Source organism: Panthera onca, chromosome F2 (genome assembly GCF_046562875.1).
Source record: "Panthera onca isolate mPanOnc1 chromosome F2, mPanOnc1 haplotype 2, whole genome shotgun sequence".
Taxonomy (NCBI): domain Eukaryota; kingdom Metazoa; phylum Chordata; class Mammalia; order Carnivora; family Felidae; genus Panthera; species Panthera onca.
Window position 1 is genome coordinate 4157 of NC_138356.1, and position 1153433 is coordinate 1157589.

The 1153433-nt window shown below is 39.3% G+C and overlaps 7 protein-coding genes, 2 long non-coding RNA genes, 1 other non-coding gene and 8 pseudogenes across 21 annotated transcripts; 8 read left to right on the forward strand and 10 right to left on the reverse strand.

The window, feature by feature from the left end:
* The first annotated feature begins 13845 nt into the window (after positions 1–13845).
* Positions 13846–19722, forward strand: LOC132676720 (uncharacterized). Its single transcript, XR_009609094.3, has 2 exons — positions 13846–13986; positions 19501–19722. It is a non-coding gene; the product is annotated as an uncharacterized LOC132676720 (long non-coding RNA).
* Positions 19723–27867: 8145 nt separating this feature from the next.
* Positions 27868–112261, forward strand: POTEA (POTE ankyrin domain family member A). The gene is given in 20 exon segments (XM_081792283.1): positions 27868–28072; positions 28075–28117; positions 32686–32800; positions 32962–33135; positions 39110–39140; positions 39143–39215; positions 43079–43147; positions 67622–67755; positions 71160–71370; positions 73393–73588; positions 73789–73926; positions 75614–75722; positions 94802–94861; positions 96769–96857; positions 96860–97045; positions 97578–97620; positions 97623–97664; positions 97667–97797; positions 98978–99202; positions 112067–112261. Coding segments are annotated over 20 exon segments (2469 nt in total).
* A 26871-nt stretch (positions 112262–139132) lies between these two features.
* LOC145713471 (uncharacterized) lies at positions 139133–142620 on the reverse strand (annotated as a pseudogene).
* Positions 142621–169791: 27171 nt separating this feature from the next.
* SPIDR (scaffold protein involved in DNA repair) lies at positions 169792–657462 on the forward strand. 6 transcript variants are annotated; one of them, XM_060610477.3, is made up of 22 exons: positions 169792–169917; positions 198746–198901; positions 199652–199718; positions 203571–203756; positions 210722–210885; positions 343861–344105; positions 360154–360254; positions 386249–386462; positions 388388–388451; positions 389363–389481; positions 518320–518515; positions 519957–520204; positions 588732–588872; positions 622925–623012; positions 624367–624510; positions 624601–624660; positions 632717–632903; positions 633607–633759; positions 649413–649506; positions 650563–650677; positions 650967–651020; positions 656216–657462. In XM_060610477.3, exons 1-22 carry the CDS (start codon positions 169885–169887, stop codon positions 656378–656380), a joined length of 2994 nt encoding a protein of 997 aa, XP_060466460.3. In that variant the 5' UTR covers positions 169792–169884; the 3' UTR covers positions 656381–657462. The 6 variants fall into 6 exon arrangements, with proteins under 6 accessions (XP_060466460.3, XP_060466462.2, XP_060466464.2 ...); XM_060610478.3 differs by lacking the exon at positions 169792–169917 and adding an exon at positions 191761–191914; XM_060610479.3 differs by lacking the exons at positions 388388–388451; positions 389363–389481.
* On the reverse strand, positions 180843–181887 carry LOC132664032 (deoxycytidine kinase pseudogene; annotated as a pseudogene).
* LOC132664716 (heterogeneous nuclear ribonucleoprotein A1-like) lies at positions 185526–188671 on the reverse strand (annotated as a pseudogene).
* On the reverse strand, positions 248826–249812 carry LOC132664851 (small ribosomal subunit protein uS5 pseudogene; annotated as a pseudogene).
* Positions 250265–251712, reverse strand: LOC132664852 (E3 ubiquitin ligase RNF121 pseudogene; annotated as a pseudogene).
* Positions 304725–376392, reverse strand: LOC132664034 (uncharacterized). Of its 2 annotated transcripts, XR_013553583.2 has the most exons (5): positions 375684–376392; positions 360956–365903; positions 324721–324873; positions 315783–315866; positions 304725–305442 (listed from the first exon to the last, which is right to left on the reverse strand). It is a non-coding gene; the product is annotated as an uncharacterized LOC132664034 (long non-coding RNA). The 2 variants fall into 2 exon arrangements; XR_013553582.2 differs by lacking the exon at positions 304725–305442 and having other exon boundaries at positions 314752–315866.
* On the reverse strand, positions 560345–570614 carry LOC144615119 (uncharacterized). The gene is made up of 3 exons (XM_078441889.2): positions 570427–570614; positions 565937–566052; positions 560345–561306 (listed from the first exon to the last, which is right to left on the reverse strand). Exons 1-3 carry the CDS (start codon positions 570508–570510, stop codon positions 561189–561191), a joined length of 318 nt encoding a protein of 105 aa, XP_078298015.1. The 5' UTR covers positions 570511–570614; the 3' UTR covers positions 560345–561188.
* LOC132664930 (U6 spliceosomal RNA) lies at positions 576574–576677 on the forward strand. The gene has a single exon (XR_009603920.1). It is a non-coding gene; the product is annotated as a U6 spliceosomal RNA (small nuclear RNA).
* A 505-nt stretch (positions 657463–657967) lies between the features above and the next one.
* Positions 657968–659108, reverse strand: CEBPD (CCAAT enhancer binding protein delta). The gene has a single exon (XM_060610482.3). It carries the CDS (start codon positions 658897–658899, stop codon positions 658078–658080), a length of 822 nt encoding a protein of 273 aa, XP_060466465.1. The 5' UTR covers positions 658900–659108; the 3' UTR covers positions 657968–658077.
* Positions 659109–712469: 53361 nt separating this feature from the next.
* Positions 712470–926786, reverse strand: PRKDC (protein kinase, DNA-activated, catalytic subunit). 2 transcript variants are annotated; one of them, XM_078441702.2, is made up of 86 exons: positions 926612–926786; positions 925075–925151; positions 924890–924982; positions 922429–922503; positions 921341–921449; positions 920668–920780; positions 920479–920578; positions 914218–914273; positions 914107–914137; positions 913456–913613; positions 908736–908882; positions 907011–907175; positions 906398–906566; positions 900310–900359; positions 899314–899439; positions 897637–897789; positions 896041–896156; positions 895347–895506; positions 894286–894372; positions 893716–893835; positions 893119–893278; positions 879780–879883; positions 877142–877232; positions 876182–876345; positions 875323–875475; positions 870739–870846; positions 867997–868223; positions 859739–859833; positions 857936–858035; positions 856690–856823; positions 852735–852989; positions 848562–848785; positions 847639–847850; positions 847082–847214; positions 846489–846644; positions 845446–845649; positions 838055–838240; positions 837586–837684; positions 836336–836503; positions 833130–833257; positions 827103–827310; positions 824142–824320; positions 822327–822495; positions 822013–822078; positions 820614–820686; positions 819373–819521; positions 816727–816864; positions 816175–816294; positions 804195–804338; positions 802524–802675; positions 801829–801960; positions 800223–800334; positions 797427–797551; positions 797192–797341; positions 795583–795756; positions 794810–794908; positions 793586–793793; positions 791417–791606; positions 789588–789800; positions 784370–784482; positions 782024–782155; positions 778683–778862; positions 773944–774149; positions 771667–771805; positions 770605–770793; positions 769680–769904; positions 768341–768449; positions 766644–766755; positions 751359–751548; positions 746052–746226; positions 744436–744626; positions 743472–743652; positions 742496–742656; positions 735304–735515; positions 732081–732168; positions 731829–731972; positions 727290–727494; positions 726814–726881; positions 720552–720772; positions 720154–720246; positions 717234–717323; positions 716952–717023; positions 716675–716876; positions 715634–715822; positions 714933–715072; positions 712470–712998 (listed from the first exon to the last, which is right to left on the reverse strand). In XM_078441702.2, the coding sequence occupies exons 1-86, from the start codon at positions 926763–926765 to the stop codon at positions 712794–712796; spliced, it is 12393 nt and encodes a 4130-aa protein (XP_078297828.2). In that variant the 5' UTR covers positions 926766–926786; the 3' UTR covers positions 712470–712793. The 2 variants fall into 2 exon arrangements, with proteins under 2 accessions (XP_078297828.2, XP_078297829.2); XM_078441703.2 differs by lacking the exons at positions 920668–920780; positions 922429–922503; positions 924890–924982; positions 925075–925151; positions 926612–926786 and having other exon boundaries at positions 921341–921444.
* Positions 738905–740210, forward strand: LOC132664855 (alcohol dehydrogenase class-3 pseudogene; annotated as a pseudogene).
* A 100-nt stretch (positions 926787–926886) lies between the features above and the next one.
* MCM4 (minichromosome maintenance complex component 4) lies at positions 926887–944803 on the forward strand. Of its 3 annotated transcripts, none has more exons than XM_060610484.3 (17): positions 926887–926949; positions 927711–927794; positions 928183–928347; positions 928678–928841; positions 928936–929037; positions 929231–929326; positions 929403–929498; positions 930483–930621; positions 932978–933198; positions 935061–935181; positions 937426–937685; positions 938129–938494; positions 938944–939071; positions 940290–940497; positions 941516–941744; positions 942246–942379; positions 944120–944803. In XM_060610484.3, exons 1-17 carry the CDS (start codon positions 926916–926918, stop codon positions 944210–944212), a joined length of 2640 nt encoding a protein of 879 aa, XP_060466467.1. In that variant the 5' UTR covers positions 926887–926915; the 3' UTR covers positions 944213–944803. The 3 variants fall into 3 exon arrangements, with proteins under 3 accessions (XP_060466467.1, XP_060466468.1, XP_060466469.1); XM_060610485.3 differs by lacking the exon at positions 926887–926949 and adding an exon at positions 927474–927548; XM_060610486.3 differs by lacking the exon at positions 926887–926949 and adding an exon at positions 927496–927578.
* Positions 944804–946132: 1329 nt separating this feature from the next.
* LOC132664037 (uncharacterized) lies at positions 946133–946753 on the reverse strand (annotated as a pseudogene).
* Positions 946754–980633: 33880 nt separating this feature from the next.
* UBE2V2 (ubiquitin conjugating enzyme E2 V2) lies at positions 980634–1043235 on the forward strand. 3 transcript variants are annotated; one of them, XR_014136549.1, is made up of 5 exons: positions 980634–980752; positions 1017561–1017709; positions 1022241–1022366; positions 1038435–1041949; positions 1042728–1043235. XR_014136549.1 is itself a non-coding variant. In XM_078441694.2 (4 exons), the coding sequence occupies exons 1-4, from the start codon at positions 980737–980739 to the stop codon at positions 1038579–1038581; spliced, it is 438 nt and encodes a 145-aa protein (XP_078297820.1). In that variant the 5' UTR covers positions 980634–980736; the 3' UTR covers positions 1038582–1043235. The 3 variants fall into 3 exon arrangements, 2 of the variants coding, with proteins under 2 accessions (XP_078297820.1, XP_081648344.1); XM_078441694.2 differs by having other exon boundaries at positions 1038435–1043235; XM_081792218.1 differs by lacking the exon at positions 980634–980752 and adding an exon at positions 981016–981140 and having other exon boundaries at positions 1038435–1043235.
* Positions 1043236–1048677: 5442 nt separating this feature from the next.
* Positions 1048678–1063773, forward strand: LOC132664871 (2-iminobutanoate/2-iminopropanoate deaminase pseudogene; annotated as a pseudogene).
* Positions 1063774–1153433: the final 89660 nt, after the last annotated feature.

Sequence of the window (1153433 nt, forward strand, 5' to 3'; positions counted from 1 at the left end):
AGCTCAGCATGTCGTTTTCCATGCCCGGCTGCAGCTGTCCGAGAGGATTCCAGAGGCCTCCTCGACCAGGGGCCCATCGACCTGTGTGGCCTTGGCGCCAAAGACTGATCCTGACCAGCAGCCACCCCTGTGCCCTCAACTCAGCCCTTCGTGGAGACTCCTGCCCTGCTGTGCATTCGGTGCCTGGAGCCTCCTGAGACATAACCCTAACCCTAACCCTACCCTACCTGTGACCCTACAGCGAAACCTAAGCCTGCCTCAAACCCAACCCTACCCTTGAGCCCGCTTGTGGCATGGGCCCTCACTTCAGGCCTTGAGGGAGATCTCGAGACTAGATTTGCTTCGGCCCTGGCGACGTCCCTGGACCGAACCCTAACCCTAGCTAAGGCTCCCTCCCCGTGGGGACCCAATTCCCACGTCTGAGAACACCACGCACCTGGGGTCCAGAAGCAGTGCAGGGTCACTCGGCATGGAAGCGGGAAGCTCCACATGTGGTTTCCCAGGCCCGGTTGCAGCTGTCTGAGAGGATACCAGAGGCCTCCTCGACCAGGGGCCCATTGACGTGTGTGGCCTTGGCAGCCCAAGACTGATCCTGACCGGCACCCTCCCTTGTGCCCTCAACTCAGCCCTTTGGGGAGACACCTGCTTTGTTCTTTCAGCGCCTGGAGCCTCCTGGGACCTAACCCTAACCCTAACCCTACCCCGAACCGGGACCCTCCACTGAAACCTAAGCCTGCCTCGAACCCTAACCCTGCACTTTAGCCGCCTTGCCTCATGGGCCCTCACTTCAGGCCTCGAGGGAGATCACGAGACCAGAGTCGCTTCCGGATGCCTCCTCGGCCAGGGGCCCATCAACGTGTGTGCCCTTGGCAGCCAAAGACTGATCCTGACCTGCAGACTCCCTTGTGCCCTCAACTCAGCCCTTCACGGAGACTTCTGCCCTCCTGTGCGTTCGGCACCTGGAGCCTCCTAGGACCTAACCCTAACTCAAACCCTACCCTGAACTGGGACCCTACAGCAAAACCTAAGCCTGCCTCGAACCCTAACCTTGTACTTCAGCCGCCTTGTGGCATGGGCCCTCAATTCAGGCCTCGAGGGAGATCTCGAGACCAGAGTCGCTTCGGCCCTGGCGACGTCCCTGAGCCGAACCCTAACCCTGACTAAGGCTGTCTCCCCGAGGGGGCCCGATTCCAACGTGGAACAACACCACGCGCCTGGGGTCCAAAAGCCGTTCAGGATCACTCGCCATGGAACCTGGAAGCTCCGCATGTGGTTTCCCAGGCCAGGCTTCAGCTGTCCGAGAGGATACCGGAGGCTTCCTCGACCAGGGATCCATTGATGTGTGTGGCTTTGGCAGCCAAAGACCGATCCTGACCGGCAGCCCCCATGTGTCCTCAACTCAGCCCTTCGGGGAGACTCCTGCCCTGCTGGGCATTCGACTCCTGGAGCCTCCTGGAACCTAACCCTAACCCTAACCCTACACCAATCCGTGACCTTCCACCAAAACCTAAGCATGCCTCGAAACCTAACCCTGAACTGGAGCCGCCTTGTCACATGGGCCCTCACTTCAGGCCTCAAGGAAGTTCACGAGACCAGAGTCGCTTCGGCCCTGGCAACGTCCCTGGTCCAAACCCTAACCCTAGCTAAGGCTGTCACCCTGTGGGCACCCAATTCCAACGTGCAACAACACCACGCGCCTGGGGTGCACAAGCGGTACAGGCTAACTCGGCATGGAACCTGGAAGCTCAGCATGTGCTTTTCCAGGCCTGGCTTCAGCTGCCCGAGAGGATTCCGGAGGCCTCCTCGACCAGGGTCCCATCGACGTGTGTGGCCCTGGCGGGCAAAGACGGATCCTGACCGGCAGCCTCACTTGTGCCCTCAACTCAGCCCTTCGGGCAGTCCGCTGCCCTGCTGTGGGTTCGACGCCTGGAGCCTCCTGGGACCTAACCCTAACCCTAACCCTACACCGAACGGGGACCCTCCACCGAAACCTAAGCCGGCCTCGACCCCTAACCCTGCACTTGAGCCACCTTGCTGCATGGGCCCTCACTTCAGCCATCGAGGTAGATCACCACCCCGGAGTCGCTTCAGCCCTGGCGACGTCCCTGGACCAAACCCTAACCCTAGCTAAGGCTTTCTCCCCACGAGGACCCAATGCAAACGTCTGACAACGCCACTTGCCTGGGGTCCGGAAGAGGTGCAGGCTGACTCGACATGGAACCTGGAATCTCACCATGTCGTTTCCCAGGCCCGGCTGCAGCTGCCGAGAGGATTCCGGAGGCCTCCTCGACCAGGGGCCCAATCACGTGTGTGGCCTTGGCAGCCAAAGACGGATCCTGACCGGCAGCCTCCCTTGTGCCCTCAACTCAGCCCTTCGGGGAGACCACTGCCCTGCTGTGGGTTGGACGCCTGGAGCCTCCTGGGACCTAAACCTAACACTAACCATACCCCAAACCGAGACCCTCCACCGCAACCTAAACCTGCCTCGAACCCTAACCCTGCAGTTGAGCCGCCTTTTGGCATGGGCCCTCACTTCAGCCCTCGAGGGAGTTCACGAGACTGGAGTCGATTCAGCCCGGGCGACGTCCCTGGACCAAACCCGAACCCTAGCCAAGGCTCCCTCCCCATGGGGACCCCATGCCAACGTCTGACAACACCACGCGCCTGGGGTCCAGTGTGGTGCAGGCTGACTCGGCATGGAACCTGGAAGCTCACCATGTCGTTTCCCAGGCCCGTCTGCAGCTGAACGAGAGGATTCCGGAGGCCTCCTCGAACAGGGGCCGATCGACATCTGTGGCCTTGGCAGCCAAAGACGGATCCTGAGCGGCACCGTCCCTTGTGCCCTCAACTCAGCCCTTCGGGGAGACCACTGCCCTGCTGTGGGTTCGGCACCTGGAGCCTCCTGGGACCTAACCCTAACCCTAACCCTACACCGAACGGGGACCCTCCACCGAAACCTAAGCCGGCCTCGACCCCTAACCGTGCACTTGAGCCGCCTTGCTGCATGGGCCCTCACTTCAGCCCTCGAGGGAGATCACGACACAGGAGTTGCTTCGGCCCTGGCAAGGTCCCTGGACCGAACCCTAACCCTAGCTAAGGCTCTCTCCCCAAGAGGACCCAATGCCAACGTCTGACAACGCCACACGCCTGGGGTCCGGAAGAGGTGCAGGCTGACTCGGCATGGAACCTGGAATCTCACCATGTCGTTTCCCAGGCCCGGCTGCAGCTGCCGAGAGGATTCCGGAGGCCTTCTCGACCAGGGGCCCAATCACGTGTGTGGCCTTGGCAGCCAAAGACGGATCCTGACCGGCAGCCTCCCTTGTGCCCTCAACTCAGCCCTTCGGGGACACCACTCCCCTGCTGTGGGTTGGGCGCCTGGAGCCTCTTGGGACCTAACCCTAACCCTAACCGTACCCCGAACCGTGACCCTCCACCGCAACCTAAACCTGCGTCGAACCCTAACCCTGCAGTTGAGCCGCCTTCTGGCATGGGCCCTCACTTCAGCCCTCAAGGGAGATCACGAGACTGGAGTCGATTCAGCCCTGGCGACGTCCCTGGACCAAACCCTAACCCTAGCTAAAGCTGTCTTCCCGTGGGGACCCAATTCCAATGTGTGACAACACCACGCGCCTGGGTTCCAGAAGCGGTGCAAGGTAAATCGGAATGGAACCTGCAAGCTCAGCATGTGGTTTCCAAGGCCCGGCTGCAGTTGCTTGAGAGGATTCCGGAGGCCTCCGGGACCAGGGGCCCATCGACTTGTGTGGCCTTGGCAGCCAAAGAGTGATTCTGACCGGCACCCTCCATTGTGCCCTCACCGCAGCCATTCGGGGAGACTCCTGCACTGCTGTGCGTTCGGCGCCTGGAGCCTCCTGTGACCAAACCGTAACCCTAACCCTACCCCGACCCGGGACCCTACAACGATACCTACGCCTGCCTCGAACCCTAACCTTGCACTAGAGCCGCCTTGTCGCAAGGGCCCTCCCTTCAGCCCTCAAGGGAGTTCACGAGACCAGAGTGGCTTCAACCCTGGCGATGTCCCTGGAGTGAACCCTAACCCTAGCTAAGGCTGTATCCCCGTGGGGACCCAATTCCATGTGGGATAACACCACGCGCCTGTGGTCCTAAACGTTGCAGGCTCACTCGGCATGGAAATTGAAGCTCAGCATGTGGTTTACCAGGACCGGCTGCAACTGCCTGAGAGGATTACAGAGGCCTCCTGGACCAGAGGCCCATCGACATGTGTGTCCTTGGCAGCCAAAGACTGATTCTGAACGGCAGTCTCCAATGTGCCCTCAACTTAGCCCTTCGGTGTAACTCCTGCCCTGCTGTGCGTTCGGCGCCTAGAGCCTCTGGGACCTAACCTATCCCTAACCCTACCCTGAACCGGGGCCCTCCACCAAAACCCAAGCCTGCCTCGAACCCTAACCCTGCACTTGAGCCGCCTTGTCTCATGGGCCCTCACTTCAACCCTTGAGGTAGATCACGAGACCAGAGTCGCTTCGGCCCTGGCGACGTCCCTAGGCCGAACCCTAACCCTAGCTAAGGCTGTCTCCCCGTGGGGACCCAATTCCAACGTCTGACAACACCACCCGCCTGGTGTCCAGAAGCGGTGCAGGCTCACTCAGCATGGAACCTGGAAGCTCAGCATGTTGTTTTCCAGGCCCGGCTACAGCTGCCCGAGAGGATTCCAGAGGGCTCCTCGACCAGGCGCCCATCGACGTGTGTGGCCTTGGCAGCCAAAGACTGATCCTGACCGGCACCCTCCCTTGTGCCCTGAACTCAGCCCTTCGGGGAGACTACTGCCCTGGGGTCCAGAAGTGGTGCAGCCTCACTCGGCATGGAACCTGGAAGCTCAGCATGTGGTTTCCCAGGCCCGGCTGCAGCTGCCTGAGAGGATTCCGGAGGCCTCCTCGACCAGGGGTACATCGACGTGTGTGGCCTTGGCAGCCAAAGACAGATGCTGACCCCACACTCCCTTGTTCCCTCAACTCAGCCCTTCATAAAGACCACCTTCCTGCAGTGGGTTCGGCGCCTGGAGACTCCTGGGACCTTACCCTATCCCTAAACATAACTGGAACCGTGACTCTCCAATGAATCTTAAGCCTTCCTCGAACCCTAACCCTGCACTTGATCCGCCTTTTCGCATGGGCCCTCACTTCATCCCTGGAGGGAATTCAAGAGACGAGAGGCGCTACAGCCCTGGTGACGTCCCTGACCGAACCCTAAACCTAGCTAAGGCTGTCTCCACATGGGGACCCAATTCCATGTTTGACAACACCACGCGCTTGGGGTCCAGAAGTGGTGTAGGCTCACTCGGCATGGAACCTGGAACCTCAGCATGTGGTTTCCCAGGCCAGACTGCAGGTGTCTGAGAGGATTCCGGAGACCTCCTCGAATAGGGGCCCATCAACGTGTGTGTCCTTGGCATCCAAAGACTGATCCTGACCGGCACCCACCCTTGTGCCCTATATAAGCCCTTCCGGAAGACCACTGCCCTGCTGTGAGTTCAGCGCCTGGAGCCTCCTGGGACCTAACCCTAACCCTTACCTACGTCAAACTGTGACCCGCCCCTGAAACCTAAGCCGGTCTCGAACCAAAAACGTACACTTGAGCTGCCGCGTCACCTGAGCCCTCACTTCAGCCCTCGAGGGAGATCACGAGATCGGAGTCGCTTCCGCGCTAGCAACCTCCCTGTTCCTAACCCTTACCCTACCCAAGGCTCTCTCCCCATGGGTTCCCAATACCAAAGTTGACAACACCACGCGCCTGGGATCCAGAAGCAGTGCAGACTCACTCGGAATGGAACCTGGAAGCTCACCATGTTGTTTGCCAGGCCTGGCTGCAGCTGCCCGAGAGGATTCCTGAGGCTTCCCCGACCAGTGGCCCATCGATGTGTGTGGTCTAGCAGCCAAAGACTGATCCTGAATGGCACCCTCCCTTGTGCCCTGAATTCAGACCTTCGGGGAGCCCATTGCCCTGCTGTAGGTTCGTCGCCTGGAACCTCCTTGGACCTAACCCTACCCTAACCCTACGTTGAACAGGGACCCTCCACCAAAACCGAGCCAGCCTAAAACCCTAAATGTACACTTGAGCCGCTCCATCGGCTGAGCCCTCACTTCACCCCCCATGGGAGATCACGATACCAGGGTCGCGTCTGCCTTGGCGACCTCCCTCTTTCGAACCCTTACCCTAGCCAAGGTTCTCTCCCCATGTGGTCCCAAAACCAAAGTTGACAACACCATGCTCCTGGGGTCCAGAAGCGGTGCAGGCTCACTCGGCATGGAAACTGGAAGCTCAGCATGTGGTTTCCCAGGCCCGGCTGCAGCTGCCAGAGAGGAATCCTGAGGCCTCCCCGACCAGGGGCCCATCGACTTGTGTGGCCTTGGCAAAGACTGATCCTGACCCGCACCCTCCCTTGTGCCCTCAACTCAGCCCTTTGGGAGACCACTGCCCTGCTGTGGGTTCAGCACCTGGAGCCTCCTGGGACCTAACCCTAACCCTAACCCTACGCCGCACCGGGACCTTCCACCGAAACCTATGCCGGCCTTGAACACTAACTGTACACTTCAGCCGCCCCGTCGCATGGGCCCTCACTTCAGCCCTCGAAGGACATCACAAGACCGGAGTCTCTTCAGCCCTGGCGACATCCCTGGACCCAGCCGTAACCGTAGCTAAGGCTCTCTCCCCATGGGGACTCAATAGGAAAGTCTGACAACACGCCCCAGGGGTCCAGAAGCGGTGAAGACTCACTCGGCATGGTGCCTGGAAGCCCACCATGTGAGCTAGACAGGTCTAGCTGTGGTGAGCTCTCTCAGCTTTTGTTTGCGAGGGAAAGTCTTTATTCTGCCTTCATTTCTGAAGACAACTTTGCCAGTTAAGTCTTACTTGTTGGCAGTTTCTTTCTTGTAGTACTTTGACTATATCACTGCACTCTCTCCTGGCCTGCAAGCTCTCTGCTCAGAAATCTGCTTTAGCTTTACGGGGTTTACCTGGTATTGGAGTTTTGTTTTGTTTTGTTTTGTTTCTCTCCCATTGCTTTTTAACTTATTTCTCTGTCTTTGATTTATTCAGTTTTATTATAATGTGTCTTGGAGAGGATTTTTGTGGAATGAAACTTCGTAGTGATTTATTTGCTTCATAAACTTGGACGTCCAAATCTCTCCCCAAGTTTGGGAAGTTCTTAGCCATTATTTCTCTGAATATGCTTTTTTATCCCTTTTTCTCTCCTCCTTCTGCGACTCCAATGATACATTGTTTGTTTTGTTTTTTGGTGGGGTCCTTCAGTTTCATAGGTTTTCTTTATTCTTTGCCATTCTTTTTTTTCCTTTTACTCTCCGATTTGGATAATTTCTGAAAAAAAATTTGTTTATTTATTACAGAGTGAAACAGAGCACGAGCAGGAGAGGGGTAGGGACAGAGGGAGGCACAGAATCCAAAGCAGGCCCAGGCTCTGAGTTGTCAGCACAGAGCCCGATGGGGGAATCTCACAAACTGCGAGATCATGACCTGAGCCAAAGTCGGACATTTAACTGACTGAGCCACCCAGGCACCTCCTTATTTGGATAATTTCAAATGATCTGTGTTTCAGCTCACTGAGTCTTTATTCTGCTTTGTCAAGTCTGAGAGTGAAGCTCTCTACTGAACTCTTCATTTACTGCATTCCACCAAGTCCCAAAGTTCTTATTGCTGTATTTAAAAATATTTTCTAACTCTTCGTTGAATTTCTCAGTTTCTTCTTGTATTGTCTTCCTGATATTGTTAAATTGCTTATATGTGTTTTCTTATAGCTCCATGAACATCTTTAGAACAACTGCTTTGAATTATTTGTTGAACAATTCTTGGATCTCCATGTCTTTGGGGCCAGTTACTGGAAGTTTAGTCTATTACTTTGGCGGAGACATGTTTCCCTAATTCTTTGTGATTCCTATAGCATTTTGTACATCTGTGCATTTGAAGAAGTAGTCACCTCTTCTGGACTTTATGGCCTGACTTTGATAAGGTAAGACTTTCACCTCAGAGTGGGCATGTTGACGCAGGACCCCAAGTGTAGGGTGTGGATGACACTGGGTCTTTGGCTCAGGCCACTGGGATCCACAGCATCTACAACACTGTGGTCCTTGGCAAGCGTTCAAGGCATCCATAGTGGTTTAAAGGGCAATTGGGGCTCTCAGTGGCACCTCCACATATCGTGGTTAGGGACCAGGCAGGTAGTGGTGGTGGCCAGAACTTGTGGTGACATACTTGGCTTCAGGGTCCAGCTGTAGGTGCCTGGGTAGTGTCATGTACCACTCGGACATGCATTGTAGTGGTGGGGGTCAGGGTAGGCATGAATGGACGGACCTAACTACAAGTCACTGGCATGCATACTGTGGCTGCTGGGTATTGCCATGGGTGTACAACAGTCTAGACTGTTGGCAGAAATCAAGCCTGCGGTGCGTGGGTGCACAGCTGGAGAAACTAGCTGCAGGTGATTATAGTGGCACAGGCCAGTGACAGAAGACAAGACCTAATTCAAGCCCACAAGCAGTTGCAGAAGCCCTGGTTTTTGGTGTCCTCTCCTGTGCCTCCACAGTCTTCCCCCAAGGCATGCACACTACAGTGGAGGACAGTGACAGTTGGCAGGCTGGCTGTGTGCAAGTGCACAGCAGAGTGGGCTAGCCCAAGTACACACCTGGTGGTGGGTCAGCCTCAGGGGCCTAGGCTGGCTGGCATCTTACACTTGTGCAACCACAGAGACCTGGGATGGCTGCTGGTGCAGTTTCCAGGCCCTTATGGGAACAGGACAGGGGAAGTAGTGGGAAGAGACTCAGGAAACTGGTATCAGTGAATGCCAGTACCTGTGGAGTGAAAGCTGATGAAAACTGCAGGGGTTCCATGGAGGCTAAGTTGGTCACTGATTTCTTCAGTGGCAAAAGCTGCTGGGTTTTTCTGGAGAGTAGGTCCTGCTGCGTGGCTTCTATGAGTAGTTCCTGCACTTGTTTTTTGTTCCTCTGTACATGTCAGCTCTTTTGGTCTCTGGGTGGGATGAAACTGAAGTGGGACCTTCCAAAAGGCAATGGAAACTGGTCACTCACCCTGCTCTTCTTTTTCTGGTAAGTGGGACTCTTGTTAGCTGGGAACTTCCCTCTTGGCACTGAGCAGTGCCAACTTGAGGGATGAGATGATGCAGGCAAAATGAAGTGTCCTTTTCTTTTTCTGTAGTTATTCTCAATTTGTTTTTGTTTTTTGTTTGTTTGTTTGTTTATGTTTTGTTTTGCCCCACTGTGTCGCTGAAGTTTCTTAGGAGGACTCTTGGGCTCTTCCAGAGCCAATTTTTTGTTTTTTCATGGATAGCTGTCTGTTGATCATGGTGATGGGATGGAGGTCTCCTACATTGTTATTTTGGCGACATCACTCCCAAGTTTCCCAGATCTTAAATTCACTCCAAAATTTGTGAATGATTATGCTAGATAGTAAAGAAGGGAGAAGGTAAAAACCATGTTTTATTGATCCTGAGTTAGCACAATTCACCATATTCACACTCATTACAAACTGTTACATTATTTAGTTATCATCACTGTCACCGTTACAAATTAATTTTGAAAATGAAAGCTGAAATGCTTTTTATTATTTCCTTTATGAAGCACTAGAAGACCAAACCGCAGTCTGGGGAATCAAGATGATTGTCAGTCAAGATGATCAGCTCCTCTCATCACCAGACCATCTCAGAGGCAGCAGGGGAGGCCCCTATAGAGCATCTGTTTGACTCCTGTTGACCCATTAAGAGTGCAGCACATCGAGGCTCACAGCATTGGAATGTCTGCTGGAGATCTCACTGAATTGGACACCCTTCTTGGCAAACACCACTGGAAGAAACAAGCCATAAGGGGCTCCTGGTCTGAAGATTGGATCAGTGAAAGGCAACAGTGACCACTGAAATCTTCAGCGGAAATAGCAGGCCTCATTAAGTTACTTCTGATGATGTCCATGAAAAGATTCTTCCATCTTTGCACTAGTGAGACAGTGTAAACAGCATAAGTGGTTGGATCTGCCCATTCTAGGAAACCTGGAGGCTTGGGAAGAATCCCAAGAATTTGGCAGAGGAGCTTGGGTTCGCAGTTTTGGGTCTGGGGTAGCCAACATCCATGTTGTCATCAGTTGAAACAGCAATCTCAGAATCTTAGGAGGCTGTATGAAACATTTTCATAGTCTGCAGCTTTAAGGAAATCCCTCCAGCTCCCAGTGGAAGACACTGCTCATCATCTGGGCCCAAATCACCGCAAAATCTGGCCTATACAGCATCCTGTAGAAGGAACCACACAAGCTACCTATACAGGAAAGCATTTGTAATAGCTTCCTCAGAACATCTAAGGCAACAGCTAGAATCAGCAGCCACAGAGGGAACAGTTAAAACTTGGGGTCCCCCCAAATAATACTCATATTCTGTGGAAATGGACTCTACTACCAATGGATGGGCAAGATCCCACTCACATGTGAACCAGTATTCAGAGAAAAATCCCAGGAAACGGCCAAGTTGTTTCTCCAGTATAAGCCCATCAGTCTCCTTGAAATAATGGAGAATGGCCATGAGCAATTTTCAAATCCTGAAATAGTCCAATCTCTTTTTTGTAGACCCTAAGTATCTTTGATGACTGTCCGTAAATACTGGGGCATTTTTCCTAATGCCATATTAGGTTCCTCAGTGGAAGACTTTGCTGCTGTCCACTGTGCAGGGGTCATTTCCCTTGAAGATGCTGTGAAGGTGATCCACCGCTAGAGCAGGTCATAGGCAGAGGCGGATGGAGGGAGAATGTTGGTGGTCAGAAACATTCCTGCAAAGGAGATTTCGGAGGCGCTTTTCTCTCTTTCCATAAAGGTGTGCATTGTATCTTTAACAGTTCTAGTTCATGTACTCAGGAGAAGCAAAAGTTATAGTCAGGTGTGAAAAGCTAGCTGAGCAGTTTGAGAAAAGGAATATATTTCTGCCCATCGTATCAGCTCTAGCTGCTTATCATAGTTACATAATGGATCCCATACTCAAGCATGCACTGGGAATGGGGTGAGGATGGAATCAGAAATGGAAATCATTTCAACAGTTAAAAGAAAAAGAGCTTCTGGAGAAGATTTTGCTATCGGCAAATATAGGTCTAGAAATGTTTGAGAACCAATTGCTTTCACCCAGGTTATCACAGCTGCAGTCAAAGGAAGGGAAAATGCTGTATTTGTCGAAATAGCTCTTAAGAGAGGACTCCAAAGAAATAGGGAAATCTTAAGTGGAGAAATACTAACTTTCCTTCTCTAAAACCAATTGAAGAGTATGAGACTCTTTTTGATTTGGTAAAATCTCTATCTGAATTTGGCTACAACCATAATTGGCCATCCTTTTATGAAGGTTTGAAAACAATTCTACTAGGTTACCTAAAATATCGGTTGGAACACAAATATCTTAAGACTTATTTAAAAAGCCATTCAGCTGTAGAACAAAATTGCTTACTTCAACATCCTCTTATTGTCGTGCCAAGGCAGCTTAGATTTTACCTGTTTCATAACTCAAGAGAGAACACCCAATGTTTTTTTTTTAAATTAATTACTTTATTTTTAATTTACATCCAAGTTAGTTAGCATATAGTGCAACAATGATTTCAGGAGGAGATTCCTTAATGCCTCTTACCCATTTAGCCCATCCTCCCACTACCCCTCCAGCAACCCTGTTTGTTCTCTATATTTAAGAGTCTCTTATGTTTTGTCCCCTCCCTGTTTTTATATTCTTTTGCTCCCCTTCCCTTATGTTCATCTGTTTTGTATCTTAAGTTCCTCATATGAGTGAAGTCATATGATATTTGTCTTTCTCTGACTGACTAATTTCACTTAGCATAATACCCTCTGGTTCCATCCACGTAGTTGCAAGTTTCAAGATTTCATTGTTTTTGATTGCTGAGTAATACTCCATTGTATGCAGATATAGATATAGATGTAGATATAGATATATAGGTATATATAGACATATAGATATAGATATAGGTGTAGATATAGATATAGATACACACACATACATACATACCACATCATCTTTATGCATTCAGCCGTCGATGGACATTTAGGCTTTTTCCATACTTTGTCTATTATCGATAATGCTGTTATAAACATTGGGGTGCATGTGCTCCTTCAAAACAGCACACCTGTATCCCTTGGATAAATACCTGGTAGTGCAATTGCTGGGTCATAAGGTAGTTGTCTTTTTAACTTTTTGAGGAAGCTCCATACTGCGTTCCAGAGTGGCTGCTCCAGTTTGTATTCCCACCAGCAGTGCAAAAGAGATCCTCTGCATCCTCACCAACATCTGCTGTTGCTTGAATAGTTAATGTTAGCCATTCTGACAAATGGGAGGTGGCATCTCATTGTGGTTTTGATTTGTATTTCCCTGATGATGAGTGATGTGGAGCATTTCTTCATGTGTCTGTTAGCCATACAGATGTCTTCTTTGGAGAAGTGTCTATTCATGTCTTTTGCCCATTTCTTCACTGGATTATTTGTTGTTTGGCTGTTGAGTTTGAGAAGTTCTTTGTAGATTTTAGATTCTAACCATTTATCTGATATGTCATTTGCAACTTTCTTCTCCTATCCCCTTGGTTGACTTTTAGTTTTGCTGATTGTTCCTTCCCTGTGCAGAAACTTTTTTATCTTGATGAGGTCCCAATAATTAATGTTTGCTTTTGTTTCCCTTGCCTCCAGAGACGTGTTGAGTAAGAAGTTGCTGTGGCCAAGGTCAAAGAGGTTTTTGCCTGCTTTCTCCTTGAGGATTTTGATGGCTTCCTGTCTTGCATTGAGGTCTTCCATCCATATTGTGTTTATTTTTGTGTATGGTGTAAGAAAGTGGTCCATGTTCATTCTTCCGCATGTCGCTGTCCAGTTTTCCCAGCACCACTTGCTCAAGAGACTGTCTTTATTCCATCAGATATTCTTTCCTGCTGTGTCAAAGACTAGTTGCCCATACGTTTGTGGGTCCATGTCTGGGTTTTCTATTCTGTTCCATTGATCTGAGTGTTTGTTTTGTGCCAGTACCATACTGTCTTGATGAATACAGCTTTGTAATACAGCTTGAAGTCCGGGATTTTGATGCCTCCTTCTTTGGTTTTCTTTTTCAAGATTGCTTTGGCTATTCAGGGTCTTTGGTGGTTCCAAATTTTAGGATTGTTTGTTCTAGCTCTGTGAAGAATGCTTGTGTTGTTTGAAATTGAATGTGTAGATTGCTTTGGGTAGTATTGACATGTTCGCAATATTTATTCTTCCAATCCAGGAGCACGGAATAGTTTTCCTTTTGTGTGTGTCTTCTTCAGTTTCTTTCATAAGCTTTCTATAGTTTTCAGTGTGTAGACTTTTTACCTCTTGCTTTATGTTTATTCCTAGGTATTTTATGGGTTTTGGTGCAATTGTAAATGGGGTCGTTTCCTTGATTTCTTTCTGTTGCTTCATTATTGGTGTATCGTTCATTGATGTTATATCCTGCTACTTTGCTGCATTAATGGGTTAGTTCTAGCAGTTTTGTGGTGGAATATTTTGGGTTTTCCATATAGAGTATCATGTCATCTGGGAAGAGTGAAAGATTGACTTCCTCCTTGCTGAATTGGATGCCTTTTATTCCTTTGTGTTGTCTGAGTGCTGAGAACTAAGAGTTCCGATACTATGTTGAATAACCGTGGTGAGAGTGGACATCCCTGTCTTGTTCTTGCACTTAGGGGGAAAACTCTCCGTTTTTCCCCATTGAGGATAATATTAATGGTGGATCTTTCCTACGTGGCTTTCATGATTTTGAGGCATGATCCTTCTATCCCTGCTTTCTTGAGTGTTTTTGTCAAGAAAGGATGTTGTATTTTGTCAAATGCTTTTTCTGCATCTATTGAGAAGATCATGTGGTTCTTGTCCTTTCTTTTATTGATGTGATGTATCACATTGTTTTGCAGATATTGAACCAGACTTGCATCCCATTATAAATTCGGCCTGGCCATGGTGAGTAATTCTTTTCATGTATTGTTGGATCCAGTTGGCTAGTATCTTGTTGAGGATTTTTGCATCCTTGTTCATGAGGGAAATTGGGTCTGAAGTTCTCCTTTTTAGTGGGGTCTTTGATGTTGGAATCAAGGTAATGCTGGCTTCATACAATGAGTTTGGAAGTTTTCCTTCCATTTCTATTTTTGGAACAGCTTCAAAAGAATAGGTGTTAACTCTTCTTTACTGGAAAGCCACCTGGCCCCAGACTCTTAGTTTTTGAGAGATTTTTGATTACTAATTTGATTTCTTTACTGGTTATGAGTCTGTTCAAATTTTCTTTTTATTTATTTATTTTTTTTAACTAAAAATTGTAATGCTTAATTATTTTTGAGAGACAGAGATGGAGAGGGAGAGAGAGAGATAGAGTGAGCATGAGCAGGGGAGGGTCTGAGAGGTAGACACAGAATCCGAAGCAGGCGACAGGCTCTGAGCTGTCAGCATAGAGCTCGACCGGGAGTTTGAACCCATGAACTGTGAGATAATTTCCTGAGCCAAAGTCAAACGCCTAACCTATTCAGCCACCCAGCTGCCCAGTTCAAATTTTCTATTTCTTCCTGTTTCAGTTTTGGTAGTTTATAGGTTTCTAGGAATTTGTCCATTTTTTCCAGACTTCCCATTTTTTTAGCATATAACTGCTCATAATAGTCTCTTATTTTTTTTATTGCTGCAGTGTTGGTTGTGATCTCTTTTCTTCTTGATTTTATTTATTTGGGTCCTTTCCTTTTTTTTTTTTTTATCAAACTGACTAAGGTTGTATCAATTTTGTTCATTCTTTCAAGAACCAGCTCCTGGTTTCTTTGATCTCTTCTGGGTTTTTTGGCTTTGATAGCATTGATTTTTTTCTCTAATCTTGATTATTTCCTGTCTTCTGCTGGCTTGGGGTTTTATTTGCTGTTCTTTTTCTAGCTTTTTAAGGTGTAAGATTACACCTAAGACCTTTCTTCCTTCTTTAGGAAGGCCTGGATTGCTATATACTTCCCTCTTATGACCGCCTTTGCTGTGTCCCAGAGGTTTTGGGCTGTGGTGTTATCATTTTCATTGGCTTCCATATACTTTTTAATTTCCTCTTTAACCTCTTGGTTAGCCCCTTCATTCTTTAGTAGGATGTTCTTTAGTCTCCAAGTATTGGTCATCTTTCCCAGTTTTTTTCTTGTGGTTGATTTCGGGTTTCATAGCATTGTGATCTGAAAATATGCACTGTATGTTCTAGATCATTTTGTACTTGTTGAAGTCTGGTTTGCGTCCCAGTATGTGATCTCTTCTGGAGAATGTTCCATGTGCACTTGAGAAGAATGCGTATTCTGTTGATTTAGGATGAGATGTTCTGAATATATTTGTTAAGTCCATCCCATCCCATGTGTCATTCAAAGCCATTGTTTCCTTGTTGGTTTTTTGATTAGATGATCTGTCCATTGTCATAAATGGGATGTTGAAGTCCTCTACTATCCTGGTGTTAGTGTCAGTGAGTTTCTTTCCGTTTGTGATTCATTGATTTCTATGTTTGGGTGCTATCACATTTGGAGCATAAATGTTTACAATTGTTAGATCTTCGTGGTGGATAGACCCCTTAATTAAGTTATAATGCCCTTCTTCATCTTTTGTGGTCTTTATTTTAATATCTAGATTGTCTGCTGTAAGTATTACTATTCTGGCTTTCTTTGGCGACCATTAGCATGATAGATGGTTCTCCATCCCCTTACTTTCAACCTGAAGGCGTCTTTAGGTCTAAAACGTGTCTCTTGTAAACAGCATAGAGTTATATAGTGTTTTCTTATCTATTCTGTTACCCTATGTCTTTTAATTGGAGCACTTAGTCCATTAACGTTTAGAGTGAGTACTGAAAGGTATGAATTGATTGTCATTATGTTGCCTGTAGAGCTGGAATTTCCGGTGCAGAACACCCTATGTGTTTGAGCACAAAAACAATGAGACTCCTTTTGTTCCTCATTCCTGGTTTGTGGAACCTGGTTTGGCCTATGTGATGGACAGGTACTTCCATGAACCTCTGAGTACATATCAGATAAGCGTGGATTTCTTAGTTCTCTGTGTGGTGAGCCAAAACTTCTTAAATATAAAGATGCAGTTGGAATCAGGAGAAACAGAAACAAAATTTGACATGATCTCTTCAGCAACAGCAGTTTATGCAAAGGAGGAAGTTAAAAAAAACTTAGAGTGAAAAAAAGCATATTTCCCTTGGGAGCATCTTGCAACTGTGTTTGTTGATTTTGGTGATAAAGTTTATGAAATACTCTTCTATGTTGGTTTTCAATATGGTACCATTTTCAAATAGTTCAATATCATTTTCTTTTCCTTCTTTTTTTGTAATAAATAATAAATATTTAATATATAAATATTAAACAACACACTACTGCGCAAGCAAGGGGCCAAATAAGAAATCGAACAGCAAGTCAAAGTATGTCTTAAAATCAAAAAGAAAACACAATATTCCAAAACCTATGGGATGCACCAGAAACAGATGATAGAGTGTAATGGATACCATAAATGCATGTATTAAGAAAAAACGTTCAGGGGCACCTGGATGTCTCAGTTGGGTAAGTGTCCAACTTCAGCTCAAGTCATGATCTCATAGTTTGTGAGTTCAAACCCCACATGGGGCTCTGTGCTGGCAGTGTGGAGTCTGCTTGGGATTCTCTCTCTTTGACCCTCTCCCACTCACGCTTTCTCTCTCTTAAAATAAATAAATAATAAACAAAAAAACCAAACTTTAAAAGAGTTCAAATAAGCATTGTACCATTACACTATAAGGAACTATAAAAAGAAGGAGCTTGGCTGAAATTTAATAGATGAAGGAATAAGAAAGAAAAATCAGAAATAAAATAGAAACTAGAATAAACAATAACATAATATTTAAAGTAATGACCATTTTTTCCAAAAACAAACAAACAAACCCAAATTTTGGCAATGTTTTAACTACACTAAGCAAAAAAAGAAAAGAAAAGAAAAGAAAAAGAGAGAGAGAGAAGACTCAAAAATGAAAATGAGAAATGGAGGGAAAAACAATAGAACAGATAACCACAGAAGTATAGTGTGATTACAGATTACTATAAGCAGTTATATAGTAACAAATCAAATAATTTAGAAATAAGATAATTCTTTAAAATGTGCAAATTACCAAGATAAAATCATGAATCTTGAATCCAAGAAGTAAGAAATCTTCTTAGACCCATGACAAGAATGAAAGTTGAATTAGGAATCAAAAATCTCCCAGCACAGAAAATCCCAAGACCATCTGGCTTCACTGGTGAATTCTACCAAACATTAAAAAGAAATAATGGGGGAACCTGGGTGGCTCAGTCAGTTAAGTGTCCAACTTCGGCTCAGGTCATGATCTCGTGGTTCACGAGTTCGAGCCCCGCGTCGGGCTCTGTGCTGACAGCTCGGAGCCTGGAGCCTGCTTCCGGTTCTGTGTCTCCCTCTCTCTCTGACCCTCCCCCATTCATGCTCTGTCTCTCTCTGTCTCAAAAATAAACACTAAAAATTTTTTTGAAAAAAAAGAAATAATGGATGACAACCTTAATCAAAATCTTACAAATAATGGAATAGAGGGGACACATTCAAAATCATTCCACGAGGCCAGTTCTACACTGATAGCAAAGCAGGATAAAAATGACAAGAACAAAAAGTCTAGTTTGTCCAATATAAGTATTAACCCTTGGGCTTTCTTTTGACATCCATTTGCATGATAAATGTTTTCTCCAACCCCTCACATTCAATCTGGAAGTGTCTTTAGATCTGCAGAGTCTTGCAGGCCACATATAGATGGGTCTTGTTTTTGTTTTTGTTTTTTATCCATTCTGGCACCCTATGTCTTTTGATTGGAGTATTTGTTCCATTTACTTTCAAGGTACTTATTGATAGATAGGTATTTATTGCCATTTTATTGCATGTTTTGTCATTGTTCTGGAGATTTTCTGATCCTTTCTTGTCTTTGACACTTTTGGCCTCTGCTTTGCCCTCAGAGTCCCCTTCAGTCTATCTTGTAAGGCTGGTGTAGTTATCATGAACTCCTTTAGTTTTGGTTTGTCTGGGAAACTCTTTATCTCTCATTCTATTCTGAATGATAGCTTTGCGGGATGAGTATTGGCTGCAGATTTTTCCCATTCAGCGCTTTGAATATATCATGCCACTTCCTTCCTGGCTTGCCAAGTTTCTGTTGAGAAATCTCCAGCTAGCCTTATGGGTTTTTCTCCTGTAAGTGAAGGACTTGTCTTGCTGCTTTTAAGATGTTTCTTTTATCACTATGCTTTATAAATTTAATTAGAATATGCCTTGGTGTGAGCCTGCTTTTGTTGATTTTGATAGGTGTTTTTTGTGCCTCCAGGATCTGGATGTCTGTTTCCTTCCCCAGATTAGGGAAGTTTACTGCTATTATTTCTTGAAATGAATTTTCTGCCTCCTTTTCCCTCTCTTCTGATGGGATTCCTATAATATGAATGTTATGACTTTTGATGGAGTCACTGAATTTCCTGTCTATTGTTCTGAATATTCATCTTCCTTTCTTTTGTTCAGCTTAATTTTTGCCCATTATTTTATCTTCTCGGCCAATAATTCATTCTTTTTCCAGTCTGCTGTTCATTGCATCAAGCCTGTCGCCAGTCTCATTTATTGCATTCTTCATCTCTGATGGATTCTTTTTTTATATAAAAGTTATTTATTTATTTGGAGAGAGACTGAGACAGCGTAAGTTGAGGAGGGGTAGAGAGAGAGGGAGACAGAGAATCCTAAGCAGGATCCATGCCATCAGCACAGATGGGGCTCGAACTCATGGAACTGTGAGATCACGACCTGAGCTGAAACGAAGAGTTGGACGCTTAACTGACTGAACCAACCAGGCACCCCAATCTGATTGATTCTTTTTTTAACTCTTTGATCTCTGTTGTTAGCATCTCACTGATGTCTTCCATTCTTTTCTTAGGTTCAGTGAGTATCTTATGGTTGTTGCTTTACATTCTCCAATAAACATGTTATATGTTTTGCTTAGATCTCTGTCCATGGCCTTTATCTTTTTCTTTCATTTGGGATAAATTCTTCTGGCTTGGCATTTTGGCTAACTCTCTACCTTCTTCTCTGGGTTAGCAGCTTTCCATTTTATTTTCTGATGAGCTAATGGAAGCCATAACAACCATCAAAGTTAATAAAGGTCTGTAGAGAGAAACTTATGAATTTCATATACTTTAGACTACAACGTTAGACTATTTCTTAGAAATGACAGTTGTCATGGTCACAAGAGAGAAAAGTTGGAGGAAAACTGGTGTTTCATCAAAGACAAATTGACAGTTTTCAAAAATCTGGAAGGGGAAATGAATATATAAAGGTCGTCGAATGTAAAGAAAACTATTTGGAAGGGTGTGGGTTCTTTATGGACAAATATGGTTACATTTTAGCAAACCTAGAAGAGATAAGATTCATGTATAGTAAACAAAACACAATCTAATGATACTTTTCTTCTAGAAACCATTGGAAACACGTATCGCACACTGAGATGCATGGGGCTGGTGAAGTGCTTCTATTACTAATTCTAGCTGACGTATTTGCAATAGCTCAAGAGCTTACAAAATATTTGCCTTATGATTCTGAGTATGTTAGGTTTCAGGAACGAGAAGCAAGCCAAGATTCTGAGATGATAGTAGGTGATAAGATAAAGACCGAAATAAAAGACTCTGTCATCTTTTATTCATGTGTGGAATTAAACAGCTAAGTGAAGAAATCCCTGGTATACGTCTTCAGTACCCACCAACGTGCTGTGAGGAATTTCATCAACTTATTTTGGCCACAGAAGACCAAAGTGCTGATTATTTTGTGATAGTAATCTATTCTTATAAAGCAATGAGAAATTTGGGTCACATTATTCCAGGATTTGTTCTCTGTAGCCTGACAAGTGTCTCTTTGATTGAAGTGCCAACAATCACATTTCAGATGATACATATTAAGGATACAAGCCCATAAGACATGGCAAGTATAGCAGAAGCTGTTATTAAATGTAAGGGGAAGGATTATCCAGAACTCTATTGATCAGAGTAGATTATTTACTCCTGAAACCAGGTGTACTCTCCTTGGAAAGGCTTATGATAGTAAACCTCACAAAGGCAAACAGAACTCAGATGTCTACTCACTACACCTTGGATCCCTACAGTGTAGGGGAGGTGACTGCTGAGACAGAAAGGCACAAGCACATTGCTCATTGATCCGTTGCGGAAGCTGAGACTGATAAAATACGTGTCCACTCAGATTATTTTCCTGTCAGCACCTCCAGCTAACATTTCAGCAATATTTTATATGGGGCTGATGACACAATAGAGAAACACAAATTACTGGCGCTGAACTTCAGTGGTACAGTTACAGCCATAAGCAAGGATGTTAGAGAACTGAAGACTGGTGATCATATTGCCACCTCTTTTCCTGTTGTGGCATCATCAAAGGTCTTAATTCCTGACCTCGTGTGTTTTCACAGCAAAAATTTTCCCGTTAGAAATGTACCATGTACATCATACTTTATAATAGCTTGGAAAATTCTCACCCAGCTATTACCAAATGCCAGGTGTCTCTCCATGCTTGCTGTTATGTCCCCATAGCCAAGGTCAGTACTAGCTGATGTGCTGACTTTGGCTGCTAGGGAAGTATGTTGGAGGTGGGGCACTCTTCTATGGCAAAAGGTAGAATGTTACCAAGCACTTATTTTTTGGTCACCTCTAGAGAAACTCTAGAGTTTTTCTTCAAAGAAACACTCACTGTCCTTCCTTATGTCTCGATGCTGTCTTCCTAAGTGACCAATGCTAGTCTGCAGTATACAGCAGTCACTGCATAATGGTAACAATCATGCCCAGATCCACATTCTAAATCTTAGCCATCATGCTAAATAGGCTGCCCTGATAAAAGTCTGCATGCAAGGATTTCATAAGAACAGAAAGAAAAATCCATGAAGATCTTCAAGGATTCCATCAGAAACACACAAAAAGTGGCCTGCAATTCTGGACAGTCATACTGAGAATAATTAGATTATAATATGCATGGTTATAGATTTTGGCAAAGCCAGGTTGGCCATAAGGTAGTACCAGATAAATGTAAATGGCTACTTGTTAAGAGTTTCCATGAGATAACCCATCATGGTAGGGACAAATTGGCTGTGATACAAAATAAACATGGATAGGGACACTTTTTTTAACGTTTATTTTTGAGAGAGAGGGGGGAGGGGCAGAGAGAGACAGGGGGGCACAGAATCTGACACAGGCTCCAGGCTCTGAGCTGTCAGCACAAAGCCTGATGCAGTGCTCAAACCCATGAACCATGAGATCAAAACCTGAGCCAAAGTCGGACACAACTAACTGAGCCATCAAGGCGCCCCCTGATGGGGACACTTTTTAAGGAGGACAGAGGATATGGACCACTCATGTCACACCTGTAAACCAATACAATTATGGAAAAGCAGAGAATTGTGAGTCATGGACTAGTACCATGTCTAAAAGGCCCCTTGAACATCTCCAGATAAATTTCCTACAATTTTCTCTTTTTAAGGTGTTGAATATCTGTTATTAATGCAATATATATTTGGGAGAATGCTGACTGATCTCCAAGCCATAAGTAAAATCATACAACCTATGGGGTTGGCCTTCCTAAGCCTGGCCTTCCGACGCCTGCTGCTATCCCTGGAGATTGGAAACTTATAATTATTGATCTTAAGGATTGTTTTTTCTCCATTTCCTTAAACCCTAAAGATTCGTAGAGATTTTCATTTTCTGTTCCTGTAATTAATCATGAGGAGCCCATAAGCAGATTTCAATGGAAAGTTTCACCTCAAGGAAAGTTAGATAGTCCTACTCTTTGTCAGCTTTTTGATGCAGAACCTCTCCGATGTTTATGATCTCAGTTTCCTCATGCTAGGATTATCCATTACATGGATGACATCCTACTAGCTTTACCCAAGCGACATGATTTACATGCACTCTTTTTAGCAGCTCAGGCAACCCTCTCAAAATATGGCCTCATTATTGCAGAAGACAAAATTCAATTTGAAAATCCCTTGTTCTATTTAGGTCAAAAATTAGTACAAAATTCAATAATGCTTCAAAATGTTCAAACTCGTAGAGATCCTTTGCATACTTTGAATGATTTCAAGAAGTTATTAGGAGACATTAACTGGTTAGGTCCTACTCTAGGTATACCTGCTTATCGACTGACTCTTCTTTTTGATGTACTTAAGGAGGATTCCTATTTAAATAGCCCTAGAAAATTAACTCCGGAAGCATCACAAGAATTACAATGGATTGAACAAAAGATTGCTTCCAGTCAGCTTCCTCGAATTGACTCCTCGCTACATTTTTCCTTGTTCATTTTACCATAACCTCCTTCTCTTACAGGAGTACTTTGGCAGGCTAATGGAATCATAGAATGGATATTTCTTTCCGACAAAGCCTTTAAAAAATTATCTACATATTTAGACAAAATAAGAAAGTTAATTTTTCAGGGTGGGGAGAGACAAGGAAATAAAAACCCAAGGGCCTGAGACAATTATAGTACCTCTGTCTCACGCACAAATATCCATGGCATATTGGCAATGCATTTCATGGCAATTTGGAGTTGCAGATTATATAGGTCCTCACAGAGACAACCATTAACCTAAATCCAAATTAATTGAATTTATCAAAACCACCTCCTTTATCATGCTCGAGTTGTACAATCAGTACAGGTACTGTACAATCAGTACCTGTAAATTCCATAGGACGATCCCTCTTTCCCAGTTTATGCAAATGATTCAGCTTGGTTCCTTGGACCTTATGATAATAGAGGTCCATTTAAACCAGAAGAAGAAGGAAAAGTAATCCCTGAATATTCTGTAGGTGCAAATTGGCCACCTATATGATTGGAACAGGCAACACTGTGTTACATTTCATTCACAGGCATGGATAGCAAAAATATGCAATGGGACGGTCTCTACATTGTACTTACTAAAGGGAGTCTCCATGAGAAGTCAAAGAATTATATATGAGCACCCTCCTTAATTGCCTCGATGTCAATTAAGAAAGATGATAAATACTGAGGAGTGGGTTAATTGGGAGCTCTGTCGAGGAGAGGTTGGTAGAGTTCTTCTCAATACTTCTAAAGGAAGCATCTTTAATCAGGACTCTGTGGGCTCTGCTCGGACCAAATGCTCCAAAAGAGAGCTCTCATGGCGTCGATATCAAGACGACATCATTTCAGATGTAACATCTGAACCCACTGTATGGCATGAAGGAGGGAGGGCTCCCCCCTGCCCACGTTTACTTGATGGGCCATTTGCAGAACTTTGGAAAATTGGTACTAGATTATTAGGCAAGGCCACTTGGAAAGGCCACTTGAATATTTCAAATAAATTCTCCATCTCTTTTAGATTAAATGAGACTCATAAAATTCAAGCATGTGTCAGACTTCCTTTTCTGTTTATGTTAGGCATGCCTCATTGGGACCCTGATAACAATCATCTTACTTGCCATAATTGTTCTTTTGATACTTGTCTTAATTCTATTATTTCTTTTAACCAGGAAAAGTAAAGCTTATATATCCTTAAGGCACGTAATGGGGTTTGGATGCCTGTATTCATGGATCGGTCTTGACAACACTCCCCTGAAATGTATCTCATAGATGAAATATTGAAACCTGTCTTCCACCACACCCGAAGGCTTCTAGCTTTACTGGTAACTTCTGTACTTGGAATTATAGCTATTACAGCTACAGCAGCAACAGCCGGTTTTGCGCTGCGTCAGACTGTATAAACCACCCACTTTGTACAAAACTGGGGTCAAGATTCAGAAAGGCTGTGGAACAGCCAACGGCTGATTGATAGCCGAACAGAGAGCCAATTATCTGACTTGTAACAAGCTGTTCTTTTTCTAGCAAATCAATTGATTAGTTTACAACAACAGAGAAAACTTCAGTGTGATTGGAACATAAAACCTTTTGTGTCACCCCCCCTTCCCCCCCCGTGTATGTAATAAATCTAAGATATGGGACCTGGTGCATCGACACCTTCTTACTCAAGGTAACACCTCTGCTGATATAGCTCAATTGCAAAAGGATATCTATGAAATGTTCAAAAATAAACTTGAGATGATTTCTGGTGCCCCTTCTCTATCTGAGATAACTAATCGAATCTTGGAATTAAAACCAATGAATTATATAAAGCCCTTAAGCTTTTCTGCCATTGGTATTCTTATATTAATCTTTGTCTTATTACTTTACCTGTACCTAGTCTGGAGAAGAGGACAGCAACAAAGCTGAGACTGCCTCAGGAGCCTCTGTCTTTGCTCTCCAGCTTTTCCAAAGGGGGAGAGGTGGGAGGTGCAGGAGAAAAGCATCCAAAGAAAAGACTTCAAAAGGGAAGGGCTGGAGAAGGTGCAAGGCCTTAGGACATGTTTCCATAGCTGAACACTGCGGCTTCTAAGGAACGCCTAGAGCCTTTAACATTGTCCAAGGTGGGACACATCTGACCTTCACACCTGACCCTTCCTAGTGATAGAGAAACCAGTTAACTCGAAATTCAACCTTGAAAAGCTAAACCATTAGAGTGATTGACACACTTGCTTAGCTGACTTGATGCACATAGTCTTTAGCAATTGTCCTAGTAAAAAGAAGCTTCGTTCTGGAGTCGGGGCCTCGTTCCGACTCGAGTATGAGGAACTTCACTTAACTGAACGTTGTAGACTCATCTTTTGCGACTCCAGCCATGCTCCCTGCAACACATGTGAGGGAACAAAATCGTAATGACTTCATGGTGTCCTTGTACTCTACAATTGTACTATAATCATTTAGGTTGAACTTTTAAATGGTTTCAGTGTTTTGCTGTTAAAATGAGCACATTGGGGGCTGGGCAAAGTGGGCAAAGGGGAAGGGAGAGACAAGCTTCCAGTTGTAGAATGAATAAGTCAGAGGAATAAAAAGCCCAGCATAGGAAGTTTAGTCAGTGATACTGTAATGTAGTGTCACATAGTGACAGAAGGTAACTACATGTGTGGTGAGCATAGCATAATGTGTAAACTTATCAAATAACTATGTTTTATACCTGAAACGAATGTAACTGTGTGTCAGCTCTACTCACATAAAAATGTTTAATTACGATAATAAAATCAGTGATGTGGTGATCATCCTAAGGTCTCAAGGCTTTGCCCACATTCTTAAATAACTCCTTAGAATACACTGGAAATTTACTCGTGTTTTTTATTCATTTATCTAGATTCCAATTCTAGAAATGGAATTGGTGAGTTAAAAGGGACATTCCTATTTACATTTGGTTTTGTGCTACGCACTGTCTCTACTGAGAATGTTCAGAAGTTCCTAGAACTACTTCCATGAGTCTGCTAATTTAGGGTTCATTTAAGTCAAGATTATAACATCATAAAGAGTGTGTTTAAAACCATAAAGTAGTTACACTTTTCTTTCCAGTCACAAGGGGTATTGTATAAAATTGTGGGAAAATTCTCAGCTACCAAAATATATTCTATAAGAAATTGATACGGTGAGGAGTTAAACCAGCTAGGAATAACATGGGCAACAAAAGGGGACAGTCTGAAGGGTATTTTTCCGCTTTCTTTTAAAGAGTGTTTTATGTTAAAACATGGCATGAATATAGTTTTTTTGCCTTTTTAAATATAGTCTGAAAAGTTCAAAGTTGTGGAAACCAAAGAATTCTCTTATTTCAATTGGAAGAACTGACAGCGGTTATGAAAATTTTCAAACACATGAAAAAGTTTCAAAGCTGTAGACATGAACTCCTTTACATCGAAAGCCTTTGGTATGCATTACCTAAGACAAAGCACATTTGCCCTAAATAAAGAGAATAATTTATCCTACCAAAGAAAACTAAATACTATTTCCTTAATATCTGGTACTCCGAGTTTTTTTTTTTCAAATTTTCCTCAAATGTCCCTAGAATTTCTTATGTATGTTTTTTTATGAAATATCAAGTCAAGGGTTCGTGCATTACATTTGGTTGGTCAGTAAAATAAAGTTTGATCAGTGTAAGTCTAATTCCATTAACACAAGCTCTATTATTATCTTTATAAACAATGGTAATATTTCATTCCACCCGGTTTGTGGTCCTTACTTGATCGATATCTCAAGAGACCAGTTAGTTTTACATGTCCTTTCTTTCTCTCCATTTATATGTCCATTTTAAAGTTGATTTATTAATTACTGTATATGCAAGAGACTTTATCATTAGAATCCTGATTCTAAAGGAAGCTTTCCTGCAAGTTTTCAGATAAGTAATACTTGAAGATAAATGTATGTATAAGTGCTTTTAGGATGAATGTAAAATATGAAATACTAGAAAGCATAATCACTTTGGGGCTAAAAGAGGCAAACTGGAAAACAAAACACATGAAAAGGTTACAGACTCAATAAACACAGATATCAAGCTGTACTATTTTCAAAGATAGGTGAATTAATTTGTTAAACCAAATATGTTTCTTATAATAAGGATAGTTTTATAAATGTACATAAAAGACTAAATATGTATACAGAATTTTTAGATGAAATTCAGAAAATAAAAAAATATTGTCTGTGAGTATACTTTATCAGCTTGTGGTTAGGCTAGGAACAATTTACATCATAATCTGAAGGTTTATAAATCATGTCTGGCAACTGTACATTTCTTTGTTTTTCACAAAGTTATTTAATTTAAGAAATTTTGTGATTTGTCCCGTTGGCAATATTAATAGTATATTTAATGGCAGTTTTGGCTTTTTGCCTCTAGATTTTAATAAAGGGAACTTATTTTGTAGTTGCAGTGAGATATTTTAAGTGCTATTTGAGGATAGCGTTTTCTTTTGGAATGTCAGTTGTCTGTGAAGAGCTCTTTTGGAATTTTAATGGTGTCTTCTATTTTCATAGCTGTTCACCCAGAAATCATAGCTTAAGGTATTGTTGGCTTCTCTGGAACAGAGTTGGAGAATCTTGTGAACCAGGCTGCATTAAAGGTGGATGTTGATGGAAAAGAAATGGTTACCATGAAGGAGCTAGAGTTTTCCAAAGACAAAATTCTAATGGGTAGGTTCTCTCTTTGTTTCCCCTGTCTTACACTGTTCATTATGTTAGATAATAAATTCTTTTTGAGAAAAAGTTTGTAAAAAAGAAAGGTACAGGAGCAAGAAGATAAATATATGCTCAGAAATAGCCATACAATTGGGCTTCTTACGGAATAAATATAGTTTGTATGATTATACTGTGGGGGTCAGGGGTGTCATGTGTTTACTCTTATCTGACATTGCTGATAAAAGAGTAATTTAACTGGGGCGCCTGGGTGGCTCAGTCGGTTAGGCATCTATGTCTTGATTTCAGCTCAGGTCAGGATCTCAGTGTTCGTGAAATCAAGCCCCCAGTGGGGATCTGCCCTGAGAGCACGGAGCCTGCTTGGAATTCTCTGTCTCCCTTTCTGCCCTTCCCTTGCTCTCATATACCTGGGGTCTCTCCTCTCTCTCAAAATAAACTTTAAAAAAAGAATAATTTTACTAATTTTCAGTATTTGACTTTAAATCTTGATTGACTTGAAAACAGGTTAGGACATTCCTGTTAAATTCTAAATTTATTTTCTAGAATTAAACTTCCCTGGTTGATAGGAAGGATTAAGATGATAGCTCTTACGATTTTGTCTTCTGAAGTGTGCAAGCCGGCTTTTTTTAGCATTATTGCTTCAGTTACTAAGAAGCGGCAGATACCCAAACTCAGATCCTCACTGCTGGGGTGTTGTGGCCAGGCGGGTTTGGCCTATCTCCGGCGCTAGTGTTGGGCTCAGGAAGTAGTGGAAAGGGAGGGTGGGGTGAAGTCTCTGTGGAGCCCGCAGGGTTCGCAATGAAGAGGATTTGGGGGTTCGGGAAGGAGAGGGGCGTGTCACCCTTGGGCTCCACTTCTGGCTTGCAGAGGCAGGGCAGGGGCATTGGGCAGAAGAACAATAGAATTGACAACTTGCTGCTGGGTTACCATGTCCAAGAAACAGATCTCAGAAAGATCCACAAGGCTGCTTGCGTGGGCAACGCAGCGCAAGGGCAACAGATTCTGTTCTTCGGGGAAATGGCGTGGATGATAGAGACAAGATGAACAGGTATTAGGGGCTTGGAGGCTGGCAGGGAGGAGGCGGGACGGACGTGGAGAAGAGCACACCAGGCCTATCTCTACCTGTGCATCTGAGCCCTCCCTCGGGGAGCTGGGTTCTCTTCCCTCCTGAGGTCCCGCTGCCCCTCGGTCGTGGGAACCCTACGTAGTCTAGCACCAGGCCGACAGCGTGAGCGGCAAAAACAAAGTCTTCAGCTGCCCTGGCACGTACCCGTTAATTCCTGAATAGACCATTTGACTCTCAAGTTTGACGTAATTTACCCAAATTTCAATAGTAATACACACGAAATGAAGTGTCGACAACATGTTGTTTTTAATGGACTCATTTTCATAACATAACGTCATAGAAAAGTGCATAATGGGAGAAATAATTCCTGTAATCAACTTCTGGGTTAGAAATTCTTGGGACAAAATCCAGTATCCAGTTTATGTCTGGGTACACTTAGGTATGTGTCCTATTTCCTGAGGGACCTTGGAAGGACATTTTGAAGTGGAAGTTGGCTTTGAATAGGACTCCTTTTTCTCAAAATGTGTACCCTTCCTGTATTTGTCAGTTTTAAGTAAAGCAAATGAAAGCATCCTGGTTTTAAGAATTTTGAGCTACACATGCTCTTCTTTGATGTCATTAAGGAAATTTTTGGACTCACTATCTTGTACATCTGAAAGTGATAGAACACTGTATGTTAACTAACTGAAATTAACCTAAGAACTTATGTTTTTATATAGGAGGTAGATTTGCCCTTCCAGATATCAATGTGTACCTGAAATTTCCACAAATTATTCATTTACAAACAGCTGAAAAGACAGATAAAGGAGTGGTGCAGAGTAGAATATGACCAACGCTCAAATATACATAAGACTTTAGAATTTCATACTGGTGACATTGCATATTAGTAGGAAAAGGTGAACTATTCGTAAGTAGTGGAGAAACAGCTGATTTGGAGAAAACTTGTTAGAATTTTATCTCCCTAAAATAAGTTCCAGATGGGCTATAAATTTAAAAATTGTAATATGCAAAATAAGAAAAGTAACAGAAAAAAATCCCACAAATGCCTATTTACCCATCCTAAGAATGACTTGAAAAGCAAGACTTTTGGGGGGGTGCCTGGGTGGCTCAGTCAGTTAAGTCTCTGACTCTTGATTTCGGCTCAGGTCCTAATCTCAGGTGTTCGTGGGTTCAAGCCCTTCGACGGGCTCCCTGCTGTCAATGTGGAGCATGCTTGGGATTCTGTGTTGCCTCTCTCTCTCTCTCTATTTCTCTCTCTCTCAAAAAAAAAAAAAATTTGGGCCCCTGGGTGGCTCAGTTTGTTAAGCAGACTGACTTTCGGAGTCATAATCCTGTGCTTTGTGGGTTCGAGCCCCGCTTCAGGCTCTGTGCTGACAGCTCAGATTCTGTGTCTCCCTCTCTCTCTGCCCCTCCCTTGCTTGCACGCTGTGTCTCTTTCTCTCAAAAATAAATATTAAAAAATATTTTTTTAAATCAAGAATTCTGGAGATTTATTTAGCAACATAAAAAACTAAAAGTCTCTATCAGAAAATAATATTAAAATAAAAGACAAGGCACTTGCAAATATTTACAACATATTTGTATCCGGCAACAAAATTTATCTTCATTTTACAGGGAAGTCTTTGAAAACAAAACGTACAAAAATCTGTTATTTGAAATCGTGCAAAGTATTTCTTTGCATATCTACAAGGGGCCAGTGGACATAGGGAAATACAGTGTCCGTGGGAAAAAGAAATCTAAGTGAAAAAGGGACTGAAATAGTTTTTCATCTACAACCTTTGTGAAAGAGTGATGTTGCTTATACTGCGGCTTAAAGTTTAGGTTGTTTTCAACTTCCCAATAGACAATTTGGTGTAAGTACCCCTTTTAAAAAATATGTATTCCTTTTACCCATCAATTTTAGTTCTACTAAAATATCTTTAGGAAATCACTAGAGATAAATGACATATATTTTGCTTTTCTCAGCACTATTTAAAATAGCAATGTTTTAAGAAACACTCGTACTATGGCTTTTATAAGTAAATGTCATTACATCCATAAGATGGATCTGTGATCATTGAAAGTGGCATAGATAATAAATATACACAGAGATGCAAAGCTGTGCTTTAGTTTTTCAAGTAAGAAAAAAATCAGTGTGATCGTAGGTACACAGCCCAAAAATGCACAAAATGTGATGACACTTATTTCTGAGCCTTTGTATTTACATAGATTTTTCTCTGCCTTCAAAGAAACTCTGTGCTTTCTACAGGAAAAGGTGTATAAAGGTCCTATTAAAAATTTATTATCAACAGAAAGGGTTTATTATCGTTGAAGTAACCCTGGAAAAGAGCAAGAATATAAATCTTATAAACATAAGAATAATTTCTCATTTTGATTTAAAAAATATTGTTGGATTTAATATAAGCCAAGTGAGCTAATTAAAATGTATTTTGAAGATTGGCATATTTGGACAACTTTGTGCCTCTTCAGAAGTAAAGTGAGTATTTTTATTTGCACTTGTAGATTTTATTATGCATATATTAAGAAGATACATGTTTTCTGTTTTAGGTAGCTTTATTACATGTAATAGGTAAATGATTTATATTAATCATGAAAATAAAATATATTAGTTGTGTGCTTATGAAAAAAATAAGTCCTAGCAAATATAAGTGATTATTTACTGTTTCAGAAGTATGCTTTCCTTTATATACATTTTCTTTAAAATTTTTGAAGTCTCCTACTGTATTTATCCACTCTTTCCATCCACTTATTTATCAACTAGAACCTGCACATATATTATATAGCGGACATAGTCTACCTAAGATCCTTTTCTCAAAAACTTCATTTTGCACAGTATGAGCAAGATGAGATATTTTGTTTTTTATTTTCTAAAGATTTTATTTTTTTAAGTTTATGTTTTGAGAGGGATGGGGTGGGGTGGGGGTGGGGGGAATAGAGGGACAGAGAGAGAATCCCAAGCGGGCCCCATGCTGAAAGCAGGAACTTTTCCAATACACTTTTCAAAAAGTCCCAACACGGGGCTTGAGCCAGTGAACATGAGATCATGACTTGAGCCCAAATCAAGAGCTGCACGCTTAACGGACTGAGCCACCCAGGAGCCCCAGCTTTTGTGTACTTTATGTTTTAAGTGTTATTTATTGTTGAGGGTGAAAGCATGAGCAGGGGAGGGGGAAGGGAGAGGAAGGACAGAGCATCTAAAGCAGGCTCTGCACCAGATTTCATTTTAAAGTAATCTCTATACCCATCGTGGGGCTCAAATTTACAACCTTGAGATCAAGGTCCTATGCTCTACTGACTGAGCAAGCAAGGCACCCCTAAGATGAGAAATTTTACATTGAAGTATTAAGACTTAATCTCAATGGGAAGTTTTCTTCCTTCCTTTCAAAGTTTCTGAAGATAGGAAATTGTAAAAGATAACCTTTACCTGCCCTTCTGAAATTTATGAGAGTAGTTAGTACTAATATTGATCACTGGAAATGATTTTTGTACAATCTGTAGACCTCAATATTTAATAAAATGAACTGTTCCTAGTCATTGGAATCCTGAGTTTCCTTTGTCTTAAACTTTCTTGAGAGGCAAAGTAAGAAATCCTTAAAATTTTTTTCTTTTGTTAATTTAGTCCTATTTTGCTATAATGCTTTTCAGAACTAAAATTTATTTAAGTGCCAATCATATTAGAACTGCAATAGACCTATTGTATATACCATCATTTCACATAATGGAAGGCACGAAGATTCTATGGTATCCCACTATTTTATATACCAAAAATTTTTTTAAAGACCGGCCATTTACAATTGTAAGACAATTTGAGTTATAAATTGCATTACAATGTCAGAGATATTAAAATGTGACAAAATGAGCATCTTAGAATCACTGAAACGCAGTATTCTTGCTAATCCTTAAAACTTGTCTGCAAAGTAGGTGTAATTGTATCAAGATACCTAATTGAAGTGTTGTCTATGTACAGCAGTAGTAATGGTAAAATTATCTTATCCAACAACTATTGAGATGTTATTTGTGCTAGGAATTGTTCTAATTACTTGCATAGATCCTCATTTAAGCATCACAACAAGGTCTTGTGAGATAACTACTCTGTATTTCATTTCATTTCATTTCATTTTATTATTTATTTTTACTAATCTCTACACGTACTGTGGGGCTTCAAACTCATGACCCTGAGATCAAGAGTTACATGCTCTTCAGACTGAGCTAGCCAGGTGACCCGAGACAACTACTATTTTTATCCCCTTTTGTTGAGGACATTGAGGATGAGTCTAAGCAATAACTACTGAGTGACAGAGTTAAAACTAGGATTCAAACCCAAGCGGAGGTGAATCCCGAGGACATGTTCTTCTCTTCAAACAGGCTGTTCTTTTATTAGTGTGATGAGTAATCACTACTAAATATTGTATTTTCTCCAGGGGAAAACTGAATCTTTGTTTTGGAGGCATAGGAATAACATGCTACTTAATGTTTACAAATTCCTGAATTAACTGCAAGTTTTGAGAGAGTGCACTATCATTTCCTAAAAAGTCCTCTCACTTTTTTAGGACTTCTCTCCATTTGGCCTGTGCCAATGGCCATCCAGAAGTGGTGACCCTCCTAGTAGAGAGGAAATGTCATCTTAACTTCTGTGATCATGAAAACAGGACAGCTCTCATGAAGGTATGTAGTAGCAGCTATGTCTGCCTGAGATAGATTTGATGTCCTTACTTAGAATGAAAATGAAGTTATTGCCTTGAAACAAAACTAATTGGTGAGAACCGTGGCAAGCTTACTTTAAATTCTCAGAATTTACACTCTGTTTATTGGCATATCACTGACAGGCCGTACAGTGCCAGGAAGAGAAATGTGTAAACATACTATTGGAAAATGGTGCCTATCCAAATATTAGGGATATGAGTGGCAACCCTGCTCTCCACTATGCGGCCTTTGGTGATAATATATCCATAACAGGGAAGCTGCTGCTGTACAATGCGAATACTGAAGCAAGAAATAAGGTAAAGAACTAATTTATACAGTATTTGAAATTTTATATATATATGAATATTTTAGCCTCAAAATGTTTTATTTCACACACACACACGTACACTCACTCACTGAATTCTATACATCAGGCCCTGTCATCATGGAAATAACTCCAATGCCAAGTCAGGGAGGGCTAGAAAAAGGTAGTGCCTACAGAAAGGGCAAAGTTTTATCTCCCAGCCACCCTTCCACCTCAGAAAGAAAATGTTTCCATTAGTGCCTACAAGTGGATGGTAGTCTCAGAGCCCATAAAGGGCTAAAAGGTCTAGAGGGGAGTGAGGTGATGATGGAGGCTGGGTACTATGCAGGGGCTTAGGCAAGGGATGCTGCTGGGGATAGGGGGGAGGAGGAATAGAGACCCAGACCCATCAGGGAGAGCTTGGATGTGTGCAAGCGGGAGGAGAAAGCAGGTTGTAGGTGCTGGGCACTGCAGGCCCCGGTGCTCTGAAGATGAGGGCATTGGGGTCAGGTCATGTCTTGACATCCAGCAAAGGCATCTACTTGTGTTAGTAGCCACTCGTCCAGCCATGTACCATGTTGGGTGTCCCACTTCAGAGAGTAGCTCCTGCCCAACTTTGTGTAGCTCCTCAGCAGGGTTGTAACTGTACATGGGGAGTAGATGATGGCCACACTTGCTGGCCCACCGGCCTTTTCTTTGACATGCATTACCTCTCACTGTTGAAACCCTTAGAAGAACACCTTTGGTTGACAAGGGTAGGGTCAATTTTACGTATTTGGAAGTTCAAGTATTCCCTGAATGAAAATATTTGGCAATAACTTATTTATCTAAGATTTCTTTGTTTCTTTTTTCCTTATTATTTTTTATTTATTTTTGAGAGAGACAGAGACAGAACAAGAGCAGGAGAGGGGTAGAGAGAGAGATGGAGACACAGAATCTGAAGCAGACTCCAGGCTCCCAGCTGTCAGCACAGAACCCAATGCAGGCATGAACTCATGAACCATGAGACTAAGACCTGAGCCAAAGTTGAATGCTCTACCAACTGAGCCACCTAGGCACCCCTAAGATTTCATTTTAAATAAGGATACTTGTAAAGAAACATTAGAGAATTCTACTTTGTTTTCTGTTTATGGCGAATAATTATGAAAACAATATATTTGTTAAAGGTAAAACATTCCGTTTTCAAACATTTTCCCATCAAATTTTTTTATTAGTGGAAAACAACACAGGAAAGCAAAATTTTCCCTAAGCTTTGTCTTAAAACTCAAAGAAAACAAATGTATTTTACAATAAAAAATATTGCTGCTGTTGACAAGTTCCTATCTGATAAAAAAGTGATTTTAAAAAATGGGATTTTTTTATTGGCCAAGGCTTAAGAGAAAAAAGGGGAAAGGAGGGAGCAGTCAGAACTAAGTAGGCCAATTTGGAAATTTGACAAGTGAGAAAAAATAACAAGAAGAAGTTGTTTATTCTATTTTTTTTCCCCTTCATTTCAAGGAGTCTTCAATTTTTGAGGGGAATAATTGTTACTTAGGGAAAGAGTGAGTTGTAAACCTGCCTAGAGACCAAGTGTAGGAGGACTCAGAGGAAATCAGATTGGCAGCGAACAGGTGGTTGATTAAGTGGGCAAGGAGAAGAAAGAACAAATAATTAACTGTCATATAATCCTATTCTGGCAGAAACAGCCACTTAAGAGTCTAAACTCTGCTCTGAAATCTAGAATATCTTGGGAAGTAAGAAGTTTAAAAGTAATGAAATCAAGTTGCACTTTGACTTTACATTTAGTCCCTGTTCTACCTCTGCTCAGGGAAATTAAATGCAGTTTTGATAAGTCATTCTTTTGGCTAAATCTTCAAATGATGGAGTTGGCCACATAGATGAGACTGATGTGATTGCTGCACCAGCTCTCAGCTAGAATTGTGGTGGTGAATCCCCGTGCCCTGGGGAAGTTTCAATTTTTTTTAACAAGCCTAAACTCTCCCCTGAAGAGTTTGAGTAAATCTAGTAACATGTATACATAGACATGGATATTTAGAAATATTTTTTTTGAGACTGTGCTACAACTCTTGGGTAAGAAATACTGGGGTGTGTGGGTGGCTCAGTCAGTTAAGTGTCTGACTTCAGGCTCAGGTCGTCATCTCACAGTTCACAAGTTCTAGCCCTGTGTTGGGCTCTGTGCTGACAGCTTAGACAGAGCCTGGAGCCTGCTTCATATTCTGTAGTCTCCCTCTCTTTTTGCCCCTCTCCTGCTCATGCTCTTTCTCTCTCTTCCACAAAAAGTGGACATTTTAAAAAAAAGAAAGAAAAAGCTACTGAATGGAGAGGTACCCAGGTTGTTCGGTTGATTAAGCGTCCAACTTCCACTCAGGTTGTGATCTCATGGTTTGTGAGTTCGAGTCTCACACTGGGCTCTGCGCTGATGGTGCAGAGACACATGAGAGTCTCTCTCCCTGCCCCTCCCCCACTCGTTCACGCTTGCTCTCTCTCTCCCTGTCTCTCATATTAATAGCCATTTGGTTATTACAAGCAATGTTTTCCTGATTGCAATAGGAGAAAATCTTGATTCTTCTTTATTTGTTGAAGATATGTTAACGACTGTCTTATGAGGTCTGTTAAATTCATATAGGCCTGGCATAATCCAAATGGTAGTTTTAAACTTGGAAATGTAGTTAGTGACAATACAGTTGAGAATTCTTTTCATAATTTAGTTTCAGCATAGTTTTGAACTAATTTGTCTATTTGATTAACAGTCTGGGAGAATTAAACACAGATTGCAGTTTTAATAAGCGTTGGAAAAATTCTTAAAGTAGGTGCTACGTGTTTTATTGTTGTGATTCTTTTAGACAGAGAGTGAGTGGGGGAGAAGGGCAGAGGGAGAAAGGGAGAACATCAAGCAGACTCCAAGCTCAGTGCCAAGCTTGATGCAGGACTCAGTCCCACAACTCTGGGATCATGACCTGAGCTGAAGTCAAGCGTCAGATGCTCAACTGACTAATCCACCCAGCTCCCCTCTTATGAGTCTTAATAGCAATGTTTATTACATGTTGGGGCTTAAGATTTTGGTAAAGGTGATACTGATACTTCAGGAAAGATTTACATACATAAATTTGCTTTATACACAACCAAATTACCCTTGGCCTGACTAAATTTGGCCACTGGGTGTGTTTCGTTTCCTCCATAAATTGAGTCATTTAAAATTATGACACTCATGCAGAAATCTGGATTTCAGACTTTTCTTATACAATCATACCTTGTACTTTGAGTCCATACCACTGTTTGGTATGAATTCCAGTGGCTGCCCTTTTTTTTTTTTAACGTTTATTTATTTTTGAGACAGAGAGAAACACAGCATGAAAGGGGGAGGGGCAGAGAGATAGGGAGACACAGTATCGGAAGCAGGCTCCAGGTTCTGAGCCATCAGCCCAGAGCCCGACGCGGGGCTCGAACTCAAGACCGTGAAATCGTGACCTGAGTTGAAGTCGGACGCTTAACCAAATGAGCCACCCAGGCGCCCCGTGGCCGCCCTTTTTATATGAGGTGTGTCTCCAGTTTGCTATTGTCCCCACTTATGTTCTTCACTTACTCGAGTCACCTACTTTGCCTCCATAAGCATTGCGTTTACAATTACTGTTTTATGATATATATATACACACACACAAACACACACATATATTTATACACACACATATACATATATATATTTTTTAGACTGTGCTAATCAGATCTCTTTTGGACACCAAGAAACCTTGGTAATTTTTTTTAAAGTTAATTTTGAGAAAGAGAGAGAGAGAATCCCTAGGAGGCACTGGGTTTGAACTCATGAATCATGAGACCTGCCTTGAGCCAATATCAAGAGTCAGATGCTTAACTGACTGAGCTACCCAGGCGTCTCTCTTTTATGGTTTATTTTGATAAAGATTTCAAGGTTTTCAAGGCAGTCCATATTGATTCATAATATATATTTTGTATTTTATGTTAATATCTTCGGAATAAAATTGAATTTTCCAAGTTAGACTTTCTAAGTTGTTTTTGTATTGTATTTGTTTTTTTTAATGTTTATTGATTTTTGAAGGAGAGAGAGCACGTGCATGAGTGGGGGAGGGGCAGAGAGAAAGGGAGACACAGAATCCCAAGCAGGCTCCAGGCTGAGCTGTCAGCATAGAGCCCAATGCAGGGCTTGAACTCACAAACCATGACATCATGACCTGAACCGAAGTCAGCCTTTTAACTGACTGAGCCACCCAGGTGCCCCATAAGTTAGTTTGAAAAGACAATTTTCCTTCTGTGTACTATAAATAATCGTATTCCTGGGGTGCCTGGGTGGCTCAGTCGGTTGAGCGTCTGACCGGCTCAGGTCATGATCTTGCTGTCTGTGAGTTTGAGCCCCGTGTGGGGCTCTGTGCTGACAGCTCAGAGACTGTAGCCTGCTTCGGATTCTATGTCTCCCTCTCTCTCTACCCCTAGCCCGCTCATGCTCTGTCTCTCTCTGTCAAAAATAAATAAACATTAAAAGAAACAAAATTTGAATAATCATATTCCTTTTGGAATATTTGCAAACCGTATTAGATTAATCATGGTTACAGTTGAATAGGTTATGCCTATTGCAGCAATAGTCTCTTTCTTCTCAGCATTGTTCCCTAAAAATGCAAATAATGTAGTCACTTTCATTATGCTAAAAATGATCTGTATAAATCAGTGTTTGAATTTTTATTGATAAGCCATTATATTTTTATTTCCGATTTATAGTTTCCCTAAAATATAAAGTAGCTATTCCAGTGGAAACTGGAATACAACTAGAATACATACAGATTTTTTTAGAAGTAGATACGTATTAGGGTCCCAGGATTATTATAATTGACAGTAAAATTTCATATGGAGCTTCCGAACAGATAAGATAAAAATTTAGCATTTTATAATAGGAGAAAGCCCATGGGCTATTTAATATTAAGTAATCAAAGTTCATTTGAAGCTTAACTCTTGGAGTTCTGAGCCCATCTCTTTAGTGACCCATTTGGAGCAGCGATGCCTTATGTTGACATCTCGGATGTCAGTGGATCCTGATACCACTGACAGAAGACAAGCAAGTTTTACTTGGGGAAAAGTTTCACCTTTTCGGAAAGCTCTCCAAACTATATCCCTGAAACTCTGATTCCTCAAATGTGAATATTTGCCACAAAAATGATTGTCAAATGGGGACTGAGCAGATTTAAATGTACTTCTGTAATGCCAGACATATAATGCAGTTTTATAATATATCTCAAACATAGATGATCATGAAATCTTTCCATTGGGACATAGTACTTACCTTCTGGGAAAGTAGGTATTCTTTGGAAGATAATTTAAGAAACACTACTCCAGAGATCATCATTTAGGTTATTAATTTAGTAAAAGTACTTAAAGCATTTACTGCTGTGTTTTGGAGTTTGGAGATATACAGATAAAAAATAGTCCCTGCTCTCAAGAAGCTCTTGGTTTAGATAGGGAACTATACATTATACCATAAGTGCTGTGATAGAAGCAACGATCTTGGAACAAGTACTGTTTGAAGTGAGTTTGGGAGAATGACTTCATATAATCTGTTGAAGAAGGTGGAGAAGGGCTATTTAATTAAAAACAATTTTTAATGTGTATTTCTTTTTGAGAGAGAGAGAGGGCAGAGAGAGAGAGAGACAGAATCTGGAACAGGTTCCAAGATGTGCGCTGCCAGCATAGAGCACAATGCAGGGATCGAACTCACAAACCCTGAGCTCATGACCTGAGCTGCAGTTGGTCCCTTAACCAACTGAGCCACCCACGTGCCCCAGTGGAGGAGGGCTATTTTAAAGAGAAGCAACAGCAAGTGAAGCACAGTGGTAGGAGGGAAGAGGCCATTTTTTATTTACTTTTTGTATTATATGTTTAAGTTTAGAGGATATTTTGCATGGTTTAAAATTCTGTATGGAAAGGTGTCATTTTGTAAATTCTAAATTGTTTTTGCTCTTTTACAGGAAAACATCACACTACTTCTAGTTGCTGTAAATGAAAAAAACAGCAAATAGTGGAAGTTTTAGTAAAAAAGACAGCAAATATAATTGCAGAGGATAAATTAAAAAGGTGCAGTAGTTTTCTTTTAAACCTTAGTATGGTTCTAGAGTGGTAATAAATATTCAATTCAGGAAGAATAACTTCAGAAGATTAATTTATAATTATATAGTGAAAAATGTCAACACATCACCAGTTAGGCAGAAAGCAGTTATTCTGACTGGGCAAGATGAAGAACAGGGTATAGCAGAATTCATATTCCTTGGTGATGTTGACTCATGTCATTTGCAGTGTTTAAGTAGGTTCCATGTTTGGCGTGGAGTCCAACGCTGGGCCTGAACTCATGACTCTGAGATCAAGACTCGAGCTGAGGTCGAGTCTGATGCTTAACCAACTGAGTCACCCTGTTGCTCCTGCAATGGTTTTTTTGTTTGTGTTTTTGTTTTTGTTTTCTGCCACATGATTTTGTGTTAACTAAAGGGATTTCATTTTAGTTTTATAAAGGGTGGACTCTCAGCTCTTAATTTACTTAAGGGCAAAATATTGGCTTTATTAAACCTTTTATGGTATTTTTTAAACTTCTACTTCATAGAGGCACCTGGGTGGCTCAGTTGGTTAAGCATCCGACTTTGGCTCAGGTGATCTCATGGTTCGTGGGTTGAACCCCACATCAGGCTCTGTGCTGACAGTGCAGAGCCTGCTTCAGATTCTCAATCTCTCTCTGTCTCTCTCTCTCTCTCTGTCTCTGCCCCTTGCCCACACTCTCGCATGCACTCTCTCTCTTTCTCAAAATAAATCATTAATTAAAAAAAAAAAAACCTCTACTTCATATACATTTTTCCTTCAAAGATGTATACTGGGGTGCTTGGGTGTCTCAGTTAATTCTATGACTTTGGCCGTGGTCATGATGTCATGGTTCATGGGTGCGAGCCCCACGCCGGGCTCTGTGCTGACAGGTCGGAGCTTGTAGCTGCTTTGGATTCTGTGTATACCTCTCTCCCTCTCCCTTGCTTGAGCTCTGTCTCTCAAAAGCAAATAAATGTTAAAAAAAAAGATGCATATTAAACATAAATAGGAGTTGTGTCTTTTGAATGACTTTTTTTAAATTGCTTTTTTTTTCTTTTTTGAGTAAAACTGATGTCGTTAGGTGATCTCTAAGTGATGATTAATTACTATTACCAAGTCTCATCAGGTTTTATCCTTTTCATGTCCAGTATATGTATTTTTGATTTTATTTTCAATTGGTAGGAGTAGAAATATGAAAGATAACTTTAACTCTATAGACTTTTCTTTTAATGAGGATGTTATAGGTGGGTGATAAAGAAGGAAGAGATGTGCTTTAGATTCACACAAGACTAGGTTCATTCATAGCTTTCCTACTGGCTAGGTGTTGTGACCTTGGGAGTGTTACGTATCATCACTAAATATGTTTCCTGATATGAAAAGGAGGATAATATTCTATCCTTCAAAGGTGGTTGTGCGTAAATAATATTTTATATACATAGCATTTGATTTAGTGCCTACCATATGCTTATCAGCATCGTTAACTATAATTATGCCTATTTTGTTAGCATTCGCATTAAATATTATCATTTTAAGCCTGCAGATAGTTTTTATACTTACTTGACCTCTAGATGGCTTTGAAGTGCACTATATCAGATTAAGGAAGAAATGGGGAATTATTTTTTTAAAATCTTTACCTATACAGATAAGTGACTTAGCATAGTTTCTTGTTTATCAAACGACTTTAAATTAGTAAGCCTATAATACAGTACCCAAGTGGAACAAGAAGCTTCTTTTTTCCCCTTCATTTTAGTCTTGGAGATCTTTTACACAGATGAACACTGAAACATGTAAATGGTCGATTCTGAACAGATAGGCAAGATATTAACCTGTTAAAGTATATCAAATTAGCTGTTTAAATAACTCTAAATTCCTAAGAGTGAAGTTATCTGTTATTTTAGAACAGCCTTCATGTTTGCTGTAAATTATGACTCAACAAATGTAGTCAGGCTTTTTCTTCTGCAAGTTATTGACCTCTTTCCTCAAGATGTATATGGATGGGCTGCAGATGAATATGCTTATATTAAGGGTTTTAATCTGTGTATTAAAATACTAGTTATTACTAAACAGGTTTAAAATAATTTAACTGTTAACTTCGTAACAGATGGGATTTCTTAGTTTGGTCAGGCAGTTTTGGAATGGCAGTCAGTCTACAACAGCCAGAAATCAAGAAAAGGACTAGAATAGTTGGAAGTAGGAAGGTGTGCAGGATTCTTTATCTCAGGACTTTTGAGACCTTTATCCTCCAGGATCCTAACCTAATCCATTTCATTTCAAGTATAACCCCTCTGCATGGGACACAAATAATGTTTCATCTGTGTTTTCTAACTAGTAACTTGGGTCTTGAAATGTTCAGTTTTGTAGAAGACCCTCTACTTTCCTTTGAGGGCTATCTCCTGTACTCTGTCCCTTGAATTTTCCAAGAACACAAGGAGCACCCTAAGACCAAAGAGACAGTCCTCTTTCACAAGTCATTTAGAGGGGAAAAAGTCATCCTGAGCATTCTACAGTATCCTTTGATTCTGTTGCTGCAGCATTGCTTTTGATATTCATGATGCAGTCTTGTCATGATTGACCTTAACTCCCAGGATTCCCTTGCTGATCCAGAGTTTTCAGTCTTCATGGTGATCCACACTTGGATTTCAAAGCCACAAAGTTTCTTTGTTCACTGCATATGCACATATGCTCAGCAGCTATCCCAAAGACCCGGCACCCTGTTGGAGCCGCTGGGCCTCCTGGCTTTCGCCATACACCCCTGTCCCTCCACACTGAAAGACTTTATGTGGAACTCATATCTTAGCATAGACTTTCTTTATGAGTTACCATTTGAGGATATTTGTCTTTTTTTTTTTTTTTTTGCCAGAAAATATTAGTTGGGACCATTCTAAGCTCTCAGAGAGGTTCAAATGATGCTGCAGCAAGAGATCGGACTTCCCTTTCTCCTATGTTAGTAGATCTGTACCCGTGCCTTTTTTTTAAAGTTGGCTCCATACCCACCGTGGAGTCCAACATGGGGCTTGAACTCACGAGCCTGAGATCAAGACTCAAGCTGAGATCAAGAGTTGGATGCCCAACGGACTGAGCCACCCAGGTGCCCCTGGACCACCGCTTTAAATCCTGTGGAGCATCGTTTCTGAAGTCATGGAAGGTCTCATCTTGCCCTTCCCAGAGTAATGAGCATCACCTAAGAGGCCATGGCTTGAGATGTCATGTTTTCGGTATAATTTCTCACTAAAAACTCTTATCAACCTTGTAAAATAAGGCAGTAATTTCCCTTCTTTTATAGAGGGAGATTTTGAGCCAAAGAGAAGTGGCTTCTCCAAGAAAAAATAGCTATAGGTTATAGAGCTAGGATTCTGAGTTCCAGACACTTTCCATTCTGGCAAGCGATTTCTAATTATTGTCATTTCTATTTGATGTGTATTTACTTTTCGTAAAGGGAGACGGAGTACGAGCTGGGGTGGGGGGGTGGTTGCAGAGAGAGGGAGACACAGAATCTGAAGCAGGCTCCAGGCTCTGCGTTATCAGCACAGAGCCCGACATGGGGCTCAAAGCCATAAACCATGAGATCATGACCTGAGCTAAAGTTAGAGGCTTAACTACCCAGGTGCCCCTGGCAAGCTAGTTCTAATTTACTAAGCTAGAATGACTTCAATTCATGACTGGTTCATCTTCCTGTTTTTTTCTTCTTTAAGCACAGACCTGATGAAAATCTTCTAGAACGTACAAATTTGAAGTGTATAGGGTAATTCAAGTTTTGGTATTTGTTCTGATATTATTTGAAATACTCTAAGAATTTGATGTATTTGGTAAATGTTTTTCATATCAGCATTAAAATAGTAATATTATTTATCACCCTTTTTTATACATAGCAGTTACAAAATAATTTGCCGACATAAAGAAGAAATCATGCTTAAAATTCTTTGCAAACAGCAATCCTGGTAAGACTTTACATAGTGAATTGTTCTTGGTGGTCCTAACATAAGTCAGAGTAACCGTGTTTGATAATGAAAGAACAATGAAGAAAACACCAGTGTGTAAATTGCATGTATATTTTTTTTCTTAATGTCTTTCTTTAGAGTCTAATGTTCAGAATGATTTAAGAAGTTAATTGTAGGTAATTGAAAATATGAGGCAGTATTATCTGAAAAGAAATTCATTATTTTAGTCATGACCCCGAAAATACCATGTGACATCTTTGTGTAATAAATACGAAAATGCTTTAACTGTTTATTTAGAGAGAGAGAGAGAAGGAAAGGGGCAGAGGAATGTAGACAGAGGATCCAAAGCAGGCTCCACCACTGACAGCAGAGAGCCCATTGTGGGGATCGAACTTGTGAGCTGCGAGAGCACAATCTGAGCCAAGGTCAGATGCTTCACAAACTGAGTCACCCAGGTGCCCAGAGAAAAAAAAAGATTTTTTAGTATGTTTTATGTTTCCTCCATAAACATATTATAACAAATTGCACTTGCTATAAAAATTGATCTTTTATAAAATGTTTACAAATGGATTATATTTAGTAAATATTGTTTCCTAGCGATTTGTCTCATTAAAAAATGAACCAGCCCTAAAACTGGGAATTCTACGGGAGTTTCCTGGTACCAGAAACAAATGGCAAATTAATAACTGCAAATCCTAGCTAGTGTGCAGCATTGCCAATGAGATTGTTTTTTACAGATAGATTCCAGGAGTACCGAAGAAAAGCAATGCCTTGATGAGAGGCTTACGTTATTTCACATATTGTATCAACAAGGTCTCACCTTTGTCAACTTCACTCCTCATAAATCAAAACAGAATGAGAGGGGCACTTGGGTGGCTGCGTCAGTTAAGTGTCCAACTCTTGATTTCAGCTCAGGTCATCCATATCTCACAGTTGGTGAGTTGGTGTCCTGTGTCAGACTTCTCTGTCGGGCTCTTTGCTGACAGCTCAGAGACTCTGTGGCATTTTCCCCTTTCCTTCTCTCTTTGCCCTCCCTTGTACATGCATGCTCTGTCGTTCTCTGAATAAACATATAAAAACAACAGAAATCCAGAATGAGATATGTTGACTTCATTAGAACAATGTTTTCTTCTGTTTGTTGGAGAATTGTCATGACACTGTAATTTGGTTAGAATAAGATAGTCTATTGCCATTAGTCAAAATTTTATCTTCATAAGTATTCATATAGGGCAACTTGGGCTCCAGAAATTATAACTGCACAAAGATGTTTCACAATCACATACACAAAAATTGGTACAGTTGCTCTCTAGTGGTGGCACCTAATGCACTGTACAATGTGAAAAGCAGGAAGAAAGCTTTAACTTGGTAGACTCTTACCAAAGAACTTCTGTAGGTTAGTTTTGGAAGTTACAGGAAAGTCAAAGAACAGACAGCGTTTTGATCATTAAGGTGCTCATGACAGAATAGACCTGTCCCTGTGGTTTTTGAAACAGAAAAGTTTCTGTCGTTTTTAAAAATAATTTTCTAGAGAGGTTCCGGAAGATGGCGGCGTAGGAGGACGCGGGGCTCACCGCGCGTCCTGCCGATCACTTAGATTCCACCTACACCTGCCTAAAGAACCCAGAAAACCGCCAGAGGATTAGCAGAAGGGAGTCTCCGGAGTCAAGCGCAGACCGGAGGCCCACGGAAGAGGGTAGGAAGGGCGGCGAGGCGGTGCGCGCTCCACGGACCGGCGGGAGGGAGCCGGGGCGGAGGGGCGGCTCGCCGGCCAAGCGGAGCCCCCGAGTCTGGCTGGCAAGAGCGGAGGGGCCGGACGGACTGTGTTCCGACAGCAAGCGCGACTTAGCGTCTGGGAGGTCAGAAGTGAACAGCTCTGCTCGGAAAGCGGGAAGGCTGGAGGACAAAGGGAGGGAGAGCTGCCGAGCCCCCGGACGGCAGAGCTCAGCTTGGCGGGGAACAAAGGCGCCAGCGCCATCTCCCCCGCCCATCCCCCAGCCAAAATCCCAAAGGGAACCAGTTCCTGCCAGGGAACTTGCTCGCTCCGCGCAAACACCCAACTCTGTGCTTCTGCGGAGCCAAACCTCCGGCAGCGGATCTGACTCCCTCCCGCTGCCACAGGGCTCCTCCTGAAGTGGATCACCTAAGGAGAAGCGAGCTAAGCCTGCCCCTCCAGCCCCCGTGCACCTTGCCTACCCACCCCAGCTAATACGCCAGATCCCCAGCACCACAAGCCTGGCAGTGTGCAAGTAGCCCAGACGGGACACGCCACCCCACAGTGAATCCCGCCCCTAGGAGAGGGGAAGAGAAGGCACACACCAGTCTGACTGTGGCCCCAGCAGTGGGCTGGGGGCAGACATCGGGTCGGACTGCGGCCCCGCCCACTAACTCCAGTTATACACCACAGCACAGGGGAAGTGCCCTGCAGGTCCTCACCACGCCAGGGACTCTCCAAAATGACCAAACGGAAGAATTCCCCTCAGAAGAATCTCCAGGAAATAACAACAGCTAATGAACTGATCAAAAAGGATTTAAATAATATAACAGAAAGTGAATTTAGAATAATAGTCATAAAATTAATCGCTGGGCTTGAAAACAGTATACAGGACAGCAGAGAATCTCTTGCCACAAAGATCGAGGGACTAAGGAACAGTCACGAGGAGTTGAAAAACGCTTTAAACGAATTGCAAAACAAAATGGAATCCACGATGGCTCGGCTGGAAGAGGCAGAGGAGAGAATAGGTGAACTAGAAGATAAAGTTATGGAGAAAGAGGAAGCTGAAAGAAAGAGAGATAAAAAAATCCAGGAGTATGAGGGGAAAATTAGAGAACTAAGTGATACACTAAAAAAAAATAATATACGCATAATTGGTATCCCAGAGGAGGAAGAGAGAGGGAAGGGTGCTGAAGGGGTACTTGAACAAATTATAGCTGAGAACTTCCCTGAACTGGGGAAGGAAAAAGGCATTGAAATCCAAGAGGCACAGAGAACTCCCTTCAGACGTAACTTGAATCGATCTTCTGCACGACATATCATAGTGAAACTGGCAAAATACAAGGATAAAGAGAAAATTCTGAAAGCAGCAAGGGATAAACGTGCCCTCACATATAAAGGGAGACCTATAAGACTCGTGACTGATCTCTCCTTTGAAACTTGGCAGGCCAGAAAGGCTTGGCACGATATCTACAGTGTGCTAAACAGAAAAAATATGCAGCCGAGAATCCTTTATCCAGCAAGTCTGTCATTTAGAATAGAAGGAGAGATAAAGGTCTTCCCAAACAAACAAAAACTGAAGGAATTTGTCACCACGAAACCAGCCCTACAAGAGATCCTAAGGGGGATCCTGTGAGACAAAGTACCAGAGACATCACTACAAGCATAAAACATACAGACATCACAATGACTCTAAACCCATATCTTTCTATAATAACACTGAATGTAAATGGATTAACTGCGCCAACTAAAAGACATAGGGTATCAGAATGGATAAAAAAACAAGACCCATCTATTTGCTGTCTACAAGAGACTCATTTTAGATCTGAGGACACCTTTAGATTGAGAGTGAGGGGATGGAGAACTATTTATCATGCTCCTGGAAGCCAAAAGAAAGCTGGAGTAGCCATACTTATATCAGACAAACTAGACTTTAAATTAAAGGCTGTAACAAGAGATGAAGAAGGGCATTATATAATAATCACAGGGTCTATCCACCAGGAAGAGCTAACTATTATAAATGTCTATGCGCCAAATACCCGAGCCCCCAGATATATAAAACAATTACTCATAAACATAAGCAACCTTATTGATAAGAATGTGGTAATTGCAGGGGACTTTAACACTCCACTTACAGAAATGGATAGATCATCTAGACACACAGTCAATAAAGAAACAAGGGCCCTGAATGATACATTGGATCAGATGGACTTGACAGATATATTTAGAACTCTGCATCCCAAAGCAACAGAATATACTTTCTTCTCGAGTGCACATGGAACATTCTCCAAGATAGATCATATACTGGGTCACAAAACAGCCCTTCATAAGTTTACAAGAATTGAAATTATACCATGCATACTTTCAGACCACAATGCTATGAAGCTTGAAATCAACCACAGGAAAAAGTCTGGAAAACCTCCAAAAGCATGGAGGTTAAAGAACACCCTACTAACGAATGAGTGGGTCAACCAGGCAATTAGAGAAGAAATTAAAACATATATGGAAACAAACGAAAATGAAAATACAACAATCCAAACGCTTTGGGATGCAGCGAAGGCAGTCCTGAGAGGAAAATACATTGCAATCCAGGCCTATCTCAAGAAACAAGAAAAATCCCAAATACAAAATCTAACAGCACACCTAAAGGAAATAGAAGCAGAACAGCAAAGGCAGCCTAAACCCAGCAGAAGAAGAGAAATAATAAAGATCAGAGCAGAAATAAACAATATAGAATCTAAAAAAACTGTAGAGCAGATCAACGAAACCAAGAGTTGGTTTTTTGAAAAAATAAACAAAATTGACAAACCTCTAGCCAGGCTTCTCAAAAAGAAAAGGGAGATGACCCAAATAGATAAAATCATGAATGAAAATGGAATGATTACAACCAATCCCTCAGAGATACAAACAATTATCAGGGAATACTATGAAAAATTATATGCCAGCAAATTGGACAACCTGGAAGAAATGGACAAATTTCTAAACACCCACACTCTTCCAAAACTCAATCAGGAGGAAATAGAAAGCTTGAACAGACCCATAACCAGCGAAGAAATTGAATCGGTTATCAAAAATCTCCCAACAAATAAGAGTCCAGGACCAGATGGCTTCCCAGGGGAGTTCTACCAGACATTTAAAGCAGAGATAATACCTATCCTTCTCAAGCTATTCCAAGAAATAGAAAGGGAAGGAAAACTTCCAGACTCATTCTATGAAGCCAGTATTACTTTGATTCCTAAACCAGACAGAGACCCAGTAAAAAAAGAGAACTACAGGCCAATATCCCTGATGAATATGGATGCAAAAATTCTTAATAAGATACTAGCTAATCGAATTCAACAGCATATAAAAAGAATTATTCACCATGATCAAGTGGGATTCATTCCTGGGATGCAGGGCTGGTTCAACATTCGCAAATCGATCAACGTGATACATCACATTAACAAAAAAAAAGAGAAGAACCATATGATCCTGTCAATCGATGCAGAAAAGGCCTTTGACAAAATCCAGCACCCTTTCTTAATAAAAACCTTGAGAAAGTCGGGATAGAAGGAACATACTTAAAGATCATAAAGGCCATTTATGAAAAGCCCACAGCTAACATCATCCTCAACGGGGAAAAACTGAGAGCTTTTTCCCTGAGATCAGGAACACGACAGGGATGCCCACTGTCACCGCTGCTGTTTAATATAGTGCTGGAAGTTCTAGCATCAGCAATCAGACAACAAAAGGAAATCAAAGGCATCAAAATTGGCAAAGATGAAGTCAAGCTTTCGCTTTTTGCAGATGACATGATATTATACATGGAAAATCCGATAGACTCCACCAAAAGTCTGCTAGAACTGATACATGAATTCAGCAAAGTTGCAGGATACAAAATCAATGTGCAGAAATCAGTTACATTCTTATACACTAACAATGAAGCAACAGAAAGACAAATGAAGAAACTGATCCCATTCACAATTGCACCAAGAAGCATAAAATACCTAGGAATAAATCTAACCAAAGATGTAAAAGATCTGTATGCTGAAAACTATAGAAAGCTTATGCAGGTAATTGAAGAAGATATAAAGAAATGGAAAGACATTCCCTGCTCATGGATTGGAAGAATAAATATTGTCAAAATGTCAATACTACCCAAAGCTATCTACACATTCAATGCAATCCCAATCAAAATTGCACCAGCATTCTTCTCGAAACTAGAACAAGCAATCCTAAAATTCATATGGAACCACAAAAGGCCCCGAATAGCCAAAGTAATTTTGAAGAAGAAGACCAAAGCAGGAGGCATCACAATCCCAGACTTTAGCCTCTACTACAAAGCTGTCATCATCAAGACAGCATGGTATTGGCATAAAAACAGACACATAGACCAATGGAATAGAATAGAAACCCCAGAACTAGACCCACAAACGTATGGCCAACTCATCTTTGACAAAGCAGGAAAGAACATCCAATGGAAAAAAGACAGTCTCTTTAACAAATGGTGCTGGGAGAACTGGACAGCAACATGCAGAAGGTTGAAACTAGACCACTTTCTCACACCATTCACAAAAATAAACTCAAAATGGATAAAGGACCTGAATGTGAGACAGGAAACCATCAAAACCTTAGAGGAGAAAGCAGGAAAAGACCTCTCTGACCTCAGCCGTAGCAATCTCTTACTCGGCACATCCCCAAAGGCAAGGGAATTAAAAGCAAAAGTGAATTACTGGGACCTTATGAAGATAAAAAGCTTCTGCACAGCAAAGGAAACAACCAACAAAACTAAAAGGCAACCAACGGAATGGGAAAAGATATTTGCAAATGACACATCGGACAAAGGGCTAGTATCCAAAATCTATAAAGAGCTCATCAAACTCCACACCCGAAAAACAAATAACCCAGTGAAGAAATGGGCAGAAAACATGAATAGACACTTCTCTAAAGAAGACATCCGGATGGCCAACAGGCACATGAAAAGATGTTCAACGTCGCTCCTTATCAGGGAAATACAAATCAAAACCACACTCAGATACCACCTCACGCCAGTCAGAGTGGCCAAAATGAAGAAATCAGGAGACTATAGATGCTGGAGAGGATGTGGAGAAACAGGAACCCTCTTGCACTGTTGGTGGGAATGCAAATTGGTGCAGCCGCTCTGGAAAGCAGTGTGGAGGTTCCTCAGAAAATTAAAAATAGACCTACCCTATGACCCAGCAATAGCACTGCTAGGAATTTATCCAAGGGATACAGGAGTACTGATGCATAGGGGCACCTGTACCCCAATGTTTATAGCGGCACTCTCAACAATAGCCAAATTATGGAAAGAGCCTAAATGTCCATCAACTGATGAATGGATAAAGAAATTGTGGTTTATATACACAATGGAATACTACGTGGCAATGAGAAAAAATGAAATATGGCCTTTTGTAGCAACATGGATGGAACTGGAGAGTGTGATGCTAAGTGAAATAAGCCATACAGAGAAAGACAGATACCATATGGTTTCACTCTTATGTGGATCCTGAGAAACATAACAGAAACCCATGGGGGAGGGGAAGGAAAAAAAAAAAGAGGTTAGAGTGGGAGAGAGCCAAAGCATTAGAGACTGTTAAAAACTGAGAACAAACTGAGGGTTGATGGGGGGTGGGAGGGAGGGCAGGGTGGGTGATGGGTATTGAGGAGGGCACCTTTTGGGATGAGCACTGGGTGTTGTATGGAAACCAATTTGACAGTAAATTTCATATATTAAAAAATAAAAAAAATAAAAAAAAAATAATTTTCTAAAGAATCATTTTTATTCATGTAGATTTGTTCACTTCACAAGTAACTCTTAAGTGCCTGTTAGCTACTGTTATCTTGTTGTAGAATACAAACATTAAAAAACCAGTCTCTGCACCCCAGTTTTTTGTTACCACTGCCATTTTTATTATTTACTCTAGTGCTTACTAGGTGCCAGAGTCTCGTAGAGCTTATAATTATCATTGTTATTTTGTATTGGCATTTGTTCCAGTTACCGTAAGTTCACGGTGAGGAATCCGTGTTTTCAGAGACTGGGTAGAATCTACCGTAAGCGTGCAGAGTGAGTAGTTCAGTTTGCCAGGTAGAGAGGCAGAAGGACAAACATTTGTATGTTTGAGACTATTTGTAAACTATCATGATTAAGTGTTTGGGGGAGTACACAACAGTGCAGAGGCAAAGGTTTACGAGTGAACTTAGCAGGATTTATGAGCAGTTGGGTTTTGTTGGTAGAAAACGTGTGCTATGGCCATGGTTGGGATTGAGGTGAATACATAGGTAAGACAAGCTTATGGAAGCTTGTTAGTGCTATAGAAAGGAGTAGATCTTACCCGATAGGCCTTGGGAAATTTCTTCGGTAGAATGCTTTTAGCGGCAAATAGGTGACTTCTAACAGTGACTAAAACAGTAGGAACCAGAAATATTTTGATGGTTCAGTGATGTCATCAGGGTCCCAGCCTTTCCTTGTCCAGTTTTGGAGTTGGTGGTATTTTTATTTCTCTTTTCCAGGGTGGCTAATTAGCAAGAGCTCCAGGTATCATATTCTCACATGGCAACATCCAGTGGGTGGGAAAGACTGCTTTTCTTTAGGTGTTTCTTTTCACTAGGAAGAAGCTTTTTGTAGACTTTTTCTAACATTTTAAAGACTAGGTTACGTCACACACTCATTCAACTGGTCCCTGGTAAATCAGGTACTGTGATTAGCTTAGAATAATCCTTACTCTTTTTGAAGCCAGGGTGAGGCCACCTTCTTTGTGTATGGAGACAATAAATATCGAAATAAAGTTGTGATTCTCTAGCAAGAGTGAAGAATATGGAATGGTTCTTAGGGAGGGGGCCAGCAGTATTTGATGCAGGGATTTTGGAGAATTTGAAGCAGAAGACTAATAAGATTAGATTTGAGTTAAGACACTCTGGTTAATGCATAAAATACAGATTAGCAAGCCTTTTTCCTAAAGAGCCAGTGAATATTTTAGGTGATGTGGTCTCTCAGCTCTGCCCTTGTAGTGTGAAAGCAGCCATAGCAATATGTAAGTGAAGACATGGGACTTTGCCCCAATATAACATTATTTACAGAACAAAATGGCAGGTTGGATTTGGCCTGTGACCATGGTTCGCTGAACCCTCATATGGAGGATAGGTTATAGGAAAACACATAAAGAGACTGGGAGGAAAAGGAAGCTCTTGTTTTCTTAGCCTAGTATTAGTCCATTATGAAACTTTCAGCTGTGAAGATTGAAAACTTCAGAGGGTTCAATTTATTCCATTATTTTTCTCTTCTGGGCCTTGTGTCTTTCTCATTTGTTTTTCTCAATTTTTTTATTCATTTAAGAAATAATAGTATTTGGTGGCTTTTTTTTCCCTGCGAAACTCATCAGTTAAAAACTCATGTTGGACTAAGGCAGCGGCAGAGGAAAAATAAAGCAGAGACCGAAACAATATAGATAATACGAATTTGTGATTCCTGAATATAAAAAGTTCGGGGATTAGAGAGAACTCTCAGAAGATTCAGAGGTTTCCAGGTTGTGTGCAGGCATATAAATTGGACATGAAGAATGTGTACGACTTTATCATATGAACAAAAGAGAGCAGCAGGAATGAGGACACAAGTAATTATGACTTTTTTATTATTTTGGCAGTAACTACCTTTAATATATGAACTATATTTTTAATTTTCTAAGTAATTAGGGAAAAGAAACAAACAAAACAATACAATCAGTAGTATGTTTTTATACTGCGTCTGATCTGTTTTTTCTCGAAAAATCCCTGTTACTTCTTTTGATTCCTATATGCCAGAAAAATGAACTAAGTCCTAGTTAGTTGGAAAAATTAACTGATTTTTCATATTTGAGAGGAACTTGTATATAGTAGAACATAGTGGCAACCACCAGGATTCTCTCTTTTTTTTCTGAGTAAAATAGGATTGTTTTTTCACAATTTCTGACATCATGATTTCATCTATGCCTTTTAAATCTTTCTTCAAATGGATATATAGGAATGTAGGAATTTTCAAGGCAGAAACCAAGAAAAAGAGTTTCCAGGAAAGGTATTCTGTGACATAACCTTCTGACTGTAACCACGTGTAAGACATCAACCCAAATAATAAAAAATTCATAAAATGCATTTGTCCTAGAGGCACACCAACGACACCCAGAATTGATTATTCACTAGAAGATCTCACAGGACTCAGCCTATAGTTGTTGCCTATGTTTTGGTATGCGGACAGGCTAGAAAGGCCAATCAGCACAGAGAAAAGGTGCATGGGGTGAAGTCCAGAGGAGACCAATCACAGTCTTCCAGGAATCCTTTCTCTATAGAGTTAGCAGGATGTGCTTAATTCCTCCAGCATCAAGTTAGGACAGCAAAAGTGAAATATCTGCCAGTAAGAGGCTTATGGATACTCAGTGCCTGAGGTTCTCATCAAATGCTAATCACATAGGCATCTTCTTAGCATGTCCCAAAATTTCAGGTTTCCAAAAAGAAATCAAGTGTATGGCCTTAAGCACACTGATTTTACCAACACAGGTGCAGTGAGATTCTCTTACCCAGCTGGGGAATGGTAGAAACCTTCCTTAAATCCAAGATCCCAAGGAACATCAAAGGGCCAGTCATTCAAGCACGATATTCTGAGGCTAGCCATTTTTGGCCTGCTTGATGAAACCTTTTCTGCATAGGAATTACAGCCCTCACTTCATTTTTGGCGGAGTCTTAAAATTTTATTTTAATAGAAAGTAATATGGTTAACATGGTACTGGTTTCAGTTTCATCATCCATATGAAGTAGGTATTTGTACAAAAAAACGGGCAATATTAGGTCATTATAATCTTTTTTTACGTGATTAAGCTTTCATTATGATTCTTAGATACAATGATAATGATTTTTGATTTAAAATTAGAATCAAATCTCCTAATTATATGGAAAACCCAGGTTTGATTCATATAGTGCTGAATCCCTGTTTATAGTTATAAGATATTGGATCATATTCATCAATTGATTCTTGCCTAAGTATATATATAACTTCTGGATTTTTGTATTTTGCTTTATGTGTTTTCATATACTTCCATATGGGAGAGAACCCTATTGTGTTACTTTGATCTCTATCTTAATGTTCAAGGTGACTGTTTCATGCGTTAATATATGGTAAGAGTAGCTTCAATGGATACCGTGTTTGGTTTTTTACTTTGTTTTTTACATTTAATGAGCCTTATTTTTTCAGCAGTTTTAAGTTCACAGCAAAATATAATAGAAAATACAGAGATTCTCCATATACCATACCAGGCTCCCGTACATGTCTAGCATCCCCTGTTTTCAACATCTTGCAAGACAGTGGTCCATTTTTAGTAGTATTTTTTTCAGTTTCTTTGTTTAGTTTTGAGTGAGAGAGCATGTATGCGTGTGAGCAGCCAAGGGGCAGAGGGAGAAGGGAGAAAAAATCTTGTTCTGTCAGCACAGAGCCTGATGCAAGACTTTATCCCCTGAACTGAGATCACGACCTGACCTCAGATCCAGACATGGAGGCTGAACCAATTGAGCCACCCAGGCTCCCTGACAAGAGTGGTGCATTTTATATGGACACTAACTCATCAAATTCAGGCAAAGTCTCTAATTTGCATTATTGTTAAGCCTTGGTGTTATACGTTCTGAGTTTTAACAAATGTGTTATGATGTGAATCCACCTTTGTGGTATCGTGTGAAAGGGTTTCACTGCCTTAAAACTCCTCTGTGTTTGGGCGCCTGGGTGGCTCAGTCAATTAAGTGTCCGACGTCGGCTCAAGTCATGATCCATGGGTCAAAAGTTCGAGCCCCGTGTCGGGCTATGTGTGAAAGATCAGAGCCTGGAGCCTTCTTCCAATTATATGTCTCCCTCTCTCTGACACTCCCCCTATTCATGCTCTGTCTCTCAAATAAATAAAGGTTAAAAAAAATTTTAAAAAGTCCTCAGTGGTGTGCCCCTTTTCCCCTACATTCACCCAAACACTTACCTCCATAGTCTTGCTCTTTCCAGAGTGTCATATAGTAAGAATTATACAGTGGATATCGTTGAATGTTTAGAAAATTAAAATTCCCCAGTAATTGAATGTAGGCATTCAAGATTTCTTTGCACTTTGATTTGTGTTGTTGCTCATCAGTAGAGGATCTGATGATCTCTGTCTTCCATGAAAAAAAGCATGATTTCTCTAGATGTGTGTCACCTAATGGGGAGGGTTGAGAAAAATGACATCATGAACCACTACATAGCACTCAAATTGGGATAATCCTCCTCTGTGATGTTCAGTGGGTCTAGATAGACTCTCTAGCAATAGAAATTAGAACTTTATCAATTGGAAGGCCAAATCCTTTCTACTTACCTTGCCTTTGGAAATAAGGCCAGAGAGCGTCTGTTTGCTATGGTTTGGCCATGCTGCAAAGTACCATAGCTATATAGAGCATATTTGTGAGGGTTTTTTTCATCCTAAAACTGAATATACTCTACTAAAGGACTGGGGAAGTTCTGCCGTGTAACAGCAAAACAAACTCTCTTTTAACTTCTCTAGGAGTGGAAGTCCCGAAAAATCATGATAGTTTCAGTTTGACATTGTCAGTTTGTGATATTCTCCTAATGATAAAATTTTCCTCCAGTGTCACAGAGTCGGTCAGTGATGGTTATTGTAAACATCATTTCACCTGTAGGTGTCAAATTCCGATAAAACCCATTCTTGCTTTTGGTCAATGTAGAAGAGAAAGTAAGAATTCTTAGTGCTTTAAGCCTATCAATGGTATAATTACCATATAGTGTAGTGAAGTTTTCCAGGTGTGGTTCCAAAGCAATACTTTTTAACAAATCATAAGCCGTACACTTGTAATTTCCTGTATTTTCGATTGTTGATTAAACAAGTATTTTGCTTTTTTCTTTAGGAGCAGATAAGAGTGCTTAGGAAGACTCTATAACCAGGTAGTATTTTTATGGATTTGTAAAAATGACATTTATTGGGGCACCTGGGTGGCTCAGTCGGTTAACGATGTGACTCTTGATTTCAACTCAGTTTTGTGACTTCAAGCCTCATGTCGGGTATTGCGCTGACAGCCTCCTTGGGATATCTTTCCCTCTTTCTGTGTGCACTCACACTCAAAGCATAAAGGAATGAAATGAAATGAAACGGAAAATCAAAGGAAAGGAAAGGAAATGAATGAACTGAAAATTATGTGTCTTCTAAGGGAAGGCAGAGAACAAAAGCAGTTTTTGAGTGTTCTACCCTGGATTAGACACAATATCATATGCTTAATATCTGTTCAGTTAAATAGTCATTGCATAGCTTTGCAAAGGTAGCTGTGTTATGTTAGCCTACTTTTTATTAGTTTGGCAACTGTGGTTCAGGGAGGTTGATTACTTGACCCATGATTCCATAGTTAATGGGTAGCTGAGGGGCTTTGCCTGTCAGCCTGTGTAGCTTCCACATCCATTCTCTGGTTCCTCAGCAGCACTGAGATGAAGATACAAATCCTAGGGCAGATCAACTCAGAGTGTCAAAGGTAATGATGTCGGAACTCTAATTTAGGGTTTTCTTAAGAACCCAGGTTAGTCCAAGCATTTTCCCTTATATATTTGACCACTAGTGCTAACAAAAGTAATTAGTGCAGTGGTAACTAGTCCCTTGTTTTTACCATCAGAGATTTTGGGGTGGATGTCAGCTATGGTCATGGTGTCACGGCTTTTACATTAGCAAGATCTCCTCAGGCAGCTCCTTAGATGTAGGGATATCCCCTCTTGAGACAGATGAGTTTTCTGTAAGGGAAGGTTATCTAGTTGTAGACCCTGTTACATTAAATTCTGCCTCTATTTCGAGGATATTGCTATATGATTCTCTGTTGCCTAAGTTCCCAGTCTGGTTTCCCTTTGGGCTAGTACACTTGTCTAGTTCTAGGAAGCTTTTTCTTTTTTTTGGAGATTTTTTCCCATGAATTTTTTGTACTATTTTTGCCTTTTTGCTTTCTTTTCTGGTTTTCTTGGTATTTCTTTTTTTTTTTCCAATAATTTTCCCACTTCTGCCAGCTAAGGACTCTACGTTTTTCCAGAGGCCCAATCAAAAGAACTTAGAGTCTCAAGATTTAGGTAACTTCACAGATTACTTCCTCAAAATACCCTGTGGTAGGTCAACCTATGTTTAACCTCCTTGCCCAATGGTTGTTTCCATGGAGAATTTGAAACTCAAAAGAGATTGAAGTGATCTATTTGGATATAAGTGACAGAAATGAGATCAAAATTATGGTTTTCTTTCTTTCCTTTGTTCCTTGTTTTTTGTCTTCATCTTGCAGGCAAGTGTTTAAATAATAGAAAGCTAGAGAATGGGTCTAATGAATACAGTGAAGGAGGGTAAGAATCGAATTAGCAGAAGAGACCAGGGTTCAAGAACAACAATGAGTTGGATAAGTATAAGGGTTTTAGCAAAGATGTCAGACTATGGGGGTTTATGCCAAGTGAGGTAAATGTGAAGGACAAGAATGAAGGACCCAGGATTAGGGGAGTTGTTTAGAAAGGCATATTCAAATAGAGAGTTCAAGAGGGTCCTGACCAGGTTTCTGCTTTTGTGTGTGTTGGTTTCATTGAAGGTGCGAGCATACTTCAGATTTTCTGATGAGAGAGATTAAAAATCATTTGAGCTGCTGTGAAGAGTCTGTTTACAGCAAGTAGAAATATATCATCTACTTCCACCCCAAATGAGGGAGGATGGCTTAGATCCTCTGAAGGAATTGGGGCTGGGGGGGGTGGAGATTCCAAACAGCTTAGATGTATGGCCCAAGGCAAGCTGTCTCCTCACTCCACCACTTTTCCTAAATCTGTGATGCCCTTCCCATGTACTTGTAGGGCTCGGCAGTGGTAGGACTGACTTGTCAAATCAGTAAGGGAGCTTCATCTGGATAGGTGATAACATGCTTATGTTGAGGTGACTGTGTGGATGACTGAGACTCCCAATTAGCTTGTTCTCCAGGAGCAGGACATGGCTCCTACCCTCGGTCATTTGAGCCCATCCTTGTAGGAGTCTGTGCCTTCATAGGCTAAAGATTGAAAGGTTGGGGAATGCCACAGAACCGTGCCGAAGAGTGATGTAAGAGTGGGAGTTCATAGGGAAGAAATTATTCAGGCAGTGTATAGAGAAATAGCGGCACAACTACCAGGACCATTTTTGATCCTTGGGTAGTTGAAAATCCCTGAAGGTTTTGAAAGTCTTGCTAGTTATTATGGACCTAAATAAGGCAAGGCCAGTGTAGGAACAAAGTTGGCCTTTGGAACTTTTCTTCTTTTAATCTCTAGTTAGCACTTCCACTCATAACATAGAGACCTAAATTTTGATATATTTACTTAAACTGAGGTCTACCTGACACACAATGTAATATGTGATGCAACAACTCTAGATGGTCCACCATCCTCGCCAGAAGCATAGCTCCCATCTGTTAATGTATGATGCTATCACGATACCACTGACTAGATTCCCTATGCTGTACCTTTGAGCCTTGTGATTTATTCATCCTATAACTGGAACCCTGAACTTCCCTCTCCCTTTCACCCATTTTGTCCATCCCCCCACTTGCCCTCCTTTCTGGCAAGAGTCAATTCTCTGCATTTATGGGTCTGTTTCTGCTTTTTCTCTGTTTGTTCATTTATTCCCCTTTTTATATTCTACACAGAAGTGAAATCATATAGGATTTGTCTTTCTCTGACTTATTTCACTTAGCTTCATACCATCTAGGTGTATCCATGATGTTTCCAGATGGCAAGATCTCATTCTGTTTTATAGCTGCATAATATTCCATTGTGTGTGTGCGTGTGTCTGCGTCTGTGTGTATGTGTTTGTGTGTTTGTGGTCTGTTCATGCATTGTGGACATTTAGGTTGCTTTCATATCTTGTCTATTGTAAATAATGCTATAATAAACATAGGGGTGCATTTATCTTTTCAAATTAGTATTTCCATTTCCCTAGGGTAAATAAATAGTAGTGGAATCACTGGATCCTATGGTATTTGTATTTTTAATTTGTTGAAGCCCTTCCATACTGGCTTTCACTGTGGTGATACCAATTTACATCCCATGACCGGTGCACAAAGGTTGTTTTTTTCTCCACACCCTGAGCAACCCTTGTTGTTTCCTGTGTGTTGAAACAGAGCCATTCTGACAGAGGTGAGGTGAGAGGTCATTGTGGTAACGTTTATACATTTAATTTTCAACAATTTCAGAGAATTCCCTGCCTGTCACCCTTGGTTATGGAAACTCAGACTGGGTCTTTCCTGGAGATTTCACAGGTTAGGAGAGGTGGAGGCAAAATAGAGAACTGAAAGCTTTTTTAAAACATTGTCCAAATTTTGAAAGACCTGTACTCTGGAAACCGTAAAACCCTGATGAAAGAAAATGAAGGTGACGGAAAGAAAGAGAAAAACATCCGATGCTCACGGGAAGAATACATATTTTTAAAGTGTCTACACTACCCAAAGCAATCTAAAGATGTAATGGGATCCCTGTCAACATACCAACAGCATTTGTCACAGAGCTAAACAATCCTAAACGTTGTATAGAACCACAAAAGACCTTGAATGGCCAAAGCAATATTGCAAAAGAGGAAAACTGGAGGTATCGCAGTCTCAGATTTCAAGTTGTATTCCAAAGCTGTAGTAATCCAAACAGTATGGTGGGTACTGGCGTAAAAAATAGCCACATAGCTCAGTGGAATAGAACTGAAAACCCAGAAATAAATCCACCACTGTATGGTCAGTTCATCTTCCACAAACAGGAAAGATTATCCAGTGGGGAAAGGAAGTCTCTTCACCAAATGGTGTTCAGAAAACTTGACAAACCACTTGCAAAAGAATGAATCTGGACCAATTTCTGTACCCTACACACAAACTCAAAATGAATTAAAGACCTAAGTGTGAGACCTGAAACCATAAAAAATCTTTGAAGAGAGCACAGGCCATTTCTCTGACTTTGGCTGTAGCAACATTTACTAGTTATGTCTCCTGAGCCAAGGGAAATAAAGCAAGAATAAAGTATGGGGACTCTATCAACTTACAAAGCTTTTGCACAGTGAAGGAAACCGTCAAAACGAAAATGCAACATCTGGGATGGGAGAACATATTTGCAAAGGTTTTGCAAATCCAGTAAAGGGTTAGTATCCACAATGTATAAAAAATTGATACAAGTCAACATCCCTCCAAAAAAAGCCCAATTTAGAAATCAGCAGTAGACATAACCAGATATTTTTCCAAAGACAACATACAGATGGTCAACAGACACATGAAAAGATGCTCCCCAAAACTACAACGAGATACCACATCACACCTGTCAGAGTGTCTACACTCCAAGACACAAGAAGCAAGTGTTTGCGAGGATGTGGAGACAAAGAAACCTCTTGCACTTTTGGTGGAAATGCAAATGGGTGCAGCTCCTGTGGAAAACAGTATGGAGGTTCTTCAAAAAATTAAAAACAGAACCCTCCTATGATCCAGTTATTGCACTACTGGATACTACCAAAGAGAATACAAAAACAAGAATTCCATGGGACACACACACCCCTGTGTTTATTGCAGCATTATTTTCAATAGCCAGCTCAAGCCTCCATTGACATTGAGAGAAGAAGAAGCCCTGTATGTGTGTGGATATGTATATCCATACACACAAAAAAAAACATATTACTCCGCCATAAAACAATGAAATCTTGCCATTTGCAATCACCTGGATGGAGCCTGAGAGTAGTATGGTAAGCAAGGTCAGGGAAAGACAAATACCATATGATTTTACTCATGTAGTACTTAGGAAACAACGAATTAGCAAAGAGATGAAAAAAAAGGGGAGACAAACCAAGAAATAGGCTTTTAACTGCAAAGAAACAGAGGGTGGCAGAGAAGAGGTGATTGGTGGGAGGGGTGAAAGAGATGATGGGGATGGAGTTCCCTTGTCATGATGAGCAAGGGGTCAGTATGTAGTTGGTGAATCACTATATTAATAAAAAAAAATAACCCTGGATGTTACTATTACTGGAATTAAAATAAAACTTAATGAAAACACCAGAGGCCACCTTTTAATTATACCAAGAAACTTTGTTTAATAAACAGCTGAACTTTCACTTAATTTTTGAAATTTTGTTTTTAAATAAATGAACATGTTTTTGTTGTATATTTTTGCTCTAAATGCTTTCTGACAAAACTTGTCCTGATGATTCATGGCGTACATCAGCTAGCCAAGACTTAGATTTTGGTACCAAGGTAAAGTACCCTCCTGTGAAACTCACTTTCCTATGCTGAATTTAGTTTTCTCCCTTTTTTACTCAGAAAATATGAGAGTAGCCTGTGTATCATCATTTTATGTGTGTAATAGAAAGTTAAAAAAAAACACTCTACAGATATATGACGCGATGAAAGTTTTTTTTGTTTTGTTTTGTTTTCTTTTACTTTGGTAAATCCTAGAGGTAGAGGCTGATAAAAGAATGGGCTGGAAAATATTTAATGACCCTCAAATTCTATTGGGGAAAAGCTTTCCCATAATGGAGGAAATATGACATTTGGTTAAGGATAAGGATTCTTACTGTGATAGTAACATGACTGATAATACTCATGCCTAAATGAAATATTTTCAGGTCCTAGTATCTATTGTAGGTTGCCCCCCGTCCCGGGCATGTTTTATTTTGGTGAGATACAGGATTTTCCTTTGGCTCTATCTTTTGTTCTACATTTAGACAAAAATAACATTAGAAAATGTAGACATTTAGATGTTTACATTATTTCTCAACAATTACCTTACAAAGGTGTTCCCTTGTTTTGAAATAACTCCATGAAGAGTAAGTTAAAATTGTGCATCTCCCCGAAGAATACATATTTTGCTGAAATGAGTAGTTTTATGAGCAGGGGTTTTCATAGCCAAGTTGTCAAATTTCTAATTTCAGAAATCTTTCCTATTCTAGTTTTGAAAACTATCTCCTCTTTGTCCTTGTGTCAGATTCTAAAATTTAAAGTTTCAGACATCTGATATTTATTTCAATATTCATTTCAAAGCCCCTAAATCATTATAAGCTCCTGGAGGTGAGGAATCACACTTGTTTGACTCCTGGAGCTCCTAGAATAAAGTCTTGCTTGGAAAAAGCAATGTCATAGTTGTTGAATGTGAATAAACGAGTAGGGAAATGGAATTCCATAGAATGGAATTTGAAAAGTAACAAAGTACGCATGATATATCACAAATATGTGAATTTGAAAAGCAAGGCTTCAGTTTTTATTCCGTTTTAGTGTTTAGCATGTATACACGCAAATGAATTCTATTGAGGAAATCAGGAGTTACATAAGAAAGAAGGTTACAGTATATTTTTAGTATTCTCCCATTTTGAGCTTAGAATTGCAGAGAAAAAGTCCTCAGCCTTTGTTTTTTTAACCCCTTCAGTGTCCCATTACATAAAACCTTTGAAGGTCCCTATTTATTCCTAGAATTCTCATTCCCAATTCTTTCTCCATAGTGAAAGATGATGTGTAAGGAACCTCTCTTTTTCTTTTTTTTGTTAGTCTAGTAATAATTTATAGCTTTTCAGAAGTGATAGGTGCCATTAATTGAACAGTTTATTTTATAGTGAAAAAAATTAAATTCTTTATTTCAGTATTTATAACAAGATAACTGTAGAGTGATAAAATCAGTATTATTAGGGATAAACTCCGGATCAAGGCCTCTGTTTTATGTATAAATTATATATATCTTTAAAAGGTTTAAAAGAGACTATTGTTCATTGTATATTCCCAGTAATACTTATGAACCTGCTGAAAAGTGTGTTTTGTTTCCATTTACCTTACTTGGCTCACATTTCCCATTTTCTTCCTTGTCTTAAGCTCATGCTTGATTGGTCATGTCTTATTTTTTTTCCTATTTCCTCTTCTCCCCCCATGATTTTAAGGTATTTTTGATGTTTTAAAGTTTATTTCTTTTGGAGTATGAGAGAAACACACAGTGCAAGCGGGGTATGGGCAGAGACAGAGGGAGACACAGAATCCAAAGCAGGCCCCAGGCTCCGAGCTGTCAACACAGAGCTCATGTGGGGCTCAAACCCACAAACCTAGAGATCATGACTCATGAGCTAAAGGCGGATGCTGAACTGACTGTGCCACCTACGTGTTCCCTGCACCATGCTCTTTTTTAATGGTTTACCCCTACTTTAATTTTTCCTTGCAGAAACCATTCCTTTAGTATCTGTTCTTTTAGTTCATCACTTTCTGTCAGCTCCACTGTCAACATATTTGTTATGGAATTCTGTCTGTGTGTGGTTTTCATCCAGGACTCATTGCCCCACAAGGTTTATTCTTTTTTGTCTTTCCTGGAAGAACCTGAGAGAAATTTTTTTGTAATGTTTGTATTTCTCTTGGAAAGGGAGGGAGAGAGAAAGAATGAGCAAGTGCTCATTGTGATCTGAAAATATGCAAGATATGATCTCTGTCGTTTTTTATTCATGGAGGGCAGTATTGTGACCCAGGATGTCACTTGGAGACATTGGAGAATATTCTATGTACACTTAAGAAGAATGTGCATTCTAATGCTGTTGGATGAAAAGATCTTAATATATCGGTGTTGATATCCATGTATATAAATGTATATATTAGGCCAATATATATCTATGTATATCTGAATACATCTGGTCCAATGACACATTGGATCTGTGTTTCCTTACTGATTTTCTGCCTTGACGATCCGCCTTTTGCCATGAGTGGAGTCTTAAAGTCGTCTACAATCATGGTATTTGTATGTATACATTTAATCATGTTTGTGAGTAATCGATTCATATGTGTGTGCGTTTCACTTTGGGGCCATAAACATTTGCAATTGTTAGCTCCTTTTGATGGATAGACCCCTTAATTATGATCCAACGCCCTTCTGAATCTGTTACTACAGTTTCTGGTTTAAAATCTAGTCTTTCTGGTGGAATTGTGACAACTCCAGGTTTCTTTTGACTTCTAGTAGCTTGATAGGTGGTTTCCCATACCTTCACTTTGAACCTGGAGGTGTCCTGGGGTCTAAAATCAGTGTCTTGTTGACAAAATATAGATGGATCTTGTTCTTTGGTTTTGTTTTGTGTTTTATCCATTCTGATTCCCTGTGTCTTTTGGTTGGGGCCTTGAGTCCATTCACATTCAGAGTGATTAGTTAAAGATATGGATTTAGTGTCATTGTGTTATCTGAAGGTTTCATGCTTTTGGTGAGGTCTCTGGTCCTTTGTAGTCTCTGCTGCTTTCCACTCATAGAGTCGCACCTTAGAATCTCCTGCAGGACTGGTTTAGTGTTCATGAACTCCATTAGGTTTTGTTTGGGAAAGCCTTTCTCTCTCTATTCTAAATGACAGGCTTGCTGGGGAAAGGATCTTTTGCTGCATATATTCCCATTCAGCACATTGACTGTTTTCTACCCCTCTCTTCTGCCCTGCCAATTTTCTTTGGACTGGTCTGCTGCTACTCTTGTCTTCCCTTGCAGATTAAGACCTGTTTGTCCCTACATGCTTTCAGAATTCTTTGTTTATCTTTGTATTTTTTCCGGTTTCGCTTGGTATGGACCTGGTTTTGTTGATTTGGAAGGGAATTCTCTGCCGCCAGGACTTGGATGCCTGTTTCCTTCCCCAGATGAGGGAATCTCTCAACTATAAGCTGTTGGTATAAAATTTCTGTCCCTTTCTCTCACTCTTCTTCTGAGTCTCCTATGATGTGGCCATTATTTCATCTCACCGAATCACTTAGGTCTCTAGTACCTGCCTCGTGGTCTAGTATTTTCCTTTCTTTCCTTTCTCTGGTTAATCTTTGTCCACATTGTCTCTTTTGTTTCACCGATTCTGAATGCTGCTTCTCCCTTCCTTGCTGACACTGCATCTAATTTATTTTGTATCTCGTTTACATTTTATTTTCAGGATTCATGGTGACGAATCCTTATGTCCTTGATCTCTGAAGCAGTAGATTGCTGTCTTCTATGCTTGGTTTCGAGTGCAACTATGCGTCTTATGCGTGTTATTCCAAAAACATGCTCAGATATATTGTTTCTGTCTCTTTTGAGCACTTCTCTGGCTGTCCTTCCTGGAATTTTTTTGAGAATTCCTCAATTTCATCGTTTTGGCTAGATTCCTGTCCTTTTTGTGTTTTAATAGCTTGTTCTGTGTCCCACACCTGCTAGTACTACTATAAAAAAAAAGGTCCTACACGGTCCAGGGCCTGGCCGTTAAACCAAAGTTTTTGGAGTGTGTTGTGTGCACTCTTTTGGTGCGTCTTTGGCTGCTTTTCTCGCTACTTGGATTGGTGGATTTGGCCTTCCACTAAGTGTGCTTTGATTTGTTTGTTGAAGTAATCTTGGAAAATAGAAGAGAGTGGTGAAGAATCAGCCCAAAGAGAGAAATGACAAGAGTGGAAAAAAGATCAGGCAGTGACTCAAAGGAGCTATAGGGCTTAATCCAGAAAGAAAAGGAAGAAAATGAAGAAGGAGATCTGGAAAAGCATAGAAAAAAGGTTCGATCAAACAATCAGAACAGAGGAACAAAGGAAAAAATATATATATATAATTAACTTTGACTCAAAGTCAATTTGATACTAGTAGGGTGAATTCAAAGGGAGAAGAGGAAATAGAGTAGAAAGAGAAAAAAGGGAAAAGAGAAGAAAAGGAAAGCAAAGGTAAGAAAAGATGGGGGCCTGGGTGGCTCAGTTGGTGAAGCGTTCGACTCTTGAATTTGGCTCAGGTCATGTTGCTGTTGATGGATTCGACACCCTCATCAGGTTCTGCAGTGAGAGCATGGAACCTGCTCGGAATCTCTCTCTCTCCCTCTCTCTTCACCTCTTCTGCTTGATCACTCACTCTCAAAATAAAGAAATAAACATTAAAAAAGAAAAGATAAAAAATAATAATACAAATGAAAACAAACTAAAATAGAAAACCAGAGGATTGTTGTCTACTGGTGTCTGGTACTGGTGTCTGTCCCGGTCTAGAGGAGGGGCTGTCCTGTCTCATCAATGTCAGTCTCACTCCCATAGAGAAGCAGTTACCAGGCACAGAGAGGCAGGGTTTGGTATAATGGGCCTGCCTCCACAGAGTCTCACTGTCCATTCCCTGAAGCCGCACGACGTTGGTCATGGGGAGAAAAATGGTGATACCCCAATCTTTCCTGCCCACACGAGGTGTCTCAAAACTCACTGTTTAGGTCGTCCTCACTGAATAGCCTGGAGGGCCGGCTTGCCTTGGTGCACAGTCCCCTGTGTTCCCTGAGCCTTGAGCTGGGTTTCAAAACCCTGTAGCATCCCGCTTTGCTCGGACCTGGTAGTAGAGTTGCACCACTCTGCCCAGTGAACAGAGGGCTTCTGGCTCATGCCTGCAGGGTCTTTTCCCTTGGGCAGGGCAATACTTCCCCTTTCCACCATACTCAAGGTGTTCTCTCCCAGGGTAGCTCTGAGATTGCTACCAAGCCTAGGGGCGGCTCCCTCCCCACCAGTCATGGGAGGTGGCAGCTCTTTTCTAGAGAAAGTCTGGCAACCTTGAAAATTCTGTTTTTTAGCTTCCAAGGCTGTTTTGCAAAGTAGAAACTGGCTCTCTTGACCTCTCTTTGGTCTGTGGTCCGGACAGGTTTTCTCTTATCCAAATAAACTTCCCACAGCCTCTCTCTCTCTTTCATTTCTCCACCAAAATGCTTCCCCCACTCTATGTGCAGACCATTTTATTTCTCCCAATTCGCATACACACCCTTCCGTCCCGCCAAGCTGTCTCTTTGCACCTGTGAAGATATTTCTGTCCCTCTGCGGCCTGTATTTCTGGTATTCCAAATGTTGTGACCTCAATACTGCTGTGTTTGAGGGACAAGGGAAATTCTGATCCCGCTCCACTGCCATCTTTTCTCTTCCCACCTCCTTTACTTTCCTTTTCACAGTTTCACAGTTCTGTGTAGATTTGCATTATTATCAGTTTAATATGTTTCATAGAGTGTTACAATGGGCTTTTCATACTTGAACTGTATTGATCTGAATTTTCTGACTTTTTTTCAAATTTTATTCATTTATTAATTGGAGAGAGAGACAGAGAAAGCACACGTGGGGAGGGGCAGAGAGACAAAAAGTGAGAGAGAAAATCCCAAACAGACCCTGTACTTTGCAGAACGAGAAGGGGGGCTTGAACCCATGAACGATCATGACCCAACCCAAAATCAAGAGTCAGGTGCTAACTGACTGAGGCATTCAGTACTTCATATGCTCTATTTCTGAAAATCACTCTGTACCTTAGGACTATCCTTTGGTTGGTAGGTTCGTTGGTTATTTATTTATTTACTTAGTATTTATTTACTATTGAGAGAGAAAGAGACGGAATGCAAGTGGGTTAGGGGCAGAGAGGGAGACACAGAATCCAAAACAACCCCCTGGCTCCAAGCCTTCAGCACAGAGCCCGACGCCGGGCTCCAACCCACAACCTGTGAGATCATGACCCAAGCCAGCGGAAGTTGGACGCTCAACTGACTGAGCCACCCAGGCGCCCAGGGTTATTCATAATTCCAGGTTTCATACGGGCCACCTTCTGGATCATCTGCAAGTCCCTTTGTTCCGTAATTGTCATACTTTTCCCACAGAAAATAGAGCATATGAAGTTCTCTACTGCTTGCAGTGCTTGATACTCCAAGTAAACTGTAAAAATTCTGATCTGTGCCCACTAAAACGACCATATACACTATTAGGAAACAGAATTACCCTTTTCAGGTCCCGGACGTAGTCATTTTTGTTGAAACAGACTCCCGTCCTTTCTCTTATACAAGTTCTGATGGAAGTGAACATTCAGGTATACAGCTGGTTCCAGCTGAGAGATTATGCAGGTTTGAGAACTTGTGTTCACGTTACTCCAAGAGCGGAATCAAGCATCATGAAATTTTCTCCAAAAATGTCAATCTGTGTAGGTTCAGTAATCTCCACTTCCTCAGATCACAAAAGATATCAAAATACTTTGAAGAATCTAAACTTCTTAACATTCTTTTTGTCCTTTCTTCCTTTAATACTAAATGTCTAAATCTCCTTACCAGCGAATGGTCTCTGGCTCATTTCTAACTCCTTGTCATGCAACCAAAACATACGTTTGTAAATTATAGTGGTGGAGAGTAACAATTATTCAGACTAAAATAAGCAACCAGAGGAAAATCGAAAACATACTGTCCAATACCACCATGGGACAAGTGGTTCTCCTGGAGTCCTTCTCAGCGTGGGTGTGGTGGACTTGATCTGCGCCAAGCTTCAGGGCCAGGTGGAAACTGCCGGTAAACACAATAGGAAGGATTTCTGGCTGCCATCAGCCCAGAATAGGATGTGGGGAGAGGGGAAGGATGGGGACATCCCATGAAAGAGACTGCTGGCATATGAAGTCTCCGGCAGGACTAGGGTGAAAAGAGCCTGAATAACTGCAGCTTAAGTGAGAGAAACGGTCGCAAGAAGCTGGGAAGCGAAGTCGGAAGAAGGGTGATGATGTAGGTAGTGAGAAAAAGATGGGGAGCTAGAATACACAACTCTTGGCAGGGGAGGAGAGGAAGGGAGGGGAGACAGGTGCACAGGCATTGGGCTCTCCCTTCCAGAAGGGCCCATGACTCTGTCACCGCCGCCGCCTCGGGCTCCAGCAGAGCCCGGGGCCCAGCCCAGGCCCACCTCAGTCTAGGCCTCCTACAGCTATCTACAGCTACTCCCCCATCTTCAATTCCCGGCAGGGGGCAGACCACGCCCCCACCCTTCCAAGTGCCTGCTGTGCGCTGTGAACAAAGAACCTGCTCTCCAGTCACTGCCAGGGTTGGTCGGGGCATGGCGGGGCGCTCGAGAAGCTGGGGGAGGAGAAACAAAGACAGCAAGAATCACTGCACTTCCCTCTTCTTTTTTAATGTATACATTCAGTGCTATCAGTCTTCATGTGAGTGCTACTAAAGCAGGACTCTACAAATTCTATGTTTTCATTTTCATTCTGTTTAGAATCCTTTCTAATTTTTTTTTATTACTTCTTTGTAATAAGGGGATATTTCGATGTGTTCTGTAGTTCACAAATAGAGTATTTTCCAGAGATAATTTTGTACTTGATTTCTGATTTGATTGCTTTGTGGTCAGGGAACACACTATTATGACTTCAGGCCTCTTGACTTCTTCCTTTTATTAAGATTTATTTTTGACCCAAGACCTACTCTTTTGGTAAGTGTTCCATAGATCCTTGAGAATAGTGGTAGCCAATTCTACTATGCCCTTGATGTTGAGCGTGTTGAAATATCAGACTATAATTGTGAATTTGCTATTTCTCTTTTCAGTTCTATCAATTTTTGCTTCGTTTACTCTGAAGCTATTAACAGATACATGAACATTTAAGATTGCTCTTAATTGACTCTTTTATGATTATACAATGACCTGTTGTTTATTGCTGGTAATAATTTTTTGCTTGAAACTGTTTTGTCTGGTATTCATATAGCCACTCTAGCTCAGCCTTCTTTGGTCAAGTGTTAGTGTGGTATATCATGTTTCTGTCTTTTGAATAAATTTCTGTCTTGACATTTAAAGTGCATTTTGTATAGGTGGCATATAGTTGAGTCTTACTTTTTTATCCATTCTGACAGTCTGCATTTTAGTTGAGGCTTTTAGACCGTTTTCATTTACTGTGATTTTTGAGATCGTTGATTTTAATCTGTCATCATGCTGTTTGATTTGCATTTGCCCTATCTGCTCCTTGTTCCCGTTCTCTTCTTTTTCCGCTTTCTTTTAATCGAGTAATTTTTATGATTCAGTGTTATCCATGTATTTATTTACTCATGTATTCATTTATTCATGTATTCATTTATTCACTTATTTATTTAGGCTTCCTAGCTAGAACTTTTCAGTTTTGCTGCTTTAATGGTTGGTTTAGGGTTTGTAGTCTATGGCTTCAGAATCACAGTCTCCCTTCCAGTAATGATATACCACATCGTATATAGTTTAGGCAAATTACAAGAGTTAACTTCCAATTCTCTTTCCTAAACATATCCTTCCTGGGTCAGTGGGAATATAGTTTTCATGAAGTTTAGGAAGATTTGGGCCATTTTTTTTCCTGTCCCTTTCCCCTACCTCTTTGGGCAATTGTATATTTCCCAGTTGAAGTTTTCTCCCAGGTTTCCAATGTTAAACTTCAGTTTTGTTAAACTTTTGTTTTGTGATGTCTAATATGTGTTTATTCCTACCCATCATATTGTTCATGGCTAACATAATTTACATCTCTGTAAGTGCTATTTGGTTTTTAAAACAATAGCTTCTATGCCTCTAGTTATCTTTTCATGCTTTGTTTGGAGATATAGTTAAGTTACTTACAAACAGTTGGATCCTTTAGTCTTGCTCTTATGAATTATTGGCTGAATCCAGAGTGGTGATCAGACTAAGGCAAATTTTGAGTTTTTCTATCTTAGCTAATGTGAATAGATACTGTCCCTCGTGCTGTGGGAGCACCAGGCAGTGTTTCCTCTACTCTTTTCAGATTTTTTTTCCCTTGATGACTTCCTTCCATGTATGCACTGGTTGTTACTCTGCTGAATAGCCAAAGGGGACCCTGTGCAGATGCCCAGGGTTCTTTCTGTGTCCTGCTTTCTCCTCTCCTGGATGCTGACAGGTCGTCTCTATCTGTCTTGACTTCACCACACTCTCAGTTTTGCCACCTTGACACAAGGAGTATGGTGAAATCTACTTAAATAATATGTCTCCTGTGTCGTAGCCTGAAAACTCTCTCAAGGCAGTGAGTTTGGGCATACGTGTTAAGCTAACATGTTTTGTTTTCAGGGATCATTGTCTTTCATTGCCTGAAGTTCTGCGTCTTGAAAATCATGTTAAAATTGTATTTTTTCTGTTCTGTTTTTGCTTGTTTCAGGAAGATCAATCAGTACGTGTTACCCCATCTTGTCCAGAAGCAGATTACAGTGGAACTTCAGCACATGCTCTAGACTGTCAAGAGTGCTTGTCTTCCTCCTTTGCTTAATTGCCTCCTGCTCATCCTTCATTCCTCAGTGTAGTTATCTTTTCTTCAGGGATATCTATCTTCCTTGGGCCCAATCTAGATTAAGTTATGATCACAGAACTCTGTCTTCTAATAGGAACTATCTGAATTTAGAATTACCATTCGAGTTGTCTTTCTCCTTCACTAGACTTTAAGCTAATCGAGAGCCAAGGGTCTTCTCTATTGTATCTGTAGAGCTGAGTATAACATCTTCCATTGAAGGTATATATTCAATGTATGAATGAGTGAAATGAAGTTGCACAGGCCTGTGTATGCAAAAAGTACTCATGTATTTTATTTCTGTTTCTTCTCTGATGCAGATTATGCTGGCTTCTTGAAAATCCAAGATATTCGTGTTTCTTATGAGAAATTAAGGAAACTTAACAAAAATCACTGTAAACTTCTTATGGGAAAAATGACAAAAATGGACAAAATGGATAGCGCACTACAAAACGAGCTACGAGAAGCCAAAGACATGATATCACTAGAGCATCAAAAAGTGGAATGGGAACGTGAATTCTGCAGTTTTAGGTATAGCATCTTGGCTTTAAGGAAATGTTTCAACTGTTTCTTTTATACTACAGATGTGTAGGGGCAGTTTTGTAATTGCTGACTTACCTTATGGGATTTTCCTGGAAAGTATTCTTGTTTAGTGTTGTGAGGTGCGCGATCTTGGAAATAACACAGCAAGTTCTTAACAGTGAATACTTATAATAATTTAATGTGTATTCCAAATCAAAATTTTAATGGCCATATAAAAGTCCACCATAGTCCAAGAAACATTATTTAAGAGATTGAATTCTGCTTGTTTTTCATCTTTCAGTATTATTTAATCCTGGCAGGAATGTCTTTTATATAAATCTGTTTCTACATGTCTGGTTACTTACTTGGAATCAATTCTTCAATATAATATAATCTGGTTAAAGTATAAAAATTTTTTAAAAAGTCATTGATCCATATTTTTTAAATTGTTCTCAGGAAAGTTTATATTACTTTGTGTATCTACCAACAGATTATAAAATGGTCATTTTTCTCAAGACAGTAAAATTCCCCCAATTTATTCCGTTTGCTTCTTAACATGCAGGGGTTAAAAGGTAAAGTGGGGCTGCCTGGGTGGCTCAGTTGGTTAAGCATCTGGCTTCGGCTCAGGTGATGATCTCGTGAGTTTGAGCCTTGCTTTGGGTGAGCACGAGCCCCGCGTCGGGTGAGCTCCTCTCTCCCTCTCTGCGCGTCGTGGGATTCTGTCTCTCTTTCTCTCTGACCTCGCTCACTTGCGCCATCTCTCTCTAAAAAAATTTAAACAAAGTAAAATGGGGGCGCCTGGGTGGCTCAGTCAGTCAAGCGTCCGACTTTGGCTCAGGTCATGATCTCAGGGTGCGTGAGTTCGAGCCCCACATCGAGCTGTGTGTTGTCAGTGCAGAGCCCACTTCGGATTTTCTGCTTCCCTCTCTCTCTCTGCCCCTCCTTTGTTTGCATGAACTCTCCCTTCTCTCTCAAAAATGAATAAACATTAAAAAAAAGTAATACGGAAAGTGATTACTGATGTTTTTTCAACATCTCTGTCATAGGTAGATAAAATTAATTCAAAAGTGTAAATTAATTCAAAAGGTCATATTACTCTTTATTGTTTACTTAATACGTATCCTGTGTTCTAAAAGGGATGTTTAAGTGATTCATAAAGTAGGTAATCACCCTCAACAAGGTAAGTTGCAAGTGTTGTGGAAGAAGAAACAAAAATATAGGCAACAGATATTAGACTCGTCAGCGTAGTCTTGGATGACAGTAATCTGCATGTGTATGTTGTGTAAACAACATCCACAGATGCTCTCTTACACTGCACATCATTTTTGGAGGTACCTGTAAGGTTTCTTCAAGTGGAAATTTTATTTCCAGTGAATTGATAAACTTGCTTATAGACAGCAAATTCTCTTTTTAATGAGAAACTGAATTATCTGTCCTATGGAGGAATAATTATACCTGTGGGAAAGGGGGTAATTTTCAACTCTAACTTTCCTGAATAATTTGAAACTTCCTCTCCTACAACATCTACCAGAGTTATTACTGACTAAAACTAAGTTGCATAATGCTTTCTCCTGGCTTTTTTTCAACTGTATATATGGTTTGGAAGAGATTGAAGTGACAAATTAAAAACGTGAGCCCTACAAGGAAAACAATTGGAGAACATAGAAATTTTTCATTTGGATAATAAGCTAACTTATGTGGAACCAGATCATAAAATGAAATTTTTATGTCTAACAAAACAAATTTTAAAAGAAGCACATGTAGGGGCGCCTGGGTGGCTCAGTAGGTCGAGCGTCCGACTTCATCTCAGGTCACGATCTCGGGGTCCGTGAGTTCGAGTCTCACGTCGGGCTCTGGGCGGATGGCTCAGAGCCTGGAGCTTGCTTCCGATTCTGTTTCTCCCTCTCACTCTTTGCCTCCCCCGTTCATGCTCTCTCTCTCTCTCTCTCTCTCTCTCTCTCTCTCTGTATCAAAAATAAATAAATGTTAAAAAATGAATTAAAAAAATAAAAGAAGCACATGTAATTGCAGATGTACCTTAAAACAAGAAAAAGAAGAAAAATGAAATGCTGATATGTTATATGAAAACATTAGGGAAAAGTTAAGAAGAAACGAAGACGATTATAAGAAAGAAGTTGAAACAAAACAAGTTGAACTCTCTCTTAGAACGCTAAACATGGAATTGAAGGCCACAAAAAATCAGGTAAATCAGTTTTTGATAAAAACTGTATTTCCATCATTATTACATAGTGCAATACATATATATTTTATAGTATACATTTCACTCAATATATATTATTTAGGTTTAAAATAAATTAAAACAAGGGATCTTGTTCTTTTCAGCATTTTTTTAAAGTTCTCCTCTTCAGTTTTTGACCTTTTTTTTTACCGGTATGAGACCAGAATCATAATGAAATGTGTCTCCAGGTTGTAGAAGAGTGCAGTGACACTCAGTGACAACTTTCTCCAGGTCAGAAGGCCAGAGTCTTACAAGATGGAAGTCTAAACAATTACCTTTACAAGCAAAAGGAGCTAGAAATGGCTCATAAGAAAACTAATTCTAAGGTATCTTCTTTAGTTATTTTGAAGTACATGTGTGTATGTATTTGTATACATTCTATTTTTTAGTTACTATTACTTTTTTCTCCGTGTGTGTATAAATATATATATGTATATATGAAACTGAACTCTGTTCATCGTGGAAAGTATAAAGGATTTTAAAAGCACATATATTTTGCAGAAGGGCATGGGGGATGGTGGCATTTTTGCTTCACTGGATAAAATAATATTCTTGATTAAATGCATTTGTGTGCAACAACTAGTGACATTCATAATGTCCTCATCCAAAGGAGAGGCTTTTATTACTTTCTTTAGGCATTGATGAGCTTTCCCTAATCTCAAAACTATTTCTACTGGCAATATGTGTTTTGATTTTGAACAGTTACTTCACTGCCTTGATACATTACTAGGTTAGTTGAGCACTTCCGCTAATGGACAGGAGGATGAGTGTAGCCAGTTCACTGGTCATATTTTCGGCATCAAGTCTCCAACTTTTGAGAAATATAACAGTTTTGCTTCAAGTAGCATCCTATTTCATTACAAGGAACTTTTGATAACAATGTTATGCTGTGGCATATACTTAATGATAATATATTGATAGGTATTGTATTCCTAATAAAACGGTTCAGTGTATTTCCCCACTTTTATATTTATTACTGTTTTCAACATGAAGAGGAAATACAAGTTATTGCAGCAGTAAATCCTCTCATGATTTTCTAAGAGATGTATAAATTTCACCTTATTTCCTATGAGTAGTTTGAAATACAAGACTTCTTTCGTACTTGTGTATTTACACTAGAGAAGTGGCAGTGGTTGGTGCAAGAACACTAGTTGTGGAGTGAGAAGACCTGGGGAGAGTCCTGAAGCTCACTCTTTTAATCTCTCCATTCTAGAATTGTTATAACCAAATGAGTTCATTGATGTATGTAGAAGGGTTTGTATTATACTACAGTGCCTAGATTTTTCAGTTATCAATAGATATAATTCTTATAACTGACTACAGAAATGGTAGCAAAGTAGATATCTCTGGAATATTCTCAGGAAAGAAGAATTTTAGGAAATTTAATCTGTCCTAGTATATGCAGAGCTAAGGATTTTACTGTGGGGTACCTGTGTTCGATATCTACCATAAACTCAATATTTAAGTGTAGGCTGATGTATTAATCTTTTATTTTAGGCCTTCTGGTTTGTAAATCAGAGAAAGGCTTTTCCAATTCTAAGATTCTGAAAACTTTTCTCACAAATTCTTTTTTACTTTCATGCCTTCTTTATCTTCAAAGTTCTGAAATTTTGGGAACTTATGCTTGTATAAAATTTGGGATTTGGAGCCAAAGTTATTTTTTTCCACTTGGATATTCACTTACTGTAATCTTCCTTCCTTCCTTTCTTTTTATGTTTCTTTATTCATTAGAGAGAGACAGAGAATACAAGCAGGGGAGGGGCAGGGAGAGAGAGAGCAAGAATTCTGAGCAGGCTCCTGACTGTCAGCACAGAGCCTGATGCAGGGCTTGAACCCACAGAATGTGAGATCATTCCCTGAGCCAAAATCAAGAGTCAGTCACAACCAACTGAAACACCCTGGCACACCCGGCAACCTTTTCATTGTTTAAACATAGATTATACCTTCATTTCAAAGAAAATCATGATAATGCCATTTTGAGTGCTATCTGAAAATGTGCTTTGTTTTACTTAGCATTCTGATAATCATGAGAAAACCCAAGATCTGTTGCATAAAAACCACATGCTGCAGGATGAAATTGTCATGTTAAGACTGGAGACAGACACCATAAAATCAGATAAAAGTGTTATCAGAATCAGATAACAACTTTTGTGTCTTTAACTGAATTCAGTGAACAGGATTGTGTGTTTTACAAAAAGACGGTGAAATGATGTATGTGTTGATATTTCTCAATGTATGTATGTGAGAGTTGTCTATTATTAACATAATTTAATAAGAGGATTTAGAAAATCAGTAAAGAAATGTCTTATTAGGTAGGTGTGAGACAACTTCAATAAGAACTGGCTGATACTCTGAAAACACAGTATATGTTGGGGGCTTCCCCAGAGGTTATGTCACATCTTCTTCTGGAAGATGAAACACGGGATCTCAAGAATAAATTCGGTCAAATCAGAAATCAGGTAACAAATGTAACCTGTAAACAGCTAACTTATAGGTGGTTAAATAATATAAAGTGTTTTAGGATAATAATGTCCATGGACCGCTTTCTTTGGTATTTTCATTATAATTAATTTATTATGATTTTAGTATCTTTACAATGCATTTATTTTGTAAAATCTGCTTTCCCTTCTACTATTTGTGTTATACATTTTTTTCTTATTATACTCTTAAGATCCTTCCTCACAGAAATTGAGAGACTTCTTTCATTCTTTAATTTAAAATTTTTTCAGTTTTTTAATTTATTTTGAGAGAGAGAGTGTGTGCGTGCATGTTAACAGGGGAGGGGTAGAGAGAGGAGAGAGAGAGATTGCCAAGCAGGCTCCATGCTGTCAGTGTAGAGCTAATGTGAGGCTCAGTCTCATGAACCGTGAGATCATGACCTGAGCTGAAAGAACAATTGGATGGTTAACTCACGTAGCGGCTAAGGTGCCGCAAGAGACTTTTGTCCCCTACTAAACAATGTTTTTTAACGATATCTCTATTACCATGATGAGGTGAGCTAGATCAAATCAGAAGATAATGTTTAATGGAATGTTTCAGATAACTGTCTTAGTTCTCATCTTCACTTTTGGGAAGAATATGTATTGATTTCAGGATGACTTGTACAGAAAGATCACTTCACAAACCACTTGAACTTAGGCCTTTCCTTCATTTTCTTTTAGACATATTGTCAAAGCACGGAAATATTCAGATCATGTAGAGTATGGAGGACCAAAAGCGAGAATTAAGAACACTGTGTCCTGCCATTGAGCACTTTTGAAGTAAAATATACCACAAAAATCACCCATTTGCCACGCACAGTTCACTGTCTCTGTGTACACTCATGCAACCATCACTGCCATCAAGTAGAATATTTTCCTCGCCCTGAAAGGAAACCCTTACACGTTGCCCCAAGCCTCAGGCAACCACCAGTCTACTACTTGGTCTCTCAGTGGAGTTGCCTCTTGTGAATATTTCATATAAATGGAGTCACACAACGTGTGGTCCCTTGGGAGTAGCTAGCTTCACTTAATGTTTTCTGGGTTCATCTGTGTTTACAGCTTATATCAGTGCTTCATTTCTTTTTATTGTCAAACAGTACTCCATTTTGGGCTAAGGCCCTTGTTCATTCATCAGTTGATGGACCTTTGGGTTGTGTCCACTTCTTGCCTATTAATACTGCTGCGTAGTTCTTGTGTGGACAACCGTTTTCAATGTATCTGCCGTCAGATTTATCCTCTGAGTTAATTGTGTTGATTTCACCATCTCTCAGCCGTTACTCATGCTGTCCTTACTGTCTTTTTAGTTTCTGTTCCTCTTGAGTAAACCTATGTTATTTGGACTTGGCTCACAGTCTCCTTTCCAATGAACTTTCTCTGACTCTTTTAACTCCCATTAGCTTTAACTCTCTTGACACTTGTCATCTAACCTGTGCAGAACAATTCAGTCCTTTATTTGACATTGTTTTTATTTTTTTCGTGACAGGTAATTTCGTCTTCCTAAGTATAAATTTAAGGGATAATAATAATTGATACGTGTGGTACTTATCCTTGCATAAATTGAAAATATTTTAACTTAACAGTCTTTCCGATAAAATTAAGTGCTTTATACTGTATCAATAAATTCTTCTTGGAAACTTTGGTATAACAAAGATTTTTTTTCTAAATATATGTTAAGAAATGAAATACTAAATTGAGGGGTGACGGGCTCCAGTCGAATCAGAGTCTGCCTTTGGCTCAGGTCATGAGCTCCACGTTCTTGAGATGGAACCCTGCAGTGGGATTTCTGCTGTCAGCAGAACCTGCGTTGGATCCGTTGTGTCCTTCACGTTCTGCTCCACTCAGACTCATACTCTGTATCAAAAAATAAAGGTTAAAAAATGTGGTTATATCTCTATAAACACAAAAAACTTATATAAGTAAAACTATTAATGAAAGTACTTTATTAAATAGAGGAGAAATATTCAATCAAATGTTTATTTTTTGTTTCCCTCTCACTATGATAAAGCACGCTAAATTTTCTTTCTTCCATACACAGCCAGGAAAGGGATTTACAGATTTATAGCACTTTACCAACTGCAAATATCTGGGGACAGCTTTTCTGATATGCTGTACCACAAAGCCTTAATCTCTTCATCAGATTAAGAAAAAGAAATATCTGCTCCCTCAGGGCCTTACCTAGTAACATAGTGCTCCTACCATTGCAAGTTCAGAAACTCATTTTTTTCTATTCACTTGAGTTAATTAGCCTTTCAGAGATTTCACAAATCAATATCAGAAAAGACTAATGTGCCATTCAGGATTCTAATTTATTGATATATAGTGAAACCCCAACTGTTTTCCAAGCGGAACAGTTAATGTCATCCCACTCTCACTTTCCTTTTTAGGATTCACATTGTAAATCCTAAGTGGGAGCAATGAGGTAGATACACTGACCAACTCTTTTCTGTCAGTCACACAAGCTATATAATATATATGCAAGTTTCATTAGAGCTATACCTGTCAGGGGAACTAGAACATTCTGTTGACTTGTCCTTTTTGTAGCCGAAGAGACATTGAAAATTATTTTCTTTTCTAGACGTCTTATAAATGAGCCAATTTTCATGTAACATGACCAATCTGTTGATCATTCTTCTATGAAGGAGAGTGCTAAGCGTTGTCCTGCTACTATGCCCTAAAGAAATAATTAAGGTCTCAAAAACTAAAATTTGTAAGATTATCCAAAACTGATGAAGCTTATTAAAGAATAATGAGGGATTTTCTGTAGATCACTATAGAAAGGAATTAGGGTTATGGCATGAAATTTTCTGCCACTTTAAGGTCTTTCTTGTGAAACAAAAATTTAGCTTTCAGCCAACTCAATCCATAGCTCTGACTTCTCTAGAAGGTTCTTATCTCCTGAATCCCCAAACAAGGGGCTACCTGGGTGAAAATATTTGATGCACACAATTTTGAGGTGAAGATTCTGGATTGGGAAGAAGAGGTAGCTCTAGCCAACTTAACCTTCCTAACAGTATAGTCCAGTAGGCGTCCGAAAGGAACTTCAGAAGACTTCCGTAAATTCAAATCTCTATGTACTAAGAAATTACTCAAAAGGAAACAAAGGCAAACCAGTGATCATCCAGCCCTTGAGATAAATGTCGTGTTATAAAGAAAAGCGAGACAAACTATGCTGGTCAGCACTCTAAGGGCAAGGGTGTCCCCCAAGACTCAATAAGAAAAACACACTCAAAATAACACTGAAAGAGTCTAAATAAAATGTACATGAATAACTGTCTACAAAGGTAATCCATGTCAAATAATGATTTTTGAGTGTGCGGTTGAGGATGTTGTCTACGAGCACCTAGACGCAAGAACGAAAAGTACACAGGGCCTAGGTAAAGGGGTCAATGCTGGAAATGTGAATTAGGGAATCTGGTTTTGAAGCCTCTAGAGCAATTCAAAACACAGATAGCAAGGCGCAAGGACTTAATATCAGGGGTTGCCATCCTTTAGAAACAAGGTGGGGTCAGAAGAGCAGAGGGAGGGCATGGTCATTTTTCTCAGCTGCTGCTGAGAAGCGAAGCAGGATAAAGACCTTAAAAAATTAAAAAAAAAATAAAAAAGAGGTACTTGATGACCCTCAAAATATAATAGTGGAATGGTAGGAGTAAAAGTTAGATTTTAGTGTAAAAGAAGGAAATAGGTGAAGAAGAATCTGTGAATGAGACGATACATTAAAGAATGTTCGAGTCCACTGCAAGGGGAGAAGCAGCGTGATAGATGGACAAAGCCTCAAAAATTAAGCAAATGGTTAATAGGAAAGGAGAAATTGAAATCTTTCTTTCTTATGCAGCCAGTGCTGGGATTTACAGATTTATAGTACTTTACCAACTGCAAAGCTCTGAAGACAGCTTTTCTGATAGGCTGTTACCACAAAGCCTTAATCCCTTCATCAGAGTACCTGCTAAAGCAGCCTAACATAAACAGTATGGACATGAAATGATTGAGGCACTTTGTTTTAGCAAGACTCCATTATTTCCATGTCAGTGACTTTCCCTTGCCTCTACTGGTCACGTAAAGCATCCATTACTCAATCTAGGAAGTGCTATTTGTACTGTAGTCCGTGAGTATTGTCCACTGTGTAGTATAGAGAGGGAGTTAGTTAAAAGTATTATAAGTGGAAAAAAAAAGTACTGTTTTTTGGTAGCGTTGGCGAAAGATGTGTGAAGTACTGAGGAGAGATTCTGGGCCTCATGCTCCCCATTTGCTGCCACTTGCAGTGGTATGAAGAATGACGTCAGTATAATTTGTATAGAGGACCACTTGTATTGGCATGCCACCTGCCTAAACTATTTCATTGTATTGGAACGCAAAATACAGCCACAGTAAGCATGCTAAATGCATACACTTAGAACTGACATTGTGTATGTACCCTTCTAAGTAGTTCATGTATTATTTCCTAATTTTAAATTCCCAAGATCCCAGTGAGGTAGATCCTATTATTATTTATGAGATCAATTTTATAAGGTTCTTTATTTTTAGAGAAAGAAAGAGAGAGAGAGAGAGAGAGAGAGAGAGAGAGAGAGAGATTGCCAAGCAGGCTCCTCGCTATCCACACAGAGCTCTATGTGGGGCTCAATCACATGACTCTGAGATCATGTCCTGAGCCGAAATCAAGAGCCAGACGCTGACCCGACTGAGCCACTCAGGTACCCCAGTGGTACTGTTATTACCTTCATTTTACAGATGCAGAGACTGAGACACCGAATTTTAGGTAGTGTGCTCAAGGTCATACAGCTCATAACCAGCAGAATTGGGAATTCAGACCCAGGCTTTCTGGCTCCTACTAAGATACTGCTTGTCAAACTCTTCCATGAAATATTTTGTAGTCACTGAAAACAGCATGTTCAGTTTCATAATCACGAGAATAGCAATGTCATTCACCTATGTGAATATTTAAAATCATAGTTGATATGGTGCTTGGAATATGAAAACTGAAATGTTTACCATAAGGTAAATTCCTATATTTCCTCCATTTGACCAGTAGATATATGTCTATCTGATCATATGTAATTTAAAAACATTAACAACGTTATGTTTTGTAGGAGAGTAAGATTTGTAAACTATTCTGTAACCGTATTGAGATGTTTTCATCTCAGGTCATAGTTTCTGTTGTAGAAGCTCAACTCTTGTTATGACCTCATACTAGCCATCGATCAGCATGTAGAGGAGGGTGTGGCTGGGGCCAATAAGATTTTAGTTACAGCGGCACTTGGACGGCTTAGTTGGTTGAGCGTCCTGACTCTTAATTTCCACTCAGGTCATGATACCAAACCCGACATCATGAGACCGGTCATGAGACCGAGCCCCACATAGGCTTCATCCTGAACTTGCAGCCTGCTTACCATTTTCTCTGTCTCTCCCTCTGACTCCCTTCCCACTTGTTTGTGCCCTCTCCCTCTCTGTCTCTAAAGTTAAAAAAAAAATTTAGTTACAGAAATAGGTGATGGTGTTCTACAAGATCAGTATTTAAAATTATTTTTCTTTATTTTAGTTGCAAGAAGCACAGGAATGACATGCCGAGGCCATAAGATATGCTAAGATGAAAGATCATATGCTAAAGTATAATTTAAACCTAACAGAAAATAGCTTATTTTTAAAGCAGATAAGCAGTGTACTAAGAGGAATGTATTACTTATGCCAGTATATCATTGTTAAGCTGGATACAAATTCCAGATTTGACCTATTTTGAAATGCAAAAATTTGGCATCTTATCTCTCAATTCTGCACCATTACCACAAAACACGCGAAAATTGGCACAATTCCCAAAACTTCCTCTTGATACAATTTTAAGAATTTCTGAAATACCTTCATTTGTTCAGAAATTACACGATACTGTTTTAAAATTATGTGTGAGAATAATTATCTTAAGATCTGCATTTTAGGCTAAAGGTTAAAAATGCCAGGCAAGAAGAAACCATCAAACATCAAGCGGCCCAAATTCAAGATCTTCAGAGCAATATGCTAAAGGCAAAATTGGTAAGTCGATCTCTTAATGCCTGTCTTACTGAAAAGGAATCCTTATTTCACTAATCATATGGAAAATCTCACTGACAAAAATATTTGGTTGATATTGTTCCTCCTTGCTACTAGTGATGTAATTTTTCTATAGAGATGAAGCTGATTGAATTCATAAAGCATTGTTTGTAGTGAGATTTAAATAAAAATATTGTGAGAATCCAATAAAAGCAACATTTTATATATACTTCAATGAGCATTTGGTTTAGTCCTCCTTTTGGCTACTGTATATAATGCTGCTGTGAACGTTGGCATACAGATGTGTGAGTCCCTGCTAATATTTTTCAACGTGTTTCAAACCTCTGCACACTTTGAGTGATCATTTCATCTTGAATTTTGACTTTCTCTTGTAGTCTCAACACTTCAGTGAGAGTTTGAGAAAGGGTTATGTCAATAATGATTAGTTGTAATTCACAATTACACGTTTGCAATTTATTGTGTTCATCAAGAATTACTTAGCAGGTCGTTATGCAAATGTCCTTCTCAAAGGAATGGACTTTTTGTATTTGGAAAGGAAAAGAAATGCCAGTAAAAATTTAGAAATGTGTGCTCACTGAGGGCCTTACCTAGTAACATAGTGCTCCTACCATTGCAAGTTCAGAGTTTTCACTCACTTGAGTTAATCAGCCTTTCAGAAATTTCACAAATCAATCTCAGGAAAGACTAATGTGCCATTCAGGATTCTAATTTATTGGTATGTAGTGAAACCCCAACTGTTTTCCAAGCGGAACACTTAATGTCATCCCACTCTCACCCTCCTTTGTAAGAATCACTCTGTAAATCCTAAGTGAGAGCAATGAGGTAGATACACTGACCAACTCTTTTCTGTCAGTCACACAAGCTATATAATATACATGCTATTTTCATTAGAGCTATACCCGTCAGGGGAACTAGAACATTCTGTTGACTTGTCCTTTTTGTGGCCAAAGAGACATTGAAAATTATTTTCTTTTCTAGAGGTCTAATAAGTCACATTGTATTAGGGAATTTTCATGCGAGTAACATGACAATCTGTTGATCAGTCTTCTATGAAGGAGAGTGCTAGGCGTTGTCCTGCTACTATGTCCTAAAGAAATCATTAAGGTCTCAAAAACTAAAATTTGTAAGATTATCCAAAACTGATGAAGCTTAAAGAATAACGAGGGATTTTCTGTAGATCCCTACAGAAAGGAATTAGGGTTATGGCATGAAATTTTCTGCCACTTTAAGGTCTTCCTTGTGAAAAAAAAACTTAGATAGCTTTCAGCCAACTCAGTCCATAGCTCTGACTTCTCTAGAAGGTCCTTATCTCCTGAATTCCAAAACCAGGGGCTTCCTTGGTTGAGAAATTTTTTTGTGGTGGGCGCGCGTTATTCTTGTTGTATCTTTAGTTTTTATTTTTTTCAAATTTGTATCCAAATTAGCATTTAGTGAAGCAATGATTTCAGGAATAGATTCCTTAATGCCCCTTACCCATTTAGCACACCCCCCCCACAACCCCTCCAGCAACCCTCAGTTTGTTCTCTATGAGTCTCCTGTGTTTGTCTTCCTCCCTGTTTTTATATTATTTTTGTTCCCCTTCCCTTTTGTTCATCTGTTTTGTCTCTTAAAGTCCTCATACGAGGGAATTCATATAATTTTTGTCTTTCGACTAATTTCACTTAGCATAATACACTCCAGTTCCATCCACGTAGTTGCAAATGGAAGGATTTCATTCTTTTTGATTGCTGAGTAATAATCCATGGACTATATATACCCCATCCTTTTTTTTAATTTTTTTTTAACGTTTTACCCATTTCTGAGACAAGAAGAGACAGAGTGTGAACAGCAGAGGGTCAGAGAGAGGGAGACACAGAATCTGAAACAGGCTCCAGGCTCTGAGCTGTCAGCACACAAATCGACGCGGGGCTCGAACTCACGGACTGGGAGATCAAATGACGTGAGCCAAAGTCAGCCGCTTAACCGACTGAGCCACCCAGGCGCCCCATACCACATCTTCTTTATCCATTCATCCATCGGTGGACATTTCGGCTCTTTGCATACTGTGGCTATTGTTGAGAGTGCTGGCGGTGCATGTGTCCCTTCAAAACAGCACACCTGTATCCCTTGCATAAATGCCTAGTAGTGCAATTGCTGGGTCGTAGGTTAGGTCTATTTTTAGTTTTTTGAGGAAACTCCATGTTTTCCAGAATGGTGGCACCAGCTTGCCTTGCCACCAGCAATGGAAAAAGATCCTCTTCTCTGCATCCTCGCCAACATGTGTTGTTGCCTGAGTTGTTAATGTGAGCCATTCTGACAGGCGCAAGGTGGTATCTCAGTGTGGTTTTGATTTGTATGGCCATCGGGATGTCTTTGGAGCAGTGCCTATTCATGTCTTTTGCCCATTACTTCACTGGATGACTTGTGTTTTGGGTGTTGAGTTTGAGAAGTTCCTTGTAGATTTTGGATACTAACCCTTTCTCTGATATGTTATTTGCAAACACCTTCTCCCATTCTGTAGGTTTCCTTTTAGTTTTGATTGTTTCCTTCGCTGTGCACAAGCTTTTTATTTTAATGAGGTCCCCCTAGTACATTTTTTCCTTTGTTTCCCTTGCCTCCGGAGACGTTTTGAATAAGAAGCTGCAGGCAAGATCAAAGAGGGTCTTGCCTGCTTTCTCCTCGAGGATTTTGATAGGTTCCTGTCTTCCATTGAGGTTTTTCATCCATTTTGAGGTTATTTTTTGTGTGATGAACACCTTTTTATGTGAACATGTTTTGATTTCTCTTGGGTATATACCTATAAATACAGTTGCTGGTTCATATGGTAACTCTGTTAAATAAACTTTTCTGTTTGTTTTTGTTTTGTTTTTTCAACTTTTTGAGAAGGGGCAGGCAACTGGGTGGCTCAGCCAGTTGCGTGGCCGGCTCTTGATTTCAGCTCAGGTCATGATCTCAGGGTTGTGGAATCAAGCCCTACATTGGAGCCTGCTTGGGATTCTCTCCCTCCCTCTCCTCTGTTCCTCTACCCCACTTGTGCACTCTCTCTCAAATAAGTTTAGAACAATTGTTTTTCTAGATTAACCTTTTGAGGAACTGCCAGACTGTTTCCAAAGTGGCAGCAACATTACATTTTCATCAGCAGTTTTTGAGAGTACCCATTTTCCTGATTCTTGCCAATATTTGTCATTATCTGTTACTTTTATGATAGCAATTCTAGTGGGTATGAAACGGCTCCTTGTGGTTTTGGGTTTGCATTTTCTTAGAACTAATGCTGTTGAACATGTCTCCTTTATTTTTGAGACAGACAGTTTGAGCAGGGGAGAGGCAGAGAGAAAGGGAGACACAGAATCTGAAACAGGCTCCAGGCTCCCAGCTGTCAGCACAGAGCCTGATGCGGGGCTCGAACCCAAGAACCGTGAGATCGTGACCTGAACCCAAGTCAGAAGCTTAACTGAGCCACCCAGTCACCCCGAACATCTCCCTTTGAACGTTATTATCCCTTTCTGTATCGTCTTTAAAGAACTAATCCATTCTTTTGCCCGTTTTTCTATTGGATTGTCTTTTCGTTATTGGAAGAGTTATTTAAATATTCTACATACAAATCCCTTAAGAGATATGGGATTTTCAGGTATTTTCTCCTATTTAGTCACTTGCCTTTTCACTTTCTTGATGGTGATACTTGAAGCATAGTATTTTTTAATTTTGATGAAGTAAACTCAATCTGCTTTTGTGTTTTGGTGTCATGTCTAAGAAATCGTTGCCAAATCCAGTCACAAACATATACATGTAAGCTTTTTTCTAAGAGTTTTATCATTTTAGCTCTTAGATTTTAATTTTTTATATATGCTATGGGGTAGAGGTCTGATTTTATTACTTTGCCTGTGGGTATCCATCTGTCTCAGTACCGTTTGTTATAAAGACTATTCTTATTCTAATTGTCTGGCACCCTTGTGGAAAATCAGTTCACTATAATGTGAGAGTTTATGTTTAGATTCTCAATGTTAATACATTGATCTATATGTCTGTCCTTATGCCAGTACCATATCAAATTTTATGAAAACTTTTTCCTAGTTATCTTGCAAATTACCAGTCACTTGTGTAATAATAAAAAGTCAATGTAGTAGAACTTAACTTTGCTCCTACAGAGATTTTTGCTTCTTGAAGGACACTTTCGCCAGCCTATGCTGGCTACGCCAGCCATTGCTGACCCCATGACTCAATGTGAAGTCAGGCTCAAAAAGATAAAATGCTCTTTCTTTAGTGTGTTCAGACTTTTATCTATTTATTTATATTTATATGTATTTTTAGAACATGCACAAGCAGGACGAGGGGGTGTGTGGGGAGAGAGAGAGGAGAGAGAATTTTTAGCAGGCTTCACAGTGTTGAGGCTGACAGTGGTCTTGGTCCCATGACCTTGGGATCATGACCTGAGAGGTTGAGGCTCAACTGACTGAGCCACCCAGGTTCCCCGCCTGTGCAAACTTTTAGTGTCTCAGTGGTGCCCACTTTCATTTCCATCAAATCTTGGCCATAGGATCTCTTGACTCAGTCTACCGTTTACTTCATGTTTTATTATCTCATTATAATGCATAGACTCATCCATAGTTTTCACCATCTAGGAAGGAAAAATTAACTCTGAGCTATTCCTCTTCCCTGTTAAGCAATCTTGCTAATCCATCATCTTGCATTTCACAATGAGATCCTCTTCTGACCTGGTTCTTGTGTGTAACACTGGTGTTAATCCTGTTCTTGGCACAGATCCTACATTCTTGGAAACACAGTAGTCTGTATCCCCTTGTTTCACTTAAATAGAAAGATATGCATAGCTATACGTTATAGCTCAGCATATAATTAATGGAATAATCATTACATCATTCAAATAATACAGTTGTACATAGTGAGTTAGTATTAAGTTGATTTATCAGAGACAGATAGTAAATTGGTAATTTGAATGACAACAAACTTTGAAGCCAACTTGTATGATATGGAGAAGCATTGTGGGACAAGACAAAGAGGTCTTTGTGGTCTTACCTCCCCACAAAAACAAGGTTGGAATAAAGTAAAAGAGAATGTGCAGTTAATTTAAGTAGTACTAAAGGACAGTACATTTGTTTTGCTACTGAAAAGATGAAAAATGATTCTATAACATTCTCTTTATTTCCTCACTGAGGAAAGGAGAATGAAGATTGAGTATTCAATGGAATAAAAAATACTAAAAGCTGCCTATTTCCTTTAATTGAAATCAGATCAAAGGCCCAGTTTTGGTTATCACATTGACTCTTTATAGTTTTTCAACTATTGTGCTTCAAATCGTATGTCTCTGTGCTTCTACCTTGGGAAATTCTAAAGAGGCATTTCTGCCTACCCGTAAGAATTTTGGAATTGAAGGGAGTCTTAGCAAAAGATCTTAGAGACAGGAAGATGGCAGAGGAGTAGGAGGACTCTAGGCTTGCCTCATCCCACGAATACAACTAGGTAACAGTCAGCTCACCCTAAATACCCCAGAAATCGACCTGAAGACTGAGAAAACAAACTCCACAACAAAAGAGAGAAAAGAGGCCACATCAAAGAAGGTCCTTGATGCAGAAATGTCGCCTAGAAGAGAAACAGATCCTGGCTGCTGCAGACGGGAGTCGAGGTTGTGGGTAAGGATGAGAGAGAGGAATGCACAGGGGAATGCACAAAGAGAACATATCCCCATACCCACTGGCTTGGAAAACAAGAAGGGCTGCATTTCGTGAGTTCTTGCAACCAGTAGTGCTTCAAGTCTGGAGTTTAAAAGGGTATCCGGTTTAGATGGCTTAGAGCCCAGAAGTACTGCACTGCTCTTCGACAGAAGGCAGGCAAACAACGTGGGAGCATACAGCATGGATACAGTGGTCTGAAGAGTGCCTGGGGCACACAATGAGGAGATTAGTTGCTCTTCTCAGAGCACGTCCCTCAGAGGCAAAATTCAGAGAGACCTGTGTGTAGGAACAAAGCTGCTGGCTGGCAACATCTCCTTCTGCCCGTCACCACAAATATAAAGTCACCTGCAGGAAGCAGTGCATTGCTAACACTGGCTACCTAGCTTGCTTACATCAAGCACTACTCCCTTGCACTCTGGTGGAACTTCATTTTTTAATCACTCTTGCTTGAGGTCCAGCACAGCAAACCCATCTCCCAAACCAAGAAAAATGCCTGCCCACACCACATCTCCCAGCCAGAGAGTTTCCCTTGGCCTCAGTTCCAGGAGAGGTGGTGACAGGTCTCATTTCATAAGCAGACCAGAGCACACCTAGTTAAAACTCGCTACATTCAGGCCAGGGACCAAACACTCACCAGACCAGGCAAGGAGATCCTCTGCAGACGACTGGCCTGAAGGATAGCATAGCCAGAACACAACAGCAGAAAACATGCAGCACACACTGGTGACACTCCCTGAAGTGCTAGACCCTGGGCATTACATGACGTCTTTTTCCTAAGTCCATTACTTTCTGAAGCAGGTGACATAACTGGCTTCTCTAACACACAGAATCTGGCAGACATTTAGACAAAATGAAAAGACAGAGGCATTTATCCCAAATGAAAGAACAGGATAAGGCCATGGCCAGAGACCTAAATGGGACATATGTAAATAACACGCCTAATGGGGAATTTAAAAGAATGATCATAAGGCTATTCACTGGACTTGAGAAAAGAATGGAAGACATCAGAGGGACCCTTGCTACAGACATAAAAGAGTTCCAGAATCAGAGATGAAGAGTGTAGTAAAAATAAACAGCAAGCTGGAAGAAGCAGAGGAAAAAATTAATGACTTAGAAGACAAAGTAATGGAAAGCAGTGAGGCTGAAGAAGACCAAGAAGAATTATCAATGCAAGAATAGACTTAAGGAACTCTGTGACTCCGTCAAATATAAAAACATTCATATGATAGGAGTCCCAGAAGAAGACAGAGAGAAGTGGACAGATAATTGATTTGAAGACACAATAACTGAAAAATTCCCTAATGTGGAGAAGAAAACAGACATCCAGATCCAGAAGGCACAGAGAACTTCCATCAAAATCGACACCCAAGACATGTTGTAATTAAATTTGCAAAATATACTGCTAACATCTTTGTTTTTAGTGTTTTCTTTTTTCTTTTTTTATTTCCGTGACGGAATGCAGACACAAGCAGGGGAGGGGCAGAGAGAGAGAGGGAGAGAATCCCAAGCACTCTCTGTGTTGTCAGTGGAGAGCCCACTGGAGGGCTTAAACCCACAAAATGCGAGGTCACAACTTGAGATAAGATCAAGTCATGCTTTACCGACTGAGCCACGAAGGCGCCCCACTGCTACAAATCTTAAAAGTAGCAAAACAAGTCATTAACTTCCAAGGGAAAACCCATAAGGCTAGCAGGAGATTTTTCAACAGAAACTTTGCAAGGCAGAAGGAATTGGCATGATATATTCAAAGTGCTGAATGAGAAAAATCTGCAGCCAAATACACTCTATCCAGTAAGGCTATCATTCATAACAGAAGAAGTGATAAAGAATTTCTCAAACAAAAATGGAAGAAATTTGTGACCACTAAATCCGCCTGTAAAAAATATTATAGGAGACTCTGAGTGGAAAGGAGAGATCAAAAATGACAGTATAGGGGCGCCTGGGTGGCGCAGTCGGTTGAGCGTCCGACTTCAGCCAGGTCACGATCTCGCGGTCCGTGAGTTCGAGCCCCGCGTCAGGCTCTGGGCTGATGGCTCGGAGCCTGGAGCCTGCTTCCGATTCTGTGTCTCCCTCTCTCTCTGCCCCTCCCCCGTTCATGCTCTGCCTCTCTCTGTCCCAAAAATAAATAAAAAAAAAAAAAATGTTGAAAAAAATGACAGTATAAAGGCAGGAAATGTAAAAGTAAAATATATATTTCTGTAAAAAAAAATCGTCAAGGAATGACCCAAAAAAGGATATACAATATAATAGCTTATCAAAACATGGGGAGGAGAAAAAAAAATGAGCTCTAACTTAAGTGACCATCAACAATATAGACTGCTACACGCAGAAGAGGTGATATACAAATTGCCTATCAACAACAAAGCCCACTAATAAGCATGCAAAGAATAAAGAGAAAGAAATCAAATATATCCTTAAAGCAAATTAGAAAGACATTGAGAGAAAAACAATAAAGGATTTGAGAAAATCTCCAGAAACAACCACAAAAGTAGTAAAATGACAGTAAATACATAACTGTCAATAATTTGGATATAAATGGAATAAACACTCCAAACAAAAGACCTAGGGTGACAGGATGGATTAAAAAACAAGACCCATCTGTATGCTGCCTATAAAAACCTCATTTTAGACACAAAGACACCTGCAGACTGAAAGCGAGGGTATGTTTGCACTGTTGGTGGTAATGTAAACTGGTGCAGCCGCTGTGGAAGAATGTGTAGGTTCCTCAAAACAATTGAAAATCAACTACCCTACGACCCCTCAATAGCACTATTGGGAATTTATGCAAAGGATACAGGAGTGCTGATTACTAGGGGCACATCTACTCCAATGTCTCTAGCAGTGCTTTCAACAATAGCCAAATTGTGGAAAGAGCCTAAATGTCCATCAACTGATAAAGAGATGTGGCTTATATATACACTGGAATACTACCTGGCATGGAGAAAGAGTGAAATCGTGCTATCTCTTGCAATGTGGCTGGAACTGGAAGGTGTTATGCTGCATGAAACAAGTCACAGAAAGACAGATATCATATGTTTTCGCTCATTTGTGGAACTTGAGAATCTTAGAAGACCCTGGGGGAAGGGAAGAGGAAAATTAGTTACAAACAGAGGAGAGGGGCAAACCATAAGAGACTCTTGAATGCAGAGAAAAAATAGAGGGTTGATGGGGGGGCGGTGGGTGAGAAGGGAAAGTGGGTGGTGGGCATTGAGGAGGGCACTAGTTGGGATGAGCCCTGTGTGTTGTCTATGATGAACCACGGGAATCTACCCCCAAAACCAAGAGCACACTGTGGCTTTGAGCCATACAGAGAAAGCAGATATCATATGTGTTAACTCATGTGGATCCTGCGAAACTTAACAGGAACCCATGGGGGAGGGGAAGGAAAAAAAAAGAGGTTAGAGTGGGAGAGAGCCAAAGCATAAGATAATCTTACAAACTGAGAACAAACTGAGGGCTGATGAGGGGTGGGAGGGATTGGAGGGTGGGTGATGGGTATTTAAGAGGGCACCTGTGGGATGAGCACTGGGTGTTGTATGGAAACCAATTTGGCAATAAATTTCATATATTTAAAAAAAAAGAAAGGATACAATATGACTTGAAGGACAGAGAGGACCAGATTGGACTTAAGAGATTTTTTCAGAACGTTTCATCCTAAAACAGAATACACGTTGTTTTCAAGTGTACATGGAATACTTTCAAGAATGGATCACAAACAAAAAAACAGGCCTTAATTTTTAAAAACAATACATGCAAGTTAAATAGCGTGCTACTACACTGGAATGGGTTAAGCAGGAAATACAAGAAGAAATTTTAAAAATTACGTGTATACAAATGGAAATGAAAAAACAATGTCCTGAAACCTTTGAGATGCTGCAAAAATGGTCCTAAGAGGGAAGTACAGAGCAATATAAGCCTACTTCAAGAAGCAAGAAAAATTTCAAACAACCTAACCTTACACCAAAGGAGCTAGAAAAAGAACAATAAATGAAGCCCATAACCAGCAGAAGAAAGCAAGTAATAATGATCAGAGCAGGGGGACTTTGGGTGGCTTACCTGGTTGTCTGACTCTCGATTTTGGCTCAGGTCATGATCTCACAGTTGTGAGATAGAGCCCCGTGTTAGGCTCTCTGCTGCCAGCATGGAACCTACCTGGTATTCCCTCTCTCTCTCTCTCTCTGCCCATCCCCCACTCTTTTGTGGTCTCTCTCAAAATAAAATTTAAAAAAGAGATTAAAGCAGAAAAGAATGATAGAGAAACAAAAAACAGATAAAACTAGAACAGATCAATGAAACCTAAAGCTGGTTCTTTGTAAAAATTAATAAAACTGATAAGGCGTTAGCCAGAGTAATCAAGAAAATAGAAAAGACCGAAATAAATAAAACCACAAATGTGAGAGTAGAAATAAGAACCAACACCACACAAATGCAAATATGTATGAGAGAGTATTGTGAAAAAAATGTATGCCATAAATTTGGACAACTTAGAAGAAATGAAAAAATTCCTAGAAATATAAAACTTACCAAACTTAAACAAGAAGAAATAGAAAATTTGAAAAAAAAATCAATAACCAGCAAGGAAACTGAATCAGAAATCAGAAAACTCTCAACCAACACAAGTCTAGGACCAGATGACTTCAGACGTAAATATTAACATGTAAAGAAGAACTAATACAGGAAAACAAAAAGAAAAGAAAAAAGAAAGTTTAACCTGTCCTTTTCAACTTTTTCCAGAAAAACATAAAAGGAAGGGAAACTTCCAAATTCATTCTATGCCAGCTGTACCCTGATACCAAAACCAGATAAAGACACCACAAAGAGAATTACAGGCCAGCATCTCTGATGAACATGCAAAAATCTTCAACAAAATAAGCAAACTGAATCCAACAATACATTTAAAAATCATTTCCGGGGGGCAGGGGCAGCTTGGTGGCTTAGTCAGGTAAGTATCCAACTTCAGCTCAGGTTACGATCTCATGGTCCGTCGGTTTGAGCCCAGTGTCAGGCTCTGTTGACAGCTTGGACCCTGGAGATTATTTCAGATTCTGTGTTTCCCTCTCTCTTTGTCCCTCCCCTGCTTGTGCTCTTTCTCAAAAATAAATAAATATTAAAATTATTATTCACTATAATTAAAATTAATTATTCACTATAACCAAATGGGATTTATGCTTGGTTTGCAGGGGTGGTTCAATATTTGGAAATCAATGAATGTGATACCTCATAATAATTTTCAAAAAAGAATAAAATATTGCAATATATGCAGAAAAAGAATTTGACGAACTATAACATCCATTCATGATACAAATCTCAACAAAATAAGCTTAGAGGAACCCTACCTCAACATAATAAAGGCCATATATGGAAATTGAGCAGCTAATATGATCCTAACTGGGGAAAAACTGAGAGAAAAACTTCTTAGATCTTGCTTCTAGTTATCTGCTTCTTCTCATTAGCACCATTGGTTGTTAATAAATTAATCTTAACATTCATTACATCCTACTTTAATGGAGACCAATTTCTCCTATACAGGTTTATGTGTCTTCTCTTTTTTTTAATCCACTTTTCAATTTATCATTTTTGTTTTTTTCTTAACAAACTCCCCAAAGATTAGATTTCTTTTGTTCACAAATCTGTTAGGAAATTGTGGTCAGGACACCTAGTCTCTGCCCCGCTCAGCTTCAGGTGGGGCAACTGAAAGGTTTGGGGCTGGATCCATTTGAAGATTTGTTCACTATCGTTTGGTGGTTGATGCTGGCTGTTGCCTGGGACTTCAGTTCAGGAGGCAGCAGAAACACTTAAACTGACACACTTAGACCCTCTTTGTGGACTAGACTTCCTCACTAGATGGGGAGCTGGATTCCAAGTAAGCAGCCTGAGATACAGAGCAAGGCAGAAGCTGTATCGCCTTTTGTCACCTAGGCTTGGGATACACACAAGATCATAGTCACATATTCTGTTCATTAGGAGCAAGCCACTAAGGTTGTTCCATGGCCTTTTTTTTTTTAATGGAATTAATATTTAAAACCTATGGACACCTTTAAAAAGCAGTATAATTTACCCACTGGCCACAAATTTTTGTATTCCTCCGACTTGAAAAATACATTCACTCCCCTCCCCCTCCAATACCTCCTGCAAGTCTCAGTTATCATGGCATCAGGTTCAGGGCTTGAGTCCAAGACCTCACCATCTTAATCAGGTGCAGTGGGGATAAGCTGCCTGGGTTATGGTATCTAAAGTATAGCTCCTTGAGTGCAAGTGTTCTCAATATGAGGACTTGAGAACGAAAGAGACAGTTATTTACCACTCACAAATGCAACATTCTAGTCAACTGCTGAAGACTCTCCCATTCAGAAAAAGAAGATGGGAAGCACCCTAGTCCATAAGAGTTTTGAAATATAGCCTGATGCATGCTGTCAATTCTTAAGTTGGGACGTAGTCCTAACCACGGGAATACTTTCTCCATGTCTCTTCCCTTTCTTTACTCTTTAAGCTCTTGGTTCCTTTCTTTTCATAAGGAATGACCTGTATTTGCAGCTGTTTTTTCATCCTGCTTCCTCCCTGTGGGACTTCTAAGACCCAAAGGCCTCTTTTCATTTTGCACTAGTTGGTCTCTTTTAGTCCAAGGTGGCAAATAGTATGTTTGCTACTATAAATCCCTTACCTTTTTTTTTAGTTTCCTGTAAATATTACTGGATTTCATGCCGTGTTTTAGCAAAGCGACCCTCCCAAGTCCTTTTGAGATAAGCTTTTCGCTTCAGGTTTCCTGTGAAGCTCTTATAGGACAATGCCTTTAAAATTTGTCTACTCTTGGGGCTCCTGGCTGGCCCAGTTGGTAGAGCATGTGACACGATCTCTGGGTGCTGAGTTTAAGCCCCATGTCGGGTGTGGAACCCACTTTAAAAAAAAAATCTTATACTCTTAAGATCCTTAAAGAAATTGGAGGCATACCTTAAATCTTTCTGTTTTCCTGATAGCACCCTGGATTTTCTCTTAACCCAAAAGCCATTTCTTTATTTTAGCATTATTTGACAGTTCAACATGTAAAGAGGCCGTAAGTGAGAAACAGATACTTGAACCCAGTAAGTCCTGGTTCCTTTCAGTTGCATAGTCTTTCTTTAGTTTCTCTTTCCTATCCGTTTTACTTTCAGGTATTTTGTAGCATGACTTCCCTTTCCTCCAGTGTCATTTTCTTTACTTGCTTAGAAACCCTTGCTGTCAGCCTCTTCACAGGCCATCAGGTTTCCACTAAGAGTCTTGTGGAGGCCGTTTTTGGGTCTCATTCTTACGCTTTTCTACATCTTTCCAGGTTCCACCTACCTCCTGGTTCAAAGGAAGTTTAGTTTTAGGTTTTTTTGAATAGCAGCACACCATTTTTAGTATCAGTATCTGTGGTAGCAATTTACTGCTGCATAATAAGCCACCTCTAAACCTAGTAGTTCAAAACAGCATTTATCTTGTTCACCAATCTTTAGACAGAGTAGAGCAACTCATTTCTTCTTCATTTGGCATCAGCTGGCATAACTGGAAGCTGGAGACTAGAATCATCTAAAGGCTTGTTCATGCACGTGTTTGGCTGTTGAGGCTGGCCTTTGGCTAGGATGTTGGCTAGTCTCAGCTGGAGTATCTACATGAAGACTCACTAGGTAGCCTGGGATTCCTCACAATGTGGTGGCTGCGTTCTAAGTGTGAGGTTCCCTAGAGAAAGAAAGTCAGATGGAAGCGGTATCACATTTTCTCAGCTGGCCTTAAAAATCACAGCAGTTCTGCATATTCTGTTCACTAGAAACGAGTTACTGAAGGCAGCATATATTTAAGGGGAGGGATTTTCACAGAGGTATCAACAAATTTATAAAACGACCACATCCACTCACCTTGTCTTACCAATCATATAGAATGAATGGAAGTCCTTCCCAACTCAGCATCACTGAAACTCTAGCCAGTTTTGTTGTTTTTGTTTAGTATGATCTCTTATTTTCTAGAAAGTAACAAAGGATTACAAGATAACAGTATTGAAATAAAAATTTTTTTGCCTCAAAAACATATGTGGATCATCCAATTAAAGTTTTATACTGGGAGATGTGATTTCTTAACACGTCCTGGAGAATCATTTCTCCTGGGAATGCAGTTCAAATTAGCATAAACATTTGCAGTTCAGAAACAGGTCGTGGCATTAGAATCATTACTTATAGATTCATGAATTAGTCTTATTTCCAGAGTCTTATCATGGGACGTATTTTTTGACTTGGGCATACATAAGTCAATATGATATTGCTAAAACTTCTTTAAAAATTATGGAGTGTTAAGATGGGGAAGGGCTAAGAGATTTTCTCCTAAGAGGGGACTTATTTTATGAAAGACAGATATGGAAAAATCATAGAAAGATAAAAGTATAGAATGAAGTGCAAATATTGTGTAGTAAAGACAATGATAGCAAAAATCTATTTCAGAAACACCTGATGGCTTTAACGTGTCTCTTGATTTTCTGAGTTGTTTAAGGTTCCAAATTCTAACACAGGTAAAATTTTGTTGCAAATGAGTTTATTTAAATTTTGAGTCCCTGGCTGGCTCAGTTACTCTTGATCTTGAGATTGTGAGTTCATGCCTCACAGTGGGCTTAGAGATTACTTAAAATCTGGAACAAAATTTTGATAGTAGTTTTTAGTTAGAGACTGTTTTCACTCCAATTCCAAACTATATTGTTTTATTCATGCAGGCTGATGTCATTACAACGGAACTGGAAACTACATCATAAAAATGAGTTTTGTGGGGCGCCTGGGTGGCGCAGTCGGTTAAGCGTCCGACTTCAGCCAGGTCACGATCTCGCGGTCCGTGAGTTCGAGCCCCGCGTCAGGCTCTGGGCTGATGGCTCGGAGCCTGGAGCCTGTTTCCGATTCTGTGTCTCCCTCTCTCTCTGCCCCTCCCCCATTCATGCTCTGTCTCTCTCTGTCCCAAAAATAAAAAAAAAAGTTGAAAAAAAAAAAATGAGTTTTGCACCTCAATGCAAAATATCAAGTTCTTCAACAAGAGTTATTACCAATGAAATCTTTCAAAGAATGTGAAAAACTAGAGAGCAATAACAAGAAGTGAGCAGTAACAAGAAGTTACAGCAAGAAGTAGTCAAATGGAAACAATTTATGGAAATGAATATGGTAGAACGCAGTCAAGTGGAACAGTATAAACGGGATATTGAAGAAAGAGCACGACTGGACATAGTCCAGAAAAATTACATAGAAAAATGACACGAAGTCAACATGTTTTTACAGGTTAATTTATTGATCTGTAATGTGCTTTAATTCATTTCACTGAAAATTACATTTTGGATACATGTATTGTATGTGTTTCCTCTACTTGCTTTATGGTAATTTGTAGATTTCTGGAGGCATATGTTCCTGCCTTTAAAGATTTGTTTTCATCTTTATTCCTACTAAATCAAGAGGATAAGAAAAAATGATGATTTAAACAACTAGTCTCACTATTAAGAGGAAAAGAAAAATTGTGATTTAAAATTTGCATTGTACTTGGATTATTCTTAAGTTTATTGTTGACTTTTAAAATTTTGTCATTGATTCTATTATTTGAATTATCAGATTGCGTGAATACTAATACAAGAATGATTGAACTTTAATTTTATAAATCATGTTTAATTCAGTTGACATTGATGATAAATATTTTATACTTGAGCTTTTTTTCATTTAAAATTGCTCTCTGAATCATTGACTCAGAACTAAAGGAAACATTTATAATTAATTTTTCAGATTATAGCTATTTTAAAACTATCCTATTAATTTGCTTTAGGCACAAGCAGCAGCTCAAGAAAACTTGGACAAGTTAAGGGAAAATGCTCATGCTCAACGAGAAGTCAAATGGAACTTAGAATTAAAGATCAAAATCTCAGATCTCTACAATGAAGACTTCTCAAGAAGATTCTACTAAAACAGAGTTAGAAACCTACAGGCAACTCTACCTAGAAGAATGAAAAGTTAGAAAGTCCTTGAGAAATAACCTGAACACGTAAGTCAAAACAGAATCATAGAAAAGAAATTAACTTATTATTTTGCCTCTAAAGCATAATTTCTGTGGAGCCAAGATCATGAGATGAGTTGGAAGTGAAAGCCAACTAGATCGTGTCATTTTGGAAAATGATGTTTCTAAGTGAACTCACCTTTGAAATGTTAGTGCAGGACAGTTTGCATCCCTCCTCTTTTTTTCGGTTTTACAGGGACTCTTCCCCCACCCCCACCCCGCACCCCCCGCCCTGTATATTTTCCATTGATCGGATCTGCTAGTCTTTAAGTGCATTGTTTGAAGCTTTCTCATTTAGAAGCATATTATTATAAAATTGCTTGTCAGATTTACCCTAAATAAAAATGTTGATGAGTTTCTTTTTGGAAGATTACATCTTTAACCTAAAAGGTCAAGTACTACTACTCATCCTGGCAGCTTGGTTCATTTATTCTCTTGATTGTGATCTTTGGTATGATTACTAGAGTGGGATTGAGACAAACTATGCTTTATGCTTTTTCTACTTTACATAAAGGCATACAGGTGAAATACAGAAAGACTCACTCAGGGCTGGGGGTAGTATAATTCCAATAGTGGCTAAAAAGAGCACCATAGTGGGAGGGAGGTATTTGGAAGACTGAAGACAGGGCAGATTCTGCCTCCAGTGCCTCGGTAACTGTTATAAGCTAATTGCCTCTGTGGCTGTTTTAGTTCTTTCTGATCACACCTCTGCCATCTAATAACTCCTCAGTGTCAAATTCTCAGTTTCTTTGAGATAATAAGTGAAATGTACAAGAGTGGTGAAAGCAAACGCTTGAAAATGTCTTTGAGGGATGGTTTAATTTTACATCAGAAAAATGTTTATAAATATATGTATATATAATGGCATCCTGAAGGATCCTGTCAGTACAGCCATTCCAGAAGAAGCATTATTTGTTAAGCCATGTACATCACTGATAGCCACTTCTCTCCCTTCCCTGGTTTGAATTGTTAGGAATCCCCCTGGAAACATTATTTCTTTAGAACAATTTTCAAAGTATAATTTTAGATAGTAGGTGTGCTCTGTCACATGTTAAGTGTTAAAACACTGTTCAATGGCAAATGCTATTTAATATTACAGAAACTTAAAAAATATAAGGAATTTAGGAAAGATTTTGGGAAAAAGAAAATGTATTTGGTTTTGTAATCTTCAGACTAATGAGTGACTGTCAGAGAGCAATACAAAACTTCTTGTGGAGAGACAGCAGCACCGAAGTTTACTCAGGACTCTTATGAGTCCAGGCCTGGAACCACCTTATTATGGACATTTTGAAAATAATTTAGTGCTCAGTGGAAACCTTATTCCAAGAGGAAACTTAGTGATTCCTACCTTAAACCCATGGACGTCATATGACTACAGGGAGACTTCCTTGTGGAAGGTTATTTATATTATCTGTTTCATTTTGGGTTTCATATATCTTATATAATTGTTCCTTTTAATTTGGTGAAATTCTGAGTTAACTAATACATAATAAGTAAAAGTCATAATTATGTGTGCTAAGAACTGAGGTAAAATTTATATATATATAAATGTATATTTTCTATATATTTCATAATTTCCTCTCTAACTGCCTGGTTGACTCATTCATTCTTTAGTAGGGTGTTCTTTAACCTCCATGCTTTTGGAGGTTTTCTAGACTTCGTCCTGTCGTTGATTTCAAGCTTCATAGCATTGTGGTCTGAAATTATGCATGGTATGATCTCATTTCTTGTATAGTTATTATAAAGGGCTGTTTTGTGTCCAGTATGTGATCTATCTTGGAGAATGTGCCATGTGCATTCGAGAAGAAAGTATATTCTGTTGCTTTGGTTTGCAGAGTTCTAAATATATCTGTCAAGTCCATCTGTTCTGATGTATCATTCAGTGCCCTTGTTTCTTTATTGATCCTTTGTCTAGATGATCTATCCATTGTTGTCACTGGGGTATTAAAGTCCCCTGAAATTAACACATTCTTATCAAGAAGGTTGCTTATGATTGTGATGAATTGTTTTATCTTTTGGGGGGCTCCCGTTTTTGGCGCATAGACATTTTTAATTGTTAGCTTTCCTGATCGATAGATCCTGTAATTATTATATAATGTCATTCTTGATCCTTTAATATATAGTCTTTAATTTATTAATTTATTAAATTAATAGTCTTTAATTTATTAACTTAAGTTAAATTAAATTTATTAAATTAATCTTCAGCCTTTAAATTTATAGTCTAGTTTGCCTGATATCAGTATGGCTACTCCAGTTTTCTTTTGAGTTCCAGTAGCATAGTTTTCCTTCCCTTCTCTTTCAATTAGAAGGTGTCCTCAGGTCTAAAATGAGTCTCTTGTAGACAGAAAATAGATGGGTCTTGTTTTTTTATGCATTCTGATACCCTATGTCTTTTGGTTGGAGCATTTAGTCTATTTACATTCAGTGTTATTATAGAAAGATATGGGTTTAGAGTCATGATCTCTGTAGGTTTCATGCTTGTAGTGATGTCTCTAGTACTTTGTGGCCCTTGTAACATTTCACTCACAGAATACCCCTTAGGATCACTTGTAGCGCTGGTTTAGTTGTGATGAATTCCTTCTTTTTTTGGTTTTTTTTTTGGGGGGGGGGTGGAATACCTTTATCTCTCATTCTATTCTAAATGACACTTGCTGGATTAAAATTCTCGGCTGCATAGTTTTTCTCTTCATCACATTGAAGATATCCTGCCATTCCTTTCTGGCCTGCCAAGTTTCAGTAGATAAATCTGTCACTAGTCTTATAGGTCTCCCTTCATATATTAGAGCATGTTTATCCCTAGCTGCTTTCAGAATTTTCTCTTTATCCTTGTATTTTGCCAGTTTGACTATATGTGATGCAGATCGATTCAAGTTACGTCTGAAGGGAGTTTTCTGTGCCTCTTGGATTTCAATGCCTTTTTCCTTCCCCAGATCAGGGAAGTTCTCAGCTATGGTTTCTTCAAGTATACCTTCAGCACGTTTCCTTCTCTCTTCCACTTCTGGAATCCCAATTATGCGTATGCTATTACATTTAATTGTGTCCCTTAGTTCGCTAATTCTCCTCTCATACTCCTGGATTTTTATCTTTTTTTCTAAGCTTCCTTTTTTCATAATTTTATCTTCTGATTCACCTATTCTCTCCTATGTCTCTTCAGTCTGAGCTGTTGTCACATCCATTTTATTTTGCACCTCACTTATAGCAATTTTTGCTCCTCCTTTTTCTTAGTCCCTTGATCTCTGTAACAATAGTTTCTCTGTTGTCCTTTATGCTTTTTTAATCCCAACTATTAATTTTATGACTATTATTTAAATTCATGTTTTGTTTTATTGCTTAAATCGTTTTTGATCAATTCGTTATCTGTCACTACTTCCTGGAGTTTCTTTTGAGGAGGATTCTTCCGTTTCATAATTTTGGATAGTCTCTGGAGTGGCGCAGAACTGCAGGGCACTTCCCCTGTGCTGTCTGGAATAACTTGTGTTGGTGGGCGGAGGCACAGTCAGACCTGATATCTGCCCCCAGCCCACCGCTGGGGCCACAGTCAGACTGGTGTGTACCTTATCTTTCCCTCTCCCAGGGGCAGGACTCACTGTGGAGTGGTGTGGCCTCAGTCTGTGCTAATTGCTCACTGCTAGGTTTGTGGTGATGCTACTGCAGGATCTGGCATATTTGCCGAAGCAGATCTGCAAGGTGCACAGGGCGGAAGGGCAGGCTTAGCTCGTCTGCAAGATTTTTGTCTTGCACTAATTTCACCTAGCATAATACCCTCCAGGTCTATCCATGTACTTGCAAAATGCAAGATTTCATTCTTTTTGTTTGCCGAGTAATTATCTCTCTCTCATATAGATTAGATATAGATAGATATAGATATAGATATAGATATAGATATAGATATAGATATAGATATATAAAGAAGATTATATACATATAATCTTATCTTCTTTATCCATTCATCCGTCGATGGACGTTTGGGTCCTTTCCATCCTTTGGCTATTGTTGATAGTGCTGCTATAAACATGGTGGTGCTTGTGTCCCTTTGAAGCAGCACACCAGTATCCCTGGATATTGCTTAGCAGTGCAATTGCTTAGCAGTGCAATTGCTGGGTGATAGGGTAGTTCTCTTTGTAGTTTTTGAGGAACCTCCACATTGTTTTCCAGAGTGGCTGCATCAGCTTGCTTTCAACCATTCATTCTTTAGTAGGATGTTCTTCAGTCTCCAAGTATTTCTCTATCCAAATATTTTCTTGTGGTTGATTTCAAGGTTCATAGCCTTGTGGTCTGAAAATATGCACGGTATGATCGTTATCTTTTTGTACTTGGAGAAGGCTGATCCATGTCCCAGTATGTGATCTATTCTGCAGAATGTTCCATGTATCCTGGAGAAGAATATATATTCTACTGCTTTAGGAGGAAATATTCTGAATATATCTGTTAAGTCCATCTGGTCCAGTGTCTCACTAAAAGCCATTGTTCATTTGTTGAATTTCTGTTTAGATGATCTTTCCATTGCTATAAGTGGGGTATTGCAGTCCCATAGTATTATGGTATTATTCTTTAGCTTCTTTATATTTGCGATTAGTTCATTTATATATTTGGGTGCTTTCACATTTGGAGCATAAATGTTTACAGATTTTAAGTCTTCTTGGTGGACAAACACCCTTAAGTATGATACATCTTTCTTCATCTCTTGTTACAGTCTTTATTTTAAAGTCTAGATTGTCTAATATGAATAAGGTTACTCTGGCTTTCTTTGGTGACCATTACCATGATAGATGGTTCTCCATCCCCTTTTTTTCAATCTGAAGGTGTCTATAGGTTTAATGTGAGTCTCTTGTAAACAGCATATAGATGGATCTTGTCCCCCCCCCCCCCGTTACCTGTGTATTTTTATTGGAATATTTAGCCCACTGACTTTTAGAGTGAGTACTCAAAGATATGAGCTTATTGCCATTATGTTTCTTGTAAACTTGGAGTTTGTGGTGGTGTTTTCTTGTGCTTTCTAGTCGTTGGTGTTCTTGGTCATTTTTTTTTCTTTTTTCATTTTTTCACCCCCCAGAGAGTCCCCCCGAAATTTCTTGAGGGCATGTTAAGTGGTCTCGAACTCCTTTAAATTTTTTTTGTCTGGGAAAATTTTAATCTCCTTTTATTTTGAAAGACAGCCTTGCTGGATTAGGAATTTTGGCTGCATATTTTTCTGATTCAGCACATTGAATATTTCTTGCCCCTCCTTTCTGGCCTGCCAATTTTCTGTGGATAGGACTGCTGCAAACCTGGTCTGTCTTTCCTTGTAGTTTCCTGCCTTTTGATGGTTGGCTTTTGTTGAGTCTTATGGGAGTCCTCTGTTCTTCCTGTGTTTTGAAGTCTGTGCCTTTCCACAGGTAAGGAAAGTTATCCACTATGATTTGCTGACATAACCCTTCTACCACTTTTTCTCTCCCTTCATCTTCTGGGACTCCTATGATTCTGATGTTTCTTTTTAATGAGTCACTGATTTCTCTAATTGGTAATGTTTTTTTGCATTATTGTCCCTCTTTTATTCTGTTTCAGGATTCTCCATAAGTTTGTCCTATCGCTGATTTCCTGTTCTGCCTTATCCATCCTTGCCGCCGTGGCATCCATTGGAGATTGCACCTCAGTTAAAGCATTTTTTTATTTCATCCTGACTAGCTTTTACTTCTTTTGTCTCCACAGAGAGGGATTATAACCTATTTTCGGCCTCAACTGGTATTCTTATTATCGTGATGTTAAATTCTGGGTCAAACATCTTGCTTGTTCCTGTGTTGATTTAGCCCATGGCTGTCTTTTGTTTCTGCTGTTTCTTTTGGGGTGAATTCCCGTTTTGTTGTTTTGAAGGAAGAAAAGGAATTAATAAGGTAAAAAATTAAAATTAAAAAATTAAAAACTACACACACAAATCAAAAAAATGCTACACCCTAGGTGTGTTTTTTTCTGGCTATTGAACTTGATAGATTAGATTAAACATGAGGGGAAAAAGGAAATCTTTGGAAAATTTGAGAAAATGAATATATTGAAATAAAATGAAATGAGGGATGTAAAATAGAATTTGAAAAGAAGTTGCAAAAGTTAAAAAATATAGCAGAAAATTAGCGAAAAATATTTTTAATAAAAATGACAACAAATATAATTTTTTCTCTTTCTGTATGAAGAAAAAAAAAGATTCTAAAAAAGAGAAAATTGTATAGATGGACCAGCGAATAGACTGAAAAACAATTGATATTACATTGTTTTCCCTTAGAAGTCAAACGAAGAATTACTTTGTAGTCCATAAACTAAGCAGGTGGAGAGAGATTTGTGTTCCTGAAAAGTGAGTTTGGCCCATTTAGGCAGGGCTTAGTGTAACGGATCTGTTCTCCACTAGATGGTGCTGCTTAGCTTACTGAGGTGGAATATTGTGGCGCTTGTTGGTGTGTATGCACATGCATGTGAAATTTGAAAATGCTCTCACCCAGCTACCCAATCTCTAGTATCGGAACTCTGTGTTCTTCCCAACCGGCAATTGCACACCCATCCTTTCTATTTTCTCTCTACTCCCCATTTAACATTATTCATGACGAAGCCTTTAAGTTTCCAGGCGCCGCCTCCCTCCTGAGTTTCATCTAAGATGCAGTTTTGTTTCCCAACCCCTCACTCTGAGGCACTGCAGTTTTGATCTGCTCAGATCCTCTGGGGGATGGTCTTACCGAGCAATGGCTTGTTTCCAGCCACACCCAGGACCATGTTGCTGCCAATGCCCAGATCTGTGGCTGGGTGCCAACCCGCCCCAGAAAACGTTCACCTGATCCTGTAGCAGCGACATTTCAGGGATTATGGCAAATCACCACACATCTGGCACCAGACTTCACATTCAATGACCTTGTTCCAGCAAGAGCGAATGTGTTCACTGGGGTCTCCTGGGACCAAGTGGCCACACAGCCTCTACCAAATGTCCTTCCAGCAGTGGAACCGCTTCTCCATGGGTGGCCCGAGGACTTCCCAGACCCCACTCTAATCCTGGGGATTTGCCTTTCCCACCAGAACACTGCCAGGTATTTTGCTGTGGAGTTTCAGACTGTGTACTCCCCCTGTTTATAGAGTGTTAATGGATTTTAGCCCACTCATTTCTCCCTTTGTATTTCAGTCCCTGTGATGCTTTCCACTTTTCCTCTATCTCTCTGGCTGCTTTGAAGGGGCTGCTTTTCCCGTAAGCTCCCCCCATCTCTGTCCTCTCTCCAGAAGCCAAAACATTTCCCAGCACTCTGCAACTTCCCCCTCCCCCGTTCACCTATTTGCACTGTGTACCTGCTGAGTTCTGTTGTTTAGGTTATACAGATCATTGTGTTAATCTTCAAATAAGTTTTCTAGGCGTGCAGGATGTTTCAGTGTTGATCTAGCTGTATTTCATGGATGCAAGACATACAAAAAACTTCCATGCTGTTCCACCATCTAGGCTCCTCCCCTAGTTGGCTAGGTTTAAAGAGCAAAGTTTGTAATTTTTTGGTCATAAGCATAAGGTTTAGATACCACAAAGCCCATATCTCTACTAAAAACTTTTAGCCCATCGTGTTCTTACCAAGCAGAGTTTTCTCTCTTGTAAGCCCAATTAAATTATACCATTGCTCTGCTTGACAAGCAGGATTAGCTTCCCTTTATCTCGTAGGTTGGAGGATAAAATACTTAATAGGGTTTTATACTGTTCAACAAATCTTCCAAATCTTTACTCTTGCCTGTTCGTTCCCCGTCTTTTCAAGCTGCTTGGTCTCATTGAAATTCCTACGTGCTAATATTAAATAGGGGGTGGTGCCGCCCTGCTATCCTACTGCATTTCTCTGTTCCACTCACCTACATGACTGATCCATAACCTTCCTTCATTCCTCCAATCTCTAATACAACAGTCTTTATTTTTTAATGTTTATTATTTTTGAGAGATAGTGAGAGAGAGATCAAGCAGAAAAGAGGCAAAGAGAGGGGAAGACACAGAATTTGAAGCAGGCTCCATGCTGTGGGCTTTCAGCACAGAGCCCAACACAGGGCTTGAACTCATGGACCGTGAGATCCATGACCTGAGCCAAAGTCAGTTGCGTAACCCACTGAACCACCCAGGTGTCCCTCTAATAATACATCAGTCTTTGTCATTCGTCTCTGATTCCTTTCTTCTCTATTCCACTGAAAAAGCAGATTAATTAGTATGTATATCTTTCTGCTCCTAGAGAGGAATTGTCCATGCTCCTGCCCGATGCCAGCTCCTCCAGCCTTACATTAGATCCCATTAGATTCACGACCTTCAATTCCTTCCCCTTTCCTTAGGATGTTGGCAACTCTCACCTCCTTGGCATGGTCAATTTTCCCCTCTTGACTGCATCATCCCCCAAAGCATATAAACATGTTTTTTGCTTTTCCGCTAAGAAAAATATTCCTCTCCTGATCCCATTGGTCATTCTTAGATCCCATTCCATGTTTCTATTCCCCTTTCTCTGCCCAAAACCAGAGATATATTCATTTTTGCCAGTTTCTCTCATCCATGACCTCTAGAATCTAGTAAATTAGGCTTCTTTTTTTCAACGTCACCAAAGACCTCCATATTGCTAAGTCCCTTGGGCAATACTAGACTTCTTTATTCCCAGTCTTCATCTTACTTGACCTATCATTATTTAGATCAATGCAAATGTTCATTGTTAGGGACTGAATGTTTATGTCCTACCCTGAATTTATATGTTAAAACTCTACTCTCCAATAAGATGGTATTAGGAGATGGGACGTTTAGGAAGTAATTAGGATTAGATGCAGTCCTTAGGATGATGTCTTTAGGGATGGGATTAGTTGCCCTTGTAATGAGTCATAAGAGAGCCTACCTCCTTCCTCTGCTTCTGCCACGTGGGGATACAAAGAGAAATATGTACCCTAGAAGAGAGCTCTCACCAGAACCTGACCACGATGCTCCTTGATCTTGGTCCTCTAGAATCGAGAACTTTGAGAAATAAGTTTGTATTGTTTATAAGCCACTCATGTGTGGTATTCTGTTATATTAATCAGAACTGACTAAGACACTCTCCTTGAATCAGCTTCATCACTTAGCTTGCAATATACCACATCGATCAAGTCCCTTCTACCTCAGGGTTTACTGGTTCCTGTTGTCTCCCTAAACCTTAAATATTGGAAGAACCCCATCTCAAACCTTACAGCTCTTCTTTTCACTGTTACCACTCTCTTAAATACTTTTTCCCCTGATGATCCTCAAGTTTAAATCACCAGCCCAGACCTCCCCGTAAACTGCCATCTCCTATTTCTCCACTTGATGCCTTTGCTTGTATGACTAACAAACCTCTCAAACACATTATATTCAAAACCAAAATCGTGATCCTCCTACAACCTTCTCGTTCCAAATTCCTCTTCCCATAGTAAATATAAATTCTGGGACAGCTGGGTGGCTCACTCAGGCATCCGACTTCAGCTCAGGTCATGATCTCTTGGTCGTGAGTTCAAGCCCCATGTTGGGCTCTGTGCTGAGAACTCAGAGCCTGGAATCAGCTTTGGAGTCTGTGTCTCCATCTTTCTGCATCTCCCCCACTTGCACTCTGTCATTCTCTTTCTCAAAAATAAAGAAGCATTACAAAAATTTTAAAAATATATATAAATTCTACTTTTCTATGTGTAGGCTTTTAATATCTTGTAGTTTTTTTGACTCCCCACTTTGTTTTATACCCTACCCTCATATCCAGTCTGTCAGCAGGTACTTTTTGCCATACCTTTAAAATATATCTAAATCAGACTTCTTTTCATCCTCTCTGAAATGACCACCCGGGTCCAAACTAGATTCTTCATCTAGAGCATTGTAGCTGTTTCTCACTGTGATCCTGCTTTATCCTTTTTGACTCATAATTTGATCATAATTTTAACCCAGAAGCCAAAATGCTCCTTTAAAAACTGAAGTATGACTATGAGACTCTTCCACTCATAATTCTGCATTGTCTTCCAGCTCTCTCAGAGTAAAACCCAAAGTCATTACACTGTGGCCTATGAGATCTTATAGTATCTGCCCCCATCCTTGCTAGTCTTTGACCTTAGATGATTGACCTGATTTTTTTTCTTGCTTTATTGAGATAAAATTGACAAATAACAGGTAGGTTCAAGATGTACAATGTGATTTGGTACAAATATATATTGTGAAACATATATCACCATAGTAAGGTTGGTCAACACATCCAACACCTCACATCATTACCTGTTTGTGTATGTGGAGGTGGTAAAAATACTTTATTAGCAACTCTCATGTACACAGTACAATATTGTTAACCGTTGTCTCCATGAGGGACAATCCCCAGAACTTACTAATCTTATACTTAAAGGTTTGTGCACTTTGACCAACATCTTTCCAACCCTAGCCCTTAGCAATCACCAGGTTTCTCTCGTTTTCTATGAGTGAATATGACTTTTTGAGAATCATAAGTGGTATTATACAAGACTTGTCTTTCTGACTTTTCACTCAGCATATTGTTCTCAAGGTCCATCCATGTTGTCACATATGGGAGGATTTCCTTTGTTATGGCTGAAGAATATTTCATTTTATATATGATACTCATATTACATATCATATATCCATATGATATACCATATATATAATATATAATATATATAATATGACATATATTAATATGTATGCATATAATATGTATGCATATATAAATCACACATACACACACATTTATTTAAACACACACATATATACGTGTACCTATACATTTTTACATGTAAACTTACACACATATACACACATCTCATCTTCTTTATCCATTCATGTCTTGGCTATTTTGAGTAATATTGCAAAGAACATATGGGGTGGATATCTCTTTGAAGTAATGATTTTGTTTCCTAAGAAAATAAACAGATTTAGTTGTAAATCCAGACTGGGTTTGCTGGATCATGTGGTAGTTCTATTTGTTTTAAGTTTTATCGTTTGTTTTTTTTTGGTTTTTTTTTTTTTTGTTTTTTTTGTTTTTTTTTTTTTTTTATGCCATCTCTACATCCAGCATGGGACTCAAACTCATGAACCTGAGATCAAGAGTTGGATGCTCCAATGACTGAGTAAGCTAAGTGCCCTGGTAGTTCTATTTTTAATATTTGGAGGATCCTCCATACTGTTTGCCATAGTGGACATACTCATTTATATTCTTAACAGCAGTGCACAATTGTTCCCTTTTCTGTACATTCTCATCACTTGTTATTGCTTGTCTTTTTTTGTAATAAGAATCCTAACAGTTGTGAGACAATATTTCATTATGTTTTGATTTGCACTTTCTTGATGTTCATGATGTTGAGCACTTTTCATGTACCATGGTGTATCTGTGGAAATATCTTTGGGAAAATGTCTATTAAAGTTCGTTGCCCTTTTTTAAATTGGATTATTTGTGGGTTCTGCTATTGAGTGAAAGCGGTTCTTTATATATTTTGGATAGTAACCACTAAAAGGACATATGATTTGTAAATGTTTTCTCTCATTCTGTATGTTTATATTTGATTTTACTGAGTTTCCTTTGCTGTGAGATGCATCTTAGTTTCATGTAGTTCCACTTAATTTTTATTGCTTGTGCTTTTGGTGTTACATCCAAAAAATGTTGTCAAGACCATTATTAAGGGCCTTTTCCTGTTGGTTTTATTCTAGGAGTTTTACAGTTTCATGTTCAAAATTTAAGTACTTTGAATTAATTTTTGTGACTAGTATAAAGTATGAGTTCAATTTCATCCTTCTGCGTGTAGCTAGTTTTTCCAGCGCCATTTATGGGAGAGGCTTTCCTTTACCCAATGTATATTCTTTCCTTCTTTCTTATAAGTTAATTTACCACATATACATGGTTTATTTTGGGGATCTTTATTCTGTCGGTCTATGTGTCTTTTTTTATGCCAGTACCATAATGTTTTGATGCTGTAACTTTGCGATACAATTTCAATAAGGAAGCATGATGCCTCTAGCTTGATATACTTCCTCAAATTGATTTGGCTCTTTGGAACCTTTTGTGGTTCCATACTCTTAAAGAACCAGGCTGGATCCCTGGAGGAAAAACCAAGCAACACTTGGAGATCTTGGTGGATCGGAGATTTATTTAAACGGGCGGGCTCAGAGGAGATTTTCTCCAAAAATCTGAGCACCAAATGCAAGTGGGGAGAATAATTTATAGTCCTCACCTTCCACATCTGTCGGAGCTTTCCCATGAGCAGCAAACAAAGGAAGAAGAACACAGAGGAAAGGTGTCCAAGCCAGAGACCAGACAGAGTCCATTTTAGCCCCATTATCTTTCTTTGGCATACTTTATTCACTTGTGCAACAATACAAATTTTATAAGTTTTTTTTTCTACTTATGTGAAAAGGCCTTTGGAACCTTGATAGAGATTGCATTGACCTAAAGAGGGCTTAGGTACTATGGACATTTCAATGGTATTAATTCTGATCCATGAACATGAGCTATCTTTTCATTTTTTTCTGTCTTCAATAATTTGTCATCAAAGTTTTATAAGTTTCTGTGTACAGCCCACTGTCTCCAGAAATGTGGGTGCTACTGGGTCCTATAGAATATGTAGATCCTTCAAATGTCCCACTCACTCATGTAGTGGCCCCTGTGGCCAAAGAAGAAATGGGGGAAATTTCCTCTGATGCCTAATATACAGACATGTATAGCTGGGGAAACCTACAAAGAGGAACTCAAGTTGTTATTCAAGCCAATACTGACAGCATTTAGATGGAAAAAGGAACAAGCTAAGCAGTCACTGGGCTGAACTCAGAGGGGTTTCACTGGTGATCACTCATGAGCTATAGTAATTAACCCTTTACACTGATAGGTAGATGTTCTAAACATCTAGAACACTCGGTTCTAAGCCCAGTGGTATCAGGATATGGTATCAGGACATTTGGGCTCACCTGCAAGAGCCTGACATGATCCTCACTGTTTTCCAAGACCTGGCTAATAAAACTGGTCGGTAGAAAGGAAAAACAGAATATTAAAGGAGATTAAATTATTAACGGGTAAAACGACGTTGGCCCAGTGTACTAATGTTCTGTCATAGACTTTAATGCATTTGATTGATCAAACAGTAAGGTCCGTGCCCTCATATGCCAGACTAGGAACCCCTGCTGAGGCACCCAATATTTTAAAGGTATAGAAGTCTAGGGAGATAGTTATGGCGGTGCTGAGAACACCAAAATGTGTTTTCTACTGGAAATTGCCATGGGATGTCCCATATAATAGGTGAGTTACTTTGTATCCCTGGGTGAGGGGAATCTACTCAATCTCTGATGGGATCCTGTTGTTCTGCTGAAAGGCAGACCTATGGAAATTCACTATACCTGTAATGGAGCATAACACATTGAAAAAGGGGAGAAAATGGGGGTCCTCGTCTGGCATATTCTGCCCCAGTCTATATTCTCATGCCTAACAGTGCTGCTTCCTTCTGCCGACATGTATGGAATGCAAAACCAGGTTAAGTTCCTAAAGCTGCTGGTGTCCCTCTCCTTCAAGGCCATAACGCACTGACACCCCCTGGCAATCAGGAGGCTGATCCCTAGCCTGGGTATAAGCCCTAGCAACTACTCTGCAGTACATACAGCAGATTAAGTGAAACTACTGTAGAGCCTTGGAATGGATGGAATGGCATATTGCCAGGATTTGCCCTTAAAATACAGTGACTTGGTAAATGTATGAACAGCATGTACTATGTTTCTTTCTTTCTGTATTTCTTTTCTGCTGGAGCCTTTGTGATTTCTCTATAAAATAAGATCACATTATTTGCAAATGGGTGATTTTACTTCTTCCTTCTTGATTTGGAAGATTTTATTTTTCTTGCCTGATTGTTGTAGTAGGACATCCAATACTACGTTGAGTAGAAGTAGTGAGAGCGGACACCCTTGTCTTGCTCCTGATCTTATAGCAAAAGCTTACAGATTTGACTACTGAAAGTGATATTTGCTGGGGGCTTGTCATAAATATCCTTTATTATGTTGAAATAAATTTTATATCAAATTTATTGAGAATTTCGAATTTTAAGTTCTTTTTCATCTAAGTCCTCCAAGTCCCTGGGTAAGTGGTCAAATATGGCCTGGGCAAGAAAACACTGACATCAGCAACCAAGGTGACCTTGTCCTTTGATTCTGTGAATGAACTGGCACTAAATGCTGTCCCTCAATTCTTCCTAACACCATTGGAGAAGACTCTGGGGCCAGAATCTCCCTCCTGGTTCCAAGGTCCCTGGCTGACTCCTTATGCCTGTACAAAAACTAGGACAAAGAGGTCAGGGGGTACACTCCTGTGTCCGGCTCTGCCTGGCTTTCCCATGCCCTGATGGAGGGTGTTAGGATGTCCCTGGAAGGGGACGACCCTCTCGCCAGGGCGCCGCAAGAAACTGAAGGGCTACCAATCACCAAGCGCCAGCACAACCCAACGGAGATCCCTGAACAGCGCGCTGGAACAAACTGAAGGTCAACCAATCACCGAGCACCAGCACAATCCAACGGAAAGCCCCGAGCGTCTCTCAAGAACTAACTGAAGGTCAACCAATTACCGAGCAACAGCACATGGCACGAAAGACCCACCCGAGCCTAAACCCGGAACAGTTACAGCTTAAAAACCCTACCCCTAAATACCCAGGCGCGACTTCCCTGATTCCCTCCTTGAGTCACGGAACCTCGCCCGGAACTAATAAAGCCTTAAACTGCAAAAATTCTTTTGTACTCCAACTCCTATCTTCACCCCGCACAACGCTTGACAGTAACAGAGGGTAAAGCCAGGGCCAGAGCTATTGGGGTGGATGGGGAAGGGGGAATAACCACACACACACACTTTCTCTCTCTCTCTCACACACACACACACGTTACAACCTCCTCCTGCCATCTGCAGCTCTCCCAGCTGCTGGCCTGTGATCCTGAGCTGACCCTTCACTCCGTCTGTCCTTGAAGACTGAGATTATGGGAGGATGAGAAAAAAATGGGTAGAGGGAGCTGAGCCTGAGGTTGGGGGAAGCACATATTGTCTCTTGCTCACCCACCCCAAGAGTCACTCTTGAGGTGTCCCCCTATGCAGCTGCTCTTTTTTTTTTTTTTTTTTTTAATTTTTTTCAACGTTTTTTATTTGTTTTTGGGACAGAGAGAGACAGACAGAGCATGAACGGGGGAGGGGCAGAGAGAGGGAGACACAGAATCGGAAACAGGCTCCAGGCTCTGAGCCATCAGCCCAGAGCCCGACGCGGGGCTCGAACTCACGGACCGCGAGATCGTGACCTGGCTGAAGTCGGACGCTTAACCGACTGCGCCACCCAGGCGCCCCCAGCTGCTCATTTTTGATGTGCACAAAAGTACACATGCACAGAGAAAGAAACAGACACCACAAGCACAGAGTCACACAGCCATGGAACCACGCAAAGCCTTCTCTGAGGACTCAGGTATGGGGTTCGTGGACAGGCTCACACACAGACCCCCACTGCAGACATAGACACCTGAGAGGATATCTCTCTCTCTCTCTCTCTCTCTCACACACACACACAGATACAAACATTCAAGGACATGGGCAACTCTCCCATGAAACACACCCTACACATACTGGACACACAGAAAACACACACACACAGGGTTGTTGATCAGAAACACCCAAAGTGAGAGCAAATTCGCACACGCAACCAATACACACAGAGTAACGTAACACAGATACACACAGATACTCCCGCAGGGATACATGTACCCAAAAGAGACAGTACTGTCACAGATACAGAGATTTGCATAGTGGATATATGCTCATTCAGAGACACAGGCACAGATACACAGGCATACAAACAACATAAAAATTATGAGGGAGCATGAGGCAAGCTGCAGGGCCTCAAACCACAGCTCCCACCCCCAGGGGGTATATGTGTGATATCCCCTGGGCACTGCTGGCTGCCCAAGAACAAAGGAAAAGGAAAAAACAAATGGTTAACTGATAGAGATCATAGTCCTGCAGAGCCTTTCTCCATCTATTTACAAATAACTTAATAAATCACAAGAAAAACACAATCTTAATAGAGTAATCTCCAGAAATCTATGGACATGGTTTCCTAGAACCCCAACATCATCCCTCCATAGTGATGTAGGAAACAAAGGCAAAAGGAAATGGCAGAGAGAATGAAATTTCCTTATACCCTGCAGCCAATTGACAGATACTTGAGGCCTACAGACTAAAATATTTCTCTAGGATCTCCCTTTGTCTTGATGCTAATGCTTTGTTAGAGGGCAAACAACCTTAGTTTGACAATAGATAGGCCTCCAGTATCCTGGGAGTCTCCTTTAGCATATGAAAGTCTCATTGGAAACTTCCCCGGACCTGACTTCCCTCCAGATCCATGTATTACTAGTCTTTCCTCAAGGTGTCTGGCCAGCCCTTTGGCCAAGAGTCCTGTCCCAGAGGTTTAATGAAATCACCTTTTTGCAACAAAGAGGACCAAGAATTCTTTCTTGGCCGTCAGCTCCAGACACTACGAACCCCATTGTCATCCAAAACCTCATCAGAAAACATGGAAACAACCAGATAACAGGAAATTCATGTCCACAGTCAATATACCCACACAGAACTCAGACTCACAGGTGCATAATGCAGATTACACTCTCTCTCTCTCTCTCTCTCTCTCTCTCTCTCTCTCTGGGACAGCTCTGGTGCTCCAGGACAGGACATTACAAGAAGGGGGTCCAGAACCTGGCATGACCTGTCCTCTCGAAGTTGTCATGGAAAGGGGTGTTTTCCTGGTTCCAACTCTGGGCTGGTCATCAGCCCCATGTCAGTGCTTTATGGAGGGTTGTGCCCAAGCCTGGATTCCAGAGATTGGCCAGGGTAGGGTGGGCACAGGGACAGGGGACAGGGAAGAGACAGGGTACACTTAGAGTGGGGGTGTTGCATGGGGCCAGGTCAAGTGAGGGAGACAGACGAGCATCTCCAGAATCCTTGGGTGTTTCAAAGTGGGCTGTACTTGTAATGCCCCCGATTTTGAATCCGAGAAACCACCAAAGAACCGATAAGATGCAAACACACGAGGGTTTATTTACAAGCTCGAGCTTGGGCCCAAGTATACCCGACACAGTGGAGCAGGGACTTGGACCCTAGATTAAGAGGTGTTGCAGTTTTTTAGGGGCCTGTGGCCAATGAGATTGTAACACACAGAGAAAGTTGCATAGTCATGTCAGTCCACACGCAGGTGGCCAATTGAATTACAATTTACCCTATACTGACTGTTTGAACTAGCCTATCACTCTGGTCAGAATTGGCATGCAAGTTTGGCAGGCAAGAGACGGGGTTTACATTCTTTGGCGGTTAGGGGTTCCACATTCCTATATGAGCCGGTTTCCAGTAAGGGTGTGCTCAGCAATTTGACTAGGGTGGGGGAGTGTCTTAAGCAATAAGGTCATGTGGGGGTTATACATAAGATGGTGGGTGTAGCACAAAATGGAGTTAGTCTTGCTCTGTTTGTCCAGGGATAGGGAATTTTTGTTAATATCCTTGGGTCCCACACCCCATCTGTGCAAGGGGTTAGAGATGGTACTGCCGCTGGGCCCTGAGCGCTGATGTCTGCAAAGGCAAAGTTTTGGCACAGGCCTGCAACTGGAGGGAACTGCGGTTTTCACCTTTGTTGCCTTTAACAGCGGTGCAATTTTTTAAGGCACCAGACTGGGAAGACCAGGCCCCAGGGAGGTGATGTCGTTGATATCCACTAGTGCTCAGCACTTGCCTTCATCTTGTCCTCAGCACAGTTCTGGACAGACATGGACACTCCCGTTTTACTGAAGGAAACCAGCCCAGGCTCACACAGATGGTAAGCTGCACACTGGATTTCAAACTCTAGGCTCCTGGCTCTGCTGCCAGAGGCAATGAGAGGCTCCCCATATAGGAGGCTGACATTGGCTTTGGGGACACCTCCACGAATGATCTCACTTGTTCAAGGCTGCCACAACTCTGTTCACTGCCTCTACTTTCCCTGTTACCTCCTCTATATAATAGTGTGACCCTGGCCACCCCTCTTGGAATTCCCTAGGTCCCCTTATAGTCAAGGCCTCTCTCCCATTCACTTTTGGGCCAGGCGGACTCCACCCTTTCTGGAACTGGCCTGTCCTTGTATAACCAGGACAGCCCAACACTGGGGCTCTTTAGGCAGACAGCAGGATCTAAAGGGAATGTAACACTATTGGTTTTTCACTCCTGTTTTGTTTTGGTTTTGGTTTTGCTTGTTTTGTATCTTTTCTTTATACTTAGGTTGGAGACCTTGCTTTGCTCTTTTAGCAGCGCCAGAGTGATTCCTGTTACAATTTATATAAAGTGAAGGGATTATAACAATGTTTTTCAGATGGGTAATCATTGAGTCAATGACGTAGAGAAACTAGGAAGCTGAGTTCAGGACAGAGCCCAGGAGAGATGACCATAGTAGGTTTGTCTAACCATCTGGGTCCCTGGCCCCTGCCCAGCTGCTTGGCCCTTCCCGCTCATCACACCTGGTGCTGCCAACAATCTGGGTGTTGTTGTGGGTCCCCCAAGAGAGAAGCAGATGAACTATTTCTCTTAAAATGCTGTCATTCCTGGAGATCGCAGGAGATCCCTTGTGAGATCCCTTCTGACGACCCCTCCACCCCTGTAAAGTTCATAATTTACAGCCAATGCCAATAGGTAGGAGGGTCACACAGATAAGTGACAAATCTACCACTGTTTGTGGTGTTAAAATGTCTAGGTCAGAGGTGATTTGGGGATGAGACAGTCTTCTCCCACCAATATTCCAGAATATCGCAGGCCAGGAGAAATTTTGGATTACAATTTTTTCATGCTTCTATCATTCAGGTCAAATAGAGCTCTGTTTCTTTGGGATTTCTTGACTCATATTCGACTAGAGGAATTTTTTCAATTTTTAAGCATATGGGAATTTCTAGTTACCTCTCTATTAGTGATTTCTGGCACATTCTAATACCAAACCATGCTTTGTGTGATTTCCTTCCTCTCAAATCATTATATTCCTTTGAAATTTCCCTTATGGCCATAATAAATAGGGTGAATGTAACTGTATGCTCTGTGCCTAAAGTGAATGTGTCCTCTGCAGTGTTATGTCCATGTGTACACATATATGGATATAGCTATGGGATTCAGATGGTTTGCTATCAAGTTCTTTGTCTTACGGATTTTCTATCTGCTTTGACTTACTGAGAGAGGGTTAAACCTTCCTGTCTGCGTATTTGTTCTCGCAGTTCTGTCCTCCTTTGCTTCCTCGGTGGTTCAGCTATTGCCCATGGGAGATGGGAGTTCAGAAAGGACCGAGAGAGCACTCAGAAGAGGTGAGAGGGAACTGGGTTAGGAGGGACCAGTAAGCAGAAGGTCAGCCATGTTTCCAGAGAGGAACTGTCGTTGGGATGGCACGTGGTGATGCACCAGGTGGGAAGTCGCTTTTTAAAAGTGAGGTCCCGGGGCGCCTGGGTGGCGCAGTTGGTTAAGCGTCCGACTTCACCCAGGTCACGATCTCGCGGTCCGTGAGTTCGAGCCCCGCGTCAGGCTCTGGGCTGATGGCTCGGAGCCTGGAGCCTGTTTCCGATTCTGTGTCTCCCTCTCTCTCTGACCCTCCCCCGTTCATGCTCTGTCTCTCTCTGTCCCAAAAATAAAAAAATAAAAAAAAATAAAAAAAAGTTGAAAAAAAAAAAAAAATAAAATAAAATAAAAGTGAGGTCCCATGGGGGTGTCTCTATTGCTCTACCGGGTTGGTACAGAGAGTATAAAGGTTCTGAGTTGCTAAGGCAACACCCAGAAAGGTCAGAGCTTGGAAAAACAAGGATCTTCCTCTGCTCTACCTGATTTTGAGAGTCCACTTAACCTGCTGTATGTGTCCTGCTCACCTAGTGATTTACTGACCTGCTAACCTACTAACCTGTCTGAACCTTCCTCCCTCCCCTCTTGCACTCGATCTGATCCTGGTACTGTCTCTGACCCTCTTCTTCTCCTGACACTCCCCTTCCCTAACCCCACCCTGTTTTTACACTCCTCCCACATCCCCAAATACCACCCTCCCTTGTTTCCCACCGTTCCCCACTCCTCTCTTTCCCACAGACACCCCATCCCCCATGTCCACCTCCTGCGTGGAACCCTAGAGTCCCCTTAAAGGACAAGGACAAGAAGGTGTAGAGGCTGTGTTTCTAGCTCCTTGTGCTTAGGTGTCCGGGTTCCCCACAAATGTGAGTAAACATGGGACATCGTTGGATTCTTCCTTCCTATTGGGTTCTTTCACCCTGGTTAAACAACAGCTTTTTTATGGGGCTTTTGATGGGAACTTCAGAAGAACTTCATTTCTTCTTGAAGACTGAGGACCAAAGGGCAGGTTTCTCCACCAGCCTGAAGTGGTTGTGGCCAAAGCTGCCCACATCAAATTCTGTGTCCTGTCTGTGCTACTTGGTCCAAAAATAGCAGTGTGGACAGGATGTAAACCCGAACATAGTAGCTTTATAGTGTCAAAAAAGAAGGATTTGTGAAGATACTAAAAGCTATTGAGTTGATTCACTGAAATAGGTGTTTTTATGATGTGAATTATTTCATTAAAGTTGTTTTTAAAAATGTCAAAACTCTTCTTTAATAGGAACTAAGGGTGTGGGACTGTCTCCTGAAAACCCTGTTAAGATCCTGCTTCAAGCTTGTAAGCTTAGGGTCCATCTTATATGTAGTTCATTTTCCTTTCAAAACATTGTTCATATTTGTCATGTTTGGTAGGCTTGGGAACAATGATCATTGGATTGGTGTTAGTACTAGAGTGTTAAAAAGTGTAATGACTTTGGGCTCCGTACGTCCCGGTGTGTTGACTTTTAGCAACTTCTGAGTCACCCTTTTGCCTCTGGTCTTAGAAGCTTCCCCCAGGGACTGTGTACAAATGTGTTGGGAGCCTTATAAGCCCAGCAGAAATTAAGTGACTGCATCTTGCTTGGACATTTGCAGTAGGAAAATCGCTAGGAGCAACATGATCAGGAAGTGAAAAAATTGTTGTCCTTTCTTTAGCTAAGTATGTGCAGAGTGTTGATTTACTCGAAACAAGAAGGATTTTGAATGTCCTTGGGATAGTCCAAATAAAATGTAATACCTGGTACCCAGTGTGACTAATCAAAACTCGTACCCCTAGGAGAGTGAGAGAGGCAGACAGGGAACACCATAGAGATAAGTAGGTTTTCTTAGATTGGCATGTACCAGATCCGTAGAGAGAGATCTGAAAAGTCCCAGTAGTCAGGAATAACCCTAGCACTGAGACAGAATCATTCCACATGAATGCCTCCAATCTAAATGGAATCAATTCTGTTTCTTTTGAGACTGCGAAGCAGGAAAATTCTTGATCGTCTTTGTTAGAATTTCCCCCCTGTACCTGCCTCTCACAGATAGGTTCAACTCTCTCTCCTTACCTCATCTCTGAACTATTCCACCAACTAACTTGTCTTGCATTTCCCACCTCCAACTACTCATGGCCATTGACTATGAGAACCTAGTGTTATTGGCTCCAATGGATCTAATCTAGTTCACTGTCAACTACCGATATCAGTAGGTAGACAGTGGCCAGATGAGCCAAGAGTGCCCACAGCTGAAGATGATTTACCTTCGTGATAAGATGGCCTGTGTCTTTGGTGCATTTGAGCCCCATGACCAACCATTGTGCTGACAGCTACTGCTTTCTTTCAGGCACTGGTTAGACAAAGACTGTGTATATTTCCCACCATTACACATTTTTGTGACCTCATCTCTGACAGCTGAAGATGAAAATGTTACAGGTTTCAGAGGCTTCTTTCTAGACGTGTTCATTTGAACAAAATTAACTTGGTTTGAGAATTAGTGTGAATTGCATTGTGAGTGTTTTGCTCCTAAAGTTCTTCTAAGTCCAGTTTTTGTAGAATGATAGTGTTCTGTTGTTTTGGTGACCATATCCTGGAATTTTGTATTCTTTATTAAAAAATTTTTTTAATGTTTATTTATTTTTGAGAGGAAGAGACAGAGTGTGAGCAGGGGAGGGGCAGAGAGAGAAGGAGACACAGAATGTGAAGCAGGCTCCAGGCTCTGAGCTGTCAACACAATGCCTGATGTGGGGCTCGAACTCATGGACTGTGAGATCATGACCCGAGCCAAAGTCAGTTGCTGAACCAACTGAGCCACCCAGGCGCCCCTATGTTCTTTTAGACATCAATTTTCAGAGTTGCTATGGATTGATTTTAGCACAATGCCATGAAATAGAAACATGAGTTCCTTTCACTGGCTATCTGGAGATGTGTGTTCAGGATACTTAAATTACCACATATATCATCAAAATATACATCCTGATTAGGCAAATCTTTTTTTTTTACCTCGGAAATCTGACTTTTTCAGCTGTGATTCAGAATCAAAGCGAACATTGAAAGAAAACATCAAAAAGTGAACCATAATGTGTAATTCCTCTTCTTGGAAAAATAATCATATATTAGTATAATAAGAGTTCCCCATCTCTCTCAGATATATCTGTATCTGTAAATATCTTTCTCTAGAACAATCTCATTTGCCTCACTAGTACATTTTTTGTTTTTACTTTCTTCCATTATTCCATGAATTTGGGGCATAGTTTAGAGATATTCCAAAGGATTTTATCCAAGTATTTCGTGAATGTACAATAAAAGTCATTGACTTCTTATCTACTATAAATTTGCATTTTCTTAATTATTCTACTTTACATTGGGTTACAAATTCTTACTATTAAAACACAGTTCCAATATGTTTGTCAGCAAAATAAAAGGTCTCAGTGTTGCCAATTATATCTTTCCTACAGCTTCAGTGTTGTATACTTTGTATAGAATAACAATACTTTTTTAAAGAATACAATTCATTGATATTTGACAAATGGTAAGCAGGAATGAAACCATGACCACAGTAAGATAGCAAACGCAGTCATCACCCCCATAAGTTTGTTCCTGTTCCTTTGTAAGCCATCTGTCCTCTGGCTCTTCCATGAGGAGACATTTAAGAAGTGTGTTTATTAACCTCCTGGAAGCTGGTAGAGGGTTTATAAGGATGATTATTTATGAGAGATATATTGTAAAAGCCTTTAAGATTCCTCATCATCTCCAATATTATTTCAGCCTGTCCATATTTTGCCTGACCATTTTCCTCTGGGCTGTGATGTGTTTGAAATTCACTGGAAACATAGCATTATTCCTTCCTCCATGGGAACTAATGCTTGTCTAATTTACCTCTGGTGAACTGGTTTTGCTGTGTGTATACCAAAGTGCCTTACAGATAGACCTGTAATCATAAGCACAAAATTCTATACTAGATGGACGTTTTATATTCATTCAGTATTACAAATTTCCCTCTAATAAGTTCAATTTTCATTATTATTTAGACTAAATATGCTAAAATTTCTGCAGAAATGTCTTCTTTGAAATATATGGACTTTTTAAAAAATTAACTATAATTAACATACAGTGCAATATTAGTTTCAGGTGTTCCATATGATTCAGTGATTTCCTGCAGTTCTCGTGCTCTTCGCAAGTGTATTCTTGATCTACTTCACCTATTTCTGCCATCCCCCCACCCAACTCCCCTAGATCCATGTCTTTTTAAGAAGGTTGTTTAATCTCATTTTTTTTGTCATTGTCCAACTAAGAACTTTTTGTTTTTTATGTCTAACTTGAGTGATTTGTGGTCTGAGAACATATTTCCTATGATTTTGTTTACTTTGTTCAGATCTCTCGATAACGTCTCAAGTACCTGTTTAATTTTATAATGTCTTCAGGGAATGACTCCAGTCAAGGAAACACCTTTTGCACTTTCTGGAAACTTTTGTTTTTATTTCTGTTGTTGCTTGTGTGTTTTCTCTAGCCATCTCCTACTTCCTTTCTGATTTGAAAACCTTTGTTGTTTGTGATGTGGGAAAATCATAGGACCTGATTTGACAGAATTGCTTGTCAATTCAGAAAATAGCCAACTGCAGCAGACATTTCTCCAGTGTTTCTGGTGAGTCAGAGGCATCTCTTAGTCCAAACATTTTACCTTTACTTTTGTTTTGTCTGAATCTCTGAGATATTTGTGGTTCTTGTTTTTATTATGGCTACTGGACTTGACAAAAAAGAATTGGAAGTAATTGGTGCATTGGTTATTAAAATAAGTCTGCGATTTCCATTATTGAAGATTAGTAGTTTTGTATCTGTTTCATAGAATGGAAACAGAGCTTTTGGTCAAAAATAAGATATCTACCTTAATTCTCTTCCATAGAAATGGTTGTGGAAATATCAGCAAGTAGAAAGGAAATTATTTCTGTAGGTTATTCTACATCTAATGTTTTAGTATGCTAGGTCATGGGTACACTTTTCTAGAGTGTTTCCTGAGGCAGAGGAAATAAAAACAAAATTAAACTATTGGGGCTACATCGAAATAAATCACTCCTGCTCAGCGATGGAAACAATCATAAATCTGAAAGACAACCCACTAAATGGGAGATGAGATTTGCAAATGACATAGGTGATAAAGGGCTAGTACCCAAAATATACGAGTAAATTATACAACTCAGCCAGAAAACAATACAATCTACAAATGGACTAAAGTCACCAACAGATATTTCCACGAGGAAGACATTCAGAAGGCCAAGAAACACATGAAAAGATGCTCAACATCATTCATGGTCAGGGAAATGCAAGTCAAAACCACCACGTGATATCACCTTACACCTGTCAGAATGGCTAAAATCAATAAGACAAGAAAAAAACTAGCATTGGCGAGGAAGTGGAGAAAAAGGAACACTCACGCACTCCTGCTGGGAATGCAAATTGCTGTTGCCATTTTGAAACAGTATGGAGTTTCCTCTGATAATTAATAGAACTAATCTGTGAGGCAGTAATTACACTACTGGGTATTTACCCAAAGAATACAAAAGAAGAAAAAAAACTACTTCTACAGGATATAAGTACCCTGTATGGGAAAAGCCTAGGAATCCCCTGGGCTTACGCCAATGGGTTAACAAGGCACAAAGAATACAGTCAATATAATACAACTGAGTTTGGGTAAATCAGATTGGCACTCCAAGAATGGGGGGGGGCGGTGCAAAGACACCCTGAGAATAGGGAGGAACAAAGGTGCCGGTAATATGAAGGTGCAAAAGTATCCGAAAATAGGGAGGGGGTGCTGAGCCCCCAAAATATATAGAGGCAGAGGACTGAAACAGAAATGGCTCAAAGATGGCCAATACACAGAAATAACAATATTAGATATTCCGGGTGAAGCACCCCAAATTTATTACTATAGCAGAAAGCTGCTTTCCTAGCAGAATAGGGCCAGGATAGGTATATTGGTGAATTGGACTTTGGACCACTGCGATACAGGCAAAGCAGCCTGGAGTGGAGATGGTTAACAAAAAAAAGGCAGCTTATTAACTCTGAGGTTATTCTCCCTATCTGTCTCATCCCCTAGCCTGGCAAAGATAAACAGACACAGCATCTCCTGTCTGCTGTTAACAACCATCTATCCATCTGCCCAGTGCCTGGATTTTGTTTTATGTCAAACCAAACCCCAAACACTATCCTCAAAATCCCCTTTTCCCCCTCACATCCACCAGTTAATGTTCTCAGTTTCTTTATCTCTTTGTACACACCCATCACGTTTGCAATCCTTCTGATCTGAATAAATGTGGGGCAAGCACCCTTATTCGGGGCTCTTGTCCTTTTCCTGGACATTAGCCATCTCTAGTTTGAATCCTGAATCTGCTCTTTTGCTGGCCAAAAGAGAAGTATAGACTTAGAGTCTATGTCATACCCCTATGTTTACTGTAGGGTTATTTACAATAGCCAAATTGTGGAAGCAGCCCAAGTGTCCATCCATAGATAAGTGGATGAAGAAGAAGTGATATATACATTAACACACACACACACACACACACACACACACTAGAATATTACTCAGCAAAAAAATGAATGATCTCTTGCCATGTGCAACAACACAGATTGATAGGATATAATGTTCAGGAAAGATAAATACCATATGATTTCACTCATATGTGGAATCTAAGAAACAGAGCAAATGAGAAAAGGGGGAAAAAGAGAGAGAGAGACGAACCAAGAAACAGATTCCTAACTTTAGAGAACAAAGGGATGGTTACCAAAGCGGAGGGGGGTGGGGGGATGGGAGAAATAGGTGATGGGAATTAAAGAGTACACTTACCAGGATGAACGCTGAGTAAGGAACAGCATTGTTGAATCCCGATAAGTGCACCCGATCAAATATAACACTGTATGTTAACTATACCATTTGCAACAGTTACAAAAATTATTTTGCTGAATCACCCTTTATTTTAATGCACATTTGATTATGATTTTGACACTGTTGTCATGAGTTATACTTTTATAAAAAATATTGTTTCTACATCAAATTTAATTTTCTTTATCTCTCTTCTAGGTAGAATCGAGTATATGAAGGTAAGATTTCAGGCTTCTATTTTCCTTGTAATCTATTGTTTTTAAATTTCTTTTTAAAAGATTCAAAAGCCTGACGCGGGGCTCGATCTCACAACCCATGAGATCATGACCTGAGCCACAGAGTTCGATGCTCAACAGACTGAGCCACCCAGTTGCCCCTTAAACTTTTTTTTAACACAGTTGTTCACCGTGGTTTCTAATTCAGCTAGAAGTAAAGACATTGACTTATCAGGTCTAGTTAGTCCCTTAACTTTACAGTGACTTTTCCTTGTTTGCATCCTATGTGATAACACAGATTGACTTGCCAGCAACTGAGACAGGTGACAGAGGAAAAAATCAGACAAAAAGAAGTGGGTGAATTTAACTCTGGTCAGAAATGTTTAAGAATCCAGTGGCAGGAGTATTTTGACATGACCTGCCTACTGGGGGAAATATACAGATTAAGGTACTATCTGAGCCTGTCAAGAGGCTCAAGGCTTAGAGAAGAGGTCAGATATTGCCAGGCCACGTGTGTCACTAGCGAGGTATAAACATGTGTTATGAGTGCTAGGTGGAGAGAGCCTTTAATGCCAGTGGAAAATGTGTGGAAGTGAACAAGATGCAAAATGGGGCTAATGGATTGTGTATGGGCTTCATGGACTGTGCTGATTTAGTGACCTGGCATATACTGGGTCCTCAACTGCTGGTGTTGCTATGGAGAATACAGCACTGCTGGTATAGACAAAGGTGACCTCAGGGCAGCAGAGCTCTCACATTGTACAAATAGAAGGTAAGCTTGCAACTTAGGATCAAACAATAGAATTCAATGGCTGTCAGAAGATTCTGGAGTACTGGGTCTTGTTCTAGGTGCTTTCCATATGCTATCCACGTGTAAGGTGAGTTTTTCCTGCATGCATGCTGTTTACCAATAACGCAGATGGTAAGGTTTGCATCTTGGGCTTTCATCATCTTGTGATTTGGGGACATGAGGAGTTATCCATGGTTCTAGCTACTAAGCAGTCAAGCTGAGATTTTTACCCAAGTGTGTTTGATTCCAAGGCCATATGCACCTGAGCATCCCACCCTGGGTCCCATGGACGGGACTCTGTGGAACAGCAGAAAAACATTGGAGGCCTCTAGTGCCAAAAAAGTGACATTTAGAATAATTTCTCTCTCAGTATTTGTTTAAATGTTTATTTACTTATTTTGAAAAAGAGAGTGTGTACACGAGTGGTGGAGGAGCAGAGAGAGAAGGAGAGATAGAGAATCACAAGCAGCCTCCATGTTTTCAGTATAGAGCCTCACATGGGGCTCAATCTCACCGACAGTGAGATCATGACCTGAGCCAAAATCAACTGATCATGCACCCAGAAGCCTGACTGTCTTGTTGTTTTTATAGTTATAGTTACAGTTGTTATAGTTATAGTTATTTATGTATCCATTTATTTAAAAGATTTATTTATGAGAGTGAGGGTGCAAGTGAGGAGGGGGCAGTGGGAGAGGAGGACAGAAGATTTGAAGTAGGCTATGTGTTGACAGCAGGGGGCCTGATATGGGCTGAAACTGGTGAGTGGTAAGAAGATGACCTGTACTGAAGTTGGATCTCAATTGACTGAGCCACCCAGGAGTCTCTTTATTTTTAAAGTGTGAGTGAAAGTGGGGGAAAACCTGGATGAAATTAGGTAGGTTATTTTTTCTGTTTGACTTTTGTTTTTAAAGAAATTGCACTGATTTGTTTATTTGATCATGAAATACAGAATATAAGTATGTAGGATACTTTATTTTCTCCATTTCTCCTCCAGTGAAATCAGGGATATTTGAAGTGTTCATATATTCTAAGAATAATCTTGTTTAATAATGGTATATTAGGGGACACCTGTGTGGCTCAGCCCGTTGTGTATCTGACTTTGGATTTTGGCTCAAGAAATGATCCCAGGGTCATAGGATAGAGCCCTGACTTGGACTCCCGCTGAGTCTGGAATATGCTTAATATTTTGTCTCTCTCCCTACCTCACCCACTCATGTGTTCTCTCTCTCTCTGAAAGAAAAAGAAAGAGGAGAGAGACAGAAACAGAGAGAGGAGAGAAAGGAGAGAGAGATTAAGAAAAATAAAATGCCACTAAAACTTGCTTTCTTCAGGGACCACAGAAATGCCAAAATGTTATATGTGACCAAAGTGCCGGATCATGTGCCTTTCTGTTGACACAATGGGTAATTTGATTTTACTGGTTTTGGTAATAATCTTAAGAAATTGCTTTATTAATCTTTTTGGTTAATTTCGGTCAAATTTCTGAGAACATTAAGTACTACAAAAGGAAAATGCAAAATGTTCAGAAAAAAAAATATCCATTTGTGAACCGCACGTATAGCCATCCCCCCCCCCCCGTTTTTTCATTTTCATGATTTCATCTAGAAGTGCGTTCACTTATGGTTCACTGATTTTGCCATCTCCTCTTTTATCCTGATGTCCCATTTCAACCCATTCTCTACCAGGCTAAATTCAAAGCAATCATCACCTATGTAAAATACCACATCCTTTATTTCTGTAATGACTTACCCACAAGAGATAGGTTTTATGTCAGCATAATTAATGTTTTTTGAATTCTGAATCCTTTATTACATATTTGTGTAGATCAATGGAGCAAAGAAATGTACTCAAGAAACCATATGGAAAAATAATCTTCCCTCTTATGAAGCACGTAGATATAAGATAAAAATCCCTTCTTTGTCCTGGGGCGCCTGGGTGGCTCAGTTGGTTAAACATCCAACTCTTGGTTTCAGCTCTGGTCATGATCTCATGGTTCATGAGTTTGAGCCCTGCATCAGGCTCCATGCTGATGGTGGGGATCCTTCTTGGGATTCTCTCCCTCTGTCTCTGTCTGCCCTTCCCTTGCTTGCTCGCTCTGTCTCTCTCTCAAAAAATAAATTTAAAAATGTATAAAAATCCCTTTTTTGTCTTTTAAAAATGGAAGTAAAAGTAATAAGTATTCCTGGTGACTATGTGTTTTGTTGAAGAATAACCGTGAGACACTTGAGCGCACTAATGAATTTTTTAGGACATCGTTCCAAGTGTGCACGCTTTGTTGCAGTCTGAGAGAAATCAGAATGTCAAGAATCCGGGCTTCCTGACCTACCATAATTTGATGTTTTAGCCCTTTTGGTCATTGGGTGAATTGAGCCCCTCAACCTTCCATGCTGTTCACTGCTGTTTCAAGCAGTAACACTACAGTACCTCTTTTAGGTAGGAGTGAGGAAGAATTTGTTTTCATAACCCTGGCTTAAGTTTTATATCATTCATTTCTTTCAGGAGAGACCACTAGAAGTTTCTCGCCATGTTGAACAGTTGTGTTCCTCTTAATTCCGAGAATTTTGAAAGTGAATGTGGTGACAAAATTTCTCTTCTGTAAAGAAAAGTCATTCATTGGAGTTTTTTGGTTTGAAAGATTTTACACTTTCTTCGCTTTTTCATTGTCATCCAGTCACAGTTCCATTGTCTCAAAATCAAGACTGTTGCTCTGAAACATTTACACCTTCCACCATTCTCCTCGTCCTTCATTTATTTATGTGTCTGGCTTTTCCCTTTGTCCCAAACTGGATGGACTGTTTTTAATGATACAGAGACTGACGGTGGGGCATGTTCCATTGACAATGCTTCCTGGTGACACATTGTCCAGTGTATTTTTGGAAAGCCTAGTACACGTTTTGTTTCTATCTTACTTGCAAATCAAGGAAAGGAAAAATCTACAAAGAACTTGAAAGGTGCTAATTTAGTAAATACTTCAGAAGTTTCAGAAGTAAATTCCCTCTAATTCCTGAAGAATTTCCATTGTACACTTTAGCTTTGAAGAAAAACAAATCTTCATGTCTTAGAATATTCGATTTATATGTGATTTACTGAGTGATCTTGGGAAGAATTCACTAGAGAGAATATTTTGTTCAGGTTCACCTCTCCTTTAATGAAGTTGATACCAGCGAAGTGAAATCGAAACCTGAAAACAGCCTCTGCAGAAAGAAAATGGTCAGTTTAAGATCCAAAGGAATCAGGTAACATAATTTACTATCAAATGTTATAGAAATCAAAGAAATGAATATCATTACTTTCTTAAGCTTCTCTTCTTTATGGTAAAATACATGCATTAGAAAGATTCCTATCATAAACATTTAAGTGCACATTTTAGTATTGGTAAGTACATTCGCTATACTGTACGTTCTTCTATAGTCATTCCACCTTTCTCAAATATGTCTTAAAGTCAGGAGACACTACTGCATGCATCTAGGATTTGATGCAGGGAGTCTTGACGCCTCATAATGTAACCTGAAATAGGTGTTGCTTTGGGGAGGAGAAAACCGCACTTGGTAGAATGAATTTGCTCTGGGAAGGTAAAAAGTGGCTTCCTGTTTTGGGAATCTTGTCCTTTCTCCTCACCCCCTTCATGGCCACACTCGTGGAAACAGGTGTGCACACTCAAGTAAACTGATTTGTGCCTGACAGTCAGCAAAAGGCAACTGGGGGACAACCGTGATGCACTTAGGTGTGTGAAAGGGGCAAAGGACACCAAATGGGACACGCTGAAGAGGAATATAGACGTTCGTGATGGAATGTATGGACAAAGACAGAGGCTCTCAGAAAAGTAAGATTTTCAGGAGTTAATTGTTACAAACACTGTTGTAAGAACGAATGTGTCAGACAGTGGGGATAATTTTCTTTCGTTGAGCACATTTAACACCAACCATACTTTTACTGTAGTAATAAGTAAAGAATTAAGTTTCTCCCTTCTGCCTTGATTTCTGTGATCTGCACCTTCCTTCACTTTGTGGAAACCTCAGGGTTCATTTTTATTGTCTCTTACATTTCAGCCCCATCGTAGCGACATGACTGCCATATGTATATATTTTTTTGTTTAAACTCTAGAAATTAGGTAGGAAATATTGGGAGGAAAATTCAGGTGTACTGTGATGGTATCTTGCTGCAGATGATATGGGAGTTATGTCTGGTAGGAGATCAGGAGTGCCAGCATTACTGAAACCTGTGAACTCAGTTTTCCTTCCTTTCCCTCTTTCCCTTCCCTACATTCCTTTTTCCAGCAGACAATATTATGAAGGTGTGCAATTCACATCATTTTCTTTTCATCAGTGTATTTTACATTCTTCTCAACTGGTGTATTTGAGGCAGGAGGCAGCAGTTCCCTCGTGAACTGTAGAAATATCCAGGAGGTCATTGTACACTGTCAATGTCACCATGTCCTGGAAAGATGTCTCTATGGCAATGTCACGGCCCGAGCCTTGATTGAAAGTTCAAGGCTCTTTGGAGAAATCAGTCAAGTCAGAAACCCCTGCATCATATGTGTTTAGTTGTGATGAGTTGACCAGGCTCAATTTTGTACATTGAACAGAAATACAATTTTGCCATCCCAATCAGAAGAGCCTGAGACTGGAAGGGCTCTTAGTGCATCTCATGTGGGCTTTTTATATTTATGTGTACTGAGTATGAATAGAGAGCTGTGAAGAGAAGTTCAGAGATGCCAAACTCTTGCCCCCATGCTGGAGTTGCGTTTGTTTAGATCCTTAATGGGGGGCATCATTGCTTCCCCCTGGTTTGTGCATTTAGAGGGAAGTAGAGAGGGGACATTTAAATCCTGCCTTTAGATTTCAGGGAGAGGGAATAAAGGCAGAATTTTACATGGGTTACCAGGTAATATATGTTTCTTTCCCCTCATAGGAAGCTGGGACTGAAAGAATGGGAGCAGTGGAAGGGGAGAAGCAGCTATCAGCTACAGAGGAGAAAGGGAAATTAGCTGCAGAAGAGCTTCGGAACTACAAGTGAGTTCAGCTCCTACCAGCAGCTCACACGACGGCCAGTGTATTACATTGAATCTTTGTACAGTGTTTAGAGCCATGTAGCACTTAAATGTACACAAACATCCAGGAGACATTCATTTCTATAGAGACTTCAAGAGAGATGTGACATTTTCCAGATGTTAAGTTAAAACTACTAATCTAAACAAGTTAAGTAACTAAAGATTTCCTGATCCTCGATCCTGGCCAGACTATGTGGAAATGGTTCCTGAACATGTTTCTGGAGGTGCTGGAAATGATTACAAACCTCAGGAAGCAGTTTGGTCGAGGACAAATCACAGCGACAAGTATGAAGATCCCATTTTAGAGACCAACTTGTAACCATAAGAAATATAAGGATACAAGGTAAAGAAGATTTGAACTTTACAAAGAAAGACCCTCACTGCAGAATTAGCTGTCACCACAGTTGAGACAGTGTCAACATGGAGCCCCACAGGCATTAAATAATAAATCCAAGGTGATGGGGCGATGGCTTTGAGCTTTCTGTACTCTCCTCCTCGTGTGAAATGTATCTTCTATGATTGGGTCATGTGTATGAGAATTCAGTTCTTATAATGGGAACGTGGGCCAAAAAACACCCTCAACATGGTGCTTCATCTGATGAAAGCCATTGCACACCCAGAAGAGTAGAAGAACCACAAGAACAGCTGCAGCAGTCAGAGCTCACCTTTGGATACCAGGTAGCCTGCACTCTGCCTAATAGTTCCTGAGTGCTTCAGCAGAAGATCTAACGCAGATGATCATAACAGGACACTGAATCTCTTCACATGGGTTTTATTGATGTGCTGACCATTTCACATTGCTCTTTGTGAGAAGGCATTTCAGGACAACAGGTAAGAATATTTTCTCTCCTCTTGTGCACACCGTGCCACAGCTAAACGTGGATGTGTTTCTCTCTCCAGCTCAGGGCTCATGATCTGGAGAGGGCAGTGGCGGAGCAGAGCAGAGAGGTCGCCTACTTGAAATGCAGGTACAGGATTTTGACATATTTCTTTTAAGGGCGCTGTGATGTTTTTAAAAAAGGCTAAACCGTTTGGTGTCCAATAGAGGCCTGGTTGTGGTAACTCAGTGAAACTGATTCATCTTGATCTTCACAACTGGAAGTCATCCAAAGACAGAGGTTTCCAGAGGAATTCGGGAGGCACAAACCAATGACACGAGGACCTGACAAGGAGATCCCTCCATGGAGAGGTACAGAGCACATTGTGAAATGCAATAGCTTAACTTCCGCAGCAACACCCGCACAATCAGCTTCTTGTTCGAGTGGGTGTCATTCGTCTCATGCAAAGAGTCCCAGGTGGTTATAGAGGGCACAGGTTATCTCACAGTGGTGACATGACACTAGTTCCCTCAGACGCACCAGCCAGAAGAGCTCTTTGGGTCTGTCTCTTTTGTGTGGTGAAGCTCACACCCCTCCACTGACTGTGGGTCCCCCTGCCACCTCCCAATTACACTTAACTGGAGCGAGGGTGCTAGAACGATCGTGGGTCAGTGCCCCTTCCACCTTGAGAAAATGTTGAAGGCTGTTTATTTTTTTTCTCATGAATAACGTGAACAACAACATGAATTGGAAGCTGTATGTCCTGATGAGCTTTCTTGAATCGGCTTTTGGATAAAAGTCCCATAGAAAATATGCTTTGTATAAAGAAAGCAGACATTTCTTCCTCTGTTTAGAGGTCCCTTTATTCTTTAATTATTTTTTGTATTGTGAATAGTACTCCATTAGTAAAGAAAAGTCTTGTGAAATTTCTCTCCTGTAATGTTATTTTATTAGTGTAACTCTGAAACTTTGCCGCTCATTCCACATAGCATTAACCTTTCCCTTCCTTATTACTACAGTATTAGTCTCTTTAAGGTCATTTTTTCATGAATACTTACAAAATCCCTTGTCAGATACATAAGGCAAATATATATACAGTACACCACTTGAAAAATCCCACCCATGCCTTGCAGAAAAGGGCAGTGTGCTGTTCACGGTGACATTTGCAGACATTATCCTAAGCCATTCATATTTTAATGTTTAATCTGACAAATTGACGTTTCCCATGATGTGTATTAGGAAACCCTTCTTTTGGGACACTTGGGTGGCTCAGTCAGCTGAGCGTCCAACTTCAGCTCAAGTCATGATCTCGCAGTTTGTGAGTTCGAGCCCCGTGTCAGGCTCTGTGCTGACAGCTCAGAGCCTGGAACCTGCTTCGGATTCTGTGCCTCTCTCTCTCTGGCCCTCCCCTGCTCATGCTCTGTGTCTCACTCTCTCTCAATAAATAAACATTTTTTAAAAAAATTTTAAAAAAGGAAACCCTTCTTTTAGTGTTGATTTCCAATGAATTGAGCCCTGACCAGTCCGCAGTTGGCTGATTAAAAACTATCCAAACAAAGCCTTCTGGTGCCTTCCTCAAGGCTCCCCTGAGTCCCAAGGAGACTCAGAAACCCTCTGTTTCTGGTAATGGACATGATTGTAGGAAGCAGTGCAAGATGGTGGAAGAAGGCACAAAGTTTCTTCTGTTTGTTTTTTCATGCAGTCTATGCAAACTGGAATAAACCTCCATCCCTTCTTTGGCCTCTATCAAATGCAGAACCTCGTGCAGATTCTGTAACAAGAATTCAGTCCCTATTATGGACACAGAGAAGGTCAAGGGAAATGATGTGACAATTTTCAGTTGTAACTCTCTCTCTGGAATCTTTTGTCTCTTTATACGGCACGCTCTCCTGGTGTTGTCTCTAGGTTGTGTTATTTACTTTACCAAGTAAATAACTTGGTAAAGTATTTACTTGGTGTATTTACTCGATGGTGTTATTTACTTTACCAAGAATAAAACTCTTTCCCAAGAGCTTACAGACCTTTCTGTTTTTAGCTTGTCATCTTTGGTGGTGCCTCCAGAAGCCATAAGTGTTTAGAGGCTGAGGACCACAGGGCAGTCACTGTGAGTTTGTGGAAATAACATGAGGAGGATGACATCTCACTCCAAATTTACGTCTCCTGGCCTGACTCGCTTCTTCCAGACCTCCTTTCATGGGAATATTCCTGAAAACTGAAACAGTTTAATTGTTGTTATTTTACTCCTTTTCTGTAGTCATTAACCTGGTTAGAACATTGGTTGTGATCCTCGCTAACTGAAAAACACGAAAAGTCCTACTTTCTGAGATGTGCTTAGCAATTTTGAATGCTCTTAGTCAAAGGTTATTTTTTTTCCAATTTTCATAATTCATCATTTTTCCCTTCTCTGGGAAATGTGCTTTTGCAGAGTCACTGCAGCTGTTCATGTAGTAAAAATATGAATTCTCAGGGAAGACATATTTGCAGAATACTGCAATGTTTGCAGTGAGTAAACCCTGCATTAATCCAGATGTTGTCGACTTTTCCCAACCACCAGCTACCTCGCAGTAGCACCAATCCAGGTGGGAGCTGAGGTAGACTTATGGTAGTAGTCTTTGGGGTGAGACGTATGGTGTCTCATATTCCTCCCAGTGTTTATTTTTTATTTTCTTTGCAATGGTTGTTTATTTATTGAGCAGGAGAGAGAGACAGGACACAAGAGAGAGAGGGGCAGATTGAGAGAGGGAGACACAGAATCCAAAGCAGTCTCCAGGCTCTGATCTGTCATCCCAGAACCTGATGAGAGGCTCAAGCTCATAACCCATGAGATCACGACCTGAGCCGAAGTCAGACACCTGACTGAGCTACCCAGGTGCCCCCCCCCCCAACTGTTTTCTTAGTGACAGCTGGGCAGGGCAGAGGTCGAAGACATGATACCCTTTCTTCCCTCATCACCAAGGCGGGATTTTTTGTAAGCATCAGGTTCTTTCCAGGTCTTCAAAGCCCATGCATTCTGCTTTTGAGCCCCTGATGCCTGCAGGGCCCTCCTTCCTCCCAGGTTGTGGGGGCAACCAGCCTTCCAGCAACTTTGGCGTCATGGCTGGGCCACCAAGGGGTCAAGGTCTGGCTGTCCAGATGCTTTCCAGGAGTGGCTTGGAACAACAGTGCTGCAGTACAGGTCAGCATGAGCAGCTTCAGTAACAGGATTCACATACACTGTGATGAGTGCCTGGGCTAAACATGACAGGAGAGAGGAGGACACAGGATATGTGGTGCCATGCTTCATGGACAAGGCTGCATAGAACAGAAGGATGAAGGTCTGGGGAGAAGCAGAGAAAGAGGGAGAGAGACACTGAGTCAGTGATGGGGGAATTGGGCATGTCTGAAGGAGTGAGAGGAAGAAACAGAGGGAGACGGGAGTAGAGAGAAGCAGAGACAAAGAGGAAGCAAGGAGGAAAGGATGAAGCTGGTCACAGTGTGTGGAGGGGGAGATGGGCCATGCAGGAGGGGCTCTGTGACGATGCTCTTAGTTTTGGAGACAGAAAGTGTAGGAACCCTGGGTATGACAATTCACTGAGTGCAAGGCTCCAACCTCACTGGGGCAACCTCTGTACAGGCCATTGCCTTTGGGAAGATGCGTGCCCCACATTTTTCCTGGCATGTTGGGGCCTGTTATGCCCAGAATTTGTGATCCCCAAAGACCACCAGGGAGCCGAGTCCGATGCAAAAGCAAAGAGCCTTTATTCGAGCTAGCTAGAGCTCAATCCCCTACCTGCACTGATGCAGCGGTGAGATACCGGGGAGAGAGAGCAGGTTTCAAGAGCACAAAGGTTTTATAGGGATCGTGGCCTTAGCCAATTGGCTGGAGAAGGATCAGAGTGCCTTCACAAAGGTTGCCGGGTGTGGTTTGATCAGGAAGTTTAAACAGGTGAGTGGGAAGTACTCAAGGGGAGGAGTCATGGTCTGAGGTTTGAGCAGGAATTTCTTTACAGAACAAGATGGAGTCGGCCAGCCTAGGTCTGCTCTTTCATTCCCCCCTTGTCATGTAGCTTGCGAACCCAATGATGGGACTGGCTGCATTTCTATTTTGTCCTCTCCTGTTATTAGGGGCTTGTACTGAGCACAGAGGACCAATAGTTGTATGGCCCTCATGCGGTCCCTGAGCTGGTGTCTATGATCTGCCAGGTAATGTTTTGGAGGGTGTGGGGACTCCTGACAGCATGAACAATGACAAGCAGACTTAACAGAGTTACCAATATCAGGTGGGTCGAATGTGCTGTAACTTGACCTTGAGCGGGTTGTGTTGGTCCCGATTGATGGCCCATTGTGTGACGAAGTCCTTCTGGATTGAGGACGGGTCCACTGGCTGAACGTGGGTGTGATGGACACAGGTCACGGTGCCGTCTACTTTGAGAGCGGTGGGGGTTGTCAGCACCATGAAGTAGGGTCCCTTCCAGCGTGGCTCGAGGGTCTCTCGATGGTGCCTCTTTATGTAGACCCAGTCTCCCGGCCTGTACTGATGAGGTGTTGGAGTTGGGCCAGCCTTGTAGATGGCACGGAGGTGCGGCCAAATGTCCTCGTGTGCCCTCTGGAGCCCTCTCAAGGAAAGAAAAAGTTCTTGATCTTTAAACTCAGCAAGAAGTTCAGCTCGAAGTTTGGGAATAATAGGGGGTGACCTGCCAAACATGATCTCGTAGGGAGTAAAACCCAGAGTGTAAGGAGTGTTTCTAACCTGGTAAAGGGTGTACGGTAGGAGAGTCACCCAGTCCCTGCCAGTTTCCACGGTTAATTTGGTAAGGGTCTCTTTTACGGTTCTATTCATTCTACCTGTCCTGAGCTCTGGGGCCTATAAGTACAATGTAATTTCTGGTTTGCCCCCATAGCCTTGGCTATTGCCTGCATTACTGCGAGATAAAAGCTGGTCCATTGTCTGATCCTACCATGGCAAGAAAACCATACCTGGGTAAGATGTCTTCTAGTAGCTTCTTAGCCACCGTCTGGGCCGTTTCATGCTTGGTTGGGTATGCCTCCACCCAGCCAGAGTAGGTGTCTGTAAATATTAAAAGACATTTATAACCATACTTTCCTGGTTTTTCAGTGAAGTCGACCTCCCATTGTGTTCCCGGTCTGGTGCCTTCGAGCCTGGTTCCTTTTTTGATGTGTCTCTAGCATTGGTGAGTTGGCGGGTCTCACAGGCAGATACAACTTTCTCTATTTTGGTGTTCTGTTGGTGAACCTTGATTCCAGCATGTCGGATTAAGTCTTAATTTTTGTGCCTCCATGTGAGTAGACCGATGCATGTGCTCTAATACTGAGACTCCAAGCCGGTCTGGCAGCATGAGCTCCTTGTTAGGTGTATACCACCGTCCCTTTATCTCCTGGACCATGGGGAGTTTCTTGATCCTCTGTAACTCCTCCTGGGAGTATTTGGGCTGGTCTGGTAAATCTGGGTCTCCTGGGTCTGGTAGTTGTATTGTCATGGTGGGGACTGAAGTAAGGGCTACTGCCTTGGCTGCCTGCTCAGCCTTTCGATTGCCTCTAGCTACCGGGTTATCAGTTTTCTGGTGCCCTTGGCAGTGGATAATGGCCAGCTTGGCAGGAAGCCAAAAGCCATGTTTTATAGTTCATCCTTCTACCATCAGTAACCCCCTCTCCTGATAAATTGCCCCATGAATATGAGCTGTGGCAAACACATAACGGCTGTGTAGATGTTAAGCTGTTTTCCACCTCCCAGTGTTATCGCCTTGGTAAGGGCGATGAGCTCTGCTCACTGGGCTGATGTTCTGGAGGGTAGTGCCTCCGCCCATACAGTGTCCGTTTCAGTGACCACCGCTGCACCCGCATACCTGTGTCTGTCCCGCACAAAGCTGCTGCCATCAGTGAACCAAGTAGCCTCGGCATCAGGGAGGGGCCGGTTGGTCAGATCCATCTGGAATCCATGTACTTGCTCCAAGATCCCGGCACAGTCATGTAGTGGAGCATCTAGTTCAGAGTCGGGCAGCAGGGTTGCAGGATTGAAGGCCGCACTGGGGTGGAACCGCACCCGTGGAGGGTTGAGTAGGAGGCTCTGGTAATGAGTCATATGTGTGTTGCTCATCCATCTGTCAGGAGGCTGTTTCAGGACCCCTTCAATGGCGTTTGGGGTCGTGATCCAGATCTGTCCTAGGGTCAGTTTGTCTGCGTCCTTGACTAGGAGTGCTGTCGCCGCAATAATTCTTAGGCATGGTGGCCAGCCGGCAGCTACTGGGTCTAGCTTCTTGGACAGGTAAGCCACCGGGCAGTTCCAGGGGCCTAAGGCTTGAGTTAGAACCCCTTTTTCTATTCCCTTGTGTTCGTCTACAAAGAGGTGGAAGGGCCTCATAATGTCTGGTAGACCCAGGGCTAGGGCACTTAGGAGGGTCTTTTTTAACTGATTAAAGGCAGTTCCTTCTTTTTCAGTCCATTTAAATGTTTTCCCCTCTTTGGTAGCTTCATATAGGAGCCTGGCATTCTCAGCAAAACCCAGAACCCAGAGGCGGCAGTAGCCAGCCGATTCTAAGAATTCCCTTACTTCCCTTCAGGTGGTGGGAGTAAGGATCTTTAGGACAGTTTCTTTTCTGGCATCTGATAACTGCCGCTGTCTGCCCCCAGGATGTATCCCAGGTAACTTACCCTCTCCCTGCATATCTGAGCCTTCTTCACGGATGCCCGGTACCCCAAGGCCCCCAGGGTAGCCAGCAGGTCCTGGGTCCCTCGCTCTTAGCCCTTGGCCATGTCAGCAGCAACCAGGATGTCATCTACATACTGTAGAAGGGTGAGGCCAGGCTGCTCCTTTCTGTACTCACCGAGGTCCTCGTGTAGTGCCTTTTCGAAGATGGTGGGTGAATTTTTGAACCCATGAGGCAGCCGTGTCCAGGTGAGTTGTCTGCTGTAGCCCTCCTCTGGATCATGCCACTCAAAGGCAAACAAGTGTTGGCTTTGGGGTGCCAGCAGCAGACTGAAGAAGGTGTCCTTTAAATTTAGTACAGTATACCAGACCCTGGAGGGCGCCAAGGAGCTCAAGAGAGTATATGGGTTGGGAACAGTTGGGTGTATGTCCGTAACCGTCTTATTTACTTCCGGGAGGTCTTGTACCAGTCGATAGTCATTTGTGTGAGGCTTTTTGACTGGCAGTAGGGGGGTGTTCCAGGAAGACTGTCAAGGAACTAGTACCCCTAGGCTTCATAGTCTCCAGATGTGTGGCTGGATCCCCTTCCGGGCCTCCTGAGACATGGGGTAGTGTTTGATCCTTACCGGACCTTCTCTTGGCTTGAGCTCTACCAGGACCGGGGTCCTATGAGTGGCTAGTCCTATTCGCCCCCACACCATTTCTGCCCAAACCAAGGGAAATTCTTGTAGCCATCTCTTTATATTATCCTCTCTCGGGAGCACTTCCTGGTGGAGGCAGTATTCATCCTCTAGTTTCATGGTCAGGACCTGGATGGGGTGGCCCTTGCCATCAGTGACCTGAGGCCCCCCTTGTCTGAAAGTTATCTGAGCTCCAGTCTTGGTCAGTAAGTCCCATCCTAACAGTTGGTAGGGTCATTCAGGTATTACCATAAAGGAGTGGGATACCATCCCGTCCCCAAATCTACCGTTCTTCGGGTAGTCCATGAAAACTGGCTCATACCAGTTGCCCCTTGTACCCAGGACTTCTTGCTGGCTAGCTTTCCTTGTGGGGTGCAGAGGACCGAATGTTGCGCTCCAGTGTTAACAAGAAAGTCAACAGGCATCCCCTCCACTTTAAGAGTTACCCTGGGGGGCGCCTGGGTGGCGCAGTCGGTTAAGCGTCCGACTTCAGCCAGGTCACGATCTCGCGGTCCGTGAGTTCGAGCCCCGCGTCGGGCTCTGGGCTGATGGCTCAGAGCCTGGAGCCTGATTCCGATTCTGTGTCTCCCTCTCTCTCTGCCCCTCCCCCGTTCATGCTCTGTCTCTCTCTGTCCCAAAAATAAATAAAAAAAAAAAAAAAAAAAAAAAGAGTTACCCTGGGCTCAGGGAGAGGGTCCGGAACCCTGACTCCCCTAATCACTCAGCTCATCTAGCTCTAAGACTTTTACTCGATCAGTCTTGCTTCCCTTCCCGCCGGCGTTTTTCAGACACTCTCGGGCCCATTGCCCTATCTCCTTGCAGTATGTGCACTGATCTTTCTGCAGCCTCCGCTTCCCCCCCCACCTTGGTGGTTCCTTTACCTCCTCTTGAGTCACCTGCCAGCTGCTGGAGATGGCAGACTCATTCCTCGGGGGAGTCAGTGGTGGTAGCTAGTAGTATTCTGGCCAGGTCTCGAGTCTGCTTCCTGCTGGCAGCCGCCATGGCGCGAGCCTGCTTATCTTCAGGAGGCTCCTGGTTATATACCTTTTCGGCTACCACTAGTAAGTCCTGCAGACTTTTTTCTCCTAGCCTATTTTCTGTAATTTTTTCCTAATGTTTATGGCCGATTGGTTTACAAAGGCCATGATAACAGCTGCTTTGCTTTCCAGAGCCTCTGGATCCATGGGGGGTATAGGTACAGAATGCCTCCATGATCCGTTCTAAAAAGGCAGCCAGAGATTCATCTTTTCCTTGTTGTACATTTCCTACCTTGGCCAAATTGGTTGGCTTTCTAGCAGCCTTTTGGAGACTCCCCATGAGAGTCTGGCGGTAGACCCAGAGCCTCTCCTTACCTTCTGCCGTGTCAAAATACCACTGGGGCCAAGTAAAGGGGAAGGAGGCATCTATCTGAGCCTTGTTGGTGGTGGGATTCCCGTCTGCACCTGGAACTAGTTTTTGGGCCTCATTGAGGATTCTTTCTATTTGCTCAGTCGTGAACAGGATCTGCAAAAGCTGCTGGCAATTGTCCCACGTGCTGATGGGTGAAAAGAACAGAGTCTAATAACTCAATAAGCCCTGCCGGTTTCTCAGAAAACTTAGGATTCTGAGCTTTCCAATTGTAGAGGTCACTAGTGGCGAAAGGCCAATAGTGATAGGGCTGATTCCCCTCTGCATCTGGGGGTCTAGTGGCTCACAGGGGCAGAATAGTGGAGTCTGTGGCAGAGGCAGATTGCTCCCTCTGAGCCCTTTGTCTGGTAAAGGGCGGGCTTCCCACCGGAGTGTTACCACCTCGCGCTCTTGGAACAGTGTCTGCCTCCCCTGGAGGGGGAGGATGGTGTTCTTCCGGCATCCTAGGGGATTATATGGGGGAGGAAAAATTAATTCTTCTTCAGTCCCCCTTGTAGGACAGGGTAGAGGGGTGCTGAAGGCTGGGTAAGACTTTTCTTGTTCTCCTTCTTCTCTGTCCCCTGCAAAGCAAGAATGGGTTTTGGCTCCGGAGGGCATGGGGCTAGAAAAGGCTTAAGCCAAGAGGATGGGTCTTCTACAAGGTCCTGCCAAGTGATAATCTAAGGGAGCTAATCAGGATGGCCCGTCTTTGGCTGAGAGATGATACCCCTGCCTTGGTGGATTGTAGGGAGGTCGAAGTTTCCCTCTGGTGACCATCTGACATTGAAAGCTGGCCACTCGCTAAAACAAAAAACCTGTCACCGACCCTTTTGGACTTCCACACTGAGATTGTTAGCTCTTTAGCTGACATCCTTAAAGTGATCATTCATAATGGTTAGAGGAGTAGTCTGAGTCTGTCCCATAACGTCCGTCCAGTAAGTCCACAGAACAAAACAGAGAAACAGAGAAACAGACAAACAGAGGGCCCTTAGAAACAGTCTTCCTACTCCGTGGAAGCAAAACCAAAAGGTAGACGACGGCTCACGCCGACCAGCGGGAGCGACCCACCTCGTCTCAGACCTTTGAGGGGATTCCACGTCCCTCCAGAAGGGAGGATCGGAACGTCTTCCAAAACTCCCAGCCCGTGGTCCTCCAGTGCATCCACTTAGACCGCTCCAGGCACCACCAGAATTTCAGAAATGAGCTCACACAGAAGAGACAGGGAACGAACAGACACTAACCTTGGCCAATCAGCCTCTCCGGGTCGGGGGTCCCTCAGGGGTCTTGGGGATCCCAGACGAGCCCCCAAATGCTATGCCCAGAATTCATGATCACCAAAGACCACCAGGGAGCCGAGTCCAATGCAAAAGCAAAGAGCCTTTATTCGAGCTAGCTAGAGGTCAATCCCCTACCTGCGCTGATGCAGCGGTAAGATACTGGGGAGGGAGAGCAGGTTTCAAGAGCACAAAGGTTTTATAGGGATCATGGCCTTAGCCGATTGGCTGGGGAAGAGTCGTGGCCTCAGCCGATTGGCTGGGGGAGAGTCGTGGCCTCAGCCGATTGGCTGGGGAAGGATCAGAGTCCTGTCACGCAAGTTGCCAGGCATGGTTTGATCTGGAAGTTTGAACAGGTGAGCAAGAAGTTACTCAAGGGGAGGAGGCGTGGTCTGAGGTTTGAGCGGGAACTTCTTTATAGAACAAGATGGAGTCAGCAGCCCTAGGTCTGCTTTTTCAGGGCCCAGTTTCAGTATCAGACTTGGAGAGAAATGGCTTGAGGCAGAGTGCACAGCTCGTTAGCAGGTAACGTCCAGAGTATGCCCCATGGCACACTCCAATTGTAGCTGTTAACCTGGGAAACGAGGGAGAATCCCTCACATCTATTAAGCAGAGGAACAGGGAGAGGCAGTGTCCACTTTTAGTCGGCTTCTATCTCGGCTAGACCAATCAGGGCCTTTCTGGAGGTTCCTCCTGATATCTGCTGTGTTTTGGGGACTTTCTCTGGTTGGGACACTTATTCTAATGTCCTTTCCCCTTGCAGTAGGATCATTGACCCCTTGCTAAGGAGGTTCTCGGCCTTCCCCTTTGCTGCTGGGCATAATTATGGCCTTATAAGCCCCTTTTTGTGATCTCCCTGAGACCCTCTTGATACCAGCAGATGAGGACCTGCATCTGGAGAGCACCTGCGCCAGGCGGGGGCACAATCTGGCCACAGGGCATTGTGGGGGAGTGTTGTCTGGCATGGAAGCGGAAAAACTAGGCGGCTGCAGGGGCAGCACCCTGGCTGGGGAGGCTGCAGTAGTGGCAGCAGCCAGCCTGCCGGGGGAGGAATTTCAAGCTCAGGGGAGGGGGGGGAGCCTAAAGTGTCATGAAGAGGGGAACATTAGGGGAGCAGTCTGTCGCTTCCTTGGCTCCCTGGGTGAGTCTCTGGATAAAGTGGCTAAAACCTTTGCCTGGTTCTCCTTGCTCCATCCCAACTCCACAATTCTCCTGTGAGGTGGAGTCACAAAGAGGCACAGGGGCACCCCCTCCAAGAGGAGACCAGCCAGATGCCTGCCTGACCATGTCCTGAAGGAACCAAGGTGACAGCCCCACAGGTCCCAGCCTTGTGACACACGATTGGAAACCATTCTGATACCACCACAGACCAAGGGCCATTCATTATGGAATCCCAGACAGGCCCACTCAGTCTCCATGGGCCCCTGGGGACTCCAAGGTTACCTGTCTTTGGAGCCACAGAATTTTACTCAGCAGGCAAGCTAGACCGAATCACATATTCACATTCACATACATACCAGAGGTTATTATATTCCCTACCATAGAATAACTACCTATGAGACTTCTGAAGTCTTGGGGAGTGATTAGGTCACCCTTCCACTCTTGTGAGTGGCCCTGACTAGATTGGGTCCCAGCCTTACCGGTTCCGACCTTCAGGTCCAGTACCTCACCTGCCAAGTGTCTTCGAGTACGGTGGGAACAGTGGAGAGGTGCTGGCCTGAATGGGACAGAGAAGGAGACTGCTGACATTTAGGCAGGTTGCTCACTCTACCTTGTGATCCCTCATTCCGTCACTGCCTCGCTGTTCTCCCAAACCCGTGGTAACAATGAGCCAGCGTGGTTGGGTTTCCCTGGTGAACAGGGAACCAAATTTGTTACGGGACCAGGCTGGAACACTGGCGGTAAAACCAAGTGGCACTCAGAGACCTTGAGGTATTGGAGATTTATTTAACACCAGCAGGCTCAGAGGAGACCGTATTTCTCCAAAGATCTGAGCCCTGAATGCAAGCAGGAAGGGTAATTTATAGTTATCAGCCTCCATATTTGTGTGTGTGGAGGGGCGGTTTTCAAATGTGCAGCAAAGGAAGAAGAACCCAGAGGAGGGGGTCTCTAAGCTAGAGACTAGAGTTTGTTTTAGTCCAATCAGCCATCTTTAGTGTCTTTTCTCCACTTCTCCAACAGAACTAGTTATGTGCAACATGATAGTGTGTTGCTATTCTTACATGTACTGCTGATCTCTGGATTCTGGATTGTAAGTGAGCAGTTTAAAACACCACCGCCTTCTCTTACATGAAAAGAGAAACCTATGTCTTCACCCAGCCTTCCTCTGATTGTGAAGACATGGCAATTATTATTTGAAGGCACAATTATCTACCTATGAGTCTGATGGAAATTATTTCATCCATCTTCATCCCTAAAGCACTTTTCATAGAAAATATTACCCATATAGAGGCAGGAAATTCATAACAGATGTGTAGCTCCCTCTAGGTATGCATTCTGACCTTGTCACATTTGTGTCATCAAACATATTATTGACAACGTGAAAAATAAGCTCTCAACATCAAGATGGTAACATTAGAGAATATGGTGTCAAAGGAATTTCATGTGTTCTCAGTTAGAAATAAATTTTAATGGTGGAGGAGAAAGTTAAAGTATTGTCAAATTTTATTGACATATAGTAGACACACCATATTGTATTAGTTTCAGGTGAATAACAGTGATTCCGTGTATATACAATATGCTCTCTATATACCTAGGCAAGCGTGGTTATCATGAGAAAGCATGCAACACTTTCTTACAGGATTGACTATATTCCATAATCTGTACATTGTATCCCAATGACATATTCATTCCATAGCTGGAAACCTGTATCTCTTTCTCAAGGGTGCCAATTTTTTATTCAACCCAAGTATTTTCATGGTAAACACCACTGCTTGTGGTTCATTCAGCATGTGTCAATTTGCAGTCTCTATTTCTGGGAATGCTGCTTAAAGCATTACAAATTACATCATTATATCAATAAATTCGGTTTCATTCCTCATTCAGTAAAAAGGAGAAGGAAAAGATTTCTTTGTGTCCCAGGCCCTGTCACTAAGACCCTTCCCAATCTGGAGGACAGGCTTAACTGGACCAGCTACACCCTCAGTACCTCCAGCTGAGCGGCCATGGCTTTGAACAATGCAGGAATTCCCAGGGCGACCAGCAGAGGGAGCGCACACAGCACGCCTATGGAGGGGCCGGTCCTCTGCAGGCTCAGCGATGGCCAGACAAGGCGTCCATTAGGCTTTTCTGATCCAGGGTGCCTCAGAGCTGGAAAGGCTTCCTTGATACTGAGGACCCAGTGCTTCTGAGTGTGGGCAAAGACACAGAGCTGGGTTACCAGCAGGCTCCGCCCCTGGGCCTGGGGGTGGGGGGGGGGAGACTCTGGAAGCTTCCCAGCCACTTGGTGTCTCCTCAGTTGTGGGGCTGAGTACCAGGGAGGGGAGCTGGGCAGCTTCCAGGAAGGGCTGGATGGTCAGTGAGCAGCACAGTCCCTTGCATTGTCAGGGCTGTTCCGTGGTTTTTTCCTCATTTCCCCTGACAGTATGTGAACAAGATGTATTTCAGTCAAGGATCTGTGGATTCAGAGGGTCCCACGATGCTACGTCACAGAGGCTGGGGTTTTTTTGTTCCAGATTCAGGTTTGTTTTGGGGGAGAAATCCTGTCACAAATTCAGAGGAACAGGAGTCGCATTCAGTTTGGAAGTAAAGACACCAAATGTTGACTCTCGGGACCTTCTAGAAGAATCAGTTGGGACCCACTCTCCGAGTCCTGCTGGAACCAGAACCAGAGGTAAAAACACAAGGTGCCCTCCACATCATACATGCTTTTATTAATTTTCAGTGGGTATTTTTCCACCAACAATGTTGTAGTCGCTGAAAACAACTGAAAATCTGACAGGTACCTTGTGTCAGGTACCTCCCGTTATTTGTTCAATATTATTCCTGCGACAGAATTTGTTACAGTTATCTTTCTTGTCTTCGTTGGAAGGAATCTCATCAATAATATCTTAAGAACATACTAGTTACCTTATCTCTTTTTCAGTTGAGATTTGGCATGTTTTCTAATTTCTCATGAACTTGTGAAAAACTGAATACTTTTAAATTGCAGATTTTACTAAAAGCTGATTCACGGCATCCGAGACTGCTGCTGGTCCAAGAACTTACAAAGACCACTTCTCAGTGTGAGCAAGATTATACTAAGCAAGCATTGTGAATCAATTTTACAAGAAAAAGCCCAAAGATAGTTTGTCTTTATGAAAATGGATGCTTAGATCCCCTGTCTGATACATTTCCACTTTTTTTTTATGTTTCTTTTTTTGCCCATTTTCTCTTCAAGAGATTCGTAGACTTGCCTCAGTTTTACATTCACCACCCACTTTATGCTGGTGGACTATTTTTTTAATACGTTGTTAGACTCTGTTTGCCAAATCTTGGTTGAGGACATTTGTATCTGTATGATTGAACGATATGGACCCCTAGTTTTGTTTTTTCGTGGTGTCTTTATCTGATTTTGTTATCAGGGTACTGCTGAATTAATTTGGATATTTTCCTTCCTGTTCTATTTTCTGGAATAGTTTGACAAGTATAGGCATCAACTTTTCTTCAGATGTTTGATAGAATGTGCTTGTGAAGTTGTCCGGTCCTGGTCTGTTAGGTGATTTGTGATTACTGAGCCTGTCTCCTTGCTAGTAAACCATCTGTTCAAATTTTTTATTTCATTCTGCTTCAGTTTTGGTAGGTTCCATGTTTCTAGGAATTGATCCATATAATCCAGTTTGTCCAGCTTGTTTGCATATAGTTTCTCATAAAATTCTTTTACAATTGTTTGTATTTCTGTGGTGTTGGTTGTTCTTCTCTGTCATTGTTATTTATATGCATCATTTCTGTTTTCTGATTAGTCTGGCTAGGGCTTATCAATTTTATTGTTCTTTTCATGGAAGCAGCTCCTAATTTCATTTACCTTGTTTCACTGTAGTTTTAATTTCTATATCATTTATTTCTCCTCTGCTTTTAATTATTTTCTCCATTCTGCTGTTTGGGGGTTTTGTTGTCCTTTGTCTGGCTTTTACAGTTATAAGGTTATGGAGTTTACTTCAGTTTTTTTTTTCTTTTTTTCCTGAGGCAGACCTGTATTGCTATAAACTTCCCTGTTAGAACCAGTTTTCTTGCTTTACAGAAGTTTGGATTGTTGTGTTTTCATTTTCATTTGTTTCCATGTCATTTTGGATTTTTTCTTTGATTTCTTGGTTGACCCATTAATTGTCTAGGAGCATGTTATTAAACTTCCATGTTTTTGTGTCTTTTCCAGATTTTTTTTTTTGTTGTAGATTTCTACTTTGATAGCATTGTGGTCTGAAAAGACACATGGTATGATGTGATCGGTTTGATTTTGTTTTGACTTGTTTTATGACCTAATATTTTATCGAGAGTGCGGAATGTTCCATGTGCACGTGAAAATAAGGTGTATTGTGCTGTTTTAGGATGGAATGTCCTAAATATATCTGTTAAGTCCATCTGGTGTACTCTATCATTCAAAGTCACTACTTCCTTGTTGATTTTCTGATGGAATGATCTCTCCATTGATGTCATTGGGGTGTTAAAGTGCCCTACAATGATTGTATGACTATCAATTATTGACTTTAGGTTTTGACTGTTTTGTGTATTTGGATGCTCTCAGGTTGAGCGCATATATGTTTACAATTGTTCTTTTTTGGAGTGTACCTTTTATTATTATAGTGTCCTTCATTGTCTCTTATTACAGTTTTCATTTTAAATCTATTTTTTCTGATATAGGTATGGCTACTGCAGTTTTCTTTTGATACTTTAGTTCTATAATTAGTCTCTTGTAGGTAGAAGTTAGATGGGTCTTATATTTTATTCATTCTATCATCCAGTGCCTTTTATTATGAAGAGAGAGAGTACAGGCATGGGATGGCGGGGTGGGGGAATGGGGGAAGATAGAAGGAGAGAGAGAGAGAAGGAGAGTGAGAATGTATCTTAAGCAAATTCCAAGCTCAGTGCAGAGCCCAGTTGGGGCTCAATCCCAGGATCCTGGGATCATAGCCTGAGCCGAAATCAAGAGTTAAAATCTCAAGCAATTGAGCCATCCAGGTGCCCCTATCTGTCACCCAGTGCCTTTGATTTGAGCATTTATTCTGATTCCATTCAAAATAATTGATAGACATGTACTTGTCCTTTTATTACTTGATGTTGGTTGTTTCTGATCTTTCTGATCCTTTCTTCTCTTTCTCTTTTTTATGGTTTGCTGGGTTTCTTTAGTAGCACAGTTGAAATTGCTTGTCTTTATGTTCTGCATATGTATTAGCGGTGTTTGATATGTGGTTACTATTAGATTTATAACTAACCACTTGTGCATACAGAAGTCTATATTAAGTTGATAGTTGTTTAAGTTTGAACCAGTTCTTTAATCCTCTCCTTCCCGTGTTGTAGCTATGTAGTGTTCCTATTTCAAAACTTTTCATATCGTGAATACCTTGGATGATGTACACATATACTCATTTTTATTGCTTTTGGGTTTCACACTTTAATAATGTGACTTTAGGTGTTTCTTTTCCACTTAAAGAGTCCCCTTTAACATTTCTTGCAGGTGTGGTTTGTTGGTTGTGAACTTGCTTAGTATATATTTGGGAATCTCTTGATCTCTCCTTCCATCTGAATGATAATGTGGATAGACTCTCTTAGGCTGCAGATGTTTTCCATTCAGCAACTTTACCATACCGTGCTGCTCACTTACGGTTTCAAAGTTTCTTCTGAAAAACATCCAGTGATAACCTTATAGGGTTTCTTTTGTAGGTAACTGTCATCTTTTTTTTCTTGCTGTTAAAATTTTTCTTTACCACAACATTTTGCGTTTTAATTACTATACGACTTGTGGATCTGCTTCTGTTGAACATATTGGGGGTTCTTTGTTCCTCCTGCTTCTGGATCTGTTTCCTTCCCTGCATTAGGGAAGTTTTTATCTATTGTGTCTTCAAATAAATTTTTTGGTTCTATTTCTCAGAAATCTGAGAATGAGAAATAGGACAGGAAAGACCTATTGAAGGTTCTCTGATGAGTCACTGGATTTACATGCATGGAGGATACATTTGGGACTCAAATGAACAACCTACCTTTAACTTTAAAGAACTAGAAAAAAACAACAATCTGTGTCCAATGTTCTCAAGAAGGAGAAAGTAATACATATGAGAGTGGAAACCAATGAAACTGAGACCATGAAATCAATAGAAAATATGAAGAAGTCCCAAAGTGGGTTTTCTGAAGAGTGAAACAAACTTGTCAAGATTATACATAAACTATGCTAAGACAGAGAGAGGACCCAACTCAAAAGAACTATAAATAAAAGAGAAGACATTACACCTGATACTAAAGAAACATAAAGGAGACAAAGAGGAAACTATGGCCAAATTATATGCCAGCAAACTACCTACCTAGAAGAAATGGATAGGTTCTTAGAAACACACAACCTACCACGACTCTATCAGGAAGAAAGAGAAGGTTTGCACAGACCCATTAAAGGAAGACTGTATGAAAACGAGAAGATAACCAATGCAAGTAAATTGAATCAGTAATCGAAATTCTCTCAGGGAAGAAATGCCCAGGACCAGGTGGATTCACTGGTGAATTTGACCAGACGTTGTAGAAGAAAATAACAGCAGTCCTCTCACTGATTAAAAAGGAATAAACACCTCCAAACTAATTTCATGAGACTGGAATTACCCTGGTAAGAAGCCAGAAAGGATACTACCTGAACAAAAAACTATAGGCCAGTATTCCTGTGATGAATATAGATGAATCGTTCCCAATAATATACAGGCAAACTAAATTCAGCATCACCTTACAAGGATCATTGACTGTAATGAAGTGTTTTTTCCCTGTGAAGGAAGGATGTTTCAGAAATGCAAATCAATAAATGTGACCCCTCACATAATTGAAGGAAAGAAAAAACAACCAGAAACCAGACTCTTAAGTATAAATAGCAAATGGAGGGTTACTAGAAGGGAGTTGGGCAGGGGGATGGGTTAAATTGGTGATGCGCTAAGGAGGGCGCTAGTAGTGAAGATCACTGGGTGTTGTAAGTGATGGATGACTACTTTCTATACCTGCAACTAATGTTACACTGTATGTTAACCAACTGGAATTTAGATAAAACTTTTCAAAAATAAATGCTAAATAAATACATAAGTAAATTTAAGTTAAAAAAAATAAATACATTTTAAAATTTAAAAAGAAAACTCATGTAACGATGTCAATAGACACAGAAAAAAAGTTCTGAGAAAATTTGGTACCCATTTGTGCTAAAAAAAAAAAACTCTTTAAAATTCAGTGTAAAAGAACACAGCTCAACATAAGAAAGGCCATGTAGGTGAAGCCCACAGCTAATATCATACTCAATAGTGAAATTGTGAAAGAGTTCCCTCTAAGATCAGGCACAAGACAAGGATGCCCTAGATATTTGAAAGGGATTGGTTGATGCAGGCTTCTGGTTATTGAATGAATAAATCATGTAAAAGATATAGCATAGGGAACATAGAGAATGGTACTGGTGTAGTGATGCATGGTGACAGATGATAGCTACACCGGTGTTAGTGTAGCAGAATGTATACAATTGTCCAAAAACTATGTTGTTCATCTGAAACTAATGTAAAATACTGTGTCAGCTATTCCAAATAACATGATTTTTTAAATAATGTAAAGGAATGAAATACAAAGTTTAATGTAAAAGAACCTGTTAAAATCTAATCAAGAAATGCAGTAAGTTTCCAATATAAAGTCACCATATCAAATTCTGTGGCATTCCTATACACTCATCAAATTAAGAAGAAAAAAAATCCCAGTTCCAATAGCATCAAAAACAATAAACTTAGAATAAATTTAGCCAAGGAAGTGAAAGATCTCTCTACAGAAAACTATGAAACCTGTGTGCAGAAATGGAAGAAATTCAATGTGGGTGAAAGAAACAAGAGAACACACAAGTCACTGAAAAGCCATCCCATGTCCATCTTTCAGAGTAGTCAATATAGATACAATGCCCATAGTACCCAAAGCCCTCTAGAGATTCAGTGCAATCTCTATCAAGACTCCAATGTAATTTTTATGCAATTAGAAACACATATCCTAAAATGCATTTGGAAGCAAAAAATACCCCAAGTAGCCAAAGCAAGAAAGAACAAAACAGGAGGCATCACACTTCTTGACTTCAAGCTGCATTCTAACACAAAGAAATCAGTTATGTCACTGGCATAAGCACAAACACAAGACAATGGAACGGAAATTGAGAGCCCAAACTAAACCCATGCATGCACAGTCAACTAGTATTTGACAAGGGAGTCAAGAATATACAGTGGAGAAGGGTAGTCTTTTGAATAACTGGTGCTGGGAAAAATGGATATTCACATGTATAAGATTAAAGTTTAGCACCTTATGTTACACCACTCCAAGAATTAACTTGAAATGGATTAAAGATGTAAATGAATGATACAAAAACAAAATTCTTCCTCATCATTTCAGCTCTTATTATGCCAAGATGAAGCTGTTGAGGTGGTGAAGGCCCGGATGGAGAGAAGACCTGGAAATAGAAGCTTGTGTGTGTGAAACAGACTTTCTTTAGTAGTCTGGAATTATCCCTCTGATCCTTTAAGACTAGCCACTTCCTTCCCTACATTTTCAGGCACAGCTAGTACCATGCTTGCTGCCAGTAACGAACTGCTTTTTCTCCTCCAACTCCTAGAAGCTCTAGGTGGGACCCAGTGGGAAGGGTGGAGTTTTGTGGCACTGATGCTGCCCTGTTGAAACCAGGTGGAGGGGAAGGAGACAGGTACCATTCTGACTTCATTGGGGTTCAGGTATGTTAGTGTTGGTGTTGGATTTTTCACCTTTTACCCTAACACATCTCAAAAGTTTAATTTCTGTCCTGCAGGTCAATGTGGTTTCCAGGATATTTCCTCCTTTCCCAGAAGTGCCCTCTATGTCATACCCCATGGGCTGCCCTTTATCACTATCCGTGGGCTTAGGGCCACCTCCACCTTCTCCATTCTGGGGTCCTCTGGAACCTTACCTTCCTCCCCCACCATGTAGAAGATGATATAACCAGTATGAGTTGACTTTTAAAACACGTTTTGTCTTTTACTTGTTATGTGTTTGGAGAAGATGCAGTGATAGCACCACAGGGCTTTCAGGTCAACCTGAGTGAGGATGTTGTAATGTACTTCAAGTTTCTCAGGACATGCATGAAATGAGCAGTCATTTCCACATAGTGAGCTGGTCAACACGTGTGTCTGATAGAGAAGGAAAAAGGCCTTATACATGCTGACAGACATAGCACTCCCTAAGATGTAGCTTGTACAGAGACCATGTGCTGGGCTCTCTGAGGGATGAGACACACCCCTGACCTTATTTCTAGCAAGTTGAGACCTGAACTGCTCACAGCTGCTTGATTAGTTATAAAAACACCTGAACCAGAGCCATGTAGACATTCGTCAAAGGACAGGATCAGATCTCCCTCTTGTCCTCAAGGGTCATCTGAGGCACCTGAAAAACCCTCTGCCTCTGGTACGGGATGTGAGAGTATGAAAGAGTTGAATATAATGAAACATGTTGTGGATGGTTTGTTTTTCTTCCACACAGTCTATGCAGTGATGCCTTATGGGAGTTTTACACCTGAAATTAAGAGATGTTTCTGTTCATTCTTTTGGGTAGAATTTCTATTTCCCTTTTACAATAGGACAAACTAGCTCTGCAACTCATATTGTATTTAAAAACTGCATTACCTGTGAATTAAGATAAACATACCTGAGACCAGTGAATGTGCACAGGTAATGTGTTTCTCTCAGAAAACACATTTCCAGCCCTCCTGCAGGACTTCAGGAGTCTCCATCTCCTCAGAGGTCTCTGTGGCCTTGTGCAGAAGATGTCTCTGTCAGGGAGGGAAGCAGAGGTAGGACAGGCATGGGATCGCAGGTTGAGCTATGGCACTGGGGTGGCCCTGAATCTCTGTGTGGTGATTGGCTTTTCTTTCATTCCTTCATGTTCTGTCTTTTCTCAATGTGCAAATAAAAAGTCTGCAGATCTGGTGGAAGAGGACACCAGAGGGGTCGTGGACACAGATGCCTGCCTCTCTGGAATACGCTCCTTATTAGACTGGCATTACTGCCATCAATCTTCTAGAATAGGATTCCTTGGCTTTCTTCATTTGTAAACATGGGCAGTGATGTGTGGAGACAGTAGTTTCTCCTTGTGATATCTGGTACCTTCAGGCTGTAGGTGGGACCTCTTAGGAGGGTAGAGTTTTCTGGCACTGAGGCTGTGTTCTACTAGAACCCGTGAATGATTAAGGGGCCAGGTGCCGACACCATTGTGTTTCAGCTCTTGTGGGCGTTCTGCTTCTGTCTATCATACCAACATACCTGTCACCCCTGCTCTGTAGGTCCCTATGGATGCAAGAGGACCTCCTCTTTTACCAGGTCCACCCTGTAGGCCCTTCTAAAGAGATCCCCTTTATCACTGTTCATGGACTCTAGAAGCCACCACCAGCTCCTTGGTGTCCACAGTGACCTCCACCTCGACTATTTGTAAGATGATCTGAACAGTATGAGTTGACATGTTCAGCATGTTCATCTTCTGTCTTGTTGAGTCTTTGAGAAGATGTAGAGATGGTCTTACAGGCTTTACAATGCAAGGGTGCTGCTGGCTGAGGACACTGTTAAGATTCCTCAAGTTTCTGGGGCGCCTGGGTGGCTCAGTCGGTTAAGTGGCCGACTTCGGCTCTGGTCATGATCTTGTGGTTCGGATCGTGAGTTCAAGCCCCGCATTGGGCTCTGTGCTGACAGCTCGGAGCCTGGAGCCTGTTTCGGATTCTTTGTCTCCCTCTCTCTGACCCTCCCCCATTCATGCTCTCTCTCTGTCTCAAAAATAAATAAACGTTAAAAAAAATTTAAAGATTCCTCAAGTTTCTCAGAACATACATAGGTTGGGCTGTGTCATTTTCCCTTACTGAGCTGGGCTGCAGGTGTCTCTTGTGGAGAAGGAAAGAGTCTTTTTACAGAAAAGCAGGCTCTGTGAGAGATGAGGCACACCCCCCTCAGGGGCTTCAATTGTCCTAATGCGGAGAGAGTTACACACATTAAGTGACATGGAGCTTCTGATCTACAATGGTGGAAGCTCCAGTAATGGGTCCTCAAGTACAAGAAACGGAGACAGGAATCTCATGGGAATGAATTGGAGGAAGAGCTGAGATGGTGCAGAGGGAAGTGTGTTGGACTCAGTGAGAGGGAGTTAGAGGCCATTCCTTGTAGGGCCCACAACCTAGGCAGGGAGAGTGAGTGCAACGTGAGGTCCACACAGAGCTGCTGTGTGGGTTCAAGGACAGTTCATACAGGTATCAACTCTGAAACGTCATTGTGGCCAAAGTGTACCTATTTCATTATCTAAATAAAGACTGTTGTTTCCCTTGGTTTTCTGAAGGTTTTGGATCTGTGTGAAAGAATGGCCTGGAGAATTGTAGTTTAACTTGGTTCTTATGGGAGGCTTGTTGGCCTAAGTTTGTGTATGTCTGTGAGACCAAATGTGATGAAAGGTGTAGATCAGCTGTGTGGCTTCCTTGGCCTTCAGCCTGAGTCAGACTCTTAGCAGGGAATTCAGGGTTGACCAGGAAACGCCCCTGCTGGACTCCTGTCACTGCAACCCTGAACCTGCTTTCACCACCCTGCCTGAAGGTTTGCATCTCTGAAACTTTCCTCACAATTTTCTGAGGCTTTGTGTGTGTTCCTGTTGTCTCAGGCCTAATGCCAACTCTCAGTGGGGAGAGCCTCAACTCAGAGCATCAGCTTTGTGATCTGAGAAGCAGGGATAATGTTGATCTCTGAGGTCAGTGAGATGAAGAGGTGGTTAAGCACACAAGTAATTTGTAAAATATATGGGATTAGTGGGCACTCACCCTTCTCAGTGTGGAAATGAATGTATCCACACACAGATCATCAACACATGTTCATTCAATTTCATGAAACTAAGGGTATAATGCCTGAGGCTGAGAGATTGGCAATTCCTGTTTCACAAGATACAACAAAGGCCCCTTTGTGTTTTCTATTAAAATTCAGGTCCTACTTTACAAAGAAGGAAAAGATAAGTATGAGAATAAGGACGTTTAGGGATCTGAAGATAATCCTCTTCCATTACAGTTAGACACACAAATGCAGCCACACAAATATGTGCTCATCCAAGGCCACAGATGTAGAGGAAAAACGCCTAGAGGAGAAGATCCCTTTGCAATAACTCAAAATCACGTTGACATAGAGGACAATCAGTTTGAAATTTGAAGAGGACACTGAACCATTACAAAGGAGTTGTGGTTGAAACAGATTTCAGAAGATTGTGGCGTAGGAGGATGCTGGGCTCACGGCATCCTGCTGACCACTTAGATTCCACCTACACCTGCCTAAATGGTGCAGAAAACCACCAGAAGACTAGCAGAATGGACTCTCCAGAGCCAAGTATAGATGAGAGGCCCATGGAAGAGGGTAGGAAGGGTGGAGAGGCGGTGCGCGCCACACGGACTGGCAGGAGTTGGCAGGGGTGGTAGAGGAGCAGCCCAACGGCAAGGCAGAGCCCCCAAGTCTGGCTAGCAAAAGTGGAGGGGCCAGAAGCAGCATGTTCTGACAATCAGTGGGTCTTAACATCTGGAATGTCACAAGTCAATGTCTCTGCTCCGAGAGTGGGAGGGCTAGAGGACAATAGGAGGGAGAGTTGTTGAGCCCCGGAGGACAGAGCTCAGCTTGGCAGGGAACAAAGACACTCACAAGAGCCATCACCCTCACCCTTCCCCCAGCCAAAATCACAAAGGGAACCAGTCCTGGCATAGAACTTGCTTGCACCTTGCAAACACCCAACACTGTGCTCCTGTGGATCCATGCCTCCGATGGGTCTGCCTCCCTCCCGGTGCCTCAGGGCCCCTCCTGAGGCAGACCACTGAAGGCAAAGCTAGCTGAGTCTGCTCCTCCCGCCCCTGTGCACCTTGCGGATCTACCCTGCCTAATAAACCAGATCCCATCGAAGCAGCACCACAAGCCTGGCAGTGTGAAAGAAGCCCAGACAGGGGCCACACCACTCCACAGTGAGTCCTGCCCCTGGGAGAGGGGAAGATAAGGTACACACCAGTCTGAATGTGGCCCCAGCGGTGGGCTGGGGGTAGACATCAGGTCTGACTGCAGCCCCATCCACCAACGCAAGTTACTCCAGACAATACAGAGGAAGAGCCCTGCAGTTCTGTGCCACTCCAGGGACTATCCAAAATGATGAAACGGAAGAATTCTTCTCAAAAGAAACTCCAGGAAGTAGTAACAGCTAACAAACCTGTCAACAATGATTTAAGCAATGTAACAGAAAATGAATTTAAAATAATAGTCATAAAATCAATCGCTGGGCTTGAAAAAAGTATAGAGGACAGCAGACAATCTATTGTTACAGAGATCAAGGGACCAAGAAACAGTCAGGAAGAGCAAAAAAAAGCTATAAATGAGCTGCAAAATAAAATAGAGGTGAGCACAGCTCGGATTGAAGAGGCACAGGAGAGAATAGGTGAATTAGAAGATAAAATTAGGGAAAAAGAGGAAGCTGAGAAAAAGAGAGATAAAAATTCCAGGAGTATGAGGGCGAAAATTAGAGAACTAAGTGACACAATTAAAGGTAATAACACAGGCATAATTGGGATCCCAGAGGTGGAAGAGAGAGGGAAAGGTGCTGAAAGTGTACTTGAAGAAATCATAGCTGAGAACTTCCCTGATCTGGGGAAGGAAAAGGCATTGAAATCCAAGAGGCACAGATAAGTCCTTTCAGACGTAACTTGAATAAATCTTCTGCACGACATATCATAGTGAAACTGGCAAAATACAAGGATAAAGAGAAAATTCTGAAAGCAGCTAGGGATAAACGTGCTCTAACATATAAAGGGAGACCGATAAGACTCATGACGGATCTCTCTACTGAAACTTGGCAGGCCAGAAAGGAATGGCAGGAAATCTTCAATGTGATGAACGGAAAAATATGCAGCTGAGAATCCTTTACCCAGCAAGTCTGTCATTCAGAATAGGAGGAGAGATAAAGGTCTTCCCAAACAAACAAAAACTGAAGGGATTCGTCACCACTAAACCAGCCCTACAAGAGATTCTAAAGGGGGATCCTGTGAGCCAAGGTACCAGAGACATCACTACAAGCATGAAACCTACAGACATCACAATGACTCTAAACCCATATTTTTCTATAATAACACTGAATGTAAGTGGACTAAATGCTCCAACCAAAAGACATAGGGTATCAGAATGTTTAAAAAACCAAGACCCATACATTTGCTGTCTACAAGAGACTCATTCTGGACCTGAGGACACCTTCCGATTGAAAGTGAGGGGATGGAGAACTATCTATCATGCTACTGGATGTCAAAAGAAAGCTGGAGTAGCCATACTTCTATCAGACAAACTAGACTTTAAATTAAAGGCTGTAACAAGAGATGAAGAAGGGCATTATATAATAATTACAGGGTCTATCCATTGGGAAGAGCTAACAATTATAAATGTCTATGCACCAAATATGGGAGCCCCCAAATAGATAAAACAATCAATCACAAATATAAGCAACTTTATTGATAAGAATGTGGTAATTGCAGGGGACTTTAATACCTCACAACAATGGATAGATCATCTAGACACAGGATCAATAAAGAAACAAGGGCCCTGAATGATACATCAGAACAGACGGACTTGACAGATATATTTAGAAATCTGCTTCCCAAACAAACAGAATATACTTTCTTCTCAAGTGCACATGGAACATTCTCCAAGATAGATCACATACTGGGTCACAAAATAGCCCTTCATAAGTATACAAGAATTGAGATCATGCCATGCATAATTTCAGACCACAGTGTTATGAAGCTTGAAATCAACCACAGGAAAAAGTCTGGAAAACCTCCAAAAGCGTGGAGGTTAAAGAACACCCTACTAAAGAATGAGTGGGTCAACCAGGCAATTAGAGAAGAAATTAAGAAATATATGGGAACAAATGAACATGAAAATACAACAATCCAAACACTTTGGGATGCAGTGAAGGCAGTCCTGAGAGGAAAATACATTGCAATCCAGGCCTAACTCCAGAAACAAGAAAAATCCCAAATACAAAATCTAACAGCACACCTAAAGGAACTAGAAGCAGAACAGCAAAGACACCCCAAACCCAGGAGAAGAAGAGAAATAATAAAGATCAGAACAGAAATACACAATATAGAATCTAAAAAAAAAAAAAAAACAACTGTAGAGCAGATCAATGAAACCAAGAGTTGGTTTTTTGAGAAAATAAACAGAATTGATAAACTTCTAGCCAAACTTCTCAAAAAGAAAAGGAAGATGACCCAAATAGATAAAATCATGAGTGAAAATGGAATTATTACAACCAATCCCTCAGAAATACAAACAATTATCAGGAAATAGTATGAAAAATTATATGCCAACAAACTGGACAACCTGGAAGAAATGGACAAATTCCTAAACACCCATACACTCCCAAAACTCAAACAGGAAGAAATAGAAAGCTTGAACAGACCCATAACCAGTGAAGGAATTGAATCAGCTATCAAAAGTCTCCCAACAAATAAGAGTCCAGGACCAGATGGCTTCCCAGCGGAATTCTACCAGACATTTAAAGCAGAAATAATACCTATCCTACTCAAGCTATTCCAAAAAATAGAAAGGGAAGGAAAACTTCCAGACTCATTCTACGAAGCCAGCATTACTTTGATTCCTAACCCAGACAGAGACCCAGTAAAAAAAGAGAACTATAGGCCAATACCCTGATGAATATGGATGCAAAAATTGTCAATAAGATACTAGCAAATCGAATTCAACAGCATATAAAAAGAATTCTTCACCATGATCAGGTGGGATTCATTCCTGGGCTTCAGGGCTGGTTCAATATTTGCAAATCAATCAATGTGATACATCACATTAATAAAAGAAAAGATAAAACCCTATGATCCTGTCAATTAATGCAGAAAAAGCATTTGACAAAATTCAGCACCCTTTCTTAATAAAAACCCTCGAGAAAGTCTGAATAGAAGGAACATACTTAAACATCATAAAAGCCATTTATGAGAAGCCTACAGCTAATATCATCCTCAATGGGGAAAAACTGAGAGCTTTCCCCCTGCATTCAGGAACACGACAGGGATGTCCACTTTCACCACTGTTGTTTAACATAGTGTTGGAAGTTCTAGCATCAGCAATCAGACAACAAAAGGAAATAAAATGCATCAAAATTAGCAATGATGAAGTCAAGCTTTCACTTTTCACAGAAGACAGGATACTCTACATGGGAAACCCAATAGACTCCACCAAAAGTCTGCTACTACTGATACATGAATTCAGCAAAGTCGCAGGATACAAAATCAATGTACAGAAATCAGTTGCATTCTTATACACTAATAATGAAGCAACAGAATGACAAATAAAGAAACTGATCCCATTCACAACTGCACCAAGAATCATAAAATACCTAGGAATAAGCCTAACCAAATATGTAAAAGATCTGTATGCTGAAAACTATAGAAAGCTTATGAAAGAAATTGAGGAAGATACAACAAAATGGAAAAACATACCGTGCTCATGAATTGGAAGAATAAATATAGTTAAAATGTCAATGCTACCCAAAGCAATCCCAATCAAAATTGCACCAGCATTCTTCTCAAAGCTAGAACAAGAAATCCTAAAATTTTTATGGAATCACAAAAGACCCCGAAGAGCCCAAGTAATATTGAAGAAGAAGACCAAAGCAGGAGGCATCACAATCCCAGAATTTATCCTCCACTACAAAGCTGTAATCATCAAGACAGCATGGTATTGGCACAAAAACAGACACATAGACCAATGGAATAGAATAGAGTCTCTAGAATTGGACCCACAAACATATGGCCAACTAATCTTTGACAAAGCAGGAAAGAATACCCAATGGAAAAAAAAAACAGTCTCTTTAACAAATGGTGCTAGAACTGGACAGCAACATGCAGAAGAATGAAACTAGACCACTTTCTTACACCATTCACAAAAATAAACTCAAAATGGATGAAGGACCTGAATGTGAGACAGGAAACCATCAAAACGCTAGAGGAGAAAGCCAGAAAAAAACTTCTTTGACCTCAGCTGCAGCAATTTATTATTTGACACATCTCCAAAGGCAAGGGAATTAAAAGCAAAAGTGAACCATTGGGACCTCATCAAGATAAAAAGCTTCTGCACTGCAAAGGAAACAATCAACAAAACTAAAAGGCAACCAACGGAATGGGAAAAGATATTAGCAAATGACATATCGGACAAAGGGCTAGTATCCAGAATCTGTAAAGAACTCACCAAACTCCATACCTGAAAAACAAATAATCCAGTGAGGAAACGGGCAGAAGACATGACTAGACACTTCTCTAAAGAAGACATCCAGATGGCCAACAGGCACATGAAAAGATGCTCAACGTCACTCCTCATCAGGGAAATACAAATCAAAACTACACTGAGATATCACCTCACGCCAGTCAGAATGGCTAAAATGAACCAATCAGGAGACCATAGATGCTGGCGAGGATGTTGAGAAACGGGAACCCTCTTGCACTGTTAGTGGGAATGCAAATTGGTGCAGCCGCTCTGGAAAACAATGTGGAGGGTCCTCGAAAAATTAAAAATAGATTTACCCTATGACCCAGCAGTAGCACTGCTAGGAATTTACCCAAAGTATACAGGATAGCTGATGTATGGGGGCACTTGTACCCCAGTGTTTATAGCAGCACTTTCAACCATAGCCAAATTATGGAGAGAGCCTAAATGTCCATCAACTGATGAATGGATAAAGAAATTGTGGTTTACATACACAATGAAATGCTACTTGGCAATGAGAAAGAATGAAACATGGCCTTTTGTAGCATCATGGATGGAACTGGAGAGTGTTATGTTAAGTGAAATAAGTCAGGCAGAGAAAGACAGATACCATATGTTTTCACTCCTATGTGGATCCTGAGAAACTTAACAGAAGACCATGGGGGAGGGGGAGGGAAAAAAAAAGTTAGAGAGGGAGGGAGGCAAACCATAAGAGACTCTTAAAAACTGAGAATAAACTGAGGGTTGATGGGGGGTGGGAAGGAGGGGAAAGTGGGTGATGGGCATTGAGGAGGGCATCTGTTGGGATGAGCACTGGGTGTTGTATGGAAACCAATTTGACAATAAATTTCATATTAAAAAATAAATAAAATAAAGCTAAAGATTAGGATCAGGGTCAGTTTCAGGGTCAGAGTTCAGTAGATGAGTCAAGCTCAGGTATAAATCAGTGTCAGGATGAGGGTAGGTTTACTTGAGAGTTGAGTAATGATTAGGATTAGTGTTAAGAATAGCCAAATTATGGAAAGAGCCTAAATGTCCATCCACTGATGAATGGATAAAGAAGATGTGGTTTATAAATACAATGGAATACTACTTAGCAGTGAGAAAGAATGAAATCATGCCATTTGCAGCAATGTGGATGGAACTGGAAGGTATTATGCTAAGTGAAATAAGTCAGTCAGAGAAAGACAAATACCATATGATTTCACTCATATATAGACTTTAAGAAACAAAGCAGATGAACATATGGGAAGTAAAATTAGCAAAATTGCCGTATGAAGTCCTAATTATGAATAATTGTTTTAAAGATAAATGGATTAAATTCTCCAATCAAGACTACAGAACAACTGAGTGAATTAAAAAAAAAAAAAGATCCAATGATACACTGCTTACTACTTTAGCCTTAAACAGTGATAGGCTGAGAATGAAACGATGGAAAAATATATTCTAGGCAAATGGCAGCAAAAGAAAAAAAAGCAGAGGTTGCTACACTTATATCAGACAAAATAGACTTTAAACTGAAAATTATAAAAAGAGAAAAAGAAGATCATTATATAATGAAAAAGAGGGTCAATCTATCAAGAAGATATAACAATTGTAAATATTTATGCACCCAATATTGAAGCACCCAAATATATAAGGTAAAAACTAATAAAGCAAAAGGAGAAATAAATAGCAATACAATAAGAGTTGGCAACTTAATATCCCACTGTCAACAAGGGATAGAGCATCCAGACAGAGAATCAACAAAGGAACAGTGAATTTGAACAACATAGATCAATGGACCTAACAGACATATACAGATATTCTATCAAGTGCACATGGAGCATTTTCTAGGATAGATCACAGGTTATCTCACAAAAACATCCTAGCAAATTTAAGAATATTTTCCCTGACCACAATGATATGAAGTAGAAATCAGTAACAGGGGGAAAACTGGAATACTCACAAATACACTGATAAAAAACAACACTATTAAAACAAACAAACAAAAAAACACCCCCACCATTATGACAACCATTGAATCAACGAAAAAGAGGAGATTAAAAGTATCTTTACACAAATCAAAATGGAAATAGAACATTAAACTTTTATAGCACAGCAAAAACAGTTCTAGGAGGCAATTTCACAACAATAAATGCCTACATTAAGAAATGAGAGAAATTGCCTACATTAAGAAATGCCTGGCTGGTCAGTCAGAAGAGCATGTGACTCTTGATCTTGGGGTTGTGAATTCAAGCACCACATGGGATGTAGAGATTACTTAAACAAAACTTAAAAAAATAAAGCCTTTAAAAATGAGAAAACCTCAAATAAATAACCTAATTCTGTGACCCAAGGAAGTAGAAAAAGAAAAAAACTGAGCACTAAGTTAGTAGAAAGAAATAATAAAGGCTAAAATGGAAATAAAGGAAATAAAGAACACATAGATATGTACAAACACACATATAAACAGAAAAGATAAACAAAACCAAGAGTTGATCCTTTGAAAAGATATATAGAATTCACAAAACTTTAGCTAAAATTGACAAAAGAGAGAGGAACCAAATCAACAAAATTATAATGAAAGAAGAGATATTACAACAGATCATACCAAAATGTAAGGATCATAAAATGCTACTCTGAACCATTATGTGCCAATGAACTGTACAGCCTAGAAGAAAGAGAAAAATTCTTAGAACATACAACCTGCAAGATTACCAACTTTGGTAAAACCTACCAAGAAATAGAAAATTGAAACAGACCAATTACTAGTAAGGAGATTGAATCAGCAATTAAAAATCTCTCAATGAAGAAAAGCATGGCTTCACTGGTGAATTTTACCAAACATTTAAAGAATTAGCAGCAATCATTCTCAAATTCTTCCAAAAACTAGAAGAGGAGGGAACGCTCCCAAACTTGTTTAATGAGGTCAGCATTACCCTCATACCAAAGCCAGAAAAGAACACTCTAAGAAAACTATCAGAAAATATCTCTGATAAATATACATGCAAAATTTCTCAGTAAAATACTAGCAATCTGAATTCAGCAGCACTTTAAATGGATTATTCACTTTCATCAAGTGGGATTTATCTCTGGGGATGCAAGAATGACCCAACATATGCAAATTAATAAATATGATGTATCACATTAATAGAATGAAAGAAAAAAATCATATAATCACTTTAATAGATGTAAGAAAAGTATTTGATAAAATTCAACATCCATTCATGATAAGGGCACCTGGATGACTTTGTTGGTTAAGCATCTAATTTTTTTTTAATGTATATTTATTTTTGAGAGAGAGAGACAGAGAGTGAGTTGGGGAGGAATAGAGAGAGAGGGAGACATGGAATCCAAAGCAGGCTCCAGGCTCCAAGCTGTCAGCACAGAGCCTGACGTGGGACTCGAACTCATGAACCATGAGATCATGACCTGAGCTGAAGTTGGACACCCAACCAACTGAACCACCCAGGCACCCCAAGCATCCAATTCTTGATCTCAGCTCAGGTCTTGTACTCAGGGTCATGAGTTCAAGCCCTGTGCTGGGCGTTAACCCTACTAAAAAACAAAAAACACCCAACTCCTTTCATGATAAAAAAAAAAAAAAAAACTTTTCACAAATTAGTTATAAAAGGAATGGACCTCAACATACCGAGGCTATAATACAACAAACCCACAGCTAACATCATACTCAATGGTGAAAGGCTAAAAGCTTTTCTTTATTCAACATACTACTGGATGTACTAGCCAGAGCAATCAGGCAAGAAAAATAAATAAAAGGCATCAAAATTGGAAAGGAAGAAATAAAATTGCCTCTATTTGCAGATGACATGATTTTATATGTAGAAAATCCTAAAGATGCTACCAAAAAACTGTCATATCTAATCAATATATTCAGTAAAGTCACAGGATACAAAATATAGCATACAAAAATCAGTAGCATTTCCATACGCTAACAACAAATTATATGAAAAAGAAATAGATAAAAATTATCTCAATTATAATAGTAAGAATAATCCTATTTATAATACAGAAACAACAAAATACCGAGGAATGAATTTAATTAAGGATGTGAGAGAATACACGACACTAAGGAATACAAGATATCAATGAAAGACACTTTGAAGAAGACACAAATAAATGGAAAGGTATCCCCTGTTCATGGATTATAAGAATCCATGCACATAAAAGAATGCACTAGATCCCTATTGTACAATACTTACAAAAATAACTCAGAATAAATGAACAATTTAGATGCAAGACTGTAAACCATTAAACTTCTAGAAGAGTACTTAGAGAAAAAACTCTTTGACATGGGTCTTGACAGTGATTTTTTTGTATCTGACATCTAAAGCACAAGCAACAAACTGAAAAGTAAACAAGTGGGACTACATCAAACTAAAAAGCTTCTGCAGAGCAAGAGAAAAAAGTCAACAAAATTAAAAGGCAACCTACAGAATAGGAGAAAATATGTTCAGATCATATATCTGATAAGGGATATCCGATATCCAAAATATATGGAGAACTCACTCAATTCAACAGCAAAATAACACAAACAATCCAATTTAAAATAGGCAAAGGACACAAACAGACATTTTTCCAAAGAAAATATGTGAATGGCCAGCAAATACATGAAATGTTACTCAGCATCAGTAATCACCAGGGAAGTGAAACTAAAACCACAATGAGATATTATCTCATGCCTGTTAGAATGGCTATCACCAAAAAGTCAAGAGATAACAAGTGCTGGCAAGGATGTGAAGAAAAAAGAACGCTTGTGCACTATTGTGAGAGTGTAATTTGGTACAGCCACTGTGGAAAATAGTATGGAAGTGCCTCAAAAGATGGAAAATGGAAATACCACATGATCCAGCAATTTTATTACTGGGCATATAGAAAATGAAATCATTATGTCAAAGAGATATTTGCACTTCCATGTTCATTGCAGTGTTATTTACAATAGCCAAAAGTGGAAGCAACCTCAGGGCAGTGTACAATGACAGGTGAATGGATAAAAAAAGCTATGGTGGATATGGTATACACACACAGACAGACACACATATATGGTGTATATATAGACTATTGGAATATATATGAAATATATACTGTATATTACATGTGTGTGTATGTGTGTATATATGAAATAATATTCAGTCACATAAAAGGAGAAAATCTTGCCATTTGCAACAACATGGATGGATCTTGAGGGAATTATGCTAAGTGGAATAAGTCAGAAGAGAACGACCATACTGTATGATCTCACTTTTATATGTAATCTTAAAAAAAGGAACCCCAAACTCATAGAAATATAGATCAGATTTGTGGTTACAGAGGTAGGGGGTGGGAAGAGAGAGAATTGGATGAAGGTGGTCAAAAGATACAAATTTTCAGTTATAAGACAAATAAATACTGGAGATGCATTCTGAAAGTTTTCAAGAATGTAGACCCTAAGAGTTCTCACCATAAAGAAAAAAACAATTTTTTCTCTTTCTTTTTTCTTTTATATCTATATGAGATGATTGATATTAACTAAATTTATTATGGTAACCATTTTAGAATATATGTAAGTCAAATTAGTATGATATACACCTTAACCTTATACAGTTCTACATGTCAATTATATCTTAATAAAACTGGAAAAAGAGATGCTAAAAAAGATCTAAGGCGAATAATAAATTATAAAATAATAATAATAAATCTTAGGTAAACAAATAGCTAACAGCTTTTGAGCACTTATCTGGTTATGTCCTAATGTAGGAGGTTACACACTTATTTTCATTTCGTGTAAAGAGATTAATAATACAGTGCCTGCACAAATATGTTAGATATTATTATGATTATTGACATTATTGTTGTTCATGATTTTAAGAAGTTTGAGAAGGACTTCTCTTCCTATCCTGAGTGCATGGATGTAGTAGTAAGATGCTTTCAGATTACTATTGTGCAAGAACTTGTTACCTCTACCAACTTCCATCTAGTCAAGAGGTCTCAAAATTGAGCATGCTTCAGAATCACTTGGACAGCATGTCAGAATAGATTGCCAGGCTCCACCCATAAAATTTCTCATTTAGTCAGTCTACGTCTAGGAGAGGGCCCCCAAATTTTCATTTCTAACAATTCCCCAGATGATGCTGATGCTGCCAGTCCCTGACCACATTTTAAAAAATAACTGTTTTATTGAGATATAAGACAAACAGCCTAAAATTCACCCTTTAAAATGTACTATTCTGTGGTTTTCACTATATTTACAGTTGTGCAACCATCATCACTCCAGAACATAGTGCACATTTTTCTTAAATTTTCAATCTATATTTTTTGAATGAGTATATGTTCAGCTCAAAAATCAAAATAATATAGGGGCACCTGGATGGCTCAGTCGGTTGAGCGTCCAACTTTCAGCTCAGGTCATGATCTCATGGTTCATGGGTTTGAGCTCTGCATCGGGCTCACTACTGTCAGTGCAGGGCCCACTTCAGATCTTCTGGCGCCCCACCCCCACCCCCCCACCCCTTCCCTGCTTGTGCTCTCTCTCCAAAAATAAATAAATCTAAAAAAATCAAAATGCATAAGTCTTATTCCTTTCATGCCAATTACCTGGTTCCTCTCCTCTCTACAGAATAAAACTCCGTATCAAGTTCATTTTTTTCTTCTATATTTCTAGTATTTCTTCATGCAGACACAAGCAACACAAATATATGTCTTTCTCTGCTTTCATACACTAAAAAGGCAACTCACTATGAACCCTAGTCTGTCCATTGCTTTTTTTCATTGAATATATCCTAGAGATCATTGTGAAGGTATACCATGGTTTATTTAACAGTCTACTTTATGTAAATGAGTATGTCAGTTATTTCTAGTCTTTTGCTATTGCAAATAATACTGCAGTAGATATCCTTCTATACTTATCAGTTCATGTAGGTGCAGGTATATCTATAGGAATAATTCCCAGCAGTGAGATTACTAGCTTAAAGGATAAATGCACTTGTAATTTTGAAAAAATATTACCAAATTCCCTTTGACAGGGATGCCATGATTTTGTACTTCCACTAGCAATTTATGAGAATGCCTTTACCCTAATGTGTTTTGTCAAGTATTTAGATTTCAGCCAATATTTTAGGTGTGCAGTTTTAATTTGCATTTCTCACTACTGAGGTGCCACATTTTTCATAGGTACAAAGGCCATTTGTGTCCCTTTTTCAGTGAACACTTTAAGTCTTTTGCCCATGTCCTATTGGGTTGTTGGTAATTTTTTCCTGACTTCAAGCGCGATTAATACTTTAGGGGAGTAATCTTTTTATATGAGAGGAGTACCAAATAGTCTTCCTATTGTGTCATTTGTCTTTTACTAGCTTGTAGTTTTTGCCATGCATAAGTTAAGGCTTTTATGCAGTTGAATTTATCAATATTTTCTATAATGAGTAGTGAATTTTGAGTCATAGTTAGAACCCCTCCCAAAAAAAATTATAAATGAATTTTGATCAGGTTTATTCTAATACATTTACAGTTTCATTTTTTCACATTCAAATATTGTCTTCACTTGCAGCCCACTGCACTCTTAACTACTAGGCTAGAAAAAGATATAGACTAGACTAGTGGATTTCAAACATTCTTTCCCCAAATTTATTATTTTTTTTAAGTGAAATATCACCCTATTTTTAAAACAGAGGAAAGAAGACCTCCCCTGGTGATATAGGAGAGATCCTGTTGTGACTCTTACCCTCAACAGACTCCATGTTCCTTTCATGGAATCCTTAGGATCCTTGTAAGCAGAGTGAAAACCACAGATATCTGCAAAACAAGAACTAGGGCAAAAATTTTGATGAGAAGAGTTAATAGAAAATTTTTCCCACTTGTTTTTATGTTTTGGCATTGAATATTTGTTGATAAGATAGGACTGGGTAGGAATCAAAAATCCATTCTAGCACAGGCTTATCTTTCTTATGGGTAATTCACTTTTGCTGAGTCTCTGTTCAACTGAAAATTCCTCATAATTATACTATGTTATGAATGATATAGTGGAGAAAACATGAACCTCACAACAGTTCTAATCCTAAACACTTTGTAGCTGTGAGACCTCAGACAAATTATTAGAAATAATTATTTCATAATTATTAGTTCATTACAGCAAATATTTATTTGAGTGCTTTGTACATGGAAGACATTGTGCTAAGTGCTGGGGATATGAATGTGAAGAAGAAAGAAATGTTACTACTTTACGGTTCAGAGGTGGAGCCAGATGATAATTATAATAATTGTTTAAATTATGCTTATTAGAACATCTTCAAAGTATCATAGGATATGTAAAAATGAACAGGGGGTTTTAGCTTTGGGAGTTCAAAGAAACTAAGATCAGATTCAGGGTTTTTTGTTTGTTTCTTTTTTTTTGGTTTTTGGTTTTTAAAAATCTCAACTTAAAATTTTATTTTTGGGGCGCCTGGGTGGCTCAGTCGGTTACGCGTCCGACTTCGGCTCAGGTCATGATCTCGCGGTCTGTGAGTTCGAGCCCCGCGTCGGGCTCTGTGCTGAATGCTCAGAGCCTGGAGCCTGTTTCAGATTCTGTGTCTCCCTCTTTCTCTGCCCCTCCCCCGTTCATGCTCTGTCTCTGTCTCAAAAATAAATAAACGTTAAAAAAAATTAAAAAAAAATTTATTTTTAAACATATGAATAGTAAGGAATAATATTATAAACCTCCTTGTATCCATCTGTCAGCATGAACAATTTTTAATAGCTATGTATGAAGTGACATGGCAGAAGGAGGCCAAAGCCTTTCAGGCAAATGGAGTAGCAAATCCATATACCCTGAGGCCTCAGAGTACATTTGGCAACTGAAAGGAAGACTAATATGGACAGCATAGACATCATTAGAATGTTTACATGGAGAATGGATTCTATGTATGTGGTAGATGAGGGCAAGAGTAGATGAGGAAGTACTGATTAGAAGCTACTGGGTAGTTTGGGCAAAAGAAATTATGACCTGGAATATGGCAGTGGCAGCTGAGAATGAGTGGTTAGATGACAAAATTTACAAATGGAAAGTGGGACAGGCAGGACTGGGATAAGGGACACAAAAGTGTTCACGAAAATCCCAGGTTTCAGCATGAGCTATTGGGTGGATGTTAGTGCCACTACTGAGATGGAGAATTATCTTATTTGGGGAGGAGAAAAATTTAGGTTGAAGAGTTTCTCAGACATTCAAGTGGCGATTACAGACAGGTAGTATAATGAGGCTATAGCTGAATGGCATAGAGAAGTCTGGTGGAGATATATAATAAAGATCCAAAGGATAGACACGATAAGTGGTCAAACTGTGTCAGAAGGCCTAATTGAGGCAATAATGGCAAATGAATAGGGAAAATGGATAAATTGCAAAGCAATGTATTCTTACAAAGGCAAAAAAAAAAAAAAAAAAAAAAGTGCTTCTTTGAAGCAGAAGACCAAACTCCGCTTCCACTATACTTATAAGGGTACAATGAAGAATGCTTTTCTCTTTCCCTAGCTGATACTTTGTCAACTTACTGAAATCATTGTTTTAGTTTTTTCTACAACAGACGCTTTTATTTTGGAACATTCCTACCTGGTTAGACTTTGTGATCTAATTGGGTTTCTACTCAGTCCTGGCTCCCCTTCCCATTGTATTCCATTTTAAATTTACTTCTCAAAGTGATGAGACACTTAAGTATACTCACTTGTGGGATCTAAGAAATGGCGGTTGCCTGTCGCTCTCAAAGTGAATTATAGGACCAACACCAACAATATTGATGTCTTCCATGCAAAAAGGTGGTTTTATTAAAGCACGGGGACAGAACCAGTGAGTAGAAAGAGCTGCACTGGGGTTGTGAGGAGGAGTGGCTGATTATATAATTTCAAGTTAGCAGGGGGCTAGGGATAGTTTAAGTCTCTAAAGAATTTGGAAACAAGGTTTCCAGGACCTTAAGGGGCTAGCTGTTGTTAGGAAAAGATCACTTACTAACTATCTAATAAAACCTTAGTCATGAGACCCTTCAGATACGCATCAGTGGGCCATATGCTTGGAGGATGATTGCTAGCATGCGTCTTGGGGAGATAGAAAAGTATTAACTTAACCACATATGAGCTTCTTTTGAAAAAACACTTGGCGGCTGACCCCGCGAGAGGCACCCGCGTAGCAGCTCCCAACCAGGAACTCAAGGACAGCACTGTAGCCTGTCCAGAGTTCGCTCTGCACAACCTCTACCCCAACAAGGAAAGTGCGATAAACGGCACTAACCCCTTCCCGTTCAGAGCTGGTGAGCAACCGACTACCCACGTTCACAGCCCAGCTTTATTAAACCCATTTGTGCCCAGAAAGCAAGGAGTGGCGGAGAAGCCCCGCCCCACCGCCGACAGCGCTCCAATCCCAACGCGCGCGTGGCGCGCAGCGCGGGGAGGGCCTTGTGTCCGGAAAAGCCCCGCCCCTCGCCCGAGCACCCGCCAATTGTAGCGCGCAGTGCGGCGCGCGGAGCGAGTTCGGTGGCGCGCTGCTTTCCGGCACCTTGAGGAGACAGCGAGCCTTTGCGAAGGCTCCGCGCGGGAGGTGGCTGAGCGTCTAGAGATGCCTGGCGGCGGTACCTCGTGTACCCGGAAGGTAAGTTGTAGACTGGGAACCAGTGCCACGCCAGGCCTGCTCTCTCTGCTTTGTCTTCAGCGGTCTCCCCGTAGCCCTCCGGCGCCAGTGTGTCCTACCCCCTCCAGTTCCCCATCGGCCGGGCCGGCGGGGCGCAGGGAGCGCTTGGGCCGGCCAGAGGCTATGAGGGGTGAGAGGCAGGCGCTGTGCTGGCTCGTGATCTCTGGCGAGGCTGCGGCTGGTTCTGTCGGTGAGCGTGGATGGAGCCTGCCTCGCAGTGTGCCTCTCCTGAGGTCGGTCTGTCGCCCAGGTGTGCGGAAGCAGCCCCCCGCCGGCCGTCCGGCGTCTCGCCTTCCCGGTGAGATGCGGAGGGCAGGGGGAACCGCTGGAGGTGCGGAGCGGAGAGGTCGCAGCTGGCGAGGTGACGGAAGTGAGCGACAGGAGTTGAATCTGGAACTAGCGTGGGAGCTGTATTTACCCTCGCTAGCGTTTGGCATTGTCTCTTCTTGACTGTCGTAGAACACATGACAGCGGTGGATGTTGGAATGGATGTGCCATCCGCCACCCCCCCCCCCCCACCCCCCGTTATCTGTGTTGCCACACTTCTCCTTTCTATCCCAAACTGTTTCTGAATCTTTCTATTCCTGCGTCGGTGGGAGAGGAGTCCGAAGCCAACCGCTGCCAAACTGTGTATACCAAATTATACCACAGTATCTGGGCACGGAGTGCGTGTGTAGGAATATTACATTAATGATATGTAAATGATTGTACTTGCATTTGTGAGTACATCTTTTCCTTCCGAAGATTGTGTTTGCCATGGCCTTTTTAAAGCTGTTTCTGGGGCGCCTCGGGGACTCAGTCCGTTAATCATCCGACTTTGCCTCAGGTCATGATCTCACGGTTCTTGGGTTCGAGCCCCGCATCGGGCTCTGTGCCGACAGCGGGGAGCCTGGGTCCTGCTTCACATTCTGCGTCTCCCTCTCTGCACCTCCCCCACTTGTGTTCTGTCTCTTTCTGTCTCAAAAATAAACAAATATTAAAAAAAAATTTGAAAAAGCTGTTTCTAAGTTCCTTGCTTACAAACATGCTTGTCTCATCATACTAAAATTTAAAAAAGCAAACACAGGGCCTCCTTTTTTGACTTTTTCCTTTTACCAAAAACTTCTTGGCAAAAAAGAGTCCACATATACTGGTTCAGCTTCCTTATCATTGTTATGTTTCTTTGCTTCTGGAAAGCAGAGAAAGATTGTCAGTCTCCATTTTGTAACTGTGTGGAGTAAAAGAAACCTCTGTCAAACATACCTATTGATTATGAGACATCCTGATTCCAGATATAGTCAAATGTAAAAAAAAAAAAAAATCAAGGAAATATATGAATTTGTTAAATCATGGTCACTCTAGCATTTGACACATTTATCACGTGCTTTTATTGATTTTTTGGGGGGGCGGGAGGGAGGAGCATCCCTGTCTGTTGCTTATCCTGATTCCCTCCCTGTCTGGCATCTGCTTGTTTACTTCTCTTTACTCTGTTCCTGCCATGTTCTAAGTTTTGACCTTGTGCTTTTTCTTACTTTACACATTTATTCTTGGCAACCTCATACTTTGAGTTAGCTGTCACAGCTACATAGCTTTCAGATGTGTATTTGACCTTTTCCTTGAGCTCCGTTTAAACTCAGTGTATCATGAAATTATCAATTTCTTACCCTTAATCCACTAAGCCCTGACAGTTTCTCCTGCAAGTTGTTGGTCTCAGTCTATTGACAGTGATGCTTGACTAGGAATGCCCGAGGCACTTGCCTGGGCCCCTGGATTACTTGTACTGAGCCGTTTTCCCTGAGCAGGGCCAGTGTTGTGGCTGGACCAGACCTTGTGGTTATTGTCATGATTGCAGGATGCACTTCAGCAACAAACATCAGGGACGTTTGAGGAGCAAGATTTACAACTCCCAGGTCCTGGAGGGTACCTTGCACACCCACGTGCTGCCCAGTGAGGTGGAGGGGGGCTGGGGGAAGAGGAGAGCAAGAAAACCTGAGGTCTGAGGGTGGGGTGTCTAGGGTTTTGGAGGTTCATTCTTTATTGGCTAATTTAAAGCCTAAGGGTGGGAATTAGAGCACCAGAAGGGAGAAGTGAAGTCACTCAGATAGTCAGTTATGTAGGTTACGGAGGGTTTTCTGAAAGAGGGACCTTCGTGGGTAGGGGCAGCTTAATTCCTGATCTTGTTGGTTTGTGTCATATAACTGGTGCTATGTTTGTTCAAGATGGATGTCTTCTGAAATGGATGCCTTGGCAACCAAAAGTTAATGTCAGGCATTCACAGTACATCCTTAGAAATCCTAGTGTTTGACTTGAGACTCAGTTCTGCCCTCTGATTCTATTAGTTTTCAAGAACTTACCAGTTTTTCTTGTCAATAATTATATGAGTGATCTATTGCTGTTTAACAGATTGTCTCAAAACTGAAGCAGCTTAAAATAAGTGTTTTTTCATATAGTTTCTGAAGGTCAGAAATCTGGGAATGGCTCAACTGGCTGGGTCCAGCTTAGTGTCTTCTACAAGGTACAGTCAAATGAAGGGTCACAGAGCCTGGGGATCCACTTCCAGACTCACCCGTGTGTTTGTTAGCGAGTGTCAGTTCCTTGCCACTTTCGTAGGGCAGTTCTCACAACATGGCGACTGGCTTTCCGAAGAGAAAGAGACAGGGAGGGGCTAAGCCCTGGTGTCTTTTATAACAGTCTCAAAAGTGACATCCCACCTCTTCTGCCCTATTCTTTTTGTCACATAGATCAACCATGTACAGTGTGAGAGGGGCTACAGAGGATGTGAATGCCAAGAGGTAGGAATGATAGGAAGTGATCCTGGAGGCTAGCTCCCCCAATACTTTTTTCCTTTTTCCTTTTCTTTTCTGTCACCCTAGGTCAGGCCCAAAGTAATTTGTGTTTGGAGTTTTTTTGTGGTACCAGCCATGTAGCTTGCTTCTGTTCCATCTTCAGAGATGACTTTCCCTTAGACACCACTGTAATTAATACTGTTGTTCCTGTGCTTAAGCATTTCACTTCTTATTGTCTACATAATCAATTATTTTGGACCTAGCTTGTGCTCAAAGCCTTATAGATGTATTAATTCATTTATAGATGATTCTCTCTCTCTTTTTTTTAAGTAGGCTCCACACCCAGCACAGAGCTTGAACTCATGATTCTGATGTATTAATTCATTTATAGATGATTCTCTCTCTCTTTTTTTTAAGTAGGCTCCACACCCAGCACAGAGCTTGAACTCATGATTCTGAGATCAAGACCTGAACTGAGATCAAGAGTCAGACACTTAACCAACTAAGCCATCCAGGTGCCCCTACAGATGGCTCTTTTTTTTTTTTTTTTTTTTTTTAACTCATTTAATTCAACAATCCTATTAGGTACTATTATTAGTCTCATTTTATGGACAAGAAAATTGAGGCACAGTAGAGAGGTTAACTAATTTTTCCGAAGTCACACAGCAGTTAAGTGAAGAAACCAGGATTTGCACTCATGTAGTCACTTCCAGACCTTGCTTTCTTTGTTTAGGCTCTTATAGCCTTTTATTCACAGCTTCCATAATGTGGCCATACCTTATTCCTTAACTTTATAACTTTGTTCATTATTATTTATCCTTTAGGCTGTTTTCATTTGCCTCTTGGTATTTGTTCATGTTCTTAGTTTGGACTAATGCCATTTCTTCCATTTTTGCTTACTGGAATCTTAATTATCTGTCAAGTACCACCTCAAATCATCTATCTATAATCATCTATTATCTCTAATCATCCCAGTTGTAAATGAACTTTATTTTGTATTCCTGTGGAACTTTGTATTATTCTTAATAGCTTCATGTCTTATATTATTAGGTTTACTTGTACTTATCCTTATGATGTAGACATTTTAAGATTATGTTCACCCCATGTGCCCCAGAGCACCTGCCATAATACCTTGTACATATTAGGTACCTATTAAGTATCTGATGAAGGAATGAAAATGGTACTAGTTTAAAAGATTTGCAAGTATTCTAGATCTGAAGAAACATAAGGAACTACCTTATTCAGAAGACATGAGTACTAGCCTCAGCTCTGCAACTGAGTAATTTTGTAATTTTGGGCAAGCTATATAGATCTTTCTGGACTCTTAAGATGAAAGCTGATATGGTCATGGACTAAAGTGGTAGAGTTGGGAATGGTATTAGGAGAGGACTGAGTTGATTAATTATAAAAAGAAGATGAGATTTATGCACCTGACATTGAAAGATGAAAAGAGGAGAATCAGTGGTGACTCAGAAATTGAACTTCTGAAAAACGGAAAAGTTGAGGGGAATTAGTTGCTTCTTACCTGATGTTAGGATATACAGATAGGTGAAAATTCAGCCCAAGGGAGAGATTGGGCTGTTGGAGAGCAGGCAGTTGCTTCAAAGACTGGCACTATTTTAGTTCTTTTCTTCCTCTTGCCTTAGGCCCCTCACTTCAAGTTCTTTTTTCTTTTATCCTTTGTTTCCTTTCCTTGCTAAATAGCCACGAATGACTGGCTAATACTCCCCTTTCCTAGTTGCTTACCTTTTGAGATTTCCCGATACACCCTCTCACTCCTTTTGCCTCCCCAGACTAAATTATAGCTCTCCTCCCTGAATCGTAGAGCTCTTTTCCCACTGAAGGAAAAACCATGTCGGCAGCATCCTAAAAAAGAGAAAAGGAAAATTACATCTTCCTGATGGCACCTTCCTTCCCTAATCCTTTGCGTTATCATCACAAAAACTTAATTTCTGGTGTTTCTTGCATAATGACGTGGGCATGATGATAGATATTAACTAAATATAATGTATATGTCAGTTTGAACTGAAGAGTACACAAGGCTCCATTTCAGGTGAAAGTGTTTCTCAAGAAAGGGAGATATTTGCTTCTTTGAAGCCAGAGGGATGGAGCCCGTGGAGAAAGTAAGGACCCTTTACTACAGAGATTGGATTCTGTTACAGAAGGTTAGTGTGGAGAACAGGAACATGTTTCCTCTGAGACCATAGGGAAGGAGAGGTCAATAGATGGGAGGTTGGCTGATTTTTACAATGGCAGACTTTAACCTTGGGGAAGATGTGATGGCTTGAGCTATGACAGTGACATGGAGAGGTAAAGGGAAGAGTGAGTATGGAATTCATGAATGTATGTGATTGTGTGTATGTGTGTACAGAAGAATGCGTGTGAGCAGAGGACTAGGGAATGACCAAGGACATGTAATAAGAAAATAGGAAGTTCTCATTTGTGGGTCTTTTTACGATAGCCCTGTGGATTGGTGATTGGTAAAGTGAGTTGGTGGAAGGAAAGGAATTTTAATGCTTGAAAGGCAACATTGGAGCCGTTGGGCATAGAGTGCAGACATTATGATAAAATGAATGGACTTGAGACTTAAAGTCTCAGTGAATTCCCAGATATTCAGAGTATTCCCAGATTCACAGATACTCAGTCAGAAACAAGGCCAGGGTACCTTCTTTGTGTGGAAGGTGCACATGATAGTTATTGTCAGGCACTTTTGTTAAAATAAGACCATGCAGAGTTAGTGGCTAGAATATATTTCCTAGCATGAGGAAATACATGAGGAAAATCTTGACATGGTGCCCTTGACTATCTCTCTGACTAGGTCAATATACCTAACATTTCTAAGTTGTAGTTTGTCTATAAAATGGGGATAATACCTATATGTTGCAGCATTAGCATGGAGACTAAATGATAAGAATGCATGAAATGATGTACTGAACATAAAAGCACTCAATGTTAGTGGTGATGAAAGCAGTTAATAATAAAACCATGATCATGAAAGGATTTTTATATGACGGCAAATCTATTGTATGTGCTCTACTACTTTGCCTCTAGATTTCCCTGGAATTACTTTTAGCTTGCTGAAGAAGGACTGGAAAGAGGGCTTTGTTTTAAAGTTGTTCAGTCATGGTGAGAGATTCTCTCATAGTTATCTTGGTAGGAATACCTTACGGTTCCAATTTTAGCCCTTGGTAACCTCATCAGATGGCTTACTGGTGGCTCTACTCAGAATCAGGCTACTTAGTATTGACATCTTAGTCTGTCTACATTGTCTTGTTCTTCAAATGGAAGGGAAAGAGAGCTAACATTATCAAAGATGTTCTATATGTCAGGTACGTCACACATATACCTTATTTAAGGGAGAAGATATTCTTTCTTTTTAATCAATAATATATGCTTACAAATAAGATAAAATAGTACAAAATAGTTTCTCATGAAAACCAGCAATCACTGCCCTGTTCTTTCCTGTACTTAATTCTGTGCCTGAGAGGCATTTTTTTTTTTTTTAAATTGAGATAACTGTAGATTTATATTAAGTTCTAAGGAATAATAGAGATATTATGTATCCTTTACCCAGTTTGCTCCAGTAGTAACATTTTGCAAAACTGTAGTACAATATCCCACCAATATTTTGACATTAATACAATCTAATTATCTTATTCAGATTTCCCTGGAGGTATGTGTATTTACGTTGGTACATTTTTACACATGTGTAGATTTATGTGCCACCACTACTAGAGATACTGAACGTTCTGTTAGCTCAAGGATCCCTTTGATAATCCATCATACCTTCTCGCTTCCCACTGCTAACCCCTGGCAGTTGTTAATCTGTTCACCATTTTAAACATTGCATCATTTCAAAAGTGTTACAGAGATGAAACCATGCAGTTTATAATATTTTGGGATCATTTTCTTTTTCTTTTTTTCTTTTCACTCAGCATAATACTCTGGAGATTAATACTAGTTGTTTTGTGTATTAGTAGTGTTCATTTTTATTGCTGAGTAGTATTCCATGGAGTGCACGTACTACAGTTTGGCTCAACATTTTACTTGTTGAAGGACATCTGGGCTATTTCCAGTTTTGGTTATTATGAATAAAGCTGCTGTGCACACTTATGTGCAGATTGTTGTTTGAACATAGCTTTTCTTTTTCTAAGATAAATACCTAAGAATGTAACTGCTGGGTCATATGGTAATTGGATGTTTAGTTTTCTTTTTTTCTTTTTTTCTTTTGTTAAGATTTTATTCTTAAGTAATCTCCACACCCAACGTGGGGCCCAAACTTGCAACCCCGAGATCAAGAGTCACATGCCCTGTCAACTGAGCCAGCCAGGCTCCCCTGGATGTTTAGTTTTATAGTAAACTAACTGTTTCTCATAGTGACTGTACAGTATTACAGTCACGCTGGCAATGTATGAATGATTCAGTTTCATAGATAATGAATTTATCCTTTTAAAGTATAAGGTTCACTGATTTTTAGTGTATTCACAGAGTTGGGCACATATTTCTAACTATAGAACATTTTCATCACCCTGAAAAGAAACCCCATGGCAACCAAAAGCTATTTTCTGTCTCCATGGATTTGCCTACTGTATATATTTCATATGAATGGAATAACATGTGGTCTTCATGACTGGCTTCTTTCACTTAGCGTAACGTTTTCAAGGTTCACCCATTGTTATTGCATGTATCAATACTTTATTTTTCTTTGAAGGTAAAATAATTTTCTATTGTATGGATATATCACCTTAAAAAATCCATTAGTAGATGGAAATTTGGGTTATTTCCACTGTTTGGCTATTAAGAATACTACTATGATCCTTTGCCTACCAATTTTTGGATAGACATAAGTTTTCATTTCTCTTAGATATAAACCTACTATTATAATTGCTGGATCATATGGTAATTCTATGATTAAATTTTAGGGAACTGCTAAGCTTTGTTGCAAAGAGGTTGCATCATTTTATAGTCTCACCAGCAAGGAGTGAACATTCTAATTTCTCCATATCCTTGTTAACACTTGTCATTGCCTATCTCTTGATTTTAGCCATCTTAATGGGCAAAATTGTTTTGGTTTTGGTTTACATTTCCATAATGACTAATGATTTTGAATGTCTTTTCAAGTGCTTCTTGGCCATTTTTATGTCTTCTTTGAAGAAATATCTATTCAAGCTATTTGCCCATGTTTTAGTTGGATTATTTATCTTTTTACTGTTGTTAGTGTTCTTTATAAGTTCTTATACCACTCCTATATGAGATATATGATTTGCAAATATTTTCTCCCATTCTGTGCACTTTCTCTTTTCTTGATGGTATCATTTGAAGCACAAGTGTTTAAAAATTTTGAAGTCCACAATCTATCTTTACTTTTGTTGCTTATGCTTTTGGTGTCATATCTAGGAAATCATTACCTAACCCAAGATCATGAAGATTTATTTCAGAGAGTTTTTTTCTAAGAGTTTTATTATTTAGCTTTTACATTTAAACCTGTGGTTCATTTTGAGTTAATTTTTGTGTGTGGTGTAAGGTGTCTAGCTTCATTCTTTTGCATGTGGATATCCAGTTGTCCCAGCACCATTTGTTGAAAAGATTATTCTTTCCCCACTAAATTGTATTGGTTTGTTTGTTTGTTTTTTTGAAATTCAATTGACCATAAATGTAAGAGTTTCTTTCTTTCTTTTTAAAAAAAAAAAGTTAATGTTTATTTATTTTTGAGAGAGAGAGAGACAGAGCGTGAGCAGAGGAGGGGCAGAGAGAGGGAGACACAATCCGAAGCAGGCTTCAGGCTTCGAGCTATCAGCACAGAGCCCAATGCAGGGCTCGAACTCATGAACCATGAGATCATGACCTGAACTGAAGTTGGACACTTAACTGACTGAGCCACCCAGGCACCCCTAAGAGTTTACTTCTTAACTATAAATTCTCTTCCATTAATCTATGTGTTATCCTTTTGCCATTACCATAGTTTCCTAATTATGGTAGCTTGTGAAGTCTTTTTTTTTTTATTTCAAGATTGTTTAAATTGTTCTGGGTTCCTTGAATTTCCATGTGAATAATAGCATCAGCTTGTCAGATTCTATAACCAGCCACCTGGGATATTTATTGGATTAAGTCTGTAAATAAATTGTAGAGTATTGCCATCTTAATATTAAGTTTTCCAATTAATGAATGTGGGATGTCTTTCCATTTTATTTAGATCTTTAATTTCTTTCAACTGTATTTTATAGTTTTCACCGTGAAAATCTTGTACTTCTTTAGTTACATTTATTCCTTAAGTATTTTATTCTTTTTCATACTGTTAATGCAGTTTTTAAAAAAATTCATTTTTGTATCGTTCATTGTTAGTATATATAAATACAATTGATTTTTTATATTGAGATTGCATTTTGCAGCTTTGCTGAACTCAATTATTTTATTTTATTTTTGAGATTTATACTTATTCATTAAGCTAATATTTAGTAAGCAAATTCATTTGTATCAAACACAAACAAAAAAACCCCATACAATAACATGAGACAGTTTTAATATACATGGGGAATATAGCATTTGAAATAAAGTTTCCTTTTCAAAGATCAGTGCATCTAGATTTGTTAGCCTACAAAATTATAATCCTTGATTATCAAAACAAAACTAAACAAAAAATGACATTTTAAAAAGAAAGGAAAATAATAGTTTCAAAAGCATAGATTTTTTTTCAAAAACGTCAAGTAGAAAAGTTAAATATTGCATACCCTAACTGAACAAACGTGGAGAAAATCTTTACCTATAGACCTAAAATGAATCCATGCAGATTTTAAAAACTTATTCTACCTTGTCTTTATTATTTTATATATTTCTTAATATATATTTAACAAAAATGATAATGCTTTCAAGATACAGAATATGTAAAACAAGATCATTTTTATCAGTAATTTAAAGGAGAAAAACCCCTAAAGTATAACTCTATAGAGACGCAAAGCAAGCTCTGAAGCAAAGAGTGACCATGATGGTCTCAAAGTAGAAATGTGTGACTTTTATTTAAACTTTAAAATGGCAGGCTGCTGGGCTGCCTGACCTGCTCAGTTGGAAGAGCATGTGACTCTGCATCTCAAGGTCATGAGTTCAAACCCCACATTGGGTGTAGAGATTACTAAAAAAAAAAAAAAAATTAAAACTTAAAAAAAAAAAATAGGCCACCTAATTAATCTAGACCCTAGGGAAAGCAGGATGGGACAGGAAGTAAGATCTGGGACAAAAGAGACTAAACTGCTAAGAAAATAATCTTCTTTGTCTTTAGTATCTCTTTTGACTTCTCACCGAGTACAAAGATAAAGAAAAACTACTCATTCCTAGTACAGGGTCAATAAAAAATAAAATGGAAAAACTTATCTTTTGCTATGTTCCACTAATGTTTTACCTATAAAAATGGGAAGCAATTTAAGGAAATCTATACTTTCACCTTAAGTGAATTAAAGACAATTAAATTTTAAGCCAATCCTTTAACTATAGCAGTAATGTTCTATTCTAAAAGAATTGTCTGAGAAGGGAGAAAGTAGGTAGCTATAGTAAGCTCCATGTGCATTGAATCTTTATACTCATTTGTCTTTTAAGGACAAAAACATTTTAAGTTATCATTTCCTCTTTAATCCTCTAAAATCCAATGCAAAAGAAGATGAATCTAGTCTCACCCATGCCACAGATGTAGAAACAAAAGCAGAAAAAGATTAAATGACTCATAAGCTAGGTTATGCCATTACAAAATGGGAACAAAGTCTGACCTGCTCCTTTACTTATTAATGTGTTATAGACACATTAGTAAATATCAATGAAGTGATTAAATACTAAACTGGTCTTATCTTCCATATAACTTAAGATGGAAGGGGAAGCACTTAATGAAAAATACTTAAAATAAAACTTTATAACTCTTTTGTAGGGATTCCTTAAATTCCACTTTTCAACTTTTAATAAGTGTGCTAATTTACACAGGACACATTACCATTTACTATGTAACATTAAAGTTCCCAGTGAAGAAACTGGTCACTAGTGCAATAAGAAGCACCAGGAAAAAACCAAATAAACAAATAAATAAAGGCCAGCCTGTTGAGAATAATGGAGGGGAGAGACAGGAGGAGACTGGGTCCTTTATGACAGAATTTAGCCTGTACTTACTTGGAACCATCTTCCTCCAGACTCTCTGTTGTGAAAGATAATTAAATGTCTTTATATTTTTAAGCAAAAAAGAAACTGCTCATAAACTCTTATGTAGAATTCATCAAAAAAATTTTTTTTTTTCTTGGAACAAAAATGGTAGAAATCCTGGGTTTTCTAGAGACTTGAATGAATATGAAGCTATGAAGGATACACAAAGCTGAAGTACCTGGAATCATTTGGTTGCCTGTAGTCTTCAGTAAGATCACAAAGTACTCAAAGATTCTTTGGCCTTTTCAACCATATTTGCCTTGAAAGTCTTCGTTAATATCCAGTGTTAAGATAGGGATTTCTTGTAGAAAATCAAAGTTGATTTTCAGTGTTCTATGCAGGACTCAGCTTTCATGCTTATGGTGAAGCTTCTGTATATATTCAAGAATGCCTTGGTCTTCATTTCTTTCCCATATTCTATTCAAGCATTTCTCTGCAGTGGCTCAAAGATAACTGATTCCATCCAGTTCAGAGCTTTGGCCAAACTTTAGATTCATCCACTCATACCAGTCTTGATAAATTGCCTACTCTGTTTCATTCATGTAGTCATACTGATACAAACTAGATACAAAACTATGCCTATACCTATATAGAGGTTGTTCAAAAATTGATACAGGCTTTTCTGCATCTTTGAGCTTGCTATTGAGACAAGCAAGCTAGGCTCATATTCGACTGAGGCAGGCATATGATTGGAAGGTAAAAGACTGTCATTCAGGTTTCTCATATATCATCTGAAGAACATTCCCACCACTTTTTTAAAATGTTAGTTCCTCAATGTCGTCTTGAGTACTTTGAGCATTGCACCATCTGGCAGCAGGTTCAGGAACCACTTCCCAATCTTTGCAGACCTGTTTAAGAATATTCACAAATGTCTTCCCTGAAGCAATGTTCCTTTCGATGACAGTTTTCTTCGTGCAGGTCCCCTCAGAGCTGGTCATGGGAGATGGGCGTCTCGTCTTGGATGGGGTGGCCATTCTGGTCTTGTGGTAGCCTGAGCACATTGGGCAGGGAGGGGTGGGAAGTGGCCATAGATGTATGTACTGGGGCTCACGCCACCAAAGAACATGATTTGACATGCAGGCTGAGCTCCCGCCTGCAGCAGCTGAACTCATTTATTTTAATAGTTGTGTGTGTGTATTCCTTAGAATTTTCTGCGTATAAGATCATATCATCTCTGAATAGAGATAATTTTACATTTTCCTTTCCAATCTGCATGTCTTTTACTTTTTCTTGCCTAATTTCATTGGCTAGAACCTTTAGTACAATATTAAATATAAGTGGTAAGAGCTGACATACTTTTCTTGATCCTTAGGAAGAAAACTTTCAGTGTTTCACTATTATGTATGATGTTAGGTGAGTTTTTTGCAGATATTCTTTATCAGATTGAAGAAGTATTCTGTTGCTAGTATGTTGAGAATTATTATCATGGAAGGCTGTTGACTTTTGTTAGTTATTTTTTTACAATTTAATTAGATAATCCTATTTTCCCCTTAATATAGTTTATTACATTGACTTTTGGATGTTACATAAATCTTGCATTCCTAGGGGAAAAACCCTAATGATTATGGTGTATAACCCGTAGTTTATGTTGCTAGATTCATTTTGCTAGTATTTTGTTGAGGATTTTTTTTAATCTATATTTGTAAGAGGTACTGGTCTATAGTTTTCTTGTGATGTCTTTGATTTTGTTATGAGGGCATTTGATTTCATAGTATGAATTAGATATTCCCTCTTCTATTTTTTGGAAGGATTTGTGAAAGATTGGTATTAATGCTTTTTAAAATGTTTGGTATAAATAACCAGTGTAGCCATTGGAGCCTTGGATTTTCATTGTGGTAAATTTTTAAATTATGAATTCAAGCTATTATACTTATTCATACATGAGTATTTTTATTTCTACTTGAGTCTGTTTTGCTAGTTTGTGTCGTTCATTTTATTTCAGTTATCTAGTTTGTTGGCATGCAGTTGTTCTTATATTGTCCCTTGTAATCCTTTCTGTAACTTTGATAGGACTCCTCTCTATTTTTCGTTCTTGATTTTTGCAATTAGAATTTTTTCTCTTTTTTTCTTGATTAGTCTACCTAAAGATTTGTCAATGTTGTTGATCTTTTCAAGGAACCAACTCTGGATTTTGTTTATTTTGTTTTAATTCTGTTTTACCTATTTCTGCATAATTGTTCTCATTTCCTTCCTTCTGCTTGCTTTGGATTTAGCTTGCTCTTTTCAAATTTTCCAAGATGAAAGATTTATTAAATTGAGATCTTTCTTTTAAAAAAAAATAGGCATTTACAACTATAGATTTCCCTGTATGTAACTACAGCTTTCTTTGCCATGAGTTTTTTTTTTTTTTTTTTTTTTTAATGTTTATTTTTGAGAGAGAGAGAGAGAGCGAGCAGGGGAGGGGCAGAGAGAAAGGGAGACAGGAGACAGAGAATCCCAAGCAGGCCCCACACTGTCAGCGCAGAACCTGATGCAGGCTCGAACTCACGAACCACTAGTTGATGACCTGAGCCAAAATCAAGAGTCAGTCATTTAACTGACTGAGCCACCCAGGTGCCCCTCCATGAGTTTTTTAAAGTAACTTGTTGAATTTACTTATGTGTTCTAAACATGTTCCCATTACATGTTGTGTATTTTAATACATTGCCTATTAATAACTAGGTTCTGTAATTTGTGATTTGAAATTTACTTTTTTTTTAAATTGTATTTTTAATTTTTAAAAATTTACATCCAAGTTGGTAAGCATATAGTGCAACAATGATTTCAGGAGTAGATTCCTTAATGCCTCTTACCCATTTAGCCCATCCCCCCTCCCATAGCCCCTCCAGTAACCCTCAGTTTGTTCTCCATATTTATGAGTCTCTTCTGTTTTGTCCCCCTCCCTGTTTTTATAATATTTTTGTTTCCCTTCCCTTATGTTCATCTGTTTTGTCTCTTAAAGTCCTCATATGAATGAAGTCATATGATTTTTGTCTTTCTCTGATTAATTTCACTTAGCATAATACCCTCCAGTTCCATCTACGTAGTTGCAAATGGCAAGATTTCATTCTTTTTGATTGCCAAGTAATACTCCATTGTGTGTATGTGTGTGTGTATATATATAAGTGGTAAGATATATATATATATATATATATATATATATAATCTCACATCTTCTTTATCCATTCATCCATCAATGGACATTTGGGCTCTTTCCATACTTTGGCTATTGTTGATAGTGCTGCTCTAAACATGGGGTGCATGTGTTCCTTCGAAACAGCACACCTGTATCCCGTGGATAAATGCCTCGTAGTGCAATTGCTGGGTCGTAGGGTAGTTCTATTTTCAGTTTTTTGAGCAACCTCCATACTGTTTTCCAGAGTGGCTGCACCAGCTTGCATTCCCACCAGCAATGCAAAAGAGATCCTCTTTCTCCTCATCCTCACCAACATCTGTTGTTGCCTGAGTTGTTAGGTCATAAGAGGAAAGTGTATAGCAATCCAGACCTTTTTAAAGAAGGAAGAAAGATCTCAGATACACAACCTAACCTTACGCCTTAAGGAGCTGGAAAAAGAACGGCAAATAAAACCCCAAATCAGCAGAAGACAGGAAATAATAAAGATTAGAGCAGAAATTAATGCTATCGAAACCAAAAAAAAAACCAGAACAGATCAATGAAACCAGAAGTTGGTTCTTGGAAAGAATTAACAAAATTGATAAATCACTAGCCAGTTTGATTAAAAAGAAAAAAGAAAGGACCCAAATAAATAAAACCAAGAATGAAAGAGGAGAGATCACAACCAACACAGCAGAAATAAAAACAATAATAAGAGAATATTATGAGCAATTGTATGCCAATAAAATGGGCAATCTGGAAGAAATGGACAAATTCCTAGAAACATATACACTACCAAAACTGAAACAGGAAGAAATAGAAAATTTGAACAGACCCATAACCAGTAAGGAAATGGAATTAGTAATCAAAAATCTGCCAAAAAGCAAGAGTCCAGGGCCAGATGGCTTTCCAGGGGAATTCTACCAAACATGTAAGGAAGAGTTAACACCTATTCTCTTGAAGCTGTTCCAAAAAATAGATATGGAAGGAAAACTTCCAAACTCTTTCTATGAAGCCAGCATTACCTTGATTCCAAAACCAGAGACCCCAGTAAAAAGGACTATAGACCAATTTCTCTGATTAACAAGGATGCAAAAATACTCAACAAGATATTAGCCAACCAGCTCCAACAATATATTAAAACAATTATTCACCACGACCAAGTGGGATTTATACCTGGGATGCAGGGCTGGTTCAATATCCACAAAACAACGTGATTCATCACATCAATAAAAGGAAGGATAAGAACCATATGATCCTCTCAATAGATGCAGAGAAAGAATTTACTTTTTTTTTTTTAAGACACATTTATTCAGCGTCATGATCAGACTATGATTAATATTTAACAATCAACAGCATGGGTGCAAAAAAAAAAAAAATCTACATTAAAACCCGTTTTTGGAATGCTTTAAACTTTCCAGAGAACAGAAACTAAAATAACCTGTTATACAATTAATCACAAATACAGTCCTCAGATTTTTTGTCAATGTACATTGTCTAAAACATGTCTTCTTTGTAGCGGCTAGACCCTGCCATCACTGTGCTTGGCTGAGTTCACAAATCTGTTGTAACCTGTAGCTTCCCTGCCACTTCTCTGGCTCTCCTCTCCTGCTAAGCCTTGTTTCCTGGCAGTAAACATAGTAAAACCTTCTGCCACTGCCATAGCTACTGCTGCTGCTGGAACCACCATGGTCACCTTGGTTTTGTGGTTTGGCAAAGTATTGGCCTCCACCACCACAGGGGCCAGAGATTCTGTCTCCAAAATTTCCTCCTTTCATGGGTCCAGAATTTGAAGATTGATTGTTGTAATTTCCAAAATCATTATAGCTTCCACCATCTCCATAGTTGCTTTCATCATTACCAAATCCATTATAGCCATCCCCATATCCACCACCCTGTTGACTGCCACCAAAGCCACCTCACCCTCTGAAGTTTCCTCCACAACCAAAGTTGTCATTCCCACCAGAACCACCTCCATGACCACCACCAAAGTTTTCAGAACCACTTTGACCTCCTTGGTTGGATGAAGCACTAGCCATCTCTTGCTTAAATAAGCTCTCCCTACTTCACCGTTGTGGCCATTCACAGTATGGTATTTCTGAATGACAGTCTTGTCTACAGAGTCATGATCATCAAACGTTACAAAAGCAAAGGCTCTCTTTTTGTCACTGCCTTGATCAGTCATGATTTTAATCACTTCAGTTTTCCCATACTGTTCGAAATAATCTCTTAGATGATGTTTTTTAGTGTCTAATGCCACTGACAAAAATCTTTTTCACTGTTAAGTGGGCACCAGGTCTTGAGAATCTTCTCTTGAGACAGCCCTCTTTGGTTCTACAACTCTTCCATCCATTTTGTGTGGCCTTGCATTCATTGTTGCATCCACCTTTTCCACAGTGGCAAACGTGACAGACCCAAAGCCTCTGGAGCGCTTGGTATTTGGTATCTGTCATTACCACACAGTCCATAAGTGTTCCCCATTGCTCAAAATGGGGACTCTCATCGGACTCTCAGACTCTCATCGGTTGTTTGAAAGCTCAAACCTCCTATGAAAAGCTACCGCAGTTGTTCAGGCTCTTTGGGAGATTCTGACTTAGATATGACAGCAGTGCGTGGGGAGACTTTACCGATGCTTACTTGGCGTTGTCTACAGGCAGAAAAAGGTGAAATTTACTTCTTTATAGTTTACAGGAATTTTATTTTCTTGTGCCTATTTATTATTTTTTATTTCTTATTTTAGAGAGCGAGTGTATGCGAGCAGGGGAGAGGGGCAGCTCCTGACACGGGGCTGGATCCCATGACCCTGGGATCAAGACTTGAGCCGAAATCAAGGTCTGACACTCCATTGACAGAGCCACCCATGCGCCCTATGCCTATTTGTTATTACACCTATGTGAACCACTATGGAACAACTTAAATTTTGTGCCATAAAAATATTTTTGTGGTAAGGTACTATTTTTTTCGCACTAGGAATATATCAGCAAAAATCCGCCTTACAATTTGAAAGACCTAATTTTATGTTGAATGAGCACAACTTATAAGCTGAAGCATTGCAAGGAGATAACCAGACAGCAGTTAGATGCTCTTGTCTTTTTCATTGTTAATTTATTGTCCTACATGGGTTTCAGATTTATAAAGGCATCACAGGCTCATTGCACTTAATACCTGCAGTGTTTGCTACCATACCACAACTCATTTTCAATACTCTATTACAGAGGATGAGAAATTGTAATGTTTTATTAACAATCCTTCTGGAAATGAATGCATTTTAAAGCAAATAAATCTTTTTGATAGACCTTTTTCAAAAAAAGTTTTGGTATATTTTTGTTCTTCCCAAAGCATCTTCTAATTTTTCTTGTGATTTTTTTTTCTTTTATCTGTTATTATTTAGGAATGTGTTGTTTAATCTCTACATTGTGATTTTTCAGTTTTATTTCTTTTTAGTTTTTAATTTCATGTGTTCTTGTTCAAGAATGTTATTAATCTCACTCTTTTTAAGTTTATTGAGGTTTGTTTTATGGCCTAAAATATGATCTGTCCAAAAGAATATTTCATGTTTATGTGGGAAGAATGTGTATTATGTTGTTTGAGGGCATCTTCATGATTTCTCATGGGAAGTCAGCTGTTAATTTTATTGAGGCTCGTTTTACATGATAATTCATTTATGTTTTTCTGCTTTTGTGATTTCTCTTTGTTTTTCACCAGTTGGCATGATGTGTCTGTGGTGAGTCTCTTTGAGTTTATCTTAGTTGAAGTTCTTTGAGCTTTTTGGATGTATGATATTTCATGAAATTTGAGGTTTTAGGGCTCTATTCAAGTAAAATTTCTGTTGCTTATTTCTCTACTTTTCTTCTGAAATTCTTAATTTGCATATATTTGTATACCTGATAGTGTCCCACAGGTCTCAGAGGTTGTGTTCATTTGTCTTCAGCCTTTTTTCTTTCTGTTCTTCAGTTCAGATAATCTGTTTTGTCCTGTCTAAAGTTTGCTGATTTTTCTGCCAGTTCAAATCTGTTGAGCCTATCTAGTGACTTCATTTTAGTTTTTGTGTTAGTCAACTCCTAAACTTCTATTTGATTGTAATATTTGTGGGTTTTTGTTGTTGTTGTTGTTGTTAAATAATTGCTACGTATTTATATTTTCTATTTGGTGAGGCATTTTTATAATTAAAGTATTTTAGACATAACTTCCATATTTTTAATTTTGAGCTTATTTGTAATAGTTGACTTAAAGCTTTGTGTACTGATTCAAACTTCTGGGCTCCCTCAAGTACATTTTCTCTTGCTTGCTTTTTCCTTGTCATACTTTTCCTATTTATTCATTTGTCTTTCAATTTTTTGTTGAAAAGTAAAGATTTTAAATAATATAATGTGGACATTAAGTTCCCCCACTTCCTCCTCAGAGTGGTGTTTTTGTTGTTGTTGCAATTTGTTTTGTTTGTTTAATGACCTTTCTAGGCTAATTTTGTAAAGTTCGTATATCCTGTTGTGTGTAGTTACTAAAGACACTACATGGTTAGTTTACTTGCCTGTGAATTATTGCACAGCGATTTCTTTAAGTACCTAGAGCCAATAAGTCTTTCATCCTTTACCAAGGGATTCTGTGTTTTTGAGGCATGCATTCTATACTCTGGCAGTATATAATCAACTATTACTTTCTCCTTGTGCAGGGAGGGCTTCATGGTTATCCAGAGTTGAGAGATTTGGGCTTTCTTAGTTTTTTTCCTCAGCATGGATACAGTTTTGTACATGCAAATAGCATTCTAGATCCCCAGGAATATGTCAGCTCTTTTCAAGCTGCCTATGGACAGCATTCTCCAGATCTTCCTTTTAGGTATATTTGGCCAGTCTTGGTTCCTTAAACCACTATTGCTGCTTCACACATCTGCAATAATAATTTGTTTAGCAATAATTAATTAATAATTAATTGCTGCTGACTCTTTTAGAGACATGCCCTGGGGATAGGACTTTTCCCATTGAATGAGCTGCTGAATCAAATTATAAATTCTGTTTATAAGTTTTTTCCTAAAAGCTGCCAGGCAGGTCAGATTATGATAGTACTCTGGGGATAGGGCCTTTTGAGGAGCTCTAAATGCAATTTCCTCTCTCCTGTGACTGCTAGGCTGCTGGTTTACACAGCTACTCTGGTTATGAGGCTACTGCTTTTCAAAGCTGCCATGAAACTAGAGAGGGGGGTATGAAACTAGGGCAAGTTAAAACACACGAAGTTTATTGTTTATGTTGAGATTTAGTTGTTTTCTTGGGTAAATTCTATTCAGATTGTTGCAAGCCTATAGTTGTGAAAAATTAGATGGACTATTTTTGCTATTCTTCTTATTCCTTTTATGAAGGATTGGGTTATTAGAGGTCCTTACCTCTAATAAGAGATTATTCTGCAAGTTTGACCATCACATTTTTTATTTTAGTCACTCTGATAGGTGTGTGTTATTAACTAATTATTATTTTAATTTATATTTCCATGATGGCTAAGGATATTGAATCTGTTTTATGTGTTTACTTGCCAAATCTATCCTTTTTGGTGAAATATCCATTCATGTCTTTTACTTATTTTTTTAAATTGATGTATAATTAACAATATATAGGTTTCGGGTATATAGCATAATGGCTTGATATTTGCATATACTGCAGAATGATCACTGCAATAAATCTAGTTACCATTCATCCCGATACAAAATTACAAAAACTTTTTTTCTTGTGATTAAGATTTATTCTCTTGGCAACTTTCCATTATTGACTATGGTCACCATGCTGTACATTACACTTCCATGACTTATTTACTTTATAATTGGAAGTTTATAGCTTTTGACCCCCTTCACCAATTTTACCTACCCTCAACCCCTGTCCCCTCTGGTAACCACCGTTTTAGTCTCCATATGTACAAGTTTTGTTTTGTTAATTTTTTTGAAAGATTCTACATATAAGTGAAATCATACAGTATTTGTTTTTGTCTTTGTCTGACTTATCTCATTTAGCATATTAGCATATTATATAGCATATTATATAATATTAGCATAAAGTCCATTCATGTTATCACAGATGGTGAGATTTTTATCTTTTTTATGGCAGACTAGTATTCCATGTTGTGTGTGTGTGAGATGTATATGGTGTACGTGATATTTATCCTTTCTCCATGTTTCTTCAAGTAGGGCATGTATCACTGTCAACTTTCCTTTTAGAGCTGCTTTTACTGCATCCTGTCTTTGGTATGTAGTATTTCCATTTTCATTTGTCTCAAGTTATTTCTGATTTCACATTTGATTTCTTCATTTACCCATCAATTGTTCAGTGGCATGTTTAAGCTCTACATATTTGTGAGTTTACCAGTTTTCTTCTTGTAATTGATACCTATTTTGTGTGAAAGAGCTCATACCATTTTGGTTGAAAAAGATGCTTGATGTGATTTTAATATTTCTAAATTTATTGAAACTTGTTTGCGTTCTGACATACGATTTATACTGGAGAATGTTCGAGGTACACTGGAGAAGAATGTGTATTCTTTTGCTTTTGGCTGGAATGTTCTGTATTTATCCATTAGGTCTTTCTGGTCTAATGTCTTTTTTAGGGCTGATGTTTCCTATTGATTTTCTGTCTGGACGATCTATCCATTGATTTAAGAGGACTATGAAAGTTCCTTACTATTATTGTATTGCTGGCAATTTTTCTCTTTAGATTCATTTATATTTAGGTGCTTCTTTGTTGGGTGCATAAGTATTTACAAATGTTATATCTTCTTGTTGGATTAGACACTTTTATCATTATGTAATATCCTTTTTTTTTTTTTTTTTTGTCTTTTGTTACACTCTTTTAGAGTCTATTTTGTTTGGTATAACTAGTCACCCCAGCTTTCTTTTGGTTTCCAATGCATGGAACATCTTTTTCTATCCATTCAATTTCAGTCTTTATGTCTCTTCACACTTAAGGTGAGTTTTTGTAGGTAGTACAGATTTTTTTTTTTTTTAAATCAATTCAGCCATTCTGTGTCTTATGATAGAATTTAGTCCACTTGCCTTTGAAATAATCATCGATAGTTATGTATTTACTGCTCTTTTGTTACTTGTTTTCTGGCTGTTTTGTAGTTCCTCTCTGTTCCCTTTTTCTTGTCTTACTTTCTTCCCTATGGTTTGATGATTTTATTTAGCGTTATGTTAAGTTCCTTTCTCATTATCTTTTGTGTATATACTATAGGTTTTTGCTTTGTGGTTATATATATATATATATATGCCTGTGCATATATATAATATATATATGTGTGTGTGTCTATATATCTATCTATATCTATATCTATATCTATATCTATATCTATATCTATTAGCCTGTGCATATAGCAGTCTATTTAAAGTTGATAGCAGCTTCAGTTTGAATGCATTTTAAAACTACATTTTTGGGTGCCTGCATGGCTCAGTTGGTTGAATGTCCAACTCTTGATCTTGGCTCAGGTCTTGATTTCATGGTTGTGAGTTCAGGCCCCGCATTGGGATCCCCGCTGGGTGTGAAGACTACTTAAAAAACAAACAAATCAATCTACCTTTTTATTCCACACACACTCCCCCACCCTGGCTTTTTTTTTTTTTTTTTTTTTTTTTGATGTCATATTTTACATATTTTTGTGTTTGCCTTACCTGTTTTAGTGATCTTGTTATTACTTTTGTTTTTTAATGTTCACACTAGCTTTATAAGTGATCAATCCACTGTTGTTATTACATATATACCTTTCCTAGTAGGATTTTACTTTTATGTTTTCTTGTTACTAATTATGCCTTTTCTTTTCAGCTTGGAGAAGTCTCTTAATATTACTTCTATTACTGGTTGCATGGCGATGGACTCCTTTAATTTTTTTGTCTGGGAACTCCTTATCTCCCCTACAATCCTGAATGATAACCTTGCTGGCTAGAGTATTTTTGGTTGTAAGTGCTCCCCCCCCCCCCCCCCGCCCAGTTCTTTTAATATATTGTCTCTTTTATCATTTATTATATATATTACAGTATAGTATAGTATCTTTTAATATATCATATCATTCCCTTTTCCTGGCTGAAAAATCTGCTGATTTCCCATGGGGGTTTCCTTGTACATAACAAGTTGTTTTTTACTTGCTGCTTTTGAGAGTCGTTGTCTTTAGCTTTTGACATTTTGTTTTTAATGTGTATTGGTGTAGCTCTTTTGGCTCATCTTTTTTTTTTTTTTTTTTTTTTTTTTAATTCTCTGGGTTTCCTGGATCTGGATGTCTTTCTTTACCCAAACTAGTGATATATTCAGCCATTATTTATTCAAACAGTTTTTTTTTTTTTTTTTTTTTTTTTTTTTATCTCTTTCACTCTCTTCCCCTTCTGAGACCCTTATGGTGCAAATGTTATACCACTTGATGTTGTCTTATAGGTAAGCTATCTTCATTTTTTCATTCATTTTTTTTTCCTGCTGTGATTAGGTGAGTTCATTTGCTCTGTTTTCCAATTCACTAATCTTTCTGCTTCATCTAGTCTATCGAACCCTTAGTGTATTTTTCAGTTCAGTTATTTCTTCAGCTCTGAGACTTCAATTTGGTACTTTTCTTACCCTTGTTTAAGCTCTTTTTTGAAGTTCTTACTCTGCTTAGTCCATTTTTCTTCCCAGATCAATGAGCTTCTTTATGACCATTACTTAGAATACTTTATCAGGTGAATTACTTTTTCCTGTTTCATTAAGTTTTTCCTAAAGTTTTATCTTCTTTCATTTGGTATATATTCCTCTGATTCCTCATTTTTCTTGACTCTGTTTTTGTGTTTATGTGATAGGCAAAAAGCTACTGCTACCATTATTGATAGAGCGTCCTGGTTTAGGAGATGAATCTTAGTACCATTCAAATTTGTTCCGTATTTTGAGTTAATTTTTGTATAAGACATTAGGTTGAAATCCTTCTCATTGTTGTTATTTTTTTGCTTATGGATATTCAGTTGTGTAGTACTGTATGTATACACACACACACACACACACACACATAAAGTTTTGTTTTTTTGTCAAAAAACAATTGAATACTTCTGTCAGTGTCTGTTTCTGGTTTTTGAAGTGTTCCACTCATCTGTGTTTCAGTTTCTTTGTCAAAATCACTGTTTTGATTATTGTAGCCATAAGATAGTCCTTAACATTGGGTAGAGTAACACTTCTCACTTTATTTTTTGTTAAGGTAGGTTGTTTTTTTTTTTAATTCCAGCTACAGTTAACATACAGTGTGTGTTTGTTTCAGGTGTATAATATTATGATTCAACAATTCTATATATTACTCATTGCTCATCATAGTAAATGTACTATTTAAGTCCTATCCACAATTACCCCCATTCCCCAATTCACCTTCCCTCTGGTACCCATCAGTTTGTTCTCTTATAGTTAAGAGTCTGGTTCTTGTTTTGTCTCTCTTTTTTTCCCTTTGTTCATTAGTCTCTTTAATTCCACATGAGTGAAATCATATGGTATTTGTCTTTCTCTGACTTATTTCGCTTAGCATTATATCCTCTAGGTCCATCCATGTTGCTGCAAATGGCAAGATTTCATTCTTTTTGATGGGTAATAGTCCACATTACCCATCACATATATGGGATGTGTGTACATATATATGTACATATATATGTACATGTATATATATGTGTACATATATATATGTACATGTATATATATGTACATATATATGTGTACACATATATATATATATATGTGTACACATATATATATATATATGTACACACACCCCTCACATCTTTTTTTTTATATTTAAATACAAGTTAGTAAACATAGTGTCATCTTGGTTTCATGAGTAGAGCCCAGGGATTTATCTATTACATATAACACCCAGTGTTCATCCCAGTAAGTGCCCTCTTTAATGCCTATTACCCATTTAGTCCATCCCCCCACTGACCTCCACTCCAGCAACCCTCATTTTGTTCTCTATATTTAAGAGTCTCTTATGGTTTGCTTCCCTCTCTGTTTTCTTATTTTTCCTTCCCTTCCCCTATTTTCATCTGTTGTCTTTCTTAAATTTTACATATAAGTGAAATTATATTTGTCTTTCTCTAACTGACATATTTTGCATAGCATAATACACTCTAGTTTTATCCACGTTGTAGCACATGGCAAGATTTCATTCTTTTGGATCACTGAGTAGTGTTCCATTATATACATACATACGTATATGCATATGTATATACATGTGCGTATATGTATGTATATGCATATGTGTATATGTATGTATATGTAGATACACACACACACACACACACACACACACACACACACTACATCTTCTTTATCCATTTGTCGATAGATATTTGGGCTCTTTCCATACTTTGGCTGTTTTTGATAGAGCTGCTGTAAACATTGGGAGTGCATGTGCCCCTCCGAATCAGCATTTTTGTATCCTTTGGATAAATTCCTAGTAGTGCAATTGTTGGGTTATAAGGTAGTTCTACTTTTAATTTTTTGAGGGACCTCCACACTGTTTTCCAGAGTGGCTACACCAGTTTGCGTTCCCGCCAACAGTGCAAAAGGTCACATCCTTGCGAACATCTGTTGTTTCCTAACTTGTTAATTTTAGCCATTCTGACGGGTGTGAGGTAGTATCTCATTGTGGTTTTGATTTGTATTTCCCTGATGATAAGTGATACTGAGCATCTTTTCATGTGTGTTAGACATCTGGATGTCTTCTCTGGAAAAGTGTCTGTTGTCTTCTGCTGATTTCTTCACTGGATTATTTGTTTTTTGAGTGTTGAGTTTGATAAGTTCTTTATACATTTTGGATACTAACTCTTTATCCAATATGTCATTTGCACGTATCTTCTCCCACTCCATCAGTTGTCTTTTAGTTTTGTTGATTGTTTCCTCACTATGCAGAATCTTTTTTTTTTTTTTTTAATGTTTATTTTTATTTTTGCGAGAGAGAGGGAGACACAGAATCCGAAGCAGGCTCCAGGCTCTGAGCACAGAGCTGAACGCAGGGCTTGAACCAGTGAACTGCGATATCATGACCTGAGCCGAAGTCGGATGCTTAACTGACTGAGCCACCCAGGGGTCCCTGCAGAAGCTTTTTATCTTAATGAGGTCCCAATCGTTAAGTTTTGCTTTTCTTTCCCTTGCCTCCAGAGACTTGTCAAATAAGAAGTTGCTACAGCCAAGGTAAAAAAAAAAAAGGTTGCTGCTGGTTTTCTCCTGTAGGATTTTGATGGTTTCCTGTCTCACATTTAGGTGTTTCATCTGTTTTGAATTTATTTTTGTGTATGGTGTAAGGAAGGGGTCCAGGTTCATTCTTCTGCATGTCACTGGCCCGTTTTCCCAGCACCATTTGCTGAAGAGACTATTTTTTCCAATGGATAGTCTTTCCTGCTTAGTTGAAGATTAGTTGGCCATACATTTGTGGGTCCATTTCTGGGTTCTTTGTTCTGTTTCTATTCTGTTCCAATGATCTACGTGTCTGTTTTTGTGCCAGTGCCATACTGTCTTGATAATTACAGCTTTGTAAAACAGCTTGAAGTCTGGAATTGTGATGCATCCAGCTTTGATTTTCTTATTCAATATTACTTTGACTATTCGGGGCCTTTTCATGTTCCATACACATTTTAGGATTGTTTGTTCTAGCTTTGTGAAGAATTCTGGTTTTAGTTTGATAGGGATTGTGTTGAATGTGTAGATTGCTTTGAGTAGTATAGACATTTTTTAAAAAATATATTTTATTGTCAAGTTAGCTAACATACAGTGTATACAGTGTGCTCTTGATTTAGGGAGTAGATTCCCATGATTCATCACTTACATACAACATCTAGTGTTCATCCCAACAAATGCCCTCCTCAATGCCCATCACCTCTTTTTCCTCTCTTCTGCCCCCGCCCCCAACCCTTAGTTTGTTCTCTGTGGGTAGTATAGACATTTTAACAATATTTGTTCTCCCAATCTGTGAGCTTTTCCATTTCTTTGTGTATTACTCAATTTCTTTGATAAGCTTTCTATAGTTTTCAACATACAGATCTTTTACCTCTTTGGTTAAGTTTATTCCTAGCTATCTTCTGATTTTTGGTGTAATTATAAATGGGATTGATTCCTTGATTTCTCTTTCAGCTGCTTCATTATTGGTGTATAGAAATGCAACCAGTTTCTGTACTTTGATTTTGTATCCTGTGACTTTGCTGAATTCCTATATCAGCTCTAGTAGTTTTTTGGTGGAATCTTTCAGGTTTTCCATATAGAGTATCATGTCATGTATAAAGAGTGAAAGTTTGACTTCTTCTTTGCCAATTTGTATGCCTCTTATTTCTTTTTGTTGTCTGATTGCTGAGGCTAGGACTTCCAATACTATGTTGAACAACAGTGGTGATAGTGGACATGCTTGTCATGTTCCTGACCTTAGGGGGAAAGCTCTGTTTTTCCCCATTGATGATGATATTAGTTGTGGGCCTTTCATTTATGGCTTTTATGATGTTGAGGTATGTTTCTTCTATCCCTACTTTCTTGAGGGTTTTTATCAAGAAAGCATGCTGTGTTTTGTCAAATGTTGTATCTGAGAGGATCATATGGTTCTTATCCTTTCTTTGATTAATGTGGAGTATCACCTTGAGTGATTTGTGAATATTGAAGCAGCTCTGAAGCCCAGGAATAAATCCCACTTGATCATGGTGAATAATTCTTTTAATGTACTGTTGAATTCGATTTGCTAATATCTTGTTGAGGATTTCTGCATCCAGGTTCATGAAGGATATAGGCCTATAATTCTTCTTAGTGGGGTCTTTGTCTGGTTTTGGAATCAGGGTAATGCTGGCTTCATAGAATGAGTTTGGATGCTTTCCTTCCATTTCTATTTTTTGGAACAGTTTGAGAAAATAGGTATTAAGTCTTTAAAAAAAATTTGTTCTATCCCATTATCTTGGTTTTCTTCTTCAAGGATTGTTCTTATCTGTATGTTGGATCCTGAGAGATTTAATCACTCTTTCTCTTGAATCCTTTTATTTTCTTCATCGGAGGCGGGTGAAATTTAAAATTTCTACCTTATTACTTTCTATATCTCTTAAGATATTATCTGTGATAGCTACTTGTTCTTGGATTCCTTCCAGTTTAGTCTTTTTTTTTCCTGAGCGGATTTTTTTTCCATGTTAAGAGAATATGTCACTTTATTTTTTGTTTTAAGCTTTTAGTTAAATTTTTTAGTTAATGTATAGTGTAATATTTATTTCAGGAGTAGAATTTAGTGAGTCATCACTTACATATAACACCCAGTGCTCATTACAAGTGCCCTCCTTAATCCCCATCATTTAACCCATCCCCCGCCCATCTCCTCCCTACCAACCCTCAACTTGTTCTCTATATTTAAGAGTCTGTTTGGTGTCCCTGCATGGCTCAGTCAGTTAAGTGTCTGACTTCAGCTCGGGTCATGATCTTGTAATTTGTGGTTTTGAGCCCTGCACTGGGCTCTGGAGCCTGCTTTGGATTCTATGTCTCCCTTTCTCTCTGCCCCTCCCCGACTCGCTCGTGTATGTGCTCTCTCTCTCAAAAATAAACATTAAAAAAAAAAAGTCTGCTTAATGGTTTGTGTTTCTCTCTCTCCCCTCTCTCTGCCATATTCGTCTGTTTTGTTTCTTAAATTCTACATATGAGTGAAATCATATGGTATTTGTCTTTCTCTGAGTGACTTATTTCACTTAGCATAATACACTGTAGTTCCATCCATGTTGTTGCAAATGGCAAGATTTCATTCTTTTTTTATGGCTGAATAATAGTCCATTGTGTGTATATACAACGTCTTCTTTATCCATTTATCAGTCAGTGGACATTTGGGCTCTTTCCCTGAGCTGATTTTTAAACTTTATTCTACCTCTTAGGTTTTGTTACTTCATTTCTGAGTTTTTATAATCTGAATGTCTTATTTTCAAATAGTAGGTTACACTTTTTCTGTTTTATGAATATGTCTTTGTTGTGCTTTGTGTGTTGGGATGTTATTCTACTCCTTTCTGTTTTTTGTAATAATAATTTTGTATGGGATTTGAACTTGATCTCTTTCTATTGCTTATTTTTATGTTACAGTTTTTGTGAATTTTTAGAAGAAGGCAGGATTCAAAATAACTTTTCTAGTTTCTGTTGTTTTCTTGTAGTTTGCAAGTTATGGCCACTTGTTAATTTGTTATTTAGATATTTCCTGGCTCATTTCTCTTCCTCAACTCCACTTGGACCTTTTCTTTTTTGTCTGTACCATCCCTGTGCTGCTAGCAGATTCCACTGCTAGCAGTTTCTCCACGGTATGGGGTCCTGTCCAAGAACGTAGTCCTGGCTGACAAGTACTGAGTATCCTAGACTGCCCCCACTCCTTTGGATCTTCTTGAGTGGAACTCTTGCCCTCACCCTGTTTTAGGTACCATTTCATTCTTAGGTCGCCTGCCCCACTTCCTAGTGAACACCACATGTCTCTGTGATCAAATTCTCCTTTGCTCCTTCACTTGTCACAGCTTTGCTCTCAGAGAGGAACATATGCAGGACTTTGCAGGGTTGAATGTTTGTCCTTACCCATTTTTATTTTGGAATTTATTCTCTAGTTGTACATGTTTCTGTGCTTTTTGTTTTGCTTTCTTGTTACTCTTTTTTACATGGGGATTCAGAGACCTTTAAAAACTATGCCTTCACCATTGCCATTCCTATGTTTCCACATTGTTAATTGTCAAGTTAATATATATTTATGAAGGTGATTTCATTTTTGTTTTTTTTTTTTTGTTTTTCTTTAAAAACAATCTCCGCAGAGAAAAAGAAATTGGGATATAGAATACCCATCCTTACCAGGAGGGAGTCCACTGAAGTTCAGAAGAGCAGGTCTCAGGACAGTGGGGGCAACTGCCTCTCTTTCTGAAGCATGGCTCAGGTGTGGAGAAGGATTTCAGGACACTTCTGGGACCCTGGTAAAGTAGTTGTAAAATTGTTTCCTTGAGTGCCAAATTTGAGATAAATCTTAGATTCCTGAGTGTTCAGGCCACTGTATTTATATTTCTTTGGAATTCCTTTCCTTATTTCAGGATACAGTAATTACTACATTCTTCTTTTCTCAACCTTGAATTCATTTTTGTCACTTCTTTATGCTAGGCACAACCTTTGTACTTTTTTGTAAATGAAGGTTACATACTGAGAAGTTTCTCAGAAGATAAAATCTTTGAGCATCCTGCTCTTCACAAGAAATATATTTATGAAATGCTTTTATATCCTTAGAATCTTTTGGCAACAAGATATTCTAGTTAATTTTTGTATATGTGCGGATTTTGAGATACTGATAATATAAATATGTACAAAATGGAATACTATTATAAACTTTTAATGGTTCTCTGTTTAGATTCTGGAAAAATATAAAAATACATTTATATATATATGAGGAGTATGTGCTTTGGGAATACTTACTGGTACATATAAATAAAACAGGGATATTTTAAGGAGGGTATAGTTTAAGGTTTTGAGTATTACAAAATAGTTTTGGTTTTAGCCCTTGTTATAAATTTCTTCTTCTTCTTTCTTCTTTCTTCTTTCTTCTTTCTTCTTTCTTCTTTCTTCTTTCTTCTTTCTTCTCCTTCTTCTTCTCCTTCTCCTTCCCCTTCCCCTTCCCCTTCCCCTTCCCCTCCTCCTCCTCCTCCTCCTCTTCCTCTTCCTTCTCCTTCCTGCAGTTGTTAACAGCTGAAAAGAAGATTGTTACAGAGAATCACCTTGAATTATCCCTGAGACCCAAGGAAGGTAATATTTTTGTTGATTTATTGACAGAAAAGGTATAAGACTAATATATCCTTCTTTGATTTATTTACTTTCTTTTAAAAAGTTATTTAACATAGTTTGGGTAGACTGTATATTTGTGTTTTCCAAAATGTAAAAAACATATTTTTGAGAAATCTCTCTCTAATCTTTGTCACCATCTGTCACATTTTTTCTTTCTTCCTATAAGTAATTATTAAAATTTTTCATGTGTCCTTCCTGGATTTACTCTTAATGAGCAGAGCCCGGTAGGTTAGCTTAGGCTCACAGCCCCAGAATTTAAAATTTCTGATTTGGGAAATAAAGTTATGACCTATTATATAAGGACTGTACTATTTCAGGCAGTGAAATTCTTAACTTGGTGAATTAGTTAGGGAAAGCTTTCAGTTACAATACATAGAAACTGTTAGAGTGTGTGAAGAAATGGAGTTGAATTTATCTCCTGCAACAAGAGGTTCAGGGGGTCAGACTTGTTCTGAGTCCGGCAGCCTTAGTGTGGAGTTTGTTCTTGCCGTCATGAGGTGGAAGCTGAATTCTCTGGGCCCAATTCTTAGGAGGAGTGTGGGCTTTGCGGATTCTCTCCAGGTATACTTTTCTTCTGGAAAGGAGTCCCCTCCCCAGGACCTCAACCTTTGGCCAGAACTTGTTATATAGGGTCACTTCTACTAAAGGGACTTCAGTGAAATTAAAGATTTTTAAATATGTATGTTGCTTCTCAAATAAAATTGGGGTTTTGTTAGTAAGGAAAAAAGGGGATGGATATCAGGGAGGCTGCTGACTGCTGCCGTACTCAGTTACCCTGTGGGTGGGCAGGGAGAGTCAGGGCTTGGGACCTCAGGGATCTCCTTTGGCCCCTTGGTGTCCTGACTGTATCCTGTGAGGGCACTTGTCATATTAGAATAATTTGACACCTCTGTAAAGACCCTGTCTTCAAATAATCACATTCTGGGATGCCGGGATGTTGGAACTTAAACATATGAATGACCTTTGGGGCAACACAGTTCAGTCCGTAACACCACGTGCTAGCACAATGCCTGCATGCAATGGTTACCCAAAATGCTTACGTGTTGTGACTATTCTCAGTCTAGCTGATGTTCCTCCTAGAAGTCATTTTATCTGTAGTGATTTTATCTATATAAATTATATAAAGTACCTATAATTCATGGGTTTATGAATTCCATAAATTCATTATAGAATCTGAAAATAGCAGTAGCTCTACTTCCTGTCTCAGTCTGTTCAAGCTGCTATAACAATAATACTACAGACTAGGTGGCTTATAAACACCAGAAATTTATTTCACACAGTTCCGGAGGTTGGAGGTCCAGTATATTCAGTGTCTGGTGAAGACTCACTTCAGGTTCATGACAGTATCATCTTGCTGTGGACTCACATGGAAGAAGGGGTCAGCAATCTCTCTGGGGGCTTCTTTTGTAGACTACTAATGCCATTCATGAGGGCTTCACCCTCATGACCTAATCACCCCCAAATCCCCACCTCTTAATCTCACACATTGGGGATTAAGTTTCAACAGGGTAAATTTTAAGAGATACAAGCATTCAGTCTATAGCATTCCACTCCTTCCTTTTCAGTTTACTCTTCCTGATGCATAATAATATAAGGGTTTGATAATGTCTTTTGCAATATATACACAGTTTAGTTTTTATTAGCTATTTAAATCTATATGGATGAAGTTTAGTTTATTTTTAATTTTGTATTTTGAAGGTAGACAACTTTAGTAATTCTGGGTGTTCATGGCACAAAGTAAGTGTCAATAAATGTATATAATTATTTTCTGGTTTTGTGCCTTTGTAAGTACTGTATTTTCAGACATCATCTTGTCAGCGAATCTCCTTTCCTGATCAACACAAAGTGGAGCAGTTGCATTTTTTCATACCTTTCAGACCATGCATTACTTGAGGGAGGAGTTTTCTTATTTTTCTGTTTCCTCAAGGTTTACTATATCAGAGTTGTTATGTAAATATGTATTAAATGAAGCCATTTAACTTCTTTTTTTAAATGTTTATTTATTTTTGAGACAGAGAGAGACAGAGCATGAGCAGAGAAAGGATAGAGAGAGAGGGAGACACAGAATCCGAAGCAGGCTCCAGGCTCTGAGCTGTCAGCGCAGAGCCCAACACGGGACTCGAACCCACAAGCTGTGAGATCATGACCTGAGCCGAAGTCAGAGGCTCAACTGACTGAGCCACCCAGGCGCCCGAAGCCATTTAATTTCTGAGCCTGTTTCCTCTTTTGTAAAACTTGAATTATAATATCTAATCTCTTAATCTCATTGTAATGTGTCTAAGGTACTTTTTTTAGTTTTAGCATTATAACTCAATTAGATAAATATAAGTAGAAAAATTGATTTTTATGAAGTATATATTCCTTTTCTGATCACTATCAGAAAAATTTTCTGTGAACTTCTATTACACCAAGATGGAGTAGCCCCATTCCTTCTAGGTTTTCCACCTATCAGAATGGCTAAAATAAAAAGTGGTGACAACATCAAATATTGTAAGTGATATGGAGAAACTGATACATTGCTGATGGAACTGTAAAATGGTACAGCCACTCTGGAAAATAGTTTGGCAGTTTCTTAGAAGACTAAACATGCAATTACTGTACAATCCAGCAATTGCCTTTTGACATTTATCCTAGAGAATGAAAATTGCATTCACATAAAACTCCATGTGCAATATTTATAGCAGTTTTATTCATAATAACCCCAAGTTAGAAACAACACAGATGCCCTTTAGTTATTGAATGGATAAACAAGCTCTGGTGCATCCAAATCATGGAATACTACTTAGTAATGGAAAGAAAGGGTTGCTACATAGAACAACTTGGATGAATGTGCAGGGAATTATGCCACATAAAAGCCAATCCTGAAGGGTCACATAGTATGATTCCATTTGTATATCATTCTTGAAATGGCAAAATTACAAAAGTGTAAAAACTGATTCATTTGCAGAGGTTCAGAATTGGGGAAAGGAGGGTAGCTATGATGTGGCTTTAAAAAAGGTAATACAAGGGGCACCTGTGAAGCTCAGTTGCTTAAGTGTCTGACTCTTGATCTCAGCTCAGGTCTTGATCTCCGGGTCATGAGTTCAAACCCACATTGGGCTTTGCACTGGGCATGAAGCCTATTTGAAAAAATAATAATAGATAAATAAAATGAAAAGGTAACACAAGATGTCCTCATGGTGATGGGATTGTTCTATGTCTTGAGTGTATCAGAATCAACATTCTGGTTGTGATGTTATGTTTTGCAAAATGTTACCATTGGAGGAACTGGGTAAAGCATGCAAGGGCTCTCTTTATCGCTTCTTATGCCTATAGGTGAATCTATTATTACCTCAAAATAACAAATTTAGTTAAATAAAAGTTTGCTGTTAAGTGTTTTTAAGCACAAAACTGCTACCAGGGCTCCCAGTATGGCAAAGGAGGCACATAGAAGCATTTCTGTTGTACAGAAGTATTGGATTTATGGTTTGTTTTGTGTTTTTCTTTTGGTTCATAAAATATTCTAGGAAGTTATACTTCTGTAATTATTTCACGGTTAATTTTTTGAGTTTCTCTTTGTGCCCCAATTTCCTTGTCTTTTATAATTTATCTCAATTTGTTCTACTTCTTTTTCTTCTTGTAATTTGGTTTTAATTCAAAGAATCTTGTGCTGCACATAGAACTTCAGGCAGGAAGATTTGGCATAAGACATTGCTTTCATTATCATTAGAATTTTATTATTTGTGATTTCAGCAAAGTAACATGCATAAAATCTTATTCTGATAAAGAACTATCAGTTAATTGTGTTTATGTATTTTCTTTTTTCTTTAACAGAAACTGCTACATCTAAGAGTACCAGTGGACTTACAGATATAACATGGAGTTCCAGTGGAAGTGATGTGTCAGATGAGGATAAAACGCTTTTTAAATCACAAAGAGATAATGGACATAGTTCTAGGATAGACAGATTTTCTAATAGGAACAAGAATATTTTATGTACAGAAGATGGGGCCAGTGAAGGTAAATTGAAATTTGTTTCTTACCTCTTTCTGTTATATATTGGGTTCAGTATTGGAAAAAACATCAATCCTTTTATAACATTTAGTATTAGTGATGACTATACTGAGTCTTGGCCTCTATGCTCAGCCCTTTAGAAACATTTTCTCATTTAATATTTCTCACAACAACTCTAAGAGATAAGTATTACAAGTATTATTTTTACAGCTAACAACTTAAGCTTGAACATGTAGAGTTGATTGGGATTCCACTTAGGGTCTCTGACAGCAAAGCCAGGTCTTTCAAATACTGCATAGTGGCTGCTCCTATATTGCCTCCTTGCTGACCTGATTTGGGTAAATACTGTGATAGCCAATGTGTGGTAGAAGTATAATACAAGTTTCTGTTCTGATGGCATTTTATATTGTGGGTTTAAAAAAATTTTTTTTTATTTATTTGAGAGAGAGAGTGTGAATGGGGGAGAGAGGCAGAAGGAGGGAGAGAATCTTAAGCAGGCTCCATGCTGAGCATGGACACGGGCCCGATCCCACAACCCTGGGATCGTGACCTGATCCAAAATTAAGAGTCAGATGTTCAACCAACTGAGCCATTCAAGGTGCCCCATATTGTATTATTATGTTTTTGACAATTTGAAGGAGAGTTTCTCAACCTTGGCACTAATGCCATTTGAGGCCAAAAAATTCTTTGTTGGGGGGAGAGGGACTTTCCTGTGTAGTGTAGGGTGTTTAATAGCATCTCTAGCCTTTTTTTTTGCTAGATGACAGTAGTTCCCCCAGTCCCATTTGTGACAGCTGTGAATGTCTCCAGATGTTGTAAGATATCCCCAGAAGGACATCCCCAGTTGAGAACCACAGACTTTTAGAATTAGGAAAATCAGTCCTTTTACAATTTTTAAAATATAGCTTATCTAGAGTATTTAAAAGTCTTAATGCTTTCAAAATAAACTTTGACTTTTAACTCTTTGAAGTTCATATGAGTTAGGTACTTGGTCAAGGTTAAATTTATGCAGACAAACTCTGTGGAAGGTCATTTTATTCCTTTGACCACTTTGTATGTCATCTTGGTAACTACCAATTGACATTCTAGTAATAAACAGGTGAAGTGGTATTTTAAGGTTATACATAAGCTGGCAGGTCTTATATTGTTAATTCAATCATATTAAATGATATTCATTGTTATGTAACTCTTGGTTTGTCTTTACACATCTCAGAACATAATTTCATTATTAAAAACTATGCTTTTTATGGGTGGATAGTATGGTATGTGAATTATATCTCATTAAAGCTGCTATTAAAAGAAATAAAAACTGTTTATGTCCTTTATTAAAAGAGATAGTAGTTTTCAAAACTATTTAAGACTAGAAAGGTATTTTGAGCTGATTATATTTGTCATTAGTTAATTTATATATTTGGGTGCTGTCCAGTTGGGGGCATAAATATTTACAATTGCTTGATCTTGGAGGATAGACCTCTTAATATGATATAGTGTCCATCTCTTGTTACAGTCTTTGTTTTAAAATGTAGTTTGTCTAATATAGGTATGGCTACTCCTGCTTTCTTTTGACGTCCATTAGCATAATAGATGCTTCTCCATCCCCTCACTTTCAATCTGCAGGTGTCTTTAGGTCTAAAATGAGTCTCTTGTAGGCAGCATATAGATGGGTCTTTTTTAAATTTTTTAATTTTTTTATCCATTCTGATACCTATGTCTTTTGATTGGAGCATTTAGTCCGTTTACATACAGAGTGATTATTGATAGATATGAATTTAGTGCCATTGTGTTACCCATAAAATTGGTGTTTCTGGTGATATTCTCTGGTCCTTTCCAGTGTTTGTTGGTTTTGGTCTGTCTTTCTTACTCATAAAGTCCCCCTTAAAATTTCTTGCAGGGCTGGTTTAGTGATCATGAACTCTTTTAGTTTTTGTTTGAGAAATTTTCTGTCTCTTCTCCTATTCTGAATGACAGCCTTGCTGGATGAAGAATTCTTGGCTGTATATTTTTCCCATACATGATGTACTTTGATCTGCTGTGAACCTGATTTGTCTTCCCTTGTAGTTTAAGGACTTATTTTCCCTTGCTGCCTTCAGGATTCTTTCCTTGTCTATGTATTTTGTGAACTTGACTATGATATGTCTTGTTGTGGGCTGGCTTTTGTTGAATTTAGTGGGAATTCTCTGTGCCTCTTAGATTTGGATGTCTGTGTTCTTCCTCAGATTAAGGAACTTTTTAGCTGTAATTTGCTCAGATAAACCCTCTGCCTCTTTTTCTCTCTCTTCTTCTTCTGGAATTCCTGTGATACAAATGTTATCACTCTTTATGGAGCCATTGATTTCCCTGAGTACATTCATGATCCAATACTTTCCCTCTTCTTTTCAGCTTTATTATTTTCCATGATTTTATCTTGTATATTACTGATTCATTTTTCTGCTTCGCCCATCCTCATTGTCATTGCATCCAGTTGGTTTTGTGTCTCAGTTCTAGCATTTTCTTTCAATAAATTTTTTCTGAAGTTTATTTATTTATTTAGAGAGAGTGAGAGGAGGGGGGCAGAGAAAGAGGAAGAGAGAGAGAATCTCAAGCAGGCTTCACACTGTCAATGCAGAACCCAGCATGGGGCTTGAACCCACCAACCTTGAGATCATGACTCAGTTGAGCTGAAGTCAAGAATCGGATGCTTAACCAAAGGAATCACATAGGTGCCCCTAGCATTTTTTATTTCATCCTGACTAGTTTTTAGTTCTTTTATCTCTGTAGCAAGGGATTATCTAGTATCTTCAAGCCCAGCTAGTATCCTTATGATTGTTGTTTTAAATTCTAATTCAGGCATCTTACTTATATCAATCTTGATTAAATCCCTTGCCAGTACTTCTTCCTGTTCTTTCCTTTGGGGTGAATTCCTCCATCTTGTCATTTTGTCTAGGTTAATTTTTTTTTTGTATGACTGTTAGGAAAGCCTGTTCTATTCCTGCTCCTGAGAGTAATGGCTATATTAAGAAGAGGTCCTATATTATCTTGGGCCTGGTGCTACAGGAAGTGTTTGTGTGTGCACTTTGCTGTTATATTTTGGCTGCACCTTCCCTGAGGTCAGTCTCCTGCATAGTTTCTCCTTGCCTGCAGTGCGGGGTTTTTGGACCTTGTCCACTGTATGGCAAGTTTTAACTAGCTGTATTTTGGTCTGCTTGTTAAATGAAACTAGAGCCTATCTCCCTTAGAGCTGAAGCTTTGCAGCCTCTATGATCAGTAGACTAGGTGTGTGCAAGGGGTTTGTGCTGGTCTTCCGGGGGAGCAGCCTGCTGGGCTGATTCTCAGGCAGATTTGCTTAGTGGAGATGCCCCTGCAGGGCACAGGGGGCGGGGCTTGGTGTAAGTGGCTCTGGCCACCACTTAGTGGCACTGTTTTGCTCACTGAAGTTGGTCAGTGCTGATGGGCAGAGGAAATGATGTCACCCCACCTTCTTATCCCTAGAGCAGAGAGTTTGTGCATACTACTCTTCAGGAAGTTCTCACTTCTCTTATGTCCCTGGTGTCTGTCTTCACCCTGTCTGTGTCCAAGCATCTGTCTGTGCCTGCCAGTACCTCCTGTGTTTTATCTCAGGCATGCAGCTGGCTTTTAAATCTCCAGATTTTACCGATCTACGTGGCATGGACCTGCACTGATCCTCTGGGGGAGGGTCTTAGCACGCTGTGGCTGGTGCAGGTTTGTCCCAGGAAAGCAGTCGCACAACCACACGGTGGTTTGGAGTTTATGGTAAAGCACAACAAAGAAGCTGGCAACCAAGGTCTGCTGCCCTCAATAGATGTCTCTCTTCTATGCTGGTGTACAGGGCGGCATGTTGGCTCTTGTTAGCTCTCTTATCCCTTGAGAGGCTGTGCCACCTTTCCAACTGCACCCCAAGAAAGGGAACTGTTTCTCCCCTTGTGACCCAGGGAATCCTCAGACCACACTTCCTGCTCTGCAGCCTCTGCGTCCTTCCCCACAGAAGTGCTGCTAGTCCTACCACACATGACCCCTGCAATGGTGGGGCTTTCTTTTTTTTTTTAATTTTTTTTTTCAATGTTTTTTATTTATTTTTGGGACAGAGAGAGACAGAGCATGAACGGGGGAGGGGATGGTGGGGCTTTCTAAAACTTCTGCAGAATTCAGCCCCTCTCCTTTTCCCAGTTAGTGATTTTGGGGAAGAGTTTTTCTTGTGCAGTCCCCTGGGTGCTGCTTTCTCTCTCTTTCTTTTTTCTTTTGCTCCTTTCTCCATTATCATGGCTCCCTCCCTTTCATGGCCTCTGCAGTTCTTTCCTCCTCCAAATCAACTCGCTGTAGCTCCTACCTTCCATGATGTGGCCATTTTTCACCGCCAGATGTATAGTTTGTTCTCTTAGTTCTCAGATCAATTTTTTGGGTGTTCGGAATGATTTGATATTTATCTCTATTCAAGGGAGGAGACAAGCATAGGGTCCCACTACTCCTCCACCATCTTAACTCTTCCTCCTTGAGTTAACTACTTTAAAATGAGTTCACATGGGGTGTCCGGGTGGCTCAGTCTGTTAAGCATCCGACTTTGGCTTAGGTCATAATCTTGCAGTGGGAGGGTTTGAGCCCCGAGTCTGGCTCTGTGCTGACAGATCAGAGCCTGAAGCCTGCTTCAGTTTCTGTGTCTTCGTCTCTCTCTGCCCCTCCCCTGTTCATGCTCTGTCTCTTGCTCTCTCTTTCTCTCTCTTTCAAAAATAAATAAACATTAAAAAAAATTTTTTTTAAATAAGTTCACAAGTTGTTGACTTCTGTTAAGCAAGTTGACTGTTGGGTAAAAAATAAGTGATCCCTTGGAGTGTATCTTATCATGTGTGTAAATGCTGGCTTATCTTTCTCTTTCTTTTCCTTCACCTCCTCCCTCCCTCATTTTACCTTTAATTACCATTTATCAGTTTCTTATTTTACCCCAGACACGTGGGGCATATGTATATTATTTCCTTTTATATCAACTACATCCTATAAGCTGAGTACCCTTATTTTATAGAAGGAAATCGGGACTCAGAGAAGTCAAATTGCTTGCCCAGAGTCACATATTTAACAAGTATGCCAATTGATATTATTGGTTGGGATGTGTAACTTCAATGCTGTATGCTTCAACACTGTTCTGGTGCTTACCAAACCTGGCTTCTTATCATAATTTCCAAGTGAACTTTTAAAACAGTATACCTAGGGCATCTGGGTGGCTCAGTTAAGTGTCAGCTCAGCGATCTCATGGTCGTGAGATTGAGCCATGCTGAGCGTGGATCCTGTCTGGGATTCTTTCTCTCCTTCTCCCTCTGCCTCTCTCTAAATAAATGAATGAATGAATGAATAAATAAGTTAATTAATTAAAAACAATATATTCAGACCTCCTTCCAGCTGTATTGGATTAGACTGTCTGGGCCTTAAGGCCAGAATTGGGATTGAGAGGGAAGAGCTCTGAGTTAAAATTGTCAAAATATTTTCGTCTTTAAAAAATCTTTCCCCCTCCATATTTTATATAACTTGGAGAAAACTTCTTAACTTTTTGAAGACTCAATTTCTTCATCTATAAAATGCAAATTTTAGTCTAACATTAATTGTCTTGACTGCTTCATAAAAACATTGTGAACAATGAAGTCTTATTAGTTTTGGTTGTGGTCTGTCATTTTCAGGGTAGGAACAGTGTTCTGTATTATCTCCTATATTTATTTGTTTGCTTGTTTTGGTATTGTGAGTGTCTAGAATGGTACAGTAGCCCCTCAGTAGGCACTGATTCTACTGAATAAATGAAGAATGATTGAACAAATGCTACAAAAGTACAGTAGCTTTGAGGGCACTTGTGTTCCTCCTCTGCCTTTCTGTGGCTTTCTGCTGTGATGCTTCAGCAACCTGGAGAATTTCTTATGCATTCCAGTGCCTGGCTTCCATAGTAAATGTGTTGTTGTTACATGTGGGAAATAATTGCCATTATGCACCTGCTTCTCTTAGACTGGTCTGACCTCTAGTCTTTTATAATTACTCTAGTGGACTTCTGTTTTCTGGAACAACAGTGTTAGATAAAAGAAGACTTCCATTTTTGTTTACTTTATTCCATATTTTTAACTTCAGCTGAAATTTTTCTTTGTTGTTCTTGTTGTTTTTATTTTGAATTTTCTTCAATTAAAGCTAGTAAGTTATTGTATTTTAATATGACTTCTATGTGGAAATAAGATTGTTGCTGTCAAACCTCTGAAATAGGGCTGAGATATCTTACTCGTCTTCTGAGTTGCTGAAGTAGCTGTAAGGGGGAATACTTGCATTTTGTACTGTAGGAAAGGTTTATGTTATATTCCTCAGAGATACCTCAGAGATTAATTTATCCTTAATAACTAATTTTATTTCTTTAAATACAGATTAAATTTGGTTATTTAATATATGAAAATAATTTAACTTCCAAATTAAATTTTGCAGAAGTACTACCTAGATAAAAGTGCTCATAAAGTAAACCAAACAGTAAATTTACTTGTTTCTTTATTGATGAGAAATATATAGAAAAAGTTTTAGGTGAAAATCCTTGAATAAGTCTATTAGTAGAAGACTGATTAAATAAACTGTAGGTTAACTGTGTAATAGAATACTATGTTATTAAAAAGAATGAGGATGTTGCCTGTTAATTGATGTGGGAAAACCTCTGTTAAGTAAAAAGAAATCAAAGTGTATCAGAAAAGAGGAAAAAATAATAATATATTTTATTTGCTTGGATATGCTAGAGAAACTCTAGAAAGATACAAAAACAACTAATGAAAGTAGTTACCTGAGAATTGGAGTAGGGGCAGTAGGAGAAACAGGATGGCTAGAGATAAGAGTAGGAATATAGTTTTCACAGTCTTTTAATATATTTTTAAAAAATGACTCAGCAATATGGATGTTTTTAACTACTGAGAATTAAAAAAATGGATTAATAAATATAAGGATTTTAAATTGTTTAAAATTGTATTTTTTAGATGAACTACAGTTTATTGACTGGGAGATTGACAGTGACAGGGAAGATACTAGTGAGTATAATGAATTTGAAGACTGTGAGAGTGTTGTGGAAATATCAGACTGTGCTTCTTGTTCAAGCAATCATTCTTCGACTAGTGAAGAGGGGTTCTCTGAGCTCTTGAAGGTAAGAACCAGTTGTCTCAAAATTTTTCATTCTGTTTGTCACATTTGTCAATCAGAGCCGTTTAGTGTTTGACTTTTAACTCTTTTTTCCAGGACGCTTTTGATTCTTAGGGATTCTTTTATTCTTTACTTCCTTGTCTCTAAATAACGTGCTTGTAATGTACTTATAAACACAGTAACTCTCCTCACCCACTCTTCCACCTGCACTTTTGCACTTTTCCCATTCCTCCATTCTCCCAGGACACATGTGTCATGGTTTGCTTAGATTAGTATTCAGCATTACGTAATATTCACAGCCATGGCAAATATTAATTATGATTATTTTTCCTTCAAAACTTTTCATTTTCCTTGGAGTTAATTATTTTGGGTTTTTGTTTGCCTAGCTTTATTTATTGATATTAAAACTCTAACTTTTTGTCCTCATTTGGCTCTCCTGTTAAGGTTTTTAGGCATAGCAGACATTCTGTCAGTTTTGTTTTCTTGGAGAACTCACTCTCACGGCCTCCTAGCTGCTCTAATTTGTTCCACTGCTTTGTGGATGTAGCCACCCTTTGGTCACTCCTCACCATTTTCCAGTAATTCCCTTTACTTCTCTTCTGTGCAGAGCAACTTTATCCTGGATTCCATGTCTTCCTCTTTCTTGGTTTTTATTCTCAGTTTGATTAAGCACATCTTCTAGGAAAGGATTTATGGAAGATAAATGGCATGCCAGAGATGTATTTATCATACTTTGATAAGTGGCTAACCATTTATGTAGAATTGTAGTTTGGAAATCATTTTTCTTCAGTATTTTGAAGACATTGCTTCATTGTCTTCTAGTTCCAGATTTGCTGTCAAGAAGTGTGAAGCTATTCTCATTCTTGATTTTTAAGGATTTTCTCTTTGTCACTTCTTTTAGCAGCATGATTGTGATATGCCTATGTGTGGTTTTCTGCTTGGAGTTTATCAAGCTTTTTGGGTATGTGGGGAATCAGAGGTCCCCAAGCCCACCCCTAGGTTTGGTAATTCACTAGGAGGACACTCAGAACTTAGTATATGGTCATACTCATGACTATGATGTATTACAGTGAAATGATACAAAGCAAAATCTGCAATTTTTCAAGAATCCTAGTCTAGTGGAGTCACATAGGATACGCTTAATTGCTTCAACAATGAGTTTTGACAACATATGTAAAGCATTGCCCGCCAGGGGAGCTCATTAGCGACTCAGTGCCCAGAGTTTTTATTGGGGGGCTGGTACCAAAATTTTAGTACCAAAAGCATGTACCAAAATTTTAGATTTCAAGAAGGAAAACAGGTATTCAAACTAAGCCATATTGTTAGCATGGTTTAGGCAGAGGGAGACACTTTCACCATTTAGGGGAGGTTGGGAACTCTCTTGGTGTCTAAATAAGCAGAGGTAGACAAGGACCAACATTGCAAGCAGGCCTTTCTGAGTATACCCTCAGGTCAGCTATGTTAACTTTCTTCTTCGTATGGATTTAAAGTTTTCATCACATTTAGAAAGTTTTTTTGCCTTAATTTTTTTTCTGACTTCCCTTTTCCTTTCCTTTTGGACTACAATTATATGTATATTAATGAGGCTGCTCCATGTTATATCATGGGATCATTGATGCTATATTCATTTTCCCCCCTCTCTTTTTAATTTATGCTGGCTTTTATTGCTATATCTTCAAAGTTTAATATCTTTTTGCTCTCTGTGTCTAATTGTCTGTTAATACTATCCAGTGTATTTGTCATCTCTTAAAGTTTGATATGAATCTTTTTGTATTGTCTTGTCTTAACCTCATCATATCTTTTCTATGTTTTGAAAATATAGAGTGTATTTATAATAGTTGTTTTAGTGACTTTTTCTATAACTCTATCATTTGTGTTATTTTTGTGTCTATTTCTATTGATTAATATTTCTCTTTATTGTGGATTGTATTTTTCTCCTTCTTTGCATGCCTAGACATTTTTCAGTGGATACCAAATATTGTGAACTTTATGTTGTTCGTTGCTGGATTTTAAAAAATTTCTTTAAATATTTTGTAACTTTGTTCTCAGGTGCCGTTATTTGGAAACAGTTTCATCCTTTTGGGTGTTGCTTTATGATTTATTAGGTGGGTCTGGGGAGTGTTATGTCACTACCCTCCTGAGCATTCTATGTAATACTCCTAATTATGGGTTTTTCTGGTCTGGCTGGCAGGAGTAGCTGCCGTGGCCTGACACTGGTTTGCCATTGGGAACTGTTCTCTAGATGGTTCTTTCCCTGGTCTAGAGTAGTTTTATTTTTATGAACATTCTGATCAGTACTCAGCTGAATACTTGAGGTGGATTGCTGGAGTTTTTTGTGTAGCTCTGGTTTTTCTGTTACTCTGTCCTACGAACTCTAGCTACATTTGTCTGCGTGGACACTCAGCTCTGTCTCTTCAACTCAGGGAACCCACTGGACTCAACCTCAGTTCCTCTTTTCTGTTGTGTGGTTTGGAAATTCTCTCAAGAAAGTAAGCTAGGGCAATTGTAGAGCTCAATTTTTTATTTCCTGACTTTCAGGCATTAGTGTTTTTGTCTGATGTTCAGTGCTTGAAAACCATTGTTTCATATATTTTGTCAGGATTATTTCCTTTCTTCCTACCTGCCTTCCTTTCCCCCCCCCCCCCCCTCTTGTTTTTTGTTTGTTTTTTGTTTGTTTTTTTCATTTTGTTGTTACTGTTTTTGGTGTTTTAGGTGGGAGGATAAATCCATTTGCTATTATTCCATCTTGGCCACCTTTCTGATCTTTTATGCAGTCCAGTACATGATAAGATGCTCATCATCATTAGTCACTAAGGAGTTGCAAATCCAAACCATGATGAGATACCACTTTATACCTATTAGGATGGCTGTTATCCATAAATGGGAAAAAAACAACAGCATTGAGATATTGGAACCCTTATACATTGCTGGTGGGAATGTAAAATGGTACAGCCACTGTGGAAGAGTTTGATGGTTTCTCAAAAAGTTAAACATGAAATTACCATATAATCCAGCAGTTCTGCTTCTGAATATATATACACAGAAGAACTAAAAGTGGAGACTCAAATATATTTGTACATCAATGTTCATAGTATCATTATTCACAATGGTTGGATGGTGGAAACAATCCAAATGTCCATCAACAAGAATGGATAAGCAAAATGTTGTATATATGTACAGTGGATTATTCAGCCTTAAAAAAGAATGAAATTCTGGGGTGCCTGGGTGGCTCAGTTGGTTAAGTGTCTGACTCTTTGATTTGAACTCATATCATGATCCTAGGGTTGTGAGATCAAGTCCCCTGTCAGGTTCCATGCTGAGTGTGGAGACTGCTTAAGATTCTTTTCTCTCTCCCTCTGCCCCTCTCCCTTGCTTGTGCACTCTCTCTCTAAAATATAAAAAAGAATTTCATTCCTTTTTCTAAAATTTTAAATGTTTATTTATTTATTTTGAGAGAGAGAGAGGCCATGAGAGCGGGGGAGGGGCAGAGAAAGAGGGAGAGAGAATCCTAAGCAAGCTTCCCATTGTCAGTGCAGAACCCAGCTTGGGGCTTGATCTCATGAACTGTGAGATAATGACCTGAGCCAAAATCAAGAGTCAGATGTTTAACCTACTGAGCCCACCCAGACACCCTGGAATGAAAGTCTGATACAAGTACAGTATGGATGAACTTGAAAACATTATTGTAGATAAAATAAGCCAGACACAAAAGGACAAGTGCTGTGTACTTCAACATATAGGCAGTACCTTGAATAAGCATATTCATAGAAACAGAAGGTAGAATAGAGGTTACCAGGGGCTGAGGAGTAAGGGGAGTTACTGTTTAAATGTGAATAGTTTCTGATTGGGATGATGATGAAAGGTTCTAGATGGTTAGTGGTGCATTTATAAACATCATGAATGCATTTAATGCCACCGAAGTGTACATCTAAAAATGGTTAATATGGTAAATTTTTTGCTGTGTACATTTCACCACAATAAAAAAAATTTTAAAAAAAACTATAACATATCTTTACTTTAAAATACTTCTCTACTATTAAAATTTTTGTTTTTTAGAACTTTTTATTGTTGGTGTGGTAAAAATGTTTGTGGAGAAAATGCTAAATGATAAAGCAAAATACCAACCTGTATATACAGTAAAATCTTAACTAAAGGATCACAAAGGATCATTGAGAGTCCCGAGACTGCCACCAAACTCCCCTTGGGATAAATCATATCTAACCAGACCAGGAAGTGTTGTGCCATGACCTAAAATTTTTTGTTAACCTTTCAGTTTACAGACTGGACTAGTAACCCTTTACTTCTATTAACTTCTACAGTGTGAAAGAAGGCCTTCTGTGATAGCATGATCTTATGTCACATTATACTAAAAACATACTCCTCAAAGTTTTTTCCTAATATTTACTTATTGTGGTAGTGGTTTCAGTCACTGAAATATCTGTTACCTCATGTGCCTGGCTTTTTAAAGCACCTCATTTCTGTTCAGAAAGATGGGATTTTTGTTCATAGCTTCATATCATAGGCTACCTGTTTTTATAATTTTAGAGTTTTATCTGATATTTGATGAGCAGGTTCTGTATTGATAGGATAATAAAGCATTTAATATGATGGATTCATAAATCTTAATATAGATTATTGCCATCACCAAAATAAAAATCTGGTATTTTACTCTTATCAGAAACTTTAATTTTTTTATTAGGAAATAACAGTTTATTAGTATTTTTAAATTTTTTGTTGGCTTTTTTTGGGAGAAATATTCTGTGAACTGAGGATATGTTTATCCTTTGAAAGCTGCTGTAAATAACCACGACTTTTAGAAAGACTACTGCCGCATTGATCGAGATGCTGGGTGATTGGTTGTGTTCACTACCTGAGAAACTCTTGCGCTCAGGTTTTGTAGTGCTTGCAGTTCATTTCATACCTTGTTAAAATTACAAATTACAGTATGACACAGGTTTTTCATGGAAGCTCTTGAATAATAAAATATGTAGTTATAAGAAGTAAATGTTAAGCATCCAATAGTTCTTCAAAAGGTAAACAGCATATCTCTGGGTAGTAGAATTATTGGAGAAATTTATTTTCTTCTTTGTTGGATTTATTTATTTCAGAATTAAAATATAAAACAAGCAAAGTGGCAGTCAGTAGTTTCTTCCTCAAAGACAGAACAGAGAGGAACAGATCACATATATTGAACATACACTGAACCTTATATTTTACTAGTTTCTTTATGTACATGTATCAGCCTGTTTGAGCTGCTGTAACAAAAATACCATAGGCTGGGTGGCTGAATCAACAGAAATTTATTTCTCCCAGTTTTGGAGGCTGGAAAGTTCCATGATTTAGGTGCTGGCAGATAGGATGTCTGTTGAGGGCCCACTTCCTAGTTTGTTGAAGGCTGACTTCTCACATGGTGAGAGAGAGAAATACTCTCTGGGGCCTTTTTATTTATTTATTTATTTATTTTATTTTATTTTTTTTTTTATTTTTTAATATATGAAATTTACTGTCAAATTGGTTTCCATACAACACCCAGTGCTCATCCCAAAAGGTTCTGGGGCCTTTTTAAAGGCCCATTCATGAGGGCCGATCCAAAGGCACCAAATACCATTACATTAGGTATTAGGTTTCAATATATGATTAGGTTTCAATATTCAGTTTATAGCAGTGCATTTTCTATTTGAGCCTTAAAACACTTGTGAAGTAGATGTGGCTATGCCCAATTTTCAGACAAGGAAATTGTTAGAAAAGATAATGTAACTACGAACAAGTTACTCATGTAGTAAGGCAGCTGTGATTGAAAGCTTGCCATAGAAGTATTCAGGTGTTGGTTGAATGCCTCCAAATCTACATTGATTGCTTTCTTATATCGGAAGAAGCATGCAAATGGTCAGAACTTTGAAAGATATGGTCATAGAAAAGGGAAGACTTTGGCTGGCTTTGTATGTAAAAAATTCAAGACTTCTTCCATGTAAGTCATCATGAAGTATGCTGTTTTTCTTAATAAACTTGTACATTAAAGCATAACATACTGCATTGTCATTGGAAATGAGTGAATTGAATCCATTGACTCAAAAATGGATTTCTCCAAGTAGATATTGAGAAGCATTCCTACAATATAACAAAAATCCTTCTGGATTTGTGGTCTAAATACAGTGGTATTCTCTATGACCTTAATTCCTGTTCCTTTTCTTATTTGTTTGTTTGTTTATTTATTTATGTACTTATTTATGAGAGAGAGAAAGAGTAAGCAAGTGGAGGAGAGGGGCAGAGGGAGAGAGAGAGAATCTTAAGCAGGCTCCACACAGCATGGAGCCCAACGTGGGACTTGATCCCACACCCTGGGATCATGACCTGAGCCAAAATCAAGCTCCAGACGTTCAGCCAACTGAGCCACCCACATGCCCCCCTGTCTCCTTTTCTTCCATTCTTTTTCTCACATGGGATTCAATTTTATTTTCTTCTCAAGCATCATTCTCTTCCAAATGCTGATAACTGTTAAATCTTCCTATAAACTGGTTACTATCCTGAACTCCATGTGGATTTCCTGCTGCCTACTGACATCTTTGCATGAATGTCCTAAAGTTACTGTAAGTCAAAAGGGTTCCAAACCATATCTTTCTTTTCTTTTTAACCTAAGCTCATCTTCTTTGTGTGTTTTGGTCGTAGTTAATAACTTTCCTTTTTCATTGCCTGAATCTATGCCATTACCATGTCATGGAGATTTGGCCTCTAAACTATAACATCCCTACAATTTCAGCCCTAAGTTGGGCCCTTTCACTAATTCTCTGTATTGTTTCAATTGCTTCATAATTGATTTCTTAGCGTATGTCTTTTTATTAGATATATCTTAATAAAAATTATGACCTTATCACCCACTTACTGAAACACTTTTGATGGTTCCTTATTGCTTGAAAATCAAGGTCCATATAACTTAACATTCACAGTTTGGCCTCAGGTCCCTCAAATGAATGAGACTTAGAAGAATATATGTACATGAATATTCATTGGTAGCATTGTTTATAAGAGAAAAGTCTTTGGGATGTAACCTAATTTTATATGAACATATGAAAATTGTTGTGTATATGATAATGAAGAAGTAAGCCAGTTTGCCAAAGGATATGTACAGTTTGATACATTATAAGAAGTGTATAAACATGCAAAACCATAGTATGTATTGGTAACGAACAGTCTTGGAGGAGAGGAAGTTTTTCTCTAGACACATCTTTCAAGTTGCTGAGATAATGTCACTTTACGTCATCATTCCCTGCAGTGCATCTGTGGAAATGTGCACTTATATCTTCAGTTGCAAGGAACACAGTTGATTGAAAGCCCCACCTACCATCCTTCAGGATCCATCATTTTTTTATATCGGGACCATACCACTAATGGGCTACTCTGTAGTCTGAAACTCTTCCTACCCTATCCTTCCTTCTTGTCCTCCTTTCATAGTTTTCAGACCTGCACTGCAAGCTCTCCTTGACCCCTTTATCCTTTGCAGGTGTTTCCTTCAGTAAGTCTCTTCTATAGCTGATGTTGTCTTGGCATCTGCCTCTCAGGAGACTAACTCATACTGTACACTCTGCCCAGCATCTTGCAGTCACACTAGCACTTCCTTCCTAATACTTAAACTAATACCTAAGCCTTTCTCTTCTGTTTATTCAACATTTCAGGTAGGTTGCAAAGAGTAAAATATGTGATGTGTGGTTTTTGTGGACTTGCCTCTCTCACAGTTTATTGTTTGTCTTTGAATTTGCATAGAAGCATGTCCTCAGAACACCTGCTCACCTAGAGGTGAGTGAGTGAACCTGGGAAGGGATAGCAGCTGATTAAGGAATCATTCACTAGCAGTTAACCATCACGGGCACCTGGAGTTTAGCACTGCTGGAAAACACTGGGAGACTGTGAATTATCTCATCAGAGGGATGAGGAAGGGGCAAGGAAGCTGGATTATTTATATGTAGATCCCTTCATTCGTTGGTTGTAGGCTAGTCCTTGGAGTTGGGGAATGGAGTATTTCCTAGTTCTTGCAGGCCACCGCACAAGTGGAAAAAATGGCTTCCAGCACCAGAGAAATCCCTAAAGCAAAGAAATGGAAGCACTGCAAATTGGAAATGGGGCCAGCAACACTGAAGATAGGGCAGAAGATATGAGTAGGGTGTCAGCAGCGTCTGCTATACTGTTAATTTTATTATTTTTTTTTAAATTTTTTAAATTTATTTTTTAGCATATATTAACTTTTTATGTTTTTAAATTTTAGTTAACATATAGTGCAATATTGGTTTCTGGAGTAGAATTTGGTGATTCATCACTTACATATAACACTCACTGCTCATCACAAGTGCCCTCTTTTAGTACCCCTATCTAGCCTATCCCCCTCACCTCCCTCCACCAACCCTCAGTTTATTCTCTATTGTTAAGAGTCTCTTATGGCTTGTTTCCACTGTTCTTATTTTCTTTGACCCCTACCCATATGTTCATATGTTCTGTTTTCTTTCTTAAATTCCACATGTGGTGAGATCATATGGTATTTGTCTTTCTCTGGCTGACTTATTTCACTTAGCATAATACACTCTAGCTCCATACCCGTCTTGCACATGGCAATATTTCATTTTCTTTTTGATGGCTGAGTAATATACCATATATCTTTATCTAGTCACCAGTCGATGAACATTTGGGCTCTCTCAATAGTTTGGTTGTTGTTGATAATGTTGCTATAAACATCGTGGTGCATGTACCTTTTCACATCTGTATTTTTGTATCCTTTGGGTAAATACCTAATAGGGCAGTTGCTGAATAGAGGATAGTTCTATTTTTAACTCTTTGAGGAACCTCCATACTGTTCTCCAGAGTGACTGTATAGGTTTGCATTCCCACCCACAGTGCAAGAGGGTTCCCCTTTCTCTGCATCCTGGCCAACACCTGTTGTCTCTTGTGTTGTTAATCTTAGCCATTCTGAGATGTGTGAGGTATCTCATTGGGGTTTTGATTTGTATTTTCCTGATTATGAGTGATATCGAACATCTTTTCATGGGTCTGTTAGCCATCTCAATGTCTTCTTTCTTTTGCCCATTTTTTTCCTGGATTATTTGTATTTTGGGTGTTGAGTTTGATAAGTTCTTTACAGATTTTTGGATACTAACCCTTTGTCAGGTATGTCATTTGCAAATATCTTCTCCCATTCCATAACTGCCTTTTTATTTTGTTGATTGTTTCCTTTGCCATGCAGAGAATTTTTATCTTAATGAGGTCCCAATAGTTCATGTTTGCTTGCCTTGCCTCCAGAGACACGTCTAAGAAGAATTTGCTCCGGGTGAGGTCAATGAGGTTTCTACCTGTGTTCTTCTCCAGGATTTTGATGGTTTCCTATCTCATATTTAGGTCTTTCATCCATTTTGAATTTATTTTTGTATATGGTGTAAGAAAATGGTCCAGTTTCATTCTTCTGTTTGTGGCCGTCCACTTTTCCCAACACCATTTGTTGAAGAGACTCTTTTTTCCCATTGGCTATTCTTTCCTGCTTTGTCAAAGATTCCTACTGTGTAGTGGTGGGTCCATTTCTCGGTTTTCTATTCCATTCCATTGATCTGTGTGTCTGTTTTTGTGCCAATACCATACTGTCTTGATGACTACAGCTTTGTAGTTTAAATTGAAGTCTGGAATTGTGATGCCTCTAGTTTTGTTTTTCTTTTTCAGAATTGTTTTGGCTATTCAGGGTCCTATACAAATTTTAGGATTGTTTGTTCTAGCGTTGTGTAAAATGCTGGTGGTATTTTGATAGGGATTGTATTAGAAGTATAGATTGCTTTGGGTAATATAGGCATTTTAACAAAGTTTGTTCTTCCAATCCATGAGCATGGAATGCTTTTCCATTTCTTTTTTTTTTTAATTTTTTTTTTTTAACATTTATTCATTTTTGAGAGACAGAGAGACAGAGCACAAGTGGGGGAGAGGCAGAGAGAGAGGGAGACACAGAATCCGTAGCAGGTTCTAGGCTCTGAGCTGTCAGCACAGAGCCTGATGCAGGGCTCGAACTCACGAACTGTGAGATCATGACCTGAGCTGAAGTCGGACGCTCAGCCGACTGAACCACCCAGGCGCCCCTGCTTTTTCATTTCTTTGTGTCCTCTTCAATTTCTTTCACAAGTGTTCTGTAGTTTTTAGCATGCAGATCTTTTATCTCTTTAGTTAGGTTTATTCCTAGGTATCTTATTGTTTTTGGTGCAATTGCAAATGGGATCAATTTCTTGATTTTTCTGCAGCTTCATCATTGGTGTATGGAAATGTAACAGATTTCCCACACATTGATTTTATATCCTGCAACTTTGCTGAATTCATGTATTAATTTTAGCAGTTTTTTTGGTGGAGTCTTTCGGATTTTCTACATAGAGTATTGTGTAATCTACATATAATGAAAGTTTGACTTCTTCCTCAACCAAATTATATGCCTTTTTTTTCTTTTTGTTGTCTGATTGCTGAGGCTAAGACTTCCGGTACTATGTTAAATAGTAATGGTGAGAGTCGACCTCCTTGTCTTGTTCCTGGCAGTAGGGGAAAGCTCTTAGGTTTTCCTCATTAAGGATGATATAACTTGTGGGTCTTTCATATATGGCCTTTATGATGTTGAGGTATGTTCCATCTATCCCTACTTTCTTGAAGGTTTGTATCAAGAATGGATGCTGTATTTTGTCCAGTGTTTTCTCTGCATCTATGGAGAGGATCATATGGTTCTTGCCCTTTCTTTTATTAATCTGGTGTATCACATTGATCGATTTGAGAGTATTGAACCAGCCCTGCAGCTCAGGAATAAATCCCACTTGATCATGTTAAATAATTCATTTAATGTAGCATTGAATTCAATTTGCTAGTATTTTACTGAGAATTTCTGCATCAGTGTTATTCGGGGATATTGGCCTGTAATTCTCCTTTTTTAGTGGGGTCTTTGTCTGGTTTTGGAATCAAGATAATGCTGTATCATAGAATGTGTTTGGAAGTTTTCCTTCCATTTCTCTCTTTTAGAACATTTTGAGAAGAATAGATATCAACTCTTCTTTAAATGTCTGGTAAAATTCCCCCAGGAAGCCATCTGACCCAGGGCTTCTGATTGTTAAAGAGACTTTACTGATTGAATTTCTTTGCTGGGTTATGGGTCTATTCAAATTTTCTATGTCTTCCTGTTTCTGTTTTGGTAGTTTGTAGGTTTCTAGGAATTTGTCCATTTCTTCTAGATTGCCCAATTTGTTGGCACATAATTTTTCATAATATTCTCTTACAATTGTTTGTATTTCTTCAGTGGTGGTTGTAATCTCTCCTTGTTCATTTGTGATTTTATCTATTTGGGTCCTTTCTCTTTTCTTTATGATTAATCTGGCTGTGGGTTTATTAATTTTGTTAATCCTTTCAAAGAACCAGCTCCTAGTTTCGTTGATCTATTCAACTGTTTTTTTTATTTCTATATAATTTATGTTTGCTCTGATCATTATTATTTCCCTTCTTCTGCAGACTTGGCTTTTTTGCTGTTACTTTTCTAGCTCCTTCAGGTGTAAGGTTAGGTTGTATATTTGAGACCTTAAGATAGGCCTGTATTGCAGTATACTTCCCTGTTAGTACTGCCTTTGATGCATGACAAAGATTTTGGATAATCCTTTTTTCAGTTTCATTGGCTTCCATGTATTTTTTAATTTCTTTCATTTCTCAGTTAGCCCATTAATTTCTTAGCAGGGTGTTCTTTAACCTCCATATATTTGAGGGCTTTCCAGATTTTTTCTTGTGGTTGACATCAAGTTTATTCATAGAGTTGTGGTCTGAAAATAGGCATGGTATGATGTTGATCTTTTCGTACTGGTTGAGGCCTCATTTGTGACCCAATATGTGATCTATTCTGGAGAATGTTCCATGTGCACTTGAAAAGAATGTGCTTTAGGATGAAATCTTCCGAATATATCTGTTAAGTCCATCTGTGCAGTGTGTCATTCAAAGCCATTGTTTCCTTGTTGATTTTCTGCTTAGATGATCTGTCCATATCTGTAAGTGGCGTATTAATGTCTCCTACCGTTAAGATATTATCAATGAGAGTCTTTGTGTTTATTATGTAATGATTTATATATTTGGGTGCTTTCAAGTTGAGGGCATAAGTATTTATAATTGTTTAATCTTCTTGATGGATAGACCCTTAATTATGATATAATGCCCTTCTTCAGCTCTTGTTGCATTCTTTGTTTTAAAATCTAGTTTGTCTTGATATAAGTAAAAAAATTTCTTGCAGGACTGGTTTAGTGGGTATGAACCTCTTTAGTTTTTGTCTGTCTGGAAAACTCTTTATCTCTTTTCTGAATGACAGGTTAAGGAATTCTTCACTGGCTGTTTTTCCCATGCAGCATATTGAATATTCCTGCCAGTGCTTTATGGCCTGCCAAGTTTCTGTGGACAGATCTGCTGCAAACCTGATTTGTCTTCCCTTGTAGATTAAGGACTTTTTTTCCCTTGCTACTTTCAGGATTCTTTCCTCTTCTGGTGTGTGTGTGTGTGTGTGTGTGTGTGTGTGTGTGTGTGAATTTGTGACATGTCTTTGCAGTGGTTGACTTTTGTTGAATTTAATGGGAGTTGTCGTGCTTTTTGGATTTTGATGTCTGTGCCCTTCCCCTGATTAGGGAACTTTTCAACAATAATTTGTTTGAATAAACCTTCTGCCTCTTTTTCTCTCTCTTCATCTTCTGGTACTTCTATGATATGAATGTTATTATGTTTCAGTGAGTCACTGCATTCCCTAAAATAAAGTGAAAATAAAGGAATAGAAATATATAAAGTATATATATGTAATTATATATATATATATAAATGTATATATATATATGTATATATACATGTAATATGTAATTACTACATATATATATATATATATGTATATATATATGTAATTACTACAAAATTAATAAAAATTTTAAAAAGGGAATTGAAAAAATAAATGAAAAAAAATAATAAAGTAAAGAATAAAAGCAAAAAGGGAGCTAGTCCCTCTTTATTCAGAGCTGAAACTTTGCAGCACTCTATGAGCAATAGACTTGGCCAGCAAGGTGTTTGTGCTGGTTCTCTGGGGGAGCTCCTGCTGGGCTGACTGGTTTCAGTGGAAATGCACCTCTAGGGCGCGGGTGTTGGGTCGGGAGAGCTTTATGTAATCAGCTCCAGCTTCCACTGGGTGGCGCTGTTTTGCTGCCTTCAGTGCTGATGGACGCCATGAATATGGCCTTGGACTGTCTCTAGGCGAGGTGAAAGTTTGTGCGTCTTCCTCTCTCCCCCCACTCTTCATTGAGCCCTCACAGAAGAATCATCCGTCTCCCTTTTTGTGTCCCTGGTTCCCATCTGAACGCTGTGTTCATCCTGCCCGTGTCTGAGGTTTTTTATCTCAGGTGTGCGACTGAGTTTCAAAACTCCAATTTTTAGAGACTCTCAAGGAGTGGACCTGCATTTTTCCCCTGGGGGGCGCGAGGGGTAGAGTCCCCCTTTGCTGGCTGGTCGCAGGAGAACCATTGCGCGAGTGCACAGCATTTCACAGTTTATGATAAAACAGAGCAGAAAGCCAGCACTGAGCTTCTCTCAGTCAGCTTCCCTGCACCTATGCTTGGTAACAGCGCAGCACGTTGGTGCCACCCATTTTTCTTGCCATCCAGGGGATCTTCAGACCATACTTTCACTCGTAGGATTCAGCCCTGCTTCACCACCTGAGCACCTGTAAGCCAGGCATGCCCGCTAGGGTAGCAGACATAAAATTCAGATTTTGCACTCCACTGCTTATACTACTTTGTGGTATCCTCTGTAAGCATGCATCCTCCCACCGCGGTAGCCATAGCTTCATCTTACCCAAGGAAACTTTCTGCAGCTCCTACCTTCCCAAAGGTGGTCACTTTTCTACTGGAAGACTTGCAGTTTTTGTTCTCTCAGACCTCTGATTGATTTCTTGGGTGTTCAGAATAATTTGATAACTAGCTGTGTTCAAGGGAGGAGACAAGGCTAGCATCCTCTTACTCCTTCACTGTCTTCTGCTATAATGTTTAAATGAGCCATGTACATTGAATAACATGGAAGAGAGGAAGATTTATACTATAATTAGTAATTTCCTAACTATTACTTAGCTCTCCAGAAGCAAATTCTCCCTTATACTCCCACTATTGAGTAATTATTATTTTATGAATGAGAGGCCATTTGTCTCTCATTCACATTTGTAGAAATAGAAGATATATGGTGTGTGGATACTTACTCTATGGAAATACCATACTTCTATTCAGTGGGAAGCATTGATTATAATTCAGGTCTTTCTTGAATCCCTTACCCAGGATGGCATGAGGGATGCTGTTGATTTAGGAAATAGTCTTGCTTGTGAGCATAATTCTGCCAGTTCTCTAGAGCAGAGTTCTTCTAGTGCTTATATAATGGCAACTGAACTCATCATGATAGTAGCAGCTAACATTATGAGTTCTTCCTTGTGGTGTATTCTTCTGAGTGCTGTGCTATGTACATTAGCTTATTTAAATCTCAAAATAATTTTGTGAGGTGGGAGTTCTATATCCCTAATTTTCAGAGGATTTTGAGGCACAGAGAGATTAAGGAATTTTTATATGGTCATAAAGTAGTATGTGACTCAGTTGGGATTTTAACTCAGGCACTCTGGCTTCTGAGCTGTGGTCTTGGCCATTTTGTTACTATCAATAATAGTAATAGCAACAATAACATTAACGACAACATGATAACCCTGTGTTCTTACTGTATGTCAGGCAGTTTGCTAAGTGCTGATTATGTGAGGTAGATGTTATTATTAACCCCATTTTACAGATGAGAGAATGGAAATATAGCTAATAAATGGCAGAATAAGATTTTATCTCATATAGTCTGATTCCAAATTATCTTAATTGCTTCTCTTGTATTCCTTGGAGTATAACATGACTACATGTTCAACCAATTGGAGGAAAAGCCTGATGGAAATCAAAGACAATAAATAGCAATAACTTCTCTTTGTAATGTCGTGTTTTAGTATATTTAACAAATGTAGTTGATTATTGATGTGACTGTCCGTACTATTTAATATTGCTGTCTGGGTTTTCACAATTTATCAGTGTCTTCCAAGAACCCTTTATGTAGAGGGCAGCAGAGACACAGCAGTGATGTCTCCTCATAACCTACATTTTTCAGGAAGTATGAAGGAAGTTGGATTTAGGTGACCTTTGTTAATTCTCATGTATTTTCTGTAGTGACTCCTATGCAGATACAGGTTAATAGGCGTAGTAAATATCAGTTGACCTAATTAAGATTCAGGCTTTTGTTGAAGCTATGTAACAGAAGCTGGCTGGCACAAAAGAAAGATCTCAAAGTAGTTCATGAAGTTTTTAAAGAGAAAGCAAATGTGTTTTTCAAATTTGAAATGTGAAGTCATTGTTATGAAACATGTTTTCTTTGTATACTTAACAGTATTGGTAGAACAAATGATTCAATATCTCATAGAAGATGAAATACGGAAAAATTTCAACAAAGTAAGGATAAACAAAATTTTGTATCCCTACATAGGGTGATCTGTCAAACTTTGAAAATGTTTCTAAATTTAATGATCATGTTTGTTTTGTTTCATTCACTTATATTTATATAGAAATTTGAAAATGATACATCTTATGTTACTTTCAATCAGTTTTAATGGTGAATCGGAATGAAATGGTATGACTAAATATGTCCTAATTGTTAATGTGTGAGAACCGTCCATTGCATACATTGCATATGGACTTGAAATAATTTATTATGATGATCAAAAACACACATTTTGGAAACCAGCTCTCAGATATAATAACGTATATATAAAAACTGACAAAATTGAATGTTTATAAAGGAAAGCCTGGAGTTTTTTACTCATGCATTTTCTTTGATTATATTTTAAAGATTTCACTATAGAAACATTGCACTTCAGAAGAAGTCCATATTCTAGTGTGTTCTCAGTAAAAAAAGGAGGGGTGTTAGAGCTTGTATTGAAGAGTGTGGGGTCTTTTGTTTGTTTATTTTATATTATAATTTGTGTGTATACAAGACAAACCTTGGAGTTCTTTCAGGTTCTGTTATAGATCACCACAGTAAAGCATGTATTGTAAGAAAGTGAGTCAAATGGATATTTTGGTTTCCCAAGCCATGTAGAAGTTGTATTTACACTACACTATAGTCTATTAAGTGTGCAATAGCATTATGTCTAACAAAACAATCTACTACCTGAGTTAAAAAATACTTTATTTCTGAAAAGTGCTAATCATCATCTGAGCTTTCACAACTTATAATTACTGATCACAGATCGCCATCACAAATACAATAATAATGAAAAAGTTTGAAATATTGTGAATTTTGAAAAATTACCAAAATGTGACCCAGAGACACAAAGTGAGCACATACTATTGGAAAAATGGTACTGATAGACTTGCTTGATGCAGGCTTGTCACAGACCTTCAGTCAGCAAAAAAAGTATAATATCTGTGAAGCTCAGTAAGGTGAACTGCAATAAATGAGGTAATGCATGTATATGTGATCTACATCTATCTCTATATCTATGATAGATATCTGGTGTCTATTCCTGATCTCATGACAAAGTATATTTTGGTGTTGTTTCTTTTTATGAAAGTGAGTATGTGCTGATATCATTTGTAGCATCTGTTTCAGAATTTCATCCCTGTTTTTCCAAAATCTCTCTTCTTGTCTAAACTTTACCTAATGAGATGCCAGGACAGTAACTATCAATTTCTCTTAGTATAAATGTTTTTCCTCTTTCACTGTCACCCTATTATCCCAATTCCTCTCCTCTTCCTTCTCCTTCCTTTTGTTTGTCAGTAACTTATATTTTCTGATACAAGGAGTGGAATAGAAAAAGGAATCTCTACGAAATATTATCACCACTATGTAATATTAAAAAGTAATGATATAGTGGTGGCTAGGTGGCTCAGTTGGTTAGGGCTCCGACTTTGGCTCAGGTCATGATCTCAAGGTTTGTGAATTCAAGCCCCACTTTGGTATCTGCACTGACAGTGTAGAGCTTGCCTGAGATTCATTCTCTCTCCCTCTCTCTCTGCCCCGCCCCCATTCATGCTCATGTGTGCACTCTCTCTCAAAACAAATAAATAAACTTTAAAAAAGTAATGATATGTCATTACAAGCATGACTTTTAGAGTCCTCTAGTTTTCTAATATTAGAAACAATCTTTAGGAGTTCTGCTTTCATTAATCACAGAGTAGCATGTGTCAGACTACGTTTCTCACAAATAACAATGACAAATTTGGGACACAATTAAAAAGTAAAAATGCGGGGCGCCTGGGTGGCTCAGTCGGTTGGGCGTCCGACTTCAGCTCAGGTCACGATCTCGCGGTCCGTGAGTTCGAGCCCTGCGTCGGGCTCTGGGCTGATGGCTCAGAGCCTGGAGCCTGCTTCCGATTCTGTGTCTCCCTCTCTCTCTGCCCTTCCCCGGTTCATGCTCTGTCTCTCTCTGTCTCAAAAATAAATAAATGTTAAAAAAAAAAAAAAGTAAAAAAAAGTAAAAATGCAAATATAAAATATATAAATTATATTTTATAAGTATATACAGAAATATAGAAAGGATATAAAACTATTTGGAAAAAAAAGAGGTTAGAGTGGGAGAGAGCCAAAGCGTAAGAGACCCTTAAAAACTGAGAACAAACTGAGGGTTGATGGGGGGTGGGAGGGAGGGGAGGGTAGGTGATGGGTATTGAGGAGGGCACCTTTTGGGATGAGCACTGGGTGTTGCATGGAAACCAATTTGACAATAAATTTCATATATTAAAAAAAAATAAAAGAAAAAAAAAGAAAACTATTTGGAGGTGCAGTGAAAGGACACAGGCAGAAACTGGAGGTTGTTGACATTTGGAACATTTCACAAGGTTGAGCTTTTCATTTTTCACAGCTTTTTGCCTGAGGGTAGGCCTCCATCAATGTTGTACAAGGTGACTAAAAGTTGTATAGAAATCAGCACAAAGTTTGGAGTGGCTTTAGGAGCTGGAAAGTTAATATAAAGTAGTACCAGAGGAACGTGCCCCCAAATTCTGCATATAAATCATACAGGCTAAGAGAATTAAACAGGTTTCAGTTGCTATCTACCACAGGGGAGAGTTTGGAGAGTGTAAATACTCTTCAGAAGAGCGTAATAGAATCCAGAGTCTAAAGATGTATCATTTGTAGGGTCCAGGATACAATCCACATTTATTAGACACACACACACACACACACACACACATCCAGAGAAGTATGACTTAAATGAAAAAGCGATTAATTGAGATGGGCCCTGATATGACTCATATGTGCATTAGCATCTGTTGTAACTGTTTGGGGACATAAAGGAAAATGGGCATATAACGAATGCGAACACAACAGCATTAACAGAAAAACAGAAACTACAAGAAAGGAGCCAAATGAAATTTTATATTTAAACGTACAATGCCTGAATTAAAAAAAAATCATTATATAGGATCAAAGAAGATTGAGAAAGAAGTCAATGAACTTGATATATGAATAGAAATTATTTAATCTAAAAAGTGAAAAAGAAGATTTTAGAAAAAGAAATTAGTCTTAGTGACTGGTAGGATAGTATCAAAAGATCCAACAGCACATATTCAATGGGAGTCCTAGAAGTATAAGAAAGGAGAAATTGGAGCAAAAATTTTTGGAGAAATAATGGTCGAAAATTAACCCCAAATTGGTGAAAGGCATAAATTGACGTGTTCAAGAAGCTCAGTGAACTCCAAACAAGCTAAGTTCAAGAAAATCACATACATCATAGTTAAGCAGTTGAAATGTCAGATGAAGAAAGAATCTTGAAAGTACCCTGAGAACTGATACAGTAATAACAAATGATAGCTGAATACTTAACAGAAACTGTGCTGGTCACCAGGCAAGGAACACCTTTATATTGCTGGAAAAACAAGTCAACCCAGAATTCTATTATCAGTGAAAATATCATTTAAAAATGAAGACAAAACAAAAACCTTTTCAGAGAAATAAAAATTAAAAGATTTCATTGCAGGGGCGCCTGGGTGGCTCAGTCGGTTAAGCGGCCGACTTCGGCTCAGGTCACGATCTCGCGGTCCGCGAGTTCGAGCCCCGCGTCGGGCTCTGTGCTGACAGCTCAGAGCCTGGAGCCTGTTTCGGATTCTGTGTCTCCCTCTCTCTCTGCCCCTCCCCTGTTCATGCTCTGTCTCTCTCTGTCTCAAAAATAAATAAATGTTAAAAAAAATTTAAAAAAAAAAAAAAAGAAAAGATTTCATTGCAGCAGGTATGCACTACACGAATGATAAAGGAAGTTCTTCAGGCTGAAGGGAAGTAATACCAGATGAAAATTCAGATCTTCAGGATGCAGTAGAGGATACTGCAATTGGTAAATATGTGGATAAATAAAAAGTCTCCTCCGTACCAATTAAAAAAACCCCGTCAATTTAAAGCAAAAGTTACTTTATGATATGGCATTTATGGCATACGTTAATGTAATATTACAACTGTAGAATAAGGGATTGAGCCAGGTAGGTGGCATTATGTGCCGTATTGGTTTCTTATTTTACGTAAAGTGGTAGAATAGTAGCTCTAAGTTCACCGTGAAATGTTAAAGGTGCATGTTATGATTCCTACAGCTAACCCCCCCAAAAATAAAGTGTATACAAAGAAATACAGCTTGAAAACAACAGAGTAATCAAAATCAAAATAGAATTAAAAGTGTATCCAGAGAATATGAAAGGAGATGTAAAGGTAGTAACAGATTAATATAAACAGATGAGATGAAAAGAAAACAAATAGCAAAATTATAGACTAGATTAACCCTCTCAAGAATTATATTAAATGAAAACAGATAAAGTATTTTATTGAAAAGTTAGAGATTGACACATTGGTAAAATGCAAGACCTTCACATATGCTGTCTACCAGAAATTCATTTTAAATGTAATGACATAGATAGATCAAAAGTAAATGCATGAGGAGGTGGAGTTAAAATGGCAGAGAAGTAGGGGGATCCTGGGCTTTTCTCATTTCTCTAACATAGCTGTAATGAAGTCCAGTCACTTGGGAGACCCAGGAAATTAATCTGCAGAGTGCCAGAAGGATTTCCACAGCTAGAGGGAGACAACTTGGCAGGTGTGAGGTATGTGGAAGTGAAGTGGGAGAGAGAAAAACAGCAGTGCCCTGGAGAGGAGGGAACCCTTTCTGTGGAGAGACCAAGGGAGAGAAAGAGAGGGGTTGAAAAATGTGGCATTGAGTTCACACAAGAGGAAAACGTCTCTGGACCTTGGACTGGGGAGCAAAAAGTACTGAGTGTCCCAGTTTTTTTGTTTGTTTGGTTTTGTTTCTTTTTTTTTTTTTTTTCCCAATAGCATTTGGAGCTCCAACTCTGAGGTTTTGGAAGTATGTGACTTTCTCCGCAGTAGAGCCATGGTATGCACTCCTGGGGAGGAAGGAGCTGGCCCCAGAGTGCACAGGATGGTGTAGAGAGCTCCAGGGCACACTGGGAGAGAACATTCCCCTTCCTGGAGTACTTTTGAAGACAGTTTATTCCCTCCCCAAGGACAAAAAAAAGTCCTGCATGTGCTATGGATGGAGGGTGGAGAGGGTCTACTCCAGAGAAGGGGAGCAGATCCACTCCATGCCAGGGCCTTTAAGACTTTGCATTTTGAATCCCAGCCACGCACCAAAAAAAAAAACACAAGACGGATTTGGCGCAAGACAGGCTGACTTCCCTTGCTGTTCTGTGAGGGCTGCCTGAACACTGTAGGTGTGAGATCCCCTGTCTGGGGACAAGACATTGGGGTGGCGCTATTTTCTCTCCAACACCAACATGATAGGACTTCAGAGAGCAGCACAGCAGTTCCCAGTGGAGAACTTACACCAAGCTCTTAAACCAAGCTCTGCCCCCCGTGCCTGGCAACTGCTTATTTACTGAGGTGAGACTGAGTCTGAGCCAACACAGCAGGCCTCTCCTCCAGACCAGCATAGCCAGCACTTCCCTTGCACCAAGTGCACTGAAAATTGAGCGCCTCAAAACAACACCATCAGGTCTCTTTTCTTTTCTTTCTTTCTTCTTTTTTTCTTTTGGAATCAGGCTCACAGTGTCTGTTCTTTTGATTTCCTTTTCTCTTTTTTTGGATCAGGCTTTTTCATTCTTTTCTTCCTTTTGTTCTCCTCCCCCACTCCCTTTCTTTAGAATCAGCCCTAAATTCTGTTTTTTTTTGTTGTTGTTGTTCCCTTTCCTTTTCTCTTTTTGGGGATCAGGCTTCCTCCCCTCCCCTGTTTTCCAGGGTTACTTCGAGAAACAAATCAAAGCACACCTAGTTAACAGTCCAAACACTCCACCACTGCAAGCAAGGATGAACACTGCAGAGGACTGACAAGTGGGAAAGAGTAGCCAAAATATAACTGCACAATACAGACAGCATATACCAGAAACACATCCTGAAGTGCCAGGCCCTGGACAGTGTATGACCCCTTTTTAATATAGCAGTACTCTCAGGTAAGGACACATATCAGGCTTTAAAAAAAAAAAGGACAGAAACTTAACAAAAATGACAAGACAGAGGAATTCTCCCCAAAAGAAAGGTCAAGAAGAAATCATAGCCAGGGACTTGCTCAAAACAGATCTAAACAATATATCTGAAGAAGAATTTATAGCAACAGTCATAAGACTACTAGCTGGGCTTTAAAAAAAGCATAGAAGACACCAGAGTAAACCCTTGCTGCTGAGATCAAAGACCTAAGAACTAGTCAGGATAAAATAAAAAGTGCTATAACTGAGATGGAAAACAAACTGGATAGAGTGACAATGATGACTGAATAGGCAGAGGAGAGAATAGGTGAAATAGAAGATTAAATTATGCAAATAATGGATATGAAAAAAGAAGAGGGAAAGGAAATTATTAGGTCACGAGGGGAGACTTAGCTTAAGTGATTCCGTGAAACAAAACGATATCCATATCATAGGAGTCCCAGAAGAAAAAGAGTGGGTAAAAGGGGCAGAAGGTTTGTTTGAACAAATTATACCTGAGAACTTACCTAATATGGGGAAAGAAACAGGCATTCAAGTCCTAGACACACAGAACTCCACTCAAAATCAACAAAAACAGGTCAGAATCATGACACATCATAGTGAAACCTGCAAATGCAAAGATAAGGAGAGAATTCTGACAGCAGCTAGGGACAAAAGGTCCTTAATCTATAGGGGCAGACACATGAGGTTAGCAGCAGATTTGTCCACTGAAGCTTGGCAGGGTACAAGGGAGTGGCAGGATATATTCAGTGTGCTGAATGGGGAAAAGTATGCAGCCAAGATTCCTTTATCCAGCAAGTCTGGCATTCAGAATAGAAGGAGAGATAAAAGAGTTTTCCAGACAGAAATTAAAGAGGTTCATGACCAACAAACAAGCCCTGCAAGAAATTTTAAAGGGGGATTTTTTAAGTAGAGATAAAAAGACCAAAGCAACAAAGACTACAAAGAACCACAGGACATCACGGAAATACCAACTCTGCAGGAAACACAATGGCATTAAATTTATATCTTTCAGTAATCACTTTGAATGTAAATGGGATAAATGCTCCAATCAAAAGACATGCGGTATCAGAATGGATAAAAAAAACCAATATCCATCTATATGTTGTCTGTAAGACTGGTTTTAGATCTGAGGACACAGGCAGATTGAAAGTGAGGGGATGGAGAACCATCTATCATGCTAATAGAAGTCAAAAGAAAGCTAAATAGTCATGCTTATATCAGACAAACTAGATTTTAAAACAAAGACTGTAACAAGAGATTCAGAAGGACATTGTATCATAATTAAGGGGTCTACCCATCCAGATGATTAAACAATTGTAAATATTTATGCCCCCAACTTGAAACACCCATATGTAGACTAATTAATAACAAACATAAACTCATTGATAAAATCATCTGAGGAGAAAATCAAGGAAACAATGGCTTTGAATGACACGCTGGACCAGATGGACTTAACAGATACATTCAGAACATTTCATCCTAAAGCAGCAGAAGACACATTCTCCTCAGGTGCACATAGAACATTATCCGGAATAGATCACATATTGGGTTACAAATCAGTCCTCAATAGGTACAAAAACTTTGAGATGATCCCATGCCTATTTTCAGATCACAATGCTATGAAACTTGAAGTCAACCAGAGGGAAAAAATTGCAAAGCCCTACTTTGCAATCCTACTAAATCCTACTAAAGAATGAAATCCTTTCATCCAAGAAATTAGGAAATAAAAAAAAAAATACATGAAATCCAATGAAAATGAAAACACGACAGTCCAAAACCTTTGGAATGCAGCAAAGGCAGTCCTAAGAGGAAAGTACATTGTAATTCAGGCCTAACTCAAGAAGCAAGAACAGCCCCAAATACACAACCTAACCTTACTCCTATCAGACATAGAAAAGGAGCAGCATAAAAAGCCCAAAGGTAGCTGAAGAAAGGAAAAAATAAGGGTTAGAGCAGAAATAAACTATACAGATACAAAAAAAAACCAAAAAACAAAAAAAAAAAAAACCCAAAAAACAATAGAACAGATCAATGAAACTAAGAGTTGGTTCTTTGAAAGAATAATCAAAATTGATAAACCTCTAGGCAGACTTATCAAAAAGAAGAGAGGACCCAAATATATAAAAATCACAAATGAAAGAGGAGAGGTCACAACCAACGCCACAGAAATACAAACAATTCTAAGAGAATACTATGAAAAATCATATGCCAACAAACTGGGCAATTGGGAAGAAATGGACAAGTTCCTAGAAATTTGCATACTACCAAAACTGAAACAGGAAGAAATGGAAAATATGAACAGATGCATATCAGCAAAGACATAGACTCACTTATCAAAATTCTCACAAAAAACAAGAGTCCTGGGTTAGATGGCTTCCGGGGTGAATTCTGACATTTAAAGAAGAATTAATACCTATTCTCAAGCTGTTCAAAAAATAGAACTGGAAGGAAAACTTCCAGACCCATTCTATGAAGCCAGCATTACCTTTATTCCAAACCCAGACAAAGACCCCACTCAAAAGGAGAATTACAGGCAATATCCTTGATGGACCCAGGTGCAAAAATTCTCAACAAGATACTAGCAAATTGAATTCAACAGTACATTAAAAGAGTTATTCACCATGATCAAGTGGGATTTATTCCTGGGCTTCAGGGCTGGTTCAGTATTTGCAAGTCAATCAATATGATACATCACGTTAATATAGAAAGGATAAGAACCATATGATCCTTCCAATAATTGCAGACAAAGCATTTGACAAAATACAACATCCTTTCTTGATAACCCTCAAGAATGTAGGTATAGAAGGAACATACCTCAGCATCATAAAGGCCCTATGTAAAAGGCTCACAACTAATATCATCAAGGGGGAAAAACTGAGAACTTTCCCCTTAAGGTCAGGAATATGACAGGGATGCCCGCTGTCACCAGTGTTGTTCAACATAGTTTTGGAAGTCCTAGCTTCAGCATTCAGACAACAGAAAGAAATAAAACTTTCACTCTTCGCAGATGACATGACACTCTACATGGAAATCCCAAAGATTCGGCCAAAAAACTTCTAGAACTGATATCTGAATTCAGCAAAGTTGCAGGATACAAAGTCAATGTATAGAAATTGGTTGCATTTTTATATACCAATAATTAAGCAGCAGAAAAAAAAAATCAAGGAATTGATCCCATTTACAATTACACCAAAAATCATAAGATATCTAATAATAAACCTAACCAAAGAGGTAAAATATCTGTATACTGTAAAGTATAGAAAGCTTATGAACGAAATTGAAGACACAAAGAAGTGTAAAAATATTCCATGCTCATGGATTAGAAGAACAAATATTGTTGAAGTGTTGATACTACCCAAAGCAATCTACACATTCAGTGCATTCCCTATCAAAATAACACTAGCATTCTTCACAGAGCTAGAATAAACAATCCTAAAATTTGTATGGAACTAGCAATGGCCCCGAATAGCCAAGGTTATGTTGAAAAAGAAAAGCAAAGCTCAAGGCATCACAATTCCGGACTTCAGGCTGTATTACAAAGCTGTAATCATGAAGACAGTGTGATACTGGAACAAAAACAAGACACATAGATCATTGAAACAGAATAGAGAACCCAGAAATGGATCCACAAATGTATGGCCAACTAATCTTTGACAAAGCAGGAAAGAGTATCCATTGGAAAAAGGATAGTTTCTTTAGCAAATGGTGCTATGAAATCTGGATAGTGATATGCCAAAGAATGAAACTGGACCATTTTCTTATACAATACACAAAAATAAATTCAAAATGAATGAAAGACCTAAATGTGAGACAGGAAGTCATCAGAATCCTAAAGGAGAAAACAGGCAGCAACCTCTTTTACCTCGGTTGCAGCAACTTCTTACTAGATCTGTCTCTGGAGGCAAGGGAAATAAAATCAAAGTTGAAATATTGGTGGGCGGGGGAATGGGCTAAGTGGGTGATGGGCATTAAGGGATGGGCACTTGGGATTAGCACTGGATGTTGAATGTAAGTGATGAGTCACTGGTTTCTACTCCTGAACCAATATTACACTGTGTGTTAGCTAACTTGAATTTACAAAACACATTTCAAAAAAATAAAATGTATGAAATAAGATGTAGCATGCAAATAGTAATTATGAGAATGCTAGAGTGGTTATGTTAATATTAGATGAAGTCGATTTCAACCAGTATTAATGGAGATAAAGAAGGGCATTTCATAATGATAACACTTACCAGGAAGACATCAGCTACAAATTTGTAAGTGCTTAAGATCTGTAATCATAGGCAGAAATTTTAACACCATGCTGCCTATAAATTATAGAAAACCTAGAAAAAAGCTATCACTTTGAACATAGAAGATCTAAAAAATAGTATCAACCACTTTGACCTAATGACATTTTCAGAACATCACATGTAACTGGAATACAACAGATTGCACATTCCATTCAAGTGCACATGATATGCATACCAAGATAAATCATAAATCTATATAAAAATAGATAAATCTATTATCTATCTATAAATCAAGATCTATAAATCTTTTCAATAAATTTCAAAAGATTGAAGTTCTAGAGAATGTAATTTCTAACCCTGATAAAATTTAAAATAGAAATCATTAACAATATGATATGCATGGAAAATCCAGATATTTGGAATTAAAACAATATAATTTTCCCTAGTTAATCTACAGATTTAACGCAATCAAAATCATTTTTTTCCCTAGAGCATTTTTAAAATGTGTGTGACTCTCTTCATTATATTACTTTAAGGCACTCTAAGCTTACATTAATTGTAAAAGATCAGGTCCATGTTTGTAATAATGATTTTTCTCTTATTTCAAGTTCTAGGAACACCACTTGATATAGCTTTAAATTTTTATTTATTTTTTATTTTTTATCTTTTATAGCATAGTTGTATATGCTTATGTAACTTTTTAAAATATAATTTGTTGTCAAATTGGTTTCCATACAACACCTAGTGCTCATCCCAACAGCTGCCCTGCTCAATGCCCACCATTCACTTTCCCCTCTCTTCCACCCCCCATCAACCCTCAGTTTGTTCTCCATATTTAAGACTCTCTTATGGTTTGCCTCCTTCCCTCTCTGTAACTTTTTTTTTTATATGAGTGAAAACATATGGTATCTGTCTTTCTCTGCCTGACTTACTTCACTTAGTGTAACACTCTCCAGTTCCATCCACATTGCTACAAATGGCCAGATTTCATTCTTTCTCATTGCCAAGTAGCATTCCATTGTATATATAAGCCACATCTTCTTTATCCATTCATCGGTTGATGGACATTTAGGCTCTTTCCATAATTTGACTATGGTTGAAAGTGCCGCTATAAACATTGGGGTACAAGTGCCCCCATGCATCAGCACTCCTGTATCCCTTGGGTAAATTCCTAGCAGTACTACTGCTGGGTCATAGGGTAGATCTATTTTTAATTTTTTGAGGACCCTCCACATTGTTTTCCAGAGTGGCTGCACCAGTTTGCATTCCTACCAACAGTGCAAGAGGGTTCCCATTTCTCCACATCCTCGCCAGCATCTATAGTCGCCTGATTTGTTCATTTTAGCCATTCTCACTGGCGTGAGGTGATATCTCAGTGTGGTTTGATTTGTATTTCCCTGATGAGGAGTGACATTGAGCAGAATGCTGGTGCAATTTTGATTGGGATTGCATTGAATGTGTAGATTGCTTTGGGTAGTATTGACATTTTAACTATATTCTTCCAATCCATGAGCACGGTATGTTTTTCCGTTTCGTTGTATCTTCCTCAATTTCCTTCATAAGCTTTCTATAGTTTTCAGCATACAGATCTTTTACATCTTTGGTTAGGTTTATTCCTAGGTATTTTATGATTCTTGGTGCAGTTGTGAATGGGATCAATTTCTTAATTTGTCTTCTGTTGCTTCATTGTTAGTGTATAAGAATGCAACTGATTTCTGTACATTGATTTTGTATCCTGCGACTTTGCTGAATTCACATATCAGTTCTAGCAGACTTTTGGTGGAGTCTGTCGGGTTTTCCGTGTATAATATCATGTCATCTGCAAAAAGTAAAAGCTTGACTTCATCTTTGCCAATTTTGATCCCTTTGATTTCCTTTTGTTGTCTGATTGCTAATGCTAGAACTTTCCAACACTGTGTTAAACAACAGCGGTGAGAGTGGACATCCCTGTCGTGTTCCTGAATGCAGGGGGAAAGCTCTCAGTTTTTCCCCATTGAGGATGATATTAGCTGTAGGCTTTTCATAAATGGCTTTTATGATGTTTAAGTATGTTCCTTCTATCCAGACTTTCTCGAGAGTTTTTATTAAGAAAGGATGCTGAATTTTGTCAAATGCTTTTTCTGCATTGATTGACAAGATCATAGGGTGCTTTTCTTTAATTAATGTGACGTATCACGTTGATTGATTTGCTAATGTTGAACCAGCCCTGCAGCCCAGGAATGAATCCCACTTGATCATGGTGAATAATTCTTTTTATACGCTGTTGAATTCAATTTGCTAGTATCTTGTTGAGAATTTTTGCATCCATATTCATCAGGGATATTGGCCTGTAGTTCTCTTTTTTTGCTGGGTCTCTGTCTGGTTTGGGAATCAAAGTAATGCTGGCTTCATAGAATGAGTCTGGGAGTTTTCCTTCCCTTTCTATTTTTTGGAACAGCTTGAGAAGGATAGGTATTATCTCTGCTTTAATGTCTGGTAGAATTCCCCAGGGAAGCCATCTGGTCCTGGACTCTTATTTGTCGGGAGATTTTTGATGACTGATTCAGTTCCTTCACTGGTTCTGGGTCTGTTCAAGTTTTCTATTTCTTCCTGTTTGAGTTTTGGAAGTGTGTGGGTGCTTAGGAATTTGTCCATTTCTTCCAGGTTGTCCAGTTTGTTGGCATATAATTTTTCATAGTATTCCCTGATAATTGTTTGTGTTTATGAGGGATTGGTTGTAATAATTCCATTTTCATTCATGATTTTATCTATTTGGGTCATCTCCCTTTTCTTTTTGAGAAGCCTGGCTAGAGGCTTATCAATTTTGTTTATTTTTCCAAAAAAACAAGTCTTGGTTTCATTGATCTGCTCTACTGTTTTTTTAGATTCTACATTGTTTATTTTTCTCTGATCTTTATTATTTCTCTTCTGCTGGCTTTGGGGTGTCTTTGCTGTTCTGCTTGTAGTTCCTTTAGGTGTGCTGTTAGATTTTGTATTTGGGATTTTTCTTGTTTCTTGAGATAGGCCTGGATTGCAATGTATTTTCCTCTCAGGACTGCCTTTGCTGCATCCCAAAGCATTTGGATTGTTGTATTTTCATTTTCACTTGTTTCCTTACATTTTTAAATTTCTTCTCTAATTGCCTGGTTGACCCACTCATTCTTTAGTAGGGTGTTCTTTAACCTCCATGCTTTTGGAGGTTTTCCAGACTTTTTTCTGTGGTCGATTTCAAGCTTCATAGCATTGTGGTCTAAAAGTATGCATGGTATGATTTCAATTCTTGTATACTTATGAAGGGCTGTTTTGTGACCCAGTATGTGATCTGTCTTGGAGAGTGTTCCATGTGCACTCGAGAAGAAAGTATATTCTGTTACTTTGGTTTGCAGAGTTTTAAATATATCTGTCAAGTCCATCTGATCCAATGTATCATTCAGGGCCCTTGTTTCTTTATTGACCGTGTGTCCAGATGATCTATCCATTTCTGTAAGTGGAGTGTTAAAGTCCCCTGCAATTACCACATTCTGATCAATAAGGTTGCTTATGTTTGTGAGTAATTGTTTTATATATTTGGGGGCTCCCGTATTCGGCGCATAGACATTTATAATTGTTAGCTCTTCCTGATGGATAGACCCTGTAATTATTATATAATGCCCTTCTTCATCTCTTGTTACAGCCTTTAATTTAAAGTCTAGTTTGTCTGATAGAAGTATGGCTACTCCAACTTTCTTTTGACATCCAGTAGCATGATAGATAGTTCTCCATCCCCTCACTTTCAATCTGAAGGTGTCCTCAGGTCTAAAATGAGTCTCTTGTAGACAGCAAATAGATGGGTCTTGTTTTTTTATCCATTCTGATACCCTGCGTCTTTTGGTTGGAGCATTTAGTCCGTTTACATTCAGTGTTATTACTGAAAGATATGGATTTAGAGTCACTGTGATATCTATAGGTTTCATGCTTGTAGTGATGTCTGTGGTACTTTGTGGTCCTTGCAACATTTCACTCACAGAGTCCCCCTTAGGATCTCTTGCAGGACTGGTTTTGTGGTGATGAATTCCTTCAGTTTTTGTTTGTTTGGAAAAACCTTTATCTCTCCTTCTATTCTGAATGACAGACTTGATGGGTAAAGGATTCTTGGCTGCATATTTTTTCTGTTCATCACATTGAAAATTTCCTGCCATTCCTTTCTGGCGTGCCAAGTTTCAGTAGATAGGTCTGCTACTACCCTTACATGTCTACCTTTGTATGTTAGGGCCCGTTTATCCCTAGCTGCTTTCAGAATTCTCTCTTTATCCTTGTATTTTGCCAGTTTCACTATGATATGCCGTGCAGAAGATTGATTCAAGGTATGTCTGAAGGGAGTTATCTGTGCCTCTTGGATTTCAATGCCTGTTTCCTTCCCCAGATCAGGGAAGTTCTCAGCTATGATTTGTTCAAGTACACCTTCAGCCCCTTGCTCTTCTGGAATTCCTATGATACGGATACTGTTCCGTTTGATTGCATCACTTAATTCTCTAATTTTCTCCCCTCGTACTCCTGGATTTTTTTTTATCTCTCTTTTTCTCAGCTTCCTCTTTTTCCATGATTTTATCTTCTAATTCACCTGTTCTCCCCTCTGCCTCTTCAATCCGTGCTGTAGCCACCTTTTGTTTTGCACATTTATAGCCTTTTTCAATTCATCATGACTATTTGTTAGTCCCTTGATCTCTGTAGCAGTAGATTCTGTGCTTTCCTCTATGCTTTTTTCAAGCCCAGCGATTAATTTTATGACTATTATTCTAAATTCTTGTTTAGTTATATTTCTTGAATCGGTTTTGATCAATTCATTAGCTGTCACTACTTCCTGGAATTTCTTTTGAGAAGAATTCTTCCGTTTCATCATTTTGGGTAGTTTTCTGTCCCTTATGTGTTTTAAAAGCTTGTTGTGTGCTCTGCACCTGTGAGCACTGCTCTATTAAAGGAGGGTCATGCACTGTCCAGGGCCTGGCCCCTCAGGAGGTGTTTTTTCGGAGATTGTTACTTGCTCTCTGTTGTTGTCACTTTGGTTATTTTATTGCCCTACATAGTGATATTTTGGACCCTACAGCAGGTGTGCTTTGATTTGTTCCTTGGAGTAGTCCTGTAAAGGAAAACAGATAGACAAACACGAGACCAAAACACACAAACACACAAACAAATAAACAAAAACAAAAAACTAAAGATGAAAAGCAAAAACCCAAAACCACTGACTGCAAGTAAAGAAGAGGGTGGAGGCGGTGCTGATGGAAGAGCACATATAAAGAGAGAAATGACAGGAGCTGGGCGGGAGGATAAACATTGATTAGGCAGAGAGACTAAAATGCTTAATCCAGGGAGAGAGAAAGGAAAATAAGGAAGGAGGTGGGGAAAACAAAACGAAGAGAAAGCTACCCAGACAGAGAAACCATATGGCTTGATTGTTCCAGAGAGAGAGAAAGGAGTGTAAAGAAGGAGGTGTAGAACATGTGTAAGACAGTGGATTAAATATGTCTGTTTAGACAGACAGTAACCAGAGTAACCAGCCTAGGGGAGGGAAGAGATAAGGAGGAGAATGGGGGGGGGGGGGTGGGGAGAATATATCTACATATCAAGAATTGATCTAGAGTCAATCCAGGCCATGCTGCAGAGTTTGTCGGGAGTAGCTGTCTGCAGGGTCTGTGCTGCTCAGGTGGATATGCAGTTACCCAGTGCGAAGGGGCGTGGTTTGGCGTAATCTGGACCCACCTCCACTATGGTCCCGGGAGTGATCCCTGAGTCCCATCCTTGGTGGTGGTGGTAGTGGTGGTGGTGGGTTGGGGGGTGGAGAATGGTGATTCCCCAGTCTCTTCTCATTGGAGCCAGACCCGGTGAGTCGTCCTCACTGTGCCGGGGGTGCAGACAGGGTGGTCCTTCTCTCTCCACCAACTCCCTGACCCTGTGCTTGGCTAGGATTCAAAGTCCCGCTCCGTGCGCTCAGACACTGGGGAAGCACCTCTCAGTACTGCCATATGTGGTCCCCCCGGCTGGCTTTGTCTGTGCTGAGGCACTTCAGGGAGGACCGCCTTCTCCTACTGCAGACTGAGAGCCACTGCCCTTGCCGCCGCAAGCCCTTGGAGTGGCGGAGGCAGGCAGGCTTTGTCTTTTCCCACAGCACTTCAGGGAGACGGCAGCCTTTTCCTCTTGAAGACTGCACCCTTGGCCCAGCCACTGCACCCTGGGTGGCAGACGCAGGCGGGTTCTGTACTATTGTGCAGCCCTCCAGGGAGGGAACCACTTTTCCCAACTGCAGACTGAGCCCCTGACCTACCACCACACCCAGGCCCCTGGCTCCCCTCCTCCCCAGGTGCAGGAACAGGGAGCCGGCCCCAGTCCGAAAAAAGCCCCGCAGTTAGAGATCGGATCCCTCTCAGTCTCAGTCCCAGTCTTTCTCCTGTCTAGATAAGGTCCTGCACTTCCCTAGCCACTCTTTCTCTTCCCTTTGTCTCTCTGCAGAAGGGGGTCCCTCCCCTCCATGCCCATGCGGCCTTTTTTTTATATCCCCCAGTTCGCAATCACCCACCTATCTTTTTTTAGCTTTCCCGTTTTCTTCCTAGTAGATTCAGTCTCTTTTCCTCTTTTCCACCAGGCTCTGGTGTTCAAAGTCCTTTGGCTTCTACACTTCTTTGTTTGAGAGATGTGGGAAGAATGGATCCCCCTACTTGTCTGCCATGTTGGCCCCTGCTTATGTCTAAATTTTTATTAAGTTATAATTGACATATTCCATTATATAACTATTAGGTGTGCAACATAATGATTCTAAATTTGTGTATATTGTGAAGTGATCACAACAATGTCTAGTTAACATCTGTCACCATGTATGTAGAAAAAAACCTTTTTTTCTTGTGATAAGGACTTTGAAGATTTACTTTTAGCAACTTTCAAATATACAGTACAACATTACTAACTGTAGTCAACACATTATACATTACATCCCCATAATTCATTATTTTATACCTGAAAACTTAAACCTTTACTGCTTTTTCCCACCCAAAGTGCTGCCTGTGGCAACCACCAGCCTATTCTTTGTATCTGTGAGCTTGATGATGTTTTTTGTTTTTTAAAATTCCACATAGAAGACTTAGTATTTGTCTTTCTCTCTTTGTTTCACTTAACATAATGGCCTCACAGTCCATCCATGTTGTCACAAATAACAGGATTTCCTTTTTTTGTGAACACTATTCCATTGTATATACATACCACATCTTTATCCATTCATCTGTTGATGGATAGATTGCATCCATATTTTGTCTACTGAAAATAACGATGCAGTGAAAGTTGGGGTGGCATATATTTTTTCCAATTAGTGGTTTTTGTTTTCTTCACATAAATACCCAAGAGTGGAATTTCTGGACCATATGGTGATCTGTTTTTAATTTTTTGAGGAACTTCCATACTGTTTTCCATAGTGCCTGTACCAATTTGGATTCTCGCCAACAGTGCACAAGGGTTTCTTTCCTTTTTTTACACGTTCTTGACAATACTGTAAAACCTTGGGTTGCAAGTAACTTGTCCTGCAAGTGTTTTGCAAGATGATCAAACATTTCTAATAAATTTTAACTTGATAAACAAGCAAGTCTTGAAACATGAGTAGTAGATGACACCGAATTTTACATGATCACAACTGAGCCAGTGGTTCTTCTCTCTTTCTCACTGAGGGATTGTGGGTGATCGTCTCCCATGCTTGGATGCTCAGTCTTAGGCTGCAGTGTTTGGCAGAAATCAGTGGTTTTTCAGAACGTTGGAAGGTACCCACAACTGGTACTAGTGTGTTTTTTGTCACTTCAAAGCACTTATGGGTAGCCCCTTACTTTTGTGTACAAGAGTAAGCTTAGGAATGCTCTGCTTCATTCTAGGTCAGGCTGCCTGCAGATGTAGACCCTTTCCTCTGCTGCCTTATTGCCAGTTACATTAAGTACAGTATATGACAAGAGTTTATTAATACTGCATTGTAGTCAACATGCGTGTGAGCATATACAATGGCCCCCATGCAGAAAAAAGGTTGAAAAGAAAGGCGGAAGAAGGAGATGATTATGGTGGAAGTTAATAAGGAAATCATTGAGAAGTACAAATGATGTATGTGAGCAGCCAAAATTATAAGATTTTATAAGAAGTCTACGTCTGCATCTAGTCTACAGAAGAGGAAGAGAAGAAGGCAGACGAATCCCTCACTTCAAATGAGATTAGGGAGATGTATAAAATGTGGGAAACAGTGCAAAATTTTGTAGAAAAGCACCACCCAAATAAGGCGGTAGAAGTGTGAATGATGAATCTGTTTAATGACAATGCTATGTTACATTTACACGAAATCTTCAAAAGGAGGCAAAAGGAAGTATCATTGAATAGGTTCCTTGTTAAAGTTACATGAAAAGAAAAAGTTTCCATCAAGCCAATAGATAGCAGTGATTCTGTTAGTGAAAGTTGTCCTACACAATAATCCACCTCTTTTGTCTCCCTCACACCACCCACGAAAGTTTTTAAAGGTAAGTGCAGGCTAATTTGTTTATTTTCCTTTATATTTTGTATTTTGTTTTTTATTTTGTATTACAGTATTGTAATCATTTTTATATGAATATTTTTGGGCTGTAGATTGAATCATCTGAGTTCTTATGGGGAAATTGCTTTGATATATAAGTGCTTTATTACAGGCATGTTTCTGGAACAAAGTATGCTTGCAAACCAAGATTTTACTGTACTTCTTATCGTTTGTATTGATTATAGCCATTCTAACAGGTATGAGGTGATACCTCATTGTGGTTTTGATGTGTATTTCCCTGATAATGAGTGATGATGAGCATCTTTTCATGTGTCTCTTGGCCATCAGTATGTTCTTTGGAAAAATGCTCAGTTTTTAGTCAGGTTGTTTTTCTACTATTGAGTTGTATGAATTCTTTATATGTGTGGATATTAACCTTTATGAAATACGGGATTTACCACTTAGTGTATTGCCTTTTCATTTTATGGATGGTTTCCTTTGCTGTGCAGATGATTTTTAGCATGATACAGTTGTACCTGTTCATTTTTGCTTTTGTTGCCTTTACTCTTACAGTCAGATCCAAAAACTCAAAGGCCAAGACCAGTATCGAATAGTGTACCATGTTTGTTTTCTTCTAGGAGTCTTACAGTTTCAGGTCTCACATTCAAGTTTTTAATCCATTTTGAGTTGATTTTTGTGTATGATGTAAGATTGTAGGTCTAATTTCATTCTTTTGCATGTGGTGGTCATTTCCCCACAATCATTTATTGAAGGGAATGTCTATCCTTTCCCTGTTCTATATTCTTGACATTTTTGTTGTAAGTTAATTGATTAGTTGACCACATATACCTGGGTCTAATTCTGGGCTCTCTCTGATGTGGTCTCTTCATCCATATGTCTGTTTTTAAGTCAACACTATACTGTTTTGATTATACCTTCAGCCCCTGGTCTCTCTTCTTCTAGAATTCCTATGATACAGATATTGTTCCGTTTGATTGCATCACTTAGTTCTCTAATTCTCCCTTCATACTCGTGGATTTTTTTATCTCTCTTTTTCTCAGCTTCCTCTTTTTCCATGATTTTATCTTCTAATTCACCTATTCTCTCCTCTCCCTCTTCAATCCATGCTATGGCAGCCTCCATTTTATTTTGCATCTCATTTATAGCATTTTTTAATTCTTCATCACTATTTTTTAGTCCCTTGATCTCTGTAGCAATAGATTCTCTGCTGTCTTTTATGCTTTTTTCAAGCCCAGCAATTAATTTTATGACTATTTAAAAAAAATTTTTTTTAATGTTTATTTATTTTTGAGACAGGGAGAGACAGAGCATGAACAGGGGGAGGGTCAGAGAGAAGGAGATACAGAATCTGAAACAGGCTCCAGGCTCTGATCTGTCAGCACAGAGCCCAACGCGGGGCTCGAACTCATGGACCGCGAGATCATGGCCTGACCCGAAGTCAGCCGCTTAACCAACTGAGCCACCCAGGCGCCCCTCAGCTTTTCACTATTGAGTATGATGTTAGTAGGGCTTGTCATACAGCCTTCATTATGTTCAGGTACATAACATATACCCACTTTATTATTTTTATCATAAATGGATGTTGAATTCTGTCATGTTATTTCTACATCTTTTGAGATGATCATAGGATTTTTGTTTTCTTTTGTTTATATGATATATCATGTTGATTAATTAGTAGATGTTGAACCACCTTGCATCCCTGAAACAATACCCACTTGATTGTAGTGAATGAGAACTTTAATGTATTGTTGAATTTGGTTTGCTAATATTTTACTGAGAATTTTTGCATCTACATTCATTAGGGATGTTGTCCTATAACTGTCTTGTGGTATTCTTGTGTAGTGTTTGTATCAGGGTAATACTGACTGTGTAAAATGAGTTTGAAAGTATACCTATCACTTCTATTTTTTTGAAAGAGTTTGAGAAATATTTGGTAGAATTTACCAGTGAAGGCATCTGGTCTTGGACTTTTGTTTGTTGGGAGATTTTTGATTACTGATTCAATCTCTTTACTAGTAATCAGTCTGTTAAAATTTTTTATTTCTTCATGATTCAGTCTTGGATGGTTGAATGTTTTTCTAGGAATTTATCCATTTCTTCTAGGTTGTAAAATTTGTTGGCATATAATTGTTCCTTGTAGTAGTTTGTGCTTGTTTGTATTTAGTTGTAACTTCTGAGTTTGAGTCCTCTTTTTTTTCTTTTTTTTTTTTGTTGCTGAGTTTTGCTAAAGGTTTGCCAATTTTATTTATCTTTTCACAGAACCAGCTCTTAGTTTCATTGATCATATCTATTTAACTTCTATCCACTCTGTTGTTTCCTTTCTTCTACTAACTTTGCACCTAACTTGTTCTTATTTTTCTGGTTCCATAAAGTGTAATATTAGGTTGTTTATTTTAGATTTTTCATCTTTCTTGAGATTAGTATTTATCTCTGTGAACTTTCTTTGAACTACTTTTGCTATATCCCATAAGTTTTGGTACGTTGTATTTCCATTTTCAGTTGTCTCGAGGTATCTTATTATTTCTCCTTTAATTTCTTCATTGACCCATTCGTTGTTCAGTAGAATGTTGTAATATCCACATATTTGTCAATTTTCCAGTTTTCTTTTTGTAACTGATTTTTAGTTTCATACTATTGTGGTTGGAAAAAAATGATTGATATAATTTCAATCTTCTTAAATTTAGTAGAACTTGTTTTGTGGCCTAAAATATGATCTATTCTGGAGGTTGTTCCAAATGCACTTGAGAAGAATGTGTATTCTGCTGCCCTGGATAGAATATTCTGTATATATCTGTTCAATTAATCTGGTAAATGTGTTGTGTAAGTCCAGTGTTTCCTTATTGATCTGTCTGGATGATCTGTTATAAAAATCAGGTATGGGGGCGCCTGGGTGGCGCAGTCGGTTAAGCGTCCGACTTCAGCCAGGTCACGATCTCGCGGTCCGTGAGTTCGAGCCCCGCGTCAGGCTCTGGGCTGATGGCTCGGAGCCTGGAGCCTGTTTCCGATTCTGTGTCTCCCTCTCTCTCTGCCCCTCCCCCGTTCATGCTCTGTCTCTCTCTGTCCCAAAAATAAATAAAAAACGTTGAAAAAAAAAATTTAAAAAAAAAAAAAATCAGGTATGAAAGTTCCATACTATTAATGAATTGCTGTCTGTTTCTCCCTTTAGGTCTATTAATACTTGCTTTATATATTTAGATGCTTCTAGTTTGGGTGCACAAATATTTACAAACGTGACATCTTTTTTATGGATAGATCCCTCTCCCATTATCTAATGCCTTTTTGTTTATTTTTTTATTATAATCTTTGCTTTAAAGTCTATTTTATCTAAGGATAGTTACTCCAGCTTTCATTTTGTTTCCATTTACATGGAATATCTTTTTAATCCCTTTACTTTCAGTCTGTGTATGTCCTTATCTGAAGTGAGTCTCTTGTAGGCAGTATATAGAGGTGCCCCCCTCCCCGCTTTTAACCCATTTAGCCACTCTTGTCTTTTGATTGTAGAATTTAGCCCATTTGTATTTAAAGTAATTATGATGGGTATGTGCTTATTGCCATTTTGTTCATTGTTTTCTAGCTGTTTTGTAGTTTCTCTTTTTCTGTTCCTTTCTTCTCTTGGTTTTTTCCTTTGTGGTTTGTAATTTTGTTAGTGGTATACTTAGATTCTTTTCTCACAAAACTGTTTGGTTGCCACAGCTGGAGCCTGGGTCCTCTGCATGGAGACTCTAGTATGGGTCTTTACAAGCTGGTCAGTGAATTCCTTATTGATAGGGAGACTTGGTGAACACAGCCTCTTTCCAGAGGTCAGGAGTGAGCTAGCAGTAGGTCTTGGAAATGGCATCAAAAGTGGCCTTGGTGAAGTTGCCCAGAGTGGCAGTGTAGCCTCTGGCCAGGATGTAGCAGTTGTCAATACCAGCCATCATCAGTAGCTTCTTGGGCATGGGCTGAGACAATACCAGTGCCTCTGGGGTCAGGGCTGAGGTGCACCAGCACAAAGCCACAGCGGCCAGTCACCTTGCATGGGATAGTGCGGGATTGCGGGTCTTGTTCCCCCAGTAGCCTTGCTGCATGAGGATGTTGGATCACTTGACCGGGATGATGGCCCTACAGATGGCAGTAGCTACCTCCTTAGAGCACTTAACATCCAGCTCAATGTGTCCATTATAATCTCTGATGGCAGCAAATGCCTAGAACCTAGTCTGCTTACTGGCAGGAGTCTGCTTTTGCATGGGCAGAATCTTCAAAATTCAACCTTAAGGGATGTCCCCAGGAAGATAATGATCTCAGATTCCTTGATGGGCAGGGAGAAGAGATAGATCTCCTCCAGGGACTTAGTCTTCATGTTTGTGACCAGGTGACCCAGGTTGGTGATGAGCAGCCACTCCTCGTCCTCTGTGAGTTCCATGGCCTCGTCCCTGGTCCAGTTGCTGCAGCTGAAACTTCCATGGAAGCCACTGCGACCTCCCATTCCAGGGCCCCTAGCCCCTTTTAGAGCACTGACATCATCTGCCATTTGTTTGCTTGGAGAAGAATCTCCTTTCTCACAGTTTTTTGGAAATCAACTATAGATTTTTGTTTGGTGGTTCCCATGAGGCTTAGTATATTAACCTCCATTTGTAACTGTATTTTAAGTTGATAACTTAAGTTTAAATGCATTCGAAAACTCCTCATTTTTACTTCCTCTACCCCATGTTTTATGGTTTTGATGTCACATTTTACATACTTTTATCTTGTGTATTCCTTAACTAATCATTATAGTTATTTTTACTACTTTTGCCTTTTAACCTTTATGTTAGCTTTATGAGTGATAAATCCACCATTTTTACCATGTGTTTACCTTTACTAATGAGAGTTATACTTTCATATCTTTTCTTTCTTTCTTTTTTTTTAATTTATCAAAATAGTTTTCTTTTAAAAAGCTCCCACTGCTGACAGCCCCACTGGCTGGCTCTCCATCATCTCCCTCCCCAGCCTGGACATAGCTGGAGGGGTCCTGAGCGGCCCAAGTGCCTTTGCATCTTTCCTACCCAGGACATCTTGGAGGGCAGGAAGGAGAGTGCCCTGAGGTCCATAGTGGATGGATGCTTGTCTTCATGACTATTCCATGCCCAGGATGTAGTTGATGGCTACACCAGGCCAATGATGACAGGCTACCAGGCTACCAAGTATTGAAGCCAATCCAGCAGTTGCCCATACATGATGTGAGGCCTCTCCCAGTGGGTGCTGAACATCCTTTTGAGGTTCACCTTCTCTTTGCAGTGGGACATGTCTGCTTATTTCCCATAATGCACCAGCCAAGGATGCAGAACTCCTGGAATACGTGATTGCAAGACAGCTTATATATGTTCTTGATGACACATTCTTCACTGACATCCACAAAGATCTGCTGCCCACACACGGCACATACACTGTCAGAGAGGTGTTTAATAGGCATGCCCAACTCACTATAGAACCCTACGGTAGATGCCATGTAATCTGAACATGTTTCTGCAGAGTCTTCTTCAAGTACCCCATAGTAGTGGCCACTGAAGAGGAGAGAAATGCCAAAGTCCATGGCATCTTCTGATTTGATTTTGAATAATAAGTTGAGATCAAAGAGGGTAAACATGAAGCCACATAGCCAACAATGATGGCGGTATAGCTGCTTTTATAGATTAATAGGAACCGCTTACAAACTAACCTTGGAGTTGTCTGTACTAGCAATGAAGATGGTGGCAGTGTTGGAGGTTGAGGTTGGAGGAGTGTTGCCGGGGAACGGGAGCTGGAAGAGGTTGATATGTCAGACCTCTCCCCAGAGGAGCAGTGGAGGATTGAGCACACATGTGTGTATACCGAGTACTGTGGCCATGAAGCCATGCACACTGAAATGATCCTCATCCTCATGGCTACTTTGGTGGTGGCCCAGCTGCTCCTGGTGCAGTGGAAACAAACACTTTTGCTCCTACTAAATGGTGACCCTTTTTCAGATGTGGGTTGTTCCCCTTCTATTTCACAGTGAAACTGCATAGGTGGAGGTTCCTAATGATATGGATCTTGTTCTCTGCTGTCACAGCTTTTGTCGCCTTCCAAGCCACCTGAGAACTGCTGGTACAGACAACCCCAAGGTTGATTTCATATATTTTCTTGTTTTGAATTTGCACTTTTTATTTTCAGCTTAAAAAAGTCCTGTTAACATTTATTGTAATGCTGGTTTAGATTAAGTCTTTTAGGTTTTCTTTGTCTGGGAAACTCTTTATCTCTCCAATTCTGAATGATGATTTTGCTGGTAGAGTGTTTTGCTTGGAAGTTTATTTCCTTTCAGCACTTTGAATATATCTGGCTTGAATAGTTTCTGCTGAAAAATCTGCTTATAGTCTGGGTTGTGTTTTGTTTTTGTTTTAGTTTTTTTGTACTTATAGTTTTCTCTTGCTGCTTTTAAGATTATCTCTCTCCCTGTCTTTAACTTTTGACATTTTAATTATAAAGTGTCTTGGTGTGGATCTCTTTGGGTTCATCTTATTTGGAACTTTCTGGGCTTTCTGGACCAAGATGTCTCTTTCCTTCTCTGGGCTAGGGAAATTTTCAGCCATTATTTCTTCAAATAAGTTTTCTACCCTTTTCTCTGTCATCTCCTTCTGCAACAGATATAATGTGAATGTTAGTCTGTTTTCCAATTACTTCCTGAGGCTGTCTTCACTTTTTTTCATTCTCTTTTTGCTGCTCTGATTGGGTGATCTCCAGTGCCCTGTCTTGAGTTCAATTGATTCCTCTGCTTTATTCAGTCTGCTGCTGAACCCCTCTGGTGCATTTTTTTTGGTTCAGTTATTGCATTCTTCAGTTCTATGACTTTCGTTTGGTTCTTTCTTATATTTTCTAACGCTTTTTTTGACATTCTGACTTCAAAAAAGTGTTTATTCTTTTCCCAAGTTCAGTAAGTATCTTTATGATTATTACTTTGAATTCTTTATCAGGTAAGTTACCTACCTCTGTTTCATAAGGATTCTTTTCTGAGGCTTTATCTTAATTTTTCACTTACAACACATTCCTGTTTCTTCATTTTGCTGCGTATTAGCTGAAACAGTCACCTCTCCCAGTCTTGAAGGAATGGTCTCTTGTAGGAAATGAACTTTGACATTCAACCTTATCCTAGTCCTTTGTTGTCTCTTGATTTTTTTATGATTGTCCAAACAGCCTAATTTATTTTATTTATTTTTTAATTTTTTATACGCTTCATGCCCAGCACAGAATCCAACACTAAGCTTGAACTCATGATGCTGAAATCAAGACCAGAGCTGAGATGCTCAAGAGTCAGATGCTCAACTGCCTGAGCCAACCAGGTGCCCCCAGCCTAACTTATTTTTAATAAGTTACTCAGGATGTGCCAAGACTGGTCAGTTCCCATAGGGGAATATCTCAGCTAGCACAAAATCCAGGCTGATTGGAAGCCAGATCTTTAGGCAGGAGCTTTTCAAGTATGCAAATATAGACAGTTCTGAGGGACCACAAGTGTAAGCCTTCCTGGCCACCAGAGCAGGAGATCTATAGTAGTCCTCTAGATAGCAGTTGTAAAACTCAATACTCCAGGCTAGTGTATAAGCTTCCTTTGGGGAGATACTGGCAAGCTGTAGTGAGGGAGAGGGAGGGCCGAATGATGGTGTCCACCTACTTATGTTCTGTTTGAGTCCGTATCCTCTAGATGTATGTCAACCTTGAATTTGTTCATCAGTCTAAAGCACCAGGACAAGCAAATAGGTCTCTTTTAACAGACTGGGGGTTTTATTCTATTGTTTATACAGTGCCCTGTGGGTTGGCACCCTGCCAAGAACTGCCCCTCAAATTGTTAAAAGTCCCATGAGACTCAGGAATAAAGGGCCCCCCGGCCAGAGTCAGAGCCTGACCAGAGCCAAGCATTCAAGGGCCCTGCCCTGTGTGGCAGCCATAAACACCGGGACACCAGATACAAGAAGTGGGACACAAACACATGTAAGAGCTCCCTTCTAAGAGACTGTTGCTCTGGATTGCAACAGAAGGCGAGCATGAACATAGCACCTGCCTTCTGAGATATCTGGTAAGGTTTGCAGTCAGCCCTTAGATGTGTGTTTAATTAGCAGCCTGTCCCTCAGGCTGCAGCTCTGATGATATGCTTATAGGCCTCTTTCATAGATGGACTTAGCTCCTGGGTCTGTTGCCTCTTGCTGTGCCCTGAGCTGTTTAAGAACTCTTTCACCATTGGTTATAGTCTTATGAAACCTGTGAACATAAGCCCCATTGGCCACTTGAAGCAGGTGATGTAGACATATTCCCAGGCAGCAGCTGTAAAGGTGCCAGACAAGAATATAAGCTTCTCTCTGAGAAGCTGGTATCTGAGAGATACCAGTAAGCTAGAGCAAGGCAGAGGGAGAATACAAAGATTGTACCCAATGGCTTTTGTTTCCTGAAAGCATGTCTATAGGGACCTACATGTATATTAGACCAGAAACCTGTCCCTCAAGCCAAAGCTCCTGGACAAGCAAATAGACCACTTTCTCAGAAACACTAGTGTGTGTTTTACTCTGCTATGTGTGCAGAGCCCTCAGGGTAGTATTCTACCAAGAACTGCCTCCAATTGTAGAGTGCCTTGGGATCTAGGAACACAAACCTCCTTGACCATAAGAGCCAGGCTATCAAGGAGCACCCCTGGGGTGCAACTACAAAAACTGAGGCACCAGATGTGTGTAAAAACTCCCCTTCAGGAGATAGTAGTGCTGCAGAGAGTGGAAGAGTGAGTGTGCTAAGATGGTACCCTCTAAGGAAAAAGAAAAATGGCTCCTAATGGCTTTAGCAAGGTGGAGGGAGAGCACACAGATGAGCAACAAGTAGAGAGAGCACAAGTAGAGCAACAACTACTTGTTGGAGGTTTAAAATGGCACTCACCATGAACAAAAATATTCTAGTGTTAAAAAAATAAGAAAGGAACTTTGCTTTATAGCAGGGTTGAGGGAGTACTTAAAAATGGCACCCAGCAGCAGCACTTCCCTATTTTGAGAGTATCCCAGTAGGCCCCAGCCCCTCGGATGACACTCAAAGATTAGCAAATGTATTTCTTTGACATCGGGTCTGGGTGCTTTTCAAACAGCTGTGTCTGGGCTGGGTGGTGGGGTGAGTGAGTCTGAGCATGAGCACTTTAGGAGATGTTTCTCAGTTTGGTACAGCTCTGTCGGTCTTGTGGATCCAAGTCCAGTTGTTTGTCAAAGCCACGTTTTATCATCTCTCAGATGCAAGTCTGAAGAGTTGGGGTACCTGATGTGGGATATGAACCACTGGCTCCTCAGGGAGAAGCTTTGGGTTTCTTAGTTCCCTCCCAATTATGGTTTGCTGCACTGGGGTCAGGTTTATGGCAAGACTGCATCACTGCCTCTCCCACCCACTTAGTGTGGCTACGTCATTATTTTAGCAGGCCTTTTCCCTTCAGGGGGAAATTGACAAGTTGATTGTGAAACTTGTAGAGCAGTGTTGAAGAATTACAAAGTGGATGGCTTATACTACCTGAAGTAATCAAGATAGCGATAGTATAAATGATATACAGATAGTGGCTAAAGATATACAGATAGCTCAGTGGAACAGAAGAGAGAGCTGAAAATTATTTTTGATGAAGAAAGCAATCCAATGGGGTAAAACAAAGGCTTTTAAATAAATAATGCCAGAGCAATTGAATATTCATATAAATAAAGTCACCTTGACCCCCTATCTCACATACATAAAAGTTAAGATGGATCATAGATCAAAATGTAAAAGTTCAGCCATTAAACTTCTAGGAGAAAAGGTAGAGAATAGCAAAGCTTTCTTTGGTAGGCTACAAAAAGCACAAGTATTTTTTTTAAAAAAAGCACTGTAGATTAAAATCCATCACAACAAAAAAAAATTTTAGCACCATTAACAGATAGAGAAAATAATAAACATTTATCTGTAAAGTACTTGTATCCAGACTGTACAGAGAACCCCTACAACAATAAAAGGACTACTTGATCCACTGGAGAAATATTACAACAGATGCTTCGTAAATGATGCTATGTGCATAGTCAGTGAGTATAATGGACTTCAACATATGAATTTTGGGGGGACACATTTCAGCCCATAGCAGTTTTATAAAGAGAAATAAAAAAATAATTTTATTTTTTAAGTTTGTATTTAAATTCTAGTTGTTAATATACAGTGTAATATTAGTTTTAGGTGTCCAGTGTAGTGACTCAGCACTTACATACAGTACCTGGTACTCATCACAAGTACACTCCTTAATACCCATGCCCCTGCCCACCTGCCCTCAGGTAATCACCAGTTTGTTCTCTATAGTTAAGAGTCTGTTTCTTGGATTTTCTCTCTCTCTTTTTTTTTCCTTTTGCTCATATTTTTTGTTTCTTAAATTCCACATTTGAGTGAAATCATATGGTATTTGTGTTTCTTTGACTGACTTATTTTGCTTAGCATAATACTCTCTAGTTCCATCCATGTAGTTGCAAATGGCAAGATTTCATTTTTTTTAAGGTTGAATAATCCGTGTGTGTGTGTGTGTGTGTGTGTGTGTGTGTGTATGTGTGTATGTATGTATGCGCATACATACTGCATCTTCTTTACCCATTCACCAGTCGATGGACACTTGGGCTGTTTCTATGATTTGGCTAATATAGATAATGTTGCTGTAAACATTGGGGTGCATGTATCCCTTTGAATTAGTGTTTTTTCTATTCTTTGGGTAAATGCTAGTAGTGCAATTGCTGGATCATAGGGTAGTTCTACTTTTAACTTTTTGAGAAACCTCCATACTGTTTTCTAGAGTGGTGCACCAATTTGCATTCCCACCAACAGTGCAGGAATGTACTTCACATCCTTGCCAAAACCTGTTGTTACTTGTGTTGTTGATTTTAGCCCTTCTGATAGGTGTGAGGTGATATCTCATTGTAGTTTTGATAAACAGAGAACTGGTTATTCTTAAGTACATGAGTTTTCAGTTAGAGTGTTGGGTTGGGAATGTGCAGCGGAAGGATGCCTGGGTGGCTCAGTCAGTTAGCCTCCAACTCTTGATTTCAGCTCAGGTCATGATCTCACAGTTTGTGAGATAAAACCCCACTTCGGGCTCTGTGCTGACAGTCTGCTTTTGGGATTCTCTCTCTCTGCCCCTCCCCCACTCATACCCTGTTCTCTCTAAACATAAAAAAAAAAACAACATTAAAAAAATGTACAGTGGGTTGTTGATGTCGCTTGGAGTGTTTGGGAAAGAACACAGCATTGGATGCTGATTTGGAGAGCAGTTGCTTAGAGGTACTACATTAAAATGAAAAGAATATAACGGGGGACACCTGGGTGTCTCAGTCCATTAAGTGTGGGGCTCTTGACTTCGGCTGAGGTCATGATCTCATGGTTTGTGGGTTTGACCCCCCACGTTGGGGTCCCTGCTGACAGCACAAAGCCTGCTTGGGATTCTCTTTCCCTCTCTCTCTGCCCCTCCCCCACTAGTGTGCTCTGTCTCTCTCAAAATAAATAAACTTAAAGAATAAAGAACATAAGGAAATTTCTTTTTCTCTTCAGTCTGAATCTATATTTTTGGGAGCAAGAGGAAAAAATAGCATAAATAATGTAAAAATTCTTAGAATGTATGAAGAATTGAGCCCACAAGAGAAATTAGAATAATAAGATTTGTTATTCATGGATTTATTTCAGTAGTTTTTTCACAGTTTATTTTTCCTTTTTCAAATGCCAGCAATTTTTAAAACATTAATTATAATGAAAATGTTTTTCAGATTATAAATGTTTTGGGAAGGATTTACCTACTTCTGATTAAACAAACTTTTTGAGGTACCAAAGCCAAAAAGACATCTTCTGTGGTGCTCCAGAAAAATCCCACCCCTCCCTTTTTCCCTTGCTGCTCTAGTTACGACAGCTATGACTGAGGCATCTGGGATTTGTGCTCTTTCCATAAGACTGGAAGACTCTGCCAGTCTTGGTTCCCCTGATGTGCTGATGTAGGAGCACTGTCTTTTTCTGTTTTTCCTTAAACGCCTCTGAGACCTCTAGGTTGTTGAACTTTCCATGGCTCTCAGCTCTATTTCAGAGGTTATCCAAGGAGAAGAAAGGCAGCTTCTTGTAGAACTAAAGTTGATAATAAGATGATGGTCAAATGACTTTACTATCTCTCTTCTTTTGACCATTTCTGTATCTTTGCACAAAAGAATTAAGCTACATCCACTCACTTTCTTTTATACAATAAAGTGCAAGTGTTTGCTTTCCATCTGAATGAACCCTTTTCCAGTAGTACAGCATTTAAATATAAATTTAAGAACTGGTCCCAGGTTCACCAAATTAAAGACTAACTTAGCTGACTGTTTATCCTTAGAACAATCACACTATGGATTTTATTTTCCTAAACATTCTGGGTTTTTCAGGTATTGCCTTCTGAGAGGGCTGGAAAGGGCTGCCTGTTATGGTTTAAAAGAGGAGATTCCAGGGCTCTGCTGCTATGACTACAATTTAAAACTAGCCCTTCAGCAGACAGCTGGAGAAACTAATCACTGAGCGGAGTAAGCTGGAGCTGACAATAAGTGTCAAAGAAGTTAGGGTAGAACGAGTGGAGGCAATTACTAGTGATATATGGGAGACTCATTAACACTAGTGCCACCTTCTGAATTTGAAATTATTATTCTACTTTTTGAAGTTCTTTTTATGAAATCCTATGTGTACCTCTTCATTCAGAAAGTCCTCTGATGTCAGGTCATTTAGTCTGATACAAGGCAATTGGTTTATTTCTAAAGGTTAGTACTTAATCTATATAAATGGTGAAAAACATTATTTCGTAATCATCGGTTTTAGTTGTTAGCACTCCAGTTGCTCCTGACTTTCTTTAAAAAATAAATAATATACTGGGGTCAATGAGATGATTATATTTTTTGTCTCAAGTAAAAGTATGTTAGTTGTTTAATATCAAAATGATAAATATATAACACATATTAAAATAGTACTTTAATTATTAAAGTTGCTTATCTCACCAAGGAGATGGTGCAGGTCACTGGCCATAAGTAGCCTTTCAGTTAAGAACAATAGTGTAAGACTTTATCCATTTCTTTTTTCTTATTTTGTAATATCAACTGTAATGTCTCCTCTTTCATTTCTAATTTTATTTATTTGAGTCTAGTTAAAGGTTTGCCAGTTATTTATATTTTAAGCAAATCAGCTTTTAATTTTATTGATCCTTTCTGTTGTTTTTCTGGTCCCTGTCTTATTTATTTCTGCTCTGATTTTTTATGATTTCCTTCTCCCAACTTTGGGCTTAATTTGTTGCTCTTTATTTAATTCCCTAATGTTTAAAGTTAGATTGTTTATTTGAGATCTGATTTTTTAATATATGAGTTTATTGCTATAAAATTTCCTCTCAGAACTGCTTTTGCTGATCCCACAAAATTTGAATCATTGTATTTTAATTTTCATTTGTTTTGAGATAACTTTTTGTTTCCTTTTTGCTTTCTTCTTTGACTCATTGGTTGTTTAGAAATGTGCTGTTTAGTTTCCACATATTTGAAGATCTACTCACTTTCTTCTGGTTGATTTCTAATTTTATACCTTGTGGTCAGAGAAGACCACAACTATCTTCTCTGATAGTTGGTATGATTTCAGTGTTCTTAAATTTGCTAAGATTAGTTTTGTGGCTTATTATTTGATGTATCCTGGAGAATGTTCCATGTTCAGTTGAGAAGAATATGTATTCTGCTCTGTTGAGTGGAATGTTCTACATGAGTCTGTTAAGTCTATTTATTCTAAAATATGGTTCAATTCCAGTGTTTCCTTGATTTTCTTTCTGAATGATCTATCCATTGTCAATAGTGGGGTCTCGAAGTCCCCTACTATTATTGTATTGTCTATTTCTCTCTTAAGATCCTGTTAGTATTTGCTTAAGTATTTTTTGTGCTTACACATTGGGAACATATATATTAATGGTTGTTACATCTTCTTGATGTATTGATCCATTTATTATATACTGTCATTCTTTGTCTCTTGTTACCGTTTTGGCTTGAAGTCTATTTTATGTGATATAAATATGGTTACAAATATGGCTACACCCACTTTGTTTTGGTTATCATTTGCTTGGAGTACCATTTTTCAGCTCTTCACTTTGAGTGTTTGTCTTTTCAACTCAAATGAGTCTCCTGAAGGCATCATATATTTGGGCTGTTTTTTTTTTTTTTTTTTTTTTTTTTTCTTTTTTAAATCCATCCAACTATTCAGTGCCTTTTGATTGGTGACTTTAATCCATTTACACTTATGGTAATTATTGATGTATGAGGACTTACGCTGTCATTTTATGTTTTGTGTTTGGTTGTTTCATATATTCATTCTTTCTTTTTCTTTGTGTTTCTGTTTACTTTTAAGTTGGTGGTTTTCTAAGATGATTTCTCAGAGTATCCCCCTTTTTTACATTTTGTGTCTTTGCTCTAGATATTTGTTTTGTGGTTACCATGAGGTTTGTATAAAATATCTCATAGGTAAAATAATCCTTTTTCTGATGATGACAATTTATCTGTCTTTTTATTTTTTTTTAATGTTTATTTTTGAGAGAGAGTGAGAGGGAGCAAGCGAGTGTGCATATGACCAGGGAAGGGGCGGGGTGGCATGCGGTGGGAAGAGGAGAAAGAATCCCAAGCAGACTCTGTGCTATCAGTGCAGCGCCTGATGCAGGGTTTGATCCAGTGAACTGTGAGATCATGACCTAAGCGGAAATTAAGAGTCGGCTTCTTAACTGACTGAGCCACCCAGACACCCCTCTTCATTTTTCTATACAAATTACATCACTTTTCTTCTCCTCTTTTAATTTTGTTGCAACAAATTATCCCTTTTTATGCTTTTGAATTTGTTACTAAATGTAGTAGCTATAATTATTGTTAATAATGTTTTCCCTTCAACACGTATGCTGTAATTGTTTAATGCCCTATTCTAAAACAGAGTTAAAATGTTCTGGTTCTGTCTGTTTATCTCCTTTCTCAAATTTGGGGATCCTTTGTCTTTTATTTCAGGTGGAAAAGCTCCTTTCAACATTTCTTGTAAGGCAAATTTAATTGTGGTGAACTTCTACAGTTTTTGTCTGGGAAGTCCTACATTTCTCCTTCATATCTGAAGCATAACTTTGCTGGATAGAGTATTTTTGCCTGGCAGTTTTTATTTTTCAATACTTTGGAATATGTCACTCTACTTTCTCCTGGCCTGTAGGGTTTCTTTTTTTCTTTTTTCTTTTTTAATTTTTATTATTATTATTATTTAATGTTTATTTTTGAGAGACAGAGTGTGAGCAGGGAGGGACAGAGAGAGAGGGAGACACAGAATCCGAAGCAGGCTTCAGGCTCTGAGCTGTCAGCACAGAGCCTGACATGGAGCTCGAACTCAAAAACCATAAGATCATGACCTAAGCCGAAGTTGGACGCTCAACCAGCGGAGCCACCCAGGCACCCCGTGACCTGTAGAGTTTCTGATGAGAAATCTCATAGTCTAGTGGGGGTTCGTTTGTAGGTTAATTTTTTCCCCCCCTGGCTGCCTTTAAGATTCTTTGTTTATTATTAACTTTTTACAGTTTCATAATAATGTGTCTTGGAGAAGGTCTCTTATATTGAGATAGTAAGATGATCTTTTAGCTTTGTGGACTGTTTATTTCTACTTGTAGTTTCTCAGGTTTAGTAAATTTTCAACTGTTTTAAAAATAACCTCTCTGGGGAGCCTGGGTATCTCAGTTGGTTAGGCGATCGACTTTAGCTCAGGTCATGATCTTGCAGTTCATGGGTTCAAACCCCGTGTCGGGCTCTGTGCTGACAGCTCAGAGCCTAGAGTCCGCTTCAAATTCTGTGTTTCTCTCTGTCTGTCTCTCCCCCACTAGTGCTCTCTCTCTCTTTCTCTCTCTATCTTGAAAATGAACACTAAATTTTTTTTTTCTTTTAAATAGACCCTCTTCCTCCTTCTAGTATACATTTTATTCTGTTTTTAATTTTAGAGAGAGAGAGCACAAACGGTGGAGAGGGCAAGAGGGAAAGAGAGATCTTAAGCAGGCTACGTGCTCAGCATAGAGCTTGACACAGGGATCGGTGCCATGACTGTGGGATCATGACCTGAGCCAAAATCAAGAGTTGGATGCTCAACCAACTGAGCCACCTAGGCACCCCCATTTTATTCTAATGTTAGCTCTCCTAATGGAGTCTGATAGTTCTTCTAGGATTTCCTCATTAAAAAAAAATTTTAGTTCTCTTTCTTCTACCTGAATCATTTCTAGATTCCTGTCTTCCAGAGAGCTTAGTCTCTCTTCCATCTCATCTGCTCTATTACCAATGCTTTCTAATGCATTCTTCTCATTGATTGAGTTCTTCATCTTAAGAATTTCTCTTGGTTCTTTTATAGGATTTTAATCTCTTTGGTAAAGTACTTCTGTTTATTAATTTTATTGACATCTGAGTTCCGTTATTGCCTTTCTGACTTTTCTTGTAGTTTATTGATTTCTTCATTATAGCTATTCTGAAATTTCTATTAGATCCCATTCTTACATGACTTTGTGTTTGGTTGTTGTGGAATTGGTGTTTTATGTTTGTGATACCATATTGCTGTGATTTTTCATTATGTTTCATAAAATGTGCCTCTCCCAGTGCATTTGAAGTAGTGAACACCTTTTAAAAAAATATTTATTTATTTTGAGAGGGAGAGAGCAAGTGAGCAGGGGAGATGCAGAGAGAGGGAGAGAGAATCCCAAGCAGGCTCCATGCTGTTCGTGCAGAGCCAGATGCAGGGCTTGAACCTCCAAACCCTGAGATCATGACCTGAGCTGAAACCAAGAGTTGGATGCTTAACCAACTGAGCCATCCAGGCACTCTAAAAGTAGTGAACACCTTTCTTATACAGGTAAAGTTTTGTTTTTGCTTTAATTTTTAACAATTTAACAGGTTGGCAGTCAGAAGCTTTTCTGCAGTCAGGTGGCACTATAGCACAAGTTTTTGTTTCTCTTACCTGGCGTGGCTTCTGGCTATATTTGGGAGCATGTTTTCCACCCCTATCCCCTCTGCCATAAGGTCACTAGCACCCTTCTCATTTCTTGTGCTGCTGGGGTCTCAAGGCTGCAGGCCCAGTCCCAATTCCAGGGTTGCTGGGGTCATGGGCATGGGGATAAGGGAGTCACTGGCCAGCTACCACTGCTAGGGATACCAGGGTCAAAGGCACTGGGGTCATGGGCACTGCCATTCCTGGAATCACTGGGGTCACCAGGTGCTGCTTCTGCTCTTCTCCAAGTTCTGCTGCCTCCACAGGTCCAATCCACCCATATTCAGATGTACATGTGTATAGATCTCTCAATTCTGGCATGCTGTGCCAAGGATCCTTTGTTGGTCTATGGAGATACTACTGGTTGTATATTGAAGGAGGGAGACAAAGGGAAAGACTCATGGCACAATGATGCTGATGTTACTCAGAACCTTTTTATTTTCTTGATAACGTTCTTAGAAGCAAAAAAAAATATATATATATATATATTTTAAGCCCAGTTTTTATCTATTTTTTCTCCTGTTGCTCACGCTTTTGGTGTCATATCTAAGAATTTGTTGCCAAATTCACAGTCTTGAAGATTTACAGCTGTGTTTTTTCCCTAAGAGTTTTATAGTTTTTTCTCATATAGTTAGGTAATTGGTCCATTTTGAGTTAATTTTTGTGTGTTGTGTGAGGCAGGGATCCACCTTCATTCTTCCCTGTGAAAATCCTACTGTCCAAGCACCATTTGTTGAAAAGACTATTCTTTTCATTGTTGAAAAGACTTTTCTTGCACTGAAAAGTCATGAACCCCTTGTTGATAAAATCATTTGGCATAGATGTATTGGTTTGTTTTTGGACTCTCAGTTCTGTTTAATAAAACAATAAAACAGTCTGTATATCCTTATGCCAGAACCAGAATGTTTTGATTACTTGTACCTGTATAGTAAGTTTTGAAATTGAGAAGTATGAGTCCTCTAAGTTTGTTCTTCTTTTCAATATTATTTTGGTTATTCAGGGCCTCTAGCAATTCCATATGAATTTGAGAACCAGCTTTCCCATTTAGGTGAAAAAGGCTATTGGAAGTTTTAGGGATTGCATTTAATGTATATATCATTTTGGGTAATAGTGCCATTTTAACAGTATTAAATTATCCAATCCGTGAACATGGAGTGTCTTAACATTTATTTAGATCTCCTTGATTTTTTTCCAGCAATGTTTTTTTAAATTTTTTTTTATGTTTATTTATTTTTGAGAGAGAGCGCATGCGCCCGTGCGCACAAGCTGGGGAGGGGCGGAGAGAGAGGGAGACACAGAATCCAACGCAGGCTGTAGACTCTGAGCTGTCAGCACACCAACTGTAAGATCATGACCTGAGCCAAAGTCGAATGCTTAACCAACTGAGTCACTCAGGCACCCCTCCAGCAATATTTTTTTAATTTTCAAATGTATATATAGGCCTTTTACCTCGTTGTTTAAATTTATTTCTCATGTATTCTTTCTGATACCCTTTTTTATGGATTTTTAGGATTTTCTGTATACAAGATTATGCCACCAGCAAATAAGAGAGTTCTGTTCTGTTTGCCATTTATTTCTTTTTTCATGTTTGCTTTGGTTAGAATATCCAGTACAACATTGAATAGAAGTAGCAAAATGGTCATTTTTACCTCATTCCTCACCCAAGGGGAAAGCTTTCAGTTTTTCTCTATTGGATATGATATTGCTTTTGAGTTTTTTATAAATATTCTATATCTGGATGAGGAAGTTTCTTTTTTTTTTTTTTTTTTTTTAACATTTATTCATTTTTTGAGAGATAGAGAGAGACCGAGTATGAGCAGGGGAGGGGCCAAGGGAGAGGGAGACACAGACCCAAAGCATGCTCCAGGCTCTGAGCTTTCAGCACAGAGCCCAACGTGGGGCTCAAACTCAAGAACCGTGAGATCATGACCTGAGCCGAAGTCGGATGCTCAACCAACTGAGCCACCCAGGTACCCTGAGGAAGTTCCTTTTTATTCCTAGATTCTTTTTAATCATGAAAGGGTGTTGGATTTTGTAAAGTGCTTTTTCTACATTAATTGAAATGATCATGTTACTTTACCCCCTTCATTCCATTGATGTAGTGTATTACATTAATTGTTTTTCATATATATACCACTCTTTGCTGGGATGGATCTCGCATGATCATGGTGCATATTCTTTCAGTATGGTGCTGGATTTATTTTTAAGGGATATTAATCTGTAGTTTTCTTTTTCTGTGATAGGGTCTCTGTATGGCCTTTGTATCAGGGTAATTCTGGTCTTATAGAGTAAGTTAGGAAGTTTTCCTTCCTTTTCTGTTTTTTGAAGGGGTTTAGAAGGATTGGTGTTGTTAATTCTTCTTTAAGTGTTTGGTAGAAATAATAACCAGTGAAGCCATCTAGGCCTTGCATTTCTTAACAGGAACACTTTTTGATTATTGATTTAACTTCTACTTGTTATAATTCTGCTTAGATTTTTCTGTTGAGTTAGTTTTCATTTGGTGGTGTGTATGTTTCTAGGAATTTGTCCATCTCTTATAGATTATCTAACTTGGTGTACAGCTTGCTTGTTCGTGGTATTCTTTTTTTTTTTTTTTTTTTTTTTTTTTGGAGAGACAGTGCAAGTAGGGGAGAAGGAAGGGCAGAGGGAGAGATAGAATCCCAAGCAGGTTTCATGCTCAGCACAGAGCCTGATGCAGGGCTCTATCCCATAGCCCTGGGATCATGACCTGAAGCGAAATCAAGAGTCAGATGCTCTACTGACTGAGCTAACCAGGTGTCCTGATTCATGGTATTCTCTTATAATTCATTTTATTTCTTTGAGATTGGTAGTACTTCTCCCATTTTCATTTCTGATTTATTTGCTTTTTTGTCTTTATTTGATTTATTTAGGGTGATCTAGCTGAATTTTGTCATTTTTAATGATCTTCTAAAGAATCAACTTTTGGTGTCATTAATTCTATTTTTTTTTTCTATTTTAATTTCCTCTAATATAATCTTTATTATTTTTCCTTCTGCTAACCTTGGGTTTAGTGTGCTCTTCTGTTTCTAGTTCCTTAAGATACAAAGTTAGATTATTTATTTCACATCTTTATTCTTCTTTTTCTTAAATGCAGACATTGCAGTGCTAAATCTCCCATGAAAACATCTTTCACTGAATCTTACAAGTTTCAGTATATTGTGTTATTATTTTCATTTTTCTTGATGTGTGTTCTAATTTTCTTGTGATTTCTTCTTTGACATGTAAGTTGGTTAAAAGTGTATAATTTCGGGGGTGGCTAGGTGGCTCAGTTGGTTGAGCATCTGACTTCAGCTCAGGTCATGTTCTCATGGTTCGTGAGTTCGAGCCCTGCATTGGGCTTGCTGCTATCAGTGCAAAGCCTACTTTGGATCTTCTATCCCCGTCTCTTTCTCTGCCCCTGTCCCGCTTGTGCTCTCTCTCTCTCAAAAATAAATAAAACATTTTTTAAAAATGTAATTTCTACATATATGAATTTTCTATTTTTTCTTCTGTTACAGATTTCTAGTAATTCTATTGTGGTTTGAGAAAATGCTTGGTATAATTTCAGTCTTTTTTAAAAGTATAGATTTGTTTTGTAATCCAAAATATGATGTTAGTCCAAGATCAAGGTGTCAGCAGAGCCCTTTGAAGGTACTGTGGAAGATTTGTTTCCATCCTCTCTCCAAGCTTCTGGTAGTTCATTGGCTTGTGGCAGAAAATTCCAGTCTTCATATGACCTTCTCTCAGTGGGTGTATGTCCAAATTTCCTTGTTTTATAATGACATGAGTCATATTGGGTTATGAGCTTACCTTATTCCAGAATAACTTCATATTAACTTGATTAATTGCATCTGCAATGGCTCTGTTTCCAATTAAGGTCACATTTTGATGTACTGGGAGTTGGGATTTCAGTATATGTATTTTTGCAAGACAAAATCCAACCCACAATTGGAAGTGTTTCTCTTGAAATTTTGTAAGACTTTGTAACGAATTGGTATTTTCTGTAAATGGTAGAATTTACCCGGGAAGACAGGATATACTAGGGTTTTCTTTTTAGGAAGTTTTAAAATTATTTATTCAATCTATTTACTTCTTATAGTTCTATCCCAATTTTTTTATTTCCATTTGATTCAGTTTTGGTTGTTCATGTTTTCCTAGGAATTTGTCTTTTTCAAAGTTATCTAATTTGTTTGCATTCATGTCTTTATGCTATATCTTTTTAACTCTTTATTTCTGTAAGGTCAGCATTGATATCTCAGCTTTCATTCCTTATTTTGCAATTTGACCTTTTTCTCTTTTTTTCTTCATCTGTCTAGCTAAAGGTTTGTCAATTGTATTCATCTTTCCCAAGAATCAACTTTTATTTTTGCTAACATGTAGTATTTTTGTCTTCACTATTTGATTAATTTTTGTATTAATCTTCTCTGTTTTTTTCTCTACTTAGTTTAGGTTTCATATGCTCTTAAAGTCAAAGGTTAGGTTATGGATTTGAGAACTTTCTTCTTTCTTCCTTCTTTCTTTCCTTCCTTCCTTCCTTCTAATTTTCTTCTTTTTCTTAATATATACATTTCTAGCTAGAAACTATAATTTCTGTTGGTTTATTGGGTTAGGTTAATTCTGATAAGGCTTGTTTTAGCTATATTCCTATAAGTTTTGGTATGTTGTGTCTTCATTTTGATTACTTTCTAATGATTTTCTACCTTCTCTTGTCATCTTTTCTTTGACCCATTTGTTATTTAGTACTGTGTTGTTTATTTTTTCTATACTGGCAATTTTTCCAGATTTCTAGTGGTTATTGTATTTTAACTTTATTCCATTCTTGTTTGAATAGCATACATAGATTTCAGTCCTTTTACCTTTATCAAGCCTTGTTTTGTGCTTAATATATAGTCTGTCCTAGAGAATGTTCTTTGTGCAAAAGAAAAGAATGTGTATACTGATGCTTTTGTGTAAAGAGTTCTATAGATGTATAGATATTATAATGCTGTTAAATTCTTCTGTTTTCTTATTGATCTTGTGCCAAGTTTTCTAATCCATTACTCAAAGTAGAGTAGTTAAGTCTCCAACAATTATTGTACTATTTTCCCTTTTCAGTTGTCAGTTTTTGCTTCATATATTTTGATCCTTGTTGTTTGGTACAAAAATGTTTATAATTTTTATATCTTCTTGATGAACTACTTTGTATCATTTTAAAATGTACCTCTGTTTCTAGTAATATTCATTTATTTTTTAATGTCTTATTTTTGAGAGAGAGACAGAGCATGAATGGGGAGGGGCATAAAGAGAGGGAGACACAGAATCTGAATGAAGCAGGCTTCAGGCTCCCAGCTGAACCCGATGCGAGATCATTACCTGAGCCAAAGTCAGATGCCTACCCCAACTGAGCGCCAAGGTGCCCCTCTAGTAATATTTTTTAAAAGTTATTCTTGTTTGATATTATTACAACCACTACAGCCTTCTTCTGGTTTATGTTTGCATGCTACATCCTCTCCTTATTACCTTATTAGTTTATTTCCATTTAGTTGGGTTTATTCCTATGTATATTACTATTTTTGGTGCATTATAATTGGGATTGTTTTCTTAATTTCTCTTTCTGCTGCTTCCTTACTGGTGTATACAATTGCTTCAGATTTTTGTACATTGATTTTGTATCCTACAACTTTACTAAATTCATTTATCAATGTAGCAGTTTTTTTGGTGGAGTTGTTCAAGTTTTCTAGATCGAGCATCATGTCATCTGCAAATAGTGAAAGTTTTACTTCTTCCTACCAATTTGGATGCCTTTTATTTCTTCTTGTCTGATTGCTGTGGCTAGGACTTCAGTAGTATGGTAAAAATAACAGTGGTGAGAGGAGACATCCTTGTCTTGTTCCTGATCTTAGGGGCAAAGCTCTTAGTTTTTCCCTGAGTATGATGTTTGCTGTGGGTTTTTCATGTAAGGCCTTTATTATGTTGAGGTATGTTCCCTCTAACCCTACTTCTTTGAGGGTATTTGTCATGAATGGATGTTGTATTTTTTCAAATACTTTTTCTGCATCTCTTGGAATGATCATTTGGTTCTTACTCTTTCTCTTATTGATGTGATGTATCACAGTGATTTATTTGCAAGTATTGAATCGCCTTTGTTTCCTGTAAATAAATCCCACTTGATTGTAGTGACTGATTTTTTGTAAAGTATTATTGGATTTGGTTTGCTAATATTTTGTTGAGGATTTTTGCATCTATGTTCATCAAAGATAATGGCCTGTGGTTTTCTTTTTTAATAGTGTCTTAACCTGGTTTTGATATCAGGGTAATGCAGCCACCTCATAATGCATTTGGAAGTTTTCCTCCCCCTTCTATATTTCAGAATAGCTTGAGAAGTATATGTATAAACTCTTCTTTAAATGTTTGGTAGAATTCACCTGTGAAACCGTCTTTTCCTGAACTTTTGTTTGTTGGATGTTTTTGATTACTCTTCAGTTTTATTGCTGGTAATTGGTCTGTTCAAATTTCCTATTTCTTCCTGATTCAGTTTTGGGAGGTAATGTGTTTCTAGGAATTTTTCTATTTCATTCATATTGTACATGGTGCATACTTTGCATCATAGTGTCTTATAATCCTTTGTATTGTGGTGCCAATTATTTCTCGGTTTCCTTTTTGATTTTTATTTGAGTCCTCTATTCTTTCTTTCTTTCTCTTTTCTTTTATTTATTTATTTTTTTTTTTTTGTGAGTCTGGCTACAGTTTTATCAATTTTGTTGATTTTTTCAAAGAACCAGCTTCTGGTTTCATTGATTTGTTCTATTCTTTTTTTAGTTTTTATTTTGTTCATGTCAATTTTAATCTTTATTATTTCCTTCCTTTTATTGGTTTTGAGTTTTGTTTGTTCTCTGTGTAGCTCCTTTATGTGTAAGGTTAGTTTGTTTACTCAAGCTTTTTTTTGCTTCTTTTTTTTTTTAATTTTTTTTTTTCAACGTTTTTTATTTATTTTTGGGACAGAGAGAGACAGAGCATGAACGGGGGAGGGGCAGAGAGAGAGGGAGACACAGAATCGGAAACAGGCTCCAGGCTCCGAGCCATCAGCCCAGAGTCTGACGCGGGGCTCGAACTCACGGACCGCGAGATCGTGACCTGGCTGAAGTCGGACGCTTAACCGACTGCGCCACCAGGCGCCCCTTTTTTTTGCTTCTTGTGGTAGGCCTACATTGCTATAAACTTCCTTCTCAGAATAGCTTCTCTGCATCCCAAAGATTTTGGTCCATTGTGTTTTCATTTTGTCTCCATGTATTTTTTTATTTCCTCTTGATTTCTTGGTTGACCCATTCATTATTTTGTAGCATGTTATTTGACCTCCACGTATTTGTGGTCTTTCCAGATTTTTTTTCTTGTGATTGATTGATTGGTGTGCGGGACCTGTAGTCAGACCACTTGTATGCCTCCAGCCCACTGCTGGAGCCTTTTTCTGACTGGTGTGTGGTTATCTTTCCTTCTCTCCAGGGCAGGAGTCACTTTAGAGTTGTCTTGGCCACTGCAGGGGCTGTTTGCACACTGCCAGGCCTGTGGCACCACTCTACAGGCTCTCACCAAATGCATATTGGAGAGGGTCGATCCCAGGAAGCACAGACCTTGAGAGTGGGAGGGTGGGGGGTGAGGTGGAGGCAGTTGGCATTGGGTTGGCTGGCAGTGCTAGGAAACTTTGTATGTTGTTGTTCCTTTGCAAGAGGGGGCCTGCCATGCCCAGAATGAAGCTGTCCAGAGGGGTAAATTGATGTAAGCACAGTAGGGGCTCTGGTAGGGGGGAAAAGGGGGAGTGGGGTGGTAGTGCTGACAAGTTATGTAGCAAGTCCCTTAGGTGACCATATGTTTAAGCCTACTGGAGGGTAGGGGAGAGAAGTGGCACCTACCTGTTCCTTTGTTCCTGGAGGAATTTCCCAGCAATTTTTGTCCCCTCCAGGTCAGGCTCTGAGATTAGTAAATAACTCTCACTTCCATTTGCCCCAGGCACATTTCCAACTGCTGCTTCTAGGCTGCATCTCCAGGGGACTGTTTGTTATGCTATTTAAGGGCAGGGACCCAGTTTCTTCTTGTCCTCCTAGTTCTCCCGGAGCCAAGCTGGCTGATTTTTAAAGACTAGGTTTTAAGTCCCGCTGGTTGTAAGAACTCATGAAATTCGATGTCTCTGGTCTTCAAATCCAAATGGTACTGGGTTTTGTCTTCCCCTGTGGGCACCCCAATATGAGAGTCTGTCTCTTTTCTCTTTCCATGCCCCAGGTGTTCCCCCAGCTCCAGTCCTGACTGCTCATTTAGCTTCCCACTTTGTCTCTGCCCTTCTTACCCTCTTTGATGTGGCTTCTTCTCTACATCTAGTTGTGGAGTTTATTCTGCCAGTCTTTGGGTTGTTTTCTGGGTTATATACAGTGGTGTGAGTAGTCCCTAGTTGTATCTGTGGGCCAAGGTGAGCCTACTCCACCATCTTCCCTGGAAGCCCCTATACTCTTTTACTTTTTATTTTTTTTATGTTCTAGGGTTTGTTTTTTTTTTAATTCTTTCTCTGTTTTTTTCTTGATTTCTTTTTTTGCATGAAAGTGATGTTTTCTATTGTAACATAATTCCTTTAATGATTTTTTTCTCTAAGTGTTCTTACATTCTCAGAGATTGCTCTAATGTTTACCATGTATATATTAGTTTAGCTGAATGTCCTTCAGATATATAATAATTTTATTCCAGTGAGACAGAAATACATATAGCTCTATTTCCTGTCACCCTTTATTGTGCTGTTATTGTTACATATATTTGTCTATGTTGCAAATCCATTAATACCTTTTTCCAATTATGAATTAATGTAGTTTTATGTATTTTATAGAAGTGGAGAGGAGAGCAAGAATATATTTACAGAGTGTAATATGATCTCTCTTATCATTTATTGTTCTCTTCATTTGTTTCCATGGAATCACCTTATCATGTGGTGAACATTTCCTTGGTTCAGTACAGCTTGTTTGTATCTACCATCTTCTTATTATTGAAACATCTGTTACATTTCTATATGTTACAGGTGCAGCAGTACACTTACATACAGACTGTGCATTTGGTTTTCAAATCAGTTAAAAGAAAGAATAAACATTATATTTTTTAAAAATTACTTTCATTGACAATATTTTTTCATGTGGGTTTGTGTGTGTTCTGAGGTCGCTTGCTTTCAGCCTAAATATCTTCTATTAACATACTTTGTAATGTGAGTCTGCTACCATTGATCAGTTTCTTTTTATCTGAGAATATTTTATTTTCCCTTTATTTGATAGCTACACTGTATATGAAAATTTTGGTTGATAGTTTTTTTGTTTTTGTTTTTGTTTTTAATTTAGCACTTTTAGTGTGTCATCACTCTTCCTTCTGGTGTTCTTTCTGATGAAAAGTCAGCTATTAATCATGTGAGGGTTCACTTGATATGATAGTGATTCTTTTATTGTTTTTAGGATTTTTTTCTTTCTCTTTCACCATTTTTAGTATGATGCATCTGGATGCGTATGTCTTTGTATTTATCCTGTTGGGATTTCTAGAGCTTCCTAGGTATATATTTTGTATTAAATATTATTAAATATTTCCTATTCCTTCATCTCTTTTCTCTCTTTGTACTCCCATTACAGATATGCTGATGCATTTAAAAGAGTCCATAGTTTTCAGACTGTTTATTTTCATTTTTTAAATCTGTTCTTTATATTGCATAATCTATATTATTCAAGTTCATCAATTCTTTTTCCAGCGTATTTCTACTGTTAAGCCCTTCTGGTGAATTTTTCATTTTAGTTATTGTGTTTTTCAGCTATAGTATTTCTTTCTTTCTTTCTTTCTTTCTTTCTTTCTTTCTTTCTTTCTTTCTTTCTTTTTCTGTGTGTTTATTTATTATTTTGAGAGAGAGAGCATGCATGAGCAGGGGAGGGGCAGAAAAAGAGAAAATCCAGAGTGGTTTCCACACTTGTGGGGCTCAATCTCACAACTGTGAGATCATGACCTGAGCCAAAATCAAGAATCAGATGCTTAACCAACTGAGCCACCCAGGTGCCCTTCAGCTATAGGATATCTATTTGGTTGTACTTTATAGTTTATCTTTAGTGATAGTTTTCATTTGATGAGACATTTTCATCATACCTACCTTTACATTTAAAATATTGAAATATAATTCAAACAACAAAAAAAATTCCTTTTTGAGATGTACAATTCAGAAGTGTTTAGTTATATTTATCAGGTAAGGTTGTGGAACTATCACTACTTTCTAATTCTAGAACATTTTTGTCAGCTGAGAAATAAACCCTATACTCATTCGTAGTCAATCCCCATTCTTCCCTTTCTTTATTTGCAGAACTCTAATCTACACTCAGTCTCCATGGATTTGTCTATTCTAAAATTTTCATGTAAATGGAATTATAAAGTATGTGGTCTTTCATTAAGCATACTTTCAAGGTTCATCTATGTTGTAGCAGGTATTAGTACTTCATTCTTTTTGTGGCTGAAGAATACTCCATTGTATAGATGTACCACTTTTTTCAAAAAATTCTATTTTTCAGTTGATCTACATGTGGATTTTTTTCTACTTTTTTGGTTGTTAGGAATACTGCTTCTCTGTAATTCAGGTACCAGTTTTTCTATGACCATCTGTTTTATGTTCTGTAGAAGTGGAATTGCTGATTCATGTGGTTACTCTATGTTTAACCTTTTTTAGAGCCATCAGATTGCTTTCTCGAGTGGCTGCACCATGTTCCCTTCTCAGTAGCAATTTATGAATGTTCAGGTTTCTCCACATCCTTGACAAAGCAGCTATTCCCCACTTTCCAAGTTCTTTGTTTGTTTGTTTTTGTAAACAGCGCTCCTGGTGGGTGTGAAGTGTTATCTCATTTTGGTTTTGATTTATACTTCTCTAATGGCTAATGATGTTTAGCTTATTGTTTTACATATACTTTTTGACTACTTGTATGTCTGTTTTGGAGATATGTCTATTCACATCTTTCACTCACTTTTCACTTGGCTTATTTGTGGTTTTAGTGTTGAACTGTATGAGTTCTGAATATATTGTGTATATAAATAAGCTTTACCAGATATGTGATTGGAAATATTTTCTCCCATATGCTAGAGTTGTCTTTTTACTTTTTGGTACTGTATTTTGTTGCACAGATGTTTTTATTTTAAACAGTTTATTTTATCTATTTTTCTTTGGTGGTTGTGTTTTTTGTGTTATATGTAAGAAACCGTTGTGTAATATATGGTCATGAATATTTAATCTATATTTTCTTCTAAGGGTTTTGGAGTTTAGCTCTTTTTTTTTGAAGTTCACTTATTTGGGAGGGAGGGCAAAGAGAGGAGAGGGGGAGAATCCCAAGCAGACTCCATGCTCACTCAGCATTGTGGGGCTCGATCCAACAACCGTGAGATCACGACCTGAGCCAAAATCAAGAGTTGGATGCTCAACTGACTGAGCCACCCAGGTACCCCTGGGTTAGCTCTTAAATGTAGATGTGTGGTCCATTTTGAGTTGATTTTTCAGGTGGTGTTAGGTAGGTCCAAATTTATTCTTTTGCATGTGGATATACAGTTGCCCCAGCATCGTGTGCTTAAAAGACTATTCTTTACCCATTTAAATATTATAGCACACTTGTTAGAAATCAGGTTACCATAGATGTATAGCCTTATTTTGAGGTTTATTTCTAGGTTCTGTATTCCATTCTGTATGTGCATATGTATGTGCATCTTTATGCTCATTCCATAGTTTGTGGTAGGTTTTGAAATTGGGAAGTTAAGAGTTCTTCAGTCTGTGTTTTTGTTTGTTTGGTTGGTTTTTTAAAGATTGTTTTGGCTATCGTAGGTTTCTTGCATTTCTGTAAGTATTTTAGAATTAGCCTTTCAATTTCTGTCCTCTTGTCCCATACCCCTCCTGTGGGTGAGTAGACCCATGTCCTCCTCCTGGTGGTGATGTGTGAGAGGCAGACTTGCTTTCCACATTGAAAGAGGTCACATTCTAGTAATGGTGTGAAGAGTTTAAGAGTAGACGTGGTTAGAAGATGTGTTCTACTTTTGTGCTTTGAAATCCTGTTTACTGTTAGTAAATTTAACATGACCAGAAAGCAAGTTCTCATTCATACATTCTTGTATATTTAGTTAAGACTTGAGATTTTCAAATAAACAAAAATCTCACAAACTTTGACAGAGACAATGGAAATTAGTGTTCATAGACATTATAATGAAAGATAACAGTGTCCTTAGTAATGATGTAACCAACATTAAATAAATGGTATTAAGGAACTCAACAGATGTATGTTGTTTTAATGCTAACATGTCCTAAGAGTCATGGCATCCTGAGTAACAACAGTATTGTTACCTTTTTCTTGTGTGGGTGTTAGAAAATTAATCAGGAATAGCATATAATAATGAAGGAACATGATAATGAAGAACACAGAGATGGTGTTTAGATGAATAAAGAATATTCATGGATATGATTAGACAATAAATAAGCAATAAGTATTTCCACCCAGTATTTTAAAACTTCATTGATGAATCACTATAGCTCCCATGAGCCCATGGATTTTTAAAAATCAGATTATTTATTCAGACAGATAAAAATTATTTTCCCATGGCCTCCCCGTATCCTAAGGGTAACACTGCTTAAGGGTACATTTAATAGATATGATCCAAGTTGTTGGTGGGATATCAGCACTGGCATGCTTTTAACCTAAATTGTAGCCAACTGAGAATAGGGAATGTTTGTAAAGGACAGAACTAATAAAATCAATTGAGCTTGAATTGTTCTACTTTACATAAAAGTATTACTTACTTTGAATGAAGAGTGAACCTTCGTGGGTGATTTGTTCACTGTGAGGAAGTAAAAATTTTCTTAAATGTTTATTTATTTTTGAGAGACAGAGAGAGACAGAGCGTAAGAGGGGGGAGGGGCAGAGAGAGAGGGAGACACAGAATCTGAAACAGGCTCCAGACTCCAGGTGCCTTACTGTCAGCACAGAGCCGGATGCGACACTCGAATCCTCAAGCTGTGAGATCATGACCTGAGCCAAAGTCAGACACTTAACCCACTGAGCCACCCAGGAGCCCCTCAGAAGTAAAAATTTTCTTAACTAGATCTGTGAACCTTATCTCAGTGTGAGTGCCTGTGAGGGGTCCTGGACTATGGAGAAAAGGAACTATTATAGGATATTAATAATTACAACCTTCAATAGACTTACAGATTTAACACAAATGCTAAAATAATTTCAAATGTAGTATTTTGCTTATTTCTATTTTAAACATTTTGTAGGAGATTTACCACTCGTAATTAATATTTGACATAATATCATGGGATTATATTTTAGAACTTTAGAAATTTTGTTACTACTACCCCCCTTTTTAAATTTTTTTTTTTTTTTTATGTTTATTCATGTTTGAAAGACTGAGAGAGACAGAGCACAAGCAGGGGTGGGGCGGAGAGAGAGGGGGACACAGAATACGAAGCACGCTCCAGGCTCTGAGCTGTCAGCACAGAGCCCCATGCGGGGCTCAAACTAAGGAACTGCGAGATCATGACCTGAGCCGAAGTCTGACGTTCAAATGACTGGCCACCCAAGCGCCCCATTACTACCCCCTTTTTAAAAAAAAATTTTTTTATGTTTATTTAGTTTTGAGAGAGAGCTAGAGAGAGACAGAGCGTGAGTGGGGGAAGGGCAGAGATAGAGGGAGACAGAATCCAAATCAGGCTCCAGACTCTGAGCTGTCAGCACAGAGGGGCTTGAACCCACGAACTATGAGGTCATGACCTGAGCTGAAGTCGGACGCTTAACCAACAGAGCCACCCAGGTTCCCACCCCCCCTTTGTTTTTAAATAAAAAAAGGGGTGCCTGGGTGGCTCAGTCTGTTGAGCGTCCGACTTCAGCTCAGGTCAGGATCTGACACTCTGTGAGTTTGAGCTCCACATCGGGCTCTGTGCTGACAGCTCAGAGCCTGGAGCCCGCTTCAGATTCTGTGTCTCCCTCTCTCTCTGCCCCTCCCCTGCTCATGCTCTGTTTCTCTCTGTCTCAAAAATAAATAAAAACATTAAAAAAATTTTTTTTAAATAAAATAAAAAAGAAACCAAAAATATTTCAGATTGTGCTTTGATAAGATTACTTCTTGTGTCTAATTTACCATATTCCTATCAAGAGCTTATTTACCATGATCCTATTTAGCATTAACTTATCATTTTTTTTCATCAAGAACTAACTGGTCATGGTCTTATTGGGAACTGATAAACCATGTCTGTTGATAATTAATTTACCCATGATGTTTCTGTGATTTTAACCAGAGAAAAACCAATATTTGAAGGTGACAATTATCCATAATACTTTTTATGAAGTTAGCTTTTATTTTTCTTAATGATTTCCACATTTTTCTCATTCATCTGAAGATCATTAGATCTAATACTGAGGCCTATGAAAATGGATATTTATTTAAACAACCACAAAACAGGTATTCTTTACCATTTTTAGGATCTATTTAAAGGGGTGATACAAGCAACCCACTGTTTTTATTTAAAACAAAACAAAAAAAGTTTAATTTCAATAGCTCTTGAGTGTAACATAAGTATTTATATTCTTTTACTGTTGTTTTAATTTTTATCCATGAATAAATGTAGTCTTTGCATAATTATAATCTAGTTGTGGTATAATTTTGCGGGTTTTTTCCCATTTTCATGTGTGTCATTTTTAGTGATGGTTAAAATTTTGTTATGCCTTCATTCTTTACTTTCCAACTGGATGAACAGTTTGTATCACAAAAGGGGACATGGGGCTTGACTAGTGAATGCATATATTTGGGGCATTGTCTTACATGGCTGGAAGTTCTGGAGGGATGATATGACCAAGTGTCTCAAGTTCAGTTTTTGGCTTCTTCTAAATACTTGTTGTACATTAATAAGCCATTTTTAACTTAACCATTATTCTCTCACTATAATTAAGAAATTATTTGTATAATATATTTTCCCCTAGAGCATCAATTTCATAAGAGTGGGGAATTTGTCCATTTTTATTCAGTACTTTATTCCCAGCCCCAAGGTACTTAATAAATAATTGTTAAATTAATATTTATTGGACTGAATTTTCCATTTTTCACTGTTATTAAATATGTCTGCATACACGTGTGTGTGTGTGTGTGTGTGTGCACGTGTGTATGTGTGTATATATATATGTGTGTTTATCTGTTTTCTTGTTAATTATTTCCTTAGAGTAGAACCAGTGAGAATAGAGACAGGACTGTGAATGAACTTATGCCTTAGGGTATCAGACACATCATAAGTATTTTTCTGTAACCTCTCCTTGTTTGTGTATTTTTTTTATCCTGTTATCCATCTATGTCTGTTACATATCTTATTTGGCATTTTTATTATACCAATAAGTATTATTTAGAAATGAATAATACACAGATGATTGTTAGGGGATTTATAGTCAAAGGAGAGATGTAGAAAAGTTGAGCAAAGAAAGCATTTCAATAGACTGAGAGTGACTAGAAAGGCATTCCAGAGAATGAGGCTTTGGATCCAAGTGAAAGGTAAATAAATAGGTACTAACCGATTGAACATTTGGGGGAAAGAATGTTCTGTATGTTTGCCCAAAGGCAGTGGTCCTTTCATTTTGGGCTACTTTGATCAACTGGATATTAGAGAAGTCTATTATTCATACCAAAATTTTGCATGAGGAGGAGGATTTTATATAGTTAGGGAGTGATTTCTGTATACTTATTTTTATATAGAATATTATGATTTTTAAAATAAAGTATATCCACTAATGTATGCAACTCCAAATTTCATTAAATCTTAACCCATTCAGTGCCCTCAACAAAGGAAATCCCCGAAAGTATGTGGGTAAGACCAGAAAGCACCATAGATCAGCCCTATTCTTCTAGGTTGGAAGTGGCAGTGAAAATAATTTTCTTTCTTTTTTTCATTTAACAGACATAGAATGTAGCAATAGTTGTTTTGATAAGTATTTTTAAAAGTTTAGTGAACTTGAAATTTTTGTTTGCTTTTTGATTTCTCATTATGTTTTATATACTCATTTGGAGATATATATGGAGAATTATGACACATTTAGATAAATACTTTAAAATATAAATATCTTATAAAAGTATGCACAGTGGCACAGTGGCACAAAAAGTTGTAATATTACTATGGAAGTTTCTTTCATAATTTTTTTCATAGTTAAGGTAATTGCTGAGATAAATATTCTATTTTGTTAATCTTTTTTAGAATACTTGGATTTGAAAACATTTAAAATTCTTTGATATACTTGGGTTCAGGAGCATGTGCCCCTTTGAATCAGCATTTTTGTATCCTTTTATGTGCCTGTTGGCCATCTGTATGTCTTCTTTGGAAATGTGTCTATTAAAGTCTTCTGACCATTTTTTTAAGTGGATTGTTTGTTTTATTTGGTATTGAGTTGTGTAAGTTCTTTATATATTTTGAATATTAACTCTTTAGTGAATATATCATTTGCACATATTTTCTCCCATTTCCTGGGGTGCCTTTTGGCTTTGTTGATGGTTGCCTTTACTGTGCAAAAGCTTTTTATTTTGGTGTAGTCTCAATAGTTTATTTCTGCTTTTATTTCCTGGCCTCAAGAGACTTATCTAGAAAAATATTGCTAAGGTCAATGTCAGAAAAGCTACTGTCTACTTTTTCTTCCAGGATTTTTATGTTTTCATGTCTCACATTTAGGTCTTTAGTATATTTTGAGTTTATTTTTTCTGTATGATATAAGAAAGTGGTCCAGTTTAATTGATTTACCTGTAGCTGGCCAGTTTTTCCAGCACCATTTGTTCAAGAGCTTGTCTTTTCCCCATTTTATATATTCTTGCCTCCTTTGTCATAGATTAATTGTACTTGTAGGTTTGGGTTTATCTCTGGGCTATCTATTCTGTTCCATTGACTTATATGTCTGTTTTTGTACTAGTCCCACACTGGATTACTGCATCTTTGTAGTGTATCTTGGAATCTAATACAAGCCTTCTTCTCCAGCCTTGTTCTTTTTTTTAAGATTGCTTTGGCTATTAGGGGTCTTTTGTGTTTCCATACAAATTTTAGGATTGTTGTAGTTTGTGAAAAAAAAAAAAAAAAAACTATTACTAATTTGATAGTGATTGCATTGAATCTGTTGTTGCTTTGCATAGTATGGACATTTTAACAATATTTCTTCCAGTCTTTGAATGTGGTACACCTTTCCATTTGTTTGTGTTGTCTTCAATTCCTTTCATCAGTGTCATACAGTTTTAAAAGGATAGGTGTTCCACCTCCTTGGTCAAATTTGTTCCTGTGCATTTTATTCTTTTGGTGCAATCGTAAATGGGATTGTTTTCTTAATGTCTCTTTTTGCTACTTTGTTACTAGCATATAGAAATACATCAGATTCATGTGTATTAATTTTGTATTCTACAACATTATTAAATTCATTTATCAGTTCTCACAGTTTTTTTGTACAGTCTAATATTTTCTTGTATGTAGTATCATGTCTTTTGCAAATATTGGCAGTTTTACTTCTTTCTTATCAATTTGCATGCATTTTATTTTTTTTTTCTTCTGATTGTTGCAACTATTTACGGTACTATGTTGAATAAAAGTGATAAGAGTTAACATCCTTGTCTTGTTCCTGACTTAGGGGAGAAGCTTTAAATTTTTACCATTGAGTATGATGTTAGCCATTATTGTATATGGCCTTTATTGTGTTGTGGTATGTTCCTTCTTTACCTACTTTTTTGAGAGTTTTTATCATGAATGGGCATTATATTTTGTCAAATGCTTTTTCTGCATCTATGTCGATGACCTTATGTTTTTAATCCTTTCTCATTAATGTGACATTGATTGAATTGCAAATATTGAACCCCCCCTTACATCCCTGGATAAATCTCATTTGATCATAGTGAATGATTTTTTTAATGTATTGTTGAATTTGGTTTGCTAATATATTGTTGAGGATTTTTGTATTTATGATTATCAGAGGTAACAACCTGTAGTTTTCTTGTTTCATAGTGTGTTTGTTTAATTTGGTAATTAAACCAAATTAGCTAGGGTAATGCTAGCCTTTTGGAATGAATCTGACAAGTTTTTTCTCCTCTTTTTGTTTGGTAGAATTCACCTGTGAAACCACCTGGTCCTGGACTTTGTTGACAATTTTTTTTTAATTATTACTAATTCAATTTTATTACTAATAATTAGTCTGTTTAAATTTTCTATTTCTTCCCAATTCAGTTTTTTTTTTTTTTAAGTTTATTTGAGAGAAAGAGAGGGCACAAGTAAGGGAGAAACAGAGAGAGAGAGAGAGAGACACACACACACACACACACACACACACACACACACGGAATCCAAAACAGGGTCCAGGCTATGAGCTGTCAGCACAAAGCCCAACATGGGGCTTGAACCCACGATCCATGAGATAAAACATGACCTGAGCCGAAGTTAGACACTTAACCAACTGAGCCACCCAGGTGCCCCTTCCTGATTCAGTTTTTGAAGATTGTTATGTTTTTATGAATTTATCCATTTTTTTCCAGTTTGTCCACTTTTTTGGTATATAAATTTTCATAATATTCTCTTATAATCCTTTGTATCTCTGTGGTGTTGGTTGTTATTTCTCCTACTTGATTTCTGATTTTATTTATTTGAGTCTTGTCTCATTCTTTTCTTGATGAATCTGACTAAAGGTTTATTAATTTTGTTTATCTTTGCATAGAAGTAGCTCTTGATTTTATTGATATTTTCTATTATTGGGTTTTTTAGTGTTTATTTATTTCTGTTCTAATCTTAATTATTTCCTTCCTTCTACTAGCTTTGGGCCTTGTTTGTTCTTCTGGCTCCTTTAGGTGGAGGGCTAGTCTATTGTGATTTTTCTTTTTTCTTGAGGTAGGCCACTATCACTATAAACTTCCCTCTTAGAACTGCTTTTGTGTTCCAAAGATTTGGTCCATTGCATTTTCATTTTCGTTTGTCTCCATGCACTTTTTAAAAAATTTCTAATTATTTCTTGGCTGACCTGTTAGTTGTTAAGTTGCATGTTGTTTTGCCTCTCTATATTGTGTTGTTTCCAAATTTTTCTTGTGATTTATTTCTCGTTTTATACCATTGCGGTCAGAAAAGATACTTGTTATAATTTCAGTCTTCTTGAATATTTTGACCTGTTTTGTGGAGTAATGTGATCTATTCTGGAGAATGAGTGTTCTTTGTACACTTGAAAACAACGTGTATTCTACTGTTTGGATGGAATGTTCTATATATATCTTTTAGGTTCATCTGGTCTAATGTGTTGTTCAAAGCCATTGTTTCCTTATTGATTTTCTGTCTGGATGATCTATTTATTGATGTAAGTAGCATGTTAAAATCCCCTACTATTACTGTATTACTGTAATTTTCTCCCTTTGTTAATATTTGCTTTACATATTTAGGTGTTTCTATGTTGGGTGCATAGATATTTATAATTGTTATATCCTCTTGTTGGATTGATCCCTATGTCATTATGTAGTGTCCTTATATGGCTCTTCCTATGAAGACTTTTTTTTTTTTTTTTTTTTTAATGTTTACTTATTTTTGAGAGAGTGAATACGAACAGGGTGGGGCAGAGAGAAAGGGAGACAGAGGATCCAAAGCAGGCTCTGTGCTGACAGCAGAGAGCCTGATGCAGGGCTCATACTCACAAACCGTGAGATCATGACTTGAGCCAAAGTTGCTCACTTAACCGACTCAGCCACCCAGGCACCCCTGGACTTTGTTTTCAAGTCTGTTTTGTCTGATACAAGTATTGCAACTCAGCTTTTTTTTTTTTTTTTTTTTTTTTTTTTTTTGTCTCCATTTGCCTGGTATATGTTTTTCCATCCCTTCACTTTTAGTCGTATGTGTCTTTAGGTCTGAAGTGAGTCTCTTGTAGTCAGTATGTAGATGGATCTTGTTTTTTTATGTATTCAGTTGCCCTGTGTCTTTTGATTGGAGCATCTAGTCCATTTACATTCAGAGTAATTATTGATAGGTATGCACTTATTGCCATATTTTGTTATCTGTTTTTGGGTTATTTTTGTATTTCTTTGTTCCTTCTTTTGCTTTCTTTTTTTGTGGTTTGATGGCTTCTTTTTTTAGTGTTATGCTTAGCTTCCTTTCTCTTTTGCTTATCTACTAAAGGTTTTTATTTGTTTTATTTTTTATTTATGGTTACCATTGTGTTCCTATACAACATGTATATTAGGTTAATGGTTGCTTAAGATTGAACACATTCTAAAATCTGGGGAAATTTACTTTCCCCTTAATATTTTAAATCTTTTTGTGTATCTAATTTTTGTAGATATGATTGACTATTTTTCTGTTTTCTGCTGCATCCTGGCTTTATTTATTTTTTTTAATTTTTTTTGATGTTTATTTCTGAGACAGAGACAGGGCATGAGTTGGGGAGGGGCAGAGAGAGAGGGAGACAGAATCCGAAGCAGGTTCCAGGCTCTCTGCTATCAGCACAGAGCCTGATGCGGAGCTTGAGCTCACAAACCCTGAAATCATGACCTGAGCTGAAGTCGGTCACTCATCTGACTGAGCCACCCAGGCGCCCCTGCATCCTGGTTTTATAAGTGACTAATTTACTACCTTTACTATATGTTTGCTTTTACATGTGAAATTTCTGTCTTTTATAATTTTCTTATATTTAGGGCCTTTTCTTTACACTCAGAATTTCCTTTAACACTTCTTTTTTTTTTTTTAAGTTTATTTATTTATTTTGAGAAAGAGACAGAGTGCATGAGCCAGGAGGGACTGAGAGGGAGGGAGGGAGGGAGGGAGAGAGAGAGGGAGGGAGGGAGAGAGAGAGAGAATCCCAAGCAGGCCCCACTGTCAGCATGGAGCCCCATGCAGGGCTTGAACCCATGAACCGTGAGATCATGACCTGAGCTGAAACCAAGAGTCGATGCTTAACTGACTGAGCCACCCAGGTGCCCCTCCTTTAACATTTCTTGTAAGGCTGGTTTAGTTGTGATGCACTTTTATAACCTGTGTTTGTTTAGGAGACTCTTTCTCTCCTATTCTAAATGATAAATTTGGTAGTAAGAGTATTCTTAGATGCTGGGTTTTTCTTTTCAGCCCTCTGAATATATCATGCCACTCCTTTCCAGCTTGTAAAGTTTCTGCTGAAAAATCAGTGTATAGCCTTATGTGGTTTCCCTCATATGTAATTGTTTTCATTTTCTAGCTGCTTTTGAAATTCTCTTATTTATCATTATTTTTTGACATTTTAATTATTATGTGTCTTGGTGTAGACCTCCTTGGGTTAATCTTGTTAGTGGCTTTCTGTGCTTCCTGGCCCTGGGTATCTGTCCCCTCCTCCCCAACCCTTCCCCCCCCCCCCCCCCAACCAGATTAGGATAATTTTCAGCTATTATTTCTTCAAAGAAGTGTTCTGCCTCCTTTCGTCTCTTCTTCTTGGACCCCTATAGTGCAAATGTTGTTTGATGATGTCTCTGAGTTTCTTTAGCCTTTTCTTGTTTCTGTTATTATTTTTTTTTTTTCATTCTTAAGCTTGGTTGCTTTTCACTATCCTGTTTTCCAGATTGCTGTTTTGGACTCCTACCTCTTCTAATCTGCTACTGATTCCCTCTAGGGTACTTTTTCTTTTAGTTTTTAAATTCTTTATCTCTGACTGGTTCTTTTTTATATTTTTGAATTCTTTGTTGAAGTTCTCACTGAGTTCATCCACTCTTTTGTCAATTCCAGTGAGCATCTTTATGAACATTATGTTAAATTCTTTATCAGGCATGTTGTTTATTTCCATTTCATTTAGCTCTTTTGTTGTGATTTTGTCTTATTCTTTCACTTGGGAAAGAATAAGTCCTCTGTGTCCTCATTTTGTCTAACTCTCTGTCAGTTTCAATGTATTAGTGAGGTCAGCTACATATCCTGGTCTGGAAAGTAGTGCCTTTGTGTAAAATGAGTCTCATGTAGACAGCAAATAGATGGGTCTTGTTTTTTTATCCATTCTGATATCCTATGTCTTTTGGTTGGAAAATTTAGTCCATTTACATTCAGTGTTATTATAGAAAGATATGGGTTTAGAGTCATTGTGATGTTTGTAAGTTTCATGTTTGTAGTGATGTAGTAGTGCCTTTGTGTAGAAGTCCAATTGTGCTCTGTAGTGCAATCCCCTCTGGTCACTAGAACCTGGTGCTTTAGGGGTGTTTCCTGTGTTGGCTGCTTGTGCCCTACTGTTGTGGCTAAGTTGCATTTGCCTTCAGCCCAGGCAGCTGCAGTGATCCACTTTGCCTGCTTTGGGTGTACTGGGTAGGGTTTGATCACTGTGCTGTTGGGAAGCCTGTCTAAAGCTACCACCGCCTTGATGTGTGGAGGGCCAGCAGTCAGATTAGGTGTCTGTATGCAGCCTCTCTGCCACAGTTTTGGGCTCACCAAATAGCAGGGCATAATCCCTGTGCACCCAGCTAAGAGGCTTGGCTGATGGAACCACAGGTATGTTGGTATGTGGAATTATCTTCCCTTCTTCCCAGGGCAAGAGTCACTTTGGAGTTACACTGGTCTCTGCCATAACTGCTTACAAGGTATGGTGGGTAGAAGCCACTTTGGAGGAAGCCTACAGAATTCATCATGTTGGATGCAGTGGATCTGCAAGGTAAATGGAGAGTGTTCACTTTGGCCCCTGCAAGTGTTTAGCTATATAGGCTGGGGGAGGGGAAGAGAAAGGGCACCTGCCAGCCCTTTTGTTCCTGGGGAGATCTGAAGATCCCTGCCTCTCCAGCTCATGTTCTGAGATTTCATAAACAGGTCTCCTTCGTATATACCCCAGGTCCTTTCCAAACTGTTGCTTCTGTGCTGTGTCTTGGGCCAAGTTATTTATTATGATAGCTGATTAAGATTGGGTACTCAGTTTCCTATCAACTTCTGGTTCTTCCATAGTTAAGCTCTATGATTTTAAAGTACTTGGAGTTAAGCCCTGCTGATTTTATAAGCTCCCAAAGTTAAGCCCCATTGTTTTTCAAAGCCAGATATTATGAGGACTTGTCTTTCCAGTGCCAGTCCCCAGTGCCTGGGGTCCCTGGTGTGGGGCCTAATCATTTTGATTCTCTGTGCTTGTTGTGGCTCTCTCACTTTTGGTTAGTCTCAGCAGAAGGTTTGGTTCCCAACATTGTCTCTGCCCCTACTACCCTTTTCGTTGTGGCCTCTTCTGTGTGATCAACTGTGGAAGGTCTGTTCTGCTAGTCTTTAGGTTGTTTTCAGAGTTAGTTGCATATATGTAGCTATTATCTTGTGTATTCTTGGGATGGGGTAAGCTCAGCCTCCTCATACTTTGCCATCTTACCTAAACTTCTCTATATGCTTAGTTTCATTTAGAATCATCTGAATATTAGGAAAGTAAACTCTAAAAGACCCAGGAGTTATCTGGACAAAGAGGAAGTCCAGCATTAGAAGTGGATTGGCTACCTCATGGATTTTTCTTTGTCCTCACTGCTTTCCTTTCTAGAGTTTCTTCTATATGTTATCTAGTCATAATGCAAGCATAAATTAGAATTTCTTTCTCATGTTCCTAATTTATCCTCTATTCTCTTTGAAATAAGTCTTGATTTTATATTTAAAAAAATTTTTTTTAATGTTTATTTTTGAGAGAGAGAGAGAGAGCAAGAGAGAGCATACAAACAGGGGAGGAGCAGAGAGAGGGGGAGACATGGAATCCAAAACAGGCTCCAGGCTTGAGCTGTCAGCACAGCAGGGCTTGAACTCATGAAGTGCAAGATCATGACCAGAGCTGAAGTTCAACACTTAACTGGCTGAGCCACCCAGGTGCCCCTTGATTTTGTATTTTTTAAAGATATTTTTGGGAATACATTGTAAATTCCCTTTCTTGTTATTGCCTTTTTAACGTTTATTTAATTATTTTGAGAGAGAGAGAGAAGAAGGGAGAGAGCATAAGTGGAGGAGGGGCAGAGAAGGAGAGCAAGAATCCCAAGCGAGAATCCCATACTGATAGCATGGAGCCTGATGTGGGGCTTGGTCTCATAAACCACGAGTTCATGACCTGAGCGGAAATCAAGAGTCGTCGGATGCTTAACCGACTGAGCCTCCCAGGTGCCCCTGGGGCAATAACAGCCTTTCTTATGCCTCCTGGCTTTGCAATATTTACTTATCTTTAGTGCAGATGTCTCTCTTGCCTACCTTTCCTTTCTACCATTAGGCAATAGTGTATTAACATAATATTGTGGGCCTAATCCTTTCATGTTCATAAAACCAGACTGGTCATACTTATGAACAGACATTTCAGAATGTATAGGTAAGTTGTAAAGAATACATTTATTGGTTTCATCTAGGGTTCCATTGATTGGAAATTGTTAAGGCATATGCACTCCAGGATCATTATCTAGCTATCCTAACTTTGTTATGCTAGTAATTTGATATTATGTCTAATTAAGTGGATGCTATGCTATCTATTGTTAATTCCTCAATTAGGAAATGTTTTAAAGATTGTAGCCTTGATTTGTTTTTTGTTAGGTTAGATCTTTGTTTTCTTCACTTTTTAAAACTGCTTTATAGTATTTGTGGATATAGTATCTTCACTGTACAGGTTTCCCTAAATAAATTATTTCCAATATAAAAATTTGATGATGGTATTAAAACTAAGAAATAAAGAGGAAAATAAAAGTGGTCTTATTATCTCCACTATTTTTGGCTTCCAGGTATTTGAGAGTTAGATTTTTTTGTATTCAGGAAGAGATTAAATCCCTTCATTAGTCTGACCCTTGTTTTATTTGTCATTCTTAATACCTAGCACAGAGATTGACATGTGGTTGACACTCAGCAAATGTTGACTGAATCAATGAATTGATGAAGTGGAGGGAAAATAAAATGCTCCTAGTACATTTATTACATATTTAATCTGTCTGTAGCAAACACTCTGCTAGGTCATTTCATGTATATTATTTGTTGTTTTTTTTTTTTTAATAATAATCCAGGAACTTTGCTATTATTATCATCCCCATCTTAAAGAATGAAATTTGAATGAAGAGAGATTAAGTAAATTATAACAAAGAGAATTTACATATTCCCAAGAAGAAACTCTGAATGGAAATGGATTACTTGTGGAAATGTTTATAGTATAATGGCTAAGAATGGTGGTTCTAAACTACTTTTTAAATTTGATACATATGAAGGATAACACTTAATATAATTTATGTACCATACTTTCAAAGTTATGTGCGTTCCTGGTACTAGCTAATAATTCATGCCTGACTTTGTTACTCAAGAAAGCCTGTTGGAATGTAAGGGAGAATATGTGATGTGATTCTATTCTAATTTCTTAAATAAGGGGACAAATGTAAACCTTTGAACTATATTAATAATGGCTGTATCTTACATTACTTCACTGCTGTTGACCACATCCTACATCATATTATGGTTGAGGATTACTGGTTTAAGTGAAAGTTTAAATTTGAAAGCAATTGTACAGCATTTGAGAAATAACTTTTTTAATAAATTGATTCTTATTAAGGTCCCAGCCATCAAAAGAAATGTGCAGAAACTAGGTGAATTCAGAGAGGAAACAGAGTTAGATTTGAAGACTGAGCAAGATTTCATAAAGTAGGAAATATGGGATTCAGAGGCATAAGAGTTAGGGATTGAGAAGTATATTTATGTATCATTGCAAGCTAGAGTATAAGATTCTAGGATGGAGATGTTACAAGATGAAATTATAAAAGTGGTTTGGGACAAGATTGTGAAGGGACCTGAGTATGTGGATTTAAGTTTTGGGGATTTGGCTGGGTGTGGCACACTAGACTTCCACCAATACTTGTATGTGGGTCTCAAACTCAGGTGGCAATGCAGATCAGACAGATAACTTGAATATGTGAAGCAGACTGACATAGACAATTGGGAGTGGTAGGGTTGTGATATAATGGAAAGAATATGTTTATATAAAGGTAGCAGTAGTTCTAACTGGTTGTTGCCTCATAGGAATGCTGATACAGTGTTATCTGAACTTCTGATTCTCTAGGAGAAAATAAGATATAAGATTCATATATGTGATTTCACATGTGTAAAATACACTTGCTACAACACATGTGTTAGAATGGCTGAAAAACCAATAAAAACCAGAAAAACTGACAACACATAATGCTGATGAGACTGAGGAGTTACTGGAGTGCTCATACATTGCTTTTGGGAATACAAAGTCATACAGCTATATTGGAAAACACTATGGCAGTTTCTTACAAAGTTAAGGATATATTAATGAGTAATGTCAGCACCATGGGCATATGGGTCATTCTTCCTTACTTTTAACAAAATAATTTTAACAAATTATTTTAACAGGTAATTAGACATCCATTCACAAGCACAAGTGCCTCCAGCACCCATGCCCAGGGCCCTGGGAGATTTCTAGCCCACCTGTGCATCTGAAAATAAACAAGACCTCCGTAAGGACTATGGATCTAAGATAGTCAGTGCATGTGCCCCATTCTGACTTGCCTGGCCAGGGAAAAAATCTGGAGACTGCTTACCTAGGCAGATGCCCATGAGCAAAAAAACATTTGTAGAAATTTTGTCTGCTTGAGAGGACATTCCAGCACAGTGTCAGAGCTGTATAGAGACAAGTTTGCATGCAAAGGACAGGTACTCTGCCAGAGCCTCCTCTCTCCTCAAGGTGACACTGGTAAGCTGTCTGGAAGTGGAGACTTATGTAGAGGTGGTGTGAAATGGTGAGTGAATACACAGCTATCCCAGTTGTGTGTGTTGCAGCCAGTTAAACCCATTTCTCTATACAGGCACCCTTACTTTGAGGCAGGACCTCCATGGTGAGAGGGGAGGGAGGAGAAAGAGAAGGAAGCAGGTAAGAATATCACAGAGTATTCAATGAACGTAGTTCTTGTTATTTGCTTCAGTACTTAAGTGGGAATTCCCCACCAGCTTTTATGAAGTATTCCACTTGAGGGTCTCCCCACCAGGCACACAGTCACCCCCAGTGCCCTGAGTGCTAAACCCACACCTTCCCCAACTATGCAGCCAACTCTTTGAAATGTACTTGTAAGTGTGGCAATAACAGCAGGTATCAGGGGCGCGTGGGGGGCTCAGTTGGTTGAGCGTCCGACTTCGGCTCAGGTCATGATCTCACGGTTCGTGGGTTCAAGCCCCACATTGGGCTCTGTGCTGCCAGCTCAGAGCCTAGAGCCTGCTGCAGATTCTGTGTCTCCCTTTCTCTCTGCCCCTCCCCCACTCATGCTCTGTCTCTCTCTTTCTGTCTCAAAAATAAATAAACATTAAAAAAAAGAAAGCAGGTATCAGAAAAATCAACCAGGGTTAGTGGGCAGGGGGGGAAACCGCAAATTTGGGCTATACACTGCCTTCTGAAAAATAAAGAGATTTCTTGCAGCCAGGCTGCTGAGTTATAAGAACTGGAAGAAACACAAAAGTTAGAAATTCTGCCACAAGAGGGAGCAAGAAGAGTGGAGTAGATCTATCCATGATAAATCCAGGAAACCCCAGTGAAGCAACACCAAGAAACAGAAACCTAATCTAAAGATAACCAACAAAGACACTTTATTTTATTTATTTATTGAAATTTTTTTTTCAGATTTTATTTTTTAGTAGTCTCTACACCCAACATGAGGCTCAAACTATCATCCCCAAGGTCAAGACTGAGCCAGCCAGGTACCTCCCCCAATAAAGATACTTAGAGTGTGAAAACAGCAACACAAAAATATAAGGTACTGAAAAAAAAGGGGGGGATCTATGTAATCACCAGATGTCATTAATTTTCTTTTTTCCAATGTATTTTATTTATTTTTATATTTTTAAATTTTTAAATTTTTAATTTTTAAAAATTTTATTTTTTTAATTTACATCCAAGTTAGTTAGCATATAGTGCCACAATGATTTCAGGGGTAGATTCCTTAATGCCCCTTACCCATTTAGCTCATCCCCCCCTCCCACAACCTCTCCAGTAACCCTCTGTTTGTTCTCCATATTTAAGAGTCTCTTATGTTTTGTCCCCTTATATTATTTTTGCTTCTGTTCCCTTGTGTTCATCTGTTCTGTGTCTTAAAGTCCTCTTTGAGTGAAGTCATAAATTTGTCTTTCTCTGACTAATTTCACTCAGCATAATACCCTCTAGTTCTATCCACGTAGTTGCAAATGGCAAGATTTCATTCTTTTTGATTGCCAGATAATACTCCATTGTTTGTATGTGTGTGTGTGTGTGTGTGTGTGTATGTGTGTGTGTATATATATGTAAATATATATATGTATATGTATATATATATATATACATATACATATATAATATTTTCTTTATCCATTCATCCATCGATAGACATTTGAGCTCTTTCCATATATTGGCTATTGTTGTAGTGCTGCTATAAACATTGGGGTGCATGTGCCCCTTTGAAACAGCATACCTGTATCCCTTGGATAAATACCTGGTAGTGCAGTTGCCGTGTCGTAAGGTAGTTCTATTTTTAATTTTTTGAGGAACCTCCATACTGTTTTCCAGAGTGGCTGCACCAATTTGCATTGCCACCAGCAGTGCAGAAGAGATCCTCTTTCTCCACATCCTCGCCAACTTCTGTTGTTGCCTGAGTTGTTAATATTAGTCATTCTGACAGGTGTGAGGTGGTATCTCATTGTGGTTTTGATTTGTTTTTCCCTGATAATGACTGAGGTTGAGCATTTTTTTCTTTTATGTGTCGGTTGGCCATCTGGATGTCTTCTTTGGAGAAGTGTCTATTCATGTCTTTTGTCCATTTCTTCACTGGATTATTTGGTTTTTGGGTGTTCAGTTTGATAAGTTCTTCATAGATTTTAGATAGTAACCCTTTATCTGATAGGTTGTTTGCAAATATCTTCTCCCATTTCATCAGTTGCCTTTTAGTTTTGCTGATTGTTTCCTTTGCTGTGCAGAAGCCTTTTATTTTGATGAGGTCCCAATAGTTCATTTTTGCTTTTGTTTCCCTTACTTCTGGAGATGTGTTGAATAAGAAGTTGCTGTGGCCAAGATCAAAGAGGTTTTTGCCTGCTTTCTCCTCAAGGATTTTGATGGCTTTTGTCTTACATTGAGGTCTTTCATCCATTTTGAGTTTATTTTTGTGTATGGTGTAAGAAAATGGTCCAGGTTCATTTTTCTGCATGTTGCTGTCCAGTTTTCCCAGCACTACTTGCTGAAGAGACTGTCTTTATTCCATTGGATATTCTTTCCTGCTTTGTCAAAGATTAGTTGGCCATATGTTTGTGGGTCCATTTATGGGTTCTGTATTCTCTTCCATTGATCTGAGTGTCTGTTTTTGTGCCAGATATCAATAATTTTCTAACTGAACCCAAACATACAAAATACTATAACCTAGTTTATAAAGGATTAAAAATAACTGTATTGAAGAAATTCAGCAAGGTACAAGAAAACTCAGAAAGACCATTCAATGACATTAGGAAGAAGAAATGAACTCATTACAAAAGAGGTAGAAACCATAAAGAAGAACCAATAGCCAATTCTGGAGCTGAAGAACTCTGTGAATGAGGTGGACAATACAATAACTAGTGTCTGTAATAAAGTAGAGCAAATGGAAAATTGAATAAAGGAATTATAGGGTAGGAATTTAGTAAGAACTAGTTAGAAGAGAACAAAGAGAAAAGAATGAAAATGAATGAAGAAAGCCTGTGTGATTTTATGGGACTCAATCAAAAGGCAAACATCAAAATAATTAGGATTCCAGAAGGAGATGAGAAGAAGGGGGTAGACATTTAATTAAGGAAATAATAGCTGAGAACTTCGCAAGCTTGGGGGAAGACTTGAACATCTAAGTTCAAGAAGCTAATAGATTATTAATGCCAAAAGACCTTCTCCAAGACATATCGTAATGAAACTACTAAAAATCGAAGATAAAGCCTACTAAAGCCAGCTGGGGAGAAGTAGGGGGAAAGAGTATAATCTACAAAGGAATCCCTGTTAGGTTATCAGTAGATATGTCAGCAGAAACCATGAAGGCCAAGAGAGAGGACTGACATATTCAAAGTGATGAAAGACAAAAATTCACAGCCACCAGTACTCTATCTAGTAAAGTTATCCTTCAGATATGAAAGATAAAGACTTTCTCAGAGAAACAAAAGCTGAGGGAGTTCATCACCACTAGAACTGCCTTAAAATAAAAGCTGAAAGGAGCTCTTCCAATGGAATAAAAAAGATACTACTCAACAAGAAAATATATGAAAGTATACAACATGCTAGTAAAGATGAAAATATAGTCAGATTAGAAAATTCCAATACTGTAATAGGTTAATGTATTAACAACTTAACTATAGTATAAGATTAAAGGCAAAGAGTCTTAAAAATAACTACAGTTAACTATAATTTGTTAACAAATGCACAGTATAAAAAGAGGTAAATTGTGACATCAAAAATATGAAAGGGGAGGAATAAAAGGATGAAGATTTTATGAGCAAGTGAAGATATGTTGCTTTCAGCATAAACTGGACTGTTTTATTTTGAGAGGTTCTATGTAAACCTCATGGTAACCACAAAGCAACAATCTAAGAGTGGATTCACAAAACATAAACCAAAAAACAAACAAACAAACAAAACCCACCAGAGGTGGGGGACAGAGCTTGCCACCAATTTACAAAGTTACAGAGGGAGAAAGAACAAATGGAGCTATAAGGCAACCAGAAAGGAAACAATTAGATGGTAGTAGTAATTCTTGATGTATCAGTAATCATTCTACATGTAAATGGATTGAATTCACCAATCAAATGGAACAGAGTGGCTGGAAGAGTAAAAAACAAAACAAAACAAAAAACAAGACCCAACCATTTGCTGCCTTTTCAGCTCTGAAGACACGCATAAGCTCAAAGTGAAGGAATGCAAGAAGGTATTCCATGCAAGTGGAAATCAAAGAAAGTGGAGTAGCCAAAGTTCTGTCAGACAAAATATATTTAAAGCCAAAAATGATAATGAGACAAAGGACATTTTATCACAATAAAAGTTTCGTTATATAAGGTATAATTTTATATCCTCCCAGCCTCAAAGCACCTAAATATATTAAGCAAATACTAACAGATTGGAGGGGAGAAATAAACAACAATACAATAATAGTCGGGGCTTCACTAACTTTTAACAATGAATACATCATCCAGACAGAAAATCAACAAGAAAACATTGGAATTGAAACATACTTTAGACCAAATGGACTTAACAGGCATGTAAAGAACATTTCACCCAACAGCAACAGAATGCACAGTCCCCACAAGTGCACATAACATTCTCTAAGATCATAATGACGGGACACAAAACAAGTCTTAGCAAATTTAAGAAGACCGAAATCATACAAATTATTTTTTCAGACAACATTGGAAAGAAACTAGAAATTGACAAGAGAAAAGTTTGAAAGTCTACAAGTATGTTGAAACTAAACACACTTTTGAACAACCAGTGAGTGAAAGAAGAAACCAAAAAAATTATCTCAAAATAAACGAAAATAGAAACACAACCACCAATACCTGTAGGATGCTACAAAAGCAGTTCTGAAATAAAAGTTTATGGCAACGTGCATATGTTAAATATTAGAAGGATCTCAAATAAACAACCTAATTTTGTACCTCAAAGAACTAGATAAAAACAAATTAAGCCAAAGTTAGCATAAGGAAGGAAATAATAAATAGCATGGCAGAAATAAATGAGATAAAGGTCAGAAAAATAATTGAAAGGACCAGTGAAACTAAGGAGCTGGTTCTGTGAAAAGATAAAATTGACAAAACTTAAGCTAGAGTAAGAAAAGGAGAAGACTGAAATAAAGATATACCTCAGAGGTATTGCAACGTTGGTTCCAGACCACCGCAATAAAACCAATATTGCCATTAAGTGAGTCAAATGAGTTTTCTGATTTCTCAAGATATTTATATAAACGTTATGTTTGCAGTATACTGGCAGTGTAATGTGCAATAAATAGCATTATGTCTAAAATAACTGTACATACCTTAATTTAAAAATGCTTTATTGCTAAAAGTTGCTAATCATTATGTGAGCTTTCAGTGAGTCGTAATCAGTATTATAGATCACTGTAAAAACTATAACTAATGAGAAAGGTTGAATTTGTGAGAATTACTAAAATGTGACACAAAGATATGAAGTGAGCAAATGCTTTTGGAAAAATGGTGCCAATAGATGCTTGACAGAGGATTGCCACAGACCTTCAATCTTTAAAAAATGCAGTATCTGTGAAGTGCAATAAAATGCAGTGCAATATAATGAGGTATGCATGTAAATAAAATTAGAAGTGAAATTGGGAGCATTATATAACTGATACTACGGAAATACTAAGGTCCTGGGGCACCTGGGTGGCTCAGTCAGTTGAGCAGTTGACTTCAGCTCAGATCATGGTTCAAGCCCCACATCAGGCTCTGTGCTGACAGCTCAGAACCTGGAGCCTGCTTTGGATTCTGTATCTCCCTCTCTCTCTGCCCCTCCCCCACTCGTACTCTGTCTCTCCCTCTCTCAAAAATAAACAAACAGTAAAAAAATGTTTTTAAATAAAAAAAGAAATAACTAAGGTCTTAAGAGACTACTATGAATGATTATATGACAGAAATCAGATAGCCTAGAAGAAACTGATATGTCTCAGCAAACCTACCAAGACTGAATCAGGAAGAAATGGAAAATCTGAACAGACCAATAACAAATAAAGAGATTACAGCCATAATCAAAAATTTCACAACACAGAAAACCTTAGGGCCAGATAGCTTCACTGGCAAATTCTACCAAACATTTAAAAGAATTAATGCCAAACCTACTAAAACTCTTCCAAAAAATTGAAGAGGAAAGGATGCTTCCAATGTTATTCTGTGAGGACAAGCATTACCCTAACACTAAGCCAGATATGGACAATATAAAAAAGTTATGAACCAATATCCCTGATAAGTGTAGATGTAAAAATTCTCAACAAAATACAGCAAACTAAATTCAGAAACACATTAAAAAGATTGTACATCTTGACGAAGTGGGATTTATCCCTAGGATGGAAGGATAGTTCAACATATGCAGATTAGTAAATCAATAATGAAATGAAAGACAAAAATCAGACAATCATCTCAGTAGATGCAGAAAAAGCATTTCACAAAATACAACATCATTTATGATAAAAACTCCCAACAAAGTATGTATAAAGGGAACATACCTCAGTATAATAAAGGCCAGCAAGCCCACAACTAACATCATACTGAGTGGTGAAAAGCTCCAATGTTAGGATGAAGACAGCTTTTACCACTGTTATTCAGTATAGTACTGGAAGCCCTAGCTAGAGCAGTTAGGCAACACAAAGAAATAAACAGTATCCAAATTGAAAAGGAGGAAGTAAATTTGTCATTATTTGCAGATGACATTATTTTTATGTGTAGAAAATCCCAAAGACACAACCAAAAAACTGTTGGAACAAAACAATGAATTTAGTAATCTTGCAGAATACAAAATCAACATACAGAAATCTGTTGCATTTCTATATACTAATAATGAAACATTTGCAAAAGAAATAAAACTATCCCATCACAATAGCACCAAAACACATGATATATCTATGAATAATTGCACCAAGGAAATGAAAGATGAGACAAGAAAGCTGTTTACAGAAATCAAAAAAAAGACAAAAACAGGTAGAAAGACATCTTGTGTTCCTAGGTAGGAAGAATTAATATTGTGAAGATGTCCATACTCTCTAAGGTCATCTATAGATGCAACACAATTTCTATCAAAATTCAATGGAATTCTTCACAGAAAAAAAATTTCCGAAAATTTGTATGGAGCAAGACCCTGAATAGTCAAAGCAATCCTGAGAAAGAAGAACAAAGCCAGAAGCATCACACTTCCTGATCTCAAACTATACTAGAAACATTTAGTAATTAAAACACTATGGTATTAGCATAAATATAGGCACATACCAATGGAACAGAATGGAGAGGCCATAATTAGATAAGTCAACTAATATTCCATAAGGGAGCCAAGAATACCTAATGGTGAAAGGATAGTTTCTTTTACAGATTTGGGAAAACTGGATAGCCACATGCTGAAAAATGAAATTGAATCCCTGTCTTCTCACAAAAATTAACTTGAAATAGATCAAAGACTTACATATAAGACCTGATACCAGGGGCACCTGGGTGGCTCAGTTGGTTGAGCGTTGGGCTTTGGCGCAGGTCATGATCTCCGTGAGTTTGAGCCCTGCATCGGGCTCTGTGCTGACAGGTTGGAGCCTGGAGCCTGCTTATGATTCTGTGTCTCCCTCTCTCTAACCCCACTCAGTCTCTGTCTCTCAAAAATGAATAAATATTAAAAAAAAAAAAAAGACCTGATACCATAAAACTTTTTGAAAAAAATACAGGGAAGAAGCATTGGTTGGCGACAATTTTTTGGCTATATCACCAAAAGCACAAATAACGAGGGCAAAAATCAATAATTGGAACTACTTCAAACTTAAAAGTTTTAGCACAGCAAAAGAAATACTAAACATAATGAAAAGGCTACCTACAGAATGGGAGAAAATATTTGCAAATCACATCAGATAAGGGCCAATATCCAAAATATAAAAAATAACTCCTACAGCTCAAGAATAACAACAACAGAAACCAATTAGATTTAAAAGATGGGCAGAGGAAGTAAAGAGACATTTTTCCAAGTAAAGAAGACATTCAAATGGCTAACAAGTAATGAAAAGATGCCCAAGAATACTAATCATCAGGAAAATGCAAATCAAATAGCGCAATGAGCTATTGCCTCACACCTGTTAGAATAGCTGTCATCAAAAAGATGAGAGATAACAAGTGTTGGTGAGGATGTGTAGAAAAGGGAGCCATTGTACACTGTTGATGGGAATGTAAATTATTTCATCCACTGTGGAAAGCAGTGTGGAGATTCCTCAAAGAGTTAAAATTAATCTATATGCTCCAATAATTCCACTTCTAGGTATACACCCAGAGGACATGAAAACAGAATATCAGAGAGATTTGCACTCCAGTGTTTACTTCAAGCATTCACAGTAGCCAAGATGGAAAACAACTTAACCCATGAAACAGTTTAATGGATAAAGAGGATGTGGTATCATATATGCAATGGAATATTATTCAACCACAAGAAATAAGGACATGTTGCCTTTTGTCAAAACATGGATTGATCTTGAGGACATTGTGCCTGTGAGATGAGTCAGATAGAAAAATACAAATACTGCGTGATAGTACCTATATGTGGAATCTAAAAAAACCTAAACTCAAAAACAGAGTGAAATGGTAGTTACCAGGAGCTGGAGTATGGAGGAATAGGAGACATGTGTAAAGGTACAGACTTGTAACTAGATCAAAAATAAGGCCTGGAGATCTAATGCACAGTTTAGTGAATAGACAACCATATTGTATTATAATCATCAACTTACTAAGTGACTAACATCTTGATTATTCCTATGACAAAAAGAAGAAATTATAAGTGTGGGATTTAGTAGAGGTACTAACTATTGCTACAATGACAGTTACATTACAGTACATAAATGTATCAAATTAACATGTATATCTTAAATTTAATGATGTTATATGTCAAACATTTCAAATAAATAAACACATACACACATACATGTTAAGGACATACTCACCATATGACCCAGCAGTCTTTATTCTAAGCATTTACCCGGATGAACTGAAAACTTAGGTTCTCACAAAATCTTGAACATGGAAGTTCAGAGCAATTTTGCTCATAGCCTCCCCAAACTGGAATTAGCCCAGAAGTCCTTCAGCCAATGGAATATTCTCAGTTAAAAGAAAACAAAAACAAAAAAAAAACAAAAAACAAAAAACAAAACAAAACCTATTGATCCATGCAACAATGTGGATGAATCTTAAATGTATTTTGCTAAGTGAAAGAAGTCAGAACCAAGTATATTATAATTTTGTCATGATAGAAAACAGATCAGTGGTTGACAAAGGTTAGACTAAGGGATTGATGGCAAAGGGGCAACATGAGCTTTTAGGGAACTGTCCTTTATGTGCTGTAACAGTGGACACATACTTTTGTTAAATCCTACAGAACTATGCACCCCAAAGAGTGAATTTTACTCTATGCACATTTAAATAAATCAACGAAATAAGGGGTATGTCAGGGGGAACTCAAGACAGATATGGACTGTAGTAGATGATATAACTTCACTGAAGGGTTTGAGGAAAAGGAAGCTTACCTAAGTAACTTTGTAAAGCAGTCTTGGGTGAACTTCTGTAAGGCTAAAGACAAAAAACTATATACAAGCATGTTATTCTAGTTGGTAAATTTGTTTCTCATAGCTTCATGGCTTAGCAGTTTTGAAAGCACGTTGCATATGTACTGTTGTTTGAACAAATAAGTAAATATATATCACAATGTAGAAACTGAGAGCCAGGGAAGAATGAAGTTACAGATAAGCAATGGGAAATACTAAAATGAATTCTGTGGTGCTGTATTGGAGTTCAGTCTATCAGTGTGAACTTATGTGCTTTATATACACACACATATACATATATACGTACAGGTAGACATATTTAAGCAAGCAATGTACAAATAAATGTATGTTTACTTTCCTATGTCTGTCCACTGAGGGGGCGTAGAAGCAGTGAGCAACAAGCACACTTAGTGCCTAGCTCTTGGATTCCAAAAGCATACTCCAGTGAATCAAACGAGGGCTACTTGGTAAAATGGAGCTGTGACCATGGCAGAGAAAATATAAAAAATGCCTGACACATCTTGTATTATCAGGAAATAAGGAAGTGTTCAGAAAACGTTGGGAGGGGAAGATCCAAAGGACCCATTTAATCTGAAAGTGTTTTGTGGGGCCAAAGCTGGAATGATTGGAGCAATGAAATAAAGAATGATAATATTGGATTATAACCCACAAAATAAAATAAATATCCATGAATACATATTGATACAGATACATGATTGAATAAATTAACAGTAAAAAAACCCAGCTTTTCCTTAGAGAAGAATTCCAACAAATGTAGAAGGAATGAAGGAAATAGAAAATCATCCTTTAGTTTATGACAGTAATAATTGCTGAAGGCAAGATCCATCAATGAGTGTTAAAATTAATGAGAAACAGGATATATTTGTATGACTTTGAAATATTTTCCCTCCAAATATGTGTTAATTACACAGGTCTGAGGCCTGTAGAAGTAGTAAAGAAGTAAGACTGAAAACTAAGTTGTTTAAGGGTGAAAAAAACCAAACGTTTGTCATTTTGTTAGTTACTTTGTGTAGACTGCTGACAGTTTTGTGGTTTCAGTCTTGTTCACTCTGAACACACTAGGACATGGGTAGCTTTCCCCCAAAGTATGAGGTGAGTGTGGACTGCTTTTAGCCAAGGATGAGAGTCAACTATCCTAGTGGTATACTGGATGGCATTTTTGGAGAGCTGGATTTTGGAGCAGGAGAAAAGGAGGATGGCAAAAATTAAAGAAAAAGACTAATTTTTTTTTCACAGAGAAAGTGTATAGACTCCCTGCCAAATTGTGTTTTAGTTGCATCTTGCCTTTGCAGATGATTTAACATAACCTGTTTGGGAATGACGTAACTTTACTACTCTTACCTGTTTTGACTACATCGCGTGAGAGAAAGAACTGTGGCCCACATCTTTCTTCAGGGCTTTTTGCGGAAGTGACTCAATACATTGTTTCTGGATTTACTTGCTGTCCCTCCCTAATATGCCAGCTCAGTGTGCTTTGGAATTTTCCAGGTACGTTATTAGAGGATGAAGTGCAGGAGGAAGGCCAGAGCATGGGCTCGTTGTGGTTGGGGGAGGGTTCCGGTGATTGTCCAGGGAAACACTGAAAGTGACCCAAATGGAGTAAGGATAAAACAGTTACCTGAAATAAATACGTACCAAACACTGAAAATTACTAATCATATTTAAGTATCTTTTATGATTATATTTAAAAATTTATGAATTTAAAAATCATAATTTTATGATTATATTTAAAAGTTAAATTATATTTAAAAAATTATGTTTAAAATGTAAGCTGAGGTTCTTTTTAGCATGCATGGATCTCAGCACCTTTTTTTTGTGTGTGCCTGTGTCAGGAACACAGTGTTCTGTTAAGTCATTCAGTGATGAAAATTGCTGTCTTGCTGCCAGCCAGGGCCAAGTTCATTCAGATAAGTTTCAATGTAGGTTCTGAACAGAGTGAGGAATGCTCCTCTTGTCTTTGCATGGTAGGTGAATCTGGAGGATTGTTTTATTTTTCAGGGATATGTTTTTTTTGTTTTAAGATTTCAGATTGCAAACAGTGCTTGATACTGATAGCACTGAAATACCACGACTCACTTAACCATACCAGACAAGTATATGCTACACACTGTATGGACTCTGCTGTGTCATTTAAGGTATTCGGTTTTACCACCGAAGAAAACATATATTCAGAAAGTGCTTTTCTCAGTCACATATATGAATTAAAAATTAGGAAAGGTGGATTAAGAAGCAGGAAAAATGCAGTGCCTGATAACAGATGTATATCATCAAGATATATTAAAAGTATTTTATTCATTTCTTCATTTATTGGAAGGAATGGTTCTTTCTCATTATTTTTCTCATTTACTATCTGTTTTCCAATCACAGAAATGCATTCACTCTGTTGTGTTCAGTATGCAGTAAGTATATAGGAAGCTAAAGATTAGAACAGTTTTGCACGAAAATTATACATATTTGATCTAATTTTTTCCCCAAATATTTAATTTGCATATGTGTAAATGAGTGAACAAACATATCTTGCCGTATAACTAGCTCATTAGATCATCAGAAGATAACTTTTTTCCTATTCATTGCAACATGTAACCAAGGTGATTAGTTTGTGTGGATACTGATGAAGGTTTTAAAGAAGGCCTTAGTGTCTGTTGGAATATGTGATTTCTTCGCTAATGTCTGATAATGTTTCTTTTTTTGTGATTAATCACTGTCTTTCTTATTCATTAATGCTTTTCTAAAATCTGGCAGGATGCCTGTCCTCAGCTGCTCACTGTGTACTCATCATAACCTGGCTAGTCAGTGGGTAATGGTCATAGGTCAGAGTTGTAATGATGGAACAGTTAGGTCTGGGAACCTATTCTATAGTATAAAGAATACATAAAGCAAATAAATCATAAACATATACTTTTACAGACACATGTTAAGTATTTAAAACCAAACATGTTATCAAAAAGCTATAAAATGAACATTTCTTTGGGGCATTGTTTTGCAATGGGTTATGTTGGCTGGGCTTCCAGTGAAGCTTGATAAGAAGAAATTTTTTTGCCCGTTAAGTCTTCCTTTGGCAAAAATAGTCATTTATTGTACTTTTAAGTACCTCCGAACAACATTAAATATTTTTTATGTAGATTGAATATGCGCGAATTTCTCAGAAAATCTTAGAGTGGTAAATATTGGAAAGAGTATATTATGAGACACAGTGTAGTTGTTAGTTGAGAGTTAGGATTTGGGTATTTCATCACCCTAGTACTCTTCCTGCTTCCACAGTGCACTTTGTCATAGCTTCCAGTGATCATTGCTCTACCTGCCTTTCTTCCCAGCTAGGCTGCAGGTTTCTTATGGCCTAGCATCGTCATGGATAAGTGAATAAATAAGTGAGGTAGAGGCAAGGCTTGCAGATCGATAGTGGCAGTGATTTTTTAAGACTTATATACTCATGAGTTAAATACCTACATACATGGTGAAAGCATACATAACTAAATGTACCTAAATATTCAAGTCTTATGGAAATAGAATTGGTGATATTATATTTTTTATTCTATATTCCTTTAAATTTCTCTACTTTTATCATAATTTTATGCCTGTAATGAGGATGATCCCTTACTTTACAAAGTAAAGGGATTGAAGTTGCTATCATGGGCACATAATTTGTCATTTAGTGACAGCTTCTTCTGAGTGTCCATCAATACACAGTTGAGAATACTTAAAATATGCATCCTGATATAATAAGAATTTTCAACCATGAGAAAAATTAACTGGAAAAAGATTCTGTACCCAATTAGGAAAAATAGTTAAAGAAATGAGTGTGTAATAAGCATGCATGATCACATGGCTCAGTGATTTGAAAACCTATTACAGGGTTTTATGTAATAATTAAATTTTAAGTAGACTGCTCATTAACAAAGCTAATGTATCCCATGGGTTGAATGTGTGATTATGATCTGTATAACTTATATTTCCAGAAAAAAATTTTTTGATGAGAAACATTACTGAACAAACAACACATTTGTCATGGGCAGCAGCATAAAGCCCTAGAAAATTTTGGATGCTAAACTTCAGTTTTAAAAACTTATATTTTGTGTAAGGGTGCTGCAGAATCTATTTTACGTCTATTTTGTCATTCAGTTTTCACAGTGACCCTGTTGAGATGAGTATTACTGTCTTCATTTTGCCTCTTGGATAACATGGCTATATCCCAAGTTAAAAACTTGCCTGGCATATTACTCTGCTGGTAAGGGGCAGATGAGAACAACGGATGGAATCTTTGAATTAGATCATAAAAGAAGAAGCATCTCCTGTGTTCTACTAGTCAGTTTAAGTTGAGTGCTCATGTAAAAGGTTTTGAATTCTTAAATAAATAGGAAATTAAGGAATAGGGGGGAAAGTATGAATTTATCAACCAAGCTTCTAAGAGACACATTAAATTTTCTATCTTCATCTTTTACTTAGACTCTTCCATCCAAATTTCTGGCCCTTGGCACATTTTGCTATTTGGATCTAAGGGAGGGAAAATCATCCACCATGGTTCCATGTCCTAACACCCATTCCCTCGCTATGTGTCAAAACTGGCTGTGCTTATCTTGCCTGTGTGGGAGACAGTGCTGTGTTCTGCTCAGTGTATATCTGGTAGTTTTTCAAGACATCCCACTTGGTTCTAGGGTATCTACCTGAAAGAATGACCGAAGTTGAGGGGTTTAGGAAGGTCAAGAGAAGGAGGAAATTTGCTTAAGTCAAATTTCTTTTATTTTTTCTTCATCATTTCACGGTGGTTATGGATTACATTCTTTCTGTAGTATCAAGATAGCATTTCTTTCTTACCATACAATTTCTGGTTCTTTTATTTTATTGAGCTGAACGTCTAAGAAGGAATGCAAATTGAGCCTCAAACACATTTCCATATATATGTGCTTTTATTTTGTTTTTCACTTATAAGAAGGAAATTTGCAGTCTGGAATTTGGAATTCTGAAAAAAATGGGGAAGGAAATGAGGAGGAAGTAAAGAGAAAGAAAAGAAAGATCTCTCATGTGTTGATACAGAGTTTTAAAGGTGCATGAAAGTGAGTAAATGACATTACAGAACATTCAATATAAATATGTTTATCTGTGGTTTAAGCAGATTTGTGTGTATTTAGTCACTAAAATACATGTGACTCACATGTGTTTTATTCTGATAATCTTTGTTCTCCAAAAGAAGTGACGAGTTGCCACCCTTACTTAACAAATCTGTTGACAAGTAAATTGGGCTTTTGCCAGACCTTTTTTATGTTTTTAATTTTAAAGACATAAATATTGAGAGAATATCTTACGTTTCCCCAAAATAATTGTATATCAAAAGTGATAGCTTTAAATTGAAAGCATTAAAATACAAAGTAGCTTTCCTAAAATGCCCCCCAGAAAAGTTGTAGCGGGTAGAAAGGTGGGTGAACTAGAGGTGAAGGAGTTGAATAAGCTGAAAGTATGAAGTGGCAAAAATAGAAATAGAAGAGGCAGAGGTAAAAGATAGCTCCAGGCATGGGGGCTAAGGGAGAGGGGATTCTTTTGAGGATCATATATTGACATCTTTGAATCTTTGCTTATGCTGAAATATCCATCCCAAACCCTCCAGCGTCATCTTTTTCTCACCCAAATTACTGTTCTCTCCCACTTGTTTCCACAGAATTGTTTTTATAGTTAATACATCTCTATAGTCCTTGATGGTGAAATTGTGTGTTGTAAAGCTTTGTATTTTTGAGGACTTGGCAAGTTGCCTACAGTGAGTGAACAATAAATATTAAAAAACAAAACAAATAAAATGATAGCTTTACAATGTGCAATTACTCCTGAGTTTGGCCCATTTTCCTGTGGTGGCAGGAGACAGGACCTAACACAAATGTTCTTAATTTAATCAATCAACATTAAGATTTGAGGCTTAGAACTCCCTATACCCACCCCCAGCCCCAACAGTCTTATGAAATGAAAATGATTAAATAAAATCACTTTTTTTTCCCCTGTCTGTAGTTGTCTCTAAACATGGAGTGGCATTGGTTTAGACTGTCTGATAACAATTTCTCAGGTCAAGAGCGCTCACATTTTGATCCTTATATTCACTGGGAAAAATTTTTTTTTTCAATATATGAAGTTTATTGTCAAATTGGTTTCTATACAACACCCAGTGCTCATCCCAAAAGGTGCCCTCCTCAATACCCATCACCCACCCTCCCCTCCCTCCCACCCCCCATCAACCCTCAGTTTGTTCTCAGTTTCTAACAGTCTCTTATGCTTTGGCTCTCTCCCACTCTAACCTCTTTTTTTTTTTTTTTTTTTTTTCTTCCCCTCCCCCATGGGTTTCTGTTAAGTTTCTCAGGATCCACATAAGAGTGAAACCATATGGTATTTGTCTTTCTCTGTATGGCTTATTTCACTTAGCATCACACTCTCCAGTTCCATCCACGTTGCTACAAAAGGCCATATTTCATTCTTTCTCATTGCCACGTAGTATTCCATTGTGTATATAAACCACAATTTCTTTATCCATTCATCAGTTGATGGATCAGTGGGAAAATTTTAAAGATTTTGTGTTCCTTTCTTTTTTGTGGGTTTTTGTCCTGCCCATAGATGTTTACATTTAGAAGTTATAATGTAGGATGCACACACCTATCTTATTGAATTTTTTCTGTATTGTTAATTCATAATCATAATAAGCTTACTATAGTATATAGCTGGAGATAATTAGCGGTAACATGTTTGTGTAATTTATTTTCATTTTAAGATACTAAGTCTAGTATGACTGGGATTTCATAGATATCTGGTGATGAGAATTAGCCACAGAGGTTTCAGACCTTCTATAAATTTTAGTGTGGTTCTATTTTATATTATTAACCATAGCACTATCACTTCTGTCCCACTCTGTTGGGACATTCTATTAGTTCCAAACCTCAACAACTTCTCTTCTTTGAAAAACACCACAGGTCAAGGCTGTTTAGGAGTCCCAAGTCCTAGTTTTGTGTACCAGAGTACTTTGTAACGGAGCCTGAGAGAGCCTTTCTTTTTGGGTACACCTACAGGGGCAAAAATGAAAAGAGAGGTGATAAATACAGGATAGTGATTTTATGTCTTATATTTTCTGTAGTGATGAGGGTGGGGTATGCATTTGTTTTAATTATTTTTCCTATTTTCCTAGACCGTAACCACTGTAGGTAAACTTGAGATTTTGATCACGTAACATTATGCCCTATATGGGGCGCCTGGGTGGCGCAGTCGGTTAAGCGTCCGACTTCAGCCAGGTCACGATCTCGCGGTCCGTGAGTTCGAGCCCCGCGTCAGGCTCTGGGCTGATGGCTCGGAGCCTGGAGCCTGTTTCCGATTCTGTGTCTCCCTCTCTCTCTGCCCCTCCCCCGTTCATGCTCTGTCTCTCTCTGTCCCAAAAATAAATAAAAAACGTTGAAAAAAAAAATTTTTAAAAAAAACATTATACCCTATAGAGTTTATAAATGTTCTGTAATTTAGGGTGGAGATCATCCCTTCTCTGAAGAAAATACAGTCATTGTGTTTTGCGTATATCTTTTGTGCCTCAAAAATATGTCATGAATGGTGGTTCTCATTTTGGAATATACCACTAGCCTTATCCTCCCAGGTACCCTTCCTGCTCCAAAAAAATGGATCCTCAGTAACAAGCCATAACAGTGTGATCAGGATTGACTTTCATACCATATTGTATGTATATACGTATGCATATATGTAAAACTGTTTGAAAGAGGGTGGAGTGGTTCATCACTCTGTTTTACAGGAATGGAGAGACTGGCTCTCCCAGAAGACAGGCAGTAAGAATCAGGTGCTCCATTTCATTGCTATGTGGCTAGTTATTTCTCAGTAGTCCATAGGCAGCCAAGCCAGATATCACCCTCAAACTGTAATTCTGTAAGCCTGGAGAAGTTTATTCTGCTCACCTTGTTTGTTATTGATTCATTTTAACTATTTAAGAACAAGTTCCAGGGTAGGAAGCCTGTGAATGCCTGTGGACCCAGGTGGCTGGTACAAGCCAGGAGGGTCCAGAGGGCCTCCCTGGCTGAGCACAAGGACCATGAACAAGCTGCAGTCAGCTGTTGCTTTGTAAGAATGTGATTCCAGCTTTGCCACATCCTCTCAATTTCAAGAGAATCTGTCAATCCAGATCTGTATGTGTAATCTCCCAATTTCTACATGTAACTAGTTCAAATGAAAAATAGAAACCACATGTGAAACACTCTTTAGGGAAAAAACTAAAAACAAAGCCTTATCCACTGGTTGCTGGTTTGCATCTTGTGCTTTTTAAAATTTTATTTATTTTTTTATTTTTTGAGAGAGAGAGAGAGCGTGCACAAGCACAAATGGGAGAAGGACAGAGAGAGAGAGGGAGAGAGAGGATCCCAAGTAGCCTCTGTGCTCAGCGTGGTCTGACACAGAGCTTGAACCCACCATTGTGAGATCATAACCTGAGCCGAAGTCAAGAGCCAGATGCCCAACCAACTGAGCCACCAAGGTGCCCTGTCTTGTGCTTTAAAATATCTTGTGGTGCCCATCAGCCTTGTTCTTGGTACTGTCAGATCATAAACATGGCTTTGGTGTTGTTTGCGTTCATGGTAGGATAAGGCTGATTAGCCAGCATTTATTGTTTATGGTGAGGAGACATATATTTTTTTCACAATGCCCTCGTGCTTTTTAATACTGAAAATAAGTGATGAATGGAGTGCCTGGGTGATTCAGTTGGTTAAGCTTCCAACTACAGCTCGCACGATCTCATGGTTTGTGAGTTCAAGCCCCACATTGGGCTCTCTGTTGTCAGCACAGAGCCTGCTTTGGATCCTCTGCCTCCCTCTATCTCTGCCCCTCCCCTGCTCTCTCTTTCTCTCTCAAAAAAATAAATAAAAACGTTTAAGAACAACAAAAAAAAGGTGATGAGTGATACTGATGACACTAAAAAAATACAACTGATAAATGAATGAAATGACCACAGTTACATAAAAGGAGGTATCTAAAGTACTAGTGCTGTGACCTTACACAGTTTCATAACCTCTCTGACTTCAGTTTTATCATCCCTAAAAGGGGCTAGTAATGTCTGCTATCAGAGCTCCTTGTCAAGTTCAGGTGGGGCAACATAAGGATGAAAGTGCTTGTAAATGATAAAGTATTACAGGAGTTTGTCATAGCAGTAAGTCATTTTATTAATAATTCAGTTTTTGTGGTGTAGCCACTATAGAAAACAGTAATGGAAGTTCTGTAGCCTGTAGCCTGACAGATGTGGAAGTGGAGTGCTGGGGGTGCAGTGTGGAGTGTATGTGTGCATACATGCCTGGATGAGTGTGCATGTACGTGCACACTCCTCTGATGTTGGCATAGTAGAGGCCTGCCTTGCTGGCTCAGAAAACAGCTTGTGATGTTGTGCCTGAGAGGCTGTGAAGTGAGTTGGCCTCCCTCTTTTGCATGGTACTGACAGAACTGCTTGCAGCGTTTTTAAAGACCAGCAGTGATTGTGATGTGCAGCAGGATCCAAAGCTCCCATTTCAAATGCTATTACAGCGTTAGTGGGAGTCGGACCAGTAGGTCTTCCTCTGTGCTCTGTAGTTACATGTTAGCCATATTAGATTCTTTTTTTAAGCTTGATTTTATTTATTTTGGGAAAGAGAGGGCAGGCATGCACACACAAGTTGGGGAGGAGGAGAGAGAGGGGGAGAGAATCCCAAGCAGTCTCCATGCTGTCAGTGTGGAGCCCGACTGGAGCTCAGTTTCATGAACTGTTGGATCATGATCTGAGCTGAAATCGAGAGTTGGACACTTAACCGACTGAGCTACCAAGGTGCCCCCATGTCAGGTTTATTCTATTTGTAGAATATACATTGGGTTTTCCTTTTTTTTTTTTTTTTAAAGAAATGAACTAGGTACACAAAAAATGTAAAAAGAAAAACACCCACAAATCTACTCAGCCTGAGAAATAAAACAATTGAGGGAAATTCAGGCTCTTTCCACCCATCTTTACCCATGTTCTTTTTTACTGGCGGGGATCGCCATTATAGACCAAATCCTGTCCCACCTTCAGGTGGTCGGCTCACATGTCTTCTTCTCTACCCAATGAGCTGACAAAGCAGTGAGTTTATTGGGGGTCATGTCACAGTAAGCCCTAGGGGAATCCTATAGGCTAATTCATGTGGCAAAAAAGTAACTGTAAAGGAATTACAAGACATAGAAGCTTCAGGTAGGATTTTTTGTTTATTTAGGTAGAAAAATATTTCGGACTCTTCACTTCTTGATTTCTCTTTTTTCCTTGTCCCCTGCCGTAGCCTCTGGCAGTGTCTCAAGAAGAACACTTGTTGGATGGCTACGTTCCATGTGCATGTTTGGAAGCATAATAGGTATTCACGTTATCCTGTAATATTTAAAAAGATACTCACTTTCTGATTTTGTTATTCAGAAGAGCAGAAACATGCTCTGTGCAGCAATTCCATGTGGGGGCCATAGAGCTCACATTTAGTGATGAGAATGTGGTGACAAGCTACCAGAATCTGGGTGATTTACTGTACTGTCTCTCTCATTCCTCCCCACCTCCCTTTCTCTCTCCCTCTCTCTCTCATTGGGTTAAAGGAAAATCACTCTCTTCCGGCAAAGTTCTGCAAGCTATTCAGGGGACATAAAGAAAGGTGGCTGATGTGTCGTAGAGTCTACAACATTCATTGAAAGATAGGAATTTGTGTTCCAAGTATACTTGGATTACTATTTCGTGGAGAAGGGGGAAAGGGGGAATAAGCTCTCAGTGTCTGTTATTGCTCCTATGAAAGAATTGTTCTTCGGTTAATTATGAAATAAAACATTTGGTTTATGATAAGAGTATATTACATATTTTTCCTAGAACAGTAAGTGATCACCTTAACCCTTGTAGACTACACCTGACCCTAGCTCCTCCCAAACTATTGCATGGCTTCTGCTTTTTTGGCCATCAAACCAAGGGTCCTGTGAGCTGAGTGTTCTTGTAGGTGCCTCTTGCTTCCTTGATCCAGACTCAGGAGCTTGAGCCTCCTGGCGGCTCTCAGTTGAAATTCACTTGAAGAGCCATTGCCATCATTGGACTAATCTGGGCTGAAGGTTATCAGAACAACCCTAGCTATTGTTCCAAGCAGTGTTCTGGTTTTACTCCTTGTTTTTCTTTTTTTTAATTGATGTATAATTGGCATATAATACTATATCACTTTCAGATACATAATGTAGTGATTTCATATTTGTATATATTGCAAAATGATCACCACAATAAGTCCAGTTAATATCTGCCAGGCAGTGTGTTTGATCTTACAGCTTCAAAGCCACTTTTGTTTTTCTTACACTTAAGGTATAGAACCTACTCCTGGATGAGGGACTAATCCACTGGTTGGCTAGGTCCACTCAGTTGTTTAATTACCAATTGGCAGGTGCCACTTTCTCTTCAGTTCACGGATAGAATTCTCATTTGGAAAATAGCCAGTCTTCCTTTGATTTCTTTCAGTTCTGACAAATCTTACACTCTATGATTTGAATTTCCAAAGTTCTGTATGTTTTTCTGCAAGTCTTTTTAGTGGCATTTCCGGTAAAGCAAACCTTATTATCCAAGAATGTTTATTAAAGTGCATCTTCATCTTTAATAAGGAAGTGAGTTTATTTTATGGTCAGAGCTTGTCTTAGATCCATAAATACTTCAGAGCCTCAAGTGAGTTTCCAAGCTTTCCCTGCATGCACATAGGCAGGTAGCAAATGGATACTCTTATTAATTTGTTTTTAATTAAAAAAATATTTAATGTTTATTTTTGAGAGAGAGAGAGAGTGTGAGCAGGGAAGGGGCAGAGAGAGAGGGAGACACAGAATCCAAAGCAGGCCCCAGGCCCTGAGCTGTCAGCACAGAACCTGATGTGGGGCTCGAACCCACAAACTGTGAGATCATGCCCTGAGCTGAAGTCAGACACTTAACTGACTGAGCCACCTAGGTGCCCCTTGTTTTTAATTTTTTTAATTGAAATATATTCTGAGAGCTGTTGGAGGGGAGGTGGGTGGGAAGATGGGCTAAATGGGTGATGGGTATTGAGGGCACTTGTTGAGATGAGCATTGGGTGTTGTATGTAAGTGCTGAATCACTGGGTTCTACTCCTGAAACCAATACTATGTTGTGTGTTAACTAATTTGAATTTAAATAAGTAAATTAAAAAAATAGAAGATAAAACGTCATATAAATGTGTACAGAAAGCAAAATTGAAAAAAATTTAAAATCAATTTCAACCAAAAAATTGAAATACATTCAACATACAGCAGTGTGTAAATTTAAGGTGTACGTGGTACTTTGATACATTACATATGTAATATGATTGCCATTGTAGCGATAGTTAGCATCTCTATAACCTTATATAATTCTCATTTCTTCTTAGAGGTTAGGATAGCTTCTAGTTTTTTAGCAAGTTTGGTGATTATAATACAATGTTGTTGTCTATTTTCACTCTACTGTACATTTCAGTCTCTAGGACTTATTTGCTACTTGTTGTAAGTTTGTACCCTTAGACAATATCTGCCTTGTCCCCCCTCATTCCCTGGGAACCACCATTTAGTTCTCCATTTTTATGAGTTTAGCATTTTTAGATTACACATATAAGTGACATCATTCAGTGTTTGTTTTTCTTTGCCTGACTTATTTCACTTAGCATAATGTGCTTTACATCCGTCCATGTGGTTGCAAATGGCAGGATTGTGTGTGGGTGCCACCTAGGCAGAGCCCCCTGCAAGCTTCCTCCTCTGCCCTCATGCACCTGTGGCTTGTTCTCTCAGCTTGTGTCTGTGCTGTGTACATACAGCACAGCACTTGTAACTAAAGAAGGAGTCCACAAATGTTTGGGGCGTATTATTTGTATAGCTTGCTTTCTTCTGCCAGAAGACCTGTATCAGGAAAAGACATATATGCATATTTCTGGACGTATCAAGCTTCTTCTGGGCCATTGCTTTATGGACAAATTTGCCCCATTCCCACTTTGCAGAGGTAGGTTTGCCCCAGCCTCCTTAGGTATCAGCTTCATAAGGTCTGCATGCCTCACTCCTGATGGCACTCCTCACTCCTGTACCATTTACTCAGTTTCCTTCCCCCATAGGCAAACAGTATTATTAAATTCTTCCAGAAATTTAAGTAGATGCATGTGAAGATTTATTCTCCAGCCCTTTTAAACAAATGGCAGCATGCTTGTCACTTGAAGTACACGTGTAGTGTGCCCAAATCTTTTCATGGTGACACAGGAAGTCTCCCTTTTATCACCCTGGGGCAGCATTCTAGCATGTGGTGATACCCTCATCTATTTAGCCATTCTTCTGTGGGTGGACTTTCAGATCATTTCCCATCTTTTCTTAACGAAGCTGAGTTATTTACTCTTATGCACATGCCATTCTGCATGTGAAGTGTTTTTCCAAGTACCATTCCTCTTCCTACTTTGAAATTTCCTTTACCCTGTGCCCTTAATGTCTAGAAGAAGTGGTTTATTTTCCTAGTCTGTTTTCCATATACTCCCATTACCTGCATTTAAACATTAGATAAATTGACTTGTATGCAACTCTGGACTGTTATGTGTACTACTGACTCATTCCTGTAGAGACCAGAGTGGATGGCCTACTTTATTAATCTCTATTTTAAAGACTGCTCTTCTAGGCAAGGGGAGAGAGATTATAAAAAGAGATGAAATTAGGAATGGAGATATAGATTGGATTGTGGGAGAAAACCACTGTTTGCTTAACTTCTTATGTGTGCTGCATAAGAAACTGAGGGATATGAAAAAGAATATACAGTTATCCCTTGAAGAACACAGGGGTTAGGGGCACTGAGCACCCCCCCTCCTCCTGCTCAGCTGAAAATCTGAATATAACTTTTGACTTGCTAGAACTTAACTATTAATAACCTGCTGTTGACTAGAAACCCCACTCATAACATAAGCAGTCAGTTAATACATATTTTGCATGTTATATCTATTATATATTGTATCATTACAAATTGAGCTAGAGGAAAATATATTAAAATCATGGGAAAAAGAAAATGTGTACCATATTAATAAAATACATGTGGACTTGCACAGTTCAGACATGAGTCGGCTATATATGTATGTGTACTTTACACACACACAGGTCTTGATAATAGCAGGGAAGGTAAATGGCCCTACTTAACAGTGGTAGGAGTGGAGTGAGACAAAGAGAACACCAGATGGCAACAGGTGTGGAGGGCTTAAGGCGACTGTGGGTGAGAGTAAGAAAAGCCTTTGTGGAGCTAACCCCCCAAGGGTGAGATGTGTCTTGCTGCGAGAGCCCTGAGCAGAGGCCTGTGGCTGGGATGAGAAAGGGAGGTGGCCAAGAGGTGGCTGTGTGCTGTGTAGTAGGATGATAGGGTTCCACGGTGAGTATGGGGCCCAAGGAATGGCTGGGTGTTGGAATGAGGGGCCACTGTGGTTCTGGAGTGGATAACACTGAATGTAGGGGGGGGGGACTTTACTGGTAGGCCTGTTAAGATGGGGCGTGTGTGCACATGGACAGAAAGAATAGAAAGTTCAGGGAGGTCAGGTTAGGAGACCAGAGTTTTTAATGAACTTGTTCTAGACACAGTATACTTGAGAATGGAGGGAGGAGTGAATTGTTAAGTTTATTGATGAATTAGTTTCAGTTCAGTTTGATGTCAAAGAGATTATAGAGTAAAAGAATAATCACACTAAAGCTGAGATCCTGGAGCACTGGTTACTTGGTAATGGAAATCTGAGAAAGGGGTAACTCTGAAGGGATTTATCAGTTCAGTTTTATCATGTGACATTGACTAAGACACTCAAGCATAAATGTCTCTTTGGCATTTGCAAAGATGAGTGGATTAAGTGTAAAAGGGCTAGAGGTAGAAACTTTGAAAGTTGTCCGTAATTTTTGGATTTTGCACTATAAGGACTGAAAAATAAAGTCCTTATATAAAGAGAACTCACATACCCTATTTCCAATCAGTGCTATAAAATTCTTGCTTCATTCCAAGAGTACGAGTGGGAGAGAGGGGCAGAAGGGGGGGGGGGAGGGTTGGCAGAAAGAGAGAGAGACAGAGACAGAGACAGAGACAGAGAGACACACAGAGAGAGAGAGAGAGAATATCCCAAGCAGGCTCCATGCCCAGTATAGAGCCTGATGTAGGGCTCGATCCCACAACCCTGGAACCATGGCCTGAGCCCAAGTCAGGAGTTGGACACTCAACCGACTGAGCCACCCAGGGGCCCCTTGTGTTTTCTTTATAAACTGCAGTACGTGGAATTCTAAAATGACTTCCAACATCCCCACTCCCTGTTGTGCCCTGCATAATCCCTGAGACTGTGTAGGATGGAGTTTACTCTCACGATTAGATTTTGTTGTGTGGCACAGTAGACATTAAGAAGAGAATCCTCGGTGGGTCTGACCTGATCCTATGAGCCATTTAAATCTGGGTCTAGAGGTCAGAGACAGAAAATTAGAGCAGGAGAGGGATTTATGTACTACTGTTGGTTTAAAGTTGGAAGGGGCCACAAGTCAAAGAATGTGGCAGCATCTGGGAGCTCAGTGTGTACCCTGGCTGACAGCCAGCACAGAAATAATCATAAAACCTCAAGGAGCTGAACTGTGCCAACAGAAGAGTGATCTTGGAATTGGATTTTTCTCCAGACCCTCCAAAGGAGACCTAATCCCACCCAACAACTTATTTTTAACTTGGTGATACCCTGAGCAGAGGATTCAGTTAGAACATGCAAGACTTCTGGCCTATAGAACGATGAGCTCATAAATGAGTGTGGCTATAAGCCACTGAGTTTGTGGTAACTTGTCTACACAGTAGTAGAAAACTAATACAATGTTTGTGAGCAGCAGTTGATGGAGACAACAGGTATACATCATTGTATAAACCCACATATTTAAGGGGCACCTGGGTGGCTCAGTCGGTTAAGCGTCTGACTTCAGTTCAGGTCATGATTTCACAGTTTGTGAATTTAAGCCTTGCATCGGGCTCTCTGCTCCGAGAGCAGAGCTTGCTTCAGATCCTCTGTCTCCTTCTCTCTCTGCCCCTCCCCTGCTCACATGTGTGCACGTGTGTGCACTCTCTGTCAAAAATAAACAAACATTTATTTAAAAACCTACCTATTTAAGATAGGGGGAGTATGTCAATAAAAGGAAGTTAAATAGCTGACAAAAAAATTCTACCACCCTGGTGTGTCCTAGCATATTCACAGGTTCATCTCTACCACCCAAACCTCTTATTTGACCCCCCTGGCTGATAAGTGCTGATATAGCACTTATTTGAGCCCCCTGGATCTGGCTTTGTGCCCTATGGCACTTAGTGCTCCTTCCTTTAATAGCACTTAATATACTATGTTGTAACAGATTATTCCTTGTCCATAACCAGCATGAGTTTCACTCAGTATTGTAGTAGGATCATCTAGCAGAGTACTTGGTGGTCAGGAAGCATTTATTAAATGAATGAAGGTAAGGAAGGAAATACTAGTTGGAGATAAAAGGGCAGCTGAAGAAAAATGGGAAGAAAGGAAGATAGAGATCATAAGAACACAGTGATCCAAAAGCCAAAGTAGAAACTGTAGGATGATGGACATCAGTGGTTATTACAGAGTCAGAAGGAATTGAGAAGTCAAAAAGATGATTTTGCTAGGGAGATTCCCAGTCCTGAATGCAGATTGTTCATAGTAGAATAGTGAATGCTAAAACAAGATTTGAGTGATAATTAACCACAGACCCTCAGTGCCTCACAGTGTCTTGCAGAGGTGATTGTGGTGTGGTCTTGATGTAAAGAGAGAAGGTGGCATGGTGGATACACTTCACACTCACTTTCCTTACACAGGAAAGAAAGTCACATGGTCTTTTATGAAAAATTGTTAGCAGTTTCTTTCTTTTTAATATATGGAGGCTACTATGGACTAAAAGCAAACATGCCTGTAATAAATACTGTTTCTGCTTAATGGTAGAAAAGATCTGCTCTATGCATAATTTACAAGCATCAGAAAAAGAATTCTGGGCATGATAAAAAAAAATTAAAAGAGAGATAAGCAGCCAGGATATGAAGTCCCTATTGAGTTCCTAATATGTACCAATTATAGGGATAGAAACAACTCTCACTAAAGTTTCCTTAAGCCCTATTATGTGAAAGTTGTATTACAGTAAAAACGATAGCTTGGGCTATTTCATATAACACCAAACAACTGACTGGTAACGTGTCCTCTGTGATAGGGTACATTTTGTGGGCAAGTGGAAATAAACTTTAGGAGAAGTTAGCCATTTGGTATACAGAGACGAGAAGCTTATTATGGGATGGGCTTGTACATGAAGAGGACATTGCAGGACATCATAAAACAAAGAGAAATATGACTAAGATTCTTACAGTGTGTAGGAGCAGATGAATGCGTGTTCTTCCTCTGTTCCTTTCAGTCGGTATCATCATCAGACATCTTTCCAGAAGATCTTTCTGTAAGGAACAGAAGATACTGACAGATCCTAACAGAAAGACAGTTAATGTAGACATGATTTGGCTTTTGTGGGCGAACTTTGCCCCAGACTGCATTGGGAAAGCTTCATATTTACAATTAATGATAACCTGAATATACTACTTAATGTTTTAGTATGTTTGAGATCATAAGTAGTTTTTTCAGATTTTCTCAAGTTCTTGAGACACTTAATTTTCCCTCTTGACTTCCTCTTCATCTTAGAAACTGCAATTTCCTTTGTAGGAACAGCTTCCTGCTGGGTGCTGTTCTCTTTGGCCACTTCTGTCTTGGATGCCCTGTGTTTTTACCTAAACCCATAAATGCATTGCAACACTATTCCATTTCATCATCCTATGAATTGAGAAAGTCTAGCAGGAAATCACAAGTTGACTGTCTCCAACAAAAGCCTCATGTTTCTTGGTTGCTGTGTCATGGTAGGCAGTTGGTATTCTGAATGGCAGTTATTAAGAGGACACTTTGTAGAAAAAAACTTATTTTCTAAGGATATATTTAAGAGGCTAATCATCTTGGAAACAGAGTACATGTGGAAAGAAAATATTTTCACCAGTGTCTAAAAAAGATCCTATTTCCAGTGCTGTTTTCCCTTATGGACATATTAAATTCCTTAATTTACAACAGTGACTTTTGATTTGTCTATTTGTTTTTATTTTTACAGATGTTTTGTGTGTTTCCTCACCCTCCCAATTTTGAGTCTTTTTCTTTAACAGAGTGGAAAGAGATCTCCATTAATTTTATATTTCATCTTCTCTTGTGTTCTGCACACTCTGTTGTGTACTGTTAATCTTTTCTGTGCAGGAGCTGATTTCATTATTATCTTTTGGAAAGGTAGTTTCCTAGATATAACAATGGGTCAGAACAGAAGTGGTCAACCTTTCAAGTGAATAGTCTCTTAAAATTTTTGTTGTGGTCTCCTGGGGCCTCCTTTTGTGTGTATGACATCTAATGTAAAAAGAAATGTCTCCTCACCCTCCAAAGCAGAAGGAACCTCTTTAGTTTCCTTCTCTATCAACTGCAGAAGTGGTGTAAAGTTTATTTCCCCTTTGTTGATATTCAGATGGAACAGTTGTCCCTGGGGCTCCCAACACATTAGGGAAAGGTATTTGTGAAAAAAACATATTTTTCTGCTGTTGTTATTCAGAGATCAGATAGAGAGAAGTTTTCAGTAAGTAATATGGCCAAAGTTAATTTATTTCACATTCTATCCTATAGTAAATTCCTCTAAGTTAATCTATATTCTTAGAGCCATGCAAACCAAGTTGGGGTTTCATGAAGCTAAAAGTCTCAAAGAAAGGACAGACATGTATACAGATACTTTTAGTACATAGAAAAGGGTGCAATGTATGGTGATTAAAAAAAAAAAAAAAAAAAAAAAAAAAAAAGCTCTCTGTGGGTTAGGAAAAAACTCCATGGTAGTTACATGCTAAAAGAAGTATAGGAAAATATCAGTGGTAGAATCTAGATGATAGATAGGTGGGTGCTTGCTATAAAATTTACTCATAGAATGTTGGGGTTGGAGAGAAAGGCTTTGATGAAGGATACTTGAACAAAATCTTCAACATTGAGTAGAAGTGGCCAAGTAGGCAAGAAGGAGGAAGTACATTCCAGATAAAAGAAATAGTATGAGGAAAAGAGAAGGGAGAGGAAGGGAGCGGAGGGGAAAGGGAAAGAGAAGGGGAAGGAAAGGAAGAGCATTCTGGGGAAATTCAGTATTTTGGTGCAACTGAGTTAGGTTTTTTAATGGAAGAGCAGTACGAAATGAGATTAGAGAATTAATATCATGAGGGCCTTGAATGTCAAACTGTTTGCTTTTTATTTATGCCTGCAAAAGACAGAGTTCTTTCTCCATATTTAACAAAACAAAACTCACACCTTTCTTGACTATGCTTTTCCTGCAGGTTCTGCTTCATTCCCCAGACCCCATGTAACATAAAATTTCTTGAGACATGTGTCTAAGTTTGCTGTCTCTAATGTCTCTCTAATGTCTCTCCTCCATCTCCTGTGCAGCTTTATTCCTTCCCCAATGGTGCTATTCCCTAAGGCCACCAAGGACCTACACAGGGTTCAATCCAAAGGCAAACTATCTATCATCATCCTACGTGGCTTATCAGCAGCATTGACACTACTGATCATTTGTTCTTCCTTAAAAAGTACAATTAGAGATTTTTTTTTTTGAGGGATGACGATGAAAACCATCAAAGTATAATTGTTGCTTCATGAAACTGTTGTTTCAATTGTAGATGTATGTCTTGCCAGCTGAAATGTATACTGTGGTCAAAAGCAGTTTGAAAACATTAAAAAAAATTTTTTTTTAGTGTTTATTTTTGAGAGAGAGAGAGAGAGAGAGAGAGAGAGCGAGAGCGAGAGAGCGTGAGCGTGAGCAGGGGAGGGGCAGAGAGAGAGGGAGACACAGAATCTGAAGCAGGCTCCAGGCTGAGCTGTCAGCAGGGCTCGAACCCGATGCAGGGCTCGAACCCATGAACTGTGAGATCGTGACCTGAGCTGAAGTCGGATGCTTAACTGACTGAGCCACCCAGGTGCCCTGAAGACATTTTAAAACTCTAACAGAACATAAGAGTTAAGAGCATGGATGACATGGTTTCACGTGAGCCAGGTTGGAGTCCCAGTTGTTGTTACTCTGTACCTGGAAGCAAATAACTTAACCTTTTTGGGCCTTCTCTGTAAAGTGTGTATAAAAAAAAAAAACAAAAAAAAAACCTATCTTATGGGACTACAGTAATGATCAAAAGAGATCATGAAAATAAAGCCTCGGGCATATAGTAGGTTGCTTCCAAAGGCGGGTGGGAGTACGCATCACTCATAAATGGCTAAATTCTACCAGGTGGTTAGAAATCTCTGCCTGGAACTTTCTGGGTTATGGTAATCACCTTTTATCCTAATTCCATATATCATTTGCCCTCTGGCTCTGCCATACTGATTACATCACAGCTTCCCAAACCCGATAGCCTCATTCCTCCATATTTCTGCTCTTGCTGTTGTCTTTGCTTAGAGTGCTCTCTTCCTGCCAACCTCTGCCTCACCTGTGAAAGATGGACGCATTTTTAAGTCACTTCTTCTGGGAAGACTTTCCCATCAAACTTCCTTGCCCATAAACTTGGTCTTGCTCCCTGTGTATCCTCCCCTGCCCCATGTCTTCTGTAACACCTGTTACTCTTTATGCCACTGATATGTTTGCTTTTCCTTTCCTTCCTCAACATTGTAAGTTTCTTGAGGTCAAGCTTAACTGTCTCATTTATTTTTTGTCCCCAGCTAGAACAATGCCTGGTATATAGTATACATGTAATTAAAGTTTGCTTGGCAGATAAGGATAGAAAGTTTTGCAATTTGCATAACCAGTGCTCGGCATCAGGGATACTGTCCCTGTTCTTAAATACCTTACAGTGCTTTTTATGCTCTTTTAATCCTCATGATGACTTTGTGAAGTAGATATTATTGTTCTTCTTCTCTAATTTGAGACATTGAGGCTCAGAATGGTTAAAAATTTTATCCAGGTTATACCACTAGTAGATACTGAAGCTAGAATTTACTACAAATTAAGTCAGAATTTACAGGTCTCTGACTCAAGTGGCAGTTCATTTTCCTCTGCATCAATATGAAGATGTCTTGTTCACTCGTATATTTCCCATATTGACTAGAGCATTTCTTTTTATGTACATGACAATGAATTAAAATTTCTTTTAAGTGAATCAGTGTCAAAAGTCGGTCATTTTCTGCCAGGAATAATACTTTTCCAAATGATATGTAATCTGAAAGAACTAACACAATGTCCAAAATTCTTAGCTGGAGTTAAGTACTGTGGTAGGTGTAAAGAAAATGAAAAGGAAGAGGTATTAGAATTAGAATAAGGTTCTTCAGGAATGCATTCCTTAATTATCAAGCTAGTGATGTAATTGTGGGAAATGGGGGTAAACAGTAAAATATTCAGATCACTGCTATGGAACATATTCCTGAAATGGAATTATAAAACTTGATTGAAAATCTGTAGTCATCAGAGAAGTAGTATTTCAAATAGTGCTGCTAGTTTTAATTAAAGATAAATCATGAAGATTACAACTTTCTCTTAATTGAAAGTCCTAATTAAAAAAAAAACATGTTTTTAAAAAATTCCATGGGCTAATCCCCTAAATTAACCGTTTTTATTTCAAAAGTTATAGGGACTATCATGTGTAACACTTATTTAGAGCACTCCACCAAAAGTCTGCTAGAACTGATCCATGAACTCAGCAAAGTCGCAGGATACAAAATCAATGTACAGAAATCAGTTGCATCCTTATACACTAATAATGAAGCAACAGAAAGACAAATAAAGAAACTGGTCTCATTTACAACTGCACCAAGGACCATAAAATACCTAGGAATAAACCTAACCAAAGATGTAAAAGTTCCGTATGCTGAAAACTATAGAAAGCTTATGAAGGAAATTGAAGAAGATACAAAGAAATGGAAAAACATTCCATGCTCATGGATTGGAAGAATAAATATTGTTAAAATGTCAATACTACCCAAAGCTATCTACACATTCAATGCAATTACAATCAAAATTGCACCAGCATTCTTCTTGAAGCTAGAACAAGCAATCCTAAAATTTGTATGGAACCATAGAGGACCCCAAATAGCCAAAGTAATATTGACAAAGAAAACCAAAGCAGGAGGCATCACAATCCCAGACTTTAGCCTCTACTACAAAGCTGTCATCATCAAGACAGCATGGTATTGGCACAAAAACAGACACATAGACCAATGGAATAGAATAGAAACCCCAGAATTAGACCCACAAAAGTATGGCCAACTAATCTTTGACAAAGCAGGAAAGACTATCCAATGGAAAAAAGACAGTCTCTTTAACAAATAGTGCTGGGAGAACTGGACAGCAACATGCAGAAGAATGAAACTAGACCACTTTCTCACACCATTCACAAAAATAAACTCAAAATGGATAAAGGACCTGAATGTGAGACAGGAAACCATCAAAACCCTAGAGGAGAAAGCAGGAAAAAAACCTTTCTGGCCTCAGCCACAGCAATTTCTTACTTGACACATCTCCAAAGGCAAGGGAATTGAAAGCAAAATGAACTAGGGACCTCATCAAGCTAAAAAGCTTCTGCACTGCAAAGGAAACAATCAACAAAACTAGAAGGCAACCGATGGAATGGGAAAAGATATTTGCAAATGACATATCAGACAAAGGGCTAGTATCCAAAATCTATAAAGAACTCACCAAACTCCACCCCCGGAAAAAAAAAAAAATCCAGTGAAGAAATGGGCAGAAGACATGAATAGACACTTTTCTAAAGAAGACACCCAGATGGCCAATAGGCACATGAAAAGACGCTCAACGTCGCTCCTCATCAGGGAAATACAAATCAAAACCACACTTAGATACCACCTCATGCCAGTCAGAATGGCTAAAATGAACAAATCAGGAGACTATAGATGCTGGAGAGGATGTGGAGAAACGGGAACCCTCTTGCACTGTTGGGAATGCAAACTGGTGCAGCTGCTCTGGAAAACAGTGTGGAGGTTCCTCAAAAAATTAAAAATAGATCTCCCCTATGACCCAGCAATAGCACTGCTAGGAATTTACCCAAGGGACACAGGAGTGCTGATGCATAGGGGCACTTGTACCCCAATGTTTATAGCGGCACTTTCAACCGTAGCCAAATTATGAAAAGAGCCTAAATGTCCATCAACTGACGAATGGATAAAGAAGATGTGGTTTATATATACAATGGAATGTTACTGGGCAATGAGAAAGAATGAAATCTGGCCATTTGTAGCAACGTGGATGGAACTGGAGAGTGTTGTGCTAAGTGAAATAAGTCAGGCAGAGAAAGACAGATACATATGTTTTCACTCATATGTGGATCATGAGAAACTTAACAGAAGACCAGGGGGGAGGGGAAGAGGGTAAAAAAAAAAAAGTTACAGAGAGGGAAGGACGTAAACCATAAGAGAGTTTTAAATACTGAGAACAAACTGAGGGTTGATGGGGGGTGGGGGAGAGGGGAAAGTGGGTGATGGGCATTGAGGAGGGCACCTGTTGGGATGAGCACTGGGTGTTGTATGGAAACCAATTTGACAATAAATTATATATATATATATATATATATATATATATATATATATATATATATATAAAATTAAGTAAAAATTAAAAAAAAGAATGAGAAAAAATAAATAAACATATCTAATCAAATATAAGTTTTACCCTATAAGTGTGGAGAAAAGTGAATATATGAGTTGGTATACTTTAGTAATTAGCCTGATTTTGGTTGTTTGTAGGGGAAAAGCATTCAAAGCATTTGAGATTTCCAGGTGTAAAATTTGACAGTAGTCTAGTTGAAAGTAATTGTTTGTTTATTTTTAGAAAAAAGTCAATGCTTTTCATTATGTAGGCTTTCCAAGTATTTGCTCCAAACCAGATCAATTCAGTGATTTTCAATAGATTCAAAATAAGTCAGTCATTGTATTGAATTTACAAATTAAGGAGGATTTTAATGGTAGGCCCAAGTTACCATTGTTTAAAATTTCTACTGAACTCATGTTAATATTTGATTGTGTTGAAACATTTTCTGGCATAAGTTCCATTTCTTGAAATTCCAAATTAAGAGAAATTGTGAAAGATAATGACATTCTGATAACAATAGATGTTCAGGGGCATAGGCCTAGGAGAAATAAATTGTGGAAAGTGCTTAACCCTGAGGCTTACTTTTGAAGTGCTATTGTCAATCACGTTATTGTTTTTGATATTGTTTTTTTTCTCTTTAATAAAAGTTGACCTGTTCTTGTTGCCATGTGCTCTTGTAGGTTAATTTGTTTGACTCATTTTAGGTGTGTTGGTACCTTCAACTGAGCCATCTTTTTCTTTTTTTAAAAATAGTATTAAGGAGAGTCAGTCAAAGAGGATTTCCGAAGAAGAAAATAAAATAGATAAATATTTCTCTAGAAGTTAAAAATGGCATAATAGAAACCACTTCTATTATAAACAGCCACCTCATTTTTTTTGTGTGTGTATATCCTTTGTTGTCTATATAAACTTCTGAAGTAAACTGTATTTACTCAAAAGCAATTAAACTTTATTACCTAGAAAACAATAAAAATATAAATTTCCCCATTTGGGTTATATTTCCAAATTGTTTGGGTTTAATTATTTTACAAGTCTTATTTATTTCAGTTTGAAGTCTAGATATCTATCTAGGTTGACTTTTGTTCTTTTTTTTTTTTTTTTTTAATGTGTGTCTAGCAGAAAGAGTATCTTCCTATTTTTCTCTACCGTGGTCCTTGTTGTGACAGTTTAGTTTTAGATGCTTTCCTAAAGAGCTGAATTTTAATCTTCTGATTTGTTCTGGACAAGTATGCTTTCAGTTATACCTATTTTAATCAAGGAGGCAAAGCCATCCATTTCAAGAAAGCCATTTTAAAAATAGACAATGTTGGGGCACCTGGTTGGCTCAGTCAGTTGGGCATCTGACTTCGGCTCAGGTCACGATCTCACAGTTCATGGGGTTTGAGCCCCGAGTCAGGCTCTGTGCTAACTAACGCTCAGCCTGGAGCCTGCTTCGAATTCTGTGTCTCCCTCTCTCTCTGCTCCTCCCCTACTCACACTCTGTCTGTCTCTCTCTCAAAATAATAAATAAACAAAATAAAATAGACAATGTTTAATTTTTAATAGATGAGGCCAGGTGGATTTGTAGCCAAAACTGGTAGGCAGTTCTCTAGGCATGTGATTCTCTTTGTCTAATGTCTCTTTATTTATTAATAGCCATTAAGAAAACAAAAAAAAAAAAAATTTTAAGCAGGGCCTCTAAGGAAGTATCTCTAACAGTTTTACATTCTCAAGCTATTAAAAATTTCTTATTTTGTTCCATTTCTTTTATGACGGTTGTCATTAAATCAGTAAGATGTGGATGATGAAGGAAGGGATTGTATAAATTTTGGATTGTTACAAGTGTTATTAAGAGCCTACCATAATAAAAAGGCTTTTTCAGTTTGACTTTATTCAAAGTTACATATTGCCTGCATGCTTAGATTCATATTAATGTTGGTCCAGTGTTCCAGAAAGTCTGTTTCAATCACAGGAAATCTATCATCTTAAATGTTCTTAAGATACGATCCTTTCTAAGAAAAAGCTCATTTCAGAAATCTCTCACTAATTTTTAGGGGCTTTAATTTTATTAGGCATACTTTGAGATATTCATTGAGTAATAATGCAGTTATTGGGCAGATTAAATGTTTTAAATTTTGATTATAAGAACCAGTTATAGGAAGCTATATGAGGATGCCAGAGGAAAAAGATTATCTCTTGTGGAAAGTAATATGAGCTGAGAGCTGCCCGCAGATGACTGCCATTAAGAAAGCAGGGACCTCAGTCTGACAACTACAAGGAATGCAAGGAACTGAGTCCTGCCTGCCACAACTACATGAGCTTGGAAGAGGATCCTGAGCTCCAGATGAGAAAGCAGCCAGCCAGCACCTTGTTTTTAGCCTTGGGAGACTGAGTAGAGTACTTACCATGCCATGCCTGAACTCCTGTTTGTCCAGATAAAGGTTGAATAATAGAACAAAGCTAATAAATGGGTGTTGTTTTAAGTGACTGAGTTCAGTGCTTTGGTAATTTGTTAATAAAATAATAGAAAACCAATATAGGAGAATGTCAATCAGTCTAGGGATATCCCAGTGCCAGTGACCAGTCTTATATTTGGGTTTTCCCTTCATAACTTCTGTTGTGCTGAGGCCACAGTGGGTACAAGTAAATACTAAGTTGAACTTTAAAATTTATTTAGACTTCTGGGGTACCTGGGTGGATCCGTCGGTTAAGCCTCTGACTTCAGCTCGGGTCATGATCTTGTAGTTTGTGAGTTCGAGCCCAGTGCTGGGCTCTGTGCTGACAGCTTGGAGCCTGCTTCAGATTCTGTGTCTCCCTCTTTCTCCTGCTCCTCCTGTCACGCTCTGTCTCTCTCAAAAATAAATAAACATTAAAAAAAATAATAATAAAATAAAATTTCTTTAGACTTCTAATTTAGGCAATTTAGTTTATTGCAGTATATTAAAGGTGCACTGAATGATGAGAAAAGAAATCTTGGTATTTTCCTTAGTTTCATTTCTCTTGTTGTTGTTGTCGTCATTTTATTATTTTTTTTTATCTGTGGTTTCCCTTACCTAGAATAGAAATTGAGAAAAGTCATTTTTCTTGAAACACAATCATTCTGCAATGGGGTTGGCAAACTATAGCTTGCATGCCAAATCAAGCCCCGTGCCTGTCTTTGCAAATTTTTATTGGAACTCAGCCACCCTCACTAGTGTAGGTGTTGTCTGTGGTTGCTCTCATGCTACAATGTCAGAGTTCAGTATTTATAAAAGACATTGTATGGCCCAAAAGTCTAAAATAGCGACTGTATGGTCCTTTACAGAAAATTTGTAGATGGCGATTTGCTTTAAAACCATATTCATTTAACCTTAAATGGCTTCCATGGATGGGGACTGATACCTTTAGAGGTCTTGAATATACTTTATTAAAAGAAATGTATCCAGCTATCCCTGATTACCTGGATTAGATTAGTTGGTACCCCTGACTCTACTGAAGTGATGGAAATGTGTTAAAATTAATAAAATCCTATAAACTATGTGTCTGGGATCCCTAAGACCATCCTCAGGCCTAGGGGTTTGCTGGAAGGAATCATAGGACTTGGAAGTCATTATTCTTAAGGCTGTGGTTTATTATAGCAAAGGACACAAAGAAGTTAGCAAAAGGATAAGGTACATCAGAAACAACACAAATGGAAAGCAGGCTCAAGTGTTCAAGAGTCCTCTCCTAGGGGAATTGCAGAGTACACACTTGATTCCTCTAGCAATGAATTTTGCAGCAACGTGTGCAAAGTGTTGTCTACCAGGGAAGCTCACTTGGTTTCTGTTGGGGTTCCATCATGTAGGTAACTGTGCTTGTGTGACTGACTGCAATGACTGAAACTCCAGTCCCTCAGAAGGAAAGCAGATGTTCACCATAAATTACATTGTTTGCACAGACTGTCTAGACAAAATTGTACAATGTGGCCAAGGCACTGAGTGTGCAAAACATTTCTGTCAGAATACTCCCAACAGATCAATTCACATGTGCCAGTCAAGGGCCAGGCAGGAAAATAGGCCCTTCTGAAAATGCACATGGTTGTACCAATTCAACCTGAGTTAACACTTCATGAACACCCCATAATAAGTGTTCAAAAACACAAAATTTGTGTTCAGAAGCAAACACAAAATGGTTGCTAGTTGTAAATTTTCTGCTAGTTATAATTATATTTCAAATATATTCTTTTAGTGATTTGATTATTTTAGTCAGCATTATCTTTTATTTTCAAGTAAGAAATTACCTACATGACTTCATAAAAACCCCAGGATAACTTTATAACATCATGGGTCTTTAAAGTTTCACCAAAATAAACATTGTTTTGTATGAATTTACAGTTTAAACCAAATATGTTCTCAGGAGTGAGGTGTCCAGGACTACTTTTGCTCTTCCTCATTTTTACAGAGACTGAAACAATCTGGCACTCTTTTTCACAGTTCATGTTCTTGCATGAATGTCAAAGATTAATCGTTTTCAGAGATGACTTATCTCCATAATATTGTTTTAGCTCATCGTGGCCAATAAAATTCCCAACACTATATTAAATATTATCTCTTAGTTTTTGAAATAATGATGAAATAAGCATTATGAAACATTATACCTTTTAAATTCCTTTATTAAAGTCCTTGATGTATCACCTTTATTGAACCTCATAGTTATGGGAAAGTACACAAGACAAATTTCTTCTTTAGAGATCATTGATTTTGCCTTTTTTGCTGAAGTTAAATGTATATACATGCATATGTATATATGAGTATGTGTGTGTGTGTGTATGAGTATAGCATTTTTCCCCTATTCTTTTGGCTGGCATTTTCTAGACAGAGCCTGGTATTATTTGTGTAGGATACTGTGTAGATAGTGGGGATTCCCGAGATTATTCCCTTAACTTGTATAGCTCTGGGCATTAACAAATAAATCATTTAATCTTCCTCTGTTTCAGAGTGCCTATTTTGCCTTTCCTCACAAGAAGTCTTGTGAGGATTATTTGATCAGATTTGATTATTTTAAGGAAGCGTCTTCATGTAGGTATATGTTATGGTTAGAGTCATCTGACTGAAATCTGATGAGGGCCTTTTCATGTAACCTTGGACTAGAAGGAGGCCCTGGGCCTCTGAAATAACTGATAGTTGATTTGCTCTGCAGTTAGTATTTTGGGCTATTAGTGGCTCAACTCAGTTGTGAAAAAGTAGCCAGATATACATCTCTAAATGGCAAAATCCGTATCTTACTAATTAGTCTTCTGATGTCCAACACTGAGCCTTGCTGTTTCCTGGTTTCTAAACCCCAGGCAAGCAAGAGTTCCATGAGTTTGATAGTCCATCAGAAAGGCTGCTAGGAGCAGACTTGGGCCAGGTAAGGTTGAGGCCAGCCAAAAGCCTGTAGACAGAGGGAAGGAAACCCATCTGGCATATGCAGAAGCACATTACTTCACAGTCTAAAATAATGGTTATCCACAAGAATAATTGTTAAGTTGTCGAGAAAATATTAAACTGTATTGATAGAAGTAGAGTAAGTTATGGAAAACTCATTTCTGAGGTATTTCCATTAAAATGATTAAAGTATAAAGTGTTTAAAATTTTCCGTTTCACAAAATGCTTGGTGAAAAACTGGGCAAACCGTAGTCAGATATGTTTAGGAAACACTGCATATTACAGCCCCCTCTTAGAGTTCACAATGCTTAAAAGCTCTTGAGAAATCTTACAGCAATTCAATTTTATCCAGCCTAGTTTATTCAAACTGATTTGATACCTATTAACATCTCATGGAACTTGTGTTTGGAGGTGCACATCCCGGTCCACTGTATAGGGCTGTGTCCTTGCAATTGTACTGTTTTTGCTTTTGTTTATGGCCTTTGTTCTCTCAGGACACTTACCTGGCTTGTTTCTGTTAAAGCTTTCTGCCTTCTCTAGGCCCCTCTGAATCTCTTCCCTTTTTTTCCCTCCCCAGTCCACCATTGTCTAAGATTTCAATTCTTTATCTTGAATAAAAACAGAGCCTCGCTTCTAACCAGAAACAACCCGTGTGTCCTGCCTCTGGTTCCATTCGCATTAATGAACAGATTACTTTTTAGAACGTGCTGTGATTTGGGCTTCTCTTAATTTTGAGGCCCCGGTTTTGAGGATCAGTTTTGAGGACCCTTCAGCCTCCAGCAGACCAGGAACAAGGTATGCTGCCACTGCCCGGGTGTGCTGGACGGCAGTGTTGCAGAAAGACTCACGCTGTGTCTGTCTCTGAACATATTTTAAAACAGAGAACGGCCGAATAGGTTGTGTCACAGACCATTTCCATTTTCCACAGTTATACGCTGTCTTTCTTGGAGAAGGAGGTACTTCTCTTGTCCTCTGTAATCACAGTAGCCGGGTTACGGCGGCCTTGTTCTGAGCAGGTCTCCACTTGTCTGCGGATTTCTGCCCTTTGGCCTATGCTCAGAGCTGCTGCTTGGTGAACTGTGACTGACCCAGCAGGTTCCTTCTAGAGCATTGTAATTTCTGTCTCCCTTTCTCTTAAAGTGCACCTTTGCCCTGCTGTTTCTATTTCTCTTTGGGTTCCTTAGAGCAGACTCTTTGGACCTTAAGATGAGGTGGAATGGTGCTTTTGTGAACCAAGGTGATAGGACTTGAGTTCTGTTGTTCTCATCGGGCTGGAATTTGAAGTTGGAAACATATTTGAGGAAGGCAAGCCAAGTGGTTTACAGAGGCGTGACCATGGGTGTAGCTTGTTAAACCTGTTTACCTCAGAAAAGATTTGTTTTTTTTCTTCAGTGTGTGAGAAAACCTATAGGTCTTGTTTTTCCTCACTAGCTGGCTCCAGTTTTCATGGATAAAGTTTCAATCACAAATATATCAAGCAAATGGCGAAAGTATATCTCCTATCAGTAGTTTAAGACCTTCTTGTCTAGAATTGTGCTGTGTTCATTGATTTTTAATCCCAATAGAAAATAAAATTCTATTAGCTGGGAGTCTGATATATATATATAATCAATCCATTTTTGGTGGTTTTGCTATCCTTTTCCACACAGCTGAGCAGTTCTTGATTAATAGCCAGAGAAGAGCCCAATTCAGGTGTGTGTGTGTGTGTGTGTGTGTGTGTGTGATTGCATTGAAATTTAAAGACCACTTGGATACAAATTTTGGTGCCCCCCCCCCCCCATTATATCCATTGTACCCAGAATGATACACAGGAGGCACTCAATTAATTTGTTAAATGAATGAATCCCATTTTAGTCTTGGGAGTGGAAATGAAAGCATTTGCTAACTAATTTTGTTGGTTTATTAGCCACCAGTCGTCTTTCATTCCCCTTAATTTTTAAGAGCTGTCTTAGTTTTTGTGATTTTATTTGCCACAGCTGCCGTGGCTTATTTTCTGTGGCGTTTTTGCTGTTGCCCTCACTGTCCACCTCTCATAACAACATTTAGTGGTTAGGGGCACCTAGGTGGCTCAGTGAGTTAAGTGTCCGACTCTTGATTTCACCTCAGATCATCATCCAGTTTGTAGGATTGAGCCCCGCATCTCGCTTTCTGCTGCAAGTGCAGATCCTGCTTGGGATTCTCTCTCTCCCTCTCTCTCTGCCCCTCCCCTGCTTGTGCTCTCCCTTTATCTATTTCTCAAAAATAAATAAATAAACATTTTAAAAAAACATTTCACGGTTATTATTAGATGTAAAAGCTTCTAGGCAGTCAGGGTCTTAGAATTCTTTTGTTCTTTCTTTAAAATGCCATTGACTGTTCTCATTTGTAGTGGGCTTTAAGAAAGGGAGTCTGAACCCAGGCTAAACATGGTGACTTTAGTATAGCCCGGCTCTTGGTGATCTCATGAGATCTTACAAGGGCAGGCCTGGACCTGGTCAGTAATTGAGTGAGAGTCCTCAGCAGAAACCATGACTACAGGATGTGGCATGGGGAACACGCCTGGCCCTGCGAGTCAGGGTGCAGCCAGCACCTGCCCCCTCACCTGCAGGTATACGAGGGGTCTTCCATGACCCCCACTCCCAGCCTGCCTCCCTTCCTCTCATGGACACCTTCTCATCTGGGCTGTGAAAACAAGGGCTTGGGACTTTTGTTTTGCATGAAATATGAGTCAGGTGAGCCGTTTAGACTTATAGTTGGTTATCTGAAAGAGTGATTTTAGTTTAGTTCCTATTTCCTTTTCTTTGTTTTACCAGCTGAGTGAGTAAGTAGCTATAAAGGTGTCATTTAAAAATAAAGAAGTAGTTATTTATTACCAGTATTGTGCTGTTGCTTTTGGTGAGTTCAGAAGTAAAAGCTTTAATTTTTAAATTTTAGAGAGCAGTGTTTTTTTACCTGGCCGATTTGTTTCATTTGTCATTGTAAATTTACCACGGAGGCACTATTTAAATCTGCTTATCTTCTGCTTTTTGATTTTGTTAGTAGACACAATTTTTATCTAAGAGGACCCTACTCATGTAGACATGCATTTAGATTTAGATTTGATTTACATCAAATCAAGAAATTGGGACACTTCAGTTCAGGGGTAGTTCTTTAATTATTCAGGGATATCACTAACAAGAATCTTTCCTGAGCATTCCATGAAGAAATTTGTAGATAGGATTAAGTTGGCTTCAAGGTTATCAGATGAATTGCAGAGAGCATTGTTTAAAATTTATTATAGTTACTTAAAATTTATATTTTTAAAGGAAAAAGACAGTGATTGTGGAATATCCACCTATTTAGAAAATTGTAGGATTTTTTTTATTACTATTCTTTAAATCAGTTTACCTAAGTATGTGTACATGCTTCTTATTTTATCCCAACTCTTCCTGTTGCCCAAATGTTGCTTGCATTACCAAATAACTGGCAGATTTTAAAGGAGAGAAACAGTGGGGTCTTTTTATTCTTCATTTTGCTGTACAGTATTAAAGAGTATCAAAATAAAGAATCCCTGAAAGTAATGGAAGTCATGGAGTCATTGTGGTCCCTATCATGCAACCTGAGGGAGGTTGCCTCTATGATGAGGCTACAATCACATAAATATACCTTCATGTTCAAGGAGCTCAGGAGGATGAATGCTGTGGCTGGTTTGTTCTCACCCATGTCCACAACACAGGTATTTTAAAGATCAGAGTCTTGGATCATTTCTTCTCCAGTGACTTTTTTGCTAAGCAGCTGCATTTCAGCCTCCTGCCAGATGGCTCTCTCTGTGCTAGTTCTGTGATCATTTAAAACTCCCTGTCTTGGAAATAATATTTTCTTCTCCCTTTCTTTGTTCCTGAATGTGTTCTCTATTTCAGTTAGTAGCACCACTATCCTTAGTGGCAAGAAATTTGGCCTCTTGGTTCACTTGAACCAACTGACTCTTCCTCTGTCGTATTTAATTAGCACTGTTTGGTTACCAAACAATTTTAGAATAGTGATTATTAAAGTAGTAGGCCAAAAAAGAATTAACACTTAGTGTATTGAATTACTTTCAGTACATGAAGATGTTGTCAAAACTTAATTTGTTAGAGCATTTCATTAGTGGGGTTGGGAATAGAAACAAGTCTGAATGCATGGACTTTACCACTCACTCAGATCAGTTACTGGTACCAAGAAGCCACATTCAAAGGATGTGAATGAATTTGCCCAAATTCATCATCATAATGATGAATTTAGAGCATGTTCCCATGGATGATGGATCTGTTGGTTTGTCTTTATGTAAGGGAACGTGTGTGCTGTCTCTCTCTCTACACACACACACACACACACACACACACACACACACACACAATCTGTAGGGTTATATTGTTCTTATTATCTTTTGCTTCCCAGTGTGAACTGTAAACTTTCGTTTGTCTAGACTTGTTTTTATATATCTTGAATATCCATTGTAGTTTACTGCCTTATGTGCTTTCTTCTTTCTTCCTTCTCTCTTCTCATCTTCATCATTTAAGAATTTTCCAATGCTTTGAGACCTGGTATAGGTTTTATCTCTTTCAGTATCTATGCTGGTTTCAGATCGGACAGAAATAGTTCTTCACCCATTTGGAACATTTAATGTGAGCCATGCTTATAATATCTCATTTATTTGATTTCAAGCTCTTTAAGAAACTGTTTCAAATTATATAATTATGTATAGCAGCACTATCAACAATAGCCAAATTATGGAAAGAGCCCAAATGTCCATCAACTGGTGAATGGATAAAGAAGATGTGGTTTATATGTACAGTAGAATACTAATTGGCAATGAGAAAGAATGAAATCTTGCCATTTGCAACAACGTGGATGGAACTGGAGGGTATTATGCTAAGTGAAATAAGTCAGTCAGAGAAAGACAGATAGCCTATGTACAAAAACTAAAGGAGTTCGTGACTACTAAACTAGTCCTGCAAAAATATTAATGGGGACTCTTTGAGTGGACAGGAGAGATCAGAAGTGACAGTATGAAGGTAGGAAACACAAAAGCAGTAAAAATATGTCTGTAAAAAAATAAGTCAAGGAGCTCACAAAATAAGAGGTTGTAAAATATGACAACATATACCAAAAACGTATGAGAGAGAGAGAGAGAGACAGAAATAATTAGTTCAAAATTAAATGACCATCAACTTAATGCAGAGTGCTATATGCAGAAGAAGTTATATGCAAACCTAATCATAATCAAATACCAAAAGCCACTATAAATATCCAAAGAATAAGGGGAAAGGAATCCAAATATATCACTAAACAAAATCAGCAAACTATGAAAGACAAGAAAGGATCAGAGAAAATCTTCAGAAACAACCACAAAACAAAATCACAATGAATACATATTATCAATAATTACTTTGAATGTTGATGTACTAAACTCCCAATCAGAAGACTCATAGGGTGACAGAATAGATAAAAAAAACAAGACCCATCTGTATGCTGCCTACAGAAAACTCATTTTAGACCTAAAGACACCTGCAGATTGAAAGTGAGGGGACAAATATTTATCATGCAAATGGATGTCAAAAGAAAGCAGGAGTAGAAATACTTATATTGAACAAAATAGAATTTAAAACAAAGTCTATAACAAGAGACAAGGATTTTATATAGTAATAAAGGGAACAATCCAACAAGAATATCTAACAATTGTATATATGCACCCCACCATAGCACCCAAATACATGGAACAGTTAATAACAAAAGAATTAATTGAAAATAATAGAATAATAGAGGAGGCTTTAACGGCCCACTCACATCAACAGGTAGATCATCTAAACAGAAAATCAACAAGAAAACAATGGCTTTAAATGACACACTGGGCCAGATGAATTAAACAGATATATTCAGAACATTCCATCCTAAAACAGCAGAATATACATCCTTTTCAAGTGCATATAGAACAGTCTCCAGCATAGGTAACATACTAGGCCACAAAACAAGCCTTAACAATGTCAAAAAGATCGAGGTCAACCATGCATCTTTTCTAAAAGACCACAATGCTATGAAACTGGAAATCAAACACAAGAGAAACTCCAATAAAGACCATGAATGGGTCAACCGAGAAATCAAAGAAGTAAAAAAGTACATGGGAAACAAATGCAAATGAAAACACAACAGTCCAAAACCTTTGGGCTGCAGTAAAAATGGTACTCAGAGGCAAGTTTATAGGAACCCAGGCTTAATTCACGAAGCAAAACAGATCTCAAATAAACAACCTAACCTTACACCTAAAGGAGCTAGAAAAAGAACAACAAACAAAACTTGAAACCAGTGGAAAGAAGAAAATATTATTAAAGATTGGAGCAGATATAAATGCTATAGAAAATTTAAAAAAAGATAGACCAATGAAACCAGGAACTTATTCTTTGAAAAAAAAAAATCAGTAAATTTGATAAACCTCTAGCCAGACTTATCAAAAAGAAAAGAGAAAGGAACCAAATAAATAAAATTACAAATGAGGAGAAATAACAACCAATGCCACAAAAATACAAATAATTTGAACATTATGAAAAATTATATGCCTATTAAACAAGCTTAAAGAAATGGATAAATTCCTAGAAACATGTAAATTCTGAAAAATTAATCAGGAAGAAATAGAAAACTTGAACAGACTGAGACCTAGCAAAGAAATTGAATCAGTAATTTAAAACACTCTTAACATATAAAGGTCCAGTTCCAGTAAGCTTCACAGGCACATTCTACCAAACATTTAAAGAACTCTTCTTCTCAAACTATTTCAAAAAACAGAAATGGAAGGAAAATTTCCTAATTCATTCTGAGACTAGAGTTACCCTCATACCAAAACCAGATAGAGATACCATTAAAAAAGAGAACTATAGGCCAGTGTCTTTGATGAACACAGATGCAAAAATTCTCCACAAAATACAAGAAAACAGAATTCAACAATACATTAAAACAGTCATTCACCACTATCATGTGCTATTTATTCAGTATTTGCAAATGAATCACTGTGATACATCACATCAATAATAGAAAGGATAGGAACCATATGATCATTTCAATAGCTGCAGAAAAAGCATTTGAAAAAGTGTAACATCCATTCATGATAAAAACCCTCAAGTAGTAGGGTTAGAGGGAACATATTTCAACATAATGACTATATATGAAAAACCCAGAGCTAACATCATTCTTAATGGGGAAAAACTGAGAGCTTTTTCCCTCAGGCCAGGAACAAGACAAAGATGTCCACCCTTCCACCCTTACTCCACATAGTACTGGAAGTCCTAGCCACAGCAATCAGACAACAAAAAGAAATAAAGGGGATCCAAATTGGCAAGGAAGAAGTCCAACTTTCACCATTTGCAGATTATATGGTACTCTATGTAGAAAAGACTCCACCAAAAAACTGCTAGAACTGATAAATGAATTCAATAAAGTCACAGGATACAAAATCAGTGTACAGACACCTGTTGCATTTCTATACTTTCCAAAGAGAAAGAGAAATTAAGAAAACTTTCCCATTTACAATTGCACCCAAAATAATAAGATACCAAGAATAAACCTAACTAAAGAGATGAAAGACCTGTACTCTGAAAACTGTAAAACACTGATGAAAGAAATGGAAGATGACACAAAGAAATGTGGACACGTTCCATGCTCATGGATTGGAAGATCAAATATTGTCAAAATGTCTATACTACCCAAAGCAATCTACACATGTAATGCAATCTCTATCAAAATGCCAACAGAATTTTTCATAGAACTACTACAAATAATTCTAAAAGTTTTATGGAAGCACAAAAGACCCCAAATAGCCAAAGAAATCTTGAAAAAGAAAAGCAAACTTGGAGCCATCACAATTTCGGACTTCCAGTTACATTACGAAGATAGCATGGTCCTGGCACAAAAATAGACATATAGATCAATGTAACAGAATAAAGGACCCAGAAGTGAACCCTCAACTGTATGGTCAATTAATCAGTGGCCAATTGACAAAGCAGGAAAGAATATCTACTGAGAAAAAGTCTCTTCAACAAATGGTGTTGGGAGCACTGGACAGCTACATGCAAAAGAATGAAACTAAACCACTTCCTTAGTCTATACACAAAAATAAATTCACAATAGATTGGAGGCCTTAATATGAGACCTGAAACCATAAAAATCCTAGAAGAGAAGACAGGCAGTAACCTCTTTGACATTGGCTGTAGCAACTTTTTCTAGATATGTCTCCTGAGGCCAGGGAAGCAAAGGAAAAATTATTGGGACTTTATCAAATTAAAAAACTTTTGCACAGCAAAGGAAGCCAATCACAAGACTAAAACACAGTCTACAGAACGGGAGAAGATATTTGCAAATGACATATCTGGTAAAGGGTTAGTACCCAAAATATATAAAGAACTCAACTCCCCAAAACAAATAGTTCACTTATAAAATAGGCAGAAGACATGAAAAGACATTTCTCCAAAGCAGACATCAAGATGGCCAACAGATGCATGAAAAGATGCTCAGCATCACTTATCATCAGGGAAATACAAGCAAAACTACAATGAGATAACACTTCACACCTGTTAGAATGGCTGAAATCAACAACACAAGAAACAATGATTGTGAGGATGTGGAGCAAAAGGAATCGTCTTGCACTATTGGGGGGAGTGGAAACTGGTGCAGCCACTATAGAAAACAGTATGGACATTCCTCAAAAAGTTAAGAATAGCTCTACCCTATGATTCAACAATCTCACTACTGGATTTTTACACGAAGAATATAAAGGCACTAATTCAAAGGGATACATGCACCCCTGTGTTTATAGAAGCATTATCTACAATAGCCAAGACATGGAAGCAGTGCAAGTGTCCACTGATTGATGAATGGATAAAAAAAGATGTGGTGTGTATATACAATGGAATGTTAATTCAGCTATAAAAAATAATGAAGTCTTGCCATTTGCAGTGCCACGAGTGGAGCTACATAGTGTAATGCTAAGTAAAAAAAGTCAGTGAGAGGAAGAGAAATACTATATGATGTCACTCATATATGGAATTCAAGAAACATAACAAAGGGAAAATAGAGAGAGAGAGAGAGAGAGAAAACAAACAAACCAAGAAGCAGACTCTTCATTAGAGGAGAAACTGGCAGTTAACAGAGGAAAGGGTGGTGGAGAGATGGGTTAAATAGGTGATGTGGATGGCAGTTGTCGTGATAAGCACTAGGTAATATAGGGAATTGTTGAATTACTATATTGTATACCTGAAAATAATATAGCACTGTTTGTTAACTATTTGGAATTAAAATAAAAACCTTAAAAAATGTGGAAGAAGATTGCTATGTCCTGAATTTTGTCCCCCCCCCCCCCCCCAAAATTCATATGTTGAAGCTCTCTCAGTGGGATAATATTTGGTGATGGGGTCCTCGTGAGACAGGAGGGAGATGTCTCTCTCTCTCTCTCTCTCTCTCTCTCTCTGCTCCTTGAGGACACCGCCAGAAAGTGGCCATCTGCAAGCTAGGAAGAGCTCCCTCATCAGCAACCAAATTGACTGTCACCTTGATCTTAGATTCTCCAGCCTCACAGATATCAATGGTTTTGTTTGTTTGTTTGTTTGTTTTTTTAAGCTACCTACTCTATGGTGTTTTGTTATGGCAGCCTGAGCTAAGACAGAAATTGGTACCAAGAGGGGGGATTCTGCCATAACAAATAGCTTGGAATGTGTCAGTGGCTTTCAAACTGTGTAATGAATAGAGACTGGAAGAGTTTTGAGGTACAGTGAGGGAGCTTCTAAAAGTGATTCTGGTGAGAGCCCTGACAAGAAACAATAATCTTTTGATATATTTGGTTAAGTAAAAAGTATTATCACAATTAACTTCACCTGTTTCTTTGTATTTTCTTAATGTTGCTACTAGAAAACTTAAAATTACTTATGCTTCTTTAATTGGGTAGCACTGAAATAGAACTACATGTGTAAACGTGGATAAATATAAAAAAACAGAATATTGATTCAAAAAAATATAGGTTATTCAGAGCTGTGTTCAGAAGACACCATTTTATATACAATTTAAAAACTTGAAAAAGAATACTAATCAGGGTGTGTGTGTGTGTGTGTGTGTGTGAGAGAGAGAGAGAGAGAGAGAGAGAGAGAAAGTAGAATGCTAATGAAATACCAAGTGCAGGAGAGAGATATCTATAGGAAGGAAGAAAAGAGGAGCAGAAAGAGATACATAAAATTTCAGTTGCATCATTTAAAAGAAACTGTGAAGGTAAATTTGTATCCTTTTAATATTGACATAGGGTGATAGGGTGATTAGTGTATGTATTTTTATATCTTTTTAATACTTTTGTACATTTAGAGATTTGCCAGTGTCTTTTTTTTTTTTTTAAGTTTATTTATTTTTGACAGAGATAGAGTGTGACTGTGAGCTGGGGAGGGCCAGAGAGACAGGGAGACACAGAATGCAAGCAAGCTCCAGGCTGCGAGCTGTCAGCACAGAGCCTGACGTGGGGCTTGAACTCACGAACTGTGAGATCATGACCTGGGCCGAAGTCGGACACTCAACCTACTGAGCCACCCAGGTACCCCATAAATAGCCATTATCATTAATTCTTTTAATATTTCTAAAAGAATTTTTCATTTTTGGAAGCTTAAACTGAGAAATGAGAGAGTCTATGAAGATACTTATCCAAAGTCACAAAACAAATAGCTGAGGTGCAATTCATAATCATCTTTCTTGTTCTAAACTCATAGCTCTTCCTTCCCATTAGTCCAATTCTGTAATATAAAGATGAAATGTAAACAAGCTTATGAACTGCAGGCTCTTCCGACCTAACTTTGTCTTTTCCCCTTCTCCCAGTGCATGCACACATGCACCTCTGCACACATGTGCATGCACACACCCACATGCACATGTGTGTACATGCACACACCATCCTTTCTGAAAGAATATGTGTTCCTTACTGATAGGCTTGGGCCAAAACAGGTGGTGTCTGGGGTGCTGTATTTCCTCTCTGTGTCCTTGTGAAGAGACTTTGTACACATTCTTCAGGGATTATCAGCTCAAGAGAGCTCAAAATATGATATGCTAAAGTGATAGTTTCTATTTATCTTTTCCTAAAGGTGTTATTCCTTTTTTGTTTTCTCTCAGAAATGCCTACATGAAGAATATATGAATTGTTCTGCTGGTTAAGGCATTGCTTGTGTGTTTGATTGGCTGCTAAAGACATTTGTTGTGTTCCTCATTGTCCTTTATATACAGATCCTCTTACAAATCAAGGAAAAAAACTATGTGAAAATAAATGCAAGCTTAAAAACATAAAATTTAAAACAAATTCTTGAATTAATTACTGGAAGGGCTAAAAATAATAGCTAACATTAACTAAATGCTTAATGTGTTAGGCATTATTATATCTCCAACTTATAGATTAAGTACCTTGCCTAGGGTAATCAGCTAGTGAGGGACAGGGCTGAGGCAGAGACAGTGTTGGGGTCAAATCCTGCTTTTATTGGTTAAAGATTTTCTAAGCTGTGCTACCCCAAGTGATCATTCTTTTCCACTCATATATCTGCTATATGCCCAATGAGTCTGGAATTATCCATATATTGCTTTATAATTTTTAGTTTGGCTTTTACTTATTTCTGTTTTGAAATTGATTTGCAAATATGCAAAAGCAAGGACAGACTTGAAAATTTCCTTGAATTAGCTTTAGCAGCTTAGGGAGCATGTGGGTAGTAGGCTTTCAATGTATTCTTACATATTCGCTAGTTCTCATTAAATTTGTGACTGCCTAAATCAAAACTACTTAAAATTGATTGTCATGGATTGATGCCAAGAAATTCTAAAGTACTACCTAAACTTCTACTAAATCTTACCAATCTTACTGCTATTGAATTCTTCCTTGAGGAAATTCATTTAAATTTTGTGGCTGTGGTTGGAGGATAGACTAGAGTCTGGAGTACATTTTTATTTTAATTATTTAACTTCAATTTTGTCATACAAGTTGTGCATACTTGAGCAAATGTGTCTTTTTATGCTGTCCTTTCTATCTTTGAAAGCAATTAAAATATGCATTTCCAAGCTCCTGGAAGAATTTTCAGGTCTCCTATTTTCACCTCACCTTCCATTTATTCCTTTTTTTGTTGGTTTTTTGACTTACATTTTTAGAGCAGTTTTAGGTTTACATTAAAATTGAGAGGAAGGTTTAGAGATTTGCCATATACCTCTTGCCCTGACACGTGTGTAGCCTCCCCCATTATCAACATTGCTTACTGGAATGGTACATTTGTTACAATTGTTGAACCTGCATTGGTGCATCATAATCACTTAAAGTCCATAGTTTATGTTAAAGTTTACTCTTGGTGTTGTCCATTCTGTGGGTTTGGACAAATGCATAATGACATATATCCATCATTATATCATACAGAGTATTTTCATTGTCTAAGATTACTCTTTGCTCTGCCTATTCATCTGCCCCTGCCCATAACCACTGGCAACCAATGATCTTTTTGTAGTCTCCATAATTTTGTTTTTTCCAGAATGTAATATAGTTGGAATCATACACTATATAACATTTTTTGGTTGGCTTCTTTTACTTAGTCATATGCATTTAATGTTCTTCTGTGTTTTTTCATGGGTTGATAGCTTACTTACCTACAGTGCTGACTAATATTTCATTATGTGAATGTACCACAATTTATTCATTCACTTACTGAAGTACATCTTAGTTGCTTCCATATTTTGGCAGTTATGAGTAATTAATTGCTCTAAATATCTGTGTGCAAGTGTTTACATGGACATAAGTTTACAGCTCCTGTGGATAAATACCAAGGAGTGTGATTGTGGGGTTGTATGGTAAGAATATATTTAGTAAGAAATCTCCAATGGTCTTCCAAAGTTACTGGACCATTTTTCCCCATTTATTCTTCATAGCACACAATTTCCAAGGTCCCATAGGTTTCTTGTATCTGTGCAATCACTTTTTTCTCAAATCCCAAACCCTTTTCTGTCTCTTTTCATCTGAATTCAGCTTAAATGTTGATAATATTCCCACAGTTCCAGCCTGGACCTTCTCTTCTCACTTTTACAGAATTTCCAGCGACAGTCTTTTCCAACTGACATACTTTCATGCAGTTTCTATTTTGATGATTCTTAAATCCCACATGACTTTATTAAAACTCCAGACCCGTAAAGACAACTGCCTATTGGTCAATTTTACCTCAGCTATTCCATAGACATCACAACCTTAACATATCAAAACCAAATTATATTAGCAGCTACCCCTCTCCAGATTATTTCCTCAAATCCCTTTCTGGGTGAGCACATTTTTTTTGTTGCCCAAACACATGCTTGGGGTCTTCTTTGAGTCTGCCTTCACTTTGACTTTTCACGTGTGAGAATCCTCTAGTATAGTTACATCTCTGCCCTCATTTTCTTTCAAGTGCACCTCTCCTGTTCTTACTCCCACTCACATCCTCTGTTTTCTGCTTTGATTATGAAGACCCTCTAGCTAACTGCTTTCCCACTGGCAGGCTTTAGTACCTTCCCTCTCCCATATTAGAGTCTGTTATTCAGAATGTGGTTTGGATAATCATTCCATATTAACATCTGATTTTGTTAGTCCTTGTGGAAACTGCCAGTGGTTCCCTCACGACCTCAGATTAAAGCCAGATGCCCTGCTATGGTTTGCACGGTTCTCGTGCAACCTTTTCTCTTACTGCTGCTTGTAGGTTTTCCTGCATGTGCTGTGTTCTCTCTGGCCTCCTATTAGTGCTCCTCTTGTTCCTTTTCCCTGGAACATGCTCTTCTCTCTGCCTGATTAACTTACACTTAGCATTCAGCTTTAGGTGGTGGCTCTTCTTCCCTTCTCCCTGTGCCCTCCCTGGATTTTTTGTTACTCTTACATGTTCCCCATGGAGCCTGAGCAGTACTTTGGTTGCAATACTTCTAGCACGTTGTTTTATACCTATAGTAGTCCCTCTTGTCTGTGGTTTTGTTTTCCGTGGTTGATTACCCATGGTCAACCACAGTCTGAAAGCAGATGATACTCTTTCTGCCTTATCATCAGAAGGTCATTAGTAGCCTAATGCTACATTCACAGGCCAACATCATTTACCTCACTTCACCTCGTTAAGTAGTCATTGTATCATCTCACATCATCATAAGAAGAAAGGTGAGTACAGTACAATAAGAGTTTGAGAGAAAGACCACATTCACATAAATCTTATTATAATATATTATAATTCTATTTTATTACTGGTTACTGTTATTGATCTCTTACTGTGCCTAATTTATAAATTAAGCTTTATTACTGGTATGCGTGTATGTGAAAAAGTATAGTCTGTGTACGATTCGGTACTATCCATGGTTTCAGGCATCCACTGAGGGTCTTGGAATGTTTCCCCACAGAGAAGGGGGTACTGTTTCATTTCATTTTGACCCTCCCTCCCCATGAATCGCCGTGTTGCCTTCACTTCTGCATGTGAGTCTCCAGCACAGACCAAATGTGGTTGGTTATTTGCTGACATTTTTCTAGGATAGTGGTTCATAATTGGGGGTGATTTTGTCTCCCAGGGGACATTGGTGATGTCTCGAGACATTTTTGATAGTTATGACTGGTGGGACCATGCTGCTCTCATCTAGTGGGTAGAGGCTAGGGATGCTGCTAACCAGCTCTACAGGGGACAAAAGAGCCCCCACACATTATCCAGCCCAAAATGGCAGTAGTGCTGAGGTTGAGAAACCCTGCTCTAGGATGAAGTGTAAAACTTGAGGGTATTAAAAGACTTTTCATAGCAAAAAGATGAATTGAGTTTGGAGTTCTCAAGTAATGTATGCAAAGTTTTAGTGTAAAACAACTTAATTTTCAGTCTAAACTGCTTTGGTTCTTTTTTGTAGCCTACTGTTAATATATATTCAGAATTTGTGTTGTTGGGAAACATGTGACTTTAGTGCTTATTAATGGGTTATCAGCTACCTGCAGTAATTTAAGCATGCAACTGAGATTGTGAAAAGGATAGTGGAACTAAGCTCTATGTTTGAGAAGTTTTTTTCATTTACTTCTCTTATTTTAAATGTATCTAGGAACAGGTGACTACCCAGGCAGGTTTTTGGAGGTGTATGGATGAATGATATCCTTTTTAAGCTGTTAAATAAGGATTTAGGTATAAAATCTTCATAAAAGGCCAAATGTAATAAACTTTTTGTTTTACATAGATTAGCAAATGATGAACATTCTAGTGCTACCCTGCACACTCACACATGCATGCACTTGTAACCATCGATAGTAACCCTCATGTACTTGTATTCTCTTCACTCTCTTTAGCCAAGTGTCTCCTATAGTGCTAGGGACACAGTCCTTGTTGATCTGTCAAAATAGGGCTCCTCATGAGGGATCCTATGCCTACACTACAAACTGACCAGGTACAGAAGATCCATTTCAACTGAATGTACTGTTTACATTTAAGAAATTTAAAATTTTGTATGAGTATTCCATTAGAAAATGTTACTAATACGCTGGAAAATTAGAATGTCAAAGGATAAGTTATTGCTATCATTAGAACAAAACAGGACTGACCTGTACAACCAAGTACTGGGAAAATAAAATACATACCACACTTAAATATTTTAGTGTGTGTCTAGGCAAAGACAGAAGTCATCATAGAAAAAGTTTTGATTCTCTCCAGGATGGGCTATGTGATCCGATCTACTGTTTTTTAATCCAGTTTTCTTTTCTTTTGGCGGGGGGTGGGGAGGGGTGGGGAGACACTGCAAAAGCATTTTATTTTTTTTTTATAACCAGTTTTCAAAAAAAATTGTAATTAGAATTCTGAGTAGGAGAAAATAAAAAACATTTTAGGAAATGGTAGGAAAAAGTGGCAATAACTCATATTCTTAAAAAGTACAGTTGTTATTAGCCATTTCAAACTCGTCTCTTGAAAATATTATAATGGAATTGTGCTGGAAAAGTCAAGTTTTTGTCTTTATCCTTGGAGAATCCTTTGGTAAGCTTACACCTGAAGAGGCAATTTTCTTTGTATTTGGTTTGTTACAAATAGCATTATTTATCTCACATTAAATTTCAAAATCCAAAAAATACTTTTTTCCAGTAGATGTTAGATTACAGTGACTATCATCAGCCATTTACTAGTTCAGTTTTTGAGACTGACTGTATATGGGGCACATTTCTTTTACTTTACCAAAGGAAGATTGAAATACTTGCACTGAATTTGGTGGATTTTATGAGATAATATCTGGCTTACAACTGGCTTAACACTCTCTTGTCTTTGTGTATATGGCTTTTTTTACTTTGGAACTCATGTCAAAATAAAAGTTTAACCTACAAATAACTGTATTTACAAAGTTATATCAATGAATATAAACAGAAGAGAATGGAATAACAGGTGTATGTAAATATGTACTTGAATAAAGACTTCTCCAAATGTAATTGCATTTCTCTTACTTTTTTTTCAGAGAAGTTCTACAGAAATTTTGGAATATTCATCAGATAGTGAAAAGGAAGATGACTCAGAAAATGTCTTGTTCATTGATTCAGAATCCTCTCCCAAAAACCACATGGATTTTGGAACTGATGTTAGAGAGGTGATGGAGAGACCAATAAGGCGGAAGGTGAAATCTGCAGAGACCATTTTGTACACGCCCCAGAAGCAGATGTTTCCCAGGACTCCAGGACCATCAGCAAAGATGAAGCTTCTAAGGTTAAATTACATCTCTTTAAATACTTGTTTAGAAAGTTGTTATCTTTCTTTAAAAATCTAATCCCTGGGGCACTTGGGTAGCTTGGTTGGTTAAGGTCCAGCTCTTGGTTTCAGCTGAGGTCTTGGTTCATGGGCTTGATCCCTGCATCGGGCTCCGTGCTGGTAGTGCAGAGCCTGCTTGGGATTCTCTCTCTCTTCCCTTCTCTCTCTGCCCCTCCCCTGCTCTCTCTCTCTTTCTCTCCCTCTCTTGCTCTCTCGCTGTCTCGCTCTCTCTTTCTCTCAAAATAAATAAATAAAATTTTTAAAAATCCAAATACCTAAAAGGCTAACTTAAAAATACTTAACTTGTTTACTTGGAGAGGAAAATTGGCAGAATAGAACTCTAAGTTCAATAAGCAATTATAGAAGTTCTAATTTCTGGAGATGAGTTAGGGAACTGTTTATCTAAGTCAAGCATTTACTGTTTCAGTCATAACAGCTTACATGACTGCTTTCCTTAGTGGGGTGGGTTGTTAGAGTTTATCAAATTTTATTGAGCATCAGTGTTCCAGATACTTAGACAATTAAGACAAGTAAATGACTATTTCTGTTTTTGAAAAAGTTATAAAGAGGAAAACAGAAATAAATATATTCAAATTACTTTTACAAGTACAGTTACAGAGATTATCCAAAGGAACACTTGCAAATGCAAAGATGTACAAGAGAGCAAAGATGCAGATAAGAAACCAGCTGGTATGTGTATGGAGAACCACAAAGGCCAGGCCATAGTGGGTGGAGCAGGGCATGGAAAAGGGCTCAGGATGTGCCTTATGAGAGCCATGTACCAACCGTGTGTAATACATGGTCTCTTTGTGTTTTAAATTAGAACAAAACAATGAAAGTAAAATTTCAATGAAAGTGAGAACTTGTGGGAAGCAGTGCCACAAAAGTAAACTTAGTAGAGAGATTCAAGGAAAAAGGAGTTTCGGTAGAAAGAGCAAACGTGGCAATGAAAAGCACAGGTTTTGGATATGTTTAGGAAATGTTTAAATAATGAGGCAGAGGATGTGATGCATATTGAGAACCCAATGGCATAGGAGTGGGGACAGTGCTGTGACTTCTAGGATGGGGACTTGAGGTGAGAGGTCAAATGTGGAGATTATCTGCTAGTGGCTTGAAAGGGATCTTGGGTCCAAAGAGACATCAGATGAAAGGTGAGGCCTATTTAGAAAATAATGGGGAGGACCCAGTAGAGACAGAGTGGTTGGAAATAATTGCTCTGTCAGTGTCTAGGAAAAGGAAGTAGGGGAGGGAAGGCTGAGGAGGAGAGTCCTGTCTTAAGCATAGGAGTAGAGGGAGGAGCATAAGGATGTGACAGAGTCTACTGGGATGGATGTAACATGGTGAGTTTATTGATGCTTATTCACCATATATATTATGTTATGTTTATAACACAAAATAACTCAGAAGGTCTTATGCCCAGAGTGGATGTGTTAAAGCCTCAAAAGAAAATGGTGGTGGTTTAATAGTCTCTGGAAAGAACAGGAAAGGAAGACAGTTGGAGGGATTTGAATGTCCTTGTTTTTGAAGTTAATGCCATATAATTACAGAAAGCCATGTCCCCAACCCTACTGAGGGCCTACTATGTGCTGAGCACTGTTGTGTGTCCTGTGTTAGGAGGATGTATGATGAGGGCCCAAGAAGTAAAGTGGAAGTAATGTCAAAAGGAGACAAATTTTATGTCAAAGAAAAGCAGAAAAGAAAACAGAAAAGGATCAAGACTGGTCATAAGGTGTGGGGAAGGACATTTTGTGGAGCTGACATTGCCTGAGATGAGGCAGGAGGGTGATACAGGGGATCAGATGGTTTTGTTTTGTTTTGTTTTCTTGATGAGAAAATCATGAGGCTCCCCCCCTCCCCATCCCTGTGGGAGGGAATTGTTAGCCTCTTACTTTCTCTGTTGTAAATTGACCATACACATTTTTTGTACAATTGATATACTGGGGTCTGAGTTTTTATTATTGTTTTGCTTCTATACTTTCAAACAAAACTTGAAGTTGTTTTTTCCACTTTCTGTTTGGCATTGAATTCTTTTATATGTGTGTAGATGTATTTGGCAAGAATGCATGAAGGTGTCTATTTTGTGTGGTTAGTTCTATCACTTGTTCATGTTGTGTCACCCATCCCCCATTACTTTTTTTTTAAACAATTAAAAAAATTTTTTTTACATTTTATTTATTTTTGATAGAGAGAAACAGAGCACAAGTGGGGGAGGGACAGAGAGAGACAGAGACACAGAATCTGAAGCAGGCTCCGGGCTCCGAGCTGTCAGCACAGAGCCCGATGCAGGGCTTGTGCTCACAAACCACAAGATCATGACCTGAGCTGAAGTCGGACGCTTAACCGACTGAGCCACCCAGGCACCCCCCCCCCCCCATTACTTTTTAAAAGTAGAATGTTGGTCTGCATTTTAGTAGTAATAATTTTTTTTCCTTTTACATTTATTGTGTTTTTTCTTTTAGTTATATGAAAATATAAATGATATAAAGCACTGTTTAAAGTGTATAGCGTAATGTCTTGACTTACATATATTATGAAATGAACATCATCACCTCATGCAGATACCAAGAAAAAAAGAAAAAAAAAAGGTTTTTTCCTTGTGATAAGATCTTTTAGGATCTACTCTCTTACCAGTTTTCAGATAATACCATACAGCAGTGTTAATTAACCATCATCCTCCTTATGTTGTACATTACATGTCCATTACTTACTTATCTTATAACTGAAATTTGTACTCTTTGACCACTTTCCTCCAGTTCCACCCCCCATTGCCACCTCTGGTTACCACAATTCTGATCTTTTTCTCTGTGAGCTTGTGTTGTTTTTGTTGTTGTTGTTGTTTTTCAGAATTCCACATATAAGTGAGATCATACAGTGTCTTTCACTGTCTGACTTATTTAACTTAACATAATTCCCTCAAGGTCCACCTATGTTGTCACAAATGACAGGAGTCCCTTCTTTACAGTGGCTGAATAATATTCCTGTGTGTGTATGTGTGTATGTATACAACACACACACATACACACATATACACACACCACATTTTCTTTACTCATCTGTCAGTGGACTCTGGTTGTTTTCATGTTTTGCCTATTGTAAATAATGATGCAATGAACATGGGGGTGCAGACCTCTTCAACACAGTGATTTCATTTCCTTCAGATATATATTCAGCAGTGGAATTGCTGGATCATACAGTAGTTCCATTTTTAATTTTTTGAGGAACCGCTGTACTGTTTTCTGTAGTGACTGAACTGACTCACATTCCCACCAGCAGTGCACAAGAGTTTCTTTTTCTCCATATCTTAACAAGAATTTGTTATCTCTTGGCTTTGTGATAATAGTCACTCTAACAAGTGTGAGGTGATACCTCATTGTGGTTTGATTTGCATTTTCATAAAGATTAGTGATGTTGAACACTTTTTCTTATACCTGTTGATCATTTAAATATCTTCCTTAAAAAAATGTCTATTCAGGTTCTTTGCCCATTTTAAAAATTGGATTATTTGTGCGTGTGTTTTGTTATTGAGTTGTACAAATTCCTTTGAATATTTTATATATTAACTGCTTATCAGGTATGTGATTTGCAAACATTTTCTCTTATTCTGTAGGCTGCCTTTTTATTTTGATTATTTCTTTTGCTGTGCAGAAGCTTTTAGCTTTTTGTAGTCCCACTTGTTTTTTTATTCCTTGTGGGTTAAGTGTCATATCCAAAAAAAATTATTGCCAACACCCATGTCAAGCCACTTTTTTCCTCTGTTTTCTTCTTAAGTTTTGTGGTTTTATGGGTTAAGTTTTTAGTCCACTTTGAGTTAATTTTTGTGAGTATTGTAAGAATAGAGGTCTAGTTTCATTGTTTTACATGTAAATATCCAGTTTTCCCAGCACCATTTATTGAAGATACTGTCTTTTCTTCTTTGGGTATCCTTGCTCCCTTATCAAATTTTAGTTGACTGTGTATACATGGGTTTATTTTTAGGCTTTGTGTTCTGATCCATTGGTCTATATGTTTGTTTTTACTTGATTGGTATAGCTTTATTGTATAGCTTGAAATCAGCATGTGTGATGTCTCCCACTTTGTTGTTCTTTCTCAGGATTGCTTTGGGTATTTGGAATTTTTGTGGTTCCATACAAATTATAGGGTTGCTCTTTCTATTTCTGTGAAAATGCCATTGGAATCTTGATAGGGATTGCATTGAATCTATAGATGGCTGTAGGTAGTTGTGGACATTTAACAATATTAATTCTTCCAATCCATGAACATGGGATATCTTTTCATATATTTGTGTTGTCTGCAGTTTTTTTCATCATGATTCTATATATAGAAAACTCGAAAGACTCCCATCGAAAAACTCTTATATCTAATCAACGAATTCAGTAAATAGCAGGATATGAAATTAACATACAGAAATCAATAGCAGATCTCTATGTACAGTAGCAACTAATTAGCAGAAAAATAAATTAAAAAGATGATCTCATTTACAATAGCATCAAAACAATTAGGGATGGGCTGTTCCTCTCCCTCTATGCATCACAGCTGTAGTAGAAGGGAAGGTGTAAAATTGGAAGCCTCTGTAAAGAGCAAAACCATCCCTTCCTGGGATGTCTGTTGTGTGGACATCCCAGGAGACACAGGAGGGCAGGATGCCCTCCATGTCTGTTGTGTGGAAAGGAGAGGAGAGATAGCAGTTGCATTCAAGATCACAGCCAGGGAGCCCTCAGGGGAAGAGTAAGAAGATGAAAGGAGCATTTGGAGTTGAGGACACAGAGTTTTTGCTAATGACTGAAGCAACTCCACAAATATGCAGACGATTGTTTTCTTCTTGTGATTTCTAAGTGATAACTAAATAAGGGATATACAGGGGCACCTGAGTGGCTCAGTCAGTTAAGTGTCTGACTCTTGTTTTCAGCTTAGGTCATGATCTCATGTTCGTATGATTGAGCCCTACGTCAGGCTCCCACTATTCAGTGCAGAGCCTGCTTGAGATTCTCTCTCCCTCTCTCTCTGCCCCTCCCTCGCTCTGGGGGCATGTGCGCATGTTTTCTTTCTCTCAAGAATAAATAAATAAACATTAAGTGAGGGATGTCTGTTTTGTGGCCATTCCTTCCAAGTTGATAATGTGTTTAAATGTTAAAAATGAGTTTGATGTGATTAGGGTTGTCAGTCTCAGGCATTCAAACTGGAAGACTATTGACAATAGGAGCCAGCTTTCTAAACTGACTAGGATAGCTTATGATTGCCCATGATGACAGTTTGTTGACTTCCTTCTGAAGGAGGAGAAAAGGTAATATATTTTGATTCATATGCTGTTTTGTAATGAAAGCACTAGAGCATCATGCTTAGAAAAATCTCTTAGCTAGTTATCTCATAAGGATCAAAGAAACAGTTTTGCATTAAGAAATTTGGTTTGTTGAAGTGAACTCCTATGAAAATGCTGAGAATACTGATGTCCTGATAATCCTCACAAAGATCACCAAACAAAACAAAATGAAACAAAACAAAACCCAGTTACTGACTTTTGTCAGACAGAGTACAGAAAAATACAGGTCTGGGCATCTGGGTGGCTCAGCTGGTTGAGCGTCCGACTTTGGCTCAGGTCATGAACTTATGGTTCTTCATGATCTTCAAGGCCTGCATCAGGCTGCTCACTGCTTTAAGTGCAGAGCCTGCTTCAGATGCTGTGTCCCCCTTGCTCTTTGCCCCTCCCCCACATGCACTGTCTCTCTCAAATATAAAGAAACATAAAAAAAAGAAAAATACAGGTGTAAATAATAGATTTTCCTTATCTAGAATGACCATAGCTGTGATTAAAAGAATTGTTGCTTTTTTGTTTGTTTTTAACCAGATTGTGGCTCATTAGCAAGGATAAAGTTAAGTAGTTGTTGGCAGTTCAAGTTTGGAGAACATTGAACTTTTCCCTTGTGTTTGCCCCATAGAGAAATGTTACTCTTTGGGCTACCTGTTTTTTTGTTTTAAGTTTATGTATTTATTTTGAGAGAGAGAAAGAAAGAGTGTGTGTGCGCATGCACACTTGTGAGGAGGGGAGGGTCAAAGAGAGAGGGAGAGAGAGAATCCCAAGCAAGCTCTGCACTGTCAGCAGAGCCCAGCACGGGGCTCGATCCCACAAACCATGAGATCATGACCTGATCCAAAATCAAAGAGTCAGATGCTAAATGGAGTGAGCCACCAAGGCGCCCCTTCCCTTTTAAAAAAAATTTTATCTTTTTGATTCATGACTTTATTCTGTTTAAGTCATAACTAATGAAAGTCAATGCAAAATTGTTTTTATATTTAAGTATGTTGTCAATAATAAAGCCTTATCTCCCTATTCTTATGATAAAGTTATTTTTCACAATGCCTATTATATCTAACAGAAAACAAAACTTAAATACATTATACTACATTTATTTAAATTATTTTTCCTCACTTTATATAGTTTATTAAAAATATTTCAATGAAGGGCACCTGGGTGGCTCAGTCAGTTAAGCATCCGACTCTTGGTTTTGGCTTGGGTCATGATCTCATGGTTTGCGAGTTCGATCCCCACATGAGGCTCCATGCTGACAGTGCAGAGCCTGCTTGACATTCTCTCTCTCCCTCTCTCCCAGCCCTTCCCCACTCACTCTCTCTGTTTCTCTCTCAAAAATAAATAAACTGAAAAAAATACTTTAATGAGCTTTTTTGGGAAATGTTGGAATATTTTTCAATTGTTATTCTTTTTCCCTTCATATGTTTTTTGTAGCAATGTTTAGCCCTGTTGAACTAATGCCAGGAATCTTTTCAGATAGGTTACCCGTCAATTTTTTTGTGTAAAAGATAATTAAAATATCTTAACTTTCTTAGTGAATTTTTTATTCTGCATTGGTGTTTTGGATTTTATCTGTGAATAACTTTGCTGACTATATTGACAAGAGTCATTTGGAGGCTCTCATCCAAGATGGCAGTATGAGAACCTCTTAGACTCACTTTTCCCTTGGACATGCCAAATCTGTAGCTACACATGAAACAATTACCCATGAAAGAAATCCAGAAACTGAGTGACTCCTATGCACTGGATGAATTAGAAAATAGCCACAGTGAAACAGGTAGGAGAGAGTAAGACACAGTCTAGCCATAAATTTCACCCCAGGCATAGTGATACAATAGGTAGGGATTCATAACTCCCAGGTTTTCCATAAGCAAAGAGTTTGAACCCAACATCTAACACCCCAGTTTTTAAGACTTTTGCTCATCTTTAGATGAGCCTCCAAAAAACACCTAGCTCTGAAAGCTAACAGGGCTTGTGTCCATAAGACCCGCAAGACTATAGCAAACAAAGAAATAGTTGTCAACCTGGCTTGGACTTGCTGTAGTTTTTCCTCCACGGTTCAGCACAGAGGGAGTAGATAACACTCATCTTCCAGTCTTTTCTTAAAAGCTGCCTATTTGTGTACTTTAAAAGCTGCTGCTGCTGACTGAGGGTCAGGCTTCTAATTTAAAAGACATACCTAGGTGCTGACTGCCATCCTCCCCAGAGATCAGGGAGGTCAGCAGATGACATCTCCCTGTACACTCTAGATCTCCAGTGTCTCCCAGAGGGCACATCTCTTGATCTCCTGGCCCTGATGGCCAGGGGGACTTGTGATTTGTGGGTTCCACAGGACGGTGGCAAACAAGGAAGCAATTCTTACCTGATGGTCCCTTGAGGACTCAGAGCAAAGGGAGCAGAGAAAAATGCCCAGCTTCCAGTCTTTCCATGAAAGAGGTCTGTCTGCTTGGATACTTTAAAAGTTGCTGACTTTAAAAGCAGCTTTTAAACAGCCTATATCTAGGTGCTGACTGAGATCCTACTCTTTGGCACACTGACAGGTATTGGCACCCACAACTACTGGGAGCTACTAAGAACAAAGAATGCAGCTTTGCCTTCCACAAGGTTTGGGAGACAACTAAGAGCTCAGGGCAGTCTGAACAATAAGGTTCATCACCTACACAAGACCACTCTATAAAGACTCGGAGAGGTGGCTATTTTACCTAATGCACAGAAATCAACACAGAGACTCCAAGATAATGAAGAAACCGGAATATGTTCTCCAAAAAGAACAAGAAAAACTCCAGAAACAGACCTTAGTGGAATGGAGAGAAGTGATTTGTCTGACAAAGCGTTCAAAATAATAGTCATAAAGATGTTCACCAAGGTCAGGAGAATAATGCATTACCAAAGTGAGAATTTTAGGAGGTAGAAAATATAAGCATGCACCAAACAGAAACAACAGACCTGAAAACAATATAGTGACTGTAGAAATTTCAAAAGCCTAGATCAGCTGGAAGAAAAGATCAGTGAATTCAGAGACAGGCAATGGAATTCATCTAAACATAGAAACAAAGAGAGAAAAGAATGAAAAAACATGGAGATAGTTTAAGGAACTTAAAGGATACCATGAAGTGGATGAATATTTGTGTTATAGTTGTCCCAGAAAGAGAAGAGAGAGAGAGAAGGGAACAGAAAGCTTGTTCAAAGAAATAATGGCTGGGGCGCCTGGGTGGCTCAGTCAGTTAAGCATCCAACTTCGGCTCAGGTCATGATCTCGCGGTCCGTGAGTTTGAGCCCCGTGTCAGGCTCTGTGCTGACAGCTCAGAGCCTGGAGCCTGTTTCAGATTCTGTGTCTCCCTCTCTCTCTGACCCTTCCCCGTTCATGCTGTCTCTCCCTGTCTCAAAAATAAAATAAACGTTAAAAAAAAAAAAAATAAACCAAAGAAATAACGGCTGAAAACTTCCATAATCTGGGGAAAGAAACAGGCCTCTAGATCCAAGAAGTTTATAGAGTTCTAGATAAATGAATCCAAGAAACCCACATCAAGAAATGTAATTATCAAAAGCTAAAGAAGAGAATTTTATTTTTTTTAAAAAAAATTTTTTTTAACGTTTATTTATTTTTGAGACAGAGAGAGACAGAGCATGAACGGGGGAGGGTCACAGAGAGAGGGAGACACAGAATCTGAAACAGGCTCCAGGCTCTGAGCTGTCAGCACAGAGCCCGACGCGGGGCTAGAACCCACAGATCGTGAGATCGTGACCTGAGCCGAAGTCGGACGCCTAACCGACCGAGCCACCCAGGCACCCCAGGAAGAGAATTTTAAAAGCAGCAAGAGAAAACCAACTTGATATGTGCAAGGTAACCTCCATGAGACTGGCAGTGGATTTTTAGCAGAAACTTGGCAGCAAGAAGGAAGTGGAATGATATATCAGTGTTCTAAAAGTAAAAAATCTGCCAACCAAAAATATTCTACCCAGCAAAGTTGTCTTTCTCAACTGAAAGAGAAATTAAGAGTTTTACATACTTGCAAAAGCTAACGGAGTTCATCAACCTTAGCCTAGCCTTAGAAGAAATGTTAAAGGGGCTTGTTCATGCTGAAACAAAAGGACAAAAGTAACAGGAAAGCATGAAAGTATAAATCTCACTGGTAAATATAAACATGTAGTTAATTTCAGAATACTCTAATGATGTGTAATGCTGGTGGGTAAATCACTTATAGTATGAAGATTAAAAGACAAAAGTATTAAAAAATCTGTAACTACAAAAATGTGTTAATGGCTAAACAAGGTAAAAAGTTGTAATTTGTGACATCAAAAACATAAAACATCATAACAAGAGGAAATAGATATATAGAGCTCTAGTATGCATTGGAACTTAAGTTGTTACAGCTTAAATATAAGATGTCTTATAAGCCTCATGGTAACCACAAAGTAAAAACCTGTAATAGATATATAAAAAAAGATAAAGGGAATCAATACAAACAACTGTAGAAAATCATCAAATTAAAATGGAAGAGACAAAGAGAAGAAGAAAGGAAGAAACATATTACAAAAAGCCAGAAAACAATTAACAAAATGGCAACAGTAACTCCATACCTATCAATAATTACTTTAAATGTAAATAGATTAAATTCTCCAATCAAAAGACGTAGAGTGGCTGAAGAGATAAAAGAACAAGACCCAATTACATGCTGCCTGTAAGAAATTCACTCCTTACAGGATCATATAGACTGAAAGTAAAAAAATATAAAACCACATTCAATGAAAATGGAAATCCAAAGAAGGCAGGGCTTGCTCTATTTATATCAGACAAAACAGACTTTGAGACACAAACTATAACAAAAACATGATCATTTTGTAGTCACAAAGGTATCAATTAATCAAGAAGATATAACAATTATAAATACGTACCCAACATAGGAGCACCTAAGTATATGAAGCAAATTTACCAGATATGAAAGAAGGCAGAAATACAATATTAGGGGACTACAGCACTGCACTTTCAACAATAGCTAGATCATCCAGACAAAATCATGAAGGAAATATTGGACTTAGAGACATTATATCAGATGGACTTAACAGACATTTATAGGACATTACATCTAAAAACAGCAAAGTACACATTCTTCTCAAGAGCACATAGAACATTTTTCAGGATAGATCATATGTTAGGCCACAAAGCAAGTCTTAACTACTTATGAAGATTAAAATCATATGATTTGGGGAAAAGATAAAAAAAGACAAAACCTTATCAAGACATACCAAGAAATGAAAAAAGGTACAAATAAATAAAATTAGATATGCAAGAGGAAGCATTACAATTATACCACAGAAATTCAAAGGGTCATGAGAGACTACTGTGAACAATTATACACTGACAAATTGGACAGCCTAAGAGAAATAGAGAATTTCTAGAAATATACAATCTGTTAAGACTGAAGCAGGAAGAAAATGAAAATCTAAACACATCAATTACTTGTAAGGAAATTCAATCAGTAATCAAAAACCTCTCAACACAGAAAAGTCCAGAAACAGGTACCTTCACTGGTGAATTCTACCTAACAATTAAAGAAGAACTAATACCAATCCTTCTCAAAATCTTTCAAAAAATAAAATAGGAAGGAACTTTTCCAAACTCATTTTACAAGGCCAGGATTACTCTGATACTAACATCAAAGACACCACAAGAAAATTACAGACTAATATCTCTGATCAACATAGACATAAACATCCCCAATAAAGTTTTAGCAAACCAAATTAAAAAAAGTTTCATACACCATGGTCAACTGGGATTGATTCCAAGGATGTAAGAATGGTTCAACATACACAAATCAATCAACATGATATGCATACCACATTAACAAAATGAAGGAGAAAAATCATAGGGTATCTCAATAGATGCATAAAGTGCTTTTGACAAATATCAACATCAATTCATGAGAAACAGTGCCAATAATTTGAGTACAGAGAGAATGTACCTCAACATAAAAAAGCCACATATAGTAAGCCTACAGCTGACGTGATACTTCTAAAATAAGGGAAAAGACAAGGATGCCAACTTTTGTCACTTTTATTCAACAGATAACTAGAAGTCCTAGCCACAGCAATTTGGCAAGAAAAAGAAATAAAATGCATTCAAATTGTAGAGGAAAAAGTAAAACAGTCTCTATTTACAGATGGCATATTATATGTAGAAAACCCTAAAGACCACCAATAAACTGTTAGAATTAGTAAATGGATTGAGTGAAGTTGCATGATACAAAATCCATATACAAAAATCAGTTGTATTTCTATATACTATCCAAAAGAGAAATGAAGAAAATAATCCCAATTACAGTTGTATCAAAAGATTAAAATACCTAGGTAGAAACTGCACCAAGCAAATAAAAGTACTGTACACTGAAAAGTATAAGACACTGATGAAAGAAATAGAGGAAGACAAAAATAAATGTGTTCGTTGGTTGGAAGAATTAATATTATTCCAATGTTAATACTGCCCAAAGCAATCTACAGATTCAACGCAACCCCTTTTGAAATTCCAATGGCTTTTTCCCCAGAAATAGAATAAACAATCCTAAAGTTTTCATGAAACCACAAAAGGCTTGAAACAGCCAAAACAATCTGGAGAAAGAACAAAGCTGGAGGCATCACACTTCCTTATTTCAAACTATGTTACAAGGGAGTAGCAATCAAAACAGCATGGTATTGGTATAAAAACAGACACATATTTCAATGATCATAATAGTCCTTTTGTATATATGGTCAATTTTTTTTTTTGTGACAAAGGAGCCAAGAACATACAATGGAGAAAGGACAATCTCTTCAATAAATGGTTTTGGGAAAACTGGACAGCCACATACAAAAGAATGAAACTAGACTACAATCTTATGCCATACACAAAAACCAACTCAAAATGTGTTAAAGATTTGAATGTGAGACCAAAAACCATAAAGCCCTTAGATGAGGACATGGGGTAAGTTCCATGACATAGGTCTTGGCAATGATTTTTTTTTTTATTATTTGATGCCAAAAGCAAAGGCAACCAAAGCAAAATTAAACAAGTGGAACTGCACCAAATTGAAAAGCTTCAAAACCACAAAAGAAAACCATTAACACAATGATAAAGACATTCTTACAGAATGTCTGCCTTACAAGGAGAAAATATTTGTAAGTCATGTATCTATTAAAAGATTGATATCCAAAATACATAATGAACACCTACAACTCAAAAACCAAACCAACAACAATCCAACTAAAAATGAGCAGAGGAACTGAATGGATACTTATCCAAAGAAGTCATACAAATGGCCAACAGGTACATGAAAAGGTGCTCAACATCACTGATCATCAGGGTAATGTAAGTCAAAACTCAGTGAGATATCACTCACACTTGTTAGAATGGTTATCCTCAAAAAAACCAGAGATACCAAGTGCTGGTGGGGATATGGAGAAAATAAAAACCATGTGCACTGTTAGTGGAAATGTAAATTGGCACAACCACTATGGAAAGCAGTATGGAGGTCTCCAAAAAACAAAACAAAACAGAAAACAGAACTAACGTATGATCCACCAATTCTACTTTCAGTAATCCATAGGAAATGAAAACAGGATACCAAAGAGTTATTTGCACTCCTATGTTTATCATAGGATTAGTCAAAGTAGTTAATATGTGGAAACAACCTAAAGTCAGCCAGTGGATAAACTGATAAGAAGATGTGGTGCATGCACACACACACACACACACACACACACACACACACACACACACACACAATGGAGTATTACACAGCCATTAGAAAGCTGGAAGTCCTGCCATTTGTGACAACATAGATGGGCCTCGAAGGCAGTATGCTAAGTTAGGTAAGCCAGACAGAGAAAGACAAGTACGGCATGGTATCACTTATAAGTGGAATCTAAACAAAAAAAGAAGTCAAACTCATAGAAACAGAGGGTGATTAAAGTGGTTGCCTGTGCCAGTTGTGGAGAATTTGGTAAAATGGTACCAGGTATAAGATGAATAAGTTCTGAAGATTTAAAGTAAAATACAGTAATAGCTACTACCTTTGAACTTTGATAAGCTGTAGTAGTTTTCAGATTGTTTGAAGAACAATAAAAATCTGGTATTAGTGTAAAAAGAAAATAAAGGAAAACACAATGATGACTGTTGATAACATTGTATTTTGTAGTTGAAATTTGCTAAGAGGCTGGAGCTTCAATGTTCTCATACACACAAAAGTTAAATATATATGGCAATGGATTTGTCAATTAACCAGATGGGAGGAATCCTTTCACAATGTATACATATATCAAATCACCACAATGTACACTTTAAATATTTGTTTTATTTGTCAATTAGACTTCAATGGAACTGTTAACAAAAAAAAAAGAAAAAGTAAACACAGAAAACAGAACATGTTTGTATACAAGCAGGGCCTTCTTGAACCTCCTGCATGACTTTTTTTTTTTTTTTTCAATAATGTGAGATAGGTTTTCACTGAATTATGATTGTTGGTCAGAGGTCATGGTGCTTCCATTTCTAGGCTTTGGTCCATCTGATGATAATTTCTCTAGGCAGATGGAGCAGAGATGCTCTGTGAAGCACTACTACATCTCCGAATGACTAAAAACAAGCTCAAATGCTGATTCTGTCTTATGGCTCCAGATACTTCTACATGCAGAGAACTGTTCCACATTTATTTTTACTCTTCCTTTTCATCTTATAATTCCTACAGTTTACTTGGGAGGTTATACAGTTTACTTGGGGATGTGGCCTTAACCGTATACTGCTTTCAGATTGCATTTTGTCTTTTTTTCCTTTTTTTGATAGTCCTAGGATTGAAAACCAACATTTGACAAGTAACTGTCTAGATCATTGTACAAAGAATAGTGTTTTGCTTTTTTTCTTGTGTTTATTAGGAGTTTGTTTTTAAGAGGCAGTAAGTATATCATTGACGCTGAGTTTAGGAACTCTGGAGACAGACTGCTAAGGTATGCCTCCAGGTATGCCACTTATCACATGTGTCACCTTTCACAGGTGTTTGATTTCTCACTGCCTCCCTCACTTTATCATGTGTAAAGATGAGGATGACAATAGTACCTGCTTTTATAGTGTTTAGAGAAGGAGTATAATGAGCTACTTTCTGTAAAGAGAATGATATGAAGAAGAGCTTACACATATATTAAGCAGAGGTAGACATGTGTGTAAAGTTGAGGTTCTTTGGCATATTTGTGATTATGAGAATTTTAAAAAATTGTTATATGTCCCACACATTCAGAAACAATAGTGCCTATAGGAAAACAAGTGTCTATACAAAAACAATGATAATATACATAATATGTATGAAAATGAGATATTTCAGTCATCTCAGTAGAAAGAGCTTGTAGGGTACAAGTAAAAATCATGACAAAATCATAATACCAATGACTCGTGTTTCTTGAGGGTTTAAATGCCAGGCACTATGCTAAGTCTTTTCTGGTTTCAACAACTATATCCTCATCTGGCTAGTTACATAATATTGGAGAATTTCCTCTTTCTAAGCTCTGATTTTATCATCTGTGAGGTAGTTATTGATATCTGTTCTTAATAAAGGTATATTATTAGAATAAAATGAGATAATGTAATGAAATGATCAGTGAGCTGGTACGTAATTATATGAAATAATATATTGATAAATTATGTATAATATAATCATAATGGTGATTAACAGCTGATCCTGATTTTTCTTGACAGCACAGATGTTTTAGGAGCTGCTGACTTCTCTGACCCTAGGTAGTTTACTGAATCAAAAAAATATATATAATATGTATGTTTATAATATACATATCAATGAATATACATATTATATACGATTTAATAATATATTAGCATAATATTAGCATTATATTATGTTAATATGCAACATACTTACATTATGTTTATTATATAAGGATATATAACAATGTAATTATATAATAATTTATCATTGTAACATGTATAATGTATGTTATATATAATACATGAATATTAGTGTAATAATATAACTAATGTATTAGTGTAATAATATGTAATAATACAGTTGTATATATTATTCATTGATAGGTAAAGGTTTTTGTGAAGTATGTCCATTTTAATCATCTTCCTGCCATACATGGAAGGTTTTGGGTTTTTTAAAAATTTTTTTATAATGTTGGTACCCTTGTGGTGTGCTTGTGGTTAATAGTCAGTTGTCTCTGTGGTCCCAATAATGATCCCATACCTAAATTCTCTTATTTGAGTGTTCTGCCTATCAACAGTTTGCAGGTTTTATTCTTGACTACAATTCTGACCATGCTTTAATTTATATGTTTTGTCCCTGTCTGCTGAGTAGATTGCGAGGCTCCCCTGTGGCATGGTTCATTGCCTTCTTTTGATTCCTGGCATCTAGCACTTTGCTAGGTAGAGCAGGAAACAAGTGATCAGTATATATTCATGGAATACGTAAATTAGGAAAGAATAGGAAGAAAGTCAAATTGACATGAGAGTAACCTGTATTTCTAAGAATCAGGAAACTGAGCTTCAAGAAATCTTAAAGAATATTGATCTAGGAGGATTCGGCCTCTAGGAAGATAACATGATGCCAAATAAGTTAGAATTCGCATGTTCTATTTGTTTCTGGCTGGAGGGTATAAAATAGAGAGTTCCAACTATTCTGAAGCTTTTCTTTTAACTAACTTAATACATTGTAATTCATTAAACAGAGGCGGGCTAGCAGAAAGACTAAATGGACTGCAAAATCGAGAGAGATCTGCCATTTCTTTATGGAGACATCAATGTGTTTCTTACCAAAAGACACTTTCAGGTAAGGTCTGCACTGACATCTGAGACTGTGGATAAAGAAGATGCTAGTCAAAATTATTTTTTGTTAAGATATATTAATTTAATCATTACTGTTTTCATGACGTTTTCTTTTTCTCCAGGTGTCCTATGGGTCTCAAAAATTGTTCTGAAAGATGAGTCCATTCTTACAAGGTCTACTTATCCCTCCCTATAGAGCTTCTCACAGTTCAATAGAAGACATACTCTTGATCTGATTTGGAGAGCTCTGTGTTAGGCTTTTCTTTTGCTCTTAGCTTTTTGCCCATAGCTTTCAGACTTCTGTGACTGTGATCCCTAGTAAAAAATACACCTTATGCATTGAGGAGGGCACCTTTTGGGATGAGCACTGGGTGTTGTATGGAAACCAATTTGACAATAAACTTCATATATTGAAAAATAAAAAAGAAATAAAAAAAAAAGAAATACACCTTATATAATCTCCCAGTGCACATATGATTTACATGCATGCACATACCCCTGAAACGTTTTTTAAACAACACTAACCTTAATATGTGTGATATACTCTGCATTGTCTTTTATTTTTCCCATAATCCTAATCTCACTAAATTGATATAGGTCCCTTCTAATAAATTGCAAGATGTAGTTTGAAAGTTGCTACTACAAGCAAGTGACTGAAAACTTGTTTTTTAACAAATTGTTTGATGTTAAGAATATTTCATATACCTGGAAAAGCTCCCTCTTCTGTGAGACTGTGTTTTTTTTTCATGGTTTCTTCTTGAGTGGTCTTTCCATTAGGAGTGGGGGAAGAGGTAGGTGGGAATGGTCATCTATTAGTTTTCTCTCCAGGGGGTTCCTTGGAATATGCATCTCAATAGGCTCACAGTTTATTTTGGCACATGTTAGCATGCAAAATAGAACAGCAGTGTTAGATAAAATACTCGACCAGTATGTTGTCAACTGTTGCACTTTCCTCTGGAAGACTTTTTAATTTTGATCTCATTCATTATCTTTAAAATCCCTCCCAGCTGGCACCTGGCTAGCTCAGTCAGTGGAGCATTTGACTCTTGATCTCGGACACGTGAGTTCGAGCACTGTGTTGGGTATAGAGATTACTTAAAATTTAAAAATCTTAAAAAATAAAATGAAGTAAAATTCTTCCCAGCTATCTTCTAGCAACTGCCTTCTCTCACATTCTTGTATTAGAGAGTATTATAATATGACATATGTTATCAGGATGATCTGATACATATGACCCAAGAATACTTTTTTTTATTACAGGATGCTATGAATCAGCCCATTGTTACATTTATTACTTTGTATCTTATCTTTTTTATATATAAAAGATTATATTAAATAATCATCTTCACAACTCATTTGATTAGTCAGAAAACCAGGTATACATAAAGATTGACAATGAGTTTTATTACTCAGGGAAGTCAGTAATAAATACTCTGGCATAAGCACAAAAAGAATTTAATAGTACTTATACCTGAAAGCCACAGGGAGAAAATTTCACTTCAGGCATATTGGTTTGAAAAGATTGGTGGGTCTTTTCCACATGGTAATTCACAGCTTCATGTCTGATAAAAAGAATGCTTTCTTTTCTAATATTTTACCAATGATTTTCATTGATCTGCAGAGACATGTACCCCTCCTTGAACTAATCACTATTGAGGTGGAGTATAATAAATAGCCCTGTAATTAACTTGTGATCTTTTTCAAGACTTATTTAATAAAAATAAGTATGCTTTGTGATTTTAGAATATTTTTTTCATTTTAACCTTTCAGTAATCTTTCATATTCTATTTATAAATATTTACCTGTACGTACGTAACCTCTCAAATGTGAATGTCCTTGATTTGGAGTGATCATTTTCTCCTATAATCTATCCACTTCCACCTCTAACTAGTTTCTGTTTAACTTTGTGTCACTCATCATTTTGAATTTAATTTGGGGTTTTATGCATTGTAAATTTCTTTTGTTCTGCTTCAACCAGAAAAATATGGCCATGCCACCTAAATTCTCAAACTTACCCTTCTTTCCTATTCTGCTTTTGCCTCCATTCTTTTGAAGTAATTATATAAGAGAATGGTAAGCTTGGATTTCTTTCTGACTTGATATAAATATTTGACTTGGTCGGGGCACCTGGGTGGCTCAGTCGGTTGAGCGTCCGACTTTGGCTCAGGCCATGATCTCACAGTTTGTGAGCTCGAGCCCTGCATTGGGCTCTGTGCTGACAGCTCAGAGCCTGGAGCCTGCTTCAGATTCTGTGTCTCCCTCTCTCTCTGCCCCTTCCCTGCTCATACTCTGTCTCTCTGTCTCTCAAAAATGAATAAACGTTAAAAAAAATATATTTGACTTGGTCAATTTCAGTGAAGCAACTTTTATTTTAGTGATATAGGCCAACTTTGTATTGAGAGGTTGGGATGAGGTGATGAGCCACAGGATGGAAAAGACAGGACAGGAAGAATGGAGGACAGGAGGATAGCAAACAGAGTGACTGGAATACCTAGCTTTTCCTTGGAGTCTGGCCACTGCACACTTAAAAAGCCAGAACATTGTGGGGCCCCTGGGTGGCTCAGTCGGTTGAGCGTCTGACTTCGGGCCAGGTCATGATCTCATGCTTCGTGAGTTTGAGCCCCACTTCGGGCTCTGTGCTGACAGCTTGGAGCCTGGAGCCTGCTTCGGATTCTGTGTCTCTCTGCCTCTCTCCCGCTCACACTTTCTCTCTTTCGAGAATAAATAAACATTAAAAAATAATCTTTTAAGAAAACAAAACATTGAAAGTACCACCTATATGCTACGTTAGTGTTCATGCCACATCCTATTTTCTTTTTCCTCATGAAAAAGTAGAATGGTAATTCTTGAGGGTTCTTAGAGATCTTCCAGTCTCAGCTCCTCTTTGGGGGATGGAGACAGTATGTTGCCTAGAAGAGGGAAGTGACTTGCTCTGATTATTCAATTAAAGGAAGAAACAGGGCTAAAACCATAGCCACCTGACTGCCAGAGTCATGCTCTTTCCATGGTACCACATCCTGCCTCATGAAAATAATTTTTTTCACTTCTCTACCAATTTGCTCTCTTTTTTTAATGTTTATTTATTTTGAGAGAGAGAGAGAGAAAGAGAGAGGGAAACAGACTGAGTGCAAGCAGGGTAGGGGCAGAGAGAGAGGGAGTCACAGAATCTGAAGCAGGCTCCAGGCTCTGAGCTGTCAGCACAGAGCCTGACGCAAGGCTTGAATTCAGGAACCATGAGATCATGACCTGAGCTGAAGTCAGATGCTTAACTGACTGATCCACCCAGGAGACCCTCTACCAATTTGCTCTTGATATTACAATTGAGGAATAAACAAACACCCCAGGTTGAATTTTATGTGTCAAATAAGGTATCTATTTTGAATTTTTGTTGACTTTATAGTCTTGAAATATTGTAAATATGCTCAAGGTGAGAGGAAGACTTGGACAAACTTTAATTTGAACCATAAATTCCTAAGAAACTATTGGGGGAAAATAGCTTCTGTCTGTCTTTTTTTCTCCTTTGACTTTGTCCTTATCACTGTTGTATCACATTTGGAGGTTTACTGTATGGCAGGTACAATGCTGAGGCTTACTACATATTAAACCATTTAGTATGCAAAATAATGCTCTAAGATTCAGTTTGCTTTTCTTATTTTCTAGATGAAAAATTTGTAGATTGAATATATGGTATAGATGCGGAAGCCCAGGTTTGATGTTATCTCTGTTGTCCATGTTCTTAATCACTAATCCACGTGGGCCTTCATTAGATTATGTGCTTGGGCTGGAGAAAGTTAGGATTAAGAAGGCAAGTGATTAAGGAACCAGCAAAATTAGAAATATTCATACAAATGTCATTTTTGTTTGGGAAAAGGTAGTCTTTCAACATGTAGTTAGTTCCGTGTTGCATTCTTGAGACGACACTAAGCATAGGACGTAAGTTTGAAGGTTATCTAAATAATGAATCTTTTGTAGGATGCCCTCAAATCTTATTATTTTGATAGGGAGATGGCAGATTGTCTTCTTAATTATTCATGTTAACATATAATAGAAATCACTCTACATTGTTGTCCTACCTTCTCATAGTGAATTGACCACAAATTGTTAAGCACAGAATAGAAAGTATCTTCTAGAGGTTGAAATAGAAAAATACCAGGTCAAATAAGTGTGACTGGGTGCCTGGAATGAAGAGAGGGAATATGACCTTTTATTTGGGTCATAAATAAATATGACCTTTTATTTGGTTCATTCCTTATTTGGAATGTTCCTTATGATTTGCCTTCTTTTATTTTTTTTATTTTTATTTTTTTTTACTGTTTATTTATTTTGAGAGAGAGGTAGTGGGGGAGGGGAAGAGAGAATCCAAAGCAGGCCCTGTGCTATCAGCACAGAGCCCAAAGCAGGTCTCTATCTCACAAACCATGAGATCATGACCTGAGCCGAAATCAGGAGTCAAAGGTTTAACCGACTGAGCCACCCAGGTGCTCCATAATTTCCTCTTTGAATTTGGGGATAGAGGTTATATAAATTATACCACAAATAAAAGACAAAAGCAAAAGAAAACAAAAACAAAGAGCTAAAAACTAATCCATTAATTTCATATATGAATGGCCCATCTCCAATAGATTTTTGTCTTAAAGTCTGAACATCTTTAGATTTAGATTTTATTTTTTGTTTCTTTCTCTTAGATGAATTTCTTACTTTTGAGATCTCTTAGATCCTCTGCTTGGTGTCTTGTAATACATTGTACTATTTTTCTCATTCTTTTTGATATAACTTCTATTGTATTAGGAAGAATATTTCACTGTGCTTTGTGGCCTGGCAGAAGAAATTTTTTCTTTCAGTATACAAAATTATATTTTCTTATTTCTATATATTTATAGTAACTGGGTAAGTAAAAGAAAAACTTAAAACTATTAAATAGAAATAGCTCCCACTACCCCCAAATCCCAAGAAAAAAAAATTTAGTAAACAGCTGAGATTCAGTGATGGATTTATTAAAATATCTATATTATTAATCTCTCTGAGCCATTTAATTTCCCGATCATAAGTGAATGTAATAGTACGTCACCTAATGAGCTTGTGCTGACAATAAATCTGATTCTGCATGTAAGCACAAACAGCTGTGAGACAGAGTCAGCACTCAATAGGTGGTGAAAATAAACAGACACTGAATTATTCTGAGGTCATTTTCATACCAGACTGGTAGTTCAGAAGCAACCAAAATCAGCTTCTCCTTCTCTTCCTTGGGGTTTACATGTACCTTTGGGTTAACAAGGTACTGAAGTCACAGTTCCATTTTATTTCTTACACACAGAAGTGGCTTGTTCATCTTAGGTTAATTTTGACTGAATACATTGGGCGTGGCTTTCCCTTCTTCTGATGGGTTTACTGAGAAACCTAGGAATTTTATGAATCAGGTCTTAATTTTTGGTTTAGAAATTAAGTGTAGCATCTCTCTTAGTCTTTATTTCCTTCAGATATGAGAAATAATGGTTTATGAAATTAATATGTAGTTTGTAATTATTTAGCTTGTGGCCTTCTTACATTTGTTCCATTTGAGGAGTATCATCCAATTAATCCATAACAAGGAGGGGTGTGAACTTGCTTATTGATTTGAAATGTTTGAGTGAATGTCTCCAACGTATCTGTCTGCCTTTAAAAAAAAAAAGCAAAACATTTTATTAGGAGATAGTTGTAGATTGACATGTAACTCATACATTTAAAAGAAATAATACAGAATGATTCTCTGTGTCCTTTGCCTGCTTTCCCCCAATGATGACATCTTTCCTAACTGTACTATGACAGCACAACCCAAATATTGTTCCAGGATACAATTCACTGACCTTATTCAAATTTTACCAGTTTTACATGTACTTGTCAGTTTGTGTATATATTTTGTTTATGTAATTTTATCATGTATAGATTCACATGCCCACCACTATAGTCAGTATACAGAAGCATCCATCACCACAAGAATCCCTTCATGCTACCCACAGCCATCTCTTTCCCACCCTTCTCTCTAATACCTTAAAACCATGAATCTTACCATTTCCATAGTTTTGTCATTTTAAAACTGTTATATAAATGGAATAATATGGGGGGGGGGGGCGCCTGGGGGCCTCAGTTGGTTAAGCGTCTGACTTCAGGTCATGATCTCACAGTTTGTGGGTTCGAGCCCCATGTCGGGCTCTGTGCTGACAGCTCAGAGCCTGGAGCCTGCTTCAGATTCTGTGTCTCCCTCTCTCTCTGCCCCTCCCCTGATCACGCTCTGGTGTGTTCTCTCTCTCTCTCTCTCAAAAATAAACATTAAAAAAATTTTTTTAAATGGGATAATATGGTGTGTAACCTTTCAGGATTGGCTGTTTTCACTCGGCATAATTCCCTCAAGATTTGATTGTGTATATATCAATAGTTAACTTCCTTTTATTAGTGAGTAATTTTCTATGATGTGGATATACCAGTTGTTTAACTGTGCACCTACTAAGGGACATTTTGATCATTTCCAAATTTGGGCTATTACAAATAAAGGTGCTATGAATGTCAGTGTACAAGTTTTTGAGTGAACATAGGCCTTTATTTTTCTGCTACAAATGATCAAGGGAGCAATTGCCAGGTGTTATAGTAAGGGCATGTCTAGTTTTATAAGACAGTGCATATTTCAAATATTCCAGTGAATATTTCTAAAATAATAAAAAAAATTTTAACACCTTTGCTTTGTGGATTTTAATTTTTTCTTTTCTTCCCTCTTGTATAGCTTACTTTTCTGGGCTATTTTATAACAACCACTTATACCGTTTAATAATCAGTTTTGTTTTCCCTGTTTGTTCCTCCAAGTACATTTCAGTATAAAAGACATAGTTCAAGATTCTTCAAACGTGAATAAATTTTAAATGTGTGTCTATTTCCTTGGCTGTTTTTTTGTGATCACTAAGGCCGGATTGACCTAGCTAGCTGCTTAGAGAACAGAGAGAAACATGTGTGCTGCACACGAAGGCTAGTGCAGATGGGCACGTGAGATGACAGGCAGAGAAGAGGCGGTGCAGGGGCCTGATCACTCAGCTCCTGGAGTCTGTGATTGGATTTTCTTAAAATTTATTGAAGTGTAATTAACATATGTTGTATTAGTTTCAGGTGTACAACATACTGATTCAGCAGTTCTGTACATTACTCAGTGCTCACCATAAGTGTAGTCACCATACAACGTTATTACCTTGTATTTATTGTTGACTGTACTAACTGTATTCCCTATGCTGTACTTTTTATTTCCATGAATTATTTACGTTATAACTGGAAGTTTGTACTCCTTAATCTCCTTTACTTTGCCCATCACCACCGCCCCCATCTCACCTTCCAGTGTGATGCCTTCGAAATATGTATTTTAAAAGGTGTCTGTGGAATAGGGAATGGAAGATCACAGAGTCAGAAGAAACATATTTCCTAGATTTCTTTTCAGGAACCATTCTATTTTTCTTCTTTTTGAAGGGAAACAGTTTTCCAACACTGCTTTGCCATGGCCAGTTTTTATTACGTGATATCCAAAGCATTTCGTGTGTTTATTGACCCATTAAATCCTCACAATAACCCTTCCGGTTGGATCTTCTATTTAGAGACAGGCACAGCCCTGTGTGTTCGTGTCAGTCTGCCTCAGTGGCCTGTGATAATGGCCCATCTTGTTCTGGGTAGTTTGTTGGGAGGCAGATCCAGGCAGGCACTGAGAGCGTATGCTCATGGCATGACTGAGTTCTGGAGACATGAGCGTCGCAAAGTCTGTCTCCCAGTTCTCCTGTTCATCCTCTGTTCAGTAAGGGCATGACAAGAAGTTTCTCAATGTGGTATCTAAGTTTTTAAACTAAAAATTGTTAAGGATATTCTTAGATGGACAAAACCAGTGAGCTCCTTGTAATGTTTAAGAATACAGAGTAGGAGTACTGATGCATAGGAGCACTTGTACCCCAGTGTTTATAGCAGCACTCTCAACAATAGCCAAATTATGGAAAGAGCCTAAATGTCCATCAACTGATGAATGGATAAAGAAATTGTGGTTTATATACACAATGGAGTACTATGTGGCAGTGAGAAAGAATGAAATATGGCCCTTTGTAGCAACGTGGATGGAACTGGAGAGTGTGATGCTAAGTGAAATAAGCCATACAGAGAAAGACAGATACCATATGGTTTTACTCTTATGTGGATCCTGAGAAACTTAACAGGAACCCATGGGGGAGGGGAAGAAAAAAAAAAAAAAAAAAGAGGTTAGAGTGGGAGAGAGCCAAAGCATAAGAGACTCTTAAAAACTGAGAACAAACTGAGGGTTGATGGGGGGGTGGGTGATGGGTATTGAGGAGGGCACCTTTTGGGATGAGCACTGGGTGTTGTATGGAAACCAATTTGACAATAAATTTCATATATTGAAAAAAAAAAGAAAAATTTTTATGTTTATTTATTTTGAGAGAGAGCAAGCATGAGTGGGGGAGGGAAAGAGAGAGAGTTAGAGAATCAGAAGCAGGCTCCGTGCACTGTCAGCATGAAGTCCAACAGGGGGCTCCCTCTCATGAACCGTGAGATTATGACCTGAGCAGAAATCAAGAGTCTGCCACTTAACTGACTGAGCCACTCAGGCATCCCAGGACAAGGTTTCTTTTTAAATATTTCTTTTATAGAAGAAAAAAATTGTCAAAATCACATACATTGTTTTTATAATTAAAGAAGGAAGGGGACACCTGGGTGGCTTGATCGAGGTGTCCGACTCCAGCTCAGGTCATGATCTTGCAGTTTGTGGGTTCAAGCCCCACATTGGGCTCTGTGCCGATGGCTCAGAGCCTGGAGCCTGTTTTGGGTTCTGTGTCCTCTCTCTCTGCCCCTTCCCGGCTGGTGCGTGTGTGTGCGCTCTCTCTCTCTCTCTCTCTCTCTCTCTCTCAAAAATAAACAATAAAAAAATTTTTTTAAAGAAGAAGGGAGAAAAATGTGAAGTAGCAAATAGCACCTTAGATTTTACTTATGAACTCCTAAAATGTGTATCATTGTGTCAGGAGGTGAACAATTCAATAATTTATTGAGACTGGTTTTTCCAGTGAGACAGTTTTTCAAAATGCAGAGTACAAGCTGTTCTTTGTCCTTGAGCATGATCAGCAGTGAACATTCTCAAAGGTTTGGTTTTGTAATCTCTGATGCCACCACAAGTTCCCATTAGGCACTCCCCCTGGAGCTCTCCTTGTTACTTGCACAAACCTCACATAGGCATTTCTGTGCTCCTGATGCAAAGGATGGCTGAGACTGGGAGAACACTGACCCTGAGGCCACCCACTGCCCCCAGGGTCCCTATAGCCAATCCCAGGAGTGGTGGCTGCATGACTTGAGAAGTGGGGTCCCATTGGCCTTGTTGGGAACAGGCAGCCAGAAATCTGGCCCCTGCCTCTTTCTCATTGCTTTCAAGGGACCCTTCTGAGGCTGGGGAACCCCTGAAAATGAGGTCATTTTTCAGACTCACCCTTGAGTGGTCAAGAGAGGAAGAAGGAATGTCAGGGCCAATATCTTCTATTTGGAAATAGTGGTGTGAGCAGGAAGAAGAGCCAAGGTTCCTTTGTTGATATGTGTGTCCAAAAGTCTTATCTAATTGCTTTGATACAATATTTTCTCACAATTAAAGAAACTTGCGGTAGAAAATGTTAGGCTGATTATTTCTAGTATAGCAAATTGATTGGTAAACTAAGAGCCCTCTATTTAGATGAAAAATAATTGTTGGAAATACATGTGGTTTAATCTAAGTGTCTTAGAGTTGTGTTTTTAAAGTTAGGAAAGAGAGCTATGGTGAGCTGTTACTTTAATTTGTCCGATTTGGAGCAGTATTTTATACCTTTTAAATGTTTTGTTTCTGTGGGGACATAAGAGATTTTTGGTATAACAGGACAGGTTTATAAAACAATGTATGTTTATTTAGATTTACAAGATGAAGGGTGCCTGGGTGGCTCAGTTGGTTGAGCATCCGACTTGCTGACAACTCAGAGCCTGGAGCCTGCTTGGGATTCTGTCTCCCTCTCTCTCTGCCCCTCCCCACTCGAACTCTGTTTCTCTCTCTCTCTCAAAAGTAAACATTAAAAAAAATTTACAAGATGAGAACGACATGGATTGAAGAGTTGTTAGTTTTATAGTTCAGAGTCTTTAAAAAGTCCTTTGAGTTTTTTTCTTAAACTTCCGATCTACCTTATTTACCACCCTAGTTTCAATTGAAGGAACTCTACTATGACCTACTCAGTATGGGTCAAGTCCAGTTTGGCTGGAGAGGGTTTGCTGCAGTTCCATTTCTTAACTTCCCCTTTCCTTTGGGGTCAAGGGAGCTGTCTCTGGATTATCTCCAGCTTCCCTCTAGCCAATAAAACCAGAAGGCCAATTACATGTTTAAGCTTTATTTTTTTCTTCTCTTTTCAATCCCTACCCACATTTAATATGGTTCTTTGCCATGATGTGCAAGAAGAATTCACAGGAATACTCTTTGCTGAGTTAGGTTAGGAAACAAACTATGATGTTAGTTTCTCCACTGTTAAAGCTGTGATTTCATGTCCTAAGTAACTATAATTTCCAATAATCATTTTAAGTGTAAGTTACCAGAGAAGTAAAGAGTTCATATTTAACTTTCATGTTGTCAAGTTATTTCATAACTTTATTAAAAATAAATGATGGTATCTGAGAAATAGAGGAAGGAATGCTTAATACCAAATTCAGATTTCTGGCTAATGTATCTGTCACACCTTGGCTGCTTCTGCCACATCCATTTTTACCATATTTAATAGAAGTAAATAATTTTTTGTGACTTTTATACATAAAAAATCTATAAAATGTGGTTTGGTGACACAGCAGAATTCAGTGATGCTTTTGGGTTCCCTGTAGATTTACTTAATCTCCACTTCTTTTTATATGAAAAGAAAAACAGTAGTTTACCGTTTTAAGATTGTTTACTCATTGGCCTGAGGTTTAAAAGAATCTTTATTTCTGTTTTCTGTTGTAAGTTATCCAAAAATAAGACTGCACAGTTAGCCCATTCTAAATGAATTATATAGTGTAAAACATGTTTCCTGTTGAATTCCATATGTGGTTCAATAAATAAAAATTAATTCATAGTGTTAAATTGGGACCTTGTCAATGAAGAACATTATGTACATCTTAAAAACCCTGATTTCAACCATTAGGAAAGTATTGTCATTGGCAAGGCAACATTTTCGTTGGCTTGTTCGAACCAATTGTCATTTTTACCCTGTATCCTAGTTCAGTATCCCACTGGCATTTATCCATGCTGTGAAATCTTGTTTATGTCATCTTAACCTTTCTACCAATCTAGTTTTCCAAATTTCTTCAGCTCATTTTTATTTTCAAAGGGATTATAGGTTTTTCACTTAGGATCCTATTGCCTGGAGAAGCCTGTTTCAAAGTACAAGCCCAAACTTGACTTTTCCTCATCTTTCAGTAGAGACTGCCAAGGAGGAATAAGTTGGCAGGACGGTGGCACTGCTCTTGGCAGCCCATGTGGTGTGAATCTTACTTAAAGAAGGTGCTCTAACAATGGGCTTATCACACAGTCCTATGTATCTTTCTGAACAGATGCAGTTGTAAATTTTTCTGTGACCAAATAAGAACCTTTTCAGCCTGCAAACTGAATAAACAAGTTCTTGGATTAGTAAAATGCCTTGTAAAGTTGTAAAAATTGGAAGTTGTGCTTTTGTACTTTGATAGTGATTTAAAAGAGTAACCAGCAGGGGCACCTGGGTGGCTCAGTAGGTTAAGTGTCCGACTCTCAATTGTAGCTCATGATCTCACAGTTCCTGGGATTGGGCCCTGTGCCAGGCTGTGCTCAGCATGGAGCCTGCTTGGGATCCTCTCTCCCTCTCTCTGCCCCTCCCCTGCTTGTGCGCGCGCACACACACACACACACACACACTCTCTCTCTCTCTCTCTCTCTCTCTCCCTCTCTCTCTCAAAATAAATAAACATTAAAAGGAAAAAAAAGAGTAGTCAGGAGGCCTACTTTCACATCACTTTTCATCCCTGTGATGCTTCATTTCCATTAGTTGCTGTCTTCCTGCAGTGCTCACACAGCTGGTCACCCTTCCCTTAAGAAGAACAGTGCTCCCTCATGGATTGCCCCTTCCCGTGTTCATGTGCCTTCTTGGTTCTTTGCTGAACCCTTTTTTTGTGTGCAACTTCAGCCTCCTTAGGCTTCTGTCCTGGCCCTCTTCCTGTCCTATGTGCCTTTTGTGGGCAATCAAAGTTCTTCATGCTGTCTCCCCCAGGACTGCCTGGAGGTTTGGTAACTCTGTGTCCTGCTGCCTTTCTTGGCCCAGCCCTGGCCCTGCCGGCACCTAGGAATCCTGCAGGTCCCATAGACCCAGCATGCCCTAGCACTTGCATTCCTGGTCCATTAATTGAGCAGTCTTCACTTGGACTTTCTTATGCATGTTTTCAGTCCATCTCAACCCTAGATTCTGGTGATTCTGCCTCAGAACTGTCTCTCAAGTCACATCTCTTCATTTATCCCATCTGCTACTATTCGGGCTCAAATTCCCTTGTGCCTGGATGATTGTGTCAGTCTCCTTCTGGTCTCCCTGCCACTGACCTTTCCTCATTTTCAGTCTATCAGGGTCATCATCCTAAAGAGGCAAATCTGATAATTTCACTGTTCTGCTTTAAAAGGTTTCTTTTGGAGGGCACCTTTTGGGATGAGCACTGGGTGTTGTATGGAAACCAATTTGACAATAAACTTCATATATTGAAAAAATAAATAAATAAATAAAAAATAAAAGGTTTCTTTTCACTGCCACTTGTCCTTGGAATAAATGTTCACCACCTTTAAGCTGTCTTGTGTGGTATTCTTGGTCATGTGCCCAGCCTACCCAATGGTAGACTCATTTCCCACTGTTCTGTTTATGTGCTACCCCACGCATGTGCACAACACTGAGTCCCTCCTTCAAAGGTCAGTTATATCCTTCATGAAATGTTTGGTAACTGGGCCTAATATACTTTTCTGTCTTTGGGTGTAATTTTACCTCCAGTATCCTGTTATACTGTAATTACACAAAGTATAAGTAAATAGTAGCTGAGCAAAGTGCTGCAAAGATGTACAGGCCTTACCTACCAACTCTGAGGAGTGCCTGCTATCTCAGGAAGTGTTGTAGATGTCAGTGGTGAATTTAAACACATCACATGACATCTGAGTGCAAACATGGTCCTAGTCGGGAGATGTTGGTTTTGGTCCCAGCTCTGCCAGAGCCAAAAGCATACGTGAGTCATGTGATCTGTGCCTCACTTTCTTTACTGATAAGAGTGGACTTTGCTAGACCTTACATTCTTTCTACTTTTAAAACTCTGTTTTGCTCTTTTACCTTGTCTTGTGTGGTGTTCCCATGTACAGGCACTCCAGGCGTTTTTCGCTAAGTAGTCCCTTTAAGTGTTTTACTTCCCTCGCACTTTTTCTGTGATTAGAATTCCCTGGTCTCTTACTGCCTGCCTTTCAAGAGAGGCACTTTCCTGACATCATCTCATTTTATTCCTTAAGCTGATTTCCCTTCTCCTTTCCTTCCCCCTTCCCTGTTAGTGTTTGTTACAATGTTGTTGAAAAGAGATAGCACGCATGACTAAAATACCTACTTTTGTTTAGTAGTTGTGAATTTGCTGTACTCCTATTGGGACATGCACAGCTCTGGCTAATTATAGATTTTGCCCATTTTGCTGTAACTTAAAGTGACTTGACTAATGAATTAGAAGTTGTTCATTAGAATATCTTTTATGAAGAGTTGTAACAACAGAAGGGGCGAGGGTTGAAGGTTGATATTGGAATAAATATCAAAAATAACGTGGCAGCAGAGCCACCCTTGATTGTATTTTCAGCTCTTTGTGCCACACAGATTTATAGTATTTCCACATGCAGAGGGTGTGCTGTTCTGTGCAGACGCACGTGCACTTCGGGCCTTCTTCAGGACTGTTTAGAGGAGGGTGGGTATGAACCCCTGAATCTCTGGAGCACTTTTCTAATCGTCCACAATTAGTAATTTACTATTTTATAATTTTTAAAATTTTTCTCATCACACTTATTTTTCAGTTGATGTTTCATTTATAAAAGAGATATTTAAATATTTCTGTACTTTCTCTTTAGCCTTATGATCTTTTAAAAGTTGTTTTCAACTTTTAAATTGACAATAAACTTTTTGATTTTATTTGTGATTTTTGGACACCAGTTTAAACCTATTTTCCAAGCTAAAAATACTACCTACAGTGCTACAAAATAAGGTGGTTTAAATGAGGAAGTTTTTTTTAATAAGGAACACCTTGCTTTGTGAGTACTCAGAGTGGAAGGAAGCAGTTATGTACACTCAGTGGTCCTATACACTTCACACTTTGGAAAGGCTAACCTATAATAGCCCCTGTCTCAGTCATCTCAGGTTGCCATAACAAAGTGCCACAGACCGGGCGGCTTAAACGACGGACATTGACTTTTCACAGTTTTCGAGCTGGAATTCTGAGATTAGGTTGTCAACCAACATGATCCAGTTCCAGTGAAAGCTCTCTTCCTGGCTTGAAGGCAGCTGCATCTAGCTGTATGCTCACATGACCTCTTTGTGCACAAGAAGAAAGAGATTGCTGGTGTCTCTTCTTATAAGGATACTAATCCTAATGAATCAGCCCCCCCCCCATCTTTATGACCTCAATTAACCTTAGTTCCTTCCTTAGAAGCACCATCTCTTATTATAGCTACACTGGAGATTAAGGTTAGGGCTTCACATATGAATTTGGGGGGGACATTCAGTCCAAAGCATTCTGCCCCAAGCCTCCTAAAATTCATGCCCTTCTCACATGCAAATGAATTCATTTCATCCCAACAGCCCTGAAAGTCTTAACTCATTCCTGCATCAATTCTAAAGTCTAGTGTCCAAAATCTCATCTATATATCATCTAAATCAGAGGTGGGTGGGAGACTAGGTACCATTCGCCTTGTGGCATGATTCCTCAACAGCTATGAGCCTGTGAAACCAGACAAGTCAATGTGTTTCCAAATACAATGCTGGGACAGGTATAGGATAGACATTCCCATTCCAAAAGGAAGAAATAGGAAGGACGAAAGGGGTAATAAGTCTCAAATAAGTCCAAAAACAACCAAGGAAAATTCCATTAGATTATAAGGCTCAAGGAAAATTCCCTTTGGTTCAGTGATCTGTTTTCCAGGTCTGCTGAGATGTCAGTGTCACCCTCATGGCTCTGTGGGGCCTTTCACCCTTATGGCTTTCTGCAGAAACCTCCACCACTGAGGGAAGGAGGGGGCATTTTAGCCCACCTAAACCAAAAAGGTAGACCCATCCTTTGAAACCCAGGAGAAATAATCAACCCTGCCCCCCAGGGCCTGTGGTGAGTGGCAGCCCTGATGGTCCCCTAATCGCCTTTGGAGTCCTACCGTTTTTTCGATGGATGATGCACAGTCGCAAAAGAATACCTCTAGGGGCGCCTGTGTGCTGCAGTCCATTAAGCTTCCCACTTGGGGACTTGAGCTCCATTCATGGTCTAGCAGTTCGTGGGTCAGGGCCCTGCCTCAGGTTCCCTGCTGTCAGCACGGAGCCAGAGAGCCTGCTTCAGATCCTCTGTGCCCTGTCTCTCTCTGTCTCTCTCTCTCTGTCTCTCTCTCTCTCTCTGTCTCTCAAAAATAAATAAACACTAAAAGAAAAAGAATAGCTTTGTTGTCATGTCCTGCAGAATGAAAGAAATCCAGCAGCCTTCCTTCATTCTCTCTGGTATCTTTCTCCTTTACTTCAAACTGGTATTGTGTTTGCTGGTCCATCCCACAATCTCTTTATCAAGTGGTAGTCTAGCCACACCCTTGGTGTTCTCTTCGAACATGCTTCCTCATATTTTGCAGTGTGGGCAAGCTGAGAATTTTCTAAGTATTGAAGTTCTGCTTCCTTTTTGCTTAACAATTCCTTCTTCAATTCATCTCTCTCCCATATTTTACACTTAAGAAGTCCAGAGAACCCAGGCTCTGCCTTTTACATTTTGGTTACAAATTTCTGCTGAATATCCATAATCTTGTTGCTCATAAGTTCCATCTTCTACAAAACACCTAGAACACAATTGAGCCAAGTTGTTTGCCACTTAATAACAAAAATTGCTGTCTTAGTCAGTTTGGATTATTATAACAAAAATATACTGGGTGGCTTAAACAACAGGTATTTCAGTCTCATAGTTCTAGAGGCTGGGAAGTCCAAGTTCAAGGTGCCAGTTGATTTGGTTCCTGGTGAAAACCAACTTCTTGGTTTGTAGATGGCCACCTTCTTGATGTATCCTCACATGGTGAAGAGAGAGAGAGATCATCTCTCTTGTGTCTCTCTTTGTAAGGGACTAATCCCATTCATAAAAACTCCATCCTCATGAGTTAATTATTTCCAAAAGCCCCACCTTCAAATGCCATCCCATTAAGGATTAGGACCTCAATATATGAATTTTGATGGGATACAAACATTCAGTTCATAGCAATTACCTTTCCTCCAGTTCCCAGTCATCTCTTCATTTGTTTGACACCTCACTAGAATTACCCTTAACATCCATATTTCTAGCATGTACCTCAGAACTCCAACCTCTACCCATTACCCAGCTCTAAAGCTACTTCCACGTTTTTAGATATTTGTTAGAGCAGTACCCAGCTTGAACTGTCATAACAAAATACCATAAACTGTCTGGTTTAAACAACAACAGAAGCTGGAAGTCCAAGATCAGGATACCGCCATAGTCCGTTTCTTGTGACAGCTCTGCTTTTCCTTGTTTTTAGGCAGCAGCTATCTGGCTGTGTGCTGTTGTGGCCTTTTCTCTCTGCTCCCAGTGAGATGGGGATTTCTAGTGTCTCTTCTTACAGGGACACTAATCCTATCAGATCTGAGCCCCACCCTGTGGACTCCTTCAAACTTAATTACTTTCTTGGAGGTCCTATCTCTAAATACAGCAAAACTGAGAGTTAGGACTTCAACATATGAATTTGTAGGGGACACACATTCAGTTCGGAGTACCCCCTCTTGTCCAGTTTTGTATAAACTTTGCTTAGGAATCTCTTGTCTTCCTGGAACCTTTGTATACTTTTTTCTTACTTAGATTCTTTAAAAACTGGACCTTCTATTGGCTCTTCACCCTCTCCTAAACAGTTCAGACTACCTCTGCAGAACAAGTCACAGTGACATTCCTGGTGGTAGCACTGTGACACTGTGATCCCAGGTGGCTGGTGTGCCCTGCTAAATTCTGATTGTTCTCATTGCTATAGACTGTGGTGAATATTCCAATCGCCCGGTCAGTATTGTCTAGTCTTTTTTTTGTATTTTTTTTTTTTTTTTTTAGAGTTGGGTTTCAGATTTCTGTTTCATGCTTAGGATTATTGTGGTTTTTGGCAAAGAATATTTTCAACTGGGTGAAAAGGCAAAAAAAAATGTAGAATCAAGAAGTGAAAGCACAATTGTTTATGGTTCAGTAAGCACTTGTGGTTAAGAAATGTGTCTGTTCATCATTGCCAGATGACTTAAAATTTTATGGGAGAACATAAATTTTAAACAAAAAGTAATTGTACTGTTTACAGAATATAAAGATGTGAATTTCTTCAGAATTTAGTTTTTAGGTATTGTAACCTAGACTTCCTGCTTGGGGCTTTCTGAATTTTATTGTGAAATTATATATGAAATGAATCTGATGGCAGCTTATCAAAATATTTACTCAGAAACTAAAGTTTTGACTTAACAAACATTAATAATGATGCAATATTGCAATTAATAAGAGTCTCACTCATTGAATACTCACAGGAGCATAATATTGCCAGGTGTTTGGGAATCCTTGATAAAATTAGGCATAGTTATAATCTCTCAAAAGAAAATATAGTGTGATTATATACAAACAAATACAATTCATATTTCAGTGCATAAAAAAAGCATTTGTAAAATACAGTGAATAGATAAAGTAGATCATTTGGATTTGATTTTGGAATGTATTGTTTGTTTATTTTTCTTCTTAGAGCATTACTTGAATCACAGTTAATTTGCATTCTCTAGGTGCAGATCATATCCAGTTGAGGTAAGGTGGATTAGTTAAAATCATCTTGGTCAGCAGTGAAATTAAGGCTAGTGAAACAGTCCTCAGAGTTCTTGACATCAGTTTGAATTAAGGTTCACTTAGCTCATATATATCTATTGGTACTGATCCTGATACAGCACTGAGTTTATGGTTTAATGGACAAAAGTATCCATTTTATGTGTGAAAGTGTTGGTAAGAGGAGCAGAATGGCATAAAGGAGAGTAATAAACTCAGCTGGATGGAAAAAGAAAACTGTGTTCAGAAAGTTCAACTCTTTCTTAAAAGTATGGTCTAGTTTTTACCTTATTATAGAAATAATTTAAAGATATTAGAGTAAAGCTGGAGAATTTGAGGCTAGAGCAGTAAAAAATAACAGGTAACAAAGGTGTTTCTATGTAATGGAAAGTAGTTTGGATTTTTTTCTAGTGGATAGCCATTGAAAGCTTCAAGCATGGTGGCAATTGATAAATTTACACTTAAAAAGAGCACCCTAGTGGGCCTTATGTACAATAGTTAGAATGGCCAGGTACTGGACTGGAGAGGTCAGTTAAGGTCAGGCTATTGTATTAGCTAAGAGGCATCTCAATATATCCAAAACTGGTATCTTCATTACCAGTAGTATCCCCTGTTAAGGCCACCCCCCTACACACACACACACACACACACACACACACACACACACACACACACAAAGATACCTGGTCATCTAGAAACCTTGCCTGTCTCAGTAGACATTAACTGTGTACTTCCCCTTTCTTAAGCCAAAACAATGGAGTCCTTCTTGACTGCTTTCTCTCATTTCCCACTTGCAGTTCATCAGTAAAATTTGGTGGCTCTACCTTCAAAATATGTCTAGTTTTCAACCATTTCTTATCACCTCTGTCCCCACTTCCCAGGTACAAGCTACTATTACCTCTCCTGGATTGCCACAGTAGCCTTCTTTTTTTTAATTTTTTTATTATTTTTTTTTTACGTGTATTTATTTTTGAGAGACAGAGTGAGACAAAGTGAGAGTGGGGGAGGGGCAGAGAGAGAGGGAGACACAGAATCCAAAGCAGGCTCCAGGCTCTGAGCTGTCAGCACACAGCCTGACACGGAGTTCGAACTCACAAACTGTGAGATCATGACCTGAGCCGAAGTTGGACGCTTAACCGACTGAGCCACCCAGGCACCCCGCCACAGTAGCCTTCTAACTGGTTTCCCTACTTCTTCCCTTCTGCCCTCAGTCTGTTCTCAGCAAAGCAAATTATGTGCCTTCCTCATTGGCTTCTTCTGATCACACTCACCGGAAATACCCCAAGTTCACACAGTGGCCTTGACCTGTCTTCTTTCTGACCATTGTTCTTTAATCTCCTATCTGCTGCCATTCAGGGTCAAGCAGACTACTTTTAGTCCTAGCCAAAATAGGAGTGGACTCTTCTCTGAAATGGTGGAATGAACCTTTGGGGAAAGCTGAGACTTCTAATGGGGATATTAAAGCCACCAGAAAACCATCCTGTTTCTTTTGGCATTTGGAGGGCCTGAGCATAAGAAGTACTATAGACGATCATTTGAACTTGAGGCTAGGGATATTCTCATTCAAATGTATTCCTAGGACTCTAGCCCTTCATTTTATAAGGCTGGGATTTCCTGGATAAATATCAGAAGTTGATAGAATAGGACATAGAATTAGTTAAAGGTATTATTTAAAATTTCACAGGTAACTAACAGACGCACCCACATAAGACCATTTTGGTACTGGAGGTATGTATCATTTTGGGGGGTGGGGGGGAAAAGCTATAAAATACCTTTACTAAGAGTAAAATGTAAACTGATTATACCATGGTAATCCAGAGTGAGTAACAAGGAGAATTGTAATAATCATAGCCAGTGGTAACTGTATCAGAGTATCTGTTCAGGACAGAGGTCCTACCTGTATTGGAAGCAGGTGGACATTAAAATCTCCTGATGTCCATTCCTGAGCCTTGCTGTGCTATTCCCCCAACCTGTGTGTGTGTGTGTGTGTGTGTGTGTGTGTGTGTGTGTGTGTGTCTGTCTGTCTGTCTGTCTGCATGTGTCTGTGTGTGCATGTACATGATGGGTGAGGACAGGATGCTGTATAGATTGGGATATCTATGAAGATAAAGAGAGACAGGGTAATAATACAGGGGGAAATTCCAAATTACTGTGTAGCCAATGTTTGGATAATTAAATGGAGTAACTTAAAGTTAGTGCAACATTATATTATGTAAAGTATTTCTCTTAGAAAAACTTACAGATGCTTCTGTCTTCTATAGGAGGATCATTTCAGTATCTCCCCACATACTAATTTGTTTCAGCTGGTACTTACTTATATAGTGTTCATTAATTTCTTATATGGTATTTCTTGTGTAAATGTTTGTGAAAGTTATCATAGTATTTATTAACTTACCAACATAACCTACTTAAGAGGATTTGAGTTGACTTGTATATAAATGGACCCTGGCAACCTGTACATTTCAAGTAAGTCCAGTAGTCTCAGATACATTTTGTTCTTATATCATTTACTTGATTCTTTTGTGGCCTCTTGGTCATTTAAAACCAAATACTTTTAAGAGCAGTTAGCCGATAAAATAACTCATTCTTTCGCATATTCATTTGGCAAATGTTAGCCTTAAATATTTTCCATTTTTAACTAAGAACTGTTTTATCTGTTGTTCCTACACAGATAGAACTTACAAGACCCTGTAGTATACCTTCCGTATGAACCTGCTATTCCTGTTTCCTAATCATTTAGTCTTTTTTGTTTTATGTTAATATTTGTGCTCTGCAGTTGACCTCTGTGGTACTCTTCAGTATTTAGAACTATGACAAGTTACAGTGCAGCAATCAGTATTGACACTCTGACCATGTCCTGCCAAAGCAAGAGCAACCATTTCTCAGCTGGTTATGCTTTCTTTATATTTTAAATAAGTCTCATGTTTTAACATAACAAATTAGGAAAAAAAGCATCACTCACAATTTCCTATCTTTAACCAGCATTTACCTGAGAGAAATTTTGGTCCGTGTCTTGCGATAACACTCGATTTCTAGGATTCGACCTACCAGTAATTCTCTCTGACCTTAAGAAAGTCATGTGAGCAAGTAACCTTTTCAGTTTTCTTATCTGCCAAAAATGGAGATTAATGTCTTCCTTACCTATTTCATAGGGTTGTTGTAGGTCAAGTATGATAATAGATTTGAAAATGCCTTGGAAGAAGTTAGTAACAATGACAGTGACCATGGTGACAGTGGCTGCTGTTGTTTCATGGGTGATGGACTAGGCCCTGCACTGTGGTCTTTCTGTGTTCCCTCTCTCAATATTTGCAGTGTTCTTGAGGATGGATAATACTGTCTCTATTTCAAAATAAAGACAGTGTTGGGTGTCTGTCTTCGGCTCAGGTTGTGATCTCTTGGTTCATGGGTTCAAGCCCTGCATCGGGCTCTGTGCTGGCAGCGCAGAGCCTGCTTAGGATTCTCTGCCTCCCTTTCTCTGCCCCTCCTCCACTTGTGCGCGCGCTCTCTCTCTCTCTCTCTCTTTCTCTTAAAAATAAATAAGTAAACATGAAAAAAAAAAAAATGAGGACACTGTTGAAAATAAGGTAGGTATAAATAAGGTATTTGAGGATTTCAAAAGGGAAGGAGTAGTTGCTTCTGGCTGGGATTCAGTAAACCCTTCCTGGACAAGGTTATATTTTGGCCGAGACTCACAAATTTTTGGAAAATTTCGCTTTGCCAGCACAGAAATGCCTTTTATGTATCATCCATTTAATTATAAAATAATCTTTGTTTGTAAAACCAGTATCTCTTATGCCCAGATTTAAAGCTTGTTTCAAATTCACCATTTGTCCTAGGTTGCTTTTTGCTTTTTTATCTCTCACACAAAGAGGAAATTGCACTGCCTTATTTTCTTGAGGGAGGGTAGGCTGCTGGTGTGTCCCTAAAACTGTATTGGACAGTGTTGGGGGGTGGGGACTTGAGAGACTTGAGAGTATGAGAGACTTGAGAGTGCTTCTTGGAGAACATTGGAGCCCCGTAGTACATCCAGGATGGCACTGATCACCATCTTCGCCAAGCCTGTACGTAAGTCACCAAGCCTGTTGGAGTGCACCAGGATTTGGGTGACAGTCAGTGCCGTTATGCTGCAGTGCACAGGAGTGATCATCAATAGCATGTGGCATGTTTGTTCTACATTGCAGTGCACCAGGGTTCTGTTGGTGGTCCCGTAAGGCGTGTTGTTTCTATTTTGTCTATACCGCAGTGTACCGTGACTGTGGTAATAGTGATACCGTGCAACACGTTTTTATTCCATCCACAGTACACCAGGGCTGTGGTGGTAGCGCCATTGAGTGTGTTTAGTCTTGGGGTGGCTCAGTTGGTTGAGCATCCTACTCTTGATTGTGGCTCAGGTCATGATACCAGGGTTGTAGGACTGAACCTTGCATCAGGCTCCACACTGAGCATGGAAGCTGCTTAATTCTCTCTCTCCCTCTGCCCCTCTCCTCCACTCATGCACTCTTTCTCTCTCTAAAATAAAAGTGTGTGTGTGTGTGTGTGTGTGTGTATATATATATATATATATGTTTATTCTGTGCTGCAGCGCACGGGCTGTGGTGATAGCCAATACCGTGAAACATGTTTATTTTACAAGTCATTTAGTGCTCCAAATCTTCAGCAGAAATCATAGTTTTAGGAATATTGACAGGATTTATCATAAAAATCTTCAAAGACAGTGTGGTTAGTAGCAATATGATTCATCTCAGATATGTAAGTATCCCTGGGGTAATAACTGTGTGTTTCTGTAATGTCTTGCCTTTATAAAATCTGTTGGAGGTTTATAGGGACTATAGAGTTTGGCAGACTACTGAAAACCTATCTCACTTTTAGAGCCACACAAGACAATAATTAGTGCCTGAGGAGAAAACTCAGGTTGCTCAGGCAAGCCACTGAGCGTGGCTGGAGGGTGCTATGGCAGACACTAAGCCACACAGAGCCAGGCCACCTGATCTCATGGGCCCTGGAGCTCCAAACAGCAACTGTTGTCAGTGGTTGATGGGGTAGGTGCCACGCGTGCTGCACAGTTTTGGGGGATGAGCTCTGAGCACAGGTCCGAGTTTTAAAAATTCTTAAAATATGTCCACCAATGCTCCTGTGGTTAATGCAGCCCCTAAACTTAGGGCATTTCCCTTTGCTGCTGAAGACCCTAATTCTCCAACCACTGATCTGGCTGCCCTGCATGGGAAAGATGGTGTGTGCACCAGAGCGATGTCTTACGTTGTCCTGAATTGTTTTCCTGCTCACCAACTGAGGATGAGCTACGTTTTACTAAAGAAACAACTATCATGGTAGAGGAGGCGCAACGCTTACTTCCTACTTAGTGCCTTTCTGTAATACTTGTTTTCATTACTCCACTTCCCTCCCCCATAGTGACTAGTACCAGCCTGACATTGTGCTTGTTCACATCCTTCCCCCATTCTGTTTCCTTCCTTACCTTAAGAAATAGTAGCAAGATAGGTACATACCTGAGGAAACAGTAGTCGAAGGCAGTGCTCTGGAGCAGTGATGTGGCCTTGCTTAATATGCGAACACATGTTATTGACACTTAGAGAAAGGAAGGAATGGAAAATTAGGGATGAGTGGAAAATGAAGAAAAATGAAGAGGAAAAAGAAATGGAAATGAAATGAAATTATATAACTAAAACTTTGATGTTATTTAAATATTAATTTTCATTATTCACTGTTAACCAGTTGGCTAAAGTGGTAGAGAAACTAATATCAGTATCTATTATATAAGTAGCAGGGTACTATGTTAGATACTTAGCTTTTGTTATTTCATTTAATTTTTTTTAATTAAAAAACAGAAAATAGAAAAACATAAGTGTACTCGCCACCTAGAATTAATAACGTGTTTTAATCTTTGGTCTTTTTTTGATTCACATTAAAAAAAAATTTTTTTTATGTTTTTATTTCATTTTTGAGAGAGAGAGGCAAAGTGCAAGTGGGGCAGGGGCAGAGAGAGAGGGAGACACAGAATCCGAAGCCGGCTCCAGGCTCTGAGCTGTCGGCACAGACCCTAATGCGGGGCTGGAACTCACGGACTGTGAGATCATTACCTGAGCCAAAGTCGGACGCTTAACCAACTGAGCCACCCAGGCGCCCCCATATTTTTTAATAATAGAAACGATATGAAGTGTGAAATGCTCTTCTTTCTCCTTAGGTATGTGTTTCTATGTATCCTGCTGGCCATATTTATATACTCATATTACATATATATCTACAACAATAATTTATTGTTTTCTATGTTTCAAAAAATAATAACATTATGCGTATCATGCTCTGAATATCTTGTTTATCCCCTCTCGTTTATGAGATCTCTACATGCTGATACATAGACATCTGGCCCACTAGTGTTAAGTTCTGTATGGTGTTCTGTTGTATGAACACAACATGGTTTACCCTTCCTCCTGTTGATTTGTGTTCGGTATACTTTTCTGCTCTTATAAATAGTCCTGAGGTATGCATCCTTGTTTAGGTCTCCTGGTGCTTGTGGCAGTTTCTGGGACACATCTGGGTTTTAGGTTACATACACTGTCAACCTCAGTTCTCTTGCTGAATTCTTAAAAATGTTCTTTGAGGTACACATGGGAAAATGGAGGGGTTGAAATGTTATCTAACTTGGCCAACTTAATTAAAAAAAATTTTTTTTAATGTTTTATTTATTTTTGAGACAGGGAGAGACAGAGCATGAACAGGGGAGGGTCAGAGAGAGGGAGACACAGAATCTGAAGCAGCCTCCAGGCTCTGAGCTGTCAGCACAGAGCCCAACACGGGGCTCGAACTCACAGACTGCGAGATCATGACCTGAGCTGAAGTCGGCTGCCTAACTGACTGAGCCACCCAGGCGCCCCTTGGCCACCTTAATTAATCAGTAGTTAAATTCAGATCAAATTCTACCCATTAAAATTTTTTTTAATGTTTATTTATTTTTGAGAGAGAGAAAGAGAGAGAGAGCATGAGTGGGGGAGGTATACCTAGAGAGGGAGACACAGAAGCCAAAGCAGGCTCCAGGCTCTGAGCTGTCAGCACAGAACCGGATGCGGGACACAAACCCACAAACCACGGATCATGACCTGAGCAGAAGTCAGACACTTAATGGACTGAGCCACCCAGGCGCCCCTCCACCCATTTAAATCTCAAGCCCTAGCATTCAACATTCCTCAGAAATCCTCCCCTTTAACCTTTATGATCATTAGAACAGTTGCAACCAGCCGGTCTCCTGTAGAGTCAAAGCAGGTAATGAGGTGGAGGGAGCATATAAGAAAGAAGAATCAGTAAGTGCCCATACTTCCCTTGTTGTGGTTATCAGAAGAGTTCAAGATTTGGCGTAAAACCATGCTGTGTGAAATGATGGCTCTAAGTTTTCTGTGTGTACAAAAATGTTTCTTTATGATGGAAGACTATCTTTTATGTTGCTTAAAATAAAATTTTAATTAAAAGATGTTACAGTGAGTAGGTTACTATCTGTTCTCTACTTTGCAAAGTATACACACCATTTTCTATAGGTGGAGAAAGCTATCTTATTTTTTTTTTTAATTTTTTAAAGTTTATTTATTTTAGAGAGAGAGAGAGTGGGGGAAGGGCAGAGGGAGACAGAGACACAAAAATCTGAAACAGGCCTCAGGCTCCAACTTGTCAGCACAGAACCTGACAAACTCTGTCAGTACAGAACCCGACGCAGGGCTCAAACTCACGAACTGTGAGATCATGACCTGAGCCAAAGCCGGACGCTTCACTGACTGAGCCACCCGGGTGCCCCTAAAGCTATCTTAATGTGATTCTTTTTTTTCATGACATTTTATTCACAGTTGGACCTTATGTTTATTAGACTTCATTTTGCTTGTTTTTTTCTTCTTCACCTTCTAGGTAGAAAATCTGGCATATTAGTTGTGAAAATTCTAGAGCTGCATGAGGAATGCACCATCCAAGTTGCTATGTGTGAGCAGTTAGCAGGGATGCAAGCCGACAGCTCTTCTCTAGGTCAGGCCCCCAGCACTGGACTGAAGGTGCTGTTCACCAAGGAGACTGCTTGCCATCTCAGGGGACATCCCCAAGACATCATCCATATTTACCCTCCCTGGTGAGTAGAAAGAACTGATTGTAGCAGTCACTAACTGAGTTTGTCTCAAAATGTATTTTTATCATGAACATTTTTGTCACCTTATTATGGAGAAATGCCAGGAGAAAGAAGCCAGGATTTGCCATCGATTTTATGTAACAGAAGCACTGAACTGTCTTTGAATGCTTGTTTGTACTTTTGTCAGGAAATTTTTTATAATTTAAGGGCAGAGAGGCAAGGGAGAAGCAATCATATCAATATTCCTCTCTAAGTGGTCTATTAAGAAATATGGCTTTTTTTTCTTAGAAATTCAATTTTAGTAAGAGGCATTAATGTGACCGTATGATAATACACATTAATTTAATATTTCTTTGCTAATCACTTTGAAAGGGATAAAAAGCATAAATTGAGACATAATAGGGTTTGAATCTTTAGGAGCATAAATGGTCATTAATAGGTCAGAAATATTTTTAAGGATACATGTTTGCTTTCTTTTCCATAGGGTGTTATTTTTTACTACAAGAAAAAGAAAATCATATTATTTTTGAGAGAATGTTTGAGCAGCCTTGTTTTAAGAACTATTAATTTTGTTGGCACATTTTTAAGAGTTTCATTCATCTGTCAAATTCTTAGCTTTGAAGTTGACTTACAGGTCTTTAAAGTAAAACTTCCTTCCCAGAGGAGGGATCTATTTTCACTGTGTCCATAGTGAGTTCTCAGTGTTTACTCAAATTCTTCCACAGTCTGTGGATATCATAGGGTAACCTACATTTTATTTTATTTCATTTTGCTTTGTTGTGTTTTTTTAATGTACCTTTTATTGAACAGTTGTATATGACACCTACAGTGTCATATACACATTATAAGTATACATTTCTTCAAATAATCACAAAGTGACTATGTAATTGCTGTCCAGTCCAAGAACTAGAATACAGTGCACACCTGGGACCACCCCAATCCCCTCTCATTTCCCCCCTTTTCCTCCTACACCAGTTGACTATCATCCTGATTTATGATGCAGTAGCCTCCTTTAGATGTTTGAGAACTTCATATAAATAGAACCATACAGTAATCACAAAATATGCATTCTCTTTTGCCTGACTACTTTCACTTAATATTATGCTTGTGAGACTCATCAGTTTCCTTGGCATTTAACGGTTTGTCCATTTTTATTGCTAGACAGTATTCCATTGTATTAATTTATGCAATTAAATCCATCTATTCTTCTATTGACAGATAGTTAGGTGCCTTCAGTTTGAGGATATTGTGCATAACGTAATGGCCAACTGTCATTCTCTGCGGCTTCCTCAAGAATATAATGCCCTTAATTCTCTTCTTTCTGAAATTTCTCATCATCCTAAAACCATGCCATTATTTTTCTACCATGTTAAAAAAAATTTTAATTAATCTTGACGGTGCTTCCTCTTCCCACTGTGGCCAAATTGCCCCCCATTCTCCACCCAGCACTCCCCACACCACACCTCCGGCATCTGCAGCCACCTCCGCGCTGCTCCTCTCGTGGTTACCTGTGTGGCCATCATGTCTCCCTGTAGTACAGTGCTCACTCTTGCTCCTCCTCGTGCATTCCTCTGGCTTCTCAATACTAAAGTGCTACCAGGCTCGTCCTGGACCTCTTCTCTACCCTGTCTACCTCACTCACCCCTTTGGTCCTTCCATTTCATCTTTTGCTGTAAATACTAGCCGATCACTGACGCCTCTTAAAACTGTCTGCAGCCCACTCTCCACCCCCTCATCACAGCAGTACCCCACAGCCCCCTTACTGCCACAGCCATGGCTCTACTTGAGTACTGATGGCGTGGCAGAATCAAGCTCCTAACCCTCCCTCTTCTTCCTCACCCTTCCCCATCTCAGGACATGGAAACCACCTTCTTGAGTACATGCACGTGTCCTCAACTCTTCTTTTTCTCGTAACCTCCCTTCTGCAGCTCCACTTCCAAATGCACACGGGTCCAGGACTTCTTGCCACCTCTACTGTCAGGACGTTTCCAGGTACTCATTCTCCTCTGGGTTGTTGCAGTCTCTTAAGTCATCTCCCTGCTTCCTTCTTTGCCCTCCTTCTGTCTCTTTCAAGATGATCGAAGGAGCAAAGCTATGAATATGCGAGTTGTCTTACCGCTTTTTGGCGCTCCATGCCCCAGTGTCTGCTCACCTCATGCACAAACCCATCCCGAGCTTTGAGTCGGCATCTCCCATCTCTGTCTCCTTCCGCAATTCCATCCTAGCCACCCTACACTCCACCCTGGTCCTCAGATACCGTGCAACTCTCCCCCTGGGGCCTGGATTCTTGCCACTGCCTGTGCTGGGGTGCTCTGTCCCACCCCTCCCTGTGTCTGCATGGTCTGCAGTTTGTCTTCTCTGGGCATTTACTCAGCTGTCACCTTCTCAAGAGTCTTTCCCTGGGTTCCATATCTGCAATTGGAAAGTATCCCCTTCCAGGCCCTTTATTGTCCTTTTCCTACTTTATTTGTCCTTTACTGTCCTAGACAGTGCTCCTCCTGTCTAGGGCCTTGTTCCTGTAATTTCTTGTGTTCTTTTGACTGTTTTATTGGAAGTTCTTTTTGGAAGCTTATAGTAAAACTTAGTGATATTGAGAGTATTTGATTTTTACGGTGAATTCTAGTTTTATCTTCTTTATCAATATACAGCAGTTTTTGTTTTTATTTATTGTATTTCAACAAAAATATGTATATTGCAACTATGCTGCGTTTATTACAGTGAGACACAGAAGATTCCAACATAGTTATGTTTGGAACTAAATTTAGAAACATTAGTAGACTCTGGATCCTAGCTTTTGCCCTTATAGCTTTTCTTTATTTTATTTATATATCTATTATTATTTTTAAATTTAATTTTGTTTTTTTTTTAAATTCCAGTATAATTAACACACCATGTTATATTAGTTTCAGGTGTGCAATATTGTGAGTCAACAATTCTGTACATTACTCAGTGCTCATCACAATAAGAGTACTCTCAAACCTCTTCATCTATTTCACCCATCACCACACCAACCTCCCCTCAGGTAACCACCAGTCCTCTATATTTAAGCGTCTGTTTTTGTTTGTCTTCTTTTTTTCTTTGTTCATTTGTTTCATTTCTTAAATTCAACATATGAGAGAAATCCTATGGTATTTGTCTTTCTCCAGCTGACTTATTTGGCTTCACATTATACCCTCTAGATCCATCCATGTTGTTGCACATGGCAGGATTTTATCGTTTGTATGGCTGAATGATATTCCATTATAGATATACACCACATCTTCTTTATCCATTCATCTATCAGTGGATACTCAGCCTGCTTCCATAATTTGGCTATTGTAAATACTGCTGCAGTAAACATGGGGGTGGCATGTATCTTTTTGAATTAGTGTTCTCATATTCTTTGGGTAAATGCCCAGTAGTGGAATTACCTGATCCCATGGTAATTCTGTTTTAATTTTTTGAGGAATCTCCATATTGTTTTCCACTGTGGCTGCACTAGTTTGCATTCCCACCATCAGTCAAAGAGGGTTGCTTTTTCTCCACATCCTCACTGACATCTGTTTCTTGTGTTGTTGATGTTAGCCATTCTGACAGGTGAGACAATTTGCATTTCTCTGATGGTTACATGAGCAATCTGTTCAAGTGTCTGTAAGCCATCTGTGTGTCTTCTTTGGAGAAATGTCTGTTCATGTCCTCTGCCTGGTTTTTAATTGGATTATTTGTTTATGGTGTTGAGTTGAATAAGCTCTTTATATATTTTGGATACTAACCCTTTATCCAATATGTCATTTGCAAATATCTTCTCCCATTCAGTAGATTGCCTTTTAGTTTTTTGACTGGTTACTTTGCTGTGCAGAGGATTTTTATTTTGATACACTCCTAATAGTTTTATTTTTGCTTTTGTTTCCCTTGCTTTGGGAGACATATCTTGAAAAATGTTGCTATAGCTGATGTCAAAGAAATTATTCCCTGTGCTCTTTTCTAGGGTTTTTGTGAGTTCTAGTCTCACATTCAGTTCATTAATCCATTTGGAGTTTATTTTTGTGTATGTTGTAAGAAAGTGGTCTAGTTTCATTCTTCTGCATGTTGCTGTCCAGTTTTCCCAACACCATATCAGGAAAAAACTCTCTTTTTCCCATCGCATATTCTTGCCTCCTTTTTTTTGTAGACTAATTGACCACATAATCGTGAGTTTATTTTTGGGCTCTCTATTCTGTTTTATTCATTTATGTGTCTGTGTTTGTGCCAGTGCCATACTGTTTTGATTTACTATAGTTTTATAGTATATCTTGAAATCTGGGATAGTGATACCTCCAGGTTGTTTTTTGTTTTTTGTTTTTTTTTTTTTTCAAGATTGCTTTGGTTATTCAAGGTCTTTTGTGGTTCCATATAAATTTTAGGATTATTTGTTCTAGTGCTGTGAAAAATGCTGTTGATATTTTGATAGGGATTGCCTTAAATCTGTAGATTGCTTTGGGTAGTATCGACAGTTTAACAATATTTGTTCTTCCAATCCATGAGCACAGAATATTTTCCACTTCTTTGTGTCATTTCAGTTTCTTTCATCAGTTTTCAGAGTATAGGTCATTCACCTCTTGGGTTAAAGTTTATTCCCAGGTATTTTATTCTTCTGGGTGCAATTGTAAATGGGATTGTTTTCTTAATTTCTCTTTCTGCTACTTTATTATTAATGCATAGAAATAAGATAGATTTCTGTATCTTGATTTTGTATCCTGCAAGCTTACTGAATTTACTTATCAATTCTGCTAGTTTTTTGATGGAGTCTTTAAGGTTTTCCAAACATAGAATCATGCCATCTGCAAATAATGAATGTTTTAGTTCTTCCTTACCGATTTGGATGACCTTTACTTCTTTTTATTGTCTGATTACTGTGGCTAGGACTTCCAATACTATGTTGAATAAAAGTGGTGTGAGGACATCTTTTTCTTGATCCTGATCTTAAGGGAAACGCTTTCAGTTTTTCACCATTGAGTAGGATGTTAGCTCTGTGTTTTCAGATGACCTTTATTATGTTGAAATATATTCCCTCTAACCCTACTTTGTTGAGGATTTTTATCATGAATGGATGTTGTACTTTTTCTTTTTTTTCCTTTTTAATTTTTTTAAAATTTTTTTTATTTTTGAGAGAGAGAGAACAGAAGTGGGAGAGGGGAAGAGAGAGAGGGAGACAGAAAATCTGAAGCAGGCTCCAGGCTCTGAGCTGTCAGCACAGAGCCTGATGGGGGGCTTGAACTCACGAACCATGAAATCATGACCTGAGTCAAAGTCGGACATTTAACTGAGTGAGCCACCCAGGTGCCCTGGATGTTGTACTTTTTCAAATGCTTTTTCTGCATGTATTGAAATGAACATATGGTTTTTATCCTTTCTCTTGCTGATGTGATGCATCACGTTGATTTATCTTTTCCTTAAATAAGCAGATAAACTCTTAGAATCATTATATAGGTCCATAAGGCATCATCGTGCCTCCAAATCTCTGTGTCTTTAGTATAGATTTTTCCCCTCTCATTTCATTTAAAAAGCATTTAATTGGTTTTTCTAGTAGGTATTTATATATATGATACAGATTTCAAAAGATATTGAAAGATATGCAGTGAACAGTGAGTCCTTCCCATATTTGTTTCCCAGCCATTCAGTTCTCATCACCCAAAGAACCACTGATACCAGTTCTCACACACCATCCAGAGATGGTGTTTGTGTATGTGTGTGCATATGCATATATAATATAAACTCATTTATGTATTTCCTGCCACTATTCTTTTTTTTTTTTTTTTTTCAAAAATGGTATCCAACCGTAATACCCTTGTACCATGCTTTTCTATTTTAAAAATGCATGTTGGAGAGTATTCAGTAACAATATGCTAGTATAGAAATAATTGTTACATTCGTTTTGCATGGACTTCTGAATTAAAGATACCATTATTATTCAATCAGCCCCTTTGGATGGACATATTTGTTGCTCCTCCTATTTGGTTACTGCAAACAGTACTGCATCATTACCAACATGTGTGAGGGAGAGCTGTAAGATGTATGTCTGTAAGTATTATTGCTGGATCAGAGGTTATATACCTCTTTAACTTTAGGAAACATTGTCAGATGGCACCATTTTACATTTCCACTAGCAGTGCATAAAGTGCCTATTTCCCTGTATTGATCTTCGCCAATTTAAAAACTAGAAAATGGAATTTATCATTTTAATTTTTTTACATTTCTTTTTTCTTTTACTGTAATGTAAGCTTGGGCTTCATTCCCTGTGCTTAAGAACCATTTATGTATTATTTTCTATGAAATGCTTGTTGATGACTTTAGACCTTTCTTCTCTTGGATTGTTGGTCTTCATCTTATGGATTTGTATCAACTCTTCAGAAATGCTAAAAATAGCTCTTTGTCAATCGTATACATTACAATGAGTTTTCTCCCCATTTGTCATTAGTCTTTCAGCTTTTTTAGGCAGGAGGTGTCTCTTTTTGTTTGTTTTTGAAAAGCAGGGTAGTGTGCTTTTCCATGGCTGAATTTATCCATCTTTTGTAGTTTCTGCATTTTATATCATAGATAGTAAAGAAGTCAAAACTTTCTTGCTGTGAGATTAAAATTTTTTCTGTGTTTATTCGAATACTTTATGGATTAATTGCTTTCAAATTTTTTATATTTAAATCTTTGACTCCTGAAATTTATATTTATGTAATAGGTTAAGTAGGAAATGAATTTTTTTCAAATGACCGCTCAGGAGTCCCGTCAGCATTTATTGACATCATGTTAAATTTATGAATTTCTGGAATAGGACTTAAAAGCAGTCTCTGGGTAAGGCTCTGCTAGGATGCTTCTCCCTTCCCCATGCTGATGCAATTAATGGCAGCATGTATCAGAGCACCAGGGTGCTAATTGGTTACCTTAAATCTGTCTTCCCTCAGAAATCTGTTCTCATTCAGCATCTTCTCCTTTCTCACTCTAGTTTTTGCTTCATTGTATAATTTAGGTTTTGCTTTCAATAAAGTCTAAGTTCATTGCTGATAGGAAAGGCAAGTTGGTATTCTTTGTTTTTAATCTCCTCCCTCCTCAACTTCTAATATTTTTGTGCACCTCTATGTATTTCAAAACATATTTATTAAATGATACTTTTTTAATAAAAAAAATTAGTGTCTAAGTATGAATGTTCTTTAGGAAAGATGTTTTAGAGGTATTGAAGTTGGGACACTTTCTTGGGCTCATGAGAAGTAAAATTAAATCAAGATTATCTGCAAAGATAATATATTTACAAAAAATTTTCAAATCCCACTGGCTCCTTAGACCTCATAAGTGGATGAGTTATTATCATTTGACTTTGGGATGTTTTTAGTTTTGGGTTGTATTGAGGAAGCTGCCTTGGTGGTTGCTTCTTTCATTCTTTCAGGGGAAATTTTCTGTGTGAAATTGTATGGAATTTCCTGTGTGGTACTATATGCAGAGATTATTAATTCTAACCTTGATTTGGATATTTTCTTTTTCTCTGTTATGTTTTTGGTTTTCATTCTTTGAGGAGTTTTGCTCTGTGAATGGAATGTAGATTATAGAATAAGAGTGAAATGAAATCCTGCATTTGCCCATTTTAATATATGAGACCTAACTGTTTTTATATGTTATGCCATCCAATGGAAAATGAATTTTGATCTCTAGGAAGACAACTTAGAATGCTTGTGTTGTTATCCAAGCCAAATGGTACCAGATATTAATGCTATGTAAGAATTTTATTACCTCTATAAAAGTGAAAATATCTGAAATAGATATAATTTGATATATTTCTCTGGAGTCGTGACCTTTCTCAAAATGACCATCTCAAAAGAAGGAGAAATATATATATGTGTGTGTGTGTGTGTGTGTGTGTGTGTGTATGTGTATGTGTATATATATATATATAAAGTAAGATACCTTGATGAAAATTATAAAACACTGATAATTCCCAAATGTTGGTGGGACTGTAATTTGGTACCTTCTTTGGCGATATGTCACAAATGTTAATGTGAATACACTTTGATACAGAACTTTTGCCACTGGTACTTTATCCTATAAAAATACTCAAATATGTACAGAAAATATAGTCATAAATGTTTTGCTTAAAACCTTAAAATCTAAATCCAGCCTAAATAGCTATTAGGTTGAGGTGGATTAAATAAGGTTCTGCACATCTCTGCTATGGATGGTAATTTAACATAGTGATAGAGATTTTTATTTCCTCTCATAGAAAAATATCTATATCACAGTGTTATTTTGCAGAGAGCAGGTCACAAGACAGCAGTTAGGGTCACTGAGACAGGAGGAGCAGTCTGGGTCACTTGGGTAGGAGGACTATTACCACTTCTCCTTCCTTGGCCACCTCATTACCCAGCAGACAAACTGATACACTATTGTTATTAGCTTCTAGGGCTCTCCTAAAAGCAAATACCACAGATTGGGTGGCTTAAACAACAGAAGCTTATTTTCTCATGGTTTTGGAGTCTGGAAATTTGATATCAAGGTACCAATGGTTGGTTTCCACTGAGGCCTCTCTCGCTAGCTTGTAGATGGCTACACTCTTGCTCTGTCCTCAAGTGGTTTTTTCTTTGTGTGGGCACATGCCCCTGATGTTTCTTTGTGTACCCAAATCTCCTCTCATTATAAGGATATTAGTTAGCTTAGGGTCCTTCCTAATGGTCTCATTTTAACTTAATTACCTTTTTAAAGTCCCTGTCTCCAAGTAGTCACATTCTAAGCTACTAGAGGTTAGGACTTCAACATATGAATTTGGAAGGGACACAGTTCAGTCCATAACACTATCATAAATATTAACACTTTTCTGCTTGATATTTCAATTTTGTGAATTTGATCAACCGCCTGATTTCTCTGTTTCCATGTCTCCAAGAGGACTTGACAACCTTCCAAATAGCTTCCTGAATTGTATTATGTCTTGTTATATATAGAGATTTTTCTCAAAAAAAAAAAAAAAAAAAAAAGATACTTTTTTAATTTAAAGAAAATGTAATAGTATTTTTTAGGTACTTTAGGAGGAGAGATGAATGGGAAGTGTTTTGAAAGATGAGTTTATTGATATGCATGTATAGGTGATTTAGGCCATCTATCTTAATAGTTTGGAAGTTTCTGCATTTTAATTAAGAATTTATTTCTTTTATCCAAATGTTAACTGAAGTTAGTCTAGATGTCACTTAAAAATAGCTCATAGTTAAAGAAAAAAAAGCCAAAATAACAAAAATGACTAGTCTTTTTTTAATATAATTTTTTTGAGATAGAGAACGGAAGAACGCATTAGTGGGAGAGGGGCAGAGAGCGTGAGGGACAGAGGACCTAAAGTGGGCTCTACGCTGACAGGCTGACAACAGCGAGCCCAGTGTGAAGCTTGAACTCACAAACCACGAGATAATGACCTGAGCTGAAGTCAAATGCTCAACTGACTAAGTCACTGACTAAGCCACTGCCCCTAGTCTTTTTCTTTTAGTGGAAACTTACCATTATAAATATTTTGTCCTTGGGGGCGCCTGGGTGGCTCAGTCGGTTAAATGTCTGCCTTCGGCACAGGCCACGAACTCACAGTTTGTGATTTCGAGTCCCGCATCGGGCTCTTGCTGTTGTTCAGAGCCTGCTGCCTGCTTCGGATTCTTTGTCTCCTTCTCTCTCCGCCCCTTCCCCACTCACACTCCATCTCTGTCTCAAAAAATGAATAAACGTTAAATTTTTTTTAATTAAAAATTAATTAGTTAATTAATTAATTAATATTTTGTCCTTGTAGCCTGTTTGCTCTTTTTCCACTAAAAGTATTTTGTGTTCATTCAAACTTGTTTTCAACATGGAAACAGTTTTTAAAAGAATCAGTAGAGGGGAGCCTGGGTGGCTCAGTTGGTTAAGTGTCTGACTCTTGATTTCAGCTCAGGTCATCATCTCATGGTTCATGGGCTTAAGCCTCACGTTGGACTCTGCTCTGACAGTGTGGAGCCTGCTTAGGATTCTCTCCCTCCCTCTCTCTTTGCCCCTCCCCTTGCTCTCAGGCATGCATGCTCATTCACTCTCTATTTCAAAATAAATAAATAAACTTAAAAAGAAAAATAAAAGCATAGAATTTTAAAAAAAGAATTTATAAAAAGCAGAATCAGTAGACTTCTGACACTTCCATTTGTCCTTTAGCAATAAATGGAGTTTAGTTGAATAATGGTTACTTATCCAAAGGAGATTAGAGCCCTCTCTATGTATTGAATTCCTATAAGATGTCATTGTTATCTTACCTCAGCAAATCTGAGAATGAAGGTAGAACTAAAATGCCTTGCCTAGGATTAATTGTATTATGATACAGTGATAGAATTGTATTACCAGAAGCAACCTCTAAAAAAAAGGTCATGAATGTATAAAATCTCAAACATATAAAAATATAGTAGTCTAATGAATCTCATGCCCCCACCACAGTTTTAAATTTTATCAACTAATGAACAAACAGAATTTATTGCTAAAGGAAACTGAAAGGTTTCAATATGATTCCAGAGAAACATTTTAGCAAATTGAACAGAATTTTTTTTTTATGTGAAGAAAGGAGTTTTCTGTGATACTAGTTATAGAAAGAGGGAGATAGAACTCATCTGGCTGATAGAATATGACCCACTACCAAATCTAAAGCCAGAATGAGCACCAGAAAAAGTTGAATATGTGATAGTGTATCAAGGGACAACCAGGACACCTCCTGGGACACCCACTCACTCATTCAAAATATCTGTTAACGCACTGTGTGCCAGATAATTTTGTCCTTCCTTACGATATGCATCATAATCTGGGGAAGGAGTGAAATCCTACTTTCTGCATTATAATGAATACCTCTCTGTATCAGTAAATTCACATCATTGTCTCTTTCTTTTTAATTTTTTAATGTGTTTTATTTATTTTGAGAGAGAGCGTGTGTGCATGCGAGTGGCGGAGAGACGGAGAGAGAGGGAGAGAGAGTCCCAAGCAGAGTCCATGCTGTCAGCGCTGAGCCTGACGCAGGGCTACATCTCATGAACTGTAAGATCATGACCTGAGCCAAAACCAAGAGTCAGAGGCTCAACCGACTGAGCCACCCAGGTGCCCCTCACATCATCATTTTTAATGACTACTTTGTACTTTGCCATATGTATATGTCATAATTTAAATAGTCTCTTCTATTGAGATTTTAAGGTTGCTTCCTATTTTGGGAAGTTGTTTCCCAGCTTGAAACCGTACCTGAATGAAAGTGCTTATACTCCATTCTCATTATATTCTTAGAGTATTTCTAAAAGTGGAAATTCTTGTTTAGAGAATATGGGTGGGTTTTGAGCTCTTCAGTATATTGTCACCATAGTAACCTATGAAGGTTATAAATGTTCCCAATGCTGTCAGTTTCTCAGCAGTCACGTCAATACACACTCAACATTTTTAATGACTACAGGTTATATAATTTCTTTATTCTTTTCCATATTCTCAACATATAGTGTATATTCACTTTTTTTCTAACACAAATTAATTTTTAATAGACATACACACACACACACATATATATATAATTTAGTATATATTTTAGATTTCTTTTCAGAGTGGATTTTAGGAACTGTTTTAGTGGGTTAAAGGTATGCATTGTTGCTGTCACTGCTATAATTTCTTGATACAGTTACGTATAAACTTCATAGAGTATCTGCATCTGGTCATTGAATACTTTTTCTTATATTTTCTTATATATAAGAAAATATAATCTTATATTTTCTTATATATATTATGACAGGTTATCTTTTGAGAGTTGGTTTTCTTAACCTTTACTCACATTTGTTGGGGTTCTGCAGACTTTCTTATCAATTTGATGCCTGTTTTGTATAATAAAATGTTTCTGTTTATAGTTATATCATTTATGATAATACTTTTGTTGTTTCCTTCCTAATAGTTATATCTCTTGTTTCTGTCTTATTACATTAGCTAAAACTTTTAAATCAGTCTTTTTTCCTACAGTATTTCCAATGACTAGAATAATGCTAGGCACATAGTTTTATGCTAGGTTTGTTATGCTAGCATAGTTTTATGCTAGAATGCTAGGACATTCAATATTTGATTAGTGTTGAGTATTAAATAATCATCAAGACATTGTCAGTTTTGTTATGCTCCGTATTTGTCTATTTTTTTTTTGAGAGAGAGGAAGAGCACAGGGGAGGAGCAGAGAGGGAGAGAGAGAATCCCAAGTAGGCTTCATGCTGTCAGTGCAGAGGCTGACACAGGGCTTGATCTCACAAACTGAGATCATGACCTGAGTTGAAATCAGGAGTCTGAGGCTTAACCGACTGAGCCACTTAGATGCCCCACTCCCTATTTGGATGACAGGATGTATCAGTATATTTTGCTGATTTGTACATTCATTAGGAAGCATTTATTGAGTGTTTACAGATGCTATAATAAGCCTTGTGCTGGATGACGGGGTTACAGTATTCAAAATGACAAATCATCTCTGCCCTTGAGGAACTCAGTGGTGGAAGAGAAAGGCAATATAAACAAGTTATAAAGGACGTAGAAAGTATACCAATAGCTCTCTGTACAAGGGATGTGAGGACAGTGAGGAAGGCAATACAACTGATAGATCAGTAGAGGGGTGTGTGTGTGTGTGTGTGTGTGTGTGTGTGTGTGCGTGTGTGCGTGCGTGCGTGTGTGTGTACACCACATGCTGGGGAGAATATAGATTGAGAGTGTCAAGGGTAGCTTCCTGGAGTTGGTGATCCCCTATCCAAGCTATGGAGGCTAAGTTGGAAAGAATAAAGGAAAAGACTGTGAGGGCATTTGAAGTAGCAAATGACTGAGTGAGCAAAGTCCAAGAGGCCAGAATGGTATGGTGGTGTAGGGTGTGTGCGGGGATATATGCCTCAGGAAATTCTCAGGCAGAGGTAGCAGCAGGTGAGGCTGGAGAACCTAGATACAGTGTTAAAGAGGTGATACTGAATCCTTCCTTCGTCCTGGAAAGGAGCAATGTGATCTGGTTCACACTTCGAAGTTGGTGGAGACTAACTGTAGAAGGCTGGAGTAAAGGCATCTTGGAGGCTTTGGAAGTAGCTAAAGTGTGAGAAAGACGATGACTTGGACTGGGATGGTAAACAGCAGATGTGGGATCTGTTTTGCAGTCAGAGGCAACAGGATTTCCGGTTGGGTTTGATGTGCTATATGAAAGTCAAGAAAGAAGGGACACTCCTAAGTTTTTGGTTTGAGGAGGAGGTGAATTATGGCACCATGTAGTAAAATGGGGAGACAGGGTTGATTTGGGGGGCACAGTCCATAGTACCTTCTTGACACCAGCAATAGCTAGAGCCCTGAGAGATTATGATGCCAAAAGAGAAACTCTTGTCCGCTGGTCTGGGTTTTCAGTGTAACCTATGTTTGGTAAGTGCCAGAGGGCCAAGGTAGAGCCCATAGGCTTGTTCACGGCTGGTTTTTTCCTCTTTTATATTTGCTACCTGGGATTCTTTGAGATGAAGATATGGCTGACTCTTATTGCTAGGAGTAAAGCAAGGCCAAAGATGAAAGGTTTGTTTACTGAGTGGTACTGTCTTTCAGTTGTGACAGCCAGAAAGCCAATTTTTTCCCAACACAAGTACAGGATGTCCTGAAAAGAAATAAATAGAAAACTAATGCAGTGATAAAAGGGAAAAAAAATGAACACCATGATGGTAATCTAGAAAATCTAAAACAGGAGAAGGAAATCAATCATTTATGCTTATATGAGGAAAGAAATAAAGCAGATATCAGCAGTGCACCACAGAACACTTTTCCATGGGATTCCATTATATTCCATTATATTCCATCATATTCCACTTCGTAGGAATGTAACCAAAAGGTTTTCATTCAAATAACTTTGGGAGAGGCTACTTAAATGTGGACTGGTTACTATACTGTTGGGCTCCTCAGAGACTAATGTGCAATAAGCAAATGCGCATTATGTTTTACAATAGAGGAAAACAAAACAGAGGGGATCATGTAAGCAACAAATGACCACATTCTTCCTAATCTAAGCAGGTGGGTCAGGAGAACAAGTAAGGGGAGTGATGTCTCAAAAAATGGTGGAGTAGGAAGCACACTTCTACCTAAACAACTAGTGTACTGGTAAGAACTGATTCTAGTTGAACGCTTGTAGCTCCAGGGAAGACTTTTATAAACAGTAAATTGGGGGGAATTTCAGCCTTTCAAGTAGTAGCACTACCATTCCACATTCTCAGCTTTACAAGCCTGGTGCAGAATGCTGGAGCCAGGGTGGGCAATATATCAGGGCTGTGTATTGATTGCTGAGAACTGCTTTTGATTGCTGAGGAACTGGCAAAGAGGTTAGTAGATGTTTTTTTAACCTCCATAGGCTGACGTGGTTTCCAAGACACTTAAGGAGACAGTATTTGTCTACTTTCCCCCTTTTGGGAGCCAAACATTTAAGAAGTCGTTATCAGTTCACTAGCTGACCACAGAGATAATGGAACAGAAATAACAGACACAACAAATGACAAAGAACACACATCTTGAAAAAATAATATTGAAAAGTCAAAACAGATTAATCCAGCCCTCGACAAATAAGGTTCAACAATCCCTGAAGAATAGGACAATTAAATTTCCACATTTACCACAAAATAATACTCAAATGTCCACTTCTCAACAAAAATTACAAAACGCACAAAGAAACAGGAAACAATGGCCTGTTAACGGAAAAAAAATAATAATTTGGCAGAAACCATCAATGAGGAAACCCACTCATTGGAATTATTAGTCAAAGATGTGAAGTCAACTGTCTTAAATGTGTACAATGAATTAAAGGAAACCATTGGTAGAAAACTAAAGGAAATAAGGAAAATATATGAACAAAAATGAAAATTTCAGTGAACATATAGAAAATTTTTTTTCAAAAAAAATTCTGGAACTGAAAGTACAATAACTTAAATTTTCAAACTCACTAGAGAACCTCCATAGCATATTTAAACAGGTGACAGTTTAGATCAATGAACTTGCAGTTAAGACTGTTGAACTTATATAGTCCAAGGAACAGAAAGAAAAAAGAATGCAGAAAAATGAACAGAGCTTGAGGCACCTGAAGGACACCATCAAATGTAGAACATATGTATTATAGGAGTACCAGAAGGAAAACAGAAAGAGAAAACATGGAAAAAAAAAAAAAAAAACTATCTGAAGAAATGATGGCCAATAATGTTCCAAATATGAGGAAAAACATAAATATACATATCTAAGAAACTAAACAGTCTCCCAAGAGAGATAAACTGAAAGAGATCCATACCAAACCATATTCTAGTAAAATTGTTAAAATCCAAAGACAAAGAGAAACAAGAGAGAAAATACTTGTCAGGTACCAGGGATCCTCAAAAATATTAGGAGATAATTTCTCATTAAAAAAAAAAATTGGTATCAGAAAGAGTTGGATGACATATTTAAAATCCCGAAAGGAAAAAAACAAAACAAAATTGTCAACCAAGAATTATATGTCTTGCAAAAGTATCTTTCAAGAATGAAAGAGATATTAAGACATTTATAGATAAACAGAAGCCAAGGGTGTTGATTACCAATAGACCTCTCCTATAAGAAATAGTAAAGGCAGTCCTCCATGTTGAAATGTTTAGCAACTTGAACCTAAGAAAAATGTGAACGCTGGTGATGGTAACTACAGAAGGAAATATAAAAGCGTACTTTTGGTATTGTTTGTAATGTTCTCTATGATTTAATAGGAAAATGCATGCACCAAGAATTTAAAATTTATGTTAATGGGAATACAGTGTATAAAAATGTAATCTGTGACAATACAATGTAAAGAGGGAGGGAAGGAGATGTACTACAGGTACAAAGTATTTGTATACTATTGAAACTTAATTGGTCTTTTCCAAAATAGGTTGTTATAAGTTTAAGATTTTAACTGTAATTTGCAAAGTAAACATTAAGAAAATAAAAAAATAGAGACAAAGGAAAAGAAGAAAGGAATTAAAATGTTACACTACAAAAAAATCAACTAAATATTATATACATATTATTGACATTAATATTTAATTATTGATATTTTGATACAAAAAATGTTGAAGGAACTGAAAAATAAAGAACAATAAGGTATACAAAAACAATCCATAGATGGCAAAAATAAATCCTTCTTTATCAATAATCACATTAAATGTAAATGGATGGAAAAAACTATTAAAAAAACTTTTTGGATTTCAAAAAAAAATAACAGGATCCATCTATATGTTGTCTACAAGAGACTCAATTTAAATATAAGGTCACAAAGTGGTTGAAAGTAAAAGGATAAAAAGTATATAAAATTCCATACAGATTGTAACTAAAGAGAACAAGAGTGGATATATTATTGTCAGACAAAATGGACTTTAAATTTAAAAAAGCTGAGACAAAGACAGATATTATATATTGATAAAAGGTTCAATACAATAAGATGTAACAATTCTAAACATATACATACCTAATAAAGTAGCCCCAAAAATATATGAAGCAAAATTGAAAATTTTTGAAGGGAGAAAAAGGCCTAAAATACTTCAGTATCCCACTTCCAATAATGGACAGAACAGAAGATCAATAAGACACAAGAGGACTGGAACAACACAATAAACCAATTAGACCTAATATATAGAATACCACACCCAAACTGCAGAGTGCACACATTCTTCTTAAGTGCACATAGAACATTCTTCAACCTAGACAATATTGTTAGGCCACAAAGCAAGTTGTTATGGACTGAATTGTGTTCCTCCAAAATTCATAACCACTCCTGGGCAACTTAAAATTTGACAGTAGAGATAGGGCCTTTAAGAGCTAATAATAATAAGGTTAAATTAAGTCATGTGGTGGAGCCCAGATCAATGTGATAGGTATGGTGTATTAAGACAGCCAGGAGTGATGGACGTACACAGAGAAAGTGTTATGAAGATGCAGTGAAAAGGTGACCACCTGCAAACCCAAAGAGAGAGGCCTTCGGAGAAACCAGACTTACTGGTACTTTGATCTTGGACTTACAGCATCCAGAACTATGGGAAAATAAATTTCTATTTTTTAAGCCACCCAGTCTATGATATTTTGTTATGGTAGCCCTAGGAAACTAATACACAAATCCAAATTTAAGGAGATTCAAGTTACAAAGCGTCTTTTATGTTCACAATGGAATAAAGCTAGGAATTACAAATGGAGAAATTAGAAGATACCTTGAGACAAATGAAAATAAAAACAAAACATGCCTAAACTTACAATGTGAAAACACTGCATTAGAAATTCATAAGTGTAAACGTACACATTTAAAAAAGAAATTTAGGGGTGCCTGGGTGGCTCAGTCAGTTAAGCATCCAACTTCGGCTTAGGTCATGATCTCATGGTTCCTGAATTGGAGCCCCACATCAGTTCACTTTGCTGAAAGAAATTAAGAAAGATATAAATAAATGGAAAACATCTCATGTTCATGAGTTGGAAGCCTTAATATCGTTAAATTGACAATACTCCCCAAAGAAATCTACAGATTTAGTATAATTTCTATCAAAATTCCAAAAGCAGTTTTTTTCTGGGAGGAGAAAACCCATCCTAAAATTCATATGGAATATCAAAGAATCCAAAACAGCCAAAACAATCTTGAAAAAGGAAAACAAAATTGAAGAACTCACACTTCCTCATTTGAAAACAATACAAAGCCACGGTAACTAAAACTGTATGGTATTGCATTAAGACAGAGATATAGAACAGTGGAATAGAATACAGACACCCAAAATAAACCCTTATATATATGGTGAAATTATTTCTAACAAGGGCACTAAATCCTTTCAACAAATGGTGATGGGAAACTGAATAGCCATATGCAAAAGAAGGAAGTTGGGCTGTACACAAAAATTAACTAACAATTAATCAAAGACCTAAACTTAAGAGCTAAAACTATACAGGGGAAAATCTTCATAACATTGGATTTGGCAGTGATTCCATAGATATGACACCAAAAGCACAGGAAATTTTTTTAAAAATACATCAATTGAACTTCATCGAAAGCTAAAAACATTGTGCATCAAAGGACAGTATCAAGAAAGTGAAAAGACAACTGACAAAATGTGAGAAAAGATTTGCTAAGGGATTAGTATCTATAGGTAGAATAGGGATTACCAAGAAGTAAGAGGAATGGAGAGTTACTGTTTAATAGGTACAGAGTTTATGTTTGGGATCTTTATAAAGTTCTTTTTTTTTTTTTAATTTTTTTTTTTAACATTTATTTTTGAGACAGAGAGACAGAGCATGAACGAGGGAGGGGCAGAGAGAGAGGGAGACACAGAATCGGAAGCAGGCTCCAGGCTCTGAGCCATCAGCCCAGAGCCCCACGCGAGGCTCGAACTCACACACCGCGAGATCGTGACCTGAGCTGAAAGTTGGACACTTAACCGACTGAGCCACCCAGGCGCCCCGGGATCTTGATAAAGTTCTTGAAGTAGATAGTTGTGATGGTATATATTATGCACATATTTAGTGCCACTGAATTGTCCACCTAAAAATGGTTAAAATGGTAACATTCATGCGTGTTGTACCACAATAAAAATGAACTTAAAAAGAACTGCTAAATGAGTTAACTTACTCTCTAGTGTTTGTTTTAGTTCATAAATTAATTATTTTACATGTGGATGTGGAGGCACATTGTATCTAAAAATACATAAATCCAGGCGTGTCGGTGGCTCAGTTGGTTAGGCATCTGATTTTGGCTCAGGTCATGATCTCGTGGTCTGTGAGTTTGCACCCCACATTTGGCTCTGTGCTGACAGCTCAGAGCCTGGAGCCTGCTTCAGATTCTGTATCTTCCTCTCTCTCTGCCCCTCCACCGCTCATACTCTGTCTCTCTCTCTCCCCCTCTCTCAAAAACAAATAAACATTTACAAAATTTATACACACACACACACACACACACACACACACACACACACCCAACTTAAGTAGAATAGTTAGTAAAACTTAATTTGATGTTAATATTAAGAATGTGTACATTGAGTTAAGGTCAATTAATCCCTTCATTGTAAAGTCTAGATATATAAGTTCATAGGATTCCAAATTTCCAGTGATGTCCCAACAAATTCATCATTAACTTATAAATAGTACAAACATGATCATTGCTAACACTTATGTAAGTGGTCATTATATACCAGGTACAGTGCTCAGTTCCTGAATCTTATGTAATTTCACAGTAGCCCTTCAGGATTGTTGCTCTTTTCTTCCCCCATTTTCTATCCCAAAAAACCTAAGCATAAAGACTCAATGAGAAAGCCCATGGTAAGACCTTTTTCTGTCTCACAAAGCAGAACTCTGCAAAACTGCTTGTGCAAGTACTGTTTTAGGTACAAGTATTGAACAGGGCTTACCCCTCCCACCCCACTATCCCTCTCTGAGAAGAGACTGGAATAATGGATTGTCACCCTGCAGAGTCCCATCATGAGGCTCAAGAAGCTTTAATGAAGAGTTTGTAATTGATATGACCTGACAATAGACTGTGTTATTGATGAGGTGGCAGCAGAGAGAGGAGTGGTGACCAGGATCCAGGAGAATGTTGCTGAGTTGAGTGGCCTGTGGGAACAAAGAGATATGTCAGTTCCTTAGATTCAAGGAGTGCTGGTGGCAAGAGTACTGGCTTGCACTTGCCAGAGTTTAAAGCCCAACACTACATTTCTGGTCATATCTTTGAGATGTCATCACGTTTGTTTGTAACATGAGACAGATGATATCATCTGTGCCTTTTCACAAGATGACTGAGGGTAAATGATAAATAGCCCATTATGAATCCCACTGTTTCCACTTAGGTTTCCTTGTGACACTACAGAAACCTTGAACAATGTTGACTCTTGAATTAGAGTTGGCCCTTGAACAATGAAGGGGTTAGGGGCGACTCCCCACACAGTCAAAAATCTGCATGCTTGACTCCCTGAGAACTTACGTAGTAATATCCTACTGTTAATCAAAAGCCTTACCAATAACTTAAACAACTAAAATATTTTGTTTGTTGTATTATTTACTGTATATTTTTATAATAAAGTAAGCTAGAGAAAAGAAAATACTATTTTTTATTTTCTTAATGTTTATTTTTGAGAGACAGAGACAGAGACAGAGCGTGAGAGGGGGAGGGGTAGAGAGAGAGGGAGACACAGAATCTGAAGCAGGCTCCAGGCTCTGAACTGTCAGCACAGAGCCCAATGCAGGGCTTGAACCCACAGACCGTGAGATCATGACCTAAGCCAAAGTTGGACGCTTAACCGACTGAGCCACCCAGGCACCCTGAGAAAAGAATATATTATTAAAAAATGATAAAGAAGAAAAATACATTTATAGTATTGTACTTATCAATATCATAAATTTAAGTCATCTTTTTACAAATGGGTCATCTGTCAGAACCTACATCAATATTGTCTTATATGATATAAAACATTGTAGATGTTATACATTTTACTAACACTAAACATCAAAAATGAAAAGACAATATGGAAAAAATTCACATTTATTACGGTTTTAACAATTCACATATTGATAACAAGCCACAATACAATTGCAGTTTGGTGACCTACTATAATGGATAGGATTGCTTCATGTAGGCTAGCCTATATACACTAATGAGTGAATCCTTATAAAATCTTGATGGTGTACCATATTATAGTCATATTTATAATGCAGTATTAGAGACATTGATCATTTATAAAAAAAAAAACTCACCTCTGATGATAGACTAAAATGCAATCTCCAATTATTAGAGAAAGAGGCATACTGTACAGTAATAGAATTCTTTGAAAGAAAAGTTATAAAGCAGTATGAAAACTAGCACATTATTAATTTTATATTAAATATCATTCACTTTATGCCTATGTAAGAATAGGCTTTCCTCTTCCATATGAGTCTTGCAGGTTGATGTTCTACACAATGTGTATTTAGGCAGTAGTGATGATGATGACACAAAAATGTCTTGTATGCTTAATAGATTTTCATACAAAGATACACACATACACACCAGCTAAGGTTATTAACCATACAACATGATGAATATTTGTTATTCGGTAAGTAGAACTGGATCATCATAAAGTCTTCATTGTCATTCTCTTCACATTGAGTAGGCCAAGGAGGAAGAAGAGGGTTTGGTCTTACTGTCTCAGACGTTGCAAAGGCAAAGGAAGTGGAGGAGGTGGAAAGGAAAGAGGGAGAGGCAGGCATGCTTAGTGTAACTTTGTGGAAATAAATATACTATCCGTGTGGCATTTTTGCCTTTTCCTTCTCTAAAAATGTTTTCTATGGTACCAGTCCTTCTTCCGCCATTTGCTTTAGTTTCAGTGCCTGTATCATAGAAGGGTCCGTGTTGTAAAAGTAGTCTTGAGTAATCAGAATTCTCTGCCAGATTGCCTGATGTCAATTTGTTTTTAGGCACTGCTGCTTCTATGTCTTCTTCCTTATCATCTGATGCTGATTAGGAATCATTCATTTCCATCAGGTCTTCGGTTAATTCCTCTGGTGTCATGTCTGTTAGCTCTTTAATTTCTCCAAGATCCATAGTTTGAAACCCTTAACACTGCTCACCTTTTTTGCTATATTCACAATCTTTTTTTATGATCTCCTTGATTGGCTCTGTCATAAATCCTGTAAAGTCATACACAACATCTGAATACAGTTTTCTCCAGCAAGAATTAATTGTTTCAGCTTGATGGCTTTCATAGCTTTTTCTCTAACATTGATGGCATCTTCAATGGTGTCATCCTTCCAGGCTTTCGTGATGTTCTCTCTTTTGGGGTTCTCTTCCACTGTGTTGACAATCCTTTCCATAGAATACCCTGTGTAATGAGACTTAATGGACATGAGGACTTCATGGTCTAGAGGCTGAATTAGAGATGTTATACGCGGATAAGTAGACTACTTCAGACCTTCATTGTTGAACTCATGAGGTTCTAGGTGGCCAGAGCCATTTTCCAATATGAAAAGAACTGTAAAAGGCAGTCCCTTATTGGCAAGGTACTTCCTGACATCAGCATCAATGGAACCAATCCAGGAAACGAGTTCATTGTCCAGGCCTTCTTGGACAACCAAAAGACTGGCAGCTGGTGTTTATCTTTTCCCTTCAAAGATCAGGGGTTATATACATAAGGGTAGTCCTGATTATAAACCTGACTGCATTTGCACAGAACAGTAGAATTAGCCTGCCCCTTCCTGTCTTAAATCCTGGTTTTCACTTCTCTTCCTTACTAATAAATGTCCTGGTGGCTGCCCCCCCCCCCCACCCCCCACCAAGGATAGGGCACTTTTGTGTTAAAAACCTGTTCAGGCAGATATCCTTTCTCCTTGATAATTTTCTTAGTGGTATCTGAGAACTCATCTGCTGTCTTTTAGTCAGCAAAAGCTGCTTCTTTTGTGATCTTGACATTTTTTTTAAGCCAAACCTCTTTCTAAAATTATCAAACCATTCTTTCCTGGCATTAAATTGTCCAGCTTTAGGTCGTTCACCTTCCTTTTGCTTTAAGTTGTCATATAATGACTTTTTCTCAAGTCATATTAGAATTTATAGGCATGCCTGTCTTGAAGCAATCCTACACCCACATAAAAACTGCATTTTCAATATAAGGTAGAAAGGTATCTTGCAAAAAGTACAAGATTTTCATGCCTACTGGCATGGCTGCAGTGACAGCTTCATGAATTTCTTTTTTTTTTTTTTACGATAGTTCTTAAAATAGTGAGTAACCTCAGCTGTAGACCTCAGTCTGGAGTACATATCAAGCAATTCAGCTTCTTCTTATAATGTCATAACTTTTCTCTACTTTTTGGGAGCACTTCCAACATCACTAGTAGCACTTCTTATGGGTCTCTTAGTGTTATCTAAGGTTTACAATATTGCCCTAACCATGAAGAAAAATACACGAGAACTGTGAGAGCTCACTTTTTACTGCCATCGGCAATTTACTGGAGATACCAGCTGCTCATGTGCAGGTAATTAGCATCACACAGCCTTTTAAGTGGACACTCTTGAGCTCACCATGATAGCAACAGGAGGTGGCTGGGAAATTATTACAGTAGAACAGCATGTATTAGTGTTAACTTTACGCAGTTATGACTTAATACTACACCTTTATGTCTGTTTACATTTCTTTCAACTACGAATGGTACCATGTACAATCTGTAAAAATGTGTGTGTTTTGATAAGTTTTAACTTTTTGTGATAGATTTGTATATGTTTTACAGTAGCAAATGATAAAATAGGCTAATATTTACATATATTTTATGCATTCATGACATACCTAACTTTTTAAGTTTTTAGATGTTTCCAGGCTAGATGGTTTGTCTGGAAGTTGTTTCAAATTGTCACAAATCTCCAAAAAAATTTCAACATATTTATTGAAAAGAGCCCATGGATAAGTGGACCATTGCAGTTCAAACCTGTGTTGTTCAGGGGTCAGCTGTTTAACTGTATGATTTGGAGGCTTCAACTTTCATGTGGTGATTGAATATGAAAATCATGTAAAACTCAGGTGAAAATTTCATAGAAAACTGTGAAATTATTTTGCAGAATATTATATAAGTATCAAAGGATCAACTACGGCACTGCTACTGAGAATATACATGTGGGGCAAACTACATGAAGTCCTAGAGATGAGATATACTACTGACTTGTTTCTGAAAATGTGTGATGCATTAAAGTCAGAGGATTCTGTACTTTTTTTTTCTATGTAGAGCAAGGTTTATTTACTTTAGAGAGGCTTGACATCACTGATCTTAACATAAGTAACTTTGATGCAACCTGAGTGGCTACTTGCCCGAGACACAAGCCAAATTTGATCTAGCTTTGAAGCCCTGTTAAAAACATTACAGTTAAAGCAATCAACTTGTGGTTAAATATTAAACATTATTGAATGAATGGAATGTTTGATATCTAATGCAGTCTCCCAATTGGCCCATGAGTACTTTTTATCGCAAAAGTAAAGACTGGAAGAGCAAACAAAAAGTTTCACTGTTTAAAAAATTTCTGCTCTCTGGCCATGGTCTTTCAAAGGTGGAGTGTTAGTGAGCATGGCCCCTGAGTTCCCTGCCACCAAGGTACACTCACCTGCGAGCTCCTGTGCAGAGAAGGGGTGATAGATGTCACTGCATTGCTCTCCTAGTGTGTGTCCCTCTTTAAGAACACTCCACTGAGCACATTAATTCTTTCAGAATCACAAACACATTGGCAACCATCAGGTTAAATAACATATACGAACAAAAATGTATTTCACAGTTTACAGATTTCTTCTTGCTTAAAACATCTTGGATACACTCATGTTCTTCACCTTCTGCGTATTCACATTATAGAACTATAACATGCTATACCCATACAGGCCTCAGCTAGAATAAAGAAGTTTTTCTTAATTTTTCTTTTTTATTATTTTCAACATAATAACCTAGAAGATAACACAAAGGTTGGAATAGAGGTGGCTTTTGGTCTTACTGTCTAAATGATAATGACTTATTGTGGTCACTCAGCATCTACACTGTTTCCTACTCTTTGTGAGCACTGTCCTTTCTGCCTGGAGTGTTTTTTCACACTCCCCTGGTACACGTCAAAACATACTTCTGCTCTTTTTCTTTGCACCTTCCTTGCCATCTTTTTCCCAACTCAAGGCAAACTTGGTTGCTCTCTCTTGTGTGCCATCATGGTTCCTTCCATATGCCTCCATTATAGCACATTCAGTAGAAAAACCACCTACAATGTACACCTGTCTTTCCTTCTTCACTGTGAGCATCTTGAGTGCAAGGCTGGTGTTTATAGCCTAAGTGGAAATTGGCTTTACAAGACCTGTATGACCATACATGATCCCCGTGAAATTGGAAAACCAACTCATTTTTTGAGGAAGCAGAAGTGGGGGTGGGGATATGTACACTAGTATTTGCAGCTATGAAAGCACATAGTGCTTTCATAGTAGATCTTCATCCTCAGCTAAGATAAAAATTCTCGGGAAGTTTTCATCCTCTGTCCACAGCCTTATAGGACAGAGGGATTACATAGTATACAGCAGTAGTATGTAGTATGGTGTATAGAATAGTGGCAGAGACAGGTAGTTGTCACTTAAAAATAGAGCTCTCCCGCTGAATTATTGCCAAACAGACAAGGAAAGTAAGTACAAGCAGGCATGATCACCGGGCTTCCAGTTGATTTTACAGGAGACATTCTCTTGCACAGCCTTAGATGGTGACACTGTGAAAAGTCCCTTCAGCATCAGCATTCCTTATTGAGTGAAGAAAATTGATCGGAAGACCCACAAGTTTGTGGACAGAATTAATGGAGATGACTTATGTGGAATTTATATGAGCTGGTGCCACAGCTGGCCCTTAGCACTCAGTAAAAGAGGTTTACCTTCCACTCACTTGTCCAAGAAACAATTGTGTGTTTAGCCCAATACAGGCTTCATTACCTGAGCAGGTTCCCGGAGACCCCCACAAACTGGCCACTTGACCTTGTTTCATATGTGGCTACTATAAAGTCTCTGCCTGTGCAGAGCAGTAGCTCTTATTTATTAAGCACCTGTGCAGACGAGGTTCTGTGCTGGTGCTTCAATCCCACAAGTCCATTTAGTGCCCACTAACCTTGTGTGAGGCAAGACGACCTCATTTGCAGGGGAGGAAGCTGAGGCTGTGTCCTGCCTGTGGTCCCAGGTTGTGGTTCTGGGAGAAGAGCCAGGATTTGTGCCAGGTTGCACCCACTCCACCCTCCAGGTGCCTGTGACAAGGGCTGGATTCAGCAGCACAGGACCCTTCTCTTTAGTACAGTGCTTGCAACTTGCAAAAGTGACTCATGCACATTTGCAAAGATGCCCACTCCTACAGAGCAGGGGCAGGTCATTCCCCTCCTCTGACCTCACCTCTGGAGAGCAGCGTCCAGGCACAGAAGCTACCATCCTTAGGGATACAATCTTACAAGAATAATCCGAAGAGTGAAACAGTGGGAGTGTCAATGCCTAAAAGATTATGCCCACCCCAGTCACTTTATCACATTGCCAGTGCTGATTCTCAGCATTGAGCCTCTTTCCGATGGAACTGAAGGTCAGCTCTTTGCCTTTGAGAGATCTGTGAAAAGGTCAGGTTGCCATTTTGCATATTTTCTCTTTCAGACAAGTCAATAATTGTAAAAACAGAGTTCTAAATCTATATTCCCTTTACACAGTTTACCTTAGTCCCCTGGCAACAAAAAATATAAATGCCTATTTGATTTTGTTCTGGCATCTAGAATCCTACGGATCTTAGAAATAATTGTTTTAATTTAAGAAATGAGAATCCGGTCCAACAGAATTAGTTTGTTACTTGCTCTCTTTTATGCGATGCGGGTAGAATTTTCACTTTCACTTTACAGATGAGAATGCAGAGTTTAAACAATTTAAGTATAGTTTGATGAAACCAACTGAGTCATCTGTGGCTGGCTTATAATTAAAATTCAAAATTCCTGGCTTTCAGATCCGCTTGAGTTGTATCTAGTATTGTTTTTACAGTAGTGTCATAGACACTTTTTTTTAAAGTTTATTTATTTATTTTTAGAGAGACAGAGTGAGAACATGTGTGCAAATGGGAGAGGGGCAGAAAGAGAGAATCCCAAGCAGGCTTTGCACCGTCAGCACAGAGCCTGATATGGGCTCAAACCCATGAACCATGAGATCGTGACCTGAGGTGAGATTAAGAATGGAAGCTTAACCAACTGAGCCACCCAGCTGCCCCTGTCACAGACACTTTTATAGAAAAGAAGTCTTTAATATTTTGCTAAGTTACTTTAGATCTTTGAGGAAGCAACTTTATGTTCTGGAAGTGAAATCAAAACCACAGTGAGCTATCACCTCCCATCTGTTAGAATGGTTATCATGAAAAAGACAAGAGATAACAAATGCTGGTGTGGATGTGAAGAAAGGGGACCCTTGAATAGTGATGCTCAGCACCTTTTTATACCTCTTGGCCATTTGGATGCCTTCACTGGAAAAATGTTTCTTTATTTCCTCTGCCCATTTTTTAATTGCTTTTTTGTTGTTGTTGTTATTGAGTTATAGGAGTTTGTGATATATTTTGCATATTAACACCTTATCAGATGTGGGATTTGCTAATATTTTCTTCCATTCTGTAGCCTCCCTTTTCATTTTGTTAATGGTTTCCATTGCTGTGCAGGAGCTTTTTGGTTTGGTGTGGTCCCACTTACTCATTTTTGTGGTAGTTTTATGGTATCAGATCTTATATTCAAATCTTATTCTTCTAAGGGTTTTATGGTATTAGATCTTACATTCAAATTTTAAGTCATTTTCAGTTGATTTTTGAATATGGTGTAAGATAGGGGTCCAATTTTGGTTCATTTCTGGCCTTTCTAGTCTGTTCCATTGATCTACTTGTCTGTTTTTATGCCAATACCATACTGTTTCCACTGTTGCTTTAATTTAGTTTGAAATCAGAGAGTGTGATGCCTCCAGCTTTGTTCTTTCTCCAGTTTTCTTTGGCTGTTTGGAGTCTTTCATGGTTTCATACAAATTTTAGGATTTTTTTTTCTATTTCTGTGAAAAATGTCACTGGAATTTTGACATGGATTGTATTGAATCTATAGACTGCGTTGGCTAGTATGGACATTTTAAAAATATTAATTATTCCAGTCCATGAGCATGGAATTCTTTGTATTTATTTGTATATTCCTCAATTTCTTTTAATGTCTCACAGTTTTCAGTTTAGAGAGTTTTCACCTCTTTCATTAAATTTCTTCCTAGGTATTTTATTCTTTTTGATACAATTATAAATGGGATTGTTTTCTTAATTTCTCTTTTGGAATGACTGTTGTTAATGTAAAACACTTAACTGATTTTTGTATAATGATTTGTATACTGCCACTTTACTGCATTTGTTTGTTAGTTCTAACAGTCTTTTTGGTGGAATCTTTTCTGTTTTCTATATATGAAATCATGTCATCTGCAGATAGAGACAGTTTTACTTTTTCCTTTCTGATTTGGATATCTTTTATTTCTTTTTCTTCCCTAATTGCTCTGAGTAGGAATTCTAGTACATGTTGAATAAAATTAGTGAGAGTAGTTTCTGATCTTAGGGGGAAAGTTTGTAGCTTTTCTCTGTTAAGTATGTTGTTAGCTATGGGCTTATTTATTATATATGGCCTTTATTTTGTTGAGGTACATTCCCTCTATATCCAGTCTGTTGAGAGTTTTTGTCATGAATAGATTAGGAATTTTGTCAAATTCATTTTCTGCATCTACTAAGATGATCGTAAGATTTTTTCACCTTCCTTTGTAAATGTGGTGCATCATGTTGATTGATTTGTGGGTGTTCAGCCATCCTTGCGTTCCTGAAATCAGTCCCACTTGGTCATGACATATGATCCTTTTAATGAATTATTGAACTGGGTTTGCCAATATTTATTGAGGATTTTGGCATCTGTGATCGTCAGTAATATTAGCCTATGATTCTCTTTTCTTGTAGTGTTCTTGTCTCATTTTGGTATCAGGATAATGCTGGCTACATATACTGAATTTGGAGGTGTTCCCTCCACTTATATATTTTGGAAGAGTTTGAAAAGGATTAGTATTGATTCTTTAAATATTTGGTAGCATTCACCCATGAAGCCATCTGGTCCTGGACTTTTGTTTTAGATGTTTTTAATTATTGATTCAGTCTCCTTACTAGTAATTGGCCTATTCAGATTTTCTGTTTCTTTATGATTCAGTCTTGGTAGGTTACACATTTCTAAAGTGTATCCATTTCTTTTATGTTGTTCTATTCATTGACATAAAATTGTTCACAGTAGTCTCTTATGATTCTTTGTATTTGCATGGGATCAGTTGTATAGCATCTCTGACTTTATTATTTTGATTTTATTTATTTAATTCCTTTCTCTTTGTTTCTTTTGATAAATCTAGGTAAATCTTTTCAACAAAACAGCTCTTAGTTTCATTGATTTTTTTTCCATTGTCTTTTCAGTCTCTATTTCATTTATTTTTGCTGTAATCTCTGTTGTTTCCTTCCTCCTACTAATTTTGGGCTTAATTTGTTCTTTTCCTAATTCCTTGAGTTATAAAGTTAGGTTGTTTATTTGATTTTTTTTTTTTTTTTTTCTCATGTAGGCATTTACACTCTGAACTTCCCTCTTAGAAGTGCTTTTTTGCTGCATTCTTAAGTTCTGGTGTTTTGTATTTTCATTTGTCTCAAGGTATTTTTCAAATTTCTCTTTTGGTATCTTTTTTGACCCATTGGTTATTCAGTAGCATGTTGTCCATAATTTCCACTTTTGTGAATTTTTCCAGCTTTCTTCCTCTAATTGATTTCTAGGATCATAAGATGCTATATATCATTTCATACTTAGTGGCCGAACATATGATCTGTCCTGGTGAATGCTTCACATGTACCTGAGAAGAATATGTGTTCTGCTGCTGTTGGACGGAATATCCTATATATACTAAGGTCCATCTAGTCTAACACTTCATTTAAGTGCAAAGTTTCCTTACTGATTTTCTGTCTGGATAATCTGTTAATGTTTATTTTTTTTAATATATATTTTTTTAACGTTTATTTATTTTTGAGACAGAGAGAGACAGAGCATGAATGGGGGAGGGTCAGAGAGAGGGAGACACAGAATCTGAAACAGGCTCCAGGCTCTGAGCTGTCAGCACAGAGCCCGGCGCGGGGCTCGAACTCACAGACTGCGAGATCATGACCTGAGCCGAAGTCGGCCGCTTAACCAACTGAGCCACCCAGGCGCCCCAATGTGTTAATGTTTAATGTACGTTTACATTGTATTTTTAGGTGCTCATAAAAGTGCATAAATATTAACAATTATTTTATCCTCTTGTTGGATTGTCCTCTTTATCCTTATATAATGCCCTTCTTTGTCTTTTGTTGCAGTTTCTGGTTTTAAGGTCTTTTTTGTCTGATGTAAGTGTAGCTAGCTCTGTTTCTTTTGCTTTCCGTTTTTTATGGAGTATCATCTTATATCACTTCATTAGTCTGTTTCCTACAGCTGAAGTGGGTCTCTTGTATACAGCATGATGTTTGTTTTTCTTTGTTTTATCAGCTACTCTAGGTCTTTGGATTGGAGAATTTAGTCCACTTACATTCAAAGTTATTTTTGATTGGTTACTATTGCCTTTTTGGTTCACTGTTTTCAGGCTGCTTTTTTCTTTTCTACCTCTTTTGCTCCTGCTGTGTGATTTGATAATTTTCTGCAGTATTGTGTCCTGATCCCTTTCTGTTTACCTTTGGTTTAACAACTATAGGTTTTTGTTTTGTAGTTACCATGAAGCTTACATAAACATGTCATGGTTACAACAGTCCATTTTAAGTTGATAACTGCTTAGCTTGAACATATAGAAAAACAAAATGTTTACACTCCAGTTTTGCTTTTAATGTCACAGTTTGCATCTTCTTACATTGTGTATCCATTAACAAATTACTGTAGTTGTAGGTATTTTTAATACCTTTTTTTAATTTTTGTACTAGAATTCTAATTTATCTACAATAATTAGTTTTAGATTATTTTGAACTAACTATGTATTGACTTTTACCTCTGAATTCTATACTTTCATATGGTTTCATGTTACTAACTAGAGTGCTTTCATTTCAGTTTAAAGAATTCCTTTTATTATGTCTTACAAGGCCAGTCTAGTGGTGATGAACTGCTTCAGCTTTTGTTTGTCTGGGAAATTCTAAATATCCTTCAGTTCTAAAGGAGAACTTTGACAAGCAGAATATTATTGGTTGGCAATTGCTTTATTTCAACACTTTGAATATATCATTCACTCCCTTTTGACATACTAGGTTTCTGTTGAAAACTCCATTTATGGGTGATTTCCTTGCTATACTATGCTACTCTGGCTGTTCTTAAGATTCTCTTTGTCCTTAACATTTGACAGTTTAACTATAATGTGCCTCATTGTGTGTCTCTTTTGATTATCCTGTTTTAATTTTTTTGGGCTTTGTTTATCTGGGTATTTGTTCCTTTCCCTAGGTTAGATGAGTTGTCAGCCATTATTTCTGTGAATATACTTTCTGTTCTTTCTTTCTTTTCTCCCTCTGGGACTACTCTTATGCATATGTTACCCACTTGATGGTATCCTAGAAGTTTCTTAAACTATCTTTACTCTTTTTCATTCTTTTTTCCTTTTTGTTTCTCTGTTTGTTTGTTTTAATGTTTATTTATTTTTGAGAGAGAGAAAGACATGACATAGCATGAGCGGAGAAGGGGCAGAGAGAAAGGAAGACAGAATCCAAAGTAGGCTCCAGGCTCTGAGCTGTCACCACAGAGCCTGACGCAGGGCTTCAACTCACAAACTGTGAGATCATGACCTGAGCTGAAGTCAGTTGCTCAACCGACTGAGCCACCCAGCTGCCCCTGTTCCTTTATTTGGACCAATGTTATTTTATTTGGATAAATTCCACTATTCTGGTTTTCCCCTCACCCCCACCCCAAGTGCCCTGTTTGTTTGTTTGTTTTTTAAGTTTATTTATCTTGAGAGAGAGAGAGAATCCCAAGCAGGCTCTGCACTGCCAGCACAGAGCCTGATGCAAAGCTTGAACCCATGAACCGTGAGATCATGACATGAGCTGAAATCAGGTATTGGTTGCTCAACCAACTAAGCCACCCAGGTACCCCCCACTGCTCTGTTTTTTAATTCACTGATCCTTTTTGCCACTTTAACTAGACTCTTTGAACCCCTTTAGTGAATTTTTTCAGTTTAGTGATTATATCCTTCAGCTTTTTGTTGTCTGTTTGGTACTTTTAAGATATATTCTATCTCTTGTTGAAATTCTCACTCAGTTCGTGCGTTGTTCTCAGTTAGTATCTATATACCCACTGTGTTGAACTCTCGTCAATAAGTCACTCTTATCAATTTCATTAAGGTTAGTTTCTGGAGCGTTTTCTTGTTCTTTTGTTTTAGGATGTATCCTTCATTTCTTCATTTTTCTTGACTCTCTGTGTTGGGTTCTATGCAGTAGATAAAATAGCCACCCCTCCCAATCTTAACAAATTGGCCTCATGGAAATGTACTTTGCCAGTCAGCCTGGCCTGAGCTCCAAGTCATCTCTCAAATTTTTGTGATTTCTAAGCCACCATTGTTGGCTTTCAGTGGCTTTCAGTATTTGAGGGTGTGCCAAAACCCATTAGTGTCCCAAAAGTGTGAGAAATGACCATATGCCTTTCAGACTCAGAAGACTATGAATTGCCTGCCCCATCAGCTCCCTAATGCAGGCTAATTGAAAGCCTAAATTTCAGGCAGCAGCTGGAAAAGTCAGGACATTTCATGTGCATGGACAGGCTCTTTGATTGCCATGATTTTTCTTTTGCATAGCTGTGACACAGAGCATTAATAGCTATGTCACTAGCTTGTTCAAGGAGTTTATGAAAATGGCACCCAGAAGGATGCCGGTGAGTAGCAGAAGCTCAGCAAATAGTAACTGAAGTTGAACTACAGTTGTTAAGTTGGAAGCTCCATTCAGTGACATTCTGAGTTATTAAGTTTCCCACTTACTGCCTTCTGTTTCTTCTGCCTGTCAGGCACTTTGCACCTCACTTAACTTGCCTGCCTAGGGACTTGTTACCCCTAGACCACCACCTCTGCCCAGTACTTCTCATTCTTCATGGACGTAAGTGAGCAAATCACATTTATTTGTTTGTTTATATATCCTATCTTATTCCAAAATGGATTTTAGATGGCTTAAAAAATATAAAGTTTCAAGTATGGAAATCTACATGGAAGAGAAGCAAGCAAACAGTGGTAAAGGAGGAAACAGTGTTAAGACTCAGGGCTGTATATGCAAACGGATCCAGCACACTTGAAAAGCACTACGATTATCTGCTAGTGATACCTTAGGACATTTTCCTTATAAGGACAAAGCTGTAATACAGAAATAAAATAATGCAGTATAACAAATATAACAACTGGGTTAGTAGGAATTATTCCTCTTAATATCTGTTGGTGCAAGCTGCCGGCATAAGGGCTTGAGGTTACTCCGAGAGATTGTGGATTTTATACTGTCCATTGGCTGTTTTAGCATGGGAATGTTTTGAGCATCTCTGAGCATAATTCCTGAGTGAAATGAAGATAAAAATATTTCAAGTATGTTAAATTTAATGAAAGAGTCAGTGTCTGTATAATAGATGTTTAATGAATTTTAACTATTTAATTATTCACATTAACTTATTTCACATTAAACTAATTCACATTAGCCTGATTCTTTTTACATACAGATTAAAAAAAAAAAAAAAAAAAAAAGCCCGTGGTCTTCATATACTTAATCCAGGAGTACTCTTTAGGATATCTAGAGGAAAGTATAAAAGAATAAAATCTTAAAGCTAATTCTCAACAGATATTTCTTTTAGCCTATCTCTTGGTAAGTGTTAGGTGGCAGTGAGTTTAAAGTTGTTCTGCTTTCTTTTGTTTCATTCAACAGATGTTTTTTAGAGTGCCAAGTACAGGGGATACTCTCATGTCAGTACCTTAATGGAGCTGACAGTCCCGTAAGCAGCCAGCTAAAGCAGGATGGGTGGAGAGAGTACCAAGAACCACACAGGGAACCTGGAAAGGCAGAGAGAGCCCCTGACACAAGCAGCCTCAGGAGGGTGGAGCTGTGCTGATATGCAAAGAATGAGTTGAAGGATCCAGCCAGGATTGGGGACAGCAAGTAAAACTATTTGTAGCAAGATAACTCATTTGAGGAAAGTGAAAGAGGCTCAGTACAGAGAAGAGAGGGTGTGGCCATGGGTGAAGCTAGAACTGTCAACACCCAGAGTCTGAGGGGCCTGTGCTGTGTGCTAAGTCAAGACTCAGTCCGGGGGGCAGAGGAGGGGACACAGATTACATTATTACGTCTGTGGTTTTGAAAATTCACTCAAAATGTGAAGAATGGGTTGGGAGCAGGATAGGGCATCAAGGCTAGAAACAAGCATAGCAGTGAAGAGGCTCTTACAGTGACCAGGTCAAGGGCAGTGAACATGCCAGCTAGTTGAGACAATAGTGGTGGCAGAAGCAGCTGGGTCCTGAGAGCATCCAGGAAAGATGAAGGATTAGAAGGGAGATTGAATTTTTTTAGCTTGGAAGTTTGGGGTTTTTATAACTGCATAGTTGGTTGCACCTTCACAAAGATAGAGAAGACATGAGGAACAGGTTCAAGATATTGTTTGTTTCTTGGTTAGGGAGAAATTGGCCATCTATACTTTAAAAGCCAACTGAACTGAGACTGGTGAAAGTGAGGAGTCTAAAAGTGATATGTGTCTGAATGGAGTGCCCAGTCGGCTCTGTACAGAAGAGTGCTTTCTTAGTCCATCCAGGCTTCTATAATAAGTTACCATAATCTGGGTGGTTTATAAAGAACAGAAATTTATGTCTCAGACTTCTGGAGCTTGGGAAGGCCAGGATCAAGGCCTGGCATCTGATGGGAGCCTGCTTCCTAGTTCACAGAGAGTGCCTTTTCAGTGTCCTCATATGGCAAAGGGGAGAGGGAGTCCTTTGGTGTCCTTTATATAAGACCACTAATCCCACTTATGAGGGGTCCACCACTGTGACATAATGACCCCCAAAGATCTGACCTCCAAATACCATCACATTGGGCGTTCGGATGTGAAATGTGAATTTGAGGGGGACACAGACATTCAGTCTGTAGCAGGCATAGGGTCATACCTGCAGCAGAACCACAGTTGTCCTCAAAGAGATATTTTGGGTTTACCCTGAACACATGGGCACTGTGAGTGAAGTCCTTAAGGTTCTATCCCATGAGGCTGTAATAAGAGATGAAGAAGGGCACTATTTCATAATCAAAGGGTCTATCCAACAAGAAGATCTAATAATTATAAATATTTATGCCCCCAACTTGGGAAAGCCAAATATAGAAGTCAATTAATAACAAAGAGGGGTGCCTGGGTGGCTCAGTCAGTTCAGTGTCCATATTCAGCTCAGGTCATGATCTCATAGTTCATGAGTTCGAGCCCTGCATTGGGCTTTGTGCTGACCACTGAGAGCCTGGAGCCTGCTTCAGATTCTGTGTTTCCCTCACTGTCTTCCCTCCCCCGCTTTTGCTCTCTCTCATTCTCTCTCTGTCTCTCTCTCTCTCTCAAAAATAAATACATATTAAAAAATTATTTTGAAATAACAAACTTAAAGAAACTCATTGATAATAATATAATAATAGTAAGTGACTTTAACATCCCACTTACAGCAATGGATAGATCTTCTAAGCCAAAGATCAACAAGGAAACAATGACTTTGAATGACACACTGGACCAGATGTACTAAACAGATATATTCAGAGCATTTCACCCTAAAGCAGCAGAATACACACTCTTTTTGAGTGCACATGCAACATTCTCTAGAATAGATCACATTCTGGGCCACAAATCAGGCCTCAACCAGTACAAAAAGATTGAGAAGATACCATGCATATTTGCAGACTACAACACTATGAAACTTGAAGTCACCCACAAGAAAAATTTTGGAAAGACTAGCAATACACAGAGGTTAAAGAACATCCTGCTAAAGAATGAATGGATTAAGCGGGAAATTAAAGAAGTACTAAGGAGGAGAAGAAGAAGAAGGAGGAGGAGGGAGACGGGGAGGAGAAGGAAGAGAAGAAGGGGAAGAGGAGGAGAAAGCAGCAGCAGCAGCAGCCACCGCCAATGAAAATGAAAACATTACAGTCCAAAACCTTTAGGATCCAGCAAAAGCAGTCGTAACGGGGAAGTATACAGCAAGTCAGGCCTATCTCACGAAGGAAGAAAAGTCTCAAATGTACAGCCTAACCTTACACCTAAAGGATCTGGAAAAAGAATAGCACATAAAGTCTAAGACCAAAGGGGAGGGATATCAAAATGATAGAAATAAATAATATAGAGATTAAAAACAAAAACAGTAGGACAAATCAGTGAAACTAGGAGCTCGTTCCTTGAAAGAATTAAAATTGATAAAGCCCTAGCCAGACTTAACAAAAAGAAAAGAGAAAGGACGCAAATATGTAAAATCACAAATGAAGGAGGTGAGACCGCAACCAACACTGCAGAAATACAATTATAAGAGAATATTATGAGCAATTATATGCCAACAAAATGGATAATCTGGAAGAAATGTATAAATTCCTAAAAACATATAAACTACCAAAATTGAAACAGGAAGAAGTAGAAAATTTGAACAGACCCAAAACCAGTAAAGAAATTGAACGGTGATAAAAAATCTCCCAACAAATGAGTACAGGGCTGGATGGCTTCCCAGGGGAATTCTACCAGACATTTAAGAAGAATTAATACCTATTCTTTTGAAACTGTTCCAAAAAAACAGAAACAGAAGGAATTGGAATGAAAAATTCCAAACTCATTCTGTGAAGCCAGCATTACCAAAACCAGACAGACTCCACTGAAAAGGAGAGTTACAGACCAATATCCCTGATGAGCATTGAGCAAAAATTCTCAATAAGATACTAGCAAATAGAATCCAACAGTGCATTAAAAGAATTATCCACCACAATCAAATGGGATTTATTCTTGGGCTCAGGACTGGTTCAATATCTGAAAATTAATCAACCTGATATACCACATTAATAAAAGACAGGGTAAGAACCATATAATTCTCTCAATAGATGCAGAAAAAGCATTTGTCAAAGTATAGCATCATTTCTTGAAAAAAGAAAACTCAAGAAAATAGGGATAGAGGGAACATATCTTAATATCATAAAAGCCATATATGAAAGGCCCAGAGCTAATATCATCCACAGTGAGGAAAAACAGAGAACTTGCCCCCTAAGGTCAGGAATACGACAGGAGTGTCCACTCTCACCACTGTTGTTCAACATGGTACTAGATAGAAGTCCTAGTCTCATCAATCAGACAACAAAAAGAAGTAAAAAGCATATGAATTTGGCAAGGAAGAAATTAAACTTTCACTCTTTAGAGACAACATGGTACTCTACGTGGAAAACTCAAAAGACTCAAGAAAAAATTGCTAGAACCAATACGTGAATTCAGCAGAGTTGTAGGATAAAAAAAATCAACATACAAAAATCTATTGCATTTCTATAAACCAATAATGAAGCAGCAGAAAGTGAAATCAAGTAACCATTCCCCTGTATAATTGCACCAAAAACCATAAGATACCTAGGAATAAGCCTAACTAAAGAGGTAAAAAGATCTATACTCTTAATAGCTAACACACATGAAAAAATGCTCACCATCACTCATCATCAGGGAAATACAAATCAAGCAAAATGAGATACCACCTCACATATGTCATAATAGCTAAAATTAACTCAGGAAACAACAGATGTGGGTGAGGATGCGGAGAAAGGGGACCCCTCTTACATTGTTGGTGGAAATGCCACTCTGGAAAACTGTGGAGGTTCCTTTGAAAGTTAAAGATAGACGTACCCTATGACCCAGCAATTGCACTTCTTGGTATTTATCCAAAGGATACAAAAATACCGATTTGAAGAGGCATATGAACCCCGGTGTTTATTGCAGCACTATCAACAATAGCTAAATCTTGGAAAGAGCCCAAATGTGCATTGATTGATGAATGGATAAAGAAGATGTGGTATAGGGAGAAATGGAATATTACTCAGCGATGAAAAAGAATGAAATCTTGCCACTTGCAATAATGTGAATGGAACTAGAGTGTATTATGCTGAGTGAAATAAGTCAGTCAGGTATAAAAAAAATACCATAAGATTTCAGTCATCTGTGGAATTTAAGAAACAAAAGAGATGAACATATGGGAAGGGAAGGAAAAATAAAATAAGGTAAAAACAGAGAGGGAAGGAAACCATAAGAGACTTAACCAGAGAACAAACTGTGGGTTGCTGAGTTGGGGGGAAGGAGAGGGTACTTGTGATGTGCACTGGGTATTATATGTAAGTGATGAATCACTAAATTTTAGTCTTGAAATTAATACTACATTATATTTTAATTCACTTGAATTTAAATAAAATCTTAGAAGAAAAAACAATAGCTTGTGTTCAAGACTTGAACAGCATTTAATAAAACAGTTTAAGTCCATAGTGCTATGAGGACTGTGATAGTTTCTTTATTGTTTACTATTCTGTGTTTTTAAAATGATGCATGTTTTGATTACCTGGTGTAAAGGCATTTCAAATTCCAGACCATTGTGTCTCACTATGCTTTGAACTGTAAAGTAAATCACAGTAAAAAATGAATTTGACCACCAGCTTAAAAGGGTGAATTCCTTTCATTTGAGCCAAAGGGCAGAAGAAAAAAATATCTTGAAGAATGTATCCCTTTGTTTTACCACTAGTTGCCTGTTTTGCATCTATCTAAGGAATCAAAATACATCCATTCACTATTAATGAGAGCTGCTTGGTATTAGACACTGTGCTAGGCACAGAGGTGAATATAAAGAAAAGACAAGATGATTTTAATATCCAACGTAGAGAATGAGGAAGAAGGTGATTTAAGTGGTTATTTTATTTGTGTTATCAAGCAGTGTTTATAGAGTTGCTTAAATGTTGTATCTTACACACAAACATGTATCTCTTTCTGTGTGGGTTAAGTATTTGATGAAATAAGTATGTCCTCATTTAATTACCTAAGGTAGGAAATGTTGTATGTAACAGCACGCATCATTTTATTTTTTTTTTTATTTTTTATTTTTTTTAATTTTTTTTAATGTTTGTTTATTTTTGAGACAGAGAGAGACAGAGCATGAGCAGGGGAGGGGCAGAGAGAGAGGGAGACACAGAATCTGAAACAGGCTCCAGGCTCTGAGCTGTCAGCACAGAGCCCGACGCGGGGCTTGAACTCATGGACTGTGAGATCATGACCTGAGCCGAAGTCGGACGCTTAACCGACTGAGCCACCCAGGCGCCCCTACGCGTCATTTTATTAAAGTGAATGGCTTGTCCATGAATTCTGTGGCTCTTAAAAGGAAGAAATTCCAGCATTCTGCATGACAGACAGTGAATGTCTAGCTGGGGGATGACATCAAATGTTGAAATGGTGAACAGCTTCATTCGCATAAACTGAAAACGTACAATCTTGCGTCAACGTCCTAGCTGTTTCCACTGGTCTGCAGGAAGCCTGTGTGTGCTTCCCCATGTGGTCTAGCTTGGATTTCAGTCTCTTGTTACTGACGCTTTGCCGAATGAGCAGGAAAGCTCCAAATACCTGAGTCCTGCGTCAGTTGAGAGGAGTCCTCTTCATTTCTTCACAGTGATTGATCCTTTTGTTGGGAATGGTGCACGTTTGTCAGAAGAAAACTACTCAAGCGTTCACCAGATCATTTGATGTCCGAGCTTCAGAGGCTTTAATGCTAATTTTATTAAACTTGTCAGTACCTTTCTAATGGAATGCTGATAAATACAACCTATCTTTGTTATAACAGCAAAAGTTGGGGCGCATGGGTGGCTCAGTTGGTTAAGCGTCTGACTTCAGCTCACGTCACGATGTCACAGCTTGGGAGTTCGAGCTCCGCCTCCGGCTCCGTGCTGACAGCTGGGAGCCTGGAGCCTGCTTCCGATTCTGTGGCTCCCCCTCCCTCTCTCTGCCCCTCCCCCGTTCATGCTCTGTCTCTCTGTCCCTCAAAAATAAATAGACATTAAAAAAAATTAAAAGCAAAAGTTAATTCAATATGACTGGCAATGAGGATCTGCAGCCACCTGCATTCATGGGATTATTGAACAGGATGCATGGTAATTGCAGAAAAGACTTTACCACGAGAACCATCTGCACTGGAGCTATCTTGGAACATTGCTCTGTAACGTGTGCTGGGTGCTGTTATCTTCCCTTTTTTAAAGGAAAAGGATATGTTTATCTTGAGAGGAAGAGAGAAGGAGAGAGGGAGAATCCCATGCAGGCTTCATGCTGTGAGTGCCGAACCCGAAATGGGGACACGGGGCTTGAACTCATGAACTGTCAATTCATGACATGAGCCAAAATCAGGAGTCCGACTGAGCCACCCAGGTGCCTATCACTTACTTCCTTTTAACAACATCACGATGCTACGACTAATGTAAGAGGTAGTGCTATTTTTGATCATTACATTTCATTTGGAGTTTTAGTTATGAGAGAGATCTGAGGAAATTGAGGAATCTGAGGAAACCAAATTTGATATTTGTTTCATATGCCAAGTGAAAAATAGAGAATTGTAATACAGCTCTTAGGTTCCAAGATTACTGGTGAAAAGGAGGACTTAGAGCCTGATGGGCTTTTCTGGGGATGGTGGAAACGTTCTGTACCTTGATAGGTGCTTGAAGAATGCAAGCATGTCCACGTGTTGAAACTCAGTAAAGTTTCATTTAAAATTTATGCATTGCATTGTAGTAAATTTTACCTTTAAAGAAACTTTAAACTGTTGAATGTCATATGCAAGCTAAAGTATTTGAAACAGATATTTACTGATATCTGTAATTTATTCTGAAATGCGTCAGAGGTAAGTTAACTGATGATGTGTTAAATATGGTAAAACGTTAATGGTGGAGTCTAAGCAGTGGGTACATAGATATTGCCTGTAAGATTATTTCAACTTTGCTGCATATTTGAAATTTTCCTAATAAAAGCAATAGAAGTGATTATTTTTTAACTGAGGATGTCCAGAAAACAGGAAAAGTAGAGATGTTTTATGGTCAGGGTTTTAGCTAGGAAGTAATGCTGGGAGATGGTTTTATCTACAAATGAAATTTGAAGCCATAAATCCCTGGGAGGTAGTGGAGGTCATCCACGTGGCTAAGGACAGGGCCCCAAGGAACACCAAAAGCTGGTGCTCAAGACAGTAAGCTCCTTTAGGGCATTATATTGTTTTTGTTTGCTTTTTATTTCAAGTTTTTATTTAAATTCCTGTTAGTTAACAGGCAGTGTATTTTTTTCTTTTTTTCTTTTTTTTTTTTTTTGAAGAGAGAAAGAGCACGTTGAGTGGAGGGGAGAGGCAATGGGAGGGAGGGAGACAGAATCTTAAGCAGGCTCCACACTCAGTGCAGACATGGGTCTTTTTTTAAAAATTTTTTTTTTCAACATTTTTTATTTTTATTTTTGGGACAGAGAGAGACAGAGCATGAACGGGGGAGGGGCAGAGAGAGATGGAGACACAGAATCGGAAACAGGCTCCAGGCTTTGAGCCATCAGCTCAGAGCCTGACGCGGGGCTCGAACTCACAGACCGCAAGATCGTGACCTGGCTGAAGTCGGACGCTTAACCGACTGCGCCACCCAGGCGCCCCCATGGGTCTTGATCTCACAACCTTGAGATCATGATGACCCAAAATCCAGAGTTGGACACATAATCAACTAAGCCACCCAGATGCCTCAACAAGTAGTGTAATATCAGTTTCAGGAGTAGAATTTAGAAATTCATCACTTACACATAACACCCAGGGCTCATCACAACAAGTGCCCTCTTTAATATCCATCATCCATTCAACCCACTCCCCCACCACCTTCCTTCCAGCAACCCTGTTGTTGTCTATATTTTTATGCTTTATGGTTTATGTTCTCTGTAGTTTTCTATTTTATGGTTTACCTGCTTTTTCTTTGTCCCCCCCTAGGTTCATCTGTTTTGTTTTTTTAATTCCACATGTGAATGAAATCATATGGTATTTTTCTATCTCTGACTGACTTATTTTGCTTAGCATAATACACTCTAGTTCCATCCACATTGCTGCAAATGGCAAGATTTCTTTTGTTTTGATGGCTGAGTAATATTCCATTGTATGTATATGTATATATACACATACATTATATATTATATTCCATTGTGTGTGTGTACACACACACACACACAACCTCTTATTCATCCACTCACCCATGGATGGATATTTGGATTCTTTCCATAATTTGGCTATTGTTGATCTGCTGCTATAAACATTGGGATGCATGTGTTCATTCGAATCAACATTTTTGTATCTTTGATTAAGTACCTAGTAGTACAGATGCTGGATTGTAGGATAGTTCTATTTTTAACTTTTTGAAGAAGCTCCATACTGTTTTCCAAAGTGGCTGCACCAGTTTGCATTCCCACCAACAGTGTAAGAAGGTTTCCCCTTTCTCCACATCCTCGCCAACATCTGTTGTTTCCGGTGTTGTTAATATTAGCCATTCTGACAGATATGAAGTGATATCTCATTGTCATCTTGATTTGTATTTCTGTGATGATGAGTGATGTTGAGCATCTTTTCATGTGTCTGTTAGCTATCTGGATGTCTTTTTTGGAGGTGTCTATTCTTGTCCTATGCCCATTTCTTAACTTGGTTATTTGGCTTCAGGGTATTGAGTTGATAAGTTCTTTATACATTTTAGATACTAGCTCTTTATCATATGTCATTTGCAAATATCTTCTCCCATTCCATAGGCTGCCTTTTAGATTTGTTGATGGTTTCCTTCACTGTGAAGAAGCTTTTTATCTTGATGAAGTCCCAGTAGGTTCATTTTTTATTGTGTTTCCCTTGCGTCCGGAGAAATATCTAGTAAGAAGTTGCTGTGGCTGAGGTCAAAGAGGTTGTTGCTGTTTTTTCTTCTAGGATTCTGATTGTTTCCTATCTTACATTTAGGTCTTTCATTCATTTTGAGTTGATTTTGTGTATGGTGTAAGAAAGTGGTCCAGGTTCATTCTTCTGCCTGTCGCTGTCCAGTTTTCCCAGCACCATTTGCTGAAGAGACCGTCTTTATTCCATTGGATATTCTTTCCTGCTTTGTCAAAGATTAGTTGGCCATAGGTTTGTGGGTCCATTTCTGGGCTCTCTATTCTGTTCCATTGATCTGAGTGTGTTTTTGTGCCAGTACCATACCGTCTTGGTGACTACAGCTTTGTAATACAGCTTGAAGTCTGGAATTGTGAGGCCTCCCGCGTTGCTTTTGTTTTTCAACATTACTTTGGCTATTCGAGGTCTTTTCTGGTTCCATACAAATTTTAGGATTGTTTGTTCTAGCTCTGTGAAAAATGCTGGTGATATTTTAATAAGGATTGCATTAAAAGTGTAGATTGCTGATTGGAGTGCCCGAAGATGGCGGCGTAGGAGGACGCGGGGCTCACAGCGCGTCCTGCCGATCACTTAGATTCCACCTACACCTGCCTAAAGAACCCAGAAAACCGCCAGAGGATTAGCAGAAGGGAGTCTCCGGAGTCAAGCGCAGACTAGAGGCCCACGGAAGAGGGTAGGAAGGGCGGCGAGGCGGTGCGCGCTCCACGGACTGGCGGGAGGGAGCCGGGGCGGAGGGGCGGCTCGCCGGCCAAGCGGAGCCCCCGAGTCTGGCTGGCAAAAGCGGAGGGGCCGGACGGACTGTGTTCCGACAGCAAGCGCGACTTAGCGTCTGGGAGGTCATAAGTGAACAGCTCTGCTCGGAAAGCGGGAAGGCTGGAGGACAAAGGCAGGGAGAGCTGCTGAGCCCCCGGACGGCAGAGCTCAGCTTGGCGGGGAACAAAGGCACCAGCGCCATCTCCCCCGCCCATCCCCCAGCCAAAATCCCAAAGGGAACCAGTTCCTGCCAGGGAACTTGCTCGCTCCGCGCAAACACCCAACTCTGTGCTTCTGCAGAGCCAAACCTCCGGCAGCGGATCTGACTCCCTCCCGCTGCCACAGGGCTCCTCCTGAAGTGGATCACCTAAGGAGAAGCGAGCTAAGCCTGCCCCTCCAGCCCCCGTGCACCTTGCCTACCCACCCCAGCTAATACGCCAGATCCCCAGCAACACAAGCCTGGCAGTGTGCAAGTAGCCCAGACGGGACACGCCACCCCACAGTGAATCCCGCCCCTAGGAGAGGGGAAGAGAAGGCACACACCAGTCTGACTGTGGCCCCAGCAGTGGGCTGGGGGCAGACATCGGGTCGGACTGCGGCCCCGCCCACTAACTCCAGTTATACACCACAGCACAGGGGAAGTGCCCTGCAGGTCCTCACCACGCCAGGGACTCTCCAAAATGACCAAACGGAAGAATTCCCCTCAGAAGAATCTCCAGGAAATAACAACAGCTAATGAACTGATCAAAAAGGATTTAAATAATATAACAGAAAGTGAATTTAGAATAATAGTCATAAAATTAATCGCTGGGCTTGAAAACAGTATACAGGACAGCAGAGAATCTCTTGCCACAAAGATCGAGGGACTAAGGAACAGTCACGAGGAGCTGAAAAACGCTTTAAACGAAATGCAAAACAAAATGGAAACCACGATGGCTCGGCTTGAAGAGGCAGAGGAGAGAATAGGTGAACTAGAAGATAAAGTTGTGGAGAAAGAGGAAGCTGAAAGAAAGAGGGATAAAAAAATCCAGGAGTATGAGGGGAAAATTAGAGAACTAAGTGATACACTAAAAAAAAATAATATACGCATAATTGGTATCCCAGAGGAGGAAGAGAGAGGGAAGGGTGCTGAAGGGGTACTTGAACAAATTATAGCTGAGAACTTCCCTGAACTGGGGAAGGAAAAAGGCATTGAAATCCAAGAGGCACAGAGAACTCCCTTCAGACGTAACTTGAATCGATCTTCTGCACGACATATCATAGTGAAACTGGCAAAATACAAGGATAAAGAGAAAATTCTGAAAGCAGCAAGGGATAAACGTGCCCTCACATATAAAGGGAGACCTATAAGACTCGTGACTGATCTCTCCTTTGAAACTTGGCAGGCCAGAAAGGCTTGGCACGATATCTACAGTGTGCTAAACAGAAAAAATATACAGCCGAGAATCCTTTATCCAGCAAGTCTGTCATTTAGAATAGAAGGAGAGATAAAGGTCTTCCCAAACAAACAAAAACTGAAGGAATTTGTCACCACGAAAGCAGCCCTACAAGAGATCCTAAGGGGGATCCTGTGAGACAAAGTACCAGAGACATCACTACAAGCATAAAACATACAGACATCACAATGACTCTAAACCCATATCTTTCTATAATAACACTGAATGTAAATGGATTAAATGCGCCAACTAAAAGACATAGGGTATCAGAATGGATAAAAAAACAAGACCCATCTATTTGCTGTCTACAAGAGACTCATTTTAGATCTGAGGACACCTTTAGATTGAGAGTGAGGGGATGGAGAACTATTTATCATGCTCCTGGAAGCCAAAAGAAAGCTGGAGTAGCCATACTTATATCAGACAAACTAGACTTTAAATTAAAGGCTGTAACAAGAGATGAAGAAGGGCATTATATAACAATCACAGGGTCTATCCACCAGGAAGAGCTAACTATTATAAATGTCTATGCGCCAAATACCCGAGCCCCCAGATATATAAAACAATTACTCATAAACATAAGCAACCTCATTGATAAGAATGTGGTCATTGCAGGGGACTTTAACACCCCACTTACAGAAATGGATAGATCATCTAGACACACAGTCAATAAAGAAACAAGGGCCCTGAATGATACATTGGATCAGATGGACTTGACAGATATATTTAGAACTCTGCATCCCAAAGCAACAGAATATACTTTCTTCTCGAGTGCACATGGAACATTCTCCAAGATAGATCATATACTGGGTCACAAAACAGCCCTTCATAAGTTTACAAGAATTGAAATTATACCATGCATACTTTCAGACCACAATGCTATGAAGCTTGAAATCAACCACAGGAAAAAGTCTGGAAAACCTCCAAAAGCATGGAGGTTAAAGAACACCCTACTAACGAATGAGTGGGTCAACCAGGCAATTAGAGAAGAAATTAAAACATATATGGAAACAAACGAAAATGAAAATACAACAATCCAAACGCTCTGGGATGCAGCGAAGGCAGTCCTGAGAGGAAAATACATTGCAATCCAGGCCTATCTCCAGAAACAAGAAAAATCCCAAATACAAAATCTAACAGCACACCTAAAGGAAATAGAAGCAGAACAGCAAAGGCAGCCTAAACCCAGCAGAAGAAGAGAAATAATAAAGATCAGAGCAGAAATAAACAATATAGAATCTAAAAAAACTGTAGAGCAGATCAACGAAACCAAGAGTTGGTTTTTTGAAAAAATAAACAAAATTGACAAACCTCTAGCCAGGCTTCTCAAAAAGAAAAGGGAGATGACCCAAATAGATAAAATCATGAATGAAAATGGAATGATTACAACCAATCCCTCAGAGATACAAACAATTATCAGGGAATACTATGAAAAATTATATGCCAGCAAATTGGACAACCTGGAAGAAATGGACAAATTTCTAAACACCCACACTCTTCCAAAACTCAATCAGGAGGAAATAGAAAGCTTGAACAGACCCATAACCAGCGAAGAAATTGAATCGGTTATCAAAAATCTCCCAACAAATAAGAGTCCAGGACCAGATGGCTTCCCAGGGGAGTTCTACCAGACATTTAAAGCAGAGATAATACCTATCCTTCTCAAGCTATTCCAAGAAATAGAAAGGGAAGGAAAACTTCCAGACTCATTCTATGAAGCCAGTATTACTTTGATTCCTAAACCAGACAGAGACCCAGTAAAAAAAGAGAACTACAGGCCAATATCCCTGATGAATATGGATGCAAAAATTCTTAATAAGATACTAGCAAATCGAATTCAACAACATATAAAAAGAATTATTCACCATGATCAAGTGGGATTCATTCCTGGGATGCAGGGCTGGTTCAACATTCGCAAATCGATCAACGTGATACATCACATTAACAAAAAAAAAAGAGAAGAACCATATGATCCTGTCAATCGATGCAGAAAAGGCCTTTGACAAAATCCAGCACCCTTTCTTAATAAAAACCTTTGAGAAAGTCAGGATAGAAGGAACATACTTAAAGATCATAAAGGCCATTTATGAAAAGCCCACAGCTAACATCATCCTCAACGGGGAAAAACTGAGAGCTTTTTCCCTGAGATCAGGAACACGACAGGGATGCCCACTGTCACCGCTCTTGTTTAACATAGTGCTGGAAGTTCTAGCATCAGCAATCAGACAACAAAAGGAAATCAAAGGCATCAAAATTGGCAAAGATGAAGTCAAGCTTTCGCTTTTTGCAGATGACATGATATTATACATGGAAAATCCGATAGACTCCACCAAAAGTCTGCTAGAACTGATACATGAATTCAGCAAAGTTGCAGGATACAAAATCAATGTGCAGAAATCAGTTGCATTCTTATACACTAACAATGAAGCAACAGAAAGACAAATAAAGAAACTGATCCCATTCACAATTGCACCAAGAAGCATAAAATACCTAGGAATAAATCTAACCAAAGATGTAAAAGATCTGTATGCTGAAAACTATAGAAAGCTTATGCAGGTAATTGAAGAAGATATAAAGAAATGGAAAGACATTCCCTGCTCATGGATTGGAAGAATAAATATTGTCAAAATGTCAATACTACCCAAAGCTATGTACACATTCAATGCAATCCCTATCAAAATTGCACCAGCATTCTTCTCGAAACTAGAACAAGCAATCCTAAAATTCATATGGAACCACAAAAGGCCCCGAATAGCCAAAGTAATTTTGAAGAAGAAGACCAAAGCAGGAGGCATCACAATCCCAGACTTTAGCCTCTACTACAAAGCTGTCATCATCAAGACAGCATGGTATTGGCATAAAAACAGACACATAGACCAATGGAATAGAATAGAAACCCCAGAACTAGACCCACAAACGTATGGCCAACTCATCTTTGACAAAGCAGGAAAGAACATCCAATGGAAAAAAGACAGTCTATTTAACAAATGGTGCTGGGAGAACTGGACAGCAACATGCAGAAGGTTGAAACTAGACCACTTTCTCACACCATTCACAAAAATAAACTCAAAATGGATAAAGGACCTGAATGTGAGACAGGAAACCATCAAAACCTTAGAGGAGAAAGCAGGAAAAGACCTCTCTGACCTCAGCCGTAGCAATCTCTTACTCGGCACATCCCCAAAGGCAAGGGAATTAAAAGCAAAAGTGAATTACTGGGACCTTATGAAGATAAAAAGCTTCTGCACAGCAAAGGAAACAACCAACAAAACTAAAAGGCAACCAACGGAATGGGAAAAGATATTTGCAAATGACACATTGGACAAAGGGCTAGTATCCAAAATCTATAAAGAGCTCATCAAACTCCACACCCGAAAAACAAATAACCCAGTGAAGAAATGGGCAGAAAACATGAATAGACACTTCTCTAAAGAAGACATCCGGATGGCCAACAGGCACATGAAAAGATGTTCAACGTCGCTCCTTATCAGGGAAATACAAATCAAAACCACACTCAGATATCACCTCACGCCAGTCAGAGTGGCCAAAATGAAGAAATCAGGAGACTATAGATGCTGGAGAGGATGTGGAGAAACAGGGACCCTCTTGCACTGTTGGTGGGAATGCAAATTGGTGCAGCCGCTCTGGAAAGCAGTGTGGAGGTTCCTCAGAAAATTAAAAATAGACCTACCCTATGACCCAGCAATAGCACTGCTAGGAATTTATCCAAGGGATACAGGAGTACTGATGCATAGGGGCACCTGTACCCCAATGTTTATAGCGGCACTCTCAACAATAGCCAAATTATGGAAAGAGCCTAAATGTCCATCAACTGATGAATGGATAAAGAAATTGTGGTTTATGTACACAATGGAATACTACGTGGCAATGAGAAAAAATGAAATCTGGCCTTTTGTAGCAACACGGATGGAACTGGAGAGTGTGATGCTAAGTGAAATAAGCCATACAGAGAAAGACAGATACCATATGGTTTCACTCTTATGTGGATCCTGAGAAACTTAACTGAAACCCATGGAGGAGGGGAAGGAAAAAAAAAAAAAAAAGAGGTTAGAGTGGGAGAGAGCCAAAGCATTAGAGACTGTTAAAAACTGAGAACAAACTGAGGGTTGATGGGGGATGGGAGGGACGGGAGGGTGGGTGATGGGTATTGAGGAGGGCACCTTTTGGGATGAGCACTGGGTGTTGTATGGAAACCAATATGACAATAAATTTCATATATTAAAAAATAAAATTAAAAAAAAAAAAGTGTAGATTGCTTTGGGTAGTATAGACTTTTTAACAGCATTTGCTCTTCTAATCCATGAGCATAGAATGTTTTTCCATTTCTTTATGTCATCTTGAGTTTCTTTCATCAGTGTTCTATGGTTTTCAGAGTAAAAATCTTTTACCTCTTTGTTTAGGTTTACTCCTAGGTATCTTATGGGTTTTGGTGCATTTATAAATGGGATTGATATTTTTAATTTCTCTTTCTGCTGCTTCATTACTAGTGTCTAGAAATGCAACAGATTTCTGGGGTGCCTGGGTGGCTCAGTGGTTGAGTGTCTGACTTCAGCTCAGGTCATGATCTCATGGTTTGTGGGTTCAAGCCCTGCATCGGGCTCTTTGCTATCAGCAGATAGTATCAACATCAGAACCTCTGTCTCCCTGCCTCTGTCTCTCCCTCTCTCTCCCTCTCTCTCTCTCTCAAAAATAATAAATACTAAAAAAAAATTTTTTAAAGAAATGCGACAGATTTCTATACATTGATATTTTATCCTACGACTTTGCTGAATCCATGTTCTAGCAATTTTTTGGTGTAGTCTTTCAAGTTTTCTATATAGAGTAGGATGTCATCTGCAAATACTGAAAGTGTGACTTCTTTGTCAGTTGAACACCTTTTTTTTTTTTCTCTTTTTCTTGTATGATTACTGAGGTTAGTTAGGACTTCCAGTACTATGTTGAGTAACAATGGTGAGAGTGGACATTTTTATCTTGTTCCTGACTGCAGAGGAAAAGCTCATTTTTCTTAATTGGGGATGATACTACCTGTGGAACTTTCATATAGGGCCTTTATGATGTTGAGGTGTGTTCCCTCTATCCCTAATTTGTTCAGGGTTTTCATCGAGAATGAATGCTGTACTTTGTCAGATACTTTTTCTGCATTTATTGAGAGCATTATGTGGTTCTTACCCTTTCATTTATTAATGTGGTATATCACATTGATTGATTTGCGAATATTGAACCACCCTTGCAGCCCAGGAATAAGTCCCACTTGATTGTGATGAATGATTCTTTAATGTACTGTTGGATTCTATTTGCTAATATCTTATCGAGAATATTTGCTTCATTTTCATCAGGGATATTGACCTGTAATTCTTTTTTTTTTAGTGAAGTCTTTGTTTGGTTTTGGAATCAAGGTAATTCTGACCTCATAGAATGAGTTTGGAAGTTTTCCTTCCATTTCTATTTTTCGGAACAGTTTGAAAAGAATACGTATTAATACATCTTAAAATGTTTAGTAAAATCTCCCTGGGAATCCAACTGGCCTTGGACTTTTGTTTGATGGGAGATTATTACAGATTCAATTGCTTTGCTGTTATCAGTCTATTCAAGTTTTTTATTTCTTCCTGTTTAAGTTTTGGTAGTTTATATGTTTCTAGGAATTTATCCATTTCTTCCAGATTGCTCAACTTGTTAGCATATAATTTTTCATAATATTCTCTTATAATAGTTTGTAATTCTGTGGTGTTGGTTGTGGTGTCCTCACTCATTTGTGATTTTGTTTAGGTTCTTTCTGTTTTCTTTTTGGTAAGTATTGCTAGAGTTTATCAATTTCATTAATTCTGTAAAAGAACCAACTTCTGGTTTCACTGATGTGTTTGGTTTTTTTCCCCATATTAATTTATTTCTGCTTTAATCTTTATTATTTCACTCCTTCTGGTTTTAGGCTTCATTTATTGTTCTTTTTCTAGCTCCTTTAGGTGTAAGGTTAGATTGCATATTCGAGACATTCCTTGCTTCTTGAGGTAGACCTGTATTGCTATATATTTCCCTCTTATAACTGCTTTTGCTGCCTCCCAAAGGTTTTGGATTGTCGTGTGTTCATTTTCATTTCTTTCCATGTATTTTTTTTTTGTTTCTTTTTTGATTTCCTGGTTGACCCATTCAGTGTGTAGTAGGGTATTCTTTAACCTTCATGTATTTTTGTCCGTCCCAAATTTTGTCTTGCAGTTGGCTTCAAGTTTCATAGTCATGTGGTTTGAAAATACGCACGCTATGATCTCAGTCTTTTTGTAAAGGTTGAGCCCTGATTTGTGACCCAGTATGTGATCTGTTCTGGAGAATGTCTCATATGCACTTGAATAGAATGTGTATTCTGCTGCGTTAGTATGAAATGTTTTGAATATATCTGTTAAGTCCATCTGGTCCAGATATCATTCAACCCATTGTTTCCTTATTGATTTTTCTGCTTTAGATTATCTGTCCATTACTATAAGTGGGCTGTTAAAGCCGCCTACTTTTAATGCATTATTACTAATTAATACCAATTATTACCAGCTATATTATTACCAGTTACTACCAATGAGGTTTTTTTAATCAATTTATTTATTTTTGAGAGAGATTGGAGTGGGGGTGGGGAGGCAGAGAGAGAGAGCGGGAGAGAGAATCCCAAGTAGGCTCCACGCTCAGTGTGGAGACCCACCTGCGACTTGATCTCATGAAATGTGAGATCATGACCTGAGTCAAAATCAAGAGTTGGATTCTTAACCAACTGAGCCACCCAGGTGCCCCACCAATGAGTTCCTTTATGATTGTTATTAATTGTTTTATACACATCTGTGCTTTCAGATTGGAGATAAATATTTACAATCATTAAATCTTGTTGGACAGATCCTTAGTGTTCTTCATCTGTTGTTACAATCTTTGGTTTAAAATATTGTTTGTCTGGAAGGGAGGGACCAAAACGGCAGAGCAGCATGGAAGTTCTTGGCTTCTCTTGTCTCTGAAATGCAGCTAGATCGGCACCAAACCATTTTGTACACCTAGAAAATTGATCTGAGGATTAACACAACAATCTCTGTAACTTGAGCCACAGAACTCAGCAGGTACATGGCGCAGAGAAATGAACTGGGGGAGAGAGAAGCCACAGAGGATAGGGAGCTGAGTTTTCAGAGAGAGGACAGAGAAAGGGGGGAGAGTAGAGGAAAAGCACTCCTCCCCAAAAGTAGCTGGAGAGAAAGAGAAAGAGTGTAAACACCCACAAGGAACTGAAAAAGAATGGAGAAAGGAGAGGGTTTCAATATCATTAATAGTCTATAAACAGGGGAGAGCAGAGTCAGAAATTCTGCAGCTCAATACCTGGTAGTGCTCTGGTGGGAAGGGAAAATCCCCAGGAGCAGACAACGAGGTCTGAGGGGTCCAAAGGCCACACGGGGAGAAGTGGTTCCCCTGACAAGAGGGCATTTGGTAGAGACTGTGCGGCCTCCCCACAGGCAAAGGTCCCAGGGGACCCCAGAGAACAGCACATTTGCTGGCATTAGAACAAAGATGCCACAGTGCAGTGAAACCTGTCGCTGCCTCTGTGTTGTGTTTTGCCATAATCTCTGAACCCCTGCTGCTGCATGGTCGCATGAACTTTTCCTGGGGCGGGCAAGCACCTGGCCACAATCTCTGAACCTCTGCAACAGCGTGGCCGCTCAAATGTTCCTGGGGGCAAGCTGGCACCCAGCCATTGCCCGGGATGACACTCCCTCAGCAAGTCAGAGTGGGTCCAAGCCACAGGGCTCTCAGAGTGGGGGGTTTGGAAACACAGCCCCATATGAGATATAACATAAGGAGAGAGGTGCCGCCTGACACGCTGACAGCTTGGATGTGGACAATCTAGAAGCAGGGAGTGGACGGAAGCCAGAGACAAAGGAGGGATGCTTAATTGTTGATTGGTGAGAGCACAGAGTTCCAGTGCCAGAGACTGGAAAGCTGGGTGATGCTATTTTCATCTCTCCTGTTCATGTGCATTCATGCACACGTGAACACTGGTCCACCACAGTAAGCTAAGTAACACCACCTAGCAGAGAATGGATCTGTTACACCAAGCCCGGTCCAACTGCGCCAACCAAGCTCAGGCCCTAGAGGACCAGCAAAAGTCTCTCTGCCTATTTAGTGTACAGATTATACAGTGTCTCATAGACTTCTAGGGAAACTGGATGTAATTTCGTTCAGATTTCATTCTGTTCGCTGATCCATCTATTCATTTTTTTTTGTTTTTTGTTTTTTGTTTTTCTTTTATTCTTCCATACAGAAAGAGAAAAATTTCTTTTTATTTTCCATTTTTTTAAGTTTTTAAAACGTTTTACTATATGTTTTGTAAGTTGTTTTATTCTATTTTCCTTTCCTCATTTCATTTTATTCTATTTTATTGTATACTTTTTTTAATGTTAAACATTTTTTTAATTTCCTTTTTTTTCTCTGTTCTATCAAGCTTCTTTCAGCAACCAGTCCAAACACACTTAGATCTAGCTCCCTTTATTTGATTTTTTGTTGTTTTTAATTTTTTTTTACTTTATTAATTTTTTCTTTCTCCAAAATGACAAAATGAAAGAATTCACCCAAAAAGAAAGAACAGGAGCAAATAATAGCCAGACACTTAATAAACACAGATATAAGCAATATGTTTGAACTAGAATTTAGAATAATGATAATAATACTAGCTGGGGTTGAAAAAAAGCATAGAATCCCTTTCTGCGGAGATAAAAGAAGTAAAATCCAGTCAGGACAAAATTAAAAATGCTATAACTAAGATGCAATCTTGAATGGATGCCACAGCAGCAAGGCTGGATGAAGTAGAACAGCGAATTAGTGATATAGAAGACAAAATTATGGAGAATAATGAAGCAGAAAAAAAGAGGGAATCTAAGGAAAAAGAACACTATACAAGAATTAGAGAACTCAGTGACTCATTAAAAAGGAGTAACATCCAAATCATAGGAGTCCCAGAAGATGAAGAGAGAGAAAAAAAGGGAAGAAAGTTTATATGAGCAAATCATAGCAGAAAACTTTCCTAACCTAGGGAAAGATACAGAATCAAAACCAGGATGCACAGAGAACTCCCATTAGATTCAACAAAACCAACCATCAACAAGGCATATCATAGTCAAATTCACAAAATACACAGAGAAGGAAAGAATTATGAAAGCAGCAAGGGAAAAAAGTCCTTAATCTATAAGGGAAGACAGATCAGGTTTGTGGCAGACCTATCCACAGAAATTGGCCAGGCCAGAAAGGAGTGGCAGGATATATTCAACATGCTGAATTCGAAAAATATGCAGCCAAAAATTCTTTATCCAGCAAGGCTATTATTTAAAATAGAAGGAAAGATAAAGAGTTTCCCAAACAAAAACTAAAGGATTTGTGACCACTAAACCAGCCTTGCAAGAAATTTTAAGGGGGACTCTCTGAGGAGAAAAAAGACAAAACAAAACAAAAAAGACTAAAAGCAACAAAGACTAGAAAGGGCCGGAGAACACCACCAGAAACTCCAACTCTACAGACAACATAATGGCAATAAATTCATATTTTTCAGTACTCACTCTAAAATGTCAATGGACTAAATGCTCCAATCAAAAGACATAAGCTATCAGAATTGATAAGAAAATAAGATCTATCTATATGTGGTTGCAAGAGACCCATTTTAGACCTAAAGACATCGTCAGTTTGAAAGTAAGGAGGTGGAGAGCCATCTATCATGCCAGTGGTCACCAAAAGAAAGCTGGAGTAGCCATAGTAGATTTTAAAATAAAGACTGTAATAAAAATCTTGTTTGTCTGATATAAATCTGGCTACTCCCAGTTACTTTTGATGTCCATTAGTATGATAAATCGTTCTCCATCCCCACTTTCAATCTGCAGGTGTCTTTAGGTCCAAAATAAGTCTCTTGTAGGCAACAGATAGATGGGTCTTGTTTTTAGTTTTTAGTTTTTTGTTTGTTTGTTTTATCTATTCTGATACCCTATGTCTTTTGATTGAAGCATTTATTCCATTTACATTCAGGGCGAATATTGATATATATGAATTCAGTGCCATTATATTACTTGTTAAGTCATTTCTGCAGATTTTCTCTGTTCCTTTCTAGTCTTTGCCTCTTTTAGCCTTTCTTTCCACTCAGAGTCCCCTTAATATTTCTTGTAGGGCTGGTTTAGTTAGGTCATGGAATCTTTTAGTTTTTGTTTGTCTGGGAAACTCTTTATCTCTCCTTCTATTTTGAATAACAACCATGCTGGAGAGTATTCTTGGTTGCATATTTTTCCCATTCAGCACATTGAATATATGCCACTCCCTTCTGGTCTGCCAAGTTTCTGTGGAGAAGATTGCTTCTAACCTTATTTGTCTTCCCTTGTAAGTTAAGGACTTCTTTTCTCTTGTTGCTTTTAGGATTATTTTCCTTATTTCTATATGTTGTAAATTTAACTATGGTATATCTTGGTGTTGACCTGCTTTTGTTAATTTTGGTGGGAGTTCTCTGTGCCTCCTAAATTTCGATTATGTGTTTCCTTCCTAAGATTAGGGAAGTTTTTAGCTATAATTTCCTCAAGTAAACCTTCTGTGCTTTTCCCCCATCTCTTCTTCTGGAACTCCTATGATATAAATGTTACTATGCTTTATGGAGTCCCCGAGTTCCCTGAGTCTATATTTGTGATCCAGTATTTTTCTTCTCCTCTTCTTTTCAACTTAATTATTTTCTATAATTTTATTTTCTATATCAGTGATTCATTCTTCTGCTTCTTCCATCCTTGTGGTCATTATACCAGTCATTTTCACATCTTGATTATAGCATTTTTTTTCAGTCTGACAAGTTTTAGGTCTTTTATCTCTGTGGTAAGAGACTCCCTGGTGTCTTCTATGTTTTTCTCAAGGATAGCTAGTATTCTTATGATTGTTACTTTAAATTCTGTGTCAGGCATATTACTTATATCTGTTTCGATTAGATCACTGGCCATGACCTCTTTATTTTGCGATGAATCCCTCCATCTTGGCATTTTGTGTAGGTCTCTGTCTTCTTTGTGTAGGAAAGCCTATTATGTTTCCTGCTCCTGAGAGTAATGGCTTTATGAAAAAAAGGTCATATACTGTCCAGGCCTGCGGCTTCAGGAAGTGTTTCTGGCGTATGCTGTGTGCAGTCTGCTACTGTTGGTTTTGACTCCTCTTTCCCTCAAATCAGTCCTCTCAGAGTTTCTCCTTGCCTGTAGTGGGGAATGTTTGACCTTGGTCAGAGTGTGGCAAGTTTTAACTAGGTGTGCTCTAGTCTGCATGTTAAAAGAGACCTGATGCTATTTCTACTGGTGCTGAAGCTTTGCGGTAATCTCTATGGTCAGTAGTTGTAGTATGTGGGGAATTTGTGCTGGTCTTCTGGGGGAGAGGCCCACTACTCTTGTTCTCATGCACACTAGCTCTAGGAAAGCAGCACCTGCAGAGCACAAGGAGGTGAGGCTTGGTATAAGTGGTTTAGACCACCACTATGGGCACTGTGCTGTTTATGCTGGGTGATGGGGAAGGGAAATGGCCCTCCCTCATCCCCAGAAAGGAGAATTTGTGCCTGCCGCTGTTGGGGAGTCTAACAGAAGAGCAAACAATCTCTGCTCATGTGTTCCAGGTGCCCCTCAGATCCCTGTCTTCACCTTGTCTGTGTCCAGGCTGTCTGCCTGCCTGCCTGCCTGCCTGCCTGCCTAGTCACACAGTGCAACCTGTGTTTTATCCCAGGCAGACCGACTTAGTTTTAAAACTCCAAACTTTAGGGAGCTGGCCTGGCATGGACCCACACTGGTCTTCTGGAGGAGGGTCTCATTGTGCTGGGGTGGGTGCAGGGTTTTCCCAGAAGTGCAGTTGCACCATGCACAGGAGCTTGCAGTTTGGAGTAAAGCACAGCAAAACGCCGGTTACCAGGTTAGCCACCTTCAGCAGGTGTCTCTGCGCCCATGCTAAGGGGTGGGGGGGGGGCGGGGAGGAATAATGACACCCGCCCACTCTTTTGCCCCTTGAAAGGCAGTGCCCCCTCTGCCAGTTGAGCTCCATAAAGGGAGAATCATCTCTCCCAGTGACTCCTTCACAGGAGCACTGCAGCACAGGCAGGCTCCACACTGGCCACAGCATGGACCTATAAAACTCTAGTCTTTAAGCCCTGCTCGTTGTAAAAATTCACGACAATCAGTCCCTCTCATTTTCCCACTCACTGGCTTTGGGGAAGTGTTTTTCTTGTGTGATTTGCTGTGTGTGCCTCTCTCTGTCTTGCCTCTCTCTGAGAGGGCTCCCTTCCTTCTGCAGCACCCGTGATTCTTTTCTCCCCGAAATCACATATCCGCAAGTCCTGACTTCCACGATGTGGCGTCTTCTCTCCCTCTAGTTGTGCAGTTTGTTCTGTCAGTGGCATAATTTTGTTTACCACTGAATTTCTGACCTTTAGCATATTTCCTGTTTTATAGTTTGTGCCCTACCTATATTTCACCTAAGGTGAAAAGGAACTGTTAGAGGCAAGAAAGCAGTTTGGGGAGACGAGCATATGTGAATAACTGGGCTGAATATATGATCCACAAGGCTAACTATACATAATTGAGTTTTTAAAAAATGTATAAAAGGACCATTTGAAGTTGGTTAAGAGGAAGTCCCTGGAAATAGAGTTCTTAGTCCCTGTTTTTCATTCTTTTTTTATTGAAATATATTTATAAATTTAAGATGTACAGCATGTTGAGTTGATACATTTATATATTTGTGTTATGATTATTGTTGGAATAGTTAGCACCTACATCACCTGACGTAATTATTCTTTCTTTTTCGTGGTTGCAATAATTAAGATTAGTCTCTTAGGAAATTTGATGATCATAGTACAGTATTGTTGTCTATATTCACTTTACTCTTCAGTAGATCTCTAGGACTTATTTACTACTCACTGCAAGTTTGTACCCTTAAACACTATCTCTCCTATCCCTCTACCCTCAAGCCCCTGGTAACCACTATTTTACTCTCTGCTTTTACAGACTTTGGGTTTTTTTAGATTCCACGTATTATCATACAGTATTTGTCTTTCTCTGACTTATCTCTGTTAGCATAGTGTCCTCAATGTCCATCCATGGTTGTCACAAATGGCAGGAGTTCCTTTCTCATGACTGAATAATAGTCCTCTGTGTGATTTAGAGAGAGAGGGTATGTACATACATATACACATACATACAGAAAGAGAGAGAGGGAGAGATTTGGGGGGGAGAGGTAGATATATATAGACATATCTAGATGCATATGTATTATTTTCATACATTGGCTTTTGTGAATGTTGTAATAAACATGGGTGTGCATATATTTCTTTAGTATGCTGTTTTTATTCCATTTGAGTATATACCTAGAAGTAGAATTACTGGCTCACAAAGTGGAAGTATTTTTAATTTTTGAGGGACCTGCACATTGTATTCCATAGTGACTGAGCCAATTTACATTTTCACCAGCAGTGTACAAGGGTTCCCTTTTCTCTAAATCCATTACTTGTTATCTTTTGTCTTAATGATAGTCATTCTAACAGGTATGAGGTGATATTTCATTTTAGTATTTTAGTTGCATTTCCCTGATGATTAGTGATGTTGAGCATCTTTTTATGTAAATTTCTGTTTAGTTCCTCTGTCATTTTATTTTATTTTATGTATTTGTTTATTTATTTACTTATCCATTTATTTTTGAGAGAGAGAGAGCTGGAGAGAGTATGTGCATGCAGGGGAGGGGCAGAGGGAGAGGGAGTGAGAGAGAATCTTAAGCAGGCTCCACACCCCAGCACAGAGCCCAACGCAGGGCTTTATCTCACAACTGTATCATAACCTGAGCCAAAATTGAGAGTTGTATGCTTAACCGACTAAGCCACCCAGGCGCCCCTCTCCTTTGTCCATTTTTAATCAGGTGTTTCTTGTTGTTGAGTTGTATGAGTTCTTTATGTATTTTGAATATTAACTTCTTATTCAGTATATGGTTTGCTAAAATTTTCTCCCATTATGTAGGTGTTGTCTTTTATTTTGTTGGTGTGCAGAAACTTTAAGTTTGGATAATCTCTTCAACAAATATTTTAGGAAGACTGCTAATGTGTTAATAACACATGCAGAAAAGTGAAATTGGACCCCTGTCATATGCTACTCACAAAAATTGACTCAAAATGTATCAAAGACCTGGTATCCTGAAACTCCTAGAAGAAAACATAGGGAAAAAGCATCTCAACATTGGTTTTACCAATGATTTTTTTATTATTTAAAAAAAAATTTTTTTAAACGTTTATTTATTATTGAGAGACAGAGAGAGACAGAGCAGGAGCATGGGAGGGGCAGAGAGAGGAGGAGACACAGAACCTGAAGCAGACTCCAGGCTCTGAGCTGTCAGCACGGAGCCCAACGCAGGGCTCAAACTCACGAACCGTGAGACCATGACCTGAGCCGAAGTTGGACGCTTAACCAATTGAGCCACCCAGGCGCCCCAGCAATGATTTTTTTTTATGTAACACCAGAAGCACAAACAGCAAAAGCAAAAATCAACAAGTGGGACTACATCAAATTACTCTTCATTCTTAATATATCAAGTACATTTTAGGTATGGCAGTGATCTTCCTTCCTTTGAACAGTAATTGCAAATGGATGACAATGTCACTTTTAATGTAAGCAAAACCAACAATGATCATATTACTCTCCTCAGAGTAGATAAATATTTTGGGGTGATTCTTTATGTCCAATGTCTGTCACCTTTAATATGAGTACTCAGTTTATAGTTTATGTAATGTACAAGGTGAATGTGGCACACAGATATTTGAATCTAAAGTATGCATTTTTCTTCTGTTGCTCATGCCCGTCCAGATTACTGTGGCACCTGAAATTTGCAGCTCCATCCCATGTTTACCTTTACCCTTTGAAATTTTATTTTAGACATTTATTTGTTTCTAAGACCCAGATACCCTTTAATTGACTCTGCTGACCTTTCTCATTTTACCCTGTGGCAGTCTTATTCTCTTCAAGCTCCTGTAAGTCCTTAAATTTCTCATTACTTCTCATCTCCTGCTAGTGCCTTTGCTTTTCATTCTCGTGTACAAGACCAGCAAACATTCATGGGTAACTGTTCTGTATAGGGTACATGGGTGTGCACCTTATTGACTAGTGAGGGAAAGAATAATGGAATAGGCAATTACAAGTGAAAGATGTTGTTAAGAGTGTTTTATGTTGGGCTCTACTGGAGCACTGATCCCAGATACAGACTTTGATACAGACCCCTTGATTCCTCTGAACTTCCTATTCTGGATTTGTTTGCCTCTTTGATCAGCTGAGTCTTATGGGAAGCCATTTTTTAGGAAGTTTTTTTGCACCTTTTCTTCCTTAGTCCTGTAAATCTTAGCATGTCATCTCTAACCCTATAAAACTTCCATTTGGTTGATGGTTTATTGGATAATAAATAATTCCTTTTTTTTAGAAAGCAGGTTGTAGATTGGGATGAATGTTGAAAACATAAAAAGAGAAGACAATTAAATGTATTTAAAAACAAATGTCATATGTGGCTTATGGTAACGTATGTGTGAATGTGAAAGCTGCTTCTTCTAGAGCTATTTTGCCAAGGATACAGACCTCAGGGCCCCTTTGCAGTGGGACATTGTCCAGGGTCAGGGTAGCAAGTCCAGCTTTGCTGTTCTTTGGCTGCCTCAGCCTTAAAGATCTTACCTGTTTAAGAGGCCATACTACTTGATTTTTTTTTTAAATCACTGTTGCATTTGTGTGTGCTTTTTATTATCTTCTTGGGTTTGTCTGTTTTTTTTTTTTGTTTTTTTTTTTTAAGAAAGAGAGTGGGTGAGTCAAGGAGAGGGGGCAGAGGGAGAGATAAAGAGAATCTTTCTCTGGGATCATGACCAGAGCTGAAATCAAGAATAAGACGCTCAACTGACTGAGCCACCCTGGCACCCCAGGCTTGTCTTATTTTTGAACAGATTGTATTATATCTTTAGATCTTTGTTCAGTTATTTCTTTTAATGTTAGCTCCTTTTTTTTTTTTTTTTTCTTAAATCTATTAAAAGTCCTCACAGTTTGGGGCACCTGGCTGGCTCAGTCAGTAGAGCGTGCAACTCTTGATCTTGGGGTTGTAACTTTGATCCTCAAGTTGGGTGGAGAGATTACTTAAAAATAAAATCTTTTTTAAAAAGTCCTTATAGTTTATATCATCTAGCTTATATTAACTTTATCCTTTTTACTTGCTGCCATTCAACAGAGTTCATAGGAAATGTCAGCATAACAGATAAGCTATGAAGCCAGTCCATACCCCAAACAGGCAGGCTAATTGCTTTTCTTGACACTAGTAAGTCCTGAATAATATTCTGTGTGGTACCAAGTGCTGATCCTTGGGAGTAACTGCCGTCCCAAAAGCAGTCAGCCTCGAGGAATGAATAGACCAGTTAGGATAGGTGGTCACGTAGATAATGCCCAAAGGACATGAGTGAGAAGCTGAACTCCAAAGACAAGACAAGTAAATTGATGAACAGTACCGCTCTTTTGTCTCTAAAACAATTTGTGAAATTCATGTGTATGTTACTTTTTCTAGGGAGAGGGTCCCTTTATCCAATTTTCACAATGGTCTGTGATCCAAAATTAAATCAATAACTGCTGCTGTAAGGCCAAGGCATATTATAATTATAGAGTTATGATCTAAAACTATTTGTCTCTGATCAATCAAGTGGCTCATTTGCATTCTTAGAAGTATGGTTAGGAGAGTGTTGGGATGGAGATAGGATAGAGTTGGAGTTTTATCTTGGGTATTTTGATAACCACATTTGAATCTGGTAAATCACCATGTAGAGCCTCCCACTAAAAATACTGGTACTTCTTTGTGAAATTAGCAAACTATTTCTGTGATTGTCATGTGTAGAATAATTTGATTCAACTGGTTTTCAAGAATGAATTTCTATAGCTGGGGATTGCCTTGGGGAATCTGCTATTCTCTTCACCGAAGTCAGGAACCGAATAGAATTACAAAAGTAGCAACGATAATAACAGTAGTCTGGCTCTACCCTAGTTGTTTTACTTTCTGTGGTTTCAGTTATTCACAGTCCACCCCCATCCAAAAGTAGACGATCCACTTTCTGACTTACTGTCAGAAGGGAATAGTAGCCTAACACTACTTCACAAAGCACTCCTCGTCACCTCACTTTAGCTCATCACAGAGGCATTTTATCATCTCTCATCATCATGAGCAAAAGGATGAATACAGCATAGGATATTTTGAGGGAAAGAGACCACATTGATATAACTTTTATTACAGTATATTGTTGTAATTATTCTGTTTTATTATTAGTTATTATTGTTAATCTCTTACTACGCCTAATTTATAAATTAAATTTTATGATAGATACATATGTATGGGGGAAAACAGCATATATAGAGTTTGGTACTATCCATGGTTTCAGGTGTCCTTTAGGGTCTTGGAAGATATACCCCGTGGATAAGGGGGACCTACTGTAGTAACTTTGAGGACAAGTGAAGCAGTCCCTCAACAGCACTCAATATGGGGAGGTCTTTCGCTTTTATTGCTCTTTGGAACTGCTGTGAATTTGTTAGTAAGACTAAGTGAGGTGGTCCTGCTTACCTAGGATGGGCTTAGCTGCTCCTGGCTGTGGAGGATGAACCTCATAATCCTGTGTGCAGTGCTCCCATCAAGGCAAATCCAGCACCAGCACTGCCCTTTCCCCAGGGCAGAACATGGTGGAAGAAGACCAATGACATTGGCTCTTTGTTCTCCTTATGCAGTGCCTCTTGATGTCCAGTCACCTAAGGCTCAATCGTCCCAGACAGATGTGCGCTGGGAGAAAAAGCCTTACAGTTTTGAATGTATAAAAGATAAAGAGTCAACACTCAGTATCAAAATACTGCGACTAGCCACAGTTGTGATCGTAGATTAGAAAAGAATTGCTCTAAAGGACATTATTGGGATACTTGGTGAAATTTGAATATGGACTGCATATTAGATTATAATAACAATGTCAAATGTCCTGAATGTGTTCATTGTACCATTGTTTTCTAAGGAATGACCTTGTTCTTAGGGAATACATTCAGAAGTATTTAAAATAAAATGATCATTCAACAAACTGATTCTAATGTTTATATGGAGAGACAAAAGACCCAAAATACCAAACACAATATTGAAGGAGAACAAAATTGGAGGACTAATGCTATCCAACTTGAAGACTTACTGTAAAACTATAGTAATCAAGCCAATATGGTAATAGTGAATTAACAGAAAAATAGATCCAATGGAATGGAATAGAGAGCCCAGAAATAGACACACATAAGTAAAATCAACTGATCTTTGTCAGAGGAGCAAAGGCAATATGATGCACCAAAGATAAACTCTTCAACAACCAGACATCCACAAGCAAAGTAGGTAAATAAATATATTTAGACATATGCCGTATACTTTTCACAAAATTAACTTAATGGTCAGAGACTTAAATGTTCAATGTAAAATTACAAAAGTCCAAGAAGATAATATAGGGGAAACCCTAAATGGCCTTGAGTGTGGCAGTGACTTTTTAGATAAAACATCAAAGGCATGATCCATGAAAGAAACAATTAATAAACTGGACTTCATTAAAAATAAAAACTTCTGTTCTGCCTAAGACTATATCAAGAGAAGGAGAAGACAAGCCACAGATTGGAAGAAAATATTTACAAAAGATACATCTGGGGCACCTGGGTGGCTCAGTCGGTTAAGTCTCTGACTTTTGATTTCCGCTGAGGTCATGATCTCACGGTTTGTGAGTTTGAGCCCCATGTCGGGCTCCATGCTGGAGTGCAGAGACTGCTTGCTGTTTGGGACTCTCTCTCTCCATCTCTCTCTGTCTCTCTAAATATGTAAGTTAAAAAAAATAAAAGACACATCTGATAAAGGACTGTTATCTAAAATATACAACAAACTCTTAAAACTCAACAAGAAAACCCAATTAAAAGATGGGCGAAAGACTTTAACAGACACCTCATCAGAAAAGATATACAGGGGCGCCTGGGTGGCTTGGTCGGTTAAGCGTCCGACTTCGGCTCAGGTCATGATCTTGCGGTCCGTGAGTTCGAGCCCCGCGTCGGGCTCTGTGCTGACAGCTCAGAGCCTGGAGCCTGTTTCAGATTCTGTGTCTCCCTCTCTCTCTGCTCCTCACCTGTTCATGCTCTGTCTCTCTCTGTCTCAAAAATAAATAAACGTTAAAAAAAAAATTTAAAAAAAAAAAGAAAAGATATACAGATGGCAGTCCACGTCATACATATGTCATCAGGAAAATGTAAATTAAAATCACAGTGGGACATCACTGCACACCTATTAGAATGGCCAAAATCTAGAACACTGATAACATGAAAGGCTGTGGAGCAACTCTCATTTGTTGCTGGTGGAAATGCAGAATGGTACAGCCGCTGTGAACACTTTAATAATTTCTTATAAAAATTAAAATACTCTTACCATACAGTCCAGCAGTTGTGCTCCTTAGTACTTACCCAAAGTAATTGAAAACATACATCCACATATGAGGTCCTGGGTGGCTCAGACAGTTAAGTGTCTGACTCTTGACTTTGGCTCAGGTCATGATCTCACTGTTTGTGAGTTCAAGCCCTGCCTTGGGCTCTGGGCTGACAGGGCAGAGCATGCTTGGGATTCTGTCTCCTCCTCTCTGCCCCTCCCCCACTTGCTGTCTGTCTCTCAGAAGAAAAATAAACTAAAAAAAAAAAAAAAAAAAAAAAAAAAAAGAGGGGCACCTGGGTGGCTCAGTCGGTTAAGCGTCTGACTTTGGCTCAAGTCATGATCTCACAGTTCGTGGGTTCCAGCCCCACATCTGGCTTTATGCTGACAGCTCAGAGCCTGGAACCTGCTTCAGATTCTGTTTCCCTCTCTCTCTGCCCCTCCCCCACTCATGTTCTCTTTCTCTCTCTCTCTCTCTCTCTCTCTCTCTCCCTCCCTCCCTCCCTCCCTCCCTCCCTCCCTCCCTCAAAAATTAATAAACATTAAAAAAAAATTTAAGGGGCACCTGGGTGGCTCGGTCAGTTGGGTGTCCGACTTCAGGTCACGATCTCACACCTCATAAGTTTGAGCCCAACCTCAGGCTCTGTGCTCAAAGACTGGAGCCTGCTTCGGATTCTGTGTTTCCTTCTCTCTCTGCCCTTTCCCCACTCACACTCTGTCTCTCTCTCCTTCAAAAATAAATAAACATAAATAAATATTAAAAAATGAAAACGTATGTCCACATAAACACCTGCTCATGGATGTTTATATCAGCTTTATTCATAATTGCCAAAACTTGGAAACAGCCAAGATGTCCTTCAGTAAGTGAAGGATAAACTATAGTGCATCTAAAAATGGAATATTATTCAACACTAAAAGAAAATGAGTTTTCAGGCCATAAAAAGATATGGAGGAACCTTAAATGCATATGACTAAGTAAAAGAAATCAATCTGACAAGGCCACACATTGTATGATTTTAGCTGTATGGCATTCTTGAGAAGACAAAACTAGGGACATAGTAAAAAGATCAATGGTTGCCAAGGGTTATAAAAGGGAGGAAAAGCACAGATAATTTGTAGGCAGTGAAGATACTCTGTATAATAATACTGTAATGATGGGGTATGTATCACTCATTGTATGTTTGTCTAAACTCAGAGAATATACAACAGCAGGAGTGAACCATATTATAAGCTATGGACTCTGGCAATTATGGTGTGTCATTGTGGGTTCATCAATTGTAATAAATGTCCCTGTTGGGGGGATGATGATAACAGGGGAAGCTATGCATGTGTGGAGGCAGGGCATATATGGAAAATCTCTGTACTTTTCCCTCAACTTTGCTATGACCTAACACTTTAAAAACATTTTTTTTTTAATTAAATGACCATGATGTCTGTAGTTTACTCTCTGTCATTCAGCAAAATGATGATAGTAACTAACAACCACAGTGGTAATATGTAGGTGCATATGTGTTTGGAAAAGGTGACAAAGCAAATGTGATGAAAGGTTCACCGTTCACAAATATAATCAATAGTACAAGAGTGTTCTTGCATATTTTCTGAAAGTCTGAGAATATTTCCAAATAAAACTTTGAAGCAGACTGGCTATCTTGGGAAGTCACAGAACCTAGTTTCAGAGAGCAAAGAATGAGACTTAAATATAAACATGGAGGTCCTGGGGCAACTATTCAGAGTGGCTGTTCTTTGCTGTTTATATTAGTGTTCCCAGAAGGGTATGAGATGTGGGCATGCTGAGATTTCAGGTAGCCTATTATTGAGCCTTTTGTTTTTTAAAGTAATTCCATATCAAGGTCTCTTAGCACACAACCACCTGCAAAATGATTGAAAGAAACCAGACCACAGAAGGCCAGGAAGTTTAGGAGGTAGCAAGGTCTCCACCTGTAACCAGTCTGACTCCTTCCCTGGATAGTTCCAAGGATAGATCTCCAGGAGTCCTTGCTTCCTAACTTGATACATGAAGTCTGGGTAACTAAACCTGGATAACTAAAGAAACAGGACACGGTGTGGTAAGAGTGGCCCATGCTGCCCACACACCTAATTTTATTCTTCCCAAATTATAAAAACAAGTATCTTGCAAAATAAACAAACCAAGGAAAACCTTTACATAGGGGTTAGTTTTAAAAATCTGTCTGCTCTCTCATCTCTGAGAAATAGGTCAGCCATGGTGCATTTTAGCCCCAATGAATTTACTCCTTGTTCCTGGTGATTAGGAGAATCTGGTTAACATGGCATACCAAATTATAAGGGACAAATAAGTGCCTAAGCTTTCATAGACTGTCCTTCCAGAATGACTCTGTAGTTCTCTTTCTATTTCATTTTCACTGCTACCTTTTTACTCCTGTTTTCTTCAAACCATTTTGTACCCTACCAGTGACATTGCCATAGTCCTGATATAAATTTTGGAAACATAGCTTTGGCCATGCTGCCCATATGCACAATCCTTAGGTAGTTCGTTGTAGTGTACAATAGACTATGCTTCTCAGTGCACAAGTTATGATTCCCTCATAGAACTTTTCCAAAGTGTATTTCTGTTGCTCTGTTACTTATTCTGTGGCCCAGTTAATGAACCAACTCAATATTCCTGGCATTTCAACCCTCACTCTTCCTGGAATGTCTTAACTCTTCATTTAAGACATCTCAAATTCTACTTCCTCATGTGATTCTTTCCAGCTGGATGAGCTCTCCCCAGTGTTTGAACCCTTATAGTTTTGTGGTTTTTTTTATTTGTTTGCTTGTTTTTTTTAAATTAGTGTCTCTCATTTAGCATCTGCCATATTCTCCTAATATAAGAGCTGTTACATAGGTTTCTCCCATCTTCCTATTTTGTAGATTGCTAACTCCTTAAGAGCAGGAACTATGGGTATAGCGTATTGCCATATACAGAACAAGTATTCAATTATAGAAGTTGCTATAATTTGGAATGATATTGTAGAAAGACTCACTTATTCCATGTAGGTTGAAAGGTGTTACCTTTAAACCTATAACCAAAAAACAACAGCAACAACAACAACAAAAACAGAGTTAATGCACAAATGCCACAATTAGCTATTTTGAGATATAATTTAAATAGGTTTTAAAATTGTATTTCCTGGAAAACATTTAAGACAGAAAAGTAATGCTATGAGACTCCAAAAATAGATTGTTCTTAAAGTATTATACTTTATTTTTAACGCTTCAGAATCAAATAGGGACATGTTAAGTGTTAATTTTGAGACTTGCCTTTCTTTCTCTTCCCAACATTTCTCAGGCCTATTTATTTTTCAGCAGTACTACAAAATCTGAAAACTCATACTAGTCCTGAGGACAGACCTGGGGCCTGATAGAGGCCAGCAGCCTGCCCAGTCGTAAGCATGCAGGGGACCCACTCACTGTGCTCAGATGGTGAGGAAATTGTATTTTTTCCCATTGTATCATTGGATTTAAAATGGCCCATCTACTGACAACTACTTAAAAACACTTTTCATGTAGGAATTGGTAGTTTTAAGATTCTGGTCTTTATTGTAAGATTTTGGTCCTTTAGTAGCTAGATATTTATTATCTGGAATTAAAAACAAAAGTCTGGGTTGTTTTTAAGTTAATATAAAGCTTCATTTGTTACTAAATAGACCATCCCTTTAAAAGAATGTAATATTCCCTTCAAAAAGCAGAGAGGGAGGAGTAAATAACAGAACTATTCTTTAAAATTTTATTTTGCGGGGGCACCTGGATGGCTCAGTTGGTTAAGTGTCCGACTTTGGCTCAGGTCATGATCTTGTGGTTTGTGAGTTCGAGCCCCGCATCAGGCTCACTGCTGTCAGCACAGAGCCTCTGTCCCCACTCTCTCTCTGTCCCTCCCCCACTGGTTCTCTCTGGTGGGGGGGGGGGGGGGGGGGGGGGCTTTAAAAAAAAAAACTTCATTTGGGAGCCAAAAAGAAAAAAAGAAAAATTTTCATGAGTGTGAAATGCATACATGTCTTGCAGTTAGCTCTTAGGTAACTCATACATATCAGCATCTTCAACTCTGAGAAGACTTTTTTCCAAATTCTCTTAGGCCAGCTGTAGCTTTCTCTCACTCCCGGCTGTTTCCTTGCACTGGAAACATGGTCCTCATAAGGCCCTCCATGAATACCTCAGTGGTTGGGCTCTGTAACACCAGGTGAATCAGGAGAATGGGATTCTGGACACATATGTTAGGGCTGTCTCTTGTACCAACTGCTTGGGTGTTGTGGTTCATTTTTAGATAGTATTTGCTGTTTTCATCAGTTATTTATATATGTATGTATTTTTTTATGATTTTTTTTTTAATGAACTCAAATGAGTCTGACTTTGGATATAACATTTTTGCTACACCTCCACAGTTCTGTTTTTTGGTGAAAAACTCTCCAAAGGGCTCTTATGAGAAAAAGAAAGGAATGATAAATCATTAAATACTTCTTTCTGTTTTCCTTTTTAAGTTCACGTATCTATTTTGAGAGACAGCATGCATGCAGGAGCAGGGGATGGGCAGAGAAAGGGAGAGACAGAATCCCAAGCAGGCTCTGAGCCACCAGCAGAGCCCATAGCCAGCTCGAACTCAACGAGCCTTGAGATCATGACTTGAGCCAAGATCATGACCTGAGCTGAGATCAAGGGTCATTTGCTTAACCAACTGAGCCACCCAGGCGCCCCTAAGATTTTTTTATGAAGAACTTAAATTTGGACCTCCTGGGTAGCCCAGTTAGTTAAGCATCCAACTCTTGATTTCAGCTCAGGTCATGATCTCACAGTTCATGGGTTCAAGCCCCACATCAGGCTCTATACTGACAGCGCAGAGCCTGCTTGGGATTCTCTCTCTCCCCCTCCCCCACTTTGCGTGTTCATGCATGTGCGCTCTCTCTCTCTCTCTCTCTCTCTCTCTCTCAAAATAAACAAATAAACATTAAAAATAATTTAAATTTACCTTTTAAAGATTTTAAATTCTGCCATTTTAGTGAGAACTCCATTTTTTAAAAATAGACTCCGTTTTTTAGAGCAGTTTAGGTTGCACAGAAAATTGATCTGAAGATAGAGAGATTTCCTATATATCCTCTACTCTCACACATATATGGCTTCTGTCATTCTCAGCATCACCAATAAAGTTCTGGGTTGCAGTAAATACCTTCAGTGTTTATAAATCTTTCCATGCAGTCTCTAGAAAGATTTCCTATTTTCTGTTCATAAAAATAATACCAAATTCTTTGAGTATCAGTCTTCATTTGGACAGGCATTCTAGGCCTGTCCTAGAAATTCTTTGCTGTTTTCTGGACTTTTCCTTTGCTGTCTAAGGGAGAGAGTATTGTATCTACCAGGTCAAGACTCGTATGTTTGCCACACCAACTTAAACCTAACTGGTAGCATTTATTTTCAACCAACCCATAGCATGTGACTCTGCTCCATTATCTTTTCCATAAAAGACATAATAAGAATATCTTTTATAACTATACTTGAATAATTATTGTGCCTTTACATAGATGGGTCATTCAGATCCCAAATTCAGTGTATCTTTATTTAGCATTTCGATGGATTAGATGAATTTAATATTTGTTTTTTGAGAATACCTTCAATTGTGACATTTTTTTCTAAAAATTCAAATCACAAAAATTACCCAAAATTCAGCTCATGGAGGACTCTTCAGTCTCATTATTAATCAGAAAAGTATAAAGTATCTTTGACAAATTATTATGTGCCAAGTATATCTGCAACTATTTGTGCATATACATATGAATGCTGACAAAGTTACAAGTACAATGGATACAGGAAGCTTACAGTTGTCTTATAATTGAGTATTGTTCTTTTGGAAATTAATGTGGCAGCGTGTAGCTAATGCCATTGGAAATTTCATAATTTAGTTATCTATACCTGCAAATTTATTCTAAGGATATCATTTAGCAACAACTACAAAAGTTATGTGCAATTTTTTTTGTAATAGATGCCCTCTCACCTCCCCAAGAAGCACTTGGTAGTTTTAGAGTTTCATAAAGTATAGAAGATCATAATATTCCAGGGGAAAATGTATGATACAGTATATGCAAAAAGCAGAGTACAAAACATCATGTGTAATATATTTGTAAGTATGTTAAAATACACTTGTTGACAGAATTTAGGAAATTACAAATGAAAATTGTATGTAAGAGGATTACATTTGTATTTTCTTTAGACTATTTAAATCTTTCAGTTTGTATCTTATTTATCTTTAAAGAAAATGCATCTACTACTTTCTTAATATGTCTACAGCATCTTTCAACAGGACTTTGTTCTGTAAGGGGCTTTGGAAACCAGTTTGGGGGTTAACTGAGAAATGTCTACCAGTTGAAGCCCAGACTATTCTATTGTTCATCTTGCCCTGTCTACACACTAATGCCTAATGTGATCCGTCCGCTGACATTGATGTGAAATCATCTTTTCCTTGTTTTCTCCCCCAAGGAACAAATAAACAGTTTGGAAGATGAGCGGTAAACGTGCCTTATAAAGCCAGCTCTGTTCTCTCTCCCTCCCTTCCTACTTCTGTGTGTGTCTCTCTCTCATTCTCTCTTTAACTGTCTATCTTTAAAGCAGAACATTAAGGAGTTTTTAGTATGATTTAGTGCAGGCCTCAGCTGTTATCTCATTTGAGGGATTTTGCTAGAGGCTGGAGTTTCCCGACAGCCCTAACCGCGGAGAGGTGGAATGTGGTGCTGACGTCACAGCCGCTCCTGGGAATGTTTTGCATTCCTCTTCCTGGCAGTGGTCAGGTGGCTTCCAGCAAGAATGAAGGACAACAGCTTCCAAAGAGGAAAAAAAGAGAGGAGGAAAAGAACAGTTTATAATCAAACTATTGTGGGGGAGGCGCTTTTATTCTGAGCCAAAATTGAAATTAGAACCAGATGTCTTGCATTCTGATGCTGCACGAATGTTAAATACATTTATTAATGACTGTAATAGCTGAGCTATTTGGCTTTTTACTGAACTTACATTTTGAAAACAACTTCTTGTAGCTGACATTTTAACTACGAAAGCAGCTTTCTGAGTGCAAAGTGAGGAAAAGACACCCTGGTGCATGAGCTTCATGTACAGGCTATCTTAGAGTCTGTCAATCTTCTAAAAAGTCGCTTTTGAGACATAAAATCTCTGGAATCTGCTAATGTATTTTGTGCTAATTGAATAACTTCAAGCCATTATTTGAGGGGAGAGGTGTATCTGTTAAAGTATTTGCTGCAGAGGGTTTTTTTCTCAAAATAATTTACATTTCTATTGTTATTTCTGTATATCACATTACGGGCCAAGCCAGATTTTCAAAACAAAATTTAGCAGACTCTTAATATAATAAACATAGGTTTTGCCAGAGTCGCGCAACAGAAAATTGGGCAGTAATTGAGTTAAATTTTAAACTTAATTTGTATTTTCCTGTCTTCTATCCACTTAAGTACCTTTGTTCAAATTCATTTTTCTGGTTTAGCAAATCAAAATTTGTGCCTTTGTATTTCCAGATTTACAAAAACTATTTTTTAAACGGATGACTTTTTGTAGATTTTTAATTATTTTGACGTAACAGCAGTTATATTAACAACATCTCTCCAGTTTAGGTGAAATGTGTTTGAATACTTCCTGTTATACATTGAAATGGAAAGTTGGCTTCCTGTTGTGGGTTCCTGTTGCTGGTGAGGAATTTCCAGAAATGTGGAGAAGTGCTGACTCATAGTATACAATGGACTGATCCAGCTACAGTAGGGCTTGAGGGGGTTTTCTGAGCTCTTGGCTGAAGCAAGCAAACTATGCCGCTGTTATGTACTATTTTATTTTTAGACGTAGGGGTGGGGATGGAGGAGAGCCTGTTGCTTGGGATAAGATCCTCACTAATAGCTTTAAAATGGCTACAAGTTCTAGGGTTAGGTGTGTGTCTAAATCTGTGTTTCTACAGTCTGTTATTAGAATTTGGAAAACACGTTGTTTTTTGCTATAGTCACCTACTGTTGTTCTCTTCTGCCTCATGCCCCATGGGTGAACCCTGTGGCACCACAGTCTGGGGTGGTGACTAACTGAGGGTCTATAATATGTAAGTCACAGTGGTGCTTGCAGCTAGTGGATTGGTCCAGATAAAGGCCCATAGTATGCATACACTTTGCATATGCCATATACTTTTATAAAAGTCTTTGGTTAGAAAACCCTAAATCTAATAGCAAAAATTTACCAAAAACTAAAAATATCATTTGGCAAGATTTAAGAGAAAAACTAGGATTTCTTGCCTTTAATGTGCCTGGCTCTGTCCTGGATATTTTACATTTGTTAAATTCCCTAAATCTAAAATTACTGATTAAAATTTCTATTTCATTCATTTGGTATGGAAACGACTGCTAGATTTGGGGCAGAGGGGCTTTCTGTAACAAAAATTCACCTTCTATAGTGATCTCTGGTCTCATAGAGTTATTAATATATCCCAGATGTGTTCACCCATAAATTCTATAAATGCTTACTGAGTAACTTGCTCCGTGTCAGGCCAGGGTGGGTGCTGAGGATGTAAAGATGATTTCCTTTTACTCTATTTGAGGGAATGTGTGTCCATAAATATGTATAGTATTTCTTTACAGTTGCTGCAGTAGAAATCTAAGAGTACAATGAGGCATACAGGAGAAAGGCATTCAAATCTATGCTAAATTCTGTGGGATCAGTTTCTTTTGATATGATTCCAAAGCTGTCAGAGTTGATGATTGAAAGTAACTTGAGTAGGCAACGCTAAGAAAACAATCTAATGAGGGAGATGAGGGAAATATAAATATGTGTATGACAGGGATATTCAGACTGCTTTAAAGGAAGAGTTAGTAAATACAAATATATATTGTAAACCATATCCTTTTGTGCGTGCATACAGCTTACAAAACAGCATGCCAAGTTTCTGACATTTACGACTGCTGTTCAAAGAAGCCATGATGCCCTTCATTTCTGAAGTCTACCTTTCTCTTATACTTCTGAAGAATTTAAATGGCTCTGCCTGCAAGCAGTACGAGAATCAGAGAACACTATTTTCCAACACCGTTTTCCTGTATGTTTGCTTTAGAAGGTTGACCAAAGGAAGAACACATGTCCTCCTTTTGAACTGATCGCTGTGCAGCGAGGAGTGACGCAAAGCCACCACCTTTGTGGTGTCTGTCATTCTAGTGTGTTTTTGTCTTTTGTTCCCGATTACTTGATTCTATTCTAGGTACTAAGTTACCTAAACTATTTTTCAATGTACATCTCATAAATGTAGATATTTAATATGTTTGTTGACTGGTTTACCTGAAGTTGCTCTACTTTGAGGCAGAAATACATCCTTTACTCTGTAAACTCTCACGTATGTACACACTTAGTCCATGATATGCTTTTTAAAATTGTGGTAAAATGTCCATAACATAAAATTTACCATTTTAATTTTTTAGGTAAATTTAGTGTCATTAAGTACATTAATAACATGATGCAACCGTTACCACTGTTCATGTTCAGAACTTTTACATCATCCCAAGCAGACACTCTGCCCCCATTAAACAATAACCCCCCGTTCTCCCACATCTCCTGCAACCCCAGCTCCTGATAATCACTGTTATACCTTCTATCTCTGTAAATTTGCCTCTTCTGAGTAACTCCAATAAGTAGAATCATACAGTATTTGTCCTTTTGTGTCTGGCTTGTTTCACTTAGCTTAATGTCCTCAAGGTTCATCCATGTTATAGCATGTATCAAAATTTCATTCCTTTTTAAAGCTAACTAATATGTCATTGTATGTATATACTACCACCTTTTGTTTATCCATTCATTTGCTCATGGATATTTGGGTCGTTTCCACCATCTGACAATTGTGAATAATGCTGCTATGAACATTTGTGTACAGGTATCTGTTTGAATCCCTGCTTTCAATCCTTTTGAATCTATATCTCGGAGTGAAAATTCTAGATCATATGGTAATTCTATGTTTAATTTTTTGAGAAGCCACCATACTGTTTTTCCATAGCAGCTGCATCATTTTATATTCCCATTGGCAATGCACAAGGGTTCCAATTTCTCAATTTCCTCACCAACACTTGTTATTGTTATTTATTTTTAATAGCCATCCTAATGGGTGTGAAGCAATATTTCATCATGGTTTGTTTGTTTGTTTGTTTATTTAAAGTTTATTTTTTACTTTTTAATGTTTATTTTTGAGACACAGAGACAAAGTGTGAGCAGGGGAGAGGCAAGAGAGAGGGAGACCCAGAATCTGAAGCAGGCTCCAGGCTCTGAGTTGTCAGCACAGAGCCTGACGCAGGCTTGAACTCACGAACTTTGAGATCATGACCTGAGCCAAAGTCAGTGCTTAACTGACCAAGCCAGCCAGGTGCCCCCATCAGGGCTTTGATTTGCATTTCCCTAATGACTGATGATGTTGAACACATAATATACTTTTAAATTCTGAAATATCCCTGGTAAACAGTTACTGTTACCTGCAAAATAAAAGTGTGGACAAACATACAAGAAGTTCCTCATCAAGCCTTCTTTCCTCCAATTCTAGGCCTCCCTTTGACCACAAACACCAGTTACTTGATGTGATGTGCACATCTGTGACCACAGGTCACCCTCGATGGCCACTGTTCTGTAAGGGTTCAGAGAGAGAGAGTGAGTTCTCCTCTAATTAGCTAATCTTGCTACAGCATAGTCTTTTGCTATATTTATGTCAAATTCATAAGTATCTAAAATGATTATGTTTACTTTCACTGATTTTAGTTTTCTTGGATAAACCAAGCTTTTAATCTAAAGCTACAATGTTTAGACATTAAATAACTAGAAAAGAAAATTGAGGATATCTTGATATAGTGAAATCAACAAAATGCTCATTTCTCTACTAGTAATTTTATGGTCTCATTATTTGTAGGTAACTCTAATATATCTACATTGTATATTGATGTATAAAATGAGGTAGGGATCAATTTTCATATTTATTTCCAAATTGTTTTATCAGCATCACTTTCTGAATAATCCCTCCCCATTTTAAATGTCTCTCTTATCACATACTGTATTCCTATACATTGTAAGATTTATTTATTTGCTTTGTTTCATTGTGTTGGTAGTCTGTAAACCTTGCCCTAAATTAGTGCCTTGTTTCTTGTGTATATGAATAATTTAAAAGTAAATGCTTGATTGTGGGACATGATCTTAAAAAATTAAACCCAAAGTATATGATCAGTTTCAAAGACAAAGACAACTAACCTAGTCAATAAGCACACAGTCTGACAGATTTTTTAACTTTGCCCTTTGCCATTGTATTAAACCCTTGCACCCTCAGTATAGCACAAATTCATTTTGAATTCTGGTGGAAGGAGGAGAGTTAGCTACCAAAGTATAACCTTTACTGCAGATGACACAGACTTATTGCATGGATTATGAATATGGAGTATCCTGTTACTTGATTTTTAGTTTGTTTTCTTTCTCAGTTTTCCTGAAATATTCTGAAAAGGAATTTTAAAGTGATATGCCTCACTATCATGGGGAGACAAATGTTTTATAAACATTCTAGTGATCACCTACCTCAATGATGAGTCCCTAGTTTGCTAGTGGTTAGTTTAACCTGTGTGAGTGAGCCCCAGGGGCAGCAGGGACCTGTTTGGTTGATCTTTTACTTCTATTGAAACTGCTACACATTTTGAGTCTTTGATATAAACTGAACAAAACTTGAATTGTTTAATTTTATGCTTGTATCAGGCAAGTTTCAAGAAGTGTGGCTCAAGATTGTTTTGTTTGTTCATTTAAAATTTTAACCTTAAGAATCTTTGCACTCTGACTTTTTCCTTCTTGGTCTGAGCAGATTCCCGTCTCTCTCTACATCTAATCTTTGGCAGCCCAACAGTGTGCTACAGATGGCATGAAAATTCTTAATGTGTTCCTTAAAAAATATGCTAGTCATATTTAATACTTTGTATAGGTTATTCGGTCTTTTAATCCCTAATACAGTGTAAGGGAGGCATTATTATCTTAAACCTGCAGATGAGGAAGCTGAAGTCATATTAAATAATTTGCTAAATGTCCCACTACTAGTAGAGGTAACAAAACTGTGTGGCACTGGCATATCAGACTTCAGAATGGTATTCTGGTTAACTGGCTTCGGATGAAAACCCCACTTTTATCTCAGACTTGCATTAGTGCTTAGCACACAGGTAACCTGCTCAAGTTTTCTTGAGTCTCCTGTAGTCTGTTAATGACAGGAGAGAGTATCAGTGACCCTGAGAAAATGTAAACAAACTGGATGAGGCTCAAAAATTTTCCAGGGTCATGCCTACAGAACTTTCCTTTTGAAAGGACAGCATTACCTTGTCTTGCGGTGCAATGCAGCTTCCATATAAATGTGGATATGGCCTTGCTCTGAAGAAGAGTAAAAAGGCTTCGCTTCGTCAGAGGACAATGCATGTGTGTAGCATTTCAAGAGTGAGTGTTGGAACCAAGTCATCTGCCACCAGAGAGGCTCCTGAGTGGGGTGTCAAATCAGAGGCAAATCACATAGAATCCACTTAGGCATCAAAACCTGACTTGTTTCTAGCGGGATGGTTCCAAAGTAAAAGTTGAAAATAACCTCATTCAGTTTTACTGTAGAAATTTGATTGAAGTTGCTTTGACTAATAAACTAGTGATAACTGTGTTATACATATCTTCCTTTCCTTACTACTTACTTCTTAAGAACAAATAATCAAAACCAGAAATTTCTTTCTTGGGTATTATGGAATGTGGTGGCTGTAGATAAAGAAGATACAGACAGAACCTGTGAGGAGGATACTAGAAAAAATGCTCAGATGTTTTTCGTTTTTCTAATAAAGGAGAGATGCATTTCCTATTTGGAAGCATTCCCGTTAGGTTTCGTAGATGGAAATCTAATCTAATCAGCAAGATAGGGCAGTATTTTGTGTTAATGAAGGATGTTCCTAGTTCTTAGAAATGTATGAGCAGGAGAAAAAGAATTTTAGTACTAAAAGGATCATCCTGTTCCCGCCTGCTTCGTTGTTTTAGATTCAGTGTGTGCTTTGGCTCTCTGGTTCCGGCAGCATCCATAATAATATGTGACTGTATTTACCCACATGTGTTTCTCCTTACATGGTTTCTTTCCCCAAATTTGTGAAGACAATAATCATTTTAAAATTCATTTATTTTCCCCATTTGGTTGTCAGCAGCAGGAAAAGCTACTAAAGGTTTGGTCAGAGCCAACTTGGAAATGCAAGGGCCTGTGAGCTCAAAGGCAAAGAGGAAGTTCTGCTGTTCTTGGCTGCTAGAGTGACCTTAGGCTGAACAGTGCCCCTTTCCCCACCCCACTTCTCCCTGTCCCCATTTGCAGAGGTTAGGTAGGGTACAAATGTGTCCATATTAGAAATCACAAAATATCATTGTGTTGTCTGTGCATATTCTATTGCTTTGCTCTTTTCAAAAAGACAGTTAAAAGTGGAGAGTATTAAATTTTTAAAACATGATTTGTCTTTATTTTTTAATTCTAAGAAGTGTTTTATTTACTGGATATCCTTGTTTTGGGATGGATTTTTTTTTTTTTTTCTCCTGGCACTAAAACTACTTCTTTTCTTCCTTACTATTTTTTTCTTTTTTTAAGTAAGCTCTACTCCCAACATGGGGCTTTAACTCATGACCCCAGTATCGAGAGTCATATGCTCTACCAACTGAGCCAGGCAGGTGCCCCTAGTATTACTATTTCTTTCTTTTTTTTTTTTTCTTTTTTTTTTTTCTTTTTTTTTTTTTTTTTTTTTAATGTTTATGTTATTTTTGAGAGAGACAGAGTGTGAGCGGGGGAGGGGCAGATACAGAGGGAGACAGAATCTTAAGCAGGCTCCATGCTCTGAGCTGTCAGCACAGAGCCCAACTCCGGGCTCGAACTCACAAACCAGGAGATCATGACCTGAGCAGAAGTCGGATGTTTAAGCAACTCAGCCACCCAGGCTCCCCATATTACTATTTCTAACAAAACTCTTTAATATGTATTTTGTGTGAAATCTATAATAACGTAATGATGTTTTTGCCAATTGTTTTGAAAGCAACATTTAACATTAAGAATTAGGGGGTTTTATAAGATTTTCTTTTTTTTTTAATTCTTTTTTTTGTGTGTGTTTATTTTTGAGAGAAAGAGAGAGCGGGGGAGGGGCAGAGAGAGAGGGAGGCAGGATCTGTGCTGTCAGCACAGAGCTGGATGCAGGGCTCAAAGTCACAAGCTGTGAGATCATGACCCGAGCTGAAGTTGGACACTTAACTGACTGAGCCACCCAGGTGCCTCGAGATTTTTGTTTTAGAGTTTGAACCTGGGGCACCTGGGTGGCTCAGTCAGTTGAGCATCGAACTTGAGCTCAGGTCATGATCTCGCGGTTGTGAGTTCGAATCCCACATCAGGCTCGCGGCTGTCAGCGCAAAGCCTGTTTCAGCTCCTTTGTGTCCGTCTCTCTGCCTCTCCCCTGCTTGTGCTCTCTTAAAAATAAATAAACATAAAAAAAAAAAAGTTTTAGAATTTGAACTTAGTACTACTTTGGTGTATGTTCACCTAATTTCCTTTTTGTGAAGTTTCTTGGCATTTTACTGAAAACTTATTTTGTTCTGTTTGACCCTAACCAACTCAGTAAGATTGAGGCATCACACAGAGGTGGTCTTTAATAGGACTGTAGCCTGGAATGTCAGTTCTGTGGCCAAATACAGAACCAGTGTAGACTGAGAACTGATACAACAGAGCAAGTCACATTCCCGCTGTTCATGGAGGTTTGAAAACTGTGTGTGCTTTGGGAGAAAAAACCAACTGAATACAGAGGTTTAAAAGGTGTAACTTTAACACTTGAGCTGTCTAGAAATTCCTCCATACAGCCACCAACTTCAGTAAATTCTGTGGAGTCCAGAGCAGTACAGGCTGCAGTTCCAGGGGGCTGCTGCCCTCTTGACTTCAGTGCATATCTGTGTTCATGTTGGTTGGTAACACAGATGGCGTTTGATCCCTGATTGAAAACACGTTGTGTCCGGGTTTGCCACTCTTTTCTCTTTATTACATACTGCTCTGTAGTCTGAGAATGCAAAAGAACGTGTTTTCTTTTAATAGTAATAACAGCACAACGAAGCCACAGCCTTCTCAATAAGAAGTGCTAACTTCCTCAAGAAAACAGAAGTGTGGTACACGCCATTACATAACCTAGTTTCTCTGGTGTTAAAATTTTAGTATTCAGGAGCTGTTGCAAAGTCTTTTTACAGAACTGTGGGCCCCTCTGTTTTCCTGTCTTTGGGTGAAGACATGCCATCTTTGTCCACATCCCCGGGAGAAAATCATTATAGCTGGACTGAATGCCATGAAGGCTCAGGTACAACTTGCCGGCATTGGTTTGATTCACAAACCAATGGGTCTAGAATCCCAGCACTCATTTTTTTATTTGTGTTTAGAGACACAAGTTATTTTAGGGATCAGTTCAGTAGAATTGACACCTGAGTAGGATTGCCAAATAAAATAGAGGGTACCCAGGGAAATGTGAATTTCAGTTAAGATAGGGGACATACTTACACTAAAAAGTTACTCATCATTTATCTAGAATTCACATTTAAGTGGCCATCCTATATTTTATTTGGTAAATCCGGCAACTCTACATCTGAGGCTAAATCACATAAAATGTTTAAGAGTTCACATAAAATAATCCCGTTGTGGGGATGAGAAATATCCACCACCACCACCACCACCCCCACACGGCTTCTTGCTTCTGATTCCTCACTAAAACCTTTAAGTTTGCAAAGCTTTTATTTCATACTTAATTTCTTCTGTTCTCTCCTCCTATACATCCAAATGAAAATGTTTGTAACTGGAATTTAGCTCACTGTTTCACGTGCCTGACAGCAATCCCTGTGGGCTCCTATAACCACAGTGTTGGTAAGGCCCCACCATGGATAACTGGGTGTGAAGTTCTGACCTCTCCTGATGCTCCCCCGCAGGAACCGCAGGCTCTTGGCATTTGCGTTTGTCCCTCCTGTCCCTCCCTCATCAGAGTGCCGTCCCCTCCAGCTAGAGGCATAAGAGACAGGCTTCTAAACCTCCTGCCACATTTAAGGAGATATTTGGGCCAAAGTATGTGACTGTCCTCATTCTCTCAGGATCTCAAAGAGTTCTCATATTCAGGTATTCAAGTGACCCAGAGAACAAGAGTGGAGTTGATAGTTACATGATGTAAGAGAGGGGTCAGAGGTCGGAAGGGAGTTGGGATAGTTAAGTAATCATTAATGTCTTCTAAGACTAACAATCAGTATCCAAAGGAGAGAGAGCACAGCTAACGTCTCTGCCAAGGGTAGAGTTGTGGGAGTTGTGGGAATGCAGACATTCCTGCACAACATTTCTGATAACATTGAGTGAAATTTAGGCTTTTGTGTGGACCTTTCACAGAAGGAAGCATTTATTTCCAAAGGACTTCATTAAAGGTGTAAAGGCCATACTGTGAATTAAAAATGACACACCCTATTTTGAATTGGATTTCCTGCTAGTTCTGATCCGAGGCATTCTTCCCGGACTAGGGTGAATTCAGTTCCAGTGTTTGCTTGTAAAACTGAATCCAGTCATTGTATTTGCAGTTTGGCTTCCTGCCTGCTCTTAAAGTACAGAGCAAACTTCATCTAGTTCCTCCCTATGATTCTGTGTCCTCCATAAAGAGCAGGGAAAGAAGAGGGGAAAACCCAGAGGGTGACTGAGTTCATTTACATACTGTGCCAGAGGGCAGCTGTTTGCTGCCTCGTGTCACATGATTCTGTGGAGAATCCTGATATTCCATTTACCAGAATAGGAGAGAGCCTAAACCAAAACCAAACAACACAAAAGCTGGTCTTTTTCCTTATCATTGTAGTTTTCGCATTAGCTGAATCACCCACTTACCTCTGCTTTGCTAACAAGTGCAGTGAAAAAGCAGGAAGGAGATTTTATGTTTTCCCTCTCTTCAAAGTTTTGTGTATAAAGAAAGAACTTGTGTAAGGAGAGGTCACAAGGCAGGGCTGTGGCACTGCTGGCTCGTCCACCCCGAGTGTGCCCACTGAGTGGTGCTAGAGGGAACCCCAGTTCATGCAGGCTCCCCTCTGGATTGGTGGGTAGGATCCGTGGGGCTAATCATCCCTGGAGTAATAAAGGATATGACTCAGTGCACTCACTGTCACTTCAGGTACCTCCATGATGACACCTGACAAAACTTGGCAGAATGTGTATTAGAAAAGATAATTTCTTCACTGAACGTAAGGATAGATTTCCAGAAGGATACAAGGGCACCGGCCTGGGTGCCCCTAGGAATCCTATATTTGGAGTTATTCTCCTGAGTTACACTTAGAGCCTCCTAATTTGGAGAATGAGCAGAAAGGAAGGCTGGCCTGTCTGGTAGTTGCTCCCAAGGTCTGCTTCCTCCCACTGAGGTAGTGCCACATGGCACTGAAATAACGAGTGTGGAAATGATGCCTGAGGGTCAGTGGCACAGTCCTGCCCTGGTGACGTTTCAGTTTATCTGTTTCTTCTTGCCCTGATTCTATTATTCAATTCTGGTCTGGCCCAGTGAACTAGAGCCGGATTACCTTTTCTTTAGACTTCGTTTTATATAACTGGAAGAAATTTGAATGTTTAATTGAATAAATACCAATACATTTTGAGTTTACTAACAGAACCAACAATGCTGCTGCCTTGCTACTGCTTTGCTAGGTACTAAGGAAAGAATCAGAACATTTAAGGCACAGATTTTGGTCACAGGGATCCTTCTGTCTTCTTTTGAATAAAAGCCAGCCAACTGTCATATAGCAGCAGAATATGAACAAAAAGAAAAAAAAAACAGGTTCCTGCCTGGATGTTTTATGGAAGTGGTACATTCAGCTGCCTGTTGTTCAGAGGAACCAAAAGCAAATGAAAAGAAAATGCCAGAAGTGCAAAACAACATAACGGAAATGAGGAATGCCTTTGATGGGCTCATCAATACACCGGACATGGACAAGGAGAGAATCAGTGAGCCTGAATAAATGTCAGTAGAAACTTCTAAAAATGAAATGCAAAAATCAAAAAAGAATGAAGGGAACTTAATATCTAAGAACTGTGGACCAGTTATGGTCCACAGAGGTATGACACACACATAATGGGAATACCAGAGAACAAAGACAGAAAGGATTGAAAGAAATATTTGAAGGACTATGTGTGATGACTGAGAATTTTCCAAAATTAATGATAGCCAACAGACTACAGATTCAGGGAGTTCAGAGAACATCAAGCAGGATAAATAAAATCTGTTCCTAGGCATATCCTATTCAAATGCAGAAAATCAAATCAAAGAAAAAAAAAATACCTTGAAACAAGCCAGAGGGGCGGGGAAAAACATTTTACCTACAGAGAAGCAAGGGTAAGAATTTCATCAGACTCTATTAAGAAATGATGCAAGCAAAAAGAGGGTGTAATGAAACATTTAAAGTATTGACAGGAAGAAAGACATCAGTGTAGGATCTTAATACAGCTAAAATATTCTTTAGAAGTAAACGAGAAATAGGGGCGTCTGGGTGGCTCAGTTGGTTGAATGTCCGACTTTGGCTCAGGTCATGGTCTCGTGGTTTGTAGGTTTGAGTCCCACATCAGGCTCTGCTGTGACAGTTCAGAGCCTGGAGCCTGCTTCAGATTCTGTGTCTCCCCCTCTCTCTTCTCCCCTGCTTGTGCTCTCTCTCTCTCTCTCAAAAATCAATAAATATTTTTTTAAAAAATTTTTAATTAAAAAAAAAGTAAAAGAGAAACAATAGCTCAGACAAACAAAATAATAAGGAATTTGTCAACATAGACTGCCTTCTAAGAAATATTAAAAGAAATTCTTTAGAAATAAGGAAAGGTCAGAAATGAAGATCTATATAAAGAAAGGAAGAGCATTAGAGAAGGAATAAATAAAGGTAAAATTAAATACATTTCTTATTCTTAAATGATCTAAATAACCATTTGTTCAAAACAATAGCAACAATGTATCCAGTGATTTGAGCTTATGTATATATATATGCATATGTAAAAATGAATGACGGCGATTTTATAAGGGATGGGAGGGAGGAATTGGGAATACTTTGATATAAAGTGCATGCACTACCCATAAAGTGATATAGTGTTTTTTGAAAGTGAATTGAATTAGTTGGGAATATATATTGCAAGCTCAAGGGCAACCACTGAAAAGGTTTTAGAAGGAAGTATAATTGATATATTAACAGAAGAGAAAAGAAAAACACTCACTTAAAACCACAGAAAGTAGTAGGTAAGACAACAATAGGAACAAAGAACAAGAGCAATAAATAGATTACAGTAACAAATACAGCAGACATTAATCCTATTGTATCAGTATTCACTTTAAACATTGGTGGTTTAAATTCACCAATTACAAGGCAGTGACTGACAGTGGAAAAAGCAACCACGTTACCTGTTAGAAACTCACTTTAAACATAAAAACACATTAAAGTAACAGGATGGCACTATTGGTGGGAGTGTAAATTGTTGTAGCTGCTGTGGAAAACAGTATGGAGGGTCCTCAAAAAATTATAAATAGGAGTTCCATGGGGCACCTGGGTGGCTCAGTTGGTTGAGCAACCGACTCGTGATTTTAGCTCAGGTGATGATCTCAAGTTTCATGAGATCAAACCCCAAGGTGCACTGACAGCATGGAGTCTGCTTGGGATTCTCTCTCTCTGCCCCTCCCCTGCTCATGCTCATACACAAACACAAACTCTCTCTCTCAAAATAAATAAACACTAAAAATAATGGGAATACCATATGACCCAGAAATTCCACTTCTGAGTGTTTATCTGAAGGAAGCAAAAACACTAATTCAAAAAGATGTATGCACCCCTATGTTCATTGCAACATTATTTACGATAGCCAAGATACAGAAACAACCTAAGTGTCCATCGATGGATGGATGGATGGATGGATGGATGGATGGATGGATACAAAAAAGTATATGATGGAATATTATTCGGCCACAAAAAATGAAATCCTGCCATTTGTAACATGCATGAGACTTGTTATCCATGGAAGGCATTATGCTAAGTGAAATTAGACAGAAAAAGACAAATGCCATATGATTTCATTTAAATGTGGAATATTAAAAAAAAAAAAAAGCTAAGCTCATAGATACAGAGAACAGATTAGTGGTTGCTGGGGGAGGGGGGTTGGCAGTTAGAAGGGTTGAGCAAAATGGGTGACCGGAGGTCCAAAGGTACAAACTTTGTATATAAGTAAGTCAGGAGTATATAATGTGTAGCATGATGAATATAGTTTTAATATTATATTGCATATTTGTAAGTTCCTAAGAGAGTAGATCTTAAAAGTCCTCATCACAAGAAAAAAAAATTTTTTTTGCAACTATATATGATGACAGATGTTAACTAGAGTCACTGTGGTGATCATTTTGCAATGCATACAAATATCGAATCATTATGTTATATACTTGAAACTAATACAATGTTATATGTCAATTACACCTTAATTTTAAAAAAGTAAAGAGATCCAAAAAGCTATACCATGCTAATAGTGATCAAAAGAAAGCTGGAGTAGCTGTTTTAATTTCAGACAAAGCAGACTTCACAGCAAGGAAAATTATCAGGGATAAAGAGGAACATTTTGTAATGATCAATGGGCCACTTCTCCAAGAAAAGATCGACAGACCTTTGAAACATGTGAGGCAAAAACTGATAGAATTTCAACAAGTAGGTGAGTCCATTGTTGCAGCTTAAATACCTGAGTGATATTTCAACAGCAGGCTCTCTGACCCTTTGATGGAGGGAGCTTGGAACAGCGATGGAGTAAGAGGAGCACAGGTTTGTAAGTACAATAGGCATCTGGCAACAGCAAGAGGGAGTGAGAGGTAGGCAGAGTGGCCACTGAGAAGGCTGTTGTGAGAGAAGCCTTAGGAAGGTGATTAAAGTTGACAATCCTCCCTTGGGGTTGTTTGGTTGGGGAAGAGGAAAGAGTCTAAAACAATTTCCAGATTCTGACTGAGACAGTTGCAAGTTGATGGGGGGGTGTTAACCAAGACAGGTAATACTGAAGACAGTGAAAACGTCTAGTTCCATTTTGACAGGTTCACTTGTAATTTGTATGATACAATCAATTTTTGGACAGAGTAGAGGCCCGATGTCCAGGCCCAAGTTGCAGATCAGCAGGTAGGGATGGAGCCGAGAAGCAAATGGGGTTGACCATCGTGTGGGGTGAGGCTTGCAGGGCGCAAGCAAGAGAATTGTGCAGAAGGGGAAGAGGAAGGAAAGACCCTCAACATGAGCCACTGTTAGGGGGCAGCAGGAACCAGAGGGGATGATAGTCATCCAATGTCTCAGGAGAAGAAGGTGGTCGACAGAAAGACGAAACAAGAAAAGACGGTGCCCCTTTTAGGTAGCCACCATGGAGTCGTCAGAGACTGGACTGCGAGGTGTCTTAATGGACTGGCTTGGGGGAAGCTATACTACTGAAGGTTGAAGCAAACAATTATTCTTTCAAGATGCTTGACCAGGAAGAAACCTAACAAATGGGATGATGACTAGTGGAAATCACAGTAAAGAAGACCTTTTTCTTTTCTTCAACTTGGAGAACCATGGACATTTATTTCTCCCTGAAAGCAAGAAATTTTTGCATAAGAATAGATTGAACATGGAGAAGAGGCAGAGTTACAAGAGAAGGTCAGAGACAGAGGTACACTGAGGAAAATCATCTTGGGTAAGAACACCATCTCTCTTCCAAGTCAGGAGGAGGGAGGACAGGAGGGCTGGACTTTTTGAGAACACATACTGTATTTTATTCATCTTTATATCTCTGGCAGCTGTTATAGAGCCTAGAACATGATTGCTGTAAGTGATATTTTTTCAGTGAATGGGCAGATTGGTTAGGTCCAGGTAAGCTTACAGGTGCTAGAGTATGGAAATTAAGCCTCACTTTTTCCTCTACAAAATTGTGCACAATGCTCTTGCTGAGAGAAAGAAAGGGTTAGAGGTATGGGGTAAGAAGCTTAAGGGAAATGGCAAAGCCTGATAGAACCCACCTGTGGGATTTGCAGAGAGGACTAACTGGAGATGAAAGAAACAATTAAGATTAGAGATGGTAATTTTACTACATTACCAGCCTTGTCCATCATGTGACTTTTTTCCTAGCTGGACCCAGATATAAGGGCAAAAACAATAACAAGCTTGGGGGCTGTGGGCCTTTGTGGGAAGGATCAAGGGCTCAGGACATTGACCAGAAGATAATAAGGGTGATCATGAAGCTGGGAAGAAAGATCGTGAAGTCCTGTCTTTAACCTCAGCCCTCTCTTTCTTTACTCCCTTCCCAGACTCTGTGTGATCTCGCCCCTTCACACCACACACCTCATCTCTTCTCCCCCTCCCCAGGAGGAAGGGTGTGATCATTAGACTATTAAACTTGTGAATCAGCTGAAGAAACTTATGTATACTAAAGCATTACCTCAGCTGTATAGTCTAGTAATTATGAAATAAGAAACTAATCATGAAATGCCAGAGCCATGTTCTAAGCTGAATTCCCTGCTTTTTAAAAAACTGATTCCTGGAAGTCTGAAGAGTCAGGTGCAATGACGGGTACATGGAACTTCCTTGGAGATTCCTATCCAGCAGTCCTGAGAAGTGGAGTTTGGTACTTAACAGACAGTCTACTTAAGAATCGCTTTTCCTGGGGCACCTGGTTGGCTCAGTCAGTTAAGTGTCCGGCTTCAGCTCAGGTCATGATCTCACGGTTCGTGAGTTCAGGCCCTGCGTTGGACTCTGTGCTGGCAGCTCGGAGCCTAGAGCTTGCCTCAGATTTTATGTCTCCCTCTCTCTCTGCCTCTCCCCTACTTGGACTCTGTCTCTCTCTCAAAAATAAATAAACTTTAAGAATCCCTTTTTCCTAAGGGAAGCTGTCTTTTAGTGGCTCAGACCTGAAGCCCAGTTAGGACTGCCTATTAGCAGCTGCATTCTCTTTCCAGGGTGGGGACCCTGCCTGTGCCTAACTATGCACTGGACCAACTTTCTCCGTATCCTAATCCACGTTTTAAAGGAAGAAGTAAAAAATTCTATAGACGAGAAAGAGCGAGAATTAAGAAGGAGAGTGTCCAACAACTGATGAATGGATAAAGAAGATGTGTGTGCGTGTGTGCGCTTCCGTGTGTGTGTATGATAAAATATTACTCAGCATAAAAACATGAAATCTTGCCATTTATACCAACATGGATGGACCTGAGAGTATAACACTAAGCAAAATAAGTCAGAGAAATTTCACTTATATGTAGAACTTAAGAAATAAAACAAAGAAACAAAAAAGATACAAACAAAAACCAGACTCTGAAATGCAGAGAACAAACAATTGGTAGCTAGAGGGGGTATTAAAGTACACTTATCGTGATGAACACTGAGGAATGATGTATAGAATTGCTGAGTCATTATATTATACACCTGAAACTCACATAACAGTGTAGGTTATATTTGAATTAAAAAAATTATTTAAAATATAAAATGAAAAAGAGTAAGTTTTTTTTTTTAAAAAAAAAGGGAGAATTCTTTATGGAATAAAGAATCGGGTAAGAAGAATTTTGCTGAATGTATCACTGTAAATTGACTTTTATTTCCCCCCCAAGTTAATGTTTGATAGGAGGTCATAACAAAAACAAAAACAAAAAATACCTTTGGAACCTGTTTGACTGAATGAGGGACTGTACTGAGATAATGTTTGAGTTTTAAACACTCTATGAAGAATATCATGAAAAAGTCATAAGACTCATTCATGACCATAATTTTCTTTTTAAAAAAAAATTTTAATGTTTATTTTTGAGAGAGAGAGAGAGACAGAATGTGAGCGGGAGAGGGGCAGAGAGAGAGGAAGACACCAAATCCAAAGCAGGTTCCAGGCTCTGAGCTCTCAGCACAGAGCCCAATGTGGGGCTCAAACCCACAAAACTGCAAGATCATGAGCTGAGCTGAAGTCAGATGCTTAACCAACTGAGCCACCCAGGTGCCCCAATGACCATAACTTTCTGATGGAACAGTCAATAAAACTGTTCTCTAGATTTTTCATTTGGTTGGGAATGGGTAAGCTGGCCTACAGCACAGAGGAAAGTGTTGACGTTATCCAAAACATAATATGCTTTTTATAGTCAAATAAGTGGAAAAGTCAAAGAAAACAGAAGAGTTATTTAAATTTATTTGTTATTTATAAGATTTTTATTTTTAAGTAAACTCTGCACCCAATGTGGATCTTGAACTCACAACTCCAAGATCAGGAGTCACATGCTCCACCAACTGAGGCAGCCAAGTACCCCCTTTGTAATCTTATTTTTTAAAAGTATCCCTAATTAGTATTTCTGTAACTATAGGATGACTTTTTTGAAAGCTCATATTATGAGGAAATGTACTTAAGAACTATAGTTGTAAAAATATACTAAAGTATTTTGACTTCTTTTCAACAGTCCTCAGCACTCTTCTGCTCCAGTAGCCAGCCTACCATTCTACTTTTTATTTCAAGTCTGAGGTCTGGCTTCACTCCTTTTGGTAACTTTCTCTAACTCCACTCTGCATTAAGACCAACAGTTCGTAGAACTTCTAAGACATACCTCTTACCTGCATGATTTACAAATATTACCCTATACCATTGGCCATACTCTATGGAAATTTTCTCCTCCCCCCCCGCCTTCCCCCGCCTTCCCCCGCCCCCACCTCCTTTACTGTCCCTAGAGAGTAGGCAACTTCAAGTCAGGGATTGCCTTATGAAACTTTGTGTCTGGGAAATAGTAGGTACTCATGAAATCGTTACGAAGTGAATTAATGAATAATGGAAAATTTTCGGATTTTAGTTAACAGTGAAAAACAAGAGTCAAAATTAAGATTTTTTTTTTTTTTTCTGAGAGAGAGAGAGCTCACACCAGCCTGAGCAGGGGCAGAGCAGAGAGAGAGAGAGAAAGAGAGAGAGAGAGAGAGAGAGAGAGAGAGAGAGAGAGAGAGAATCCCAAGTAGGCTCCACACTCAGCATAGAGCTGGACACGGGCTTGATCTCACAACCATGAGATCACGACCTGAGCCGATATCAAGAATCTGACGCTTAACCAACTGAGCCACCCAGGCGCCCCTAAATTAACACTTTTACTTTTTTTGTTTTAATTATTTTTATTTAGATGTTTTTATTTATTTCTGAGAGATAGAATGAGAGTGCCTGTGAGCAGGAGAGGGGCAGAAAGAGAGGGTGGCCCAGGATCTAAAGTGGGCTCTGCACTAAGAGCAGAGAGCCCCATGCAGGGCTCAAACTCATGAACCACGAGATCATCACCTGAGCCAAAGTCGGGCACCCAATGCGCTGAGCCACCCAGGCGCCCCTAAATTAACACTTAAAAGAACATACCATAATTATGTCTTTGTACTGAATTCTTTGCATGAATGATCTCATTTAATCTTCCCAATAATCCTACATGTTAGAAACTGTGGCCACCCCTATTCCATAAATTGGGAAACTTGCTCAAATGGACACTGCTGGTAAGTGGCCCAGTTGGCTTCAGCTCATTCAGATGCTTCTGCTCATCACCACGGGACTGTACGTATCTTCTGATGGTGAAGGGAAATGTTTTTGAAACAATTTAAAATGTAGTAGTGAGTAGAATTTTTTTAAATACTGTACTTAATCATTTTTCTTTATATTAATATTAGCAACATTCAGAATTAGGTATACGGCAGTATTGCACATTCAAATAAAGATTCTGGAACAGCAGTTTTATCTAATTTTCACAGTAATTAAAATTATTAGAAAACATGCACATATATCACATACCTACATCTGATCTTTACTGAAAGAAACCAAGCACCCAATTCTGGGGAACTTTATCAAATGAAGGTCTAGAAAATCTTAACAGGAAATTGAAGCAAGTTTTCTTAATTTCTTAAGAAAGAAAACTTTTATAAACATTACTGTCTTACCTTTTTTTTTGTTGTTTCTGTTTTCAATGTTTATTTATTTTTGAGAGAGAGAGAGAAACAGAGCATTAGCCAGGAAGGAGCAGAGAGAGAGGAAGACACAGAATTCAAAGCAGGCTCTAGGGTCTGAGCTGTCAGTAGAGAGCCTGACATGGGGCTCAAACCCACTGGGCTTGAACCCACAGACTGCGAGATCATGACCTGAGCCGAAATTGGTTGCTTAACCGACTGAGCCACCCAGGTGTCCCCTTACCTGCTGTTTTTAAATGATCAAGACTGTTGAAGAGGAAATATGGGGGTGGGTAGATGAGTGCTCAACCATTTGTGACCTTTTGGATACCTGGATTAAGAGTGCTAATGAATGCAAACAAGGAGATAAATCTGAAAAACATCAGGTATCATGTGAATGATAGTTGTTATTTCAAAATGTATGAGTTGTGGTCTTTTGTCTTTTTTCAAGGAATTGGTTCATTTCATCTCATGTGTCATATTTATGTGTGTAGAGTTATGTGTTACCCTTATTACTCTTTTGATGTCTATAGAGTCTGTAGTTATATGCCCTGTTTTATTTCTGATAATTGGTAATTTGTGTGTTCTGTTTCTTGGTCTTGCCAGAGGTTTGTCAATCTTATTGATCTTCCCATGAACCCGTTCTTTATTTCATTGATTTTCTCCATTTTTTTTTTTTATTTTTAACTGTATTGATTTCTGTTCTTATCTAGATTATTTCCTTCTTTCTGCTTGCTTGGGTTTAGTTTGCTCTTATTTTTATGGGGTCATTGATGAGAGAGCTTAGGTTATTGATTTGAGACTTCCCTCAAATATGCATTTAATGCTATAAGATTTCTTCTCAGCACTGCATTAGCTGCATCCCACCAATTGTGATGTAGAGTTATTTTCATTTTCCTTTAGCAGAGCATATTTTTCAATTTCCTTTGAGACTTCGTCTTTGAGTCAGATTTTTCCTAAATCTATAATACTTATAAATAACAAGTGGTATAATCAGTTCCCTTTTATTGTATCTTTTATCTACTCTTTGCTGTTGTTTTCTCCCAGTCTCCACTCAGGATCATTATTTCAGTGCCCTAAAAGCACAGATTTCAGAAGAGGTTGTATATATACTCTTAGGAAAAAGCAATCAGAAAACACATTAGAAATGAATTCAGCCATAGCACTCCATTATGTAAAACCACAATTCCAGGATAATGACTTTTTGAAGGAACTGAGAAAAAATTCTTCCGACGTGCATCTGTGGGTGCCAACCAGGACTCCAAGCACTTACTACATACCTAAGACGTGAAAAAAACATAGGAGATGTGATTCCAGTCTGTCACATCACTGAAATCTCCTTGGGGAAATAGGCACACCGCACAGCGGGACCTGGGGAGAGCAACACCTCCGTATGATGATGTGGTGTGTTCACCTTTCATTTTGTCCACCAGCGATAATTCTCTGACAGTTGGAATAGAACAGAGTCAGATTCCTTTCTGTGTACACTGCATTTTAATGGAGCTGACAATGGTTGGGAATGGGAGTCGGCACATTTATTCTTTGGACTATATGGTATGGTTTCCCTCATGAAGGGAAATCTGTGCTTTGCTATAGATAGTCTGTCTCCTCTCCCGTGGGATTGGGTATTCAAGGCACTCAGTGTATGTGAGCTTTTACTACATTTGCTAAAAATCACTGTAGCGTGGAAAGCACATCACACTGTCACTGACAGCAAAACTGTGGTAGACAGTTCTCATCTATCAAGTAAGAATGTTAACAGTATCTTATCTACCTGACAAGACTGTTATCAAAACTGAATAAAATAGTAGAAGCAAAATTCTTAGACAAGTAGACATGGCTCAGGCATGTTAACGAGTTTTTACGTGACCTTATATAGGTCACATAAGGTCTTTGAAGCTCCTTGAAGCCTAAAGCTCCTTGAAGGCCACACCCACTTCTGTTACATTATCTTTTGTCAGTCAGGGATAACTTTCCATATCTGCTGGGCCAAAAAAGAGACAGCTAATGAAAACTAACCCATAGGCCTAGTGACCTCAAGTGTAGAGCCACAACTGTGATCTGAAGGCACGCTGACCTCAGATGGGCTCCTGGGGGCCTGGGAGGGGGGCTATTTCTCTGAGTCACTGGTTTAACTCGCCCTTATGATTGTCCTGCACTGATTCCCAGCTTGCCTCCACCCACTCCGCCCACTCACTGGCCTCGTTCTCCAAGGGAGATGCTGGGTATGATCTCCTGCTCCAACTGCAGGGTGAGCCCTCCCTCCCCCCACCAGCTAGAACTGTCATCTGGGGCCTAGATATTTAGGCTGAAAAAATTCCTGCTTTTTGTTTTCTGGAACACATGTATATTATAGGAACATATCTGCCCTTCACATTACTCAAAGGATGAGATCCTCTGCATACACGTATACAAATAATGCCCAAACTACATGTTGTAATTTAAGCCTCTAGGTTGGGGGGTGGGGTTCGGGTGCCTGGGTGGCTCGGTCAGTTGAGCATCCGACTTCAGCTCAGGTCAGGATCTCACGGGTTTGAGTCCCGTGTTGGGCTCTGTGCTGACAGCTAGGAGCCTGCAGCCTGCTTCAGGTTCTGTCTCCCTCTCACTCTGCTGCCCACCCCCCCCGCCCCGCCCCATGCTCTGTCTATCTCTATCTCTCAAAAATAAGTAAACATTAAAAAAATAAAAATAAGCCTGTAGGTGAATGTTTAGGACTAAAAGTTCTCACAGGTAATTATAGTGATAGGAAAGAAGATTAGTGAGTTTGTTTTTTAATTTTTTTAATGTTTATTTTTGAGAGAGAGAGAGACTGAGCACAAGTGGGGGAGGGGCAGAGAGAGAGGGAGACACAGAAACCAAAGCAGCCTCCAGACTCTGAGCTGTCAGCACAGAGCCTGATGTGGGGCTCAAACTCACAAACTGCAAGACCATGACCTGAGCCGAAGTCAGACGCTTAACCGATGGAGCCACCTAGGTGCCCCAAGATTAGTTAAGTTTAGAGTGTCCTCATGTCCCTGACCTTTCTACTTTTTCCTTCCTGACCCCAAAGTATATAGCCATAAAGTATGAATGAGTTGCTTCCCAAAACTTCTTTTTTTGGAATTTAGACTGCATCTGCCCAAAGAACAGTAATAGAAATCATGGCTTCATTCCCAGGCCAGCTCCCAAAAGTCTGTTTCACACTAATGTATTGTAACATTTTACTGATAACAAAACTTCTTCTCTTCTTAACCACATTATAACATTATTTCTGTGAGAACAAGAATTTTGAATCCCAAGTTCAGATACTGTGGGCCTATGTCCCCCCATAGAATGGGAAGAATGAGAGAGACAGGGAAGAGAAGAGAACTCTGGGTATTTGGGGGCAGGAACATCTTAATGAATTGGAAAAATATCCCTGAACACCAAAAACTAAGCCTTTATGCCTTCTTAGAGCAGGCCAGCCACTGATCCTCTGTTATGAACTCGTAATAAAAAGGGCAGTCGCAGAGAAATTATGAATGGTAGAGAGTGAAGGATAATGTCTTTTTTGCTGATCGTCCACTGTGTTTGGTTATTTCCTAAACTGGAGGCAAGTCAGAAACTGGTTATACAGTCTTCAATGTATATATTTCTCATTGGTTAAATATCTTAAGCTGCATTAGCACTACTATATTAAATTGCAAATTACCAGGAGAGCAGAAACCAGTATTGGCTTAACTCTTCCTAGATAAACTGAATGCTCCACTACACGGATACCATTTAAATTCTTAATTTCTGTTGTTGGCCAGCATTGTGCATAGGTTCATCTCAGTTTGAAGTTGATGAATCTTTGATGTATTACTAAAGACACCTATCATCTTTTTATATATGTACCAAACTTCTAAGTTCTGTAATTGATTGAAGGAACCAGTTTTATACATTGATGCTTCTATTGCAGAAAAGTGCTGCTTTTACCTAGCTCCAACTGAACACAAATTATTTTCCCCCCAAAGAGGAAAAGTCCCATGCAATGTCTTAATTCCAGTAAGATACCAGTAGGTAATGGGCAAGTTAAGGTTACACTCAGAACTTACGGATGATTATTGTCATTACAAACTCAGTTCTAGATAATTAACAAACTTTGATGTTTTTAAAACACAAGGAAAAGTTTGAATTCCCCATTAACCTTGTAACAATCCAGTGAATATGCACTGGTATATCTTGGGCAGTATCTGACCCTTATCATAGACCCTTATCGTAGACTTTAATATCCTTTGTGGTTGCTGGTGACGTGGTTTGTTTTAGTCTTTGAAGAATGTTTGCTCTTACTCATTTTTCTGGTTTGTCACTACTTTATCGTGGAGTGTTCCTTTAAACAATTTGCTGTGTAACACAAAAGGAAAATAAAGTTTGGTGTAAAGAGTTGAAAAAGTCACATAAATAGTGGACATTTTTACATTACATAGTTTTTGGAACAATAACAATTCAGTACGGAGCAAATTTGTTTCTTTTAATTATCTCTACCTATATTCTAGTGTGCTAACTAAAACTACATGTATTTTTAAAAAGTAATTGGGGAGACAAACCATAAGAGACTCTTAAATACTGCAAACAAACTGAGGGTTGATGGGGGGTGGGAGAGGGGGAAATGGGTGATGGGCATTGAGGAGGGCACTTGTTGGAACGAGCACCGGGTGTTGTATGGAAACCAATTTGACAATAAATTATATTTAATATAAAAAAAATAAACAGAGTGTGGAGCACCAAAAACAAATAAATAAGTAAAAAGTAATTGCACCCTGCCTACATGTGGTTGTCTCACTTAACTTCACACATACATTCCACTGGAAACAGATGCTTTGCACAGCCCTGCCGACCTGAGCCCGTCCCCTTCCACAGCTCCGGGACTCCTTGTGGGCCAGTCACCTGATCATTCTGTGCCTCTGCTTTCCCGCCTGTAAAACGTCCATGACAAGGTAGGGAAACAATTGCACGTTCTCCTAAGGAGGGCTGGTACTGCCAGTTGGTGAGGTCTTCCGGCTTTTACACAGTGGTTGGTGTTCGAGCAGACAGGGGACACAGTACAGGCTGACACGCCAGCATCCTCTGTGTGTGTCTGGAGCGCTGTAAAGATGGGGACTCGGGGCAGCAGCACATGCTGCCATGTTCACAGGATCTTGCTCTCCTTGTGAAGAAATGAAATGAAATAAATCATGAAGGATGTCTTAGTGGGAAAGACTCGGTATGGAAGCATCTTGTATCTTCTATGACCCAAATTCAGGTTTTCTCTTTTCAATCAGGTTGACTTTCCCAAATACAAACAGAAACTTTGGTTGTTGATTTTACTTTTATGTAATCTACCCGACCACCTTCTGATAAGAATAACATTTAATGCAATGCTATCTATTTAGAGTGAAATGCTTATTGCCTTTGGGGAAAATAGACACAAATACTAACTCTAAAAGGGGTAAAGTTTCCTTGCTTATGTTATATTGATAGGCCATACCTGATTAAAATTTCAGATGATCTTACCAGAAGTGGTCATTTTTGTTGACTGAACTAAAGAAATTTTGTAATTTTCCCTGGTATTAACTCTTTCTTAAACTATAAAATGCAAATGTCAATGTGAAACTTGACATTTACCCGACTCTCCTGATGGGAATTGCTATCCTTTTACCTTGTGAGACATTTTTATGGTCTTGACTGTTCTTTCCAAATATATCTTTTCACACATGGTACAGATGTGTCAAGGGGAAGGCTTCTCCCCACAGGTTGTACAGATTCTTAGGGTGCAGCATCTTTTCTAGAGGTCCTCAAGTTAGCCACTTAAGTTCTATTCTTGGGTCTTTAGGTGCCAGACAACTCAGCATGTCCTTCCTCTCTCGTCCAACTTGCAGCTGTCCTCTTGCGTCTGGCAGTCCCTTCGGGATTCTCAGTTCCCTGAAAAGCCTTCCAGAAGTTCAGACTATAGGGGCAGTTTGCCAAAAATCTCTTGGGTTTACTTAGGGACAAAAGTCCAAGGAGTCCAATGTAATTACTTCTGCATATTACACCAGAATTACAGCATTGCACCAACATGTTCATTGTGGTTGGCTGCCTCCTGATTTTTTTTTTCTTCTTTCTCCTTTTCTGATTTTCCCAAGTTATTTATAATGGCTGTCGTGTGACTTTTTTGTGTGTGTGAGTTTATTTTGTTTTGCGAAAGAGAGATAGAGGATGTGTGAGCATGAGTGGGGGAGGGGCACAGAAAGGAGAGAGAATCCCAAGCAGGCTCCACACTGTCAGCCCGGAGCCTGACATGGGACTCGAACTTATGAAACATGAGATCATGACCTGAGCCAAACCAAGAGTCAGAGGCTTAACTGACTGAGCCACCCAGAGGCCCCCTACCATATGACTTTTATAATCAGAAAAAACACTTATTTTTTTCTTACTGCTTTCCTGTTCTCCCTTTATATTTATCTTGGGGTGATCTGTCCACTCTTAAGTCCACAGTGATTCTCATATTTTACCACTTTAAAAGCTAGTACCTGTGTTTGTTTTTCTCCAAAGAAATGAGCGTTTCACGTTAAACAGTCTGTTTGGACTCGGCTGTAAAATAAAATGGAGTCAATTCTTTTGTGCCTGGAACGTGTCCCTTCTAGGTATAGTGTTCAATTGCTTAAAGCAGAGTTAATTCAAACCCAGCTTCTCTGTTCCTGTTTTTGCAGTCTTGGGAAATTAATCTGTCTCCACCTTGGTTTCCTCAACTTTAAACTTGTAATACTAACAACAGCCACTTTGTAGGATGGGCGTAATGGTTCATTGAGGTAAAGCATGCAGAATGCCTGGCATGGAACAAGTGCTTCATAAGATCTTTGCTATGAATTTAATAATGACTTGAAAAGCACAAAAATTCATACCAAGCTCCTGACATGCACCCTGGTTACACTACCAAGCTCTATGAAGTGTTGAACATATCTGCATGGCAGCATATCAATGTTTCTCAATTGAAGTATTGCATTTATTTTGGAGTTTCCACATGCATCCAGGCAGAATTACTGAAACATCCTGACATTTAATCCCCAGACCTTCTCAGTGCCTGCTCCATCACTTACCTGGGGTCCTTCCCTCTCTCCATCTCCCGATGAGCCATATTCCCTCAAGCTGTGTCTCTTACCTCCCCTTCCCTTTGCAACTTGAAAAATCAGGCAGCAGCCTCTCTTACCATGTACAGAATTACATTCTGTTCTCAGCCCATTGCAACTGATCTTCAGTTGCACTTATCTTCTGAGATCGATTCCTCCATAGTAAATTCCTGACCAACTAATTTTTAGATTCATTGGCTTTTTCCGGATTGCTTTCTAGTTGCAGTGATCAACTTTGCCTCTCCCCTGCTTCATCCCTGCCTTTCCTGTAGGCCCCACACCCTATCTCTCTTTGTGAGTTCCTTACCCTGTCTGTCTGTCTGGCAGGCCCCTCAACTCATCTCTTCTGAAATCTGTTCACCTCCTGCTCATGCCATGTGGAAGGGACCCTGTAGGTCAGACTTATAAATAAATATTTGTGTAATAACATCAAGAGGTAGAATACTGATTTTTCTTTGTGAAGCATGATTAAAACTGTGAAACAAATTCAAAGAAAGAGGAGAACCAATTATACTATGGTGTTCATTGCTGTCTGCCTAATGATTTTTTTTCTCCTTTCTAATTTTTCCAACCTTCATTTAATGGTCATTTATTACTTTTATAACAAGAAAAAGATATTTATTTCCTCTCTTCTATTCTTTTTTATATATATCTTAGAATACTCACATCCATGAAAGTACTATTTACCTAGGTTTTTAACTGCAGCCTTAGACATAACTTTCTTCTCTTTCTTTTTGGCATTATATAAAATACATTTCTCCATTCTTCTGAGTTGTATTTGTGACTATTCTTATTGATGCCATAATATTCCATTGATTTAAAAAGATACTCAGGGGCGCCTGGGTGGCTCAGTCGGTTAAGCATCTGACTTCGGCTCAGGTCATGATCTCGTGGTCCATGAGTTCTAGCCCCGTGTCAGGCTCTGTGCTGACAGCTCAGAGCCTGGAGCCTGCTATTCTGTGTCTCCCTGTCGCCCTGCCCCCTCCCTGCTCATGCTCTGTCTCTCTCTCTCTGTCTCTCAAAAATAAATAAACGTTAAAAAAATTTTTGAAAAAAAAAAAAAAGATACTCAGGGCACCTGGGTAGATCAGTCAGGTAAGCATCCAACTTGATTTTGGCTCAGGTCCTGATCTGACGGTCACTAGATCAAGCCTGCATCAGGCTCTGAGCTGGCAGCGTGGTGCTTGATTGGAATTCCCTCTTTCTGCCCCTCTCCTGCTTTCTCTCTCTTTCTCTCTCTCAAAATAAATAAACATTTAAAAGGATAGTCAATTTAAATAACTTTTGTTTATATTGATCCTACCTATGTAACAGATGATGGGCGAGGCTATGAATTCTCCATTTCAGCAGAGGCCAATTTCACACTTAATTTTCTTAAGGTGTAAAATGAGAACAGTTGACATGATCTGGAAATGTAGCCATGCCTAGAGAACTGACACAGTTTTCTCTCCACTCTCCACCCTCACCCCCCAGTTGAGACAGCTAGTTGGGACCAAATATAGAGGACCCTCCACATCAGTAGAAGGCCCTGGGGTCGGCAAAGAGAAAGCTAACCTGTGCCATTGTCATCTCAGGTGACTGCTGGTGTCAGAAGGCTGCAGACAACATGCAGTCCAGAATTGACTTGATGTTGTATTTGCCACTTTCTAATCTCAAAGGGGAAAGAACCCATTTTTCTATTTTTCCCCATACATGTATGTATAGAGATTTGTTTAAAGGGGAAAAAACGTTCTAAGACAAGTTGACGTTGTTGTTGTTTTAGTGTTTATGTTTGTTACAGGGTATTCCTGTTTTTAGGATCGAGCTGCAGGAAACATTCGCACTCTTTTGTCACAGTCACATCCATTGTCTGCTGCTTATAAACCATCCCTCCAGCTGTGCTCTGACCATCCAGTCTGAATGCACTTCACATTGAGTCTCTGTCCATTTTATCAGGAAAGTTTCTGACTGCAGTTGAGAGAGAATTTCTCAACTCTCTTTGGAATTATGACTTTTTTTTGTTTTGTTTTTAGCAAATATGCTTCCTGGTATTTAGAATCATTGAGCTAATTAGAAACAGTACTGGTATGCCGCCTTCATCAGTGAAGGAAAAAAATAAGTTGTCCTCATCAAAGACTATTACATCTTTTGTTCTTTTAAACGTGTTATTACATTAAATTCTCACAAAAGTCCAGGGAAAAATGGGTCAGGGTCACACAGGCCTTCTTGAAGCTCAAGTCTTTCTTATTCCAACACCCATATTCTCTCTACTAAAACACAGCACTTGTTATTCTGCCTTCGGGTTCCATGTGACCTTTGGGCTCCTGTCCACAGTAAATCAGGACAGTTACATGCTGGGGGTAATGGTACAAAAAAATAAGGTTTGGGATCTGGAAGGACCCAAATCTTTATCTGAAAACTTATCTGTCTTATCATAACACTCCTCAAGCTGGGAAGCTCACTGTCTCTAAGTTGATCTAACTTTTTTCTCATTCTGTGAGAGACTGATCAAGTTTCCAAAAGTCAAGTCAGGTATTTCAATAGGGACATTTCGGGGTGGTTACTATTTGAAAATTTTTTTAGTTGCTCTTGTTGGAAATAAGAGGGAGGAATACCTATTTAATGCGGTCTAAGACTTAATCCTTTTAGGAAATCATATTCAAATATTTACTTGCTACAAATTTGGTAGTTAAGTATATTTTCATAATTCATTGCTACAAATTTGGTAGTTAAGTATATTTTCATAATTCATTGCATCCATGTGCTTTTCTTAAATACAAGGATTTAAAATCAAATAGTTTTGCACACATATAATGAATATATTATTTCATCGTTTCTCAGATAAATTTACTAAAAGTATTTCCTTGCTCAACTTAAGCTATTTATTTGTTTGTTTAGCAGTCCTTAATAGTCAGGATATTAAGTAAAATGGGGTACAAATTTCTTTTATTTTAGGTTTATTACCTTTGTGTAAAAGAAATTGAATGACCAAGGCTAATTTGCTCTTTGGGTGATTTGCATACGTTGGGCAGTAAAAAGAAACATCTGGCTGCCTGGGTGGCTCAGTCACATTAATTGATTTGTAGATGTTGAACCATACTTGCATCCCTAGAATAAATCCCACTTGATCATGGTACATGATCCTTTTAATGTATTGTTGCATACAGTTTGCTAGTATTTTGTTGAGGATTTTTGTAAATATGTTCATTAGGGATATTGGCCTGTGATTTTCTTTTCTTGTGGCCATCTTTGTCTGGTTTGGGGATCAAGATAATGTTGGCCTCGTAAAGAAATATGGAAGTGTCTCCTCCTCTTCTAATTTTTGGAAGAGTTTAAGAACAACTGATATGAATTCTTTGAATGTTTGGTAGAATTCACCAGTAAAGCTGTCTGGTCCTGGACTTTTGTTTGTAGGGTTTTGGTTACTGATTCAATCTGAGTACTAGTAATTGGTTCATTCAGATTACCTTATTTCATCATGGTTCAGTCTTGGTAGGTTGTATATGTCTATGAATTGATCAATTTCTTATAGGTTGTCCAATTTGTTGACTGGTATTTTTAATAGATTCTTAAGACCATTTGTATTTCTGTGGTAGCATGTTGTCTAATCTCCACATGTTTGATTTTTTCCAGTTCTCTTGTAATTGATTTCTAGTTTCATATCATTGTGCTCAGAAAAGATGCTTGGTATGATTTCAGTCTTCATAAATTTATTAAGACTTGTTTGTCACCTAATATATGATCTGTTATGATGAATGTTCCATGTATGCTAAAGAACAATGTGTATTCTCTTGCCTTGGATGGAATATTCTGTATATATATCTGTTAAGTCCATTTGGTCTAAGTGTGGTTTAAAGCCAATACTGCCTTATTGATTTTCTCTCTTCATGATCTATCTATCCATTGATGAAGCTGAGGTGCTAAAGTCCCTTATTATTAATGTATGTTTCTGTTTCTCCCTTTGGGTCTGTTTATATGTGCTCTATATATTTAGGTGCTGCTATGTTGGGTGCATAAATATTTACAAATGTTGTATCATCTTGTTGGACTGACCCATTTATTATTATGGATGTCCTTCAATCTCTCTTATTACAGTCTTTTCTTTTTTTGAGTCCCTTTTGTCTGCTAGAAGTATAGTTACTCTAGCTTTCTTTTAGTTTCTATCTGCATTAGTATCTTTTCTCTATTCCTTCACTTTCAGTCTGTATGTTTCCTTACATCTGAAAAGAGTTTCTTGTAGGCAGCATATAAATTGGACTTTTCTTTTTTTAATCCATTAAGCTACTGTATGTCTTTTGATTGGAGAATTTCATTCATTTACATTTTAATTAATCAATAATAGGTATGTACTTATTCCAATTTTGTTAATTGTTTTGGTTATTTCATACTTCATTTGTTCCTTTTTTCTTCTCTTGCTCTCATTGTGATTTGATGATTTTATGTAATGGTATGCTTAGATTTATTTCTCTTTATTTTTTGTATTTTTTTATATATAATAACTTACATTTTTGTAATAGAGTGTTTTAAGTTGATAAAAATTTTGAAGATGGGGCGCCTGTGTGCTCAGTTAGTTAAGTGTTGGACTTCAGCTCAGGTCATGATCTCATAGTTCATGAGTTCAAGCCCCACATCAGGCTCTGCAGTCACAGTGCAGAGGCTGCTTGAGACTTTCTCTCTCTCTCTCTCTCTCTGCCCCTCCCCTACTCATGCTCTCTCTCTGTCTCAAATAAACTTAAAAAAAAAAAAAAAGACTTTGAAGACACTCTAAGGGTCCACACTTTTACTCTCCTTACCCCTGTTTTATGTTTTTGATATCACAATTTACATCTTTTATCTTGTGTCCCTTAATAAATTATTTTATTTTATTTTTACTACTTTTGTCTTCTTAAAATATTTATTTACTTATTTTGAGAACGAGAGCATGCACACATGAGCAGGGGAGGGGCAGAAAGAGAGGAGAGTGACTCCCAGGTAGGCTCTGTGCTGTGCTGTCAGAGCAGAGCCCAGTGTGGGGCTTGATCTCTACAAACCATTGAGTTCATGACCTGAGCTGAAATCAGGAGTCAGACACTTAACCCACTGAGCCACCCGGGTGTCCCTTACTACTTTTATCTTTTAACTTTCATACTAGCTTTATATATGATTAATCCTCCACTCTGTTGAATTTTTGATACTATAGATATAACGCAGAAAAAATGATTTTGTACTTAAAATTGAAAAAGATACCTAATTATCCCACTATTATAATAAAACTATTTAGATTTTGTCATGTTTTCATCTAATCTTTACTAGTTTGTATTTTTTACTATTGCAATTAACCATGCCATGAAACATTATTTTTTCATGTAATATTTTATTAAATGTTTTATGTATGATTCTAATCTTTATATAAAGCTTTAATACTTGTATAATATTCTTTCACATTGCTTAATTATTGTTTAATATTTATTTTGTTAACAAGATATTGGTATAAAAGTTTAAAACATCATAAAATTTCATATGGGAAATGAGTGGCTAATATGCAATTTTAAGTGTATAGTCCTAGAATTGTAAGAGTAGATGGGACTTGTAGAGTCCAGCTTCTTGTCTCCAGACAGGGGTGACAGTCACCTGAGGCACATATATGTCTTTTTTATCTTTGAAGATGTCCTGGGAAAGAGATTTCAAATGTCTCTGAAAACAGTTACATATATTAAATCATTCTTTTGCTGTTTAGATATATTTTAAATCACATTTACTATAGTTTAAGCCTCTGTCACTTCATAACTAGTCATTAGGTACCTGCTACGTGCAAGGCACATTAGGTACTGAGAAATGTATGACTTAAAAGTTTCAGCCGTGAATACCATGAAAGCTACTATTGGAGACTGAATGGGCTCAAATACCACATTAAGGACTGTGGACTTTTATTCTGTGTATTGGAGCCTTCAAGGATATCTTAGTGTAGATGTGACATAACAGAAGTGGTATTTTAGGTAGATTTAATCTGTGGTCTTAGATACAAAGTTTTAATTGTTGCTTATTCAGCAAATATTTGTTCTATTTTATTTGTAAAGATGTGGAACAGATAAATAGAAAACACAATTTCTTTTTTCTTTAAAAGGTTTTAAACACATAAGTACATAAATAATTGAGTATAAAGCAGTGATTTCCATGCAGGTAATATAGACAAAGTAGGGACTGCCTTTTTCTGGTTGCACTTAACTCATGAGAGCAGGTTTCCTGGAGCAAGTAAGGATCAAGCTGGTTTTGGAAGATAGGCAACATTTCTAAAGACAATTAATTCTGGACTCTACCATTGCTTATGAAGATCCTTCTACCTATAAAAACATTTTCATTCACACTCCAAATGCCCAGGTGTTCAGAGAAATAAGGATGTATACTAGAAAAAGGCTGGAAATTAGTAAGCCAAGTTATAATCATGCATTACCATTAATAGACTCTGTTTGACCTTTGGATAGTTCACTAACTTCCTTGAACTTTTCTTATTTACAAAATGAGTAACTCAGACTTATGATTTTTAAGGCTCTTTTGAAGTTCTAGATGAAAAGTATAGCAGTTAAAAGCATGAATCTGATGATAAATTGCCTTGTGTACTGGATCAACCATTTCCCACCTCTCTGGGCTCTTTATTTGGCCTGGTTTCCTCATCTGTAAGATAGAAATGCTAACAATACGCTGAAATGAGGACGAAAAGTGTTTAGAGCACAGACAGCAGTACAGTATACAGTTACTACAGCATAATACTCAAAATATCCAGCTCTCAATAAAAAGCTAAAAAACGTAAAAAGAAATAGGAAAGTATGGCCTATTCAAAGGAAATAAGAATTTTAAAGAAACTATTCCTGATGAACTGCACAGATTGGAATTAGTGAAAATTGTTAAATCAAATGTCTTAAATATGTTCAATGAGCTAAAGAAGACCATGAACAAAGAAAGGGATTTAGGAAAACAATGTCTGAATAAAATGAGAATGTCAATAAATAGAAATTATAAAAAGGAACCAAGCAGAAATTCTAGAGCAGAAAAGTACAAAACTGAACTGAAAAACTCACTAGAGAAATTAAACAGCAGATTAGAGCTTATAGGACAACAGATCAGCAAACTTGAAGATAAGGCAAGTGAATTTATCCAGTCTTGAAGAACAGAAAGAAAAAAGAACAAAGGAAAACGAATTATAGGTCTATGGAAAAGAATGAAAGGGGAGGGGCACCTGGGTGGCTCAGTCAGTTAAGCATCTGACTCTTGGTTTCGGCTCAGGTCACGATCTCACAGTTGGTGAGTTCAAGCCCCACATTTGACCCTGCACTGAAAGCTCAGAGCCTGCTTGGGATCTCTCTCTTCTTCTCTCTCTGCCCCTCCCCTACTTGTGCTCTCTCTGTCTCTCTCTCTCTCTCTCTCTCTCTCTCTCTCATAAATAAATAAATGTATGTATGTATGTATGTATGTTAAAAAGAATGAAAGGGACAAAAAATATATATATTTGAAGAAATCATCACCAAGCTTCTCAAGTCTGAGGAACACGAACACATATTAAAGAGCTCAATGAACTCCAAGCAGGATAAACCCAGATATCCACACTGGGACACACGATAGTCAAATTGTCAAAAACCCAGTGGCAAAGAGAGGATTCTTAAAACAGCAAGAGAGAAGTTGCTTATCATGTAGGGGATCCTCAGTAAGACTGAGAGCTGATTTCGTATCAGAAATCATTTGGCCAGAAAGCAGTAGGATAACATATTTTAAGTACTGAAAGAAAAAAAATGTTGAATAATATTGTATACCCAGCCAAATTATACCTTAAGAATGAACAAATTGAAACATTTTCAGATAAACAAAAGGTAAGGGAGTTCATTACCAGTTGACTTGCCCTATAAGAAATACCAAAGGTACTCCTTCAGCCTGAAATAAAGGATATTACACAGCAACTTGAAAAACCATAAGAGAAAATGAAGAACACTGATAAAACTAACTACATAGGTAAATATAAAAGCCAGTGTTACTGTACTTTTGGTATTGTTTGTAATTTCTCTTTTTTTCCTATATTAGAAGCAAATGCATATACCAATAACTATAAATCTTTGTAAGTTGGCATATAATGTATGAAGATGTGATCTTTGACAATAGCTATATAAAGGGGAAAAGATGGAGATGTATAGGAACAGAGTGTTTGTATAATATTGAAACTAAGTTGGTATTAGTTCAACTAGGTTGTTACAAGTTTAAACTCCAAATGAATCAAAGACCTAAATGTGTAAGAGCCAAAGTACAGAACTCTTTGGAGAAAAGATAGGACTATATCCTCATAAGTTTGGATTTCATAATGGAGTCTTAGATCTGTCACTGAAAGCATAAGCAACAAAAGGAGAAAGAAGATAAATTGCACATCATCTAAATTAAGAAATTTGGTACTTCAAAAGACACTATCAGTAAAGTGAAAATTACATTATGTTAAGTGACATAAGGCAGACACACAAAGACAAATGCTATCTGATCTCATATGTGGAATCTAAAAATGTCAAACTCATAAAAAACAGAGTAGAGGAGTGGATACCAGGAGGTGGGGGTGGGGGAAATGGGGAGATATTGGTCAAAGGATTCAAACTTCCATTGTAAGATAAATAAATTCTGGAGACGTTAGGTACAGCATGGTGACTACAGTTAATAGTATATCATATACTACAAATTTGCTAAGAGAGTATATCTTAAGTGTTCTTACCACCAAAAAGAAAACAAAATGGTAATTATGTGAGGCGATAGATACGCTAATTAGCTTGACCATGATAATCATTTCACAATGTGTATGAATATCAGAACATCAGGTTGTACACCTTAAATATATGCAGTTTTTGTCATTTATACATCAGTAAAGCTGGGGGAGCAAAGAAGGTGAACCCACAGATGGGAGGTAATATTTGCAACTCATATCTGATCAGTGACTTGTAGGTAGAGTATACAAAGAGCTCTTACAATTCAATAATGAAAAAGACAATCCATTTTTTAATGCAAAGACCATAAATTAGACATTTCTATAAAAAAGATATGTAAGTGCCAATAAGCCTGATGATTAAGGTCATAGGTTGTCAAGTCACACTGCCTCTATTCAAATTTATTTATTTATTTATTTATTTATTTATTTATTTATAAGCAAATATTTATTTATTAACAAATAAGAGTCCAGGACCAGTTGGCTTCCCTGGGGAATTCTACCAGACATTTAAAGCAGAGATAATACCTATCCTTCTCAAGCTATTCCAGAAAATAGAAAGGGAAAGAAAACTTCCAGACTCATTCTATGAAGCCAGTATTACTTTGATTCCTAAACCAGACAGAGACCCAGTAAAAAAAGAGAACTATATCTCTTTTTAGAACTATATCATCAGGCCAATATCCCTGATGAATATGGATGTAAAAATTCTCAGTAAGATACTAGCAAATCGAATTCAACAGCATATAAAAAGAATTCTTCACCATGATCAAGTGGGATTCATTCCTGGGCTGCAGGGCTGGTTCAGCATTCGCAAATCAATCAATGTGATACATCACATTAATAAAAGAAAAGATAAGAACCATATGATCCTGTCAATTGATGCAGAAAAAGCATTTGAGAAAATTCAGCATCCTTTCTTAATAGAAACCCTCGAGAAAGTCTAGATAGAAGGAACATACTTAAACATCATAAAAGCCATTTATGAAAAGCCCACAGCTAATATCATCCTCAATGGGGAAAAACTGAGAGCTTTTTCCCTGAGATCAGGAACACGACAGGGATGTCCACTCTCACCGCTGTTGTTTAACATAGTGTTGGAAGTGCTAGCATCAGCAATCAGACAACAAAAGGAAATCAAAGACATCAAAATTGGCAAAGATGAAGTCAAGCTTTCACTTTTTGCAGATGACATGATATTATACATGGAAAACCCAACAGACTCCACCAAAAGTCTGCTAGAACTGATACATGAATTCAGCAAAGTCGCAGGATACAAAATCAATGTACAGAAATCAGTTGCATTCTTATACACTAATAATAAAGCAACAGAAAGACAAATAAAGAAACTGATCCCATTCACAATTGCATCAAGAAGCATAAAATACCTAGGAATAAACCTAACCAAAGATGTAAAAGATCTGTATGCTGAAAACTATAGAAAGCTGATGAAGGAAATTGAGGAAGATATAAAGAAATGGAAAAACATTCCATGCTCATGGGTTGGAAGAATAAATATTGTTAAAATGTCAATACTACCCAAAGCTATCTACACATTCAATGCAATCCCAATCAACACTGCACCAGCATTCTTCTCGAAGCTAGAACAAGCAATCCTAAAATTTGCATGGAACCACAAAAGACCCCGAATAGCCAAAGTAATATTGACAAAGAAAACCAAAGCAGGAGGCATCACAATCCCAGACTTTAGCCTCTACTACAAAGTTGTAATCATCAAGACAGCATGGTATTGGCATAAAAACAGACACATAGACCAATGGAATAGAATAGAAACCCCAGAATTAGATCCACAAAAGTATGACCAACTAATCTTTGACAAAGCAGGAAAGTATCCAATGGAAAAAAGACAGTCTCTTCAACAAATGGTGCTGGGAGAACTGGACAGCAACAGGCAGAAGAATTAAACTAGACCACTTTCTTACACCATTCACAAAAATAAATTCAAAATGGATGAAGGACCTGAATGTGAGACAGGAAACCATCAAAACCCTAGAGGAGAAAGCAGGAAAACACCTCTCTGACCTCAGCCGCAACAATTTCTTACTTGACACATCCCCAAAGGCAAGGGAATTAAAAGCAAAAGTGAACTATTGGGACCTCATGAAGGTAAAAAGCTTCTGCACTGCAAAGGAAACAATCAACAAAACTAAAAAGCAACCAACGGAATGGGAAAAGATATTTGCTAATGACATATCAGACAAAGGGCTAATATCCAAAATCTGTAAAGAACTCACCAAACTCCACCCCTGAAAAACAAATAATCCAGTGAAGAAATGGGCAGAAGACATAAATAGACACTTCTCTAAAGAAGACATCCAGATGGCCAACAGACACCTGAAAAGATGTTCAACATCGCTCCTCATCAGGGAAATACAAATCAAAACCACACTCAGATACCACCTCATGCCAGTCAGAGTGGCTAAAATGAACAAATCAGGAGACTATAGATACTGGCGAAGACGTGGAGAAACAGGAACCCTCTTCCACTGTTGGTGGGAATGCAAACTGGTGCAGCCACTCTGGAAAACAGTGTGGAGGTTCCTCAAAAAATTAAAAATAGATCTACCCTATGACCCAGAAATAGCACTGCTAGGAATTTACCCAAGGGATACAGGAGTACTGATGCATAGGGGCACTTGTACCCCAACGTTTATAGCAGCACTCTCAACAATAGCCAAATTATGGAAAGAGCCTAAATGTCCATCAACTGATGAATGGATAAAGAAATTGTGGTTTATATACACAATGGAGTACTACGTGGCAATGAGAAAGAATGAAATATGGCCCTTTGTAGCAACGTGGATGGAACTGGAGAGTGTTATGCTAAGTGAAATAAATCATACAGAGAAAGACAGATACCATGTTTTCATTCTTATGTGGATCCTGAGAAACTTAACAGAAGACCATGGGGGAGGGGAAGGGGAAAAAAAAAGGTTAGAGAGGGAGGGAGCTAAACCATAAGAGACTCTTAAAAACCAAGAACAAACTGACAGTTGATGGCAGGAGGGAGGGAGGGGAATGTGGGTGATGGGAATTGAGGAGGGCACCTGTTGGGATGAGCACTGGGTGTTGTATGGAAACCAATTTGACAATAAATTTCATATATAAATAAATAAATAAATAAATAAATAAATAAATAAATAATAAAATTATAAATTAAAAAACAAATCTATCTATATTTATTTATTTATTTTACTTATATTTAAGTTAGTTAACATACAGTGTAGTCTTGGCTTCAGGAGTAAAACCCTGTCATTCATCTCTTACATATGACACCCAGTGCTCATCCCAAAAGGTGCCCTCCTTAATGCCCATCACCCATTTTCCCCACCCCCCACCCACTCCCTTCTTCAGCAGCCCTCAGTTTGTTGTCTGTATTTAAGAGTCTCTTATGGTTTGCCTCATGAATATTTTCATTTTTGGTCCCTGATCAGCCCTTTTTTAGCTGTGTGACCTGCAGAAAATACTGCATAGCTCTGGATGACCATCCCCTTATCTTTATAGTGAGGATGACAGTAATCAATCAATTTTTTTTTTAATTTACATCCAGATTAGCATATAGTGCAACAGTGATTTCAGGAGTAGATTCCTTAGTGTCCCTTACCTGCCTCTATTCAAATCTTGGTCCACTGCTTATTAGCTGTGTACTTTTAGGCAATTAACTTTACTTGTCTTTGCTTCAGAGGATCTTCTATGAGGCGTACAGGAGTTAATGAGTTGGAAGGTATCAGGGACATAGGAAGAATAGATTGTTAGCTGTGGTTAGCTCCCTTTAGTTGCCATCATAAGCTCTGTCATATCATATAGTATCATCACTACCAGTTTAGGAGTCTGAGACCTTAGTGTCAGTCCTGGGCCTTTACACTGACCTGCTATGCAAATCATGCCATCTTCACTTCTAAAATGAAGATAATTCTGTATAGTCAGCTTTCTCCCAGGGTAGTTATAAGAATCATATCAGGTCATTTAAGGAAAAGTAATTTATAAAGTGTTCATTTAAATTAATGTATAAAATATAAAGTGTAATAATAAACATAATTATTAAACAGGATTATGATAAACATAATAACAATCTACATTATTATGCTTTCCCCCTCCTAACAGACTAAATTTTTTATCAAGCTAATCCTATTATTTATAACTGTTGGTATACTAAGTAATTTCTTGTATATAATATGTGCTCAATAAATGTCCTTGCGAAGAATGTAATTGCAATAGTCCAAACTTTGAAATAATATAAAATACTTGGATATTACTTGGTTTTCATGAGAAATGCTACAGACTATTTAGAATATAGTATCAATAACCTATTTTATTTATTTTGACAAAGGTAACCTAGATAATCTTTACTGTTAAAAATTTCACCAAGCTGTAAGTACTATAGCTATATAGTGTATAGACATATACATCATATCACTATAGTGATAGTTTACAACCTTAACATACATTTATCTTTATGTGTATATAAGTTTTATAAGGCCAAGAATTCAGTCAGTAGATATTATCAGTAATAAACTCGTAAAAGAAGGTATAAACACTTGTACAACTGATTCCTATATTGTTTTTCTTTGGAGATCTGCTTTACAAATGAGAACTATTTTAAAGACAAAAATTGAATATGAAAAAGGCTTCCATTCAGCTGGGTCTGTTTCTCTCTCATATTCTCAACACACATTGACTCACTGTCTCTGAGGGAGCTAGAGCTTTGCCATTACCTGCCCTGAAGGAAGCCCACTAAATAGCATCCATAAAGAGAAAAGCATTAAATGATCGATACCCTATGAATAGAAGAAAATGACTCTATCATTGATGAAAACGAATTTTTATGGGCTTTGTCTTTGTATTAGCAAACAACATTTTGTATTTGCTAAGCAGAAAGCCATTCACAGTAATTATTTAGATAAGTTTAGCACAGATAAGCCTATAGTATAGAATGACTTGAAGTTCTTTTTTATTTTTTATTTTTATTTTTTGACATTTTTATTTATTGTTGAGAGACAGAGAGAGAGTGCAAGCAGGGGAGGAGCAGAGAGAGAGGGAGACACAGAGTCCGAAGCAGGCTCCAGGCTCTGAGCTGCCAGCACAGAGCTCAACACTGATCCCGAACTCACAAACCATAAGATCGTGACTTGAGCTGAAATCAGACACTCAACTGAGCCTCCCAGATGCCCCTGAAGTTCTATTTAAAATAAGATACCTAAATTATGAAGTGAGGCTGCTTCTACATGATGAGCTTTTGAGAGCAGTCCGTCCAGTTGCTCCTTGTCCTGATTGTCCCCTAGAGGGCTCAGCACAGTTCTGAACAGTCTCACACCTGGGGAGACATGGAAGTGTGGGTGGATGCAGAGGCGGGTGATGGTAACTAAAAGTCTGTGTTGTAAGCTGACGTGACTAGCCTTCAAGGTTGGAGAGTTGACAGTGTAATGGTGTGCCGATTTCTCTGTGTAGTCACAGCGAAATCTCCTTCAGATATGTCATGGTTAGGAATCCTCCAGGGTAACCTGGGAGTGTCACAGTGTGTTGAGTCTGTCATGAGGGTGGTGTCTGCCCAAACAAGCCCCTGTTCTACACCCACATCTGTGGGGACCACATGACATCTGAGGCCAGAGCCAGGCCGCTCTCAGAAGGACATGTCAGAGGGGCCAACTCTGCTAGAAGCAAGTCAGGAGAAACTAAACTTGGGAGGTTTCTCCCTTCCCCCAGTCAGTCCTTACCAGGACTTGGAAGAGTTGCAGAGTCTCAGAGAAAGTTTTCCTTTTCAGGGACACAGTCTCACTTTCTCAGGGTCAAAAATTGTTTTTCTGACTCTGGTCAGGGTAGTGTCTCTCTTACAGGTGGTTGAAGCTCACCTTGGGGTATTATTTTGCTTTTAGCGTATGACACACCTTGCTATGGTTTTGCTCTGGTTGCTATGTGTCATGGTGAGGTGTCTGCTGTCCTTATTTGCCCTAATTTCTTTGTTTGTGTAAGCGAGCTGTGCCATTCAAGAGAACTTATGCTTCCTCTGTAATACACAGTTTTGATCTTGGAATTCTTATTCCTTGTATAATTTAAAGCAGTGTCCTTTAACCTGAGTTGCACATTTATCTAGTTTAAGTGAGGTCTGTTTTGTTTGAAGCTAGACTAAGCTTAGTATTTGCCTGTTTGTGGTAATAATTAAACCTAGGCTTCATGATTTTTGAGGACAATATTTCTTGGTCTTATTTTACTGATTCTTTTATTTTAGCAGTGTCAACCTCCGCTCTTGTGATCACTGTCTTCCCAGATTCCTTTTAATTGCCATTTACTGTGAATCCTTTTGTCTGAATTTCACACGTTTTCAACTGGAATTTCAATTTGGGACATTTTGTGGATCTTAGGAAAACAATTTTCCATCCATTTCATTTACTTTTATCCCTTTCTATTCTCAGTACACTATTCAAATCATGTAGTATTTCTCCTTGTGAAATCAAAGATTGAACCATTAAAACCTTGTTTACCTATGAACATTGTCTCTTCTGTTGAGCTGATCTACATTATATGTGGTGACCATTACTAGAATTCCTTTTTAACACCTTTTAAAGTATGTTGTTACCTTGTTGCCTTTGTTGATTTTTAGTGATCTGACTCTGTTTGCAGATTATTAAATTATTCATGTGAATAGTTACTATGATGTTTATTGATAAAGTGCGGTTTTTTTAATTTTTTAAATGTTAATTTTTGAGAAAGAGAGAGAGAGAGAGAGAGAGAGAGAGAGAGAGAACACAAGCGGGGGAGGGGCAGAGAGAGAGGGAGAAACAGAATCCAAAGCGGGCTCCAGGCTCTGAGCTGTCAGCACAGAGCCCGACTTGGGGCTTGAACCCACAAACCATGAGATCATGACCTGAGCCAAAGTTGGACTCTTAACCGCTGAGCCACCCAGGTGCCCTGATAAAGTGTTTTTTTAATCAACTTTTCATCTCTATTTGAGTTTAAAAACTAGAGAACTAGACAAACAACTGCCTAGCTGTTTTTACTGATATGAAATCAGTAAATGCTCAGCCTACCCTGAGCCATGTTCTTCCTCCCAGAGCTCTTCTAAAAATTAGTGTAAGTGAAAACTCAGTCGCCAACTCTGACCCCTTGCTTATCTTGGATATTGGCACTTCTTTTTGTTTCTAAGTTTCCGTGTTCCTTGAAGATGGTTCCCACAGTTGAGGTTTGTGGTTATTGACATCCTAGAGTTGATGTACCTGTGTGTTTAGAAATGTACATATTTCTGATTAAAAATGTTACACCAAAGACTTCTCAATTTCAGTTAAAAAAAAAAAGGGATCATTGTTTTGTTTAAATGACATTAAATTGTATTGAAATGATAGTTGTAAATGGTTTGTTATGGAGAAGATACTATTTTGAAAATTTTCTAGAATAACTTTTTTATAAATCCAGGGTCTTTGAAGAATAATAAATATCATTTTATATAAAGCATTTTAGTATATCAAATACTTTCGTATCCCTTATGCTCTAACATAAATGTTGCTATACTCATATACAAGACAAAATGGATTCTATTATTTTAGGTGATATAATCAAGATCATTAGTCTTGTACGGGACAAAACTGAGACTTGAACCCAAATCTCTAGACTCATATTCTTTGTTCTCTCTGCTATCCCACCCTGCTACTCTGAATAGACAGTTTATACCTAGAAAAAAAAAATGTGAAATGGTGTATTGGATGTTTCTAAAAATATGTATATTGTTGACTTGTATACTGCAGATGAGACGCATAGGAGGCTTCGTTAATCAAGTGAAGAAAAGTGTTTATCAGATTGCAGGTTTTTTCTGCAGTAATTGAGCTGCAGGCCCAGAACTTACCGTGTAATTTTTATCTCTTTATTCTGTGGCATAGAGTAAGATCTTTATTGTTAATTGGGGGATGAGAAAGCCAAGCTGTTCATGTCAACAAGTTAAAGCAGTAAAACACTATAGCTGTAATGATTGCAAAGCTCCACCAGCTGTGATGGAACTCAAAGGAGGAAGTGCTACTTTCCTACAATACGGGCCAAACCAGAAAGCCTCCTTAGAAGGAGTGCTTAGAAGTGCTTCCTGTCACTCATGCCAAGTCCTAATAGCTGAGCAGGTGTTTTGTCAGGGTAAGCTTGAGGTGTATCATAGATACTTGTGTAAATGGTCGAGTGTGTTTTTCTACAGTAGTAATCCTCACCGTGTGGTTGTGGGACCAACAGCATCAGCACTACTTTGGAACTTGTCAAAAATGCCAGCTAAGAGGACCCACCCTAGACCTATTGAATCAGAAACTTTGGAGGTGTGGTTAACAATTTGTGTTTTAACAAGCTTATGGTTCTGATTCATGTTAAGGTTTGAAAATTTCTGTGCTAGAGTCACACTGAGAGATAAAGACCAAAAGATAAAGATTTAAGATTGGCCTGGGAGGAGTAGTGCTGACAAGCATGCAAATGCATTCACATTTGTATTCAGAAGATGACTTACAGCCAGTGTCAGAATGATCCTTAAAGATAGAGACCAGTCATAACTGAGACTAAGGTATCCAGTTTTCTTTCCAGACTGTGCTATGCACTCAATTCTTTTTTTTTTAATTTTTTTTAACGTTTATTTATTTTTGAGACAGAGAGAGACAGAGCATGAATGGAGGAGGGGCAGAGAGAGAGGGAGACACAGAATCTGAAGCAGGCTCCAGGCTCTGAGCTGTCAGCACAGAGCCCGATACGGGGCTCGAACTCACGGACCGCGAGATCGTGACCTGAGCCGAAGTCAGACGCTTAGCCGACTGAGCCACCCAGGCGCCCCTTCAGTCTGTTTTCCAAATTCAAATGTATAACAAGAGCTTTACCCACAATTTCATTAAGTGTATTTTTTGAATTAGATTTTTAAGTTTATTTATTTATTTTGAGATAGAGAAAGAAAGAGCACGAGCAGGGGAGGGGCAGAGAGAGAGGATCCCAAGTAGGCTCCTTGCTGTCAGTGTGGAGCCCAGCGTGGGGCTCAAACCCGTGAACTATGAGGTAAATCATGACCTGAGCTGCAGTCAAGAGTCAGACGCTTAACCGAATGAGCCACCCGAAGACACCCCTTTGAATTAGGAATTTTAATGTTATCATTTGTATCACTGTTTTCATGATTTTTCTACTTTTTATTAGAAATTTAGATTTTTTGTTATGTCTCTCCTGTTGTAAATGAGTGTAATTAATATTTTATACATAAATGTTTTAGTGTAAATTCTTTATAGTGACTTTGTTGAGTAAAACTGTGTGAACATTTCTAAGACCTTTAATTACCCAGTTGTGTATAGAAATGGATATGTTACAATAACTCAGAGAAAACTTAATTTTTCTAAGATATCCTGTCTTGTATTGGAAAAATTAGATTAGCTTCTAGAGCCTCTAGAAAATAGTCAGTTTCTAGTAATATACTAGCTACTGTTTTAAAGAATAGCTAGTGTGTGTGTGCCAAACACTGTATGTAAGTATCTGCATGTGTGCCTTGTATATATGAATATATGTACCTCATCTCACAGTAACACCATTGGGTATGTATGATCCCCATTTTAGATATGAAAAAGTTAAAGTTCAAGACATTGGAGTAATTTGATTAAGACAAAATAGGAAATAAGTGACAGAGCTAGAATTAAAACCAAGCCAGTGTGACTTCAAACCAGGCTTTTCCCCCTGCTTTGTTCTTTGTATTTTCTGTCAAGTTCTGGCAGGATTTTCATTACCAATAAAAGTGCGGGATCTGTGCCTTGAACATAAAATTTATAACCACTGCTAGAAACATGGTGGTTCTTTCTTTAAGTTGCCATTCCCAGTGACCCTATGCCTCAAAAAAGGAAATGATACAAGATTTATGGGTTTGCCAAGAGAATTAGACTTCTGGTTTCCAAAGGAAATTTATTCTCATATTTCATACCACCCTTGTATGAATTCATCTTTAATGTTATTTACTGTACTATTCACTTTCAAACAAATAAATTGCTCCTCAATGTTGTGTATATTGGGATAAAAGAATTAGACAAACTGTATTCTGGGAATTTAAAAACAGCACACACAATTATAAATATCAGTGTTCCACTTCAGCGGTTTTTTTATCAGTTTCTTGGTCTGATTTGGGTAGGAAGCTAGAAGAAAGGGATTTGAACACAGGAGATAAATCTTGTCAAATAAAAAACTGGAAAATAAAGTATAAGCCTGAAATTTCTTATTCCTAAACTTGGCTTAATTCTTCAGCTTAGAGAAATTTCTTGGGACTTGTGTTTTTAAATTTTTCTTAAAGTAAATCTGATTTTTGGTGGAGAGAAAGAGTGCCCATTCACTCTTTAAATGAGTAAGAAGGTAGGCAGGATATTTTGCTATTTTTAAAAATTCATAATAAAGATAATTAACATTGTCTTGTCACTAACTTGGATTTAGTGCCCATGTGCTGGTGTAGGTGTCTACAGCAGGGAGCATGGGTGGTGCTTAAGCTTGTGAAGTTAGCCCTAGAAGTCACTGGGGCATAGTAGCCCCTTTCAAATCCAATTAATCAATCAATTGATCAAAAAGCATTTACTAATGACAGGATGTGGTTTATTGTTTATCCTGAAAATGAGAATTCTCACATAGCTTCGTGGAACTTTCTGCAGTAACAAAAGTGTTCTTTATGATGCTGTCCAGTATGGTAGTCACTTGCCACACTGAAAATACTAGAAATGTGGCTCAGACAATTTAGGAATTGCATTTTAAAATTTATTTTATTTTATTTAAATTCGATTAGCTACAAGGGTCAGTGGCTTTATAGGCACAGGTGTAGAAAGTGGGTCTAAATGTTCTGTTATCACCAGACCTTTGTGCAGTTAAAGTCCTTCCATTGCAGCTTGTCACACTGCCCAACACTTGATAGCTGTGAACAGGAAGTATAATCTCCTACAGTCCCACCTAAATTTCATGCTTTTTTTTTTTAAGTTTATTTATTTATTTTTGAGAGAGAGAGCATGAGCTGGGGAAGGGCAGAGAGAGAGGGAGACAGAATCCCAGACAGGCTCCTTGTTGTCAGCACCGAGCCAGCCAGAAGCAGGGCTTGAACTCATGAACTGGGAGATCATGACCTGAGGCGAAACCAATATCGGAAGCTCAACTGGCTGAGGCACCCTGGGGCCCCATTTCATGCTTTCTTGTCAGCCTGATCTAATCCTGTGGGCTAGGCTAACCAGCTCCTGTCGATACGGGTCACATCCCTTTCTCGTGCTTTGATTCCTCCAGGAATAATGGCAACACCTTTCTTGCCATTGTCAAAGTGGTGAGTCCCACTCTTCTTCCAGAGAGGTAGCTTCGTATCTTGGAAAAACAATAGACTAGCTTTAAAGCCAGTTTGTTTGTATTTCAGCCCTGGAATGGACCAGTGGTATAGAAATGATTGTTACTTAGCCTCCTCTGAAGATTGGGGTAGTCGTATTTACCCTGTACAGTGAAGACTGAGAGACCTGAGGACTAAGTAAGAATTTAGGCTAGCGTTATAAGACCCAGCAGAATCTAAGCAGCGAGTATCGATAGCAAATAAGGCATTATGCAAATAAACATGTGAGCAGGTAACGGAAAAGTAATATTTGCTGCTAGTGGCCTGTAATTCTCATTAATCTTTAGGAAGAGAAAGAAAACAGGCCTTGGAAATGACACTAAATAACCCTAGTCTTGGCTGCACAGTAGACAGTGACTAATGTGAAGTGACTGAAGATGAGACTCAGAGCCACAGAAGCAGCAGCAGCACTGACAGCCTCACCCACTGAGCCCTTATGGGTGTGAAGTTCATTCATTTCATTCTCACAAGAAATCTGTGGAGTACCTTTAGCTCCTGTTAATACTCTCATTTCATAGAAGCGGAGTCACAGATTGAATTTGTCCACAGTCACACAGCTAGTAAGTGGCAAAGCCAGGATTTAAATCTAAGATGTCTTAGATCCAAAACCTGTATCTTCCTTTCAAATCACTCTGTGCCATGCAGTGGACTTGCATGGGCCTGGATCCTTCCCCTTAGAGCTTTCATTTTTCCAAGCCCTTATTTTAAATTTGTACAGTTCCCAGAATCCCACTTTAAAGCTCATGGAACTCAGTTATATTAGGTCTGATTATCTATGTAAAAGGCACATTCACTTCTTTATATATACATCTGATAAATAGGAATAAAAAATATTTTTCCATTAGTTTAGAAAACATCTGTTGGGTTCCATGCAGATGTTAGGTACTGTTTGGCACTAAAAAACAAAGATAAAAATGAAACAGCTGAGATATTCTAGTAGTTGAGGGTTTCATTGTAGAGACAGACACAAGCAAACCAGTGTGAAAAGCACTCTCAGAGCACAGAGAAAAGAACAGCTTCTCCTGTGAGAAGGATTGACATTCATTCAAAAAACATTGTTTTGTTTTTGTTATTGTTGAACCAGCCCATCAAGACTTCTCACAGAGACAGCATTTTAGAAGGGTCTTAATTAATATGGAGAAGTCTGTCCTCTGCCTCCGTGCAGAAGCCAGTGTTCCCTCTATTGTAGCACGAAGAGTGTTTTACTGCACTTACCGTTTCCTGGTGTATGGCCCTACATACACCCTTAAGCCCTCTTAACTCCTCATGTTATGACCCGGCCTCTCCTCCAGGTGGTGGAAGAAAGACTGTACAGTGGCCAGGTTTGGGCCTGGGGTGGGTGAGGCTTAGAGTTGAGACTAAACTGTAAACAAAATTGATTGGTTTATCCCAAGCATGTCTTCAGTGAAAAGAAAAATTAAACCTACATTATGTTTTTCTGGCAACTATAGTTCCTAGTCCAACCTTGTTCGCTAGCTAGCCATTAAAATAAGGAAGGAAAGAAGAGGAAATTCTGTTTGTCTTTGTTTTCTTTGGGTCACTGCATTAATCCCATTAATCCACTTTGCTCCCACCACAGATTTGCATGAATTCTTCCTACATGGTAAACAAGCAAATTGATATTATTTTATGGTTTGGAATAGAGAGTTTGCTTTTTAAGGGAATCGTGCGTCAATCACAATCATCCTTATCAGCATGTTCAGTGCAAAGCACAGTTTTTATGTAATCGGGTGCTAGAGGCAAAAAATCTGAGAACACATAACTAGTGGGAAAATAAAAAGAAACATTGCTCACAAACCTCAGACTTCCTGAAAAGTTGTTTACAGGGTATTTCACACTTTGTCAGTGTTGATATTGATAGAACTGTGAACCTTTGAAATTATAGAAAATGAAAAGATTTTTCATTTTATTTTCCTTCTCTGGTCCCAATGACATTTAAAAACAAAAGTATTGTTTCCTGTTTACTTGAGTTCTATATAGAACAATCTCCGGTGAGGAGAAGTGGAAATGGTTCTTAACGTAAAACATATGTGTTTGAGCAGCCATTTCTATTTTCAGAAAACATTTTGACAAATTGTCATTTTTATTATACATAACAGTATTCTCTATTAAAAAGAAAAAAAACATTTACACCAGAAACCTTAGTACTTGGACTCCACTGAAGACTGTTACTTTCTAGTTGTTGTGTATTTCATTTGTGTGTGTAACTCTCCCATATTTTAGCCTATTCTGCCACTATTTCAGGGATGCTCTGAGAGTTTATTGGAAAGTATATGCATATTCTTCGAATTCCTTAAACAGAAAAATCAGTAGGAGCCCAGTGTCATGATAATGTTCACTGGTGTCGTTCATTGTATATGTGATTTATCAAGTGAGGTTTAACACTTAGGTTTGTTTTTATTTTCAGTTTGATATTTAGAAATACTAGTTAAATATAGTACAATATTAATCTCAATACATACATACTCTGTAAACCTTTTTTAGTTGTCACATAACATTTGTGGCAGACACATCAAGAGGTGATTGTAAGGTCTACAGCAGCTAATATTGGATTGCAGTATAAAACAAAATTGGGGGCACCTGGTGGCTCAGTCGATTCAGTGCAGGACTCAATTTTGGCTCAGGTCATGATCCCAGGGTCATGGAATCAAGCCCCAAGTCGGGCTTCATGCTAAGCGTAGATCCTGCTTAGGATTCTCTCTCTCCCTCTGCTCCTCTCCCCCACTTGCTCACGTGCTCTCTCTCCCTTTCTCTCTCTCTCTCTCTCTCTCTCTCAAATTTAAAAAGAAAATTAAAAAACAAGTCAAGAGGTCATACTACCTAGAGAAATAATGATGGAATCATAGATATAGATACTGAAAAGTTCTAACTTCTTCCTACTAGTAAAGGAAATTGAACGTGTAAATTTTTTTTGCAGAGACTCAGTGATGTGGCAATGAGACATATTTGCTCACCACATTGAAATTAAATTGTGGTCATTGCCACTGGGCAGCCTCTGGGAGCCTCTGTGCCTCTCTTTGCACTTTTGCCCTCATTGACCCACAACGGCCCTTACCTGGCTCCCTCTCCTGGGAAGCCTTCCCTAACCCCAGTGGGCTTACTTAGTATCCTGTCTGAGTTGGCATGTCCTAACTCAGGAACACCCTTTTCCTTTGCAGTAAAACCATCCACTCAGCCTTCTTTCTGATCTCTGGCTGGATTCCCAGCTCCCTAGCCTACTACCTGGCACATGAAATGTATTCAGTAAAAAGAGTGAAATGAACCAAATGGACCTAGATAAGAGTGTTAAGGTCTTTCCTCCAAATATATTTTACAAGGTATGTCATTATTTGAATTAATTTCCCAGACCCTCAGAGTAACATCTGTAACTAAAATTTCAGACCTCCCCTTTTATGGTAAATCATTTTAAACCTTATTCAGATTCCCTAATTCAGAAATTATCATCCTATGGATCTAGTTAGATTATGCTTACCTGTACAGTTATTTTTGCAAGGTAAAGGGTACTTGTGAGTATGTGAGAAATTTGAACAAGATTTCAAGTATGTTTACCTTAGAGAATCAATTATTTTCAAATCTTAGTACTATTTGTAAAGAAGCAAGTGACATGCTAGTAAAAAATTAGTCATGTCCGCTCATAGATGCAGAAAACAGATTGGTGGTTTCCGGAGGCAGGGTGGTAGGGGCAGGAAAGATGAATGAAGGGGGTCAAAAGGCACAAATTTCCAGTTATAAAACAAGTCTTGGAGATGTAATGTACATCCTGGTGACTATAGTTAATAATATTGTACATTTGAACGTTGCTAAGAGAGTTGACTTTAAAAGTTCTCATCACAAGAAAAACAATTTTGTAACTATATGTGGTGAGGGATGTTAACTAGACTTACTGTGATGATCATTTCACAGTATATACAAATCCTGACTCATTTTGTACACCTAAAACAATATAACACGATATATCAATTATGCCCCAATAATGAAAAATAGTTGTATCTATTTCAGAAGACTTTCCAAAACTTTCTCTTTTCTAAGGACTATGGTTTTAATTTGTAATTTGAAGTAATGAACTAAATTTCCTTACAAATCCTTTCTCTCCTAGACTTAATTCAGTTTGACTAACTTGAATCAAGAAGAATTTTACTAAATGTGTACAGTCAACATTTTTGTTTTATGTATTATTAAATAAACATTTGTGTCATCATCAGTATAAATGCTCCCCCTATTTTCTTGCAGAAGATACAGGACTGGATGAGCTGGCCACGTGCTGTAATAGCATGGCCTGAGTTCTTGTCTCTCTCAGAGCCCCGCAGCTGGGCCAAAGAACCTTTATTTCTGCCTTGGGTTTTCCTTCTTTTAAGCAAAGCTAACAATGTTTGAAATACATATGTAAGTGCTTTTTGAAAATATAAAATTACTCAGCCACATTTCAAAATAGAGTTTTTTTTTTTTTTTTTTTTTTTTTTGCTAAATGTTTAGTGATTCGTTTAATTATAAAAGAAGTCCAGATTTATAGTTACCAGGTAAATCTTTTTTAATGATTTTAAATGATTTTAAAAAGTTCTTGAAACTTTTAAAAATCTGCCTGTTTAGTAGGACACTGCATATTATCATCTCCATCCCTGGGAATCTTGAAGATCTGACTTTGGGTCAACCACCAAGGTAGAGGGCTGAGTGAGTAAGCAGAAATGCTGTGATATTGCAAAATGATACACAATTAAGAACAATACCACTTTTTCCAACTGCATCACTTTAATGTTTATTTTTGTTAATTGCATATCAGCAAACTCCATTTGAAACTAAAAGAGTTCTATTTTTTATTGCTAAAAAGGATTCCTATCAAGTCAACCTTACTACGAATCACAAAATTTCAAAGTTAATTTTTTTATCAAGAATATGTTTTGAGGGGCTTTAGTCAGTAAAGTATCCAACTCTTGATTTTGGCTCAGGTCATGATCTCATGGTTCATGGGATCAAGCTCCGTGGCAGATTCTGTGCTGACAGCATGGAGTCTGCTTGGGATTCTCTCTCTCTGTGTCTGTCTCTCTGCCTTTCTCTCTCTGTTCCTTCCCCCATGCACTAGCACATACATGCGCACTCTCTCTCTCAGAATAAACTTCTAAAAAAAGAATATGTTTTGAATATTTTATGTAGAACTGAATGTTAAATATTAAAATTAGGATAAGGGAACTATTAGCATTAAAGAGGCCTATGTTCCTATTAGGTAAATATTAAAATATGGAGTGTTAAACTAATAGCTAATAAAAATACTAGCTTTATAATAGTGATTAGCAAGGAATTTGAAACCTTTAAGAGGCCCTTAAGTAAGGGCCTCTTCTATTTATGTGCCCATAAATAAGAAGGAAATGGAGTAAAGTAAGCAAAAACACCAAGAATGTAATGCTTGAGATCATGGGTATATTTGTACAGTTATCTAATGTAGTTGTATTGAGGGCAAGCCAAATACATTAATTGTTTTTATTCATTTTGATGTAATAATCCTGCATCTTGCATGAGTTTATTCACTTTGTCAACAAGAGATCAGAAAAATGGGTCCTTTTAGGGTTTGCATTGTGTGTGTGAATTATGCCACCTTGTAGATAAATTACTCATAATTAACCATGTGGTCCTACCCAGGAGACAAGGAATATCTAATGCTATAGAAATCAGTGAATTAACCTTCTTTTGAAATAGTGCTTATATTAAGTAAGGAAGATATCCTTTTTTGGATTTGAGCTACATAGAAAAAATAGAACGTTGAACTCATTAAAATAGCTTTGAAAATTGTAGTGATTATTGGTACCAGAGAAGAAAGGCTAAAGTAAGCTTTCACTTAGTTGGAGTGGTTTGCTGTTTTTAATTCAGTTTAACCTTAACGGCCTTAAAGAAGACTGAATTGAGCAGAACATAGTTCTAATATTGGTGATGTTTTGTTTTTTATTTTTTATATTTATTTTTTTTTAATTTTTTTAACGTTTATTTATTTTTGAGACAGAGAGAGACAGAGCATGAACGGGGGAGGGGCAGAGAGAGAGGGAGACACAGAATCGGAAGGAGGCTCCAGGCTCTGAGCCATCAGCCCAGAGCCCGACGCGGGGCTCGAACTCGCGAACCGCGAGATCGTGACCTGAGCTGAAGTCGGATGCTTAACCAACTGAGCCACCCAGGTGCCCCAGGTAATGTTTTGTTTTTTAGAGAGAGAGTGCACATGAGCTGGGGAGAGGGACAGAAGGAGAAAGAGAATCTTAAGCAGGCTTCACACTCAGCACAGAGCCCTACGCAGGGCTTGATCCCATGGCCCTGGGATCATGACCTGAACCGAAATCGAGAATTGAACACTGAACCAACTGAACTACTCAGGCGCCCCTAATATTGGTAATGTTTACCTGTAAACTGAAAGGTTCTAAATAGAAAAACTTTATCTAGCACGTTCTTCTTCTTAACTTAGTTATTAAAATGATATTACTTTATCATAATTTTTTAAATTAACTTGAAAGAAAAAGCTGGAAGTTTGTGACATCTTTCATCCATCTGGGTGTGGGAAGCATATTTGCATTTGTACCCAGACAGTGCAAGACACTGTACCCCACCCCCACCCTCTGATTTTCTTACAGCCTCTTCTTACTGTCTCTGTCTCTGTTCCTCCCTTCCTCCTGTCTCTTTTTGCATGTATGTGTCTAGCTCTGTCTCTGTCTCTCCATCTCTCACAATTTCTTAACTTCTGAGTTACCATACCTATAGCCTATAGGCTTAAAACCTCACTATTACAAATTTATTTTTGGATAGAGTTTGTGGGAACATACTAGACCCCTAAACCTTAGCAAGCACCAGTGTCTTCTGTATTGCTTTAGGGATTGTTTTTCACTCAGCAGAATTCCTTGGAGATTTATCCATGTTGTCATGTGTATCAGTGGTTCCTTCCTTTTTATTGCTGAATAGTACTGTGGTATGGATGGATTTAACAGTTTGCTTAACCATTCATACCCATTGATGATATTTAGGTTTCCAGTCGGGGCTATTATGAATACAGCTGCTACAGACATGCCTACATAGGTTTTTATATAAACATAAGTTTGCATCTCTCTGCAATAAATGCCCAAGAGTGCACTGGGTTGTATGGTAATTGCAAGTTTAGCGTTTTTAAAAATTGCCAACCTTTCTCTGATTGGCTACGTGATATAGCTTTACATTCCCAGCAGCAATGTTTGAGCAATTCAGTTTCTCTATATTCTCATCTGCTTTCAATGGTGTCACTATGTTTTGTCTTAACCATTTTGATAGTATAGAGGTACTATATAAGTCTGGTTTTAATGTGTGTTTTCTTAATAGCTAATGACATTTAACATCTTTTGAGGTGCTAATTTGCCATTCTTATATCTTCGGTGAATTGTCTGTTAGTGACAGCTGTCCGTGTTTTATTTGATTGTTCATTTTTTCACTGTGGAGTTTTCAGATTTCTTTATATATTCTAGGTCATAGTCCTTCTTTGGATATGTGATTTGCAAATATTTTACCTCTGTAGGTTCTCTCTTTGTCCTCTTAAAAAGGTCTGGCTCGAAGCAAAAGATTTTAGCTTTGATGAAGTTCAGTTTTGTAATTTTTTTTTCTTTTTATGGGTAAAATTTTTTTTTTTATCTCAAGTCTAAGTACACTTTGCCTAGCCTGGGTGCTGAAGATTTTCTCCTATGTTTTTCTAAAAGTGTTATGGCTTTATTGTTTACATTTATGTTCATGATCCATTTTGAGTTAAATTTTATATAAAGTTTGAGACTTAGTTTGAAGCTCATACTTTTTTTGACTATGAATATCCAGAGTCTGCTTCTTTTATTGTATTGCTTTGGCACTTTTGTGAAAAATCAGTTGGGCAGATCTGTATATGTATCTGTATACTTACATATAGTATAGCGTGGAGTATACTTAATAGGTTCTCTATAATGTTTTATTGATCTATGTCTATTCCTCCAACAATATCATAGAGTAGTGATTATTGTAACTATATAGTAAGTCTTGAAAGTAAAGAGAGTAATTCCTCCCACTCTATTCTTCTTTTTCAAAATTGTTTTAGATGTCCTAGTTCCTTTGCCTTTCCATATAAATTTTTTTCCAACTTTGTTAAGGTGTACGGGTAATAAAAATTGTATATATTTAAGGTGTATACATGGTGATTTGATATACATTGTTAAATAACTACCACAATCAAACTAATTATATATCTTTTATCACACTCGGATGGCTACCAAATTATTGCTCTTAAGGGGAAATATGAGTAGTGATCTTCTATTCTGCCACCTTGCTAATGTCCTATATAAATTTGAGAGTAAGCTAATGTACATCTGCAAAAAATCTTGCTGGAGTTTCAATAGGAATTGTTTTAAACCTATGTATCCTTTTGGGGAGAATTGGCATCTTTATGATAGTGAGTCTTTCGAGCCACTAAATATGGTATGTCTCTATAAGATCCTTGATTTATTTTAGCAGTGTTTTATAGCTTCACACAAGTAATATATATGTTTATTAGATTTACATGAAATGTTTTTTGTCATTATTTGCATTTTTAAATGAATTATATTTTCAATTTTGGTGTCCACGTGCTCATTGATAGTATATAGAAATACATTTTTTATATGCTGTAATCTTGCTGAACACACTTATTCCAGAGTTTTTCTGTCGATTGCTCTCTTGTAATTTTCTACACAAGCAATCATGTCATTTGCAAATAGGGAATGATTTATTTCTTCCTTTTTGTTCTGTATGTCATTCCCCTACCCCTGTCTTGCCTCATTGCACTGACAAGAACTTCCAGCTCTCTGAATAAAAGTGGTGAGAGCAGGCGAGCCAGTGGCCCACTGCTGCACAGGAAAGTCAGCTGGTCCCTCTGGAAACTGTGTTCCAGGTACCCTGCATGGGAGGCACACAGTGGAGTGCCATGGAAGGGTGAGGACCCCACTGGCGTGGGCTGCATGCAAGCCTGCCCTCCAGAACTGCCTGGACTTGCAGGTTCCCTAACATGGCCCCCTTCTCCAACACACCCTACTACTCTGCAGGAGCGGCAGTCTGCAGGTTGGCTCAGAATTCATACGCTAGGGTGAGAGTTGCCAGGTTGTGGTAGTAGTCATAGCCATGTAGCCAAACTGCATCCATTATCACCTGCCATGCCATCTTCTCTTCTGGGCCCTTCCAGTGTCCCAAGGCATAGGTAGAGAGGTGGAGGTAGATGATGGGCTCAGTGAGCAGCAAGGGGACAAATGTCAAGTGGGTCCTGGAGTCCCCAGGCCTTGGCCATCTGGGGGCCTGGGGGCACTTGAATTCTATGGGCGTAAGAGGATCTGCAACATTAACCCAGCACAGCAGAAGTCAGTGGAGTATAAATTTTGCTCCTTCTTTACCTTTGGTAAAGGTGACCTCATATGCCCTTGGGAGTCTCCTTCCCTCAATTTATAAAATGTAAATAATTGTCATGACCTCTTTTTTTTCCATTTCCCTTATTCTTTGTGGAAAATGCTGTGAAAAGTATTCAATGGCCTATGTGTGAAGAAAGAACATAGGCCCCTTTTTAACAACAAAAAAAATAAAAGAAAAAATAGAATGAATATTCTTGCCTTGTTTCCCTTCTTAGATGGAAAGCATTCGCTCCATCACTATTAATTATAATGCTAGCTGAGGGAGTACTTTATTTCTAGTTTTCTGACTTTTTGGTTATAAATCAGTGTTCAATGTTGTAAAATAGTTTTTCTGCTTCTACTGAAGAAATATAAGACTTTTTTTCATTTTTAATGTGGTCGAGGTGATTTTCAAATATCAAATGAGACTTGAATCCCTGGAGTTAACCCCTTTGTCATGTTGTATGATCCTTACATTTACTTCTGAATTCTATTTACTAGTATTTCATTAAGGATTTTTCATCTGTATTCCTGAGGTATGTTGGTCTGTGGTTTTTCTTTTTCCTTTTCCTCCTTTTCCTCTCCCTCCTCCTCTTCCTCATCCTTCTCCTTCTGTACTTTTTCTGGTTTTCTTATTAGAGTAGTACTATTTTTATAAGGTGAATTGGGCAAGGTTTCCTCCTCTTCTGTGGTGTCTTCATAGTCTGTAGTGATATCCTCTGTTTCATTCTTGATTTTGGTGATTGTTATCTTCTCTGTTCTTTCCTTTTGAAAAGATAGTATAAAATTGGTGTTAATTCTTCTTTGTACATTTGGTAAAATTCTCCAGTGGAACTGTCTGGACCTGGAGTTATCTTTCTGGGACTTTTAAATTTACATATTTATATATGTAATAAAAGATATATACATATCTTTATTATTTATAGGTCTGTTCAAATCATCTGTTTCATTTTGGTTGAGTTATGGTAGTTTGTGCTTTCGAGGAATTGGTCCATTTCATTTAAGTTATTGATAATTTCATATATATAGCAGTTAATAGTAATCTCATACTAGCTTTGTGATGTCTTCATAGTCTGTAGTGATATCCTCTGTTTCATTCTTGATTTTGGTGATTATATCTTCTCTGTTCTTTCCTTTGTCAGTTAATTTTATTAATCATATCAAAAAGTCAACTCTTCATTGCATTTTTTTCTATTATTCTTAATTTCATCTATTTCTGTTCTTTATTATTTATTTCCTTCTATCCACTCTGGGTTTATTTTGTCTTTTTTTTTTTTTTCATATAGGTTTTTGAAGTCAGAGCTTAGCTTACTGATTTGAGATTTTTCCTCTTCTCTAATGTAAGCTTTAAGTGCTATAAAAATTTCCTCTCAGTATTGCTTTAGTTGTTTCATACAAAATTTGGTATATTAAAGTTACATTTTCACTCAGTTAAATGTTTTATTTTATTATTTTTTAAATTTTTCCTTGGCACTTCCTCTTTGACCCATGGATGACTTAGAAGTGTGTTGTTTTTATTACTGTTTGTTATTTTATTTCTTTATTTCTTAGTTCTCTTTTCTTTCTGTTGATTTTTAGTTTACTGTGTTTCAGTTCTTTTAAATTCATTCAGTTTTGTCTTATGGCCTATAATATGGTTTTTCTTGGAATATGTTTTATGGGCTCAGTAAAAGAATGTGTATTTTCTCTGTTGTTGGGTGGAATGCTCTATAAATGTCTATCAGATCCTGTTGATTGATGGTATTTTTTACTCTTTGGTATCTTTACAGACATTCTGTCCAGTTGTTTTATCAGATGTTGAGAGAGAGCTGTGTGGTCTGTATTTCTAATTGTGGATTTGTCATTTTTCCTTTCAGTTTTATCAGTTTTTATTTTATGTATTTTGAATCTACATTGTTTGGTGCATATTAAGATGGCTGTGTCTTCTTGGCAGACTTACCTTTTTATTATTATGTAATGTTCCTCTGGTCTCATAATTTTCTTTGCTCTAAAACTGACTTCATCTGATACCCTGCTATATTTTCATATTTTTCTTAATGTTTATGTGATGTATTTTCCCCATCCTTTAACCTGTATCTTTATATTTGAAGTGAATTTTTTGTAGACAGCATATAGATGGATCATAATTTTTAATCCAGTTTGCTAATCCTTGTCTTTTACCTAGTTTATTTAGATCATTTATACTTAGTGTAAATATTGATATGTTAAGACATAGGTCTACCTTTTTACTTTTTGTATTCTTCATGTTGTTCTCTTTATTTTCATTTCTGTTTTTTTTTTTTCTGGCTTCATATGGGTTATCTAAACAATTTTTAGAATTTTCTTTTGATCTATATATAATTTTTTTGTATGTATCTTTCTTACAGCTATTTTATTGATTGCTCTAGGCATTATATTTTATACATATAACTTACCACAGTCTACTGGGTCAACATTTTGCCAGTTTTTATGAAGTATATAATAAACCTTATCTCTTATATCCTTTTAACTCTTCTTAATTAGAATATAATTTTTTAAAAAATATTGGTTTTGCATGCGTTTAGAACTATATCAGACATTGTTATAATTTTTGCTTCAACTATAAATACAATTTTGAAAACCCTGCAGGAGTAGGAAAGCCTATTGTACTTACCTGTATCTTTCCATTTTTATTTCTTCCTTCCCACAGATCTTGAGGTTCTGTTCATTGTTTTTTAAGTCTGGTTTTGTTATTGTTATTGTTGTCCACATTGTTTAACTTCTATTTTTATCTTCAAGTTCACTGATTTCTTTGTTTCCTCCATTCTGCCATTGAACCCATTGAGTTTTTATATTCACTATTTTATTAATTGGTTCTAAAATTTCCATTCTAAAAATACCTATTTTTTGCTGAGACTTTCTATCTTTTCATTTGTCTCATGTGTGTTCATAATTGCTTACTGAAGCGTGTTTATAATGGCTGCTTTAGAATCTTTGTCAGATAATTCTAAAACTGTTTTGGTGTCATTTCAGCATTGCCATGTATTATGTTTTTTTCTTTTGAGATTTTTTTCCTTGTTTTTAGTATAAGAAACCATCTAAACCATCTAAAGTTGGTAACCTGTACATCGAGGTATTATGATATGAGAATCTGGATCTTATTTAAACCTGTTTTAGGGGAATTTGTCTGACACTGCTCTGAGAAGAAAAGTGGAGGGAGCTGGAGGTGGGGGGCTTATTACTGCCAAGTGGAGGTAAAAGTCTAAATTCTCTTCTTGATCCCCATTGATACTTGAAGGGTGAAGAACTCATTGTTACTGCTGAGCAGATGTGAGTTCCGGCTTCCTGCTAGACCTCAGCTGACATAACGCTTGCTGGGAGGGCCAGGGGTGCTGCTTCCCACATGGTTTCCACTGATAACACTGGAAGAAAGTGTGAGGATAGAGGGTAGCTACAGTACCACTGGGTGGAGCTGAAAGTCCTGACACTCTGCTGGGCCTACTCTGACTGTACACCAGAGGGGCAGGGAAGGGTACTTGTTACTGATGTCAGGTGGGAGTGGAAGTCCAGACCCCCAGGTGGTCTCCACTGTCATTGTGTGTGTGTGTGTGTGTGTGTGTGTGTTGCAGGGGCGGGGATTGATCAGGGAAGGCTATTATAAGCCTGCAGGGATGGAGGTCCCAACACTCTATCCTGCCTTCTCTCACACTACCCCAACTGGGCTTTAAAGACTTTTTATTACAGCCTGATGAGGGTGCAAGTCAGGGCTCCCCACTCATCCTTTTCTCATGTGTGTGGTAGTGAGTCACAGGTCTTCTGTGATGTTTGCCTAGAATAGAACAGTCATTTTCTAAAAGTTTTGTGTCTCACCAGGCTGCCCCTTCCCTGACCTTTGGTTGGAGAGAGTAAGCTTTTGTAGGGGCTTTTTTATCTGTACGCATCATTGTATTAGGTTGCCACCTTCTTCAGTTTGAAGTCTGGGATATAAGAGACAAACAGAAAACCCAGAAGCTCACCAGTATGTTGTTCCTTAGGTCCCAAGGTCTCTAGGGCCTAGCTGGCATGCCTTCTTCCCACCTCTCAGTATCTTCTTATGTTTAGTTGATATCTAATGTCAGGCATTTTAGTTGTGCTTAATGGGATAAATTAGAGAAAAAGATGTCTGCTCCTAAATGGAGTGGAAGTGGAAGTCCTAAATTTTCCTTGATGTGTAGCAGCATTACCTCTTTTGAGGAATGAGTGTTGAAGAGTCTTCTCAAATCTGGTATTTGAATGGAACCAGGAAAATTTTGTCTTTTATGTTCCCAGACTCCTTTTCTACTTAAACATGAGGCATTTCTGTGACTGTGCTCCATTTGATAGTGAAGGTGGAAGCTTCTTTGGGACTTGATGCCATGTTCTTTGAAAGATTAGAGCCACCAAAATGTCTAAAGGTTTTATTTATAAATAACGTTTCTTTTAATGTCTGGGCAATTCTTTGAGCCTGTTGATAGTCTTTGCTTACTCCCTTAATTTCTTCATGAAACATCCTAAGGCCATCACCTACTAGACTAGGAGATCTGAGGAAACTTTAACCCAGGTACTGACATGGTCTTCTTCCATTCCCCTTATCCCAACACAGGACTTACACTGGAAAAGTAGAATTCATTCCACTGACATTCACTCTTCAGTGTGTGAGGGTGGGTTTCACTTTTGTTTGTTTGTTTGTTTGTTTTATTGAAGTATAGTCAACATACAATATCCTGTTAGTTTCAGGCATGCAACATTGTGATTTGACAGTTCTGTACATTATACAGTGCTTACCATGATAGGATACCATCTGCCATCATACAAAGTTTTACAGTGTTATTGACTATGTTCCCCATGCTGTACTTCTTATCCCCATGGCTTATTCATTTTATAACTGCAGGTTTGTACCTCTGAATGCCCTTCACCCATTTTGCCCATCCCTGCAAGCCCATCCCCTCGGATGACCACTAGTTTGCTCTCTTTATTTATGAGACTGTTTCTGTTTTTGTTTGTTTGTTTTTGCTTTTAGATTCCATATATAAGTGAGATCATATGGTATTTGCCTATCTTTGTCTGATTTATTTCACTTAACCCTTTAAGTCTATGTCACAAATGGCAAGATCTCATTCTTTTTATGGCTAAGTAGTATTCCATTGTATATGTGAACCACATCTTCTTTATCCATTCATCTGTTGCTGTCGCTTAATGAGCTGGCTTAGTTTTGTCTTTCCTTAGCAGGCGAGTCATTGCCCTTTGTATTCCTGATTTAGCAAGAACATGAGGGGAATCCAACACGGTAAATAAACTGTTATATTTCTTTCTCTTTTCCAGGCAAAAGCTTGTTATCCCAAATGGAAGTTGCCCTGTTATTCTGAATACTTATTTTTGTCAGAAAATTGTCACCAAAGAAGATTCAAAAATAATACATGAAGTGCACTGTTGGGACACACCCCTTCCAAGAAGAAGTATCACTTTGGCCCAGATGTTTATATTTAAGAATCTAACAATTAAATCTCCTGAAGGCCAGGTAAACTTTCATTGGTTTAGAGGTTTTATGCTTTGTAATAATATTGGGATTGAAAGTGAAGATGTTTACCTTTGGTTTCCCTTCAGATATTCAGCAAATGTATATGCCCAAACAGCTTGTTATTATTGTTATGCCTGCTGTAGTTCAGTGTTTAGCTGTGAGCTTTCACAGTATTTCATCTAATTGTTCATTTTTAATCTTTCTCCTAATCTGTCAAAATAAATGAGTTTTCATTTTTTTTAATTCTCATTTTGTAATTGTCTAAGAATTTTGTTTAAGCTTTTAAGTTCTTAAATACGAAAAAAGTCACATGTTTTTCTTTTTCTAAGTATCTATATCCCCTGGGACAAAAAGAACCGCATAAACTTGAGATTATACACTGAGATTATACATTGCTTTTTGGAATTTTATTGGCTTTCCATCATGATCATTTATCAAGATGAATTTAGGGAGCCCCTAAATTTCCCTTACAGCAGGCATGAAGGGCACTCTGGGGACCATTCCAGGCTCTAAGTGTCTGTGACTCCAGGTGTACCATCTCAGGTTCGCCTAGTTAGCTGAGTTAGCACTGAACAGAAGGCTGAGACTGACAGGTAGTGTGAGGGGACATAAGAAAGAGAAACGTACACAGACTTTCATGTTGCTTGTAAATGTCGTCAAGCATCCTCCCCCTTTGATAACCAAAAGAAGTGTATGAAGGGGATTATGGGAAAAGGAGGGCTCTCTAATCAATTAATTTATGGCTCAAAGTGCATTACTGCTTTAACACATAGTTGTAAACAGCTACAGGATATTAAATTCATGAAATACTTAATTTTTCTGTGTCTCAATATTTTTATCTTTAAAATGGTAATAATGATAATCTACCTGCTTGGGTGGCTATGAGGTTAAATGTGTTTGTTATATAAGTAAGCACAGTACATAAAGAAGAGTGCCTGGGATGTGTCCTAGAAGTGTTATCTTATTACAATATCTAATATTATTGTAAAGCGTTGTTGGGAGGCTACATGAGCCTATAAAGTACCCAGCATAGTACACTGCATATAAAAAGCACTTAATAATATGATTTATTTTTTAAACCCTAGTCATTTTTTGTTTTTCACTTTGTCCTGCTGCGATTGCTACCTCATACAAGAATTTTCTAGATTACCATGAAGTACGGTAATAGCAGGACTTTCTGCATGTTTTCAAAGACTCAGGACAACGTGTGCTTCCACTGACTGGAAACACTTTTTGCTGTTTCCATGTGATTTCTCACGTTGCCCGCCTCAGCAGCATTAGTTATGGGGCAGACACAGAGACCCACACCATGTCTTTTGTCTTCATCGTTCCTTCGGTGTTGTACAGTTACATCACAGAATTACCTGAGAATATCATTACTTGGTGTGTGCCATGCTGCTATTAGTTAAACTGAGATTGTTCCTTTGCATGTCTTGGCCAGGTTATGTGTAGTGATCTCACTACCATGAGGACAGAATGCACCCGTGGACATGAGGAAACCAAACAATGCTTCCCGGCTCAAGCTCCCCTGAGGGACTCTCTTCTGGATGCAGTGGAAAGCCAGGGAGCTGCCCCAGGGTCAGGAGTCAAGGTCCGAGTGGTGGTACAAAGAGTTTACTCTCTTCCCTGCAGGTATCATCAGGGAGGTGGCTCAGCTGTTCCACCAGGCCCAGACCCATCCAGAGCTCGGTGAGTGACAAGACACAGGCATGTTTGCTAGAGTCACTTAGAGAAAGTAGAGACCCTTCCTAGAGAAAGCAGAAATTCTTGGCTACATTCACCATATACATGAGTTTTGGGTTTTTTGGGTTTTTTCTTGCATCAAAATTTGGGACATGTGGTGTAACAAAGGAATCCCCCTGTTTACTTAATATAAAAAGTCCTACTAAAAATTTAATTTGTTGCATTTACTTTTACCTTTAATGGTTCATATTACTGAAAGTGATACAAACAAGAAATACCGGTATTGTTCTAGAAAAGCCAAGATATGTGATCATGATACCTAAAAAGACCACTGCAATGTCTATCAAGTTTTATGTATCTTAAAAACCTAATAAATGGCAGTTAGTAAATCCGTGGCTTTCAGAGAGTGCTATTCTAACCTATATCAGCACTACCTAATAGGACTTTCTACGGTGATGTAAATGTTGTATATCTGTACTATTCAGTGAGGTAGCCACTGACCACATATGGTTACTGAGTATTTGAAATATGGCTAGTGGAACTGAGGAACTAAATTTTAAGTTTTATTTGATTTTAATTAACTTTAATAGCCCCATGTGTCAAGTGGCTACCTTCGTATATAGTGTAGCTAGCTAGCTACATGAGCCAAACCTATAATTCAAAGTACTTTGTTTATACCAACTATGGGAATGACATCTTTCTACTCGTTTTTAGGTCCTTCCTGTGTTTTTTCAAATAGCTGCAGTCATGTCATTGGCTGAAGAGTTTATGTCAGAGCCTTGGCATAACCTTTTGAGATTATATTTCTTTCTATGTGACATTGCCCTCAAAGCAGTGAGGTGGATTTACAACATAATAGAAATTAAAAGAATGGATATCAATTTATCAATCATTCTTTTCTGTCTAATTTTAAAAGAAAACACATATTGAAGAAATAGTAACTACAACAATATCCTATTTTTATAATGCCTTCTGATGCCATTCAGACAGAGTAACAGGAAACAGTTCTTTGTTAATTATGAATCCTCCTCAGGTGGATGAGCACTTTATTTGAAAGTCCTACGGATTTCAAAGTCTCCTTCAGATGTAGTTAGAGAACATTTCTTTTGGATTTATAGGAAAAGATTTATTTTGTTTGCAATATGTGCGTGTGAAATGATTTTATCATTTTCAAGGTTTTTATCATGACTTATAGCTATAGACCAGTCTTATACTCTTTATCTGAGCCAGTTATAGATCAGCCATAGGTTTTGTTTTGTTTTGCTTTTTTCATGGAATGTATCCAGCATTAGGCTTTGGAGAAGGAACTACCGAGTAAGCTAGGCAGTGATGATCTTGGTAAAGCTCCTCCAGCCCAGCACACAGACCACCCTCAGAGGAGACTGGGGACAGTTGAGACTGAGTCACAATGATGAGAAGGCAAGGTGAAAGTGACAGTGAGTTTGCTTTGCTTAATTATGAGTGGCACCTTGAAGTCTGTCCCTCCAGCTCCTTTGGTGGTACTTGTTTTACTTGCTGAGCATGAATATCAGAGAAGGATTGGAGACCAAAGTCTGGTGAATTGCTGCTGGTGGTTGGCATTATGAATGCTGTGGGTTGTGCCTGAGAACATACACTTGGATTGAAAAAAGGCGAGGCATAAGCCTCAAAAACAAGAAAATAGGCTTCAGTTATTCAGATGTCATTAATATGCATCGTATGCGCTGTGTTTCCTGCAGCACACTTGAGACCGTACAGTGCCAAGGGTACAGGGTATTAGTCGTATCACAAACGAGGAAACTGAGCTTCAGAAAGGTTCTTACTTGCTGACAGTTATACAGGCGGACAAAAATAATAGCATCATGAGATCCAGAATCCTAAAATGCCAGGGTTGCAGAGAGTATGGAGCTGAAAGAAAGAGGGTAAAATTGAGTTAGACCAAGCTCTGCTTAGTTTAAAGCTGACGGGGGGGGGGGGGGGGGGGGGGTCGGTCAGATCACCCTGGGCAGCAGGAGTGGTAAAAGTGCCCAGCCCTGAGGAGAATTGTCTGGACTGTGTAGGAAAATGAACCTTTGGACAGAAAATCATGGCATCTGAGCTTGGGTTTGAGGACAAGACTTCTGAGATGTCTTTGGGGTACAAAATGGTATTATTGTATAATGATTATTAATATTTTATAGATTCATAATGCTATCACAATGATCAAGCTCCAGTTTACACACAAAATTAATGTAGAAGTAAAATTATACTTAACATTGTACTAATTCTTTGCTAATGTATCTACTTAAAAAGCACATCAAAATATCTGCTTTGGAGAATCAGTTAGCAATATGTTTTATAATGTAGAATTTTTAATTTATACACATGTAACATGTATATAAGAGAAAACATTATTTAAAAAACTTAGGTTTAGGGGCGCCTGGGAGGCTCAGTCGGTTGAGCGTCCGACTTCGGCTCAGGTCATGATCTCGCGGTCTCTGGGTTTTAGCCCCGCGTTGGGCTCTGTGCTGACGGCTCGGAGCCTGGAGCCGGCGACGCCTGCTTTGGATTCTGGGTCTCCCCCTCTCTCTGCCCCTGCCCCGCTCAAGCTCTGTCTCTCTCTCTCTGCCAAAAATAAATAAACATTAAAAAAAAATTTTTTTTTAAAGACTTAGGTTTATAGCTTGGAAGATTCCTATCTTTTCTACTTGCAGCTTCTGCCTGTAACTTTGGGTGGACTCCTGTGCAATCCACGGAGTCAGTTTGTCCAGAGGCATGACTGCAGCAGACAGGAAATTGCACAGTGACACCTTACACTGAAGGCAGCCCCCGGTCTGCTCTCTCGTCATAACCTGCTATACTCCAAAGATCCAAAGATCTTTCTATCAGTGAACTGAAAGACAATCTTGGTCACTATGTGTTTTCTGTAAAGTGCCAGAAATTAAGGCCTGCAGAAAAAGAAATGACTGACGTATAGTAGATATTTTGCCACAACAAGTTTCCCTTTTCTGCCCAAATGAGGTCAGATGACTCTTCATGGATCACTGTAATGAGTCTTATATCTAACTTTACTTAGCACCTCAATCATAGATGTCAGTCTCAGTCTGTTCCCTATACTTTAGCAGTATCACTTTTCTAAGATCAGTAACAACTTATCTTCTGATGGCAGACCCCCAGATTGTTGCCAACTTTGAAATTAAAGGAAATTTATTTGAAGGTAATCAGTCCTGAACAGAGTCACATAGATTCAGTCAAGAGGCTCATTTCCTCTGAGCTGTGAAACGTTATCAAATATGTACTTTAGATTTCAGAAATATAACATCTGAGAGCCTCCTGTCCCTTGTTCCTCTGGATGACTTCCTTTAACTCAGGCTAGTAAAGAAAACACTTGCACAAGATTTCTCAGAGTGTTACAGGTCAGAATAACCAATACAAACTTAAGTTTTATAAATCACTAAAATCAATAGTAACGAAAACCCAGCTTCAAAGGCACTCCCTAACCAATAATCTAGGCAGACTGTTCAGAGCCCAGATCCACCTTTATCTAGATCCACTGGTATATTGAATGAATGTTAAATAAGTGCATGACTAATAAAGTAACAGGCTTCTTTTTTTAGTGGAATGGGAGCACTGGTCTTGCAGATCACTTATAGTGGAGGAAACTGAGGAAAAGAAAAAGTAAGTGAATTCCCTAGTAACTGCCTACCTCATGGCAGAACAGAATCTGGACCATGTTACCTCACTCCCAGTCCATGTTGGCTGCCATTAAACACTGCCTTTCTTTCTCCCTTTCGGAAACATTGGCTTCCTTTCTCCTTCAGACATTTAACTTAGGGACAAGTAGTTTAATTTTATCCTTTAAAGATGCACATTTTTTCTTGCCTGTCATTACAGAAATATTGATAATGGGAGAGTTTTTTGTGAGGGTATTTAATTCAAACAACTTGCTCAGTGGTCTTGTGTTCGGACAAAAAGCTGGAAGGACAGAACCTCCCATTTACAGTTTTTTAACATCTTTTTTTTTTTTAATGTTATTTATTTATTTATTTAGTTATTTTGAGAGAGAGACAGAGACAGAGTGCAAGGGAGGAAGAGGCAGAGAGAGAGGGAGACACTGAATCCGAAGAGGCTTCAGGCTCTGGGCTGTCAGCACAGACCTGTCAGCTCACGACCTGAGCCAAAGTCAGGCGCTTAAACAACTGAGCCACCCAGGCGCCCCTCCCATTTATAGTTTTAATAGCTATTGTGCATTGTAGTTGTGTGGAAATTCATTGAGCTGAAGTCAGGGAAAGAGCACATTTTTCTTTCTCTGTATCTTGATACTTTATTTTCTCTTTTCATCTTTGACCTTTCCTTTCGTCTCTTGTCCTGCGTTTCTTCCTCCTTTTCACTAAGGGCGAAAAAATCCACCATTGTCCTAGGACGGGTTCTAAGTCTGCAGTGATTAACAAAATCAAACATTGTCCTTATGCTCATGGAGCATATTGCCGTCGGGAAGTCCTGCACAGAACAATTAAAAACAAATACATTCATGATTATAAGTTGTGATAAGTGCTCTGGTGAGAAAAGTAGGACGCCATGAGGGAGGCCAGGGGAGGATTCAAGGATGGGTATTGTAAGGCAGTACTATCTCAGGTGGCACCTGAAAAGTAAGTGGATGTCAGATAAAAACCAGATGAAAGAGAATTACAGTGGAAGAGAGAATACCTTTGGAATCTCCTAGGCAGAAGAAGGAAGCGGATGTGGCCAAGGTGTGTGGGCCAGTGGGGGAGCCAGAGAGGCAAGCCAGCTGTAGGCTGCACTCACAGTCCGCAGGGGTGTTGCCGTGGCTGCCCACTGACCCCAAATACAGTTCACAGGGTTTGAAGACGACTTTAGCGGCCAGGTGGAAAATGGTCAGGGCGGGGGAGGCACATGGAACACGCCCCAGTGGAAGCTGAGAGACCAGGAGGAGGCGCACTGCAGGAGTACAAGTGAGCCTAGGTTCCAGAGTCTCAGACTCCCACATGGCACACTGAGAAATGGAGACAAGGGTCACCTTCTGGAGGCATGTGATGACTTAGGGGTGGCTTGGGTGTGGGGCGAGTGAAGTAGAAGGCAATATTAAGAATGATCCCCAATTTGATTGCTTGATGGAATGATGAGCTATTTACTGAGGTGAGAAAAACTGGGATGAGAAGAGGTTTGGAGGGAAGCTTGAGAATTCAGTTCAGGGCCTGTTTAGTTGGAGATTCCTGAGACATCTAAGGAGAGGTGTCAGATGAGAAAATTGGATATAAAGATCTCACATTCAGAGAAGAATTTTAGGTTGGAGATAAACATGTCAGCCTACAGCTGGTCAGTATGTATGTTTTGTGTGTATGCTTATTTTATTTGCTAACTTGAATAGGTTATATTTGTCCATGGTGCTGCGCTAAAGGCACTAGACGGCATACAGTGAAAGGCACATCCCCCCAGCCCTCATCCCAGGTGGTGCCCCCTGCTCTTCCTCCCCACACCTCTTCTAGGTATGTTGTGTCACAGCTAGTAAGTCTCTAAAGCCAGAGCAGTGGATAAGATCGCATTAGGGAAAAGGTAGACACAAAGAAAAGAAGAAGTGATAGCATGGACTTACATGTCCTATAGCATTGGAGGACTGGTAAAAGAGGGGGCCAGCCAAGGGAGACTAAAGAGGAAGAGCTAATGATAGAAGAGTGAAACCCAGTGTACTGTGACAGGCACTTAGAATATAGGATTTCCCGTATGTGCAAGTGGACAGCCAAGAGTGGTGGTGCAGAGAAGCCAATAAAATAAGGAGTGAAAACATGCAGTGCATTGCTGAGAGGCTCCTATGCAACTTTATGAACAGGAGATGCAGGGGAGAGGTGAGGCTAGAAGCTAGCTGGGGGGAGATGAAGAGTGAATGGGGTGTGGGGAGGAGGGACAGATTTTGATAGCAAGTGCTTTCTGATGCATAAGGGAATGAGAAAGTCAAACATTCAGCAGAGTAACAAAACCGGGGAGGGCATTCTGGCTATCACTTTCGACACAGGTACCATTTTTCTTTTGAAAATGCATTGAGGTCCACTTATTGTGGTAAGCACTGAGTAATATATAGAATTGTTAAATTGCTACATTCTTCACCTGTAACTAATATAACACTGTACATTAAATATATTGGAATTAAGATTTTTAAAACTGCATTGAGGTAGAGGCAGGCCATTAATGGGAAGAGCAGAAGATGGTCTGGAATCAGACTGGTGCTGGGTTCAAATGCTGATTCTGCCACTAAGTAGGGAGACTTGGGGCAAATTCTGTTTCCTTATTTGTGAAATTTGAATTATAATACTTTCCACAGTTCAGGTTCATGATGAAGATTAACTGAGGTCATGTATGTAATGTGTTTAGCATTACATTGTAATCTGATGCTTCCAATATAATAAGCACTCAATGGAAAGTGGCTTGCTAGCTCTTTAAAAGCAAGTGCGGGGGCGCTTGGGTGGCTCAGTCAGTTGAACATCCAGCTCTTGAGTTCAACTAGGGTCATAATCTCAAGGTTCGTGGGATCAAGCCCTGTATCGGGCTCTACACTGGGTGTGGAGCCTCCTTGGGATTCATTCTCTCTCTCTCTCTCTGCCCCTCCCCTGCTCGCATGTGTGCATGCTCTCTATCTCTCAAAATAAATACACTTAAAAAAAAGTTTTAGTAAAAAAATTTTAAAAAACAGGTGCAAATACTTAAAGATTGTAAAATACTGACAAATAATGTTGTTATAATTATAGAAACGTAAAATAAGCGAAGAAGATCCTATTACAAATCAGCATTCTTGTTAGCAGTGAGTCTGTTGCCTTGGCTATAGGGGAAGCTTGATTGAAGGTGGTTTTTACTCCTAACCTTTTGCACCCCACCTTGCCTCACCCCCTCATCAACAAGGAGCTGCTGCCCGTTTACTTGAGAAAACAAACATTTATGTAAATTCATACATATGACATGTGACTACGGCCTTCTAAATGATGGAGGAATAAAAGTTCCTCTGTAATAAACACCTTGCAAAAAAACTGCTGTAATGCTGGGTCCAGTACTGGATAGTGCTGATAATTATGGTTGGTATATTTTTGTCTTTGTCTAGAGCATTTAAAAGTATCCCATACTCCTGGAGCACCTGGGTAGCTCAGTCAGTTAAGCATCCGACTCTTAATCTTGGCTCAGGTGATCTCATGCTTCCTGAGTTCAAGCCCTGCTCCCTCTCTCTCTGCCTCTCTCTCTGTCTCTCTGTCTCTCTCTCTGTCTCTCTCTCTCTCTCAAAAATAAATAAATAAACATTAAAAAGAAGTAAAAAATAAAAACATCCCAGATTCCTGATGGTGAAAATGATCCAGTATTAGAGCAGTGTGAGGGACACGAACTAATAGATAGTGGATGAGATGATTTTTTTTTTTTTTTTTTTGTATTGTAGTTAGTTACAGATGTGTCATTCTTTACTATAAGGTTGTAAATTCCTTGCCGGTAAGGATTATGTGTAGTAGTGTTAATATTCGTCAGTGCATTTTCTGCATATGCTGTTCCTGCTCTATATGTTCCTAAGTATATTTCTGCTATACCCGTCTCTTTTTATCACATGGGTAACTTTTGGCACCATATTATGTCTGTGTGAGTGTCACTTCTCGCATTCTAGATGGCAGAAATGAACCCATTTTTCTATCCTTTATCTCATCTTTAAACTTTTATATTTTATTGATGGAGTGTCAGGTTTGTTAGCTGACTGAAATTTTAAATGCTTCCGAGTAGAATTAGAATTGTAGATAATTTGAAAACAGCATGTTTAAGTTCTTAACTATTTTCTAATACCAACCCATGTCATTTGATTCATCTTTATAATGGGCATAGCTTGAATATGTATCCTTAATGAGTTTATTGATAATGTGAAATTGAAATAAAAGTTTCCATGTTCTTTTCTTATACATTAAATCATTGGTAGACTTGAAGAAAAAGATCAAAAGAAATGACAACAGCCTAGTGATGTGATGTGAGTACAGACACTCATGAAAATAAAATTTTCATACAGGATGAAGATAGCTAAAGTAATTTTCCAGATTCATAGCCAGACATGGTATGTGCAACCATAGTTCTAAGTTTGCATCCCAACCTGGCCTTAGTGATTTTCCAGTGCCTGTTATTCATCAAGATGGAGAATGATTTCAAAGTGACCCTATACAGAAGGCATGGAATTTTCTGCCTGTTCTTGACCTCCTTTCCCTGGAAACTTTTGTTGCTGAAAGAGGCTGGAGACCTCTAATGGTCTGCACCCCTGTGCTTCCGTGCCTGCAGCTGCAATCTGGAGCAGTACTGTGGCCGCACTAGAACTTTCCTATGAGCTAGATTGCAGTTCTGGAATGTACTTTTCTGAGGTGACAGCATAAAAAACTATGCGAGACGGAACACAGACTGGCAGAGTCTGTAGGGGCAGCCACGTGCAAGCACACAGCGGCACGTGGCTCTCTAGCCCAAAGCCAGACAAGGTGAGATCGGATGCAGTATCCAAGTTGGCTGTGGCTCTCGCTAGGCTGCTGCACTTCGCTGTCCCCTTTCCGCCCTGTCTGGCTCTGTCGAGTGGCCGGTTCCTGCCTTGTCTTCCAGCTGCTGCCAGGCCCAGGGCCCTTGGGGCAGCCAGCTGGCCGTCTTGGCAAGCTCATCCTTGTGCTCGTTTCCTGGCTCTACAGTTCTAATTAGCTAGCGCCAAATCAACCCCATGCTCCATAGAAGACTGAGCAGACAGAACCCACAGCAGTTCTTGGCAAGAGTGTCCTGCTTTGCAAGCAAGACATTGTGATATAGGAGCAGGTGCCCTTGTTTTGTTTTGTTTTGTTTTGTTTTGTTTTCTGGACCTTTTTGCCTGGCAGTGATACCATAAATGTTCTGAACCTTCACATTTATTCGCATAGGTACAAAAAGAGAACGACAGATAAAGATATCTAGACAGGTGCTTGATTACATAGTGACCGTAATGGTCAGGTATTGCACACTCCGTGGGTACTTGTCAGTGCCTTCAGAATAAGCTCGTACATATTTCCTTAAATTTTGCTTTTCCTGTTTAACCCTTTGGAATCAACCACTGTGACTCATCATCTTTTGGTACCAGACCATGAATGTAGTGGAGACTTAACAAGTACATGCAGATGGCGCCAAGTAGTAGCTGAGTGAGCAGCTGAGGGGGCGATGTGAAGTTGTGTGTTCTCCCCCTTTCCTTGGGATGTGCTGGTCCAGGGAGATGTACCACAATGCTGTTGTTTCTCTAAGGACACTGACAAAGAGGCTAGTGCAGTAAGAATTGCCAGAAATCCTCTGCTTTAGGAAAAAGGTGAAGTCTGGTCTGTACCAGTCTTATAGAAGATGAGACACTTGGACCAGAGGCCCCTGTACAGTGTTAAGTCAGTGTAAAAGAAGGAGGGGAGTGGAGGAGGAAAGAGGAGATGGCAAAGGAGGACTATTAGCAGCTCTTGACTGAGGATGTTTACAAAGAAAGGAGAAGAATCCGGTTGACAGTGATTTAAGGGTTTAAAGCATATGTTACAATTAATGCAGAACTAAGATCAAGAAAAAACTAAGCAGCCATGGGTAAAAGATGAAAGGATGAAAACATACCTTTTGACATTAAACAAAACTGAATTACCGGAAAAGGAAGGAACTGATGATTTGAATTAAACGAAAAAGAAGACTGAATCGTCCAGCGGAAAACAGCAGGGGTAGGTTTTTAGTACAGGTCTTCAGTAGCCTTAGATCTCACAGCTGCCGTGTGAGCTGTGTCCTGGGCTGCCATTTTGTTTCCTTTAAGTGCATGACTATCCTGGTATGGAATCTGATGCAGATGTACCAAGCTCTGGGGGGTGGGGGGTGAGGGGGTGAGGGAGGGAAGCGGGGGCAGGGAGGCAAAAAAAAAAGACCAGACTTTACTTGTATGTTTGGGAGTGGGAAGAAGAATGGAATGGATGTCTTAATCTCCTGGATGTTCTACCATTTAAACACACTTTTGGAAAAGTTAAAAGTTATTTTATTCAACTCTGTACCTCAAGTCTTTGCACCCAGATGACTTATAATGTAAGAACACTGGCTATCCAAGAAAACCACAGACATTGAATGGGGAAAATCCAAAGGTCTTGTGGGCCTGTCTTTATGTGAGCTATAGATAAGCGGAAAATTATGTTAACTAACCAGAATTTAAATAAAAACTTGAAACAAAAAAAAAATAGTGGAAAACTGCAGTGACAGCAAGGACACTAGTAAGTCTTATCTCTACAACTTTTGGATGTAAGTAATCCAGTTTTTATTCTGCTCATTAAGGAATCTTCTTCAGAAAAGATTAGAATGACATACCCTGAAATGAAATACTTTGCACAAAGGTTACTATATACAGGTATTCCTCGCTTTTCTTTGCTTTTACAAAAGACCTACTTTAGTGCCTGTTTTTACTAACCAAAAGAAATCCAAAAGAGGAATTTCGCTTTTACGGAAAAAAGTGAAAATGAAAAGCAAAAATAGCCTTCAGCGTTTGTACTACAGCTAGCTCTTCTAGACGTAGTACGTGCCCCCCAAGAGGGGCACTGCGCAGCGCCTTCCTCGGAACTACACCCAGCATCTCAACATCAAGCCACACAGCCTCCAACTGGGTCTGTGAGCATCTGTGCTTTGTCTTGATGTATTTTGTGCATCCCTTAGCAAGGTGTCCAAAGTATCAGAAAAACCTAACAGAGGTTATTTTGGGCGTCTGAGAACACTCAGAAATTTTTCATGTAAATTAGTGGTGATTGCTTCTTCACTTGATGAAGGTTTTCATAGGAACAGTCTACTTCCAGATAGCAGAGGAAACCTGTGTTTAGTAGCAAGTGTCATTCCTCACACTAGGCTCTCTGGCAGTTTCTTCCAGGTGGTTCTTTTTGTTGTTGTTGTTCATTTTTTTTTAATGTTTATTTATTTTTGAGAGAGAGGGAGAGACAGAGCATGAGCAGGGGAGGGCCCGAGAGAGAGGGAGACAGAATCTGAAGCAGGCTTCATGGGGCTTGAACTCACGAACCAGGAGATCATGACCTGAGCTGAAGTTGGACGCTTAACCGACTGAGCCACTCAGGCGCCCCTCTTCCAGGTGCTTCTTAAAGAAGAGTATCTGGTGTCTGTCTTTTGGGTGGGTGGAAAGTGGGGGAGAGTACAGCCTGAGGAGTCAGGGTGGAGCAATGAAATCCCATCTGCGAGGGCTTTCTGACCCTGGGGTAGTGTGACTCCACCATCTCCTCTGTTTGGGGAGAGCCTGCTCAGTTAACGTTTAGTAAAAACACCAACTATGCTCATTTTCATATATATATTCATATATGCCCCCTTATGAATGCTTAGAAGTTTACATAAGAAGAGACTGTTTGGGGAGCCTGGCTGGCTTAGTCAATAGAACATGTGACTCTTGATCTTGGGGTCATGAGTTCAAGCCCCATGCTGGGCATGGAGCCTACTTAAAAAATAAAAACAAAATAAAATAAAAAATAAAATGAAAAAGAAGAGACTATTTCTAGTCCCTGCCTCTTGAGGAGAAACTGGATGCTGTGGGACAGGCTCCCTAAATACCTGTTTAGAACATATGAATTTTGTGTGTGTGCACACATTGTCTTTTCTTTAAATTTTTTTAATTGAGATGAAATTCACATAACATAAAATTAACCTTTAAAGTATACGGTTGAATAAAGTGCCTGGGTGGCTCAGTCAGTTGAGCATCTCCCTTGATTTTGGCTCAGGTCATGATCCCAGGGTCATGGGACCAAGCCCCTCATCAGGCTCCACACTGAGTATGGAACTTGCTTAAGATTCTCTCCCTCCCTTCCTCTACTCCTCTCCCCGCCCCCCCCCCCCAATTAAAAATTAAAAAAAAAAATTTAAGTATACATTTGAGTGGTATTTAGTACTTTCACAGTGCTGTGCAACTTCCATTTCTGTATAGTTCCAACACATTTTTATCATGCTAAAGAAAAGCCTGTACCCATTAAGCAGTCCCTCCCTATAAACCCCTCTCCCAGCCCCTGACAACCACTAATCTGCTTTCTGTGTCTATGTATTTACCTTTCTGGATATTTCATTTAAATGGAATCTTACAATATGTGGTCTTTTTGTGTCTGGTGTCTTTCAATTAGCATAGTGATTTCAAAGTTCATTCATGTGGTAGCATGTATGAGTACTTCATGTCTTTTTATGGCTGAATAATATTTCATCATACAGATACATCAAATTTTGTTTGCCCATTTATCAGCTGGTGGATATTTGAGTTGTTTCTACTTTTTGGCTATTATGAATGATGCTGCTATGAACATCGGTCTTGAAGTTTTTCACTTCTCTTGGGTATATCCCTAAAAGTAGAATTGCTGGGTCATATGGTAATTCTGTGTTAACTTTTTGAAGAACCAACACCATGTTCCCACTGTTATATCCGAGGGTTCCCGTTTCTCTACATCCTTGCGAACACTTATTATTTTCTTTCTTTCTTTTTTTTAAATAACAACTGTCCTGATGGCTATGAAGAGATATTTTTACTTATTCCTTTCCAAATTATTTGCCATTTATTTCTTTTTCTCAACTAATTGCTCTGAGTGGAATTTCTAGTATAACACTGAATGGTAGTAGTAAACACTGCACCTTTTTTTATTCCCAACCTTAAGGGTGAAAAACTTTCAGTCTTTCACCATTGTGTAAATGTTTTTTTTATTTTTTATAAATGCCCTGTGTCAGGTTGAAGACATTCCCTGTCCTACTTTGTTGTGTGTTTTATCATGAAAGCACATTAGATTTTGTCAAATTCTTCTGCATAGCCTAAAACACGTTTTTTGTATTATGCATTATATGGTTAAGAATCAGAGAAGTTAGTTACATATGATGATTCTTAGTAGAGAGTGTGTTATAACCAAATTATTAAAAATAACTGTTTTGAGTCATCAGGTTATGGAACTCGTTCCATTCTGCTTGATCCTTCTTTGCAACAGTATTTTCTGTAATAGGAGTTTATAAATGTATCTTTGCTTTTGTATTTAATTAGATTTGATAAACTTTTTATTTTAGAGTGGTTTTAGATTCACAAAAGTAATAGAGAGTTCTCACATACCCCACACCCAGTTTCCCTATTGTTAACATCTTACATTAGTGTGTGAGACTAATAAGTCTTACGCTTATTAAACCAATATTGATATTATATTATTACCATACTATATTAAAGTACTTTATTACGCTATACTATATGCTATAATATTACTATACTATATTGATACCATATCAACTAAAATCCATACTATATTCCGATTTCTTTAGGTTTTCTCCACTGTTGTTTTAACGTTCCAGGATCCCATTCAGGACACCACATTACATGTTATTGTCATCTCTTCTTAGACTACTTTAGACTGTCAAGTTTATAGATAGTCTTTGTTTTTGATGACCTAGACAGCTTTGAGGATTTCTGCCCAGGTATTTTGTAGAATATCCCTTAATTTATGTGTCTTTGATATTTACACCAGTATAGGTTTGGGGGTGGAAGATCATGGAGGTAAAGTGCCATTTTCGTTGGATCATATGAAGAGTACATACAACATGATATCAACAGCATATCTCTGTTGTTGTTGACTTTGATTGTTAACGAGTTATTGTTTGTTAGGTTTCTACACTGTGAAGTTATTTTTTAAAAAATTAATGTATGTTTTAACACCCATTTCATAAAGTCCTGGGAGCAAAGCTGGAGCATACACGGCTGCCTTCGTTGGTACCTAAGGGAATCTGAAGCAAGAGCGTCTGTGATTTTTACAGGATCAGAGAAGTAACATACAAGCCAAATTTCTGAGAAGTCTTTGAAGGTCATTTCTTATTCATGTTCATTTCTGTATTGAAAGTATAAGGTTGGGATTTCTTCCTTAAACATAAGTGTGTAGTGAGAAGAACGTTATTCTGGACATCAGAATACCCAACATCACCCTTTGGTAATGTCAAATGGGAATAATAAGGCCTATTTTTGCATGGGTTAAATAGCATAATAGATAAGAGGTATTGTTCAATTAGCAGACCTTTATCTAGTTCCTATTGTGGCAAATCACACTGCAGTGCAAAAATTAAAAAAAAAATGGCATTTACAAGAAAGAGAATATGGAAACTGGAACTCCTGTCCTAATATAGTTGTTTTAGGACATATGAGCAGAAGTCACCTCCATATCAAGACGTGCCCTGGATGACACACTAACCTTAGATTACTTAATGCCATTTGAGAGATAGGAAATACTATGTTGGAATGAATGTCATGTCTCTGTTTGAGCAGCTGTGCGCACGCTCCTGGAGCTACGTTGCTGCTTTGTAGGCCTGCACGCCAGAGATGCACCTGAGTCTGCAGGGCAGCTGCCCTGAAAAATTGCCTTCAGGCCCCCTGGTGTATTTTTAGTCACCAAGTAGCAGTAAAAATTTAGTGTTGGATGAAAATCTCCAAAGTCAAGAGATCACTGCAGAGTTAACAGGCTTTTATATTTGTGGTTTGTGTTTCAATCAGAATCCCTCCCCTGTGTCATTTCTAGTTTATTTGTCCAGCTCTTTTTTTAATGTTTATTTATTTTTGACAGAGAGACAGAGCATGAGTGGGGGCAGGGGGAGCAGACGGAGAGGGAGACACAAAATCCGAAGCAGGCTCCAGGCTCTGAGCTGTCAGCACAGAGCCCGACGCGGGGCTCGAACTCACGGACCGTGAGATCATGACCTGAGCTGAAGTCAGACGCCCAACCAACTGAACCATCCAGGCATCCCTGTTTTTTTCTTTTCTTTAATTAATGAACTAGCTTCCATTTCTTCATCTTTTGTAAGAAGCTGTATCTATCACTGTAAGACTTTTCCTTCATCCTATTAGTTCAAAACATTTTAGCGGCTTTTATTCAGTCTTGAAAGAAAACGAAACTGAATTTATTCCAAATTAGAATCATTTGAGTTATAAGTGTGTTGTTCCTTTTTAGGTGCATGCATTAACTCAAAATGAATAAAATACAATGTTTCCAAGGATGATAGGCTGCACACTGAACAGGAGTTAATTTTTTTTTAACAGGAGTTAATTTTTCTTCATAGAGCTATATTTTTTCATGATTTAATTTTGTGACTAAACTTTCAAAAACATGTTTTACAAAACAAGATAAACAAATGTGTTATTTTCCCATAATGAATTGGGAAGCAATTTATTACTCTATACAAGGCCTTATTTTTTAAATGGCTGTAGATATTATTTTGCATAATTATAATTTTTTTTTAAAGACAGCTGTATGCTTTGAGGTAAGAACAAAATAACTGACTTTGAAGGTAATAGTTATTGGAGCTGGAAGTGAGGTTGGACAGATTAGCCCCGGGGGTGGGGAAGCGGAGGCCCAGGGTGAGGGGAAAGAAGGTGGAGGGTCCTGGCTGCTGCTCTGAATCGCTACCGACTGTCTTAAACCCAGAGACACAGAGAAAGGGAAGGGTGTCTCACCCCCTTCTTCCCCTCTGCCCTCTCCTCAGTCTTAGCCATGGGGCCCGGCTGAGTGAGACCTTCACTGAGAGAACTGAGCCAGAGAGACAGAGAGAGGACAGGAGCCTAACCATCAAACTTCAGAAACAGAAGCCAGAGAAGACGGTAGAATGGACAAGCGACACTGTGGACAACAAGCACATGGGGCGCCACCCATCAAAGGCTGCTGTTATTCATGAGAAGCCTCGGGCATTTGGTGTGAGCTCCATGGACAGTGATGAGGAAGAGAAGGGCTGTGGTCTTGCTGTGTGCAAGACCACAACAAAGGACAGTGTCGTAGAACCCCAGGACCAAGTCCCAGCACCCTCCCCAGCCTCCTGACCCCTCCCAGCCCCCTCCAGGGTCAGTGCAGCACAAAATTCCTCTCTCCCCCACCATTCCTGTGTCTGTCTGGCCCTGAATGTATTCATGTGGCTACTTGGGGACTAAACCCATGGTTTGACCCCTTCTCCAGCCCCCTCCTGCCCTCTCTTCTGCCTGATGGAGGGAAAAGGAGAGGGTACACAGAGATCCTGGAATTCTGACTTGCTCCTATGCCAGAACCCAGGCTCCTGGGTTCTCCCAGCCCTCGTTTCTCCTTCTCATCCTCTTCTCTCCAGGGATCCAGGCATCTTGAGTCTCTTCCCCTCGTTCTCACTGCCAAACTGCCTGTCCTGGTATCCAGTTATCTTGGCCCCTTGCATTCTCTGTTTGAGTCCAGACGCTTAAGTTGGGTTTTCAACAGTCCCAGCTTTCACTGCCAGGGTCCCAGTCAGATTCTGGGCAATCTTGCCCCAGCTATGCTTGTTAATCCTGGCTTAGAGCTCTTCCAGTAATGTGTTTATATAATCCAAACTCTTAGTCCTTGCTGTGGGATGTGCAGCCTCATGGGAGACCTCAGGGCTTCCAGCCCTTCTCCTCTCCTGCCCTCTGCTCTCATGCCCTCCAGAGGAGTTGGGAGAGAGAGAGGTCTTTGTTTTCTCACCTTTCATAGAAAATGGAAAAGGAAATAGTCATGGCCTCTCCTTACCCTTCTCATATGATACAGGATCTCCAACAAAGCTGGCTTAGACACTGGCTCCTTAGAGCCAACTCTCTCCTCCATCTTTTGGCTTCAGAGACAGATCTAACATAATCCCAGGGGCCTGGGTCCGTGGGAGAGAAAGGAAAAAGGAGGAAGCAAAGAGACAGGGGTGCATCCCCTACCCTACACTCTTATTCCTTCCTTCCTAGGCTTTGATGTTTCTGCTAGCCCAGATGTCCAGCTCTCAGCCCTCCCCACTCCTTACTGGGATCTTGATATCATTTTCTAGGCCTCATGCCATGCTCAGTTGCAGAGCTGAGTCAAATCCATACCACCACTGAGATCTTAGTAATTGCCACAGATGCACAAAATAAATAACCTAACATCACAAAACAAATTTTAAAAAGTAAAAGTAATGGTTATTATTTAATTCCACTGGTCTTCAGCTTTATTCATGAGGAATTATAGTCTATTTTAGGAACCGTATCCATGTCAAAAATGAAATATTATACTGTCACTTAGAAATAAGGAATGTGAAAGCTCTTTATGTATTAATATGAAATGATTTTCAAGGATGTACTATTAAAACAAGTGAACAAAGTCCAAAACAATGTACAAAATATACTACCATTTAGTTAAAACAGCGGTTGGGCACAAAATGGATTTAAATGCTTTAGATGCATAAAATATCTCTGGAAGTATACACAAGAAGCTAGAAACTTTAGTTGTCCCATGGGAGGAGAACCAGGTGGTTGAGAAGAGGGAGAATAAGAACGTATTACCTATTTTTCTTAAAAAAAACTCTCATAATAAATGATCTAAAACAGAAGTCAATTGCCAGCTTTAAGTTTTGTTGATAGCGGAACCTCACTTTCAATTATTCTTAGTCCTGGAGTCAACTTTATGTGCTGTAAGGTACAGCTCAACACAATGAACCTCTGAATATTTGTTTCCAGGTGGTAGGATTTTTCAGCCTTGGTTTGTTTTAATGTGGTGTTCTGGGTTTAAATGTCTTTTAATAAAAATGTTACAGAATCATGGAATCTTGGAGTTAGATTGGCCCTGAGATACCGGTTGCAAGTTACTGGTTTGATAGTTGAGTCTCGGCTGCAGCAGAGGATTGAACTCGTCGGGTGCCAGACACCAGACTCTGACACAGTCCACTCATCGCATGTACAGTTCTCACTCCGAGAAATTTCTCTCCTGTCTTGAGGCTACATCTCTTTTCCTGGCTCTTCTGACCCTCGAAACCGACACTTCTTCTTTGGGTCATGTAGAATCTGTTTGCTTTTATGCATGATGGCCCTAACTATGCTGCATATTACACACATGATACATGGTTCTCATTATAATCCTACTTCTTCCCCTGTATTAAAGCCTCTGAAGTTGCTGATGAGTGTCTCTATACTTGCCTTTGGAGTTACTGTTGGAGCACCTTGTCTCTGTTAAATTTTGTTTTTGGAGATTCCGCCCATGAATCAGTTCATGTTTTCATCCTGATTCTAACATCTGACAATTACGTTATTCCTCCCCACTTTCTTTTTTAAGAATTATTGTTTTAGAGCAGCTTTAGGTTTACAGCAAAATTGAGGGGAAAGTACAGAGGTGTCTCATATACCTTCTTACTAACATTACTTGCCAGAATGGTACTTTTTTTTTTTTTTAACCAAGGATTAACTCTCACTGATGCATCATAATCACTCAGAGTTCATACCTTACATTAGGGTTCGCCACTGGTATTTTATATTCTATGAGATTAGAGGGACATATAATGACCAATATGCATCATTATAATATTATGCAGAGTATTATCACTGCTGAGAGTCCTCTATACTCTGCCTGTTCGTGTCCCCTGCCCTACCCACCAGTCTTTTAACCATCTCCATGGTGTGGCCTTTTCAGATTGGCTTCTTTCACTTAGTCACAGGCATTTAAGTTTCTTCCGTGACTTTTCATAGCTTGATAGCTCATTTCTTTTTAGTGCTTCATTATATTCCATTGTCTGGATATACTACAGTTTGTTTACTTTACTCATTTACCTACTGAAGGATATCATGATTGCTTCCAAGTCTCAGTAATTATGAATAAAACTGCTATAAATATTTGTAGGTTTTAGTGTAGACATAAATTTTTACCTCATTTAGATAAATATCAAGCAGTGTGACTGCCAGATCTTATGGTCAGGGTAGGTTTACAAGAAACTGCCAAACTGGGAGCGCCTGGGTGGCTCAGTCGGTTAAACATCCAACTTCGGCTCAGGTCATGATCTCACAGCTCATGGGTGTGAGCCCCGTGTTGGGCTCTGTGCAGATGGCTCAGAGCCTGGAGCCTGCTTTGGATTCTGTGTTTTCCTCTTTCTCTCTACCCCTCCCCTATTCATGCTCTGTCTCTCTCTGTCTCTCAAAAATAAATAAACATTAAAAAAAATTGTTTTTAAGAAACTGCCAAGCTGTTTTCCAAAGTAGCTGTACTGGGGGATCCCAGGGTTGTGGGATCAAGCTCTGCATCAGGCTCTGCATTGAGCATGGTGTCTGCTTAAGATTCACTCTCTCTCCCTGCCCCTCTCCCCCACTTGTACTCTCCCTCTCTCTAAAATAAAATAATAATAATAATAATATTCAAATAAACATACGTTATACCACATACAAAGAAAAACATCATCCAAACTGAATCAATCACCTGACACCACCTAGACGGGTGAAATATGTGTGCATAGACTACAGTAAGTTCTTACACAATGGAGTAAAACGTCCTACTGTAACAGCAATGTTATGTTTAATAGAAAAATATTTTTTGAAAAGTAACCGTACTATTTTACATTCCCACCAGCGATGAATGAGACCTCCTGTTGCTGCACACCCTCACTAGCGTTAGGTTTGTCAGTGTTCCTGATTTTAGCCATTCTAATAGTGTATAGTGGTGTCTGATTTCATTTTATTTTATTTTATTTTATTTTATTTTATTTTATTTTATTTTATATTTTATTTTATTTTATTTTATTTTTGTTTGGGGGTTTTATCTAAATTTTAGTTATTTAACATACAGTGCATTATTGTTTCAGGAATAGAATTCAGTGATTCATCGCTGACATTCAACACTCAGTGCTCATCACAAGTGCCCTCCTTAATCTTCATCACCCATCCAGCCCGTCTTCCTCCCATGTCCCTCCATCACCCCTCAGTTTGTTCTCAATCCTTAAAAGAGTCTTTTGTGGTTTGTTTCCCTCTCTCCTCTTCTCCCCCCTTCCCATATGTTCATGTTTTCTTTTTTTTTTTTTATTTTGTTTCATGTTTATTTTTGAGAGAGAGAGAGAGAGTGAGGGAGGGACAGAGAAGAGAGGAAGACACAGAATCCAAAGCAAGCTCCAGGCTCTGAGCTGTCAGCACAGAGTCCCACATGTGGCTTGATCCCACAGAGCCACAAGATAATGACCTGAGCTGAAGTCAAGACACTTAACTAACTGACTGAGCCACCCAGGCACCCCTCGTGTTTTGTTTCTTAAATTCTACATACGCATGAAATCATATGGTATTTGTCTTTCTCTGATTGACTTATTCGCTTAGCATAATACATTCTAGCTCCATCCACATCATTGCAAATGACAAGATTTCAGTCTTTTTGATGGCTGAGTGAAATATTCCATAATAAATAAATTGTGTGTGTGTGTGTGTGTGTGTGTGTGTGTGTGTGTCTGTGTGTGTGCGTACACACCACATCTTCTTTATCCATCCATCAGTCGATGGACATTTGGGCTATCTCTATAGATTGGCTGTTGTTGATAATTCTTCTCTAAACTCTGGAGAGGTATATACCCCTTCGAGTCTGTATTTTTTTTATCCTTTGGTTAAGTATCTAATAGTGCAATTGCTGGGTCATAGGGTAGTTCTATTTTTAGTTTTTTGAGGAACCTCCATACTGTTCCCCAAAGTGACTGCACCAGTTTGCATTCCCACCCACAGTGCAAGAGGGTTCCCCTTTCTCTGCGTCCTCACAACACCTGTTTCTTGTGTTGTTAAGTTTAGCCATTCTTACAGGTGTGAGGTGGTATCTCATCATGGTTTTGATTTGTATTTCCTTGATAATGGGTGATGTAGACCATCATTTCATGTGTTTGTTAGGCGTCTGGATGTCTTCTTTGGAAAAGTGTCTACCCATGTCTTCAGCCCATTTCTTAACTGAATTGTTTGTTTTTTGGATGTTGAGTTTGGAAGTTCTTTATAGATTTTGGATACTAACCCTTTCCTAGGTATGCCATTTGCAAATATCTTCTCCCATTCCATAGGCTACCTTTTAGTTTTGTTGATTGTTTCCTTCACTGTACAGAAGCTTTTTATCTAAATGAAGTCCCAGTAGTTCATGTTTGCTTGTGTTTCCCTTGCCTTTGGCGACGTAAGAACTTGCTCCCGCTGAGGTCAAAGAGGTTGCTGCCTGTGTTCTCCTCTAGGCTTTTAATGGTTTTCTGCCTCACATCTAGGTCTTTCATCCATTTTGAATTTATTTTTCTGTATGGTATAAGAAACTGGTCCAGCTTCATTCTTCCACATATCACCATCCAGTTTTCCCAACACCATTTGTTGAAGAGATGGTCTTTTTTTCCATTGGATATTCTTTCCTGCTTTGTTGAAAGTGAGTTAACCATATAGTTGTGGGTCCATTTCTGGGTTTTCTATTCTGTTCCATTGATCTATGTGTCTGTGTTTGTGCCAGTACCATACTGTCTTGATGACTACAGCTTTGTAATATAGCTTGAAATTCACAATCATGATACCTCCAGTTTTGTTTTTCTTTTTTGGGATTGCTTTGGGTATTCAGGGTCTTTTGTGGTTCCTCTTATCTCTGTTATAATTTGTATTTTCTTCATGACATATGATGTGAAGCATCTTTTCATACGCTTATTTGCCATCTGTGTGTGTGTGTGTTTATCCTGTGAGGTGTCTGTTAAGGTCTTTGGCCCATATTTTAATCAGGTTGTTTTTGTTCTTATTGTTGAGTTTGTAAGAGTTCTTTGTAAATTTTGTATATGACTACTTTGTCAGATGTATCTTTTACACATATTTTCTTATAGTCTGTGGCTTGTCTTCACATTTTCTTCATAAATTGTTTTTCACAGGTCAGAAGTTTTTTATTTTAATTAAGTCCAGCTTATAAATTATATCTTTCATGGATCATTTATTTGGTGTTGTATCTAAAAAGACATCACTGAACCCAAGATCATCTAGGTTTTCTTCTATGTTATCTTCTAAGAGTTTTATAGTTTTGCATTTTGCATTTAGATCTGGATCCATTTTAAGTTAATTTTTGTGAAGGATTTAAGGTCTGTTTTTAGATTCTGTTTTTGCATGTAGATGTTCAGTTGTTCAAGCATCATTTGTTGTAAAGACTGTCTGCTCCATTGTATTGCCTTTGTTCCTTTGTGAAAGAGAAGTTAACTATGTTTATAGGGGGTCTGTTTCTCAGCTGTCCATTCCGTTCTATTTATCTATTTGTTCTTTCACCAGTTCCACACTGTGTTGATTACTGTATCTTTATATTATAAAGTCTTGAAGTTGGCTACTGTCAGTCCTCCAACTTTGTTGTTCTTCAATATTGTGTTGGCTGTTCTAAGTCTTTTGCCTTTATATACAAACTTTAGAATCACGTTGTCAGTATCCATAAAATAACTTGTTGGGCTTTTATTGGGATTGCTTTGAATCTATAGATCAGGTTGTGAAGAAATGATATCTTGACAATATTGAATTCCCCTACCCATGAATGTAGAATAAATTTCCATTTATTGTTCTTTGATTTCATTCATCACAGATTTGTAGTTTTTCTCATGTATATTTGTGCATAATTAGTTACAATTACAACTAGGTATTTTCATTTGAGGGGGGTGCTAATGTAAATGGTATAATGTTTTTAATTTTAAATTACACTTGTTTGCTGTAGGTGTATAGGAAAGCAATTAATGTTTGTATATTAACCTTGTATCCATCCTGCAAGCTTGCTATAATGACTTCTTAATTCCAGGTGTCTTTTTGTTGATTCAGATTTTCTACATAGATGATCACATCATCTATAAACAAAGGCAGTTTTATTTCCTTTTCTTTTTTTTCTTTCTTTCTTTCTTCCTTCCTTTCTTTTTCTTTTTTTTTTTTTTTTTTTTTTTTTTTTCATTATTTCATTAGCAAGAACTTCCAGTAAAATGTTAAAAAGGAGTGGTGACAGGGGGAGTCCTTGCCTTGTACTTGATCTTAGTGGGAAAGCTTCTAGTTTCTCACCATTGAGTATGATGTTAGCTATAGGTTTTTTGTAGATACCCTTTTATCAAGTTGAGAAAACTCAACTCTTCCTACTTTACGGAGAATTTTTATCATGAATGGGTGCTAGATTTTGTCAAATGCTAATTCTGCATCTATTGATATGATCACATTTTTCTTTTTTTAGTCCCTTGATGTAATGGATTGCGTTAATTGATTTTCAAATGTTGAACTAGTCTTGCATAACTGGGGTAAAATCCCACTTGGTGGGATCATGGTATTTAACTCCTGCTCTACATTGTTGGATATGATTTGCTAATATTTTGATGGGGGTTTTTGCATCTGTCTTAGAGAAATATATTGGTTTGTAGTTTTTCTTTCTTGTAATATCTTTGTCCAGTTTTGGTATTAGGGTAATGCTGACCTCACAGAATGAGATAGGAAGTGTTCTCCCTGCTTCTGTCCTCTGAAAGAGATTATAGAGAATTGGTATAATATCTGCCTTAAATGTTTGATCAGATTCACCAGTGAACCCAGCTGAGCCTGAATGCTTTCTGTTTTGAAAGATTATGAATTATTTATTCAGTTTCTTTTATACATACAGGCCCATTCAGATTATCTGTTTCTCCTTGTATGAGTTTTGGCAGATTGTATGTTTCAAGAAATCGGTCTTTTTTATCTAGGTTATTAAATTTGTGGCATAGAGTTGTTCACAGTATTCCTTTAGTGCCCTTTTAATTTCCTTGGGATCTGTAATGATATCCCCTCTCTCATTTCTGATGCTAGTAATTTGTGTCCTCTCTTTTTTTCCTTAGTTAACCTGGCTAGAGGCTTATCAACTTTATTGATCTTTTCAAAGGATCAGTTTTTGTTTTCATTGATTTTGCTCTATTGATTGTTTGTTTTTTATTTCACTGATTTCTGCTCCCATCTGCATTATTTTCTTTCTTCTGCTTACTTTGTATTTAGTGTGCTCTTTTTCTAATTTGTTGAGGTAGAAACTTAGATTTTATATTATTCTTTTTTTCTAACGAATGCATTCAATGACATAAATTTCCTCTAGGTACTGTTTTGGCAGCATCCCACATATTTTGGTAAGTTGTGTTTCCATTTTCATTTATTTAAAAATATTTTTTAATTTCTCTCGGGATTTCTTCTATGACCCATGTGTTATTTAGAAGTTTGTTCTTGAGGTGCCTGGGCGGCTCAGTCAGTTAAGCATCTGATTTCGGCTAAGGTCATGATCTCATGGTTCGTGAGTCCCGCGTGGGGCTCTGTGCTGACAGTTCAGAGCCTGGAGCCTGCTTCGGATTCTGTGTCTTCCCCTGTCTCTGCCCCTCCCCTGCTCGCACTCTGTCTCTCTCAAAAATAAATACACATTTAAAAAAAATTTTTTTAAAAAGAAGTTTGTTCTTTAAGCTCCGTGTATTTTTGGATTTTCAAGTTATCTGTTACCAAATTGTAGTTTAATTCCACTGAGAGCAAACACTGCATAGTTTCTATTCTTTTAAATTTGTTACAATGTGTTTTATAGCCCGGTCTGTGGTCTGTCTTGTCTTATATACGTGTCTTTATATTTAAAGTGGGTTCTTGGGGCGCCTGGGTGGCTCAGTCAGTTAAGTGTCCGACTTTGGATCAGGTCATGATCTTGCGGTTTGTGAGTTCGAGCCCGGCGTCAGGCTCTGCTGACAGCTCAGCCTGGAGCCTGCATCGGATTCTGTGTCTCCCTCTCTCTCTGCCCCTCCCCTACTCGTGCTCTGTCTCTGTCTCTCAAAAAAGAATAAACGTTAAAAAAAATTTTTTTTGAGTGGGTACGTTTCTTTTTTTTTTTAAGTATTTGTTTATTTATTTGTTTGTTTGTTTATTTACTTATTTATTTATTTTGAGAGACAGAGACAGCATGAGTGGGGGAAGGGCAGAGAAAAGAGGGAGACAGAGAATTCCAAGCAGGCTTCACGCCTCCAGCAGGAGCCTGATGTGGGGCTTGAACCCAAGAAACCGTGAGATCATGACCTGAGCCAAAACCAAGTATCAGATGCTTAACCCACCGAGCCATCCAGGTGCCCCTAAAGTGGGTTCTTTTTATAGTCGGGTCATGTCTTTTGATCTACTCTCATAATCTGTCTTTTAATTAGTGCACTTAGACCATTGACATTCAGAGTGATTAGTGATAGTTGGATTAATACTTAGTATATCCATTGTTTTTTTCTGTTTTGTAGTTTTATTTGAGCATTTTATATGATTCCCTTTTTTTCTCTTAGCATGCCAGTTATACTTCTTTTCTTTAATTGAAAAAAATTTTTTAGTGATAGCCCAAGAATTTGCAGTATACATTTACAACAAATACAAGTCTACTATCAAATAACTCTGAGCACTTCACAGATAGTGTGAGTACCTCATAAGAAAATAATCCTAATTCCTTCTTTGCTGTCATTCACTTCACTTATCTATAAGCATACATGAGCATATATATACATATACATGTGATATATATATATATATATATATATAAACATATATAATTGAATACATTGTTGCTGTAATTATTTTGCATACACTGTTATCTGTTAGATTAATTAAGAATTAACATAATTTTTTTAACTTATTTCTTTCTTGGTGTTCCTTCGTTTCCTTAAGGATCCAAGTTTCCCACCTATATTCCTTCTTTCTGAAGAACCTGTTTTACCATTTCTTACAGGGTGGGTCTACTGGCTACAAATTACTCCAGTTTTTCTTTGTTTGAGAAAGTCTTATTTCTCCTTCACTCGTGAAGGATAATTTTACGGAGTACAGAATTCTAGGATGGTGGGTTTTTTCCTCTCAACACTGTAAATATTTCATTTAACTCTCTTCTTGCTTGAGCAGTTTCTCAGGTAGACATTAGGTATAATTCTTAGCTGTGTTCATCGATAAGTAAAGTTTTTTTTAATCTTTATTTTTTATTTATTTATTTTTTACCCCCTCTGGCTCTTTTAAGGATTTTTTCTTTATCTTCATTTGCTGTGATTTGGGAATAATATGGAGAGGTGCAGGGTTTCAGGGTTTTGTTTTTTGGGTTTTGGTGGGCTTTTTGGCATTTATCCTGCTTGGTGTTCTCTGAGCTTCCTGGATCTGTGGTTTGGTGTCTGACATTAATCTGCATGTGAGTGCCTCAGCAGAATGTACAAATGGAGGTGATGACAGGACACCCTAGTGGGACGTCACACAGGCAGTTGGAAGTACAGGACTGGAGTTCTGGGGAGGGATGGTGATGACATATGAATTAGCATCCGCACTGCAGATTAATGCCTCTGGCACACGCATCAGCCCTGCACATCCAAGGCAAAAACTCTTTTATCCAGCAGAATAGTTTATTGAATAACACTTTCAGCCTATTCAAGACCGTGAAGAAGTGCCAAGGAAACTCCCTAAATTTTCAGTTGACGTTGCAAATAACCTCATACATTAAAAGACTCAGGTCAAAACCCATGATTTTATGAAGTAAGCCAGGCTCTCTGTTCATTTTATTCTTGGCTAAGTTCATTTAGCCACATCTAGCACAAGATGGAATAGAGAAACAGTTTGGGGTGCCAGGATATCCAGGTTTTTTATGCCACCAAGCAGTGTGGTCTAAGGCAGGCGGGCTAAGGATCCTTGGAGCCCCAGATGATCCCTTTGTGAGATGACAAGACGGGAGAAAATCACCATGATCCCTTCTTGCACTAAAAGTCTGGACCTTTTAGCTTGTATAAATTAAAATAGTGATAATTTCTTCATCAAAAGGTTGCTTCCTCTTGGAAAGTAACTCACTTAATAAGAAGTTATTTACATTTACTTAAGAATTTAGAATATCTGATAAGGCATCAGTTTATCTCAGCTTTAATGATACATTTTCATAACAAAAATCTAAGTATTCAAAGTGTATATTTGTGTGTGTGTGTGTGTTTAAGAAATTGCTCAAAGTACTTTAGCCCTGCTGTTGAAAATTTTCTCTGCCCCCTGTTTATTATAGAACTAAATCCAAGATCATCTGGAAAGTTGGCTTTTTGCACTAATAGATCATGGGATTCCTGCCCTCCCCCACCTCAGTGCTCAGTGAGTCCTTGCACACACTGTTCAGTAAACAACTTCAGAAAACCAGGCCCAGCCAGTTCATTCACAGAGAATATTTGGAAAGGGTTGTCTTTGTGCAGGCTTGACGTCCTGGCTGAAGTGGAGTAGAGATTTAGTGTTTGTGTTTTCATTAGTTCTTTTTATAGCATTGAACCAGCTGTAGCTGGTTAATGTTAGCCTGGGCCGCCTATTAGTGTACAGGTCTCTTACGCAGGATAAAGGGCTTCTGATGGAAACAGATTTTGTTACTCATGATACCACTGACTGTGTTTACATGAACTCACTCAGTCTGTCATGGGATGTGATTTAGAATGGCTCTGTTAAAATACAGGAACTCCCTAAGGTCCATCCTTGAAAACAAACAAGGAACTCAAAAATATAGATAGCTTTCCCTATTAAACTAGCCATCCTTCACAGATTTTGCTTCCTTGGATGACACTTTTGAAGAGAGCTAGAATGTTTTCCCATCAGCATCTTAAAAATTGGGTGGAGAAGTTGTTTTTCCTCTAGTCACAGCAAGGAATCATCATCCTATAGGGGGTGGAAAATAATTTACCCAACCATTTCTGAATAAGTTAAATAGAACTGTTCATATTGCTTTAGCTTTTCACAAGTTGAACTTTGACTAAAGGCAAAATTTAACTTTTTAGGAATCATTAATAGCTAGATAGAAGTGAAAAAACATATATGTCTATCTATATATATTTCTATTTAAATGATTTCTAAAAAGTTAAATATAGAAATGTAGAAATAAAATAGAAATGAATATATATTATTTACATTATATTTATTAATTATATATTCATTTCTATCTAGAGATATGGAAATGGGAAATGGAAAACATTTGAATGGACAGTGTTTATTTGAATTCATGTGTACCTTGTTTGGGGATTAAAGTAAAAACCAATTTAGCCAGTATTCTAATACTGGCCAAGAATCTGTGGAGCTCAGCTACTTCCTAGATCAGTCTCATTAGAAAGTAGAAAATATATCCTCCTTTTAAACTTAATTTATATGCAAAAATGAGCTTAGGCCTTTGAAAAGCACTGAATGATTAAGTCATGAAAATATGAAGGCTAAGATTTTTTTTTTTTTTTTAACGTTTATTTTTGAGAGAGAGAGAGAGACAGCGCAAGCTGGGGAGGGGCAGAGATAGAGGGAGATACAGAATCTGAAGCAGGCTCCAGGCTCCAAGCTGTCAGCACAGAGCCCAACATGGGGCTTGAACCCATGAACCATGAGATAATGACCTCAACTCAGCCACTCAACTGACTGAGCCACCCAGGCGCCCTGAGGGCTAAGATTCTTTAAGCGAGCAGCTGTTTGAAGAGATACAGCCACCTCTCATAGGATCCCAGCCTGAATAGGTCTCCTAAGAAGAAATTGTCCTTGATTCTTCCCCTCTCTCCTTCCACTTTCTTTCTCCCCAGAAGAGAGTATGACCGTATTAGAGATTTAGTAATTACATGTGTTATTCTGATAATAGGTACTCAGCTATCACCTAACTCACAGGATTGTTTAGGAAATTAAATGAGATAACAAAGATGAGATGCCTGCCACACAGTAGGTCTTAATTTTTTTTTTTCATTTGTGTAGACCAAGAGTTGGCAAACACAGTATTTTAGGCTTGGTAGGCCATACCACAGTTTCTGTTACTCAACTCAGCTATTGTAGTGTGAAAGCAGCCATAGACACACAATATGTAAACAGATGAACATTGCAGTGTTCCAATAAAATTTTATCTACAGAGATAGGTGACAGGCAGTATTTGTCCCATAGGTCATAGTTTGCCAGCCCATGACCTATACAAATGGATAATTTTTTTATGTCTTGTATTTCCTTTGAAGGGTAAGAGAATTTTCAGCCACTGTTTACTACAGTTTCAACTTCCCACCCTACACATCAAAATAATACTTGAAGGTACAAGTATATGCTTGTGTGTTTTTGAACTACATACAGAAAAGAATGTGTAAAATTACAGGACTTAATGTATTAATTTTCAGATAAAATAGCTACTGTCCCATGTGGTAAAATTATGTGACATTTAGAAACATTGGGATTTCTCTGCATACTTTGTCTCTCAAATATGTTGAACTACAAAATGATACAGAGGGTATACCAAATTTGTGAACCAAAGTAAGGTAAAAATCACAACTGTTATGCTGGGACTTCTGGTTTGCAAGTGAGAGAACGAACACACCAGGGCAAATGGAAAGCACATGATGAAAAAGTGTAAATAGTATAAAAATATGGTTGAAAGCATTTTAATGTACATCCTGAGAAAAGCAATAGAGATGGGTGGGAAAGAAAAGCATTTGTATTTAAAGTCCCTAAATTCCAGTGCCAGCTCTGGTACTCCACATGGTCTTATGACATGGGGCAGCTTAATTACTGCTTCTGAGCTTTAGTTTTCTCACTATTAAGCAGAGAGAACAATATTTTTATTACACATTTACACATTGTTTTATAGTGTTGAAGAGATGTGTAAAGTGCTTTGTGGGCTTTAGATTGCTGTGGAATATCATTATTGATTGTACATGTAACAGTGTACTTACCAAGGGCAATTTGGAGCTGCCTTCTGATGAGTGTAGACCTGATCTTTCCAGAGGGGTAGAACTTGAGAGGAAATGTAGCTTCTCTTAGTTACCTACACGTGTCATCATGGCTCACATATCCAACCTTGAGAGGTACGTATGGGCTAAGTGTTCTACAGAAAAGATGACTAATTTCTTATTCAGCAAATGTCACTTGACCTGTAACCCCCTGCACTTGGGTGAACCTGTGTGGCCTATGTGGTTCTTATTCCTGTGGAGTATAGATCAAGTCCATTTATTAGCACTTCGGAGTGAAAAAACAGAAAACTGTAACCAGTGGAAGGAAGACACAGTGCCGTAGTCTGAAATGAGACCTTAAAGGGAGACCTACAGACTAGTAAGAGCGAAAATGTGACCAACCCCAGGCATCCTCAGGGAAGGGGGAGGCAGGAGGAATGAGGGGCTCCATAGGAAGGGAGGGAGCCATAAAGAGACCAAGGCGCACCCCAGTGAGAGTGCCAAAATTTCCCAGCACTCAAACTGCTGAAGCTCATGTAGGTCCTGGGTGGTAGAGGGTAAGTATGAGCCCAAGTCTCTGCTCCTCCCTGGGGCAGACTCCAGACCAGAACCTCGACTGCCCCAGGGCCTGGTAATACTGGGAGAATGAAGGACACAGTCTTTGATTTAAGGCTTTGAACTTAGTTATAACAACAGATTTTAAGAAAAACCTGTATTAGGATTAATTTACAAGCAGCTCTTAAAATCAAAATGTAGGCGTTTGTTTATAATCACTTAGGTCTTACCTCCTAATATTGCATACTTCATGAATTAGTTAATTAATTTTAAAAGCACATAACTATGACTGCATATTTTTAGAGTAAAAAGTAGCACAGAAGAATACTGGATTCACAAATCATCACAATAAATATATCAGGCAAATGGTGAAAAAGGAAATTTGTGTCTCGAAAATAGACTTAGATTTTATTTGCTTAGAGTACATAAAAGGAATGAAGAATAGGGGCGTCTGGGTGGCTCAGTCGGTTAAGCCTCTGACTTCGGCTCAGGTCATGATATCACGGTTCATGGGTTCGAGCCCCATATGGGCTCTGTGCTGACAGCTCAGAGCCTGGAGCCTGCTTCAGATTCTGTGTCTCCCTCTCTCTCTCCCCCTCTCCTGTTCACACTCTATCTCTCAAAAATAAATAAATGTAAAAAAAAATTTTTTTTAATAAAAAAAAGGAATGAAGAATTGACGAATAATTTTTGTTTGATTTTTCAGAGTTCACAATTCATCAAAAATTCAGAGAATCAAAACGCAGTTTTCATTGATACTTGTAGCTTATTTTCTGGAAAGCCAGTGAAATACAGCTCCTTGGTTTATATGAAATTTACTCTGTGACAAACTAAGTCTTAATAATGAGACCAGAGGCCACCATTCAGCCGTTACCTTGGGATGATATGAGAAGACTAAAGGGCCAACAGTTTTATTGCTTTAGATTAGTTAAGTGATGATAACCATGAGCATTTATAATATTATTTTTAAATTGGCCCTGTGAGGTTTTAAGACACAGAACTGAATGTACTGCCAGATATTTTTGCAGGAGTCACAGATGTAAAAGAGAATTCTGCACACACATCCCCCTCCCCAACACCCAAATGGAACATATTTTGAGTTAAACCCTTTGGAATGGACTATTTTTAGAAAAATGGCAGGGGGTTAGGAAATGTTTTTTCACAACTTTTTTCATTACATACCATAACAGCTATTTACATTTTAATTCCATTTTGACATGTCCTGTAATGTGATTGACTCTACTGATAGTGAAATACCCAGTCGAACTACCATACCATCTTTTTCAAACAAACGACAAAGTTTTGCCTGCTCTGAAATTTGAGTTAACACATAGTACCCAAGCATAGACTAGGCTTGGCAACACTCAAAATACAAACGGCATTGCTCAACACTGCACTCTTTCACTGTTTGTGCATGAAGTAATAAGACCATGCAAGTGACAGCCTGGTCCATTAATATTTTTAGTGTAACCTTAAATGATAAAAGCAATATAGTGACACTATAGAAAGTTTCAAATTTTGCACAAATAGAAAAATTGCTCTAATTCCACCATATGTATAATCATTTTGTATGTTATCTTCTGTTTATTTATTTTAATTTATTTACTTATTTTGAGAGAGACAAAGACAGCATGAGTGGGAGACGGGCAGAGAGAGAGGGAGACTGTGAATCCCAAGCAGGCTCTGCACTGTCAGCTCAACGCCCAATGTGGGGCTCCAACTCCCGAAACTGCAAGATCATAACCTGAGCCAAAACCAAGAGTCCGATACTTAACCAGCTGAGTCACCCAGGCACCCTTCTTTTAGTCTCTTTTGAAAATTATTTATTTATTTAAGTAATCTCTGTACCCAGTGTGGGGCTCAAATTCATGACCAAGCTGAGCCAACCAGCCACCCCTCTTCTAGGCTTTTTTATACTACTTCTTTTAAGTTCAGGTCATGAAACATTTTGTTCCTAGCCCAAACAATGTCAGCAAACTATAATTGTCTTCATTCATTCTATGCAACATTTCAATTTGACTATGTACTGGGTGGGGAGAAGATAACTTGGTTGGAAATTTACGATATGCCAAGTACTTGTGTTTTTCTTTGTTTGTTGAGGAACTAATGAAAGAAAGCACATAAACTATCCATGTAGTACCTGCTGGTAGCACTCTGCACTGCACTAATGGAAAAGGCTAGCAAGTTGGAGATGTGCGTGTGAGTGTACCCCTTGCTCAGTCTGCTGAAAGGGCAAGAGGCTGAAGTCTCGTCTCAGGCTAAGGTAGAACTCAAAACCAGGTCCATTTGACTTTGAGCCTTTTTTTTTTATTTTTTTTTTTTTTTTAATGTTTATTTTTGAGACAGAGAGAGACAGAGCATGAACGAGGGAGGGTCAGAGAGAGGGAGACACAGAATCTGAAGCAGGCTTCAGGCTCCGAGCTGTCAGCACAGAGCCCGACACGGGGCTCAAACTCATGGACCGTGAGATCATGACTTGAGCTGAAGTTGGACACCCAACCAACTGAGACACCCAGGCGCCCCAACTTTGAGCCTTTAAAGCAAATAAGGGCATAGAGTAATTTGATTTTATAAATATAGCAGCTAAGTTGTTTCACATTCTGTAGCTCACTAGAACAGTGATCATATAGAACCACTGGCTAGAGCATAAGAATGGTTATTCTTTTTCACTAGAATGGAAACCTGCACTGGTACAGGTAATAGAAAAAACAAAAGTTATGACTTTTTATTTGAAATACAAGTAATTTACTGTCAGCTCCACTTGTAAAGAACCCGGATGTTGAAACAGGTGTCTGAAACAGTCAGTCAGTCTGTAGTCACAGTCAGTCTGTGTTTGGAAAAATTAATATGAATAACACTGTCTTATGATGTCTAAAACATTTTTATTTATTTTTATTTTTTTAAGCTCCATGCCCAACACGGGACTTGAACTCATGACTCTGAGATCAAGAGTCACATGCTCTACTGAGTCAGCCTTGCTCCCCTAAAACATTTTTTTTTTGAGAGAGAGAGAGTGGGGGAGGGGCAGAGAGAGAAAGAGGGAGAGAGAATCCGAGGCAAGCTCTGCACTGCCAGCACAGAGCCCAACACAGGGCTCTAACCACAAACCATGAGATCATGACCCGAGTTGAAATCAAGAGTCAGACACTTAACCAACTGACCCACCCAGGTGCCCCTCCCCCAAAACATATTTTTGAACCAAAGTCATCTTTTCAATCAGAATGTTGCTCAGACCGCTTGATGAAGAAAAAAAGTAAACGTTACTGAACATTTCAGTGTCACACCTCTTGCTTTTCGTAGCTGTGTGAGTAGCAGTTAAAGGACTCAGATGGTTTTTCGTTGGGAAAGGAATGATAACAGAACCAATAGGGCCAAGTGTTACTACTTGCTGTTGTTAAGCCTTCATGCCGTGCTACCTATTGTGCATGAGATGATGTAGAAAGTTTGGTTTTTTTTCTTTGTAAGGTTAGACATGGAAGTGATAATTTAAAAAACAAAACAGGTATAAAGATGTGGAAAAGTAGATTTCAAATGTGAAGTAAAGAGGAAAAGTAAAAAAAGGAAAAAGATGGAAGGAAATCCCTTCTTGTCAGATATCACTGCATGGCACTATTACTCATATATTTTAAGAGTAAAGTGTTACCACTTGGGTCAAAACTGGAAGAGATGAGTCCACATGTCCACATTCTACCTCAGACACGTGGACACATTGCCTAGACCTTCCTGGGCCGTAAATGAAAGCAGCTCACATAATACCACGGAGGGACATGACTGGAAAGGTTCCAACATGTCCTTTGTGAATAAGCATCTTGGGTTCTAAGTCTCTATAAATATTATAGATGCTTAAACCTGCTTTATTACCAAATCAAAGTTGTGATAGAAAGATACTACTTGGACAGATGCTCACTTTGAATCTCACTATTTCTTGTGTCTTGTTGGTAGATGTGTGTATGATGGAAACAATAGTAATTTTAATTATTGCCTGACGCAGAGCCCACAGGCATGTTTTGGTAGTGAAAGCTATAGAGGTGTTCAGTAAAGTTTTAACGCTGTGTTATTTTTGGTGTTTTTGTCTTTTTTATTATTTTTATTTTTATTTTTTGAAAGAATGTGATCAATTTTATTGTTGAGAGACTTAAATCAATAAATTTGAAAACTGTCACTAACATATTAAATATTTATTTTATTTTTTATTTTTTTTACCGTTTTATTTATTTTTTTAATTTACATCCAAGTTAGTTAGCATGTAGTGCAACAATGATTTCAGGAGTATATTTCTTAATGCCCCTACCCATTGAGCCCATTCCCTGCCTCCCAGAACCCCTCCAGTAACCCTCTGTTTATTCTCCATATTTAATACTCTCTTATGTTTTGTCTCCGTCCCTGTTTTTATATTATTTGTGCTTCCCTTCCCTTATGTTCATCTGTTTTGTCTCTTAAAGCCCTCATATGAGTGAAGTCATATGATTTTTGTCTTTCTCTGACTGATTTCACTTAGCATAATATCCTCTAGTTCCATCCACATAGTTGCAGATGGCAAGATTTCATTCTTTTTGATTGCCGAGTAATGCTCCATTGTATATATAGACCACATCTTCTTTATCCATTCATCCATTGATGGACATTTGGGCTCTTTCCATACTTTGGCTATTGTTCATAATGCTGCTATAAACATTGGGGTGCATGTGCCCCTTCGAAACACCATACCTGTATCCCTTGGATCAATACCAAGGGATTGACCAGCAAATGCTGGGTCATAGGGTAGTTCTATTTTTAATTTTTTGAGGAACCTCCATACTGTTTTCCAGAGTGGCTGCACCAGTTTGCATTTCCCACCAGGAGTGCAAAAGAGATCCTCTTTCTCCACATGTTCCTCACCAACATCTGTTGTTGCCTGAGTTATTAATGTTAGCTATTCTGACGGGTGTGAGGTGGTATCTCAGTGTGGTTTTGATTTGTATTTCCCTGATGATGAGTGATGAGCATTTTTTCATGTGTCGATTGACCATCTGGATGTCTTCTTTGGAGAAGTGTCTATTCATGTCTTTTGCCCATTTCTTCACTGGATTGTTTGTTGGGTGTTGAGTTTGATAAGTTCTTTATAGATTTTGCATACTAACCCTTTATCTGATATGTCATTTGCAAATATCTTCTCCCATTCCGTTGGTTACCTTTTAGTTTTGCTGATTGTTTCCTTCACTGTGCAGAAGCTTTTTATTTTGATGAGGTCCCAGTAGTTCATTTTTGCTTTTGTTTCCCTTGCTTCCAGAGACGTGTTGAGTAAAAAGTTGCTGCAGCCAAGGTCAAAGAGGTGTTTGCCTACTTTCTCCTCGGGGCTTTTGATGGCTTCCTGTGTTACATTTATGTCTTTCATCCGTTTTGAGTTTATTTTTGTGTATGGTATAAGAAAGTGGTCCAGGTTCATTTTTCTGCAGGTCGCTGTCCAGTTTTCCCAGCACCACATGCTGAAGAGACTGTCTTTATTCCATTGGATATTCTTTCCTGCTTTGTCAAAGATTAGTTGGCCATAGGTTTGTGAGTCCATTTCTGGGTCCTCTCTCTGTTCCATTGATCTCAGTGTCTTTTTTTGTGCCAGTGCCATACTGTCTTGATGATTACAGCTTTGTAATACAACTTGAAGTCCATTTTTGTCTTTTTTAAATTAGAGTTTTTATTGAGATAGTTGTAGAGTCACATATAGTTGTAAGAAATAATACAGAGAGACCCCATGCTTCCTTTACCTCGTTTCCCCTGTAGTTAACATTTTGTGAAACTATAGTACGATGTCACAACCAGTATATTACATTGATATAATGTACTTGTCTTGTATGTGTGCTTGTATGTTTAGTTTTATGCAGTTTTATTACATGTATAAGTGCATGTATGGGCCACCACAATTGAGACACTAAACGTCTTCAATACTACAATGCTCTCTCCTGTTGCCTGTTTATAACCACATCCACTTCCCTCTTGTCCCACCTTCCTCCCAGTGTACTTCCTCATACCCTACCCTTCTGGCCACCACTAAGCTTGTTCTCCATTTCTCTAATTTTCTCCTTTCAAGAGTATTGTATATGTGCTATATAAATATACAGTACATAACCTTTTGGTATTGGCTTTTTTTCACCCAGCATAATTCCCTAGAGATTCATCCAAGTTGCTGCAAGTATCAATGATTTGTTTTTGTTTTTGTCTTTTGCTGAGTAGTGCTCCATGGTATAGACCTACTACAGTCTGATTTAACATTCCACTGTTGGAAGACAGCTGGACTGATTAAAGTGACTATGAACATTCCTGTACAGGTTTCTGTGTGAACCTGAGTTTTCGTTTCTCTGGGATAAAGGCCCAAAAGTGCAGTTGCTGACTCATGGGGTAGTTACACGTTTAGTTTAGTAAGAAACTGCCAAAATGTTTCCAGAGTGGGAGGACCAGTTTACATTCCCAGCAGCAAAGTATGAGTGACCCAGTTGCTCTGCATCCTGAACAGTATTTGGTGTTTTGGTGGGGTTTTTTTGTTTTTTTGTTTTTTTTTTTTTTTTTCAGTATTTTTTCATTTAACCATTCTGATTCATGTCTGTGTGTTGAATTTTAAACTAAAAGTTTTGGAATTTTTGGTATTTTTTTACTTTTCCCCACTTGGGGCATATCATATGAGCTACTTTAGAATAAAATCTGAGTTTATCTTTCTGTAGATCTCCCAAGACTACAAACTTCATCAGTATAAGAAATTTGTCTCATTGAGGTTTGCATCCCTAGCCTAGGAAGCAGGGCCTGGTGCATGGCAGACACTCACTAAATGTGGTTGAAAAGAGAGGGGAAGGAGACAGAGAGTGTGCTTTTGACTAACTGCATCCATCATTACTATCACTTAATATGTATGAGACATATTCAGGGTACATGGCACAATAGTATGATTTGAAAAAAGCATAGTGAACTTAAGTTAAAAATAATCTCAAGTCTAGTCTAGATTCTCATCTAGATCCCAGATGCAGCTCTTAAAAGCAAAGAGAAAAGAATTTTTTTTTCAAATAGAAAAGTGAGACAGAAGACTTCATATTCTGACTCACTGTGTCCCTAAGGGGAAAACCTGCACTCTTTATATACCCTGAAATCAGCAAAAATATTCATTAAAGACACTATTTCTCCTTGAGCATCATTCCCTAGCCTGAGCCAGAGGATAGCCTGACTGCTGGGCCCGGGCTTGACCAGCCCAAAGGAACTGTGCTCACCTGGCCCAGGACCTGTGCGGGTACCACCTAGTCTATGCAACATTCACTGACTTACGTTCACAAAACATTTGTCAACTAGATCACTGCTTCTGATTTCTGCTGTAGTTCGTCAGTCCCACAGAAATAGAATAACGAAGTAGCAAACAGCTAGAGGAAAAGTTTTATCATCCATGAGGATAACTAAAGTTTCCTGTGAATGTCTTATATTTCTGGCTATAAAAGTTTGAACACCTTGACCCAGAAAGCATATACAGTATATCATCAGGTAACATGTTAGCTGAGAGTAGGACCCTGAGGTTTGCTCTATTCCCAGGTAAAAGAACTGTGGAAGAACTATAAGCAAGCATCAAATAAAAAAACAGATTACCTTTAAGAAGAAGTTGTTTGGGCCAAGCTGCCTTGACCTCTGGGAGGGAATAGGAAGCTAACATGCTCACCTATTTCCCAGTGGGTAAAAATCGGGCATAGTTGGTGGCGGTCTGTGCTGCCTTGGGCAAGAAAACCCACCCACAAAGGGAATGATTTCCCTCTGTGTAGAGAAATTTAGCCAGAAATGCTTTCTAAGGAATTGATGAATGCTGTACTAAGAAATAAGATTGGGGTGGCTCAGTCGATAAAGCATCCAACTCTTTTTTTTTTTTTAATTAATTTATTTATTTTGAGAGAGAGCACAAGCAGGGGAGGGGCAGAGAGAGAGGGAGAGAGAGGATCACAAGAAGCCTCCATGCAGTCAGCGCAAAGCTTGCTTGGGAATTCTCTTTCTCTGTCTCTCTCACAAAATAAATAAATAAACATTTTTAAAAAAGAAATAAGGGGCGCCTGGGTGGCTCAGTCAGTTGAGCATCCAACTTCGGCCCAGGTCACGATCTTGCAGTCCGTGAGTTCGAGCTCCGTGTCAGGCTCTGTGCTGACAGCTCAGAGCCTGGAGCCTGCTTCAGATTCTATCTCTCCCTCTCTCTCTCTCTCTCTCTGCCCCTCCCCCGCTCACGCCCTGTCTTTCTCTCTCTCAAAAATACATAAAGATTAAAAAAATAAAAAATAAAATAAAAATAAAGTAAAATAAAGAAATAAGATTGAATCTGAAATTGTAGCAGTTTGGAAACATATTAGTGACAAAATAGTAAAATACTCATGCCAGTCAAGAAAAATATTATCCCATTATGCTGTACACTTTTAACTAATACAGTGTTGAATATCAATTATATCTCAGTAAAACTGGAATATGATAGAATTATCCCTTCCCAGTGTACTGATCACCAAATGTCTACCAGAAGCCTCAGCTTTAGGGCTAATGTCTGACACAGACCTGGACTAGTTTTTGAACATATGTCAATGTGCTTTTTTTAATCATCTGAAATCCTTGCTTTTTTCACATTTTTTAGGTTTTTACCTATTGTTTTATTTATTATTCATTGTCCCAGGGTCCTGCCCAGAATAGTACATTACATGTAGTCATCAGTCATCAGTCTCCTGAGGCTCCTCTTGGCTGTGACAGTTTCTTAGACTTCTCTTGTTGTTTGATGACCTTGATAGTTGTGAGGAGCACTGGTCAAGTATTCTCTAGAATCCCCTTGATTGATATTTATCTGGTTTATTACTCATGATTACACTGGGGTTCTTGGAGGAAGATCACAGAGGTAAAGTGACGTTTTTATCACACCATGTCAATGGCATATACTGTCAACATTAATAATTGTTGATATTGGCCTTGATCACTTAGCTGAGGTATTCTTGTCAGGTTTCTCCACTGTAAAGTTACACTTTTGTGCCCTTTCCATCATGAAGTCTTTGGAAGGAAGTCACTATGTGTAGCCCACACCTAAGAAGGGAAGGTTTCTGATCCCCTTCCATGTAGTAGAATGATTGTTTGGAATTCTTCTCCCCCACTTTTTTAACTACTTTTATCAGTATGGACTTGTGATATTTATTTTGTAATTTGGGTGATGTTTCAATACTATTTGATTTATTTTGTTGCTCAAACTTCCATCTTTTGCCACTGAACCTCTTTCGGTCTACTCCCTTGTCTCTTTGCCTTAGCCCTGTCCTTGTGAGTTCTCAGCTTTGTTATGAGTACTTTCTTACTTCCTGGCACCACAGGATACTCAGGCTCATCTTGTACATTTCCTGTCTCAGTCCAAGAATCAACCATTTCTCCAAGGAGTTCAGGTTCCTTTTGTTGAAGAATGGCTTAAGTACAAGTTCATTTTAAAGCATTATAGAATTGATACTAGCTTCAGTAATCATGGCCAGATAGAGACTTTGGAAGTAGGAATGCTCTGTTTTGGAACGTTTGATATGTAGCTCTGACTACTGGGACGGATTGTCTATAGCCCAAGGAAAAGATCTTTCACTCAAAATTGTTCTATAGATAGAGCTTTTGAAAATTATTGTACTCATTTATTATTTCTTTCCTGTCGCTCAGATAGTTTTCGGTATCACCACAACCATAAATGGCACTTTTACCATTTACTGTCATCATGAAGCATTTTGGGAGGAGCTTGTATAAGAACTTCTGTCTGTGAGCCTCAGTGACTGTGCCATTCCTGATCCCCAGGGGGCCTCTCTTCTCCTTCATCTCTGTTAGTCTTCCTTACATGGCAGCATTATCACATGCTCTAAATCATTTCAGGAGGTCATCTGCACGAAAAGTCCCTATTTGAAAGAAGTCTCCCCTGAATGGTTTACCATTTGTTTATGAGTCTCTGGTGCCTAGATGCTATAGTTTCTATGATCTGTGACTGTGGTATTGGAAGAATGTGCATTCTTAAATACTTCTTAAAATATTGTTTGGTCAGGTAGGAACTAGGTATTCTTAGCTACTGGCTATCAAATACTGAGAGCATTTTTAACATCAGAAATTGTTTTTATGAAAATGTGGGATCCTTAGCTGAGGAGCATTTTAGTTGTGGTTGCCTAATCAAAACTGTACTAAACAATAAATAGAAACATAGAATTATCTGAGTGTACTCTTCCTTTTTTGTGTGTGTCACTCATTTTGGCATTTTTTTCAGGATGGATTCCCATGTAGAAATTCTTTAATTCTTGATACACATTTTAAATAATGTTTTCTTGCAGATTTTTTCTTGCAAGCCATCAAAATTATATAGTAAGAGGCCCACGTCCAAAAAATTAATTAGGTGTCTGCTTTCTCGGCTAGATAAGTGAAATCGTTCATTTCTGATTTCACCTGCCTCTCAAAGAGATACACTATTTCTACAAAAGTGAACACCAAGTTTATTTTGTTTCTGATTTTGTTCTTGCCTTCTCAGTTGTTGATGATTTACCAGAGAAGAATATATAGAGTTCCCTCACCCCCCAATTCCACTTTTCAGTAGAATGTGCATATCAGAGAAAATCAGTCAGGCTCAGTGACAAAGAAGTCTACTATATCCAACTCAACAGAAAGATATTTATTGAAGGATTCAGAAGCCGTGTAGAATCATTGGGGAAACTAAAGAAACAGATGATACTGGATTTTTAAGAAATACTGTCAGAGCAACACTGAAGAACCAGGCCACCGTGGGAGCTGCGGTCTCTTCTACAACCTGGTACCTGGTGCTTCGCTTCTGTACCAGTTCCAGAGCCACTGCTAACAGTAGGCGGCTGTATTATCAGAAAACTCTCACTACCGCTTCCCACTCTAGAGCCACTCTGTGTGAGCTACAAGCTGAATCAGCAAGCCAGATGCCACATTCTTGCCTTTGACCCTCCAAAGCAATTCGTCAATCCCTGAGAGCTTTGTCACTGTTAGGCTTGCTGGCACAAGTGGCAGAATCGGGTGCTCGGACTTGGTATCACTTCTGACTTTGATTGACAGGCCCTCAGTCACACTGGGGACTTCAGCCACAGGGGAACCCCAGACACGAAGAGTTTGCTTCCCAGTCTCTGGAGTTTAGGGAGCCCCATAGAAGGCAACTGGAATCGTTCATATCCACCAAAAGAGTTAGAAAGAGCTCACTAGGAAGAGAGCAATAAAAATACCTGAAAGAAGAATAGGAAAACAGCATATCTCCACAGTCTTAAAATTTCATTTTAGAATGCCAGTAGCTACGGAATGCAGAATATGCAAGACTAGATTTCTATCTTTTAACTTAGTGTTCTGTCTTTTTAAAAGATTTCAAAGTCCCAAAATTACTGGATACCTTACTTAGTAACAAGTGTTAAAACTATAAACTCTTATGCTGTAGACTACAGCTATTGAGCTGCGATTTAAAAGGGAAATTTAATTAATAGATGCTAAAAGTGGTTATGCACAGTTGAGGTGCACTTTAAGAATTTTTTTGAAATAAGCAAATCTTAGTGTGCATAGATATTCCATATATTAACAAATGTGTCGAGACAAGCCGGGGGCACCTGGGAGGCTTAGTCGGTTGAGCGCCCAACCCTTGATTCTGGTTCAGGTCTATGTATGATCTCACGGTCGGGCTCCATGACAGAAGATGAGTACAGAGGGGAGGCAGGCAGCTTGATGCCAAGTGTGATGAGGAAACTTTAAGGTTTTAAGTATGGGATTGGATTGATGTGATCTGATCTGTACTTTGGAAAGATTGCTCTGGCTGCTCTAGATCAAATGGAATGTTGAGGCACAAGAGTAGGAACAGGAAACAAGTTAGGAGGCTGTGTCAGCAAATCAGACAGGTGGGACTGGTGGCTGGACCAGAGTGCTGGTGAGGGGGTGTTGACAACTGAAAGGTTGGGATCTGTTTTAAAGATGGAGTGCATGTTATTTGCTGATGACTGGGTGTGGGGTGATAGAGGGAAAGAGGATGACCGTGAGGTTACTGGTTTGGTGGTTGTCAGTTAACTGAGGTGGTGGGCACTTGGGAGGCTCAACAGTGGGAGTCTAGAGTTCAGCATGGCTTTCTTGAAATAGAGGTGCCATTAAACACTGAGCTGAAAAAAATAAATTGGTTTTGAACTTGTAGTGGAAGAGAGACCAGAACATGAGAGTCAGGTGGGAAATAACTCCCAGGTGGGAGTTAATTCCTTTATTTTTCACAAAAACACATAAGATGGGTAACATCTGGCTATTAGAAGCAGAAATTCATGAAAGCCACTTCTTTTTTAATTTTTTTTTAATTTTTGAATTCTAATGTAGTTAACATTCATTTCACAGTATCGTGATTCAACAATCCCATTTTACTCAGTGATCAACAAGATACGTGTACGTGTATTCTTAATCCCCTTTACCTATTTCCCCCACCCCCACCTCCTCTCTATTAACCATCAGTTTGTTCTCTATAGTTAAGAGTCTGTTTTTTGATTTGTCTACCTTTTTTTCCCTTTGCTTAATGAAAGCCACTTTTTAAAATTAAAGGGTTTTTCTCCCTTCATGTAATAGATAAACCAATGGAACAGAAAAAGAAAATCCCAGATATATGTAGGAATTCTGTAAATAATACAAGTATTTCAGAAAACTGGGAAAAGATTAATCAATAAGTGGCGTAAGGACAATAGATGAGTCATCTGGAAAAATTAAAATAAAATGGGATCTGTGTCCCTTATCCCACACCAGGGTAAATTCCAAGTGGATCAAAGATCTAAGGATAAAAACTAAAACATTCTAGAAGAAATCATAGGAGAGTTATCTTGAGGTGGAAGTTTTTCTAACTGTGACTTAGCATCCAAAACCTCCAAAAGAAAATAATAATAAATTCTATTAAATTTGCATGGTAAAGTCAAAAGTATGGCAAATTGGGACTATATCTTTGCAATCCATATTACAAAGCCAATTTCTCTAATATGCAGAGTGCCCATAGAAATAGAGAAAAAGCCAATACCCAACATAAAAATGAGCAAAGGATATGAACACACAGTTCATAGATAAAAAGAAGCATATAAAAGAGACAGGGAGAGAGAGGGAAGGAAGGAGAGGGGGAGAGAGAGAAACTGGGGAAGGATACATGAAAACAAACAACAGTGAGTATCTGTGAGGGTATAGGGGGACTAGGGGAATGGGGGACGAGAATGGGATGGAAACTTTGCGTCACATGCCTCTGTAATAATTTAAACTTTTGAATTATATATATTATTTAGAAAAACTATAGGACTTTCTATACACAATTATTGCTCTTGTAATTTGTAAACATTACAAGTATTTTGGAGAGCAGTGCATAACATATAACAATAATGATAAACTCTTTTACCCAGAAACTCCTAGAAATTTCATTCATGAAAAACAAAAAAATTCACACACAATGTTCTTCGTGATAGCAGTGCCTTATAATGGGGGACAAAAAGAAGCAGCCTAAACATCCGTTATAAGGAGAATTATTTAATTATGACATACTACATGACAGAATAGTAAGCTACCGTGCAGTGTAACTAAGAAGACCAGGAGGAAATGTTCACTCGCCAAATATTTACTGTGCACCTACTCTGTGTCACACATTGTTCTGGATGTTAGGGATACAACGATAAATGAGACCAAGAAAAAAAAGAAAACCTATGAAATCTATGTGCTAAAGGAACTTATGTTACTTTGGGGAAGACTGGTAGTAGGCAAAGAGATACAATATAAGAAAGTTGTAGTGGTTATGACTGTAAATAAAGTTGGATAAGGGGATAGTGAATGTCGAGGGGTGACTATCTTTACATAAGAATCAAGGAAAGCCTTGCTGAGAGGTTACTATTTGAGAAAAATCCCAAAGGAGGTGAGAGAACAAATCATGCAGGTGTTCAGGGGAAGAGAGGGCGAGTGCAAAAGGCTGAGAGGCAGGGGCATGCTTAGCATGTTTGCACAGCAGCAAGGAGGCCAGTGTGGCTTTCCATACGTTGTAAATGAAGGCAGACGGAATAGGGGTTCTGGTCATGAGAAGGTCTGGAAAGCTATAGCAAAGCCTTTGGAATTTTTTCTGAGTGTGATACAAAAGCTCCTGGAAGTTTTTGAACGGAAGTGGAAGTAGCCACAAATGCCTGTGTGAAAAGCGAGAAGTCTAATTCATCCGTTAAGACAAGCTGGTGGATAAAAAGATGGTGCACACCTGGAGATAGTCGAGAAATGGAAAAGGCAGGACTCCGTGAGTGATTGGATGTGGAAGGTGGAGGCAAAGGAAGAACCTAGAAAGATTCTAAGGTTTGGGCATCAAGATAAATGGTATTAAATGAGATGGGAAATTAGGTGGGTGAACAGATTTGGAGAACTAGAAAAGTTATGTTTGGTTTTAGACGTGCTGAATTTGAGGTACCTCTGAGTTACAAATGTAGAAAAGGGGAAAACTGAAATGAACCTGGTTGTAGTATAAACTCATAGTTTTCAAGATGGATGAATGGATGAATAAACAGAAGTAAATGTGTTTTACTCGTGTGTGTGTGTGTGTGTGTGTGTGTATGAGTGTGAGTGTGTGTGTGTACATTCCCTAGCTCTCTCTACTAAGAGGTCCTGAGGCAGCAATACTCCAGTATCAATGAGCACATTTAGCACCCAGATATTAGCTTTTAAATATCTGAAAGAAACCAGGGCTCCTTGGTGAAATCACTGATTTCAGGTTTGGATGAGAGAAAATATAAGATGAGCTTTGAACATTTCATTAGGTCAGAAAGTGAGAACATTCTCAAAGAATGATGGAGACATAGCAAAAGGACACAGGAGCTAGCTTACAAGAGGCTGCCACTAGCAAAATCTGGCACAATTAGAACATCAAAATAAATGATAGTTACGGATTGCAGCCCAGAGGATACGAATCCATGAGTCCACACTGATATATAAAAATGAATGAGTGAAAATTTTGATAAGGAATAGGATATTTACTTATTTTGAAAATATCTCCCACATAATATTTTTTAATTTCAGAAGGCAAAGTAACCTACAGTTGAGAAGCCTGGCAGACATCATCTTAATCAAGTAGTAAGTGAACATTATCAGTACTGGAACAAATTGTGTGCCAATGATTCAGAAGAACATAACACCAATTTTGTGTTATCCTTACCAGTGATACATAGACTAAATCTCCTCATGACAAAACATCAGACAAACACAAATGGAAGGCTTCTCTACTACAAAATTACTGGCCTGTATCCTTCAAAAATGTCGAGGTCATGAAAGTCAAAGAAAGACTGAGAAACCCTCCCAGGTTGCAGAGGATTAAAGAGACGTGACAACTGAATGCAATACATGATTCTGAATTATCTCCTTTTGCTACAAAGCATATGATTGGAACAATGGGTGAATCATGAGTGGGGTTTGAGAATTAGGTGTAGGGATATGTAAATATTCATTTCCTCCCCTTGATGGTTGTATAACAGTTATGTAAGATATAGTCCTTTTTTGTACAAACTTACTCCCAAATGATTCGGGGAAAAAACATGCTTTGTACTGTATTTAAAACTTTTAGTAAATTTGGGATTGTTTCAAAAAACCTCTAAATTATCACAAAAGTGAATTAGAAGTGAGTAAATGGGAGTAAGTGAGGCACATCCATACTTTCTAGAAGGTTGACAGGAAAGAGGGCAGTGCAGGCTACCAGATGAGAGGAGACTGCTCCAAGTTTTCAAAGTGTGCTAGTCTGCTGGTCTACATGCAAAAGCTAGTGTTTGGAGAGCAAACAGATGTAGGATAGATGGTAGTCATTGCAAAACGAACACCTACCTGTAGGTGGTGGGTGTCCTGGGTGCCCAGGGTAGGTGAGAAGTTGAAGCTGGTTTATAAGCTGGGAGGAATGTCAGCTGATGTGGCTTGCAGTCCTGTGGACTGAGGTAGGCGGGCTGGAAATGGAACAAATTCATGCGTGAGAACCTTCCTTCTCTCTGAGTAATAGAGTTGTCTTCTAAAAACGACCCCTTGTCTGTTCTCAAAATGGTAAACTAAATATGGTTTGGTCTTTGAAACTGAAATTACCTTATTATAAAATATCTTAAAACAACTTAATATTTTTCTCAGTGATATTGTTCCTAGAACAGGTATTCTTAAGACTGCAGAAAAAATTAGAAAGTTTCCTTTGATATTTAAAAAAAATAATAAACAAGCTTTATGTGTATGCCTTTGCCTAGGTAATTTGTGTTTTATTTGGTAGGGTCAGAGCAGGTAAAATATGTCCATGTACTTCATAAACACAGATGATTTATAAGCCATTGCATGGGACAAGACTGGTTTGTAGGCCAATTAGCAACCTAGAATGTGAAACCCTGACTCAGAAGCAGGTCATCTAAGAATGATGATTAAACTCTGTTCCCCATTGTTTCAACAGGCCCTATACAGTAGTGCTGTTTACTACCAGGTCCATTTACTCTAGACTGGCTCCCTCATTGGGAGTACAGAACCCTGAAGCTTATTCAAATGACTGTCTTCTCATTTCGCCTAAGACTGCACATAACCAGTGCCATTGTAGATGCAATGAAGGGTCCTTATCTATTACTTGCAGTGCAGCCATAGAGTTTTAGGGTTTAATCCCCATTCAGAACCCTGGTTGAGAATATTATTTGGTGATCTGGAAGAAGCAATGGGATGCTGTAACTTATCTATGGCACCACCAAAACTATGCCCTTTGCTTGGTGTTTTTTTCTTTACTCTATATTCAGTTACAGACCCTTGTCTCTTTAGGTTTCAGTGCTGAGTAGACATGAAAAGTGGGAATACCAAATGACCCCTCATTCGAGAGTGAATTGGGGAATTAATGAGAGAAAACAAAACCACAGTCTTCCCAGGGCTCCTGGGTTAATTCGGTACGTTTTGAGTAATAAACTTTCTTAGCTAAGATCCCTCCTTCCCTTCCTCCCTCTCTCCTTTCCTTCATTTATCTTGTTCTAATTCAGTATTTCACTAGGATGCTAATACTTCCCTTCCCACACCTGTATGTTAGAACAATGTAGAAGTCTCACCTTGTGAATTACCTGTATAAAGCATTTTAAATACCTGTTATTGTTCCTGAGGGTAGGAACTAAGTCTTATACCTTGTATCCCCAAAAGCCTGAATAAATACTAATCAATTAACTCAACTTGGTGTACCAAGCATATGTTGATCACCTATAAAGTATAAAGCTCTGGGATAAGAGTTGTTTTAGGCACATAGGGGATAAAAAATATGATCCCTGCCCTCAAGAAACTTCCAGGCATGGATGTCTGTTGGCCATCTGTTTGTCTTCTTTGGAGAAATGTCTGTGCCTGTATTCTGCCCATTTTTAAATTGGATTATTTGTTTTTTGGGTGTTAAGTTGTATCGATTCTTTATATATTTGGGTACTAACCCTTTATCAGATATGTCATTTGCAAATATCTTCTCCCATTCAGTAGGTTGCCTTGTTGTTTTGTTGATTACTTCTTTTGTTGTGCAGAAGCTTTATATTGTGATGTAGTCTGCATAGTTTGTTTTTGCTTTTGTTTCCCTTGCCTCAGGAGACATACCTAGAAAAATGTTGCTACTGTTCATGTCAGAGAAATTACTGCCTGTGCTCTCTTCTGGGATTTTTATGGTTTCAGATCTCACATTTAGGTCTTTAACCATCTGGAGTTTATTTTTGTGTATGGCATAAGAAAGTGGGCCAGTTTCATTCTTTTGCAGGTAGCTGTCCAATTTTCCCAATACCATTTGTTAAAGAGACTCTCTCTTTCCCATTGTATATTCTTTCCTCCTTTCTCAAAGATTAATTGACCATATAGTTGTGGGTTTATTTCTGTATAACCAGGGAAATGCACATCAAAACTGCAGTGAGCTATCACCTCACACCTGTTAGAATGGCTAAAATCAAAAACCCAAGAAACAACAAGTATTGGCGAGGGTATAGAGGAAAAGGAAACCTTATGTACTGTTGGGATTGCAAACTGGGGTAGCCCCTATAGGAAAGTTGAAAATAGAACGTAAAAAGTTAAAAATAGTTGAGAAAGAGAATCCCAAGTAGGCCTCTCGCTGCCAGCACAGAGCCCAGCGTAGGGCTCAATTCCATGAACCATGAGATCACGACCTGTGTCAAATCAGCAGTTGGACGCTCAACCTACTAAGCCACCAGGCATCCCTATCCATGTACCTTCTACACAGATGTTCATAGCACCATTATTTCAGTAATGTAAAAAAAAAATAGAGACAACCCAAAAATGTGGTATATCCATATGGTGGAATATTATTCCACAACAAAAATGAATGATGTACTGACACATGCTACCATGTGGATTATCCTCGAAAACATTATGCTAGGTGAAAGAAGCCAGTCACAAAAGGACACATATTGTGTGATTCCATTCATGTGAAGTATCCAAAATAGGCAAATCTATAGAGACAGAAAGGAGATTACGTGTCTCTGGGTACTTGGGGGAGGGGAGGATGAGGAGGCTGCTTAGTAGACTGAAATTTCCTTTTGGGGTGATGAAAATGTTCTGGAATAAGGTAGTGTTGATGGTTGCAGAACATTGTGAATATACCTAATGCCACTGAATCGCACACCTTAAAATGGTTAAAATGGTAAATTTTATGCTATATGTATTCTGCCCTGTTAATAAAAACAGGGTGAATTTTGTGGTATGTGAATTATGTCTCAAAACTGCTATAGAAATGAAAGGCATAATAGCTTGGATTAATCACCAGGAAACTGTGCTGAGGGGAAAAAAAATCCAATCCCAATGACTATGTACTGGACAATTCTGTTTTTATAAGTTTTTGAAGTGGCAGAATTTTAGAAATGGAAGACAGATTAATAGCGTCTAGATGTTGGGATGGGGGTGGGGAGATAGTGGGAAGTGGGTTATAAAAGGCAGCATAAAGAATTCTTGTAGTGATAGAATTGGTCAGTGTCTTTTTTTTTTAGTGTTTTTTTAAATTTATTTAAGCAATCTCTACACCCAACATGGGATTCAAACTCACAACCCCAAGATCAAGAGTCTCATGCTCTTCTGATTGAACTAGCCAGGTGCCCTGGAACTCTTCAGTGTCTTGACTGGTACTGGATATAGGACCCTACACATGCAGTAAAACTGTAGAGCACTGAACACACACATGAACACGTGCACACGAGCACAAGTGAAATGTGTTTTTCTGAAATCTGAATAAGACTGGTGGATTGTATCAATGTCAGTGTCCTAGCTGTGATGTTGTACTATTATTTGCTAGTATAGTACTACACTAGTGGGGGAGACTGGGCAAAGTGTACATCCGAGCTCGATAGCATACCTTATAGTTGCATGTGAATCCATGGTTACCTTGTTAGAAATTTGCAATACAGGTTAGAGTCTGGAACTGTGAGGCCTCCCGCTCTGCTTTTCTTTTTCAACATTACTTTGGCTATTCAAGGTCTTTTCTTGTTCCATACAAATTTTGGGATTGTTTGTTCTAGCTCTGTGAAAAATGCTGGTGTTATTTTAACAGGGATTACTTCTTACTCTTGTCTTGGCCCAGTTATAGTCTTATCTCCACAAGCAGTACCCCAGATCATACTCCGGGATGGACCAAGCTTACAGCAGGTTTTGTTTTGGTTTGGCTTGGTTAATTTCAGTAATGCAGTATTTTCCAAAAATAAATAGGATGTGCAAGTAAAGAAAAGGCCTTTCTCAGGCTTTTTTGGCATCCTTTAGTTAAGTCACTTTTACCAAAGAGAGATTGTTATTCCTTCCCGTTCATTGATATTAGAAAGTTTGTATGTCACACTTGTATTTTAGCAAAGAGAAAATATCTTTTTTAAAATGAATAAAAACCACATTTCTGTGCAGTAGAAATCATTCTGTTAACATCTCGTCATGTTACAAAGATAAACAACAGGATTAACTGTTTACTTTAGGAGCGCAGTCTGGTTGTTTTTCAGGAGAAGAACACAATGTCCTGCTGTATCTGGTTTCCCGTCTGTCGAGCGGGTTGGTGGAGCTGGGGAAAGGCCCTCCACCCACTCAGCCCTCTGCTGTCCCTCTCTCCTCCTTTTCTTCCTCTTCCCTCCCTCCTTGCTTTGACTTTTCCTCCCCCTGTTCATGTTCGAACACTTCTTCTCTCTCCTCTCTTCTCTTCCCTTTTCCCTCTCCCCCTTCCTTTCTCCTGCTTTTTTCCCCTCACTTCATCCTCCGATTTCTTCCATTTCTTCCTTAAAATAGAGGCTTAGCAAGAAATCATAACGTGGAGGGAAAGATCCTGTTGATCTTTAGAGGCTGCTTAAGTTGACACTGACCTGGAAGAAAGCGGCTGGACTGACTCTGATTCCGGGAATTCTTGGTGGACTGCTAAGAACTGCTCCCATAACCCGGGCAGACATCCCACATGTTCACGTAATCTCCCCTCTCACTGTCCATGCGTACACACACACACACGCACGCACGCGCAGACACACACGAATCTACTGTTTCTCTCTCTTCTTCACTTGTGTTTCTGTGATACTGAGTCAGTGAGTGAAAAGAAAGGGAAAAATGAATATTTTTCCAAAGTGGGGGAGGGGCATTTAAAACTTCAAAGAATAATTAAATTACAGTCTCTCTGAAACTCCCTCTACAACAGTTTTGCTTTCCTTATTCCTAGTGCTTTGTTCTGTTGCTTTTGCAGATTGACAATACGTGAATTTTTAGAATTCTTAAAGTATTCCTCAATTGGCGTGATGTGCCATTAAGCTGGTAAGAGAAGGAAAAGAAATTCTTAAAGATAAATATTAACTCCATAATGGACTTTTATACTTCCAACATGATGTGGATGGGATTGAACAGTGAACCTCTTATCTGTATTATTTTATGTTGCTGGGAATGCGCAGTGGAAAGTAGTTTCATTTGGCACCCGTTTTAGTCAGTTCTTCCAACATGGTCCTGGCCTCACCCTCATGGCTCAGAAATGCATAGAATCAAAGTCCTGCTGAATGACTCCTGATGGCTGAAACGGGAGATTCTTGAACTACTTTTTGACTGTCTTATATTCCCAGCTGGGAGGGGTGGAGCGTGGCTGACGGGGGGCAGGCGCAAGCTGAAGACCATGGGCATTTTCACGATTGTTTCTTGCTGTCCCGTGGATGACCAGGGCAGCATGGCAAGGCCGGGCACAAGTTGGTTTCATGTGTAGTAACACCATTTCTGTGTGGGATAATGCACCCCCGTGCTGCTCTCGTGCACTTCCCTCAAGCCCCTTCACCAAGGTGCACACGCCTACTACAGACTTAGGAGAGCAGGCACATGATAAGAGAAAAGAATCTTGTCCATGAAGTGCATTTGTAGTAGTGAATTTGCCTGGCGAGCAAAGGACGCCAAGATTTTGAGCGCAGATTAGGTGCAAGCATTTACTAGGTGCGAAGCAGACTTCAGTTAATCTTCATTGTACCCGTGTGGAGCCGGGGGCCCACATCCAGCAACAGCAGAGCTCGAAAGAGAGCCCGTCTTCTCCAGACCTGCCGTTCCCCTGCCCCACGTGCTTCCAATCATGAAAATGAGAGGAAGGATCTCATGTGGGGTCAGGGTCTACATTTTAGGCATGGGTGGAACATTGATTTTAAATAAGTGGCATCCACTTGCCAGACTCTTAGTCCAAGAATTTTGAATGGCAAAGTCTGTCTCATGGAATGAATGCAGTTCTGAGGCACTTATTCAAACCACTAACATCCTATTTCCTCCCTGTGACACATTTTCTCTCTGCTGTTGGAAGTTTATCGCTGCTAAGAATAGCAATGCCCCCCTCGGGCTAGGTGTATGGTACCCACCAGCAGTGCTCAGGGCTCAGTGCCACGTGGAGTATGAAAAGTCACCTAGGCCTGAGCCCTAGCTTGCACGGATTTGGGATTACTGATCGTGCACATCTTCCTTGCCCAGTGGGTATTCTGTGGCAGGAAAGCAAAAGGATGTACTCAACCTGCTTTTCCAAAGTGGAAGCCCAGTTTTATTAACACTGACCGTCACATCACTTTAAAATGTCCGATCTAATCTCCATGGGGCTTGGCTAGCAGCTGAGCTCACAGCATTTCAGACGTTACTAAGGACAGTACGAGTGTCAGCTGGTTCTCCCTCTGAGCATGACCACATGCCGATACAGTGTCTGCTCAGATGCTTCGGATGCTGGTCTGATATACCTTAGACTGAAATAATTGAGAAGGCCACCAACGAGTAAGCAAGAGAGAGGTGCCTGGGTAGCTCAGTCAGTTAAGCATCCAAATCTTGATTTCGGCTCAGGTCGCAGTCTCATGGTCGTGATCTCACAGTCATGGTCTCGCAGTCGTGAGAGTGAGCCCCCAGTCAGGGTCTGAGCTGAGCATGGAGCCTACTTAAGATTCTCTCCCTCCCCCTCCCTTTCCCTCTGCCCCTCCCCCCACTTGCGTGTGCTCTTGCTTACATGTGCACACTCTCTCTCTGTCAATAAATTAAAAAACGAAAGGAAAAAGAAAAAGAAATCGTAGGCCAGTGTAGACCCTTCCCTGACCCTCACCCATCATCGTGACCATGTTCTTCTGTCTCCTCCCTGAAATGCTTTTCTAATGCATTCTCACATGCTGACAGAGGCCAAGAGAGAACAGCAGTCGTACAAGGGTTGGGGATCAAGGGTGAGGGCCAGGGCCCATGGGATGAGCTCACAACCTGGTGCCTCATCCACGAGTGTTCACTCAGCGTTGCCAGACTCTAGGTTTCTTAAGACCACAGGAAATTTGAGGTTTGCGTAAAATCTCCCAATTTTTGTTATCTGTTAACTAATTTAGACAGTTTTATACAGTTTTAAGTTACACAGTTTTAACACCGTATAAACCAAAGAAAACCTATCAACCAGCTGGACTTGGCCTGTGAACACCACTTTGCAGCTTCACTATTTTCTGTGAGACAGTTGCCATTGATCAGAGCAGTGACCTCATGCTGGTCTAAGGAGACCCTCTGCAAAGTTCTCCGTTCAAGCCATCCTCCACCCTGTGCCAAGACTTCTGCTTCTGAAACAGTGATTTTATCAGACCTCGTCCCGTGTCACCCTGTTGTTGACTCATTGATGGCAGGAGGTAGGTGTGCTGCCTGGCACACATGCCCGCATTTGTCACCCCTGGTTTCCTCTCAGGTCAGCCTCCACCAGGTCGTCATCACATGGCTGTTGCCTCCAGCCACTACTGGGCGTCACGGTACCAGCCACGTCCAACCACGAGACGCCTCCACTAGGTCAATGCCTCTCTTTCCTACCCCTACCTGGTCCTTTCCTTCCCGTCCCATTTTCTCCTCTCTTTACAAATGCTGTCAACATTTTAATTGTATTATTAATATAACTTTGATTATAAATATAACTTAAATTTACAATAATGCATTGGAAAAAAAAAGAACAATGCAAATTGAAATCACAATTATTAGTCTTTACCCTTTTTACCACTTTGCTAATCTCTTCTCTCTTTCTTTGTTTTTTTTTTTTTTTTTTTCTTCCTCTCTCTCTCTTTTTCTTTCTTGTTTTCTAGCTTTCTTTCAATTTCGTAGTCATGGAAAAGCTCTTTCCCATTACAGGATTTTGTATATGCTGTTTTCTATGTTTTAAGTCCTCTTCTCTCAAACTTTTGCATGATTGGCTTATCCTTCTTCAGGACTCAGCTCTTTTAAGAAACCTTCCCTGACCACCCTGGTTAGACCATCCCACCCCAAGTTGTATCTAAAGGCACTCTGCGTATTGCCTTGCTAGCACTCCCACGGTTTGTGATTGTATATTTATATGCATATTAGGTGTTTCCCGAAGGAGGCACAGAGGGCAGGGTCTATGTAGCTCATTGCCAGATTCCTAGTGCCTTGCAGGCAGCCTGAGCCAGCAGCAGTCCTGCTGTATTTAGCACATAAATAAGTGTATCATATTTACTAGATGCCACCCAAAAGCCAGAGCACTGTTGTAGTATACAGTGAAAAACCCACAAGTGCCATTGTTATTAAGAATCTTGTGACATTTATATCATGGCTCTGTGGACCTCTGTGCCTCACTGCATTTCTTTTGTCTGACATAGCAATTGTGTTCAAACAAATCAAGATGTCTTTTAAGAAAAAAGAACAACTCACACTCAAGTCTACAAATTTAGGATGGAAAGTTTCCAAATACTCTCAAAACTTATAAATAATGGCTAAAGAGCCATTATGTTTTCCTATATAGCACATGCAAAATATCCATGGGATCATAATTTCTCCTGGATGTAAATTGAAGAAAAAAATAGAAGACTGCCTTTGGAATAGCAGAGTGAGGACACAGTGAATTCTGTCCCTAACAAATATTTTAGCTGGAGAAAACTTTAAAAATCATTTAAAGCCTCAGGAAGTTTTCCTAAAGGCATACACCAAATGGAGAAACATTCCATCAATAGAACCAAGAAAGTTTACTAAGTGTCAGAAAGAACAAGGAGTCCGTGGCCCTTGAGCCATGATCCATGCCCCCACCAGCCCAAGTTGTCTTAAGAAGACTGTTCTGGGATTCTGCTCCAGGACTGCAGTCAAGAAGAAGCCCCCGCTCCCCTCAGCCCACAGTCTAGGGTACAGTTTCACTGTGGGAGATCTCCTAGCCCACGTTGCAGCTCTACCCCAAGTGTGGTGGGCCAAGAATACTGGCCCAGTTGTCCTATCCCAGCTCACCTATAGGACAGAGGCACCAGAGCAGAGAAGCAGTCCCAGATCAGTGTCCCCACCCCCACCCCAACACACACTCTGGATCCGAAGTGTAACTCCAGGAGAAGGGGACTCCATTCTCACCCCCGGGTCTGTGAAGTGGCACAGAGGTTCTGCCCAGAGGACAAGAGGTTATAAGGAAGAAGAGCCCTATGGCACTGCCTGAGAGAATTGACCTGTTTTGAAACAGGGTACAATCCTCTGCTCAAGGGTGCTGTTGAAAGTAATGGGGATCTTGGTGGAGAGCAATTCCAAGACTGCCTATAGCCCTGTGATACTGTGTCAATAAAGAGATGACCAAACAATCAGCAGTTTTAACAGAGAGCGTCAGGGAAAAGACATAGCCAAGAAGAACCCTCCTAGTATCACAGTAAAACTTTCAGACTCAAGAAGGGTGTGTTCAGCCGCCCCCACTCATTAGCAATCAGAGCAACCCACAGGGAAGATTTGGAGTGTGAGCCTCACTGGCACTGCAGGCCTCAGCACCCCTGCAACCATACTAGGTGAACAGTAGGCTGCTCTGACCCAGGAGCAGCTCCTAGGAAGCTAGACTTTAAAATAAAGGCGATGCATCCCTGGCAGTTTGGCAGCCCAAGGCCATGCCCTCCCAGGAGTGACTCCAAAGGAGTAATACAAGCCCTGGCTGATGGAGAGGCAGGAGCACAAAATCCTACCTCCTTGAACCATGATAGCAACCTCCAAGGTGTATACACCCAATGGCAAAGAGTAAAAATCTAACTTCCAAGCGGGCTTAAGCACAACCTTTCAAAGTAGCTTATGCTGACCTATGGGCAACCCCTAGGTAACCATGTGAAAAGATTAAAACCAAACAAACCAACAAAAAAAATTGGAGCAGGAACATCACATACTGCAGCCTGCAGGAAAAAGTTCAGACAAGTCACTAAATAACTGATTAACAACAGTACCAACCCCCTGAGGTAGGCGAGTTATCCATATCTAGAGTTGCCACAATACACTGTCAAAAATGCTCAGTTGTCAACAAAAAATTACAAGATTTATGAAGAAACAAGGAAGTGTGACCTATACACAGGAGGAAAAAAGTGCAGGCAATTGAAGGGGCCCACATGTTGGACTTAGCAGACAAAAATTTCTTTTTTTTTTTAATTTTATTTTTTTTTACATTTTATTTATTTTTGAGAGAGAGAGAGAGAGCACAAGTGGAAGAGGGGAAGGTAGAGGGAGACATAGAATCTGAAGCAGGCTCCAGGCTCTGAGCTGTCAGCACAGAGCCCGACGCAGGGCTCCATACCTCAGGAGTTAAAGGGTGGAATGTTGACGGTGTCTAATCAAATGGAAAAAATCAGTAAAAAGATACAACTCTAGGAACACTCGGATGGCTCAGTTGTTTAAGTGTCTGACTTCAGCTCAGGTCATGATCTTGCAATTCATGAGTTCGAGCCCCACATTGGACTCACTCCTGTCAGCGCAGAGCCTGCTTTGGATCCTCTCTCTCTCCCCCACCCCCCATTTTCTCTGCCTCTCCACCATTGGACTCACGTGCTCTCTCTCTCTCGCTCTCTCTCTCTCAAAATAAACAGAAGAAAAAGATACAACCTATAAAAAAGAACCACGTGGGAAATCTAAAGTTAGAAAGTGTAATAACCAAAATGAAAACTTCACTAGATAGACTCAGCAGTAGATTTGAGCTGACAGAAGAAAGATTGTGAATATGAATCCAGAGTAATTGAGCTTGCACAATGTTAAGGAGAGAGGGAAAAAAATGTCGAGTGCTCACTTTGGCAGCGCTTACACTAAAATTGGAATGGCGCAGAAACTACTATAGCCTCTGCACAAAGATGACATGCAAATTTGTGAAACATTACATACTTTTTTATTTAAAAAAATTTTTTTAACGTTTATTTATTTTTCAGAGAGAGAGACAGCGTGAGCAGGGGGAGGGCAGAGAGAGACAGAGAGAGGGAGACACAGAATCCAAAACAGGCTCCAGGCTTTGAGCTGTCAGCACAGAGCCTGACACGGGGCTCGAACTCAGGAACACAGAGATCATGACCTGAGCTGAAGTCAGACACTCAACCGAGTGACCCACCCAGGCGCCCTGAAACATTACATATTTTTAAGACTTTCATCAAATTTAAAATTCTTCCCAAAAAGAGTATGGTAATTTCAATAGGATGTTAAAACTCAATCTCAAATTTATGAATACAGAGTATTTTAGAGATTCAGAGTACTTATGAAGACTTTTAAATAACTCAGTCTTGGCTCAGTTGGTTAAGTGTCTGGCTCTTGATCTCTGCTCAGGCCATGATCTCACAGTTCATGAGTTTGAGCCCCACTCGATTCTGTCTCTCCCTCCCTCTACTCTTCCCCTCTGCTCTCACTTTCTCAAAATAAATACATTTTAAATAAATAAATACTCAATCTTTATGAAGAAACAGGACACACCAAAATAAATCATTTCTGTACAATTATAGAAATCTCCCAAATAGCAAATATTCTTAGAGGGGAAATAAAAGAATGAAGAAAATGAGGGGTGTCTGGGTGGCTCAGTCAGTTAAGCATCCGACTTCAGCCCAGGTCATAATCTCGCAGTTCATGAGTTTGAGCCCCACATCTGGCTCTGTGCTGACAGCTCAGAGCCTGGAACCTGCTTCCCATTCTGTGTCTCCCTCTCTCTCTGCCCCTCACCCACTCGCACTCTGTCTTTCTCTCAAAAAATAAACATTTAAAAATATTTTTTTTTAAGAATGAAGAAAATGAAACGGAACCTCATAGAAATGTGGGACACCATTAAGTGCACCGACATACACGTAATGGGAGTGGTAGAATGGCAGGAAAGTTGGGAAGAGGGTGCAGAAAAACCATCTGAGTAAATAGTAGCTGAAACGTTTCAGATTTGACTGGTAAACTTTACTCATCTGGAAGCAGCTCAAGTGTCCATTAATAGATGAATGGATAAAGATCTGAGGGGGGTGTGTGTGTGTGTATTTACTAAATTTTTTCAAACTTTTGATAAATCATTCAAATCTCATACAGATTTTTCAAGGAAAAAAAAAAGAATCCCTGTCAACTTATCATATGAAAATAATATAGTCAATTGCTTTCAGAAATGAAATTAAATCTACTATGAAAAGTAAAATTAAAGGTCAGTATCACTCATGGACATAGAAAAATCCCAAACAAAACATAGCAAATAGGATCTTGGCTTTATCTCAGGAGTAAAAAAAATTGTTTTAACTTAAAAAGCTATAATTGTCATTTACAACATTATCAGAGGAGATAAAATCATATAGTCATTCCAATTAATATGGAAAATGCATTTGATAAGATCCAATACCCAGGCATGATTTAAAAATTTTTTCAGCAAACTAGGAATGTTTAACCTGATGAACAATATCTGCCAAACATCATTCTTAATTATAAAACACTGAAGACATTTTATTCAAAATCAGGATAAGTATGCCCAATGTCACTAGCTTCTCTTCAGCACTGTGCTGAAGGTCCTAAAGTGCAGTCAGAAAAGATAAATTAAAAAAGGAAAAAAACCATAAGGGTTAGGAAGCCTGAAGGAAAGTTGTCATAATGCACAGAGGACATGATTACATAAAACTTCATAAAAAGTATCACAAATAATATTAATAAGATTGAGGGGTTAACAAAAATTTTCTGTATAAAACTCTAACTGTATTTGTTTACACCAGCAACATAGCAACAAACAAACAAAAAAAAAACCCATTTAAAATAGCAAACAAAATTGCAAGTGATATAGACATAGATCTAACAAAAATGTTCAAGAACTATATGGGGGAAAACCTTATTATAAAATTGGCCTAAGGACCCTGCCAAGGAAAAATTGATCTACTTGTGCCAGTCACTGTGCTAAGCCCTGTGTTACTGTTTAATGCTCACAACAGCCTCTCAATTAGGATCCTTTATTCCCATGTTAAGATGAATAAATTCAAGTTCATGCGGTAAGTAACTTTTTCAAGGTCCCAGAGTTACTCACATGGTATTTCTTTCCTCCCTGGGAAGCCATTTGTGTTCCCTTAACACATGATGTGCTTCATGGGGAATATCTATCTCTGGTGAGTCAGGAAAAACAAGTTGATCAGGGGGCCCTTCTCTGCTGAGACCTATCACACTAGCACTGATTTTAGGAGATGGTATCTACTGAGCAGGAAGCAGCAACGAGTGGGTGGAATTTTTTGTATGCTGCTGATAAGCTAACTCTGGTTTGGACTGTTGAATGCCACAGTTCCAACCCATTTGAACTAATGAGGACAGTGACTCCACCTCAGGCCTGAGCTGGTGAGCCCTGAGCTTCAGCTGAGTGAGCAGGACAAGGCGGGAAAGCGTGTGTGGCCAGGCATGAAGAAAAAAGGGAGAAGGGAAATATTAATAGCTCTTCTCTAGGGCAGAAGAGTAAGAGCACCATTCCTTGGTTATTTGAGATAAAGGCAAATACCAGAACAGATTTAAGGAAAAGGTATTAGCTAATTCCTCTTCTCTCCTCAACACAAGCAAATCTCTCTAGTTTTATAAAGCAGATCCACGGAAGTTTTTATATTCATCTTGACTTTTGCATATATTATTAAGCAATAATGCTTACAAAACAGTGCAGGATACATCAGTATAGTCAATCAGGCATTAACTGAACTCGTATAGGACCACTCTTACAGGAAGTCTAGGACTTCCTCCTTGGGAAATGGAGCCTGATTCCCCAAGACTCTGCCTTAGCCTCCCTAATTAGACATGGAACAGAGAGGCAAGTTGGGTGATGGGGTAATTAAAGGTGAATAGACCTTTGAGGAAAAAAACAAAAAACAAAAAACAAAACATTAAAGCACTTACTCCCAAAGGTTATGATAGGAAATGGTCTGTGGACCAAAAAAGACATTATAAATTCAACACGAAAATGTATACTTTTATCCTTGCTTTCACATAGCATACTGTTTTAAATAGGATAATATTATGAAAGAGTAATCTTGTGTTCTTTCCCACTTGGGTCTTGGATTAAAGTCATACAGTATCAAACAGTTAATAAAATTATTTTCAAGTGATTTAAGAGTATTTCTTTTTCATTTTATTACACTAGCAGACTTAGAAAATAATTTAGCATAAATTCCTTACATTCTGACCTTAATATTCTAATACAATTCTTGTCAAAACATTTAAAAGTATCTTTTGAAAGTTGTAGAGTGGATAAAGTTCTTCTAGATATGATTTACGTATATTTTAAATAGTTTGACTTAGCAGTAGGAAAAATCGTTGCCTCTCTATAAAGATTAGATTAAGATATTCTGGAGTGTCATCATGCAGTTTGCCGTGAGCTAATTCCTTATTGCATTCTTGGTGCTTGCCTTGCAGACTAGAATGCTAGTTGCTCTCAGATGTTCTCTTCTGTTCCACTCCACAAAATTAATCACTCTTCTACATTCGTACAACTTGTTACTGTAACGTGATATTATGGCACAAAAATACCAAATCAAGTGCCTTGCATTTAAGACCTAATTCAGTTATCTCCATAAGGTCTTGGCTAGGTTTTTTAAAAACATTCTAAGCCTCACTTTACTCATCTGTCAACAATGCCTAGTTTCCTCAGGTGAAGGATTAAATAGGCACTATGACAATGCTGTAATTAGCCATAATACATTATATTAGTGTTAGGTGTTAACGTTGCTCAAATCTTTTGATTTTCAAGTATATTTCTATTCTATTTCTATTCTATATGTAAGGACTCCTTCCCTCCTTACATATCCTACAAAGTTTAAGCTCAGTGAGCTTTAAATGAACTCACTAGTGAGTGAATAAGTGATTGAATATTTCTGCGTTAAGTATTATATGAGTTTGCTGTGTGTGTGTTCACAACACAGCCTCATTCAATCTCTCAAGCATGGAAAGAGTTTTCATTGAGAGCCTGCTCAGATAGAGAACACGGGAGCATTTTCAACCCTAATGTTTTCAGGGTGGAATTAATAGTTAATTTGCTTGTGGTTCCTTGTAATGGAGATTTCATGAAAAAGGTAAGATTTTAAGTTTTGTTTCATGAAACACTAATAATGTATTTGTTTCCTTTTTAAAAATATCCAAATGTATTTATAATTTCATACTCTGAGAGTTGTCTCTAAAAGCAAGTGGTTTTCAGGGGCGCCTGAGTGGCTCACTTGGTTAAGTGTTCGACTCTTGATCTTAGTTCAGGTCTTGATCTCAGGGTCGTGAGTTCAAGCCCCACGTTGGACTCCATGCTGGGCATGAAGCCTACTTTTAAACAAAGTGCAGAGAGCAGTCAATTTAAATAAATGTATGTATGTATGTATGAGATCGTTTTCAGTATTTGTTGAAGATGCACAAGAAAACATGTGCTTAAGTTATATCAGTTTTCCTTTGAAAGTTCATAATGACAAGGGGAAATGCCTTTTTGCAAAGGATAATATTTTTCTAATGGATTTTTAAGCATTTGATTCTTTCTCATTGTTTGCCTGTTGTTAGCGCAATGAGTTAGAACTGTAGCAACTTCCATAGGTAACAATAAGTTTTCCAATCTCTTCTCCATAATTATCCTATGTTTCTCCAGTGGAATTTTCTTCAAGTTGTCTCCTCTACCCTTTTTTTTTTCCTTTAAACAACTTTTTGAAGGTACAATTTATATGCAATACAGTTTACATACATACAATAGAGTGCACCCATTTAAGCATATAGTTCATTGGGTTTTGACAAATACATTTACCATGTAGAGTCACTTCATAGTGAAGTCATAGACTATTTCTGTCACCCCAAAAAGTTTCCATATGCCTTCTGCTGTCAATCCTGCCTGGCCCCAGTTCTAGGCAACTACAGATCTGTTTGCTGTTACTGTAGAGTCATTTGCCTTTTCTATAATTTGATATAAACTGTTTTTTATGTTTTTTCCACTCAGCACACTGTTTTCAAGATTCATCCCTGTGTCAGGTGTTTGTTTCTTTTCTCTACTGAGTAGTATTTCATTATAAAGATACATCACAATTTATTTATCCATTCAACTGTTGTCTTGTTACCACTTTGGGGCTATTATTTAATGAAGCTACCATCAACACCTATCTGTAATTTTTTGTGCAGATATATTATTTTATTTATCTTGGGAAAATCCTAGAGTAGAATGACTAGCCATGTGATTAGTATATGTCTAACTTTATTAGAAACTGCCAAAGTTTTTTCTAAAGTGGCTTTAACATACATATTTCCACCTAAAATCTGATTGTTTCAGTTCTTCCATGTCCTCAACAAAACATGATACCGTCAACCTTTTTTTATTTCCCCCTTTCCAGTATATATATATATATATATATATATATATATATATATATGTATAGTGGTATCTCATTGTGGTTTTAAGTTGCATTTCCCTTATGAGTAATGGTGTTCTGCATCTTTTTATGTGTTTATTGGCCACATGTGTTTATTGGCCATACTCTTTGATGAAGCATTTATTCACATATTTGTCCAGTTTGTTTTACACTGAAGTGCGATTCACCTGATATAAAACTTACAGTATTATACAGTCACCATTTCCTTCTGTTCGAAAACATTTTTATCAGTCCAAAAGGAAATCCCATACATATAAAACAGTTACTCCCTATTTCTGTCTCTTCCTACCCCCTGGCTACCACCATTCTCTGTTCTGTCTCTATGGATTTAACTGTTCTAGATATTTCATAGAAATGGAATTCATGATATTTTGTATTTTTTTAATGTTTATTTATTTGAGAGAGAGAGACCATGAGCAACAGAGGAGCAGAGAAAGGGACAGAAGATCTGAAGCAGACTCTGTGCGCCCGATGTGGTACTCGAACTCACAAATGCAAGATCATGACCTGAGCCAAAGTCACACATTTAACCAACTGAGCCACCCAGGTGCCCCATGATATTTTGTATCTTTAACCCATTTTTGATTGGATTGTCTTCTTTTATTACTCTTGTAATATAGAGTGTTATTATATTATTAATATCAATAATAAGCTCTATAGTTCTTTATGGAATCTAGACACAAGCTCTTTGTCAGTTTAGCGCTTATGGTTTGCCTATTCATTTTCTTAATGGTGTCTTTTGAAGAGCAGAAGTTTTAATTTTGGTAATGTCAAAATAATTTTTTTCTTTTATAATGTGTGTTTTTGTGTCTTGAGAAGTATTTACCTACTCCAAGGTTAACAACAATTTTTTCTCCTGTGTTTTCTCAAGTTCTAGATTTTATATTTGGGTATATGATCCATTTTGAGTCAATTTTTGTGTATAATGTGAGATAATGGTTAAGGATTATTTTTCTTTGCATATTCAATTTTCCTACTACCGCTGTGGAAGATAAAAAGGACTAAAATAAGAAAAACAATCAATTGCAAGTCTGTCCAGGAAGCGATCATATCCTGTCCCCCTAGCCTACACTGTTGAGTGGTCGTTCCTGCCTTACCCTGGTATATAGTGGGTATTTAAACACAAGTCTTTTCTGAGGAATTTTCTCATCAACAGAAGATATAAAGATAATTAACATCTGAGATTCCCCAACTATAAAATCACCCAGCTCATTCAACCCATGGTTGATGAGTTCCTCTTCCTACCCTTTGGGAGAATCCAGGAAGCTTGTTAGAGCTTGCTCTAACATAGGAACAGATAGCAGAGGCCTGAAGAAAGCTTCTTAAATGAAGTTACGATATTGCAACCATAAAACAAAAAAGAACACTGTCAAGGGGCGAGAAAACATCTTTCAGAGCTTAAAAGAGAACTGTTAGAAGTTAAACATAGGAAAAGGAGAAATTATGAAAGATCTAATTAGAAGCATTGAAAGCCAAATTTGAAGAAACTGCCAGAAAGAAGTGGAAAATAAGAGAGAAAAGTTAAGAAAATTAAAGAACTAGTCCAGGATGTCCAATAACCAGAATGAGAGAAAAGAAAAAATAAGCATTATCAATGAAATGACTCAGAGTAGATGTGATTCCACTGTGAAGGGTCTCAGTAAGGATACCACTCACCCAGTGTACCTAGGAATTGTCACTATTCAGTGTCAGCACCCTGGGAACTAGAACAGAGCTCATCTCCCCTACAGAAAGGAGGAAGACAAACAGTATTGGATTTGGAATGGAAAAATTATTTCCAATCTAGAAATCTATACTCAGCCAAACTACCCGTAAAGTTTGAGGATAGTTTAACAAAAATTTCATGAACGTTTAAAAACTTTTAGCTCCCTGGGGCGCCTCAGTGGCTCAGTCAGTTTAGCCTCCGACTTCAGCTCAGGTCATGATTTCCCAGTTCATGTGTTCAAGTCCCATGTCAGACTCTGTGCTGACAGCTCAGAGCCTGGAGCCTGCTTTGGATTCTATGTCTCCCTCTGTCTCTGCCCCTCCCCTGCTCTCTCTGTCTCTCTCTGTCTCTCTCTCCCTCTCTCTCTCTCTCTCAAAAAAATAAATAAATAAATATTTTTTAAAAATTAAAAAAAAAATTTTAGCTCCCAATCCCCCCTTTTCAGGAAGTTAGAAGATGTGACCTACTAACTTATAGTCAGTTAAAAAAGGAAGATATGAGGGGTGCCTGGATGGCTCAGTCAGTTAAGCGTCCAACTTTGGCTCAGGTCATGATCTCATGGCTCGTGAGTTCGAGCCACAGAGCCCAGAGCCTTCTTCAGATTTTGTGTATCCCTCTCTCTCTCTGTCTCTCTCTGCCCCTTCTCCATTTGTACTCTGTCTCTCTCTCTCTTAAAAATAAATAAACATTTAAAAAAAAGTTTAAAAAGGAAGGTATGAGATATGGAAAATAGGACACTGAACATGCTAGAGCAGCAAAGGAAATCCCTCAGATTTTCTGACAAGCGATCCCAGGTTAACTACCATGCCACTGGTGGATGTTAACCAGTCTAGACTGGAGTCTAGAGGCTCCAGGAGCAGAGGCTCCAGGAGAGCCCTTTCAAGGCAGAGTACCTATAAGGTTCAGCACCCTGAAGGAACACTTTGGTAGTTGACAGAGGTATATAACTTATGATAAGTACATAGAAAACTAATTCAAAGAGCCACCTGGGTGGCTCATTCAGTTAAACCTCTGACTTCGATCCAGGTCATAATCTTGCTGTCTGTGAGTTCGAGCCCCACATCAGGCTCTGTGCTGGCAGCTCAGAGTTTGGAGCCTGCTTCAGATTCTGTGTCTCCTTCTCTCTCTTCCCCTCCCCTGTTCACGCTCTGTCTCTCTCTCTCTGTCTCTCTCTCTCTCTGTCTCTCTCTCTCTCAAAAATAAATAAACATTAAAAAAGATTTTTTTGGCTCTGTGCTGACAGCTCAGAGCCTGGAACCTGCTTCACATTCTGTGTCTCCGTCTCTCTCTGCCTCTCCCCTGCTTGCACTGTGTGTGTGTGTGTGTGTGTGTGTGTGTGTGTGTGTGTTTTCCTTCTCTCTCTCTCAAAATAAATAAACATTAAAAAAAAGATCTACATAGAAAAGGAGAAGTGATCATGTTTTATTATATTTAAAGCTACAAATTCCCTAAAGAATCATTATAATCCATAAGTTTTGGCATGTCTGGTATTTTTATCCCGTAGTTCAAAATACTGTCTCTTTTCTACTGTGATTTCATATTTGACCTATGTGTTGAAAAGGATGCTGTGAAATTTCCAAATGGAAGATTTTTAAAGATACCTATTTTCACTTGGTTTCTCTTTTAATTATATTGTAGGCAGACAATGTGTCCCATACAATACTGACTCTTTGAAATTCATTCAGACCTGTCTTCGGCCAATGGGTCACATTTTATAAATGTCCTATGTGTGCTTGAGAATGCATTTTCTGTAATTGTGGGAAGTTTTTCTGATTGCCTATCCAACAAATCAAACTTTTTAGGTATATGCAAGTTTTCCAAATCTTTACTAATTTTTTCCTCAGATCGACTTAATACTTGGCAGAGGTATGTTGAACTCTCCCACAATGGTGTTGGATTTGTTCACTTCTCTCTGTAGTTGTGTGACTTTATATATTTTGATGCTGAGAACATAAAGATTTAGAATTATATGCCTTCCTGGGAAATTAAGCTTTTTTTGAAATCAATATTAGTGACCTCTCTATCCCTAATAATGCTTTCTGTCCTAGAATCTATTTAGTTAAGTCTCAGAACTACCTCCTCAGCTTTCTTTTGGTTAATATTTACCTGAAACATTTTTTTTTCACCCTTTAAACCTTTCTGTGTTTTAGAAGATTTCCTGTTAACATTTTTTTTCCTTCAAACCGACCATGACAAACTGTGCCTTTTAATTGACAAGTTTAAATCATTTTTATTCCATTTCTAATATACATAGACTTATGTCTACCATTATACTTATTACCTTACATTTTCCTGCCCTTTTTTTATGTGTGCTTTTTCTTTGCATTTTCTTGAGGTTGTATTGTTTCTCGTTTGTTTGTTTTGGGGGTTTTTTTGGTCTATATTTCTCATTCCATTTTTTTCCATCTAGTAATTTGGAATTTATACACCTATTTCTTTTCTTTTGGTGGTTATCCTTGAATTTTTACCAGATGTAAATATTTAATGAAATCTTGAGTTAATATCTTAATCCTGCTGTGAGTGATATGAGCACTTGGAAACATTTGAACTTCATCACCCCATTTGACCTATTTGCTCTCCATTTCCAGTTTTTCAGCTCCCCCACATTAATTGATGTTGTTGATGGTGGTGTTATTTTATTCTACTGTGTTTGTTTTGTTTATATTGTTGGTCAGTAGTCCTTGTGTCTTCGACCTGTTTTTCCAGAATAATGTCCTTCTTCCTAAATTACATAATTTAGAAATTATTTTAGTAATTATCTTAGTAACTAGTAAGTATTTCAGGCTGTGTAGGTGGAAAATGTAGCTAGTGTTTATCTAAAAATGACTTTATTTTACCATCATTCTTGAAAGATAGTTTTGCAGGTACACAGTTTTGAGATGGCTTCCAGAATTCTTAAAATGTTTCACAGTTATCTGGCTTCATTCATTGCTCTTGAGGAGGTTGGTGTAAATCAAATTTTTATTCCTTTGTAGATAGTCTGTCTGTTCATGCTTTTTGCTTTTAGAATCTTTTCATCGTGTTTGATATTCTCTAGTTTTGTTACAGTGTGTGTCCTAGGATGGGTTTCCTTTTAGTTGTACTGCTTGGTATTTGTTTTTCTTCCTGGATCTTCGGATTCATTTCTTACATTAGATTTCCCAGTTACTAAATCTACAAACTCTTGCTTCTTCTTCCTCTCTCTTGTTCTTCTGAAATTCCTGTTAGACAAATGTTAGACTTTCTCATCCTATCCTCTGTACTTCTCTTTTCTCTCACATTTTTTATCTCAGCTCTCAACATATATTCTAGGTAATTTATTCAAATTTGTAACCCAATTCACATATCCATACTCTTCAGGTACACATGACCATTTGTTTACACCTATTTAATAACATTTTTTTTCAGGAAGTGGAGTGTTTCCTTTTTGAAAGTTCTAATTTTATTCTTCAAACCTGCCCAGTCATTTTGTACAGCTTTTTGTCTTGTATTACATCTTCATGAATTTCCTTTTTTTAAGATAGTTATTCCATACTTCATATCTTTAAATTCTAATATGTCAAGTTCTCAAGAGGTCTATTGTTTTTTTTTTTGTTTGTTTGTTTGTTTGTTTTACTCTTCCCATGTAGTGGTTTATTTCCTATGAGGTGATTTTCATTCGAGTGCATATTTATTTGATTTGGCTTTACTCCATGACAAGTAATGATCAAATTAAAGGTGGTTTCCTTCACACAAGATTTCCATTTGCTTTTTTTGTGAACCAAGGGGGCCCTGTGGGCCTGAGAGGGGAGACTTAATCATGAAGCCTAGTTTCTAAGCATGTTTAAAGTTCACTACTTCAGATTTAGTGTTCCTTTGTTCATTTGTCATCTTCTCTTTCCCAACATGCACTTTCCTGTACACCCTCATCTTTAAAATAGTTTTGTTCCTCACACTCTCTTTGGTGGTGTTATTTATTACCTAAATTTTCTTCAGGCTTCAGTAAATATTTTCTGAGAATGTGTCATATCATAATAAGTAAGACTTCATTTCCCTGAATTATGAAGTGAGAGGATTGGAAATTCAGTGATAAATAGGTTTTTATAGGGATGCCTGTGTGGCTCAGTCAGTTGAATATCGGACTCTTGATTTCAGCTCAGGTCATGATTCCAGGGTCGTGGGATTGAGCTCCAGGTCAGGCTCTTTGCTGAGCATGGAACCTGCTTAAGATTCTCTCTTTCCCTCAGCCTCTGTCTCCTGCTTGTTCATCTCTCTCCCGAGAGAGAGAGAGAGAGAGAGAGAGAGAGAGAGATTTTTTTAAGAAAAAAGAAAAGAGGTGTTTATAAGTACTGCCCTTTGAACTTAAAAGTTGGGGGGAATCCCATCATGTCACTGGATATCCATCATGTCTCTGTTGCTGCCAGCAAGGATACTGTTTTTTATCCTACTGGGATATGCATGTCTGTGAATATGTACTTTCTCAGAGAAGGCCCCTTACTGTTCTCATCATAATGTTAACACTGGAGGTTTTTCAATGTTGAGCATCCATGCAAAATATAAATGTTTCCTGTTATAAAAGGCAAGATAAAAATGGGGAAGAAGGATACCCTTTTTGGGACAGTGGCAATATATTTTATTTGAAAGGATGATCTTCTTCGTGTGCTTTTAAACCACATTTGGCTTAGGGTTTAGTTTTATGCCAAAAGAGAATTCTGTTTCCTTCCATATGAGGTGGATACTGATCCAAACACCTGTAAGTACAAATCTAAAAGCGCATGTTTGAATTCAACTTCATTTACCCTGATTTATCCATTCAGGAAGATGATTTCAATGGATTCCTAGTGAAGAAGAAGGTAATCCTATTCTCTGTAGTGAATCAAAAACTATCTTCTAAAAAAAAAATGTGAATATTCTTTTGTAGAGTCTGCCTTCTCGTGCAAGATGCCTATGGAATGTTCAGTGAAGTATACTCTGAGGGCGCCATCTTGAAAGACCAACAGTTGGAAGGGAAATCCTGCAGCCTGATGGGAATGAAGGTTCTACAGAAGGCTACCAGAGGAAGGTGAGGACCCTCTGTAATTGCTGCAATGACTGGTTCTTTAATTAGTGATTTATTTCTTAGTTTTAAGGACAATAAACCAGGATCCTAGAGTTTGTCTATAAAACTAGGCCAGAGTTGAAGAAAGCCCATAAAGTACTTCTAGGGGAAAAAATTATAATTAGCAACAAAAACAGTTATACAGGTTTAGTGACTCCTAATTTTATTAAAAATTAAGAAAATACAAAATGTTATATATATGTGTTTTAATCATAAAATTTATTTTCTGTATACTAATTAAGAAATAAAACAGCTTCGCATGAGCCAGTTTATATAAACGAAAATATAACTTAGTGTACAGGCAGTTTATAAGCTTTAAATAAAACTCTTTAAGTTGTCACATGTTTTTGCTTTCCATAGTAAGAAAATTTTGTTCTCTGTTAAGTTTCATGGTACCTTACCTTAAAATATGATTTTGGATAAGCAAGGTAGAATGGTACATAGATCTGGTCCAAACTGTGGCTATTATATCTCCAGTAATCATCTGAAATCTATGAATTAGGAAAAAGAAGGAACATTTTTAATCATACTATTCAATCATATAGAGAATTAGTATAAACAGTAAATTTGGGATTTTCTCTATTTTATTATAATCTCTCCTTCCTTGAATAGTGTGTTATTTTAACTCTTTTGATGTTAATTTTTTGTCTAATTGTAGGAACATCTGAGCTTATACCAGTATCTGGGAAAGAGAGAAAAAAACCATCATGAGTATATGATATTCTGATTTTAAAGCAGTTATGGATAGCATCCTCCACTGGTTTGCATAATGAACATTCTAGTCACAGTCATTCTAAATTGTGAGCATTTGGGGCACCTGGGTGGCTCAGTTGGTTAAGTGCCCAATTCTTGATTTCAGCTCAGGTCATGATCTCCCAGTTGTGACATTAAGCCCCTTGTCAGGTTCTGCTCTGACAGTGTGGAGCCTGCTTGGGATTCTCTCTGTCCCTCTCTTTGCCCCTCCCTACTCATTTGCGTGCGTGCTCTCTCTCTCTCAAAATAAATAAATAAACATTTTTTAAAAATAACTAAATTGTGAGCAGTCAGCATTCCCATTGGCCACGACTCTGTGTACCATCTGGCTTTCATATGGTACTGTGCAGGTGAGAGATGGCTCTGCCCAAGAGCTTGTTTTTCTAAAAGACACATATTTCATAGAAAGATCCCCTGTAAGCCCTGGTTAGATAGATACGAGAACATTTTATTGAAGCATGCAGATTTATCTTATAACAAATGCTTCCTTTTATTTATGAAAGGGTGTCTGTATTATCATGCAGTTTCCTTATGGGTGGGGGGCAGTGCTCATTTGGAAAGCATATCTGGGTGTGTGAAAAGTTTAATTGGATCACATGAACCTTGTCTTTATTAAGGCTGAACCTCATCTGAGTCCTACGTTTGAGAACTGCAAACCCCTGACAGACCATGCAGTTACAGTAAGTGGTATCACTGCCTTCACAGGTGGACCTGACAGCCTTAACGCTCTCAGGACCGTGTGGGAGGTAATCTTCCTTGACGTCAACTCTACACGAACCTCCACCTGAGAACACCAGGATACAAGCGGGGTCCCCATCACAGGAAATCCTCCCTCCGAGGCAGCAGTCTTGCTCAGGGGCCGGGTTTCCTGTGTGCTACGGGCCAGACAGAGGCTGCTCTGGGAGGCTGACTTCTTGCCAGAGACCACATAGCACACAACTTCTCGTGGCATTCTACCGGAGAATGACAGAGCCAGGACTGCCATCCAGGAGTCTTTGGCTCTGTAACGTTCATGCTCTTTTACGACATACACTCTACATATGTGTTCCTAATATTTAATCTACTTCTTTGAGGGTCGCACTGGGAGCCTTACTACTACCTACAACATTCCCATAGAAAATGTTTTGGTTTTTTTTTTCCCCCACAGGAAATACACTGAGTGTGGCAAATAATTCATTTACAAACTTTTGGAACCCATACCATTTTTCAGTTGGTGGCTAAATATTTGATTTTTTAGGTTGGAATTAATTCCTTTACTTCTATACTTAATTTTATTTTGACGCACAGCTATCCAAATAAATGTTTAGACTGTCTTTTATTCTTTTAGAAGCTATATTTCTTCAAAACAAATTATTAGATCATTTAGGAATGCTGGATGTTATAATTGCCTATTGGTGATATCATCCATTGTCAGTCATCCATCCATGGCCCCGTCAACACAAATTGTCTCTTTTATTTTCCCCCAAATTATTGTGTTTCATAGCAACTCTCGTAAACTCTAACAAAATATACTTCTCATAAATCTGAACAAAGTACTTTTTCCCAAAATTGAAGCTAAAATGATTAATTGTAATTATATAATTCCAGTACCTAATACAGAAAATAACTTTTTTGCCAGTTGGAAAATAGTTTTTTGGGGGGGAAAAATCATGAAGTCTTTTTGATCTTGGCTACCAGAATTCATCTAATCCATACTTCCAGTGAGGGGGAAAATCACTACTCCCCTACAAGGCTGTGAAGGGGACTGATGGCCTCAGAGCTGTCCAGTCACACAGACGTGTTTTGGACCAGTGTGGGGGGGACACTGCTCTGTCCACCTGCCTCGTTTGAGAAGGCTTGCAAAAACAGAGCAATCATATATTTTGCACTTCCCTGACATATTTTTGGAGTCGTGTGCCCATACTGACTGCTTAAAGCAAAAGACATCAGAAAAATAGCCTGGATTTAAAGGGAAAGAAACATTATTTTCAAAAAAAAGAAAAAACCCACTGCTGAGGCATGCTCACTGAGCAGAATGTGGAGCTCTGCCTATGCTCTCTTCCCCTCCAGAGTTCTTCCTGCTCTTTCTCCAGTGACTTTCTTCTCCTAAGGCATGTCCCCTGACCTTTGTCTTCCCATGTGGCCTGTGCAGCAGTTTAGTAGGTCAAATAAGCTGAAAAGTCACATGACTTTGATGTCATGATTCTATGTATGACCTTTATCTTTTTATTGTTGATTATTATCTGTTTTTATTTTTATATGACAGAGCAATCCTGAAAAGGAAATTTCGTGAAATATATGTTAACCCTATAGGTATGGAAAATATAGCTAGCCAAATTTTTTGTGGGGGAGGGGAAGTTCTTTCAGTTCAAAATCCTACTATATTTATGTCCCAACTTGTTAAAAACCCATTAAGCTCTCTGTATCTAAAATGATTAACCTATAGGTGCTATTTGATTTAGATCTGCTGATTGGCCCTTTAAGAGAAAATTTTATATAAGAGCACTTAGTACTCACTATTTACAGAAGACTCTGCCTCAGTGCCCAGAATGACGAGGAAGCAGCTGGCATGATCTTTGACCTTGACTGGCATCCTACTGAACATAAAACTAGACGGGCACAAGTATTGAAGCTGTTAATGTTTTAAGTGACTAGATCCTAACTGGCTGATGTCAGATTTCATGAAAGAAGTTAGTCAGAACAAATGCTTTAAACATTCTGACCTGCCAGGAAAAAAAAAAAAAAAGCTGTCTTCAAATTGGTAACATGTTATCTGTGAGGACATATATATATATATAGGATCAGGAAGGATGTTTGCAAAATAGGAAATGAGAGGGTTTATTGAAAAGATAATTCACTCATTTATTCTGTAACTATTTAGTGCCTCTTAGTGCTATGCCCATGGCTAGTGGCTGTAGCACTGAGCTCTGTGTTAAATTTTTGGGATTTATCCTAAACCAGAATATACTAAGGCACAAAGTCAGCTAGATAAAGCCTTAGGTTCTATCATTAGGGATTCTGCATCAATCCAAGAGAAAATTAGGGCCTCTGTGAAATTTTGAGAGAAGAGGGAATAAAAATGAAAGTGGAGTTAAGATGCTCCTGCTATTGTACCTCTAATGGATTTAAGACAGAAGGAGAGCTTGTGGCAGGGCTACAAATTTAGAAACGTCTGGAGCAGTTGAGGGGAAAGAGAACAAAAAACTAGTTAGGAACTAATCTTGAGTTTCTGGTACCTGCAGGCATCTTTACCAGGAGTATAAAAATAGACCATTCCCTCCAAGAGCTCATGGGCCATCAAGAGAGCCAGGGGTAACCCAAGCAGGCACTAAATTGGCAAGTGCCTGATACAGAAAGATGTGGGCTAATAGCTGCCACCTTTGAAGGGGGCTCAGAGGGCAGGTCAAGATTTCAGAACCCTGAACACAACAGGAAAGGCCCGGGGCTAAGGACTAGAATGAGGAAGAGAGAAGACAGGCTCCATTGTCTAAATATCCATTTACCTCCTTTGGAAGCCAGACCAGAGATCAGGAGAGCACGGCTGTCCCGTCAGCTTTTGTGATAGAGTAAGGAGGTAGGCACTATGTGTGAGCAGGTGCGTTTCAGAAAATGATCCAATTAATAGTTATTGTTTTATAAGTTTTTGGTTTTTTGTTTTGCTTCGTTTTCTTTTGTTTTTGAGGGAGAGAGCATGCTCGTGTGGCAGAGCATGAGTAGGGCTGGGCTTGGGGGGGCCGGGGTGGGGACAGAGAGAATCCCAAGCTCCAAGCTATCCATGCAGAGTCCCATGCGGGGCCTGATCCCATGAACCATGAGATCATGACCTAAGCTGAAGTGAAGAGTCCGACGCTTAACGGACTGAGCCACTCAGGTGACCCAATTCATAGTTATTGTTTAGAGGTCAACTTTTGTTTTCAAAGTAACAGATTAATCACTGATAAATTTTATACCAGAAGCCAAGCCTAGTCAACATGCTCAAATACTAACCCCAGAGCCAGGATACCAACGCCTTTTACAAGCCCCCATGCTGGTCCCCAGCCAGCTGCATGTGTAGCCTTTTGTCCCACCACTCGTGCATGCACCGTGTCCTACGCCTAGAACGCTTCGCTTTTCTCCTGGGCCTCAATGAAGACCTACCTTTCCCTCACAGGCCAGTCGTCAGGTGCTCCTTCATGAAGACTCCTGTCACCCGCACCCAGCACTGCCTCCTTTGTCTCCTGCAGCAGTTACAGCTGGGTCACCTCCTCCAGCAAGGCACCCAGTGGTCATCATGATACTCACTTCGGTGCCCATGCCCGGGGCACTGTGGGATTCCTGCTGACCTGCGTCCCACCAGAGAGCATACGTATACTCTAACGTAAATAAGAGTGACATCATAGGCATAAGTTTGAGGGCGTCCATTTTTTTTAGAAATGATATGCAAACATCAGCATTTATATGAGGAGTCTTAGATGGCTCTCCCAAGCTGGCCTGCACTATGTGCCTGGCTCTGAGTCACAGCAAGACATCAGACCTTGTCTTGGTCATTGTCACACTCCTTTGCATGGTATAGACATTGGTAAAAGTCGACATTGATTAAAATGCCTGGTAGCCAGTATTTCAGATTGGCCTGCCAACTGTTAGGCTTTATTAGGGCAGGTGCTATTTCTTGCTCATTTCAAGGCACATTGTAGGTTCAAAATATTTGTGAAATGGACATTAGTTGTTTGCTTGGGTTTCTCCTAGAATTTTCCTAAACAAGATTTGGATTTTTGCACATGATACATGGTAATTATTGAAGCTCCATTTTAGCAGGAAAAATGCAGACCATTTGGTCCCAAGACTTGGCATCCAGTACAGGTGAGGATCATGCTCTCTGTGAGTCTCTGCACACAGACCTCTGGTCTCCTCACAAAGTCAAAGGAGACATGCGTGGGGTTGTGCTGTGAGAATACTTTATCAAGGATGGGGAGACTATGAATGTCCATTACTTAATATTTCACAGAAAAAAGTTTTCCATGTATTGGAAAAGTGGAAAACTTTCATTTTCCTATCCTTTCTAGTCCTCACAAGAGTCAGTGAGGGAAAAAGCTCTGTTCTCACTCCTGTCTTAGAGGTGAGGATGATTGGTTAGGGTTACACAGTGGGCCAGGGGTCAAGCTCCAGTGTGACGTGAGTCTGGGCAGTGGGCACCAGGGTGTTCAGTCTACTGTGGAGACCCTTCCCTCCAGCTGGGTGTGACCAAGAGTGCACAGAAGTGCAGTAGAAGGGAATCCTTAGGGATTATTCAATGCAAGTCAACTGGGTTGGGTTAGGTTATTACTGAAGAACCATTTCAGATGCTCCTTTAACAGGAAATATGTGGTGGTGAGAGTTGTCTTTGGGTAAGAAACTTCAGTAGTAATTCCCTTCCTTTGATTTTCCCTCTTCAAAAAGGCCACCCTTTTAAAGAGCCACACACTTCCCTTGAGGTTTGTCCAGAATCTCTTTGTAATTGCTGTGGTTGAAAACCCTCCTCTAAAGGACATTCTCAATCATTCTTCCATGATTTTGAAAAATAAAATTGTTCCTGGAGGTCACTTGAGTTTCTGGAAGGAGAACAAAATGTCAGTGAAAGAGAATGTACTTAAAACCAGTGATGCCCAAAGAAGCAAAAGAAAGCTGCCCGTAAACGAAAAGCGTGCTTAGTTCAAGCCCTCAATCAGTTTATGGTATGTTTTGTGTTTTCCCGATAGACCTTATTGTTTTCTCTCTACCAGTGTTTCCTGACATGAGTATTTTAATTCAAAATTAAATGTTTCTATTGTCCTTTAGAGTGGGATTATTTTTGGTCTCCATTTAACAATTGGTACAGGGAAGAATAAGCAACAATAGAATAGTAAATAGAAGTTCAAGTAAGCAGATCTCTTCAAGATTATATCCCCCCTTTGGGGCCCCTGGGTGGCTCAGTCAGTTAAGTGTCCGACTTCAGCTCAGGTCACGATCTCGCGGTCCGTGAGTTCGAGCCCCGCGTCGGGCTCTGGACTGATGGCTCAGAGCCTGGAGCCTGCTTCCGATTCTGTGTCTCCCTCTCTCTCTGCCCCTCCCCCATTCACGCTCTGTCTCTCTCTGTCTCAAAAATAAATAAATGTTTAAAAAAATTTTTAAAAAAAGATTATATCCCCCTTCAACTTTTCTTGGTTGTTAATATTGTGTATGTGTTGTTTTTGTGTTCTGATGAATTTCTTTCTTTATGTTATTTCTTAAAGAATTTCTTGTATATCTGTGCTGCCCACACCCTCTTCTTTTGTCCCCATGGTGTTCTCTAATTTGAGTGTACCCAAATGGACATTCTGCATAGACTGGAAAGAGTCTTAACTGGAAATTAGGACACCTGGATTGTGCTCCTGGCTATGCTACCAATACCAGTAGCCCTGGCCCCCGATGCATCTGAAAATGAAATGACTACACCAAATAACCTTCAAGCCTCTTTAAGTTTGAGGTGATTGCTTTCGCTTTCAGGGTTAGGATGGGAGGCTTTTATTTTTAGCTTTGTACACAAAGATACTTTTTCTATTTGAACATCTTTTCCTTAAAGGAAATACTGAACCTGTTGTTTAAACAATCTTCTTACAGATTAATTTGCAAAGTTGCCATCTACTTGGTAGGTATGGAGCATACATCTTTGGCTGAGCATAAGAAGCATAATGAACCTTGTAAGGTCTTCTACTGAAGTAAGGTTTCCAATCACCTAGATTGTGACTTTCAGTGTAGAGCATTTGGGAATGCAAAACAGGCTGTATAAAACCTTTCTCTGGAGTAGAAACATTGCAGGAAGATGAAGCCTCTTTTCCTAATTATTATTTGCTTTAATCACTTTATTTCTGAGTGTCTTTGTTACTGTGAACTGACAGTTATTTTTATTAGATTCTAATCAAAGGTTAATAGAAATCATACCTTTTTATTTAGAGGAAAGGTATTTTTTGAAGTCTGAGTTTATAATCCCAAATGACACAAACCTAAATAATTAGATTTATGACTCCGACTTCCACTGTTGAATTGCTTCCTTATATATTTGGTTGTTTTTCTGTAATCACACTAATTAATTCTGATACAAGGAGATCTTTATATACTTAATAACTTAAAATGTTAAAATAGTTTTGGTACAGTACATTTTGCATAATAACAGAAAAAATAGTCAGGAAAACCTGAAAAGTTTAATCTTTAACTTATGAAGACCTACTTTGTCATTTTAGTATAAGAAGGAAATGTGTAGAAAAAGGTAACCCACAAGGCACCCTGGTGGCTCAGTCGATTGAGCATCCAGTTCTTGATTTCGTTCGGCTCAGGTCATGATCCCAGGGTCATGGGATTGAGCCCTGTGTCAGGCTCTATGCTGAGCGTGGAGCCTTCTTAAGATTCTCTCTGTCTCCCACCCTCTGCCCCTCTCCCCTGCTCACATGCTCTCTCTCTCTCTAAAGAAAAAGTTTAGAGACGCTTGGGTGGCTCAGTCAGTTGAGTGTCCAACTTCAGCTCAGGTCACGATCTCATGGTTCATGGGTTCCAGCCCCATGTTGTCGAGCCCCACCAACCTGGAGCCTCCTTCAGATTCTGAGTCTCCCTCTCTCTCTGCCCCTCCCCAGCTCATACTCTGTCTCTGTCTCTCAAAAATGAATATACATTAAAAAAAGATTTTTTAAGTTTAAAAAAGAGGGAGGTAACTTGATCAGAGTATCGTGCATCCAATCTTAGTGTATTTTTATCACCAGCTAAATAATCATGAGTAGGCAGTGGCTTAATTAAGAAAAATAAAAATAAAGGCAGAAAGGGATTTATTGGCCCAGGCCAGGAGAATACGGGCATAACGCCAATAATAAAATTCCAAAGTATACAATTAAATGAAACTGAATGCATGAGGTATAAGAAGGGAGGATGAGCAAAGCAAGTGGTCAATATGCAGGCAAACCCAGGGTCCCCGAGGAACAGTGACTGTGCAAAACATGTTTGCACTGTACACTGGAAGTTAGGAAAGGTTTCATGAGAACCCGTTTAAATAGTTTGGGACAAGAATACTCCCTGAGGATGTTGTGTCCTTCGTGTTGCATCCCGTTAAGAGGCACACAGCATCTAGTCAGTGATGGCAAGGCTGGGTCTGGGTGGAACAGCCAAGCTTCTCTATCTCAAAGTCCTAATTTTCTCACTCTGTGGGGTGAGACCCTAGCTGAAGAAACAAGTACAAAGTCTGTGAGACAGAAGTGTGTATGGTGTGTTTGAGAAATAGTAAGGAGAAAGATGTCTTGTAGTGCAGCCCTTGGCTTAAAACAATATCTGAACAGTATATCTGCTGACGGTTCTTTTAAAACAAAAATGGATCAGGATCACTAAATGAATTATTTGTTTAATGACTGAGAATCATTTAATTAGAGTTAATAAATAAGTAGCAGACAGCTGTTGATATTGAACCCAGATCCCCTTAAAGCCCTTCGGCCATTTCTTTTGTACCCACCCCACCCCCATCCCCAGCTTCTTTGTGCTTTTGCATCCGTGGGCCCACATCTGTCCCTGTCTTCAAAGGACTGCCCTCAGCCACAGACACCACTTTGCCTGCCTGTGCAAACAGCTGGGAGCATCTGAGAATTTGGGTCCCCTTTAGTTTAGTTTAGGTAACTCTTAGTGAGTGAGTACTTACGAAAGCCCAATTCCTGTCCAAGTTGGGACAAGATATCAGCTATAATTCACTCTCCAAAGCTCTCCTGTATTACCCAGCTAAGGCTAGAACTTTACCAGAAAGAAACAAACTGGATGTCATCCCCAAAACATTACCCCTGTGCAAACAGAGAAGTTGAATCGCAAGCCTGTGTAATATTCCACTGCATGTATGTGTGTATATGTCTTCCTTATATATTCTCCTATTGATGGACCCTTAGATTGCTTAGATATCTTGGCTATTATAAATAATGCTGCAATAGACATAGGTATACATATATACTTTTTAGTGTTTATGTTTTCTTTAGGTAAATCCCCAGTAGTGGAATTACTGATTCATATGGTATTTCTATTTTTAATTTTGTGAGGAATCTCCACATTGTTTTCCACAGTGACTACACCCATTTATAGTTCTATCGGTGGTGCACAAGGATTTCTTTTTATCCACATCCTCGCCAACATGTTATTTCTTATCTTTTTGATTTTAGCCATTCTGACAGGTGTGATATCTCATTGTAGTTTTGATCTGAATTTCTTTGATGATTTGTGATGTTGAGCATTTTTGCATGTGTTTGTTGGCCATCTGGATGCCTTCCTTAGAAAAATGTCTTTTCAGGTCTTCTGCCCATTTTTTAATTGGACTGTTTGGTTTTTTTGGTGTTGAGTAGTATAACTTCTTTATATATTTTTGGATCTTAGCCTCTTATTGGACATGTCATTTCCAAATATCTTCTCCCATTCAGTATGTTGCCTTTTTGTTTTGTGGATAGTTCCCTTTGCTATGCAGAAGCTTTCTATTTTGATGTAGTCCCAATGGTTTTTCATTTTTGTTTCCCTTGCCTCGGGAGACATACCTAGAAAAGTGTTGGCTATGGCCAGTGTCAGAGAAATTACTGCCTGTTTCTTATCTAGGATTTTGATAGTTTCAAATCTTACATGTAGATCTTTAATCCATTTTGAGTTTATTTTTGTGTATGATGGTAGAAAGTGGTACAGTTTTATTCTTTTGAATGTAGCTGTCCAGCACCATTTATTGAAGAGACTATCTTTTCCCCCATTGTATAGTCTTGCCCCCTTTGTCATAGATTAATGGACCATATAAGCATGGGTTTATTTCTAGGCTCTCTGTTCTGTTCCATTGATCCATGTATCTGTTTTTGTGCTAGTACTGTGCTGTTTTGACTGCTAGCTTTGTAGTATATCTTAAAATCTGGGACTTTGATATTTCCAGCTTTGTTCTTCTTTCTCAATATTGCTTAAAGGGTGAAATTTTTTCATTCACGACAACACGGATGGACCTATTATGCTAAGTGAAATAAGTCGGACACAGAAAGACAAATACCATATGATTTCACTCATATGTGGAATCTAAACAACAAAACAAATGAATAAACAGACTAACAGCAGAATCAGCCCTATAATATACAAAAAACAAACTGATAGTTGCCAGTGGGAAAAGGGGTGGGGAGATGGGTAAAACTGGTAAAGGGGAGTGGAGGTACAGGCTTCTAGTTATATAGTGAATAAGTCACAGGAATAAAGGCACGGCATGGGGGATATAGTCAATGATACTGTAATAGTGTTGTATGGTGACAGAAGGTAGCCACAACTGTGTTGAGCATCACATATAGAGAGATTGAATCACTGTGTTGTACACCTGAAACTAATATAATGTATGTCAACTACACACAAAATTAAAAAATAAATAAATGATCCCAGCCTTAAAAAAGAAAAGGAAATATAATTAGAAATAAAGGAAGGCATATATTCCAAAGAAGGAATGAAGTGGCAAACAAAAAGGGTTTTTAGTGAGTCAGAAGTAAACTGAGTAAAAAGAATGAAATGTTGACACACGGTACAATATGGATGAACCTTGAAAACATGCTAGGTGAAAAAAAAACAGACACATATTATATGACTCCATTTATATGACGTGCCCAGAAGAGACAAATCCCTGAAGACAAAAAGCAGACTGGTGACTGCCAGAGGTTGGGTAGAGGAGAGAATGAGAACGACTGTTCATGGGTATGGGGTGCTTTAGGGGTGGTGAAAATATTCTGGAACTAGATAGAGGTGATGGTGGCACCACATTGAGAATATAGTAAATGAATCGTGTAATTTAAAATGGTTAATTTTATGTTATATGAATTTTACCTCAATTTTTTTTTGAGAGAGAGAAAAGGTGCAAGTGAGCAAGGAGCAGAGAGAGACAGAGAGAGAGAGAAGCAGGGCTCATCCAATGCAAGGCTCAAGCTCACCCAGTGTGGTACTTGAACTCATGAGTTCCACATCATGAACTGAGTCGAAGTCAGATGCTTAATGACTGAACCACCCAGGCGCCCACCTCAATTTTTAAAAAGGAAAAAAGAAAAATTAACTGATTGCCTAAAAAATGCTTATACTGCGTTATGAAAATGGGTACAAGGAGCACCTGGGTGGCTCTGTCAGTTAAACGTCTGACTCTTGATCACTAGTTCAAGCCCCATGTTGGGCTCCATGCTGGTCAAGAAGCCTACTTTAAAAGAAAAAAGAAAAAAGAAGTTACAGATGTTTCCTAAGTCCAGTTGAAGAAGGTTTCTAAATGGAACCTCTGGGCATAATTTCACATATCTCAAAAAGACACAACTAGGGAGTAGGGGCTCAGAAAGGAATGCCAGTTATTTCTTAACTGTTATTTTGGGGAACTTAGGACAAAGATTTATTAAAATGGAAATTCCTCTAAATCATTCATTTCCTTTTCTTTCAATGAAAGATCCTTAATGTAAGAAAGCTATTTTCTATCTCCTCTAATTTGTTTTTATTATCAGTGATAGTGAAAATCAAGACATTGATTAAAGCATACAAAGAGAACAAAACAACAGATTGCATCGAGCCTTGGCAAGTTGATCACAGGAAGATGACAACCACAACCCACCTAAGAGATTATCTTTGTCTTATTTATTTCTTTATTTTTAGAGAGGAAGAGAGCGTGAGTGGGGGAGAGGGACAGATGGAGGGAATCTCAAGCAGTCTCCATGCTCAGTGTGGAACCCTACATGGGGGCTTGATCCCACAACTCTAGGATCATGACCTGAGCCAAAATCAAGAGTTGGGCACTCAACTGAACCACCCAGGTGCCCAGAGATTCTCTTTGAACTGCACAGGCCAAGCATTAAGCATTGTTAAGATTATTACCCTAATAGTCTTTAGAAAACCTGTTCTAAGTAACATAAATAATAAACATAAATAACATGATTTATGAATAAACATAAATTCACAACGTTGTCCATTAGATATAGATTCTGTTTTGACTATGTATTTTTACATGTTGCTTTCTCTTCCCTTATCCATCCATTAACACACCAGCTTACTGTGTATACATGGATAGTGTCCTAGTTCCAGTCTTCAAAGATATTCTATCAGGTAGAATGAAAATAAGTGATAACAGTATCATAAGGTTTTTGCTGGATTGGATGGATATTCGCCTCATCTGCTTGGGTCAGTAGGAGGGCTTCAAACAAGAAGGCCTTCAGGGTGTGACTTGTAGGTTCATCAGGTTTCCAGGCAAACACCCATAAGAGAGCATTTTCTCAGCCATAAATTTATTTTCCCATTATCTTTTGACCAAAAGCAGACTACCATTCAGAAGCCAAGTGTTATTTTCCCTTGTGTCCTCAGTAGCAGTTAACATAGTTTTCAATAAAAACCTGACAAATAAATGATAAAGTCAGAACCAAGACATTCACAAATATTTCTTGGCCATATAAAACAAAAATTTTAGTAGTACTCTCAAACCGGTCTTTGATCTTCCTCCTTCACTTCACTACCTGCTCCCTCATAACCAAGAGACAGAGTAGAACCAAGTTAACTTGGAATTGTTTAACAATGGCAGCCAGGCCTATGCCAGGGGACTTGCTTGTTAAAAACAAAACCCACATTCCAAGAGCTTTGCTGGTCACTGAGTAGAGACAATTGGGATTCCATGTTAATAAAGGGCACTGGTCTCAGAATCAATATATCTGAGTTGTGTATTAGCTCTTGGGTTTGCTGATTGATTGAAACTGATCCTAGCCTTAGTTATCACTCAGGATAAATAACATTTACTTCCCAAGGTTGTTAGGGTAACTTTATGAAATAATACATAAAAGTACATGAAAATGTTTTGTACACTCTAAAACACTATATAAACAGGGTTCTTTCCTTCTTCCTCCTACTTTATTTTTTCTTTTCTAATTAACTGAAAAGTACAAATCTGGCCTAAATTGATCTAAGACTTTGTTGTCTTGTTTTTACAAACACAATGGAAAGAGAAAGACAATAGAGTAATTTAGAAGAATGATAATTAGAAGTTGGAAGTGGTCCACTTTTTTCTAAGAAAGAAGAGAAATCCAGTTGGAAATTGCCAGGCCTTGTCAGTTGCCCCATCATAATGGGAAAGGATGGATAGTGAAACCAATGGAATTAAAAGTACAGAGAGATTTAGTTAAAACAAGGATCAAAGAAACCAGAAGGAAGATCAGCTGATACATGAACATAAAAGTAACTTGTACCTGTCCCTCCAGCTTAGCAGTTTATCTAGTTAATTTGCATTGCAGCACAATAAGTCTAGAATTCAGTAAAGGGCAGGAGTTTTGTTTTGTTTTGTTTTGTTTTGTTTTGTTTTGTTTTGTTTTGTTTATTCATTCCTTCTCTTGGAAATCTCAACAGTTCCACTTTCTTCCCCCTGCTGTTCTTTTCCTCATGAAAATCATAATTCTCTATAGTGGGAGGCCAGTAGTTTTCAAACTTTTGAATTTTTTAAAAAAATAGAAATCTAAAGTAGTGTTAAAACAAATCCGTGTGGGAGCTGTTTTGTTAAAAACTGGGAAGTGGATGGATCAAGGCCACCAAGCCTCCACCCATCTCCTTAGGGCTCCAGCAGCATAGTTTCAAAGTAATTGTTAAGGATTCTTTGCTCCTATAAACATTTTACATATCAATATATATATTTACCCCCCTTTCTCAGGTTAATAGCTTGTGATAATAGTTATTATCATGAGGGTATGGATAACAGTATGCTTGAGAAACTGAGTGGGAGTGTGTTCCTATGTTAATCTCAAATGTGAAATAAAAATACTTAGTTTAAATATGCTGCCATTAACTGGTTTTTCAGATTTGGAAAATCTTTAGGTTTTAATTTTATTTATTTTTAAAATTTTTTAAGTTTTTTTTTAAGTAATCTCTACATCCAGCATGGGGCTCACACTCATGACCCCAAGATCAAGAGTCACATGCTCTGCCGATGGAGCCAGCCAGGCGCCCCTTATAGGTTTTAATTTTAGATAGAATACTCTTAAATCTTTATGAATTTGCCAAGAAAATATCTGTCTGTTAATATGGGGCAAAGAAAGTGAAAAGGAAAGTTTCAGTGTCACTAAGGTCGCTCTTTCACTTAGCCCTCCAACTAGCTGCCAAATTAGGTGATATTATTCTGTTTTCAATGAAGATCCTGAAACTCACTGAAATTAAATAATTTGGCTCCAAGTATGTGAGCTGGGCCTCAAGCCAGTCCACCAGATTCCAAAGCCTGCATTTTTGGTACTGCAGCTGACATTTAATTGCTTCCAGTTTTAGGGGAATTCATTTCTGTAAATTTCCCATTTGCTGTATGGTTATAATCCCTGGCCCTTAAATAAGAAATCTGATTACTTCTTGTCAGTGACGTTAGTATTAATTTAGATTCTTGGTGTTTTCCAGTGTTTTCTCTAAATGATAGCAATAAGCTATCTATGCTAGAATTATCTTGAGTAACCAGGAATAGTATCAGATCCATAGTAAATACACTGAATGCTTCAGGTTTAGTTACAGATTTTCTGTTTCAGGTACTTGGATATTTATTAATGAAAACGTCAATTCTACGAAAGGTAATTTTCATTACCATTTTAGAAACAGGCAAGAGAATTTGCTTCTTTCCTAGAATTGCCAACAGTGGAATGGATCATCATGAAGGCCATTGAGCCTGGACCACACATTTATAAAAAGTCTCACATTAGGACTTTCAATATTATCTGTAGATGAGATAATAATATTAGCCACTGTTAGCTGTTGCTGTTCAAATAATTAATATATAAAAGGTAAAGGATATTAATAATCTCCCTTTTCTCTTGTTATTCATTCCAGTGAGTGTGATCTTCCACACCTTTCTTCATGAATGTACACATATCTTTATTTTTTATTTTGTTTTTTTAAATGTTTATTTTTGAGAGAGAGAGAGAGAGAGTGCAGGGGAGGGGGAGAGAGAGAGAGAAAGAGGATCTGAAGTAGGCTCCAGGCTCCATGCTGTCAACGCAGGCCTCGAACCCACCAACTGTAAGATCATGACCTGAGCCGAAGTCGGATGCTTAACCAACTGAGCCACCCAGGCACCCCAACACATCTTCAAATAAGGAGACAGAACTTGCTTTTTTCACTTAATAATCTCATGAGGATGTCCCTTTCCTTGTGGACATTCAGGTTGTTTCCAGTTTTTGCCACTTGAAAGCTATGCTGCAACAAACATCCTTGTATGTGTGCATGTCTCCTTTATTGATCTTTTTAAGTTTATTTATTTATTCTGAGAGAGAGAGAGAGCACATGAACATGTGTGAGCGGGGAAGGGGCAGAGAGAGAAGGAGACGCAGAATCCGAAGCAGGCTCCACGCTCAGAGCTGTCAGCACAGAGCCCGATGCTGGGCTCGAACTCAGGAACCGTGAGGTCGTGACCTGTGAGATCACAACCTGAGCCGAAGTCGGACGCTCAACCTACTGAGCCACCCAGGCGCCTCGAGTGTAGAGTGATTATAAAGCACACCCATGAGACACCTGGGCAGCTCAGTGGGTTAGGCTTCCAACTTTTGATTTTCGCTCAGGTCATGATCTCACAAGTTGGTCACACTCTGCGCTGACAGTATGGATTTGGCTTGGGATTCTCTCTCTCCCCCTCTCTCTCTCTGCCTCTTTCTCTCTCTCTCTCTCTGTCTCAAAATAAATAAATAAAACTTTTTTTAAAAAGCACAGCCATGAAGCCACTACCAAATTCAAGAACAAAACATGATCAGTGTCCAGAAGCCACCCCCAGGATGTGACATCCTGGTGACATCTCCTGTCCCTCCACTGGAGATCATTTCATTCTTCAGATTTCTTCTGTTTTTCTTTATAGTTTTGACATTTTGAATACATTCTTAAAAATATGGTTAGCCTGGCCTATTTCTGACCTTTATAGAAATGGTACCATAGTTGTATATTCTTAAGTTGTGCTTCTTTCACTCACCAAAGAGATGCCACAGGCCACAGCCGTGTGCAGCAGCCATCAGACTCAGGGTGGGGTCCCTCACACTGAGCGCCTGTGTGTTGTTGATACTTGGTTACACCAATAAACTTTGTAAGATGCATCCATTGATTGTAGGAAACTCTGGCTTGTTCATTTTCTTTTTTTTTTTTTTTTTTTAAATTTTTTTTTTTTCAACGTTTATTTATTTTTGGGACAGAGAGAGACAGAGCATGAACGGGGGAGGGACAGAGAGAGAGGGAGACACAGAATCGGAAACAGGCTCCAGGCTCCGAGCCATCAGCCCAGAGCCTGACGCGGGGCTCGAACTCACGGACCGTGAGATCGTGACCTGGCTGAAGTCGGACGCTTAACCGACTGCGCCACCCAGGCGCCCCTGGCTTGTTCATTTTCATTCTAAACGTATGCATTTACCACAGTCTCTTTGGCCATATAATCATTCTCAGCATTTCTGGGCATTACAGACAGTGGCATGTGGCCCTCGTGCACAGGTGAGTTGCCTATCCTGGTGAGGTAGAGGGGAGGAGGGTGCTTCTTCACCCTGCGTTCCAGTCTCCTCACCTGTTAGCATTGTGAAGTATTCCTGCTGCCCTACTTTCTTTCCATCATTTGGTGTCTTTAGATGTCTTTTCCTGATTTTTTTCAGACTTTGTTATTTTTCAGCTTGATGACTCTGTAATGGAATGTGATTGTGGTTTAAATTGCAATTCCTTGATTACTTGCTGAGGCTGAGAAACTTTTGCTATGTTTACTGGTCCTTTCTGTTTCCTCTTTGGTCTTTTCCGGTCTGTTGCTTGTTTTCCTTTTGGAGTGTGGAGCTTTGTATATTCTGAATAGGAGTCTGTCAGTGGTTCTATATGACTTATGTGTCATATAGGTGGTATGTCTGTTTGTTCTTTTTTATTAGCTGAATTACTTAATTTATCAAAGTCCTCAATCTTTTCTTTTATGGTTAGTGCTTTCTTTTACTTGTTTATGAAATCTTTTCACACCCCAAAGTCATGAATGACACTTCAATTTGGGATAGCTTTCCCAAAGCAGAACTGCTTAGGCCAAGAACACATAACTAGACTTGTTTTCATGACCTTACAGGCAGGGCCACACGAAGCATCATAAGTGACTTTGGAATGGCCCTTAGCTCTCCTGGGACCACCCCTAGCAGAGTGGGTGGCTGGGTCTCCTTCCCCCAGGTCCAAGAAACCTGCTTATGGGTAATGAGATTAACCGAGGCACCAAGGGAGACCATGAAATGTAAAGACGTCAAATGTGTGTTTAGAATTACAAGGGTTACCATTTAGCGTATGTCACATATCATGCTGGATATGCACAGTGTGTATAATCCTCAAAATAACCCCTCAAAGCAAATATTATTTTATCCATTTCACAGATGAGGAACTTAAAGCTCATCAAGAGTAAATATTTTACCCTAAACCCACCTTTAAATGGCTCCAAGGCAAGTTCTGCTTCTGTTACAGCATCCTGAAGCATAGCTTGATTGTACTTGAGTTGCAGTTAGGGGTACAGGATGGTGTGGCGCATCACAATTACAGAGAAACCACCGTCCCTACCCTCAGTTACTGTCTGTGATTGGATGCAGTGGGGTGGAGGTAAGGCATTAGAGCTCCCCAGTTCAGGCTGCCTCTCCAATGACATATGCTCAGAAATGCCAGTTTCAGAACTGGGGGCTTACATTGCTTCCTGCCCCAGTAGTGTGGGGGAAAGGTCCTGTACCTCTGTGTTTCCAGCACCATAATTTTCTGCCTGAAACTGTGCACGCAGTAGTGCAGATTGATTTACTAACTAGGTTGGAGCCCACTCACTTGGTAAGTTTTGTTGTTTTCCTCTTTATTATTTGGCATGCCATTGTCAATTATTTCAATCTTATAAAGAGTATATGAAGAGAGACTACTTGATATGTAAAGTCATGATAATAGATTGTTAAGGAAGCAAGTTTTTCATTTAAGTGTCAGCACACTTGTGATAATGTTTGGTAAAAAATGTGTATCTATCAAAAAATATGGGCTGACAGATTTTGTGTGGAAACGTGGGTGTTCCTGCCTCCACACTGGTGAATAAGTAGATGACATGACACTTTTGAAATACCACCTGGGACATGAGAAAGACCTAGAACTTGGCAGAGTTCTAGACAGCAACATGTTGGAGGAATTTTTTATTTCCCTTATAATGGTGTGTGTGCATGATTTCCTGCTAAGGTAGACCAGAAACATGCAAGAACTTGTTCTATACAAAACCGTGCTAGTTAGTGTGTGTGTGTGTGTGTGTGTGTGTGTGTGTGTGTGTGTGTGTATTTTTTTTTAAGTAGGCTCCACACCCAGTGTGGAGCCCAACACAGGGCTTGAACTCATAACCCTGAGATCAACACCTGAACTGAGGTCAAGAGTCAGATGCTTAACAAACTGAGCCACCCGGGCACCCCTGCATTAGTTAATATTTTTATAGCCCAAATCTTGAAGAAAGAATAGAGATTGAGAAGGATATTTTTTAATAAAAGTAGATATCCTATAAACTAAGAGGCATTCCATATTTATAAATTTATCTTACATAATCATAGCAGTTTAATCAGTGATTGAAAGGAGTAGAGCAAAAGGCTTAATTTCAGGTGTGTATTTAATTTACTTTTTTCACTTTCTCCAACAATCTACAGTTTGAAAAGTACCTTCCTGAAATTCTGTGGACTAACCTTGGAAAATGTTATTCCCTACATCTATAAGGTATTTTGGGGATATTCTTAGTAGACAAATGTGTCTGGGGTCAAAGTGCCCCATTTGATGCCCTTGCTGGCTACTTGACCTTGGGAAAGGTATGTCCCTGCAGGAGACTAGCTAGAGGGCTACATAAGTATGTGTGTACAGGTGCTGAGGTCCAGGCCCAGCTAGTGGTACATCCACAGTAAATACAACCATCCCAGCAACATTACTAAAAAGCTGTTATACAGTATGCATTGTTACTTTCAGTATCTCTCTCGTCACCAAAGAAGGTTTAAATCTGAAACTGCTTCTTGAAATTCAGCCATCAATTACAACAACCTGTTCTGAAAACTATCCGTGTCTTTTTACAGATGTTTATGTAAACTCAGATGAAAAATATGTCTTTTTCCTAATATTAATGTTCTCCTTAGCCTCAGCACACTTACAGCTTCTGTCCCAGCGTTCAGGGTGGGCCTGTGCAGGGCCACGGACTCCCTCCCGTGGGTCAGCAGCATGCCTGGCTCACCTGAGACGTGGAGGCACCCATGTGGGGGAACATGGAGCTAGTGCCCCATGTCCTGCCTGTCTTGACTTAGACAAGGAAGAGCGGACATTGTAAAGGAAGGGTGTGAAGGATTGTCTAGCTTTCCCCAGTCTCTCTCCTCTTTCCTCCCAGCTCTCATGCTGCCCACTGGGTCCCATGTAAACTTTCCAGTGAAGACGACAGCATCACTCTTTGATTACAAAAGTACTCAACCTTTTGTTTTCCAGAAGCTTTGGGATCAGCTTGGGTGAGAGCTTCTAGTAAAGGAAAGAAAGATGATATTTGTAGCAAAATAATTAAGCAGAGCTGAAGGGGGTGTGACACTGGACACATTTCAGGTCAGGGTTGAAGGTCTCTTTGCTAGAGATCCTTGTCTCAAGGTAGTTAGACTTTTCAAATAACAACTTTATTGAGATGCAGTTTACCCTCCATAAAACTTACCCTTCTAAAAGTAAACCATTCAGTGGGTTTTTATATTCACAAAGCTGTGTGAGCATCATCACTGTCTAATTTCAGAACATTTTTACACCCCAGAAAGAAACCCCGTACCCATTAGCGGTCACTTCCTGTTCCCCTCAGCCCCTGACAAACATCAGTCTGCTTTCTGTCCGTATGGATTTGCATATACTGAACACCTCATACAAATGGAACCATGTGTACTGTGGCCTTTCGTGCCTGGATTTTTGCACTTAGTATAATGTTTTCGAGGGTCATCCACGTTGTGGCAGGTAGCAGTGCTTCTTTCCTTTCATGGTTGCCAGATACGCCGGACTTGCTTATGTTTTCACCAACTGATGGACATTGGGGTTGTTTCCACTTGCTAGCTATCGTAAATAATAATGACTTACCCTGTGAGCACTCATATACAGTTTTTGCACGGACACAGTCTATTTCGGGTAGATACCTAGGATCAGGATTGCTGGGTCACTGCCAAACTGTTTTCCAAAGTGACTTCCCCAATGTTACCATCTTACCAGCATTACATTTAAAATCACCGGGTTACCTAATCTTGTTAGGATCTCAAGGTTTCCATGGCTCCTATCGATTTGTTAAGGATCTCCTGAGCCATCTAATAAGGTCTTCTCTAGTGGATCAAACCTTTTTCAAGGAAATGCACTTGAGTGTCATGACAAATGCTTGTTTAATTCAAACCTTTTTCAAGGAAATGCACTTGAGTGTCATGACAAATGCTTGTTTAATTCATTCAAAGTTCTCTTTTGACTTTTCGAAGGTGACATAAAAGGACACAATGGGACATAAGCTGCCTTCTGGAAGACAGTCTTTTTTCTTCTTAAATTAGGTCAAAACTGTATTTATAATTAGCACAGAGTCTGACACTGGATTAATTAAATGAATAGGTGTGATTAGGCAAAAGAAAATCAGAAACCATAGGTTTCTTAAAAGGAAAGTCAAGGGCTTATGAAAAATTCTCAAATGGAAGCATTGTGGGACAAGAAAGCCAGCCTCCTGAGAGTGGACCCGATGTGCCTGTCCTCTGCGGAATCCTCAGCAGCCAGATGGGGATGTGCCCAAGACGCACTTAATGCCTGGATGGTGGTGTAAAGGCATGTGGCCTGGCCACCCCGTGCTCACTGGAGCACCCAGCTCCTCCCCAGTCACTTTCCAGTACTGCATAGGGAAGGCACACAGCACACTGGCACCTGTCACACACAGTGAGTTGCTTCAGTGCTTCCATTTGAGAATTGTTCATACGCAAGCTGATTTCAGATGGCAGCAGGCCTTGGAAAAAAAGAGGATGAGGTGGGGTTTAGGTGGGGTGGCGATGATGTGCTCTGGGCTCCTGGGCTCCGCTCTGCTGCCCAGGTCAGTGTTCTGAGTGCCCCCAGTGCCACCCCAGCAGCAAGCTGTCCTCAGGCATAAACAGCGTATTAGACAACGAAGGCACATCTTTAAAGAGCCTTCTTATTGAACCTTGAAGATACTTGACGATCCCTCTACAGTCTGAGAAAGACAGGGAGCGAATCACTTTTTATGCTGTATTCACTTTGGGTGTAGGAGATACGTAGTGAAGGTTTAACATTTCCTTCTTCTCTTCGAGCTTTTTCACTTGTACCAAATAAAAGCAGTCATGCCTGGAAAGATGGCCTGTGCACGGTGACTTACACACTTGCCTTTATGGAGAGAGGCTGTGTTGTTCCCATCCCCTACCACCTGTAACATGACACATGACTAATTCTGTTGCCGCAGCAGGCATGTCCGCACACACCCCTCCTCCCAGCCTGTCCAGCACAAGTCTCCCAGGGCTCTCCTGTTACCATTCTCACTTCTAGGACCTCCTGGGGTTCAGTGATGCCCGTGTTTATGGAGCAAGAGGTAACTTTGACCCAGATCATACGTGTCACGGGAGAGTTTTAAATGTCACCAGATCCTGGTAGGTTGGTTTGATCTGGAGTTGGCTTCAGCCTCAGGCTGTTGGTGGTGGTGCCTGGTACTTCTGTGCTCTCCCCACGGAGTGGTTTGGCCATGGCGTGGGTGGTCTGCAGGGGGTGACATCCCATGGAGTGTGGTGGGGGTGCGTGGGTGCTCGGCAGGGGGTGACATCCCCTGGAGTGTGGTGGGCGTGGCGTGGGTGCTCTGCAGGGGGTGACATCCCCTGGAGTGTGGTGGGCGTGGCGTGGGTGGTCTGCAGGGGGTGACCTGTGGAGTGGCGTGGGTAGTCTGCAGGGGGTGACATCCCCTGGAGTGTGGTGGGCGTGGCGTGGGTGGTCTGCAGGGGTGACATCCCCTGGAGTGTGGTGGACGTGGTGTGGATGCTCTGCAGGAGGTGGCATCCCATGGACTGGTGTGGGCTTGGCCTGGGTGCTGTGCAGGTGGTTTTAACACTGCAGGAAAAGGAGCCACCCCTGCAGACCACAGGCACCTGGACGCAGGCAGTGGAGGACACGTGGTGGCTATAAGACCTCTGTAAGAAATACTTTCTTTTTATCTAAGTTAAACTGCTATATCTTACTAGAAAGGGTAACCTTAAGTAAGTCAATTAATTTGCTATGATTTTTTAAGCCTTCTTTTTTCATGTTTATTTCTGTTGAGAGAGAGAGAGAGAGAGGGAGAGAGGGAGAGAGATAGCACGAGCAGGGGAGGGGCAGATAGACGGGGAGAGAGAGAATCCCAGCCAGGCTCACACTGTCAGCACAGAGTCCGACGTGGGACCTGAACCCACTTAATGTGAGATCATGACCTGAGCCGAAACCAAGAGTCAGACTCAACCAGCTGAGTCACCCTAATTTGTGCCCCTAATTTGCTGTGATTTTTATCTGTACAAAGAAGGTTGTAAGTGAAACTTAATATATGTAAATATGTTTACAGATTAAAACAGTCCTTGGCCCATAGTAAAATTACCACGTAATTATTAGTAGCTGTTACTATTATGCTTATATCTGGATTTCCGAGAGGGAATACCTTTCTAAGAAAAGAGGATTTGGTGGCACCTGGGTGGCTCAGTTGTTGGAGCGTCCGACCTCGGCTCGGGTCATGATCTCAAGGTTCGCGGTTCGGCTCCACATCAGGCTCTGTGCTGACAGCTGGAATCCAGGACCCTGCTTCGAATTCCGTGTGTCACTCTCTCACTCTGCCTCTCCCCCACTCATGCCCTGTCTCTCTGTCTCTGAAGAATGAATAACTGTTCAAAAAATTTTTTTAAAAAATAGGATTTGTTGCCTTTCTAGGATTTCTAGAGTGGTTTTGAACACCTACAAGCGATATGCCCCTACCCATTCTCATACCTGTGTTCTTGCACAGACGTTAACAATGGTCCCTGCAGGAGTAGTCACGTTAAGGCTGCTTCACCTTTGCTGTTCTCTTTGGCACGGACAAGATGTTCACGGCGTGGAGTGCAGGGCCTCCTCCCTTGGGGGAGCCGGTGTGCACCCACCCCCCAGGAAGACATCTTCCTCAGGATCTCCATAGGTCTGGCTCAACACTGCCAATTGGCCTGCTTCTAGAACTACTGTATTCTTTAGTTTTTTATTTTATTTTTGAGAGAGAGAGACCAAGCACGAGTGGGTAAGAGGCAGAGAGAGAGGGAGACACAGAATCCAAAGCAGGCTCCGGGCTCTGAGCTGTCAGCACAGAGCCTGATGCAGGACTCAAACTCACAGACAATGTGATCATGACCTGAGCTGAAGTCGGACGCTTAACCGAATGAGCCACCCTTGCGCCCCTAGAACTACTATATTCTTGTTGGGTGTTGGGCCACAAGAAAGTATAAAGTGATAAGAATTGTTATATTATTTGCAAGTAACCAGATGCATTGATCTAATTTTATAAAGAGTGGAAAGTTATCTTTATAACTGAAAATAATATTCCTGTATAAGTTGAGCACTATTAATAAGGATTCAGGAAAAAGGAAGAAATTATATCTTAGGCTGCATTGAAATTGTATGTAAACATACAACTGACCAGAAATGCCTGAAGCCTATTGTCAGGCACACAGAGCCAGTGCTATGAGGTGGAACATGTGTGGCCTGTGTCTTCTCATGGTGGGCGGCCATCGTCCAGCACACAGGGAGACAGAGACATGCCAGGAAGGTAGTGGACTCAATCTTGAGCAACACTGAGGGTTAAAGAACAGTTGCAACTTCTTGGTCTCAGGAGCCCGTTATACTCTTCAAAATTAATGAGACCCCAAGGAGATTTTCTTTTAGTGTGGGTTATATGGATTAAAATTTACTGTATTTGAAACTAAAATGGAGAAAACTTAAATATTGGTTACTTCACCTAAAAATCCCAATAATAAGCCCATTAAATAATAACATAAATAGTATTTTTATGAAAAGTGTTTTCTAAAACAAAACCACTTTAGTGAGAAGAGTAGTATTGTTTTATGTTTTGCTGATCTCTTTAATGTCTGGACTAATGGAAAACAGTGGAATATCATTTCTGCTCTGCATTCAAACTGTTGTAGCATCATGCATCCTGTGGCCTCTGGAAAACTCCATTTTGCACACATGAGAAAGGAAAATAAGGTCTTAGAAAATAGTTCTGGCCATGTGGGCCACCTGAAAGGGTATCCCCAAGCCCCTCTTTGAGAAACATGGGTCTGAAGTATTCCATTTTTCAGATAATCTGTGTTGCAGAGTTTGAGTACTACTATAATAGTAGGTATGGAGAAATTACCAACCAATAGTAGGAATGGAAAAAATTGCCATTTCCAATGGCAAATTTCAGGAACATTTTATACCCAAAATATATGCTTGATTTAAAAAAAACAAAACAAAACAAAAAACCCTAAGTATGAACTAACTCAGTGGACCAGGTTGCTTCCTTACATGTTGCCTTCCTATTATAGTTGATATCACCATTGTAGTTTAAATCTCCTGGAGCAAATTCCACTCTATCCGCAGCCAAAAGAAAGTGGTTCAGGCAGTCTTAGATGACTCAGGGAACACTTGGGAGTAGTATGTAGATGAGACTATATAAGATGGGGAAAATAACTGAGAAAACAGGCCAAGCAGGCAGGTAGTATCAGTTAACAATCTGGTATGCAGAGGGGAAAACCTGCCCCCTTTGCCTTCTTCCAGTGGACTGGAGGCCATGAACGTCTTCGTTTCCCTTGCTTCGAGTGGTTGGTTTTCCAGATAGCGTTAATTATCTACTAGTCAAAATAAAGAAGATTGGATATAATGAAACCAGAGGAAGTCAATCATTTGCTGCAGCAAAACATCTATAAAATTTGTGTGGAAATATGTAAATTTAGCATTGTTTCAAATGGCATTGAGGCTGGAACGCCAGTTCCAGTTGTACATGTTTCTGACATTCCTTTCTGATATCGTCCCCAGCCACCCTCCTTACTCTCGCAGCCTCCTTTTCAGACCCAGGCAGAGGGCCTGCTGTTGCTGCTACAGGACTAACCCCAGGACTCTTTAGCGCATCACATGACCCAGAGCACGGAGAGCTGCCTTTCTCAGCCACAAGTCCTCTAAGTGGATGTACCCACTGGTGTTCTCTGAGCATGCATAGCTTACTCAATTCCATGCACCGTTCTTGCACAAGGATGGGGTACGTTGGCTCTTACTAACCCCAGGAGAGACATCCGAGTGTGGACACCATTTCAGATTCTTATGCCAAATTTATGAGACTTTTTTCTGGAGATGCCCTCAAGTTGGTCCCCTCCCCCTAGAAACTCCTTTGTGTACTTCTACTTAGATTTTAACAGTTTCTAGAATATTCCCCAAATAACAAACTATAGGCAAGAAAATGATTTTTTTTTTCATTCTGAGAAATAAGTGACTTTGCTTCTTAACCAACACCCAAAGCCCTTTGCAGCATGAGAAGAAGTCTTCAGTCAGCCAGGCTTATAGATCATTCTGCAGAAGGCATTTAGCATAGATGGTCGGCTATTTCTAGCTGCTCCATACTGTGGCACTTTCATAGAAAGGACATATATCTTGTTCCCACTCCTCTATCAGCCACTGCAAACTTCACCTTTACCTAACACTGGAGATTTTGGAATCACATTTCCTTCTCAAGCAGAGACACATGTCAGCAAGGAATGCTAGCATTATAAATTGGAGAACCACCAAATCCTAGAAGGGAGGAAAGTGAGTCCAAGAGAGATTTCAGGACTTGCCCACATTATGTATGAAAGGTGTCCTCTCTATACCCCATTCTGCCTCCAGCACTCCATCAAAGCAAATCCCATCTCCAGCAGCACTGGTGGGGTTGGGGATGTGTACCCCAAGGCATGATGGGGCAGTATTCCCTTCTGAACAACCTTCACCTCTATTGCAATCCTAAGTTCCAGTCAATCTCTGGGACCTTAATTAGATTTAAAAAGTGTGATACTCTTCATTCTATTGTATCTCTCCTAAGGGGTCACTCCAAGAACTTTTTCCTAAGTACTCTAAGAAGGCACCTTTTATACTGTAACCAGTCCCAGTTAGGGGTGGCGCTTGCTTTAGAGAGAGTGGAAGAGTTGAAAACCATTTTAAAGTAAATCTCATGTCCCACATCCTGCTTATGCTGTTGGTCATAGGAGTAAGTACCTTCGAAAAGAGTATATACCTTGGGGGCGCCTGGGTGCCTCAGTTAAGCGTCCAACTTCAGCTCAGGTCATGATCTCACAGTTGGTGAGTTCGAGCCCTGTGTCGGGTTCTGTGCTAACAGCTCAGAGCCTGGATCCTGCTTCAGATTCTGTCTCCATCTCTCTGCCCTTTCCACCCCCCACCCATGCTCTGTCTCTGTCTCTCTCACAAATATGAAAAATAAAACTTGAAAAAAAAAATTTTTTAAAGGAAAAGAGTATACTTTGCAGTTATGAATAGTTGTATCATTAGTTTATTCTATGCTAGTACTTAACACACCTAGACTATTTATAAGAAAGTGGGTGAAGGCTACACAGGATCTCTGTACTATCTTTGCTACTTTCTATGAGTCTATAATTAGTTCAAAATAAGGTTTTTTAAAAAATCAAATGAATTACTGATTAAATAGTTTAAAATAGTAATAAGTAATGGTGAATTAAATTATATTACTTTTGGGGGACTTTATTTGAATGTACCTAAAAACACCAATAGTAGCAATAGCAGTTACCATTTATGCCACAGTCAGGCACAAAGGATACATTCCATACAGAATGTATGGAAACATGTCCACAGTCCCATGGCTGGGTGGATCACAGCTAGGCCCAGACCAGACCTGTGTGAAACTAAAGACGATGTGCTCTTCACTTTAAGATACTTCTCTCCATTGGTTACCACTGTTTTATTGTTTTGTTTTGTTTTGTTTTTTAATTTTACTTTTTATTTTTTAAAATTTACATTCAAATTAGTTAGCATATAGTGAAACAATGATTTCAGGAGGAGATTCCTTAATGCCCCTTCCCCATTTAGCCCATCCCCCCTCCCACAACCCCTCCAGCAACCCTGATTGTTCTCCATATTTATGGGTCTCTTATGTTTTGTCCCCCTCCCTGTTATTATATTATTTTGGTTTCTCTTCCCTTATGCTCATCTGTTTTGTCTCTTAAAGTTCTCATATCAGTGAAGTCATATGATTTTTGTCTTTCTCTGACTAATTTCACTTAGCATAATACCCTCCAGTTCCATCCATTGCAACATAGTTGCAAATGGCAAGATTTCATTCTTTGATTGCTGAGGAATATTCCATTATACATACGTACCACATCTTCTTTATCCATTCATCCATCAATGGATATTTGGGCTCTTTCCATACTTTGGCTATTGTTGATAGTGCTGTTCTAAACATGGGGGTGCATGTGTCCCTTCAAAACAGCACACCTGTATCCCGTGGATAAATGCCTAGTAGTGCAATTGCTGGGTCATAGGGTAGTTCTATTTTTAGTTTTTTGAGGAACCTCCATACGGTTTTCCAGAGTGACTGCACCAGCTTGCATTCCCACCAACAATGCAAAAGAGATCCTCTTTCTCCGCATCCTCCTTGCCAACATCTGTTGTTGCCTGAGTTGTTAATGTGAGCCATACTGACAGGTGTAAGGTGGTATCTCATTGTGGTTTTGACTTGTATTTCCCTGATGATGAGTGATGTTGAGCATTTTCTCATGTGTCTGTTGGCCATCTGGATGTCTTCCTGGGGGAAGTGTCTATTCATGTCTTTCGCCCATTTCTTCACTGGATTATTTGTTTTTTGGGTGTTGAGTTTGATAAGTTCTTTATAGATTTTTGGATACTAACCCTTTATCTGGTATGTCATTTGCAAATATCTTCTCCCATTCTGTCAGTTGCCTTTTAGTTTTGCTGATTGTTTCCTTTGCTGTGTAGAAGCTTTTTATTTTGATGAGGTCTCAGTAGTTCATTTTTGCTTTTGTTTCCCTTGCCTCCAGAGACATGCTGAGTAAGAAGTTGCTGCGGGCAAGATCAAAGAGGTTTTTGCCTACTTTGTCCTTGAGGATTTTGATGGCTTCCTGTCTTACATTGAGGTGTTTCGTCCATTTTGAGTTTATTTTTGTGTCTGGTGTAAGAAAGTGGTCCAGGTTCATTCTTCTGCATGTCGCTGTCCAGTTTTCCCAGCACCGCTTGCTGAAGAGACTGTCTTTATTCCATTGGATATTCTTTCCTGCTTTGTCAAAGATTAGTTGGCCATACGTTTGTGGGTCCATTTCTGGGTTCTCTATTCTGTCCCATTGATCTGAGTGTCTGTTCTTGTGCCATGGTTACCACTGTTTTAACAGAGCCCCAGCTTTTTGGTTTTCAAAATAGATTATAAAAGTGTTGTATATGTTCTGTTAAAATTTCAAAGCATCCGAAAAGCATAAAAGTGAATATAGGATAAAAAAACCAAGTGTTCTTTTATAAATCATTCCAGATATAAAATTTCATGTTTCCAAATTTTTTTAAATATGTGTAATAACTTACAAACAAAATTGGATTTATAACCCCACACATTGTTGGGATGTAAAATGGTGCAGTGCCAGCACTATGCACCACAGTTAGGTAATTCCTCAAGAAGTTAAACACAGAATTACCATATGACCCAGCAAATTACTCCTATGTTATCTGCGTAAGAGAATTGAAAACATGTGTCCACACAGAAACTTGTATATGGGTGTTCATAGCAACAGTTTTCATTAACAGCCGAGAAGTGGAAACAACCCAAATGTCCATGAACTGATGAATGGATAATAAAATGTCATTTATCCATACCATGGATTATTCAGCCAAAAAAGGAATATAGTACTGACACATGCTATAACATAGATGAACCTTAAAAACATGATGCTGAGTAAAAGAAGCCAGACAAAAAAGACCACATTTAATATTATTCCATTTATATACAATGTCCATAAAAACAGCAAGGAGATCTGTAGCAAGAGTGACTGCTGATGGGCACAGCACAGGGTGTATCTGGGATGGTATTGGCATGAGGAAACATTCTGGAAGTAGACAGTGGTGAAAGTTCCACAAGCCTATGAATACCCTAAAAACCATGCACTGTACACTTTAAAAGGATGAATTTTTTGGTATGTGACATATCTCAATTTTAAAAATTAGATTTAAGGGCACTCGGGAGGCTCAGTTGGTTAAGCATCTGACTCTTGATTTCAGCTCAGGTCATGATCAGGTTCATGGGATAAAGCCCCGAGTTGGGCTCTGCACTGACAGCATGCAGCCTGCTTGGGATTCTCTCTCTCTTTCTCTCTCTGCCCCTCTCCCACCCACAAGCACGCAGTGTGCACACGCTAAATAAATAAATAAATAAATAAATAAATAAACAAACAAACCAACAAACAGTTTAAAAACTAAATTGAAAAATAAAATAAAAATTGTGTTCTGCTGTAAAGAATTTGGGATGCTCATATTATATCACATCTCACATAGAAGGGAGTATAACTCTTTCCATGAGCTGTCAACAATCCTCAGCCAAAATACTGGGTACTCATTTTCATGGTAAATATAACTTTTTTATGAAAAATGAGTATACATACATATATATATATATATATATATATATATATGCATGTATATATATAACAAAATACAATTTTAACCATTTTAAGTGTGCATTTTGGTAAATATAATTTTAATATGTGCGTATATCTTGATGTCTTCCCATTTAAATATTACCCTGTTGCTATAAATAAAATATAGCTATGGAAGCTTTCTAGTTTTCTGAGATGTGACCCAAATTTTTCTGCAGATTCACTTTATGCAATCTATAAATTAAGATATATCCTAAGAAATTTATTCTGGCAAAATGATGTTTTCAGATTTTTTTTCATATTTTTTTACCATAAACTGGATGACTTTTTCTGTATGTCCTTTTCCCCCTCTATTTTAATTAAACATATATTTTACAAACTTTAAAAAAAATGAAAATATAAACTTTTGGTGGCATCTACCCATCAGATAATTTGTTTGTTGTTTTAAACATATTTTAAAGGGGTGGCTTTTTAGAAAGAATGAGTTTCCTATGCAACAAAGTGAAACCTGATACAAAAATGAATGGGAAGGACTGAAGTGAGAAGAACAATACACTGTAACTGTGCCAAAAGTTAGCTTCAGCACAAAGTCTGTCCAATTAGAGGCTGGAGTCATTTCGAGGGATGTGCGTGCTGCCTGAGACGAAAGCTCTAGTTCACAGAGCCATCTGAATCATATCTATTTTTCAAAACAGTAGAGAAGCTGATTTTTTATAAGACTGTTTTTTATTTAATGCATTAAAGTATAAATGTGTAACCAGTCCAAACTTTTAAAATTAGCCACTAGCATCCTCTAAATAAGTAAGCATCATTAAATTCAAATAGAACTTTTCTAAGGCTATATTCATAGTATAGCACTTGTCAAAGAAAATTCCAAGGGAACACTGCTTCCAAAAAGGACTTCATGGTTATAAATTGAAGAAACTTCCATTTGTCCAGATCTTACATGTATCTTTTACACCAGGTTTTCCAGAGTCTCCCACTCCAGTGTGTCTGGCTAAGCCACAGGTAGGCTGCATGCGACAACCCTAACCCACCATAGAACCCTCTCTTCTTGGAGTTTATGGACTCCACACAACAGGAACTCTAAAAATTTAGGAAAATCGATAAACACTTGGTCACTCTCTGGAAAGTGTTATTTTCCTGTTCTGTATAAAGAATCATCTTTTCATCATACCTTTAATTTGACTCTGTTCCTTCACAAAGAAGGTCACTCTGGGGTTAAAATCTTGTCTTCAACTGGGAAATTTTTGAACAGAAAACAGCATAGAAGTTAATAGCCTAAGGGCGCTTGGATGGCCTAGTCGGTTAAGTGCCTGACTCTTGATCTCGGCTCAAGATCTTGGGGTCGTGAGATCCAGCCCTACGTAGGGTTCAGCGTGGAGCCTGCTTGGAATACTCTCTCTTTCTCTCTCTCTCTCTCTCTCTCTCTCTCGCCCCTACCCCCCTCAAAAAATAAATAAATAAACTTTAAAAAAAAAGAAGCTAATAGCCTAAACAATTAGCAATATGAATAATTACAAGAGCATCAGATGCCCAACATGTTGAGTACTTATTCTGAGCATAGAAACCCTAGTAGATGCTGTACTCGCAGTGTGTTTTTCACCCCTTGCAGTAACACAACAGGTGTGTACTGATCTCTCCCAACTTTACAGAAGAGGAGACGGAAGGTGCAGGAATTAAGCAAACTTTCTTAAGGTTTCACAGTATATAAAATGCAGAACTAGAACAAGAGACAGGTCTTGTTGCAAGGCCCATGCTGTACCCACTCCGTCGTAAACGAGGGGCTTGAGCAAAGTCTTAGCTTTGCCTTTGAAATGTAGTCAGGTCTAAGGTGAGAAATGGACATATTTATTGGTGTAGAAAATTACTGTTTGCCCACCAACCTTGCATTTCACCAGATTGCAAATAGGAAATGAGCATATCAAATGTGTTAGGTCTGATTTCTGCAGTGAAGTATGTAGGTGTTTGTGATAGCTGGGTGTCAGTTCCTCATCCACCAAGTCTCTTGACCACTTTGTCTGGGCTGGCACTTCTCTGCAACCAGGACAAATTGATGCCCACCCACTGGGGAGCTCACATCAAACAGTGAGAGGACGGCAGAGGAACATGAGTCAGGTGGCATGCTCCAGGAAAAAAAGGAGCCAAGCCAGGAGCAGGAAGTACTGGGCACGTGGCAGACAGAGAGCAAGAGGCAAGTCCGTGTCCCATGTCCTTCCTGCCACCCCACCCACCCCCGGGAGAGACATCATGGGCCCACCCCATTCCTTAGTCTTGGGGAAGGGCAGTGAGAGGTCAAATGAGCTTACCTCTGCACCTTCCCTGACAGCTTTTCCTGACCTTAGGTAGCCCTGGGTCCCCCAGCCCTGTCCGTCACTCACACAGAGAGCTGCAACAGGGTACTTCTCAGAATTAATCAAGAGAGGGAGAGAGTAAATTTTCACCAGGCAATCCCTTTTTACCATGTGTTACCCACATTTTGCTTATTTGTTTGCTTGATTTTGACCCAAAACCTAAAAATTCACAGGAATGCTATTGAGCTTGGTGTTTGTCACAGGCTACGCCCTACGATTCTATTGAAATTGATTTGAGGAACCCAAAGGGGGTGGGGAGGTGCTTGTGTTGTCTAGTGCAAGCTAAGACCCTCATCTTCAGGTTCTGAGTTGTTCAGTTTTGTTAGCTGCTAGATCCTAGGCACCTAAAACTTGCTGTTAAACATTGAAAGAAATAAGAATATATAGATATTTACTCACACATGCATTCTATCTTGTTGAGAGAGCAAAATCTAAGAAGGCTTTGTGAGATGTGTGTGTATGTGCACGCGTGCGTGTATACCAACTAAAACGGGGGAGTTTTTTAGTGTGATAAAATGTAAATAACATAAATTTTCCACCTTAACCATTCACACTGTTCAACATCCATCACACCCCTCCAGCTCTAGAATGTTTCCATCTTCCCAAACTAAAACTCCATGACCATTCAACACTAACCGCCTGTTTCCCACCCCCTCAGCCCTTAGCAACCATCATTCCACTTTCTGTTTGTACAAGTTTGATTGCTCTAGGAACCTCATGAGTGGAATCATATAATATGTGTCCTTGTACATCTGGCTATCTTTTTTACTTTAGATAGCTTATTGATAATTTTTCTTCTTATGAGTAATACATACCTATTTTGGAAAAAGATAGGAAACACATAAAAGCCAAAGGAAGAAAGTGTTACTTCTAAGCTGCACTCAGATAACCACTAAAATCATTTGTATATCTTTCAGTATCCTTTTCTTTTGGCTTATTACATGTAGGTATGTGCATAGATACATACATAGAGAAAGACATTATAGTTTGTTGCCTGCTTTTCCATTAGCAAGGTATCAGAAACATTTTCCCATTTTCTTAAACACTTCTATGTAACCACTTCAATGGCTGTACAATACTTGATTGGGGAGCTGTATCACAATGTAATGGACAAACTCCTTCCTGTTCTTGCGCGATTTCAAAGGCCTGTTTGTCTGTGTGACAGTGTCTTCCCCATCCGAATCAGCACACATCCTGAATGGTGTCTCCTTGGCATTAGGGATAGTACCTGTTAAGCAAAACTGCACATGCCCAGATCATGAACGGGCACTGAAGTGATGAATACCATCAACAGCATCTTTTTTTTTTCCAGGACAGCAGGGCTTTTCAGCTTGATTGACACCATGTGGCCTCCAGCCATGCCTCTGAAAGCACCTGGCCGTGGCCAAGCCCATGAAGAGGTAAGCCAGCATCTGAGGGGCTTCCCCTGACTGACACCTGCACCATGCCAGGTGCTGAGTCAGGCCCCACCCACAGTTCACATCCCTGAGAAGCCGAGGTCCAGTAACTATCAGCCAGGAGGACAGAGATTCAGACTAGTTCACCTCAGTCTAAAGTCCAGCCTCTAGCTGCTTTCTTTGCTATGCCACACTCCATTCTTCTTGAGGTTAATTTATGACGATGTCTTAAAACCACAACCACTGCATGCCATTGTAACAATTAGGGTCTTAGCCTCGTACTAAGTAAGACACAGGGTGTTTTCCCCTCTGCCTCCCAGATACTGTTAGAACCAACATTCAATTACCAATTAGAGCACAAACTCATATAATGTGGTAAATAAAACCCATGGTATTGGTACAACTACCCGGTTAGCCAGGGATTTCCCTTCTACTGCATCAAATTGTTTATGGTAGTTGCTCACAGGTAGTAAAACTGACTGATTAAAATGTGTCCCTTCTTCACCATCCTCAAATATATCCACCAGACTGGCCAGCGGCTGCTTTGGGCCATAGCTCTGAAAGCTGAAAACTGGGGGCTGTCTTGTTTGTGTGGTAGCTGAGTTCCTAGCAGACTGCTAAGACTATAACTCTGTACTGTGCTAGACCAGTAAACAGTTGTCAACAATACCCATTTTTTTTTTAAAGGGAAGAAGTGTACTTATTTTTTAATTTATTTTTAATGTGTATTCATTTTTTGAGAGAGAGAGAGAGAGAGCATAAGTGGGGCAGGGGCAGAGAGGGGTGGGGGAACACAGAATGTGAAGCAGGCTCCAGGCTCTGAGCTGTCAGTACGGAGCCCGATGCAGGGCTCGAGATCATGACCTGAGCTGAAGTCAGACACTTAACAGACTGAGCCACCCAGGCGCTCAAAGAGGAAGAAGTTTCTAAATGGTGTTTTCAGATATACTCTGAAGAATGGTTTGTTTTTGTTTTTGTTATTTAATTTTTTTAAGTTTATTTATTTACTTAGAGAGAGAGCTCGGGAGGGGCAGAGAGGGGGAGAGAGAGAATCCCAAGCAGGCTCCACATTACCAGCGTGGAACCTGATCCAGGGCTCAAACTCACAAACCATGAGATCGTGACCTGAGCCAAAATCTAGAGTTGGATACTTAACCACCTGAGCCACCCAGGTACTCCTGAAGAATTTTTGTTTTTAATGAAATCTTGAATCTGTAGTAAATTCAAAAAGTGTAAAAGTTCTTATGTTTGTTCCCAGAGATAAACAACATACCAATTTCTTATATAACCTTCCAGGGAGATAGAATGCATCTGTGAATAGATACCTTATGTTTGCCTTTGCCTTCATTTTAAACAGGTAGAAACTCGTGTGCCTCCTCCTAGCTTCTGTTACATCCTCTCTGCTCATCCAAGTGTGGGACAGATTGATGTCATAGAAGAAGACCGCATTTCTAAGCTTTACCAACCTCCAGTTACCCGCTGCTTAAGAGAAATTCTTCAGGTATCGTCTGTGTTTCTAATAGGGTCTTTAACTACTTTTACTGTATGTGTGTTTTGTGTCACGTTCTAATCATTTTCAATGCCTTTCCAGAGCGATGACCACAGTACACGTTGCAGTTTCTATGCCAGAGTGATTTATCAAAGATCACAGGTAATCGACCCCTCTCTCTCTCTTTCTGATAAGGTGTTAAAAAGTTTACTGAAGGATAACCTCTCATAGAAATTAATGGAGTGCTAAAATGGAAAAGCGTTTTTAAAATCCAGTTATGCGTGCTCCTAGCCTAGGCAGCAGTATATCCATTTCTTGTGCAGGTGCAGCCTGCCAGCCAGTGTGGTATGTCCTGGGTGTGAAACAGCCTAGGCATAGCCCGCCCGAGAAGTTCTCAGCCCCGCACTGTGCATTCCTTTCTGGCACACAGGCAGGTCGTAGGAAGGGGGTAAAAGGAGGACTCTCAGGACTGAGCTCGGCCCCTGCCAGAACTGTCCAAGAGCTCTGAGTTAGCGACAGGTGAAGGAAGCCCTGTGGCCCCTGGGAGGCTTTGGCAGTCCTGGGGAGATGCTCATTTGCCGCCTTGCCACTTAACAAATCAGCTAGGAGCAGAAAAGGGAAAGAGATGTTTTTGGTAAGCGGAACACCTGACGTAAGTTCTGCCAGAAAAAAAAACCTCTGCTGGACCTTAACTCAGAGAGGAACATCCATGCAAATCTGTCACCGGAGGAATACAGACCATCCCACTGTTCAATCCTCGTTTTCCTTTTCTCCGTTCACTTCGTAATCATTTGACAGTGAATTGATACCCCTCCTGAGGAATAAGAGAGTGACTGACATCAGTCATTCACAGTGCTTCCTATGAGCCACCCAGTATTTGGCTCAACAGGCAGGGCGACAGGCCCTCACTGAGGGTGATATCCAAGTACCTGAGGTGCCTCTTACCTCCCAACCCTGAAGCAAACCGAAGGCTGACTGCAAATTCCCCCACCCACCGTCTGCAGGACACTTAGTATGTTAAGACATGCTTGGCACCTGGCACATTGCCTATTATTCTCACACACATTCCAGGTCGTATGACTGTGTCATAGGCAGTGGTTCTCTGTGCGGCTGCCATTTACTCTGCAGATAGACTGCTGTCCTCGGGGGCAATATAGCACACGTTGGTGCCCGTAGAGGCTCACCTGCCCACAGCCCCAGCTGACAGCAGAGGTGGGAAGTAAAAAGAGCAGGTGTCCGATATACCATAGCTAAGTCTCACTGCTAGCCCCAGTGGACAGAGAGAGACAAACTACAGGTCGTCTGCCTCACTGCATGAAGGAGCCTTGCCTTCTGGCCAATTGAGAACACTGATACCCTCCTGTCCTGAGTTTTCTGCCAAGAAATAGGCTTCCATTAGCACAGGTGCAGCCTGCCAGCAAGCGTGGGTTTCAGTGGGAGTATGTACCGAAGGATTGGTAGTACTTAGGTGACAGGGGCTTGGAACCCAAAGGAACAGATTCCTCGATGCGTTATAATTCTCTGTACCTACTGTGTTCTGCTTTTGTGGGGCAGAGAATCACCAGAAACCAACTTCCTCAGGGAGGAATTGAAATAAGCTAGGTCCTGGGGCCACAGTGTGGTCCAGCGAGTCACCTGTACGTTACAGTGCTGGTTGACTTTAAGAAGGGCACTAGGAGTCACTGCAAGAACCTGAGTTTTTAAAGAAGATTCTATTGTATCTCCATTATACAAATGGCCAAGTCATGCAGGTGAAAGAGATATTTACCTTTTTTTTTAATGATTTTATCTTTAAGTAATCTCTACCCCTAACTTAGGCTCAAACTTACAACCCTGAGATCAAGAGTTGCGTGCTCTACCCAACTTAGCCAGCCAGGTGCCCCCTTGACTTGTATTTTGAATAAAATTATTCTAACCTTTTAGATTAATAGTAATTATAGATTCATGTAGGCTGCAAAGAAATAGTGTCCTCCCATGTAGCCTGCCCTGTACTAACTTCTCATACCCAGAGTAGCCACCATTTAACACCCTAACCAAGAAAGTGACATCAGCCACTAATCTGGTGTCATCTTCATAATTAGGTCATTTCATGATAGTTACACAAATGAGACCACGCAATGTATATCAGTGATGTCTCCTAGGCCAGCTGCACAAAGTACCAAAAGCTGGATCTCTGAAAACAACGGAAATGTATCATTTCACACTTCTGGAGGCCAAAAGTCTGAAATCAAGGAAGGTATCAGCAGGGCCATGCTCTCTGTGACGGCTTCAGGGAAAATTTCCTTGCCTCTTCCAGCTTCTGGTGTTTGCTGGCAATCCTTGGCGCATACACGCATCACCCCAGGCACATGGCCATCTGTGTCTTCACGTGGCCTTCCCTCTGTGCCTATCAGAATCCAAATTTCCTTTTCTTTTAGGGACACCAGTCATATTGGATGAGGGCCTGCTGAAATGATCTCCTCTTAACTTGGTTACATTTATAAAGACTTTAGTTTCAAATTAGATCACATTCTGACATACTAGAGTTAGGACTTCAACCGATCTTTTTGGAGGGACACAATTCAACCTGTAACAGCTCCTTTGGGAGCTATTTGGTCGGGATTATTTTTCCCCCAATTAATAAAATTCTCTAGAGATTCATCCAGAGAACTAATAATGTTGAACATCTTTTCATGTGTTTTTTTGCCATCTGTGTAACTTCTTTGATGAAATGTCTATACATGTCTTTTGCCTATTTTCTGTTTGGATTATTTGTTTACTGCTGAATTTTTATTTATTTTTTCAATATGGCATTTTCTTTCATATTTATATTTTTATTTTTTATATTTTGGTTAGATAACATACACTGCAATATTGGTTTCAGAAGTAGAATTCAGTGATTCATCACTTACATATAATACCCAGTGCTCATCATAAGTGCAGTCCTTAATGCCCATTACCCAAGTAGCCCATCTCCCACCCATGTCCCTCCATCAATCCTCAGTTTGTTCTCTCGTTAAGAGTCTCTTGTGGTATGTTTCCCTTTCTTCTCTTCCCGTCCCTCCTTTTCATACGTTCATCTGTTTTGTTTCTTAAATTCCGAATATAACTGCTGAATTTTTTAAGTTCTTTATATAATCTCTATACAAAGCCTTTGTCAGATATGTGATTTGCCAATATTTCTCAGGGTCTATAATCTGTGTTTTCATCCTTTCAACAGGAGTTTTGCAGGGCAGAGTTTTTCAGTTTTATGTGGTCAAATGTATTAACTTTCCCTCTTATGGATCATGCCTTTGTCATTAAGTCTAAGACAAGTCAAGTCTCTTTGCCTAGTCTTAGGTCCCAAAGTTTATCTTTTTTTTTTAAATGTTTACTTATTTTTAAGAGACAGCACGCGCTCAGCACGCGCACACACACACAAACACACACACGTGAATGGGGGCGGGGCAGAGGCAGAGAGACAAAAAGAATCCCAAGCAGGCTTCTCACTGTCAGCACAGAGCCCAGGATGGGTCTGGATCTCACGAACTGTGAGATCATGACCTGAGCCCAAATCAAGAGTCAGATGCGCAACTGACTGAGCTACCCAGGTGCCCCCCAAATTTATGCTTTATGTTCTTTTCCAGAAGATTTATAATTTTACATTTGAGTATGCTGCATTTTTGAGTTGGTTTTTTAATAAAGTGTGTAGTTTAGGTCAAAGTTCATTTTTTTTTTGCCTAGAGATGTCCAGTGTTCCAGCATTATTTGTTGATAGGTTGTCCTTCCTCCATTGAATTGCTTTTGCAACTTTGTCAGAAATTAATGGGCATTTTTGTGTGGAAGAGATCTTTTGTTGTTGTTGTTGTTCTTAAGTAGGCTTCACACCCAGCGTGGAACCCAACACGGGGCTTGAACTCACAACCATGAGATCAAGACTTGACTGAGATCAGGAGTCGAACACTTAACTGTCTGAGCCACCCAGGCGCCCCAGAAGAGATCCATTTTTAATAAAATTTTAGCAATAATAATGGTAGTACAGCTTTCAATTAGTTGGTTATTTGTGTCTTTTTACAGAGGATATTATTTGTTACTGATTTTATTCATAACCCCAATGGTAACAATAAATTGATAGTTAATTTCAAAGGAAGTTAGACCATTTTGGCTCATCAAGAAATTAAAAAAGAGACAGTAAGCCAAATCCAGGGTATTTACAAAGAGTATCTAAAATCTTTGAATGCTGTCAGAACTCCCAACTATAGATAATCTTATAGAAATCTTTGCCCTTCCTGAGATGTCTACCATTTTTTAAAATGTGATTTTGCTAGTTGTTCCCCTAAAATCATTTATAATTCCATGGTCCAATACAGGATCTTGCATTGCACTTAACTGTCATGTTTCTTTCCTCTTCAAATAGAACGTTTCTGCATCTTTGCTTATTTTTTAGGACCTTAACATTTTTGAAGAATAGAGATCAGTTACTTAGAATATCTGCCCCTTTGGATTTGCCTCATGTTAGCTCATGACTAGATTCAAGCTATGCATTTTTGTCAGGAATACCACATAAAAATACTGTCTTCGTATCAGAAAGCACACAGCTGATTTGTCCCAGTGCTATAATATTTTACCAGTTGATTACAATGGTGTTATCTAAGATGCTCAAAATCACTCACCATCAGGGAAATACAAATCAGGATTACAATGAGATACCACCTCACACCTATCAAAATGGCTAAGAGTAACAACACAGGAAACAACAGGTGTTGGCAAGGATGTGGAGAAAGGGGAACCCTTTTGCACTGTTGGTGGGCGTGCAAACTGGTGAACTCTGGAGAACAGTGTGGAGGCTCCTCAAAAAGTTAAAAGTAGAACTACCCTACAATCCAGCAATTGCACTACTAGGTATTTATCCAAAGGATACAAAAATACAGATTTGAAGGGGCACATGCACCCCGACGTTTATAGCAGCATTATCAACGATAGCCAAATTATGAAAATAGCCCAATATCCACTGACTAATGAATGGATAAAGAAGAGGTGATTGATATATATAATATTACTCAGTTGTGAAAAAGAAATCGTCCTATTTGCAATGACACGGATGGAGCTAGTGAGTATTGTGCTAAGTGAAATAAGGCAGAGAAAGACAAAGACCATATGATTTCACTCATATATGAAACTTAAGAAACAAAACAAATGAGCAAAGGGGGAAAAAAAGAGAGAGGCAAACCAGGAAACAGACTCTTAACTATAGAGAACAAATAGGGTTGCTAGAGGGGAGGTGGACAGGGAATGGGCTTAATGGGTGATGGGTGTTAAGGAGGGCACTTTGATGATCACTGGGTGTTATATAGAAGTGATGAACCACTAAATTCTACACCTGAAACTAATAACATACACTGTATGTTAACTAACTGGAATTTAAAGAAAAACTTTTGAAAAAAAAATACGGTGTTTTCTAGTTTTCTCCACTCTAAAGTTAATAACTATCTGATCCATATAAAGGAAGATATTTGGGTGGGACATGGGTGGGAAGATATTTGTATGTAAGAAGACACATTGAGACTATGTAAATATCCTATTTTCATCAAACTTTTACTCACTCATTTTAATATCCATATGATTCTTGGCCTGAATTATTACTCTGATAGTGACCTAATGGTAGTTTTCTAGCTCTAGCTTACCTTCTATATTTATTAGTTGCATTCAGCTATACTTAGGAGCTTTTTATTTCCTTGATTTAATTATGTATTCACTTACTTATATCAGTATGGACCAGTGAATTCAGTTTTTATTCAATGAGTTATAATCTTACTGTTGTTTATTTGGATGTTCAAATTTACCAGATTCAGGCTGGCTCATGTGCCCTTTGGGCATGTTCCTATATCCTTTTAAGTACTCGCTTGCTGTCTGACACAATGAGACGTTTCAGACTCACCTTGTGCTTTCTCTGCTCTGGAAACAGCCATCTCTTCAAGGAGCCCTGGTTGATTTTAATGGAAAACAGCATTTAAACAAAGGTCTGGTAACTAGATGGGCTCATTGCCACTGGCATGTTATTGCCTTCAGACCCTCTCAGTGAACAGAACAAGGAAGTATTACGTGTGTAAACCCATGCACACATACACATAAATCTGTATTCTTTCCATCTCTCCATCTATATCTGAAATCTTAATTTTACACCAATATCTCCAACTGTAGATCACTACCACAGAATTGACTTTAGGTTTTCCCCATTTCCATATTTATAATTCCCTTATCCAATAGTGAGAAACCTGGCTCTCATTTTCCTCCATATAATTTACTCTAATTTCCTATGTGTAATCAGCATTTCAACCATGTGAGCTCCCCCTTGACCCAAACCCACAGCTCCTACCATGCAAGTCACTTTCTCTGCCCATTCCTGTCAACCAGCCAAATGGAATCCTCAAACTGACCATGCCATCAATCCACGCAAGCAACACCAACTGAACCTCAAGCCAGCCAGGTTGTCATGGTCCAGCCCTACTAACTACAAGGGTCTTCCCAGGCAAATCCTTAGCCTCATTGGATCTACTAAATCCTAAACTCTGACCAAGGGTAAAGGGCAGAATACCACTATAATGAACTTTAAAAGACATTACAACTTTTGCAGATGAAAGAAAATTATAGGGGTGCCTGGGTGACTCAGTTAGGCTTCCGAGTCTTGATTTTGGCTCAGGTCACAATCTCACAGTTGGTGAGTTGGAGCCCCATATTGGGCTCTGTGCTGACAGTGCAGAGCCTGCTTGGGGTTCTCTCTCTCACCTTCTCTCTCTGTCCTCTGGCTCTCTCTCTCTCTCTCTCTGAAAAATAAATGAACTTAAAAAAAAAGAAAATTATTATCAGGTCCAATTGTTTGCTAGTGACCAAGACACGTAGATTCTATTATATACTTGAAAGAATAAAAAAGAAAAAGAAAAATTGTTGCAGATACAACAGTTATTTTATACCTGCTTTATACCACGGCCCTATGCAGTCTGAGGGCAGTAATAAATATTCCTGTCTTAGTCAGTTTGGGCTGCTATGGATTAAACAGCAGCAGTTCATTTCTCACAGGTCTGAGTTCAAATTGCCAACATGGTCAGGTTCTCAGTGAGGCCCCTCCTGTTGACTTATAAAAGGATATGTCTTTGCATCCTCGCAGTGTGGAAGGCAGGAGGGGAGACAAACTGCCTCATGTGTTACAAGGACCCTGATTCCACCATCAAGGTGACACCCTCATGACCTAATTACCTCCTGAATACCGCACCTACCATTACAATCACACTGGAGGTCAGGAATTCAACTTATGAATTGAGGATGTGGGAGTGGATGTGAACATTCAGTTTATAACAATCTCTGATCCCTAGGAAACCTACGTCTAACAGGAGAGAAGAATGTGTATGGACTAAATATAAGACAGTGTGGTAATTCACATTCTGGGTATGGGAACATGAGATCTGGACAAAAAGAGCAGTGAAATCTCCCTGAGTAGGTCAAGGACAATACATTAGTGCCAAGGAAGGGCAGACTGAATCCCAGCAAAGGAGCCCTTTAAACAAGTACAGGGTTGGGGTTCCCAGGGCTCAGCCGTGTCAATCAGGTTGGATTGTTTGCTAGTGACCAAGACACGCAGACTCTATTGCATATTTGAAAACATTTGTGGGAATGATATCTAAAATAGTGTTGTAATAATCATCTAACATTATTGCTTTTAAAAGTTTGGATATTAGGGGCGCCTGGGTGGCTCTGTCGGTTTAGCGTTCAAATTCGGCTCAGGTCATAACCTCACAGTTCGTGAGTCCGAGCCCCACATCGGACTCACTGCTGTCAGCCTGTCAGCTCACTTGGGATCCTCTGTCCCCTCTCTCTCTGTCCCTCCCTTGCTTATGCTCTCTCTCTCAAAAAATAAATTAAAAACATTAATTTTCTTTTAAGTCTTGGACGTTAGAATAGCTATTAAAGGGGCGCCTGGGTGGCGCAGTCGGTTAAGCGTCCGACTTCAGCCAGGTCACGATCTCGCGGTCTGTGAGTTCGAGCCCCGCGTCAGGCTCTGGGCTGATGGCTCGGAGCCTGGAGCCTGTTTCCGATTCTGTGTCTCCCTCTCTCTCTGCCCCTCCCCCGTTCATGCTCTGTCTCTCTCTGTCCCAAAAATAAATAAAAAATGTTAAAAAAAAAAAAAAAAAAAAGAATAGCTATTAAAGTTAATAGACTGGACTGTGTCTTTGAATTGTAACTAAATGATTTGCTTCTTCTGCAGCAAAGGGAGATTTGGCTGATGGTGACTGATGTCAGCCTGCAGATGCAGGATGAGAATAACTCTGGCCTCCCCAAAACCGTACCAGTCTGCGTGGCCCCCTCATGTGTGCTGAGCCAGGAAGTCGTGGAAGCGCTCGCCGAGGCTACCCCTCACAGCTTCCTCTTCAGGGACACTCTCCGAGCCCAGGGTATGCTTTCTTCTTCCCAGTTTTGCCCAGCAGCCACTGATAGACGCCACAGAATGGCACTGTGGCTTGTCAATGCCTCTGACTTACTTGGAACCACGTCCCTTCGTGAAGCCAACTGCGGACGTGGTGTGTGGAGTGGAAGGGACCCGTGGTAGCAGCCTGGGGCTTCAAATGACCCCTGTCATGGCCACCTGGACAGAACTAGAACGCTGGCAGTGCTGACACCTCCTGTGAAAGATGCCGTTGGTCACTCAAAGATGGTCTCTTGGTGGCACACTTTCCAGGTGCAAAAGCCACCTGAAGCCATTGCCTGAAACATCACTTTTGAAAACGAACAAATGCATGGAACATTATAAATACATGCTTAGATCAATCAGCTCTTTTTTTCCAGGAATCAAATTAGAATCCTGCCTAAACTACATATTTTTTATTTGATTGAGGTGTAATTTGCATACCACAAAATTCACCTTTCCAAATTGAATCCGAATCTAGTATTTGTGTGCTTCTCCAGCTTAGCACACTGGTGGCTTTAGGACTTCCTTTCTGCACAGTGCACGTGTCGTGGGACACAAGGGAGGGGCCGCAAAACTGTGCCCTCTGCCCACACAGCCTGTGGGAGGCTGGCAAAGCACACTGTCCTCACTGGGAGGAAAACTCACTTTCTCTTCAGTGCTTCCATAATCCGAAGTGTCTCTGTCGGCAGGTCAGATCGTTTGTGTTGAACGAAGCGTCCTTTTGCTTCAAAAGCCCCTTGTGGGTATGGCCTCCAGCGCTCCCTCCTGTGAACTGACCAGCCCTGTGAAGCTCAATGAACTGGATTCTGTCACTCAGGTCAACTCCGTTTGCAGCGTTCAAGGTGGGTAGTCAAGTCAATCCTGGTGGAAATGGAAATGGTATTTACATTTTGTTCAATATCATACTTCATATTCGTTTCCTCATTCATTAAGCAAGTACTTATTGTTGTCTCACATGTTCCAGACTTTGGATGTATAAGGAACAAAATCAGAAGAGGTTCTTGCCTCTTCGACTCACAGTCTCTATAGAAAGACATCAGTCAGCTATGCACACGATCAGACTTGGAACTGCAGCGTTCAGAGCGCTCCAAGTACTGATTGCCGGGACCTCACGCTGTTAGGGAGGTCACTGTAGCTGCCCCAAGGACAGGAACTTTGTGCTGCAATCTGAAGCAGGAAGTAGCTAAGTAGGTGAAGGAGTAGACGCAGGAAGAAGGTCTGAAGGGAAAAAACCAGGACATGTAAAGGCTGCTGACAGGGCAGTGTCAGGGAGCACCAGAGTTTGGAAGGGGGCCGGAAAGGCATCTGGATGGAGGGAATGACTGGAGACTAGGCTGAGAGGCCAACCACTGCCCGAGTGGGTGGCCCTGGCAGGAGTGTGCTCTGTCATTGACAGGAGGGTGATCCAGTGTTTGTCTCTGCAGAGCAGAGTGGAGGGGCCAGGGCCTTGGGTGATAGCCAGTGGGAGGGCAAGCAGCAGTCCCAAGGCATGAGATAAGGGAAGAGGTGAGGTAAACATGGAAGAGGGTTTAGTTGGGGGAAACTGACAGGTTGGGTAGTGAATTCAGTACAGAGGAAGCAAGGCACAGATGAAGGCTGGGAACATACCTGATGACGTCTGAGATCCCGGTTTAGGCTGCAAGGTGATAGTAGAGCTGTTGAAGGGAATCGGACATGGCAGAAGAGGCCGGCTTTGAGAGCACAATTTTAGCTATGTCTTGACGAGTTTAGATGTTTTGATCCATCTGAAAAGACATTTCAGTAGCTGCTTGGATATGTGAGTCTGGGGCTCAGCATAGCATTAATATTCTCCTTTTAACTTTTTAAATTTTTTAGTGAAAAAAGTAGCGCCTGTCCAGTGGAACTAGTGAAAGATGAATAAAGAGAAAGAAATTATTTCCTACTGTGCACCTGCCATGCTGCACTCTGTACACACAGGAGCACATGCGTTTGCCCCCTTCGGAGGGAGTGTGTGCGACTGCACGACTTTGTAAAACACATTATCCTGGCGCTTGCTTTCCTCACTTAGGACTCTAGCAGGGAAGTCCATCCAGATGGGTAGATAAAGATCTAACTCAAGATATTAATTGTTGCATAATATTCCCTTCTATGAATAAACTGTCTCTCCACTGATGGACATCAAACATGTTCCCCTGTTTTTGCAATTATAAACAAGGCTGAAATAAACACGCTTTACATCAATCCCTACTGATTTCTTTGCAGGAAGATTTCAGGGTCTTAGGGTTCGTGTATTTTTTAAACAACTTTACTGAGGTATAACTTACATCACTACAATTCATTCATTTAAAATGTTTTAGTATATTCACAGATATGCAACTGTCACTACAATATAATTTAAAACATTGTTGGGGCACCTGGCTGGCTCAGTCGGTAGAGCATGTAACTCCTGATCTCCAGGTTGTAAGTTTGAGACCCAGGTTGGGTGTATAGATTATTTAAAAAAAAAAAAAAAAAAAAAAAAAAGGCACTGTCATCATTCCAAAATAAACCTCATGCCCATTGTCAGTGCCATTATCCTCTCCCACCCCAGCCACTTCCCCTGGTCTTAGGAAAACACTGATCTACTTTCCGTCTTTATAGGTTTGCTTTTTCTGGATATTTCACATACACAAAGTCATACGTTGTATGGTCTTTCATGATTGGCTTCTTTCATTTGGCATAACGTTTTCAAAGTTATCCATGATGTACTATGGGGTCAGCGCTTTATTTCTTTTTATGACTGAATGTTTCATTGTATGGAGGCACCACATCTTGTTTTTTCCATTCATCAGTTGATGGACATTGGGTCATTTCCACTTTCTGGTTACTGTAAGTAGTGCTGCTATGGATATTTATGGACGAGTTTTTTGTTTGAACCCCTGTTTTCGAATTTTGGGTATGTATCTAGGAATGGAATTGCTGGGTCATATGGGAAACCCTGTACTTAGCCTTTTTGAAGAAATGCAAAAGTGTTTTCCAAAGTGGCCACACAATTGGCTTGTGTATTTTTAATATTAAAAGATATTAAGTTAATTTCCAAAAAATATACAGAAATTCATATTTCCAAAAGGCCTTCTAAGAGGACCTGTTCCCACCAGCCTTGCCCATCATAAGATTCCTGAGTCTTTTTATAATTTTTATAAACAGCAAAATCTCTGATCCCATTGTTGCTCTAATTCACATTCTCCTGCCTGCTTGTGAGGTTGAGCACTTATTCATTGTGTTCAGGTGATTTGGATCTTCTCTTCTGTGCATTTTCTTTTAGTGTTAAGGCCAAAACGTAACTAAAGTTGTGATTCAAAGTGAGAAATGAGAGCAGTATAGCCTGGCGGTCCCGAAGAAAGCAGACTCTTCCATTTTGTCACCTAACACAGGGCTAATAGAATCCACCTTAAAGCATTGTTGAGGGTTAAACGAGATAATGCACATGAGGCTTTGGGGGCTTGGAGTGCTCACCGACTAGTGGAGAAGGATGACTGCCCCTGACAAGGAGGGCTGGATGACAGCAAAAGCCCATGAGGCAGTGGGTGGGTGGCCTTGGGACCGTCGGGCTTTGTCAGGCAGAGTTGGGGAAGGCCTTCCAGACAGATGAAGGCCATATAGAAAACCCACGTTGATGCCAAGGGCAGTTGTAAAAGCTTTCTGTGCTGGAGGAGTCAGGGACCTCTTGGGATGGAGCTGTTTCTGTCTCATTCTGCTATTCCCAGTCATGCCAGCCACGGAGGCTGTGTGACCAGTTGTCTTAAATGAAGCAATTCTGTGAGCGCTGTAGGTAGACTGTGGTACAGAGCCAGGGTTGGTTGCTGGCAGGCCGTTTGGAAGCATGCCGGTAAGGAAGGGCTGGGAGTCTGCAGAGGCTGACTGGACTGTTGGGGCATCTGAGCGCTGGCTGCGCTGGGCCCCTGGGCACACAGGCTGTGAGGACCGTGCACGCTGAAGATGTATGCCCCGGAGCAGATAGATGCGTTGCGCATTTGTCCTCGTCACTGTGCCCACAGCGTGCTACCGCTTGCACATCTCCTCCACCTCCAGAGGCCCCCCTTGCACCTTCATTCTCTCCAGAGGTTGCTCCTGTTCTCCCACCCCTCACCTCTCTCAGAGCCCAGGATTGGTCAGGGGCCCAGAGGAGAGAAGGGTGCGGGAGCGGTGTTCTCTGCCCCACATTTGAGGGGAACCACCATGCACCCACACTGCTTAAGCTGTTCAGGACCCTGTTATTGTAAGACCATAAGAATTGCTACCGCCTGTAGCACCGTTTCAGCTAGAACCGCAGTATAGAAGTGAGCAGACCAGGGGCCAGGGGGGCCAGGGGGTTTCCTTGCTCTGTTCCTGATCTTAAGGGGAAAGCATCTACTTAGTCAACCAGCTGTAGGGGTTTTGTTTATTTGTCATTCTTTCTGGTAAAGATAGTTTCTCTTTATTCCATACTTTGCAAGAAAAAATATTAGCTCTTTTGTGCTTCTTTTACTCCACTCTTCCTTGCCACCTTCCTACAGTTGTTTCTGTACTTTATAGTATAAAGATTGGTGATATTCTCTTCTATAACCATAATTAAGCCTTGAACACTGTCTACAGATTGATTTTTTTTTTAGATTTTCAAAGGTGAAAATCAATAAATGGTATTTTTAGTGTTATGATTATATAAATATTTTTCACCGAATAGGAAAATAGTATACTGTACTTCTGTTCCCTTGTTTGTTTGGGTTTTGTTTGTTTGTTTAATTTACATACAAGTTAGTTAGCATATAGCGCAACACTGATTTCAGGAGTAGATTCCTTAGTGCCCCTTCCCCATTTAGCCCATCCCCCCTCCCACAACCCCTCCAGTAACCCTCAGTTTGTTCTCCATATTTATGAGTCTCTTCTCTTTTGTCCCCCTCCCTGTTTTTATATTATTTTTGTTTCCCTTCCTTTATGTTCATCTGTTTTGTCTCTTAAAGTCCTCGTATGAGTGAAGTCATATGATATTTGTCTTTTTCTCACTGAGTAATTTTGCTTAGCATAATAACCTCTAATTCCATCCACGGAGTTGCAAATGGCAAGATTTCATTCTTTTTGATTGCCGAGTAATACTCCATTGTATATATATATACACCACATCTTTATCCATTCATCTGTTGATGGACATTGGGTCTCTTTCCATACTTTGGGTATTGTTAATGGCGCTGCTATGAACATTGGGGTGCATGAGTCCCTTCAAAACAGCACACCTGTGGGGCGCCTGGGTGGCGCAGTCGGTTGAGCGTCCGACTTCAGCCAGGTCACGATCTCGCGGTCCGTGAGTTCGAGCCCCGCGTCAGGCTCTGGGCTGATGGCTCGGAGCCTGGAGCCTGTTTCCGATTCTGTGTCTCCCTCTCTCTCTGCCCCTCCCCCGTTCATGCTCTGTCTCTCTCTATCCCAAAAATAAAAAAAAAAAAAAAAAAAAAAAAAACAGCACACCTGTATCCCGTGGATAAATGCCTAGTAGTGCGATTGCTGGGTCGTAGGGTAGTTCTATTTTTAATTTTTTGAGGAACCTCCATCCTTTTTTCCAGAGTGGCTGCACCAGTTTGCATTCCCACCAGCAGTGCAAAAGAGATCCTCTTTCTCCACATCCTCACCAACATCTGTTGTTGCCTGACTTGTTAATGTTAGCCATTCTGACAGGTGTGAAGTGGTATCTCATTGTGGTTTTGATTTGTATTTCTCTGATGATGAATGATGATTTTTCATGTGTCGGCCATCTGGATGTCTTCTTTGTAGAAGTGTCTATTCATGTCTTTTGCCCATTTCTTCACTGGATTATTTGTTTTTTGAGTGTTGAGTTTGAAAAGTTCTTTATAGATTTTGTACTAACCCTTACTGATATGTCATTTGCCAATATCTTCTCCCATTACATTTGTTACCTTTTAGTTTTGCTGATTGTTTCCTTCTCTGTGCAGAAGTTTTTATGTTGATGAGGTCCCAATAGTTCAATTTTGTTTTTGTTTCCCTTGACTCTGGAGACATGTTGAGTAAGAAGTTGCTGTGGCCAAAGTCAAAGAGGTTTTTGCCTGCTTTCTCCTCTAGGATTTTGATGGCTTCCTGTCTTACGTTTAGGTCTTTCATCCATTTTGAGTTTATTTTTGTGTGTGGTGTAAGAAAGTGGTCCAGGTTCATTTTTCTGCGTGTCACTGTCCAGTTCTCCCAGCACCATTTGCTGAAGAGACTATCTTTATTCCACTGGATATTCTTTCCTGCTTTGTCAAAGATTAGTTGGCCATACGTTTGTGGATCCATTTCTGGGTTCTCTATTCTGTTCCATTGATCTGAGTGTCTGTTTTTGTGCCAGTACCACACTGTCTTGATGATTACAACTTTGTAATACATCTTGAAGTCCGGGATTGTGATGCCTCCAGCTTTGGTTTTTTTCTTTCTTTTCTTTTCTTTTCTTTTCTTTTCTTTTCTTTTCTTTCTGGTTCCATACAAATTTTAAGATTGTTTATTCTAGTTCTGTGAAGAATGCTGATAGGGATTTTTTGATGGGGTTTGCCTCATGGAATTTTATATTGACTTTCATTTTCCTTGTATTGCCTGTACCACACTTTTTTTTTTCAAATCTCCAAAAATTATGACAAATCATTGGAGTTATCCTTTTCCTTTATAATTTCCCTCCTAGAGCTTTCTCCCCCACCAAGACAGTCTTAACTATTTGCTTAACTACTGTCCTAGGACTCCCTCATATTAATCATTTAAGTTTGAGTCACTGTTTCCTACATATGACTTCTTTATTGGTTTCTTCCACCTGTAGGTTTTTGTAGGTGTTCTTTACCAAGTTAAGGAAGATCTTCTCTATTCCTGGATTGCTGAGAGTTTTTATCATGGCTGGGTGTTGGATATTGCCAAGTTATTTTTCTACATCTTTTGATATGATCCTATGATTTTTCTTCTTTAGTCCATTAATATGACAGATTACATTAATTGATTTTTTTAAATATTGAACCAGCCTTGTATACCTGGAATAAATCCCACGTTTGGTTATGGTATATATTTTTTATATAGATTAGATTTGCTAACATTTTGTTAAGGACTTTGCATTTATGTTCATGAGAGGTGTTATTCTGTATTTTTCTTTCATGTAATGTCTTTATCTGGTTTTATTTTAGGGTAATGCTGTCTTCATAGAATGAGTTTAGGAAATATTCCTTCTGCTTCTATTTTCTGAAGAGATTGTAGAGGATTGGTATGATTTCTTACTTACAAGTTTGGTAGAATTTGCCTGTGAACCTTCTGGTCCTGGTATTTTCTGTTTTGGAAGATTATGAATTATTTATTCAACTTCTTTAATAGAGATTAGCTTATTCAGATCATCTGTTTCCTCTCGTGTGAGTTTTGATAGACTGTGTATTTCAAGGAATTGATCCATTTCACGTAATTTAGCAAATTTGGGGGGTGGGTAGAGTTGTTCATAACATTATTTTATTATCCTTTTACTGTCCATGGGATCAGTAATGATGGCCCCTCTTTCATTTCTGATAAAATTAATTTGTTTCTTCTGTCTCTGGTACTGTTGATTAGACTGTGAGAAGTTTATCAGATAATTTTTATTAATCTTTTCAAGGGATCAAATTTGGGTTTCTTGAATTTCTCTTCTTGATTTTGTGTTTTTAATTGTATTGATCTCTCTTCTAATTTTCATTATTGCTTATATTCCCTTTGCTTTGGTTGTAATTTGCTTCTCTTTTTATTTTTCCTAAGATGAAAGTTATATATTAGATATTTTCTTATATATGCATATAGAGTGCTATAAATTTCTCTCTAAGCACTGGTTTTGCTACATCCCACAAGTTTTGATATGTTTTAATTTTCATTTAGTTGAAAATATTTTAAAACCTCTCTTGAGATTTCTTCTTTGACTCATGTGTTAGTTAGAAGTGTATTGTTTAATCTCCAGTTATTTGGGGGTTTTCAGCTATCTTTCTGTTATTGACTTCTGTTTAATTCCGTTGTGGTCTAAGAACATACTTAGTATGATTTCTTTCCTTTTTTGAGGGAGAGAGCACATGAGCAGGAGAGGAGACAGAGGAATAGAGAGAGAATCCTAAGCAGGCTCCACGCTCAGCCTAGAGCCCAATGTGGGGCTCAATCCCACGACCCCGGGATCATGACCCAAGCTGAAATCAATAGTTAGACACCCAACTGACTGAGCCACCCAGGTCCCCCTGATTTCTGTATGATTTCTATACTTTTAAATGTGTTTCATGCCCCACTTTGTGGTCTGTCTTGATGGATATTCCATGTGAGCTTGAGAAGAATGTTTATTCTGCTGTCATTGGATTGAGTATTCTATAAATGTCAATTAGATCCAATTGATTGATGATGCTGTTCAGTTCAGCTGTCTTTATGATTGTCTGCCTTTGGACCTTTCAGTCATTGATGGAAGGGTATTGAAGTCTCAAAGAATAATAAATAAAATATAATAGTGGGTTTCTTTATCTCTCCTTGAAGTTTTATCAGTTTACTTCACATATTTTCACAGTCTGTTGTTAGGTGCATACACATTAAGAATTGTTATGTCTTCTTGGCAAATTGACCCCTTTATCATTATTTAATGCCTTTTCTGTCTTCTCTCTAATAATTTTCCTGGATCTGAAGTCTGCACTGTCTAAAATTAATATACCTATTTTAACTTATTAGTGTTAGCAAGGTATATCTTTCTTCTATAATTTTACTTTAATCTCTATGTGTCTTTATAGTTGAAGTAGACAACAGAGTTAGCTCATGTTTTTTTGTCCACTCTGACAGTCTCTTTTAATTTATGTTTTTAGACCATTCACATATGAAGTGAATATTTATATAATTGGATTAATATCTATTGTATTTATAATTGTTTTCTATTCAGGGAACTTGTCTTCCACCCTCCTGCTTTATCTCATTTTATTGTTTTATTTTTTTATTTTTTTAACGTTAGAGTGCGAGCTGGGGAGAGGGGCAGAGGGAGAGTGACAGGGGATCTTAAGCAGGCTTCATGCTCAGTGGGAAGCCCGATGTGGGGCTCAACATAGTGGCTCAGTCCCATGACCCTGGGATCATGACCTGAGCCAAAATCAAGCTGCTCAATGAACTGAGCCATCAGGCACCCCTGCATTTTCTCATTTTAATTGAGTATTTTATGACTCCATTTTCTCCTCTTTCTCAGCATATTGATTACACTTTTCTTAACATTCTTTTTTTTTTTAATGTTTATTTATTTATTTTGAGAGAGACAGAGACAGTGGGGGGGAAGGGCAGAGAGATAGGAGAGACAGAATACCAAGCAGGCTCTGAGCTGACAGCACAGTGCAGAGGGGTTGATCTCACAGATCTCAGATCATGACCTGAGCTGAAATCAAGAGTTGGATGCTTAACTGACTGAGCCATCCAGGCGCTTGCTTTTTTTTTTTTTTTTTTTTTTTTTTAACATTCCTTAGTGGTTGCCCTAGATACTGCAATATATATTTATAACTAACCAAGTCCACTTTGAAATAACACTATCCTGCTTCAAGGGTAGTACAGGTATCTTGTAAGGATATTCTCAATTCCTCTCTCCCATTCCTTAGAACATTGCTGACATTCACTTATCCATAAGGTATAATCACTGAATACATTGTTGTTATTAATGACCTAAGCAAACTATTATGTTTTACATTAATTTTTATTATTCCTTCTCTGATGCTCTTCCTTTAGTTTATGTAGATCCAGTTTCTGACTTTTATCCTTTTCTTCACATGCCACCACTTTAATGTAGACTTCCCTGTGGATCTCTATCTGAAGGTATCCTGCAGGCCTCTGGGTGGGTCAGGTGGATATGTAAACACTATTATCACAGAGCTGCCAGATCCCCTGATAAGAACCAGTTAACTAGGGATTTAGAGAAAACAAAACCCCAGCTGCAGAATAGCAAAGATTGGCCCAGTCTCCCATGCAAGAACACCCCAGGTAAGGTAGAGGCTGGGGCAGTGAACAGATCCCACTGATGGACGAAGGGCCACAGAGGCTTCCCTGCTTTCCAGCCAGCCGTGGACTTGTCCAGATCTGACTCCAATCAAAGCCACACAAGCCTAGAGTCCTTACTACTCAGTGAGGTAACAATAGCAGACACCCCTTTCTCCATAACTCAGCCTTGCTCTACTCTGCCCTTCCCTGTCCTGGAAAGTCCAGTGATGGCTTGTCCAAAGAGAGCTCCAAGCAGGCTCTTTCACCATCTGCAGGAGGTCAGTGCTGGGAGGTGGACAGCTCTCTGCAGCAGCTAAATCAGGTGGGCATCAGGGTCTCCAACAGTGGTGTGGACCTTGCAGAACATTGAGCATTTTCCCCGAGTAGAGCTTGAACAAAGTCAGAGTATGGCCCCGTGAGCTAGTCCTTCACTGAGAACAAACATCTCCACCTGCACGAGTGCTCCATCTGTTGAAGTGCTCCATCTATCTGCTAGAGTCCTCCATCTGCTCGAGTGCTCCATTTGCACGAGTGCTCCATCTGCTCAAGTGCTCCATCTGTCTACATGAGTGCTCCACCTGCTCGAGTGCTCCATCTGCACGAGTGCTCCACCTGCACGAGTGCTCCATCTGTTCAAGTGCTCCATCTATCTGCTTGAGTCCTCCATCTGCTCGAGTGCTCCATTTGCACGAGTGCTCCATCTGCTTAAGTGCTCCATCTGTCTACATGAGTGCTCCACCTGCACGAGTGCTCCATCTGCTCAAGTGCTCCACCTGCACGAGCGCTCCATCTGCTTGAGTCCTCCACCTGCAGGAGTGCTCCATCTGCTCAAGTGCTCCATCTGTCTACATGAGTGCTCCACCTGCACGAGTGCTCCACCTGCTCAAGTGCTCCATCTGTGTGAGTGCTCCACATGCACGAGTGCTCCATCTGCTTGAGTCCTCCATCTGTGGGAGTGCTCCATCTGCTCAAGTGCTCCATCTGTGTGAGTGCTCCACCTGCACGAGTGCTCCATCTGCTCAAGTGCTCCATCTGTCTACATGAGTGCTCCACCTGCTCGAGTGCTCCACCTGCACGAGTGCTCCATCTGCTCAAGTGCTCCATCTGTGTGAGTGCTCCACCTGCACGAGTGCTCCATCTCCTCAAGTGCTCCATCTGTCTACATGAGTGCTCCACCTGCTCGAGTGCTCCATCTGCTTGAGTCCTCCATCTGTGGGAGTGCTCCATCTGCTCAAATGCTCCATCTGTGTGAGTGCTCCACCTGCACGAGTGCTCCATCTGCACGAGTCCTCCATCTGCTCAAGTGCTCCATCTGCTCAAGTGTTCCTGGAAAACGGAGCCCCCGTGGGGGACAGTGCTCACTGACATGCTTGGGTTGCCAGGCCTTCTGGTGTCATTTCCCAATCATCAGCATCCACCCTATGCAAGGGCTCTTCCCAGTTCACTTCTTTTAGGATAAACAAGTTTTGCAGCATTGATTTTTATCTCATTGCGTTGCTCACCACTTGCTTACATTCCCCTCGCTAGTGGGTGGTGGTCTCGCTCAATGCCAGGGGCACCGACACAGCAAGTGTAAATTTGTACTCTGCCCCCCTGGAAATGTGTGGCCAAGTCCTGCCTTCAGACCAGGCTTTGGCCTCACTTCTGAGCCCCAGCTTCTGTCCGTTAGAAAACACGAGTGGAGAGGAGGGTGGGCCAGAGAGTTGAAAGTCACTGAAGAAAATACCGGAGCCCGTAGCCGCCCTGTCCCCTACTGGAAAGGAGCCACTGCGCTTCCCAGGAAGGAGCCTGTGAAAGAACCTTTTTGAAAACATGTTCTAATGGATCTGTGATACACCTTTCCCAAACCTGATTACAAGAGATTCCTGTAAATAAGACAGGGAAAGTAAAAAGTTTATTTTATTTTATGTTTTCAGTAAACTCCATGCCCAGTGTCGAGCCCAATGCAGGGTTTGAACTCAGGGCTGTGAGATCAAGACCTGAGCTGGAATCAAGAGTCCATGCTTAACTAGCTGAGCCACCCAGGCACCCCAAAAAGTAAAAGCTTCTAATAGTGCATTGCAGCCAAACAATGAGTATGGTTACAACCCTCAAACTCTAACAAAAATGGGGTTTTTTTCCCCCTTTTGTTTTCATTTAAGCAAATGTTCTAGATGCTAACAGTTTAATAGTACACTTCCCAGCCATCCCTTGGAATTTATTTCGAGTTACTGGAAGGCATCTCCAGTGGTGTGTACCCCAGATGAAATATATTTCTTCAACTGTGTCTTGTTCCCTGCTGGAAGGAAATTGCTTAATCCCATCTAAATGTAAGCGCAGTTAACACCCAAAGATATCTTAGGATACAAAGGAACTTTAGTTGGTAGCAGTCTTCTTTTAATTAGTTCATGTAGCATACACTTAGCAAGTACTGCTGTGAACCAGCTGGCACTGGGCACACACACCCATGGCATGGGAACCCCTCATCCCGCTTGGCCCTACTTATGCGTCTGCCTCTTGTGAATTGGTCAACACTCCTTTCCGGCTGTATTATAAGCCGTTATTGACTTTACTTTTTATCCCTTTGACTCAATCTTGATTAGATTTGCAAGGACAATGAAATTAGCTGGGACAGCCTTTTCAAAATCAAGATCTATTATTTTCATTTTTAAAAAGTCATTCAAGTAGGCTTGCATGAATGCATTTTAATAAATCAAGCCTACTTAGTTGTAACAATTGTTTTATCCCCTACAGATACGTTTCTCCTAATGCTTGTTCTAGTGGAGAATGAAAGTCTTTGCTCCAGGACTAGGAGGGATGATTCTTCTATTTTTCTGGAAACTTAGGTCACACCTTTTCAAATGTCTAATCTCACCACTTTTCAACAAGAATGGTCTATGGTTTGCTAATGTATCTAGATGATATCTATATCAAGATATCTATATCTAATTGTCATTTCAAGACAATTAGAGCATCTCAATCTCCTGTTTAAAATTCCTCACTGACTTCTCATGCCTTCCAAGTCTAACATCCCTAGCAAGACCCTGAGTGACTTGGGTTCCCAACCTCTCAGCCATATCATTTGCCTTTCCTTCATGCCTGTTTGGCCTCCAGCCCCACCAGCACCTGTCACCCACCTACAACCACACCTCGTGTCTCTTCTTTTGGGAAACCTTCCCTGACCTCAAGCTAGCTGGAGAGCCTCTCTTCTCTACCTCCAAGGGTCTTTTCCATTTCTCAATTTAGCATTTATTTCATGATAATATTTAATAGACTATTTTTATTTATTTATGAATGTACTATATATTTGTTTATTTATTTTAAGTAGGCTCTGTGCCCAATGTGCGGCTCGAACTCACCACCCTGAGACCAAGAGTCATACTGAGCCAGCCAGGCACCCCCTTAATAGACTATTTTTAGAGCAGTTTTAGGTTTACAGCACAGTTGAGCAGAAGTTACAGAGATTCCCCATACCTCCTGCCCCTGCACATGCACTGCCTCCCCCATTATCAACATCCCCCACCAGGGTGATAAATTTGTCGCAGTTGATGAGCCTACATTGTCACATCATAATCACCCAAAGTCCAGAGTTGACATTAGAGTTCCTTCTTGGTATTGTACTTCCATGGGTTCAGACAAATGTACAACATGTATCCATTATCACAGTATCGACTGAGTAGTTTCACTGACATAAAAATCCTCTGCTCCACCTGTTCACCCTCCCTCCCCTTTAACACATGGCAGCCGTTGATCTTTTTACTGTCTGTGTAGTTTTGCTTTTTCCAGAATGTTGTATAGTTAGAATCATGCAGTATATGGCTTTTTCAAACTGGCTTCTTTCACTAAGCAGTATGAATTCAGTTTCCATGTATGTTTTCATGGTATTATAGCTCATTTCTTTTTAGTGCTGAATAATATCCCATTGTCTGGATGTACCACGGTTTATCCATTCACCTGCTGAAGGACATCTTGGTTGCTTCCAAGTTGTGGCAATTAAGAATAAAGCTGCTGGGGCGCCTGGGTGGCTCAGTTGGTTAAGTGTCCAACTCTTGGTTTCGGTTCGGGTCATGATCTCATGGTTCGTGAGCTCAAGCCCCGCACAGGGCTCTGTGCTGACATTGTGGAGCCTGCTTAGGATTCTCTCTCCCTCTCTCTCAAAATAAATAAATAAAAACTTAAAAAAAAAAAAAAGAAGAAGAAAGCTGCTGTAAACATCTGTATACAGGTATTTGTGTGGACATAAATTTTCAACTCCTTTGGATGAATACCACCAAGCACAATTGCTGGGTCATATGGTAAGACTATGTTTGGTTTTATAAGAAATTGCCAAAACTGTGTTCCGAAGTAGCTGTACCATTTTGCATGCCCACCGACCATGACTGCGAGTTCCTATTGTTCCATATCCTTACCAGAATACGGTGGGGTCAGTGTTCTGGATTTTGGCCCTTCTAATAGGTGCACAGTGTTATCTCATTGTTGGGTATTTTGTTTTGTTTTACTTATTATAGTTGACTCACAGTGTTACAGGAGTTTCAAGTGTACAACATCGTGATTTGACAACTTTATCCATTGTGCTGTGCAGCTACCATCTGTCACCATACAGCTCTATTATCGTATCCTCATAACGTTTATTCCATGACTGGAAGCCTGTAACACTTCACCCATTTTGCCCATCCCCCACCCCTCTCTCCGCTGGCAACTACCACTTTGTTCTCTGTATTTATGGGTTTGTTTCTACTTTGTGTTTGTTTGGTTGGTTGTTTCGGTTTTTAGATTCTACATATAAGCAAAATCATATGGTGTTTCTCTTTCTCTGACTGACTTATTTCACTTAGCATAATACCCTCTGGGTCCATCCTTTTTATTGCACATGGCAAGATCTCATTCTTGTTTATGACTGAATAACATGCCCCTGTGTGTGCGTATGTGTATCGCATCTGTTTTTATCCATTCATCCATAGAGGGACACTTGGACTGCTTCCATAAATTGGTTATTGTAAATAATGCTGCTATAAGCATCAGAGTGTATAGATCTTCCAATTAGTGTTTTTGTATTCTTTGGTTAAATACCCAATAGGGGAATTACTGGATTATATGGTATTTTTATTTTCAATTTTTTGAGGAACCTCCATACTGTTTTTGAGCCACCTCCATACAGTGGCTGCCCCCGTTGGCATCCCCACCAACAGTACATGAGGGCTCCCCTTTCTCCACATGCTTGCCAGCACTTGTTATTTCTTGTCTTTCGGAGTTTAGTGATCCCAACGGGTATGAGGTGATATCTTGTTGTTCTGATTTGTATTTCCCTTTTAATCAGTGATGTTGAGCATCTTTTCATGTGTCTGTTGGCCATCTTGATGTCTTCTTTGGAAAAATATCTAGTCAGGTCCTCAGCCCGTTTTTAAACGGATTATTTGGAATTTTGTGTGTGTGTGTTTGTGTTCTCCTTGTTTTAATTTGCATTTCCCTGCTCATACGATGTTTGACATCTTTCATATACTTATTTGCCATCTTATATTATCTTTGGTGAGGTATCTATGAAGGTGTTAGGCCCATTTTTTAATTGGGTTGTCTGTGTTATTGTTGAGTTGTAAGAGTTCTTTGTATATTTTGGATAACAGTCCTTTATCCGATATGTTTTTGTGAATGTTTTCTCCCATATTCATATTTTTCTCATTATTTGTTCATCTCTCTTCTCAACCAGACTGGAGAGTCCACAAGAGTGGGGATTGTAGTATTCATCATTATATATTTCATGCTACATGTATATCCCACACTAAGTAGCATTATATACACATTTGTTTGTTGAATAAATAAATCACAAATATTGGATTACAAAAGAAATAAGGAAACCAAAGAAATCACATAAGAGGGTAACAAACCAATAAGAATACTTCTCTTTCCTTACCAAAGAAGTGGAAATGAACATCAGGAATTCCATTATACTTATCAAGGAAGCAAATACTGAGGTGAGGCTAACACTCTGTGAATGGATGGTGACAGTGTGAATGACTGTGAACCTTCTTGTGGGACACAGCTTCTAACAGGGTGTTTCTGTATCTCCAACACCCGTACTCTTGACAGAGTGATTCTGCTTCCATGAATCTAGCCCGAGAAAGAGATCTCAGTACAATAAGGACCTTACGTGGAAAGATTTCCACTGCCTCAGACCTGTATGTCCACTATGGAGGTAACCGTGACTTAAATGGAATATCAGATAAGACAGTCCTTGCAACAGCTCTACAGCAATCTACAAAGTAGTGTGAGACACTGCCCCGACAGCTTGCTTGTAATGATTTCAGTATGTACACATCTGGAAAAAAACGGAAAACAATGAGGCAGAATGGAAATACTTGGTTAGGTAGTAATATGGGCAAGTTTTAAACAACTTACTTTTTATTGTTGTAGTTTTGTTTGTGCAGTACATGGAAATTATAAAAAGCTTGGGAACATTTGTATAAACGCACAAGGGAGAGAACAACCTGAGGAACCTCACACTAGCATCTAGGGCCTGAGGGACGGAGAGAAGTTGGGAGGGCGGACACTGCCCCTGAGACTCCATCTTTGTTTCACGTGGGCCCAGGCACTGTGGTTGGTGTGGATGAGAGCACGGCTTTCTCATGGCCCACCTGTGACCTGTGCGGGAACGAGAGACTGGAGCAGAGCCCAGGAGACAGGTAAGCACGCAGCAGCTGTCCTGAAAGAGCCCAGGGCAGCCGCAGCCAGTCCTAGGGCCCCAGTGCCACGCTGCCTCGGGCCAGCTTCCCCTGCCAGGGCCCAGGCATGACTCCCACCCGGAAGCCAAGTAGCGGCACTGCAGCTAGAAGGCCGTGGTGCAAGGTGAGCTTGCTTCCTCATGGCAGGGCGTGTTGCCGGTCCTTGCAGTTCGCCAAAGAGGAAAGAGCCCGGTTTTGTACTCGGCTCCTTTATCTCCGGTCAGGAGTAAAAAGAAAAACTCAGGGCCAATGTGAATGAATGAGACAAACTTGGTGACTCTACAGCTTGTCCTCTGCGGGGGTACAGACTTTTCCAGAGACCAGTGAACATCTGTGTAAACAGACATTCCTTCCCTGGACCAGCATTACTGCATACCCTCCCTTGGGCCCCAGGGGGTTGGGTATCAATGTAGTTCTCTGAGCCGGTTCCCCAGCCTCCCAAGGTGACTTTGTCACCTGACAGGAGGAGGCCCGATTGTTACTTTTCTGCTTCTTAATAAGTAAAGGACGGCTGTCTCCTTGACGCCTCCTGGGCCGGTGGCCTTAGGTATAAACAAGTCATTACTGGATCATATTTAAGAGACAAGAAGAGTTTGAGTCACAGGCTTACTTGGTGGCAGTAAGGAGCATAGCTACTGGTGACAAGGAGGAGGTTGTCCTTTTGAGGCAGAAGGGAAGCCCTGACCTCTGCTTGCTGAGCCCAGGGCCTCCACTTGGCTTCGTGGGATGTTTGCTGTCCCCCCTCTCCCAGCTCGAATGAGACTGCCCTGCCCGTGTCCCTTCCGTCCCTTGGGGCATCAGTTACCTACGCAGCCCTTAGCGGGAGGCTGACACTGGTCCCTCAGAACAGGCTGAGCCTGGAGCTTCTTCTGGCCTATTTCAGGAATTTCGTTTCTGAGGGTAAATCCCCTTTTCTGTCTCAGCAAACACTCGCGTTTAGAAAAAATTGTCTACCACTAGACTCTTCTGATTTGTGCTTTCCGAGTCCTATCTTCCCTGTGTGTTTCCAAACAACAGAGGCGCCTTTTCCTGTGGGGACTGCTCCCGCGTGGTCATCTCTCCTCTTCCCAGAAGGCACTTGCAGGTGTTCCTGGACTGCCCCTCTCGCCCCCAGTGCACAGTGAGGGTCAAGGTAGGAGGCGGGCGGTGCTCGCGTGCGTCCCACTCTGTGTCACAGAGCCCCTCTGCCGCACCGCCAGCTGGGAGCGCGGCCTCGGTTTTTCCTTCCCTGGGGGAGGGGAGGGAAGGGCTCCCCCTCAGGAACACTGTCTTCCCGTGTCTGTGACTTACAGTCACGTTGGACTCAAGACTTGGAGAGGGAAGCTACCGGAGGGATGAAGACTCGGCATGGACCCCGGGCGCGGGGCTGAGCACTGGCACCCATCCTGGGGTTTAACCCGCCCGCCCCGCTGTCGTTGCAGCTGTCCCAGGCCAGTGTTTCTTCGCTCCTGAGGTTCGCCGCCTGCGAGGATGGGGTGAGTCCGGGGACACGCAGCCCCGGTGTCCAGCCCTGTGCGCTTCAGCCCGAGTCAGTGGATCGTCCCCGGGTGCAGACCCCCGCCTCCCGCACTCTCGGTTACAGCGGAGTGCCGCAGTGGAATCGGGCGCGTCCTCGGCGTGTGGGGTACGCCGAGACGTGGGCGCGCCACAGCGCGGTCTCTTCCCGGCAAGGGCCGAGTCTGTTCACGAGACCTTTCCCCTGTGGGATTGAGGCTCTTTCCCAACCAGTCTTGCAGTGGATCCATGAATCTGTCTCCCTGGCTTTGATTTTAGGAAGACAGTTGACCCTTCAAGGCCTGCCATGGTTTTACCTTAAGAGAACGGGAATATCTGAGGCACACGTCCTGTGTTTGTTAATTGCTGGGTATTCCAGAGTCTGCGTAACTGGAGCATTACCGTTATTCCTCAGAACCGTTTTGCCTGCCCTGAGAGTTGCTGTGGTGTGAGGCTTAGTGAAGCGGTGTGCTCCTTCAAGAACACCACCACCTAAACATACATAACTTACGGCCTAGAGACAGTTTCTTCCTTGTAAAATTTGGCCCTCATAAACAGGAAAGGTCTGTCCTTGACACGTCTGGTCAAAACCATCTGCTAGCAGCACAAGTGGCCCGTGGGCTCACTGAACCCCGGAGAAGAGCACGGGGGACTGACCGCTGCGATGGTGCCAGGGCACAGTTCCCAGGTCACAAAAGGTATCTGTGGCCAGCGGTGGGGTCCACATCCAAGTAGCAGACTTGGGCCAGCTGGGCAGATTGTGGCGAAAAGCGGGCTGGCCATCTGCAGAACTTTCTGATGGGATCCCATGGCCAAATTCCAGCTCCGATTGCAGCCAGAACGCGGGGCTCCTCCGGAGGTGCGAGGGGCTTCTGCCTCCGGCAGCTGCCAGCCCCTCCTGAGGCGCAGAGGTCGGCAGCACAGGAGGTGGAGCGGCCATTCACACTCCTCCCTCAAAACCATGGCTCTCAAAGTTTGGACTAAACTGGGACGTGGATGAATCCACGAATAGGATCCTAGGGGATCGCCGGTCCGACCAGGTTTCAGGGCGGAACTGCCCGTGGAGCCCTAAAAAGAGTTTCTGGCTCTCTCCCTGGGATACAGCGCACCGGCGGGGGCATAGCTCCCTGGTGCAGCATGGGGACACCTCCAGCCCCACGCCAAACCTGTATCCCAAGGGCTGCTTCACGTGTAGGGACTGATGGGAGGGCTCGTGAGCAAGTACTCCCTGACTGTGTCCAAGTAAAATGTGAGTCGGTAACTACAGTGGGCCACCAGCTGTGCTCACCGTTTTTCTTCCACCTTTGCCTTATTTAACGTCCCCAACATCTCGGTAGTGCAGAATCCACATTTTACCGCTAAAGAAACGAGAGTGCAGGGCCCGCAGCCACAGTCTTCGTTGGGTACATTGTTATCCCCAGAAGTGACTACCTAGCAGAGTGTGGGAGGGTGACAGGGATCCTTGTGTGTATGTTTCTGTTCCCCCTGAACTTTCTGGGTGACAGGACAGCAGTACCTGCTGACTGATTCCTCGTCACCTTATCTCTCGGTCTCTGGGGTGGGTGAGGAGGAAGACAGAAGGGCGTGATCCTGGGTAAGGCTGATGGGATTGGAGGGGGCTTTAAACAGGTGCTAAACGTGGCAGATCTAGGTTATCTGGGCAAAAAGTTGGGAAGTGTTGGGAAAACTTCTGCTTAAGGAGAACACATAGCGAATGAACCCAAACCCACAGCCTCAGCAAACAAGAACCAACAGCACTTGGGATGGTGCACGGCTCCCCGCAGGCCCACATGGGCGCAGAGGCCCAGCGCCTGCCCTGCAGTTCCTCAGGCGGCCCTGGCTGGGCCCTACCAGGCTCAGGCCTGTTCTCCCTCCGGTTCCCCACAGGCTCCTCCAGAGAGCAGCCTGGTGCTCCCTCTGGGAAGCCTCCAGCCACGGACTGCTCTTGACTCCCCAACCTCTCTGTAGGGACCTGGGGATCAGGAGGAGGCCCTGGCAGAACTGTCTCTTCACTTGATTTCCTTCTGAGTGAGGCTGACTTGTACCTCTTACACATCACACCTCTCAACTACGGGGCACCTGTAGGCAAAACCCTACTTATAAAGAGCTCAAGGGTGTGTGTGCAAACGTGTGTGTATCTGAGCGTGGGTGCGTTTGCCGGTGGGTTTGCCTGGGGGTGTGCTTGAGCGTGTGTACACACCTGTGTGTGCCTACGTGTGCACATTTGCACTGGGTGAGGGGCACAGGGTGGCAACAGTCCTGGGTGTCACCTTTCTGGGTGCTCTGTTATCCGAGCTGACGCCAGTAAAATTAGGGTAAATTGCAAGCCTGGAGGTACATTTTAGTCAGCTCCTTCCCCCTCCCCCAGCTTTATTCACAGTGGATAATCAGGGCTTTACATCTGACCTGCAAGGAGCTGATAGAAGATGGGTGTAAGAAGGTCCTCTGTGGAGACATGAGCATGAGTTTTGCAGTCCCGATTCTGTCCATTTTCTGGGTGAGAATGCACATTTGCCAAAATCCAAAGAATCAAATTAGTCTTTCCATGAGAACCATAGCTCCACTCCCTGGAACAGATGTACTGTTTCTGGTTAGGACACCGGAGTGTGAAGTTTTATACCGAAACTTTGACGTGTTCAAGCTACAGAGGTGAGAAATGGAGCGGCTGCTGTTGTACATGTTAGTTGTCAAAGGTCACATTATAGTGATACGAAATTTGGAGTTTGTTTCCTAGCTTTCAGAAAAATAAAAGTTGAAGGGAAATGTAGTGCGCCTTTTAAAAACCAACACATTTCACACATATGTACATTCAGTCCGTTCATATGAACAGTGCACTTGCATTCGCTAGTGTGACTGTTCTGTACCTTTCCATCTTAATTCCCCCCAAACATAATTATCATTTGATTTCCACTTATCAGTGATATAGTTATTATTGACTATGATGTGGTTATTATAATCTATCGCTGCCAAATCTGATGTGGTAAGAAGGAATGATCTGTTCCTGACTTTGTTTACAAGCCAGAATTCTCCACCTTTACCTAAGTGAGTGTAGGAGTGCCTGGGCCTCCTACTTCCCCACGCACGAATGTACAAGTAGTGAGAGACAGCAAAGAAGTACCCAGCCGGCCTACCTCAGTCCTCCCAGCCGGGGATGGCGACCCCTTACTCTGCACGGCCCTATGGGCGCCCTCCACACCCCACAGTCCTGCGGCTGTCTGGTTCTCTGCCATCTCTCCAGGATCAGACCCCTCTTGGTTTATAGCAAGTCCTTGACGAATGATCAAGGCAGTGGGCCACGAACCTGACATCAATGGCACAGATGAGCTGGGGCTGAGGAAGGCCTCAGCCACGGTTGTCCAGTGAGAGACTGTAGTTCCGCCTCTTCATCTGTCTTTTTTTGTTTGTGTTTGTGTTTTAGAGAGGGAGAGAGTGCACAAGCGGGAGAGGGGCAGAGAGGGAGAGGGGGAGAGAGAGAGAGAGAGAGAGAGAGAATCTCAAGCAGGCTCCACACTCAGCACAGAGCCTGTTGCGGGGCTCAATCCCATGACCTTGGGGCCACGACCTGAGCTGAAATCAAGAGTTGGACACTTGACTGAGCTGCCCTTTGACCCCTCTTCACCTGTCTTGACTGCAACTCTTACTCCCCCATCCCTCCATTAAGCACTGAAGAAACCAAAACTACTGATCACATTGAATAGGCTGGGTGTGTTGCAATATGCCTTACTTCAAAGACGGGAAAGCAGAACGATCTTGTGGACTGGCGGTAGAGCAGTGTTCACATCCCAGGTTGATCCCAGGTTGAACATCATGTTACTGCTTCAAAACCAACCACCCCAAAGCTTAGGTGGCCTCCATACTTACTCTGCATACAGACCTGCAGTTTGGATAGGGCTCTGCCAGGACAGCTCTGCGGGCCATCAGTTGGTGCCCCAAAGCCTAGGCTGGACTCACAAAACGCCCTTCAGTCCCCAACTGACTGCTGTGCTCCTTTGCCTGGGACCTTCTCGGGCTCTGGCCACACAGTCTAGCTTCTCTCACGATATGTGTCTGGATCCCAAGAGATGCAGGCAGAAGCTGGGCTCCTTCCTGACCAAGCTGGGGATGCCACTCAGTGTCCTTTCCACCATACTTTCCGTGAGAAGTAGTCACTAAGTCCAGCCCAGGAGCCAGGGTAAGGGCAGTGAGGTGCCCACCTTCGATGGGAGGGCACCAGGGAGCCACAGACACGTGCCTACTTTTGCCACGTTGTCAGAGCCCTCCAGCCTCCATCTCCTTCGCGAAGACACATTAACGATGGAAGGAGTGAGCTAAAACATACAGACCTGAGCTACCGTAGAGTTGTGTGAAGGGGTCTTGCGCAGAGGAGGGGTGGTGCGCCTCAGACAGCATTCTGCAAGTGGCAGCAAAGGAGCCTCTGAAAGAACCTGTTACCTTCCAGGGCTTCGGTCTCTGCTGAAGCCAGAGATGGGATTCATCCCAGCGAGTTTGAGCCGCTCTTTATTTTCAGTCCCACTTCCCCCCAACCCCTGGAAGAAAGCGTTCTGAGGTTTGAAACCTGCCACACCTTCCTAGCACAGTCATCTGGTTCCCATGCTGTCCAGTGCCCTGAGTTCTCATCTAGAGATGAAACCTGCCTGTAAGATACTCCTCAAACAAACAGTGTGAAGAAAAAGCTTTCTGTATGTTTGGCCTGAGAAGAGTTACTCTAGAAAAAACGGGATCCCGTTAAGGAGGGAAGTTCGGGGCAAAGTACCAGGCAATCCTTTGACCAGAAGTGTTGCTAGATTGGGGAAGTGTCCCAAAGGAAGTGGAAGACAGCTGCAAGCATGATGCGTGCCCTGCCCCCAGCCTTCCCACTAGAGACCGGGGCACATCCCTTTGTATGTCAGTCCCCAGTTCCTCTCCAAGGACAGCCAGCTGGGACGTCCTTGTCGTTGCATCCACTAACAGAGATCAGAAAACAGGAGCTCCTTCATTTGCCATAATCAACAGGGCTTTTATCTAGCCTGTCACTTTTTTTTTTCCTCACCCTGTTGTTCTCACCATTTGCAAAGTGGAAGGTCACAGACTAAGGGAAGGACCTTCTGCTCTGCTCTTTGGTGTTCTGTGTTGTTGGGAACAGGACGTCCGGGGCTAGCTCTATTTGCTTTAACCAGCATGCCTTCTGTCACTGCAGAGTTATGAAGTGCAGAGTGTCCTCGGAAAGGAGGTGGGGTTGTTGAATTGTTTTGTCCGGTCCGTAACCACCCACCCGGCTAGCTGCGTTGGATTGGAGGAAATCGAGCTCCTGACTGCAGGAAGAGCCTCTTCCCGACACTGCCCGTCGCCACAGGAGCTGTGAACTTTGTGATGCAGCGGAGGTGGTGGTGGTTTGGGGTAGTTATCTGTTAACTACGGGCAGAGTGAGTGTACTGTATGATCTTGAAATGGAACTTAGATTTTTCTAGGGCAAATGTTAGCAAGATAATTTTGTAAACTCTACCTCAAAATGCTTTTTTCTACAGTTCTATTTTACGACCTTTCTGCAAATTCAGGAACATGTTACGTTAAAACTTAACTAAGCTTGAGGCCTTCATTTTGTACTTCATCTTAGGCAGTATTAAAACAGCAAGAAAAAAATTCTGCTCACTTGTAATTTTTAAGTGTTTAAAACCGTTACTCCTAAAGTATAGATAAGTTACCTGCTGTGATTCTCGCTATACCTATAGGCCTGTTTAATCATGCTGAGTACTGTGCACAGAGAGCCGAGATTACAGACTCAAGAGGAGTGATTGGTTATTGTTGGCTTTGTTGGCAGAGATTTAAAGTAACACGAAATGATGAATAAATTGTCTTTAGACAATAAAGATTTTGTTTCCTCCTTTATAACAAGACAATCATGATAGGCCACGGTTAAATTACATAAAGATAGACCTAGCAGTCCAGAGCAAGAAAGGGTGCCGAGTACCCGCTTTAGTTGGGGGAAAGGTGAACGGCTTGATTTGTCCTGATGAAGCTTTGAAACATTTCAACGACTGGCAGGACTGCTGCTTTTGAGGAGCTTTTTGACCGTCTTTTGCATCTACCACAGAACTATCTTATGTTTACACCCACTCGGAAAACCTACTGGAAGCTGTACCTAAGACTGAGGAAAGTGAAAGCAAAGTCCCATGGAAGCCAAAGACGACTCAGACATGCTGTGCGGAGAGCCGGATCCTTCCCCTCACCCCTCACCCCTCACCCCTCACCCCCGCAGCAGCCAACTGAGGTTAGCCCCGGGGGGCTCTTGCCTACAGAGGAGCCCCTAAGTCAACTGCAGGACCGGTCATCCCGCCAGCCTCCTCCCCAAGTCCCGGAACTTCTCTGGGAGCACCTTCCACCGGAAAGCTACTAGTCTAGCACGAGTTCCTTTATTCGTGCTTCCTCGATCTTAAGCAAACAAAACATCTGGAGGCAGGTTTCAAAGAGCAAAGCAGATCCCCTCTTCTAGGGAGCTCAGGTCCCCCCTCAGGGACACACACCTGAGTCCCGCGGCCTCCCCGGTGCCTTGCTGCACGCCTGGCACTGGAACGTGCCCTTCCCCAGCGAGGTCCTGGGGCCACCAGCATTCAGGAGTCACTGTGAATACGGGAATCGGGGGTGGTTTTAAATGCTTCTTTATTCTTACAAATGCTGTAAAAATTAATATAAAAAAGTGAGCATGCTCAGTCTTTTCCTCTTATCTACAATACAAAGGGTTTGTCTGAAAAGTTTGTTTCTTTTTTTTTTTTTTTTTTTTTTTACAAATGTACCTTAGCTGCATCGACAGGAGTAAGATGTAGAAAAGCTACCATTATAAAAATAACTTAAGGGGAAAGAAACACGCATAGCTTCTCTCGAAGTTCAGCGGTGGTTCAGTCCAGGCCGTAGGTTCCTCCGTGGGCGCGTCCCAAAGACACTGCGGCCGGCGCCCAGCGGCTCTCGCGGCGTCCGGGCGGGGCGCGCTCCGCTCCCGGGCCCGTCGGGTCTGAGGTATCGGTCGTTGGTGAGTCTCTCCCGCCCCCTCCCCCGGGCCGCGCGTTACCGGCAGTCGGCGGCCCCGGCGGCCGGCAGGAAGGGCGGGCTGGGCAGCTGCTTGAAGAACTGCCGGAGGCCGGCCAGGTCCCGCGTGAGCTGCTCCACGCGCTGGTGCAGTTTCTCGTTTTCGGCCGACAGCTCCACCAGCTTCTGCTGCATCTCCTGGTTGCGCCGCTTGGCCTTGTCGCGGCTCTTGCGCACGGCGATGTTGTTGCGCTCGCGCCGCTGCCGGTACTCCGGGCTGCCGCGGTCCGGGCCCCTCTTGCCCGCGCTCTTCTCCCGCGCCGGGCCCGGGGCGGGGCTCGGCCCGGGGCTGCCGCGCGGCGGCTCGGGCGACGTGGGCGGCGTGGGCTGCGCCGCGGCCGCCAGGCTCACCACCGTCTGCGCGCACGCGGCCACCTGCGCCGGCAGCAGCGAGCCGGGCGCGTCGCCGTCGCCCCAGTCGGGCTCGCGCTTGAGCGGACGCGGGGCGGCGGTGCCCGGGCCGTGGGGGCGCGCGAGGCCGCCGGGCAGCAGCTCCAGGGCGCCCGCGGCGGCGCCCGCCGCGCCCGCCTTGTGGTTGCTGTTGAAGAGGTCGGCGAAGAGCTCGTCGTGGCACAGCTCTAGGGTGGGCACGGCGGCCATGGAGTCGATGTAGGCGCTGAAGTCGATGGCGCTCTCGTCGTCGTACATGGCGGGGGCTACGGCGCCCGGCTCGGCCAGGCTCCCCGGCTCGCTCCCGCGGCCTGGCTTGCCCGCCCGGCCCGGCTCGTAAAAGGGCGCGGGCTCCGCGGGCCAGGGCGCGCCGCGCGCCGGGCCGTCCAGGCTGAAGAGCGCGGCGCTCATGGCGGCGTCGGGCCGGCCTCCGTGTCCGAGCGCGGCTGTCACCTCGCTGGGCCGGGCCCCGCCGCCTTTTCTAGCTCGAGCTGACGCGCACGCCCCGCCCCGGCTCCAGAACCGCGGGGGCGCCCCGGGGCCGCGGGGAGGGGGAGGGGGAGGGGGGCGGCGGGCGGCGGCGCCCAGGGAGACCCCGCCCCGAGCACCCCGCCCGGCCCCGGAGCCGCCCCTGAGCCCCCCCCCCCCCCCCCGCCTCCCGCCCCCGGCCGCTGTCCTCTCGCTGCCCCCACCCCCACCCCCACGCCCCGGCCCGCGCGGGAGGGGAAGGGGCGCCACTTCCTCCCCGTCCGCGGCCCGGCCCGAGCGCCTCTGCTGGGAATGGCCCTCCCTCTGCCCGCACTCCGGCTCCTTCTCTCCTTCCTGTTTGTTGGGTTTGGAGCCTCTCTGCTCTTCGGAGCGGCAGTGAAATCAAAACCAGGACTTGGCTGCGGCGCGCGCGTCCCCGGCCGGTTCCCGTCGTCAGAGGGAGCGCAAGCTGGGGGGAGGGCGACTGCGGGACCGAGGACAGAGTGCTGGGGCGTTCTCCAGACACGGCTCCGGCCCTGGGGACCCCGGTCCGCGCCACGAGCGGCGAGGAGGGCGCGGGGGGGGGGGGGGGGGGGAGGGGGGCTTCGCACGTTTCCGGAAACCCGGGGCCCAATTTGGCCCTTCTCCCCCGGGTTCCCGGGGCCCAGTCGGCCCTAGGGGTCGAGGCTCGGCGTCGCGGCTGGAGCTTCAAGCCGCAGGGACCGCGGGGCACAGCAGACGGGAGACGAGGAGTCCTGACGCACGTTGGAGCCGCCGGCCGCGCTAAATACCGGGGGCTGCCGCGCTCGCAGGCCCCGCCGGGCCCGACGGCCGGCTCGACCCCCGCAAAGTCCCGCGGCCCCGCGCTCCCCGCGAGCTCCCCGCGCCCTGGCGTTCACGCTCGGCCTGCTAAAGCAGTGCCATCTGGCGGTGGCGTCTTGCTCCAGTCCTGTGTTTAGTTCCGGGCTCTTTTCTCTGTGCCCGGTATTCCAAGAAGTCCTTCTGAGTCTAAAGCGGGTGGGTCCTCTTTAGGAGAAAGAGATTTACACGGGCAGCTCTGACAGCGTATTACGTTGCTGGCTCTTCGTACTGTAAAATGCACGAAGAGACGGTATGGATTGATTCTGTTCGTTGTTTCCTGCAATTTGGGGCAGGCGTTTTTGGGCAAGTGCACTTATTAAATCACTGACCTTATTCCAACGTGGCCTCTTTCTCACATCTGTGCTTGGCTTCGGCTTCTCACTCACCAGACTTTTAACGCTCCAAAAACTGCACCGGAGTTAATGCAGGCAATTCCAGAGGTAACTTCTAATGATATACTATGGATGCTTTATAGGTTTTCTACAAGGACAAACATGTTGCTTTAGAATTACTTGGAGAGGGCACATGATGTTACACTATTGATTAATTAACTATGAAGGGTAAAACCCGGGGACACATACAGTGTGGGCTCATGCCTAACCGAAGAAAAAGCTGAAGACATGTCTCGGTTCTTATCTAGGAACCCATAGAAACACTATGGAAGCTCTCTCCAATCAGAGAATGTAAAATGAATATAGGGAGGAACCATATTCGTATGAAAATAATTCAGTGAGGTGATTAGTCGATTCACATATCAGATTAGGACTGAGCTTGAAAGGGATGGAAGGCCAACATTTTTTTTAGTGTATTATGCACCAATGATAACTTTTGGATTTAAATTTTTTTTCTTCCCTTTTCCAGAAGAAGGGAGAAGGGGAGAGATCATAGACCAGCAAACTATTGATTTGTGACATTTGAGGGAAAATTGAAGGCTTTTTTTAAAAATAACAGAGCAGTTGAAGGTTGAGGGGCTGTCAGAAAGACAGTAGTTGTTTGTAGTCCTTTCTTAAATGCCTCCACTTTCTGCCCTTTCTCAGCTCTACTATAAATTTATTCAAGATAAATACCGATCTGTTCATTTCTCGTCGTTAGGGATCTGTTTCAAGTAATTACTTGAGCCTTCTCGAGTCTTCAGTATTCTGAGCAGAAGGGCCCAAATGAAGGCGTCAAGAAAGCACACCTTCAAAACGTGGAGGCCTTGGCTTCCCCGTGTTTATGAAGGTGCTCCTGTGTTGCGCATAGTTGAGACGTTCCGATGAAGTCCCCTCCCTGTGGACTTTCTAAACACATCAGCCTTTTAGAAAAGCCAGGAGGCTGAAAATGCTTAAAATATGCTCGAGTATTGTTGAGCACTGTCAGAATTAGGAAGTCCTCCTGCGCATCCATAAGAGTGACCATAACTCGGTCCTGATGAAAGATCATTTTGGGGTGCTTCGTGTGGCACAAGATGTGAGCCAAGAACAGGTCTCCTCCAAATTAAAGTCTGGAACGGTGCAAATGTTCCGGGAGCGGTGCTATCCAAAATGTAAAAATGAAGTTTCGAGAGAGAGACTGTTGACTTCAGCGCCCTCTTTAGATTATTATTCTCAACCGTCACATTAGATATTTTGTTGACCTGCCTTAGGACTAATTTTAACTTCTTGGTCTATTTTTATGCGTTTCATCTCAGTCAACAGTGAGGTTACAAATACAGACTTTTTTGGGTAAAACTTATTCAAATATATATTAGTTTGAAAAGGCAAGACGGGTTAAAGTAATGAAAACACAAGGTCCGTGTGAATTGGAGTCACATCCTTGGTGCTGTTAAGTCCTGTATATTTATTAAAAACCGACCCCGATTGGTAAAAATTTCTGCATTCAGCCTCTGGAGACTGAGCCCTCGGATCACACAGTAGCCAGAGCTGAAAACAGGTATTTGGTTATGTCAGATTGTGTTGCTCATTTGTCCAACCTGCCATATATTTGCTCACGTTCCCAGTAATAAAAACACAGAGGAGAGGCGGTTTGCCTTCCCAGCCTGTTTTCTCGTGGACTTATCCCGCCGTCAGCCCACACCTGTCTGTCCTCCCTGCCACGACCCAGCTCCTCAGCCACCCCCTTGGTGGCGCTTGCCCACCCCAAATCAGTCCGTTTTGCACATGGCGTCCAAGAGGGCTTCGAAGAGGAAGACATCATCACATCGCTGTGTTCCTCAGAATCTCCTGAAAAGTTCTTCGCTACAATAGCGTGTCACTTTCTGAGTGTGTACCCTGCACAGCCCACTCTTTTCAATCCATTTCCTACCACGACCTGTGACTCAACTCTATCCTCCAGACCCGCCTGGTCCCCTGCGGGTGATGCCGACGGTTCTGCTGACGGGGCTTTTCCTCTACTGCTTGGCTGGCTGCGTCCTTCCATCAACTCTCTAGCCTCCCGAACGGCACCTCTCTGTTGCCTTCTGTGACTTACTTTAGCCAAATTAATCATTTCCTCATCTGGTTTCCCGGAAAAGTACATCCCACATAGTGCCAATTGTTAGACGTATTTTTTTTTTTTTAATTGAAATTGGGATTCACGTGACAATCAGCATTGGCCAACGAGTCAGGGGGTTCGTCATTGCTTGTACCTGGGTGTCGGGCTGGGAGTGAAGTCCCGGGGATGACAGTGGAGCTTTCAAGGAATTGCACGTCCCAACTCTCACGGTGGGACGGACAGCAGTGTCGTGTAAAAAGCCCAAGCATCAGTGACTGAATTGAAAAGTGATTCGGAGGAGGAAAGCGGTGAACGTGAAGCGTAGAAATGTCATAAGCAACGTACCCGGCTTGTATTTTCCTGTTTTCCCATGCATTTGTGCCACAGATTGTTAAAATCAGTGTCTGTAGGAGACTAAGTTCTTCATAGGACTACAACCTGGTAATGTCAAGAAAAGGAGAGGAGCCAAGTGTCTAAAAGTCGTGGAGTAGGGAGCACCAGGGCTCTGTCCCTCCACAAAAACAGCTGGCACACTGTCCGAATCAACCTGCGTGGAAGTCTAAAATCTGGCCCAAAACTTGTACAGGAGGAAAGCGCAGTGAAGAAGCCGCTCCGCTGCCACTGAGCGAGCGTGGTGGCATTTTGCATTTCCCGCGTGCTGTCCCCCACCCTCCGGACCGCCGGCGGCCGTGAAGACGGCGGTGGGAGCTCCCGGTGCAGGCTGCTGGTGCCGGAGGAGCGATACAGACTCTGTTCTCAGTGGACTGACGAGCTGTGCATCTGTCCAGTGACCCCCCTGAGGGACTGGGGCGAGGGGTGGCCTTTGGGCATTTGCCAGAAGCACGTAGGAGCAAAGCTACTGGCCGTGGCAGCCTAAGACGAGCGAAAGAGAGACCGAACCCCTGGGGAAAGAGGACTTTGGGAAAGGAGATGCGTGGGGGGAAAGGCCTTTTAAAAGCCCCTGCATATTCCAGGAAATCAGGAAGTCCACAGGCATGCCCCGGCCGGGCTGCATACGCAGGACCGAAGAATGCCCCCGTCTTTCACTTCTGGCTGAACTTCATGCTCCACTCATTCGGGAAGTGAAAGCTGAAGCAGAATTCATTTTAAAAAGCCTAGCTAAGCATTGAAGGAGTATCCCAACACACAAACCAGTCTGCAAAAACTACAAGTGTATTTTTTTCGTGTGTGTGTGTGTGTGTGTGTGTGTACATATACAGAGATACTTTTGGCTTCAGGCATTTAAGGTAACCATTAAAACAGACTATATTCACGAATCAACATGATACATTAGTAACAGGATAAAAACCTTGTGATCATGTCAATAGATGCAAAAAAAAAGCATTTTCAAAGTACAACATCCGTTCATGATTTAAAAAAAAACCCTCAACAAAGTAGATTTAGGGGGAACATAATAAATGTCTTGCATGAAAAACTCCACAATGAACATCATACAGTGGGGAGAAACTGAGAGTTTTTCCCCTAAGGCCAGCAATAAGACAGGGATGTCCACTGTCACCATTATTATTTAACATAGTGCTGGAAGTCCTAAGCCACAGTAATCAATGAAAACAAATAAAAACCATCTGAATCACTAAGAAGTCAAACTTTCAGTACTTGCTAATGACAGGATACTATATATAAAAAACCCGAAAGACTCCCCCAAAATTGCTAGAATTGACAAATGAATTCAGGAAGTCACAGGATATAAAATCAGCATACAGAAATCTGTTGCATTTCTATATTCCAATAATGAAGAAAGAGAAATTAATAAAAGAATCCCAGCTACAAATTGCACTGAAAAGAATAAGATACCTGGGAATAAACCTAACTAAAGAGGTGAAAGACTTGTACTCCAAAAACCATAAAACACTGATGAAAGAAATTGAAGATGGCACAAAGAAATGGAAAGACATTCCATGCTCATGAATTGGAAGAACAAATTGAAAGGGCGGGCCTACGCCGGCCGACTCCATCTTGTTCTGTGTCCTCCACCTTGAGTGACTATGTCCCCGACATGACCCCTTTTCCGGGAAAATCGCAGAAACCTCAGACCGGGCCTCCTCCCCTTGAGTAACCTCCGGCTCACCCGTTCAAACTTCCTGATCAAAACAGCCCAGCGACCTGCCTACCAGGACTCGACCCTTCCCCAGCCAATCGGCCGAGGCCACGACCCTTCCCCAGCCAATCGGCCGAGGCCACAGCCATTACCTCACCAACTGCCCCTAGACCCCTATAAAACCTTTGTGCTTTTGAAACTCGCTCTCCCTGGTATCTCACCGCTGCGTCGGTGCAGGTAGGGGATTGAGCTCGAGCTAGCTCGAATAAAGGCTCTTTTGCTTTTGCATCGGACTCGGCTCCCTGGCGGTATTCGGGGATCACGAATTCTGGGCATAACACAAATATAGTTAAAATGCCAGTACTACCCCAAGCAATCTACACATTTAATGCAATCCCTATCAAAATACCAACAGCATTTTTCACAGAACTGTAACAAACAGTTCTATAATCTGTATGGAACCACAAAAGATCCTGAATAGCCAAAGCAATCTTGAAAGAGAAAAACAAACCCGGAGGTATCACAATTCCAGACTTCAAGTTATATGACAAAGCTGTAGTGACCAAAATAGGATGGTACTGGCACAAAAACCAGCACACAGTTCAATGAAACAAAATGGTAAGCCCAGAAATAAACCAATTATATGGTCAATTAATCTTCAAAAAAGGAAAGACTATCTAATGGGAAAGTCTCTTCAACAAATCGTGCTGAGAAAACCGGACAGTAACATGCAAAAGAACGAAACCGGGCCACCTTCTTATACCATACACAAAAGTACATTCACAATGGATGAAAGACCTTATGTGAGACCTGAAAACATAAAAATCTAGAAGAGAACACAAGCAATAATGTCTCTGACATCAGCTGTAGCGACATTTTTCTAGGTACGTCTCCTGAGGCAAGGGAAATAAAGGCAAAAACTATTGGAACTACACCAAAATACAAAGCTTTTGCACAGCAAAGGAAGCAGTCAAAAAAACTAAAAGGTGGCTCAGTCAGTAAAGCATCAGACTTCAGTTCAGGTAATCAGCTGGTGAGTTCAAGTCCCGCCTGGGGCTCTTTGCTGTCAGCACAGAACCTGCTTCAGACTCTCTGTCTCCCTCTCTCTCGGCCCCTCACTCCCCCACTCATGCTTGCTTGCTCTTGCTCTCTTAAAAATAAATATTTAAAATAAAATTTATAAAGAAAATAACAAAAAGGTAACCTCTTGAATGGGAAAAGATATTTGCAAATGAAATATCTCATAAAGGGTTAGTATCTAAAATACGTAAAGAATTTATACAGTTCAACACCCATAAAACAGCCCAATTTGAAAAAATGGGCAGAAGACATGAACAGACATTTCTCCAAAGAAGACACACAAATGGCCAGCAGGCACATGCAAAGATGCTCAACATCACAAATCATCAGGGAAATGCAAATCAAAACTACAATGTGATATCACCTCACTCCTGTAAGAATGGGTAAAATAAAAAGCTTAAGAAACAAGTGTTGGCGAATATGTGGAGTAAAAGGATCCCTTGTACACTGTTGGTAGAAATGCAAACAGGTGTAGCCGCTCTGGAAAACAGTATGGAGGTTCCTCAAAAAGTTGAAACCAGAAGCACCCTATGGTCCAGCAATTGTGCTACTGCGCCATCCACCCAAAAGAACACAAAAACATTAATTCAGACAGATACCTACACCCTTATGTTTATACCAGCATTATTCACAATAGCCAAATTATGAAAGTAGCCATGTCCATCAGATAAATGGATAAAGAAGATGTGGTATATATACACAATGGAATATTATTCAGCCATAAAAAAAAAGAATGAAATCTTTCCATTTGCAAGGACATTGATGGAGCTAGAGAGTATAATGCTGAGTGAACTAAGAAAGGCAAATACCATATAATTTCACTCATGTGGAATTTAAGAAACAAAACAAACAAGCAAAGGAAAAAGAGAAAGAGACAAACCAAGAAACAGACACTTAACTATAGAGAACAAAATGATGGCTACCAGAGCGGAGGTGGGAGAGGGGATGGGTGAAACAGGTGATGGGGATTCAGGAGGACACTTGCTGTGATGAGCACTGGGCGATGTATGGAAGTGTTGAGTCACTATATTGTATACCTGAAACTAATATAAGCACTATATGTTAACTATACTGGAATTAGAATAAAAACTTAATTTAAAAAAAAAAGGCCTACCAAGGGGCATCTAGCTGGCTCAGTTGGTAGAGTATGCAATTCTTGATCTAGGGGTCATGAGTTCATGCCCCATGCTGGGTGCAGAGCCTACTTAAATTTTTTTTTAATTTTTATTTATTTTTTTATTTTTTTAATTTTATTTTTTATTTTTTAAAATTTACATCCAAGTTAGTTAGCATATAGTGAAACAATGATTTCAGGAGTAGATTCCTTAGTGCCCCTAACCCATTTAGCCCATCACCCCTCCCACAATCCCTCCAGTTTGTTCTCCATATTTATGAGTCTCTTCTGTTTTGTCCCCCTCCCTGTTTTTATATTATTTTTGTTTCCCTTCCCTTATGTTCATCTGTTTTGTCTCTTAAAAACCTCATCTGAGTGAAGTCATATGATTTTTGTCTTTCTTTGACTAATTTCACTTAGCATAATACCCTCCAGTTCCATCCACATAGTTGCAAATGGCAAGATTTCATTCTTTTTGATTGCCAAGTAATACTCTAGTGTGTGTGTGTGTGTGTGTGTGTGTGTGTGTGTGTGTATACACAACATCTTTATCCATTCATCCATTGATGGACATTTGGGCTCTTTCCATACTTTGGCTATTGTTGATAGTGCTGCTCTAAACATGGGGGTGCATGTGTCCCTTCGAAACAGCACACCTGTATCCCGTGGATAAATGCCTCGTAGTGCAATTGCTGGGTTAGGGTAGTTCTATTTTTAGTTTTTTGAGGAACCTCCATACTTTTTTCCAAGGTGTCTGCACCAGCTTGCATTCCCATACTTAAAGTTTTTTAAAAGGGACTAAATGGGAGAGCATGCAAATAATATATCCAGTAGGGGGTTAATATCTAAAATATATAAAGAACTCATACCAATCAACACCAAAAAAACAATCTGATTAAAAGATGGGCATAAGACTCAGACATTTTTCCAAAAAAGCCCCATACAGATGGCCAACATACACATAAAAAGATGCTCAACATCATTCATCGTCAGAGAAATGCAAATCAAAACCACGAGATATCACCTCATATCTGGCAGAATGGCTAAAATCAAAAAAGACGAGAAATAAAAGGGTTGGCAAGGATATGGAGGAAAGGAAACCCTTGTGTACTGATGGTGGGAATGTAAAACTGGTACAAACAGTATGGAGGTTGTTCAAAAGTTAAAAATAGAACTGCAGTATGATCCAGCAATCCCACCTATGAGTACTTATCCAAAGAAAAACACTAATTTGGAAAAATTAATGTACCCCTATGTTCACTGCAGCATTAGTGAGCAGAGCCAAGATATGGAAGTGATTTAAAATTGTCCATCACTAGGGCACCTGGGTGGCTCAGTCGGTTAAGCTTACAACTCTTGGTTTCTGCTCAGGTCATGATCTCATGGTTTCGTGAGTTCAAGCCCCACATCAGGATCTGTGCTGGCAACACAGAGCCTGCTTGGGATTCTCTTTCCTTTTCTCTCTGCCCCTCCCCCACTCATGCTGTCTCTGTCTCTCTCAAAATAAATAAACAAAAAAATTTTAAAGTGCCCATCAACAGATGAATGGATAAAGAAAATATAGTGTGTGTGTGTGTGTGTGTGTGTATTCCACATGGAATGGAATATTACTCAGCCATAAAGGAGAATGGCATCTTGCCATCTGTGACAACATGGATGGAACTTGAGAGAATTATGCTAAGTGAAGTAAGTTAGACAGGAAAAGATAAATACCATAAGATTTCACACATGTGGAATCTTAAAAACAAAACAAATGTACAAACAACACAGGAGCAGAGTCATAAATACAAACTGATGTTTGCCAAAAGGGGATGTGGGGGAATAGGTGAAATAAGTGAAGGGGATTAATGGGTATAAAATTCCAGTTATAAAATGAATAAGTCCTAGGGATATAAAGCATAGGGAATACAGTCAATAATACAGTAGTAACTTTGTTGGTGACAGATGTTAAATAGATTAATGGTGATCATTTCATAATGTATAAAATATCAAACCACTGTTGTACCCCTGAAACTAATATAATATTGTACATCAACTATACTTCAATCATAATCATAAATCACCTGTATTAAAAATGTTTAAAGAGCTAAGAGAAACCATGGACAAAGATCTAAAGTAAACCAGGAGAATAACGTATCACCAAATAGAGACTATCAAGAGATTCAGAAATGATCAAAAAGGAACTAAATCCTGAAGCTGAAATTCAGTGAAAATTTTACTAGAAGGTTACAATAGAACTGAACAAGCAGAAGAAAAGACTCAGCAAATTTGATTATGGGACAATTGAAACTATCTGATCAGGGAATCATAAAAATAAAAGAATGAAGAGAAGTGAACAGAACCTGAGGGGCCTTGGCACACCATCAAGAACACCAGCAGGTGCACAGTGGAAGTCCCAGAAGAAGAGGGAGAGGCAGGGGTAGAAAGATTATCTGAAGAAACAAAGACCAGCAATTTCCCAAATTTTGTGAAAGATCTGAGTCTACACAACAAGCCCAACAAATGCCAAGTGGAATGAACTCAAAGAGATCCACATCAAGAAAGACTGTCATCAAACTGTGGAAAGCCAAACACAAAGAGGATCTTGAAACCAGCAAGAGTAAAGTGACTCATCACAAGCAAATGATTCTCAATAAGGTTCATAGTCAATTTCACCTCAGCAACCATGGAAGCCAGAGCATCATGATAAAAGAAGTATATGCCAATAAAGAATATGTCCAGCACAGATGAAGGAGAAATTAAGACATTCCCAAGTAAACAAAAAGCACTTTGGTAGTCTTTTGGGACTTAGTACCTTACTCCCAAGGAACCCAAGAAGTATCTCACCATCACAGCCTTACTAGAACCAGACAAACCTCCAAACAGGCTGAAGAACAAGCTAAGCAAGCAAAACAGCCTGGACTCTTCCCATCACTGTCAGACAAAAATTGGGTGAGTGCTGACTTACGCAGGCACTCACTCATGAGACAGAAATTGCAGAACATCAGCCTTCCTAAAGGGAGACTCCAGCACATTATTGGAGGGGAAAATACAAATATGGTTGCAGTGGAAGCACTAGGAGAAACTTTCCCAACACTATCCCTCCCCTAAGGAAACACTGAATATGGCTGATTTGTCTGGTGGAGACACCCTCTTCCATGGGAGAAATGGAAGGTAGTGAATAAATGTCTCGTTACCTTAGGCAGACAGGAACCCTTTTGTCTCCAACGGTACCTGGAGTAGTAAGGTGGGAGCTCTACCACTGGGGAGAGGGAGGATATTGGGAAGAGGCAGATTAATTTCAAAGGCCTTAGAGGGACTCTACGTAGAGGTAAGTTCACTCAGTAACCTCTGGGAGTACCACCCCCTGGAGATGTCCCTATAGGATACAAGGGCACCTCCAACATGCCAAGTGCTAACACCACACCTCCCCCCACTCTCCTGCTGGTTTCTTGTGCACACTCCACAGTATGACTTGAGAGCAAGCTCTGGTAGACAGGGGAGCACACTCAGAAAGCAAGCCACAGTCAATGGGCAAGATAGAAACTATAAACTTGAGCTATAACTATAGCACCACCTTCTAGAAAAAAAGGAGAGGTTTCCAATAGCCAGCTTGGTGACTGGTAAGAACCAAAGAAGATATAAAAGTTTAAAAATTTGGCAAGATAGCAAGAAGAGTGGAACAGGTTTACTTTCACAAACACAGAAGAAAACTCAGATAACAGTAATACCAGAGAACATAACACCTCATCTGCTAAAGGCAATCACCACAGAGTTAAGGAGGTGTCTGCTACTTTAAATGTGAAAGCATCAATGCATAGCCACAAGAAATATAAAAAAATCAAAGAAATATGGCGTCTAAAAAAGAAAACAACAGTTGTCTAGCAACCAAGCTCAAAGGCATGGAATTTTGCAATCTAATGTATAAAGAATTCAAAATAGTGATTATAAAGAAACTCAACAAATTATAACAAAATTAAGAAAGGCAATTCAATAAAATCAGGAATGAAATATATAATCAAAATGAATTATTTCCCAAGGAGATTGAAATTATAAAAAAAGAACCAGCCATAAATTCTGGAGCTGAAGAATTCAATGGAGATGAAGAATGCAATAGAAAGCCTCTGAAGCAGAGCAGACCAGATGGAAGAAAGAGTAAGTGACTTCAATGATAGGAATTTTGAAATAACACAGAAGAGATGAAAGAACAGATTTAAGTGAGTGAAGAAAGTCTACATGAACCATAGGATTCCATCAAAAAGATAAATATCAGAATAATCAGGATGCCAGAAGGAGAAGTGAGGGAGAAGGGGCAGAGTTTACTTAGAGAAATAATAGCTGAGAACTTCCAAAATCTGAGTAGAATTGAACATACAACTCCACAAAGTGAATAGATCATCTTGTTATCTCAATGCACAAGGACCTTCTCCAAAATACATTGTAAAGAAACTGTCAAAAATCAATGGTATAGAAAGAATCTTAAAGGCAGCGAGAGAAAAAAAAAAATGAATGTAACTACAGGGATGCCTGGGAGGCTCAGTCTGTTAAGTGTCAACTCTTGGTTTTGGCTCAGGTCATTATCTCATGGTTAATGGGTTTGAGCCCTGTGTTGGACTCTGCTGACAGTGCTGAGCCTGCTTGGGATTCTCTCTCTCCCTCTCTGTCTCTCTGCCTCTCTAGGATACATGCTCTCTCTCTCTCTCAAAAATAAACATTTAGAAGAAAAAAAAAAGAATGTAACCTACGAGAGAACTTCCAGTAGGCTTCCAGCAGAATCTTACAGGCCAGGGGAGAGTGAAATAAGGTATGCAAAGTGCAGAAACATAAAAAGTGCCAGCCAAGAATGCTTTCTCTGCCAAGTTATCATTCAGATATGGAGAAATAACAGCTTTCCCAGAAAAACAAAAGCTGAGGGGAGTTCATCACCACTGTACCTTCTTTGCAAGAAAGATTGAAAGGAGTTCTTCAGGCCAAAATGAAAAGACATTAATCAGTGACATGAAAACGTATGAAAGTACGTAACACACTATGAAAGGTAGGATCATAAATATATACGCATCCAACATGGGAGCACTTGAATATATTAAGCAAATACAGAAATAAAGGGGAAAACAGACAAGAATACAATAATCATAAGGGACTTTAACACCACACTTTCAACAAATGGATAGATCACCCAGAAAGAAAATTGACAAGGAAGCATGGACTTGAACCAAACCTTAGACTAAATGGACCTAACAGACATCTATAGAACATTCAGTTCAACAGCAGAATATTATTCTCAAGCACACAGAGAATACTCTTGAAGATAGATCATGTGATAGGACACAAAACAAGTCTTTGGAAACTTAAGATTGAAATCATACCAAGTACCTTTTCTAACCACAATGATATGAGATGAGAAGTCAACAACATGAAGAAAGCTGGAAAACCCACAAACACATTAAAACTGAACAGTATGCTCCTGAACAACCAATTGATCAAAGAAGAAATCAAAATGCAAATCAAAGAATATCTGAAAACAAATGAAAATGGAAACACAACAAACCATAACTTATGAGATGCTGCAAAAGCAGTTCTGAGAGACATGTGTATATATTAAGAAATTTTAAAGACTGAAAATAAACACTCTAACTTTACACCTCAAAGGATCAGAAAAAGAACAAATGAAGCCTAAAATTAGCAGAAGAAAGGAAATAATAAAGATCACAATGAAAATAAGTGAAATAGAAACCAGAAAAATAGAAGAAGATCAACAAAAATAAGAGTTGGTTTTTCAAAAAGATAAACAAAATTCGCAAATCTTTAATGGAACTAAGAAAAAAGAGAAGACTCAAATAAATGAAATCAGAAATATAACCAGTAGACACTACAATAGACACTGAATTCCAATAGACACTACAGAAATACATAGGATCATAGGTGATCACTATGAGCAAGTATATGCCAACAAATTTGATAGCCTAGAAGAAATGGATTAAGTATCTAGAATCATACTATCTACCAAACTGAACCAGGAAAAAATAGAAATTCTGAACAGACCAATAATGAGTAAAAAGAGTGAATCAATAATAAAAATTGTTCCAACATAGGAAACTTCAGAACCAGATGACTCCACTGGTGAATTCAACCAAACGTTTAAGTAATTAACACAAATCTTTTTTTTTTTTTTTACATTTTCTTTTTTCTAATATAATTTGTTGTCAAATTAGCTAACATACAGTGTGTACAGTGTTCTCTTGGTTTTGGGGTAGATTCCCATGATTCATCACTTACATACAACACCCAGTGCTCATCCCAACAAGTGCCCTCCTCAATGCCTATCATTTTCAAACTCTTCCAAAAAACTGAAAAGGAGGGCATAGTTCCAAACTTGTTCTGTAATAACAGTAATACACAGTAATAACTTTTGTTTAATGTTTATTTATTTTTTGAGAGAGACAGAGACAGATGCAAGTGGGTTAGGGGCAGAGAGAGACACACACACAGAATCTGAAACAGGCTCCAGGCCCTGAGCTGTCAGCACAGAGCCCAATCCGGGGCTCGAACCCACGAGCTGTGAGATCATGACCTGAGCTGAAGTCGGACGCTCAACTGACTGAGCCACCCAGGCGCCCCCACAGTAATAACTTGATACCAAAGCCGGATAAGGACACTACAAGACAACTGCAGGCCAATATCCCTGATAAACATAAGTGAAAAACCCTCAAGAACTCATTAAAATGATTTACTACATGACCAAGCAGTATTTACCTCTGGGATGCAGGAGTGGTTTAACGTATGCAAATCAATAAATGTGATATACCACAATAATAGAATGAACAATAGAAGTCATACTATTATCTCAATTGATGGAGATAAAGCATATGACAAAATACATCATTTTATAATTAAAACACTCAACAGACTCAACAAACCAACAGCTAACATTGTACCCAATGGTAAAAAATGTAAAGCTTTTCCTCTAAGATCAGGAACAAGACAAGGGTATCCACTCTCACCATGCATTCAACATAGTACTGGAAGTCCTAGCTAGAGCAATCAAGCAAGGCAAAGAAAAGGCATCCAAATTGCAAAGGAATAAATAAAATGGCCATTTGCAGATGATATGATCTTATATCTTGAAAATCCCAGACTCAATTTAAAAACTGTTGTATATAATCCATGAATTCCATAAAGTTGAAAAATATAAAATCAATACACAGAAATCAATTGCATTTCTATACACTATGAAATATCTAAAAAAATAAAAAATAAAACTATGCCACTTGCAATAGCATCAAAAACAACAAAACGCCTAGGAATAAATTTAACCAAGGAAGTGAAACATGTATACAATGAAAACGATAAGATTTGCTGAAAGAAATTAAAGAAGACACAAACGGAGTTCATGGACTGGAAGAGTTAATATTGTTAAAATTTCCATGATGCTCAAAGCCATCTATACAATCTGTCAATGCAAAGCTTATCAAAATCCCAGTAGCTTGTGGTACTGGCACAAAAATAAGACACATAGATCAATGGAACAGAAAAGAGAACCTAGAAATAAACCTATGCTTATATGATCAACTAATCTATGACAAAGGAGGCAAGAATATACAATGGGGGAAAAGACAATCTCTTCAACAAATAGTGTTGGAAAAACTGGACAGCTACATACAAAAGAATGAAACTGGACCACTTTCTCACACCATACACAAAAATAAACCCAAAATGGATTAAAGATCTAAGCGTGAGACCTGAAGCCATAAAACTCCTAGAAGAAAATATGGGCAGTAATTTCTTTGACATTCACCACAGAAACGTTTTTCTAGATATGTCTCCTGAGGCAAGGGAAACAAAAGCAAAAATAAATTATTGGGACTCCATCAAAATAAAAGCTTTTGCATAGCAAAGGAAACAATCCACAAAGCAAAAAGTCAACCTACTGAATGGAATATATTAGAAATGATATATACAATAAGGGGTTAATATCCAAAATATATAAAGAAATTATACAACTCAACAGTCCCCCCCCCCAAAAAAAAAACCCCAAAAATCTGATTAAAAATTGGCAGAAGATGTGAATAGACACTTTTCCACAGAAGATGGATGGCTGGTCAACAGACACATGAAAAGATGCTCAACATCACTAATCAGAGAAATGCAAATAAGATATCACCTTACACCTGTCAGGGTGGCTAGAATCAAAAAGACAAGAAATAACAAGTGTTGGTGAGGATCTGGAGAAAAAAGAACCCCTGTGCACTGTTCATGGGAATGTAAATTGGTGTAGCTATTGTGTAAAACAGTATGTAGGTTCCTCAAAAATTAAAAATACAGATACCATTTGATCCAGTCATTCCACCACTGGGTATTTACTGAAAGAAAACAAAAACACTAATTTGAAAAGATATATGCATCTTTATGTTTATTGCAGCATTATTTTCAGTAGCCAAGATATGGAAGTAATCCAAGTGTCCACTGATCGATAAATGAATAAAGAAGATATGATGTGTACCCACACGCTCGTGTGCACACACCACACACAGTGCAATATTAGCGATAAAAACAAATGAGACGTTGCCACACTTGTAACAACATGATTTACCCATTAGTGAAGCAAGTTTGAGAAAGACAAATACCATATAATTTCACTTATATGTGGATTCTAAACAATCGAACAAACAAATGAAAAGCAGAAACAGACACATACAGAGAACAAACTAATAATTGTCGGGGGTGGGGGGAAGGGTGGAGAGATGGGCAGAATGGGTGAAGGGCAGTGAGTGATACAGTCTTCCAGTTATGGAATGAATAAGCCATGGGGATAAAAGGCACAGCATAGGGAATATAGTTAATGATGACATTGTAGCTACACTTGTGGTTTACAGAGTTGTTAAATCACTATGCTATACACCTGAAACTCATGTAATATTGTATGTTAACTATACTTCAGTTAAAAAAATACAATGTAGGGGCACCTGGGTGGCTCAGGCGGTTGAGTGTCTGACTCTTAATTTCAGCTTAGGCCATTATCTCATGGTCATGAGTTCAAGCCCCCGTCAGGCTCTGCACTAGGGATTCTCTCCCTCTCTCTTTTCTCCCACTGTGCTTGTGCACACAATTGTTTTCTCTCCCTCTCTCTCTCTTTCTCTCTCTCTCAGAATACATAAAAATTTAAAAATACGATTTAAAATGTTTTAATTCTGGATAGATCTTAAAATAATGACAATGATAAAGTTAATATATCCAACTTTATACATACCATATGATCAGTATTAAAATTCCAATGGCATTCTGTATGGCAAAGACCCCAAAGAGCTAAAGCAATCATGAGGGGAAATAAAAACCCAGAAGGATCACACTTCCTGATTTAAACTATACTAGTAAGCTATACTAATTAAAACAGTATGGTACTGTAATAAAAATAGACACATGGACCAATGGAACAGGATAGAGACCCCAGAATTAAACCCCTGCATAAATGGCCAACTAATATTTATAAGAAAGCCAAGAATGTCCAATGGAGAAAGGATTGTCTCTTCAACAAACAGTGTTGGGAAATTGAATGAACATATGCAGAAAGAAAGAAAGAAAGAAAGAAAGAAAGAAAGAAAGAAACGGGACCCCCATCTTACACCACTCATAATAATTAACTTGAAATGTATCAAAGACTGAAACATAAGACCTGAAACCATAAAACTCCTACAAGAAAACGTAAAGAAGCCCCTCAACATTAGTCTTGACAATGCTTTTGTGGACATGACACCAAAAGCACACAAAAAAATAAAGGAAAATTTCCATAAGTGAATTACATCAAACTTAAAAGCTTCTGTACTGAAAAAGGAACAGTGGACAAAATGAAAAGGCAACTCTGGAATTGGAGACACTTTTTTGCAAACCATATATCAGATAAGGGGGTTAATATCCAAAATTCAAAAAGATCTCATACAACTTAATAATGTTAAAATCTGATTAAAACGGAGAACAGAAACCATAGTCAAATTTTTTCAAAGAAGACATCCAAATGGTCAACAGGTATATTAAAAGGTGTTCAACATCACTACTCATCAGATAAATGCAAATCACGACTAAAATGAGATATCACCTCACACCTGTCAAAATGGCTGTCATCAAGAAGACAAGAGATACAAGTGTTGGCAAGTATGTGGAAAAAAAAGGGAACACTGTGCATTGTTGGTGGGATCATATACTGGCTCAGCTATCATGGAGAACAGTATGTATCTTCCTGAAAAATTACAAATAGAAGTACTACTTCTGTGTATATATCCAAAGGAAATGAAAGCAGGTTATCAAAGAGATATACACACCACCATGTTTATTGCAGCATTATTCACAATAGCCAAGATAGGACACAACCTAAGTGTCCTTTAACAGATGAGTGGATGAAGAAGACGTAGTTGATATAGACAATGGAGCACTATTCAGCCATGAGATAAAAGGAAAGCTGGCCCTCGCAACAACATGGATAGACCTCAAGGACATTATGCCAAGTGAGATAAGTCAGACACAGAAAGACAAATACCATATGACATCTCCTACAGGTGCAGTCTGAAAAGCACTGAACACACACACACACACACACCAGAAAATGGAATTATGGTTATCAGGGAGAAGGGGATGAGGGAATAGAAGAGATGTTGTTTTAGGGTATAAATAAGTCTGGAGATCGAATACATAGAACAGGAATTACACACAAAACTGTATTATAAACATTAAACTTGGCAAGAGACTACATCTCAATTTTTCCTACCATAAGAAGAAATGATAGTTTGTAATTTGACAGAGGTGCTAGCCAATGCTACAATGGAAATCATGTTGCAGGATGAATGTATCAAATTGGTATGTGGTACGTGTTAAAACCTACACAGTGTTATAGATCAGTTAGATCTCAATTTTTTAAAAATTGTATATTGCAAATAAGTAAAAGAATAATTAAAATCTGTGTTAACAGGCACCAATTATGTAAAGATGCAATTTGTGATATTATGACATATTATGAAATAAAGGGAGGGACAACAGAGTTTTAAAGTAACAGAGTTCTTATATACTACTGAAACTTCATTGGTATTAATTAAAACTTGGTCATTATAAAGTTAAATGTTAATAGTAATCCCCCAGGGTAACCACTAAGAAAAAAACCTTAAAAATATATGGAAATAGAAACAAGAAAATCAAAATCCTATTTAGAAGATGTCTTTTACATAGATAAATAAACTGGTACACCCATGCAATGGAATACTATTCAACACTAAAAAGAAATGAGCTGTCAAGCCATGAAAAGATGTGGAGGAAACTTAAACACATATTACTAAGCGAAAGAAGACAATCTGAAAAGGGTACAGCTTGCTGTATGATTCCAACTTTATGACATTCTGGAAAATATAAAACTATGGAGACAATAAAAAGGTCAGTGGTTGCCAGGGAACAGTGGGAAAGAGAGAGGGATTAATAGGCAGACCACAGAGGATTTGATAGGACTCTGTATGATACTGCAATGGTGGATACATTTGTCTAAACCAAGAGAAGGCAGAACACAAGAACAAACCCTAACGTAAACCATAACGTTTGGTCAATAATGTGTCAGTGTTGGTCCATAGATTGTAAAAAATGGGGGCACCTGGGTGGCTTAGACGGTTGAGCGTCCCAACTCTTGGTTTCGGCTCAGGTGCCAGCGTTGCTCAAACCCTGCATCAGGCTCCACGTGGAGCCTATTTAAGGTTCTCTCTCTCTCTCTCTCTCTCTCTCTCTCTCTCTCTCTCTCTCTCTGCCCCTCCCACACTCACATGCACTTTTTCTCTCTCTTAAAAAAATAAAATAAAACAGGCAGCTGAGGGCCCCGTCAGTTAAGCATCTGACTTTTGGTTTTGGCTCAGGCCACGTTCTCATGGTGTGTGAGTTTGAGCCACTCATCCAGCTCTGTGCTGACAGCAGATTGGGACTCTCTCTCTCCCTCTCTGCCCCTCCCCTGCTCACTCTCTCTCTCTCTCTCAAAATAAATAAACATAAAAACAAAATAAAATAATAAAATAAAATAAAATAAAATAAGATTGTACAAAATGTACCATACTGGTACAGGTTATAGTGGGGGGAGATTGTGAGGGGGTGGAGAGAAGAGAGGGAATATATGAGAATTCTGTATTTTCCACTTACTATATCTGTGAACCTAAAACCATTATTAAAAATTGAAGTGTATTAATTTTAAAATATAAAATAAAAAAGAGGAAGGCAGCAGGTAAACGTTGAGATTTAAATACAGAAGAAAACTTGGTCTCCTTTAATACATGCAAACATTAGGAGTTAAGGACTATGAGACTTTTTCCTTTAGTATCTCTAACTCTTCTGGTTACATATCTTGTGCTCAATAAGATTTTCTGAAATAAAGAGAATTTTGTGTGACCTTAGGCAAATCATTTCACTTTTTGTACCTTATAACTTTTTAATGTAACAAATAAAGATGACACATGGGGTGGGGGGAATGGTACATTAGAAAAAGATCATTTGAGGAAAAGAAGGCAGTGTTGAAAGAATTCAGTAACAACAAAGATATGAAACTTATAGAAAAAAATAGCAAAATAACAAAAATGCTTCCTAATCAATAATTATGCAAATAATAACAAAAGCTGGGGTATTTATTCTAATATCAAACAAGACAGACTGTCAAAACTTGTTATAGGAGACAAAGAAATACATTAAATTTAAATGTGGATTAAAAAGATCAATCCATCAGAAAAAAAATATACCAATTTTATTTTTTTAAGTTTATTTATTTATTTATTTATTTTGAAAGAGAGAGAGATCAAAGGAGGGACAGAGACAGAGAGGGAGAGAGAGATAATCCCAAGCAGACTCTGCACTGCCAGCCCAGAGCCCAACGCAGGGTTTGAACTCACAGTGAGATCATGGCTTGAGCCAAGATCAAGAGTTGGACTCTTAACCAAGTGAGCCACCCATGCACCCCAAAAATACACCAGTTTTAAAAATGCATGAACAAAGCAATACAGCCCCAAAATATAGCAAGCAAATATTGACAGAAGTGAAGGGAGAAATCAACAACTTTGCAATAATAATTGGATACCAAATGCCTTATCTTTAATAATGAGTAGAAATATAGAATGAAGATCAATAACCAAATAGTTACTTGAGGGACATATATACCAACTAGACCTAAAGGGCATCTACAGAACACTCCACCCAACAACAGCATTCTTATCAAGTACTAATGAAACACTCTTGAGGACAGACAACATGTCAGGTCATAAAAATACTTCAATATTTCAAAGACTGAAATAATGTCTTCTCTGAGCATAGTGAATCGAAGCTAGAAATCATAACAACAACAACACCCTGGGATATTCACAAATACGTGGAAATTAAACAACATTCTGTTAAAGCATCAACGGGTAAAAGAAGAAATTATAGTAACAATTGGAAAATAGACATAAATCAACACAACACAGGATGCTCAGACTTACAGGATATGGTGAAAGCAGTGTTCAGAGGTAAATTTATAGCCATAAATGTGTACATTAAAAATGAATGAAGAAAGATCTGAAATCAATGACTTCACACCTTAGGAAACTTAAAAAAGAAGAGTAAGCTAAACCCAAAGCTGGAAGAAGCCAGGAAATAATAAAATTAGAGCCAAATATAAACAAAATATAGAACAGAAAAGCACTTGAGAAAATTAAAAAATCCAAAACTTGATTCTTTAAGAAGATTAACCAAAAATGATAAACATTTAGCTAATATTACCAGAAAAGGAAGAAAAAAATATGACTCAAATTACTAAAATCAGAAAGAAAGTGAAGGATTTTGGACATAAACAAGATGGCAGAGTAGGAAACCTTGGACCCTTCTTCCTTCCAGAAATACACTGATTCAGCAAAATTCATAGACAATTCATGGAGAAATTATGTGAAAATGTGAAAACTCATGTGAAAAATCAGAAAATAATGTTCCAGGTGCTCCTGCATCGTGAAACAACACAAAACCAAGCTTACAATAGCCTGTAGGGAGATTTTAAACAACCTTGCTGGAAATCCTGCCCCTAACACACCGTATAATCAAGAAGAGATCTTCTCACTCCCAGCTTCATCCAGAGAGTTGGTTCACCCAAGGGAGTAGTCAGTTCATGTATCCAGTGCCCAAACTCTACTGATAGGCTCTCCATTCGACTGGCTTCTGTCTTGCCAATCTTGGATCTCCGACAGGTCCAGCACAGTCTAGCCTGAGGAGAACAGATGGTGTGGGCTGGTAGATGCCATTGATCCTCCTCCCTGCTCAGCACAGAGTGTACAGATTAAAAAAAAAAACAAAAAACAAACCCTAGCTCTGAGTTTCCTCCTAGAGAGAAAAAGAAATCCTTGAATCTGGCACCCAACTTTTCTTTGGCTGCCCAAAGAACTGACATCTTACTCGCCAGTCCTGGAGTTCTGAAGGGTCTGGCACAGTCTACCCAAATAGTAGAGAATGGCAATGGCAGGTTGGGCTGGTAAACACCCTAGTTCCCTACTCCTGGCTCAGCAAAGAGAGAGCAGTCAACAAATACAGCTGCCTCAGAGAAAGCAGGCAAATTTCCTACCTCTCAGTTCTTCCTGGAAGATGCTGAACTACATATTTTCCTAGCTGTTGCCTGAGGATTCAGCTTCTAATCAGGCTGCATAATATAGGTGCTGACTGCAATACTCCCCATTTGCTCACTGGCAGATCTTGGCACATCCTCAAATACTGGGACCACTAAGAAAAAGGAGGAGGCTTGGACAACCACAAAAGTTTGAAAGACAATTAGTAGCTCATGCTGGCCTGACCACTAAGGTTCATCTCCTTCATGAAATCATTCTATTTAAATGATGAGTGGGAATGCAAGCTGGTGCAGCCACTCTGGAAAACAGGATGGAGGTTCCTCAAAAAATAAAAATAGGTTGAGAGGGAAGATGGCGGCATAGGAGGACGCTGGGCTCACCGCGCGTCCTGCCGATCACTTAGATTCCACCTACACCTGCCTAAAGAACCCAGAAAACCGCCAGAGGATTAGCAGAAGGGAGTCTCCGGAGTCAAGCGCAGACGAGAGGCCCACGGAAGAGGGGAGGAAGGGCGGCGAGGCGGTGCGCGCTCCACGGACCGGCGGGAGGGAGCCGGGGCGGAGGGGCGGCTCGCCGGCCAAGCGGAGCCCCCGAGTCTGGCTGGAAAAAGCCGAGGGGCCGGACGGACTGTGTTCCGACAGCAAGCGCGACTCAGCGTCTGGGAGGTCAGAAGTGAACAGCTCTGCTCGGAAAGCGGGAAGGCTGGAGGACAAAGGGAGGGAGAGCTGCCGAGCCCCCGGACGGCAGAGCTCAGCTTGGCGGGGAACAAAGGCGCCAGCGCCATCTCCCCCGCCCATCCCCCAGCCAAAATCCCAAAGGGAACCGGTTCCTTCCAGGGAACTTGCTCGCTCTGCGCAAACACCCAACTCTGTGCTTCTGCGGAGCCAAACCTCCGGCAGCGGATCTGACTCCCTCCCGCTGCCACAGGGCCCCTCCTGAAGTGGATCACCTAAGGAGAAGCGAGCTAAGCCTGCCCCTCCAGCCCCCGTGCACCTTGCCTACCCACCCCAGCTAATACACCAGATCCCCAGCAACACAAGCCTGGCAGTGTGCAAGTAGCCCAGACGGGCCACGCCACCCCACAGTGAATCCCGCCCCTAGGAGAGGGGAAGAGAAGGCAAAGATGAAGTCAAGCTTTCACTTTTTGCAGATGACATGATATTATACATGGAAAATCCGATAGACTCCACCAAAATTCTGCTAGAACTGATACATGAATTCAGCAAAGTCGCAGGATACAAAATCAATGTACAGAAATCAGTTGCATTCTTATACACTAACAATGAAGCAACAGAAAGACAAATAAAGAAACTGATCCCATTCACAATTGCACCAAGAAGCATAAAATACCTAGGAATAAATCTAACCAAAGATGTAAAAGATCTGTATGCTGAAAACTATAGAAAGCTTATGAAGGTAATTGAAGAAGATATAAAGAAATGGAAAAACATTCCATGCTCATGGATGGGAAGAATAAATATTGTCAAAATGTCAATACTACCCAAAGCTATCTACACATTGAATGCATTCCAATCAAAATTGCACCAGCATTCTTCTCGAAACTAGAACAAGCAATCCTAAAATTCATATGGAACCACAAAAGGCCCTGAATAGCCAAAGTAATTTTGAAGAAGATCAAAGCAGGAGGCATCACAATCCCAGACTTTAGCCTCTACTACAAAGCTGTAGTCATCAAGACAGCATAGTATTGCCACAAAAACAGACACATAGACCAATGGAATAGAATAGAAACCCCAGAATTAGACCCACAAACGTATGGCCAACTAATCTTTGACAAAGCAGGAAAGAACATCCAATGGAAGAAAGTCAGTCTCTTTAACAAATGGTGCTGGGAGAACTGGACAGCAACATGCAGAAGGTTGAAACTAGACCACTTTCTCACACCATTCACAAAAATAAACTCAAAATGGATAAAGGACCTGAATGTGAGACAGGAAACCATCAAAACCCTAGAAGAGAAAGCAGGAAAAGACCTCTCTGACCTCAGCTGTAGCAATCTCTTACTCGACACATCCCGAAAGGCAAGGGAATTAAAAGCAAAAATGAACTACTGGGAACTTATGAAGATAAAAAGCTTCTGCACAGCAAAGGAAACAACCAACAAAACTAAAAGGCAACCAACAGAATGGGAAAAGATATTTGCAAATGACATATCGGACAAAGGGCTAGTATCCAAAATCTATAAAGAGCTCACCAAACTCCACACCCAAAAAACAAATAACCCAGTGAAGAAATGGGCAGAAAACATGAATAGACACTTCTCTAAAGAAGACATCCGGATGGCCAACAGGCACATGAAAAGATGTTCAACGTCGCTTCTCATCAGGGAAATACAAATCAAAACCACACTCAGCTATCACCTCACGCCAGTCAGAGTGGCCAAAATGAACAAATCAGGAGACTATAGATGCTGGAGAGGATGTGGAGAAACGGGAACCCTCTTGCACTGTTGGTGGGAATGCAAATTGGTGCAGCCGCTCTGGAAAGCAGTGTGGAGGTTCCTCACAAAATTAAAAATAGACCTACCCTATGACCCAGCAATAGCACTGCTAGGAATTTGCCCAAGGGATACAGGAGTACTGATGCATAGGGGCACTTGTACCCCAATGTTTATAGCAGCACTCTCAACAATAGCCAAATTATGGAAAGAGCCTAAATGTCCATCAACTGATGAATGGATAAAGAAATTGTGGTTTATATACACAATGGAATACTACGTGGCAATGAGAAAGAATGAAATATGGCCTTTTGTAGCAACGTGGATGGAACTGGAGAGTGTGATGCTAAGTGAAATAAGCCATACAGAGAAAGACAGATACCATATGGTTTCACTCTTATGTGGATCCTGAGAAACAACAGAAACCCATGGGGGGGGGGGGGAAGGAAAAAAAAAAAAAGAGGTTAGAGTGGGAGAGAGCCAAAGCATAAGAGACTGTTAAAAACTGAGAACAAACTGAGGGTTGATGGGGGTGGGAGGGAGGGGAGGGTGGGTGATGGGTATTGAGGAGGGCACCTGTTGGGATGAGCACTGGGTGTTGTATGGAAACCAATTTGACAATAAATTTCATATATTGAGAAAAAAAAACCTAAAAATAGAACTACCCTACGACCCAGCAATTGCACTACTAGGCTTTTATCCACGGGATACAGGTGTGCTGGTTCGAAGGGACACATGCACCCCCATGTTTATAGCAGCACTATCAACAATAGCAAAGTATGGAAGGAGCCCAAATGTCCATCGACGGATGAATGGATAAAAAAGGTGTGGTGTATATCTACAATGGAGTATTACACGTCAATCAAAAAGAATGAAATCTTGCCATTTGCAACTACGTGGATGGAATTAGAGGGTATTATGCTAAGTGAAATTAGTCAGAGAAAGACAAAAATCCTATGACTTCACTCATATGAGGACTTTAAGAGACAAAACAGATGAACATAAGGGAAGGGAAACAAAAATAATATAAAAACAGGGAGGGGGACAAAAGAGAAGAGACTCATAAATATGGAAAACAAACTGAGGGTTACTGGAGGGGTTGTGGGAGGGGGGATAAGCTAAATGGGTAAGGGGCATTAAGGAATCTACTCCTGAAATCTGTTTCACTATATGGTAACTAATTTGGATTTAAATTTTTAAAAATAAAAAATAAAATTAAAAAAAAACACTGTAAGAAAAAAAAAGATGATGAGAAGTGGTCATTTTTTTCTAATGAACAGAAACCAACCAACAGAGAGTCAAGGAAAATGAAGGAACAGAGGAATATATTCCAAACAAAAGAACAAGATAAATATCCAGAAATGTAGCTTAATTAAATGGAAATAAGTGACTTTCCTAATAGAGAATTCAAAATAATGACCATAAAGATGCTCACTGAGGTCAGGAGATCAATACATGAACAAAGTGAGAATTTCAACAAGAAGAAAAAAAAACTTAAAGTACCAAACAGAAATCACAGAGGTGAAGAATAACTGAACTGAAAATTGAATAGAAGGGTTCAACAGAAGACTACATCAAGCAGCAAAAGGATCAGTGAACTTGAAGACAGGGTAGTAGAATTTATCCAACCAGAGGAGTAAAAGGAAAAAAAGAATGAAAGAGTAAAGACGGCTTTAGGGTCCATCAAACAAACCATATTATTCTCTATATGAATAATAGAGATAGAGGAAGAAGAAGAAGAAGAAGAAGAAGAAGAAGAAGAAGAAGAAGAAGAAGAAGAAGAAGAAGAAGAAAAAGAAGAAGAAGAAGAAGGAGGAGGAGGAGGAGGAGAAGACAACTTATTCAAAGAAAGAATGGCTGAAAACTTCCCTAACCTGGGGAAAGAAACAGACATTCAGGTGCAGAAAGCTCAGAGAGTTTCAAATAAGGTAAATCCAAAGAAACCTGCACCAAACTATAATTGTCAAAAATTAAGGACAAAGGAACCCCTATAAGACCATCAGCAGAATTTTCAGGATAAACCTTGCAGGCCAGAAGGGAGAGGCATGATATATTTAAAGTGCTAAAAGAAAGAGACTGCCAACCAAAAATACTCAACCCAGCAAAGTTGTCTTTCAGAACTGAAGGAGAGATAAAGAGTTTTTCAGTCAAACAAAAGCTGAGGAGTTCATCACTGATCCAGCCTTACCAGAAATGTGAAAGGGAGGGCACTTGGGCAGCTCAGTTGGTTAAGCATCTGACTTTGGCTTAGGTCATGATCTCATGATTCGTTAGAGTCCCACATCAAGTGAACTGAAGCCCCGCTTCCAGTGAGCTTGTGCCCTGCTTTTCTCTCTTTCTCTCTCTCTCTCCCTCCCTCCCTCCCTCTCTCTCTCTCTCTTTCTCTCTCTCCCCCTCACTCACTTGAGGACTCTCTCTCAAAAAAAAAAAAAAAAGAAATGTGAAAGAGAGTTCTTCAGACTGAAACAAAAGGACACTAGATTATTAACAGGAAAACATATAAAGCTCATCTGTAAAGGTAAATATATAGTTAAATTCAAAATACTCTAATGCTGTAATAGGAATAGGTAAATCGTTTATGACTCTAGTATAAAGGTTAAGGGACAAAAGTATTAAACAATAACTGCAAATACAATAAATTTAATGGATATACAATGTAAAAAGATGCAAATTGTGACACCAAATCATAAAATTTGGGGGTGGGGAAGTTTTGTGTGTTTTCAAAGCTATTGCCAGCTTAAAATAAACTATTATAAATGTTTTATGTAAGCCTCATAGTAACCAGAAAGCAAAAGCCTATAGTACATCTCAAACAATTTAACTTTACACCTCAAAGCACTAAAAAAAGCATAACGAACTGAGCCCAAATTTGGCAGAAGGAAGGAAATAAAGATCAGAGCAGAAATAAATGGAATAGAGACTAAAAACACAATAGAAAAGAGCAATGAAACTAAAGCTTGTTTTTTGAAAATACAAATGACATAGACATATTGTTAGCTAGACTTAATTGCCAAGAAGAAAAGAGAGAGGACTCAGGTAAAATAACCATAAATGGAAGAAACGGACATTATGACTATGAACAACTATATGCTAACAAACTGGACAACCTACAAGAAATGGATTAATTCCTAGAAATGTAAAACCTACCAAGACTGAATCAATAAACAGAAAATCTGAAGAGACCAGGTTATTAGCAAGGAGATTGGATCGCTAATCAAAATCCTCCCAACAAACAAAAGTCCAGGACTAGACTGTTTCACTGGTGAGCTTTCCCAAAACATCTAAAGAAGGATTACTACCAATCCTTCTTTAGCTTCCAAAAAATGTAAGAGGGGATACTTCTGTACACATTTTACAAGGCCAGGTTTATTGCCCTATATGAAAACCAAAGATACCTTAAGAAAATTACAAGTCAATATCCCTGATGAACACAGACACAAAACGCTCACCAAGATATTAGCAATCGAAATTCAACAATACATTTTAAGGATCGTATACCATGACCACGTGGGACCTATTCCAGTGATGCAAGGATGGTTTAACATCCACAAATCAATTAATGTGATATGCTACATGAAAGATAAAAATCGTACAATCATCTCAATAGATGAAGATAAAGACAAAATTTAACATCTTTTCATTATAAAAACTCTCAACAAACTAGGTATACAGGGAATGTACTTCAACATAATAAAGGCATATATGACGTGCCTACAGCTAACATCACACTGAACAGTGAAATCCTGTAAACCTTTCCTGTAAGATCAGGAATAAGACAAGGATGCCCACCCATTCCTGCCTCTTTTATTCAATATAGTAGTAGAATTCCTAGTTAGAGCAACTGAACAATTATTCAAGAAAAAGAAATAAAAAGTATCCAAATTGTAAAGGAAGAATTGTTCCTGTTTGCAGACAACTTGATGTTATATATAGAAAATCCTAAAGACTCCAACAAAAAACCTATTTGAACGATTCAATGAACTCAGTAAAGTTGCAGGATACAAAATCATCTTACAAAATCATTGCATGTCTATACACTCACAATGAACACTCTTAAAAGAAAATTAGAAAACAATCCCATATATGAAAGCACCAAAAAAAAAATACTCAGACATAAATGTAACTAAGAAGATGAAAGACTTATATACTGACAACTACAACACATTGACAAAAGAAATTAAAGAGGACACAAATGGAAAGATCCTGTGATCATGGATTAGAAGACTTAATATCGAGGCCAAAACTAAGTTCAGAAGAAAATATGTGGGCAAAACCTTCATGACCTTGGATTTGGCAATGGATTTTATATCAGAAGTATAAGTAATAAAAGAAAAAAATAGGGGCACCTGAGTAGCTCCGTTGGTTGGACATCCGTCATGATGTCACGGTTTGTGGCATCAAGTCCTGAGTTGGGCTCTACACAGTGAGCGTGGAGCCTGCTTAGGATTCTCTCTCTCCCTCTCTCTCCACCCCTCCCCCACGCATGCTCTCTTTCTCTCAAAATAAATGATAAACTTAAAAAAAAAAAAAAAAAAAGATGTTTTCTGGAGCGCCTGAGTACCACAGTCAGTTAAGTGTCTTGACTCTTGATCTCGGCTCAGGTCATGATCTTGTGTTTTGAGTTCAAGCCCTACATGGGGCTCTGAGCTGACAGTGCAGAGCCTGCTTGGGGTTCTGTCTCTCCTTCTCTCTACCCCTCCCCCCACTCATGCCTTCTCTCTCAAAATAAACTTAAAAAATAAAAAGATATTTTCCTATATATAAAAAAACAAAAACTAAAGTGAACTTTCTCAAAATTCAAAACTTTTGTGCTTCAAAGGACACCATTGAAAAACAGTGAAAAGAGAAGCCAGAAAATGGGAGAAAACATTTGTAAATCATATAACTGATAAAGGTCTAGCATCCAGAATATACAAAGAGCTGTTACTCTCTCTCTCTCTCTCTGTCCCTTGCTCACTTGTGCCCTCTCTCTCTCTCTCTCTCTCAAATATAAAATAAAATAAAATAAAATAAAATAAAATAAAATAAAAGCATGAGCCCCACTTTGGGTGGGCTCTAGCCCCACTTTGAGTGAGCCCCCCTTCTCTCTCTCTCCCTCTCTCTCTGCCCTTTGTGGGATTCTCTCTCTCTCCTTCTCTCTGCCCCTCACTCGTGCTCTCTCTCTCCCCCCCCCCCCAAAAAAAAAAAAAAAAAACAAAACAAAACAGCTGAAAACCTGGTTTTGAAAATGGGCAAAAAATTTGAGTAGACATTTCTCCAAAGAAGAATATAAATGGCCAACAGGTTTATGCCAACAAAACAAAAAACCTCAGTGTGATTAAGTGAAATGCAAATCAAAACCACAATGAGATACCATTTCACACCTACCAGGATGTCTACTGAGTAAAAAAGGAAAATAAGTGTTTATAAGGATGTGGGGAAATGAGAACATCACACATCGCTGGTGGGAACGTAAAATAGTGCAGGAACTGCAGAGAACAGTTTTGGCAACTCCTCAGAAAGTAAAACATGATCCACCAACCCCACTAATGGTTGTATACACCCAAGGAATTAAAAACAGGCATTCACACAAAAACTGATACACAAGTGTTCACTATTCACAATATCCCAAAGATGACAACAACCCAAGCAGCTGTCAATAGATGAATGCACAGAATCTGATGTATCAGTACAGTGGGATCTTATTCAGCCGCAAAAAGGAACAAAGTACTGATGAACCTTGAAGACATTATGCTCAGTGGAAGAACAGCCAGACCCCAGAAGTCACATACGGGATGATCCGTGTATGTGAAATGCCCAGAGGAGGCGAATCCATAGTCACAGGTGGCCCACTAGTGGTTGTTAGGGTTTGGCGGAGGGCAAGATGGGGAGTGGCTGCTTACTGGAAAGAGGTTTCCTTTTGGTGTGTTGAGAACTTAGAACTAGGTATAATGATTTCATAACGTTGTGAATGTACTATATACCTCTGAATTATACACTTTAAAATGGTTAAAACGGTGAGTTTAATGTTACATGGATTCTTTCTCAGTAAAAATGTAAATACACATAAGTACACACAAGGCTTATAATTCAGCCATTAACGTAACAACGGAGAGCACGAGTCTTTAGGAAATAAACGTAGTCAATTTTTTTTTTTAGGATTTTATTACTAAGTAATCTCTACACCCAATGTGGAACTTGAGTTCACAACTCCGAGATCAAGAGTTGCACGATCCATCACCGACAGAACCAGTAAAGCGTCCCAACGTAATCAATTTTCTAAAAAGAAAATCGAAAGCTTCAGGTTACTGTTTAATTGGAAACCTTTTTTTCTTAGAGAATATAAAACTTTGATGCATCTCATAATCAGTTTCATCTTAGATCAAGTGTGATACCTCAATTATAGGACATATTTTTGTATTATTATTCATTGACACACATGGCTTTTACTAGGTGAATGCTCTGAGATTATATTGTATTGAGGCATTGCCCTCCCAAAGAGCCATGTCCCTCTGAGTTAAGTCTGCATGTCTTTTTCTCTCTCACGTAAAGTAAGTCCAGAGATAGGTCATTCGGGGCTGTTTTGTGCTACACGGTAAGGGAGCCATCACTGTTGTTTCTCTTCCACCTTTGGCACCCTCTCACCCTGATGCATGCTGTGACTCTGTACGACAGCCTGCAGGAAGGAGGCACGAGGATAAAGCCTCTCCCCGCCAGCATGCTTCCTCAACCTTGCAAATGATGCTGGGAAATAGACTTTATTCCATGTGCAGCTTCCAATCGGTGTTTCTTAGGAACAATAGGAACAATGAGCCTACCCCCAATGCAGATCTTGGTTTCTAATAACAGAAACTAGGGCTCCTTGGAGAAACAGGAAACACAAGAGGCTGGAACATCTTGTAGTGACAGAAAGAAAGTGAATTTGAACAACCAAATGACACGGTATCAGATTATACACCAAAGTATATAATACATACAGTAAATCTACACCGATATAGATTATCCCATATAAAAATAAAGGAAGAGGGATAAATTTTCCTCATTGTGATTGTCAGTTTTGTTTAAACTTGGCTAGGCTATATTTCATGATTATTCAAACACTATCTGGGTGTTGCTGTGAAGGTATTTTATAGATGAGATTAATAACTACAATCAATTTTTTTTAATTCCAAGCCATCCAAATTAGCTTCAATTTACTTACTAGTTTTAAGTTAAAGTTGTTTAAATGTTTATTTTTGAGAGAGAGGGAGACTGAGCACAAGACAGACGGAGACACAGCATCCAAAGCAGGGTCCAGGCTCCAAGCTGTCAGCACAGAGTCCCAGGCAGGGCTTGAACCCACAAACTATGAGATCATGACCTAAGCCAAAGTTGGATGCTTAACTGACCAAGCCACCTAGGTGCCCCTATTTTTTTTAATGTTTATTTATTTTTGAGAGAGAGAGAGAGAGAGAGAGAGAGAGAAGAGAGAGGGGCTGAGCACGAGTGGGGGAGGGGCAGAGAGGGAGACACAGAATCTGAAGCAGGCTCCAGGCTCTGAGTTGTTAGCGCAGAGCCTGATGCAGGGCTTGAACTCACAAATGGTGAGATCATGACCTGAGCTGAAGTCAAACAATTTAACCGACTGAGCCACCCAGGCACCACTACAATCAATTGATTTTAAATAAAGGAGAGTATCCTTGGTAATCTGGGTGGGCTTGATGTAATCAGCTGAAAGGATTAAGAGGTATCCCTGAAGAAGAGATTGTCCATGGGGACTGCTTCACTGCAAGCCTGAGAGTTCCAGCTGTCCTTCCAGACTGCTGCCCTACAGATTTCAGACTTGCCCAGCTGAACCACAGCATCACATAAGGCAATTCCTTGCAGTAAATCTCTCTCTCTCCATATATGTGTATACGTACGTGTGTACATGTGCCTACATGTGTATCTTACCGGTTGTGTTTTTTGGCTTGAACCTTGAATGATGCACTGAAGAATTTGAAATATTATCTATAGATTGTCCCCTCACCAGGAGCTTCCCCTTGAGTATGAGCTGGACTTAATGCTTCCCTTCCAAAGAATGGAGTATGGAAAGGGAAACATATTAACTCTATAGTAGAGGAAGCTGGTAGCACCACTTACCAGGTGATCAGGACCAATATCACCAGTGATGTCAGGTGATGTCACATAGCCCTGATATACTAGGATGAGAAGGGCACATCACCTCCATTGTTGTCTTCTCCAAAACCCATATCCCAATGCAACTATGAGAAAAACATCAGCACAAATTGAAGGACTTTTAAAAAAACTGCCTGACAAGTACTAGTCAAAACGGTCAAGGTCATGAAGACAAGTCTGAGAAACTGTCACAGATCATAGTAGACTAGGCATGACAACTATATGTAATGTATATTTCGTTCTCAAATGAAACCCAAATAAAGTCTTTAGGTTGTTGTTTTTTTTTTAATTGGAGTTTGTGTTTTCTTAAGCTAGGAGGATTGAAACTGTGTCTATCCAGAGCTACCAGGTTCTGCCCCTGAGATAAGGGCCAGCTGCATAGCCAGGAGTCTGTAGAGCCCTGGGGGCACAGGGTGAGGCAAGGAGTTCGGTCTTCAAGCACAAGGAGCACTGTGGTGTCTGTAAGCCTCCCACAAGGAGACACAACGGAGCCATCTCTAGCCACTGGAGGCAGGGATAGGGTGGGGTCCACACTCCTGAGAGCCAGCTGACTGTGGAAGGAGCAGACCTTCCTCTTCCTCTGAACTTGGTTCCCTGTGGTGTCCTTTCTGCAAAAGCTTCAGGCAGTCTGAGGTATGCTCGGAGATGGAGGAGGTTATGGTGGGGTCGGGGTGATGGCACCTGCAGCGCGGTGAGAACACCCTGTGAGAAGGGACGACCCCGGGGCCTTCCCACTACCACTGCTACGACCGTCCTGCCCCGGTTTACTCCAAATGCGTCTGGTCTTTTTGCCCAGAAGACCCCGCCAAGGCAGGGGGGCCAAGAACAATTTCTGTCCTCAGGTGGAGGGAGGACCTTCAGAGACTCTGACTCTCAGGGGGCCTGGCCAGCACGCCCACGGGTGGTTCTAGATTTCTGAGGCAAGTGTGTTGGTGCTGGCTGCAAGTTCTGTCCCTCCTCTCATTTATATAACCTTTCCAATTTACTAAATCTGCCATAATTTATAACATTTCCTTCAGGCTTCATTTTAGTTACTTTATTTCCCACCATTGCATCTGATTTCCCTCATAACGAAATAGGAAACACCCAAATGGTTTGATCCTTTGGCTTTCTGTTGTCTACAACATCTTTCTACACAAGATTTTCATTTTTGATCAGTTCAACCCATTGTTTTCTTCTTCACCTCAAAGAAGAAAAAACACAATAATATTTTTCATTCACTACTTTGTGTGTCAATAGAGTTTAAGCAAATTCAGTTTATTGTTATGAAGTTAATGTATGAATTAATCCCACAGTTAATTAGAAACAATATTTTATCCATAATATAAGCAATTAATACATCTTCCACATGAAGGAATAAAATCAGCTGAAGGCAAAACCTTGGCTTCTCTGACTGACTGACTAGGGCCTGGCAGGTGCAGGATGGAACTGAGGGTCTGACTATTCACATTTAAAATTCTCCATCAAGGAGCACCTGTGTGGCTCAGTTGGTTGAGTGTCCGACTTCGGCTCAGGTCATGATCTCACAGTTCATGAGTTCGAGCCCCGCGTCAGGCTCTGTGCAGACAGCTCAGACAGAGCCTGGAGCTGCTTCGGATGATGTGTCTCCCTCTCTCTCTCTGCCCCTCCCCAGCTTGCACTGTCTCTCCCTCTCTCAAATATAAATAAACATTAAAAAAAAATTTTTTTTTTTTAAATAAAATTCTCCAACAAGAGACCGAGCTGTAACTGAGCAGAGGAAAACTGCCAGGTTATCTCAGGGAAGATTCAGTATCAAACTGCCTTTTTACCTTAAAAAAATTTATTTTGCACCTGATTACTGAAGGATACCATCACATGTTAGAGGTTTAAGAAAAATTAAGAACAAGAATTTAATAACGTAGAAGATGATTCTTAAAAGTACAAACACCAATTTTTAATAAAGCAAAATAGAGGCTTCTAAGTGGCCTAAAAATCCCAGCAAAAAGTAACTTAAGCTTGACTGGGTGTCATCTGCCTTATCCTAAAAATGCACAATCCAAGCTTATCCTCCTCTGTTCTTCCCTGCCACTGGATCAACTGCGGCTTACTTCTCTTTCCCAGCTCCCAGAGACTAGCTTTCCACTTTCTGCACTCATCACCAGTAGCTCTTTCCAAGAAAGATGCCTCTTGAAACTTTCCAGCTGATGTTAAGAAAAATAACTGGTGTCTAGAAAGAAAGAGAGAAAAAGAGAATGAGAAAGACTTCCTTCTTATTTTGCAAATAGGGAGGTAGCTGGCTTTAGCCTGAGAAATGGTAGGTTCATCATAGCCTGAGAATGGTAGGTAGGTATGGATTGTTGACAATGCAACTTTGACACACATAAAAGTGATTCATTTACACAACTGTGGTCATGAAGTCAAAGGGAATTATTTGAATGATACAGAGGAATTAAAATCATGTCTTCCACAAAGTGTCAGCATTGTGCTTGTAAAAGTTCCTATCTCCAGCAGCTTCCATAGTATTCTGTGCGCCCTCTTGCCCACTCAAGAAAAATCTGTGGCAGCATTTGAAGTGACACTCTCACTTCTTTTAACTGACTAGCTGGGGAATGTGACAACGCAGACTAAAAGTTGAGGGTGTAGAGTAGAACTCCAATGAGTTCTTTCAAAGTCATAGCCAGAGATTAATTTTATACCTAGTGACTTTTGCTTATCATATCACAATAAGGAAGTAAGGGTCATGAAACTGGCATAAATCTTAGTTTTACAATTAGAATTTCAAAGGGTTATTCTATCTCATCTTTTAAAAAATTTTTGAAGTTTATTTATTTATACTGAGAGAGACAGAGACTGCATGAGTGGGGGAGGGGCAGAGAGGAAGACAGAATTCCAAGCAGGCTCTGTACTGTCAGCACAGAACCCAACATGGGGCTCGAACTCTTGAAACCATGAGATCATGTCCTGAACCAAAACCAAGAGTTGGATGCTTAACTGACTGAGCCACCCAGGTGACCCTCTATCTCATTTCTTAAGTAAAATACATCCATTCCTAACAATCGTAATTGAAACAATCATAATCAAATTCTATTTTTGCTAACAGAGTCACACAATATAAGAAACTAAATAAAATTTAATCAAGAAATAACCCAAAAGGGTAAAGAAAAGGAACCTAAATGGGTGAAACAAGAAAACCAAGAGAACACCCTAGTTTATACCTAATGTTCCCTCTTCCCGTGATTCTCAAATGCTTGACAAACACCTCAAAGGCAAAGTTAAACTAATACCTGGATTCAGTAAAATCAGTAAGTTCAGAGCCTTATTGACCTACTACTCATTTTCAACCTTTAAGAACCAGCCAGTCATAAACAGTGTCTATCATATATCATATACGATATACGATATCATATATCATCTACCGGTGGCCAAACAGAATTTTTTTCCAGAACTGTTCTTAAGCTTCAGTGAATACAAATACAAGGAGATGAGGCACCTGTCATGGGAAATATTGTAGAGAACATGCCAGAATAGTAGCCACTAGCCACATACGGCTATTTAAATTAACAATACTTGATCCTCATTATTTGCAGGTTCTGTGTTTGCAAAAATTCACCTACGCGCTAAAATTCATGTTTAATCCTCAAATTGATATTCACAATGCTTTGTAGTCATTCATGGACATGTATGGAGCAGCAAAAAAATGTGAGATGGAATGTTCCCGGTGGGGAGGTTGCGTAAGGCACAGTTCTGCCCTCTTGTTATTGTCTCATACTGTAAACAAGTTCCTTTTGATGTCTATTTAGTGTGATGTTTTTAGAATTTTTGTTGGTGCTTTTTCTGTTTAAAATGACCTGGAAGCATAGTACTGAAGTGCAGTAAAGCTGTGATGTGCTTTGAGAAAATAAGTGTGGTAAATCAGTTTTGTTCAAGCACAGTGAAAGTACTGTTGGCTAGGAGTTCAAGGTTAATGAATAAAAAATATATATTAAACAGGGTGTCTTTATGAGAGTTGAAACAGATGAAACAGAGGCTGAAAAGATAATAGAAAAGATAAAAGAAACTGAGAACTGAGTTTTAAAAAGATAAATAGACAAACCATTAGCAAGATTCACTAGTAAAACCTGAGAGAACTCAAATAAACTCAGAAATGAAAGAAATGTTACAATTGATACCACAGAAATACAAAAGATCATGAGACCACTATGAAAAATTATATTCTGGTAAACTAGACAAGAAGAAATGAATTCCTAAAAAGGTACAACCTGCCAAAACTGAATCATTAGAAACAGAAAATCTGAACAGATCACTTACTAGTAAGGAGAAGGAATCACTAATCAAAAATCTCCGACAAATAGAAGTCCAGGACCAGATGACTTCACTAGTGAATCCTATCAAAATTTTAAAAGAACTAATACCATTACTTCTTGAATTCTTCCAAAAAATAGAGAAGAGGAGGGAACTCATTTTGTGAAACCAGCATTACCCTGATACCAAAGCTAGACAATGACACCAAAAGAAAAGAAAATTACGGGCCAATATCCCATAATATCCACAAAATATTAGCAAACCAAATTAAACAACAGAGGAAAAGGATCATATACCATGATCAAGTGGGACATATTCCAGGGTTGCAAGGATAGTTCAACATCCACAAATCAATCAATGTGATATACCCCCTTAACAAAACAAGGGATAAAAGTCATACAGTCATCTCAGGAAATACAGAAAAGGTATTTGACCAAATTAAATATCCACTTATCAAAAAAAAAAAAAAAAAGCACACTATCATAAACTGGCTATAAAAGGAACACATCTCAACATAATAAAGGCATTTACGACAAGCCCACAGTTACCATCCTCCTCAATGGTGAAAAGTTGAAAGCTTTTCCCGGAAGATCAGGAAAAAACAATGATGCACACTCTTGCCACTTTTATTCAACATAGTATTGGAAATCCTAGCCAGAGAAAATAGGCAAGAAAAAAAAAAAGGCATCCAAATCAGAAAGAGAAAAGTAAAACTGGTATTATTTGCAGATGCCTTATCATACACAGAAAACCCGAAAGACTCCAGGGAAAAACTGTTAGAACTAATCAATAAGCTCAGTAAAGTTGCAAAATACAAAATCAATATACAAAAATCAGTTGTGTTTCTATGGGCAAATAGTGAATATCAAAAAGAGAAATTTAGTAAATAATCCTATTAACCAATGCATGAAAAAGGGTAAAGTGGCTAGGAATAAATTTAACCAAGGAGGTGAAAGACCTGTGCACTGACAACTGTAAAACATTGATGAGAGATAGTGAAGAAGACACAACCAAATGGAAAGATATTCTGTGCTCATGGATTATAAGAATTGATATTGTTAAAATGTCCATACTTCCCAAGGCAATCTACAGATTCAATGTAAGTCCTACCAAAATTCTAATGGTATTTTCCACAGAAATAGAACAAACAATCCTCAAATCTGCACGGAACCACAAAAGATCCTGATTGCCCAAAGCCATCTTAAGAAAGAACAAAGCTGGAGACGTCACACTTTCTGATTTCAAACTATATTACAAAGCTATAGTAATCAAAAAAGTGTGGTATTGGCATAAAAACAGATACATAAATCAATAAAATAATAGCTCAAAAAATAAACCCATGCAAATATGGTCAATTAATTTATGACAAAGGAACAAAGAATATGCAGTGGGGAAAGGATAGTCTTTTTAATAAATAGTGGGAATACTGAACAGCTACATGCAAAAGAATGAAACCAGACCTGACATTACACCATATGTAAGAACCAACTCAAAATGTATTGAAGACTCGAACATAAGACATAAGGCCATAAAACTCCTCGAAGAAGACAAATCAACCATCACTCTTGGCAATGATTTCTTGGATTTGACAATGAAACAAAGGTAATAAAAACAAAATTAAACAAGTGAGATTACATTAAACTAAAAAGCTTCTGCACAGCATAGGAAACCATGCAAATGAAATGAAATGAAACTATGGAAATGAAAAGGTAAGGCACAGAAGAGGAGAAAAAATTTGCAAATGATATATCTAATAAGGCGTTAGTATATAAAGAACAGGAAAAAAATTAGAAAACATGACTTATAAATGAGCAGAGGAACTGAATAGACATTTTTCCAAAGAGGTACAGATGGCCAACAGACACATGAAAAAAAGGTGCTCAACATCATTCATCATCAGGGAAATGCAAGTCAAAACCAAAATGAGTTATCACTTCACACCTCTCTGAAGGGCTAGCATCAAAAAGATGGGAGAAAACAAGTGTTGGTGAAGACATGAAGAAAAAAGAACCATTGTGTACTTTTGGTGGGAATGTAAATTGCTATAGCAACTATGAAAAACAACTAAATAGAACTACCATATAATCTGGCAATTCCACTTCCAGGTATTTACCCAAAGGAAATAAAACACCAACTTGAAAAGATATGAACACCCCCATGTTCACTGCAGAATTATTTACAATGGCCAAGACATGGAAGCAATCTAAGTGTCCACTGATGGACAAATGGATAAAGAAAAAGTGGTGTGTACGTACACACACACACACACACACACACACACACACACACAGGAATATTATTCAGTCATAAAACAGAATGGAAGCTTGCCATATGTAACAACATGGATGGACCTTGAGGGCATTGTATTAAGTGGAATCTGTCAGAGACAAATATCCTATGATCTCACTTATATGTGGAATCTAAAAAGTAAAACAAAATAAAACAAATTCACAGATACATAGAACAGAAGATTGGTGGTAGCCAGAAGCAGGGGTAAAGGGTGCACAAAAGAGATGAAGGTGGTCAAAAGGTACAAATTTCTAGTTAAGTCAGTCCTGGGGACATAATGTACAGCATGATGATGAATAAATAGTAAAGTGCTTTAAATACAAACACACATGAAGCAAGTTGTATACTAATCATTTGATGAAAATGTTCTGACCAGTGGCTTACAGAAACCTAATCCTATTTATTTCCCCTGGGATCAATTGTTCCATATTCACTAATCAGTGTTTGTGGTGACTTTAGAGAACATTAATCACTGTGAATAACAAGACTTGACTATACTTTAAATTAAATGATTTAAAATTCAGGCATTAGTTACAATAGTCACATATAAAGGGCTCAAGAGCCACATGTGGCTAGTGGCTAACATACTAGATATAGATTTCCATCAGTGCACAAAATAAGTATTGAACAGTGCTGTTTTATAGTTATTCTAGAGAATTACTAGAGGGCTAGCAAGTATTCAGAGAACAAATCCTGATCCTCTAGGTCTGGTCACAGGCCACTTCTCCTAGTGGCAGTAACTTCTGGACTACCCTTGATGTAGTGTTTTCTCACTGTACATTATGGATCTTTGTATACAAATACTACCTTCATTTCCTGAGTTCTGAACACCTGTGGTTTGGCCTCTCCTATAATACATCTTCATTCCTCACCTAGTGATCTTCAAAAACAGATGCATATAAGAACTCAACTGCAGAAATTCCCAATAGCCAGGAGCAAAAAAAAGATAATCCAAGTTACGACATGGAAAATAAATAAGAACTCTCCAAGAATCAGTACCTCCACTGAAGCAACCAGTAAACTGAAAAAAAAAAAAAAAAAAAAAAGGCAGAATCAATGGTTTTTGGAACTCTGGATTCTAATCAAGTACTTACAGAAATCAGGGTAGGACTCATTGAAGAGACTGAAAGTTGGATGGAAGTGTCGTACTGCTTTGTTTACCTGCCCACCACCCTCCACTTCCCAGGTTTCAGCAGTGACCATAGGGACAGGAGGCCATGTTCTTGATGTGGCTTGCTGGTGCTGGGGTCAGGGGTGGGGGGTGGCAACACGGACCTTGTTCTAAAACAATTGTAGTTGTGCATTTGACCTGTCTGGTGATGACCTGAGGGACCATCACAGACACTTCCCTTTGTTTTGCACCCTCAGCAGCGTTGCAAGAGGTGTCAGACAAATTTAAAGACATACTACCCATGGGTACCTGTGGCCAGGGAGGGTAATGGGGCAGTTAGCAGAAAGAAACAACAGCCTGGATAGGAGGAGGCTGAGAAGGATCATCCTTGGAGGAATAAGGGCTTTGAAGAGCTCCTGAGTGCACTGTGCTTGCCAACCCCTGACATATGCTCAGAAAAGACCTGAGAGAACCTAAGACATATACCTCTAGCCAGAGGGTTACCTGGGTGGCTCAGTTGAGTGTCCCACTTGTGATTTCAGCTCAGGTCATGATCTCGGAATTCATAGGATTGAGCCCCATGTTGGGTTCTGCACTGACAGCTCAGAGACTGCTTGGGATTCTCTCTCTTCTCTCTCTCTGGGCACTTGGGTGGCTCAGTCAATTAAGCATCCAACTTCTGCTCAGGTCATGATCTCGTGGTTCATGGGTTCAAGCCTGGAGTCTGCTTTGGATTCTGTGTCTCCCTCTCTCTGCCCCTCCCCAACTCGTGCTCCGCCTCTCTCTTGAAAATACATAAACATTAAAAAAAAAAACCAAAAAACTTATACCTCTAGCAAGTCCTTGGGTTCCACACAATCAGGAGGTGAAGGCTAAGGGAGAGTTGCGGGTAGGCTGGTTGAACATTCAAGAGTACCCCAGGTCAAAACCAACCTGCAAAGTATGGGAGAGGGTTTTTTCCTTTATTTTATTTATTTATTTATTTATTTATTTATTTATTTATTTGGTGACAGATATTTAAGGAAATCTCTGTCATTGGCTCACTGCTGAAATAGTATAACAGTTTGATGATCACACATGACAAGGAATATAATCTCTGCAAAACAACAACCAAAAAAAGGTGTTTGGAAAAGTCACTTTAAAAATAGACTCCTGGTAGGGGTGTGTGGGTGGCTCAGTCAGTTAAGCGTCCAACTCTTGATTTCACAGTTCATGAATTTGAGCCCTGCATCAGGCTCTGTGCTGACAGCGTGGATGGAGCTGGAGACTGCTCGGGATTCTCTCTCCCTCCTTTCTCTACCCCTCCCTCACTCATGCTCTCTTTCTCTCTCACTCAAAAAAAAATAAAATTTTAAAAAAATTAGACAACTTCAGCTCTCAGGAAACAAAAACAGTAAGCCTTGGGGAGAGAGAAAAAAGAGTTTTCCAGCATTATGATATTCGAAATATCCAGTTTTGAAAAAAAAAAAAATAGATCACAAAGCTTACCAAGAAACACTGGTAAAGATAACTATATACATAAATATTGGTTTGTAAATCCAGTTTGTGGTTATATAATTTAAAAGACAAATTCCTAAAATAATACTAATAAGACTAAATTAATGGAGATATAATATACAAAGATGTAAATTGTAACAACAACACAAAATGGGAGGGAGGATGGAGATTTCCTGGAGCAAAGTTTTTGTACGCTATTAAAACTAAGTATTAAGTCAAACCGTGTTGTTATAAAATTAGGGTGTTAATTATAATCACCAGAATAACCTCAAAGAAAAAACTTGAAAACATACAGAAAAGGAAACAAGGAGGGAATTCAGATAGTACATTACCAGAATTCGTCAAACACAAAAGAAAACAGTGCTGGAAGAATTCAGGGGAAAAAGATGATACTTGAAATCAAATAGAAAAACGACAGAAGTGCTTCTTAATCACTTGAAATGTGAATGAATTACACTCATTAATTAAAAGAAAGAAACTGGTACAATGGATTATAAAAACATGATCCAATTATATACTATATACAACTGAATCATTTTATTTTTATCTTTTAAATATGAAATTTATTGTCAAATTGGTTTCCATACAACACCCAGTGCTCATCCCAACAGTGCCCTCCTCAATGCCCATCACCCACTGTCCCCTCCCTCCCACCCCCCCAATCAACCCTCAGTTTATTCTCAGTTTTTAAGAGTCTCTTATGGTTTGTCTCCCTCCCGCTCTAATTTTTTTTCCCCTTAAGTTTCTCAGGATCCACATATGAGTGAAAACATATGTTATCTTTCTCTGTATGACTTCTTTTACTTAGCATAACACTCTCCAGTTCCATCCACGTTGCTACCAAAGGCCATATTTCATTCTTTCTCATTGACAAATAGTATTCCATCGTATATATAAACCACAACTTCTTGGGGCGCCTGGGTGGCTCAGCCAGTTCAGCATCCAACTTTGGTTCAGGTCATGATCTCATGGTCCGTGAGTTTGAGCCCTGCGTCGGGCTCTGTGCTGACAGCTAGGAGCCTGGAGCCTGCTTCAGGTTCTGTGTCTCCCTCTCTCTTCCCCTCTCCTGTTCATGCTCTGTCTCTGTCTCAAAAATAAACATTAAAAAAATTTATAAACCACAACTTCTTTATCCATTCATCAGTTGATGGACACAGGCTCTTTCCATAATTTGACTATTGTTGAAAGTGCTGCTATAAACATTGGGGTACAAGTGCCCCTATGAATCAGTACTCCTGTATCCCTTGGGTAAATTCCTAGCAGTGCTACTCCTGGGTCATAGGGTACATCTATTTTTCCCTTTTTTGAGGAACCTCCACACTGTTTTCCAGAGTGGCCACACCAGTTTGCATCCCACCAAGAGTGCAAGAGGGTTCCCGTTTCTCCATATCCTCTCCATCTATAGTCTCCTGATTTTTTCATTTTAGCCACTCTGACTGACATGAGGTGATATCTCAGTGTGGTTTTATGTGTATTTCTCTGATGAGGAGTGACATTGAGCATCTTTTCATGTGCCTGTTGACCATCTGGATATCTTCTTTAGAGAAGTGTCTATTCATGTCTTCTGCCCATTTCCTCACTGGATTATTCGTTTTTCAGGTGTGGAGTTTGGTGAGTTCTTTATAGATTTTGGATACTAGCCCTTTGTCCGATATGTCATTTGCAAATTATCTTTTCCCATTCCGTTGGTTGCCTTTTAGTTTTGTTGATTGTTTCCTTTGCAGTACAGAAGCTTTTTATCTTGATGAGGTCCCAATAATCACTTTTTCTCTTAATTCCCTTGCCTTTGGAGATGTGTCAAGTAAGACTGCTGTGGCTGAGGTCAGAGAAGTGTTTTCCTGCTTTCTCCTCTAGGGTTTTGATGGTTTTCTGTCTCACATTCAGGACCTTCATCCATTTTGAGTTTGTGAATGGTGTGAGAAAGTGGTCTAGTTTCAACCTTCTGCATGTTGCTGTCCAGTTCTCCCAGCACCATTTGTTGAAGAGACTGTTTTTTCCCCATTGGATATTCTTTCCTGCTTTGTCAAATATTAGTTGGCCATACATTTGTGGGTCCAATTCTGGACTCTCTATTCTATTCCATTGGTCTATGTGTCTGCTTTTGTGCCAATACCATGCTGTCTTGATGATTACAGCTTTGTAGTAGAAGCTAAATTCTGGGATTGTGATGCCTCCCACTTTGGTCTTCTTCTTCAAAATTACTTCGGCTATTCGGGGTCTTTTGTGGTTCCATACAAATTTTAGGATTGCTTGTTCTAGCTTCAAGAAGAATGCTGTTGCAATTTTGATTGGAATGCATTCAATGTGTAGATAGCTTTGGGTAGTATTGACATTTTGACAATATTTATTCTTCCCATCCATGAGCATGGAATGTTTTTCCATTTCTTTGTATCTTCTTCAATTTCCTTCATAAGATTTCTATAGTTTTCAGCATACAGATCTTTTACATCTTTGGTTAGATTTATCCCTAGGTATTTTATCCTTCTTGGTGCAATTGTGAATGGGATCAGTTTCTTTGTCATTCTGTTGCTTCATTATTAGTGTATAAGAATGCAACTGGTTTCTGTACATTGATTTTGTATCCTGCGACTTTGCTGAATTCATGTATCAGTTCTAGCAGAATTTTGGTGGAGTCTATCGGATTTTCCATGTAGAATATATCATCTGCAAAAAGTGAAAGCTTAACTTTATCTTTGCCAATTTTGATGCCTTTGATTTCCTTTTGTTGTCTGATTGCTGATGCTAGAACTTGCAACACTATGTTAAACAATAACGGTGAGAGTGGACATCCCTGTCGTGTTCCTGGTCTCAGGGAAAAAGCTCTCAGTTTTTCCCCATTGAGGATGATATTAGCTGTGGGCTTTTCATAAATGGCTTTTATGATGTTTAAGTATGTTCCTTCTATCCCAACTTTCTCGAGGGTTTTTATTAAGAAAGGATGCTGAATTTTGTCAAATGCTTTTTCTGCATCGATTGACAGGATCATATGCTTCTTATCTTTTTTTTATTAATGTGATGTATCACATTGATTGATTTGTGAATGTTGAACCAGCCCTGCAGCCCAGGAATGAATCCCACTTGACCATGGTGAAGAATTCTTTTTATATGCTGTTGAATTCAACTTGCTAGTATCTTGTTGAGAATTTTTGCATCCATATTCATCAGGGATATTGGCCTGTAGTTCTCTTTTTTTACTGGCTCTCTGTCTGGTTTAGGAATCAAAGTAATGCTGGCTTCATAGAATGAATCTGGAAATTTTCCTTCCCTTTCTATTTTTTGGAACAGCTTGAGAAGGATAGGTATTAGCTCAGCCTAAATGTCTGGTACAATTCCCCAGGGAAGCCATCTGGTCCTGGACTCTTATTTGTTGGGAGATTTTTGATGACTGATTCAATTTCTTTGCTGGTTATGGGTCTGTTCAAGCTTTCTATTTCTTCCTGTTTGAGTTTTGGAAGTGTGTGGGTGCTTAGGAATTTGTCCATTTCTTCCAGGTTGTCCAGATTGTTGGCATATAATTTTTCATAGTATTCCCTGATAATTGCTTGTATTTCTGAGGGATTGGTTGTAACAATTCCATTTTCATTCATGATTTTATCTATTTGGGTCATCTCCCTTTTCTTTTTGAGAAGTCTGGCTAGAGGTTTATCAATTTTGTTTATGTTTTCAAAAAACCAACTCTTGGTTTCATTGATCTGCTCTACGGGTTTTTCTAGATTCTATATTGTTTATTTCTGCTCTGATCTTTATTATTTTTCTTCTTCTGCTGGGTTTGGGGTGCCTTTGCTGTGCTGCTTCTATTTCCTTTATGTGTGCTGTTAGATTTTGTATTTGGGATTTTTCTTGTTTCTTGAGATAGGCCTGGACTGCAATATATTTTCCTCTCAGGACTGCCTTCGCTGCATCCCAAAGCGTTTGGATTGCTGTATTTTCATTTTCATTTGTTTCCATACATTTTTTAGTTTCTTCTCTAATTGCCTGGTTGACCCATTCATTCTTTAGTAGGGTGTTCTTTAACCTCCATGCTTTTGGAGGTTTTCCAGACTTTTTCCTGTGGTTGATTTCAAGTTTCATAGCATTGTGGTCAGAAAGTGTGCATGGTATGATCTCAATCCTTTTATACTTATGAAGGGCTGCTTTGTGACCCAGTATGTGATCTATCTTGGAGAATGTTCCATGTGCACTCGAGAAGAAAGTATATTCTGTTGCTTTGGGATGCAGAGTTCTAAATATAACTATCAAGTCCATCTGATCCAATGTGTCATTCAGGGCCCGTGTTTCTTTATTGACCATGTGTCTAGATGATCTATCCATTGTTATAAGTGGGGTATTAAAGTCCCCTGCAGTTATCACATTCTTATCAATAAGGTTGCTTATGTTTGTGATTGTTTTATATATTTGGGGGCTCCCATATTCGGCACATAGACATTTATAATTGTTAGCTCTTCCTGATGAATAGACCTGGTAATTATTATACAATACCCTTCTTCATCTCTTATTATAGCCTTTAATATAAAGTCTAGTTTGTCTGTAGAAGTATGGCTACTCCAGCTTTCTTTTGACTTCCAGTAGCATGATAGATAGTTCTCCATCCCCTCACTTTCAGATCTGAAGGTGTCCTCAGGTCTAACATGAGTCTCTTGTAGACAGCAAATAATTGGGTCTTGTTTTTTCATCCATTCGAATACCCTGTGTCTTTTAGTTGGAGCATTCAGTCCATTTACATTCAGTGTTATTATGAAAGATAAGGGTTTAGAGTCATTGTGATGCCTGTAGGTTTCATGCTTATAGTGATGTCTCTGGTACTTTGTGGTCCTTGCAACATTTCACTCACAGAATCCCCCTTAGGATCTCTTGTAGGGCTGGTTTAGTGGTGATGAACTCCTTCAGCTTTTGTTTTTTTGGGAAGACCTTTATCTCTCCTTCTATTCTGAATGACAGACTTGCTGGATAAAAGATTCTCAACTGATATTTTTTTTTTCTGTTCATCACATTGAAGATTTCCTGCCATTCCTTTCTGGCCTCCCAAGTTTCAGTAGATAGGTGTCTTATGGGTCTCCCTTTATATGTTAGACTAGTTTATCCCTAGCTGCTTTCAGAATTCTCTCTTTATCCTTGTATTTTGCCAGTTTCACTATGATATGTCACGCAGAAGATAGATTCAAGTTATGTCTGAAGGGAGTTATCTCTGCCTCTTGGATTTCAATGCCTTTTTCCTTCCCCAGATCAGGGAAGTTCTCAGCTATGATTTGTTCAAGTACACCTTCAGCCCCTTTCTCTCTTTTTCTTCTGGAATTCCTATGATACGGATATTGTTCTGTTTGTATCACTTAGTTCTCTAATTCTCCCCTCATACTCCTGGATTTTTCTTATTTTTTTCACAGGTTCCTCTTTTTCCATGATTTTATCTTCTAATTCACCTATTCTCTCCTCTGCCTCTTCAATCCAAGCCGTGGTTGTCTCCATTTTATTTTGCAGCTCATTTATAGCATTTTTTAGCTCCTCCTGTTTCTTAGTCCCTTGATCTCTGTAGCAATAGATTCTCTGCTGTCCTCCATACTTTTTTCAAGCCCAGTGATTAATTTTATGACCATTATTCTAAATTCTTGTTCCATTATATTGCTTAAATTGGTTTTGATCAATTTGTTAGCTGCCGCTACTTCCTGGAGTTTCTTTTGAGGAGAATTCTTCCGTTTCGTCATTTTGGGTAGTCCCTGAGGTGACTCCAAACTGCAGGCACTTCCCCTGTGCTGCTTGGAGTAACTTGTGTTGGTGGGTGGGGCCACATCCCGATGTCTGTCCCCAGCTCACCGCTGGGGCTATAGTCAGACTGATGTGTACCTTACCTTCCCCTCTCCATGGGGCAGGACTCACTGTGGAGTGGTGTGGCCCCTGTCTGGCCTATTTGCACATTGCCAGGCTTGAGGTGCTGCTTCAGTGGGATCTGGCGTATCAGCCAGGGTGGATCCGCAAGGTGCACTGAGGCGGGAGGGGCAGACCTAACTAGCTTTGCTATAGGTGGTCCTCTACGGGAGGGGCCCTGCAGCATGGGGAGGGAGGCAGGCCTGTCGGAGGGATGGATCCATAGAAGCACAGCATTGGGTGTTTGCACGGTGCAAGCAAGTTCAGTGAGGGGAACTGGTTCCCTTTGGAATTTCGGCTGGGGGATGGGGGAAGGAGATTGTGCTTGCCAGCGCCTTTGTTCCCCCGCCAAGCTGATCTCTGTCTCCCAGGGCTCAACAACTCTCCCTCCTGGCGTCCCCTCTCCCTCCCCGCTCACGGAGGGCAGGGCTGTTGACTTTTAACATTCCAGATGTTAAGTCCCACTGGCTGTCAGAACTCACGCAGCCTGGCCCCTCCACCTTTGCAAGTCAGACTTGGGGGCTCTGCCTTGCCAGGTGGGCTGCCCCTCCACCACCCTGGCTCCCTCCCGCCAGTCTGAGTAGCACACACCGCCTCTCCGCCCTTCCTACCCTCTTCCGTGGGCCTCTTGTCTACGCTTGGCTCTGGAGAGTCTGTTCTGCTAGTCTTCTGGCGGTTTTCTGGGTTATTTAGATAGATGTGGGTGGAATCTAAGCAATCAGCAGGGAGGTGAGCCCAGTGTCTTCCTCCGCCGCCATCTTCCCAGAACCCCAATCCAACTGAATCATTTGAGAGCCAAAGTCACAAACAGACTGAAAGTGAAAGAGTGGAAAAATATGTTCCATGCACTAGTAACCAACAGAAAGCTGACATGGCTACTAATATCGGAAAATAGACTTGAAGTCAAAACCTGTGAGAAGAGACCCAAAAAAGCATACTATATGTCAGTAAAAAGGTCAATCCATCAAAATCATTAAGATACACACACCAAAAAGCAATCCCCCTCCCCCAATATGAAGCAAACACTGACAGAATTGAAGGGAGTAACAGACCTACAATAACAGTTGGTGACCTCAAGACCCCAATTTCAACAATGGAGAGACAGAACATCTAGGCAGAATAATAAGGAAATTGAAGACTTGAACAGCACTATAAACCAACTAGACCTAACAGACATATAGAACACTCCACCCATAAAAAGAAGAATGCACGTTCCTCTAAGCAGGCATGGAGTATTCTCTAGGACAGATCACATGTTAGGCACCAAAGAAATCTAAGTAAACTGAAAAAGATGGAAATCTTACAAAGTATCTTCTCTGACAAAAATGCAATGAAGCTAGAAATCAATAAATAAGGAAGAATAGAAAATTCCGAATATTTGGAAATTAACACACTCTTAAAACAGTGAGTTAAAAAGGAAATCACAAGGGAAATTAGAAAATAGCTCAAGACAAATGAAAACAAAAACACAATACACCAAAACACAATAGTCACATTTCACACCTAGGTTAAAAAAGAAAGATTGCAAATGAATAACCAAAGTCCACACCTTAAGGAACCTAAAAAAAAAAAAAAAAAAAGCAAACAAAACCCAAAGCTACTAAATGAAGGAAATAATAAAGATTAAAGCACAGATAGAGTATAGAAAAATAACAGAGAACCAACAAAACCAAAAGTTGGGGCTTTGAAGATGTCAAAGAAATTCATACACCCTTTAGACTAAGGGAAAAAATACATAAATAACTAAAATCAGAAATGGAGAAAGTTGAGGATACTATGAATCTTACAAATATAAAAATACTAACATGTCAGATAATGTAATTCAAAAGGGCAAATTCCTAGAAACATATAAATTATCAAAATTGACTCAAGAAGAAATAGAAAATCTGAACAGACCTATTATCTGACAGGATTGAACTAGCATAAAAAACCTCCCAACAGAGACATGAAACCATAAAACTCCCAGAAAAAAATAGGCAGTAATCTCTTTGACATGTCACAGAAACATTTTTCTAAATGTCTCCAGAGGCAAAGAAAACAAAAGCAAAAATAAACTGTTGGGAAAACATCAAAATAAAAAGCTTTGCACAGCAAAGGAAACTATCAACATAAGGAAAAGACAACCTACTGAATGGGAGAAGATATTTGCAAATGATATACCCAATAAGGGGTTAATATCCAAAATATATAAAGAACTCCTACAACTCAACACCAAAAAACCCCAAGTAATCCAATTAAAAATGGGCAGGGATGCCTACGTGGCTCAGTTGGTTAAGTGTATGACTCTTGATTTCGGTTCAGGTCATATCTCACGGTTCCTGAGTTTGCCCAATGTCGGGCTCTGTGCTGACACTGTGGAGCCTGCTTAGTATTCTCGCCTTCTCCTTCTCTCTCTCTCTCTCTCTGCCCCTCCCCAACTCACACATACTCTCTTTCTCAAAATAATAAACATTTTTAAAAAATGGGCAGAGGACCTGAATAGACATTTTTCCAAAAAAGACTTAAGTATGGACAACAGACACATGAAAAGATGCTCAACATCACTAATCATCATGGAAATGCAAATCAAAACCACAATGAGATATAACCTCACACCTGTCAGGACAGCGAAAATAAAAACACAAGAAACAAGTGTTGGTGAGGATGTAGAGGAAAAGGATCCTTTGTGTACTGTTGGTGGGAGTGCAAACTGGTCTAGCCACTGTGGAAAAACAGTATGGAGTTTCCTCAAAAATTTAAAAATAGAACTACCCTATGATCCTGTAATTCCACTACTTGTATGTACCTAAAGAAGACAAAAACATTAATTTGGAAGTATATATACACCCCTATGTTTATTGCAGCATTCTTACAATAGCCAAAATACGGAAGCAGCCCAAGTGTCCATAGATTGATGAATGGATAAAGAAGACGTGGTGTATATACAATGGAATATTACTCAGTTGTAAAAAAAAGAACAAAATCTTGCCATTTGCAACAACATGGATGGACCTAGAGGGTAAAATGCTAAGTGAAGTCAGTCAGAGAAAGAGAAATACCATATAATTTCACTCATATGTGGAATTTAAGAAAACAAAGAAAAAAGGCAAATAAAAAACCAGACTCTTAAATACAGAGAACTGGTGGTTGCCAGAGGGGATGGGATTGGGGGGAGGGTAAAACAGACAAAGGGGATCAAGAATACACTTATCTTAATGAGCACTCAGAAAGTACAGAATTGTACACCTGAAACTAATATAACGTATTGTATTCAATTTAAAAAAAAGAAAAAGAAAGAAAGAAAACCAAGACAAAAATAAATACAAAAAAAATCTCCCAACAAAGAGAAGGCCAGCACCTAGATGACTTCACTGGTGAATTCTACAAAACACGTACAAAAGAATTAATACCAACCCTGCTCAAACTCTTCTAGGAGATATCACAGAAGGGAAAACTTCCTAACTCATTCATCAGAGACCAGTATCTCTTATGAACTCTGATGCAAAAATCCTCAACAAATTACCAGCGAACAGAACCCAACAGCATATCAAAAGGCTTACTCACCATGGCCAAGAAGGACTTATCCCAGCAATGCTGAGATGTTTCAACATCTAAATATCAATCATTCTAATACACATTCATAGACAAGAAAAAACAGGTCCAACTCCATTAATGCAAAAAACAAAAAAACACTGACAAAACAACACTATTTGATGATGAAAACCTCAGCAAACTAAGAACAGAAAGGAACTTTGTCAATATGATAAAGGGACATTTATGTAAATGTCCCACAGCTAACACAGTACTCAATGGTGAAAGATGAAAATGTTCCCCTTAAGATCAGGAACAAGAGAAGGATGCTCATTATTCAACATTATACTGGATGTTCTAGCCAGAGTAATTAGGCAAGAAAAAAGAAAGAAAAACACTCAAATTGCAAAAGAAGTTAAACTATATCTATTATCAGAGGACACGATCCTATGTAGAGAAAATCCCCCAAATATTCATATTGATATTGTTCATATTTCCTTATAATAGGACAGATGTCTTCTTTTATTTCCTGGTTTCCAAACCAAATATCTTTATTCAGCAAAAACCATAGGGTTGAAGTCTGGAGATGAGGTATGGGTTAGACATGTAGTCTCCTGTGTGTAATGAGGTCCTTTACCATCCTCAGTGGTTGTGCAAGTGTCTCTGAATACTATATACAGTAACTTTTTACCACATTCTCATGGGTTCAGATATAATTTGAAGCAGACAGCTATGAAACTGGACTCATCTTGCAACAATGAACTTTTACTGGTATGAAAGTAGTCCTTAAAAAACAGAATTTCTCATAACATGGGAATCTAGTTAATGAGTATATCTCACATCATCAGGACTCAAGCAAATATTATGGTTAATTAGTTGTTACAGAAAACAATATATTATAATCAACTCAGCACCAAGGTAGGTTTGTTTTGGTTGTTTTTGTGCTTAGCAAAAAATATTTACTAGATCAGGTGTATACTGGATTTTTCACACACGTGATCACTTATTTTTCTTTAGAGATGAAATTTCTTTAGTTGAATCTGACACCATTTGTTGAAAACATAATGGTTTATTAAAAAAAATTTTTTTTAATGTTTATTTATTTTTGAGACAGGCAGAGACAGAGTGTGAGCAGGGGAGGGGAAGAGAGACAGGGAGACAGAATCCAAAGTAGGCTCCAGGCTCTGAGCTGTCAGCGCAGAGCCCTACGTGGGGCTCGAACTCACAAACCAGAGATCATACCCTGAGCCGAAGTTGGATGCTTAACTGACTGAGCCACCCAGGTGCCCCCATAATGGTTTATTTTTAATGACGTAATGCATTCAAGCTGTATTTATTAGAGTGACTTTGTCAAGTACATTTTATACATGAACATGTTGTTTTTGAAACTGCCTGAGAGCTATATATATAGCTATATAACGAGAGTTTCCAAATATAAATGTTTAAAGAAATAGTAACAAAAAGCTAAGAGCCAACCTGAAAACAGTTCAGGGGTTTGCCGGATTAGAGGAGGGGCAGTGATTCTATGAAGGAAAGAAAGCCATTTTTGTTTCATAATTTGATCTTGCTGTTTTAAAATGCATGTTCCCTGGGGTGCCTGGGTGGCTCAGTCGGTTGAGCGTCCGACTTCAGCTCGAGTCATGATCTCACGGTCCATGAGTTCAAGGCCCGAGTCGGGCTCTGTGCTGACAGCTCAGAGCCTAGAGCTGCTTTGGATTCTGTGTCTCCCTCTCTCCCTGCCCCTCCCCTGCTCATACTCTGTCTCTCTCTCTCAAAAATAAATAAACATTAAAAAATTTTTAAAAAAATAAAGTGCATGTTTTCTCTCCAAATAAGGAATTCATTTCCAATAGGGATTTCTTTTTTCCCCTACGACTGAAATGCTCTGTGCTACCCCATCATCACACTTGCAATTTCTGAAGCTACTGGATGCAAAGCACATTCATCTATCTTCCTGTTGTGGATCAGGGTAGCAAAAGTGAGTGCTAAGACCAATGTTTTTCTCTCTCCTAAATACTTTCTCTTCTAGAGAACAATTCTATCATAAAATGTCTAAGTTAGAAGAGAATAAAATGAGAAAAAAATCTAGAAAAATATCGTAAAATATCAAATGAAATCATTTCTAAATATTATAAGCCATATCATTCCTTATTATTCCTGTATTGCTAATATAATGTAACATCGTATCATAAAATCTTAGTGATGAAGTCTTCTGGGTGTTACTTCCAATGCGCCAAATTACTAATGACAACACTGCATGGGATGTTCATACTTAAACCATTTATTAAGATAGCTGGTTTATCTAAGTCATAGCACTTGTAATATGCTATATTCTTGATTTAATACTTATACAAGCTTAGATATGTTTTTCTATTATAATTCTAGTCTTTGTTTATAATCTAATCATTCATTTATACCAATATTCACTTATTCATCATCTTGATTAAACTCCTGCTACGAGACTTTACCACTAAATAGATTTCTTTAGTGCATCAGGAAAATCAGCACATTGATTGCTGTAGGTGAGAGTTGAGATTCTTTAAACACTTTTCATGCTTTTTATCCACTGACTCCCATAGTCTTCACATCCAGGGCTCCCATCCTATCCAAGTTCTGCCAAGGATATTGGGGTCCGTTGCTTGGTCAATCAAGCACTTCACTTGAGCCTCTTCTGACAGTCCACTCTCTGGTTGTTGGGCACGGATGTTGTGATCTTTGTTCCCTCGTGCTACAGCCACATAATCTGCAAAGGCAAGTACGTTCTCATGGCCCAGGAGGAGCTCATCACTGGAAAAAAGATTAAACAAACTCAAAATCATGAACCATGCATTATTTTTCCTTTGTTGCCTTCATTCCTAGCTATCCTATCCAAACGTTTCCTCTCATCACTTATAGAACATTTTCTGTGGTTTATGATCTTGAAATCAAGAGACTGGATTTGTAGGAACACAGAACACAAATAATGTTGCTATTAATATTTGTCTACAGGTGCCTGGCTGGCTCAGTTTGTAGGGCACGTGACTCTTGATCTCAGGGTCATGACTTTGAGTCCCATGTGGGGCACAGAGATTATTTAAAAAAAAAAATAAACAAAGCTCATCTACTAAAAAATCCTAAAAGAAATAAATATATATCTATATATGTAAACATCTGACTGCAAGTTTCTGTGTAAATGTATACTTTCATTTCTCTTTGGTGTGTGCATAAGACTGGACTGAAATTACAAGCCCAAATGGTGATTCTATATTTAACTTTCTGAGGAAATGCCAGACTGTTCGTAGCAGCTGCACCATTTAACATTCCCATCAGCAACATACAAGGGCTCCAAATTCTCCACGTTTCCCAACACATGTTATATTCCACTTTTTTATTATAGCCATTCTAGTTGGTCTGAAGTGGTACCTCACCTGCATTTCCCTCATAACTAATAATGTCAGGCATCGTTCCATATGCTTATTGGCCATTTGTACACCTTCTTTACAGAAATGCCTGCTCAAATCCTTTGGTCATTTTTTAAAGGGGTTGTTTGTCTTTTTATTGAGTTGTAAGAGTTTTTTTTAATGTATTCTAGATACAAGTCCTGTATCAGCTGTGACTTTCAAATACTTCCTCCCATTCTGTGGGTTGTCTTTTTACTTTACTTTCTTGATGGTATCCTGTGAAGCACAAAACTTAAATTCTGATATGAATTTACCTATTTTTTTTTCTTTTTTTTGCTGTGCTTTTTGGTGTTATACTTAAGAATGACAAAAGTCATTGCCAAATCAGGTCATGAAGATCTACCCCTGTGCTTCTGAGTCTTTTATAGTTTTAGCTCTTACATTTAGGTCTCTGATCTATTCTGCATTAATTTTTGTGTATCGTGTGGGATAGGAATCAACTTTGGTTCCTCTGCCAGAGCCATTTGTTGGAAAGACCACTGGTACCCCTGTCAAAAAAACAACTGACCATAGATTGCCAGCTACTATTACTTAATTGTAAAGTCCAGCTTTTATCCCTGTTGTGAAACATCTCTATAAATTTCTATTTGCTTTAGACCTCAATAAGAAAAATTTTCTTTTACGTTTATTTGAGACAGACACAGAGAGAGAGAGAGAGAGAGAGAGAGAGAGAGAGAGAGAGAGAGAGAGAGGGAGGGAGAGCGAGCATGCATGCACGTGTGACTGGGGAGGGGCAGAGAGGAGAGAATCCCAAACAGGCTTCGAGCTGTCAGTGCAGAGCCTGATGCACTCACGAACCATGAGATCATGACTGGAGACAAAATCAAGAGTCGGATGCTTAAGTGAGCCACCCAGGCGTCCCAACAAGAACATTTTTGAAGCTAACCTAAAGGCTAACTCAATTTGGATTCTTGCCAACAATGTGGATTCTCCACACCTGTGTGCTGTGCCAACCCAGATCATATTTTCTCCCAAAAAGGACAAAAGCAATTTTAAAATCTAAATCTCCTCTTACATACTAATATTATTGTAATTGCCTAAAAATGCTCCTGCTGTTCTTCACATTGGTACTGGTTATTCCAGGCACCGACTTGAAGCCTGAAGACTGTGCCAAGAGGGCAGAGGCCAAGTACACAGGCTTCAGAGATACAGACCCTGCCCGGCCTTGCAGAAGTTCACCTCCTTAAGCCATGCTTTTTTCATAAAGCCATGCTTTATATGTTAGTCATTCTTTAGTAAATAGTAGCATGTTGGTGTTTTGTTCACAAATAACCATCTTACCAAGTAATAACTGCCGGATTAGCACCTGCTAACTTTCTCTTAGCATAATGTATTTTCTGGCGGGGATACCAATTCTTTTCAGTTACGTTTACTTCTTGAATCCATGATCCTCCTTTTTTTAGCATTTTCTGTTCAAAATTCTAAAGGAAAAGAACATGATGTTCTCTGCTTATTATAACAGTATATATGATCACATTAAAACACTGAACCAGTAATGATTTTAAAATAAATATCTATAACTAGGGGGAGCTTTATAACTTTTTATACACATTCTAATAGTAGTAATACAAATAACAGGGACAACGACATCCCTATCAAGGAGGCCATCACTAAGCTTCATTCTTTTGGGGCTTACTATTTATGAAAGCATCATGTATCTTTATAATCAAGGAAGACTTCACATGAAACAGATTTTAAGCTAAATGTTGTCTCAGAAATCAGACCTAAATCACCAATAGGTCTACATTAACTCCTCATTAGAAATACACTCATTTGAAACAACAGTTTTCTCCAAATGAAGATTATGTCTCTTATCTGGTTTACAGGTCAACTGACCCCAAATGTTAACTTTAAGAAATACTGCACAACACAATGTAAATATTTTAATAAACAAAATTTGATACATTTCCAACATATGACAGGAGATGCCAGATCAGTCACTGGTATGTTGTAATGAAAGTAAAAAGAACAAATAACCCTACTTTCCAGTCGAAGGAAGGTTCCTTTACAAACACGTCCATGGTGTTGATAAGCAGGTCTGAGTGTGAGCGGAAGGCTCTCAGTGCATGCACCATGACACTGCACATAATACCTGCTTCTTTCATTGGTAACATCAGATTGATAAATTGGCGAGTCAGACGAAAAGGCATCAACTCAGGGACAGGCAGAAACTAAGGAGGGAAAAACATGGACAAGAAGGAGGACATATGAACTAGAAACCTCAGGGAAAAGGCACAGAGCATCTTCTCATAGTTATTGTTCACAGTGAGAAATGATATCGGCTGCACAGATGTGAACCCACTGCGCCCAAGGGTACCCAACACAATCATCTTTGCACAAACCTGTGTGTGTATGTAGGACCACACAGCCTGCAGGGATTTATAAGTGCAGCTGAAAATATTCAGGGTTTAATGTCAGAGAAAAGATTTGTATCACATCTTGTGCAAGACATTTTGATTATGGGGCTTCATAAAACCTTATAGTCTTCCCTTTTAATAGGAACACATTTTATTCTTGGCTCTAGTTATATAACTCATCACACCTTTTTTTGTTGTTTATATTCTTTTTTCTTTTCAAATTTTTATTTAAATTCTAGTTGGTTAATATAGAGTACAATATTGGTTTCAGGAGTAGAATTTAGTGATTCATCACTTATATACAACACCCAGTGCTCATAACAAATGCCCTCCCATCTAGCCCATCTCCCACCCACCTCCTTCCATCAACCCTCAATTTGTTCTGTCTTTTAGAGTCTCTTATGGTTTGCTTCCCTCTTTATTTTCCCCCTCACATACGTTCATCTGTTTTATTTCTTAAATTCCACAAATGAGCATCATCATACCTTCTATAACCTGTCTGAACAAGGCCAAAACAAAGTTGAGATTATCCTTTATTCTGCAAGAATGTCAAATTTAATGACCATGACAAATCAATCTAATTGATTTAAAATCTATCCATTTCCAGAAGGTCCTAGGACTATGGTTCTAAATCAGGCAAGAACAATGAGAGCAAAGTGAGCATACCTGAGTAGCTGATCCAAATGCATGTCCAAAGTCGATTCCAATCATTTCGCCTGTCTCCATGCTTACCATGAAATTGTTCAGATGTCTGTCTCCAATGCCCAGAATCCAGTGGCTAATGCACAGAAGAGCATGAGAGCTGGCAAAGTGGGAGCGGAGTGCCAGGAAGGCCTCAGGGCCTGTGCTCATCTTTAGAAAGGCCCGCCTGGGGGAGGGAGACATGATCTCTGTAGTCTCTGCTACACCACCAGCTAGTTTGTAAAGTCAGAAGGATACTTACTTTAAGAGATCAGCTGGCACTTTACTTTCCCTTCTTCTAAAAGATGTGACTGTTTCAGTACGACTAGCTGCCCTATGATTTAATAATAGGAAATACCTAATTAGAACAAATTCCTATGACTTGAAATTTAAAATTTGAAGTAATTTACACTGAAGCTCAAATATCAAACAGCTAGATTTTGATGATCTCTCGGAAGCAAAACGTGCTAAGAAACAAAAGTAAATACACAACTTTAAGAAGAATGAACTAGTCACTAAAAAGGAAAATCAAAACAAAACTTACTTAAACATCGACACGTAAGCGCCCACATCATGTTTCCCAGACATCTTTGCCAGCCATTCTCTATAGTCATGTGGTGGTGCTCTGGGATCACTAACAAGTAGGAAAAAGGGAACCAGCAGCAGGAAGATATTTAGCATTGTAATGATTCAGAGGCAAAGATCATCAAGAATTAATTGAAAAATAGTGAAAAGGCAGGGAAATAAATATGACTTTCAATCACATTTAATATTAACACTGAACGAATGTTACTCTGGATCTAGAATCTCAATATATCATCATTTATTCTTAGTTACTCTGAAAGAGACAAAAGCTATTTCCTATGCAAAAATTCAGGCACAAAGTGATCAGATACAATAAACTTCCCACCTCACATAGAGAGGAACAAGATGAATTAAATGTAAGTGCTAATAATCCAGGCATACAGTTCTAAAAATCTGGTAGTGGAAGAGAGCCTTAACAATAAGGCTCTTTTTGGCTTGCCACACTCTTTTGTCGCCATTTCCAGTATGCAGATACAAACAAAATCAATATTAAATACAATAAGGTATTTTCTTTTTTTTTATTATTATTTTTTAAAAATGTTTATTTATTTTTAAGAGACAGAGAGACAGAGTGCGAGCGGGGAAGAGGCAGAGAGAGAGAGAGAGGGAGATACAGAATCTGAAGCAGGCTCCAAGCTCTGATCTGTCAGCACAGAGCCCGATGCGGGGCTCGAACCCACCAGCTGTGAGATCATGACCTGAGCCAAAGTCGGACGCTTAACTGACTGAGCCACCCAGATGCCCCCCCTCTTTTTTAATGTTTATTTTTGAGACAGAAAGAGAGAAAGATAGAGTGTGAGCTGGGGAGGGGCAAAGAGAGACAGAGACACAGAATTTGAAGCAGGTTCCAGGCTCTGCCCTGTCAGCACAGAGGCGGACATGGACCTCAAACCCACGAACTGTGAGATCATGACCTGAGTCAAAGTCGGATACTTTACCGACTGAGCCACCCAGGTGCCCCAATATGGTATTTTGTTAAATGACAATGGTTTTGAATTGAATTTACAAAGCTGTTTTCAGTAATGTTTCACAGGCAAAACGCAGTATTGGGCTGTTGGAAACGTTTTTTGCACGTTCAGTCACTTTGGGGTTGTGTCAAAAGCTTTAAGTTTTCCTAAAAAGAAATCTGAAGATAGAACTATATCATATGTTACTTAGAAGTTCAATCACTTAAGGTGAATCTTTTCTGAGTTACTACTAAGTTAATTTCACAACAGAGCTCTCCATTTCAATCTAAATTCTCTCCTAGTTTCAAATGGGATGTTTAGGCCGGGAAATGGCAACATATAAATTAAGAAAAAAAATAGCAACGATTTTACTAGTAGAGGGCAGAAGCACCTTGTTTTACAAAGGCAGTGGGAGGCGCGCCTGGGTGGCTCAGTCAGTTAAGCATCCAACTTCGGCTCAGGTCATGATCTCATGGTCTGTGGGTTTGAGCCCTGTGTTGGGCTTTTGCTGACAGCTCAGATATATATATATATTTGAAGAGTACTTTAAACTCCATTGATACCTATGTTTACCTTATGTATTTTACATTACTATCCCATCTTAGAAATGGAGGCATGGGACCAAGGGAAAGGCAAGTCACTTTTTCAAGAGTCCTACTACGTGTTAGGACCACTGTCAGTTGGCACTGGAGTGAGATGTGGGCTGCCTGACCCCGGAAAGTACTGTCCATCAGTTTCCCTGTCTCCCAGGGAAGGCAGAAACAACTATGGGCAAAGGACTCAAATGACTGGAATTAAAAGTTCGTGAACAAAGCCTATGTAACAACAGCAAGAGTATGAATAAGAATATGCTTAATTGCACACAAATCATTTCTGACTGATGAGAATATTGCTCCTATGTAAATACTTTCAGGGCAGAATAGGGTATAATGAAGAGAAATGGCCCAGATTTATGGCTGTTTCCTCTTCCTTCATCGTACAGCTAGTCACCAAAACTTGTCAACTCCTTCAAAATGTCTTTCAATGTGGTCCTTTTTATTCTTCACAGAAATAAAAACACCCAATCCTTTGTGATTAAAAAACATGTGTTCATTGTAGGCAATTTGGAAAATATGAAAGGATAAAGAAAAATAAAAAGCACCAGTATCATAACCTAGAATTACTCACTAATAATTCTAGCTAGCCCACTTGCATGCTGGGCAGCCTAGGACTAGTTACATAACCTCTCTGGGCCTCAACGTCCTTATCTGAACAGAGGTGTTAACAAAAACTTGTAGGTTTTTGTAAGAAAGAAATGACTTCATACACATTAAGAACTTAGAATACTGCCTAGAATGCAGAAAATTTTTAATTAAATGTTAGCTGCTAATCTTATTATTTATTTCCTTCGAGTTTTTTGTTGTTGTTTGCAAAGCTAATACTTTGGTTCACTGTGGTAAAACGCACACAACTACTGTTTGGAACCTTCTGCTCCCTTTAGTTTATTCACCCAGCCAGAGGCAGAGTAAACAACTGGCCAAGGTATAGCTCAGAGGCCCAGTTGAAAAGGTGCCCAGGGGCACCTGGGTGGCTCAGTGGGTTAAGTGTCTGACTCTTGATTTTGGTTCAGGTCATGATCTCACAGTTTGTGAGCTCAAGCCCCGCACTGGGCTCTGTGCTGACAGAGCAGAGCCTGCTTGGGATTCTCTCTCTCCCTCTCTCTCTCTGCCCCTCCCCTGCTCTCACTCTATCTCTCTCTCAAAAAATAAATTAAACAAAAAAAAAATCACATAAATAAATAAGGGGCCCAGAAATGACACTGGAAACACGAGGTAGAGGAAACGTGATCTAAAACAACGTTACTCCGAGGTATTATGACTGGGGAGTAACAGGCTTGCAGGACATAAGTACCCGGGGAAGGGCTGAAGAAGGAGTATTGGGGCTCTAAGTCACCTTGTATAAGCTGCTTTCTCCTCTTGTGACATGTGACTCAAAAGAAGGTCCTTCAAGGTAAAAGTATTTTCAATCCACTCAATTAGTCCTAATCTGAAAAGGAGAATGAACAGTTTATGAACACAAACCCAAACTGTTCTTTCCAGTCCTGCAGAAGCAAAAGCAGAACAGATTTCTTCACGTCAGTTCTTCACTTACCTTCTCCACATTAAGTCTGAAAAGCAGAGGTTTACAAGTGCTTATTATTCTGTTTAGCTCTTTGTGAACACTAAATAAAACACTGAATTGTCAGTTGACTTTCAAGCCCAGCTCTGTAACCTTAAATGGGGATTGGGCTGAGTGCCAGAATTTCCATTCATGTAAGTCTGTTCTAGAATGACCATGTGCATTGGTCCCACCTGGAGGTCATGGGTATGACACGGTAGGTCTTCAGCTGCATGTTTCTTTGGCTACAGGCTGCATCCTGAGAAAGGAGGACATTCATGACCTCGAAGAGCTGCTCAATCCGCTGGTCCTGGCGCAGGTCTTCACCCCCCTTGACAAGGAAGGGGTACTCTTTCTCATCATGGCCTCGGATGATGATGCGCTTCGGTTTTCTGATAGAAGCCATTACTTTTACCTTTAAGATTTATTAAAATATTTTAGGTGCAGTCTAAAAAACTGACAAAACAACCGATCATATTATCAAAAGAGGAAAAGTAAGGCTGGTTGATACTCATTCCTCAAAAAGAGACCTCTCTTTGAAGACAGAGTCAAGCGACAGAAAAATAACAGAATCTAGGACCAGCAAAAGATGTGTTACCTGTTCAAGCCCTACTGCTGTGCCTCCGGAAACTTCATATTCCTTGCTACATTTAATTGCTTATAAATGTGGATATCCTTAATAATGAGCAAAATGTACACATGTTAACTTCCTAAAATTACTTAACCTAACCCCACATATATTTTATAGAAGATACATACATACACATGCATACACACAGTTTATGTTTTGAGTTTGTTACATTCTTAAATATGACAGATGTTGACACATCAAAACATTATATTAAGAAATTCAGTAGACTGTTGGAAAGGCGAGGAGAGAATATGGCGGCGTAGGAGGACGCTCACCACGTCCTGCTGATCACTTAGATTCCACCCACATCTGCCTAAATAACCCAGAAAACCGCCAGAAGACTAGCAGAACGGAGTCTCCAGAGCCAGGCGCAAACAAGAGGCCCACGGAAGAGGGTAGGAAGGGCGGCGAGGCGGTGCACACTACACGGACTGGCGGGAGGGAGCCGGGGCAGAGGGGCAGTCCGCTGGCCAAGCAGAGACCCCGAGTCTGGCTGGCAAAAGCGGAGGGGCCGGATAGAGTGTGTTCCGACAGCAAGCAGGACTTAACATCTGGGAGGTTATAAGCTAACAGCTCTGCTCGGAGAACAGGAGGGCTGGAGGACAATGGGAGGGAGAGTTGATAAGCCCCGGACGACAGAGCTCAGCTTGGCGGGGAACAAAGGCGCTCGCCAGCGCCATCTCCCTCACCCATCCCCCAGCCAAAACCCCAAAGGGAACCAGTTCCCGCCAGGGAACTTGCTTGGACCGCGCAAACACCCAACGCTGTGCTTCTGCGGAGCCAACCCTCCGGAGGGTCTGACTCCCTCCCAGTGCCGCAGGGCCCCTCCTGAAACAGATCTCTGAAGGAAAAGCGAGCTGAGCCTCCCCCTCCCGCCCCTGTGCACCTTGCCAGTCCACCTCAGCTAATACGCCAGATCCCCAGCACCACAAGCCTGGCAGTGTGCAAGTAGCCCAGACGGGCCACGCCACCCCACAGTGAATCCTGCCCCTAGGAGAGGGGAAGAGAAGGTACACACCAGTCTGACTGTGGCCCCAGTGGTGGGCTGGGGGCAGACATCGGGTCTGACTATGGCACCGCCCACCAACACAAGGTATTCAAGACAGCACAGGGGAAGTGCCCCGCAGTCCTGCACCACTCCAGGGACTATCCAAAATGAGGAAACGGAAGAATTCCCCTCAAAAGAATCTCCAGTTAATAACGACAGCTAACGAACTGATCAAAAACAATTTAAACAATATAACAGAAAGTGAATTTAGAATAATAGTCATAAAATTAATCGCTGGGCTTGAAAACAGTATAAAGGACAGCAGAGAATCTATTGCTACGGAGATCAAGGGACTAAGGAACAGCCAGGAGGAGCTAAAAAATGCTATAAATGAGCTGCAAAATAAAATGGAGACCACCACGGCTCAGATTGAAGAGGCAGAGGAGAGAAGAGGGGAACTAGAAGATAAAATTATGGAAAAAGAGGAAGCTGAGAAAAAGAGATAAAAAAAATCCAGGAGTATGAAGGGAAAATTAGAGAACTAAGTGATGCACTAAAGAGAAATAATCTACGCATAATTGGTATCCCAGAGGAGGAAGAGAGAGGGAAAGGTGCTGAAGGGGTACTTGAAGAAATAATAGCTGAGAACTTCCCTGATCTGGGGAAGGAAAAAGGCATTGAAATCCAAGAGGCACAGAGAACTCCCTTCAGATGTCACTTGAATCGATCTTCTGCACGACATATCATAGTGAAACTGGCAACATACAAGGATAAAGAGAAAATTCTGAAAGCAGCTAGGGATAAACGTGCTCTAACATATAAAGGGAGACCGATAAGATTCATGACGGATCTCTCTACTGAAACTTGGCAGGCCAGAAAGGAATGGCAGGAAATCTTCAATGTGATGAACAGAAAAAATATGTAGCCGAGAATCCTCTATCCAGCAAGTCTGTCATTTAGAATAGAAGGAGAGATAAAGGTCTTCCCAAACAAACAAAAACTGAAGGAATCTGTCACCACGAAACCAGCCCTACAAGAGATCCTAAGGGGGATCCTGTGAGATAAACTACCAGAGACATCCTACAAGCATGAAACCTACAGACATCACAATGACTCTAAACCCATATCTTTCTATAATAACACTGAACGTCAATGGACTAAATGCGCCAACCAAAAGACACAGGGTATCAGAATGGATAAAAAAACAAGACCCATCTATTTGCTGTCTACAAGAGACTCATTTTAGACCTGAGGACACCTTCAGATTGAGAGTGAGGGGATGGAGTACTATTTATCATGCTACTGGAAGTCAAAAGAAAGCTGGAGTAGCCATACTTATATCAGACAAACTAGACTTTAAATTAAAGGCTGTAACAAGAGATGAAGAAGGGCATTATATAATAATTACAGGGTCTATCCATCAGGAAGAGCTAACAATTATAAATGTCTATGCGCCGAATACAGGAGCCCCCAAATATATAAAACAATTACTCACAAACGTAAGCAACCTTATTGATCAGAATGTGGTAATTGCAGGGGACTTTAACACTCCACTTACAGAAATGGATAAATCATCTGGACACACGGTCAATAAAGAAACAAGGGCCCTGAATGATACATTGGATCAGATGGACTTGACAGATATATTTAGAATTCTGCATCCCAAAGCAACAGAATATACTTTCTTCTCGAGTGCACATGGAACATTCTCCAAGATAGATCACATACTGGGTCACAAAGCAGCCCTTCGTAAGTATACAAGAACTGAGATAATACCATGCACACTTTCTGACCACAATGCTATGAAGATTGAAATCAACCACAGGAAAAAGTCTGGAAAACCTCCAAAAGCATGGAGGTTAAAGAACACCCTACTAAAGAATGAGTGGGTCAACCAGGCAATTAGAGAAGGAATTAAAAAATATATGGAAACAAATGAAAATGAAAATACAACAATCCAAACGCTTTGGGATGCAGCGAAGGCAGTCCTGAGAGGAAAATACATCGCAATCCAGGCCTATCTCAAGAAACAAGAAAAATCCCAAATACAAAATCTAACAGCACACATAAAGGAAATAGAAGCAGCACAGCAAAAACAGCCTAAACCCAACAGAAGAGAAATAATAAAGATTCAAGCAGAAATAAACAATTATAGAATCTAAAAAAACTGTAGAGCAGATCAATGAAACCAAGAGTTGGTTTTTTGAAAAAATAAACAAAATTGATAAACCTCTAGCCAGGCTTCTCAAAACGAAAAGGGAGATGACCCAAATAGATAAAATCATGAATGAAAATGGAATTATTACAACCAATCCCTCAGACATACAAGCAATTATCAGGGAATACTATGAAAAATTATATGCCAACAAACTGGACAACCTGGAAGAAATGGACAAATTCCTAAACACCCACACGCTTCCAAAACTCAATCAGGAGGAAATAGAAAGCTTGAACAGATCCATAACCAGAGAAGAAATTGAATCAGTCATCAAAAATCTCCCTACAAATAAGAGTCCAGGACCAGATGGCTTCCCAGGGGAGTTCTACCAGACATTTAAAGCAGAGATAATACCTATCCTTCTCAAGCTGTTCCAAAAAATAGAAAGGGAAGGAAAACTTCCAGACTCATTCTATGAAGCCAGTATTACTTTGATTCCTAAACCAGACAGAGAGCCAGTAAAAAAAGAGAACTACAGGCCAATATCCCTGATGAATATGGATGCAAAAATTCTCAATAAGATACTAGCAAACCGAATTCAACAGCATACAAAAAGAATTATTCACTATGATCAAGTGGGATTCATTCCTGGGCTGCAGGGCTGGTTCAACATTCGCAAATCAATCAATGTGATACATCACATTAATAAAAGAAAAGATAAGAACTATATGATCATGTCAATTGATGCAGAAAAAGCATTTGACAAAATTCAGCATCCTTTCTTAATAAAAACCGTCGAGAAAGTCGGGATAGAAGGAACATACTTAAACATCATAAAAGCCATTTATAAAAAGCCCACAGTTAATATCATCCTCAATGGGGAAAAACTGAAACTGAGAGCTTTTTCCCTGAGACCAGGAACACGACAGGGATGTCCACTCTCACCACTGTTGTTTAACATAGTGTTGCAAGTTCTAGCATCAGCAATCAGACAACAAAAGGAAATCAAAGGCATCAAAATTGGCAAAGATAAAGTTAAGCTTTCACTTTTTGCAGATGATATGATATTCCACATGGAAAATCCGATAGACTCCACCAAAAGTCTGCTAGAACTGATACATGAATTCAGCAAAGTTGCAGGATAAAAAATCAATGTACAGAAATCAGTTGCATTCTTATACACTAATAATGAAGCAACAGAAAGACAAATAAAGAAACTGATCCCATTCACAATTGCATTGCACCAAGAAGCATAAAATACCTAGGGATAAATCTAACCAAAGATGTAAAAGATCTGTATGCTGAAAACTATAGAAAGCTTATGAAGGAAATTGAAGATACAAAGAAATGGGAAAACATTCTGTGCTCATGGATGGGAAGAATAAATATTGTCAAAATGTCAATACTACCCAAAGCTATCTACATTGTAGTATCTACAATACTACCCAAAGCTATCTACCCAAAGCTATATCCAATGCAATCCCAATCAAAATTGCACCAGCATTCTTCTCGAGACTAGAACAAGCAATCCTAAAATTCATATGGAACCACAAAAGGCCCCGAATAGCCAAAGTAATTTTGAAGAAGACCAAAGCGGGAGGCATCACAATCCCAGATTTTAGCCTCTACTACAAAGCTGTAATCATCAAGACAGCATGGTATTGGCACAAAAACAGACACACAGACCAATGGAATAGAATAGAAACCCCAGAACTAGACCCACAAACGTAGGGACAACTAATCTTTGACAAAGCAGGAAAGAACATCCAATGGAAAAAAGACAGTCTCTTCAACAAATGGTGCTGGCGCCAGTCAGAGTGGCCAAAATGAACAAATCAGGAGACTATAGATGCTGGAGAGGATGTGGAGAAATGGGAACCCTCTTGCACTGTTGGTGGGAATGCAAATTGGTGCAGCCACTCTGGACAACAGTGTGGAGGTTCCTCAAAAAATTAAAAATAGATGTACCCTATGACCCAGCAGTAGCACTGCTAGGAATTTACCCAACGGATACAGGAGTGCTGATGCATAAGGGCACTTGTACCCCAATGTTTATAGCAGCACTCTCAACAATAGCCAAATTGTGGAAAGAGCCTAAATGTCCATCAACTGATGAATGGATAAAGAAATTGTGGTTTATATACACAATGGAGTACTACGTGGCAATAAGAAAGAATGAAATATGGCCCTTTGTAGCAACATGGATGGAACTGGAGAGTGTTATGCTAAGTGAAATAAGCCATACAGAGAAAGACAGATACCATATGTTTTCACTCTTATGTGGATCCTGAGAAACGTAACAGAAACCCATGGGGGAGGGGAAGGAAAGAAAAAAAGAGGTTAGAGTGGGAGAGAGCCAAAGCATAAGAGACTGTTAAAAACAGAACAAACTGAGGGTTGATGGGGGGTGGGAGGGAGGGGAGGGTGGGTGATGGGTATTGAGGAGGGCACCTTTTGGGATGAGCACTGGGTGTTGTATGGAAACCAATTTGACAATAAATTTCATATATTGAAAAAAAAAAAAAAGAAATTCAGCAAATAATAGGATCAATAATAGGATCAGAAAACTGCATTTGAAACCAAGGTGGGAAACTGTCTTTTGTTTGGTAAAGACAAATACATCATTCTCATACCTGAAGAACTAAATACCACAGTTGCAATCCACACACTGGTACCTACCCGCTCATCAAACCCGGTGATTCGTGCATGGTATTCTGGCACTGGCTTTCCTTTGCCATCATACTGACCTAAGACAAACCATAGAAGCTTTCTTTAGGTACAGTTTGTTACAGAACCCTGTATTTTAACACATACCTGTTGATCTAATTTTAAAAAGTTATACAATAAAATTTTTTACTGAAAGTTGTCATTTAAAAAAATCTGACTTTTTAAAAATAATGCTATTATTTTTCGATTTGACTAATGGAAGTTAGCTTCCTAATTAATGGAGGAGACTCCTAATTCAAAGTAATTATAGATTCTCCTAATGACAAAAAAGTATGGCAAAATTTTAAATTCTTAATAAATTTATTAAATTCTTAAAAAAAAAAAGGTAACTATCAAGATCCTAATATTACTATTTTAGAAATCAAAAGTCCTTGCTACCCTACTATTCTCCTTAGAGTCCAGTTTTGTCACCCTAAGGGTTAACTCACCAGGAATCTCCAGCTCATTTCTCAAGAATTCTACTTTGAAATCACTCATCCAGGGTGAACATTCTTTCAGATTCCCAGGTGGCTTTGAGTCTCTGTACATTTTAGATAGTAGTGAGTTGGTAATGTCGGTGAAGTCACGAAGTTTCATTCCAGGTAGCTTAGAACCTCCTTTTCCAAAGTATTTATCAAATTCTTTTCCAAAAGCCTGAAATTAATAATTTACCTTAAATATTAATGTTTAAACTTTGAGGAAGGTTCTAGGCTTATGTTTATAACAAGTATCCAATTATTTAGGCTTTTTTCTATTTTTAAGGTTTATAGTTTTGCTTTCCTTGAATGTTTCAATACTCTAAACATGAGAAGCCTGTCTTTTGTTTGTTTCTTTGTGTTCCTCTGAAAAGACAGAAAGGCGTCAGTGGGGACTTACAGTCATAAATTCTAATCATAAATTCTAATAAGGGCTTAAAAACCTTTCAACCTCTTTGTGTTCATTATCTAGTTACTGGTCTACATCGTTATGACAAGAAGAATACTTAGGAATGAGGTACTGAGGCGCCTGGGTGGCTCAGTTGGTTAAGCGCCAGACTTCAGCTCAGATCATGATCTCACAGCTGATGAGTTTGAGTCCCGCATCAGGCTATGTGCTGACAGCTCAGAGCCTGGAGCCTGCTTCCAATTCTGTCTCCCTCTCCCACTGTCCCTCCCCCACCCACACTCTGTCTCTCTCTCTCAAAAATAAATAAATATTTTTAAAAATGAAGGAATGAGGTACTAAATAGAGTAATTCAATCAAAATGAAAAGCCCATGATTCTTCATCACAGCTGAAGAACAAAAGATAAAAATACTCCTTTCCTTAATAAGGGTTTTTCAAGCCATTATTCTGGATCATAAACCAGTACAAACATTTAGATAATTTATATTTCTAAAAGCAATAATTGTAAGTCCTTTATCTTGGAACCTAACAAATATTTCTTTGTATTAGTCTCTAATTGTATAGTCTCTATATTTTTGATACAAAATAAAAAAAACAAAAACAAAACTCAAGAGTATCATTAATAGTGACTTAATAATAGTCATCAAGATTTACCTACTCGTCTTTAATTAGAAATTTTTTACAAAATTTCAAACTCACCCCAAAACACAAATCTGGTATAAATGAAATATTTGCTCTATTTTAAGACAATCCATTATAGTAAAATTGACATCTATAAAACAAACTTATTCTTTAATCTGTAAATAGATTAAAAGTATAGAAACAATCTGCAATTCTTAGAATACATGGAAAGATTATCTATTTCCAAACATAATCAGTACCAGCAACATATGTGAATGGCATAATGCCCTCTGAAGTGAAATTCTGTTTTGACAGATCATTATTTTAATCAATTAGTGCAAATCGTATGCTGATTTGGTATGAAGCATAAAGTTCTAGATTGGTTTTCCAAGGTACTAGAAATCAACCTCAAAACAAGTATCATGCCTGGTAGGAATAATCGAGGTTCATTTCTGCCGCTATGATACGCTCCCTGGGTTAGAGTTGGCAGAAGCTGTGCTCAGCAGCAGCTGGGAAGAAGTGGTCCACCCTAACAGATTTCCAGCGTAAAGCCTTCCCAGCACACAGGGAAAAGTGGCCATGAATTCAAGGGATAACACACAGTCTTCACTGGGGACACAGGTGATAAACAGGGTCAGACATTCTCACACTGAGGAGACAGACAGGCAGCAAACTGGGGTGAGGGCAGGGGTCACAGCACCCTGAGAGCAGGGCAGATGGGGGAAGGCTGCAGAAGGACGGTACTGCTGAAACGAAGTCTTCTCCCAGGTGATGGATCGGTTCCGCTATGCTGGGGGACCTGGTGTCAGTTGCCATTCTGCCATTCTCCTCATTTGACACTGGGCGAGTCTCTGTTTTTCAGATCTAGCTTCTCTGTGTAGAACAAGGCATGAAGAAGTACAGTCTGCAAGTCAAAGCCCACTGCCTGTTTTTATAAACAAAGTTTCATTGGAATCCTGGCAACGATATCCTTTCAGTCACGTACCGTCCAGGGCTGCTTTTGTACTAGGACGGCAGATTTGAGTACTTGCAACATGAGCCTGGAATGGCCCGAAAGCGCAACATCCGGACCTTGACAGAAAATGCACGCAGACTACCGGCTTAAGACAAAACCAACACAAACCCTTTTCCAAACCTAGGATTCTACAATCCTATAAATTTCATTAACGCCAGTACACCGATTGTAAGTAAAGTATGTATACTTTCTGTTATGAGGCCCTTGCATATTCAATACTGTGAGATGAGACAGACGTCATACAATGTGGAGCCTAATATATGTCACAATATGGAATATAGAGAAGTTAGGGTTTTACCTTCACTTTCAGGATACATCCCTGGGCACATTCAGGCAACAGACAGTCCTGTACGTTCCCACATTCACACCATTAACTAAAACTACCCTAAGTAGGAAGTACCCACCAAAATCTATCTCTACTTACCAAAACTATATCAATTATTCACCTAATTCAAGATGCCAGTTTCACGTCAGGCAGTATTTAGTAGGCGGAAAGAAAAATCCCTGTCCCCAAGTCTAAATGAGGAGGCATAAATTAAAGAAAGAATTAAATATGGTTTCCCACTCCTGAGGATCTCCCCAGAAGAACCCATACACAGATACTCACAGCAGCAGTATTTATAACAGCTAAGACGTGGAAATACTCCAAATGTGCATCAGCTGACAAAAGGATAAAGAAAACGTGGCAGGCCCTAACAGTGCAATAGCATACAGCAATAAAAAGGAATGAAGTCCTGACACATGCTGTAGCACGGATGAACTCTGAAAACATTATGCTGAGTGAAGGAAGCCAGTCACATACTGTAAGATTCCATTTATACAAAATGTCCAAAAGAGGCAATCCACAGAAACAGAAGGCACTTCGGTGGTTGCCTGGGAGTGGAAGCAGCGGGTGGGGGTGGGGGATTGGGAGCACCTGCTAACAGGTATGGGCTTTCTTTTTGGGGTGATGAAAATGTTCAAAAATGTGGTGATATTTACACAATTCTGAGTATAACAAAACTACAGTATTGTACCCTTTTGCTTTTTAAAGTTTATTTATTTTGAGAGACAGAGCGTGCATGAGAGTTGGGGAGGGGCAGAGAGAGAGAGGGAGAAAGAGAGAATCTCAGGCAATCTCCACAACGTCAGTGTGGAGCCTGATGGGGGGCTCGAACTCACAAACCATAAGATCATGACCGGAGTTGAAGTCAGATGCTTAACTGACCGAACCACCCAGGCGCCCCTTCAGTATTATACACTTTAAATAGATGGATTATAGGGTGTGTGAATTATATCTTAATAAAGCAGTTACTTAAAAAAACACTAGGGGTGCCTCAGTTGGTTAAACATCTGGCTCTTGGTTTCAGCTCAGGTCGTGATCTTGCAGTTTCATGGGTTCGAGTCCCTCATTGGGCTATATGCCGACAGTGCGGAGCCTGCTTATGATATTCTCTCTCTCTCTCTCTCTCTCTCTCTCTGTCCCTTACCCACTAATGCTGTCTCTCCCTCTCAAAATAAACTTTAAAAAAAATGTCCTTAATAAATAAATAAATAAACAAATAAATAAATAAATAAATAAATAAAAAATAAAAAGATTCTCCTTTGCACTAGAGACTGAAACTGAGAACTCTGGCAGTATGAGTCCCAGGACTTCTCCACATGCTCTTAAAGTTTACTAAACAAAAGTAATTTGACCAAAGTTACAACAAAAATCAGTGTGATTAATGCTAACAAAGGTGTACATAAGGTGTGTTACACAACAGAGAAGGAGTATCTAATTCTCGTCCAGGAAGGAGGTTCAGGGAAGGCTCTACAGAAGAAATGATGCGTACGTCAAGCCTCAAGAGTGAGTTCTCCACATGGACAAGGGAGAGAAGGTAAACCCGCTTAGAGGGAACAACAAGCACAAGGCCTGGCAGTATGAAATCGGGACATTTCAAGTTTCATTTTGATCTCCACTGGCTCCCAGGAGCTTTTCCTGAACTGAAGGGCAACTTTAGAAACAGCTCTCATGTATCCACACTTGTCCTCAAGCCACAGTTCTTTATATACTGTATTTGTCAGCCAATCCCTTTGAATTCAGGAACGGGGTCTGTCTTCTCTTTGCATGTCCTGTAGCACTCAGGAGTATGCCTTGGACAGATATTAAGTGCTCAAAATGGTTATCAACTATAAAATGCAAATATTTTCTTGATCCAACATACACATCATTATGAAAATTATAATTACTAAACTACACACAACCTTCAAATCTAAAAATCTGAGCATGAAGAAAATAATGCAATAAAAACTCCATGCTTTTTCTATTGCCTCACCTGCCACCATCTGACATAAATACATGTATCACTATCTCACAGAAAGTATCAGATCTAAAGAAAAGGTTACAATCTCAACAGACATTTTAAAACCAGAATTATTAACAAGCCAGCAAATGTACAAACTAATCTTCACAATGGTTCCATTGTCATAAAAGCAGACTACCCATACCTGAATGAACCTCTTTCTGAAAGCTCCAAGGCCTGGAACCTTTGGGTCTCCCAAAGCTGCATACATTCTTTCATACATCTTTTCAATGTGTTTTTTATTAACAGGGGTTTTTGCTAGTTCAACCTTGATATCATCAGTCCAGTCCTGTGCAGGAAAAAAAAAAAAAAAAAAAAAAAAAGGGAAAAATCAAGTTGACTACAAGTAGATTTTATCCAAATTCTATGTTTTATGAACTGGAAGCTATTACATTACCTTAAAGAGCATTTCAGGATTAGAGAGCTGCTCTAGGGCACTAATAAAATCTTGAATCACTCCTCCTTGATCCAACTTAATTTTAATCCTATAAAACAATTACCAAGTTTAGGTAATCAAACATCTTCCAAAGATCAAAGCCTATGGTTTTTGTATATGACAATTACTTATATTTATATATAAAACTATACACATACATACACACACACACACAACTAATAGTCTAGGGAAGGAGCAATTTTAAAATTCTGTTCAATATTAGATGAAGAACAAAGTAGTATTCTACCAAGAAGTGAGGTTCTTTTTCTTTTTTTAAATTTACATCCAAATTAGTTAGCATATAGTGCCAACAATGATTTCAGGAGTAGATTTCTTAATGCCCCTTACCCATTTAGCCCATCCACCCTCCCACAACCCCTCCAGTAACCCTCTGTTTGTTCTCCATATTTAAGAGTCTCTTATGTTTTGTCCCCCTCCCTGTTTTTATATTAGTTTTGCTTCCCTTGCCTTATGTTCATCTGTTTTGCATCTTAAAGTCCTCATGTGAGTGAAGTCATGTGATATGTCTTTTGCTGAGTAATTTCGCTTAGCATAATACCCACTAATTCCAACCATGTAGTTGCAAATGGCAAGATTTCATTCATTTTGATTGCCGAGTAATACTCCATTGTATATATACACCACATCTTCTTTATCCATTCATCCATCGATGGACATCTGGGCTCTTTCCATGCTTTGGCTATTGTTGACAGAGCTTCTATAAACATGGGGGTGCACCTGCCCCTTCGAAACAGCACACCTGTATCCCTTGGATAAATATATAGTAGTGCAATTGCTGGGTCATAGGGTAGTTCTATTTTTAATTTTTTGAGGAACCAACATACTGTTTTCCAGAGTTGGCTGCACCAATTTGCATTCCCACCAACAAAGGAAAAGAGATCCTCTTTCTCCGCATCTTCCTTGCCAGCATCTGTTGTTGCCTGAGTTGTTCATGTTAGCCATTCTGACAGGTGTGAGGTGGTATCTCATTGTGGTTTTGATGTGTATTTCCCTGATGATGAGTGATGTTGAGCATTTTTTCATGTGTCAGTTGGCCATCTGGATGTTTTCTTTGGAGAAGTGTCTATTCACGTCTTTCGCCCATTTCTGCACTGGATTATTTGTTTTTTGAGTGTTGAGTCTGAAAAGTTCTTTATAGATTTTGGATACTAACCCTTTATCTGGTACGTCATTCGCAAATATCTTCTCCCATTCTGTCGGCTGCCTTTTAGTTTTGCTGATTGTTTCCTTCACTGAGCAGGAGCTTTTTTTGTTGACGAGGTCCCAGTATTTCATTTTTGCTTTTGTTTCCCTTGCCTCTGGAGAGATGTTGAGTAAGATGTTGCTGCGGCCAAGATCAAAGAGGTTTTAGCCTGCTTTCTCCTTGAGGATTTTGATGGCTTCCTGTCTTACATTGATGTGTTTCATCCATTTTGAGTTTACTTTTGTGTCTGGTGTGAGAAAGTGGTCCAGGTTCATTCTTCTGCATGTCGCTGTCCAGTTTTCCCAGCACCACTTGCTGAAGAGACTGTCTTTATTCCATTGGATATTCTTTCCTGCTTTGTCAAAGATTAGTTGGCCATACGTTTGTGGGTCCATTTCTGGGTTCTCTATTCTGTCCCATTGATCTGAGTGTCTGTTTTTGTGCCAAGAAGTGAGGTTCTTAGATAAGGTAAAAGCAAATATCCTTGTCAATGATGCTGACATTTTGATGCACATAATTTGATACATATAGTTTCTGAAGTTATATTATAAAAGAAAAGGCCACATTCTTTTTAAAAAAAAATTTTTTTTTTTTAACGTTTTATTTATTTTTGAGACAGGGAGAGACAGAGCATGAACGGGGGAGGGGCAGAGAGAAAGGGAGACACAGAATCGGAAGCAGGCTCCAGGCTCTGAGCCATCAGCCCAGAGCCCGACGCAGGGCTCGAACTCACGGACCGCGAGATCGTGACCTGAGCTGAAGTCGGCCGCTTAACCGACTGAGCCACCCAGGCGCCCCGAAAAGGCCACATTCTCAACACACTTTCAAACCTTTCTCTTTTCTTTCTTTCAAAAAAAAAATGAATCATGTTGCAGTAGACTGTGCTGAGAGACAGGCAGGGGGTTGGTAGGCAGGGCACCAGCAGTGGCAAATGGGATATGCACAGCCAACCCATCCACAAATCATGACAAAAGCTGTATCTTACTCGTCTTCTCAGAAACAAACACTCTAAATAATGAAACAAATGAGGTCATGACAAAAAAAAAAGCTCATAACAGAGAATGTCAACTAGAACACCATTCCTTTTCCAAGTTTTCCTGTAAAAGTAATACACTATTGCTAGTTATATCAACAGTCTCCACTTACAACTCAAATGGAAAAATGAAAAGGACGACACTTCAGGCAGTCTACTGAATCTTCGAATTAAAGAATAATTTCAGTAACTGATTTCAAAAAGTATCTCATCCAGTCTCAACCAACAAATTACTGTCAACTATTACTATTATAAGGACAGAATGTCTCATGAATAAAATTCTAAGATGAAGCATATTTTATTTTTTTAAGTTTATTTATTTTGAGAGACAGTGTATGTACATGCACAGGAGGGGTAGAGAGAGAGAGAGACAGAGTCCCAAACAGGCTCTGAATTATTGTTGCAGAGCCCAATGCAGGGCTTGAACTCATGAAACGTGAGATTAGACCCGAGCTGAAATCAAGAGTCGGATGCTTATTAAGTGTCTGACTTCGGCTCAGGTCATGATCCCACAGTTTGTGGGTTCGAGCCCCTCATCGGGCTCTGTGTTCACAGCTCAGAGCCTGGAGCCTGCTTCGGATTCTGTGTCTCCCTCTCTCTCTGCCCCTCCCCATTCATGCTCTGTCTCTGTCTCTCAAAAATAAATAAATATTGAAAAAAAAATTTAAAAAACCAGAAAAAGGAAAGAAATTCTGTAACAACATACCAGGAGTAGGTACATTCAAAAAATAGATGTCTAAGATTTTCTATTCTCCAAGGATGGCTCTAATTAATTTGAAGACAGACATAAGCTTCCATGTGGTTTTTTTTTTTTTTTTTTTTCACATAAGCTGTACACCCAAGATCAAGAGTCACATGCTCCACTGACTGAGCCAGCTAGGAGGCCCCCACGTGTTTGCTTTTACCATACACTTTTTAAAACAACCTATCATATTTAACCAACCCACCTTGCCACAAACTCCTTATTCTTATGACCAGCAGAAGTATCTTTGAAGGAATAGCTTTCACTACTTATTATAAATGGGTAGATAATCGCCTGTGGATAGTTATCAGCAATTTCTTCCACAGTGTGCTGGACAGCAACAGCTTCCTCTTTGTCCAGTAAGGCCACCATATGGCTGATCCAGCCAATGAACTGCCAGCAAGGAATGGAAGACATCTAAAACACAGAGAAGTGTAACTTAATGATGAATAAAATATTTAACAGTTTTATTATAAAAGTATTATGTGTTCATATAAAAAAATATATATCTATATACAGAAGTATAAAAACAGGCATAAGTCTAAAACAAAACATCTTCTCTCCCTCAGTCCTCTCAGTTCTTATTCCAGTGAGGCAACCATTCCACTGTTTAGGATGTTTTGCCTGCAAGTGCACCCATATTCTTTCTTTACTTGAATGGAATCAGACTCCATATACTGTCTGACAGAGATTCACCCCATTCCTTTTAACAGCTATATAGTATTCCATTTTGCTTAACTACTGCTATATAATCAATTTTTACGTTATTTTCCAAGTTTTTCTATTATAGATAATGCTATAATGGAAATCCCTACACGTTTATCACTTGTGCTATGTGTGCCCACTGGATAAATTCCTACAGGTAAAACTACTGTGTGAACATTAATAATTGTAAAAAATGTTGCTAGATTTCCCTCCAAAAAGATTTTTCAAATTTTCATTTTTAAAAGTGTAATGAAAACTCCTATAACTCAATACCAAAAACCCAAATAATCTGATTAAAAAATGGGCAGCACAGCTCAGAAAACCGAGACTCTCCCCCTAAGGTCAGAAACACGACAGGGATGTCCACTCTCACCACTGTTGTTCAACATAGTCCTGGATGTCCTAGCCTCAGCAATCGGACAACAAAAAGAAATAAAAAAGCATACAAATTGGCAAACTTTCATTCTTTGACAAAGAATGTCAAAGACAAAGACATACAAAGCATACAAAGCAGACATACAAAGGAGACATACAAAGCAGACAAAGCACACAAAGACAAACTTTCATTCTTGACAAAGAAGTCAAACTTTCATTCTTTGCAGATGACATGATACTCTATGTGGAAAACCCGAAAGACTCCACCAAAAAACTACCAGAACTCATCCATGATTCAGCAAGTCACAGGATATAAAATCAATGTATAGAAATCGGTTGCATTTCTACACACCAATGATGAAGCAGCAGAAAGAATTGATCCCATTTACAATTGTACCAAAAAACTGTAAGATACCTAGGAATAAACCTAACCAAAGAGGTAAAAGAGCTGTATGCTGAAAACTATAGAAAGCTTATGAAAAAAACTGAAGAAGACACAAAGAAATGGAACAGCATTCCATGCTCATAGATTGGAAGAAGAAATATTGTTAAAATGTCTATACTACCCAAAGCAATCTATATATTCAGTGCAATCCCTATCAAAGTAACACCAGCATTTTTCACAGAGCTAGAACAAACAACCCTAAAATTTGTATGGAGCCAGAAAAGACCCTTAATAGCCCAAGTAATGTTGAAGAAGAAAAGCAGAGTGGGAGGCATTACAATTCCAGACTTTAAGCTGTACTGCAAAGTTTTAATCATCAAGACAATATGGTAGTAGCACAAAAACAGACACATAGATCAATGGAACAGAACAGAGAATGCAGAAATGGCCCACAAACGAATGACCAACTAATCTTAGACAAAGCAGGAAAGAATCTCCAATGGAAAAAAGGCAGTCTCTTCAGCAAACAGTGCTGAAAACTGGGCAGTGACATGCAGAAGAATGAACTTGGACCACCTTCTTACACCATTCACAAAAATAAATTCAAAATGGATGAAAGACCTAAATGTGAGACAGGATACCATCAAAATCCTAGGGGAGAACACAGGCAGCAACCTTTTTGACTTCAGCTACAGCAACTTCTTACTAGACACATCTCCAGCAGCAAGGGAAACAAAAGCAAAAATGAACCATTGGGACCTCATCAAGATAAAAAGCTTTTGCAAAACAAAGGAAACAATCAACAAAAATAAAAGGCAAGAAATGGGAGAAGATATTTGCAAATGACATATTAGATAAAGGGATTAGTATCCCAAAATCTACAAACAACTTATCAAACTCAACCCCCACCCCGCCCCCCGCCAAAAAAAAAAAATCCAGTGCAGAAATGGGCAAAAAGCATGAATAGACACTTAGCCAAAGAAGACACCCAAATGGCTAACAGACACATAAAAAGATGCTCAACAATACTCATCACCAGAGAAATACAAATCAAAACCACAATGAGATTCCACCCCACTCCTGTCAGAATGGCTAAAATTAACAGCTCAGGAAACAACAGATTTTGGCAGGATGTAGAGAAAGGGGAACTGTTTTGCACTACTGGTGGGAATGCAAACTGGTGCAGCCACGTGGGAAAACAATATCGAGATTCCTCAAAAAATTAAAAATAGAACTACACTATGACTCAGCAATTGCACTACTAGGTATTTTTCCAAAGGATACAAAAATGCTGATTCAAAGGGGCACATGCACCCCAATGTTTATAGCAGCACTATCAACAATGGACAAATTATGGAAAAAGCCCAAATGTTCACTGACTGATGAATGGATAAAGATGTGGTATATGTATAAAATGGAATATTACTTGGGATCAAAATGGCGATGAGATCTTGCCATTTGCAACAATGTGGATGGAACTAGAGTGTATTATGCTGAGCGAAATATGTTGGAGAAACAAATATCATAGGATTTCACTCATGTGGAATTAAAAAAAACCAAAACATGAGAATATGGGAAGGGAAGTAAAAAACAGATAAAAACAAAGTGGGAGGCAAACCATAAGAAACTAAATACAGACAACAAACTGAGGGTTGCTGGAGGGGTGGTGCGTGAGGGGATAGGGTAAATGGGCAATGGGCATTAAGGACAGCATTTGTTGGGATGAACACTGGGTATTATATTTAAGTCATGAATCACTGGGTTATTCCCCTGAAACCACTACAACTGTATGTGAACTAACTTGAATTTAAATAAATACATCTTTAAAAATGGGCAGGAGAGCTGAATAGATATTTTTCCAAAGAAAACATACAGATGATCAACAGACACATGAAAAGATGTTCAACATCACTAATCATCAGGGAAACGGAAATCAAAACCACAATGAAATCTCACCTCACTAGCTAGTCAGAATAGCTAGTATCAAAAAAACAAGAAACAAGTGTTGGCGAGGATGTAGAAAAAAGGGAACCCTCCTGCATGTTGGTGGGAATGTAAATTCCGCTATGTAAATTTGGTGGGAATGTAAATTTCCACTATGGAAAACAGTAGGGAGGTCCTCAAAAAGTTAAAATTAGAAATACCACACAATCCAGTAGTTCTACTTGTAGGATATTAACTCAAAGAAAACAAAACCCTAATTCAAAACGATATCTGCACCCTCATGTTTTCTGCAGCATTATTTACAATAGCTAAAATACAGAAGCAACCCAAGTGTCCCCTGATAGATGAATGGATAATGGAGATGTGATATATGCATTTAATGGGTTATCACTCAGCCATGAAGAATGAATTCTCACCATTTGCAACAACAAAGATGAACCCAGTGCGTATAAAGCTAAGTGAAGTAAGCCAGACAAAGATTTTACTTACATGATTTTTACTTATACGTGGAATCTAAAAAACAACATAAATGAACAAACAAAAAACAGAAACAGACTCATAAATACAGAGAACTAGTGGTTGCCAAAGGGGAGAGGTGTGGCAGGATGAGCAAAACAGTTGAAGGAGATTAAGAGGTACAAATTTCCAGTTATAAAATGAGATCCCCAGCCCCGTGCGGCCCACTCTGGATGCCTGCCCCTCACTGACCCGAGTCCGAGGACGTGGTGAACCAGGTTATCAAGTGCAAGACTGCAGCTGCCTGGGAGGCAGAAAAGCCTCTGTCTATAGCAGACGTAGAGGTGTCACCCCCCAAAGGCTCATGAAGTTCAAATTAAGATTATCACCACTGCAGTTGGCCACACCAATGCCTACGAGTGGGGCTGATCCTTAGGGGAGTTTTCCAGGGATCTTGGGACACGAACGTGCTGCAATCGTGGAAAGTGTTGGCAAAGGAGTGATGAAGCTGAAGGCCGATGATACTGTCATCCCACTGACATCGCACAGTGTGGAGAATGCAAATTTTGTCTAAACCCTAAAACAAACCTTTGTCAGAAGACAAGAGTTACTCAAGGAAAAGGATTAATGCCAGGTGCTACTAGCCGATTTACTTGCAAAGGAAAGACAACTTTACATTACATGGGAACCAGCAAGTTTTCTGAAAATACAGTTGTGGCTGGTATCTCTGTTACTAAAATGGACCCTTCGACAACTTTGGATGACGTCTGCCTTCTGAGTTGTGGCATTTCAACTGGTTATAGTGCTGCTATGAACAGTGCCATCTTGGCCTAGGAGGAGTTGGATCGGCGGTTATCGTGGGATTCACAAGGGCCAAGGAGTCAAGACCCCCAGGACTTCGGGAAACCCATCCAAGAAGTGTTCACTGAAATGACTGGCAGAGGAGTGAACTATGCCTTCGGGTGTACTGGTAACCCGGAAGTCACAAGAGCAGCACTGGAGGCGTGCCACACAGGTTGGGGCATCGGCGTAGCAGTTGGGAGTAGCTGCTTCGGGTGAAGAAATCGCCACTCACCCATTTCAGCTGGTAAGAGGCTGCACGTGGAAAGGCACTGCCTTTGGAAGATGGAAGGGTGTGGAAAGTGCCCCAAAGTTGGTGTGAATATATGTCCAAAAAGGTAAAAGTTGATGAATTTGTGACTCACAATTTGTCGTTTGACCAAATTCAAACTATTGTAAAGCTTTAATATTTATTTTTTTTAATGTTTACTTACTTTTGAGAGAGAGACAGAGCATAGCGGGGGAGGGGCAGAGAGAAAGGGAGACACAGAATCTGGGGCAGGCTCCAGGCTCTGAGCTGTCAGCACAGAGACTGACCCAGGGCTCGAACTCTCGAACCGTGAGATCACGACCTGAGCCGAAGTCGGATGCTTAACTGACTGAGCCACCCAGGCACCCCAAACTGTTGTAAAGCTTTAAATTCAACAGAGAAAAATACATCCATCCTTGCACCTAAGTCTGCTGGTCCAGCTGGAACAGCAAGACAAGCAGGGAGAAGCTCTTCCAAGTTTAGTCTCTTAGACCTTCTCTACTCCTACTTCTAGAGTAACCTACTCTGGGGACCACTATGTTGTATATAATTCATAAATCTCTAATCAAGGACAAAGCTAATATAGTCATGAATTTATTTTCTGAACTCTCTTTTACATGAATAATTGCTAGCTCATTAAGGAATATTCTAACATAATAAAAGTAATTTCTTCATATGTGAAATAAATGAGTATGTCATGGGATAGTAAAGTATAGCATAGGGAATACAGTCAATAATACTGTAATATCACTGTATAGTGACATACGGGAATTACACTTATCGTGATAAGCACTGAATAATGCACAGAATTATTGAATCATTATACTGTATGCCTAAAACTAATATCACATTGTTATGTCAACTTAAACTTCAATTAAAAAAAATGGATTAGATTGACTAGTTTCCAAAATCTTTTCCAATTCTGGAGACAATCAGTTTTTTAAATTTATTGTCAATTTGAGAGGTGAAAAATACCTAATTTTAATTTTCACATTTCATTATTAGTGAGGGTACACAGTCTGTTTATTTTCCTTACATATTTAATCATACATGTGTTTCCTCTGACAATTTTCTACTGTCTATTTATTTTATAGAGGCAGACATCAGCTCTTTTTTTGTTTGTTCCCCTGGATAGAAGTGTTGATTATTTTCCTTTATAGCTTCTGGTTTTTGTATAGCTTCACTCCAAGGCCATTTTTAAATTTGCTCATGTTCCCCACCGCCCCTGCCCCCGCCCCATGCTTTTTACTGTGCTAGTTTTAAGATAAAATCTGATGCACTTGGAATGTTGGTGTAAGAGTGAACTTGTCAAGCTTCCTCCTTTCAACTATTAAATGAGGAAAGAGCAAAGTGTGTGGGGATAAAAGGCATCAGTCCATATAGCCACAGGGAGTGCTCAATAACGGTTAGCTCCTCATCCCTGGTGCCATAACAACATTGACTGAACATTCCATTTATTTCCTCACAAATTTGAAATGCTATTTTTATCATATGTAAATAAAATATTATTTTGGAAAAACTAAAATCATAACTTATTTAATGATTTCTTCATTTGTCTTTAAGGAAAACACATACACATATATATATACACTACATTTCTGAAGTTACTTTCATCTCCTTTTTAGGATCTTTTGGAAAAATCCCTACTCTTCCACAACCAGAAGAGGGTCAGAGGGTGTAGTATAAAGCCCTGCCAGGCACGGAGTCTCCACAGCTCAGATACCAGCATTGTTTAAAAATACACGATGTAAAGCTAATAGAGTACTATGCTACCCTTTTTAAACTATCATATTATTAACTCAAAGCCTGGCCCTATTTTCTAGTTAAACATCTAGAAAAGTCATTGAGGAGTCTTTCAGATGGCCCCTATGACAGGAAGGCAGCAGGCTGATGCAGACCTGTGGGGGAGGCCTTCATGGGACACACGAATGGTGAGCAGACCGTGTGGGGGAGTGCCCGCGCACCTGGTTGTTCGCGGCATGCTCAGAGGACTCAGAATCCTGTGAACACGGTGCTGCCAGAAGGCACTACGGTCACGGGGGTGGGAAGCCAGCTGAAATGTACTCCCTCTCCCTGAGATAAATAATAAACCGAGCATAAGGCACCAACAGATGTTCCAGACTACAGCTTACTCGTTATGGGCAGCAAATTGTGTTCCAGAAAGTTCCTGCCTCTGTCCCAAACATAACTCCTCCTCTTCCTGGGGTCCTTGTTCAGACACAGTGTTCTTATCAACACCCACAAAGGAAAACTGGTAAATGTGAACACTCTTTTATATAGCTGTATACAACTTTAAGTTCTATGTTTTTGGAATGTAGTAAAATTCAATCTGGTTAGGAAAAAGTGTAACTTGTGCACCACACATACTAACGTGTTTAAATATAAACAGAAACATGTCTTCACGTACTCTAAAGTTGTCTTCACCAGAATTCAAATACTAACCTCTTTTGTCATTAGGCTCAGGGTCTCCTCAGGATATAGCTCTATAATCTGCAGCAGTCTGGGAAACTTCAGCCTGGCTTCACTGGAATGCAATTTTAAAGCTTTCAACATTTTGTCCACCACAAGGGCTGGATACATCTGCAGTTCTACAGACTCAATAACTACCAAGGACAGGAGAGAAGAAAAAAATGGTCAATATATCCACTTATATAAACTGTAAAATTTAACAAATGACTATATTTCCCTTTTTAGTTTATATTTTGTATTATGTCACTGTTCTCTTTTTCACACGTATTTAGATCAACCAACACCAGACGTAGTTTTGGGCCATATGTGAAAGCGTCCATCTTGAACCTGACTCTTCTGTTAGATCATGCATTCTGCATGAAGCGCAGTTTGCTTCCTGGGCTGGGTGGGAAAACAGGGCAGCTTCTGGTCACTGAATTTATTTCAGGAGCAAGAGGCAGGCCACGTAGCCAATATTACCAAAGCAACAAGCAAAATGTAGAAAGTATAAACTAAACAAACGGAAAGACAAATGATAGCTAGACTCTGTGTTGTTTGAAGATGTCACTGCCTCTTAAAAAGACAAGACCTTGGGGCACCTGGGTGGCTCAGTTTAATGTTCGACCTTGGTTCAGGTCATGATCTCAAGGCCTGTGGGTTTGAGCCCCACGTCAGGCTCTCTGCTGTCAGCGCAGAACCCACTTCAGATCCTCTGTCCCTCTCTTTCTCTGCCCCTCCCCCACTCGTGTGTGTGTGTGTGTGTGTGTGTGTGTGTGTGTGTGTGTGCGCGCGTGTGTGCGTGCGCACTCTCTCAAAAATAAATCAACATGAAATAAAGGGCAAGACTTTTCTCAGAATAACTGTCACTTAAAAACAAACAAGCAAACTGGAAACCTAAAATATCCACAAAAGTCTTAAGACTGGTTAACGCAGTGTGACAAACTAAATGGCTTTTCCTTCTGTGATTCACCTGAGGCACTCTCCTCCTCCTTGCGAAGCTGCTGGTCACAGAAATCCACCAGTGTCATGTAAGCCTCTGTCATGCTGGCTATAGGCCCCTGGCCCTTGATGGAAGGCTGGGCCTCCTCTTCAGCTGTCCGTACGGCCTCAGAAAGGTGATGGAATGCTCTCTGGTATAGACCTGCAATCACCTAGAATTCACAGAGGTCTCAGAAAACCTGTGAGTACGGCTGAAGTTTTCTTGAAGAATCCTACTTTCTACTTGTGATGATACAGAAAGATTACTTGTGATCACAGAAAGCTGGTTAAATGGAAAAGGGAGTTTGTCTGCCCTGATTGTGAAACAGTAAGTGATTCCAGTACGATTCTCAGTACTTTTAAAAATCAGATGGTCCACTAATCATGCAGAACTGGCACCAAAGGTCACTGGGGGTCATATAGCCTGTCCGAAGAAGAGACAGAAGATGGTGCTTTAACCTCGCCACCCTGCACAGATATTGCTAACACTGTGGAGGAAGAAGGCAAGGCTAACAACTGAAGTGAGATGGGCACAGTGAGATGAGAAGCTGCTAACTATGGAAAATAAAAATTCATTTTGAAAAAGCTAAGCAAAGCAGACACTACATAAAAAAGGGCAGAAAAGCCTGGTTTGCCCCACAAGCTAGTGGGATGTCTGAATGGCGGCTGGTGGGGAAATTTCATTAAAAAAATCCATGGAAGAACTGTTCCATTCAATCTGACACAAATTTCTGATTTTTAATACTAAAACAGTCTGTATTGTTCAAATAAACAGGAAACACATGGAGTATGTCAGTTTTCCACATAAGAAACTTGGCTGTGCATAACTGTCAAATATATTTCCAAACACAAAGCAATCATCATTCTTCATTATTTCTTTCATGTAGCTAGAAGGCTGCACATTATAGACACACAACACACAAACATAACAAGCTCACTCTTCTTGTGTTCATTACCTTGTCTGTATTCTCTGAACCGGATCCAGAAAGGTCCAAGATTCTTCTAGCCTTGCTTTCCTCGATTTCAGCAAGGCAGGTTGGTTCCCTGCTGAGAGCATCAGCTATGATTCTGTAAGTTGTACCCAAGAGAATGTTCTGGTCATGGAAAGCCAGAACATTTTTGCTTAAGTAACTTGATATGCTCTCACCTGTTGGATTAAAAACATACAACACACATGATTTTCTCAGAAATAAATGAATGCCATAAATTAAAAAAAAAAGATATTCATAGCGTACAAAAGTTGTTTTCTATTAAAAAAGTAAAATAAATCTTGAAAGGATAAGAAACTGACTTCAAACATTGGTTAGGGAATTTCTTGAATTCACATTAATGAAAAATGTTCTTTGTTAGCAGTGGCTGTATCAACGCCTACAGAAGCTAAGCAATTAAAACGCTGAATAAACTTTTATTCAAGTACCATCGTTCTGCATTTTGTCAAAGCACCAAATTCTCTAATCATGCAGAACTGGCACCAAATTCTCTTATAAAGAAAATGGCTCTTTTTAATGTGATTTGTGCATGTATCTTAATAGCCCAGAGTACATTTTTAAGTTGATAATGTGGCCTATAGCTGATAACACCACAGATGCTACTACATTCAAAGGTCTAGTTCTATGTCTTACTGTGTGGTTCTAGGAAAGGAACTTATTAGCCCTGGTCAAGCCTGCAGCTTGCACAGGTGTGAGAAGGGATGCAAGCAAAAGAGAAAGGGCCGTCACCTAGCAAGTCCCGTCAACTACACTGCCATGTTCATCTGTCCATGAAAATTCTCTGCCAGATTTCCCTCAGATACATAATCAAAATTACTGGCCCTGTTATTTCACAAGACTGTTACAAACCACCGCCATACTAGGACACTAGAACTGGGTCATTATTATGAGCACTAATGTTTTCTCAGGATCAGCAAACTCCTCCTCCTCTCCCCTATTCCCCCCACCAAAAAACCCTAAAAATATTTAAGCAATCATAAGGGTGATGTTCTAACCCTGATCAAAATGGAAGTCCTGTTTCCCCTATTTGCATTTTGACTGAGACTGATATCTGATATAATACCCTGTCCTATTGAAGAGTCAGATTTGGGAATAGGATTGTAAACACTGTCAATAACAGTGCCATGTACCCTTGGACACAGGGCAGCAGAGCAGGTGGAGCGGATCCAAAACTCTCAAAGAAAAAGGTTTTCTCCCCTCAGCCTTAAAGGCTATGTTATTATAAAAAGAGAAGAGCTGAGAGAAAAAAAGGCAGTTCATGTTCAACTTTTTACAAGGCAATTCTTATAAGTAAATGAGGTTTTCAAAATAATTAAGCTATTAGATTCATAATTTGCATAAGTATTAAAGAAAAAAAATTTAATTTCAATTTTATTTGATCGATAAAGAAATAAAATCTCCAAATACCACATTCAGTAGCATTACTAAGATAAAAACTACCTTGGCTCCAAAGAGTAAAATTATCACAAGATTTAATTCGCAAATATAAGATAAAGCGGCAAAAGAAGAGTTCTCATAGACACAGAGACGTAAGATAAAACAGTGCTGCTGCACGTATTTAGGTAGGAAGAGCATCCTGGTACCCAGCAAGGAGACTGTTTTCAGCGCCGTGAGGACCTGCTCGGGGCAGCTCTGGGCCCGGCTCCGGCTGTGGCTGAGCCGGGAGTAGCTGTGCACCCACTTCACCTGCCAGCCATCTCTTGTTTTGGAGTCTCTATGCAGCTCCTTCAGTAGCTTCATGGCAAGTGAGAAATTGTGCTACAGAAGAGAGAAAGAGCTACGATGACATACAGGTGGTAACTTAGAAATAAAACTATTTAACATGAGTTTTTAACTGGCCTGCTTTCCTTTTTGCATGACACAACTCACCTTAGAGCAGCGAACCCCTCCTCCACTTAAATTATGTAGATGTGTTCTTATTTATCGTGGGGATAGATTCACATTTGAAGTGTACAATTCTGTGTCTCTTGGTATATTCACAAAGTTGGGCGACCATCACCACTATCCAGTTCCAGAACGTCTGATCAACTCAAAAAGAAACCCTTTGTCCGTGAGCATTTGCTCCCCATTCCCCCTGGCCGTGGCCAAACCACTAATCTACTTTCTGTCTCTGTGGATTTACCTATTCTGGACATTTCATGTCCGTGAAATCAGAAAACATGTGGTGATTTTTACCTGTCTCCTTTCACTTAGCATAGTATTTCCTGGGTTCATCCATGTTACCGTTTGCATCAGTACTCTACTCCTTCACATGGCTGAATAACATTCTACTGCATGAATACAACACAGTTTATTTACCCATTCATCTACCAACACATTCTTGGGCTGTTTACACCTTCTGGCTATCTTGAATACAGATACATACAGATTTCTGTGTGGACACACACTCTCTTTTCTCCTGGGAGTGGAACTGCTGGGTCACATGCTAACTCTACGTTTAACTTTTCAAGGAACTGTCAGACTGTTCTCCACAGCAGCCGCACCATTTTACGCTGTCATCAGCGTATGAGGGTTCCAATTTCTCCACATCTTCACCAACGCTTGTTACTGTCTCTTTGGTTACAGTGGGTGTGAAGTGGTGTCTTGTGTGGTTTTGATTTGCATTTTCCTAATAACTAATAATGTTGAACATCTTCTCATGTGCTTGTTGACCATCTGTGGATCTACTTTGGAGAAATGTCGATTTAGATCCTTTGCCCTTCTTTTTGTTGGGTTGTTTGAGTTTTTGTTGTTCAGTTACAAAGAGTTCGTTAGGTGTTCTGCATAGTGGATCCACAGCAAATACATGATTTCCCAGTATTTTCTCACATTATAGGAGTTGTCTCATCACTCTTTGTAGTGTGTTATTTACGGCACAGGAGTTTTTAAATTTTGGTGTATAAATGTTGGTTGTCGTGTGGACGTCTTTTAAATCTTCCCTATCAAGGTTCAAAGACATTTTCCTCAAACTGGTGCCTTCGTAATTACCCCCCTTCCAACTGCAAAGGCTAAAATTCCGAGGCATCCTCAGCTGCACCTTCTCCATCATTCCCAGCGTCTCTGGGCTTCTTCTATCACTAACAGAGCATCTCGCACGCTGTCTGCGTTCCCACCACCACCTCCCTACATTGAGACTTCACAGTCTCTCTGCCTTTTCCCCGAGCAGCCAATCTTCCAAACAACTTCTGACGTAGTCAACATGTTCAGAGCAGACTTCAATTCCCAGTTTCTCACCTCCATGATTTTGTTTGAATTCATCTTGTATCTATAACATCTTTCTCTTTTCTTCACCTGCGAACCCTGCTGTTTCCATAAAGCCTTGCCCAAATGCCTCCTTCTCCAGGAAGCCCTCTTACCAGGCAGAATCTCTCTTGTTCCCTGGGCTCTCCTAGCATGGTGACCTCTCTTTTCTTTGCCCACCTTGAACTTTTGTTGGGTCAAAGTGCAGCTCTTGTTCTCTCGCCAGACAGTGATCACGGAGAGGAGGAACAGTAGCCTTTACCCAGACGCTGCTGGGTACAGTTTCTGAGCCGCACCGTGCTACTCATCACTACTCACAACTTCCTCCCCACCAAATTCCTAACCTCAAATCACCCCATTATGACCACAAACCCAGTCTATTCACCAAACTCCTGTTATGTCTGCTTTATAATCTTAAGACCTCTGGTAACTTTACCTGCCTTCTTTCTGCTTCCACTTCCTTCCATGTGCAATTAAGCCAGCCACCACTTTCTTAGCAAGATCATCAGCCGTTGTCCCTGTGTTACACCCACCTGGCAAAACCACACTCCGGGTGTATCGAGGGCATGCCTCGTCCGCTCCTACACACTTACAGATGCACCAGAGACACAGTAGCCAGGCTCTCTGTGTGCCCCAACGGTCCTTCCGTGGCTTTCCAGGCCCTCCACCACAGTCCACAATAGCCCACCACTCTCTCACTGTCCTCAGCTCTCCTCAGCTCAACCTCTGCAGAGGGCCTCACTGCCAGTTCTCAGAGAGAACAGATGAGCTCTCCCACTCACCTTTGCCTGAATCCTGTCCCCGCAAACTCCACAAGAAATCCGATTTCCCCAGTGACGTCCTCTCTCTCCCTAGAATTAGGCTTTAAACACCCTCAGGCACCTCCACCCTAAAGACCAAACTCCTCCCTGAACCCACTGGCTCCTCTGCATCGTGGCCTCCTTAGGGACAGCCTGCGCTCACTGTCCCTGAATCTCTACCTTCATCTCTTCTTCCACCCATTATGACCTGACTTCTGCTCTCGTGAAATGATTCTCACCAAAGTCAGCACAAGCCTCCCCTCAATGCAAGGGCACTTTGGTCTTTGCACACCCTTGCTCTCCCAGGTAATGACTTCTGCCCCTTCCTGCGGGCTCAGCCCCTCGGGGTCATCATCTAATGTCACCGTTTGGTTTCGGCCCCTTTGTGGGCACCTCTCCCTTTGCTCCTCCCAGAGCCGTCTGTCTGTTTTGGCAACTGGTCTTGGTCGCCTTACCCACTCCAGACGGTCCACGTGCCAGTCACACGTCATGCGTCTATCGCAAGCATAATTCTTTTTCTCCAGAACTTTAGATTTCCTACATATAAATTATCGCATAGAAATCACGACCCGCTTGTCTTAGTATATGTGCTGCCGAAGCGAGCACACGACCCGCTTGTCTTAAACGCCTCACAAATTCAGGATGTCTTGAGATGAATGCACCATCGGCCACACAAAACACTCCTCCTCCTGCACCCCATCCACCAAACGACACAGGGGGAAGCAGAACCAGTCACACTGCCTCATCCACGCCTCCTCCTTTTTCTTGGAGGAGAACCTAGACTGGCTGCCCGTATCCATCACGTGGATTGATACTGGGCAAGCCTTTGCCCTTCCTCCAGTCTTTCTCCTCACTACAATCAGAATACTGTTTTAAAACTGCATATCTAGTGCTCGCTTCGGCAGCACATATACTAAAAAACTGCATATCTGGTCACCTCGATCCCAGGGCTTCCTGCACAAAGAAGCACGGCCTTTAAGTAGGGGCTAAAGTTCAACCGTTGCTCCACTCAAAACACCAACTGCCCCGAGCCACTTCTGGGTCTTATATGTTATTCCCTCCACCCATCTCACCTCTCAATTCCCAACTTAGCTATGACCTCCTACTCCAGGAAGCTTTCTCTGTTTCCATAAGGCTGGGTCAGGTGTCCTTCCCATGTGACTGTCCTTTGGTATTATTGTACTATAACTGCTCGTCTGTATGTCTATATTTTATTCACTTTAGTATCTCCAGCACCTAATGGTGTGCTTGGTAATGAAAAAAAAGGCAAAACTCAAATTTCAGTTCTGCTACTTTCGGAGAGTTTCAAAGAGCATGGGCAGGTAAACTGAAACGCACTGAAGGTTTTATGTGATCTTCAGACTAGAACTATTTTTCTCTCTTCATGTCCAATATTGCTGGTACTGGTACTACCTCTCTCTAGCCCTTATTTATATGGGAACATATTGTTGACAACTTCCTAAGAAAAGCCAGCGTGCCACATGGAAGGGTTTTAGCCATCTTAGTAATTCTTACACATTTCTAAGTAATGCACTTGCAGCTCACTTCCTTCCCCTCTCTCACCAGAACCCTCTCCCAGTTTGGAAAGTCTGAGCAGTAGTAGGGAGCACACATGTCTCTCCATCTGGCCCAAGCACCCTAACTTCCTGCTGAGAAGCCACATGCACTCCTCTTTAGCCATGTGCCTTAGAAGATGGCCCCAGTTGCAAGTAGAGCTAATGAAAAGAATCTTCCTTTTTTCTGCAAGGAATAGAAACTGTTTCTAATTCCAAGAAGATGTAGTAAGGAGGAAGGAAGATATGAAACATCCACAGCCATTTCCAACTACAAAGGGTAAGCCTGGGGCTGCTACACAGACCTACTACATAAGAATCTGAGAACAGGGGTGCCTGGGTGGCTCAGTCAGTTAAGCACCCAACTCTTGATTTCAGCTCTGATCATGATCTCACAGTTTGTGGGATTGAGCCCTGCATCGGACTCTGTGCTGACAGTGAGGAGCCTGCTTGGGATTAGCTCTCTCTCCTCTCTCTCTGACCCTTCCCCACTCATGCACACTCTCATCCTCCTTCCCTCCCTCTCTCTCTCTCAAAATAAACAAACTTAAAAAAAAAGAATCTGACGACAAAATCAGTATGGTAGAAGAGAGAACTGAAGGAGAGAAAGCAGGCCCTTGCTGACAATATATTTCAGAGTATCTGAAAGCCAGATCTTCTAGACTTTACTCATAGGAACTAACAGATTTCTTTTATTCACCTAGACTACTCTGGGTTGGGTTTTCTGTTATTTGAAATATACAAATCCCTATCTGATAAAATACCCATCTCAAAGAAAAACCGAGAAACTAGCACTTAAACTTACAGAAATATTAATTATTTCTACTAGAATAACATTCTTTGCTTTATAATAGCAATCTATCAATATAGGGTCATTAAAAGAGTAAGCTCCCCTAGTATATTCAAATATGATTTAAGTACATGAAAAATATGATTTAATATTTTATATACAAAAAATAAACCTAAATATATTTTATATTTTATTTTATAAATAAATAAATATCTTATTTCCATGAAATAAACCTAAATATAATTTGTAACTAACTGGCAAACATTCATTTTGTTAAACAGGATCCAATCTGATATTGGGTTTATTTTCTTTTTTTAATAACAGAAAATAATTATTTTCTAATGATTAACAAGTATGCAATAAACTTTAGAACTTTCTGGATAATTTTAAGTGTTTCTTCAAGTTTACTTTCTTTTAAAGAGAACAAAAATACTAAGTACTCAATTATCTTTGAGCTTCAGATTTTAGGGAAAAGTTTAAAAACCAGCTAATTTAAAGAAATAGAGGACTACAAATATGAGTACTCACCTGCTTTCTTGCACTTTCTACCATCTTCATTTTCATAGAAAACATACAGTTCTTAATCAGAGAACAGACCTCTTCTCCCTGTTCCTGGACTTCCATCCCGTCACTGGGATCTCCATCACCATCCATGGACATACTATGATCATCTGGAGAAAGAATAAGTTTCTCCTCGATTTTGCTGAGAAAGAAACAGCTACAAAAAACAAAGAAAAGTGAGAGTTAATGCCAGAGATTCATGAAAGAAATCTTGGACATACAGTAAGCTACCGGATGGTATTGATAGAAATTCTACAGCCATTAAATTTTTGCTCATTTTTTAGACTGTAAATGTACACTCTAGGCACCAGATTTAATATCTATTTTTAATTAACCAACTCTTTAAAAGATATTTTTCTAGATATCATTTACTGCATATACCTCCACAAAATAAAGCATTTAAACGCACAATGTTCTCTCCATGAATGGGTGACATGACTATGTTGGCTCAGAAGCCATTTCCCTTTTCATATCTTCCAATCTAAGGTCCTACCCCAAAGATGAAAATTGTAAAGCAGCAAACAGGTTATAATCACTGGGAATATGAAAAGATAATGCTATATTGCTACAGAATTATTTTTATTTGTATTGTAATTTACATATCTGACTCTGTTCCAGTGATTTCATTTTCATTATTTTCATGTTAGTAAACACTGACAAAGGCCCTTAACATATACAATCCATCCCTGATCAATATTGTGGTAGGGTCCCCTCCCTAAGGAAAAACAAACAAAAAACAAACCACAAGGCAACCTGGTTATATGCGTACATGAAAACATCTCTCACGACCTTGTAACATGAGACCACTTAATCTAATCAGACTACATGTTTGTGTTACCATATATGGGAGACAATAACTACACCACGTAGCACTCTGGCCTCAGTTCTTTGGGTAGGAACCCAACTGAGCTGTGCCAGCACGAATAAAGTTGCTTCCTGGAAAGACAAGCCTCAGGGTCACGACTCCCTGTGTGAGTCATTACTCACTCCCGTGACATTACTTGGAGGCTCATCCGGGATTTGGAGATGGTGCGTTTCCACCTCCTTTGCCACTGGGGATACGAACCTCAGAGTGCTGGGGGAGGCAGCCTCACCAGGGGCTAGCAGACCGCTAGATCCACAGGAGACTAGCTCTCCTGGTGTGTCAGGATGAGGATGCCGTGTACACCAACGGAACCTGTGAGTCCTAAGAACCAGCTCAGGGAGTGCCGCCCATCAGACTGGTAAGAACCTGGGTTCGTTCTGGCAGACCTCCACTGAGAGGCAGAAGGGGAGCCTGATCACCTCCCAGAGTTGCCCTAATCATTCCATAGGGATGAGGAACAAAGCCACAACTCTAAGGTGCTGAATGTAGGGTGGTGGGTTGGAGTTGCTGTGTGACTGTATGTGGGGACTTGTCTCTCATTCATTTCCTGGGTCAATGACTATGATAATTAGAGCCAACTGTCTCTGGTTATTCTACCTCAGAACAGGGACTTTAAGGAATATTCCCAAAGAGCTGCTGAAACTCCCTTTGTTTTGGAGAAATTCCTTGTCTCCTCCAAACTGACATGGACTGCCTAATTCCACTAGTGGAAAAGAGAACAAAAGAAACCTGGAGTCTGCTCCTTTGTCCGAGCTGACAAGATTTAAAACGGAATTCTCTTTCTCTTCCTTCTGCTGGCACCTCGTCTCTTCTGCCTTTCCTTACCAACCCCCCCCCCCCCCCGCCCCCTCCAATTTCTGCGCCACCTAGGGTGAGGCCTACATAATTGGCTCCTCCTCCCACTCTAGAGATAGAAGTTGTGGAGCAAAGACCACCCATTTCAGATTTCCCCACCAGTTCTCTAGGTAAAAATTAACCATGGGGAACAAACTGTCTTACATGGACCCAAGTAAAACGTATTCAGTGTTTATGCTAATTTAAGTTTATTGGTTTCAGACAATTTTAGCAACATTAATTTAAAAAAAATTTTTTTCTACCTAGATTTGCTGAAGGTCAAATAAGCTCGTTATCTCTGTTCCAATTTATCAGCTAAAGAATGACTTAAAGTAATGGTTAACTTTACCTGTCTCATAGTTTTCATAGGTAATTGTTAAGATAGCTTTCAAAGTCTTTAGTAACCTAAAATGTTAAAGTTTTTGCTTGCATGATAAATTAGGATTACATTCACTGGATATCATGCGAGATAAGAGACTAAAGCACTAATTACCAGATGTAGGTTTGTGGTTCTGACTTGTTGCAGAGAAACCAAGGATATTTAGATCTCTTGGAAAATATGCCTCATGCTTAACTGATTCATAAGTTTGCCATCTAAGAAATTCTAATGTAACTGTTATAAAAATTATACCCAATACAACTGCCAGAGCTCTTAACTTACTAGCCACGCAGCAAACCAAAATGCGCAAAGCTATCTATCAAAATCTCTTGGCCTTAGATTATCTGCTTGCTTCTGAGAAAAGAGTATAGAAAGTTTAACCTGAGCAACTACTGCCTACAGATAGATAATGAGTAAAAAGTCATAGAGAAGATCACAAATCAAATAAAAAGGATTGCTCATGTCCCCATCCAGACCTAGAACGGTTAAAACCCCGGGGAGTTATTTGGAGGATGATTTTCAACTTCTGGGGGATTCAAAACTCTCATAAAAATTATCTTCCTAATTCTGGGAGGTTACTTAATCCTACCCTGCCTAGCTCCCCTGGTTACATGGTCTGTCTCCAGTCTCATTGAGGCCATGATTGAAACAAAAAAGATAGCCACTCATGTAATGATGTTATGAAAATATAAACCTCTAAACAAAGATGATACTCTTTGACCCAAAATAATAGAGGGGTCCAAGCATCAGAGGTGGGAATGTGATAGGGTCCCCTCCCTAAGGGAAAAAAAACAAAAACCAGGGGCGCCTGGGTGGCTCAGTCAGTTAAGCGTCTGACTTCAGCTCAGGTCACGATCTCATGGTTCATGAGTCCAAGCCCCGTGTCGGGCTCTTTGCTGACAGCTCAGAGCCGGGAGCCTGCTTTGGATTCTGTGTCTCCCATTCTCTCTGCTCCTCCCCCACTTGCACTCTGTCTCTCTCTCTCTCAAAAATTAATAAACATTAAAAAAAATAATAAAAACAAAAAACCACAAGGCAACCTGGTTATATGCGTGCATGACAGCATCCCTCATGACCTTGTAACATGAGACCACTTAATCAGATTGCATGTTTGTGTGTTACCATATACGGGAGACAAAGAAGTAGAAAATACATAAAAAACTACACTATGTGGCACTCGGGGCTCAGTTCTTTGGGTAGGAACCAAACTGAGCAGTGCTGGCAGAAATAAAGTTGCTTCCTGGAAAGAAAAGCCTCAGTGTCACGACTCTGTGAGAATCCTGCTACAATATCAATTAAGTTTTTGTTCATCTAGCAATTAATATCAATTTTCTTTTTTTTTTTCCTTAATGGTTATTTATTTTTGGGAGAGAGACAGAGCACTAGTGGGGGAGGGGCAGAGAGAGAGGGAGACACAGGATAATCTAAAGCAGGCTCCAGGCTCTGAGACGTCAGCACAGAGCCCGACACAGGGCTTGAATTTAGGAACTGCAAGATCATGACCTGAGCCAGAGCTGGATGTCTAAACGACTGAGCCACCTAGGCACCCCTAATTTCAATTTTCTTAGAAACACTGTAGCCAGAGAGATTAGCACGTCCCACACATCTTTCGTTTTGTTGTTGTTATTCCCAAGGTACAGGTCTTTCTAGTCATCTGCTTCTGCATTCCTGGCTCCCTACCTAATCTACAAGGGTCCCTGCCCTCCCAAGAGCTGCTACAGTTTAAAAAAAAATTTTTAATTAAAAAAATTTTTTTTAATTTATTTTTGAGAGACAGAATGCAAGCGGGGGAGGGGCAGAGAGAGAGAGGGAGACACAGCATCTGAAGCAGGCTCCAGGCTCTGAGCTGTCAGCACAGAGCCTGATGTGGGGCTCTAACTCATGACCTGCAAGATCATGACCTGAGCTGGAGTCGGATGCTTAACTGACTGAGCCACCCAGGCTCCCCTAGTTGCTACTGCTTTTTAAGCTTTCACTGGTTTTAGTTGAAAGAATAAACAAGCAAAAGTTGTGTAAGTAAAAGTTGATAAACATTTGAGGAAATAATTTATGAATGAAACATGAATGTTACACTATCAGAATGAGTCAAGTGCTCTGGGCTCTCAGAAATGGAGGAGTGAGGTGGCAAAAAGGGGAGGTGGATACGTTTTCACAAAGTGAGATGGACTTTTTCCTGGGCTTTGAAAAATAGCCAGGTATTTTTCGATTTCGATTTCAGGTATTAGAGGAGGTAAGGAAGTTCCGATAGAGGAAACAAATTAAAAAAGGCAGACAAATGCTGTGGTGTATGACATGTTGTTCTATCAGACTGGGGAGGATGGAACCAGGGAGAGAACCATCTTTCCACAAGTAACAAGAGTCCCCCTCTTATATGGCAATGTAAACATCTTACAGACCACCTTTCTGCTGATAATTAAAGCTCTAGATAAAATACCAAATACAACCACCTGAAGTCACGGAAAGTAAATACAGCGTGGGCAGGGAAGTCAAAGCTAGGAGAAGGTGCTGCCATTTGGATGAGTTTCTGGTTTTCTCTTTCTTTTTCCGGTTTTGCCTTGAGGATAACCTTAGCTGCTGAGGGTTATGGTAGCCTGAGTGACTAAGATTCTGACAGGAGCCCTGCTGTATTGTGCCCAGAGAAACCTAGAAGGGAGCCTAGGCAGACCAAAGGCTGCAGTGAGAATCCTCTAATTCTGTATATGAAGCCGTACAAGTTTCAGCCTGCCTCCTGAAGTATGCATGTTCAACACTGACTGGAGACAGTGAAGAAAAGACTTGAGTACTCAACTGAGATGTGAATCAAGAAGGCAAGACAGAGTCCACTGGCCAAATCTAACTGCACTGATAGCTCGCTAAAGCAGTTATTCCTGGGAATTATAAAAGGGATTAGAGTATACACAAGATAATATTAACAATTTCTAGATCCGAAATTAGTTGCTATACAAAGAACCAGGAAAATGTATCCATTGTCAGTGAAAAAGACAGACAACAGATGTCAACTCTGAGATGACCCATACGCTGGAATGATCAAGCAGCTATTTTAATGATGCTCCAAGAGAGCAAAACAAAACCATGAATAATGAAAAGGCAGCTATCTCAGTAGAAAGTATGAAAAAAAGACAAATGTAAATTTTACAACCCAAAAATCCACTAATTAATAAAAGATTCACTACACTGACTTAGAGAGGAATTAAGAAAATACAGGAAAATGACAGTGACTTTGAAAACAGTTCAACAGAAATGATTTAATCTGAAGAATAAAGAGAAAAAAGATTGAATAAAAAATGAATGGAGCTTCAGGGACATGTGGGACAATGTCAAAAAGTATAATATATGTGTAATGGGCACCCTACAAAGACAGAAAAATTATAGCAGAAGTATTTGAAGAAACAATAACCAAAAAGCCCCCACATTTAGTGACAAAAATGTAGATTTGAGTAGCTCAGTGACCCTTAAGTAGGTAACTTCAAAGGAAACTACACCTAAACATATCATAATCAAACTGTTGATTACCAATGATAATGGACAAAAATCTTGAAACCAGTCAAAAAGTATGATAGATTAAACACAGGGGAACAACAATTTGATTAATCATGACTTTCTTTTCAGAAACATGAAGGCCAAATGATACTGCTGAGGAGGAAGGAGGGATCCACCCAGAATTTCATATCCACAGAAAATAAAAAAAGTGAAATAAAGGTATCCTCAGATAGAGGAAAACAATAAAAGGAAAATAATAAAGCTAAATGAATGACAATAAAGATATGGAGATCTATGAAGCATCAGGAAAAGAATTCAAAATACTTTTATAGAAATTTAGTGAGCCAGAAGAACACAGACACAGACAATTAAACGAAATTAGGAAAACAAATGTATGAATAAGAAGTTCAACAACGACAAAAAAATAGAAACCATAAAACAAAACAAAAAACCAGTAATCCTAGAACTGAAGAATTCTATGACTGAATTGAAGAATTCAATAGAAATCTTCAAAAGCAGACTCAACTGGGCAGAAGAAATAATCAGTGAAATGATCCAGTGAGAGGACCAAAAATAAATGAATAAATAATAAATAAATAAAAATAAGTAAAAATAAAATAAAATAAAATAAAAAACAGAATGAGTGAAGAGAGTCTATGGGACAACATAAATGAAACAATAATACCCACTACGGGAATCCTAGGAGAAAAGGGACATAAAGTATATTTAAAATAAAAATGGCTGAAAACTTCTCAAAACTGGGCAGAGAAATGGATTTCCAGATTAATGAGGCCCAAAGAACCCTAAACAGGTTGAATCCAAACCAAGCCACACAAGACACATTATAATTCAATTGTCAAAAGTCAATGAAAGCAACAAGAGAAAAGTGACACATCACATACAAAGTAACCTCCATAAGACTAGAGGTGGAGTTCTCAAAATAAACTTTTCAGGCCAGAAGAGAATGAGATGATATATTCAAAATAGTGAAAGAAAAACATATCAGGGCACCTGGGTGGCTCAGCTGGTTAAGTGTCTGACTTTGGCTCATGTCATGATCTTGCGGTTTATGAGCTCAAGCCCCAGTTGGGCTCTGTGCTGTCAGCTCAGAGCCTGGAGTCTGCTTCGAATTCTATGTCTCCCCCTCTCTCTGCCCCTCCCTGCTCACACTCTGTCTCTCTCTTTCTCTCTCTCAAAAATGAATAAACATTTTTAAAAAATTTAAAAAGCAAAGAAACAAAAACTGTCACCAAAGATTACTATACCTGGCAAAACTGTCCTTCAGAAATAAAGACTTCCTGAACCATCAAAAGTTAAGGGAGTTCATCACCACTAGATCTTGCTTATAAGAAATGATAAAGGGAGTTTTCAAGCAGCAATAAACCACTGCTAATTAATATGAGAACATATGAAGTTAGTACAAAGCTCACTGTTAATGGTAAATATGTAGCCCAAGTCAGTTTCTCTAATATGGTAATGACAGTGCATAATTCACTATTAATGCTAGTTTAAAAGTTAAAAAACAAATGTATTAAGAATAACCTTGACTACAAGAATCTGCTATTAGATACACAACATAAAAAACAATAAATTGTAACATCAGCAATCTAATATGTGAGGGGCATGGGGAAGTAAAAGCATAAAGTTTAAAAATGCTATTGCAGTAAAGCTGTTATCAGCTTATACTAAGGTGTTATAAGCTATTTTATGTAAGCCTCATAGTAACCACAAAGGAAAGGCCTTAGTAAGTACATAAAAGATCATGATAAAGAAGTCAAAGTATACCAGTACAAACAGTCATCAAATCAGAAAAGACAGCAAGAAGCAAGGAACAATAGATCTACAAAACTGCCAGACAACAAAATGGCAAAAATAAGTCCTTACCTATCAATAATTGCTTTAAATGTAAATGGATAAAATTCTCCAATCAAAAGACAGAACAGCTGAATGGATAAAATAAACAAAAATCCAATATGTGACTAAGAGACTTACATTAGCTTTAAAGACAACACTGAGAACGGCTAACATTAACAACTCAAGCAACAACAGATGTTGGCGAGGATGTGGAGAAAAAGGATCTCTTCTGCGCTGCTGGTGGCAATGCAGACTGGTGCAGCCACTCTGGAAAACAGTATGGAGGTTCCTCAAAAAATTAAAAATAGAACTACCCTACAACCCAGCAATTGCACTACTAGGTATTGATCCAAGGGATACAGGTATGCTGTTTCAAAGGGGCACATGCACCCCAATGTTTATAGCAGCTCTGTCAACATTAGCCAAAGTATGGAAAGAGCCCAAATGTCCATCGATAGATGAATGGATAAAGAAGATGTGGTCTCTATATACAATGGAGTGTTACTCGGTAATCAAAAAGAATAAAATCTTGCTATATGCAACTATGTGGATGGAATTAGAGGGTATTATGCTAAGCGAAATTACTCAGTGAGAGAAAGACAAATATCATATGACTTCACTCATATGAGGAATTTAAGATACAAAACAGATGAACATAAGGGAAGGAAAGCAAAAACAATATAAAAACAGGGAGGGGGACAAAACGTAAGAGACTCTTAAATATAGAAAACAAACAGAGGGTTACTAGAGGGGTTATGGAAGGGAGGGATGGGCTAAATGGGAAAGGGGCATTAAGGAATCTACTCCTGAAATCATTGTTCCACTGTATGGTAACTAACTTGGATGTAAGTTTAAAAAAAGGTTAATTAATTAATTAAAAAAAAATAAAGACAACACTGACTGAGAGTGAGGGCATGGAAAAAGATTTCAAGCAAATGGTAGCAATAAACAAACAAACAAATAATAAATAAATAAATAAATAAATAATAAAAATACACCTTAAGCTAAAAATGGTAAAAAGGTCATTATATAATGATAAAGTGGTCAATCCTATAAGAAGATGTAATAATTATAAATATTTATGCACCTAACATTGAAGCATCTAAATATATAAAGCAAATACTAAATGGAAAAATCAGACAGCAAGACAATAATAGTTGGAGACTTTAATGTCTCACTTTCAAAAATGGGCAGATCATCCAGACAGAGAATCAATAAGTAACCAGCGGATGTGAACAAAACTGTAGACTACATACCTAAGGCACATGATCAAACAGATGCAGGAAAAAGCATTTGACAAAATTCAACACCCATGCATGCTAAAACAAAACAAAACTTTCAGAAAATATGAACAGCAAATAATTGGAAGGGTACTGAAAAACATAAAATACCTAGGAATGAATGTAACAAGACACCCAACACATCCATAAAAAAAAAAAAAAAGTCATTGCAATTAAAGAAGTAAAACTTTCACTATTTGCAGAAGACATGACACATATATAGAAAACCATAAAGATGTCATCAAAAAAACCCTCTCAGCAGTATTAAAAAAATTCAGTAAAGCTGTAGGAAACAAAATTAATATACAGAAACCTGTTGTGTTTCTATACACTAATAATGAAGTAGTAGAAAGAGAAGTTACAGAAACAATCCTGTTTACAATTGCATCAAAAGGAGTAAAATACCTAGGAATAAACTTAACCAAAACAGTGAAAGATCTTTACTCGGAAAACTGTAAAACACTGATTAAAAAAAATGAATATGACACAAACTAATGGAAGATATTCCATGTTCATGGATTAGAAGAAACAAAATTGCTATAATCCCTATACTACCCAAAGCAATCTACAGATTTAATGCAATTCCTATCTAAATACCAACATGTTTCACAGAACTAGGAAAATAACACTAAAATATGTTGTAGAACCACAAAAGACCCCAAATATTCAAAACCTTGAGAAAGAACAAAGGTGGAGTTATCACAATCCCAGATTTCAAGCCATACTACAAAGCTGTAGTAATCAAAGCAATATCATACTGACACAAAAACAGACACACAGATCAATGGAACAGAACAGTAAGTCCAGAAATAAACTCACACTTATCATATGGTCAATTAGCCTATGACAAAGGAGGCAAGAATATACAATGGGTTAAAGACAGTCTCTTCAACAAATGGTGCTGAGAAAACTGGTCAGCTACATGCAAAAGAATGAAACTGGACCACTTTCTAATACCATACACAAAAATCAACTCAAAATGGATTAAAGACCTAAATGTGAGACCTGAAACCATAAAACTCCCAGAAGAAAACATAGGCAGTAATATCTCCTACAACAGCCACAGAAACATTTTTCTAGATATGTCTCCTCTGGCAAGGGAAACAAAAGAAAAAATAAACTGCTGGAACTACACCAAAATAAAAAGGTTTCGCACAGCAAAGGAAACAATCAATAAAACTAAGAGGCAACCTACTGAATGGGAGAATATGTTTGCAAATGATATATCCAATAAGGAGTTAATACTCAAAATATGTAAGAGCTTATACAATTCAACACCAAAACAGCAAATGATCTGATTTTTAAAATGGGAGTAGGACCTGAATAGACATTTTTCCAAAGAAGACACACAGATGGCCAACATAGGAAAAGATACTCAACATCACTCATCATCAGGGAAATGCAAATCAAAACCACGAGAGGGGTACCTGAGTGGCTCACTCAGTTAAGCATCTGACTTCGGCTCAGGTCATGATCTCACAGCTCATGAGTTTGAGCTCTGCGTCAGGCTCTGGGCTGACAGCTTGGAGCCTGGAGCCTGCTTTGGATTCCGTGTCTCCCTCTCTCTGTGCCTCCCCTGCTCACGCTTTCTCTCTCTCTCTCTCTCTCTCAAAAGTAAACATTAAAAAAAAAAACCACAATGAGATATTACCTTATACCTGTTAGAATGGCTAAAATAAAAAAGACAAGAAATAACAAGCATTGGTGATAATGTGGAGAAAAAGAAACCCTCATGTATTGTTGGTGGGAATGTAAATTGGTGTAGTCACTGTGGAAAACAGTATGGAGGTTCCTCAAAAAATTAAAAATACAGCTTCCATGTGATCCAGCAACTTCACTACTGGGTATCTATCTGAAGAAAATGAAAACACTAATTTGAAAAGATATATGCACCTCTATGTTTACTGTAGCATTATTTATAATAGCCAAGCTATGGAAGCAACCCAAGTGTCCACTGATAGATGAATGGATAAAGATGTGGTGTGCATGTGTGTGTGTGTGTGTGCGCGCACACGCACACACATATACACACAATGGAATGAATATTATTCAGCCATAAAAAAGAATGAGATCTTGCCATTTGCAACAAAAGGGATGGACCTAGAGAGTATAATGCTAAGTGAAATAAACAGAGAAAGACAAATACCATATGATTTTACTCATATGTGGAATTTAAAGAACAAAACAAATGAACAAAGGAAAAACCAGACCAAAAATAGACTCTTTTTTTTAAAAAAAAAATTTTTTTTTAATGTTTATTTATTTTTGAGACAGAGAGAGACAGAGCATGAGCAGGGGAGGGGCAGAGAGAAAGGGAGATACAGAATCTGAAACAGGCTCCAGGCTCCGAGCCGTCAGCACAGAGCCCGACGCGGGGCTCGAACTCACGAACTGTGAGATCATGACCTGAGCCGAAGTCGGACGCTTAACCGACTGAGCCACCCAGGCGCCCCAAAAACAGACTCTTAAATACAGAGAACAAACTGGTGGTTGCCAAAGGGGAGGCAGGTGGGGGCATGAGTGAAACAGATAAAGGGAATTTAAAAGTACACTTATCATGATGGGCACACACACAAAAAAAAAAAAAAAAAAAAAAAAGAAAGAAAAAGAGAAAGAAAAGAAACCTAAATAAATAAACCTAGATAAATGGAAGAACTATATACATATTGGAGAACTCTATATTGTCCAGATGGCAACTCCCAAACTTGCTCTATAGTGAAAATAAAATCCCAGACTCTGAGTTTTTGTTTTTGGCAGCAATGGACAAGCAGAGGGGCACCTGAGTGGCTCAGTAGGTTAAGTGTCTGACTCTTCATTTCGGCTCAGGTCATGATCTCATGGTTCATGAGTTTGAGCCCTGCACTGAGCTCTGCGCTGACAGCATGGAGCTTGCTTTGGATCCTGTCTCTCCCCGTCTCTGTTCCTCTACTGTGCATGCGTGCTTTTGTTCTCTCTCAAAATAAATAAATAAAATTGACAAGCAGATTCTAAAAATGTACATATAAATACAAATAACCTAAAATAGACAAAGCAATTTTCATAAAGAAAAAATTGGAGTACACATCCTATCTGATTCAAGACTATTTTAAAGCAACAGTAATGAGGACAGTTTGATACATGAAAAAAAAAAAATGTATGTATATATAAATAAGGAATAGCACAGAGCATTCAAAACCAGACCCACACATATATGGTCACTGATTTTCAAAAAAGGTGCCAAGGCAATTCAATTATGAAAAGACTTTTGAACAAATGGGACTAAACAACCAGACAGCCATACAAAAAAAGCCATCAGAATATGTACCCCCACATCATACCATCTACAAATATTATCTTCCTTTAGATCATAGACCTAATGTAAGAACTAAGACTATAACATTGCTAGAAAAAATGCAGAATAATTTTGCAAGATGTGCCTGTACTGTCAGTTTGAAGGGGCTCCGGCTGGGCAAATCTGAGACAATTTGAACATGAGACAAATAAGAACAGCAACAGATTACATTCCATTAAATAAAACTGGAATACATGATTCTGTATTGATAACTAAAATTCAAGTAAATGAATAAACAAATAGATGGAGAAGGGAAGGCTCTTCCTTACACTAAGATGTATTCTGATAGAATATGGAACAAGGGCTGGAGTTAGAAAATCATCACCTTGCAACTATCATTGTTAAGACTGGTTTGGGCTAAAAGTCATCCACAGATACAAAATACAGAGGGCTAAGTCTTAGGAGAAGCAGGATATATGCATGTTTCAAAGCTTCTCCCACCCTTTTTATTAGTGGCAAAGAAAAAAAAAAAACAGGCTTAAAACAAAAACAGGCATTATACACTGAACACCAGATAATATTTTTTCTGAGTTCTCATTTTTTATTATGTATGTATGTACGTATGTATGTATTTTAAGTCTGTATTTAATTCCAGTTAGTTAACATACGGTGTTATGTTAGTGTCAGGTGCACAATATAGTGATTCAACACCTCCATACAACACCCCATGCTCATCAAGCCAGGTGCCCTCCTCAATCCCCATCACCTATTTCACCCATGCCCTGCTCCCCCCACCACCCCCTCTGGTAATTCAGTTTGTTCTCAATAGTTAAGAGTCTGTTTGAGAGGTTTGCCTCTTTTTTTTCCCCTTTGATCATTTGTTTTGTTTCTTAAATTTCATGTATGAGTGAAATCATTTGTATTTGTATTTCTCTGACTGACTTCTTTAGCTTAGCATAATAATACCCTCTAGCTCCATCCATATTGTTGCAAATTTCATTCTTATTATGGCTGAGTCTATTGTGTATATATATACCACATCTTCTTTATCCATTCATCAGTTGATGGATACTTGAGCTGTTTCCATAATTTGGCTATTATTGATAGTGCTGCTATAAACACTGAGGTGCATGTGCCCCATCGAATCACTATTTTTGTATCCTTTTGGTAAATACTAGCAGTGCAACTGCTGGGTTGTAGGACAGTTCTATTTTTATTATTTAATTAATTTATTAAATAATTTTTTTAATGTTTTATTTTTGAGAGAGAGAGAGACAGAGAGACACAGCATGAGCGGGATGGGACAGAGAGTGAGGGAGACACAGAATATGAAACAGGCTCCAGGCTCTTGAGTTGTCAGTACAGAGCTCGCTGGGGGACTTGAACCCATGAACCATGAGATCATGACCTGAGCCGAAGTTGGACACTCAACCAACTGAGCCACCCAGGTGCCCCTATTTTTAACTTTTTTAGGAACCTTCATACTGCCTTCCAGAGTGGCTGCACCAGTTTGCAGTGTATTACCTACAGTGTAATAGAGTTCCCCTTTCTCCACATCCTCACTAGCCCCTGTTGTTTCTTGCGTTGTTGACTTTAACATTCTGACAAGTGTGAGGTAGGATCTCACTGTAGTTTTGATTTGTATTTTCCTGATGATCACTAACATTGAGCATCTTTTCGTGTGAAAGACCAGACAATATTTTAACCAGGCAATCAAAATTACTATTACCAGTAAAAAGCACATGTACATCCTGCTTCTAGATGTAATACCCTGAAAATATTTCACTTAAGTAGTATGTTAACTATGGATGTACCACCTGAACCTAACCGTGAGAATATACAAACGCAACCTGAGGAACATTTCTCTAAAACGTCAATGTCATAAAAGATGGCTAGGAAAGTGTCCCAGATTAAGAGGCCAGAAAGACATATCGATTAAATGCAATATGAGATTATGGGCTGGATATCATCTTAGAAGGGGAGAAAATGCTTTAAAGGACACTAATGGGACAACTGACAAAACTGAAATTGGGGCTGTATTAAAAAGGAAAACAGTGAAGTTATTATTGTACTGGTGTTATATAAAACAATACTCTCTTAGGAAATGCACACTGATAAAGAGACACATATATGTACCTTAACTTCAAATGGTTCAGAACATAATTATGTATGTGTCAGGAGAGAAAATAAAAAGCTAATGTGGCTACATGTTAAAAATGTTTGAAAACATTGGACTGCGTAAAAAGTACGCCGTTCATGGGAGTTCTACTTTTCTTTCAACTTTTCTACAGATAAGAACTTACCTCAAAATAAAGAGTAAAAAAAAAGAAGTACAAAAAATAAAAAGCAAAAACCAAACCAAACCAAACCAAACCAAACACCTGTAGTAGCAGAGGAAATAGGATATAATGGCAAGAACACCACACGGGGCCACAGTCCTTGAGTCCCACTTCCTGTGCATACTTGCACAAAATAATTCACGACCTCTCTGATTCTGGTGCCTTATCTCTGAAATACATGGCTAGTATCTGCCTCAGGGATTACCTGGGTTTCCACAGGGCAAGGAAAAGCTGAGCGTATGAAAATGATCTCAAATCTGGTAAAGTGATACATACAGTTATGAAATAAGAGTCAGGAGGTAGGAGGCACGAGTGTCAAAAATCCAAATTATAATAGAATAGTAACAAATCACGAAGCAGTGTTTTCTTTGCTGCCATTTCAGTTGCTAACATTTGGCCCTGAGACAGAAGCAGGTGGACCACTGCCCCCGCTGCTCCCCTGCTTTCTCTCACTGCCAACAGTGTGTTCACAATCAACCTCCCAGCACACGATGAATTCAATGTCAGTGGGCAGCAATTCCCTGGCAGGGGATAAGCTGGGACAAAGGACACACTGCTGACATGGAGAGCTGTATGAGAACAATTTACACGAGAAATCAGCAAGATGAGCCTGATCTATACACACTAGGCTCACACCCCACATTTTCCTAAACACCCATTTTGGAGACAAACCATTCTGGCAATTTCGTAAAAATCCACATTCAGTTCAAAAAGATCACATCTTGGGGCGCCTGGGTGGCTCAGTGGGTTAAGCGTTCGACTTCGGCTCAGGTCATGATCTCATGGTTTGTGGGTTCGAGCCCCGCATCAGGCTCTGTGCTGACAGCTCAGGGCCTGGAGCCTGCGTCAGACACTCTGTCTCCCTTTCTCTCTGCCCTCCCCCACTCACACTCTGTCTCTCTCTCAAAAATAAATAAACATTAAAAAAAAAAAAAGAGATCACATCTTACCGATTTGTGATGATGTCATCCCAGATGTTCATTGGATCCATTGTAGCATCAGGGTATCTGTTTGTCCAGGTTTTTAGAAGTCTCCTAAGGGGAGCTTGAGATGATAAATTACCTAAAAATATTAGAAGATGGCTATATCCACAGCTCAATGATAAGAGCAACTTACAAAGTAGGGCTGCCATTAGTAAATAAAAACTTAATTCAAATTTCTTGACCAAATTAAACATTTTTGTTTTGTCTTTCACAACAGGAATACAAAGTTACCATAGTAAACCTAATATAGGTTGCCATTACAACTCAATTTCTTAAGACACAGAGTAAAAATGGGGAAATAAACATACACAACTTTTACATTTAGCACAGATCCACAGTCTTTCATCTACAATTCCAAAATCTATAAAGGATCGAAACCTGAAAACCTTTCATAGGGCTGCAGCCAATTTTCTTGTTGGCAAAATCTGATCTGAATCAGCATAGGGATACTTATATTATAGTCTTAGTTTACGCAATTTTTGTGAATTTTCATCACTTAAGCCGGAGACGCATCATTGTGTTGAATGACGAAATACTGCCTCCGACCTTGGTACCTGTACAAGGTTACATGGTAATAATAGTAACCAAAGCAATCGGGACTCAAGAGATTCATGACAACCCTCAGGAAATTTAAATTTCACACTGATAATGCTTAAAGCTTTAGTTTCTTTCTGTCGGTGGGAAAGTAGTGGTTAAGAGCATAAGCTTAAATCAGACAGTCCTGGGTTCAAAATCTGAGTCTTTCACATATTAGCTTAGGTAAGTTATTTATAAAATGAAAAAGCAAGGAATCTACCTCTCATAAGGCTGTCATAAAAACTATGCATTATAGAAAAAAAAAAAGATTAACATACGTCCTAGAAAGTAGAAAACACTTAATGAATGATCTGTCAATAACATGCGCTTGAAAAAGAATTCTCCAAATTTAAAGCAGAGAATGATTAATTGTAAATATGTACGAATATCAATTTTTATCAGGACGCTGAGAGGGTCTTTCACAATTATTTTAAATTATTGAGGACACAAGTTGAACTTCCAGTTTATGACTAAGACATATTACCATTGTAAAGACGTACTCTTTCCCTTTGACTCTGGGTGGCCTCTCACAGGTGCCAGGATAAACTCCACTTGTTTGTAGCAGAAGACCTTCAGGGTCTGCACACTGCCACCAGGAGCTTCACCTCCCCTCAGGCCAGGGTGTGTGGAACCCAGTCACTGAACTTCTAGCCCCTCTGAGCCACTGCAGGCTTTCGAGAAGAAAGGTCTTCTGTGAGCCCCTCTGTTTCTCCACCCTCAACTCAGGCCGTTTCTCCAGGAGCCTCCTGCACCGTTCAGTCCAGGGCAGATTCTGTTTTACGTATTTGACACGGGAAATCCCTCTGCCTCGGTATGGGTCATATCGTGTGGGGATTACCCCACTCTTCTGAAAGCTTCTTCAAGCTAGGCAATATGTTTTATTTGGCTTTGCATCCCCAGTGCCTAGAATAGTGCTTGTCCATCTTAAACATTTATTTCAATGACCTCAAAATATGTATTTGCAGCGTGAACTCAAAGTATTTTCTAACCCACACATTCAGTACATGTTTCACTTTCACTAAGCAAAATAATCATACCAAAACCTTTCCGTAAGTATAAAAGAAAAAAAGGTAGTCTAAAAAAATTACCTTGTTTGCTTATAAAACTGATGAACTCCTGAATTTCTATAATAGTTTGTACAGACTGCACTTTGGTGAGTCTACTTCTGTGTAAGAGAACGTCAATACTTGAGTAATTCTAGAAAAAAGATATTTAACATTGTTTATAAATCAATTTCCTACTTTAAATTTTAATACAGTTCCCTAAAACATGAAATACAGCAACTACCTTACATCAATTACAAAAATGTGTCTCAGAATAGTTAATAATTAGCTCATAGAAGCAATTAACAAACGGTTTAAAATTTTTTAAATAATTCAGGTTTTTAATCACATTTTGGCTCAATGAAGTCAATAAAATCAATACAACTGGGCTACTGTTGCCTCTATTGACCACCAGTTTTTAAAAATCACAACATCCTATAAAGTAAAACTGCCAACTACAGAAGCCAACTCCTTCTTCTCCAATAAACTTCCTCTATTAAGCAAATTCAAAAAATTTTTAAAAATAACGATACTGAATGAATATGCTTCTATGATCAATATCAGCCAATGATAAATGTTAATTAATAGGCTCTATAAAGACACTGACTTTAAAACCAAATATCAGAAGATTCTCATAAAAGCAAAAAGGAAAGAAGGTATAATGGTGGAAAATGATCAGGGAAGATTAGTTCATACCCTCCACAAAGCAACCAAACCTCCATTCAGCCACTCTAGATGAAAAGTCTACTCTCAAGTGTTCTTTAACAGCACAACCCTATGTGTTAAGTAACTTGAATTTAAACAAAATCTTGGAAGAAAAAAATAAAACCCAAGGAAAAGCAAAAAACAAAAAAACAAACAAACAAAGAACTTCTTAAACAGAAAACCAAAAGGGACTAAAAATGCATTAAGCCATTTGCAACTACGTGGATGGAACTAGAGGGTATTATGCTAAGTGAAATTAGCCAGAGAAAGACAAAAATCATGTGACTTCACTCATATGAGGAATTTAAGAGACAAAACAGATGCACATAAAGGAAGGGAAACAAAAATAATATAATAACAGGGAGGGGGACAAAACAGAAGAGACTCATAAATAACGGAGAACAAACTGAGGGTTACTGGAGGGGTTGTGGGAGGGGGATGGGCCAAATGGGTAAGGGGCTTAAGGAATCTACTCCTGAAATCATTGTTGCACTAGATGCTAACTGATGTAAATTTAAAAAAAATAAAAAATAAAATTTAAAAAAATGCATTAAGACAAAGGACAAAGTGAAAAGATTTTAGAAGAAACTTTTTGTGTGTTGATTTTTTTTGTTCATGAGTTTATGGACTTAAAAGTATCATAGAAATGGTACAGTTCAGATGGGTGTATCTGTATTACCTGCATAAAAATCTGAATGCAATTTTCAATATAATATTTGGCTCTATCAACATCATCTTGTAAGATGTAAAGAAGACTCAATTCCTGACTATAATGCAGCTCGATAAGAGCCTTCTGAACCTCCTTGTTCACAGCCTCATCAATAAATGTCAGCAGAGACTGGTCAGCCTCCCCTTGAAGCAGTAACTTCAGCTTGCTGCGGATCATGTAAGGTAGATAGGTCTCCTAAGGAAGAGAAGACTACTTGTAACTTCAGAAAAACAATATGAGTTATTTTATTACTACAATATCCATTGGTATAGTTTTGTAGGTCCAGATTTAGATCCAAAGTGACAATGTTTGATGTTTCAAACCTAAAACTACAATTCTTAGGACACATTCACTTAAAATTATTGATTTTTGTAACCACAAAATACACAGAAACATGTTGTATGGAAAACGGGAGCTACTTTTAGCTGAAAGATCTTTGGATGTTACACACAAGTGAGGAATCTACAAGCACAGCCAAGACAGTTGCATCGTGGGGACCAGGTGAGTCATTTCCCTCCAAGAGTTGGGGTGATCCCATGGGAGGGGAGCCATGTCACCCCAGGGGTAAGGGCTACCCCATGTGTATCCTGTGTGTCAGGGCAGAGACACCAAGAAATATTCTTCCATGTAGTTATACTATGGATATTAATGTTTATTTTTAAATGCATCCCATTTACTTGGAAAGGAGTGGCCAAAAGTGGCTAAAAAAGAGATTAAAAAAATGGCTACAGAGATTTAACAATACTGTGGAGTTGTTGGGGGGAGTCAGGTTACACAAATGTTCTGTGCTTTATAACTACTACCTTGTTTTTGAAAAGTTTTAAACAATTTCATTAATTAGAAAACAGCTATCTATAATATTTATCTCAGTGACTTCAAATGGAATTCTACCCACCTGATAAAATGGTTCACTCCACATTTTGTTTAGATCTGGAGGGTTTTCATTGTCAACGCTGACTATAGAACAGTACGCCAATGATTTCCACTCAGCAAGCTGGTTGTAACAGTCGAGGGATGCGAGTTCCCAAAAATCCTTCTCAGCTTCAGTAGGCTCACCACCTACCCACTCTTGTTTATTGAGAGCCTCATGAAGGAAAGTTCATACGGTTATTTTAAAAGTTGGAAGGAATACAAACGAAAACATTTGTATTATAGGTAGTAAACTACTCATGCTAAGGACGATAATTTTCAGATTTATGACAAGGGGAGAGAAAAGAGAAAACAGAGTAACACTAAATGGAAGAAAAAAAACCAAAAGAAATCTCACAGGAACAAATCAACGTAACAACCAAGAGGAAACGATTTCTCTGAGAAACTTACCAATGAAGCCAATTACTAAACTGAAGGTTCTGAACGACCCAAAATTTGATCTGAATCAGTACTGTGGATTATTTACTACTTAAAGAGCTCTTAGATTGAAAATTAGAAAATAGGACATTCACAGAAAATTGCAAAGGACTTTTACAATCCGGACTGCCCATTCAAGAATCTGATAGGTCATGGACTCTGAATTTAAACTACTTGCTAGACATCTATACCTAGATAGCCACTGGCAACTCAAAATACAAACTGTACAAAGCTGAACTTAGTCATCTCCAAACCAATTTTTACCTATCTCTTTATAAAGTTTTTACTTACTGAAGGAAAACAATCTACCCTTAGAGAAATTATAGAATAACAGCAGATACTGAAATAACATCTTAACAGTTTTACAGCATTTGGTATGAAATGCTTTCTCTTTTATTCAATGATGTTTTCTTAAAAAGAGTAAAAGATAAAGCAATAGTTATTTCACATTTTGTTGTTATGAAACTATTCTCTGCTACTAATTTTTGTGTAAAAACCAAGGAATAAAGTTGAAACATTACAAAACTCTAAAGTCTAAAGGTAACAGTTTTTCCAATCAGAAAACAAAAGTGCTTAAGCAACTGGTATATTTGCTAGTGATCAATTTTACCTCATTATACTGTTTAGCGGCTTCAGAGTAATCGCTTCTTGCCTCTGCTAATACCGCATTCTGAGTGATTTGCTTTGTTCCTATCTCACTACTAAAAATACCACGGAGGACGTCATATTCTCCAATTGATCTATACAGTCTAAAAACAAGCCAAAAAGAAAGTCCAAATCAATGACTACGTCAATATTTTTTAAGTTTTTATTCTAATGAAATGATATTAAATCCAGATGTCACATTATCTTAGCCAAAAAGGATATATGTTTTTTTTTGTTCTATAAATATAAAATCTTACACACTATGAAGTTACCATTAGGTTTTACTACTTTAGTCATACAGGAAGCAGAGATTATTCTAAAGAGCATTTAAAGTGAAATCTGAAAATATTGTAAGTTTACACTGGGTAAATTGTGTCATTAAATAAGACCATTCTGTGTTAATCCATTACAGTAATAATGCACATACCAGTGGGTGACCTATTTGAAATCCTGTCTAGACCTAAAATTTGGAACATAGCCAAGAGTCCAGAGTGAGTAAAAATTAATCCTGCTTCTAATAAAGCCATGTTTTAATCCACATTCTATGGGCCATCTTGATTCTACTGACAAGTAATTTTCTTACAGCCTTACTATATGCTTGAGCACCCATTCTTCTCTTCACATTAACAAAAATCTACTTTATCCCTTCAACCAAACTCCCTCTGTTAAGATATTCTCAAGTAAATTTTTAATAAGTTTGTTCCCTTCCCCTACAATTTTTTTCCCCCTCTTTTAAGTTTCAACACAAATGTTATCTCTTCCTGATGCTGCAGTCACCTGGCCAGCCAGTGAGGACTGCTTCCTCCTTGGCTTTCCTGCAGTTGGGTCCTTTCGCAGGTATGAAATCTCATGTACTTATTACATCAAAAAAGCCCCACGGGCTCTCTCAGAGCCTAAGGATTCCAAATTTAGATAAAAATCTAGTAGACACGGCCCTCTCTTTGCCCTGCTCATAGAGGCTTATGGGTAACAAGTCAGAGGCAGAGGTGGGGAGATGGGAGGTAGGACAACAGCTCACAGTCCAAGAGCTCAAGAGGAGATGAGAATTACAAACATTTTTCAGTAGCTGGAAAAGAGATCAGTCTCACATCCACCTTGCACTGGCCCCATGGTCCCAGGATGATACGCACTATAACATGGTCAAAATGATGACCCAAATCATCAACAGGCAAAATTATGTTCTCACTACTCTGTTTGAAAGGAATGTAAAATATTATATGTAAACTATGAAGAAGTATTAAATAAAGTTAGAAAACAGTGTTTAAAGTTTAGGCTCTAAAAGTTGTGTGCTTCATTTACCCAGAAAATACACACGAGTTTCTCATTCTCTGAAAATATTAAATATACAAACTGTTACTGACTGTTCATCTACACATCTGGAACAACAGGATAACAACAGCTCCTTAGACAGAAGCAGTATTAGCCAAGACGCACCCTCTGAACTGCCCTCTGTCTTCTTGCCTCTCAGAGATCTCACCACCTCCCATTTCATGTTATGGTTAGTTATACAGGAAAGTACATATATTTCCTACTGGTTGGCTACTTTTGTGTCTGGGAGATATGTTTAATTCTTCTTAGCACCTGACATAATGTCTTGTTCACACATAATGCTCAGTTAAGATATGAATAGTACAAGGATTCCTCACCTTTACTTTTATTCTCTTTTTTCCTAGAAACTGAAGATCTAAAAATCAGCACTAAAAAATATAAGTTCAAATTTAATTTTAACCTAATCTAACATCCTTCTCAGAATTAGACACTGGCTTTTTTATAATGAAACCACAAGTAAGGAAAAAAACACACATAATGCAAAATGGCATAGAATGACAAAATGGAACTTGTTTTTCCTAAATAAAGTAATTGGATTAAATTGTCTATAAAGAGTTTGAGTCCTGCTGAAAATAAATTATCTTCAATTCCATTTAAGTAAAGCAGTAAAAACATACAAAACTAAGTAACGGCCACACTTTACAGGAAACTAAACTTGGTAGTTAACACCCTGAGTCCTTTTAAAAGGACTGTGTATGTTTAATTAATTAATCTTTCCTGGAGCAAGACATTCCTTGTTGTGACGACTATTCTTAACTCATGGAATGGTACTTAGCCAGAGAGATTTTTCAAAAAATTTCACAAAAGTGTTATGATCAACTTTATTTGCTCATTTTCTGCCAAAATGAAAAGATTTTTGTGTATTATTTTAGTCAAATTTACTGTTCTCCCAACAGTGGATCACAAAGCTTACTTAGCAAGTTCCATCCATCTGACGACATCAGGTGAGAGGCGAGTCCTCCCCTGAAACCGCTTGGCAGGTGGCTCTGGTGGTAGCAGCTGGAGCAGGGCCTCTTCAAGGAGGCGGATGCCCACGGGCTGCTGCAGGCTGGCCAGGCAGCCAGCACTGACAGAAGCTGGGTTGAGGCTCAGCAAGTCTGTGTGTTGGCAACTGATTTCCTATGAAACCACAAACACATGCAGCTATTTAGGTTGTGATACTTTGACCGTATCTTCACAAGTGAATAACCCATTTTACTAAACATGAAAGAACATTTTGATGTAAGTAGTGATAGAACCAGAAAATTTCTCTGTGTAATTCTATTAACAAAATTTCCTCAACATTCAGCTTGCTCAAAGGAGGAAATGATCTTTGATTTTTACACCATCAATTTAGAGATTACTTTAAAGAAAAGTACTAGCAAATTATGAAAAATTATATGCTCTATATATCTAGGCATCAATTGCAGTTTCCAGGAATATTTAGCCTGAACGGGTGAGAAAAGCAGCTGAAACACAGATTTCATATCCAAACACCAGAAAGTAGGTACTTATTTCCATTACTCTAATTAACATCTTTTTTTCCATTTCCTTCCACCCAGGGGCTAACCTATTCACAATAATATTGAATAAGAGGATTTCAGGAATTATATTGGCCTTTACTTTGTAACTCTCAATTTGAGAGTCCTATATACACCAATAAAAAATAAACTACAAATCAATATGCAGAACAATATAAATAGTATGGCAGGGTCACCTGGGTGGCTCAGTCATTTGAGCAGCCAACTTTCAATTTCAGCTCAGGTCATGATCTCCCAGTTCGTGGGATTGAGCTTCCCATTCTACTCTGTGCTGACACCATGGAGCCTGCTTGGGACGCTCTTTCCCTCTCTCTCTACCCCTCCCCCACTCACATGCACATGCACACACACTCTCTCAAAATTAAATAAACTTAAAAAAAATACATTTGATTAAAAAAAACAGTATGGCAGCATCTTCATTAAAACACAGCTGAATGTATGCATATAGTTCTTGTGTGGGTGTGTACGTCTGTGTATGCACATATATGCAGGTATCTGGAAAAGACAGTAAAGACAGTCCCCACTAAGCCACATCCACACCACCTTCCTCCCAGCTGTGCCATGCATGGACTACTTACTAAGTCTAACTAAGCCAACTTAAATTCTACATTAGAGGTCTTGAAAGAATACAGATTCTCCAAAGTAAGCTAGCAAACAAAAATGTCTATTAGAAGGAACTAGTGGTACAGGAAAAAAATCCATATAAAATTAATTAATAACACAGCGAAGCCTCAGTCTTAGTTGAGGTGTCAGATTTTGAGATAACATCTGCTAATTTAGAGAGAGAAACCCTGAGTTACACAAGACTATTTTAAAATAAATATACTTTTAATTTTCAAGGAATCATTTCATTCTATAAATATTTATTGAATGCCTTCTATATTCTAGACACTGTAGTAAACAATGTTGTCCCTGACATTAAGATTTATTTCCATTGCCAATAGAAGTCTTTTGTGAAATAGTTGTAAATAAGTAAACAACTATTACTGGGATATTACTCCTCTATATGTAAATGCATTCTCACAATTTAAGTTGAGTTCTGCAAGTATATTTTCAAGAAGACTGACTCTTCTGTATAATCTTGTTGACAGTATCATTTTACTTTATAAAGAGTGATTTGCTAAGCCAAAAAAACTTCAGCTGACTGATTACACTTCTTATAAATTCCAAAAGAGAATAAAGTAATGAAGTCTAATTTGTAAAATGATGACTGCCTAATAGAATTAATAACAATATTTTTTGTTTGGACTCTTATCTCACTGTAGTAGGTGAAGGCAAGGGCCATTTCTTCATTTCAAATATTCCATAGTTGTTAAATAAAGATTTACACATAAAATATCCTCATTAGATGTTTTGTAAAGAAAGCCAAGGGGCGCCTGGGTGGCTCAGTCGGTTGAGCTTCCGACTTCGGCTCAGGTCATGATCTCACCCTCCATGAGTTCGAGCCCCGTGTCAGGCTCTGTGCTGACGGCTCAGAGCCTGGAGCCCGCTTCTGCTTCTGTGTCTCCCTCTCTCTCTGACCCTCCCCCATTCATGCTCTGTCTCTGTCTCAAAAATAAATAAACATTAAAAAAAAAATTTAAGAAAGCCAAAAAAAGTTTTTTAAGGTTTATTTGTTTTGAGAGACAGAGAAAACAAGCAGGAGAGAGGCAGAAAAAGGGAAAGAAAGAAAATCCCAAGCAGGGTCCACACTGTCCGTGCAGAGCCCAATGTGGGGCTCAAACTCACAAACCAGGAGATCATGACCTGAGCCAAAGTTAGATGCCCAACCAACTGAGCCACACAGGCGCCCCAAGAAAGTTAAAATTTTATATGAAGTTCAAACAAGTGATGAATAGCATAAATGTATTTAACATCTGTTAAATTAAACCAAATTAACATCTGTTTGCCAGTCACTGACTGGGATACAATCAGGATAGTCTGACAAATACAGGATATGCAGCAGACAAGAAACTCATTCTGAGATGTCATGGTGGGGCAGTGGCATCTCAAAGAGACCCTACCCCTTGCTAGAACAAGAAGTCACATAAATGCCATACCAAATGTGCTAAGACGTCATGGAGAGAGGGAAAATAATCATAGTTTCAGAAATGAACCACAAACAAAGTTGTAACAGCAAATGCTGCAAATTGCAGGCACTAACTTGCATTCATGTTGCTTTTTCCAAAGGCAATGCCAAATTGCAAGCTCTAGAGCGAGTAGAAGTAATTTATTTACTTAATGACGGTTAATGACTCTCTTAAAAAACAATGGAAAAAAACAGCTTTTAAAAATAAATATAGGGACAAAACTAGGAATTCAGATTTTAAAAAATCACTTCAGAATACAGTGTAAAGAGAAACTTCTTTTGAAATACTGACTGATTCAATGCAATTTCTCAAGTCTTATCTTTAGTGTAGCCAGGAGGAAAATAATGAAGGAATTCTACTTGTAAATTATAAACCAATAAAAATAGAACTAATATATAAAAAGAAACTATATTAATAGTTTCATGCTACATCAGAAAGAACAAAACAGGAAAACCAAGTGTTTCATCTCAGGGAATTATTACCCAATTAGTTTGCAAACCAAAGCTACTGATAAATAATATTAAATAACATTATTTTATTTTAAAGTTTATTTGTTTACTTTGAGAGAGAGAGCATACAGGCTGGGAAGGGGCAGAGAGAGAAGGAGGGAGAATCCCCAGCAGGTTCCGTGCCTTCAGTGCAGAGCCTGACACAGGGCTCAATCTCGTGAACCATCAGACTATATCCTGAGCTGAAATCAAGAGTCGGATGCTTAACCGACTGAACCACCCAGGCGCCCCAAGAATATATATGTATTTTAAATTACCCCAGGGAGGTTACTAGTTATAAAAATACTAAAATGAATTGAAAAGGTTTTCCATTAGGGGTACCTACGTGGCTCAGTCGGTTGAGCGTCCAACTCTTGATTTTGCTCAGGTCATGATCTCAAGGGTTATGAGTCTGAGCCCCACATTGGGCTCTGTGCTCTCAGTGCAGAGCCTGCTTGAGAGTCTGTCTCCCTCTCTCTCTGCCCCTCCCTGCTCTCTCCCTCTCTCTCTCAAAATAAATAAAAAAACTTAAAAAAATAAAAAATAAAAAAAGGCTTTCCATTAGGGAATTTGTAATGATCGTGTTTGGAATGGCAGAGGAAACATTTCTTATATGAAAAAGTAACCTTCCAATAAGCATGTTTAAGTAGTAACTCAAAGTATGCCTCTATTAATATCTGCTCAAACTGTATTACCTTAGCATGACCTTCTCTGACCACTCGGTCTAAGTACACAGCCACCACCCTGATCAAGAGGCTGTCTCCCTCCCTGCTTCATTACTACCCTACATTACTTTAGTACTCCTGTAGTACTCAAGTTCGATGACACTACTATGTTATGTTATCTTCTGTATTTGTTTATTGTTTGTCACCCACTGTAATTCTAGGAGGGCAGAAATTTGTGCTTCTTCCATCACTCACTGTCCCCACAACTTACAACAAAGTCAGGAATGTGCTCAGTCAACATTTCTTAAAGGCACTCAGGAGGCAGGAAATAATTTGGAGAAATAGTACCTAAGGAAAAACTACTAACAACATACAGGGTTTAACCAAAACACTAAAGGGACTGGCGTATTAAAAATCAGAACACTTTTACACCAAGGCTGATTTCTAATTATCCTGCCATATATAAGTTTTTTTTTTTTAATTTTTTTAATGTTTATTTTTTTGAGGGGGGGAGAGAGAGAAAGAGAGAGACAGAGAGACAGAGACAGAGCGTGAGCAGGGGAGGAGCGGAGAGAAAGGGAGACACAGAATCTGAAGCAGGCTCCAGGCTCTGAGCTGTCAGCACAGAGCCCGACACGGGGCTCGAACCCACAGACTGCGAGACCATGACCCAAGCAGAAGTCGGACACTTAACCGACTGAGCCACCCAGGTGCCCATATAAGTTTGTTTAAAAAACAAAAAAACGAATAAATTACACCTCATCAGGGAAGAGGTAACCATACAGAATACATCTAAATTGTTAAAACACCTTGTGCTTTGGCCTGTGGAACAAATGAAGTTATTGTGACACAGTCAGGTCATGGCAAAGTAGATAATGCATGTTTATGAAGCACATGTGTAGATGCTCACCTGGATACAAGAAACAAAAGGTGGAAAGAAAGAGAACGTGGTGTTAAGAAAATGATTGAAGTCCTGGAGCAACTTTTGAGTAATGATGTTTTTCTCAGACATGGTCTTGTGTTTATCCATCTCTTTTATAATTCCAGAAAACAAGCTGCCAAAGAGCTGTTTTGCAATTATTGGGTCTCTCTGTAAAATATTCAAAACAGACAAATTAGGATCTGAAGTAAAAATGCTATAGAATTTACTACTACCATCAGAGCTTATCTGAAAATACAAACTCCTGAAAACATATCTAATTTACATCTCAGTTTTGTTTAGAAAGTTTTATCAGGCACTGACGTGGGGAGTATTTGAAATTTAACCAAATATATCTGTGGTACCATGGATTTGGGGCCCACAAGTATATAAGCTAACTTAATCACATACGTAGACATAGCTTAACTCACGAGTGGGTCTGGACCTTTGGATTCCTTATCTTTAACGTGGGCATAACACAACACATCTCAGGGTTGTAGTGAGGATTAGCCAAGATACACATGAAGTGATCAGTGCCGTAACTGGGAAGGTCTCTCAGAGAGGTTAAGTGAAGTTTTTAGGTACTATCCTCACATCAGCATTATTGCAAAGCTTAAGAGAACTAAGTGATAAGCTTAAATAAAATGCCAACTTAAAATTTCAAAGTCCCATCATTATGATAATTTAAACTGTTAAAAACCATCAGTAGCCATTTTTTGTGCTTTTCATATTTGGTGGCTTCAGCCCTAAAAGCATGCTACCTTTAAAGGCATCTTTTTTGGCATTAACCCTCACACTCCATGACCACAGGAACATTATCCTGTATCTGTGCCTATGACACCAGTATTAAGAATAGTCCTGGTGTGCAGGGTCTATATTTTTTAAATTTTTTTTTTTTTTAACGTTTATTTATTTTTTTGAGACAGAGAGAGACAGAGCATGAATGGGGGAGGGTCAGAGAGAAGGAGACACAGAATCTGAAACAGGCTCCAGGCTCTGAGCTGTCAGCACAGAGCCCGACGCGGGGCTCGAACTCACGGACCGCAAGATCATGACCTGAGCCGAAGTCGGCCGCCCAACCGACTGAGCCACCCAGGCGCCCCGGGTCTATATTTTTTAAATGAAGGCACAAATGCATGAATAAAATTTAAAAATTATTTTGCTTGATAAAACTGTCTGAATAAAAAGTACAATTTGATCTGTTCTTTGTTATTTATTTTAAGTAATGTATTTGTCTTACAGAAAGTTGTATGGTTGCAATGTAAAATTTCAGAAAATATAGATTAGGAAAAAAGAAAGTAAGTATCACTCATAATTCTACTACATGAAGACAGCCACTGCACAGGTTGGTCTCTTATGGACATGCACACATCTGCTGTTCGCTAACTTGCTTTTTTCACTGAACCCGTGGCAGACAGGCTCCCAGGTCTACAACCCCAATTCTTGAGTCTTATGCACAAATTCTCTCATTTCCCAGGGAGTCCCAGATGCTCCTGCTGTTACAGTAATGCAGTGATGATTAAAATAAATAACATCTTCAGAGAACAGAATGCTGCTGCTGGACATGTGCCATCCCGGCTGGTTTACAGGCTCCCCTTTAGTTCTCTCACATGCAAGGCTCATGATGAAGAAGGGGAGCCCCCGGACAGCAGAGGAAGCCTCATCTGTTTTGTCCACAGCTGCACCTCAGTGCTTAGAGGAGTCCCTGGCATCCAGAAGGATGCTCCATACAGAACATGTGTTGAATAAATAAAGTATTGGAATTTGAGAAATATAGGAAACACGTTCCTCCTCAAAGAACAGAAAAAATGTAGTCCTTTTTTTGAAACACTATTCAGCATCTTAATTTTTTCCAAGCACCAATGAGGTGAACTGACTTGGACGTGGGTCTCTACGCAGCATCAGGCTTTTAACCTGCTACCATCCGTACACACCATGTACCTCTCCAACATGGGCAGGTGCAAACCATGCCCAGGAGAGCAGGTGGCAGCACCGCTTCTGAGGCAGTGATGTGAATGCATGTGTGCAAGGCACGAGAAAAACTGGGAAATGGTGGGGGGGAGAAAAACACGGGGCCAGGAATCAGAACACAGGGCTGGGGTTTGTCTTAGTTGCACACCCAGCAAGACATGCTGCTTTAAATCATAACATCCATTCTTTGCTAACTTCAATTCTTCATCTGTAAATGTGTCTAACAACTGCCTTTATGTCACAAAATTACTGAGAGGATCTAATGAGAGAAATGTGAAAGCACTCTGTAACAAACAAGGGTTCTTTCTTCTGTGACAGTAGTTATATGAATCAGCGTGTATAATACAATCGCATAGACTCTCTCTGTCTCTCTACACACACCGCGCGCACGCGCACACACAAATGCAGGGAAAAATGCAGTCCAGTCAATACTCTTGTTCCTACGTCAATTTCTAGATCGAAATAACGTATTACAGTTATATAAGATACCACCCATGAGGGTGAAGGGTACATGGGAATATGTACTATTTTTGCAAATTCCTGTCAATCTACAATTATTTAGGTTAAATAAAAAGCTTAAAAAAGAACAAAAGGCGATGCAGACATACCTACTATATGCAACCTTAGTTCTGAAAATTTAATTACAATAAAATTTATGGCATTATATTTCAGCACCTAACATAATGCCACATATATATTATAGTACTCTTCAACTTTAAAAATTATTTTGATAAAAGTCAAAAGAATCTTAATTGGCCTTTTGGGGAATATATACCTGTTTTTGTCAGAGAACTCAGCTAGCAACTTCATTCACTCTCAATACTTTTATACCCTAATGACTTAGAAAAATATTTCCAATCCTCTACTATTAAGAAAATTAACAGAGAAGGAAGAATACTAGTCCCACCCATAAACTGATACTCCCTGGATTCCCGCCCCCCCCCCCCCATACCAAAAGGATCCCATATAAGCAATGATTCAAGTGGCTTAGCACTTTAAAGTTTATAGTAATTTTTTTATACATTATTTCATTGACCAACATTATTGGTAAGAAGAACAGATTTTGCTCCCTGGTTTTACAGATGAAGACACTGTGGCTCAGAGCATTAAGTGTCTTGACAAGGACCCCAAGTGCAGGGCTATCTTCTGGATGAGTTGAAGTAAGTTGCACCAGCGAGAAGAAGGTTTAGAGCCAAGACTTGGACCAATGTCTTTTAACCAAATCCACTGTTTAAGACAAATCAACACCTCAGTTATGTTACAGAATAGCATCAGCCATTTTTTCTTACACCTAGTAGATCCGTGGAACTGTTAAATAGTTTTTATCTGTCAAAAGAAGAATGCAGCGTTCAAGGACCAACCTGGGCCACAGCTTGCAAGGGGGTGATCAGGCTACTGTATTTAATCTGAATGTCAGGAAGGTCTCCTTGACGGTAACTTCTATACAAAATGACTTGGGCATCGTGCTTCATTTTTAACTCACTCTTGATCTCCTATAATCATTAGAACCAAAAAACGAAGATTAGAATTCTTATTTTAAAAAATCAGTAGTGCATGAAATATGATCCTTAACATAAAGGTGAACCTGATGACAATTTTTATCCAAAACAGTTTGGTCACTATGCTTTACCAATCTATGGTAGACAATAAATCCAAAATAAAAATCACTGGTAAATGAACAGCAAAAAGATTAATTAAATATGCATCACAGAGTAATGGGAATATCTAAAATCAGAGAACTTGAATTAAAACTTTTTAAAGCTATCTCAGGGGGCTGTATTTCCTATTTTTTTAAAAAAATGTTTATTCCTGAGAAACAGAGAGAGAGAGGCAGGGAGAGGGTCCGAAGCAGGCCCTGTGCTGAGAGCAGAGAGCCCGATGTAGGGCTCAAACTCACGAGCGGTGAGATCATGACCTGAGCCAAAGATGGACACTTAACTGACGGAGCCACCCAGGAGCTCGTTTTTCCTTTTAATTCTTAGAAAAATCTTGGGCTCCAAGGCCCAGTGAGATCACCACAGCCTCCAACGCCTGTTCACCTGCTCAGGCCAGGCTGACCTTGCACCTGCTCTTGAGTCACCCCCACTCCCCACCACACAGGGCTGTGGGACCTGCTCATCTCTGCCTAAAATGTCTTTCCACAGCTTTTCACTCTTGGTTCCCACTGCAGACATCATCTGCAAAGAGGCTTCCTTTCCCACTTCCTCTTAATAGTCTCCCCTACGTGCTCATTACATTGGTTAATTTCCAACGCCGCACCTGTTATAATCTTAACTCATTCTGGGCTTGTTCTGTTTTACACGCTGGGCTGTAGCCCCGCGAGCGCTTACATCATATTTACCCCTGTACCCCTAGCATTCAGAGTCGTGCCGGACACTGAGCACAATGCTCCCAACAAATGAAGTGCATGGCCTTCCGATGCCTGATCACCACCACGCATCCTTACTGAGAGGTCAGCCCCTTCAGATGAGAACACGTGCCTCACAGGGCATGAGCAGCCCCACACGGCAGGCCGTTCCACATTTATTGATTATTAAAAGGACTTTCTTTGTGTCAGACCAAAATATCTCCCTGTGATTTCTGCCCAATGATCCTGGTTTTATCTCTTCCCTCTCTGCTCAGAGTCTGCCTCTTACTTCCTTCAGGCAAGCCCAGCTGGGTTTCAGGTTTAATTAGGGGCTGTGGCTACCTCTCTGGTGGGCGAAGCAGAATGCCCTGCAGGTGGGGAGGAGCCGCTGACAGGTAGCGTAGGAGGATCCCGGGGCACTGAAATTTCGAACCCTCTTCTTCAAGAGAATAGCTGGACTTATAGAGACAAGAGAAAGATGCAAAGTGCATTTTCTTACCACAGACAATATAGTGGAACCATTCGGCCACTTCATACTCAGATGTGGAAGTTAATTAAGGGATTGAGGATTTAAACTGAATTAATACAAAGCCAGTTTTTTTTGTTAACTCACAATCTCATCTTTCTCGAAAATTCTGTCATAATTACTGATTCACAAGTAATACTGAAGCTATGGCTAAACAACCTCTTTCATTATTTCCACATTTTGAGAAATGTTTAATTCATGCCACACAAGGTCCTCAAGTTCCTGCTTTCAGCAGATAGCCCTGAACCATCCACCAACCTGCCCACCCCTTTCTCTGGGCTCACCGTTCCCTCTTCATCCAGGCACCCCCCATGACAGGGGCTGGTTGTAATGTGGCCTCACCCCTCTCACTACAGCTTATTGATTCCACAGTAGCCCCAGACCAAAGGTGGGTCAAGGCTCTGGCCAATCCCTCCCAGAGGCTAAAGCTGTAAGATGATTCAGGAATGAGTGGGGGCTGCATCCGTCTCCACCACATGGAGAAAGCCAGTCTGTACACAGAGAAGAACAAAGCCAGACTGCAGTGAGAGTCTGAGATAAAGGGCAGAGGTGAGGTCCCGGCAGTGCCTGTGAGCCACACCATAACGCAGACTCATGGGACTACCCACACGGGTCCCATTCCAAGATTCCCGCGACTTCATCAGTGAGTCATGACTGTCCTTTGCATCTACGTTAGAGGACTAATCTTTGGTTCAGAGGAACTTTAATTCATATAGTGGCTGCTTCTGTAATTTTGTTTTGGAACAAATATCTGATGGGAAGCTTATTTCCTTAGTATATATCCTTTGATATAAAATAAGTATTTCTGACCAAATTCTCAAAACAGATACAAACCTTCTCTCGTTTTTGTTCAGCAACACCTTTTCTGGCATAAATCAAACTGAGCTTTTCTTGGTCCTTTATAAATCGCCTGCGTAATCTTAATATTTCTGCCCGACTGTCTGTACCTGAAGAATATAAAGCAGGTTTGTTACAGATGGCCAATTCGCAGTTGGCTTTACCTCCTTTCTAGAATCTTCTAAAAGTGGAATTGTTTGCTTATCTCCATTTTTTACTTTCATCTAGTTGTTCTGTTTTGTTTGTTTTAATGACAGAGAACAGCACAGGAGACCACTAACCAGTTTTGGAAGCTAGAGAATAGAAAGTTATAACTACGCAGCCGAACCCACTGCCACCATGCAGAGAACGAGGGACAAAGCAATGACAGTGGAGAAGACCTGGAAGGCTCAGGGTCTGGCAGCACCCGGCACCTCCAGGGGAAGGGAGGAAAGTGAAGCTACAGCAGGAGGTGTGGTTAGAAAGCAATGCCCCCAACCCCTGCCCACCATGCTGCAGGTAGATAGCCTGGGAGAGGACACAGGGCCCATGGGTGCACAGGGTGGCATGGCTGCAGGCAGAGCAACTACTCCACCAGCGACCACAAGGGCTTCCGGAACCTGTAGTGCCTCCTCCTTCTTGGCCTCCAAGGGTGCTGGCACCCTGGCCTAAAGCCTGCAGGCAAGAGACTGGAGATTTTGCCTCTGGGTAATCCACCAGCACAAAAGCAGAGACCAAAGTATTGACACATCATGGGGTTCCACGTCCTGGTCTAGGCTGACCTCCACACGCCCAACGTGCAGCTATTCCAAATGCCTTTTGAGTGCCCCTTCTGGGAGTATAAGCAAAAAGCCAAGTCACCAGACATTGTGAGGAAACCTTCAAACATGAAAGACAGAAATGAAATTAAATAATAGGGAAAGAGCAACCGTTGAAAGCAGCCCATCCGGGAAAAAAAATTTTTCCAAAACTTATCATTTATCAAAAAGAGTAGAAATTGCAACAGTGGATCAAGGACTGGAAGGGCATTCAGGGAACATAAAAAAAACTCATGGAAACTAAAAATATGATATCATAACTTAAAAGAATTACAAGGTAAGGTTGAAGTGATTTCCCAGAATACAAAGCAAAATGAAAAAAACGAGAAAATTACCAAGGTAATCCAGAAGGTCTGCTATCCAAGCAAAAGGATTACAAATATAAAACTGGGATGAGGAAATCATCAACAAAATTATCCAAGAAAAAATATTCCAGAACTGGAAAATGAGTTAGCAATGTGACAAGACCCTCCTTGTGCCCAGAAAACTGGACTGAAACAGACCTGCATGCACCAAAGGACACTTTTGTGAAATTTCCTAAAACTCTTAAGATCTACTGCAGAGAAAGGATACAATTCTTACAAAGGATCAACACAAAGAATGCCACCAGGTTTCCCTACCCAACCCTGGGGACTAGGAACCCCTGATTACATGTTCACACTCAGAATTCTATGGCTAAATTACCCAGCAGGGGTGAGTGTGATCAAAAGCAACATAAGGCATCAAGGCATCAAAAACAGCTTGGGGCGGGGGCGGGGGCGGGGGGTGTGTGTGTGGGGGGGTGCGGTGCCTGGGTGGCTCAATCAGTTGAGCATCCCACTCTTGACTTCAGCTCAGGCCAGATCTCACAGTTTAGTGAGTTTGAGCCCCCAGGCTCTGCACTGACAATACAGAGATTTTCCCTCTCTCTTGCCCCTGCCCTGCTCACACTCTGTCTCTCTCAAAATAAATAAATAAACTTAAAAAAAAAAACAACCCAAAAAACCCAACAGCTTACTGTTTCTGACCCTTTTTCTCAGGAAGCTACTCAGGGAGGTGATCCACCAGAAAGAAGGAACACACCGAGGAAGGAGAATCAGATCCAGGAGAGGTGAAGAGACCCTCAGGATGAGCAGGGTGTCCAGACCATGGCTGAACAGACTCCGAGAGCAAGCAGCCTGGAACAGGGCAACCCAAAAGCTCCAGGAAGATTTTTTTTTTTTAAGATAAAACATACGTTGGGACACATTAAAAGATAATTCAGAGGAAAACAAGTGATAAATATGTAGGAATCTAAACCAAAATAATTAATGCCCAGAAAAAATTATTGTACAAGAAAAGTAATCATAGTATCACTACGGCTTGAACACAAATAATACTTATGTAGCCAAAATAAGAGGAAAATATGATGAAACCAAGACCAAGACATAATATCGCAGGAGGAAAGCACAGGACGAATTCACTGTGGTGTGAGTGGTGGACGGGGGTAACAGACAAGCTGCAGCCAAGACCTCGATGTCCATAATGCAAAAGCCAAAAGAGAGCGACTCATACCGGACGGGAGAAAAAAGGCAGGGTGGTAATATACAAATAGTGTTCGGAGCTATGGAAGGGTGTAAGTGGTTGTGTGTGCAATTGGGGAAACGGGTATGGTTACTGTTTCTCCTTCTCCTTCTTCCTTTTTTTAATTAATTAATTAATTTTTAAATTTACATCCAAGTTAGTTAGCATATAGCACAACGATGATTTCAGGAGTGAATGGGTTACTGTTTCTTCTAACAAGCTTTGGCAAAGTATTTGGCTCTTTAAACTACATGCATGTATTACTCTAATACAAATAACTAAAGGAAACTGAAATAAAGAATTAAAATAATGGTTGAAAATGATGGTATTTTAATTAGGTTACAATTTCAAATTTTTAAGTTTTAAGGATAATAAATAGTATCACAATAAGGATTAATTTACCACTTTTTTTTTAAAGTTTCTTTATTTATTTTGAGAGAGTGTGTGAGCAGGGGAGGGACAGAGAAAGAGAGGGAGACATAGAATCCCAAGCAGTCTCCTCGCTGTCAGTGCAAAGCCCAATGCAGGGTTTGATCTCACAACAGTGAGATCATGACCTGAGCTAATATCAAGAGTCCAGTGCTTTACCGACTGAACCATCCAGGTGCCCCCACCATATATTAATGATTTTCAAATATTCCTCTCTAGGCAAGAAAATACATAAACCCCAAAGAAGACAGTGTGCAAAATATTTTACATCAACAAAGGTACAAGGGGAGATTCAAATATATTAATCAAATTAAACTGGATAGCTAATAGTACTCATTTTACCTACTCAGTTCCAGCTTTTTCAAATTCATATATAAAACTTTTAAGGAAAATGGTTTAAAAGTTAGGTTTCACCTCTTACTGCCTTAATTTCTAGACAAAGTCAGTGAAGACAGGGAAACACTGCTCAACAGCTTGAGTTGTGGACTATGCATCCTCAGCATTTCCCTGTTCCTGAGCCTCGTGCCCGTTCAGCAGAGTTGGCCACAGGCAGTCACCATGCATTAGCAGGACCGGAGGCTGCCCCAGATGCACACCTACCTCTTCGACAATCCCATGGGAAGGTGCACGGCCATGGGTTTGGGGTGAGCAAGTACAAAGGGTGTGAAAGACAATTCATGAACCGTGGGAAGGTGACAGTCACTCTGGGACTTCATTTTAACTTCGGGGCTTTCATTGTCAAAGTTACAGAAGGACAGAGAGCCGTGCACTCTGGTGGAAGACAGTTTGGCAAAGAAACAGCAGAGGAAGAAGATATAAAAGAAAGAAGACTGGTGGCAGGCAGACGAGCAGGGTCAGGGCACACCAGGAATGCGCTCATGAGCTCCCTTCAAACCCAGAGTGCTAAGCAAAAGAAGGCTGGATTTAGCTCTCCTACAATCCAGAGTTGTGTATGGCTACAGATTTGGGACTAAATGCGAAACAGAGTGGTTGGAAGCGAGGAAAGCATGTCATGCATGTGTTCAGTTCCTATGATTCCATTAAAAGGAATTTACCCTTATTTAAAATAAAGCATACCAGTGGCACTTGGCTGGCTCAGTCACTAGGGCATGCAACTCTTAATCTTGGGGTTGTGAGTTTGGGTGAGTTGGGTGTAGAGATTACTTAAAAATAAATCTTAAAAAAAAGAAAGCATATCAGAGGGGAGGGGGGGAGAATGGGTGAAACAGGAGAAGGGGATTAAGAGTACTTAAAACATCACGAGCACTGGGTAATGATGTACAGAATTGCTGAATCACTATAGTGGACACCTGAAATTAATACAGCACTGTATGTCAGCTACACTGGAATAAAATCAAAAACTTAATAAAAACATTTTTAAAAATAAAAGGAAATTACCCTTGCTCCTGATTTTACTTCTTTATACCTGAATTCATATGGTTGGCATTTGCCCAAGGTTCTATGTTGGGACCTTTTGTCTCTCCACCTTCTTCCTCTGGGCTTCCACTCACTCCCAGAGCTGCCCTTCTCCCAAAGAGCTGACTTGAACCCTGGCCCTCAGCATGGGGTCTGCGTGTTCTGCCAGCACTTCCCTGCAGCCCCCGTGGCGCGTCTCCCCTCATCTTCCCCACTGGGACCCTGGGTGTATGCGGGAGGTTGCCTGTGACCTCAGCCTCCCAGGCCCCCTCGGGCAACCCACATGCTGCTCCATGCGGGCCCCTTAAGGAGTCATCCAGAGACCCCTGCTGTCTGTCTGGGTCACTACAGACAGCTGTGGTTGCCTCCATATCCCAGCTGTCTGCTCTATGCTCCCAGTGGGCATGTCCCACACCACCACTTTGGTCAGACTGCCACAGGGCCTGCCAGTCAGTACATGTTCTCGAGCTGACCTGGGTCCCTTCCACTTCCCAAACATGCTCCATACTTCCTGCCTTGGTCCTTGTTCACCCTCCCTCTTCCCACACCCAAGTCCACAAGGCTAGTCCCAAAGGTGGCCTCTTCCTCAGGTCCTTTCTGGTGCTCTCTCACTCTCTCTCTGAGACTTGCTAATTCTGCCTCATCTCAGCATCACCTACCTGTTGCCTTACCAAGCCCTGATGTTCAGAGAGTCACCACATGAATGGACTGAGTCCAGTTTATTCTATAGCTTTTTCTGGTCCACCTAAAATTAGGCTTTCAACATGGCAAATGCCCATTTATTAAATTAAATTTTACTATTACTATTATTACTTTTTTTTTTAAGTAAACTCTACCCCCAACATGGGGCTCAAACTCACAACACCCAAGATTAAGAGTCACATGCTGTACTCGCTGACCCAGCCAGACGCCCCTGAATTAAATTTTAATGGTTTTATTTACAGGTTACAAGGAAATGTGAATGCAGTCAGAAACGCACTTTATCTAAGCCTCCGCATTAACTTAAATACATTTCAGCAAGCTTACTTTACCTTTTGCTTTGTTATCCACCTCGTCCCCTGGAAGTCCCAGTCTTTTTTTCCCAAAGTCAGGGCCCACTAACTTCAAGGGTGATCTCTGTGCCTTTTCACTCTTCTTGTGGGCAAACAGCAAGGAGGAAGATGAGGAATCCGAGGACGAGACTGTGTAATCCATCAGCGGGTCAATACTGCTCCCAGTCAGCCAATTAAAGGAGCTTCTGCCATCTGCAAATGTCACAGCATGCTCAGCTCTGCACAACCTGCCATACCCACACAGCACCACTGCACCTGCCACACTGGGAGCCACACTGTGGGACACAAGGTGTGCCTCATCCTGGGGATGACACCTGGGGCCTCTGTGTGCTCACCTGCCATAGGAATGGGGACAGCTCCTCCAGGGAGACAGCCATGTCAGGGTAGGGACACTGGGCAGAAGTTCTATCAGTTACTAGTGAGCGACCCGAGGCAGCTCAGGTGTCTGGGCCTCAGGGTCCTCATTTGTGAAGCAGGAAAATACTCCGCCTGCTCCTTCAAGCAGTAACACCTTTTCTGTGTTATAAGGTACCAAGATCCATGTCTTCTAACATCAATGTCATAAAATATCCATGGTAGTTATTCAAATCAATCCTACTTCTAGAACCAACAGACATGAAAAAATTGATAGAAAGGAAAAATGTTTGAAATATTTATATGAAATGATTTACGGGGCACCTGGGTGGCTCGGTCGTTTGAGCGTCCGACTTCGGCTCAGGTCATGATCTCATGGTCCGTGAGTTCGAGCCCCATGTCAGGCTCTGTGCTGACAGCTCAGAGCCTGAAGCCTGCTTCAGATTCTGTGTCTCCCTCTCTCTCTGCCCCTCCCCTGTTCATGCTCTGTCTCTCTCTGTCTCAAAAATAAATAAATGTTAAAAAAAAAAAAATTAAAAAAAATTGAAATGATTTACGTGTTTTACTCTACAACTTGTACTTTGCTGATCAAAGGAAACAGGTGAACAATTTAAGAAAGAAAAATTTAATAACTATAAACACAGTAAATGATTTTGGTTTAGCTCTTCAGTACTTGCTTTTGAGATAAAGGATTTTAACTTTGTTGCATTAAACAGACTTTTCTGGACAAAACCAAAGCAAAACATAAATGTACTGTAACTTTTGCTTTTTCCAGTCAAAAATAATCCTTTTCAACTTTTTTTATTGTGGTAAAATTTAGAGAACACCAAATTAACTATTTTAACCATTTTGAAGTGTACATTTCTATGCATCAGGTATATTCACACAGTTGGGCAACCATCTCCACAATTTAGCTCCAGAGCATTTCCACCTTCTCAAACAAAATTCCGTATCTTTCTTTTTTTTTTTTTTTTTTTGAGAGAGAGAGAGAGAGAGAGAGAGAGAGAGAGAGAGAGAGAGATTGAGAATGCATGTGCATGCACTCACAAGCCTGCACAGGGGAAATACAGAGGCAGATGGAGAGAGAATCTTAAGCTGGAGCCCGATGGGGGGCTCGATCTCACAACCATGAACCTGAGCCAAAATCAAGGGTTGGACCCTTAATTGACTGAGCCACCCAGATGCCCTAAAATCCATATCCTTTAAATACTAGCTCCCTATTGCCTCTCACCCAACCCCTAGAGGCCCCCTTCCACTTTCTAACTCTAAGAATTTGACACCTCTAGGAACTTTAATCCTTTTCTCCTTTGACTGACATGACTTTTCTGTGGTTCTTACCACTTTTTTCTATTACTGTTTCACTACTCTTACAGCCAATGTTCTTGCAGTGGAGGCTGCTTCCATAGATCATACTGCCTGGTGCAAAGCAGGCACGTGTTCAGGCTGACAGGTACCTGCAGTTTGTGTAGGTGTGAAGTCATACTGCTGTTGGGTGGCCCGTATCTGCTTAGCCATCGCTCCTTGAACTGGGAGGGATCCCTCCTGGGTCCGGGTCTGGAGAACACTTTGGGTGGCCTGAGTCTCAATAAACATTGGAGTGAGGACAGTACTTCGGAAACGCCAGTCAGAATCAATGGTATATTCCTGCACGTAAGAGAGTTCCGAATGAAATCATGGTCCTTCTTTAGCAACACTGAAATAATTTTATTTAAAATCCAATGGTGCCATTAGCAGACAGGTATATAATTTCATATATCTGTGTGGGAAACAGCTGAAGAAGAACCCCTTCAAATTTAAAAATTTTAAATAAATTATTTGCCAATTAGAATATACTAATTAGTATTGGGGGAGGAAAACCATTTTTCTCCTCCATCACATTCTGCATTAAATGGCTTAATGCCACACCCAGTAATGGCACCACAGCTGCAACAAGCTGAGAAGTCAGGCTATGCTGCTCGGCTCAGCATAGACGAACTGAGCACAACTGTTATTATTTCAATCGTCACAGGCCGTTAAGGCTGCCGAGAGATAGCACAACCTTAACATCTACCAAACGGATTGGGGGTGCTAATGGGGAAGGGGGATGGTATTATGGAGAAAGGAAAATCCAAGTGGAGGCTGAAAGGGGGACAAATGTGAGCATGTGAAGAGAGTGTGAGCAGATGAGGTTAAAGCAAATAGAAGTGTTTCAGAAAGGATGTGTGAGAATTCCAAATAAACTAAGAAGTCCAGTATCACTAATCACCAGGGAAACACAAATCAAAACCACAATGAGTCATCACTTCACATCTGTCAGGATGGCTATGCTCAAAAACGCAGGGGACAGCAAGTGTTGGCAAGGATGTAGAGAAGAGGGAATCCTCATGCACTGCTGGTGGGACCGTAAATTGGTGCAACCACTATGGAAAACACTATGGAAGTCCTCAAAAAATTAAAAATAGAAATACCATAAGGTCCAACTATTCTACTTCTGGGTAAAAAAAACCACTAACTTGAAAAGATATATGCATCTCTATGCTAGCTTATTAGTAATAACCAAGACATGGAAGCAACTTTTGTGGTCTATCAATGGATGAATGGATAAAGACGTGATGTGCGTGTGTATACATACACAGATACATATAGGTGCGTGTGTATGTACGCACATATATATATATATATATATACACATACATACATATATATATACATACATACATATATACATACATACATACATATATATATGCGTACATACACACATACACACAATGGAGTATTATTGAGCCATAAAAAAGAAGGAAATCTTGCCATCTGTGACAACATGGATGGACCTTGAGGGCGTTATGCAAAGTAAAATACATCAAAAAGAGCAAGACAGATACCACATGAATCTCACTTACATGTGGAATCCAAAAAACAACAATAACAAAACAAAAAGCCTGAACTGATACATATAGAGAACAGACTGGGTACTGCCAGAGGCAGAGGATGGGGGAAAGGGACATGGGTGAAGGGAGCCAAAAGGTACACACTCCCAGTTAAAAAAACAAATGAGTCATGGGGATATAACGTGTGGTTATAATAATGTAATTAATAATAATAATAATAATAATAATAATAATAATGTATTGTATATTTGAAAGTTGCTAAAAGAGAAGATGTTAAAAGTTCTGGTCACAAGGAAAGAAAGTCTGTAACTCCATGGTGATGGATGTTAGCTAAGCTTATCGTGGTGATCACATCACAGTACATACCAATATTAAATCAGTATGTTGTATACCTGAAACTAACATGTCACTTATATCTCAATAAAACAAAGACAGCCAGTTTAACTCTATTAGAAAATGTTTGCTGACTAACAGATAGGAAAAGCTTATAATATTTATTATTATTATTATTATTTTTTTAACGTTTATTTATTTTTGAGACAGAGAGAGAGCATGAACAGGGGAGGGGCAGAGAGAGGGAGACACAGAATCTGAAAAACAGGCTCCAGGCTCTGAGCTGTCAGCACAGAGTCCGACGCGGGGCTCGAACTCACGGACCGTGAGATCATGACCTGAGCCAAAGTTGGACGCTTAACTGACCAAGCCACCCAGGCGCCCCTATAATATTTATTACTGTAGAGACAAATACTTCACCTGAAATTCACATTCTGACAGAGGATGTTCAAACACAGGGTTTGGATAATCTGGGCTCATGCTGGTCATTTCAAGCAGAAAATTTGTTGCTAAACTTAAAAAGTGCACTTCTATCTTTGGAGAATATAAGGAATTTAGTGCCAACAATCGGTCCAACGTATTTGAAGGTAATCTAGTTTCATGGCTCCAGAAATTTCGAATAATTAACCTGAAAAGCAGAGAGGAAAGATTTTTCAGATATTGTCAAATGAGAAAGAATGCCCTACACATGGTGTCATGTCGAGAAGATAGTCTTTCACCCCTATAAACCTTAACATGAGGAAAACCACATTCAAAATTCTATCAAGAGTGTAACATGAGTTATGAACACTAATATGCACTGAAGGAAGGGAATATTCCAAACTTCAGCATATTTAACAAGAGGTGAAAAACTAGATGATTTTATTCTTATCCCTATTATCTGGGAAGTTTTCAATGATGAGTATACAATATTAGCTATTTTGAAACTGAGAAAACACCTTAAGAAATTATATAAAATCCTTCACTGCCTTGCTAAAACAATTCACTCCAAAAATTAGTGCCATAAAATATTCAAAACTTAAACTAGTTAAGAGTCAGGTTAGGCTTTACAATTTATGAATGCTTATGAAATCCAAATGTAATTTGAAAAGCAAAAATGAGTTTAAAATTGTGACAGAATGGAAAATTAATTGATATACAGAATCATACAAAAAGCTTATGACCCTTCTTTTATAATTAGTACTCGACAAAACGCTCATAAAATTTAGAATAGATATTTTAGAGAAAAACAATCGTCATTTGTATTTTCCTATATAATCATTATAGTTTCCTCCTACTTCTGAAGTTTCAAACATTTCATTCAATATTAATATGTATAGTGTGATCTCAACCATGAGTTAAATGAGAAACATAATAATCAGCATTACAGATTTTTTTATTTTGAAACACTTTAATTCACTGTGTGAGCAGAGAGAGCTTTACCCACAGTTTTTCAAGAATTTTTTATTAAAATCACTTGTCAGAATTTTTAAGTCTTAATGTGATTCAAAATACATTTTTATTAAACATCATGAATGCAGAAAGCAGAGAAAATGGTAATACTATAAATATAATTCTAAAACTGTGGACAAATACTCAATGCTAGTCTAGAAAGAAACATCCCTAATTTATTTGTCTTGGCCTTATTATTCGAGGAACACATACTGAAGCCCAACGTTCTCATCGATCAACCCTTGAATCAACACATCTTTTGCCAACTTAAATATTTCCCTGGAGTCCTCATCTGCTTGACTTTCTGGATCTCTGAGAAAAATAACAAAATGACAAAACATTAATATTGTCTTCTTATCACTTTTGTTCAACCGTAATAACACCAACCAGATTAAAGTAAAATAATCTGGCTTTTCCCGTGGAACTTCAACTTCCCAAACCATAGCAGAACCTACCCTCATACGGACATACCCTGACACCTTCCTTTGGTGACTCTGCAAGCCCATCCAGGTGACTGTCATCACCCTTCCTACAGTGTGACAGGGCTCACGTGCACAGGACAGCGTGGGGGGGGGGGGGGGGGGCGGATAATGGGAGTAGGCTGCAGGGGTTCCCTGGGAACGCTAAGAGGTCCTAGGATGGACTCAGACCCCATGGGAAGTGCTGTGGTGGCAGTCCTATAGGATGAAGACATCCCACAGAGTTCATTTTCTTAATTGTGTCAGATCTTAAAAGGAGAACTGTAAAAACAAATTACAGTATTAACTCAACCAAAAACTGCACATTCTAAATATTTCTCACGAATACATGAAATGAATTAAAATAAGGATAAATGTCAATATACTAAAATAAACTCGTTTTAATTAATAATCCTACGTTTAAAAATGTTTAAACATTTTATTATTTATTATAATCTACTCCAGATTGCTATTGGCACCCAAATGCTCCCTTGAAAAAAGTAATATAAAAATTAATGTACAGCTTACCGGTAATTGTCATGAACCCACATAAGAATATTATACATTTGTTCCCTACACACTGGAGAAGGATGAGAAATGAATTCTACAACAGGATTCAGAAGTTCTCGGAGTTCTACTGGTTTCAATTTTGCCATCATCTTATAAATTATGTCCAAACACACTTTCTGTCTTTCATCATCTCTACAGTAAGAGAGGGTTTTAAAAACATACCAATTTAATAATTTTTATTATACTTTCAGATGTGACAGGTAACTTTTTCTTCTTTGTGCTGTTCTGTATTTCAAAATTTGTTACAATGGAAATATAAAAATTACATCTTAAAAAATTACCATGAGCTACAGTATTAAAAATAAACAAATTAATTCAATATGGTACCCTGTATTGGATCCTAGAATAGAAAAAGGACATTAGTGGGAAAACTGATAAAATCCAAATAAAATCTAGTTTAGTAATCAATAATGTACTAATGTTAATTTCTTAGTTTTGACAAATATGCCACAATTATGTGACATGGAAAAAGTGGGTTAAGGGTATGTGGGAATTTTCTGTATTGTCTTTCAACTTTTCTGTAAATATTAAGTCATTCCAAAATAAAAGTTCATTTTTTAAAAATCCGAAATGTCAAACAACATAAACTAAATATAAAGGATTTCATGATTTTAAAACAATGATTTCAAGTGCTATTCAGGCTATCTGGCAGGTCATACAACGAGTCAAGGGTAGTCTGAGCCCCCAATAAGGTGCACGTCTATTTCCTTATTTTATGTATCTTTTCTTCCTACAGCACCCAGCTTAATGCTTCACATGCAGTTGATATTCAGTAAATGTCTAATGAAGGATAATGAAGCGCCATAACATACATTCTTTGTTACTGGCACACTCTACATTTATCAATAATTTATCCCCATGTAAAAAAATACGTCCACAGACAAGGCTGGAAAACAGTACAGAGAAATAAAAATATTGTGAGCAACAGCATCTCTTTTCACACCTATTTTAATAGTATAATATGGGGGGCACCTGGGTGGCTCAGTCGGTTGGGTGTCCAACTCTTGATTTTGGCTCAGGTCCTGATCTCACAGTTCATGGGTTCGAGCCCTGCATGGAGCCCCACATCAGGCTCTGTGCTGACAGTATGGAGCCTGCTTGGGATTTTCTCTCTCCCTCTCTCTGCCTCTCCCCTACTCCCTCTCTCAAAACAGATGAATAGGCTTTAAAAAAATATTAAAAACTAGTATAATGTGATTTTGAAAATAAATGAACAATGTTAACAAATAATGGATGCCTCCTAGCTGGAAAAAATGGTACAGAACTCAAAATCATGCATTTTAAATCTGAGAAGAGCCTTAGGTAACACTTGAGATGTGGCTTCCCCAAGGTGCCAGGTTAAAGAAGACAGGAGGGGCAGGCCCCACCACTTTTAATTCTGATTAAAATTTAACAAGTACATATTTTTAAGTTTATCTATCTTGAGATGTACATATATACATAGTCGTATATAACAAATACATATTTTATGAAAACCTACAAGTTCTGAGTTGAAGGAGACAGTTGAACAAATCAAAATTTTATGTGCCAGCTGCATCTGAGAACACAGGGCTGGCTTTGCACTCACCTATATCTCATAACTTGAATGAAATCCTTGCTCTTTAACTGTAAGTAGAGATCTGTTATTTCCTCTGCACGACACAGCACCACCTCCAGACAGAGAGTCTTCATCACCCCATGAAATTTGGGCAGCAGGAAGAACACAGTGTTCATGAACCTAACCAGTGGACATGGCCAATGAGGGAGAGGGCCGTCGCAGACCCTCTCCCACAACAGGACGCCCACCATGACTGATATCCTACCTATCGGCAAGAGGAGGAAAGTTCTTCACAGCTTTGTTCAAGCACACAATAAATTTGTCCTCCATCATATTTTGGTGCTGCTTCAACTGTTTTACAATCAATTCATACACCAAATCTTCCAGTATCTGAAAAATTAAGTTTCTTTTCAAATACACAAATGCGAAACTTACGTTAGTTACTGAAAACAGGTTTGTCTTAAATAGTTAATTGAACCCATGGAAGATGTCCAATGCTATCACCTACAAGGTAAAGGTGTTCACAAGGTACAGTGCCAGGAGTGTGCACATTAACCACTGGACACAAGAGGCTCTGGGGCTGTGAGTTCAGGCAGGCCAGGCCACAGCCATGACTGCTCTGTGCTGTCACCACTGGTGGCGCCTAGCTCTTGTCAGATGGCAGGCTGATAAAGATTGGTGCTTCCTTTTCACATCCAAAATACTGCTAAAAAGTCATTTGAGAAGCTGAACTAAAATCAGTGATCAAACGCTGTGTAAATACATTTTATGATGCCAGTGTTCACATACTTGGTCAAATATTCACACAAACCAGAATTTTCAGGCAACTTTATCTAAAAAGCCACCTCCACCATTGTCTACCTCCCTATATCCTGTTTTTTCTTCATCATGTACTACTATCAATGGTGACAGATTTGTCTATGTATTGTCTGCTTCTCTTCATCAAATGTTAGCTTCCTGAGAAGGGGGGGTGGCCAGGACTGCTCTGGCTACACCCCCAGAGCCCAGAACCAGCCAATAAGATAACGAACATATGTAACTGACCAACATACATAACCAACATTATAATACAGGTAACCAACAGAAGACAAACGCATGCACATATATACTGACAACTGGAGACTACCTCTCAGGTGCCAAGAGCAATTCAGTGGTTGGAACAGGACTGATTCTCACCAACTTCTTTATATTTTACTCTGTTCTTCTAATTTCTACACTAAATCAATACCATTTTATATTCAGAAAAGAACAACGTAAAACCAAAGTGTTTATCATTACTACTAACTTGAAATTTAAGTGAAGAGAGATTAAACTTGGGATCTACTGTAATTTGTTCCATCTGTGCTGAAGACTTAGCATACTATGTAAATTGAAACCCAACATCTAAGGATATGAGAATCATGTAAAAATAAGGTAATTCGGAATTTAAAATTTTTAAGCGTGCCTGGGTGGCTCAGTCAGTTAAGTGTACAACTCTTGATTTTGGCTCAGGTCGTGATCTCAGGGTCGCTGAGATTGAACCCTGCATGTCAGGCTCTGCACTGACAGTGTAGAGCCTGCTTAAGATTCTCTCTCTCTGCCCCTCCCCACTTGCGCACAGTCTCTCAAAAAAAAAATTATTTTACAAAAATAGCTGGTAATTCCTAAAATAAATTATAAGCGAAGACTGACCTCCCCAAGTGGGTCTATTTCCCTTCATTTAATTTTCTTTTAAACCCAAATAGATACCTGAGGTGCCTGGGTGGCTCAGTTGGTTGAGCTTCCGACTTCAGCTCAGGCGGTGATCTCACAGTTCGTGAGATCGAGCCACACGTCAGGCTCTGTGCTGAGAGCTCGGAGCCTGGAGCGGGCTTCGGATTCTGTTTCTCCCTCTCTCTCTGCCCCTAACCCATGCACATTCTGTCTCCATCTCTCTCAAAAATAAGTAAATAAGCATTAGAAAAAAAATTTAAACCCAAATAGATACCTAATTGTCAAAATGGGCAGGGGCCCAATACACTGTGTTGGGGTACTCTGGGTGCCCTCGGGACCTCCCAACTTCCCTAACCCTTTACTCCTCATCCACTCAGACAGTGAAAGTAGCCCACTCTCCACTCTCCACCTTTTCTTTCAGGAGAGGATGTGGACTGGAGATAGGAAGTTGGGAATCATGAACACATAGGCAGTTTTCAAAGCCAGGAGGCTAGATGGTTGGCAGGGGAGCAAGGAAGAAGAGGACCAACATCAGAGCTGGAGAGGTAGCCGGGAAACATGAAGCTAAGGAAGGGAAACAGCCAGGAGAATAGGAAGAGAGCCAAGAGAGTGTCCTAGAAGCAGTGACAAAGGGAATCAGGAGGAATGATCAACTGTGTCACTGCAATGAGACCTGGCAAGAAGGGCTCATCACAATGAGTGACAGCGGTTTTGGAGGCTCCAAAACACACAGCCCCTCACTAACCAACCACAGGAGAACAGCAGTGTAGCAGGAAGCATCACTCCACTACCCTACTTTCAAGTAAGTTAGAACATGTAATTTACATACATCTGTAATAATTACATTCTATGGAGACCTGTAGTACTTTGAACTTACACTGCACTGAAAGATTCAGTTGGGTTCTTCTAACAATCCTGGAAAGTGGGCAGGGCTCCCAAGACTGAGAAAGGCTCCCACAAGTGCCCTGTCCTGTCTGATAACTATATTACGTCCCAGATTGGAAATGGAGTATTTTATTAGTTAACATAGCCCTAACCATAGCAAGTATCCACCAGAATAATTTGCTTCAAAAGAAACCCTGACACTACTTTCAGAGGAATGAAAGCTGGTTAAATAATCCTTTCCTGGCTTTCACAATATAAGTAAGTTACCCATCTTTAAATGTTTACCAAGTTTCCAAGTGTTTTAAAAATCCCATGTCCTCTTAAAAAAAAATTGAGCACTATATACGCTAGGAAAAAGCCAAGTATTAATAAATGCAGAATGCCCACTCTGGTTTGTTACAGTATAGAGGATATAAATAACAAGTGTTAGAAAAAATCAAAACTGAAAAAGCACTATTTATTTAAAATTGTATAACACACTTACATTTTCTTTCTTGGTAACATATTGAAGAATAAGTCCTAGAACTTCTGCGGCTGCTGCATACACCTCTTTATATTTTACGAAAGACATGTTACTGACCAAAGCTTGGAAGTATCTGTAACAAATACAGAAAATATGCATCACATAATACATTCTGTTGACATAAAAATATAACAACTTTGCTCCTCATGCCGTATTAAGAGCATAAATTGAGAAAATACTGAACATAGAACATGATCCAAATTATTTGTGTGAAAACATATATCAAGATGTACTTAAGGCTCTGACATCATGACCAGGAAGGCACATGGCAGTCCACAGCTCAATCACACAGGACTGCTGTGGTCAAAGCAAAACACGATGCCGGATACTATAAAAAACACTGCAGTGAGAAAAAAGCTACTAACCAAGATCATGACTTACTGACACCCCTTGAAAGCCTCATGACTTCCTGACACCTCTTGACTGCTGTGACAAGAGGAGGACAATAAATGAGAAGGAGAGTGAGCACCAGTCCACGCTTCCAGGCTCTGTAGGCCACAGAACGTTAGCCTCCAGTTCCAGAGAAGCTCTATAGGCTTGTCACTGGGGGAATCAAAGCTCAAAAAAAGTAACTCATCTAAAAGCAAACTATTTCCCATGGACTCTTCACGGAGCCACCTGTTTGTCTATGATAGCAGGCAAATGGAGGAACTGGTGCCAGGAGGCTAACACAGGAGGACCGACCAGACGGAGTGAGACACTTCCAAAGAAACGGGAAAAGCTCAGAAGGGACATGCTGAAATCTAGAGTCACATAATGTGAATGCTGACTTTTTCAGAACTCCTAACACAGTAGGACAATGAAGTACCGGTCCGTGATGGTAGAGGATTAGCTCACTAGCGCCCTCCCTCCAGACGCCGGGCTGCGTTCACCCCCACCCACAAAAGGTCCCGACGGAGGGAGCAGGGGCTGTAGCTGAGGCAAAAAGCACAGCGACAGGGCAGCACCAGGACCCAGGCATCCATCCATGATCCTGTCGTGAATGGTCCCACAGAGCTCATGCTGGTTTGGGGGCAAATGCTGAAAATGCAGTTGTAGAAAATAAGAAAGAAAATACCTAACACCCATTTGGTGAAACACAATTGAAAAAAAAATACTAATTTTGAAAAACTTAACTTCCATCATTCATTCCATTAACATATTTCTTCTCCCAAAAGACCTCTAAGCCCAACTTACTAAATTCTGGTAGAAATATTTTTAACATGGGTCTAGGTCTTTAAACTTATAAAAACTAGGGGCACCTGGGTGGCTCAGTTGGTTAAACGTCGGACTCTTGGGTCCAGCTCAGGTCACAATCTCATGGTTTGTGGGTTTGAGACCCACATCGGGCTCATGGTTCACGGGTTTGAGTCCCACATCAGGCTCTGCGCTGACAGTGTGGAGCCTGGAGCCTGTTTGGGATTCTCTCTCTCTTTCCTTATCTCTTTGCCCCTCTCATACTTGCACATGCACTCTCTCAAAATGAATAAACTTAAGAAAAAATTAGACCATGCTCCAGTCCATCAATCCAATTCACATATACTTTAATCTAAAAAAGAAGCAAAGCAAAAACTCCCTTGATACTCACTTTATGCTCTCTATGCCACATTTTGGGTCATAGGGGGGCAAGTTATTGGCCATTATAATGCCTAATAATTGAATTCCTACTGAATTGTCTTTGGAATTAGGATCTTTACTGGAAAACTTTTCAAATATTAACCTGAAACATAAGCATAAAGGACAAGTACAGATTATCATATAATAAAATAAGCACAGCAAGAAGATAATTTGCAGGGTGAGAAATACTTTATCTTTCCCCACGACTAACACCCTTCTTCCTAATACCCTGTTTGTATACATTCAAGTTATTCTAGCAAGTCTGTATTTCTTACGATCTAACTATTTGCCCCAATTCTCTGTTAGTTGATTCTGAAACCTTTGGAAAGTTATAGCTTGCCTCAGGCTGCGCAGTCCGACAGTTCACCCCTGCGCTGGGACGATGAAGGGCAGAGTGTACCCCATATGCCCAGTGTCTGCTGGGCCAGAGGTGAGCTGGGAGACGGAGCAGGCCACCTGGAGGCAATGACCCGCACAGAGGTGCTTCGTCAAACTTTGGAGGCTAGGATTGTACTAGCAGCAATATTGTACCCTTACAAATGATTCAATTTCAAATTATATTCCTTCTATCATTTCAAGTAATTAAACTTCACTGTAATCACCATTTACAACATGCTACATTTTAAAAATGTCTAAGCAATACTGCAAAATGTAGTAAATTTGTACCTGTAAGGGACAGATAAACAATCCTTCCAGCATTCAACAAGGGTTTTTATAATTTCAAGGTTATGTCTAAACACAGCTCTTTTTTGATGAAAAACATGTTTCATTAGGAAATGAAGCAATCGATTTGCTAACACTTCATCTTTAGGGACCCCCTAAAAAGGTATAGAAATTCTGTATTAATATGTAGCATTCCACTCTGGAAAAACATTTTTTTAATCCAACAGTCCATTTATAAAAGAAACCTGCCAGTATACTGAGGCTTCTGGTGTAAAACTATGTGTGATTTTTCAAGGACAACCACAGGCAATGACAAAGGCTTTGCTGGCAGGCCTTATGGATGGACAAGCTACCCTCTGGCACCAGGCTGAAACAGAGCCAGGGCTCTGCAGTCTCCAAGGGTAGATACAGTCAGACCCTTAGCCATCCACCCTCCACCCCCCAGACTGGTCATGCTTGTCACATATTTGCACTCGTAACCCCCGGCACCTTCATTTCTCTTCATCTTCTCCAGGCGTCTCTGCTGAGAGCTCCTTATAAGAGGAAGGGCAACTGTGAAAACACTTTTCTTCTGACTCCTTTTATGGTCTCATAAAACTGCTGGAGCCTTTAATTCAGGGGTCCCTCAACAGTGAGATGACCCTCGGATCTGTGCTAAACCATCTGACCCTCGACCAGACTAAGCTGCAATGTTCCATGGGGGAAATGGACAAGGGGAGTCCACTTCCTCTGGCTTTAGCCTCTACCGCAAGTGACAAAAGGCTTCACTTGATTCTTACTTTGACTCGTTGCTTTATGCAGCTATTCTGACACCCGGCAGTTTGGCTCTCTCAAACTCAACCATGCACCTGACATTTAACTCAATCTTTCCCAATGGTTCCTAAGTTAAACTAAATACTAAAACAATTTTACTCTGCTTAATAACATGAAAACATTTATCACCTTAAAGCTAAGAAATCTAAATTTGGTTTACTGTGAAATAAGATAGGCACATCCAGATACAAATGCATGTAAAAGCTCTATGTCCATATATTATGTTTAGTAAGGAAAGTTCTCAGAATATTACTACATGAAAACTCTTGTACCTTATTAGTGCTAATGTTTTTATGTGAATGGCAAAGCTCCAGAGCACACAAATCTGTACTGGTGGAAGCCACGAGACTGCCTCAGGGTGACACAGTATCATTCACCTGGTGGTTACTTTTTTGGCAATTTCAACCATTAATGGGTCCATGTCAATACTAGGGAAATAAGTAAGCTGGCAAAACAAATGCCAAAACATCCACAGACTTTAGTTACAACAGAAGTTTTCAAGACCTAATATTCAGGGTCTACTGACATTTATTTCACACTTATTTTTAAGAAATCATTAGTCTAGTTTCCAAGATCCTAGCAAATAAAAGCAACAAACAAAATAAATACCTGATAGCTTAAAAATAAGAGCAAAGTCAGAGGCATTATCGAAAGAAATCTAAGAAATCAGAAATCTAAGAAAACAGACCTGAAGCAGTATGAAGCCATTTGGTATAATAGGACCACAGCAATATGACAATTAATGTTAAAAATGGTGACTCTTAAGTCATTAAGAGGAGCTTGGATTATCTGTCATCAATTTGTTTATGGTATCAGCAAGAGACTGACATACCACTCCATAAAAGACGTGTCCATTCTTACCACAGGAGTAGCTATTCCTGTCCACGAAAGAAGAGTCACTACTATCTCGACCACCATGTAGTGAATTCCTTCTCCTCCATTGTTTTCAGAAACCACCAGCTGCAGCAAGGGGCTGAGCCAATACTTCGCATAAGGGCGGAAGACCTGGAAGAGAATTTAAAAGTCAAACAGCAAAAAAATTATTTTGAATAACCAAATTATTAATTTAGGAACATATCCTCCATCAGCTAAAATTTAATATTATGACTTGACCTAAATCCAAAACAGATGTAAATTCCAACAATTACCCTGCTTCATCAGATCAGATTCTCTGTTGAATTCTCTCCTCATGGGTCCTTGAAACCACAATACAAGGCAAATGGACTTCTGATATTTTCTTTGTTGAAAACCTGATATAACTATGCTCTTAAAAATCAAAATGAAAGTACTCTTTATCAATCTTATCCTATCTGAATAATATGCAGCTCTAGAGAACTGTTATTTTATGCAAATGCATAGAGTATATGAAAAACGAGAATATAAAAATTAGGTAGACGCATGTGGCTGATGTTCTTTCATTTCTTATATTATAGAAGTTATTGTGTTATTGACTTCATTTTCTCAAGACCTCTGAAATCTAAAGAAAATGTACCCATATTCTAAATTCAATTTAGTTTATTTTAGAAATTGCACAAGAATGCTATTTTGATGCAAATGAACAGATTAAGATACAATTCAAGCTACCTATCTTCTTAACCTTCGCCACTTTGTTTTTATTAAATATGTTTCCTCAGGGACTACTCTCACAGCTTAAATCTGTGTGGTCTCAAATCTTTGTTTATACACCCCATAAGTAAAGAAAAGTTCGAACACTCTCCATGTATGTATTGATTTATTTACAAATTACAAACACAAACTTCGTTATTTTTTTTGTTGTTGTATAGTTTTATTTTTTTCTTTTTTAAATTTTTTTAATTTTTTATTTTTTTTCAATATATGAAATTTATTGTCAAATTGGTTTCCATACAACACCCAGAACTCATCACAAAAGGTGCCCTCCTCAATACCCATCACCCACCCTCCCCTCCCTCCAACCCCCCATCAACCCTCAGTTTGTTCTCAGTTTTTAAGAGTCTCTTATGCTTTGGCTCTCTCCCACTCTAACCTCTTTTTTTTTTCCTTCCCCTCCCCCATGGTCTTCTGTTAAGTTTCTCAGGATCCACATATGAGTGAAAACATATGGAATCTGTCTTTCTCTGTATGGCTTATTTCACTTAGCATCACACTCTCCAGTTCCATCCATGTTGCTACAAAGGGCCATATTTCATTCTTTCTCATTGCCACGTAGTACTCCATTGTGTATATAAACCACAATTTCTTTATCCATTCATCAGTTGATGGACATTTAGGCTCTTTCCATAATTTGGCTATTGTTGAAAGTGCTGCTATAAACATTGGGGTACAAGTGCCCCTATGCATCAGTACTCCTGTATCCCTTGGGTAAATTCCTAGCAGTGCTATTGCTGGGTCATAGGGTAGGTCTATTTTTAATTTTGTGAGGAACCTCCACACTGCTTTCCAGAGCGGCTGCACCAATTTGCATTCCCACCAACAGTGCAAGAGGGTTCCCGTTTCTCCACATCCTCGCCAGCATCTATAGTCTCCTGATTTGTTCATTTTAGCCACTCTGACTGGTGTGAGGTGATATCTGAGTGTGGTTTTGATTTGTTATTTCCCTGATGAGGAGCAACGTTGAGCATCCTTTCATGTGCCTGTTGGCCATCCGGATGTCTTCTTTAGAGAAGTGTCTATTCATGTTTTCTGCCCATTTCTTCACTGGGTTATTTGTTTTTTGGGTGTGGAGTTGGGTGAGCTCTTTATAGATTTTGGATACTAGCCCTTTGTCCGATATGTCATTTGCAAATATCTTTTCCCATTCCGTTGGTTGCCTTTTAGTTTTGTTGGTTGTTTCCTTTGCTGTGTAGAAGCTTTTTATCTTCATAAGGTCCCAGTAGTTCATTTTTGCTTTTAATTCCCTTGCCTTTCGGGATGTGTCAAGTAAGAAATTGCTACGGCTGAGGTCAGAGAGGTCTTTTCCTGCTTTCTCCTCTAGGGTTTTGATGGTTTCCTGTCTCACATTCAGGTCCTTCATCCATTTTGAGTTTATTTTTGTGAATGGTGTGAGAAAGTGGTCTAGTTTCAACCTTCTGCATGTTGCTGTCCAGTTCTCCCAGCACCATTTGTTAAAGAGACTGTCTTTTTTCCATTGGATGTTCTTTCCTGCTTTGTCAAAGATTAGTTGGACATACGTTTGTGGGTCTAGTTCTGGGGTATCTATTCTATTCCATTGGTCTATGTGTCTCTTTTTGTGCCAATACCATGCTGTCTTGATGACTACAGCTTTGTAGTAGACGCTAAAGTCTAGGATTGTGATGCCTCCTGCTTTGGTCTTCTTCTTCAAAATTACTTTGGCTATTTGGGGCCTTTTGTGGTTCCATATGAATTTTAGGATTGCTTGTTCTAGTTTCGAGAAGAATGCTGGTGCAATTTTGATTGGGATTGCATTGAAAGTGTAGAGTGCTTTGGGTAGTATTGATATTTTGACAATATTTATTCTTCCAATCCATGAGCACGGAATGTTTTTCCATTTCTTTATATCTTCTTCAATTACCTTCATAAGCTTTCTATAGTTTTCAGCATACAGATCTTGTACATCTTTGGTTAGATTTATTCCTAGGTATTTTATACTTCTTGGTGCCATTGTGAATGGGATCAGTTTCTTTATTTGTCTTTCTGTTGCTTCATTATTAGTGTATAAGAATGCAACTGATTTCTGTACATTGATTTTGTATCCTGCAACTTTGCTAAATTCATGTATCAGTTCTAGCAGACTTCTGGTGGAGTCTATCAGATTTTCCATGTATAATATCATGTCATCTGCAAAATGTGAAAGCTTGATTTCATCTTTGCCAATTTTGATGCCTTTGATTTCCTTTTGTTGTCTGATTGCTGATGCTAGAACTTCCAACACTATGTTAAACAACAGGGGTGAGAGTGGGCATCCCTGTCGTCTTCCCGATCTCAGGGAAAAAGCTCTCAGTTTTTCCCCATTGAGGATGATGTTAGCTGTGGGCTTTTCATAAATGGCTTTGATGATCTTTAAGTATGTTCCTTCTATCCCAACTTTCTCGAGGGTTTTTATTAAGAAAGGGTGCTGGATTTTGTCAAAGGCCTTTTCTGCATCGATTGACAGGATCATATGGTTCTTTTATTAATTGATGTATCACATTGATTGATTTGCGAATGTTGAACCAGCCCTGCATCCCAGGAATGAATCTCACTTGATCATGGTGAAGAATTCTTTTTACATGCTGTTGAATTCGATTTGCTAGTATCTTATTGAGAATTTCTACATCCATATTCATCAGGGATATTGGCCTGTAGTTCTCTTTTTTTACTGGCTCTCTGTCTGGTTTAGGAATCAAAGTAATAAGGCTTCATAGAATGAGTCTGGAAGTTTTCCTTCCCTTTCTATTTTTTGGAACAGCTTGAGAAGGATAGGTATTATCTCTGCTTTAATTTGTTGGGAGATTTTTGATGACTGATTCAATTTCTTTGCTGGTTATGGGTCTGTTCAAGCTTTCTATTTCCTCCTGATTGAGTTTTGGAAGCGTGTGGGTGTTTAGGAATTTGTCCATTTCTTCCAGGTTGTCCAGTTTGTTGGCATATAATTTTTCATAGTATTCCCTGATAATTGCTTGTATGTCTGAGGGATTGGTTGAAATAATTCCATTTTCATTCATGATTTTATCTATTTGGATCATCTCCCTTTTCTTTTTGAGAAGCCTGGCTAGAGGTTTATCAATTTTGTTTATTTTTTCAAAAAACCAACTCTTGGTTTCGTCAATCTACTCTACAGTTTTTTTAGATTCTATATTCTTTATTTCTGCTCTGATCTTTATTATTTCTCTTCTTCTGCTGGGTTTAGGCTGCCTTTGCTGTTCTGCTTCTGTTTCCTTTAGGTGTGCTGTTAGATTTTGTATTTGGGATTTTTCTTGTTTCTTGAGATAGGCCTGGATTGCAATGTATTTTCCTCTAAGGACTGCCTTCGCTGCATCCCAAAGTGTTTGGATTGTTGTATTTTCATTTTCGTTTGTTTCCATATATTTTTTAATTTCTTCTCTAATTGCCTGGTTGACCCACTCATTCTTTAGTAGGGTGTTCTTTAACCTCCATGCTTTTGGAGGTTTTCCAGACTTTTTCCTGTGGTTGATTTCAAGCTTCATAGCGTTGCGGTCTGAAAGTATGCTTGATATGATTTCAATTCTTGTATACTTATGAAGGGCTGTTTTGTGACCCAGTATTGGATCTATCTTGGAGAATGTTCCATGTGCACTCGAGAAGAAAGTATATTCTGTTGCTTTGGGATGCAGAGTTCTAAATATAACTATCAAGTCCATCTGATCCAATGTATCATTCAGGGCCCTTGTTTCTTTATTGACCGTGTGTCCAGATGATCTATCCATTTCTGTAAGTGGGGTGTTAAAGTCCCCTGCAATTACCACATCCTTATCAATAAGGTTGCTTATGATTATGAGTAATTGTTTTATATATTTGGGGGCTCCTGTATTCGGCACATAGACATTTATAATTGTTAGCTCTTCCTGATGGATAGACCCTGTAATTATTATATAATGCCCTTCTTCATCTCTTGTTACAGCCTTTAATTTAAAGTCTAGTTTGCCGGATATAAGTATGGCTACTCCAGCTTTCTTCTGACTTCCAGTGGCACGATAAATAGTTCTCCATTCCCTCACTCTCAATCGGAAGGTGTCCTGAGGTCTAAAATGAGTCTCTCATAGACAGCAAATAGATGGGTCTTGTTTGTTCATCCATTCTGATACCCTATGTCTCTTCGTTGGTGCATTGAGTCCATTTACATTCAGTGTTATTATAGAAAGATATGGGTTTAGAGTCATTGTGATGTCTGTAGGTTTCATGCTTGTAGCGATGTCTCTGGTACTTTGTCTCACAGGATCCCCCTTAGGATCTCTTGTAGGGCTGGTTTAGTGGTGACAGATTCCTTCAGTTTTTGTTTGTTTGGGAAGACCTTTATCTCTCCTTCTATTCTAAATGACAGACTTGCTGGATAGAGGATTCTCAGCTGCATATTTTTTTCTGTTCATCACATTGAAGATCTCCTGCCATTCCTTTCTGGCCTGCCAAGTTTCAGTAGAGAGATCGGTCACGAGTCTTATAGGTCTCCCTTTATATGTTAAAGCACGTTTATCCCTAGCTGCTTTCAGAATTTTCTCTTTATCCTTGTATGTTGCCAGTTTCCCCATGATATGTTGTACAGAAGATCGATTCAAGTGACGTCTGAAGGGAGTTCTCTGTGCCTCTTGGATTTCAATGCCTTTTTCCTTCCCCAGATCAGGGAAGTTCTCAGCTATTATTTCTTCAAGTACACCTTCAGCACCTTTCCCTCTCTCTTCCTCCTCTGGAATACCAATTATGCGTAAATTCTCTTTAGTGCATCACTTCGTTCTCTAATTTTCCCCTCATACTCCTGGATTTTTTTACCTCTCTTTTTCTCAGCTTCTTTTCCATAATTTTATCTTCTAGTTCCCCTCTTCTCTCCTCTGCCTCTTCAATCTGAACCGTGATGGTCTCCATTTTATTTTGCAGCTCTTTTATAGCATTTTTAAGCTCCTCCTGGCTGTTCCTTAGTCCCTTGATCTCTGTAGCAATAGATTCTCTGCTGTCCTTTATACTGTTTTCAAGCCCAGCGATTAATTTTATGACTATTATTCTAAATTCACTTTCTGTTATATTGTTTAAATCGTTTTTGATCAGTTTGTTAGCTGTCGTTATTTACTGGAGATTCTTTTGAGGGGAATTCTTCCGTTTCGTCATTTTGGATAGTCCCTGGAGTGGTGCAGAACTGTGGGGCACTTCCCCTGTGCTATCTTGAATAACTTGCGTTGGTGGGTAGGGCCGCAGTCAGACCCGATGACCGCTGGGGCCACAGTCAGACTGATGTGTGCCTCCTCTCCTAGGGGCGGGATTCACTGTGGGGTGGTGTGGCCCGTCGGGGCTACTCGCACACTGCCAGGCTTGTGGTGCTGGGGATCTGGCGTATTAGCTGGGGTGGATCGGCAAGGTGCACAGGGGCGGGAGGGGCTGGCTCAGCTCGCTTTTCCTTCGGAGATCCGTTTCAGGAGGGGCCCTGTGGCACCGGGAGGGAGTCAGACCCTCCGGAGGGATGGATCTGCAGAAGCACAGCATTGGGTGTTTGCATGGTGCCAGCAAGTTCCCTGGCAGGAACCGGTTCCCTTGGGATTTTGGCTGGGGGACGGGCGAGGGGGATGGGCGAGGGAGATGGCGCTGGCGAGCGCCTTTGTTCCCCGCCAAACTGAGCTCTTTCGTCCCGGGGCTCAGCCACTCTCCCTTCCATTGTCCTCCAGCCTTCCTGCTCTCCTAGCAGAGCTGTTAGCTTATAACCTTCCAGATGTCAAGTCCCTCTTGCTGTCGGAACACACTCCGTCCGGCCCCTCCACTTTTGCAAGCCAGACTCCGGGGCTCTGATTGGCTGGCGGGCCGCCCCTCTGCCCCAGCTCCCTCCCGCCAGTCCGTGGAGCGCACACCGCCTCTCCGCCCTTCCTACCCTCTTCCGTGGGCCTCGTCTGCGCCTGGCTCCGGAGACTCCGTTCTGCTGGTCTTCTGGCGGTTTTCTGGGTTATTTAGGCAAGTGTGGGTGGAATCTAAGTGATCAGCAGGACGCGGTGAGCCCAGAGTCCTCCTATGCCGCCATCTTCCCCCGATCTCCACAAACTTTATTATTAAACTACAGACAGTACCTGACTTCTGATGGTTCAACTTAAGATTTTTGGACTTAATCATGCCATGAAAGCCGCACACTTTCAGTAGAAACTGTACTTTTAACTTTTACCTTCTGGGCCAGCAGTGTGTGGGATGATAGCCCCAAGACACTGAGCAGGGGCAGCGGCACCTGCACCATAGCTCCCTGTCAGCTATGCTATCACGAGGGAGCAACTGATAACACTTAAAACCATCCTGTACCCATACATCGACTCTGGCTTTCACTTTCAGCACAGCACTGAATAAATTACATGAGATATTCAGCACCTCATTATAAAATGGGCTTTTGTTAGATGATATTACCCAACTACAGATGGACATAAACACTCTGAGCATGTTTAAGGTAGGTGAGGCTAAGCTATGATGTTCATTCAGCAAGGTAGGTGTACTACATGCATTTTTGACTTATGATAGCTTCAACTTATGCTGGGTTTATTGGGATATAACTTCATCATAAGTCAAGGAAGATCTGTATGATAAATGAGTAAGTTTAAAAGTTGAAATTTTTAACTGAAACCAGAAAAAGATTCCATTAAAAAAGAGAACTAAAAGGTAATACCCTGATAAACATGGATGCAAAAATACTCAATAAAATATCAGCAAACTGAATTCAACAATACAATAAAATTGTGATTCATCACAATCAAATGAAATTTATAACTGGGCTGCAAGGGTGGTTCAATTTTCACAACTCAATCAGTGTAATACATCACATTAATGAAGGGAAGGATAAGAACCATATGATCCTTTGAATAGATGCAGAAAAGCACTGGACAAAGTACAACATCCATTCATGACAAAAACTCAACAAAGTAGAGTTAGAGGAAACATACATCAACATAATAAAGGCCATACATGAAAAACCCACAGCTAATATTATCCTCAATGGGTAAAAACTGAGAGCTTTTCCTCTATGTTCAGGAAAAAGATAGTGATGTCTACTCTGACCACTGTTATTTAACATAGTACTGAATGTCCTAACCATAGCACTCAAACAACACAAACAAATAAAAGGCATCCAAATCAGCCAAGGAAGAAGCCAAACTTTCACTATTTGCAGATGACATGATACTCTACATAGAAAACACAAAAGACTCCACCAAAAAAACTGCTAGAACTGATAAATGAATTCAGTAAAGTCACAGGATACAAAATCAGTGTGCAGAAACCGGTTACATTTCTATATACCAATAATGAACTTGCAGAAAGAGAAATCAAGCAATTGACCCCACTCACAATTGTACCAAAACCCACAAGATACCCAGGAATAAACCTAACCGAAGAGGGAAAAGATCTGTACTCTGAAAACTATAAAACTTAATGAAAGAAACTGAGGAAGACACAAAGAAATGGAAAAACATTCCATCCATGCTCATGGATAGGAAGAACAAATAGTGTTAAAATATCGTTACTACCCAAAGTGATCTATACGTTCAGTGCAATCCCTAACAAAATAACACCAGCGTTCTTCACAGAGCTAGAACAAATAATCCTAAAATCTGTATGGAACTACAAAAGTCCCTGAATAGCCAAAACAATCTGGAAAAAAGAAAAGCAAAGCTAGACGCATCATAATTTTGGACTTCAAGTTGTATTGCAAAGAAAGAGTGATTAACACAGTATGGTACTGGTACAAAACCAGACACAAAGATCAATGGAACAGAATAGAAAACCCAGAAATGAACCCACAAGTATATGGCGAACTAATCTTTGACAAAGGAGGCAAGAATATTCAATAGGAAAAAGACTGTCTCTTAAAAAAATGGTGCTGGGAAAACTGGACAGCAACATGTAGAAGAATGAAACTGGACCACTTTCTTACACCATACACAAAAATGGAACTCAAAATGGATATAAGACCTAAATGTGAGACAGGAAACCATTAAAATCCTGGAGGAGAACATAGGCAGTAACCTCTGACATCGGCCATAGGAACTTCTTACTAGATATTATCTCCAGAGGCAAGGGAAACAAAAGCAAAAATGTACAGGGACTTCACTGAAATAAAAAGCTGCTGCACGGTGAAGGTAACAATCGACAGAACTAAAAAGCCTTTTGGATGTCTTCTTTGGAAAAGTGTCTATTCATGTCTTCTGCCCACTTGTTAAATGGGTTGTTTTTTGAGAAGTTCTTTATAGACTTTAGATACCAGCTATGTCATTTACAATTATCTCCCATTCCAAAGGTTGCCTTTTAGCTTTGTTGAGGCAACCTATGCCTAAAAGGCAACTTCCAGAATGGAGGTTTGCAAATGACCTATCTGATAAAGGGCTAGAATCCAAAGTCTATAAGAACTTCTCAAATTCACCCAAAAAAACAGTAAGCCAGTTAAAAAATAGAAGACATGAATAGGCTTTTTTTCCAAAGGAAATCTACAGAAGACCGGCAGACACATGAAAAGATGCTCAACATCACTCATCAATCAGGGAAGTACAAGTCAAAACTACAATGACATATCACCTCACACCAGTCACAATGGCTAAAGTTAACAACACAGAGGGGTGCCTGGGTGGCTCTGTTGGTTAAGAGTCTGACTCCTGGTTTCAGCTCAGATCATGATCTCACGGTTCGTGGGATCGAGTCCCATGTCTGCCTCTGAGCTGACAGCACAAAGCCTGCTTAGGATTCCCTCTCCCTAGCTCACACATGCTCTCTCTCTCTCTCTCTCAAATAAATAAATAAATAAACATTAAAAAACAACAAAAAGGAAACAAATGTTGGAGAGGATGGGGAGCAAGGGGAACTCTCTTACACTTTTGGTGGGAATGCAAACTGGTGCAGCCACTCTGGAAAACAGTATGGAGGTTCCTCAAAATATTAAAAATAGAACTAACTACCCTATGATCCAGCAATTGCACTACTGGGTATTTAACTAAAGACTATGAAAACACTAAATCAAAGGGATATATGCAGGTGCTCCTGGGTGGCTCAGTTGGTTAAGCATCTGACTTTTGACCTTGGTTCAAGTCTTGACCCTCAGGGTCATGAGTTCAAGCCCCGCACTGGGCTCCACACTGGGTTTGAAGCCTACTTAAGACAACAAAACCAAAAACAAACAAACAAAAAAAACCCAAACAAAGGGATACGTGCACGCTGATGTTTCTAGCAGCATTATCTGCAACAGCCAAGAAATACATGCAGCTCAAGTGTCCATCAATTGATGAATGGGTAAAGAAGATGGGGAGTGTGTGTGTGTATAAAACTCACCTATAAAAGAGAATGAAATCTTGCCATTTACAACAATGGGGACGGAGCTAGAGAGTAATATGCTAAGTGAAATAATTTAGTCAGAGAAAGATATATGCCATATGATTTCACTCATGTGTGGAATTTAAGAAAAAAACCCCACAAAACTTGGGGGGTGGAAAAGGGAAGAAACCAAGAAATAGATTCTTAACTACAGAGAACAAACTGAGGGTTACCAGAGGGGAGGTGGGGGGGCGGGGAGGATGGGTTAAATAGGTGAAGCATATTAAGAAGGGCCCTTGTGATGAGCACTGGGTGCTGTATTTAAGTGCTGAATCACTAAATTCTACACTTGAAACTAATATTACACTGTATGCTAACTGGAATCTAAATAAAAACTTAAAAATATATCAATAAAGAAAATACATAAATGTTGAAATTTTAATAATAAATGTAAACGCAAGTTCTAATCTTTTCTTCTGTAAGACAACGGAGCCTCTGGAACATCTTTTGCAAACCCTTCCCCTAGTCACTCCTGAGCCTCCGACACGCACAACACCCCAGGAAATCTCTCAGTGATGTCTCAGAGGCAACTCACATCCACATGTGTGAACAAGTTCAGCATGCTTCCTTGTCAACCTGCTTACCCACTCCCAGGCTACCAAGAAATGACCCAGAAATAAAGACACCAGCTCCCTTTCTGGTAGCCATCAAGTCAGCACTCAGGAACATGAGCTAGAAATCACGTGTGACCCCAAGCGTTATGGGTTGTTCTGTGTCTTCCAAAAGGATACTGAAGTACTAATTCTCAACATCTATAAATGTGACCTGATTTAGAAATAGGGTCTCTAAAGATTATCAAGTTAGGAGAGGTCATTAGGATGGGCTCTAATCCAATGACAATGTCCTTATTAAAAGGGAAAATTTGTACATACTGAGACAGATGCAGAGAGGAAAGCCAATGTGAAGACTCAAGAAAAACAGCATCTATGTGCTGGAAAAAAAAAAAAAAAAATGCCTGAGGCCACCATAAACTGGAAGAGAGGCCTGGAACAGATTCTCAATCCCAGCCCTCAAAAGGAACCATCCCCACCAACACCTTGATCTCAGGCTTCTGGCTTTCAGAACCATGAGGCAATCAGTTTCTGTTGTTTAAGCCACCCGGTCTGTGGTTCCACTGTTACAGCAGCCCTGGGAGCTAGAAATCAGGTGTGACCCTGGGGAACACGGGCCCTGCTACAGCCCCTCAATTTGCAGTGCTGCCTGAAAGGACTTTGTATGGAGCAACGTGGATCACATCATTCCACCTGGCACCCATCAGTGGCTCCTTATTGCTCAACAAATGAGCTGCACCCTCTACATGAATCCTGATGACCTGGCCTAGCTCACCCGCCCAAGCCATGTGGCCACACTTCTCTGGACCGTGTGCCCATGGTCTGTGCTGTCAATGGAGACATGTCTGGCTCTGTCAGAGGCCGTCTCTGCCCACAGTGTTCTTTCTACACAGAATATAAATTCCCACTGCACTTTTCACGTCACTCAAGGGCTCTCTTCCCTAACTGCCACCGGTGGAAGAAGTCTCCCCTGATGTGGTGCTATACATAAACCAACTGATAAATTCAGCAATTATCTAAAAGTCGGGTCTTTTTCAAATATCATTAATAGGAATATTTTCACCATTTTTGCTCCTATAAACTAATTAGGCTGGAACCCATTAGAAAGTGCCAACACATGTGCTTTATAAAAAGATCATTTCTAACACAATAAAATTTAATTTTCAAGTTGAAAAAATGATTAAAAGATTGATGTTGAACAAATTTGTTCAGAGAACAAAAATGTCATGCTCTGTTCCTTTACATCATTTCTTTATTAGGAGTTTTAAGTACATACATAAAACTGCAAAGAATTTTTAAAGAAATAATAAATTACTTACCTCTTCTGTATTAATAACAAGCTTGGCTAAGAAGAGACGGATATTTAATGATACTGATGGATTTCCTAGTTTGTCATGAAGAAATTTCATCCAAGGGGGAAGACTGCTTGGCACCGAACCCTGAAATAATCCATTCAAAGTTACCTTAAAAAGTGGAATAAAATAACTTCACACTTCGATATTATGAGATGACAAAATAAGAGACGAGTAACAAGAGGCTCCTGGGCGGCTCAGTCAGTCAAGCATCTGACTCTTGACTTCAGCTCAGGTCACGATCTCAGGGTTCGTTAGATCAAGCCCCATGTCTGGCTCTGTGCTGACAGCATGGAGCCTGCTTAGGATTCTCTCTCTCCCTCTCTCTCTCTGCCCCTCCTCTGGTCTCTCTCAAAATAAATAAATAAACATTAAAATTGTTTAAAAAATTTAAGACACAAGCAACAAAAATCACGTTTATTAGATACAGAATTTGGTATTTGATATTAAGTGTTCATTCTTACTGTGATAGCAATAAACAGTATTAAATGAGACACCATCAGATTAGCAGAAACAAACCTCTTCTCTTTTAGGTAGGATCTGATTTCTTTGCATGTGCTTAATCAGGGCTGTCATGGTTGCCATACATTCGTGTTGATTAAGCTCATCCATTTCTAACTCCAGGACAGCATCTTGGATCACGGGACCTTTATAATCCTAGGAAAAGGGAAGAATCTGATGATGCAGAGTACACTGTTAGATTTTTAGTATACAGGGGCCTCTGGGTTGGTGGGCCAGTCGGTTGAGCATCCAACTCTTGATTTCAGTGCAGGTCATGATCCCAGGGTCATGGGATCAAGCCCTCTGTCAGGCTCCACACTGAGTGTGGAACCTGCTTGGGATTCTATCGCTCTCTCCCTCTGCCCCTCTCCCCCACTTGTGCTCTCTCTCTCTAAAATAAATAAAAAATTAAAAATAATAAATAAAATTTCAGTGCATGTGATATTCTGACTTTGGGGGCAATATCACAAAACACACACTTAGGTAACAATGATACTTGGGTAATAATATCAAATATACTTGTTAAGTTTTCTTATTAAACAACTTAGAAAAAATTACAGGACCTCATATCTTCCTTAAGTTATAGATACATAATTCTCCTCTGATCTCCTCATGGGGAGAGATCTCCTTGGGGGTCACGCTCAGGTTATAGCATCCATGCAGACATGTGTTGCTTTGTACAAACACAAAGATCTTTCCAAATGTTTCTGTCTAGGAGGCCCAAGAATGCTCAATATCTTGAGAACAATAGTCTCCATGATTCTTAGTTGCCATGTTATGGAGAATGTGGAGCTACTGACACATAATTTTAAGATAAACTTTTACCAACATTTCTTTTCTCAGTAAACTGAAAATGAGTTTTTCTCTGAAAAACTTCATAAAGTCCTTAATTTGCTTTGATACTTTAATAAAAGAACAAAATTTTTAAACCATTGTTGACCCTAAAATTCTCTTAGAAATTACAGCAGAGATAATTATTTTATAAATGTAATGAATTGAGGTTTTATATACATAGTAGATTTTACACACACACACACACACACACACACACACACACACACACAGCTGAACAATTTATCTGGATATTTCCCAGGAAGATAATTTTCAGAAAAGAAAGATTTGAGAAATCCCAAGAAGAAATTTTTAGACAGTTAAAGTGCTTACAGAAACTGGGTAGAAAGAGGAATAAAATGGCCCTACATAATTCTGTAATTCTGTCTGCCCTGGTAGCAGGAACTATTTCAGAACATCACTTCCCAAAGATGTACAGTATTTGGAAAAGGAGTCTTCTTATAACCATTGTGGGTATGGTCTCTTTCCTCCCAAAGACAATGGATAATTTCTATAAACTGGGGGTTTTAGAAATGACAGGAAGTGATGTTATGTTCTACTAGGAACAGTGCTAAATGAGCACTGAAACAGTAAATTTTACACACTATCAGGTTTATAAGAGACAAGAAAAAACCACATTCAATCAGCCACAAAAATCAATTAGAATAATCTTAATGTCCCTTTTTCCATATACTTGGTAAGGTGTCAAAGGAGTTACAATATTTGACTGCATTCAGATCTACTCAACATGTTTTTCAGTAAAAATTATTGTATATCAAGATGCTGCACACAAGGACTAGATACATCTGAACTAGGACTCAGTCATGCGATCAAACTGAAGACACGAGGGTTGAACCCAAGATGCCTCAATGTAAATGGCCTGTTCACAAAAGAGGAGTCTCACTAGCCAGTGTAGTCATAACAGAACAAAGTCACACTGTTTTATTGCCCAGCAGAGATGTATGACATAATCTAGGTGAAAGAACTAATGAATGGCTCGTCTTTGAAACAGTCATTAAAAAAGAGAGAAGCCAACCCAAGAGGCAACGTAAGGTACAAACTCAACTTCAAAAACGCTGCACTGCTCCCACCCTCCTCGGGCAAAAAGCCGCTGGGCAGACCAGAGGGGACAAGAGCTGCCTGGCAATGTCTGGGGATGGAGAAGGAGAGAGTGAGGTGCCCGCCTGTGGTTCAGGACCCACTCCGGGAGGACATCAGTATAGAGGAAAGAAAAGGGGTTGAGAGAAAGAAGTTAGTGCATATCAAAGAAACTGGAAAGGGAAAAAACTTGAATGAACCCTGGACAGGAATCAGATGCATCTGTGGAACTCCTGCTTTTACACATATGTACACATGTGTGTGTCTGTGTAGGTGCACAGGTGTCTGTCTACCTACAAGTTTCCTGTCTGTTTACAAGGTCAAGCTATTATCTGTGAATACAGATGCATTCAGTTATCTCAGTTAGATAACATCAAATATTCAAACAGCTTCTTCGTTTTCTGTAGAGAGAGAATGCAACAGTCCTACCAGCAAGACCTCTGAGTATGGTAGTCGTCTTTCTCACTGGAAACCCTTAAATGCAGTTCTGATTTAAAACAGTAATCTCATGGACACTGGTTACTGTGAATCAGCCCTTGCAGACAGCTTTCTTTCCTGTACTGACAAAATCCAATTGCTGAGTCTAGAGGATGGAAAGCTGGGACTCAGATCTTGGAAAATTCTCCGCACGCTATTCTCTGAGGACTACTGACACAGAACTAGTTTCCCCTAAGTATGAAGCCCCATTCCTTTATAAATGCCAACAATATTTTTTAATATGTGACATGTGATCACCCGTCTCCGAAAATGACCAGTGGTAGATTTAGGGTCTTGGGAACCGTATGAATAGCTCTGAACTCCAGTTGAGAAATCAAATTGACTCATTTCCTCACTCAGGCTGCTGTCTGCCAAATACGACAAGGAAGATATATAATGAGGGCCACCTAAGATATAAAGAACAAAATACATTTATTCAAATTAGTAAAAAATGTATTTCTCTAAGCTCAAATGATATTAATAAAATTAAAAGACTGTGTTAACTAAGGCTTTTATCAATCCTGTGATTCTCCACTGATAATCCAGATTAACAAAGCAAAAAGGAAATGGGGAAGAGACACCTCCTCCTGCTTTTGTCATTAGTGAGCGGTTATTCTGTACTGTCATGGACAAAGAAATTAAGTTAAACCACATACAATTTTTGAATATGATGTTAACAGAATTTCTTTGCAGTTAAAATTTTGACGGGGTACATTCTGCATAAAAAGTCGAACATAAATGTGGGAAAAGATACTACTGAAAAACAACCAATTCACAAATGTAAAGAATTTACAAAACTGGTCCAAAATTTATCCTCAAGTCAGGAAAAAAAAAAGATATGAGGAAAAATTAAGCAAAAAAATGAAACAGGGAGCATGTGGAGCAAGAGACAGATAATTTTATAACAGGAAGCCAGGACAACTTCCTTCAAAGGCTGGCATTAAACAAAACGCTGATATCTGGGACCAAGATTATTCTAGGCTGAGGAAACATCATGTGCAAATGCCCTGGGGCCAAAAGGAGCCTGGTGCCTATAGGTACAGGCAGGGGGGCAGTGCTGCTGGAGCAGAGTGAGCAGGAGAGTAGCAGGGGGGCAGCAGGTGGGTCAGGGGTCTTAGGCAGCTCTGTCTTCAGGGAAGTGGGAGCTGACAGAGGTTTGGAGCAGAGGAATGGCAGGATGAGATCTGTATTTTAACACAGATTCCTGAATGTATTTAAACAACATACAGACATAGTCCATATACAAACATAGATAACTATCAACCAATCTTGCACTTTTAAGAAAAAGCATACCATTTCTCAGCCCTCTTTGGCCATTCTGAGATCTTTCTACATAGGTAAAAGTTTAGCTGATTAAATTTCTTTCAAAGTAAAATTCTACTTGCCACTTAAAACCTTTTCAAACTCTATTTCAATGTTTTGGTGTACTTAAAATATTTTTTATTTACGTAACAAATACCAACTATTAGAATCTTTCTCATCTTTTAAAAACAACCTACCTGAATCCCCATTTCCTGCTTCCCTGGCTTCTTTCCTAATTTCAATGTACTTTTTCCTTCTTTCCATAGGAACCTATCAGGCAAAACAAATACACCACTTAAAACTTTGTAAAATCCTGATCACGATTTTCTAGTTTAGTAGCAATTGCCTCAGTGGGGTTCTGTGAGAATCTGTGGGAAAAGCATTCCTTAAGGGCACTCACCTGTATTTCTTTGTGGATACTTTTTAAAAAGTAAATTTGATAAAAGTCTTGTTTAAAAATTAATTTTTTGAGGCACCTGGGTGCTCAGCTGGTTAAGCATCCAACTCGATTTTAGCTGAGGTCATTATCTTGCGGTTCCTGAGATCAAGCCCCGAGTCGGGTTCTGTGCTGATAGTGCAGAGCCTACTTGGGACTCTCTCTCTGTGCCCCTGCTTGTGCTCCCTCTCTCTCTCAAAATGAATAAATAAGCATTTAAAAATAAATAAAACTTTGCCAACCTGCAAAAATAATTTTTTTGCCAAACTGCTTGGGGACCCAGGGTGGGCTAAGATGTGGCAGCCCAAATTACTAACAGTCTGTATTTTACTTACGAGCTCAGTTTCCTCAACTGCATGGTTATGGTATATCATAGCACCTCACAGTGCTGTTGCAAAGTTTAGAAGTGACATATACCAAGTGTCTGAATGCTTAATACACTAGTGCTATTATTTTTTGGATTTTTAGTTCTTTGAACAGTGTTACACCTTGAGAAAAGTTCCCAGTCTTGTTCCAAAAGGGCACAAGGCAGGAAGCAACCATTTACATGAACTCATGAACGACTTAGATGTGGTCGAGGTCAGCAGCCAGGCAGGTGAACATGAATGATAGTTCCTGACCCAGACAACCCAGAGCTCTGGCACTCTGCCCGCCCAATTCCCATTTCCAATGGGCTGTGAAAAGCTGCAGTGACAATCTCCTACCAATCGCTGAGGTTGGCGTGTCAAACTCAGCTTGGCTAAAATCAAGCTTGTCACGTTTGCCACAGCAAGTTTTCCACTTATCCACATGACGTCAGCTCACAGCACCCCCATTATCCTGCCAAATCACCCAAGCAGGGCCAGAGCGTTATAATTCTGTATCTGGATGGATCTCAATTTCACTGAACAGATAAATTAACTCAGCAAAACACTGCTGGCATATGTCCTCCCAGCTCCTTTTATTGCCATTTTCTATACTAGCTAAAAGAGCAAAAAGTCGAGTTATGATCATGTTTTTATAGGTGCCTGAGAGGCTGAACTACATTAAACTACCAGATTTTATAGTTCAAAGCAGACTTGATACTGGGAGTTTTTGTTCATCATAACATATTGCTTTTTCTTCTATAAGCTCTTGGTACATTTTTTAAACTTAGGAACACCATTAAAGATTTGACTCACCTCAACTTCTACAGGAAATGTGTAGCAGCGTTTCAGGTCAATCAGATTTTCAAAAATAAGCAAGTTCTGTAAATCCAAAAAGTTGTAATAAAAATATCTGAATAGTGGAAATTGTTATTGCTGATGCTACTATAGAGTTAACACTACTTATAATTCATGGGGAAGCATTTTGGCTTTAAAATACATATATACAGAACTCAAAGAACTACATCTTTAATATTATAAGAAGGTGCAAATTATGATACAATTTTAATTCATATAATCTAACTTGCAATCCTACAATGGCAGCAACAGTGAAAATTTCAGAAGCCTACCTTTTCAGGTTTTTCACTCAACAGAAAACCTTGGTAAAATTTTAATTCGGTGAAGACACAGCAGATAACAGAAATGGCACAGTTGTACGCAGCACAATGGTACAGTCTTCTCCTCTCTAGCAACTGATTCTCACCCGCCATGTTCTCTGTAAATGCATCGTAGCACAATCTGCAGAGTAGACCCAGGTGAAAAATCAATTCACCTAACAGGGAAATCATTGCTAGAGCCCAACAATGCCCGACAACAGGATCTCAATTCAGTTTAGCCTTTTCCGAGTGTCAGGTTTGCGCCCAGCACAGTACCAGGTACCAAAAATAAAAGTCAAGCAAGTCACTATATTCACGCACACCTCGAGGGAAGACAGTGCCCAGGGATTTCACCACACTGTGGTATGCACAGCAACAGCAACAAGCACGGTAAGTTAAGACATGGAAACAAGGAAGATGGACAGTAACCCAGGCGAAAGAGCCAACAAAGGTTTTAAGAGAAATTATCGGAACCGAATTTTGATTTCTAAGTTATGCGAGGATTATGAGCAGAGAGAAGAGTGTCACTTCCAGCAAGGCACAAGCCACACTGCGTGTTCAGAAGATGAGGTGGGAACTGGCAGTGCCTGGCAGTGAGCCGAAGGTGGAGAGGCGGTCGTTCCCAGAAGAGCTCGCCTGCCACGCTAAGGAGCCTGGAGTGAATTCTGCATAATGCGATCTCCAAACAATGCCCAGGTGGCCAACTACTTTTGCAAACAGTGTTGTCAGAACACAGCCATGCCCCTTCGTTTCCACATTGTTCATGACGGCTTTCCCAGTACACTGCAGTAGTTGCAAGAGACCATATAGCCTGCAAACCCGAAAATAGTTACTATCGAGTGGGACATTTACGGGAAAAGTTTGCTGGCCCCTGCTACTGAAGATGAGGTTCTTTTGAAGTGTTTCAGGTAGGAGGATGAAACAGTCAGGTTCACACTGCAGAGGTATTATCAGACTAGCAGCAGCACAGACAGAACTGATAGAGACAAGCCCGGGAACAGGGAGAATAACTGAGAAGGAGACTACACTGCAGTGGTTCCCCAGAGAACACCAGACGCTACAACTCTAGGTGAAGGAAGGAGGATGAGAAAAGGGCACCAGTCTTGGGAGTGCTGAGCAGATAACCCCTGCCCGATGTGATGACTGACAGGGTGGACATGCAGGCCGGAGAGATGAAGATGAAGGGAAATAAAACAGGACGCCCAAGTCTCGTTAGTGCAGATGAATGGATGCCGGGCACATCATTCCCCGAGGAGGTAAAAGAAGGGTGAGGGTAAGAGGACAGTACGGAACGGCTTGCTTGGGAAAGGCAAATGAGGCCTGGCAGTGTCTGTGTCAATATTTAACTAAGAGGGAACTTCATGAGAAGGCCACTTTTAGAGAAAATGTATTGGACTGCTCTGTATTTTACAGAAAACCTGCTTAAACATGCAATATTCCTTTAATTTCAAATGGAGGTCAGGAAAAATAAAATACATAAATCCCTTCGTGCTGTAAATCATGCCACTAAAAATATATCAACCTATTAAGGGAGGAAAATGGTAGTAAAAAACAATAAAAGAAAAGAAGTTTTATTCCTTATAAAAGATGAGTATAGGATAAAACACGTTACCCATAACCTGCTAAATTAAAGTACACCTAATTAGTTTGTGCACAAGAAAAAAAACAAGAAAACCATAAAAACTCATATTTAAATAAACATTTATTCACATTATATACATGAATAAAATACATGCATCAAAAATATTAACGAATCAAATACTACCCCAAATTAACTAAAAATCTTACTTAATAAGTGTCTTTGTAAGTTCACTTCCTTCTGTAACACATGAGCCATGGAAAACCTGATTAATTTTAGACTCCTTCGAGTGAACATCATCTTTTGGAAGACGAGAATACATCACATCTAGGATCTTGTAACAGCCCATCTTCTTGGTGATTTGAGTATCAAAGGTAGATTCATTTAGCTAAGGAAAAGTAACAAGTAATTGTCTTTGGTCTCATCAAACAAGAAAAATAGTTTTTTAATATATCAAATGTTCAATTTAATACTCAATGCTCTTTACATAGAAAATAATTTTAACAAACATGTTGAATCACTTCAATAGGAGACTGCCAAGGGTCAGAAACATGGGTATACTGATGTGTTACGTTGAATGTGGCAGGAAATAACACATAATATCCAAATAGAGAACTTAGGGCATCAATATAGGACTTTTGCACAAAATCTTATCAAAGTCATGATGACAACAGGTGAAACTTCAATGTATTAAAAAACAAGATTTTCAACTATTTATGGTATTTCGTAAAGGTATCCAAGTCCTAACTCCCAGAACCTATGAGTTCTCACAAGGCAAAAAAAGGACTTTGCAAATGTGATTAAGTTAAGGATCTTGAGATTGAGTGACAATTTTGGATTGGTCATGTGGGCCCTAGATGAAATCATATGTAACTGTATAAGAGGATACATAAAGGGATGAGACAGAAAGGAAAAGGCAGTGTGATGACAGAATTAGAGGTCAGAGTGACACAGCCACATACAAGGAATGCCAGCAGCCACCAGAAGCTGGAGGAGACAGGAAGTAGACACTCAGAGCCACAGGGGCAAGCGTGGCCATGACAACACAATAAATTTAGGTCAGTAAAACTAATTTTGGACTTCTGGCCTCCAAAACTGGGAGAGAATAAATTTCTGTTGTTCTAAGCCACCAAGCTTATGGTAATTTATTACTTGAAGATTCAGGAAATAACACACATTTTGGCATTAAGAGTTTAATCTCCTGTAACAAATGCCAAAAATATGAAAGTGACTTTGGAATTGGATGATGGGTAGAGGCTGAAAGAAATTTGCCATGCATGACAGAAAAAGCCTAAACTGCCTGCAGAGACTGCTGGTAGAAATACCAGCACTGAAGGCATTGCTGGTGAGGGCTCAGAAGGAAGTGAAAAAGCATGCTGGCAAAACCAAATTGTCTTAGGGAGCATCTCAATCATCATAAACACGTCTTTGGTATAAATATGGATGTTAAAGTAGCTGCTGGTGAGGTCTCAGAAGGAAATAAAGAACATATTTTTTGCCACTGAAGGAAAGGAGATCCTTGTAATACAGGGGCAGAAAACTTAGCTAAATAGTGTTCTATGCCTGCACACACGGCAGAACTTACAAGCCATGCACTTGAATATTTAACTAAAAATTTCCAAGCAAATTTTTAGAAGGTGCTACCCCCTTTCTTCTTTGCTGCTTAAAATAAAATGTGAGGGTCAAGAGATAAATTGAGTTAGGAACTGCTGGGCAAAAAGAACCAAAACTTGATTTGAGAAATTCTCAGCTTATCCAGACTGTAAAAGATGCTAACATTAGGAGATTCACTGTTAAAAAAAGTGGCTCCAAAGACAACAAGGGTGTAGCTGGACAATCTTGGACTACTGCTAAAGAAATTAAGCATGGGACTCATGGATGCCCTCAATTATTTCATCAGAACCAGGAACAGAGATGGAATTATCCAGCAAAGATCTGTGGAGGACTCTCCTGTTAGTAAACCTCTAAGGCATACATAGGAGAGCTACAGAGTTTTTGAGAATGTCATACCAGAAGAAACACCACCGGCTTGGACTGAAAGGGACAGAGACAAAATGAAATGAAAAAAGGCTGTTATAATCCCTGAATTCTACAGGCAAGAAAAACAAATGATTTGTTTTCTAGTTTCACAGGTCCACAAATGGAAAGAATTTTGCCCCATGATGGATCATACCCAGAATCCCACCCATACCTGATTCATATGATTTGAATGATGAAAAAGGACTCTGAGCTGATGATATTCAGATGCAACCTTGGACTTAAAAGTTGATGCTATAATGCATTTAGACTTTGGGGGATGTTGGGATGGGATAAATGTATTTTTCAAGAGGGAACATTTGGTGCAGGTGGACTGTATTCGGCTGGATAATATCCACATACAAATACCCACATTTTAATCACTGAAACCATGAATGTTACCTTATATGACAAAAAAGGACCATACAGATGAAATCAAGTAAAGGATCTTGAGATGGGGAGATCATCCAAGTGGGTCCTCAACACAACACATGCAGAGAGAAATTAGACAGAAAAGGAGGAGGTAATGTGACCACAGAAGGAGGGAGAGGAGTGATGTGGCCACAAGCCACGGAATGCTGGCAGCTGCCAGAAGCTGGAAGAGGCAAAGAACGGATTTTCCCTTAGGGCCTCCGGAGCCTTGCAACACCTTGATTTCAGCCCGAGGAAATTGATTTCTGGCCTGCAGAACTATGAGAGAATAAGTTTTTGTTGTTCTACACCATGGTGGCAGTAATTTGTTATAGCACCCGCAGGAAACTAACACAGATCCCATGTAACTACAAGTTGTTACCAAACTGTTGAAGTAATGCTCCTTGAGCAACAGAGATCTTCTGACTGAACATGTGGAAGTTTTTAAGAACACCAGCCAAGGAGATTTATCAATTCTTATTAATAGTCAATTTAAGGGGCGCCTGGGTGGCTCAGTTGGTTAAGTGTCCAACTTCAGCTTAGGACACGATCTCACGGTTCATAAGTTTGAGGCCCACATCAGGCTCTGTACTGACAGCTCAGAGAACGGAGCCTGCTTCAGATTCTGTGTCTCCCTCTCTTTCTCTCTCCCTCCCCTGCTCACACTCTGTCTTACTTTCAAGAATAATAAATGAAACACTAAAAAAAATTTAATAGTACATTTAATAACAGATGTACAATACCTTTGTAAATCTAGACTTCAACACATCAATGGCATCCACCACAATTTTGCTAAAGAATTCTATCAAGGCATTCGGGCTACAGTGCCAAAGCAGAGTGAGAAGGCAGCGATCTACAAATGCTTGGCGAGTGACATTTGAAAGTAGGTCATCCCTCTTGAACATTCTGTACACACTTTCCAAAAGGGCTAATTGTGTGACACATGAACTCCTAAGAAAAAAAGAAAATTATATGAACATCCCTGCTTTGAACAAATGTTTTGAGTGCCCACACATAAAACAAGCAAAATAAATACCAATGACTACAAATTAAAAAATAACTTTAAAGATTATATATATATATACATATATATATATATGTATATATATATATGTGTGTGTGTGTATATATATACATATATATATATATATACACACACACACCATGAAAAACAAGAAACATCTGTACATAAATCATATTATTATACTCATCCCCAGAAATCTTCATGCCAAATTTAGGCATTAAGAACAGTTTTCATTTACTTTCAAATCTGATGATGTTTAGAAAACAGCTGAGGCTATGGGAGAGTCTCAGGCCTGAAGATGATCACAATTCCAGAATTTGAATCTCATGGATCATAATTTACAAATTCTAGTCTCTTCCCAGTAACAAACTGCCATTCGTATTTCCTATACAGAGATACATTCATCTGGCCCTTTATGTTCTTATCTGGAATGAAAGATACTTGAATGATCATCTGTAAGATTCTGTCTATAAATCTATAAACTAAGAATACAGTTAGTTTCTTCACCTATGAAAATGTGAGGTTAGGACTAAATGATTATTAAAATCTTTTTCCGGTTCTAAAATCCTGATACTCCGAAATTAACCAGAGTAAAAATATTAGATGAAGGTAATTCAGTCACAAAACTGTAAGGCTGCAGGACAGATGCTATATGGGCTTCTGTAACATTTATTTGGGCATGGTCTTAGATTTAAATTCTTCTGAAGAGCTTCCTGATACTGAGCACAATAGAGATGCACAGCCCTAAAACTATTACACAGAAAGTTAAAAAGAGGAGCAGGAAAAGAAAAGGAAAAAGAGCAAAAAGAACAAAAATGGGCCAGCAGATAGTTTACTTAAAATAAATGCAAATGAGATCTAAATATATGAGTATATGCTCTATTTCACTCATAATAAGAGAAATATAAACTAAAACAACACTGAGAGATCCCCTCTCACCTATATAATTGGAAAAAAATCCAAGTGTTTGACAATATACTCTGTTGGCAAGACTGTGATGAGACAGACACTCTCATACATTGTCGAGGGAATGCAAATAATTACAGCCTCAAAATAAGGGATGTGGTAAAAGCTAGCAAGATTACAAATGCATTTAATTTTTGAATTATGTATAGGAATCCACTCCAAAGACATACTGGCAAAATACAAAATGACATACACACATGGCTATTCACTGTGACATTATTTTTAACAGCAAAAGACTGAGCCCAAGGGGGCTGCTTCAAAATAGTATGCTATAGTGAATAATTATACAGTTATTTAAATAAAAAAGGATTGAAGATCTCTTGGTACCAACATGTAGTGATCTGTAGAAGACATGAGATAGAAAAAAAGGGAGGTGAAAAGGAATGAGAGGGGACAGAGACAGAAATAAGACTCCTGAATATAGTTCGTTATACAGATATGACCTTCAAATCATGTAAATGTTTTACATGTTCAAAAAGAAAATTAAATCAAAAGAAAAAACATAAACATTTCTAAAATCTGATAATTAAGCATACCTAACTAATTGGTATAACAGCTACGTATTGAAGAAAACTTTACCAAGTGATTTTGGAACACAAAACTCACAGAGAGTATATTCTAAGTAAATTATAATTAAAATGAAAATTTTAAATTGCACACACACACACAAAAGTCTTGCTGGAATTTCGACAGCGATCGCATTAAATTTATATATCAACTTAACAGAATTGCCATGTTAACAAATATTGAATCTTCAAATTCATGAACATGGGATGTCTCTCCATTTATTTAAATCTTTATTTTTTTATTTCCTTCAGCAGTGGACTATAATTTTTAGTGCACAGGTCTTGCACTTTTGTTAAATTTATTACTAAATTTATTACTTTGTTTTTATGATGCTATTAAGAAAACAATTATATTCCTAGTTATAGTTTTGAAATGTTCTCAGCTCATATACAGAAAAGTTGGTTTTTGAACATTGATCCGGTATCCTACAAACTTCTATAATTGCTTATTAGTTCTGAAAGCGTTTTGTAGATCTTAGGATTCTCTCCCTCATGCCATCTGTGAATAAGGACAGTTTTGCTTCTTTCTTTCCAATCTAGTTGCCTTTTATTTCCTTCTCTTTCCTGACTGCACTGGCCAGAACCTCCAGTACAGTGTTGAACTGAAAAGAGTACACATCCTTGCCTTGTTCTCAGACTTAGGGGGAAAGCATTCAGTCTTTTACTATTAAATATTCTGTTGGCTGTTGGTTTTTCATAGATGACCTTTTGTCCTTTTCATCATGAATGGATGTTGGGCTTTGTCACAAATTTATCTGCATCCACTAAAATGGGAATGTGATTTCTGTCCTTTATTCTTTTAATATACTATATACTATTCATTGATTCTCAGATGTTAAGTTAGTTTTGCATTCCTAGGACAAATCCCAATTAGCAACAGTGTGTAACATTTATATGTTGTTGAATGTGTTTTGTTTTTTTTAATTTTTGAAAGACAGAATCTGATGGGGACAGGGTAGAGAGAGAGAGGGAGACACAGAATCCGAAGCAGGCTCCAGGCTCTGAGCTGTCAGCACAGAGCCCAACATGGGGCTCGAACTCACAAACAGTGAGATCATGACCTGAGCCTAAGTCAGACGCTTAACCGACTGTGCCACCCAGGTGGTTCCCTTGGCTGGATGTGTTTTTCTAATACATTTTTGAAAATTTGTGTGTCTATATTCACAAAGGATTCTGGTCTATAGGTTTCTTGCAATGTTTCTTTCTGGCTTTATCTGTGTGATACTAGCCTCATAGGATAAGGCGAGAAGGATTCCTTTCTTCTGTATTTTCTGAGGAGTTTATCAAGTGTTGGTATTTTTTCTTTAAATATTTGATGAAAATTCACCAGTGAAGCTATCTGGGTCTGGGCTTTCCCTTGTGAGATTTTATTCTTTTCTTTTTGTGAGAAGATTTTAATTCTATTTATTTACTTACTAAAGGTTATACTCAGATTTTCTATTTCTTCTTGAGTCACTTTTGGTATTTTGTGACTTTTTAGGAATTTGTCCATTTTAGTTAAGTTGAATTTGTTAGCATAATGTTATTCATATTTCCCTATAATCTTTTTAACTTCTGAGAGATCAGTGGTAACACTCCCTCTTTCCTTCCTAATTTTCATGAACTGTACCTTCTTTGTTACTCCTAGTTTGTCTAGCTAACAGTTCTTCATTTACCTTTTCAAAGAACAAATTTCAGTTTCACTGATTTTTCTCCACCATTTTTCTAATTTCGATTTCATTAATTTTCACTCTAATCTTTATTATTTCTTCCTTCTGCTTCTCTTCAGTTTAGTTTTCTTTTTCTTGATTTTAAGGTACAGGTTTATATTACTGATTTAGGATATTTCTTATTTTCTCTTTTTTTAATTATTAAATATAATTTATTATCCAATTGGTTTCCATACAACACCCAGTGCTCATCCCAACAAGTGCCCTCCTCCCTACCCATCACCCACTTTCTCCTCTCCCCCACCCCCCATCAATCCTCAGTTTGTTCTCAGTATTTAAGAGTCTCTTATGGTTTGCCTCCTTCCCTCTCTGTAACTTTTTCTTATTTTCTAATACAGGTATTAAAAAATACAAATTCCTCTCTAGGCACTGCTTTGGTTCTATCTCATACATTTGGATATGCTTTATTCGTATTTCATTCAGATCAAATTCTGATTTGATCAAATATCAGATCAGATCTGATCTGATCAAATATCAGATCAAATATCTGATTTCACTCGTAATTTCTTCTCTGACCCAAGGGCTACTTACAAATGTATTAATTAGTTGGTTATTTAGAAGTGTTTTCTTCCATTATTAACATATAAATAACTTCATTATGGATGGAGAACATACTCTGTAAGATTTAATTCCTTTTAAATTTATTAAGACTTGTTTTATGGCTTCCATATGTGCTCAAAAGAATATGTATTCTCCCATTGTATAGAATGTTCTATAGTTGGTTAATTATGGTTTTTTAAAATGTCAATAAAAAGGAATGAATTATTGATTCACACTACATCATGAACCTCAAAAACTTGCTAGAAAAAAAAAAGCCAGACATAAGAGATCACATATTCTATGATTCTATTTATATGAAATGTCCAGAAAAGACAAAGTTATAAAGACTGAAAGTAGATTAGTGATTGCCTGGGGCTGGGAATGGGAATGTGAGTTAATATAGGATGTTATCAAGAGGATGAAATTATTCTATAGTGATGGCGGTACCACTCAGTAAAGTTACTAAAAATCACTGAATTCTAAACTTAAAATAGGTGAATTTTATGATATGTAAAATACAACTCAGTAAGATAAAATACCACGGATGTTTACAAATCAATATAAATAATGTTGATAAAAAAACAAAACAAAACAAAACAGGGCACCTGGGTGGTTCAGTCAGTTAAGGGTCCGACTTCATTTCAGGTCATGATCTCGTGGTTCATGAGTTCAAGCCCTGCATCGGGCTCTGTGCTGACAGCTCAGAGCCTGGAGCCTGCTTCAGATTCTTTGTCTCCCTCTCTCTCTCTCTCTCTCTCTCTCTCTCTCTCTGCCCCTCCCCTGTTCACGCTATCTCTGTCTCTCAGAAATAAACAAACAAACGTTAAAAAAAATTTTTTTAAAAAAGACTCACTGGCCACAATTAGAAGTAGCCACAGCGTCAAGCCCTAACTTTAAAAATTAATAATTAAAAAATTAATGATCAAATTCGTTCCATTTTGTCCACTGTGATTTCCTACAACACTAAAACTATATTTGGGTAACCAAATAGTCCTAGTAATAAAGGCAAGTTCATTACAACATAATTCTAGCTCTTAAATTTAGAAGGAATAAAAGGATTTTTTAAATGACCATTTGCAACTCCCGATAAAATAAATGATTTGGGGCAATGATCATAAATGGATGCTAGAACCTCAGGAAAAGCCCACGCCAAACATAACTGATTAATCTTAGCATCGTTAAAATTAAGACCACTTCACACCTTGTGCCAAATGTCATGAACACGAAATACAGAGCATCCACTATTAAGTAATCTTGCCAAAACTTGAACCTGAATCTAACTAAGCTTTTAGACCTAACTTTCCACTTACAGGAAACCAGGGTTAGAGGAACGAGTTAAAAGAACAGAGACAAAAATCAGGTAAATCGATCAGGTAATGTAACTAACCGTGTAGGCCAAGTGTCCAGGTTTCTTTAACAACAACAAAAAAATAAGAGGGTAGGGGACTGTTCTAGATGAAGACAGACTGAGATACAACAGTGAAATGCCATGTAAAAAGATAATCCAACAGTCTAGAGCAGTTAAGACAACTGGAGAAATCTGAAAACAGAATTACTGATAATTTTTCTCCATTGATAACAGTACTATATAGCAACCCAAGAATAACAGTATAATTTTAAATATACATGCAGAAGTTATTAGAGGTGAAATGACATCAGGGATCTGCTTTGTTACAATAACTACAGCACAAGAGAAAAGAGGCTAAAACAGGGGTGATGAGGCCGGAAAATGCTGGAGTGTGTTTGATTTGGATGCTCAGTTACAGTCTTACCCTTTAGCTTTGACTGTGCTTAAAATTCTCACAATAAGTTCTTTTTTCCTCCAAGAAAAACAAAATAAAATTTAGTTGTAAGAGTTGACTGCAATTGCCACGCAACCTTTTTTTTGGAACAGAGAAGATAATTTCCCAAAGAAATAAAATGTATATGGTTCCTGGGGTCCCAGACTAGAATACTATGACTTACTTTCCAGCAATCTTTTTGAAAGTAGATTGAAATAATTCTTCCATAACATGTTGCTGTTCCCGACAAAGAATTTCTGTCATTAACTGCAACAATATAGGACTTTGAGATAATTCCAATGCATCTAGGAACTAGAAGAAACAACAATAATAATAATTTCCTTGGGTTTTTATTTTTGTTTTGAACAGTTCTAACAAAATTAAAACAGGCTTTCACAGAGAATTAACAAATGCTAATACTTCCACCATTTCTGCAGCTATAACGAATACCTGGCACATAATAAATGTTTGCTAAATATTTGAGTTCTGATCCTTTTAAGGTTTTGCAGATATGTTTCCCTCTTAGAGCGGTCAGGATCTTCTAAAGATCTGAACCCAGATTCTGAAACTCCACGATGATGTGCCTTCACTGAGGACTTTGTCTTCACCATTCCAGGTACTCTGGGGCTTTTTCAGTTTGGAGACCTGTGTCTTTTCCACATGACCTTCATCGCACAGCAGCTGTTCTAGCTACTCACCCAATGTTCTCATCTCTACTCTCCCATCTTCCATCTTGACATCCGTTTGTTCTACTTCTGGGAAATGTCCTCAATTTTATCTTCTGTTTTGCAAAGTTGTTTTTTTTTTTAATTTTGCTTTTATATATTTAATTTCCAAGAGCACTTGTTCTACTTCATGGACACAATACCTTCTCTCCTCTCTGAAGTTACTCTTACAGTTTCTTTTATATGTTCTCATCTCCCATCTCCCTTTGTTGACTCAGTTCCCTCTGAGTTCCTTCTTCCTGTTGGTTTACATCTTTTTAGGCTGGAAGTTTTCTTCAAATGTTTAGTGACTGCACTTATATTTATATTAGAGCATTTACATTAAGAGAAAGTAATATGGATGCAATAATCATTAGGTAACAGACCGCTTGGGAACAGGATACTTAGATGGTATCACTACATCAATGATCTGCTAATTGCAGAAATGCACCATTCAAGAGAGATGAGGCAGTCACCACTTTAACCAGGCCTCCAGATTTGAGGCCACTACCAGTGGGACAATGACAGTATTTGCCTCCTGATACGCTACTGTTGCCAAAAAGATTAGCCTGAATCTCATGACCACAGATTAAGCCTAACTTCTAGTTCAGAGGAAATACAGGGGATGGTGGACAAGTTAAAGAACATCTCATAGAAACAATCAAACAGGGGACAACATCCAAGAGAAGTATTCAAGAGAAGATCTGGAAGTTTCCTCCAAAAATACAATGTCATGGAAAAATAAAAGGGATGGGGTGAACTAGTTCTAGATTAAAAGATACTAGAGACATGACAATTTGATGAATCATTAATTAGGTACTGGTTTGAAAAAAAACAGCTAAACATGGGGACATTTAAAGAAATGTGAATACGCACTATATAACATAGTGTCAGAGGAGGGCTAATTTTCTCAGGTATAAAAACATTATTGTGCTTATTATTATTATTCTTAGAACATGTATGCTGAGGTATTTAGGGGTGAAGTATCTTGATATCTGAAACTAACCTGCAAATATTTCAGTAACTAACATACCACATGCATACATATACAGATAAAGCAAGTATGACAAAATGACAAAAGATGGTTATACAGATGCTTGACTGTTCTTTCCATTTTTCTGTATGTTTGGGGAAAATTATATAAAACGGACCCATCTGGGTGGATGGATGGTGTCTGTAAAATAGCCTTTCCATGTAGCTACTTTGCTTCCTTACAGGATGGTGATGGGTCCCACAGATAAGAAATCCAAGAAAGACAGAGTCAAGAGAAAAGTATTAAGCCTTTTGTGACTAGCCTTGGAAGTCACATAGCATCACTTCCACTGCATTTTTGTTTGTTTTGTTCTAAGTGAGTCTTCAAGGCCAACCCATATTCATAGGGGGAAAATTAGACTTTGTCTCTCAATGGAAGAGTCACACCGTAAAAAGAACGTGTGGGACAAAATATATTGGTACAGTCATCTTTGGAAAATATAATCTGCCACACCTATACCCTACGTTTATCTCTACCTTAGCATTAGTGTATTTGAATCATCTGTTTCTTTCAGTTTCTTCCTTGTTTTACTCTAAGATAATATCTTCATCATTTTTGAGAATTCAGACATTAGCCCAGGGCTCAATCCATCACAAGTATGGCAGACCACTATCCACCCTCCAATGGTCATTCTCTTAATTTTTTATGGGTTGAATCCAAGTTCCAGTCAAGTACCCATATCATCTGCTTTTCAAAAGTATGCGATATACCACCTTGCTCTTATGAAAGATCTATATTAGAACCTATTTTCACTAACTGAAGAAATCCAGAGGATTTTTGCTTTTATGAAAAAAAAAAAAAAAAAAAGCAAAAATAGCATTCTGCATTTGTTTTGCAGTAAGCTGTTATACAGGCAGCATATGCCCTGAGTAACGAGAGCAGCACCACCAAGCTCTTTCCCCAAGAACTATGCTAGCATCTCAGTCAGCATCAAACTGCCATAGCTGTGAAGTAACTGTGTCTGTGAGCATCTGTGCTTTATCTCAATTTATTCTACGCAAGATGTGTCCTTTGGTATGAGAAGCACCTATGAGACGATATTTTTTGGGTCTAGGAATGCTCAAAAAATTTCCATATAAATTAATGGCAAATGCTTCTTTGCTTTATGCCATTCAGGCTTATAAAAGGTTTCACAGAAATGCTCTACTTTTGGATAGCAAGGGAAACCTGTATCTAGTTGCTGAAAAAAACAACAGTCTAGTACTATACAGGAGAAACAAATAATCCACCACCTTGTTTAACCCACTGATATTTTAGAGACCTTCAGCTGTACATTAAATAATATAGGTGATAATCACTAACTAATTAAATTTTCAAATAATCACTACTTAATTAAATTTTAGAAATTGAACCATATTGGTAATATTCCATTTCTTAGCTCTTTGGAATTATTTTTCTAAAAGTATATATTATGCATAAAATACTTCACAATATTTTTCTGCATAAAATATTTCAAATTAAAATGGGAGGAGGGTGAATTCTGAAAGATTTGGATATGCACCTGCTTCCACAGCTACCCAGCTTTCAAAATGAACTGAACTGAATTCTTACAGTTAGAATACTTCTCTGACTCAGAATATTTCACTTCTTTTCATCAAGAAATGTAACAGAAAAGCATTGTTTTAATTTTACTTAGTACTACTAAAAACTAACCTTTTTCATGCAATCTACATAATTACTGTAACGCAGAGTTCCCGGGGGAAATTCTTCAGACTTCATGGGGAAATTAGAAACAATAAGCTTTTCCAGAACATGCTTAAGGTCCTCAAGACTGCCTCCAGTAAGATTGGTAAAGAATGGGAGAAGAATTACAGCTTGACCCTGTGGGAGCAACGCAGACATATGAAACTGCACCAGTTGGTGTTTACGAATCCTACAGAATAAATAAAATTACCGCTTTCTAAAGGTTTTGCAAATAAAACACTGTGTGGATTCAATGAATGACTCCAGAATACCTTCTAGATTACATTGAAGACCAACCTGAAGGCGATGCTGTATCTCAGCTTCTACTCTAGAGGCCAGTGGGCCAACTCAGGCCAATGTTAATTTAATTAACGTGTAATTAAACAGGATACTGTATATGACTCTGTGTGTGATTTTTCCTTCTACAAATATAGACTCTAGTAGAGATAAACTGGAAAAGTTTGGTGTGGAAAGTACATCCTGAACACCTATGGGGTAATTTATAAGTATTCCTTCACAAGACTAATTCAGAACTTCATAATAAAAGTAAAAGAAACTAGAAGAAACTAGATGCTGTTTTCTATCTCCCTTGTGTGGAAAGTAAGTTCTCAGACTCTCATATTGAGAAATGAGAAATTTGATTAATCATGAAACAGAAAATTCCAAAGAAACATCTTCATGACCTAGTAAAAAGATGGCTTTCATTAAGGCCACATTTTATTAGAGCATAAAATCTAATTATTATAGGACTTCAAAATCATAATATTAAGTTTTTGACCCTAAAAATTACCAAGATATATTTATTAATAGAAAAATAATTGAGTAATAGTTTAAATTCTGTCATTTGCTAATACAGCAATTCTCAAAAAAGCCAATTTAAATCATACATATGCAAAGATAAATGTTAATTTTTCTAAGTATGGTAAGCTCATTGTGATTATATTTATCTTTTAGAGACATACAGAAGAATGCACAGATCAGATAAAATGGTATCAGGGGTTTCCTTCAAGGATGGGAGTGACTGCATAGTTGAAGAGAGATGGCTATAGACAGACGGCTATTGAGGCTAAATGACCGGTATGTAGGGGTTATTCTCTGCTTTTGAGTATGTTTGAAATTTGCCATAATAAAAAACAGAAAATATCACAGGTATGCAAAAATATAAAATGGGAAAATAATGGAGAATGTAATCTAAAAGAAAAATCTTTTTCACCACTTACCTTTAAATGTAAACCCAACTTTGAATCACCAAGTAGACTAGCATATGTTGTAAAAACTTCAGGGAATGCACTGTGATTTGTATTAAAAGATGAATCAATCTAAAGGAGGGTAAATAAAAACATGATACATTTCTGTATTATGCCTCTAATTTAACACGTTTTCCAAGTTTTTTAACTTCAGAAATAACCTATAAATTTGTTCTTGGGCTTCAATAATATTTTAACAATTCTTATCCTGAAATATTTTGAATCTATCTGGCAAGATGACATATGCAAAAACACTGAAAAGATAACGTATAAGATAAAGTATCAGAAAGGGAAAAAGTATAAAATGTAATCAGCAACTATCCAATAAAAATACTTTTTATTTATCAAACCAATGAGCTCTTAAGAAACCTCCATCACATTTTTAAAGATACAACTTAGAGATTCCAAAACAACTGCATTTTTAATAGGTTTCTCAAGATACCTGCAAAATTTTTGCCAGTAAGGTCAGCACTGCCGTTTTACTTTCAGGAGCAGAATCTTTGGCCCACCACGAGTCCCACTTCTTCCAGTTATGCAGAATTGTACTCGCAAGTTTCAGTCCTTGGTGTCTCTGGCTGGCTCGATCCCTGAAGCTCTGATCTAACATACCATTCAAAATGGCGCTCACCTGAAACAAACGCATGGTGCTTGAAGAAAAATCCTCAACATCAAGACTGGCAGGTATAGAACAAAATTTACTTTCGGTTCAAAGCTATTCTTGGGAAATAAAGATACTATTCCTATAACAGCTGTTTATTTCACAACTCCTCAGATTTGAGAAGAGCAACTTAACATGTAAATTTTCCCACAAAAGCATCAGGTGGTCTCCTTTATGAAATCATGCTCATCCTGTCTCTTGTTTTCTTAGCTGGGGGCATTCTCGATGAGAGGAAGAATTAGTGCTCTTCTGTTGCATACACACATGCACAGAAGCATACACAACAGGCTTGCACGCACACATTTCCTGTCCCACCACCTTTCCAATAGTGACATCCTAATTTTGGTTAGATTACTATTCAATATTCTTATCATTACGACAATGTAAACATTTTGCACAACATTTTGATCTCCCTGAAGTTAATATTTCCCTGCTTTCTTTCCTGTTTTCAATGTGCCTATCATTATTTGTCATCAAATTCTCCCAAATTAATGAAACCTCCTCAAGACATCTACACACAACAAGAAGTCTATCAGCTCCATCTCAGTGGCAGCACAGCTCCCACTCTGGAATGTCTAAGGTCACTGTTCTTTGGGTGTCACCTCAGCATCCTCCAGGAGACTGGTCCCCTTCTCTGTGTTTGAGCTAACTTCCCAGATCCAACATCTTCCTCTTTCTTGACTGACTGATGAGAGTGCAGGGGAGAGAAGATTCCTTTGAGATCTGGCACATCTGAAACATCTGCATTCAACTCTCACATATGACTGATGGTTTGGCCAGATTCCAGGCCAGAACTCCAGGCTGGAATCTTCTTCGCTGAGTTGTGAAAGAAATTTGGCTTACAGTCTTCCAGTGTCCTCTTTGCATTTGGGAAGACAAACAGCATCTGATCTCTTGATCCCTTTAAATGTAATCAGGTTGTCTCCTGCAGAAACTTTTTAGAATCTTTTCTCGTGGTGAACCCCTGGGTTCTGAATTTTCAAGAAATTTACTCCATGTGGAGCTGCTTTCATACGCTGTGTTGGATATTCAATGGCCCTTTCCCATCTGGAGACTCAAGGCCTTCAATTTGGGCACTTTCTCCTGAGCTGTGTTATGCATAAAGGCCTTTCCTTGGGCCTGTCTTCCCTCTGGGGTGGAGGTCCTGGTGTTACACCTTATCAATGGATCCCAACATTCTCTCTACTATTTTCTGTTTTGCCTTTTTACTTTATTCTCTCTGAGAGTTCCTAAATTTTATCTTCCAAACCCATTTCATTTTTAATTTCTGATGCCTATGCTTAATTCCCAAAAGTTTTTTTTGTATGGTGTTCTTTTCAGTACCAATTCTTATTTTGTCAATGCACTGTCTCCTTTCATCTTTCTGAGGTTCTTTTCTCTTTACATTTCTATCTCACTGAATAGTCTCTGTCTCAAGTGGCTTTTTAGTTGCCTCTCCCTTTTAAAATCCATTTCCTCAAAGGCTGGTGCTCCTTGGCTGTTGACACATATTGAGGAACTGACTACAGGTACTGTGCAGTGGGCAGGGTTCACTGGCAGTAAAGATCTCTGTAGGTTGATCTGGCTGGGCAATGATGATACTTAATCTTTATTTTCTCTTAGGCTTGTCAAAATATTCTGATACCCTGCCTGAAGGTATATACCTAATTGACCATATTCTGGGAGCCAAACTGGGGGGAAAGAGCTAATAGCCTCAAAATTCAGACTTCAAGGAGGTTTTCAGTCAACTTCCTTGTTTCAAGAAGGTATTCCTACACCAAAGATATACAAAGCATCATAAGAGACCACTATGAACAATCACCAACAAATGGGACAACCTAGAAGAAATGGATACCCTAGAAACATACAACTTTCCAGGATTGAATCATGGGAAGATAATCTGAACAAACCAATTAATAGTAAGGAGGTAGGATTAATAATCAAAAACCTCCCAACAAACAAATGTCTAGAGCAGAATGGCTTTACTGGTATATTCTACCAAACATTTAAGGAGGAACTAACACCAATCCTTCTCGAACTCTTCTAAAAAAGCTAGAAGATAAGACAACACTTCCATACTTATTCTTTGAGGCCAGCATGACCCTGGTACCAAAACCAGATAAGGAAACTACAAGAAAAGAAAATTACAGGAAAGTATCCCTGGTGAACATAGATGTAAAATTCCTTAACAAAATATCAGCAAATCAAATTCAACGATACTTTAAAAGGATCATATACCATGATCAAGCAGGGTTTATTTCAGGGATGCCAGGATGTTCAACATCCACAAATCAATTGGTGTGATAAGCTACATTAACAAAATAAAGAATGAAAAGCATCTACTCATCTTAATAGATGCAGAAAAAACATTTGATAAAATTCAACAACTACTCATGATTAAAACTCAACAAATTGGGGGCACCTGGGTGGCTCAGTCAGTTAAGGGTCTGATTTCAGCTCAGGTCATGATCTCATGGCTTGTGAGTTCAAGCCCCGTGTCGGGGTCTATGCTGACGGCTCAGAGCCTGGAGCCTGCTTCGGATTCTGTGTCTCCCCCTCTCTCTGTCCCTCCCCAGCTCATGTGCGCTCTCTCTCTCTCTCTCTCTCTCTCTCAAAAATAAATAAAAACACTAAAAAAAATTTTTTAAAAACTCAACAAATTGGGTACAGAGAGAACATGCTTCAACATAATAAAGACCATATATGACAAATGGACAGCTGACATCATACTCAATAGTGAAAAACTGAAGAGCTTTTTCCCTACAATCAGGAACAAGAAAAGATGTCTACTCTCACTTTTATTCACCACAGTACTGGAAGTCCTACCCACAGCTATCAGACAAGAAAATGGAATAAAAGGCATCAAAAACAGAAAGGAAGTAGTAATATTATGTCTATTTGCAGATGGCATGATACTATATATAGGAAACCCTAAAGACTCCACCAAAAAACCTGTTAAAACTACTCAACAAATTCAGTAGAGTTATAGGATACAAAACCAATATACAAAAATCTGCTGTGTTTCTATACACTAATAACCAACTATCAGAAAGTGAAATTTAGAAAACAATCCCATTTACAATTGCATCACAAAGAATAAAATACCTTGGGGTGCCTGGGTGGCTCAGTCCGTTAAGAGTCTGACTCTTGATTTCAGCTCACGTCACGATCTCATGGTTTGCAAGATCGAGCCCCATGTTGGGCTCTGCACTGACAATGCAAAGCCTGTTTGGGATTCTCTCTCCCCCTCTCTGTCTTCCCCTCTCCCACCTGCAGATGCACACATGTGCTCTGTCTCTCAAAAATGAATATATAAGCATTTACTAAAACAATAAAATACCTAGGAATAAATTTAACCAAGGAGGTTGAAAACCTATACGATGAAAACTAGAACACATTGATTAAAAAAAACTGAAGATACAAATAAATGGAAGGATATTCATGCTCATGGAATAAAATAATATTGATAAAATGTTGATGCCATTCAAAGCAATCTACAGACTCAATACAATCCCTATCAAAATTCCAATGGCATTTTTCACAAAAATAAAACAATCCTAAAATTTGTATGGAAGCACAAAAGACCCTGAATAACCAAAGCAATCTTGAGAAAGAACAACAATGCTGGAGGCATTATGCTGTAATCAAAACAGTATAGTATTGGCATAAAAACATAGGTCAATGGAACAGAATAGAGAGGCCAGAAACGAACATGTGCAAGGAGCCATACGATGATGACGGACAAAGGAGCTAAGAAGATACAATGGAAAAAGGATACTCTCTTCAATAAATGGTGATGGGAAAGCTAAACAGCAACATGTAAAAGAATGAAACTTGCCACATATTTTACACCATACATAAAAATCAAGACAAAATGTGTTAAAGACGTGGACTTAAGATATGAAGCCATAAAATTCCTGGAAGAAAATTTAGGGCATAAGCTATTTGACTTTGGTCTTGGCAATGGTTTTTTTTGGATCTGACATGAAAAGCAAAGGCAACAATAGCAAAAATAAACAAGTGGAACTACATTCAAACTATAAAGCTTCTGCACACAAAAGAAATCATCAACAAAATGAAAAGGCAAGCTATAAAATGGGAGGAAATATCTGTAAATCATGTATCTGATAAGGGTTAATATCCAAAATACATGAAGGATTCCTACAACTAAACAGCAAAAAATTAAACAATGTGATTTAAAAATGGGCAGAGGAACTGAATTAGACATTTCTCCAAAGAAGACAGATAGTCAAAAGGTATATGAAAAGGTGCTCAGCATCAAAATCACCAGGAAAATGTAAATGAAATATCATCTCATCCCTGTAAGAACAGCTAGCATCAAAAAGACAAAAGTGTTGGCGAGGATATGAAGAAAAACTCTTGTGCACTGTTGTTGGGAATGCAAACTGGTGCAGCTGCTATGGAATACAGTGTGACAGTCCCTCCAAAAATTAAAAATAGAAGTATGATTTGATCCAGCAATTCTACTTCTGGGTATACATCTGAAGAAAAGGAAACCACAACCTAGAAAACATATCTGCACCCCCATGTTCAGTGCAGCATTATGTACAATAGCCAAAGACATGGACACAATCTAAGTGTCCATCAACAGATGAATAAAGAAGATGTGGCATATACATATACAATGGAATATTATTCAGCCACTAAAAAAAAGAAAATTCTGCCAATTGTCACAACATGGGGTGGACCCTGATGACATTACGCTAAGTGAAATAGGTCCTACAGAGAAAGATAAAAAAAAAAAAAAAGATTAAAAAAAAGATAGAAAAAAAAAGATATCACTTATACGTGGAATCTACAAAATAGAACTCCCAGATACACAGAACAGACTGGTGCTTTTCAGAAAAGAAGATTAATAAATTTAATTATAATAAATTAAATACTTCTGTAGAGAACAAACACTCCAAGTGAGATTGAAAGATTAATGGCCAGTAGGAAAAAGGACTTTTGCGAAAAGGTCTACTATCCTTAATATACAAAAACCCCTTAAAAACTAATAAGAAGGTTCACCCCAACAGAAAAATGAGCAAAATACAAAACATCAGCACACACCAGAAACATTTTGGTTGTTCAAAAATACTAGTGGGAGGGGCACCTGGGTGGCTCAGTCAGTTAAGTGTCCAACTTTGGCTCAAGTCATGATATTGCAGTTCATGAGTTCAAGCCCCACACTGGGCTCTCCACTGCCAGCAAGGAGCCTGCTTCGGATCCTCTGTCTCCCTCTCCCTCTGCCCCTCCTTGTTTGTCCTTTCTCTCTCTTTCAAAAATAAGTGAATGTTAAAAAAAAAAAAAAAAATACTAGTGGGAGACAAAGGTCAAAAGAGTTCGAGAACTGACATTAAACTTGAGAGATTAAAATACAAAACAGAGTTTTCACTTGTGGAATAATAAAATGTTTTTCGTATGGTGCCAAGTATTTCAAACTTTACCTCATTACTCTAATACTGGTGTTATATACAGAACATGACTCTACTCTTAATTACAGGTCTTTCCCCAATAAACAACAAAAAAGACATCCTCCACTCAGCTCTGCCTAGGGGGCCCCAGCACAGAGATACCTATCCCTTGTAGAAATCTGGCTGCCCCGAGTGTCCTCAAGTGGGGAAGGATCAATCCCCTGAGGACAAGGCAAGGCCAGGTAACCTGGCAGGGGGGCAGGGGACAGCTACATTTCACACAGTCCTCCCCTCTTTGGTCTCTCCTTCACATCCTGCTCTTGGTACTCTGGAGGCCTGGGACTCTATTGCCAGACCCAAGAAAGCCTAGGCTCTACAGCACAGATCAGCTGTCTCCCCGCTGCTATGTCATACTGCAGCTTTCTTGGATCCCAAAATCTGTTACGACTTGCCCTTTTGCTAGAAATAGCTTCCAAAGTGCTGTCTCTCTTCTCTTTTCTCCTTTAATCTGTGTCTTTTAAGACTGTGTTTAAAAAAAAAAAACCACAAACCCATTTCTGTCACTTTAGAGGGAGCTGAGGAGGAAGTGGAGATAAATGTTTATGGCTTTTATCCATCACCTTCACCAGAAGCCTCAATAGCTTCGGAGATCAAAATGTTCTACTTATTAAAAGTTCATTTCTAACTTTAAAAAACATAAATACCGGGCGCCTGGGTGGCGCAGTCGGTTGAGCGTCCGACTTCAGCCAGGTCACGATCTCACGGTCCGTGAGTTCGAGCCCCGCGTCAGGCTCTGGGCTGACGGCTCAGAGCCTGGAGCCTGCTTCCGATTCTGTGTCTCCCTCTCTCTCTGCCCCTCCCCCGTTCATGCTCTGTCTCTCTCTGTCCCAAAAATGAATAAACATTTAAAAAAAAAAAAAAAAAAAAACACATAAATACCTAGTACAATCTGACACAAAGTACTCTCCTACAACAGACAAACACTGTGTGGAATAAAAGCTTAATTCAATAGGAAATTATGTACTCTCCCTTAAAATGGCCATTCCCAATAGTTCCCAGTTCCTGACTGTCTACAGACTGGGTTAAATTTAAAAATTTTACAAGTTTAACAAACCAAAGTCAACATATACTAAACACTGAGCTCCAAGGTTCAATGTGAGGGGGCCTAGTGGACTACAGTAGGATCGCACAGGAAACGATGGCTCTCTGTGCCAACCTGTGAAAGGACCATAACTATAGAAAGGACACTGAATGTACGGGACCAACTGGCGGCTGGTGCAAACACAAAGGCGGGCTCAGGCCTCACGACGGGCTTAGGAGCTCCAACGCCATTTCTTCACAAAAGTCAACATCCTACATAGCTGTGCCTTGTAATATTAGGCCTAGAAATTCTGGGGGAATGAGAGATTAGAAAAAATAATCCACATTTCCACATCCATTTAACATTATTAACTGTTCATAAAAGCTGTGTTTTCTTCCCTTTGATTTTGTTTTCAAACACTGGCAAAAGTTTTCAACCTTCCAGGAAGAGATCCTGTTTTGTTCTAATGACATTTTTCAAGAACATGGCAATCTTTTTATAAGCATTATATAAGAAAATATATTTCATTTAAATAAAAATTCCACAAACAACTCACAAGTGCAGGTAGTGTGGTACAGGAGCATGTCTTTAGCTAACACCACAAGGGTCTCTGGACCAATGTGTGGAGTTTGATGGTAATTCTTGCTACAAGAAAAAATAGTAAAAATAATAAAAATAAGAAATAAAAATTTCATTACCATTTTGGGATTATCCACAGACGATTTCAGGAGTTCCAATACTGCAAGATCTAGATTTTTCAACAATTCAGTGTTGACTGTCTCTGAGAACAAGCTATAAAAATACTCTCCGTGACAGAAGCTGGCCATGTTTCTCTGGGACGCTCCTGAGGGTGGCAGAAACAACACTGCTGTATCCAGGAGAAGATTCACAAGGTGCTCGCACTGTGAAGAAGCAAGGAAAGGTACGATGATAAGAGTATGTATCTTACCTGCTATAGAAAGACTCCTGGGAAGCTGCTAACTTTGAGAGTGGAAAATCACACAGTAAGGTCTAAAGAGAACCTCGTATTTGAAGGTCTAGGTTCAAGTCTGAATTATATGCATTTCAATGACCCTGTACTTTCTAGGTTTCATTTTGGGAAAGAAATCTTCCCTGACTCATGTTTCCCCCAAATTCCCAGAGAATCTTGTTGTTTCTTTGAGGAGACAGGATAGTAAGAGTACTTTTAGACGATTTAAATACGTAACTTGTTGACATTAAGTGAACAAAGGGGCAAAGAAGAGCTTTCTGCTACAGGAGAAGGGAGGACAGATTGGAAGGAATGAACACATAGGACTGGTGAACAGATCTCAGCTACAGCAGAGACTGTTTGAGGCCAGCCCTATATGGTTCAAAAAGCCATGAAGGTATCTTTCTGTGGTGCCTCTGGAATTATCCTCCAGGGGTGCTCCCAAATCAGCCATCTGAGATCGCTAAGGACAGGGGAAGAGGAAGCCACTGTGTTAACAGTCCAGCTTTACAGACACAAAATGTTCTCTGCCCTCTAAAGTCTTTTTGGAAACAAAGTGGGATAGACAAAACCCCAGTTTAAGAAGAATCTTATCCTATTTCTTTTATCTAAAAAACCTTTTAGAAAGTAAGTCAGATCATGTAAATCTATTAAAGTACTTATGGAGCTAAGAACTAAATTCCAACTAAATTCCTGTTTTTAGAAACATGTTACGAATGAGCTATATATTTCCATCAGCAGGATAGCACAGCGTGCAGCTACTGTTCCTACCTGTACTCCAAAAGCAAAGGCCAACTCCAGAAGTCCGCTGGCTAGTCGCTTACAACTGGGGTCTAGTGAAGGAAGGCACTGTTGTTCGTCCCCAGGTGCAATGCTTTTATAAACCAGGGAAAGAAGTTTTGTGCCAACAGAATACTGATCTGCAGACTAAAATAAAGTCAATACTAAAACATCCAGCAGTAAGATATTTTATAAAAACACACAATTTCATACCTTTCATTAATTAAAAATATCCATGGTCATTAACAGTGACAACTACCTTCTAATTGTCAGGAAAATTTTCACTCAACTTTGCTTTGCATGTTATATTTTTTCATTTATATTGCCTAGACACAGGGCACAATAGCAGTCTCCAAAGTTCTTCAGAAGGCTGTGGGAAATATACATGTCCTTATTTTCATTTTACACTTATAAATTTGTATATCTGTACTCTAAGTCAGCACGTCTGGAACAAGTCATTATGTAATTCCCATTTCAGCATATCCCATGCATACAGGATGTGTGAAACACACATATATACAAGGAAATGGACTGCTTATGTTAATCAACTAAGAGAAATGTAAAAACACATTGGCTCTATTTACCTGAAATGGTAAGACAACATGCAAAAAACCAGCTCTGTGAAGTTGTTTACAAGCCGACACAACAGAAGCCACCTTGGCCCTATCCACAGAAGCATCAGGGCCATATAGGTCAACGGCACAAAGCTCCTCAATGCTGCCATGTGAGAAAAACAAAAAGAAACTAGATGAGTGCTAGCTCACCAAATTAGCAGGATACACCAAAAAACCGTGTGTGTTCTGTTATAAATGTGTTAACTGCCTGACACTCAAATTCATTACGTGACCTGGGAAAGCAAACACAGGTTAACACTGAACAAGGGGCCCAGGCACTAATCCAGCCATGGAAATCAACATGGGGCTGAGCCACACCTGAGACTTGCTTACCATAAGGTGCAGGGGAGGCATTTGTTAAATAGATGATTTTCAAACAACTAATGAGATTCTCTGCGTCAAACACCCCACTGATGAGATCCTTTACTTTAGGAAATGGGACTACAGCAGCCACACGTGTGGCTGCCAGAATACGCTGCAACCTTCAAGTGCACAACACTGATCCCAAGCACGATCTGAATGCCCACCTCTGTGCTGTTAGTTCTTCCTTGAGGTGCATCTCCAGGATGTCTTTGTACGGGGACTTCTTTAGTGCTTTCATCAGGTCCACACAAACATCAGGAAGACGATTCATAACTAGGACATCACCGATATTGAAACCTATGCTTGAGGGCTCACATAGGGTTTTCACCAAGAGTTTCATAAGGTTTGTGTTATTACATAAATCCTTCTCAAGGAGCTGCAAAAGATGATTTGAATAAAAACACATCCGAGTCAGCATTTAGATTTTCAGTAGTGTAAGGTCCATGAAGCTGGGGATTTTTGCCTGGCTGAAGCAGGGGCTGGCAAACTTTCTCTGTAAAGGGTCAGACAATAAATGTTTTAGGATTTGTGGACCCAGTGGTCTCCACCGCAACTACTTAATGAACTGCCATTATAATATGAAAGCAGCCATGGACAATACATGGACAAATGGACTCGGATGTGTTCCAATAAAACCTTCCTTACAAAAGCAGGCAGCAAGTGGGAAGTGGGCTGTGGACCATAGTTCTATGGCTCCCGGTTTAGGGCAATGCTGTACCTGCAGACAGCCTTGCATACAGTAGGCACTCAGTATGTATTAACTGGATGGACTGACTGGACTTTGTTTATATAATAAGCTTCACAGATACATTTACAAATATTTGCTAATGTACATTTCCTAAGGCAAATGTTTGATCGATCATAGCATAAAATGCAATATCCAATAGAACATTTAGAGAAACTATTTTGTACTTTATTCACACAGTAAGATAAAAACGCTGCATTTTATTACTTTCGAGAACACATAACTCCTACAGCAATGGGAACTTCTAAGGAAGCCAAAACCACTCTTAATAGGTACCGGAAAGTATTCTTCCAGTGCCAGGTGCTGACCTCAAACTAAAAGAGCAGCAGCCAGTGACCCTACCTTCCAGCCTTCTGGGGAGATGCTGAGCAGTGTTGTGGTGAATTCCATAATCCGGACCACAATTGTGCATTTGCTGTAATTGTATCTTTCTCCCTCTTGGGGGCTGGGTCTGTGACCTACTGCCCCAGTGCCAAAGCACTTTTCTGCTGCCATAATATCATGCATAGCAATGCTTTCTAAAAAGAAAGTCACAGCTTTCCAAAGCGAAGACTGTGTTTCAGTACCTAGAAATAAAAATTACACTCAAATATTAACATATGCTTCCTTCCAAATCCACTAAAATTAATGTAAAATTCCTTCTTTAAGTATAGGCACAATACACATTTAGTCAAAATTCAAACGTACAAAGCTTTTAGAAGATTATGACAATTTCTATCAAATGTTTAAAAAGCTCATATGCTTTGATCCAGCATCAAAATTTTATCCTAATGAAATAATGGCAGAATTATAAAGATGTGCTTGTAAGGATTTTCATTTTAGCAGCTTTTAATAATGAGACAACAGAAACAACCTAAATATCTTTCAAAGGGGCAAGAGAGACAAATCATGGCAGTGGTCTTTTTATGGAAACAACTGCATGAACTCCCAAATGGACTTTTTCATAAAAGTCGCCGTTCTGAAAACACAAAGGTGCTGGCTCTCCTCTCCCATCTCCACTCCTTTCATGATCACCCCGGTCTTGCTTACAGGAAGGAAGATAAAACACCCTTCTCCTCTCCTCAGTCCCACTGTAGTTTTTATACCAGGTGTAAAGACCTCCCAAACAGAGGGACAATTTTAAAAAGTGGTGTACATGTTGAAAGAGAGAGCAAAGACAAGGACGAGTAAGAAATCCTTTTATAAGTCTAAGGGTTTCCAATTCTTTGTTTTCATAAAATTTTAGTTCATGAAATTGCCAACTTGACAGATCATTAAAAATAATTCTGGGGGCGCCTGGGTGGCTCAGTCGGTTGAGCGGCCGACTTCGGCTCAGGTCATGATCTCACGGTCCGTGAGTTCGAGCCCCGTGTCGGGCTCTGTGCTGACAGCTCAGAGCCTGGAGCCTGCTTCAGATTCTGTGTCTCCCTCTCTCTGACCCTCCCCCATTCATGCTCTCTCTCTGTCTCAAAAATAAACGTTAAAAAAAATTAAAAAAAAAAATAATAATTCTGATGACAGGTCACTATCTATTCAAAAGAACTAAGAGAAAATATATTAAGAATTTCATTCTCAAACACCAAATATCCTTAAATTCAATGAACAATGTGCTGTATGACACATTCTAATTAACAGGTATGTTAAATGTGAAAAAAAAATGAACATTTTAGCATTATTCAAATATGGCACTCACTTAGGTAAGTTTTTCTTAGTAAAACCTATACAAAACAAAAACAAAATTCTAACCATATAATTTTACTTCTTATATATAATAATTATTTATCAAAATATTATATTTATATTGTTATGGTGGTAATACACAAAATGTGCCCTAATAACAAAGGCCACGATAACCCAACACAGAAGAAACTTGTAACAGGTAGACCGTTTTGTTGCAAAGATGTAGAGTTATAAGTAAATAAAAACATAAGCATAATAACATGATACTTAGGATAAAAAATGTGAAGGGTATGGAACAGTAATAATAATTCAGGAGCTTTGCAAAATTGCCATAAAAAACTATTTTAAAGCAATTAAATAAAAATAAAGATGTTAAACAAAAAATCTCTACAGTAGTTAGCCTCCACTGAATACATTTTTTAAGTAATGTTAACAATTTTATGTAAAATGCCCACATTTACGACACACACCAGAAATTAATTTTTTCAATTACTTAAAGCAAAGAGGATTTTTTTTTGGTCAAGTTTGAAAGAAGGTGTGTTGTTTTTAATGTCTCCCACTCCTCACAAGGTAAATAAATAAAACAGTTTGAAGACTGCTTAATTGTGACACATTTGCATTATTTAGTATTACACGGTCATTTAAATTAGTTCAAGGTATATACACTGCCATAAAAAGACATCCAGTATGTTAACTTTCTGTTTAAAAGTTAAGTTTCAGGGCACCTGGGTGGCTCAGTCGGTTGAGCGTCCAACTTCAGCTCAGGTCATAATCTCACAGCAAGTGAGTTCGAGCCCTGCATCGGGCTCAAACCTGGGGCCTGCTTCAGATTCTGGGTCTCCCTGTCTCTCTCCCCCTAACCCACTCACATTCTGTCTCTGTCTCTCTCAAAAATAAATAAACATTAAAAAAAACTTTTTTTAAAGTTAAGTTTCATTTTAAAAATCAAATTATAGCAAAGCATGCATATGACCCATTATGTTAAAAAATAAAAAAAATTTTTAAATATATATATTATACGCATAGAAAAAGTTTTAAAAAGTAGACACTAAACTGTCTTAGTGTCTGTCACTAGGGAATGCAATTAGGTTTTACATATTTCCTATACTTTTTTTTGTTTTCTTAAATTTTCAAAATGATATACGAGATCTCTTAAAACAACAAATTTAGGGGGCGCCTGGGTGGCTCAGTCGGTTGAGCGTCCGACTTCGGCTCAGGTCATGATCTCGCGGTCCGTGAGTTCGAGCCCCCGTCGGGCTTTGGGCTGATGGCTCAGAGCCTGGAGCCTGCTTCCAATTCTGTGTCTCCCTCTCTCTCTGACCCTCCCCCGTTCATGCTCTGTCTCTGTCTCAAAAGTAAAATAAACGTTAAAAAAAAAAAATTAAAAAAAAACAACAACAAATTTAAGGTACTATTTGCAACTGAATAGCTACTATTGCTATTTTTAAAGTTTAAGAACTTTTCTGACCTATCCCTCTGAGAATCCCATACTAGAATCATGCAGAATCCCATCCTAGAGAGTCAGATCTTCTCAAAATGGTATAAAATCTGTTTTCCGGAACCCCAGTGTGTGTGCGTGCACACACATTACACACACCCCACCATGTTTGGTTCCAACTTTCTCAAGCTAAAAGAAAGACAACAAGACAACCTGGTTCTTTTTCCCAAATCCCCAAGACACCTCACCTCTGACAGAATTAAAGAGAGACTGGTAGTTCCTTTAGCCAACCAGCACCACTACCAGAATGGATGCTCTGTCTACACTGAAAATCATTGAAATAACATATCATGTTCTGAGTGGCAAGCTGGATATTTAGCCCACGAGAGAGGATTTCGGTGGACACCCCGAACAGCCTGCTCAGAGAACCTCGAAGCCTAGAGCGTACTTGTCAGCTACAGTTGGCTCCAGATGCTGTATTCTCAGAGATGCACCTCCCAGGAACCACCCCCTGCTTTCCCAGGTCCCGTTTAGATCACGTAAAGGACGGAGGCTGCCATCTCCTTCTTCCCGGCACGGGCCAAGGAGCACACCAAACACTCCACCCTGCATACTATCCTTTGCAAACAACACTGTTATCATCATACTACAGTAAAAACACTAAGGAATAGGAAAATGCAAGAAAAATGAAGACATGCTACTCAGAAACATACGATCACAGAGCCTCATGTTAGGAGGAACTCTTTTATCAACATTTTTTTAATTTTTTTTTTAATGTTTTTATTTATTTTTGAGACAGACTGAGACAGAGCATGAGCAGGGAAGGGGTAGAGGGAGGGAGAGACACAGAATCTGAAGCAGGCTCCAGGCTCTGAGCTGTCAGCACAGAGCCTGATGTGGGGCTCGAACTCACAGACAGTGAGATCATGACCGGAGCTGAAGTCAGACGCTTAACCGACTGAACCACCCAGGCGCCCCGATAAACGCTTTTTTTTTAATATTTTATTTTTAAGTAATCTCTACACCCAAAAGGGGCTCGAACCTACAACCCCGGGACGAAGAGTCACATGCTCTGTTGACTGAGCCAGCCAGGTGCCCAGGAAGAACTCCTGTAATGTGCTAAAGCAAATGACAGCCTCAAAAGGCCACTTGGTAAAAGGGCCATCAAGAACCTGTTCAGGACACAAAAGAAGTACAGATGCCAGACAGGTGTCCACGGCCTCAGTCGTGTGCACCAGACTCTCGCCCTCACGTGAGCTTAAAGGATAACGCAGCGACTGAATAAACGCTCCTCTTATCGCCCTTGTTAACTACGATGCTGACAGGGGCATCTGTCTAGTCAAAGACCTCGCTGCACTTTTGCCCGGAAGGGCTCCAGGCAGAACTGGACCGCAGCAACGTGCGTAGGTGTTACCCACCCAGGACCTCAGGTGCCGCGAGGGTTTTCTTCTCAGTGAAGGTGTTGTAGCACTCCAGCGCCGCCAGAAGCATGTCCATCCACTGCAGGGCAGCTCGCAGGCTGAACGGCCCTTGCAGATGGAAGAGGGTGGGCTGAGCAAGGATGCCTGACGGCCGACCACAGCCTCCTCCACCCCCCTCAAACATGTTTATGAGAAAGGAAGGATCTTTGCTCTTGAGAATCTCTTTCAGCCACAAAGAAGGTGATTTGTTGCCTTAAGAAAGAAACAAGATTAAAACACACATACAAATGACTTTCACATGATTAAAATTAATCACTGTAATAAATAACAATAATAATAATAATAAACAATAACAAAGCTAGAATTAAGTAGGATATGTTAACAAAAAGAACCAGAGCAGAACCAGGCTGGCAATATCAGAGTATTTCAAATATAGTTTCCATAAAAGTCCCATATGAAGCATCTACCAGAGCAGTAACATTTCAGAATGATAAGGGATAATCTTTTTTTTTTTAACCATAGTAATCATAACTTGGTTCACTGTAATTACTGCCAAGGTCTTTCCACCAAAGCCATTCTCTTCAGTTACTTTAAACATTATAAAAATGGCTGGATACCATTTGCACAGCTATAAATGTCCTATCCTTTCCCTTGCCTTTTTTCTTGAAAACTATTGTCCCTTTTCTCAGGAGTAATTTAAAGAATAAACACAAAAAGAGCACTGCCACTCTCAAGTTCCTATCCTACTTCCTGGCTGTGTGGACCTTGCCTCTCTGTGTCTCGGTTTTCTCATCTTAACAATATTTACCTTTGAGGTTCCTTCAAAGATTAATGAAGTAGTTAATATTTGAAAAAGTGCTTATAATATCACACAGTAAGGGCAGTTTTTGCTAAATAAAAGACTCAAATTATTTGTTTTAAAAGACATCTTTTCTTTCAGGTATCAATCATTTTCTAAACTGAAAATGAAAAAACATTACATTTTATTTTGCATGCTCTGAAATCAGGGACTCTCAAAAGGTCAAATCATCCTGATTCTAATGAAGTTAAAGAAGAATGCAAAAGAATAAAGTATTTCTGATGTAGTGAGAAACAGTTTCCCTATTGTGTTAAAAAAATACCTATTAGCTATATAAGCAAAGATTCAATATCATGTTTTCAGGGTTTGTTTCAGACAGAAACATCAAACTTTCCATTATTTTCACTAAAAACTGACAAAGAAAATAAAACTAATAATGGGTAAAAATAATATTTAAGTTCTCTCTCACACGCTAGCTAAGAGTCATAGAAGAGAAAGTACAGGAAGGACAGAGAAAGACAGGCATAGAGAAAGGAGAGGACAAGGGAACACAGAGAACGGATGGGCCTGGGAAAGCATATTCCGACAGCTGGGAATTGTCCCAGATCCCTGCCTCCTCAGTCTCCTCCTCAAAACTATAGCTGCTGTGACCCTGGCTTTCCATCCAACATGAACATCAGAAGTCAGAAGCCCCTGACACATGTCATTACCTAGCACACCTGGTGACAGTGTACTCCTGTAGGGCACTAAAGAGTGGCTCAGCTGACTCTTGATTTTGTCTCAGATCATGCATGATCTGACGGTCATGGGATTGAGCCCCGCATCGGGCTCCACACTGAGTGTGAAGCCTGCTTGAGATTCTCTCTCTCCCTCTGCTCCGCCCCCACTGCATCGCTCTCTCAGTCAATCAACCAACCAACCAATCAATCAATAAAGAGACACTTAACACTGTCCCTTAAAAATCACTGGAGGCGGCTTTACTGACAACAGCCAAGATATGGAAGCAGCCCAAGTGTCCACTGGTTGATGAATGCATAAGGAAGCGATGTGGTATCAATATTATTCAGTCACAAAAAAGAATGAAATCTTGCCATTTACAATGACATGGACGCAGCTAGAGACTATTATGCCAAGTGAAGTAAGTCAGAGAAAGATAAATACCATATGATCTCCCTCAAGTGTCGAATTTAAGAAACAAAACAAATAAACACAGGGGAGAAAAAAAGAGAAGCAAACCAAGAAACAGACTCTTAACTACAGAGAACAAACTGACGGTTACCAGACAGAAGTGGGGAGGGAGAATCACTTAAACAGGTGGCGGGTAAGGAGTATACTTGGCTTGCTGAGCACCAGGTAATATATGGAAGTGTTGAATCCCTATATTATACACCTGAAACTAATACAACACTGTATGTTAACTGGAATTTTAAAAAACCTTCACAAAAACCCAAAATACCAGTAGGAGTTAAATATAGCAGAGAGAGGGGTGGAAGCACAACTGGAGGGCACAGAGGAGATAAGCCAAGGAATGCTCATCCCTTTTATGCAAAGTATATGTCGGCAATAGGCCAAGGTTCACCAACTACTTGGCATGCTTTGTGTAACGGAAACAATTCTGAGAGGCAGAGGTCCACTTACTTCATTGAAAATATGTGAGGTCCCTATTGTAGGCAGTTAAGAACAACAGAAATGTATGGGATCAGTCAAGCTGATGTCACTGGAAATTGTGTGGGCTACAGGAGAGCCAGAGACCCAACCTGAAGGAAGGACGGGTCTGCCAACTGGTTCCACTGACATAATATCTGGGCCGAAGTTTCCTTTAAAAATAAGGAAAACATGCCCCACCGCTCCACCTCGTCCAATCTTCATGGACTTTACAGGACTGTTGTGACAATGACAACGTAAGAAAACTCACTTTGCAGGGGCACCTGGGTGGCCAACTCTTGGTTTCGGTTCAGGTCAAGATCTTGCAGTTTGTGAGTTCAAGCCCCACATCTGGATCTGCACTGATAGCATGGAGCCTGCTTGGGATTCTCTCTCTCCCTCTCTCTCTGCCCCTCCTCTAGTCATGCTCTCTCTCTCTCAAAATAAACTTAAAAAAAAAAAAAAGAAACTAACTTTGTTAACTAGAGGCAATAAGCAAATATATACTACATATTTGTATACCAAATAGTATATGTAGTACAAATAGAGTTGTAATATATGCTCTATAAATCTATAGCATATAACAACATAATATATTCCATAGTATAAAAAATGTATAATCTTCTAAGTTTTAGAACTATACCAAGTAATTTTCACCTCTTCTTCCATGAGGAAAAAGCCCCAAAGTAGTACTCTACCCCATTTTCTAAAAAGACCGGCTCTTTCTCATGATTTGTAGTGCACTGTCACTGTTCTCATCCAGACACACACACCACAGCACATCTTGGTTCTGCACTCGTGCACAGTGCACTCTACAGGGGGAAGCCAGGGCCTGGGCCTGTCCTGAGGCACAGCCTCCCTACACCCATGCTCCCAAAGCTCGGTTCGGACTTACTGGAGAAAACAGAACAATACATTTATTCCTAAGAAATTTAGTAATTATTTCAAGACTATAAGTACAATTCAATGACTTAGGGTAATAGTTATTTAATAAGCACAAGCTCATTGCTTTCCTTTAATCTCACAGTAATCTGAGATCATTCAAATTTAGGAGTCTAACAATTTCTTATTAATCACATGGTGAAATAAAAACATTGCAGTATTTCATTAACTATAAATAAAATTTCTAAATCTTAACTGAATATCATGTTGACAACCGCAATGGTTATCCAACTCTTCTTCATTTCTTTTAAATGAGATAGAAAAGCAAAAATGTAGTAGAATAAAAAAGATACTGGGATATTCTAAATTTATTTCCTTTGTATCACTTGACATCAAATTAGCATTTTTTTCTTTCTTTCTGTAAATCTTTGTGAAACGTACAGCCCATAGTTTACCCTTTACCATGCAAACGATCCATAATGGTTATTGAACATACTTATCTTTTTATTAGGAACATTTGTTACATTCATCTGAATAATAGAAAGCTTACATTTTAAATAAGTACGCATCTCTAAACTGGTGGTAAAAGCAAAACCCATAATTTATAAGACTTAAAGATCACAATACCTGGCAGTAAAGGAACGAATTTATAAAACAGTTCTATGGATTTGTGTCGACATTCCGTCTGGGGCCTCCCACAGTGGGCTAACAGCCAGTGGACCACATCTAGTAAACACAATGATGCCGCGGGTGGAAATCCTCTATGTGGAGACGACACACTATATTTAATGCACGCCCCAACATTTAGTATTTAGCTAACCCAAGAATCTAGAAATCATAAACTCAATTTTGCCATACTAATACATGTAGAAACCTCATCAAAAGGCTTTCAATTTATTTTTAATGTATTATCATTAGCATACAATCAAAATGGCACAGGTTAAATAGGTCCTAAATGCTGCTTACCTTCAATTTTTTTTGAGGAAAAAATTTAAAAAACATTTCTTAAAACAACAGCACCAATATTTTCATGTTTCCTTTTCAATGTACCTTAAAACAAAAGGGGATCTGAGATCTAAAGTAGTGCCTCTCAAATTGTGGCCCCTGACCTGGCTGCATCAATATCATCTGTAAACTTGGCAGAAATGCAAATTACTGGCCCTGTTCCGGACCTGCTGGAAGATTCTGGGGCCAGGGCCCAGCAACTTGTGTTTTAACAAAACATTCAAGTAATGCTGATCACTGCTTCAGATTGAGAACCAATGATCTAGAGAGGTCAAAAGTTAACAACAGGATCTGAAAGAATCAATTTTAAAACAACAGAGGAAATACTAATATCCAATTTACATGTGCCAATACTTCGTCACAGTGGTAGCAGCCAGTGGACACCCCGGACACCCCGCACAGATCCACAGATCTAGAGGGGCTGATGCATGGCACATCCCATCCTGATGGGAGACCTTGCTAGAATGGAAAGAGAGAAGACTGGCTACCACTGGTTAATAAGCCAGTCTTAGCTTTAGGTAGCTTCATTTCATAATTCTAAATTTCCATGACTGTTAAAATGCTACCATTTCAATATTTCAGTTCTTATACTTCAAATTTACTCTACAATAGTTCATGAATTTTCTAGTCAAGTAATTCCACATCAAATCTGTACTCAAAATAAATGTTTCAGTTACAAATTTATACCTTAAACCAAGCATTTCCAAACACAAAGTTTTTAGTGTCCTAGAAATTGACTCCGCCTATTTCCACACATTCCTTGGTTAAATTCTCTATGCTTCCACACATTCCTTCCAGATTTTCTTTCGTTAACTGAAAATTAGTTTTATGCTGGAAAAAAATTTAAAAAGGAAGCAATATCACCTACCGTGGCCTACGTCTTTTTTTAACTTTGTTTAAAGATACATGCTTCTTTTCAATGATACGCCTCAGGTGATCAATGGCATCACAACACTGTTGAATTGTACCTGTTCTCGAGTATAAAAATACATTTCCAAAGGAGTTATATAGCTGGTTATTGTTAATAAATTGGTATTATACATTTATCGACCTAATTTTTTAACTAAAAAGGTAATTTTACAATAGAGTCAATATCGTTTCATCCCTCAGAAAACAAAATTTAAATAAACGATTTACACTGTCCCAAAACAAAACCGAAACCCACATTTAAGACTGCAGGAGAGTATAGCGCACATGCACAAACACACTCACACACAGCAACACTGTACCTACTAAGAAACTGTTCCAGCAGCCCTCAGCCAATCAAAGCACAGACTCACATAATGGATCTGAGGTGGAGGACTGTACAGGCATTACAAAACCCGCATGCCAGGCCAGATCCTGTGCACCTCAACTTAAGGCTATTATTTAGGGGTTATAAATTCCTTGACCTTGCCTTCTTTGTATGTAGGTTAAACCATATTATAGCTTAGGGGCACCTGGGTGTCTCAGTTGGTTAGGCATCCGGCTTCGGCTCAGGTCATGATCTCACGTGGGTTCGAGCCCCGTGTCGGGCTCTGTGCTGACAGCTCAGAGCCTGGAGACTGCTTTGGATTCTGTGTCTTCCTCTCTCTCTCTGACCCTCCCCCACTCACACTCTCTCCCTCAAAAGTAAACATTAAAAAAAATTTTTTTTTAAATAAAAAAAAAAAACCCACTTGTATTATAGCTTAATAATACAGCCGCTGAAGGAGAATCAAAGCAAATGAGTAAAACCATTCACAAACATCTTGGGTTATTTAGGAAAGGAGCCTTACCCAACCTGAGTTCTATTACTAAGAAAAAGTTTTCTTTCTATGCTTTGAAAACATGGCAGTGATTTTTAAGAGTCAAGTTTCATTTGTTGACAAAATACACCTATATAAGATGTCAAGATAAACAGAGCAATTTTAAGCTCTTTGATCGCAAGGGCCAAATTTTAAGCAATTTTACCCATAGCAGGCTATCAACATGAAGGATAATAGAGCTCAACCTGTCTTTCAAAAAAACAGAAAACAACAGAAAATAAAATCTGAGTAAGTCAAAGAGAAGTTCTGTCACACACAGCTATGTAAGCTACAGCAGTCACTTACGTTCTCTGGTAAGATGTCTAAGAAGCCTTCCAGCCCAGAAATTCCACAATACTCATACTGACTACAGGACAGAATATAATTGTAAAAACGACCATCTATTACTCTCATAGTAAGTCTATTTCTGACTATTTTACATTATTTCTTAATTATGGTAGAAATAGCTTTATCACATTCTTGTAATGAGATCTATATTGCCCTTTTCAGTGGCTATTACAACCAGCTTTCTTTACATGGTGCAATCGTATATTCTCACATTTTGTGTCATCATAGTAACTGGTTGGCTTCGTTGGAGCTGCACAATAAAACTGTCCCACCTGCCCTGGGTGGGATCTCTGACCAGCCAGGGGTCAAGCTCAGTGGCCACCAAGGGCACAAGGTCTTAGAGGCGGTGAGCATTGAAGACTTACACAAACTGCATTAGAGGTACTGGAGGGGCACATCCCCCCCTTCACACTTATCATCCTAAAGGAGGAGACGGGAGAAAAAAAAGCATCATCTTATGAAGAACTACCTGAGGCTTAACTCCTGAACGGAAAAGCTCTTGAAAACTTGTCAGGCTAACAAGTGGCACGCAAACAAAAAGCTCAGGTAAGACCTACCTAAGGATTTCTCATCTGTGTGTGCTAAGGCCAGACTTTCCAGATATATAACCAATGCTTCGAACACAAACTGTTCTACTAGAGATTCTTCTTCCCTGTAAAATAAAGAGTAGTGAACTTCAATATTCTAGGAAAAACAATAAAGCAGAAGTGACAAAGGAAAAAAGTGTTATCAAAAAAATACACAAATTAAATTTGTCTTTAAAAAATGGCTCAAATGTTTTAAAACCTGTGACAACAAATGCTTTTCAAAGAAGAAAACTTCCTCAAGAGCAGATCAAAAACTACATAAACCAAAAGACGTGGTACCGGCTTTTTCTCTGCATACAAGTACCCTTCCATCTGTGGAACTGCTCAGAGCACATAACCTTGGAACCACTGTTCTGACCACACTTCCACACACCTCATCAAAATTAATAGAAAAGAAGATCTCATACCATATCCACATTCTTTCCAAATCAAAGAATTTCAAAAGCTCTCATCCAATCCAAAAGTAAGTTAACATCAACAGTAAACACTAAGCCTTTTAGAACCACGTCAGGCAAATGGAAATAATTAATTCAGTCAACAGTGTCTGTGGACCATCTTCTTATAAAGGGTAAACTCATGGGCGGGTGAAAGGCAGAGGCCAGATCTCTCCCTGGAAATTTTGTCCCTTAATAACACAGGACAGTAAATGATTCAGTATAAAGTGACAGGGCTAGGCACTAAATCTTAGAGGAGTTCAGAGAAAAGTATGAATTACAAGTTCTACTTGTGTGATGAAGTGCTGGGTCACTGTACCGCCCACTGGGAAGAAGTGCGTTCCTGGAGCAAACGAACTGGAGCGAGGTGCTAGAAGATGGAACCCTTACAGTAAGAATTACTAACTGGTGTTTGGTTTGGCAGGAGTACTGAACTTTCTTTCTTCCTTCCTTCCTTCCTTCCTTCCTTCCTTCCTTCCTCTTTCTTTCTTTCTTTCTTTCTTTCAAGTTTGAATCCTAGGAGGGGCAGGGCCCGTCAGAACTCTACAAGCTCCACATCTCCCCCAGTGTCGCACACCCAGACCTGACACTGAAAATAAAGGACAGTACCAATAAATGTATGCTATGGGCAAAGACGTGGAAGCAAGATGGAAAACACAGGAAACAGCAAGCAAATGAGCAGTACTGTAAATAAAGAGGTTCATTTGGAACAGCAGTTTGGGGATGACACTGAAAAAGTTGGGGAGGTCTTGGAAGGCCGGGCTGAGTTCAATAGCTTTTATCTTAGGTATCAACACGAGGTAAAAGTAGGTAAGTAGAGAAATGGCATGACAAAATGATAACTCAGAACTGTGCTTCCAAAGAAAGGTGTGCAAAACGGTTTACCAGCATGCAGAAAGGAGACAAAACTTGTTTTTATATTACTCAACATGCAAGGTCTCAAAAAATTTGTCTCTCATGTACCTCTCTCAAAAAGCCTCTTGGAATGTGATCCAACAAATGAGAATATCCAAAAAAGAAGACAACAGAGGAAAATAAAACAAAAGGTCAAACACAGGAAAGAAGTAAAGGGGATATTCAAGAGGAGACACAAGTTGATTCAGACATGAGACCCAAGAAAGAGACTGGTTAACGGCCATCTCCACCAAAACACCATTATTATGGGTTTTTCTTTTTTTTTTTAATTTTTTTTTACGTTTATTTATTATTGAGAGACAGAGAGACACAGAGCATGAGCAGGAAAGGGGCAGAGAGAGGGGGAGACACAGAATCTGAAGCAGGCTCCAGGCTCTGAGCTGTCACCACAGAGCCCGGTGCGGGGCTCAAACTCACAAACCGCGAGATCATGACCTGAGCTGAAGTCGGACGCTTAACTGACTGAGCCACCCAGGCGCCCCTATGGGTTTTTCGACCTGGAAGGAATATGGCCCAAATTCCACTCTTAACCTGGCCTGCCATGATCAGGTGAAGTTCTTCTGTCCAATTTCAGCCTGGATCAGCTGACAGTGCTCATTTATCCCACAAGAGAATTTTGCTTTGACATGCTCCTGACATATGGGGGATGGACTCCTGGGAAGTGAGACGCTGCAGTTCAAGGGCAGTCCACACCCTCAGACGATATTTCTCCCTGATGTCAGCTAGCGGTCTACTTCACACCATTCTGGAGAGCTGTGCTTTCTAAAACTGACATGAACCTTGTCACTCTGTTTCCTTGGAATGGGCTCCTGTAATCTCTCATGGAGCTACAGCCAACTAGTCTCCACGGAGCGGATTATCCCAGGATACTTCACCTAACAATGAAAACACTGACCTTCACAGCTTTTCAAAATGCAAGAGTATATCGGTTAGGGCACACACACACAAAATGAAACAAAAAAGAAAGGGGAATAAGTAATACAAAGGAAGAATGATTAGTTCAGTGCAGAGGAGGGTATAAAATTCTGAAAATACTCTATTTCTTAACCTAGGTAGGAGTATACAAGAACTTGCTTTATTATTATTCAACAAACTTTACACAGTTTTTTTAAGTAAGGCATAACTGACATACAACATTATAATACTTCTAGGAGCACAACATAATGACTCCAGATTTGTGTATATTACAATATGATCACCACAGTAAGTCTAGTTAACATCCATCAACATACAAAGTCTTTTTCCTTGTGACGTGCACATTTAAAATCTACTCTCCTAGCAACTTTGAAATATGCAATACAGTATTATTAACTATGGTCACCATACTCTACAGTATGGCACCTCAGAGGTATTATGAGTTTGATTCCAGGCAACCAAAAGAAAGCAATGATCTCAATAAAGGGAGTAAAGTGAATTTTTTGGTTCACCAGGGCATATGAAGTTATGTTCATACTGTACTATATATTAAGAGCACAACAGTGTTGTGTCTAAAAAAATTGTACATAATTAAAAATACCTTATTGCTTAAAAATGCTAACCATCTTCTGAGTTTTCAGCAAGTCATAATTACTTTGCTGGTAGAGGGTCTTGTCTCAGTGTTGACTGCTACAGTCAGGGTCATGGTCATGGCTGCTCATGGCTGGGTGACTATGACAATTTCTTCACATAAGACAACAATGAAGTTTGCTGCATCGATTAACTCTTCATTTCAGACACAATTTCTCTGTAGCATGTGATGCTATTTGGTAGCATTTTACCCATAGTTGGACCTCTTTCAAAACTGGAACCAATCCTCTCAAAGCCTGTTATTTTATCAACTAAGTATATGTAGTATTCTAAATCCTTTGTTGTCATTTCAACAATCTTCACAGTATCTTCACCAGGAAGAGACTCCATCTCAAGAAACCACTTTCTTTGCTCATCCCTAAGATGCAACTCCTCATCCATTCAAGTTTGATCATGAGATTGCAACAATTCAGTCACATCTTCTGGCTCCACTTCTAATTCTAGTTCTTTTGCTATTCCTATCACATCCAGTTACTTCTTCCAGTGAAGTCCTGAACCCCTCAAACTCATCCATGAGGGCTGGAACCAACTTCTTCCAAACTCCTATGAGTGTTGATGTTTTCACCTCTTCCCAAGAATTGCGAATGTTCTTAATAAAGAAATGCGAATTCACTAATACAGTGAATTCTTTCTAGGCTTTCAATTTACTTTGCCCAGATTCATCAGACAAATCACTCTCTATGGCATCTATAGCCTTATGAAATATATTTCTTAAATAAAAAGTCAGGACACCTGGCTGGCTCAATGGAGCATGTGACTCTTGATCTCAGGGTTGTGAGTTCAAGCCCCACACTGGGCATAAAGCTTATTAAAAAAAAAAAAAAAAAAAAAAGACTTGAAAGTCAAAATTACTCTTTGATCCATGAACTGCAGAATGGATTTTGTGTGGCTGTCATGAAAACATATAATCTTATGGTGCCTCTCCATCAGAGCTCTTGGGTGACCAGGTGCATGGTCACTGAGCAGTAATATTTTGAAAGGAATCTGTTTCTGAGCAGTAGGTCTCAACAGTGGACTTGAAACATTCAGTAGCCAGATTGTGAACAGATGTGCTGGCATCCAGGTTTTGCTGTTCCATTTAGAGAGCACAGATAAGAGTAGATTTAGCCTAATTCTGCAAGGCCCTATGATTTTTGGAATGGTAAATCAGCACTGGCTCTAACTTAGTCACCAGCTAGGTTAGCCCCTAACAGGAGAGTCAGCCTGTTGTTTGAAGCCAGGCATTGACTCCTCTCTAGCTACAGAAGTCCTAGATGGCACCTTCTTCCAATAGAAGGCTGTTTCATCTTCATTGAAAATCTGTTGTTTAGCGTGGGCATCTTCATTATCTTAGCCAGATCTTCTGGATAACTTATCAGCACTTGCTGCTTCATCTGGCACTTTAATGTTATGAAGATGGCTTCTTTCCTTAAACCTCACAAACGCTCTGCTAGCTTCAGACTTTTCTTCTGTAGCTTCCTCACCTCTCTTAGCCTTCGCAGAACTGAAGAGAGTCACGGCCTTGCTCTGGATTAGGCTTTGGCTTAAGGGAGTTTTGTGGCTGGTTTGATCTTCTATCCAGACCACTAAACCTTCTCCATATCAGCAATAACCCGGGTTCACTTTCTTATCATCCAAGTGTTCACAGAAGTGGCAGCTTTAATTTCCTTCAAGAACATTTCCTTGGCATTCACTACTTGTCTAACAGGTGTAAGAGGCCTAGCTGTCAGCCTATCTTGACTTTTGATAGGCCTTCCTCACTAGGCTTAATGATTTCTAACTTTTGAGTTAAATCAAGGGACATGCAACTCTTCCTTTCACTTGAACACTTAGAGGCCATTATAGAGTTATTAAGTGGCCTAATTTCAATATTGTTGTGTCACAGGGAATACAGAGGCCCAAGGAGGGGGAGAGAAATGGGGGGACAGCCAGTCGGTGAAGCTGTCAGAACACAGACAACTTTATCAATTAAGTTGTCTTATATGGCAGTTCATGCCACCTCAAAACAATTACAATAGTTACATCAAAGATCATCAATCAGAGATCACCATGCCAAATACAGGAAAAATGAAAAAGTTTGAATAACATGAGAATTTCTAAAACATGACTTAGAGACACAAAATAAATAAATGTTGTTGGAAAAATAGAGCCAATAGTTAAACTCAATTTCTAAAAAATGCAGTATCTGTAAAGAGCAATAAAACAAAGCACAATAAAATGAGGTATGCCTCTATAACTGAAGTTTGTACCTTTTGACCTCTATCATCCATTTTGCCTACCCCTCTTCCTGGCCTGTGCAACCACCAACTGCATGAGCTTGTCCTTTTTTTTTTTTTTAGATTTTACAAATAAGATCATATGGTATTTGTCTTTCTCTGTCTGACTTATTTCACTTAACATAATGCCCTCAAGGTCCATCCATGTTTTCGCAGATGGCAAGAATTCATTCTTCTTTATCGTTGAATAATACTCCATCATATCCATTTACCACATTTTCTTTATCCATTCATCCATGTTGGACACTTAGGCGGTTTTCATATCTTGGCTAATTTAATTTTTTTTTTTTTTCAACGTTTTTTATTTATTTTTGGGACAGAGAGAGACAGAGCATGAACGGGGGAGGGGCAGAGAGAGAGGGAGACACAGAATCTGAAACAGGCTCCAGGCTCCGAGCCATCAGCCCAGAGCCTGACGCGGGGCTCGAACTCACAGACCGCGAGATCGTGACCTGGCTGAAGTCGGACGCTTAACCGACTGCGCCACCCAGGCGCCCCATATCTTGGCTAATTTAAATAATGCTGCAATAATCATAGGAGTGCATATATCTTTTTGAATTTGTGTTTCATTTCCTTTGCATAAATACCCAAAAGTGGAATTGTTGGATCATATGGTACTTCTATTCTTATTGAGGAACCTCCATACTGTTTCCCATAGTCGTTATGCTAATTTACATTCCTACCAGCAGTGCACAAGAGTTCCCCTTTTTCTACATCCTTGCTAACACTTGTTACTTGTCTTTTTTATAGTAGCCATTTTAACAGGTGTAAAGTGATATCTCATTGTGGTTTTAATTTGCGTTCTCTGATGATTAGTGATACGGAGCACATTTTGTTGCCTTTTAATTTTATTGATGGTTTCCTGTCAAGAGCTTACTTGATGTAGTCCCTCCCACATGTTTATTTTTGCACTTGTTGCATTTGCTTTTGAAGTCAGAGCCAAAACTGGCGTCAAACAGCTTACCCACCTATGTTTTCTTCCAGGAATTTTATGGTTTCAGGTCTTACATTCAAGTCTTTAATCCATTTTGAGTTAATTTTTGTGTATGGTGTAAGATAACAGTCTAGTTTCATTCTTTTGCATGCAGTTGTCCTGTTTCCCCAACACCAACATATACTGAAGAGACTCTCCTTTTCCCACTGTTTATTCATGGCTCCTGTGTCAAAATTAATTGACCATGATTACCTGTGTTTATTTCTAGGCTCTCTATTCTGTTGCATTGATCTTCCTGTTTTATGCCAATACCACACTGCTTTGATTACTACAGCTTTTGTAGTATAGTCTGAAACCAGGCAGCATGATGCCTCCAGCTTTGTTTTTTCTCAAGAGTGCTTTGGCTCCTCAATGTATTTTGTGGTTCCACACAAATTTTAGGATCATTTGTTTGGTTTCTGTGAAAAATGCCATTAGAATTTTGATAGGGATTGCACTAAATATTGACTGCTTTGGGGAGTATGAACATTTTAACAATATAAATCCTTCCAATCCATGAACATGCTATATCTTTCCGTTTATTTGTGTGTTCTTCAGTTGCTGTCACCAACGTCTTATGGTTTTCTGTGGTCTTACATTTCCTTGGTTAAATTTATGCCTAGGTATTTTATTCTTTTTGATGCAATTATAAACGGGATTGTTTTCTTAATTTCACTTCCTGGTAAGTGGTTACCGAAGTACAGAAATGCAACAGATTTTTGTATATCAATTTTGTATCCTGCAACTTTACTGAATTCATTTATTAGCTCTAATAGTTTTTTGGTGGTCTTTAGGGTTTTCTATATAGAGTATCATGTCGTCTGAAAATAGTGATAGATTCACACTTATTTTTCAACGCTCCTCTGTACCTATAGACTTCACAGTTTAAAATGATAAAAATAACCTAGTGGGTTCAAACTCTAGTCAATTTTCATATAAGTGTGCATGTGCACATAAACACAGAGATTCCTATTCATCCATCTATATCCATCATGTCTCTACCTCTATCATCTATCTTATTTTTACAATTGCTTCCCTCATATCTTAACTGCCATTTCCTGAGAGAAGCAATCTGGACCAAACAAAGCTAGGTTCTTCATTATAAGATTATGTAGTAATCATCTACCACTACTTAAAAGAACTGACTTCAGCAACAAGTTTATAATTATGTGATTAATTATTATCTACCTCTTTTTTCAAATGCAACCCTCATGAATGGCTATATCTTTATATCACTAGCATAGCATATCACTAGCTAAGTCTTTACATCACTAGCATACAATATTCTTAGTAAGTAACAATAGATGAATGAATAAACGCTACTACAACCTTAGGTCAGGGATGAATGATCTTTTTCTTGGACTTCTTGAAACATCCCTTCTCTGGTGTCCTGGCCCCGTTTTATGTCACTTAGATCCACTCTCCATATAGCTATGGGCAGGTGAATTTTAGAAGGAAATTTAACCATGCAGCTCTCTGCTCCAAGGACTTGTTGCCACTAGAAGTGACCTATGTTTTTTAACTCTACAAACCAAGGCTCCTGGCCAATCTCACTATACTCCCTTCCAAACTTCAAACTCCACAGTTGAGAAATATAAAATGTCTTTATCTCCTTATATACCACCCTATTTCTTCTCTCTACCCCATCCCTTTGATATGAAATGCTCTGGCTGATTCCCATTTATCCTTTAAGTTTCATCTAAGTATAAATGCTATAGGAAGACTTCTTTAAGCTACTCAAGTTGGATTACATACTCCTCTTCTGTGCTCCAAAAGACTCTGGATTGTCTTCTGTTGCATTTGCAAGACTGCTGTTTGTATGTATTTCTGTATGTACGTATTGCTGTATGTATGTATTTGTATGTATTTCTCAGTACATTTGTATGTATTTCTGAGTTTCCTGAATGCAAACTGCATTTCAATTCATTTTTTAATCCCCAGAAAACAGCACAGCATCTGACACATAATTAACTAAATGTCTGATATATGAATACATTGATACATAAACACCAGTCACTTTACAAAATCACTACTAAAAATTTAAAGAACTTTTTTATACTCTTCCCTGTCACATGGCTTACTTACCTGAATTCTCTGTAGATATTATTAAAGGCAAGTGATGCTCCTAGCCTCTTGAAAGCATTGGGGTGAAGTGCAAAGCTGTACAGTCGCTTGAAAAGTGACTTGGTGTTTACTGGACTTTTTTCCTGCTGCTGCGGTGTTGTCTGCTTAATGGACCATTTGAGGAATTCACGAATACACCGGCCACAAAAATCTCTTAAAGTACTGTCAACAGGGTCTACAATTCCATCCTACAATAAAACGTATACGACAACTGAACACCCTGGTCTGCTCTGGGTGAAAATTCATTTAGAGCACTACTCAAGAAAAAATAAGCACTAGAAAACCAATCTGTCTAGAATCCAGACTAATAACAATGTCTTTTGGACGAAATGAAAACACTTTCCTCTAAACAAACTGATAAATCCATGAAAAAAGGAAACAATATTTTAATTATGTAGCAACAATACAGTCTCTCCTTTCCCTGAAGAAACCCAAAGGCTACATCCTAAGAGCTTTTGTTGCTGACTTTGCCTCATAACAGTATCTGTGATGCTTTACAGAGGTTAAAGAAAATAAGCTCCTTCTAGGTTTCAAGGGAATTGTAATGCTACATAAAAATCAGATGGAGATGTGGTCTGAAAATATAACTTTCTGTAAAAGCAGTCTCCATAAAAGGCATAGTCTCTAAATACCTGAAAAAAACAGCTAAGGAAATTTGAATATTTTTATTTCCCTCTAGACATAATTCCCTCTTACATATGTATAGGAAAGATCTAACTTGAAAAACTACACTGAACACTGAAATAAGGGAGTTCTTCTACCTAACACCCCCAGTTATTTGCTACATGCAAAATCTCTGATTACAGTGCTTATTAGAATTCAAGAAGCAATTAACTGTGGAAATGTGAAGAGGTGATATTTATTGCTTCTCAGAGCAGTGGTGAGTAATGCATGTGCTGATATCAGGGAATTAGCAATTCTTACCGGGAAACCTATAGACATGCTTTCACTTGAGTGCTATACCAACTTCACATTTCCTCTTTTACCTTTCCTTTTCTCACCTATCTTACTTTACATTATCATGACCTTATCTGATTTCTTTCTGAAACCCTTACTTAAGCCCCCTTGGATGATCAAGAGGGGAAGAGAAACAACTAAGAAAGAAACTTCAGAATGGAAACATTAGAATAAGTCCATCTGAATTGCAAATAAGCCACAAGTTAAATTTACCTAAACGTATTTATTCTAGGCAGGATTCTCTGGTAGACACTGTAGGGAATTAAACCACAGACATCAGGTCACTATCCTAATTTAAAATGTTCAGCAACTCCACTACCACAACACAGCATCCACGTAGGGTAACTCTAAGAGTGGGAAGAGTCCTATTGTAATTACACACACAACAGGACTGCCATCAGGACGGTACCATCAGGACTGTCCTGGGGGATCTGGAGCATGTGTTCTGCTGCTCTGCGCAGCGTGTCTTCCCAGCCCCCTCACAACATGCTCCCGTGCAAGGAACACACAACGTCTGTTTGGACAAACTTGCTATGCATTTAACTGGGGCTTCTGATTCCAGAGTCAGTATACAACGAGACCAAATCAGGGATGAAGTAACAGGTAAAAATCAAGTAAAATGACATTTAAAGGAATCAAAGTAAACTTATTTGCAAAAACTCAGAAAACTGTAATAAAATCAGTGTCAAATGACACTAAGGCTTTAAGCTGACCTCCCTGCTTCTGTCCTCCGTGAACCAGTGATCAATCCTAATGATTCTACCTCTACAATCTCAGGACAGTTGTTGGAAATGGCCACTGTTTCTAAGGTTCCTCACTTGTTGAATCTGAATGCAGGAGAAAACTGGATAAGCTCAAACAAATTGCTTTTACTCTTAATTATTGTACTATAGATTTTTTTTTAAAAAGAGGGTTCTGCAACTCTAATAAAAGTCCAAGCACATTCTTATTCACTCCTATTCTACACACACACACACACACACACACACACACACACAGCCTTAATCTAGATGAAGTTTGTCAATTTATAACTATTCTCCAAAAAAAGAGGACAGGACAAAAAAATGTGCACACTGCTTGCAAATATTTAAAAGTAATACTTCAGTAGGGGCGCCTGGGTAGCTCAGTTGGTTAAGCGTACAACTTTGGCTCGGGTCATGATCTCATGGTCCATGAGTTTGAGCCCCACGTGGGGTTATATGCTGACAGCTCCGAGCCTGGATCCCACTTTGGATTCTGTGTTTCCCTCTCTCTCTGCCCCTCCTCCTCTACTCACTCTCTCTCAAAAATAAATAAACATTAAAAAAAAAACTTAAAAAAAAATAAAAGCAACACTTCAGTAAATAATTACAGCACCCTGTCTGTTAAAATGTCATTTCACCTATTCACTAAAACAAAAGAAAAAAGACAATATGACCTAACTAGATGCTACATTTTGATATTTGGACAGGTAACTTTTCTTAAAGTTCTAAATATAGATCAAGTAAGGGTGCCTGGGTAGCTCAGTTGGTTAAGCGCCCAACTTCAGCTCAGGTCATGATCTCAACAGTTCATGAGATCAAGTCCCATGTCAGGCTCCACACTGATAGTGCAGAGCCTGCTTGGGATTCTCTCTCCCCTCCCCGCTACTCTCATTCATTCTCTATCTCTCTCTCAAAATAAATAAATAAATAAATAAAACTATAAACATAGATCACATATAACTAGACAATGCAAACATCAGGAAAAGAATCAACCATTACTCACCAATATTGTTTCTAATAAGGCGACAGTATCCTGACTTTCAAATTTCTTATTGTTAGTGAACCAGTGAATCAGTTGCATAACTAGTGGCTCATATAGTTGCCTCGTCACCTAAAGAAACAATACCATTAGAGTTTACTTTCTTCACGTTAAAGTAATTTTACATTGGATAGAGTTCTGTTTAAATGACAGGAAAAATTAAGTGATAATACTCCTATGGTTTTTTATTAGTTTTCTTGTTAAAATTCAATGAGGAACATGCTCTTTCTAGCTCCTTTTTCTCTTTTTCCTAGAATCCAGCAGAGAAAAATACACATATTAAAACTTACTGTTCTTCTAATATGGAGGCAGATATTGTTGTTTTTTTAATATTTACCTTTATTTATTTGATCCTAAACATGCATACAAGGTATTCTGGATCAGAGACATTATCATTATTCAACTACAAAGCAAATAGTGATCATGTTATTCCCTACATCCTGATTCACACCCTTGTGGTGACAAAAGGAAATCAGATCAATGCCCTACACATACAAACTTCAAAACCTATTTCACAGAAGAGATATGGGAGAAAAAAGCACCTCTCCCATCCTGCCAAAAAAGAAGGAGTAAAATCTTTACTACTTGGAGCTGGGATGCAAAGGATCCTGGGTTCTTACTCCAACGTTCTAGAATATAAACAGAGTTTCTCCAGGGGCAGAGAGTCTTGTGGGTCCCTGGCTTTTACAATCCAAGGAGTCTGCCAGGCCTGGACTCCTTCCTTCTGAAAGGAAATAACCAGGGAGACAGTACTTATCTTCCTGGAACCTTGGGAACTTAACCCAGTGGCCTCATCTGGTGTGACCATGTGAACATCTTGGGGAGATAAAAGAAGTCTTCTTATCTTTTTGGAACACAGCAATTACCTAGACAAACGGTTACACATCAGATCCTCATTATACATGAAAAGTAAAAAGTTTATAGCAGAAGTGAAGGCAAACATTCCCTATCTTTATATCCTAAACATTTCTGTGTCTCAAAATACTAAGGCTCCTACAGAATACCAAGAAATCTAGGGGAGTTTTATCTCCCCCACTGACACTGAGCTCAAGAATGAAGCACACTGGTGTGTATACCAGGCCAAAAATCAGGTGAAATGTCTTGGGATTCAGACTAAACACAGAGCCCTCTTGCACTTGGATACTTTTCCCCAAAAGAATAGCTTTCTAACCTTTGAAGCCATTTTAAGGATTAAGCAAAGTAAAAGCTCTTACCTTTCTTTCAGTTTGAAAGTTTAACTGGTCTTAAAGCATTATTTTTTTTCCCCAAAAGAATTATACACTCTTATTCATACTACATATGAATTCATACAATTATTCACAAAATCATATATATATGCCTGTGTGTACATATATATGCGTAGACACATGCATACAACACATATATACACACACCTTACACAAATTATAGAAAATGTAGAAAACTATCCATCTGTAACCCTATATCCCAAAGGTAACCACTGCGAACATTAAGTATCACTGTTAACTTTCAAAATAATCTTTTAAACACATTTAAATATATGTATATGCACACTTAAAAATAATACACATTTTTATAACCACTTTTCCTCTTAATGTTGAATATTTTTGTATAAATATATAAGCTATAACAGCATTTTTATTAGCTATCTGGTATCCTATATATAGACATACCATGACCAGTTGCCCAAATCCTATTATTAGAAATGCAGGTATTTTTCTTTTTCTTTTTTTTTTAATGTTTATTTATTTTGAGAGAGAGAGAGAAAGTGCAAGCAGGGAAGGGGCAGAAAGAGAGGGAGACACAGAATCCAGAGCAGATTCAGGCTCTGAGCTCTCAGCACAGAGCCCGACACAGGGCTCGAACTCAAACCACAAGACCATGACCTGAGCCAAAGTCGGACGTGCAACTGACTGAGCCATCAAGGTGCCCCTAGAGATGCAGGCATTTCTAATTTGTGACTGTTCTAAAGAAATCATGGCAAAGTCCAATATACACTGGTCTGAGCACATCTCTAGTCAGGAAAGTGCTGGACCAGGACTGCAGGTCACCCAGCGTTTTGTTCTGCTCACAGAGAACCTGTGCCCACCCACATTCTCTCCAGCCACAACTCCCAAGGTCCTTTCCATCATGCTTGGCAACACTTAACACTGTCAATTTTTAAAATATTTTACAACAGCTGAAAATAATAGCATTTTAATTTTAATTTCCTTATTTACTAAAAAGATTGAATATTTTAAAATATATTTCATTGGCCATATGTATCTCTTCATTTATAAGCTGCCTATTTTTGTTATTTGCTCATTTTTAAATCTTTTCTATCTTCAGTAGAATGTTACAAAAAAATTCCCCACATTATGTATACATTACAATTGTGAGTTTTGTGCCATTCAGTATTTTTAAACATTTATAAAGTCAAAACTATCAAGACATTAACATTTTTTTCTATACATCTGCTTTCTGTATTTTGTCGGAAAATCTCCACTTCTACGCAAAACTTTAGGGAAAGACATGGAAGGCTGTCTACACTGTAACGATAATAAAATCCATCCGAGTAGCAGAAATCACATCCTGTACATAAAGAGTTTCTGAATGCTATGATCCTTTTTATAAGTAAAGCATATATGCACATTTGTAAAAACGTATTTTCACAAAGATCTGGGCATATATTCATGAAATTTTCAATAGAGGATAAAGTAGATTTTCCAGGGAAATAAGACTGGGAAAGGGGTGATGAGATGGAGGTTCACTTTTAGTTTCATGTGTTTCTATATTAAAAAACATATTTTATCATGAAAAAGACCATTCCAATCCAAAGATACACACGGACAGACAGCATGCTGTAACTAATTACATTTTTCTGTAATATATTCATAGTTTGTTTATCCTTCTCTTAATTTGAATTAATTTTTCAGGTTAGTTGACTGGCCTAAGATTATTTATTAAATGATCCACTTCTAACTTAAAAGCCTCTTCTACCATATATACAATTTTGATGTACACACATGAACCCACTTGGCAGCCACAAGACCCTCCCACTGGTCTATCTCTGCCTAGCTCAACCCTATTATAAATAACATGGCTTTAGCATCTGCTAAAGCAAGACTTCCTTCACTACTCTACCCTTTCAAAATTGTTCTTGGTGAGGCTCAAGCAATTATTCTTTCAGATTACTTTTTAGGTTCAAAATGAAATTAATTATGATCTTTCTGCTGGAATGGTACCAAACTTACTGATCAGTGAACAGCTGGTGTTTTTTCAATATTGATTCTTCTATCTCAGATACAGAGCATGCTCATTTTGTATTCATAAAACATATATTTACCTGACATATTAAAGTTCATTTATAGACATTTTATATATATTTTTGATGCTGCTATGAGTAAGATACTGTAGACCTATTTTCAAAGTGATCAATCCTAATATTTAAGATAAATGAGAACACTGATATATGAGAATTTTGTTTTGTAATTCGTCAGTTTCTTCCTTTGTTAATTCCTACAGTTTATCGGTTGACACTCTTGGGCTTTCCAGGTTTAAAAAAAATTACATTCAAAATAATAATCTCTTCTTCCTTTCTAATGCCCTTGCCCTCAGGGAACTCATGGCCTGGTGAGAGGCCCAAATACTAACCACTGCAAATAACTAACTGAATGCACATGAAGCAATACTGAGCAACCACTCCACACTGCAGGCACTGCCCCTCAACAGGCCAACTCACTTCTCACCTTGGGTTTCTATCCTGGCCCGGGCACAAGGCGGCATTAGCGCTTCATGCCTGGGGATGATTCAACTCTAGAATTCAGGGAGACATTCTTTTCATATTAAAGAGAACACTAAACTACTAATAGTTTCAGCAGGACAAACACCTTTGAGGGTTCTATGGAGGGAATTACTGCTTCTGAAATCCGTTTCTATGGTAAATTTCCAATTTTAACCAAACATCCTATTTAATCACAGCACATTTGAATACATTGCTGGATTGTATTCATTCATATATGTTGAAGAATTTTCCATTATATTTAGAAATGAGTTTTCTTGTTTTTAATAAATGATCTTTCATTTAGCTTCCTCTTTTGTGTGTGCATCCTGGTACCGAAGATATCATAGCTTCATGAAATGAACTGAGAATTCTACTTTTTCCTGCTTCATGCAGCAATGGAGAATTTGCCACAAAGTCATCAGAAAGAGGCCACTTGTCATTATTTCCACTCTTGTACATGGTTACTTGTCTCTTCTTCATTCCTAGAGACTGTTAAGTCCCTACATGAGGGCAGACTGCAAATTCAGCTTTAGATGCCTATACTATCAGCAACTATTAGCTAGATCAGTGATTCATTCCCAAACTGTGGCACGTTAAAAATCACCAGGAGAGCTTTTAAAAGTCCTGATCCCCAGGTCATACCCCTGAAGAATTAAATCACAGTCACAAGGGGCAGCAGCCAGGCAGCGGCATTTATGTCAAGATCCCCAGGGTATTCCAACCCGCAGCAAGCTTTGAAGATCACTGAACAAGATCCAACTTTTTTAAGCTTTGCAACTGTGCCAGATTCAATGTCACTCACTTACCTGATCTACATCACATGCAAGTTGAAGTAGCACGGGGAAAGTTCGCTTGTAGAGCTGGTACATGGGTGGGAAACCCTGACCACTTTCAGGCATCTGAGTGGCTTTTCCCAACATAAACATAACTATGCTGTGTAAAAGTTCACAAGCTGCAACCTAAAACAAGCCAGGAGTTCAACAAGTTTAAGTTTCCAGGTTTACAAGAGAAGAATATTTTGAAATGTTACTCAACTTAGCCCTTTAAAAAGAAAAACTTCTGTAGCAGGTAACTATCATTCCCAAATATAAATTAACTGGAAGCAGCACTTCTTGCATAAAACTAATGCTTCTGTGCACTTTGATCTGCATCCAAGAGGTAAGAATGAAAAAACGATTTAGACAAACTGGGAATGGTACCTTCAAAGAAATATGTTTCATTGCTACCATTATCACAGAACTTTACTTCATTTGTCAGCACATTTTTAACCTTCACTTTCAGTAAATGTATTTTTAAAACATTTTTTGGAAATTTACAAATGAATTTATAAAAACTTGAGATTGTCTGTTTCTAATCTCCCAAGTTAAGGTGATAATAATGGTGCACAAATTGGAAATAAGTTTTAAGTACACTTTGTACTGCATTTTCTATTCTGGACAGTTTTTTGGTATATTAGTGTTTTACCAGGTTATTATCTACTAAGATTTACGTTTACTTTTTACTAGTAACATCTACTTCTGATAATTAAGTCACTGTCTAATTGCTATATTACAGAATATACAGAATTAATAATATTGGAATGTCTGAAATATATTATCTATTTCCAAACAAATACAGGTCTTAAAAAGCATAGATTATAAATAAAATAATAAAAAATGAAAGTACTTTAGTTTGTCTGTCACTAGCTGAAAGAGCTAACTCTGTGACCCGAGGCAAGAACACATCCAGATAAATGACAGGCTTCATTTCTATAAATGGTACTGCAAAACTGAGTCTTTTTTCTCTGTCCCATGCCACATATTTCTTCATCATTTCATCTGAGGATGTGGCTGTTAAAAAAAATCAGGAAGAGCATGTTTTCATTCAAAATCTTTCTAATATCAATTGCTCTACAATTCATTAGTGAAAGTAGAATGCTTTTATACTTTTAACACATCATTCATCTTTCCTTTTTTGTTTTTACTTCAGACATGTACATGCCATTACATTATCACTGACATACTATTTTTAACTTTGATTTAAAGTAAAATTATGTTTAAGCAAGTTTAATAGTCCGGAATGTTTAGTTTCCATTTTCAGTAAGAATTATTTTAGGTGTTATGTGGAAAAATGGTAAATGAACAATAAAAATCTCCCCTTTGTAAACATTTATTTTCCCAATGTAGGTTCTAACTTCCTAAATAACCAAAAGTCATTAGTATACTTAATATGAAAGATCAAAACTAAAAATACAGATGAATTTTTAGTAATCTAAAATGCTGATTCTGATAGAAAAAAAAACACTCTAAATAAATATCCAAATATTAAGAACATCAGAATTTTCAAAGATTAACTTTGAATTCCTGACACAATGTATAATATTAAAAGTGTCAAATTAGATTCTGTTTCGAAATGGAAAATGTGTTTAACAAACCAGACTAGAACATCTTGTCAACAAGTATTGAGTTATCCAGATTGCATGGGTATTGTCAAAACATTTCATTTGGCAAAATATTATTCTTTGTAATCTCACTTGAAAATATATAAATCACATATAGGAGCAAATACTACAATATACCATGATCTGTATATACTCAAAGTACAAATACATCTACAGAGATAAATTTATTTTAAAGGAAAGTTTACCTGTTAGGAGATTTTTGTTTATTTGTCCTCCCAGAAAGCCAAGCATCTGTACTACTCTAATCCTTATTTCTTCTAAGGACAGTACTTCATTCTGCAAATGTGAACAATAATACACATGTGATGATTAACGGAATTAAAGATTAAGAGAATTATGAGAAGAAAAAAAACGATTTTATGACCCTCTCTGTTATTAATTTCTTTCAATGGTTCATTATATCCTATACAGTACTGCTGTAAATATTACTGCAAATTCATGGAAAGAAGTCATATCTTTTCCAGTTTTGCAGTCAGATGTCCATTTCCAAGGCCAGTGGTCACAAAGTTTTGGCAGGATCCTTTACACCCTTAAAAAATACTAAGGATCCCCAAAGAACTTTTGTTTAAGTGGGTCACGTTAATTGATAATTTCTCCTACTAGAAGTTAAAACCTTGAAATTATTTATTGTTTTATTTAAAAATACGAAACCCAGGGGTGCCTGGGTGGCTCAGCTGGTTGAAAGTCTGACTCCTGATTTCGGCTCAGGTCATGATCTCAGTTCGTGAGACCCAGCCCCACGTTGGGCTCTGTGCTGACAGCGTGGAGCCTGCTGGTGATGCTCTCTCTCCCTCTCTGTGCCCCTCCCCTGCTCGCATCCTCTCTCTCTGTCTCAAAGTAAATAAACAAAACAAATAAACAAACAAAAAAAAAAACCCCACTGAAACCCATTACATGTTAACAAATGACATATTTTTAGGAAAAGTAATTACATTTTCCAAATAAAACAAAAAACCTCAGGAAGGTGACACTGTTTCACACTTGTGCAAATCTCTTCACTGTGTGTCTCACTAGGAAACAACTATAGTGATATGTTGTTAGTCCACATTTGGAAGATGGAGGAGTGTTTTAATAGTCTTTTTAGATAACAGCTTGATACAAATTGAACAAGTCAAAATTTCTCTTTTTTAAATTTTTTTAAGCTTATTTACTTTGAAAGAGGGAGAGAATGAACAGAGGAGGGGCAGAGAGAGAGGGAAAGAGAGAGAGAGAATCCCAAGCAGTCTCTGCATGGTCAGCACAGAGCCTGATGCGGGGCTGGAAGTCATGAACCATGAGATCATGACCTAGGCTGAAACCAAGAGTCAGACGCTCCATCGACTGAGCCACCCAGACGCCCCCCCCCCCCCCCCCGGTTATTTCTTAGGTACAATGTGGAATCTGAAACCTTACCAATGAATTTGATGTAGTCTGTTATATTAAAATCCACTGGTCTATCCTGCACTTCAAGTGGATTTTTTTACCTATGCATGACTTGGTAACATAATGTACTGGTGATGTGAAAATACTGGTTTACTGGGTTATGCAGATCTTACATATGTTGACACATTTCATTATATATGCAAAAAAGTCACATTGGTTAATATCAACAATATTATCAGAAAACTCTTTAAGTTAAAAAGCTGTCAAGTTCACGGTAACGGTTTCAAGTTTTCCAAAATTTAATTTTTGTTTAAAACCTTGCAATTTTATCATTGGCAACAAATACTCTCAGATGTTTTCTTTGAAGTGACAGTCTCACTCTATTTTAGATAAAATCTCTGCCAAATACCGAACAGCCACAGTTTGTCAGTTGTTCTTTCAAGTGAAAACGGTGTTCCTGAAAAAGTGCCTACTTTAGCTCACAGCTCAAAACATCACAAAGTGCTTTTCCTAAAGACAATTGCCACACTGCACTATGCAACAGACTGCTTTATGCACACTTCCTGTTTCATCACACAGAACATTAAGAAGACATGTGTTCAAGGGTCAAGATTTAATAAAGTGCTTAGGAATGAACAGCGTTACCCGTCATTACACCATAGTGCAAATGTCAATGAGTAAAAATAGCTTTGGCCTTGCACCCTGGAACCCACAGAGTCCTCACATCAAGAACCACTCTCCTAATGAGAAATTGTCTATCTGTAAAGAAGTTTTATTTGTAAAACCAGAAATATGCTCAAGTAATTTTATTTTGTTTTATTTACATGTGATAAAAGAATTTAAATATTTTAGACAGCCATCTCCAGTTCTACGCAGCGTCTCAATCAAAAGCTGTCAAAAATAACGAGGTGGAGGAATTTACCCTAGAGCTTACATTATCAGTTCTAGACACTAAAAGTTTTTCAAATTTTAATTTTCACTCCATACCTAAAATAGGTATTTTCTCTATAGTCCCTTTTCTCTCTTTATTCTTTGTTTCCTATTACATTATAAGCCACATCTCAAAAACCTAATCTCAAGAAATCATCACCAAAAAAACATAAACCCTGGCATCAATTAAACTTGACAAAATAATACATTTAAGGCCTAAATGAATCAATCTTACATATCCGTAATATCAATATTCTGATTGCTTACTGAAGATGATCCATATTACTTTCTTTCAGCCACTAAATATATTTGAAGGTAAAGAAAACAAGAAAACATGATCAAGACAATAAACCAGATAGTTAATATTTCTTACATTTTTACGGCTCAAAATACACTGAAACTATTTCTATACTGTTCTCTACTTTATAGATAAGAATAACTAACATTTTAAACAAAGATTTTTACTCTTCATAAGTTTAGAATCTGATCTCTCCATTGTTTAAGGTAAAGAATATACAAAGGATTTCTTACCGATGAAATGTTCTTTGTCTTTTTCAGATGCTTTAACACAACTTTATTAAATCCTTTCTGGGCAGCCCGAGAAAGTGCTGACACTTCCCAGTTCTTGGTCTCATCTATCAACAGTAAACAAAAATAAATTTCAAATAGCATCCACTCATTTATTTGATGCACACTAGGGACTACACAGAATACTGCCAAATAGAGACATTAAAATCCTAATTTTAATTATGATTAAAATATTAAGTTTCCACAACAAAAATAATTAATAATGGTTGTCCTGGTTTTAAATATCATTGTCTACTAAAAGAAACATGGTTCCTTGAAGAAGTGGCTAACTCCAGACATTGGGTAGACCTATATTTATAAGAGGAGCCTGAATCAGCTTTTTGGTTCTAGGAAGGAGCTGCTTGAAGCAGCCAATTCCCACTCCTTATATGGAAGCCAAACCTGGAACAATCTGAGCATAAAAATGAATAACAAAGATAAAAGACTAGAGCCACTGGAAAAATAAGAATCCACAAGTTCCTACTAATATAAAGAAGTGAGAAAATGAAGTAATTTCTTACAATAGAATGCCAACTAGTATGATGGAATGATGGAGTCAGAAAATCACTATTTTACAACCATCGCAGTACTAAGAGATTCAGGAAGAATAATCAAGGGGTACTCGTGAGGGGCAAGAATATTTACAGTTGTGAAGTATCTCTCCATAATTTTTTTTAAAAATGATTACAAACTTAGAGAAAATTTTAAAGTATGGCAAAAACATACTTTTCTTTCCTGAACCATTTAAGAGTAAGTTACCAGCCTGATGCCCCACCACTCCTCAATACTTTAGGTATGTTTGCTACAAGGACATTCTCCTACATGACAGTCACTGCAACTATCCAAATTAGGACATTCATCTTGAGACATGACCCACAATTAACCTTCAGCCCCACTCAGGTTCTAGCATTGAGCTTAATAATGTCTTTATTCAAAACCACATGTCATATTTAGCTGTCCTGTCTTTTTAGTAACCTTTGAACCGAAACAATTTAGTCTTCCTTTGAATTTAATGAACACTCAAAAAATTATATGCCAGAAATTTTGTATACTGTTCCTTTATCTGGATTTGTCTAATGTTTTCTCGTGATTCGATTCAGGGTATAGAAGCCAGTTATAACATTTTACCAATGCCTTTACTAACTACTGAGTTAAATAAATTCTTTGACACATGTACACTTTATTACCAGTGTAGAGCCCTAACTGTAAAGCTATAAAGTTATTTTTCATGAGTTCTGCAGATGCCCAGTAGATTGGCTGACAGAGCCAAGTAAGCTACGTTCGTTGGAAGACACCTCACAGGTGATTTAATCCCAGTACGTCTTTTCTGGGCTCCAGAAATGAAACCTAAATGACAACAGAACCTTACCTCTGCTTTGTCTAGTTTCCCTCTCTATAATTTTGTGCTTTTGGTTTGCTTATGCCCAAGAAGCAAGTCTCCATGGGTGGGAGCAATAACTAAGAATTTGTTTGCTGACCATTTGGTGACCTTTTGTGTTCAGATGTTAGAGATCTACTCTCTGATGGGCCAGAGATAAAAAGAGGATTTGTTTGTTTTTTGAGCTCAGACTAATTCAGAATTTTGTACAATGGGAACAAGAGCTCTTTGATATCTGAATTGGTCAATGTTTTACCTTACTATTGTGTCTCTGGAGCTAGGACTCAAATTGCAGATCTAAAGCACTATGCTCTCCATCTGTTGTTGTAGCGATGTGCCTGAACTGACAAAGGCCTTTACTTCTCCTGAAGTGCATAATATTCTCCTGTATCTGAAAGGTATTAATAGATTAGATTATAAAGTATCTTCAAGGAGCTCTGTTGGGCCTCGTACATGCAAAATATAAAATGAATGTTCCTATAATTCTCTGAAAATGCTTTCAACGTTTACTATAATGCTTTAGATGCGCCATACTAAAAAAATCTTAGAGAAACTAACGCAGAAACATTTCAGGAATCCATATTACATGACTAAGACATATCTTTGTTAAATGAAACAAGTTTAATAATTTTAAGTTTAATTTTATTTTTAACTTTTTTTTTTTTATTTGAGAGAGAGCACATGCGAGAGTGGGGAAGGGGCAGAGGGAGAATCTCAAGCAGGATCCATGCGGGGCTCAATCCCACAATCCTAGGATTATGGCATGAGCCAAAATCAAGACTTGGATGCTTGGTTTAAATTTTAAATATGTCTTTTTATCTATTAGTGTTAATTATAATACAAGTGTACATTATTGTACTTGGGCTTGTTTTTCCCTATACTTATTCAGGCTTACTAAGCCAATGTGCTAACATACTTCTCATAACATTTTTTATTGCCATATAAAACACATAACATAAAATGTATTCTTTCAACCATTTTTATGTGTACATTTAAGTGGCACTAACTACATTCACAATGTTGCCTAATCATCACCACCATCTACCTCCAGAACTTTCTCATTATCACAAACAGTCCCATGTAAATTTTAAGTTATGAAAAACATTATAAATTTATGTACAACCTGAACCATGATTTGGACAAACTTTTTATTTCCCCAATACTTATGTTTTGTAGCATGACAGCAGCTGGAAGATAACTTCTAAGATCTTTAGGCAACTTGAAACCTTGGACTGAGTGAATTAATAGAAAATCACTACACATGCAGATAATTACTCAGTAAAATAAAATCTGAAACGATGATCAGTCAGCATCACTTTTAAGTTTGTGTGCTTTTGTTTGTTTTTATAGGATATAACAAGAAAGGACCTTGGGGTCATGTTAATGAATGTGTATATGCTGCCAATTGGAGTTGTATAGGGATGGACATGGCTGAAGACAATGGTGTCATGTGTGCTCACAAACTGAATTTGAGAAGTCCGTGAGTACGGAAGACAATTCTCAATTATCCACTCTGAGTTTTCTTGGTAAAAAAGAAATTTGTTTGGTAGTAAGTTATATTCGATAAGCTGTTGAAGCTACTGTAGAAGCAATACTGCAGAAATACAATTTGGGGTACGCTTCTCTCTTAAGGACAGTTTTCTCATAAAGCACAGTCTTGGGCTTTTTGGTGTCTAGAACACTTTTCACAACTGGGTCTTAGTAAGACCCCACATATCTTTGCTTATGTGGGTTTGAACTAGTAATAGTTACCATAGTAAAAGCAAATATTATTTTTTTAAGACTTACTGAATTGAAGATCATGTTAACATGCATACCACCTAAGATGTTAGTGTTACTTTGAAAAGTGATTTTATGAACTCCCTGAGACAGAACTGCTTCAAGGTTCTGCTTATTTTTTTGTTGTCCTTGCCTGAGGGCACAGAAAAAAAGTGTTTAATGTCCAAGAATTTACTACATATGTTTACTTCTTAGGCGTTTTATGAATTCAGGTCTACATTTAGGTCTTTAATCGATTTTATTTTTGTGTATGCTATAAGAAAATGATCCAGTTTCATTCTTTTACATGCAGTTCTCCAATTTTCCCAATAACATTTATCAAACACACTGTCCTTTCCCCATTATATATTCTACCTCGAGCTTTGTCCTTCTTTCTCAAGATGGCTTTGGCCATTTGTGGTCTTTTGTGGTTCATACAAATTTTAGGATTATTTGTTCTAGCTCTGTGAAAGTGCCATTGGTATTTTGATAGGGATTGCACTGAATCTATAGATTGCTTTTAATAGTATGGACATTTTAACAATACTAATTTTTCCAAACCATAAGCAGGGTACATCTTTCCATTTGCTTGTGTCATCTTTAATTTCTTTCATCAACGTCATACAGTTTTCAGAGTACAGGTCTTTCACCTCTGTGGTTAGGTTTACTCCAAGATATTTTATTCTTTTTGATTCAATTGTAAATGGAATTTTCTTAATTCCTCTGACAGTTCATTATTAGTGTACAGAAATGCAACAGATTTCCACATATTAGTTTTAATCCTGCAACTTTAATGAATTTATTGATTTTAAAAAAATTTTTTTTAATGTTTATTTATTTTTGAGAGAGACAGAGACAGAATGTGAATGGGTTAGGGGCAGAGAGAGAGGGAGACACAGAATCCGAAGCAGGCTTCAGGCTCTGAGCTGTCAGCACAGAGCCCGATGTGGTGCTTGAACTCACGAACTGTGACATCGTGACCTGAGCCAAAGTCGGATGCTCAACTGACTGAGCCACTGGGGCCCCAGAATTTATTTTTGTTTCTAGTGGCATCTTTAGGATTTTCTATCACATCATCTACAAATAGTGACAGTTTTGTTTTACTTCTTACCAATTTGGATGCCTTTTATTTTTAGATCTAATTGTTCTGGCTAGGACTTCAGTACTATGTTGAATAAAAGTGGTAAGAGTTGACATCCTCCTTGTCTTGTTGCTGATCTTAGAGGAAAAGCTTTCAGCTTTTCACCATTGAGTATATTAGCTGTGACTTTGTCATACACAGACTTTATTATGTTGCTATGTCTCTATAACCACTTTCTTGAGATTTTTTATCAAAAACAGATGAATTGTGTCCAATGTTTTTTCTATTATCTATTAAGATGATCTCATGATTTTTATCCGTTTGGTTAATGGAGTGTATCACATTGATTGATCTGTGGATGGTGAACCATCCTTGCATCCCTGGAATAAATCCCATTTGATCCCTGTGTATGATCCTTTTACTGTATTTTGAATTCAGTTTGTTAATATTCTGATGAGGGTTTTGGTGTCTATGTTCATCATGGACACTGACCTGTAATTTCCTTCTTTTGTAGTGTCTTTGGTTGTGGTATCAGAGCAATGCTGGCCTTACGGAATTAATCTCAAAGCATTCCTTCTTCTTCAATTTTTGAAACAGTTTGAGGATAGGTATTAACTTTTCTTTAAAAGTGAGGTAGAATTCACCTGTGAAGCCATCTGGTCCCAGACATTTGTTTGTGAGGGGGGTTTTTGATTACCGATTCAATTTCATTACTAGTAATAGGTCTGTTCAGGTTTTCTAGTTTTTCCTAATTCAGTCTTGGATGATTGCAGGTTTCTAGAATTTTTAAAAAAAATTTTTTTAATGTTTATTTATTTTGGAGAGAGAGAGACACAGAGACAGAATGCAAGCAGGGGAGGGGCAGAGAGAGGACGCAGAATCCGAAGCAGGCTCCAGGCTCCGAGCTGTGAGCACAGAGCCCAATGCAGGGCTGGAACCCACAGACCGTGACATCATGGCCTGAGCTGAAGTCGGATACTCAACCGACTGAGCCACCCAGGCACCTCAACATGTTTCTAGAATTTATCTATTTCTACTAGGTTGTCCAGTTATTGGCATATAATTATTTGTAGTAGTCTCTCATAATCTCTTGTAAAATTTTTGTGGTATTAGTTATAGCTTCTCTTTTATTACGGATTTGATTTGGGCTCTTAATGAGTCTAGCTAAAGATTTATCTTTTTTCTATTTTTTTAAAGTGTCCAAAGAACCAGCTCTGTTTCATTAATTTTTTTTTTTTTTTTTTTGGTCTGTTTCAATTATTTCTGGTCTGATCCTTATCCCTTTCACTAACTTCGTGCTTTGCTTTTCTCTTTCTAGTTCCTTTAGGTGTAGGTTAGATTGTTTGAGATTATCCTTGTATTCTGAGGCTGGCCTATGTTGCTATAAATTTCCCTCTTAGAACTGTTTTTATTGTGTCCCATAGACTTTGGAATGTTGTATTTCCATTTTCATTTGCCTCAAAGTATATTTTTTAATTTTCTCTTTGCTTTCTTTATGGACTCATTAGTTGTTTAGGAGCATGTTGTTTAGCCTCCACGTGTTTGTCTATTCCAACTCTTTTTCCTTGCAATTGAGTTCTAGTTTTGTACTATTGTGGTAAGAAAAGATGCTTGATACAACTTCAGTCTTCTTACCTTTACTGAGATTTGTTTTGTGGCCTAACACATGATCTGTCCTAAAGAATGTCTTAGAGAATACTCCACATGCACTTGAAAAGAACACATATTCTGCTGGTTTTGGATGGAATGTTCTGTACATATCTGTTAAGTCCATCTGGCCCAGTGTGTCACTGAAGGCCACTGTTTCCTTTCTGATTTTCTATCTAAACGATTTATCCATTGATGTAAGTAGGGTGTTAAAGTAAATCCCCTAGTATTATTATTTCTCCTTTTGTCTATAAATATTTGCTTTACATATTTAGGTGCTCATATACTGAGTGCACAGATACTTTCAACTATTACGTGCCCTTACTGAATTGATCCCTTTATCATTATCGAGTTAGCCTGTCTCTTGTTATAGTCTTTATTTTTAAGACTATTGTACCTCACATAAAAGAGACAAAAAGTAAAAATTTTTAAAAATATAATTAAAACAAAGTTTATTTTGTCTGAAATAAGTACTGCTACCCTGGCTTTTTTTCTTCTTCATTTCCATTTGCATAGAATATCTTCCATTCCTTCACTTTCAGTCTGTATGTGTCTTTTTGTCTTCTGGTCTGACATGAGTCATTACCGGCAGCATATTAATGGGTCTTAATTTAGTTTTTTAATCCATTCATCCTTTGTCTTTTGATTGGAGCATTTAGTCCATTTACATTTAATTATTGATAGGTATGCACTTATTGCCATTTTGTTCATTGTCTTCTAGTTGTGTTTTAGTTCTTCTTGTTCCATTCCTCTTCTCTTGTTCTCCTCCCTTGTGATTTGATGACTTTCTTTAGTGTTATATTTGGATTCTTTCCTCTTTATTTTTTACAGATCTATTACAGGGTTTTGAATTCTGGTTACCATGAGTTTCATATATAATACCCTACATATACAGCATTCTATTTTAAGTTAATCGTTACTGAAATCTGAACATATTCTAAAAGTGCCATATTTTTACTCCCCCGACATGTTTTATCTTTCTTTTGCATACCCCTTAACTAATTATTGTAGATATCACTGATTTTACTTTTGTTTTTTAACCTACGTATAAACTTTAAAAGCAATTAATCCACTATCTTCACTATGTATTTACCTTGATCAGGAAGATTTATACTTTTTATATTTTTTTGCTACTAATTAATACCCTTTCTTTTCAGCTTAAGTCTCTTTTATAAGGCCTGTTTAATGGTGATGAACTCCTTTAGTTTGGGACACTCTCTCTCCTTTAATTCTGAATGATAACTTTGCTGGGAAGAGTGCTCTTGATTTTAGTTTTTTTTCCCCCTTTCATCACTGTGAATATATCATGCCACTCTTCTGGCCTGCAAAGTTTCTGCTGAAAAATCAGCTCAGAGCCTTATGGGGCTTTCCTTGTATATAATTAGTTGCTTTTCTTTTGCTGCTTTTAGATTTTATCTTTATTTTTTGCCATTCTAATTATGTGGCTTGATATGGACCTCTTTGGGTTCATGTTGTTTGGAACTCTCTGTGCTTCCTGTACCTGGATATCCGTTTCCTTCCCCCAGTTAGGAGAGTTCTCAGCCATTATTTATTCAAGTAAAATTTCTGCCCTTTTGTCTACTTCTTCTGGACTCCCATAATGCCAATGATAGTATGCATGATGTTGTCCCAAAGGGCCCTTAATCTATTCTAATTGTAAAAATTCATTTTTCTTTTTCCTGTTTCATTTGGGTAACTTCCACCACTCTGTCTTCCAGTCACTGATCCATTCTTCTGTATCATCTAACCTGCTGGCTCTGAAGCCCAGCTGTGATTGTTCTAGGTACACTGGTGGTGGGGCTGCCCCCACAGGGCAGAAGCTGATGGGTGGGGGGCAGTCCTGGCTGAGGCTGCCCACAGGATGTGATGGAGTTGCATCTGCTTAGGGTGGGATCAAGGCCACCAGCCAGTACAGCAGGGTGGGAGCCATTTTGGAATGGTGCCTGCTGAGGTGGGTAGGTCGCACAAAGGTGGTTTGCTGGGAACACCGGGGTGGCATGAGTGTTGCAAGACAGACAAGGTGTCAGACCCGGCATCCATCAACACTTCTATTCCCAGAGAAAGTTACTAACAGCCCTGCCCCTCTGGCACACTCTAAAATCAGTCAATAAATCTCCCTCATATGTGGACCAGGTGCTTTTCAAACTGTTGCCTCCTTGTTTAGTCTCAGAGTGAGTAAGTTTCTGCATAGGCCCTTTAAGAGTACAGTCTTGGGGTACCTGGGTGGCTCAGTCAGTTAAGCGCCCAACTTTGGCTCAGGTCATGATCTTATGGTTTGTGGTTGGACATCCACGTTGGACTCTGCTGACAGCTCAGGGCCTGGAGCCTGCTTCAGATTCTGTGTCTCCCTCTCTCTCTGCCCCGCCCCTGTTCACGCACTTTCTCTCCCTCTCAAAAATAAAAATAAACATTAAGAAAAAAAAAAAAAAGGAGAAAGCAGGCAAAAACCTCTTTGATCTTGCCCGCAGCAATTTCTTACTCAACATGTCTCTGGAGGCAAGGGAAACAAAAGCAAAAATGAACTACTGGGACCTCATCAAAATAAAAAGCTTCTGCACAGCAAAGGAAACAATCAGCAAAACTAAAAGGCAACTGACAGAATGGGAGAAGATAACTGCAAATGACGTATCAGATAAAGGGTTAGTATCCAAAATCTACAAAGAACTTATCAAACTCAACACCCAAAAAACAAGTAATCCAGTGAAGAAATGGGCAAAAGACATAAATAGACACTTCTCCAAAGAAGACATCCAGATGGCCAACCGACACATGAAAAAAGGCTCCACATCACTCATCATCAGGGAAATACAAATCAAAACCACAATGAGATACCACCTTACGCCTGTCAGAATGGCTAACATTAACTCAGGGAACAACAGAGGTTGGCGAGGATGCGGAGAAAGAGGATCTCTTTTGCATTGTTGGTGGGATGCAAGCTGGTGCAGCCACTCTGGAAAACAGTATGGAGGGCCTTCAAAAAAACTAAAAATAGAACTACCCTACGACCCAGCAATTGCACTACTAGGCATTTATCTAAGGGATACAGGTGTGCTGTTTCGAAGGGACACATGCACCCCCAAGTTTATAGCAGCACTATCGACAATAGCCAAAGTATGGAAAGAGCCCAAATGTCCATCGATGGATGAATGGATAAAGAAGTTGTGGTCTATATATACAATGGAGTATTACTCAGCAATCAAAAAGAATGAAATCTTGCCACTTGCAACTATGTGGATGGAACTGGAGGGTATTATGCTAAATGAAATTAGTCAGAGAAAAACATAATCATATGACTTCACTCATATGAGGACTTTAAGATACAAAACAGATGAACATAAGGGAAGGGAAACAAAAATAATATAAAAACAGGGAGGGGGACAGAACAAGAGACTCCTAAATATGGAGAACAAACTAAGGATTGCTGGAGGGGTTGTGGGAGGGGGGGATGGGCTAAATGGGGAAGGGGCATTAAGGAATCTACTGAAATCATTGCTTCACTATATACCAAATAATCTGGATGTAAATTTTAAAAAATAAAAAATAAAGTTAAATCAAAAAAAAAAAGAATGCAGTCTTGGTTTCCCATAGCCCTCCAGCTCTTCCAGAATTAAGTCTCACTGGTTTTCAAAGCCATATGTTATGGGGCTCATCTTCCTGATACAGGTCCCCAATGTGGCCTGAATCCTTCACTCCTCCATGCCTGTGATAACCCTCCTGCTGTGGGTCACTGCACTAGGGGTAAGGGTCTCAACAGTCTGCATCTCTGCCCTTCCTATGTGTCTCAATGTGGCTTTTTCTTGATCTTTAGCCATAAAAGAGCTCTTTTGTTAGTCTCAGGTCATTCTGAGTGAGAGGTGCTCTATATGTAGTTGTAGCCTTCGTGTGTTCACAGAAGGAGGTGTGCTCAGGATTCTCCTACTCTGTCTTGATCCTCCTATGATTATCTTTTTTTGCTGATCCAAATTATCCCCAATTTTGCCTGTAACATTTCTCCATCATTCTTTGAACACCTTCTTAATTTCCTGATGTCTCAGAAAATATAACATTCTAGGTTCATCTTGTATTTCCCCTGTCCCAGGCTGGAGCCAGTCATCTCTCCAAGGAGTTCTGGTTCCTTTCAATGTAAAATGACATTTAGAAACCATGATCTGGGCACTAGGTTTGTTCATTACTATTAAGGTATCACTGTTCCAAAGCAGGCCCTTTCAATGGACTGATTTGGAATACATGCGTGCGTGTGCACGCGCGCACGCACACACACACACACACACACACACTCTGTCATCTCTATTTTTATCCAACTCTTGACTCACTCTGTCGTCTCTATTTTTACCTTAATTTACCCACATGTGTGTATGTATATAAGTGTCTGTGTGTGTGAGCAAGAGAGACAGAGAGGAAGAAAGGCAGAGAAAAAGACGGGGAGAGGGAAAGAGGAAGTACCATGATCTCACACCAATACATCCATTTGCTATCCAATACCATAGGGTTCACTTTAGTTTTCTCTTTCTCTATTTGTAACTCCCTTCTCTAACAAAGAGAAATCTAGCTTCTGTTAACCTTTATTTATTTATTTGATCAATCACCCATATGTCACCTTCCCCATCCCGCCTTGACCTCCACACCTTATGAAGCCCAACATGCGGGAACCCCCCACCCTGCTCCAGCTCCATGCCAGGCTGCCCCTCCAAGTTGCCCCCCTTATGTTCCTGGGGACGACCACTGCTACCCTAACACCTAACTTGCTCTGTGCTGCCTAAAGGTCTTAGGACTGAATACTTTAGGAGAAGAAAGGAAGAGGATTTCAAATGACTAACTCCCACAAAGGTAAAACTATAACTTTAGGGTTACATAAAGGTGGAGCAGAAACTCACTAACCAAACTGTCAAAATGAACATAACTGGTAATGGCACCAATTACTATCATGATGCTATGAGGAGGCCATGGCATCAGTTCTGGGTGTTTCTGCCAAAATAGCATCCCTGAACCTCATCATGAGAAAACAGACAAGCCCACACATGAGAACTAAGACAGGCTAAAGAGCTACCCACATTAAAGAAAGCTAAGGCATTATGATAATTAAATCCAACACAGAGTCCTAGATTGAATGCTGTATCAGGAAAAGTATAGCTATAAAAGAAATTAATGGGATAACTGAGAAATCTACATATGGATTATAGATTAGAAAAAAATACTGTATCTGTGTTATTCTTCCTGATTTTGATAATGATACCATGGTTGTATGATATAATGTCCTCACTCTTAAGAAATACACATTTGTTGGGGCACCTGGGTGGCTCGGTCGGTTAAGCGTCCGACTTCGGCTCAGGTCACGATCTCACGGTCCGTGAGTTCGAGCCCCGCATCGGGCTCTGTGCTGACAGCTCAGAGACTGGGGCCTGTTTCAGATTCTGTGTCTCCCTCTCTCTCTGCCCCTCCCCTGTTCATGCTCTGTCTCTCTCTGTCTCAAAAATAAATAAACGTTAAAAAAAAAATTAAAAAAAAAAAAAAAGAAATACACATTGCAACATTTAGGCATAAACATCCATGATGTCTGCAACTTATAAAGGGTTCAGAAAAAAATGTCATGTATAAATACACACACATATTATCACCTAATATAAGGAGAATACATGCAACAATAAAACAGGGAACAAAACCTTACTTGTGGAATCTGTGTAGAGTATACAGGAGTTCCTTTCACTATTAGTGCAACTGTCCTGAAAGTCTGATATAATTTCAAATAAAACATTACTAAAAATAGGAGTTGTCTTTAAGTTTATGGATTTTCTTTTATTACTTACTTTACCTACTCTCTGTTTTTCCCTATCTTCTAATTGTCTAAAGTACACATATTTATGAATAGCAATATCCTTTTGCTTAAAAGAATCACAGTGTCAAGGTGCATTGGTGGCTCAGTTAAGTGTCCAACTCCTGATTTCAGCTCAGGTCATGATCTCGTGGTTGTGAGCTTCGGGCTCCGCGGTAGGCGTGGAACCTGTTTAATATTCTCTCTCTCCCCCCTCTCCCCTGCTTGCATGCCTGTGTGCACACATGCTCTCTCTCAAAACAATTAAAAAAAATAATCACAGTATTTTCCCTTATAATTTTTTAAAAAACATAAATCTTTTCTTTTTTTATTCTTTAAAAAAATTTTATTTACTTTTGAGAGAGAGACACACACAGAGGCATGAGCGGAAGAGGGGCAGAGAGAGAGAGGGAGACACACAATCCAAAGCAGGCTCCAGGCTCTGAGCTGTCAGCACAGAGCTCGACGCAGGGCTCGAACTCACAGACCACAAGATCATGACCTGAGCTTAAGCTGGATGCTTAACCAACTGAGCCACCCAGGAGCCCCGACATAAATCTTTTCAATGAGCTAATTGACAGAACTAAATTCTAGAAAACAAAAAGTACCAACAAAGTATTTGCTATGAGATATCTTCATTTTTTTTTTAACTAAGTCCATGTTTTTTAGTGATCTACTCAAATACAGCAATCCTTATATGATGTGAATTTTAAAAGCCTAAGTAACCTATAAACATTAACTTATTTTTTTTTGTCTCTAAATAAGCTTGTTATTGCTAACATTTACAGAAAAATCTCCCAAAATTGTGACTCTTCTTGAACTCTGAATATACATCAAGGGTGTCAGAAAAACCGACTCAGTGAACAAAATGTGTCACACAACTTTCACTTACTATTTCCAAATCAACAATACTTAAGTTGAATAATAAAACAGTTCATGTAGATAAAATTTTACAAATTTAATACTTAACTCACTTAATTTTTCATGACACTAACTTGTAAAGTCTTAGCAATGTTTCACTTTCTCCAGTCTGAATCTTTCTTTTTGCTCCATCTAAGAACAGTGTCCATGTTCATTCTGGTTCAAGTAAATCTGTCCCCCTGAACTCTAATTACTACTTTTCTTGACTGGTCACACTTTTGCCTGGCCCAATCATTTTTTTCCTTTGAATCTTTTCCCAAACCGACTATGGCAATTCTTCTAAACTGGCTAACATTAGTGTTTAATCAATTATATTTGGAAAACCAATAAAAATTAACAAAATATAAAATTACTGTTAAATTTTCATAGTTTTAATCCCTACTTATTTAACTATTTATTTATTTGCAAGGCAGTGTATTAGGATTTATAAGGAGTTCAATATATTAAAGATAGAGTTTTGCCCTTGAAGATTCTATAAATCTTGGTAGGATATAAGTGAATAAAATGAAAACAAGGTTTAATATCTCAAGTATTTTCTTATGTCCCAATTATATTGACTAAATTGGGAATATTACAAAAATCTCAATCAAACATATTTTGAATACGTTAGGCTCAAATTACAGAAGTTGCAGAAATACAAATAGTCCTACTAAAGTTATTACATTGTCATTTTATTTAAGATACACATCACAATTCTTCCAAACCTTACCTGACAAGGCTGAAATTTTCAGATATCCATCAAGGCTGGGTAAAATGTCTTTATAATAGGGCTGAATTACATGTTTGCAGATGTAAACGGACCATTCTTCTAGGGCATTCAGGCCTACTTCTGCCAGTGGGGGATAGCTCAGGCCCAGTTTAAAAGCCATCTACATATCAATACAAACAAGGTAAACTGAAATACAGGGAATTTAACATTTAAAGAGAAAAAAACACCAATTAGTTGTGGTTTCTAGTGAATAAGCCTTTCTACTGACAGATACTGCTGGAGGTAAGGAGGGGCATCCAAGGTCATTCCTGGGAAAAGGAGCACCACCAGTCTATGTAGCTGGTGTTCTACTGCAAAACTTTCAACACAAGGAAAGTTTAATCTTCACATCCACCTGTCAGGGAAGTTCTGAGAGGCCAAGCCAAGTGTCCCAAGTCCCAAGGCTACTAAGTGGCAGAAGTAGAACTTGAACCAGGGGTGTCTGATGGGTAAGCACCTGCTATAACTATAGTGGCAAGACCTTGACAGTTCCATGTTTTCTAGAAAACATAACATTATGTGGGAAAAAAATGGATTTGCTTAAGACAATGTATTTACCTGCAATGCAGGAACATAGGCTCTAATATCAAGTTCAATGATGTCATGTGGCAGGGACAGAATAAAGGTCAAACAGGAGGCCAAAAGTTCATCTTTGTATTGCTTCATTTTAAATGAAACCTTAACAAAAAAGAAAAAGAAAAAGACGGACCTGTGTACCTGAATAGAGCCTATAATCTGAGAATCAGCTAAAAAATATTTACCCTTATTCTCAAACACAAAAATTGATCACGTAGCTTTTATATGACATGGCTACTGTTATTTACAAAGTAAGCACTGATCTCCAGGAAAAATTCATCTGTTGAAGTACTTAATTCTCATTATATGGAGAGCTAAAGAATCCATTAGTTTTGAGTTGACATCATACAAACTATTTAATGAAAACTCAAGGGACTTTTGAAATACAACGATTTCCTCTGTTAGTGCTTCCTAATCCCTTAACCCCAATCTGGATTAAGCAAACCAATTTTTAAGTCATTAGATAATTTATGATCACTAAGATTTTTTTATTAACATACTTTAATTTTTAAATAGCCCATGAAAACATTGGATAAATCATTTAAAAATTACCTCTTTACCAAATTTTGCAAACAAAGCAAAGCAAGAATACTTTTCTGGGTCCTCAGGAGACTGTGTCTGACTCTTTAGCCCAACTCCCTGTTGAATAAAGCAGTAAATTAGTAAAGTGAACAACATCATGTAATTCTGTGTCCTAATGTAGCAGTTCCCAGTCTTACTTCTTTTTTTTTTTTAATGTTTATTTTTGAGAGAGAGGGAGAAAGAGAGAGAGCACAAGCCAGGGAGGGGCAGAGAGGGAGACACAGAATCAGAACCAGGCTCCAGGCTCTGAGCTGTCAGCACATGGCTCGACGCAGGGCTCGAACTCATCAACCGTGAGATCATGACCTGAGCCCAAGTGGAACACTCAGCCGACTGAGCCACCCAGGGGCCCCTCAGTCTTACTTCTAAGGAGTGAATCCATTTTCACTTTGCCAACGTCTTGCGCAGAGGGGGAAAAAAACAAAAAAAAGCTCTGATAACACTTTAGGCAGAGGCCAGAGAGAAACAAAACGTTAAGGTAATAGGTGAATGACTAGTCAAAAGCCAGAGGCCTGGGTAAGTCCACTTCCCCTTTCCCTTTCCTGTCTTCCAGTACATACACCTACGAACCAAGAGACCCTGCCCACCCTGTGATCAACCGATTGGACTGCTCGGGATAAACTGGAGCATTAGGTGCACTAACCTAGTTATTCTCCAATGTCACTAGCCACCAGATCACCTGGGTGGTCTACTAGCACAGACTGTGCGGCCTTGCCCCCAGAGTTTCTGATTAGCTAAGTCTGGAGAGGGCACAGATTTCTCAGGTAATGCTGATGCTGCTGGTCCTAGGACCACACTTTGAGAACCTCTGGTAATCTAACCTTACCAGCCAGATGCTTGTAAAGCAGAGCAGAAAATACCATTAACTTTTTTTACAGTGTCATCCAATTGCCACTCACACTATTTTTAAAAGCACAGAAAATGAGACTTTAAAACTGCAATATACTATACTATTTTATAATGCACTTATACACACTCGTGCAACCTAAAAAACACAGGAATATTCAATGTCCGCACAAAAAAACACTCACCTTAAAATATTTTATTTTCTTGGCATTTCTCACAGCAACAGAAAGCAATTTGTAAAAACCACTGATGAGAGGCAACCGTGTAGACTGCAAAATTAATTCATACGCAAATGAATATACCCATGGCTCAAAAAATTCTACATGTTTCTCAGGAAGAATCTCTCTGTAAAAACAAATTAAAAGCTTAATGTAGAAGTTTTTATCATATAATATTTTTATTCTGCTTCAAAATTATAAGGGATATAATCAAAAAGGTATATGATTCCATTATGTAAATACTTTCATGTTCCTCTTTTCCCGAGGATATCTTTTTTTTTTTAAGTTTATTTATTTATTTTGAGAGAGAGAGACAGAGAGAGAGCATATGCACAAGCAAGAACAGAGTAGGGACAGCAAGAGAGGGAGAGAGAATCCCAAGCAGGCTCCACGCTTTTAGTGCACAGCCCAGCATGGGGCTTGATCCCAGGAACCATGAGATCATGACCCGAGCCGAAATCAAATGTCAGATGCTTAACTGACTGAGCCACCCAGACACCCCTCCCTACCTGAGGATCTTTTAAACAGAAAACGACGATAATTCTAAGCTGGTACATTTAGATATAAAGATTCATATAAGCAATTTTAGATTTTAAGTCTTTTACTTTTTCATCTCCTACATCCATAGAAGTGTCTAAATACTTAGAATTTTTTTAAATACCTGCAAATTTCCACCAGGTTAATGAAAGCTGAAAAATCTTTGGGTTTAGCAGGATGCAAGTTAGCAGCTGGATCGGAGGTCGGGATCACCCAAACACCAGTAGCTTCGTTTTCATCCTTGAAAGTAGATGTATCCAAAGACTTTATCAAAGTGAGAAAGGCATATATGGGTCCTCAATTACAAGTAATACAATTTAATAAAGTTTATAATTTAATAAAGATGACAAAGCTCAAAAACATTAAAGAAAAAGACAAAGGAAGTGCCAAAGTGAAGTGATAAAGGAATAGTACAAATACAAAAATATGAAAAGGGAGGGCTATACCTTCTTGAAGGAACTAGCAACGATGCCTTGACAGAGGTACACGTTCAGAACATTAGAACGTGTCCATAAGGACTTTGAGGTTTCAAACTGAGAAACAGGAATCATTAATAGTATTAAGTAACAGTAACTCACTATGAACAGACTATGTGTCATCAAACTCAGGTGGAAATGTAAAACAAGCAGTTAGAAATACACACTGGAAGCTATAAAGAAGGATTGGGGTGGATTCTAGGTTTACATGGGAAATGGTCTCAGAGGTGACCACTGCCCTGCTGGAGGTGAAGTAAAAAGGGCAGGAAACAGAAGAGAGAAAACAAGAAGAGAAAGGAAGTACAAGGGAAGCCACTGAAGACAACAAAAGTGACAAAGATGCAAGTCCTAAAAAGCAGGTTTGTTGGGAGGACATAGTTCTAGAAGTCCCTGCTGGCAAGTTTTTCAATGAAATTATTTTAGACACGCACAAAGCATGAAAAATACTGCTGTTCCCATCAACCAGCATAAAAAACAGAACAATGCAAATGCAATACAGTTACTGCTTCCTTTATCTATCCTCTGCATAATCACTCCACTATCTTTTGTCTAACTTCATGGTATTACAGTGCAAGTACGTATGCACTAACGAGCAGAATCTAGTCTCAGAAAAAATCCCTGGGCTGAAAAGCAAATTAGTATTTTCCACTGGAACTCAAGTCCTTTGACACTAGTGTCATTCCCATAGTGCTTTCCTAAAACACACCCTCAGATAAGAGCACAGTGGCTTCTAGCTGGCAGCCTTAAACCATGACTTATTTTTCACACAGGCCAGGAAATCTGAGTACAGGAAAAAGGGAGGGTGTATTTTCCTTTTCTCCCTATTGCCTATATTCTACTATCTCAAGAACACATTTAACCTTGAACCCAGAGTTCAGCGTTTCCTTAGCTATAAACAAGAGGAATCCCAGGTTTCCCTATCCCACTATAGTAAGTCACCCCTACACAAAGTAAGATCTGACTCTTTACTATTGCTAAGAAATGAGTAACAAGCCTAGGAAACAAAATTTTTAAAATAAATGGTTTTGAAATATTAAACATATAAATTACTTTTTGAACAATATAGAGATAACATTTTCTACACACTGAGCTATTCAGTTAGCAAAGTATCAATGACACACATGAATGCTGCAGAAATCAATTTCCTACAATATTCTACAAATGTGCTATTTTCCCCTGGATGTTTACATACAAAGAGCTGCTATAAAAATGATGCAAAATTATTACTGACAAAAACTTCTAACCTCATATCCGCCAACATTCTGTTTTTCTAGTGTAAGATCCAGTTTCTCAATAATCTTCAAAACTGATTTGACAAATTCATCATATAGCAAACGATTCAGACTTTGAAGGGAGGAATTCACAAAGAGAAATGCTTCATCTGCTAAAAGAAAATCCTTTAAAATAAAGAAAATAAGCTTCAAAATTTTATGCAAAAAGGTAGCAGTATCCATATTAAATTATAATGCACATGTGTACTTGCATATTCAGATATTATAGCAACTTCTGTGTAAACTGGAGGAGATTTACCTGGAAGTTTTCAGGTGCAAAATGTAGACACTCTCCTAAATTATTAGGACAGTATCATTTCAGTCAGATAGGACTTCACCCATACATGTAACAGATACTTACTAAGTACAAAGTGGCAAATGAGAAGATTTAGGCCAATCCTCATCAAAGCATTCATCCCACCTAAAGCGTGTGTGTAAAAACACTTAGGTATATATACACACACACATATATTACATACACGTTTGTACAAATACACATGCATGTACATTTATATATATATGTGTATAAATAAGCATGCTTACACACATATCTGTATATACACACATACAAGCATACATACATGTGGATAAATGCACACCTATCCTCAGAATGGACTTAAAAATATAATTTATCATTTCTTTAAAAGTGAAACTATTCTGGTGCACCTGGGTGGCTGGCTCAGTTGGTTGAGCATCCGACTCTTGGTCTCGGCTCAGGTCACGATCTCACAATTCATTGGTTCAGGCCCCATGTCAGCTCTGCACTGGCAGACAAAGGCTGCTTGGGAATTCTCTATCTCCCCATCTCTTTGCCTCTTCCCTGCTTTCTCTCTCTCTCTCTCTCAAAATAAATAAGTAAACATTTTTTTAAGTGAAACTATTCTACTATTCCAAAAAATAGGCCAATGACTCTGCCTTTACTCAGGCAAATATTCTATGGAACTTAACCACAAAACATAGGAACACCTAACATCATATATAAAAAAGAAATATTGTAGGTAAAAGCACTAACACTGCTATACTATTTTACTTCAGTAAGAAAACAACTAAAAACCCCTAAGATAGGAGAACAGAAATTATCTATGGACACAAATTGTTTTTCCTAGGGTATAATGCTTTGTCAAAGTCTATGCTGAAATGGTGGCCAGAACCTGGCTTAAAGGAGACATTAGAGAAACATCTATCAGAAACATTAAGCAGGAGGCATTATTCTGATCATAAATGACGTAAAAAACCATATACCAATTGCCTTCACACTACTGAGTCAGTAACATTTCATCTTTTTTTTAATCTTCATCTTTAACAAATAAAAAGAGAATAGCTCTTCCATGGTGATAATACTGTTATACTTTTGCTACCTAAGAGGCTGATCTGTCAGGAAAAATAATTTAGCATCAAACATACTACACTGGCTACTCACAGATGAAATAAGGACTCAGCTATGGCAATTATTAAGTTTATATGAGTTCTATGATTTTGTTCCTAACTGATACCACTTTAATTTTCTATTACATGAAGTACTTTAGCAATAAAACAACTGAATAGTTAGTAAAATATAATTCTGAAATTGGCAAGTCCTAAGGGTAAAAGTATGTAGACTAATAAAGAGGAATTAGAGTACTTTCATGGCTTTAAACGAGTCATTTTTACCATCATCTGGTCACAACTCAGGAGACTTCTAAAAAGATCCAGATAATCTTTATACGTGGGCACTTTCCATTTGCCAGTTCTAACTTCCCCTGATGCACGATAGTCTTCAGATTCAGACTCAGCACCCTGGGCAGGAAGACAACAAACCAATATTTACTGGTGGAATCACAAGATAAGCATGGCTGCCAGAATGTTCTGATTTTCAGAACTGCCTAAGCTAAAACATTCACTAGTCAGATACTAATTTGACTGAGGAAGATAGTATAGCGTGAAAGCATAATAAGAAAGCAGGCTAAAAAAAAAAAAAAAAAAAAAAAAAAAAATCATGATTTTTCTAACTGGGACTGAAATAGCGATGAATTAAAAAAATATCTCGGGGCGCCTGGGTGGCTCTAGTCGGTTAAGCGTCCGACTTCGGCTCAGGTCACGATCTCGCGGTCTGTGAGTTCGAGCCCCGCATCGGGCTCTGTGCTGACAGCTCAGAGCCTGGAGCCTGTTTCAGATTCTGTGTCTCCCTCTCTCTCTGACCCTCCCCCGTTCATGCTCTGTCTCTCTCTGTCTCAAAAATAAATAAAAACATTAAAAAAAAAAAAATATCTCAAAACAATGCCCAAGGAATCTGCTAGGGGTCATTTGTCTCATTTTCCTACTCAGGTCCATCTCCCACCTCCTCCTATTTCCTACAACTTCAAGCAACTAAGATATGTCTCCCATGATACGCCTAAGCATTCTGTCTCAGAGTTTCAAGAGAAGCCACCCCCTTCTTGTAAAAATGTGTATATAACAGTAAAGTTACATTTAAGGATGTCCCATAACTTAGGAATTTATTCACCTGAAAAACTATAGAGGTATTATGTCCTACACTTTTCACAATGCAAGGCATGCCTTATAACTAAAAAGGCCATTTTTGTATATTTACAGACTAAAAATCCCAGCATCACTTCTAACTTTCAGTGACAAAAGACTAATTTTCCAAACATTAGATTCAGACTTTACCTTTTGAAGGATCACAGGCTTAGAACATATTCTGATTAAACCCTGATGCACTGAAAAAAACAAAATGAAAACAAAAATGAAGGAAACATCAAAAAGTACACCCAAACACTCAGTGAAAATGACAGCCACTATTTTACTAAACATAACCACACCTCTCAATTTTCCCTCTCAAGTCTATTCATATCCGCAGTGTAAAATTTTAGACCATTAAGATTCAGGAGCAAAAGGGAGAAAAAAAAGATTCAAAAAAAAAAGGATGAAAAAGGAGATTTTGATCCACCAAAACATTAGTTCCCACCAGGCATCAAAAGATACAAAAGAGGGAGAAAGCCTTAGCTACAGTTAAGGTTTTGGCCAGGGAAATCTCCAGTGCTGAAGTCACACCAGTCCTGTGATCTCCCTGTATCGATGATGTGAGTGCACATGCATGGTGCGAGCCAGGTGTAGGGTGAGTGTTAAAGATGAGGTGAGGTTTACATTCACGTGTATATGCTGTGTCACCATTAAGATTAGGGGTTGGTCGATAGATTTAGGGGGAAGATGGAGGCGTAGGAGGACGCTGGGCTCACCGCGCGTCCTGCTGATCACTTAGATTTCACCTACACCTGCCTAACTAACCCAGAAAACGACCAGAAGACTAGCAGAACAGAGTCTCCGGAGCCAAGCACAGAAGAGAGGCCCACAGAAGACGGAAGACGGTAGGAAGGGAGGAGAGGCGGTGCGTGCTGCACGGACTGGCGGGAGGGAGCCGGGCGGAGGGGCGGCCCGCCGGCCAAACAGAGCTGAGTCTGGCTTGCAAAAGCGGAGGGGCCGGACGGAGTGTGTTCCCACAGCAAGCGGGACTTAACATCTGGGAGGTCATAAGTTAACAGCTCTGCTCAGAAAGCGGGAAGGCTGGAGAACAAAGGGAGGGAGAGTTGCTGAGCCCCGGGACGACAGAGCTCAGTTTGGCGGGGAAAAAGGTGCTCGCCAGCGCCATCTCCCTCGCCCATCCCCCAGCTAAAATCCCAAAGGGAACCAGTTCCTGCCGGGGAACTTGCTCGCTCCGCGCAAACACCAACGCTGTGCTTCTGCGGAGCCACCCCTCCGGCAGCGGGTCTGACTCCCTCCGGCTGCCACAGGGGCCCTCCTGAAGTGGATCACCTAAGGAGAAGCTAGCTAAGCCTGCCCCTCCTGCCCCCGTGCACCTTGCCTACCCACCCCAGCTAATATGCCAGATCCCCAGCACCACAAGCCTGGCAGTGTGCAAGTAGCCCAGACGGGCCACGCCACCCCACAGTGAATCCCGCCCCTAGGAGAGGGGAAGAGAAGGCACACACCAGTCTGACTGTGGCCCCAGCGGTGGGCTGGGGGCAGACATCAGGTCGGACTGCGGCCCCGCCCACCAACTCCAGTTATACACCACAGCACAGGGGAAGTGCCCTGCAGGTCCCCACCACTCCAGGGACTATCCAAAATGACCAAACGGAAGAATTCCCCTCAGAAGAATCTCCAGGAAATAACAACAGCTAATGAACTGATCAAAGAGGATTTAAATAATATAACAGAAAGTGAATTAGAATAATAGTCATAAAATTAATCGCTGGGCTTGAAAACAGTATAGAGGACAGCAGAGAATCTCTTGCTACAGAGATCAAGGGACTAAGGAGCAGTCAGGAGGAGCTGAAAAACGCTTTGAACGAAATGCAAAACAAAATGGAAACGACGACGGCTCGGATTGAAGAGGCAGAGGAGAGAATAGGTGAACTAGAAGATAAAGTTATGGAAAAAGAGGAAGCTGAGAAAAAGAGAGACAAAAAAAATCCAGGAGTATGAGGAGAAAATTAGAGAACTAAGTGATACACTAAAAAGAAATAATATACGCATAATTGGTATCCCAGAGGAGGAAGAGAGAGGGAAAGGTGCTGAAGGGGTACTTGAAGAAATAATAGCTGAGAACTTCCCTGACTGGGGAAGGAAAAAGGCATTGAAATCCAAGAGGCACAGAGAACTCCCTTCAGACGTCACTTGAATCGATCTTCTGCACGACATATCATAGTGAAACTGGCAACATACAAGGATAAAGAGAAAATTCTGAAAGCAGCAAGGGGTAAACGTGCTCTAACATATAAAGGGAGACCTGTAAGACTCGTGACTGATCTCTCTTTTGAAACTTGGCAGGCCAGAAAGGACTGGCACGAGATCTTTAATGTGCTGAACAGGAAAAATATGCAACCGAGAATCCTTTATCCAGCAAGTCTGTCATTCAGAATAGAAGGAGAGATAAAGGTCTTCCCAAACAAACATAAACTGAAGGAATCTGTCACCACTAAACCAGCCCTACAAGAGATCCTACGGGGGATCCTGTGAGACAAAGTACCAGAGACATCACTACAAGCATAAATCATACAGATATCACAATGACTCTAAATCCATATCTTTCTATAATAACACTGAATGTAAATGGATTAAATGCACCAACCAAAAGACATAGGGTATCAGAATGGATAAAAAAACAAGACCCATCTATTTGCTGTCTACAAGAGACTCATTTTAGATCTGAGGACACCTTTAGATTGAGAGTGAGGGGATGGAGAACTATTTATCATGCTACTGGAAGCCAAAAGAAAGCTGGAGTAGCCATACTTATATCAGACAAACTAGACTTTTTTTTTTTAATTTTTTTTTTAACGTTTATTTATTTTTGAGACAGGGAGAGACAGCATGAATGGGGGAGGGTCAGAGAGAGAGGGAGACACAGAATTTGAAACAGGCTCCAGGCTCTGAGCTGTCAGCACAGAGCCTGATGCGGGGCTTGAACTCACAGACCGCGAGATCATGACCTGAGCCGAAGTCAGATGCTTAACCGACTGAGCCACCCAGGCGCCCCCAAACTAGACTTTAAATTAAAGGCTGTAACAAGAGATGAAGAAGGGCATTATATAATAATTACAGGGTCTATCCACCAGGAAGAGCTAACAATTATAAATGTCTATGCGCCGAATACAGGAGCCCCCAAATATATAAAACAATTACTCACAAACATAAGCAACCTTATTGATCAGAATGTGGTAATTGCAGGGGACTTTAACACTCCACTTACAGAAATGGATAGATCATCTAGACACATGGTCAATAAAGAAACAAGGGCCCTGAATGACACATTGGATCAGATGGACTTGACAGATATATTTAGAATTCTGCATCCCAAAGCAACAGAATATACTTTCTTCTCGAGTGCACATGGAACATTCTCCAAGATAGATCATATACTGGGTCACAAAACAGCCCTTCATAAGTTTACAAGAATTGAAATTATACCATGCATACTTTCAGACCACAATGCTATGAAGCTTGAAATCAACCACAGGAAAAAGTCTGGAAAACCTCCAAAAGCATGGAGGTTAAAGAACACCCTACTAAAGAATGAGTGGGTCAACCAGGCAATTAGAGAAGAAATTAAAAAATACATGGAAACAAACAAAAATGAAAATACAACAATCCAAACGCTTTCGGATGCAGCGAAGGCAGTCCTGAGAGGAAAATACATCGCAATCCAGGCCTATCTCAAGAAACAAGAAAAATCCCAAATACAAAATCTAACAGCACACCTAAAGGAAAGAGAAGCAGAACAGCAAAGGCAGCCTAAACCCAGCAGAAGAAGAAATAATAAAGATCAGAGCAGAAATAAACAATATAGAATCTATAAAAACTGTAGAGCAGATCAACGAAACCAAGAGTTGGTTTTTTGAAAAAATTAACAAAATTGACAAACCTCTAGCCAGGCTTCTCAAAAAGAAAAGGGAGATGACCCAAATAGATAAAATCATGAATGAAAATGGAATTATTACAACCAATCCCTCAGACATACAAGCAATTATCAGGGAATACTATGAAAAATTATATGCCAACAAACTGGACAACCTGGAAGAAATGGACAAATTCCTAAACACCCACAGTCTTCCAAAACTCAATCAGGAGGAAATAGAAAGCTTGAACAGATCCATAACCAGCTAAGAAATTGAATCAGTTATCAAAAATCTCCCAACAAATAAGAGCCCAGGACCAGAAGGCTTCCCAGGGGAGTTCTACCAGACGTTTAAAGCAGAGATAATACCTATCCTTCTCAAGCTATTCCAAGAAATAGAAAGGGAAGGAAAACTTCCAGACTCATTCTATGAAGCCAGTATTACTTTGATTCCCAAACCAGACAGAGACCCAGTAAAAAAAGAGAACTACAGGCCAATATCCCTGATGAATATGGATGCAGAAATTCTCAATAAGATACTAGCAAATCGAATTCAACAGCATATATAAAGAATTCTTCACCATGATCAAGTGGGATTCACTCCTGGGATGCAGGGCAGGTTCAACATTTGCTCATGGATTGGAAGAATAAATATTGCCAAAATGTCAATACTACCCAAAGCACTCTACACTTTCAATGCAATCCCAATCAAAATTGCACCAGCATTCTTCTCGAAACTAGAACAAGCAATCCTAAAATTCATATGGAACCACAAAAGGCCCCGAATAGCCAAAGTAATTTTGAAGAAGACCAAAGCGGGAGGCATCACAATCCCAGACTTTAGCCTCTACTACAAAGCTGTAATCATCAAGACAGCATGATATTGGCACAAAAACAGACACATAGACCAATGGAATAGAATAGAAACCCCAGAACTAGACCCACAAATGTATGGCCAACTCATCTTTGACAAAGCAGGAAAGAACATCCAATGGAAAAAAGACAGTCTCTTTAACAAATGGTGCTGGGAGAACTGGAGAGCAACATGCAGAAGGTTGAAACTAGACCACTTTCTCACACCATTCACAAAAATAAACTCAAAATGGATAAAGGACCTGAATGTGAGACAGGAAACCATCAAAACCCTAGAGGAGAAAGCAGGAAAAGACCTCTCTGACCTCAGCCGTAGCAATTTCTTACTTGACACATCCCGAAAGGCAAGGGAATTAAAAGCAAAAATGAACTACTGGGACCTTATGAAGATAAAAAGCTTCTGCACAGCAAAGGAAACAACCAACAAAACTAAAAGGCAACCAACGGAATGGGAAAAGATATTTGCAAATGACATATCGGACAAAGGGCTAGTATCCAAAATCTATGAAGAGCTCACCCAACTCCACACCCGAAAAACAAATAACCCAGTGAAGTAATGGGCAGAAAACATGAATAGACACTTCTCTAAAGAAGACATCCGGATGGCCAACAGGCCCATGAAAAGATGCTCACGTAGCTCCTCATCAAGGAAATACAAATCAAAACCACACTCAGATATCACCTCACGCCAGAGTGGCCAAAATGAACAAATCAGGAGACTATAGATGCTGGCGAGGATGTGGAGAAACGGGAACCCTCTTGCACTGTTGGTGGGAATGCAAATTGGTGCAGCCGCTCTGGAAAGCAGTGTGGAGGTTCCTCACAAAATTAAAAATAGACCTACCCTATGACCCAGCAATAGCACTGCTAGCAATTTGCCCAAGGGATACAGGAGTACTGATGCATAGGGGCACTTGTACCCCAATGTTTATAGCAGCACTCTCAACAATAGCCAAATTATGGAAAGAGCCTAAATGTCCATCAACGGATGAATGGATAAAGAAATTGTGGTTTACATACACAATGGAGTACTACATGGCAATGAGAAAGAACGAAATATGGCCCTTTGTAGCAACGTGGATGGAACTGGAGTGTGTGATGGTAAGTGAAATAAGCCATACAGAGAAAGACAGATTCCATATGTTTTCACTCTTATGTGGATCCTGAGAAACTTAACTGAAACCCATGGAGGAGGGGAAGGAAAAAAAAAAAAAAAGAGGTTAGAGTGGGAGAGAGCCAAAACATAAGAGACTGTTAAAAACTGAGAACAAACTGAGGGTTGATGGGGGATGGGAGGGACGGGAGGGTGGGTGATGGGTGTTGAGGAGGGCACCTTTTGGGATGAGCACTGGGTGTTGTATGGAAACCAATATGACAATAAATTTCATATATTGAAAAAAAAAAAGATACAAAAGATATCTACATCAAACAACATGCTAGGTATTCATCATTCATCATCATAAAAACAAGGGTGAGTTCCAAACTCACCCACAGTACTGATGCAATTCCAGAGAACTGGTCCTTTCCCCACCAAGGCTAGGAAAACTTTTACTATGGCTTTACAACACACTGACTGCATTTTCGGACTATATTGTGGGAAACTGTCTATCTGTGCCACAATGAGATGTTCCAGAACTGGAGTATACACCTCAGGAACCTAGCAGAAATGGAGAGCAAACTAAAAGTTAGAGAAGGAAATAAATAAATATAGGAATGATATAAATATCTACAATAATTACAACTCAAGTAGACACATACTAGATAAATGAAAAACCTGGCTTATACCTAATCTACTAATAAGCTTAACACTGTGACTGCCTAAAAAAATCAAGAGTAAAACTGTCTGATACTTACGGTGCAAACTACCCCAAGCAGCAATCTTAATCTTTTTATAAAAATGGAACAAATAACAAATAAGTTTTCCTGCTTTGGATAACAAAAAGTCAAGCTTCGTGACAATAATTAACACAAAATACTAATTAAAAATGTCTTGATCACCACAGTGCCTATACTGAATGCATACAATTCCTATGACACCGTCGAATTATCTGAAGAACTGAGATTAATTAAAATAGTGCTCAGTTTAATTAATTTCACTTACTGTATCAAGGTAAAGCAAAACACTTCCAACAGACTGGAGGAAACTTGGCATGTGGTAAATGTGGTCATCAACAGTGTCTGTCTGGGTGAGGAACAGCTGTTTGCACCGCTGAATGAGCTCTACATACATGAAGTCAACATCTTTTGCATTTATAACCTTGCAAGGCTTTCAGAAAGGTAAACAAAAGTCTATCAATCTCGTCAATGTCAAAATAATAAGATTTAAAGTATCATGTTAAGCCATGTGATTATAAACTGAATATCAACAAACTTTTTAATGGAGATGAAACACAGTTATAAAATATATCTCATAAAGATGCTTTTAAAAATAATCTGTTACTCTAAATATTTATTTATATAACACAAAACATCTATTGATTGTCGACTATCCTAGATATTGCTTAGATGGCAGCTACCAAAGACCAGTAAGATGTGGTCTCTGCACCGTGAGGCTGGTCACCTAGAAGGGGAGACTGAGAAGTAAACACAAAGCTGGAATTCACTACTACACCGTGCTGCACACTACATCCAGAGCCACCTGTGTCACTCACAAATCTGATAATGCTACTATCGAGCTTCAGATTTTTCAAAGGCTTCTTTGGAGTTCAGATCTAATCTAGCTTCCCTGAGGATGTGACTAGTTCATCTTTGTAGACTCCCTCTCCCTTCATTCTTGACTATCACGTTCCAGCTACACTGTGAACATATCTAACCACAGTGAACAAGTTGAAGTTGGTCAGACCACAGTGTATAAAGTTGAAAATTCCATGTTCTTGGCGTGCCTGGGTGGCTCAGTCGGGATTGAGCACCTAACTCTCGATTTTGGCTCAGGTCATGATCCCACAGTGGTGGGATCGAGCCCTGAGTCAGGCTCTGCACTGGGCATAGAGCCTGCTTAACATTCTCTCTCTTTCTCCCTCTTCCCCTGCCCTGCTCACGCATGTGCATGCATGCAAAACTCTCTCAAAAAAAAAAAAAAAGAAAAAAAAAATTCCTTGTTTTCATTTACATCTGAGCCTCTTCACATACAGGTTCTTCTGCCCTAAATATAAAGGACCCAACAGAGACAAATGGAAATGAAGATTTAAACAAAGCAAGAGGAGGAAAGATGATTTGGAAGCAAGTGAGGAAATTATCAGAAATGGAATGAGTAGTAAGAGTAGAAAGCTGGGAAGAGGGACTCTCCTTCCCTGAAAAAGAGAGTAGACACTGATTGGGCAGATCTGTAGAAAGAGAAGTAGCAAGCCATTTTCTCTATAAAGTAGAAGTCATAGAGATCCACTAAGAGGGAAATAACTATAGTTACCATCAATATTCTTAAATACACTCCTGTCATAAGAACCTTTCTAAAACACTGTGTAACAGCAATTAAAATTTTACTTCATAAATAACAGGCAGCATAGCGTAACTGAAAAAATGACTTCAATTTATATCATAGCTCTGTCAATTACTATGTCCTTTGACAAGTTACCTAATTCCTGTGGGTCTGTTTCCTCATCTGTAAAGTGGAATGATACTCCTAAAAGCTTATAGGAGAGTTATGAGAATTTGAGGTAATATGTGCACAAAATCCTAGTACATAGTTGGCACTGAAAAATCAAGTTAACAACAAAGCAAGCAACAATACTGTCACAAGTGTGAGATGCTGTTCAAAAACACAATAAATTATATTCCTTTAAACACTCAAATGAAAATAAAAAGATCAGAGTAAATTAACGGGCCATACTCCTGCAAAAAGTCCATATCCACGAATTGCAATGGATAAATCCTTGCTGTTTGAATCCGTGTTCCTGATGATTCCATAGAATTGCTCCATAAAGTACTGCAGTTTATTCTTATGCATTTCTGCATCTTTTGCCACCATAAAAGAAATCTGCAACGGCATAATATTTACTTTTTAGGAATATTTAACAGCAAAACAAAAGAATAAGAATCTATACAAACGTAAAAAGGGTAGATTGTTGAACTAGATATTATCAATATGTTGTTGTAATTCTACACAATTGCTTTTACTGACAAAGAACTACTGCTCTAATCTGCTTAGTCTGCATCAAGTTCAGAAAAGACACTCTCTTAAACAAGGCTTTATTATACAGGATACATTTTTCCTACAGAAAGGGACTGAAGATGATCAGGCAAATGTAGAAAGCCATATGCACAAAAACAAGGTTTTGCATTTAGGTCTCCCAATGTAGCAGGAGGCCTAGTTAGACCTCATGTGTAACTCACAGTGTGTTACACTGTGTTACACATGTGTAACTCACCTTTCAAAAAAATAAGCTATACACTGAAGCTTGAATTAGGTGAGGCAAGGGGAAAAAGTACTCTGAGAAGCAAGTAGATCTCTATCTACCAAGGGACAGTAACCTAAATGCAAAAACTAACACAGGTATTCAAGAAAGTATTCCTAATTTCAACACAAAGACTGTCCAAGACAAGAACAGAGAGAATCTAGATAATTATCAGAAGCAGAAAACAGGTATCCACACTTCCATTGCCAAACTACCAACACACACCCCAATCCCACACAAAACCATTTATTTTAGAAGAATGGGATATCACATATACTGCCTCAGAATTTCCTTCTTCACACACATCAAGAACATGTTCCTCTGATCTCATGGTGTGGGAGTTCAAGCCCTGGATCAGGCTCTATGTGGACAGCTCAGAGCCTGGAGCCTACTTCCGATTCTGTGTCTCCCTTTCTCTCTGCCCCAACCCCCACTCACGTTCTATCAAAAATAAACATTAAAAAAAATTTTTTTTTAAAAGAACATGTTCCTTCAAGAAGTAAACAAATACTTTTTCACTTTATGAATATATTTTAACGTTTTCACATTTATACACTATTTCTACAAAAGCAAAAATGAACTATTGAGACTTCATCAAGATAAAAAGTTTCTGCACCATAAAGAATCAACAAAACTAAAAGGCAGCCGATGGAATGGGAGAAGATATTTACCACTGGCATATCTGATACAGGCTGAGTATCCAAAATCTATGAAGAACTTATCAAATTCAACATCCAAAACACAATCCAGTAAAAAATGGGTAGAAGACATAGACTTTTTTCCAATGACATCTAGATGGCTAACAGATACACGAAAAGATGCTCCACATCACTCATCATCAGGGAAATACAAATCAAAACCACAATGAGATACCACCTCACACCTGTCAGAATGGCTAATATTAACAACACAGGAAACAACAGATGTTAGCAAGCAAGGATGTCGAGAAAGGGGAAACCTCTTACACCATGGATGGGAATGAAAACTGATACAGCCATTCTGGAAAACAGTATGGAGGCTCTTCAAAAAGTTAAAAATAGAACCTTACAATCCAGCAACTGCACTACCAGGTATTGGCCAAAAGATACAAAAATACAGATTCAGAGGGGTACATGCACCCCAACGGTTACAGCAGCACTATCAACAATAGCCGAACTACGGAAAAAGTCCAAATGTCCACCAACTGACGAATAAAGAAGATGTGGTGTATATATACTGTGGAATATTACTCAGTCATCAAAAAGAATGAAATCTTGCCATTTGCAACACCGTGGATGAAGTTAGAGTATCTTATGCTACGCAAAATAAGTGAGAAAAACAAATAGCATATGATTTCACTCATGTGGACAATTTGAGAAACAAAACCTATGAACATATGGGAAAGGAAAAAAAAAGATTAAAAAAAAATAGGGAAGCAAACCATAAGAGACTCAACCATAGAGAACAAACTGAGGGTTGATGGAGGGAGGTGGATGGGGGAGGGGCTAAGGAGGTCACTTGTGATGAGTACTGGGTGTTACACATAAGTGATGCATCACTGAATTCTACTCCTGAAACCATCATTACACTATATATTAACTAATTAGAATTTAAATAAAATTTTTTTAAAAACTTTCTAATTTATTATTATGCTTTCAGCAAACATCCTTTTTATACATTATTATCCAATTATTTTCTGATACAGTAGCAAAAAGTTGCAAATAATTATCCAACAGTAGAGGATAAACGGAACTCTAACTTAAATACAATTATATATATCAACTATGTTGCCATTATAAGTTAATCATGTAGATTTCAGTGTGCTATCAGGGAAACACACACAACATAGCAGAAAACCTTAAGGTCACAGAAATTATGAATATTCCTTTTGGTCAAGATATCTCTCTTCTTTTATCCCCATACCTTCCCCCTGGGAAGAAGGGGAATGAAAGGAGGTTAAGGGAGAAGAAAGAGAAGGAGACAGTGAGGGACAGAGAAAGGGAGGGGAAGGTTTAGAAGCAGTGCCACTGAAATCGTGATTTTTTTCTTAACGGTAGGATTTCAGGATATTTTAAATGTTGTTTGTACTCTTCTACATTTTTTTATACTTATATGCTACTATCTTATAATGTTTTTCATAAAAAATTTACATAAAGCTATTGAAAAATTTCTTTCCCTCAGAAGTAATGTTTAAATTAAAAAATGTAGGGGCACCTGGGTGGCTCAGTTGGTCAAGCACCCAACTTTGGCTCAGGTCATGATCTAACAGTTCATGAGTTCAAACCCCGCATCAGGCTCTGTGCTGACAGCTCAGAGCCTGGAGCCTGCTTCAACAACTTCTCCTTCTCTCTCTACCCCTCCCCTGCTCACACTCTATCTCTGTCTCTCTGCCTCTCTCTCTCTCTCTCCCCCTAAAAAAAAAAAATGAATAAACATTAAAAATAATTTTTTTAATAAAAAAATTGGAAAACTGGTAAACTGGATGTAAACTTTAAAACATTTGCTCTTTCAAAGATGCTAAGAAAATGAAAAGCCAAGCCACAGAAATTATTTGCAATACTTTTAGAAAAGGACTTGTACCAAATGATGTAGAGAACTCTTACAACTCATTTATAAAAAGACATACAATCTAATTTTAAAATGAGCGAAATAATCTGAGTATCTCATAAGATATAAGAATGGCTGCAATCCCTATCAAAATAACACCAGCATTCTTCCGGCAATCAAAAAGAATGAAATCTTGCCATTTGCAACTACGTGGATGGAACTAGAGGGTATTATGCTAAGTGAAATTAGTGAAAGATAAATATCATAATGACTTCACTCATATGAGGAATTTAAGATACAAAACAGACAAACAGAAGAGAAAGGAAGCAAAAATAATATAAAAACAGGGAGGGGGACAAAACATAAAAGACCCTTAAATATAGAGAACAAACAGAGGGTAGCTGGAGGGGTTGTAGGAGGGGAGATGGGCTAAATGGGTAAGGGGCTTAAGGAATCTACTCCTGAAATCATTGTTGCACTATATGCTAACTAACTTGGATGTGTATTAAAAAAATTTAAAAATTAAAAAAAAAAGAATGGCTAGTAACTACAGGAAAAAAAAGATCATTATCAACAGTCACCACAGAAACTCAAATTTGTAACCACAGTAAGGCAATATCATACACCCATGAGAAGTGCTAAAATTGAAAAGACCACCAAAACCCTGTGTTGATTAGGATATGGGCTGACAGGAACTCCCACGCATTGCTGCTGGGAATATAAAATGGCGCAACCAGTTTGAACAGAGTTTAGCAGTTTCTTACTGTTTCATATATACCTCCCACAAGACCCAGCAATCTTGCTTCTAGGTTTTCACTCAAGAGAAGTGAAAGCGTATGTCCACAAAAACACTTGGTCACAAATGTTCTTAACTGTTTTATTTAAAAGGACCCCAAAATGGAAACAACCAGAGTGTCTGTAAACAGACTGTTATATCCCTACAACAGGATACTGTCTGTGCCACATTTCAGGTAGGTCTTCATGGACTAGCTTGCAAATTTAACTACCATTTACAACATTGCTCCAAACAAAACTTTTGGTGAATCTTCAGAGTTTTCCATCACAACCCACCCAAGCAGTCTAAATCTGTAACACCTGGCCTGAACAGCAGGTATTTCTAGACACCTCTGGATGCTGAGAGCCATAGCACATTCTCCCTAGCCAACATGTTTCCAAATTTGCAGGCTCAATTCTACAATCACATCCTATCTAGACAGAAAATACATAAGGGCAAATGGACTCTCCTTGTTCTTGAAGTAATGTGAAACAAACACAAACATCTTAACGTTGACAGCTGGCCCTCACCTCTAAGGAAATATGTTTTCTCACCCCAACCTGACTCAGAGGATCCGTGACCTTCCAGTCCTTCTTCCTTCTACCTCCTCTTTGCCACTTTTATGTCCATTAGACCTCCCAGTCTTTGCTCTGAGGCTGTGATCAGATCTGGTATCTTCCTATCTCTCAGTCCTGCTGCCACCCATGCAGCTGATTAATAACCAGGCTTTTTTATTTAAATACTACAAGAGCTAAAAAATAACCTGTATTCATTTTTCAAATGTGCATGCACAAGGTTGGAATTTAATTTTTTGCATGGAAGAAAATATTTTTAAACAAAAGTTGAATTAATACCTGTTTCAGAAAAGATTCCAGAGCTGAATGTGCAGCTTTTTTTATTTCACCATTCGTATGGCTACACCATTTTGACAATACTTCAAATACAGAAATGTAGTTGTCCAGGAGGCAGGTGCTAAACTGAGATGCATGCAGGGTAAACAAGCATAAGCCAGCTGCAATTGCAAAAACCATTATATTTAAAAAAGGAACAACAAAGGCAGAACAAAAAAACTAAGAAAGCTTCAGGTATATGTCAAAACTAAAACTGTTCATGAAGATCCACTATCTTTATAATAACCTACAGATCCTAATCAGAGTTCTAATGCCGCCAACGTCCATTTGAATCAACAGGCCAATGACCCCCCCCGCCCGCCCCCAAATAAAGTTCAGAAGTAGGATCAGGGTTTATTTAGATAAAGTCAGAACCAAACAATCTGGATCCTCTGAAAGGTGTTCTAAAGCAATTTTTTTTTAAATCATGTAATCTAAGTGTGACCATCTAACTGGAGTTTGTGTACTAAAAACAAAGTCACCAAAAGCCTCCCTGTAAGTAACCGCATGTGAAACATCACATACTTACTTTCACGCACAGTTTAAGCAAAAGTTTACTCAAGACATTAACTTAATAATCTCTAATATTCCACGTTATTAATTACACAATCTTACCTAAGGGTACAGCATATCTCTTCAGATCAATCTATTAAAAAAAAAAATACCATCAATGTTTAACAATCACAAGTCTCAGTTATGGAAGAATTGGAGTAATATTAATCCTACCTGAGGACGGATTGCCTTTAATGTAAAATCAAAAATCTCCCTTGAAGTCTGGGGGTCTGGGTAAAAACAGAAAGAAGCCTGTTACAAATCCCAACAGCATCATCTGACAAACCTGCAAACACTTTACAACCAACAGTTTTGTTTCAGACAGCCTGAATTAAGGAATCGTGTCTGCTATCATGCATTGCAGCTGGTGAGCTGTAAGCTACGGCTGCAACAGTTACTACCGCAGTGAAGTATGAAGAAAATGTGGACTCACGACACGGGTTTCAATTCCAACTCATCACTTACAAGCTCTGTTAGGTAATCTCTCAGAGCCTCAGTTTTCTTATCTATAAAAAGGGACACTGTATAGCTTCTTTGAGAGTTGTATGCAGGATTACATGAGGCCACACACATGATCATCGTCCCAGTACCCCCAGGCATTCATTCAGCACGTTGTATACATTACAAATATGAATAAATATGATCTTTGACCTTAGCAAACTTATCACCTAAAAGAGACGACAAAACAGGTGCCCAAGTATAACCCAAAGCTCTTATCCTGGCCTGATGGACGTCACAATTATTTAACTGTCTCCCACCAGTATTCACCGCAGCTGTCCAGATACCATGCTTTTCTCATCACTAAGTTCTCTGCCTTTGTAAGAGTGACTTGCAAACCAGAGACGCTCAAAAAGTGTTTGCTTTGATGGACAGGACTGATACATTTGAAAACAACTGTGACAGAAAATAGACGGAGAAGGGGTCAGAGAGGGTTTAAGACGACAGAAACATCATATCTGTAGGATAATGCCAGAAAAGAGGTATTTAAAAAGTTCCTTTGGAATTCAGTACAAGGAGAGATTTCTTCTGGGTGTGAGGATTGAAGACAGGGTTTACAGACAAGGCAGCACTTGAGCTGGGCCTAAAAGAATGGAAACTCATGGTAAAAAAGGTCATTCTAATAGAAAGTGACCGTGTAAACAGAGGTGTGCAGATTCAAGATACCAGGCACTTGTCAGCGCACAGCTGGTGTAGAATGTATAGACTCAGGTGAACACAGTGAGGCCCAGGGATGGAAGGGCCTAAGCTCTAAGGAGCGGGAATGGACACCACCTCCAGGCTCTGCCTCCCACAGTCCACTCTCCTGTGTCCACCTCTGCTTTTTTTTTTTTAAGTTTATTTATTTATTTTGAGAAGGAGCAACCGAGTACAGAAGAAGGGCAGAGAGAGAGGGAGACACAGAATCCCAAGCAAGCTCCACGCCGTTAGCGCAGTTTCCGACTCGGGGCTTGAACTCACAAACCGTTGAGATCATGACCTGAGCAGGTATCAAGAGTCGGACACTCAACTGACCGAGCCACGCAAGTGCCCCTCCATCTCTGCTTTCTAGCAGACCACTCCCTCTACAAGCATGCTCTTGTATTTATGTTTTTGTTGTAGTCAAATATATGTAACAGTACTTACCATGTTAACTATGTGTAAGTGTACCATTCAGGGGCATTAAATACATTCACATTGTCGTGTACTCACCACCATTATCTACACCCAAAATGTTTTCATCATCCCCTATAGAAAGGATGTACCTGTAAGAGGCTGACTCCCCTGCCCCCCAGCCCCTGGTAACCTCAATTCTACTTTATGAACGTCCCTGTCCCTGCTACCTCATACGGTATTTATACCTTTGTGACTGGCTTACCTCCCCTAATGTAATGTCAAGTTCACATGCTGTAGTATGGGATAGTATTTCCTTTTTTTTTTTTTAATTTTTTTATACATTTAATTATTTTTGAAAGACAGAGTGCGAGTGGGGGAGGGGCAGAAAGAGAGGGAGACACAGAATCCGAAGCAGGCTCCAGGCTCTGAGCTGTCAGCACAGAGCCCGACGCGGGGCTCAAACCCACAAACCGTGAGATCATGACCTGAGCCGAAGTCGGACAGACACTCAGCCAACTGAGCCACCCAGGAGCCCCAATTTCCTTTTTTTAAAGGCTGACTGATATTCTGTTGTGTGCATATGCCACATTTGTTTATCCATTCATGTGCTGATGAACACGTGTTGTTTCTCCCTTTTCTGCTAGAATGGAAGTGTATAAACTCTGGCATCTATTTCTAAAAACCCTCTCTTACCACCATGTCTCCCATCAGCTGTACCACATTTCTTTGGTCTCTGTTGTTAAGATTTCACTAAAGGGTTTTCTGCAGATAGCCTCCACTTCCTCCCTTCCATTCCAACCTTGTCTGTACCCTATTAACCCTCACACTGCTCTGTCTGGCCTGTCCTGACACTCAACTGAAGCTGCCCTTGTTGAGCTGGGTCCACTCTGCAGCTCTTAGCATTCAGACTCCTCCCAGGGCAAAGCACCTTACATCTGTGACCTGCACCCACTCCCTAGGTGATCTGGCCCACACTCACAGCCTCACATATTACCTCTAAGCTGAAGACTTCCAAATTTATATATCGGTGTCTAATTTCTCCTACAAGATTCAGCCTTACATTTACAACTGCACACTTAACATCTGAGATGTGCCATGTCACACATGTCCCAAACAAGCCAGATTTTTGCCTGAAACCCACCCTCTCCCATCCCGCCCAGCTTAGTCACCACTGCAGCGACTTCAATGCTCACAGCTACACTCAAGAGCAAAGTCTGTTAATCCTACACTAAAACAAATCTCACATACAATGGCAGCAGTCACGCAGACCTTTCTAAAACACCAACTAGCTCAGACCTATTCACTAGAGAAAAAACATGGCTTCCCATTCCATCTGGAATGAAATTCCAGCTCAGGAGGCCTCAGCCACTGACCTTACGTCCTGTGCCATCTTTCCCCCAGGCACTCTTGGTGTGCCACTGAGCTACAGACACGCCAACTCTCTTGAACCCCTCTGACCACTGTGCGCTGGCCAGACTGGAGGCCTGGTTACCTGCTGGTCCCTCTGCCTGGAATGCCCTTTCGAGCTCTTTCCCAGCTGGCTCCTTGCCACAGTTTAGCTTGGCCTTAGGCCTTAGCTTCTGGTTGTCTCCTCAGAAAGAACCAGCAAGCTGGGTACATCTTCCACCCTCTCCACACTCTGATATTCCTATTCACTGTACCCAACCTGTTTGCATGATTAAACCCTGAAATCTGTAATAGCTTTTTCAGCTGTTTAAGGTCTGTTTCCTCTGCTTGACTGAGCTAATGATGGAAGGAACCTGGTAATTCTGATCACTACATCCAACACATCTAATTCATTACCCTTTAGATAGAAGGCACCCAGGAAACACACACTGCATGAATGAAAACATTAGTATTAGCATTTAGTGCTTGAAGTCACATGATCATGGCATGACAGAAAAACTATAAATTACAGCCTCAGACCAAGGCTTAAATCACAGCGTTGCCACTTATTGGTTATATACTCTATTGCTGCTGCAACAAACTATCACAGAGTGGCTTTAAAAATACAAATTGGTTACTGTACAGTTCTGTAGATGAGAAATCTGAAACGGGTCTCACTGAGGTAAAATCAGGGTGTCAGCCTCCTTTCTAGAGGCTTCAGGGGTTCAGAATGAGGACATCTTTGGGAGCCATTACTCTGTTATTGCATCAGTTGTGTTACTCTGGGCGAGTAACCTGTCTTAGTTCTAGCTTCCTAATTTAGAAAACAGAATATGACTGTCTGTCTATCTTAGAGAGTTATTACCGGAATTTTCCTTGCAACTATTCTAGCATGTGGTAAATGAGCAATAAGCACTGTTATTTTTCTTAACCTGCATGTGTTCACTGAATATCAATCAATATACCAATCAAGTACAAAGACAATTCAGCAACATTACCTGCCAGTATCAAGTGGCAAAAACAAACATATAACCTGATAAGCTGAAAATACCTCATAAGGGGCACCTGGGTGGCTTAGGGCATGATCTTGCAGTCCGTGGGTTCGAGCCCCACATCAGGCTCTGTGCTGACAGCTCAGAGCCTGGCACCTGCTTCAGATTCTGTGTCCCCCTCTCTCTCTGCCCCGGCCCCACTCATGCCCGTCTCTCTCCATCTCTCAAAGATGAATAAACGTTAAAAAAAAATTAAAAAATACCTCACAGGAAGTGCTATAATAGGAGAATATAGAAAAACATAGAGGAATATTCTATAGAGAATATAGAAGCCAGAGGAAGTGACTCATCTCAGGGGCATCATAAGGGCTTCAAATGGGTGACTTGTGAGCAAGAACCTGATGAATGGGAAGCTGGCAACAGAATATGGGACAGAAAAGTGAGAAAATAAAGGAAGAGAAATATCATAGAGCTACTACAACATCCCTGGTAAGAAGCAAGAAAGGGGTGAGTAAAAATATTACATTAAAACATGAAATTGCTGTTTTTGTAGATCAAAACTCATTAGATACTGAAATATAAAAATATTGGAGACAACCAGAATTTCATGTTCCAACCTAATAAAAGCAACTCACAGGAGATAGAAGAATTTGGTAATTGTTCTTAGCGTTAAGTTTCATTTGCTTTTTAAAAAGAAATGAATTTCGTAGTGCATATAATGCTATCCAAGATAGATTACCCTCCAAACCTTTCATGTTGATACTACAAGGAAACATTATCGATAGCTATAAAGAAAAATATATTAAACAGACTTTAAAATTGATAAGGAAGTATCTGCATCCCAAGAATTACAAAATGCTGATGGAAGAAATCAAAGACCTAAATAAATGGAGAGAGAAATTATGTTCATGGATTGGAAAATTCAACATAGCAAAGATGTCAATTCTCTCCAGATTAATATACAGATTGAATGCAATGACCATCAAAATCCAAGCAAATCCAATCCACACACTTATTCCAGAATTTACATGGAAAAGCACAGCACTTAAAATACTAAAATGATTTTGAAAAAGAAGAATAAAACGGGAAGACTTTACATTAAGGCTTACTATAGAGTTACAGTCAAAAAGACAGCGTGGGGGCACCTCGGTGGCTCAGTTGGGTGAGAGTCCAAATTTTCGGCCCAGGTCTTGATCTTACGGTTTGTGAGATGCAGCCCCACGTCAGGCTCTGCACTGACAGCACAGAGCCTGCTTGGGATTTTCTCTCTCTCCTGTCTTGCTGCCCCTCACCCCTATGCCAGGCTCTGAATGAATGAATGAATGAATGACAGCGTGGTTTTGGCAGAAGGATACATACATAGACCAATGGAACAGACTCGCACATATGTGCCCAAGGACTTTTTATGAAGGCACAAAAACAATTCAACAGTGAATATGGCAATTTCATGGACATGATAAAAGCACAAGCAACAAAATTAAAAACAGATAAACTGGACTTCATCAAAATAAAAAACTTTTACACATCAAAGGACACAGGGCAACCCATAAAATGGGAGAAAATACTTGCAAATCATGTATTTGGTAAGGAATTGATACATATACATAAAGAACTTCAACAATTCAACAACAAAAAGTCAAATGACCCAACTAAAAAACGGGCAGAGAACTTAAACGCACATCTCTTCAAAGAAAATATATAAATAGCCAAGAAGCACATGAAAAGCCATTCAACATTACCAGTCATAAGGGAAATGCAAATGAAAACCACAATGCTACCGCTTCACATTCTGAAGGCTATTATCAAAAACAGAAAATATCAAGTACTGGCAAAGATAAGGAGTAACTGGAACCCTTATGCATTGCTGGTGGGAATACAAAGCAGTTGCAGCTGCTGTGGAAAATCGTATGACAAAAAAATTAAACATAGAATTACAATATGATCCAGAAATTCCAAAAAAAATGAAAGCAGGGACTCCAACAGATATTGGCATACCCATTTTCCGGCAGCATTAATCACAATAGTCAAAAAGTAGTGGTTTTGCGGTGGAGGTGGGGAAGAGAGGTAGCTATGGCCATGAAAAGGTAGCAGAAAGGCTCCTTATGGTGAGCCTGTTCAGTACCTTGCCTGTGGTGGTGCATACACAAATGTATACATGATAAAACTGCCTAGAATGAAATACACACATGCAAAGGTGTGCACCTAAAACTAGTGAAATGTGAATAAGGTTGGGAGATTTATCAATGTCAGTATCCTGGTTGTGTTTATTTGTACTAGTTATAAAAGAGGTCATCACTAGTTATAAAAGTAGAAAGTGGGTAAGGAACAAATGGAACTTCTCTGTATTATTTCTCCAAACTGCATGTGAATCCACAGTTGGTTTAAGGTTCCAAAAACGAAACACGCAATCCATTTTAGAATTATAGTTTTTGAACTAAGAAAATCAAGTGAAGTCAATCAATACCTTCCTCCATGGATTTGGTAAAGTTACACATGAGTGAAGACAATCCCTTCAGACACCCTGCCAGAACAGGCAGTTTGGGCTCTCTTAGTGCTGATGTCATCTAGAAGCAGAGTTTTAAAAAAAGATACCATTAAAAGAGAAAAACACAATCAAATCTATGGAATCAGAATAGCATAAAGTTTGTCATACCTGGGTCTTAAGTTCACCCAGAAAAGCCCGGAACAGGTTTTCCGAATTATTTATCATCTCACTAGGATGAACTTCCCCTAATACTCCTAGGAGCTCATATACTTTTTCTAAAACTAAAAAATAAATTTTAGATAAATGAAGACTTAAAATTACATTTACATAAATTAAACAAAAATGTATGAATAACAAAAGGAGAAAACGTTTAGTTCAAAAGTAATTTTATAATAAGACATAAAAAAATAGTTTTATGTACTAGAACCTTCCCTGATAAATTTTATGCCAAGCTACTATTATAAGTCACATTTGACACGTGTTGTGAGTTTTCTATTTTAAAGAAATTATTTCATGGAGTGCCTAGCTGGCTCAGTCAATACATGACTCTTAACCTCAGGGTCTGACTGAGGTGTGACTCTTAACCTCAGGGTCATGAATTGAAGCCCCATATCGGGTGTGGAATCTACTTAAAGAAGAAATCATTTTGTAAAGATTAAACTTTTTTATAAGCAGAAGTCTTCACATGTTTCTGTTTGCTTTCATTTGGGTTTGTTTTCAACAAAAAGGATTCACCTGTGAAACATATAAGTGCTTTCGTTGAGAAATCCTAGTTTTTACATTGATTTTTTTAACATCAATTTGTCAAAATACTTAAAAATAACATTTAAATGCACCTCACCTGTATCCTGTATTTTTGTTTTCAATGCAAGTTCTCCATAGAATTTGCTAAATAACTCTCCAATTCCAAATTCATCCATGAGTCTCGAACTTCTTAAAGTCCGAAGTAACTAAAATGATACAAACCAGCATTGTCTAAACAGGAAAATAATGACAAAGCTTCCTGTACTGCACTGTTTCTACACAACAAAGCTCCAAAGTCACGCGCCTCTGGGGGACTTCCTTGGCCTCTCAGGACACCTATGTAGCCTGATTATTTAAGAAGAGGTGGGTGGGGGCGCCTGGGTGGCTCAGTCGGTTAAGCGTCCGACTTCAGCTCAGGTCACGATCTCGTGGTCCATGAGTTCGAGCCCCGCGCCGGGCTCTGGGCTGATGGCTCAGAGCCTGGAGCCTGCTTCCGATTCTGTGTCTCCCTCTCTCTCTGCCCCTCCCCCGTTCATGCTCTGTCTCTCTCTGTCTCAAAAATAAAGAAAACTTTAAAAAAAAAAAAAAAGAAGAGGTGGGTGGTAGAAGAACACAAGGATTACAAAGGGGAAGAGGGTGTAGACTTTATTTTACCTTCCCGAGAAACCAATACTATGGTTAGAACCATTCTCTCTGAGGCACTTAAGGGAAGGACTAACAAGACCCAAATTCGAAAATAGAGATGCAAAACAAGAGATGCATCTGAGAGAGAAACAGGTGAGAGTAAGCCCCAAGAAGCACTTAAATACAACGTATAAACCCATTTTCAAGATAAGGTTTAGGAAAGAACTCAGAACGACAAATGATGCAAATTCCAGCAACTTTTGTAACATTAAGTTTTAAGAGGAAGGGTGATGAGAGTTAACAGAGGAGCAATAAATTCCTTGCTTACTTGTCCTCTTAATTCCCCTCACAACCCAGTCCTTCCTCTACTTTCCAGAAGAGTCTGAGAGCAAAAGGCCAAGGAATTACCAGGTGATAGTTGGAAAATCTTGTCCATACATCAATGTGACGAAAGCCTAGCCTCCAACATCTCTCACCCAAACACAATTTAAAACTCCAATTTTCTGCTTTTGAAGTTATATGTATAATACAAACACACATACCTAGAAATAATAAAATTACCTTAATGAGAAGATCCAGGGCTGGGATTCTACATTTAGCAGCTTTATCTTTTGTGTAAACACTGGTACAAGTATTCTAGGTTTTAAAGAGACATACCAAAGTCATCAATAAGATTCTATTTCTTAGAAAACCTCACAAGAGCTAAAACTACACTTCTGAGAGGAGCAATACCAACATGACATACTATAATTTAGCAGTTATTTAAAATATATTAGAGTATATAAACATATAGACTAAAAATTACTGAAGAGGGCGCCTGGGTGGCTCAGTCGGTTAAGCGTCCAACTTCAGCTCAGGTCATGATCTCACAGTCTGTGAGTTCGAGCCCCGTGTCGGGTTCTGTGCTGATGGCTCAGAGCCTGGAGCCTGCTTCAGATTCTGTGTCTCCCTCTCTCTCTGCCCCTCCCCTGCTCATGCTCTGTCTCTCTCTGTCTCAAAAATAAATAGAACATTAAAAAAAATTTTTTTTAATTACTGAAGGTATTTATGCAGTATGTAATCGTAATGATGTCAACAATCACAAAAACACAAAGTAAATGAACACCTCAGAAAGATCAAAAATAAAAAAAAAGTTACACTTTCTTGCACACCTCCCATTGTACTTGTCGTATGTCAAGCAAGCAAGCATGAAAAATTTAAAAAGGTAACTAAAGCAATCCAGAGAAGAATGGTTGGGACTCCATAGGATGACAGCTCAGTCTCACAAAACCAGCAGGCACTCTGGACAGAGGCCACCTGGCTCCAAGTTTTGGGTGAGTTTCTCAACTTCTAAGTCTCATTTGTAAGCTAGAGTGATTAAAAATACCTACCTCATAGAGTTTTGGCCAAATTAAGTAAGACAAACTGTACATTAAAGAACTTTTTAAACTATGAAGCACACTACAAATGTTGGTTATTCCTATACTGAGGTAATTTTTTTAAAACACAGTGACTCTTAAACAACACAGGCTTGGGGCGCCTCAGTTGGTTGGGCATCCGACTTCGGCTCAGGTCATGATCTCGCAGTCCGTGAGTTCGAGCCCCACATCGGGCTCTGTGCTCAGAGCCTGCAGCCTGTTTTAGATTCTGTGTCTCCCTCTCTCTCTGACCCTCCCCCATTCATGCTCTGTCTCTCTCTGTGTCAAAAATAAATAAACGTAAAAAAAAAAAAAAATTTAAAAAAAAAAAATAAACAACACAGGCTTGAACTGTGTAGTGTGTAGGTCCATTTATACCCAGATTTTCTTTGATATAGTACTGTAAATGTATTTTCTCTTATAATTTTTTCAGTAATATTTTTTCTCTTTATTACTCAATTATAAGAATATAACATACAAAATTTGTGTTAATCAACTATTTATGTTTATCAGTAAAGCTTCCAGTCAACAGTATGTTAGCTAGCAGTAGTTAAGTTTTGGGGGAGTCAAAAGTCAAACACATGGATTTTCAACTGCAGGCAGGAGGGTGGGGGAGGAGGGGTCAATGCCCGGAAGCCCCCAGGTTCATGGGTCAACTGTGTTAGGATTCTAAACCAGCAAGACTAGAAATCAAAAGAGAATAAAATTAAAACCTATTAAAAAAAAAAAAGACTGATGATTATTACTTTATATATTAGACTCAACTATAATTAATAAAATAACTTCTGGGGCGCCTGGGTGGCGCAGTCGGTTAAGCGTCCGACTTCAGCCAGGTCACGATCTCATGGTCCGTGAGTTCGAGCCCCGCGTCAGGCTCTGGGCTGATGGCTCGGAGCCTGGAGCCTGTTTCCGATTCTGTGTCTCCCTCTCTCTCTGCCCCTCCCCCATTCATGCTCTGTCTCTCTCTGTCCCAAAAATAAATTAAAAAAAAAAAAAAAAAAAAAAAAAAAGTTGAAAAAAAAAAAATAAATAAAATAACTTCTTATACATTACCCCCAGGTTGAATACTTCAAATCTTAGAATATCCAAGAACTAAAGGCAATTCAGGACCAACTAAAAACAACTTACCTTGGCACTTGTTGAAAGTGCAAACAAGTCTGAGAAAGAAAATTAACAACTTAATTTATGATTACTAGCTCCATAGTAAATCACTAGGAAACCTGAGGAAGGCAGGTTGGAAGAAAATTGGAGGCAAAAGGCAAACTTTTCAGACTATGGCCAAAGGGAACACACGAACTACATGAAATATGAATCTTACCCAGAGGGAAAATTCTTTAAAATTGTTTTTTAAAGTGTTTTGAAATCTACCCACAATTCAAAAAACCAAATTTATTATGTATGACTTTTTATAAAAGACATTATTTACCTTATATGCCACAAATCAAAGTTGTTTTTGATTAGGGTCTTAGCTTATTAAATCTAAAAAGAATAACCCGCTTCATTTCTAACACAATCATGCACACTAAGTAAACTCCTCGATGAGAAAGGCAAGAATAAAATACAAATGCAAGTTTAACTTACACCATAAATTACAATCAATATTGACATATGTTTTTTCTCCTTACCTTAATATCAAGAGAATAAGGTGTGATCTTCTGGCCAATTTTTTCTAAGAAAACACATAAAAATTTTAGGACTTCTTCTCTACAATCACGAAACTGTAAAAAATATAATAAATATGGGTAAGAAGAAGAGTCACTTCAACATTTAGGAATACACACGAAAAGGAAAATAAAAATCTTCAACTTACTTCATCAATGCTAAGTGATTTCCGAACAAATACAAGCAAACCGAAATCTTTGGAAAAAACTAAGGAAGTCTGTAATGCTGGACAAAAAAAAAAAAAAAACAAGTAAGGTAAGAGAGTTGCCAAAAAGCACTCCATAAACCCACCCTAAATGGGATGCATATTTCTCAATTCAGCCTTATAAACAATTAAACACTAACTTAAGGATGCTGTATTTAAACAAAGAAAACAGGAAATTCTAGATGATATTCCATTGAGATGACGCAGGCAGAATAATGGCTCCAAAGATACTTGAGCCCTAATCCCAATGTCACACCTGTGAATATGCTAACTTTACATGGCCAAAGGAAATTAAGGTTGCAAATGGAATTAAAGTTGCTCATCGCTGACTTTAAAGAGGGGAAATTATCCCGGATTATCCGTGGGCCCAATATTATCACATGGGCTCTTAACAGTGGAGGAGAGAGAAAGAAGAGTGTTGGAAAGAGGGGGGCAGGAGAGAAGAGAGATTTCAAGCACAGGGGTTCCTGGACCCATGGTTGCTGGCTTTGAAGATGGAAGCCATGATCCAAGAAATGTGGGTGGTTTCTACAAGCAGGGAACATCAGGAAGGAAAAAGGGACCTTAGCCCTGCAATTGCAAGAACAGAATTGTGCCAACCTGAATGAAAAAGGAAATGAATTCCACATGACCCTGCCTGATGGCTGGGTTTTAATTTGGTGAACCCATGTTAGGCTTCCAACTACAGAACTGTAAGATTAACAAACCTAAACCACTAAGCTTGTAGTATTTGTTACCGCAACAAGAGAAAACTAATACACTCCCCTATAGTCTCACGTGAAAGAACACACACTAAATATTCAGAATAAACTTGGAACGGCTTTATCAACAAGTTAACTAAAGGAAGGAAAAAGGAATTCTAACTTAGAAACGCTGAGACTAGAAAACATTTACAGGTTAGTTTTTAAAATTTATTTCCCGCTGATAATACACCCTTGGCAATAGATAGGTATTGGATAGCATCGCAAGTTTTCAAGCAATGATATATTTTTAAAGTGCTGAAAAGAAGCACTTACTACAAAGGAACAAAAAGTTCTCTCTGAGATTGCTCACAAAGATGTGACTTTTCGGTTACATTTCTGCAATGCTTCTCAAAAGCAGGAACCTTCCTTCTGAGGTTTCAAACCTGAGGGTATGAGAAAGGTACTGGAGGGTTTAGGCGCGTTTAAGGTGAAGGAAAATACTTTCCTTTGGTTCTCTCTGCCCACTTTGCATAGTAAGGATTGCTAAACTTAAGGCATTTTCACCAACTTTACTTTTAAAACATATTTCCTAACCACAAAAAAAAGCCGCATGACAAGTCACTTTTTTTCCACAAAAATTTCCACAGAAATTCCGACAATCCAGAATCAAAAGGCTGGACTTCAAAACACCGCTAGATGCACCCACGGCGGGAGAAACGCTAGGCTGTCGGGCTCCAGCAACCCCAAACGCGCACGCGCGTCTGCGCCCCCCTCGGCTCGGCCGGGACAGTACCCACCCAGCACTGAGGGCCCGGAGCTCAGCACGCACTCCTGCCCCAGGCCCCGGATCAGCTGGTAACTGGCCATCGCGGCGCTGCAGCGGTCCCCGGCAGACAAGGACTTCTGCAGCTGCAGTAGGGAGCCCTGCACACCTAACCCGGAGTCAGCCATGATGCCCCAAACCCGGCACTGCGCGTGCGCAACCTCTGCCGGGATCCCGAGATGCCACGGGGCTCGGAGGCGGGGCTCACGGGTTCGGGGCTGGGGTTTCCGGGGCAGGGGCGGGGCTCGCGGTGACTGGGCTCTCGCGGGAGATCTTGGATGGAGACTTCTCTGGAAGAAGAGCCACTTAGATGTGAATTAAGATATTAGAAGGCCAACGAATGTGTTACACACAATACACTTAGGACGCTTACATCGAAGCCTAGGGAGAAACAGGAATTCAACAATTTGGCCTCGAAATAAATGGGGCGGAATGTTGGTCACTTGGGGTCAATCAAAGGCAGGAAAAAGAAAAAACAAGCTAAAGGCTTGGGTCAAGATCGACAAAGTTGTCCCTTGATAAAGAGTGAAAAATGCATGTGTAATGTCTTTAAAAATTAAGTGCCTAACGGATACAGAAAAACATTCTTAGCCAACATTACAGTGTAGAAAAACCCCTCCGTAAACCTGGTCTGGCCGGACACCTCAGTTTTCCCGCGAAAACGCCTTCTCGTAGGGGGTCAGACCACCTAAACGGAGGGGGCGGCACCGAGCGAGGCTTGAGTCTGTTGCCGTGAGGCGCCGAGGGAGGCTGCTCAATCTCCCCTGTAGGTGCGCAGTGGCGTCTCCCGGAGGCGGGGCCATACATGAGCGCCTCTGTGATTGGTGGCGCACCGCCGAGGGCGTGGACGACAGTGCCGCTGGCGCGAAATCTAGGCCCAGCCCCCGAGGTTTCGGGACACTAGCCTCCGGGTGCGTCTGGGATCCCTGCGCGCCTCGAAGGTGGCCGCGCTTCCCCAGAAGCAGCTACAGGGCGGGGGCGGTGCGGCGAGGTGTCCAGCGCGGGTGTCTGTACTGTGGGGAAGGGGAAGGCCGGAGGCGGACGCGGCGTGAGCCTCCCTTTTCGTTGCGCAGGTACCCCGAGCACCATGTCGTCTCCGGCGTCCACCCCGAGCCGCCGCGGCAGCCGGCGCGGGCGAATCACTCCCGCGCAGACGCGTAAGTCCCTTCCCGTGGGTCCGGCTCGCCGCATTACCCTGGCTTCTCTTCTGGCCTTTTCCCGCCACCCTGGTCTGTGCGCAGGGCCCCGCGGGTTTCAGTTTCGGAGCGGTGTCTTTAAGTCTTGGCATGGAGTAAGATGTGCGGACTGCGAGCCCTTTGCCCGGTGTTCTGCCAGTTCTAGTGTGCAGGCACTTTGTTTGTGAGGCAGGCAGCGCTGGGCCTTCATTTCCACCCTTGCCAAGCTGTTTTTTATTTGTAAATATGTCCATGCCCATTTGTCTCCTTTTTGTTTGGTTTGTTGCTTGTTCCCAAAAGATTTGATGGAACTCGAGGAAGACCAAACGTGAGAATTAATGGCCATCTTTTCTGTTTTGTATGTCACAAGCTCGAAGTGAGGATGCCAGGTCATCACCGTATCAGAGACGTAGAGGCGAAGATTCTACCTCTACAGGAGAGCTGCAGCCTATGCCGACCTCGCCTGGAGCTGACCTGCAGAGCCCTGCCGCTCAGGACACGTTATTTTCCAGCCCCGCTCAGATACATTCTTCAAGTGTGTTTCTGGCGTTCTAAGTTATACTGTGGTTAATATATGATGATGCTTCTCCTGGTCAGATGTGCTGGTTTGTTAACGGGTGGTTAATGTATGTTCAGCAAGAGTACAGAGATAGTAGGTGTTAGGGCTTCGTGAACAGAGAAAGAAAGTTTTGGTGCTTTTTTACTAGAAGGTTTAATAGTCCTGGGATCTTCATCACTTCAGGTTGCAAGGAACGTTATTTGCTATTGTGTTTAGATGACTTAGATCAACCAATAACATGCTCTAGTTTTTGATTTGATAGGCTACCAGAATTTTATTGTAGATTGTCAAACTTTGTTTTTGTAGCAATCCCCCTTGACTTTGACGTTAGTTCACCACTGACATATGGCACTCCCAGCTCTCGGGTAGAGGGAACCCCAAGGAGTGCTATCAGAGGCACGCCTGTGAGGCAGAGGCCTGACCTGGGGTCTGCTCGGAAAGGCCTGCAGGTGGATTTGCAGTCCGATGTGGTGAGTACACAGTACGGTTTTCCGATAGAGGTTTTGGGGGACATGGGATGGGTAATTCCCCATTAACATTGTTCTATCGTGTTTTTGTGTATAGCCAGCAACAGAAGATATAGTGGCGAGTGAGCAGTCTCTAGGCCAAAAGCTTGTGATTTGGGGAACAGATGTAAATGTAGCAACATGCAAAGAAAATTTTCAGGTAAGCTGTACTTTAATATGGCTCTGAAAGTGCTGGGAGAAAGAGTTTATGAACTATATCTAAGTAGCCATAACACTTGGCTGTCTAAGAATACATATGCCTCCAAATAGTGATGGGCTCATAATTTTTTGCATTTTGAGTAGTTGCTTATTCCTAAATGCATCAGATTTCATGTTTTTCTCTCTACATCAAGAGGTTCCTTCAGCGTTTTATTGACCCTCTGGCTAAAGAAGAAGAAAATATTGGCATAGATATTACGGAACCTCTGTACATGCAGCGACTTGGGGAGGTAATCAAATAGTCTTATAAATTCAAATTATGTATTTTAAAACAGTTAGCAGAGCATAACTTGTCTTCTTTTCTAGATTAATGTCATTGGGGAGCCATTTTTAAATGTAAACTGTGAACACATAAAATCATTTGACAAAAATCTATACAGACAGCTCATCTGCTACCCACAGGTAAGAATTTGATTTTGACCTTGATGAACTACAGTAAACATCCAGAATATCTAGAGGATGTTTTAATAGCTGAATTTCATGGGTCTCCAAAATGGGCTTCCAGAGCACAAAAACTTAAGAAAATCATGTTTCTTCTCCTTTAAGATGAACATTTTTCTCATACTTTTACATTTCCAAAATAGGGATATGTATTATTGTTAGTGGCATGTCATAGTTTAATTGGCAATATAAGCTTTAGGTCAGATTTTATTGAAGTATCAGCTATGTTGATTTTTTCTTTTTAACGTTCATTTATTATTGAGAGAGCACGAGCATGAGAGGGGCAGAAAGTGGGGGAGACACAGAATCCAAAGCAGGCTCCGAGCCATCAGCGCAGAGCCTGATGCAGGGCTCAACTCATAAACCGCAAGATCATGACCTGAGCCAAAGTTGAACGCTTAACCAGCTGAGCTGCCCAGGCGCCCCTGAGCTATATTGATTATGATTGTAGGTTTGGGGCAAGCTGACTTGGTTTTATATCTTGATCTTGCTACATAATAGCTGTGTGACTTTGGTCAAGTTCTCTAGCCTCTCAGAGGCTGATTTTTCACCTGTAAAATGGAAAACAAATGTTAACAAATTTGAATGCGGTAATTACGATTTATTTATTCTGGTATCGTTATGGGGAAAAAAATAAGACACAAAAGTTTAAAATCCTTTTGTTACTAATTAAAAGCCTAAGACGTGGCAGTACATTGTGAAGATTTCATATGCGTGGTCACACTTAACCCAAATGAGAATATGCAAAGGTGAGATAGCTCAGTCTCAATGTACCCGAGGTTTTGTAAAATGCATGTTGTGATTATATACAGGTGATATTTTTGGATTATGCCATGTGTTTGTTTTTATATTGCCAATATGAAATGGTCTATTTTTTGTATTTAATTTTAAGATGGAAATATAAACATACCTTTGTTTCTATGTATTTTTTTCTATGTATTATAGGAAGTTATCCCAACCTTTGACATGGCTGTCAATGAGATCTTCTTTGACCGTTACCCTGACTCAATCTTAGAACATCAGATTCAAGTAAGACCATTCAACGCACTGAAGACAAAAAATATGAGAAACCTGAATCCAGAAGGTAACGTTTTTAATAAGAAAACACATAAACAAAATCTTATTTCACTATCAAGGAACTTTAAAAGAGTTGGTGTATGTGATAGTGATGATAATGGATTATAAATTGACTATATGGTAAATTCATTTACCTTATACACCTTTGAACCCACTGTACCTTTTTTTAACTTAACTGAAATTATATAAAAAATGTTATAATTCTTGACATCTATCTTAAGAAGAACTTGCCCAAATTATACACCTTTGAACCCACTGTACCTTTTTTTAACTTAACTGAAATTACATAAAAAATGTTATAACTCTTGACAACTGTCTGTCTTAAGAAGAACTTGCCCAAATATAATAATTTCACAGTTACTAAGTAAGCACTTTTTTCAAAATCACTGTAGAAAACAAATGTAAAATATGATCCCTGCCTTGGAACTTAAGAAAGAAATCTAGTTTGGAAAGTAATAAAAGAAAAATGTAGAACAGGAGATCAGTGCAGGAGATGTCTCAGCTGAGGGAGGGCAGGAGTTCTAGGCCCAGGTGGAAAGAGTTCATGTTGAGAGAGAAATTTGGGTTACAGTAAGGATTTGGAAAGCAAGCATGAAGGAATTCACGATACAGCACAAAGGGGGATGTAGGCAGAAGTGAACCAGAGCTGAGCATGAATAGCAAATGCTGGCTGAAGCAGGGAGTTAATGTTTGTGTGAGGGCTGGAAAGCCTGGGTCCTGAAGAACTTGGAATTCCAATTTAATACAGATTTTTACTCCAAAGTCAATAGGGAGCTATTGATACTTTTTCAGGAGAAAGCAAGAAGGCTTTTTGCACTCTTGAGAAGTTTATGGTGGGTCGGTCTGGTGTGCAAGCTATGTTGAAATTCAGTTAGGAGATGTTAACAGTAGCTCCAGTGTGGAACAGCAGGGTCCTAAGCTGGACAGTGGCCATTGGAGTGAAAATACAGGACAAATATAGCGTTTGCCATGTGTGAAAATTGAGGTGTATAAAGTATGGAGAATGAGTAAATACCCCTGTAGGTGAACGTGCAAAAGACACAAATATCGGTAAAAGAAAATACAACGGCCAATAAGCAAGCAAGTGTTGGAATTCACTGTTGATTAAAGGAATATATATACATATATGTGTGTATCATGAAATTGGTTCCTGACCTCACTGCTATGATCGGCCATTCAGTGGAGACGCAGAAGGAAGTAGGAGACTGTTTGAGTAAGAGTGCTACAGTTAAGTTTCCAGAGGCAGAGCGCTGGTACATGAAGAATTCGGGGTAAGATAGAAGATTATCACAGTTTTGGAGGAAGAGGAATTGCCAGATACTCAACTAATTTCAAAAGTGTTCTAACTTCTACGTTTATTTGTGTAACTAGTTACAGAGGTTACTTGTTAAGGTAAAGGGATTGGTGGGGAGACAAGAAAGGAAGATTTGTAAGTAGGTGGAAGGGAGGACTGGGCCAAGTGCGAAAGACCTCATGAATCATCAGTAAGTACTGGAAGGCTAAAACAATCTACACGGCCAGCAGTGGCTGACTATAGGCTGAGTTCTATTGACTACAGATAACAGTGTAACTCATTTGGAACCACCAGTGGGAATTAGTTGGGTAAAAGTTTTGCCAGGGAAGGCCCAAATTGTAGAGGAACCAGGAACAAGAGTGAAAAATATTCTGTATAAAAGCTTTCTTGTATAAACGGCAGTAAAGATTGCCTAGGTTTTATAGTGCTTATTACTGCAACGTACCGTTCTTATTAAGCTTGATGTATGCAGGCTGTTAATCTTCAACAACTTCATAAGGTAGGTGCCATCCTCACTGCCATCTGTAGATAGGCACAGAGTGGCTAAGGATATCCTCAAGGTCACACAGGTTCTCAGTCCTGATCATCTGGCTCCAGGGCCCATGCTTTTCACATAAAATGACACAGCAGGACTTCTACAGATACAGTGAGTGAGGTGGGGGGCCGTGGCACAAAGGAGGCAAAAGTGTAAACCTTCTAATCCAAAACCGGAAGGTGGAGCAGAACAAGAGGCAGACGAGCAGGGACGTGGTAGAGGCCTGTTGGAGACGGGGCCCTGGGACATAGGGCCAGAGGTCCATCAGAGTAGAGAAGAAGGAAGACAACACAGGAAGGGCATCCCAAGCCCGACCTGAGGGTACCCAGTGAAACATTTGTGCCCTGGCCACAGCACCTGTCTGTGACCCCAGCCATCCCCAGCTACCTCTGCATCTCCCAGTAGCATTCTCCTGGGCTTCACAGCATGCCCACACCTGCCCTGGCAGGCGTATAGCTCAGGGAAGACCACGTCTGGCTGGGCTGTGGACAGTGGCTGATGGACAAGCTGATCTCTCTCCCCAACCCCTTGCAGACATCGACCAGCTCATCGCCATCAGTGGCATGGTAATCAGGACATCCCAGCTGATTCCAGAGATGCAAGAAGCTTTCTTCCAGTGCCAAGTGTGCGCCCACACAACCCGGGTGGAGATTGACCGTGGTCGCATCGCTGAGCCCTCCGTCTGTGAGCGTTGCCACACCACCCACAGCATGGCACTGATCCATAATCGCTCGGTGTTCTCCGACAAGCAGATGGTGTGTGCTTTCTTGGGGCCCTGGGAGGCCCCTTTGGCATGTTTGTTCTACATCTCTGGATCCTCAAAAAGCCAAATTTAACACGTCCGTTAGTAAGGCTCTAAAACCTGGCTTCCTAAATGGAATCCAGCTATTTCATTCCTTCTTTGACACTAGATTTTGTTACAGGGCTTTGGGCCGGGTACTTGAAACTTAAGCCTTCAGCTTTGGGATGGCAGTGTTCCAAGATCAGTAAAAACCGGGCTCGTGGCTGGCTCGGTCAGTAGAGCATGTGACTCTTGATCTCAGTGTTATAAGTTTGAGCCCCATGTTGGGTGTACAGGTTACTTAAAAAATCTTTTTTAAAAGATTGGTAAACATTATTTGGTTTGATTTTGTCATTTTTCGGCTGTGCCAGTGGTACAGAATGAATTGACAGGTTTTCTAAAGTTTTTCTCACAGATTTTATTATAAAGGAAGTTTGGCCTTTTGCCTCTTTAATCCTAGACATTTTAAGGTGAAGTTATTAAGATGACTTAGAAATAAGTAGGAAAAGGCAAAATAATTTATTTGCTACCATTATGATTGTGTAAAGGCACACACAGGGTCAAGGACTGTTTTTTTGTTGTTGTTGTTACAATATTTAAACAACTTTTAAAAATTTAAGTAGAGAATGTGTTCAAAATACTACAAAAGGTAATTTCCTGTATGGGGAGTCAGTGAGAAAAATATTAGCCAATGTGAAAAAGTGTTCAACTTTTTACTAACCAAAGAATTGAAAATTAAGATAGAAATGTTTAATGTTGGTGAATATTGGTAAATCTTTATCTAATATAAGCAAATATACCTCAACTCAATGCCAGCGTGGTGCTGAGTTGGAGATAAAAATTTGGCAACCCTGCTCCCTAGGTGCTTTAGTATAGTATTCTTAGAATGCTTTAAAGATTCCCAAACTGACTTGAAATAAAACCTTTAATATCTTAGAGTAGTCTCTAAACTCTGTGGCCCAACATCACCACAACACACTTTTTGTACCCACAGACCTCAATAACAGCGTCTCAACCATTTCCTTATACAACCATTTCCTTCCTCAGCCAAGCATAAGTTTGCCTCAGGACCTTTGCAGTGAATGTTCTTACCATTCAGAACAAGTGGCTTCCTCTCTAACATCCTTACACCTCTGCCTAGAGGTTGCTTGATCTGAGAAAGGCCTTCCCTAGCCTTGCTTTACAAAAAGCATCTCTTCACCCCCACCACCTGTGCTCCTTATTCTGTATTTTCTTCTGTCTGTTGGATTTGTCACTGTCAGATGTTACGTACTCACTTGTGTGTTTGTGTATTGTCTGTCCTCCACTCTGAGGGAGGGAACTTCACTCACTGCAGTCTCCAGTACCTAGAACCAGGGTCCAGCACATGGCAGGTACTCAGCCAATACCTCTTAGATGAGTAACTAGGCAAGTATTTGTGACTAGGAGAGATGCACAGAAGTGCTTAACCATGAATCTGAAAAGTGTACTTCTCCACCTAGGAAATCTATTAGAAGTAATTTCTCAAAACATAACTAGAAATATAGGCAGACATTTAAACCAAGAAATATCGACTACAACCTTGAAATGGCAAAAAAAAAAAAAATGGTGACAAGTCACCAGACACTTCCCCCAATTTGGGTAATGTGTAAATAAACAATATCCTTCCAAAAATGTGATCATGTCACATGAAAAGCTTTTAAGAAAATGTTAGCTATCTGGAGATAAAAGCAAAGAATGGTGTTTTAAAAACAAACACGGTAAGCATCAAAAGTAGTTATCTCTAAGTAAGACTGGCAGTTTTGTGCAAATTATGCTTGTCATTTGTTGAGATTTCGGTTTCCACTGCTCTTTCAGATCAAACTTCAAGAGTCTCCTGAAGATATGCCTGCAGGGCAGACGCCTCACACTGTCATCCTTTTTGCTCACAATGATCTTGTTGACAAGGTTCAGCCTGGAGACAGAGTGAACGTTACAGGTAAGAACGTAAATTGTATTAATGAGAGAAGTCTTGTTTTTTTTTGTTTTTGTTTTTTTGACACTTTTTAGTCCTCTGGCTTGGTCCTGCCTGCAGGAGTCATTCGAGTCTTGAGGAAATGAGTCATGCTTTAATCACCTTTCTACCTAGCAGGATAGAACCTTTCCAGTCATTGTCCTTGCAGTTGCTTGCTTTTGACATCTCTGTGTTCCAGAGCTGTGAGTGTATTTTGACTTGATAGTGTTGGTGTCTTGAGAAAACGGCTCAGACAAGGCTGGTGTTGCTAAGATTGAAATCATACGAGCAGGTCCAGGAAGCGGCACTCACCAACTCTGGAATTTTAAGTAATTTGCTACTTATTTCCCAAATGCACAGCCAAGGGTTAACACTCACCTGTCATGGAGAAGAATGGGTCAGAGCACTTTGCTTCCACGCACGAGTCACGTGGTATTTTTGGAGGGAGTGGACTCTGAGACTTGCAGATCACTGTAGCTGAGGTTCTAATTTGTGGCACGGGGCTCCTCCCCTCTTCTGGCCACGAGAGTGCTGTGTCACTGCGCCACGCACACATGCCAGTTTTTCTCTGCTTCCGAGCAGCATGAGCGCCTGGTTTCTCAAAGGGGGTGTGTTTGGACAGGAAGCACAGTTCTTCATTGAGGGCAGTGAGGGGACTAAGTCCAGGGAGTGGCCGTGGCTCCCAGGGCAGCCTCTTGGTTGTGTTCAGTGAGTTAGGACTTCTCATCCCGTGTCTCCCGGTATGAAGCCCAGCATTGTCCCTGGCAACCTGCTAACAATGTGGATGACTAGTTCTGCCCCTACTGCTTTGAAATCTTTGGTAAAGTATTTAGTCTGCTATTGTAATTTCCTCAACCGCCAAGTGGAATTAATGTGATGATACAGGTGAACGTATTGGGGGGGGGGGGGGGGGTTCTGTGGAAAGCACCGTATGAATGTAAAGTAAGTATTGTTTGTGCTGTTCTAAGGCAGTGAATCCCTGCAAGCACCAGTAGAGATAACTAGACCACTTTAAATCATCATCCATCCCTAATCTGGCTTGCCTGAAGAAGGGTGTGTAGTCTCAGAATACTGCATTTAAATTGGTTTTTACGTCTTGAAAACGAATCATGTGACCTGCTAATAAACAGAAGGACCAGCAATCTATGGAGGCTTGTCGTGAAGGCTGTTAGTAGAGGGCACAGATGCTTGCTCCTCAAGCAGCAGGAAAGTGGATTGTCCCGGAGTCCAAGCCTTCTAGCTTGAAAGTCAAGAAACATAAACAGACCTATCAGGTTGGGAAACACTTCTTTTTTTTTTTTTTTTTTTTTTTATGTTTATTTATTTTTGATAGAGACAGAGCACAAGTGAGGGAGGGGCAGAGAGAGGGAGTCCCAGAATCCGAAGCAGGCTCCAGGCTCTGAGCTGTCAGCACAGAGCCTGACACGGGGCTCAAACTCACAAACCATGAGATCATGACCTGAGCTGTAGTTGGATCCTTAACCAACTGAGCCACCCAGGCACCCTGGGAAACACTTCTTAAAGAACAAATGAGTTGGTATGTTTGAAGCGCTGATTGTTCATTTACCTCTCATGTTCTTAAATTATATTTAAGAAGCACACTGGGGCATGGCCATTCACCTAGAAACACTTTTATTTTTCCTTTATCATATCTTCACCTTTGACTCCGTAGGCTGTCATGTCTAAGTAATTTTTGAGTAATTTGTAAAAGAGCTTTTAGGATTTCCTTTCTTTCCAAATTTTTGGTACAGGATTTTAGGACTTTGTTCTAAATAATAGTACTTTGTCAAATAATTATTAAGCAGATTCAGTACACTAAGTTTAAGAGAAATGAAAATAACTATTTCAGAATACTATTTACAGAACACAGCCATCAGCCAGCATTGTGTTAAAAGCAAAATAATTTCATTTAATCTCAGGATGATTGTATGCAGTGGTTATACTCAGATAGGTGCTCAAGGTCATAGAGCTAACAGTCACAGATGAACACATTTTTGGGTCTGCTTTTTTCAAAAACCTGTGTTCTTCCCAACTTGCCTTGCCCCCTTCAGTGGGGAGCTTTGTAGCAAAGGCCTGAGCCCTTGATTCTAGGAGGGCCGTGAAGGCAGTGTGCGTGGAGACTCACTTCCCCTGCCAGCCGTCAGATCTCTGCAGTGCTCCCTGTTGTCCACGCTGGTTTATGAGCCATTGAGGAGAAGATAAAAGCAGGTGTCTTGGTTGTGTCCTCAGGCATCTATCGAGCTGTTCCTATTCGAGTCAACTCACGTGTGAGTAATGTGAAGTCTGTCTACAAAACCCACATTGATGTCATTCACTATCGGAAAACTGATGCAAAACGTCTACATGGCCTTGATGAAGAAGCAGAGCAGAAACTGTTTTCAGAGAAGCGTGTGGAGTTGCTTAAGGAACTTTCCAGAAAACCAGACATTTATGAGAGACTTGCTTCAGCCTTGGCTCCAAGCATTTATGAACACGAAGATATAAAGAAGGTAACAATGGATTTTTAACTTTGATCAGGATTTGTAGTTCTTTGAGATCAAAAGGTATAAACATCCCCCCTGCCCCCCAGCCCATAAAGGATAAGAGTTGTTGCCTGTTCCACAGAGCAGGTGCTCGCAGTCTGATTTAGTTATTGGTCGACAAGAATCACAGCATCATTGTCCATTTCCTCATATCTATGTTGAACTTGGATGTTTCTCAACATAACCAGATGGGGTCAGAAGAGGGATTTGCATGGCCACTATTCTGGCACAGTGGTGTGTGCTTCTATACGAATTGGTTAGTGATCATTTAAAGCACCGTTGTGTCGTTTCCACCTTCCTTTAATTTCTTACTTGTAATTTTTGTATTCACAGAGTAAGAAAATCCCACTAACGCTTATACTGGATCTCAGTTACTATGTAGTAAGTGAATGTTTAACATGTTTGTTTAGGGAATCTTGCTTCAGCTCTTTGGTGGAACAAGAAAGGATTTTAGTCACACAGGCAGAGGCAAATTTCGTGCTGAGATCAACATCCTGCTGTGTGGTGACCCTGGTACCAGCAAGTCTCAGCTGCTGCAGTATGTGTACAATCTGGTCCCCAGGGGCCAGTACACGTCTGGGAAAGGCTCCAGTGCAGTTGGCCTCACCGCATACGTGATGAAAGACCCTGAGACGAGGCAGCTTGTCTTGCAGACTGGTGCCCTTGTCCTGAGTGACAATGGTATCTGCTGTATTGATGAGTTTGACAAGATGAATGAAAGTACGAGATCAGTACTACACGAAGTCATGGAACAGCAGACTCTTTCCATTGCAAAGGTGAGGCCCGTCCTGCATGCTTAACATGGGTACACTTAGAAATCTAGAACTTTGGGAAACTCGTGAATACTTTCCAGTACTTTTCCTGCTAGGTGTCAGCTAAATGCTTTTGAAAAAGTATTTTCCGCAAGATCATCTTTTGTTTGCTGTACTGGCTCACTAATGTGTGGAATTCGTAGAACTTGAGTTTGTCCAAAATGTCCTGCAAGGGGTTTAGTTTGTGACAAAAATGCAGTTACGGCTTGCATTTATCTAAAACTCTGTTCTTGGCGTGAGTCTGAGGATGGGATTGTCCCAGGTGGATCTGCTGACGTCACCCTTACAAGGTGCTGTTGCATGGCTGTTGGTGACAGTGGATACATGGCAGAGGGCGTGCCAGCGGAAGATCGCTCACACTGTTCCTGCCAGCGTTAGGGTGAAGCTTCTAACTGCACTTTTTTCTCTGACAGGCTGGGATTATTTGCCAGCTCAATGCACGCACGTCTATCCTGGCAGCAGCAAATCCTATTGAGTCTCAATGGAATCCTAAAAAAACTACCATTGAAAATATCCAGCTGCCTCACACATTATTATCAAGGTATGAGAACATAAAAGAGATGTCCTTACTTTGCTCATTTGTAGAATTTTCAGGGTGAGATAAAATAATAGGGGCGCCTGGGTGGCTCAGTCGGTGAAGCGTCCGACTCTTGATTTCAGTTTAGGTCATGATCCCAGGGTCATGGGATCGAGCCCCGCATTGGGCTCTGCACTGAGCATGGAGCCTGCTTAGGATTGTCTTTCCTGTCCCTCTGCCCCTCTCCCCACCTTTGTGTATACTCTCTCTCTAAATAAATAACAATAATAATAGTAATAGTAATAATAATAATAATAGCATTCAGCTACTAGTATCAAATTCTTCATTCTAATGCAAAGTTTTCTGATATGGTTGGTCAGGGTTTTCGTGGCAAGAACTGTGCTTCTCTACTCAGCTGTGAGTGGCATCTTAACATTGAAACTGTTGGGACATTTCACCTTGACGTCACTCAAGATACCTGTCCATCAGTCACTGCTCATCTCAGTCTTAAAGCCACTATAGAATATTAAGTACAGGGAATGGTGCTTCACATGACAGATAAGGTTCTGAAAAATTAAATTTGTGAAAGTGGAGTTCTGTGGTCCATGCTTTTTCTCAACCCCATTACTACAAGTATTGATGTATTTCGTAAATGGATTTTGAGATTTTAATTACTCAACTTTTTTTTTTTTAAGTTTATTTATTTATTTGGGGGAAGGGTACAAGAGGAGAGAAAATCCCAAGCAAGCCCTGTACTGTCAGTGCAGAGCCCGATGTGGGGCTTGAACCCACAAATTGTGAGATTATGACCTCAGCCAAAATCAGGAGTCGGACCTTTAACCAACTGAGCCACCCAGGTGCCCCTAGACTTTTTTTTCTAACCAAAGTTGTTTTGTTCTGTTTGTTTTGCATTTTCCTTTAAATCTTCCAGTCTTCCAAATTACCATAACATTTCCTTTGGAGGAATCGTACTTCTTTGACTCGGCTATTTGGTGACAAGCCTTTTCCTGGGCAGAGCTAAGGGCCAGAAGAACAGGCACCTGCTGGGGCCAGAACAGGGAGAAGGGGTTGAACTGAAGGCTCACCGGACCACGGGACAGCAGACCCTTAACTGTCCCTTGGCAACCCTGACTACATGCGCACACGCTCTGCGTGTCTACGTGGCTCAGGAGCAAATTTAAATTTGTGGGTACGTTGGTGTCCCGAGCAGGAAAACAGGTTTTTTTCACAATATTTTCTCAGGTTTGATTTGATCTTCCTCATGCTGGACCCTCAGGACGAAGCATACGACAGGCGTCTGGCTCACCATCTTGTGTCTCTGTACTACCAGAGTGAGGAACAAGTGGAAGAGGAGTTCATGGACATGGCAGTGCTGAAGGACTACATCGCTTACGCCCACGGAGCGGTCGTGCCTCGGCTGAGCCAGGAAGCCAGCCAGGCTCTCATCGAGGTAACACAGGTCCCTGTTAAAACCCTGAAAATGTGTCTGTTGAGCTGGTAGCCGGTTGCATCAATGGAATTGGCTGGTCATCCCCTTTGAAACAGTAATTTAGTTAATGACATACTATTTTCTATAACTCATTTTTTTCTCCTGTGTTGCAAAATTAACTTTTCTAAAGGTAAAAGGGGGGAAAGGATTCATTTGTATATGTTGTAAAACCTTTCTGTAATTAAATATTTGTGAGCACATTGAATTTAAGATCAGAATACCTGATTTGAAGTACAAGAGATGCTGCTTACTAACTTTGTAACTCTGGAGAAGTCATCTAATTTCTCTGAGCTTCCATTTGCTTGTTTCTAAAACATAAAATGAATTGCAAGTATCTGATGTTCACTTTTCGGTGTCCTTTCACATGTATACAATGCATGATAGATAAGTTATTTATGATATTAGGAAGGTTCCTCGTGCTTTGATGGGCTGTATATCCTAAACCCCCGAAAAATGCTTCAATGAAAGTTATAAGCGATGCATAATTTTCCATTTGTATCATATACTTGAGGGTTGCTCAAAAAGAAATAAAATTATGTCATAAAAATGTGAGTTTAATACGACTCACCTTTGTAACATTATCCCAGTAGTCTGCCCGCCTTGCTCATTAAACGAACCCTCAGCAGGGGTGTAAATCAGAGAAGGTGCCTTGAGCATCTTTTTCAGACAGGCACCCTGATTAGTCCTCTGCTGTAATTGTGGCCTGCGCTTTACCCCCAGTACACTGTGTCCCCTGAGTGCCAACCCTTAGGCACCCCACCGCCCGCTCCCATTCTTCACCCTTCACAGCTACATCAGATACCACCTTTTTGCTGAGCTAGCTTCAAGGGCCATGGCTAGATCTGACTTTAATTCCCCTCGGTGCTGCACCTGGCAGCTGGTAGTTTATTTAACAGAATATTAACTGTTCAAAGTTCAACCACGAAAGTAATTTTACTGTTAAAAGGAGTTTTGGGGTTTTTTTTCCTGTCTACACTAGGCTTATGTAGACATGAGAAAGATTGGCAGCAGCCGAGGAATGGTTTCCGCATACCCTCGACAGCTGGAATCATTAATTCGGTTAGCAGAAGCCCATGCTAAAGTACGATTTTCAAACAAAGTTGAAGCAATTGATGTTGAAGAAGCAAAGCGCCTCCATCGGGAAGCTCTAAAGCAGTCTGCCACTGACCCCCGGACGGGCATTGTGGACATCTCCATTCTAACTACAGGTCTGTGTGCACTGAGCGTACACGTAATTAGTATTTCACATTTGAGCTAACAAATTGCTCGAAGCAGCAGGGGTTCTTAACCTTTTTCAGAACAGGGCCTCTTTGAGAATGTATTAGAAATTGTGAGAAAAATATACGCTAACTTCTGAGAAAAAAATGCACTAGCACATGTGCATGCACACAGTGTTGTATCTAATTTCACAGGGATTCTGTTCTGTAGGCACCTGTGTTAGCCCATTTTAAAGAAGTAATTCGTTTCTTAATGAGCACTGCTTGCCTTTCAGATTATATGGACTGTGTTTTAGTGGAAACTAGCGGCTACTCACTTATAGAAAATTGGAAACAACAGAGAATTCAGAACTCACAATGTTGAATATATTTTGGCATTCACCCAGCTGTCCCCTAACCTTTTTGTGGCAATACTACTAAAATACTTATGGAAATTTGAAATATTTCACTTCCCTGTAGCAGAAATATTTTCATTAATTTCTTTTAAATCAGGAATGAGTGCCACCTCTCGTAAACGGAAAGAAGAATTAGCTGAAGCATTGAAAAGACTTATTTTGTCTAAGGGCAAAACACCAGCTCTAAAATATCAGCAACTTTTTGAAGATATCCGTGGACAATCTGACATAGTAAGTGTTTAATTTTTTGCTTAATAGAGTTTTTCTTTTTTTTTCTTTAATAGTGCTTTTAGGGATTTTTTTAACTTTTTTTCTTAAATGTAGATATGATATTTTAAAAAGTAAAATCATCCATAAACCCATCAAGAAATAATCATAAAATTTATGCCTATTCCATCGTTTACTTAACCAGTTGTCGGACATTTAGGATGTTTGCAGTGTTTTGCTATTGTACATAGTGTTAACAGCCTTGCATCTTAATTTAATGATGAAATGCTCAGGTTCCCTGATGTAAGTAGAGTTGAGTTGTCCAGTGAAAAGAACTCCAGGGTCCAAGTCCAGCCCTTTGCCTGCTTTCATCATGCTTCTTCACTTGTGTATCTTCGGCTACATTGGCACCACAGGGGCAGAGTTGAGTAATTTCTACATTATATGGGCAGATGTCAAGCCTGTGTATTGCCATCTGGCCCTCTACGGGAAATAGTTGCCCATCCTGAGTTAGAACCTAAGGAATGTAGGGGCACCTGGGTGGCTCAGTTGGTTAAGCATCAGACTCTTGGTTTTGGCTCAGGTCATGATCTCATGGTTCGTGGAGCCTGCTTGGGATTCTCTCCCTCTCTCTCTGCCCCTTCCCTGCTCGCTCTGTCTCTCAAAAAGTAAAATTTTTTAAAAAATTTTAAAAAAAGAAAAAAGAACCTAAGGAATGTATACAGCCATCAGAAAGGAAAGAGACTAGTAATTCTTCAACATTGAAATCATTGTGGGGGTTCCTGGTGGCTCAATCAGATAAGCGTCCGACTTTGATTCAGGTCATGATCTCAGGGCTCAAGAGTTCAAGCCCCGCGTCAAGTTTTATGCTGACAGTTTAGAGCCTGGAGCCTGCTTTGGATTCTGTGTCTCCCTCTCTGCCCCTCCCCCACTCAATCTCTCCCTCTCTCTCAAAAATAAACATTTAAGGGGCACCTGGGTGGCTCAGTCGGTTGAGCGTCCGACTTCGGCTCAGGTCATGATTTCATGGCTTGTGAGTTCGAGCCCCACATCGGGCTCTGTGCTGACAGCTCAGAGCCTGGAGCCTGCTTTGGATTCTGTGTCTCCCTCTCTGCCCCTCCCCCACTCAATCTCTCCCTCTCTCTCAAAAATAAACATTTAAGGGGCACCTGGGTGGCTCAGTCGGTTGAGCGTCCGACTTTGGCTCAGGTCATGATTTCATGGCTTGTGAGTTCGAGCCCCACATCGGGCTCTGTGCTGACAGCTCAGAGCCTGGAGCCTGCTTCGGATTCTGTGTCTCTCTCTGCTCCTTTTCTTTTTGTTTTTTTTTTTTTCTTTTTTTTTTTTTTATTAAATTTTTTTTTTTTAACGTTTATTTATTTTTGAGACAGAGAGAGACAGAGCATGAACGGGGGAGGGGCAGAGAGAGAGGGAGGCACAGAATCGGAAGAAGGCTCCAGGCTCTGAGCCATCAGCCCAGAGCCCGACGCGGGGCTCGAACTCGCGGACCGCGAGATCGTGACCTGAGCTGAAGTCGGACACTTAACCGACTGAGCCACCCAGGCGCCCCCCTCTCTCTCTGCTCCTAACCCACTCGCATTCTGTCTTTGTCTCCCTCAAAAATAAACATTAAAAATAAATAAATAAATGAATGAATGAATAAATAAATAAATAAAAGACATTAAAAAAAATTGAAATCATTGTATCTCTACAGGTAAGGAGTACTTGACATGTAAAATAATTGTTTTCATCTCTTCCCCAAAGGCAATTACCAAAGATATGTTTGAAGAAGCCCTGCGTGCCTTGGCTGATGACGACTTCTTGACAGTAACTGGCAAAACCGTCCGCTTGCTCTGAAGCTCTCCGGGACAGCGCTGTTTGTGGCTTGTCTGCACTTGGTCGTTGCACTTGCTTGCATATGTGTACAGCATAGGGGCCAGTCAGCTGCCACTGCTGCCGTCAGTGGAAATAGATTCCTTAAAGTCATCTTTTTGGCTCCATAAAAATTTTCTAACCTGGATTCAGTTTTCATAGTGAAGTGTGTGTTTTCGCTTGTTTAACATTATAAGTAAAATTTCTGTGCCAATTGACAAACGTACAGTAAAAGTTATTGTAAGTGCCATTATTATAGCACCAGGATTTTTAATCTGTATTTATGTATATCACAGGATGTCAGTGCTGGATTTCCTAAGGGAATCAGGGAATATGCTTGAGGTTTTTGCAATATGAGATAAAACTTAGCCAGGGCATATCATTCAGTGTAAGGTAATGAAGGACCAGAGCCTTTCTCCCTGTTAAAACTCTCAAGTGTCATTCCTTCCAGAGGCTTGTTCTCATGGCTCCCATAAGACAAAAAAAAATAAGATGGTTGGAAATGGTTAGGTTCTAGGTTAATTTCTACTTTATCCTAATCTGTAAACTTTTTCCTAAATAAATGATTAAGTAATACTGGGTTACCTGGTATAATTTTTCATCAAGAAAAAAAGCTTTAATAAACACTCTATTCATGGAAATTCATGATAGTGCTTTAGAAGTCATAAAAGAAATCCCTATGATATAAGTTCTGTTGTATTTAAAATTGATTTCAATCCTCACAGGCATTCTTACAAAACCACCATAAGCTGAAGTCTTATATGGAAATAGGATTATAATAAATAATCCATGAAAAACCTAAATTGTTGTATGAGTAGGCCTTCTTTTTATAATGTAGGATCAACATTCACTAATACAGAATGCAAAGAAAATGATAGGTCCAAATGAATGGTTAAATAGCATTAAAATGTTAACCTTGGAATGATATTTAGAGGCCTTTTTTTTTTTTTTTTTTTTTTTTTGCAGGGTCTACAAATAATCTTATTGAAACTAAACAACACAACAGGCTTCTTAGAGTGGGGGCCACCCTTCTCAAGCCATTTCCCACACTCTTAAAAGCACAGAGCTTGCACAGTTAGGGATTAAAAAAAATCATTTAGAAGTAGAAACAGACTCTGCCCCAACGTCATGGACTAGACTATTTACAAACTTTCACCTTTTAAGTATTCTTTTATGGTTGATCTCTCCCTTCTGTCCCTACCCAGGGGCTCCAGTACCTTCCCTTGACCGATCTTGAAGGGATGGGTATACTTAGGGAAAGGGGTGGTGGGCTCCTTACAGCTATTGGCACCAGCCCTTGGGGGGAGGGGGGACGGGGCTCTGGGGGAAAGACTTCGTTGCAGTGGGGAGGAATCAGCCCAACCCTGGGTGGAGGGAGAATTCTACACCAGTCCCATCTTCTACGAACAGCTGGCCAACCGCCCATCCATCTGGGAGTGGGAACATGAGCAGGTAGGCAGGAAGAATCAGGCTTGCCCTGCCCCCCAACCTCTGTCCAACACGCGAGTCGTCAAGGTAGCAAACACAGCGGTAAGGGAAATGAGGGCAAGAAGTTCCCACTTGAATACAATTCCCACAGCCCAGGGGCTGGAGGAAGGCAGATGTTGCTTGTAAAGTGCAGTAGCCCCCAGCAGGGCTGGGCCCTGGGCCAGCCTGGAAGAAAGCAGACCAGGCAAGGGTGCAGGAATGAGGCGTCACCGACCGGCATATGCCCTGCCGTGCTCCTTGTAGGGATTGCTGGGGAAGGTGGGCTGGTGACTCCGCCATTAGCCCTCGCCAGACACCGGCCACCTCTTGTCCACTTACAAACCAACACCCAACCAACGTCGCAGGACCGCCCGGCTCGCGACTGAAGGTTCCCGGCCAATGCGGTTTATTCGGGGTCGTGGCCCCAGCTTACGTTCCTTAATGGAAGCCGCTCCTCGAGCCTGGGGGTTTCTTCCTGGGGTAGGGAGCGCTTACCCCTGCCACTCCCCAGGCCCACGCCTCGCAGAGGATCCCAGGAAAACCCACGTGGACGCGGGGAGGATCCCGCTTCACGAGGCCCTGAGGAAGCAGGTTCTTATGTACCCGCCTCGGCTTGGCCCGCTTCTGCCCGTTCCTGGTGACGACTGTCTCCTCGAGAGCCGTTCCCCTTCCTCATCACAGAACTCGGAGCCGAGGCGCCTAAATGCGAAAGGGGACCGGACGCGGCCACGCGGGCCGCACCAAACCTTCCTCAGCGACTGCCGACCCCGGGCCTCCGCCTCCACCCCCCGCAGCCGAGGCCAAGGGCCTCGGGCCCCGGGCTTTGGAGCCGCCGGTGCGCAGGTCAGGGCCGTCGCATGGCGAACCCCGCCGCCGCTTCCCTCCCACGGCCTTGCCTCCCACGGCCCGGCCTCCGCCACGGCCTCGGCTCCGGGTGCTTTCGCGCCGCCTTCCGCTCGGAGGCCATTTCCCTCCAACTTGTTTTTGTGAGTCGGCCTTCTTATCTGTGCTGCTCTTGCCAGGTTTGCAAAACACCTCATGTGTTGAAGGAGGCAGTGGTCAGGCTGGGGCGTCACCACAGGATCCAGGTCGACCGCCCGCCAAGTGACTTTCCTAGTGAGGTTTCCTCAAGGAATTCACCTGTGTGGGACACCCCTTTGTGTGCAATCCTCATCCACTCCGTAGGCTCGATCTTTTAGAGATGAAGGAAGCAAGAAGCCTTATCTCTTGCCTGAAGACACAAAGCAAGAGATGAAGCTGCAATTACAGTCAAGGCTTCAGACTTTCCAAATTTCGCTTTCTGTAACTATGCCACACTCTGGCTATTATTACTCAGGTTTGGAACGGCTCAGGGCTTTTGGACATGCGGCTTACACTTCTCAAACCGGGCGGAGAAGTTTCCCCCGTGCCCGTCATGCCATACGTACGTCTTAAATGTTTTACTGAGAAGCTTGAATCTCTTAAACTGTGTTCTTGTAACCACGTGTTATTCAGACTAGAAGTGTTTTATTCACGTCCCTTGAGTTACTCAGAGATGACTGGTTCTCAGGCTGTATTTGAGCTCGCCACTGACATGCTGTAAATAGCATACATCATCATCATGGAAACTACATTATGTAGAGTTTTGTGAGGCAGTTACCTGAAAGCAGTAGCAAACTGTCCTATGGCCACTGAGAAAGAGCTCTTGACTTTTTCCCTAAATTGCATACAGAATAAAGTCACAAAGAAATGAGTCCCTTGCACAAATATAAACTAATTAAAAACATTACATTGCTGCCACTACGTAGCTAGAAATCAAGGTTCATAAAGTTCCAGAGCTGATTCCTTTATTCATTTCTGTAGAGTTAGAATCGGTATAGGAAATGAAGGCAGGTTCTTTCTCCAAATTCTTAGCCTACAGCAATGACTAGAATACTGAAAGTCATATTTGAAATTGAATAATGTGTATTTGTAGTACCTGAAATTGCTTGGGAAATAATGTATACTCAAATAGTTGTTGACTTAACGTTTTTCTCCCTGGAGTTTATACATTAGTGATTTTTTTTCTAAACCTTGTCATTCAATACCAAGATGGAAATTATATGCAATGTAAATGAAATATATTCATAGTTTGATTTTAAGGGAATTTTAGTTGAACGAAAATGTGGATATCTTGTTGCTGGCTGGTTCCATCATAGTTAATTTAAGTTTATATCAGTGAATTTCTTGTTCACATCTATGACTTTCCAATGGTCTGTAGGTCTCTGAAAGCAGGAATGGCGACAACCTCTGTGCAACGCTTACCGGAGGACATTCTCGAAATTCGTGAACTCTTAGGATGTAGAGTGGAAGAATAAGAGGATGTGCTAAATTAGAGCTCTGCCCCCCTGAATTCTGACAGGTGCTCCTGGGAGGTGTGCCTCGTGACTCAGCTGCAGCACATCATACCCCTCAGGAGTATGGGGAAGGAAAGGTCGAGAAACGCTGCCTTGGACTGAAGAGCGTCTTCTTTTTATATCAGATGGTTTAAGAGAGCACAGGCTGCCAGGCTCAAATCCTGGCCTACGGTTAACTGCCAACGTGCGGTGCATAGGACACTAGCGCCATAAATGCTCAGTACTGTTACTGTGAACAAAATAAGGACAATGTGGGTTTTTCTAACTAGGACAATACAGTTTCAGCTTAATTCCTATGAATGTGTGTGTGTGTGTGTTTTTTTTTTTTTTAAACATGACAGTACAATATATTCCACTTGAATTCTCTCTGATTTTGACCCTGGAAGATATCCAAACTTGCTGGTTAGAGTGGCTTTATTTCATTTATGCAAATATACACATGCCATTCTCCTTCCATTATACATCATAAATATAACCAATTCCATCCAAAGGAGTCAAAATTTAATAAGAATGAAGAAATCAGAACTTAATGACTCTTAGCACACAGGTCAGGACATATTTCCTTTAAGAGAGTGCTGTTACTTACTAAATCTAAGATAATTTCTTAAAATGCCTCTGCAATCCAATTTTTAAAACTTCTTGAAATAAATTTCAGATTTACACAAAAGTTGTAAGAATAATAAAAATAATTCCTATATATTCTTCACTCAAATTCCTTTAATGTTAACATATTCTAAAGTCTGCTTTTATCATTCTCTATAAATGTTTTTTTAATCATTTGAGAGTAAGTTACAGAGAGGATGCCTCTTTACCTCTAAAAACCTCCTAAAAACCACATATATCCTAAAAACAATGACATTGCCTCATGTAACCTCAGAACAATTTCATAACATAATTTTAAAAATGAATACTGTAGGGGCACCTGGGTGGCTCAGTCAGTTAAGCGTCTGACTCTCCATCTCGGCTCAGGTCCTGACCTCACAGGAGTTCGAACCCTGCATTAGGCTCTGCGCTGGCAGCACGGAGCCTGCTTGGGATCTCTCTCTCTCTCTCTCTCTCTCTCTCTCTCTCCCCGTCTCTCCTGCTTGCTCGCTTTCTGTCTCTCAAAGTAAATAAACTTTAAAAATAAATAAGTAATAAACATGAACACTATTACCTAATCTACAAATGTTTAAATTTCATCAGTTGTCACAATCATGTTTTTCGGAGTAAAAGTAAAAAATACCTATTTCTGTTACAGGTTCATAAGTTGTATTTCCTTTTAATGTCTCATCTCCTTCAGTCTGGAGTATTCCTCGGTTATTTCTCTTTTCGAAACCTTGACATTTTTAAAGAGTACAAACCCGTTCTTTTTAAAATGCCCCTCAATTTGTGTTTGTCTGACGTCTTTGTGATTAGATTCTGGGTATCCATTTCTGGCAGGAACCACAGAAGGGACGTTGTGACCTCAGTGCATCATATCAGGAGGGTCGGTAAGCCTGATCCTTTACTGATGGTTAGCCTTGATCACTTGAATAAAGTGGTGTCCGCCAGGTTTCTTCATTGTAAATTACTATTTTTTTTTCCCCTAGTAATTCTAAGTATCCTGTGGGGAGATAATCTGGGGTATCTAAGTGTTGTTTCCTATCAAATGTTGTGAGTAAGCTGCACACATGATCCCATTTACCCTTTAATACTGGAATTGATCTTTTTAAAACAAATCACATTACTGTGCCATACAAATTGGCATCTCGGGGCACCTGGGTGGCTCAGTCGGTTGAGCGTCCGACTTCGGCTCAGGTCATGATCTCACGGCCCGTGGGTTCGAGCCCCGCATCGGGCTCTGTGCTGACCGCTCAGAGCCTGGAGCCTGTTTCGGATTCTGTGTCTCCTTCTCTCTGTGACCCTCCCCCGTTCATGCTCTGTCTCTCTCTGTCTCAAAAATAAATAAACGTTAAAAAAAAAATTAAAAAAAAAACAAATTGGCATCTCATTTCTTAAAAACTTTCAAAGGTTTCTGATTCTAATTAAAACAGAAACTCCTAATCATTCATAATTAATACACTACTGGATCTGACCCCTCTCTGCTTCTGGGAGCCTATGGCTCATTCAGCGATTTATGAAATCTCCTGGGTCCCCTGCTCATAGCTTTACCTACAATAGCCAAGACATCGAAACAACCTAGCATCTATCGACATGTGCATGGATAAAGATGTCTGGTACGCATACAATGGAATGTCACTCAGCTGTAAAAATAAGGAAATTCTGCCATTTGCAGCAACATGGATGGACTTGAGGGCATAAAGTTAAGTGAAGGAGAGAAAGACAAATATTGTATGATCTCACTTACGTGCGGAATTTTTAAAAAGGAAAGGGGGGTGCCTGGGTGGCTCAGATGGTTGGGCATCTCACTCTTGGTTTCGGCTCAGGTCTCACGGCTCTGGAGTTCGACCACCCTCTGCACTTACCGTGCAGCACCTGCTTAGGATTCTCTCTCCCTCTCTCTGCCCCTCCCCTGCTCACACTCTCTCTCTCTCCCTTTCTCAAAATAAATAAACTTTTTTAAAAAAAATTAAAAAGGAAAGAAAAGAAAAATCATGGGTGTTTATCCTTTGAACTTTATATGTTGACCTAATTCTTCGGATAGTGATGCCTGCATTTTCAGAATAAAATGTTTTAAACATGTACTTCTGTGCAACAGAATATACCTTTATTTTAACATTATTTGAGAGACTGAATATACAGAGGGACAACAGCTAGACTATATATAAAAGTACAACTTTGACCCATAACCTGCAAGAACCTGTGCAGGAAACCAGTCCTTCATCTACAATAAACAGCCCAGGAAGCCTGAGTGCTGTAAGACCTGCAGAATGTCAGATTTCTATCTCTAGTGACAATCTAGGTGGCTAAGCTTCCCTAAGAGTCCAAAATGGCCAGCTTCCCTAGTATCTGTCCCTCCAGAGGATCTACAGGAGAAAGTCAAATACATTCCTTTAACCCATCACAGCCCTGTTACAGTGTCCTATCACCAATAATCAGGGCATAGGAACCTTCACTTTTTTCCACTATAAAACTTACCCACTCCTTTACCTGGCTTTGAGTCTCTGACAAAAGAAAGTATTGAAAGTGACAGCAGCTGACTCCCTTGCAACATACCAAGCTATGAATAAATAGCCCTAGCTTTTCTCATTCGGGTGGCCTTCATTTATTTCCACATATTAATTAAAGGCTCACATAATTTGCTCTTTGAAAAAAAGTTAAGGGGCACCTGGGTGGCTCAGTCAGTCGAGCATCCGACTCTTGGTTTTGGCTCAGGTCACGATCTCGAGGTTTGTGAGTTCTAGCCGCACATCAGTCTCTGCGCTGACAGTGCAGAGTGATGGGCTTTTGGGGTGATGGTGGGGTGGTCTGGAGCCGATGGACAAGAAACAATTCTTGAAAACATCTTTGGTGCAAAAAGGTAATTTTATTAAAGTACAGGGACAAGACCTGTGGGCGAAAAGAGCTGCACTGGGCTTGTGATGTGTAACTGATTATATATACTCAGGTTTAGAGAGGATTAGGGATAGAATAGGTCTCTAAGGAATTTTGGAAGCAAGGTTTCCAGGACCTTGAGAGGTTAGGTGCTGTTAGAAACATGCCATTTATTATTGTTTAGTAAAACCTCAGTCATGAGACCCTTTAGATGTCTATCAGGGGACCATAAGCTTGGGGTATGATTGCCTGCGTATATCTTGGGGGAGTTGAGATAAAGGAAGTTTCCAAAGGAATTTTTATATGTTAAAGTAGACTTACAGGATCCTGGGTGGGGGAAGGGTTAGGATAATGTTAAGCCAAGATTCCCTTTTGCCCCCAGCGAAGTGTCATCATTGAGGCAGGTGAGCTCCTAGGAGGTTACTCTGCTGGGTTTCAAGGACTTGTCAAGGGGTTGTTAGGCAGTAAGGGAATTTAATTTTTCATTTGCCTTTGTTTCCCACATCACTATGGCAAGCACTTGAACCCCTTTCCTTTGCGCTTGGGCAGCTAGGAGTGGCCAGGGAATATCACACGGATCCCACCTGGGGTGGGGGGTGGGGGCTGTTAGCCTGCACTGTGCCCTCCCCACGTTCTCTCATCACTTGGGATTCTCTCTCTCTCTCTCTCTCTCTCCTCTCTCTGCCCCTCCCCTGCTAGTGTGCTCTGTCTCTCTCTCCAAATGAATAAACTTGAAAAAAAAAAAGAAGTTAAACTATGCTATTCGTCTCTTACTACCCGTATAATTTAATGGGTTCATTTTTATTTTTTTATTACAAAACCACAAAGGCAAAAGAGAGTGGTACGCATATTCTGGGGGTTGAGAGTTACATGAAAATATTGTGTTTGGGGATTATAATTTAAAAACAAATATACATATATTTGCACTCACCTGTACATATATTTAACCAGTATACATGTTCATATACATTGATGCAATTATTTTATGTAGTAATAATGTGTAATTCAAAAATATTTCATAAAACAGGGCTATTTGTAGTGAACCCAGACTCTTCAAAGGGTCAGGCTGTTCCCTCCTGGCCATTTTCTGTGCGTGACCTTGAAGTGTGAGCTTGCACACAGTGGCGGGTTATTCTTGGAAAGCCCCTGGGTGCAGGCTCAGTGCTGCCCCCCCGGGGGCGCTCTTTTGGCTCCTCAGCGCCCTTTCTGCCCCTTCCTCGCTGCCTTTTACCCCCCTTTGCTTTTCCTCCTGTCTCTACAAGCCTCAAGTGCTATCCCGCCTTTCACAGCAGTGCATGGCTGGTTGCCCCCCACCTTTTCTTCTTTGTAGTCTCCTCACATTAACTTTACAATAGCGGACTATTTTCTAAAAAGGGTAAGAAGTCGTTTATAGGGAAGGCCCCAGACTTCAGTAGCGTTTGCTATGTTACCACCTGAGAGCAATTAGACTAGATGGGCCCCCCTCCTTTGCCTCAATAAAATAGCATCAGCCTTTAGATTGAAATTTCTAATTAGAAGACATTTGCTGCTGATAAAATTCAAGTCTCAGATGCCCTCAGATGCCCTGTTACTTCTCCTAGCACGGACTCCCTGCTCTTTTAATGGGATTTCAAAAGGAAAGTGTGCCTTCTGATGTCTTTCAGCGCTAAGAAACTTGAATGCACCATCTTAAAAAATGAAAACAGTCCTTAGTTGGAAGAGTATACTGTAATATCATAGTTAATTAAAAATTTTTAAATCAGTTTGAAAATTGCATATAGCATCTGTCATGACAATGTCTATAAGTTATCTGATGTGATTATTAAAAACAGGGTTACAGCAAAAGATTTCCTGAACATTATAGTTAGTTTACTTCTTTGTTATCAGAGACATTCCGAACATTTGAGAGACCACATGGTCAACTTAAGCTCAGCAAAGCTGTATTTTAAAGTCTCTTCCCCGCTGAATCATAGAACTTTGGAAAGGGCTAAAAGCTCTAGAGAATTAAATAACTAATTAGCAAACACTCCTTCTCACAACTTTTGGTACTTTTACAGCAAAGCAATATTTGACTGAAGATTAAAATTTAATGTCTGTTTCTCATGAGACTCTTGGAAATTAAAAAAAAAAGGATAAAATAAAGGTAGGTAAAGAAATAAAAATTATGGACAAACATAGAAAAAAAAAAGCTTTAGAACCAGATGTAGTATATACTTGTTTGCTTATTCAATAAACATCTACAAACATTTATAACAATTTTGCCTTATGACCCAAATAATTTTCTCTGTGGCTTTGTCACAGATCCTAACATTATGAAATCATTCATGCCTAGAGTTTAACATTGAAGTTTGCTGTCAAAATGCAAAATATTTCTAAAGGGTTATACATCAAACCACTATCAAATGTGAAATTTTACTTTGTATGAGTTTATAAGTTAGTAAGGCTTCAGAAGAAAAAATGCCGGGTGAGCCAATTTTCAAGTATGTTAAACAACTTGCTTACTAATTCTCAATATCTGATTTCCAGATTGTAGATAATCATATACAAACTCTAGTTCTTATGGACAAAGAACAGACAGTTTAATGAAATAGGCTATGAACGTGGAGTTCTAGGTACTTTTCAAACTGATTTTACATATTAATGATTCTCTTAGGATGAAAAATTTACTGTCATGTTAAATTATTCTATTGCTTAATTAGTAGCTGTTATGAAAAAAAAACAATAGAACTTTATCCACCAGGAAAAGACTAATTCATGGTGTTGATAAGCATGTTTGATTAAAATAATATTTCATTTTTACATCTTGTGTCTCCTGCATACAAAGACATGAAAGCTCTCAGATAAACTTAAAATGAAACATATGTCAAGAAACCGCAAAACAGAATTTTTCCCCCCACTTTGTCCAGCTCTAACGCCACTTTGAAGCAGTGCCCTGTGCCTCTGAATTGTCGGACTACTCTGGAAGAAAGAAATCGCAGCTTGAGCAGTCTGAGAGAGGTGAAGCATCTAGGCAGACGTACAGGGCTTCCTGGTCAGCTGCACACTCCTTCTCCTACCTCTGAGGAAAAGGCGTCATCCCTGGCCTGCAGAAACATCTTTTTGTGTATGTGACTAGCTCACTTACAGTCCTTCAACAATTCTCACAACTTTGTTAATAAAATCCGAATTCCCTGGGATGGCTGAGGTCCTCATCCAACTCTTCAACGGCTGTGTTTAGAACATTTATTTCCTCCTCAAATTCCTATGTTGAAAATGTAATGCCCAAAGTGATGATTCTAGTGCTTGTGGCATTTGTTGAGACCTACTGCTCAGAAACTAAGATTCCTTTCAAAATATGAAGGCTCAGTGACAGTGCACCTGGTCACCCAAGAGCTCTGATGGAGAGGTACCATGACATTGTGTGTTTTCATGCCTGTTAACGCAACATCTCTGCAGTTAATGGATCAAAGAGTAAATTTGACTTTCAAGTCTTTTTTAAAAAAAAAAATAAGCTTTATTCCCAATGTGGGGCTTGAACTCACGACCTCGAGATCAAGAGTCACATGCTCCATGGAACCAGCCGGGTGCCTTGACTTTCAAGTCTTTTTATTTAAGAAATACATTTCCTAAAGCTATAGATGCCACAGAGAATGACTCCTCTGATGAATCTGGGCAAAGTAAATTGAAAACCCGGAAAAAATTCACCATTCTAGATGCCACTAAGAACATTCAGGATTCACGGAAGAGTCCAAAATATCAACACGAGCAGGATTTTGGAAGAAGTTGATTCCAACCCTCATGGATGACTTTGAGGGGTTCAAGTGGAGGAAGAAATTGCAGGTGAGGTATAAACAGCGAGAGGACTAGAATTGGAAGCGGAGCCTGAAGATGTGACTGAATGGCTGCAATCTCCTGACAAAACTTTTACGGATGAGGGGTTGCTTCTTAGGGATGAGCAAAGCAACTGGTTTCTTGCGGTGGAAACTACTCCTGGTGAAGATGCTGTTTGCTGTTAAGATTGCTGAAACAACAAGAAATGTTTTAGAATATTACATAAACTTACTTGATAAAGAAGCAGGAGGGTTTGAGAGGATTCACTCCAATTTTGAAAGGAGTTCTACTGTGGGTAAATGCTATCAAATAGCATCACATGCTACAGAGAAATTTTTCTTAGACATAATGCTGTTGTACACTTAATAGACTGTAGTATAGTGTAAACGTAACTTTTATATGCACCAAGAAACAAACAGAAAAAACTATTTGACTTGCTTTATTGTGGTGATCTGGAATCAAACCTGCAATGTCTCTGAGGTATGCTCGTATTTCTGCTTTCAAGATTCTCTCTTGTCTTTGTCTATGTCTTTTGACAGTCTTTTTCTCCCTTCAGTTCTGTCAGTATTTGGTTCATGTATTTGTGAACTTCAGTGTTCGGTGAATGCTATACACTGAATGTTTGTGTTCCTCCCAAATCTGCATGTTGAAACCTAACCCCCAATGTGATGGGAGAAGGAGACGGGGCAATGTGGTTAGTGCCCTTATGAAAAATGACCCGGAGAGTTCCCTTGACCTTTCCGTCACATGAAGACACAGGAACAAGATGGTCATATATGAACCAGGAAGCAAGCCTTTGCTATGCATCAAATTTGCCAACATCTTGATCTTGGACTCTCCAGCCTCCAGAACTTTGAGAAATAAATTTCTGTTGTATATCAGCCATCCATTCTGTGATATACTGTTACAGTAACCTGAAGAAACTAAGACAGTGCATGTATGTCTCTAATTGTTATATCTTTTGGTGAATTTATCTTTTTATCAATATATTATATCCATTGTCTCTTGTAACAGCTTTTGACTCAAAATCAATTTTGTCTGGGGCGCCTGGGTGGTTCATTTGGTCAAAGCGTCTAACTTTGGCTCAGGTCATGATCTCACTGCCTGTGAGTTGGAGCTCCACATCAGACTCTGTGCTGACAGCCTGGAGTCTGCTTTGGATTCTGTGTGTGTGTCTCTCTCTGCCCCTCCCCTGCTTGCACTCTCTCTCTCTTTCTCTCTTTCAAAAATAAATAAATATTTTTAAAAATTGTAATCAATTTTGTCTGATATTACTATAGCTATCCCAGTTCTTTTGGTTACTATTTGCATGGAATATCTTTTTCCATCCTTCTGCTTCCAATTTATTAATGTATTCTGTATGTACGTATACATGTATGTATGCATGTATTTTAAAGATTTCTTTTTAAGTAATCTCTACAGCTCACATGGAGCTCAAACTTAAAATCCTGAGATCAAGAGGCACACGCACTACTGACTGAGCCAGACAAGTGCCCCTTATTTGTATCTTTAGACCCCAAATAAGGCTGTTGTGTTTTTAAAAATCCATTCTTCTGATCTCGGCCTTTTGATTGGAGAGTTTAATCTAAATTTAAAGTAATTCCTTTTTTAAATTTATTTTTAGAAAAGATTTTATTTTTTAAATAATCTCTACACCCAAAGTGGCACTCAAACTCATGACCCTGAGGTGAAGAGTTGCACATTCCACTGGCTGAGCCAGCCAGGCGCCCCTAAAGTAATTTGTGATGAGGAAGAACTTACTTCTGCCATTTGCTATTTGTTTTTTTATGTCTTACAGCTTTTGCCTCTCATTTCCTCTATTACTTCCTTCTTTTGAGTTTAGTTGATTTTTTTGTTGTTGTTGTTCTCATTTTCTTTTGTGTATATTATATAGATATATTTTGTTTGGGTTATAATGGGCTTACATATATCATCCTAAAGTTGTAACAGTCTACTTTAAATCAATTCCAACTTTGTTCACATATGGAAACTCTACATGTCTCCATTCCCTCCTCTATGTTATTGATGTCACAAATTCTATTTTCATACACTGCGTGCCCAATGACGTAGATATGTAATTTGTAAGCGTTTCTCTTTAAAATCCTGTAGAAAATAAAAAGTGAAGTTACAAACTAAAATTTCAATATTACTGGCTTTTATATTTGCCTATGAAGTCACTTTTACTAGACATTCTCTTTTTTTTTTTAACGTTTATTTATTTTTGAGAGATAGAGAGACACAGGGTATGAGCGGGAGGGGGCAGAGAGAGAGGGAGACGCAGAATCTGAAGCAGGCTCCAGGCTCTGAGCTGTCGGCACAGAGCCCGATGTGGGGCTTGAACTCACGAACGGTGAGATCATGACCTGAGCCGAAGTCGGCCGCTTAACTGACTGAGCCACCCAGGCACCACCACTTCAATTTCATTATTAAGAGAGTTCCAGTCTTCTCTCCTTTGGTGCTGGTAAAACCTAGAAAACACACTCTATATCTTAAGACTTGCGTTTGGTTTTATAAAGAATGTGGTGTTCTAGCTGTGATTATTTATTTAGAAAGTGTTCTTGTATTACTGCATTATTTTGTGGAAGAAGTAGTCTTATTGATTGATTTGCTCTGGGAAAATGTGTCTAAATGAGGTCACCTGCACAGAACAGGTGAGAAAATCTGCTCATTTATACAGAGCCACTTAAATTGCCTTTCCACAAAGCAATGAAACCTGTTTGTATCTTATGAACGGAGGCACTGGCAGGTACACTTGTTCATGATACAGTATATTGCTTTAAACATTCAGGTAGTCAGGCCCAGGTTTAAGTCTGGCTTTATTACCTGAAAGCTGTATGGTCTTGGGCAAATTACTTGATCCCTCCATGCCCCAGCTTTCTCATATGTAGAATAGAGGTAATGCTACCAAATTAGTTGGCAAAGGAAAAAACCTGGCATAAATTGGCTTAAAAAAAGGAAACATATGGCTTGCATAACTAGAATGTTTATGGGCATATGGGTTTCAGTCTTGACCAGGTGTAGAGGCCTACTGATGTGGTTGGCTTCTGTCTCTACTGCACAGCTTTGCTCTCTGTGGTCTCCTCTGTTCAGGCGGGTTCTCTGGGGGTGGAGGCTAGGTGGCTACCACAGAAGTCACCAACCGCAAAGACAGACTTCCTTTCACAGTTAGAACTTTCCCCATTCACAGTAGGTGGCTGGGATATGCGGGTGCCCCAGCTTCAGTCCCTTGTCTACCTAAGTCTTGGTGGAGTAGGCACAGCCTTGCCCGCAAATCAGACTGAGAGCGGGGCAGAGGTCTTTCTCCAGAGGAAAAGCAGGGTGCTGTGACCGGAACGGAGATGGATGCTTGAAGGAAAACAAGAGGTATCCACTGCCAGTACCCACCTAGCCCACCAGCAGATCGGAAAATTTACCTGCACAGGTAGAAACGATGATGTATAGAAAGTACTGATTGGTACCGAGTAAGAGTTTGATAAGTGATTGCTCTTCACCGTCACGTCAGGAAGGCGATCTCCCAGGGCACTTATTTGCATGTAATGAAACTTATGCATCTTAGGGGCACGTGGGTGGATCGTTTGGTTAAGTGTCTAACTCTTTTGTTTTTTTCTTTTTGAAGGCAGCAGGGAGGGGCTCAGGGAGAGATGGCAGTGTGGAGAATCCCAAGCAGGTTCCAATACGGGGCTCACGACCGTGAGATCATGACCTGAGCTGAAATCAAGAGTCTGATGCTTAACCAACTGAGCCACCCAGGTACCCCAAGCGCCCAACTCTTGATCTCAGTTCTGGTCTTGATCTCAGGGTCATGAGTTCAGGCCCCACACTGGGCTCTGTGCTGCACGTGCACATACACACAGAGAAAAATACTAAAAGGATGCATCTGAAAATGATACAGGGTGGTCTCTGGAATTATAGGTAATTTTACTTTTCCTCTTTATTCGCATTACCTTTTAAAGATACTTAAACTATATTTTTGATTAGGGAATGCATGCACACGGTGAAACACACTAAGGATATAAAATGACACACAGTGAAAAGTCTTTCTCTTATTCTTGTCCCTCCAACTCCCTTCCTAGGAGCTGAGCAATGTTGCCATATTTTTATGTATTCTTCCAGACATATTTTATACAATTTTACTTATTTTTAACCTTTCTACAATTAACTTTTTACTTTTCTAGTAAGAAAAACTCATAGGGGCGTCTGGGTGGCTCAATCAGTTGAGCGTCTGACTCTTGATTTCAGCTTAGGCCATGATCTCATGGTTTGTGGGTTTGAGCCCTGCATTGGGCTCTGAACTGACAGTGTGGAGCCTGCTTGGGATTCTCTCTCCCTCTGTTTCTCTGCCACTCCTCCGCTTGCTTGCACTCTCTCTCTCTAAATAAATAGATAAAACTTTAAAAAAAAGAAAATTTAAAAAAAGAAAGAAAAAGATTATAAAATAATGAATACATGCCATTGTGGGTTGGTTTGTGTCCAAATTCTAACTCCCAGTATTGGTGCACGTGACCTTATTTAGAATAGATTTTTTTTTTGGAAAGGAAATCAAAAGACTTTGGGGATAAACAGGAAGATTCAAAAAGGATTTTCCATATCCTGCTGAATAACAAACATCATGTATACAGATGGTAAGTAGTGGGGGAGGAGTTTGAAAGTCGCCATGTGTGATTAGTTGGAAATACTTCCTGGGATAGCTGTAGTTTAAAGAAAAGATTTTGGGAGCAATTTTATTTGCCTATTAAAATTATTTTTTGTAAGTACAAGATAGAGGCACCTGGGGGCTCAGTTGGTTAAGTGTCCGACTTTGGCTCAGGTCATGATCTCACAGTTCATGGGTTCGAACCCCACATCGGGCTCTGTGCTGACAGCTCACAGCCTGGAGCCTGCTTCAGATTCTGTGTCTCCCTCTCTCTCTGCCCCTTCCTCACTCCTACTCTGTCTCTTTCTCTTTCAAAAATAAGTAAAATTGACAGCATTTGAAAAGAAAAGAAAAGAAAAGAAAAGAAAAGAGAACAGAACAAGGTAATATCTGGTTTAAAATTTCAAACATTACCAAAGGATATATTGCAAAAACATGTTTTGGGTTTTTTTCCCCCACACTCCTCCCCAGAGTGTTCTTCCTACAGGGTAACCAGTTTAACAGAAGGTTTGAAAATAAAGAGGAATTAAAATTTTGCGTAAGAGAGCATTTGAAAAGCATAGAATGTGCAAAATTTGAAACATGAAGATATTGCCAAGATCTCTTGTCTGTTTAGATTCTGAAAACATAATCCTTCCATCACTAGACTTGATGAGGCTTCCAAGCTTAACTGGAAAGGATCTCTGAGTGATGGGACACAAACGGAAATCGCCTTCCATAACAAGGAATTCAGACATTGGAATCAGGAGGTGGTGACTGGGCTGTAGAACTGCTCAGCATCCTAGGGAGACACGTTGACTTCTCAGAATCTTATTTTCCTCCTTCTTAAAATATTTTACTAACTGCTTGTCCTGAGACCTGAAGCAACTATTAGTGGTCAATAATTGTTACGGTGTAACTTGCCATAATGTATCACTGTGACTGTTTGCACAAAACTATTTTGTCTAAATACTTGCAGACATAAGAAAGGACTTATACACAGGATTATTGTATGTTGCTTACAACTGCAAAAAATTAAAAACAACCCAAATACACATTAGTAGAAACTGATTAAATAAATTATATATATCCATACAATGGAACATTATGTAAATAATACTATAAAAAAGAATGAGGCAGCTCTCAATGTACTTACATGGAAAGACCTCTAGGAAATATTGCTAAGAAGAAAAAGCAAGGTCTAACATAATGTATTTAATTATCCTTCCTGTGTATAAAAAACGCTGGGGAGGAGTAAGAATCTACATTCTAATTTGCTAGAATGCATAAGAAATCTCTGGAAGGATATATAAAAACCTAATAAAAGTGGTTACTCAGAGAGTTGATGGGGCAGATGGTACACAGATGGAAGTAAGACTTTCTGCTATAGTTTCTTATAGTTCAATTATGAACACTGGGAAAGTATTAGCCATTCAAAAATAAAAGAGATAATTTAACTGGACATACACTATGATTTTCGTTGGTGATGTAGCTATTCTTGCCATTATAGAGTCACTTGAATACTTAAATTTACTTATAAATGCAACCAAACTTACAAAGAGGATGCAAGGGTCTGGATATATTGACAGTGACAAATGCCTATGTGAGATTTTGGAATATCATTTCTTGTACTTCCGGCACACCAAAAGATCTTTTTTACAATACTACCCTTGCAACACCATATTTCAGGGTGATGTCATGTTGCAGTGTTCTTAGTGTATGGTCATTATTGCTGCTGGAGGTGACTCCACGGAAGATGACTTAACGATCTACCATAAAGCTGCAAACACCAAGGTGTGATCAGCACTAAGCATGCCGTGTCTTTTGATGAGTGACTGGGACTATACAAAAAGTGTTGTTGCAGACTACCAGTGTTCAAACACCACCTCTGACACCAACTGGGTGTCCCACAATTCAATTCAACTCTGACACTAACTACCCAGAGTTAACACAGACCTCACAAGACCGCTTCCATTTCAGACATCGTTTGCAGCCTGTGGGTGTCCCCAAGCCTCCCGCACTTCTGCCCACCTTGCTACGAATTCCGAAATGTTATGTTCCCACTCCATCTGGGGGGACTGCAGTTCAGTTCTGGCACTAACTACCAGACTTAGCACAGATCCCACAGGAGAAAGACAAAGCCCGTGACAAGACTGTCTCCACTTGAGACGCCACCTTCGAATGTCGGAGGCCACCTGCACTTCCTACAAGCAGTTACATATGTGGGTTTTCCTTCAATCCTTTCAGGCTTTATGATTCACCAGAGCTGCTCACAGAACTCATGAAAAGTGCTATTCTTATGATTGCAGTTTTATTACAAAGAATACCGTGAGAGTTAATATTATGTTATCAACTTGACTAAGCCATGGGTGTTCAGATGTTTAGTTACACGTTATTGAGGATGTGTCTGTGAGGGTGTTTCTGGATAAGATTAATGATTAATGTGTTCATTGTTAGACTGAGTAAAGCAGATTGCTCTCCCTACTGTGAGTAGGCTCTGTAGGGAGGGAATATTTTTCCTCCTATCCTTCTTATTAATTTTTTTAATGTGTTTTTTTGAGAGAGAGAAAGAGAGGGAGAGACAGTGGGGGAGCAGCAGAGAGAGAAAGGGAGACATGGACTCTGAAGCAGGCTCCAGGCTCTGAGCTGTCAACACAGAGCCTGACATGCGACTTGAACCCACAAACTGTGAGATCGTGACCTGAGCTGAGAGGTCAGATGCTTAACCGACTGAGCCACCCAGGCACCCCTCCTTCTACCCTTCTATGTTCTTTGGCTGCTCTAATAATTGAATCGACATAGGACAGTTTAACAGGAGAAAACCAGATTTAATTTTATACGTTTGGGAAACCCATAGTAATATGAAACTCAAGGGCAGGTTGAGGAGTTGAGGCTTCTATACCATCCTGAGCGAAGGGATGAGATAGGGGCCTGGAGCTTCAAAGAAGAGGAGGTGATTCACAGGCTGATAAGAAGAACAGGTGTATAATAATTACATCCTTGATTGGCCATATGCACAAGTCCTTCAGATTAAAGTTATCTGATAATAGCTCTCTTCCTGAGCCAGCCCCCCTATCTGAAATCTTTTAGGTAGTTAATAGAGAGGTAAATGTGTTTCTTGAGTCAACTGGGTCCTCATTGCCTTCAGCTCAAAATTATTCACATGCCAAATTGGCATATTTTGGGGTCATGTCTTCTGTTCTCCCTCAGCCACATCCAATCAGTTGAAGGCCTGAACAGAACTCACGGGTGGACCCCCCATGAGTAAGAGGGAGCTCCTTCTTCCAGATTGCTTTGAACTGGGACATCGGTCTTTTCCTGCCTGCAGACTTGAACTGAAACATCAGTTCTTTTTGGGTCTGCTAGCCTTCGTGCTGGAACTTACATCATTGGCTCTCCTGTGCCTCCAGCTTGCTGACTCAGACCTTGGGACTTCTTAGCCTCCATAACCGTGTAAGCCGATTCTTTATAATGAATATCTTTCTCCCTGTATATACATCCTATTGGTTCTGTTTCCCTGGAGAACTCTGGCAAATGATACAGATAGTAACAGTCGAATGAAGAGACACATACGGCAAGGTCTGGGGAGGTGGCAGAGCAGAGCTTCCATGTCCTCCCCTCATGGAGTCTAGGCATCGTAACCTCCATTACACCAATGTGTTCACCAACTAGGAGTCTCCATGGAGTCTCATGTCCAGAGATTTTTATCAAGGTTCCATTATATTGGCATAATTGACTAAGCAATTGGACATAAGATTGAACTCAGTCTCCAGCCTCCCTTCCCTCCCCAGAGGTTGGACTGTCCCAAAGTTCCAGTCTTTGAGTCATGTAGTTGGTCTTTCTGTCGACTCTTCCCCATCCCTAAGGTATCTTAATGAGTAACCTCATTAACATAGCAAAGGCACTCCTAACGTGCTGGAAATTCCAAGAATGTTTGAAGCTCTGGGCCAAGAACTGGAAACAAAGACCAGATGTAGCCTTTATTCTATCACATTAACAGGCCCACTGTTTCCACTGAGGAGCCCTACCATGCTGAGAGCTTTTGATGATGTTATATAATAGTACATTCTGAAGGAATTTGCCAGGAAGGGGGAAAGTATCATTATATACTTCAGGTCTATGCACCTAAAATTATGTACCTTAGGTTTGAGTGCTAATATTTTTGAAAGGTATTATTAGTATGTGAAAATTGTTTTCTAGTATCTTTATTTTCACATGTCGTCTGTTCTTATCTCAGAGCTGGGAACTCCTCAGGCAAAAAAAATTTTTAATTTTCTTATTCTTTAATTTTCTTCCCTACAATATTATTTATTAATAAAAATAGTAAGAACTCAATAAATACTTGTAGAGAAAATATTAAATTAGTAATATTCACATTTTATTAATAGTACAATAGTTTTTCTAGTATAGACTGTGAGAAGTGAGATGATTCATTTTCAGAAATACCAAACAAAAGCTGTGTGGTCTAGTTAACAATAGGTTTACAACCTATTGGAAATGTCTATAACACCCCACCCCCACCCCAACAATGGAGAATGAAGTGTCCCAAACCCTTAGTTCACTTGCTGGTTCTTCTTCCCCTCTCCATTTTGTGGGCTTATTTTTGTGGGCTTTGAAATGAGCATGCACCAAAGAGCTGAAGTCCCTGTGTCACCTCAAGGAATGTATATTTGTTCCAATCAGATTACTTTTTACCTTACATGGGCTTAGGGGACTTCTGGGTAAGGCTGTAACCTCTGTAGTGCTCAGCCAATGAGGAACCAGGGGAGGGACTTGCCTCTGTAGTGCTCAGCCAATGAGGAATCAGGGGAGGGACTTGCATTCTAAGAGATAAATCGCCTGCTATAACTGTCCCCAGTGTGCCTGTCCATCACATGCTCTCGCAAGAATGTTGATTAAAGCCTCACTTCACTGTGTTCCTAGTCTCCACATGCCTTATTTCATTGGGTCAGTGGGCTTATTTCTCACATAGACCTAGACTAATTTACTCATAAGTGGCTTGGATTAACACTTGTATAATTATTTTTCTAAAATTTTAAAAAACTTTGTTTTAGAGATAGGGCACGATTTTGAGCAGGGGAGAGGGGCAGAGAGAGAGGGACAAAATCATAAGGAGGCTCCATGCTCAGTGCAGAGCCCAACACAGGGCTCGATCTCACAACCCTGGGATCATGATCTGAGCTGAAATCAGGAGTCAGACACTCAACCAACTGAACCACCCAGGCGTCCCTTTAATTTTTTATGCCCAACATGGAGCTCAAACTCACGACCCTGAGATCAAGAGTTGAATGCTCTACTGACTGAACCAGCTGGGTGCCCCAACCAACAATTGTCTAATTAAAGGCAAGATAATCTTATGGCCAGAAGTCACCAAAGGTCCGTTTAAAAAATCATGTTATTGGAAAATCATTTACAAATAGTAGACTTATTTATGTTTCTGGACACACTGCTAAGCATTCTCTGAGTGTTCACAGTGCACCTGAAATGATACCACTTAGATACTGTATGAGAAGTGTCACTATAATCATCTGCTATGTAGCACACTTTGTTTTCTACTAAAATTCTAGGGAGGTTTTCCCTTGTGAAACACAGCCAACCAGTCCTCTGATTTCCCTGATCATGACCTAGTACACAATCCTTTGATTTGCTCAACCAGGTAGAAGTGGAAGGAGTGCCCATGTTTGTGGTAATTAGAAGTTAATATAAATGTACTGGGTCCTCAGGATGCATTGTGGTGATAAGACTTTTCTGAAAAGGGTCCTATATGTAAAATCTTGTTGTCAGGTCTGGATTTCAAGTATGTTCTGCTGGTTAAAAATAAATAATTTTAAAGGAGGAAATAAAAACCTAACATAATGCAGAGAGATGGAAAACTTGATAGGAATGACTGAGTCATCTTCAATCAGTCAGGTTACTTTCCAAACCAAGATCTCCAACTATAGATTTTATCAGCTTAATTTAAATGAGAGAAGCATAGAAGCCTTGTTTATTGAAGATATTGAGGCATACTAGTCACTTAAAATTTTGACGCATAATCAAATTAATAATTTAAAGTATTTCTTCTGTATAACATACTCAGAAATTTGAGAATTTGTGGAGAATATAAATCTTGGAATGTACTATATGTTGTTAAGCTCACTGAATTATTTTATGATGACTCTATATTGGCACAGACTGCCATACCGCAGCTCTTTGTAGCAACATACAATTAAAATTTTAATATCTAATGTCAATTATATAGGCAGAGCTATGTAGGTTGTATTATCTGATCCAACTATTACATTCCTAAAAATGTATCCTGTTGTAATGGTTCAAAATAAGCAAAATGTGCTGACTAAAGACTTGTCAACAATAGTGAATATTGGAAGCAGCTGACAAATCTGAAACATTAAGAGAATGGCTTGATAATGTGATATGTATTTTAAAGCTTTTAGACTTGTATCTATGAAGACTGAATGGAAAAATATTTTTACTGGAAGTAGCAAATAATCTATGGCAATAAGAAAACATGTTTATGTGAAAGACATACAAGAACCAAAAGTGTATGTGTTAAAGTGATAAAGTTATAAATAAGTTATTACACTAGAATTATTAAGAAATATTTAATGTTGTTGTCTCTTTTCTTAAAAAAAATGGAATTTGGATATCTAGGAAATGGTTTTTTTGTCAGACCCTCCCTCTCAATGAATTCTGTGTAGCCTTAACTGAGTCAGCCCCCTACTTTGAGCATACAGAGTTCATGTTATTTCAGTAGCCATCCATTCTTCCCAGCTAAGGAACTGAAAACTTCAAAAATTACCTCTATTCCTAAGAATTCCCTTACATAGTGAGAAAACAACAACAACAAAAACAACAAGAGAGTAACAACAAAATCTGTATTATCTTGGGTTTTATCATCTCTTGTTTATTTAGGTTTAAGAATGCTTCAGATGCTGAATATGAGGAGGAAGAAGAATGGACCACTGAATTTGGACTTAACACTGTGACGATCAATCAGTATTCTATCAGATGAGAGAAGGAGAATTGAGAGTGCTATGCAGTTTAACCTTGGCATTGTGGTGAAAGTGCTTATTTTCAGGGTTCTGGGTTTGAATAATCACCTCTCAGTAGGTGGTCAAGAATGACTCTACTTTCTCCTAACAGCTTTGTCATGTGTGGACTCTTCAGAAAAAAACCTCAACATCCAAGGGTGTTTAGAATGAGCAGCAAAAATGCATAGACCTTCCTGTGGGAGTTTCCCTTAATGGAACATAGTCAGCAATAATCCCTGTCCAGATCCCAGGTGATGGATCTGATCATCGTGACTGATAATGGGTGAACGTTTATGGACTTTGGCCAGAGGTACTGCCAAGAGACAATGGGCAGGGCTGATACCCAGCTGATAAGGACAGGGAGAAAAGAGGTCCAAGTGGACTCAATGGCCAGTGAAAAGACCCTAGAATCTACGTTGTTTTAGGGACAGTGAGGAAGCCCATGGGTCGGATATAAAAGAGCAAACAGGAGAGGAGTAGTAGATGAGGGTGGGATATAATGGGTTAGGCATGGGAACAGACCATATAGAGCTTTCTAGGCCCATTTCAAGAATGCTGGCAGTGCAAGAACATAAGATCAGTAAAATGGAAGCCACCAGAGGACTTTTTAAAAAATAGACCTTTTTTTTTTCCCCCCAGCATAGGTTCACAGCAAAATTGAGTTTCCCATATACTTCCCTGCCCCTAAACACACCTAGCCTCTCCCATTATCAACATCCCCCACCAGACTGGTACATTTTTTTACAACTGATAAACCCACATTGTTACATCATAATCACCCAAAGTCCATAGTTTACATTAGGGTTTACTATTGGTGTACATTCTATAGATTTGGACAAATATGTAAATGACATGTATCCACCATTATAGTATCATACAAAGTATTTTCACTGTCTTAAAAATCCTCTGTTCTCTGTCTATTCATCCCTCCTCTTCTGTAATCTCTGGCAACCACTGATCTTTTTACTGTCTCCATGATTTTGACTTTTCCAGAATGTCATACAACATGTAGCCTCTTCAGATTGGTTTCTTTTATTTAGTATTTAAATTTTCTCCATGTCTTTTCATGATTTGATAGCTCATTTCTTTTTTAGTGCTGGACAATATTCCATTGTCTGGATGTATCATAGTTTATCCAATTCCCTAGTAAAGCACTTCTTCGTTGCATCCAAGTTTTGGCAACTATGAACAAAATTGCTGTAAATATTCACATGCAGGTCTTTGTGTGGATGTAAGTTTTCAACTCCTTTGGGTAAGTAGCAAGAAGCACAGCTGCCTATTATATGGTAAAAATATGCTTAGTTTTGTAAGAAACCACCAAACTGACTTCCAAAGGGGTCTTGCTGTTTGGCATTCCCACCAGCCATGAATGAGAGCCATGTTGTTCTACATCCTCATCAGTATTTGGTATTGTCAGTGTTCCAGATTTTTTTACCACTCTAATAGGTATATAGTGATATCTTATCATTGTTTTAATTTGCATTTCCCTGAGGGCATGTGATGTGGAGTATCTTTTCATATGCTTATTTGCTATCTGTATATCTTTTATGGTAAGATATCTGTTAAGGTCTTTCACCCATTTTTAAATTGGGTCGGTTGTTTTCTTTTTGTAGAGTTCTAGAAGTTCTTTTTATATTTTGAATAACAGTCCTTAACAGATGTGTCTTTTGCAAGTGTATCTCACAGTAGGTGGCTTGTCTTTTCATTCTCTTGATGGTGTCTTTCAAACAGCAGAAAATTTTAATGTTAATGAACTCCAGCTTGTTATTTGTTTCTTTAATGGATCATTCCTTCTGTATCATATCTAAAAAGTCATTGCCAAACCCAAGGTCATCTAAATTTTCTCCTGTTATCTTCTAGGAGTTTTATAGTGTTGCATTTTATATTTTAGTCTATGATCCATACTGAGTTAATTTCCGTGAAGGATGTACATATGTGTCTAGATTCTTTTTTTTTTTTTTTTTTTTTTGCATGTGGATATGAGTTGTTCAAGTATCATTTGTTGAAAAAACTATCTTTGTTCCAGTGTATTGCCTCTGCTATTTATCAAAGACAGTTGCCTATATTTATATAGATCTATTTCTGGGTTCTCTAGTATGTTCTATTGATGTATTTATTTATTCTTTCACCAATACAACACTATCCTGATTACTGTAGCTTAGTAGTAAGTCTTGAAGTTGAGTAGTGTCAGTTTTCCAACTGTTTTTCTCCTTTAATTTTTTGCTTTTAAATAATTAAATTTTTAATTAATTTATTTTTTTAAGTATTTATTTATTTTGAGGAAGAGCATAAGAGTAGGAGAGAGAGAGAGAGAGGAGACACAGAATTCCAAGCAGGCTCTACTCTGTCAGAGTGGAGCCTGACATGGGGCTTGAACTCACAAACTACGAGATTATTACCTGAGCCAAGATCAAGAGTTGGATGCTTAACTGACTGAGCCACACAGATGCCCCTGCTTTTATTTTTTCTTAAAGTTTATTTATTTTGAGAGAAAGAGAGTGGAAGAGAGAGAGAGAGAGAGAGAGAGAGCAGGGAGGGGCAGATAGAAAGGGAGAGGGAGAATCCCAAGCAGGTTCCACACCATCAGCACAGAGCCTGATGTGGGGCTCTATTCCATGAATTGTGAGATCATGACCTGAGTCAAAATCAAGAGCTGAACACTTAACTGACAGCCACCCAGGTGCCCTGTTTTTCCCCTTTAATATTGTGTTGGCTATTCTGTTGTTGTTTTTTTTTTTTTTTGTCTTTCCACATAAACTTTATTTTTAAAAAATGTTTATTTATTTATTTTCAGAGAGAGAGAGGCAAAGAGAGAGGGGGAGAGAGAATCCCAAGCAGGCTCTGTGCTGTCAGTGCAGAGTCTGACATGGGGCTGGATCTCACAAACCATGAGATCATGACCTGAGCCAAAACCAAGAGTTGAATGCTCAACCAACTGAGTGACCCAGGTGCCCCTTTCCACATAAACTTTAGAATCAGTTTATCCATATCCATAAAGTAACTTACTGGGATTTTGACTGAGATTGCATTGAATCTATACATGAAGTTGGGAAGAACTGACATCTTCACAATATTGAGTTTTCCTACCCTTGAACATGGAATATCTCTCCATTTATTCAGTTCTTCTTTGATTTTGTTCATCAGAGTTTTTTAAATTTACTCACATAGATCTTATGCACAGTTTGTTAGATTTATACTTGATTTAATTTTTAGGGTGCTTATGTAAATGGTATTGTGTTTTTAATTTCAAGTTCCACTTGATCATTGCTGATATTTAGGAAAATGATTGACCTCTGTACATTAACCTTTTATCCTGCAACCTTGTTAGCTTCATATTTTTTTGTTGTTTTTTTCAGATTTTCTACATAAACAATTATGTCTTTGGCAAACAGTTTGTTTCTTTCTTCTCCAATACAATGTTGAGGAGGAGTGGTGAGGAAGGGATCCTTGTCTTATTCTTGATCTTAGTAGAAAATCTTACAGCTGGTCACCATTAAGTATCAGGTCAGCTGTTGGTTTTTTGTAGATATTCTTTATCAAGTCAAGGAAGTTCCCCTCTATTCCTATTTTACTTAGAGTTTTTATCATGAATGATTGTTGAATTTTATCAAATGCTTTTCTGCATCTATTGATATGATCATATGCTTTTCCTTTTAGCCTGTTCATGTGATTGATTACTTTCATTGAATTTTGAATATTGAAATAGCTTTGCATTCCTGGGATAAATCCCACTTAGTTATTGTGTAATTCTTTTTATACATGGTTGGATTCTTTGCTAAAATTTTGCATTTATATTAAAGAGACATATTGGTTTGTAGTTTTCTTCTCTTGTAATGTCTTTATCTGGTTTTGGTGTTAGGATAATGCTGGCCTCATAGAATGAAATAAGAAGTATTCCCTCCATTCTATCTTCTGAAAGAGATTGTAGAGAATTGGTATAAATTGTTTCTTAAATGTTTTTTTTTTTTAATTTTTTAATGTTTATTTATTTTTGAGACAGAGAGAGACAGAGCATGAGCAGGGCAGGGGCAGAGAGAGAGGGAGACACAGAATCCGAAGCAGGCTCCAGGCTTCAAGCTGTCAGCACAGGGCCTGATGTGGGACTCGAACCCACAAACCATGAGATCACAACCTGAGCCGAAGTTGGATGCTTAACTGACTGAGCCACCCAGGTACCCCGTTTCTTAACTGTTTGATAGAATTTACCATTGAACCCATCTGGACTTGGTGCTTTCTGTTTTGGAAGATGGATCTAGACCTCTTTATATTGTCTATTTCTTCTTCTGTGAGTTTGGCAGATTGTGTCTTTCAGGGAATTAGTTGCTGAATTTGGGGCATAGAGTTAATCTTAGTATTTTTTTTTTATTATACTTTTAATGTCCATTTCTGATAATAGTGATTTGTGTTCTCTTTCTCATTTTGTATTAGCTAGTCTGGCTAGAGGCTTATTGATTTTATTGATCTTTTCAAAGAACCAGTTTTTGGGTTTGTTGATTTTGTCTATTGATTTCTTATTTTCAATTTCATTGGTTTATGCTCTAATTTTTATTATTTATTTCTTCTGCTTACTTTGGATTTAATTTGCTCTTCTTTTTCTGGTTTCATAAGATGGGAGTTACTTAGGTTACTGAGTTTAGGTCTCTTCTTCTCTAATACATTTTTCAATGCTATAAATTTACCTCCAAGCACTGCTTTTACTGTATCCCACAAATTTTAATAAGTTGTGTTTTCATTTATTTCAAATTATTTATAGATTTATGTTGAGATTACTTCTTTGACTTGTGTTATTTAGAAGTATGTTGTTCAGTCTCCACAGATTTTGGGAATCAGTGGACACTTTTGAGCAGAGGAATAATTTAATCTGATTTATACTTTATTTATTTATTTTTTTTAACATTTATTTATTTTTGAGACAGAGAGAGACAGAGCATGAACGGGGGAGGGTCAGAGAGAGAGGGAGACACAGAATCCAAAACAAGCTCCAGGCTCTGAGCTGTCAGCCCAGAGCCCGACACGGGGCTCGAACTCACGGACCGTGAGATCATGACCCGAGCCGAAGTCGGCCGCTTAACCGACTGAGCCACCCAGGCGCCCCTGATTTATACTTTAAAATGATAACTAGCTACTATGGTAAGAATGAGCTATTTGGAGTAAGGGTAGGTAGCAGCACAGAGGTTCTTGGAATAAACCGGGTGAGAGACAATGTAGGCTTATAGCAGGGCAGGAAAAGCAGACACCATTAAGAGTGTAGCATTTCAGATATATTTGGAAGGTAAGGCCAGCAGATCTTCCAGATGGACTGAATACATGATGTAAGAGAAGGAGAAATGAAAGACTTTTTGGAGTCAAAGCATATAGACACCACTTAAAATCATGAGCTTAGATGTGATCACTAAGTGAATGTGGAGAGAAAAAAACTTCCAAGGACTGAGAACTAGCCCTCAATGGTCTGATTCATACAGAAAAGGAAAAATCAGAAAAGGAGACTCAGAAGGAATGGCCAGTGATGAAGGAGGAAGATGAGGAGTATTAACCATGTCTTATTTTCTGTATTTTTAATGTTTTTTTAAATGTTTACTCGTTTTTTTATTAAAAAATTTTTAAATGTTTTTATTTATTTTTGAGACAGAGAGAGACACAGTATGAACAGGGGATGGGCAGAGAGAGAGGGAGACACAGAATCTGAAGCAGGCTCTAGGCTCTGAGCTGTCAGCACAGAGCTCAATGCGGGGCTCAAACTCACGGACTGTGAGATCATGACCCGAGCTGAAGTCAGATGCTTAACCGACAGAGCCACCCAGGCACCCCGTAATGTTTATTCATTTTTGAGAGAGACAGAGAGACAGAGAGAGACAGAGACAGAGCATGAATGGGAAGGGGCAGAGAGACAGGGAGACCCAGAATCCAAAGCAGGCTCCAGGCTCTGAGCTGTCAGCACAGAGCCCGATGCGGGGCTTGAACTCACGAACCATGATATCATGACCTGAGCTGAAGTTGGATGCTTAACCAACTGAGCCACCCAGGTGCTCCTATTTTCTGTATTTTGATGCTTTGATATCCTTTGTCTTTGCTAGGACTTGAGGTATAGCTCCTACAGGGTTAGCCAATTCCTAAAAATGGTAAATACCTCTCTGGAGATTGTGCCTTTCAAAAGCAAACCAAGCCATCCAGAGTTTACACCTCCATCACCTCCTTTATCATGCTCTCACACTCTGGATCACTATTCCTTGCCTTAATCACTCCCGAGTGAGGGATTAATGTCCTGGAACCCACTGTTACTTAGATTAGCCAATCCTCAGCCTGCTTATCCTGCCTTTTCCATTCTTTCTTGTGGAATCCACAGTAAAGATTCTTTCCTACACTTCCCCCTCAGCTACTCTGCCTCCTAACTGACCCTGGTGCTTCCCCATGTGGCCCAAAATGGTATACCATGCCTACTTTTCCTAGGGAACTTTGAGTATAACAGATTTCTTCCTTCATGAGAGTCATTTCTGTATCTATGTGTCTTACCATATCTGATTAAAACGAATCACAGTTACCCTTAAAATACCAGGAAAGTGTGGTGAGTTTGCAGCCAAATGAAAAAATTAATCCCCAGATGACATAATAGTCAATTATGCTATCATCTACATACAGGTCAAGTAGGATGAGTGCTGGGAATTGACCATCAAATTCCATAATTGGACAGCATTTCAATATTGGAAGGCCTTTAAGGGAAAAGATAACAACAGTGGAGAAAGGTAAGCTTTGGAGCAAAGACTTTAAGTGGTTGAAATTTGTGGGGCGCCTGGGTGGCTCAGTCAGTTCAGTGTCTGACTTCAGCTCAGGTCATGATCTCATAGTCCGTGGGTTTGAGAGCCACGTCGGGCTCTGTGCTGACAGCTCAGAGCCTGGAGCCTGTTTCTGATTCTGTGTCTCTGTCTGACTCTGTCCCTCCCTCCCCCCATTCATGCTGTTTCTCTCTCTCAAACATAAACATCAAAAAAGATTTTTTTAAATAAATGGTTGAAATTTGTCCCAAACAAGGGGGAAAAAAAGCCCAGCTACAAAAGGGCAACACAGAGGAGATAGCATTACAATGTTGAGAAGAAAGAAATACTCCCAGAATGAATAATGAGGTTTTACATGTATATATGTGCATAAGTGTGTTTCAGTCACAGGTACTGAGCTTCCTACTTGTGATAAAGTCTATGAATGTATTGGTTTTTGAGGCCTCACAACTTCCTGAATCAACAAGTTAGTTGGCTTCAATTGGATCTTTTATGTTGCAGACAGAACATGTCTGCATTTTCCTTTACTGCCTCCCTAGTACAGACGAAAAGAGGCAGAGCAGTTTAATGAAGGGACAAGAAAAATTAATCAGGAAAGGATTCAGGAAAGTAGAATTTGAATTTGGCCTAAGGAAGGACAAGAAAGTGAAAGGTAGAGGAGAGAGGGGAAACCTAAGGTAGAGATACAACCATGAAAGTGGCCATTAGCACATAGCAGTAGCATACCTGGGAGAAGGTTTGACTAAAGTGCAAGGTGTCCATTGGAGAGCGATGAGAAATAATTTAGGAGACGTCAGTGGAGGCTGGAGTTTGGAAGTCTGTGAAGGCCAGGCAATGGTATTTGGGCTTGATGTCCTTGGCCTGGTTGTTAAGAGGACAGTTGTTTGCTGTGACTTCCTAAGGCAGACTTCCAGTTTTGACGACAGCACTTCTTTTTCTGCTAGGCTTAGAATTCTCCAAATAGCTCTTCAGGTAGCCATTATGAATTTATTAGAATTGACAATAAATATGAAACTCATTGCCAGCCCAGTGGGAAGCAAAAGGGGGCAAATGTAGATTTTCTCCACTAGAAAGGATAGAATAAAAGCAATGCTTGAGAAATATTGACATTTAGGATAGTTCAGCTGAGAGGCTGTTGCAATCTAGGTATGTAATATAATGCTAAGGTTGGTAGAAATTAAGAAAACAAGCTTGGGGAAAGTGTATTTAATAATTTGATGATATTAGGTTTTTTTTTTTTTTCCCCTCCACAGTGGTAAGAAATTCCAGTTGGGTTATTATGTCAGGCTCCTTTCAAAAAAAAAAAAAAATACTCCCTCAGGCTTTGTCAAATCATGGGGACTTTATATAAAGATATGGTATTAGTTTTTATTGCTGTATAACTAATTATCACAAATTCGGGGGCTTAAACACACATATTTGTTTTTTCACAGCTGGGGCATGGCCCAACTGGGTGCTCTGCATAGCTTCAATCTATGTGTCAGTTCGGGGTCTGTGGTCTCATTTCATGGCTCGACTAGGGAGGGAGCTGCCTCCAGGTGTATGTGGTTGTTAGCAGCATTCAGTTTCTTGCACGCCATCAGACTGAGGGCCTCGGTTTATTGGTGGCTATAAGCCAGAGGTGGCCCTCAGTTTCTTGACACATGGCCCTCTCAAAAGTGAAGCTTGCTTTTCCGAATCTAGCAAAGGAAAAAGCTTCCCTGTAAGATGATCATCACAATTGTATCATAATTGCATAGGTAACATTCATCATTTCACCATATTCTCTAATGATTAAAGACAAGTTCCAGTGCAGCCACTACAGAAAACAACATACAGGTTGTTCAAAAAATTAAAAATAGAACTACCATATGATTCGGCAGTCCCACTTCTGGGTACACACCCAAAGGAAATAAAATGACCGTCTTAAATAATATCTGCACTTCCATGTCCGCTGCAGCATTATTACCGGTAGCCAGTACATGTAAACAACCTAAGCGTTCATTAACAAACAAAGAAAATGCGGTGTGTATACCTACAGTGGAATACTTTTCCTCTTCACAAAAAAGAGGAAAATCCTGCTTTTTCTGATAGCACCGATGAACCTAAGGGACGCTACGCTAAATGGAATAAACCAGACACAGGAAAACATTTTGTATGATCTCAATTCTGCGTGGAGTATTGACAAAAATCATAGTAACAGAGAGTAAATGGTGATTGGCAGGGGCTGGGATGGAGGGGTAGTGGGGAAATGCTCATCAAAGGTTACAGACTTTCAGTAATAGGATGAGTAAGTTCTGTAGAGCCGGTGTGCAGCACGATGACTATAGTTAATCGTAATGTATCATACACCTGAAATTTGCTAAAAAGAGTTCATCTTAAGTGTTCTCACCACACACACACACACACACACACACACACACACAGGGGAACTATGTGGGTGATGGATTGTGGCAATCATTTCACATACATAAATATATCAAAACATCGTGTACACGTTAAATGTACAAATTTTTAATTTATCAATAACACCTCAATAAAGCTTGAAAAAAGCCATAGGTCCTGTTTAAGCTCAAGGGGATGGGCTAACACTAAGGAATGAACACCAGAAGGTGGGATCATGGGTTGTCTCAGACTACCCACCACAGACACTAAGGGAGGCAGAAACCTCATGGGAGTTGTACCTCTACTGTTGGAAGAAGAGGAACAGTTATTTTGGCAACTAGAGGGACCCAGCATGGATCTAAGGACCTGTCACCTTAATGCTTTCAAATTGCCATTAAAGGGATTCTGTGACTTTGTGTCTATGTGTCTTCTCGTATGTCATTCGTTTCTTTCTGCTTCCATCCATGGCTGTGTTTTCTGCATGTTCTTGGACAGATGGGGAGAGAGATAGCGATAGGAAGAGAGAGAGAGAGGGGAGGTGCCTGGGTGGCTCAGTTGGTTCAGAGTTTGACTCTTGATTTCAGCTCAGGTTGTGATCTTGTGGTTCATGAGGTTGAGCCCTGCATTGGGATCTGAACTAACTGTGCAGAACCTGCTTGGGATTCTGTCTCTCCCTCTCTCTGCTCCTCCCCTGCTCATGTGTGGGTGCACTCATGTGCATGCACTCTCTCTCTTAAAATAAATACATAAACTTAAAAAAAATAGAGACAGAGAGAGATGTTCATGTTTGACAAAGATGTTTGTTGTGACAGATCATCACATAGGCCAGTCTACAGAATGGACACCCTTGATTCATATATTACCCCTAGCTGGAAGGAGGTGGTTTAACTGTTGTAGCTGAGCCACTTTTGTTCAAGGAACAGTTTAGGGTGTCTTTCACTAGAGCACATGATTGGGCATTTTAAGGAGGGATTAGGAAACGACACATACCAGTTATCCAGTGGTTATATAGAAATCAAAAGCCTATAAATAGCTAACTTATCATTTATTAATACTGTCCTTCTTTCTAAAGAATGAGAATTTGTGGTAGCTTACAGAGATATATTAAATACCATGATAAGGAATAAAATAAGTGTGAAGTATGATAAGGGAGAAATAAGAACGCAAAGTGAATTGATTGGTGAGGTCAGTGCATACATTATATACCATAAACATTTATTAAAGATGTGCTACAGATTTGGTTTTGAGTTTCTTCACAGCCAGAGCCAGAGGAAAACACAAAATGCCTATAAAAATGATTCACATGGGGTGCCTGGGTGGCTCAGTAGGTTAAGCATCTGACTTCGGCTCAGGTCATGATCTCACGGTTCATGGGTTTGAGCCCCATGTCGGGCTCTGTGCTGACAGCTCAGAGCCTGGAGCCTGCTTTGGATTCTGTGTCTCCCTCTCTCTGCCCCTCCCCTACTCATGCTCTGTCTCTTTCTGTCTCAAAAATACATAAACATTAAAATTTTTTTTTTCAAAAAAATGATTTGCCTACTAGTAAAAAGAATAATTTTCTCTGATGGTGTCATCATCATAATAATGGCAACCATTTGTTGTGCACATTTAATGGGGCCAGACACTATGTTTAATGTGTCAAGTATAAATTCTAACATTACCTCCATTTCACTGGTGGGAAATTGGAGATTACAAGATTAAATGTATCTTCTAAGGTCACAAGGTGAACAAGAGGTTGGACTGAGATCTCTCTGGTTCCAAATCCATCATTTCTCCACTGCACGCTGTGGGGCTGAGTGAGCTGTGGTGGGCAGGTGATGGGGAAAACTGCACCCGTTGCTTTCCTTGGCCTTTCCTGCCTCTCCTCTGTCCTTGAGCCCTTCATGCTGCTTCCTGCCTCATGCTGGTACCCCACAAACGCCAGACTTTGCTTGCACAGCTGTTCTTTGACTGTTTCTAACACTCCAGACTACCTTTTGATTTGCTTCTTCCTTCAATTTCATTTCCATATTGATCAATGTTCTATTTGATGAGTCCATTTTTAAAAATTTGATTTTATTCTTCTTTCATTTATTTTTCTTTTCTATTTTCTTCCATTTTGGTTCCTAAGAAATTTGAGGTAATTTTTTCCCCTTCTTTTTCCTGGTTGTCATTGAGGCTTGTTGCTTTATACACTATAGCGAATAGGCAAAAATTGAGCATTTTTGTTTTCAAGTTACACAATATCTGACTTCCTCCCATGTATTGTAATTTATTCTTCAATTAACAATAGAGACGGTAGGACTGCTATTGGCTTTGCAAGTCTTGTTTACAAAATGTGAAGCAATATTTACATATTTTAAGAGTTAAACATTTCCTGAGTAAATATTTATAATTGGTCAAGTAGAATTGAATTTGGTTATTGTTTTGCTAGTCGTTAATTTTGATTCTGTTGTGAGGAGGACTATTTAATCTTGCCATTATCCATCTCTCTGGCCTAATAAGATGGTAAATATATGTCAGCAGAAGTTCATCAACATCCAAATGTAAGTGGACATTTGTGAAAAATGTATGGTAACGGTTATGCAAACAATGTTTGTAAGAATAGTTAACAGAATAAGCAGGGTGAATGTTATTAGTTTCCTATTGCCGCACAACAAATTGTCCCAAAACTTAGTGGCTTAAAACAGCAAACATTTGTTATCTTATTTTCTGTGGGTCAGGAATCTGGGCATGCCTTAGCAGAGAGGCAATGAAGGTGTTGGCCAGAACTACCGTATCATCTAAAAGACTTGACCAGGGCAAAGTCTGCTTTCAAGTTCACCCCCATGTTTGTCAACAGAATTCAGTTCTTCACGGCTGTTGAACTGTGGGCCTTACTTCCTCCAAGGCTGTTTGTCAGAAGCCGATATCAGTTCCTTGCTACCTGGGCTTCTCTGTAGGGTGGTCCTCTGTGTGGGAGCTGGCTACCTTTGGGGGAAGCAAGAATGAGTGCTGCAGGTGGAATCTAGTCTTTCTAAAACATAATCTCCAAAGTGATATCCCAGCACTTCTGTCGTATTTTATTCTTTGAAAGCCAGTTAGTAAACCCACAAAAGGCAAGGGGATTATAAAAAACAAGGGCATGAACACCAGGAGGGGATCATTGGGAGCCATCCTGGAGGTTTGCCTACCACAGAGAGTGAAACTAACACTAACTTAATGCTGCCTAGCATCACTTCATATTAGAGGACAGAACTGGGACTGACGAGGAAGAAAAAGCAGCTGGCACTCCAAGTTCAAAAACTAAGAATAGGGTCTTTCTCTTCCCAAAGTTTCAGAACATGTACTAGATGGGGTAAACAAGTATGTGGGATGGAAAGAACTAAGGACCACTAAAAGTAAAAACTTCAGACACCCACTACTATAGCAGAATCAGCATTTACTCTTAGGCCCAGCATTTTAAGGGCAACCAGGAATGAAAAGAACATTGACTTGGGAATCAGACTTCATCAGAATTCCAGCTTTCTTGTAACTACTGGTAGATTCACATTCTTAGGAAAGTCATTTAAGTTCTTTGGGGTTTATTTTCATTTCCTATAAAATGGGGATGATAGTATGAAATATTACTACCTATATTTGTGAGGCAGGTATTTAGAGCCATGATAGTTACACAATACTAGATGGCAACATAGTTCTACTGTGCCGCTATACTGAAAACTAAGGATGCAAAATCTTTGTTTTTTGAAACACATGGTGCTTTCTAACTACTTACAAATTTTATTTTATACGCTTTTGAAATCACTTTTCAGACTTAGACAAATATTTTAATGTTTCACTACCATGCATTATCTCAAAAGTATGAATGATATAAATTCATTTAATTCCAAGGGGTTCTTTCGATTTTTTTGTCCAACCCCTCTGAATCATTTTTAAACACAGAATTGCCAATGCCCTATTTAGTTACGACTTAATTTTTTTTTTTTTACACTTATTTTTGAGAGACAGGGGTAGGGGGAGTGGGGCTTGAACTCACAAAACGTGAGGCCATGTCCTGAGCCGAAGTTGGAGGCTTAACCAACTGAGCCACCCAGGCGCCCCTAGTTATGACTTTTAATAGTATACTTCACTTAATTCAATATCAAAATAAATAGTTTCAATATTTAGTCAATATAAAACATTGTTTATGTTCTCTCTCTCTCTCTATATATATATTGGCTAACATATTAAGGTTTTCCAAACCTGCGCGGTCTTCCTTACAGCACATCACCTACGAACTATTAGGACACATGCCTGCCGTATTTGGGACTGAAGCCTCGCTGCACATGTCTTTTAATAAATTATTAAAAAAAAATTTTTTTTTTTCCCCTCCCTTCACAGAACATGCCTTTAAAAAAAATATTTCCCGTTGTCTTTTTGCTCTACATTATGGTGACCGCCACAACTCGGTCTCCTAATGAACTTTAAGTTTTGCTTTGAATCCACGTATAACCTTAGGAAGACATCCAGACCACAGCAAGGCCCCGTACGCCCTTGGGCTAGGTGGCTAGAGCTTGAGCCGACGGGGGCGGAGCCTATGGTGACGTAGGCCGGGAAGCCGCGGGGCGGGGGGCGGGGCGGCGCGCTCCCGGAAGTGGCGCGTTACGTCGCTGTGCGTGCAGGCGGCTGCGTCGGGCTGCAGGAGAAGATGGCGGTCTCCACAGGTCGGTTCCCGGGCTGGGCTGCCTACTTTCCCACTCCAACCCGGCTCTGCCCCTCCGCCTGCTGCTGGCGGCCGGGCACTGATCGTGTGGGAGAATCCAGAGTGCGCCTTCTCGGACACCGTGCTGCCCGTGGAGCGAAGCCCGGGAGCTGGGAGGGTCCGGGCGGGTCGGGCGCCGGCGCCGAGGGCCCGGGGCGGCCGTCGGGGGTGGCGGGTCGTGCTTGCGCGTCGGCCGCGCGCCCGCGAGCTGGGGGCGGGGTGGCTCCGGCGCGGGCGCACACGCAGGGGCTAGCGGGTGCGGGTCAGCTCGCTGAGCGGAGGGCAGTGTGGGAGGGAGGAGAGGAGGCCCAAGGTGGGCAGTGTCAACCTCGGGCACGGAAGGGTTTCGGGTAAGGGGCGTCCTGGATCGAGGGGGGGTCCCGTTCTGTTGGACTTGCCTTTATATGGGTGGAGGAGGAGAGGACTAAGAAGAGGACTGTTGCTGTTTGTAATAAGGGAGAAATGATGATCATTCTTACCTGGCTGAATACGTGTTATTTTTATTCATTTAAGGGCAAAAGTGTAGTGCAAGAAAAATAAAACCATAGAGCAAGAAAACGCCAATTTAAGAAGTGGTTTGTTTCTTAGACTGTTCAACTCCTCTCTCGTACTGAGTACAGTGTTTGGTTTCCAACGAGCACAGACTTTGAAGTTAAATATTAATACTGAGATTTTCGAAACTTGACCATTTTACAATATGTTAAAATGAAAATGTTAAGTTTTACTACTTAACGTCTGATCTTTCATTTCTCCTAATTATAATTGAAACCAGGCTATAGAACAGTGTGATTTAATATTTCATGCCATCATTGCATAACAAAACAAAATTTTAAATGTATATGTGCTAAAAAGTGGAAGGTTGCAGTATATGTTATTGCAATTTGTAAGGTCATACCCTGGGATACATTCAATATACATTTTAATGGAAAGTTATGTCTTTTAAGTCTAATCTTTAATGTGTACAGGTGTCATAGGTGATAGGATCTTTACCAGTTTTAGCGTTGGGGAGTATTTCGGCATACTTGAGGTGTTAGCGAACTAGTAAAAACAAGGATTATTTTAAAAATGAGATTTTAGTGTTACAACTTTATTGTACTTGCTGTCGGAAATCCAGCGTGCTTGCGAATGGGGCCATATCCCTCTTGTTGTGCTTGGTACTATGGGTTCTTGAAAATTTAGTAATAAAATGGTACATTTTAATTTGATAGTTTTCATTTTGTGGATTGCATTGTTTATTTAAACATGTTTCCCCCCCCTAACATTATACATATGAGAGTGTGGAGATATTTTGAAAAGAACAAATATTAGTTGTTAGTAGTGGCAGATACTTTTCGTTATCCACTTTCAGTTATCTTTTAAAGAAGTCGAATATAAGTTATAAAGATGTTGCTGATTGTTGGCACATTTCCTTATACATTGGAAGCCTGTATTTTCTAGTTTATATTTCATCATCACAATTGTTATATTTTCATCCTGTTTTCAGATTTATGAAATATGATACCTTAGCATAACTAATAAGGATGTATTTTAGGCACTTGAGGTTTTTTCAGTGAAATTTATTTTGAAACTATTGCTAAAAACTTGTCTTGGTCAATTTCAGTATTCTGTTTATTCATTTTGTATGCCTTACATAATTCACAGTATTGTTGAACTGAGAGGAAGACGAGTGCAGAAGCAGCTTTGGACTTTTTAAATTATACTTTCTTTTAGCTATACTTTTGTATTCTTTGTGGGGAAATAGTACCTGTATATTTGTGAAATAAATATAATATAGCTTAAAATTTAAAACGAGATGAGCTAGGTCATGTAATGTACATGTTTTGGGGTGCTTGGCTGGCTCATTCTGAGGAGCATGGGATTCTTGATCTAGGGGTTGTGGGTTCGAGCCCAATTTTGGGCATAGAGATTATAAGAAAAAAAATAAACTTTGAAAAAAAATCATTAAAGAATAATATACATGTTTTTTATTTAAGACAAAATAATCTTGATAAAAATAGTTATTTGCTGGGCTAAAAAGAAGAGATACCTGACAAATATTTTTGATCCTTATTAAGGCATTATATTTTAATGTACAGTATCTAAGTCATATACTTTTATCCTTCCTCTTACTAGAAGAAAAATTGGGGAGAAAAAATTCCAGCTAGCCTGAGATTTTTAAGCTGAAACATACTTTGCCATACTATTTGATCCTCTTTTATTTAAGAGGGGAGGGTGCAGAGGGGAAGAGAGAGATTCTTTCTTTTTAAGTTTTATTAAAAAATATTTTTTTAAAAGTTTATTTATGAGCGATAGAGACAGCATGAGTGGGGGAGGGACAGAGAGAGAGGGAGATACAGAATCCTAAGGAGGCTCCAGGCTCTGAGCTGTCAGCACAGCTGACGTGAGATCATGGCCTGAGCTGAAGTTGGACGCTTAACCGACTGAACCACCCAGGTGCCCTGGAAGAGAGAGAGAGTCTTAAGCAGGCTCCATGCTCTGTGCAGAGCCCGATGGGGGCTCAATCCTGGGACCCTGGGATCATAACCTGAGCCAAAATCAAGAGTTGGACGCTCAACTGACTGATCCACCCAGGTGCCCTTGGTCTTCTTATTTTGCAGACAAGAAAAATGAAGGCTAAAATATTACAAGATTTTACACAGTTGGTTAGTGATGGATTCAAGGTTAAAATTTGCGTTTTTGTTTTTATTTTGTTCTCAGTCTTGTGTTCTTTCTGTTATGAGGAACTGTGCAGTTTGAAATATTCCTCAATCATGAATCTTACTCCCTTTTAGGCTTGAGAGTGGCTTTCACACTTCTCTTTCTAGCAGAATCTTTGTTTCAGGCTTAGATGTTTCTTGTGGATGGAAGTTGGGCTGTGGTGGAGACCCACTGGCTAGCTCCCCCGTTTCCAAGAGGCACAGTCACCTTTGGAGGTCAAGAGGATTTCACTGGACATGGCTTAAGAACCACTACTTTAAGGAATAGAAATTTATTAGTACATTTAGTACCTTTGATTCAAAAATTTAATTAGATCCCACTACTAATAAAAGAGTTACTGTTAGATGAAAAAGCGCGTGCCACACTTTCTTAAAAAATAAATTTAAAATTTTAGGATAATTTTAATTTTGCAGTAAAGTTGTGAAGATAGTACAGAGAAGATTGTACATGGGAGTACCTGATGTTCATTTCCTGTCTCAGGATACATTGTTAAATGAAAATTTAAAATTCCTTATCACTTAAAGAAGTTGTGGTTTATATATACAATGGAATATCACTTGGTAAAGAGAAAGAATGAAATCCTGCCATTTGCAACAACGTGGATGGAACTGGAGGGTATTATGTTAAGTGAAATAAGTCACAGAAAGATATTATATGTTTTCACTCATATGTGGAACTTGAGAAACTTAAGACCAATGGGAGAAGGGAAGGGGAAAAATAGTTTCAAACAGAGAGGGAGACAAACCCATAAGAGACTCTTAAATACAGAGAACAAACTGAGGGTTGATGGGGGCGTGGGAGAGGGGGAAATGGGTGATGGGCATTGAGGAGGGTACTTGTTGGGATGAGCACTGGGTGTTGTGTAAGTGATGAATCATGGGAATCTGTCCCCGAAACCAAGAGCACACTGTATGTTAGCTAACTTGACAATAAATTATATTAAAAAGATAAATAAAAAATAAATTAAAAAAGGAAAAAAATAGGGGGCGCCTGGGTGGGTCGGTCGGTTAAGCGTCCGACTTCAGCTCAGGTCACGATCTCGCGGTCCGTGAGTTCGAGCCCCGCGTGGGACTCTGGGCTGATGGCTCAGAGCCTGGAGCCTGCTTCCGATTCTGTGTCTCCCTGTCTCTCTGCCCCTCCCCTGTTCATGCTCTGTCTCTCTCTGTCTCAAAAATAAATAAACGTTTAAAAAAAAAAAAAAAGGAAAAAATAAAATTTTTCATCACTTGAGTTACACTAGTGGGGTTCTAATCTCTGAATGCAGATGATTGTAAAATATCTTTAAATAACGAGAGACTCAGAAAAGAACGGAATATTTTTGTCTTTGATAGTAGGTCTGTGTAAGCCATAAGGTTGAAAGACGAAACGATAAGTAAAACTTACTACCTTCTTCAGAAGCGGGCAGCATTGTGTATACTGGAACAAGAACTGGATTAGCAGTGCTTTAATTCCACTGCTGCCTCTGACAGATTAGTGTGGCATGCTAGGCATGCCACTGAATCTCTTAAACCTTGCTTTGCCCATCCCTTCTGTGAAAGGTTGGACCACATGATTTTGTTTTCCCTATCTTCAAGATGATGATATGCAGGCAGAACTTGGGAGTAGGAACAGAAGAGGTGTGCATGGTGTGTAAATCATAACATAGAACCTGGGAACTGGACAAAATAAGAGCCAAATTGTAGTAGTCTAGTACATTTCCCTCTTGAGACTTTAATAACTGGCTTGATTTTTCTGTGTCTGTTAGCAACCTGGATCCTCTTGATACATGTTTGCCTTTGACAATATGATTAAATCGTACAGCCTTTGCTGTACGTGCATTCATCCCTTTGCACAATACTGCAGGATGGTAAAAATGACCATGCAGACTGAGACTGTTCAAAGCAATCTTACTAAGAAAAACTGTTAGTCCGTGACCTTTGAAAATGTTTGCTTAGATATTAAAAACTCTTTGTGGTTATAAGTATTTAGGAAAATGAAAAAAAATAGTAAAACTAATACTTGTTCAGTACTGTAATTTAAAAACGAGACGTTAAGAATTGGAATGTTTTATTTGTAAAAAATTTGTCAAGAGTAGTTTGAACAATGCTTGACTTTTTCTTCTCATCGTACACTTACGATGTGGAGCAAGCATCTTTTCTGTGCTTTGATAATTGTCATACTCCTCAGTTTGAATCACTTCCAGTATTTTATCCTTTGTGCTTTCGATGTTGGAAATAATCTCAGATTTCCTTTATTGTGAAGTTTTTCACTTCCTGTGGAACATTGCCATCCTTTTCTTGTAACTGCCTTCCTCATTTGCATCCATAAGCCCCCATTCACACAGTTTGGGTGTTTGCTCATCTAGAGTCTTCCCAACACTTCCAGTTGCGTGTTTTTTTCTGTAACTGCATTTACATTTGATTCACATTTCACGTCAGTGTTACCAGTTTTTTCTTTGCTGCACTTTGATCTTTGTTGGCTAATTTCTTTTTCTGGCTATTTTTATAGAATGTCACATGGGTTTACTACTGGCACACTACTATGAGCTTTGCTGTCTGTATGTGAGTCACAAATGTGCAGTGACCCATCACCAACTGACTTTGAAAGATGTGAAGCGATTGGCCACTGGTTAGGATGCTCACCTATTATTTACATAGTGATTTGTGGACTGGGGAGCTTGCAACAAAATTTGTACTTAATGTGATTACTCATGGTTAGGGGACTGTGCTAACTGAAGCTTCATCCGTGATGTTGGGGGACTGGTAGTATTTAAACCATGCTGACTGAAAGCCATACAAATGGAAACTATGAAAAGGAAAGATTATCCTTAGTGGAAACATCCACTTGACCGATTACTTGGGGAGCTGTTTGACACAAAACTTCAAAGTGGATATGTGAGGCTTGTAGACTAGAATAAATGGAATAAAGTTCAGTGTTCAAAAGTTTGTTTCAAGTGTATTTGACTTTTTTAAGAGAGAGAGAGAGAGAGACAGAGCACGAGTGGGGGAGGGGCAGAGAGAGAGGGAGACAGAATCCGAAGCAGGCTCCAGGGTCCAAGCTGTCAGCACAGAGCCCATTGCGGGGCTCTAACTCATGAACAGCGAGATCATAACCTGAGCCAAAGTCGGACGTTTAACCGACTGAGCCACCCAGGCGCCCCAAGATGTTTTTATAAATAAATCTTTGAGATAATATGGTAAGACGGTCCTACAGTTGTAGGACTGGGTTTGGGAGTGATATATTCTTCTTTACAAAGTCGTAGCTGATTTGTATAAAAGCAAATGTTATATTCAGTTTAAGTTAGAACTCCGCAAAGTTTCGGATCACAGGAGAGAAAGCCTGTGTAGGTCTTTACATATGTTGAAATAATAATTGTAATGGAAAGCACATTATGGATCATCTAGGCTTCACTTTATAGATGAGCTATGGAAATTTAGATAGGAAATGACTTACTCAAGATTACTTAGCTAGATGTTGAGTCCAGAGGTAGTTTCTTGATTTCAGGTTCTTTGATAACTGGTTCTGTATTACACTGTATAAACTTTGTTTGCTTTCATTTTGTGGGAACCTAACAATGTGATTTCATAAATAAATACCATTAGGATGAAGAGAAGACAGATGATAGGGTCTAATGACATTGTATTTAACACTACATGTTTTAAGATGTAAATGATTGTGTTGAAAGAACGTTGATATGTGTGTTTCTTAAATGTTTATTTTTGAGAGAGTGTGAGCATGAGAGGAGTGGGGGAGGGACAGAGAGAGGACAGATTCTGAAGTAGACTGTGTGCTGACAGCAGAGAGGCAATGCAGGGCTTCAACTCTTGAACCTTTAAGATCATGACCTGGGCCAAAGTCATATGCTTAACCAACTGAGCCACCAAGGCGCCTCAAGAAAATTGATATTAATAGCTAAATCTCATTATATGTTTACACAGATTTTTTTGTAAGCACAAATTTGGTGTTGCAGGCAAATGATTCTTAATGATTCTTTTATTGATTAATGATTCCCTTATGCTTCTTTTATTTTTTCCCCCCCTTCTCCCATGGTCTTCTCTTAAGTTTCTCAAGATCCACATAGGAGTGAAAACATGGTCTCTGTCTTTCTCTGACTGGACTTATTTCAGTTAGGATAATACCTTCTAGTTCCATCCACATTGGGGCAAATGGCATGATTTCATTTTTCTCGTTGCCAAGTAGTATTCAATTGTATATATAAACCACGTCTTCTTTATCTGTTCTTCAGTTGATGAGCTTTAAGGCTCCTTCCTAATTTGGCTATTGTTGAAAGTGCTGCTATAAACATTGGGGTACAAGTGCCCCTATGCATCAGCACTCCTGTATCTCTTGGGTAAATTCCTAGCAGTGCTATTGCTGGGTCATAGGATAGATCTAGTTTTAATTTTTTGAGGAACCACCACACTGTTTTCCAGAGTGGCCGCACCAGTTTGCATTCCCACCAACAGTGCAAGAGGGTTCCTGTTTCTCCACATCCTTGCCAGCATCTGTTGTTTCCTGATTAGTTCATTTTAGCCAGCCTGACTGGTGTGAGGTTGTATCTCAGTGTGGTTTTGATTTGTATTTCCCTCATGATGAGTGACATTGAGCATCTTTTCATGTGTCTGTTGGCCGTCTGCATGTCTTCTTTAGAAAAGTGTCTATTCATGTCTTCTGCCCATTTCTTCACTGGATTATTTGTTTTTTGGGTGTTGAGTTTGATAAGTTCTTTATAGATTTTGTATACTAACCCTTTATCTGATATGTCATTTGCAAATATCTTCTCCCATTCCATTGGTTGCCTTTTAGTTTCGGTGATTGTTTCCTTTGCAGTGTAGAAGCTTTTTATCTTGATGAGGTCCCAATAGTTAATTTTTGCTTTTAATTCCCTTACCTTTGGAGATGTGTTGAGTAAGAAATTGCTGCAACTGAGGTCAAAGAGGTTGTTGCCTGTTTTCTCCTCTAGGGTTTTGATGGTTTCCTGTCTCACATTTAGGTCTTTCATCCATTTTGAGTTTATTTTTGTGAATGGTGTAAGAAAGTGGTCTAAATTCATTCTTCTGCAGGTTGATGGCCAGTTCTCCCAGTACCATTTGTTAAAGAGACTGTCTTTTTTCCATTGGCTACCCTTTCCTGCTTTGTCAAAGATTAGTTGGCCATACATTTGTGTATCCAATTCTGGGTTCTCTATTCTATTCCATTGGCCTATGTGTCTGTTTTTGTGGCAGTACCATACTGTCTTGATGATTGTAGCTTCGCAGTAGAGGCTAAACTCTGGGATTGTGATGCCTCCCGCTTTGGTTTTCTTTTCCAGTAGTACTTTTTCTTTTTCAATAGTACCCCAATAATTAATTTGGGGTCTTTTGTGGTTCCATGCAAATTTTAGGATTGTTTTTTCTAGCTCTGAGTAGAATGCTGGTGCAATTTTGATTGGGATTGCATTGAATGTGTATATTGCTTTGGGTAGTATTGACATTTTAATGATATTTATTCTTCCAATCCACGAATATAAAATGTTTTTCCATTTCTTTGTGTCTTCTTCAATTTCCTTCACACATTTTCTGTAGTTTTCAGCATATAGATCTTTTACATCTTTGGTTAGGTTTATTCCTTGGTATTTTATGGTTCTTGGTGCAATTGTAAATGGGATCACTTTCTTGATTTTTCTTTCTGTTGCTTCATTATTAGGGTATAAGAATGCAACTGATTTCTGTACATTGACTTTGTATGCTGCAACTTTGCTGAATTCATGTATCAGTTTTAGCAGCCTTCTGATGGAGTTGTTTGGGTTTTCCACGTAGAGTATCATGTCTTCTGTGAAAAATGAAAGCTTGACTTCATCTTTGCCAATTTTGATGCCTTTGATTTCCTTTTGTTGTCTGATTGCTGATGCTAGGACTTCCGACACTACGTTAAACAATAGCGGTGAGAGTGGACATCCCTGTTGTGTTCCTGATCTCAGGGGGAAAGCTCTCAGTTTTTTCCCATTGAAGATGACATTAGCTCTGGGCTTTCTGTATATGGCTTTTATGATTTTTAGGTGTGTTCCTTCTATTCCAGCTTTCTTGAGGGTTTTTATTAAGAAAGGATGCTGTATTTTTCAAATGCTTTTTGTGCATCTATTGACAGGGTCATGTGGTTCTTATCCTTTCTTTTATTAATGTGATGTATCACATTGATTGATTTGCGAATATTGAACCAGCCCTGCAGCCCAGGAATGAATCCCACTTGATCATGGTGAATAATTCATTTTATATGCTGTTGAATTATATATATTGGGATGTTGGCCTGTAATTCCCCTTTTTTGTGGGGTCTCTGTCTGGTTTGGGAATCAAGGTAATGCTGGCTTCATAAAATGATTCTGGAAGTTTTCCTTCTGTTTCTGTTTTTTGGAACGGCTTGAGAAGGATAGGTATTAATTCTGCTTTAAACATCTGGTAGAATTCCTCTGGAAAGCCATCTGGCCCAGGAGTCTTATTTGTTGGGAGATTTTTGATTACTGATTAAATTTCTTTACTACTTATGGGTCTGTTCAAATTTTCTATTTCTTCCCCTTTGAGTTTTGGTAGTGTGTGGGTGTCTTAAGAATTTGTCCATTTCTTCCAAGTTGGCCCTGTTTGGCATGCAATTTTTCATAGTAGTCTCTGATAATTGTTTGTATCTCTGAAGGATTGGTTGTAATAAGTCCATTTTCATTTGTGATTTTATCTATTTGGGTCCTCTCTCTCTTTTTTAATGTTTATTTTTGAGAGAGAGATGGAGTGCAGGCAGGGGAGGGGCAGGGAGAGAAGGAGACACAGAATGCGAAACAGGCTCCAGACTCCTGAGCTGTCAGCACAGAGCTCAATGTGGGGCTTAAACCCATGAACCGCAAGATCATCATCTGAGCCAGAGTCATGGCTCAGAGGCTTAACCGACTGAACCACCCAGGTACCCTGGTCCTCTGTCTTTTCTTTTTGAGAAGTCTGGCTAGGGGGCTTATCTTTTTTTTTTTTTTTTCCCCCCCAAAAAACCAGCTCTAAGTTTCATTGATCTGTTCTGTTTTTTTTTGGATTCTATATTGTTTATTTCTGCTCTGATCTTTAATATTTCTCGTCTTCCTCCGGTCTTGGGGTTCCTTTGTTGTTCTACTTCTTGTTAGGTGTACTGTTAGATTTTGTATTTGGGATATTTCTTGTTTCTTAAGATAGGCCTGGATTGCAATGTATTTTCCCCTTAGGACTGCCTTTGCTGCGTCCCAAAGGGTTTGGACTGTCATGTTTTCATATTCATTTGTTTCCATATATTTTTTAATTTTTTCAATTGCCTGGTTGACCCATTCATTCTTTAGTAGGATGTTCTTTAACCTCCATGCATTTGGAGATTTTAACTTTTTCCTGTGGTTGATTTCAAGTTTCATAGCATTGTGATCTGTGCATGGTATGATCTCAATTCTTTTATATTTATTGAGGGCTGTTTGTGACCCAGTATGTGATCTATCTTGGAGAATGGTCCACATGCACTCGAGAAGAATGTGTACTCTGCTTTAGGATGAAAAGTTCTGAATATATCTGTCAAGTCTATTTGGTCCAGTGTATCCTTCAGGGCCATTGTTTCTTTTTTGAATTTTCTGTCTAGATGGTCTGTCCATTGTTGTAAGTGGAGTATTAAAGTCCCCTGCAGTTACCACATTCTTACCAATAAGATTGCTTATGTTTGTGAGTAGTTGTTTTATATATTTGGGTGCTTCCGAATTCATTGCATAGACATTTAAAATTGTTAGCTCTTCTTGATAGATAGACCCCATAATTATTATCTAATGCCCTTCTTCATCTCTTGTTATGGCATTTAGTTTAAAATCTAGTTTGTCTGATATAAGTATGGCTACTCCAGTTTTCTTTTGACTTCCAGTAGCATGATAGATCTCCATCCCCTCACTTGCAATCTGAAGGTGTCTTCAGGTCTAAAATGGGTCTCTTGTAGACAGCAAATAGATGGGTCTTGTTTTTTTATCCATTCTGATACCCTATGTCTTTTGATTGGAGCATTTAGTCCATTTACATTCAGTGTTATTATTGAAAGATAGGGATTTGGAGTCGTTGTGTTATCTGTAGCTTTCATCCCTGTAGTGAGGTCCCTGGTCCTTTGTGGTCTTTGCAACATTCCACTCACAGAGTCCCCCTTAGGATCTCTTGTAGGGCTGGTTTAGTGGTGATGAACTCCTTCAGTTTTGTTTGGGAAAACCTTTATCTCTCTGTCTATTCTGAATGACAGGCTTGCTGGATAAAGGATTCTTGGCTGCATATTTTTCGTACTTAGTACATTGAAAATTTCCTGCCACTCCTTTCTGGCCTGCCAAGTTTCAGTAGATAGGTCTGCTACTACCTTTATGTGTCGTCCTTGTAGGTTAAGGCCCATTTGTCCCTAGCTGCTTTCAGAATTCTCTGTTTGTGTTTTGCCAGTTTCACTGTGATGTGTCATGCAGAAGATCAATTCCTGTTATGTCTGAAGGGAGTTCTCTGTGCCTCCTGGATTTCAATGTCTGTTTCCTTCTCTAGATTGGGGAAGTTCTCAGCTATCATTTCTGTAAGTACACCTTTTGCCCCTTTTTCTCTCTCGTCTTCTGGAACTCCTATGATACAGACATTATTACGTTTCATTGAATCCCTTAGTTCTCTTAATTCTCCCTTCGTGGTCTAGAAGTTTTTTATCTCTTTTTCTCAGCTTCATATTTTTCCATAATTTTATCTTCCATATCACTTATTTTCCCCTCTGCCTTTTCAGTCCTTGCTGTCACTGCCTCTAGTTCACTTTGCACCTCATTTACAGCATTTTTTAATTCATCATGACTATTTTTTAGTTCCTTGATCTCTGCAGCAGTGGATTCTCTGCTGTCTTGTATGCTTTTTTCAAGCCCAGTGATTAATCTTATGACTAGTATTCTAAATTCTTGTTCAGTTATATTGTTTATATCTGTTTTGGTCAATTTTTTAGCTGTCATTTCTTCCTGGAATTTCTTTTGAGGAGAATTCTTCCGTTTTGTCATTTTGGCTAGTTTTCTGTCCCTTATGTGTTTTAAAAGTTTGTTACATGTCCTGCTCTTGCAAACACTACTATATTAAAGAGGGGTTGTAACACTGTCCAGGGCCTGGCCCTTCAGGAGCTGTTTTTTAGAGTGTGTTACTTGCTCTCTGTTGTTTTGACTCTGGCTGCTTTATCTCCCTACTCGTAGTGATGGTTTGGACCCTCCACCAGGTGTGCTTTGAGTTGTTCGTGGAAGTAGTCCTGGAAAAGAAAACAAACAAACAAAACAGAAAAAACCCCAAAACACCAGCTATAGCAGAACAACAGGGTGAGGCTGTTCTTGATAGAAGAGGACTTATCCCTTACAAAGAGAGACATGACAGGGGCAGGGAAAAAGAAAGGAAAACAAAATTGACCAGACAGAGAAACTAAACGGCGTAATGCGGAGAGAGAGAAAGGGGGGGAGGGAGAGGGGAAATAAAGAAGGAGGTGTAGAACAGGCGTAAAGCGATAGATTGAAGGTGTCCGCTCAAACAAACCAACAACCAGAATAACCAGACTAGAGAAGGGAAGAAATAAGAAGGAGAAAAGGAAGGAAATATATATATATTATGGACGTTATATATATTGGACAATTAATATTATATATATATATATAATATTAATTGTCCAATAATTAAATGAATAAATGTAAAACCACTGGGTGCCTTGGAAGTGGTGGCAGTGCTGGTTTGGAGGAGGGGCTGTCTGGTTCATCAGCGTCAATATAGCTCCAGGAGAACCACAGTTAGCACACGCGGAGGGGCGTGGTTTGGTGTGGCGGGTCCCGCTGTCCCTTCCCTGAGGCCCCAGCTTGGTGATGATGGCGACTCCCCCCCCCCAGTCTCTCCTCCACGGACTGGGTGTCCCACACCACTCTGTTCAGGCCGTCGTCGCAGTGCCGCGGGCACCGTCCAGGCGGTTTATCCCGCTCGGACGACTGCCGTGCCTCCCTGGTGCTCGGCTGGGATTCACATCCTGATGTCTTCAAGGAGCCCGCTCCCTGCGCCCGGCTTCTGGCGAGTGCTGCCCCGCGGCCCCGGTACGTGGCCTCTGGTTGGCGGTCGCAGGCAGGGCTGCTTGCCTTTGAACGGCTAAGCCCCTTCTTCCCACGCCACTCCAGGGCAGGGGACCGCTCTCTCCCACCGCGGGCTGGGCCTCCGAGCTAGTTCCCGAGCCCCGGGCTGGCCCCCCTTCTCCCCAGGTGCACGAACGCCCAGGGTAGGGCGCCCGGCCCCAGTCCGGAGGAGGCCCCGCAGTCAGGGGTTGGGTCTTCGTCGCCGGGTGGGTGGTTTTTCTCTCCCCCAGATACAGTCCTGTGCTTCCCCAGCCTCCGTTCCTCTTCCTTTGTCTCTCTGCAGAAGGGGATCCCTCCCCTCCGTGCCTGTGCGATTTGGTTAATCTTGCAGTTCGCACTCGCCTACCTATGGCCTGCCAGTCTGTCCCCGTGGGCCCCCAGAGACGTCTTTGTCACTCTGGAGCCCGGACTCTTGGAATTCAAAGTCCTTAGGCCTCAACACTGCTGTGTTTGAGGGACGAGGGCGCTTCGGGTCCCCCTGCTGCTCTGCCTTGTTGGATCTCCACTTCTTAGTTTATTCTAAAGAAAATGTCCTTTCCTACTTCTGGAATAAACATTGTTAGCTGCTTTCCTGGAGAATATTAAGTAACTAATATATTCTCCCTTGGTTTACCTATCTTACTGAGCTATCTATGGTGTATCTGAGCAAAGACTTCTCTAATAACTTATTGCATTGTATTTGAATCTTGAATGTATCTGCTTTCATGGTTGTCTTCACTGACAGAGTCTGTATTCCAGAAGTTTTTTGTATTCGAAGGTATAGTAGAGATGCTTCAGATGTATAATATTTGATTTGAAATTTTTTCAGATGTTTTTATTTCCATGTTTCATCACTTCCAAGACACATTTTAGTGTCCCGAAATAGATATATGTCATATAGTTTAATGGTAGTATTTTTTAATTAAAGAAAAATTATTTATCAGGACACCTGGGTAGTTCAGTCAGTGTGAAGCGTCAGACTCTTGATTCGGCTCAGGTCACGATCTCACGGTTTGTGAGATCACACTCGTCGGGCTCTGCGCTGACAGCATGGAGCCTACTTGGGAATCTTCCTCTCCCTCTCTCTCTGTCCCTTCCCTGTTTGCGTGCCCCCTTTCTCTGAAGTGAAGAAATAAACTTTTAAGAAAAATGTATTTTTTGAGAGAGAGGGTGAGTACAAGTGGGAGAGGAACAGAGGGAAAGGGAGAGAGGTTTCTTTTTCTTAAGTTTTATTTATTTGTTTTGAGAGAGAGAGGCTTGATCTCACAACTGTGAAATCACGATTGTGAAATCAAGAGTCACACATTTAACTACCTGAGCCATCCAGTCTCACCTTTAGTTTCTTAATAATGGTTCATCATATAGTTTATGCTATCTTAGATTTGATGAAAGAAAATATTTAAAGTCTATTACAAAACATTTAGTGAGGTGAATATATACCAGATTTTAAAGTACAAGGTTCTACAAATATGTTAACATGTGTTCTCATATCTTTAAAAAAAAAATTAAAAAAAATTTTTTTAAATGTGTATTTATATTAGAGAGAGAGAGCAAGAGCGCATGAGCAGGGGAAGAGCAGAGAGGAAGATACAGAATCTGAAGCTCGATCCAGGCTCTGAGCTGTCAGCACACAGGCTGATGCGGGCCTCCGACTCACAAACCGTGAGATCATGACCTGAGCTGAAGTCTGATGTTTACCAACTGAGCCACCAAGGCGCCCTGAAAGGAATTTTTTTTAATGTTTATTTATTAAAAAAGTTTTTTTTAAATGTTTATTTTCTTTTTGAGACAGAGACACAGAGCATGAGAAGGGGAGGGGCAGAGAGAGAGGGAGACACAGAATCTGAAGCAGGCTCTAGGCTCTGAACTGTCAACATAGAGCCTGAGGCAAGAGCTCGAACTCATGGACTGCAAGATCATGACCTGAGCCGAAGTCAGACACTGAATCAACTGAGCCATCGAAGCGCCCCAATATGTTCTCATTTCTTAATTGAATATTGAGAAATTGTTATAAATAATTTAAACTTAAGTATATTCTAGTGAAGTAATTTTTTAAAATTAAATTTATTATTTTTTTAAATTTATATCCATATTAGCATATAGTGCAACAATGATTTCACGAGTAGATTCCTTAATGCCCCTTACCCATTTAGCCCATCTCGCTTCCCACAGTCCCTCCAGTAACCCTCTGTTTGTTCTCCATATTTAAGAGTCTCTTATGTTTTGTCCCCCTCCCTGTTTTTATAATATTTTTGTTTCCCTTCCCTTATGTTCATCTGTTTTGTATCTTAAAGTCCTCATATGAGTGAAGTCATATATTTGTCTTTCTCTGACTGACAAATTTCGCTTAGCATAATACCCTCCGTCCAGGTAGTTGCAAATGGCAAGATTTCATTCTTTTTGACTGCTGAGTAATACTCCATTGTATATATATACCACTTCTTCTTCAGCCATTTATCCATTGATGGGAATTTGGGCTCTTTCCATACGTTGGCTATTGTTGATAGTGCTACAGTAAACATTGGGATGCATGTGTTCCTTTGAAACAGCATACCTGTATCCCTTGGATAAATCCCTAATAATGCAGTTGCTGTGTCGTAGGGTAGGTAGTTCTATTTTTAATTTTTTGAGGAACCTCCAGACTGTTTTCCAGAGTGGCTGCACCAGCTTGCATTCCCACCAGCAGTGCAAAAGAGATCCTCTTTCTCCACATCCTCACCAACATCTGTTGTTGCCTGACTTGTTAATGTTAGCCATTCTGACAGGTGTGAGGTGGTATCTCAGTGTGGTTTTGATTTGTATTTCTCTGATGATGAATGATGTGGAGCATTTTTTCATGTGTCGGTTGGCATCTGGATGTCTTCTTTGGAGAAGTGTCTCTTCATGTCTTTCACCCATTTCTTCACTGGATTATTTGTTTTTTGGGTGTTGAGTTTGATAAGTTCTTTATAGATTTTGGAAAGTTACTCTTTATCTAATATGTCATTTGCAAATATCTTCTCCTATTCCATTGGTTGCCTTTTAGTTTTGCTGATTGTTTTCTTTGTGCAGAAGAAGTTTTTATTTTGATGAGGTCCTCATAGTTCATTTTTGCTTTTGTTTCCCTTGCCTCCGGAGATGTGTTGAGGAAGAAGTTGCTGCAGCCAAGGTCAGAGAGGTTTTTGCCTGCTTTCTCCTCAAGGATTTTGATGGCTTCCTGTCTTATCTTACGTTTAGGTCTTTCACCCATTTTGAGTTTATTTTTGTGTATGGTGTAAGAAAGTGGTCCAGGTTCATTTTTCTGCATGTCACTGACCAGTTTTCCCAGCACCACTTGCTGAAGAGACTGTCTTTATTCCACTGGATATTCTTTCCTGCTTTGTCAAAGATTAGTTGGCCATATGTTTGTGGGTCCATTTCTGGGTTCTGTATTCTTTTCCATTGATCTGTTCTTGTGCCAGTACCATACTGTCTTGATAATTATAGCTTTGTAATACAGCTTGAAGTCCAGAATTTGGATGCCTCCTGCTTTGGTTTTCTTTTTCAAGATTGCTTTGGCTATTCAGGGTCTTTTCTGGTTCCATACAAATTTTAGGATTGTTTGTTCTAGCTCTGGGAAGAATGCTGGTGTTATTTTGATAGATATTGCATTGAATATGTAGATTGTTTTGGATAGTATTGACATTTTAATATTTGTTCTTCCTATCCAGGAGCATGGAATATTTTTCTTTTTTTGTGTCTTCAATTTCTTTCATAAGCTTTCTATAGTTTTCAGTGTGTAGATTTTTCACCTCTTTGGTTAGATTTATTCCTACCTATTTTATGGTTTTGGTACAATTGTAAATGGGATCGAATCCTTGATTTCCCTTTCTGTTGCTTTTTTTTTTTTTTTAAATTAAAAAAAAATTTTTTTTTAATGTTTTATTTATTTTTGAGAGAGAGAGTATGAACGGGGGAGAGGCAGAGAGAACAGGAGACAGAATCCACAAAGCAGGCTCCAGGCTCTGAGCTGTCAGCACAGAGCCCAATGCAGGGCTTGAACTCACAAACTGTGAGATCATGACCTGAGCCAAAGTCGGATGCTTAACCGACTGAGCCACCCAGGTGCCCCTCTGTTGCTGTATTTTTGATGTATAGGAATGCCATCGATTTTGTGCATTGATTTTATATCCTGCGACATTGCTGAATTCATGAATTGGTTCTAGTAGTTTTTTTGGTGGAATCTTTTGGGTTTTCCATATAGAGTATCATGTCATCTGTGAAGAGTGAAAGTTTGACCTCTTCCTGGCTGATTTGGATGTCTTTTATTCCTTTGTGTTGTCTGATTGCTGAGGCTAATACTTTGGATACTATGTTGAATAACAGTGGTGAGAGTGGACATCCCTGTCTTGTTCCTGACCTTAGGGGGAAAGCTCTCAGTTTTTCCCCATTGAGGATGATATTAGCACTGGGTCCTTCATATGGCTTTTATGATCTCGAAGTATGATCCTTCTCTCCGTACTTTCTTAAGGGTTTTTTTTTTTTTTTTTTTTCAAGAAAGGATGCTGTATTTTGTCAAATGCTTTCTCTGCATCTATTGAGAGGATCTTGTGGTTCTTGTCCTTTCTTTTATTGATATGATGTATCACATTGATTGTTTTGCAGATATTGAACCAGCCCTGGATATCAGGTATAAATCCCAGTTGGTTGTGGTGAATAATTTTTTTTAATGTATTGGTGGATACCATTGGCTGATATCTTGTTGAGGATTTTTACGTCCATATTCATCAGGGAAATTGCTCTGTAGTTCTCCTTTTTAGTGGGGTCCTTGTCTGGTTTTGGAATCAAGCTCATGCTGCCTTCATAGAAAGAATTTGGAAGTTGTCTTTCCATTTCTATTTTTTGGAACAGCTTCAAGTGAATAGGTGTTAACTCTTCCTTAAATGTTTGGTAGAATTCACCTGGAACACCATCTGGCTTTGACTCTTGGTTTTTGGGTCATTTTTGATTACTGATTTGATTTTTTTACTGGTTGTGGGTCTCTTCAAATTTTCTATTTCTTTCGTAGTTTTGGTAGTTTATATATGTTTCTAGGAATTTGTCCGTATCTTCCAGACTGCCCATCTTATTGGCGTATAATTGCTCACAATATTCTCTTACTGATTTTATTTCTGCTCTGTTCGTTGTGATCTCTCCTTTTTCATTCTTGATTTTATTTATTTGGGTCCTTTCCTTTTTCTTTTTGATCAGAGTCACTTGGAGTTTATCAGTTTTGTTAATTCTTGAAAGAACCAGCTTCTGGTTTCATTGATCTATTCTACAGTGTTTTTGGTTTCAATAGCATTGCTTTCTGCTCTAATCTTTATTATTTCCTGTCTTCTGCTGGTTTTGGGTTTCATTTGCTGTTCTTCCAGCTCTTTAAGGTGTAAGGTTAGGTTGTGTATCTGAGACTTTTGTTCCTTCTTTAGGAAGGCCTGGATTGCTATATACTTATCTCTTATGACCGCCTTTGCTGTGTCTCAGAGGTTTTGGGCTGTGGTGTTATTATTTTCATTGGCTTCCATGTGCTTTTTTTTTTTTTTAATGTTTGTTTATTTTTGACAGAGGCAGAGCATGAGTGGGGGAGGGGCAAACAGAGAGGGAGACACAGAATCTGATGCAGGCTCCACGCCCTGAGCTGTCCCAGCACAGAGCCTGACACGGGGCTTGAACTCACAGACTGCAAGATCATGACCTGAGCCGGAGTCAGAAGCTCAACAGACTGAGCCACCCAGGCGACCCTCATGTGCTTTTTAATTTCCTCTTTAACTTCTTGTTTAGCCCAATCATTCTTTAGTAAGATGGTCTTTAGTCTCCAAATATTGGTTATCATTCCAAATTTTTTCTTGTAGTTGATTTTGAGTTTCTTAGTGTTGTGGTCTGAAAATATGCATGGTGTGATCTTGATCTTTTGTACTTGTTGAGGGCTGATTTGTGTACCAGTGTATGATCTTTTCTGGAGAATGTTCATGTGCACTTGAGAAGAATGTGTATTCCATTGCTTTAGGGTGAAATGTTCTGTATATATCTGTTAAGTCCATCTGGTCCGTGTGTCATTCAAAGCCATTGTTTCCTTGTTGATTTTCTGTTCAGATTATCTGTCCATTGTTGTAAATGGGGTATTGAGGTCCCCTACTATTATGGTATTATTACCAATGGGTTTCTTTGTGTTTGTGATTAATTGATTTATGTATTTGTGTGCTTTCACATTTGGAGCATAAATGTTTACAATTGTTAGGTCTTCTTGGTGGATAGACCTCTTAATTATGATGTAATGCCCTTCTTCATCTCTTTATTTTTAAGAGTGAAAGAAGTACGGCTACTCTAGCTTTCTTTTGTCGACCATTAGCATGATAGATGGTTCTCGATCCCCTTACTTTCAATCTGAAGGTGTCTTTTGGTCTAAAATGGGTCTCTCGTAAGCAGCGTATAGATGGATCTTATTTTATTATCCATTGTGTTATTATCCATTGTTTTGATTGGAGCATTTTGTCCATTGACATTTAGAGTGAGTACCTAAAGATACGAGTTTATTGCCATTATGTTTCTTGTAGAGTTGGAGTTTCTGGTGGTGTTCTGTTCCTTTCTGGTCTTTGTTTCTTTTGGTCTCTTTCTGTCTCTCTCTTTTTTTCCCCATCTTTTCTCCCCTCAGAGAATCTCCTTTAAAATTTCTTGCAGGGTTGGTTTAGTGGTCACCAATTGCTTTAACTTTTGTTTGTCTGGGAGACTTTTAATTTCTCCTTCTATTTTGAATGACAGCCTTGCTAGATAAAAAATTCTTGGCTGCATATTTTTCCGATTCAGCACATTTAATATATCCTGCTACTCCTTTCTGGCCTGCCAACTTTCTTTGGATAGATCTGCTGCAAACCTGATCTGTCTTCCCTTGTAGGTTAAGGACTGTTTTTCCCTTGTTGCTTTCATGATTCTTTCCTTACCTGAGTATTTTGTGAATTTGACTGTGATGTGCCTTGCTGATGGTTGGTTTTTGTTGAATCTAATGGGAGTCCTCTGTGCTTCCTGGATTTTCATGTCTGTGTCTTTCCTTGGGTTAGGAAAGTTTTCCGCTATGATTTGCTCACATAGCCCTTTTACCCCTTTTTCTCTCTCTTCATCTTCTGGGACCCCTATGATTCTGATGTTCCTTTTTAATGAGTCACTGATTTCTCTAATTCTTTTTCTCTTTAAAAATTTTTTTTAATCTTTATTTTTGAGAGAGAGAGAGAGAGAGAGACAGAGTGCGAGTGGGAGGGGAACAGCGAGAGAGGAGCACACAGAATCCGAAGCAGGCTCCAGGCTCCTAGCCATCAGCACAGAGCCCGACATGGGGCTCAAACTTACGAACCATGAGATCATGAGATCATGACCTGAGCCAAAGTCGGACACCCAACCGACTGAGCCACCCTGGCACCCCTGATTTCTCTAATTCTTAAATTATGCTCTTTTGCCTTAGTCTCCCTCTTTTTTTTCTGCTTCAGTATTCTCCATAAGTTTGTCCTCCATATCGCTGATTCAGTGCTCTGCCTCATCCATCCTTGCTGCCGTGGCATCCATTTGAGATTGCAGCTAAGTTATATCAGTTTTTATTTCATCTCAACTAGCTTTTATTTCTTTTATCTCCGCAGAGAGGGATTCTAATCTATTTTCAACCCCCGCTAGTATTCTTATTATTGTGATTCTAAATTCTGGTTCAGATATCTTGCTTGTAGCTGTGTTGGTTAAGTCCCTGGCTGTTGTTTCTTCCTGCTCTTTCTTTTGGGGTGAATTCCTTCATTTGGTCATTTTGAAGGAAGAAAAGGAAGTAATGACAAAAATATTAAAATTAAAAAATTAAAAACAACATGCATACACACAAAAATCAAGTAAATTATGCTAGATCCTAGGTGTGTTTTGGTCTGGTGGTTGAAAGGAGCTTGATAGATTAGAGAAAACAGGGAAAAAAAGGGAAAAAAAAGGAAAACGTTGAAAATTTGAAAAATGAATACAATGAAATAGAATAAAATGAAATGATGGAAGCAAAATAGAATTTGGGAAAATTGCCAAAAAGTAAACGGTATAGTAGAAAAAAAATATTTTTAATAAAAATTGAAAATAAAAATAAATTTTGTCTCTTTCTATATTTAAGAAAAAGAAGAAATGAAAAAGAGAAAAAAAGAAAATTTAATAGATGGACAAATGAAATAAGATTGAAATTACACCATTTTCCCCTAGAAGTCAAACCATGAAGCAATTTATAGTCTGTAAACTAAGCAGGCAGAGAGACTTCTGTTGTTCCTGAAGAGTGACGTTGGTCTAGTTGGGCACAGCTTAGTGAAACCGCTCTGTTCTCCACTAGATGGCGCTGCTTAGCTTACTGAGGTGTATCCTGCCGCTTGTAGGTGTTTTTGTGCCTGCGCGGGAGGGGTGAAAATGGCGTCACCCAGCTACCTAGTCTCTAGTATCTGAATGCTGTTCTCCGTGATCAGCAATCAGGCACGCGTCCTTTGTTTCCAGCGTTTGTCTACTCCCTGCTTTTAAATTGTCCGTGACCAAGCTCTCAGGTTGCTAGGTGGCACCTCCCTCCTGAATTTTACATCTGAGTAGGCTGTGTTTCCCGACCCCTCACTTCTGAGGGACTGTGGCTTTGTCCTGCTCAAACTTTCTGGGGGAGGGTCTCACTGAGCAATGGCCGAGTGCTGGCCACACCCAGGAACGTTCTCGGGACCGTGCTGCTGCTGATGCCCAGAGACTGCGGCTGGGTGCCTGCCTGCCCCAGGAAATGTTCACGCGATCGTGTAGTGGTAGCGTTTCAGGGATTGTGACAAATCTCAACACACATCTGGCACCTGGCTTCACTCTTACTGACCTTGTTTCAGCACCAGCGAATGTGGTTGTTCTTCGGGGTCTGCTGGCACCTTTGCCTGTTCAGGGGTTGTAAAGCCTCTACCGAATGTCTTCCCAGCAGGGGAACTGCCTCTCCCTGTGTGGCCCGAAGACTCTTGAACCTCACTTTGCTTCTGGGGATTTCCCCTTCCCACCAGAGCATTGGCACGTATGGAGCTGCAGAGTTTCAGACTCTGCGGTCTCTCTGTTTATATAGTCTTAGTGGAATTTAAACCCTCTCCTTGCTCTGTTCTCCCATTTTAGTTCATTCCCTGTGGCTGTTTTTCCAATTTTCCACTTTCTCTCCAGCTGCTTTTGGGGGGAGGGGTGCTTTTCCCGTACTCTCTGCCTGTCTCTGTCCTTTCTCCACAAGCAAAAACAGCTCCCTGCCCTCCGTGGCTTCTCTCTCCCCCAGTTCACTTCTGCACCGCATACTTGCTGAGTTCCGTGGTTCAGGTTGTGCAGATTGTTGTGTTAATCCTGAAATCAGTTTTCTAAGTGTACAGGATGGTTTTGTGTTGATCTGGCTGTATTTCATGGATGCCAGACGCAAAAAAAACTTCCATGGTGCTCCGCCATCTTGGTTCCTCTTCTTTAGTGAAATCATTTTTAATCTCCTGCAGTTTCTTGAAATAGAGACAAAAGTTAAAATTACTGTACATGATAAGTCTTTATTTCAACAAAAGAATATTCTTATTTTTGGGTCGCCTGGGTGGCTCAGTAGGTTAAGCATCTAACTTTTGATTTCGGCTCAGGTCATGATCTCATGGTTCGTGAGTTCTAGCCCTGCTCGGACTCTGTGCTGGCAGTGTGGAGACTGCTTGGGATAATTTCTCTCCCTCCCTCTCTCTCTCTCAAAAACGAAACAGAATATTTTGATTATTCCTGAGACTTATCTGTAAATATTTCTAATATTAAATCAGTATTTGTGTCAGCTCATACTGTCTGATGAATATTCAGTTCTGAAGTGTTCTAAATGCAATTTATATGTCTTGATGTCAGTAATTCTGTATTCTTGATCTTTTTGACATCATTCTTGTTGATAGTATTTACAGTGGGTTGTAATTGTTGGTTTTGAAAAGCTAGTGGGGTTTATAGGCCCATTTACAATTGTGGGATGGGTTTTCCTGAGCGAAGAACTGTGAATAAGGATTAATGATTCAGTCAGATTTGTTCCTTTGCGGAATGGATGGTCAGAGCTAATGAATGGTGAGGCCTGCGCAGCTAGGAATTCCACTGATGGTTGCCTGGAAGAGACAGTGAGTATACCTCGTACAAAATACAGGTTAGTAAAGTGATCACACTGGGTGATTTCATTTACTTTTCTAAAGTATTCTGCTGTTAATAACATTGTAAGGTAAAAAGGCCTAGTGAATTTAAAGCCCCAGTTGTAGCCTATCTTTGGGTCCATATTGATGAACATATGAAAGTTTCTGTTAAATATTAGCAATGTGTATGTGTTACTAGATTTGTCTTTTCGTTTATACAGTTAATATAATTCATGTGCTTTATTTTTTTTAAGTTTTTGTTTTAATTCCAGTTAGTAAACACACGGTGTTGTATTAGCTTCAGGTGTACAATGTAGTGATTCAACAATTCCAAATGTCACTTGGTGCTCATCACGACAAGTGCACTCCTTAATCCCCATCACTTCTTTCACCCATCCCACACCCACCTCCCATCTGGTAACCATCAGTTTGTTCTCTAGAGTTAAGAGAACTTGATTCTCTTGTTTCTTGAGTTCTCTCTCCTTTTTACTTCCCATTTGCTTGTTTGTTCCTTGTTTTTAAAAAAAATATTTATTTTTGAGAGAGAGAGAGAGAGAGAAAGGGGGGAGGGACAGAGAGAGAGAGAGAAGAAGACACAGACTCTGAAGCAGGCTCTAGGCTCTGAGCTGCCAGCACAGAGCCCGACTCGGGGCTCAGACCCACGAACCATGAGATCATGACCTGAGCCAAAGCCGGAGGCTTAACCGACTGAGCTACCCAGGCTCCCCTGCTTGTTTGCCTCTTAATTCCACATAATAAGTGAAATCATATGTTATTTGTCTTTCTTTGACTTGTTTTGCTTAGCATAATACTCTCTGGTTCCACGTTTTTGCAAATGGCAAGACTTCTTTTTTATGGCTGGATAATATCACATTACCTCTCTCTGTCTCTCTTTTACATTTTCTTTATCCATTTATCAATCGATGGATACTTGGGCTACTTCCGTATCGCAGCTGTTGTAAATAATGATGCCATAAACATACGGGTGCGTGTATCCCTTTGAATTAGTGTTTTTGTATTCTTTGGGTAAATACCCAGTAGTGCAATTGCTGATCATAGCGTAGTTCTATTTTTAACTTTTAGAGGAACATCTGTACTGTTTTCCAGAGTGGCTGCAGCAGTCTGTATTCCCACCAACAGTGCAAGAGAGTTTTTCACCATATCCTTATCAACACCTGTTTCTTTTGTTGCCAGTTTTGGCCATTCTGACAGGTGTGATTTGATATCTAATTGTACTTCTGATTTGTATTTTCCTGATGGTAAGTGATTTTTGAGCATCTTTTCATGTATCTGTTGCCCATCTGTATGTTTTCTTTGGAGAAATATCTCTTCATGTCTTCTATCCGTTTTTGTCTAAGTTTATTTATTTTGAGAGAGAGAGTGTGGGGGAAGGGCAGAGAGAGAATCTCAAGCAGGCTCTGCACTGTCAGTGCGGAGCCCGACTTGGGCTCCGTCCCACCAACCGCAGGATCACGATCTGAGCCGAAATCAAGAGTCGTAAGCTTAACTGACTGAGCCATTCAGGCACCCTCTTCTGTCCATTTTTATTTTTATTTTATTTATTTTTTTTTTTTCAACGTTTTTTTTTTTTTAATTTATTTTTTTGGGACAGAGAGAGACAGAGCATGAACGGGGGAGGGGCAGAGAGAGAGGGAGACACAGAATCGGAAACAGGCTCCAGGCTCTGAGCCATCAGCCCAGAGCCCGACGCGGGGCTCGAACTCACAGACCGCGAGATCGTGACCTGGCTGAAGTCGGACGCTTAACCGACTGCGCCACCCAGGCGCCCCTCTGTCCATTTTTAAATTGGATTACAGAAGAGTCTTGGTTTACAAGCATAATTCCTTCTGGAAAGATGCTTGTAATCCAAAGTCCTCATATATCAAAGCAAATTTCAAGAACCATTGGCTCAATTGTGATTGATTATGTGATGTTCAGTGTCATGTACTACTTGTATTGCAAGACATTGCTCATTTATCAAATTAAAATTTATTAGAAATGTTTTCTTGTCTTGCGAAACACTTTGCAGAACAAGTTACTCGCATTCCAAGGTTTTACTGTATTTGTTTTTTGGGTGTTGAGTTTTGTAAGTTATTTTGTATATTTTGGGTCCTAACATTGGTTACGCCATTTGCACATATTTTCTCCCATTCCATAGGTTGCCTTTAATTTTGTTGATTGTTTCCTTTGTGCATAGAAGGTTTTTATTTTGATGTTGTCCTAGTAGTTTTTGCTTTTATTTCCCTTGCCTGAGGAGACATATCTAGAAAAAAGTTGCTACAGCCGATGTCAAAGAAGTTACTACCTGTGTTCTCTTTTAGGATTTTTATGGGTTCAGGTCTCACATTTAGGTCTTGAATCTATTTTGAAATTATTTTTGTGTATGGTGTAAGAAAGTGGTCTAGTTTCTTTCTTATGCATGTTGCTGTCTAGTTTTCCCAGCACCATTTCTGAAAGGGACTTTTTTTCATTGGATGTTCTTTCCTGCTTTGTCAAAGATGAAATGACCATATAGTTGTGGGTTTATTCTGTTTTTCTAATTTTGTTGGATTAATCTATGTCTACTTTTGTGCCAGTACCATACTGTTTTTGATTACTATACTTTTTTAATATAACTTGAAAACTGAAATTGTGATTCCTCCAGTTTTGTTTCTCTTTTTCAAGATTGCTGTGGCTATTCAGGGTCTTTTGTGGTTCCATACACATTTCAGAATTGTTTGTTCTGATTTCATGAAAAATGCTGTTGGTATTTTGATAGCGATTGCACGTACACTGCTTTGGGTAGTATGGACATTTTAACAGTGTTTGTTCTTCCAATCCACGAGCATGGGATGTCTTTCTGTTTCTTTGTGCCATCTTCAGTTTCTTTCATCAGTGTTTTATAGTTTTCAGAGTACGGGTCTTTCACCTCTGTGGTTAGGTTTATTCTTAGGTATCTTACTATTTTTGGTGCAGTTGTAAATGGGATTGTTTTCTTAACTTCTGTTTCTGCCGCTTCATTATTGGTGTATAGAAATGCAACAGATTTCTGTACATTGATTTTGTTTCTTGTGACATTACTAAATTCATGTATTGGTTCTAGCAGTTTTGTGGTGGAGTCTTTCGGGTTGTCTCTATAGAGTATCATGTCATCTGCAAATAATGAAAGTTTTATTTCTTCCTTTCCAGTTTGGTTGCCTTTCATTTCTTTTTGTTGTCTGAATGCTGTGGTTAGGACTTCCAGTACTATGTTAAATAACAGTGGTGAGAGTGGGCATCCTTGTCTTGTTCCTGACCTCAGGGGGAAAGCTCTCAGTTTTTCCCCATTAAAGATGATGTTTGCTGTGGGATATAATTCATGAATTTGAAAATGATTTTATGTAATATTTTAAATATATGATGTAGTTACCTGAATGTATGCCAGTTTGAGTTTTTGCACTTCTAAACTACTTTTCCACCTGCCCTTCTTATCTTTGTCCTTAAACAGCAAATCACTTCAAAACTTAGTGGCTTCAAACAGTGGTTCGTTCTTTCTCATGGTTTCTCATCGACGAGGTGGTTCTGCTGGTCTCACATGATGATGGGCTGGGCCTGTTGCCCAGGTGCCTTGATTCAATTAGGAATGGCCATTCTCTGGCCTGGTTGACTTCTTCATATCCTAGTAGTGTCGTAATTGGTGGTTGGCTCCCAAGAGAGCTAAACAGAAGCTACCAGGCCTCCCACAACTGCACCAGCATCGCTTCTACCATATTCTGTCAAAATAAGTGGCAAGGCCATACCAGATTCAAGGGGATGGGAGATAGTCTCTATCCCTTGATGGGGTAGGGGGCTGTGCCTGGAGGGAGAAAAATTGTTCATAGCTGTTTGGAGGCAGTCCACACTCCTTGAGGGTGAATTTCACAAAGTGGAGTTTGAAGTCAGAACATATGAATAAAAAATTCTGGTTATATTTTGTCAGATTACCTCTTGAGCAATATGGAATTGATTTCCAGGAATGTATAATTATGTATAAATGAAAATTTCCCATAATTCTACCAGCATTGTGTTTAGCATGTTTTAAGTTAAATTTTGAGGAGTGTATAATTTCATTTTTCAGTGTGCATTTTTTTTTTTTTTACAAATTTTCTTATTAGTTTTTTTGCTTGTTTTATCATTTGTATTTCTTCTCTAGATATGTATAATTCATTTATTGTCATAAATATATGTGTGGCCATTTACTGCTTGTTCAAGGAACTGGTTATTGATACTAGCAGGTTTAATAATAATTTTGTTTTTTTATTTTTTCAAATTTTTATTTAAATTCTTATTTAGTTAATATACAGTGCAGTATATTGGTTTCAGGAGTAGAATTCAGTGATTCATCACTACATACAACACCCCGTGCTCATCACAAGTACCCTCCTTAACACCCATCACCCATCTACCCAATCAATCCACAATTTGTTCTCTATCGTTAAGAATCTTTTATGACCTGAGCCAAAGTTGGATTCTTAACTGACTGAGCCACTAAGAGATTCTTAATGATAGAGAACAAACTGTGGGCATCGGGCTCTGCTGACAGCTCAGAGCCTTGTTTCCTGCCCACCCCCCGCCACCACCCTTGTTTCCTGCCCCCTCTTCTAACCTTTCTGTTCATCTGTTTTGTTTCTTAAATTCCACATGAGTGAAATCATATATTTCCCTTTCTCTGACTGACTTATTTCCCTTAGCATGATACATTCTAGCTCCATCCACATCATTGCAAATGGCAAGATTTCACTTTTTTTTGATAGCAGAGTAATATTCCCTTGTATATATTTATACCACATTTTCTTTATCCATTCGTCAGTCGTTGGAGTTTTGGGCTCTTTCCATAGTTTGGCTATTGTCGATAGTGCTGCTATAAACACAGGGGTGCAGTACCTCTCTGAATCTGTATTTTTGTATCTTTTGGGTAAATACCTAGTAGTGCCATTGCTGGATTGTAGGGTAGTTCTATTTTTGACTTTTTGAGGAACATCCATACTGTTTTCCAGAGTGGCTGCACCACTTTGCATTCCCACCAACAGTGGAAGAAGGTTCCCCTTTCTCCGCATCCTCACTAACATCTGTTGTTTCCTTTGTTGTTGATTTTAGCCATTCTGACAGGCAGGGGGTGGTATCTCATCTTGGTATTGATTTATATTTCCCTGATGATGAATGATGTTGAGCATGTTTTCATGTGTCTGTTAGCCATTTGGTTGTCTTCTTTGGAAAAATGTCTATTCATCTCTTCTGCCCATTTCTTAACTGGGTTTTTTGGGTGTTGAGTTTCATAAGTTTTTTTATAGATTTTGGATACTAACCCTTTATGAGACATGCCATTCGCAAGTATCTCCCATTCCATAGGCTGCCTTTTAGTTTTGTTGATTGTTACCTTTGCTGTGCAGAAGCTTTTTATCCTGAAGTCCCGATAGTTCAGTTTTGCTTTTGTTTCCCTTGCCTTTGATGATGTGTCTAGTAAGAAGTTGCTGCAACCGAGGTCAAAGAGGTTGCCGCCTGTGTTCTTCTGTAGAATTTTGATGGTTTCCTGTTTCACGTTTAGTTCCTTCATCCATTTTGAATTTATTTTTGTGTATGGTGTAAGAAAGTGGTCCAGGTTCATTTTTCTGCATGTTGCTGTACAGTTTTCCCAACACCATTTGTTGAAGAGATGGTCTTTTTTCCATTGGATGTCCTTTCCTGCTTTGTCAAAGATGAGTCGACCATATAGTTGTGGGTCCATTTCTGGGTTTTCTATTCTGTTCCATTGATCTATGTGTCTGTTTTTTTGACAGTACCATACTATCTTGATGACTACAGCTTTGTAATACAGCTTGGAATTTGGAATTGTGATGCTTCCAGCTTTGTTTTGCTTTTTCAGGATTGCTTTGGCTATTTGGGGTCTTTTGTGGTTTCATACAAATTTTAGGATTGTTCTAGTTCTGTGAAAAATGCTGGTGTTATTTTGATAGAGATTGCATTAAATGTGTAGATTGCTTTGGGTAGTATAGGCATTTTAACAGTGTTCATTTTTTCAGCCCATGAGCCTGGAATGCTTTTCCACTGTTTTGTGCCCTCTTCAATTTCTCTCATAAGTCTTATGTAGTTTTCAGAGTATATATATCCTGTTCATATGTGCATGTATCTGTTTTGGGGCTTCTCCCCATTAGTCTGTTAGTCTGATTTCACATTATGTTAGTTTCTTTGGCTGATGAGAAAATCTTAATATCTAGGGGAATTATTGCTTCTGTTTTCTTTTTCTTTAAAAATTTTCTCCAAACTCTTGCCAGAAGAATATTAGGACTGTTTGTCAAGTTCCAGGAGCAATGCTATTTGAATTTCAGTTTACATAGAAAGAATCTCTAGATCAATTTGAGTACTTAACCTTTGCAATAAGTTTGTCATGTAGGCTGATTGCTTTATTTATTCAGGTTTTTGGTGTTCTTTACTTATATTTTGTAATTTTTCTCCACTGACGTCTTACATATTTTTCACCCATTCTTCAGCCTGGATGGTTTCTGTTCTTTATGGTGCATCTGGTGAGTTTCTTCTTCTAGGAGACTTTCCTTGTCCCTTCTTTTGGGGTAAGTTGTCCTTTCTAGATGCTTCCAGAGGATTTTTCACATTGTATTGTGCTGTCTCTTTAATCATCTTCCTGTCCTAGTTCGTAAACTTCTTGAGAGCAAACGAAGCTTTTAGTCTCCTGGTTTCAAGCGTCTATTATAGTAACTGCATCTGGTAGCAGTCAGATGATTATTGAGTGAAGGCATGAATTAATACAATAGTGAATGGATGACAGAATATAGGTCTCCTGATACTTTGCTGTTTTATGTGTGTTTCTCTACATGGTGTTTTCATAATTTTTTGCCCCATTAAGATAGATAATAATGTTAAAACTCAACAAATATCTGACTCTTAAATTTCTGGAAAATTGTGAAGTATTATTCAGAGAGCTTTTATAAATGTTTTTATTAATATATGATTTTAAGCACTGCAAAACCATAAATTTCTTGGACTTAAATTTTAACACTTCCTTTACAATATTTTTGCTTATGGCAAATTTCAACAACAAGTCGTGTTTGGAAAATATGTATTTTATTTTAAGTTGTAAATATTCTGTAATCTCCCTACATTTTTTTTTTTTAATCCATGGGGCTTTAATTTTAATTTTTTTTTTTTTTTTTTAATTTTAGAAAGGGAGAGAGAGCACAAGTAGGGAGAGGGGAAGAAGGAGAGAGGGTATCTCCACACTCAGTGCTGAGCTGGATGCAGGGCTTGATCCCACGACCCCCTGGGATCATGATCCGAGCCAAAACCAAGAGTCAGACATTCAACTGACTGATGCCCTCAACCCAGGCACCCCTTGGTTTGTTTTTTGTTTTCTGGATTCTGGGGTGCCTGGTGGCTCAGTTGGTGGAGCATGTGACTCTTGATCTCGGGGTCGTGAGTTCAAGCCCCACATTGGGCTCACTTTAAAAGAATAAAAATAAAGAAAGTTTTATGGCTTTTGAGATGCAGTGTACGGTGACAGTTTGTACCTGTGTTGGGAAAGCTGAATTTTAGTTTTGAGTAAGCTACTAGCTTGCAGTGGTCTTGAATAAGTTACTTTATGTTTTTGGTCTTTGTAAAATGTAGGTATAGCTGCCCATCGTACCTCAAAAAGACTTTTTTTATATTCAGATAGGTGGCAGTATGAGAAAGTAATTTGAAAAATATAAAGTGCTGTGTTATTTCCCTGGGTAGGAGTATTTTGCTTTGAGCATGCCTAGTGTGTGACATACAGAGAGATTTTTTTTTTCCGTAACGTGTATTTATTTTGCGAGGGAGAGAGAAGGAGCGAGCAGGAGCCCCAGCCCTGCATGAGCGGAGGAGGGGCAGAGAGAGAGGGAGACAATCCTAGGCAGGCTCCATGCTGTCAGCGCAGAACTGGAAGTGGGGCTCAATCTCACAAACCATGAGATCAGTCCCTGAGCCCAAATCGAGTCGGGTGCTTACCCGGTTGAGATACCCGGCACCCCTGGGAAGAGTCCTTTTAATGGAGTTCAGAACAGTATGTATTTGATCAGAGTTGTTTACACACTTGGTCAAGATGTGTCCCTCATCCCTATTAGATTTGCATGGACTGGGGACAGATTAGCAGGAGGTAGGGAAAGGAGCTCCATTCGGGACTAGTAGGTTCCATGAGTAGGCAGTGGAGAATACTGGCTAAGAGCTTCAACCCTGACTTACTTGCCATGTAATTAGATTGAATTTTATGAGATTTCTCTTTCTTTTGGTTAAAAAGATGCCTGAATAACTGCACTTTGATTTTATAAGGTTCAACCTAATAATTTAAGCCTTAATTTTCTTATCTAGTGAAATGGTGATGTTCTATCGGCTTACGAGGTGATTTAATGAAGGACTTCTGCCTGTAAAGCTTTTAGCAAATGTTTGTCTCATGGGAGGTGCTCGGTAAATATGTTATTTTTAATCAAGTCAGCTTGTTGGGTGTTGAGAACTCAGAACTCCCAGGGTGGGGCAGAATCAGAGAACTAAAATCAAAGGTGGGACTTTTCATGAGTTCCATCTTAACAGTGTGTCCACTCATGTTTGTTGAAATCCATGCCCAAGGACTCTGCAGGGGACACGTAAGCAGCCTTGGCCACATCCCGCAGCACACACGCCCCATACACTCTCTTCCTTAACCTTGTAGACCCTCTAGGTAGTGGGGTGAGGGGAAGGGACCCATAGCCAACCTGGGACCTGGGTGTTTGTGAGGATCAGCTAGAGGAGGGTTGAAAAGCACATAAAACAGAAAACGTTTATTCCATTTCTACAGATATTTTCCTTTAATTAAAAAAATTTTTTTTGTAATGTTTATTTTTGAGAGAGACAGAGACAGAGCTTGAGTGGGGGAGGGGCAGAGAGACAGGGAGACAGAATCTGAAGCATGCAACGGGCTCCGAGCTTTCAGCACAGAGCCCGATGTAGGGCTTGAACCCATGGACGGTGAGATCATGACCTGAGCCGAAGTCGGACGCCCAACCGACCGAGCCACCCAGGCACCCCTCCTTTAAGTTTTGAGTAGGTGAGGATTCCCCTAGTCAAGTCTTCCTATTCCTGCCCCCCAAGCAAGACTAATATTATTCATTGGGGCATTTTAAGATGGCACCTGATTATGTTTGCCACAGAAATAAGTTCGTAGATAGGGGGAAAAGGAAGTTACAAAACTTTGAGGCATGAGCTCATTTTGGGGAAAAAAGCATGGAAGCCATATATTTTGTATGGAAGATAATCTAAAGAGAAATACACTAAAGTGGTAACAATAATTATTTTTTGAATTTTAGGGGCTTTTGTACATCTTAGAATGCTCACCATCAGGTAGAACTGGAATTTATACTGCCCTCTCTAAAACGATACCACCTCTTATCTTTTTTTTGTGGTAGAACTTACTTAATTTAGATGATTAATTGCAAACTGATAGTAAATTTGCTTTGCTGTTGTTTCTCATGTTTGTATGGCTGGTTGGATAGATTTATTACTATTCAAGTTCTTAGCCTTTTTTTCCTTGTAACTTGAAAAAGGTCAAAATGTATGAGTTAAAGTTGGGAAATCTTTTTTCTTAATAAACATTGCATGACAAGATTCATTCTGGGCTTTATTTGGCAGTCTTTATGCCTTTATTTTTGGTATCATGGGAATTAAAGGCAAGTGATGTGCAATTTGATATCTTTCACATTTAAAACTGGAAGCATTTTTCTAGAATGCATTTGTTTGCATTCAGAGTTTTGGTTATGAATGTCATTATTTTTGGTCTTATTTCCCAGGAGTATAGGTTCATTGAAATGTACTAAAGAAGAAACTAGATTAGTGGAGAAGCCTAGAGGTTTTTGACTTGGTTTGTCAATTAATAGTTAAGTGACTTTAGGATTATCACTCCACTTTTACTGGTGATAATTTTATTTCCTCTAAAGTATTAGGTTTTGGACTGGATGATCTTTGGTATTCTTCTGGACCAAAAATTAACATCATTTTAAAAGTTTCAGCTAGGAAGTGTGGATTTATGGGTGACTTTTTTTTTTCTTTTAATGAAGATCCAAGACTAACAGAACAAAATAGTTTAAACTTAATAACACACACAGACATACAGGAAAAAGACAAGTAGAACTATAGAAAAACGCTCATATATGGCAAGAGATCCAGAGGGCAGTCTACGTACATACTTCAATTTTCATGGAGTAACATCCCCACCTTGTGGCTTTTAATTCCTCACAGATATTAGCGGTTGGTTGAAATAAAACCAGAGTACTCTAACCCTGAATTTGAAAATATGACTCAGTGTTAATCTTGTATTTTTTTGTCTTATACTTTAAAAGCAAAATCGTCTTAGCTGCTATAATTTTTTAAATGTTAGTACTATCAGTAATTATCTATTAATCTTACAATTATTTTCCCAAAATGCAATATAAAGAAATGGTGAAAAGTTTAGTAGTAACTATCTTTATCACTTTTACGGCACTTATATAAGAAGAAACCTTAATTTTCTAGTTCCCTTTGTAGTTTTGGATGCTCATAAAGGTCACTTGATTGAATTGTTTGTAAATCAGCAACAGAATTCATTGCAAATTTAGAATAATTCTTGGGGAGGGGCGTGTGGGTGGCTCAGTTCGGTTAAATGTCCGACTTCAGCTCAGGTCACGATCTTGCAGTTCCTGAGTTCAAGCACTGCGTCGGGCTCTGTGCTGACAGCTAGGAGCCTGGAGCCTGCTTCAGATTCTGTGTCTCCCTCTCTCTCTGCCCCTCCCTTGCTCATGCTCTGTCTCTCTCTGTGTCAAAAATAAAAACATCAAAAAAAATTTTTTTTAGAATAATTCTTGGGGAATGGCTTTAAATGGTAAGGATAATCAAGCTGATTTAAGGTTATTTTAAAAAGGAATTCAGTAGCAATGCATTGTGGAGGTCATGACTGTATAAGCTACAGGAAAATAGCAGCTGTCCCGATGTTACGTGAATAGAAACTAACAGCTTAGGGTAAAATTTCTAGGGGCCACCCTACAGTTTTTAGAGCTTTTATAGAGTATATATATCATTTCATAAAGTATATTCTAATGTATAGAATATATTCTCATATATAGAATATTCTTTTAAAGAATAAAGAGCTTTTATTCTCACATAGCATAGATGGAGGCTAATGGAAGTTTTATGTAATTCCATCTAATACAAACACTAAAATGGTCATCATAGTCAACATTTATTGTGTTTAAGGTGGATTACCTTGTTTAATTTTCACAGTGATTCTGTGAGATAGGAACTATTGTTACCTCAGTTTTACAGGTGAGAAAGTAGGGCTGGGAGTCACATGTTAAGTGGTTAGCAGATCTGGACCTGGGCAGTCTGATTTCTAGATCTGTGACAGGATATGCCACTTGTGTAGTTTGTACTGCTGTGTGACTTGATGTAAAAGTGACTTTGGTCTGCACCAATTTGCATTCCCACCAATAGTGCAAGAGGGTTCCTGTTTCTCCACATCCTCTCCAGCATCTATAGTCTCCTGATTTCTTCATTTTGGCCACTCTGACTGGCGTGAGGTGATATCTGAGTGTGGTTTTGATTTGTATTTCCCTGATAAGGAGCGACGTTGAACATCTTTTCATGTGCCTGGAAAGCAGTGTGGAGGTTCCTCAGAAAATTAAAAATAGACCTACCCTATGACCCAGCAATAGCACTGCTAGGAATTTATCCAAGGGATACAGGAGTACTGATGCATAGGGGCACTTGTACCCCAATGTTTATAGCAGCACTCTCAACAATAGCCAAATTATGGAAAGAGCCTAAATGTCCATCAACTGATGAATGGATAAAGAAATTGTGGTTTACATACACAATGGAGTACTACGTGGCAATGAGAAAGAATGAAATATGGCCCTTTGTAGCAACATGGATGGAACTGGAGAGTGTGATGCTAAGTGAAATAAGCCATACAGAGAAAGACAGATACCATATGTTTTCACTCTTATGTGGATCCTGAGAAACGTAACAGAAACCCATGGGGGAGGGGAAGGAAAAAAAAAAAAGAGGTTAGAGTGGGAGAGAGCCAAAGCATCTGTTAAAAACTGAGAACAAACTGAGGGTTGATGGGGGGTGGGAGGGAGGGCAGGGTGGGTGATGGGTATTGAGGAGGGCACCTTTTGGGAGGAGCACTGGGTGTTGTATGGAAACCAATTTGACAGTAAATTTCATATATTAAAAAATAAAAAATAAAAAAAAATAAAATAAATTTCTTTCTAATAGGGATATTTTAAACTAAAATTAGAGCCCAAAGATTTTATTTATATAAAGCATTTCAATAAAAGTCTTCTCATTAAAAAAAAAAAAAAAAAAAAAGTGACTTTGGTCTAGAAAACTGGACTTCGGTACTGGATCTGCCTCTTACAGCTGTGTGACATAACTTCTTCATAGCCCAGTTTCCACAACTGTAAAATGGGTGCTTTTAGGATTAAAGGGGATGATTTATTTAAAATAGAACACAATATATGCTCAACAAATGGTTTTAATAATCATAGTAGTTGTAATAATGGCTGTTTTTGTGTGTTTTTTTGTGATTTGTAAAAGCTCTGTATTACTGTGGCCCAAGATTTTCAAGCATTTTTTCATGAAGCACAAAATGGCTAGTGTTCTTTTAATTTACAGTATTTTTATTGCTTTTTCGTTACATGTCCAGAAGGGTTACTGTCAATTAATAAGTGGAAGATGTTTTGGTTTCACCAAGAGAGAAGTTATACAAAATGATGGCCACTTTAGAAGAGATGTCATCCCCCCCACCGACAAAAAAAATCATAATCGTGTGTGTGCATGCATGAGAGAGAGAGTGCACGGCCACATGTGCACAAGCTCTAGAGCCAAAGAGAGGCTTCTGAGGGCATTTACCTAATTTTTTCAAGACTTGTGTGGTGGGGCTGGGGGATGTTTCAATCTAGATGCTTTTGAGAACATGAAAGACCACAAGGTCCGTTCTTTGGAGACGTGAGACCAGTAATTGTAAGAAAGGTTGTGGTCAGTTGGAAGAATCATGGTTGGATTCCAGGGGTTGGAAGTCACAATGGTGGCAAAGACCAGGTCTGTTGAGGACGAAGGAGTGAGAACTGTGAAATGCTAGGTTCTGGGCAGAGAGGCAAACTTCTGTGTTAAGATTTTAGAAATAAAGTAGGGGTGATGAAGTCTAAAGAGGGGGAGGTATGAGAAGGGCTAGTGGATCGTGTAAAATTTGCTGGGTTGGGCCCAGAGGTGAAGGGCGGGTCCTAGGAAAGTGCTATATCCATAAGGAGAGTTATTCTCAAATCAAGGAGCTCCCCAAGGGATGATGACGCCCCATGCTGACATGGGGAGAGGTAAGACCCTCTAGTTAGGGATGAGAACAAGAAAGGAGACTGACTGGGGGCCATGGATGGGGCTGCTTCAGCATTGTTGAAAAAAATTGTGCCCTCTAGTGCTTTTTTAAAGATGGAACATAATTCTGTTCTTTAAAAAGCATTAGAGAGGACATGTTAATGAATTTGAACTTTCTGGTCCTGCCTATTTACTTGATGAAGTGTTCTAGGCTTGGAACAGAAATCTCAGTTATGGAAAATATTCATTTTATAATGATTTCCTTATGACTGATTTATGCCAGGATAACATTGATTTGTTAGGAATTCATCTACATGTTCTATGCTGCAGCTAATATTTGTTACGGTGTTTTCTTTAGGGTTTTCATTTTGGGTGGTTTTAGATTGAGCGTTTTCTGGGGGAGAATGCTTAAAGGGAATTTGACATTTTGGGAAATAATTTGTAAAGTTTAAACTGGAAAAAGCTCAATTTGAATATATGCAACTCTTGTAATTATGGGCTTTTTACATTTACATTCTTTTGTATAGGAGTTAAAGTTCCTCGTAATTTTCGCTTGTTGGAAGAACTTGAAGAAGGACAAAAAGGAGTAGGCGATGGTACGGTTAGCTGGGGCCTTGAAGATGATGAAGATATGACACTTACAAGGTGGACAGGCATGATTATTGGGCCACCAAGGGTCAGTGCTATAAATTACATTTTTTTCTATTACTATTATTGTCATTTTAGAGTAAGCATTTTATTTAATATTGATATTAAAGTAATTATCACTTTTAACTGAAACAATTCCTCCCTTTTAATTCATTTTGTATACATTTATCGAGATGCTTCCTGCGTGTAGGGTATAATGCTTGATTTTGTGGAGGACTGGGGGGAAAATATTGATACGGTCATTGCCGTCAAGGTGTTTGCAGTTGAGTAGAGAAGAAAAAATAATTACAAATGACAGATTCTAAATATGGCAGAGAAAGTTCACTACGGGACTTTAGAATATGTTTCTTCTAGCTGGAATAATTGAGGAAGGCTGAACAGTGGAGGAAGTTGCCTTTGGAATGAGCCTTAAAGGACTGACTGGTAGGATTTCAGAAGGTGGTGATGGGGATGGAGAACATTCCAGATAGAGAGGAGAAAAGGTGAGGAAATGGAGGGGTTACTTGGGAAGAGCAAACAGTATATTTTGACATAACATGTTACTAACCCGCTCGCTATGTGTGTAACCAAGGTGTGACCAAGGGTTTCTAAATTGGTTCGTATTGAGTGCACACTGCTGTTTGCCCTCTTGACACGTGACTTGTCTTGTATATACTATAGGCCTCAATTTTTTCATTTATAAAATACAGAGAAAAGTCTATGATTTTTGTATATTTTCTAGCATTGTTGGCAACAGACCCATTGTGTTTCATTTTATTTAGGTCTTTCTCAAGCTTAAGAAGTTTTATTTTTACTCAAAATCTTTTCCAGACTGGGAAATATTTTTCCACGTTGCATTCCTTACTCAAAGATCCCATTTACTGCACTCCTGGCAGTGAGTCTTTGAAATATGTATTCCATAATGTTTTTGACTTCTGCAAAGAGCACCAGTTTGAAGGTTTTCTTTTTTAGTCTTTGGTTTTATATACTATTGGCTACCTGATGAGAGCATTTCAATTGTTTTGCTTTTGGGTGGAGTTTAGATTGCCTCTTGATTTTTACAAAAGAAAAATGGATCAAGTAATCAGCAGTGTTAACTTTAGAGAGTGAATCACCATATGTTTTATATTTTCTGGTATTTCTTTGCAGAATTTGAGCACACTACTAGCCTGACAAACTCCGATTTCCTTCTTCTGCTTTGGTTTTCCTGTAAGATATTTGAGGAAGGAAATGTAACTTGATGGTTAAGATTCTTGATGTGTTTTTTTATAACTTGGTATTTATAATGAAAACCTTGATTTTCACTGCTTGTGAACATTATTAACATGGTCTGTTTGGTTAAAAAAGAAAGGACTTTAGTTTATGAGCTTTTTTTTTTTAAATTAAGTTTTTATGTATTTACTTTGGGAAAGACAGAGAGTGTGAGTGGGGGAGGGAGTGAGGGAGGAGGGAGAGAGAGAATCCTAAGCAGGCTCTGTGCTGCCAGCATGGAGCCCGACATTGGGCTTGAAACTGTGAGATCATGACCTGAGACAAAACCAAGAGTCAGATGCTTAACCAACTGAGCCACCCAGGCGCCCCCTAATTTATGAACAACATTCTTAATGAATAGTTTGAAGATTTGACAGTCTGAACTTGAGTATACTAGAGTATAAATTTATATTTACATATACTATTTACTGTATTTAGTATATTTATTTACTAGATACCTAGTATATTTATTTATACTAGAGTATAAGCTTGAAATTATTTAGATTTAGTTTTTCTCCAGCCACTACCTCCAATGGACTTTAAACTTTAGGAATGTTTTAGAGCTTGTGTGTGAGTGCCTCTGATTTTGTGGACCAGCCTGGAGCATAGTTCCCGAATATGGAAGAGCAGCTCCCAGTTGATCTCACATGCAGACTAGCTGCCTTTCCTGGTGTCACCGAACTGCAGGAAGCCCCTCAGTGTCCAGGCTGTGTCCAGTGCATAGTGAAGCCTGCTCTAGCTTGCGGGGGTGGGTTTGGTTTGCTCAAAAGAGCTGTGTAGACACAATGCTGCCATTGGGCCACTGGACATGCTGGACGGCTGGTCATTGGGCCTTCCCCTCCCTCCCTCCCTCCCTCCCGCCTTCCCTCTCTTCCCTCTCTTCCTTCCTTCCTTCCTTCCTTCCTTCCTTTCTTTTCTTTTCTTTTCTTTTTTTTTTTTTTTTTTAATTTTTTGGACTTTGTTTTTGAGAGAGAGAGAGAGAGAGAGAGAGACACTATAAGCAGGGGAGGTACAGAGAGAGAGGGAAACACAGAATCCGAAGCACGCTCCCTGCTCTGGGCTCTCAGCACAGAGCCCCATGCAAGGCTCAGACTTACAAACCTCAAGATCATGACCTGAGCTGAAGTCAGGCACTTAACCAACTGAGCCACCCAGGCGCCCTGGGCCTTCCCCTTTCTCAGGGTAGTGGTGTTGGAGCCTCTTCTTACTTCCTTTGGAAGCCAGGAAGGGGCAAGAGGGGAGCACCTTACAAAGGCACGGCATCTTTCCGGCCAGCCAATGATTTTTCTGCCTTCTGTCACCATCTCCCGACTTCCTCCTTCACTGAGACCCAGTGAGGGTGAGTACTTGTGCACTCATTCAGTTGCCTTGTAATAAAACCTGCAGGAGTTACTGTCTCCCCTTAGTTGTTTTCTCTTTAGGAGGTGCCATATTTAGAGCAGTTTGTCCCCAGCGTCAGGTATCCACATCTAACCAGCATAATGGGAAAATTTTGCCTTACCATACTGTCACTTGGTTAGGGGTTTTTAATTTTTTTAATGCATTATTAACATCCCTGATTTTTTAAATGTTATTCTAGTACTTTGTTTGGATTTATATAATCAGCAATTTTGTTTTTCCATATATGTTTGTGTTTTAAATTTTCTGAAGCAATACTTTTTTAGCATTAGAGATTTAGTAACTTTTCCAAGTTTTCCTTATATGTAAATGGATCTGCTTTGCCCATTTAGTTTGGAGAATTAAATGACTTAATAATTAGACAATAGGAAGGTACCTGACTATAGTACATATTTTGTAAATATTCCTTTTTTTCCCCTTTTTGTATTTTGCAATTGATCGGATGACAGAAAGATGTGGCTGTTTTTTTTTTTGTTTTTGTTTTTTTTAATTGGAGTGATAAAATTAGACCTTGGTCCAAAGTTAAGATGATGTTTACTCTAAAAGGCTGGTTTAGAGTTTTTAAATTTAATTTTAAAAAGTTGGGTATAATTTACATATAATGAAATGCACAAATCTCACCACGAGTTTCCACAAATACACCTTGTTGCCTGTGCTTCTGTCTAGATATAGAACAGTTCAGTCACGTGTGCCCTTTCTCACCCCCACCCAGCCTGGAGCAGTTTTGCATGTGGTAGAATTTCGTGTAAGTGGAATCATGCAGTGTATGTATTTACTGGTCTGCTTATTTCGACTCAGCACGATGTCTCAGAGATTTAGTTGTGTTGTTCCACACAGTAGTGGTAGTGGTTCTTTTTATTTATGGTTCTTCATATTTATGTTACTGAGTAGTATTTTACTGTATGGATTTGTACCATAATGTATTTATCACTGTGTTCATGGTATTTGGATTTTATCTACTTTGTGGCTATTTGAAATAAAACTGCTATGAACAGTCTTTTAAAAGTCTTTAGTGAACATGCTTGTTTCCATTTTTTTGGATAAAATGTCTAGGAATGGAATTGTTACATCATAGGGTAGGTAGGTACACACTTATTTATCTTTATAAGAAAATGCCAGTTTGTTTCCTAAATGGTTATACCATCCTCTACTCCCAGTAAAGTGTGAGAGTTCTGGTTGTTCCCATATACGTTGAGTATATTTAACATTATAGAGTTTGTTGGGGGCTATTACTATTATTTTTGTTATTTATTTATTAATGTTTATTTTTTTTATTTTGAGAGAGACAGAGTGAGCAGGGAGGGACAGAGAGAGAAGGAGAGAGAGAGAGAATTCCAAGCAGGTTCTGCTCTGGCAGCATGGGGCCTGACGTGGGCCTCAAACCCACAAACTGTGAGATCATGACCTGAGCCGAAACCAGAGTTGGACGCTTAAGCAACTGAGCCACCCAGGAGGCCCTATTATTCTTATTTGTTAATGTAAGTCTTGTAGATAGGTTAATGTTTATCCAGATTGAGTACCACAGACTGGATGATTTCCTTGCGATCTCCATGACGTTAGTCCTTACTGTACACATCCAAACTGCTGAGCGTGTTAATGGATGTGTGTGGTTAACCTTGGTTGACTTTTATACAGGTGTTTCTTTTCAAAGTGTTGAAATAATTAGTAATATATATACAAGATTGTTGCATACGTTTTAAATTACAGTAGTTTAATATCCCAGGTCTGACCTCCACTTGGGAGTAGCTCTTACTTAAGGGAAAGGAAGTTGTGGATCGGTTTGGGTAAGTGAAATCTATAGCTGGTTAGCTTATCACATAAATGTGAATGTACAAAAATATAAATTATTGATCATAAAGTAATATCAAATACATTAATATTGTACTTTTCCTCTTTATTAGCAGTTGAATATTATTATTTTTGCCTTCCAGACAAATTATGAAAACAGAATATATAGCCTGAAAGTAGAATGTGGACCTAAATACCCAGAAGCTCCTCCATCAGTTAGATTTGTAACCAAAATTAATATGAATGGAATTAATAATTCCAGTGGAATGGTAAGTTAAAATAGTCATTTTATTTTTATAAAATAATATATAGTCAGAAGAAAGTTAAAATATAAAACAGACCTTTGTTTAGTTGGAAGTCTAAAAGAAATATATCTTGTTTTTCTCTTATAAATCAATCTGTCCTTAAAAAACCTTTATGTACCAGCCTAGATAGATGTGATGACAACAGTTCTCTCAGGGTTTATTAATTGCTTCAGTAGTCATATTTAAGTTGAATCCTTATTTGGTAAAAAGATAACATTCTCTTTGTTATTTTTCTTTAAGGTTAAGGTACATTTGGTGAGATTAAAAAAATGAATATTCATGAAGGGGAGGCTTTGAGGAACAAGTGTGTCTGTATTAGAACAAATAGTCATGGTTGAGCATTGTTGTGTGTTTAAAGCAAATAAACCAAAATGACATGCTCTACCTGGAAGTTAGAAGGCTGAATTTCCATTATGATTAGGTTGTTAGGGCTCATGTTAAGACTTCTAAATCCAGGCTATTGATATGCCATGTTGAGAGTACACTCACATGCAAAATACATGTTAGGAAGTGTAATAACACAATAATAATAAAATGAACATCATCCATCTTAGGAAATAGAATGTTATCAATATCCTTAACTTCTTGTGTGCTCCTTCTCATCCTATTCCTGTATTCCTTTTCCTCACTAGTAGTAATTAACATCTTAAAAATATTCTTTTATGTACTGTCTTTTTTTTTTTTAATTTTACCCAATGTATCATGTGTGTATACCTAGCCTCCCTCCCTCTTTCCTTCCTATTTATCTATTTATATACCTGCCTTACCTATCATCTATTAAAAACTATGAGTTTATACCAACACACTATTCCATCACAGTAGGATTTATTCCATATTTCATCTGTTTCACATTTGTAATTCCCTCTGGCAACAAATTGAACCCTGGACACACAGAACTAGCCCTCTAGCCCCCAACTCAGTCTAGTATGCAGACCCACAGCTAGGCCCCACAACAGCAAGTGCTTCCCTGCTGGATGTGCTAGAAGAAAGCATGACCCTGACAGGAAGAAGGTGGACAGGTCATTGGAAGTCTCAGCTCTGAATCTGCTGGTCACTTACAAATCTCCCTACCTGATGCATGCCACCTAAAAGCTGGGTTCTGAGAGTCCTTCCTGTCAGTCTGTCAGTCTTTGTAATTTATTGGGACTATTTAGTCCCTTTACATTTAATATAATATTGATATGTTTAGGTTTAATAAATCATTTTATTTTGTGGTTTCTCATTTTCCATGTGGTTTTTGTTTCTTTTCTGCTTTTGAAACGGTTCTCAAAATTTTTCATTCTATTTTTGTTTTTTCAGTGGTTATTCTAGAAATTATAGTGTGCATACTTAAGTATTTCTATGATAAATAATATTAAGAGATGTGATAGAAGCAGGATTATAAAACATTTTGAACATACAGAAGGATATTGTTTAGGGAATTTCTTTTTTTTTAATTTCTTTTTTATTTTTAAAAATTTACATCCAAATTAGTTAGCATATAGTGCAACAATGATTCCTTAATGCCCCTTACCCATTTAGCCCATCCCCCCTCCCACAACCCCTCCAGTAATCCTCAATTTGTTTCCATATTTATGAATCTCATCTGTTTTGTCCCCCTCCCTGTTTTTATATTATTTTTGTTTCCCTTCCCTTATGTTCATCTGTTTTGTCTCTTAAAGTCCTCATCTGAGTGAAGTCATATGATTTTTGTCTTTCTCTGACTAATTTCACTTAGCATAATACCCTCCAGTTCCATCCACATAGTTGCAAATGGCAAGATTTCCTTCTTTTTGATTGCTGAGTAATACTCCATTGTATATATAGACCACGTCTTCTTTATCCATTCATCCATCGAGGGACATTTGGGCTCTTTCCATACTTTGGGTATTGTTGCTAGTGCTGCTATAAACATTGGGGTGCATGTATCCCAGAAGGATCTTTCTAAAATACAAATTGTGTTATGAAGGATCTTTCTAAAATACAAATTGTGTTATGTCACTTCTGTGCTTTAAGATCCTTTAACGACTTCAACCACAATGTGCATGCTTTTTGCCATGGTTCATTGGGACTCACAGGGTCCACACTGCCCTGCATGCCTTTCATTTTGCCTCAGGATCAGTGCACTGTTCTTCCTGTCTGGACATCTCCCCCACTCTGGCTAATCCTTACAGATCCTTCCCTTTTCTGTGTAAAAGTCACTTTCTTCGAAAAGTCTTTTCTTGAATTCTGTCCCTTTTTTTACTCTGATAATCTTTTCCTTTGTAGCAGTTTCTATAAATTTATTACTACTTTTCTCTTTGTTTTCATTTTTGGTGTTTTTAAAAGAAGTATTTTTGATACGTAGACAAATTTTAGAAAAGTGATATAACCAACATCGTCCATTTTCCCTTGTCACATCTTAGCATTTTGGTCTTGTTTGCAATAGCCTTTTTAAAAGAAAGACTACATTATAAGTAGTTAACTCTGTGTACCTTTCCCCAGTTTCCCCTTCTACTTTCCTCCGAAGTAATCTCATCTTGAATTTGATGTTTATCATTTCCATGCATGACTGTTATGCTTTAACTATGCACGTGTGTGTATACCTCTATATTGTATTACTTTTGTGTGGAATCACGTCAGTGATTTTTGAGTTTCATCTGTGTTGAGTCATTTAAATTAGATTGTTCCTTTTAATACTCTGTTTTTCACTTGCTGGGCATTTACGCCGTTTTCAGTTTTCACTGAAAAGATTGCTACAATGGACATTCTTATATAAGTATTCTTCTACCCTAGGGCAGTGTTTCTTAAGACTTGGGTGTTTAATGGTTGGTTTGTTGGTATCCAATATGTTGTAGATCAGTACTTGTGTAAAATACAATAAAAATTACTAAGAAAATGAAATAAAAAAGAAAATACAGTAAAACCTTGGATTGTGAGTAACTTGTTCTGTAAGTGTTCTGCAAGACGAGCAAATGTTTCTAATAAATCATAACCTGATAAACGATTGATGTCTTGCAATACGAGTATTATGTGACATTGAACATCATATGATCACCACTGAGCCATGGTTCTTTTCTCTCTTTCTCTTCTCTCTCTCTCTCTCTCTCTCTCTCTCTCTCTCTCTCTCTCTCTCTGCGGGATTGTGGGTGATCATCTCCCATGCTCAGACGCTTGGTCTCAGGCCGCAGTGTTTGGCAGAAATCAGTGATTTTTCAGAATGTTGGAAGGTGCCCACAATTGGCACTAGTGTCTTTTTGTCACTTTAGTACCTGTGGACAGTCCTTTGCTTTTCCAGACAAGAGTAAGCTTAGGAATGCGTTGCTTCATTCTAGGTCAGGCTGCCTGCAGATACAGACCCTTTCCTCTGCTGCCTTTTTGCCAGTTACATTAAATACAGTAAATGATAAGAGTTTATTAATACTGTACTATAGTCAACATCAGTTAGTGATAGTGAAAGTTGTCCTACACAGTAACCCTCCTCTCTTGTCTCCCTCACATCAGCCATGAAGGTTTTCAAAGGTAAGTGCAGGTTAATTTGTTTATTTTCATTTATATTTTGTATTTTCTTTATTATTTCATATTATATTGGTGTAATCATTTTTATGTGAATATTTTTAGATTGTGGAATGAATCATCTGAGTTTCCATTATTTCTTATGGGAACTTTGCTTTGATATACAATTGCTTTGGATTACAAGCATGTTTCCGGAACGATTTAGGCTCAAAAGCCAAGGTTTTACTGTATAAGCTCAGGTTTTTTAAACAAGAATTTCTCTGTCAAATTACCATAGAAATCTTGAAACACATTTCTGTGTCTGTCTTGTGGTGGACCAGTAAAAAATTAGCTCAAGGCCTGGCGTCATTCCACGGAACATAGCACTGCTCCAGGACATCCACCTAGAAGTGGAATGTGTGCTGAAGTGTAGGGCTTGCCTTCAACTTGATTGAAAATTGCCAGCTACTCTTCACAGAATTGTATCTGCGTCTGTCCTGCTAGCTGTGTCTAACAGTATCCTGTGATCGTACGTTCTCACCAATGCTTCATATGGCCAACCTGGGATGGGGATTTGAAAAGAAAAAGAAATAATGATTTTAATTATTAGAGCATAGGTTGTGTATAGAAGGTTAGAAATAGGGTGACTACACTGGACATCAGTTTTTCTCTTGATGGATATTTAAGAATTTAAAATACTACTTTCATAACTAGTAAATAGATGCCCAGAACCTCACACTGACCGTTGGTCATGTGCCAGAATAATTTTATATCATTTTGAGGTTAAGTACCTGATGAATTTTGAGTGTTGCTTTAGTAATTTTGTTTTATATTTATGTAATACAACAAGGTAAAATTATTCCTTACGGGTGGTTAGCACAGGAAAGCACAAATTGTAGTGCTTTATGCTGTGAAGTCTCAAGTTTTGGAAGTTATTGTATATTATAGAATGATAAGATGCAGATTTGTTCTGACATGGTATTTATTTTCCCATGTTCTTTTCTTCCTCCTCTCTCTTCTTCATCTTCTTTTCCCCATTGTGTGTGTGTGTGTGTGTGTGTGTGTGTGTGTGTGTGTACGTACCCTGTTGGTATTTCACAGGAGTTGCAATCGCTTATGCTTATTTAACTATCATGTAACTTTACAGCTAGAAGTGTTTGTTTCTGCTTTGGAAAAAGCTTGGTATTCTCTCCACTTGAAAACTCTTATTTGCTAGTGGAGTCTATTTAAAACAGGCTAAGGGGCTTGCTACTGCTGAAGTTAAATCATTAGAGGAAGCCCTTTAAGTACATCTTAACATTATAACATTCTTCTTATTGCTTCAGTTACTTGTAAGAGATTTTGTCTTCTATTTTAAGCAGTTTATTGTGATATAATTTGCATACCATACAGTTCATTCAAAGTGTATATAATTAAGTGGTGTTTTAGTTTTCATTGGGTTGTGGACCCATTACCACAGTCGAGTTTTAGAATATTTTTGTCCCTCTCAAAGGAAACCCCCTACCCATTGGTTGTCACTTCCTATTCCACCGTCCCATACCCTAAACAACCATTAATCTTCCTGTCTTTATAGATTTGCCTATTCTGGACTTTTCATATAAATGAAATCATAATATGTGTTTTTTGGCAACTAGCTTCTTTCACTTAACATGTTTTCAAGGTTCATCCATATTATAGCATGTATCAGTACTTTATAACTTTTTATAGCTTTTATAACATTTTATTGCTGAATAATAATTCCATTATATAAATCTGTCTACATTTTGTTAATCCATTCATCACCTGATAGACATTTGGGTTTTTCTGCTTTTGGCTGTCATGAATAATGCTGCAGCAAAAATTTGTGTACAAGGTTGTATGGTTAAAACTTTCATTTCTATTGGATGTATACCTAGGATTGTAATTGCTGGGTCATATGGTGGCTCTGTGTTTAACTTTTTGAGGTATGGCCAGACTGTGTTTCTTTCTTTCTTTTTTTAAAAGTTAATTAATTAATTTTTAAATTTACATCCAAATTAGCATATAGTGCAACAGTGATTTCAAGGAGTAGATTCCTTAATGCCCCTTATACATTTAGCCCATCCCCTTCCCACAACCCCTCCAGCAACCCTGTGTTTGTTCTCTATATTTAAGAGTCTCCTATGTTTTATCCCCCTCCCTGTTCTTATATTTTTGCTTCCCTTCCCTTATGTTCATCTGTTTTCTATCTTAAATTTCTTCATATGAGTGAAGTCATATGATACTTGTCTTTCTCTGACTAATTGCGCTTAGCATAATACCATCTAGTTCCATCCATGTAGTTGCAGATAGCAAGATTTCATTCTTTTTGATTGCTGAATAATACTCCATTGTATGTACGTGTGTATATATACATACATACCTATATATATATACACATACGTATATATATATATACACACACACATACATATGTACACATATGTACACACACACACACACACACACCCCACATCTTCTTTATCCATTCATCTGTTGATGGACATTTGGGCTCTTTCCATACTTTGGGTATTGTTGATAGTGCTGCTATGTATACATTTGGGCGCGTGTGCCCCTTTGAAACAGTGTACCTGTATCCCTTGGATAAATAGTACTGCAATTGCTGGGTTGTAGGGTAGTTCTATTTTTAATTTTTGGAAGAACCTCCATACTGTTTCCCAGAGTGGCTGCACCAGTCTGCGTTGCCACCAGCAGCGCAGAAGAGATCCTCTTTCTCCATCCTCGCCAGCAGCTGTTGTTGCCTGACTTGTTAATGTTGGCCATTCTGATTGGTGTGAGGTGATATCTCATTATGGTTTTGATTTGTATTTCCCTGATGATGAGTGATGTTGAACATTTTTTCATGTGTTGGTTGGCCATCTGGATATCTTTGGAGAATGCCTATTCGTGTCTTTTGCCCATTTCTTCACTGGGTTGTTTTCTGGGTATTGAGTTTGATAAAGTTCTTTACAGATTTTGGATACTAACCTTTTATCTGATATGTCATTTGCAAATATCTTCTCCCATTCCATTGGATGCCTTTTAGACGTGTTGCCTCTGGAACTATGTTGAGTAAGAAGTTGCTGCGGCCAAGGTCAGAGAGGTTTTTGCCTGCTTCCTCCTTGAGGATTTTGATGGCTTCCTGTCTTATGTTTAGGTCCTTCATCCATTTTGACTTTTTGTGTATGGTATAAGAAAGTGGTCCAGGTTCATTTTTCTTCATGTTGCTGGCCAGTTTTCTAAGCACCATTTGCTGAAGAGACTTTATTCCATTGGATATTTGTTCCTGCTTTGTCAGAGATTAGTTGGCCATACGTTTGTTGGCCCATTTCTGAGTTTTCTCTTATGTTCCATGGATCTGAGTATCTGTTTTTGTGCCAGAACCATACTGTCTTGATGATTACAGCTTTGTAATACATTGTGAAGCCCAGGATTGTGATGCCTCCAGCTTCGGTTTTCTTTTTCAAGATTGCTTTGGCTATTTGGGTTTTTTTTCTGGTTCCATACAAGTTTTAGGATTGTTTGTTCTAGCTCTGTGAAGAATGCTGGTATTATTTGATAGGGATTGAATTGAATATGTAGATTGCTTTGGGTAGTATTAACATTTTACATATATTTGTTCTTCCAATCCAGGAGCGTGGAATATTTTTCCTTTTTTCGTGTCTTCTTCGGTTTGTTTCATAAGCTTTCTATAATTTTCAGTGTATAGAGTTTTCACCTCTTTGGTTAGATTCATTCCTATGTATTTTATGGTTTTGGTGCAATTGTAAATGGGATCGAATCCTTGATTTCCCTTTCCGTTGCTTCATTTTTGATGTATAGGAATGCCATCGATTTCTGTGCATTGATTTTATATCCTGTGATGTTGCTGAATTCATGGATCAGTTGTAGCAGTTTTTTGGTGGAATCTTTTGGGTTTTCCATATAGAGTATCATGTCATCTGTGAAGAGTGAAAGTTTGACCTCCTCCTGGCTGATTTGGATGTCTTTTATTCTTTTGTGTTGTCTGATTGCTGAGGCTAATACTTTGGATACTATGTTGAATAACAGTGGTGAGAGTGGACATCCCTGTCTTGTTCCTGACCTTAGGGGGAAAGCTCTCAGTTTTTCCCCATTGAGGATGATATTAGCACTGGGTCTTTCATATATGGCTTTTATGATCTCGAGGTATGATCCTTCTCTCCGTACTTCCTTAAGGGTTTTTATCAAGAAAGGATGCTGTATTTTGTTAAATGCTTTCTCTGCGTTTATTGAGAGGTTTATGTGTTCTTATCCTTTCTTTTATTAATATGATGTATCACATTGATTGATTTGCAGATACTGAGCCAGCTCCGAATCCCAGGTATAAATCCCACTTGGTCGTGGTGAATAATTTTTTTTAACGTATTGGTGGATACCATTGGCTAATATCTTGTTGAGGTCTTCGGTTTTGGAATCAAGGTACTGCTGGCTTCATAGAATGAGTTTGGAAGTTTTCCTTTTTTTTTTCTGAACAGCTTTAAATGAATAGGTGTTAACTCTTCTTTAAATGTTTGGTAGAATTCCCCTGGTAGCCAGTCGCCCCTGAATCTTGCTTTTTGGGGAGATTGATTACTAATTCAATTTCTTTACTGGTTATGGGTCTGTTCAGATTTTCTATTTCTTCCTGTTTTAGTTTTGGTAGTTTATATGTTTTTATGAATTTGTCTATTTCTTCCTGATTGCCTATTTATTTGCATATAATTGCTCATAATCTCTTATTGTTTGTGTTTCTGCCATGTTCGTTGTGATCTCTCCTCTTTCAATCTTGTTTTTATTTATTTGGGTCCTTTCCTTTTTCTTTTTGATCAGACTCACCCAGGGTTTATCAATTTTGTTAATTCTTTCAAAGAACCAGCTTCTGGTTTCACTGATCTGTTATACTGTTTTTTTGTGTCAATAGCATTGCTTTCTTCTCTAATCTTTATTATTTCCTGTATTCTGCTGGTTTTGGGTTTTATTTGCTGTTCTTTTTCCAGCTCTTTACGGTATAGGGTTAGGTTGTATATCTGAGACCTTTGTTCCTTCTTTAGGAAAGCCTGGATTGCTATATACTTATCTCTTATGACCGCCTTTGCTGTGTCCCAGAGGTTTTGGGCTGTGTTGTTATCATTTTCATTGGCTTCCATGTGCTTTTTAATTTCTTCTTTAACTTTTTGGTTAACTTCATTCTTTAGTAGGATGGTCTTTAGTCTTCAAGTATTTGTTATCTTTCCAAATTTTTTTTGTGGTTGATACCAAGTTTCGTAGTGTTGTGGTCTGAAAATACACACAGTATGGTCTTGATCTTTTTGTAATTGTTGAAGGCCGATTTATGTCCCAGTATGATCTATTTTGTAGAATGTTCCATGTGCAATGGAGAAGAATGTATTTTCTGCTGCTTTAGGATGAAATGTTCTGTATAAATCTGTTAAGTCCATCTGGTCCAGTGTGTCATTCAAAGCCATTGTTTCAATGTTCATTTTCTGTTTAGATGATCTGCCCATTGCTGTATGTGGGGTGTTGATGTCTCCTACTATTATGGTATTATTATCCATGAGTTTGTGTTTGTGACTAATTAATTTATATATTTGAGTGCCTCCATGTTTGGAGCATAAATGTTTATAATTGTTAGATCTTCTTGGTGGATAGATGCCTTAATTATCATATAATGCTCTTCATCCCTTGTTACAGTCTTTATTTTAAAATCTAGATTGTCTGAAATAAGTATAGAGACTCTGATTTTCTTCTGGCGACCATTAGCATGATAGATGCTTCTCCATCCCCTTGTTTTCAATCTAAAGGTGTCATAGGTCTAAAATGTGTCGCTTGTCTCTCTCTCTCAATAATAAATAAATAATAAATAATAAATAAATTAAAAAAATAAAATAAAATGGGTCTCTTGTAAACCACATATAGATGGATCTTATTTTTTTATCCATTCTGTTACCCTATGTGTTTTGATTGGAGTGTTTAGTCAATTGGCGTTTAGAGTGAGTACTGAAAGATATGAATTTATTGCCATTATGTTGCCTGTAGAATTGGAATTTCTGGTGGTGTGTTCTGGTCCTTTCTAGTCTTTGTTGCTTTTGGTCTTTTGGGTTTTTTTCTTTTTCTCTTTTTCATCTTTTCTCCCCTCAGAGAGTCCTCCTTAAAATTTTCGCAGGGCTGGTTTAGTTGTCATGAGCTCCTTTAATTTTTGTTTGGGAAACTTTTAATCTCTACTTCTATTTTGAATGACAGTCTTGCTGTATAAAGAATTCTTGGCTGCATTTTTTTCCGATTCAGCACATTGAATATATCTTGCCACTCCTTTCTGCCCTGCCATGTTTCTGTGGCTGGGTCTGCTGCAAACCTGATCTGTCTTGCCTTGTAGGTTATGAACTCTTTCCCTTGCTGTTTTCATGATTTTTTCCTTGCCTATTTTGTGAATTTGACTATGATTGTTGATGGTCCGTTTTTATTGGATCTAATGGGAGTTCTCTGTGCTTCCTGGATTTTCATGTCTGTATCTTTCCCCGGGTTAGGAAAGTTTTCTGCTATGATTTGGTTACAAAACCCATCTACCCTTTTCTCTCTGTCTTCATCTTCTGGGGTCCCTATGATTCTGATGTTAGTCCTTTGTAATGAGTGAGTTCTCTTAATTCTTATATCATGCTCTTTTGCCTTAGTCTCCCTCTTTTTTTCTGCTTCATTATGCTCTGTAAGTTTGTCCTTTATCGCTTATTCACTGCTCTGCCTCATCCATCCTTGCTGCCGTGGTATCCATTCAAGATTGCAGCTCAGTTGCAACATTTTTTATTTCATCCTGACTAGGTTTTATTTCTTTTATCTCCACAGAAACAGATTCTAATCTGTTTTCAACCCCAGGTAGTATTCTTATTATCATGATTCTAAATTCTGAGTCAGACGTCTTGCTTGTATCTGTGTTGATTACATCCCTGGCGATCATTTTCCTGTTCTTTCTTTTGGGGTGAATTCCTTCATTTTGTCCTTTTGAAGAAAGAAAAGGAATTAATAAAGTAAAAAAAAAAAATTAAAACAACACAAAAAAATAAAATAAATGATGCTAGATCCTAGACGTGTTTTGTTCTGGTTGTTGAAAGAAATTTGATAGATTAGAGGAAAAAGGGAAAGATAAGAAAAGGGAAAAGAAAAAAGGAAAACGTTTGAAAATTTGAAAAAATGAATACAATAAAATAGAATAAAATGAAATGATGAAAGTAAATAGATTGTAAAGATTTTACAGAACAGTAAAAAATACAGTGGATAGAAATTAAAGAAAAATATTTTAATAAAAATGGAAAATACAAGTAAATTTTTTCTCTCTCTATGCCCAAGAATAAGAAAAGGAAAAAAAAAATTGAATGATGACCCAGTGAACAGAATCAAATATGATTGAAATTACATCTAGTTTCCCCTGGAAGTTAAACTGTGAAGCACTTTATAGTGTGTAAGCCAAGCAGATGGAGGGACTTGTGGTCCTCAAGAGCGAGGTTGTCCCAGTTGGGTGGGGCTTAGTGTAACAGCTCCATTTTCCACTAGGTGGCACTGCTTAGCTCACTGCATTGATTTTTGTGGCATGTATAGGCATGTATGTGCCTGCATGGGACGGACAAAAATGGTGTCACCTAGCTACCCATGCTCTAGTATCAGAGCTCTGTGGTCTCCCCGACTGGCAATCAAGCACCCCTCCTTTGTTTCTTGCTTCCATCCACTCTTTGCTTTTACACTGTCTGTGACCAAGCTTTCAGGCTGCCAGGTGGCACCTTCCTCCTGAGTTGTATCTCAGGTGCGCCTGTGTTTCCCAACCCTTCACTTCTGAGAGACTGTAGCTTTTACCTGTTCTGACTGTCTAGGGGAGGGTCTCATGGAGATGTGGCTGGGTGCCAGCCTGCCCCCAGGAATGTTTGCAAGACTGTGTTGCTGCCGATGCCCAGAGACTGTGGCAGCGCACCAGTCCACCGCAGAAGTAGTGTGATTGTGTAGCAGCAGCGTTTCAGGGATTATGGCAAATCACAACACACATCTGGTGCCAGGCTTCACCCTTAACATCGTCGCTCCGACACCAGTGAATGTGGCTGTTCTTCAGGGTCTGCTGGGACCTTTGCCTGTGGTGGGTTGGAGGTGGGGGGCACACTGCCTCCACCAAATGCCCTCCCAGCAGGGGAAATGTCTCCCTCCATGTGGCCCGAGGACCCTGAGGACCCCGAGTACCTTGCTTTCTGCTCCCAGGGATTTGCCTTTCCCACCAGAGCACTGCCAGGTATCAATCTGTGGAATTTCAGACTCTACACCACCCCCCCGTTTATAGTGTCTTAATGGAATTTAAACTCTCTTCTTTCTCCTTTCTTCCTTTTTTGTTCAGTCCCTGTGGCTGTTTCCACTCTTCCTTTTTCTCTCCAGCTGCTTTGCTGGGGGAGGAGTGCTTTTCCTGTACTCTCTCCCCTGTCTCCTTCCTCTCTCTGCAAGCAAAAACAGCTCTCTGCCCTCCACGGCTTGTCTCTCTCCCAGTTCACCTCTCTGTGCCATGTTCCTGCCGAGTTCTGTCGTTCAGTTTGTGCAGATTATTGTGTTAATCCTCAAATCAGTTTTCTAGGTGTTTAGTGTTGATCTGCCTGCATTTCAGGGATGAGAGATTTAAAAAAACCTTCCATGCTGTTCCTGTTCCGCCGTGTTGGCCCTTCTCCCAGACTGGTTTTCAAAATGGACATAACATTTTGCATTCTTTCCAACAGTGTGTGTGGGTTTCAACTTTTCCACATCCTTGTCAACACCTGTTACTGTGTCTTTTTGATTATAGCCATCCAAAGTGGGCGTGGAGTGGTATTTCATTGTGGTTTTGATTTGCAATTCCTGGATTAAGCTAATGATGTTGAGCATCTTTTCACATATTTATTGGTAATTTGCGTATCTTCTTTGGAGAAATGTCTATTCAGGGCCTTTTTTTTTTTTTTTTTTTTTAATTAAAGTGGTTTAAAACAACAAAGATTAATTATCTCATAGTTTCTGTGGGCTAAGAATGTAGGTACAGCTTTGCTGTGTCCTATGGCTCAGGGACTCTCCCAGGGTTGCAATCAAGATGTCAGCCTGTGCCATGGTCTCATGTGAAGATCAACTAAGGAAGCATCCAGTTTAACCTCACTTATGTGGTTGTTGGCAGGATTCATTTCTTTTTGGGTTTTTGTACTGAGGGCCTCAGTTTCTTGCATACTGTTTCCCGAACAGAGCAGTTTGGAATATGGCAGCTGACTTCTGTCTGTGAAGCAAGTGAGTGAAAGCAAGAAAGAGCAAGGTGAAATCACTGTATTTTTGTAATTTAATATCGGAAATAAACATCCCAACATTCTCTTCATAAAGCAAGTCATAAAGTCTGGTTGGGTTGACATAACAAAAATACCATAGACTGGGTGGTTTCAATAACAGAAATTTATTTCTCACAGTTCTGGAGGCCGAGAAACCTGAGATCAGTATGTCAGCAAGGTTGGGTTCGTGAAGGTGAGGACCTTCATGCTGAATTGTAGATGACTAACATCTTACTGTCCCTTTCTTGAAGGAGAGAGCAAGCTCTAGTTTTTCTCTTCTTAAAAAGGACACTAATCCCATCATGGAGCTCTACCCTTATGATGTCATCTAAACCTAATTACTTCCCAAAGATCTCAGCTCCTAATATCATCCCTATGGTCTTAGAGTTTCAACGTATGAATTTGGGGAGAACACAGTTTGTAACAGCTGTCTGCCACAAATATGCTTTTGTTCACATTTTAATTGAGAGATATTTGGCCTTTTATTACTGAGTTGTATGAGTTCTTTATATACAGAATGAGAGCCCCTTATGAAATACATGATTTGTAAGTATTTTCTCTCATTCTGTGGATTGTCTATGCTTTCTTGATGGTTATGTTTTGCAATTCAGAATTTTAAGTTTTGATGTAGCCAATTTATCTTTTTGTTGAATGTGTTTTTGGCAGTAGATATTAAAGAAACCATTACCAAATCCAATGTAATGAAGATTTACTCCTGTTTTCTTCTAAGAGGTTTGTTTTTTTTTTAAAATAGGTTTAGCTCTTAATTTATGTGTATGAGTTCATTTTTGTGTGTGATGTGAGTTAAGGGCTCAACTTCATTCATTTGCTTGTCGATATCTATTTGTCCCAACACCATTTATTGAGGAGGCTATCCTTTTCCCATTGTATATGTATTCCTGGCACTCTTGTCAAAAGATTACTTGACTTTTCTGCTCTCCATTGTATTCCATTGATGTGATGTTCATCCTTATGTAAGTAAGCACCACCCTTTTTGATAACTGCCTTGGTAGTAAGTTTTAACATTGGAAAAACTTTGTTATTGTTTTTGTTTTAGCTATTCTGGGTTCCTTACATTTCCACATGAATTTTAGAATAATCTTGTTCATTTCTACAAAAACACAAAACAAACAAACAAAAAAACCTCATGTAGTTGAAATTTTGATAGGGCCTTTATTAAATCTGTAGACTACATTAAAGAGTATTGTCATCTTAGTAATATTAGGTCTTCTGATCCATGTATGGGGGATGTCTTTCCATTTATTTAGGTCTTTGATTTTTTTTAACAGTAAATTACAGTTTTCGTTATATGAGTCTTACACTTCTTTTGTTAAATTTATACCTATGTATTTTATTCTTACCCAATTATAAATGGCATCGTTGTCTTAATTTTATTTCCAGATTGTTTATTGCAAGTATACATACATGGGTTTTTTTTAAATTAATTGATTTATTTTTTATTTTAAAAAGAGAGAGAGACTGGGGAAGAGGGGCTGAGGGAGAATCTCAAGCAGGTTCCAGACTCAGCATGGAGCTGGTGTGGGCTTGATCCCTTGACCCTGAGATCATGATCTGAGCCTAAATCAAGAGTTGGACACTCAACCGATTGAGTCACCCAGGTGCCCCTACAAACATGGTTTTATAAATTGATCATGTATCCTGTAGCTTTGCTGTATTTGTTTATTAGCTCTACTAGTTTCTTTAATGGATACCTTAGGATTTTCTGTATACAAGATCATGTCATCTTGTATGACATGACATCATGTCATCATGACAAGATTAGTCATTCTTTTCAATCTGATGTCTCATTTCATTTTCTTGCTTGATTGCCTGACTGAAACCTCCAGTACAATCTTGAGTAGCAGTGATGATTAAATATGTTAACTAGAGGTTTTTAGAGATGCCCTTTATGAAGTTGAGGAAGTTCCCTTCTGTTCCTGGTTTGTTGAGTGTTTTTTATCAGAAAAGTTGTTGGATTTTTATCAGATGCTTTCTTATGCTTATTGAAATAATTATGATTTTTCTTCTCTATTCTGTTAATATCGTATATTATGTTGACTGGCTTTTTAAAATCCTGAGCCAACTTACAGTTCTGGGATAAATCCTACTTTGTAATCTTTATTATGTGTTGCTCAAGGTCAGCCACAGGTGAGAGCATATCAATTCTTCTGTTGAGCCTTTGTACAATTCTGTACATGTGTGGTCTTCTAGATTCACAGGCATATGTTGGAACTTTTCAAAGCCCCTGTGGACATCTCATTTCCCAATCATTCCTCTGAAATATTTTGAACACCTTCCTGTTTGACCTGTTATTGTCTCCCCAGGCAGCAGAGATGTTAAAACAATTGACACTGATTATTTTTGAAAAATGCCTGGGGTAGGTGTGGATGTGGGTGGGAGGAGGAATATGCAGTACTCAGTGGGTGACTTTTGAGGTCAGATAAAGAAAAAACCCTGAGGGGCCCCTGGGCGGCTCAGTCAGTTAAGCATCCGACTCTTGGTTTCGGCTCAGGTCGTGACCTCATGGTCTCCTGAGTTCAAGCCCCATGTCAGGCTCTCTGCTGACAGCATGGAGCCCATTTGGGATTCATATCCCCTGTCTCTCTGCCCCTCTCCCACTCATGCTGTCTCGGTTTCTCTCAAAATAAATAAATAAACTTAAAAAAAAAAAACAAAAACAAAAACAAACATGCCTGTGAGTGGGGTTTTCCGGGGAATGGCCAGCCAGGTCATGTGATGTCAGTTACCTGGGAATTAGGCTTTGAAGTTGCTCCAGCCCCATTCTGTCAGGCTTCTACAGTGGAAGGTTAATTTAGTATAGTACAGAGAAGACATTGATAAGAAAAATCCAAAAGCAGAGATCAGTTTAACAGCTCTTTTCTAAATTCCAGTGGAGATAATTACCCAGATTCTGGGTAGTGGCATTGGAAATGGAGAGGAACCTTCAGACGTTGTCTCATCAAGAAGGATTTGGCAACTGTGTTTACAGTGTAGTTATTTAATGTGACATTTGTTTATGTCTGTTGTCCAAAGTTCACTACATGTTTAGTGTAAGATATAAAAAAGCATACACACAAAAAAGACAAATTTTTAGGAAATACCTGTTACAAAAGGATTATTTTTCCTGTATTATGAACTTGTAGTGTCATAGTGTTTCTTTTGTGAAAGTAGAGCCAGGCTATGAATTTTAACAGCACTTCTTATTGAAGTATGTACAGTAAGTCGGTGCCATAGTACTTTAAATTTTGTAGTTAATTTTGCTCTTTTCCCCCCATTTCAGGTGGATGCACGGAGCATACCAGTGTTAGCAAAATGGCAAAACTCATATAGCATTAAAGTTGTACTTCAAGAGCTAAGACGTCTAATGATGTCCAAAGAAAATATGAAGCTTCCACAGCCACCAGAAGGACAAACATACAACAATTAATTTTAGTGGATCTCAAACTTGTCTTAAATCAACAGCCTTCTACTCATGTTAATGTCTTGATTAAATATCACAATGCAAAATACCCACACATTAAGTAAAAGAATTCCAGCTGGTAAACATGACCTGGACATTTGTAAGAATATATTTAATATATGTACACCATTATGTTTTCAGCTTACAGGAGGAAAAATGCAGCACCATTTTTTTTCTCTTGTTAAGGCACTGTCATTTAAGCATAAACCTGGAGTACTCAAAATAGAATTCAGGTTTACAAGATGAAAGCATGGAGAGAAGAGTCAGATGCTGTGGAAGCATGTGTGTTTCTGAAAAGTAAAAAAATCTCAAGAAGGAAAAACAGAAATGGCATGCTTTATCCATCTTGCTTAGCGAAAGAGCTTCAAGTTGAAATTGTCTAAAGTAGCAGGTACAATGAATCTTGTCACAAATTGTGTTAATTTTTGAAGCGGTGTGGGTGCTGACTACTAGTAGTATCAAAAATATGTTCAGGATTGTTTTGATACCTGTATTTATGATAAAAAAATGTCGTGGGGGAGGCCGATGAGTATCTGTTAAAAGCCGTTCCTGTGTGTTACATGTAACAGACATGGTAAATATTTGTTTACAGTCTTTGTTTGACAAACCATGCATTTAAGTGAAATCAACAAAAAAAGGAAATAGGTGTATGGATATGTGATTTTGAGATTAAAGTTAGTCTTAAAATGTAAATAAAATGTGGAACGTGTCCTCAGAAACCGTGCCATTTCTATTATATTGATGTGGTATATGTACAGTACCTTGCTGAGGTAGCAAAAATTGGAATTATTGTAGCTATTCATCTATAAACACCTTTTATTATTACTCTATTTTGTATACTTCTTGTGAATTGGAATTTGCAGAGTATCTCAGAGAACAAATTACCGAATTAGTTTAATTTCTTCTTTGGAGAAGGAGGAATCCTGGGTATTAATTATATTTTGAATTTGAGTTTACCAGAAATATTATTTAAAAATGTTTGAATTCTAGCAATTCTGATAGAATTATAGACTACAGATGATCCAAGTACACATTCCATTTTTAATTCTTGACTTTTCTGTGACATGTCTTCCCCTAGTGCTGTTAATACTTACTAATTGGGATTAATTGTATCCAGTTTCACTTAATCTCCACTTTGGCAGACGCTAATTTTGACCTGAAAGTTCATTTGTGTTCTGCCTTTACCGAAATAGGCTTCAGGTCACTTTTTCATTTCAAAGCACTGGGTATACTACTTTGTTAAAAATACTCCCTTCTTATGAATTCACTGCAGAAAATAGAAAGGTGGTCAGGTAGCAAGGACGAATTTCTCAAAGGTGTCCTGACATGTTTTTATCAGTCCATTCAAAGTTAAAGATCTGGGCTACTTTTTCTTGATCGATAATACATAAAAGTCAGTGACAGTTTGTCTAAAGTTACTAATTTCAACATGGCTATTCTTTTTCATTATCAAAAGAGGTTTAAAATGCTTTCAAATGACAGATAGAAAATATATACACACAAATTAGTGCATGTGTAATTTATTAAAGTAGGTTTGAAATGAATTCTTACCTTGGAATACATTCTTAAAAATTTTAAATGGTTGAAGATGAACTTGAATTACAGTGGCATCATATGCAAGACCATTGGCAATGGTCTGAATCAGTTTAACTCCTTTTCCACTTTGAGAATGTGTCTTGTCACACATGGGGACTAATAATCATTTGAATGCTGTTAAATAATTTATATAGTGGTGGGCTGAGAGTCTGAGTACTTGGTCACTTGTCCTTTTCCCTTTTCCCATATCCACTATTGTGAAGGGTTTCTTCTCTCAAGTATATGTTGTGTGAGTCAGCCCTAGAATGTTTATTTCCTCTGTTTTGTCTTTGGGACTGTGGATCTCTGCAGAGATCTGCATGCCAATTAGCCAGTTCCCAAAGCAGAACCCATTTTGCATGTCACAATCAAGATATACATGGCAATCTAAGACACACTGGTTGATTATGGAAGGAGCTAATGTAGAGCTGCTCTTAATTACAGTAACATTTCTAAGGCTGCATTTTTGAAGCAATTTTTCCTTTGTTTTCTAAAGTGGCTAGGGTTGTAGGAATGTGTGGTATTAAATGAACTGTAAAATTGCCTTTGAAACTTGTTTAAAAGGCTAGCAGTTGTGACCCTAGGGGGATGATCATATATTAATAAAGATTACAAAAATAAAATTCTTGTCCTGTTAGGTCAGTGTTATGCTTTAATGGTTTTAATTACTAGTTTTCAGAATTGCTGATTGTAACATTTTACTAATATTTGAAAGTAATGGCATTTATTAGGGGTTTTCAGAATTTTGACACAAACATTTGTAAGGATAGTCACTAGTATTTGAGTCTTCTGGGTGTAATACATAAGAAATTTATATCCTTTTAAAAGAATTTATCGCTTCAGTTTGAGTGCTTGGAGAGTATATTAGTTTCACTACATATGGTTAATTAGTCTGGATAACTTAATGCCAATTCATTGATTTAAACATTTCCCACTGAAAAATATTATTGATAAATATATGTAAAATTAATATTGTATTGAATTTCGAGGAGGCAGATGGAAACTATTAGCACATTATCCTTAATAGATTTGGTGTGTATGGCTTTGGGTGGTTCTGGTAGGTGCATCATGGAATTACTTTGGTCAGAACGATGTTAACGTTTTTAGTGAGCACATGACTATGTTCTTACGTGCATTTTAAAGACTATAGGTACTAATGATAAAGTCATGAATAATGGGATTTGGGAGGTATTTAAGGTTATTTTTCCCCTGATTTCTTTTTAGAAGTATATTTTTTAGATGTGTAGAATCATAGTATCATTTATTGCTGGGGAGGATCTGAAAGGCACTGATTTTACTTTTCTGATAACTATCAATATAATTTTCCAGTACCAACTTGATTGATTTTTGGTTATTTTCACAAAAAGTTTCCAATTTTCACAATTCTGGACAGTATATGTATTTTGAATATAAAATAGAAACATAAAAAGGAATGGATGCAGTGTATTACAGAATTGGTAAGAGCATTAGCTGTTAATTCCCACCCAGTACCTTGTTTACTAAAAAGCAGGAAATGTATGGAAATAAAGTATCTTTTATGCTAAAGTTATAGTATGTCTTATAGAAGTTACAAAGAGTGGATGGAGATCTTACCATAGTTCACACTGAAAATGTTATTTTAAAATTATAGTGGAGCGTTGAAAATAAAAGATACACCATGAGCATTTTCTGAAGAGAAAATTTTGAAGGTATTTGATGATACAGAAAGTGACGTCAGAACCATCGTTTTGTGAAATAAGGGAGTTTTGGAAACTCCTGGGGTGAGTACATGATTAAAAAAATAATAATTGGCTAGGAAGAGGTTGCCATGGTGTTTACATCCTTAGTAGGATAGTCTCACCAAAAAAAAAAAAAAAAAAAAAAAAAAAAATTCCTAAGGGTCTGTTTCATCTCATTTTACATATAGTCTGTAAGAACAACCCACAAGTTTTTTTGGCCAGTTCATTTAGGAAATCAATGATGAAAGCCAGATAGATCTCACTTTCTTAACTTAGATTTCAGTAATCATTTTTCTGTGAAGTGAGTAACTGACCAAATACCATGTAAGGTTTGTGCCGCGATCCATCTGCCAAAAGTAGACTTCTGTGAATTACTTTGTCTTGTCCTTGTTCAATAATTAGCTACGTAAGTGTATCTAGAAGTTTTGGCAGCCAAGAAATTCTGCAAAAGTGAAGTTAATATTCTGCCCCCAAAGGAAGGCTAACAGTCGACACTAAGAATCCCAATAGTAATGAGAAACCTGTGGTCAGTAAAGAGGCAAATTATTGAGTTGAGAGTAAACGCTTTTAGTTGTTCAGTGCAGTAGTTGAGTAATTTTTAAAAATATTTTTTTCAAAAATTATAAGGAATCACTATTAACACTTGAGTGTATATTTTTCATGCCATATAATTAATTGCCTTGTTTTAAAACATTAGATAACAAGGTAATCTGGAAAATTTACAATGTAATGTGAAGTGAGGTTTTAACAGGATATCCTCATATTGTAGTAAAATTAGTTACAATCAACAAGTATGGTAATTATAAATGCTTTATTACAGGGTGGTATTTTGCAGCCTTTGTGGTTTAGCAGCCTTTACTTTAATAGAGGAACGAAAGTAGATTTTCTTCACAGTTGATAACTGACAAAGACAAATGTATCGTTTTACTCCCTTTTCAAGCCAAGTAAGTAATAATGATTGTCAGATGTCCAGATTATATCTGTTATCATAAATTATCTTTCTATTGCTATAATTTAAAAAATCTAGATAAAGTGGGCAAATAGACTTCTTCAGTAATTGCAATACTCAAGTGAAAATAATGGAGTACACAAGAAAAGTAAAATACTTAGTTGCCTGGGTTTCTTAGTGTTTAGTAATGTATGGACTTCTTTAAGGAGAAAAATAATACTTGTGGACTCAGCATTGTTTTGAATTATTTTTGTTAAAACATTGTTTAATGCATAAAACTGTACTAATGCAAATGTTGTATATGCTCTTGGGCCTTTATAAAATTATAAAGTAAATTGCATACAACTACAGAGTAATTAAAATGTAAAATAATTTAGAATTGAGGATGTTTTATTTAATCTGCTTGAAATGTATATATTGGTGTTATCTCTTGCCTTTTTCTGTCTTTTTTTCTTTTCTGTTTTCTTCTTTCTTCCATGTCTATACTGTGGTGTGCTGCTCGACCTCAAATTTTCTTACCTTTTTTTCTCTTGCCAGATTGCCACAGAAATATCCTTGCTATGTGATCTGACCTTCATTTGATGTAAATACAGTTCTGTATTAAGTCTATTATTCTTTTCTATTAGCCAGACAGTTTGAAAAGAACTAAAACTCCTGAGTGTACTTTGAGACCCACATTTGTCTTAAACCTTTGATTATGAAGTATTAGAGTGATATTCACTTTGCTGTCAGTGTGGTCCTGCATAGGAAGGAAAATTATTTATGATCGGTGATGATAGATAACTTGATAAATTGATAACATTTTAATTTAGGGTAACACATTTTAATCAAGGTGTCTTCAAGCTAAATGGTGCGATCCCCAAGCTCAGTTGTAAGGGGTGCTGAATATGTTTATTGGTTTAGAATATAGACTGCAGTTAAAAGAGGCCCCTCCCTTTCTGTTTTGACTACTCTACCATCATTCTCTGGGGAATCTTCCTTTTCACAGTCTATGGTCACGTTTGTTCTTCTTGTGACCAATTTTGTTCTGTCTTGTTGACTGAGTGTTTCCTTTCAGCTCCTTTAGGCACTTTCAGATTTCCCCATCATCTTGGTTGTGATCCCTTCCATCTTCTTCCTTTGACATCAAAACTAACCATGAATTTGAAGAATACTCTCGGGAGTTTGCTTCACCAGCTTGAACCACTTGTTATGGCCTCCTTCCTACCACGTGCCCTTTGTTTATCACCTCTGTTAGTGTTTGTAATCCTGTTTCCTTCACCTGAATCCTCTCCTAACTTCTTTACCACTCTGATTTGTAGGTCTTTTTCTCAACCTATCACTGTTGTCCTCCTTTGTCCTCATGTGTTGAGGTTTTTGGCTTTACTTCTGAGGCTTGATGTCTAAGCATCCAAATATGGTGGTCATGATCATCACAATAATAAATGTGTAAAGTTATTTATAAATCTATTCTAATAATTAAATTATTTGAGTTTTAAATGACATACCTCCAAAGTATATTTTTTGAAACTAAAAATAAAGAATTGGATGTTTTCTTATTTGAGATACTTAAGATCATTAAAAATACCACCTTTTGAAAACAAATGAATTGGGCTGCAAAGAAATGTTAGAATTATTTATTTGGATTACAAATTGTTGGAATCATGACTGCCAGAAATGAGGTAACTTTTTATATGATGAAAACTTTATTGAGTTCTGTTTACCAAACACATTAGGGAAGTTACTTTCAAGACTTCCCTGTGTTAAGTCCTTGTGAAATGCTACTTACTAAGTACATGGATACAGATGATAATATTGAGGTGATACATACATTTAAATTATGGTCAACTATTGGTTTTTGAGTGAATGATCACATCTGCATGGAGAGAGCCTAAGTGCCCATTAGCAATAAGGTTCTAAGGGGAACAGAATAGTAATATTGATAACAAAGAACAGTAGAGAGGAAGCTAGTACAAGTCCTGGGGCAAATACCATTTTGCCATATGCCCTATGACTTTGGGCCAGTCGGCCTCTTTAACCACCTTCAGTTTCTTCCTGTAAAGTCCATGTTTACCCAGAGTTGTGGTTTCATGAAATAATATGAATGTTTTAATTACAGTCTGATATAGAGTGATCAATAAATGCTAGCTAGAATTTAATAATGTTATTAATCTAAGAGCATTAAATCTTAAATGATGTTAAAATATGCATTTGCATCAAGTCTCTACTATGTAAAGTGTGGGCTGATTTTTCAAGATGTTATATGAGGTTATGTAGACTTCACTTAACCTGCTTGTGCATTCTGGATGAGTTTATTTTTAATTTTATTTTAGTTTAATTATTTTGAGAGAGACAGAGACAGGGCGAGTGGGGGAAGGGGCAGAGAGAGAGGGAGAGAGAGAGAATGCCAAGCAGGCTCCATGCTGCCAGTGCAGAGACCGACTCGGGGCTCGAACGCATGAAACTGCTAGATCATAACCTCAGCTGAAACCAAGAGTCAGGCATGCCTGGCACCCCTAACACTTCCCTCTTCTGCATTTGGGTGTAGTAGGCCTGGTGGATCCACCTCTGGATGGGCACAGTTGCTTCGGCCCCAGCAACAGGTCTCCATGATGACATCCGTTGGAAAGAGGTAAACTTACCTGTAGCTCAAAAGAAAGCTTGCATAACTTGGGCTGAAAGCCCCACTATTTCGACTGCATTGCAGTAGAAAATTTCATATATGCAACCTACCATAAAACCTATGTATGTGCTAAGGAATGGGATTAAAGGAAAAGGAAACTATATTTCGAATTTACCTCTTCCACTAATCATCTTCACTTGTGAATATAATCACAGTGAAGTCCCTTGAGTTGTGGACTCCACCTACCCCCTGCAGAAAAGTCTACTTGTAGTAAATGTCATTATGTGGTGTGTTGAAGCAAATCTCAAGAGTAGGGCTTTCCTCTTACTAAACCTTGCCTTCTGCGGTTGTATATAATGTAATCCTGGAAAGGTTAGAACCTTAGTAAATGATTATTCAATTGGTTTTTATCAAGCAAAGTTAAAATGTGGGTTAATATTTGCTCCTAATTCCCCTGCTAGGTGTTAAAAGACTGGCTTTTAATACTGGCTTTACCAGTAACAGTTGTCTGATTTTGATCAGTTGATTTTATTTGGTTAGTTATATTCATTAATTCAACAGAAGTGTATTAGGTTCCTACAGTCCACCCGGCATGTATACAGTGGTGAGTGTCACACAGTGTTTTATGGTTACAATCTACTAGGGCTTAGCGATTGGCAAATAGGCAACTTGTCTAGTGGCAAATACCAAGAGAAGTGGTGAAGTGTTGTCATTTGGGAGACGTTCATAGAAAGCACCTACCCTTGGGACTCCTAAGGTTCTTGAACACCTATGTATATTATCTTTGATAGCATATCCTTTAAAGAGAATAGAAACCATACCTAAATACTGGTTTGCTCATCCTGGTGTTTGACAACCTGTGAATTGTTAAAGGGTTGTATTATCATTTAAAAATAACATAGCCTTTAGACAGCCTACATGTTCTGGAGTAGTTTCCTCACCCATGAAAAGGAAGTTGGAGTAGGGAAGTTCTGAGATGTTTTCAGAGCCAAGTTCATTGATTTTTTCAGTCATTTACAGTGTGTGCTCTAAGTATCATAGAATGCTTTACAATGTGTTAAGTCTTGCTGGTCCTGTGGGGGCACGCAGAATAATAGTTTTATTTGCATATAGTGTGCAGTCTGGAAAGGATTTAATTTAGTAGTGTTAGACCAAAACTCAGATTTTAATGGCATTTTGGGGGGGGGGGTTGTTAACAAAATACAGAGTTTAATTCAGTACCTTTGAGATAGGGCCTAAGGTTCAGTATTTCTTAACTCCCACTCATGTCCTTTCATTGGTGGACCAAACTTTCAGTACCAAAGGGTCTAATATACAGTAATTTGGGGAAAAGTAACGGAAGTGTCTTTAGCATATAGCAGACACTATTGAATAGGAAATGTAAACTATGTTTGGGTGCTTAAGCTCATTCTCTTGCTCTCCAAAGAGGAGCACACTACAGAGTGTGCTGATTCTCTTTCTGAATTCTCCCTTCTTGCTTACTTTTCTGGCCCTCTGCTGTTAGTTCCTCTGGTGTTCTTCTCCAGCCCCATACTTGAGCTCTGCAGACTGTCAAAGCATGTGTGTTTGTATATGTTTGGGGGTGGTGGTGTAGGGGTGATTCCACCCCAGATTTTTGTTTTTGCAAAACAAAGGAGATTTCTTTCTAGTAGGTTTAAGAACTTTAAGTTACTATTATTATTTTTTAATGTTTATCTTTGAGAGGGACAGAGAGACAGAGCATGAGCTGAGGAGGGGCAGAGAAAGAGGGAGACAGAATCTGAAGCAGGCTCCAGGCTCTGAGCTATCCAGTGCAGAGCCCTACACAAGGCTTGAACTCATGAGCCTCCTTGAGATCAGGAGCTGAGCTGAAGTCAGATGCTCAACTGACTGAGCCATTCAAGCACCCCTTGGATGATCTTTATTTTAATTTCTTTCTCTCTAGTTCTGAACTTCAACACATAATGTGGGGTTAGGTGGAATGCCTCTTAAAACATTCCAAGCACTACAGACATTTCTCTTTCTGAGGTTGTATTGTTACTTTATTTGTGGTCTTCCTGTCCACACTCACGGATGAATATGACTGTTCTCTAATTTTGAGACCATTTCTTTTGAGAATCATTTCTCGTGTAATAATGATGGTTCTTAGTATTCGATTACCAATGCGTTTAGATGTGTTCCCTGGGCAAGGAAGAACTCAGCTACTTGTCAAGAGTCAGCTATGTTGAAGGTGTATCTTGCTAGAATCACAGATGGGGAGTGTGATATGATGAGTCACCTTCATGTCAGAAAATATTTTAGTCACTGAAAATTACCTGTTGTTCCCAAATATACTAGTTTTCTGAATTGTCTCTGAACAAAGAGTAAAAGGCAAATAAAAACCCCACAGTGACTTCCAGAACTTTGCTATCAGCTCACTTTCTAAATAATTGTGTTCTAGCCTGGATTGAAGATTTTGTTTTATTTTGTTTTTAAATTAATTTTTTGTGTATAAGCTTTTGCATGGACATATGTTTTCATTTCTCTTGGGGTGACACCTAGGAGTAGAATTGCTGAGTCATATGGTAGCCGTGTTTAATCATTTGAAGAACTGCCTGGGTGTTTTCTGAAGTGGTGTCATTTTACATCTCTACCAGCAGAGTGTGAGGGTTGGGACTTCTCCACGTCCTTGTCAACACTTACTGTTTTTGATTCTAGCAATGCTAATGGGTATGAAGTGGTATTTCGTTGTGATTTTTACTAATCACTAATGATGCTAAGCCTCTTTTTACAAGATTGTTGGCTATTTGTTTATTTTCTTTAGAGAAATGTCTATTCAAGTCCTTTGCCTCTTGTTAAAATTGTGTCCTTTGTTGTTTTATTGTTGAGATGTAAGAAATGTTATATATTCTGGGTAGTAGACCCTTATCAGATACCTGGTTTGCAACCCATTCTTTGTGTTGTCTTTTTACTCTCTTGACAGTATTCTTTGATGCACAAAAGTTTTTAATTTTTATGCAGTCCAATTTTTCTATTTTTTTCTTTGGTTGCTTGTACTTTGGTGCATCTAAGTAATCATTGCTTAGTCCAAAGTCATTATGATGGCTAGTTTTATGTTGTCAACTCGGCTAGGCTGTAGTAACCAGTTATTTAATCAGACATTAATCTAGGATACCTGTTAAAATACTTTATAGATGTAGACGCAGATACAGACAATGTCTACAATCAGCTGGCTTTAAGTAAAGGAGACTGCTCTCAATAATGCGAGTAGGCTCCTCCAATCAGTTGAAGGCCTTAAGAGAAACACCTGAGGTTTCCTGGTGGAGAATAAATTCTGCATCAAGTCCTGCCTCAGTTTCCAGCCTGCCAGTCTGTCCTACACATTTCAGACTTTCCAGATCCCCACAGTCAGTTGAGCAAGTTTCTTAAAATAAGTCAGTCTCTGTGCTGTGTCTGTCTGTCTATGTATGGTGTGTATGTATGTATGTATCCATACATCATCTGTTTATCTATCTCTATTGATTGATTGGTCTGTTAGTCTATCTGGTTGTTTATCTATCATCTCCTGTTGGTCCTGACTGATTAACAAAGATTTACATCTATGTTTTCTTCTCCAAATTTTATACTTTTAGCTTTCACATTTAGGTCTTTGATTCATTTGAATTAATTTTTGTATATAGTGTGAGGAAGGGGTCCAACTTTATTATTTTGCATGGTGATACCCAGTTATCTTGGCACCATTTGTTGAATGGTCTTGGCACCCTTGTCAAAAATCAATTTGTCATATATATTATGACATATTATCATATATATATATATATATATATATGTATATATATATATTTATTTATTTCCAGGCTTGCAATTCTATTGCATTGATCTGTAAGTCTAGCCTTAATGCCAACACTTCACTGTCTTGATTGCTGTAACGTTGCAGTAAGTATTGAAATCAAGGAGTATGAATCCTCCAATGTTCTTGTTTTTTTAGATTGGGCTATTCTGGGTCCTTTGCATTTCCATATGATTTTTAACATCAACTTGTTCTGACGAACAAAAAGAAAGTTGAAACTGTGATAGAGATTGCATGGGATTTGTGGATTGCTTTGGGAAGTATCCCCATTTTAATAATATTGAATCTTCCAACCCATGAACATGGGATGACTTTATTTATCTGCATCTTCTTTAATTTCTTTCACCAATGTTTCATAGTTTTTCTTTTCTTTGTAGTGTACAAGTCTTGCACTTCTCTTTTAACTTTATTACCTAGGTACGTTACTGTTTTTGAGGCTATTGTAAACGGAATTGTTCTCTCTTAAAAAAAAATTACTGTTTATTTATTTTTGAGAGAGAGCAGGGGAAGGGCAGACAGAGAGGAAGACAGAGGATCTGAAGTGGGCCTTGGGCTGACAGCAGAGAGCCCTGTGAGGGGCTCAAACCCATGAATCGTGAGCTCATGACCCGACTGGAAGTCGGATGCTCAACCGACTGAGCCACCCAGGTGCCCCAGGAATTGGTCTCTTAATTTCATAGATGATTCATTGCTACAACTGATTTTTGTGTATTGATCATATGTCCGTAATATTTTTTTTCTTTGCTGTAAGCTTCCTGAAGAGAACAAATGTGTACTCTGTAGGTCTAATGTATTTGTGTCTTAATGAGGTTGGTTTTATATCCCCGAGAATCTAAGCCTTTACTGCTTTTCATTAGTAGCCTTTACATTATTTCCAGTGACCAGCACTGTCAGTCACAGCAATTTATAAAATCATATGATGAGACTAGTTGTTAGGCATTAACTGAAGTTTAATTCCTCTGTCCCAAACATTGATCTTTGCTTCCTTATTTGTTAGATATGTGCTTAGAATGAAGGATGTTTATTACTGTACAAAGGGCATAATTTCCATGGAGGGTATGAAAATGAAGCACATGCAATAAAGACAACAGTATGAAAACCAACATTCCATGTTGTCTGAGTTGTGATTATTCTGGAATAGTTTGTTATAATTTCAGATCTTCGAATCCCTGTCTCTAGTGATTCTGAACATTGGTATAACAAACCTAAAAGTGCCTCTAAAATTATATGAGGGTGTCATTTAAAGTTGACACTTTAGAGAAATTTCTATTTAGCATTTTGTGTGTGTGGGAGTGGGGCAGTGAAAGGGAGGCCTCTTGAGTTTAAAGCTTCTCATCCATGCAACTTTTTGTCCAGTTAAACATAATTCTTGACATTAAAGCATGATTTTCGAAAATTGAACCAGTTATTAAACTCACATTTTTACAACTATTTTTGTAACTGATCTTCCTGTTTTTCAAAACTCTATGTTTATATTGAAGTATTTTAAAGTAAGATGTAGACATTTTAACATTTACCTCTAAATACTTCTTAAAACTAACATGGGTCCTGCATAACCAAAGTATTATCAAAACTAACATAATAATAACTTTTTATAATGAGATATAATTGACATGTAACATTAATTTCAGGTGTACAACATAATGATTCAATATATGTGTATATTGTGAAATGATCACCACAGTAAGTCTAGTTAATATCTGTCACCACACATAATTACAAAACATTTATTTCTTGTGGTGAGAACTTTTAAGATGTGCTCTTTCAGCAGCATTCAAATATACAATGCAGTGTTATTAACTGTAGTCACCACTGATTATTACATCCCCAGGATTTATTTATTTTGTAACTGGAAGATTGTACCTTTTTATCTTCACCCTTCTTCTGCAAACCATCAATCTGTTCTCTGCATATAAAGTTTGTTGTTTTTTTTTGATGCCACATATAAGTGAGATCATGGTGTATCTATCTTTCTCTGGCTTGTTTCACTTAGCATAATACCTTTTAGGTCCATCCATTTTGTTAGAAATGGCAGGATTTCCTTTTTTTATAGCTGAATAATATTCTAATGTTTGTATGTAAATATATTTTCCACACTTTCTTTAGCAGTTCATTTATTGATAGCACTTAGGTTCTTTCTGTGTCTTAGTTATTATAAATAATGCTGAGCGTGGGGGTGAATATATCTCTTCGAGTTACTGTTTTTGTTTCCTTTGGATGCATACCCAGAAGTGGAATTGCTGGATCATATGGTAGTTCTATTTTTAATTTTTTGTGGTGCCTCCATTCTGTTTTCCAGACTGGCTGCACCAGTTTGCATTTCCACCAACAATGCATGAGGGTTCCTTTTTGTCCGCATTCTTCCAACACTTGTTATCTCTTGTCTTCTTAATTATAGCCATTTTAACAGGTGGGAGGTGGTATCTCATTGTGGTTTTGATTTGCATTTCCCTCATGATCAGTAATGTTGAACATCTTTTCATGTTCCTTCTGTTGGTCATCTGGATGTCTTCTTTGGAAAAATTTCTATTCAGATCCTCTGCCCCTCTGTTGAGTTATATGAGTTTATGTTTTTAGGATATTAACCCTTACCAGATATGTGATTTGCAAGTATTTTCTCTCATTCCATGGGTTGCCTTTTCATTTTGATGATGGGTTCCTGTGCTCTGGGAAAACTTTTTGTAGTTCCAATTGTTTATTTTTCTTTGGTTGCCCTTGTCTGAAATGATCCAAAAAATATTGCTAAGACAAATGTCTAAGAGTTTACTGCCTATATTTTCTTTTAGGAGTTTTATGATTTCAGGTGTTACATTTAGGGTCTTTAATCCATTTTTTTATTTATTTTTGTGTACAGTGTAAGAGAGCATTTCAGTTTCATTCTTTTGCATGTAGCTGTCCAGTTTTCCCAGCACCATTTATTGAAGAGATTGCCCTTTCCCTACTGTATATTCATGCCTTCTTTGTCATAGATTAATTGACCACATAAGCATGAGTTTATTTCTGGGCCCTCTGTTCTGTTTCATTGATCTCTGCATCTGTTTCTGTGCCAGTACCATAATGATTTGATTACTATAGTTTTGTAGTATAGTTTGAAATTTGGGACTATGATATGATGCCTCTAGCTTTGTTCTTTTTTCTAAAGTTTGCTTTGGTTTTTGTTTTGTGTGGGGTGTGGGGGTGGGGGTGGGGGTGGGGGTGGGTGGGTAGATGGTTCCATACAAATTTTAGGATTATTTGTTCCAATTCTGTGAAAAATACCTTAGGTGTTTTGATAGGGATCGTATTCAAGCTCTAGATTGCTTTGGCCAATATGGACATTTTAGCAATAATAATTCTTCCAATCCATGAGCATGGTATTGCTTTCCATTGATTTATGTTGTCTTCAGTTTCTTTCATGAATGTCTTATAGTTTTCAGTGTACAGGTCTTTCACATCCTTGGCTAAGTTAATTCCTAGTTTTTGTTTTTTTTTATGCAATTGTAAATGGGATTGTTACTTAATTTCCCTTGCTGCTGCTAGTTTGTTATTAGTATATAGAAATGCAACAGATTTCTGTATATTAATTTTGTTTCCTACAACTTTACTAAGTCATTGATTAGTTCTAATAGCGTTTTGGTGGAGTTTTTAGAGTTTTCTGTACATACTATCATGTCATCTGCAAGTAGTGACAGTTTTGTTTCTTCCTTACCAATTTGAATACATTTTATTTCTTTTTGTTGTCTGATTGTTCTGGCTGGGACTTCCAGTAATATGTTGGATAAAACTGGTGAGAGTGGACATCTTTGTCTTGTTCCTGATCTTAGAGGAAAAGCTTTCAGCTTTTCACCACTTAATATCTTGTTAGCTGTGGGTTTATTGCATATGGCTTTTATTGTGTTGAGGTATATTTCCTTGTAACCGCTTTGTTGAGAATCTTGTGTCTTCAATTTTGAACTTCTTTATTAGCTCTATTAGGTTTTAGGTGTAAATTATTTAGGGTTTTCTATACATAAAATCATGCCATCTGCAAATAGAAATAGTTATACTCTTTTCCAACCTGGATGTCTTCCCTTTCTTTTTCTTGCCTAATTGCTCTATCATTATCTTTTGCAGTCATAATTTCTGTCAAGTCCAACTTCCTAAATCCTTTTTTCTTTTTTTTTAATAAAATTTTATTTTGCAGATCTAAATTCCCTCATGAGAAGTTTACAGTTTATAGTCATGGTCAGGTTTTGTATCAGTTATTTCTAGAAATAACATTCATTGTGTATTGGGTAAAAGAGTGATAGTTGTATTTATATCTTAACTAATCCAAGTGGGGTGTATTCTTGGATTACTTTATCATCTGGAATTGGTCTCTGTGATTTTGTTCCTTTAGTTCCTCATCATTCTAATGAGCAGTGTGTATTAACCAGCCATGTACTTGGTAGAGCAAACAAACTGTGGAGATTAAATTGTTCTAGAGAGCCCAAACAGTGAGATCAGCCAACTCTTCATTAGTAGTAATTTGTCTGAGGAACCAGACTGCATTTCGTCATTGTGTTTCTGTCAATTCTTGCAAATTCTACTATTTTTACTTTTTAAATTTAAGTTAGTTAACATACTGTGTAGTAATAATTTCAGGAATAGAATTTAGTGATTCATCACTTACATATCACAGCCAGGGCTCATTCCAACAAGTTTCTTTCTTAATGTCCCTCACCCGTTTGGCCCTTCCCCTGATCCAACACCCTGCCAACTACCCTCAATTTGTTCTCTGTATTTAAGAGTCTCTTATAGTTTTTTCCTCTCTCTGTTTTATATTACTTTTGCTTCCCTTCCCTTATGTTCATCTAATATTATTTGTCTTTCTCTATTTTGCTTAGGATAATACACTCTAGTTCCATCCATGTTGTTGCAAATGGCAAGATTTCATTCTTTTTGATCAGTAATATTCCATTGTGCATATATATCACATTTTTATCCATTCATCAGTTGATGGACATTTGGACTCTCCATACTTTGGCTAATGTCAATAGTGCTGCTATAATTGGGGTGCATGTGCCCCTTTGAAACAGCACTCCTGTATCCTTTGGATAAAGATGTAGTAGTGCAATTGCTGGGTTGTAGGGTAGTTCTATTTTTAATTTTGGGGGAACTTACATACTGTTTTCCAGAGTGGTTGCACCAGTTTACATTCCCACCAACAATGCAAAAGAGATCCTCTTTCTCCACATCCTCACCAACATCTATTGTTGCCTGAGTTGTTAATTTTAGCCATTCTGACAGGTGTGAAGTGGCATCTCATTGTGGTTTTGATTTGCATTTCCCTGATGATGAGTGATGCTGAGTATTTTTCATGTGTCTGTTAGCCATTGGATGTCTTTGGGAAATTGTCTGTTCATGTCTTTTGCCACTTATTCACTGGATTATTTGTTTTTTTGGGTGTTGAGTTTGATAAATTCTTTATAGATTTTGGATACCAACCCTTTATCTGATATGCCGTTTGCAAATATTTTCTCCCATTCCATCAGTTGCCTTTTAGTTTTGCTGATTGTTTCCTTTGCTCTGCAGAAGCTTTTTATGTTGATGGGGTCCCAATAGTTCATTTTTGCTTTTGTTTCCCTTGCCTCTGGAAACATGGCAAGTAAGAAGTTGCTGCGGCTGAGGCTCAAAGAGGTTGTTGCCTGTTTTCTCTGGGGGATTTGGATGGATTCCTGTCTTACGGTTAGGTGTTTCATCCATTTTGAGTTTATTTTTTTGTATATGGTGTAAGAAAATGGTCCAAGTAAATTCTTCGCCATGTGGTTGTCCCGTTTTCCCAGCACCATGTGCTGCAGAGACTGTCTTTATTCCATTGGATATTCTTTCCTGCTTCATCAAAGATTAGTTGGCCATACATTTGTGGGTGTATTTCTAGGTTCTCTGTTCCGTTCCATTGATCTGAGTGTCTGTTTTTTATGGCAGTACCATACTGTCTTGATGATTATAGCTTTGTAATAACAGCTTGGCGTCCAGAATTGTGATGCCTCCAGCGTTGGTTTTATTTTTCAAGATTGCTTTGGCAATTCGGGGTCTTTTCTGGTTCCATACAAGTTTTAGGATTGTTTGCTCTAGCTCTGTGAAGAATGCTGGTGTTATTTGATAGGGATTGCATTGAATATGTAGATTGCTTTGGGTAGTTTCGCCATTTTAACAATATTTTTTCTTCCTATCCAGGAGCATGGGGTGTGTTTCCATTTTTTTGTGTCTTCTTCAATTTCTTTCATAAACTGTCTATAGTTTTCAGTGTATAGATTTTTTACCTCTTAGGTTAGATTTATTCCTAGGTATTTTATGGTTTTTGGTGCAATTGTAAATGGGATCCATTCCTTGATTTCTCTTTCTGTTGCTTCATTATTGGTGTATAAAATGCAACCAATTTCTGTACATTGATTTTATATCCCATGACTGCTGAATTCATGGATCAGTTCTAGCAGTTTTTGGGTGGAATCTTTTGGGTTCTCCACATACAGTATCATGTTGTCTGTGAAGAGTGAAAGTTTGATTTCCTCCTTGTGGATGTGGATGCCTTCTATTTTTTTGTGTTGTCTGATTGCTGAGGCTGGGACTTCCAATACAATGTTGAATAACAGTGGTGAAAGTGGATATCCTTGTTGTGTTCCGACCTTATGGGGAAAGCTCTCAGTTTTTCCCTATTGAGGATGACATTAGCGGTGGGTCTTTCATATATGGCTTCTAAGATCTTGAGGTATGATCCTTCTATCCCTACTTTCTTGAGGGTTTTTATCAAGAAAAGATGCTGTATTTTGTCAAATGCTTTGTCTACATTTATTAAGAGGTTTATGTGGTTCTTACCCTTTCTTTTATTAATACGATGTATCACATTGATTAATTTGCAGAGACTGAGCCAGCCCTGCATCCCAGGTATAAATCACACTTGGTTGTGGTGAATAATTCTTTTAATGTATTGTTGGATTTGGTTGGTGAGTATCTTGTTGAGGATTTTTACATCCATGTTCATCAGGGAAATTGGTCTGTACTTCTCCTTTTTAGTGGGGTCTTTGTTTTTGGAATCAAGGTAATGCCTTGTAGAATGAGTTTGGAAGTTTTCCTTCCATTTTCATTTTTTTGGAACAGTTTCACAAGAATAGGTGTTAATTCTTTTTTATATGTTGGGTAGAATTCCTCTGGAAAGCCCTGGACTCTTGGTTGTTGAGAGATTTTTGATTACTGATTCAACTTTACTGGTTAAGGGGTGTTCAAATTTTCTATTTCTTCCTGTTTCAGTTTTGGTAGTTTATATGTTTCTAGGAATTTGTCAATTTCTTCCAGATTGCCCAATTTGTTATATACTTGCTCATAATATTCTCTTATTGTTTGTGTTTCTGGGGTGTTGGTTGTGATCTCTCCTCCTTCATTTATGATTTTATTTATTTGGTCCTTTCCTTTTTCTTTTTGATCAATCTGTTTAGAGGTTTATTTGTTTTGTTAATTCTTTCAAAGAACCATCTCCTGGTTTCATTGTTTTGGTCTACTCCTGTTTTGTTTTGTTTTGCTTTTTTTTAATTTCAATATCATTGATTTCTGCCCTAATCTTTATTGTTTTCCCATCTTCTGCTGGTTTTGGGTTTTATTTGCTGTTCTTTTTCCATTTCTTTTAGGCGTAAGGTTAGGTTGTGTGTCTGGGACCTTTCTTCCTTCTTTAGGATGGCCTGGATTGCTATATACTTCCCTCTTATGACTGCCTTTGTTGCATCCCAGAGGTTTGGGGCTGTTGTGTTTTCATTTTCATTGGCTTCCGTGTACTTTTTAATTTTCTTTTTACTTTCTTGGTTAACCCATTTTTTCTCTAGTACAATGTTCTTTAATCTCCAAGTATTCATGGTCTTTCCAAATTTTTTCTTGTGGTTGATTTCAAGTTTCATAGCATTGTGATCTGAATATATCACAAGTATGCTCTTGATCTTTTTGTGCTTGTTGAGTACTGATTTGTGACCTACTATGTGATCTCTTCTGGAGAATGTTCCATGTGCGGTTGAAAAGAATGTGTATTCTGCTGCTTTAGGATGACATGTTCTGAATATATCTGTTAAGTACATCTGGTCCAGTGTATCATTCAAAGTCATTGTTTCCTTGTTGATTTTCTGTTTAGATGATCTGTCCATTGTCGTAAGTGGGGTGTTGAAGTCCCCCACTATTATGGTATTAATATCAATGAGTTTCTTTCTGTTGTTATTAATTGACTTATACATTTGGGTGTTCCACGTTGGGGGCATAAAAGTTTACAATTGTTAGATCTTGGTGGATAGACCCCTTAATTGTAATATAATGCCCTTCTTCATTTCTTGTTACAGTTTTAATTTTAAAATCTATTTTGTCTCTTGTAAGTGTGGCTACTCCAGCTTTCTTCTGATGACTGTTAGCATGACAGATGGTTTTCTGTCCCCTTACTTTCTATCTGTCTGTGTCTTTAGGTCAAAATGAGACTCTTACAAATGGCATATAGATGGGTCTTGTTTTCTTATCCATTCTGGTACCCTGTGTCTTTTGATTGGAGTGTTTTGTCCATTGACATTTCGAGTGAGTACTGAAATTGATGAATTTATTGCCATTGTATTGCCTGTTGAATTGTTTCTGGTGATGTTCTCTGGTCCTTTCTAGTCGTTGTTGCTTTTGGTCTTTTTTTTTTTTTTTTGCTTTTCTCCACTCAAAATTTCTTGCAGGGCTGGTTTAGTGGTCACAAACTCCTTTAGTTTTTGTTTGGGAAACTCTTTATCTCTCCTATTTTGAATGACAGCCTTGCTGGATAAAGAATTCTTGGATGCATATTTTTCCAAATCAGCACGTTGAATATATCCTGCTACTCCTTTCTGGCCTGCCAAGTTTCTGTGAATAGGTCTGCTGTGAATGTGGTCTGTCTTCCCTTACAGGTTAAGGACTTTTTTTTCCTTTGCTGTTTTCATAACCTTTCCTTGTCTGTGTATTTTGTGAATTGACTATGCTATGCCATGGTGGTGGTGTTTTTGTTTTTGTTTTTTTTTAAAATCTAATGGAGTTTTCTGTGCCTCTTGAATTTTGATGTCTGGGTCCTTCCCCAGATTAGGAAAGTGTTCTGCTATAATTTGCTCACATAAACCTTCTGCCCCTTTTTCTCTCTCTTCGTCTTCTGGGACTCTTATGATTTGGATGTTATTCCTTTTTAATAAGTCACTGAGTTTTCTGAGTCTTGTATTGTGATCTTTTGCCTTTGTTTACCTCTTTATTTTTATGTTTCATTATTCTCCATAATTTTATCTTGTATATCGCTGATTTGCTGCTCTGCTTCATCCATCCTTGCTGTCGTGGCATCCATTTGTGATTGCATCTTGGTTATAGCATTTTTAATTTTGTCCTGACTAGATTTTATTTCTTTTATCTGCACAGAAAGGAATTCTGTGCTGTTTTCAACCCTAGCTAGTATTTCTATTTTTGTGGTTCTAAATTCTAGTTCAGACAGCTTGCTTATATCTGTGTTGATTAAGCCCTTGGCTGTCATTTGTTCCTGTTCTTTCTTTTGGGACAAATTCCTTTGTTTTATCATTTTGGAGGAAGAATAAAATTAATAAAGTAAAAGATGAAAATTAAAAATTAAAAACAAAACAAAAAGTCAAATGAAGGAAGGTAGATCCTAGATGTGCTTTGGTTTTTGAAGGAAGCTTGAAAGAACAGAGGAAAAAGGGGAGAGAAAGAAAAAAAAGATAAGGAAACATTAAAAAAATTTTTAAACTTATATAATAAAATATAAAATAAAAAAATGAAATAGAATAATTTAAAAAATAAAGTAAAAAAATAAAAATAAAAACAAATTTTCTCTTTCTGTATCCAAGAATGAGGAAGAAAGGAAAGAAAGAAGAAAAAAAAAAAAAAACAAGCAAAAACAGAAGCAAAGAAAATGAATAAATAAATGAACCAGCAAACAGAATTAAACCCGAATGAAGTTACATCCAGTTTCCCCTCCACCTGAAACTATGAAGCCTTCTATAGTCTGTACACTAAGGAGGTGGAGTGACTTTGGTCGTCTTCTTAGGGGATATGGTTGGAGGGTGCAGTTGGGTGGAGCTTGGTGTAAGGGCTCCATTCTCCACTAGGTGGCTCTGCTTAGCTTACTGGGGTGGATCAGTGTGGTGCACATGCACATGCGCGGGAGAGGTGGAAATGGCCTCATCCAGCTCTAGGGAGCAGGAAATTTGGGCTGTCACTGACCTGTGATCAAGCACCTCTCCTTTGTCTCAGGCCTCCCTCTACTCCTGCCTCTACTTTGTCTGTATCCAAGCTGTCTTCCTGCCAATGGTTTTGGGGAACAGAATTCTTGTTCAGTCCCCTGTGAATGTTTTCACTTTTCCTCTCTCTCTCTACTTTTTGGGGGAGTGCTTTTCTTGCATGATCCCGATGCACCACACTCTCCCTCTTTCTCTGTTCTCTCTCTGCACTAACAGTTCCCTACCCTCCACAACTTTTCTCTCCCTCAGTTCACCTCTCCACACCATGTACCTGCCAAGTTCTGTGGCTCAAGTTTTGCAGTTTGTTGTGTTAATCCTCAGATCAATTTCCTAGGTATTCAAAATGGTTTGGTGTTGATTTAGCTGTGTTTCAGGAATGTGACAGGCTCGGGGTCTCCTGCTGCTCTGCCATCTTAACTCCCTCCCTCAGTTCTCACAAATTCTTAACTCTTTTCTTAGGTCTCACTCCTCAGGATCCTTAATCCAGTGAGAAATCAAGTTGCTGAAAAATGAACTTATACTTCTCTGGGGTGATGGAGTGAAGAAGTAGTCATTCCTGGACAGAATTTTCCCCTGCTTTTACTCTGGTCCCTATTAAGGATACATTGATTTCATAATATGGAAGTTAAACATTAAGCTGTAAATGATCTGGACTAGTCTTATTTTCCATTATCTAAGTAGTTATTGCAACCCCAGGATAAATTTCCATATTTAAGTAATCTCTACACCCAATGTGGGCTTAAAGTCATGCCTCCAACATCAAGAGTTGCATGCTTTTCAGACTGAGCCAGGTACCCTAAATGTACATATTTAGATTGGAGAATGATGCCTTAGGCACAGGATACCTGCCACTGGCTAAGAGGGTGAGAAGGTTGAGGCGTATCAGATTCTTCTCCCAGAGGTGCCCGCAGAAGAAAAGTATTAGCCACGTCATCTTTGATCAGAAGGATGATCAGTGCAGCAAAAGTCCCAGCGCCATTGGTCCCTACAGTGAAGCTCTTTTAGTCTACAGGACCATTTATATTTAGGACAGCTAGGCATGGGACCTTCAATTGGAGCTTTCCAGGAGGGGTGGTAGAAGAAGCTAAACAAGTTCTTGCAAACACGGGTGAAATTCTGAAATTTGCAGGCTGTAACTCTACTAATGAGTTAAAAATCAACTGTTTTGCTGGCTGATAAATGACTTCGATATCATTATTTCAGGAGTAGGTTTCCTGCTAGGTTTGCCTACCAGGTTGTTGCGTTGCCCAAAGGAGGTGGTGTTGAGATTGATGTAGTAGCTCTCCAAGGACTTCTCACAACAGCATGACTATAAGTAGGCCCGGTGTTAGTCAGTCTGGAAGTTTTATAAGCTTGTAAAATTAATAATTTACTTTTTATAATTGATGTTGGAAAGTATTGTTTTGGTTAAGATATCTGAAATTTTTATGGAAATACTATATAATAGGGCAGTTGAATGTGAATTGAAGATTAGATGATGAACCTAGTTACTATCACCAGTTTTACACATTGATATTGCTGAATGTAGGTAAGAAGATACTCATTACATAGTTACTCAAGTAAATAAAAGTAAGAGGGTTTAACATGTAGGAAAGAGGAGCTGCTCTTCCTGAGAAATAATAAAGAGCACACCTAATTCGATTATATATAATTGTATATTCAGTATAGCTCTGTGAATTAATAAAACAAGATTCATCTCTGAAAAAAATATAGTAGACACTTTTACATGAAGCAGTATATTACAGTGGTTAAGGGCAGGGACCCTAGAGCCAGACTACCTGAACTTAAATCCTATTGTAGCCTCGGGCAAATTACTTAAGCTATCTGCCCTGTTTCCTCTGTGAAATATTTCCTCTGTTTTATCTGTAAAATGGGGATATTTCTAGTACCTATCTTATAAAGTTGTTGAAAGGATTAACGTGTATAAAGCACTTAGAATAATGCCTGGCATATAGCAATGATGATGAAGAAGGAGGAGGAGGGAGAAGAAATAGATGCCTTCTCAGGAATGGAACTTATTCCTCAATAAAAAGAAATGAGCTATCAAGCCATAAAAAGACATGGAGGAACCTTAAATGTATGTTGTTAAGTCAAAGAAGTCAGTTTGAAAAGACTACATACTGTATGATTGCAACTATACAATATCTGGAAGAGGCAAAGAGTAAAAAGATTAGTGGTTGCCAGGAGCCTGGGGAGTGGTGGGGAGGTAGGGGAGGGATGAATAGGTGAAGCACAGGACATTGTTAGGGCAGCACGCTACAGTAATGCTGGATACATGCGTTATGCATTTGTCATAACCCATGGAATGTTCACACACAGTGAACCCTAACGTAAACTAAAGACTCTAGTTAATGATATTGGTTCGTCAGGTGTACCACACTAATGCAAGGTGCTAATTAGGGAAAGTATACCACAGGGCAGAGGGAACATACGGGTATTCTCTATACATAAAAAAAATTCTCTAAATTTATTTTTAAATTTATTTTTATTGTTAAAAAAGATTGGAGAAAAAAATGCTTATTAGATAGAAACATGAAAAGCAGTAATTTTAAGAAAGCATCTTTTGGGGTTTTTGCTGAATGTGCATAACAGTGAGTTTGAAGACTGGTACGGCTGGAACTTTGCAGGTAAATTAAACAGTGATAGAGATGTGATCTTTTTTTCTGTGTATTTTAATTTTTATATGAATGGAGTGAATTTTCTGAGTCACAGAGGGGAGCATATCTGCATTTTGGCCATCCTGGCGACTCCTAGGCAGAGAGCCAGTCAAGTTGGCGTAATCTGAGGCAACAGGGATGAGAGGTCCGCCTCCCACTTCACAAGTTCGTGTCACCAACTGGTCCAAGTCAGAAGCCCAAGTAAGAACTGGCCTTTGTTGGCAGGATGCAAAGGAAGAGGATGAGGTTACTGCTAAAACTGGATTCTGGAATTGGGAAATGGCAAGCTAAAATTTCAGCTAAATAAAATATGAATAAGGTAGTGTTTTATAATATTCCGTTATTGTAACAGGCTGGGCAATTATGAGAAAACAGTATTATCCTGAATAAAGAATGACTTGGCAGTGCTCAGGATAAAAGATTACTTACAAAAGTCCTCTCTGTTTCTTCTGTTCTGTTGGCAAAAGTAATGGCTGAAAATGACCAGACTGACTTGAAAATAAGCAGGCTCAGCAGCACAGCCATTTGGGGAAATGCATCAGGGCTGACGCAAGGCTCAGAAAGAAAGGATCTTGACATAACCCATTTTCATGTATTACTTTCCAGAAAAGCTTTCTCTGCTATTTATAGGCACATGTGTTATCTTGGCCCTCTGGGAGCAAAAATTTGTATATTTGACCAGAAGAGTTTTGCTAGTAGGCAGTTTCCTAAGAGAAATAGGACATTTGTTTATTTGTTTTACTTTTGGCTTAGCTACATAAAAGCTGAAATTTTGCAAAAGCAGACCAGAGTTGTTTAGTATCAGGCAATTTGTAGATGTCAAAATGTGTGGAGTGTCTTGATGCAATTGTCTGTCATTATGTAACACGATAGAAATGAGGGCAGCCCACAGGGTTGAGTGCTGCATCCAGCACTCAAGGGAAGGGAATCTGGATTGGGTGAAGTGAATGTGTGGAAAAGAAAACAAAATGTCCTGCAAAGAGACTAATTAGGAGCCAAATGCATGTTCTCAGATCATCCAGGTGTTTTTCCTTTTTGCCTCTTCTGAAGGATTTACTTTTTATATCATGTTGGAAAGACATAAGTGAAACCTAGATACTTCTGAAGCTCTTTCTTTTCCTCCCTGGCTCTTAACAATGTAGGTTACTTGACTCACTTCCTGTCTCCTTCTGAGTTTGCAGGCAGAAGATCTGTGGTGATAGAGCCAGTCTGGCTATGCGTGTTGGGAAAGGGATGCTCAGAAATCGAGAAGGGAGCCTTGTCTACTCCTTTTTACTGAAATACTACTAATGCATGTGGCACCCATGTTCCAAAGAAACTATAGATGGTGTTTTCTCAATTGATCCTGGCAGTTTTAAAAATAAGACCCAGTATAAACAGACACTGATCTTTTGATGAGCAAACAAGAATGTAAAGAATTCTGGAGGGAAATAAAAGTTGTTTACTGTTAGGATATTGATTGAGAAAACTAAATGCCACTAGGGCTCTTATCTACTCTCTGATTGAATTTCTAGTATTTCTAGTATTGAATTTGAACAACTATTTTCTCTAGGGCCCCAAGTTATTATTTTATCACTTTTGGCACATTATTTTGTTACGTTTCAATGTGGACTTGTCCATGGTCTTTATATGTACAGGCTGTTTTTTTAAATATATAAAAATCATTTAATCAAGTGTGATAAAATAATAATTACAGTAAATTTAATTGCTGGATACCTCAATTTGGTAAGCTGAATAGAGATATAGATTAATACGAAGTTTTAAATATGGCATCTGTAAACATTCAAAATCAAGGAAGACATGTTAGAGTCACTCTCGTTTCAGGTGCTTTAAATAGCCTTATATGACTTCAAGGCTTGTTTTTAGTTTTGGTAATTTCTGGCTTTTGTGGCAGGAAAAAATACCTCTGAGAGAAGAAACAGAAAGAGAAGGGAGAAAAAAGAGGGTGTAGGAGCTAAATTTCGATCTCTCTTTGGCCAGAGTTGGCAATTTTCTATTATAGAACAATATTTAAGTTTCGCAGGATTCACTGAAGGCATTGCTAGACAACAAACAACTACTGCAGATATATTATAGCTTTAATCTGGTTTATTAAGCTTCTCTCTAGACAATCCATTTTTCTTAATCAGAAGACCAGTATTCTCATATTTGCTATTATGTTGAAGCTGTTCTGTTTGTTTAGAAATTTCACACAGGGCATATTTTTTCGTATGATATTATTTAACACAAGTTATATTGTTGTACCTGTGACTGCAAACATGACCCTTTTTATTTTTAGTGTATTTGTCAGTTTAACAATACTCTGCTTGTTCTCTTTTGAAATCCCAATTTCATAACTCAGAAGCCCAGACCCTGGGTGCACCTTCAAGGCTATCAACACTGGATCCCTTTTTGGAAACTCGGAAATCAGAATTAGCAGTTTTATCACTGAGAACCTCCTGTTAGAATGTGCCTATTAGTCCTAGATTGGATCAGCAATGGATAGTATATAGGAGAGGGCCCTTTATACACTTTGGCCTAGGCTGGTATTTTTGTCTCTAGCCTTGTCCTCTACTGTAAGCAGGTTCCCCAGGATGTACACTCTGAGATGGAGCCTTTTGTGCATTAGGTTTATTGAGAAGTGTTTTTAGAATCAATACCTGTGGGAGTAGAGTGGTCTTGGCAGAGGAAGGACCTGAGTTGTGCTACAGTTACAACAAAGGCCTCATCTGCTCCTTGAGGGGGTGCTCTGGGGCTGGGGTGACCATTCAGAGTTGTCCTAATTTGGGGCAAGAGGAGTGGGCCTTACATCCTTGTGCTGATAGTCATGGTCCAGGCTGCCCCAGGAACAGAGCATGAGGCTCTGTGGGTAGGAAAGGCAAACCCATCGACAGAATACGTCTATTACAGACAAGGTTAAACCACCCTTCTCCAGGATGGAGAGGGTCCAACAGATTCAACTTGCCCTAATGTGTCTGGTTGATTGTCTCAGGGATGGTGTTGTATCGGGCTCAGTGTGGGTTGCTGTCACTGGCAGGTTGGACACTCACTCAGAAGCAGCACTCCACTCCTTACCACCACCGATTCTCTTCATGTACCTATTGTGCCAGCCCTGAGGTGGCAATGAGAGACTAGCTGATGCCAGCTGGTTGAGTCATTCTGTCTACTTTGTGTTTGCTCTGTTGTGGTAGATGTTCTCTGGTGGGCATCAACCTCTGATTCAGTGATCTTCACACACTTCGTACTCATTCCATAAGTGCATCCACATGTCTCTTCCTCTGACCTCCCAATTGTTTTCCTGACAGGCTCTTCCTCAACCAGCTGAAGGTTTTGTCACCTACCATGAGTCCATGTGTATTCTGACTTTAGGCTTCCTCCTTCCTCACAAAGTGGGTGGTGAGGGGTGGTGCCCAAGGCTGTATCCATGAGAAGGATGTCATTCCCTGCTGCCTCTCAGGGCTGCTGCACATAGGGCTGTGATGTGGCAGCAGTCTCTTCTGGGCTTTGTATTGATATACTAAACTGATCAACATGAAAACGAGGCTTTGTTTCTCCTTAGTAAGATGGTCTCAAATACCCCTTGGCCCCAATGTGGCTACAGGTGTGAGCTGAAGAAGAGGCATTGATGCCACAATGGGGATGACATGATGTTCAGGTCACTCGCTTGTGAAGTTCACATATTCTCTCTAGTCCTGCTCATGCCTGATCCCTTAGTACCATTTCCTTTTATAGTGGATTGCTGATGGCTCCACTTGGCCTCATGACTTGGTTGGTCTGACAAAGCCAGCTCATCATAGGCAGTTTTGGCTGTCTGGTCAGCTGATTGGCTATGATCAGACACTCCATCTCTGACAGGGCCAGTAGTATGCCAAGAGCTGTCTTTCAAAAGACATAACTGTCTGCCATAAAAGGGAAGGCTTTGCTTTAGAACCTTAGCAGTATAATCTCTTGTATGGTTTTGCCACAAATACCACAGGTGTCTTTTTTTTTTAATACCACAAATACCTCCAATAGCATAGAGTTTCTTGAGTTGTATAGCATGCCTGGCAGGGCCACTGCACCACAATATTGAGCTGAGAGGCAGTCACAGCAAAGGCCCCAGCCAATCCCGTGGGAGTTCTGGAGTGGGGAGGCTCCTCAGAGTTGTTACAAATCAAGTCAAGGGGACTAGGTCCTTAGATTTCTGCACTGACCAGCCATTGCATGTGGGCTGCCTTCAGAAAGGGGGCATAATATCAGGTAAGGTGATTCACATTAGCTGTGGCTAATCCCCAGAGTGAGTCTCTTCTGAAAGTCGTCAGCTGCCTCTTGTACTCTCCTTTCCCCTCTCCATTTATTATTATTATTTCTTCATTGCCATTATTTATAACATTTATATTATTCTTTAATCACAGTTGCCATGATCGTTTCAATCTTTGTCCTATACATGCCACTCTTTTTTTTTTTTATATATATATATAATAATTTATGCTCTTATGTTTGATTGGCTGACATTTATCCTTTGGTAATTTTTAAAGATAAACTTATGGGAGGTAGGAGGCTGAGGCTTTTCAATCTTTTGCCTTACTCCTTGAAAGACAGTTTGGTTGTATTTAAGGTTCTTGAGTTGTTCTTTCTTTGAGCTAATTTAGACATTACTGTCCTCTAGCATTGACCCAGGCTGTGGAGAAACTTAGAGTCAGCCTAATCTGCCCACTGATGCCTCCACTTATAAGTGACATTTTTTTTTTTTTTTTTTTTTGAGAGAGGGCACAAATGAGTGAGGGGCAGAGAGAAAGAGAGTGAGAAGGAGAGAGTGAGAGAGACTGAGAGAGAGAGAAAGAAGAGGGGCTCAACCGAAGTGGGGCACAAGCTCATCCAATGTGGGACTTGAACTCACGAACCATGAGATCATGACCTGAGCTGAAGTTAGATGCTTAACCAACTTAGCCACCCAGGCACCCATAAGTGGCAAACTTTTTATCTGGATGTACTAATATTTTTTGGAATATGCCTTGGTGTTAAATGTTTTGTGTGAATTTTTCCTGGGACGGATCCTTTTCAACCTGTAGATTCATATCTTCTTTTATTTCTGTAAAACTTTCTTGAATTATATCTTTAAATATTTAGTCTGTCCTATTGTTTTTGTTTTCATCTGCATAAATTGGGCCTCCCTTGCCATCCTTCCACAGCAGTTAATTTCTCTCTGATCCTCTTAACATTCTTTATTTCTATTTCCATTTCCCTGCTTTTCTAATTCTTTCCTTCTATGTCTCTTACTGTTTTTTTGACAATATCCTTGTGTTGCTTCCAATTTTGCCTTTTTCTTTTATGATTTTTTTCTTTTAATTTTCTGAGATCTGCCAGCGTATTTACAAAACGGAAAAACGTCTTCTCTTGTCAAATATTTCCCGTGCACTTGTATTTCTGCTCTTTAGTGGCTTGAATCTCCTGAATCGTATTGACAATTGCTTTAAAAAGATGACAAAGTTCATGATGAAATACTTGTTCAAAATTTTCATTTGTTATGAAAAAGGATGCACACTATAAGTGAGCATAAACATTAAAAGAATGGTAAAAAGGCATATAATTTTGGGGGGCACCTCGCTGGCGCAGTCAGAGGAGTGTGCGACTTGATCGTGGAGTTGTGAGTTTGAACCCCACATTGAGTGTAGAGATAACTAAAAAAAGTAAACTTAAAAGAGCATATGATTTCTTATCTAATGGGGGAGAAATGGAATAATAAAAAATCCCAAAGAAGGCAAGAAGTAAGGGAAAAGGAATATAGAAGAGGTAACATAGTAGCTTGTTAAGATGGTTGATCTGAACTTAAATATATCAGTAATTATGGTAAATGTAAATGGCAAGATGTTTTAATAAAAGACAAATATTGTCAGAGTGGAAACAAAATACCTAATTATACGACATCTAACATGATGTACAGCTAAAACGTAGAGATACAAATTTCTGTTTATAAAAAGATGGAAAAACAGGGACCATATTTACCCTCCCTCCTGAAACAACTGAAAATTCAGTCAAAATATATGAAGTCATGGTCCTGCAGCATTTAACATCAGCCAATGGAGACAGGAAACGAATGAAACTCTCTGATTACCCCAGTTTACTGCCTGGAGAAAGTTTCCTAAGATACAGGGATTGGGGGAAGCCAGGAAGAGCCCAGCAATCTCCCTGATATGAGCTAGGAACCTGAGGAAGCCGAGTTGGCTATATTTTGCAGGGCAGAGTACTGGGAAAGAGGGAGCCACACAGAAAGAGACTACATTTACAGAGCCTCTCCTTTTAGTATTTAGCTCAGTACAGATCAGCCTGTGTGTAAGAGAAAAGCACCTGAGGCTGAGGAAAGAGAACTACCTGAAAAGGATTAGAGGGAACAATCATAGGACTTGTAACAGTGCCTCATAAGCAAAGTGGAATACCTCACACTTCACAAAGTAGCAGATACTCAGAATGGCCTTGTCTCAGTAATGAGGCTAACTTAACCCTAGACCTACATGCTGTTATGGTCCTAACTCAAGCAAGACCTAAAGGGATCAAATTGTTTCTAAGAAATTAAACTTTGTCTTATAACAAAGCACAAAATGTTTATAGGAATACAAAAATGCCTAGCACTCAACAATCACACTGTCTGGCATCTGGTCAAAAATTGTCCAGCATTCAAAGAAGAAGAACAGAATCCATAATTAGGAAAAAAAAAAAAAAAAGTCAATCCAATCAATCATTCAGTTAAAACTGATCCAGAAATAGTATAGATGATAGAATGAGCAAAGAACATTAAAATAGTTATTATAACTGTATTTGATATTTTTAAGAATCTAGAGGAAAGACTGAACATGTTAAGTAGAGACATGAAAGATATAAAAGACTCAAACTGAACTTTTAGAAATAAAAACCATAATGTCTGAGATGAAAAATAAGATTGACAGGATTAGTAATTAATAGGAATCAATCCGGGGTGACTGGGTGGCTCAGTCAGTTAAGTGCCTGTCTTAAGCCAAGGTCATGATCACATGGTTTGTGAGTTCAAGCACCACATCCGGCTCTATGTTGTCAGCCAGAGCCTGCTTTGGATCTTCTGTATGGTCCTCTCTCTGCCCCTCCCCTGCTCACATTCTCTCTGTCTCTCTCAAAAATAAACAGAAAAAAAAAAAAAAAAGGTATCAATCCTAATCAAGTAGGATTAATAACAGATTACATTGCAGAATAAGAGAGAAGTGAATTTAGAGACCTAGCAATAGAAAGTGTTCAAAAAGAAACACAGGGAGGAAAAGACCGTGGGGGTGAGGGGTGGGGGATGGGGAAGGGGACTCTCTGAGGAGCCAGGGTGTGGGAAGAAATAATGACTGAATATCTTCTAATATTTGGTGTGATGACAACTATAAACCCACACATTCAAAAATATCAATAAACTCCAAGCATAAGAAACATGAAGAAACTACATTAAGTCTAATCATTTGCTTAAAACCAGTGACATAGGTACCTTAAGAGCAGCAGAAAAAAGGTTCATCGTGTGCAGAGAAACAATAATATGGATGACAGTGTATTTCTTACAGTTCTTATACTCTAGTTATGCAAGCTACAATGCAGTGGAGCAACAGCTTTGAAGTACTGGCAAGGGGAGATAAACCTAAAATTCTTTGCCCATTGAAAATATCTTTGGAAAACAAAGGTGATATAAGAACAATTTTAAGTATATTGAATTTAAAAGAGTTAGTCACCAGAAGACATGCACTATAAGAAATATCAAAGGAAATCTTTAAAGCAGAGGAAAAGTAATACCAGAAGAAATATGGATCTGTAAAAGGAATGAAGAACACTAAAAATTATATATATAGATACAAATACACAATTTTTCTTAATTAAATCTTAAAAAGATATACTATATAAATCAATAACAATATTGATATATTGTAGGGTTTATAGTATATGTAGAAGTAAAATGTATGGTAATAGCACAAAGTCTTGGAGGAGAGAAATAGTATTACACTGTTATAATGTTGATATCATTTGAAGGTAGGTTGTGATAAGTTAAATATGTATACTGTGTATCTTAATGCAACTACTAAAATAACATGACAGAGTTACAGCTAATAAGCCAATAAAATGTATAAAATGGAATAATAAAAAATCACCAAATCCAAAAAATGGCAGGAAAGAGGAGAAGGGGAAAAGAGAAGATATTAGACAAATAGAAAGCAAATAGTAGGATCTTAGATTTATACTCAATGATATTAATTATATAAATCATATCAGTTAAATGTAAATGCTATACATACCTCAATTAAAAGGCAGAGATTATCAGATTGGATTAAAAAAACTAGACCCAAAAATATGTTGTGTACAGGAATTCAAATTTTATTTTATTTTTATATATTTATTTATTTTTGAGAGAGAGGCAGAGAGAGCACACGAGCAGGGGAGGAGCAGAAAGAGAGGGAGACATGGGGCACCTGGGTGGCTCAGTTAGTTGAGTGTCTGACTTCGCTCAGGTCATGATCTCACCATTCATGAGTTTGAGCCCTATGTCTGGCTCTGTGCTGATAACTGAGAGCCTGGGGCCTGCTTTGGATTCTGTGTATTCCTTTCTCTCTGCCCCTCCCCTGCTTGTGCTCTCTCTCAAAAGAAACATAAAAAAAAATAAAAAAAAAAATAAAAGAGAGGGGGACATAGGATGTGAAGTGGGCTCTGTGTTTACGGCAGACAGCCTGATGCAGGGGTCGAACTCATGAACCACAAGATCATGACCTGAACTATAGTCGGATGTTTAACCAACCAAGCCACCCAACCAGTTCTTGTGCCCCGAGAATTCTAATTTTAATAAAAAGATCTGGGGAACCTGGGTGGCTTGGTTGGTTAAGCCTCTGACTCTTTATTTTGGCTCAGGTCATGATCTTGAGGATCGTGAGACTGAGCCCTGCTTTGGGCTCTGTACTAACAGCATGGAGGTTGCTTGGGATTCTCTCTCTCCCTCTGTACCCGCCACCCCCCCACCCGACCTCTTGCACTCTCTCTTTCTCTCAAAAATAAATAAATAAACTTAAAAAAAAGAGAGAGACTCAAATAGGTTAAAAGTAAAAGAAAGGAAAAAAATATACCATGAAAACTCTAATGAAAAGAAATCTGGAGTAGCTATATTGTCAGGCAAAATTGATTTCACAGGGAAGAATATTATGAAGGATAAAGAAGGTCATTTAATAATTATAAAATTAACAATTTCTCATAGAGACATAATGATCTTATACATTTCTTTACCAAATAATATAGCTTCAAAAATGAAGGAAAAACTGATAGAACTTCAAGGAGAATTAGACAAATCCACAAATATATAGTCAGCAATTTCAACAATTGGATAGGATAAGAAGACAGAAAATAAGAACATAGAAGTCTCAAACACTATCAAACAACTTGACCTAATTGGCATTTATAGAATACTTAACACAGAATATACATTTTCACATGGAATACTTATCAAACTATATTTTAAGTCACAAAACAATAAAATGGTTCAAATCGTGCATCCATTCTTGATACAAACCTCAACAAAGTATGGCTAGAGTATGGCTCAACATCATCCTCAATATAATCCTCAATGTGGAAAAACTGAGAGCTTTTCTTTTAAGATTATAAACCAGACAGGGATGTCCACTCTCACCATTGTTATTTAACATAGTACTTTAACTTCTAACCTTAGAAATCAGACAATAAAAAGAAATAAAAGGCATCCAAATCAGCAATAAAAGTCAAACTTTTATTATTCGCAGACAACATGATACTCTGTAGAAACCCTGAAAAATTCCACCAAAAAATTTGCTAGAATTAATACATGAATTCAGCAAAGTCACAGGATATAAAATCAACATGCAGAAATCTGTTGCATTTCTATACACCAAAAACAAAGCAGTAGAAAAAGAAATCAAGGAATTGATCCCATTTGTAATTGCACCAAGAAAACAATGATACCTGGGAATAAAGATAACAAAAGAAGTAAAAGATCTATACTCTAGAAACTATAGAACACTTATGAAAGAAATTGAAGAGGACACAAAGAAGTGCAAAAGCATCCCATGCTCATGGATTGCAAGAACAAATATTGTTAAAATGTCTATACTTAACCAAAGCAATCTACACATTTAATGCAATCCCTATCAAAATAACATCAGCATTTTTCACAGAGCTAGAACAAATAATCCTAAAATTGTGGAACCACAAAAGACCCTGAATAGCCAAAGGAATCCTGAAAAAGAAAAGCAATGCTGGAGGCATCACAATTCTGGATTTCAAGCTTTATTACAAAGCTGTAGTCATCACAATGGTATGGTACTGGCACAAAAACAAACACAGAAATCAATGGATGGAATAGAAAATCCAGAAATGAACCCACAACTATATGGTTGACTCATCTTCCACAAAGCAGGAAAGAATATCCAATGGAAAAAAAGGCTGTCTCTTCAACAAATGGTGTTGGGAAAACTGAACAACAACCTGCAGAACAAAACTGGACCACTTTCTTATGCTAGACACAAAAATAAATTCAAAATGGATGAAGGACCTAAATATGAGACCTGTCACCATCAAAATAATAGAACACAGGTAGAAACCTTTCTGATTTCAGCTGGAGCAACTTCTTACTAGACACATCTCCTGAGGCAAGGGAAACAAGCAAACATGAAATATTGGGACTTCCTCAAGACAAAAAGCTTCTGCGTAGTGAAGGAAACAATCATAAAACTAAAAGGCAACCTATTGAGTGGGAGAAGATATTTGGCAATGCATATCTGATAAAGGGTTAGTATCCAAAATCTATAAAGAACTTATCAAACTCAACATTCAAAAAACAAGCAATCCAGTTAAGAAATGGGCAGAACACATGAATAGACATTTTTACAATGAAGACATAAAGATGGCCAACAGACATGTGAAACTATGCACAACATCACTCATCATCAGGGAAATACAAATCAAAACTACAATGAGATACCACTTCACACCTGTCAGAATGGCTAAGGTTAACAACACAGGAAACAACAGATGTTGGTGAGGATGAGAAAGGGGAACCCTCTTACACTGTTGGTGGGAATGCAAACTGGTCCAGCCACTTTGGAAAACAGTATGGAGGTTCCTCAAAAAGTTAAAAATGGAACTACACTATGACTCAGCAATTGCCCTACAAGGTATTTAACTCAAAGATACAAAAATACTTATTTGAAGGGGCACATGCACCTCAATGTGTATAACAGTATTATCAACAATATGCAAATTATGGAAAGAGCCTAAATATCCATCGACTGATGAATGAATAAAGAAAAAAAAAAAAAAATATATATATATATATATATATATATATATATATATATGGAATGCTACTCAGCCATCAAAAAGAATGAAATCTTGCAATTTGCAGTGATGTGAATGGAGTTAGAGTGTATTATGTTAAGCAAAATAAGTCAGAGAAAGACAAATACCATACAATTTCACTCATGTGGAATTTAAGAAATAAAACAGTTGAACATAGAGAAAGAAGAAGAGGGAGGCAAACCATTAGACACTCTTAATGATAGAGAACAAACTGAGGGTTGATGGAAGGAGGTGCGTAGGGGATGGTCTAGATGAGTGATGGGCATTAAGGAGGGCACTTGTGATGGGCACTGAGTGTTGTATGTAAGTGGTGAGTCAGTAAATTCTACTCCTGAAACCAATATTACACTGTATATTAACTAGAATTAAAAAAAAATTTAATGTTTATTTTTGAAGGAGAGAGACAGGACACGAGTAGGGGAGAGGCAGAGAGAGAGGGAGACAGAATCTGAAGCAGGCTCCTGTCTCTGAGCTGTCAGCACAGAGCCCAACGTGGAGATCAAACTCCCAAGCCATGGGATCATGACCTGAGTGGAAGTCGGAGGCTTAACTGACTGAGCCACCCAGGCACCCCCAGGCTCTCAGTTTTTCCACATTGAGGATTATATTGAGGATGATGTTGAGATTCAAATCCTATCAAGCTGTGATTTATAATGACAATTGTATTAAAGTAGGAGTCGACACAAGGATATCTGGAATTACCTAAAATATATTGAAACTGAATACTACACTTCTAAATAACCCATGGGTCAAAAAAAGATATCATAAGGGAAATTAGACATCTTTTGGAAGTAATAAAATGTAAATCTGATGATGTCCCATCCATGCTTAGCACTCTACAGTGTTTTCCCACTTCCTTTAGTGCCAACTCCCAGCTGGTCTAAAAGCTCTGCATGATTTCTCCCTACTTTCTTCTGTAGCCTCACTCTCTGCCACTTTTCTCCCTACTTTCTTCTGTAGCCTCACTCTCTGCCACTTTCCAGTTTGCTTTCTTCTTTTCGTTTATTAACATATCATGTTTCTTCCTGCTGCAGGGGTGTCATACATCCTCTACTTGGAGAATGAAATTCTCTCTCCCTCTCTTGCCTGCCTCCTATCTAACATTCACGTTTCCTGGATTAAAAGCCACTTCTTTGAGACATCCAGATGGCTAACAGACACATGAAAAATGTTCAACATCACTCATCATCAGGGAAATACAGGAAAAATTCGTGATGAGATTCCACCTCACACCTGTCAGCATGACTAAATTTAACAAACACAGGAAACAACAGGTGTTGGCGAGGATGTGGAGAAAGAGGAACACTTTTGTGCTCTTGGTCAGAATGCAAACTGGTGTAGCCACCTAAGAACAGTATGGAGGTTCCTCAAAAGGTCAAAAATAGAATTATCATATGATCCAGCAATCGCACTATTAGGTATTTACCCAAAGGATACAAAAATGTAGACTCAAAGGGGTAAATACACCCCAATGTTTATAGCAGCAATTATCCACAGTGGCCAAACTATGGAGAGAGCCCAAGTGTCCATCAACTGATGAATGGATACAGAAGAGGTGGTTTATATGTATATGATGGAATATTACTCAACCATCAAAAAGAATGAAATCTTGGGGCACCTGTGTGGTTCAGTCAGTTAAGCATCTGACTTTGGTTCAGGTCATGATCTCATGGTCCTTGAGTTTGAGCCCCACGTCGGGCTCTGTGCTGACAGTTCAGAGTTTGGCGCCTGCTTCAGATCCTGTGTCTCCCTCTCTCTCAGCCCCTCCCCTGCTCATGCTCTGTCTCTCTCTGTCTCAGAAATAAAGAAACATAAAAAAAATAAAATCTTGCCATTTGCAATGACATTGATAGAGCTAGAATGTACTATGCTAAGCAAAAGAAATTAATTAGAGAAAGACAAATACCATATGATTTCACTCATGTGTGGAATTTAAGAAACAAAACAGATGAACATATGGGAAAGGGAAAAAGAAAAGAGGGAAACAAACCACAAGAGACTCTAATGATAGAAAACAAACAGTTGATAGAAGGAGGTGGGTGGGGGATGGGCTAGATGGGTGATGGTACTAAGGAGGACACTTGTGATAAGCACTGTGTAAGTATTGTATGTAAGTGATGAATCACTGAATCTAATTATGAAACATATTACACTATATGCTAACCAAGTAAAATTTATATTTAAAAAAAGGTCACTTCTTTGGATATTGCTGGAGTTTTGATTAGGGTTGCATTGAATCTATAGATCAAGTTGGGAAGAACTGAACATTTTGAAAATATTTGAGTCTTCCTACCCATGAACACGGGTTTTATAAGTTTCTTTATATAGATTTGCCTATATTTTGTTAGATTTATACAGAAGTGTTTCATTTTTGGAGCATTGATTGTAAATGATATAGTGTTTTAAATTTTAAATTCCACTTGTTCATTGTTGATATATAGGAAAACAAGTGACTTTTGTGTATTAACCTTGGATCCTGCAACCTTACTATAATTGCTTATTAGTTCCAGGAATTTTTTCTTCTGAATTCTTTGGTATTTTCTGCAGAGACAAATATGTCACTGGTAAACAGACAGGTTTATTTCTTCTGTCTCAAGCTATATACCTTTCACTTCCTTTTCTTGTCATATTGCATTAGCTAAGACTTTCAGTACAATGTTGGATAGGCCTGGTGAGAAGGAGAATTCTTGCCTTGTTCTTGGTGTTACAGGGAAAGCCTCTAGTTTCTCATCATTTAAGTATAATGTTAGCTGTAGGATTTTTGTAAATGCTCTTTATCAGGTTGAGAAAGTTCCCTGTAATTCCTAGCTTGCTGAAAGTTTTTATCATAAATGGACACTGGACTTTTTAATGACTCTTTCTGCATCTACTGATATAGTTAAGTGACTTTTCTTCATTAACCTGTTTGCATGATGATTATATTAGTTGATTTTTGAATGTTTAACTGACCTTGTATACTTGGGATAAATCCCACTTGGTTGCAGTATATAATTCTTTTATAATTGTTGGATTAAATTCGCTAATATTTTGTTAAAGATTTTTGCTTCTATGTTCATGACAGTTATTGGTCTGTAGTTTTCTTTTCTTATAAGATATATTTATTTATTTAGAGTTTGTGGGGGGAGGGGTGGAGGGAAAGGGAGAGAGAATCTTAATCAGGCTCCATGCTCAGCATGGAGCCTGATGTAGGGCTCCATCTCATGACCATGAGATTATGACCTGAGCCTAAATCAAGAGTCATACACTTGACTGACTGTGCCACTCAGGTGCCCTCTTATAAGGTCTCTATCTGGTGTTGGTATTAGGGTGATGTTGGCCTTACCATTATAGAACGAGTTAAGTGTTCCCTCTGCTTCCATTTTCTGAAAAGATTATAGAGAACTGGCATAATTTTCCCTTAAATATCTGATAGAATTTACCAGTAAAACTCTCTGGGTAGATCTAGTGTTTTGTTTTTTGGAAGGTCATTAAGTATTGACTCAATTTCTTTAATAAATATAGGCCTAATTAGATTACATATTTCTCCTTGTGTGAGTTTTGATCAGTTGTGTCTTTCAAGGAATTGGGTTAATTTCATCTAAGTTATCAAACGGAGTTGTTTACAGTATTAGTGTATTAACCTTTTAATGTACATGGGATCATTAGTGATGACCCTTCCTTAATTTCTGATACTTGTAATTTGTGTCTTCTCTCTCTCTTCCCTTGGTTAGCCTGGCTTGTGGCTTATCAATCTTATTGATCTTTTGAAAGAGACAGTTTTGGGTTTTGTTGATAGTTTCTGTTAATTTCCTGTTTTCAATTTCATTGATAGCTGCTCGAATTTTTACTATTTTTTTCTTCTGATTTCTTTATGTTCATATTGTTCTTCTGTTATTAGTCTTTGTCTTATATTTAGTGTTTTTAAGTTTGTCCTCAACCAGAAAGTAAGGCAGAAAGTACATTTAGTCTCCCATTAGGTGGGTTAAGTAAACACATATGCTTCTAATTATTGTTTAATTCCCTCCTCTAAGTGTCCTAGGCTTCTGTGGAATCTCATAGGACAGTCATGAAACTTTAACAAGAGCTTGGGAAGAGATCTGGGAGCTTAATTTTTATGTATCAGAATGAAACAATGCTTGTATACCATTTATTTAAAAAAGAAGGCAGTTTCAACTTTGATATTTAGTATGCCTGATTTTATCACAAGGCAAAATTAGGTGGAGGAAGAAAATACTGTAGTGATTCCACTTAAGGGCCAACACAGACAGGGAGAGGTCACTTCTTTCTTTTGCTTGCTGTTATTATTTGTCAACGTAAAATCCCTGATTAAAAAAAGCAAGTGTTTACCTGGAGTTGCAGGTTTAGGAATTGTTAACAGATTTTTCTCATTGTTCACTTACCCCCCCCCCCCCCCCAGCTTGGGCACCCCCAGTCTCTGAGGCCCTGGAAACAGCAGAGCTCCTGGTGCTGCATCTTAAATGTTAGGGCAAACTGAGAAAGAGTGATTGCAGATATCTTACCAATAATGTTACGAGATGAACCTATTTTTAATGTAGTTTGGAGAAGAAATGTCAACTAACTTAAAGGGAAAAATTTGGAAGTACTGCTATGTTAAGGGACATAAACAATGGGGACAAACTCCTGTGGGAATATGAACATCATTAAGAGAGAAAAACAGAGCAGAAATAAACTGATTCAAGAAATTTTTCAAAGCTTCTACGATTGATCTGAAGCTACCATTTGATTCTCTAGAATGGCCAACACTTCAGGTGTAGACTCCACTGCAAAGATGGAGATTGAGGAAGGTAGAGGAGCCATTGAACCAGGGTCTCAGATACTGTTTTTAAGTTTCTGACCATGGGTCAGGTTGGCCTGAGGTCCTAGAGGCTTAGGCAGGCACACTTGAGTTAAGCCTTTGATCTGGCTTTGCTCAATTTGCTACCTGTGCCTCTCCTTGCTCAGCTATCCTATGCTGTAGAGTCTGTTGGGCTAATGCTTGTGTGTTTAAGCCAAGAGTAACCTCATAGGTTCTTAGGAGGATTAAGTTAGATCACATGTGTACAAAAATGATAGACTGTCAAATTTGAAACGGATAATCAAAGTTGCTGCATCAGTCAGATTCCAAGGCACACTTGGATGAGGATAGTTCAAAGAGAGTTGAATGCTGGTCCTGATTACCGAGGCTAGGAACCCTCAGCGCTGGTGCAGTAGCCCGGGCAGGTGAAGATAGGGCTGGGGCATGCAAGAAGAAATGGCTATCAGCCAGAAGAGGGTAGAGAGGCCTCGAGGGGACTGCCCTGCTCTCAGGACCCAAGATCTCAAGGTGGGGCCACACTCAGCACCCTCAGCTCCCTGGCACCCTTAGCACCCCGGGCTACCTCCTGGCTGAACTCACGGGATGGCTAGGGGGAGGCTGCTGATGAAGCGCATGATGCCATACCCCTTGCTGAAATGGTCCATGCCCATATGGTCCAGGCATTCAGCCTCCCAGGGTGGGAAGCAAGATGGAGACATTGAGGGTGAATCTGGAGGTACAGTTGGAGAACACCGAGCACAGTCACTAAGGATCTACTGGTGATTTTGTGGTACCATACATGAACTAAAATACCATGTAGAGAGCCATCAGTGAAATAATACAACTTACACATTTTGCTATTTTGTTATTTCAGAGTAATGATAAACCACGATCTAGCCAATGGTTTTTGAATATATTGTTAGCTAAGGAACCCAGTGTAAAAACAAGACAAAAGTGGCTTGGATCCCACTGCAGTTGGGGAAAGGAGTCCTTCCCTTGGAGTCCTTCCCTGACTCCTTCTGAATGCTTCATTTTCCTGAAGCAGTGAGGAATTGGGATCAGTTGATTTGAAAACTACTGTTCTAAGACTCTTGAAATCAGACATTTGTTATTTTTTTTCAATATGTTGAATATTCTTCTAATAAGAAGCCATTTATAGGCTTCCATGGTAAATTTTACTTGTCTCTCCTAATAAAGATCAATGGGGTGCCTGGGTCGGTCAGTAGATTAAGTGTCTGACTCTTTATTTCAGCTTAGGTCATGATTATGAGTTCAAGCCCTGAGTTGGGCTCTGTGCTGGCAGTACAGAACCTGCTTGAGATTTTCTCTCTCCCTGTCTCCCTGCCCCTCCACAGTTTGTGCTCTCTTTCTCTCTCTTTCAAACTAAATAAAAACTTTAAAAATGGCTTTAAAAAGGAAAATTAAAAAGATCAATAAAAGTGATCCTACAGATGGTAGCCATTGGAAAATTGTGCTATAAAAACATACGTGCTATGAAAAATGCATCTGGGCAATTTTTGTCATGTTAGCATGTCTCATAACTGGGAGACATAATTTTAACTCTGTAAGTATTTCCTGCTAGATTATGTAATTATTGTGGGTGTCCATCAGCATTTAGAATGAGAAAAAGTGGAATATAGGACAATAGCCTCAGTTTATATTCTCATCCTTCTTTGCTATGTCCTGACCTTTTTAATATCAGAGCCACCACACCACACACCACACACACACACACACACACACACACACACACACACACCACACCACACCACACATGGTGTGTATTCCTGTGAAGCAGATAATACTCTGACTTATTGTTCCACAAATCTGTAGAAACTCAGGCATATGGGGCTCTGTCAAGACCCATCTTTTCAATTGATTGTCCTTTGCCCACTCATTTATTTCTGCTAGGTCAGGGGGAGCTCTCTACTATCCTGGTGGTAACATCTAGCAAGGTTGTGTTTCCCTGATCCAGCTACAACTACTCTTTTCTTTTAGTTTCTTGCTTATTTTGTTACTGTTTAAATTTGACAGTCAATTCGATAGATTCTTCATCTACAATTAATTGAAAAACTTTCAATCCTCCATTGGCCTACAGAATGTTCATTGCTTTTCTATATCTGTCCTTCTTTCATTATAGGATCATGGCTAGCTTAAGTGTAGGTGCATAGTGCTTTCCTGCTTTTCTGCTTTCTTGTTGTCAATGTTGATGGATGAGATTAGCTTTGGGATCTGAGGGAAAGACTGCAGAGAATGTGAGTGGCTGGAGTAGAACCTCATTCTTTTCTGGACCAAACTGGTGTTACTGGATGAGCCTCATTTCCGGCTAACCTCATCTAGAGCTCCACATTAATCTTTGAGTTCTCACATATCTTCTTTCACTTTCTCTTTATTTTGGTATTGTTTCAGATGGGATGTGTGTATGTGTGTGAGTGTGTATACGTGTGCATGAGCACGAATGTGAATTTTAAGGACAGTAGTTGTGAAAACAACTCCACTGGCATCATTATTTACTTCTTGTCTGAGTTGCCATGGATGGTAGGACTTATGTCCAACTCTTGTCACATGTTTATTACACCCTGCAAGTGTGGGCTGCCCCTTCTCCGCACAGGTGCAACTTCAGGAGGCCACAGTGGTGAGGCAGATACATAAGGCCTTCAGTGGATGACCTTCTCTTCCTACTAGAAATTATGGGACCATTCAGGTTTCAGGTTCTAAAAGTTTCATACTTGGGTCACTTGATTTGCAGACTGGATAAATAATGTTAGTTAACTGAGGGAAAATGACTTCAAAGTAAGCTGATCTGGGTTGCTGACTTACATTTACTAATGATACTATGTATCTTCTCTCATTGTTCTGTCTGTTTTAATGTTTCTAAAAGGGGTCAAATGACAATTATTTATCTTCAACACTTGCCAAGTTTATGTAAACTTGTAGAAATGAAGTTATGCAGAACAGTCCTATAGGGTCAGTTTTAGTGCTGAATGCCACTGAGGGGAAGGGGGATAGAGTGTAGCTCTGGAGAGTGTTCAGGGTAAGCAGGGTGTTCAGGGTGAGCTTCCATTATACATGCACAGCAGAACCCAAATGTTACCTGGGAGCTCCTGACATCTTGTGTTCTGTATAAAATTAAGTCTGCACATGAACAAAATTGAAAAACCTTTAGCCAGACTGACAAAGAAAAATGGAATGAATACTCAAATTGATAAAATCAGGAATGAAGTCAGGGACATTATTACTTACCTTAGAGAAATATAAGGGATTATACTTGACTCCTATGCCAACATGTTAGATAACCTAGAGAAATTCCTAGAGAGACTTGAACTACCAAAACTGACTCAAGAAGAAATGGAATATCTAAATAGGCTCATAAACAAATAAAGAGATCAAATTAGTAAAACAAAAACAAAAACAAAAACAAAAAAAAAAAACTTCCTACAAAGAAAAACCTAGGCCCAGGTGGCTTCACTAATGAATTCTACCAAACATTTCAGAAAGATTCATACCAGTTCTTCACAAAGTCTTCCAAAAAATAAAAGAGAACACTTCTCACTCATTTTATGAAGCCGTTATTACCCTGATACCAAAACCAAACAAAAACATAAGAAAGCTACAGAGTGATATCTCTTATGAATATGGATGAAGAATCTTTAGCTCAGAGCTGAGCGTGGAAAGTGCTTAAGATTCTCTCTCTTCCCTCTACCCCTCTCCCCTGCTTGCACTCTCTCTCTCTCTCTCTTTCTCTAAAAAAAAAAAAAAAAAAAAAAAGTAAGCAATCCATGATACTCAAAACTATTAGAGCTATTAAATGAGTTCAGCAAAAGTTAATTATGCATAACTAATTGACTTATGTTCCCCCATGTTCTCCCTGGAACACAAACTTGTGAAAATTCCCAGGTCCTTATGTATTTATGGTCACTTCTGCTCTGGGGCCTGCTTTCAGAAGAGCTGTCTCTGTTCCAAATACCACTGAGCTAGATACTTCACTAATAGCTCTCTTGATCAGTGTTTATTCTACATGTCACTTACACAAAGACATCCTTAAGCAAGTAGGTTTTTGTTTTTGGAGGGGGAGGAAATTTGAAGGGGTTAATAAAAGAACCTATGGTGCAGCAATGCAAACAAACTGAATGTTAGATGTGCTCTTTCTAAAAATGTCTCTTGGCTGCTCTTTATCAGGCTGCTCACTTATCCCTATATTCTCCTCAGCTTCCTCCTCTCCCCGCCCTCACCCAGGGGAAAACAGAAACCAAACCAAGAATCCAAAAAATCCAAAAATCCAAACCAGGAATCCAAAAAAAAAAAAAAAAGGTTAAAGAAACTTAACCACCTTTGGTGATTGATCGAGCTACTGATGATACACCAGCTTAAAGCTCTCATCTTTGTCTCCAAAGGGCTTAGAACGGAATTCCAAGAAAAATTCTGGTGCCAAAGATTGTTGTTACGATTCCCACTTCATGACATCTGATTTCAAAGTAGACTGCTTTACATTGTAGTTTGCTAGAGTTAGCACATTCATCTGTTTGAACGCTCAAGTATTTGGTAGAGGATCATTGATTTGACCAGTGAAAACATAAGTTTTTATGCCATTCAGTGCACACATGCCTACACATCACTACCCTTCAACATTGTACACATAACGGTAAGTATGCATTTTTTGGTGGGTGAATGATAATACATAGGTTACTGAAAGACTTTTTGGAGGATGTGAGGTGAACGGAGTTTGAGTGTGGAGAGAAAGATTAGCAGGTGGGGACCTTGGAGGGACATGTGATGAGGATGGCAATGGGGGGGCGGTGGGAATTGCAGGGCCAAGATAGAAATGTGTCCATTCATTGTCTCATTTATTTATTCAACAAATATTTATTAAGTGGTTACTAAATACAAAGCAATACTGTAAGTCCTGAGTGAGGGGAGAGAGAGCTGAAGGTAAGAAAGAAAATCTGATCCTTGTAAGGTCTTGGGCATTTCTGGTCACAGATTCTTTTGGCAAATTTATTGTACAACCAAGGCAAGCACAAGCAAGAAGATATAGGCACAAGTCAGGGCTATGCTAAAGCTGTTGTTCTAGGAAGACCTATCAGATGATGGAAGGTCAGCTGCCTGGATGCCCGTTGATGTGGAGAACAAAGGCAAAAGAAATGTAGAAAACAAAAATGGACTTCCTTACAACTTACAGCCCATTGACAAGTACTTGAGACAGGCAGGCTGAGTGACCTTCCTCCAGGAACTCAACTGCCTTGACGTTAATACTTTGCTAGGGTCAAAAGGCAACCTTAACCTGACATTAGCCTGGCCTCCTGGATCCTATAAGTCTTCTTTAACATATAAAAATCCTTTGGAAACTTCCTTTATCTCTATCCCCTTCTCCCCCCCTCCCCCCCGCCCACCAAGGTACATGTTAGCTAGCAATCATCATCCAAGCATATGGGCTACTGGTATACATCTGAAGGGTCTCACGACTAAGGTTTTACTAGACAGTAGTAAATGACCCCTCAAGGTCCTGGAAACCTTGTTTCCAAATTCCTTAGAGACTTAGGTTATCCCTAACTCCCTCCCAATTTAAAAGCATATAATCAATCACTCCTCATAATCCCAGTGCAGCTCTTTCTGTCCTATCCCCGTGCTTTAATAAACCACCTTTTGGCACTGAAGACGTCTCAAGATTCTTTCTTGACAGTTTGCTTCCAAATCCCAACATTATGCCACATCACCCGTGACCTGAAGTTTAACCAACGTGAAGCTGATCGAGGTGAATCTGCATGATTTAGACCAATAGCCCAGAGAAGCCGCTTTGTGACCAACTCAGGTTGGTGACAGCAGTGGACATAAAGCTGGTTCACAAGGCGCCAGTGGGGCCCTGGGTGTTGTTTCAATACTCATGAGACCTGAACGAGTTGAATTGCTTCCCCAAAGGCTTTTGTTTTTTGGCTGCCTGCTGAGAAGTTTTATTTCTTTTAAATAGGGACAAACACCAAGTGGAATAAATAATTCTGGATGTGGGAGTAAGGAGGATACAGATAATTAAATGCAGAACAAGGATTGCTACATCTATTAAATTCTATGGCTTAAAGGGATTTCAAAAAATAAAAGGTTTGTTTTTTTTTCAGTACTATTTTTCCAAGGAAAGAACTGGTAGTAATTTAATCATGTTCTGAAATCTCAATTTTAACCCAATCAGACCTCAGACTCATTTTAACAAATCCATTTCTTAAATATTAGCAAATGGTTTCTAAACACCATTCTATCCTTAAAAAACCAAAACTCAAACATGGGCTCCTTAGGGACTTGGGGACGTGTTTATACGCTTTTAAAACAACATAAATGGATTTATTCTAAATGTAATTTCTGTCCTGTTTTTTCTTTAACCTAATAAAGCGTGTTATTGACCTTTCCATTGTCAGTACACATAGGCGCACCCCATCTATAGGCGGCTGCATTGTAATTGCTTTGAGCCCTCAAGGTATTGATTCACCTTTAAGCCAATTTTTTTGTGTGCACAATTGCTAACAAGGCTGCAAAGAATGCATTTGGACGTATATCTTCATGCATATGTGTGGAGGACATTGTTCTTTTTGTCTGAGTGACCCGGGCAGCCATGACAGGGTGCTGAGCTGAAGAGGACGCGCATATTTTAATCAAATTTGAACGTGATCCCTCTGGCTGCAGTGTGGAGAAAAGACAGCGCTGAAGGGTGAGGACTCAGGTTCTCCGTGCAGGGAGTCGAGGATGGGTGCCTCTTCCTAAATTCCAAATCGTGCAGGACTCGGGCTGTGTAATTTTCTGTCTAGTTCAGCATTTCATTTCCTTGAAGATTAGGGTCCTAGGGTGCTATAAACAGAACAGAACGCTGGAAGGCCGCAGACAGTTCTGGAAACTCGCAAGTGGCTTTCCCTCTCGACCGTGGAAAAATGATTCCATTCTGGATTTGGGGCTGAAGATTAGTTTGAACAGCAGCTGGCTTTTCCTTGTTAATGTCGTCGAGCCGTAGGGCGGCTCCCTGCCGGAGCAATTCCCGCGGAGGCCTAAGCTTCCGGCACCCGCACCGACACCTTTCCCACGGCCCTGCCAGCGGCACGTGCCTCCTGTGCCTCGCGGATGCGCTGATGTCGCTTTGCGGAGCCCTGCGCCCCCAGGTGCCGTATATTTTATAAACAGGGTGGTAGTTTTTTTAGAATTCATAAGTACCGTGTTGTCTTTCTGCTTCTTCATGGGCGTCACAAGACATCTGTGGCCTCAAAATGTCAGGACACGAGGTTAACCGTGACAAGGAAACAGCACCGGCCCCTGGAAGCTGAGACCTCCTGTGAGAAGTGAGGCCGAAGGCGGGAGCGGGCCGAGGGCTGCCGGAGCTGTTATTTACAGTGTCGAGCATGTGCACAAACCTGAAATGCCATCGGCCAAATGAACGCTCGCTCAGAAGTGTCTTTGTAAGCGGAAGGCCCAGGCCAGGACGGCGTGTGCCACTTAGCGCAGAGAATTCACAGGCGGGATGCGAAGCGGTGGGTGGTCTCCGGGGAGGAGGGTCTTTGCCACGTGTATCTGAAGGCCGCTGGGGTCCCATCCTCCACACTGCGGACGCTTAAACGTTCAATGAGCGTGACCTCGGAAAACCTCATTTTTTATTTCCCCCAGTTTAGTCACTAGGAGGAGCATGAACATAGCAAATCCACGTTTTCTGAAACCCTCATCAATTTCAGGAAGTACACTTGTAAGTTTTAAGTCGAGTAAATTCTCCGCTCCAGTGTTTTCCCCCCATCCTTGGGTGACCGTCTCGTTTGCTTTGAGCACTTACCGAGGCTACAACGAAGAGTGTGTTGAAATCATAGAGGACAGTTTTAGAGATTTTGCTTTCTGCTCCCGTGGGCAGTGAGGACACTAGGAATCTTTTAAAATTTGGATCCGTTTCAGATGCCTTCAGGGCACCTGTCTCCCACATCCGGAATAATTTCTGCAGTTTTCCTTGAGCCTGTTAGGAAACACACAAGTCTCCGGAACAGGTTTCAACATACGTGAATGGAATATGCCTTGTTCTGATTAATAGCTTTCTTCATTCTTGTAACTGTAAATATTTCAGGGTACGATTTTTTAAACTGAGTTTGATCAAATCTGGAAGTGCATTTTCCCCATGTGCTTGTCATCAGCTCGTGGGGGTTTTTAGCATGGAACTATTTTGGAGAATGTGGAGAATAAAAGTGGCTTGTTAGGGTGGTGGGATGGTTAAGTGAATAAAAACTTACTGTCATTAATGTTGGTATGGTTTTAATAGGGCAATATTAATAATACCAATGGCTTGAGAAATTTGGTTTTTCTTCAATTTTAAAATCAAGTGCTTTCTCGTGGCTCTATCAGGTAAGAATGCAAATCATTTCTCCATATTCTCCCTAACTCTCATTCTCCACAGCATCTGTAGCATTTTTTATTTCTTAGCCAAAAATATCTAAATAGAAAAATGTTACTTTCATTACATAACAAAGTAACGTGAGATTTTTTTCTATTAAGCTACATTTGGTATTAATGAATATTAAGTTCTGTTTGTCCTTAATATGAAGTTCTGTTGTATTGCAGTTATGTTTGATAGAGAGAGGAGATATAATTTTGAACAATGAATTTAATCATTTTTTCTTTTCTTAGAAGTTTTTATTTATTTATTTTGAGAGAGAGAGAGGGAGAGAGAGAGAGAGAGAGAGAGAGGGAGAGGGAGAGAGAGAGAGGTGTGAACAGGGGAGGTGCAGAGAGAGAGGGAGAAAGAATCCCAAGCAGGCTCTGCACTGTCAGCATAGAGCCCGATGCCGGGCTCACACCCACAAACCGGGAGATCACGACCTGAACCGAAACCAATAGTTGGGCGCTTAACCAACTGAGCCACCCAGGCGCCCCTCATTTTTTCAAGTCTTATATGATACTGCATTCACTCACAGATGCATTTTTGTATTAGAAAAGTGACAATATTCTTATACATTTAAAGTATTTTATGTGTGATTAAAAAATAAAAGTTGTTGGGGGCACCTGGGTGGCTCAGTTGGTTAAGCGTCTGACTCTTGATTTCAGCTCAGGTCATGATCTCATGGTTTGTGGGTTCGAGCCCTGCATCGGGCTCTGTGCTGACAGTGCTGGAGCCTGCTTGGGATTCTCTCTCTCCCTCTCTCTCTGCCCCTCCCCTGCTTGCATGTGTGCTCTCTCTCTCTCTTTCAAAATAAATAAACATTAAAAAATAAACTTACTATTTTCGAAATTACCCTAAAAAATAACGCTGATTTCACAGGATTCAATACATAGGACTTTCTGTGTTCAGGGACTTCTTTTATGAGTTGGATTAGAGGTATTTGTGTTCTGTTGCACTTGACATTCTTCTGAAATATTTTACAGTATCTGACAAGCTCTTACATTTGAAAGGTATCTATCTACAAATATCAAAATTTCCCCCAAGACTTTTACTAAGATGTCTCCATTCTTAACGTGCTGGTGTGTGGAAAGGAGAAGAGCAGAGAGAGTCTTATACCAGAGGTGTTTTAAAATGTTTGACTTCGGAAAGTCACAGCTCTCCTCTGTGACAACGAGTCCCCCACACCACAGTTTGCTGCTTTGATGCCACAGGGCGGGATAGAACCCTGGCGAATGGGACACGCGTCCAGCTCTGTTTGCTGGTTTGCCTTCCCTGGACTAGAAAAGAAAATGGAATATACAGACTGTCATTTTGCAGCAAACTGAAGTGGGAGACTTTACCAACTGGGAAGGAATTGTAGGGCCTTGCAGACTCTCTGTAGAACAGCTACCCTGCTAACCTGGGTGTAGAGGAGAAGGTGACTTAGTCATTTGCACAGTGAGTCGGGACTGTGACGTGGCCATTTCCTCAGGACCTGGCAGCTTGGCAAGGAGCCCCTCGGAGCCTCTTCTTCCTACCAGTGCCCTTGGCCAGGAGTCCCCCCTGGCTTCCACATAACTGGAATGGAATCAGAGAACAAACAGGGTGGATGGGGGGATGGAGGGAGAGGGGCAAATGGGTGATGGGCATTGAGGAGGGCACTTGTTGGGGTGAGCCCTGGGTGTTGTATTGAAGCGATGAACCACGGGAATCTACCCCCAAAAGCCAAGAGCACACTTTACACACTGTATGTTAGCCAATTGGACACTATATTAAAAAAAACAACCCAAACTAACCTTAATCTGTTTGAAGCTTCTGAAACTGAGCATTAAGTTCTTAGGTGAAAATGATCGCGACTTTCCAACATGAAAATCCGTTTATACACCACAGGCAGGCAGCAGTGACAGAGTCGTGAGTCTGTATCCTGTTGATTCACCTCTGGGGCATTTGACTTGATCACTTTGGACCATAAACAGCGGGGAAGGGGGCAGGGAAAGGGAAAAGGGGCCGAGAGAGGGGGAGAGAGGCTGGGAAGTGGGCTCTGTGCTGACAGCAGTGGGACCCATGTGGGGCTCGAATTCACGATCTCACGAACTTCCAGATCGTGACCTGGGGTGATGTCAGATGCTCAACTGACGGAGCCACCCAGGCACCCCAACACTCACATTTTTCAGACGACGATAAGACAGTTCTGTGATTGGCAGGTAAAATGTTTTAAGTTAATGATTCCCTTTCAGTGAAATGTCATGTGGGATACAGAGTTTATGTTTTTCTTAAGGCGGTCTCTTTTGCCCTCACATGAATCTATGTGTGTTCCTGTCCTGACCTTTCTGCCTTCTGCCATTTCCTCTGCTACCCTCTCCTTAGCAGAGTCTTTGTTCTCAGAAGTATTTCTTCCTTCTGTTCTCATTTCTAAGACCTTGCATTCTATATTCCGATTTTTCATCCACTAATACATTATGATCACACTGACAAGTCATTAGGAACCCCAGGAGTCTAGAAGAAAGATAGCTTTTTTTTGAACAGTAGGGTGTTAAAAAATTGAATCCTCAAAGATCAAGCATTTCTAGACACTAAGTATCCTGTGAGAGTTTCTGGTCTGTGGGTTTGGAACCGAAGGCTGTAGGCACTGTGGTAAGTGCTTATAGACTCCTGGAGATCCCACTTCAGCCCAAATGGTCTGGCCTAGATTTAGACCATGAAACAACCAGTAATCTTCTCTAAATCCCAGATTTCAGATTCTTCTATAAATCCCAAATTTCAGATCCCAGGAAACAGGTTCTTATGACCTGGGTTCATTCTAGATCAAGTCAAATCCCAACCAGAGGCTTTTGGAAGATGCCTTGGGTGTTTACTTACATCTGGAGGTATTTGTTTTTTTGTTCAAGTGACTATTCCTCTGAAATATTTACTACATCAGGCAAACCCACACCTTGGGCCCATTACTCCATGGCGTACTGGTGGCATGGGCGAGGGCTTCTGCTGACTACCGTGGTAGCTCAGGGAGACTTGGTTGTTAAACTGTGAGACTTAAGCGCCACTTTTGCTGGAATGGGATTGTGGAAGGCTGAAGCCCCTTCTCAATGCCTCTCTGACTTATGAACCGTGATCTCCAGGCCAGGGAGAGTGGGAGCTTTAGGCCATTATTTGGATGCCTGAGTGAACCCCAAAGCCCCAGAAGCGCTTTTGGCTGAATTGCTTGGATGATTTACTTTAGCTTTGTTGGTGACTCCAGGAGGTACACTCAGACCTGCCTTTTAAAATTAATTAATTAGTTAATTGATATTTATTTTTAAATATAATTTACTGTCAAATTGGTTTCCATACAACACCCAGTGCTCATCCCAACAAGTGCCCTCCTCCCTGCCCATCACCCACTTTCCCCTCTCCCCCACGCCCCATATACCCTTAGTTTGTTCTCAGTCCTTACAAGTCTCTTATGGTTTGCCTCCCTCCCTCTCTGTAACTTTTTTCCCCCTTCCCCTCCCACATGGTCTTCTGTTAGGTTTCTCAAGATCCACATATGAGTGAAAACATGGTATCGTCTTTCTCTGCCTGACTTATTTCACTTAGCATAATACCCTCCAGTTCTATCCATGTTGCTGCAAATGACATGATTTCATTCTTTCTCATTGCCAAGTAGTATTCCATTGTATATACAGACCACATCTTCTTTATCTATTCATCAGTTGATGGACATTTAGGCTCTTTCCATAATTTGGCTGTGGTTGAAAGTGCTGCTATAAACATTGGGGTACAAGTGCCCCTATGCATCAGCACTCCTGTATCCTTCGGGTAAATTCCTAGCAGTGCTATTGCTGGGTCATAGGGTAGATCTAGTTTTAATTTTTTGAGGAAGCTCCACACTGTTTCCCAGAGAAGCTGCACCAGTTTGCATTCCTACCAACAGTGCAAGAGGGTTCCCGTTTCTCCACATCCTCTCCAGCATCTACAGTCTCCTGATTTGTTCATTTTGGCCACTCTGACTGGCGTGAGGTGGTATCTGAGTGTGGTTTTGATTTGTATTTCCCTGATGAGGAGCGACATTCAGCATCTTTTCATGTGTCTGTTGGCCATCTGGATGTCAGACCTGCCTTTTTAAACAAGTTTGACGAGTGCCCTCCTTCAGCTGACTACACAGCACAGGGAGGATGAACAAGTTAATGTTTGCAAAGTGTTCTGACATTCCCAGGTGAAAGATACTGTGTAAGTACAAAGTGTTTGAATTATTGTTTAATGCCTCCAGAGACAACAGCAGGTAGAGTTACTATGAACAAGCTTTTGGCCTGAGATCCTCAGAGTTCGACCATCCAGCTGTTCCGGGAACCAGAGATGTCTTCCCTGCAGTGCTGATCTGACTCCAGGGAGCAGCACGCCTTTCATGTTTTGTGAATTCACCTAGTGAGTTTACATTAAATAAATGCATATGGAAAGCTCGTGGGTGGTGTTTCTTTTTTCTTTTTTCTTTTTTTGATGTTTATTTATTTTTGACAGAGAGAGAGAGAGAGAGAGAGAGAGAGAGAGAGAGACAGAGAGACGGGGCATGAGTGGGGGAGGGGCAGAGAGAGAGGGAGACACAGAATCCGAAGCAGGATCCAGGCGCTGAGCTGTCAGCACAGAGCCTGACGCGGCGCTCAAACTCAGGGACCGAGAGATCATGACCTGAGCCAAAGTTGGGCTCTTAACCCACTGAGCCACCCAGGTGCCCCTCGTGGGTGGTGTTTCTTAAGAAAAATATACATGTTTTCTTTTAGTTTTGCTCTATTGAGTCTAGTGTTTTGGAGGGTTTGACGCTGTCCCTGGGTGCAGTTAGTTCTAAGGAGCTGGTTGAAAGAGAAGTAGGCATTTAAAGGTGGGTTGAGTTTTTTGTTTGTTTATGCAACTGGCTAATTTTAGCATCCAGATTCAGTCATTTTTGATTCTGGTTTTAGACTGCTTCCAGGTGGTTACTAAAGGAGATTTCAGCAAATGGTGTGACTATAAGGAAATCAAGGACCCTTTCTCTGCTTCGTCTTCCTTTTGCAGAAGTCAATCTACACTGTTTATTATGCCGTTTTTACTCAAGAGGAGCTGCTCGGTTTAAACTCCGTCCACGTTCCTTGCAGCTTTTAGCTGGGGTGTCCCTCACGCTACACAGCCATGTTGGCCCGAGGGCTGGGGTGTTACGGCCAGTGGCCCTGGTACCTGGGAGGGAGAGAGACTCTTGCTCTCACAAAAACAAGTATCTTTCTCCCCCATTTTTGAGTAATCAGCAGAGGGCAGTACCCACCCTTGTAAAAGAATGAAGGAACCTCTTCTCTGAGAAAAGATGCCCATCCCATGTGGCCACAGATGTATCTAGATAGAGCTGGTGGCGTGGCTCTTCCTGCCTTCTCAGAAAAAGAATGTGCAGTTAAATTTACGTATGCCTGCCTATACCGATGTAGTATGGACTTTTCCTCCCTAAACCCACTTGAAATCTCTGGCAAGACGCTGTTTCTGTAAGTATAAACATGGATAAAGTACAGAGGGATCATATGAATGTATTTCTGAAGACAGTCTTCAAGAAAAATAGGCAAGATCTGGGAAGTTGTATGCTTCCGATAAGTGAAGAGTCTTATTTTCTTGGTTTGGGAACAGCTCGTAATCAACGTGGGAGACTCAGACGTGCAAAGACCTGGGCTGGCGACCGACTGCCTCCTGCACAGGCCTGCTGATGTCAGGGGTCTAAATCAACATGGGCAAGGCGGGGGGGGGGGGGGGGGGGGGGGGGGGGGTGCAGCTCATGACACAAGGGACCACCGCAGACTTCAGCCTGTTCTGTACGTACTTGTATTTTGCCTTCTTGCACGGTTTAGGTCCAGTTCACACCCTCCTTTCCTCACGGTGTCCTGGGGTGAGAGGCGACATCCACTGGGAGAGAGGCAGAGGGTGGCTCCGTGTGTCCCCACCTTCCTCACAACTGCCCGATGACAGCTCTCACTTCCGGTGGGCCGTAAGGCTCACTTCTGTCCTTAACATTCTTCACCTGGTTTCTCACTTCTTCTCGTTTGAAAGAGGCACAAAACGCGAAAAAGAGGAAACGTTTCTGATACGTCCAGAACCTTTACTTGCACCGTCCAGTAGCTTCATCAGGGTGGCAGTCGGGAACGTTTCCTTTTTGCCCCCTTAACTGTTACAGGAAACAGCAGAAACTGCCGCTCCTCCTGTCCCTGCGGTCAGTCTCCGTAGCACCTGACACGGGGGTCAAGAGCACGCGGTTCTGCACCTTGCGGGGCGTTGAGCCAGGTAAGGTCGGGGAGGCGGGCTGCTGGAGAAGCCGCTGAAGGCGAGGCTACCCCCGGGACAGGACAGATGCCATCCTCGCTGCGCCCAATGCCCAACCAGAAGTCGCCCCAGAGGGTGGCGGCGCCCGCCCGTCCTGGCTCAGGGCCCCAGCCCCTGCGGCTCCAGGGCTGAGAGTGGGAGGATGCTGGGAGGATGTTCACCACTCTGTGGTTCTTTCCTATGAACTGGGAGAGGAGGGGGCTGGACTTTTCCGTGTGATGAGCTATGAAGGGAGAGAATTAGAGGTGAGAATGTTCTAAGATATTAACATAGGTATAAATGAGAAAGAACTTACTTATATTATTTAGTCATCATATAATCTTATGTATTATATAATAATAAATACATAATTTAAATACATTATCGATGTAATTATTGACACATTTTTTTCTTGGCAATACGTTTATGTCTTATCTGAAGCTCAGATAGGCTAAAGCCTTTCATCACCATATCATGAACTTGACTATTTCCCACTGTCTCCTGCAAATGCCTTTTCAGCTGCATCTTGTGTTAATTTAATCTCCACCTGCTCAAGGTCTTTATCGTACACAGACATAATAGTAATTTGTGTTGAGGATTTTGGGTGTTGGCATTTCTCCCAGAGTGCCCGCACGGCTCTGCTGGCCCAGGTGACTTGGTCTCTTGGGTCCGCGGCCCTCCCTCCCCCTTTTCTCCTCATGCCTCTGCATGGTATCCACACTATTTCCTTAGCACTTAGCTTTTATTCTTTTCACACGGAAAAAATAATGAATCTGTCTTCAATCCATCAAAAATGCACAAGTTTCTTGGCGATTGACACCTCCTTTCGGCCTCAGAGTTTTTATGTGTAAAATGAGAACATGGGCTTCATGTCCTCCTCGGAGCCTTAAGGATTCATTGGCTTCCCTTTCAGGGCTGCTGGGGCACAGAGGTGGGCGTTGAGGGCCCAGAGCCTCACCTGCCTCTGTTGCAGCCCGAGAAGTTCCATGTTTGTCTCTTTACGCTTTAGCATGCCGGTATGTTTCATTTGAAGAAAAGATTCTATGGCTAAAAAAAAAAATTGCTAGACAATTTCCGACACTCCATCAAAATTCAGTTAAAAACACTTTTTTACAATGGAGGTGAAATTATATAACATAAACTTAGCCATTCCAAAGTGTACGATTCAGCGGCATTTAGCACATTCTGCTGGGCACCTCTATCTAGTCCTAAAATACGTGTATCACCTGTCTATCACCCCGAAAGAAAACTCTGCAGCCACCAGCGGTCACTCTGTAGTCTCCTTTTTCTCCTGCCCCTGGCAACCACCAGTCTACTTTCTGCCTCAATGATTTTACCTATTCTGGATATTTTATAGAGATGGAATCATGCGATATGAGGCCTTTGGTGTCTGATGTTTCACTTAGCATAATGTTTTCGGGGTTCATCCATGGTATAATATGTATCAGTGCCTCATTCCTTTTTATGGCCAAGCAATATTCCACTGTGTGGATAAACCACATTTTGCTATCCATTTGTCTGCCGACGAACATTTATTTGGCTTGCTTCCCCCTTTTGGTTATTGCAATTAATGCTGCTCTGAGCGTGTGTGTACAAATACTTCTCTGAGCGCCTGTTTTCAATTCTTTTGGATATCAGAATTGTAATTTTAACATAAGTTCCTTAAATAAGGGGATAGTGAATTGTGCCCATTGGGTTACCGTGGAATTAAACTCCACGGTGTGGTATAAGCTTTTAATCACTTAGTCGGTGCATACTTTTTTCTTGCCCTTTTATCCACATCTGCTTCAGCTTCCTTACTTTATTAGCTCCTTCCTGAAAGGGTTCTTTTTTATTTGAGGTTGACAAAATTTGCTGTCTTGTAGAAGTGACACAGTTATTCATATATTTTCCCCAAGTGCCATACATTCCTAATCTCATTTGGGGCCATTTTATCACAATGATGTCATTGGAGTATAGTTGGTTGGCCCTGCTCTGACCAGAGTGTTATAAATACACACAGAACACAATTCCATTCTGGCTTTTCACACCTCTGTCCTGCTTTCTTCTGACTGCTTGACTTCACTGGCCTTCTAAAATAATGGAAAAAAAAAGTGCCTCAACACATTCGGTGAATATTTGGACACTGAATTTCAAGGATTCAGCAGCTTCCTTGGTTTCCTGTTTGGTCAACTTTGAAGCCACTTGGGGAGAATAGAAGTGATAGTTACAAACTCTCTTTTTACATATTTATGGAAAATTTTTCTTAGAAAAACACTAAACCTCTCGGATGCGCTCATGTAAACTGGATTTACTGTGTCCCACCCCCACCCCCCTTTTTTTTCATCTTAAGGGAGAGGCAGGATAAAAGAGAGAAAGACCGTGTGGGCATCTGCAGCTGAATGCTGTCCTCCTAAGAACTGTCCTTCCTTGAAATTCTAGCTCAGATTTGCACATCAGCAGAATGTTCCCCAGGCCCCAAAGGCACAGAGCACTCATTGGCAGAGTTAGCTGGACTTTATCAAGCCCAGAGCTTCAACTGGAGAGCTTTGAAGATTTGAACAAGACATAAAGGGTATTTTACAGTCTGTCTGTTAAAAGTGCTATGCTGTAATTCTGTAATTTTCCATCAGACAAGAAAGGAGCCCAGCAGTTACTTTCCCAAAGGTCAGAGGGCAAACGGACAGTTTCCCTTCATTCGGCCAGGAAGTGTTGCCTGAGAAGACACGTCATTCTTGTGCCTACACAGAAGAGATAAAGAGAGGTCTGGAGAGGCCTGCCTCTTCAGCTGGGATCCCCTAAGATGAGAGAGGAATTTTCCTGCTAGAGATTCCTGGCACCAGGGACAGTAATAAGTGAGAGGAGTTTAGGACCCAAAGACACAAGTGATTCTAACTGACCTTAGCTCCTAATGATCTTAGTGTGGGAGGGGTGATGGACAGGATACCCAAGACGAAGCATTCACTGCGAACATTTGAAGACGAGATACTGGGAGGAACCCAGAGACACATCGCCTGGGCCCAAGGTGTGGGTGGTGGCCGTAAACTAATTTCAGAGTCTCTTCACTGCCACCGAGCCTTGTCGTTCCAGACTTGTCCCTATACCGTGCCCTTCTCCCTCCTTACTCACATTCCTGAACATTTTCACCTGGACCACATGAAAAGGAATTACAGTGGAATGGTGAATACAGGGGGGTCAGTTTCTGCATCAGGATATAGCACGAAAGAGAGAACAATGTGAAAGGAGAAGGAGAGAGGCATGGGGTTGAAGAGGTTGGGAGCTGGAGCTTGAATTCAGGACAGCCTCCCTCCCCTCCCTTTTTCCCCCTCCCTGTAATGCAGACTCGAGTAGGAAGTAGATGTCTAGCAGACAGATGTGCTCTGGTCCCGGCCCGTTCTTCTAAGCAGCACACGCCAGGGGAAAGTGAGGAAGTCCTGCGGCTGCAGACAAAGGTGAGGCTCATTTTCCTCTCCTCCCGCCACTCCTTCCCAGCGCCTCTCCTCGTGATGGAAAGCCATGCTCCTTAATCCAGCTCTTTCCAAGTTTAGGTAATAGGGTGGCTCGCTGGGGAAAACAGAAGCTACCTGAGTAGATGGTGTCAGTTGTGGTACATGGTGCAAGCTCTCTGCTTCCTTCTCCCTTCGTCAACTCTAATGAGCCTTCCTAGAGGCTTTCAGTTTCTCTTTTCTTTATTTTTGTAATCTTGAAAACATGTGTAATTATACACAACTGAGCAAACTTGGACCACCTTTGATATCCGTGTCCCCTCCTGAGTCATCTCCTCTTCTGTCCCTTCCAAGTACTAATATTTAAAATTTGTGTTTATCCCCCGTTGGTACTTGTTATAGTTTTACCACATGCTGGTTGTCCTAAGCAGTATTTTTTTTTTCTTATTTACAAACTTGAAATAAATGAAATCCTGCTTTATATATTCTTCTGTGATTTTCCATTTTTATTGATTTTTGTGTGTCCCTAAGTTTATCCATATTGTTTTGTTTAATTGTAAATCATTGATTTTCACTGCCATATACATGTCAGTTGAAGGAATATACCATTTTCTGTCGTTGGACATATGATTCGTATCTAGTTTTCTGCTATTACAAAAAAACCTACTGTAAGCATTCTCTTATATCTCCTTGTGCACAAATGCAACAGCTCTTCAAGGTGCTTATTTACCTAGGAGCTGAGTTGTGGAGTCATAGAGTATATGCATTCTTCACACTTTCTAGATTCTGCTAAGTGGGTTTTCAAATTGGTTGTGGCAATTAACACTCCACCAAGGAACACACAACTACACAGATGTTTTACATCCTTCCCAAGAGTTAATATCATCATACTTGATAATCTTCGCTGATCTAGTAAGTATGAAATGGTTTCTCATTGGGGTTGCTAATGAGGTCGAGTATGTTTTATTATGTTTATGAGCCATATTGTATTTTTCTGTGTGGAGCATTGTTCAAGCTTTTTGTCCATTTTCATGTTGGAATTGTTTGTCTCTTACTTATTTATACAGTTCTTTATACATACGTTCCAGGCATTATTCCATTGTCATTTACAAGTCGAACAGATATTGTCTCCCAGAGATTTGCTTTGTTTTCCATTCCCTTTATAAGGTTTTTGTATAGAACAGAGTAAGAAATTTCTAAAATTTAGTCAAAAATCCATATTTTCCTTTATCCTTTTGTGTTTTAAGAAATCCTTTACTGGCTCGACACGCTCAGATTTTGTTTTCTAAAATTTTATAGTTTTTTTATTTCTTGTTTGTCTTTGATACTCTAGGATTGATTATTGTGTAATATGTGTGCTAAAGGTCCAGTTTCATTTTTTTTCTGTTTTCATAATCAATGTCCCAGCATCATTCATTGAATAACCCATCTTTTTCCTTTTGTCTGCAATGCCAGAAAGTTTCTGTTCATGTGCTGGTCTAGGTCTAGCCTCTATTCTGTTCTTTTTTTTTCTTCTAACATTTATTCATCTTAGAGAGACAGAGTACAAGTAGGGGAGGGGCAGAGAGAGAGGGAGACAGAATCCCAAGGAGGCTCCAGGCTAGCCTCTGAGCTGCCAACACAGATCTCAACGTGGGGCTTGAACTCACAAACCGTGAGATCATGACTTGAGCCCAAGTCGGATGTTTAACCGACTGAGCCACCCAGGCGCCCCGCCTCTATTCTGTTCTAATAATCAATTTGTTTATCTTTACAGTAATACCTTGTTCTAATTGCTGTAGTGTTACAATAATTCTTGGTATCCGTGAGGCAATTGCTGCTACCTTAGAAGTATCTTGGCTGTTCTTTGTCTTTTGCTTTTCATATAAAATTTATAGTCAGCTTCTCCAGTTTTAAGAAAAAAGAACGTCTTGGGATGCAAATGAAATTGTGTTGAATCTATAGATCCGTGAAGGGGGAACTAATATCTTTGTTACATCCATTTTTTTAATTCACAAAATGGTGGCCTATTTCTCCATTTACTTATATTCTTTTAAAAGCCTTATAATGAAATTTTATATTTTTTCTCATAAGAATCTTGTTTATCTTTTGTCAGATTTAATGCCAGGATTTTTTAAAAATATTTTTTTCTGTGTTTCTTTTAAAGAACACATTTTCAAACGATTTGATGCAGGTAAATAAAAATGCAATTGATTTTTAAAAACTTTATTTTGAAACAGTTACAGATCCGCGGAAGTTATGAAGATAGTACAGAGAGGTTCCATATCGTACATCTTAGGTAAATAGAACACTCTATCAAAACTAGGAAGTTGACACTGGTACAATATGTGTGTATAATTCTGTTATTTTATCACAGGGGTTGATTTGGATAAACTGCACTGCAAACAAGATACAGAGCTATTCCATCCCAAGAAGCTCTCCCTGGTGCTACCTCTTAATGGCTCTCCACCAGCCTCCTCCAACCCCATCAGTACTCATTCTTGGCCACTGATCTGCTCCCCATTTCTATACTTCTGTCATTGCAAGGACTTTATATAGAGGAACCATACAGCATGTAACTTTTTGATATGAGATCTTTTCACTTAGAATAATGACCCTAATATTCATCCAAGTTTTGACATGTATCACTAGTTCATTCTTTTTATTGCTCAGTAGTAGTGTTCCAGGATACAAAAGTACCACATTTGTTTAAACCTTTACCTATTGCAGGACATTTGGTTGTTTACAGCTATTGGCTATTACAAGTAAGGTTGTTAGGAACAACCGATACAAGTTTTCATTTCTCTGGGATAAATGCCCAAGTGCACAATTGCTGAGTAGTATGGCAAGAGTATCTTTCATTGTTTAATGAATGCCAGCTATTCACCAGAGTGGCTTTACCATTTTTCATTTCTCTAATGGCTAGTGATGTGGAAAATATCTCATGTGCTTATTTGCCACCCATATGTCCTTACTGGTGAAATATCCTTATGATGAAATGTCTCTTTATATCTTTTGCCCATTTTCTAATTGAATTGTTTGACTTTTTACTGTTGATATTATTTTTATTGAGCTTTATGGAAATATAATGGAATATAACATTGTTTAAGGTGCGCAATGTGAGGATTTGAAACACATATATGTTGTGAAATGAAGTGTAATAAGGTTAACACCCCCCACCACCTCACATAATTACCATTTCATTGTTGTTGTGGGGCAAACATTTAACATTGAACATCTTCTCTCTTAGCAACTTTCAAGCATACATTATGATATTGTTAACTATGGTCACCATACTCTACATTAGATTCCCCAGGACTTGTTCATCTTGTAACTGGAAGTTTGTAACCTTTGACAAACATCTCCTCATTTCACCCACACCTCAACCCCTGGAATCCACCAATCTGCTCTCTGTTTCTATGAATTTGGCTATTTTAGACCTCACATATAAGTGACATCATACAATATGTAACTTTCTCTATTTGACTTATTTCATTTCCCCTAATGCCCTCAGAGTACATCCATGTTATTGCAAATAGCAGGATTTCCTTCTATTTTATGACTGAACAATATGCTGTGTATGTGCGTGCGTGCGTGCGTGTGTGTGTGTGTGTGTGTATAATGGATAAAGGATGATATATATATGAACATTTGTATATATCACATTTCCTTTATCTGTCATCTGTTGATTGACACTTAGGGTTTTTCCATAATGACTTATGAATTTACATTCCCACCAACAGTGCACGAGGGTTTCCTTTTTTCCACCTCTTCTCCAACACTTGTTATCTTTTGTCTTTTTGGTATTGGCCTTTCTAACAGTGTGAGATGATAACTCATTGTGGTTTTGATTTGTATTTTCCTGATGATGAGTGATATTGAGCACATTGCATGAACTTGTTGGCCATTTCTATGTCTTCTTTGGAAAAATTTCTATTCAAATCCTTTGTGCCTTTTTAACCGGATTATTAGTTTTTCTGCTATTGTTATTCTGCTAGTTGTATATGAGTTCCTTATATATTTTGAATCTCACAAATCGTGAGATCATGACCTAAGCCAAAGTCAGATACTCAGTTGACAGCCACCCAGGCACCCCTTATTTCAGAAATTTTGATAGAGATTGCATGGAATCTGTAGATTGCTTTGGGCAATATGGAGATTAAAACAATATTGACACTTCTGACCCACGAACATGGGATATCTATCTATTTGTGGCTTCTTCAATTTCTTTCATCAATGTCTTATAATTTTCAGCATATAGATCTTTCACCTCTTTGGCTACATTTATTTCTGAGTATTTTATTTCTTTTGATGTTATTATAAATATAATTGTTTTCCTTATGTCTTTTTCAGACAGTTCACTATTAGTGTACAGAAATGCAGCTGATTTTTGTATGTTAATTTTGTATCCTGTTTACTTTGTTGTTTCGTTCAGCTTAGTTTATTCTTCTTCTAGTTCCTTGAAGTGTAAAATCAGGTTGTTTCATCTTTCTTTTTTCTTAATTTTCTTTTTTTTAATAATTTTTTTTAATGTTTATTTATTTTTGAGAGAGACAGACTGTGAGTGGGGTAGGGGCAAAGAGAGAGGGAGACACAGAATCTGAAGCAGGTTTGAGGCTCCGAGCTGTCAGCACAGAGCCTGATGCAGGGCTCGAACTCACAAACTCGGGAGATCGTGAGCTGAACCGAAGTCAGATGCTTAACTGACTGAGCCACCCAGGTGCTCCTTAATTTTCTTAATTTGTTATATTTATGTCTATAAGCTTCCCTCTTTGAAGTGCTTTAACTGCCTCCCATAAGTTTTGGTATATTGTATTTCCATCTTCATTTGTCTTAAGATATGTTTGATTTCACTTTTGATTTCTTCTTTGACTCATTGATTGTTCAGAACTGTGTTGTTTAATGTCCACATGTTTATGAATTTTCCAGTTTCCCTCTTTTTATTGATATCATTTTATGCCATTGTGTTTAGGAAATATACTTGATATGTTTTTAGTCTTTTTAAGTTTAAGACTTATTTTGTGGCCTAACATACCGATCCTGCAAAATGTTCCAAGTGCAACTGAAAAGAATATGTGCTCTGTTAATGTTGGATGGAATGATCTGTATATACCCGTTAGGTCTATTTGGTCTACAGTGTTGTTCAAATCCACTGTTACATTACTGACTTTCTGTCAGGATAATCTATCCATTGTTGAAAATGGGGTATTGAACTGCTATTTCTCTATTCAGTTTTGTTAATATTTACTTATTTAGATGCCTGTAATGTTGGTTGCATATGTATTTACAACTCTTATATTCTCTTGATGAATTGACCCCTTTATCATTTATATAGTGGCCTTGTCTCTTGACATTCTTTGACCTCAAGTCTCTTTTGTCTGGTATAAGTATAGACACCTGCTCTCTTTTGGTTAACATTTACATGGATCATCTTTTTGCATCCATTCCCTTTTAGATTGTGTGTGCCCTTACAGTTAAAGTGATTCTCTTGTAGGCAACATATAGTTGGCTCTTTTTTTTTTTTAAATCCATTCAGCCAGTCTTTGGTTTTGGAGAACTTAATCCATTCATACTTAAGGTAATTATTGGTAGGTAAGGATTTACTATTGCTATTTTGTTAATTGTTGTATGATTTTTTGGTATTTCTTTTCTCCCTGCCATTTTGTGATTTGATATTTTTTTAAATAGTATGCTTTGATTATTTTAATTTTTTTGTATCTACCAGTTTTTCTATTGTTATCATGAAGTTTACATAAAACATGTTGTAAATATAATAGTCTATTTTAAATTCATAATAACTTAACTTCAACCACATACAAAAACTATAACTTCTCTATGCTCACATTTTATGTTATTGGTGTCACAATTTACATCTTTTGTATATGGAATATCCATGAACACATTATTGTAGCTATTTTTAATACTTTTGTCTATTATGTATTAATAGATACATATAATAACTATTTTAGTAACTATTTTAACTATTTTTAATACTTTTGTCTTTTTTGTATTATTTTTAATACTTTTGTCTTTTAACTTTTATATCATAGTTAAAAGTGATTTATATACCAGCAGTGGAATTTTATAGTATTCTGAATTTGACTATATTCTTACCTTCACAATGAGTTTTATACTTTGATATGTTTTTATGTTGTTAGCCTACTTTTGTTTCAACTTGAACAACTCTATTTAGCATTGCTTGCAAGGCAGGCCTAGTGGTGATAAACTCCCACAGCTTTTGATTTTCTGGGAAAGTGTTTATCTTTCCTTCATTTTTGAAGTACACCTTTGCCTGATAAAGTATATTTGGGTGGTAGTTTTTTCCCCCCAGCACTTTGACTATATCTTATCATCTCACTATCTCCTGACATGCAAGGACTTCAGCTGAGAAATCTATTGATAGCCTTATGGGGTTCCCTGGTATATGAATTTTTTTTTCTCTTGCTGCTTTTATTATTTACATTTATTTTTAGAGAGAGAGAGCGCAAGCATGCATGACAGGGGATGTGGAGGGGCAGAGGAAGAAACAGAATCTTAAGCAGGCTCCAAACTGAGTGTGGGGCTCAATCCCACCACCCTGGGATCATGGCCTGAGCCAAAATCGAGTCAGACACTTAACTGACTGAGCCACCCAGGCACTCCTCTTTTGCTGCTTTTAAAATTCCCACTTTGATTTTGTACAGTTTTATTGTAATGTATCTTGGAGAAGATCTTTTTGGATTGAAATTTTTGGGGACTAATGAGCTTCATATACTTGGATGTCCAAATCTTTCCTATGATTGAGAAGTTCTCAGCCATTAATTCTTTAAGTAAGCTGTCTGCCCCTATCTCCCCGTCTTCTTCTGAAACTCCAATAATTTGTAAATTGCTTCTCAATGTTCTTTAATAATTCATGCTTGTTTTCTTCATTCTTTTTCCTCTTTTGGCTGGATAATTTCAAATGTCCTGTCTTTGAGCTCACCAATTCTTTCTTCTGCTGCTGAAACTCTCTATTGAATTTTTTAGTACATTCAGTGTATTCTTCAACTCTAGGATTTCTGTTTGTTGAAATTCTCATTTTATTAATTTTTTTAAATGTTTATTTTTGAGAGAGAGAGAGACAGAGAGTGAGTGCAGGAAGGGCAGAGAGAGATGGAGACAGAATCTGAAGCAGGCTCCAGGCTCTGAGCTGTCAGCACAGAGCCCGATGGGCTTGAACTCGTGAACTGTGAGATCATGACCTGAGCTGAAGTCAGACACTTAACTGACTGAGCCACCTAGGAGCCCCTGAAATTCTCATTTTAGTTTGGCTGGGAAGATGGTGGAGTAGGAGAACCCTAGCTTGCCTTGTCCTAGAGATAAAAAAAATAACACTCACATTAATGTAAATAACTCAGAAAAAGATCCAAAGACTGGCAGAACAAACTCCACATCCCAGAAGGTAGGAGGGATGAAGATACAGTCTTGGAGTGAAATGGATGGCAGCTATCCATGGTGGGGAGGGAGCTGGTGGTGCAGAGAAGGGTGAAAAACAGATTTTCACAGCAGGGAGCCTACAAATCGGGAGGATGCATCCCCATAACATTTGCCTTTGAAAGTGAGAAGGGCCAAATTTCATGAGTTCTTAGACCAGTGAGAATTTTAAAAACCAGCAGGCTTAGCTTTGGGAAAGCCTTGACGGCATTCGGAAGTGAAATCCCTGTCTTTAAAGAGATAGGATAATAAATAGCCGATGCAGATACACTATAGAACCAGCAGTTTGAAAAATGCCAGGGGTAGACAAGAGACAGTGTGCTCATCGTGGAGCATGGACTGGAGAGACAGTGGTTGCAGGGAGATCCCTCCAGGAACAAAGATGTTGGTAGGTGCCACTTCCCCTCCTGGTCCGCTAGCATAAAATATGGCCACCTGTGGGAAATAGTCCAGTGCTGACTCTTCTTACTTAACTTGCTTACACCAAGCCCTGCCCCCTTTTGTACTTTGGCAGAGTGGTTCTTCCCAGTCATGCTCACCTTAGTCCCAATACTACAGACTCCCTAGCACAGAAGACCAGTTTACGCCTTGCCAGCACTGTATCTCCTGACACATTTTGCTGGATCTCAGTTCTGGTGAAAGCAGAGGAAGATGTTATTTTTCAAACAGATCACTCCACACCCTGTTAAAACATGCCTCTTCCCTGCTGGGGACCAAACACTGCTCATGACTGGCAGAGAGAGGCCCTGCAGACAACTGGACTGAAGGAAAAAGAGGCCAAGCTCAAGAGGACAGCACACATAACAAGCATAGGAGATAGTTCATGAAGCGCCAGGCCCTGGGAAACAGGGAACACTGCACTTCAAGGCACTACAGGACATTTTCATAAAGATATTATCATTAAGAGCAAGAGAAGTAGCTGACTTTCCTAACATAAAGAAACAGACACAGAAAGTCAGGCAAAATGAGGATACAGAGAAATATCTCCCAAATGAAAGAACAGGACCAAACCACATCAAGAGACCTAAGCAAAACAGACATAAGTTATATGCCTGATAGAGAATTTAAAGTAATGATCATAAAGATACTCACTGAACTTCAGAAAAGAGTGGAGGACATCATTGAGACACTTAACAAAGACATACAAAAGAAACAATAAGATATCAAGAGCACAATAAATAAAAATACACTTCATGGAATAAATAGCAGGCTAAATGAAGCAGAGAAATGAATTAACAATCCAGAAGACAGAGTAATGGAAAGTAACAAGGCTGAGCAAAGGAATGAAAAGAAAATTATGCTAAGTGAGAATACTTTTAGGGAACTCAGTGACTCCATCAAATGTCATAACATTCACATTATAAAGATCCCAGAAGGAGAAGAAAGAGAAAAGGGGGCAGAAAATTTATTTTAAGAAAATGATAGCTGAAAACTTCCCTAATCTGGTAAAGAAAAGAAATATCCAGATCCAGAAAGCACAGAGATCCCCCTAAAAATTCAACCCAAGAAGGTACACACCAAGGCATATAGTTATTAAAATGGCAAAAAGTAGCAATAAAGAAAAAAAGTTTTAAACGGCGAGAGAGAAGAAAACAGTTACATACAAGGGGAAACCCCCTAAGACTATCAGCATATTTTTCAGCAGAAACTTTGCAGGCCAGGAGGGAGTGGCATGATATTTTTAGAGTACTGAAAGGGAAAAATCTAATCTCCAAGTATTCATTGTCCAAATTTTTTCATGTGATTGATTTCAAGGTTCACAGCGTTGTGGTCTGAAAATATGCATGGTATGATGTCAATCATTTTGTACTTGTTGTCTGTGATCTATTCTGGAGAATGTTTCATGTGCACTCAAGAAGAATGTGTATTCTGCTGCTTTAGGAAGTTCTGAATATATCTGTTAAGTCCATCAAGTCCAGTGTGTTATTCAAAGCCTTTGTATCCTTATATCCTTGTTGATTTTCTGTATAGATGATCTGTCCATTGTTGTAAGTGGGGTGTTGAAGTCCCCTACTATTATGGTATTATTATCAATGAATTTCTCTCTATTATTATTAATTGACTTATATATTTGGGTGTTCCACGTTGGGGGCATAAATGTTTACAATTGTTAGATCTTTGTGGACAGACCCCGTAATTATGATATAATGTTCTTCTTCATCTCTTGTTACAGTCTTTATTTTAAAATCTAGATTGTCTGATATAAATATGGCTACTCCAGCTTAGTCTTGGTGACCATTAGCATGATAGATAGTTAGATAGTTCTCACTCCCCTTACTTTCAATCTGAAGATGTCTTCATGTCTAAAATGGGTCTCTTTTAAACAGCATATAGACGGATCTTGTTTTCTTATCTATTCTGTTACCCTGTGTCTTTTGATTGGAGTGTTTAGTCCATTGACATTTAGAGTGAGTACTGAAAGATATGAATTTATTGCCATTGTGTGCTTGTAGAGTTGGAGTTTCTGGTGATTTTCTCTGGTCCTTTCTATGTTGCTTTCAGTCTTTTTTGTTTTGTTTTGTCTTTTATCCTCTCAGAGAGTCCCCCTTAGAATTTCTTGCAGGGCTGGTTTAGTGGTCATGAACTCTTTTAGTTTTGTTTGGGAAAATTTTTCTCCTTCTATTTTGAATGATAGCTTTGCTGGATAAAAAATTCTTGGCTGCATATTTTTCTGATTCAGCACATATATCCTGCCACTCCTTTCTGGCCTGCCAAGTGTCTGTGGATAGGTCTGCTGCAAACCTGATCTATCTTCCCTTATAGGTTAAAGACTCTCCCCCGCCCCTTCTGCTTTCATAATTCTTTCCGTCTGTGTATTTTGTGAATTTGACTATTATATGTCTCGTTGATAGCCAGTTTTTGTTGAATCTAATGGTAGTTCTATGTGCTTCTTAAATTTTGATGTCTATGTCTTTCATCAGCTTAGGAAAGTTTTCTGCTATGATTTGCTCACATAACCTTCTATACCTTTTCTCGCTCCATCTCCTGGGACTCGTATGATCCCTTTTTGATGAGTCACTGAGTTCTCTAATTCTTATATTGTGATCTTTTGCCTTAGTTTCCCTCTTTTTTTCTGCTTCATTATTCTCTATAACTTTGCTGATTTGCTGTTCTGTTTCATCCATTCTTGCTGCTGTGGCTTTGATTTTAGATTGCATCTCAGTTATAGCATTTTTAATTGTGTGCTGACTATATTTTACTTATTTTATTTCTGCAGAAAGGGATTCTATGCTTTTTTCAAACACAGTTAGTATTCTTATTATCACGATTCTAAATTCTAGCTCAGGCATCTTGCTTATATCTGCGTTTATTAAGTCCCTGACTGTCATTTCTTCCTGTTATTTCTTTTGGGGTGAATTCCTTTGTTTTGTCATTTTGGAGGAAGAAACAGAATTAATAAAATAGAAAATGAAAAGTAAAAAGATTAAAAAACAATACAACAAAATCAAATAAAGGAAGCTAGATCATAGTATGTTTTGATCTGGTTGTTGAAAGAAGCTTGATTGAATAGAGAAAAAAGGGAAAGAAAAGAAAAAAAGAAAAAAGTAAGAAGACATTTTAAAATTAAGCAAATGTATACAATAAAGTAGAATAAAATGAATTGGAGAAGGTAAAATAGATTGAAAAATATACATTTCCAAAAAAATATAGAAAAAAGATTAAAGAAAATTTTCTGTAAAAATGGAAAATAAAAATAATTTTTTCTCTTCCTGTATACAAGAATAAGAAAATAAAATTAAAAAATAGAAAACACACAAAAAACAAACCCTGAATAGATGGACCAATAAGCAGAATGAAATCCGAATGAAATCACATCCAGTTTCCCCTAGAAGTCAAACTATGAAACACTTTATAGTCCATACACTAAGCAGGTGGAGAGACTTGTAGTCCTCTGGGCCTTGGTTGGTGTGGTTGGACAGGGCTTGGTGTAGTGGCTCTGTTCTCCACTAGGTGGCGCTGCTCAGCTTAGTGGAGTGGATCAGTGTGGTGCACGTGTGCGTGTGTGCATGCATGTGTGAGAGTGGTGAAAATGGCATCACCCAGTTTCCCAGTCTCTGGCATCAGAACTCTGTGCTCTACCCCACCAGCAATCAAGCACCCCTCCTTTGTCTCCAGCTTCCTTCCATTCCCTGCATCTACATTGTCCGTGTCTAAGCTGTCAGCCTGCTAGGTGGCACTTCCCTCCTGAATTTTATTTCAGATGGGGCTATTTCCAAACCCCTCACTTCTGAGGGCTCTGTGGCTTGGACCCACTCCGACCCTCTGGGGACGCATCTTGCTGAGTAATGGCCGGATGCCAGCTTGCCCCTGGGAACATTCCTGCAATCATGCTGCTGTAGAGGCTCAGAGGTTGTGACTGGATGCCGGCTTGCCCCAGAATAAGTTCGTGTGATCTGATAGCAGTAACATTTCAGGGATTATGGTAAATCACAACACAACCTGCATTAGGTTTCACTGCACCCTGGTGTTTTGTTCCAGTACCAGCAATTGTGTTCTCCCGGGTCTGCTGGGATCTTTGGCTGTGGGGAGGCTATGCAACCTCTACCAAATGCCCTCCTAACAGGGTAGCAAGGGAACCGCTTCTTGCCATGTGGCCCACAGACCCCTCAGGCCTCACTTCCAGCTCCTAGATATTCACCCTTTCCACCAGAGTTCCTCCAGGTATTGGGCTGTGGAATTTCCGATGCTTCTCTGCCCTGTTTATAGAGTCCTAATGATATTGCAACCCTCTCCTTTCTCCTTTCCCCTTTCTTGTTCAGGCGATTGTATGTGCCTCCACCCTTTTTCCTTCCAGCTACCTGCATGTGAAGTGCTTTTCCTGTACTCTCCCCTCTTTCTCTGTCCTTTCTCTGCAAATACCACTCTTTACCCTCCATGGCTTCTGTCTTCCCCAGTTCACCTCTCCGTGCTGTGTACCTGACGAGTTCTGTGGCTCAAGTTATGTATATTGTTGTGTTAATCCTCAGATCAATTTTCTAGGTGTGTGAAATGTTTTGATGATGATCTAGCTGCATTTCAGGGATGAGAGAAGCAGAGAACATCCATGCTTCTCCGCCATCTTGGCCCCTTCTCAAAATATCTAAACTTACTTTTTAAATAGACTATTTTAGAATATATCTAGACTTAAGAAAAGTCATGACGATAGTGTAGAAGGTTCCCATGTATCCCTAGTATTAATATTTTACATCAATATGGTCTATTTGTTGCCATGAATGAGCCAATATTGATACACTAACTGAAGTCCATACTTATATACTTTCTTAGTTTTAACCTAAATGTTCGTTTTATGTTCCTGAACCCCATTCCATGATACCACACTATCTTTAGTCACCATGTCTCCTCAAGCTCCTTTGTGACATTTTCTTGGACTTCCCTCATTTTTGATGACCTTGACAGTTTTGAGGAGTACTTGTCAGATGTTTTGTATATTGTTCCTTAATTGAGACTTGTCTGGTGTTTTTCTTATGAGTAGACTGGGATTGTAAGTTTTGGGGAGGAAGGTCACAGACGTAAAATGCCATTTCCATCACATTATTAAAGTACATACTATCAATGCGCTATCAATGTGAGTGCTGTTAGTCTTGATTACCTGGCTGAGGTGGTGTTTGTCACCTATCTCTACTGCAAAGTTCCTCTGTCCCCTCTAGTTCATCCTGTACCCTTTGGAATAAAGTTACTATGTGCAGCCAGTACTTAAGGAAGTGAGAAGATGGGAGTTATGGTATATCCCCTTGAACACAGAGTGTTTACATAAATCATTAGAAATGCTTCTCCACAAGAGTTGTCCCTCCCTCCCTTCTTTCTTTCTTTCTTTCTTTCTTTCTTTCTTTCTTTCTTTCTTTCTTCTCTCTTTTATCATCTGTCATCAATCTATCTAGCAATAATCTATTCATTTACCTATATTAGTATGTATCATTAAGGTTTATTTTGTACATTGTATTCTAATCCAATACTATGTTACCTATTTTGTTGCTCAAATTGTTCCAGCTTTGGCCATTGGGAGTCCTTTCAAGTGGTTCCATGTCCCTTTGACAAACCCCCATCAGTGTGTGTGTATTATTATTATTATTATTATTATTTAGCACTTCTTTACTTTCTGGCACTACATGATTTTGGCTTATCCTGTATATATCCTATCTCAGTCCTAGAACCAGCCATGTTACTGTGGAGTCCTGATTTCTTTCATCAGAGAAGGGTATTAAGCATATCTGAGTGCTAGCTATGCTTGATGCTACTAGGGATTTATTGCTTCTGTCCCTCTAAACTGACAGAGCAAGGAAATACAAGTGTGTACATTAACCTGTGTATATATGCAAATCTATCAACTTTTCTCCGTATAATCATATGTGCCTATATTAAACTAAGATGGGTTCATACTGATGCCTCAAATTCTAATCCATTACCACATGACTATTCTAGTCTCTTCCCATTACTTCTCTGTAATCTCCTAAGTCAGTGATGCAAAACCCACCTCTCTTCATATGCCATAGACTTACATAATTGTTCAGTTATTGTATACATATATTGTGACTTCAAAATTTGTAATCCATATCCCTAATGGGAAACAACTTTATCAACTAGAGTGTGGTGCTTATGTTCAGTTCCTTTTATTTTTAGCTTTACAGACTGTGCTGATCTGCAAAAATAAGCTAGGTCATCATTTTACCCACTCCTACCCCTACTCACTAAGGTTATTTCATACATTGATAATACAGTTGAATTCTTTTGTCATAGTTTGCTTTCCATCTTGAGATTCCTCTCAATATGCTAAATGATTTTTTAGAAATTTATATACATTAAGATTTATTCTTTGTGTTGTGAAGTTGTATGGATTAAATACTACAGTATCATACAGAATAGTTTCATTGCCTCAAAAAATCACCTACACTTCACTTATCCAGTTCCCATCCCCCTGAATCCTGGGCAATGGTAATGTCTATAACATCTGTATAGTTTTGTCTTTTCCAGAATATTATATAAGTGGAGTCATAAAGTATGTGGTCTTTTTAGACTGGGTTTTTTTTTTTTTCATGTGGCAATATGCATTTAAGATTCATTCATATCTTTGCATGGCTTTATAATTCATTCCTTTTTATAGAAGATAATAGTATTTTATTGTATGAGTGTATCTCAGTTTGTTTTTCATTTACCTATTGGAGGACACCTTGGTTGCTTCCACAGTTTTGTGAATAAATTGTGCTATAAATATTTACATGAAGGATTTTATATGGACATGTTTTAAAATCTACTGGATAAACACCTAGAAGGGTCATGTTGATTTATATGATAAGACTATGTCTAGCTTTACAAGAAGTTGCCCAAATTTCTTCCAAAATCTGCATTCCCTCCAGCAGTGACTGATAGTTCCTGTCGCTCTACATTCTCACCAGTAATTGGTGTACATTCATTGGGTTTTAAAATTTTGTTTATTGTAATTGCTAGCTCTAAAATCTCCATTTGGTTCTTCTTTATATCTTCTCCTTATTTGCTGAGACTTACTATGTTTTCATTTGTTTTTCACCCCCTCTTGGTCTCTCTGACTGCACCCCATCAAAGGGGTTGGGATGCCTCATCACTGCTACAGTGAGGGTTCAGGCTCACCAAGTGCAGGCTCAGCCTTTGCTGCCAGAGGTAGAGATGGGGGCTTGAATGGAGTGGTTATAATCGAAAAGTTTTTGTCTTGTTAGGCTGCCTCATTCCTGGTTCTTTGACTACAGACAGCAGGATTTTCTTGGTGCTTTTTGTGTGTCTGTGCCCATTGGCATTTCCAGGTTGCTAGCTTCTCCAGCATATATCCAGTCTGTGATATATGAGGCAAAAAGAAAACCCAAGGAGCTCAGTATCACATTGTTTATTGGATCCAGGCTTTCTTACTTGGTTTGCATTGGTCTTTACACTTTGCAGAGTCTTATTTTGCTTGATTTATATATAACATACAGGATTTTTAGCTGCACTAATGAGAGGAATAAGTATGTCTACTCTATCTTTCTGAAAGAGAAAGTCTTCAGAATAGATTTTTTAAAAATTGAATTTGTACCCAAAAGTCTTACTGATTTCTACCATTAATTATGTTTATTTATTTGTAGATTTTTTTTATGTATACAGTTTCATTTGAACATGTAGAAAATAATTGTTTGATCTTTTCTACTTCTTTTACCTTTTTCTTTTTCTAGCTTTGCTGTAGTTTCTAAGAGCTCTAGTATAGTATGGCAGAAATTAGGTGGATCTTATTTCTGATTTTCAATTAAGCATCAATTAAATATCTTATATGCTATACATTTTTTGAAGAGACTGTTTTTTGGATTAAGGAAGTTTCCAGCATGTCAAAATTTTTATTTTGTTTTAAAACCACGAATGGATATAGTTTCATAAAAAATTTTCGCTACATTTAGGCAGATGACCATATGTTATTTGTTTTTATTGGTCAATGTGGCAAATTACATCAACTGACTTTCTAATAATATATCAACCCTATGTAATAGTTATAAACCAATAGCATCTTTTATCTAAAATAGTTTGTGTAACATTTGAATTATTTATTCCTTCAATATGTGCTAGAGCTTGCTGGTAAAATCTTGTAGGTCTGGTGTTTTTATTACAAGAAGATTGTAAACTACCATTTCAATTTATTTAATGCTAACAGGACTATCAGGTTTTAATTTTCTGTTGAATCAATTTTGATGGTAAGAATTTCTAAGATTTCACTATACAAATCCCATAAAAAATCAAAATTGCAAATGTTTATATCATTTTAACTTGTGCTCAGAGACAAATGGACACTTAGCTTAGATGCCAGATGTTTATATTATCTGTTATATTAGATTAATATATTATATTAGATTAATATATTAATATAATAATTTAATATATTATATTATATTAATATATTAATATAATATTAATATATTAATATATTATGTTAATTATATATTATGTTATATTATATACTTCTTTTATAAAGGTGGTCATGTATGTTGTAACCACTATGGCCATACCTGAATTACCTCAGAAAATCACTAAATATTTGCTCATGTGGCTATTATTCTGAGAATAAAGACCTGAATATTTTGCTCAGAATTATTTTTATTTTTTAGTGAAGTAAGAAAAATAACACTGTAGATTTTTCGGTTGAAATCTATCATAGAGTTAAATAGATAGGGCATCTTCCTTGGATTCTAAAGTGGCTATAGAAATTTGAAGATTTACTTATTAATTTTTATAACATTTACAAGATTTCTCCAAGGCAAGTAGTTTCTAATATGGAGGCTTCATCTTTGCTTAAGACCTTGCTTATAGGAAGAAACCAAGCAACCAGCCAGCCAAGTAACTCACTTTTTTCTTCTTTCTGCTATGAATTTTCTGGTGTATGATAATTGTCATTTCATCATCTCACCTGCAGACTCCGTATGTCCAACTTGTGTAAGTATGTTGATTGACATTTTTACCAGAAGAACTTCTCATTATAATTCCATAAAGTGGCCCACTGTATTTTGGTAAAATAGAACTTTGAACCTCTGGGATTTTTTTTTATCATTATCATTATTATTATTACTACTATTTTTAAAAGAAAATAACAAAGTTTTGAATTTTCTTGGGAAGAGATATCCAATGATTTTAAGTGTACCTGATTGGTAGTCATTGTATTGGTGGCATATGTATTTTATTTTTCATCTCTGCTCCAGAGTTTAGAATTCAGTCACATATAATTATTGGTGTCTTTAAAAGATAGTTTCGTCACAATTTTTCCAGAAACCAAAATATAGTTTATTTTAGGTGGGGATTTAGAAGATCTCTCTATAATTCTCACTGTAGTTTTTCAGTGACAGCTCTTCCTGTCACTTTCCCTCATGGCATCTTTGTCTTTTTTTTTTTTTTTTTTTTTACAGAATCTGGGGACTTACTCTTTGAGAAAAATAGAAGATCCTGTCAGTTTTCCTTGCCAATTCCACTGGAAGAAGGAATCCAAGGGAAAAAGATAAAGTGAAAGGAGTTCCAACAGAAACTTACTTGATAAGTATTCTCTGACATCAGCATCCACTGAGATTCATGTAAGATGAGAGCTGGTTTCAGGAACCTTATGCAAATGAATTTATCATAATGAATTATTTTTTGGTTCTGTGAAATAATTACTTTCTTATTGGAAGTAATTGATTGGGAGCACTTTGCTCTACAGGTTAACTGTGATAAATCTAAGTTGAGATGAAGTGATTATGTTCTGCTTATCTATCCCACTTCACTTCAAATGTCCAACTCCTGAGAGAAAATCTACCTATATTCCCAAACCACTTACAAAAACATAAAATTATACATGCAAAATGATCCAAGTGTTGAGAAATTAAGGAGTTACTCCTGCATGAAAACTCTTCCCTACTGAGTGTAGAATGGTTTCCACCTTCAGAGAAGTTAGGGGTTATCTCCTTTTGACATTCAACTTCTGTAATCTATAAATGAGTTCTAACTGTGCTTTTGTTCTAAGATAATTCTACTACAGCAGAAAAGTTTTAATTCTCAATAATATAATTCCCTTTTTATTTCAGTGGTTCCTAACTTTTTTCAAATACAGAATTTTTTTTGAGATTTTTATAAAAAAAAATTGATTGCTTCCTTAGAAAATGCACACATATATATAACATTTTGCCTAATAGGGTTTGATAATTGCTAGAGATTCATGGCTGTCGGTTGCTGTGCAATTCCTATTTTCCTCCTTTCCCAATGGGAGTGAGCTTTTATTATAGTTATGCCCATTAGATGTGTTAATGGGGAATACAGTTTTTTAGGTCATACATTCATAGCTCATGGGGTCTTGAGAAGTCACATCCAGACATGATGATGAGGATGTCACCCAGAGGTCCTAGACTTCAAGCTGGATGAAGTAATAGGGTGAGTCCTCAGGGTTGATCTCCTATGGGGAAAGGCTGAGGTAGTCTCTGTATTGGAACAAGGGTAGGTGTGGATACTGGATAGCCAAAGGTAGACGATGGTAGACTGCTGTTTGCTTATCCATATCCACTGATCCCTTTTATGTCACATTGTATTCCTGTCTGTTAGATATTCCAGTTTCCCTCCTTATGATGCCTTTCACAGCGGGTAATTTTACATCACCACATATTTAATAAGCCAAGACTGGCCATTGGGTGTGCTTTAGCCATTGAAATGTAGAGAGTTAATTTGTGCCATTTCCAGACAGATTCTTCTGCCGCTGGCACTAGATTACTTCCTTTATTCTTTCTACAAGATTGGACACACATCAGATGGTTCTATTGGCCTCAGTTTTGGAGGGAAGATGACACAGAGCAGAGTAGCAGCTGGTCCTGGATGAACATGTGACCATTATTGAAAGACATGGGGATTTGTGGTCATTTGTTGCTGTAGCAAAACTTAGTTTGTTATGACTAATAATACATCCTTCTTCCTTGGTATCAAAGGCACCATATTTCCAACTTTGTCACCATGCTCTGTACTCTGGGAAGCTGATCTCTGTTGACTGTATCCTCTAGGCTTCCTTTTATTCTGGCTCTGGTTGGGTTCAACTGACAGAGGCACCAGTAGGATATTGGAGAGGGGAGGAGAGAAAGCTCAGAGTATTTACCCCTGGTTTCTTCCTTTCTAGGCTGTAGGTTGGAGATGTCTGTGTTCCTCTACCTAAGAACTCAGTGATCTGTTAACCACTCCTTCCTCTTGCCCTTCAGACCCAGAGGTAATGGCCTTCTGAGGTTAAGTGTCTGCTCAAGTCTTATCATTTCCCTTTAAGCTCTTCTTAGTAATCCCCAAACCTTGACTGCTATAATGGGCATTGTTGCAGGGTGGAGGAAGTAAGTGAGAAAGAGCAAATGTCCTCCTAGGAAGGACATTCAGAACATAGCTCCTTTCATTGGGAAGGGCAGGGGGATCAATAGCATTGTCTTTGTGTATTATGGACGCACAGTATATTATACCTGCTGACGATATTTGCTACAGCAGTGAAATATTTGCAAACAAATGTTTGGCCTGAATTTATAATTATTCTCATGGTGTACTGAGTCCTGAAAAATGGTCATTATCCCAAATTCTCAGGAAAGGAAACTACCAATTTGGGAACTTAATGATACACAACGAGGCCACCTAGAATACCAGCAAGCAAGCAGTGTTTATAGCTGTGGTAGGCAGAATTTCTGAAGTGCCACCTCCCCCCACAAGCTGTCCTAGACTGCTCCCCAGAACTTGTGAATGTGATGAGATACCACTCCCTTGATTGTCTTATGTTAAATGGCACAGTTGAGCTTAAGGAGATTAACTGGATTGTCTGGGTGGGTCCAGTGTACTTGCAGTAGACTTTAAAAGCAGAGAGCTTGCTTTGGCTGGTGGCAGAAGTCAGAGACTTGAAGCATAAGGGAGATTTGATGAGCTCTTGCTGTCACTGCCTAGAGAAAGTTCGTCACCTCATCCTGTATAGTAAACTGGCCTGGTGACTAGGAAATCTACACAAACAAATTTAGGGCAGATGTAGGAAGTTGGAGGCTATCCTTTTGGCTCAAAACAGCCTGAAGGAAATGACAGCTGCTGTCCTTTTGGACTATGGAATCTCTACCATGGAACGTGTTCCTGGAAGGTACTTGTACTGCTCGTGGCTCTTAGACTCCGGCTTGGAGATGTGCTGGTGTGCCACATTGTGTGGCAGCAATGCTGTGTTGTCACCCTTTGTCCAGTCTGTCTTTCTCTCAGGACTTGTACTTTTCACCTCACACAACGGCACTAATCTGTGTCTGAGCCCAGCCCACAGATCACTGACTTCAGGGTTCTGGCCTAGACTCTGCAGCCTGCTCTGAGCTCATGAGTTAGCAGACCTGGGACAAGTCTGGATTGGCATTTTCACAAGCTACCCCAGTGAGGCCTTGTGCTGTGAATTTTGAAAACAACTGGCCTAGAAAGAGGATCTTGAAAAAATATTCTTAAGGACACATATGTGTCACTACAGTCTATCGCACCCTACTTTTGTTAAAAAGTAGAATTGAGTGAATCATATTCTTAGAGATTGTAGCTTATCCCACATCTTTGAGTTGAACAGGGACTCGTCTCCCCCTGGGCTCTGATGTCAACTGAACTCTGAGCTACTTTATTCAGCTGGTTAGAGAAAGTTCCTGTGTTAACGAAAAGATGCACAAGCCACCTTGGCATAGAGACAAACTCTGCTCCACATGGGAAGAGCCTAACTCCTTATTTCAACCGCAACAGAGATAAAGGGATCACCATTAATACTAGAAAAATCATCCAGAAGTGTGTATTCTACACATGGTGGGTTGGTGGGTTAGAATCTGGAACTTAACGTTTGTAACCATTTTGGCTTAATAGAAATTTAAACCGTTTATGCATGTGGCCTACTTTGGCAATTTGTGCTATCTCCAAGGTCTGAAATGCAACTGCTCCTTTTGAATCACTTATTCGAATTCTTGTGTGTTATCTGGTTGATGGCAGGTCTCCTAAAGATGGTATAATTAAAAAACTGCTCATACACACGAGGAGATCTTGGATAGCATGGATCATGGCTTTGAGGAATTAAAAAATTTACAATAAAAATAAACAGAAGTATATCCATATCAACTATATCAATGAGATTTGAAACAAAGTTATTTGCATACTCAGTGAACGAACATTTGATCTGTTCCTGTGAGAAGGAAACTTGGCCAGGTGGCAGTCATGCATTAAGGACAATTACAAAACAGAAATGAACCACAGCACTTTGGTTTGATCTACCCAAATCAGTTCACGGTAATAAAACATTTTCTTTACTTTTGAAATAATGATGAAAGCCATGTCACCTCTAGAATACTATGATTTGGCTAATCTCTCCCAACTCTCTTGACTATTATTGAGAAGAAAGGCTTTTTGTCTTGAAACACTCTTTTTCTTACATTAAGCCCCAATAACTTGCAAACATCAGTGAAAGAACAAAAGGACTTTACAGAGAAGCTGCCTCAGAGAAGAATTGGTGGGGATGTGGTACTTTCACGGGGCCTTTCCTTGGGGCTGTCACCATGCCAGAGGTCCCTGAGCCCCTCCACTGTGGAAGGCAGCAGCTTCTAAGGCAGGTCTGGTTAATGTGGCAATTAACCCATCTTCCCCCGGCTGGGCTTTTCTAGTGGAGGAGAAGGAGGTTTGAGACTTCATGGAAGTTGATAGAGACTGGAAACCGTTGGTGAATTTCTAGGAAGACTTAGATGTATTTGTATCTTGAAAAAGTTCGTATTTACCAAATTTTTTTTCAAAATGGTGTGGCTATGCACCTGTAATTGGACATAGGGAAATCGGTTCCTGGGAATATATGGGATAGGGGAGGAGGGTATGCAATGAGTAATACAGGTAAGATAGACCATCCAATAAAGGCCTTGGGACAATTGCCTATCCGATGGGGAAAAGATTAGAGTCCTGCCTTTCACCAAACACAAAAGTAAATTCTAGGTAAAATACATTTCTAAAATGGAAACCCTAAAACTTTAAAAGGTGCTAAAAGAAAACCTACAAGGGATCTTGTCATAACCTGGGGATCGTGAAAAGTTTACTAAGCAAGACACAACTTCTGAACACCATCAAAGAAGTGACTGACAGATTTGACCGACAAAAACAAAAACAAAAGAAGAAACTCAAACCACTTCTGATTAGTTAAAGACACCATAAACAAGGTTAAAATGCAAGCCAAAGATCAGAAGAAAATATTTGCTGCACCTAGAACAGAATAACAGTTATAGTCATAATAAGTAAAGTGTTCACACAAATCAATAAGATAAAGGCAAATAACAGAAGTAGGGGCAAAGGTCACAGAAAAACAGCAACAACAATGATCCATAAGTACTAAAAAGATACTCAACATCCCTAATAATGAGGAGAACATAAACGAAAACATCAGCAAGATGCCATATTTCACTGGTTAGATTGGCAACAGTTAAGAAGATAGAGATCATATCTGAGGTTGGTGGGGACACAGGGAAACATGCATTTATATCCTGTGGTGCATATTATTGGAGCCATTTTGATGGTGTTTTTGAAATAGCTCTCAAAAGCTGGCAAGATGTAGAAAAATTGAAAATGCACATTTTGACCCAGCAATTCGAATTTTGGAATACAGCTTACATAAATACTTGTGTATGGACACAAGATAAATAAACATTAAATACACCCTGCATTGCAAGACATAAGTTAGGTATATAGATACAGATGTAGAAAATTCTCTAATATATATTCAGTGAGACAGTACCAAAAACTCTGTAAACAGCAAGGATCCGGCAGATAGGAGGCACTAAATAACTATTTGCTTAATGAAACATATGTAAACGTATAGGAAAAGTTCTGGAAGGACACTGTGGCAAAGTGCAAAGCAGTCACCCGTAGGGAAAGCAGAGGGATCTGGGATTTGGGACTGAAGCAAAGGGGCACTTACACATTATACTGCGTACATCTTTCCGTTGTTTGCGTGTTTATTTTGTGATAACTTTAAAGAAGTTATGCCCTCTCAAAAGGAAGTGATCCCACTGACATCTATATAGTGAAAATGATTGCTCAGATGTGGCAATATTAAGTTGTCTTTTTGATGGCTTCTTAATGTGATGATTTCTGAGCAAACATATTCCCCATACAATTGGTGGGAAGCGGGCCTCAAAGATGTAAGGACTGGGGTTAAGAATGCTGATTCGTATTGAATTTCGGAAAGGGGGTCGTCTCTACGTCCACATCTCCTCAAACCCCTGCAGTCTGAGTTTTGCTCTCACCATCTCCTGAAACTGTTTTGCTAAGATCACCGACAGCTTGGCTACCAAATCAAACGGGCACTTGTTAGTTCTCATGTCACTTGACTCTAAAGCAGTATCATTGTCTGCCATTCTCTCCTTTTTGAAACATTCTCTAAACTTCCATGAAACTACGTCTCTGCTACCTTTGTCTCTTTGCTGTTGCTCTCCCTGTTCCTCAGATGTTAGTTTTCTTAGGCTTTGTCTTCAGACTTCTTTTCCTGCTTTCCATGTTCTTCAGTCTTCTTGCATGACCCCGTCCACTCTTGTGGTTTGAATCCAATCTATATGCCCTCCAGCCCAAACTGTGCTTTTTTTTTTTTTTTTTTTTTTTTTCAAACTGTGCTTTTAAAGAGCTCCAAACTAATACCTCCAGCTGTAACTGGCCATCATCATATGGTGTCATAAGTATCTAAAATTCAGCATGTTCAGAATCAGACTCCTCTTCCCCAAATGCGGATCAGTCCTCCCTGTCTTCATGATTGGCAACATCCTCTATCCATTCAGAAAACAGGGAGTTGTCCTCAATTTGTATTTCACACCCAGTGGGAGATGAAGCCCTGAAAATTCTTTGTTACTAATGTCTTATGAACCCAGTCTATTCTGTGTTGTCTAATTGAAAAGTCACTGCCTTGATTTGGGCCACATTTCTTGGGCTTGGCTGGTGAAATAGTTTTCTACACAATCTCTCTGCCTCCAGTCTTGTTTCTCTTGAATACATTATATGGTGGTGTATTATGCTTCTTATTAAAATAAGTAGCTTTTCATTACTTTTAAGATAAAGCACAAATCTCTTAACCACCTAGCATTCATCATTAATTCCATCCTGTTCTCTCTGTTATACCCTTGTCACCCCGTCACCATTGCACACAGCAATACATGTGGTTCTTTAATCTGCCATGTTCTGATGCCACATTTTATTCATTCCAAAGATATTTATTGAATAATTATGACACCAGGCTCTAATATGCATGCTGTCTAATGCACGAGTCCATATTCCTATCCTCATGGAGCTTACATTCTGGCAGAGAAGCAGAAAATAAACATGTAGACAAATATATAATATAATTTAATGGGAAATGCCATGGAGAAAGAAAAGAGGGAAATAAAACAGAAGAAGTCTGGGGTAAGAAGGAGGGTGCTACTTCAACAAGGGGGTCAGGGAGATCCCATTGACTAGGTGGTACTTGAGCTAAGACTAGTGTAGTGAATATTCTGGGACAGAGCACTCCAAGCAGAAACAAGCAGCACAGAAGTCCAGTGGTGGGAATAAGTTTGCTATGTTCTAGAGATGGAAAGAAGGCCAGTGGTTCTGAGTGTGATGAAGGAAGGGGTAACTTCATGTTGCCCTTAAGTGCTTGTAAAAGAAACTCCAACTCAGATGGACTTAAACCATAAGGAAATTTATGATTTACTATTTTAGGAAATCTAGAAATAGGGGGGCTCTGAAACCATGTGACTGAGACTCAACAACATCAACAAGGATCCAGAACCTTTCCATCTTTCTGCAATTTGCTTCTGTCCTTGGTGATTGCTTCATTCCATGACAAGAAGCAAGATGAGTGTCCCAGGAACCCTGAGTCAAATCCAGGCATGACAATATGCAGAGTAAAAGAGAGGACTTATCTTCTTGGGACACCTCTCCTGAGGAAAACATTCCTCAAAGCCCCAGCAGACTTTCTCACAAATCTCATTTGCTGTATGTCTTGGTCTTAATGTGTTTGTATTTCAGCACATGTGTATATTGAAATGCTAATGTCCAAGGTGATGGTTTTAGAAGGCGGGGCCTTTGACAGGTGATTAGGTCATGAGGGTGAAGCCTTCATGAATGTGATTAGTGCCCCTATAGAAGACCCCAGAGAATTCCCTCACTCCGTGTACCATGTGAGCATACAACAAGAAATCTGTGACCTGGGAAAAGGCATCTAGATCTTGGACTTCCAGCCTCCAGAACTGTGAGAAATAAATTTCTGATGCTTATAAGGCACCTAGTCTGCGGTATTTTGTTATAGCAGCCTCAACAGACTAAGGCACTGTTCCAGGCTGTGTGCTCCTTCCTGAGCTGGCGGGAAGGGAATTGGCACCAACCAGTACTTGTGTGGGCTAAACGTTCTGTTGGCAACCCATGCTTACGGTAGGAAATGAGTGGTAGACAAGGTGTGGCTTGCATGGGCATGTAAACATTTTTAGTGACTGCAATGCAAGCATTTGTAGTTTTGAACAGACGAAAGATAGAGGTGAGACTGGCCTTGATGACCTCTTAGGTTAGGTGTTAAGAGGATGGTGCAATAGATGTGAGGAGGAGTTCTACCTAAGAAACTTTTTGGGTGGAGTATACAGGACTTGCTGATGTAGGAATAGTGAGGTGGGGAAAAGGAAGAACCAAGAAAAACTCCCAGAGTTGTGGCCTGAGCAACTGGGTGATGGTGTTCACTGAGATATGGAGGACCTGCAGAGCCATGTGTTTTGGGGAGCAGAGGTCTAGTTTCGGTTTTAGCTCGTTGGTTTAATCCCTATTAGACATCACACTGGATGTGAAGAAAGCCCCAGATATGAGTAGGAGATCAGGTGAAGGATGGGGATGGGAGATGTTGGCTGGCCCTGGAAGCCATGACATTTATACAGGGAAAGGATCAGAACCAGTATCTAAGTCCTAGGGCACTCAAAAAATTAGAGGTTAGGAAGAGGGAGATGGGACCGAAAATCATATACGAGGGAAGAAGCCAGGAGAGAAAGAGAGAAAAACCACCTTTCACAAAGGGGGGCAGTCATCGGTGGTTTCCGATGCTACTGGGCCAGCAAGTTCTATGCAAACAAACAATAGGCCACAGGGTTGGGAATTTGAGGCTGCAGGTGACCTTCAAAAGCTTTTCCAGGCAGATATGGAGACAAAATTCTTACTGGGGTGCGTTGGGTAGGAAGTGGGAGGTGAGAGAGTTTATACAATTGCTATCAGTCAGAGCTTGATCAAAGAAGCAACCTCACTAAGTATGATGTGGAATAAAAGATTCATTGTAAGGAGTGCCTTGTGCAACTGGGGAAGAAGCTGGAGGCAAAGGCCCAGCGGGTCTTGGAAGATGGGAGAAAAGTCAGTACCCAGGGGTTGCTGCTGGAAGTAGCTGAGAGGTCCGAGTGGCCGTCTCTGGGTCTAGTGGTGGGCCAGCAGTCGGCAGAAGTGCTCCATCCACTGAAGTTTCCACCTCCTTTTCCCCTCACTGGACTGTTTTTTAATCATCCTTTGAAATTCCACTCAGACAGGGCTTCCCCCCAGAAGCCCTTCTGGACCCTCCCAGTGCACCTTGTCTGGTTCTGTTGACTGTTTCTATGTGTTTTCATCGTCCCAGCGCTAACCTCTGTCACAGCACCTCTTCTGTGGGCATTCCCTGGTACAGCTCCTGGAAGTTACTAGGTGCCCCAAAGTGTTTGTACAACTGACTGGAGCCCTGTTTCTCCTGAGATCCTGACTCCCTGAGGGGAGGGACTGTGCTCCCTCCATAAGTATTCGCTGACTCAACAGAAGGAGGGACAGATGAATGGGAGGACTGGCAGGACCAGCAGTCTGAACACGGCCCGAGGGCTCGGAACTCCGTGTGTCCTGTGTTTGCTATCCACTCCTTTTACTTATGTTAAATGACCCCCTTGGTGTGCACAGTGTGTGTCTCAGCCCGGGCATTCTGGAACTTGGTGAACATGTTCACATTTGGCTCCTATTACCCTTTGTGATATTACAAACTTTAATTGTGCTCTGTCATCATTTTCCCAAATTATTCGCATATGAAAGTCCCTCCTGACACTTTAATTGACCTCCTTGGGATATTTCAAGTTTTGATATGCCTTGCTTAATGTGTAGTAATAAGAAATGACATGGTATTAGAGATGCAAATGTATGATAATATCGTGCAAGCTTGAGGTTTTGCTTTGGATAAACTATGGAGAGACTTGTCAAGGAAGTAACTTGTCTATTAATCACGCTGCACGTATATACTTAAATAAGGCAGCCTTATTGGTTGGTGCAGCCTGCCTCATGCCCCTGTCACCCCACAGAGAGCAGAGGGGCATCCTCAGGCCCCTAAAATAGGAATAGCCTCTTTGCTCGTCTCAGATTCCCTGGCGGTTGCTCTTTGCACCCAGAGTGTCCCGATGCCATGGAGGAAACAAAGGCCTCCTCTGTGATCCCGAGGTGCCAGTTTGGCTGGGCAAAGACAAAGGGACATTTTAAATAAAATCTCCAGACATTTACTTAGCCTCAAAATTACTTCTCCAAATTTGCACATTGTGCAACACTGCAGATCTTCAAATGTATTTCTGTAACTGGCTCCAATATGCCTTATGTTGTAACTTTTCTTTTTGTCATGGGGAGGGAGTAGGGAAGGGATTAGTTGTCTTTTTTTCCCCTTCCAGAGAACTGCCAAAATAATTCTGACTCTCCCAGATGAAGTAAGTTTTAAAATTGTGGTTCTCCTGAGGTTCGTTTGGAAGAAGACACGGCAATTCTGAGAAACCAGCGGTGGGGCCTGCCAAGACGCTATGCTTCCCTGGCTGCGGCTGCTGCTTCCTTGCGTGGAGGTCAGCGTGAGAACAAAACCACGGTCTTCAAGGGCTGGAGAGGCTTGTTCAAACACTTGTCCTTGCCCACCTGAAAGCCTCCTGTCTTCCTCAGCACGGTGGCTTTAATCCCAGACTTGAGAGTTCGCCGCGAGGCTGCATTCTCTTTCCCAGGCCTGGCCGTTGCTCTTGGCTGGCTGGCACCTGAGAAAACTGGGATGCACGCTTGGCTCAGACTGTCTCTGAGGTGTGCGGTTTCCAGAAAACTGGGGATTGCCATCCCATACCGCCGGGTCTCTGCATCCCGGGGTTCGAGGCAGAAGGGGAAGGGGGGCAAAGGGCAGAATCAGAACGATTCAGGGGTTATATAAGAGCCGTAGAATTTCAGAGCTGCAAGGCCCTTTCTGACAGAGTTGCAGAGAGGAAGGGCAGAAGTAACCGAATCGGACTGACGTGGGGGGCGGTGGGGGGCTTTGAGGGAGGAGATGGGTAAAGCAGCAATTCTGAAATGGAACTTTGTTGATGTTCGGAGAGGAGGACTGAGGCGGGGCACCACGGGCTTTACCAGCACCACATGGCACGAATGTGTAGCCTCCAGGTCTCGCTTCAGTTGTTTGAAAAACGGGGTTGTGTGTGGGTCAGAGGTCGGGTGTTGAACAAAGCCTAAGATGTGACAGGTGGCCATAGTGAGCACAAGTATCGCTACCACCAGCTGATGCCGTCCTTCTGTTGGAAACACAAATGCACCGACACCCAAAACAGTGAGGTGGTTTGCCCAACAACACTCAGCATTTAATGGCAGAACTCAAGAACAGACCCATTTCTCCTGCCCTTCAGAGGGGTACTTTTTCCCCATTTCACTGCTCTTCAGTCTAAGTCTGTTAGGTAAGTCCTCACGAAAAAGTGAAATGAAATGTTTTGATTAAAAGTGTTTCATGATTGTCTTTTGACACCAAAATAATTTTAATGTGAAAAGGAAAGACTTCACGGGTGAGCTTTCTCTAGGCTGGAGGCAGAGGGAGGGGCCTTCCCGCCTGCCTGGGCTCCCGCCTCATCTGGCCACTGTCCCTGTGAAACCATTTATGAGCCTTGCTCTGTGCAAGCTCGGTGCTGGGAACCAAGCCTGAAAAATCACCATCCTTGTCCCCAGGTTGTTCGTTGCTTCCTGGGGAAGGCAGACCAGGAAGTAGATCATTGATATACAGCTTAGTGAATGCTGTGATTGATGTTAGCACAGAGGAGGGCCATTTGGTCAAGGTGAGGAGCCATCAGCCCTGCACTGAGCCTGGAAGGCTGGGGAAAAGTTAGGCAGGTAAAGAAGGGGTAGGGGCCAGGGGGTGACTTTGGGCAGAGGAGAGGGAGGGGGGAGGAGGCAGAGGGGAAAGACCAAGGGATGTGCCAGGAAGGGCTAGAGACCAGGAGGGAGTGAAGTGTGCTGAGGAATATGGATTGAACCCTAGAGGAGACGGTGGATTTCCATGGGTGTGTATGTGTTTGTGACAACAATTTTAGGAAGATCGCTGGCTGGGCAGACAGCAGGAGTGGAACTTGAGGCCCTGAAAGTTATAGGGCCTCCAAAAAACTAGAGGCAATAAAGGAGGGAAGAAGAGAGGAGTCACTTCTGGCAAGCTTTGCTTGGGTTCCTGTGTGGTGAGAAGTCAGACAGAGGAGGGGTCAGGTGACCCTCAGGTTGGTGGCTCCTGGGGTCGGTGCTGCCCCTCACCGAAACATAGAAGTCAGGGTAGCTACATGGCCCGTCTTTCAGAAGGAGCTCAGGCTCCAAGCTACCACTGTCCTGAAATTCATAACTTTCCATCGATGGGATGATGGCGTGTGCTTGTGAGCAAAGGAGTCTGGGGTTGTTCCTTGCTGCCCCGTTGGCATACAGTGTTTGAGATGCCCCATGAGTACAGAATCTCAGTGGGCCCACCTAATGTGAGGACATGATAAGCACGTTATGTCTATGGCCAATGGCCCCAGAAGCCATACTTGCCGATCAAATCAGAACTTGCTGACAATGCAGGAAGAAGGCAATGACATGCCAGGAAACACAAATGACCAAGAAACTCTATCCTACCCTTGCTGTGCTCTTTCCTGTATTTGCTGAAAATGAGGACATCAAAGGAAAGGGAAAGCCCTTCCTTACTCATGGCTAAACAGAAGGCAGAGGGTTGATAGAATATGCACATATCAAGGAGCACAACTGAAAACAGTTCAGTTTGTTTTGTGTAGTGTTGCCACAGTTTTGGCAAGAATAAAATGTGTGTGTACAAGTTACACAATGAAAATTGTGTATTTTCTGTGATTCCACACGAGTTAAATGCTCCTGTATTTGCATTTAAAACTGGCATTCCATAACATAAAGATGATGGGTAAAATTCATTCTAATAATTAAAAATTGTGATTTTTGTTAACCCAGAACAACTTTAGATAGGAAATAATGAACACCACGACAAGTTGAGAGAGAAACTGGAGAAAAGAAAACAACTGTGTATTTTCTTTCCTTTAATGGCACTTCCCTCTACACTTTCATCTTTTGCTGGGTGCTGCAGATTATGTAAACTGGCTTGAAGTAAACAGGTTTGGGGAAGAAAGGATGAGGCATTTATATTTTGTTTGTGGACATGTGGATTTTGAATTGAAATGGTTTAGATTTGGGGGCCAGCTGCAATGTAGTTGGCAGTTGGGATCATGGGCTGGAATTCTCCAGACACAATGTATAGGGTGTGAAGCCCAAGCCAGGATCCCAGAGACATTGGTGCTGAGGGTGGGGGGAAAGCACTGCAATGGGTGTGTTTGCTGACTGAACAGACAGCAGAGGAACTGGAGAGTAAGCCCACGGAACCTACGGGAAGCTAGCTTGGTTCTCGGTAATCAACATGCCATCTACTGAAGGTCCAAGCTTGGAGTTCCTTTCTTTTCTTTTCTGAATTTCAGAAGGGTAAGGAGTCCCAAGTTTCCATGTCCTGAGAAAAGATTGCCCTGCGTAGTCCAGGTGAGGAAGAGATTTCCTTCAGTCACTTGGAAGTCACCAGAGAGTAAAACGTAATCAGTTGTTCACGTGTTACTGGACACTTAGGCTGCCTTCATATCTTGGCTATTATGAATAATGCTGCAGTGAACAGGGGTGTGCAGATGTCTCTTTGAGATACAGATGCCCAGAAGTGTGATGGTTGGATCATAGTTTTAGTTTTGATTTTTTGAGAAACCTTCTTATTGTTCCCCATAGTGGCTGCACCAGCGTGCATTTCCACCGACAGGGCCCAACGGAGTCTTTCTTCCCACATCTTTGCTAGTACTTATATCTTGTCTTTTTGACGATAGCCATTTCCCTGATGATTAATGATGCTGAGCACCTTTTCATGTACATATTGGCTATCAGTATGTCTTCTTTGGAAAAATGTCTGTTCAGACCTTTGCCCGTTTTAAAATTAGGTTATTTAAACTTTTATGTATTTATTTTTTTGGCAGTTGAGTTGTATGAATAAAACTCATTTGGGGTATTAAGTCGTTATCAGAAATTTGGTTTGCTAATATTTTCTACCATTCTGTAGGTTGTCTTTTCATTTTGTAGATTTCCTTCAAAACTTTTTAGTTTGATGTAGTCCCAACTTGTTTATTTTTGCTTTTGTTGTTGTGCTTTGGTGTGATATACAAAAAAATCATTATCAAAACCAGTGTCAAGATTTTTACCTATGTTTTCTTCTAAGAGTTTTATCGTATCAGGTCTTATATTTAAGTCTTTAACCCATTTTGAGTTATTTTTTTCATTCTTTTTCATTTGACATGGATATTTATTTTCCCCTATGATATAGGCCAGACACAGAAAGACAAATACTATTTAATTTCACTTATATGTAGAATAAGTTCTAGCTCATACAAGCAGAGAGTAGAATGCTGGTTGCCAGGGCTGGGAGATGAGAGAAATTTGTGCCAACTTTCAGTTATAAGATAAATAAGTTTTGAGAATCTAATGTACAGCATGGTGACTATACTTAATAATACTGTTGTATCCTTGAAATTTGCTAAGAGTTGATCTTAAGTGTTCTCACTACACACAAAAAAGATAATTGTGAGGTGTTAGATGTGTTCATTAGCTTGACTATGGTAATCATTTCACAATACAGATGTATATCAAGTCACCACACGAACACCTTAAATATATACAATTCTGTTTGCCGGTTACACCTCAATAAAGCTGGAAAATATATGGGAATACTTAAAATACACAAATAAGCCACAAAATTTTATAAATCTACACTCATGTCATACTATAGCACAATTAAAAAGTGATGTTATGCTTCTGAAAAATATTACTATAAAGAACAAATAGTATATTTGACAGAAACTTCCTTCCCCTTCCCTTGATTGATGAGGAGTTTGAGCCCCGTCATCAATTTGTCTGTTCCTGAAAGATTCAGTTGTGAAACTAGTGCTGTGAGTTATTCCATGAAAAATTGGTATGGCCAAATAATTTGGGAAATAGAGCTGGAAGATTCTGATTTGGAAATTCTATCAATGCATATTAGTATACCCTAGGTTGAAAGTCAGGCAGAATTTCACTAAACCTGGGATTTCTCTGAGTTATTTGTCCATAGGACTCTATTTCACTTTACATTTGTGTTATCCTGCTAAACTAGTGCTGAGTGGAGTGCACCTTGGGACAAACTGTAAGCCTGATTTACCTCACGTGCTGGAGCCCAGCTGTTCATGTTAACCCATTAATTAATTAATTCATTCATTCATTCATTCAATGAGTAGTAATGGAATATCTACCCTGTGTCAGGCCCTGTACTTGGCACTGGGAATGCTACAGTCAGTGATGCAGGCATATTCTGCTGGTATGACACTTACAGCCTAGTGGGCTCTCTAGGCGTTAATAAATAATCAAACAAAGTAAATGTACAATAAAAAACTTAGATAACTATGAAGAAAACTGTTCTATAGTAATGTTCAACAAAGGAAATCAATGTGTATGGAAGAGCGAGGAGGAGGTGTTGCAGGGAGAGAGAGCCTCCTGGGGCAAGAGAAGAATGTGTGCAGAGGCTGTGGATGGGAGGGAGCCCAGTGCAGGCCAGTGTGACAGGAGGAGAGAGGACAAGGGCAGTGGCACCTGGGATGTGGGTGGAAGGGCAGACAGGGGACCAGGCCCATGGATCCTTATATGCCTGTTAGAAATTTTGCCCTCTAAGAATCATGGGAAGCTAGTGAACTGGTCAGGGCTGGCATCATGGGGAAGTGAGTGAGGCACTTGCTTCGACACAAAATTAAAAGGGTATCAAAGTAAGTAATCAATATCAATAATGCAATATTTAAAAAAATCAATATTGATGCAACAAGAATTCCTGGATGAAGAAACTATGAAAAGTCTAAATAAAGACAGGATCTCACAGTGCCATGCTAAGCTGCCATATTGGAGCCTATGGCAAAGAGAAAGATGTGTACCCTTATGTACATGTTTGTATGTATTTTAAATAGTTTCATCTAGAACATTAAAGTAGAAGTAGATTTTGGAACCATTATTGGCAAGTTAACTTTATTTAAAAAAAATTTTTAATTCAAATTTTTAAAACTATGAGAAGTATACTCCTTAATTCCCATCACCTATTAAATGCATACCCCCACCCCCTTCCCCTCTGGCAACCATCATATTGTTCTCTACAGTTAAGAGTCTGTTTCTTGGCTTGTATCTCTCTCTTTCTTTTCCCTTTGCTTGTTGGTTTTGTTTCTTAAATTCCACATACAAGTGAGATCATATGGTATTTGCCTTTCTCTGACTGACTTATTTCACTTAGCATTATACTCTCTAGCTCTGTCCATGTTGCTGCAAATGGCAAGATTTCATTCTTTTTATGGCTGAATAATATTCCATTATATATATATTATATATATACCATTATATTCCATTATATATATATATTCCATTATATGTATATATATATATATATATATATATATATATATATATATATACCACTTCTTTATATCCATTCATCTATCAATAGACACTTGAGTTGCTTCCAGAGTTGGGCTATTGTAAATAATGCTGCTATAGACATTGGGGTGCATGTGTCCTTTTGAATTAGTGCTTTTGTACTTTTTGGGTAAATACTAGTAGTGTGATTACTGGATCATAGGGTAGTTCTATTTTTAATTTTTTGCGGAATATCCGTACTGTTTTCCACAGCGACTGCACCAGTTTGCATTCCTACCAACAGTGCATAAGGGTTCCTTTTTCCCCTCATCCCCACCAACACTTGTTGTTTCTTGTGTTGTTGATTTTAGCCATTCTGACACGTGTGAGGTGATACCTCATTGCAGTTTTGATTTGTATTTCCCTGATGATGAATGATGATGGGTTAACTTTCATTAAAGTTAGGAAAGTAAAACTATATTCAATTCTGTTGTGGTATAAATAAAAAAAATTGAACTTAAGATACTGTTATGAGTTTTAATAACCGGCCTTTTTAAATTTTATTTTTTAAAGTTTATTTATTTTGAGAGAGAGAGAGCACACGTGTGCACGAGTGGGGGAGGGGCAGAGAGGGGGTGGGGGAGAGAGAGAATCCCAAGAAGGCTCCACACTGTCAGCACAGAGCCCGATGTGGGACTTGCTCTCATGAACCATGAGATCATGACCTGAACCAAGGTCAAGAGTTGGATGCTTAACTGACTGAGCCACTCACGCATCCCTTAATAACTTGCCTTTTAAGTTTTCAATATTTTTTCACTACTTTAATGTTCTGGGATAAAGTTAACCGTGAAAAAATACAAAAATCATATATATTGAAACACACATTTTTCCTTTTGCACCACACTCCAGCGTTGCTTGGTACATCACTGAATAGGGGCCTGATGGATCTGATAAGAGGTTCTCTTATTGCGCCATAAGGAAAAGGCATGACTAGATGGACAGCGCTGTCTGAGGTGGGGAAGGCTGGTGGAGGAGTGGATGTTTTGGGGTTGGGGGTGCAGATAGTTATTTTGTTCTTTAGTGTATTGAGTTCTGAGGTACCTTCGAGCCTCAACTGTCTGGTATTCTAAATTTCTCAGGGAAGACTTGTCAAGTAGGCAGCTGGACGTATAGGTATATAGCTCAGAGGAAAAGCGTGGGTAAGAGGTTTAACTTGGGAGTTAAACACTGGCCTGTAGATAAAAATTGTGAGAGGTGAAGCCATCCATCTATGGTGAGTCTTGGCTGCCGGTGCACATTGGAGTTATCTGGAAGGCTTTTAAAGTTCTTAATGTGCAGACACCATTCCAGACTAATTAAATCAGTCTTCAGAGAGGGGTTTGGGCATAGGTATTTTTTCTTTTTTTGCTGTTGTTTATTTATTTATTTAAATGTAATTTATTGTCAAGGTAGCCAACATAAAGTGTACACATGTACTCTTGGTTTCAGGAGTAGATTCCCATTATTATTATTTTTAATATAATTTATTGTCAAATTGGCTCACATATAGTGTGTACAGTGTGCTCTTGGTTTTGGGGGTAGATTCTCCTGATTCCTTGCTTACATACATCCAGTGCTCATCCCAGCGAGTGCCCATGATTAGTTTTGAAAAGCCTCCCAGGAATTTCTGCTTCCAGAGAAATGGAGAAGATGTACTTTCTCCTATTCTTCCTGCTAGCTGCAACTAAAAGTCTTGAGTATTATATGTAAAACAAACATAAGAAGACTCTGAAAGGTAGAGCGAAGACTGCCTGGATAGAGGCCTCAAAAGCCAAGGAACAGCATGATAGTGAGTTCCCTGGATTTTCTTTCTGCCGCCCTTGTCCCAGACTTGGAGTTGAAGAGGACAGCAACCTGGAAATAGCAATGGGTGGAGACAAACTAAAAGCCCCAATGAAACCCTACCATCTCTAGCCAGAGGGGGACCTTAGCAAGACAAAAATCGCTCTTAGGAAACACTCTACTATGGCCAAACAGGACAGAAAAAATTGTGGCTCCATGCACACCCATGCCAGAAGAGGCTGAGTGGGGAGCCAAGACATCCACCTTCATGAACTCTAGTGAGACATCCTATCACTCCGGCTGATAGGGAGCTCTTCTAGCCCTGCACTGTCAGTGGAGGCCAGGTGGAGAAACTGAGTTCCACCTCTGCTTGGCAGTAACTAGTGTCCCTTCTTCTTCCTGACGGGCATTGTCAAAGGAGCCCTAGTAAAGAGTCGGGACTTTACCCATCGCCCACTGATAATGAGGCCACTCTCCAGTAGTGTAAGTGGAGTTGGTGATCTGGAGCCTCCACCCAGCAGTAATAGGGAACCACCCCTCCTCACCGTGGGTGTCAATGGTGACCAAGCGGGGACCCTGGACTTCCTTTTAAAACATTTTTTATTAAAATTTTGTAATGTTTGTTTGTTATTTTTGAGAGACAGAGACAGAGTGTGAGTGGGGGAGGGGAAGAAAGAGAGAGAGGGAGACACAGAATCTGAAGCAGGCTCCAGGCTCTGAGCTCAGCACAGAGCCCATCATGGGCCTTGAATGCTTAAACCATGAGATCGTAACCTCAGCCGAAGTCAATGACTAACCGACTGAGCCACCCAGGTGCCCTGGGACCTGGACTTCTAACTCTATCTTCTAGTAATGACACAGTACTATCTCTACTTTCCTTTGCCGGATTGGTGTCAGAGACACCCAGCTAAAATAGAACTTCAGTAGTTCTAACTACTACTACTGATATAAAAGTGGCTTGGTGTTCAATTAAAAAATCATTTATCAGGGGCGTGATCTCAAATTGGATGAAAAAAGACAATCAATATATGGCAAAACCAAGATGATAAAGATGTTGGAATTATCTAAAAAAGGGATGATGTCATCAAGATGGTGAAATAAGGATCCCTGGGCCCTTCCCCCCCTCACCCCTCAACTCACTAGTTCAACAACAATCCATGGAGAAATTACTTCTGTGACAAATCCAGAAACTAGTTGAATAGCTTGTGCACTCTGGGCAAGTATGAAATCAAAGCTGGTAAGAATATTTGAGACATCCTCTTGCCATACTCCCTACCCCTGTCACAGAGCCATGGATAGGAAGGAATTCTTCAGTTCTGCTTCTTCCTTCAGGGGCAAAGAGTTGGATGACACATTCAGTGTTCCAACTTTTCCAGGGATGCCTGAGGGACTGGTTTCTGTCTTACCCATCTTGGAGTGCCGATCGGCAGGCATGCTCTAGATGCCCAGGGCCCACGAGAACAAAGACAGCAGTCTGAACTAGCACAAAAACAGTTGCCAAAGCCCCTCTCCAATTCCCCTGTATACGGGGTTGCTGGGAAGATCAGGAGAAGTAGCTGTTTTTTCTAATGTGCAGATACCAGTAAAAAGGGTCAAGGAAAATGAAGAGACACAGAAATGTGTCCCAGACAAAGGAACAAAATAAATCTTTAGAAACGGACCCTAATGAAATGGAGATGTATAATTTTTCTGGGAAATTATTCTAAATAGCCACCATAAAGATAATGAGGGCAGGAGAACACTATGTGAACGAAATGAGGATTTCAACAAAGAAAATATAAAAAATGTACTGAATAGAAATCTTGGACTGGAAGAACACATAACCGAACTGAATAATTCACTAGAAGCGTTCAGTAATAGATTAGATCAAGCAGAAGAAAGGATCAGCAAACTGGAAGCAAGACCACAGGACATTTTCCAGTCAGAGAAGCAAAAAGAAAAGAAGAGTGAAAAAGAGTGCATAAAGTTTAAGAGGTCACTGAGAGCAGATCAATATATGCACTACAAGGGTCTTTCTGAAGGAAATGTCGGGCAAGGAGGTTGAGGAGCATATCCTGGCCTTTAGGTTCCCGAGGATGCAGGGAGAAGAGCTGAGCAAGCCAGCTTGGAGACCCAGGCAACTTGTCTGTGCTCCTGGACGGACATCCAGGGGTGCGACGCTGGCTTCAGGGAAGCAGCCCAGGGGCACACGGAGGCTGTGTGGGAATGGGGGTAGGGCACGGGCCGGGACCAACTGAATGGGCTGAATGGGCTGCAGGCCTCCAGGGACAGGACTGGGAGCTCCATGGTCCCAGACAAGTAGCCAGTGAGCCAGGCTGACCCAGTTTTCCAAGGGCACCAGGAGATAGCAGTCACTCTGTGCTTGCGTCTCGGTCGGCGCCACTGTTCACGCCCGCACATGTGTGTGTATGGGGGTGAAGGTGTGTGTGCATACATTCTCATCGCCATGGCCCTGGCTTTCCCATGCCCCAGCAGGCAGGATCATGGGTTCCTCAGGAGGGCTGCAAGAACAGCCCTTTGGTGAGGATAACAGTTAAAACACGTGTGGGGAAATATATGGTAATCCAGTTAAAACAACCTCCCTGAATGTAGAAATGGCCCCAGTGGGTCAAGGAACATGCCTGTTCCACAGTTATATATCCCACCTGCGCACACAGCAAGAGGTCATTTATTTCTTTTTTCAAAAACAAAAAATACACAGTGAAAGGAAAAACAGAAAAGGAAAAAGTTGCAGGAAATAAACCCATTATCCCATTCCCACAAAACGGCCAGGATGGACATCTCCACATAGTTTCTTTAAAAAAAAAAAAACAGCTTTATTGAGGTATAATTGATAGACAAAAACCTGCACATATTTAATGTATACAATTTGATGAGTTTGGACATATGCATCCACCGTAAGAGCTTGACCACAATTAAGGTAATGAACATATCCATCACCTCAAAAAGTTTCTTTGTTGGCATCCTATCTTTGGTTCTCTTTTCTGGATGCATGTAACAAAATGAAGATGATATTTACAAATGGCTTTTGTACCTTACATTTTTACTAATCTTATTGAAAATCTCTCAGGGTCTTAAAAGTGTGTGTGGACAATTATTTTAACAATGCATTAATAGTCTGTGAAGATTCTGTACTGATGTTACCAGTTTCCAATGGTTCAGTTCTCTTGGATTCTTCACTATTATAATTGCACTAGGACAGAGCACAGATGGCGAGAGGCTTAGTTCCTAGGAGAACATACCCTAGACCCAGGGGGCCTGGGTTCAAATCTTGTTCTCGTCTATAGGTCCTTGGGCAAATTAACTAACTCCCTTGTGCCTGAGATTCCTCATTTACAAAATGGGGGTAGGGGCAGCTCAGTGGCTCAGTCGGTTGAGCATCCGACTTTGGCTCAGGTCATGATCTCACGGTTCATGAGTTTAAGCCCTGTGTTGGGCTCTGTGCTGACAGCTCAGAGCCTGGAGTCTCCTTCAGATTCTGTGTCTCTCTGTCTCTCTGCCCCTCCCCCACTCACGCTCTTTCTCTCTCTCTCTCTCTCTCTCTCTCAAGAATAAATACACATTAAAAAAATTTAAAAAGCAAACAAACAACCCCCCACCCCCGGAAATGGGGGTAATAATAGTTATGTTCCAATGGTGAAATGAATGTGATGGGTTAATATTTTAGAGCCTGACACATAATGAGAACTATATGTGTTTATTAAATTAAAAAAATCCAATAATCTCTTCTACAATTTAGATTAGTTCTTTAGATTGGATTCCTGGAAGTGGAATTCCTACGGCAAGGGCTGTAAATGTTTTAAAGGTCCATCTGGGCCGGTTGCTTTCTCTGAAGTTTGTCCTCATGCCCCCTCCCCCTGGCAACCTCTTAGTGAATCGTGTTCGCTTTCGTTTCTTGCTCCTTGGACAGCATTAGCATTGGGTCTGGGGCTCATAATACTTTTTGCAAGTTTGATCTGTCAAATATACTTTCCTCATTAATTAGGGACGTTGAACATTTCCTAAGCATTATTAATTATTTGTGTTTGACCTTTCGTGAATTGTCTGCTGCTGTCCTTTGCCCACTTAAAAAAAAATTGAGTTCCCAAGGGCTTTTCTGATCAATTTACGTGAGGCTTTATATGTGAAGGCTCTTAGCCTATACATTTAGGGTTTCTTTTTTCATTTTGAATGCTCTTGTCTCTGTATTCTAGTTGATGTGTATTTCTGTCCTTTCTTACCCATCGCGTCAAACACGGGGCTGCTTCAGTTCTCTTTAATCTAACGCGTGCATTTTACCTTTGTCATTATCCCGGCTCCTAGGGGGCATAGGTCTTCCACTCTTGGGTTCTTACATGGTTGCTATTCAAAAGAGGAATGAAGGAAGGGTCTGCAAAATGGCAGTAGGGGACAACATACTCCTGCACAGAAAAGTTGATGTACATACTGTTTATTGCATTCATTCCAAAGATGCCAGAGTTTCCAAGTACCATCTCTAGGGCAAAGCAAATTAGCCCTGAGCAGCTGAGACTGAAAACAAAATTCAAAAAAGGAAATGAGAAAGCATCAGAGAAATGCCCAAGCTGGGGCTGCAGTAAGCCCCCAGTTCCCCTAGATGTCACGATATAACTCCGATGCATTTGCTTTCACATGGGAGACAGGTTTCAATTTCCACCCATCCAAAGTAAACAGCTACATTGCTTAAGGAAATATTAATTTTTAAGAAGAAAAAAATGTCTTGGATATGATAACATAAAAACACAGTTAAAAGTTTGGTCCCTGGCTTATAAACTGCAGAGACGTTTCCTATATTGTTTGATAGGTTCAGAAAGAATTCAAAATGTTTGTCTTGGCATTTCATAGCACCTTCCATTTGGAAACACTTATGAATGTGAACAGGTTGGTAAAACGCTTTTTTCTTTTTGTGGCCAACCACTGGGGTGTCTGCCTGTCTCTTTGCCTTAGGTTGTCCTTCCCACTCTTCTCTCTGCTCTGTCCACCTCACATAGTAGAAGCAGCTGGCCTAATAGGTCTTTTGTCTTAGATGCTGGCCAAGCTTTGGGGAGGGGTCCTGTTCCTGGCATTCTATGCTGGTCCAAACTCACTCATTAAATGCCTCATTGGAGTTTATTTAAGTTAGAACAATTGTTTGAGGCTCTGGCCTCAACTAGCAGCTGATTGCTCCTGGAGCTCCCTCTGCAAAGGGATCTCTGGGATGGTCCCCTATTGTCTGGCTCTCATCTTCCAGTCTCTGCTGCTTCTCCACCCCTTGAAGCATTTTGACGTCTCCCTCTGGGAGATGCTTGTTGATGCTTGTTGAGTGAAGGACCTGCACATAAGATCTGTGGGGCTGGGCTCACCGCTTTTCTTTCCTTGTCTTTGTCAGGGAAGTCTGGGCCTGCTAAATAGCTCTGGGGCATGAGGAACCTTTCTAGCTTTACAGAAGCTCACCAACAACACATCTAGCTTTACAGAAAAGCTGGTGGAAGGATCGGAATCGTAGGAGCAGGTGTGTGTGTGTGTGTGTGTGTGTGTGTGAAATTAATCCAGGGATATCCAGGGGTGACATAGCCTGTCTTCCTTCAGGCTATTAGAATACTGTAGACTGGTGGCTTAACAACAGAAATGTATTTCTCACAGATCTGGAGGCTGGGAAGTCCCAGATCAAGAAGGTGCCAACACTGTAGGGTTCCCATGAGAGCCCTCTTTCTGGTTTGCGGATGGCCACCTTCGTGCTGCGTCCTCACATGGCAGAGAGCAGAGGGGTGTAGGGAGAGAGGGAGGAAGGAAGAGATGGGGGGGTACAGAGGAAGTGGACTCTCTTGTGTCTCTTTATAAAAAGATTTTTAAATTTGAGTATAGTTGACACAATGTTACGTTAGTTTCAGGTGTTCAGCATAGTGATTCAATATGTCTATATGTTTTGTAGGTTTACACATGCAGCTACCCTCTGTCACCAGAGGGTGAGTGGTATTACAATACCACTGATTATATTCCTTATGCTGTACCTTTAATCCCCATGGCTTATTCATTCCACTTCTCTGACTGATTTATTTCATTTAGCATAATACCCTCAAGGTCTATCCATGTTGTCACAAATGGCATGATCTCATCCTTTTTTATGGCTGGGTAATATTACATTGTGTGTGTGTGTGTGTGTGTGCCATATCTTCTTTGACCATTCATTTATTAATGGACACTTAGGTTGTCTCCATACGTTGGCTATGTACATAAGGCTGCAATAAACACGGGGATGCATATATCTTTTTGAATTAGTGTTTTTGTTTTCCTTGGGTAAGTACAAGTAGTGGACTTATCGGATCATATGGTAGATCGATTTTTATTTTTTAAATTTTATTTAAAAAATGTTTTTTAAGTTTATTTATTCTTGAGAGATAGAAACAGAGCACAAGCAGGGGTGGGGGGGAGAAACGGGGAGACACAGACTCTGAAGCAGGCTCCAGGCTCTGAGCGGTCAGCACAGAGCCGGATGTGGGGCTCGAACCCATGAACCGCGAGATCATGACTTGAGCCGAAGCCGGGCGCTTAACCGACTGAGCTACCCAGGCACCCCTGGTATTTCTATTTTTAATTTTTTGAGGAACTTCCATACTGTTTTCCATAGTGACTATACCAGTTCACATTCTCACCACTAATCATTAGGGAAATGCAAATCAAAACCACAATGAGATATCATCTTGTGTCTTTTCCTGTAAGGGCAATAATCCCATTCATGAAGTGTCCAACCTCATGACCTAATTACCTCCCAAAGTCCCCACCTCCTAATATTGAATTATGAACTTGGATTTCAACATACGAATTTGGGGAGACACAAACATGCACTCCATAACATAACCATAGCCAGAATTTATTTCCATAAAGCAATCCTACAGTGTCTCGTCCCCAATCCCTGCCAAGTTTTAAAAGTGATTTTGAGTAGCTGATGGAAAATGAGTATGTAGTCAAAGTATTTATGGTAAATGGATCAGTTAACCTGTCTTTACTCATCCTGACAGTTTTTAATAGCAAGCTTTTGCTTAGTTTAATGAATAAGATTATTAACTTAATTAATTATGTAGATTCTCATTCAAAGAATCACTTTTGGAAATGGGAGAAATTTATTTTTACCATGAAGTGGATAAATATGGATGTCAACTTCTGGAATTATTTTGGATTTTTTTTTTTTAACGGCAATGTTCACATGAATTACATTTTTGTTTTAAGGTACAAAAGGAAAGATTTATGGATATATACAGGAAATAGCCTTGATCTAAGTTGGCTATGGCTCGATTCCTACCTCAATTCCACTCTGAGCTTCTGCTTATGAATCTGAAAAATGGAAATTATAATACTCATTCTATGTAGAGTGCAGAACCGTTGTGAAGGTCAAATGAGATGAAGTGTTTTATAAACTGCATATAAGCTATAAAAGTCATCTGAATAGTCTTTGGCAATATCATACCCCAAAACAGCCAATTTGGCAAAATCATATACAAATTTACATTATAAATTTTTTTATGTTTATTCATTTTTGAGAGAGAGAGACAGAGTGCGAGCCAGGGTGGGGCAGAGAGAGAGGGAGCCACTGGGTTCAAAGCAGGCTCCAGGCTCCAGGCTCCGAGCTTTCAGCACAGAGCCCGACATGGGGCACGAACCCATGAACCGTGAGATCATGACCTGAACCGAAGTCGGACGCTTCGCTTAACCAACTGAGCCACCCAGGCGCCCCAACACCAATTTGCATTATAAGTTCTCTTTTGTGTTACTTATTTTCAAAGAATGTGTCAGGAAATGTATCTGTGAAAGAATGTGAGTGGTTTCTGAAAGCCCTGATGCATGTATTTCTTCATCAGTGAGACACATTGACTTTGATTCTTCACTTTTACTGAGATATCACTAAAAAGATGCTGCTCATTTTGTGGTTGTTTTCTCCTCAAAACTAGGAAGCAACTTCAATGAGTTGTGCAATGAATAACCAGCATGTAGCAGCAGCTGAGGAGTGATGGGCATAGACCCAGCCCTCAAGGACTTTGAGGGCTGTTTGGGAATTTAGTGCAGAAGTGTGTTGGGTTACTTGGAATAAGGGAGGAGGCAAGGTGAGTTTTTTGGGGGGGTGTGTATTATGTATGTACATATGTGAGTGTGCATGAATGGTGCATGTGTGCATATATGAGTATCTACGTGTGGAGGGTGTTACTGGCAGAAACGATCTTACAAGTTTACTGAGCATTGATGCTGAGCACTAGGCACCTGGATTCATGGCTAGAAGACTTTCCATGGAGCCCCAAACCTCTGCCACCTGTAGCACAAGGCTGTGGCAAACTTTGTTCTATCGCTAACTACAGTAGAGTGTCAGGTGCCTTACAAGAACCAGGTGGCCAGGAAAAGATGCCAGGTCTCTGGGGGAATCAGGAAGGCTGCTCCAAGCGGCACCCTCTCTGCCCCTGGTGTGGGAGCTGGCCCCCTGGGGGTGGGGCGGGTGACCAGACAGCTGTGGCATGTGAGGGGCACGAGGGAGTGCAGAACATTCAAGGCTGGTCAGGTGATGGCGGGGAGCACGCGGTGCACCTGGTGGTGGGCCTTGCGCTAGGCCGAGGCTGTGCGATGCTGCTGAGGTGCTCCTGGGGAGCTGAGGCCAGGTCTGAAGGGGGAGAGGGCGGCTAGAGTGAGGAGTCACCGCCCTGGTGGCTCTGTGTTCTGTGGAGGGAGGGAAGGAGGGGAGAGTGGAGCGGTGGTGGGAGCTGCCAGCCCACTGGGTTGTTTAGTGCACTTGGGACAGTGGAGGCCAGTGAAGGCTGGTTCTGTGATTTCAAGGTTAAGCCAAGGTTATATACTAGCTTAGATGGCGCATTATCAAAACACGTTTACGTTGCCTAACTATTTAATTTATATTTGTTAATCCATGTTCTAAATCTCTCTCTTCTTCATTGGTAAGCTTCTAGCAGACAGAAACCATTTGTTGAATTCATTTTGTGTAGCACTGAATAGACAGCCCTGTGTCGGATCTCAACCTAATTTTTCTTCTGACTTGAACACTCATTTGAGTAAATGCCACATGTTGATTTCTGAAATGTTTGGTAAAACACTGTGGTTGGTTGGGTAATTTTCTGTAGCTGAAAAGATCATCTCTTTAGGCTCCATCTAGGTTACTTATTTCCTTATGAAAATGCATGAGAATTTACTGTACAGCTGTTAATTTATTAATCAAAATACTTTGTCTGTTTTTTATTTTGTTATTTAAAATTGAAAAAGCAATTAGAGCCTTTTGTGGCCTAATTGCTTGCCAAATGTAACTTGTTCCCAAACTAAAATGGTCTTGGAGTTGTACTACCACAAACAGTGTTTGGAACCAGTAAGCTGTATTTATTTTTAGCTTTTAAAACAGCCAAATAGTTTGCCCTCAATTTTCAGAGGAAAAAAAAAATCCCTCTGGGCTAAAGCCTTGTATACTGAGTATCTTTATGCTTGACTATTCCCATCCAAACTCCAAATTGTGGAAAACAAAGGTTTCTAGTGATTCAGTCTTAATAACAGTTTGGCTAGTGTTGGTGCTTATTAAATACCAGTTTCTTAAATTATAACGGAGGAGGTAGTTATAGACTGAGGTAGGTTTAGTCAAGCACGTGGAGCCACAAGAACTTGCCATATGTGAGTATGGAGGGGCAGGATTCAGCGGCCCCAGGTTAGAGCAGTCCCAGGGTTCCACGCTGGCAGGCTGCTTTTATGTTGATGTTAGGTGAGTGGGCTTGAGCCAGACGCACGGTCTGTCCAATTTCAGGTTGGGTGAGCAGAAGCAAAGGAGCACATATGTCCCGAGCACTGTGGGCTAGACACACCCATCTGTATCATCTCCTTCAGTCTCGCTTTCACTGGCAGGTGTTGTCCATTTTCTTGTTGGAACAGGGGGACTGGCAGGCTGGGTGAGGTAAGTACCCTGAGCGTCACAGGATGGGTGGGCAGCAGCTCTGGGACTCAAAGCAGACCTGACCGACAGCAAAGCTCAGGCTCGCTCGCTGCTTCTCGCTGTCTACGTGAAAAGATAGCTTCACAAGTTTTATCATGTTTTGAATGTATTTGGATTTAATACCGGTGGACTAAAGAATTAGCAAACTAAGTATGTATTTTTAAGAAATGCAAAACTTAGCTTTGTACAGCTGAGTGAAAACTGACATTGACCTTTGCGCTGTGGGTCAGAGTGCCCTGCTCTAATTTCACATTCACATTACATTAGGTCATGGGCCACATCTCCCTGGTTCCATCCAGCATAGGCTTTTATTGCCCTCAAGGCTGCATTTTGCTTCTGGGACTCAGAACTTGACCCTCTGATGCTCAGGCAGATCACAGGGACAGGCTCCTCTCCCTTCTTGTTCTGGGGCGACATTTCTTTCAATCTGTACCAGGAAATCTCCAGTGCACAACGGTAGTCAGCACCAAAGAGTAAATAGCCATATTTGGGTTGAGTTGGGTGGTGGATGAGTCTGCATTCATGAATGGGCTATGAGAATCAGGGGTGGGTTTGAGCAGACAGCCTCGATATCTTTCCTTCCTCGTGCTTCTTGGCGTAATTTTTCATTAGTAAAGTGTTTAGTCTTATTCACCTACGTGGAAATTCCAGGGAAGAGGCCATCATCCTACATTCTGGCAGAGTAAAGCCATGGGCTCAGCTATTCCCTACTCCTGGATCTGAGCTTTAACTCTGTGTGGCTTCCTGCTGTATGATCTTGGGCAAGTTACCCCAATCTCTTAGCCTTGGCTTCCTCAACTGTAAAAGTAATAATAATACCTGCCTCATAATGTCATTGTGTGAAATAAAATGTGTGTAAGTCTCTCAGGATAACATCCAGCACATATAATTATATGCAATTATAAAGTATTTGCTATTTTTATTTTTGTTATATTTTATATCCTTTAGGTCAGGCTAGTATGTTTATTTCTTGAAGCCATCATATACAGACGACAAGGAATGTCATTCTTTTGAGTTTTAATGTGACTGCTGGCTTCTTCCATGACTTAAAAGATCTCTTTTTCAATACCCCTGGTTTAGCTGTAGCACTTGCCACATTCATCTTGTTTGGAATCTGGATCTGTGAGAGTGAGTCAGTATCCTGAGAGCTGCCTTGCAGGGATGCTTCATCTTTTCTTAAATCTAGCACTAGGGTTTTGGTGCCAAGCATGTGGCATGTCCTCAGAGACACCAGAAGGAGAAGTAGCTGAGAGGTTCTCATCAAATGCAGAAGAGCCGGGACTCTGCAGAGCTATGAGGATATTTGTGGTCACTTCCTGCTGTGACAAGGGACCTCGGAAACCCAGCAGTGCTCCCGAGAGTGTCAGAGTACTCGCGTGTCCTGCGGGAAATGCAAGGGCTGAGCAGTATGGGAGGGCAAGACCAGGACCCAAGTTCACTGTTCTCCTGGGGCTCGTGTGACTACGGAGGGCTCTGCCCATGTGGCTTGATAGCTGAGGACTCAGTATGTGTACCTGGCCCACAGTTCTAGGGGTATGAACGCTTGTGGTCCTTGATGCTGCTGAAGTTGGGCTCCCTAGAGTGGCAGAAACTTGGAGGAAGGGCAGAGGCAGTTACTGAAGGACATCTATCTCTTCCTCACATGCAGAGCATTTAACTAAGAATGCTTTGGGGGGCTATCACTACTGTGTTGCTATGGCTGGCTAACCTTCTTTAAGCACTGACAATGCTCAGTGTGTTAACTGCCTTCCATGCACATAGACAGCGGTGGTGTGGCCAAACCAAGTTGCACAGCCAATGGTTGATGAAACCATACCTCCAGGTGTGCCTTACCCAAAGCTTGAGCTCGCAATGTGGTGCCAGATTGTCCAGATCTTCTAGCAAAGGGATTAGAGACAGAGATCAGAACAATCTGCCTGGTAGGAAGCATTGTCTCTTGTTATTTGTGTTCTTGGTTTTAGAGCTTTCCAACCTTGGTGTTCCAAGAGGGTGTCTGTCAAGAGGATTTCCTTCATATTTCAATTGTATAGATTAGCCTTGCTGTACATTTATTACTTACAAAACTCTGGCTTTCCTTCCTTGTTTTCTTTTTCCACTTTTGAAAATAAGGGTAAAAAATGTCTGAAGAGAAGGATTTCATGCTGGCAGGGTCCACTGAGATTACTTGAGATCTGTATTATAGGTGAGGAATTGAAGCTAGTTTTCAAAGTCAACAGAGATGTGGTGTGTGTGTGTGTGTGTGTGTGTGTAATGTAATATTTGAATTGTTGCCTTGTTCTTTTTATGAGTCACGTTTACTGAGGTTGTTAAAAAATGTGTAAATATTTGTTATGTAATGAAGCTGAACTCAAATGCATGAAACAAAAGTGTTGTAATATAGTGAAGTCTGGGATAGAAAAATAGTCAATAAGAAAGAAAATAACTATAGTTCAATGTTATAAAACAAATACACAATAGAAGAATAACTTTTGAAGCAGTGTGGGAGAAGCCATTTTGAAAAACATTGTGGTACTCCTGGATCACATCCCAAAACTTTGTCTCCTTGAATAATCTCTATTCAGCACATGTACATCTGTGTGCAAAAAAGTATATATGCATAATGTTCTCCAACACTTTTTGTCATAAATTGTAGTAAATCTCATCATATTCTAGATCTTTCACAGGCATACTTACATCTTTCTCTTAAAATTCTTGAAAACTTATTGTGTATGTTCAAGGACATCTTTGATGAGGCTGTGAATCTGTTAGGATCTCACATATGAAAGCAAAAAATTCATCTGAAGAAGACAGATTTGGATAAAAGGTGAGGTGGGGGCCATTTCCACCTTACCATTCACGTTTTACGACATCTGCGGTCTTATTTTGCAAATGCAAAACTTGTGTTGTCTCAGAAACCTCAAGGGAGGGAATGTAATTAGGTTTCAACTTCTGGTTAGGACCCTCCAAAGCCTGAAAACCAAGACAAGTCCCTGAGAACACTACAGAAAAATGTGCTGTTCTCTCAGAAATGTGCCCCTCCCTTGGCCTGCATCTTGCTTTTCCCTCTCTGGACTTCTTCCTGCTTTCACTCCTCTTACTGCTTTATTGTAGGGTTGGTTTGCGTTGCTAGCCAGGGAGCTTTGTCTCCTCCTGCCCACCCCATGTTCCTTCTCTGAAGGATTGTCTTACTATGGCTTTAATTCTCGCTTACAAGATTTCCATATTGATATCACATAGAGTTGGAACCTCTTGTCTTCATTCACAAATGCCGATTGAACATTTCTGTTCCAATTCTTTTCTGGGCTTCAAATTGAACACCTTTAAATTCTAACATCATTGTTCCTGCCAAGTGTTTTAGACTTGAGGATTTGTCCGGATGTTTCAAACACTCCTTGTTCCTCAACCATGTCCACCCTGCTTTTCCATCCCCTGGGCTGTCTCCTGCCCTCCCTGCCTGCCTTCACTTGCTCAGTCCTGCTGATCACTTGCTCCTCCCCCAGTAAGTGCTCCCATTCACCTGTGCACCAACCCTAAGGGAGCCAGGGCTACAGCAGTGGGTTGTCCCTGCCCAGTCATAGAACTTGCTCCTGTAGGACCATTCCCCTGTAGTCTCCTCTCAGACTGACCTTCCCCAGTGACACTGCTGTACCAACCAAGGTGACACATCCCACACGCTGGTCGAACCCTGCAGTGTGTGAAATGACAATGTATCCATTGTTTTTTTCCTTGGTCATGGAAAAACGATTATGTTTTTTTCAGGAAGGCCTTGACATTTTTTTTTTTTTTTGGCTGGATGAGTAAGTTAATTTTTATTTTTTATGCCCAAGACTATATTTTTGTTTTAAGTAAAGGCTTGAACCAGAGATGATAGTTTGGATTTTTGCTCTGACATTTGAGACTTGAGAAGTATATGCACATTTTTCAAGGACATAACCAGGATTAGAAGACTTTAGCTAAATGCACAATTAATTCTGGGAAGAAAAAAAAATGGAGACAAAAACATTTTATATATTTGCTAATTGTTTTGGTGACATGTGTCTAATGAGCTTTTTTTTTTAGCCTTGACTTATTTTATTACATTTGACTTGCTTAAGGTTGAGTTCTTAGCCTAACCAAAACTAAAAAACAAAGACAATATAAAAACCCCAAAGGTCTCACTGCAAAGCGCAGGATAAAGAAAATCATTTTTTAAAAAATGGGCTTGAAAAATTTTTTTCATTTAGAGAAATTTTAATGCATAAGAATTTGTGTTTTGCTTTGATCCAAAATCTATTAACAATTAAAAAAAAAAGAAAGTGGTTATTACATTGTGTGTTCACAATATAGAATTCAGAGGCTACCAATGAATAGAGAATTAACTAGGTCAAACCAAAAAAGCGGTCACATGGTTCTCCTTCCCAAGGTCCAGGAAATTTGAGAGAACCGCTTATAACAGCTTTCCATTTTGTGGTCTTTCAACTTAACCTTAAATTACAACTCACAATAGCATGGAAACTAAAGCAGGAGAGGGCTAGGAGAAGGGTATGGGGAAATAAAGAAAAAAAACCCAACAACTATATTCTTACATTCATATCACCGAAAGTGGTTTCATTAATGATTTGGAAAACCAAGAGAAAATTTGAAAAAATATTATTTTTTACTATTTCTGAAAATAAGTTTCACCTTATAGATTTAATTACCATGGTATATAAGTTTCCTGTTGCTGCTGTGACAAATTGTCACAAACTTAGTGGTCTAAAACAACACAAATTTATGTTGCATTTCCATATGTCAGAAGTCTAATGATGGTCTTACTAGGCTAAAAACAAGGTGTCAGCAGCATTGTACTCCTTTCTGAAGAGCCTTGTCTTCTCCAGCCCTGAAAGGCTGCCTGTACTCCTTGGCTCATGGACCTCGTCCTCTATCTTCTAAGCCGGTGGCAGGACAAGTCTTCCTCATGCTGCCTCGCTCTTGCATTGGCACTCTTGCTTCCATCTTTCATATTTAAAGACCTTTGTGATTGTGTTGGGACCACTCAGATAATCCAGGATAATCTCCCTACTTTACGGTCAGCTGACCAGCAACCTTAATTCCATCTGTTACCTCAATTCCCCATTGCCACATAACATAGCATATTCATAGGTTCTGAAAATTGGGATGTGGACATCTTTGGGAGCTATTGTTCAGGCTCTCAATGTGATCTGTAATTAAGACTAGAACTACAAAGGGTAAAAAATGTGTTTCTAAAAACTTAAGTATTTTTCTTTTTTCAAGATGCTAGATGCCATACGTGTTTATGATGTTTTGGTAGAAAGAAAGAAAATATTTATTTTTAAGAAGTTTCAGAATTAAATGAACACTTTTTTCATTTGATTGGGGTGATTAGAAAAACAGACATTATTAGGTTCTGGAGAAACTCATCCAATAAAAAGATGCATTGAGGACTCCTATCTAGGGAGATAAAGCAGAAAAGAGTTGTAGTCCAAGATTAGGAGACCCCCCCCCCCCCCCCAACTTAGAGAATCACTGAAAAATATATACCTGGGACTCTGGAAGAAGCTAGCAGAATGTGCAGTGCTGCATTAGACTTATTTTCTTTCTCTCCTGAATTCATCATGGATTAACTATCTAATAGTAAAACTATTAGAGAAATGTCATTATATTAAAATCATGGGAAGATATTTGTATGTGTTGAAGAAAAGAGAATTTCATATCCTAATTCTACCTGAGTAGCCTCCATTCATCAGTAAGACAATTATATTCCCATAAAAAAGTCTGAGTTCTGCTATGAAATCTATTTGAGCTAAGATGGGAATAGTGATTCATTTTTACCCTGCCATCATTTAAGTTTTGTTTATTTTTAAAATTCAAATTTTACTTTTTTTAGAACATAGTCCAAGATGTAGAAGTTACAAAAGGCATAGACTGAAAATACGCCTTTCTGTCTCTATCAAACACCTAGTTTCCCTTCCTACATGTGGTCTGTTTCTTGTATAACTTTCTAGAAGTATTTTATGCATTTACATGCACGTATGTATAAATAATTCCAACACCTACCACTTTATTTTTACATGGTAGCATATTTTATATACTCTTCTGCATCTTTCTCCTGTCACTTAAGAATATATTTTTGATGTGCCTGTTGGCCATCTGAATGTCTTCTTTAGAGAAGTGTCTATTCGTGTTTTCTGCCCATTTCTTCACTGGATTATTTGTTTTTCAGGTGTGGAGTTTGGTGAGTTCTTTATAGATTTTGGATACTAGCCCTTTGTCTGATATGTCGTTTGCAAATATCTTTTCCCATTCCGTCGGTTGCCTTTTAGTTTTGTTGATTGTTTCCTTTGCTGTGCAGAAGCTTTTTATTTTCATGAGGTCCCAGTAGTTCATTTTTGCTTTTAATTCCCTTGCCTTTATGTGTCAAGGCAGAGAAGTGTCAAGAGATGTGTCAAGTAAGACATTGTTGCGGCTGAGGTCAGAGAGGTCTTTTCCTGCTTTCTCCTCTGGGGTTTTGATGGTTTCCTGTCTCACATTCAGGTCCTTTATCCATTTTGAGTTTATTTTTGTGAATGGTGTAAGAAAGTGGTCTAGTTTCATCCTTCTGCATGTTGCTGTCCAGTTCTCCCAGCACCATTTGTTAAAGAGACTGTCTTTTTTCCATTGGATATTCTTTCCTGCTTTGTCAAAGATTAGTTGGCCATACGTTTGTGGGTCCAATTCTGGAGTCTCTATTCTATCCCATTGGTCTCTGTGTCTGTTTTTGTGCCAATACCATGCTGTCTTGATGACAGCTTTGTAGTAGAGGCTAAAGTCTGGGATTGTGATGCCTCCTGCTTTGGTCTTCTTCTTCAAAATTACTTTGGCTATTCGGGGCCTTTTGTGGTTCCATATGAATTTTAGGATTGCTTGTTCTAGTTTCGAGAAGAATGCTGGTGCAATTTTGATTGGGATTGCATTGGATGTGTAGATAGCTTTGGGTAGTATTGACATTTTAACTATATTTATTCTTCCAATCCATGAGCACGGAATGCTTTTCCATTTCTTTGTATATTCTTCAATTTCCTTCATAAGCTTTCTATAGTTTTCAGCATACAGATCTTTTACATCTTTGGTTAGGTTTATTCCTAGGTATTTTATGCTTCTTGGTGCAATTGTGAATGGAATCAGTTTCTTTATTTGTCATTCTGTTGCTTCATTATTAGTGTATAAGAATGCAACTGATTTCTTTACATTGATTTTGTATCCTGCAACTTTGCTGAATTCATGTGTCAGTTCTAGCAGACTTTTGGTGGAGTCTATCGGGTTTTCCATGTATAATATCCTGTCATCTGCCAAAAGTGAAAGCTTGACTTCATCTTTGCCAATTTTGATGCCTTTGATTTCCTTTTGTTGTCTGATTGCTGATTCTAGCACTTCCAACACTATGTTAAACAACAGCAGTGAGAGTGGACATCCCTGTCATGTTCCTGATCTTAGGCGGAAAGCTCTCAGTTTTTCCTCATTGAGGATGATATTAGCTGTGGGTTTTCATAAATGACTTTTATGATGTTTAAGTATGTTCCTTCTATCCCTACTTTCTCGAGGGTTTTTATTAAGAAAGAATGCTGAATTTTGTCAAATGCTTTTTCTGCATCAATTGATAGGATCATGATTCTTTTCTTTTCTTTTATTAATGTGATGTATCACATTGATTGATTTGTGAATGTTGAACCAGCCCTGCAGTCAAGGAATGAATCCCACTTGATCATGGTGAATAATTCTTTTTATATGCTGCTGAATTCGATTTGCTAGTATCTTATTGAGAATTTTTGCACCATATTAATCAGGAAAGATGCTCAACGTTACTCCTCATCAGGGAAATACAAATCAAAACCACACTGAGATACCACCTCATGCTGGTCAGAGTGGCTAAAATGAACAAATCAGGATACTGTAGATGCTGGAGAAGATGTGGAGAAACGGGAACCCTCTTGCACTGTTGGTGGGAATGCAAACTGGTACAGCCACTCTGGAAAACAGTGTGGAGGTGCCTCAAAAAATTAAAAATAGAACTACCCTATAACCCAGCAATAGCACTGCTAGGAATTTACCCAAGGGATACAAGAGTGCTGATGCATAGGGGCACTTGTACCCCAACGTTTATAGCAGCACTTTCAACCATAGCCAAATTATGGAAAGAGCCTAAATGTCCATCAAGTGATGAATGGATAAAGAAATTGTGGTTTATATACATAATGGAATACTACGTGGCAATGAGAAAGAATGAAATCGGGCCTTTTGTAGCAATGTGGATGGAACTGGAGAGTGTTATGCTAAGTGAAATAAGTCATACAGAGAAAGACAGATATCATCTGTTTTCACTCTTATGTGTGTCCTGAGAAACTTAACAGAAGACCATGGGGGAGGGGAAGGAAAAAAAAAGTTAGGGAGGGAGAGAAACTGAGAATAAACTGAGGGTTGATGGGGGGTAGGAGGGAGGGGAGAGTGGGTGATGAACATTGAGGAGGGCACCTGTTGGGATGAGCACTGGGTGTTGTATGGAAACCAATTTGACAATAAAGTTCATATTAAAAAATAAAGAAATAAAATAAAAAATTAAATAAATATATATCTGTATATATGGAGAGAGAAAAAAGAATATATTTTAGAAATGGTTACTTATCAGTAAAATGCTTCCTCATTCTTGTACTCTAAAGAAATTTGAGATAGTTTTAGATTTGCATAAGAGTTGAGAAAAAGAATAAAAAAGTCTCATATGCCCTCCACAAACCTCTCATATGTCTTAAAATTTTCTTGGTTTATTTATTTTTGAGAGAGAGGGAGAGAGAGAGAGAGAGAGAGAGAGAGAGAGAGAATCTGAAGCATGCTCTGTGCTGAGAGCAGAGAGCCAGATGTGGGGTTCAAACTCACGAACCATGAGATCATGACCTGAGCCAATGTCCCTCTCATATGCCTTACATATTTGACTTCACAAATTTTTCTACTGATGACCTTTTCTTCCTCAGAATTCAGTCCAAAATCCCACATTGTATTAACCTTCACGTCTCACTTTTTTCTTCCTTTCTATCATAGTTTCTTAGTCTTTCCTTGGTTTTCATGATCTTGAGGAAGCCTGGTTAGTTATTTTGAGGAATATTTCTAAATCTTGGTTTTTTTTTGGAATAGTTTAAAGTTATGCATTATTGAAAAGCCTACAACAGAGGTGATGCGACCTTTCCAGTGCATCATATTGGGGAACATGATGTTGATTTGTACTAATGATAATGCTAAAGAAGTATCTACTGGAAATCTCCATTGTACAGTTACTATATCCCACTTTTAACTACAAATATTTTGGTATAAATAGTTAGAGAGTATACAAATATCCATTTCTTATAAATTTAGCATTCATAGGTGTATCTTGCCTGTGTAATCATTATTGTGATGTTCCAGTGATCTTTTATTTTTTTCACTTCTGTGTTCATTCACTGAAGTTATTTTTGTAAAGAAGAGTTTTCCCTTTCCCTCTATTTGTTTATTTAGTTATTTGTTTATATATGTGTTAGCTTATGGATACTTATTTAATTCTTTGGATTATAATCCAATAGTATTGTTTACTTTGTTGTTCAAGTTGACTTTTGTCTTTGGGATCCCTTTCAGGTTGACTCCTGTGAGGTGTTTTTTTGTTTGTTTCTTTTTTGTTTTTGTTTTTGTTGTTTCTTTGAGAAACAAGGTGCAAGTGAGTGAGGGGCAGAGACAGAGAGAGAGAGAGAGAGAAAGAATTCCATGAGGGACAGAGAGAGGTGGGAGGAGGGAGGGAGAGAGAGAGAGAGAGAGAGAGAGAGAGAGAGAGAGAGAGAGAAGCGGGGCTCACGTCAAGCAGGGCTTGAGCTTACCCAAAGAGTGGCTAGTGCTCACCTGTTGTGGGACTCAAACTCATGAACTGTGAGATCATGACCTGAGCTAAGTCAGATGCTTAATGAATGAGTCATCCAGGCACCCAACTCCTGTGACTCTCTGACTTTCTTTTTTTCCCTGTTCATTCTTCATTCTTGTTCTTTTCTTATTCATCATATCTTTGTTTTTGCACATCTTTACTTGCTCTCATCATAAGATGGCAGAGACTCGCTCATCTTTTATTTTTCCTGTCCCAGCCCTAGAATTGACCAGTTTTATCTGATTTCTTTATTGGAGAAAGTATTTAGAAACCAAGATATGGGTGCTAGATGTGCTCATTGCTACTAAGGTGTTATTTTTCTAAGCCTTCTCAATAACAGAGCTATAAATATATACTTATGCATACATATATTAATATTTCTCTCTATTTTTATATATTAAAAATACACACTTATTTTGATACTTCTAACTCCAATCCAATACCATAGGGGTATTCTAGTCTTTATTCTTTCCTCATTTGTTCAAATGAGCCTGATACAGGTCAGGCAACATTCTTCCATCTGGCTCTGGTGGCCTGAAAGGTTGCCATGGTTGGGGAAAAGAGAGGTGAAAGAAGCATGCTGGGTCTTCACTGCCTTGGCTTGGAGTTGACACATGTCACTTCTAGTCCCAGTAGTTTGACCAGAACTGGTCACACAGTTCCAACCAAACTTTGAGTGGAAGTATTAGATAAGGAATAAGTGAAAGTAAATAAATCTTTTATTTACCTTATTCTTAGTTGACTTAATAGATAACTGTTTGTATAAAATAATAGTAAGAATGTATTGGGTGATTATATATTATGAGTAAGTGAAATGAGTGACAGCAATGTAATATGTAATTGGAGGGAAGAATTGGAATACTTGTTATAAGGTACCTGAATTAACCCATGAAGTGTTGTAGTGTTATTTGATAGTGAACCTAGTTGAATTGTAAATGTCTATTGTAAATTCTAAGCAACCGCTATTTTTTAAAAAATATATTTATTTTTGAGAGAAAGCGCCAGAGCGGGGAGGGTAGGGAGGGGAGGATAGAGGATCAGAAGCAGACTGTGAGCTTACAGCAGCAAGCCCAATCAATGCAAGGCTTAAACCCAGAAACTGTGAGATCATGACCTGAGCCAAATCTGGATGCTCAGTTGACTGAACCACCCAGGTGCACCAATGCTAATTTTTAAAAAAGTGTACTTGATATACTAAGAGCGTAGAGAAGATAGAATCATATAAAATACTGAATTAAAACTTGAGAGGCAGAAAATTGAGTGAAAGGCAAAGATCCAACAAGGACAAGTAGAAAATAGTAAAATATGGTAGCTGTTAAACCAAATATATCAACAATCATTTTAAATGCGAATGGTCTAAATACACCAATTAAAAAATAAAAACCATCAGAGTGGATAAAACTAAGACCCAAGTATGTGTCGTCTACAAGAAGCCCTCTTTGAATATAATGACACTAGTAGATAAAAAGTAAAAGGATGAAGAAAGACATACTAACACTAATCAAAAGAAAGCTGCGGCGTTATATTAATTTCAGAGAAAGCAGTTTTCAGAGCAAGGAAAAATAACAGGTAAAGAGGGCACTACATAATGATAAAAGGTTAAACCCTCCAAAAATTCACAATAATCCCTAATGTATATATGCATTTAACAACAACACATCAAAATAAATGAGGCAGAAATTGGTGAAAATGCAAACTTTCTCTCTGAAAAATGGACAGATCCACAGGCAGAAAACCAGTAAGTGCATAATTAAACTGAACTGAACTATCAATCAACTGAGTCTGTTTGGCATTTAGAGTATACTTCACCTGACAGCAGGATACACA

Bases quoted from the DNA above. Each gene is read 5' to 3' on its own strand.
- SPIDR (XM_060610477.3), top strand. From the start codon at position 169,885: ATGCCTGGCGGCGGTACCTCGTGTACCCGGAAG. The intron at 198,902-199,651 runs GTAAAGTAGTTG...TCCTTCCTGCAG, and splicing joins AGGACACTTCTGGGACCCTG to TTGTTAACAGCTGAAAAGAA. The intron at 624,661-632,716 runs GTAATCGACCCC...CTTCTTCTGCAG, and splicing joins TGATTTATCAAAGATCACAG to CAAAGGGAGATTTGGCTGAT.
- LOC144615119 (XM_078441889.2), bottom strand. From the start codon at position 570,510: ATGTCTGCCCGGGTTATGGGAGCAGTTCTTAGCAGTCCACCAAGAATT. The intron at 566,053-570,426 runs GTCAGTGTCAAC...TTCCATTTCCAG, and splicing joins GTCCAGCCGCTTTCTTCCAG to CCCGCCTACCTCAGTCCACA. The intron at 561,307-565,936 runs GTAGGTGTTCGT...CTCTCTTCCTAG, and splicing joins AGGACACCCACCACCTACAG to TGAGCTCTTTCTAACTCTTT.
- CEBPD (XM_060610482.3), bottom strand. From the start codon at position 658,899: ATGAGCGCCGCGCTCTTCAGCCTGGACGGCCCGGCGCGCGGCGCGCCC.
- PRKDC (XM_078441702.2), bottom strand. From the start codon at position 926,765: ATGGCTGACTCCGGGTTAGGTGTGCAGGGCTCCCTACTGCAGCTGCAG. The intron at 914,138-914,217 runs GTAGGATTAATA...TTTTTTTAATAG, and splicing joins TAAAGGCAATCCGTCCTCAG to ATTGATCTGAAGAGATATGC. The intron at 774,150-778,682 runs GTGAGCATCTAC...GTGGTTTCATAG, and splicing joins CTTTTGTTTCTTGTATCCAG to GAAATCAGTTGCCAACACAC.
- MCM4 (XM_060610484.3), top strand. From the start codon at position 926,916: ATGGAGACTTCTCTGGAAGAAGAGCCACTTAGAT. The intron at 935,182-937,425 runs GTAAGAACGTAA...TTGTGTCCTCAG, and splicing joins AGACAGAGTGAACGTTACAG to GCATCTATCGAGCTGTTCCT. The intron at 941,745-942,245 runs GTCTGTGTGCAC...CTTTTAAATCAG, and splicing joins CATCTCCATTCTAACTACAG to GAATGAGTGCCACCTCTCGT.
- UBE2V2 (XM_078441694.2), top strand. The intron at 1,017,710-1,022,240 runs GTCAGTGCTATA...TTTGCCTTCCAG, and splicing joins TGATTATTGGGCCACCAAGG to ACAAATTATGAAAACAGAAT. The intron at 1,022,367-1,038,434 runs GTAAGTTAAAAT...CCCCCATTTCAG, and splicing joins TTAATAATTCCAGTGGAATG to GTGGATGCACGGAGCATACC.